The sequence below is a fragment of the Venturia canescens genome, chromosome 6 (assembly GCF_019457755.1).
Source record: "Venturia canescens isolate UGA chromosome 6, ASM1945775v1, whole genome shotgun sequence".
NCBI classification, from domain to species: Eukaryota; Metazoa; Arthropoda; class Insecta; order Hymenoptera; family Ichneumonidae; genus Venturia; species Venturia canescens.
The window spans coordinates 2,226,451-3,299,046 of NC_057426.1; the positions used below are offsets into that span (position 1 = coordinate 2,226,451).

The 1,072,596-nt window shown below is 41.8% G+C and overlaps 90 protein-coding genes, 3 long non-coding RNA genes and 2 pseudogenes across 177 annotated transcripts; 56 read left to right on the forward strand and 39 right to left on the reverse strand.

Moving 5' to 3' along the window:
• Positions 1–763: 763 nt before the first annotated feature.
• LOC122412175 (protein groucho-like) lies at positions 764–65,479 on the reverse strand. 2 transcript variants are annotated; one of them, XM_043421539.1, is made up of 11 exons: positions 64,578–65,479; positions 38,267–38,364; positions 38,107–38,170; positions 30,180–30,224; positions 20,430–20,567; positions 11,752–12,031; positions 9,774–9,799; positions 5,767–5,910; positions 5,120–5,673; positions 3,886–4,765; positions 764–2,581 (listed from the first exon to the last, which is right to left on the reverse strand). In XM_043421539.1, exons 1-11 carry the CDS (start codon positions 64,722–64,724, stop codon positions 2,474–2,476), a joined length of 2,484 nt encoding a protein of 827 aa, XP_043277474.1. In that variant the 5' UTR covers positions 64,725–65,479; the 3' UTR covers positions 764–2,473. The 2 variants fall into 2 exon arrangements, with proteins under 2 accessions (XP_043277474.1, XP_043277475.1); XM_043421540.1 differs by lacking the exon at positions 64,578–65,479 and adding an exon at positions 55,966–57,321.
• A 5,773-nt stretch (positions 65,480–71,252) lies between these two features.
• On the forward strand, positions 71,253–79,371 carry LOC122412847 (large proline-rich protein BAG6). Of its 2 annotated transcripts, none has more exons than XM_043422774.1 (16): positions 71,253–71,541; positions 71,920–72,037; positions 72,521–72,736; positions 72,823–73,212; positions 73,288–73,456; positions 73,642–73,975; positions 74,144–74,591; positions 74,704–74,953; positions 75,114–75,385; positions 75,476–75,584; positions 75,716–75,824; positions 76,163–76,457; positions 76,687–76,823; positions 76,922–77,128; positions 77,223–77,333; positions 77,651–79,371. In XM_043422774.1, exons 1-16 carry the CDS (start codon positions 71,479–71,481, stop codon positions 78,065–78,067), a joined length of 3,645 nt encoding a protein of 1,214 aa, XP_043278709.1. In that variant the 5' UTR covers positions 71,253–71,478; the 3' UTR covers positions 78,068–79,371. The 2 variants fall into 2 exon arrangements, with proteins under 2 accessions (XP_043278709.1, XP_043278708.1); XM_043422773.1 differs by having other exon boundaries at positions 71,917–72,037; positions 77,651–79,170.
• On the reverse strand, positions 75,379–97,969 carry LOC122412857 (uncharacterized). Of its 2 annotated transcripts, none has more exons than XM_043422794.1 (5): positions 97,623–97,969; positions 97,290–97,511; positions 96,898–97,104; positions 96,668–96,818; positions 75,379–75,635 (listed from the first exon to the last, which is right to left on the reverse strand). In XM_043422794.1, exons 1-5 carry the CDS (start codon positions 97,774–97,776, stop codon positions 75,560–75,562), a joined length of 810 nt encoding a protein of 269 aa, XP_043278729.1. In that variant the 5' UTR covers positions 97,777–97,969; the 3' UTR covers positions 75,379–75,559. The 2 variants fall into 2 exon arrangements, with proteins under 2 accessions (XP_043278729.1, XP_043278730.1); XM_043422795.1 differs by lacking the exon at positions 75,379–75,635 and adding an exon at positions 80,779–80,911 and having other exon boundaries at positions 97,623–97,966.
• On the reverse strand, positions 76,542–77,874 carry LOC122412861 (uncharacterized). The gene is made up of 2 exons (XR_006261443.1): positions 77,744–77,874; positions 76,542–77,165 (listed from the first exon to the last, which is right to left on the reverse strand). It is a non-coding gene; the product is annotated as an uncharacterized lncRNA (long non-coding RNA).
• Positions 86,185–96,490, forward strand: ltl (larval translucida). The gene is made up of 8 exons (XM_043422786.1): positions 86,185–87,789; positions 89,289–89,457; positions 89,849–89,982; positions 90,424–90,685; positions 91,485–91,766; positions 91,912–92,157; positions 92,253–92,454; positions 93,597–96,490. Exons 1-8 carry the CDS (start codon positions 87,386–87,388, stop codon positions 93,806–93,808), a joined length of 1,911 nt encoding a protein of 636 aa, XP_043278721.1. The 5' UTR covers positions 86,185–87,385; the 3' UTR covers positions 93,809–96,490.
• Positions 97,970–98,790: 821 nt separating the features above from the next.
• On the forward strand, positions 98,791–105,586 carry LOC122412846 (periaxin-like). Its single transcript, XM_043422772.1, has 21 exons — positions 98,791–99,209; positions 99,399–99,512; positions 99,602–99,760; positions 99,905–99,940; positions 100,198–100,332; positions 100,409–100,432; positions 100,523–100,568; positions 100,647–100,810; positions 101,068–101,235; positions 101,321–103,186; positions 103,275–103,322; positions 103,402–103,572; positions 103,667–103,708; positions 103,835–103,882; positions 103,951–103,983; positions 104,077–104,196; positions 104,342–104,464; positions 104,557–104,589; positions 104,676–104,708; positions 104,788–104,895; positions 105,274–105,586. The coding sequence occupies exons 1-21, from the start codon at positions 99,198–99,200 to the stop codon at positions 105,475–105,477; spliced, it is 3,687 nt and encodes a 1,228-aa protein (XP_043278707.1). The 5' UTR covers positions 98,791–99,197; the 3' UTR covers positions 105,478–105,586.
• A 1,073-nt stretch (positions 105,587–106,659) lies between these two features.
• pzg (putzig) lies at positions 106,660–110,080 on the reverse strand. 2 transcript variants are annotated; one of them, XM_043422790.1, is made up of 4 exons: positions 109,634–110,080; positions 109,048–109,547; positions 108,795–108,965; positions 106,660–108,665 (listed from the first exon to the last, which is right to left on the reverse strand). In XM_043422790.1, exons 1-4 carry the CDS (start codon positions 109,885–109,887, stop codon positions 108,424–108,426), a joined length of 1,167 nt encoding a protein of 388 aa, XP_043278725.1. In that variant the 5' UTR covers positions 109,888–110,080; the 3' UTR covers positions 106,660–108,423. The 2 variants fall into 2 exon arrangements, with proteins under 2 accessions (XP_043278725.1, XP_043278724.1); XM_043422789.1 differs by having other exon boundaries at positions 108,762–108,965; positions 109,634–110,068.
• An 86-nt stretch (positions 110,081–110,166) lies between these two features.
• LOC122412848 (DBIRD complex subunit ZNF326-like) lies at positions 110,167–121,208 on the reverse strand. Of its 4 annotated transcripts, none has more exons than XM_043422777.1 (11): positions 120,996–121,208; positions 119,740–119,973; positions 119,418–119,491; positions 119,253–119,330; positions 116,829–117,298; positions 115,420–115,576; positions 115,070–115,216; positions 114,100–114,579; positions 113,367–113,502; positions 112,956–113,253; positions 110,167–112,845 (listed from the first exon to the last, which is right to left on the reverse strand). In XM_043422777.1, exons 2-11 carry the CDS (start codon positions 119,939–119,941, stop codon positions 112,218–112,220), a joined length of 2,670 nt encoding a protein of 889 aa, XP_043278712.1. In that variant the 5' UTR covers positions 119,942–119,973; positions 120,996–121,208; the 3' UTR covers positions 110,167–112,217. The 4 variants fall into 4 exon arrangements, with proteins under 4 accessions (XP_043278712.1, XP_043278710.1, XP_043278714.1 ...); XM_043422775.1 differs by having other exon boundaries at positions 116,829–117,301; XM_043422779.1 differs by having other exon boundaries at positions 110,167–112,830; positions 120,996–121,206.
• Positions 121,209–121,436: 228 nt separating this feature from the next.
• Positions 121,437–126,037, forward strand: Arpc2 (Actin-related protein 2/3 complex, subunit 2). Its single transcript, XM_043422792.1, has 7 exons — positions 121,437–121,723; positions 122,265–122,358; positions 122,453–122,552; positions 122,720–122,927; positions 123,059–123,279; positions 123,463–123,664; positions 123,869–126,037. The coding sequence occupies exons 1-7, from the start codon at positions 121,650–121,652 to the stop codon at positions 123,894–123,896; spliced, it is 927 nt and encodes a 308-aa protein (XP_043278727.1). The 5' UTR covers positions 121,437–121,649; the 3' UTR covers positions 123,897–126,037.
• LOC122412316 (uncharacterized) lies at positions 124,484–129,945 on the forward strand. The gene is made up of 3 exons (XM_043421784.1): positions 124,484–124,492; positions 126,726–127,083; positions 127,257–129,945. The coding sequence occupies exons 1-3, from the start codon at positions 124,484–124,486 to the stop codon at positions 127,457–127,459; spliced, it is 570 nt and encodes a 189-aa protein (XP_043277719.1). The 3' UTR covers positions 127,460–129,945.
• On the reverse strand, positions 128,126–132,871 carry LOC122412860 (uncharacterized). Its single transcript, XM_043422798.1, has one exon. It carries the CDS (start codon positions 132,629–132,631, stop codon positions 132,017–132,019), a length of 615 nt encoding a protein of 204 aa, XP_043278733.1. The 5' UTR covers positions 132,632–132,871; the 3' UTR covers positions 128,126–132,016.
• Positions 132,871–141,441, reverse strand: SamDC (S-adenosylmethionine decarboxylase). The gene is made up of 6 exons (XM_043422791.1): positions 140,928–141,441; positions 139,044–139,130; positions 135,161–135,287; positions 133,919–134,021; positions 133,409–133,695; positions 132,871–133,177 (listed from the first exon to the last, which is right to left on the reverse strand). Exons 1-6 carry the CDS (start codon positions 141,053–141,055, stop codon positions 132,875–132,877), a joined length of 1,035 nt encoding a protein of 344 aa, XP_043278726.1. The 5' UTR covers positions 141,056–141,441; the 3' UTR covers positions 132,871–132,874.
• A 523-nt stretch (positions 141,442–141,964) lies between these two features.
• Positions 141,965–145,541, reverse strand: LOC122412849 (U3 small nucleolar RNA-associated protein 14 homolog B). Its single transcript, XM_043422780.1, has 6 exons — positions 145,092–145,541; positions 144,694–144,910; positions 144,279–144,575; positions 143,939–144,190; positions 142,719–143,837; positions 141,965–142,544 (listed from the first exon to the last, which is right to left on the reverse strand). Exons 1-6 carry the CDS (start codon positions 145,187–145,189, stop codon positions 142,098–142,100), a joined length of 2,430 nt encoding a protein of 809 aa, XP_043278715.1. The 5' UTR covers positions 145,190–145,541; the 3' UTR covers positions 141,965–142,097.
• A 2,339-nt stretch (positions 145,542–147,880) lies between these two features.
• On the reverse strand, positions 147,881–150,917 carry spag (spaghetti). The gene is made up of 8 exons (XM_043422787.1): positions 150,317–150,917; positions 150,105–150,233; positions 149,707–149,948; positions 149,415–149,625; positions 148,979–149,269; positions 148,617–148,862; positions 148,255–148,447; positions 147,881–148,088 (listed from the first exon to the last, which is right to left on the reverse strand). The coding sequence occupies exons 1-8, from the start codon at positions 150,458–150,460 to the stop codon at positions 148,000–148,002; spliced, it is 1,545 nt and encodes a 514-aa protein (XP_043278722.1). The 5' UTR covers positions 150,461–150,917; the 3' UTR covers positions 147,881–147,999.
• Positions 150,918–151,735: 818 nt separating this feature from the next.
• Positions 151,736–160,347, forward strand: LOC122412850 (bestrophin-4-like). Of its 6 annotated transcripts, none has more exons than XR_006261441.1 (11): positions 151,736–152,072; positions 155,672–156,126; positions 156,213–156,347; positions 156,446–156,612; positions 156,806–156,963; positions 157,061–157,291; positions 157,697–157,777; positions 157,862–158,013; positions 158,111–158,245; positions 158,497–160,046; positions 160,151–160,347. XR_006261441.1 is itself a non-coding variant. In XM_043422782.1 (11 exons), the coding sequence occupies exons 3-11, from the start codon at positions 155,948–155,950 to the stop codon at positions 159,536–159,538; spliced, it is 2,280 nt and encodes a 759-aa protein (XP_043278717.1). In that variant the 5' UTR covers positions 151,745–151,808; positions 151,962–152,072; positions 155,672–155,947; the 3' UTR covers positions 159,539–160,347. The 6 variants fall into 6 exon arrangements, 4 of the variants coding, with proteins under 4 accessions (XP_043278716.1, XP_043278717.1, XP_043278718.1 ...); XR_006261442.1 differs by having other exon boundaries at positions 158,497–160,033; XM_043422782.1 differs by having other exon boundaries at positions 151,745–151,808; positions 151,962–152,072; positions 158,497–160,347.
• Positions 160,348–160,473: 126 nt separating this feature from the next.
• nopo (no poles) lies at positions 160,474–163,749 on the forward strand. The gene is made up of 7 exons (XM_043422788.1): positions 160,474–161,169; positions 161,551–161,925; positions 162,152–162,253; positions 162,348–162,470; positions 162,589–162,808; positions 162,929–163,096; positions 163,226–163,749. Exons 1-7 carry the CDS (start codon positions 161,057–161,059, stop codon positions 163,415–163,417), a joined length of 1,293 nt encoding a protein of 430 aa, XP_043278723.1. The 5' UTR covers positions 160,474–161,056; the 3' UTR covers positions 163,418–163,749.
• A 27-nt stretch (positions 163,750–163,776) lies between these two features.
• On the forward strand, positions 163,777–164,661 carry LOC122412859 (uncharacterized). Its single transcript, XM_043422797.1, has 2 exons — positions 163,777–164,023; positions 164,437–164,661. The coding sequence occupies exons 1-2, from the start codon at positions 163,847–163,849 to the stop codon at positions 164,659–164,661; spliced, it is 402 nt and encodes a 133-aa protein (XP_043278732.1). The 5' UTR covers positions 163,777–163,846.
• A 775-nt stretch (positions 164,662–165,436) lies between these two features.
• On the reverse strand, positions 165,437–168,103 carry LOC122412858 (calcium and integrin-binding protein 1-like). Its single transcript, XM_043422796.1, has 5 exons — positions 167,664–168,103; positions 166,984–167,086; positions 165,890–166,037; positions 165,679–165,803; positions 165,437–165,601 (listed from the first exon to the last, which is right to left on the reverse strand). Exons 1-5 carry the CDS (start codon positions 167,756–167,758, stop codon positions 165,491–165,493), a joined length of 582 nt encoding a protein of 193 aa, XP_043278731.1. The 5' UTR covers positions 167,759–168,103; the 3' UTR covers positions 165,437–165,490.
• A 46,895-nt stretch (positions 168,104–214,998) lies between these two features.
• LOC122412075 (lachesin-like) lies at positions 214,999–300,104 on the forward strand. Of its 2 annotated transcripts, none has more exons than XM_043421352.1 (10): positions 214,999–215,477; positions 254,023–254,156; positions 278,849–278,961; positions 291,167–291,282; positions 291,428–291,613; positions 293,354–293,540; positions 294,529–294,660; positions 295,367–295,486; positions 295,603–295,773; positions 296,186–300,104. In XM_043421352.1, the coding sequence occupies exons 3-10, from the start codon at positions 278,904–278,906 to the stop codon at positions 296,530–296,532; spliced, it is 1,317 nt and encodes a 438-aa protein (XP_043277287.1). In that variant the 5' UTR covers positions 214,999–215,477; positions 254,023–254,156; positions 278,849–278,903; the 3' UTR covers positions 296,533–300,104. The 2 variants fall into 2 exon arrangements, with proteins under 2 accessions (XP_043277287.1, XP_043277288.1); XM_043421353.1 differs by having other exon boundaries at positions 254,026–254,156.
• On the reverse strand, positions 300,093–303,457 carry Dbp73D (putative ATP-dependent RNA helicase Dbp73D). The gene is made up of 6 exons (XM_043421350.1): positions 302,966–303,457; positions 301,977–302,590; positions 301,657–301,869; positions 301,350–301,560; positions 300,799–301,236; positions 300,093–300,520 (listed from the first exon to the last, which is right to left on the reverse strand). Exons 1-6 carry the CDS (start codon positions 302,986–302,988, stop codon positions 300,154–300,156), a joined length of 1,866 nt encoding a protein of 621 aa, XP_043277285.1. The 5' UTR covers positions 302,989–303,457; the 3' UTR covers positions 300,093–300,153.
• A 142-nt stretch (positions 303,458–303,599) lies between these two features.
• LOC122412076 (40S ribosomal protein S16-like) lies at positions 303,600–305,098 on the forward strand. Its single transcript, XM_043421354.1, has 5 exons — positions 303,600–303,686; positions 303,764–303,814; positions 304,250–304,381; positions 304,550–304,664; positions 304,886–305,098. The coding sequence occupies exons 1-5, from the start codon at positions 303,678–303,680 to the stop codon at positions 305,029–305,031; spliced, it is 453 nt and encodes a 150-aa protein (XP_043277289.1). The 5' UTR covers positions 303,600–303,677; the 3' UTR covers positions 305,032–305,098.
• Positions 305,099–305,283: 185 nt separating this feature from the next.
• On the reverse strand, positions 305,284–311,819 carry LOC122412072 (protein Daple-like). Of its 2 annotated transcripts, none has more exons than XM_043421349.1 (18): positions 311,022–311,819; positions 310,819–310,907; positions 310,195–310,618; positions 309,903–310,069; positions 309,745–309,826; positions 309,495–309,673; positions 309,162–309,288; positions 308,917–309,046; positions 308,378–308,721; positions 308,017–308,298; positions 307,826–307,932; positions 307,507–307,698; positions 307,261–307,411; positions 307,026–307,193; positions 306,627–306,917; positions 306,190–306,536; positions 305,953–306,109; positions 305,284–305,865 (listed from the first exon to the last, which is right to left on the reverse strand). In XM_043421349.1, the coding sequence occupies exons 1-18, from the start codon at positions 311,073–311,075 to the stop codon at positions 305,683–305,685; spliced, it is 3,474 nt and encodes a 1,157-aa protein (XP_043277284.1). In that variant the 5' UTR covers positions 311,076–311,819; the 3' UTR covers positions 305,284–305,682. The 2 variants fall into 2 exon arrangements, with proteins under 2 accessions (XP_043277284.1, XP_043277283.1); XM_043421348.1 differs by having other exon boundaries at positions 307,011–307,193; positions 311,022–311,815.
• Positions 311,820–312,505: 686 nt separating this feature from the next.
• On the forward strand, positions 312,506–316,681 carry Clbn (Nuclear export mediator factor NEMF homolog Clbn). Its single transcript, XM_043422015.1, has 9 exons — positions 312,506–312,701; positions 312,909–313,080; positions 313,223–313,425; positions 313,520–314,598; positions 314,720–314,900; positions 315,018–315,509; positions 315,603–315,909; positions 316,002–316,270; positions 316,389–316,681. Exons 1-9 carry the CDS (start codon positions 312,646–312,648, stop codon positions 316,585–316,587), a joined length of 2,958 nt encoding a protein of 985 aa, XP_043277950.1. The 5' UTR covers positions 312,506–312,645; the 3' UTR covers positions 316,588–316,681.
• Positions 316,576–319,492, reverse strand: LOC122412488 (serine/threonine-protein kinase VRK1-like). Its single transcript, XM_043422022.1, has 7 exons — positions 318,947–319,492; positions 318,814–318,866; positions 318,662–318,731; positions 318,380–318,576; positions 317,995–318,208; positions 317,209–317,900; positions 316,576–317,121 (listed from the first exon to the last, which is right to left on the reverse strand). Exons 1-7 carry the CDS (start codon positions 319,107–319,109, stop codon positions 316,993–316,995), a joined length of 1,518 nt encoding a protein of 505 aa, XP_043277957.1. The 5' UTR covers positions 319,110–319,492; the 3' UTR covers positions 316,576–316,992.
• Positions 319,493–319,788: 296 nt separating this feature from the next.
• Positions 319,789–325,806, forward strand: Usp20-33 (Ubiquitin specific protease 20/33). 2 transcript variants are annotated; one of them, XM_043422016.1, is made up of 4 exons: positions 319,789–320,715; positions 320,915–322,744; positions 322,857–323,122; positions 323,239–325,806. In XM_043422016.1, exons 1-4 carry the CDS (start codon positions 320,285–320,287, stop codon positions 323,541–323,543), a joined length of 2,832 nt encoding a protein of 943 aa, XP_043277951.1. In that variant the 5' UTR covers positions 319,789–320,284; the 3' UTR covers positions 323,544–325,806. The 2 variants fall into 2 exon arrangements, with proteins under 2 accessions (XP_043277951.1, XP_043277952.1); XM_043422017.1 differs by having other exon boundaries at positions 320,918–322,744.
• Positions 325,807–325,945: 139 nt separating this feature from the next.
• VGAT (vesicular GABA transporter) lies at positions 325,946–332,707 on the forward strand. Of its 2 annotated transcripts, XM_043422020.1 has the most exons (4): positions 325,946–326,493; positions 327,048–327,354; positions 327,448–327,586; positions 327,675–332,707. In XM_043422020.1, exons 2-4 carry the CDS (start codon positions 327,059–327,061, stop codon positions 328,857–328,859), a joined length of 1,620 nt encoding a protein of 539 aa, XP_043277955.1. In that variant the 5' UTR covers positions 325,946–326,493; positions 327,048–327,058; the 3' UTR covers positions 328,860–332,707. The 2 variants fall into 2 exon arrangements, with proteins under 2 accessions (XP_043277955.1, XP_043277956.1); XM_043422021.1 differs by lacking the exon at positions 325,946–326,493 and having other exon boundaries at positions 326,987–327,354.
• Positions 332,708–332,827: 120 nt separating this feature from the next.
• On the forward strand, positions 332,828–337,263 carry Atac2 (Ada2a-containing complex component 2). The gene is made up of 8 exons (XM_043422018.1): positions 332,828–332,952; positions 333,168–333,276; positions 333,456–334,654; positions 334,901–335,049; positions 335,150–335,377; positions 335,513–335,863; positions 335,951–336,475; positions 336,555–337,263. The coding sequence occupies exons 3-8, from the start codon at positions 334,245–334,247 to the stop codon at positions 336,908–336,910; spliced, it is 2,019 nt and encodes a 672-aa protein (XP_043277953.1). The 5' UTR covers positions 332,828–332,952; positions 333,168–333,276; positions 333,456–334,244; the 3' UTR covers positions 336,911–337,263.
• Positions 337,264–337,365: 102 nt separating this feature from the next.
• Positions 337,366–340,231, forward strand: Vps45 (vacuolar protein sorting 45). Its single transcript, XM_043422019.1, has 7 exons — positions 337,366–337,592; positions 337,683–337,881; positions 338,028–338,177; positions 338,272–338,651; positions 338,747–339,184; positions 339,301–339,530; positions 339,848–340,231. Exons 1-7 carry the CDS (start codon positions 337,500–337,502, stop codon positions 340,047–340,049), a joined length of 1,692 nt encoding a protein of 563 aa, XP_043277954.1. The 5' UTR covers positions 337,366–337,499; the 3' UTR covers positions 340,050–340,231.
• Positions 340,232–340,352: 121 nt separating this feature from the next.
• LOC122412490 (metaxin-1) lies at positions 340,353–343,227 on the reverse strand. Of its 3 annotated transcripts, XM_043422028.1 has the most exons (6): positions 342,872–343,227; positions 342,524–342,774; positions 342,062–342,227; positions 341,552–341,938; positions 340,908–340,968; positions 340,353–340,439 (listed from the first exon to the last, which is right to left on the reverse strand). In XM_043422028.1, exons 1-5 carry the CDS (start codon positions 342,962–342,964, stop codon positions 340,918–340,920), a joined length of 948 nt encoding a protein of 315 aa, XP_043277963.1. In that variant the 5' UTR covers positions 342,965–343,227; the 3' UTR covers positions 340,353–340,439; positions 340,908–340,917. The 3 variants fall into 3 exon arrangements, with proteins under 3 accessions (XP_043277963.1, XP_043277962.1, XP_043277961.1); XM_043422027.1 differs by having other exon boundaries at positions 340,353–340,968; XM_043422026.1 differs by lacking the exon at positions 340,908–340,968 and having other exon boundaries at positions 342,872–343,225.
• An 84-nt stretch (positions 343,228–343,311) lies between these two features.
• On the forward strand, positions 343,312–346,343 carry Hacd2 (3-hydroxyacyl-CoA dehydratase 2). 3 transcript variants are annotated; one of them, XM_043422025.1, is made up of 6 exons: positions 343,312–343,377; positions 343,744–343,788; positions 343,871–343,987; positions 344,063–344,294; positions 344,444–344,548; positions 344,652–346,343. In XM_043422025.1, exons 4-6 carry the CDS (start codon positions 344,081–344,083, stop codon positions 345,215–345,217), a joined length of 885 nt encoding a protein of 294 aa, XP_043277960.1. In that variant the 5' UTR covers positions 343,312–343,377; positions 343,744–343,788; positions 343,871–343,987; positions 344,063–344,080; the 3' UTR covers positions 345,218–346,343. The 3 variants fall into 3 exon arrangements, with proteins under 3 accessions (XP_043277960.1, XP_043277958.1, XP_043277959.1); XM_043422023.1 differs by having other exon boundaries at positions 343,349–343,788; XM_043422024.1 differs by having other exon boundaries at positions 343,349–343,788; positions 344,447–344,548.
• A 14,329-nt stretch (positions 346,344–360,672) lies between these two features.
• LOC122412318 (uncharacterized) lies at positions 360,673–362,005 on the forward strand (annotated as a pseudogene).
• On the reverse strand, positions 361,757–363,337 carry LOC122412434 (40S ribosomal protein S16). The gene is made up of 5 exons (XM_043421926.1): positions 363,172–363,337; positions 363,044–363,094; positions 362,474–362,605; positions 362,191–362,305; positions 361,757–361,967 (listed from the first exon to the last, which is right to left on the reverse strand). The coding sequence occupies exons 1-5, from the start codon at positions 363,178–363,180 to the stop codon at positions 361,822–361,824; spliced, it is 453 nt and encodes a 150-aa protein (XP_043277861.1). The 5' UTR covers positions 363,181–363,337; the 3' UTR covers positions 361,757–361,821.
• Positions 363,338–365,530: 2,193 nt separating this feature from the next.
• LOC122412431 (uncharacterized) lies at positions 365,531–368,207 on the forward strand. The gene is made up of 5 exons (XM_043421918.1): positions 365,531–365,859; positions 366,122–366,394; positions 366,496–366,641; positions 366,768–366,933; positions 367,113–368,207. The coding sequence occupies exons 1-5, from the start codon at positions 365,593–365,595 to the stop codon at positions 367,515–367,517; spliced, it is 1,257 nt and encodes a 418-aa protein (XP_043277853.1). The 5' UTR covers positions 365,531–365,592; the 3' UTR covers positions 367,518–368,207.
• Positions 368,208–368,352: 145 nt separating this feature from the next.
• Aldh (Aldehyde dehydrogenase) lies at positions 368,353–371,699 on the forward strand. Its single transcript, XM_043421917.1, has 6 exons — positions 368,353–368,538; positions 369,175–369,420; positions 369,780–370,361; positions 370,437–370,739; positions 370,918–371,075; positions 371,152–371,699. Exons 1-6 carry the CDS (start codon positions 368,440–368,442, stop codon positions 371,297–371,299), a joined length of 1,536 nt encoding a protein of 511 aa, XP_043277852.1. The 5' UTR covers positions 368,353–368,439; the 3' UTR covers positions 371,300–371,699.
• LOC122412427 (myotubularin-related protein 10-B) lies at positions 371,679–376,004 on the reverse strand. The gene is made up of 10 exons (XM_043421912.1): positions 375,689–376,004; positions 375,401–375,595; positions 374,824–374,979; positions 374,552–374,676; positions 374,308–374,463; positions 373,867–374,171; positions 373,631–373,777; positions 373,381–373,553; positions 373,096–373,266; positions 371,679–372,886 (listed from the first exon to the last, which is right to left on the reverse strand). Exons 1-10 carry the CDS (start codon positions 375,749–375,751, stop codon positions 372,419–372,421), a joined length of 1,959 nt encoding a protein of 652 aa, XP_043277847.1. The 5' UTR covers positions 375,752–376,004; the 3' UTR covers positions 371,679–372,418.
• A 392-nt stretch (positions 376,005–376,396) lies between these two features.
• scat (VPS54 subunit of GARP complex scat) lies at positions 376,397–383,406 on the reverse strand. The gene is made up of 12 exons (XM_043421902.1): positions 382,872–383,406; positions 381,588–381,978; positions 381,105–381,362; positions 380,805–381,004; positions 380,520–380,705; positions 380,328–380,454; positions 379,918–380,172; positions 379,364–379,783; positions 378,997–379,277; positions 378,511–378,728; positions 378,053–378,269; positions 376,397–377,965 (listed from the first exon to the last, which is right to left on the reverse strand). The coding sequence occupies exons 1-12, from the start codon at positions 382,967–382,969 to the stop codon at positions 377,704–377,706; spliced, it is 2,913 nt and encodes a 970-aa protein (XP_043277837.1). The 5' UTR covers positions 382,970–383,406; the 3' UTR covers positions 376,397–377,703.
• A 147-nt stretch (positions 383,407–383,553) lies between these two features.
• Positions 383,554–386,917, forward strand: GAA1 (glycosylphosphatidylinositol anchor attachment 1). 2 transcript variants are annotated; one of them, XM_043421913.1, is made up of 9 exons: positions 383,554–383,979; positions 384,070–384,287; positions 384,363–384,519; positions 384,662–384,870; positions 384,999–385,216; positions 385,306–385,490; positions 385,730–385,863; positions 385,970–386,175; positions 386,305–386,917. In XM_043421913.1, exons 1-9 carry the CDS (start codon positions 383,838–383,840, stop codon positions 386,753–386,755), a joined length of 1,920 nt encoding a protein of 639 aa, XP_043277848.1. In that variant the 5' UTR covers positions 383,554–383,837; the 3' UTR covers positions 386,756–386,917. The 2 variants fall into 2 exon arrangements, with proteins under 2 accessions (XP_043277848.1, XP_043277849.1); XM_043421914.1 differs by having other exon boundaries at positions 385,973–386,175.
• LOC122412432 (cytoplasmic dynein 2 light intermediate chain 1) lies at positions 386,828–391,874 on the reverse strand. Of its 6 annotated transcripts, XM_043421920.1 has the most exons (9): positions 390,987–391,874; positions 390,472–390,562; positions 390,244–390,389; positions 390,027–390,141; positions 389,171–389,272; positions 387,802–388,125; positions 387,542–387,699; positions 387,189–387,438; positions 386,828–387,060 (listed from the first exon to the last, which is right to left on the reverse strand). In XM_043421920.1, the coding sequence occupies exons 3-9, from the start codon at positions 390,258–390,260 to the stop codon at positions 386,989–386,991; spliced, it is 1,038 nt and encodes a 345-aa protein (XP_043277855.1). In that variant the 5' UTR covers positions 390,261–390,389; positions 390,472–390,562; positions 390,987–391,874; the 3' UTR covers positions 386,828–386,988. The 6 variants fall into 6 exon arrangements, with proteins under 6 accessions (XP_043277855.1, XP_043277857.1, XP_043277856.1 ...); XM_043421922.1 differs by lacking the exon at positions 390,472–390,562 and having other exon boundaries at positions 391,398–391,874; XM_043421921.1 differs by lacking the exon at positions 390,472–390,562.
• numb (NUMB endocytic adaptor protein) lies at positions 389,016–428,436 on the forward strand. Of its 8 annotated transcripts, none has more exons than XM_043421910.1 (11): positions 392,363–392,733; positions 396,090–396,303; positions 418,926–419,090; positions 419,291–419,362; positions 420,088–420,306; positions 421,500–421,686; positions 421,771–422,028; positions 422,255–422,275; positions 422,885–423,052; positions 423,138–423,676; positions 423,987–428,436. In XM_043421910.1, the coding sequence occupies exons 3-11, from the start codon at positions 418,953–418,955 to the stop codon at positions 424,302–424,304; spliced, it is 1,920 nt and encodes a 639-aa protein (XP_043277845.1). In that variant the 5' UTR covers positions 392,363–392,733; positions 396,090–396,303; positions 418,926–418,952; the 3' UTR covers positions 424,305–428,436. The 8 variants fall into 8 exon arrangements, with proteins under 8 accessions (XP_043277846.1, XP_043277845.1, XP_043277844.1 ...); XM_043421909.1 differs by having other exon boundaries at positions 392,363–392,704; XM_043421908.1 differs by lacking the exon at positions 392,363–392,733 and adding an exon at positions 392,813–392,942.
• LOC122412433 (uncharacterized) lies at positions 401,368–404,475 on the reverse strand. Its single transcript, XM_043421925.1, has 4 exons — positions 403,301–404,475; positions 402,551–402,754; positions 402,171–402,458; positions 401,368–401,996 (listed from the first exon to the last, which is right to left on the reverse strand). Exons 1-4 carry the CDS (start codon positions 403,343–403,345, stop codon positions 401,655–401,657), a joined length of 879 nt encoding a protein of 292 aa, XP_043277860.1. The 5' UTR covers positions 403,346–404,475; the 3' UTR covers positions 401,368–401,654.
• Positions 428,437–429,424: 988 nt separating the features above from the next.
• On the forward strand, positions 429,425–430,204 carry LOC122412319 (uncharacterized). Its single transcript, XM_043421785.1, has 2 exons — positions 429,425–429,739; positions 429,774–430,204. The coding sequence occupies exons 1-2, from the start codon at positions 429,425–429,427 to the stop codon at positions 430,017–430,019; spliced, it is 561 nt and encodes a 186-aa protein (XP_043277720.1). The 3' UTR covers positions 430,020–430,204.
• Positions 430,205–430,330: 126 nt separating this feature from the next.
• ninaG (neither inactivation nor afterpotential protein G) lies at positions 430,331–433,500 on the forward strand. 2 transcript variants are annotated; one of them, XM_043421916.1, is made up of 9 exons: positions 430,331–430,531; positions 430,608–430,810; positions 430,991–431,350; positions 431,428–431,598; positions 431,757–431,910; positions 432,004–432,125; positions 432,193–432,376; positions 432,890–433,115; positions 433,188–433,500. In XM_043421916.1, exons 1-9 carry the CDS (start codon positions 430,393–430,395, stop codon positions 433,222–433,224), a joined length of 1,596 nt encoding a protein of 531 aa, XP_043277851.1. In that variant the 5' UTR covers positions 430,331–430,392; the 3' UTR covers positions 433,225–433,500. The 2 variants fall into 2 exon arrangements, with proteins under 2 accessions (XP_043277851.1, XP_043277850.1); XM_043421915.1 differs by having other exon boundaries at positions 430,338–430,531; positions 433,202–433,500.
• Positions 433,501–434,083: 583 nt separating this feature from the next.
• LOC122412491 (CUGBP Elav-like family member 1-A) lies at positions 434,084–696,238 on the forward strand. Of its 14 annotated transcripts, none has more exons than XM_043422033.1 (18): positions 434,084–435,377; positions 440,220–440,328; positions 445,993–446,054; positions 452,552–452,713; positions 456,157–456,912; positions 549,335–549,504; positions 588,187–588,269; positions 623,056–623,104; positions 666,888–667,093; positions 672,563–672,694; positions 676,597–676,867; positions 677,881–677,973; positions 679,749–679,790; positions 680,067–680,096; positions 682,178–682,300; positions 685,102–685,353; positions 685,507–685,660; positions 685,796–696,238. In XM_043422033.1, exons 5-17 carry the CDS (start codon positions 456,704–456,706, stop codon positions 685,632–685,634), a joined length of 1,788 nt encoding a protein of 595 aa, XP_043277968.1. In that variant the 5' UTR covers positions 434,084–435,377; positions 440,220–440,328; positions 445,993–446,054; positions 452,552–452,713; positions 456,157–456,703; the 3' UTR covers positions 685,635–685,660; positions 685,796–696,238. The 14 variants fall into 14 exon arrangements, with proteins under 14 accessions (XP_043277968.1, XP_043277967.1, XP_043277969.1 ...); XM_043422032.1 differs by having other exon boundaries at positions 688,364–696,238; XM_043422034.1 differs by having other exon boundaries at positions 688,367–696,238.
• A 753-nt stretch (positions 696,239–696,991) lies between these two features.
• On the forward strand, positions 696,992–699,370 carry LOC122412493 (transforming growth factor beta regulator 1). The gene is made up of 4 exons (XM_043422043.1): positions 696,992–697,961; positions 698,049–698,292; positions 698,428–698,924; positions 699,105–699,370. The coding sequence occupies exons 1-4, from the start codon at positions 697,842–697,844 to the stop codon at positions 699,276–699,278; spliced, it is 1,035 nt and encodes a 344-aa protein (XP_043277978.1). The 5' UTR covers positions 696,992–697,841; the 3' UTR covers positions 699,279–699,370.
• On the reverse strand, positions 699,366–703,816 carry tank (EI24 domain-containing protein tank). Of its 3 annotated transcripts, none has more exons than XR_006261360.1 (7): positions 703,282–703,816; positions 702,875–703,053; positions 701,926–702,181; positions 701,457–701,800; positions 701,287–701,361; positions 700,995–701,135; positions 699,366–699,936 (listed from the first exon to the last, which is right to left on the reverse strand). XR_006261360.1 is itself a non-coding variant. In XM_043422044.1 (6 exons), the coding sequence occupies exons 1-6, from the start codon at positions 703,294–703,296 to the stop codon at positions 701,048–701,050; spliced, it is 957 nt and encodes a 318-aa protein (XP_043277979.1). In that variant the 5' UTR covers positions 703,297–703,815; the 3' UTR covers positions 699,366–701,047. The 3 variants fall into 3 exon arrangements, 1 of the variants encoding a protein (XP_043277979.1); XR_006261359.1 differs by having other exon boundaries at positions 700,990–701,135; positions 703,282–703,815; XM_043422044.1 differs by having other exon boundaries at positions 699,366–701,135; positions 703,282–703,815.
• Positions 703,817–704,053: 237 nt separating this feature from the next.
• LOC122412496 (uncharacterized) lies at positions 704,054–710,841 on the forward strand. Its single transcript, XM_043422049.1, has 8 exons — positions 704,054–704,072; positions 704,463–704,552; positions 704,652–704,812; positions 704,946–705,050; positions 705,221–705,382; positions 705,463–705,571; positions 709,011–709,066; positions 709,424–710,841. The coding sequence occupies exons 2-8, from the start codon at positions 704,483–704,485 to the stop codon at positions 709,670–709,672; spliced, it is 912 nt and encodes a 303-aa protein (XP_043277984.1). The 5' UTR covers positions 704,054–704,072; positions 704,463–704,482; the 3' UTR covers positions 709,673–710,841.
• Positions 710,515–721,948, reverse strand: LOC122412495 (vitellogenin receptor-like). Of its 4 annotated transcripts, none has more exons than XM_043422047.1 (21): positions 721,808–721,948; positions 721,283–721,355; positions 720,837–720,970; positions 720,382–720,519; positions 720,160–720,265; positions 719,911–720,060; positions 719,698–719,814; positions 719,503–719,631; positions 719,115–719,333; positions 716,240–717,926; positions 715,891–716,081; positions 715,348–715,771; positions 714,935–715,251; positions 713,873–714,112; positions 713,610–713,762; positions 713,295–713,532; positions 712,720–712,957; positions 712,455–712,632; positions 712,060–712,363; positions 711,354–711,483; positions 710,515–711,284 (listed from the first exon to the last, which is right to left on the reverse strand). In XM_043422047.1, exons 2-21 carry the CDS (start codon positions 721,353–721,355, stop codon positions 711,177–711,179), a joined length of 5,274 nt encoding a protein of 1,757 aa, XP_043277982.1. In that variant the 5' UTR covers positions 721,808–721,948; the 3' UTR covers positions 710,515–711,176. The 4 variants fall into 4 exon arrangements, with proteins under 4 accessions (XP_043277982.1, XP_043277980.1, XP_043277983.1 ...); XM_043422045.1 differs by having other exon boundaries at positions 720,837–720,973; XM_043422048.1 differs by lacking the exon at positions 721,808–721,948 and adding an exon at positions 721,474–721,613.
• Positions 721,949–722,605: 657 nt separating this feature from the next.
• LOC122412778 (uncharacterized) lies at positions 722,606–723,983 on the reverse strand. Its single transcript, XM_043422606.1, has 4 exons — positions 723,729–723,983; positions 723,341–723,493; positions 723,060–723,209; positions 722,606–722,904 (listed from the first exon to the last, which is right to left on the reverse strand). The coding sequence occupies exons 1-4, from the start codon at positions 723,837–723,839 to the stop codon at positions 722,740–722,742; spliced, it is 579 nt and encodes a 192-aa protein (XP_043278541.1). The 5' UTR covers positions 723,840–723,983; the 3' UTR covers positions 722,606–722,739.
• Positions 723,984–724,125: 142 nt separating this feature from the next.
• On the reverse strand, positions 724,126–732,861 carry LOC122412773 (cytochrome P450 4g15-like). Of its 3 annotated transcripts, none has more exons than XM_043422598.1 (11): positions 731,810–732,861; positions 730,967–731,140; positions 730,354–730,466; positions 726,856–726,952; positions 726,532–726,717; positions 726,361–726,433; positions 725,783–725,909; positions 725,556–725,705; positions 725,174–725,408; positions 724,911–725,090; positions 724,126–724,837 (listed from the first exon to the last, which is right to left on the reverse strand). In XM_043422598.1, the coding sequence occupies exons 3-11, from the start codon at positions 730,399–730,401 to the stop codon at positions 724,653–724,655; spliced, it is 1,281 nt and encodes a 426-aa protein (XP_043278533.1). In that variant the 5' UTR covers positions 730,402–730,466; positions 730,967–731,140; positions 731,810–732,861; the 3' UTR covers positions 724,126–724,652. The 3 variants fall into 3 exon arrangements, with proteins under 3 accessions (XP_043278533.1, XP_043278530.1, XP_043278531.1); XM_043422595.1 differs by lacking the exon at positions 731,810–732,861 and adding an exon at positions 731,340–731,482; XM_043422596.1 differs by lacking the exons at positions 730,354–730,466; positions 730,967–731,140; positions 731,810–732,861 and adding an exon at positions 727,109–727,227.
• LOC122412776 (transmembrane protein 272-like) lies at positions 727,505–736,982 on the forward strand. 2 transcript variants are annotated; one of them, XM_043422604.1, is made up of 5 exons: positions 727,505–727,723; positions 732,807–733,061; positions 733,387–733,497; positions 733,712–733,975; positions 734,314–736,982. In XM_043422604.1, exons 2-5 carry the CDS (start codon positions 732,857–732,859, stop codon positions 734,508–734,510), a joined length of 777 nt encoding a protein of 258 aa, XP_043278539.1. In that variant the 5' UTR covers positions 727,505–727,723; positions 732,807–732,856; the 3' UTR covers positions 734,511–736,982. The 2 variants fall into 2 exon arrangements, with proteins under 2 accessions (XP_043278539.1, XP_043278538.1); XM_043422603.1 differs by lacking the exon at positions 727,505–727,723 and adding an exon at positions 729,496–730,236.
• LOC122412775 (radial spoke head 1 homolog) lies at positions 735,951–741,066 on the reverse strand. Of its 2 annotated transcripts, none has more exons than XM_043422600.1 (6): positions 740,228–741,066; positions 739,806–740,025; positions 739,200–739,426; positions 738,899–739,006; positions 738,296–738,478; positions 735,951–737,298 (listed from the first exon to the last, which is right to left on the reverse strand). In XM_043422600.1, the coding sequence occupies exons 1-6, from the start codon at positions 740,285–740,287 to the stop codon at positions 737,134–737,136; spliced, it is 963 nt and encodes a 320-aa protein (XP_043278535.1). In that variant the 5' UTR covers positions 740,288–741,066; the 3' UTR covers positions 735,951–737,133. The 2 variants fall into 2 exon arrangements, with proteins under 2 accessions (XP_043278535.1, XP_043278536.1); XM_043422601.1 differs by having other exon boundaries at positions 739,806–740,030.
• Positions 741,067–741,214: 148 nt separating this feature from the next.
• Positions 741,215–758,465, reverse strand: LOC122412774 (RNA-binding protein 42). 2 transcript variants are annotated; one of them, XR_006261426.1, is made up of 6 exons: positions 757,436–758,465; positions 757,072–757,310; positions 756,213–756,581; positions 755,744–755,938; positions 743,344–743,962; positions 741,485–741,613 (listed from the first exon to the last, which is right to left on the reverse strand). XR_006261426.1 is itself a non-coding variant. In XM_043422599.1 (5 exons), the coding sequence occupies exons 1-5, from the start codon at positions 757,474–757,476 to the stop codon at positions 741,489–741,491; spliced, it is 969 nt and encodes a 322-aa protein (XP_043278534.1). In that variant the 5' UTR covers positions 757,477–758,465; the 3' UTR covers positions 741,215–741,488. The 2 variants fall into 2 exon arrangements, 1 of the variants encoding a protein (XP_043278534.1); XM_043422599.1 differs by lacking the exon at positions 743,344–743,962 and having other exon boundaries at positions 741,215–741,613.
• LOC122412777 (uncharacterized) lies at positions 747,262–755,742 on the forward strand. The gene is made up of 4 exons (XM_043422605.1): positions 747,262–747,611; positions 750,926–751,295; positions 752,655–752,896; positions 754,721–755,742. The coding sequence occupies exons 2-4, from the start codon at positions 751,024–751,026 to the stop codon at positions 754,924–754,926; spliced, it is 720 nt and encodes a 239-aa protein (XP_043278540.1). The 5' UTR covers positions 747,262–747,611; positions 750,926–751,023; the 3' UTR covers positions 754,927–755,742.
• A 142-nt stretch (positions 758,466–758,607) lies between the features above and the next one.
• On the reverse strand, positions 758,608–761,658 carry Bx42 (Puff-specific protein Bx42). Its single transcript, XM_043422594.1, has 8 exons — positions 761,590–761,658; positions 761,189–761,342; positions 760,864–761,031; positions 760,448–760,755; positions 760,247–760,382; positions 759,892–760,150; positions 759,400–759,781; positions 758,608–759,257 (listed from the first exon to the last, which is right to left on the reverse strand). The coding sequence occupies exons 1-8, from the start codon at positions 761,622–761,624 to the stop codon at positions 759,050–759,052; spliced, it is 1,650 nt and encodes a 549-aa protein (XP_043278529.1). The 5' UTR covers positions 761,625–761,658; the 3' UTR covers positions 758,608–759,049.
• A 280-nt stretch (positions 761,659–761,938) lies between these two features.
• Positions 761,939–765,155, forward strand: EMC7 (ER membrane protein complex subunit 7). Of its 2 annotated transcripts, XM_043421538.1 has the most exons (5): positions 761,939–762,246; positions 762,846–763,104; positions 763,187–763,261; positions 763,363–763,504; positions 764,429–765,155. In XM_043421538.1, the coding sequence occupies exons 1-4, from the start codon at positions 762,041–762,043 to the stop codon at positions 763,492–763,494; spliced, it is 672 nt and encodes a 223-aa protein (XP_043277473.1). In that variant the 5' UTR covers positions 761,939–762,040; the 3' UTR covers positions 763,495–763,504; positions 764,429–765,155. The 2 variants fall into 2 exon arrangements, with proteins under 2 accessions (XP_043277473.1, XP_043277472.1); XM_043421537.1 differs by lacking the exon at positions 764,429–765,155 and having other exon boundaries at positions 761,940–762,246; positions 763,363–763,736.
• A 128-nt stretch (positions 765,156–765,283) lies between these two features.
• On the forward strand, positions 765,284–779,574 carry LOC122412172 (DNA-binding protein D-ETS-6-like). Its single transcript, XM_043421536.1, has 4 exons — positions 765,284–767,527; positions 768,387–768,632; positions 777,742–778,012; positions 778,788–779,574. The coding sequence occupies exons 1-4, from the start codon at positions 766,924–766,926 to the stop codon at positions 779,077–779,079; spliced, it is 1,413 nt and encodes a 470-aa protein (XP_043277471.1). The 5' UTR covers positions 765,284–766,923; the 3' UTR covers positions 779,080–779,574.
• A 1,135-nt stretch (positions 779,575–780,709) lies between these two features.
• RpS12 (ribosomal protein S12) lies at positions 780,710–782,436 on the forward strand. The gene is made up of 5 exons (XM_043421593.1): positions 780,710–780,782; positions 780,917–780,953; positions 781,252–781,386; positions 781,925–782,129; positions 782,335–782,436. The coding sequence occupies exons 2-5, from the start codon at positions 780,937–780,939 to the stop codon at positions 782,401–782,403; spliced, it is 426 nt and encodes a 141-aa protein (XP_043277528.1). The 5' UTR covers positions 780,710–780,782; positions 780,917–780,936; the 3' UTR covers positions 782,404–782,436.
• Zmynd10 (zinc finger MYND-type containing 10) lies at positions 782,149–784,645 on the reverse strand. The gene is made up of 7 exons (XM_043421583.1): positions 784,277–784,645; positions 784,062–784,170; positions 783,686–783,972; positions 783,359–783,564; positions 783,125–783,297; positions 782,686–783,056; positions 782,149–782,585 (listed from the first exon to the last, which is right to left on the reverse strand). The coding sequence occupies exons 1-7, from the start codon at positions 784,369–784,371 to the stop codon at positions 782,498–782,500; spliced, it is 1,329 nt and encodes a 442-aa protein (XP_043277518.1). The 5' UTR covers positions 784,372–784,645; the 3' UTR covers positions 782,149–782,497.
• Positions 784,646–784,854: 209 nt separating this feature from the next.
• LOC122412193 (G-patch domain and KOW motifs-containing protein) lies at positions 784,855–787,605 on the forward strand. Its single transcript, XM_043421582.1, has 5 exons — positions 784,855–785,226; positions 785,460–785,823; positions 786,433–786,536; positions 786,620–786,930; positions 787,036–787,605. The coding sequence occupies exons 1-5, from the start codon at positions 785,087–785,089 to the stop codon at positions 787,482–787,484; spliced, it is 1,368 nt and encodes a 455-aa protein (XP_043277517.1). The 5' UTR covers positions 784,855–785,086; the 3' UTR covers positions 787,485–787,605.
• Positions 787,606–787,881: 276 nt separating this feature from the next.
• LOC122412195 (omega-amidase NIT2) lies at positions 787,882–791,697 on the forward strand. 2 transcript variants are annotated; one of them, XR_006261303.1, is made up of 7 exons: positions 787,882–788,071; positions 788,867–789,013; positions 789,082–789,266; positions 789,599–789,767; positions 790,325–790,558; positions 790,781–791,111; positions 791,395–791,697. XR_006261303.1 is itself a non-coding variant. In XM_043421584.1 (6 exons), exons 1-6 carry the CDS (start codon positions 788,026–788,028, stop codon positions 790,870–790,872), a joined length of 873 nt encoding a protein of 290 aa, XP_043277519.1. In that variant the 5' UTR covers positions 787,882–788,025; the 3' UTR covers positions 790,873–791,697. The 2 variants fall into 2 exon arrangements, 1 of the variants encoding a protein (XP_043277519.1); XM_043421584.1 differs by having other exon boundaries at positions 790,781–791,697.
• A 19,802-nt stretch (positions 791,698–811,499) lies between these two features.
• On the forward strand, positions 811,500–814,524 carry LOC122412192 (katanin p60 ATPase-containing subunit A-like 2). Its single transcript, XM_043421581.1, has 7 exons — positions 811,500–811,654; positions 811,788–811,858; positions 811,958–812,417; positions 812,535–812,703; positions 812,831–812,943; positions 813,067–813,272; positions 814,020–814,524. Exons 1-7 carry the CDS (start codon positions 811,589–811,591, stop codon positions 814,408–814,410), a joined length of 1,476 nt encoding a protein of 491 aa, XP_043277516.1. The 5' UTR covers positions 811,500–811,588; the 3' UTR covers positions 814,411–814,524.
• On the reverse strand, positions 813,166–816,362 carry Smn (survival motor neuron). Of its 2 annotated transcripts, XR_006261304.1 has the most exons (7): positions 816,139–816,362; positions 815,732–815,914; positions 815,423–815,537; positions 814,930–815,224; positions 814,735–814,805; positions 814,499–814,634; positions 813,166–813,302 (listed from the first exon to the last, which is right to left on the reverse strand). XR_006261304.1 is itself a non-coding variant. In XM_043421589.1 (6 exons), the coding sequence occupies exons 1-6, from the start codon at positions 816,181–816,183 to the stop codon at positions 814,579–814,581; spliced, it is 765 nt and encodes a 254-aa protein (XP_043277524.1). In that variant the 5' UTR covers positions 816,184–816,362; the 3' UTR covers positions 814,436–814,578. The 2 variants fall into 2 exon arrangements, 1 of the variants encoding a protein (XP_043277524.1); XM_043421589.1 differs by lacking the exon at positions 813,166–813,302 and having other exon boundaries at positions 814,436–814,634.
• An 86-nt stretch (positions 816,363–816,448) lies between these two features.
• Positions 816,449–824,355, forward strand: LOC122412190 (polycomb protein Sfmbt-like). Of its 3 annotated transcripts, none has more exons than XM_043421575.1 (10): positions 816,449–816,975; positions 818,273–818,565; positions 818,771–819,005; positions 819,079–819,284; positions 819,650–819,853; positions 819,953–820,217; positions 820,419–821,155; positions 821,414–821,669; positions 821,832–822,187; positions 822,299–824,355. In XM_043421575.1, exons 1-10 carry the CDS (start codon positions 816,954–816,956, stop codon positions 822,626–822,628), a joined length of 2,904 nt encoding a protein of 967 aa, XP_043277510.1. In that variant the 5' UTR covers positions 816,449–816,953; the 3' UTR covers positions 822,629–824,355. The 3 variants fall into 3 exon arrangements, with proteins under 3 accessions (XP_043277510.1, XP_043277511.1, XP_043277512.1); XM_043421576.1 differs by having other exon boundaries at positions 818,786–819,005; XM_043421577.1 differs by having other exon boundaries at positions 818,297–818,565.
• Positions 824,356–824,848: 493 nt separating this feature from the next.
• On the forward strand, positions 824,849–832,530 carry frtz (WD repeat-containing and planar cell polarity effector protein fritz). Of its 2 annotated transcripts, XM_043421573.1 has the most exons (15): positions 824,849–825,060; positions 825,503–825,651; positions 826,123–826,252; positions 826,332–826,509; positions 826,601–826,794; positions 827,043–827,143; positions 828,180–828,294; positions 828,422–828,631; positions 828,742–828,905; positions 828,994–829,101; positions 829,239–829,571; positions 829,667–829,836; positions 830,103–831,700; positions 831,957–832,092; positions 832,246–832,530. In XM_043421573.1, exons 2-15 carry the CDS (start codon positions 825,569–825,571, stop codon positions 832,329–832,331), a joined length of 3,606 nt encoding a protein of 1,201 aa, XP_043277508.1. In that variant the 5' UTR covers positions 824,849–825,060; positions 825,503–825,568; the 3' UTR covers positions 832,332–832,530. The 2 variants fall into 2 exon arrangements, with proteins under 2 accessions (XP_043277508.1, XP_043277509.1); XM_043421574.1 differs by lacking the exons at positions 824,849–825,060; positions 825,503–825,651; positions 826,123–826,252; positions 826,332–826,509 and adding an exon at positions 827,231–827,300 and having other exon boundaries at positions 826,776–826,794.
• LOC122412200 (protein Flattop) lies at positions 826,896–828,021 on the reverse strand. Its single transcript, XM_043421592.1, has 2 exons — positions 827,752–828,021; positions 826,896–827,683 (listed from the first exon to the last, which is right to left on the reverse strand). Exons 1-2 carry the CDS (start codon positions 827,947–827,949, stop codon positions 827,420–827,422), a joined length of 462 nt encoding a protein of 153 aa, XP_043277527.1. The 5' UTR covers positions 827,950–828,021; the 3' UTR covers positions 826,896–827,419.
• Positions 832,353–835,010, reverse strand: mRpL48 (mitochondrial ribosomal protein L48). 2 transcript variants are annotated; one of them, XM_043421590.1, is made up of 5 exons: positions 834,818–835,010; positions 833,622–833,683; positions 833,224–833,307; positions 833,020–833,153; positions 832,353–832,824 (listed from the first exon to the last, which is right to left on the reverse strand). In XM_043421590.1, the coding sequence occupies exons 1-5, from the start codon at positions 834,993–834,995 to the stop codon at positions 832,539–832,541; spliced, it is 744 nt and encodes a 247-aa protein (XP_043277525.1). In that variant the 5' UTR covers positions 834,996–835,010; the 3' UTR covers positions 832,353–832,538. The 2 variants fall into 2 exon arrangements, with proteins under 2 accessions (XP_043277525.1, XP_043277526.1); XM_043421591.1 differs by lacking the exon at positions 834,818–835,010 and having other exon boundaries at positions 833,517–833,725.
• imd (immune deficiency) lies at positions 833,757–838,720 on the forward strand. Its single transcript, XM_043421585.1, has 4 exons — positions 833,757–834,089; positions 836,090–836,453; positions 836,551–836,879; positions 837,207–838,720. Exons 2-4 carry the CDS (start codon positions 836,090–836,092, stop codon positions 837,357–837,359), a joined length of 846 nt encoding a protein of 281 aa, XP_043277520.1. The 5' UTR covers positions 833,757–834,089; the 3' UTR covers positions 837,360–838,720.
• dnk (deoxynucleoside kinase) lies at positions 837,833–841,557 on the reverse strand. 2 transcript variants are annotated; one of them, XM_043421586.1, is made up of 4 exons: positions 841,378–841,557; positions 840,189–840,385; positions 839,801–840,050; positions 837,833–839,529 (listed from the first exon to the last, which is right to left on the reverse strand). In XM_043421586.1, exons 1-4 carry the CDS (start codon positions 841,388–841,390, stop codon positions 839,204–839,206), a joined length of 786 nt encoding a protein of 261 aa, XP_043277521.1. In that variant the 5' UTR covers positions 841,391–841,557; the 3' UTR covers positions 837,833–839,203. The 2 variants fall into 2 exon arrangements, with proteins under 2 accessions (XP_043277521.1, XP_043277522.1); XM_043421587.1 differs by lacking the exon at positions 841,378–841,557 and adding an exon at positions 840,544–840,861.
• A 1,312-nt stretch (positions 841,558–842,869) lies between these two features.
• Positions 842,870–865,245, forward strand: Dpp10 (Dipeptidyl peptidase 10). Of its 2 annotated transcripts, XM_043421578.1 has the most exons (15): positions 842,870–843,159; positions 851,277–851,438; positions 851,959–852,111; positions 853,118–853,245; positions 853,318–853,529; positions 854,704–854,867; positions 855,051–855,154; positions 855,459–855,579; positions 856,580–856,815; positions 857,253–857,578; positions 860,376–860,465; positions 861,667–861,830; positions 861,994–862,492; positions 862,730–862,941; positions 863,565–865,245. In XM_043421578.1, the coding sequence occupies exons 1-15, from the start codon at positions 843,127–843,129 to the stop codon at positions 863,706–863,708; spliced, it is 2,748 nt and encodes a 915-aa protein (XP_043277513.1). In that variant the 5' UTR covers positions 842,870–843,126; the 3' UTR covers positions 863,709–865,245. The 2 variants fall into 2 exon arrangements, with proteins under 2 accessions (XP_043277513.1, XP_043277514.1); XM_043421579.1 differs by lacking the exon at positions 860,376–860,465.
• Positions 864,939–873,422, reverse strand: LOC122412202 (zinc finger protein 664-like). Its single transcript, XM_043421594.1, has 6 exons — positions 872,746–873,422; positions 871,985–872,126; positions 871,116–871,271; positions 869,287–869,547; positions 868,389–868,558; positions 864,939–865,151 (listed from the first exon to the last, which is right to left on the reverse strand). The coding sequence occupies exons 1-6, from the start codon at positions 872,974–872,976 to the stop codon at positions 864,939–864,941; spliced, it is 1,173 nt and encodes a 390-aa protein (XP_043277529.1). The 5' UTR covers positions 872,977–873,422.
• Positions 873,423–876,026: 2,604 nt separating this feature from the next.
• Positions 876,027–885,427, reverse strand: LOC122412320 (uncharacterized). The gene is made up of 22 exons (XM_043421786.1): positions 885,230–885,427; positions 884,990–885,152; positions 884,820–884,866; positions 884,489–884,722; positions 884,047–884,178; positions 883,693–883,927; positions 883,439–883,596; positions 883,242–883,372; positions 882,908–883,178; positions 881,627–881,804; positions 881,365–881,457; positions 881,077–881,253; positions 880,615–880,845; positions 880,306–880,536; positions 878,624–878,924; positions 878,396–878,541; positions 878,095–878,292; positions 877,740–877,946; positions 877,372–877,628; positions 877,182–877,296; positions 876,338–876,497; positions 876,027–876,261 (listed from the first exon to the last, which is right to left on the reverse strand). The coding sequence occupies exons 1-22, from the start codon at positions 885,425–885,427 to the stop codon at positions 876,027–876,029; spliced, it is 4,098 nt and encodes a 1,365-aa protein (XP_043277721.1).
• Positions 885,428–885,686: 259 nt separating this feature from the next.
• klhl10 (kelch-like protein 10) lies at positions 885,687–890,533 on the reverse strand. 2 transcript variants are annotated; one of them, XM_043421089.1, is made up of 8 exons: positions 889,497–890,533; positions 888,769–889,084; positions 888,203–888,655; positions 887,281–887,450; positions 886,993–887,162; positions 886,678–886,836; positions 886,321–886,525; positions 885,687–886,215 (listed from the first exon to the last, which is right to left on the reverse strand). In XM_043421089.1, exons 1-8 carry the CDS (start codon positions 889,772–889,774, stop codon positions 886,005–886,007), a joined length of 1,962 nt encoding a protein of 653 aa, XP_043277024.1. In that variant the 5' UTR covers positions 889,775–890,533; the 3' UTR covers positions 885,687–886,004. The 2 variants fall into 2 exon arrangements, with proteins under 2 accessions (XP_043277024.1, XP_043277025.1); XM_043421090.1 differs by lacking the exon at positions 885,687–886,215 and having other exon boundaries at positions 886,368–886,525; positions 886,689–886,836.
• A 143-nt stretch (positions 890,534–890,676) lies between these two features.
• On the reverse strand, positions 890,677–893,872 carry LOC122411954 (mitochondrial basic amino acids transporter). The gene is made up of 3 exons (XM_043421092.1): positions 893,136–893,872; positions 892,734–892,861; positions 890,677–892,550 (listed from the first exon to the last, which is right to left on the reverse strand). The coding sequence occupies exons 1-3, from the start codon at positions 893,167–893,169 to the stop codon at positions 891,543–891,545; spliced, it is 1,170 nt and encodes a 389-aa protein (XP_043277027.1). The 5' UTR covers positions 893,170–893,872; the 3' UTR covers positions 890,677–891,542.
• Positions 893,873–895,507: 1,635 nt separating this feature from the next.
• LOC122411951 (maltase A2-like) lies at positions 895,508–905,757 on the forward strand. 4 transcript variants are annotated; one of them, XM_043421086.1, is made up of 8 exons: positions 895,508–896,114; positions 897,180–897,289; positions 897,701–897,908; positions 898,886–899,022; positions 900,297–900,490; positions 901,893–902,967; positions 903,054–903,322; positions 904,606–905,757. In XM_043421086.1, the coding sequence occupies exons 2-8, from the start codon at positions 897,188–897,190 to the stop codon at positions 904,829–904,831; spliced, it is 2,211 nt and encodes a 736-aa protein (XP_043277021.1). In that variant the 5' UTR covers positions 895,508–896,114; positions 897,180–897,187; the 3' UTR covers positions 904,832–905,757. The 4 variants fall into 4 exon arrangements, with proteins under 4 accessions (XP_043277021.1, XP_043277022.1, XP_043277020.1 ...); XM_043421087.1 differs by having other exon boundaries at positions 895,508–895,944; XM_043421085.1 differs by having other exon boundaries at positions 895,509–895,737.
• A 1,923-nt stretch (positions 905,758–907,680) lies between these two features.
• Positions 907,681–912,945, forward strand: LOC122412321 (odorant receptor 13a-like). Its single transcript, XM_043421788.1, has 13 exons — positions 907,681–908,075; positions 908,572–908,866; positions 909,070–909,169; positions 909,324–909,431; positions 909,618–909,773; positions 909,877–909,923; positions 910,258–910,330; positions 910,499–910,940; positions 911,067–911,364; positions 911,913–912,012; positions 912,100–912,210; positions 912,283–912,438; positions 912,754–912,945. Exons 1-13 carry the CDS (start codon positions 907,766–907,768, stop codon positions 912,802–912,804), a joined length of 2,247 nt encoding a protein of 748 aa, XP_043277723.1. The 5' UTR covers positions 907,681–907,765; the 3' UTR covers positions 912,805–912,945.
• Positions 912,946–913,430: 485 nt separating this feature from the next.
• Positions 913,431–920,060, forward strand: LOC122412322 (uncharacterized). Its single transcript, XM_043421789.1, has 13 exons — positions 913,431–913,535; positions 914,257–914,698; positions 915,450–915,747; positions 916,147–916,246; positions 916,319–916,429; positions 917,048–917,203; positions 917,395–917,439; positions 918,252–918,693; positions 918,956–919,256; positions 919,340–919,439; positions 919,535–919,639; positions 919,715–919,870; positions 919,943–920,060. The coding sequence occupies exons 1-13, from the start codon at positions 913,431–913,433 to the stop codon at positions 919,991–919,993; spliced, it is 2,412 nt and encodes an 803-aa protein (XP_043277724.1). The 3' UTR covers positions 919,994–920,060.
• A 773-nt stretch (positions 920,061–920,833) lies between these two features.
• On the forward strand, positions 920,834–924,331 carry LOC122412323 (odorant receptor 45b-like). Its single transcript, XM_043421790.1, has 8 exons — positions 920,834–920,839; positions 921,106–921,547; positions 922,110–922,404; positions 922,471–922,570; positions 923,367–923,477; positions 923,645–923,800; positions 923,880–924,014; positions 924,137–924,331. The coding sequence occupies exons 1-7, from the start codon at positions 920,834–920,836 to the stop codon at positions 923,928–923,930; spliced, it is 1,161 nt and encodes a 386-aa protein (XP_043277725.1). The 3' UTR covers positions 923,931–924,014; positions 924,137–924,331.
• A 366-nt stretch (positions 924,332–924,697) lies between these two features.
• LOC122411915 (odorant receptor 49a-like) lies at positions 924,698–927,538 on the forward strand. Its single transcript, XM_043421018.1, has 7 exons — positions 924,698–924,785; positions 925,266–925,707; positions 926,026–926,320; positions 926,615–926,714; positions 926,793–926,903; positions 926,995–927,150; positions 927,223–927,538. Exons 1-7 carry the CDS (start codon positions 924,780–924,782, stop codon positions 927,271–927,273), a joined length of 1,161 nt encoding a protein of 386 aa, XP_043276953.1. The 5' UTR covers positions 924,698–924,779; the 3' UTR covers positions 927,274–927,538.
• A 544-nt stretch (positions 927,539–928,082) lies between these two features.
• LOC122411913 (odorant receptor 13a-like) lies at positions 928,083–931,079 on the forward strand. Of its 2 annotated transcripts, XM_043421016.1 has the most exons (7): positions 928,083–928,582; positions 929,020–929,461; positions 929,781–930,075; positions 930,368–930,467; positions 930,544–930,654; positions 930,746–930,901; positions 930,973–931,079. In XM_043421016.1, the coding sequence occupies exons 1-7, from the start codon at positions 928,577–928,579 to the stop codon at positions 931,021–931,023; spliced, it is 1,161 nt and encodes a 386-aa protein (XP_043276951.1). In that variant the 5' UTR covers positions 928,083–928,576; the 3' UTR covers positions 931,024–931,079. The 2 variants fall into 2 exon arrangements, with proteins under 2 accessions (XP_043276951.1, XP_043276950.1); XM_043421015.1 differs by lacking the exon at positions 928,083–928,582 and having other exon boundaries at positions 928,964–929,461.
• A 1,292-nt stretch (positions 931,080–932,371) lies between these two features.
• Positions 932,372–935,585, forward strand: LOC122411914 (odorant receptor 49a-like). Its single transcript, XM_043421017.1, has 7 exons — positions 932,372–932,408; positions 932,927–933,368; positions 934,162–934,456; positions 934,753–934,852; positions 934,930–935,040; positions 935,132–935,287; positions 935,360–935,585. The coding sequence occupies exons 1-7, from the start codon at positions 932,403–932,405 to the stop codon at positions 935,408–935,410; spliced, it is 1,161 nt and encodes a 386-aa protein (XP_043276952.1). The 5' UTR covers positions 932,372–932,402; the 3' UTR covers positions 935,411–935,585.
• Positions 935,586–936,766: 1,181 nt separating this feature from the next.
• On the forward strand, positions 936,767–942,865 carry LOC122412324 (uncharacterized). Its single transcript, XM_043421791.1, has 13 exons — positions 936,767–936,801; positions 937,016–937,457; positions 937,595–937,895; positions 938,007–938,106; positions 938,197–938,301; positions 938,376–938,531; positions 938,606–938,647; positions 940,947–941,388; positions 941,549–941,843; positions 942,199–942,298; positions 942,379–942,489; positions 942,580–942,735; positions 942,815–942,865. Exons 1-13 carry the CDS (start codon positions 936,796–936,798, stop codon positions 942,863–942,865), a joined length of 2,307 nt encoding a protein of 768 aa, XP_043277726.1. The 5' UTR covers positions 936,767–936,795.
• Positions 942,866–943,563: 698 nt separating this feature from the next.
• LOC122412325 (odorant receptor 43a-like) lies at positions 943,564–946,663 on the forward strand. Its single transcript, XM_043421792.1, has 6 exons — positions 943,564–943,577; positions 944,160–944,462; positions 944,534–944,645; positions 946,008–946,106; positions 946,379–946,534; positions 946,613–946,663. Exons 1-6 carry the CDS (start codon positions 943,564–943,566, stop codon positions 946,661–946,663), a joined length of 735 nt encoding a protein of 244 aa, XP_043277727.1.
• A 1,726-nt stretch (positions 946,664–948,389) lies between these two features.
• On the forward strand, positions 948,390–950,184 carry LOC122412326 (uncharacterized; annotated as a pseudogene).
• Positions 950,185–950,536: 352 nt separating this feature from the next.
• ex (expanded) lies at positions 950,537–1,006,164 on the reverse strand. 3 transcript variants are annotated; one of them, XM_043421343.1, is made up of 12 exons: positions 1,005,399–1,006,164; positions 977,229–977,384; positions 971,729–971,828; positions 961,385–961,464; positions 957,672–957,751; positions 956,742–956,982; positions 956,326–956,601; positions 956,066–956,231; positions 955,637–955,951; positions 955,203–955,484; positions 953,109–955,051; positions 950,537–952,110 (listed from the first exon to the last, which is right to left on the reverse strand). In XM_043421343.1, the coding sequence occupies exons 2-12, from the start codon at positions 977,340–977,342 to the stop codon at positions 951,577–951,579; spliced, it is 4,131 nt and encodes a 1,376-aa protein (XP_043277278.1). In that variant the 5' UTR covers positions 977,343–977,384; positions 1,005,399–1,006,164; the 3' UTR covers positions 950,537–951,576. The 3 variants fall into 3 exon arrangements, with proteins under 3 accessions (XP_043277278.1, XP_043277276.1, XP_043277277.1); XM_043421341.1 differs by having other exon boundaries at positions 955,203–955,487; XM_043421342.1 differs by lacking the exon at positions 1,005,399–1,006,164 and adding an exon at positions 985,406–985,449 and having other exon boundaries at positions 955,203–955,487.
• LOC122412069 (putative sodium-dependent multivitamin transporter) lies at positions 980,991–990,111 on the forward strand. 3 transcript variants are annotated; one of them, XM_043421345.1, is made up of 8 exons: positions 980,991–984,743; positions 984,810–985,262; positions 985,481–985,702; positions 986,041–986,381; positions 986,600–986,719; positions 987,464–987,778; positions 987,954–988,304; positions 988,397–990,111. In XM_043421345.1, the coding sequence occupies exons 2-8, from the start codon at positions 985,143–985,145 to the stop codon at positions 988,689–988,691; spliced, it is 1,764 nt and encodes a 587-aa protein (XP_043277280.1). In that variant the 5' UTR covers positions 980,991–984,743; positions 984,810–985,142; the 3' UTR covers positions 988,692–990,111. The 3 variants fall into 3 exon arrangements, with proteins under 3 accessions (XP_043277280.1, XP_043277279.1, XP_043277281.1); XM_043421344.1 differs by having other exon boundaries at positions 980,991–981,231; XM_043421346.1 differs by having other exon boundaries at positions 980,991–981,164.
• Positions 1,006,165–1,007,763: 1,599 nt separating the features above from the next.
• Positions 1,007,764–1,014,781, forward strand: LOC122412438 (putative glycerol kinase 5). The gene is made up of 12 exons (XM_043421937.1): positions 1,007,764–1,008,224; positions 1,010,808–1,010,901; positions 1,011,085–1,011,184; positions 1,011,296–1,011,455; positions 1,012,124–1,012,238; positions 1,012,356–1,012,549; positions 1,012,646–1,012,772; positions 1,012,868–1,012,972; positions 1,013,145–1,013,239; positions 1,013,418–1,013,581; positions 1,013,811–1,013,944; positions 1,014,047–1,014,781. The coding sequence occupies exons 1-12, from the start codon at positions 1,008,129–1,008,131 to the stop codon at positions 1,014,187–1,014,189; spliced, it is 1,527 nt and encodes a 508-aa protein (XP_043277872.1). The 5' UTR covers positions 1,007,764–1,008,128; the 3' UTR covers positions 1,014,190–1,014,781.
• A 1,362-nt stretch (positions 1,014,782–1,016,143) lies between these two features.
• Positions 1,016,144–1,034,354, forward strand: Aldh-III (Aldehyde dehydrogenase type III). 8 transcript variants are annotated; one of them, XM_043421931.1, is made up of 13 exons: positions 1,016,149–1,016,326; positions 1,017,931–1,018,084; positions 1,027,146–1,027,186; positions 1,027,288–1,027,431; positions 1,027,514–1,027,609; positions 1,027,961–1,028,182; positions 1,028,310–1,028,473; positions 1,028,552–1,028,782; positions 1,029,041–1,029,241; positions 1,031,547–1,031,662; positions 1,032,300–1,032,435; positions 1,032,523–1,032,676; positions 1,033,965–1,034,354. In XM_043421931.1, exons 1-13 carry the CDS (start codon positions 1,016,324–1,016,326, stop codon positions 1,033,992–1,033,994), a joined length of 1,692 nt encoding a protein of 563 aa, XP_043277866.1. In that variant the 5' UTR covers positions 1,016,149–1,016,323; the 3' UTR covers positions 1,033,995–1,034,354. The 8 variants fall into 8 exon arrangements, 7 of the variants coding, with proteins under 7 accessions (XP_043277866.1, XP_043277865.1, XP_043277870.1 ...); XM_043421930.1 differs by lacking the exon at positions 1,031,547–1,031,662 and adding an exon at positions 1,029,853–1,029,968 and having other exon boundaries at positions 1,016,153–1,016,326; XM_043421934.1 differs by lacking the exons at positions 1,016,149–1,016,326; positions 1,017,931–1,018,084; positions 1,031,547–1,031,662 and adding exons at positions 1,025,011–1,025,149; positions 1,025,230–1,025,473; positions 1,029,853–1,029,968.
• On the reverse strand, positions 1,018,892–1,023,160 carry LOC122412447 (uncharacterized). 2 transcript variants are annotated; one of them, XR_006261344.1, is made up of 4 exons: positions 1,022,367–1,023,160; positions 1,020,341–1,020,887; positions 1,019,391–1,019,551; positions 1,018,892–1,019,018 (listed from the first exon to the last, which is right to left on the reverse strand). It is a non-coding gene; the product is annotated as an uncharacterized lncRNA (long non-coding RNA). The 2 variants fall into 2 exon arrangements; XR_006261343.1 differs by having other exon boundaries at positions 1,022,359–1,023,160.
• Positions 1,019,545–1,020,937, forward strand: LOC122412449 (uncharacterized). Its single transcript, XR_006261346.1, has 2 exons — positions 1,019,545–1,019,645; positions 1,020,291–1,020,937. It is a non-coding gene; the product is annotated as an uncharacterized lncRNA (long non-coding RNA).
• Positions 1,034,355–1,034,496: 142 nt separating the features above from the next.
• Positions 1,034,497–1,036,066, forward strand: LOC122412446 (allergen Tha p 1-like). The gene is made up of 3 exons (XM_043421947.1): positions 1,034,497–1,034,962; positions 1,035,189–1,035,361; positions 1,035,684–1,036,066. The coding sequence occupies exons 1-3, from the start codon at positions 1,034,952–1,034,954 to the stop codon at positions 1,035,863–1,035,865; spliced, it is 366 nt and encodes a 121-aa protein (XP_043277882.1). The 5' UTR covers positions 1,034,497–1,034,951; the 3' UTR covers positions 1,035,866–1,036,066.
• A 4-nt stretch (positions 1,036,067–1,036,070) lies between these two features.
• On the reverse strand, positions 1,036,071–1,037,161 carry LOC122412444 (ejaculatory bulb-specific protein 3-like). Its single transcript, XM_043421944.1, has 2 exons — positions 1,036,843–1,037,161; positions 1,036,071–1,036,484 (listed from the first exon to the last, which is right to left on the reverse strand). Exons 1-2 carry the CDS (start codon positions 1,037,048–1,037,050, stop codon positions 1,036,318–1,036,320), a joined length of 375 nt encoding a protein of 124 aa, XP_043277879.1. The 5' UTR covers positions 1,037,051–1,037,161; the 3' UTR covers positions 1,036,071–1,036,317.
• Positions 1,037,162–1,039,877: 2,716 nt separating this feature from the next.
• LOC122412445 (allergen Tha p 1-like) lies at positions 1,039,878–1,040,884 on the reverse strand. Its single transcript, XM_043421945.1, has 2 exons — positions 1,040,583–1,040,884; positions 1,039,878–1,040,279 (listed from the first exon to the last, which is right to left on the reverse strand). Exons 1-2 carry the CDS (start codon positions 1,040,776–1,040,778, stop codon positions 1,040,104–1,040,106), a joined length of 372 nt encoding a protein of 123 aa, XP_043277880.1. The 5' UTR covers positions 1,040,779–1,040,884; the 3' UTR covers positions 1,039,878–1,040,103.
• A 2,933-nt stretch (positions 1,040,885–1,043,817) lies between these two features.
• On the forward strand, positions 1,043,818–1,051,537 carry LOC122412327 (uncharacterized). The gene is made up of 15 exons (XM_043421793.1): positions 1,043,818–1,044,122; positions 1,044,620–1,044,744; positions 1,044,812–1,044,982; positions 1,045,080–1,045,315; positions 1,045,487–1,045,698; positions 1,045,791–1,045,955; positions 1,046,032–1,046,147; positions 1,046,280–1,046,499; positions 1,048,122–1,048,381; positions 1,049,863–1,050,013; positions 1,050,132–1,050,339; positions 1,050,452–1,050,663; positions 1,050,755–1,050,919; positions 1,051,006–1,051,121; positions 1,051,225–1,051,537. The coding sequence occupies exons 1-15, from the start codon at positions 1,043,925–1,043,927 to the stop codon at positions 1,051,535–1,051,537; spliced, it is 2,868 nt and encodes a 955-aa protein (XP_043277728.1). The 5' UTR covers positions 1,043,818–1,043,924.
• A 1,809-nt stretch (positions 1,051,538–1,053,346) lies between these two features.
• Positions 1,053,347–1,054,618, forward strand: LOC122412442 (allergen Tha p 1-like). Of its 2 annotated transcripts, none has more exons than XM_043421942.1 (4): positions 1,053,347–1,053,617; positions 1,053,737–1,053,880; positions 1,054,074–1,054,161; positions 1,054,253–1,054,618. In XM_043421942.1, the coding sequence occupies exons 1-4, from the start codon at positions 1,053,380–1,053,382 to the stop codon at positions 1,054,356–1,054,358; spliced, it is 576 nt and encodes a 191-aa protein (XP_043277877.1). In that variant the 5' UTR covers positions 1,053,347–1,053,379; the 3' UTR covers positions 1,054,359–1,054,618. The 2 variants fall into 2 exon arrangements, with proteins under 2 accessions (XP_043277877.1, XP_043277876.1); XM_043421941.1 differs by having other exon boundaries at positions 1,053,354–1,053,617; positions 1,053,731–1,053,880.
• Positions 1,054,619–1,055,728: 1,110 nt separating this feature from the next.
• Positions 1,055,729–1,058,572, forward strand: LOC122412439 (ionotropic receptor 75a-like). Its single transcript, XM_043421939.1, has 7 exons — positions 1,055,729–1,055,831; positions 1,056,284–1,056,759; positions 1,056,888–1,057,012; positions 1,057,099–1,057,266; positions 1,057,373–1,057,608; positions 1,057,772–1,057,983; positions 1,058,232–1,058,572. Exons 2-7 carry the CDS (start codon positions 1,056,310–1,056,312, stop codon positions 1,058,409–1,058,411), a joined length of 1,371 nt encoding a protein of 456 aa, XP_043277874.1. The 5' UTR covers positions 1,055,729–1,055,831; positions 1,056,284–1,056,309; the 3' UTR covers positions 1,058,412–1,058,572.
• Positions 1,058,573–1,072,596: the final 14,024 nt, after the last annotated feature.

Consider the following 1,072,596-nt stretch of genomic DNA (forward strand, 5'->3'; position numbering starts at 1 on the left):
CGTGGCAATGCATCACAAAACCCGAGGTTTCTTCGTCTCTCTTTTTACACCGGTCACCCTCCCGCCTCGCTCTCTCTCTCTCTTTCTCGCTTGCCAACCGTTTCTCTTTTATCTACAGAACCATATGCAAAACGTGCGCCACCATTATAATAACATTTCGCCCAATGAAGCTTCCATTGAATATCCCGCGAACCGTGAGCATGCATGGCATCGCTAATTATATACCGGGTGTGCGATTCGCACGATGGTGCGCGCTCGGGCTCTCGCGAGCGCGCAAAATTTCCACATTATTACATTTCTTCCGACTGTTTCTCCCCCTCCCCCCCCCCCGTCTCTTCGTCCGTTTCTCCTTCGTTTTTTTATTCTTAATCCCTCCATTTGCTCTCGGCCTCGTTCCACTCCATTTTATCCGAGATAATCCCATCGCTCGAGAAAACTCAGTAGCCCGCGATGCTCTTTCCATCCAGTTACTTCCAAATGCTTTATTCGTTTTATTCTGTATTTTTTTTTTTCGATTTTTTTTTTCCGTCAACGTTTGAATATATTTTCCGAAGGGCGAATAAATTCACGTGTATATGAGAAAAATTATATTTGGATGAGGATTAAAAAATGTATTAAAACTAAAAATCATGGAAACGAGTAAACTTACCTTGCTTTCGATTTTCGAAACGAACGACGACTAAAAGCTTGAAGAATTTCTTCAACGAGGATGACGAGGAGAAAGATTAAGGATTCGTGATAATTAAATAAAAAACAAAAGATATTCGTCGTTCTGCTAAGAATCACGTTTCGTATCGTTTATTGAAATTGATCATCTTTAAACTCGCACATGATTTCTCCGAGTTGCTTTCTCCTATCGTACACATTTCCCATTGTTATTCTTCCTTATCGAATGATTCTCTTCTTACATTTATTTATATCATCGTATCATTCAAACTTTGCTCGTATTTTATTTTACTTTTACGTTTTTTTCACTTTTTCTTCGTTCTTCCATTCGTCAATTTGTTTTTCCACTCTCTCTCGCTCTCTCTCTCTCTCTCTCTCTCTCTCACAGACGCACACATTCAGAGGCATATACACGGGCACATAGCGACATAAAACACTCGGGGCGGGGGGATTTGAGGGAGACGGAAATGGGCGGGAGGGGGAGGGGTCGAGAAGCTCTCAATATAATATTTACAATTCTCTCGTATCAACGACGACTTTAATCCAACCGTCGGACGTATAAAAATATGACAGTATGAGACGCACTCGCGATTCGCGATACTCCGCCGTGCGTGGTCGTTTCCGTGTTTGTGTTCGTGTTCCGCGAAGTGTGTGCACACGCGCGCGACTGTGTACGCGAGAGTGTGTGTGTGTGCGCGCGCGCGCGAGTCCGTATTTCGCTTTGTTTTATTGTTTTCTTTTTTCTCCTATTTTTGCTTCAACGCCCAATTATATACAATGTGTACATAAATTCAACGAGTGGTATGTATATATACATATAAATGTATACATATATACGTCCTACTTGTAGTATTGCCCGAGCAATAATAATAATAATAATAATAATGATGATAATATTAATAATAGTTGTTATAATGAGGGGAGAAATGACAAATTTCGAATGAAATTTTTATCTACGTACTTTCTTTTGCAGCTTTATAAAATTGGGGAAATGGGACGAGGCGGGATTGGGGGTTAAAGAAGAAAAAAAAATCATCGATGAACAGTTAGAAATAGAAATTGGCATGAAAACGTACGTGCAACGTCCCCTGGGACTCGTAAATTATATCACTTTGAAAAACTATCTCTTCCCGCACCACGGCAACAACAACAACAACAATATCAATGATATAATATAATAATAATAATAATAATAATCAACATCAACGTAATCATGATGATGAGAGTGATAAAATAAAAAATAATCGTTATAACATTAATGACTATATTTACACTTGGGCGGAGGTCTCACTCTCTCTCTCTCTCTCTCTCTCGCTCTTTCTCTCTCTCTCTTTCTCTCTGTGTTGATGCGGTCGTGTGAAATGTACAACACCGCGTGTTATCGTATTGCAAAAATTGATAGTTTTCTTTCTGACGATGAAAGTTATAAAATTTGCATCGTTGAAACGCACAGGGCGCGAGTACTCGGTTCGTTTTCAACGTTGCGTTAACTCGATACTGGGTCAAAGTGATGAGAATTTAGTTTTTTTTATTTTTCTTGGATCTCGATAGTGTATCTTGATTCCGAAGGAAAATAATGACAAGATAAAAAAAATAGTGAAATTGTAAAAGGATCATGTGATAATAACGAACGAAGATGATGCTCGATGCATTTCAACTGTGCAAACTTCGATACGGTTGAATACGTGTCTGCGTTAGTGTGCATTTGTGTGTGCGAGTGTGTGTGTGTGTGTGTGTCTTGTCAGCTTTTTTATATGTTCGTATTTGTGTGTCATTTCCTTTACCTCGTAGCTCTCTCTCTCTCTCATTAGTACATGACCTCGTACACGGTGGCTTTCTTGTCACCCGAGCCCGTAACGATGTACTTGTCGTCGGCTGAAATGTCGCAGCTCAGCACCGAGGAGGACTCCTTCGACTGAAAGTAAATGAAGAAAAAGGGTTATGGGAGAAAATACAAATCATGAAAATGTAACTTTGAATGAGCGCGGAAAAATTTCGACCAATTCGTCTACGTGAGCCGGACGAGTCGAGCTCGTAAACTCAATCGTGGCTTTCACTGCATACAAAATAAAAAGACGTTCCGGCTAAAGGCCTACACCAGAAATCATATTTTTCTGCAGACACCTTAGTTTTGACCTGCACGAAATTACCCAGAAATCGTACGTCCGAAAGAACCAGTTATTTGAAAATTTTATGGATCCAACATTTGCTTTTCCTAAACTCATTTTTGGCTCATAAAAGAGTGTGACTTCGCGAATGCTTTGTAGCGGAGAAGGAAACAAAATACTACGAATTGGTGAATTTTTACGTAAATTTGTGAGAAGAAGCAAAGTATTCCCCTGGCAGACTTCGAGGCATTACTATACCTCCTGTGTACGCGATTGCTCTCGGTCGCCCCCTTCGACCAGGGCTCTACATACTTGGGAGTATGGCATCGGAGTATGGGAAATGAAAGGGGGGGGGGGGGGGAGAGAGAGAGAGAGAGTTACCGATTCAAAGTGCGTGCGTGCCTGGGTAGCCGGGATATCTAACAAGTAGTAGCCACGATAGGTGGAGTACATGCATGTAAACATGAACACTCGCTCGAGGACGTCGTTACACGTCGGCAGGAGGATCAGGAGAGGAATGAGAGAGGGTGCTTACCGCCTCTCGACCTCACTGGAATTAAATTTCCACTTCTCCCCGATTTCTCCCTAACTCCATAACTCTGTCTCTCTCCCGGTCTTTCTCTATCCCGCCGAATAACCGGCACCTCTCGTGCACGGTATAATGATGCCCGAGGGTTTCCACCAGAGGAGTATACGAAAGCACCGCGGGTTCTTGGCGCAATATTTTTCAAATGTGTGTTTGATTAATTGAGCCAAAAGATATGGACGAGATTGATTTCTCGGGATGATATAATTGAAAATACGACGCTGAAGTTTGCAACGTTGGAGTCCAACGAAATAATTGAAAAAAAGATTCGTATTAGCAATTTTTTTATTTCACGAATCCATTGGTGTAAGTTGAAAAACTACGAATTGCAAATTCGGCAGGGAACAAATTGGAGATTTACTGTAATTATTGGAGAGTTTTTTTTTAGAACGTTTCGTTGGACTCCAACGTTGGAAACTTCAGCTTCATTTGAAAATATAATTGGATAAGAAGGTGAGATACGAAGTAAGAATTGATGGAGCGTAGACGCGAATGAAATTCGGCAAGATTGAAAACACGTGTTACCTGGAATATCGAGGCTCCGTAAGGTGTGCGCCAGGCATTGAGAAGATTGTCCTTGCCAGTGGAGACGAACCATTTTCCACAGGAGGCAAATCTCAACGACAGTACGCAAGATTCGTGAAGATGTAATTGGTACTTGTCGGGTTTGGTGGCGTGCAAAACTTCGACGTTTGAATTTTCCATGCCAACGGCGAGCCATTCGCCGGTCGGACAATAGCCGAGTGAGAATATTTGCGAAGTGAAGTCGTGCTGTTGGAGTTGTCTGCCCTCGCGAAGGTCCCACGATCTAACGGTGTTGTCGAGTCCACCGGTCCACAATTTGGAGCCGTCGGCGGAGATGTCGATGCACGATGCGCCATCGGTGTGTCCCTGGAATTGTCTTACGAGCGTTTGATTCTGGAGATCCCAAACGGCGATGTTACCGTCGCTGCAACAGCTGAAGCAGACCTTCGAGTCGGGGGATATCGCGAGAGCGTAACAAGCCGGCGCGGACGAGGTTAATTCGGCCTTGATCCTCGGCGTCGGACTTGCCAAATCCCATATACTAAGTTGACTCGCTTCACCGCCAACGATCAATGTTCTACCGTCCGGTAACAACTTAACCGATCTAATATAATTGTCCCGCTGAAGACAGTCCAATTGGGATACTGGCTTAGCGCTTCCACCGGTACCCTGACCAATGTCCCATACTTTAACGCAACCCTTGCCACCGGTGTAAACGTATTTCGTTGGATTTGATATCGTTACGGCGCACACAACCTCCCCGTGAGTGAGCGTGTTTATCTGTCGCGCGTGCCGCGGTATGCCCGGCCCTATAAGGGCATCCGGGGGAAAGGGCACCGGCTGCATTTGACCCTCGCTCGGCACGTGGAAGCTGTACGCCCTGCAAAAGCCCCAATTGGGTATTATCAAATGAAGGAACCTCGGTGTAAGAGCTTATTCTAGGGGAGGGAGGAGAGAAAATCGGAAGCAGGCAATTCCGTTGGATCGAGTATTACAAACGTATTTACTCGATTGAAAACAATGCAAAAGTATACTTGAGAGAATTAATATGTAAATATAAACCGTTGATTAGATTCAACGATGCCGAATAAATTCGATTTACATGTGGAAAAATACTGTTAAGATAAATCGAGGCATTGATCTTATCAGCCAAACTCGATTATTGTCAGACCGTTTTTAATGTAAAGCACAAAAATGTTGGTAACAACGATAAGAAACGAGAGATAAAACTTACGGCTTTCCGCCAGGTACGCCGATGGATCCGGCTGGCGCTCTCATCGCTGCGTGAGGATCGTAAAGTTGTTGAAGAGAAGGTGGACCTCTTGGCGCCCCATAACCGTTGTAAGCCATCATATCAACGTGCGGATGGAGTCCACCGGGTGGCATATGATGAGGCGGTGGTCCGGGTGGATAATGCGGTGGATAAGCACCAGCGACCCCGGAGGGTGGTGGTCCCTGAAGAAGTTTCGCCGAACTCGTGGCTTTCAAGCCCCCCGTGCTCCCGCCCGAAGCTGAGGTCGGTGTCATGGGTTTTGAAATCGGGGTCGTCGGCTTTTCTCGTTCTTCCATTTTCTTCGCCGAGGGCGTACTCGCGTTCGAGCTCGTGCCACTTCGCGGCGAATGCGGAGGCGCGTCTTTTTTTGCTTGTGCTCCAGAATTCAAGGACGAACCGCCGACCTTGTCGAGACCATTTTCACGGGGCGAGGACGTCCCGTTGACTGCGGGGCTCGGCGGACCTTCGCTGCCATCGTCCACCACCAAATCCGGGTCACTCTTCTCACCGTCGCTCTGTCAATCAAACCTTCCAACGTTAACTTCTTCATCGACGAAATAGCTATTTCGCGTCTATTCCAAATTCATTTATTTTCATCAATCACTCACGTGTCCGATGTCCTTGTCCTGTTCCTTCTTCATCTTCTTAATGTGCATCGGATGATCGTGATGATTTTGCGAGTGATGCTGATGAAGTGATTCCTGGGGCGTTCTCGGCCTGCTGTATTTATCGCCGGGGGATATCGAGCTCCTCTGCATAAGAAATCACACGAGCAAAAATGATTCATCAGACGAAGCGTCCCAACTGTATTTTCATAGGAAGAAACATTATCGGAGCAAAATCTCTTCGGGGCGGGGGCATTTTCTGGAAAACCTCTAATTGTGTTTCCCCTCGATTCCGCTCGTTCTATTTCACTATTGATTCTGTTGATTCAATGAGGAGGCTGAAGATAAAAAACAAAGAAAAACTTTTCGACACTGTCCAAAGTTTGTGAATCTGGCTCCCTGTTTTAGTGACGATTCATATTTGTACCCGGGCGTATAGAACGAAGGGGGCGGGGGGGACTCGGCAAGAGTTTCATTCGAGCTCCCCAAGCGTCAAAGAACATAAACGGAATGCTCGATATCCATTATCGGTGTGCGGGCGTGTGCGAAGCGAAACGGTTCCGATAAAACGATAATATTCGGTAACCGGGTGCGTGTAGTGTGTATCGACGGGTTTATGACACGCTCTCTCCCATTCGGCTCCCCCCGATCTCGATACGTAAACGGCTGGGACGCGGTTTATCTCATGTTTCGAACTACCTGCTTTTATTTCGCGCACTTTATCACTCGCTCCAGGCCTCCATATTTTTTTCAAAAACTATATCCTTTTTCACATTTTTTTTTCGGCAAATGAAAAAATTTGTGAAATAAAAACATTCACCGAAATAAGAAGGAATCGAGTTTCGAACGGGATTCAACATTGTTTTTCGGATACATAAATTTCCAGAGTCACCGACGCTTCGCCAACCGTTACAGCGGATATTTGTCGAGCCACGTCCAAAGAAGAAAGGAAAATTTCATGTTCGCCCCCGTTCGAAATTATTATGACTTCCGCGATGACTCATCGATCATCATTTCTTCTTTTAGCTGAAACCTCCAATCCCCGAGCGTTTCCATTGGTCAGACCGGTATCAATATTGTTCGTATGGGTTACCGGTTTATGATTGACCGGAGCAACAATAAACGCTTTGTTGCATTAATTACGAGGCTATAGACGACTCGCAGTGATCGTGTGTACGGTCTCTTGAACAAGAGTGTTCCTGTGTGAGGGTACACACGTCGCCCGTTCTAGAGACGCGTATTCCCGGACCTGACATCTTCGCCGATCGATACGGAGATATATCTCTATACGAAATTGGTTTCTCTTATACAACCGAGTCCTAATTAGCCTTCAGATTCGAGGAGCCGAGGATATCTCAAGCGGACAAAAGCCTGTGTGTCCGAGCGAAACGCACAAAGAGCCTCCACGGTGACAATCGATATGGCTCGATGTACCGAACTCACGATCGTGGGGAACCCGGATCAAGAGACTTTTTTTCATTGAGTTTTGCTCCTGTGAATCGAGCAAAGTGTATTTACGAATAATTAACAATAAATGATTGGGTGACGGCGACGAGCTTACGTCATTTTTTTCTGTTTCTATTCCAAGGGAATTGCTACTGTTTTTTGTTTTTTTTTTTTTCGATTTTTCAGTTTAAAAAATGTGTTACACGAAAACGAAACTGATTCGACGGTACGGATTGATGGGGGGGGGGGGGGGGGGAATATTGTGAAAATAGTGAAATTGAAATGAAATCGCGGGCTTAAAATTCCTGATTTCGAATCCAACGACTTTCGAAGAGGAACACACGCGCGCGAACTCAAACACGATGCGATCGACGAGGAATTCGTGTTTCCATGATTCTCGATGCCGTGTTTTTTCACTGTCGAAATAAATAACGATTCGTTCGGTCGTAATAATAGCCCGTTGCCCGAAAAAGTCAACAAGATTTATCGCGTTCGAACACACAACGATGAAGTGAAATTTGGGTGTGTATGGACGAATGATGATAAATATTCGAAACAGAAACCTAAGTTTCGTGGCAAACGTTTTATTCGTTTGGTAAAATACGTTCGTTTGAAAAAAGTGCTGTTTTCGTTAATAGAAAGAAAAAAAAACTGAACCGAGTTGAATCGACGTTCGCGAAAGGAAAAATGTCGTTCGGTCGATGAGGAATGAATTCGGCAGAGTTTGACGATGAAATGGGAATGCAGGATAATTAAATTGAAACTCAACTGGTCTTTCCGTGGCTTTTAGTAAAAATTCTTCCGCCCCGAGTGTGAAAGCGCGTGGTATCATTTACGATCCAAGTCGTTTAATAACGTCGTTGGCGCTACAGCAGCGAGGCGAGGGTCGAGTTCGTGGCCAAATAGTCGAATCTCTTCTCGTAAGTTCGCGAAACGGTGATCGTGGCAATTGAATATTTTTTATCGGCTGGTTTATCGGGGTTTGTAAAGGTAAGAAAAAAAAGTCCGCGCGCAACGAAAGGGCTGCGGGCAATTTTCAAGGATTCGCATTTCGCTCGGATGCGCGGGCCAGTTTCGTAGAGAGGCAAATTCGCCAAGAGTTTGCAAAGTCTAAAAGTAACTTGGAAAGTCGCGAAAAAAAAAAGGCTTCTCGTAGTCCTAAATGGAAAAGTCCGGAATGTCCAGAGATTTTTCTCAGGCTTCTTCGTTGTAGGGGGAAGCTGGCATGTGTCCGAACAATACATAAAAGAGAAAAGAGAACGGAGCTCTCAATACAGCGCGAGAAGGTTCAATGGGAAGGGAGAAAAAGAAAGAAAATGGAGGAGATAAAGAAGGCACACACTCGGGAACGGAGTTCTATCTGCGAAATTCCCTGGGGCGTTTAAGAGTGAGCGAGGCGAAGAGGGGTTGAAATGGCAGAATTTATCTGGGGTGGGATGCGACCACTGAGGCATAAGAACGAAAATAAAGTAAAAGAAATACATATACGCGTTGAAAAAAGAAGCGAGGAGAAGGGAGATGGAAAAAGATTGAAAAAGAAAGAAATACGAATATCAACAGAATGAAAATACAGGGATGGGAATAATCGCGGAGAGTACACACACGCGAGATAAGAATGAGAGGGAGAGGAGGATCGTTTGGGTTGGGTGATAGAGATTACAGAGTGCGGAACGAGAGAGGGAGAGCGCACGAGGCGTGGGAGACGGAAAGAGCGAAGAATAAGGGCCCCGAGGCGAACGAGACAACGGTGGAAAGACTGTGATCGAGATACTGGAAAGAGGAAATGGAAGGAAAAAAGGAGGAGAAGGAGAAGAGAGTAGAATGATGATGATGATGATAATAATAATAATAATAAATGAAGAAGAAAAAAAGAATGGAGAGAGAGAGAGAGAGAGAAAGATTGAAAAAGGTAAGAGAGAAGACAGCCCCGAGGACGTGGGGAGTTATACGTGGTGAGAGAGCAAAAATAGAATGACGAAAGAATGAGAGAGGGCGTTGATGGGCGTTCCAGCGGTCTCGCGATGATTACAGACTCGGCAAACCTATAATACTCCCTTTTTATCTCTCCCTTTTCTCCTTCTCGCCGTTTCTTTTTTGCTCTCTTTTTGCCGCCATTTTTTCAAATATTATTTCTCTTCTCTCTTCATATTTGTCTCAAACGTCTTAAATGTTCTTAAAAACGGCGAATTTCCTCGTCGGATCACCGAATTCAATAAAGCGAGTCCGGCGTAAAAATAAGTCAAGTTGTCGTCGAATCAGTTCCGAAAACATTTCGATAATTCGTCAGATTCGTCATGACGGAATTAACGAAAAAGCAGAAAAAAAGGTCATTCGTCGTTCAACGAGGATCATCGAAAAATGTCCGGCTACCATGTAGGAGAGAAAAACGCGAAAAAAAAAAAGACGCGAGAAAAAAATGCGGGTAATCCTGTGAAGCACATGACGCTAATTGGAAAAGCTCTCGATGACAGAATCAACCTTAATACGTGATAAAAAAAAATAGAGGGGGGGGGGGGGGGAGAATGACGAAAAAAAGCTTTGAAAAAATGCAAAAATCAACTCACGTGTCGTTCCTCGGTGGAGCTGAGCCCTGAAACATACACAAAAAGAGAACAAATTCGCATTAATACGGAGTAAAAAAAATGCAACGAATCACATTTGTTTCGAGATAGATCGAGAGGCTACAACAGAGCGGAAAAGTGTGCAGAAGGAGCAGCGGATGGGAGGGTAGGCAGGAAGAGAGAAAAAATCGTTGAAAAATCGTCAAACGGTAATCATCATCGGGAGAGAGGTCGTTGAAAATGTTTTATCGCTTCGGCAATGTTTGAAACGCTCGAGAGTGATTAAAACGAAAAACGCAAAACGAGAGGGGTAAAAAGGGGGAAAAAAACGTTCGAATCACACGGATATTGGATAGTGGCTCGTGTGTTCCCTGGAGTGCGAGAGGGCTTGGCACAGCGCGCGCGCGCGCGCTCCGCGCCATATTCCCTCAATCCAACATCCCAATATTTATTATTTTATTTTTTACCGAAAAACATAATATTACAGCGGAAACTCCCTCCGGCGTACATCCCGATCGTCCAGATGGACCGGAAGTGGAATCTGTCTGTGTAAATGGACACGTAAAGCTCGTAGCGAAAATGTGTAACTGTATTATTCGCAACGAGGAGAAAGAGCGAGCCGGGGACGAGAGGTCGCACACGCAAATAAAAAGGGTAGAATACTAATATAACGAAGTACGCTTTGGGGGATGAATTTTCAATGGGGTTAGCAGTCAGCCTACAGACCTGGGGCTGGGGGGAGGCGAGAGGAAGAGTTTTTGTATAAGCGATCTCCATGCATATTCATGTCGGCAATTTTCACAAAAACGAAACTACCCGAACACACGGACACACACATTTATGGAGATTTGTCCCTGTAAACTCTCTTCTTGTTCCCCTTTGTGGAGCACTCTCATTCCTGCGTGGGCATTTTTCATGTGTCCAGTAACGCGCAGAGCGAGGCAAAAATTCATGCAGCTCCGCCATTAGAAAACACGCGGGGGAGCCTCGCGCTCGACTCAACCATCCAAACCGGATACCAGTGGGGAGAAGCTTTAAAAAATTTCCACCTGAGCGTGATTCTCACAACGTTAGTCAGCCGCGAAAATTCAGTTTTTTTTCCCCCGCAGAGCCCGGATCCCCCCTCTTTCGCACGAGCGCGTATATATTAATTTTCTCGCTTCAGCCTCAACTTTTATGCAACGCGGTGTCTCTCGCCCCTCCTTTTCTACGCATCTGTACGCCTCCCTTTCCATACGTACGTATATATACGAGAGGAACAAAACCGACACTCCCGGGTGTCTGGTCTCTCGGTAGCTCGTTGACTACGCTCTTTTAAACCTTTTTTTTTATTATTTTCAACCCCCTGTCTGGTCTCCCTCGCTCATACAGTTTCTAACGCCCTCCCTATTTGCTCTCTCTCTCTCTCTCTCTTCCCCTCGGTATTTCTCGCGTGCAACAATGATCCGAGGGCTTTTTACGCTCCAGACCGGCGGGAGATCAAACGACGCGCGTACGCAGGAGGCTCGCGTGAAAAGTTAAAATAATTTTAAATGAGGGAATAAATGAAAAGGAAAAGAGAACAAAGCCGGGTTCGTATAGCGAGCGGAAAGACGAACCAATGAATATTCAGATGCACACGCTCATTTGAATATTGAAAAAGTACAATTGACGCGTGAAAATGTGGAGAAAAAATTAATTTATCCCAATGGATTTTGTGTGTTTACTCACTCGTGTTATCAATCGAATAATTTTTGGTGGGAAATGGGAAAAAAACATCAAGTTTGCGAGGTCGGGGCCCAACGAAACGATCTGAAAAAACTCTCCAACAATTCCAGTAATTCTCCAATTCTGTAACCAGCCTAATTCTCCAATTCGTTGTTTTTCAGTCTAAATCAATGATTCGTGAAATAAAAAATGTTATTTTCGTCGATCTCGTTGGACCCGAACGCCGCAAACTTGAGCATCGTAAAAAAAAAAGGTAAATCCGATAGATTCTTACCTCCGTTACTTTTGAGATCATCGGGCTGTCCTCTGTGAAGATCAGGTTTGCCGAGCATCGAGAGCGGATGGGCACCGGAGGCGGCGGGTGTCGTTGCAGAGCCGGGTGTAATGCCCAAGCTCAGTAGGGCCGCCGAAGCGGAAGTCGGTACGGGGAGACCAGCGCCAGGTCCGAGTGCCGGAAGCCCGGGTAAGCCGGGATGAGCACCGAGGGCAGCTCCCGGTGGCAATTGTTGGGCGTGCATTTGTTGCAAAAGTCTCGGTATATCGGGCCTCTGTTGCTGAGGAGAAAAAAAATGCTGAGCGTTACTCGTTTTGTAAAAAATATTTGTTAAATCATGAATATTCAAACATACTCAAAGTCAATGCCAAACGAGACATAACCGAACAATTTTTTCTTAGTAAAAAAAAAAAAAAACTAAAAGGGAGAAACAATAAATAAAAAGATCAACACAGTGACGTTCGGCCAACTTCCCAAATACAATTTTGCAGCGATAAACAGCCCGAGTGATTTGGAGCTCGTGGCAAAAACCAATACATTATAATACTAGACAAATTGGTATGTTAACAGAAGCACAATAATATACCGAACAAATGTTGTATTCGCACGCATGAAAATCATTCGGAGCTGCGGTAGTTTCCCATACGCCTAAACGCACGTGCGCACCAGGGAGGCAGCTCCGTATACGCGTTTACGAGAAGCGTGTACCGCGTCGTTCATCCCTCGCGCCGAGTGCAAAACCGGAAGGGAAGGAGAGGACGATCGTGGGGATCTGCACTCGAGTATTTGTCGTCGGTGCATACAGCCAGTCCCGAATACGCGTCCATATAAAGGGGGCGGGCGGGGTCGGACCGAGAGGACGAGGATGAGGCAAAGGCAAGCGTGTGCAACAGGACAATTTGCACCGTACAATAATAATAGTACGGGGGCGCGCGCACACACACGCCGCCGCTATCTAGAGATATAAATATGTTGAATAAGCGCGCATCGGAAATGGAGTAATGGCAATTGAAATGGCGTAACGCTAATCATTTGTCCGAACGAAGGTTGAGGGACGTCGATGGACGCGAGGCGTTCTCGCTTCGAAGCCTGAATCCCAGCCCATTACGATCTCGTTCTGTGAGTACGAGGGAGGCGAGGAGAAGGAGGAGGTTTTCGCGGCATTTTCGGCAGTGGCAATAGCGCGGGAGCCCTCGTCGGCTTTCCGTAGTAAAGGGACGGTGCAAGCAGGGCGGCGGCAAGGGTGTTACGAATCGTAAAAGAGCGGGAGAAAGAGCCAGAGAAGAGGGTTGTATACGGGCGGAGTGAGAGTGGATATTACGGCGGTCGGGATTTGGGTTCTATCCTCGCCGGTGGCCGATAAACTCGTTACGCTCCCGAATCCTGCTTATCGCGGATTTCACTTATAGGCATTTAGGGGTCGCCCGCCCCTCGTGTGCACCGAGGGCGTGCGAGCAAGAGAGGTCGAGTGCTGAGCGAGAGAGAAACCGAGAGAAATACTCGAGTCGGGCCTGCTTTCGACGAGGAACTTTGCGCCCTGTTGTAAGGGTGAGATTAACTCAAGCGAGAGAACACGCATACGGAGGGGTGACACGAAGAAGGGGCGAGCGGAAGGAGCCCGAGTGAGAGGGACGTAGAAACGAAGCCTTCGTTCGCAGGGCCCGGGGGGCTAGCACGAAACCCGCCGAGACTAATTCACTTCTCGTCTCCACCTCGCTCTCCGCGTTCGCCGTCTCTCTTCCTCTCCGGCACCAGAATCGCAGCAGAGCTCTGCCATTTGAACCTCTCGTTCGAGAATGTCATGGCGATCGGGTTTCGAGAGCAATAGTCGTTTTCGCGATAGGGGTCGCCGACCACGCCACCACGAACGAACGCCCGAAGGGGCTTTCTCCCCCCGCGTGTTAAGACTCCATCCGCCACTCACGCGCGCACAAGCGCACACACACACACACGCACACGTGCATTTATACATGTAAACCAAACCCAAAGTTGATCTCGCGTTATGGGGAATCCCCACGTACTACCTAAAATCCAATCGGTCTTTCACTGTGTACTTTCACTATATACGCATCGAGAGGAGGCTTCCATAGAAGCACCCTATTTTCATCGCATTATACACACAGTCAGCCGCACAGTCCGAGTCGACGATTCGAATCGATGCGCCGAACGGGCGAGAAGAGCGTTAACTCCAAGCTCGCACCGAGTCCCACAGTGCACGCCCGTTTCATTTCGAACAAATCCGTCCCCGCGCGCGTATTTTACGTACACAATATATCCGCGTGTGTGCGCGCCATTCGTGCGTCCGTACAGAGGGGATGTTGGCCTGTGCATATAGGTATGCGATACGCGCGTCACGGTAGGATGCCAATTGCAATTCGTTCGGGTATTAACTTCTGGGATATAGGATCGGGACTCCATTAAGCCTATTGGCCGGATCGAGTATACATCTCGTCGATTAAATCCGCTCGTTCTCTCAGCAAGCTTTCTACGGACGCCTGGGCATGTATATATATGCGTCAACGATATCCCATATCCCGCGTTTGTCCTAACTCATCGCTCTACTTGTATGAAAACTCTCTTCACCCCTTTGCATTTTTTTTCTCGACGAGCTTCGCGTCTGTCCCATGCGGATTTGCACCCCGCGAGTGCGCGCACACGCGCACGTCTCTCTTGGTGGTGTGCCGGAGTAAAAAATGGCGAAAACGAAATGTGTACCGAGGGCTGAAAGTTGTGGGCGAATTACGAAGAAACGTTGTTCCTGCATAATTTTCTTGTTTAGTTTCATTTACGCGTTATGAAAAAGCATTGAACGCGCGACCTCGAGTCAGGAAGATATTGTGGGGGTTTGTTCAAATTCTGAAACTTCGCGTCGGAAATACTCGGCTGGGATTACGGTGGAATTGTTATCTCCACTTTTTGGTAAGGGGGGTGCATTTTTTTCAACAGTTTTTCAGGAGCGTCTCTGAATTTCACAAATATTGTTGTTGTTGTTGTTGTTGTTGTTGTTGTTGTTGTTGTTATTGGTGAATTTCGTGTGCGTGTTGATAAAATGTGAGCTAATCAATACTCAAATCCGAATAAACTTGTATTTGGCGTTTGGGTATTTACCGAGCTGGCGTGTACCTACAATTATTAATAAATAATTAGAGGCGAGGAGAGGATGGGACGAGGATGAAATGGGAATTTGATGCTAGTGAGAGTTCTCTTGCGCGACCTCGAGACCCCGGTCATCAAACGCGAGCGTAATGGTCTCAAATGAGATTTAACGCGCCGTGAGTAATCCGCGCGGCATCAGCGGTGAAAGCGCATCCAGTTTAATATCGAAGATAAAGAGAAGCCCGCTCGTCCTCTCTTTCTACCTTTGTACGAGGTTTAATTTACGATGGGCGCACAAATTCTTCGCAAATGCATACGAAATTCATTTAGAGCCTATAACTCGTTGCGTCATCGAAGTCAATCAAGGGGAATGAAGCGATTCGCGTCATAAAATTGCCGATGAGACTTCATGCGTTGTCCAAAACGTATCAATTAAATTTTCTGCGGCCAGCGCGACGGTAAATAGATCAATTGAGAATCTGCAATGCTTCAGCGAGAGCCCGCGATCTCAAATGAGAAAATCTACAACCAAGAAGCGAGGAAAAGAGGGCGAGAGCAAACGCGAGAATAAGGAAAAATTTGGAGGGATGACTCGAGTACAACCAATTCTCGACCGGGTGCTCGCGGTACCCAAAAAAAACGAGGACGAACCCTACGAATGAATATAAACCCGAACGCGAATGGACGTATACACGGCATGCGTGTATTATTCCACTATTTTGTCCTGCCAATCATCCCCTTAAGAGATTCCCCTCCGGATTTGCTCGAACATTGAAGCTCGTACGAGCAAACAGAGGGGGCGAGAGAGATCGGTGCAGAGAGTGGAACCGAGTGTGAGATGATCGGTAGATGGGGCGATAAAGGAAGATAGAGAGAATCGTTACACACCAGAAAAGCCTCAGCAGTCCCCGTTGCTTGGGGTGTTATTAAACGAAATATTGATTCAACCCCTGTTTACCGAGTATAATACATATTCATAGTGAAACGGGGGGACCTGGGAGGGGGAGAAGAGGGTGAGCGAAAGGAGAAAGAGCGAGGAGGGTCGGTGCGATTCGGTCTGTTTGCTCGTGCTCGCTTCCCACTTCGATCCTTCGATCCCTTGCGCCTGTCGGATCCCCTCGATGTATGACGACAAACCGCTCATTCTCCGGCCCTCGAGAGCAGGCCAACCCCCTCATACTTATTTTCGGACGACTGCCTGCCGAAAGTGTCAATCCGTTGGAACAGGTTTTACTCAAATTTCGAGGAAACACTTCTATAGGTTTGGATCCAAATTACGAATGCTTGTGCACACACATGAAATCGCGTAGCGTATTGTGGAAGCGAGGGACAAACTTCAACTGTTTCCGCGCGTTACACATCGCTGGGGTTTATCATCCTTCGTTATCCAATATTTTATGGAGATTCGTCAAAATTTAACCGTCGATGCGGGCGGCTGTGCGACTGGTACTTGAAGGAAGACGCAGGCAATACGAAAGAAAGTGTATATACGAGCGTTTCCAACAATCTGCGACAGATCCATGACTCTGAAGTTTGTAACGTCCAACGAAATGATTTTAAAAAAGCCTCCAATTATTCCAGTAATTCTCCAAGATTTCACGACGCTGAAGTTTGCAACGTTCAAGTCCAACGAAATGATTTTAAAAACCCTCGAATAATTCCACTAATTCTCCAATATCGTGCCCTGCCGAGTGTCCAATTCTTCGTTTGTCGACCTGCAGCTTCGTCGAATCTCGGAAAACATTTATATCCAACTCCCCCGTTCTCTCCTCTCCCTCCTTCATCTCCGTTCCGTATCGAATATGATTCGATCATGCAGTCTCTATCTCTGTAGCACAAGCTGCTCATTGCCCCTCGACTGACGAGCGTCCTCCATACCATTTTGCTACGTCGAACACCGGCCTGCTGCTGCCAGAGGGGAGCGGGAGGACGATAGAGAGAGAGAGAGAGAGAAACTGAGGAGTGAGAGTCCTATAACAACGCCTCGTGTGGCGAGCCTACACGTGTACGAAACGTGTCACAATGTAGCCCACGATCGTTTGAACCGGTTCTCTCGCAGTGCTGTCCGAACCGCGTCGACAAGCATGCGTCAAACTATGCACATATATACACAAAGTATCTACATCCATTCAACTCATCTATAGATATACTCAGTGTGTATATAAACAACTAGAATTTCGAGCGCAGTCATCGTCCCGTACCGTATCATCGAGCATTCGAATAGATCGGTGTTGGCGAGCATATACGGACGGGCGCGGGTGGTGTATTTGTGTTACGTGACGTACGTAGTATGTGCGCTAATGACGGGCCAGTTGGTGGTGTCGAGATATAAAATGTGTGTAACATGTATAGACGCCTCGGTAAATGAGCTCTTTCAGGAACGTTGAGAATCGTGCGGAAGAGTAAACGCGCAACGCGGAAGCGATAATACACTTTGAATCCATCGAATTTATTAGCATCTGTCTGTTCGCTAGTTATTTTGACAACGAGCACGCGGACCTTATTTCGGTCGATCTCTTGTGTATGCGGCCTTCAGGTATTATAGTTTATGGTGGGATACGCACGCAAATCGCAATGGATTAATTCGGTGTGTGGTGGTCCGTGCTATTTTACTGTAACGGCGTTACGAGAAATAGTACGGAAACTCTGGATATGTCCTCGAGGCAACGTCCATGAATCCGTACACACAAAAAGAGCAGAGAAATGCAGCCAGTAATAAAATAATAATATAATACTTACAATTAATACAAGAAAAGAAAATATTTGAAAAGCAGATGCGCAACTCGCGGCGTACCGGATCATACAAGTTAAATCAAAATCGAACATAAACATAATTTGATAACGAAGAAACAATAGATCGCGAAATCCGATGAATCATAAAGTGTGAAAAAAAATTGTTGATTCAATAGCAACTGATGTTATTGGAAAACTTTTTTTCATGTTTTCGGGGAGAATGAATCTGCAGTTCGATCTAAAACAATTTTATTCGTTTAATCATTTTTAACCTCGCGACGATGACATATTTCATTGTCGCCCCCCGTATGCCACATTTCGTTGTTCCGACTTTACGTTCTCAGTGTAAAAAATCATACAAAAATTCAACAAATTCGTTTGAAATCATAGAATTTATAAAAAATTATAAAAACAACGAAATAAACGATAAATCATGAATTTCGTACAAAACTTTATATTCAAAAATAATCAGTTTATAGACCGAACCAGTGTCGAGCAAAGGGAGAGGCGGGGGGGAGAGAAAATCAGATATAGATATACAAATTTATGTTATCTAAACCAAACGGGAACGTACAAGACATAATAACCATGTAGATGTAAATGTATATTGATGAGAGATAGCCGAGTGATTACTGTGACGTTTGCGTGCGTAATAACGCATGCACCGATAATAATGTGCGTCTACGACAACCTCGAGTCCATGCGTCTTTGTACGGGTGTGCGTGTGTCCGCGGACGTGTACATTTACGCATGGAAGGAGGATCATTTGTCGGAGGGTCGCGTCGCGATTTACGGATGGATAATGCACGCGCTCGCTTCTCCGTCTGTTTGCGCACATGCCATTACGGATCTCGCTCTCTCGCTCTGTTCCTCCGTCTCTTGGATTAAGCACCAGGTCCGGGCGCGGTGCGGCATAGCACATCGGAGGGCATACGCACATCCAAGACGATGATTGTATCGAATATTGCGCGAGTCGCCCTCCGATTGCCCATATAACGATACGATCGAGCGTGTTATGAGCGGCAAGCTCGTACATACGTGGACGTCAATCCTCTGGCCGTGTGGATATACCCTCGTAGAGATATGAAACTAGTATTGACGGGGGGCATTCGCGAATGCGTTGCAATCCGTTGCATCGCGAGTGGCGAGTGGCGCGACTCATTGAACGGAGTGTTTCAACTCAGAATTTCGTTCCGTTAGAAAAAATGTCAGTCCCAAACTCCCGCGAGACGAAATATTCCATTGGCGAAAGAATTGAAAAAAATAAAAATCGATTAGTTCGCAATAAGATCGAAATTAAGCGAGTCGTAGAAGCTTCAACGAAACGATTCTCGGAATAAAGGAAAGCTGCGAAAACGTCGATGATTTTTCATTAAGGATGACGATGACGAAAAATATTGGAACCGACTTAAGGAGGAACATCAGCTTCGCGCAGAGTGAGAGGTTACGCAAATAAGAATTGCATTGTTTTTATCTAAATTATCTAGGTCATGTAAACCCCGTTTGCTTTATATTTAAACGGTATTAACCCCCAAAAATACGTCATTTCTGGGTGGAATTTATGTGATATATAAAAAAAATTGCAGAATTAAACGACCTCGAATTTTGCACACATGTTCTTTAGAGTTCAAACTGTGGAATAATACTTCTTTTCTAAACTGTGGAGTTATTTCCCATGCGTAGGTTTCAAAAATTCCAAGTTTATAAATGATTTAGTAAAAAATGGCTGAACGAAATGGTTCAAAAATGGGAGAGGCTATAGAAAAAACATCGAAAAATGTATTCTAAAAGTTTCATCAAGCTATCACGACTTTTCTCAAGCCGATGTTCCTCCTTAATCAAGTTGGTAATGAGAGAATACACGCAGTATTCCTGTAGAAAAGAAAGTGCGGATACGGTGAGCAGCCGCATTCGCATATGCTCACAGACGAATGAATAGACCGTTAGGGGAGAGAGCAGGAAAGCTCGGAACTGAATTATACGGGTACAGAGAGCGTTCGCGAATCCCAATTAAATCGCTTATCGGTGTAATACACACGGGAAAATGAGTGTGGAGTTGCTCCTATTCGCGTATTGCTGCACGCAGCGTTCGCCGATGATGTTTTCGCGCCTAATGCATCCGTGTGTTCGTGCACATTTACGTGCGTGCGCGCCTGCGCACGAGTCCGTGAATCTATGTATGGAGTAAGAACGGCGGGTGTCGAGTGGCGCGAGCCACTGAATTTCAATGCACGCATCACGAGGCACCAAGTACAGTGTGGGAGTACGGCCGTTGCTCGTACACGTATTTATATTGAGGAGGGTCCTCGTGCGTGCGTGCGTGGATCGATTAACAATTATTATTGTCCGCGGATGTGGCTGTTGCGCGTCGAGAAACACAATTAACCAGCCCCCAACTACCCTCTTTTGGATCGGCGATACAAGGATACGCATGGACACATTAAGCCCATCCCCGCCGCGTTAACCCCTTTCGTTCTCTCTTTGTTACTGTCTTTCTCTTAGTCTCATTTGCTCTCTCGCGCGGCATAGCACGCGATGGATTGAAGCAACCGCCAAATGTCGAGTGTACAATTGGGAAAGGCGCGCGTGCGTGCGGCTTGGAATCGACGAGGCTTTATGGGCTCTCGAAATAATTTATGGCGCGCATCGTACGAGTGGGAATGAACGACGATCAACGAGAGCATGCAGTTTCGTTTGTCAATATTAAATGATACTCATCTGCATTGGTATACGGAATTGTTGTTAATATTACAATCAACGAGTTGCATTAGTTCCGGCTTAACCGAAAGGAGGCACGTTCGAAGGCGTATATATTGTTATAACTAATACCAAATCGAATATAAACTTACCCCGACGATCGAATTGAGCTCAGCCATGGTTACTTGTTTCGCACGATCGACCGCAGCGACTACCTGCTGCTGATGGTCCTGCGATAGAAACGGCAGTATCTGGCATATTATAGCGTTCAGCCTCTTCGATATCTCGGTCTGGAAAAAATAAAGGAATGAAAATCTAATTAGACGTGCCGTGATAAAAGGCAGCGAAAAATAAATTGGTAAAAGAATATTTTTCCCGTTAGTAAATCGGTGCTGATTCGGCATCGAGAACAACGCTGAAAATATTGATGTCGGGAACCCCGACGACGGTAACGAGGACTCGAAAAAAAATAGACACGATCGACGAATTAAATCGATCCGGAAGTAGCAAGGGAAGGAGACGACGATCTTATTTTGATTGTGACGTCATAATACAATAAATGAACAAACTTTTCGGAATTCTTAAAACTTTAATATCAACAATTGACTCGACGGCAGCAGAGGCACTTGGGAAAAAAGTTGTCCACCGGTGAACGGTATAAATCGAAATCTACTCGACCGATCCTTTTGAAATTTGACATGCCTTACACACAATTGACTACGAGAGCGTTTCTTCCAATTGTTCATAATTTTATTAATTTTACAATAACAAGTGGGCTCATTTTTTCGGCTAAAATCAGTTTTTTCACTTCCAAGTATCCCAAAAAATCAAAGAAAAAGAAATCTTTTCGTAGATACCTGGTAAATCGCGTAAGGAAGTACCATTTCAAATTTCAAAAGGATCGGTCGAGTAGATTTCGATTTATACTGTTCACCGATGGACAACTTTTTTCTGAAGTGCATCTGAGGAATTGCTATACCATCGAATGAATTATTGATGTTCGGCTTTTAAAAATTCCGAAAATATCGTCTACATATTGTAATATGACGTCCCAACCAAAAAATTAATTCGCCGTTACTTGTAGCGTCTAAAAAAATTCTTAAGATCGGGCCTTTTTTTCACCGATAGACGTTACCCCCGTCCTCAAATAAAGATCGTGTTATCCGCGAGTTCAGAGACCGATCGACTTCCATCGAGGTCGACATCAAACGTCAGCGACTATAAGAAACGGAACGAAAGACAAAAATGGGATAAAACATTTAAAAAAGAAAGAATAAAAAAAAAAGAGGCAAGAGGAAGAGAATGAGAGGACGAAGATTGGAAGCCTATTCTGAAATATTAGTCTCGCGGGAGGGCGGAGGAAGGACGAGGAGGTCCCGGTAATCGCCTGTTTTGCTGTGTAAGCACGGCGTACGGCTCGTGCGTGGGTTGCCACGAAGCAAACGAGGATTTATAACGCGTGTTTTACCGCCCGCGCGCTCTCGCGCGTTCGCTCATTCTCCGAGGGCCGCGCGCGCCTCGCTTTCCAACCCCTTCACAACTGTATATACGCGCAGGCCTCTCTGTATAGCACATAGAGACATATTTATCATCGGATCGACTATTATTATGAGAAGACGCGTGTACGTACTCACACGCGTACAAATTTTATGTGTTATGTATTATTTGTGCATACGAGATCGAGACTATACGCGCGGAGTCTGTTTTAACCCTCGGGACGTTGCCCCGCGCTTTTTCAGCCGGCACGAACCCTCCTCCCCGTTTCTTCCGATGTTTTATCCTGGACCGTGTATTATTTAGAAGGCGAGAAGAGATCTTCGCTACGAGTTGAGCAGAGCGTTCGACCAACTTTCTCGTTTTTACCGATGTCAAACACGTCGCTCTATTTTTTCATCTTCGATTCTCCCTCGCTCTCTCTCTATTTTTCGTCGCTTCTCATTTGTTAGCCCGATTTATTCGAGGCGGGAGAGCGAGCAACGCGTGAGGTTCGTCTCTCGTGGTACGAGGCACACCGGTGGCCGGAGACTTGAACAACTTGACATTTTTTGTTTTATTTTATACCCGGGGAAACATAGAAATATCTCGAAGATCGTCGTCTCTTCGCCGCTGCAAATGAAAATTCATCGATCGTTTCTTTTCGAGAAAATAAGTTTCGCTTAATTATCCTACGAATGAATATAAGAGCGATCCAATTCGAGAAACAGCGAATCCACATTCGAATCGAGTTCGGGCGCAAAATTTTCAAGTTGAAGAAAATAAACGAGAGCGGCAATAACGATATAATATATTGTGTGTATACACGGGAGGGCATCGTGCAAGTTTGTCTTTCGTCGAGTTGTAACTCACGCTTGGTTTACTCAGAATTCAAAAGCTTCTCGCGGCACAGCTTGCCAAGGAACACAGAGGCTCGCTCATGCGAATGGAAAAAATAAAAAAACGAGTGAGCCAAGCTCAGAGAGGTTGAGGGGGATCGAGCTAAAGAGAAGGAGGAAACACGCGCGGGGACGATGGATACTGTTAGTGGGAGAATGGCTCAAAGTTGAAGCGTTATGTTCCGCAGCGACGACGCGTCATCGTGTCAACGAGTGCGGGAACATGCTCGCGTTAAAATAGACCAGAAGGAAGAGTAAAAACAGAAGGGAAAAAGAGCAAGAGTGAAAGAGGTTAAAAAGATGAAAACTCTCGAGTCTATTTCGGTGCACTCGTGTAGCTTTTTCGTCCGTGCATCTTCCACGCGGCGTAGACGTCCAATTCTCAATTTCGTGCGCACACACCGTCAGACTAAACACAAGCTCACACGCGGATGAGCTGTTAGGGCACACGGGCATTTGTGAAAGTTTGTACATCGAGTCAGAAATAAACGATCGAAGGCTCGAGGAACTCGTGCGACAGGAGACGCAAGAGTGGATATTGTCACGTGTGCGGAGGCTGCTAACGACGCAGCAAATATTTTATACTTTTTAGTTATTTTTTACCGTTATACGAGTTCCCAAGCACCCTTCAGTCGACGGTGTAGCTAACGATAATAATGGAGAAAGAAAAAGTAAATAAAAGCAGCAAACAGTGATGGGAGCTATCGACGAAATTCAAGTCTCGAAAACCTCTCTTTATCATTTCTCGTTATTCCTGCGCGGACAAAGTTTAGAGGGGCGTAATTAAACGATAAACGCGCCAGGCGTTTTCTATCAAGTGGTTGGCACGTTGGCAGAAAGTCAGACAGCTTTGATTTTGCTCATTGGACGAAAGTACAGTGATAAAATCAACGAGAATTTTCACTCCTTTTTTTCCCTCGGCTTCGAATTCTCCAACATTTTTTCAACAATATTAGTTATAGTAATAATTTATTTCTATACTCGTACGTTTTTACTAAGTCCCCCCCGCCAATTACAAAAGTCACCGCTTACTTACTGATATTTTTTTTTTCCTTTCCGTATATTTTCTTCAATTATTCTTTTCACTTACATTTTTCATCATTATCCACTCGTATATCCTCTCACGCATATTCGCACAACTCTGTACTCATTTATTTGCCCTTCTCCTACTTCTTCGATTGCTTTCTTCATCTCGATTCCCCATTGTGACGAATTTCCATTTAGGATTCCTCCTGCCTCTTGCATTTAAGCATTTTTTCGCTCATCGTTCAAGAATATTGTTTGTCGAAAAGTATTTGTGAATGGAGCTGAAAAACGTGACTGAAAACGACGTTGCAGAAACGTCAAATAATTTCGTGTTTCCGATGAATGTTTTTTACGACTGCAAGATTTTTAATAAATTGGCAATTTACCAGAGAATGTCGAAAATCCAGAGATTTTCTCTCAATCCAATAATGAAAATGTCGATTGGGAGTTGATACGCGGAGAAAGAGCGCGAGCCCGTTCAATATGAAACGGAGCGAAGTAAATTTTGGGCAACTCCTCGATCGAAAATTTGGAGGATCCGGTAGAACAAAATCGTATAGCGGTTGACGAAGGCAGTTGGGAAATGCGAGGTATGTGCACAGAGAAACCGGAAGTGGTCGCGATGGAAGCTCCGATGCAAGCGTGCGAGTAAAGAGATTTGCATATCTATATGGATATATAACGCAAAAGGAAGAGCGAAAGAGAAAGAGAGGGTGAGGAATAACCCGGAGAGAGAAAACGAGTGCGAGCGTTGAATAAGCGCTCGGATATTTTAATTAAAACGCCCGCTCGTCCGCGACCGCGTAATTAATTGTCAAGAGCAAACGCCACGTATAATACGAGAGAGAAGCTCGAAACTCGAGCGATTTTCTCAAACTGCACCGCGGCCGAGATAGCCGAGTGAAGAGAGAAAGAGAAAGCGAGAGATAAAGAATTTAACATGGAAAAAAAGAATGTACAATCTGCGAGTCCGAATGGTTGTTGGAAAAAGGGCTCATAAAATACGGAGCAAGAATAAAGCGGAGCGGAGAGAAGAAAATGAAGCCGAGCTCCGTTCTGGAAGAGGCTTACTCTCGTTATGTACGAGAAATAATCTGTAAAATGGGCAGGGGAAAAAACGAGAACGAAAATTCGTCTTGATTGGAGGATTTGAATAAATGAATAAGTGCACCGAAGCGACTGGAGGCTGCTGCGAGAGCTTTCAGCCTGGGTGCATAGCCGTATGCAAATGAAACGAATGTCTCCAAAGTCTCGTTCTATAGGACGTTGAAAGAATATTCGAAAAAATGCGCTCCGGATGGAACGAGCATGGAGCTCCTTGTTTTTTATTATTCGAAAAATCACGTAGCAACATTTTTATTGATTACGTACGATTTTCTCTCGATCGTGATATCAAACAAAAGTGATTCGTACAATTGTGTTAGTAAAACAATGAAATCAAGCATTTCGTGAAAATGTGATTGAAAAAAATTAAAAAAACAAAAAATCAAAAGCATTTTATCGCTCGTCGTACACGAATTCGTGAAAAAATTTGGAATTCCGCGAAGCCTCGCGCGCATGACTCGCTTTTTCGTTCTTAAGCAAATACGCGCGTATAATATTTGCAATGGGAGTTGGGAGGCTAAGATCCATAATAAAATTGTAATATTCTTATCTCGTGTATTGAAAGTTCGTATATCAGTCGTCAAAAACGTTAAATAATCAGACGAGCCTTCAGTTACGGAATGCTTGAATTAATATTTATCAAAGGCAAATTCGAGACCGCGACCTTGCTGGAAGTTTGCACTTGCAACATCGTTGCGCGCGTGAAATGTTATTAGGAGCGACGAATCGTCCGCGCGACACTCGCGTCGATAAATGTACGGAAGCCAAAATCAAGGTGATTTTTCCCGATAACGCGAGAGTTAGTTTCAACGGCGATTATGAAGCGAGTGTGAAGAATGGCCGGAATAAAAAGCGCGGAAATGCGTTGACGCCGCGCGAGTGATAATTCGTAAAACTCCGTCGAATCAATCTGGAAAGCGTTTTCTTCTATTTATCTTGCCTTCATTTTCATTCCTGAGCGTGCTCTATGGAGACGAATAATAAAATAAAAAGAACGACCAGAGAGAGAGAGAAAAGGAAAAAAGAGGAGCGTAGTAGGTGGAGCGTCGAGTGCACGCATATTGCAAGCGATCGGTCTCCGAAGGGCCGGGCGGCGGGGAGGGCCGGGGAGTCGCGTTAATTTACAGTTGTAGGAGCACCGGGGAGCCATTGTTATTAATCGAGGAAAAGCGGGGAAGTGGTAGTATGGAGCCGCGGAGCCCCTCACCTCGTAAAAGTAATTACCGAGTTATCGTTTGCGGAGCTTGGGCGTTTGTTCTGCTCCGGGTTGATATTAGAGAGCTCTCGCTCCGCGTGCGGACTTTTCGAGGGGGTTTTGCCTCGCCGCGCTCGTTTGCTGAAAGGGGTTGGCCGCGGAAGCGTGTATATGTAAGCGCGCGCGGTTACGAGTGAATAAGAGAGAAAGGTGAAGAGAAGAACGCGCGAGCCCACTTAGTACCCGAGAATAAACCGTTTGCATCGGGGAGAATGGGATTGCAGCACCGACTTACGAGCTTACAAAATTACTTGCCCGCATTTCAATGACGTACTTTCACCGCGTTCAAATTTCCATCGTTCAAATGCACCGTAATATCTCAAAAGTCCTCTCTAATTCAAATTATCCAGCAACAACGAAAGAGAACAACAAAAACTCGCCGATCCTTTTTTCCCCCAAATCAGAAAACCGTGCATTTGAAATTCTATTCAACCGGGAATTTCCAAGTCGATTTTCGTCCGTCGCTCATCAGGGTCAAACAATTCTTTGGCTCATCGCGATGAGCCCGCGAGTGTCAAGGTGGCCGAGGCAAGAAAAAAATATGAGCGCAAAATCGTCTCTAGACGCAGGAGCGTTTCGACAAACCAATTAATCCATGCCTAATATTATTAGGTATATCAGAATAAATGAATTTGGCATTTTAAAGGAGAGCGAAGCGAAGTATGGCTCGGCGGAGAAGCAGAGGAGCGGGGGGCTCAAATCAGTGAAACTGGCGCAAAACGCGTACATATAAATGCGAGTTATCCACGGCTCCCGGGAGAATTTTCGTCTCGCGTTTTCGATGAAATAATGAAGTGCAATTACCGAAGGCTCTTTCGGTGAACCGCACTGTAATTGCATTTTCAACGATAACCGAGTGTTTCGCGTTGTACACGAGCGAGTGTAGGATACGCGCGCGCGCGCGCGCACACACGCACACTCGAATACAAACGCGTTTTAGCGTTTATGAAGTGCGCGCTGGTGGAAGCCGCTGATGAAGAGTAGAGAAAAAGCCGAAATGAGAACCGCGAGGATTTTCAAGCTCACCGACCCACGCACACAGAAACGCGCGTACACCGACAGTCTTGTCATAAAAGAAACGTCACAGTTTATGTCGAATATACGAATCGATCGCCAGTACGACGGAAAAAGGAGAAGAATAATTATCGAGAATTGAAAAAAAAAAAAAAACACGAAGAAGAAAAAAGACAAAAAAAAGAAGAGGAAGATAATAATGATAAATCGAGGACTCATCGAAGCGGACAAAAGTTCCAATTTTCTCGATAATCTCTCATTCGAGGAATTTTTACAGTGAATTATACATCGACACGAAAAAGAGTGAGGGGCAAAAAAACAGTTATGAGGGTGGCAGCAGGGGCAGCTGAACGACTGACATTTTTTTGTTTCAAGCTCGCAATTACGCGAATGAATTATTTCCGACGCGAGCTTAACGAGACGGTCGCATTAAAAAATGGAAAACAATGAGAGGAAAAAAAGCAAGTCCTTCCTCATTTTTCACGCGCACGTTCGGCGGGGCTAATGGAAACGAGCAGAAGAGAGAGAAAGAGAGAGAGAGCTCAAAATGTCGTATGTTCTAAGAGGAAAAAATGTAGCGATGTGTGTCGAGCGAATTATAATATCAGTGAGAAAAATGGCATTTTATACGATCGGGAGAATCGTAAGGAAAAATAAAATTGAAGGAGGCGTAGAAACAAAAACAAGCTGACGAATCCCAAGCCCTAACGCGATTAGCTAGTGCCGAGTGAGACGTTTGAGCAATCAACGATTATTACAGCTTCGCTAATTACAGGTTGTGCCGCATAAACATAAATATACGCCGTAATTGCGCGCGCCTCGCTATACCCGAGGGAGTGTATGTTTATAGAGAGGAAAAAGCGGGCGATGGGCCCTCGTCCCATAGGAATATCGATAAAAGCGTCGTCGCGCAGCGGTAACGAAATCGATCGGTACAAACGCAGAATCGTGAAACGTTGCGCGCACAAATTATATTTATAAATGGTGAGCCCATGGCTGTATGTTTTGTAAAGAAGAGACAAAATGGCATTTCCCGATAAACGATTATTGACGAGATTAACGTACACGCGTAACGTCACAAACGCTCAAAAGTAATAAATGATATCCATCAAATGCGAGGACGGTGTTGATTTCGTTTGTGTGTGTTTTATAACAAAAATACACTGAATAGAGTCGAAGAAAGCGGGACGAATGAATTTTTTTGAAACGACTTTATACGGGTCTCGTTAAAGTGTCAGAATGAAAGAAACGCACGTGGAAAATTGAGGAAATTGAGACACGAAAACACGAGGAAATTTATCGCGAAAATTGAGAGACGACGAAAGGAGGAGTGAAAGAAGCGGATGGCAAAAGCTTCGTAAAATAATTTGTTTGACTTTTTAATGTCGAGCGCGATTGCCGTGTACGAGCACGACACGGCGATCGGAACTATCGCAGTTGTCACCGATTATAAACGCTTGTTACTATTTTACGACGAGCGTTCGAAAACGTAGAGAAGAAACGCTCGCGTCTTATTATTTTAATCGCCCCCGACGCAGCGGCTGTTCCGGTAACTATTATTCTCAGCCGGTCTTTCCAAACGAGCCAAGAAAGACTCTATTGACCCAAACCTGGCATGATCGATGCGACGTATGACCATAAACGTGCAATCTAAACGGATAAAGATTGAGAAAAAATAAAGCGACGGTCAATTCGACGGAGCATCAAAGTTTTCTTCGATGAGCTCTCTCGGCAGATGGAAATTTACGTCGGAAAGATTAGCAACGCCACAAATTAAATAATTTTTGGGCCTTAAAAGACAAAATTTCCATTTTAAAGTGTTTCAAAGCCCGAAAATCCTCCGATTTTTAATATTTTTGTACGATTTTAATTCAGGCGACAGCCACTGCTTTACAAAACAAAACGATCTTCGGTTTTTTCATCTCAGATAAACCAATGCCCCGGAATCGTCGAGAGCATGAAGAAACACATGGATTCCTGTGGAGTAGTTTTACACTGAATCTACGAGAGATATCGAAGTTAAAAATTTCTATAATGGAGTTGAAATACTAATAAATAAACCCTTCAAATTTCGAAGGTCTGTGTTTTTCTTCCTCGCCGCAAAAAAATCGGGAACAAATCCCAAAAAATCTGGCTGCCACAGAGAGTGACCTCCTCAAGAGCTAATTAATTAGTGTTACGGGAAAAAAATGTGGAGCGCCATCCCTTCTCAGTAAAACACCCCTGACATTGTCAAATTTTGAAAAAGTTAGCACCGCCATAACATTGCTCCATTTCGGGATTTCTCTGCCCAACGAATTTTCCGATAGAATTTCCGAAATCTCCTGATAAATCGCAATATTTCTCGCTCAAATTCCGTTACCCTCGATACGCATGGACAAAAACATTCGATGAACAAATAGCTAAAGTGGTTTCCTCGCGGCGAGGCTTCGCGCGATAGCGCGGCGAATATACGCACAAACAACCGAAGCGCGGTATCGCATTCGATTCGCCATTTACGCAATGAACCTAATTGACTCGTGCTCGAGTAAATACACGATGAATTTGGCGCTAGACTTCATTCAAATTTATCAAGATTCCACATCGGGTTAATAACGAAAGAAAAATCGAGATAAAAGCGTGAAAATTAGCTTACCTTTTTTTATTTAATTATATATATTTGGTTGCGTCAATATCTAGGTTAATGGCGATGATTTGGAAAAATATACATCGTTTGTACCGTATGGAGATTGGCTATTTGAGGCGAATTGTGGAGTTCATTTATACGCGACGTCGCGAGTCGGCAGTGTTGGAGTTGAACGAAATGAAGGAAAAAAAGATTTGTAATTCGCCAATTTTTTTATTTCACGAATCGTTGGTGTACGTTGAAAAATTTAAAATTTGCCAGATAACAAAATTGGAGATTAACTGGAATTATTCGAGTTTTTTGCATCGTTTCGTTGGACCCCAACGTTGCAAATTCCAGCGTCATATTTGTATGGCGTTACACGATTGTCGGTTGGTTTCAGATTTTTTCGTATGTATCTAGATTCGTTAGCAATAATTGTTTGTTTTTTAACATTGTTCGGTGGTCGTCAAGGCTAGTTTCAGTGAACTTAGTAGGTTTATTTCTTCGTGAATAATTAGCTCACCTGTTTGTGCATTTCCACATTGAGGCCGTACGACATCTCGTAATACTGCAACAAAATAAAGCATTTCGTCATTCATTGAGTCTTGAGAAAATGTAACGTAATAGTATAATACGCAACATGTTCATGGAATATCTCCATACATTTATTCAAATAAACATTTCTCATTAAAATGATTTCTCAATAAATTATGAGACCGATACGCGTCGGTAGGATAATGAGTATGAACGATAAACGTGTAGGAGCATTAACAAATATCGAATTCAATGCAATTACGTAGTAAAATACGAAGCACAAAGAAAATCATTGTTTTTCGATATCGGAAAGCATTCTCAAAATTCGAATCTCGCCAGCGCGTAGGTTTCTTCGAGGCTCCAAAACCGTCGAATAAATTTGAATAAATTCGGCAGGGAACGAAATTGTAGAATTACTCGAATAATTGGAGGCCTTTTCACATTATTTCGTTGTACTCCAACGTTGCAAACTCCAGCGTCACCGACAAACGACTCGAATCGATTTTTATTCGAAGCAAACCTAGGCGCAATGAGCGTGTCAGGAATTCTTCGATCTTCGATCGAAGAACCCTGACCGTAATCAGAACCCACGAAGACGATTCGGAGAGCGAGAGAATATTTCTAAAAAAGTTTTAGCTCGCAGGAAGAAAAAATCGTATGAGCCGAAGCGAGAGGTAAGAAATAAAAAAAGCTCAAAGATCGTAGATCCGAAAAATGGATAAAGACTCGAGATTGAATGTGCGAGCGATACGCGAACGTCTCTCAGTACAGTTTATACAGGCGGAGTGTATATACGCGAATAAAAGGAGACGCGTGAACAACATAAGAGAGAGAGAGAGTTCCGCGAGAGAGCGCAGGTTCTTAATTTAACGGGCCATTAGACCGGTAATTACGCCGAGCGAATTAATTGCACCGTAAGTGAGTTACTCGTTGTTTCCATACACCACGCGTATATGTATAATATATAAATAGGCAGAATGCGGAGCCTTAAAGAAAACGGCAAAGAGGCCGGGGGGAGGAAGGGTGCGCGAGGACTGTAAAAAGTGAGCGCGGGATAGGAAAATGCACGAAGGTTGTTACACAGAATCCATTGCGGTTTCTCCATCGCGTATACTTAGCGGTTGTGGAGCGAGCGCGCACACCCGTTTTTCTCGTACCCAATCTCAGAGGTGTTATAAATAAAATGTAATGCAATTGGCTCGGTGCATGCGGAATAAGTGTATGAAAATCCTTCTCTCTAGAGTGAAAAAAAAATAAAAAAAAAAATAAAAATTTATTCTCTCTTATGCCCATTCGTATATCAGCGCTTTAGCGTCTCTCTAATTGGCCGCTATTCAAATTCTCGTACACGCTTGCACCGTATAGTATTATATTCAGGCTGTAATCAAAATAGGAAATCTCCCGTGTGTCATAGACGCGCAAGTGTGCATTTCTATACACACACAAGCGCACGGAGTTTATATAACAGACGAGAGAGAGAGAGAGAGAGAGAGAGAGGAGAATCAAATGTATAGGAAATTCAAGCGTGAGAGCGAGAGTTAATGAATTCGGTTTCTCAATACAAACTCCCAATTGCCATAGCCCTCGACCGGACCCCTCTTGCCTCTCTTTCAATGACAATTATATGCACCGATTCTCTCTCTTTCCATATATATTTATATATATACATGTATATTAGAAACGAAGTAGCCACTGCGGGACTCTAATTAATCGAGCGCTAATACTCGCGGTTTGCCGCAATTAAACACCCACAAAATATAATTGTTATTATCGATGTCGACAGATGCATAAATACACGTAGAAATATACGCGTAATCACAAAGTATATATAATTCAATATTAGTTGTAACCAATCTGAAGTGTGCTTTATGCGAATAAAATTGATTGAGTGGGCGCGCGCACGGACCGACGAAAATTACGCGCTCTCTCGACGCACATATTCACATAATCGAGTACACACACAAAAATGTATAACTTTGACTCGGTTTGCCTATAATTGTATTCATTTAGCCGATCCGAGAAATCACGTTGAATGATTTTACGGGTATAAATAGTTTCTGCGCTGGGCATGGGAAAGAAGGAGAGACAACTGTTAGTCAATCACGTATTGTTCCGTCCACCGTAACTGTTTTCATTTTCAAGTTCTCGTACACCGTCGATTATCGGGTGCATGGCCAATTGGAATTTCATATTGTCCACAAAAAGAGTTGTTGACACACAGCCTTCAATTTGCTGGCGGCAGAATATTTTCGTGTATTAATATTATATAATAATCAAATTAGTGGCGATCGAATTTGCAAAATTTTCATTTTCCATCTGAATATGATATTCGGGAGGGTAACGTTGCTCGAAATTTACCATACGATGAAGCACAAAGGATTGTCAAACACGGATTGCCCAACAATCTGTAACGATTGGGAAATAGAAAAAACGACGCTAAAGTTCGCAGCGTTGGAGTCCAACGAAATGGTGGAAAAAAACATTTGCAATTGAGCTATTATTTATTTCACGAAGTATCGGTGCAGCTTGAGGAGCTACGAATTGCAAATTAGGCAGACAACAGAATTGGAGAACTCCTGGAATCGAGAGTTTTTTCCCCCATCATTTCGTTCGACTCCAACATTGCAAACTCAACAGTGTCACAGTGACTGCAGATGAAAACCCACCACGAAATTTTCTCTCAAAGTTAAACGCATAAAATTTGGCGTCCCACGTTATCTCGAATAAAAATCGAAAGGGTATGAGATCGCTAATTAAGCACGACGACATATATCAATAAATATATAAATAAAGGTGTATAGCCTCGTGGCCAATATAAATGAAGTGTCTCAACGGGAGTCCGTCCCCGAGTATACACCGCGCGACGTTTATTAACACATGTTCATTAGTGCCCGAGTGGCTGTGTCACAGCGTGTAAGTAGGTAAAGCTTGTTCAACAATCTATACACACACACACACACACACGCACACATACACACATATATAGAATACGAATGAGGGTATAAACTTGAGAAAGAGATTCGCTCTTTCTGTCTCGCTCGAGCGGTTCAACACCGGGCGCGCTTCGACAAGAGCTACATCCTTTGTATAAGCCTTTGGTGTACATATTTTATGTATGTATTTAACGTATAGATAGATACGTGTTAAATATAAATGATATATAAAGGGGACGAGCTCGTGGCTCGCGCGCTCCGATAAATCACCGAGAAGGAAGGGTAGAGAGGGAGTGGGAAAGGGAGAGAAGTAAGAGAAGGGGAGCGACGACTTCCTTCCCGAGCGGTGCACCATTCGGAGTTTGCCGGTGCTCCCGCTGCCGCACTTCATCCTTCCTATTCACGGCAACTTGATTAATCGTGTTTAAACTAGTCGCCTCCGCGCCAATTAAGTCTATACGCGAAGCAAAGAAGCCGCGAGAGGGGGAGAGAGTGCGCAAACATGGCAATATCGCGGTTAAGAGCTGGCTTATTCGCGACGTGCCAAGAGAGGAGGCTCGTGGTGTGCGCGCGCGCGCGCGCGCAGAGGGCGCTCGGGCTGACTGTATAAGCACAAAGTGCATGTAAAAAGTTGCTGGAAGAAACGCGGGATAAAATATTGGCAAGTGCCGTGAATTCATCAAGGCCGTACGAAGTAGCGCTCTTTTTGCGGGACGATGGAAAATCCTTTGTGACGATACGAGGAAGATTTTGACGAGCGTTTTAAATTGAGGGAGCAATCGGTCGCGGGGCGCGCGGATTTAAAGACGCGGAGTGTTTTCGCGCGGTGGCGTTCCCTACGAAATACGAAGATACACGAGCCGAACCCGCGATGCGCAAAGTAAAGCGTGAGCGGCGGTTTATAGCTGTTGTATAAATATGCAGGCATCGCGTGTGTTTCGCGTTTGGTAAAGGCGCACGAAACCTCGGGGCCTGAAAGGGGCGCGGAGGAAAGAGTAAAAGAGGGAGATAAATAGCCGGACGAGAAGACGAGACATTAATAAATTAGCCGGTATATCGTGCAGTATCGCGTGTACGTTACGAAAACACGCGGAGCTGCTCGAAAGAAAATACGGAGAGAGAAGGAAGAGACGGAGGGTATAAAAGGGAGAGAGATATCGCGAGGCAGCTCTTCCCGGAGGGATATTTACATTCGCAACTACCGAAAGATCGCGCTGTACGCTAACTTTTGCCACGCAGGTATGAAATACGAATTATCAATTGAGCTGCTCCTGAAATAACTTCAATTCGAATTCCCCGTATCTCGTGTATCGCTATCATCTCGAAATTATGCGAGCAGTATCGATAACTGTTATTTATCGATTAGTCAATATTTCGTATCGAGAATCTGCTGCTACTGAGAAAGTCAATTTTTTTTATCTATCGACACTTTCGGGGGAAGTGAAAAAAAAAAAAAAAAATTGGAGCAACGAAATGTGGCATTAGGGCAATGAAATAAATGATCATCGCAAGGTTAAACATGATTAGACGAATAAAATAGTTTTAGATCACACTGCGTATTCATTCTCACCGAAAACATGGCAGTTAAGGCCTTGTATGCAGCGGACGGAAAAACGTGATTTTCTTGATGTTTTTTTTCGACAAGAAAATAAATGTTTATTGAAAAACTGTGGACATTCATTAGTAGATATGTTCATGTACTTGTACAATTTTGTTTCATCGATAAATTTCTCGAAATGGCGCAACTCCAGCTGTATTCGAGTTGCACATTTTTTTGAGCATCACTTGCGGTGGACATGATGACTAAAAAACTGTCCATACCAAATTTATGTCACTTATTTATTACAGTAACAGCTTGGGCCTGGACGAAGGATTTGCAAAAATGTTGATTTGACAAAAAATGCCGACAGTTTCGACAAAAATTCATTTTTTGAGGTGCTGCATTTTCGCTTTTTATGTTACAACTTTTTTTCAAACAAAATACGAAATCCTTCGTCCAGGCGCTAGCCATTATTGTAACAAATGAGTGGTACAAATTTGCGGTATGGATCGGATTAATAGATTTTTAGTAAATCGTGTCCACCGCAAAGGTATTTTTCAAAAAAGACAATTCTGAGATAATCTCGCGTTACATCGCATCTGATGTTTCGATCTTAATGAAATTTGGTGAGAATATTCTTCAGAGATTGTATACTTGAAGAATGCTTAGTAAATAACATTTTCGACTTTTCCGCCCATCACAAGTCCATGTAAGGCCTTAAATGAAGAAAAATCTTCCAATAACACCAATTACTATTGAATCGATCATTATTATTTTTCACTGCTTTTTGCTCGAGCCTCCCTCATCCATTTTTCTTACCCCAACATTAATGCGACAATCAAGCATCGAAAAAACGTTGAGTTAAGGTAACTCCTATGTACTGCGTGCTAGTCAAATGAGTGCTAAGTTTTCAAAACGCTTTTAGACCAAGTTTAACGTACTGATTAAACGTATTGTTAGTGGATTTGTATTAGAGCATATTTTATTAACATGTAAAAATATTAAAAACGCTAGTTTTGCAAAACCATCAACCGATAAATGCAAATTTCCACGCTGACACATTTTCACTGGTATTTTTCAAAGAATTATCTGCGTTTTTTCATCGATTTTTTTGCGACCAGTCTCATTTTGTTCGTCAACCGGTCCTCTATGAATCCACCGTGTAGTTGTTTTTTTTAACTCGTTCGTTTCACTGTTGCATTTAATTGTTCATTAAGCGAAAAAACTTTTTCATTCATAATTTCTGAATGAATGAGTTTAAAGGAAAATCTACGTGGTGAATTCGTAGAGGATCAGTTGAGGAACAAAATGAGACTTGGTGCAATAAAATCGGTTAAAAAATACAGATGATTCTTTGAAAAATACCTGTGAAAATGTGTCATCATGGAAATTCGCATCTATCAGTTGATAGTTTTGCATTATCTTAAATATTTTTTCACGTTAACAAAATATGCTTGAATACATATCTACTAACACGTTGAACTTGGTCTAAAAGCGTTTTGAAAATTTAGCACTCATTTGACTAGCCTGGAGTCACGGACTTACCTTAACACAAAATCAGAGCTTGTTTTCAAGTTGATACATGGAAAAGACGATATGAAGGTAAAGCATCAAACTCCAAGTAAGTTTTTCCCGCAATAACGTCACAAGAAGAGCAAGTGCAGGTGTTCGAAGTATTTACAGGTGAATGCACACGTATTCGTCGATTTTATATAAGTAGCAAAGTTATTTACGCCCATGTTTGCTTGAGCTACCAGAGTTTCGATGGATATATAGAAAAGAGGTGTTCGGAGCTGCTCAATTGGCAAGTGTACAGAAGTTTCTGATGGAGCGAGAATGAGTTAGGAGGAAGAAGAATGAGAGAGGGAGAAAGGGAGCAAGACGAGTCTCGAGTCAATCGCAAGCAAAGACGAGAGCGGATGCAATTAACGGTAAGAAGTCGTTGCACGGTTTAATGCCCGAGTGAGCCCGATTAAGTTTGCCAACACATGTATACAGAGCGAGAGATAAATGGGAGATAAATAAGAGAGGAGATCGAGTCGTCGTAGAGCGAGAAAAAGAGAACTGGAAAGAAGAGCAAATAGTCGAGGGAAATGTGAAAAGTAGGCAAAACAGGAAGGAGATTGGGAGAGAAAAATTGGCAACGAAGGAAGAAAAATATCTACGAGAGAATATAAATGTAAGAGTGAAAAAAGGAGAAAAATACGAGGAATACCGAGAGAATCTGTCAGCAGCGTAAGCAGCCAAGTTCCATATGAGATAACTCTCGATATTCGTGCGTTTACCGATGAGAAGAAGAAGACGGAGAGGAGGAGAGAAGTAGGAAGGAAAATGAGAAAATAGGAAGCAGGGAGAAACTGGTTGAGCTGGATTGCAACGAGCAACCAAATCGAGGAGATAGAACATCGGTACACCGAGAACAGTTCTCGCATTTGACGAGGGAAATAACCTGTGTACACACATACGTGTATGAACGAAACAGGAGAAACAGCGATTTTGTACGTGTGAAGGCAAACATCGATAGTTGCAAGTCCTCAACACAATTCTGGCTTAACTCTCCCTGTGTTAGCAGTTTCTCGTCACGTATCTCCGGCCAACTATACACCGAGAAAATTTCGTATACCCTGCTCGTTTCCAACCACAACGCCCCTCTTTACGTATATATTTATCTGTAATATGTATAAGGGAAGGCAATAAATCTTAGGACTGGGAACACCTTTGGATGGCGCTGAAGTTTGCAACGTTGGAGTCCAACGAAATGATGTAAAAAAATCCTCCAATAATTCCGGTGATTTTCCAATTTAGTAGTTACCTGTCGAATTTACGATTTATAGTTTTTCAACCTGCATCGATACTTGGTGAAATAAAAAATTGGTCAATAACAAATGTTTTTTTCGTTCGTTTCGTTGGACTCGAAGGCCGTTGCAAACTTGAGCGTCGTGTCGAGAAAAGCAGCACAATTTATACAAAACCTTCGCGAGCAAACTTTCGTATTAAATTCTCATTATTATCGAGGATTTTTCAGCTGGTAATTAGCGTGGCTTCGGCACGTATTCGTGTGGAAAAAATCGCGTAGTTCATCCCAACAAACCAACTCGAATGATCGCAATAAACGTGTCTAACATACATACTGAGTTATAAGAAATAATATGAGGCGTTGTTAGATGTCGCCTGTGGCATGTTGGAATTTAGTAGCTCGAACTATATAATGACCAACAGGTGCGAAGATCCGACTAATTATTTGACGCGATTGGTGCGTTGCGGGCTGATTGGCATGACTCGTTAACAGCCTGCGAAATGGTGCGTACTGCCAAGATCGAGGCAAGGGGAAAGATGTAGTTTCAAGGAAATTTCGACAACTGCGAATAGTCGTTTTTGTATCGAACGTGCGCAGGAGGCTTTTAGAATGTGCAAATTTGAAAATTTGTTTCTTTTTTACTCACCATTACGTAGTGTCGTTGAATCTCGATTTTTTCTGTCGCCAACTTCTCGCACTCGAGTTTCATACTGTGGAAATAAAATAATGAAAAGTTGATTTTAGCGAACGAATCGATCATTTTTGTAGTCGGATTCGTTATAAAATCGATCAATAAATATACTCACTTGTGATACTGTGCTTGTAGAAAATTAAATTCCTCCTTAATGCGATCGCACGATTCGCCGACGGTGAATTTGAAGGGTTGACCGGGCTGCGGTGGACCCTGAAACACAGAGATTTCAAGACTCGTTATTCGCACACAAATAAAGACAAGTTTAAAAATGTTTTCGAGTATATTTCATTGAAGGGATGCCAGGGATGCTCGCCGAGAAAAGCGAGAGCCACAGATGCCCATTTTTCTCGTGCTTCACGCTTTGTTAAGTTTTCTAAGCACGAAACGTTCCTGCCTGTTTTCTCTTATGGCTGAACCGAGATCGCGAATTCGCGCGAGCGTAACAATCTCTCGATTTATCCTCGAGGGTTGCCCAATTTTTTCCATTTTCACGCCTCCCGTTCCACCAGTCTTTGGTCGAGCGTATAAATATTGGGAGAAACATTCGTCCCATCATTTTGACTCGGACACGTTGACAAACGTCGGAAGATAATATATAAATAATTTTCAATACTTTTGAGAATATATAGGGTGACGCATCGTCTGGAAAACGCGTCGAGAAAGCTCGGATGGACAAAGAGAAAGAGAGCGGAGCAAGTGTTAATTACGTGTTTGCGGTGTCCGCGAGGATTACACGCTGCAACCGAAACTATACGAGCTCGCTGTACCGCGGCGTGTCGAACGTTACACGTTGGCAGTGGTGTGGCGACGCGACCGAAGGCTGCTCGCAGCTTCGAGTTACTCTCCTCCGCGTTTCGTGTCGTTTCAAGAACGATGAAAGTGGCGGTCTCTTTTGAAATCTCATCTTCTACATTCTCACGTCTGATAATGGAATTTGCAATCGACTTTGCAAACAGGCGGCTATGACGCTGAAGTTCGCAACGTTCGAGTCCGAAAATGATCCGTGAAATAAAAAATTCTTCAATTGCAAATATTTGTTTCCTTCATTTCGTTGGACTCCGTTGCTCAACAAGTAAATCGAGAATCAAATATACCATTTGAACGCAGACGTTGAGAATTTTCGTCGGGAAATCCAAGCGAAAAGTCACGGAGACATTTACAAATTGGACCCCAGACGCAGCATCATCCCCCGAGCACCTCCGTGGTCCAGAGACCAAAAATGGAGTAGATGAGACAGAGATGAAGGAGAGATCGATCAGCAGGAAAATATAAGAAGAAGAAAAGGGTTCGGGGAATCGTTGCCGAGACAATGGAGACAAGCTTGTAGAATGAGGAGAAAATTCTGAGAGGCAAGAGAGAGAGAGAGAGAGGAAGAAATGAAAGATCACCCCATGACCCCGATGACAATCGGGCCGTTGTGATCGAACGAACGAGTCGAGAGGGGAGACTAGATGCATCGTCGTCTCTTCTCATTTTGTTGTCTCCTTCCCTTATCTCTTCCCCCCTTTTTCGCGGTCTCTCTCGTTCTCAACTTAGCTGACTGTAAATATAGTATTACGACGTCGACAAACTGAATTTATCGAGGGAGAGAGACACGGTCGTCTCCACTTTCTTAATAGAGATCGTAGTTCCTCGCTCCCTTTTCTATGTGTATTTCTGGCCCCTTCGCATTCCCTGAACACTGAAAATCGCACGCGGATGCACGGCCTTCGCGATACCCTTATCTCGAGCTCCTCTCATTGTCCACAGTTTCTATGAACTTAAGCTTGTTTAGGATGACACTGAAACTCGTAGATTTTCAGTCTGCACCAACAACGATTCGTGAAATAAAAAATTGCTGAATTAGAAACGTTATTTTCTAATTCAGAGATTTTAGAGGAAATTTAACGCCTCGACTGTAGTGCGCTATCGAATTTTTACTGGTTCGCTGTGTGCGAAACTGGTAGCGCCCTCCAGTGACTCGGTAGCTGCTTTATTTCCTGGGTTATCTAGAGACGCGGCAGCGTCTTGACGTCAAGTATTTAAAAAAAAAAAAAAAATGTAGGCAGAGCGAGTCAAGACGGGCCGTGTTATCTTTACTCGAGATCGGTCGATTTCCCCTCACTCGTGGAGTTCGAGTGGCCGCCATTTGTTGGAAATTTGTCGCACGAAAATATGTAATACGAGAATTTCACATTGGAAGTTTGCTCCGGGCTTGTAGAGTGGGGGAAGCTCTCCGCGTCGAAAGCGGGGACGAAGCCAATGGGAGCAGACTTTTAAGGGGATTCGACTATCAAATCTATCGAGTATCTGAGAGACAGGCTTGATCGATATAAATTTTAGTTGTCAGACGTTCAATATTCCAACAGCTTCAAACAAACAATTGGAAAAGTGCGTTTCTCTTTTGGAATATAAATATTGCACAGATGAATGCGATTTTCTCTCATATTTCCAAAGCATCGAGAGAAAAATAGTTGTTAAAGAGAAACTTGATAATAATTTCTCGTCGTAGAATCCGTAAATCCACGCAGCTTCAAACTGCGAAATAAAAGCAACGTCGTGTATCCACCGGTTTGCTGTTTTTTAAAACTCTTTTCTCCGGATCAGGAGTTGGTAGTACTTTGGCTCACTTTGACACGCGAGTGTACACGTACTACGTGCGTGCACATATATTTTTGATTATCTCCTCGTATCCGTGTGTGGTGGAGTCTGTTTCTCCAGGAATTCGTATCAAATCGTGACTCGAATTGACAAGCGGTTAAACGAGAAGAAATTCTGCGACTAAGTACGGACGATTGAGAGAACGAGAAGGAAATAAATGGGGAGAAAAGGAGTCGAGGAGGACGAGGAATATACGAAGAGATTCGAGGAATCTTTGGAGAGACAGGAATTCGCAATTAAAGTATTTCTCGCCCATAACCGCTCGTTCCAATGGTCGACGAGTGTTTTACTTTCAAATCGTAATTAACGCATTCGTTGCGATTAAGGGGCAGTCGCGATCGAATTTACTGAAATATCTTCGTCGATTCTTCAATCATTTTCGCATATTTTATCAACAATTCCCGTTTTCCGGATCGACTAAATAGAGGGGATGAAAAATAGCGGTTTCACGTACGATTAATCTCGCCGAACTCGATAAATAATTTCCTCATATTTTCCAGTCGTTCCTTATTTTCTTCAATTTCAGCCCATATCCACTTGTTTTTCTCGTATCACGCTAAAGGAAGTTACTGAAATAAGAAACGGCGATAAAAAGTGGAGAGGAAAGAGCCGAAATGGGGGAGGGAAAGAGGTGAGAAAGAAACGAGTGTGTTTTACCACTGTTCTAGGATTCCAGGCACGATCGTGGCGCGTAACACCGGTACACCTCGAGAGAGCGTTCTCTCCTTTGGTACATAAGGTTCGGCATCTATAGGCGAATGTACACACGGATAGAAGATGGATCGAGAGAGGGAAAAGAGCGAGAGAGAGCGAGGTCTTATGGAGTTACTTAGAGCGTTAGCACGAGCGCGTAAAACCCCATGACTGCACTTAAAATCCCGCTACTGAAATAGCATTCGTACGAGGAATTCCGATCAGAAAAAGATCCTTTCGGGATAAAACTAATTAGTTTTTCCTCAGCTTTTCAGAGAACGAAAAACCAAAATTTTAACCTTCAGAATATCCGAACGAATCGGTCAAACTTTGTCCGAAACGATGCTGAACTTTGCAACGTTCCAGTCCAACGAATTTCACGAAAATAATATTTCCAATTCCCCAATTTTTTATTCCACGAATCACGTAGACTGAAAAACAACAAATTGCAAATTAAGCAAATAACAAAATCGAAGAATTACTGGACTAATTATTCGAGAGTTTTCTCAACTCATTTCGTTGGATCCCAACGTCGCAAAACTTCAGTGTCGCATTTCACTCGCGTTGTAATTCGAGTCGCTTCGTTTTACGATCTAAAAAAAGAAAACGAAAGTTCATCAAAATATTTATCTCAGTCTCGAAGCGATTGCTAGAAAACTCGCAACGTTGTGATTCCGAATACTCAAATAAAAAAAAAAATAAAAAAAAAGAAAGAAAAAAGAAAAAAGAATGTACGTGTGGCGCACCAGTGAAGAGAAGCTTACGAAAAACTGTTGAGTCATCAGAGTTGTATCAGTTGGACGCAAAAGGTTCCATATCTCGTGTCTTCAAATATGCCTCGTGTAACGTCTCGATACGAAAAAGAAAAAGAATAAAAATATAATTGCGTATATCTAACAACCGTTTATTCGCGTAGTCGGAGGAGGATACTGGATTTTAACGCGACCGAGTGACACCGCAGTCGAATCGTAAACATCTGCGAGCGTTCCTCTTCTTCAACCGCGCCATATGTATAAATATGTATAATATAAATTAAATTCAAATGAAATAAAAGACACGTCGATGCTTCGGTTTTCTTGCGCCTCTCCAAGCTCATTAAAACGTGTGCTGGGACAGGAAATTTTCTTGTGCACAAGATTAAATCGATACAACGAAGCTTTTCCTCTATTCCACAACGCTCATCATGTTTACAACGTTGGAGTCCAACGAAATGAAGGAAAAGAACATTTGTAAACACCAATTTTTTTATCCCACGAATTTGCAGGTTGAAATACGAATAATTGCTAATTCGGCAGGTAGCGAAATGGAAGAATGACTGGAATTATTGATGGAGGCTGTTTTTACGTCGTTTCGTTGGGCTCCAACGTTGCAAACTTCGGCGTCATGCTACTCCGCATCGACTCCATCCCGCATTCACGTGTCGCATTATTTGACGGAGCACGAAAATTCCCGAAATAGTTAAGTAAGCATTCGTAATAGTCTTATTTACAGAGCACACGTATGTCTGAGAAGTAAAAAGGGAGGGGGCCGAGTGAAAAAAAAATATGTAAAAAGATGGAGGAGGGGGGCTTGCGAAACAGCAAAGGAGTTAACTAACGCCGTGTGTAACGACGATAAAAGCAGACGGTTCGAACGAGTTATTATCGAACGGTTAAACGTATACTTCGATTTCGGAGACACGACGCGAGAATATTTACCCTCGTATTCCTCGCATAATTAGGCTTTATACAAAAATGATCGATATTTCTTTATTTTCAGTACTTTTCACCGAGTTCGGGAGTTCCTTATAAAAAATACGAAAAATTCGATCACTTTTCCTGGCTCGGTGCTGGTAGGGGTTTGCAAAAAAAGAAAAAAAAAAAAAGTTCGAGCATCATCCGCCATGAAGCGAATTTGGTGCACCGAAAGAGAGAAACGCGATTTCATCAGCCATTTTGTTTTCATACGTATATGCTTAATGCACATTGAAAAGCGTCGCGGCGGGGGGAGTCGAAAGGAGCCTTAAGAGAATGCGCGAAGTAGAGAAGAGGGAGTGAGAAGCAGACGAAGGGAGAAAGGGAGGTCGAAGTGGCCACGGGATGAGGGAAGTCGCGGTTTCGTGGTCGCCGTGGTTGCGGCAGCAAATTGAGATAGTTCGCAAACCGCGCGCTGGTCCGGTGCCCACGTTGGCTGACCTAGACGCGCATATAGCCCGATCCTCGAGTGTACGCAACACGCCTACTCTCCGCGTCTTGCTTTTCTCGCGTCCCACGACCTCGTCCCTTCCCGGCTCCACGCATCGTTATATTAACACGGGCGAGGGCCCCCTTATTATCCAAAATTTGTCACGTCGAGCACGACATTTGCCGAAGTTCGAGCCCTCGAGCCGCGCCTCAGCTTTTGTAACTCGGAAAACCAGAAAGTAAAAACCACGATGAGTCGTAGCCTGCGAGAGGAAGAAAAACGAGGAAAAAAGTGCAACGGATTTCGCGGAGGAAACATCGAAACGGGCAGGGGGAGAAGGGAGCTGGAAATCACCGGCGGACTAGCAGGCCGAGGCTTAAGGGGATAAGCTCTTGACTATATTGTATTTGTGTGCTTAGCCCAGCAAATATTAGCCACGATATCGCTTATGATGCTTGTCGAGAGGAAGAGCAGGGTCGGAGGTTCATGGTTCGCGACCCTCCCTTACGAAAAAGGAGAGAGAGAGAGAGAGACAAGGGAAAACGTACATGCACACGCCATAAGCGTATAGACACGTATACCGAAAGATATTTGAGTGGTAGTTCGAAATGGTCAATTCCACACACGTACGTGATGCGGGGGGGAGGTTGGCGAACGCGAGGAAAGTACAGAGATGTGTGTAGAGGCTCGAATCGCGTACGTATGTTTCTCGCTTCGTAGTTATGCTCGTAGAGTTTGCACTGTGTCTGGCTGGGTCGCTCGCCCATGTGCGAACACAGAGAGTCTCGCTCTCTGTCGTCTCCTGAATCCACAGAGGAGCGTGCACACGTGTGTACGTACGTTCCGAGGCTGCTTTATCCACAGCGTGAACAGTTCGTATGTACTTTTGTACGTTCTCCGCGGGTGTTTGTTCAGGAACGCACGAGCAAAGGGAGGACTAGAGGGGATCGGGAACGAGAGAGAGAAAGAAGCCAATCACAATCGACCTGTGTGCGTGTGTGTTGTGTGTGTGTGTGTGTGTACGCGTAAGTACAAGACTGTGGCGCGTTCGCTCGTATATTATTTGTACGGTTCGTCGACGTGTTACGGACAGACGGAGCCACGGAGAGAAACGGGCACAAATTCTGTTCGATACCCTCGGGGAAAGCGACGTCGAAGAGCTGCGTGAAAACGCACGATGAAACGGAGAGGCTTTCGAGGGGGAGAATCCGAGCCGAAAAGCGAAGTAACGAGAAAAATGAAAACTGGAAAAGTCGCGGTTACAAGCTTGGGTGGAATAAAAGTGGAATTCTTTTCTCGATTTTCACGGAGTCAAGTTCCACCGACTCGTCGTAGATTGAACGATTTCGAGGCGAGAATCCTGTTATTCGAGATTTATGAAAAACATTGTAATCGACTCGCAAAAGTTACTAAAAATATCTGACGGAAGTGTGACGCTGAATTTTGCAACGTCCAACGAAATGATGTAAAAAAAGCCCCCAAAAATTCGAGGAAATCTCCAATTTTTTTTCTCGCCGAATTTGAAATTTGTAGTTTCCCAACGTACACCAATGATTCGCGAAATGAAAAATAGGTAAATTATACAAATATTTTTTTCCCTCGTTTCGTTGGACTCGAACGTTGCGAGCTTGAGCGTCACCGAACTCTCAAGGATTAACGTTTCATCTCATTTATCATCGGTCATATCGCAACGCCGTGTGTATTTTTTGGCCCCCGCAGTGAGAAAGCAACGGAAAAGTAAGAAAGGAAAAATAACAGAAAAGGAGAGCGAGTACGCGCGGAGATTTAGCTCGCGAGCGTATGTTTGTCCGAATGTCCCCGCCTAGGGAGTGTTGGCTCCCTCTCCTCGCTCCTCTTCTTCTCTAAATCCACTTCGGTTTGTTTGTCCTTGCTATCTTTGTTTGAAGAACCGTCGCTCGGGTTCCAGGGCCTGTGCAAACTCCTCATTATTGCGAACCAGACCCCTTCTATGTATAGATGTGTATGCATTACGTACGGCGTATATATAGCCGCGATGTATGCACACTCACGTGCACACACGAGCATATTACACGGATATATATGGCCAATTGAGGAGCAGGAGAGAGTGGGCGCGGAAGAACGCTCTTACGTGTGTGCGTATGCGCGCTGAGCATGCGTTCGTGTGTTGGATGCGAAACAACATCAAAGTCAGTCACAAATTCACGAGGATAAATAAAGATTTTTGATAGATTTTTCTCATGCGAATGATCATCATGAGGATAAATTGAGGCTGAACGTTCGTATTTTCATGGACAAATGACGCTGGAGTTTGCAACGATGGGGTCCAACGAAAGATGTAAAAAAAAAGCCCTACAATAATTCCTGTAAAACTCCAATTTCGTTTCCTGGCGAATTTGCGATTCGTAGCTTTTCAGGCGTGGAACAAAAAATCGGTGAATAACAAATGTTTTTTTCCTTCGATTCGTTGGACTTGAACGTTGCAAACTTCGGCGTCGTGATGGGCCTAACGAAATGGTGTGAAAAAACTCTCCAACAATTCCCAATAATTCTGCAATTCTGTAACCTGCCTAATTTGCAACTCGTACACGTTGCAAACTTGAGCGTCCTCATTTTTGAGGGGAATCTTAAGTCATGCAACGATTAATCATGAGCAAGGACCACGCATTTTTTTATCAATACAGGAATTCATCAGCCTTTCCCCCTTTTAATCTCGATTAGTATTTCACGAAGAGAGCTAGGATATCACTCGACGTAATGGAGAGAGCAGCAGCAGGCACGGAAAGAAGCTCTTTTGACAAACGAGGCAGAAAAAAAAGGTTGAGCGAGAAGCGCGCGGTTCGCGAGGAACCGTGAGTTTGCGTCTGTGTACGTGGACGGTGGATCGCCTTTCTGGAACTCGGGTTCGTCGGTGACTACTTTTGCTCTTAGCGTGAAAAACTGGTCATGGCGCTCTGACAATGGTACACGACAAGTTTCGCAGCAGGTCCCGAACTCTCCGTCTCTCTCATCCCCTTCTTTTTCCATTCCCCCTGTCCCCCTCCCGCGCGTTTTCACGAACAAGGGAGTTTCATTGTTCACCGGAGCCTTCTTCCAGGAAACGTCGGTATTTATATATACGAAACTCTCACAATGCAGCTGTTGATATCTCTCTCTTTCTCTTTCTCTCTGTGTTTTTTTTCCATCTTTTTCTTTCGGAGAACGACCCTCGAGATCCAATTTTTGGCCACACAGAAAGAAGCCGGGCATCTTGTGCCTGTGGACGCACAGCAGCGTGAGCCGATCGAAAGCCCATGCGCACAGAGTGAGACGAAAACGTCCTATTACACTTCTGACTCGAGTGTCACATCCCTCGGTTATTTCCCTTCCTTCTTCCTCATCTCATCGCCCAAAGTCGTTTCGTACTACTGCGGGGAGCAACTAAATGTGCGTACGAGACTCGTAAACTACCCTAAGAAGAGATTAAAGAGATTAGAAGACGCTCGCGGTGGAACGAGTGTCGTTGGTTGAAGAATATATCGGAGGGGGGCGAGGAGCGAGCGACCAAAACAACAGCGGAAACGTAAAAACATGGGGATTCTGAGGAAAGGAAGGTTGGAGAGTTATTTACGACTTTTGTAAGATTGCTTATCTGAGAGAGAGAGAGTGAAAGACCTGAAAAATAGGGGATACTTCGATAATTATGACTGAGCGAGCGAAACTAATTGGGACGAATATTCCAAGTGCGAATTACGAGCGAGAACTCTCGAATATGATCGGTTTGTTTGCCCCCTGAAAGTGCGTTAACGGGGTGAAAATTCGACGGTGATGAAAGGGCGTTAAGATATTTGGAAACTTCGTTATCGAGAAAGCCAATAGATACAACTTTAGATCGAACGTTCCAATTCCAAAAGCGACAGCAGCGCAGGATATTGTAATATATAATAGACCGGTAAGCTGTACTTTGGCAACTGTTCGATAGAGACACAGAAGACGAAACGAGAACGAGATGTTTCTGGCTAGCGTCCAAAGTCGCGGAGGTTTGGCGAGCGAGTGGCGCGGCCAAAACGAAACATCCAACAAGTTCCTCTCGCTTTTTCACTCTCTCGTTTGTCCAATGACTTTCTGACCAAATTATTTGCTGCCAAAGTTCCTCGCGTGTGTTACAAATTTCAACAATTTTTCATCGGAGCTCGACCAATTTCCGGGCCATCGAAATCCTCTCCCTGTCAAATTCTACTGTATCGCAATTATTTAATAAATACTTCGTCGAGGCTGGAGTTAATAATGGGACGAGCCGGACTGAATTTTAAAGAAAAATATTAACGAAAACATTGGCACATAGCTGCTAATGATTTTCAATCGGACACGAGGCATGACGATATTGCATGAAACGAGACCTTTGAAAACCCTCTTTTTTCTTCTTCACTTTCTACGTTGTTGTAGCTCAGCCAAAGAGGCAAGCAGGGGATATCTGGGAGGGGAAGTTTCCTAACAGTTTCATCGGTTGCTTGGCAAGGGAATTTCTCTTGAGCTGCCACCCTTGAGTGTCGTGAACGTTCGCGGGAGCTTTGCCAAACGCGATTATCCATCCGTATTCGATTCCGACAGGACACCGCGTTGCATGTTTTTCAGCTCGATACACATGCGCGTCTAAAATATGTGGGCAGGCGGACGAATGTGAGAGGGCGTGAGCGGACATCGATGGGAATTCGAACACGGAGCAAAAGGCCTCGATTCCGGGGTCGAAATAAACGGGGATTTTAAAAATTTTAACGACTCGCGTCGGTTTATTAGGATTCGATAGAAGAAAATGAAGAAGACATAAAAGTTGCGCATATTTGCTGATTGAAAATATTTCGAGAAAATAGTGAAAAGGATTTTCGATCGTTTTCGGTTTACTTTGTGCCTCGCTGTGAAACTTTTAACCATTGTCGATTCACGCTGAAAATAGTTGACACACATTGTGCACACGTTTCGATAAAAACAATATATTAAGGGGTCTGCGCTAATTAGAATTTTCAAAAAATCGATGTTTTTTATAGAATTTTTTGTTAAAGTATCATACTAAAATTTGATAAAGATGTGGCAAGTCTAAGTGTACTTTTGAGTCACTTTTACTTTTGGCTGTTCTTTGTGACTATAACTGTAGTGCAAATCATACGAATTTTGAAATTTTTAATGGAAGTATTTTCGTTTTTGCAAAAAACGATGAAAAGAAACGTGTTTTCTCGTAGTTTGTAGAAAAATGGGCGCCATTTTGTCGTTTTTTAAGAAATCAAAAATCGTATAGCCATTTATTTATTAAGTTTAAAACCATTTTTATTTTTTTTCTCCGATCATCCATTCCAGAGATTTTATCAACAGTGCACAGCCATGTTTTTTTTGGACCTGTCGTCTCCCCCATTTTTCTGTACGAAATCAGTGTAAAATAAATGTAAAAAAAATGTTTATGTATTTCAAGAGTGCATTTTTTAGGCCCAACACTTTTTATATCCACATTTATAATTTATACCGATGAAAAAAATTCGTGAAAATAGATTTTTTTCGATCGTCTAATTGAGGTAGACGCCATGAGAAAGAAAATCTATAAATTTCATTGCATAAACGGGAGAAAAATTGGAGCGGAAAGAGTAATTGCCGCGTACGATCCCGTAAAACGTGCATTTTCGTTTCCCTTCTCCTCCTTTTTCTTCTACTTTTCCTCCCGCTTTTTATATCGCGTACCCTCGCGCACCGCGGTGCGTCTATAGCGTAAAAGGTGTCAGAAAACTGCACCGTTTCGAGCCTACGTCCGATCTCTGATTTACGAGAATCAGAGGAGGCGAAGAAGAATGTTGGCGCGAATAACGCCTCGCGCTGCGATTTCCACTCGAGAAAATAGAAAGATATAAATTTTTCGGCCCCTCGCTGTACTACCATTCGCGTCACAATGTCGCTTCTCCTTTCAATTATCATTATAGGCACTTACAATATTTGGCACGAGTTACAACCAATTTCACCTTCCTTTCTGGCCGCATTTATTTCCCCCTATTTTTTCATTCGTCGCCTTATTAACGAGCCAATCCCCCAGACCGTTACAACATCGTTATTTGTAGTATTATAATTGGCACTTTTTTATGAGCTCCTGCCAAGCGATTCGGAAGATTCCGAGCACAATTTTGGCTTTTTTCACCTCCCACTGCCACATCGATTATCCGATTTATATTTCATTGCGAATAGAGAATAAATGAACACGGAAGAAAGCGAGAATGTGAAGGAGAATTACGTTGACTCGGAATGGAGCATTTAAAAAAAAAATGTTTACAACAAAATAATGTCAACGCGATGCAAAGAATATTTTCTCTACGCAAAGGCATTCAAAACTGTCCGACGGAGAGGTTGAATCACCAGGAACGAGCTCTCCCATTCCGGGCTGTGAAGACGCGATGGAAAAAGCTTTCCGATCCTGCGGTGATCGATCGCTCGTTTGTTCATGCGACAGAAACAATATTTGTACAGCTTTTACGCATGTGTCGGTGACGATGAATCCCTGAATATCGACGATATGAATTTTCCGATAAAAACACTATAAAATGTATAATATTTATTTGGTCAACGTGTTTTCCCTTCCAATCGCGAGCTTTTCGCGTCGATTGACAATTATTATTCAATACTGGAAAACGAAAACGAGTCGGCTGCTCCTACCACGTGGCAAATCGTTGTGAATTTCGAATAACAATGAAATTTTTAAAAAACACACAAGCAACGTCGCTTTGACGGAACGAATTTTTTTTTTCTCGTTTTCCATCTAAATGGAGCGAAGCATGAAAGCAGCACGTGCAATCGAGAGCGAACGATGGAAGCCGAAGTCGAATAACAAATGAGTCAAATGAAAAAAGTTAATGAGCAGTAACTAACAACGAAAGAGCACGGGGCGATTTTTTCTCCAAATATTCGGTACACCCGACAAGGTGGTCGGGTCATTGCGATAGCAAATTAAGGCAATTAGTACGAGCCCTCGTGTCTCATTGTGTCCCCCGTCGATCGGAGGGAATGAGGTCTAGCGCAGCCGCGCACGGGGGAGAAAATAAATAGGCTCGAATAAGAAGTTTGTGACGTACGAAATTTGATGTTTTTTCCTCAAAGTGGAGCGTAACCGTATAAATACGAAATTTAGTGTTATCAATCGTTGTATTTGCGAGGCGAGAACAAATATCGATGATAAGCTCACATCAAACAGTTTCGAAGATTACGCGAGCGAGGAAAAACAGACGTTAAAAAAGGCACTCGAGGTATGCTTAATTATTAATTCCCGTGTAAACGAAATATTCGCGTTTTTTTTCTTCTGCTCTCCTCACCACGAATATTGACACACAAACGCGTGTGTATAATCGAGAAAAATGAATTTATAGGGTCGTTGAACTAAAAACAAGGAATGGAAAAAAACGAACGAAAGTGTATCAACGACGTTGGGGACTCTCCTTTTCGATATTTTCGAGCGAGTTGATACATTTTTTGCGAGCCATCATTTCTTACGTACTTTTATATTCGATTATCATTCGACGCTCGAATAACGTAGGGGAATTCATCAAAATTTCATTGGAACAAAGACTCCAGTATTTTTTTCTCTCTCAAATATCTTTGCACGTTGAAGATTACGACGAAAAGTGCAACCGAGATCGAGCAACGTTGTACACGTTAATATTTCATCAGCAAAAGTAAATAGAGGCGGTAGAGCGATTTACGAGTGTCGCGAAGTAAAATCCTCCTTCAAAGGGGGCTTAAAATGAGTGAGAGTCAGCAACAACCAATCTAGAATTCCAAGTTTGCTTTGATCCGATGTTTTCGAATTGTGGCCATTGAAGAAATTCAATATTCGGAAGAGTATTCTGTTCGATCAATTTTTTTCCTCGGAAACCTCTCCAACCTTTTGTTCCGTTTGTCAATTCCTCAAGAGTACAAAAGAGAGAAAGAGAGAGAGAAGAAATAGACACGACGCAGAATGAAAAGAACCAGGTGTGCAACCTGTGTGTTTACAAAGCCCAAGCACTTGGCAATAATTCAGTTAGGATCCTTTTCGAATCGGGCTTCCATCGTTCCACCTTAATATATACAAGTCTTCATTGTACCCGTATTGCTTCAAGCCTTTCTATATACATTTGGGTGAACAATATTGCCTGCTAAAACAATTTTTTCAGACGACGCTGAAGTTGGCAACGCGGAAGTGAACAAAATGATGTAAAAAAGCCTCCAATAATTCCAGTGATTCTCAAATTTCGTTCGAATTTGCAACTTTTCGTCGTTCTTCAACGCGCACTTCGTGTAATAAAAAATTGGTGAATTACAAATGTTTTTTTCCAACTCCCCCCTCGCCACGACTCTCATGCAACGTTCGAGTCCAACGAAATAATGTAAAAAAGACTCGAATAATTTCAGTAAATCTCCAATTTCGTTCCCTGCCGAATTTAACACATTTGTAGCTTTCAACGTAAATTAGTGAAATAAAAAATTGGTAAATTAAAAATGTTTTTTCCCCTCATTTCGTTGGACCCCAACGTTGCAAACTTCAGCGTCGTCCCTCGCCCAATTTGTCTGTTCTACGATTTTGTTTTCCATGAAAAGAGATCGTGGATTGACTTCTTCAATGACTCGCACAATGAAAAAATGTCAACGTATATTCGTATTTGGAAAAACACGAAACGACACGACACGATTGAATAAAGTTTGTAGAATTCGAACGAAAATGAAGCGAAGAATTTGTAGATGAAAAAGGAGAAGCAAAGAAGACGGGAGAGTACAGCGCGGGAATAAGCTTTTTCGTTCTTTCGGAACGCGCGCGTTTATAACGCGATTGCGGCAAGGCTTTGTTCGCTACAGCGCAAAGATACGCGCGCGGTGCACGTTCTACATTTATTTTAGTCGAAAAACAAAGGTATGTACGAGCGCGAAGAGTAGAAAGAGGATAGGTAGGCGCCGGAGCTTTTCCGGTTCGAATGAACGACACGAGGACTGTGCGCGGGCGTCGGGGATCGCTCCTGTTTACGCTCCAATGGAAATTTCCTCGTCGACCAAACATTTTTCTTTCCCCCGGCCTCCGAGCACGCTGGCTCCGTGTTTTCTGCTTTTTTCTCTCCTCTCTATTTTGCTTTTTCGTTTCGTTTTATCTCCCAGCTGCACAGTTGCTGTACAACGAATTCTGGGTTTTCGTGTGTGTTTCGCAACGCGCCTGCACGCTTTTGGGTTTCGCTGCCGGTGCGAATTTCGAGGGGCGACGAAGAACGAGCGAAAAGAGACAATAAACAAATAAATGCGGTCGCTTCTTCCAGATTGGAGAAAATCATGCAGTAGGATTTCGTCGAAGATAACCAAAGTCTCTCTTGGGAAAGAAAATTATTGCGGACTGTTAAAGGGACGATGAGAAATCCGGTTTTTATACGAAGTTGAAGTTTGCAACGTTGGAAAAAAAGATTTATTATTAATTATTTATTTATTTCACGAATTATTGATGCGGCTTAAAAAATAACGAATTGGAAATTCGGCAGGAAAGAAAATTGGAGATTTACCGGAATTATTTGAGAGTTTTTTTAGATCATTTCGTTGGACTCCGACGTTGGAAACTTCAGCGTCGTGTTTTTATTGAAAATCGTGATTCTGAAAAAGCCCATGGCGTTCCATATGGAACGGAGAATTCTTTTATTTTCGACGGATGATGATAAAAAAGGTCGTATGGGTTGGTCGCAAACGCCCAGGGGCGGGCACCGCTACTGCTGCGTGAGCAAAACGAGAGTGGACAAAATTCGAAGGAAGCGCCTAAAAAATGGACCGGTTACCGAAAAACAATCGAGTCGAACGGAGTGAAGAAGCAGAGAGGGAGAAATCGACGTAAAAATTCGAAATACGCGACCGGATGTTTACCGGTTATCATCGCGATGGTGCGTTAAAGCGTTTTAGTATTTACCCGGCGTCCCAGTGTCAGTTTTCCTCGCTACAGTGGCCTCGAATTTTTCCATTTTTATATTCATTTCTCACAATAAAATAATCGTCGTGAAACCGATCGGGCCGGAGTGAACCAGCGAAAGGAGGAACGATCGAAAACACGAGTTCCGGTTCGGCTTGTTCGAATAAAAAATAAAAACTATTTCACATGGGAAAAAGGACAAACGACGCTGCACAAATAACGCTCGCATGCACACACATTTTTTTTGTTACTCCCGCTGCGCTGTTACCATCATTTTCATTCCAAAGCCCCTCGTGAGAGCAAAAGTTATAAAAAGTAACTAATTACGCGGGGAGAGAGAAAGAGAGAAAGCCGAGTGCCACGCAACGGCGATACACTACTTACATTTTATTATTTACTTTTTTTCCCTGCACCTCGAGCCTCTATTGTCCGACTAGAAATTCCGTTGTCATATTTATTCGCGTGTTTCTTGCGACTCGAAGCTCCTCCGCTATTATTTTACGTTTTTATTCTCTTTTTTTTCTCATTTTTCTCTGTAAAACTGAGCCCCTTCGTCCTGACACTGTAATTCCCTTTAATCGTTCGGCTTTTCAATTGTTTCAAGGGTGTCATAATCGTTTTCGTATATTTCGTGCTCGATGCACCCGGGGCCGTCTCTGCTCTCGCTCCGTCTTTCGTCCTCGCGTATTTTTCATTTTCTCATCTCCATCATCATTATCGTAATGATCGTTATAATGGTGAGGGCTCCGAAGCAACCGCGCATCACCGACGACGACGGAAAACGAGTGAGAGAGCGAGAGGAGGAAAAACAATGGGAAAAGAAAACGGAAAAAACGTACGGTGGGAAAAAGCATGAACCGCGAGAGGGAGACTCGAGAAGAGTCATCATCCGAGCAGTCATCAAGTTTCCGAGTCCGTGGGCTCGCGCAAACTCTTCCCACCGAAGGAAGACGCACTCTCCGGGGCGCCTCTCGCTCGTACCGTTATGAAGCCACCTTCCTTCATCATGCTCCAACCTTCGCTCTCAATTAATATTGCCATTAATGTTCATTCAAGCGCGATCTATTGTTGTAAACAGTGACAAATAATGCGACAGTCCCTCCTTAAAATATGGCTTTGCCGTAACGCGTTGAAACGGTAAAAACCATTGGCAATTTTGAGTGTCAAAAAATAGGATAAACCCGCGATGAAAGACGCGCTTTCCGGCAGCTCTTTTTCGTCGCTTCGATAAGCCTGATTATTCGCAGCGTCACGTAGTGACAATTAGTTCCAACTATTCGCCATTATTCGTCATATTTCTACTGCGCGTACGTCTTCCTTCAATGAAATATCAGGCTTGCGACATCTTGAAAAATTCTCAACGCGATAATGCACTGCTAAGCCGTATCTTTATATTCGCCATCTCGAGGAGCGAAAAATCATGAATAAAATGAATAAAAAAAGGTGCGCGTCAGAGAGAGAGAGAGAGAGAGAGAGAGAGAGAGAGAGAGAGAGAGAGAGAGAGAGAGAGAAAGCCATAAAGGAGACAAGGCCTTCGAAGTACTCGTTAAAGAGACTCGATACTATCAATACGAATTATTCATCGCTTGACCCGCATATCCGTCCATTCCACGAGATATGCATAACGCACTGTTCGTTGGAATAACAAGAGGGAGAAAGAGAGAGGAAAAAAGGAACGAAGAGATAAGAAAGAGCTCGAGGTTCTCGAAGCGGAGATACCGGCGAAGACAAGAATGTGTGTTTACATAAATATGGATTTTTTTGGAGGTGATTTCGCAAATGCCTGTAACACGGTTCATTTGGTCGCATTTATCTTGAGCCGTAATGAGCCACCGCCGAGGAAAAAATATGAAACGAAAAATGAGGCAAGAGAGTGTTCCAAATTGTCGAGCGTAGTTCCGTCGGTTTATATTTATTTTAGACGGGCTCGCACATATTGTCCTTTACAAATTGATGTCTCGGTCGAATACTCGACATCGGCGCAAACGCGCTGACCAGTTTTATTGGGGAGAAGGAAAGGAAAAAAGCTGTCGAGCCGCGCCAAGCACAAAAAGTTTCGCTCAACCGGGCTCGGTTGGAAAAAATATTTTTCTCATAAATTTTTCTAATAGAGACGAGGTTTCGTAAGCGGAAAAGAATTTTGGAGGGACCAAAGAGAAAAGTGAGCTTTTGCAAATTTCACTGTCGACGAACTCGGTACGTGAGAAAAAAAGGGCATTCGAAGGCGGCTCGGCAACGTTGTGGAGAAGAAAAAAATAATCGTAAACGGAGAGAAGTCTTCGGGAGAAGCGAAAGGTTCGTGTAAACATACTATTTAATTTTCAAGTTGTTATTTCTCTTAAATAGACACAAGAGGGAGAAGAAGACGGTGGGAGAAAGGAGGGAGCGAGAAGAAAGGATATCGTCGAAACACTTACCGGGTGTCGAGCAGCAGCTGCCGCGGCGACAGCTGCCGCGTTAATGCCGGCGCTTGGGTACATCCTTCCCCACTTCTAAATAATATTATATATCTGTCTCGCTCGTTGCTGGAGCGGGGCGATCTGTCTCTCTCGCGGTGTGTGTGTGGCTCTCGGTCTATTTGCCACGTTGGCTAGTGGTGCTGCAGCGGCGAAAACCCGAAGGTTAGCTTCAGTTCCGGCGTAGACGCCCTCGAGAAAGCACACGGAGAGGAGAGAAAGAACCGTAGCAGCGGAGGACTGGCCCGGCGACGAAGAGAATTTCAAAAAATCACGACGCTCGCCGGCGACTGGACGCCGCCGACGTTTTGACTGCGAACGACGATCACCAATACTTTTTTTCTTCCGTTCGTGTTAAAAACGAGGGAAAAATGCCTGGCGGAAAGCGCACTCACACGCGCACTAGCACTGAGAGCCTCCCTTTGGCCCTCGGGCCACTGAGGACCCGCGAGTCGCAATGCCCGGTGTTATAATTCACAATGTACACACCACATACGAGAAAAAAAACCTCGGAATAAACGGAGCAACACTTTTATACTCCAAACTTGTTCACACTTCACTCGAACGAGGCAGGGGAAGGGGGAGTGTGAGAGTGAGCTTAATCTCGTAATTAAAACTACCAAAACTTCTCCGTCGAATAAAGAAGACACGTGTTCACTTTTAATGACGCACACTCCGAATTTTTAAGCGGAGAAAAAACAGGCAATTTATCTGACGGAGCATTGGCTCCCGATAACGTGAAACGATACTCTCGTGTTTCGCGTCATAGCACTTATGTGTGTCGTAAAATAAAAATGAGGAACAAAAATGACACAATTTTCTAGGGTATTTGAGTACAAATGAATAAATGTTTGCGCTCGATATGAAATTTTGAGAAAAACAACGTCGAGGTTAATTTTGACCGTGACTCTATCGAGTCTCTGGATATCGAGATAAGTTTAATGAAGACTGATATCGCGGAGGAATGAGCATAATAAAATCGTATTTTCAACTTTCACGGGGTATTTCGAACGCTCCTGAAAGTACGAACAGATACGCGTATTCCAGCAAGTGTGCACTAGTATTTATTCCCCAACTTTTTTCGTGTTTCTCCTATTTTCTCTTATTTACCGATGGATATCTCGTATTTATAATCCACACACACAAACATTGAACTCACACACACACACACACGTGATACACTGGTTTTAAATTGATAATTCCATTTGTTGGCGTACACAATTTATACTCGAAAACGTTGAAGATACAACGAAGCGTGTTAGGTAAGAACCGGCGTGAATGATCGACCCTCCGCAACGGTCGGGCATAAACTAAACGGGTGCGCAGCCGCAGCGCCCAGTGGCGGGGAAGCGAACCTTCCTCCCCCCGCCGCCGTTGAGCGGCTTTTCCCCTACTGCGCGGCACGTTGCGCCGGGAAACGTTAGCACGTGGATTTCATATGGCGTCCTCTCCGTTCTACCTGACTCGTTATTTCCTCCATCCTTTGTCCTCACATGTGTCGTACGCGTCTCTTTCTCGGTGAGGGGGAAAAGGGGAAATAGAGCCGGGTGGGAGAGAAATAACCGCGGATAGCGCATTCTCTCTTATACACGTGGAATTATACAAGCTCCGTTCCTCTTTTTCTCTCGCTCTTCTCCACTTGTTCTCGTCGCTCGTCCGCCTCGTGCGCACGAGCAAACGCGCACACAAACAGGGCTTCCTCTCTCTCGGGCGTTCTCGCAACCGAAAAACTCTGTCCCTGTTGCTCCAACGACAAATTTTTTCAACCTTCTCTCGCGCTGCACTCGTGAATACGCTCTTCCGAGAGCTCGTATACTTCCCCCTCTCTTCTTTCGCCTCCTCACACATACGAGCACTCTTGTAACGTTTATTCTCTTCTTTTCGAGATACGGGCACGGCGTCGCTACTGCCATCAACTCCAACCGCCACACATACCATGTACACGCTCTAACCTCTTTTTATTCCCCCCCCCCCCCCCGCCCCGTCGCCCCTCCGCTCTGTCGCTCGACTATCTTTTTCACTCTCTCTCTCTCTCTCTCTCTCTCTCTCTCTCTCTTTGGCTCATTTTGACGACGAGTCTCGACGCCTACATTCCGAAGCCGCGCGCGTTTCTATCTCGCACTTTAGCCGCGCGCACCAACCACGCTTTTGTTCTCGGTTCTCGTTCGTCTCTTCTTGGGCCTCTTCGACACTCACTCGAGTTTCGCTCCCTGCCAAAAGTCGCCACCCGAAACTTTTCGCTGCTCCCGTACGGAGCTCCGTCCAGAGAGTGTGACTTTGTTCAGGAGCAATTGTTTGCTTCACAATATTCATTTATTTACCGACATTCGAAATGGCTCATATTTTTTTCCTCATTCGCGCGTACATTCTCGAAATTCACAGTAGCATAGCTGCGCTCAACATTTTTTCGTCCAGAGGGAGTGTTTTTTCCTCGAAACAGGGCTCCGAGAAATGTGCCCCCCTTCGGCTAACCTCAAAATCACTATCGTCATTTCTACTATTACGTCTGAGGCTGCGTGCGTGAGAAGTTGCTTGCATTTTCGGGTTGACAAGGGGATTATTGAAAGATCAAATGGCGCCCATATTTTTTTCTTCCCCGTCAGATATGACGCTTCGGAGCGAGCCGAGCGACAAACACTTTTTTGTTTGACTTTCACAAGAGCTAGACAAAGTTTCAACGACGAATCAAATGTTTGCACAGCGAGGGGAGGGAGGAAGCCTGGAGGTACCCGAGAGCAATGTGTTACCGATTTTTGTAAACGTTTTTATCTCGTAACCATTTGAAAATGGATCAATACCGCTTGCCAACGCAGTGGCGTTACCTATCGTGAAAAAATCAAAGCGCTCTTTTTTCCCTCGCGTTGGTCGTCGACTCCGTTCACGAAAAATCCCTCTGCCGATCATCGAACAAAAGTTTCATCAAAAAAATATGCTCGGCGGTTGAAAACAGTACGAAATTTTCGTCTTTCCTCTTGACGTCAAATACCACCGTTTGCTCAATCGGACCAGCTCATTTTTTTACAAATTAAACTCTCGCGTTAACGATCTTGGAAAAAAATCATCGAATTCTCGGTCGTATTCATAAAGAGCCGAAATCCAATCGTCAAAAAACGCGTCGTTTATCGACACGTACGTTCTTCGACGACAAACGAAAAATTTAATTCGGTGAGAGAGAAAAAACATTTAAAAAAAAAAAAAAAAGAAAGAGAGACAACAAAAAAAGAATAAATTGACGATCGGATAGACGAGAATGCTGCTTCGTTCCGCCATCGACGAGATACAGGCGACAAGACGTACCTCTATGACTATACATTTGTGAGAAATCTCTAGTGGTCACCCAAGTGAGTGAACACGACGAACAACCTCTCGATAAACTCGATACTCGTACTTTTACACGTACACGAAGATTATGCGTGTGTGTATATATTTAGATATATATCGGTGGCCCTCTGTTTGCTTCCATTGGCGTCTTTTATACGGAGACTTTCATGTCGAATCTCCTTGTTTCTACCTCTCGTGTGAACAAAAAATTTTATTTTGACATCTGTCTAATTAATTTTCGGGCGACCAACCGAAATATTGATATGCCAAAAAACGTTCGAAAATCGATGGAAATGTGTTTTAAAAAATGCAGTCCCGGCAATGAAACAATAGTATGTACAGTGTTCGTGTTTTAACCGAATAACCAACTATAAGGAGGGCAACAAAAAGTGTAATATAATTGAGTGGAATGTAAGTTGAATTAGCCAAACGATTGGGCTCGTGGGAAAATTTATTTTCACTAAAAATAGAATAATACGAGGAGTGCGTTTGATTGTTTTTTCGGCGTCAAATCATTTACCGGTTATCATCTCGATGGCGCGTAACCGAGGAAGAGGGGACGAAAAAAAGTAAATAATTCTCAGACGATGGCGCAAGATCGATAAGGGAAACAAGAGAATCCGCTTCCGGCTGGCAATTCGGTGTACACACATCGAACACAGTCGTTCATGCCTCTATCTTCCCCCATTTTTTCTCCATCTTCGAGTCGTTACCGTTCGAACGACGGGACATATTTAACCTCGAAATGAAACATTACTTATCGGACGATGGGGTTTTCCAAGAATTAATAACGGAACAGGAATGATCGATCGTCAGATTAATTATCAAAATTCCGATCGAACGAACGACAGAAGTTTTTCATTTAAGGGGGGTGGATCGCTATCATACAATGTTGGCATGCTAAACCGTGTTAAAAATATTAAGAATTTCATAAAATTTGGTAAATGTATTCTTTAAAAATATATAAGAGAATAGAAATTTTTTTAGATTTTTCCACTTTATTTTTAGATAACCATGTGGTAAAAAAATTTGAAAAAAATTGTATTTTCATACTTGATGCCAAAGAATGTTATCACGAAATTTGATCAAATTCTGATTTTCATTTCGTGATCCACCCTCCTTGGAAAATCGTCTCACTCGACATAGTCGTGAAAAATCAAGTAATGCGCGTCGCCATTTGCTTCAGTTGAGCGTCATTTTTCGGTGTGCGCTGTGCCCTGCACATATTTTCATTCCCCTCAACGCGATCTCGTACAAAACGGTGCACTTTGAGTCCATTTTTTCAATATCTCCCGAGCACTGTTTTCGGCTGGTTTGTTTTTACAGATATTCCGCAATACATAAATTCTCATTAGAAAATAAAACGAGGGACTTTTATCTAAAAATGATCATTTTTTTGGGCGCATCGCGCACATAGATAAACAGTTGTTTCCAATAAAAATAAATGATGATACTTTTACATTTTTTTCCCCGCCGAATTACACCTGAATCGAGCAGGTGCGCCGAGCCGGGTCGACGGTTTTTCCGTACGGAGCCTCCAGGCTTGTTGATATTCGAGTTTGAAGGACGATAAAGTAACCCGGCCATCTCGGTCGTCAGCTCTCGGTCTACGAATTTCGGTAATTCCAAAGGAGCTCGCGAGGAGTACCGAGAAACACAATAAACCGGGCTCTTTAGCCGCGGCAGTTTCAAGGTCGTTTCTAACTGGCTTTTTAGCGAAGCATTTCGAGCCCGAGACTGCTAGCGGTCGGCAGGATTCTCGCCAACGGTCTTATTCGAAAAAATCTGACAGAGAGATCGCGGATCGCTCGCGAATCGGTGTCCTCAATCTTTCCCCATAAACTCGTATTCTCAAGATCATTGATCGAGCCGTGAAAAGAAAAATCGTTCCAAGGAATTACAGCGAAGCACCGCGACAGTTGTCGCCCGCTTAAGGATCCCCGGCGTGAATAAAAAAGTTGTAAAATCGCGGATCCTTCCCCCCACGACGAATTCGCTGTTCCCCCAACCGTCAGGCCCGTGCCCGCCAAAGACGCTGGGGCTCACCGCGCCGCGATTAATTTTCCATCAGTTCATTATTCGTCCGATTTCGCTGAGTTTCCGAAGCGCGCGCGCGCGCGCGCGCGCTTATACAGAAACTCCAAACGAGCCTAATTATCATGATTTCCGAGTTTTCCCATGCGATTTCCGAGCTTCGCTTATTACAAGATCTCTCTCTCTCTCTTTCTCTCTTCCCCCCCCCCACTCCTTCCCTTTAGCGTGCTCGCTCGTGGCGTTATAGTATGCGTACAATACAACGGATTTCTCCGCATACAGTCGTTAATTGCTAGCTTCAGGTACATGCCGTAAGCCGCACGGAAGCACGGCGTGTGCATGAACGCATGCATGCACGAGGAGCTCCCTAATCCGCTCGGCACATCATCCTACACGTGTGTATATCTATTTAACCCACACGGAGAGAGACCCGTGCGAGCATTATTATCGCAACGTTATTTTATATGGCATTTAATCACGTCTGCGCGCCCGGCGCATACAGAAGCATTACACCATGCGGTTCAGCAATTTTCACATTTATATACGTAACCACTTGTCTATAGCTGGGCGTCAGAGACCATCGCGACTACTGCGCGGTCTATAAGCATGCCATTATTGTCATTATCATTATTCCTTCATTTTATCATTATTGTTCAAATAATTGTCCAACTGTTGGTCGTATTTTTTTTATCTTTCTCCTTCCCCCCTCGTTTTCGAGTATTCCCGTTGAACCCTTAGCGTGCTTCTGGGGTCAGGCTGACCCCAACATTTTTTTCTCACATGAATGGCAATTACAGGTGAGCATCTCGTAAGTAAAATTCCCAATATTAAGATATCGTTATCCCCTGTTTAAAAGTAGGGAGCATAGCCACTTCGTACTACAAAATAAATACACATTTTGGAAGGGTTGCTAAGTGGACTATTTTTCCCTTAAAGCATGGAGCCTTGTCTGTAAAGCTGTGCAAGGATTTTTTTCAAAACTCAAAATTTAATTTTTTGCGAGAGATTTAAGGGGAAAAGTGCTTTTTACGCGCAGCATCAACTTTGAGCACGCTTTCGAACGATGAAAAAAGATTTTTTTGGAAATCCGACTTTGCAGGCTCAAAGCTGGATGAATTCACTGCGAAAAGTGACTTAACTTTTTATTCCGAAAAGCGCATGGTTACCGAGATATTCGATGTCAAAAATGACCTGCGGGCTCAAAGTGACCCCTGTGCACGAAATGTCGCGCTGCGAAGGTGTGCACACTAAGGATTAAAAACAGATGCGATATTGATGCGGCATGCTATTTTCATGGGGTAGAAAAATCGACGTCGTTCCAAGTCGTTCATATTTCGGGCGCTCGTAATACTCGAGTTCGTAAATTATTCATATTTTTATTGGTCCGCGTTGTTAGTTTCATATAGTATTTTTATAAATCGATGGAAAATAAATATGATCCTTCGGGGTCTCGGGAATTAATGGTTTTTCGAAATGTCCGTATTTTATTTTGAATATTTGAAAAACATGTGAATTCACGAGCGTGAGTTTAATGGAAAATGTGTACAGGCGCTTCCGTGCCCAGGCACGAGTTCGCCCGCGACAAAGCTTGCGGGAGAATAATTGAATATTTTGTCAAAACAATACATAAATGCGCTCGCACTCCTTCGAGGCCTGCTCGACTGTCCGGAGACGCGACGCGGAATCGGGCATCGAAACTTGATAAATTTATAGCCGCACGACGCGGCTGCGGGAAAAAGTACACACGGCTCGTGCATTCTCGCGTGTCAATTCCGAGGAACGAATTTGATTAGCTGGCTCGTATTTTCAAGGGACGCTGTAATTAATCGCGACGCCGCCAGGTTCGAGGAAATCCTGACAAGTGTTATTTTCGAAGGTCTACAAAATGCTTACAAGCGCGCGCGTAATAACGGATTTATGTTGCTGGAATAATCGAGCGATGGCTCGACACACTTATTTTTAATCGCGTCTACCGAATAGTTTTACCGGTCCCTTCTTATTTATGTATTTTTCCTATTTTTTATTCCCTTACGTTCCATTTTGTGCTTCTCTTAATTCCTCGTCTTTCTTCTTTTTTTTCGTAACGTATTTTATTCGACATCGGTATACATAAAGCCGAGGCGACATTCCGCGAGTAAAGGACGAACGAGTGAGTCGCCGGAAGACTCGAGAAACGAGAGATAGCACCATATTTATACGCGCGCTTAAGCCTCCGTGTATGCGAGGAGCTTGTATTTCGGAATTTGTATGCGCGGCGCTATTACGGAGAAGCGAGATAAAGACCGAAGTGGAATCCAAGAATCCGGCGTCGAATTAACAAACATCGTCGAATCAACGAATTTATTCGCTTACTCGCGACCCGAACGAGGCAGCTTCACTTTTCGGGGCGATATTTTCTCTCCCTTTTCCACTGCCATTTCCCCACGCGTTTTCCTAACGTTATTTTTTTCTATTGCACTCAGAGTCGCCGGAGACGAGAGAAGACTCGAGAAACTGTGCGCAACAGCTGAAAATTGAATTTTCATAGCAACAAATTAATCGCACAATTGAAAATTGTCGATCGGAAAAAAATTCACGAAGATCGAGGGATTTTTCTTTGAATTATTGCTCCAGGCCCGATTATTTCGGGAGCGAGTCGCTCGCTCTGATTACCGAGCCATCGACCCCGCAGTATTATTCTCGGAATATTTATTCTCTCTTCTATTCGAATATAATGCCTTCAAATCTCCACGCATATTCAATTAAATATGTGTATATATGGAGAGGACGTTACGACGGAGCTGAGAACGATAGACACGCGGCGAGGAATACGACGATGGCTGACTGACGCCCGTCCGGAGACTGCTCGCCGAGTTTAGACGCGCGAAGGAGGATCGAGCGAGTCACGAGCCGTTTCAGGCACGCTCGTACGTACCTGGCTTTATCCGAATATTTCAAACCGTTACACTGATCAATTCTTAATTTTAACTTCTCGTAATTTTTACGAAAACCTACTTTCCATTGTTGCAAAACTTTATTTCTTCTTCCGGCAAATTATCCGTGAATCCGTCGTTGTTCGGAGAGTCGAATGAATTAAGTGAAAATTGTAAAATAAAAATAAAATTGAGACAATTTGTCGAGTGTTTAATGAGATTGTGCGTCCAACTGATTTTTTTTCGTACGATCGCTTAATAGGCCGTTACTTCATGTTATGGGCCGAAATAAATTTGTATACATACGTGAGAATTGATATTCGCAGTGTGTGGGATTCGCTGCATGCGCCTTTGGTTAGGATTCACGAACGTGTCTCTCTCTCTCTCTCTCTGCCGTTTTCCGCTGGTCAGCTTCGTAACAAGCGTACATTTCTCGCTCGTTGCAAAATGCATTTATTGGTTAATTGCATCATTCTTGCCAAGTGCTCGACTGCCGATTGCCACGAGCATCAATCGTTGCTGGTGAGAGCGGTACACAAACTCGAACGATGTCTCTCTATTTATCTCTCTCACTCACTTTTCATTTTTTTACATAAGCTAGTACCGCTAAAACACTTTTCACACAAGTTCGAGGGATTCGTTATTTTTCGTTCGAACTGGAAATATGAAACTGCAGCTCTGTGATATCCGTATTTATGGAGAAATCACCGATTTATCATCCCCATGATTTTCTCGTGTGCACTATAAAAAACTCGCTGAATCGTACAGCAGTACCAACATTGTTTTTAACTCGACACTGGCATATCGGATCGTAATAATTCCCAATCGAGATTCGGCGTCGTTCCATACTGAATTCGTCAAGGGTCGAGAAAGCCCGATTCTAAATCTTCGAGTCTCAAAGTTCGATTTTTCGTATTTTCTTGCTGACGTGATTTATCGATGTCCAAATCGAATCGGCGTTATTCATAACCTGTCTTCTTCCCTTCCACACAAAATAATGCTACTATTTGGATTGCGAGCGGTGGCCGATTATTCCTTGGTATGGGTATTTCCGTACGAATTGTATGTGAACTGGCGAAGCTACGAAATCCATCGAGAAGCGTGTGTCTCGTCGCGGGAGAATTTGCTTTTCTCACTCGGAAAAACTAACGACGATTACACCGATAAACTATCTCGACCCGAGTGTGCGAACTTCCCGAATCATTTTTTCGAACCGCAGGTGTTCTTTAGCCCCACTCTTCCAAGACAAAAACTTGTCAACAAGATTTATCCCTAGGAGCGCGAGCGTTCTTGGGAAACATACCAACTGCGCACTGCGCAAGCGCGTCCGTTCTACTGACGCTAACCTAACCTCATTCCGCGATTCGCGATCACAATTTCATCGATATCTCATCAACCGTTATTCGCAGATGAAATTATCTCTCGACATTTCCCTCAGAAATTTCAAGATTAATGAATCCTCCCGATTTGGAGGACAACTTTTAGGCCACTCTGTATACATAGGTATATTTATGTTGTACCGCGTTGCGAAAACTTGTGTCGTACGGTGTCGTTGCCGCGCGGCGGCTACTCGGCTCAAGAAACAACAATTCAACCGAGACCGGCGATCGTACATACCAACACGATTATTTATATCTATATATACGTAGGAGAGAATTCTCGCGAAAATGAATATTGTAAGCATTGATTTAACACAGCTGTAAATATCTTGTAGTATCGCGGACTCGCTGCGAGATGTCATTTAATTCAACATGATATAAGTTTGAGGATTATAAGATTAATCCGAGCTTCTGAAGATATAGCGAGCCGGACTTTTTCGTATACACATGTACGTATGCACACAGAACAGAGAATCCTACACTTTTAAACGCACGCCGATATACTGCACAAGACGAAATACTTGGATTTCTACCTTTCTATATTTTTTTTCTTATTATGTGTATGTTTGAAAATCAAATAAATGAATGATGCGAAGAAAAAAAGCTTTTGCAAATGCGAGGAAAAGGTGAAAAGAAATCCCTCCGAGAATACACCTGGCGCTATATGTGCAACACACTCATTAATTCGGTACGCACGCTGCGAGCCTACGGATATGATGCTTTCTACTAGAAAAGGAAGTCAAACTCGAGAGAAACAAAATTTAAAAGAACACGGTGAAAGGGACGAAAAATGGATGGAAAACTAGCAGGGAAGCAGGGAATGAACGTTTCGACGTTCGAGGTTGGCTCTTCGATATGCGAAAATTTCCTAGTTCCAACATAACCCCTCTTTTAACCTCAATCCTCGAATATGTCAGAGATGTGCGCCCTCTCGAGTTTCAGACGAGAGCGAAAAATACGCCGAGCACACGTCATCCCATACATCGTTCCGGCTAAACAGTCTCAAGAGTTCCATATCAAAATTACTGATATTCCTTCCATACGCGTTCAGAAATATTTCCTTTTGCACGTGTTGGGCACACTCGATAGATTTTTCTCCTATTTTTTTTTTCTGTCCTCCATTATTCTCGTTTTCATCCATTTTTTTTCTGTATTTAATAAATCTGATATCGGGACATTTGATGCTGTGAAAATATTGAAAACTAATTTTCAATACTTTCAAATGAAATTGTTTCATGAATTTTTACCAGTGCTAAACATGAGATTTCGAAATCGAATTGTAGCCGGTACAAAAATTTTATGTTTTTATCGATCGGTGTTAGAAGATTCGAACGCTTTTGAAAGGATTTTACCACCGGAAACTTTTTATTGCATGTAAAATTTATTTCACTCGATATTCCTCAGGCAAAACACGAAATGTGAAGAAATTTCGGTGTCTCACAATTCACATGTTTTTTTTTCCCTTTCTTCATGCTCATTGAGAGTACGAGCATATTCAAACTCAATTATTTGGAACCCTCTGTACAGAAAACTTGTTGATTTTTCAGAACTTTAGGCATCACAGATGAAATCTCTATTTTCCATGTATTAGATGATGGCGGAGCAGAGATTTGAAAAGTTTTCGAATAATTTGAGTAACATAACCTCTTCAGCGAAGCTGATCGCAGTGTTTTTTTGTTTTCTTTCGTGTAAGCGTTTCTCGAAACATGGCTAGCTCAATTTCTGTATCTCCCTGTACGTTAAAATACACAAAAACAGCCGATGAGATAGGAATGGAAGAGAGAAGGAGCGAGAAGGTCCCCGGCGAGGGTTGCAGTGCCGAGCGACGAAGGGGGTGGAGAGAAGGGAAAGAGGATATTCGATGGAACGAAGCTTCGAAACACGAATGCTCTTCACTGATTTCCTTCTCTAAATATGGCCGCCTTCGCCTTCTCTCGGTTTGCTTCGTCCTACTATTCTTGTTGCGCTCCACTGCTCTGTTTTCTCTCTCTCACGCTCCCTTTTCACGTTACCCTCTTATTTTCTTTCTTTCTTTTTGTGTTTTTCTCTCATTCTTTTCTCTCGCTCGTTTTTTCCAAGTTTCATTTTGCCTCGCGCTCTCTCCTTCTCTTCGTAGCGTTACAGCACTCGTGCTTCTCGCACCCTTCACGAATATATCCCTCCCGCGTTGGTTCGTAACCACCCATAACCGCCCCTGCTTGCCCGAAGGTTCTACTTGATTGCCGAGGCATCTTAACCTCGAGCTCTTTCTTCTCTCTTCCCCTCGTCTCCCCCGCCCGTTGCCGCGACGCGCTCTTTTCCCTCTCTCTTTTGATCGAAGTAGTCCGCGCGGACTGCTCCGCTGAGCCACGTACTATAAAGTTATAGCCTCGACGTATTTCCTCGTGCGCTAAAAAACACGACGAGAAAGAGAAAAAGTAACAGCCTATGAGGAAGTCGCATTCGACGCGTCGACCAACGCGAGCATGTAAAAATTTCCGTCACGCCTACACCTCACTACAGAGGGCGTACATGAACATTGAAAAAGTCCAATAGTCGAGATTTTCAGGCTACGCCGGAGCCAATCAGGCCCGAAGAAACGCGAGGAAAAAGACGAACGATCGCTCGACGTTGTTCGGTCCGCGCGGACTCGAGCTCGACCTTTATTATGCTTTATGTACAGAAATATAGATAGATATATGTTTACAAATACCTAGCACATGTATATCTATAGAGATTTCTTCGTTGCGCACCCCTGGCGCGGAACGCGGAGCGAAACGACCGCGGTAGGAGGCCCGACGAGACTCTTCGGGTCGCGGCAACCGACAGAGTACGATAGATAATATTCTTCCTCAAAAACAGAGACAAAAAACGCGTGTAATATGCATACATATATATATATCTTAGCCGCAATAAAAAGATCATGCACGAAACGAACGTTTCCGTGCTACGAACTTCGCAGTCTCTCTTTACACTCCCCCTTTACCCGGCACCGCACACTCCTTGTAACCGCGCCATCTAGTCTCTTTTCGCACAAGTTGTTCCCTCGTTGGTCTAGGGAGCAACCAACCCGGTATTATCACCATTCCCAATTTTATTCCCCTCTGACCGTTCCTTAACGTCCGGCCAATTAATACTACCGCGTATAAGCGCATTTCCGTTTTTTTTTCTCTTTCTAACGAATGTCTTGCGATTTCGAATTGACCAGTCGTGTCCGAAGCAACTGGCATCTCGGTTGTGTCAAAATTAATTTTGCCGTAGATTTTCGTTAGCAGCGTGTTTTCTTCCATCAATTCACTTATTATTTTCATGCTTTAGTCGAAAAAAAAAGTATTTCCCGTTTATTTTCAATACGTTCTACTAATCGTGTCGAGTATCTGTTTTCTTTGACTTGGTTAAAATTTGCCTACACAAAAGCAAACCTGTCAGACTGATGAGCAAACATGTGGGGAGCGGCACGCTCCGGCATATCAGTGAACTAAATTTCATCAATTTTCTCGGTTGGTAACATAACCTTCGAAAATGGTTTTGAACCTGAAGGACCTGAAGCTAAAAAAACTCACAATAAAAAAAAAGTTCTGACAGACTGATTTTCGATCATGGAAACTCAGTCCTTTGGGGACCGGATAACGACCGTTGGCTCATTAAGGTACCTATAAAACGTCTGCCCATATTTGGAAAATATCAATAGATAAGTTATCGACCCAAGAAGTAGCTAACTAATAGACAAAAGTTCATTAAAAAGAAAAAACTTCTAAATATAATTTAGGCAGACTTACATCCCTACCGAAATTCATTTCTACCCAAAAAATCAAGTCTCACAATATTTCTACCATAATCAAATAACACCTCAGTCTGACTCCACTAAAAGTAAAAACTCGTTATAAAAAATAAAATTCAATTTTAATCACCCAACTACCACGTAACATTTTTACTGAGTTTTTATCATATTACGTAGCTACTTAACTTCCGTTGGTAAGGTACGTTTTCCAGGTTTCCACTTTTGTCGAAAAAAAAATATTAACTCAACTACAACGCCATATTTATGACATGACATCTATTAGATTGATTGAAAAAAATTAAATCGTAGAATAAGAACATTTTAGTCATGGAGAATAAAATAGGATTCCGCATGTCATATTTTGTGCCCCGTTTTCTCAATTCACTGCAATTTACAATCGTTAATGGTTAGCGTCAACAAACCGTATCGACACTCCCGCTCTGCGTTTACCCCACGCCCGCTGGGCGGTGAGTGAAGCGAAACACGTTACATGCGTTCTCTCCCGTCTCAGGCTCCCCGCCCGGTGTCCCCCCCCCCCCCCCCCCCCCACTGCCTTTGGCTAGCCGAGCGCTCTATCCCCACTCCACTACGGCTACTGTGCTACGAAGCGAAAAGCGAATTCTCCGGCCAGAGTCCAAACACGACCAACCGTAAATGTGCGAAATGTAAACACAGACCGAACGAATTATCTAAAATCCCACAGAAAATATTCATCGACCGATTGCCATAATTCTATCAATGAACCGAACCGAACGGCATATGCACCGAACCGTAAAATAATTACCATCATCCAATTCATTATTTGTGGCGTTCTAATATTTTACTGTTAATATATTTTAATTATATTTTAATAAATTTTTTTTTTAATTTCTGATAAAGGTTGTTAACTTGAAAACCAGTTTTACCATCGAAAGTGAGGCAGAAGTGACGTAATGTGATAGAAAATTTATGTGGTAGGAATGTTTTTTGGTAAATACACATGATTTAATCATTCAGCTTTATTCATTTAATTGTTCATTAAATTTATTCATTCTTCAACATGCTTCTATGGTAGAGTTTTTACGGGGTAGTATTTGATCGTTGTAGAAATGTTCTGGAGTCGATTTTTGACGTATATATGAATTTTGGTAGAGATTTGGCTGGTAGAATTGTTTCGGTAGAAATATTTCTGGTAGAGATGTAAATGTGCCGACAAACGATGCAAAAAAGTGTCATCGATTTGACCGACCGACGATAAACTGTCCCTTGAATTGAATGAATTGTTTTCAAATTCATTCGAATTAGTTGAATAAATCGATTACATTTGGATAATTACTGTCAACAACGAAAGAACATTAATAATTTTGGATTCAAAGCAATACGACTAGATTGGTGACAATAATTTCAGTTTAGTCGATAACCGAACGACACTATAAATTACGATTCGGATAACACCTTCCGTGGGTAATTTCACTGATCAGGAAAAACGTGGTTGAATATTATTTTTGCTGTTTTTGTATGAACGAATAACCAACAAATGTTTCAATTACGACACCCATTTTCTACAAACAATTTCACATCAACTGATCTACGAATAAGCTCATCCAGCATTTGAAATATGCATGTATAGGAATCAATGGAGCTGGAGCAATGTTGATTTTTCTGTTCCTTCTCCCATAAATGGACTCATACATCAAACGGTCAATTTATTCTAACAATAAATTCCTAACGACTCACAGACAACTCCAATTACTGATAAATTGAATATGGAAAGTAGAGAAGCCAGGCTCATTCAAATTCCAAAAAAAAAAACGATTCTATTGTAATAACTTTATAATCGCAGTTCTTCTATTGCGATAGCGACTAACTTCAGTGTGAGTCGCCCCATGTCAGGAGATTTTTTTTCTTCAACCTACTCGCAATCGCATTGTAATCTGTAGCGCATTATTAAGTGCAAATATTCATATGCGTTCTTAAATTAGAGAAAAAAGACAACTCTGATTATTTGTTACGGAAAAGTGAGCAAGCAAGTACCTAAGACTCGTCGTTTTTTAATTTAAACTCGGGCGAGAACGGGAAATCGTCAAGGATGATCGATCTCACGGTGAAGACGTTGGATTCACAGAATCACGCATTCTCTCTGGCGGACGATGTAAGTTTTTAAAATAATTTCCCACTCCTTTTTGAGTTTCGATTTTGCTCGGTATTTTTGTCAATCATCCTGATCTATTATTTCTAAAATTTGTGCGAATCATGTATATGGAGAACGATTATACCTATTCTGGGAAATTCAGTGACGAAACTCGCGCAACATCGTATCGATTATTACGCGGTAAAAAAGTTAAAAAGTTTAACGTTACATCAACGTTGAAATAACTGACGTTCATGACTATCGTCAAAATTTGTGACTTAGCAATCTTGAAACAGATCAATAATTCCCAACTGCTTTAGTTTACTTTTCTGAGCAATCCTCAACATTTTCGTATTTGTTGTCTTTTTTTTCTAATCGGAAAATAACATTCAAAAGCAGATTACCATTCGGGAGTTCAAAGAACACATAGCAGCAACGGTCAACGTTGCAGCTGATTCCCAGAGACTCATTTATTGCGGCAGAGTTCTTCAGGATGAAAAACATCTCAGCGATTATGGTAAGTCTTCTCTTTTACTCATTTTTTTGACGAAGTTGCTTTAAAATCAACCATACATAATCTACATAATATCGAGAAGAAAAGAAGCTTAGTCATTGATATAACAATGAAACAGTTGTTGAGGAATAATTGTGTTGATATCTCATGACAAGTACTAGGAAACAATAATACACGATTGCTTACAGAATCAATTATATGGTCGTTCTTTCACATTCTTTCAAATACATATTGTACAACGTTTATCATGTTTGCATTTTAAAAAAATATGAAACTTTTTTTCATCGAGTAACTTTCGACGCTTGCTCCATGTAATTTTCTACTTTATTCCTTTTTTTCCCTGTTATTTATTAACGAATACACACGAATCATGTGATCTGCCAAACTTGTTTCGGGGGTTCTTGGTTATAGGTTATGTATAAAAAGTTTGCATCAATTATTTACAAAAAATAAAAATTGATAAATAATGATATACGATATAATCAGATGTCAACGGAAAAGTTATACATTTGGTACATCGAGCACCTCCTCAATCTGCTCAACGTGGGAACGGCAGTAGCCAATCGCACGGACAAGGTCAGGGACAAAATGACCAGGATCAGAATCGAAGACATACGTTTAGACAGGCGAGAGCTCAATTTCATGGCAATCCAATGTATCTAGGATCAATATCCATTCCAGCTGAAGTTGTTGAAGGACATGGTCTGTAAAATACTTCAGCATTGGCCCATACGCTTTTTTTTTCATTTCTCTGTTCCGTACTAAATAATGGTTTGTGTGATTTCTAGAATCGCCGCTACCACAGTTGAGCATCACGCTGACCGATAGCCGAATAATGACGGCGCGACGTATGCTGAACGAAGCAAATTTGGTATTGGATCGGCTCGAGAATGAAACGAGTGTCGGACGAGGCTCTGCGAGTGGAACTAACACTGCAGATCGTACAGATGGAACAGTCGCAGGGGAATCTTCTACATCAGATTTTAGTGCTTCTGAAAACGACGTAACATCCGCCAGTGATAGAGATTCCGAAGTACTACAAAGTATTTCAGAATTCCTAGCTCGGCGTAATTGGCTTGCACCCGATGACGCGACCTCGATTCACTCAAACGTCGCTTATCAAACAGCCGTTGGATTTTATCGAGCGGTCAGGAATGCACCGAACAACGAGAGAGCAGGTGAATTCACGGTTTATTATAAAAACGATCATCTCGTTGAATGCACGTTATGACAATAATGCGACTGTTTCTTAGCGAGCAACGATGGAGCTTCGGGTACCGACGTATCGTCTCTGGCCGCTGAAACAACTGATGAAAATCAGTCGCAATCCTCTCAAGATCAACAACAATCTCCACCACAGGAGAGGGCTACCGCGGGTACCGATCGATCAGAAAATAACCGCGCGTCCGGAGACACTCCAAGGTATTGCACAGTAATTTTACTTTTTATCGATATAAGTCTTATCAAGTAGGCAGGCACATTACTTGAGCGTGTCTTGATCAAATTTAGTTTAATTTCGTGACAACCACTAACGTAGTTCGCAATTCTTCGGCACGCTACATTTTTTAGAAATCGTAGGATGGCTAATTAAATTTTTTGGTTTCAAGGACCATGTCGATGGCAGCGCTACTGAGAACGCTAATGGACACGGAGGATAGACTTCGTCCTCTCTTATTGCTTTATCGACAGCTCATGTTGACTGACCCCGTAATACCCACGGAAATGATTGGTACAAACGGAAATCAAATTAGCCTTCTCGAGCAAAATCAACGTCTGGTCGATTGCGTTAGCGAATGTCTTCACTATTTGGCTCACGCTAATCACGCTCTGAGTGACATAATTGTTGATCTGGGACAACAACCACCGAGAAATTTGCGTTGTCGTCCTGTGCTTATTCAACACTCTGCGATACTGCAGGGCACGATACCGATCCAAGTCGAGGTCAGTAAAAACTATGAAACCATTATTGTCAAGTTCTTGTGAACTGTATTGTTGCGAAGCTCAATATAATTTTTCTCAAATCCCGATTGATTGAAAGCAAAAGATTCGTTATTCGGTTATATGAAATTGATATTTTTCATTGTATAAAAACGCACTCGTGCTTTGAAGGCTCACATAAGCGTAGCCCGTAATGATGGAAGCCAGGGTGAAAACGGTGAAGAGACCAATGGCGAATCGACGAACAGGCCACCGACTTCGACAGCGGGTGCGCCACCACCGAGCACTCCGATGCCATCGGACACAGGAAGCGAACAATCGGAAACGATGTCTTCGACTCCTGCACAATCGTCGGAACAACAGCAGCAGCAGCAGCAGCAGCAGCAACAACAACAACAACAACAACAACAACAACAACAAACGCATCATCACCCGCAGGTTAATTCGACAATCGGTGCAATATTCAATCTAAGAAACAACATGGAAGTTTTGATGGAAATGGCACCTCCCGAGAGCGGAGGTGGAATAACCGTTAACGGAGTTGGTGCAACTGCTACTGACCAAGCTCAAAATAATGGCAGTAATAATAACAACAATGTTAACATCAACAACAATGCTCGTAAGTATGCCCCTCTAGGACAAATCCTACCTTGAGTAACAAGTCGGAATCGATTTTTCTCTATTAGATATTAAAATCAGATTTCATCATGTTTTCGCAACATTCTTTTCAGCTGGGGCAAGCGGAATAGCTGGGATTATTCCATGGGGTCCTGCTGCACCACCCGGTCTCATTCACAATTTAATGAACGCTGTTGCTGGTTATATAGCACAAAGTGCTGGAAACGCAGCTACCGCTGCTAACGTCTCTGTATCATCATCGACGCCCACAACTTCATCCCCAGGTGCTTGTTCAAGACGAAGAATCGTGACGGAGACTACCAGGCGTGCCTCTCGAACTCCCGGTCAAAGCACACAAGCCAGGTACTACTTCAATCGATTGTTACATTACCAAGTTTGCGAAACCTTATCATAGGCATTTAAAATAATTCATCATTTTTTTTAGAGATTTCATGGGAAATATTTGTTTTCCGTCGTTTCATTCTATGCTTTATTCTGCTTTATCGTGGATTATACTTTTCAGGAGCAACGTTGGCACGCACCCAACAACATCGACTCAAACACGCAGTACATCCCGGCCTCATGTCTTTCATTCGCATACTCACCCACTTGGCGTGGGTGTAGGTATGGGACATAATATGGATTTCGACATGCTTTTACCGTGCAATTCGCATCACATACGTAGATCACAACCAAGTGCAACGCCAAATAACAGCACTGCTACGTCGTCGCCTCAACAGACCAGTCAACCTAGCCATACTTCAACGCCGAATGGAGTCGTTCCACCCCAATCGGGTAAAATTTATTCTTTTACTTTCGAAATTTCGATGCATGTTTTATTCACTATTTAATTGGAATACGTCAATTTTTCAATTTTCATTACAGAAAGCTCAACAACGCTCGGGGAAAATGTTTTTAACGCCACGTCAGGCAGACCTGCGACGGATGTTCGATTACGAGATCAAATAGCTAAGCTGCGACGATCTGACGGAACGTACGTACTCCATTTTCCAAATATACGCTCATGTTTTTGGCATTCCATAAGCTGAAAAATAAGAAAAAAAACGACCCAATTATTTTTCAATGTTTCGTAATTTTTCAATGATCATTATTCTCTATTTTCAGGGAATCTGATAATGCCGTCACTCTTGAAGAATTGCTTTTGTCTCGAGGAATTAATGTGTGTCCAGGATCATTGCCTGGCTCTTTACTGGGGCAACTTTATACAGCATGTGTAAGTTTAATAATAAATTGTCTCTTGAATTACAAGAAACAACATTTTGTTTTGTACTGAACTATTTATATTTATAATGTGTACGGATTCGGTAATATTTAAAAATTTTTTTTTTGCAACAAAGTTGAAATAGTACATTACGATACGTGTGACTTAAGCTGCCTATTATTGCACGGCGTGAAGTTGGCGCCCGAGCGTATAGCGAGGGTGCTAAACGCCGTGCTATAATAGAGCAGCTTAATTCACGAGTATCGTATACTATTTTATATACGGTGCTATAAAATATATAAAATATCTTAAATCTTACACTTTACGAATGAATGTTGTTTTCACCACAGGCTAAAATCGAGCTCAGCGAATGGTACACCTTAATAAATAATGGGAAATTCAATCGTGAAGACACCTGGCGTCGACTCAGACCCCAATTGACGAACTTAATATCGCGCAGCGGAGAATTTCCGTTAACATTTGCGCAACGGATGTTATTAGAGATTGAAGTATATCTCCGCAATACTTGCGGCTTCGGTGATGCCTTACCTATTGACGATAGTCAATGGACGGGACAGGACGTCAATATGAGAAATCTAATCGGAGAATTTCTGGGAGAGGTTGAAACTTATGTGGAAAACAATGGTATTTATGACATCAGTATGCAGATTTCAAGATTGCCTCGTGTTTTGTCCCCTGTTGAAAGAATTGTTCTCTTTTTACTAAAAATGATTTAAAAAGGAAGACAAAAGTTTCCTTTTAATTTGAGCTTAGCGCATTTACAATCTTGTGCATTTGCATGATAGCAAATGGTCGGTATACAGAGAACAGGCAAATGAATATTTTCAATACTATTTCGCTTTTAATTTTCCAGAGGGCACGGCGGATGAAGAATGGGGCACCAATTTGATCGAAATCGTTCAACGTTATGCGCGCAAAATATGCAATGCATTCCGTAGCAACCCGAAATGGAAACAGGCGGGGTTGGAAATGTTTATTCGCAGATTCGCTGTAAGTGGTTATCAAAATAACCTTCAATATGTAAGAATAATGGAATCGGAGGCCAAAATGTTTAATGAAAATGGAAATTTTTAAATAAATTATAACAGGTGCGTGCATCGTACAGTCAACATCCAGAGCTCCGAGAGTGGATCGTTCAGACCGTGGCCCAGTGGTTCTGTGAATATTCCCAACCGCGGGAGGGTGAACTCGAAGCGGAAAATAGTCGAATCGACGAAGCTCGGGCAACGCCTATTTTCGAGGACATCGCCGGTATCCTGAGAACGCATGTGATTCCACCACAGCCGGAACCCGAGGTGAGCAGCCCCACAAAGATACGTCAACGATATATATCTAAAGATCGTAAAAAGCAAAATTACTTGATACACAAATTTATGCACATTTTCTCAGCCGATGGAAACTGAGGAGGCAAGTAGAGCCAGAGTAATAAATGATCCGTTGGATGTAGATGACGGTGAACAAGTCCCGACAAGCTTTCCCGGCCACGAACAACTTTTACCGGTAAATTATTGAACCGTTTCAATCCTCGAAAAATGTATTTGATACAAAGTATATTTCAATTAATATGAAAGTGAAGGAAACAAACGATTCGGACGTTCGATCAAAAATTACTCCATTCTGTTGAGTCTCGTTTGTGAAACTATGGGTTGTTATAAACCACGCAAATGAGAATGCCAATGACTGACCAAAGAAAGTGGTATTTTTTGACACATTAGAACTTGGTCGTGGAGGAATAAGGAATAACTGTTAATCGAAAACGATTGATTTTACTCGAGTCAAAATGATTTACGATTTCTCATTGAATTGACTGCTTACAGGAATGGGTACCGATAATAGCGCGTGACGGTATTCGCCAAAGACGGCAGTTACAGTTGCAAGGTGAAGGAATGACGGGATTCAGTGATGCTTACTTGGAGGGTCTGCCGACAAAGCGTCGAAAATTGGTGGAGCGTTTGAAGCCTCGTTTGTTGGTGAATTCAACGCCGAATCAGTCGTTGATATCAGCTTCGGTGGAACGTCTCGTAAGAGAAAGTGTTTTTGGGGCAAGCGTTGAAGAAGCTGATGGTTCTGCGGCGGCGGTTGCGGCTGACCCAGGGGTCAGACGAGCCTTTGGTCAGGCTATACGCGAATGCCTCAATCCTCGGAGACTTCAATCTCCAATTTTCCCGGACGCGAGACGTTTCCCAAACGCGACGAACTATTTTGCAGACAAGGATGAACCCGGCAAACAATGAAATTGACTGGGTCGAAGGAGTCACTGAATGACAGCAAGAAAATATGAAACTCCTGTCGTATTGAAATTTGCTGAACGTTGACATTTTTATCGTTCCGATGCAGTGACATTTCTTTGTCAATAAATATTTCTCAAAACTTTTATGCAAACTCAAGGAACAACGTTCTTCGAATCTACTCGAGATTTTTCTTTGAATGCAACCAATTGCGAACGTAATTTTTCCTCATTATAAAACCAAGGAAAAATAATAACGAAATTTCCACTGCATCGTTGGGATGCAAGAGAATATTCTATAAGTTTTTCATCATTTATCGATTAGTTTCCTTATTTATTTAGTCGCCAGCATATGCCCGATTCAGTTAAAGCGTTTACTAAATTCATTTAAACACTATTTCGAATCATTTTCGAAACTGAAATTTGTCTAGGGATAATGGGAGGAATTTGAATGTTTCCTACCCAAAAAATCGTTGCAAATTTCAACAGGATGGAATAAGGCGATATATAAATATGAAATTATGTATTCGTGGCAAAAAGACGATAGCTCGGTACGAGGATGGGATAACAATAATAACAATATTAATATGTAATGATAACATACAAATTATCATTGAGGGAAACATCGATGCAAAAGCAACATTGAAATTCACATTGTTGCAGAGAGCAAGATTAATCTTTTCTTCCTTAGATTTTTAACTTTAGAAATTGTCATAATATTTTGCAGATATTCTCTGCACATACGCGAAAAAGTCTAAATGGTTTCAACAATTTATGTAGCTCAAATCCGTGGAAAAAAGTGAATTGAAAAAAAAAAAACAAACATCGCTGAATTGCACCGATGCAATGATCGATATCGTTCCGCGTAAAGAGAATCCTTTTTGGGATAGCTATTTATCATTAAATCTAGCCGAAATATTAAGCTTTTCAACGCACCATTGTACCATGTATTGAAATTAGCGATGGAAGGCTCGAAAATGCTTGGGATTGTACGTAAAAAAAAGCGTGAGGGGTCTCAGCGTCTTTACCGTAATTTTGGATAAAAATATGTAAAATGTTCAGTGACGGGGAGACGATAAAATCAAAACTTGGTTCCTTCGCAACACTCCATACTTGTCTTCGTTTTCGTTCTTCTCCTTCCATTATTTTTATCAATTTTATGCTCTCCGAGGACCGCAACTTTCGATCTTCTTTGGTCGATGTCATTCTGTCCTTCTTTTTAATTTAGATTCGAACAGTCCGACAGATTGAGCTCAACTGTGAAATTTGATTTTTTATTTATGAAAATAAAAGTTTATACACTTTTACAGATTCGATGACAAATTTGAAAGCGGTCTTGCCCGGTAAGCCCAATGCAATTCCCTTTTCGCTGATTATTCTTTCTCATAATTGGCGTCTTCGGTGTGGTGTCAAAATATCGAAATATGAAAATACGTTTTCCAGTCCCAACGACGGATGTAGGAACGCAAACGACAAGAGCCTTAATAAGCTTTCAGACTTTTTATCTTTTCAAATATAATTAATCAACCGATCGTTATCAAAAAGTCGTAAGAATTTAACGAGCAGTTCAAGTGAGATGAGCAGACCGAAAATTCATCATGTGTGCACGAAGTGCTACGGGAGTTAAGAATGTTAAGGGGCCTTGAATTCTGTATGCAGGAAGTGGCGCGACCCGTCACCCGTAGAGCGGCGCACGGCGCCTCGCGTTTCGTGCAAACGAAAACAAAAGAAAACCAGAAACAACAAAATACTTGAGCGACAGTGAAATTTATCGTGGAATTGCAAAAAGAGTAATCGCAGACTAAAAAAGGGAGAAAATAAAAAAAACTCAAAGTTCCTTGACATTTGTTTATTTAATTGATAATTAAACGATTGTGAAATAAATATGCCATAGATGAACGAAAATAGTGTGAAAAAAGTGGTTGCATCGATTGCTAACAACGATGGGGGGGGGGGGGGGGAGAAGATGGCTGATGGGAAGCAGGAAGGGAATGAGATAAACGAAACGCGGTAGCTCGTTCGTCGGGTTTTCCGCGATCTCGGTATTATCGGGAATGCGAAGGGTAACGCGTGAAAAGGAGTTGGGCGATAGAGGATAAAAATGTAAATGAGAGAAAATTAACAGATAGGATGATGAATGATGCGTGGCATCGATATATGAAGACGCAAATAGGTCGAGACTAAAAAGCTGCAGAGCTACGAAACGGAAAGAGGATCGGGGGGTTAAAAAAAAACTACTTGAGGAAGACAGAGGAAAACAGAAATAAGAAGGAGAGAAAGAGAAAGAAAGAAAAATATCGAGTTCGGTACGTGTCGTATAATGATGTAGCTGTCTCGATTTAGCTTATGTTCTTGGGAGCGAGCCGTTGGGATACTAAGTTGAGTCTTTGTCCGTGTGTTTTTCGTTTTTCCTCGCATAGCAGGAAGCGCGAGAGAACGAAACGCGTGTATGTAAAAGTAAGAGAGAAAGTAAGAACGAAAGTGTCTCTCTTGTGTGAAGTCTTTTGATTTTTCGAATGGTGAAACGATCGTGCGGCGAGGAGGATGGGATGGCTCCGCGCCGGTCTTTGGAACGCGAGTATACGTACGAACGCGAAGACTCTGTACAAAAGGAAGAACGAAGGAAAAAGGAGACCAAGATCCGCGTTCTTCATTCTGTCATTCTGCCCTTCCTTTCCTTTCTTTTTTCTTCTCTCACTGATACTTACGGCTCCTTATTTATCACGGCTATTTATGTTGTTCGTTTTGCTGACCGGCGTTTTACACGGTAGTAGCGTGCCGCGACGTGCTGTGGCGCTACTGGTTTTATCCACGCACCGTTTTTCAACATCGCGTCCGGAACACAAATCATCTATCGAAAAGTTATCAATTACAATAAGATCAAACAATGTGTTTACTTGCATCTCGTGTACCGTTGAAACAGTAGCAAAAGAGTACAAAATTTTCTATGGAAAAGTGTAGGACGATTCTCTCCTATCGGTAGTTCAGTCCTGAGAACAGCTGGAAGAGAAGCTTTGAAAACTTTCTAGAGCGATTTCCAGGACTGAACAAAGATAAAAAAAACTTTTCCCAAGATTCTCGTAGCCAGCAATGCTCGACTGCTCTATGAGCTCTAACATATTGATTCCATGCAATCTTCCTTCGTATCTCAAACGACTACTGTCAAGTTCCAAAGTTGAGATCTCGTGAGCTTCAACAAGGAACTATTCAGGAAATAAATATACGGCTTAAACGCAGAAATTATTCAAATATTTGAGTAAAAATTTGATGTCGAACTTGTTTGCTTTTTGGGCTGCTGTTCGACCCGAGACACTCCTGTGTACATGGCCGATACGCATAGGATAAATCGCGCAACTTGAAGGGTCGAAAGAAAGGCGTTACACACACACGCACGCACGCACACGCGCGCGCGCGCGCGCGCGCTCGGTGAATTCTCAACGGGGATAAGAGAGAAAGAAAATAGTATAGATATAACGTAAATACCGCACCGAGTGTACATATGCTACCCGCCACCCCACAATCCCTTTTACCCCTTCCCCATCGACACGGCCCGGCATCGCGAGGCTCGTTACGCGTCCTCGTGCGTGAGGCGCCCGCGCTTAGGTTAACTCTGTATGCGTTGGCGCCAGGCTGCATTCTCGCATTCGTTATAACCAACAACCCGGGGAACCGGGCCTCCTATAGAGTTATAGTAAATGCGCTTTTAAAGAGTAAAGAGGAGAGAAGTCTTACGGACGCAGCGCCCAGATACCAATCGCGGTGAATATCTCCACTTTCTTTCCTTTTCCATCATTCGACTTCACCGCGTTCGTATAGGTGCATCGCTGCGTTTATGACGACATTAAATCTATCGTCGAATCTTTCGCAGTGCTCAATTACCTTTTCACGAGGAACAGAAAACAAAAAATAATAAACTCGGAATACTTTCTGGCATTCGATTGCGACTAATCACCCTCATTCAGTATAGCGACGAGTATACTTCGCTTCGGAGGAGCTTTGAAAACAAATCTCGCTTCACGGATCACACGATGAAAGGTGGCTCGTTTCTTCAATATTTCATAAGCGATACGAAGAAAACATTTTTATCTCTCATGCATCGATCGAACCATTTCTTTTATAATAATTCAAAAGTTCCAAAATTAATCGATTTTTTCGCAACAATTAATGTTCGATCTTTTCTCCATATGCTTAACCTCACTTTTTCACGAACTCCGCGTCGCAAGGCTCAAATCGGTCCTGACTACGAATCAAATGACGAGTTTATTTACCAGTTCGATCGTTTATACGCGGTATACAAATATTCGAGCACATTATTATCCAGCGGTCGCGCTCGGAATGCGAAAAATATTCCATCGAATAACACGCACTTAACGACTCGATTGAATCGTTCAGTTGGACAGTTACTCATTGACGGGAAAATAATTAAGAGCCAAATACGATTTTAACGGTGTTGGAAGGAGTGACTGCGGCAATTTGGCACGTCAAATTTGACGATGGAATATGATAATACACGATGCGTACTGTAAATACGCACCTTATTGAGTCATAAACGTAAGAAGCGAGAGATCAGGAGGACGATGACGATGTGGGACAACGCGCTAGATTGCATTTACCATCGACGCCTGTCTGTCGCCACCCCAGGAATCTCGTTTACTGCTATACTATTTTCTTCCTCCTCGTCCTCGCCACTCCGTTACAATATATACAAGACGATGCGGAAGAGATCCGTTTGCACCCTTCGACGATTCGTTCGACCGGAGACACCTCAGTTTTAACCTAACATTCGAAGAAGCAATTTTTCGAGGCATTCAGGCCCGATAAATCGAGCACTATTTATCTTCAAATTGCAGCAGGAAATTGGTAAGTTTTTTCTCACATTTTCATTGTCATTCGTCAGTATTTTTTCCATCGATCATCAACATTTCGTGCTCAACGATAAAGTTACTTTTTTTTCACAAAAATTTAATGGAAACAAGAGCGAGGAAAAAAGTTGTTTTCAGCATGAGGGGCGCGGAGATATTGACGGTGGAAAATTGATATTCGTACACGGTGGTCAAAAAGCGAAGACACACGGACGTCGTACGAGCCCAGCGCGGAGGCATGAGTAGTCGTTGAACGTATTTGCACCGATAAGAGGATCATTGCTCAACTTTTGACCTTTGCTTAACCGCAAAAAAGAAACCTCCTCGAAGAAAATATGACATTAGTGATAAAACTGTGAATACCCTCGAGCGGAGCGATCGCGCGTCCTTCTCTTTCCGTTTATCTTTCTCTCGCTTTCTCCCACGCTCCTTATTTTTTCGAGTGTGCGTGCGTTCGTGCCCCGGAGCGTCTGCCTTTTCGCAAAATGCATTAAACTCGCGCTACATATTTTAGTGATCGTCATTCTGGCAATGCGGAATAACCTTCCTCGATTCTCTCTCCGCCCACGAGATTCTTTCGAAGCCTCAAACCTTCGCTGCCATTATTTCACGTCGGCGTTGTTTTCCATCCTTTTTTCCATACTTTTAAAAATGCCTTCGCTCGAGTCACACCTTCGGATCGATTATTCCGTGAGTTTTTATGAAAATTTCCATCCTCGAAGTTCCCTCGACCGTTCAACGTCGTAATTCGTCTTACGATTTATTCCAACGACGTCGAAAAAATTGTAAGACTCGGGTAGAAGCTGCTGGATCATCGTACGCTTGAGGAAAAACGTACTAAATAAATGTCAAAGTGTAAAAAGCGAATCGAGCTCAATCCCGGAATAAAACGAACGACGAATTTGTGCAAATGTGTTAAATCGAAGTAAAAAATGTCGAGACGGTCAACGAACGAAAATAATGTGGGATAAGACGACGAAAAAATCGGCGGGATGCACAGTCTCGTTGAAAATATTCAGAGGCAAATTTTCATCGCTATTTTCGGATGAAAAATGTGCTCGAAGATTGAAACGATCGCCATGAACGAATAACAATGAGTTTTTCTTTTATTTATCATTTCTAAATAAAAATTCTCTTCTCGTCTTTCGCGTGGAATTTGTCGTAGCGCCAGAGCATCCCTCAACCTCGGAATTTTCGAGTTTCTCGTCCCGGGCTATCCTCCCATTGGGATTTCAGATCGGGGAGAAAAATTGCCGGCTCAAGAGGCCACGAGCTTAATACGCGTGTGTATCACTCGAGATCGCAATACCGAAACGTGGCTGTGACGCGCTCGAGATATGTTTCGCGAGGTGGACGAACCTACGAGCGTGCCCGGAATGTTCGAGCTCTCCAAACGCTCTCTTCTCTTTCTTTCTATTCCTTTTTTCATCTTCATTTTCACCAAATCCCCATTTTCAAGGTGTTTTATTTGCGTTGCCTTGAGAAATGTTCATTATCGCATGATTTACGCGTGCTCGCTCGGGCTCGGTAATTCTATCGGAATTCTTTCGATTGTTTCTTTCGAAAATAACTCACGAGGAGATTGAGTCGGGCGAAATGAGTTTTTCTTGCGTTTTTTTTTGTTTTTTCAAATCTCAGCTCTCGCACAACGACAATTCGCGTACGTTTCGAGCGTCCGTTTTCCAACTCTTCCTCGATCCTCGTTCTCCACCGATATTTTCCTCCCCCCTCCGTCTCTCGTCCTCGGCTGCAACGACGATTACGCAGTTTATCCCGTTTATCGAGCGCGCCGATTCCCGAGAGGGGAAATCGAACGAACCGTGCGTTGTGCTGACATTGTTTACGTCGCCGTTCATTCAATCGTTCTGTGTACAGTACTACGGGCTTCGAGTGCACTCGAACTTTTCGCAGTTATTGAAAGAGAATCGACAACGCCTCGATTTCGATGTTACTTCGAACCTTCAATATTTCAGTTTTTCGTAACAAAAGCGACGTGAGTTTTCATAGAAATATCGTTCCCTCGCGATTCAGCGATTTCCGGCGCGAGCTCCTTCCAAACTGAATTATCTCCGTCGTCGATTTTGAAACCGCTTGAAAAGAGCAGTTCGATCGTTCGCTCTAAACTCGAAGAGTGAATTCCCGTCGGAATGAATTTTCGAGATTCGAGAACGTCGCGAGTGACACAGTTTTTTGTCTCGGCTCGACTTATCATTCACGGGCCGGGAGGGGGGGCAGCGCGCACGAGTTATTTACGTTTTTTTCGTCCCTGCTGTTGTGCGTTATTGTGACAGCAGTGGGCCCTCTCGGATATCTGGCATACGATTTTCTTGAATGCCAACGAAACGGACGATAAATCTCCCCGAGTACGTGTACGCTACATTACTATGTACGATAATGAATCGAGCTGATTAGAAAGTTATCTCGTCAATAACGACAGTCCGACGCCTGTGGCTGCGCGATGCTGCTGACCCATGTTTCGGATTTACATCGTCCTCAGTCTCGGCGGAGACGGTTCAGAAGAGTGGAGAAGACGAAATAATGCAGAGAAAAAACGCTCAAAGAGCGCGACTGTGTCGCTTCGTTAGCGATATAAATCTCAACTATTTAATGACAGATGACGCTCTGTCAAACTCCGAGGGGGAAGGAGATTACGAATCTCTCGCTCATTCACACATTTCGTCCCGATAAACCGTCCGCTCTTTTCATTCAGCTTGAGACATCGAAAAAAAACATTTGTTAGACACACATTGAAATTTCTGTCGATTAAACGTTACGTAAACCCGCCGGTTGAAGCATCGGTTTATTCCTCGATCGATGCTTCCTGATCGATCCTTCGCTGTTCGAAAATCGGCAGATTTTTCTAAACCGTTAAGTTTCGACGAGGCCCAACGATTGGAAAATCGCGCAGGTGAAAAGTTGTCGTTTCTCGTGTCCCAAGGCTCGTTCCTCCCAAGTTTTTTTCTGTCGTCTCGTCTCAACGGACCAATGATTTATCGGATCGATTGAAAAATTCGAAAAAATGTAAAAAAGTAAGTTTGCGCGAAGATAGGATGAGTTCGATAACAAGGCGTTGCATACCGTACTGTCGATGAGCCACGAAACGCGCTCATCAAATACTCGGCGTAGCGAGCAAGAGAGAGAGAGAGAGAGAGATGGAGAGTGTGGATGCTGTGTGGGTCTCGCGGCTGCGGGGATGAGTCGGCGCCGCGAGAATCCGACTCATAAATCGGAGAGAGCGGGGCTATAAGTAAGTCTCCCTCGTCCAGCCGCGGTTTAATGTCGTCGCCGCATTCGTGGCGCCAAGTAGAAAGAAAGAGAGAGAAATAAGGGGAGCGATAGGCTCGAAAATCGCGGACAGTTTGAATCTCTCTAATCCGAAAAGTAATTGAGTTGCCGAGAATAAAGATAAATAAATAGGAAAATAAAAGCTTTTGGAAAATGTCGATTAATTCGAGGGCGGTATTGAGAGTTTAAGAATATCCTGTGCAGAGTGCAAATATCAAGAGGAGGATTTTTCATTTCAGCGGAAGGTTGTTATCCGAGGGAGAATACAAGAAAAATATCTCTAAACGAAATAAAGCAGTTGGAAAATAATTGGTGCGCGTTTCTATCGGGAAGTGCGAGTGGTGTGCTCCGAGTGCGACGATGTGACAGTGCACGAGCGACGAAAACTGACAGCCTCAAGGATCGTCGTCGCCCCGATTAAAATCTTGCGGCCGAAGAATATCGGAGCTCCGTGAACGAAGCGAGGGAATCGCGATGAAAATCGTTGGAGAACAGACGTCCTGATTTCTCCTGGATCCGAGAGACGAATCTCGAGTCGGGCTCTTCGTCAAACGTCAAAATAACACTCGTGTCGCGTAAACGTCACGACGCAATCTCAGGCTCGTTAACACGAGAGAATCAGAGCCGCGGAGTAGATCTTTGATAAAGGAGAAAAGGAGGCTGCGATAGAAGGATCGAGGGGAGAATTCGGGCTCGGGAGGAAAAAGAGTGGCGTGAAAAAAGCCGGCGGGAGCACCGGCAGCAGCAGCTGGAGGGCCAACTTGATTGATAGTCGCCGCTGGAGACTCGCCCGCTCTCTTTCTGCATCGTCGGGATAGTCGTTAAATTCCGAGGCGCGTTCAATCCGTCTTGTTCTCGCGCGGGCCCGCGCTCCCGGTGTTTCTCACTGCTTTGGAGGCTTCAGGGAGGAAGCCCGGTGTCGAGTGATCCGGGCCGCCGCGCATGGTCCACCGTCGCTGGATCATCGCCGATGGTCACCTTCTACCGGGTCGTTCGTTTGCTCCCCGGCGAGGGAAAAATCCCCGCGAAAATCGGGTCATCCTAACGAGGCTACGAAGAGTTTGCACGAGTGCCGCATGAAAGCGACGACCGGAGCGTCCTTTCCAACAATTATTATATTACTCGGGATAATTATTCGTGAATATTGTCATTGCTAATAAGAAGAAAAGAGGGCCACGATGTCGGGGCTGCTTTATACCCTCCTCGGACTCGCGGCGAGTTTCAGCCTTCACTGCGCGGTTCGTCGTGAAATAAGCCCGTGCACTTGTCGTCAAGAGGATTTTTCGACACCTGTCATTCAAGCCAGTCCGCCGGCAACCGTCGCGACCGACCCTAATAAAAACAACAATGGCAACGCCAATAATCCTAATCCGGTACACATGCATGGCGAAAGGATCGAAGTCGTTTGCGAAAGAATGGAATCTTTCGGGCAGGTCGCCGATGCTCTCAGAGGCAAATTCACCGCGGAACAACAAATCACTCTGAGAGTCGCTCACTCACAGCTCAGGGATATATCGAGACACGATTTCAAGGACTTACGAATGTCCATCACCAAACTCGAGCTCAATCACGATCATCTTAGGTAAGTTTGTTTTCGTTATTCCTTATTCCTCTTCCTCGTTCCTCTTATTCGATAAATCAATTGACATACGCAGTCAAATGCGGCGAATCGAATATTTTTATCGTGGTTTATTATTTCTTCGCTAATAGCCTCAGTTTCCAAGATTTCTCGTATGCCTTTCTTCGGTTTCTACATGGGCTTTCACGGGACACTTCCAATTCCGGAAATACCCCACCATCGTTATAATTATTGCTGCTCTCTGTCGTTCGAATCGTCCAAAGATACGAACGTGTTACTCGTTAATCACCCTACGAGGTTCGTGACACTGAAAAAAAAACACGCGCACTCACGGAGCGTAAAAAGAGCCAACAAACTTGACAGATGATAACCTTCTTATCCTAAGCCCCCCGGGTCTCACGGTCTATCACAAAACGCCGTTATTACTACCGCACACTCGAGTATCGCCAATTGTTTTTGTCTCTTGTGTCAAGTCAATAATCCGTGACTTTGGTATTTACCACGAAAAATCACGCTGAGCGGTATTTTTTTAGTTTCTGGAAGACTTCATTTTCCGAGAAAAATAACGAGGCGACGTGCACAAAATTTGAATAGAATTCTTCTCGATCTTCTTCACTTTGTTACACTTTTCATTTCACTTTTTCGTTCGAACAAGCCGCCAAAAACTGACGGTTGTCCCGCGTCTGACCCAACAGCCGCAACATCACTTGCAGGTTATGATCGACCCTCGTTTTCTTCAAATCCACTGATTATGTTGTATATTTCAACTATAATGTTCGTCAAACTTACGCGAATCTTCGCTCCGATGCACAATCGAATGCTTTGATAGAAAAAATATGAAAATAAAACACGATTTCTGTAGTTTCGTCCGTTACGCGGCTGTGAGAATCGGAATTTTTGAGGTTATTCGAAGTTTGCGCCCGAAGCTCGATCGGAAGTTTCTCTCCGCGAACAATTTTCCACAGGATTTTAAACACTCATTGTTTTGTCGAAAACTCGTTGAGATAATATCCCAGAAAGTGGTTGGAAAGGGTTAACTTTTGTTCGAGAATTGCCAGGAGTTTGAATATGAAAAGCGGTCCGGGCAAGTGTTAATGGAACTCGTCCAAGTTCGACTACTAATCGGATGAGAAAGAGAGAAAGTGGGAAAGTGCGTGTGAACGAAGGAGAGAAAGAGAGAGAGGGAGAAAGTGAGATACGAGAATTATCGCCTCGTGCTACATTTATCATTGGTAGTAATTAAATAATAAGTCGCAACGACCCCGTATTAAGTGAATAATGAGGCGATAAAGAGAGCGAGCGCCGCGCGTTGAGTGAAATTCTTTGGCGAAATTTCAACTCGTCGGCGCGACATTCGAATTATTCCTTTCTTGTATGCTTCGAGTCAACAGAATGCTAATTGTTTAATTAATGAAATAATGTTGCAGGCTGTCACTTGAAAATCGATAAATTCGTTGCAACTTTTATTGCTTTATTTATTGTTATTTTCGTCATTCTTTCAGCTCCGTCGATGGCGAAGTATTCGCCGGTCTTGGACGAACTCAGTTTCTCAGCCTCGCTGACAACGAAGTCCCCTCCGTGCCACGACATATACTCTCTCATTTGTCGTTACTGCGAACTCTTGACCTCTCGCGAAATCGTATCAGTCGTATCGATTCGGACGATTTCAAGGTAAGCAAATTACATCAACGAAACGGTACGTCGTTTAAGAGAAAAAAAAATGGACTTGGATTACGAATAACGAGGAAGAGAGCCCCCCCCCCCGGGGTCTCGAGCAATATCCTAACCCCCATGACGCTGAAGTTTCCAGCGTTGGAGTTCAACGAAATGATCGAAAATTCCAGTAATTCTCCTATTCTGTTCCCTGCCAAATTTGCATTTCGTAGTTTTTCAAGCTGCCCCAACGATTCGTGAAATAAAAAATTGGTGAATTACAAACGTTTTTTTCGTTCATTTCGTTGGACTCCAGCGTTGGAAACTTCAGCGTCGTCTAACCTCCAAATGCTCCGCTCGTTGAACTTTAGTAACAATGATGCCTTTCCTGTTGTGTTGTTCCGACCAGTACAATCCGACGTTACAACATCTTTCGATGGCCGGAAATTCGATATCGGAAATGGTACCGGGCTCGCTCCCACCGCTCGTGCGCCACTTGCACGTTGGTCGGAATCAATTGAAAACATTGAATCGAACTCTCCGGTAAGTGAAACGCACTTTTGTACAGCTGCTTCATATCGCGTTCGAAAGATCTTGGCGAGACCGAAGAAACCGGTTTGAGGCGGATCGGGACATGCTATTTTTCACCTTTACGCTGTGCCCGCGACTCGTCAACGATTTTCTTCGACCCGTCGCTCGCTTTTCACTTGCCGTTAATTCGCTGCGATATTCGATTGTACGTCTATTTCGTATTTTCCACCGAGCGCGATCGTGGTACGCAGTGAATGAAAAAAATCATTTTCCCGAATAAAAACTCGAACTGTCGCTTTTTTGGTCATCCGCTTGCTTATTTTTCCGTCTCACAACAAGCTTTCGTGATGCACTTTGACGTCGTGAGAATTTTCCACCATCGAACCGATTAAAAAACGAAGAAAAAAAACACCACGAAAAAAATGATGATTTTAAGAAATATCAATAAAACAGGGACCTCAATCAACTGGAGTGGCTGCTCATTAATTCGAACAAGATCGCTACCTTGGACGGGGAACTTCCGGCCTCGGGGCACAATCTTAAGATGCTGTACGCGGTCGACAACGAATTAACGCATTTGCCGCGGGAGTTTCATCATCTTCATCGCCTCGAAACGTTGTTCCTTCAGCACAATAAGATCAGGAGCTTGAACGGTACACTGAAAAAAGCCCGTCGTCTCAAGTTCCTCGAGATATCGCACAACGAGCTGCAGGAGGTGATGATCAAACATTCGAATCGTCAATGTCGTAGCGCACGACGAATTCTTATTAGTCGAATAAATTTATTATCGTTTCCTTTCTCCACGTTTCAATCTCATTACCTTTATTTGTTGTTGTTTTTATTTTGTTTTCTTTTTCTTTTTTCTTTTTTTTTTCAATTCGATTAATTCCCGTTCCGTCCGACGATCGTGCACGCGCGTTAAAGCGTACGTGCGCTGGTGTTTACGTCGTTTTACGGCAGGCACGTGCTGCCGTGTACGCACGTTGCGCGAACCTATCTCGCGTTGCTCGGAGGGGAGAAATTCACTGAGCGGAGGCGTCGCGTGTGCCGCGCGCATCAAACCAATTTACTCATGTACATAACTCGGTTATTACGTACGTTTACGACGCGTCGTTTCCGCTTCGTGACCGCATGCTCTTCCTCTCTGTCTCTATTCTTTTCTACCCTCCACCTTCCGCCTATCCTTGCGCCCCTCTTTCTCATATTCTATTTCCAGATTGCAAGATTAGACAATTTATCGAATTAGCCGCTTGCTAACCTCAAATTACGAGATTCCGTTGCTCCCCCTCCTCTCTTGCCGCGATGCGAATTCCATACCGAAATAAAAATATGGACGCGCGTATCGAGAAGAAAATTAGATGAAACGCTGTCTCCATTTGTCATACTATTTGTCTCGAAAGACGACGAGATAATAGTGAAAAAATGGTGTCCAGTGGTAAAAGTAATTGCACTGTTGCGTTTTCGTCTTCCGCACTGTAACTAATTGATATTAAAATTTAATCGTTCCCGTAAAGCTAAACGAGGAGGATTTCGTCGAAGCCGAACTCCTCGAGGATCTCGAGCTCGGTCACAATTCTTTAAAGTCACTCGGGGGCGCTGGAGGAAGGACACACGCGGATGGCAGCGCATCGAACAGCGCCCTCTGGCCTTTGAGATCGTTGAAATGTCTCAATCTCACTCATAACGAACTTGACGAATTTTCCTTCGTTTCAGTACGAGGACTGAGGGAGTTGCGCTTACTTGATTTATCCAACAATCGAATAGCTCGACTCTTACGCGGCAGGCCGCCGACAGAGGTCAGTTCTTTTCACGATTCAAGCTAAAATCTATTCAACGACCGTTTTTGCTATTCGCACTTGGCTCGGCTCGATCAAATTTTACGAATGTCGCATAGAAATTACAATTTACTTGTTTTTATTTCTCCGGGGGGGAAAAAAGCAGAATTTGGTTGAAGAAGAAGGCGACGAAACGGCGGGCTCGAGTATTCAAGATCTGCAGTTGCAGCATAATGAATTACGAAGTCTCGAGGGTTCACTTTTCGTAGGAATGCGCGAGCTGCAAAGATTGAATCTCAGTCACAACGCTCTTGGGCCGACGATCGGACCCCAAGATCTCAGTGGTCTCGGAGCTCTCAAAGTTCTCGATGTTTCGCACAACAAGCTTACCACGCTCGAGGACACTTCCGAGGTATTTTTTGGTTATGTCGCTCAATAGTAATGCGCACCGCGACAACTGGACTTCACGAGTCTTATGCCGTCGTTTTTTCTGATCCATAATCGCAGACGTGGTTACCCGCGCTCGAAGAGTTGAACGCATCTCACAATCTTTTGGTCACACTCTCGGAGCGCGATTTCCGAAGATTCCCGATTCTCTGCTCGGCCGATGTCACGGCCAACAAAGTTCGATCCCTCACGCCGGAACTCGTTGCGAATACGCGGTGTACCGTACACGGAGTCCCCGATGTTCTACGAATTTATCTCCAAGGTAAGCTGCCGTCGAAAATTCAACGCTCGACAACAAATTCTATTTCCACTTCTTTACATTTCCCAAAAATAATACGCATTCCTCCATCACTCGATTTTTTTTCATCACACAATACAATTTTTCGAACGGAACGCCCTCTATTGCGATTCGTAACGTGACCCCGTCACGGAACATCTGTCGGATTCTTGACAACATTGTCATTCTCTCTTGCCTGCTGCTGATAACACCACGCTCGGGGATCATGAAAGAATTTCGCAAAAATTAACCCTCGGTGCACACATTCATTCATCGCCGAGAGTTCATTTTTTTATTGTTATTTTTTTACTTTTCTTATTATTTTTTTATTCACGAGCTACGGATGAGAGAATCGAGATTGACAAATCCCTGGGAGAAATCCGTATTAATGTTTACCGTTCTTCGGGCAACTTTGGTCGCGACGTTATTCACTCGAAAATGCACGTAACGCGATTGGAATGACGCCCTTCTCGTTCTAAGAATTCAATTCACGTTCATACGTCGTTGTGTAGGGTTGTCGAGACACGCTTCGTTCCAACGATATTCATTCATTATCAACGAGGTCGCCGATTAAATATTCAATTCCTACATTATAATTCTACAAGCATGTACGATTTATCGTACGAACGAATATCGATCCATCGTATTATTGGCTCCCCCTCCCCACTCTCACTCTCTCTCTTTCTCTCTCTCTTCCTCCTTTTCGAGATAATTCACTGGCGCCAATGAATAGTGCGTCTAAATCTTTATCATACATGTCTCGCTTTCCCAATGACATTTTTATATCCTCACTTATCTCCAACAACGAATTAATGCTAGCTTCGAATTGATATCACATTTTTTTAAATTTGTTCCAATTGTCGCTTCGTATATCGTAGAGGAACATCCATTCCTCGTTTCAACAGCAGAGCTGATTTTTTCTTGAATAAACTGGATTTTACAAAACTTCAGTAAAACCTCATTCGAATTGAGTCAAAGAGGATTATTGATTTTACATTTTTATTCGTTAAGACAACATTTTGTTCCAGTTCTAAATAGACGAATCGAATTCTTACGAATTTTATAATTCGAAAAAAAATGGTTAACCTTTGGATAACACTCTGACCGAACGATTGAATATTATTCAGATAATCCTATACTTTGCGACGCTGGTTTGGCCGATTTGACAGTCGCTCTCGAAGTAAATCACGCCAAGGTTTATGGGTTCTCCAACGACTGTCCAACGACGACCAAGACCCCCACAGAGGTGACGACGCCACGGCCCCCGCTGCCGCAAACACTATTCCTTGCAGCAGCAGCGGCTGGCGGTAACGTATCGTTCGCTGCGACACTCGAGTAATACAATGTATTTTATTATTTAGATTATTATTATTATTATTATTATTATCGTTGTTGTTGTTGTTGTCGTCATTAGTTTGGTCTCAACGAAACACATATCGCGTGTCATAAAAAAATTCTAAGAATGACGATCGGAGTATCGTGAACATGGATGTGCTAGGTTTTTGTGTATTCGATTCAACGAAAAAAAATTGCTCATGAATTTCACCCAAAGGCAACGAAGCCGTTTGAAAAAATGCATCTCTCGTTACGAGCCGAAAGAAAATTTATTTATTCGCAGAACGTGTGTTACTAAACAACGTTTCGAAAATGTATTTGCTCTCCAAGATGTATTATAAACAGGGGAGAATTTTTCATGAAATTTCGATCGAGAAAGACTCGAGTATTTTCAGCGAGGATTTTTTCAGCTCGAATGACGATCCGATTGGAAAAAAATGTCAGCCGAAAAACGAGTGTAATTAGTAGTTTTCGTTGAATATCTTTAGCCGATAGATCATTCTTTTGCTTTTTTCCCTTAATTGTGCACATTGTAAATAGCTCCCTCACTTATCCCTCCCCCTTTGAACGAACAACGATACCAAAACGTTCGGACTAGCAATCTCCCTCGTGTATCGGTTACCGCATGTTCATCATGACAACAAAAAAACGAAAGGAAACAATAATTATTGAAAGAGTTATGATTAATCGTAGTATACGCGTATGTTTTTTACTGCGTATGGTCTTGCTTCTCTCGCATGTATTATCAATCGAAGTTCACTTTCGAGTTATCTCTCCCTCGGTCTATGCAATTTCTCTTTGTGCGTAAGTTTTTTTGCGTGACACAAGACGTTCGTTAAGCCTCCGGAAAACAATATTTTATTCTCAACTCTTTTTAAATGTACTGAAACTTCAAAAAATAAGAATTTTCAAAACTTCTGCAAGGGTTTCAAAGTCTAATCAAATTTTTCGACCAAACTTTCATGTCCTACTCGATGAAGAATGATGAAATTTAATAATAATAGAGTTGCAAGCAATATCGATTCGAGTTGATTGAAAAATAATAATCAGCTGCTTCAAATCGGAAGGAAAATCTCGCATATTTATTGTGACAAAAAAAGCGTGGAGTGAATAATGAAATTATCGAAAAAAAACTTCGCAGGGATTTTTATCGAATGGAATCGACGAGAGAGCTTCGAGTACTAATAAAGTGGTGGATTGGTTAAAAAAAAAACAACGGGACGGGTAGAGCTCGACTCGGGCATCGGGTCAACGAAGTGAATAAAATCTGTTAACTGAATGGTCGTCCGAGAAGGGCGAGAGAGAGAAAGCTTGTACAACTATAATAATTGACAGTGGGCGAGAATGCTTGACCTCGCATTGACTCGGACCAATAAAGAAGAATTGTTATCGACTCGTTCAATGCATACGTAATAGGAATTACCGAGGTCCGCTGGTTTTTCTCCCCTCTCTCTCTCTCGTTCTCTTTAGTTTGTTTGTTTTCATTTTGTCCGGTTCAATCGTGTAGGCGATTTTGCGACGCGAAGTTTCAGAATAATTTATTGGGAGGGCGTGTGTGAAAATATTTGAAGAGAAAAGTTCGAATTAATCAACGAAATATTTTTCTATCAGCTACTAAAGGATTTTTCTTAGTGTAGAGAAAAAAGTATCTTGCTTTTGGATGCTGACTGCTAGTTTTTAATAGGTCGAACTCGAGAGTCGAAACTCATCGGTTCAAGTATTCTGATAAATTGTAGAATTTTCATACATGTAGATATATAAAATATGCAAATTGGCGGGGCGGAAAACCTTCTGTTGGCCGAACGAGCCAATTTTTTATCAGACCTGAAAATAATGGTTAACCGTTATGGAATCACCGACGACTGAATATTTTCAACAAAATCATCAAGACGTGAGATCGCTGTGAAAAAATGTTCAAAGTAACTCGGAAAGTTAATATGACGGTAGTAACGAAAATAACAACGTTGTTGTCATAAGTAAAAAAATTATACGAATTGCAATCACCTATATGAACATTTGACATAAGAATTTTTTCAGTCTTTCATTCTTTTTGAAATTTCGGCAACCAGGATGTTACGAATATTTTGTCCGCAGTAATTGCATTGTGACACTTTGAATATGAACATACAATAAAAATGATTTCTGGTGAAAAGAGAGAAAAATATTTCTTATGACGAAGAAACGGAGTGGAATAAGAGAAGTTTGAAACTTTAGCCTCTAAGTAATTTATCAACACTGTGATCTGCAGTTTCCAATTCTTTCTTTTACCCTTTCGATTAAATTTAATGCGATGAAACTATGAATAATGAAATAGAATAAGAATGGAATGATTTTGAAATTTCCATCGTTCGAATGCAATATTTACCTTTCCATTGGAAATTCAGAGTGTTGAGAAATCCAACAACTACATTCTGATTGCATTCCAATGATGAAAATTTGAATTTCATGAGAAAAATAAATATATATATGATGTATCTCGAGTGTAAAATACAAAGGAATATAAATGATGAAAACAAAAAATATTTATAATCGTTATGAGGATAACGTTATATTTTTTCGTAAGAAACCCTTAGGTGAATGAGATAGTAATATAATTGGATTGTACATGTAAATGAAGAGTGTGTAATAGCGAATCTTCAAATAACTCAGATTTCATCAATAAAGGCTTCACTCTTCTCACAAATGATTATTCGCTGTCTGGGAATAATTTTTTTTTTCTAATCACAATCGATAAACCGAAAAAATCTTTCATAAGCACTTTTTTGTTACCTGTACATGGATAGGTGAATTTCATTTTCAAGGATAATGAAAAATCAATTTGACTAATTGGCTGCAATGTATTTTTTGAATTTCTACCGCTTACTTTTCTTGCTTCAAGTAGTATTCAGAGAATGTGTTTCTCAGTCTGTATAGAAATTTAGTAATATCTCCAATGTCCAGTGGTTTTGTTAAATCCATTGAAGCCGTTATCGCTTCCAAATGGGTTTTTTTCAGAGTAGGTTCTATGTGTTCAACTGGAAATTATTACTCATTTATTACTTTTTCATCATCGTACTTTAATGACACGCATATTTGAATATAAATTTTTCTTACCTTTCCAGTTGTCTTGGAACTTCTTCAAAATCACATAGTATTTATCTCTTTCCAAATTTTCACCTCGGAAAAATGTTAGCTTGACTTTATCAGGATTGTTTAATTCTTCCAAGCCTAGATGTATATCGAGATTCTCTTTGTAAAATGAACACGCATTTTTTATGGCGTTCCAGCGATCTTTCCTGTTTTTTCGTGCCTCTTCAAGTTCTGACAATTTGTAAAACATTAGAAATTAAATTAAAATAGTAGAATCCATGGGAAATATCAAATTGTAGCAACAGTTGTTTTACTAGAAACATGGTCAACAAAGAAAACTAATATTGTGAAAACTAAAAGCGATAGTTCAGATGAATAATCAAGAAATTCCAATAACTATGAAAAAAAATATGAACCTTGCGTCAACTCGACCATTTCCAAGGATATACTCTCTTTTTTTAATTTTGCATCATGGATGTCTTCCTCCAATTTTGATCGTTGATTATTTGCTAGGGTAATCTTCTTCTCCGTTACTTTGCGTTGCAGAATAATTTGTTCTAATTCTGCTTGATGATCTTTTTTCACTTTCTGCAATTTAGCGATGTTTGTGTTGACAGTTTCTTGCTTCAGCTCGATATCTGCAAAATTTAAGTTCCATCATGATTTTTTTCGTTCAAAAATATCGAATCCGGTTTCTGTACTTCAGAGTGCGAAACACTGCAGATAAAATGTTATGAAAAACACTGAACCTTTTTGTTGATCCAAATATGCGTCTAACGAAATCGAGGTTTTCAATTCGATATCTTCGACGAACGCGGTTAACCTCTGTAAAAGCTCAAGCTTCTCGTTGTCATGGCCTTCCCAGATATTATTCAAATTGAAGACCAGCCCGTTGGGTGACATTTTATCAATATTTTTATTATCACCAATTTTTCATTCGTAATAGGGTTTTATTATCGAAATTCTCGCACCGACAGTAAACGTAATTTTCAACGGATTTTTTGACAACACCAACATTATTCGAAAGATGCAGTGTTACCAACATGAGTGGACGACGGAGTAGTTGATGCGACATCTAGTGTTCAATTTTCCAATGGTGGTAGCACCCACTAACGTACGCTGCCACGACTACGCTGCTCGTTGTATATACTTTTGTCGTTTTAATTCTGACTATGAAATCTCAATATACGGAGACGTCATCTCGAAAACATATCGGGGAAAGAAATGGTTTTGTTGATTCCGATTGTGCATGGACGAAACAAAATATGCTTTTCCGAAATTTCATTTCGTTAACATTTCAAATCGCAGATGCTACCTCCAGAACAAAAGCTTCGAATCGTGCGTTCTCAATGTAGCAATAAAATCTGATTCAATAAGATTAAAAAAAAAATAGATCAAATATCGCGTGTTTGTCAGGCACTGTGCATGGTGTCTGACAACAACAAAAAGATGGAGTTTTTATAATTTGACAAATTAATCTTACGAAAGGTCGTACATTTCATATAACCTGAAAAATCATTTCTCATTACCGATGTTAAATGAAATTCTAACTTTTTTCATTTAAAATTTTACTCTTCAATGCTCGACATTCTCGCTCGACAAATTAAGAAAATCTTAATTTCAGAAATTTTATTAAAAAAATCTTAATAAAATGCTAAATCTTTTTAGGATTTTGTAGGAAATTGTGAATTCTTTTTGAAGCGAGAAGATCGCTCGTTTGAAAATTCAAGTACAGTCACCTCCTTGATTTCATTTCTGCTTACATAACCTCAATAACCGCACGGGTAGACCCGTTTTTTTGTACTTGAAATTGATTTCGTGTGTTGAGAAGCGTGAACGCAACCGTAAAGATGACATTCCAAGTGATTAAACACCAAAATGTTTTATGAGGCTGCCAAAACGGCTTTTCAAAAATTTATAGCCATTCGCCCCATTTCAACTTCCCACCATTCAAACTTTCTTTTATTTAAAAAATTTTTTAACGATTATTCCTCAACTCATAGCAATATTCAGTCTCCATCCACAGTATTGTTGATAAAAAGGAAAAATAGTAAAAAATATTCCAAGTACTCAAAACTTATTGGAGAGAAAATTAATCATAAAAATTTGTTTTCAAAGCTCGAAATCCTTTTGAAAACCGCCGAGCCTGATCGGTCGTCGCACAGACACGAAATTAAGCCCTTTTTGTGCCTCGCAATCCTGGATACTTTCCTATGAATTCGAAGGCCTTTCCGTTGACGGATCGTGCACAAAGAATCCTCAAATTTGGGAGGATCTGTCAACCTCTGAACAGGCGGGATGGAGGGGGATGAAAAAATTGGAGAATGCATCCGGAGGTACGGCCGGTAGAGGAGAGGGGAATATCCGAAGAGCGCGTAAAATACGAAATTCTTTATCATCGCGCTTTTCGACTATGATAGAAGATTAGAAAGAAGTACAGATTTATTGACGCAATTCGGGGCAACCTAAGATCATAGCAAACATAGCGATTCCTTAAATAGCGAAATGTTGTTTTTATTTCGCAGTTCACGATCGGCGCTTCGCCAGTTTTTATTATTGCGAGAGATCGAATTTTAATTGAGTTTGGTATGCTTACGTCAATTATATATTTCCTGTTCTCCGGCATCGTTTTCGTCAACGTACGTTTTTTCTTCTTTCTCTCAACATCAATGCTGTGTGCACGTGCATTTTCAAAAATCACATTTCGTATTGAATTACTGAATTTCAGGGTGCCATCATCCGAGAGGAAGCACTTTTGAAGCTTTTGAATACGGACGTGGAAGTTTCCACCCTCAATTATGAGTGGGACTATGGCGCTCTATCCAAGATTGGTACTGACGTTGAAAAAGTCGAGAGAAGAGACAAGAGCGCTCCAATCGTTAAAACGGTAACGAGTGTCGATAAATTTGACTGCCAATGAGTTTGTGTCGAATTCGAATTTTCGCTTGCGAAATGATATTCTGAAATGATTGTGATTTTACTCGTTATTTTCGTAAGTGTTATTTACGATGATGAAACGTTTATTTTTTAGGCTTTCTCCGGTGCGGACTCGGGCATATTCAAAGAGGTATATAAAAAAAGGAAAATATCGTTGACGTACTTTCTGTACCGGCAACACTGTTCGATGCAAGATTTCGACAGTTGTTTGAACAAAGTTCATTTCATGAGTTTTTTTCTCTTCGTTCAAAGACGATTTTTTCAGGGCCTTTTAGAGTGAAGAAATTTTTATGAAAAATGAAACTCATTGGAATATTGATGACATAACAATTTTCTAACTCGATGGAAACGTAATTGTTTATTGGGAATTGTTTTTTTCGAATTTAGCCGTTTGGTCGGATGGTAGCGTCCGAGTCTGTGGCCAGTTCGAAAGATGATTCCGAAATCGATGAAAAAAAGACGCACGCCGATGATAGTGACTGTGATTTGACCGCAGATGAATTGTTCGAGAAACTTCGTGCGGTGAGTATTTTTAAAAGAGGCTTATTCTTACGACCATTTACAATTTCGATTAATACAATCGTTCATATAATTGCAGCTTATCAATGATAAACCGAAAAAAGTAAGTAAAGATCGAGGAAAACTAATAATCAATAATTATTAATTTTTCTTTGAAAAACTGATAATTAACGATAGCAACAATTTTGATTAGCACGAGGGCAAGGGAGAAAAAGGTGATCGAATCGTCGCTAAAAAAGGTGACATTTTTCGCGTGTTCACGGAAATTTCTGGCACGAGCGGCACCAAGGAAAATTCTATTCCATCTGTTGCCACAGAAAATTCCGATACAGGCGTGACCAAAGAAGATGCTACTTCAAGCCCGGTCATCGAAAATGGCTTGGGCAGCGATCCTATTCCAGGCGCAACCACAGAAACTTTGCTCTCAACCGTAGTCACGGATGCCCCACTTGACACCGTTACGACAAAGTCTATTACGAGCGTAATTTAGTAGATTATTCATTTGCTATCTAATGAACAATGAATTTGGAAAACTTCTAGCATTTTTTTTTCATTTCTTCGTGATGTTTATAGGAGGGGAAGAAAAATCGTGGTTCGATAAACGAAAAAAACAACTAAAACTTGTATTATTGTCAATTATTTTGAAAAGATGATCGACTAGAAGTTTTACGAGCTTTGGAAGTGAAATAATTATTTGTGGGACGACGATTTTAATTCGGATATTATTAAAAATTTCAGGGACCCGCTGGCTCTTTTTCAACGTCAATTGTTACTTCCGTCAACCGTTCTGAGAGCACTTCGACTCATGAGTCGACGGAGAGAGTTAGTGTAATGGTCACTACTGTAGTTGGTGCTGGAGGCTCAGAAAGTGGCGATAAAAAACCTCCGATGAGTTCACTTCATCCTGTAATTATTTTTTGTAATTAACCGGAAGTTATCGGGCTATTCATAATTTGTTATAGAACATTATTAAAACTATTATTACTCATAGGTTCCGGAAGTAAAGGCACCAGAAGCGAGGGCTCCGGAAGTGAAGATACCAGAAGCAGAAGCTCCGGAAGCGAAAGCTCCAGAAGTGAAGGCACCAGAAGCGGAGGCTCCGGAAGTAGAGGCACCAGAAGCGAAGGCTCCAGATGCAAAGGCACCAGAAGCGGAGGCTCCGGATGTGGAGGCACCAGAAGCGGAGGCTCCGGAAGTAAAGTCACCAGAAGCGGAGGCTCCGGAAGTAAAGTCACCAGAAGCGGAGACTCCGGAAGCAAAAGCTCCGGAAGTGAAGGCACCAGAAGCGAAGGCTCCGGAAGTAAAGACACCAGAAGCGGAGGCTCCGGAAGTGGAGGTTCCGGATGCAAAGGCTCCGGAAGTGAAGGCACCAGAAGCGGAGGCTCCGGATACAAAGACTCCGGAAGTGAAGGCACCAGAAGCAGAGGCTCCAGAAGTAGAGGCACCAGAAGTGGAAGCTCCGGACGTAAAGTCACCAGAAGCGGAGACTCCGGAAGCAAAAGCACCAGAAGCGAAGGCTCCAGAAGCGGAGGCTCCAGAAGTGAAGGCACCAGAAGCGGAGGTTCCGGATGCAAAGGCTCCGGAAGTGAAGGCACCAGAAGCGGAGACTCCGGATACAAAGGCTCCGGAAGTGAAGGCACCAGAAGCAGAGGCTCCGGAAGTGAAGGCACCAGAAGCGGAGGCTCCGGAAGTGAAGGCACCAGAAGCGGAGGTTCCGGATGCAAAAGCTCCGGAAGTAAAGTCACCAGAAGCGGAGGTTCCGGATGCAAAGGCTCCGGAAGTGAAGGCACCAGAAGCGGAGGCTCCGGATACAAAGGCCCCGGAAGTGAAGACACCAGAAGCAGAGGCTCCGGAAGTGAAGGCACCAGAAGCGAAGGCTCCAGAAGCGGAGGCTCCAGAAGTGAAGGCACCAGAAGCGGAGGTTCCGGATGCAAAGGCTCCGGAAGTGAAGGCACCAGAAGCGGAGACTCCGGATACAAAGGCTCCGGAAGTGAAGGCACCAGAAGCAGAGGCTCCGGAAGTGAAGGCACCAGAAGCGGAGGCTCCGGAAGTGAAGGCACCAGAAGCGGAGGTTCCGGATGCAAAGGCTCCGGAAGTAAAGTCACCAGAAGCAGAGGTTCCGGATGCAAAGGCTCCGGAAGTGAAGGCACCAGAAGCGGAGGCTCCACATACAAAGGCTCCGGAAGTGAAGACACCAGAAGCAGAGGCTCCGGAAGTGAAGGCACCAGAAGCGGAGGCTCCGGAAGTAAAGTCACCAGAAGCGGAGACTCCGGAAGCAAAAGCACCAGAAGCGAAGGCTCCAGATACGGAGGCTCCAGAAGTGAAGGCACCAGAAGCGGAGGTTCCGGATGCAAAGGCTCCGGAAGTGAAGGCACCAGAAGCGGAGGCTCCGGATACAAAGGCTCCGGAAGTGAAGGCACCAGAAGCGGAGGCTCCGGAAGTGAAGGCACCCGAAACGGAGATTCCGGAAGTGAAGGCACCCGAAACGGAGGTTCCGGAAGTAAAGGCACCAGAAGCGGAGGTTCCGGAAGTGAAGGCACCAGAAACGGAGGCTCCGGAAGTAAAGTCACCAGAAGCGGAGGCTCCGGAAGTGAAGGCACCAGAAGCGGAGGCTCCGGAAGTGAAGGCACCCGAAACGGAGATTCCGGAAGTGAAGGCACCCGAAACGGAGGTTCCGGAAGTAAAGGCACCAGAAGCGGAGGCTCCGGAAGTGAAGGCACCAGAAGCGGAGGCTCCGGAAGTGAAGGCACCCGAAACGGAGATTCCGGAAGTGAAGGCACCAGAAGCGAAGGCTCCGGAAGTTAAGGCAACAGAAGTGGAAGCACCGGATGCAAAGGCTCTCGAACCTCTACCAATTGTACGTTGTTAAAGAAATGTACATTCTAAAATCTCTGAAACAAATCTATCGTTAAGAAGATGATTTTTATCAACCATTATTTCAACAGGTTACATCACCAACAAAGCCAGGAGCATCGACAGGTTCTTTAGCGACCGTAAGTTAATGAATGGGTGCAAATTCTACAATAACCTTAAAAAAAAATGACCCGAGGAAAAACTGATGGAATTTTTTAGGTATCGGGTGGTAGCACCTTTACATCGTCTGTCGTTACTTCTGTCAACCGTACTGAGAGCATTTCTACTCACGAGTCGACAGAATATATGAGTGTGACGGTCACCAATGGAGCTCGTGCTGGAGCCTCTGGAAGTGATGACAAAAACCCTACTACCAATTCACTCCCAGTTGTAAATATTTTGTCCATTTCTTTTTACAAATTAAAATTTATCCAAAATTTAATTAAAGCCATACAATTAACGGGTAATTTTCACATCTCCACAGTCCGTTCCGCCCAAGAAAGATGAAGCGACTCCTTCACCCGATGTAAGTGCACAACAATCTGATATACTGATCATTATCCAATGAGCGATGGAAAAAAGTTGTGTGCTATAAAAAAAAAAATTTGTCATCACGTTGGAAAACAATACTTTAAGCTGACATTATTTACAGGTTGCACCGGTAGTAACGGTAGCAGCTTTGCCCACCTCTTCAATGCCTGTAAGTGCACATTTGAAATTTTATTATCACTATCGAATAAAAGAGAAATTTAGACATTTTTATTGTAGGTAGTTAGCACGGATGAAGATAAAACTGTGAACGTAAGTACACACCCAAGGAGGTGTAACCTGATGCGATCAACTGAATAGAAAAGTAGCCTAATTTGTGGTCCACACTGACGTTATCATTTGTAGGAACGCATAAATCATCTCTTCGAGATTCTGGATGACTTGAGAGTTCGAATGGATGAACATGAGAAGAGAGAGATGATTGTCATGGTCACACCTGCACCCATCACCACACCCCCTGTAAAGGTGAGTATTGAAGGGAAAACCTAAAATTGTAGTGAGTAATTAGGATTTATTCGATTGAGAATGTGAAAACACAACAAAAAAATATTGCGGTGAAATATGATCATTTTCGTTAGAAAACGACGATTATCAAACTTTTTTTGCGCAGGTCGAGAGTGAAATCCTAAATACAGAAGTGGCAGTAAGAAAAGAATCTACCAGAAGAACGAAGGAAGAAATTGAGAATGAAGAAGCGGCTGACTTGGCAATTTTCCTAAAAAAACTGAGAGCGGTAAATACAAATGAATTGACAAAATCTATCTTAAGAAAATAATAAAAAAATTGGATAAATAAGGAGTTGGAATAAATTTTGTGCTCCCACAGGTGGAGGATAGAATAGACAAATCGTTGCCTGAGGTGAGTTTGCGAGATAGCTGATGAGTGAACTTGAGTAGATGAAGAAAAATTGCGAAGCATGAATAACGTTTATTTTCCTTCCACAGCTGGAGAGCGGAGAAGAAATTACTTATACGAAGGTGAGTACGATGGAATTCGAGCGATAAAAAATATTCGCAAAACCACGTTATAACTTTGTTTTTCTACTTGACTCGGTAGAAACGCTCTGACAAGTTTTCCAGCAAAAGAAACAAAAAAGGAACGTACATTCATGTACGAATTCGGAACGACGGTACCAATGTGGAAGAAGACTCGGACGTTGAAAAGGTGAAAAGATAATCTCGAATACAAGCCGTTTACAATTGCCAGAAAATCCACAGGCCAACTTTTCGAAACCGATCAAATTTAACCGTTGAAAAAAAATAACTTCTGGTTTGATGCTTAAGAGTAATTTAGGCAGTTTTAAACAGAGAGATCGGTCGAATGTATCGACGTATTTGGAAAAAAAATAAATTTGCTGATAACGATGTTTTCAACAGTTGCAATACGATTAATGAAAAAGTTGAAAAATCAGAAAGGAGAGACATAAATTGTAAGGAAATATTCGAATGGTAATTGAGGAGTGATTTTGAAGAGTAATTAATCGCGTTATTTTTTAACTAATTGATTGAGACAAAATTCTATAAGTCCATTGAACGATTACAGGTAGCTTTAGGTGCTTCGCATGGTGCTGCTCGTCGAGCATTAAAACGAACTGAGATTAGCAGCCATAAAAAAACAGGCACTATCCTGAAAGCGGGTCGAGCCATGGTCGATGCTGGCAAAACGATATTAGACGAAAAATTACGACTGATCAAATCCATTCCTGAGATTATACTGGATACTGCGAAAGGGTTCACCGAAACATGAAAAATTTAGAAATAATAAGAGACTCGGCTGAAATTGTTAAATCGTTATACGATTCGGAAATCTCGAGTGGAACGAAATAAAGATGAAAAAATTCTCTTTTCCAACGATATTCAAAGTGTGCATTTAATTTACGAATTTTCAATTAAAATACGCCTCAAGTCACGAGACTTTCCTCATCATCCTCTTCCTGCAATATCACTTGGTTCATCCATTATTTGCAATCGTCGATCGACCTTATTATGTGGAGAGTCGATACCCTATTTTCACTGATTTTTATCTCCCGTCGTTGGAGTCCGTTGGACATCGATGATTCCCAATTCACACTAATTTTGATTCCGCAACTTGTTGGAACCTCGTGGAAGGAAATGATCATCATCCTATTCGAAAAAAAATGTAATAAGCAGAGTTGAGTGAAATCACGAATAAAAGATGTCAATTGGGCGAATGTTATTTTAAATAATTTGTTCCTTTATATGTAATCGGACAAACCATTATCAATAAAACTGATTTTTGGAATCGAGTTTGTTATTCAATAGTCCAACTACCTGATAACTCAGCCCTACGACCCTAGACTAGAGAATAATTATAAATTTTCCGTCACTAATAAATTACAACGAAACGTTATAATCCCAAAGCAAATTTCCTTTAGAACTTGAAACGAAGAACGAGTCGACAAAAAAGCGAGAGTTGCAACCGAACTGCTAATAAATCACGGTCGAACGAGTCAGCTCGTTTTCGACTGGTATAAATCAGTAGCTCGAGATATACGATTCGAAAAAAAAAAGATTTTTTCACTTTTTCTTCATATCAAGTACACCATTTGGTAGGTTTTACGACATACAAAATTCTATCATTTGTAGCATGCAGGCTTATCGAATATGGGGTTACATAATATTTATCACAGACTTGCCAAGTTCTTCTCGTTAATCTTCCTCGTATTTACTCATAGCTACCGAAAAATCACGAGTCTCGCTACCACTCGGTGGGAATTGACATCACAGAAAATAGTGGGGAAAAGAAAAAAATGTGTTCAACATTGTAAATCCAAAAGAGTGCAAGGCCCGGATTTCGGTCGAAGCCATCGGTTCCATGAATGTCCTTGACCTACATTTCTTCCTCTTCGTCCATGAATTTGTGGAAATGATAAGGATGCGAAGGAAGAAAAAATGCTTTTTCATCAAATTCTTTGCACCGGGTCTAAAAAAATGAATAAATTTTATTATTTCTCTTCGTTTGGATTCCCAATGAAGGGTACAAAAGTAGTTGAGATAGAACAAGAATATTTAATTCACAAAACCAAAGGATTTCTTTGCATTTTAACGATATAAATTCTAATACTTCTATCTGCGAATGAACCCTGCATATTTCGAGTTTGATCACGGGCGAAATTTTATGTGTAAAAAAAAACAGAAGGTTTGCGGAGAAATCTTTGAGTTATATTCTTATAAAATGGTTATGTCAAATCATTCCAAATCTCTGGGAAGCTGACGTTCGAAGGTTTCTCAAACAAGACACGAGGAGTGTGTAATCTGTAGCTGTAATTTTGAATATCAAGATCCTCTATTCGTCAGTCTAAAGATTAAATGCGTTGACGCGATTTGATAAACACTATATACAGAAGATCTGTATAGCAAACAAAAAATTAACATAAAAGGTGAAAAATTGATTTCATTTTTGTAGTTTGAAATTGTCGATTCTCGTGTTGTGCGAGTGGAATGAGAATTAGCCGTGCTCGTGAGATGATACAATAACGATGGCGCGTTTGTTGACACTTGGATTTATTGGAATAGTGCTAATGAACGTACGTAACTCGATGGAAAAAAAATCTTTTTTTGTTTGAAAAATATGATATTCAATTTTGTCAAATTCTCGAATTGATTAGAAGTCTTTCGCTTCTGTTTTCACGTTTTGACTTAAAAAAATCCATTTTTTTCTAAATTATTTTGTTTGAATATTCAGGTAGTTGTTGGCCTAATCGCTAAGCAAAATGACGGATTCATAGTAATAAAGAAACTGAACCATTATGGACCAAACGATATGGAAGAAAATGATTACGTGGAGGAAAATTACGACGACTTAGCACCAAGTGGAAAACCAAAAATGTATGATCCTCAAAACGAGTACGATCCGTCACTCAACCTTCAGTACCTAGAGAACGGGAGCTCTCAAAACACTGAACAGAAACCGGTGATCGCGAATAGATTTGGGAGTCAGTCTGAGGAACCAAATATTCCAACGGGAAAGCCAAAAGGAACGGAAAAACCTTTAATTAACACGGAAGTAAGAAATATTAAATTTTTGGTGCGTCTACAATGGTTGTTGGAACGCACTGAAATACTTTTATTTGCTCGAATCTCCCATTATCTTTAAATGAATGTTTTTTTTTTAACTAGCTTAAAAGGTTTCCGAATTAGAAGAAAAATAAAATATCATTGTTTTTGAAGTGAATGTGTCACCGTAAATGGGCAAGTTGAAAAATCTTACTTATTTTAAACAGACCCTGCGACCAGCAGAATTTCCGTGTCCATTCAACTTATGCAAACTGGATCAAGCGTGGAAAAGTGCTCAGAAGGAGTTGGACAAAAACTGGGAATCGTTTATGAACGCTAGAAAATCAGCGTTCGGAGCAAAAATTAAATTTCTTCAATCATTGCCAGAAGCTACCCACACGTTTGTTCGCACTCTTATAAACCCAGGAGAAAAATCTTAAATGACGAATAAAATGAAATAACGAATAAAACGGATGAGGTTATTCTTTCCTAAAAATGGATCTCAATGTTTAAATGAAAAAAATATTTTTTGCTATACTTGCGCAGAAAGTTCAATTTTCCACTCTGCGGGAGTCAAATTTGCTGCGAGGGTGTAATGAAAAAAACACGGGAGTAAAATAATCTCCTCGTCCTTTCTAATGACGTATTGTACTGTAGAAAAACTTGAACTCAAAACTTATAGGGCCTCTTCGGGAACACAGTCAGTTTGATTTTCTTCGTTCCAACAATCAATTGCAACCATTTGCAAACTTCCATCTTCAGCCAAAGTCAACATCTGCTTCGATGGGTTTTCCTTTGTTTTTACCATCACATCGTTATTTATCATTGGTATCAAGCTCGTTTGTCCTAGCTCGTCGTTCACTCCGAGCTGCTGTAATACCCGCATAAATAACGGCTGACCGTCTCTTAAGCATCCATCTGGAAGATGAGCAATTCGACTTCAATGAAAAATTTGAGCATACAAAGAATTTTATTTAAATATTATATGTAAAATTCAGTGGGGGCGAAGCTGACCATTGGCAAGAAAATTTTGAAACTGAACCGTGCCTTGATCGATCGAGCTGATAAGTTGAATTTGCTCTTCCTTGGATGAGATCAGAGGCTCGATACTGGAAGGTATGGACATGACTGGAATTGCCATTGACTCATCGTCAGGGTCGTCATTAGTCGCAGCCACATCAATGGTCTCTAATGGAGCTGTCTGAATAGCTCGAGGCGCTACAGACGTGAAAGAAGCAATCTTTATATTCCATGTAACAAATATTCAGAAATTAATGAAAAAGAATAATCCGTTATGTACCCTCCACTGGATTTTCCCTTTCGACAGAATTTGTTTGGAGAATAAAATTTTTGCAGCGATGACTCGACGACAAAAACGCAGGAAATTGTTCCCCACATTTGTGACAATGCAATATCTGCTTATTCGGTTGCCTTGTGTGACGCTTTCCTGCTGCATGGCTAAGCGTTGTGTAACAACATTTGTCACACTGCACCCAATGATTTGAGCTCTTTCTTTTTTTCCCTGAACAATTTGTGTCTTCTATAAATTTTGTGCTTTTCATGCACAAATGGTTATCAATTTTTGCTGCTTCGCTCTTAGTTATTTGTGGCGGCTGGCCAAGCCTTGGAACTTGACTGCAGCGAATCAATTCACCTTCCGGCAGCGAGTATTTATGTTCTAGAAATCTTAAAATTGTGTTCTTCACACCTCTCATTTCGCACTCCAGTCTATCCAGAGTGTTTATAACGTTGGCACAACTGCGACATATTACATCGTCTTCTGATATAACCACAACATATCTAGAAGAAAAGTAGAAGCAAATATTTTGTTGTGAAGAAAGAAAGGGTAAAAGAATAAAACCAAATTAAAATGTGAGGAATTCTACCTTTCTCCGACAAGTTCGCCCAATTTTTCGATTACTCGTGTCCGGGAACTTTGAGTTTTGCATGTAGCAAGTGCATATCGACGACCTTGAACTGTAGCATCACAGACAAAACATCGAACTTCCAAATGTTGTTCATCAACATTGGAATTATTCTCAATGGAATAAACATTTTCTCGAAAATTTTCACTTTCACTTGCACGAGGGTGGCCGTCCACTTGTACACACGAACTTAACGTCGCATCGGTTACTGACATTGTTATAGATGTAAAGAACACTGTTAACCTCACAACGCTGCGTATTTTCAGACTCGTTCTAATGATTCGTACATTGAATGAAAATGATCAGATTCCCTGCAAAAGTGGATCACGTGGATTTCAAATCGTTTGTGAAAAAAGGTCGAGAAAAAAAGACGAACGAATTTCGCAGTTGCTTTGTTTCCGTTTGAATAAAAACGGAAGTTCCTTCAACGTTACGTCGAACATCATTTGTTTATAAGTTCACCAATGACATCGTAATAATGATAAAGGTCAGAATTTTGGGTGGAAAAAAAACATTTTATTCGTTACAAGCTTTATTCGATACATGTTACATGTTAAATGACGATGAATAACTGTTTTCTTGATATATTGGAACGTCGCTACACTTTCGAGTCCACGATGAGCTCTTGGGGCAAAATGAACCACTTCCGTTTTTCATTAAACAGCAAGTCGATACTTTTGTGAAAAGTTCGTAAGTGCTTTTACGAAACGTGAAATATCATTCGCAAAAAATATAAAGTACAGCATGGTCTTATACATATATACATACAGAAGGTGTCTCACGACCCAATTAAGTGACATCTCGTCACTGCATGAGCAAGAGAGAGAAGGGTAGCTGCAAATTTCAAAAGTGAAAATATTTGACTGGGTTTCACCGATCAGAAAAAAGCTGTCAGCCGATTTCCATCATCGTCTTGCGTGGCCTGACAGCTTTCTTGTAATCAGTCAAACCGTGTCTGAAAATTTGAAATGACTGGCGCGTGACTAATTCCTGATGCATACCCTCAATCTATTGAAGTTGAAGCTCATCTTTTATCGCGTAATAGAGCTACAGCAGTGGTTATACCCGATAGAATCAAGATTATTTACTCTATTTCCACTCGATTCTGCAGTATGCGCGATAGAAGACACATTTTTTTCAACTCTCGGAGAGCCTAAGTGAAAACCAATACAAAATTATCAGATTCTGAATCTGTATTGGTTTTAAACGTTGACTTTATTGGTCGTGGGATACCCTGTGTATCACTTTTGTTTTTATTAAATTGTTTATTGCGATAACGGTTAATTGAATTGATGAATTATAGTTAAAAAAAAAGCTAATAAGTAGCTTTCATTTGAAATTCTTTTTTTAAACCTCGTTCGAGGAACTCAAAGGAAAAAAAAACGACACTTTATTTACATGTTATATCGGATCGATCGATTTCGTACATTTTATATTATTCTATGATTCCAATAATAATTGAAATATGTTGTTTCATATTTTCTTTCAAATTCACTCAAAAAAAATGAAGAAGGTATTTTTGTTTAAATGCACGAAGAAAACTTACCATCGCTATAAATGAATAAGATTCGAATAATTTCGAAAATCATTCACGTTCCGATTTAACCGATTATTCTTCGCGAATTTTCAACGAATAGTTCATGAAAAAAGTTTCCTTTTCTTCCTATCACACGGACGTCATAATTTTTACGTCACATGTGTCCTTTTTTTGGTCGCGAGAATATGGCCGAACACGAATACACTCGAACAATTTAGATGTGTCGATTTTACGTTTTGCTTCTTTTTTTTAGTTCATATCTACTTTAGATTTAGATATTTTATATCAGGATTCAACGGAGAAGTACAGAGTTCATGAGAAAATCTTTCGTCTAGGTGCAACGTCAGCTCGAAATTTAGCAAAAACCCTTTTTTTGTTTTCTTTTTTTCACATTTGAGGATTATTTAGTGTTGTAACATACGCAACGAGCGAAATCATAACGCGGGAAGCAATAGCTTTCCTTTCAACTAACAAAGTTGAATATCAGAATCTGAATCCGAACGTTTAAGAATTAATGATTTTGTAACTCAACTGTTGGCTGACACGTGTGAGCCATTTGCAAGAAAAATTGGTAATAATCGAACGAAACAAACTCCGAAATCAGATACACTGCAGTTTCAATATTTTCTAGTATCGGAAAAAATTTCAAATAGTTTTGTCGTCTTATAAAAATTGTTAATGATGACAAGAACCCCAAGTAAGAAAAACAGCATAATTGAATGAAAAAAATAAGAAACAAAATTGAAATTACAGTTTGTCAGTGCATTAAAAAAAATCGACCCTTTCGTAAAGAGCTGACGCAAAATAAAAATGAATAACAGTCGTAATGGAGGAACGTCCAATGAACGTTTTGCATCGAGAATTTAGGCCTTTATGTACGAAGGGACGTTAATTGGACACTACACAATTTGTTCAATCTTAATGCTGCTGCTGCTTGATTATCTTTTTCCGTTCAATTATCAAGGAAGAACGTTTCTTGTTTTTTAGTTCTAGCGAACGTTATCCTGTTCATTTTTCGGCTTCTACCTTGACTTTAGCCTCAGTTTTTTTTGGCGGACTGACACTGATGGAAGTTTCTTGAGCTTCAGCATCTTTACCCTCGGGCCTATCTTTCTCCTTCGAGAGTTGTGATATTTTTTCAGAATTGCGGAAACGATCGTAGCGCGAATCCTCGTCATCACTCGATTTGGTACCGGGCTCGGCTTCGCGCAAAATATCACCGAGATCTTTGTCAACATCGTCCCACAACTTATCCCCCAAATCGCCCCTGAATTCATCCTCTTCGTCTTCTTCCTCGACGTTGTTCTCTTTGCTGACCTTGTTAGTCCCATCGACTGATTGTTGTGTCGCGTTTCCGCTCGTTTCCTTAACCACCACCTTTTCTTCATTTGTTTGAGTTGAATTTCCGTTATTTACCTCATTCACCGTCGCTGCAGTCGAGCCGCTCGTACTCACACCCGTCCCGCTCGTTCCATCATTCTGAATCGTTTCGGCTTTCAATGTCGCAGTCGTTCCCGTTACGACCGTTGTACTTCCGGTACTCGAAGTCGTCGTAGATGTTTGCAAATGGATCCTCTCCGCCTGACGACGCAAGGCTTTGTCATCGTTGTCCCTCACATATCTGGAAAGTTCCGATCTACCGTCAAATACATGAATCCTCTCAGAAACACTTATTTTCCTAGAACTATACGTGTGAAATTTCCTCAATTATCGTCTCTTTTGTAATCTTAAAATTTGCAAAATTACCGTTTGAGATGACTTCGCGTTGAACAATGCAATGCCACAGCCCGCTCGCTGCTCTCGTTTCGGGGCAAGTAAACTTTGCACAATTCGCAAAATTGTACTTCAACGCGTTTTATGTATTCCAAGCCAACTTTGATCATTTGTTTGTTTTTCGGTTTCTTTTCGAGCTCGGCCATGCTATTTGTGGATGTTGTTGTTATGGTTGTCGTCGACATCGTCGTCGACTCGGTAGTCTCGGGCTTCTCCTTCTTTTTTTTCTCACCGGGGGTCGTCGAGGTCGCAGCTTCGTCTTCCTCCTCAGCTAGAATGGCCGAACAATGAGACAGATCAAAATTATGCATTAGATTTAAACATTCGAAATTATTCCTTGAAGTTCAATACGCCTCAGCAAAAAATGTTTCGTATTTTACGTACCATCAACATCACCGACAGAGTCCAACGTCATGAAATTGTCAAGATTTACTTCTTTGTCGTCCTCTTCCGGGGCACTTGAATCCCCTTCGGCTTCTCCATTGCGGGTTGATAATCGTTCGTCTGCCAAGCTCTTGCGCTAAATTGCCGATGAAACGGTCAATATATTAAGAACACCTCACCACGGATATCAAAGATCATCTTCTCACATTGAAAATCAAAATAGTCCCGAAAAAATACTATCTTTCCATTAAATCGTGTAGAGCTATCGAAAATATTTTTGGGAAAATACGTCATTAGCCAGATTCACTTTAGGATCTAATGGAAATTTTTTCCACCTTTTTCCTACAACGAATGTTCCGCAATATTTCGGCCCTTTTGATTTTACAAAAAAAAAAAAAAAAAAAAAAAAAAAAAAAAAATTGGTTCCAAAATTTTTTAAACGATTAAACTCAAATTCTCGAAAATATAAGAATAGTTCGGTATTGAAGAATTATAACCAATGAAGACGCGAGTTCATTCGAAATTCATTCCTTGTCTTAAAAACCTTTCACGAGGTTTTTTCCAAAATAATTATTTAGAATATTAGAAAAATACGTGATGTTTGTAAATGGTCTTAATTGAAGAGTAGGCAACGAAAAATTTGGCAAAATTTTGAAAACAGTTAAAATCACTGAAATTACAAAAAAAAAAAAAAAAAAAAACAAAAAAATCTCAAAGTTTTCATCGAATTTACCTTGATGTGGTCGAGAGAACATACGTGACTTTCGAAAAGCATTGGCGATCGAAATTGTATGCGGCAAACTCGGCAGAACGGTGTTAAAAAACGTTTCATTTGTCGATGCGATTCGGACAAATGATGCATCGCTTTCAGCGAGCGATAATTCAATTTACAGATGGGACAAAACATCGTTATCGAGGGCAATGTTCCGCGGGATGCATCACGAACTTCGACACGTCTTTGCTCTTGTCTTTGGACGACGCGCATACGAGCTAACGTCGCCTTGTGACGAGCTGCGATTCGTCTCATCGCTGAATTGTGACGTCCCGAATAAAGATGCAGTGAATATTCCTTGAAGGTCACACTGCGATGTGAGCAGTGGGGACAATTCAGCTTTATGAAGCGTTTGCCGTCACGACGACTAGGCAATTCCCCAGATCCTGCAGCGCGTTCTCCTTTTGAATTTTCACCGTCCTCAGCCTCGTCATCGTCCTCCTTTACAAATTTAATTATTACATCAATTAAAATCCCGTATTCGTGAGAATTACTGATCGGGACCTGTCATACAATAATTGTTTTCAAAATTTTGTCACATTTTTTGCCCATTTTTCAATCTGAAATGATCAAAAATATATTTTCATTCTTCAAATATTTCGTCTTTGAAAATTATAAATTTTTTTTCACCCCAAGATATTTATCAAACCGGGGATAATCTAGAAGGTTTCCCGAAAATTCATTGATTCCTGAAAAAAGTTTAACAATATTCCTGGAATTTACGAAACATATAGAAAAATCGGAAGGAACGCTATTTGACTCAAAATAATTTTCGGCTGTTTCAAATAGGCAGAAAAATAAATGAATTTTCCTATCCGATTACATAGATATAGGAATCTTCACTCGTCATTTTTTTTGAAACAGTATTCAAACTGCAATTCTTTTGAACAGATTCAACCATTCATAAGTTTTATAATATTGAGAAACTTACCTCCTGTTTGTCATCCTCTTCGGTTCCTTTTCCATCCTCTTCTTTTTCCTCTTCTTCCATCTTGATATTCTCTTGTTTTTCCTTCTTCCTCTTCACTTCTTTAACTTTCTTCTCTGTATTAACTTCCTCATCGTCATCCTCGTGAGGCTTTAATAATAAGAATAATTGAACAGTTAATAAAATACCGTTCGATCGTCAGAAGTTGAAGCGATTGCATCGCTCAATGTCAGCAACAAGTTATTTTTCGTCTCCAGTCGAATTTCCGTAAAAAAAAAAAAAGAATTCTTGACTCTTGTTGAAAACAAAAATTACATTTTAAATTGTACAATCTTCGAAACATTGAAAATTACCTTTTCGTCCTCTCCCCAATTGCTGTCGACGTCTTCGTCCTTATCATCGTCGGAGAATTCGGCGTTAATAGCCTTGGCCATCTCTCTATCCTTGTCCTTAACGCTGGATCCTGTCCCGGGTTCCTTTTTACTTCTGGTCAGCCTAGTTGTAGCACCGCTAGCGGCACAGCAATTCATGTTTTTGACATACATTATTTTGGCTCGGTGTGTTTGTATTTTTTTGGCTCATTTTCCATTTACTATCATCATTATTGTATTATCATCGTATCATCGTCATAGTCATCATCATCGTCAACCGTGGATATACCTTTGTTATCTTTTTTTTGTTTCTAAGCATTTCTTTTCATCGTACAATCGTCAGGCCAAATTCTCTGTCGAACGATTTGTACCACTTTAAAGATCCGCGATATCATCGAGATTTTCTGTTTATCGTAATTAAAAATACGAGTCACCTTTTTCTTTAGTTCTCTCTAACTCGTGAACGTTTTCACATTTTTCTTTCCTGCATCACACGTGTTCTTGTGGCTTCGCACGCCCGCGTACACGTGCACTTTATATATATGTATATGTATATATGTATTAATATATACATACTTAATATTTTTTATATATATATATAAATTACAGAAATACATCCTCTATGATATTCATTGCAGAATCGCAATAACAAGTTACGACTTCGGAAAGTACAAATACTCGTGTTTGAGAGGGATACTTTGATGCTTTTTAATGTTATTTCATGTTTTGTATTTCTCTATTATTCCGTTGAATATTTTTATGTCGCAACCGTATAACGAGGATACGTTAATGATTGGAGCGAGTAAAATGTATGAATCCTTTTCATTGTGGAGTTTTTCATTTCTGTTTTTATGAAGGAACCTGCTTTTTCAAGAACTTTTGCCTCTCGGCAGTGGCTCTTTATGAAAAGGTTTTCCGATTCAATCGTTCCTCTTCTTTCTCATTTTGGATACACTCTTATTCTATATATATACATATATACATTGAGATATACATGCATATATATAACATTTTGTTTCTATTAGACTCCATTTTTGTCAGTTTTTTTTTGTCTAGTTTGTGATTATTCAAAGTACGCATACAGGTGCGCGTCTTGATACTCGGGTCATCGACGAGCTGGTTATTAGGAGTTGCTTATTTCGTTTGTTTCTCTATAATGTTTTTTCAAACTTGGTTTTTCTTACCGCGAAAATCTTTTGTTTTTTTTTTTTTCATTTTCATTCTCATTTTGCTTGCTTATTACTCAATCACGATCTGTACTTTCTCGTTTTTTCTATGCATGTTTTTTTATTTTTTATTTTTTAAATATATTTTTCTTAAATGTTTGTTCGTTTTATTGTTTTTGTTTTGCGGTCTTGTTTTTTACTTCTTAAGTTTTTCTAATTATTTACCTCCTGCGCAATTTTGTCGTGGTCATGCGAACCCGTTGAATGTAGTCGCGCGAACGCGAACCAAGCATCTTGCGCCGATAGTCGAGCGAGGTCAGGGTACGCTTGCGGGTCATCAACGAATCCGATGTCCGTGTTCCAACACGGTGAAATCCGCGGCCACCGCGAGAAGATATACGACCACGAAAACTCGTGTTACCATGGGATATTCTACCTCTGCTCGTTGTACCGTATCTCGTTGATGGCGGCGCCATGTCGCTTATACGCGGCGGCGGTGGTGGTGGAGGCGCGTAATTCCTCGATGCCGAATGACGCTCGTCGCCTCGATGATACGAGCCACGGTCGCTCTGCCTCTTGTCTTCGTATACCGCCGACGACGATGATCTCTTATTGTCGTCATATTGAGCGGATGTAGAAGAGCCACCGTACGACGATGAATACCTCTGGGAACCACCGCCTCCGCTACCTCCTCCCTGCTAAATCAAATTTAACTTTTTTTCCTCGCTTTTCTCTCCCTCATTCCCACTATCCAGTCTTTCTCTCCCTCTCCCATCACCTTTCTTTCAATTGCCCTTTATTCTCACTCTTCGAGTCTTTATTCAAATCCATTCCAGTCGTAACTCCCGCTACTCGGCTCCTATAAAGTCTAGCTCTCTCGAACTCTGTCGTAGTTATTTGATTTTTTAATCTGATGTTCCTCTTCCTCCTTCTCTCTCTCTCTCCCTCTCTCTCTCTCTTACATACTGTTTTTTCTCCATCCGTCCACAATCTCTATCGTTCGAGCCTCTTGGTCCTCCTCACTTTCTTTTTAGCGACGTACCTTCGTTTAGAAAGTTTTTCAAACTCTCAGACGCGCTCCTCAGGATCTTCGAGCTCCACCGGCTACACACTATCGCGCTCTTGGCTCTCGAAGCATCGGAACACACAAAAATATACATCTACTTGCCAACGAGAGCTTCAAGCTATTTCTTCCGAATATTTTGCTCTCGTTACTTTAATAATCGTTTGCTCGGTCGAGAGAGAGAGAGATTCTTCCGTACATCACACATATGCCTCCTCCTCTTGCCATTTTCTTTCTAACGTTAAAAATGCCTCGAAATATTCTATCAGAACTTCGAACTAGTGTTTGTTTTTTGTTTATACTTTGATTTCTCATGCGTCGGTAGACCATAACGAGAAAAGGGTTTGAGAAAGCGAGATTGGTCGTCGTGAATCAAGGGTTTTTTTTTCGTGTGTGTGCTTTTCGATATCGCAGTTTACGACAGGAATAATTTATAGACGAGACATACGGTGTTTTCTGTTTAATTGCTTTTTTCGATACTTGTGCTTCGGAATTCCTACGAGGTCATGCTCGATAAGAAAGAGCTGTTATTGGTCAGTTCATCGCGATAAAGCATCGTTCTCTTAGACCTTCGCCTCTCAATTTTGCGAAGATCTTTTCGCGTACGGACATTGTTTATCAATTTATATTTTATTGTTTGGTTTTTTTTAACTTTGTTATAGATTCATTATTGCGTCATTCTGACGTTCATGTCCCAATGCAAAAAGAATCGATTCTCAAGAGGCCGTCGGCTCGTAGCTTGAAAGGGAAAGCATGACAACTTATGAATTTTTTGCTTGTTCTACAAATCATTACTGCGATCGCGTTTTGTGACTCTCACGATTTTACAAGACTCAAAGGATATTTAAATAAACAAAAGGAATGGATAATTACTCGAATTATGAAACGTGACTTTAGCTGTGCGTTAATATATCGCTCGTGATTCGTGCTTTTGTTCTCTTCTGTAAACTTCAGTTTATTTTCAGTATCCTGCGTATTATGAAATTTTGAATTCTCAATCCTAGAACGAGGAAATGTGACCAATTTTTTCAAATGATTCTCAATGTCATCATTATCCGCGATTTCGAGCAGTAGAATAATGAATGGAAACTATGTTATACAAAGTTTGAAACATTGCGACGAAACAATCGAATTCCAAATTAAATACCAACGCTTCGTAAAAATCAAAATTATTGCATGTTTTTCATTCTCAAAACTCAAGACGAATAAACTTATTGAACAGTATAATTCAAAAATTATTTATGTGATTTGAAAAATAAGGCGGATTTGCATTGTATATTTGGAAAATAATAGTCAACAAAATCTTTTGCAAATCGGTCATGTTTCCCCGACTTAAAAGAAAATGACTCAAAAGTAAATAAGTGAAAAAAAAACATAATTTATCTACAACATCGAAGAAATAGTATCGTAAACGAGTGAGAAATATGTCAATTTGTGATTGAACAGAACCTTGTGTATTTTTTTGGCAGAATGTATCACGACAGATCAGAATGTGCATGTTCGTTTTTGTGACTCGTTCAAACGACTTTCTCGTTTCTAGAGAGGATATCGTTTGAGGAAACGATGCTAAGTGAGAAAAAACATACCTGGTAAGAGTCACTTCGGATCCTTTTGCGATTTGACTCGCTCGACGATCTGTGATCTTCTCGTGTCGAGTAAGAGTCCTATGGAAGAACACAAAGAATGCAAAATAATTCTTGCAGAAAATTTGTCAGTTTGCATGAGTTTCTTATTTTTCATCGCTCGCTTACACGTGGACGCTTGTAGCTATTGGAATGATCTCCGCCACGACCTCCTCTGCTTGAATACTTCTCAGAGCTTCCGACTGTGGTTCAAAGTAACATGAAAATGACACATTTTATTTCCACAGATTAAAAATTCTGTTTCGATCACAAACCAATTTTAACGAAACTCTACTCTAGAAAATTTTTCCTACCACAGACTCAAACAAAAAAACTTAGTCTCAGTAGCGAGAAGTAATTCTTATGATCGGTCGACTATCAAAGGCAAGACTAAGAAAAATTTGAAAAAAAAAAATTGAGTTCATGAAGAACTTGCATCGAAGGTTCTTACCAGACCCATATTTGTTGCGAGAATCATAACTGGTCGTTGAATACTTGAAACGACTGCCCCTGGAAGAAGAATATCCACCTCGATTCATACTGCCTCCGCTGTTCCCGCCGCTTCCCCAATCGCCGCTACCACCCCCACCTCCCCTATTTCCTCTGTACGAGCTATTGCCCCTCGAGCTGAATCCTCTGCCTCGAGAACTCATACTCAAGTCAATTAGAATTGAATGTTAATAAGCTGTAACGAGAAACAATTTTTTGTTTAGCATAGATCAACCTTGAATAATTTACATGAGACGAGAATACCAATTCCTCATACTAAAAAAAGTACCATCAGTTTATTACGCAGTCCATATCACTTTTTATGACGTAAAAACTACTTTGCATTTCAACTAATGTGATTAATATCAATATCGAATCTCACAAACGACCTCAAAGGTTGTTAAAATAAAAAACAAAACACTGAATATTTATAGTATTTGAGGAAAAAACTCCACAAGATTCTTGCCAACAAGAGCAATTCAAATTTCTTGTTTTAAGAAAGTTTTTATTTTTCAATTTGGCATTTAGAGAAGATATAAATTGTATAATTCTACGAATTATTATCAATTTCACTTGAGTTATTGATTTTTCTGGCCAAATAGAAAATAAATACCATTTTTTTCATTCTCCAATTATGTATACGAGTATTCTTTTTTTCAATGATTATTTAGCGTATACGCGAAAGATTACGAAAGATTTTGCAAAAAGTTCCACAGTGAGCTTCGATGTTTGCTAAATAAAATGAAAATAATTATCATTTTTCTGATCGGTCAATGACCGGGTTCCGCATTATCGTGAATGTACGTATGTATACCTATATCGGCGTAGGGTGGAGGGTACACGAAAAATTGACGCGTTTGCGCGAGAAATTCATTCAGCAGATGCGGAGTCTAGCATACGAATTAAAGGATTCTAATTGTGATTATAAATTCCGATTTACTTTTTTGTACAACGAAAAATCCTGTATAAAGGAAATACTTATAGGCTTTTCACGATAAATAATTAAAAGTAAAAAACTTGTGTTTTTCAGCGAAGTTTCTTATTCTGAGCATCCATTGCAAAAATCAATATAGGAAGCCAAAAAGAGGATGTAACGAGGTCTTTTGGCAAGGAATTTTCTCCGATCGTAGTTTGTCTTATTCTTGGAGCATTGTTGAAATGCGACAAAAAATTAGACTCGATACTCTAGAAATTGATAATACTTGGATGAGAACTCACCGAAGCGTTGCGATGAGAAATCGCCGATTTCGTGGCTCGAAAAAATAATTATTTTTTTTCAATGATCTTTGTTAAAGGCTTCTCCGCGCATTCACCGCCGGTTTCGTGTCGCAGTACTACGCCAAGGGAACTCTGGCTGAAATCTCTCCTCCCGGAGAGAAAATAAAAATGTCGTCAATTGTGCGTGGCGTCTCACGTAGTTTCGGAACGCTCAAACCGGAAACGGATTTTCCACTAGAATACCAGATTTCGGTTCGAGCGCTTCCGTAAAAGCAATTGCGTGAGAAAATGTACCTGCTTCCATCTACCACCGGAACTGAAACAAAGAAACTTTTAGTACTCTTGTAAATATGTGTCAAATATATATATATATTTCACATGCGTCAGAAGTTTGTGTTATTACATCCTCCTGACATCCTCTATCGAGAAGCTGCTTCGTTTTGTGAATACTCACCGCATTATCAGTGAGCGCCGTGAACGATCGTGTTTGCGGTGTGTGTGCATGTGTATGTGTGTGTGATAACAGTAGGGGAAAAAAAGAAGTTGAAAAAAGAGACAAAAAATTAGTCACAGCCTTGATGGTGACAGCAATCAGTAGATAATTGTTAATAATTGTATTATATATCTCTATTATAATAAATACTTTTAGACATAATGATTCTTCTTGAGATCAACAATAGGATACTAGAAGAAGTGTTACAAACCAAAATAAAAAATGCCTTGTCGGGGTAAGTTTTCAATATACGAAATATTTCTCCTTTTTTCTCTCTCCATCCCTCTTTCTCCTTGTGCCTTAACAGACGACCCCCTTTACTCTAGATTCTTGTTTCAAATTGAGTTACTTCGAATTCTTCTTTAAGTACGAGAATAAAGGTCAAAAACAGCGGATATGATTTTAGAGCTTGCCTTGGGGCGGTGTCCGCTTTCAACATTCGATTACTATTATTTTCGCATAGCTCATCACGATTCTTTTGCACCCCTTGAAGCATCGTTCATCCTTCCTTTATCTGTACAACATAAAAATGACGGGTGTCTTATCGGAATGAATAACTCAAGCTTTTTAACCTCACATCGAAAATATCATGGATCCGTAAATTTCCTTGTTCGCTTCGTTATTTTGAACTTCATGTCAATCGAAATCGACGAAGCTTCCTTGTACAGTTTTTCATCCTAAACCAATGTTTCACCGATTATTTCTGTACAACCTCTAAACAAATTCTTTATGTGTTTTGAGTAATTAAGGCTCGGAATGACTTTTCTTTTCAACAGACATAAACCTGAATCGACAGATATTACAATAGCTGACTTTGATGGTGTTCTGTTTCACATCTCAAACCCCAATGGCGAAAAGTCAAAACTTAGGGTAAGGGAATATCGAAATTAAGTGTTTATTCTTCTAATTCATATTGAATGCGAGATAAGAAGCTTTTGAATTTTGTAATTTTTTTTCCTACTAGATAAGTACTATGCTCAAATTTTACAAGCAACTTCAAGAACACGGAGCTGACAACTTGGTCAAAAGAGAATACGGCCCGTATTTGGTAACACCAGAAACTGGTAACTATATTAATGATATTGGCATTGTGTATTAATTCTTGGGACCTTCTCTACATAGAAAAGCAGCTGTTAGAAAAACCCCTTTCTATATTTTTTTTCATGAACAAAATATTCCCATAACTGATGTGAAATCCTAATTAGGAAAAATGTTGTTTCTATTCTCACAGGATGGGATGTTTCGGTGCAAATAGACCTTGAGAATTTGCCGGAAGATTGGGAATCGCTGGTAAAAAAAGTGAGTCTCTTGAAAAGGCACTGTTTCGCGAGCGTGTTCGAGAAATACTTTGACTATCAGGAAAAATATTTTGATTCGCCTGAAGAGAGCCCGCAATGTCCAAAGAGAGCGGTGATACATTATCGAGATCAGGAGACGATGTAAGAAAATTGCTGCAATTGATTTTGTCTGAAACTCAAATTAATCAAAATGGATCGTTAGAGGGAAATAAAAAACGAAGAGAACAAGGATCGATTTAAGGAATTCCTGTTTTTTTTCTCTGCTTTTTCAGGTATGTCGAAGCCAAAAGCGATCGAGTGACAGTCGTGTTCAGCACAATATTCAAAGATGAAGATGACATGGTGATCGGTAAGATGTTTCTTCAGGAGCTTAAAGAAGGGAGAAGAGCGAGCCACACGGCGCCTCAAGTTCTGTTCAATCATCGAGAACCTCCGTTGGAACTCCAAGATTGTGATGCCGCAGTTGGCGAAAGTATCGGCTACATAACATTCGGTATGATTTTCAAATCATTTGAAAAAAAACTTTTTTTTCTGGCTGTCTCACTGATTGTTCATTAACTTGAAGTGATATTTGAAAAAAATTACGTCTTGCCCTCAATAAAGTAAGTTAAATTCCCAAAATTTATGGATGACTAGGTGATTAAATTTATGTAAGTATCCTTCTCTATTTCAACAGTTTTGTTTCCACGACACACGGGCAAGGACGCTCGCGAAAATACGATCGATTTGATTCACATGTTCAGAAATTACTTGCATTATCATATCAAATCGAGTAAAGTTTACATTCATTCGAGGATGCGAACTAAAACAAGCGATTTCCTCAAGGTTCTCAATCGTGCTCGTTCTCAGTCGAAGAATGTGGAAAAAAAGACAATTACGTAAGTGGCTATTGTGACTCAATAGTTCGAAATACAGTTTAATTACTACTCCATCGCATCGATTAAAAAATTGTACTAAAATATTAATAGTTATTGGTTATTCCGCTTGATTCAATTGAACTACTTATTACAAGCCTTTTTGTACAAATCTTTCAACAACAAATTATATAATAAGCAAATAATAATAATAAACTCATTTTTCAGAGGACGAACATTCATAAGAAAAGAATGAGCAACGCAGCGTGAACGATTGCGATGAAAATCAATCAAAGATTCGGCGAAGAGAAGAATAACAACATGAACAAATTTCGGTAGGGAATGAAATAAGTTTCACAACGCTAGAAGCGTTTGTAAAGAAAAACCATTTTCTAGCGTTAATCATGATTCTCCGAAGAGAAAGAAGAGGAATAAGGATGGACCCGTGGCTCATAGGATTAGCGAATTAAGAATTTAACTTTCTCTCTCTCTCTCTCTCTTTTTCTCTCTTCCTTGCAATAAAAAAAATAAAAAAAATAAAAAAAAAACAATCGAGCAAAAACACATTGAAAGGAGAAAAATTCGGCATTCATAACTTTCAGCGATACAGGTCTAGATTTCGCCCATTCATAATCAGTTGAAAATATCTACACTTCGTTCATTATCTTTATCTCGCTTATCGTTATCATCGACTCAATACTTCAGGTATTTCAGGGACAATACACAGACGAAACGTTGCCCCAAATGAAAAAAACAAAAATAACATTTCTCAGGTGATCCGTTCATCGTGCCAGTAGGATCTTTCTACACGGTTATTCTAAAAAAGAACAATCCTTTCTGAGGATGGATGTCGTATGTGATTCGGCCCACGAAAAATGTGAATAGCATGACGAGTTCGGAATTTCGCAATTCGACAAATAATTTGAAAAGTTTCTAACTAAATAATTTTTTAAAAATATCCTGTTTTTTATGATCGTTTATTCAAGCGCTTTTTGAACATTCAAATGTTTGGACATTCTTAACCTTTTAAGGACGGGGATTTTTACGTTGAAATCGACCTTTCTTTTTACACGAAATTTGTGGATAACATCGATGAATTTTTCAAGTGAAGTGTCCGATCAAACTAGAGGTCGATATTTCGACCAGATCCGTCCTTTAAAGGTTAATGCTCTTGCGTTTTGATGTTTTAGCCGCAAATTTTGAGCTATTCGTGAGCTTTGTTAATTATACGTAACAAAGAGGAAAAATTATCTTAAAACGGATAAAAGCACTTCACAAATGTGGTTGACCAACGATCCAATAAATGTCACTGTAAAAACTACAACATAAATTGTGTTCAGAGTATAATTTCAAAAATTCTGAAGAGGACTCCGAACCAGAGTCAAAGCATGGAGCCAGTTTACAAAAAAATCCACTGAATTCAACAAACACATTTGTGTTTTTTTCGTCCTAAAATATTTTATTGCAATAGAAATCTAGCAATGAAAAATAGAAATTGAAAAAATTCACTCATCCGGGACGAGGGAGAGCTCAGCCATTCCGTGTTTGTTCGCAAAATATCGCAGAATCGTTAAACATTTTATTTTTTATTGTAATGTACATTTTAAATGAGGCGTCATGGAGGGGTTTATTGTAATAAGTATATGACGAGTATAGTCGTAGATACGGTTAAAAGTCACACAATACTGAGGCTGAACCATATGTGCCAGAAAACGGAAGGATTATCGAAAAAAAAAAAGAAAAAAATGGAGCATTTCGTTCGTAAAGCGTTCGTTAATAACACCTTTCGGAATCGTAGAGTGTTTTTTTCTTCGTCAATCACCCATGTCCGCCAGTATCGTTAAGATAACATTAGATAAAGAATTGATCAATAAATTAACGAATAAACTATCCTCAATTTGCAATCTTCCATGAAATTCCGTGAAAAAGTACATAACCGTAAACTCAGATGAGATGTTTCTCCAGCTCTCCCCATTCTGGGAATGAAACAACGAAAAATGTCATTGAAGGGGTTATTTAACGTTTTTAAATCCCCGAAAAATCATTACGTAACTCTCAAGATCCTGTATCGCATTGAAACGCATGAATCGTTGCAGTCTCGAATCGTCGGTATATTTGTAATTAAATAACACGAATAACAACACGGACACTCACACACGCAGACATTACAAAAAATAAAATGGGAAACGAAAACGTATACACGAATAATAATTACCGATGGAGAAGACGACGACAAAAAAATTATTAGAGTTTGTTAATAAATAAAATAATAACGTGATTTTATGAGCATAGCCACGAACCATAGAATATTGTTTTTGTAACAAAGGAGTATTTTTATTTTCAATCTTTACCTAATGTATAAGAAAATAAAAACTGAAAAAGCTCATTGCTAAAAAATACGTTTTTATCCATCACAAAAATGTAGTACGAGGAGAGCTTCAATTTTTCCTCCCTCCAGAATTAGTAGAAAAAAGTTGAGTCAAAGAGGTCATTCGCATTCGAAAAAATCGAAAAAATTCTGGCAAGATTATTGCACTGTTGAAGCGAGCTTTGCAATTTGACGATAAAAATAAATCATTTCTGTCACTTTATATTTCGATAAGCGTGTCCGAGCCTGGAGGGGAAAACTCGTTTGAAAAATGTTTCAGTTGCAGCGAAGTTCGAAAACATACGACCGATTAAGGCTGAAAAGAAACATCGAGCGGTTCGAAAATGTTGAGCTAACAAAACTTCCATCGAGTTGCGAGGATCCATCGATATGTTTTATTGAAGCTTAACGATAGCACCCCGCGGCAGGTCGATCAGATAAAGAGGGTGTAGAATTGGGTGTGCCAGAGCGGAGAGTGATCCGAGAGAGTATTTCATTATAGTCGAAGCCGCCACACCCTTTGCCTTCTGACACCCAAACCTATTGAGGAATCATAATGCTTTTTCCCCATTTTTTTTTTCATCGCCACATAGTGCCGCAGTCCAAATTGAAGAGCCTCGAGGAACGGTGCTCCGTCTTACAGCAATTGTTTTTACATTTTTCTCCAGTCTCGAGTTTAGTTGTAAACCTTTGATTCGTAGGAGAATAATGTGCTAGGAAAACAAAGTGAAAAATATGAACAACGCGTCGACAACTGCGAGCTCTTCTTCCTCCCTCTATCCCTGCTCGCCCGACGAAGTTGCCATAAGTCCTGGAGATTGCGTCGAAGAAGGTGTCGAAGAATGGCTCGAGGACGAAACCCTCGCTGGCTTCCGCGTGTGGCAATTGGCCGGAATCGTTCTATCAGTTATTCTTGCAATAATCATTGCACTGTGCTGTTGCATAAGGTTTCGTATACCGAGAACTAAACAAGACATCGAAGCTGATTATATACGGAAAAGAATAACGAAAAATTTTCGCAAAGAACTCGACAAAATCAACAACGCCGAGATGGACGAAATGGATTTACGAAGAGGTGAGGATTCTTCGAAATTTTTCGTTTTCTTTCTGTATGAATTTCTGTTCGAAAACTGCTATTTTTCGAAACGTCGTTCCCGCATTCTTACGAAATTTTAAGAAATTTGGTTTTTTTTTCATCAAACTCTAATTTTTTGTGTTATTATCTCGAGTGTTTTTCACGTATACAAGCCCTGGAGAGAATTCGAAGTGATTTGGATGCCGAGTCCGAGGAACTTGAAAAACAACGGGCGCAGCTATTCACTGACCAATCGAACGACGGAGTGAGAGCAAGATTTCACGCAATGGTGCACGGCATGACGACACGTTTTTCCAGAAATTCGGAACGACCCACGGCTCCGAAAAATCAGAAATCACGTAACAGCGAGGTGTAAAAATTCTGCTTCCTCGATTCGGCTGTACATCGTTTTGCGTCATTCCCATCGATTTATTTGTAGAAATCCGAAAATCAATTTTCTCCGACCGTCAGATTTCGAGTGATATCAAATCAGAGCCCGTGTTCCTCCAATCTCCATTTAATTTATTCTTAAGAGACGTTATTATTAATAACAATAATTTATAATCAAGAAGAAGTGTCATTCTTAAGAAGCCACTTGAATTAGATAATTATTTATTGATTGAGGGAGGAGCTTTATGAAACGCTCAAAATGCTGGAGACTTTGGAGTAACCAACGAAAGAGTAAAACACAAGCGTCGGTCGTTTTGTTTCTTTCGTAAAATTACTGATTAATTTCCCAGTTCAATTCAACGTTGTAAAGTTGGTTGATTCGGGTGATTTCATTTCTGAAGAACGGCTTTAAAAATTCATTTAGCAATTGAAGTACTTCAAATATCGATTCGTTTAGTTGGCTTTTTCAATAAAACCCGGCAATTCGATCACTTTTCAGACGGTATAAACACCTCGCCAGAGAGCCACAGAGTGGAAGTTCCATAGGGGACCGAGCTTTCTCAATCCGTTAGTTACTCGTATAAGCATTAGATATTATAATGGAAAATTTTTTTTTTTTAAATATATATATATATATTGAAACGAGACGGACTAAATGTAATGTTTATTCGTCTAATGTGATACATAAATTATTTCATTATGCATGCAATCGTAATCTAAGTCAAACGATAGAGTTTATCTTTAATGGTATTTTTAAAAATGTTTAATCATCGACTATCGATATATACTAACTTAACATCATACATATTAGTGATGATTGTTATCTTGAAATCGAGGTGAAAATTTATTCTGCACATTGAACTATTTATTTGAATGCTTCTGCCTGATTTTGTTTTATCGCACTTTTGACCATTCAAACATTGATAGTTTTGAGAGTTTGGTTCGCTTTATGAAATTCTGCCAACGTGAACATGAGATTCTGCAAATGTTTGATTTTGAGGGAGGAATTGGCGAATATTGATCGTATCGACGAAAAAAATGATTATTTTTTTGCCTCTGTAAGAATTTTTTAAATTTCACGTGTCTCAGGACGATAGGAATATTTGTTTGTCAACTGAAATTGATGGAAACGAGTGATTACAACGTTCGTGAAAAGGTTCTGTGAAAATAAATGGAGCTCGATGATCGCTCTATTTTCTGGCGAATGTACAAAACATATTTATTGGCCCTGAAGCATATTTATTTTTTCAAAATGTCATAATGGAGAAAGAATAAAATGAAAAAATTATCCTCGTCTGATCGATGTAGAGATAACAAAAAAAAATAGAAAAGAATAAAACAAGGCAGTAAGTAAAAAAGTAAGAATGTGGAACGAAAAAATGATGAAAAATATATTTCGTACGAATGAATAAAAATGCATGGTCAATCACGTGAGGCTGGTGTCCATTCTGTTTCTACTACATTAATAATTTTCCAATCTCTATTCGATTATAAGTATAACCGCAATCTTTCTTTTTATCTCGTTTTTTCTTTCTCAAATATGGACATCGTTAAAATGGATAATGATGAGAGAATTCACTCGTTCAAACAACCAGATACTTAAATATTTACATCGACAATGAAATAATGATTTTCTCAACATAATTATAGAGTCAAAATAAATATCGTTATTTATTAGTGCACCGTTGGAATGTACGGAAAATTCGTTATCGATAATCGGAGCCGATTCGTCAATAGAAAAATCACCGAGAATTTTTTAGGCGAGAGATATTGGAACATGTGCATTCCAACGATGCAGATTTCAAAGGAATTTCTAATTTTGTGCTCCCTACAATTATAAACGTTCTGCAAGCAGGACACATTGATTTCTTATCTTTTCCAAATCATTCTCACTTCCGGTATTGATTGGTGGTAAAAATTTATACTAAATGAACATCTCTTAAATATTTGGTAGATGACGATTCTTAATACAGAGAATATATATTGAAATTTTTCGTTATAATGAAGAGTAATAACCAACTTAGTATAAATAACGTTCGTATAGTGATATTTTTCCGTTGTTGTCTCAAACAATTACAGGAATGACTAAGCAATAGTAAGACGAATAACTGTACTCGATATTAAAAAGAAAAAAAAACGTTTTGTCTGCATCACTCGACGTTTCTTCTCCAGTCAACAGCGACGAAATTTTACAATTTTTAATGCCGCATAGATTCCAGAGGTATTGGATTTTCGTACTTTGAGAAACTCTCGAGACTTCGAAGAATTTTGTGCAACGAATAGAAGGTTGCTACAGAAACATTCGAAACGAAGCATGGAAGTTAACATTTCTGAGATATTCGATCGCTGTTGAGAAAAAAGATGGAACCGTTTGAAAAGAGGTACATCATTCCATTCAGTAGATTGAAATAAAAAGCATCGTCTATTCAATATACACCATCGTGATATTAAAGCTATGATCGGATAACAGAAGAGGACTTTTTTCTTTCATTCTTTATCCAATAAATTCGTATGATCACAATTATTCTACGTCTACGTTGTTATTATAGATTTTTATATTTATTCATTTCTTTTTGTTCTTCTCTTTTCGATTGCGAGAGTATGCTCCTTTTTGTCGTTAATCTTAAGGGTTCTCCCGACTATCATTTTCGTAATTGACGTACACAACTAAACATCGAGATACATATATATATATATATATATGGCGGTACTACTGCTCTGTGCCATTATTCGTCTATGCTCAAAAAAATGTATTGCTATACCTCTTAAAAATCTCTATGCGAAATCGTGTCTAATGTCGAAAAATCACGGTCCGTTAAGCACTGAAAAAATTTCCTACACGACATGAATCTTTTAACGAAAATATCTGCAAAACTTTTGCTTTATTTGACGACATTCGTACTCTGATTATCAATAGTTTTTTATGCGAATAAAGAAGGATTCGTTAGTCAAAATCAAATCGAAGAGATCAGCACGTGGATGTTCAGCAATCAAGATACTTGACAAAACCGATCATTTTCGATGGATATTTGTCATGGAGAAAGTTAGCAACAGATAAATAATGTCTAGAGCTGTAGTACTGCCTATACACACATCATACAGCTTCGTGCAAAGGTATTGGTCCCCTACGACTGTTTGATCCGCGAAGTCGAATATCTCGGTCGACAGAATTAAAACTGAATTCAATAAGCACCATCTCGAAGCGAAAAATAGCAGCTTCTAATTTGTACGTATCTTTGCGTACAGATTTGTCACAATTTTTCCACCTCTATGTACCGGTAAAATCGAAATAAACTTGCAATTGTCTGCTCCGGAATGGCATTTCTTAAATTAATTTACGATATTTATTAAATGAAATATTTGATTCTTCGTGTCGATCCAAAGTCCTCGGAGGCCTGACACTTTTGCACAAAACTGTATACATACATATATCCGTGATGACACGCTCACGTGTACTTTGCTCGTTTGTTTAAGAAAATATTCATTCCAACGAACATATCTGTTTCTCTTTAGCGTGTGTGTATGAGTGTGTGCGTGCACGAATTTGCAAGTGAAATGAACCGATACGAGAGATGGCAAAATTTAGGGTATCCATTTTCTTCAACTGTCCCATTTTTTTTATTAACTGTTGAAAGTACAAAGTTTTAAATAAAAATTAAAAAAAAAAAACGAAAAACATCAACAAAAATAACAATGAACAGACGATATTCAATATTGCGTTCGAGTTATTAATCATTCCGGGATTACGTTATCACAAATTTCGAAAAAATTCGAATTCGGCGAGTCGTTAAATTACACAAATTATAAACGGAATAGAAATCATTTGGAACGAACGATGGTCGTACAACAAAACAATGAAAATTCGCCATCTCTGCCTGATTATTCACCAATATACAGATAAAAGTTCGAAATAAAGAGTATTAAAAATAATTGAGTGAAAAAAAATCGATAAACGCATTCCTTAGTGAGCTCCTATAACTTTTCTACCCATTGAGAAACGCTCGTTTCTCAGATGGATAGTTTGGAAATGATGATTTTGTTATCGAAAATTTGTATTTTCGTTGCATGCAACAACGTCTTACTTTGGTGTTTGTGGAATAATTCCGAAATCATCGAAACTTTGTTTGAACAATAAAAAAATTAAACGGTTCTTCATTTGTTTAAATTCAATCGGAAGGAAGGCTTTTCTCTTCGACGTTTCATTGAGCTCGTAGGAAAAAAGTGGGGATCGAAAAAGGGCTCTCGTTACCTGACGAGGCTTCCTATATCGTTTTCTCTTATTGAGTGGTTGGAAGGTGCACATATATACATATAGCTTTGTTTTTTACTCAAAAGAGATGTTTATATATATATATATTTAGATATATATATATATATCTATTTTTAAATTTTCTTATCGCACGTTTTGGCCTTGTTTTTTGTTAGTAGCACCAATCGTACTCACTACGCTGATTGCTACAGGTGCAACAGAGATTGTGGGTGGGAAGAAAAAATAATAAGCTGTCCGCGGGCTTTCATAAAGATCACGCGCTTAAGCGTGCCTTCACGATATCTTGTTTCGCCACCAGGAGAACTTCATTTTTGGGCTTAACAAATGTAGACTGACCATTGTTTGTGGTATTAACGAGAGTATCGGTAAAAAACTTCCGCAACTTCGACCACTCTTTGGCTCATCTTCGGTTTGCACGTTAGAACGATTATTGGTATCGATATTTGGAATTTTGTGACAAGGGGTTGAATAGGGGTAGGGGGTTGAGAGGGGATTACACGTGATATTTACATTTTCCGTGTTCCACTTGAGTCTCGTTTCGTTCGCGGTGTTATCCAATTTTTCACGAGTTTGTAATTTGTCGATTGGAGTATTCGTCAATGAGGGCTTGGTTGGTTGACCTTCGAGACTCGCTTCTGCCGAACTCTTGTCGTTCAATTGTTTTAACGTTGATGATTTTAAAGATGTTTTACGGTACACTTTGGAACGAGATTGCGGCTTTATCGCCAATTGCGGCGAAGATGCGGAACGTTTTGAACGATACTCTTCGTACTTGTACATCTGGGATAATCTTTTCTCCTTCGTACTCAACGGTAACATCGAATCAACTCTCTCATCTGGCTTCATTTCATTTGACAATTTATCAATTTTTATTGGCAATTTCGTCATCGTCGTTGTCGTCGTCGTCGTCGTTGTCGTCGTCGTCGTCGTTGCTGTTGTGATTTCTGTTGATAATGCCGTTGTCGTTTGTACAATTTTTCGTACCGATGATTTTCTACGTGATCCATTATATCGTATGTTATCGGTATATTTTACCGATTTACCGGGAAAATTGGGACGCGTTAGGACCGAGGTTTTTATAGCTCTGTCGGCTTTTTTCGTTAGCTCAACCGACGAGCCGTCTGTGAACCATCAGCTTGGGAATTTAGAATAAAATGCGCATGTTAGATCGTAGTTTTTGAAACGACAGTATTGCACGTCGTTCCTCAACCATTCACCCTTGAAATTCAAGTAATCCGTCTGCTCCAATTCCCGAGGAGACTCCGCCGCTACTGACTCTTTGTTTGCAAATATCGTCACGACGAAATTGCCCGGCTTAAACGTTTCAAGCACACGACGTATTACCTCCTCGTACGATGCCTCCGGGATGTTGCTCTCGAACGACACGTAAGAAAATTCCGGCTCCGGCGTTATATGAATCGTCATGTAACTACCCTGTGATACAAGTGACAAATTATTCATTTTTTGTTAAATTATATGCAATTTATAATAACGTAGGTTCGCAGGTTACGATGGATCATCGATTGAAGCGACTTTTTACTTCAAAATTTCAACTTCCAAACGATATTGGACCGGAAAAATGAAAAAAAAAAAAAAAACGTCTAGAAATATTGAAGAAATATGTGCGTTTTCAATAGACGAATAAAAATTGAAGAACGTGCTTACGCTCTTGGACACTCCGTTCATGGAATAGCCACAAGGCTCAAATAGGAAGTCGTCAATGACCATGCTGGGAATGAGTTTGTCAATTCCTGATTTCTCGGTTGCTTCGGCAGCGGATGAACAAACGTCTCTCGTGAAAATCGACATTACATCGGGATCAAGATTCGTCATGAGAATCTCGAGAGTCTGATCCGGCTCTTTGGTCCTGTCACCGAGAGGTTTCTCCCTGTTGAGGGTGTACAGGTACCAACAATCTCTGTCAACGTCACCCAGACAGTAAGCCTCACCGTCTGGGCATTGCAACAAGAAGAGAAACGATAATAAAAATAATAAAAAATTCTGGTGTACTTTGAAAAAAAAACTGTTAAATCGCCTGATTTTTTTTCCATTTTCAACTCTTGATTTTTCGAAGAAACTCTACGCGATTAAGCTGCTTTTTCACCCTAACTTTTTTGCGGATCCCTTGATAAAAAATCATAAAAATAACAAGTAGGAAATGATTCTTCTCAATACCTGGAAATATTGTATCGAGGAGGGAAACTTCATCCTCGAACGCCTGATGCGGAGATATCTGAAGTTCCGGGCGCTTGTAATTTTTCCGAGAATAGAACAAATCCTGAAACAAATGAAAATTTCATTACTTTCACTGTTCGATTAAAATTGTGCCGTTTCAGTCTTCAAGTAGAATAAGTGTCAAAGAGAATTTGGGAAAGTGGCTTATTTATGAGGGTATCAAATTTTTTGTGAATTACTGTCTCGACAAAATGTGGCAATGAAAATAAAATAAAGGCAAAATTTGTTGCATTTAAATCAGAACAATTTTCTCATGGCTCGCACCAAAGGATTTCCTCGAACAGTGGGAAGAAAATCTCAAAGAACTCGGCGCGAAAAATCGTACGAGAATCACGTACGTGCCACAAAAAAGGTCTTTTCCGAATGATCGAAGTTGGGGCTCGGTGAGTCGAGGGAACGACGCAATTCCCAGCTAAGCTTGCCGATCAACGCTCACTTTTGGCTTTTGACATTGGGTGACCGTCGTTAATAGCACGACGCGGAAACGTCTTTTGGAAGTGATAGAAATCGAGGGAACAAAAGAGGGATTTGGCAAGAAGAAAAACGGGCGGAAGAGGGAAAATATGTCGGTGGAAAAGGGGGGGGAGGAGCAAGGTGGTTCACATACGTTGCCATGGTTAAGACAGATCAATAAACCAAGAGGTAGAGGTCCCAGAGAGAAAGAGGGAGAGCCCGCCCTCTCTATACACGCCACAGTTCAACATGTATTATCATATATACATGTATAGAGTGTCACTCATCCATGCACTAGGTCAAGTTATATAGCTGACCTCATCTCAGCTTTAATAAGGAGTCGCTGCTTCTCGTCGCAAAGATTCGCAAAACTCGCCACCAATGAGCGAACAGAGGAAAAATAATCGATGCAGAATCGAAATGAAGACTTGAAATTTTACTCGAAAATTGATAAAATCAAGGAGAAACGCTTGATCGAGATTACAATTGAATCAAATCGAAAAATCGTATCTATTCTCGTGGAAGGATGGTCTCGAAATAACCGGATTTCGATGAATCATCGTCTCGTCATCTAATGAGGAAAGAAACATGAAAAAATAATCGAGACTTTCATTCGAACGTATTAAAAAAATAGAACTCCGGAAGTGGTGCTCGAAGGGGAGTTTTGAGAGTGCAATTTTCGTCGAAACTCTCGTTCGAGTGGCGAACGATAAGGACGAAGTAATTTACCTCAACTTGGTCGAATCCGGTGTACTGCTCGACGAGATCGAGCAGCGCCTCGAGACATTGGAGGGGTGTAGTTGTCCCGCAAGTTTTGAGGATCAATCTTCGTTTAGAGACGAACATGCTGCTCTCGCTGAAACGAAAAAGAAAATGAAATTTCAGCGATCATTAACGTTCGCAACGACGAACCTGACTAAAATCGATCTGCCAACGACGCGCAAGGGAAAAAACTGTTCCGGCTCGTGCGGAAAAACAATCTTGCTCAACTTATTTTTAACTTTTGACTATTTCCGAGCAAATGGTACAACAAACGTTCAATGTCGTGTTTTCTACCTCAACCTTGCGAATCGCCGCGGTTTATTATTGGCAACGCGCGCTAATACTCGAACAGGAAGGTTCAAAAGTATACGCTAACGCGTCGCTCCACTTGCTCGTAGATGATTGGAAAAATGTGCTTCGATCGTTGACCAATATCGAGGGATATCGAGTTACTTTTTCCCCCGGGATTACTCCCAATTATGAAATGTGGATTTTCAATATTTTGCCAAATAATATTTATAGACGGGAGCGTAATTTTTAGAGAAACGTATACACGAGAGACGACACGTGGCTCCGAATTTCGAATTCAACAAACTTCTCAATGCTCCGAGAACACACTCGTATAGCGAACGAGAGACATTTAGCAACGAGTTTCAAGTTCAAAGCGTCGGATCCTCGAGAAAAATAGATCGCGATGAACTCTCGTACATTCGTCGGATTTTCGAACGAGTCTGAGGTTATCAGCGGGTCGTTAAACGCTCGTTCCATACTCGTACTGATCGAATTGTCCGAAGGGGCGAATACGCTAATGAAAACGGGAGAAAATTAAGGAGAAATTAAAGTGTTGAAGAAAAAGTGAACCAAATGAGGGGAGATTGAAAATTTTGACATTCGCTCATCGAATTTGGTGATTCGATATCAACTGGGCCCCTGTGCTACGTTTCGACTGTCCGATTTTTCGATACGAGTTGCGAAAGCAAGCAAAAGGATATTGTGTCAAGCGTGCAGGTTATCGAAGGAATAAATGCGGAACATTGACCCGTGCGAGAGATAAAATGACGAGAGAGCCAGCCCCGGAGGTTCCCTCGAGTCATTTTTTCGCGATAAAACGATCAAGTCTGCGCTCGCTGACAAGCGTACACGTGAATTCGTACGAATCCGCGTCTTCGGGTTAGATCGCGAGTGAGATTAATGGGCGAGCCGGTGATCTCTGGTTCGGCAAATCCGTCAATTCTTCAACCACCCGACTACGAGGATCTTGGAACATTTCAGGGGAATCGAATGCTTTGAAAAGGGAGGAAAGCTCGAGCCGGCGAGCCGCTTTTGCCAGAGTTGCAAAAAAGCATGAAATTTCGAACGCACTCGATGACGCACTCGCAGCGCCGGAGGACGAATACGAATTTTCGCCAAGTCTCGCTTTAATCGAACATAGATATATTTGCCCAGCCTCTCGTTATCGTTGCTCCGTTACTTCCGCTTTAATTCCACCGGGCTAGTGACGCGATATCGCGCTTGAGCTCGGAGAATATCTCTGGATTTTGGCTCCGAGTCGCGTTACGTACTCGAAACTTTCAACTATTCGAATTCGGTGGAATTCTAATGGAATCGGAGCACAGAAATTGCTGGCATTTTCGGCAAACGCGCATTGTTTTTTTCATTGTTTTTTTGAGCATTTCAATTGCACGAAAAGGTGTTGGGGATGAAAAAATCGCAATGAATCGCCCGCGCAACAAACGATCCTGTCACTCGAAGAATTTAAATACGCTTTCGTTAAATGAATATTTACACCGAAAGACGAAGAATCGTGATGAAATTTCGAGTCGATTTAGTTTTATCGAAAATTCGGAACTCGAGCGCGACGCTCTATCGAGATTAAAAGAGCGGCCAAATGTCAGACTCCTCGTGTCTCTCGTTTCGAATCATTGATCGAGTCACCTGTAATTTTCCGCTGGGCACCTACAGGGCGCGCCTGCCTCGTCCGTACTTGCGTATCCGATGAAAAATATATTCAAACTTGTTTTTATCGTTTCAAAGTACAGGAATAAGCTAATTTTCAATTTTCGTTTATTTTTGCGAAAATATTCAACATCCTCATCGATTTTCGTGCTTCGAAGAACTCGTGACAAACTGACCGTTTCAGTTTGAAAAGTCGGAATTTTGATTGATCGGGAGATGAGCCAAGTCGTATTTGTTGGGAGCGTGAAATTCGAGAGTCGTCATAAATCCAGAGATTATACACGCGCGAGTACCCGAAGTCTCACGAGCCCGGGTGCACGAGGTTGTACGACAACTTCCTCAAACTTTTTCCCCAACAAATTCCACATTCAGCCTCATTAATGACTCTACGCGATCACTCATTCTTTTATCCGGAATAACACAAGATTACGAAGCTGAAGTTTGGAGCGTTGGAGTCCACCGAAGCGATGTAAAAAAAGCCCCCGATTTCGTTTCCTGCCGAATTCCCATTCCGTAGACTACTTTCAGCCCGCACCGATTTTTCGTTAAATAAAAAATGGCTCAATTACAAATGTTTTTTTCCTCCATTTAACTGGACTCGAAGACGTTGCAAACTTCAGCGTTGTTACAAGATTGATAGTTTCCATCATCGATCATCGTTCCCGTCTCTTGGGATTTCGATATCACGCGCGGTTCTTGATCACCGAGCGCACGAGTTCCTCGAACAAATCACGATGCTCCTCAAAACCCAACCATTTTTTACGTACAAATTATCGAAAATGAATTTAAAAAATCTCTTACTAAATAAATGGAAAACAAAATTCAATGGCAATTGAAAAATCGCCGTTTCGACGCGCCGGAATAATAATAAAAGAGAATAAAATCGAGCACCGGACCCGTTTTTACGGGCTGGCAATAGTCAGTTTGATGTAATTTCACGGCATTATCTTCAACGCCAGTCTGAAAACGCTTAGCAGCGAGATCGGATGCGATAGGGAGCGAGACACAGGAGACCCCTCGACGATAAACTACCGAGCAAATACTCGAAATGAGCTCGGACGTAATCAGTCTCTGGTATAAAAAAATGAAATATAAAAATAATGATAATTCAATAATGCCGAGCAGGCTGGTGCTGACTGAAATATGAACTGAAATTCGGAGAGACGGGCTCGCGTATTCGAAGGATGTAATCTTGCAAATTTTTCTTTAACAATGATTCCCATGGACGACACTGAAGTTTGCAACGTTGGAGTCCGGCGAAATTACGTAAAAAAAGCCTCCTACGATTCCAGTGATTCTCCAGTTTCGTTTCCTGCCGGATTCGCAGTTCTTAGTTTCTCAAGCTGCACCGATGCTTCGTGAAATCGAAAATTGGTGAATTACAAATGTTTTTTTTCCCCTATTTCGTTGGACTGGAACGTCGCAAACATCAGCGTCGCCGTTTTCATGGGTTTGTGTCACGCGATCGCAACACCCATTCGCCTGATACAATGGGGCAAATATTAGCCAAATGTTATCTCACTGCGAGGAGGATACCGACGCGCCGAGCTGCCCCGCGCGCGAGGAACGAAGAAAAATGGTTTTTTTCAAAATCCCTTATCTCACGGGATGGAAATAGCTTTTGTATTATTTAAGGGAGTTTCGTTCGTGATCGTCGAATCGAGGACTTTGCACTCCCACTGGTTTCTTATCTCCGCGGCCCATTTCCTCGATCCTCCAAGCCTCGTCCGACCGATTGACGGACATTGATCCGATCCGACCGTGACATTAGAAGAGGCCGCACCGTCTCGTAATCGTAATCGTCCTCGTACGAAGAAATTCCCTCGCCGTCGCCGCCTCCTCGAGCTTTTCCTCATCTCTCGGTGTAAACGTGTTTTTTTTAAATTCGAATTACCTCAAGACGTACGCGTCGACTTGATCGTTCCGACAGAAACTGATGATCTCGCAGCGCACCATCTTCAAAAGGGACTCCCAGTTTTCTCTGTAATTTCAAAAAAAAACAAATTTCTTTAGTTTTTCCTGGAAATTTTATTGGAAATTTTCGTTCCGCCTCCGCAAATAATTCGGGACGCGTGACAACGCGGTTTCGGGATTTCCGAGAGAATGGAAGGGGGAAAGCCCGAGACGTAGGTGATAAGGAAATAAAAGTTTGCAGAAGCTTGCATTCCGTATCGAGAGACAGGGGAATGTCTGGAAGAGAGAGGAAATGCCTATTCGGAGGGCGAAAGGAGGGACGTCGACGACGGGAAATTACGTCGGCGCGAGTGAAACTCATTATCGATTTAAAATGTAGTAGCGCGCCAAGGGCTCGCGCTATCAGCCGCGAGCGCGAACTCGCCCGCTTTCTTTCAGCCTCGAGCTTATGCTTGTGTGGGAATTTTTTCGATCGGGATCAGGGCAACCGCTGGATCGACGTTCCGCTCGATAAAATCATGAAAACGACGGAAAAATCGATTTTGGAATTTTTAAATATTTCCCAAATGTTTCCTGCTCGATGCTAAATAGTAAAAACGTTTCGAAAGTAACGAGCGGGATCGAGAGCGAGAGCGCCCGAACGGTGACAGCAGCAGCTGAACGGCTACGGACCAGTTCGTACAACACGAGAGTCTAAGCTCTTCGAGTTGCATCGATTGGACAATTAGAGCCGGTAGACCGGGGCTCGTGCTTCTGACATAACGATATCGTGAGTGAACATGAACGTTCTTAATCCGCTGGGAGGACGAATTTTTTCCTCAATTATCATTTGATCGTTTGTCATGAAATTGTGAGGCAACGCCGCTTTAAAAGTGCACGCGATCGCTCGTGGAATTGATGCGAACGCTCGATCAATTGTCATAAAGAAAAATCATAGCTCGAAATTCGAGGAAAGAAGAAAAAACGAAAATTGCGTCGAAAAAATTTGCCGTGGGTTGAGGGGAGTCATCGATTTTAGTTGGGAAGGAAAAGAAATAAAAAAAAAAAAGAGGGTGAAAAGATGAGCGAAAAGAACGCAACGCTAGGTGGATCCGAAGTATTATGCGACTCGGGGAAAAAAAAACGTAAAGCGCGGCCGCTTAGCCCGGGAGAAAGAGGGAGAGAAGAAAAGAAATGGGAGAGGGAAGAGCGGCGAGGCATTGCAGACGACGCAACTTACGTACGCACACGTTTCTTGAGTGTACGAATGAAAAATGTGTTTTGAGATGAATTGGTAAAATTGCGAGAACGAAAGTTTAACGTACTTAAATGTTTGAGGAATCCTTCGAACGTGAAAATTTGCGAAAATGTGAAATTCTTTCAGTTTTAGTGGATATTGGTTGAATATTTAATGGAATATAGGTTATAAAGCTATGGTGAATGTTGCAAGGATTCCGGTGAAACGGTAATGAATAAATGACAAAACTTGGGTAAGATGCCCTTGAAAATTTGGATAACACAGAAAACCAGGTGCTCGAAAGAGCTACAAATATATTTCGTGCTATACAATAAATTTGCACGTATAATCATCATCAGCGCGCACATACATGTATATGCAAATGTATATCGTTGCCGGGGTGAGTTGCGTCATCGGAGACGCGAAGGGTTGTAACAAATAGAAAATATAAGCACAAAAATGTGTTGACGAAGGATAATGAGGGTTATAGAAATCGTGTAAAATGTCAACGGTCGTGACGTTCCGTTTAACATCTTTCCGAATTGTTTATCTAGAGAGGTTTTACAGTAAAACAGTTCGTCGAGCACATTCACGCCAAATATATAATCGAATGAATAAGACGAAGAAACGAAAATTGAGAATACTTGCCGGGGTATTTCGCGGAGATCGCGGTTCCTATCTTGTCCATCGTTGCTCGTGAACCATATTTCGAGGAGCTTTTCAACGCCCTCGAAAAACTGTCCGTTCTCGATGTTTTCTTCCTTATTTGCGGCCATCCTGAAGAGAGTCTCTTCCCTCCTCGATTCCTCACAAAATTTTCTATTTTTTATACAGTTTTTTCCCCCGTTTTCAAAGTGTCTCTTCGACTAGAATTTTTGACACGCCGCTCTTAGATCGATCGGTTTTTCGATTTTCTTTTTGTTTGGGTTTGTTTTTTTTCTCAACACGTGATTTAAAACGGGCAAGAATTTATCTCTTTCTCGTCGTCAAGTTTCTTCAGCTCGTTTATTTATTTATCGTGATTTTTATTTTGTGAGGTTCGTTTTTCACGAACTCGTGACACCGCGCGGTACACACTACCGACTCCTTCACCGAACTTTGCTTCACTGAAATGAGAGGAAACAAAAAATCAACCGACCAATGTGTGCTGCGTGCGCGCTTCAAACTCCTACTGCTATTTCTCTCTCTCTCTCTCTTTCCCCTCACCCATCACCATACCGCGGTGTTGAGAAGGGGTGAAAATTTCCCTCTATCCCATACACCTCCAAATGCGTTCGACGGAGATAGACTCCACCACTTCTTGTGTCTTTGATGCCTTCTCTTTTACCCCTTTAGAACCTCCATTTCTCTCTCTTTTTTACTGTGTCGCTACCTCCCACCTTCGGAACATTTCCCGGCTTTATATCAGCCAATTAGATAAGAGAAACGAAACGCGCAAGCGCCCCTTTTTTTGCGGCACTTCAAATCTTTTGTGCCTTTCAATTCGAATACGAACGATCGTATTTAAGCAGGTTCTTGCAACGATGTGAGAAACGTCATTTTTTAAGCATTTTTTTAGAGTCTACGGATTACGGAGATGCGCAGATAATTTTTGAATATTTTAAGGGTCGTCGTACAATTTATTATAATAGAAAATAATAATTTCACTTACCGGCTGTTGGTACGTTCAAAACAGTCGCGCGAAATACGATATTAATCTGGTCATTTATTTTTCACGTAAACATAACATTATACACATTAGCAAACAATATTAAATTTCCTTTTTACTAAAGGAACAAAATTTAAAATATCTGGAATATCTCATAGAGAAATACGTGCCTACACTTGGATTTTGTCGACTGTTGTTTTGTCCTTCTTCAAGGCTGCTGTTCGTCTCCTCGGTTTTAAATTTTTCTTGACCAATGCTTGAGCGTCCATAGGCTCGATGATAGCACCCATTTTAGTTTTTACAGCCGGTCGGATTAAGCGTTTGTGGGCATTTTCCGGGACGAAGTTCCGGCCAATCGGAGCTCGAATGCTCGCCTCAAAATCCTTGACAGTGTTGAAAGGATATGGCAAATCGCTGACCTGATGTTCACGTATTTTCGCATCTTTTTCCTCCAGTATTACAACGTCACCTTTATTTTCATCACGACGTTTTGCTACTTTTGGAAATTTCAAAATGAATCGACGCTTCTTCCGCGTCGAATTTACGATGTTTTTCCCTCCCCAAGAACCCCAACCCGGCAGTCGGAGATCGATATCCTCCGGCTGAGATTTCTTCACCTGTTGAGAATTGTCTATTAGTTTCCTTTGAAAATTGATAGAACGAATGATAATTAATTCGAAAATTCTATGAAACAACGATATGGACAATAACAAAAACTACAGCAATCTACAAACTAATAATATTTTAGTTTTTACTTCGAAAATTTTCTAAATGAAAAAAAAAATCTCCACCTCTTCTGCCTTTTCCTTCCTGAACTCCTCGACGACGTCATCATCGGCAAAAGCCTCGCTGATAATATTTTGCTGATCTTCGTCTTCCTCGTTGTCGTCGAGGGCCTCATCCCCGTTGGTCATCGTGTCGGGCATTAGAGTTATCAGATGTTTTGGTTTCACATTGATAAATTTATTAGGATCAATTTCGTTGGCTTTTTTCTGAGACGTAGATTCGTTATCAGCGCTAAAGGGCATGCTCGAATCTTCGGTTAACGAGGTTGATGTTTTTATAGCCTGATTGCCCGATATACCAACACTCTCGTCCAGGCCAATATCAAAATCTGGACGGAGTTTTTGTTTCTTGAATGCCAATTCATCAACGTTGTAATCTTTTGGTTTTTTCTTGTTCTTCGAATTCGTGTCACTATTATTCATTGCTGGTTCAGTGGAACTCAGTGTTCGCTTAATATTTTTCACTTTCGCGTCTATTCGACTGTGCATTTTTTTCTCCATCGACTCGAACAAATCGTCAATGTCGACTTGCCGTTTTAAAGGAGATTCTTCCTTCGTTGTGGATTTCTTTTTTTTTGGACTTTTCTTTTTCGGCTGGACAAGGGGAACCACTGGCTCAACGTACCAGTCTGACGTGCCAGCTTTTTTCAGTTCTGTCATTTTGTTTAAATTCTCTTTATTTGAAGATTTTTCTTGAACTTCTGACGATTTTCCATGTCTCTTCGACAATTCTCTGCTTTTTTTATTTCTTATTTTCGTTTGTGACTGCTTTTTCGAGTCAACGTTCTCTCCCGAATCCTCGTACTCTTCCGTCACACTTTCAACAGGATTTGGAATTGCCGACTTCGACACTTTCGCTTCTGAACTTTTTTTTTCCTCATCGCTTTTCCCTTGATCACTCGAAGCTTTATTCTTTTCGTCCCAATATTTTCGATATCCACTGATGAAATCGTTTATCTCCTCGGATGTCTTCACTCCATTGACCCATGGATTGTCCTCATCGTTTTTCGATGGCTTTGCAACCTCGGTAGGAACTTCCTCGTCCTCGTCACTGTCATCGTTACTTCGAATTTTTTGAGTCAGCGCTTTGCTGATTGACAGTTGTTGCGCCAGCACTTGGCGACTCTGTAATCGAAAAACCAAGTTTCATAAAGTTCTTAATACCGATGATGAATAATAATTTCATAGCTTAGTTTAATTTCAAATGAAATTTATCCAACACTCACATCTTTGTCATATTTAGCCCGAACTTGTTTGTTCTTTGCCCATTGACCTGTACTTTTGTGTCTGAGGGACATTCTTTCTTCAGCACGAGTTTTGTCGAGTTCTTCCAATTTCAGGAGCGCAGCTTGAGGATCAGTTTTCTGAAGTTCTTCAAATTCCTTCAATTGCTGCTTTATTCTAGCTTTTCTCTGTATCCTGTGAAACTTTTTGCTCTTTATTTTGTTCTGACGATGAGCTTTAGCTTCCTTGTAAGACTGTGGACCAATAAAAATGAAATGAGCAACAAATTCAATTTGTTCTGAAAATATTTTTTTGGTGGAACAAAGTACACATTGGCTCTACCTGTTGAGCACGAAATTTTGCAGCTTCTTTCCTTTTCTGCATTATTTCTTCCAGTGTCAGAGGAAATTCGTCAACTTTTTCTTCAACAATGGGTTTGGGTGGCTCCAGCTTTTCCAATTCTTTTTCCAACTCCGATTGTAATCTAAATCTTTTGACAAACTCATTTGTCGTTGGCAGTCTGCCGGTCGATTGGGTCAATGGGAATGTTAAGGTTTCTGCAGTCCTGTTCCTAGCTACTATGGCATTCCATGCACGTAAATCCTTGACCGTGTTCTCATAGCCGACGGCTCTTTTTAACTGTTGTCAAACATTGGAATGATCGTTAAAAAAATTCAAATGGTATACAAAAATGTTTTGTAGGATCTGATTTGTGATGAAGTTTAAATTTTACACTCAGCGTCATATGTATGCTTACTTTATCAGCAGCAGGCTTTTCCAAAGGTTTCGGCAAAACTTTAGTTTTTTGGCGTGCAGTCTGTAATTTTTTGCTAATGTCCGCATGGTGTCCTTTCCCACCGAGGGTTTGAGCCAATTCTTCAATGTGAACAGCATCTTTGTCCGATATACCACTCTTGACTAAATGAAATTCCGATACTTCTAAGCTTGGTTCGCTGCGCTGAGGTTTCTTGACTCTTCCAGTCCGAGGAACCAGACGACAATTATTAATTTTCAGTAACAAACATCAACATTTTAAATATTTTTTTAACAGCGTTTTGTATTTTTTTAAATGCTATTCCTCGCGAAAAGTAACGATACGACGAGTCAAACATGTTTTCGTAATATAACCCTATCGAACAATATTTATTTATTTACCTTTGGCCTTTGTCGAGTTTCGAGACTGCCTCGATTAGTTTTGAATGATTCGCAGAAACCTCCTGATCACTCCCATAATCAGGCTCTATGTCACTCATCGGAATTATTGTTTTTTAAACCCTTTGTATTGAATATTTGGATATATTCAATTTTGACCACATGCGTTCCGGCGTTATCGCGAATGCCAACCGGCGATATCAAGTTTCCTTTTACTCTACTGCCTGTGCCGCCTGTGCCTGTACTTTGGTTATGGAGGGGAGGTGTCGTCTAACAGATCCAGCCAATGGGTGCAGACGTTTTTGCTCTTGCCGGTGTTGTGTTGCGAGCGTTATTTCCGTCCTCTATTTTTTTTTTCATGATTAGAGAATTTTTTCATCATGAACGTACCTCCGTGAACGTGGCCCATTGATTTAAGGGGTACATTCTACTTGGACGCTGACAGCGTTAATAGCGCTATTTTGCGTTCGCGGACTTGGCGTTGTAAAGTTTTTAGATGGGTGCGTTTAGAATTGTGTTCTCAACGCTCCCGCCGTTCAACTGGTTGAACGCATCCACAGAGAGGAGAGAATCGTCTGTTATCTCTGTTATCGTACTACTGCTTGTTTCGCTTTCTTCACTTTTCGATGAATTCAGTGTTATTTCGTCGAGTAATTGAAAAAGAACAAATCACTTGTTGGTTCTGCCATTTTGTAATCGGACCAAGTCAAACATGACGTGAACGCAACCAGCGTCACCGCGTTCACTTCAAATCGAACACGTTTTATGCCGGTTTTCTCCAACGTTAATCAGAGTTTAAACTCGGTTCATCCTATCTCGAAACTATATGAAAAAAATTGAACTGAGTTTGAACTGCGTCGGAGAAAACGGCCATTAGTGTTATTAGCGTTATTAACGCTATTAACGCTGTCAGCGTCCAAGTGGTATGTACCCAATATAAAATGTTCTAAATAATTATCGAACATTATAAATGTTTATAATTATAATTATAGAACATTATAAATGTTCTATAATTAATAATATGTTAAAATGTATATAATATGAAATGTAAAAGCTGGAAAAGCATGGTCCCTCCCCACCATTGGCACTACACACTACGACACTACGGAGCGACGGAGCCACGGAGCCCATCGAGCGGAGCTCTCCCCCTCCCCACCTTGGCTGCCCCCCCCATCAACCCCAGTCATGGGCGCGAAAATGAAATCGTGACACAGCGCACTCGTTTTGTCAAGGTCGAGCCGATGGCACATGCGCTCAAATATGATTCGAAAAATAATTTGAAATTAATGAAATTGTACTCGTTTTATCATCACCAACGTTACTTTAGATTGATTTTCGAAATGAAGAAAGAATGCCAGAAATAAAAAAAATCAAGAATCCGAAAATCGACCGGAGATGGACCAATGGCATGATAAATATTTGCTTCAAGAAGAAAAAAAATGATATAGGATATATCTTTGGGATTTTAGAAATCAAGTCGCGACTCAGCTTCTGGGTTATCCGAAGATGAAGGTCATGAGCAATTGGCGCAAAAGTCTCCAGTTAAACCGGATTAGAGTCAGAGCGCCATGTAAACGAGAAGTCATCAGTATAGTTTAGTGCAGTTTAGTGACTGCGCTCTCTGCTGTCGTTTGGAAGACTTCGCGCGAACGTAGCCTACGAGTAAACATCCCAGTTATTCCTCCTACCACCACCATCCGCTACTAGGGATATTCCGCATAGCGGGCTTCACCCATTTATATACGATCAGACCGTAATCACGTAATCACAATCCACAATCACTCACTGTGTTCTGTCAGTTCTGTGCTGCAATTTATCTCGGCTGTTCGTACTCTCTGGAGCTTTTACAAGTTTGAGTTGCAGACGTTACGCGAGTTGTCGCGGAAAACTTTTGTCGATTGAGGCGAATTAATAATCTGAAACTGTTTTCGAGGACTAAATAATGGCTGGTACCATCTTTGCTGCGGTCGTTGGTGGAGCGATAGGCCTCGCGGCTTTGCCAGCTATTGGCTTCGGCATGGGTGGAGTCATGGCAGGCTCAACAGCCGCAGCCTTGCAATCGTCTATTGGTAATGTGGCAGCGGGCTCCGTTTTCGCTGGATTACAATCATTGGGCGCGACAGGAACGGGCTTTGCGGTGTGCGGCGCCATCGGGAGCATCGCCGGGGCCGTGGCCACAAATACCGTTAATTATTTATGCTGGTGATCTCTCTGGATCAAAAAAGGCATAAAAATGGGCTGATGTTGACGATAACGATGAAACATGTCAAATTTCACGGCAATATCAAATAAAATATGTTCAAGCTATCCTAATCTGTATTTTTTCTTACCCATGCGACATATTTATATTTTTGCAAACACTACGTATAATTGAAGAATTATTCAAATATAGCCTGGTGAGATCGTTTCCATCAAGGCCCCATACCAAATCGCAGTTTGAAATCAATTTAAATTGATCGATACAATATTGTTTGTTGAAATAAATCATAATCGAAACGCTTGTCAAAATCCATATAAAAAGATATAAAATTTAATTCAAAGTGGAACTTTAGGTGCTTTCCAATTAGCACACAGACGAGTACAGTGCAGCACTCTTCTCAGTTTTGAGTGTTTCACCTACAGCACTGCGTGGCACGTTTAGGCACATCAAATTGTTGTAAATATTGACAGAACTATCATCCAAGAGAAAAATGTTGAATGTCAAATAAGAATTTTGTCAAATTTCATAACTTGACCGAAGATTTAAAATCAATACCAGAGTTATTCAGGATAAAAACTTAATTCATTCAGACTTATTTCAATGAGTCAGTTTTATTCTCATCGAGGACTTGCATATAATCATAAGTATCAGGCATGACTGAAGCGAAGATAATGTGTAGGTTAATAACGAAATGAATATTAGAAGATCACATTAAATCTCATATCTGTCGAGGAGATCTTTTATAATATCATCTGGTGGGTCTTCGAGGATTTTACTGTAATCCAAAAGTGCTCGAACATCTGAAGTCAGAATGAAATAGATAAATTATCGGTAATTACAGTTATTATTAGTCAGTGAGGAATTTTCAGTTTCGACGATTTTTAGAAAAATTTACTTATTCTAAATTATCACGTGGAAAATAGTTCAAAACTCATAAAAATAATTCTTCGTGAAAAACAAATTTACCTTCTTTATCAGTTTTTTGCATAAACATCGTCAGAGTTCTAAATCGTTTGACTTGGCTCAAATATTTTAAATAATCGAGAACTGGATCATTTTGTTTAATAAATTCAAGTCTGAGGACTTGTAGTATTTCACTGAATGTGTTGGACTCCATCGAGTCTTGGAAAATCATTGGTATTCGTTCCACAGCAATTTTCTACAATCATTCAAAATATTTTTCAGTTTATACATTGGAATTGTTATAAATATTAATTTATGAAAAGTTCAGTCCATAAGAAAATTATCGACTCTGCAAGAGTCTCTTTTCTTTTTGTTTTCATGTTGAAGACTTTTTTAAAAAAATGAAATTTCTATCACATCGTTACCTTTAGGTATTTGTATCTGAATTCCGTCGACTTATTTTTTCGCCATGTCAATAAAAATTGCACGGCTGTTTTCGGAGCTTCCGGTACAGAAATTTCCGTGCATTCGGGCTCCGATAATCTGCATGATGGATTTTCTTTCTTCTTTGTATCGCTTGTCGAGTTTTTCGGCTGCTCGTTCAATTCGTCTTGGACGATACGCGATGGGCCGAACTCGATTTCTTCGATCAACACCGTTCTCAATGGTTTCTGCAATTAAATAAAATACTATACGGAAAATTTCCTGTTCTTTTTTCAAGTCTTTGATACAAGAATCGACTTTGTTTGCCATGTTAAATTTTCAACGAATGGAATTGATTACATACCTTCGATCTTTGGTGCGGAGGCTTTGTTATAGCCTTGACAATTTCAATGTTCTCTGGAATTTCCGGTAGCCATTTCGGAAATGTCAGGGATGTCTCAATTTTTACTTCATTTCCCGTTTTTCCAATCCGTTCAAATTTATTCCCTGCTACTTCACCATCAATTTCCTTACGAGTCATTTCTTTGACGTCTGGTCGTTTTGTCTCCTGATCATTTACAGTTTTGCTTGACACTTCTTCTTTCTTACTTTCGGATTCTTTAATTTCAGTGCGAGTACTACTCATTATCAGAGGCTTAAAATATCAAAAAAAATGGAGCATGTGTTATGAACAATTATGGACGATAAATATAATCAATAACTCAATAATTTTTAATATTGAGATTATAAAAACAGGACTGTCATGGTAATTTTCTGACAATAAATTTGTTGTGACCAACTTTTGAATTTCCAATCGATTTGTTGACTCGAGCTAGCATGGTTTTAGCTTCTTTATTAGATGGTTCCAATTCCAACATTTTTTTTATGTCTTGAGCCGCTTCATCATACTGTTTGAGGGAAATTCTTGCTGTGGCTCGTCTGTGATAGGCTTTCACGTAAAATTCGTCCAACTCAATGGCAGCTGTACAATCAGCTTCAGCCATGTGCAAACTTAAGAAAAAATTATCAGAAAATCAGCAAAGATAAACGTAGGTGTAATAAAGTGTGTGAGAAAAATAATTGTTTATTTACTTATCCATTTTCAAATGGCAAAGAGCACGATTAGCAAAGAAAACAGCGTCATAGGGAAATATTTTAATGGCTGTGCTATAACAGGCTGCAGCATTCACCCATTGTGACTTCTTCACAAAATTATTTCCAGTTATTTTATGCTCTGTGGCTTCCGCATGGTTTTTCTCCAATTCTTCTTTGGACAACGGTTCCTCACCCTCGTCATCTGTATCATTTTTATCCAATTCTTCGCAAGCTTTGTTCTAATTGAAACAAAAAGTATATTTTTCATCCTGACATTCATAAACCCTTAAACTGATTGCAATCATTGAATATTCAAGTCGATTGAGTTTACAAGCTCAATTTCAAGTATCAGTTTTCATGTTTTTGTTTGATGGAAAATTTGTTTGGCCACTTACAACATCAAATTTATCCCAGGCTGAATAATCAGAAGATTTAATACGCTTTGGCTTTGCATTATTTTCTTTGAGTTGTGGCTTCGATGATTCCTTGGATGCTTTTTTCTTTCTCCTGACTGGTGGAAGAGTCTTCAAAATTGAACAAAATGTGAGGAGAAAACTTTGACGAGTACTTGGTTATATTTTTTAGAAAATCTCAATGAAATCCTTACTTGTTCAATTCGTTCATTACGAATTTCTGCATCAGCTTTTTTCATCTGTTCTTCCCAATTTTTCAGGTCTAAAAATTCACTCTGAAGATCCTCCGAATTGTCACGTACTTGCTTTTGAAGCAAAATCGACTTGTTCAATTCCATTTTTATTTTTTTCCCAATTTTTTCTTCACCCCGGTGCTCGATTGTTTATCAATTCACGAGTGCTAACATAACCTTAAATTTCAACGACTTTATTGAAAATTAAACGGGTTTTCAGCGAGAGGTGAAATTAAAAGCATTTGTTGAAAGCAACAGTCCGTATTTAGTCACTTTGGTTTCACACTCGTGTAGTGCACGACGTTTAGTCCTACTCTTTGTTCTTGTTTGTTGAAAATTCAACCTGTCAAACGCCGGACTCGTGAAAGTTCGCACGGTTCGCACGGAAAGGTGCAACAACACTAACGTCAACGAATTCAGACGAATTCAGAGTACGTCATGCAGTCGTCTAACGTCGTGTATTTTCCTACACTTGTATCTAGTATAGATATTTTTCTTTATCTCTGTAGTCCGCTAAATACGCTAAATACAAATAAATTTCAAGATATTCTACAGCAATCATGAGATGAAATTTCGCTTGTCGCGCTTTTTTCCAACAGTTTCAACCTGCTGTGGTGGTAAACTTTTAATGACTTATTCTCATTGGTTATAAACGAAAATTGTACAGAAAAATATCTAACACCGCGCACGCGCTGAAAAGCGTTCAAATCCGTTTCACAGAGTGATTAAAATTCTCAAGTTTTTTTATAGTGCTTCTAGAACCTAAACAATCCACGCTATTATTTCCGTGTTGATTCGCTCCGCTGGCGATGCAGTTTGTCGAATCCGATTTTCGTCACAAATTCTTAGTACATCGGAAATAATTCATGTTGCGATAAATTTATGAGAATGCGTTGATGATTTTATTGAAGAAAACGGTGTTCCAAAGTTTTCGAGCTTTTTGATGAATATTAAAAATCAAGTGTACACCAGTTGAAAACTCATGGAGCTTGAAAATTTTACGGCCGAAAATTGGGGCATTGTTATGTACGAATGAAAGAATTTGCAAATCCGAGAAGACTATAGATGAAGAAGAGGAAAGAAAAAAATCCCGTCCGTACATAATTTACGTTAAAACTTGATTGATATTGCGTGCGGCCCTTGAGCAAAATTTGGCACGTGCGTCTTGAACGAAAATTCATGCGATGTATGAATACAACAAACACTTTTAAAACGATTCCGAGATGTGAATAACGTGAGCTTGACATTCAACCCTTTTAGAATTTGGGTCTTTGCCATACCATGGAGATCGAGCGATCTCAAATAGGTGTAAACAGACATTTGCACACTTGGAGACGCTTACGCCGCGTTATTACATATAGTTTGTGTCGAAAATGCAGATAGCCGTCGGAGCCGAGCAGTTGTCGAGCGACAAGCAAAGCGAGCGCACACCTGATTTTTAACCTCGTATCAAGTGTGTTTTTTCATTTGAGTTTAAGTTATCAATTTTTTTTTTCATTTCATCCGATTGTATATTTTTTTCATTTGTTTCGCCACTGTATTTTTTTAGTCTTGTTTCATTCACCCGTCTCCAGTAAACCAAATTAATAACTTTTTTCCTTCGTAGTCGTATTTCGTGTTATTTAAATGGAGAAAGTGAAATGTTTTTGTGTTTTGTCGAAATAATTGACTGACCTCTTTCGCGAGTGAACCTCGACGAAAATTTTCGTAATAAGCGGTAAGTGCAGCGCGGATGATGATCCGCGTTAAATTAAGAAATAAATGCCGCTGCCAGCTTTTCAAAAATTCTTCGAAGTTTCGTATCGTTCGTGCGCGTATTCAAGGTTATAACTCGAGTCGATTAAATCAATCACCAACAATTCGGCCTAAACAGAGATTTTGTGCGAACACAAAAAATTACACGATATATACTTTGGAATCGAAAAATATGGACAAATGACACTTCCGCCAGGTGGCGTCAAACGCTGACTGAAATATACCTCATTTGTTCGAACCTTGTCTTTTTATTATTTTTGTACTAATGCGGTTATGTATGAAAAGCGGGATTTCTGTAAATATCGAAGAGCCTATCGACTCGTTACGAATGTCTAATAATTTCGCATCCACACATACTCCACCATCGGATCATTTTCTCGAACATCGGGATGTGGGAAAAAGAGATCGCGAACGGAGATAGTTTTATCGAGAACATCGCACACGTATCGCGGATGATATGTATATACTGTTAAAACGTACGAGTTACGTTTAGATCGCGTGAATCTATTGTTGGCTTTAACTGTGTCGTCCAGCCTCCCCGGACGAGTCTGCAGTACTTTCGAGCACGTGTCTGCACTGTTCATATATCACACCTGCTGCCTGCTGCCGCATGAGTTTTCTGCTCTTTTCGTTACATTTCGTGTCTTCGAAGTGACAGGTATATCATTGTAGTTTCGTACGTGCACGCTCCCGCCGAAATCCTACACCTCTATCATAATACACACAGTCGTCAGACCCGACCAAGTGCGGGCCTCTCTATAACGAAAGACTGTTTGCTTACCCCATTTATTTCACATTTACTACAATCGCCCTCCTTTTCTACCATTTATCCAAATGTCTCCTGACAATGAACCGACATTTCGGTTATTAACGGCCATGTTTTTTTTTTTAATACGCCTTTTCAACGGTCGGAGCTGCTCACGTTATCTTTCGAATTACGCAGTTTCGATTTTCAACTTCTTCCATTCGTTGACGACGTTGACGTTATTTTTGGGAGCAAGGAGGGATAAAAGGATAAAAGAAAAAATTCATTCTTTCACACAGGCACAGTAAATTAGCTCGAGGAGATTTGCGTCTTTATTTAAAATAATTCAAATATTCCTGAATGACGTACTCGCGTGGAACAAATAACGTAATTCGAGATGTTGCTAAAACAAAAGAAATATAGCTTAAATAATCCCGAAATGAGGGAGAATAACAGCGAAGCGTTCGGAAAAACGCCCTCGCCGAATCGAGGCGAGGCCACGATGTATCGTTGCGGAAGATAAAAAGAAATTTTCAAATATTTACATGCTGCGTATGGAAATATAATAAAGATGGTAACATTTGGTTGATGCCCGCCCATAAATTTAGCCCGTTCGCGTTCAACGCGCATTGTAAGCTATTCGATTTCCATTAGTCGATCCATTTGTTAAAAAAAAACATTTTTCGTGCACTCTCCATAAAAATTCGTTGTTTACAAATAAGTGCTCGTATGCTGCTTCGAGCTCACAAAATCCCGATCGACCGGAAATGTCTGACGCGCGGGATCGAGAGCTTATATACGACGGTGCGGTGATTCAGCGATGTGTTGCTTGTTGTTTTTACCGGTAACTAGGTCTATCGCAAATTCCTCAAAAAACTTTAACCAAAATATACAAAACATTTCGAAATACTTGCACGAGTTTGATAGAACGCGTACGGGAGCAGATGGAATTTTCGAAAAAAAACAATCGTTAAGAATTTTTCTCCGTGCAGTAGCATTCCGTTGGACAAGTTGGTGGCTGTGGCATTCCGCTTTGACCCGCTTTCGTTTCTGCATCCCCGTTGTCCCGGGTCCCGGATAAACGAATCGTAGTGGTACGCGTGCGAGATAATTTCTTTCTTTTCTCACCCTCCTTACATTTCGCAACGGTGGACAACGAAAGAGAAAAAAATGTAAACAGCCAGTCGCCCAGTCAGGTACATACGCGGCGGTGGCGGCGTTGGTGGTGGCCAAGCGAAGTTCATACCTATATTGTTTCGATGCCGCCGCGGGCGGACGAATTTCCCCCCCCCCCCCCCCCACTGGCTATATTTATCAACAAAGCTCAAGATTGGCGCTTTCCCCGAATGTCTCTCGCCGGTTATTATTCTCCTCGCGAGGATCCACTTAAAAATCTTTCGGATTTTCTCTTTGGCGCATTTCGCGCGTGCATTTGGTTTCGTGAGACACAGAAACAAGCTTCATTCAATTATTATTCAAATTAATTAAGATTTCTACCAATGTCGATAAATGCAGAAACATTTTGTCAATAAAATATTTACGCGCTGTCACACGAAAGTTACGAGATACATCGGATCTGTTCGCTCGCTGGGCTGCTCTTGTTCGTCCCCTTCCTCGCGTCTGCTGTTGAAGCTTCTCGCGTGTACTTCGCACATCGAAATGAATACATTTATTTTTTTGAATAAATATCGAACAAAAATAGAGGTTATGTTGAACGATTACATGCAATTATTTATCGGCCAAAATTCGTTTCGAGACTATCAATCTCATTTTTTCCATGAAAAATCTATTTTTACTTCGTCTCCAGATTCGGCGAATAGAATTTTTGTCGCATTTCTCGCAAGACCTCGAACATCGATGCAAATATATTTGGTCCAAAACTCTGTCGCGAAATATCCTTGCTTCTAATGAAGAAGATGCGAATGAGTTGTAGAGCCAAAAGCTGTACGACTCGAGAACGAGACGCGTAACTCTCGAATGAAATATTTTCGTGCCTCTTCCGTTAATTTTCCGAATTCTGTATCATCTTTTCGAAATGATGACCAATCGAATGATTATTTATGTTTATTCACTCATAAAACACTAGTATCGTTGCTACTGTAATTATCGTAGCTCAAATCCAATTATTTCGACCAGGCATCGAATCATTGTTATTCGCATTGTGATATCGGTTATCGACGTCGTGCATAGTCGCTTCGAGGTTCAATTTCAATTAAATTGCCAATCCGTTCTGGTCGCAAGTGTTAATTACGAGGGAAGTGTTGAGGCAAAGTTCGACTTGTCTCGCGGTCTTCCATATTTTAATGACTGACAACACACTTTTTCAAAATGGAATCTGTTTTTGAGACCTTTAAAACAGCGTCGATTATTCACGGTAAAGATTTTTATTATTTATTATTCATTAAACTTAAAGGATCATTTCCTCGAGAAGTAACTTTGTTTAAAAAGCTGCAAGTTGCAATGAAGAAACAAGCCAACAATTCGGAACGTGCGTAGTCGGACAACAATGTGAAATTAGCAAGTGTCGACTTGACAAAGGCGGCAGTTGCGGTTGCCGGTGCAGTAGACAAACCGAACAAAGACGTTACCGTTACGAATTGCGGAGGAAGGGAGGGGGGAGTGGGACATTGAAAAATTCAGAAATATGCCAATGCCGACAGCAGTAAATAATACCAAATGAAAAACGCTCGACGAATAATCGCTCAAACTATTCGACGGCGGATCATTTGTGAAATAATTTTCCAACGATTCTCCATTGATTCCCTTCTCATGCCGCAAAGAAAAAATTCTTTACATGAAAATTTTCGAAATTGCAGATGAAGGAGGCCATTTTCTTGAAGAATAACACGGAGCAGCAGCATCGAGGACCGAGGCAATGATATGCGTTGAAAGATTTCGGAACAAACGTATCGAGCGAGAACCCCCGAGATGCGCATCATGCCTGATAACTCGATCATCGTCGGAGGTTCGTCCCGACAACGAGATGGAATGGTCCGAATCAGTTGCTGCGAGGCTTGAACGCGGGGGCCGAGTATCGGTCGTACATCGGCCCAAGCCTTTGGCCCGCTCCGTCAAATAATTTATTTGAGAGAATGACGGTCTCTTATCAATACGAAGTAGCGAGCTCGACGAGCGGTGGATTTACGAGGCTGCTCTTTATGTGGCGTGGCTCGCTCTACAAACTCATCTATCGCGAACTCCTCCTCTTTTTAGCTCTATTCGCAGCCATTTCAACGATCTACCGTTACGTTCTGACGAAACCGCACAAAAGGTGCGTTCAACCCTCTCCGGCATTTCGTAATATATTCTCTGTCAAAAATGTCGCCCCAAATTCGTCAAAAACATTTTTCTTTACAGAAAATTCGAGCAAATCGTCGTTTGGTGCGATACCTTCATCAGCCTTATACCGCTGAGCTTCGTCCTCGGATTTTACGTCGCTTACGTCGCCGCGAGATGGTGGCAACAGTACATCGCTATTCCGTGGCCCGATAAGTAAACAAACTCCTTCGCTCGATATTTATTGAATAACACGAGGCTCCTCCTACTTGCTCAAGGTATGCATTCAATTTTTTTTATCTTTCTTTCCCAAGAGTGATGCATCTCGTCGCTTTGTACGTCACCGGAAATGACGAGTACGGTAGAATGCTGCGACGAGCACTTATGAGATATCTAAATCTGTCCCTCATCCTTGTGCTGCGTTCGATAAGTTCAGCTGTCAAGAGACGCTTCCCGACCCTCGACCACGTCGTTGACTACGGTGAGAGTCCGTCGCTCGAATTTATCGTTTTCACGAGGGCGCTGATTCTCTCGATTTCGTAAATTCGACCGAACATGCGAGACTCTCGAGAGGGAAGTCCTTGGCCATCTTTCTCTGGGACGAAGCCCCGAGTATTTTGAGGTTATTTGAGGTTATTCGTTGTGAAAAATCTTACGAATCCATGGCTTTTCAGGCTTTATGACTTCCCTCGAACTGGAGCTGTTCCAATCGGTGCCCAGCCTCGAATTCAATACTTACTGGATTCCCTGCACGTGGTTCATCAACCTGTTGAAAGAGGCACGACGCAGTCATCGACTCCCGGACGCTCAGGGGCTCAAGATCATCATGGAGGTGAAAATAGAATCGTCGGGTTTTAACGAGTAATTACGAAGACGAAATTCACTAGAAACTTCGCTTCATTTCATTCTGGAATTTCGGTGCCAAACAGGAATTCAACGACTTTCGCTCAAAATGCGGACTTTTGTGGAGCTACGATTGGGTCTCCATACCCCTCGTTTATACTCAAGTCGTTACCTTAGCGACGTACAGTTTTTTCGTCGTTGCACTCGTCGGGAGACAATACATCGAGGGTGCCAAGAAGCCATTTCAAATGGAGGTCGATGCTTATTTGCCTATATTTACCATTCTACAGTTCTTTTTCTACATGGGATTATTGAAGGTATTTTAAGCCACTATTTTTCTCTCCTCTCTCTCTCTCTCTCTTCACTCTTTTTCCAATATTTTTCGTAATTTCTACGGATTCGCCAACGTCTTTTAAGACGGAGAAGCACGCGACGAGATTAGGCCGAAGGAACGTAGACGTTCGGCGGATAAGAATGAAACGACCCCTCCGTTGCATTATCGCGAGATTCTGAATTTATTATGCTCCAGGGACGATAAGATATTTACAAACAGTTGGGACAATATTCCCATCGAGGTCGTGCAGTTTTTCGCCGTTTCTTTAAGCTCGATGCGAAGCATTAAAAAATTCTGAAACTCGATTAAATGAATTTCAGTCAGCGGCCTCGTTTTTTCCCATTTCTTGTTGTAACCTTTCTAAAGCATATCGATCGAAATTTTTCAGGTTGCTGAACAATTGATAAATCCGTTTGGCGACGACGACGAGGATTTCGAGCTCAACTGGCTAATCGACCGTCACACGAAGGTGAGAAAATGAATGAATATTGGTCTGAAGAGGGACAAATTGAAGAGCGAAAACGAAGGAATTTAACGGAATGTGAATGCGCAGGTATCGTATCTCGGAGTCGACACTCTGATGAACAGGTGTCCACCGCTGGTGAAAGACATTTTCTACGACGCCGAGAACGTAACATTGCCATACACGGAAGCCGCGGCGGCCTACAAGAGGAAAACTTATCGCGGAAGCGTAGCAAATATGACGTAAGAGGGAAATAAAAAGGCGTTTCCATATTTGTACATGAAGGATCAATTGACGTAAGAAGATGATAATGCAATTAACGAATGATTATCTATCCAGCGTACCGGAAGAGAAGCAAACGATGTTTCTTCCGGATATAACGGAGGAGGAAGAGGACTCGAAGGCATCGACGACTCCTCGGACTTCGACCGCGAGTGCGGTCCATTTCCATGAAAGTCCGATGAACGGCAGGCGGTAGGCACAGACGACCCTCGGTTTTTGTAACCTTACAACATTTTATCGAACTTTTCGATAGCAAATTTTCCCGGGCTGCTCCTTCTTGTCCTCCTTTTAAACATTCATAGATCACTGGACCAATTTAACGCAGTTTCCATACCACTGACTCCATTGAGCTCGCCTTGACCTTCGGCAGATTAATGCCAACTTCGATGAAGCATCCTGGACCAGGGTACTGAACTCTTCTAAGTTAGACTCGTTTGTTTCAGCCAGATTAGCGAGTCCCCTTCGGCAACTCATGCGAGAATCGGTCGAAACGTTACTGAAACAATTGTTGAGCTCGATCTTCAAGAGATCAATGAAGAGATCGCGCAAGCGGACAGACGCGCGATAACGGAAGCGATGAAGATAACACCGGCGGGACGTTCCTCGAGGAATTCGACCCCGCGATTGGACCAAAACAGGAAGCCATTTTTCACGGGGCCGAAGGCAGCCCGGGTGAATTTGCAGCCCTGGCCGAGCGCGACGAACCTCTTACGATTGGCCACTAATCAGCACCAACAACAAACAGCCGCGGAAGCAACAGCTTCTTGCACGAAAAAAGATAAGGAGCCGGAGCACGAAGCTTCCGAAAGAAGAGGTTCTACGACGCCCTCGAAGAGGCCACCCTTGATCAGCATCAGTCGTTACGATCCGTCCCAGGATGACGGAGACGACACCGAAACGGAAGAGGAAGAAGTAGACGAGGAAGAAGCGGCGAGTGAAACGCGCAGCGGAGCTTTCATAAATTCAGCTTTTTCCCAAGAACACATCCCCGCGGCTGAGGCCGAATCGCCACCGGCTTGTCGATGTTATGACGACAACTGTGCCAATAAGCCTGACGACCGTTCCGACCTTTGTCAATTCCAGTGCCTTCACAACGAGAGCTGCAGGCACGAGCGAGAACCAATCGACGAACCGCCGGAGCTGGAACCCGGGCAAACGACACCGCGACGACGCCGGCTCAACAGTTGCCCCAAATTGTTGATGCGTCGCCAAAGCTCAACTGGCAGTCGCAAAAAGTGGATAAGCTGGAAACGCTCCCAAGACGAAGACTCTGCCGTTAGACGAAAAACCGTCGACTCGGTACCTTCCGCTAGGAAAATAATCCCCCAAACCAGCAGTTCCCCCGAACTCAAAAGCTGGCCCCTGTCCGACCCGAGCAGCGACAGCGCCGCGCATCCACCCAAAAGTGACCTTTGCCCACCCGAGACCAAAAATCCCGATGATGAGCAAACAGATTTTTCTCCCAATACTTCAGATGCACAGTGACTATGAAATTCCACGACGCATAGCACACGCGGCTCAAAATACGCCACCGCAAGTTCCACCCTGTCGGGTCATTCAGACCCGGCATTCTGTAGCAAGTTGACAATTTTATTTTTTTGAGCGAGTGACGAATGATCGAAGTTTCCATTTTTTCGGAAATTCTGAGCGACTAGTGCCCGGGCCATTTTTTAATTCGAGATGAGGTTCCGTCATCGAAACGTACTATAGAAATAAACTACGCTTTCACGGACTTTGAAATTCGAAGGAAAAAACTTCACTCCGGTTTCGGAGATTCGAGTTGCTTTCTCAACGGTGCGGATTGCAAAATGATCGATTTTTAAGGTTATTTCGAGGTTTTGAGATTGGAGCGGATGTCACGCTGTTTAATTAATTTCGCGAAACACTGTTTCCTTATATTCACTCAGGAATTCCTCGTCACTGAAATTGGTACGCGCTGCGGCAAACTTGTGCGTTTGATGGATACCGAAAATCTAGCAGGTTATTTCTTCCTGTGCATACTTTTCTTTTTGGACACACATTTTTCTATCTATAACACTCTATTGAATGATTTACTCATTATAGTATTACACAACTGATGCATGTATCTTCTTTCAGATTTATGCACACACCGAATATCGCATCGTCATTTTAGTGTGAAGACATTTTGAAAGCGTTATTTTTGCTAGTCGCTTTCCGTCGCAGTTGCATCGATACAGTATTTTTAGTGGGGCTTTTACTTTTGAGATAACGTGTAAATACTGTAAATATATACCATTTTAAGATATACGAATATATTTGACAGTTCGACAAAAGCCAGTGCGTTTGGACTTTTTATTTCTGTTTTGTAAGCCGGACCCCTCGATCAAGACAAAACGCGTTTACACTTCTTCACTTTTCTCCTGCAACCGCACGATAGCAAATCTGTTGTGTCGTTCTACTTGAAATCACGAATCACGAGCGCTTATTTCGGAAACCTTCGGTACTACGTTCTGGAAACTGCTTGGTCGGTAACATATCGAACCATATTATATATATTTTGATAAAATGTTTATATATATGGTCATCATGAAATATTCGCGGAAAAAAACGAGTGCTTTTGAATGGTTAGCATCCGTGAATTTTCTGATCGTTCAGTTTCGAAATGAAATCACAACGAATTCGCTGGGCGTTTTGAAAAGAAATTCTAAGGGAATAGTTTCATAGCTCTCCGCTAGGTTCATGACTTATAAGAAAGCTAGATAAAAAAAATGTTCCTACCGTGTCTCGTTCTTGTACTAACCTGTACTCTGTACTGTCCTGTATGGTCCTATAGGTCCTATACACATAAACAGAAGCAGAAGAAAGTTCCGTTGCGGCGCGTTGAGATTTAGCGCGTTTTTTCTTTTCAGTGCGACCGAATTTGCTATGATTGTGAAGAGAATCAAGACTATTGAAACCGAATTGAAATTCAAACATCAATATTCGTAATTGTTACGGTGATAAAAATACTTAGTGTACATCTAATCGTCTTATCGTCCGAAAATGAATATCGTTTGTGTCATATGCAGCGATAGTTTGACACCCTCGGACGATGTTTTTTTCACCCCCTGCGGACACATTTTTCATTTTGTTTGTCTTACGCAATGGCTCGAAAGGTTAGTTATTTCTATCGTTCGAATATTATGGAATTACACACAAATTTTAAATAATTAGAATAGAATTGGAGAATAGAAAGTAAAACAACAGTCAAAGTGTAAATACCTGTGATACAGATAATACGAGAAAAATCTGTAGTAGAAAGTTTCCAGCTGTCTTATGAAATTTATTTTAAGAATCTCACTGAAAACTCATTTTAAAATGGGCTGAAGAAACAAACTATGATAGATTTGAAATTCTCAATAAATTGGAATTTAGAAAAAAAGGTGAAGTCTATCAGGTTGAGAAATTAATATTAACTGGCATTTTAGTATTTCAGTTAAAAAAAAGTTGACACAATCTTTTGCAAATATATGGAATTTATGTTTTACATGAAACAGATCAAAGACATGTCCACAATGCAGAGAAAAAACAACACAGAGCAGAATCCACAGAATATACTTCAACTTTTCCAACAACGATACGATATTGGAGGATTCAACTTCGTTGCAGGCAATGGTTGATAATTTAAAATTTCAATTGATGGTGAAAGAGCGAGAGATTAAGCAGGCTCTGACAAAAAGCGATACCCATAAAAAAGAATCTGCCGGGTTACGGGCTGAAGTACGTAAATTGGAGAACGAGATAACGCACAAAGAAACAGCTATTCTTGCACTCAAAGAACAAACAAGATTTTTCAAGGGACTCAGCACTGAAGCCGAAGATGCCAAAAAAGAAGTAACTCGTTTGAAAAAAAAATTGGACGAGTACAGATGGTATGACATACGTTTTATTCTCCCAACTGACAGTCCCATTTAAACTTTGTTTCAAGTTTGAATTCAAACTTGTGACTCAATATATTGATCAGAAAATATTTCATTTTGATCCTGCACCTGAGAAAACTGAAACTTCAAACTTCAACTAAAAGTGGAGACCTTGATTTATCATTAAGTTTTCCAGATATGCAAATAGAACGAAATCATTCGTATTTCATTTGTTTAGCATACAATTGTTGATAAATGCACCGGCAGAAGAAACCGACAATATATTGGCTAATACAAGAGATCCAGATCGACTTCTCACATACATTTCCGTTATGAAAAAGTGAGCCAAGTATAAAAAAATATAAATCTTTAGAGGCGTTTAAAGGCAAAAGTTTAAAAATAATCAAACATTTGATTTCTTTATTTGTCTTCAGAGAATTAACAGCGAGTGTCGCAAGACGTCAAGAGTTGCGCATATCTATGAGAAAACTGCAACAGGAATTGACTGCTGTGTCGATGGAACGAAATTTCTTATTGGATGAACGAGAAAATCGAAAGTAAGATACTGAGAAAGATAACGCAAGTTGTGGGCTAGTGAAAAAAAATGTAAACTTAGTAATTTTGAATAGAGAACTTCAGCTCTGATAATTTGAAGAATGCAATTTTTAAATACAGGAAATTGGAGGATTTGTTAGCCGTTGCCGAACTGGAAAAAAAAGAACTCGAAAGTCGTGTCAAAGAATTGGAATCGGGGATTCCGGCTGAAAAAGTCAAGAAAGCGAAGAGCCAAATATCGGAAAATAATCAGCAGGCTGCAGGCTCGTCGAAAACAATTATTGATCTTTGTGCAAATTCGCCCATTTTAGCAGGTTCCAAGCAACCTCGTGAAATTTTGGTAAGCCTCGTCGCATTAACAATTTCCTTCAGAACATAAAAAATTAAGTCGAAGTCGTAATTTTACGTTGGCAGGAGTGCAAGTCTGAAATATTATTAATTCACTTGATTATTTATACAGTCGATTGGGGATGATGAAGAAGACAATGAAGAAAATGCTCCTCTCTTTCCTTTACCGTTCAACATCTGTGGAGAAGTGGCTAAAAGAAGAAAAAAAAAGTATTTGGCTTCCAAGGCGTATCCGTTACTAGCGAAGAAAGCGAGACTCGCTCCTCGATCCGTCAGTGCGGTGAGTATTCATCGACAAAAAATATTTAAATTTTCAATTTGTCTCGTTTTCAAGTTGTTATTCAATTTCACATATATATAGAATTTTTTTTTATGAACAAAATTTATTCATACGCACTTGATTTCCCAGGATCGTGAATCGAGCGAAATGACTTACGATGGTTACGGTGGTCACGCTAAGGCTGACCGATTTCCTAGTCCAGTGGGATCCAAAAAATTGAATCCAACGAGAAAACCGGCCGGGTCATCTTCGACGATGAGGGCACCTCTTGATGACGGAAAGAACCAAAAGCTCAGCAATTACGTTAATTTGGATCCGTGAATATAAAATTTCGTTGGTACAAATCTTGTCCCGGTTTTAGCTTTAAGCGAAGACATTTTTCCATAACAAACCAGTGAAGAAGATTGAAAAAAAAAATTTTTTTTCGATTTTTCCGAAAAAATTCGCTAAAAGAAAATGAAGGAAATAGGCATCCTTTTAATTAGTAAGGGAAAAGTGTTTGTCAGTCAAAATTTTCGTTATCGTTTTACCGTATTACACTTGTCGATAGGTTTCAACGGTGATAAGTGAGAAAAAAAAATTGAAACACGCTAATATTTTTTCATTGGTCCACAGTGTCAGTGGAAGAAAATAAAACAAAACATTTCGTACAACGCATGACTTTTTCATCGAATATTTCGATTCGTCAAAATTCCAGGTTTACGAATACCCAACTCGCGGTCCTTCCTGGGGTGATCGAATCTTTCCATCATGGTCGTGGGTAACGAAACGAAATCTGTCACACTGGCTTCCTATTATCCGGCTACGCTAAATCCAATATTTATGGGAGCACATCCCCCAACTCGTTATGATTTCCCATACGATTCGAGCGCTCAACGAGTAACCTATTTTCAAAATTATCGAAATGAAACATTGTCACGGTTCGTGGTAAGTTTTGAATCCAAATTCGTTTCTCTCTAGAAAAACTGTTCTTACGTACAAATTTCGCGTGTTTTCATGCCGAGCTTTTTCTCCATGTAAATCCGTTTTTAGTGAATTCTTAATTTGTCAACCTTTACGACGTTGCGAACATTCGTACGACTACTTCAGTTTTAAACCGTTTTTTTCATTCCTCTTGAATATTCAAGGTTGAGAATTCGCATTGAATATTATTTTTGGCTAAACACGCGTCCTCCATCAGTTTTTATACGCTTTCGAATTGGGAACGCAACGGTTGGTTATTTGGGACGAGGGCCAGTTGGGAATGGGGGCAAGGAGCGATAAAGGCGGGTTGAAAGGTCCAGTTGAAACGGAGGCGGTTTAAAGCGTGCAAACTTTAAACTGTCCGATTTTTAATGCAGATGCCACCTTACGATTGGGGAGTACAAAAAAGTCCGTACAGCCCCAAGCCCGATATCGTGGCCGGTGTCAAAGGTCGGAATTTGGATCGATTGCTCGCAGTACCATTCAACGATATCGAGACAGTTGATTCGGTGCGACTGAAAGAAATCGATGATTTCTACAAGGTACTCGTACTATCTTCAATAATAGCGGCCAATTTTTGGCCGAAGGAAAGCCTCCGATAGTCTTGAAAAAATCTATCGAACCTTTTATTACATTCGGAGACCACACAAAACATTTTTTCAAACATGGAAGTGTCATCGATTTTTAAGGGAATAACAACGCGCAGAGTGAGACGAAAATAATGTCAAATGAGAAATTTTCAAGCCGCTTCGACGATGTGAAATTTTTGTCAGTGGTATCTGCAAAAAGCATTTGTTCTGATAATGGTTTTTTTATCTTTTCTTCCGCGCAGGCTGTACAAATGCATCGTGATCAGTACAGGGATCGTACCGGTGTGCTTCATCCGCTTAAATACTTCAGACCCGACGATTCCGTGTTTCACGGTCCTCCAGGCCTCTTCGGAGCGTACATTTCCAAGTATCCCGACACTTACACCGCTTACAAACTACCCATCGTTCTTCCTATCACGTACGAAAGAAGAGTCAAGACTCCATACTTGCCGGAACTTTCGTTGGCCGGTATTTACTCTCGGAGGCCATGCATTGCGCACAAAGTCTAATCCGGAAGCTCTCGTTCCATTACACCGCGTCTATCATCCTCTGAAATTCTCATCGAGTACACTCCACGCTCTTTCGAGCGCGCACTCGTTCGAATTTTCAAGCGGTAGCGCGAATCGACTTCATGATTCTCCCCATTTTCGCCGCCATCATTTTTTCGCCTCCGACTATTCCTGTGTTTTGGTATGCGGAAGTAATTATAAATCAAAGTTGCGAAGGAGCTGCTCCATTTTTTCTGTCCCTTTTTGGGCCTCGCTGTTGTCGTTGTGAACGATGCCAATCGCAATTAGTGAGTTTATTATTGGAATATAATACTTGATACAATGTGCCTCGTTTATGGCATTAGTCGAAAAGTGCTCGAGAATTCTGGTATCCTCGAGACCGTGTGAACGAACTCTTGGGCCCCGATACTTCCGGTATGATCCATGTCCATTTCCTGTAAGACCTGCGGAGAAAATATTCAGTGATTTCTTTGACGAAACCGAAACGAGTGATTGGACGAGAAAACAATGAATAATCAACCGTCTGAGCAACTCGTTCAGCACTCGGGCGATCGATCCTGATTCGTCCTTTTTCGTCGATGCCTGTTATGCGTTCCACCGCTTCGATCAAATCGTCCAAAGATACTTGGTTATCGGAGTCCAAGTCTCAAAATGGAAAAGCAAATGATGAGTTGGCAAAGTGACGAAGGGAATAAAGAAGAAGCTTTTTATAAAATACAGAGCAAAATTACCGAATATTCGGAAAGCCCAAGCAGCTCTGACGTCAACGGGACAGTTTTCGGAAAAGGCCGAGTACAAGTCCAAAACGTCCTCAAAACTCATGCAATCGTCACTTTTCGATGAAAATACTCGAAATATCGATTCGCGAAAAGGATTGTTCTGAAATATCGACATCCGCTGTAGATTTCCATCGTTCTTTCGCTATCATTCGATGAATTTTTCAAATTTTTCAAATTTAAGGAAGTTCACGCGCGAATCTAATGGAAATCGAAAATTCGAAAATGATCGAAAAAATAAAAATGTCATCGGATTTTTGCGATCGTGCTGCGTACGATGACATTTTTATTATTTTAATCGGACGAACGATGTCAAAGAGTTTCAATTTCAAAAATTCGAGGTGTGATTACCGACTGATCCATCATCTTAAGAGTTGAAATTTGGAAATAAGCTAGAAATATACAGTGGCACACTTCCTGTGCGACGATTTGGATTTATTGAAATAGGATCCTCCCAACTTTAACGAGCCAAAAAATAAGAAAATAAAATGTTTTTAGACATCAATAATTTCTTGAGAAAGCCTTGTTACCGATGAAAATGACTTGGCTATGGAAAAAGAAAAAACTTATTCGAGTTTAACGAGTAACAACGACCCATCATCACATCAAAAACTGATCAATTTCAACAATCAAGTTTCACATAATTTTAATAATTGCGAGAATAAATTTTAATCCTTTCTTTGATCATCGAAAGAGCAAAAAAGTTGCTTTTTTGCATCGCAAGTAGCGCATGATCTTCCTTGAAAAGAAACTTGTATTTCGACAGATTCAATGTCAGAGTCAAGGACAAAACATGCAGCGCAGCGTGATAAACGCGATATGAACGATTCATTCACTCGTTACACGTGCTGGAATGTACCGGTAAACGAAAACCCCTTCCGATCCCTTAATTTCCCTCTCTCGACCGCTTCTGGCTATTCCCTGTCATTCGCATATCGATGAAATCATCATCATTTGTTTTCCCTCGTGTTCGAATCGACGCAAATGGTTATATTCGATCGAAACATTTTGTTCCGTCTCTGAAGTATTGAATAGTTGATCAAACTTACGCGTAATTGTGGAATGATTTGGAGTATACGCTCGATTGGGAATCGACAGTGAAGATTTTCTTGCAGTTCTTTCGGCCCGAGTGTCTCGAAGCTTCGAAAAATACTGTTTTGGAAAAGAGAAGAATGATGTATTTTTGGAAGCACGAGAAAGCAATTCTTTATTATAAAAAACATAAAAAATGATCCCAATTTTCAGAGTTTTGTCGAAAAATATCAATTTTTCAAGTGCTCTTCGATGCAAGTGCAATTGGGAGTATTTTTCGAACGCATGAATCAAGTAAATGGAAACAAAGCCCAATTTTTGACTGCACTGGATTTCCATGGGCCCGGACAAGCTTTTTCAACTCCCGAGTCGATTCCTATTTTTCGATTTTTAAGCACCGAAACTATTCCCTAACAATCGAACCGCTAGCCTAATCAAACGAATACTTTTCGCGTCAACGGATAACAAGTTTATCGCACGCAGTAAACGGGGCCTTCGCTCTTATCAGAATGACTCAATCGTGACAATGAGCAATTCGTTCTTAACGGAGAAAAACTACAAAAGTAATAAAAAAGAATTTGAAACATTTTTATCGCATGAACGGACAAGAGCTGCATAAATTTAGTGAGTTTATTAAAGTTTCAGCATTGATGAGAAAAATATGAGACATTCGCTCGGCCCGCACAATGTTACTCACTAAACTATCTCGGCTTTGTTTAAGTACGTCAGTTGACTGTACTCTTCGAGCATCTCTGGCGTCATCGTTGAAACGTTGGAACCGGAGTTTCCCATGGCTGGAGGCACTGTATTTGAATTTACATCGGTTCGCCACTGGCAAACCGTAGAACGTTTGTCTTGTGGAGAGACGTTCTCGACTTCCGTCCTCGTCGTTGGAAAGAACGAAAAAAACGGTTTATTTTTGTTTGCTCCTCGAATCCGGAACTCTCACTCGTGAATATTATTTTTTGCGGTCCGATTTTTTCTTCGCCTTTCGAGTTTCGCGTTTATGAAAAAATTCAATGAAATTTATTACTTCGAGCCTCGTCTATGAATACGAAACAAGTGTTTTGAAGCTTTTTAAACCCAGTTATTCTTGCCGGCGCATCCGACTTGCTCGACGTCTAACTACGGGACAACGCAGGGGCTCGGAGAGTGTTCAAAATTATGACCAGCTCCGTTATTATCTTGGCAGCGAGAAAAAAAGCACTATAATCTTATCGGTGCGCGACTTACATTCCCCCGAGTCATTCTTGCTTTTTTTTATCGGGAAAATGCTGGCGCGCTGAATTTCAATTTTTTCTTATCTACTTACTATCGATCTTGAACCCAGCGGACTTGTCGTTTTCGTATTTTATATTAATATACGAAATATTATAATATTTCATAAGTTGCTTCAAGAATTACGAGTATTTGTGCCCCGAGCAGGTCGTTCCTCATCAAACCTATGAAAATGCTTCGCATCATTTTTTTGTCCCCTAAAAACACGATGGAATTTTGAGGGCAATCGACTCTGATGGATTTCCCCAGCTCTTCCGGCAAAATCACCGCTCCGACCAATTTTCGCTTGAACGTGAAAAATATCTATTTTTCATTAACGCAAACACACGCATTGTAATCCAGTTAAATTTGATATCCTTGCGCAGAGGTAGCTAATTAATAGCTGGAAAAGGTTGAATTGCGATCGGAACGAAAATGGCAATTTGCCCTCACAATAAAGGGATGCGCGAGCTTATCGTAATACGAGAGGGAAATACATAAAAATCGACGAGAATTCAGCGAGCTTTCATGGCGATTATACGCGCGGAGCAACGAAATTAGGTGTGCTCCAGTCCCCATGAGTCTGATTACGGTTCTATAATTAATGATTTCTGTGAATGGGATCGAAAGCACGTTTGGTAGAAGAGGTTTTCTTGGCCACTTGACTCGAATTAAACGATCGATGTTTCGTGTAGTATTTTCATGGTGGAAACATTGAAGCGCGAGATAACTCATAATGTGCAATGATGAAGAACTCTCATCTGCTGCTATCGACAACCCACTCGACCCATCGATCATTCATTTTTTTCAATCCCTCGTGGAGAGTAAAAATCGTTGAGAATTCGAATTTCGAGACATCGAAATTGCTGGAGAAGTTGAAAATATTCAGCGGTTTTCAAAACTTCGTAAATATTCATCTCGATGCTCCTGAGAGTTTCACAAAAAAAATATCACAACACGGCTGCGCGACGTCTGGCCCGACGACAAAATATCCGAAAGACGAAATGTCCTAAATCTCGTCCACGTGCAAAACATCTTTGTGGGGCGTGTTGGATAGCGGGGTGTGGGCATAATACAAATTTATTAATTGCACTTATTTCTTCATTAAAAAGGAACAGATTGATAATGTTTCTTTACACTTTACACCGTAGAGCTAAACGTACAAAAGAGAGGAAAACATTGACTGTCTCATGAAGCAAGTCGTTCTAGTTTAAAAGTAACGATACTATTCGTAGATCAATCGATCGAGAGTTCACCTCAACATGTAAATATCGACATATCACCGATGTTTTGTCATCGGGTCAAAACGCGTGTTACCTAAAGACACGATTTTTTAACGATTTTTGCAAAAACACTTGAGGCCCGAACTTGCAATGGACCCCCTTTCCAGAATATTCGGTCACAGAAATAAATGAAAGCTTAATGCTAAAGATAAAAAATGCTCCAAAAGTATTTTCGAATACCGATTTGTCAATAGGTCGTTCCCAACGAAATAATTGGGACGCGTCATTCGGCGATATTCCGATAAATAAAAACGAAAAGAGCATCAAGCATGAATCATGAATAGGATAAAAATCTTCGGTGACAAGAATCAAACGGGCAAAAGCCCGGAAACTGTATAAAAAAAATATTGAAAAATTGAAGCATCCCGTCGATCGATAAGAGGTTGAATGAATCGTTGTTCCAGAAATCAAGAAGTTGCGAGCGCTCAATTAACGCGAATGCGTGTTGCACGAGAATGGGAAAAGCTACGGGTATCGGTGAAAATTTAAATTTGTGATCTGCACGCGGTGCGTAGGGACGTCCGTGCGAAAATTTGCGATTATTGTTACACCGACGAGGGGCCGGGGGGGGGGAGGCGGGGATTGAAAAGAGGCACCGGGAGTGGCGTGTATGCGGGCACGTCGGGGGCGAGGTGGACGATGGTGCGAGAGGAGAGCAGTTATTGTTCCCGAAGCTGGGGATGTTTGTGGATAATGGCTCGAGGCTCGAGAGGTCATGCGAAGCTGACGTTCCGGCATGTCAACAGCAACTATGCATCATCAGATGTCCGGTGCACGTAACGCATCCTCCCTCTCGGGGCCGCATGACTCCGGTGTACGCGTCTATACGGGCGTGGGAGCAGCGGCAGCGGCAGCAGCAGCAGCAGCAGCAGCAGCAGCGGAGTATTCATTACAATAAGCAGCTCCGCGATGCTCAAACGGACCAGTCCCGATTCCTACTCTCGCTTATACCGCAATGAAATATCGGCTCCGATCGTATACCCGGCTCGAGTGCCTGCTCGACGACTCCTCCATATATTATTATAGAGTCGTCTCCTCACCCGTTAACACTCGTATCTCTTGCTTTACTACCTCCCTGCAGAGCCTGCTGTTGCTGCCTTCTCATTCTCATTCTCGTTCCTCCCGCCCCGCGGCGGTCTCTCCTGCGATACGCGCGGCATTCTCTTCCTCTCTGGACTCGCGTCCGGAATATTCGATGGGCGAGTCCTCCCTGCGTCGGATCGCCGGTGTGTAGTATGGAAATCGAAGCGAGCAAGAGATCGTGTTTTGTTCTCGTCTCGAATAACGTCAATCAAAGGGCTAGCGAGACGCATGACGCGCGTATCATTACATTCGGCTAATTCTCCCCTCATTCGATTTACTCCATCTTTCGATGTTTTTTTTCCACCCCGCTTCATCGCTAACGCCCTCCGCGTCAACCCCTGTCGAGCTTATTAATCCACGGCGAATCTGTTATCGTCGTATTGTTCGACGATTTAAATCGCTGAGAATAATCGCGGAAACCGCGCGGATCAATAGCCTCTTACTTGACGATCGTTTCCGTGTGCTTTTCGCGTTGCGTTCGAGTTTATTTCACCGCTGCGGCGCAAGCGAACCCAACAATTTGTCCGATGCGCTCAATTCTTTGTCCCTGAAACGCAAGCTCGATCGGTTTTTCGAATCGAAGATAAACGGCATTAAGGCCGTTTCTCACGAACCCGAATATTCTACAAATAACTGATTTTAAATAACAGTAAAGTAAAAGTGCATGCGAATAGACTGGCGACTGTCCAGCTCAGCTTATCGAACGTTTAATACAGAATTAAAACTTGAAAAACGGTAAAATTTATACGCGAGCTTATGGAGATTTCATCGTAAAAATAATTCTGAATTCTTCATGTAAACTGTTTCACAGATTGAAAGAAATTCGAGGAATCCACAGCGACGATAAAAATAAAGGGTCGCCGAATGCCTAAAAGAGATTTTAACGATACATGTTGGAAAAATTGCAGAAGCAGAAGCTTTTCCTAAACCGCAACTTCTCAGAAGTTAGGAATCAGTCCAAATTTCGAGTGCCCCAATTTCCGTCCCAAAAAATACGCTCACGCGAAAGGATTACCTTAAAAAATCTTGAACGCAGCATAGCGGTGATTCTCGTTATCATTAACGAAGAACGACGTTCCCAATTGGACAAACGATCTCTCCCTTCGCATGGAGCGAAGAGAATAAAATAATAGAAATATGTCGACGAGAGCTTTTGTTCACGCGTAAGTAAGTCAACGAGGTCACTCCCCCTGAGACATTGGAGATTCGGATGTGTGCTCGCGTCCTCGCGTATAACGCACCGATGCACGCATACGAAGAACGCCAACGAGCCGATAGGCGCACACGCACGCGTGAACCCACGTGAGCTTGCTCGATTTCCCATAGAGATGTGCTTCGAGTTTCGTCACATGTACCCGGACCGTCCGTCCCTCCAAACCGACCCATATAACCCCCCCCGACTTTCCTTCCGATCTCATTTTCCGGCATGAAAAATGCGCCTGGCATGAAACTCGTCAAGCATCAAAATGTTCAGGTTTAGGGAATCGAGCTCGATGTTTAGCGCTCTTGCGGAGAATATCTCGATGGAGGGACTGGCATGAAGAGGGCTTGCGGTATAGATCGATCCCGCATTGAAGGAGCCCGTTATTATTACGGGTGTGCGATAGCCTTTAACGAGAGAAGCCCGTATACCGATCGCGTTACCGACCAATCGTTAGTTTCAGTCTCCAAACTTTGGCGGAGTTTGTACGCGTGTATCCGCGAATCAAATGCGGAAATGGGAGCGCGAAACTTTTCAGGGTATCGAAGCGAGGTCACGAAAAGAGGCGTAAATTCCGACATAATCGGGATCGAATGAAGCAAAATTCGCATAAGTACACTCCGCGATGACTCTCGTTATTTTGGGATATTCATTTGAAATGTGAATAACGTGCTTGATCAATCGGATGCATGATTTATGAGTCGGGGCCGGATGAGTTTGCTCTCCGTCTGTCCGTTGAAAATCATGGGAATGCCTCGTCGCATTAAAACGTTGCAATTTTAATGGGACGGAAATGAAAAGCTGTGGGAATACATGCGGGAACTGTGTGATCGCGATATTGCGCCGGGAGCTCGTCATTCCGATGATCATTCAAGGTTGTAATTAGCGTACGTGAAATATTAACGAAAATCAGTGAAACGGAGAGAATAGCTCGCGGTTTTTCGGACGAAAACACTCGAGAAAATTGGCGGGGTTCGTTGGTGAGAAAAAACGCAGCGTGGCGCGGTTGAACTCGGCGGCCCCGGAAACGAAGGCAGAAAACGGAAACGTTGACCCACGAGGCGGGGAATGGTCCACGAGAGTTTTCAGCCCCTCGGGATTTCGAATGATCAAACACGGTATTGCGAACGTATGAAAATAAATATTAGCAGCTTGAGGGCGTTGTAAGCTATCGAGTTCAGATGAGACGAGTTGAAAGGATTAATTTGCTCGAATGATGGAAAACAGGGCCCGCGAAACGGGGGTGCGGGGTAAGTTTGAAATTCGGTATTCAATAAGAGCTTAATTAAGAGCTTAATGAAATTTAGCGTGGCGAGAGGAGCGATAGGATATAGAACATGGGCTTTTCGGCTTGCCGTTTCCTCTGCCTCCGAATTACCCCGCCCTTCGCCTCACCAATTCGCTCTCGCGGCGGCCGTGCCGCAAATACACCGTGTTATTGATTTATGCACACGTTTCCCGCGTACGCGTTTATTCGCCGCGGCCAATTGTGATGGAGCGTTTGAACGATCATTGTCACAAATTCATTCGCTTCGAATTGGCTCGCCGCGGTTACTTTATTCCACCACCGCCGGGGCCGCTGCCGCCTTCCAGGAAGAACCGCTCGGCTTCGGATTGTGAGAAACAAAACGAAATTAATGGAGTTTAGCAACGCTCGATGTCAGTACGATACGAGAAAGTTCCAATCGTTTTATCGAGTCACAGTTTGCCGTAAATAATTGATCCCGATGTGCACGAAGAATCGTTGACGTTTCGCGTGAAACTCGGAGTTGGTAAAAACGTTAAAAACTGCTATCGGGAAACGGGCGCGCGATCCTTCATCCATCCGTTAAATAATTGAGTGTTCGTCAATTAGATTTGTCGGTATAGGGATCCCTCGGTAACTGCATTAGCAGCGATGTACAGGACCGTATGCGGAAGTCCGGCGGCCTTGCCTGTTTTTCCCTCGCTCTCCTACCCCGAACCATTCGCGGGTGTTCCATTCACCGAATACCGGATAGACTTCAATTTAAATTTCTACGTTCGCCTAATTCATTTGATCCGGGAACAGTTCGTCAAGCCAACGAGTTTTAACGCACCGCCCCGCTCCATTTATCAGCGAATAACGATACCCTTACGATTACCCTCGGAAAATTCTTCTCTCACGCAAAGATCCGTCATTTCCGGGACTCTCTTCTTCGAGAGTTTTTCATGCTTTCCGTCAACTTTAGGGAGCCAAGAAAATTGATTGTTCTCAGAAATGTTTTTAGGATAGACGGAAATAACTCACGGTAGCAAACTTTTCGGTGCAGTTTCAAGGATATTTCAAAAGTACAAAAGCATTTTTTTCACGTGAGAAAAACTAATTTGTTCATAGTTTATGCGCCAAGTCTGATTGTCGAAGTTTCAGAGCTATGCGTACAATGAGGAGATCGTAATTATTGCCTGCAACGAAAATTCAAAATTTTTTTTTTCATTCACATATATTTTCTTTCCACATGAACCTTATAAAAACTGGAAAAAACTGCGAAATCCTATATTTACAGCACGTTGAAGTGTTATTCTTCTTTTTTAGAAGCGTTTTTTTCAAACTCGCTGAAAATATAGAGTTTCGCAATTTTTTCGGGTTTTTAAAGGTTCGTGTGGGAAAAAAAATATATGAAAATGAAAATATATTCTCACATTGAAAAATGTTTTTGTACCCTGCTTGAAATATCCTTGAAACTACACCGAGAAGTTCACTACGGTGAGTTATTTCCGTCTATCCAAAAACATTCCTGAAAACAATCGCTTTTTTTGACTTTTTAAAGCAGAGCCCCTCCTTAAAGTACACACAACCAAAATATAGCGAAATGAATGAAAAATGTATTTTGTTTTGATGAAAACCAATCGCCGATTCCCATGATTATTGCGCATTACTTTTTTTTCCAATGAACAAATATTTGTTGTTGTGTTTTAATGTTCGCTGTGGAACGAACAAACATGCACGAATTGCCAATCCCAAGCGGTTATTGAGCCCTGGAAGCGAAATTATCGCCGGCAGGTGATTGCAGCGATAGCACAGTTTTTTTTTTCCCGAATGTGAGCAAATTGTGACTTCGTACATGACGGCGCGCCACGCGTGAGTTTACAATCGTTTTTTCGGCATGTACTTAATCCCGCGTGTGTATTCAGGAGTGAATAGAATCACCGAATTCTCGAGAGCCCATGATTCTTTCTTATCTCATGCGGCAGCGTTCATCAGTTAAGGAAGTAATTAGTGATCGCAATCTGCGATCACTAATTTACCGAACAAATTTCTGGTTTTATCGTCTCGATGTGCCAGATTGGGCATCTTCGATCGATCGATCGTAATTTTTTGCGCATTTATAATTTTTCTCACATTTATCGCACGTTTATAATTATTAGCGCATTTCTCAAGACGTTGAACAGCAAATATCTTTATCGATCCAAGTTGGAAGTTCTTATCCAAAGAGAGGCGAGTTTATCGGAACGCTCGACGATGAGCGCGATAAATAGAGCTTCAAAATCGTTTAAAGTTTTTCAAGGTCCCCATTCCATATCGGGAAACAGAATGGAAATGTTATTATCTTATCAGAAGCTTCGATGAAACTATTGACTGGAGTTGGGAGAGTGATTTTTAGGACAGCCTGTATGAATGTTTAATGTTTGGTATCTTCGCGCCTGGAGGTTTGATACAGAGTGGGAAAACTAAGAGAAACGGGAAGTGGAAAGGTGGATGAGGACTCGGAGGATGGAAAATGTGAATTGCTGCTGGGGGTAGATACTACCAGCAGTATTAGCTCCAAGTTGGCGAACGAAGAGGTAGAGATAGCGCAGTTGAGATCTCGGCGTTCATTCGAGCGCACTACGATATGTGGACTTTGGAGATTCGTTAGGTTTCTCTGTTTGCTGAAATAGATTGTTCGAAAAGGATTTGAATTTGGCTCCTTTCTTCCCTTCTGCATCGTCACCAGGCTCCTTTATCGATCCCCTTCGTCGTTTCAACTCGAGTCATCATTACTGATCTTGAGTATTAAAATGTAATTGTACACGGAGACAATTAGATGGTAAAATTTACCGCAAATTCTGCGGGGACACGTTGAGGAAAAATATTTATTGCAGTAACGCACTGTTAAATTTTCAATATTTTGCTGAATTTTCAGTTTTATAATAGTCAATATTGCGAATAGTGAAGTTTACGGCACGTATACTAAAATTTGCAAAAGTTCATTTTTCGGTGCATGACGGTTCAATGTTTTTGCCCTAACGTAGGTATCGATCACTCAGTTTCGTATAGCACACCGAAATGGTGATTTACACACTTCAACGAAGGGTGCATGCATTGCATGTAAAACATTCATCGGTAAAATTCACCGTGACGTCAAAACTTATAAAATACTCGGATAAAAGTTTCTACTGTGAACAATGAATGTTATTTTTTTTATAGGAGAATTCAATTTTTTCCCCATAATAATGTCATATGAATTGCAGCTCGTCACACCGCGCTGTCGTTACTGGACGGTAATTTTTCAAATTTCATTCTCTCCGTGTTCTTTGAAAATAGCTGATGAAAATTGAGGGATTACGAAAGATGAAAAATTCATGGTTTTAGAGCTGAGGATAAATTCATTTGAAGCAGCTTCGCGGAGTTTCGCTCGAGAAATATAATTGAAATCTCATTCTCATTATAAAGTTTGACTCTGTGTGCTCTATTTCAATGTGGTTTGAATGAATTTTAAAATAATTATTCGAACCAAACAGTGTTTCATGCGATCCGGGCGCGCAGGTTAGTTTCGTCAGTGGCTTCTGTTTCTCCATTAATTTACTTTCACAGCGGTCAAATCCGCGTGTACGATTTCAGGAGGGAATCGTATCGCATTTTGAAAGTCCATTTTCCTGTAAATACAAAACCTTTTAATTGGTCATTTGATTCGAAATGAATCAAATGAATGAGGCAGTTGCAACCTTCGAAGGAGTCGAAGCCACCCTGTACAGAACGGTGGAATGTTCGGAGGAAAGCTCGCGGATGTTTGAAGGAGTAAGAAAATGGGGAGAGCGGAGTACGAGTTAAATTAGTGTGCTTGTGATCCCTTCGCAATATCTCTCGTCTCTGAATGGAAAATCTGCGAGAGAGGGAGAGGGCGAGAGGGAGAAAGGACTCAGGATTGTTCGAAATCCCGGGATCGCTCGGTTCATCCGGAAACCCTGAGCGTATATCCATGTAATAGGGTACTTTTCTTTTCTCCTCGTCGTTTCTCCATCTTCCGAGTCGCGTTAACCCAAAAGCTCTCTTTCCTTTTCTCCTTTCCTGAATCTTTTTCAATGTCCACGCGTGCGACCGGTGCTGCATTCGTAAATTCTCATTTGACTTTGTAACTCTCGGCGCATTTAAAGGCATTCCGTCAAATCGAATCGGTGGATCGAAAGTTGCCAGAGTCGACATTCAGCGATGATACAACGATGCGAGAGGCGTCAAGCGTTCCGGCTGCTTCGCTATATCCGTGCTGCGCCCCAGAACGAAGGAATCCACAGGACTAAAATGTCAAGGACGTTCTTGCCAGTCTAGGAATCCGAGTCATCGTTGATTCGGAGCCCTCGAGCGATCGCGATTTGCCCTGCTTCCGAGCCCAGTACGGGCCACGTCCGTGAGACATTTGAACCGCGCTCGAACGTGCGGTCAAAGCAGCAATTTTCCGTCACGATCGTATTTTTTTTTTTTTTTTTAACAATCGTGAACACTCCCTGGCGCTGCGATACGCGTAATTCGAGATCCATTGCAGCGCTATACGGAAGCCGCAGGATTAATCAACGATTCCATTCGCATCGCTAGTGTGCGGAATCCGAGCTATTAATTTTCGTCCGGGCTTTTTCACTTTCGAATAAAGCATGTACCATCAACTTTTAGGGTCTTGTGGGGTGTGTGGTAAAAGTTTGAGGAGATCAAGCAGCTCGGTACATCTTTCCAAGTCACTGCAGAGCTATGCAGTAACAGCAAATTCCCTTTTGAGAACTCGAGGCAAAAGCAGCGCGTCAGCTTTGGAGAAAAGTTTTGACGTTCTTGCAACCCGTTGATGTTCGCGTACGGCTGGTGGTATGCTGCGGAGAAAATCCACGTGCCGCTCTTATTGAGGCCGGATGAGTAACATCATTTAGCAGCACGCCATCAGCGCATACCTGCAGTCTTGGGAGGGGGGTTTCGGCGCACCTCGATCTTAGCGGGTTATTCCAACGTGTGCGATACACAAAGTTTCAATTTTCAACTCACTTGGCTACGGCGCGGCTCGGGATTTATCCTGAATAACATTTTTTTCATTTTTTTCCCCCCCCAGTTGAAAATTCAGTGATCGCTTTAGCTAACGCGTCAGCTGGCCGAAACACGATGGTTGTTGCTTAATTTTGATACTGCGCGCGACGAGTGATCGTAGCTTCACCGTTAGAAATTCACCTCTCGGAATACTTTAATTGGATAGCTTCGCGCATTCCTCCAGGCTTTCATCGGTGAGTAAACTTGCTATGGGTTAAGGCTCAACCCCTTCGGGTACGGGAATTTCTCTTGGAGTAAATTTTCATCGTTCCCAAGATTTCGATATAGATTCTTGGCCCTTTCTCACTTTGCGGTTTGGCCCTTCTCCTTGAGGTGGAAGCTTGAACTTTGGTCATGGTGCTGGGTACGGGGCGGATCTGTTACGAACGGCCGTAGCGCCAGTCCGCGCGCCGCTATAACTATAACGAAACGAGTGCGAGAGACCCGAACAGTGGTAGGAGCAGCAGCAGTAGCAGCAGCAGCAGCAGCGAAAGGATGTCGGAGAGTCCTTGCCAGTTAAGAAGATGGAGCGATCAATCTGAGCCGAACAGGAACCCGCAGAACGCGAACTGTTTCGATAAACCCGCGCTTCTGCTGCTACGCTCGTTCGAATAAAGCGAGAAAATCAGAATGAGGAAGGTAGTGATTGGAAATCGTAAAAAGTTTTTGCAAGCAACACTGCAAAGAAGAAACAAAGAAGCGAAAATGGCGAATGGAAAAGAGAAAAAAAACACTAAACGCCCATTCGCGTCTTCGGTTCCTCGCCTTTTCAGAATAAGAAACTTAACAACAACGCAGGAGCTTGAATTGATGAATATAAATAAGAGCGAGGAAAAGTTGAACGGGCATGGGATGAAGTTTCTTCCAACGAATCAGTTTGCCTCCGAGCCAGTGTCACTTTTATAATATTAACAACAAAACGTAGTAGCTTGTTTTCTGACCACGGCTATAAATCTTGGAGAAAAAAAGTCCACCGGACAGTCAACTATTACCGAGCAGAACCGTAGCGCTGTTATATTTCGAGCGTAACTCAACCTTTCCTTGCTCCGAAAACAAAAATAGTTGGCGCACAGTCTATAAACAACGTGGATAAGAGTACAGCGATCCTTTTTTCGAGAAGAATCTTCCGGAGTATCGGGAAGATGCCGGCGCAAGAGGCTTTACCTCGTACGAGTATGTGTGAAAACGCGCGGAGTGCGGAGTTGAGAGGAAACTTGAGGGGACAGAGAAGCGCAAGAGCATCTCCATTAGAAACTCGATTTCCTCAGGCAAATTTCATTTCGATCGTGCTGCATAGTGCCCGGGCCGTCTTCACCCGAAGCCTTTTCGCACGATCCGTATTTATGGGAATTTTGCTTGAGAAGGTTTCGCGCGAGTGGGGCTTGCATAAGCAGCGCGAGCGACACACCGTTTTTCCTCGCTTTCTCTCCGCGATCCCCGAATTGGCGGAGGCTCCTGTATAGCATTGCGTAGGCGAGATGCCTCAGCGTTGGGATGGCTGAGGCCAAGCTGCCGAAATACCGAAAGGAAATATGGAAGGTGAAACGCCGGGTATGAGACAATATACGTATCTCGAGAGCAACATACACGGCCGGCTCTTGTAGTAATACCGCATGAACTGGTGCACTGCGGTCCTTTGAAATTTTCCACCAACCTGCCCGCGAGCCACCGCTTGGAATTCAGCGACAGAGAGCATGTTGTATTCCCTTTTGAGCACCCACTTTCGCCACCGCTCTTCACTGGGAATCAGCGGAAGCTCTCGCGGAGCGTACGCGCGTTGTACAAGCTCTGTCAAAAGTCGTCTCAACGTCCCTGTGAAGTTGGCTCGATCACGCGCGAAATTTCATATAAAAGTTGACCGAGTTATCGCGCTCCTTCGTCGCATCTTCGGGGCAGTGTCTCTCGTAAATGCGACGTCGCGTTTACATCGGTGACGAATGCTTGCGCACACTTTTTTCTTTACAAACATTTTCCCTCGAGAAAATCGTTGCCTCGAACTTTTGACACGTCCCATACACGATGTAGCAGTACACGTAACTCTCGCATCGAGCCACATGCCAGGGACAGCGTAAGTCGACGCGCTTATATCCGGGGGACTTGGGCGAATTAACGAACGACTTTTGCCCAGACGTGAAGAAGGGCTGAGGGGCGGAAAGGCTACACAGCCCTGGATTTTGATAATATGTGACTTTATCTTGAGCTGCCGACGCTGCGCAGGTAGTCTGTTTACTTAAGATAATGGGAACGTCGGGAGGATTGACGGTGGGAAGGAGGATTGGGAAGGAAGTAGCTCTTGGTGCAGCAGTGTGAACTGGAGACTCTGTAAGGTGAGAGGCGTGGATAGGAGATGAAACTTCACCTTGGTGGCAAAGATATTTCACCAGGCGATGTTTCGTGGAAGGAATTCTCTGCGCAGTTTTGAGACAACGCTGCTGAGAGCTCATCCTGAAGTTTGGATTATGAGAAATATTATTATTTTTCTTTTTTATTATACAAATGAGAGTTGTGCAGGACGATACGAGCACCGTCGAAAGCGTGATGCTGACCGCGTTGTACGGTTTCATCGAGCAATTCATGAGATAAAAAAATATAAAATTTCATTATTCCGATTGACTTTGCACAATGAGACAACCGTAATTGGGAGCCGGTTCGCAAAATTTAACATCTCACTGGTTCTCGCAGTCAATCGAGGGGTCTGTAGGGTGTAACTTTTCAGTCGGAAATCTTTCTTCTTTTCCTTCGTCGTTTTCTTGCCGTTTGCTTTCATCCTTTTCCACAGAGCGGCTCGCGCCCGCCTCCCGGTACAAGAGCGAGGGAGGAGGAGAGATTTCCGCGCAAAAACTTCCCCGTCACTTTGGGGCTGTTGGGAAGAGTGAACGAGGCGATGGAATGGCTGAGTAAGGGAGAAGAATGAAGAGAAAAAGAGAGAGAGAGAGAGAGAGAGATGGTGGAAGTGAGTGAATGAGCTCGAGCAAAAGGGGTTGCTGCGAAGGTGGCTCTACGCTGATGGTGCGCTCGTTTGCCGGGAGGGGGATATACCCGGAGAGCTACACATTGGATGAGAAATAGAGAGAGAGAGAGAGAACGGAAGGGAAGGTGGAAAAGACGGAGAGAGCGGTTCTCTGTGTCGTGTGCGCGGCGGTGTGGCAGGGGGGACGGCAATCTACAAGAACTTCATTTTCCGAACCATTACGCCCCGTCCTATTGCACCGCGCCTTCACGGGGAAAACCCCTTTGCCCCCTTAAATTAATTTATATCGAAATTTCAAATGACACTCATCGGGTAGTACAATAAATAACGCGCGGAGGTTAAGGCCTCGCGCCCTGTTGTCCTCTTTTTTTTATTTTTTATCCTATTTTTCTTTCCCTCAGAGCCAGCGAGCTTCTACTCCTTCCATCTTCGTTTTTCTCACAGTACCCGGACCATAGAGCTTTTCACTCGCGAGCACTGTTGCTGCTGCTGCTGCTGCTGCTTCCATGTAGCGACGACCACCGTTTGCACCGACTTGAGAGAAAAATACGAGAGTAACAGGCTCTGATAAAAAATGTCTTTCCCTCGCAAAATTTACTGTCGTTATGTACGCTTTCGTTCCAACTATTGCTTCATCATCGAGAGTGCAATAATGCGGTTGATCTTACAAGTTCTTTCCTCACGCTTTTTTCACGTTCGAGGTGTTATTCGACTTGGAAGGCGCGAGCTCCGAACTGGTATCGACGACTGCGAAGACGAAGAAAAGAGCCTCTGCGATATTATTCTCAAAAGATCGGAGCCCGGAGCTCGAGCATTCCAACTTGATGTGAAACGTCAAAATGTGCGGTCACGGGGAGCGAGCGCAAGTTGGCTTTTCGAGTATATAATGAAAAGAGGTGGTGCGCCTGCGTCCAAGAGCTTGGCTGAAACAAGTGAATTGGCCGGGCGGGAGTTGAATGTTCATAAAGTATGCGGAGAAATTGTTTTGCAGGTAGAAGAGAAGGGCAGAAAGGGTCGAGCACATGCGAATAAGAGTATGCGCCCGGTAAGCTCGGGACACTAAAAGATACAACACACGCGCGTTTGCTCCAAGTCATACGCCCCTAGCCCGCGTTCCTTAAAACTCCTCCAGCAGGTTGGCCTTCAACCTCGTGGGCACGTATAAATACCCGGAGAAAAACATACGTTGGGGTTAGGGAGGACGTTAAGTGTCGTTGTCACTAGAATCCAGCGGGAGGAAGTAGTCGTGAGAGCATGCAGTTCACATCGTGTGCACATGTATTAAGCACCGACGTGTAGACGTACGAAAATATCTTTGGCACGCTGGTAGCAAGCTCGGGCAAAGAGAGGGCACCCGAGAATGAGTAGAATGGGCCAAAGAACATACCCGAGACTACAACGCCCTCAACGTTCCATCTGTGTAGCGTTCGGGTATGCGAAGCTATGCGGTAAACTCTGCGAGCTTCGGTGAACTGTCAAGCAGAGCTTCCCTCGCTCCTCTCGCTCTTTCGCTCTCTCCCGCGCTGGCTTCTTTGCTCTTCTACGGCATTCTACCTGGGTCTTATGGCACGCGAGCTGGCAAACAGTTAATTCGGTGATTTCCTATGGCCTTAACGATCCAGACTGTCAGTAATACCCATATACCTTCGTATATTTTCCTTTGCCATATTGTTACTTCGATTTAAGCCCACTGCACAATTGGGTTTATGCCTGTATCAGAGTCTCTCTCTCTCTATATCTCCGAGTGGATCGTTTCATTCGGCACTATAATATTTAGTCCCGTTTCGTGAATCCTAACTATACACCTCGGCTAACTCCTTGCCTGCCTGCCCGCTCCCTCGCCTGCTCCAAACGTCAAGCATTCCGTGAGGAAACATAAAAGCACCCTCCTCGCGCCTCCCTCAACCACCATATTTGCTCTTCGTGATCGTTTCCTTCCCCGAATATCGGCCTTATTTCAAGGCTTCCTTCCGTTCTTTACACGCTTTTAATTCAATCGACGATCCATACGCTCGGCTCCTGTATTGATCCCAAATGCACAATATCTCGTCGCAAAATTATTCATGTTTTTCCCTCCACTACTTACGCCGTTATACCACAAGCGTTTTTCCTCGTCCTACCACAATAAAGGCAAGAAGGGTTCGAGTCGTTTGTAATTTGATAATAAAAAGCACTTTTTTTCGCAACATTTTTCCCTAGCTCTGCTTTTATAAATTGGAAACTAAATTTTCTTTCACCCTCCACACTCCATCAGAGTCCCATACAAATTTCTGCCTCTTCAACTAAAATTTCAACATCTTCCCAACTCTTTGGATCAAAATCTCCGGCCGTGCATTCTTAAAATCCTCCGTTTTTTTCTCATCTTTCGAAAATCCGCTGCCCCTTGGAATCCCTTTAAATCGACCGTAGACTTTCTAATAGTAGAACAAAACGAAGCTGCTACATTAGAGCAATAAGTAACCACATGGTTTCCATGCGGAAACAAAATGCGATGACACGAGATCTGTTGACTGCATGCTTGATATCTCTCCATCTCCTGTACGATCCAAAGTTTGAGTTATCGAATAACTACTTAACTATTGAGGATGGAGTGAGCGAGTGAGTTAGCGAGGGAAAGGTACAACGGCGCTATCGCATGGTCTTATTGAGACAGGCCCATCTCGTCTTTGTCAGTCTTCTCTGTGCTGGCAAGGGAGCGATATAGAGATATATATGGAGAAGAAGGTAGAGGAGGGAAAATTTGGAAGCCTCGGGGCAGACTTTGTGAAGGTATCCGGTAACCTCTCGTTCTTGCCGCAGGAGAAGCAGCGCCGACGCCGCACCAAATCGTTTTGCCTCTCCATCGTGGCTCGAATGCCAAACATGCTCTATGCCAAAGAACCCGAAAACGACGTTGCGAATGTGGTCTGGTTTGTGATGGAACCGCGGGTGTTCTCAAAGTTTCAATTTTGAAAGATTTTTCGGTGTGAGCAAAGCAATGAAATTGATTTTCACGGCGCTTCTTCAAATTTAGTCATTCTTCTGAGGAGAACAAGCAAAATAAATAGTCGGGATGTTGCTGACAGAATGGCAGTAAAAAACATTCATTTCAAATGGATCGTCTTCTGGTCGGTCGAAAGTTATAACGAGAGAGCTTTTGTTTTCACTCTTTGGAGAAGAACAATGAGCCTGTTTCATTAAACACCTAAAAGAGTTTCCGCATCGCCGCCCTCAAGTGATTTTAACCTGAAGACGTACAAAGTTAAGGTCTTTCGGAAATGCATTCGTCGTCACCCCGTTTTATCCCGACAATGTCACGGCACAAAAGGATTGAGAGCGCGGTACAAACCCGAGAGAGTCCGTCCGATGTCTTTTCATTCCTAGAATATCGAAGAATCTCATAGCAATATTCGAATCTTTGAACAGCTTCTTCATTCTCAACAAACAAGTAAAATTTCTCTTTTTATACTTGTTTCTTCTCATTAGTCTCTTCCCTCCCTGTTCAGACTCTTCCGTCGCGTCCGAAACGAACTTTCCATGAAATTTCCTTGCTTCTTTTCTAATTAGTTTCGTAGTTAATACTATTGATTGTAAATGGGATTTCTTTCCGGTTCTCAAGCTCAAGTGCTGCCTCACGTTCGCCCTTTTTTCTTTCACTTTTCTCGCGCGACGATATCTAATCACTTCGATCGGTTTTTGTTCACTCTCTTTTTCTTATGAATCGTTGCTATATCGAAAAGAGGAACGTTTCGATTCTCGAGCTCACTGCTCCCCAGCCAACGACTCTTGCGAGCAAGTGGAAACTGCGATGCCGAGTTAAGCTTCGTCCTCACCAAGTACGAGGAAAAGGTCCCTCTATTAATAACGTGACATGTTTAAGGGCCTTCTTCTTCGAGGTCACAGTTGTACTGTAAATCCCAAAGTTTAGTTCAATGCTAATTTCCAGTTGGAACGCCGCCTGGTACACCGTGCAAAGGTTCAGGCAAAAACACGATGCAGAGATCGAGAGTCCCAACAGAGATTGGGGAATGAGCAATGTTGTTTACCAATTTATACAAGCTGTCCTAAAAGTGACGCTCCAGCTCTTCGCTCGATCATCGAAATTTTTTTATTTGTAATATCAGATTGGAGAAAGATGAATAATTTGAAATTCTTATTTCCGATCGACTATTTAGCAGATTACGAATGTCAAAAGTTCATATTTTCGAATTCAAAATGAAGAGTGGTTGTTTTATTGACGGACCAGAATATAGAGTAGTAAAAAAATCGGAAGTGAATTTTTCGAGCCTGTAAAACTTGGATACGCGGAATAGCGATGGCTCGAAAATGCGAAAGTTAAAAAGGCGATGCTTGAAATTGAGGATCACCGGTCTGAGTGAGTGAGACACGTGTATTTTGAGCTCTGCTGCATTTATTTATTTTGATCGTTCGACTTTTTGGTGTTTCGGTATTTCAACCTCACTATAATAATCAGTCTTTCGTTGTTATATTTTCGAAATTTCGAATATTCACAATATTGCTGGTTCTGTAATTTATGAATGAAAAGAATGATACTCGAATTTTTGGAAAATTGATATTTTAGTCGTCCTTCCATGGGCGATTGTTACATTCTATTTTCGAGGTAAACCTGCTTCGAGCCTCGTAGTTTCCACTTTATTGATTTTCGACATTCGAGATTTTAGCTGTTCGAAATTCTAGTAATTCTTTTACCCTCACCCTGTCGTTCAATAAGCTCATTCCATTAGCTTCGTAAGTGAAAACACTCCCTATTTGTTGAGGCATCATGGCTAAAGCTCTGCGTAGTCGGTCCCGTCATGGTTACACGACGTACGAGATTGGCCAGCAGTCGCTCGGACGAATCAATGACTCATCAATAGTGTATGAAACAAATGAATTATTGAAAGCTGTCTACCGTTCGCGATATCGTTACCAACCTCATAATATTTCAATGAATCACATTGTACTTGGTAATGAACGCTTTCGAATCAACAACAAATACGATTTAAATACAAAAGAATATCGATCCTCGAATACCCACAGCGCAGGTAGGCCAGTTCGAGGGAGGTTTTTCAAAAAGCATTTTCACAAACTGTCTTTTGCCTCGTTTCGTTTGATCCGCTGCGTTGAGAGGAACATCCTGGCTAATCGGTCCATTGCGTAACAGAGAGAGAGAGAAGTTTCTCGGTGGTTTCGGAAGTGGATAAAAACAGGTACAGATATACGGTATTTCGAAAGGCCGGGTAGTAAAGATATACATCGGCTGGTTGCTCGCTTTGGAATCCTTTTCATAAGATGTAATAGGTATGAAGACGTATAAGGGAATTGGTATACAAAGAAAGAGAGCCGGAGAGCCAGGGAGGACTCGGGGCTGGAGAGCGAGGAGGGATAATTGAATACAACTTGATCGAGCCGTGCGTTTCCACCCCATTAAATCGGGCTTAAACTTCCATTCCGTAGCCAGGGTGCTGGGTGAACCGTGTGAGAATCTCGTAGAACGAGTGAGTGAGCGAGCGAACGAGCAGGAGAGAGAGAGTGAGAAGTGAGTCAAAGGAGCAACCCCTTTCGACTCTACAGTCACCGAGGCCGCGCGGAGATGTTTACGGCGAGCCCAGCTGGAGGCTAATCAGTATACGGACCACCACCGACCGTCGTTCTCTCTCGCTCTCTTCCATTCTCGTTGTGCCTCACCCCTCGTCGCTTTCTCTTCCACTTTCTACTATTTCGTTGCTTGTGTGCCAGAGCTATAAGCACTCCTATATACAATCGCATATACAATGAAATCGTGGAGGGCAATAGTCCGGGCAATGCGCTCGTATAGTTGGGTTATTCCTTACTCTCCGGCGAGGTGCTGCTAGTTCGACTTCCGAGTCAACGGCAACACTCCATCCTTTATTCCACCGTGACGCAGTCCCTTTCCTCTTCGAACTCACCCAAGGCTAACAACAGAGGTACGAAGAAACAAGCAAACTTGTGAGCCTCGCTCCCTCTCTACCTATGGCTTTGATCAAATTAACTCGCTTAAGATTTTAAAGCCTCAAGCTGTCACTTCCCACTCCTCCGGGTTACGATGTCGCGCCGGCTTACAGTTATTCGACGTAGAAATTTCTAATCGACTGGCTCACTGCTTGATTCGCATCAACGTTGGAGTTTGTCAATCTTACACACAACCCCAGCCCTCCTTCCATTCAATCTTCAAAGTCAATTCTCATTCGAACCTCCCGCGATCAATGAGATCCCTGAGACGCAATACTGGTTTTTAAAATACACACAGAAAACGAGGCCGAAAATTCTAAAGGGAAGTACTACGAATATAGTAGCTCGGGGACAGTCTATATACGTACTGGATTGCAGCATTAATTCGAAGAGCAGTAGTAAGAATTGTTCTGTCTACCATAGCAAAAAGACTAATACTGATACCTTTTATTCAAAACACTCAAGAATCTTTTTCTCTATAAGCATAGCAAAAAATCTTTTGAGTCACTTCAAATGTTTATATTGTAAAGTATGCTCGGGCAGCCCTGAAAAAAAACTATCTGTATGGTAAAATGTCACACGTATTCGGTGTATATTCGTGTATTTATCATAGAATTAACCATGCTGACAGTAAAAATTTGTGATCCACGATAGATTTGCACTTATCAGTAAGTGCGAGTCTGACGTGATGAATGAGACTCGAAAACAAAACGAAATGTAGCTCTCACGTGCATCACTTTTTGCTACGGACATAAAGCTGTTTAGAATTCAAGGGAGGAAAAGTTGCCAAATTCAAAAAATACTATGCCGTTTGTAATCGGTCGCTAAATACTTTGAAAATTCTTGAAAAAAAAATATATTCCTCACTAGATAAATTTTCTCCGGGTATCAAATTCTCGAGGCTGCTAAAGATTTTCCAGTCTTCACAGCCCCCTTCAAATGCGCCTAATAAATCGGTCATTTTTTTTTGCCCTTAAGAAACTGCAGGTAATGATAAAAGCTGAGGCTGTTTTACGAACTGCTCAATCTGTAGACCATCATAATTACCCAGCCGTTATTGGCTGCACAATATCGGCTGCCGGAGAATGGGCACCTTGAGCCACTGACACTGATAAAGCGCACGCGCGCATACACGCATACGCACACACTGCGACTCACACACGCCATTGGGAGATGATCGTGGAGTTTCGAAATCGTAGGTTCGCGATTATGAAGTTACGAGACCCCAAGCCCTCATATAAAATTGAATGCGCCAGCCGTATCGTAACAGCAGCGGGGTGCAATAATCACGGTTATTTGTTCGCGGGGACTCGTTACTACGGAACAGCCCTTATATCGATACAATATTATCGAACTGCAAAATAATACTCACGCTGTAACGTATCAACTTGTGAGGGGAATGAAATAATCGTTGACCTTGAATCGTTGACTTTTAGTGATTTTGCGCAATCGCTAAAGCGGACTCTCGTAAGAAAAATGATAATTTATGACGGTGAATTTTGCAACGTTGGTAAATCTCCAATGTTGTTCCATGCTGAATTTGAAATTTGTAGTTTTTCAACGTACACCAATGATTCATGATGAAATAAAAAATTGGTCAATCACAAATCTTTTTTTCCTTCATTTCATTGGACTACAACGTTGCAAACTTCAGCGTCGTGATAATGTAACATTCGAATGGCAAAGGTTTGAACGGTGACAGGTGAATATTGACGATTCTAAAATTCCATAGACTCGAGGCGATCGAACCTCAACGGCCCTAGTTGTGTTATTGTTTGCATTAGTTCAGGAATTTACTGATCGCGAATTATTTGTGCAAAAAATATCGTACAAAAGGAGTGAAGCTACAAGTTGAAATGTGGGTAACGTTGCAAAATATCGTTCTTTTGTTAAGCAATATACCGAATTCTACGGTGAACTGTAGCAATGCCAAATATACGTACACATTCTCGGTATATGTCAGTCGGAATTTCGACGCATCCGAAGCATCGTTTCAACCGGAATTCTAAATATTCGATACGGTTCGATATCGGTGCGCTTTGGCCTGTCTTTGCAACAGTTGACGAAAATTCTATTCCGACTTGACTCGATCTCCGTTCGAGGTGTGGTTTCAAATAAAAGGGACGTGAATTGGCCCCATTTTTGAAATCCATTTACTATCGAGGAAATATAATGGAAGAACGAACAGCGAATCTTGGTGAGCTCATTTGAAAGCGAATGAAATTGGGGCTGCGAGTGAAATTAGGACTCGGCAGAGTCTCGGGACAAGTACATTGACAGCCGTTTTCCTCGTCTGCTTGGCTCAGACTCCCTCGAGGATAGCATGAATGTAAAAGGAAGAAAAAAGTGCACGCTCTTTGCGAATGCCGACATCGGTTTGAATCGCATTCCATGCTAATGGCGTCGAGAACTAGGCGCTCGTAAAGCTGCGGTGATCGGGTGGGAAGGGTCAATTTTAAGAGTTAATATCTTGCAGGGTGAAATTTGTTTAGCAGTCGCATCGTATAAGCGATAGGACATAACTTCATTGTTCGGTTTGCCTATAAATAATTCTAACAATGCGATTATTCTAAGCACGACGAGTATTGTGTGCTTGAAATTGGAAAGGGGAGAATGAAAAGACAATTGGGGCTAACCCTCAATTCGAAACCTATAATACCGGATAAATTATAGACATAGGAAAATCGAGAGACATAACAGCTGGATGTTAAAGCGCTTCCTCTCTTCCCCTCCTCCGCCCTTCTATACTCGCTATCGAGTTTCGACTTTGACGCTTTTATAGCGTCCAGCAGTCCTCATTACTAGTTACCCCTTATGCCGGGAGCATTTCTCATACCAGCGAGAAAGGGGCTAACTTTTGCTAAATGTGGTTTCCTAAGCACCGACGTGGTATCACGCAAAACCGAGCCGAGCACGATGAGCAATCCCCCGAGAATCTCCAAACTTTCTTTCCTCGTTTTCGTGCCACCCTTCCGAAGAGGGATAACTTCATGTAAATGCCTAACATTTCTTGCTACCGTGTCTTTAGCGTGCTTTCATTTGTTCCTGAAGAAAATTCGCTGCTTTTTTCGCTCCCTCCGTTCATTTCAATGCACGCGAAACTGCGCCGCAATTTTTACGGCGTTAATCGTCTTCCTCAATCGATAGAAACTTAATTTTTTATCGTAAAACAATTTTTCACTATTGTAGCAAAATATTATTGACAAGAAGGCAATTCCTTCAATTCTATTCACAATTCGCTCATTCATTCGTTTGTTTTTTCTACTTTTATTATTTCGGAACACACTCTTGTAATTGAGAGCTCTGAGCAAAGATTTTTTATCACTCTCAAATATTTCATTGATTTTTCAATGTTCAGAGAGAGAGAGAGAGAGAAAGTTATTTTACGAAGCCAATTAACGATGAGTAACAACGTAAAACGAATATAGCCGCGCGTCGACGTCGAACCGTAATGGAAAAGAGTCTTGAATTTATTACGAAAAGCTGATGTAATTGTTTCCATGACAAATTGCGAGTGGGAAGAGGTTACGGAGAGGGGGAATGAGAGCTGAGAAACGAGGATGAATTTCATTGTATTTTCTTGCGCGATAGGACGAGCCCGATTCAGCTGGGACTTGACAATTTTTCACGAGATAAGACAATAGTCATAAGACACCGGGGCCAATATATGCATATTATTTTGCTTCCTGTGAGCTTACTCGAGAAGGGGAAAAGAAATACCAATTTAAGATGAATATCGAAAGAATCTCGAGGCGACTCTCGATAGCTCCAGGAAATATATCACCCTGGTATAAAAGTAACTCGAGTCTAAATATTCGAACGAAAGTATTTCCGAAGAAAAAGTTCAACGAGACGGTGCGATATATTTTCCCACGATTCTCTCGCCTCAGCGTCAATTATCGTCGCATACTCGATTGATTTCATTACTACGATCATCGATTGAGTTGAAATTCATTCAAATGATCCACAAGCTCTTTGTACCCAGAAAAAAATGTGGTTCGTCATCCAGGCTTCCTTTAAACGAGTAAACAAAAATCATTCGATATCGATACATACTAAAACGAGTGCGAATATACCTGGAGAGGCTGCTCACGGCTGCAGACGGCCTAATCGATATTCGATCACTCTAGCAATCCGTCAAGTACATCCCACGCGGTTACTCTCCTCTCGCAACCACCGTTCGGCAGAGGTGGCACACGAAAGTGCACCCCTGTCGATGGACGAAACGTACACCAATACATTCACATTAAATTATATATATACGACCTTGTGGCGTTGTATGCATATTTATTTACCACTCGAATATACGTGACTCGTATAGGGGGTGACTGAATCATGACGATTTTACTCGCTGAAATGTGAAAAGATGAAGGAAAATGAGTTTTAACGGAGCTTCGACTAGCCTCGGCACAAAGGAGGCGATGCGAGACGATTCGATTCGAGTATTTGGTGTCATTTGTAGGTCCGTTTTACCGTAAGCTGGAGAAAAATGAATTTTTTATCGTGCACTTTCGTAGGCTGGACCGAGAGGTTTTGAAAAGACTAGAATTGAGGATTTTACTGGCAGGGCTTGTTGCAAGAGAATTTTGTAGAGCAATTCGTTCCTAGAGTAATGAGAGTTCGTGGTAGTGGAAAAAGGTCACCCTCGGGTCACCCTGTATGTACTGAGAGACCGAATCCCACACCGCTTTGTGGAGTTCGATTGGATCAGCTGTCAAGCTAACTCGCGCAAATTTCAAGCGATCTATGGGATCGGGCCAATAATTAAGTTTTCCATTAATCGTTGTGGGGTCAGCTGGCCGCACACGTTGAACTCTCGCGCTAATGTCCCCGTCGTTACGAAAAGCCGATGAGGGATGCGCGTGACTATCCTGTATCTCGATGTGCACGCGGAAGTCGCGGCGCACTGGGAAACGGCACCTTTCCGATAGCTGTCGATGTCGCTTCATCCGTCGATGCGTACCACTGGTCAGAGGCTTTTTTTGCTTCCTTTTGCCATTGAACGCGAACCGGTAAGTTGCCACAGCGAACGCGATGCCAAAGACTCTTGTCTAATCAGCGCTGTTAAATGTGCGTTCAAATTTATTCCAAACGCCAATACCGCGACAGCCGTGCAAATTACTGTGTTTTTGGAATCATTTACATTTGGAATATTCTACAAACAACTGGTTTAAAATAACAGTAAATTAAAAGTGCGTGCGAATAGATTGGCGACTTTCAGAGTTGGAAAAATGGCAGAAGCAGAAGCTCTTCCTATATAACCGTGACTTCTCAGAGATTAGGAATCAGTCCAAATTTCCCAAATTTCCTCATGCGAAAGGAATACCTCAACAGCGTTCGATGACACGGTTTTTCCGCAAATATGTTAATCTTTTACTTTTCAACGTATGGAAATTCGATGTAAAAATTCTCCAACTGGCTGAGGCTCTTGAGATCGCGTGCTTGTACAGGTCAATTTGATCGGCGCACGTGAGTCGATTGATCGTTGACGAGACACCCTGTATGCATTTCCAATTCGCTCGATATCCAATCAGCACGAAAGTCGTTAATTATGAAAACAATGTTGGTTTCAATGAAAATCTATTAACATCGTTCATCATTATTTCGAGGCATGAAAAAGCAGCACTCGGGTATAAGCATAAATGCCTTTACATTACGAACTAATAGACTGTGAGCGTAAATACGTTTTAATTGATACTCATAAATAGTGTGAGCGAGTGAGCCGTAGAGAAAGAGAGGAGAGAGAAGAAAAATTCTGATACAGCTGGTGCTGGTTCGAGGAAAGTTGGCGGACTGGAATAGGGGGGTTCCCGGGGACGTTAAAAATTGTCTTTCAAGACTGGGTATATGGCAAACGTATAGGTCGTGCTCGAGGATTTTCTGCTACCGATGGGCCAACAAACTTGGATGGTTTGGTTGAAGCGCGCGGCGAATGGGCTGCCCCCGAGAATACTTCCCTCCTCGCTCGGCTAGCCCGTTCTGTAAATTGGATCTATCAGCGTGTTCGGATGGTGCTATATCATGCTGGAAGCAGCGGCCAGCCTCGAGAAGGAGGGCCACCATCTTTCAACGTCAAGCAAGCCCAGGGAGAACAACGCCAACATAACAGGAGCAGCATCAGCGGAGAAGCTTCGCAAGCCCTCGAGAGATCGGTCTCAACTCTCGACAGCGAGTCAACTCCACACCTACCGTCAATTGGTATTTGCACTGGAATTACTTAACATTGGATACCGGCTATACTTGGCGAAGCTTTAGCGAGTTATTAGCTTTTTCCAAGATTCCTGTCAATCAGGCTTTCCAAGTATCTGCTTCAGTGCGCTACGAGTACACGAAAGCGGGCTCTAAATCTGTCAGGAGGATGAATGCCGCTTCGACGTGGCCTCGCAAACAGTTCATCGAGACAAAGGTTAGAAGGACATTTGGAAGGGCCTCGAAGACGCTGGAGCCTCAATTTTTGTGTTTCCTACCCTCCCCGGAGGTCGTGCAATTTATCCTCGATATTAACAAGATCATAGCGAAGCATTGTAATTTTTTTTTCTCAATGTTGCTACGAAAAAGCCCGCTGATGGTATTCCTCGAGCGAAGAGCCAGCATCGGGCCTTTGTGCTGCGCTATACGTCATACGCAATACCACGTTCTGGATCGGTAGCGTTTGAAATCGAACGAGCTCCAGCATGCGGATGGAGTGAGAAATCCACTAGGTTCGATAGCCAATTCAAGTTTTTATACCGATCGATCTCCACCCCCTTTATATCGCCGACTGATTAGGCACAGCTTGATTCGATTTGATAAATAGCATTCTCTCGGCAGCACGCCACCTATACACCTATACAAACTCTCTATAAGGCTCCGACTTTTGGCTCCCCTCCCTTAACAATTTCCTCGCTTTCTCTCAGCTTCACTCGATTCGCGTGGCTGAACGGTGAAATCGTTTTCCTACCCCAGTGTGGTAGACTAACTCCCACCGATCGAGCACCATTCCTTTTCTTACTATACAGCACGATAATAGTATATAACGTATATATACGTATACGTGCTTTCCTCTGTAATAGCATATAGAAAACCCCTCGTAACTTTCACGGAAAACCCGCTTCTTCCTGTTATATCGCTCGAGTTGAACTTCGATCCGTAAGATAGCTTTCCACTCAGCCGAATCAAAATTCGTATATACCTTTCAGCCCCCCCGACGCCCCTCCCCCCTTCGCCCCTTCGATCCCGTACGTACTATCACTTTCCAATTGTGTTCTGCGTCTGGACACGTGTCCGTCTGCGAGTCCTTTGTTCCATTTCATTTAGTTTTTCTTTCAAGCAACTTTGCATACAAAGGCGAAGAATAGAGAGACCGGAGAGCTGGGAAGAAAGAGAGAGAGAGAGAGAGGGGCTCAAGACAATCAGAACACTCCATGGAGTTTCCAGACTTTGCTCAAACTTTTATATTCCGCACATCGTCGCTGGAACGTAGCGGAAACTCCTCCTTGCGGTAGTCCTGCTGGTACGTTAAAGACCCGGCGAACGTACTTCGGTACAGTACGTCGAAAAAACTTGGGAAAAATTGGATCACTTTTTCGTTAGTGAAACTTCGAGGACGAATGTTATTTAAAAATAAAAATGTTTACTTTTTTCGTCGTTTTAGTCCGTGTGCACGATTGGATCCATAAACCGGCGTCCGAATTATGCTGGAAAGGGCATCTTTGATGGACAGGGTCGATATAAATCGGATCCACGTAATTGGAAGACTCGATTAGTAATGAAGCAATTACGCAAGCTCTGTACAGGCGTAATGAGATTTTCAGATTCGCAACAACACTCGCGCTCAACCTCTCACTCGTGTGGGTCTGTCAATTCGATGAAATGTTGGGTTATAAAAAAACTGTGAGAAAACGTCATTCATAAATCGAGAGCGATCGGAACGCTCGATGGTTATCCAACGAAAGAAAATAAGCTTCGTGGGCTACTGCGCGGATGAAATGTTTGAACTTTGAGGATGCTCGTCGAACGTCAGCGAATAAAATAGCCAGAAGAATCTCGTCGGAGATCCTCCTGCTAGTTTGCGACGAAATAGCCGGTTGGAGTAGCGATAAATCTGGCGTTGTTTGCCAACATCAAATTTCACTTGATTGACCTCAACAGTGGCATTATAATAAGCCGCTTGAACGATACGACCCCGTAGGTGGTAGAGATACGATACACACAGAGAGCGAGCGGCGTGTATGAGAATCTCGAGGAGAGGTCCCGTTGTAGCCTATCAAGCTTTGTGCCCCTGGAAGCGAGAGAACAACATGATTTTCAGGCTGAGGGTTAGACCAGCACGGCGGCTAGTCGTAAGTCCCGCCAGTCAGGCGGCCCGCTAATCCTACATTGGCAAGGCAATTAACTCCGAGCGAGGATAGAGATCCTGTTTGGATGTCTCTGCGTGGTTTCTACCACTCCCCTAGCACGAGCTTGTCTAACTCGGTGGCCCTTCATCCCTCAGCCGCGTGGCTGGTTCCCTCAGCTTCTCTCCTTTCCGATCTCCCACTCCAACTTCGGCTTGTGCAGCTTTCCATGCTTGTTTCTCTTGCGTTCGTTTGCCTTGAAATGAGATCTCATATACACAGTTATATCTTCCGAAGCTTCACTTTCTCAGGCTCCTCGATGTAACTCTCCTCAGCTCTGCTAAGCGTTGGCGTATCCTCGCTTACTTGTTCTCAACAGCGGTCCGTGTAATATCGTGGTTTACCAAGCAAAGCAATGTCACCGAGCATGTACAACTGGGTACTCTCTTGTGCCTCAGGGATCACAATATCCTCACATTTGCTACGAAAGGTCCGCGCCACTAACCGTTTCTCCTCTTCAACGTCTTCCGTTCTCTCTTACTTTGTGTCACATTCAGCGCTCACCAGAGATCCCGGATACTACGGCCTACCGACATTCGTTGTTTACGGATACGATAAGCTACGCGGGCTCGACCAATGAGATCTTATCTTCCTCCGGGATTAATTATTCCGCTTCTCTTTTCCTGTGTTTTCCTCAGCGTTGCGTACCATTATCATTTGGTCCTGCTCAGCGGTGTTGCTGTCGATTTTTCCAATAGATGCGTCGATTCTGTTGTCATTCGTTTGACATTTGGGCCCCTTTTGATGAACCCTCGTAACGAGTTGGCCCTCAAAATGTTCTATTGACGTCGGCCACCACGACGAGGGACCAGCAGCATCCAATTATCCAACGACCTGACGTATTCAAGTGCGCGATCGAACCAAGTTTTTCGTTGGGCTAAAGAGAAATTAAAGTAGTTAAGGTCCATCGGCTCCGACAGCATCAATGCTTCACATTATTGCCTGAAGATAATCAAACTTCTAACCCCACCACGGCTCGAGAATATCCAACGGTCTTGTCGCTCGAAGCAAATCTCAGGGTGATCCTTGCACGTTCTTCTAGTTCTGCGAACGGATGAGCGTTACACAAGCGTGACCGAAGGGTAGACGGAAAAGGAGAAAAAACTTGCACAGACGCGGGATCTTGGTCCGGTGTTATCTGTAACGAAAGCTAATCTTGGGACGCGCGTTACGGTATACTAAGGAGTCGAGGAATATCCTAGCTCCCGAAGAAGCAGCTGTGCCGAGAGAGTCACTACATGATTTCACCGATCTCGAAATGGGAGTTGGGGAAATGAGGGTAAGAGAGCAAAGCCCTCCTTAGCTCCGTCTAATCTCTACGTACGTTCTATAGTTATATAAGGTTTGTTTCTCAGATACGTTGCAACATGTAGAATGCCTACGTCCCATACAGATCCATCCCATCCAATCCAACACTGTATATACACGCGCCAATCTCGTCCTCTCTCTCTCTTTCTCTCACGTTCTTCCTTTCTTAACTACAGAATCTCGAGGGTAAAACGGGAACGGGGGGGTCGCTGGGTTAGCAGCAAAGCTCACAATCCTTCCGGGCCAGTTAACGGGAAAGCTCTTTTATTACTCAACGAAGGCAAGAATACGAACGGTATCTGGTGAGATACCTCTTCCTTCTTTCTTTCTGTCTATCTTCCTTAAGTATATATCACTCTACCACTTATTGCCCTGAGGCATTATCCTCGGTGGAACAAGCAGACTAATTAAATATTCTCTACTCGGCAATATTCATTTTTCGTCATCTTTACACCGGCCACTGTACTACCGATGCTAATAACATCGGGAATCCATCATCGACCATAACTTTGTTTTTGCCTTCACGAATGAACACTCGAAGGAAGTCGATTGATAAATGTTGGATGACGCGAGCGTGATATTTATCTTCGGCCTTATCAATACTGTCGTTTGGGATATAAAGGGCTGTTGAAATCAGGAGCCCCTGTTCAAATCGATGTGCAGAGATATGTTGAAATCAGTACCTTGTACTTGACGCAAGTTGGACTAATTATTAGCGAGGAGCTTTCCTATCGCTGACAGAGCCACCTATTCAGCTCCGTATGGCGTCTAACTACAGTTTATGTTATGTAGACAGATATACACAAGTCTATTGCGAATTCTAATGGCCTCGTCAGATCTACTAGACCGAATATCGAATTGTACTACATCAACGTATGTGTTCCATTCAATCTGCATTCACGCGTTAATGATTTTGACTCTTGCAACCAATGGGATCGATTATCGTATCGTTGGTGGTAGCTGCGGATCTTCAGACATTCGATTACTCGGGGCTTTTATGGATTTCTGAAAAGTCAAAGAGATTTTATTGCTTTTTTCTCGCCACGGATGACTTGCCAAACCGTAATGATCTGACAAAAGCGAGTCTCTCTCTCTCTTGTTATACACGAAGAATTTTGGTAAAATACGTGTATTCATTTTCCACGTAAATTTCTTGACATAAAAAAATGCTCGTAAAAATACAAGCGTGTAAAAGAAAAAACGAATGAGCGAACAAAAATTTACGATTCGATATATATTTTTTTTTTCTTTTTTTTTTTTCTTCTTTTTTTTCGACGAAATAAAAGTTTGGAGATTCGATCTTTCAATCTTCTTTCGACGAGAGGCATATACACGAGAAAGTTCTTACGATCGTTCTCGCTTCGCTACACTCCACTGGAATAATCCAACCACCTCTCGCACTTTTATGAGGGACTTTTACGATTCTCCCGTCATATCACGGTGAGACTGACAACTTTACTGCAATTGCCGATAAGAATTTCAAACTCGTGAATGTCGTGAGCTGGTCAAATGCATCGTATGGATCCTCGATATATCGTCACACTTATTTTCCTTTCGAAACTCCATTTTACCTGATACGCCTCCTTAAGCTCAATTCTGTACACGCTGCGATTAGCCTTGTTTTACGAATCCCTCGATCCTGTTGATCATAACGATCGCAACGTCGTCAGCACGGGGCTGATCTTCGTTTCATCTACTTACAAGTGCAATAATTCGTTGTGCAGAAAATTTTGACGAAACGATCAGACGAAACACCGTTTCTGAGCATTGCCAGATGTTCGGCCCTTGATATTCCCGCGATACTGCAAAGAAATTAGTTTTACCCGGATATTTGTAAAGCTCAATGTTTTCTCGAAGTAATTGACTTACTCGGAAGAGCAAAGGTGCCGAGGAGATTGAGACGCGCGCTGTTGAAAGAGCATTTTGCTGGCTGTTGAAAGATACTTCCATCCGTAACTTGTGTCAGATCTTGTAGCTTTGCCAGCTTCAAGAAGGCACTCAACTATGCGAGAACTATCCATAGGATGGTTAACATATTCGTGAGTGGAAGGAACTCTATCTGCCTCTCGTTCGCTCCTCACAGCAATTTCAGTAAGTAAAATCCCTCATACTAAATCAGACGAAGTAAGGAATAGAGGGGCTTGGCTATTGCTAAGTTTTGCATTTAATCAGTCGAAAGTTACGCCCTTTCAATTGACATTAGTCGATATATTATATCGATAGGGTCAGGAGTCTTGAAGGAACCAACCTCAAACGACTCTAGCTACGGACATTACAAGACAAAAATCTCCTTGAAACTCCTTGGCAACCGAAATTGAGAAGCTCTTCCCTCCTTCTTTCGCTGTATATACTATGAATTCTCGCAAATCCGCAGCCCGGCCAGGCGAATTCGTTGGACTTCGGATCGCCTGAATAAATATTTATGAAATATCCAGGTGGCGTATTGTCATTGGGACATTAGGGACACTCTAAAATAGTAAACTCATGCGATAGCATCGTCTTACGATGATGTGGGCAATGGTGAGCGTCACGAGAGCAGCTTACCAAGCATATTTACAGTCTGACCTCGCGACTCAACGTAATGACCATCGTAAATATTGTTACGGCCGAATATAGTTTTGTCTATTCTCAAAGATGTTTGTCAAAATCATAGAGCTTTCGTCGATTAAGGGCACTCCTGAAAAGCTAATTCAAATCCGATAGCAAATACGTATTCAAAGAGATTTGGCCGAATGAATAATGAACGAAGCTGCTGATTTTCATGCCCACACGCGGAGGCCGAAAATTCTAGAGGAAAGTACTACGAATATAGTATCTCGGGGACGCAGTATATACGCACTGGATTTCAGCATTAATTCGAAGAGTAGTAATAAAATGCCCATACCTTTTATTCAAAACACTCAAGAATCTTTTTCTCTATAAGCATAGCAAAAAATCTTTTGAGTCACTTCAAATGTTTATATTGTAAAGTATGCTCGGGCAGCCCTGAAAAAAAACTATCTGTATGGTAAAATGTCACACGTATTCGGTGTATATTCGTGTATTTATCATAGAATTAACCATGCTGACAGTAAAAATTTGTGATTCACGATAGATTTGCACTCATCAGTAAGTGCTAGTCTGACGTGACGAATGAGACTCGAAAACAAAACGAAACGTAGTTCTCACGCGCATCACTTTTTGCTACGCACATAAAGCTGTTCAGAATTGAAGGGACGAAAAAAAAGCAAAATTCAAAAAATACGGTTTGTAATCGGTGCTTAAATACTTTGAAAATTCTTGAAAAATCATATATTCCTCACTGTAAAAAACGAATCCGTTTTCTCCGTGCATATCGAAGTGATATAGCTAAAAATCAATGGTCCGAGTGACGAAAGCTTCGATTGCTCAGCCAAACCGGAGTTATAGCTTCCAACTCGGATACAATGCGCGTTTACTCAACGTTACTGTCCACAGAAAAAGCAAATCTTTTTAGTTTTTGCTCGCGTTATATCGTTGAAAGATCGAAGGTAAGAATCGATTACATCGGATATTGGGGTGGTGCGCCGAGAGTGAGCTACGTTGATGTAACTAAAAAGGGTCGAGGGAGGAGAAGGCGATCCAGAAAATATGCGGTTAGGAAGAAAAGAGGCGGTTAAAGCGTTAGCGAGAGGAGCGGCTGTGTTTGGCCAGCTAAGTGATACTAATTGAAAGTTCAATGCTGGCGTATCGATTACGTTCTGGTAAACGTACTACATGCACATGTACGTACGTGTGAATAAATATGTATTGGCTCTGGATCCCCAAGGCCGGAGAGACGCTTCGCTCTGCGGCCGTACGAGGCGGCATACACACAGCTGTAATTCAATCTCGCTCGCGTCTCATTTATCCTGAACGTCATTGTTGGCACACACGTACAGGCGCACGAGGCGCTCTCCCTAACGCTCCTCCCTCAGCGGGGTAGGGGAATTGTGCAACCATTTGTTTACCCCTCTTTTCCCCAATAGATGTCTCTATCTCGATGTATCGAATAACAATTGTTCGGGAACTATGTGCTGGGCGACTCGATCAAAGCTCGGAACACGTGGAATTTGCACGATTCTAACGTTTCCCCTGATAGAATTCTATTCCTGTATTGCCCAGTGGTTCGTTCTACTTTAAAATTGCAACGCTCTCCATGTATCCTACTTTGAATTATAATGAATTTTGAAAATTGTGATTGAATGGACAAAAGCTATGAGACGATTAACTTCGAGTAATCCACGAGGAAAAGTTCCGACAGAAACTCTGTAACAAGGTGAACGCTGTGAAGCCGATAACTGCTAGTCCGCCTGAAAGGGGACTCGTTGCTTCCGGTTTTGCTCGATCCTCATCTCGCATCAATTTTTCTGTGCCTTTGTACGTGGACTTGAAAATTTACGTATGGCCACCCACGTACAGGAGGTTCCACGATTCCACGATCCTCTCTTTGCGATAAGTTTCAAAGTTTAATACCCTTTTAAGCTTAGATGTACAAATGATGAATTATTCATTCTTGGAGTTGACGGAGCTGCGCGCACTTTCATCGTGCATTACGTCAAGGACGCTCGGAAGTAGAACAAAAATGCTCAGGACCTATTTCGAGAGAGTCTAAATTTTGTACAAAAAGCTTATGGATGCTATTTTTTAGATCCGTTTATTCGAATTCAGTGAGATTATATCGCTTTGTTCTCTTTGAACTTGTCCTCCGTACAAAAGAGAAAAAAGAAACATGATTTTTTTGCGAGTTCTACTAAGGGCAAAGGTACTTCGTCGTTCGATTGAATCTCCGTACTTTTTATTTCGATATTTGAAGTTTTCAATAAAACCGAGTAGAAAGTAACTGAAGTACTGAAACCGTATCAGGGAGTAACGAATGTACGTTTGTTTTTTTGCATCGTTGTAGCTCGAGGTATAGGAAATATTTGGCATACGATAAAAAGGGGCGAGAGCGTTCGCGATATGAAGCAGAGCTACTGCGAGCTTGTACCATTTTTTGTTCTGCAAACTAGATTGAAGTCGGAATTTTCCTGTGCTCTTTGAACGCGTGAGAGAATATTTTACGAAAGCGACGAATGTGAGCAGTAGATGCATCAGTAACGTTGCTCCCTGCGTTGCCCAACCGACACAAAAGCAATTTATTACCGTACACCTGCAAGCTCCGAACAATTCCCTCCATCTCATAATGCTCGCCAAGGCTTTTAAACATAAAAATAATTTATCCGAGCAGCGGAGTTTGGTTCCTCTGTGATCATGGATGAAATGAATTTTGTTGCCTTCTCGTAGACGAAGTTTCGCCGCCACCGGCTTCCTCCCCATCCCAAAACTCATTTCATCGCTGCGAAAAAGTACGAAAAAGGACTGTTTCATACAGTGCAATGGAAGGACAAAAAGTTTCAGCCCTCATTTGTTCGACGGTTCGAACGATTCGGTTGCGAGCAATGGCAATCGTTTCGTTGCCATTTATTTATCTATTCTATTCTCACAAAAACTCTTTTTCCAATGCTCCGCGTAAACGATCATAAAGAATAAATAGCGAAATTTCGTAATTGAATATTCAGTCGAATATCGCAGCCCGAAAGATTGAAGAAACCTGAAAATAAGAGGAGGAAGAAATAAGAGACGGCAGTCGACGCGGGAGTGGCTCAATCCGCGAAAGATTACGGCGAAATGTGACAGAGGGGGGAAAAAGAGCGAGTGAAGAGGCTCGCGTCTTCGGTGTGGTGATGGTGGCTGATTGTCGAGGGTTGCAAACTGAAAAACCAAGGCACACGCGCGAGGGCTCGTGTATAACTCTGGAATGGACGAGGAAGTAACAAGGATGTGGCGATACGTATCCACAGGGTGATCCCTTTCAGTCGAACGCCTCCATCTCCGGTTCGTTTTCCCTCAAATATGTTGATTATTGTGATTCGAAAATTTTTCAATTGCGATAAAGATCGGAAATTAGTCTCGATCGAATCGGCCGTCACTTCCACGAGATTTCAACATTCGCCTTCGGTGAAATTTTGAAGAAAGGACCGTCGACGTCGATCCTCGAACCCTTTTCCTCCGACGCCTTTTCCACTCTCGAATTTTTGGTGCCCAAGAGACACTGAAAATTTTAAGAGGCCACACTGTATGCAGAGATTGTTTCCGCTGTTTTCTGGCTCTCTTTGCAAACTCACGAAAACGTTTCGTCCGCCGGTGAGACAGCGACACACAAAGCCGTGAAAACGAGATAAGGGGGGAAGGAAAGAGTGTCTACGAGAAGGACGTAGGACCCCGGCCGGGATTACCGACTCTTATCTGCACCTACTCAGGAAATTAAAAGGACTACAGCTCCTTCGTACAGCTCGATCTCATTGCAAGGAATTCGAGGCCTTTTCTCTCCAGCTACGAGCTAACGAATTGAGAGATATTTACTGCAAAAATTTGTCGCAGATAACGGCTTCGAGAGTAATATTTCGAGGTGTCTGAACACGCTTGGATATACTAATTACCAACGGGATATTGAACGGTTGAACGAGTTCGCATTTCGTATCCAATGATATCGCGTGATTAAGGTACTCCTTTCACGAACTCGAATATTCTAAAAATAAAGGATTTTTAATAACAGTAAAGCAAAAGTCGGGAATAGATTGACGAAATTTCAGGTCAGGTTATCGAACATTTAATAAAGAATTAAAACTCCAAAAGTCATAAATCAATAATTCATGTAGGGGAGTATGGGGCAAAGTGGCCCATTTAAGGAATTTAACGAGTTTTGTCGGGTAGCACATGGTCATTTACTTATTTTTATGTCCCCAAACTGATTCCACCTCCTTATTGCTCGAATTTTGAAAAAAAAAATTTTTGGGGCAAAATGGCCACATAGTCGGAATACTTCGATAAATTTTGCCATTACCAGTGGCAAAAGCCCGTTCTTATCGAGAGCAAATCGTGGGAAAACCGTCATTATCACGAGTCTGTCGTATCGCGCAAATCTAGTGAGTAAGAAAAAAGAGATCATCAAAAAAGAAAAATTCTTGTCTGCGGCGGACGTTGCGTGTATTTTCTGCGATTAACTTTATTCGCATTCCTCCAAAGATTGAATTCGCTGCGAAACATGCCTAAAATGGGCGCACACCTTGTGTGCAGGTGTTGATGAAGATGAAGTCCATTATAAGTACGATTTTTGTCAATTAAAATAAAATAGACATTTATCAGTAATTCGCAAAATGATTCTCACCCTCTGCCTCAAATAGCTATATAAATTTCTCAGATAACATAGAATTCTCACTGATCCTGTGCCCCACCAGAAATCGGAATTGCGTGAGTGGCCACTTTGCCCCAGAATTCAAAAATACCCCAAAAAAGTGGGTGGCCACTTTGCCCCATGTGGCCACTTTGCCCCATGTTCCCCTATTTCAAATTTCGAGTGCTTTAGTTCGCGGCACCAAAAAATACGCTCGTGCGAAGGGAATACCTTAAGCTGTTTTTTCATTACGTTTTTTTCCAAATCACTCGGGGCCCGTATACGGGACCAAATAGGCAATTCTAAAAACAACAATTAATTCGTTTCAATCCATTAAGAATTTCCCGAAGTTTTCAGATATTTTCTCGGGTATTTAGAAATTCTCTAAATCCTGGACCTTTTGTCCAGCCTGGCGGCAGCGTAAATTGCAATAAATCTCGAATCATTCTTTCAACCGCGTTCGTCCCTTAAGGACGTAACACTTTTACACGCACAATGGTCCCCCTCATAATTACTCTCGTGTGGAAAAATAATAATAAAAATAAAAATGCGAGAGAATCGACGAGAAAGAGTTTTTGGGATTCGAAATTTTGAGAAGATCAGTAAAAATGTGTGAGAAATTTGACCCGAGATATGAAATCGGATTGACGTAAACGCTCAATCCGAAAACGAGGATCAGAAGCCCAATGAAATTAAATGTGAGAACAAGACAAATATGGACGCGTCTTTATATATTTCGTATGATTTCTCGTTAAGGATCCGATGGACGTGTGCCCTCGAATGGTGTATTTGTACTTTTGTTCTCAAAGCACCGGAGACTGGATTGCGAAGTTGATACGCGTGGTTGGGGGCGGGGCGACGGGTACATAAAAGAAAGGACGATAGAGCGAGATAATATTGTAGGGAATAAAAGGGTGCGAAGAGGTTGCACAAACAGATGATACCCGGAGAATCGAGCCGAGTGTCTCCTTTGTCGTTCTCGCTTGATTCCTCAATTTTTGGATCCTTGCGAGACGTCATTCGTTGCCACCCCATCTCCGCTTCCGCCTCGTTCTCGTCTCGAAGCTTTTTGTTTCCAATACGTTTTTCTTTCTGCGGTTCGTCCAGCTTTCCCCTCTGGTTACAGTCACAAAGTCTTTGACGCCGGCTAACCGGAGGCCCTGGAAGCGGGATCGAAAAATTGTCGTGGCGCTCTCACGTATTATGAAGGAATATAAAAATAAAAATGCGAATGAATCGGTCGCCGTGGGGGGGCAAAAGGATTGAAGGGAAATCCGGAAGTTGGGCCTGGATGTGCTCTTGGTTTTGGAAGCGTTGGAAACGTAACATCGCTCACGTATTTTTCGGTTGCTCACGAGGAAAAGGTAGCCTTGGACGACGAGGGTAGACGTGGCGAGAGAATGACTTCAGAAAGATTAGTTGCTCCGCGTACCTTCTTCAACGTTACTAGCTTCAGCCCCTTTCTCACCCCCCGATCCCTTGCACAACTAACGTTCCTGTTTCTTCTCGGTTCCGTAACCTGACATTTATTGCTTCCCTGCGCACTCCTTGGTAAACCACCATTTCGTTTCCTTTGTCCTGTTACGTCATCCGGATGGGGCTCCACCCACGCATTTTCACCGACTATGCGAGATTTCCTCGTATCTCTTTTTCCTTGCTGCTGTTATTATTTCCGTTCGTATCATTATTTTTCTTTTGCGTATCCACGGGAAAAAGACTTCGGGCATCCCATTAATATTGCGTTGTTACTTGTCAAAAGTGATGTCCTTCGGGATTGTTGGGTTACTCCCCGAGCCCTGTGCAAGGACCCGCGCCGAAGCCTCTTCGACCGAGTTGTAACCCGCTAAGTATTAAATAATTTTACGATTTTTCAACCCCTGAACTGTCACGGCCCGTCGAGTGCCCCAGTTTTTATCAAAAAACCCAATTTTCGCCAATTTCCTCTGCCAGGTAGTCCGGAGGGGATATTTGATATTTATAATTCGGGCCGATCCAAGGAGTTCGACGGTCTCGTCGATCGGCAGATGCTATTGGCATTCGATAACCACTAAATATTCGAGGAATCGCGAATCCAATTGAAAAATTGATGGAGACCTCAGCTCCTTCGGGAAATTCGGGATACTAAAATTATTCACGCCCTAATGATCTTATCAACGCGGTCCGCTAGTTTCGCTTGTTATCGTATGGTCTTTCGAACGGGAGTCAGCGGTCCGTCTAATTGGTGGAAGGATAAACGGTTTACGATTGAATTCGAGTTACTCTCCTCGCCTTCTTTTCGCGACTGATGCACATTGATCGGTAGATCGAATAGAGCCAAGTGGAATATTAAGGCGGTGGGTGACGGCAGAGTCGTCTTGAACGCGAATAAAAGTGGGCTGTCGGTACATTCAACATTTGCTCCGGATAAAGCTGTTGGTGCCGGTTGAGATGATAGTCGGTATACAGAAATAGTTTGGTTGCTCAACGCAGAGCCAGCAGGAGAAGCGCCAGCAGTAGAAACATGCACAAGCAGGAGGGAAAGCATTATACGTATAGAAGAGGCGGGCTAGTAGAAATGTCCAAAGTTCATTTATGGAAACTTAGTTAACCACCGCTTCTTGTGAAAGTTTCAATAGCTGGCGTGCGCCACTGGTCCCAGACGCCGGAGACCATCCTTCCTCCTCCAATTCAGCTAGGAAATAATCTCACCGGAGACTCGTTCTATGCGATTCCAGCTAATAAAGTTTTCACTCCAGTTTTGTATTTAGCCGGCTCGTAAGACTTTGCTAAAGGCAGTTGTTGCTTCTCGTGTTTTAAAAAAAAATAAAAACAAGTGAATACCGAATGAAAGTAGAGGAAGGCGCGAGTCGGACGAATAGTTTTAATCCGTTACGTCTATTTTTTGTAAACTTCTCTTTGAAATCTTTTTAGATCACTTATTGAATTGCAGAACTTATTATACGTCAGTGATAAAATTCAGCCTTTGATATTTATTCTATTTTCATACGACGGCGCTCGTCGTACGGATTTAGTTTTTTGATAAACAACACAATAACGCGACTTCCCCCTTCCAACGAAGACTACTTGATGAAAGTAGGGATCGATCTTTTGTAAGTATCTCGTTGAGAAATACTCGGATAGAAATGTACGTCTTTTGTACCGTCTTTTCTAAGCTCAGTCTGCGCAAACTACTCGGAAAGCCTTTCAAGTAGTTTTCAATGAGAAATCCGTCTCATTTCTCCTTAATTAATTAAATTGATTGGATCCATCTTGTAATTAAATCATAAGCTCCGTACAAAAGCCCCAAAAAATTCGTTGTTCCCAAGTTTCTTGCTCATTTAATAATTTTTAACATAAACACGCGGATCGAATGTAAAATCCGAACGAATTCGTCGTTTAAGTATGAGATTCGATCGAACGACACCTTTGTGGTGATTTCTTCGACGCTTCATCCCAATTTTCAGACGTTCGTAGTTGCGAAATTTCCAGAATTCTCGTCCAATACCTGTTTTGGCTTCGAATAATCGCAACGAGCATGCATTTTGGCTCTCTAAAAAGGGTATGATTGTCGTTGGAGCGGACAATAGAATAGTTACAATGGAACGCTCATTAGTCAGAACTTTGCATACATATTAGAGCACAGAGATTGGACTTCTGTACTCTAACCTCGCGATGGTTGGTGTTCAGCTTCATTTGAGATTGTTCGTTAGCCTTCTGGTAAAATTCTATTCGCATGATGCGATACAGTGCAAGTGGAGAATATATTCCCTGTTTCGGAGCTTCTCTGCTCGCGCGGTATATGTCTGATTGCGCTATTCGTTTATGCACGAACAGAGGTAGAATTTCCGGTTTGCTATAGCCCGAAGCATCGGTTAACATTGGCCAAGTTTAATATTACTATCAGAATATCGTCGCTATACCGAGGAGAAAGCTTTTCGTTCGCGTATAACTGTACCGTCGAAGCAGCTACACCGACCGCGAGGTTAGAGGTTAGTTCCCTCGCTTTTCCAGTCTTTGCTGCGGGGGCGTTGAGGCAGCGGCGAGAGAGCACCGTGAGAGCAGGGGTGAGCGCGGAGTTGCGTCGATTCCAGAGAGACATGGAAACTGCTACGTAGCTCGTCCTCAACTTTTGCCAACTCGTCTCTCTCAAAAGAAAAATCTGTCACCCCCGCACTCGCTCCTTCTCTCCGCCGTCCTCTCCTCCAGTCGCACAGCTGTGCTTCGTATCTTTCCATCTCTCGCGCGTCCCCCTCGCAACTCTATTCCGAGCTCTTTTGTTCCTCGGGCAGATTCAAGGTGAAACGATAAACAGCAAATCCATTCAGGCTTTGGAAATAATCTTTTCGCTACGCTTCCATTTTCAATGAGGAAACGTGTCGAAGTGGTGCGAACGCGAGCCACGGTTGTTTAGCCTTCCGAATAACTTTTCGCTCTTCCGGTTGCCCGTTTTACTTCCCAGCCCGAATCGCGCGCTGATGACGACACTTTCGAAGCTTCAAAAGCTCTGTAAGCTCGACAAAATCGTCATCTTCGAGCGTGATCGAAGAAGAAAAAACGAGAAGATTTTTACCCTCGAAAATCAGCGCGATACCCGAGGAACGGAGACGAGCCGAGCCTTCGAGTGCTGCGACTCGAAGTTCGAGAGGGTTCGAGTGGAGGAAGAAGCGAGCAATATATACACCGTAGCGTATATAGAAAAACGATAAGGTCGAAGGAAGGCAGAGGGAGAGAAGGAATGAAAGCGCATTGCACGTATACGTATCGAATCGTCAGAGGCAACTTGCACCAGGATCAAACATCAATCTTTGTTCCAATAGTTCGTTGGGACGAGTCGTGTCTTCGCGCGTATAACGATTCCACGGGGCCCTGACAATTTACAGGCTCCGCTGAATTTATTCCGGACTTTCGGTTCGCGACGATTGTATACCCGACGAGAAACAATCGGAAAATCTATGAATCTGGGAATAACGAGATAAACAACGGTACCAGTTGAGCCAAGGAATGTCAGAAAAGAAAAAATATCTCAGGCTGGATGAAACTTAGTCGCTTCCGCACCTTGAAAAACGGAGAAAAGGATCGGTTGATGGTTGAGGCGAAAGAATGTTTCGACGCTGCGACGATAAGATACGTTTATAGCCTCCTTGTATCGTGAAACCTGTGCTCGAACATGTACGAACATTGAGAATATTTCGAGATCATGCTTTTGACAGACAAATGGAAATTCGAGTGTCACACTTTTGTTGCCTCGTTATCTTCATCATATTTCCACATGAACACGAAAACAATTTCTTTCTCAGTGCTCGCTCGACGAACGTAGAAGAGCAGAAGACAGCCCCGAGGCTCGTTTTATTCCTCCTCAAAGCATTCCAGTTTCACTTAGTTTTGTTTTTTCTCGAGATCAATTAATTCGAGGTTACACGAAGCTAAAAGAAATACTAATATTGATACAGCGTGGAGGACTTTTTGAATCGATCGAGCTAGTACATTCTTATCCGGACAACCTTAAAAACATCAAGCACCACTTCTGGGTTCTCTGATACAGCTTGAAGGCCAGAATAAAAAGAATTTTGAAGAAAACCGTGAGTGCGAGAGAGATAGCTGCAATTTCGAAAGTAAAATTTTTCCACACCGTTCGCCAGATCAAAATAATACAAATTTCAGCCCATTTTTGTCATCGCCCTGCGTGGGCTGACAGAGCCTTTTTTTAATCGGTCAAACTGTGTCAAAGAATAACGATTTCGAAAATTCTAAGCGAGGTCCAAATTAGATACGATGGTTTCACATTATTCGTATGAGAATCGTGTAGTGGAAGAAAAGGTTTTTGCGCAGTGGGAATAAAATTTGAATTATTTCCACCTTTCCATATTTCACTCTTCAGAATTTTCTGTCGAATTTTCACGAGTGTCACGTATTTGGTAAACGTAATAACGATCATTATACGATTATGATATTCAGATTAATAACAAGAACAATGCTTATAATACGTTTAATAATAACTATAAAAATAGTAATGATAATAAAAATTATAATAATCCTCGAAGTTTCGTATTGCGGGTACACGGGTGTGAAAGTAATTAGCGAGTGGAATAATTCGGATGCTCGTTAGACCGCGAGAGTGCCTTCGTTGGATTTCAATGCTAGTGAAGCAGAAGGGGATAGAGAGAGAGAGAGAGAGAGAAAAGGGAGACGGTTGTAGGGCAGACATAAATATAAATAGAAAGCATAGGGTCGAATGAAGAACGGGAGAGTAGAAGAAGCCCGACCGAGTAATTAGACCAGTGGGAATAGTTATACTTCGCTCTGTTTCATTTTATTTCACCCAACGAGTCGTTACGAAGAATTAAACAATTACAACAAAAAAACGCACATTCTATAAAGAAAGATAATGTACGCGCGTACGAACCGCTATCTTAACCGTGCGCGATGAAGTGATGGAAAAATTCTGTTGAAATTTTTCGTTGCGAGCGTATCATGAAGCGAGGATTTTCGTTATATTTTGCCGACATTATCCATGCTGCCGTGCAAATGTGAATCATAACTTGGCTCATTTTCAAAGTCCTCCCCTTGCTTCATAGACTTTACATCTAAAGTTGTTTTTTCATATTATTTAATGAAAGATTTTTCAAAAAGCTTCCCAAGGTTTCCATAAATTTATTTTCATTTTTTTTACATAACCGTGAACACAATATTTGTCCTTGGAACATCTTACAACGTGACACTATACCTGTGCTAATACATAAGTTGTAACCTTGTTGAGAAGTTTTGTAGTCGTAACTCCGAGTGCAAAAGCCACGGACTTTTAACTCACCTTCCTCGGTCTCAAAAAGATACAAAAGTGTCCGACGGTTTCGCGCACCATATTCTGTAATCCCGAGCATGCATTCACGGGGTGTCTCGTTCGGAATAATTCAACCTGTTACTATGATCTATACCAAAAAACGATTCAACTTTATAAATGAAATTGAACAAGATTGAGAGGTCGGTAAAAATGGTCAGCAGAGATTCGCAGTAAAAATGGCATATCAAATGGCTGGATCGAATCTTAAGATAGATCATGCTCGTAGGATCGCATTTTATGGGTGTCTAAATAAGATCGATTTTTACTCCTTAATTAAAGATATAATCACTTTGAATTAATGTCAGAGTTATTAATTCTAAATTGTAAACAAATGTTTTGAACTTATTTTTTGGCGAATGAAATTACTAGCCATTAATTCCCTCCCTGGCTAAACTACTACAGTTTTTTATGTAAAAAGTCGCTTCAGAGAGCGCAAAGGGAAAACGCGAAGTGAAGTGGATTAAAAGAAAAAAGTGTTAATAAAAAGACAGAAGGCTGTGACAGGAATAGGCCAAGCCAAGAAGAAACAAAATGCCGAAATAAGCGAATGTGAGGTTCCGAGCGTTCGTTACCAATTTCGTTCTTTATTACTACTGAGACAATCGTCTCGAATTTTTTCCCAGACCTTCATAAATAACCAATAAGACGAAGCCTTTAAAATTTGGTACGCGTGTCAGTCGACTACCCATTGAAACTTTGTGTAAATTTCAAGACTTTCTCAAGAAAATTGTTTCGTGCATGAACTACCTTAACTTATGACTTTACATAATTTTCACGTGGCTGAATATGAAGGTACCTAATTTTGCTCATTTGAAAAACCGCGTAGGACAGTTTAACATGAGAAACACCCCATATGTATCTCGGGTAAGCTCGTATTAAACACCAGGACAGTCGGAGAAGAGTCGCGCACCTGGTGAATCCACGGGAAAAGGTCACATCATGTTCCAGTGATAACTCAATCTGCCAGTTCGCCTCTTGGACTGAACCGGCAATGAAAAATACGGAACGTGCTCGCCTCTGAAACTGTCCCTTCACTGCTCCTGCAACCACGATTTCCCATACATAGCAGTGTCGCACTGGTGCATTCGCCATTGCTGGCGTAGTATAAGTACATTTACTCGGACTAACTTTTTAGTTCCACTACACTTTTTGCTCTTTCTTCTGCCTCTCGTCCGATGTAATAATGCAATAAAAATTGAGAGGTAGTTAAGCACCGAGACTCGTTAATTAAAGTTCTCTCCGTGGCTCTTCAGGCTTCTGTCCTTCCTCGTTTATCCGATGAGGTTCTCTAAGTTTTTTCGTCTGCGTTTTTCATACTCTTTTCAAGGAGAACTTAACGGTGCGGTGTCCTTGAACCTCGGAGGTCCTTCACAATGAAGGAAGGATTTAATAGAAATAGTTTTTGAAAGATATAATGAAAATGAGACTCTCTCGATTGGTTGGAAGTATTTTAAATGAAATTTTAGCCGGCCATAAATATTTTTCATTTATCGAGAGTTATGAGCAGAAATTTTTCGTTCCATTTTCCCTGGACATCGTCGATCGCCATCGGCGGTTGCTTGATCGATATTTTCTTGTTCTCTCCGATATTGATGACAGTGTTACGCTGAACGAAAGCTTTCGCTGGGGGCGATGAAACGTTATAATTGGCGAATAGATCGTTTTCTTCCGGGTCAAAAATACTCGTGGCGTCAAATGACCCGTGCGGAAAAGGGACGAGCCTCTTGGTGGCCTCTCATTCCCATCGACGACAATTGGTTATCCCTGCGACGTTCGGAAGTGTCTCTCAACTCGAAGACGATATTTCTGTGCAAGTGTGCTCGCGGCCGTGAGCGTGTGTCCGTGCTCGTACTTGTTTTTTTTTATTTCTCGGAGCTTTTGCCGGTCTCTGATATTTTCACAACATTTTCGGCTGCCTCATTCTCTCTGTTTGTCTCTTTCTCTCTATCCGTATCACGATCTTCTTTCAATTCGGCACCTCAATCGAACATAGCAAACGACCTGACTTTCTACACTTTTTTCTTTTCTCTCTCTCTCTCTCTCTCTCCGCGTTACTCCATCTTTTGGCCCAATAGCGGCACGTCGATTGATGGACGTTCGGCTGGGTTTTACGGCTGCTGCTTCCATCGATGGCTTCCTCGCTAGTAACAACGACCCTTCGAGAGACGGAGAAAGAAAACCCGAAATCTGATTGTAAAGAACATCTAAAACCTCCGAGTCTACCTCGAGGCAAAGACACTGCGATTCTCTAGAAAATCCTTTTTCTCGCTCTCCTTACTTTTGCTATATCAAGCTCCATTCCATTTTCTTATTTCTTTGTATACGCGTGGAAGAATACCATGTGACGAGGGAAGCAGCTTCCAAAATCCATCGGACGGATTATACTTTTGGCAGTTTGAAAATGTTTGAAGAATCGTTGTTTAGGTTAACGAGAAAATGCGAGTATTTTCATTTGTAAACTCTGCACTTCGTTCCCGACTCGCGCTCTCGGCTACCCGATGCCCGGTCACCGGGTATTCACGGTCCGCGTACAATATCGAATATTGCCAATTTATTATGACTCGAGGGTACGTGGAGTGAGTCTCGTATTTAATGGGAAATATCATGAACAAGTGGAAGGCAATAGACCGGAACTCCAGAAAGCACAGTAGAATTGTAATTGAGCATGAATCCGTTATGAAACCGGAAATCGTATGATTCAAAAGGGGATAATCCGAGGCCGTAATCGGTGGCGGGTTCGCGGGATTTTGGTGTTCGAGCCACGCGCAGAATCGGACCGAAAGAATGACATGAAAATTCTTCTGGAAAGGGCTCGCGAAGACTTTTAGACCGGCCGCGTGAGTCCGAATGGGTTGCTCAACGGGCGAAACATCAAAGCATATTTGGCGGTTAGCGGAGACGAGACGAGATCGGAAAGCGTTGGTGAAAAGAGACACACAGCGGAGACGATAACGACGTAAACCGCAGGGGCAATAGCTCGTAGTGAGCAGCCGGTGCGGCGTCTGATTGAAAGGAAAACAAGACGAAAATAATATGAAAAAATGTTGAAGCTAAGAAATACGCGGAAAATCAGAGGAGGTATTTCGTAATATCGACGTTGAAAGCTTCCGAGCCAGCTCTCTCAAGAACAATGAAAAATCCCGGGATCTCGCAGTAGCGTGCGCATTATTTCTTCCGTTTTTTTTTCTTTTTTTTTTTTTTCATTCTTCTCGTCATACACAAAACGGTGAAACGAAAAATGAATGTCGGAGAGCCATTCGACGCTTTTATTTCTATATAAAAACGAGAGAGAATATTCATAGCGGGACGAGCAGAACGGTACGTTCTGTAACGAGTTTTTATCAACATATTTAGCTACGCAGCGGCATACCGCAGTCGTTTTTCCAGGTCGTCGCACGTGGATACCTAATAAAAAGATTGGAAAGGAAGCGTCTGCGATTGGTTATGGCACGGGCCAATTAATGTGAGATCCATTAATGAACATCGAGAAGGCGGCACTTGATTAACGCGTGCGGAGCTCGATCGAGGCATCCTGGCGAGATATGACATCAAACGATGGAATTCTCTCGAATATGTGACGTCGTGGGATGGTGACACGGAGGCTAGGATGTCGGTGAATCCTTGGCGAAAGCTCCGGTAATGGGAACGGCGTTGCAACGTTAGCAATGCCAGTCATTGGGACGGAGAGAAACGCCGCATTAATTATGGGGTGTTGGGCGACTGGATGAGAGCGGTTGGTCGAGCGAAAAAGGACGAGAATTTCGATTATACGGAACGGAGTGCGATACAAGCTGCGTGTAGAAAGAGAGGAGGGGAGTGCACGCCGCGGTGGTGGGAGTGGCCACGCGGCCGGATCGCGGTAGCAGTGGGGGCTCCCGAGGGTAGCACAGCGAGTGCGACGTGATCCCGTGGCAAGGAGATACAGGGAGCGAGGCTCCGACAGAAGTGCGAGTCGAGCCGAGCAGCACGGCGGACTCCTCTGTTCCGGAGTCCTCTACGCGCGAGCAACGTTCTCCCGGTTCGAGGGATGCCTCCGTTCTGTGGCTGCAAGCTCTAGGCCACGCTAGTCGAGGCTGCGACAGCGGGAGAGGAAACGCGCGCGGGAGTCACGCCGAGGCGAGCAGCGGCGCGCCAGGGAGGGTACATTGACTACTACTACTACTACTATTACCGCGCGGGGAAGGCTCGCGTTGTATATAACGCTGGAGGAAGTGGTGGAGGAAAAGGACTAGGAGGACGAGGCACGGAAGAGGAAGAGGAGGCGAAGCAGAAGAGGAGAGAGCGGCGGTAAGAGCATGAGAGAGTAGCGATTGTGCTACAGTCGCACCGCGACACCCACACGAGTTGAACCACGCGCGCTGCACCAAATCGGGTTAACGATAACTCGTGCTTGTGCCCTCTCGTCCCTCCGCTCAATCTCCACTTCACATTTCGTTGTATATTTAACGAAACGATACTTCCAACGGTTTCGCCTTGTCTGAGCTCCGAAACCGGAAGAAACGATTCCCTCGAAGCTCCCTGTTCTGGCAAGCAAACGAACTTGTCGCGTGTTCAGTTAACGCGGGTTACAGTGCTCGTCTGTTTAAATTTCACCGGATCCTGGCGCTTGGCGAAACGCGGGGGGGGATCCTTGCGCCGAATTCTTGGAATCTTTGATGACGACGAGGATTGATCCGACGGGGAATAATCGTCCTCGAGTCGGCGAATCGGTTCGGTGTACCAGCTCCCGGAAACCCCTTCCCGAAGACCGCAAGCTATCGAGAGCGTAAGTAGCTTATAGATGCTAAGTGCTCCGGGCTACTGCGTTTCCGGAGCTCGAGTGTCCGTGCCTCATTATACGCTTTCAATATCCTCGTCGCGTGCTGTTGGCGGATCAAATTTTCATCGTACGTGAACTTTAGAGAAAGTGCGATCAAAGTGGCGCTGCCAAGCCAACCTACGGAATTTCTCATTCTTTCATCCCCCGGCTAGCTCCCCCCTTCCATACTCCATTATTCTTGCCTTCTCGGAAATAGACGATGCACACCGGAAGTCAATTTCACCCCGGAGTAACCCTGGAAGGATGCCAATGATAACTGGCCCGCATACTCCTTCTCCGTGGACCACACGAACCTGGACTACCGGAGACTCGGCGTCGTCGTCGTGTCGCTCGAGAAACCTGTTGAAACTCACAGCCGCCATCCCTTTTCACCTCCTCAACGATATTCGCTTTCGGTCAACTGGCTTCTTTCCTCCATTCACGGAGCTTCGTTTTCTGTAGGCCTCCCCCGCGAACGCGCCAAGTTTTCCTTACATTCGATCATGCTTTCCACCTTATTAATGAATGTATGCAGTAATTTCGTCGTTCTGGATCGTCAATAAAGTTGTTGGAATCTTCACAGCGCAGGTGTCGTCAGTTCCGACACTTTATTTCACGAGCTTCAGGCTTTCCTTATTTACCAATTGGACTTGGTGTCGTCCGCGAGTAAATCGAAAGGCTCGTGTTTTCCGCTTGGTGTTACGAGCTAATGCGCTTCCAAGACGTCGCCAGGTGAGAGTCCTGCCGGTGCACAGCGAACGATTATCCACGACGGCCCAAAGTTAGCGCAACTTTCTACCTCGACGTGTCACACCTCATTTGCTCCTCCATCGGGCGCGGTTTTCAACTATCCTTCCTCTTTTCAGCAGTCGCGCAAGCGTTTATCTTTAAACTTTCGTGAACGGGGGAGCGAGAGGGAGGGTCCGAGAACCCGGTCGCCTTGTTCGAGGCTCCTCGGCCCTTCGTACTTCCGCACTGGGAACTACAGGGCTCTGCGTGCCATTTCGACGAAGAATGCAGCTTCTCTCGAGAGAGCTTTTCTTTATTGAGGGCCCACAGTTTATACCCGTCACCGAAACAGGCGCTTGCACGATCTCGAATGCACAGGATGTTCCTCGGGATATTAGTCGGTTCTTACGAACCTTCTCTCATCGACGCTCGAGTATACTTTCTTCATATTTATCATTCGCGCCTCATTTTCCTAGTGCCTCGGGAATTCGCTTGCTTCCGCGTTCATTTTATCGGCGAGCACTTCGACTTTGTTGAAGTTCCTCGTTCGATGTAAAATAAAATTTTCCACGAACCAATAACGCCAAAACGTGAACGTCAAAGAAATTTCTTCGGTCATGTTTTGGTTTTCGGTGTCCAATGAGAGGGAAAAATAAAGAGTGGCATGAATGAAAAGGGCAGGTCAACGTGACGTGTTTTAACACCCAAAGCCTGTCCCATATCCAGGAGGTGGGGAAGGGGGAAAAACGAAACGGTGTTCATTGATTGATTGCCGATGAGTGAGTATCGCGAGTGCGTTAACCGATACGCTACCACTAAAGCCACCACCGTTGCCGCAGCCGATTCCCGCGAACCCCTCAACTCCTCTTCAACATCACCCTCTTCATCGTTATACCATTGTTCTACTTCTCACTCGATATTCGTGCCCATTCTCGGTACTTTTATATCTCGATCCTATTGATGCGCTCTTGGTTTTAGTAGTAGCCGCGCCAGAGCCGGAGCCCGGTTGAGTCTTTTCCTTTAAATTGCCCGCTGATGGATTTCTGTATTGACCGTTCAATTTTCGATGTTGCTCCGGCTCCTCTCCCTCGTAGCGTCGTCCAGTTTCACCTCGTTTCTGTACGCCTGCCTCTCGATTGTTTTCCACCAGTGGAACGTCAGATTTGTCGTTTTTTTCCCTCTCCGTTTTCACATTTTTTTGTTTTCACCGCTCGATGCCCCGCAGCATTCCGGGTAGCAAGCTCGGTAAAACCCGTTCGAGCAAATTTCATTCTTTCATTTTCTTTGACGCACGGCGTTGAAACGACCCTCCGGCGTTTGTTCCCGTAATCGAGATTCCTCCGTGTACATTTACAAGCCATGACAAATGTACGGGAATTTAGAAGGCGCGTAACGTCGTTACTCGAATTAGAAAAGCTTTATTGAGCCACCTCATGATTCTTTGTTTTTCGTAAAATTTATTTCCGCATTTAAGTGCTTCCGTTTCTTCCTTTTGGAACTTGGGAACGTTAATTTTTAATTATTGTGAAAAATTAGTGACTCGTACGTGGTTCACGAAAAGTGGTTATTTTTTATGCTTCTTCATGATACTTGCATGAAAACGAGTGAAGAAATGACGAAGCCCGCACCATAAACAGCGACTACAAAGCCATATTTTATTGTTCCACACGGTATTGAGTGTTGGCACGAAGCAAGAAAAAAGTTGACACTTAAAAAAAGTCGACAGGATGATAAGGGTAGTCCGTAAGAGCTCCCCGACTTGGTTCTTCCGTCGCTCTTTATGCTAAACTTCCTCTCTGGATTATTGCCAATGAATGCCTGAGCGGGAGAAGCTTACAACCTGTTGATAATCTGGGTAGAATACTTTTTTATGCGTCTTACGTGTTCCGGCTTGTTCCCAGTGGGCTCTCGTATTAGTCCAACCCCTCGCTGAAACTGCACCCTCGAGCTTAAACCTCCGCGCTCGCTTTTATTCGCGCTTGAAAGCTCATTCCTTTTCTCAGATTATTGAAAATTTATATAACGAGCGATTGTACATTTACGCGTAGTACTCTTTCGTTTCATCACGTGTTTTTATGTCGAAGGACTTGAGTCTCATTTGCCGTATAATTTTCCAGACTTGATGTAACGTAATAAACTTTCATCTCGATTTTTCAATAACTAAAAATCCTTTTTTTTTTTTATACTTATTTTGATTTTATTTTTACACTGAGAAAAGCATCGGTTTTGAAATGGATGTGCAAGCTCTTTCTGGGAAAAATCATTCGAGGGCTTCGAGCTTCCGGGAAAATCTTGGCAGCTTCCCGATGGAATGTTTTTTCAAATAATTTTCAGTAATTGGCTTTAACAACGATTTTGTAACTGCGTATCTTTCTAGGTACCGATGGTACATTCATTTCGAATGTTTACAGCGTATGGATGTTGGAGTTAAACTTTAAACCGTAGAAATTTATTTGAATTGAACGTTGGATCGAATTATTTTTGCAAACACATTTTTTGTCCTTTCGTTGAATCAATCGGTAAAAGCCGCGTTGAATAAAATAGTATTTCAGACTTGTTTTATTTTGAAACGCGTTCTCGTTGTTTTTCAATTTTGCTTTAGAATCGGTTCGATGAATTCGCATTAATCTCTCTCATTTTAGTTTAAAAAGGCCACATTGGTGGGTTCACTGGTTTTTCTGGGATTTGGCGGGCTTGTGAGAAGGAGTGGAACGCTCGCTGTGAACTCACCCTCTCGTAACCAGAGACGGGGGAGTTTCCATATAGAGGTGGTGCTTTATTGCAAAAAGTCCCAAAGCGCAGCAGATGTTACGAGTTCTTGTCATGTCACCGCGCTTTCCCTCTACTCTCCCACTCTCTCTCTCTCTCTCTCTCTTTCCCCCTTCATCCTCGTGTTTTCTCTCTTTCTCTTTATCTCTTCTTTTCTCTTTATCCCTTTTTTCTTTCTCGCTCGCTCCTCTGTTATCTTTATTTCTCTCTCCCTGCCCCCTCTCTCTTGCTCTCTCTCTCTCTCTTTTTTGTTCTCTCCGCAACGAGACTTCGAGCCGGTGTGCAACCTCGGGCATCCGCTATGAAATTTCATTCGAAATGGGAATACAATGATACCCCTATCGTTTCGGTCAGCGGCGCGTCCGCGACGACGTAAATTATATCCCGGGTCAAAAATTCAATATGCTTTCCACGTTACCGATCCTGTGAATTTTCTCGTCTACCAATGTACCAACTCACACGTGTGTACGCGCGCGCCTAGACACTCGCATGACAGAGTTGAAAAAAAATCCAACCAGCCACCCAATTTATTCATATCGAAATTTTTATTTTTGCTTCTTTCGGGCTCCATTATTTTACAATTCGAATGGCATGTGCTAACAGCCCCCGGATTTAATTAATCCCTCATCGGTATTTCGAGGAAAACTACGAGCTTTCAGTATTTTTTTCAAAGTTTTTCGAGAAAAAAAATCGCTTTTTGTAATCCGTGTGAGAGGGAACGAAATTCGTTCAACGAATCCGGGGACCACTTCACCCTGTGAATCCGTTTTTTAATTCATTCCAAAATCGGCTTTTATCACTGTCAATATTTCACGCTCTCGCTTCTCATAGTCTCCAAATTACAATAAACATTAGACCTCGTCGAGCGATACCGAACTCTTATCAGTGTTGTATTTCAAAAGGATCGATAGTTGGCGAGCGAATTTACAAAGCACACGAAAATAAACGCGTGAATTGGTAATTCGCGGCCCATTTGATCAGTTTTTCGAATCTAACGCTTTTGCTCAATCCCCTCTCGCGATTTCACCGTGCGCCGGAAGTAATATTTTTTGCTTTTGATACACTCTCGTTTCTCATTATTATTATTGAAATACAGTTTTTTTTCGTCTTATAAAAAAGAATCCAAGTCCTACCGGATCGGTTAGCTCATTCGCCGTGTTTGCGTAATTTTATAGCCACTTTGAACAGCTTAAAGTTGAAAAATTAGCATTAAGAGCATGCAAATTGCTTGAGAGCCATCCGTACGGTTTATCACCGTGTTTTCAGCATCATTCGTTCTTTCGACAGTAAATTCAATTCAAGTTTAACGTGACCTCGATACAGCAGACTCTTTAGTGACCCGGTCCACATGAGAGCTCGAGCGACACGAGACATATTCACTGCTGTATGGTACGAAGTGTAGATAGTGAGTCTAGCGCGTGGGTAAGAGGACACACAATGTCACCCTACTCGGGATACAAGAGAGACGAATACCAGATAATGGAATTTATTCCGTCAGAATAGTCACAGTCTTCCCTGGCAGTATCGCCCTCTCTCAGAATAGATTCGTCGTTGTGGCTTGCCATTTATTTTTTATCTTTTATAAAAATTCGTGCTGGATTACGGTAGGTAATAAAATTTGGCGAGTCCAAAAATCGATTGCTTGGAAAAAAAGTCTTTTCAGAGTTGGTATTTGCATGAGAAATTTTTTCGATTCTTTGAGCAGAATTTTACAATATCCAATTTTGCAATATGCAGTGATTGATGAGAAAAATTCAAATTCGATTTGATCGACGTCGTCGCAGTTTTTTAGTCTGCGCGTCGGGAATAAATCTTTTCGGAAATTCGCACAAGCGTATTTTAGTGGAGTTTTTCGAAGCGAAGGGGAAAAGTCGATGACGGTGAACAGAAATTGAGGGAACAAAATTTTTCTTGTCTCTGTTAATAAAGAAAAACTGGAGTGCGGAATTAACGTGAACGTGTCCCTCGATGGTGATGCGTCTCGTCGCTGCTATACGCTGATATTGTGTACCTTGGTCGAGACAAATCTGTCGCAAGCGACGGGATTTAACGGATATGAATAAAGCGCATAGGGCACAGACGAGGGATTAAAACTGCTCAAAGTCCGATAGATCGCTCTGGGCAATGAATGTTTTAATCGAAATATTTATTCCCATGCATGTCCATCGGTTTTATTTTATTTTTCAAATATTCTGATTCCAGAAGTTTTGATTAAACGAAAAATCGATCAGGATATACTGGATTCGATCAATTTCATCTTTGCGATTGTTCGCTCGTTTATTCCCGTTAGATTGGCAATCGTTTTAAAAATTTTCATCCACGCATTCTGTACAGATTTCCACAGGAAACTTATTATGCGTCGACAGCTCATGATAGAGAATGCAGAAAGCACTTTGCCATTTCACTTTCATCCATACGAGAGGCTCGTTGCAATTTAGGCTCTCTCGATTGCCACGCACGTCGATTCGAGCCTCGATGTACTCGCGGCTTCTGTGCAATACGACTGTGAACACTTTTGCTGCTTTCGGAGCGACGACTCAACACTTTCGTTCAATATCATTTCCTTATTTTCTTCCCACACTTTGTAACTCGTCCGTTTTTTTCTTTATGCATTCTCAGTATCATTTTTTATTCAAAATATCGTGATTTTTCGTTGTTGCTTTAATTTTCTTTGGAGCTCTGAGCATAATTGCTAATTAAATTGAAAATCTTCGTCTCGAATGAAAACTCATTACTCGTCACGTCAAAATTCATTTCTCCAAGCGTTTTTTCCCTCGCCTTGTTCGGGAGAAAAATACCTAAATAAATAGCAATTAACTCTGCAATTAAATTAGGAACATCGCATAATCGATGCAACAGTAGCTATTTCCACTTCACGTAAAAAAGCTTCTGAGATTTATTTTCCCGTTCCATGGACGGACGGAGATTCATTACTTTTTTTATGACGATCGAAATTACTTTGCTTGATCGTAAAAGCTCATTTTTCATTGACGATAAATCTTGGATCGTGAATTAATGTCCGGACGTAAATCAGGAAGAAAACTAAATTTTATGATCTCCAGTGTCTATTGCCTTCCGCAAGGTGGTCTCAAGATTATGCCAAATAAACTATTTATTTCCGTCGTTATTTTTGATCAAGTCTTTTCTAGCACACTGCATTGAGAGATAAGAAAAACATGGGGAATGCTAATGAATATCGTGGCGACGAACAGTCCATTTTTTTATACTCACATTATTATGATTATTTTTTGTTTTTTTTTTCATTTATCGTCAACGAGCAAAGATCCATTTTAAAAAATATAGCAGAAATCACGCCCAAACTGCAAGTACGTGAATCGATAATAAGTTCAAGAAGAAAATTTATTCTCTCGCCATTGGGCTGTTGGAAGTTGAGGCTCTCGATTGGAATTTTTCTGTCCAGTGCGTCCGTGCGTTTCTCTTCTCTCTTATGCATGTGCCTGGATGGACCAGGATAACTCATTAGCCACGAAACATTGGGGAAAATGGCCAAGGGACATTCCGAGATCGTCGATCCTGGGTATGAGCACGATAACCGCACAATTTTTATTGTCAAAAATTCTTTGAGCAGTTCCATTGCTCTGGCGTACCGTGATAATAAATCTTGACAGGACTCTGTGCCAGAACGCCGAGAATGTGTAAAGTGCTCTCGTCAGTGGCGTTGAGAACATTTCTGCAATCGTACTTTTCACATTCGATCCAATCTTGAGAAAATATATTTCGAAAAGTCCCATCGCAGTGCTGTGACGCACGAACCCTGTGATCATTTTGTAAATAATTCAAAGCATTTCTCTCGCAAAGCAATAACCGTGATTTTATATTTAAAAAACGAAAAAATGCAACATAATGATGCCGATTTTTGTATTTTCTCGACAAAAGTGACGCGGGAGAGGGAGCGGGCAAAAATATGGTGTACCAAATTGTTCTATACGCACTACATTAGTTTATGTATACGTAAAACGAGTGAACGCATGCATACAATCCCTTTAGCCACGATCAGAGCATAACCGTGCGCATGCATCTCTTCCTGTTCTCACTCATCCTTTCGCACTTTTCTCTCTTTCTCTCGCTCGCTCGGTCTCTCTCTCTCTCTCTCTCTCGGTTTGCACTGGACGCGAGTGCTCGAGCATCCGTGCTTGTATATTTATTGCAATAGGTTTCGGTGCAAAATAGCGTGTTCCCGCCGAATTTATTGTCGCTGGTTGCACAAATACGCCGGGTTCTCAGCGCTGATTTTCTGTTGTTCTGTTCATTTTTCAAATAATTTCTCATTTTTGTTCACTCTCTTTTCGTACATTTTTCTTCTCCTTTTTATGATTCCCTGCCACCGGCGTACATTCGTATTGTTATACTCGTTTTCATTCGCCTCTCGTTTTTTACTTTTCATATTGCCGCTTCCTTTCATATACGTTGACAGGAACGTAACCGACTCTCCGTGCGGCCTCTTTTCATAACGATAAATCCATCCAACAACGCGGCCTAAGCTCCCTTCGAGAAATGTCGAGATTCGTATTTTCGTAATGCAAGCTCAGCTTGCGAATTGAAAAATTAACTCATCGAACGCGAGTGCAAGAATTTCGCAGATTTTTGTCAGGCCACCAAAATATCTCGATTTATTTGCACCCAAAGTTCTCGGGATTAACAGAAATCTCGTAAATGTTGTCTTCCATACAAAAAGTTGGCGAAAAATTGTCACCGTAGAATTTTACGGTCCATCCACTCCCCGGCTCCGGTCCAACTCTCTGGACACGTTGTGTATACTTGTTGCGGTGATAGAGACTCTTAGAGGCCTGAGCGAGCTTCGATGTTCGTCGACGATAAAGCGATGTGGCTCGTTGGCGAACGGGCTAGAAACTTCGCGGTACAATGAAGTGCGATGGCTTTTAGTGGGCGCGCGCCAGTCGGAGGAAAACCTCGACTAAAAATGCTCTCACGCTCATCGAAGGTGCAAGAGTTTTCACGGAGTTCGACGCTCGTTTGTTTTGGACCATACGTGGATACACACGGGCGCACACAGGCGCATGCACGGAGCGTTGAAAACACGGGGTTTGTACGGAGACGTGACTTCGAGTGCTGCGGTTCGTCCATTTTTCCGTCATTTCGTCTCTCACTATCCCCGCTTCGCGCTCTTTCTTTTACTTTTGTTCTCTCAACTCCTGTGACATGGTCCTTTTTGTTCATCCGAAACCGCATTCCATACTTGGCACACTCGAAATTCAAAGCACGACGTCCCTTTCGAGCCGTGATTGAAGATACGCGCGGGAGAACTAGGATTTGTGACAGGATAGAAACGCAAGAAATACCCAGCACGAACCTTGTCCGAAGGCACTCTCCGAAGACTTCCGGACAGTTTTCACGAGCTCAGAAGTTTAAGCAACGACGAGATATTTTTTACGTTATTTTCATTTTAAGAGAAGCGACAGGAATAAGAATCAGAAAATCCGAATAAAAGGACCCATTTCTGGGCGTTTGAATCATTCTTTCCCCCTGGAATTTCTCTTACGAGTACACAGTACGATTCGTTGCCGCGCTCAGATGCTCCCACAAAGTCGATTATTTCTGTATCTCCCGGTTATTTCAACTCGCGCGTCCGATGCAAAGTTTATATTGCCCAAAAATACGATAATATTTCTGTAAGATGGCAAAATAATTGAGGTACAGCGAGCTTTCTTTGAGCTCGCGTATACGCTCTGTACAAGTGCGCCCCTGTGCGCGTGTGTATACAGATAAAGTTGAACTCCAATGTCAGGCTACGTAGAATATGCGCTTTGGCTCCCTCGGATCCGAGGAGCACGTAAAGACATTCCTCAGGCTGGAAGTAAAGTCCGAGAGGCGCAGAGCCACTTGAAGTTAGCATTGAAACCGGAAATATCGACTTACTTGCGAGCATAGCAAGAGGCAGAGAAAGGAGAGATGTGGACAGGGAAACTCTTCTGGGCACAGAAGTGAGAGCCCCGAGACTAGTCTTGCCAAGGCAGGCGATAGACCCGAAGTTTGACTAGAATTGTGAATCGACATTGCGCTCTCGGTACTCTGTAGACTCGCCCCTGCCCCCGCCTCTCCTTATTTTCTTACTTTTCGCTTTCCACCTTTTTTCCACGTTTTCAGCTTTTCCCTTCATCTCCTTTCTCCGGAGATACCAGGAACGTTCTCGTCTCCTCTCTCCCGCCCCTATTTTTCCCCATCTTTTTCTTATTCTAGAAAAGTCTTGGTGCTCCGACCGATGCAAAGAAGCGCCGGGAAGCGCAAACTTTTCTTCCCGCATCGATGAAATAATTACGTGACTGGCATGAAGCTTCGAATACACGCGCGTGATACTCGTGTTCGATGCTCACAAGTAGGATTTCCGGTATTACGATATGACGCAGCAAGTTCATTATTTAGCAATTATTCTTTTGTGAGACCTCCTCAAATCGCTCGTCGGTTAAAAAGCTTTTTTGGCTCTTTCATAATTTCAGTTTTATCAAGTATTTCCGCGTCGCAGGGAAATCGAAATTGTATTTAATTTAACGTTGCGTCGACTACGACTCGACCTGTCAAAAACGCACAATATCAAGGATTTGAATTTAATTGAAATGAGAGCATTGAATTGATTTACTCTGTACCAATATTGGGAATTCAGGCTGACGATGCTTATTTTGCGATATTATTGCCGATGGCGTTGCGGATGAAAATGACATTTCGATTGACACTTGTCGATACGTATACATTCAATTAGGGATTGAAATACCATGGCGAACATCCGTTATTATGAAGGTTCGTTCGTTTTATTAGTCACAGTTCCGATCAGTCTCGCATTCTAAGAGCAGATCGTCTTGGGAGAAATAAATTCGTTGTTTCCCATCGACATCCGCATTCGACCAAAGGCATGCGATTTATTTATCTTTATTAGCGAATTCGGTGATTCTGCGCATTCGCATTTTGGAAATAGTCAAATTCAATCGTTTCGAAAAACTTGGTGACATCGGTAACAAAAAAAAGTAAAAATTGATCCCCCGCGTTGATTTACTTGGTTGGTTTTCGTGAAAATTTATATTCATTTTATTCTCGGTTAACAATGAATTCACAGATTTTGTTCGGTGCGTGAAACGTAAAACAATGGGAAACGCTGAAGCTTTACAAAATGTCGTTTTATCCGGAAGTGAAGGTGAAATCTTCAATTTATTGAATTATCGTATCGATTCAAGAGTGCCGAACGATATGCCGAAAAAAATGTGAATCCCGAAAATACAGAATTTTCGTATTTCAAGAAACGAGCTCATTCTCATTCCGAAGTACGAGAGGGCAGGGCTGCGCAGGGCTGCAGTAAAATCCCGATAACAGCGATTTTCCGTTCATCTCCATCAGGGTGTGCGTGTCTCCTCGTCATTTAACTCACGACTAAGAGCTCTTCAGCGAACCGAGCAGGTTTTGCTCAGCGGATTATATTCTCCTCGTCCCTCCCTCGCTTTGTCCCTTTGGCCCTTCGCCCTTGAGCATATCCCTCTCGCCGTCTCCGCGTTGAAATCCTCGTCAGTTGTATTTTGACGATCGTATTTGACTCTCAACGGTGCGATGCCATTGAAGCTCGGGCACGTACATTTAACCCTTGGGCCTGACTAGCGGAGCAACAGCAGCGATATCGCTCTACCGACCGAATCCGCTACCCCGTGTCACACTCTTAAATGCATATATATATAGTCTCGACGCGATCGTTTCCTCGTGCATCGGCTCCAGCGGATTTCTACCTCGAGGACTATATACTGCGGCGGATTATGCTCCCTGAAAATTCATCCCCTTCTATTCCGCGCTGCCTCGATGTATTCGTGCATACCTACAGGATATTCCGTTGCTGGCTTCGATCGCGCCGTGTTACTTTATTTCCTCTGCAAATGCCAACACTTTCGCCGTACGCATTAAATTTTTAACAAATCCACTAATTCCGTATTTCGCAAGGATTTTATTTTTTTTTCGTGTCCCATTCATCGGGCATTGTCCCTTCGAATAAAGGAAAAAATCAGCGAGGTACGTCACGCAGAAATGGGAGCTTCGCATTTACCCGACGATAAGCTCTTCGTTGCCGAACAGAACGAGCCATTCTTCTTTATTTATTTATAAATACAGAAGTGCATATAAAATGGAATTCCGCGATGCGGCGGTTAGTCCCGGAATGCCTCCTACACGAGGACACTCCCGGGTATTCGGCATTGTATATTATAGTTGGCTGTGAGACGAGAGCAGGAACCTCTGATCGTATGCAGGATGTTACAGTGTGAAAATCTCGTATAAGCAATGATTAATGAATGCGTTGATAGCCTCTACCCCGTCGCCCTATCCTTCCTAACCGCGGGCGCCCCGGATAATTTATTAATATCGGAAGGTATAGTGGAACCAGCGTGAAATAGTCCAAATGCACGAAACGAACGCGTATATTCATTCCCACGTTAATTGGATCGTGGATAGGGAAATTCCGTACAAGTTAATTACTGAAGAGCCTGTAGATATCGGGGGGATTATAAACAAATGAGAGTGTCATCACAAAGTGTCTGAGATGAAATTTTTCGGAGAAAATAATAGATGGTGGCGTATTCCTAAGCGGTCGTCCGGGTGTGCGACGACTTTCGCTCATTCGTACAAATGATGAAAGTTTGGATTACCCGCGAACGCGGTGTATATTATTCTCGCGAAAACTTCCGCCAGTCAGGAATCATGAGAAAATAAGATAGAGAAAACCAAAAGCCGGTTTAACGAAAAAGGAACTATGTCGGAGGTTTTTTGGCTGCTCCTCTCGATCGCGGTTTGCCTTCGAGCCTAATCAGAAGGGATTGATCGCGTCACGAGTACAAAATCGTTGCTGCGAGGGTTTCAACACTCGGCTGGGTACAATGCTCCCTATGGAACATTAGTTGGTTGGAGAGGACTCTTTACCAAGTGCTTCTCAAGTTTGAGCCTCGAATGGTGTAAAGGGCGAATGAGGGATTCTCGAAACAATGGTTTTTGTGCGATAGCTTACCGCTCTCGGTGGGATGTGGTTCGTAGCACCACTCGATTCTCAAGATCTCATCGTCGCATCGACGTCGCATGAAAGTGTAGGCTTTAAATAGGAGAATTCGAGAAGGTTGATGTAACGCTGAAACTTTATTTCACTAACGAACGTTCTTTTCTTGCGAGCGCCCCGCATTTAAGGAGCAAAATGGTACAGGGACTGTACTCGCGACACCCCTATGGTGAAATTGTATTTGGCTTTCGCGCTTTCGAGGCCTTCGCCTCCGTACTTTGAGGACGGAAAGTGGCGAGCGCTGTACGTTGCATTACGGAAAAAAGAGATTGGAGAGCAAAAAGGAGGAGGGTGGGAAGAGAAGAAGGAATATATGCATCCACCGAGGAGTTTGAGGGTCGAGGGTGCGAGAAACTTTCCAAGGGTGGTAAGTTCAGAAGCACCCGTACCGGTGTGGAAAGAGGCAGGGGACCGACACACTGCGCTACGACGAAGGTCGTTCAAGTGGGGTCGGAGCAGGCAGCCCGGCACCGATGGGTTATATCGGCTTCGCGTGGGCTATATATGCATGCTTCTTTCGGTGTACAGGATATTCCAAAATTCAGATTCGACGATTACGGGCCTTAAAAATCGAGAAAAATATGCGAACAAGTCCCCGGCATGTTTCAACTCTGGTGCATCTTCGAATACTTGAAAAGTCAAAGTTCCATGTTGTTTCGCGAGAAGCAACATGCGGAACAGCAAATTAATCTCAATTACAGAGCATGGATATTGAATTAAAATTGCGATTTCGAATGGAATTCAGTATATTAGAGTTTGAAGGAGGACCGAAATCCTCGAATAAAACTTGGAGGCACAGAAGCAGTCTCCCTTTCCTTTCCTTTCTTCTCCTTATTTACTTGCATCCTCCTTTACTTTGGGGCCGCGCACGCTCTCTATAGATCCATGCCTCTCCGAACGGCTCTCCTCCTTGATCTCATCAGAAGTTTCCAGTATGTTTATAATCCACTAATCGCTCGCTTTTCCGGGGCACAATTAAAAACTTGGACGAGAACCAACGGTGAAGCGAGTCCGAGAAGCGTGGCGCTCCCCGGCGAAGCATACAAAGTGCCCTCGGAAATCAACCGACTTTCTCCATGAACGAACTCTCCTCTCCGTTTCTGTCTCTCTCGCCTTAATTTCAACAGCTCTTCATAGTCCGAACTTCATTTTGTGGCTCATGGACCATCGAATATTTCTTCTCTCAGACACTCCGCCGCCTCTCGTCCGATGAAAACCCCCCTCCCGGACGTAACCCTAACCGAATACCCTGTCAATGCGGGAAGATAGTCATCGCCTCGGCGGAGGCGATGCATACCAGTTCACACGTATAACGCCATATACGAGGGGACCATTTTCACAGTTTCACGCTCGATTTATCCCCTCGATATTAGCCAACTTATAATTTACTCCATCCTATCCCCAGATCCCTAGCCATATCTTTGCCAACTTTCTCCGCGCTAATTTAAATAAGAAAACTTTCTCGTAACGCTTTCCTGCTATCATATAGAAGTGCGAAGAAAAAAGAAATGACCGCGGTAAACGGACAGTCCAAGTGCTTGAACTTTTCACACAGAGTAGCCTCAATTATTGATTTTTTTCCAACATTCCTCCTGCGTGTTTTACAACTCGTTTTTATTAGCTTTTCACTTTTACCATCTTCCATTTCAATCAAATAAAATCTTAATTCGTTCAAGTTTTTATTGCGATTGTTCTCCACATAAATGTGCCTCTCGACTCCGAACGCGTTCTCTCGAATTCCATTGAGTTTCCTTAAAAGCTATATTTTTTATGTATTTCCACTTTGATTCTGCCTCGGAGCAGCCAGCTTTTGTCTAATTTCACAATGGTAAGCTGACTCTCGCGGGGGTAGCCTTTGACGTATAAGAAAGAAAACACGAAAGCTGGATAAACGGGAAGGGAAAGAGCATTGTACACTGACGCAAATAAGCGTCCGGTACTGTTCGAGAGAATGAGTTTGCTCTTTACGTAATTTTATTGGAAACCACATTTGCTGTAGAGTATTTTGTAGACCGAGAAGAGAAAGTGGTGCTGTGTGTAAGAGGCAAAAATAAAAGCTTTCACTCCTCCGAAAAAACTCAAGTCGAGGGATTAACTTGGGAAAGCTTTTTTTCTTATTTTCCACGGCTCCGCGTGAACGATGCCAATAACAGAGCCAAGAGCTGCTCGTGGATTAATTCGTTTTTCCGTTATCAAGTTGCAACTTTCCTCGTTGTCGCCGATCAGAATCAAGTACTTTCCGTACAGCGCGTCAAAAGTGCTGTGAAAAATGCGTTTTCCGAGGCGAACAATTCTTTTAAGCAACGAAAAAAGCGATGGAAAAACGAAGCATCGCCGAATCGGAGCTGGGTAAAATCTGATCACGGGTGGTCAGTTTTGCCGCCTTCTGAAAATGCTCTCGCGTATCGGGAAATTGATCAGAGACGGTGCGCGTTGCGGGTGCAACACGATGTAGGCAAGAGCGGAGAATATTTGAGGCGAGGGGGAATGGGCGATGGCGAGCGGGAGGGTTATCCGCAGAAGCAAAGCCAGCGCGGGAGAGCGGTGCGGGGGGCACGAATTGTATCACGCTCCGGAGTCTACGGTATTAGTGTTAGACGGAGCTCATGAGAGTTTTATGGGAAGTGTATTGAGTGGCAGGACTAGACGGGCAAAAACGTTAAAAGATTGAGGCAAGTTGTGACAGCGCTAGCCGAGTTCTTTCGTCGTTATCCCTCTCTTGCCTGATTTTGTTATACACTCGCCTTTCGGTATACGCTAATTGAATAAACTCAGCACGATCCTCTCTCACAGTGTATTTCTTGGTTAGACGTAAATAAGTTCTGTCGTGCCCGCGCGAGAACGCCGCTCTTTCACAAATGCGTTTATACCCTGCTCCTCTAGTTCGAACGAAAGTATTTACTTTCTAAGCTACAATGCGAATATACGTGTTCCACTATAATCGACCACTCGGTTCAATCATAATTGTAGAAACAATAATAAAAACAGTCGAGACTCCGTATACTCTAGAAAATACTCTTTTCCTCATTTTTTTTCTCTCATTGGAGGGAAGAAATGCCCTGACGCGTCGCAGGGTGTCCGAACTGGGTGACCCCGCGCGCCGCCGACCCTTTTTGGGCGGCTGAACTTTTATTATAGAGTTTCTGATAAAAAAATAAAATGCCCAAGGAATATTTTTGAGAGTCGTTAAAACAGCCGACGGACACGCGATGACCAGATGTCAGCGCTCTTCATTTTTTCTTTGGAATTTTCTTGCGAGAAAACCTTGGAAAAACCGAAGGGGTGATATCGTAAGAAAGGAGGCCCTCGAGAGGGCCTCGAGTCTCGAGTCGTACCAACTCTTGTATTTTAATCATTAGTAGAAAAGTTTTGTGAAGTACACGCATATTTTCTCTACCCGGAATAAATATTATTCCTATACAAATGATTTATCGAAAAAGGGATCGAGTATCGATCGAAAGGGGAGAGCTCAGTGATCTATATAAGAGAGAAAAATACACTGGATGGGTGTGGGCGCATAGATTGGAATTGCATCGGGTACACGTAGACGAGAACGTAACTAAATTAATCAAGTGGGTGGATTGGAGGAAAAAAAGAAACGATCTGATATGAAAGACAATATAGTAGGAATAAGGGTAGGAACAGCCGCCGTTTCATGAATTTTGCCAGCAGATGGATAACAACGAATAAAAAGTGAGCTACAGAGCGGAAGAGAAAGAGAGGGGGGAAAGGGAGAGAGGTGCGGCGACGGTGGCACAGACAGCAAAAGAAGAGGACGAGAAGGAATCATTCGAGTAAAAGAGATCGGATTTGGGGTGAGAACGACGAAAGCAAAAAAGCGATATCTGCGAAGGCTTCGGTGCGATGCGTCAGAGCAGCGCGCAGCAACGAAATCCTCAGCTCTTCGTGTACAATGTCATGCCGCTTGGTTGGTGGAAGCTTCACGAAAATGAATCATTTTATTTCACGGAAGGATTGACGCGTCGATCGCAGGAGAAGCGTACTCTCGTCTATCCCAACAATCCGAACAGGACTCGCTACGATCCATCGGGAAATGGCAGTGGAAACGAAAGGCAGTGGCACGAGGAAGCAGGGGATAAATAAATGCGCGCCGCGGATAGCAATGCGCCAGGAACAATCGGGGAGCAAGCAACAAACCGATCTACAGAAAGTTGCGCATGTTACAAACAGCGTTTGCTCACCGATAGTCCAACGTGTGCTTTATTCAGTCAGTCGCCTCACTATCCTACATCCAATCTCGTTGGAACTATACAGACGAGAGAATATACACGATTCCGCGTGCTACGGTTTAGCAACGCTATCAGATACACCGCATCAAATCGGAGGTGATGCACAAGCAACCCCGCGATCGCACGCGACGTGATTTTCCAATTGTTTCTGCGGATGTCACATCACCCCACCCGCGACAAACGAGAAATTAATGCGAGAGCAGAAACGGTGCCCCTACCGAAAAACAGCCACGTCCTGCTCCCTTGCTCATCCGTACGGTTCTCTGGCGGGCTACTCTCGCGAAAAATTCTCTTTCGCTAACAGAATAATCAAAGACCTCACGTAGCGCGATTGCCTCTCAGGCAGAGTTTTTAAAACCGAGCGGAGTGGAAGACGGACGCCTGGCTGTGAAGAGTCCGTTGTAGGCTCGCGAGGCTCCCGAGAACCGCGGTGATGAAACTTCATTTTCCGTTAAGGAAGTCGAGGCCGTACAGTCATTTTTTTTACCCAAAAGTTATGACCTGCACCTTTCAAAAGTTAGCCCAGTTTACAGTTTGGCAATGTTGCATACACTTTAAAGAAGAGTTGGGGAAAAAAGATGAAAAACTACTGGTGAAAGCACAGTCGAAAACACGGACGGTGACGATCCTAGCCTCAAAAAACTGCACGGGAAACAGATTATTATTAATATAATCTCAGCAAATCTCCTAATAAATCTGAAAAAATGGACATTGTTCAGCAATAAACTGTCTAAAAATTTAACTGATTTTCTTTTTTTTACACTACACTTTATAAGATACGATCGGTTGAAACATTCTCATGCCTCAACTTCTTTAGCGCAAGATCGCACCAGCAAAAGTGTTTCGTCCTAGTTTTTAACAATTTCGAAAACGGCAGATCTCAATTACAGTCCAGTAATTTCGAGGATTAGTTTGGGTCGGAGCCAAAGGTCCGATGTTTCATGAATAATTTTGTAATGATTAAAGTTCAGGGAATTCGATTCGACTGTGTGTGCGTGGGTCTCTGCATCCAGGAATAACGAAATGTAATAACAGATGAAAGGAACACACTAAACTTTATGCACGAATAATACTATTCGGAAATGGGAAATCGGAAATAGTCTATGTAGAAATCAATAGTGAATTACCTCTCGAGCGATCACAAAGTAAAGGAGATACCGGAGTAGGAATGCTCACCGGTACATCGAAGGTTTGATATATATTTGCGGGAGAGCCGATGAGCGCTTTAAAGTACAGAGATGACTGTGGCTCGAGTACAAAGCTATTTTACGAACGTTAGACAAACAGAGATGTTTGAGTAGTTTTATAGCGAAACGACCTTGTTCGATTCTCCGATAGCGAAACACGGCTCTCGGGCTATGATAGTAAGGTCTCTTTGTGAAGGTGAAATGAAAAGTTTTGGAAGCATGCAATAGCGGAAAATAGAAGAGGTCAAGCGGGACTTACGGCGGCGCGGAAGAACAGACAGGAAGGTAGATAGATCGAATGAAAGCACTTTTGACGCTTCGTCTCTGGCAGAGGTTCGTCAGCTTTGATCGTGGAATGTTCACTTGTATATCCGGCGGTGTAGGCATTGGCAAATGTGTGCGAGTATGTAGGCCTAACCGTAAATTTAGGGTCGGTTCGATATTGGTAAACGCCGGTGGTCGGTAACGAGGTATGTGGATCGCTTTTAGCGAATCGACCTCTTTTCTATTCCCTTTAAACTTGTTCCGAACGGACAATACCTTGCACCCGGAAACTAGTTACTCCCCGGTATGCACGGGTATGGTGAATTGCGAGGCGGAGTGACCACGCTGCCGTTTAGTAGTGCCCATCGAGCCTGGTTCGCTTCCCTATAGGACCGCGCACCCCTCGCATGCTCGCGTTGTTGTTTCTTTTTGGTCCACCTCATTCCAGCCCTCCTCCAGCCGGGCTAACGGGATTTATATCGATGCCAACGTACACGGGGTGTCCTCGCGCGATCGCCGAAGCGACTGGCAACATCCGCTCTCCGCAGGCGATCCGGCTCGTCCGCGTGGGGCGACGGCGACACCCTGTGAGCTCTCTCTCTCCCTTTTGTTTCACATCCGGATGCGAGGCATGAATCCATGAGGGCTGCGAGAGGAATGGATCGGAAGGGTAGAAGGTGAAGAGCAGGAGAGATCGAATGAATCGCTTAACGGTCAATATCGTGTTGCAATATCCAGGGGGAGCAAAAGTCGTTTTTTATAAGCACACACTCGCTGCTGCCTGTCTGCCTGACTCCACGGAGATAATAACCTCTCTTCGACGATCGATTAGATTACATTGGCAACTTGGCTGCTTCATTACGCTCCGTGAATACCATCACCAACGGCGTACAAGTACGTCGTCGACTTTCACTGAAAGTTCCTCAATGGCTATTGAGGAATAGAGCAAACAATGAAAATAACACGACTTGGTTCAATGTGAGGAAAAATAGGGTTACCGGACCCCCTTTCGGAGCTATGATTTCTCCATTACTATTCGAAATTCCTGATAACATTGCCGGGCACCTTTGGCCAGACTCTTTCCTTCCCACCGATTGTTTCATGGTTTTATACATACATACACGCATACACAATGGAAAATATGGTGAAAAAGAGAGGATAAGAGAGTTTGAAAGATCGGACTCCCTCGAAATGCAGACATCGTACCGATCTGTCGCTATTACTCCCCAATCAAATCTCCAGTCGCCCTGGGGCTCTGACGATTACTCTGACGATTACGATATAATGCCACTTTCCGTGAATATCTCCTGCTTCGTTCAACGAGGCAATTGAACTTTAGTGTTCAGCTATTCTTCGAAATACCCTCACTAACGGAGTTCGATGGTTCTTCGTCGCTTCACCATTCAGCAGCAGAGCACTGTATATATATATATATATACACAGTATTTTCGATATCTATCTCTCGTGCCACTATAAAATAACTGTTCATCACAGATATTGCGTTAGCCTGGTTATTTGATCAATCTTGTTTATTACCCAGCGTAATGAGTGTTAGCGATGATTTGTAGCTGTGAAAGATTAAAGCGTGGAATTATCGTATGATTTATTTTGGCAGTATCTCGCCAACTCTTTTTTTCCAGATAATCTGAAAATATTTAGTCGTTAATATTCATGCATTTTTTCGTAATCATTATCGCGAGTTTTTCATGTTTCGTATAATCGTGGCCCGATTCGTATGGGGATTGCAGTTGGTTTATGTGCGGATAATAAAGTTCGTGTAAAATTGAATCAATTTAATTTGGTATTTTTTCGATTTGAACCATAAATACGACGTTTCGTGTTTGTGAGCCGATGCCCAAACTACTCGGTCCTCAGTTTGGACGAATCAGCGAGAGTCGAGCCACATTATCTTCATTCTCGAGAGAATATCATAGTTATATTGTCATTGTCATTGGCACGACGTGTCTTATCTGCTGACATGAATTTAACGGAAGGGACGATACGCACGCCGCGTGTGTCCATAGAATATCCGGCGAGTCAGAGGCATTGGTTCTCTTCGTTCGGTGGAGCGCCACTCCCACTGTTCACGTGACGAGATATATTTCAGCGTGATCACAGTTGTCGTCGTCGTCGTCGTCGGGGTCCCAGTCGTCGTCGTCGTCGTCGTCGTCGTCATCTGGGCGCTGGGCTTGGCGGTTTCCCATCGTGATCCAATCATGCTGCGGAAGGAAGTATCCGGTCAATCAAATAACAAGGACAGGTGGACAGGGGCGAGTCGAGACGGATAGAGAACAATGCAGAGAGCATCTTCGATCTAAACAGTTTGAGGTTATTGTGCTGAAAAAAACTGAGAGCTGTAATGACCGGAGTGAGAATAGACTCGAGAGAATAGTTAATGACTAAACAAGTTAGGCAAAACGATATGGCGAGAGAAGAGTTTCGCAGGAGCCGGATGACAGCTTGGGGGATTCGAAACAGCATGGAATAGCAGCGTCAGTATCAGCTGAACTGTTGTCACGGTTGTATAGCGATGAGGTAGGTACTGGAGAGAGAGAGAGAGAGAGAGAGAGAGAGAGAGAGAGAGAGAGAGAGAGAGAGAGTTGTGCAAGAGGATGTGACGAGAGACCGGTCGCCGGCGACGTCGTGTAGAGCTGGAGCACGGGGTAACAGGTCGGATGTCCGGCAGTCCGTCACCGGCTATCCCCTCGTATCTCCGGACCCGCCAGGATTCTATTCCGCACCAGCGCAGGGTGAGGGACAGGGCGAAAGCGGAATACATCGAGCCGCGCCTCCGTCTCGCCATATCGCTGATATAACAAGTCCTGAATATGCATATATTCCGATCCCACGATCGTATGGCTGTACTCCGCTTAACTCTGCGGTATTCGGTGACATAAGCGTCCAGAATGGAGAGGTGGGTCGAACTGCAGCAGGAGGAGGAACAGTACTGGAATCAGCTGCGTAGGTACCATCCATGATAGTTTCATCAGTGGTCGGCTACGTTTCCACACTCTGTTGGCGCTGGCTCCAAGAATTATCCAACGATCGACGGAACCCCCTTTACCGTGAGCCTGTTTCACGATTTCCAATCCCCGCTATTCTTCCTGCTCAATAATGTTTCCTTCTGTGTTCGATCGTTCGAGTCATCGCTCTCTCTCTCTCTCTCTCTCTTTTCATCAACGAGAATTCGTGGCTTGCGTCATTTATCTGTTTCCCCGAGAGTCCTACCGTGACTAAACATATCTCTGGGTACACATTACCATCAACTACCGAGCGTTTCAACTTCTTTCCATCCTCTCCTTCCCCTGGATGGTACTCGGCGATCCTGTGCGCGCCCACGCTCTCTCGACCATCGGCAAAGCACCATTGACGCCAGTTCACTGCCTGCTCACACAGATTTATGATTGTGTGTCGTTGCTGCGAGCACTGGTCGTGCCGGCACTGCTGCGCGGCCTCGTCCCTCGTATATTTCCATCCCTCTGACTTTGCCTCTGTACACTCTGCTATTTAACTTTAGCTCAACCACCTCCATCATCAACGCCACTACCCCCCCCCCCCCCCCCCGCCCTTTCCTCTTCCACCTTACCCAATTCTCCTGGGATACCACGCATTTTGACGTATCGTGTGCATTAGGGAAATTCTAATTACTTGACGATACGCCACAAAACGCCTCTCCAAATGGCAAGTAGACGCATCTCGTTAACTTCTGGGCCACGATGCTTTCTGATACGAAATTATAACGAATTATTAGGATTTAAAAGATAACTGGAGTCGAGACGAAAAATTTAATCTCTAGAACCAATTACACTCTATTTTACTGTTAGCACGTTAGTTAATTCGAAATATAAATAACCTCGTGCTTTTTCAATCTTTCATTTTGTACATTAACCGCGTTACTCCGCAAATAAATAGTGGACGTAACTCTTTTTCGACACCTCATCCGTATACCGAGCGTTGTTGCACTTTTTTGCAGCTGAGTAAGCGAAAACTCCATCGAAGAGTGGCGGCAGGCCCACATGCAGCTACCACTGTTCTACCAACCCTTGACCCGAACTATTGCCTTCGCACCATTTTTCATTCTGGATTGTGTCGAGTTTTTATCTTAAACTTACTCTCTTCGAGTTGTCGAAGTGAAAGAACCTTACGGAAGACCGAATAGGAAAATGTTGTTTCGTTTCTGAAAAAAAATGTTCGGTTCATCGTAGATTTTGTTGGACTTTATTAAGAACGTTGCTGAAATCGATCGAGTGATTTGTGAAAACAGACGTGCAACGCTCTCAGCCATGAAATGGCAGAGAACAAAAATGACGAGTCCTTCAGGTAAAGCCATCGGAACATCGGTTACATTGGCAAAGTGAATTAGCAACAGTAAAATTAAAAGTCACGAAGTGAGGGACTCGAGAGTTAGGAGAGCAAAGAAGGAGGAAGAACGAAGCTATAACTTGATGCAACGATTCTTGGCGAAGCGGCTCCACTAAGCTTGGACTTAATCCGTTAATTTCTTAATCCGATTGGAGTCTGGTCGGTGGGTCTCGTCGTAGTACGCTAATTTCGTACTCTGCTATGCAACGAAACTCGATAAGAGCTCTGGCTAGTACCAACGTTCTTTTTTGTTCCCTTTCCTCTCTCGCTCTCGCTCTCTTTCTCGCTTTTTCCTTATTTTATTCTCTGTTTTTAGACTTTCCGTTTTTCACTGCATATCTGTAAATCTCTATCGAGAGTAGTCGAACAGCACTGTGATGTTCCATCGGAGTATCGACCCGGTGCGACAGAGGCTTTCGCCAGAAAAAGCAGAAGTCGGAACACGTCGACATGGATATTTACATTATTTTATTTCTGATTCTCTTGTCCCTGAAGCTTTTTACCTCGCTAATTTTAATCGCTGGGCTCTGAGCGGAGAAGAAGACATCGTTCATTCGTCGCTCCGACGATTCTTTTTGTCGCTTTTTCTTCTCAAAGTGTAATACCGAGTTCATTAGCTTAAAACTGTGGTACACAGGTAGCGAAAGCGAATGTTGGTCTTTCAAAGTGTTTATGTGTGCCATTGTGAGTAAAGGAGAGAGAGAGAGGGGGGGGGGGGGGGAGAAAATGCTGTGCGACATTTACGGTGAATTTATTGTCCCGGAGCTCACTAGCCTCGGCATTCAGCCAAAGTACCTAAAGACTACCATCTGGAGAAAGCTACTGATCGGAGTAGTTTACCAAATAAAAGCCATTAGTGGCTTGGGACTGTACTTGGAAATGTCAGATGAACCATTATGGTTACGAAAACTTGTTGTGCACAGATGAAGCAAAATCTGCAGTAATAAAAGCTAAATGATAAGACGGAGAGTCGAAATATTAGAGAGGCTCAAGGTTCGTTTTGTTTTTCGGCAAAGTAGTCCAAAGCAAAGAGTTCAGGGGATGAATCGCCAACGACCTCTTTGACCAACGATCAATCTCCTCACGATCGATCCTCCTTCGCTCGTTGCTTCGCTCGGTAATAAAAATTTGACATTCGTACAAACCTACACAATTGTACGGTGGTTGGTGTGCGACCTTCGGTGAACCCGTGAGTGTATACGTACTTAGGACTTCTGTCGATAAGTATCTCTTGGCTCGCCGTGAATAATGTAGACACGAACGTGCTAATGAAGGGAGTGATCTCCGGCAGAACCTTTTGTAATGACAGTCGGACAATGGGGGTTGGGGGAACTGCAGGGTCGTTGTTGACTATCGAGTATATAAACGGTATGTATGTGGGGAGATGCGGTCGAATGAATGATACAGCTCTGGCTTGGCGCCGATAGCTGGTGGTGCTGCTGCTGGAATGCGTGTGGTCTCTGACAGTTTACATCTCCGGATCCCAACTGGACCAAGCCTCACCCGAAAGATGATGGCGGGAGGCGGCAGAGTTCCAGTTCCAGTGCTTCGGAGTGCTGACGCGTTTTCGCAATTCATGACCGTTCACATACGCCCTCGTCCTCGTATGCGTCCTCCAACTATCGAAGAACCATTTCTCCCTTTCGTCGCTCCTGCGGATGTGTTTCACGCGCGTCTGTGCGTATGCACGTCCGCCCCGAATCATGCGAGCCAGGACGATGAAATGTAGGGAGAGAGAAAGTGCGTAAACTCTTCGTCACTCGACCCGCGAGATCCGTCTCAAGCACGATCCACTCCCCTCACCGCCGAGGAAAAGTCCCCGCGTCGGATCGCCGCTTTATTACCTTTTAATCTACATTTCATCGTCCCTTATTCATCGCGATGATTGGAAATTATCCATTCGTCCGTTTCAAACGCGACGCGCTGCCTGTCATTCTGCTTACGACAATCAAGGGCGGCCAATCGCCCGTAGCAAAAAAACTCAATCATTGAGGCAGCTTTCGAAGGCATTTCTTTCAGTGAGATTTCCTTTCAACATCTTTAGAAAACGACCTACGAGATTTTCTCATGAAAACCATCACGATTTTTTCACTGGCACATGCGGCCAGTGCTACGAACGAATATATAGCGATAAAGCCAAAGAAATCTCTAACGACTGAGAATTTTCGAGGCTACTGCAAAGTATTGAGTCACCGTTGAATGACCGTTCCAGCAAAAAGTGCTTCCAGCTTTTTATAAGCTGAGAAAAATATCGAAGCAATCCCATCAAATGTTTGCATTTGCTTTTCACGGTACGATGATTCACGAGTATTCCTCGCTCCTCCGGTGATCCGTACAGGTCTTCATTTATTCGGGTCGAGGCTCGATAAAATTTATGGTAATACATGCATCATGAAAAACCAGACTGCGATATGCATTCTGCTGGGATGTACGCGCGTACAAGACAATACGAGCACGCCATCGATACGAGCAGATTGAAAAAAGATATAAAAACAGTGACGAGAAAAAAACAACAACAACAACAACAACGACATAGAAAGTAAATACAAATCGTGTAGGAACGAATGTTTCCAAGGCGTATCACGTGCGCGTCGAGTTTTACATTTTTATAGTCCCGTACAGCCAGATTCACTTTTTCAATAACACCAGGAGCGTCGTTAATACAAGCTCGCTATATTTCCTTCGTGCATCTCTATCCACCTTACACAATTTTATGTCGCGTACCATCGCTACGAGCGAAGAGGCACGATCACTCGCATATTGATACTCGATTTCAACGCTTTTTCGACTTTTTCGACACCTGACTCTACTCCCTTTGAATCTTAATAAAATACACCAAAATCTGTCAAAGCTCGTTCCCCAGGAATGTAGATTCAAAAGCCTTTTCCATAACGCAGATATTTTCAAAAACATTGAGAACATCATTTATAATCAAAGATGTCATTCAATGAACCGTTCGAATCTGAGTTATTTTCGAATTGTTTCATCACGAAAAGTGTAGACATTCTCAACTGCGGTAAACCAGTGGCAAATTCGAAATGAGGGCTAATTCGCTGAAACCCGCTCGTCTCATCAGGCGTCACGTTGGCCAGCCTCGTATGCCCACGTCACGTTTCCATAATCTCTCAAATTCCAATAAAAAAGCGTATAACACTTCAAAATAAGTGAGCACGAATTTCGCAATGGCATTGCAAAGTCTCGTTTGCCAGATCCAGCGAATTAGAAAGCTCGTTCACGATACGCTTGTATCGTGCGGAACGAGAAATTTTGAAAATAGCTTCCACGATTCTGACGAACCAAAAATGACTCAAAATCCAAACTGAACGAAACTGCGTTAAATAAAAATACGAATTTCCTGCTTTGTCTTCATTATTCTCAAAAAATATATTCCGCACAGACACGGCAGTTGGTACGTGGCTTCGATGTCGTCTCGTTTCGTAGTGCAACGAACTTTGCTGTCGGGCCTTGAATTACCGGGTGAAAGGGCGGCGGGGTGGGGAGACGAAGGAGGTAAAAGGACGCGGAGCACTTTTCGAACATTCCCGATAACTCAACTTCCTCTTTTGATAGCCCGTGTCTCTCCACGAGCAAGTTCAAGTAGTCTCCTTTCCTCGGTTATGACTGTAACTGCGATATTCTTATAAAACGAAGAACAATGGAAAAAGTAGGCCCTCAAAACTTTTCTCCTTCGTTCCTTCCGACTAAATTCCCCTCGTTACGCGTTTTTCCTCTACGATATTTTTATTCAACCTGATCATCGAAGAATATCGAATGACGAAGTAGGCAATTTGGTGATTGGCAATAGCCCCCCGTTCGAAACAATCTTCACGTGGATCATCCTCGTGGACTTAAGAAATCTCAAATGAAAGCACGCTATTATTGGATACGCTATTATCGGATACGGTTTGGGGTAACTGCGCGTACTTTTCCACGGTTATTGTATATCCGAGCTTGTGAGTATCAGGCTGCACAAAAACAAGCACGAGAACCGCTCCGAGGCCGTGTCGCTGATGTATCCACAACGTTTTACATCCGGAAACGTATTTTTTCATTATTTTACTTTTGCTCATTTCTTTTTACTTGAATTTTTTTATGTTTTTTCATTCAATCCGCTCTCGTGCGTCTGTCGTAGTGGTGAACGTCGACAAGCTTAGGGACCCGAGCCAGCTGCATACACGAACGGATATATGCCGAGAACGTTCTATGCTCCGTGAGATCTCTCGGTGCAAATAGCAATGCATACTGTGCGCGCAGGATCGTTTTCCCTGTATTTCTATCTCGTTTCTCCCTCCCTCTTTCTCGTTACCCTTATGCCACCATGCTCAATCCCCGTAATATAATATTTTTCTCTCCAAAACTTAGGCAGATTATGGGAATTATGGAAGCGAGTGGAAGAGAAACGATGGCGGGAGGGGGGGAGAGAGAGAGAGAGAGAGCGAGAAACTGTGCCTGGGAAGAAGGAATGGAAGGATTTAATCCGTATGAAACACGATGGCAGCTCAGGGATTAGTCGACGAAATGAGATTTCACTTTACTCGACAAATGTCCCGTGTGCTAAACAGCCTGTTTCCCAATGCAAAAATGATGCCTTTTACAATCGAATTTAATTGTAAGGAAATAATATAATAATATATATTCAAATGGAAGCAAAAGTTTTTGAAAAATGCCTTCGACACATTGAATGTGCAACGCAAACGAGTGGAAAAACCGAAAAAAATGGAATATATGCTGATTCGCTGCGATATGCTCGGAGCGTGTTTCGTCATGGTTAAAAGCTTCTTTCGCTCGTTCAATTATTTCATCGTCCACCGTCGCTTTAACGGATGGAGGTTATAACGAGAAACGGAATGCTCGTTATAACGAACATGGAGTATCGTTTCTTCGCGATTATATTTCATGTGATGATTTTTGTTTTCTACGAATCGCTTACACCAATTGTTCCAATGTTTAAACGTGTGTTTTCCAAAGTTCTGAAAAAATCACGTCGCCCATCAAGTTCCCTCGTACAAGAGAACCGGATAGTCGGTGATTTTATTTGTACACCTCTTTGATCGCGACGCCGATACGAGCGTTTTCAAGAGAGACAAATACGCCAGGGTAAACAACCGACAATATTCAACATCAAAACACGTACGTTGACCACGCTGATCGAAGCACCGTTCTAATACAAGTCTGGAACGATGTTGGACCGAAGTTCAATTGAATTCGTACTGTGAAACTCGAACAAAAATACCCCGGGAACGCGCTATGGCCTAGACGCTCCGGATAGGAAAATCGTTGCAAGTAGAAAGTCCGCTGTTTGGTCAGACGGATATTTCTGATGCGTTTAATTGACGATTCTCTCGCAATATTTACACCGGAGATCCACATTCACGGTAACCATTCAAAATAGTCGAATAATAATATTAATAATAATAATAATAATAATAATAAATTCTCGAATGATTATCATCGTGAATGTTGATTAATTTCATTCTCCGTTACAACACTCTCGCGATGGACACCCCGTATAATTGGATAATCCCTGGTCTTTTAATGCGAGAAAATCAGGACTATGGCCCATGCACGTAGTACAGGATCAATATTAAAACACGAGGGAGATTTTAGTAGAGGTTTGTGCAGCGTGCAATGCGAGCGAGGAATGCAAACGAAGTGACGTAGCGAGGTCCGAAATTACTAAGTATTTCGGGTCGTGCCCGAGACGGTATAATTTCCTCTCTCAGCTGGCCGCAAGCATATCAAGTACCAACGGAAATCCTTCTCTCGAGGGCGATACAGGTCCATATCCTCCCATTCCCTTTGTATCTCCAAAAGCAGTCGTCGCGTCTCTTTTACCTTCATTTTGGGTCAAAGGTACGTGGCAAGCCAGAAGTTAATTAAAATTTTCTTCATATAACCATACTTCCCCTTGTCGCGTCTTTCAGTCGAATTACCTACTCGTAGAATACACGACAACACGATCCGTTGTCAAACTAATTTAATCCCTTTGTACAATGAAGATGTCGGTAAACTTGTCGATAAAGAAATCTTGAGGCATAATGCACCACTGGAAAATCTTATTTCAGTATCAAGCTCCGGTCCTTGAATACGAGCAGGAAAAGAGGGCAGAGAATACTGAGAGGAGAAACAGTTACGAAGAAGCGAACTTACTCGCAAAGGAGGCCACACCGCGTAGGCGGAAATCGTGGCTTCGCAATTGTACATTGAACGCTCTAAGTAGTGAATGCCTCGTTTCATGAGGCCGGACAGAGCAGCCAATCATTCCGGTATTGTTGGACCGTTCGGCTAACTCTGCCCTGGGATGGCTTTATGAACGAGCTTTAGAACTCAAATGAGCTTTACATATAAGCCATTTATAAGGAATCTATAGATCTGGGCTTATCAAACAATGATTCGATAAGCCGATTTTCCATTACTGTCCCTTGGCTCAATATCTTCGTACTGCACTTTCGTCGTCTATGATCTTGTTGCCAAGATTACAGTGCTGATCTTCCTCCCACTACGGCTCAGTCACAACAAACTTGGCTTAACCGCACTTTTTCGAATTTTCTGCGCCCCTCGGTTGTCCACAGTCAAGCACACTGCTCGCAGCCATTCTCGATCCAATACCCCACTTCGTCAAGTGTTTTTGGGTTCGGTAATTCGACTAAAAATTTAGTCGAATCGTTGAGATAAAACCGAGCCAACCCCAAGCACAGCCCAAAAGCTGTGGCCACTTGGTCGTCTCTTCCGTCCACATTTTTTAGCGTTGAAACCTAAAAATTTTGTGCAAAATTGTCCTGGAAAGGGCACGGATGCCTGGAATAATTTATTTGCTCACAAACGAGAGTCCCCGTGTCGTTCGAATCATTGGATCATTGCGGAAGGAGGCATTCGATTGTTTGTGATTACGAGCGGCGTGCTATAAACGGGGATGACGAAGGTTCAGAGCCCCGCGGCATAATGTTGCGACCTGTAATGATCTTCAGGAAGGTAAGGGCACAAAAGTTGGATGGCCCAGTAAAGGTTTAACAAAGTTGCAGTTCTCCGCATTGAACACTATCTTAGCCCGTGTCCTATTTCTGACCTGCTACGTTGAGACAAACTGGCAACTAAGTTAGACCGAAAGATAGATGAAGGTCGATGGATCGGGTTCGAAGCTGGTGGCGAAAGGGAAGAGAGAGAGAGAGAATGTAAGCAAGTGTAAATTAGGTTGGCAAGTTGAGACGCGATCGCATTATCCTCCAGATCGAAGCATCCTTCCATTTCTCATGGCTTGTTCGTTGGCACGGATCCTCATTCGGCGCTCCCACGTCCTCATTTTCCATTCTCCACCATTTAGATTCATCATTTGACAACAGTTATAATTCTCATCCCCGCGATTTTGTTTGCGAGCATTGATACTCTTGTAGCAGGCCTTAAGAAATTGCCGTGGAAACTCCAAAAGCCAGCACAAAATGAATTTTTTTGCTTCGAAGATTGATCGTCGCATCCAAATTCCGATTGCCAAGACGATCTACTCGAATAGCATGACGAACTAGCAACATTACTCGCGTTTGTACATCTCGATACGAACGCCCTGGCACGCAGGGTGCTCGAATTAAAATTGCGGAAGTTATCGATTATCGGTTTCTGCTGCTCGGTGATTCTTCTCGGCATAATGAAGATATTAAATACTCGTTTCTGCCTTGGAACTCTTCCTGCCCAGTTATTCGTTCATGCGATGATTATCGAGAGTAATATGCCTCGACCGCCTCGACTCGGCCCCGCAGTTGTCGCTCAACGTACAACTACGCTCTTGTATAATTTGCAATCGATACTGTCCCCATTTCAAAAGATATTAGACAAATAATTGGACGACGACGGAAAAACTTGGAGCAATCACTCCCCGTCTTTGCTTCAATACTTCACGAATTCTCTACGATATCATTTATCCCGATGAATCCAACCCCCACAAAGATCCTTTATTATTCGTATGGCCAGGTATCACTAACGATGAAAGGAAGCGATTAAGGAGGAACATCAGCTCCACGTAAAGCGAGGTTATGTAAATACGAATTTTATTGTTTTTATATTAGTTATTTAGGTTATGTAAACCCTGTTTGCTTTGTTCGCACGGGATTAACCCCCAAAAATGCGTCATTTTTGGGTAGAATTTGAGCATGTTCTTTAGAATTCAAACTGTGGAATAGTACTTTTATTCTAACCCATCACCATTTTTTATTTCGAGTATGGAAAGATGGGCCTTGTGGAGTTATATTTCCTATGCGTAAGTGTTGAATATTCGAAGTTTGGAAATGATTTAGTAAAAAATGGCTGATTGAAATGAATTAAAAATTGGAGAGGCTGTAGAAAATATATCCAAAAATGTATTCTAAAAGTTTCATTAAACTATCGCCATTTTTCTCGAACCGAGTTCCTCCTAAAATAAAACAAACCGTTGCTACTTCCAATCCAACTGATACGAATACACTTCAAAGTATCGTTCTCGTGGAATTAATCTATTGGCCACACATACGGAACCGTACGGCTTTCTCAATTGCAACATGCTACGGTATAACCGTCCAAAATTGAATTGCGTGAGGCTCATTATGGAGATAGCCGGGAGTATGTATCCGTAATACTATAAATGCCACGGGCTGGAGCAGGCGGCTCGTTAAGCTAAAGCCGGTGATATACCCGTTTTCGTGGAATTGTCAATTTCTAATACTCACTGAAGCATCTCATTAGCCACTGGGAAAATACAAACCTCGGTTAAACCGATGCCCCATCAACGTTTTAACCTCTTTTCAATTAAACATGTACGCAAGATTGCGTCATCGAGATGGAGGAGAAAAAATAACGAAGCTTCGAGCACGTTTCGTGTGCGGATAAAAACAGCATGTCTTAAGTCACGAGCATTGATTAGCTTTTTCAGGATTAATATTTGTTGTTATTCAAATAACTGAAAATTTAGTGAGCATTTCGAACGTCTTTGCTGGATTGGATTATTTCCCTTTTCTCGTGTCAGTATTTTTTCTCAATTTCAATGCCCAACACGACCATCTCTTTGAGCACGAACGAAGCGGTCTCACGCTTGGGGACCGTGATCGTCGCGAGTGCCGCATTATTCGGCGTCTCGAAATTCCTCTGGTTTGAGCCTCTTGTCTCACCAGGGCTGGGAAAGCCTAACAACGAGATCGTAACTTTGTGTTAACAAGCATGCCATCAACGTCAGTCGAGCTGGCACATATCAATTCAATTTCCCCATCAGGTGCGGAATACGACGGTGGCTTCTCTAATCACGCTCGTCACACACGGAAGTCCGAGTATGTGATGCAAAACGGAACGGAGCAGACTTCTCATGTCTGATACATGCAAATAACATTGTGTGTTCGAGGGTCAAAGGTTTTAGATGAATAAATTTAAGTTTCTGGGCGTAGAACACGCGATACGCGTCGCTTTGTCAGCCTCTGTGAGCATCGCGTCAGTCGGCGATCGGTCGAACCTCGGAAACCTCAAACATTAATATTACCGTGCGGCTGCGAGATCGTGCGAGCAGAAGCTTCCCCAGAAATAAATGCCAACGAGATCTCGAGCGATTGGATTATTCGCATGGATCCAGGTATCATTTGAAACCGTATCCGAATGAGCGCAAGAGACGCAGAAGTCAATGACAAAAGTTTTGACGAACTTGGGTACACTTTGCATCGAAGAGGGATTTTCAGGTGAATTGAGCAATGTTCCAGGGACACGGAGTAACAATGATGGTTCAGGGAGGATCCGGAGCGCTGCACTATGCAGACGAATTTAACGTTGGTGATATACCGAGGATATGTGAAGAGCCAGGGAGGTAAACGACTTACGAGGACTCTAAACAGAGCGAGAAGGAAGCTTTATTCAAGTATTCACACCGGGATTGGTCGGAGAGTGTTTAACCGCAGCAAGCTCTGTTGGTACACTTTCCCACCTCGAGAAAACCCCTTTCGCAATACCTCGACCTCTCTTCCACCTATTTCAACTAACAAAGCTCAAAAGATATCGAGGTTGCGCTCTCTCACGTATACGCTTCGCTTCGCTTTGGGGGTCGACTGTGAATACCTATACAATCTCACGCATTCTCAGGCTGGATGAAAACCTTTCTCTCGCACACACAGTTTGCGAATTTCTCTACGCACATCCGCGCATCTCGGAACTTGTGGATTTGTCGACTCTTCCAAAAATACGAGGCTCCTGGACGTTTTTTTCGAGCTTCATCAACCGGAGATGGATAATTCAATCGATTTTATCCGGAATCCCGTTTATCGATGACGCGATTTTTTTGGGAATTATCAATTTGAGAGAAATTTAAAAACCAGGGGAAACGCTACTGAGACGCTGTTGAATTAACCCTCGAAACCGGTGGTTTAACTCCGCTGAATGCTCTTCTCCCAGAAGCCTGACGATATAGCCAAATATTTCCATGTTTCGGGCGCGCCTCTGCTTCGCTAAATCTCAAATTCACCGCGAGCCACCGCACTTTGATTATACTCACATTATTGATTCCGCTGACCCTCTTAGCCTTCAGCTTTTCACTCGAGTTTCCGCTGTAGAGATGGTCAATTGCGACGGAGCTTGATCCCCGGAGCATTCAAGCGAGTCACCTTTAATTTTGCTTGGCTCGATTGAATTCAAATGAACCTCAAAGCGATGGCCAGTTGGATTCCTGCTATTTCGTGCGATTCGCGAAAAAATTTCGTTCAATGAAAAAACCGACGGGAGGAAGCTTGAAAAAAGTGGCTTTCGTAGCATCGTTCTTAACATTTTCGAAGCGTGGACCGCAGCGCGAAAGCGATGGTGAGAACACAGAGAAGGAATAAGTACGAGTTTTGAGCCGTTTCGCGGAGCGAGTTTAAGTCTCTGGTACGAGGATGCACACGCCTCGAGCAGCAAGACGAGTGCGCGTTAGACAGGATTATATGTTCCTCTTGCTTTTTCTCTTCCACTCCCCATTTCGCCACTGGAGTTCTTGTAGCTGGAAAATGCTAAGCCACATTCCTACAGCGCCCGGTATGCCAGCGGTACTGCCCGAAATTGCCGCACTCTGTACGTGTCATTCCACCTTCACTCTTCTCGCTCTCTCTCCATTTTCCGTCTCCTCCGTTGTTTCGCTCCGTTGGCGAGGTTTTCCCGTGCCCAAATCTTCGACCCGGCCCTAGCTTTACCGCTGCTTTCCTCCGCCGGCTTCTTCGACTCCTACCTTTTGGTGCGCGCTGTTTCCTACATCCGTTGAGCTTACCGGATTTAGCTTCGCCCGATGTGTATTATAGAGCAACGAATTCTCATACGTTGTACTACCGCCGTCCGGTGTACATAAGATGCCAGGGACTCTCGTCCGACTGCGCTGGACCAACCGAGCGCACCGTAACAACCCCTTTATATATTACTCAACCTCGTTGATACGTGCGGATAAATTCTCAGAATATCTTGTTATTGGCATATTTTCGACGAAACGAGCGAAATTCATTTGGTTACTCGAACAAATAATCCTGCCCCGCACGATATAACGAGATTTACAATAATTTCGATAATATCGAAAACAACGTTTGTGCTCGAGGTATGCGCTGACCGGACCGGCCTTGCTTCATCAAATCCCATATTCACTGCTGCATATTTCGGTTTCTGGAACGTTGGAAAATATGCAAAACGTATACCTCTACCTGTATATGATGTGGATAAAGCCCAAGTGTACTCTCCGCTTGATGGAGGGGTGCACCTGCTTGATAAAAGCTCAGAACGATAGAGCAAGTATAGGGGTTGAACGGCCCCTCGCTTTCCCAGATCCACAAACATCCGGGGCTAAATGTATACTCTGGTGACTGCGTAACCATGCCAAGGATGAGATTGATAAACCTGTGGCAGTAAAAGCACGTAGTTTATTCGAATTTACGCAGGGGCTTCTCGTCCCTGCTCAACTCCATCGGTCTTTCGGTCCTTCGTCTCGAATTTATCCTTCTTTTGATGAAACTTTTTTTCCCAAGGCTGAAATTTTCAAAGGTTGGAATATATACGAATCTGTTCTCGAGTGCGCAGATGAGTTAATTTACGTGAAATTTCGTGCAAAATGAGTCAGATGAGAAAAAAATGAACAAACTTGAAAAAAATTCGTGCTGATCGTTCTTCAAAGAAATAACACTTTTGGGAAAACTTTCTCCTCCCTCTCGAGTGCTCAGGGACTCGGAAACGGATTTAACGCGAATCGCATTTTGTTGCTTTCGAAGGGACAGCCCGAGGTGAATTTTCAATGAACTCCATCCAACGCGATGAGATTTTAACTTCGGTGTACCTTGCAATTTTTCGATGGATGCAGCACACAGAGTTGGCCAGAGCGATTCCAGCGAGCTCGTGCGTCAGCCTATTATGTCCGGGACGTCCTATAGGCGATAAACGAGATTGGTCGCGAATGTAAATCAATAAAGGTAGTTAAATGCTATCCAAATACTTCGCGGTAGCCTCTTGCGTGCGCGCTACTCTCACGATCCAGTTGAAAAAAACTTGCTCAACGAATTTCCCTCCTTTTTCTCAGCGATACATTGAACTGCCAAATCAAACGCGGCAATGCACGGTCGATTCGAGTAATCGATAAACTATCATATACGATCTAAATATATACCCATTCCAATGAGTTAGCGGATATCACTTGAATGGTGGTCGAGTGTATAGCTATTCAGGAGTTTGGGAAATTTCATCGGAACAGATTGACGAAAACATAAATGCTCGTAAGTGATATCACAGTTAATTTCACTCCACTTTGGAGATGCTATTCCATACGAAGAAGATAATATTTCAAATATATAGAATTTACTCTCGATTTGGACCACTTTCGAACGGTCGTCGAGAGGCGAAATCCCTCGAATTTCACCCACCATTTGAAGCAGGTTAAAACTGATTGAGTTCTAATTCAATCGATGGCGAATCCGATTTTCTACATTATACAAAAAAACATTTTTAGGGAATGTCAACAGGTGAATTGTAGTACCTAAAACGTTGAAAGACCAGTTACGGTATACTGCACCCCCCGGAATTCGTCTTAGTTATTTAGAAACCAGACGGAGAAAACGGATTCGTTTTGTACGGTGAGGAATATCATATTTTTCAAGAATTTTCAAAGTATTTACGCACCGATTACAAGCAGCACAATATTTTTTGAATTTTTCAACTTTTCGTCCCTTGAATTCTAAACAGCTTAATGTGCATAGCAAAAAGTGATGCACGTGAGAACTACGTTTCGTTTTGTTTTCGAGTGTTATTCATCGTGTCAGACTAACACACTTACTGATAAGTGGAAATGTATTGTAAATCACGAGTTTTTGCTGTCAGCATAGTAAATTCTATGGTAAATACACGATATGCACCAAATACGTGTGACATTTTACCATACTTATAGTATTTTTTCAGGTTTGCCCGAGCATGCTTTACAATATAAACATTTCAAGTGACTGAAAAGATGTTTCACTATATGCTTACAGAGAAAAAGACTTTTGAGTCTTTTGAATAAAAGGTATGGGTATTGGTCTTTTTGCTATGGTGGATAGAACAATTCTTATTACTCCAGATACTGTCCCCAAGATCCTATATTATCCTAGTACTTTCCTCTAGAATTTTCGGCCTCCTTTTCTCCGTGCGTTGAGTTTTATCGTCCGAACGTACCGCACAGCTGATCCTCGGTGTGGGTGTTTTTAATATGTTTCAATCGATCGTTACTCAAATTCCAATAAAACCCAGAATAAATTGCATTGTAAACTCGTTTTTCGCGAGTATAAAAAGTTATTTACATGATTAAAAGTAGATGAGCCAGAATTGAAATGAAAACGGTTGTGGGTTCGGCGTAACACTGCGGCGGTTCGGGCATATCAATATTTTCGTTGTACCGCCGCGGTGTCGAGCGAGTTCGGTGAGTTTTCGAATCGTCCCCATTACAATAACTCATTTCGACGAGACCGCGGCTGTTGCGTGTGCGAGAGAACGCGGGGTAGAGAAGCAATTTAAATGTCAGTATTCCCCAGGGGCTATGTGATTACGGCAATATCGAATTTGCCCAGCCCACGGGGAAAGCTAATCGTTGCTTTTTTTCGTTTCGTTTTTTTTTTTTTTTTTTTATTTAACTCTTACTCGCGGAATACGCGTGATTAACTCGTTTTGTAGAAATTTCAATGAAAAAATAGCTTCAATTTTGTTAACACGAACGCCATCGTTTGTCGTCCGAGGACGTGTCGCTTCTAAGATGATCGCGCGTGTATAGAAACCGTCGCTGTCCATACTGCCGAGGCTTTTTCTATTCGTTTGACAAATTTGAGTGACCTATTCTCCTCAGTGATTTTCGGGAGCACCGATATTCGATTTGGAAATAAATCGTACTCGAAATATCGCAGCAATTGAACGAAAGCACATGTTGAAACACACAAAATTGGAGAATATTTTTGTATAGCGAGAAATTCGAAAGTTCGAAGCGATCGTGTGCTCGAGATTTCTCGTCATGGATCGCAGGATTGGCGCGCCTCTCGTGTTCACATTGTCATGCTATTCGATCCCCGAATTCATACACAGTAAGAGTATTCTCGGTGTAAGCCGAGAGAAATGCCGGTTTCTCATTCTAGATAGACGCGAGTGAAAGAAGAGAAGACGAGAGCGGGCGCGAGAAAGAGTGGAAATACTCGGAGATATCACTCCATCCGGCAAAATTCAATTTACTGTCCCGTATACAAGGACTTGGCTATAACCAGGGTTCTGCCTGAAAGTTTCCATTGTAGATATACACCAACAAGCCCACGCGCGTACTCTCTCTCTCTCAGAAGCGACTTGTTCGTATATCGCTACTTTCCCTTCATACTTTACTCCCGAGGATTGCACAACCAGTTTTTCCACGAAATGGGCGAAGCCAGATTTTTCCTTCAACACACAGCTCTACCTATTCCCTTGCGTTATACGACTCGTATTTTTTTTACGTTCCTGTACTATCAAATAAGTTTAGTAAGAATAGAGTGCGCTCGTATCCTATTGCTTTTTCAAAAACCATACTCAGCTCCTTTGCGGCGTACTTTCGAATAGTTGAAATATATATTTTCGACAACGTTGTGTTACGTGTACGATCGTGCGGGGCGCGCGCGCGTCTGACAAAAGTGGAAACGGTATACAGGGAGGTCTGTCCTCGCGATATTTCGTATAGCGGTATACAGAAACTTATGGAGGTTCTCGGATCTCTGTAAATGATGAGAAATGAGGGTACACGCGGAGGAGGAGGAGGAAAAGCTGTGCGGTGAGGGGAGGCAGGCAGGCAGGTAGTTGAACAAAAATAAAGGCGAGACACGGTGGAAGCTTTAAAGCGCCTGGAAAATAAGTAACTGCCTCGGTTTCCTGTTTCTCTGGTTTTCTCGGATTATCCGATGCCAAAGGGGGATACCGAGTCCCCCGAGGGGACACACCGGAGACCTGCCTTATTCGCCTAACAAATAATAAAGCTTGCTTCAACCACTGGCTCTCCTGGCTCGAGCCGCTGCCTACCTTCGCCTCTTCTTATTTTTCTCCGACCGCGTCTCTCCTCCACGCCGAGCGACAACGGCTTATATTCTCGTGGCCCACACCCCGGTTATCCTCCCGGCTACTTTATATCGTCATACACAACCTCAAATATAGCGTGTGCGGATATAACGTATCTTTATATCGTTCGTGTCCTCATCGCGACAAAAAACGAACGGAACTAAACGAATAAAGCAAAACTTTTGCATGCATACCTCGCCCGCCGTGTGTTGACGGAGTTATTTCGACCTCTGTAAATACCGGCTATGAAATTGTTCACATTGTGAAACAAGAGAGCCACGGAGAGTTTTGCTTTACAAGGTCATCCCTCAATCGTAATCCGCAATCTCGTGTTATTGGACTTTTTGTTTTTCTGCTTTCAGCAGCCACTATTCTGAGCTTTTATAACAAAGCCCTTTCCAGTTCGAACGGTGTTGGAGCAGCCGGGAAAACGCGGTTGACCGAAATACCCGCACGCTCCCCGCACTGGGTCATTCGATATTTGCAGGCTTCGATGGTAAGTTATTTTTAATGATATGTTTCATTTTTCATTCAACTTTTCAAAGAGAGCTTTTCATCCCTTCGGACGAACGAGTGTGAAAAATTCTCGTCCGTTGGACACGAAAGAATTGCGACAGTTCTCGCGTCGTCTCGACGTATTTCGACAATTAGGATTTTGCCTCGTGCATTTATTCCTATGCAATTATATAATCCTACGAAATATAAAATTCGATAAATATACGAATATGCTGTTGAAAATCATGTAAATTGATGATTCATCCACGATTAAAGTGATCTCGTACGAGCAATAAAGTTCACGCGCGCATGTATACGGCGTGAAAATGTCACAGCTCAAGCGGTGTTTATCGCGCGCGCGCGACGTTTACCTATTTTATCTTTTGAAAAACTGAAAGAAAACTAGACTCCGCGTCATTTAGTCGGTCCGGAACGCACTTAAAACGTTTCGCTATTATTTTTTCGTCCATCAGATACACTTTTCTCCTCGCGCGGCGTGAATTCTTTTTGCTCAACACACACACACGCACACACGGACGAGGGCGCCCAGTGATTCAATGCGCCAGCACTACTCTGGATTTGAAAAGCTTTAAGCCGCGACGCATCCGGTTTAGTTGTATGGAGCGCGTAAACGGGAGATTCATTTTTCCGAGGCTCTTTCGTCGCGCGCATTGTGTATCTTCGGTCTTCGGCATTTAAAAAACAAACGATAATAACTACAACAACAACAATAAAAACAATAATAAAAGTAAGAATAACTGGAAAAATATAATAACAAGAACAATGCGGACTCTGTGCGCAGCATTCACGTGGGTTTCGTCGCCGACAGAAGTGTGCGAGGCAAGTCTGAGCGCGACAGTAATCCGTATGCCATATGAGGGAGATACTCTCGTGTGTAGACAAGAAGTGGGAATACGTGGCGTAACGATAATGGCTTTGGAGTGTCGCGTTCGTTCCGCTAGTCTATCTAGGCTCTCTCGTTGTTTCTCAGCTCTCGTTTCCCACACTAGCACATATTATCTACACAGTTATAGTGCCTTGAGACGAGTGGATAAACCGCCAAGTGATATATGTGTGTATGTACACGGGATAGAAGAAGGCTGGCTCGTGCGTGTGCGTGCGGAGGTGTGCGCGTGTTGGTGGATGACTCGCGAGGTGTGCGCTGCCAGTGATAGCACCCTTTACCAAACTTGCTCTCCTCGATCGTGCGGCATCCATTTCTCCCCGACGATTCGCACGAGCAGAGGAAAAGGGACGGGCGAAGCGATGCTCCAGAGGGAGGAAAGGGAGAGCGATAGCTGTTAGCCAAACAATCAACCGGGAGAGAGTCTTCTCGGCTAAATGCTTCCAAACGCTATTACTGAGTAAGCGGTAGATATGAATGCCGAGGCTGAAAAGAACTTTCGACTTATGCGGGAGGTAAATAACCGAAGTAAAAGGTTTCTCGCATCCTGCTGCGGAGTAAAAATAAAAGGAAAATCGCTCGACCCAGCGGCAGGACGCTTGGGTCAATCGCGAAAGCAAAATCCGAATAAATGACCATCTTCAGCGGCGGCTCATCCGCCGTATCCGTCCAGGCCACGGCGACGTGTCAACGATCGCATGACGCGCGTGTACGAGACACGACGTCGGACTTCCGGGGGAAGAATGCGGTCCGCGACCGGAAGAAAGGAGGACTCGTATAAAAGAGGAGCGGAAACTGCGCGAGCGAAAGCGTCCGGCCGAACCGAGCTCGCTCTGGTCAGCTTGATTGACGCTAATTATCCGAAAGCTGCGAGATGGCAAATCTCGCGCTGCTGCCCTCCCCGACGACTCTCCGCCCGCGATCAAGCCGCGGCGCGCGCACACATTGCGGGGTTCAATCTTTCATAATGGACAAAGAAAAAAGTTTGAGCATTCATAAGTCATGAGGAACGGCGAGACAAATGTGAGCGAATCGAAGAAGAAAATTTACGAAGAAATTCGTCCTCGAATGTGTCGAGATGGAATTTCTTAACGTCGCAGACCTCGTCAGACTAATGAGGCATCGTATTTTTGCTCCGTTATAATTTCCGACGAAGAGAATGGTAATGCGATACAATTATTGTCATCGCGGACCAGGGTAATGATACAATTTTCCAGCCGCACTCTGATTTGTCCGCTCTTCCGGTATGCTTCCTACCAACGATATTAATACTCCGAGCACCGAGTCTCTGTTCCTTTTTGCCTGAGGGACTTTCATCCACGCTATTTGTCTTTCGTTCAATCGAAAAGAGCTTTGCGACCCAACCCTTGGTGTTCCCCCGGTCCTCTTTCCCGATCCCTCATCCACCGGTGCGCCCTCTCTTTCCCGCCGTCACCAGGATTGCTCTTCGATACGAAAAGGCGATTATTGCCCTCGGAGTTCTCTTCACTGCGGGACGTGATTTCCTTTAGTTTTTTCTCTCCTTTTTATTTGCTATATATTGAAAAAGTAGCTCGCCGTTCTCCTCCCCGTCTGCCTCGCCCTGCTGGCACGATCATTCGTGAGGCTTCCCCCGCAGCTCGGATAAAGCAACGTTCTTAAATTCGTACGATAGCAAAAACATATTTTTTCCGCAAGGATAACCCCGCGCGTTGAAAAAAGCGGTTCGCTCCACGCTTTAATGGATGCAACATTTTTTTTTTTAACTCTCGTCGCGAATCGAGTGATTTGGCAACCACCGCGCTGCGGAGCTAGCAATTCCAACGATTAATTTTTATTGCTCAAACTATTGAGAATAAAGACACGCGCTCGCGTATCGGCGAATTGGAAAATCGATCGGTCCCCCGCTGCATCGATCCCATCAACTCGAACACACCAAATAACTCGACTCGCGCTCGGTATACGGAAGAGCTTTTGTGCCACGCTCGAATTCAAACCGCCTGTATAGATTATAACAAATCGAAAGCCGTAAAGCATTTCTCCAAAGTTAGCGCCTTAATCCATTGACTCGATGTACCGAAATACTTACGCTTCTCGAAATCTCCGGTTGGCGTTATGCTCCTCACTTCCATTCGGATTCCGAGTGCATTAATTCCCGGTTGTCTAATCCGCCGCTCGGCCAAATCTGACGGTGGAGCCGGAGCGTTACACCCGCCTGTATAACAGCCGCGCGCATAGAACCGAGGGAGCGAGGGTTCTGCGGGCGCACCTGGGTAAATCGTCTCTCGCTTATCAAACTTTCAGACCGAGCTCGAGGAGGAGGCGGAGCGCGGGGGGATACGGCCAAGTTGCATCGTTGCATTTGCATTTGAGCCTTGCTCACTCGCCGGTTGCCGCGCGCGTCCCGCGTCCCCGTTCCAGGTGGTAGGTGCGAGTAGCCTCGCGCCCAAGTACCAATAAGAGTTGAAACGTACTCGGCAGCGAGTCCGTAATAAGCTGGCGTAATTTTATGCTCCGACTGAGGTTAGGGCTGTGAGCCACGGATGTTCCGTGCACCCGCGCGCTTCCTCGACGCAAAAGGACTTTGAACGCGTGGTTTGACCTCCGCCGAGGTCGCAGGGGTTCGCGTCCTTTTCTCGAGTCTTCGGATCGCGAACCGCCTCTTCGGACTCGCGATTCCTCCGTGTAAAATCTTTAGTGGCCGCGTACAGCCAATGATCTCTCGATGGAGAAGGGGACTTTGAACGTTGTAAATATTTTTCAAAAATATCGAAGGCCCCGGGTGCGCGAAGCAACGAAAGAGATCGCGCGTTAAGGTATAATGAGGTGTACGATGTATTATGCATTAAAGTGTATGAAAATGAGACAGCGAGGCTCTTCTCGAGTTTCTAATTGTCGATGAGGGTAGAGATCCCCGCCGAAGGCGGATGAAGAACGACGAGAGTCTGCCGGGCTCCGCGCACGGCAAAAGCCGCGGGAGAGGGTCTGGAAATAGAGAGAAAGAGGGAAAAACATAGTCGGTGAGAATAGCAATGGGTATATAGTGGAAAGTGACGGGGTGAGAAAAAGGCGCAAGGGCCAGGAACACCTCGGGCGATGCCTAATGAGCTTCCTGGAAGCATAGGACGCGCACCACCACCGTCACTGCTCCCGCAGCAGCATCGTCGTCCCAACAGTGGGGATCTCTCGTCGGTATTCTGGATTGAAGCCACGCGAAACGGGCATCCAAGAAGAGCTGCAGAGGAGGCTCAGCGACTTAAAAATAGACGAAGGACTCTCTTTTCCCATTTCTCTCTCATTCCCTCTTTACCTGAAACTTACAATCGAGACTGTGACCATTGTCTTTTCACGGATAGCTCCGCGTTCCGCGAATCGCGGGAATGACTGTTTTAATAACGCGCACCCTTCTCGCGCCCAGTACGGATGACAATTCAACTTAAAAGAACAAAAACTACGTTGGCACGAAGACGCGAAACTAGAGAGAGCCGCGCACAGACTCGGAGCCGTGCAACCCAAATGGCAAAAAACAGACGAGAGACGCGGCAGCAAAGAGACAATATGCGAAAAAAAAAATATATCCCGACGGATAGAGAGCGGGGGGAAGAAATGTTTATTCTTCTTTAATGTAGATTTTGCCATTTGAAGCCTTCGCTATACCAAACTGAGAGAGAAGATACGACAGCGCGAAGTAATTATTACGAAAATCTTTATCGGCGCATTAATTATTCGTTCGATCGGGTGCCAACGCTGAGATGGATCGTTATTACGATTGTTTTTTCCACGACGAGAGACTCTTCTTTGTTATGGATTTTTTGTCCCCAACATTCTTTGTGCGACAAATTTTAATTTACATCTTTTTTTATATTTATTTAAAAAGCTTCATTCTTTTGTTCACTCTCGCATGATTTTTTCGCACCTCCGATCTTCGCATAACGAATCATTCGAAATATATATCTTAGCACATATTTTATGATTTAAAAATGTAACGATGTCGAGGTGAGTTATTAATTCGTCGAGGTCCCGATTCCGATGCTGGCAAGCAAAAGAAAACAAACCAACAAAATTGGAACAAACACCGAGGAGCTTCGACTAAAGTTAATATTAACTTGAGAATTTGAAAAAAATAAAAAAAAAAAAAAAACGAATGACTCCGGAGGCCGCATTTCGCAAGCGTTCGACGCAGCAGCCAGCACAATTTACAAAGCTTTGTATACGGTCCGATGAATCTAATGCAATTCTCGTCACGATTGAAGGCTGTGAGTTTCGATAGACGAGAAAGGAAGATTTTTTCGAGATATTTCCAATAATCCGGTAGATCCGATCTCTACAAACAGTGTGAACCGAAATGTCGTAAACCAACGAAACTTGTACGCAGCGAGGGAACGAGAAAGGAACGTAGTGAACCAGCATACCGATCGAAATAAATAGTTCGGGCTATCGGTTGAAAAAAAAAAAGAAAAGAAAAAAGAAACAAAAAATGCGGGAGAATGTAGACGATAAAATTTTCAATGATGCTCGCGCTCGAATTCGCGGTCTCTCGGTACCGGGCAATCAAAGCGAGAGCGGATATAGATAAAAGGACGAGAACGATTCAATTTGGGGGAACCAATTAATCGGAGCCGAAAAAACCTATACACGTATATGAATCCGCACGCAACTATTATCTTTTAGCGCACCGAGCCCGGGGACTTTCGTTCATTTTCTCACCGTCGAAAAAATAACAAGTTTCGTCGATCCGTACGAGCGTGCTTAAGCCCATTCCGAGTGTTACGAGCTGTTACGTAACAAAATACGCGCGCCGGTCGAACGAATGTTTGTTTGATTATTGAATCGTTTTAAAGTTTTCGACGTCGTCGCTCGACCGTTCGTAACGATTTTATGCAAATTTATGATCGTTCATACGCGAGAAAAAGAGCTCCGTGTCAAGCTCCGCGTTCAAAATTCTTGTGTATACGCAATTCACCTTCGTCAGTGTTTTTTTATTCCGGAAGATGCAAAGATTATTTGTAATGCTTTGGTCCAAGGCTGAATGCGTGTTCTATCTCTATTTATTAAAAAGAGGGATAATCACAGCTTGTGACCGGCAAACAAAAAGCTCTTTCGTTGCATGGCTATTTTAACGTGCAAGCTGCGCTCATATTTCAAGCCCGGAAGAGAGTTTTCGGTAAGTCAGCGGTTTTCCTCGGTCTCGCTCTTCTCTGCCGTTGGTGGAGTTCGTCTCGTTTGATATCAGCACCTCTCACCTGCACTTCTATCCAGCAGGCTTCGAGCGCCTCAGCGCTTTTTCCAGCCAATTTTCACGATAATTCCGGCCACTGGCTGCTGCCGGACCATCGAGAATGGCGACGGGTGCGGGACGGAATTTTTTTTATACTCTCAAAAGAGAGGGCGAGCGTGCGAGAAAGATAGAGAAAGGCAGAAATAAATGAATAGAAAAAACTCGCATGAATCACATTTGGTGAAGTATCCAGAAAAAACTTTATCGATTCAACAGTATTTTATCCCCTGCATTTTTGTGTATTCAAATTTCTCGCGAGTTTAATCCTCATATGCCTTCTCATTTACGAGCCTGCTCCCAGGACAGTGTGTCGAAATATTTATCGTCAGCGTTTATTCAGCATAATGCAAGTGTCCTAGCTGCAAGTGTTTTCCTTCAAATAGCCTCGAAGCCAAGAGTGATTTTGAGTGAATAAAAGTGGAAGGCATTTAAGGCGCGAGCGAGTGAAGAGAGCGGAAGTCCGAAGTTTCAGGTCTCGTTGAAACAAATTCCTACTCCGACTTTCCCCGATGCGAGCCCGAACAATAAGGAATTGAAGTGAAAGGGGAGTCCTCGGCAATCTAATTAAACTTAGTTGCACCTCTTACACTTTTGTCCAACTGATTTACTCCCGCGTGTCGATTTTTCTCTGGCGCATTGACACTTTTCCCAGTGTTTCTTTCCTCTGTAGCGCCAATCGAAGTTCTTGCAGGAACGATTCTACGAGGGAAAGACAAAAAAAGGGGGGAAAAAACAAAGAAAATAAATATGTTTACGGTCGGTATGGTAACGAAACGAAAAAACTCGTTGGATCGGAGAAATATGATTGAGACTCGAGCGAGCGGAAATATTCAGTTGCAAAAGAAAGGAAAAGCGAAAAGCGAAAAAAAAATAAATACAAGCACAACGCGGGAGTTATTTAGTGACGACGAAGGGGGAAAAACGTACGTCCGTCCTGTTAATCTTGCCAATCCCCTTTCTGGAATCCGTGCGGCGAGGTCGAGCGAGGTTTTTCGGAGTTGGAAGCAGCGAGAAGGATGAAAACGATCGGCGAGGGAAAGTACCTACGAGAGGGGAATGGAAAGGTTAGGCCGCGCGAGTGAGAGGGAGCGCGTCATGCAGAAAAGAGAATGGACGAGGAAGAGTGAGATTGCATCGAGCGACTCCGCCGAGCTGCCTCGTTCTGACGTTATCTCGCCATATTCAACGTCGCTCGTCCATGTGCCTCGCGCGATCATTAGACGATCCCGGCACTCTATCCCTCGTCGTAACGTAAAGCGGATTTCGCAGCTAAGCAGATGGAAATGCAGTGCACTGCGAATGCAGTAATACAACTGCCAAGTCTTTACCAGCACGGTGAGACCAGGCTAGCGGAGAACCTCGCGAAGAGTCTACAGGGTATCCTAAAGATCGAGATGAAAACGCGACGAGCGAGTGCGGAGACTCTGTCGCAGCGACTTTTACCCCGCGAGACACCGAAACCGATGGCTTTGTGAAGAATTCGCCTGGATTCCATCCAGTCGTGGATGCGGCGGGGACACAGCGTGGGAAAAAAATCGAGAAATTCCTCCCTGAAAATGGAACGCTCGAGCGTGAAAGATCTCGGAACACTCGGTATCCAGGTTCCTCGGAGCCCTTTGTTCTTTATTTCCTACTTCGCATCCTTCCCTGTGCTCCGGATTAATATACGATTTCGTGTACTCGCCTATATTTCACGGGAGCGCGCGAGCTCGTGAGTTAATGTATTCCCTTTTTCCGTATTTATATACGTGTACGGCCGGTTCTTAAGTGTCGAGTCTCATACTACGGAAAAGCTCCGGAGGGCGGAGTCCGGGGGGCAGAACTGCCAGACAAATAGTGGAATATTGCGATGCGAGGGTGTAACGAAGTTGTACTTATTCGGATTAAGGTCGTCACCCGATTATCCGAGTGAAAATTCACAGGAAAGTGTGTACAAAAGCGATCGCTGCTGCTACACTTTGGCGTACGCGAGAGTTCGTATGAATCGAATCAACGAAAAAGCGTGTAACTCGAGCCGAAAGTCAGCAATGAAAATTTCATCGTGTGGAACAACTCGGCACGAGTGTCCTCGGACTGATCGTCTATTCTTCGATGTAGCACCCATTATGGGCCATCGATCAACAAACGCTTCGAAATTCCCTTGCTCTCGAGCAATCCACAAACGTACTCCAACTTTTCAACGGTTACAATTGTCAGGCATGTATTTGCTTGGAAGTTTCAACCGAATTGACGATTGAAGTGAACACATCGAGAGCAAAGACAAAAGACGAAGAGAATTCTCCAAAACGACGATTGCTATATTGTGACAATATAATCGTCCTTCGAACTAGTTGCCATACGACTTTTCCACGAACAATATCAAACGACACTTTCAGCCTCGAGGCACTTCATCTCCGATAGCCCAGTTTTTTTTTTTACCCTCCACGCAAATAAATATTAAAACGATGAACACGATAGAATTTGTGTTTAACCGTTTTGGCATTTCGAAACAGAGAAAAAATGACTAGTCGTTAGAATCCTAATGTCTGGAGCAATCTGGACGAATGTGTTTGCACAGAGAAGAGAGCGAGAGCAATGGAGCAGGAGGTTATGGAGAGAAGGAGGGTTCATTCTCTCGCCAAGAGGGCGCAGTTGGAGACTCCTTGATCGTTCTTAGACTATTCGAGACATACGTATACAGTCGGGTTGTGCGGATGTGCGCAGAGTTCTACAGAATGATTCAAGATGTTAAGGGCAGCAGGAACGAGCTCGAGTGAGACGGTGAATTCTCGTTGTAATACTTGTACGTTTATCCACTCCGAGGGAACTCGGCTTGCAAACTCACCCCAAACCGCAATCACCCGCCCCTCGTCAACCTTAAATCAAGCCACATTGGAATCTATGTATCCAGAAGCCACTCGGGCCCGGCGCTGAGGATTTGGAGAAAGAGAAAGCCCACTTCGTAGACAGTTTAGAGAAACTTGAGTGTATACCGCAGCCACTTAGTTCGATTGATAAAGGGGGAAAATATTTCATTGTGTAGGTTCGCATTTCGAATGCGGAGAAATCAATATTCGCGTCTCGATTTTCATTATGATAATTGTTTGAAAATCCATCTGAGTATCTGAATGATGCTCAACTGTACTCCGAGGGGAGATCGTTAGTACTTTTAATTGTCGCTGGCGATTGAATCTTTGTACGTTCGTTAACAAAGCTCGACAGAGTTGCCAAGAAAATATAACGCCGAAGCTCCTCATCCTCGAATTTTCCTGCGACTAGTTTCTTGCAATGCAATTTTCACTAAAATCTGTCGCACGCGAGGCCATGTGCATGCGAAGTAGGAACAGCGTTCGTTGAGAGCTTCGTACCCGCATAGACTTTCAGCGATTGGACTAGTCTCGCAGGGTAATACGGAGAAAAAAAATTCTAGTGGATGGGGATTTGAGTATGGCCTTTCCGTTTCGTTGAAGAGCGGCTCCGGTACGAGGACATTGCCATGAGAGTTTTCGTACGTGCAAGGAGCCGATAAACGTGAGAGGCACTCGCGACCAAGTGCATATCCGCAAAAGCGTGCCTGCCGTGCCACGCCTTATAATATGCTGCCTCTTTTCCCACCGGTCCAACAACCTACGGATTATTATTCCACACTCGAAAAGAGGATAAAGACTCGTGAAAACACTACGAGGAATACACACTGCGCTAACAATCCTCCCATTAAATTTCATCGTTCAACTTTTCGATTTTATCGATTAACAGCGTGATTAACTGCTACCGAGACATTTCTAAAGCCGTTAACGGCTGGTGGAGGGACAAAAAAGCTTTTCGTCTATTTTTGATTCCCTCTCGGTCGATATTTTGTCGATTAAGGATGTGAAAGCGGGTCGTACTAGTCAATGGACAGTCTTTGGCCATATTTTTTCAAATAAATTATTTTTTAATGGTAAATAATATTTAAGTTCATTTCGTTACGAAAAGGATTTTATGCACAGTTTTTAAGAGGATGGATCAGTCGGTATATCGCAACTGCGAGTGCGCGAAAGAGATAACTGCAAATTTCGAAATTGAAATTCTTTGAGACAGTTTGATCGATTAAAAAAAGGCTCTGTCAGTCGATTTTTGCCATCGTCCTGCGTAGCCTGACAGAGCCTTTTTTTAATCGATCAAACTGTGTCAAAGAATTTCGATTTCGAAAATTCCAAGTGAGGTTAGTCGACTGATCCATACTCTTAACATGACTCGATAGTGAAAAGTTTACGTCTGACAATATCGAACGTAATCACTTGACAGCTGAGGTGAGAGTTTACCATAACCTCAAAAAAGTTCCATTCAGCATTGTACACGTTCAAAGGTTGTGCGACGTTGCCACAACTTCACAAGGTTATGAAACTCTGAGTTTTCGTGAGCATTTGTCGTTTTTAACTTTATATTTCTAATTCAGATATCTATTGACCGCCTTTTTACAATTAACACGTTTTTTATAATTAACATCTGATATAAAAATACATCAAATTTTGAGTTACACAGGCTTCGAAGACCGTAAAACTATGTTCTTTTTGACTAGAAATATTTCGATTAAGCAGTCGTTAAGAGACCTTGAAAATTCACAGAGATTAAGTTTCAAGCTTGGACACACAAAAAAATTAGAATGCCATCTGAAATCGAGCCTAGTGTTTATGCATCCTTAAACGAGGAATATCTTGAAACTATATTACGGACGGAGCATCAACGTAGCATCACCCGTACCCCCACAAAGCTCCCAACCTTTTCCTGCTTCTTATTCCTCCGGAAAATTCACGAAAACATCGTTACAATGGTGCACAAATCCTCGATTGTGCGAGGCCCAGTGTCTGTAGTGGAATAAAAGCACAGTGACGCAATCTCGAGGCACTGCACTTGGCCCGTTTGCCTCAGGATGGACGGCTTTAGAGCACTCGATGCTCGTGATCCGGACGAGAGTATTCGCTATTGAAGGCCGAGTCGAATCTCTACTTCTATAGGAGAGCGAAGAGGATCAAGAAAATCCGAAAGTTCCGATGTTTGGGCAATTAAGCACTGTCTAAATATTTTAGCCTTTCAATATAAATGTACAACTCACGACTCTGGCACAGAAAAAAACGTTGATCGAAACTCGAACCGCTGATTAAAGCCCCTTAAACGAACGCCGATCGTAGATTATCGTCGATTCAACACACCAGCTGAACTATGATTTTGAAAACAAACTCCGCCACTCGTTTTCGCACTCAATCCGCAGAGACGTCGCGTTGAATTTCCTCTACGTGGACGCTGTGTTTTCACAGTGACACCCAAGTTTGCTCGATCCTCTCGAAATCCTCTGCAATGATCAACGTTAGCCACTCCGCATTCATTGGAATTAGAAAAACCCACTTTCGTTTCAAGGGACTTGTCAGGAATCCATTAGTTTTTGTAGCTTGGCTAATTCCAGGATATAAAAACTCGAAAATTTTCGGGAATTAGTTTTTAATTAGTTTTTGAATTTTCCAATCTTTCCGTATCGTTTAAAGTCAGTTGGGTCCAGGAAAACGAGAGTACTGTCACTCGAAGGCTGTAGAAAAAAAATTATTTCCTTTTCCTCAAGCGTTGACGGTGCGAGCGGAAAAAACCGATTTCGACCAAGTCGCTTGGAGCCATTGAGTTCATTGGGCCAGAAAAATCGCATTTGCCGCGATTGAAAATCACTTCCGGCCCACACAGATTCGGTAAACAACAGGAAAACACCGACTTGTGATAATTGTGTGGCGGTCAAACACACCGTGATACGGAGAGTCGGGTAAGAGGTTTTATTGGAAATTGGATGCGGGATGTAATAAGAGGAGTCGTGGAACACTTCACCGGACATGGAAAAAGACTTGGCCAAACTTTCGTGCATTCTCATGCTACATTTTACTTTAGAAATTTTCCATTGTGACGACTTCCCGAAAATTTGGGTACGTTTAATACGGAGCCCGTGATCGTTCTTTCTTGTAAATCCAGTTTGCAAAATTCAGCCCATACAATTAAATCATTCCGCAGGGACTTTTGCATCCGGTGTGCCAATGAATAAAGCGTCGATAGATGAGAAAAAATAGTTCGGCGAGAAGCATATCGAGATGAAATCGCGACTCTCACTGATGAATTGATTGGTAGCACCGTCGTGCGCAATCGCAAAAAAAAAGAAAAAGGTGGTACGCAAGCTCTTACTGATTACGATCGCTTCTTGTGAATTTATCCGAGTCCCGCACCAGTCCGACCGTTCGCATCGGGACTATCGATGCTTTTTTCCCCACGAACGTTCCTCCCAGCATTCGACTCACGTTCCGACAGACATAAAAAACACAAATCAACGGACTTGAGAACGGAAAAAAGGGAAAAATATTCGGTAGAAGAGAACGTTGACCCAACGTCGAGAAATATTATACTTGAGAAAAAATATGAACAATAGTTCAATTTTCAGCACTAATTTCAATCAATTCGTCCTTATACTCGACATTTTATTTCTCGACGTCGTTTTTTCATCTTCGCCAAGCGTGTCAAGAGAAAATATTCCAGGACACCGGCCGCATCGAATTCAACGAGAATATGAAAAAAAATGTCTTCCTTTAAATAAAATCCTAAATTATGAAACAAAACTTGGTTTCCGGGGGACCGTGATCCTTAAATTTGGAGCACGGCTCAGACGAGAGGTCGCCGAGCCGTATAAAAGAGGTGCCAAGTTACCACGAGCCTCGCTGTATCCTTTTAAGGGTACCTCTGAGCGAGTAGCCGGATCTCGGACAACGAAACGCCGTCAAATACGTTTTTCATTTTATCCAGACCCGGTAAGGCTGACCGGAGCGTAAAGAAGAAACTGGATTGGCGACTTGTGCTGCTCACACGAAATACGATTCGGCTCGCTTCTGCAAATATCCAATTGTAAAACACTCTCGGAAACGAATATTTATAAAATGTCGTTTCAAGCGACAAGCAAACACTCCCAACTGGCATATTTCACTCGCCATGCGTTCTTCAAACTCCGTAATAAAAAATCGTGGGTTCTCGGCTGCTTCGTCGAATGCGAATGAAAGAATTTATATAATGCGCGGTGGGACGAATCGATGCGGATCGAAGCAGGATAAATAATGGTCGTATCGAGGTTAATCCGCGTGTTTTTAGAGGGGCTTTGATGTTCCAAAGGGTATTAAATTTTCGTGGTTCATTTTGCGAGGTAGAAGAGAGTGCGCGTTCGGAAGGGTGACACGGAGAGGTGAGCGGCGAGGCGAGGCGAGGCGAGAGGATTCGTCGAAGCTATGTGTAGACGCGACGATCTTCTGTCTCTCGTAGGATGCTGGTATTTATGGGGCCAGCAGGCATGGGTTCAATAGGTCCGGGGGATATAGGGTAGGACGTAATTCAGCATCAGGCCAGGGCGGGCAGTCGGGAGCCCCGACATCCCAGAGACCGAGTACGCCGCGAGTACGGAGGAAGAGAGAAGGAACGAGGACAAGTCCGGGATAGGAGAAACAGCAAAGCGCGCACCGACACATCGAAAGCACCGACAGGACGGGCTCAAACCTGCTGCTGCCCCACACCTCCGTCCTTTCCCGTAATCCTGGCCAACACCGAGGGCCTCCGCGCTTCTATCCCCTCCCAACTATTCGTACATCTCACACGCTTTCTACTTGCCAGTTACTTTGAGCTTGATCCTGTCTCGCCGTCCATCCGAGCGAGATGCAACCTTAATCGTTGTAATTCCGTTCCTGAGCCTTTCCTTTTTTTTATTTATTATACTTTAACGCGACCGGTTCGCGCGGCTCATTGCCGAGCGATCATTGTTTTCCAACGCGTCCGCAAAAGGTCTCGACTTCGAGGGCGTTCTCGCGGCCGGCCGTCGCCTCTTGACTTCGTCATTTAACGCGACTGCTAAGAGGACGGAAGGAACTTGACGAAATGAGTCCCGAAAGGCCGGAGCTTGATTTTTCTCGCGGAAAAATTCTGGGCGATCGAAAGTCCATTTCCTTCCCTCCGGCGGCGTGAAGACGACGGCGCTGGTACAGTCGGCGGGGAATCGACAAAAATCGAGAAGGCAAAATAGACGATTGTTCCAACAGTCGGAGTATTGCTTCGCACAAACCGTTCCGGGAGGAAGTATCGAAAGAAACAGAGCTCGAGACGCGGGAAGTGGATATAAAAGTGAAGCGAATAATAGCATTTGCTCGTCGGAGCAGGCCGGAAGGGGTGAGAGTTGGAAAAGGAAGAACGCGAACGCGGAAAAACAATGGAGAGTCTCGTTAGCAACAGCAGGGACGTGTTTCCAGCGGGTCGGACGTGAGCGCGAGCAAGAGAAACAAATAAGACCCTTACGCAGCCTCGTAATTTCCAATTACATTTTCTTACGTTTTTCTCGTGCCTTTTTTTTTTGGGTTTCTCCGCAACGAGAGAGTTTCAGAGCGCAGCAGGGAACGCGATAAAAGAAAAGCTCGTCCAATATATCCTGTTGCCATTTGCACAGACTAATTTATGTACTCCGACCTGAAAGATTGCACTTGATACGTCGTGATATTGGCCCTGGAGAGGATTCTCCTCGACGAAACATTATTATATCGAAGGAGGTGGATTTTCTTTGCCAAACTCTTCTCTCCCTCGCGCACCCCGGACCTTCCGACAACTTTCTTTCCTCCTCCGCGTATTTACGTTTTATTAATCTCTCATTTTTCATTAACGCTGTAATCGCATTCTCATTTTATTTGCCAACGTTTACTACTTATTGATCTCTCCCTGGGAGAGCCGTTATCTACTGCACTCGCGTTCTCAACGATGCGAACAATTTTTTTCCGTTTATATGAAAAATGGAAAAAAGGATGAAAACAGTTTGAAGCTACAATAAAAACTGAAGCTTCCTCTGGCGCTTTGTTAAAAGTTTTGAGTCCATTGATATTTGATATTGTGACTGAGTCTTGAAAAAACTCATCGACTCGTTTTAATGGTTTTTCAAACTTTCGATGAACACCGCGGAGCTTAAAATTTCGAGAGTTCGTTGGCACAACGAACGTTTGTATTCGTCATTCGCATTTCTCTTCTTCCATCCTTTCTCAATTACGTTGATCACAAAATATGCGACGAACGACGAAGGATTCGGCTTTATTAAATGTTTTTTTCCCTACGCGTGACGCAATGTCGATGAACGCCGACATCCCCATTTCCTTCGCTTTTTTTCGCAAACTTTATTTTAACATTATTTTTCAGCGATTTTCATTACTTTTTCAATTTTTTTTACGTACGACGCTTATTGGCTCGCCAACGTAAATAAGTGAATCACCAAGAGAATAAGTCGGCCCGGGGATCATCTTTATTGAACTTCTCAGGCGTGTATATACGGCGCGAGAGAACTTTGAACAAGTTTGACCCCTTTTCGAGCTATGAAACTTTTTCAAATCGTTGTTTTTTTGCTTCTCTCAGCGAAGAAAAAATTAAGGCGAAAACGGGAGGTGGATGGAGGTAAATGGAACGCTTAAGATATTGTGACTTCTCATTTCGTAGACTCGAATACTCGGAGGAAAAATAAAATCAGGAAAAACTAAACATGCCGGTGTCCGCGTTGCACATAATCGAGTGGAATTTTCCGATATTCGTTATTGAAAAATAGTTCACGTCCCCATCGATCTATCTTCGTTTTCAACGAAAAATTGATCCTTCAGGAATGTTGAAACGACGAAAATCAAAAAAACCATTTTCCATTCGACTCGATTTTTTCCCATCGAGCTACCGAAGCGGAATGTCTGCCTCGAGCGAGTCGATTCATTTGTTTGATTAATCATATTCATTCGGACTTCCGGGAAGCGAGGGGATTCGACCAAATTCATAAAAATCAGGAGTAAACGAGAGAGCTTAATTTCCTGCAGGATCTCGATTCATCGCGTCGCTCTCGAAATCGACATATCTTGAAAAATATCGAGATCTCATCTCGTTCCGTTTGAGTTATCTTAATCCCGAGCAAATATTTTCTTCACGAGCCCAAGCCAGAGGCTGAGCTGTACAGGAGAGAAAATCAGATAAATTTTCGTGCTGCCTGCCTGGAATACGGGAATAGGGATGTTGCCGTTTCAAAGGGATATCCTCGAGGGAGAAGGTCAACTAAAACACTCGGAATCAGAGCTTACGAGATCTCGAGAAAATATCTATGACAGGACGGGGGCAAACCTCGGAATTCCCGCCTCGCATGGCTACGCCGGTCATTTTAATCGCGTTCGCACACATTTTTCTCGAATGATCGTGAATTTGATCCACTGCATGCTGGGTAAAGAAAAAATTTCTTATTCCCGGTGGTCGACGAACGTGCGAATGCGTAACGTTTCAAAAAGCTGGAAAAAGTAAAGCCCGGGGGATCGACCGATACCGGAACATCGAGTGAGATGAATAACGAAGGAGGTACGAAAGCAAAGGAAAGAATGCCAGGGACCGAGAGCGTGTTTTATTTTCGCGCAGTAGGTTCGCCCGGGACCGCCCAGCCATTCTAATTTTCATTACTCTTTCAAAAAACAGTAACCCGCATAATTAAACTTTTCACGCGCTTTTTGCGAGGTCTTGAAGGACAAAGACACAGGTACGTTGAACAAAATGAGAGAGCATAAAAAAAGTGAACTCTTCCAGCGCAATTTACACCGCAGTGCCAGGCGGGCAATGTCAACCCTTTTCCCTCGCAATCTTTCCCCCTCTCGCTCTCACCGGAGAGCAAGCAATGTCGAGAAAATCGTGTGCGATTCCCGTCCCCGTGAGCCTCATCCAAAATAATTCAACGTTAATCAAATGAGGATTGTCCAAGCCCCCTAAAATGCATTTGCACTATGTCATTTCTACCAGAAATAGTGAAATTCGTTTCGTCCCAATAATCTCTGCGCAATATCAAAGAAAATGGCATTCAAAAAAATGAAAATGAACGAAGAATCAGTGGGACCGCGACACGTCCAAAGAAAGTGTCGACGCGTCCATGATCTGATGAAACAAAAAAATAATCCGCAGTCCGACGTACGTTTTCTTTGGGGCTTTTAAAAGTCCGGAATGCGCCGGATAAAATGTTCAATATTCGAAGCGAGCGCGCGCGCGCGCCATAATGGAGTGAATGTACAGACATAAAGCAGAGGAGGATACGCGTACATGAGGGAAAATATAGCGCGGATATATAAGAGTGTGGGAAAGCACTCTTGGTAGACCGCGAAGACGACAGGAGCAGTGGCAGTGGCAGACATTGCCACGAATTAAGTTTTACCCAACCCCGGCTGTGGCCTCAGCGCTTCAACCCTCCCACAACCTCCCGTAAAACCTCTTGCTCCAACTACAGACATTTCTGGGCTGGTACTACTGGTACATTCATGGGTACACGGGAATATATCCGTGGTGTATAACAATGGTGACTCGCGGGGAAACTTAACTCTGTGCTTTTACGAGTCTCGAGGAAAATAATTAAAACGCCATTGCGTTCATTCTCGAGGACGATGTGCGTTCCCTCGCCTCTTTTTCACTCTCGCATCAAGCTTTCTAGCCAGCGTGTTATAAAAGCCCTACGCTTGCACACGCTTTAATCGAGCATTGTCGTCTAAGGGTGTCCTGAAATCGCCGTCGCTCGCGGGCCCGAGCGAGCGCGGTTCGCGCATCGTTTCACTCTCGAGGTAATAAGTGCTTTGGCATTTTTCAATTTGCGCTCCTTCCACCTGGTGACTAGTCCGCGATCGCATCGGCGTTTCGGATCAAACGCTTGGAAAATGTACCGCGCATTAGGACGAATTGAAAGAACTTTGCGGAATTTTCTGTTGAGAACACGGTAATGAACTGCTGGCGCCGCGTAACATCGGGGACACCCGTGAGCTTCCTCACCGCCCGAGAAGCAGCGAGCACTAGCCTATTTCCTCATTCCTTCTCGCCGAGTGCTCGAGGGGCTGAGGAAGCGCGAGAATTTTATTGCTCGTTCAATCGCCTTTTACCGCGCGCCCGACAAAATTCTCATCGCAACGATTTTCCTGTGTTTTTCCTTCTCCCCCTCGGCGCCGCTTCCATATCCCACGATCCCCTGCTTCTGTGCGGACACCACTATTTTCCTTCCCTCTTCCCGCAATTTAGCTCTCTTTTTTTCAGTCACGCGGACTCTCGCTTCGCCCCATATGAACCGCGCACCAACGACTCTCCGCCGCAGGCACTTTCTATGAAGGAAGACCGACGTAATAACGACCTTGAGCACGTATAAGAAGGTCGTTCAACCGCGGCTTACCCTCCCCATAATCCGCGCGTAATTAAAAAATGTTACGGCTCACGCTGGCTCTGCTACACGAGTAAACACAAACGTACTTAACCTCCTTCGATTAAAACTTTGTTTTTCATTCATCCTATACGCGAAAATCAGTCCCACACACAGACTGGCCCCGGCTCGATATAACGAGGATATTTTACATGAATAAACGTCAGCTAAAGCGGCAATCGTTGCTCGCACACGATAACTGCGCATCGTTTATGTTTGTCCACGATCAAACTTCATTAAGCATTTTTATCCCCCGCGTTCGATCACCGAGTCATTTTCATATCGGGCTTCGGATCATCGGGCGTTATTATCGCCCTTGAAATACGAGAGTCAACATTACTTTGATAAACTCGGTGATAAAACAATTTGCAAAAATCACAGAGTGTCGCTCGATTTTATTCAACGTTCGTTCAACATTGGTCGCCTCCATATAGCGCGACGTGGCTCGATAAAATCCTCCCGGCGCCGAGTCCGTCGTACCAAGAAGACTATTATTCGGCGATGAAAACACGTTACGAATCGTTGAACGGCCAGAGCGTATAGAAATGCGGATAGTATGCGAATTTTCACATTGAACCGCGCGAGTGTGCAGAAAAGAAGCGATCTTTCCTAACCCCGAGCTCTAGAGCGTGAACGTTTTTCTTCCTTTCTTCTCATCGACAAACACGCCGTATGAATCCTCCTGCTCTCATCGTTTGAATGGGGATTTCGGGCGGAAGACCGGACAGTCAGATATGACACGGGGGTCAAAGGGCGACGTTTCTTTACAATAGCAATACGCGGCTTTTTACTTTCTACAAATCGCTGCTTCCACGATGCCCCTATGCAAAATCTTCTCGCGAAGTCGCTCTCGCAATCTCTTATTTATCTTCGAATCCCTCTCGCGTGATCCCCGCGAGCGCGGCGATTTTTCAATTCGTCAAACCACTCGTCAGCGGCAGGGCCTCGAGGATTAAAGAATTCGAAGGTTTGCCGCGTGCATATCGACGCTACCATTTTTCCAAGAGATTTTTAATTGCCAATTTTTTCAGCGATCACGCCTCCGAGTTGCAAACGAACTTTCAAGAATATTTCGAGTCATTCAGAGTTTTTCATAGCTTCTGTCGAGGCTTAATCCGTCGTGTCCACGGGAGACGAGAGAGAAGCTTACCCCGAAGGGTTAGTGGCAAGGACGGATTACACTTTGGTGTTTACCGATGGTTTGTAGTACACGATGCAGTTTGCGCAAGAGAAATGATTCGTGAGGTATTAGCGAGACGTCGACGATGTACACATACACGGACGTTTCAATCAAACGGAAATCCTCTGAAGAAGTGACTCTCTACGGGGTGTCAGAATGTCCAGCGGCTTTTGAGAAGAAAATTTCCATAATAACCCGGTAGAAAAATAATACTCGGATCGATTCATCCTGCGCGAAACATTAGTACGAGATACGGAAAATGGGAGAAAAAAATGAAAAGAAACAACGTCTCTTCCCTCTTTTGAAAGTAGTTCAATTATTTGTTTCCGGTTAAACGGAGAATCGAGTTCCTGCGTGTCGTTCGCGTGGCCCGATGTAGCAACACCCGGTATACGGCATATTCGTACAGGCATGTTGAAACCGTCGAATCGTGTTTCATTACACCCACTGATCACTCGCGCCCGTATCATCGTCACGTACGATGTTCTACGGGCGTAAACATATTATCAAGATCTTATGCCCGAAGATACTGTGCGCGGGAGCCTCTGGATGAACGATAAAAACTGTAAAATGGAAAAATATTGTACCGAGGAAACAACCGACGGAGGGACATAAAAAAAGAAATTCTTCTAAAGCGATAAGAACGAGTAAAATGCACGTACGAATCCGCCAAATTTTCTTGTGCTTCGTCGAAGAATAAAAAGAGATTTATTTTTTGCAGAAGCAATCATCGAATTTTCAAGTACCGATGCTCCTTATGTTTCGGAGCATTTATCCAAAGGTCGATCGCTCATTCGCTTATTACAATCGTTCCATTCGCAAAACCTCATTGGGATAAAAACTGTGAGCTTTTTTTTATAAAAAATAAGAATGAAAATAAGAGGAAAAAGAATTGAAAAAAAGGAAAAAAATTACTCTCGTATTATCCACTAAATCTCATTGAATTCGTCTCTCCTGTCTGAGAAAGCAATGCTCGACAATGCGAGATCCGAGATCCAATAAGTTAACCTACAGCCAATCCTCGTATCGGCTGACTGAATAACTGCGATCCACCTGTCACGAGCAGAGGGCTACTTTAACCAGCGGAAGGGAGCTTGTATACGTGTACGTGCGTTACGTGACTACATGAGAGACTTTCATAGACGCGGCAACGAGCCCCGACGTGAAAAGAGAGAGAAAAGAGCTCGCTCGTATGTGTGTGTGTGTGTGTGTGTGTGCATGTGCAAAGGAGAGAAAGAGTGAGCGAGAGAAAGAGGAGAAAGAAAAAGGGAAAAGAAAAATACGACTGTTGAGTACATCTACGCGCAGTTGAGCGAAAATATTGTTTCCTTCGCTTCCATAAAATTTATCAAACGACTGCCCCGTACCTCTGGCCGTACGTCCCGTTCGCGGTTACACAGCTTAGGGGTCTGCTCGCGAAACGGGAAAAGAAAAAGGATGGAGAAAAGGATGAAGAAAAATGTAGGAAGGAAAAAACCAACAACAACACGTGCAACGGAAAACGTAACTTGAACACGAGAGAGAAAAGTGAACACACTTCCTGCAAGCAAGCCAGAAACGATAACGCCTCGGTTAATCCAATTTCTCTCCTCCCTTTGTCATACCCTGGTGAAATTCGCCCACCCTCGACTCTCCTTCTATACTCGCTCGTTACTCATGGCTAAAAATATAAGAAATTTTGCCATTTATACGGGGATACGATTATCGGAAACGGAGGACGGGGTTATAACTCGAATTTACTCAGGATCAATCCATTTTCGTAATTTCATTGTTTCCTCCTTTTTTTCGTAGCGTGCTGGTTTATTTTTCATTGTTTCGCAACTGTGAGAAAGCAAAGAGACGAATGCATCGACCGGAACGATAAGTTCGGGCAATTATCCATAAAATGAAGTCGCTCGACATATTTTTGACTACGCGCCACGCGCCGTTTTGATCCTGCGAATCATTCGACGAGAGCCAATCGCGAGGATGCGAAGAATCGAGAGTGGAAATAAAACGCGAGATCGTCCCTTTTCTCCGCTATCAGCAGCCTCGAACGATCGCGTCTCAGAACGAGCCTGTCCCTCATCGTAAAACACGCTTAACGACTTTTCCTTTTGGAAAGTCCGAAAATACTTGTCTTTTTCCTCGTAATACACGTCGTCCTTTCGCCTCTCCCTTGGCCGGCCCAGCTTTCTCCCTCGATGAGATCTTCTTTAAAAAGCTTGGCAACACCAGAAGCAGAGAGTGGCAGAAGCTCCGGCAGCACACCACGGGCGTCCATTAACGGTGGTAAATGTTGTGGAAATTCGGTTATAAAAGTGAAGCGAGGAGGTGCCTCGAGGATCTTTCTTGGTGTTTGGACGCGGGGAGGAGTGAGAGCGGGCGAGGCGCCGATATTTATCTTTCGGTTGTGTAGTGCAAGTCCGCCACGATAATCCTCAACTATATCCTCCTTCGATGCCTCGACCGTCTTTCCGCAATGGCCTCCCGCATTACCAGCCTGCTCTGGTATGGAAAATTTCACCTCGTTTCGCGCACCCTTTAATAAATATATACGCGCGTACACTTTTTCATCGCGACGTATTATTCGTTCGGCTGGCACAAAGGCCAATAAATAATAGAAAATATCGTGTGTACGAATGACCGGAAACGAATCGATCCTTCATCGGAGCGCCTACACAAATTTCATCCCGCATACTAGCCCCGGCAGACTCAACTAAAACTCATCGGATTCCGACGAATTATATGAAATATTACGATTTATTGTGCAATAGCCCAAGTCAAATTCCAAAATCCTCTTCATCCCTTTTCTCTCGCGTTATCCTCGTCACACTCAAACGATTTCCCCGCGACGATATGTTGTTTGTGCGGTTACCAAGCCGGCTTGACCAATCATCCGCTTCGATGACTGATTCGAACTGATGCGATCGACGCTCCAACCAATTTCCGCAAAATAATATTTCCACCTTTGTCCCTGTCGTTTACACATACGTATATTGGCATAGGTCTAAATTTCAACAGAATTCGACGCGAAACTCTGCATCACAGCGGGCGCATGGGCTCGATAGTTTAAACAACGCGTTTTACAACGTCCGGCGATAGTGTCGGTAGCCGAGCCTGGTTTTCTCCGGATCTGATTATATTTTCATTTGCTCCGTACCGTGAAATGCGAAAAAAAATGCGATGCGCGACGTCGAATGTAAATCCATCGGAACGACGCGTTCGGTCGAAGAATCCTGAAAATTGCATTATCGGCGTATTCGATTATTGGAATTTGGAAATGAAGGAAAGACAAAAGGTTGATAGCGAGATCTATCGATTCGTCGGTTTTGTATCGGCTCGAATATCCCATCGAGTTGTCAACCCGAGGAAAAGCATGTAAAAGTTCAGAGCGATAAGAGACTGCGGTTTCTAGCTTTTTCTGTAAAATCGTTCGAGAAAGAGGATAGTGCCTTATCAGGTATTTCCCCACCCCTGGCGCCTTATTCTTCGATGCATAAAGCATAAAGTTCCTATCTCATGCATACATTCATGTGGCCACTGGAAAGTCATGACTTATGGTGGTCCGCGAGAATTCGTATCGAATGCTTTCGCAGACCGCGGGTCGTTTAAACTATACGTAATAACCTGCTCGCTCCTCATCTATATATGAGTTTCGTATATACACAGACATATACTTTTCGTACGGCGCTATAAGCGAAATCGATGGAGGGTGACTGAAGCACGTATGACGTCCCGACTCGACTTTTCGATCTTTCTTATGTATATACCGTACAGAGTGTCCCAAAAATCTCGCTATTTTTCTCGCTCTGCGGGATAGTCTTCGAAATACGCGAAGGACCAAGAATCGCTCGATTTCCGATTGATGCGCCAGTCCGCGATTCTACTCGCTTCACGACGCAACGACGAAGAGCTTCTTTTTCTCTTTCTACTCTTCCTTCCGCTCTCGCTGATGAAAAAATTGCAAAAGCTCACGGATCAAAGACTTGTTTCTTGTTAATTTCGGCATCTGCGTTAATTTTTATGTTTCGGGACGATTTTTAAGACACCCCGAACATACGTAATCGCATATATATGTAACGAACGAAACGATTGCTTCGGCTGGCCGTACAGCCCGGAGTGGAAGAGGAGGCGAAGAAGAAGTGAAACAGCCCCATCCCCGTACCGGAAAATTCCATTTTCTACTGCTCGGAATTCATTGCCGCTGGCCGTTCATTGAAATATATCGTCGTTGTCGGTGACCTCACATAAGTTACACGTCGATTTAGTTATGTGGGATGAATCCAAAAGTTATACTCTGTACCCTTATATCCTTCTCTTCTCTTTACTCTCGAAACAGGTTACGAGTTTCCAATGGCGAGTATCATAACTATGATTCACTCGCGTACATGATACACGCACCGGGGCTAGCGGTGCTGCCCGTTCGAATTTAAACCCATCAAAATTGATGGGATGAACAACCGTGCACCAATCGCCTTTCTAATAGAAACGCAATTTTCAATCACATTTATATCCGGCTGATCGGTTTTCAACACTCCGCGCCGCCGTCGCTGTTCGCCCATCGGAGACCGAAGCACATTTCAACATTTTTATTATTCTCCCCGATGCCTCCACGTTCCCAAACACGTTCTCAATCAAAGCACCTTTTATTATGGCAACAGTCGTTTTCCCAGTGGCATTTATTTATCAATGAAAATATTCAATCCTCTGAGCAAATATGCACAGCGACTAATCGCGGTGGCTCAATTATATATTTAACGATTCGATTGACGAATCAAAAGGACACGGCGCGGCTTTCGATCATTATATTGTCAGTTTTTTTTCAATTTTATTAGCGTACCTTCACCGCCGTCGTGTTACTCTAAAGTGCTTCTCAAATTTCTCTTTGGAATAACGAGCAAAAGCCTTCGCTTGGCTTCTTCGATCGATGTTTCCACTCTCGCCGATTAAATTAAATGGTAAACTAGCCTGTGTCTCATCCTCGTTTCGATAATAAAGATCTCACGATGTTTCTTCTTCATTCGCACTCCAAATCGCGTTCGCGTTCCTCCCTCGGCCGACAATATTTCAACATTATTGTTTTTTTCAACGCGTTTCATTCCTTCATACCTTTTCACCTTTTGTTGCAGAGATCGAGCGAGACGCAGAGACCAAGCAACGCATAAAAAAGACTGCTTCAGACCCATGGCAGCGCGAGCCACGATCGCCGGAATCCTCGCAGCGTTACTGCAGATTTGCTCATGTAAGTGGAACCTCCCAAGTTTAACGATCAACAATTATTTACAGTCGTGAAACTGCCGCGACTTTGTCTCGGTTCAATTGAAAAAAAAAAAAAAAAAAAAAGCTTGAGCATGAATCTTGAGATTTCTACTAAAAAAACCTCTCCGAATACGAGAGTGTCGGGACCCTTGATGCCGAGACATACTTGGCTTACTTTTTAATACTAAAAAATAGATAGCTCCGGCAACATTTCATTGGACCCCTCGACAAAAAGCCGGAGATTTCGTTTTCAAGTTTACCACCGCGAGGTACACACTCGCTTTTCCATAGTTAAGTCCCCGTTCTATAAAAGCACGAGGTATATAAACTTAGAGCGTAAAAGTAAAGTTGAGCACGTCCGCGATATTCCGAGCTTGTGATCGTAGAAAAACGTAGCCAGCTCAACGTGAGCACACACACTCGAGAATACAAGTAACTGAACAGGCTCTTTCAAAAGCCATAACAGAAAAGTTTCCAGAAGAAAAATCAACGTTCGCTAAATATTCGAATAAAGCGCGCCCCGATCTTTCCACGGATCTGAAAAGATTCGTTGGCGCCCCACCAACGGTGAGTCCGAGAACAAAACCCGAGGCGACTTCATCCCACGAAAACCATGCGACTTTAGGTGAAGCCTGTACGGGAAGCCTATCAAGTGCATTAAAAAACTGTGCTACACGCAAGCTTTTCAAAGCCATACGCCCCTCGGAGTTTCCTTCGACACGAGGGCCAATCAACTTATCGGTCGGGGACGTAAAAATCGTGCGAATACTCGAGCTTTCTTGGTAAGCCGATCGCTGGCGGATGTGGCAAATTGAAAATCCATGTCTCCCCGTCTCTTTCATAGCTACGCGCCTGTAGCCCGCCCTCCTGCATCGCGCGGCTCGCCGACCGCACAAGCTCCGCGCTCTTCTACTCGCCTTCGCTATTTTTCCGAGGCTCTCTCGCGTCTCGACTCTCCTCGCGCGGAGCTGAGACGCTTTTGCGGATGGCGAGAGAAAATGGGCACGATCGCACACGCGGCTGGAGAACTTCCGAGCGACTTTCATGAGATTTCCACCGCTGCTTCTCGAGGAATTCCATGTCAGCCTTGATATACTACGACAGAAGGCTCGCAGAGCCCTGGAGTACGGTGGCTTTTTAGCCTCCCACCTCTTTCCTTTCAGCCCACCAACTACACGTATTCGCAGTAATAAATACGATTTTAACATTTTCCCTTCAATCCTCGGCCGTCTCTGGCCTTTACCGAGTAACCTTGACTACATTTAAGCTCCTTTTGAACGAACACCATCTTGGTTCCCATCTACTTTTCATTATTATCCTGCTTCCCGTTCCAACGTCAAACAAATATTTCAAAGTGCTCGATCCATCGAGATTTTAAGGAAGTTAAACAGGAAATATTTAGTATTAATGGACGGAATAACATGAAACTTTACAGAATGTTAAATTATGACGTTAAAGTCATTCGTACTAATTTTTGAGGTCCGCGCTCGGTTGTAACGCGTAGTATCTGTAATTTCTTTTCTGCCTCGACAAGCCGCGTTAGGCTTCTTATGAAAAATCGCGGAGTACCTGTACATTTTTTCTCATATCTCAATTATTGATGGAGCAAAATTTGAACAGCAAAGAGATTAAATATTCCCAATCATTTATCCGGCTTAAAATTTATCGAAGCTGACTTATGACAGGAGTAATGACTAAAATAAGGCATGACACTCGCTTCTTTCAAGAGCGTCACTAGAGGCGTTGCGACCTCTCATATTCGAGGTTATGTGCGCGTTATTTGAAATTTGAATCTATGCAGCGATGCATGTGCAGATCGGCAAACGCGTTCTAAAACTTTTTTCGCTAAAAGGATTTGAGTCGAAATGCGACTATCAACATGATAAATTTACAAACGAATTGAGAAGTGCTCTTTTATTTCGATACATATTTTCCCAAAACGCAAAGTCTTTTTCTTGAAAACGAAAAGCGAGCTTGGCAGATGAACTACTGCTCAGGTCAAACGATGGTCTAATATTTTAATGACTAGTTAGGTAACTGAGTAGCTTCCTTGAGGATGGATCAGTCGGTAAATGGCAACCGTGAGTGCGAGAGAGAAGGCTGCAAATTTCGAAATCGAAATTCTTTGACACAGTTTGACTCATTAAAAAAAAGCTCTGTCAGACTACGCAGGACGATGGCAAAAATCGGCTGATGGAGCCATTTTTTAATCGGTCAAACTGTGACAAAGAATTTCGATTTCGAAAATTCAAAGTCAGGTTATAGTCGACTGAACCATACTCTTAAGCACCTTTTACTTTCCAGTCTTGAATCAAGTTTCCGTAATTCGTTGTTCACTATCGCTCGCCAATCGTAGCTTATTCTCAAACCATGGAACAGCGAGGGGCGGGGGCGAGGGCGGGGGAATATTACGAAAAAAAATATTGTGAGATGTTGAAGATGCAGTTTGAAGAGATGAGCAAGCGTGACTAGAAGATTGTACAACGTACAAGGAAAAAAAGAATCAAACGCATTTTCTTCTTCGCTGCTCTCTCTCTCTCTCCCTCGTCTCTCGGTCGATCACAATTTTTTTTCTATTCTTTTTCTTTTCACCCTAAAGGCACGCAGAGCTTTGGCCACGCGGGGAAATAACGTACATCGCTCCTCGAGCGTGAAATTATGTGACGTGAAATTATTTACGTGCCATTCGACAAGGCCGCACGCTGCTGAGAGAGAGAGAGAGGACGAAACGTCGCTGGCAGAAAGTGCGATGGACAGGGAGGAGAGCGTAAGGAGGGAATCTCGAATAGCCTTTTGCTGAGAGAGCATGTGTCCGGAAAATCCGACGTCCCGTATCAGGGAGCTCCGACGCCCCTCGAATAATCGCAGAGCGTTCCAGCCTCGCTTTCTTCCCGCTGTTTTCCGCAGTTAAACTTTTCAGACTTTTATTTCACGAGTTTTACTGATATTTTAATCGGCGCTTGAAAAAATGATGGAAAATTTTGTCTTTCTCGAATATTTACCTCGATGTCTTTCTCTTTGCCACTCGCTGTTCGCGAGATTATAAAGTTTTACTTTCACATCGAAATAACTCGTGTTCGAAAGGATACTCCGCGAGCCCCTGCGAAGCCTCTCGAGATTGTAAAATGTAGAAAATGGACGAGCCTGTATAAGGATACACATTGGTCCGTGTCCCGGCATAATTAAGTGGCGGCTGGCAGGCTGTAGCGGATAGCTTTTTAACGGTTCCTATCACTCTAAAAAGCTGCGCCGTAATTCGTGGGCACGGATCCCGCGCACCTAGCACCTTCGACCCACACACACCCAGGCTTCTCGCAAACCCAACTAAATCATGGCGGATTTAAGTGGATTCTGCAAACCCCGTGAGTCCGACGATGCATTACTCCTGTACGGCTATTGCGGAGCAATCCACTGCGACGCCACCGCACGCTTATTGCTCCTTTTCCACCACATTTACCCACCTATAGCATCGCTTCGCTTTGCCTAAGAAAACCTGCAATGCTCCCCCATCGCCCCGTGCCCTCTCTCTCGGTCCGAATACCAGCACCTCACCCCGAGCTCGTTCGGGCTCCACGACACCGCCCTCCCTCCAAAAAACTCGTTCCACCCCTGTTGCGCTTATGGGATTTTGCCTCCCCTGGCTTTTCAGCCACAAGCATTTTGCAACCGTCGCAGCAAGTACGCTTCCAAACAAAAAACTACACATCTTCTACGTGTGCTTTAAACTTTTTCTTTTCTCCCAATCGCGGTACGTTCGAGATGCATGATCGTCCGAGTCGGCCAATCCAAGAGGTTGAGGTAAACGAGACCATTATCGGATTCGGTATTCTGTCCCTTTTTCGTGTTTTTTTTTTTTTTTTGTCATTGATTATTTCGATTGGGAAATTGCACGGAGATTCATATAGGAATCCGTTTAGAAAGGAAGCAGGGAGCACGGGCCTGAAAAAGTTTCGGTGAAGGATTTCCGTTTGCTAATTTTTTAAAATTCGTTATCCCGTGAATCGATGGCTGTAAAGAATTTTGAATTGTTCAAAATTGCTTTGCAAGATTCATTCATAAAAACTCTCTCAGTCCCGTCCTCTTTGATCGACTGCCGCTTTATTGTTATATCTTTGGGTTTGTTTGCTTTTTTGTTTTATTCACTACTATATATGCGGTGTATCATTTCTCCAGTAGGCGCGCAATAACTTGAGTTGCGGCGCGCGCTATATCGCGGAGTTATAACCGCTTGTCCTGACTCGCAGCGTTGAGCCTGGGCCTCTCGCCCTCTCTCAGCCCACACAGAAACTTCCGGCTTTTTGTTCGTCTCTCGTTCTTTTGAAAAATCGCAGCATAGAACGTCGACGAAAGGAAAAAGATAGGAAAAGGGAAAAAAATACGGGGGAGGAAAAGTGGAGATGCGCACAGCGTGCGTTTGTTTGTTCGGCTAGAATTCCTCCTCTTCTTCTTCTTCTTCGCTTCATTTTGTTGTTTTTCCCCTGACATCCTACTCTTTTCATTTATACATCGCTCGCGCGCGCCCATATATAGGAAAACTGCAAACAAAGTGTACGTATTCCTCGCACAACGTTCATCCACCGCGGCCACCGTGTACCTTGGTCGGAAACATTTTTCAAGCGGGCGTCACGACGCTTTCCAGCGGCGAAAATCCTCGAAGAAGTCCTTCCGGCGATACTCCGCTTCTCGCACTGCGCTATACAGTCATATTATCTGCCCGGATAAAAACCAAGAACTCACCGCTCGTCGCCTCTCTCTTCACTCCTCCTCGTCACCGCGTTTTACTTTTTTCCTTTGTTATTCAACATTTATTTTCACCCCATCGTCACATTCTTGGTGCTGCTGGTTAATGCCGCCACCACTGGCCGACAACCCCGCCGATATAAATCTTTCATTCTCGGTACAAGAACGTCGACTATTGAATCAACTGTAATGCGAACTACTCCGGTTCAAATGACAAATGTCATTGCGGACGTGCCTCATTACCGGTGATTTATCTACTCGCGAAGTGAATCAACATCAATTAATTCCCAATGGAAAACAATTGAGGAAAAACTTTTAACTCTTTATTTTTTAAAAATAATGCTTTTTGCCGAACACAATGTTCCGGATCATTACGAATGGTTTTGGATAACGAATTTATCAATTTGCGGTGATTCGACGAGATTAAGAAACGCTAATGCTCGCCGCGTCATTAATTCTGCAAAGGACGAAAGAGCGGGGCGACCGCGGCAACTCTTGCTCGGCGAGACAGAGCAAAGTATACAAGAATCGAGTACCGTAAATACTGTAGTAGTACAAGAAACGTAAATCCGAGAAAAGTGTCTTGTTTTAGTTGGCAGAGGAACGTTCGCAGTTCTGGTTGAATGCGCCGCAAGAGGCGTTTGTTTGTCTCCGGGTTGGTAAGCTCACGATTGAAAGACGATTGGAGGACGGAACTCTCGGTAGACTAACGCTGTGTCAAGAGTCATCGAACGAAATTCAATCTGTGTATTTCTATTTGAGAGAGCAAAAACTCTAGGGATCTTAAACACTGGAAAAACCTGCTCGGAAGTTCCGTCAGAAAAAAGGCGTTTCGTTCCATACGCCACGTGGTCCACGGGTGTCTTCTGGCACGAGTGAAAGACTTCAAAAAAACTTGCTCTCCTTAATGGTTTCGTGAAGGAAAAAAGTTCGTGCAGAGTGCACGAAATTTTGCAAAAATCTCCATTCGCCGTCCTTAAAGAGTTTTCAACGTTCTCACGATCCGAAACATTCGAATTGAACTTCGTCAAACGACGTTATAGTTTCTGGCATTTCTTTAAGCGCGACTCGTGCTTTGATCCTGTACGAAAATAAGGCAAGACACTCCGCAGAAAGGCAGAGGCGGGAAAGGACACGTTGAGAGATGCACACACCCCGGGATCGATCGAAATATCATAGCGGACGAGCAGGTCGTTCGATTCCTTTCTCACCGTCCTAACCACACTCTATCGGAATGAAGCTCTCGTGGATTCTTTGAACAGGGCGCGGTAGTACGTAGCGAGATCGAAAACAAGAAGAGATGCGGAAAGGTAGTGTGCGGAAAGAAGTGAAAGAATGGGAATGGGGAAGAGAGTATTGGAAAAACAGCGAGCTCGCGCGGAGACTGAAAATCCGATACGGAGAAGTACGAGATATAGATACAGCCTGTGACAGGAGAGACCGGGGCAAAACGGCGTACATAAGGAAATATCGTGATTTCCAGAAGTTTGAGAGGCTTCGTCTATTCCTTCTGCTCTCAAACGCCAATTCTCGTAATTTTCGAAATAAAAACACAAAATAATTCACGAGGGCTACCTCTCGAAATTGATTTTTATACTGCGCAATTTCACTTGCAAGCATCTTGACTGCTTCTTTCAAAAGGCAGTCGCAAAAAAATTGGAGTTTCTTCAAAATTTCGCAATTTTTTCAACTTTTATATCTCTACAAAATTTATTTTTCTCCATTCAAGCTTTTTTTTTAATCTCTGCAGGCATTCTTTTTTCGAAGAATCTACCGAATTGACAGAATGAAAAAAAAAAAAACGATTTCCGCAATCTTTGGAGTACTCCGTCTTGCCCCGGTCGCTCCTACGTGCAGTATAGACACGTATACGCGTATATTTACGAACGTATATCGATATACTCGGCGGATTTGTAGGAGCGGCACCAACTTGATATAGAGCTGGTACGAGGGAGCTTCGAAAGTAAGCGAGAAAGGGGAATGGAAAAGAAAACGAAGTGGATACCGACGGGACTCATTCGATTCGCAGTCTCTCCAGATTATGCTAACGAGACGATGCCAACGGTGGCCCTAAAGTACAAGCGAAATCGTCCTGCTCGTTTATTTTCCATTGAGGTCTTCGCTTCCATCTTTCAACATTCGAGTTCACCCAACAAAGACACCGTCCCACCCTCTCGCCGACAGCTCCCGCTCCTTCTTTCAACCTCCGCTATCCCCGCACAAGTTTATCTACCTGCGCAAGAAAATGTGTCGAGCTCCGTGTGAAAGAAATGTATACGGTGCTACCCCGGACTTTTATTCGTCACGTATTCTATCACGGATGAAAAAATTGATAAAAATACCTCCCACATTCATTCCAGATAGGTACGAAAGCTGTAAGGAACAGAGGAACAGAGTTCGATGCTCAATTATATACTTTATATCGATACAGTTTTAACAAACTATTGAGCTGAGGAAAAGTTTCAGCCTATTGCGCTCAGGAAGGACTCGATTGGACGGTCTCAAGATTCGCCTCGTAATAATTATCTTCTGTAAAAACGCCAAACGATGCCGAGGTCACTCATTTTTTAATACAGATTTTTGGGGGAAATATATTTTTCAAAGAAATTCGAGATCGAAGGGAGTAACTGAATTTTCTGACTCGAATAAAGTCGAAGATCCATTGGCTCGTTGACGAATCGAGCTGAAATCCTGAGACTTTCGTTCAGCCCAATGTTTCAGTCAAAATTTGGATCATCCGTACATTTTCAAAGCACATATCCAGCACGGGATTCGATAGTCGATGTTGGGCGTCTACCACAAATCCGCAAAATTCGCAGAGCCTTTCCACGATCCTGTCTCAACCGTAACTCGATCCAAAAGCGTTCCTTCGGTGCGCTATCTGCCTCAAGACAGAGAGAATGTATATCGAATCGAAGCTTCTGTGACAATCGTAAACTCGGTTACTTGACGAACACGAGTTCGGTCTACGCCGGATGTTGCGTATTGGATACGGTAACGATCCTCGTGGGAATAGAGCTTTCGCCAAAGTTAGTATCCCTGCAGGGTATCCGTAAAAAAAATCGTTTTTAGCCAGCATTTTTTTTCTACAATGCCCCCACGAATTATGAAAAAAAAAGCTCAGTGCAATAAAAAGTTGAAACCACCTGCTTTATGCGCGGAGTAACCGCCTCGCGACCAAAATGAAGCCTCGAGGAGAGTTTTTCTTTGGAAACGTTGCTCGCAGATTTTGACTCGCTCTTCATTTCCGCGGGTATATCGACTTCTGGTGGTCGGACACGTTGCGGCAGGCTTCCCGGTGAAAAAGACTCGATCTTCGGAGCAAGTGTGTCTTAGCATCTCTTGACTTCTATCCGGTACACTCTCTTCGCTTCACTCGGTCGCCCTCATCGGTATACGGCTTGTGCTTTGCTCCTTTTAAGCCAAAATCAATAGGGATCTGTGCGCCGATCTGATAAGTACCAAGAGAGGTAGCCTCCGTTCTCACTCCCATTTCCGGAGAAAGGAATGAAAGAATGGCCCGGAAGAACGAGGGATAGAAAAAGCGAGACTGCGTGATCGAAATAAAGACGGAATAAGGAATATAGGAAAAGAAAAAAGACGGAGACCCGAGAGCGAGGGAGAAGGAGAGAGGAAGAGAGAAAAGGATGGAATGGGAGAAGAATCTCCGGTCGAAATTTTGTCTGCTTCTTATCCAGAACCGAGAATTCGAAACACCTTGGCGGTTTGCAATTCGTGGAAGGAGAGTCTCTATACAGTCTTCGCTCCGGTTCTGCTTTCGACACAATTTCTCCATCCCTTATACCGGCTTCTCAGAGCCCTCTTTTCTTCTCCCTCCCTCCCTCCGTGGCACTTCCGTTCTGTCTCGTTCGTTCGCCACTGTGGCAAAAGATAAAGAAAAGATCTTGCATCCGGCAGGCATTAGAATAGTTTTCTAGGATCGTACTCGGAATATAAGCGAAGAGAATGAGGCGAACGATAAAAGTGATGTTGGAGTCAGGAGGACGTAAATTCGGCTGGCTTTGGTTCGTCTCTTCTGCCGTGCTTGGTAAACGTTCCAATCTCCGGGGAATTTCTGGAACTCGCTTTCAGAAAGCCCTTATCCGTCGAGCTATCCAGCTTTTTGCCTCTTCCACCTCCGCCATTTTAAATCCCCCCGTGACATTTAACTCGGCACTTTTCCGAAAGTATGTAAGCCTGTTTCCGTAGCTCCGCGTTGCGCGCCCAGCAGTTATTACGCATCGGTGGAATCTTCTTACAAAGTTGCCAAAACCATTTTCATAAACACACCAGCGACTGCGAGTGTGTGCGTTGCCTCACGTCGCCGCATCAGCCTTCAATCTCGATCGCGCTGATCGAAGTTCAGCCCGGAAGATTGGATCGCCTCTGCATTTCTGACGTTTGCTTTCTCCCTCTCCGAGATACTTGCGCATGCCACGAGTTTACAGGTGGTGACAAACGTAGCGAATTATGGAGACACTAATTTCGTGGCGCAGCCCTCGGTTGACCCTGCGGATCGTTCCCGTCTTATGGGGCTACCCCCGCGCGCTTCAAACTCCTCCTTCCCTCGGCGTCAGTACAGAAGTACAGCCCGGAGCTACGTTGAATATACGAAGCGAACGGGGATCAAAGCTGTACATCCACTCGTCGTATACAATCCTGTGACCACTTCCGGCTAGTTGAATTGAACTGGTAACTCATCCTCGCGGCGGCGTAGCCCTCGTATATGTATATGCCATTGGTCTGCATACGTTTGTGCAACTGCGCTCGCCTCGTATCCTCTAAAGGATTGCACAGGCTAGCATGGAATAATCGATAAACCGCGCTCTGTGTGATCTTCGAGGGATTTCAAATAAACACCTTTAATTGCTTGCGTCATTCTGGCAAACGATCTTCCCCCTGGTCATGCTCTTTGGACATTGGATGACGAGTTTTTGTATATTTCGTCTGACCACATACGGAGCGATCCCCTTTCTGGTGTGTATTCAGCTTTTACAGAGGATCGCGTGCCCAAATCGATGATCTTTTGACCGACTGAGCGGAGAATACGAAGAATTAACATGGGAGGATTAGCTCCGAGAAAACTTGCTGGTTGATAATCGTGCGAGAATATAGTTACTACATCGAAAAGTGACGAGGAAATGATTAAAATGCGATAAATTTACGATTGATGAGACGATTGGAATTCGAGTCTCGTTCCCTCGCTTTCTCTCCCTTTTCACTGGCGCAGGCTCGCACACGCAGCGCCCCGATAAACTCGGTACGATGATTTTTTTAAGCCCGCACAGATACACGAATAGCGTAATAGTACCGAAAGGGGAATAAAATTTTATTTCAAAGCCCTTGACACGATCGGGCGAGAGCGGGTGGAATACTTCCTCGGAAGGAGCAGCAAAGCGGGGGCGAGGAAAAGAGAGAAAGAAAAAACGGCTCGTAAATATTTCTGTTACCGGTACGAAGTCAGATGCGATATAAGGTGGATGAAACCTGCCAAATTAGAATTCCTCGCGTGCCTTTGGCCGAAGCTATAAAATCCCGCATGAAAACGACGTTTCGAGTACGGCTAGGTGGCCTCACGGTGAGGATCCCCGTTCTCAGCATTGACGGCCGTCCCCAGGATTACGATTGCCACGAGGAGTCAAGAATTTTTCCATTTATCGCCTCTTCTTGGATGAACGCGTACAAGAATTTTCGATACGAGAAGAATATGGGTGTTCCCTCTTTCTCCTCGCTGTAAGCCCCTTTTTTCATCCTCCGCGCCCCACGCCCCCCTCCCCCGCTTCTTCCCCTTCCCTTGTACCAGCTCGTGCATCTGTTCTCTTCTTTCTCCCGCGAGAAAGCTCTCATCCACACCGTTGAATATCTAATCGACCGTTGCTCGTTCGTGCATAGACGCGAATATCGTTACTACGCGAGTCCGCGCTCTTTCGTACTTACCAGAGTGTACCACCCATTCGGATTTTCCTCCGAGAACTGGCCTTGCTCGCCCGACACCCTCGTTCCTGAGATATCGCCTTTATGCCCAGAGTTTAATAACTTTTGAGATATCATAAATGGCCACTTTCAACCGCTCCGAGAGAAAGGAAGAGAGCGCACTTCGCATCGATATTTAAAATATAAAAAAGCCTAACCAAGGAATTGGGATAAAGATATATTCTGTCCAGCGAACCGCCAATGAAATACCGTAGGACAGGTCTTGGCGCTATACGCGCGGATTTCGCGGTCACCGATTATTTCATAGGCAAATCCGGGCGAATTTCATTAGCGGGGCCCGCGTTGGAGAGAACAATAATTCTAAACACTGTGCATGTGTCGCAATGACTATAGAATAATGTACTACGATTACTGTTATGACTGACATTAAGGTGGTTCATGCACGAAACGATTTTCTTAAGAAAGTCTTGAAATTTACACAGAGTTTAAATGGCTAGTCGACTGACACGATTATCAAATCTTGAGGAGTTCGTCTTATTGGTTATTTAGATAAACGTGTTTAAGAATCGTTCATCTTTCCACATAACGAATGAGAACGCTTCTTACGAAGTTTATGAAAAACTACACAATAACAATGAAGGATATAATGAAGGTCTGGGAAAAAATTCGAGACGATTGTCTTACTGGTGATGAAGATGTATATTGCGTTAAAGATTGAAAGAAATTGGTAACGAGCACTCGTAACTTCACATTCGCTTATTTCGGCATTTTGTTTCTTCTTGACTGGAGCCATTTCTGCCACAGTATTCTGTCTTTTTGTTAATACTTTTTTCTTTATCCATTTCTCTTTGTGGTTTCTCTTTGCCCTCTTTAAGGAGTTTCGGTACAGGCGATACAATGTTGCCATGCTAACCCATGCTAAAAAAATTAAAAAATTCAAAAAGTTCAGAATTTTATAAAATTTGGTGAACATTTGGTGCCAAATTTGACTATACAAATTTTTTAAGATTTTTCTTCTACACAGTTATCGAGTAATTGATCACTAAAGTTCACGTGTATAAGCATAGCGTTTCCATATATATAGGTATACATTCCGGGCATAAGAAATCTGCTTTAATGCGTAATCACTCGATAACTAAGTAGAAAAAAATTTTGAAAAAATTTGTGTTTTCGCACTTGATGTTGAAGAACATTATCACCAAATTTCATCAATTTCTTAACATTTAGACTTTTGTACCGAAACTCCTTAAAGCGATTTTTTACATAAAAAACTGCAGTATTTTGGAAATTTTGGGTTCTGTCAGCGATGGATCCCCGTTCAATCAATGGCTTGTAATTTCATTCGCCAAAAATAAAGCTGGAAAAATTTATTTACAATTTTGAGTGAATAACTCTGACATTAATTTAGAGTGATAATAGCTTTAATTAGGAAGCAAAAATCGAGCCAATATGGAAACCCGTAAAATACGATCCTACGGGCTCTACCTTGAATGTAAATTTGTGTTTTGCTGCAGGTCAAATAACTACAGAAGTTCAGCCCGAATTCCCTTACCCGTTGGAGAACCACACGGTAATACAAGGCCGCGAGGTCGCGTTCACATGCACCGTGAATCATCTTCAATCCTACAAGGTTCGTCATTAACGCGATAAAACAAACATTCCATAATTTGGACTGTGCGCAAGCCTGTTCTAAAAAAAACACGCTTCATCCGCTCTCCCGTTATCCCATTTTAAAACAAGAAAAAATAAAATTGTGCAAACTTGCGGTTATTCAGGTTGCCTGGATAAAGGCCGATACCAGGGCCATTCTCGCGATCCATACGCACATGGTCGCCCACAATCCGAGACTATCGGTTACCCACAACGGCCACAATACATGGATGTTGCACGTATCGAACGTACAAAAAAACGACTCTGGCACGTACATGTGTCAGGTGAACACCGATCCGATGTTGAGTCAGGTAAGAAAGTATACAAAAATCATCTCTCAATTGCAAACCGACTCGCTCGAATCTCCATTTCGTGAATTTGTCTTTTCTTTATGAAAAACAAATCGCTCTTTTCGCTCTTTTCAATGGTACCATTTAAAGTTGTTTAAAACCCTTTTTTCTAGGAGGTTTTTGCAAAATAAAGCAAAAAAGTAGCCATTTTGAGGTCCGTTTTTTTTTTCAAATCCACGATTCGAAAGCCTCGTGTATTATTTTCCAATGACAAAGCGCGTGTCCTCGACGTTTGTACTTTCCAAGTATGTGCTTCGTTTTTTCTTCTCCAGGCTTGCCATTGCAAATGGACGGTAAAATTGCTGAAATAAAATGTTTAAGGAGGGTGGATCACGAAATCAAAATAATCAGAATTTGATCAAATTTGGTGATAACAATCTTTGGCATCAAGCACACAAACACAATTTTTTTTTTCAAATTTTCTCACCACATGGTTATCGAATAATTTTGAGCGTTGAATCAAAGTTCTCACGCACGGGATGCATAACTGCGTACATGTAAACTCCATGCTTATACACGTGAACTTTAGTATTCGATTACTCGAGAGCTATGTGGTAGAAAAATCTAAAAAAATTGATACATATCAATACATACTTTGGAATTCTTAACATTTTTAATTGCATGGCAACATTGTATCGTCGCGATCCACCCTCCTTAAGAAAACATGGACGAGAATTGAGTCGGAGAGAGCGGGCTTTTCACCGCTATCCAGACTCGAGTGCCAATCACCGCCAATCATTTTGTTCCCACACATTCGATTTGTCGGTATCAGGCGGTTCGTTTGATCCGCCAGCCGCCATAAAGCAGCCCGACTGTTATACGGAATCCGAGAATTATAACTACGTACTCGTCGCGACCACAAATACCGAGCTTATCGCTGCCATTGCTCGATGACCTTCATCAGTAAGGAGTACTCTCAAAGAGTATTTTCCTAGCTGGCTGACCGGGCTAATCCCACTCTCGTTCGTAATATACTATTTCTGGAGGAAAAGAAACAAAAAAAGCATAAGAGGAGCGGAGGGTAGGAACAAATCCGTTCAATCATGGCGGATCAGTCGGTATATCTTTATCCCACTTGATTGCGCGATACACCGGATTGTAGCCTCGCCCTGCCCTTGGCTATTATGTCCATATATATTCACATGTTACGCGAGAACGTACACTCTTCCACGTGACCGTATGAACAGTATTATTTACGTTGATACACTCGAGCTTTGCGACCACCCCCATTCGCGTTACGTTCAACGCATTCCTCAACGCTCCGGGCCAGTCACATTCGCACGAGAATACACAAACGCAGACGAATGCACGTTTTCACGTGGACGGATCAGTTACTTCCGGTGAATCGTCCGGGGGGTTTATAGTCATCTGGGTTTATCTAACGTAACCCCGAGAACTCGGCTCCAACTTGATGCCGCAGCAGCTATTTTGCACCGACCAAACCCTTTCGCCGTCCCGTTTTATCGTGTTTTTTTTTTTTTTGGTTTTATGTTCTCTTAACTTCACCTGACTTCGTTCGGCGATGAATTCATTGAGCGATCGAATTCCGATGATCGCGATGTCATTGGTTTTTCTGGCTCACTTTCGATCTTTCGATTTTTCCACCTCAAATTTGCAATTGAAGTCTTAAATTGGGATTCTTGGTCGCGTAGCGACGAGCGAAAGTATCGAGGGTACATAACTTTTGATTCGGGGTTTAAGATGGGCACGATGAAAGTGGTAGTCCCACCGGACATAATGGACGACGAATCCTCGGACGGCTTGGTCACTCGAGAGGGTGGAAATATCACCCTTCGTTGCATCGCGACTGGCGTGCCAAATCCAACGGTCACCTGGAGACGGGAGGACGGTCGAAACATCGTGATACGCGAGGATGGACAAAAACAATGTAAGGATCTGTGCATGCATATAGAATGTAGATAAAAACCATGAAAGTTTGGCCTACTCACCATAAAGGATGGAATTTCAACTTATTATTATATTCATGGAATGTATCGAAGATTCTCCGCACATCGGACTCCATAATGTTGCCGTTGTTCGGTGAAAATATTTACAAAGTTTAGCTCCATTGCCGGCGTGCAGCGCACACGGAAAAAACTTTACGCGCCCTCGGCTTTACTATTTTCTTTTGAATATTTTCGTTATATCCCGCGAGCAGTTTGGCCAGAGAATTCTTTCCCCTCTTTTGTTCAACGAGCACACGATCCTACCTAACCGGCCGAGTTCCAAAAGCGCTAAGAGCCAGAGTCGAGAATAAAATGAGTGTTTTTATTCTCGCGCTCGGCTTATTGGCACCATCCCTGCCGGATACGGCTTCGAAGTAACGCGGCAAATACTGCTTGATAAAAGTATCGAGAAAGCTCTCAAATAAGATCGGGAGAGAGGGCGAGCCCTTGAAATTACCTCGCGTCTCAACGCCTTCGATTCGTTCCCCGAGCAATTTCGCTCCGGCATACGGACCTTGAATTTACTGCCACTTACCGTTTTACCTACTATCACGAAAGGACTCGCGAGATAAACTTCTGCCTCCTCCCTCCTACGAGGATTTATGCCCCCGACATCAGGCGTACCGCCGCTGACCACGTACTTTTCCTCCGAATTTGCTCATCCCATATGCCAGGACACACTCTTTCGAAACTCGTTGCACCACGAGGAGTCGAATCGAAACAAATTTCCCTCCCCATTTTTCTCACTTACCAAGCCTCTCTGAAATATTCGTTTTTTTTACGTACCCGCGACCCGCTCCCTGCCAATTTCCCGATCCATCGTATCGCCTTCGAGGCTTCGGCCCAATCTTCCCCAAACTGCCGAGACTGTTCTGCATTTTCATCGAGCATCCAACTGACCTCTAAAATGGAATTCCACTCTGTTGACAGCGCGCAAAACATTGGATGGTGAAACGCTGAATTTGACAGGAGTCCTCAGACACGAAATGGGCTCGTACTTGTGCATTGCGAGCAACGGCATTCCTCCAACGGTCAGCAAACGCTATTCCGTTCAAGTCCACTGTAAGTAAAATCCAACGCAGCGTATCAATTTTCAGGATTACTCCGTTCACTCGTAGAGACTGAAATTCGTCGAAAAGATTGGCGCGAACATGGCCATCCGTTTTATTTCCTCCCGCGCGCAGACGAAACGTCCTGTGAAATAGAGAACGCACTCGGTACACATAATTTTGGGATTGCATAGTTGACAAACCACTCCAATTAGCGAGTAAAGTATCGTGCGCGTTGTGTACTGCAACGTTAATGTATTCGTGGGCTAGGAGATAAATTATTACGTGGATATATGGAAGCAAGTTTCTGCTCGCACTAATAATATGTACAGCTCGCAATAACTATGCAGCAATCAATTATTCATACCATACAATGCAAATTGATGTACCTGCTCCGGTCTCCCTCTCTTCTTCTTCTTCTCCTTCTTCCTCTGCAAGAGACACAACTCCAACTGCGAATAATGTTGCAGGAGAATCGCGACGAACTCATAAATTGCTGGAATCTCGAAATTTCAATTGAAACTTCATTGGACGAAGGTCATTCGGAAATTTGATGAAACATCAAAATCCCCGGAGAGAATAATTTTCAATTTTTCCAATCGAATACAAAGTTCGCCCAACGATTGTTCCAATAGCGGATTGGTGCGAAATATCCAAATTTCTGTCAACCTTCGTTCCCAGTGACGTTGAACGTTAGTCGCGCTGTTTTCTGCTTTTAGTTCAACCGCTTATCAAAGTGACGAACCAACTGGTCGCGGCGCCAATAAACAGCGACGTCGTTCTCCAATGCTACGTCGAGGCGTCACCGCGCTCGATGAATACGTGGCTGAGAGACAAAGGTGAGAAGACTCGAAAGCGCGATTCGGAGGCGTGCGAGAGTGTTTGGTGGGGCGGGTTTGGAGAGAGCTCGAGGATGAGAATACGAATGTGATGAGACGATTTTGGGTTGTTACAGGCGACAGATTATTGCCGAGTGATAAATACACCATGACGGAATTCTCTCTGAGCGAGTACTCGTGGCAAATGAATCTGACGATTCACAATCTCGAGAGGGTCGACTTCGGGGGCTACGCTTGCTCGGCCGTAAATGCCCTCGGGAACGCCGAAAACGTAGTTCGTTTGCAAGGTAAGGATGCGTCAACCGGCGGCGCGAGCTTTCGTCCCCGCTCATTCTCCTTACAACGAACCCTCGAGCGACAGAGTCAACCAGCCGAGCAATTAGTGCCGGCGTTATGCCCGGGACAGGTGCAACAGGTGAAGCCGCGCCGAGAGGGAAATTCTGGCTCGCTGGGGAGCTCTCCTCGCTCCTCGATTCGTCACGCTCAACCGCTGCTCCGTTTCAAGACCGTTTCCGCTCTCTTTCCCCTTTTCCACGCGTTGTCACGTTTTTATTTTCATGCACGTTTCCTCCTCTTTACCCCCGGCGAGCTTCAAAGCGCTTTGCATTTTTCTCGCTGATTTTAAAACCCCCGCAACCGCGACGATTCGAAGCTCGAAGCAAAGATTTTTAAGTCCTCGCGGACGTTTGTCATTTTCAGAAATGGAATTACCGACGAAAACAACGCCAGGAACGATGTACAAAAACACCGACACGAGGCAACGGAAAAAATACGGAAACACTCGAAAAAAGCCGAACAGAAGACCCCACGAGAATTCGGAAGGCGCCGGGGATGCGAGTTACCACGGTAACAACGACGAGTTCGGAACGACCCAAATAATGGGCGGAAGCACGAAGGAGGGTCACAGGACCGAGAGGCCTCCGACCTTGCCGTCGTTGTCGCCTCCGTGGGTCATATTGAACGGCGCCAGTCCGAGACGAGCCTCTAGAATCTTGGATAACGAAATTTTGCCCCTCTTACTTCTCTCCGCGAGTCTCTTGCTATGAACGGAATCTCGCCGAAAAAAATCTCGCCGAAAATACGTTGTTACGAGGCCGTTGTGTCCGCCGCGCCGTGACGCAACAACTCGATGAAGCGGAGCGAACGAATCGGTTCTTCGACGGCCGAAGCTCCTCGTTCGTCTCGTCCCTTCATCCCTATCGACTATTAATTATCATTTGCTCATTCGATTCTCGAAATTTTGGAAAAATTATTACGAAACTCGACGACACCGGGGAGCACTGTGAAATATGAGAAGGTGAAGTCGGAAATGAAAGTCCATTTCGTTCAACACGCGAAGCGAGAATTTCTCGAAGGGAAACGGAACGAGTTACGCCAGCGAACCTCTGCGCCGCCACATTCCTACGCTCGCCCTGTTTTACAGACTCGGTGTCAAGCATTTCCGGTCAGCGATAAATATATGCGCGGCCAATCCTAGGCTTAATATATATTTCTTATTTCTAGCAGCACCGATTTTCGACCGATCGAATTCGTCTGATTTAATCCTCATTATAAAATGTTCGCTCTTAGATAAATCGATTGAAGGAATCGTCGGAGGTATAGTGAATCGGATTTGCGTTTGTACGACGGGGAATAATTGGCAATTTGTTGCCGCCTGTACATAGAAACAAGTGATATAGCGCTGTATAGCCAACCGGGTTGTTAGTTCGAATATATTAGAGACGTAGATTGTACACAAAACGTGAGAAAAATAAGCGAATAGTAGGCATCCAGGCTCGTCGAGGTAGCAAATATTTTTTTTCATCCAGAAGATTCGTCGTTGACATTTTATGGAGATTGAGCAGACGGGGAATTCGTTTTCGAGCGTCGTTCCAAATTCTCTTAAACAATCATTTCGAAACTCTACAAATATTTATTTATCGTGGTGAAATTGGAAAAAAAATCGTTCCTTTGCCCTCTGACAAAAGTTGTACGATCGGTGAATTCACGACGGATCACGAACCCCGACACTGGATCGATACGAAAATAAATACGCGATTTTCATGCAACGGCGAAATAATCAGCTGACAAAAACGAATAAATCGAGGATTCCGCGCGAGGATTGACAAGCCCATGAAAATAATGAGACTCGAATCGTATTGCTTCCTTCTTGGCTGAGCCTGAATCGAATATATCGATGATCGAAACATGTTCGATATGTACATTTTCCCACCTGCGACTAATCATTGAACTATTAAAAAACGCAGATTCAATTTGCTAAATTAATAAAATACTGATTAAAGCAAAATAACGACAAAGATTTTGGGAGTTTAAAAAGGCATAACTAAACGTTTTACGAATAATTAGCTAAAAATCTATAGCCAATAACTGTAACGGGTCAGAGAAGGGAGAGAGGAACGGAGGGAGAGCCATGAAAGGAGTTGTGACAATAAATACTTTATTAAAAAAAAAAAGAGAAAACATATGTAGAGTACCGCAACGTCGATACAGAATTTATTCATTTCTAATCAGTTGAAAAATAATAATTGATCGTAAGAGTAACCATCGATACGTTCTACCGAAACGTTCTTCTTCTTCATCATCTTCTTCTTCTTCTTCTTCTTACGCACAAAAAAGCTTTCGTTAAAAACGGCCTATCAAAAAATCCGACGAGAGCTGGTCACCGTTCGTAAGCGAATTAAATAAATGAGGCTTTATTTCCTTAAAAATTTCTATGAAAAATAAGTAGGTTGATTATCAGTAAAAAAACAAAACAAGAATGAATTCAAGCTGTCGTTTGTTTCGTATTAAAAAAAAAATATATATATATATGTCAAAACGTAGAATATCTCATTTATTTTTGCTTCGGAGGGTGATGTCTGCCTCGATTTTCGAGTTGCATTTTCATCGGATTGAAAACAAAATACGTACGGAAAAATGCATCTACCGAACGAATGTATGAAAAGAAATTATTTGAAGATATTGTTGAAACTTATGAATTTTTAAGGGCGATTCGAGGGGGTGGAATTATAATGATACATATACACGGCAACGACACATATGAATCACATAGGACCATGCACATTTTACGTATGTAAATACACGACTATTTATTATCATTGTCATTACCATGATTTCAATTAAAATCTTGCCTTTTTTCATTACGAAACGAATAATTTATTGTTCATATAAAATATGTAAATATCCATAAGTCAAGTTCGAATCACGCTAAAGAGTGACTTACGATTAATCGAATTAAATTGATCGAGGGTTAGATTTTATATGTGAAAATAAAAGTTCTGAAATGTAAAATACTTAAACGACTTACCAAAACAAATGGATTTATCGAGAAACAAAAACACTGTGTGGTGAAAAATAACACAAAAAAAGCGAACTTCCAAGCAAGTATAAATTGTATCGCGATATCTTTAATATAATCGAATAAATGTACTCGTTGCTTGCTTGTTTTTTTTTTTCTTTTTTTTCGTCGATATGCAACGAAATGTTTGGATGTACGCAGGCTTTTGCAAAAATTTCACATTTTGTGTTCGTTCCAATTGCTTAATCTGGAAGACTTTCATTTGTTGCTTTACCTTTCGTATTACTGTACATGATTTTTTTCTCCTGAGAATTTGTAAAAATGCGGCCCGATGTCCTGGATTAATTGGGAACGGAAAATGGAGCAAGCGAAATAAATCATTCAAAAGCAGCTCAATGCTCTTATCGTGATTCCATCAAAGCCGTAATTATTCCGTCAGTGATTTTTTAAAGCTTCGCTCAACTTGAAATTTTTCTTCAAATTCGTACTTAAAATGATGGAAAAATGGTTCTTCCGGATTCTAAAAAAAACGTACAAAATGTTTTTCAGACACATTTGGATTTGATAGTTTTTATTGTAAAATTTTTTTTTTATATTTGAATTAGAGAAAAAATTGTAAATCTACGACCGAAAATTCCGTTCATTCTCACTTTCAAAACAGTTTGGACCTTTTTGTCAAGTATTTTACGCAAAGCTAGAATTAAAAAATAATAAATAAACACAAAATCCAACCATACGAAAAACATTCGGCAAACGCACTTAATTGGTCAAAAAATGACAGCGTATTGTTGATTTTTTTTTAAGAGCGCTTTTCCGCATACGAATATCTTGCAAAAGAGATGAAATTCATAATATAAAAGGAAAATAAAACGAGATAAAATTTGTATATTTATGCGCGTACACGAAAGAGCTAACACAAAGAAGCGTAGATTACGTCTCATCCGGTCGAGTCGCACGCGCTGCAATACTAGCGATTAGAGAAACGAATGAAAAACGAACGAAAAAAAAACGACTATATGCAAAAAACGGTGTCTGTGACGTTATCGAATAAAAATGATGTCGTTTATCTTTTATAAATAAATTACAAAAGGACAAAAAAAACGTTGTGAATATGCTCGGGCTATCGTCAAGATGAAAGAAATAACGAAATATTATTATTGAACAAAGATTGATTGAATGAAATTCAAAAAAATATTGAGAGAACAATTGAAACAGAAATTCTGAAGCGTTGATGCGAGTAACTGATAGGAGTTAAGAAAAAAATTGAGATATTACGTATGATATATTACTCCAGACAATAAAATGTTATTATCGATGTTATACGACCATTTATTAATCTTTTATACAATTGATCGAGCCTTCGATTTCATCATTTTTTCGATCCGCATCTTCGTTTAAGCATTTTCCCCTTTTCACTTGATGCTAGTTGTTCTTCGGCCAACGTTTCCTTCAATTTTTCAATGTGCTCCTCGTAGTTTATCGATTCTGCGATTTCGCTCAGTGAATCGAAGCTTTCCAACGTCGGGACTGTCTTGTTCGCTGAACTCAACATCCTCGTGAATGACGCCGTCTGATTTGACGTTAAAATCGATACCGCCGTTCCTGGCGTTCCAGCTCTTGCTGTTCTACCAGCTCTGTGAATGTAACCCTCAATGTGCTTTGGTAAATCGTAAGCTACCACTAACTTTATACCAGGAATGTCCAAACCTCGAGCTAACGCGTCTGAACTGATGAGCCTGCGAGAAATAAAAACGCAATTTTTTTATTCAAGAGCCCTAAAAAAATTTGTAAAGATCACAGTCATATCACGGTTTTCGACACCTCGAAAATGGGAGCAAAAATAAAATTTTTTATTATCTATTCACGAGAGCGATCCGGATTGTAAAACAAAAAATATAATTTTCATCGTTTTTAAAACTCATAGCTGTACACGGTTACCTGCTTCGTTCCTGACCGCTTACTTTCGTGTACAGTACACCAGGATATAAATAAAATTAAAAAAAAAAAAACTCACACATCAATTTCGCCTTCAGCAAATTTTTTGAGAACGTTGCATCGTTGTTTAGGGACCAACTGAGCGGACAATTCGTCAACGGTGATATTTTTAGTGTTGACAATTGAACGAAGAAGAATCGCCAATCGATGAGCAGATTCACCAGAATTCGTGAAAACGAGAGTCTTCTCGATGGGCTCGTTAGCTACGAGTAATTGCCGTAACGCCAGTGGTTTGTACTCGGCTTCACATTTTATTGCTCGTTCTTTCAATTCATCGGGGCTCGTATATCGCCCGGTGAAATTGTCGATTTCCTTGTCCAAATCCACATCGTCGTCTCTGTCCGAGATTTGGACTGACGTAAATAATATCGGCTGCAACAAACCGAGCCTGCTCAATTTTTCCGGATCTTGAGACAATGTAGCGCTGAACAAAAGCTTTTGCGCCGGGATACGCGGGCTGTTCAAAATTCCAATTCAATGAGTATTTCATTTTATGGATAACGTTATAAGCGATATGAATTTTAAAAAAATGGAAATTCACTAGTCTCTTATTTTAGTCTTTCCATGAACCTTGTAAGAACGTTGCCTAGAGTGAGAGGTGGTGCTCGTGAGTGCGGAGCTGGAATATATTGCAACCAGTCGGTGGATCGATCCGCTTCGTCAATGATTAAATATTGGAGATCATCCAAAGAGAAACCAGCAGTTTTTTCGATATGGTCAATGAGCCGGCCTGGGGTTGCAACGACAATGTCAACTCTGCTGGAAATTTCGCCTCCTTCACCTTGAAATTTCAGAGCACAAAAACAACGTACGATCAAAAAGATGAAAAAATCGAATCAAAAAAATGGAAATAGGATATTTAAAAATTTAGATTTACTTTTTTTTGTGAGATTGTCTTGTTCAGCCTCGAATGAAGCAGCTCCGGAAACAAGGCTCACTCGAAGATTCGTGTGTGCGCTGTACGTGATGAAAACTTTGTACACCTGCGCTGCAAGTTCTTGCACCGGTAAAACTGCTAAGCAGCGAATTTTTGGAACTAAACGTGATTGCAAGTGCTGTATTACTGGAAGAACGTACGCCAGGGTTTTTCCTAAAGAGCAACGAAATTATTTTCCATTAATGCACAAAATTCAACAATTGATATTGTTTTTTGCAAAGATCCAAATCGAGAAACTGTTAAAACATCAAAAATCATACCACTTCCAGTTGGAGCCGAAACGCACGTGTCCCTTGGCCACCAACCAATTCGTCTGTCCCTGTTACATTTCAATAGCCATCGTATGATGCTCGCTTGAACCGGAAATAATTTAACCAAACCGTTTGATTTAAGAATTTCTACAAGCTTCGGGTCCAAATCTCCCTTCAAATCCTCCAAATCTGGTCCGCTGCTAAGGTCCGAAGAGATGATTTCCGGATGCGCCAACCAACGGGGCAAAACCCTGTGAACTGCTTTAGCCTTTTTCTTGGAACCTGAACCCAGAATCATAAACTCTTGTCCTTGTTTCAAATTTTCTAAATTTTCATTTTCTGACTGTTCCAAAGCTACACTCTGGTGCTCCAAATTTTTAGAAAATGCTTCCACTTCTGATTTTTCTGTTGTTTCTTTCGGGATATTATCCGTTTTTATTTTGCGTTTCTTTGCTTTTTTGCGAGAAACTCCCATGGCGCTCGATAGGCATTGATTTTTTTCTGAAGCTGTTTTTTCCTGCGACTGGGCATATTTCTGTTTTTTTCTCTCCTCAATTTTTTTCAAAAGATCGGACAGATGGTTCGTGTCACTTTTTGGTTCAGCTGACTCAGTACCCTCGTACCTATTAATGATAAAATTTCAATAATTCACCAACGGTAATGATATTAATGGGTAAGTTTGTTATTAAAACATTTGTACAATGATCCTTGAATTGTTAATCAAAATAAAATATTTTGCTTCCAGTTGAAGAAAATTTTACCCAAATTTGTCTAGACTAATTTGACACTTTGACTAGCAATGAAATGAAAATAATTATCATTGATGTTAGAGCAAAAAAATTCAGTGTGTTCAACAACAGTATGTAATTATTTATGATCAATTACGAAGTAGTTTCGAAAGCGGTTGGAGTATACAAAAACAAAATCGAAATATAATAAACGTTGTGATTTATATAATACATATAATAAATAAACACTGATAAAACATTGTGATTTACCTGTTAACCACGAATAGTTCCATTTTTACTTTTTTCTCACCAAATTTACTTGAAAATTTGATGTATATTACTCTGTTTATTTTCTCAAAGTAAGTTGAATCTAATTTTATATTTATTATTGACTTGGACAGTTATGACCACAACTTTTAGGTTAGACGCATGGAACTGTGCACGTGCGTCGATTTTTTGAGGAATTGAAAGAAATGCGCGCAAAACACTAGTCGTTTCATGATTCATTGTTCATATTCTTTTATTAGTGGAATATCGAAATCCAACAATGAGTTAAAATTTGATGATGGTGAAACTATGATCACAAGCTCATCTTTTTGAAATTATAGTTTTTGTTTTTATTTATTATATTATTCGTCAAATATACTCAACCATGACATATTTGACCATCAAAACAAATATATTTATTGAATAATAACTATTATTGGCAATAGTAATGATAAAACTTTTCTTTCAACTTTAATTGTGAGACGAATAATAATAATAATAACAATAATAATAATAATAATACAGTAACAATTATTTCTAGTACAGCTTTAAAGTTTTAAAAATTTTCACATTCCGTGCGCACTTTTGATGATGTATATATGCTAACATTTTTATTCAAAGTGAATTTGATTCGTAGTGTTTCCGGTTTGATAGTTAGACGCACAACAACTCAGCGCGCTACGATCGACTTCCTTTCCATGCCGTGCTCGCCAAAATGCAGAAGGTAAGCATTCATCAATTTTACGTTTTATTTGATAAATTGATGCATTTTTCAAGAAAAAATGTTCTAATTTCTAACAGGTAACAAAGCAGAAGGAACCAAACCATTCGGTGCAAGTCTTCGGACGCAAGGTTCGTTCAATCTTATTTTATTGATATTCCAATCGGTGACATCGGATGTGCGTGTGTACATAACCTGAAAATACAACTTTGGCCAAATCCGCGTTTCACTTTCACATTTTCCTTTCACATTAATTATTTAACAACAATTCATACGTTAATTGAATTACCAACCCTAACTAAAAATAAGTTCAAACTACGAATCTTCATACATTTAACTGAGTCAACTATTTGTCCGTGAGTCGAGAACATATTTTCAGGAACAATTTTTTTTTTTTCCAATATTTTAGAAATTTTCAATCAAATGGATAACAGAATTAATTTATACATTATTGTGATTCAGGCCGACCATTCGTTTTCCCCTCAATATTGATGAAAAGTAAAAACCAATAAATCGTGGACAAAATACAACAGAAACTAAGACGTTTTCTATTTCTTTAAAATTAGAAAAGCGCCACAGCAGTTGCGTACTGCAAACGTGGACGAGGAATTCTGCGAGTGAATGGACGTCCGTTGGAGCTGGTAGAACCCAGGGTGCTCCAGTATAAATTGCAGGAACCAATCCTGCTCCTTGGAAAGGTAAAATAGTTATGACGAACCTCAATTTTTTATATTACACAAAATATGGCAAGTGGTCAGAGCTTTTTGTCATTCAATATACTGACAGCTGTGCAATTCAATGTGAATCAAATAATACCAATAATTTCTCATAAACAATGTTTTCTAACCATGATTTTGTGTCTGTAGGAAAAGTTCTCTGGTGTTGACATCCGAGTACGAGTCAATGGAGGTGGACATGTAGCCCAAATCTATGCGATACGACAAGCCATTTCTAAAGCCCTTGTTGCATATTATCAAAAGTGTAAGTAATTATTTTCCTATTCTTATCTTGGTTTACTTTGAAGAAAAAACAAACGTTGGAATTTTTGCTAAATATAGTATGCTCAATAATCATTGAGATAGCATTGAAAATAAGAGAAAAAGGCAGTAGAACAGAAACTTTGCTATCTATCCTGAAGTCATTATAAAAATGATAAAGACCGAGTGTTTATAATAATGTATTTTCAATTTTATGGATTCCAGACGTAGATGAAGCGAGCAAGAAGGAAGTGAAAGACATACTTATCCAATACGATCGTACACTTCTCGTCGCGGACCCAAGACGTTGCGAGCCGAAAAAATTCGGTGGTCCAGGTGCGAGAGCACGATACCAGAAATCTTATCGTTAATCTTGGACAACTCTTCTTATGCTCTATTCACATAATTGAATAAAAAAACAAAAAATATCTATAAAAACAATCGTTTCCGTTGAATCCTTGATAAAGTTTGGGGGCTGGAATTGAAAAATTGACCGTATTGCCAACGAATTAATATATCGTTTTGCCTTCAACGCAAAAATCTTCAGGCAAGACCTCGGTGTCGTCGCGAGTAGGGAAGGAGCTTCGAACTTTTGTAACTTTTAGATGTAAACTTTTGCGTCATCTTCAATCATTTATTGCACGAATCATTAGAAAAAAAAATAAGTCACATTCTATTAAGGTTACATTGAATATAACGTAAAGATTTTTTGTACATTGGCTTAACTCGATTTTCGAATATAGTAAGTTGATGTCGCAAATTTTTTACAAATGATCATTTTAAAAAATATTTTATAAAAGTAGAAAAGTTTCTACAAAACTCATTGATATTCGATTGATTCGATGTTTTTTTTGAAAATTCGCCAAAACACCTTGGTAATCTATTAAAATATATCTATATCTATAAAAACTCTGAAAATTTTTCTTTTGCAATGATATCGAAAATTTGCCATTAATTTGAAAATATTACGTTTACGCGTTATTTTTGTTCTTTGTAACCGTTCATTTGAAAAAATGGTTATTCTAGTGCTTCTCGATAACCCAACGACAAATCTTATCCTCGAGGACTGCCGATTTACCCAATTCAGTAACGGACTCATGTTGAAAATCGATGCTCCAATCTGACTCGTTTCCGCCCGATTCAGATTCGTATGTTTTGTTGTTTTCCAATTGTTTCATCGTGTCTTCGGCCCAAGATCGACGATTCTAATTGAGAAGAAAGGAAAATTGAATAATTTCGATACGAAGCTGCAACTAGTTATTGCGTGTTGAAAAAAAAAAAGAGGACAATACCATGCTCAACAATTCGGAACCAGCTTTTCGAACTTTTTTCACTAGATTTGCTCCAAATTTTTTCTTCTTCATCGAACAATTCTCCAACCTTTTGTAATGATCCATTATTTTTTCTTCAAGCTTTTCTTTCTGTCTATGAAGATGATTGACTTTGTCGCTGAGGAAAAAATTTTGACGTGAGGGTAAAAAGTCATCATTCTTCTCCACCAAATTCCTCTTTGAAAACTGACGACTTACGTGTACAATTTTTCTTCCATATGATAATGCTCCTTGTCCTCGAACGAGTGAATCAACAATTCATGATACTGATTGAACAACAGACTCAAATGATTCATCAACGATCGTCGAGTGCTCTCGAGGCCAGAATTCACTTGCAGCAACATTTCGGAGCTTTGATTTAATTTGCTTATCTCAAGTTCCAACGCTGTGCATTTGTCGTTCTTCAAATTCATTTCGACCTCCATTTCAGTCTGTTTCAAGCTCACGCGATTCAGGTCGATCTTGACTTTTTTGTAACTCTCTTTAAGATTATCGTGCTCGACTCTCAATTTTTGCGTCGACGTGTATAAAGTCATGAAGTCTTCCTGCAAATTTAATTCAGAGAACAAAATGAAAAGAAATAATTAACGTCACGCTGTCATTGGTGAACGAATGTTTTCTCATTTTCTTCTTACCTCGAGCTTAGCATGTTCGACGCGCAACGTGTTCAAATTTTTAGTATTTATTTCAGTCGCACCCGATTCTTTGCTAACGTTCACCAAATTCTTCTCCACCTCGAGACCCGTTTCCCGCTCAAGTTTTCTAATCGCATTCTGAGCTTCCCGAAGACTTTTCCTCAACGATTCCCGCTCCCGAAGAATATTATCATATCCGGTGTTCAGTTGGTCGTGCAATGATTGCAGACTTGCTCGATCGTTCTCTAGTTGCGTGCGAGCGCGTTCTTTACAAATCAACATTTTCATCGACTGTCGAAGAATTTTCCGTTTAAAGCGTTGAGAATATTTCGAAATATTTGAAAAAAGAATTCTTAAGCGTCTTCAATAATCGACCCTAATTACCCCATCCGTATCTACCGCGAGTTGAGTTTCCGTTGAGTGAAGGTTTGTGCGTCCACTCGCCCAAGACGTCCAACTCGACGAAAGCTTCGTCACAGGCATTTGGAATCTCGTCTTTTCCAATTTGAGGCGCTCCACCGAAACTCCAGTTCTTTGAATTCTCTTTAGCAAAGTCTTCATTCGATTCTACGCACAAAATAAAATGAATGTATGTGCGAAGATGAACGAGGTCCGAAATTAACGGAAAAATTACCTTCTGGGCATCGATGATTTCTTGCAAATCTTTTATCGTCGATGAAGGTAGTACATCAATGAAATCGGATGTCGGATTTTTTTTCGCACTCGTAGCTCCTTCAAGGACCGAGCATTTGACGTAATTCACCACTTCAGGGATTCCCCCGATGCTGATTTCAACAAAAATTTTCCGACAAAAACACTTGCACCGAAATTTTCTTCCACATGGCGCTCAAACGATGCGATTTATTTTCATTGACATTACCTTTCAATAATCTTTTCCACCGGAAGATTCAGCAGCGATTCAACGTTCAGACCCAGTTTCTCAAAAAGCCCGGTCAATCGTTGGCCGTTCAATTTTTCGGCATTGAGATTCGACTCCAGAGTCTCCGCTCTCTCGCGTTCAAGCCTCAATTTCGAGGACAATTCGTTGTACAATTTTTCCACTTCCTCAAGCCTCAACGAAAATAATGTACGATCAGCACAAATCAATGAATAATGTACGATAATTGAGAAAGACTTTATAGATTTTTTCGGTATTTGAATGCCTGAGACACGCCCCTTAAACATACTTCTTCAATTACCTCGATATTTGTTGAATGAAATTTTTTATTTTTCCCTCGAGCTGTTCAACTTTGCGTTCCAGTACAATGACATTGTTGGTCGACCTGTCGAGAGCCATGTCCTTATTCTGAAAGAAAAACATCATCCGCACCAGTTACACGAGCACATTGTTTTTCTTTTATATTTTTCATCCGTCAAGATAACAGTTCACCTCGATTGTCACCCTCATTTTGCCAACATCGCCAAGAGCAAGATTTTTCTCTTTCTCCGAAATCGTAAGCTTATTTTCGAGCTCATAACATTTGGCTTCCGCTCTCATAGCTCTGCCTTCGCGAGCTTTCAATTCCTCGAGCCGTTGATTCGACATTTCCAGCAATCGTTCCAAATCGTCTGCTCGTCTCTGCGCGCTCTCGAGCAGCAACTGAATTTTTTCTTTCTCCTTGCAAACCATTTCATTATGATTTTCTAGTTTGACGATTTTCTCGCGCTGCGACTGTTCCAAAAACATTGACTCGTTTTATTTTCACTAAAAATTGAATGATTAATCGCCGCGTAGTTTGCCCGAATCCTACCTGATAATCCTCTCGATGGATTTCGAAAGAATTTCTCCGATCGTTCAAGATACTCTGCAATTTTTTATTCTCTTCGAGAGCCTCCCTGCACAGAACTTCTAAGTCACAATTGCTGTGGGACAAATGTTCTTTGTCAACGCTCAAAGAATGTATTTTCATCGACAACTCGTTAATCTCTTTCTCTCTGTGAAGCCTAATCGCCGGCGAAGTCGTCGCGTAGAAGCATTTTTCCTCGAACGAGTCCATCATCGCCATCAGTCGTTGATTCTCGAGCTCGAGCTTGAGCATCCGAGCTTGCGCGCTGTTCGTCAACTGCTCCGACAGGCTCTTATCCGCAGCTCCGGCTTAAAGTTGAATTTTCGCTCAATTAATGAACTAGCAAACGAGAAAATTGCTAATCATTTTACTTGTTATCTCGTAGTTTTTTCACGATCGAAAGGAAGCTTTCTGAAGAGCTTCCAAAACGTTTTGACATTTTTACAACCGGCGAACCTGCGGCTAATTCTCGTTACCAATCGTAAGATGTTTCGTAAGTTTACCAGGTTCCTCTCCTTCCTCTCCCAATCCAGCTTTCATCGCAGCTTCGTTCGCTGCAGCTTTTTGCAATCGATGCAGCTCGCCATTTTCCTCCAAGAGTTCCTTCAAATTTTCCTTCTGAGCACTTTGTTCCTGTCCACAAATCCGCCATTGGCTACTGTTACTTTTTTTCATTTCAGTATCCGATTCAACGAGGACGTAAAACGCCCTCGCATGGCATTCATAAAATCGATTGCAACCCACTCACCAGCGACATTTCGTTAACGAGCTTCTCGTAGCCAATTATTTGAGCCTGGAGTTCCTTCACTTTCTCGGCATTGCGTCTCGACGATCTCGACTGTTCTTCCAACATTTCACGATTCTCGTTCAATACCCTTCGGAATAAAACAGCATCGTCAATTACACTTCTTTTAACAATTCTGTTAAAAACTATTAAAAAATTCAAAACCACCACGAGTGATGATGAAAAGCATTAAAAGTCGCTCTAAACGTGCAAGTTTTGCCTCTTTAGTGTAAAAATTTATTTTTATTCATTTATTTCTTGTTTTTTTTTAAGTCTTCGGCACCACGATGACCATACCGATTTTCTTCGCTAAGTTCTTCGATCCAAGTTTTGTAGAACTCCAAATCGGTCAATTTTTGACGATATCGTTGAACTTCCAGTTCCAAACGATCGGCCCGCTCGGCTCTTTCGGTCATGGCATCCAACTCGTCCTTATAAGATTGCACGGTGCGAGCCGCGCGCGTCAATTCGAAATTCTGCAAAAAAATGGCTTTTAAATTTCATTCGTTCGGAGTTTGATGGAAAAATATTGGAGAAGTGAATTAACCTCTTGTTTGACTTTGGCCAGCGAGGCTCGTACGCGTTCCAGCTCATCTTTGCACTCGAGAAGAGCCTCGGCTTTTTCGTCCCTGAATAATCAATGCGGCTTTATCGAGGCTGCTTCGAAATTCGATTCGCACTTAAAAATCGCGGTTTTGAACTCACAATCTTTGACGCTGCTTCCTCAATTTCGATTTCCAATCGGCCAATTCAACGGCGGAATGATGATTTTTTTCCCGCTCAGTTTTCCCGCTCGGAGCCCTGCTTTGAGCCGCGCCGCTTTCGTCCTCGATCTCGATCGTAACATCGTCTAGCGAACTCCCTCCCCATTTCTATAAAAAAAGAAATTCGAACCGAACGGTCCGTCGTTGCAGTTGAATCGATGAAAATTTAAAGAATCGATAAACCGACGAAATTTTTCGTCGGAAGTAACAAATATGTTGATGCTACAATTCACCTCTCTGTAAGTGTCACGTTCTCGAAGCAAATGTCGAATTTGTTCGAAAAGACCGGTTATGTTTGCATTCTCGAAAGTCTCCCGAGCGATAACGATGTCAGATTTATCGGTGATTTGCTTTATGCAATCGACTATTTTCAGCTGAACGTCCAAATCGAGATTTTTTATTTGCATGATAAATTTCTCTTTGTTTGGACACTGAACGGCGCAGCCTAATAACAGGAGGAGAATGAGTCGAGCTTCCTCGACGTTCGACAGAGGCTCCTCCCCCAAATTCCTCGTCTTCGGCTCTTTTATTATCAATTGACCCAACTCGTCCTCGTAAAATCTCTTCAAATTTTTAACTATTATTTCCAAATTGTTGCTCCTCCGCCTCGCGTCTCCCGATGTCGCTAAAATCCCATCGTAAAGTGGCTCGGGATCGCTTCACACACACATCACTCGTCTTAGTATTCATTTTTTCATATTCCAAACGAATCTTATTTCCAGGTTAGACTTTTTAAACGAGAATTTCGGTTAAGAACCGCTCGCGCTACTATCGATTCGTCCGATGTCGTTTCGCACTCGCGAAATCATGATTTTCAGTGAGAAAGAAAAAAATAACATCGGTGACGGTCAACTTACATTTGCAGGAACACTTCATATATCAAAACACCGTCGACCAAATCGTTGTAATCCAGCGGTCTTTTAGGATCATCCAGACAGCTGGCCAGCTGCAAAAGTCCACAAAATTTTGCCGGAAAAAATTAACGGGCGCAGACGCGTCGTAATATTTTGAAAACTCTGACAACTGGTTTAATAAATTGGCGAAAATTTTCGACACTCACCCACTGCACGAGTGGCCCGGACATGATTTCCTCAACTTCGGAGGAGCAGGCCATTTTTATTGAAAATTTTCTGATCGTAAAGATCACAAAGATGAAATATTTCGGTTTAAAATTTGCGAATTTTGGCACTGATTTACCTTCGACTACTGTTCAAAGGTAACTGCATGATGAACACTTCCTCGGATAAACTGACCTTCGAATGTCCTGGCTTCGATGGAATAAACAGCCAATCGCACCGCTCGAATACATTAACGCGCGTGTGCCGGGGCGGAGACAATTGCAAACAACAGAACACCGCAACCGGGCCCAGAGCCCAGAGCGATTAGAGCGAGGGCCGGGTGTGAACGTTCTTTCCTTCCTCCATGTTAATAATATGTATTATCGAATAACGTATATAATACTATAAATTTCAATTTTTCGTTAATATTCATTTCAATGTCTCGCTGTTTCTTATCACACGATCGATCAAAATATATTTCTTCTTTGCACAGAACAAACGAATCGAATGCCAACCACACACGTTTGTTTTTTCCTATTTCGATCGAATTTTGGAGGCTTCTTCAAGATTTTTTGTTTGCTCATTTATTTATTCATTTATTCATATATTAAAGGAGTATTGTGGATGCGGACGTTTTGGAAAATTAATAGAAAGTTGAGAGTACGAAATGGCGTAAGTAAACAGAGTGCCCAATCGTCAAATTTCACTTGAAATGCTCAATAATACACAGACCGTAATTGGGGGGAGACGTTTATTGACTTTTATGATCGCAATATAAACATCTGTTTGGTGTAAATAGAAACGTGAAAGACAGGAGATGTGATCGTCGAGGCAGCAGTAAAATGAAGCCGCTGAGCTGGCGCACCGCGAACTGGCGTGAATAATAATACAAGCGCCAGCTTCGCGGACTACAAAATTACTACCCACTTGTCGACTTGTCCTTTCCGATGATTATTTTCGTTAAGAAACTCCCTCTTTTATACCTGCTGCTCCCCCCCCCCCCCCCCCCCCACCCCGCTGACTCTGTCAACTGCACAAAAACACTCCGCCGAATTCAGATCGATCTTTTGGGAAAAACCCATAATCCACTTTGCCGTATACATCACAAAGCTTTCTTGTTTGTCGAGTCAATATACACGTTTCAAAATACGCTTAAAAAGTACTTTTATTCTTTACAAAATGCACAATTTTACATATTAAATTATCATCAATTCGCCCGGGGATGCTCACGGTAGATAGTTGCCCGCAGCCATAATATTTCAACGTTAATACGTTACCGGATTTCAATTTCTCGAAATACAACCCATTTGTTGTGGTGATGCATAAAAGTTATTTTTTCAAAAAATTAATCTAACTTGAGAAGTAATTGTTCAGGTATTCGAAAAGCCCGCGCTTCTGATCAGCTTGCTAATATTTGTATACACGTCACACGTGAGCGCGATAACCTAACCTAAATGTCAATTGAAAAAAAAATTCTCTCGTCAAACATTTCGTATAGGGAAACAACAATACTGTTGGTCCTGGGTACTGCTGGTGCTGCTGTAGTTCTGTAGTACAATTGTCAAACTCCAATTTATTGTTTCGTTTCGTGTTTTATGCATACATGCGACAAGTCATAAGAAAAAAATGAAGACACGATTCGACACGCTCGATCTCGTGTGCTCCGTCACGGAGTTACAGAGGTAAATGAAGCTTCTCGATTCGCATAATAATGGAAATTGTGCCTAAAAACGGATTTCAATTAGCAGATGGAATAATACATAATTTTTTAGGTTAAACATGCATTTTTTAGGCTGCGACGTCACAATTTCTTTACGTTGACAAATTATGCTGTCACTAGAAATTCATTATCGTTTTTCATTCTGTTCCTATACATTACAAATTTTCAGGCTCGTTGGTATGCGAGTTAATCAAATATATGATATCGATCATCGAACTTATCTTATCCGACTGCAGCGCAGCGAAGAAAAATGTATTTTACTATTGGAATCTGGCAATAGAATTCACACCACGGCCTTTGAATGGCCAAAAAATACTGCACCCTCCGGCTTTTCCATGAAGGTAATTCTTACCTTTCATTTTTTCACAGAGTTGTCGATCAAAAATCGTGATCGAGCTTAATTCATATCTCAATCTGAGCCCGGAAGTTGGGTATCGGAATGAGTTACTTATCAAATTTATGAATAAAAATTTATTTCCAAAGTTGAGGAAACACCTTAAAAACAAGCGTCTGGAGAGTCTCAAGCAAATTGGTATGGACAGAATGATAGATTTGCAATTTGGCAGCGGAGAAGCTGCTTATCATGTTGTGTTGGAACTGTACGACAGGGGAAATATTGTTCTAACAGATCATGAAATGACGATATTAAATATTTTGAGACCTCACACCGAAGGTGAAAAAATACGGTGAGACTCAAACATTTTCTAAATATCCTTTGTTGCAGAAAATTTGAAAAATCAATTTTACATTTCAATGTAAAAAAACGAAATATTCCTAAAGATTTGCAGTGAAAGAAAAGTATCCCCTGGATCGTGCACATACAGATCCTATGCCATCGGGAGACGAGATCAAGAATAAATTGAAGGAGGCAAAGGAATGGGAGAGTTTGAAAAAGGTTCTAAACCCACTAGTCGAGTTTGGCTCGGCATTGATAGACCATGTCCTTTTGAAATGGAATTTCGTGTTGGGATGTAAAATAGGTAAAGATTTCAAGGTGGATGAAGACTCGGATCGATTGTTGTTAGGATTGAAAGAAGCGGTTGAAATATTGGAGCAGATGAAACGAGCTCCTGCTGGGAAAGGTTACATAATTCAGAAGAAAGAAACAAAACCTTTACCGGATGGGGGAGAAGATTTTATGCTCGCAAATGTGGAATTTCATCCGATATTGTTGGAGCAAAATAAAAATCAGCCTTACAGAGAATTCGAGACTTTTGACCAAGCTGTCGACGAATATTACTCGTCGATGGAAAGCCAAAAATTGGACCTCAAAGCTTTGGCCCAAGAACGCGAAGCGTTGAAAAAATTGAAAAACGTTCGTATGGATCACGATCGTAGGCTCGTCAGCTTGAAGCAAACTCAAGAAATCGACGAACTGAAGGCGGAATTGATAACGAGAAATCAAAAATTGGTCGAAGACGCTGCCTTCGCTCTTCAATGCGCTCTCGCCAGTCAAATGTCCTGGCCCGAAATTCAAGCTATGCTCAAGGAGTCTCAAGCCATTGGTGACCCCGTAGCGTTGGCCATAAAAAAATTGAAACTTGAGACAAATCACGCCTCTATCTATCTGACCGATCCCTATGCCGACGACGACGAGGATTGTATTCAACCTATGATCGTCGATATCGATCTTGCCTGCTCGGCTCATGCCAACGCCAAAAAATATTACAGTAAAAAAAAAATGGCAGCTAAGAAGCAACAAAAAACCATCGAATCCGAAAGCAAAGCTCTCAAATCCGCCGAACGGAAAACCAAACAGACTCTCAAGGAGGTTCAAGCCATTCATAGCATCAATAAAGCCAGAAAAGTTTATTGGTTCGAAAAATTTTATTGGTTCATTACTTCCGAAAATTATTTGGGTCAGTAGATTTTCCATCACGATTTGAATTTTCTTTTCTTCTCGAAAAATCCAACTCACCAAATAATATCACTTTTTATCAATTTTGTCGCAATATTTTGAGTTGACAGTACATTTTTCAGTTATTGGTGGGCGCGATCAGCAACAGAACGAATTGATAGTTAAACGTTATCTTCGCCCTGGTGATGTGTACGTCCACGCGGATCTTTCTGGTGCGAGCTCTGTTGTCGTCAAAAATCCAAATAGCGAACCTGTTCCACCAAAAAGTTTGGCAGAGGCTGGCACAATGGCTGTGGCTTACAGGTAAGAAATATAAAAAAAGAGAATTGATCAGAGTGTACCATTGCTTGACCATTTTCACGTGAGTCCCCTGTGTAAATAAATTAATACGTAATTGAATAAAAAAATTGTTTGACGCAGTGTTGCCTGGGAAGCAAAGGTCATTGCGGGCGCATGGTGGGTGAACCATGACCAAGTCTCAAAAACAGCTCCAACCGGAGAATATTTGACAACGGGTTCGTTTATGATTCGAGGGAAAAAAAATTATCTCCCGCCTTGCCAATTGGTGATGGGGCTTGGTTTTTTGTTTCGACTCGAGGAGAGTTCGATCGAGAGGCACAAAGATGAAAGGCGAGTGAAAACAATTGAGGAAGACTATATACCAATGGAAAATTCGATCGAAGTCGACAAGGAAATTGAACTGGAAGACGATCATGAGGACGAAGAAGAAAAAACCGAGCAACAGAGAGATCAGGAAAGAGGCGATTTTTCTCATACGAAAGATCAACTGAATACGATCGAGGAAGAAAATCCACAAAATTTTCATGCAGACTCGTCTTGTAGTGATGATGACGAGGAAGAAAGTTCTTTGTTCCCTGACACACAAATTAAGTTGGATCTCTCAGGATCGAGGTACAATTTCATAATCGGAATGAAAAAAGATAAAATAAAAGTACTCAAGAACGTTTAATTTTTATGAAATTACTTTTTTTTTATCGTACGCAGAATGAAACTCGTGATAAACAATAGTCAACCATTGTCGAGCCCTGCGGTAGAAAAAAACGAGGAAATTGTATTCTTGGGTGACGATAAACCGGTTGCCCTAAAGCCTTCGGAAATGACGTCGAAAAAAGGAAAACAAAGAACGAAAGGAAAGACGAAAGACGAAGAACCAGAACCAAAAAATAAAGAGGTCAAACAGAACGAGCCTAATATCATGAAAAGAGGTCAAAAGGGACGACTGAAAAAAATGAAGGAGAAATATAAGGACCAGGACGAGGAGGATCGAAGAATTCTTATGGAAGTCCTAAAGGTATTTTTATCATTGAATAAACATCTTCTATATAATTTAATCTCAATTCTTTAAGAAAGCAAATGAAATGTAACAAAATGGTAATTTTCCAGTCAGCCGGAGCTGCGAAGGAGGACAAACGAAAGAACAAAAATCAGGATCCATCTGGTCCGAAACAAGGCAAAAAACGAGGAAATTTAAATAAGCCAAATTTAGCCGCACTGCAATATGCAAAAAATATGGAAAATGCGGACGACGATGACGTTGGACCGGCGCCGGAAATAGATATGCTAGATCAGTTGACCGGAAAGCCCCTAGCCGAAGATGAATTATTGTTTGCCGTGCCCGTTATAGCTCCTTACAATACTGTGCTCAATTATAAGCAAGTTCCCGACATTTGTTCTCTTTATAATTGATTTAAAAAAAAAAAAACACCTACATGAACATGAATGATCATAAATTTCCAATAACTAAAGTAATTTTGTTTTTTAAAAATTTAGATTCAAAGTAAAAATGATGCCAGGAACGGGGAAAAGAGGCAAAGCGGCAAAAACTGCAGTAGCAGTGTTCTTGCGCGACAAAACGATAACTCCGCGGGAGAAGGATCTTCTAAAGGCGGTCAAAGAAGAGACGATCGCAAGAAACATACCTGGAAAAGTGAAAATAAGCGCTCCACAGATACAAAAATTGAAAAAGTAATATTTATTAGAAAAGTAATCCCCTTATCTCAATTTTCTGTATAAATGTAAGAATGAAACGTGATATCAAAGGATATTACAAAAATTCATCTTTATTGGTGAAAATAAGGTGTTTCCTCATACCAAAATCGACTCAAGAGTAATCTATGATAGTAATAATTGGCGATACTGTTCAACAGCAGATAATAGCAAAAACGAAAGGCATTTTTTGAATCTGGGCTAATATCTATCCCGGCGCTTCATTTGTAACGTGGCGAAAAGCGTAGTTCATTCATTTCATAACAACAAACGAACGGATCCTGTCGTTCGACATTCGAAATATTTTCCTGAATTTAGTGTGTAAAAACAGCACAAGTCATTCGTCGACTGTAGCTAAAGTCAAAACCGAACGCCGAAGATTTTTCTCTTAGTCTCCATCGCCAAACATATCGACGTCGGTATTCGAATCGTCGAACATGTTTTTTCGCTGAGCCACAGTCCTTCCGCGAGTATTGGACAATGTCTTGGGTCGCGATTTTGTTCCTTTTGTTACGATCTGTACAAAGCGGGGATTAATTAATAACGAAAGATTGTACGATAAAATCATATTGCGTAAAAAGAAATGAAAATATTTTGTTTTTACTTCGGGCTCAGAATTTGCACTGGAATCCAATAAATCCATAGGCTTTCTCCGAGGTCTTCTAGACGTGGTAGCTTTCGGCATCGTTTTTTCTTCGTTTTTCTTAACTTTTCGTTTTTTCGTGATACATATATCGTATTCGGCGTCCGAATCGTCGTCCATGGTTTCGACGATTTTTCTTAGGCCCCGAACGCCCTCACGTTTTTTGTCAACAACAACGCCGACCGTGCTCTCGTCCAATGAGGAACCAACGGCGAAACTCGGGCTCGGAGTCCTGGACGCTTTGATGCGTGGACTTTTTCTCTTCACTGCTGTTTCTGTGACTTTTTTATTTTTCATCGGCGTTACCGTGGGCGGTCTTGTCGGTGCTTTAGCGGACTTCCCAAACTCCAATTTTCCGTCAACGCTACAGCCCAATTTCTCCAAGCCTTGAACCAGAATTTTACGAAATTTCGCGTAATTTGGAGTGTCGTTGAACTTTAGTTCAGCCAATAATTTCATGTACTCGCTTATCGGCGACGGTATTCGAGAGCCAAAACATTGCTTTAAAAAATTTTCAACGTTCTCGAACGCTTTCTCTTTTTGCTTTTGAACAGCTGAGGGATCTTTTAGATTTGAATCCCACGGTAACGAATCGCACAGCCACTGAACCATATTATAACCGAGAATTTCGAAATCGCTTCTCATTGTCGGAACTATAAAAGAAACATTGAAATATTTGCAATAAATAATTCGAATATGATATTAGAAATTCATGATTGAGGATTAGAGAAACAAAATCATTTTTACCTCCCATGTGAGCGTCCCTACTTGTGTACTCGATCGTTCCGTTATGAGCTTTCTTTGGATCGAGTTTGTACTCCGGTTTTGTGGTATAATGAGAGGCTAATCCGAAATCAACCAAATATACATAGTTTGGTGATTTTAAGTCCATGAGCAAATTCCCACCTTTTATGTCTGCATGAATGTATGTTCTACTGTGAATGTACTCCAAGACGTCTAGCTGCAAGAGTTCAAATTTCATTACATTCCACAATGAGTTTAGACCGCAGTGGGGATTGCTAAGAAAATTTATGCATTTTATGCTTTCTTTCATGCATATGAAGATATGAAATGATTGCGTATGAAAAAGTTGCAGAAAATTGGTATTTTTGATATCTTTTAAATATCTTACAATTTGTATAGCTATTTTATAGACAGTTTGCTCTGGAAACTTTCTTCCGTTCTCAAGGAACAATTTCCATAGGTCTGTGCCATAACGTTCCATGACGACAAAACGATATTTCGTGCCGTGACATTCGTGGCTGCCGGATCCAATGAATTTTGGCATACCCAAATGCTGCAGCTTCTTTTTTTTCCTCCAAGCTTCAACTGAGAAGAAAGAGCCATGAAGATTTCTCTAACCTTACCAATTCATTGAAGAATTGATTTTCATTGTATTCTTTGTTACACTCACTGTCTTCAGGTTTGGCATTTCGCATATAAAAATGCATTTCAACGAAAAGTGGCCCATTCCCGTGAGGTTCCTTAAAATCCGATAATTTCGATAAGTGTTTATTTCACAAAAACAAAACGACAAGACAGCAAAACGGAGAAGGAAAAACTCACAATTTTTATGACAAACGGATAGTCTTTGGGTGTCTTCCCTGAATACGGAGCAGCTACGAAAAAAATTAGTTTGAATTTTTGAAAAAACATTGTAAACAAATTGGCATGGAAAAATTTCGGGCGGAATAATTACCTGAATAAATTTCGCCAAAACCACCAATTCCGATTGACTCTCCAAGGATCCATTGTTTCTTTGAGAGATCAATAATTATTTCGCCTTTTGGTATGGGATCAGGTAATTTGTATCCATTGGCACCTTTTTTTTTCGGCGCCTTTTTAACTCCTTTACCGGCCATCGTTAGGGGGGTTAACAAATTTCGAGGCAAAAGAGATACGTTGCTTCCGAAGTAAAGATATAGGTTAAATTTATGCCAATTCAATGGTTGAAGATTACAAATAAACTTTTTTTTCCCACTGCACGAGGATAACAAACTATCAATTTAATCCGACAAGCACGTGGATATAAAAAAAGAAAAATAAAGCGTAAAAACGCAAACAGAAGTTTTTCGCGCCTCGCGAGTGCGCAGCGACTTCTATTCAAACGAACTGTTTTATTGTATAAAATTCAATGAAGAAAAAGGATAAACATCGGAGTTTAAGGCCGGTTTGTATGGAAAATTATTTTTTGAACAAGCGCGAACAGGCTCCCTTTTCGAATATTAATAGGAAGCGGCTCGTTGTTTATTGGTCTATTGGTCACTCATTGCCGCGATGGAGCTCGAGCCTGTCTTAGCGAGAGGTGCGGTGGGGAAAGTTGAATCACGGCGACACGCACTACGTAGTGAATAAACAACACGACGACGAGAAGGGCGCGCATTTCCATTGGCTCCGCCGTGGAATTCCTGCGGGAACATGAATGCATTCCAAATTCCAATTGGTTATTCCAGAGAGCCATTTATTTGTTCCTCCAATTGGCTAGTGTAATCAGCCCACCCACAAAATGCATTCGGTTTTCGATTGCGCACGAGGCTTTAACCTGCAATTTAACCCTTAGGAAATCTCACACACAACACACACGCTTGCTTGAACCGCGATACACAAAATATACATACATACATACGAACATAACAAAAGGCTGAACATCTGGGCGAATATAAAGTGCATGGGAGCACACGTATCTCCAATGACAATCGTTTTCGTGGTCAACATTGTCAGTGAGTGTCCGTGGTGATGTTGAGAGCCAGGTTAGAAAAAACTGAGCACTAGAAACCAATTTGAAGGAAAAATCAGTGTAAACGAGGATTGAAAGTGTGCGTAAATATGTTTAATTAATTCATGAAAAATATCAAAATCGGATAATCTTGAAAATTCAAATAATTCCGAAAGAACGGAGAAACAGCAACTTGACCAGATCGTACACACGAAAAAAATTGATCAAATGTGAAATCAACAGTGGCAGTCGTCTTTTTTTTTCTCTCCCATCTCTCGGAAAGAATCAAATTCTTTTCCTGCTGCCAAAGATTCTGCACTAATGCCTCTCGTAGCGAGAAATTGTCCACACATCTGCAATCACGGCGACCTGACAATTGTCGAAGCTGTCTTTGCTCAGAAAGAAAAATTTGTAAAATGCAGCGACTGCGACAGCGAAGGTCCCAACCTCTGGCTATGCCTCTTTCCCGATTGTCGGTGGGTTGGCTGTGCCGAAACTCATCAAGATCACAGCACTACCCACAACACCGATTATCCCCTACATTGCGCCCACATGAATTTATCTACAAATCGAATTTGGTGCTATGCCTGTGAGAAAGAAGTCATTGCGCGTCATATTCCATCTCCACCTCTCTCCCCTAGTCAATTAGACGCCAAAATAGGAGCCGACAGGTTTTCTCGTACCGCTTCTGTCAATATTGACTTCAAGGCTGATGATGCGGATTACGAGGCCACCAGGTTCCTTGCCGAAAGGTAAAGCAACACGAATTACAAAAATTTAATTTTGTTTCAGTCAATACAGATTTCCCTCATGAAATTTGAATTTTTGCAACTCATATTTTAGTAAATCATATTCCAGTGGCTGTTTGCTAGTAAATTGTTAAGATCCTTTCGCAGACAAAGAACATTGAAAAAAATGACAAATTAAATGAAAATTTAATTCCGATAAAAGCAGGGTATACACGAACCACAGGATGAAGTTGGAAAAGGCGATACTGACTCACGAGCGAGGTGGGGATTCGCCGGACAGTACTGATTCGGAGGACACGAAGGACTTGTCGGGGAAGCCTCGTGGTTTGGTGGGATTGCAGAACATCGGAAACACCTGTTACATGAATGCAGCGTTACAGGCGTTATCGAACGTGCTGCCATTGACGCAATTTTTTTTAGACTGTGGCCACATGGTCAGTTACATAGCGCGTGAAAGGAAGCCAGGATTATGTTTGAGTTACATGAATTTGGTGAAGGACATGTGGAACAGGAAAACACGGGGTTATGTAGTCCCGCATGGAATTCTGTCTGGGATTCGAACGGTGCACCCGATGTTCCGTGGCTATCATCAGCACGACACGCAAGAATTTCTACGTTGTTTTATGGATCAATTGCACGAGGAACTGAAGGAACAATTGGAGGGGGATCGGGAGTTGATTTTAGGCCCGAAGAGCCACGAGGAGCATTCAGAAGAGGAGGGAAAGAACGATGATCAAGACGATGAGGAGGATGAGGAGGAAGAGGAGGAAACCGAAGTCGAAGGTAACGGTTCGAGTCAATCGGACGGAGAGTACGAGACTTGTGACTCGGGGGTGAGCGAGCAGAGCTCGTTATCCGACGAAGGCGAGAGAGGCACCAAGAGAAGATATTCGAGGATCTCGCAGTCGGACAAATTACGCAATAAATTGACGAATCGTGGACGGAATAAGAGTTCGGGAGACGATAATTTTGGGCAGCAAGCGATACCCACTTGCCAGGGCCAACAAGGACAACAGAGATCGATGCAAAATTCACCTGCGAAACATCGATCCAAAAAACAAACTAAAACACGGAGCATAATAAGCGACATATTCGATGGGAAATTGCTCAGTAGCGTTCAGTGTCTAACATGCGATCGCGTCTCAACGAGAATCGAAACTTTCCAAGACCTCTCGCTGCCGATACCCAGCAGAGATCACATCGATATGCTCCACCAGGGATCTCTGACTCCGCAAAAAGCCGGACCTTGCTCCGACGTCGTTTACGTCACTAATCAATCTTCCTGGTTGTCGTGGTTCGTACAATGGATGAGATCCTGGTTCTGGGGCCCCGTGGTCAGCCTTCACGACTGTTTAGCCGCTTTCTTCAGCGCCGACGAGCTCAAGGGCGACAATATGTACAGTTGCGAGAAATGCAACAAGCTCCGCAACGGTATTAAATTTTCAAAAGTTCTCGAACTCCCTGAAATACTTTGTATACATTTGAAAAGATTTCGTCACGAATTAATGTTCAGCTCGAAAATAGCTAATTACGTATCGTTCCCGCTGGAAGGACTCGACATGAGACCTTATCTGCACAAAGAGTGCGTTTCCAAGGTAACCACCTACGACCTCGTCTCCGTCATCTGTCATCATGGCACAGCCGGCGGCGGTCATTATACTTGTTACGCTCTCAATCCCATCGTGAATCAATGGTTCGAATTCGACGATCAATGCGTCACTCAGGTCACTCCTGAAACCGTCAAAAATTGCGAGGCTTATGTTCTTTTTTACAAAAAAGTATCAACCGAGATGCTGCAACTACGCGACAAAACGGTCGAACTGCTTGAGAAATCTTCGCGGGAACCTTCCGAGCTCAATTTCTACGTTTCACGACAATGGATCAATCGCTTCAACACATTCTCCGAACCCGGGCCCATCGTCAATTCTGACTTTTTATGCCCCCATGGCGGTGTCAATCCCGTTAGAGCTGGCTTCGTCGACAAAATCAGTTTACCCCTCTCGCAACCCGTTTGGGAATTTATGTACAATAAGTGAGTATCGGAAAGAGCCTCGAGGCTATTCGTCCTCCAAATTTCTATTCTCTCCCCACTGATGAACCACTTTGAGTCCAGCCTTGACAAACTTGTTTGATTTTCATTTCAGATTCGGCGGTGGCCCGGCATGCACGCATCTTTACGAATGTCCCGTTTGCGAAGAGAAGTACGAATCGTTGCAGAAACGTAGATTGTACGAAATGGACGTATTCCAACGTTACAACTCGGACAACCCATCGGCCATTTACGCCATTGCCATGACCTGGCTTCGTCAGTGGCAAAGTTTCGTAAAAGGCAAAGAGATCCAGCCACCAGGACCAATTGACAACACCTCGATCATTGTTAACAAAAACGGACAGAACGTTTTGAAAGCTGGTGCGTAATTTATCATTTTTTTTCCAATCATCCTCAGCGCCCCTCGCCCCGAATTTCAAGTAGCGTCTCTGTCGTTTTTTTTTTGCTTCTCACAACAAAACGTGCGAATACTTCAGGTTCCGACTGCGGCCAAATATCGGAGGAGCTTTGGCAATTTTTCTACAGCACTTACGGGGGTGGTCCCGAACTGATGCTGCACTCTGGGCAACGTTCGGCGCAGCTCCAGCCAAATATTTCGTTACATTCCTCGTCAACGCCGAACCTCGTTGAGCAGCCTCCGAAACCAAATCGCGCGGAAAGCGCATTAACCAAAATAAGTTCAACGAAGAGTACGGAGACGATATCGTTACAGGATAGTGCTATCGACAGTATAGCGTCGGACAGTGACTCGCTGCATACGCAGAGAGACACCATTGGATAAGTTCATTTTCATATTCACGAAATCGAATAATATCCAAATTGGAAGATAAACTAAAACTAGGTAAACTAAATCGCGTTCCTTCAGCAGACTTTAAATAAACGCAAAAGCAACAAAATAATGTAAAGTAAGATTTTAAAAAGCCATGAGAATCATGCATCGTGATAAAAGCTCTTGATATTCATCGAGACAAAATGAAAGAGTCTAAACGTACGCACGGCCGAGAACAAAAGTCGAACCGCGTCGATCACTCAATTAGCTGCAATTACTGTTGAAACACTTTTCATCACCGCGTCTATACGACTGTAAATCCACAATGATCATTTTATCGACGTTCAATATTCGATGAGCCGAGGGGACGATATCGAAAAACAATGAAAAGAAAAAGAACGAATAGAGTTTCGTTTGTGATATGCCTGCTTGACAGAAAGATGGCTATGCGTCGTTGAGAAAAACACAAAAAACTATAAGCATTTCTTATTAATTCTCCAAAATTAAGGGTGTTGTGCATAAAGACATTTTCTTCATTATTTTTTTCGCTTCTCAAATATCTATTATTTTCATAATGAATATTTTAAACGAGGAATAAATATTGAGTATCAGTTGTACGTGTACTATAGACATTTGATTGAATTGGAATTCCATTCGAAAAGTGTATAATTATGTTTATATATATATATATATATATATGTATGCATGTGTAACTAGTCGAGAAAACTTGTTGCATATATTTCCAAGTTGAAAAACAATGACGAAACGAGGCAAAAGTCTTTGTGTACAATAATCCGGGCTTTGTTGATTCGTTCCGAATATTCTCTCGATCTCTTCATTTTTTTCGCGTCGTTAATCTGTAAAATAACGGAGTAAAAATGAGGAAAGAAACGACGAAAAAAATGAAGGACGAGAAAAAGAGGGTTAGGGCTGGTGATTGTAAATTTGTCTAGTTTTTAAAATAATATCTTAACACTCGATCGTGAAGGGGGTTAAGAGTAGAGGAAAGGGCTTATGGAACAATGGGAAAAGAGAAAAAACAAAAGAAACAGTACAAAATTTGTCGTTCAGTTCTTTCGTTCTTTCGAGCAAAAAATACCGAACAAACGTAGAGGGGGGAACGAGCGAAGAGGTTCCATCCCGGCGTTCCATGAATGTATGATCAATCGTTGATTTTTTGTACGATCGTTTTATTAATTATATATTTATCATTATTTGTATTTCACACCTACATGTACAAAAGCATTTCGCAATGAAAGAGGATCCGCGAATTCGCTTACCACAGAATCGCAAAAATGTTTATATTTAAAAAAACGGTTCACTCGATCGGAGTTGAACGACGAGAAACGGACGCAACATCGGCGAGCAGTTTTGTCCAAGAGTCGAGTCCGTCACAAAGAGAACAATCGCTCGGCCCGATTTCTTTTTCCTAAATGCGACCGCCGACGATTCGAATAATTGATGGTTTCTCCCGTTCGCCTCGTTTTATTTTATTAATTTATACGTTAGAGTGAATTAGAAAACAAAATAATAAAAAAAAAAACGTTTTCGCCGGGGTAGATTTATAGTACGGAAAGTTATTGGGGCTCTCGTCGAGCAGGGGGTGGCGCACTCGACGTTTCAACGGTTATGTATATATATCTATGGCGCTAATTATCCTTATCGCAAATTCATGGTTCTACCGTTGACTGACATGAATATTATTGTGTATTTCTATATCTCACTTGTACGACGTCTTAATGCGCACGCCGAGCATCGAAAACCAAGAAAAACAATAACAACAATTGAATAAAAGAAAAGAATCTTTAAAATCGATGGATGCGGAGATTTTGGAAAAATTCGTCATAACTTTCCTTCGCGGTGTACCGTGACGAGTGCTGCAACGATTTTGTAGCGCCGGTTCGCTCCCGGACTCCGAGAGACCCGGGCGACTTCTCCGTTCGGCGCGCCCCCGTTCGATGGGCAAATGTCATTCTCGTTGATGTCTTCGGGAGGCTGGATCGTATTGAAAAAGTGACTGGGAGAACTTGAATTTTAGAAATGTCATCCTCTGCGCGGCGTCCGAACGACGCTGATGTAATTTTTCATGAAATTTTCGTAAATAAATAATAAAACTATGTCGGCGAGGAGTCGGAGGCACACGACACTCGGCCGTAATCGCGGGGAGGGCTTGTAAATTGTAACAACAATGGATCATCTATCTGAAAATGTAACATACCTAAATAAGGTTAATAAACGAATGGATTGGTTTTCATGATTTATTGAAAAACGAAAAGACACTGGAATTTAATTGAGCGGTTAACGCGACGGCTGAAGTTCGGAGGACGGTTAGAGCGGGCGCCGGTAGCGCCACGGCGATCGGCCAATTTAGGAAACACTTCGAATGCGACAATATTTTTTGAAGGCGACTGTACAGTGGCGGCAGCAGTAGCATCCATGGGAGGGTTGGTGCGCAGGGCCGAGTGTCGATCTCTCTGTCTAACACGGACGACATTGATCGAGCCTTGCGCGCACCGATGATTTTAATGCTCCTGCTGCCCCATTCTTAGCCCGATCCCCGAAAAAGAGAAAAAAGTGCGAATAGAACGCGCACACCGCTCACCGTAAATGTCGCGATTGAAAATTCGCGATTAATACGAAATCGAAGGACGACTCGCGGTCCTTTTACGAGTGGTAGTCGAACCATGCGCGCTCGCGTAGTTTATTAGTAATGATTTGAACTTTTGATCAATCCTTTGGACAATAATAACTAAAGTAACGATTAATTCATGAAGTTTCTTTGCACAAGTGCCTCTAAAACGCTTAGACTAGAAATATTAACGCCGGAGGGAAGAGGAGCCGCCGAGAGTCCTCGCCAATCAACGCTGCGCTACGTCAAACTCAATCATTCGCTCGCTTTCCCGATAACTCGAGTGTGAACCCTGACACCCTGAAAAACAAAAAGCTTTCTTCCACCCGCACGGTGAGTCTAATCGCATTCATTGTTCCCTCTTCGACAAGTAAATTTTCCTCGATTCCATATTTTTTTTTTTATAACGAACAGTTTCAATGTGTCTCGATTAATAATCGGATCGCCAGCTGAGCTTTTATAACGAGGGTAGAAGAATCTATATGGGGGAATATAAAAGCAGAAATTGCAACGGGGCGATCCATCGTCTACCGGTGCTAGTTGAATTTGCATAATCGATTAATTCTCATGATAATGCAATTTGATTCATGCGAGGATGGGTTGCGACGAGAAAATTGAATTTCTCGACACGAAGCGATTCGCTCGGGCTCGAAAACGAACATTTTCGTATCGGCTTTCTTTCACAATTGAAATTGGAAAAATGCGAGCACGGCTGAATCATCGATCGGTTATTATTCGTTGGTCAGCTTATCTTCGTGCATTTCTTCAAGTTCACGTTCTCCGAGGCTCGGGGTGGGGGGGGGGGGGGGGGGATTCCTTTCGAGGGATGAAAAGTCTCAATTTTCTGCTTATTTTTCTTCGCTCGTGAACCTCCTCGGGGGAGTTAGGAAAATTCGAAATGGCGAATTTTCGTGGATTCACCATTCCCTCGTTGGGTGGATCTTTGAGCGTCGCTTGGGAAACGATAAAGGCTAAATGGCCGGAGAATAGCCCGTGCATGGAACTGATCCGAGGCCCCGCTCCTGGGTACGGTCATCAAGCGCAGGGCCAGCGCGCCGACGGCGGAGGCGATTTTCAAGCTTTCGGCGAAAATGGCGACAACACCGAAATGCGAACGATGAACGGGGAAGAGGATTTCGGGCCTCGGAACAACGCCACCGTCGCCGAAGATTCGTTCAGCTACCAAAGGAACGGGTGAGAATCACTCGGGCTCTCGCGATCCCGCATGTCATTGTAAATATTCACCGGGAGCGGTCGCTCACGGGAAATTTCGTAACCGGCTTTCAGGGACAAAGTAAGAACGGGGAGCGTGAGCAGCGGTGGATTCAGCGAGTACGACGAAGGCGGCGGCGGCGGCGAGTTCGGCGGTCCCGGTGTCAAGATAAACGAATGGCAAGCAGCTTGGAACGTGACCAACGCTATCCAGGTAGACGACAAATCGTAACGAAGAAAATAAGCGGGCGATCGAGGGGAGGGGGAAAAAGTGACGAAACCGAACGGTCGTTTGTCCACAGGGAATGTTCATCGTTTCGCTGCCGTTCGCGGTACTGCGCGGAGGTTATTGGGCGATAGCGGCAATGATAGGGGTCGCTCACATCTGTTGTTACACCGGAAAGATCCTGGTCGAGTGTCTGTACGAGCTGGACACGGTGACGGGTCAAAGAGTCCGAGTGCGAGACTCGTACGTGGCTATCGCGAAAGAATGTTTCGGCCCGCGGTGGGGAGCGCGAGCGGTAAACATAGCACAAATAATAGAATTATTGATGACGTGTATATTGTACGTGGTGGTGTGCGGTGATCTTATGATCGGAACCTTTCCCGAGGGTGCGATAGACACCCGGAGCTGGATGATGCTGATCGGTATATTTTTGATACCCCTCGGCTTTTTGAAGTCGCTGCACCACGTCTCGGTATTGAGCTTTTGGTGCACGATGGCCCACTTGTTTATAAACGCGATAATACTCGGCTATTGCATCCTCGAGATCGGGGACTGGGGTTGGTCCAAGGTCAAGTGGACCATTGACATGGAAGCATTTCCGATTTCCCTCGGAGTCATTGTCTTCAGTTACACATCACAAATATTCCTGCCAACATTGGAGGGGAATCTGATCGATCGATCGAAATTTGACTGGATGTTGAACTGGAGCCATATTGCTGCAGCCGCTTTCAAATCACTGTTCGGCTGGATGTGCTTTTTGACCTTTCAGAGCGACACCCAACAGGTCATAACGAATAACCTCAACTCGCCGAGCTTCAAGGGCCTCGTTAATTTTTGCCTCGTTGTCAAAGCCATGCTCTCGTATCCGCTTCCGTATTACGCCGCGTGCGAACTACTCGAGAGAGCCTTCTTTCGCGGACCACCCAAAACCGTATTCCCGACCATTTGGACCGTCGACCGCGAACTCAAGGTTTGGGGCCTCGCTTGGCGAGTCGGGGTTATCACCTTCACCATTCTCATGGCCATCTTCATTCCTCACTTCAGTATTCTCATGGGCTTCATCGGCTCCTTCACCGGCACCATGCTCTCCTTCATTTGGCCGTGTTATTTCCACCTCAAACTCAAAAGGAACTCCATGGAATGGTCCGAAGTCGCTTACGATTGTTTCGTCATCGGACTTGGCGTTCTTTTTGGCGTTATCGGGGTCTACGACTCTGGCAAAGCTCTCATCAAGGCTTTCCAAATTGGTTTACCTTTTTAAATTTAAGTTCCTTTCTCCGTGGGGAACCGCGAACTCGCCCTTCCAACGAGAGCCGCGCCCTTCATTTTTCTTTCTACTTCATTTATCATCCCCGGTTACTTTCATATCTCTAGGCATATCAAAACGTTACGAACGAACGTCCCGTTGTTGTAACGGACGTGCGCGGCCTACCGAGTTTATCATCATTCGTTGCGGCACAAACTTTTGACCGAGCTCGCAACGTTTGATCATCCCTCTGCGATCGAAACATTCGTTTCCACACGCTAACCTCACTAAATACCGAGCCGCGCTACGGTCACACGAAACAATGAGGAGAAAAAGTTGATTGTTAGGTGCAAAGTATACGCTGGATAAGAAAAATTCTGTTTTTCGGGCGCCATGGAGGGTGCCGTGATTGTGACGATAATCGATGTCTTCCAAATGAATCAAAGATATATAAATATTGCAGAAACTAGAGAAAAAGAAGCTCACGGAATCTACACGAAGCAACGGTGAGACCCCGACAAATATTAAAGCGCGTTATACACGGGGGAACATGGGCCGAATGAACACACTTTTCGTTTCGCATCGAGTCAAATTCGGGGCAAAATCAACGCGAGACAAAACTGAAATTCCGGGAAAATCAGCTTCGAAAACAACCGATTCGCGAAGTTCGAGAACTTCCTCGACTTTAACGACTTTAACCCTTCGCCTTCGATAGTCGCGCTACCTCGCCAACGCTCGTTAGTCGCGGTCGCGGGACGAACTCTCTCACAGCCAATTCCTATGTCACGCTCCCCTCCAACCGCGCCGAATACTGCCGAACACCACACTGGACAGCGGCCGAATCGACCCGAACCATGCGTACTCACCAACCGTCAACCGATTTTAGTGGCGCAGCGACACTACGCGGCGGTACGGAAAAAAATATTTTTTTTACAGAAAAAAAATGTTTTTTTTTTCATAATTTTTTGACCACCATTCTAAAGTATATCGATTGTTTGACAAGTAGAAAAAAAATTTAGCATATTCTCCCATTTTTCAGATAGTTCCCTATACCATGAAAAAAGTGTGAAAGTCTCATGACGCGACTATCGCGAAGGGTTAAACAAAGTTGAAAGCCCTCGTGTGCTGATTGGTGAATTTTATTGAAAATCTTGAACGTTCACTCTGCTCCGTGTTCCCCTGCATAAATTATTATTGTTGCTTAGGTAACCACTGAATTTTATAAATGTATTACACGAAAGAAAAATGATTTTTATGTAGTCGCGATAACTATACGAGACAATATTAAATCAATGAGACGACGCCCGCGGAACCGTCATGCCGAAAACTCCTCATTTTTTCTTCGCCGCTGAAACTTGGTTCCAGAATAATTGAGTTTTCGCTTCACATCGCCGATCCTGGATACCAGCGATCCGCTATTTTTTCTTCTCTTTTTTCGAAAATTTTTATCATTCTAGAATTTTCGTCGTTCAGTTTTGGCGACTTGCTCGATGGAAAAAAAGTGAGAAAATATGAAAAAACCAAAGTTCAACTATCGTCTTTGGTGCAAAACAAATGATGCAAGGGAAATAGAAAAGGTGATGCGGAAAAGAACGAGGGAGCGTACAGCGCGGGCATGACGGATGACGGTGAAAATTTCCGCAAGAGAGAACGATGCGATATTTTTAAGTAATTCAAACAAACGATCCAACGTCTTCCATGACTTTCCTCCCGGGGGGGAAAGAACTGCTGTAGGATTGAGATAATATATGAGAGAAAAAGGAGATTGATATGAGCGAGAGTAAAAGAATTGAAATGATACAAAATATCTAACGTGAAGCCGGAAGGACTTTGCTCTCGTCGCGTTCACCATTTACATTCGAACGGTTCGATCCAATTTGATGGAAACGCATAAAAACCTGGATATTTCGAAGAGATAAAAACGAAGCACGAGCGGCTGACGCGGCACTTTATATCGCCGTAAAACCGAACCAAAGTCCTTCGCTCGACAGGTTCGGGCACCTAAAACTTGTATCATTTGAATGATCACTGTTCAAACGTACATAAAAGTGCACTTGTTGAGAAAATATAAATGATTTCATCATGAGAATGTACAAGTTCAAATAATCATCGCGATCGCATGCGCGCGATGAAAACTCGAGCGCGAATAAATACCAAAATTCCAATATCAAGTCGCGACGACACGAACCGCAACACAAAAATATATAATGATGAAAAATTTGAGAAACAAACAAAAGATTTAAAAAAACAAAACAAACTCGTTTATAAATATGTGAGAATTATCTTCGTGATGAAACCTTCATAGTCTTCCAATAAAAAATGTCTTCCAGAACGACGAAATATTATATATCTATTAATATATTAATATTTAAATATATATAAATATATATATCACATACAATGACGTCCAATTGGAAGGAGTTATCGAAATACCGGTTCAAGCCGATCGGTGTCGCTCGCAATTGGACGTGTATTATGTATATAAACACACAACACGAATATACACAAAAGCGTATACAAGGGGCGAAAGAAATAAAAAGAGTCTTCCACGCGCTCGTTTTGGGCGATAACTTCCGAGAACTATTTCGTTCGAATGATGCGCTCTTCCAATTTCGGATCACAACATCAAATATATCCGTATTAATCGAACACGGAACATCGCTTTTTTCCTTTCGTAGCATATCAGAGGCGGAAGTGAGGTTCCTCGCTCGTGATTGTGCCGAAATTCAGAAGAGATTTACTCGAGAATAAATATCAACGATTGAAATGTGAAAATTTCACGGATATTCGGCGACACGAGTCGCGGTAGCCAGAAATTTATTCTTAAGAAACAACAATAGTTATTCTTCAAAACATATACACTCGACCTCTAAAAACGTAAGGGCGACCCGACCGCGGCCACATCGCACTTATAAATATAGTATATTGCGCAAATTGCCTAAAAGTGCGTACTGCGCAGGAGGCGTTCCTCTTGACAATGCCGTGAGGGCCCGAGCGCTTCCCCCACTACCATCCATGTCGACCGATATTCGGCCCATAGTGGGGGAACTTGCGCTTTTAGCGGTGTAGTGTATATACAAAATATATATAAAAAGCTGTAAATGTATGTTAAGAAAACTTGGAGCTTAGAAATCGAGCGATTTATTTTCCCAAGAATTCATTTTTCTTGGTTTCGAATGGTGCAGTTTATAGGTTTATGGGGAAACTTTGATGCCGTAATTGTTTGATTTCGTTGAGTTTGAAATGAAAGTGTGAACTCATCGATTCTGTTCGTTCCTCGTAAATTGTGAATTTCTCGGTTTTTCAAAGTCTAAAGTGAAAATATTCAGAATTCTTTAGGGAGTGGATTAATGGGAGAAAAAAACGCTCGGTCAAGCGTCAATGTAAAATTTGCTGTGTAATCGATTTGTGTACGTTATAAGGAGAAATGAGAGCTGCGCGTCCGACATAAAGGATGAAATCGTTGAAAGGATTTTAGCTCGATCGAAGTTTACGCGTTTGAGCGACGTGTTTTTTTATTTTATTTTTTTTCTCGAAAATTTTCGAGCGGTTAAATAACGTATGAGTAGGTAAAGTGTTTGAGTTTCGTTGGTAATTAGTCGAAATAAAACGTTCGTCAAAATATGATTGTTTATTCGAGTCGCTTGAAAAATCGATTTCGTCGAATGTTGTATACCGTTGACAATAAATAACGTAGATCCGCGTTGTCCAAGGAGCCGCGGATGCGACTCGAGGCCAATTACGCACGCAACACGCATACCTACTAACAAATGCGTGTGCGATGAAAATTAAGAAAAATCATTACAAATACGGGCTTCGATTGTAATGCGAGAAACAAACAATAATACATTCGTGAAATTTGTCATGGTCTTGTTTCTTTGATCCTCCTCGTTTCATAAATCTTCGAGATCGAGACTACGAGTCTAAACGTACAAAGAGAAAATTTACTTTCACCGGGCAAAAGTACAACTTTTTGTTCGGAAGAAAAAAACTACTTTTTTCTATCTGTCATGCTCCAAATGTTAGTGTTCGATGAATCAGATTAATCAGGAACTCCCGATTGCCTGAGGCTCAGTCTTTATTCCGTGGTTGCACGATGAAACTTTCGGTAAATTGACTCATTGAGATCGAATTATTCTCGTCGATCGATTTTCTCATTCTATTTATTTTATTTTTCAAAAAGTTTTAGCGATCGTTGCAAAATATTATTTATACATCGAGAAAAAAATGTTCTTCAATTATTCAGTAGAGTTCAAGTGAAAGTACTTTTTTCACGAAACATGAAAATTATTGAAATGTTTATTAATTAATTTTATTCGACAGAGTTCTATATTTTGGTGGATCGTGAGTATCCTTTTTGCAGTCAGTATAATTGAAGGGAGGCCAAATCGTCGTTATGAGGACGACACCGATTTGAGTTCACCAAAATATGGTAAGGGAATCAAAATTTCACGATAAATTACGAATTTTTAATATAATCGTTCAATAACGTTATTCAAGCGTGCTGTGGGATCAATAGTTTTTCAGATTGGTGCGAAAAAAAATGTCGCCACCAGCATTTCGTTTTTCCTTTATTCTACACCGTGCTTGAAAATTTGTTTCATTTTTCAGATGATGTTTCAGTTGAGCGTGTAAGTATAAAGGTCTATCGCGGCGCTAATCGAAAAGAAAAGGGAAAAATTTACGTCCCTTGGGGTGTTTGGATAAGGCAGCCAAGCGGTCAGCGAATTAATTAAGTCAAAACGGTTTCACAAACTGTCATTATTTTTCAACAAATACTTCTCGTTCGTCGAATGGTTCATGTTTAATCCTCGAAGTGAAGTTTCACTATTTTTTGCCTATGTGTAAATAAATGGATGAATAATTTTGATTCGCCTTGCGTATTTTTAATTATGTACCTACCCACTCGTATTGTTTTTGAATTTTTTAATTTTGAATTCGATACGCCCTTATATAAGCACGCGTCAATCTCTTCTTAACTGTTACCTTACCGACCCCCCACTTTTATACTGTTAGAGCAGCTGATGGATTACTTCATACTTCAATTTTGGTATACGCACGTGCATCCGGTGCCGACAAGAAAACTTGCGTTCTGTTTTCCTTCCAAATACTCACGAAAAAGTGTTAACGTTAAAACCATTTATCGTGATTGCAATGGCTTTCAAAATAAGCCTATTCGACTTCGTTGAGTAAAACACGACAATGAATAATCGTCATGTTATTATCTAAAATGCGGACTTAACCTACCTACTTATTTCTTCTACCTACTTAGTTCTGAATGAATCTTTAGTAGGCAAATCTATGGTCGAACTGTCACATTAATTCAAGTAATCATACCGAATTATATTATTGGAAAGCATATAATAAATATCTGTTTGATTGAATAATACAAAAAACATCATGTCGACCTCAAGAGAGGAAGATGAAGTAATAAATATGAAAAGTGAGCCTGAGCAAGATGATTCGGACAACTGCAAATACTGCCTAGAGCTATGTGATCCTTGTGAAAAACCAGCAATCCGCTGTATGGGATTGTGCTCAAAAAAAATTCATGTCAAGTGTTTGAGACGGGGTGGAGTGCCGAGTCCTCTAAGTGGAGATGTTTTTTTCAACCTAACGTGCGAAGAATGCAGCCCTTTGGGTGAAGCTTTGACCAGAGACAAACTTTCTTGGTTCGGAGTTCTTGTTCTCACTCTTTATAACTTGAGAGAAAAATCTAGTGGAATTAGCAAAAGAGGATATTTTCATTGGAAATCCGATATTAGCACTTTTGTTGAACGTAATTGGGAACATTTGTTCCAGAAAGGCATGTAAGTATGAGCTCTAATGAAAATCCAATTATCAAATATTATTACAATTTGACAATTTTGTAAGCAATTTTTGAACATAATCGTACAAATTGTTAGTATCACAATCTTTTTCAGGGGTTACAAGTAATTCAATTAAGGAGTAATTTTTAAAAACTTATTCAGTTCTTTTCTTAAGAGTACAATTTTTGGTATCCTCTGATTTTTGGATCACTCTATCTACTTTTCTGTTTCTTTTTTTATTCACAGAAAAAGAAAAAAAAACTGGGTTGGCACAATATCAGGCACCCTCTCGCACTTCAGCGGAGTTTTTTTCAAGTCAGGAACAACGGAACTGAATGAATCAGGATGGTGGCGGTTGTGTGACACTGATCCACCAGAAGTTTTGATAGAAAGGAGTGCGTGATTTTCTCCAATTTCAAATTGAATACCCAGATTAAAATACTTTCATTTTTTCACTCTACTAAATTCCTCGGTGACTCAATGTGTTTTTTGTAGATCTCAAAATCGTTTTAGACCGCAAGAGACATTCTCTCAGCCAGCCAAAAAATTGTCGCAGACAATACAGCAGTCCAACACCCTCAGAGTCCAGTATTTCTTTCGGAGAAGATAGCAACTGCGCTACAGACAATGCCAGGACCCTGGCGCCTTCAATGTACTCGAGAGCATACGTACAGCCAACTGAAATTCTTTCAGACTTTTTACTTGCCGATGAAGACATCCCTGGTGAGGAAAATTCATTCATTTGGTAATTGCTCTGAAACGAAGTTGCTGACACAAGCAAAATTTATGAAAAGTTTATATCCACGGGCCCACCAACATTGAAAACTTTAAAGTCCCGTTTGTATTCACCCGATTTAGACATGTTAGACATCGAGGACCAATTGGATATGAACAACCATCATGAATCGTTATCGATTGCGGAAATGATACAGGATGCGCAAAACCAGAATGATCAAAGTTGCGACAGCGGCGGAACGACGTTTTCCCATACTCTGAACAATCTTGTACCTGAATGGATGAACAACATGCTAAACGAATCGTCCAGTGTCGTCGGTGACGAAATCAAAGAGTTTCAGGAACGTGAAGAGAAAGGGCAGTGCGACAATGAGGATAGTTGCGACAGTTCGAGCTCTGTAAAGGAAATACCATCGTCGTTATTCACTATCAACCCGAGAAGAGAGTGGCCGTGGAAAAGAAAGCCCGTAGCAGGTTCGTCGGATAAAACAATTCAGTCAAATTCTCAAGCACGGAATTTTCATTTTAAATAATCATCGCAACGTCAACTCTTATGTTTAGCGGAAAAAAAGCCGAGAATGAGTCACCACGAAGAGTCGTATCTGCTTCAAAGCATCAATAAATCGGATTTAGATTTATTCACACCAGCGAATCGGCGGATTTACCGAAAGCTAGCAGTTCGAAAATTGAAGCGAGAATATAGTTTGCCCATCTTCGACATCGACCGTTTTGGTGTGAATTCAAAGTCTGACGAAAAATTCAGCAAATACGGGAATCGAGTGCTGGATCGATTTTCGTGCGACAATATCAACGGATTTTTCGAACAACGTTTGGCCGGACATCACGAGCCCACTGCCGTTCACAGCCCTTATACGAACAGGCTTCTAAAACCATTCATCAGGAGAGACGCAATTTGTACTCCTCTTTGGCTCAGAATTACTGACGAGCTTTGCGCGAAGGCGAACAGAAAAAATCTCGAATGGAAACCAAAACCACGGAGTACGATTGATTATTGCTATGTACGACCGCACCACATTCCTGCTGTCAATAGTTTATGCAGTCAATTCTTTTGGCCAGGAATCGATTGTGAGCTTTATTTACAAATCATATATTTTTTTGTCATAACAAAACTATTTTTCTGATGAAATTCTTCCGTTTATTGCAGTAACCGAATGTCTTCAATATCCGGACTTCAGTTGTGTAGTTTTGTACAAAAAGCTGGTGATTGGATTCGCAGTTTTAGTACCGGACGTCGGTTGCAACGAAGCTTACATTTCGTTTTTCGTGACCCGTCCAGAATGGCGTAAATCTGGAATCGGAACGTTCATGCTGTACCATTTGATACAAACTTGCATGGGCAAAGACGTTACTCTGCATGTTTCAGCTACAAATTCAGCCCTCATACTGTATCAAAAATTTGGCTTCAAAATCGAGGAATTTATTCAAGACTTTTATGATAAATACATGCCACCTGGTCCACGGGAATGCAGACACGCGCTATTTCTGAGACTGAACCGATAATTCGACATGCCTACCTTAAAAGTTCACAATTCAGAGAAGGTAAATTCCTCACCTGAAAAATGATTTGTACAAAATGTCCTGGTTCGTAAAAAATAATTTATATCGAGTAGTGAGTTCCACAATCGATTTTCAGTTGATGGTGTAATATATATTTTGTAAACATTGAGTGATTTATATTTTAAAAAAACATAGTTTTTGAATAAGGCGACGCTCGCGTGCTGTTTTGGAATTTTCAAAATTCCTCTTACGTTAATGACAGAATTACAAATAACAGACTTTTTGGATCTCTCAACGTTATCACTTTTACTTGTAATAATTTGTTTAAAAATAAATTTTATATTTTGCTATGAAAATCGATTTAAAAGAATCGATCGTGTAAGTTATTCGAGACATCGATATAGTCGCCGCCCACCTGAAAACCTAACCTCTCATAAGAAACCCCTTCTCCCTGCATGTTGAGAGTTTATCGCGACTCTCAACAGTGTACAGTGTAACGTCAGAAAGCGATAAATTGAGCCCGAAAACAAAAACTATGATGGGACGATAAAAAATTATCACAAGTGAAAAAAAAGCAAGACTGGACGAAAAAATGAACGTCGTAACCGCTCTCAAGTTTTACATTACCCGAATGACCGAAGAAAGTGGTCCGGGAATGAAAGTACTGCTAATGGACAAACAAACGGTTGGATTTTTTTTACTGCTTCCTCTTGTCAAAATGTCTGAATGGTAATTACTGATAACGAATCACTTAATTCTTCCTCCCTTTTTTCAGACGAGCATAATAAGCATAGTTTACAGTCAATCAGAAATCCTTATGAAGGAAGTTTATCTCTTTGAAAAAATTGATGCAGCTGTACGCGGCGAAGGTTCCAGACATTTAAAATGTATAGTATTTATAAGGCCTACCAAGGAAAATGTTGCTCTACTTTGCAACGAGCTTAGATCACCCAAATATGGAGTGTATTATATATGTGAGTACAGCTTTAAACAATATCGAAAACATTTTGAAAAGATGTTCAATTACTTCAAATACTATTTCAAAATTTTCATTATTGTTTAATTATTTGAATCGTTTCATTTTGCCATAGTTTCTGAATTTGCATAATTTTTTATTCAGATTTCAGTAACATAATAGCTAAAGCAGACATCAAGTTACTAGCTGACAGTGACGAACAAGAAGTTGTCAGAGAAGTTCACGAGTATTATGCTGATTATTTAGCCATAAATCCTCACCTGTTCTCTCTTGGAATAACAGGATGCGCAGACGGTAATAAATGCACAAATTCTTAAAATTTATTCAAAACAGTTTCCTGTTTCATAGAAATTTTTTGACTCAACTTTTACCGTTTCATTGAAATTAGGTTTGTCCTGGAATCCCACACACTTGCACAGAACTTGCCAGGGTATTATATCGGTACTGTTATCACTGAAAAAATGTCCTTACATAAGATACCAAAATAGTTCGAAAATGGCCAAAAGATTAGCGGAAACGATACGCGAAGTATTGACCAAAGAATCGAATTCCTTCAAATTTCGTCAAGAAACAGATCCGATTTTGATAATCCTCGACAGGCGAGACGATCCCGTGACGCCGTTGCTCAATCAATGGACTTATCAAGCAATGGTTCACGAGCTTTTGACCATTAATAATAATCGGGTAGATCTCTCGCACGTTAAAGGCATTTCGAAGGAACTTAGAGAAGTCGTACTGAGTGCTGAGCACGATGAATTTTATGCCACAGTAAGTTCGTTATTTTTTTCTTCAATTTTCATAACAGAATATTTCATTTTCCTTTTTTTCTGTTAAAATAACAGTAAATAATTATTCGTCAACAGAATTTGTACCTGAATTTCGGTGAAATCGGACAAACGATCAAAGAACTGATGGAAGACTTCCAAAAGAAGGCGAAAAAGCACCAAAAAGTTGAAAGCATAGCAGACATGAAGAATTTCGTTGAGACGTATCCACGTTTTAAAAAAATGTCCGGTACAGTTTCGAAGCACGTAACCGTGGTCGGCGAGCTTTCAAATCTCGTCGGAAATCACAATTTACTCGAAGTTTCGGAAACTGAACAAGAGCTCAGTTGTCAAAATGATCACTCGAATCAACTACAAAAAATAAAGAGACTCATCGCCAATCCCAAAGTCCGTGACATCGATGCTACGAGATTAGTTATGCTTTACGCTCTGCATTACGAAAAACATTCCAATAATGACATTACCGGACTTCTAGAAATGTTGAAAAAACGTGAAATTTCTGAGAAGTATACGAAGGTACAGAAGCACATGGAATTTCGGTTCATTTTTTCACATTTATAATTTTAGTTTTTAATTGGATTGCTCATTTTTTCAAATTGCTCATTTTATACTCAAGTATGATTAATCCACAGCTGATTTACGGTGTATTGGAATACAGTGGTGTTAATAACCGACAAATGAACTTGTTCGACCGTGAAGCAGTTGCCAAGATAACGAAAAAGTTGTTCAAAGGTCTTAGTGGAGTCGACAATATTTACACGCAACACACACCAATACTAGCTGAAACTGTTGAAGATCTGTTGAAAGGAAAATTGAATACTCAAACATTCCCATATCTTGGCAATATGATCATGAACAAAAGGTAAAGATTCGTGTTTAAGGAAGTTTCCAATGTATAAGTCCAAGAAGTAGAAGGGATCGTCTATTGATTTTTTTTTCTTATCGATTTTGATTCGTAGGTTTTCTTGTAAGCTTCTCGGTAGCCAAATCAGAGTAGCTGACCGAAATTCAATTCTACGTTGTCTCATACGTGTGTAAAAATTTCAGAATCTCACAGATTTCGAGAGTTTATAAATATTTAAGGTTACAAGAAAACCGAACGAAAAATATCGATTTTCGATATCTTCCGGAGATAAATATTCAATTTAAAACGAACTGATGATTTTATTCATTTTACAGACCACAAGATGTGATAGTATTCATGGTCGGTGGTACAACTTACGAGGAGAGTCTTGCGGTGTACAATTTAAATAAACTAAATCCTGGCACGAAAATAATTCTCGGTGGCACAACGATTCACAATTTTCAGAGTTTTGCGGAAGAAATAGCTGCCGGTACAAATGGTATTGTTTCGAGATACAAGCATCGGCATAACAGTTAAAACCAGCAAGACGAGCGATAACCGACCGACGAAAATAAAAACGCAAGGTTCTTTTTTGGCTTGTAACGAAAATATTTATTGATACCTGGTGTTATATTTCTACTGATGTATTATAATATGTAGGTATATTTATTTGCGCTGTTGTACGATGACAAATTAAAGGCAACGTGAGGTTTGTCGTATGTTTTTTGTTTGTTTTTCGTTTGAATGAACCACCAATGAAAAACGAAGGATGATTTTTGCGCTGTTCGTATTAATTTTGGTATTTTTCTTCACGAACTTTAACGTGGTCCTTTTTTTTTGTAATATTTCGTGCTACTCATCCTCGTCTGGTTCAACGAACAAATAATCCTCTGAATGGTCCATTGTTTCATCATCCCCTAATGATACCTTTAACAAAAGTTGTGAATTTTTCTTTTCTCATATCCATTAAGTAACATTCTGCAGAAACAGTATATTCATTCGTTTTTTTCCTCACTTGAAGGAACATTTTGTTATTTTTCTTTTTAGGGTTTGAAAAACTCTACCCATTGAAATTCCAATTTTTCACATTTGAATGCAAGCTATCAAGAGTCCACAACGTTCTGAAGTTGTGCTCGAAACTCATGGGCTTGTCATCGACGCGCTTGAAGAATTTCATTCGATATGGCATCTGGAATGGATCACCAGAATTTCATAAGAATTTTTAGTGATCCTTAAACATTTTTTTCAACAAAATCGATTATCCAGTGATCCATTTTTTTCGAATTCAATCGCCAGAGAGGAAAGGGATTTCGGTTAGTTTGCAGGATATGCGTGAAATTTTGCTTCTCAAAACCGGTAAACGTCTTTCCATGGTTTCCACAATTTGATACTCACCCCTTTATCATCACCCAATGATTCTAACGAACTTTCTGCGTTTTAATGAATACATTACCACCTATAAAAAAACTATCGTTTTAATTCGCCTCCGTGAAATCAAATACTTTTTATGTTCACAATTTTCCCACACAATTGCTCAGAATAAAGCACATTTAACAGATCAAAATCTATTCAGTAGTTGAAACATTTTTTTTTAAATCGTTAGAAATGGACTGTTTTGATTTCTGCAGACTCTGATTTCACGAATAGTGGAACGAAAAAAATGTCTTTTTACATAAACTCATTGAATCGGTACCATCTTCTTGAAGTGAGGATTAGAAAAGTTGTTTTTTCAACGGCATTAAAGTTGCAGTCATTAGAATGCAACTAAGCTTTAACATTTTTCTTTAAAATTTCTTTACTCATCGATAACAGAAGAATAGAAGAGATTTCCGAAAATCTCAATAATTTTCAACGTTTTTTAAATGTCTTTCGTTTCTAAAAACTATGTACATTTTTTCACGTATCAGATTTAACAACCGTTAAGTTCCGCAACATTGTTCGACACATTCTTTGGTATTTCAAGGATTTCGTCACTGCGTCAATATATTTGAAACATTCGTTTGTTTGTTCTTTCCTTCGATGAATTTTCATTCAGTTACCTTAATAATTCCGTGGGATATCGCATATCCACTCATTGCAACAAAAGCGAACACTCCGGCGAGAAATTGGTTTCTTCTTTTGTTTGGGAATTCCGTGTCGTTGTTTTCTTTAATTTTTTTCTGATCTTCTTCAGCTTTCATTCTTTCGTATGACTGATACTCGCTCTCGAAGAATCTTTGTGATATTCTCGAAATCAATTTGACTAGATTCGTGCAAGCCTTGAGATGATTCTGGAGAGCTGGATTGGGCAGCGGTGCTTTGAGCAGTGGAGCCAAATATCCATAAACCAACGCGTCAAACGAAGTAGGCCGTGAACCAAAAAAGAAATCTGATTCCCCCAATCTCACTGACAAAAGCGTGATGCACTTTTGAGCTTCAGAATAAACCTGAAATCCATTTTACACGTGCAAAAATTGAAAATCCATTCACTTCATTTGAACTTAAATTGTCTGTAGAAAAAATCGTAATTTCATAAAATCAAATTTAATGTGCAAACAATTTTAACTGACCTTAGTTTCTATGGCACTGGTGGAATCCTCCATGGGAAATAGTGACTCCATCAAATTGTGTGCAGCTTTTTCGTATCTGGCAGGATACCAGAAATTGAATGGAAACGGTACCGCTTTGGCGTACCACGGTCTAATCAGTTCATTGAAATTTTTCTGGTCTATCCACCTGTCGATAAAAATCATTTTAGTAATAAAATAAACACAAGTACAATCTACTCTCATGTAGAGATGAAGTTTATAGTTAGTATATAATTGAAACACAAAATTTTTACTAATTTCTACTGTTCAAACGTGCATGTGGAATCCAGAGAAATCATATATTTTTAAACTCTTGCAAGATAGCAAGGAATGGATATTGAAATTCCAAAAAATTTGTGGTGCATTCCTAAGTGATTCTTCTCATTTCTAAGTGTTTTTCAAAGAAAATTTTAAAAAATACAATAATTTCTCATAAATCTGTACCAAATAAATTGGAGCGCCGGATATAATTTTTCATGGAGCATGTAATCGTAAGCCATTATTTCGGCACATTGTTTCTGGGTCAAATTGTATTCCAGACTATTGCCTTTTTCGCGGAAAAATTCGATGCATTTTTGTATAGAATCGAGAACGATGCCGGAGGAACGGAGTACTGGTAAGCTGCCATTTGGTGTTTTGAATGGGTCGGATGTAGGGTTTTCCCTCAAATTAATGCCGCAGAATCTTGCGTAAGCCTAGTTAAAAAAAAATACAATTATCATTGAGAGAAATGAAATGTGTTCGACTTCAGATTCTTTGCTATCTCATCTTCATAACCTCATTCACACTCACCAAAACCCAAAGACAATTAGTGTCAATCGATGGCAATCCCCAATCGCCTTTCCAAGTGTCTAATCGACAAATCTCCTCTGTACTCATCCTCATACAATTGTCACACTTTTTATTTTTGTACAAAAAAAAAATAAAATGTCGAATCTGTTTATTCGGAGACACGTGATGACATTTATTAAAAAAATTGCCTTTCCAGCAGCTACGACAGTTGAATAATAATCGTTGAACAATCTCTATTTTTCACTTTGTGTAACAAATGCAAGCAAATAACATTATTTACGAATAGGCGCTATTCCCGGTAATATCGAATTCATTTGGAATTGATTAAATTTTCATTCATAAAACGATCAAGACCGAACTCCAAATTCGTATCTATATATATATATATATATATATATATATGTGAAGTGTGTTATATATAGGCATAATGATGCTAACTTGGAGGAGTGGTACGCGTGTGTGCGAATTAGCGGTCGAGAACGCAGTGATGAAGGAAAATTTCTGTGGTGAAACATATATTTTGTCACAATGCACATATTAGAATTCTCCTTGGAATAAATATTTACACCGGATTTAGTTTTATTTGTTCGTGTAATTGAGTCGGGACTGAACCGCGCATTTTTTAAACTTAAAAACAAAACGTATATGTGATTGATTTTTGTTATAAATTAGTCAACTTTCCACAGTCGGCTCAGTTATAATTGAATATCAGTTAACCTGAACATGTTTTTCTACGAATGATTTATTCCTTATTAAATACGACTTTGCGGACAATTTTTATCGAAAAGTTTGTTATTTGTTTTTGTTAACGGGATCGATTAGTGCTCGTAAAAATGCCTGATATATTTTCGCCTTTTGTTTATTGGGCCCAGACTGAGAAGGACGTTACTCTGAGGGTTGATTTGACAGACGTTAAGGTGGGAAAATACTTTTTCATATTTAAAAAATTATTTTATCAATTGATAAAACTATTGTTTATTCTTCACGTGATATTCACAGGATCCCGAAGTAAACTTGGAGCCTTCCCAGTTGAAATTTATTGCTCACGGTCAGGGTGCGAGAGGGCCCAATCAATATGGGTTTGCTCTCAGTTTTTTCACATCCGTCAATGTTAAAGTAAATTTGTTTTAAACAATTAATTATTGTTAAGAACTTCTTGTTCGTAGACTGTAAGATTTTTATCATTCTTAGGAGAGCAGCTACAAAATTATGGATCGTCAAGTAGATTTTGTCCTGAGGAAACGAGTTTGTGGATGGTGGCCACGTTTGACAGTAACACCTGCAAAACCAGCTTGGTTAAAAATTGATTTTGACAGATGGAAGAGTGAAGATATGGATGACGAGGAAGAAAAACGAGATATTCGTCAAGATTATCCAGATATGTATGACAAACTTCACAAAGAGGAGTTTGGCTACAGGAAAGGTGAGATAAACCTTTCATAATTGTTATTTTGCATGAATTTTAACTTTTTCGAACAAGCAAGTTCTACCTAAGATAATGAAAATTTGTTGATCCATCAAAAGTTTATAAAAATATGATGTTCCAAAGATAATAAAAATTTTTTTGTCTAGAAGATTTCAAAAAAGTGTATCTGGTGCTCTATAATCTGTGCCAATTTGTTGGATTCCTTTACGTCCTTGCTGTCATGTGTATCAAATATTCTCGTGAAGGGCCAGGTGTGTTATACGCATTTTTCAAGTGAACAATGCTCTAGATGAAACGAATTTTATGCAAAAAATGGGATTTGATGAGAAGTAATAGTGTTTTTTGTTTTCATAGATTCGATCAACGAGACATATACGAATGTAGGGAGCGCAATGAAATTTATTCAGTTACTACAATTTATGGAAGTGATGCATCCGTTGTTCGGTTACACAAAGGGAAACGCATTCATCGCTCTTCTTCAAATTGGAGGTCGAAATTTCATACTATTTTGTATGATCGAAGCAGAGCCAAGAATGCAAACGAAGCCTGTGATATTTTATGTGTTTTTGGTGTGGAGCTTGATCGAAATAGTTCGTTATCCGTACTACATAACGCAATTATTGAACGTTGACATAGCTCCTTTAACGTGGCTGAGATACACGATTTGGATGCCTCTTTATCCATTCGGTTTTCTCTGCGAGGGCATAATAGTACTTCGGAACATACCATATTTTGAAGAAACAGATAAATTCACTGTTTCTTTACCAAACGCGTGGAATTTTGCGTTTCATTTTCCAACTTTCATGAGACTCTATTTGCTATTACTCTCCATACCTGGGATGTACACGATGATGTCGCACATGAGTCAAACGAGAAAGAAAAAACTCGGTCGTTCCAATATTGAGAGGAAATATGCTTGATTCAATAATAATCCTTTAAAGTATGGTATAAAATGGGATTATAATATCAAAGACTTATAAAAAATGATTACTGAAAGTTCAATGGAATGTCGAGCGCAATAATTTTTCTTTGGGTCATAAAAAAAATCCAATTTGCTCCATTCAATTGCATTTTAATGTAGACTTGTGTGTGTGCGTGTTTTTTTAAAGCGAATCAAAAACAGTGAGTACTTGAAACAGTTTGCTGTTCCATTCCAACGGTGGGTGACATTGAAAAATCAGAATTTTGGTGCGTTGGGCTGTAGGGGAAATTTAGAGGATAATGGGGTGATGAATGATCTTCGGGGGCAGAAAGTGTGAACGAATAAAAGCAGCGATCGGTAGGATAAAAATAGTGTCGAAAAAGTAAGAAAGGAAAATGGAATGACTGCGACTTACAAGAATTCTGCAAATTTTTTTATTTCCAATGATTTCGAAGTTTGCATCGTGAAAAAATAAGAAAATCGATTTGTCAAGTTTCTTCATTCTTCCTTATTGCCGACTATTTTGGCTGGCTGTTGAATTTTTCCTAAAAAAAAAGTGAAGAAATTCGATTTTACGCACTTTTCATCTGCACTGAAATTTTTGGGTAACGATGAAAAAAAAAAAATACTTCAGTTGAATTCCAGTGTCGCAAACTTCGTCGAAGTTTTTAATCGTATAATCGCCAGCAAGTACTTCAATTTTAGAAAAATAATATGACTTTGAAAGTCTCTAAGAAAAATCGCCACATAATTATAAATTGTACAGCTTCGTCTCGTGTATTGAGAACTTATTTTCCATTGATCTTGTTACGGATCAGAAATAACGTAAAACCCAAATAACAATCATTGTACAGCGCATGTTTTATGTAGCCAAAGAACAAAAACTGGAGATTCGTAAACAAAAAACAATGTGACCTTCGAAAACTGTACGTGTTCTGTTAATCGTGAAAATGTGTAAACTCTTGTCCATTGTATTTTTACTGAGCTTCGTAAAGTAGAATTATTGGCTTTTACAAAATTTATATGTTTTGTATTTTACGTTCTATCGTATGGATGACCGTTTTCAAATAGATTTTTTTCCAACTTGAAGTTGAGTGAATAAAAAATTATGATATACCCAGTTATTCTGTCATTTTTTTCTTTTCATTGAAATAAAAGCTATTTAAAAAACCGCAGATAAAAAATCAGTCAAAATAAAATTTAAATTGCACTGGTAAGGAAACGAGGAATAAAAAAAGCATGTGAACTGTAAATAAAAGATGGGAATGCAGTTGAAAATAACGCTCACAATACACTTTCTCGGTATCAATAATGTATTGATTTATGTTGTCTATAAACACGGAGGCATACTGCGCGCCAACCTGGCCGACTTTTTCCCTGACCCGGCTACCAATTGGATTCATTTTTTCGTATGATTGGGTTGAGATTATAAGGTGCTCTGAATTATAAATTTTTTTTTCATGCAGCTCTTGTTGGAGGATAAAAATCGAAAAGAACGCAAAATTTCGAGAAATTCCAAAAAATCCATGATTATGAAATTCGCAAACCACTCGCTTTCGGCTGAAACTTTTCAAAATGGACGAGCAAATTTGTTTTTTTCGTATCGAAATATTCAAATGACCCTAAAACGATAAACTAGCATCGTCTATAAAAATTTTATAAAAATTCAGAGTTCCGAGAGCTTTCTACTCCCGCTCAAATCGTAATGAAAAAATTGTTCCGATCGGCAGAGATCAGGAAAAACGTCCGCCTGGTTGGCACGGAATGCCCCACATATTTTCAGAACACTATCCTCATTGCTTTTTCAAGGTCACTGCACTTTTCCGCGCTCGGCTCCGCGCGTCGCTGCAAGCTATAAAACAAAACCGTGCCCTGCCTCACTCGTTCACTATATTCGCTCATTTTCCTTGTAGATTTTTCAGAAAGAACAAACTCTATCGTTAGTTGTTTTTGCCGATATTTTTGTTCTCTTTGTGACTCATACGGCACTCTCATCTTTGGGGTTATCGAACATAACCACAAATAAAAAATTGAAACATCAAATCAGAATGCCGCATTTGCACTATAGCTGCGTTTAAGATTTCAACATCAAAACTATGCATGTTGGTTAGTACCGTGTTAAATCGCGTCGCAAACAAGGAAAATTGTTATCAACTAAGATTATTTCCTGGTTTCCAGAGGTTAAATTTTGAGACACCGATAATCAATGAATTTCAAATGAATAAAAATCTATCACTTCTGATATATGGCGCAAGCATAAGGTTTTTGTGTTATTTATTTCGATATCATCAAGATTGAAACCCTTCAAATTTCTAAAAATTGTTTCCCCCATTCAATGTTCGTTGCGTGAGTCGGTGCATGGCTCCAGCGATTAGTATAAACCAAATAATTTTTACCTCGACTGCGAGACCATCGAACTTGGAAGACCAACGACACATCGATTGTTTTTTTGATGTTACGATTTGACAAAAGATGAATGACAATTTAAGCAAAAATATATTATTGCCAGTAGCAGGGATGTGACATTCAAAAAAGTGAGATGGAACGAAAGGAAAAAAGGGAAGGATACGTGAAATATATTGAATTGAATAAAAACCACAGCACAATTTTAGCGGGTGAAAAAGATGATTGCGAGCAGCTGAAAATCGATTTGTTTTAACAGAAGCAAATGTGTAACGGTTCAATTTTTATTTTAAAAACGAATCATTCTATCGCCAAACTATCTGAATATTTGTACAAAAGCAAATAAAAAATCCCATCATGAAAATAAAAACTAAAAATTCGTCGCTGCAGTTGCAACGAGTTGGCTCTGTACGGATAATCGCTCTCAATCAACGCAGACGTCGATGACCGATTATGCTCGTTCACATTCTTCGCTTTCTCGGCGGCGTCGTCGCAACTCGTCATGTCTGTGCCTACTGTTGCTGCGACAGCGTCGGCAAATCCAAAAAGTGCTGTCTTGACCGAGAAAAGAATTCTGAATCCAGGTCTCGATCCCTCGTACAATTCGTCGACTTGCACATAAGCGCACTTGAAAATATGATACTGGTGGGGTCGGTTAGAACCCTCTCCTCTATGTAGACAATGTCGACTATCCAATATACTTCGCGATTTCGCCCCCCTTCGAGCCACCGTCGCACCTCGCATTCCGCTTCGAACCAATCCGTCGTGATAGACTGATAACCACGGTTCCGATTGACGCGCGGGCTCTGCGGCGAAAGATTGAACCATTCCGGGGGTCCCGAAAACTGAGCCCCTACCCCCTACGAGATGCCCGCGTTCGTCACCGGGCGCTCTAATTCCCTGGTAGTGTCTCTCGATATCCCACGTTGGAAAATTGACTCGATCGTTGCGTCTGATGTGACGGGGAAGTATGTGCGCTTCGATACGTGTTATTCGCTCTCGATTACCAACTCCGTAACTCGTAACGACTCTTCGAATAGGCATGTTGCGATCGTTGAAGTGTAAATCCCGGGCGGATGCCCCAGCGGCTAGGGCCATCAACGCAACAATCAAAAACGCATGCATCTCGAGTGAGGTTAATCAAGAATGGAGGTCGAGAGATAGCAATTCGCCGCACAAGTGCGGTTCCAATGCTCTTGTTTTTTGGTTATAGAAAATTGAAAATTTCTACGACCGCCGCGTTCGAATGGGAGGCCACTTTATAACGAGCTGCCGAACGGACCATCCTGTCATTGCAAATTTATAGTGTTTCTTTTATCTTTTTGCTCTTGTTCGATTACTCAATAACATTTCTACTGCGTATTTTTCTTCAACGCAGTCGAGCTTTCGAAAAAAGTAAACTATACAGCGCTCTCGGTTCATCGAGAAAAGCTGTTTTCCATCAAATGTTTAAACGTCTCGATGAAAAATTGGATCTGTTTTTCGTTTATATCAATTTATTGCAACTGATCACGAGTTTGAAAACTTGAGATTCGTAAACGAACGACGATGAAAATGTGTATTAACGAGAGTTAATCTTGAAATGCGATAATCTTAAAGAAAATCGTAGAAAATATTGACCAGAAGAATTCTCTGTCATTTTGAAAAATGGCTGTTGAATTTTTTTTCTCTCATTTTTTGATTGGGGATAAGCAAACCGCACTTGGCTGCGATTGAGAAATAGCGAAATTATCGAGAAAATATTATCGAGGCAGAAAGAAGGACTTCACTTCAGTGAAACACGCGCTTGTACTCTTTAGTATAATAGATGGCGATAGATGGATTTTTACAAACAAGATTAGACCATTCGAAGACCCATCAAATATGCTGAATGAAAAAGCGAAGAATAAAACAAAAATCCCGCACATGTACAGACCCATATTTTCCAATACTTATACACACTCTGTTTGTTTTTGGAATGACTTTCATTATTGTTGTCAGTTCGAAAGCGCTGCACCTCCACGCGCTCTGCTGGCGGCGTCACGAAATCAAAACAAACCGTGCCCTGTCTCACTTGCTTTTGTTGTTTATTCGTTCTCCCCGGCTTTTCTGTTTCAATTCGGTTCTCTGCTTTCGTGCCTTCTTTCGTATTTTCGCAGTGCGTGATAATTTTTTTCTCCTTCGCTAGCAGGTTATCAAGCATAGCTGGGATATTGTGATAAATCGAAAACGATGTCGGCGTCGCACTTTGCAATTTTTCGCCATCATAACCCTCCATCGATCAGTTCCGCGTTCGATTCAATCGTAAACAGGAAAAGTTATTACAAACTACGATTTTCCTCGTTATAATCAATCAATTTAGCCCCCGAGATAAGAGACAGCAGATTATTATACATGGCAAATGGCAATTAGATAACTCTAGTTTTTTCATTAGTACTGACAAGATCTCGGTAAAACCATCTCTTTGTCATGCAACAGCTGTATTGACTACGCGACATAAATTTCTTCATTTTTCGAATAACAACTTATTCACATCTCTATTCTGAAGAGTAATAAGATTTTATTGAGTTATCAAGTGACTGCAAATAGATAAGATGCCGGCTATAAGTTGATTATAAGACCAGAAAGTCGAAGCTTGGAGTCAACATTCGAAGAGAGTTTGTCCGAGGGATCGCCGTGCGAGGCCGTTGCGGAGCGGGCATCAGCGTAGAGGGTTTCGCATTCGTGCCAGTGTTTCGTAGCACGGAAAACAAACTGTTGAGAGAATCGACTTGCGTAGCGCACAGTTGATCGTACGTAGTGAGAATATTTAAGCGGAAAATAAAATACAAAAGACTTGATTAATTACTCCCGTCGATTTCAAAATGCGAGTGATGTTTTCCGTTGTTGCGTTGATGGCGTTAACCGCCGGGGCGAGCGCACGGCGATTGACCTTCAACGACCCCAACATGCCGATTCACCTCGTTGATACGAGTTACGGACAAGGTAACCGCGAGCGTATTGATCATCTGGAAGCGAGAATACACAGCCATCACGTCACCACTGGACAACGAGTCAACTTCCCAACGTCCGGTCCACTGGAGACTTATTACCAGGGAATCCGGGCGCCCGGAGACGAACGCGGACATTTAGTAGCGTCCCAGTTCTCCGGGCCACCGGAGTGGTTCAATCTTTCGCCGCAAAACGCACGAGTGAATCGAAACCTCGGATACCAATCAATCACGACGGATTGGTACGGAGCCGAGTGTGAAGCGCGACAATGGCTCCAGGGAGGCCCTAATCGCATCGTCTATTGGACAGTCGACATGACCTACGTGGCCGATTCGAATCGGCCGGATACGTACCATCTCAGAGTGCGTTTCGGAGGACCTGGAGGCATGGACGGCCGAGCGATCGACACCTGGATCCGAAACCCGTTCGAGCGGGAGGACAGCACTTTCTGGATTTGCCGACAGTGTCGCAGCAATCGACACGAACACGATGAACTGCGTCGTCGCGGATTGATCGAAGGAGGCTGCTCGCGAAGCTAGCGACGGCTCTGCAAGAGTCTGATTTTTTGTATCGCTTTCGGCGTTGACTCATCCGGCATATTTTCATATTGTTCATTTATACACGGACCCGTTTCTAAATAAATATCTACACGATTTTAAAATGAATTTATCATTGTTCGTAAACCCGTTCCAAAAGATGTCACCATATTTTCCAACAATCGTAGATTCTTCTGTGATTGATTATTTGCATAATTTCTCCTCAACCCAGCATCGATGCATAAACAAAATTATAAGAGTCATTCTTTTACCACGGTTATTTAATTAAGCACGTCCGAGAAATTGGACAGAAATTGTTGAGCTTGGGATAAACACATTTGTGAATAGAATTTCTGCAAATTCGTGAATTTAACAGCGAGATTGGGCCATGGATCGATTGACGGCTTCGAAGTTGTCGTATTTATTAGGCCTCCAGGCCCAATTTTTGAAAAGCAGTTATTCAATTGTTTTGCAACGTTTAATTCGAAAAATGAAATAATTTGATATCAGCCGTGAGTACACGAAGTAAAAATGTAGCAAGCTGCTCTTCAACAATGATTTTTCCCATTTACAGTTAGTTCAACACCCCACCAAATATCTTGTGTAGTTATGATTGAGTCATGTTCACATTTTAGTCCTTATCCTCACACTTTAGTCATTGGGTATGAATTTATGAATCGCACATGCATAGACCCATATTTTCCAATACTTACGCACTCTGTTGTTTTTTCGAACGACTTTCATTGTGCCAGTTCGAAAGCGCTGCACCTCCACGCGCTCTGCTGGCGGCGTCACGAGTCACGAAGTCAAAACAAATCGTGCCTTGTCTCACTCGCTTTTGTTCGTCCGTTCGCCTACTTTTCTGCTGTAATTCGGTTTCTCTGTTTCCGTGCCTTCTTTCGTATTTTCGCAGTGCGTGATAATTTTTTTCTCCTTCGCTAGCAGGTTATCGAGCATAACTGTGATATCGTGATAAATCGAAAACGATGTCGGCGTCGCACTTAGCAATTTTTCGCCATCATATAACCCTCCATCGATCAGTTCCGCGTTCGATTCAATCGTAAACAGGAAAAATTATTACAAACTACGATTTTCCACGTTATAATCAATCAATTTAGCCCTCAACATACGAGACAGCAGATTATCCACAGCAAGTGGCAATCATACATAACTTTAGTTTCCATTAGCACTGTCAAGACTCGGTAAAACCGTCACTTCGTCACGTTCATTAAACCGCCGCAGCAACAGCTGTATTCGCTGCGCGACACAAGTTTCTTCATTTTTTGAATAACAATTTATTTACATCTCTTTTCCGAAGAGTAATGGGCCGTCGTTAAGTTACCGAGTGACTCTAAATAGCTATATCGCAGGCTATAAATTCATTACAAGACCATAAAGTCGAAGTTTGCGGATTCAACATTCGAAGAGAATTTGTTAAAGGGATCGTTGTGCGAGGCAGTTGCAGAGCAGGCATCAGCGCAGAGTATTTTGCATTCGTCGTGCCAGTGTTTCGTAGCAAGAAAAACAAACTGTCGAGACGATCGACTTACTTAGTGCACAGTGAGAATTAAGCGGAGAACAAAATCCCGAAAATTTCAAAATGCGGGTCATGTTTTCTATTGTTGCGTTGATCGCGTTAGCCACCGGGGCGAGCGCCCTGCGATGGATGTTTTACGACCCTAATATACCGATTCACCTGATTGATACGAGTTTCGGGCAAAGCAACAACGAGCGTATTGACCATCTGGAAGCGAGAATACGCAGCCATCACTTGACCACTAGACAACGAATAAACTTTCCAAGATCCGGTTCACTGGAGACTTATTACCAGGGAATCCGGGCGCCCGGAGACGAACGCGGACATTTAGTAGCGTCCCAGTTCTCCGGACCAGCGGAATGGTACAATCTTTCACCGCAAAACGCACGAGTGAATCGAAACCGCGGATACCAATCCATCACGACGGATTGGTACGGAGCCGAGTGTGAAGCGCGACGATGGCTCCAGGGGGGCCCTAACCGCACCGTCTGGTGGACAGTCGACATGACCTACGTGGCCGATTCGAACCGGCCGGATACGTACCATCTCAGCGTGCGTTTCGAAGGCCCTAGAGGCATCGACGGCGGAGCGATCGACACCTGGATACGAAACCCTTTCGAGCGGGAGGACAGCACTTTCTGGATTTGCCGACAGTGTCGCAGCAATCGACACGAACACGATGAACTGCGTCGTCGGCAATTGATCGAAGAAGGCTGCTCGCGAAGCTAGTCCCCGGCTCTGCAAGAGTCCGGTTTTTATTGTGACGCTTTCGGTGTTGACTCATCCGGCATTTTTTATTCATATTTCTTATTTATTCACGGACCCGTTTCCAAATAAATATCTACACTATTATCAAATATTTTTCACATTCGTTCGTACACGGAGAGACTTTTATAGCAAAAATTACCATGTTTTTATAGTAACGTCGGACCATATCGATATTATAATAATAATCGTTACAGAGTGTGTCAAATAATGCAAAAGTTTGGGGAATCATTACCACAGTCCATAATAAATAACGCGCTGTACTATTGGATTATGGAAGCAGGTTTTGAAATGAATGGCACAAAGTTTAAGCAGAGCAATTATATATTTTATTCAATGAACTTTACTCTAAGAGATCTATCGATAAACTGAGCGTTGCAGTGGTCGAAAAAGTGACTCTGACTCTAACGACAAAGGGCCTCGTGTCGACCTCTTTCTTTATCTGTATATTCGTTATATAAACAAACTTCTAGGACTGCGAGCACGCTCTCATGTGTATTGTTTAATATCAAGTTTTATTACTATGCTGATGGATTATTTTTGCTCATATTCCAATATGTACTATATCAAAAATGGAATACCGAGCGAATGTTTATCAAAAACATAGTAAATAATGAAATGATTTGATGAAAATTTGGGAGATAACATAGCAGTCGTTTCTCTGTGCTATACGAAAAATGACATAGTTTCGTATTTTCCTTTTTACCGCACTGAATTTTGTTCAATAACATAGCAAAATTGATGCGCCCATCAATTATGTAAGGCGTTGCGTTTCAACTCACCAAAGACACGAGTGACATTCAGATATCGATAGATCGTTCGATGTAAGAATGTCACAGACTTCAATTTTGCCTGTCGTACATGGTAAAATTTGGGAGAACTGCTTTCGGCATCAAAAATGACGCTGAAGTTTGCAACGTTGGAGTCCAACGAAATGATCGAAAAACCCTCCAATAATTTCAGTAATTCTCTAATTTCGTTCTCTCCCGAATTGCTAATTCGTAGTTTTTCAACCTGTATCAATACTTGGCGAAATAAAAACTTTAAAATTGCTTTTTCTCCTAACGTACCATTTTTAAATATTTTATAATATTCTTTTCATAAAGTTCAGACTTTTTTTTACAAAGGAACAGTGCTATTTTATTTTGAGATTCTTAAAAAATAAACTATAAAACAATTAAGTTGGAAGATACGTCATGAATTGCAGCGATACTTGGTGAAATCAAAAATTGGTCAATTACAAATGTTTTTTCGTTCATTTCGTTGAACCGCAACGTTGCAAACTTCAGCGTTGTAACAAGTTCATAAGTCAGGTATCGCAACATGGTTTTTGCCCAAGCCGGGAATTCCCAAAAACCATTAAATGTAAATCCCAAGAGTGATTTCTTCAAAACGCTTAATCATCGATCACTCCTCAGATCTAATGCATCCTCGTATAGTCCCGATGCTGCAGTGATCGAGAATCTTGTCACGTGTCACAGTGACAACAGTCCGCCAGTAATTCAGAGTCGAGGAAACTATGACGATAAATTGTTGCAAGGGGGACACTTTGTACCTCGTTTTTTCCTTGAAACGTAACCAGGTCCTAGAAAAATGCTCAGTAAGATTTTCAGCGATTGCCTGATAGACGAATTACCCTAAAGACGATCGGATCGTTATTGCGCAATTATGAAATAAGTGCAGGAAGATAATACGTTTGTTATTATCATGGAAATATGATGATGTCGGAGGTTATCGGGATACGCGGCGAGAGTGCGTTCCGTACTTATATAAGCTCGCATACAAACTGGAAGCGTTAGAACAGATCCGTGGGTCGGCGTGAATTTAGTGTGTGTCTTGAACTTGTAAAAGGTCACCAAAGACGTCCCCTTGTCGCGATCAGCTTCGATCCGCTGGATTCAAGATGAATATAATTTTTTTGATCGTCGCCTTGACGGCGTTGGCCGGTGGAACGAGCGGACGGCGTTTGACCTTCAGCGACCCGAACATGCCGATCCGTGTGGTCGAAACGAGCTTTGGATCCGGAAATCGCGAGCGCATTAATCGCCTCGAAGCGGTCATCCTCTCCCGACACCTGACCACCGGGCAGCGAGTCAACTTCCCAACATCCGGTCCCCTGGAGACCTACTACCAGGGAATCCGGGCGCCCGGAGACGAACGCGGACATTTAGTAGCGTCCCAGTTCTCCGGGCCACCGGAGTGGTTCAATCTTTCGCCGCAAAACGCCCGAGTGAATCGAAACCTCGGATACCAATCGATCACGACGGATTGGTACGGAGCCGAGTGCGAGGCTCGACGATGGCTCCAGGGGGGCCGCAATCGCGAGGTTTACTGGATCGTCGAAATGACCTACGTCGACGCTTCCAATCGACCTGATCGGTATCACCTCGTTGCGCGGTTTACAGAGACTCACCGTATCGTACGATCCATCGACACCTGGATACGAAACCCTTTTCTTCACGAAGACAGCACTTTCTGGATTTGCCGACAGTGCCGCAGCAATAATCACAGGCACGACGAACTTCGCCGCCGCCGAGAAAGCGGACAATGCTCACGAGGATAACGAACGTCTCAACAGATCGAGATCACTCCCCCAAGATACTTGGGTGGCGACTCAACCGGCATGTTTCATAAATTTTACCACACCAAGCGGTTTTCATACGTATTTTCTAATATTTTATAGTATTTTTTGTAAAATAAGTGTAGTTACGATAAAACGATAGAAATATTGTCTTGGAATAAACTTGTGAAACGTTGAGGAGTTTCGGTACAGAAGTCTAAATATTAAGAAATTGATGAAATTTGGTGATAATGTTCTTCAACATCAAGTGCGAAAACACACATTTTTTCAAAATTTTATTCTACCTAGTTATCGAGTAATTACGCATTAAAGCAGATTTCTTATGCCCGGAATGTATACCTATATAAACGCTATGCTTATACACGTGAACTTTAGTGATCGATTACTTGATAACTGTGTAGAAGAAAAATCTTAGAAAATTTGTATTGTCAAATTTAGCACTAAAGAATATGTTCACCAAATTTTATAAAATTCTGAACTTTTTGAAATTTTTTGTTTTTAGCATGCTTTAGCATGGCAACATTGTATCGCCTGTACCGAAACTCCTTAAGGAGGGTGGCTAGGGACGATACAATGTTGCCATGCTAAACCATGTAAAATACATTAAAAATTTCAAAATGATAAGAATTTAATAAAATTTGGTGAACATATTCTTTAGAGTTAAATTTGACAATACAAATTTTTTAAGATTTTTCTTCTGTACAGTTATCGAGTAATTGATCAATAAAGTTCACGTGTATAAGCATACCGTTTCCATATATATAGGTATACATTCCGGGCATAAGAAATCTGCTTTAATGCGTAATTACTCGATAACTAAGCAGAAGAAAATTTTGAAAAAAATTGTGTCTTCGCACTTGATGTTGAAGAACATTATCACCAAATTTGATGAATTTCTTATCAATTTGACGAACGTAGCCACCCTCCTTAAGCATTCAATTCTTTTTTAATCAATTTCAAAACTTCTTTGTGACGTTAACCACCGATCATCCTGCTCGCCTGTAATCAGGTACAAGCTCTCAGATTTTTTCTATTCATGCTAGTTTTTATCTGTTACATTCCCACCATTTTTAATACAGTCGATTTGGGAAGGAAAATGTTTTTAGACGTGGGAGAAGCTGGGACGAAACGAGGTAGTTTCAAGTTGCGGGATTTTTTTCTTTTCGTTCTAGCAATTGATATTTTTTGAAGAAAAGCATGAAAAAATGAATTTTTTTGAAAATTTCTAAAAGGGAATAAGAAATTGATATTCACATTTACCCGACGCGTATTTTTTTCTTCTGATTTAGGCTGCTGTTCAACGAGTGTGAGATTCCTCGGTGGTCTGTCCTGATCCTTGATATTTCGGGGAAACTGAAGCTTCTGACAGCCTCTTTGACGAAGGGAGCTCATGTTTATCTCCAAATATCCACCGAGAATAAAATAACCCTGACAGTTCTTTGAACCCTCCAATTTTGCCAATAAGTCTACTCCTAAAAAACAAGGCAATAATAATAGATTTTTTGGCATACAATTAATATAAGAATTATAATAAATAAAATAAAATAAAATAAAATAAAAATATAATTGATAAAAGAATTATATACAATTAAATATAAGAATTTCGGTCGCATATTTGTATTTGAATTATTAGTCACTCTTTCCGGCCCCGGCCTGAACGGTTAGGGAAACGGTAGCGCAACTAATGAATAATTGTACATTCAGGTGGTCGCATTGCGTAATACGTCTGGCTAGTAAACACCGAGCGCTGGTGCCACGTTTCCTCATTTGCTTCATTAAACATTATTGTTTTATCTGATAACTGGTGCCAGGAAACGATCTATTTATACATTCAAATTCAAAATATTCCAATATTGCGTGATACTTTTTTGCACCGTGGTCAAACGACCCTTCAACGATAAATGCATATTCTCGAAAATGTCTTGTTACTTTTCGTACTATCTAGCATTATTTTGAATAACACATTATGCTAATTTAATACCCTGTAAGAGTGTCCACAGTCGTTATAACTTTTTAACATATAAACTCTTTTGTTTGCAAACCGTTGTCTCATTTCGAATTCTGAAAGTTTCAGCTTATTTGTCGATGTCAAACATCTCCAAAGATGTAATTGATTGTACACGCAGTCGTGAAAAGCATCGAAGTATTGATAACCAGTCACAGATGACGATTGCAAAATGCTAAGACGTGTGCTTACTACAAAAGATCGTGTTCCTCCCTGCTGGCCTAATATTCGGGAATGGTTCGTCAGGCTGATCGTTATAGAAGAGTGTAAACAGTAATACACCATCCAGACAAGAGCAACAGCCATTGGGAAAGATCCTGTCAAAATAGTAACGCGACTTGGGGATCTGAAAATTTGCAAAAGCGCAGTATCTTGATGAACATCGAAACGCTTTCGAATACTTGAATAATTATGTAAAGATAGCGCGCAGGTGACGTTATTTTAAGTTTCTATTGTGTCGAGATAAGAAAATAATGTTGAAACGTTAATCTATCGTTCAGCGGCGGAACACTCGCTGCTCCGTCGATCGTTATAAAACGGTCTGCGATTGGCGAGAGCGGTAGAGAAGATTTGCAAGCCTTGGGAGTGTGTTTCTTCGCAAGAGTAACCAACAGCCCGGCGAGTTCGCGTCCGCGCAGTTGATACTCGGTGTCGCAGGACATTGGAAAAAGCACGAAATCGCAGAGTCTCTTGAACCACGATGGTGCCATCAACGTTGCTGATTCTCGGCCTGACGGCGTTGGCCGCTGTCGCGAGTGCACGCCGGTTGACTTTCGACGATAAAAAAATGCCGATCAGCCTCGTCGAGACGAGTTTTGGACAAAACCATGAAGAGCGAATCGAGCATCTCGAAGCGGTCATACTGCCTCGACATTTGACCACCAGGAAGCGAGTCAATTTCCCGACGAAGGGCAAACTGGAAAAATACTACGAAGCCATCCGGGCGCCCGGAGACGAACGCGGACATCTCGTGGGCTCTCAGTTCTCGGGACCACCGAAATGGTACAACCTTTCACCGCAGAACGCACGCGTCAACCGGAACAAGGACTATCAGTCGATCACGACCGACTGGTACAAGTCCGAATGCGAGGCTCGACAATTCCTCCAAATGGGAGGCAAACGCGAAGTCCACTGGAAGGTCGACATGACCTACGTCCGCGACTCCAACCGCCCTGACCAGTACCATCTCCAAGTGGATTTCCTCAACAACGGACGTTCCTCCAAATCGATTGATACCTGGATAAAAAATCCGTTCGAGAAGGAAGACAGCACTTTTTGGATTTGCAGCGGATGTAAATCGAATAACGGACACGAAACGGGATGCAAAAAGGCTTGATCGAAGAGCCTGCACTATCCGAGATCTTTGGGATCGAATTGCAAAAAATTGTTCTCGACTCCACCGCAAAATTGCTTTTCCATCAGTGTTTTCTCTCCCAAACTATGGCGTTGTTGATGCGCTCAGTTACCAAACTGCTTGAAACGCCATGTTTTGGGAAGGACACATTCACGTTAAATTTACAGTATGTATTTACCAATAAAGCTGAAAACATTCAGTTACCTGTATTATCAATTGTTTTTATGTCGACGTTCGCAACGCGATCACGCAGCAGATCCTCATTCCGCCTGCTCATCACACGACCTTTTGCAAGCGCTCACTCCCATTGTCTGCTGCGGAGACAGCCGGGCTCGAGTACTCCCCCCACTTATTCGACTGGAATGCGCCATTGCACGCCTTTCAGAAGGGACTTGATGGTGAAATATTGATGATAATAAAAAAAATCGACCTCTTTTTGATCCATGTGTGCATTGACACTTCGATCAATGACGTTTTTGCACCGACTCTCCCAATCCGGATCGAAGTACGAAGTGACACATCGGATGCTGCAGTGGCACGGGGTGAAAATTTCATGAGTGATGTTTCACGCGTCCGCGTCGAGTTCGCGCGCGGTGCGACTGGACGCGAAGTAACCGAAAATAAATACTTTGTTTTCAAAGTTGCTTTCAAGCAAGACGGTCTTCCCGATCAACCGGTAAGAAAACGCATTTTTCAAGGTATATCATTGAATCAAAACGAACTCGTATGATTATCATCAAAATTTGGTTAATTCACTTATCTGAAAAATATTTTTTTTTTTTTCAATAAACGTCGACGATGATTTCGAGAAGCTTCCCTCTCTCTTCTTTTGAATCTTGAAATTATCGTTTAAATCGAAAATCTGCTTGAATAAGAGAGAAGTTTGTAGAAATATTCAACGTTGAAAGTGATCGTTTTTTTTTGTTCGAATGAAAACAAGCAAAGGATGTTGCCCAAAACGAATTCAAGGTCTGAGTCCAGAAGTTTTATACACACAACTTGGAAATTCTTCGTTCTTATATTGGCGATCCACACTACCGATGGCGGCGCTCGTGTCCCTCAGAAAAATGGCGCTATTGGAGTGCAATTTTGACAGTTGTGCATGATTTAGCATTGGAAACATGGACCAGTCGTATTTAAAACTCCCACAAATTTATGAATACGTACATTTTTGCTGATAACTGCTCCAAAAACCATTTAACGACATTAATATTACGCGACAAGTCGTCTGCTTTGCACTCCAACAGCAGTTCAAGAAAAATCCGCGAGGCGTCGCATGCTTAGTGTGGATCGCCAATAGTACTCGTACATATGATAGCTGCAGGGTTTCATTTTGCCAAACGACGAGTCGGACATAACCTCGATCATTCGAGTCTCGTTCTCAGAAGATTAGCCAAATTTCATGTTAGCTCCGTAGCACTTTACGAAAAGGTACGAGGGTAGTCGTTAATAAAATTCCGAAGTCGTTTCATCCCCACTCCAATCGTTTTCATTATTTTATCAAAAACTTGACGAAGCCAAATACGCTGACATAATAAAAACAGCATCAATACACGGCGATAGATTTCGTTACAAAGCGCTTCGAAATATTGGCAGCCGAAGTGCAAAACTGGCTAGAACTCGGCGCTAGGTGCGTGTTTCTCAACGAAAATGAATGATGAAGAGTAGGACGATTGGAAAAAAATTTGTTCGAAAGTACATTGGGAACAAGCGTGCCGAATGCATTGTGCTGAAAGGAAACGAATTCAAGGAGTTCCATCATGGCGACGTGTGGGTAAACAACTTCATGTTCCGATACGATAACAAAGGGGAAGTCGTTGACCAAGTTTTCGTAAGCTTTGTAATTTTTTTTTTCGGTCTGCAGATTTGTGATCAATTTTCACACTTGTTCATACTATCACTGAAAATTTAAGATTTTCAAGTAAAAAGCAATCGAAATGCTCAGTTTAAGGATAATATATAATGAATAAAACAAACGAGATATTCGTGACTTTTTGTGCAGCTCGATTTCCAAATTTCCGCATAGAGATCGCCGGCAAATGATTTACATTACTTTCTGGCCACGAGTATACCGGACGACCGAAACGATGTTACGTGTATAAATTGCCAAACGAAATCACCGAGCAAAGAGTTTATTCAACTATGGCTGAAAGAACGAGAATTTCTGGCAATACTGTATCCAATTATAGTACTGTCCATCGTTTTTGCTGACAAAGTTCGAAGCTCCTGCACCCCCTACCCGCGACGACGCTGAAGTCTTGCCTGAAGATTTTTGCGATGAAGGCAAAACGATATTAATTCGTTGGCAATACGGCCAATTTTTCAATTCCAGCCCTTAAACTTTATCAAGGGTTCAACGAATAACGGAAACAATTTTTATTTATAGATTTTTTTTTATTTTTTATTTTTTATTCAATTATGTAGATATAGCGTATGAAAACTTGTTTAAAATTAACGATACGATTTTTGGTATCGTGCTCTTGCACCCGGACCACCGAATTTTTTCGGCTCGCACCGTCTCGGGTCCGCAACGAGAAGTGTACGGTCGTATTGTATAAGGATGTCCTTGACTTCCTTTTTACTCGCTTCATCTACGTCTGGAATCCATAAAATTGAAAAAACATTTTTATAAATACTTGGTCTTTATCATTTTTATAATGACTTCAGGATAGATAGCAAAGTTTCTGTTCTACTGCCTTTTTCTCTTATTTTCAATGCTATCTCGATGATTATCGAGCATACTATATTTAGCATACAAATTCCAACGTTTGTTTTTTCTTCAAAGTAAACCAAGATAAGAATAGGAAAATGATTACTTACACTTTTGGTAATACGCAACGAGGGCTTTGGAAATGGCTTGCCGAATGGCATAAATTTGTGCCACGTGACCCCCTCCATTGACTCTTACTCTGATGTCAACACCAGAGAACTTTTCCTACAGACACAAAATCATGGTTAAAAAACATTGTTTATGAGAAATTATTGGTATTATTTGATTCACATTGAATTGCACAGTTGTCAGTATATTGAATGACAAAAAGCTCTGACCAATTGCCATATTTTGTGTAATATAAAAAATTGAGGTTCGTCATAACTATTATACCTTTCCAAGGAGCAGGATGGGTTCCTGCAGTTTATATTGGAGCACCCTGGGTTCCACCAACTCCAGAGGACGTCCATTGACACGGAGAAGTCCATGCCCGCGCTTGCAGTACGCAACTGCAGTGGCACTTTTCTAGTTATAAAGAAATAGAAAAAGAAAACGTCTTAATTTCTGTTGTATTTTGCCCACGATTTATTGGATTTTACTATTCATCAATATTGAGGGAAAAACGAATGGTCGTATTGAATCACAATAATGTATAAATTAATTCTGTTATCAATTTGATTGAAAATTTCTAAAATATTGGAAAAAAAAATTGTTCCCGAAAATATGTTCTGGACTCACGGACAAATAGTTGACTCAGTTAAATGTATGAAGATTCGTAGTTTAGATTTATTTTTAGTTAGGGTTGGTAATTCAATTAACGTATGAATTGTTGTTAAATAATTAATGTGAAAGGAAAATGTGAAAGTGAAACACGGATTTGGCCAAAGTTGTATTTTCAGGTTATGTACGCACGCACACCCGATGTCACTGATTGGAATGTCAATAAAGTAAGATTGAACGAACCTTGCGTCCGAAGACTTGCACCGAATGGTTTGGTTCCTTCTGCTTCGTTACCTGTTAACAATTAGGAAATTTTGTATAGAAAAATGCATCAATTTATCAAATAAAACGTGAAATTGTTGAATACTTACCTTCTGCATTTTGGCGAGCACAGCTTGGAACTTGGAAAGGAAGTCCAGGGGAGTGACACTTAAGGTGCGTTCCACTTATCGCCCGTAACGCCCAGACGACGGCTACTGGGATAGGATATTGGGGCATTTTGGGCGTTTTGGGCGATAAGTGGAACACACCTTTATTGGCACCTCCCGAAACGATTGTGATTGGTCGAAAGTTTCGGGAACTCGGATCCCATTACCAACCACATAAAACATCCGTAAGTGTGCTGTTTTCTTGGCCGCACTGAGCGCCTCGAGCGCTTGACGAAGTTAGACGGTCGCCATGACAAACTATGCATCTCTAGTCCCCTATATATTCCAACTTTTAAAATTTTTCTCAACGCCAATCGTTTGACAATGTTTGTTTGATCATAAGAAAACCGAAGTTGAAAATTCCATGAAAATTAGCTCCACATTTGTAACTGACAAACAACAAAACTCGTATGTAAATTGGGTTTCGCGATATTTATATATAATTTTTATTCTTTTCATCCGAAGAACGTGGCATAGTGCAGTGGTACCGTGCCATACTTGAAATCTAAAAGTTCGGGTTTTCGAGCCTCACGTTAGGCGACCGATGTTTTGATCCAATCTTTTTTACATTTTTTATTTATTCAAATTATATTTGCTGTGCTATTGCTGGCAATACAGCAGCACATGTTCTAATTGTAAAATTTAAAATCTAGTGCTAAATTTTTCTACATGGCGTACGCAATTGATTGTAGCCATCTCTCTCTTAACCGCGCGACAGAAAGAAGATAAAAAAAGGTTATTTTTTTAAAATGATCGTTCTATGTTTTATTTATATCAGTCGATGTGTACATTTGAATTAATAAATAGAATGGATCTTAATAATACAAAACAAGATTATATGTTTTAAAAAATCAAGAGACGTGAAATTAGACCACTCAAACCGCGTGCTTGTCACCCTCGCTTTCGGCTCGGGTAACAATTCTCCCCGCGGTTTGAAGTAGTCTACTTTCCTCCCTATACGATAAAAAATGTCGATCACCGTCGTCGAGACGAGTTTTGGACAAAACCATCGCGAAGCGGTCACACTGCCTCGACATTTGACCACCAAGAAGCGAGTCAATTTCCCGACGAAGAGCAAACTGCAAAAATATTACAAAGCCATCCGAGCGTCCGCGGAGACACGCGAACGCGGGCATCTCGTAGGCTCTCAGTTCTCAGGACGACCGAAATGGTACAATTTTTCACCGCAGAACGCACGCGTCAACCGGAACAAGGACTATCAGTCGATCACGACCGACTGGTACAAGTCGAAAATTCTTCCAAATTGGAAGGCAACGCGAAGTCCACTGGAAAGTCGACATTCGACATGACCTACGTCCGCGACTCCGATCGCCCTGACAAGTACCATCTCCAAGTGAATTTTCTCAACAAAATGGACGTTTCTCCAAATCGATTGATACCTGCATAAAAAATCTGTTGGGGGCACGAAACGGGATGCAAAAAGGCTTGACCGAAGACCCTGCAGCGGGCACAATCCGAGATCTTTGGCAAACACACCAGCTATAATTGCAAAAGTCGTTCTAGGCTCCACCACAAAATTTCTTTTCCATCAATATTTTCTTTTCCAAACTATGGCGTTGTTGGTGCTCCAGTTAACAAACTGCTTGAAACGCCATGTTTTGGGAAGGACACATTCACGTTAAATTTACATTATGTATTTACCAATAAAACTGAAAACATTCAGTTACCCGTATTGTCAATTGTTTATATGTCGACGTTCGCAACGCGATCACGCAGCGATCCTCATTCCGTGCTCGTCCCATATGTCCTTCAACCGTGCTCGGGTACTCCCCCCACTCCGACTGGAATAAGTACGAACAAACATTCGCGAAGAGCGCCGTTGGACGCCCTTTCGAAGGGACTTGATTGTGAAAAATTGACGATGATAAGAAAAATCGACTTGGTTTTCGATCCACGTGTGCGTTGACATTTCAATATAACGTTTTTTTCCCGACCCTCCCAATCCGAAATCTCGTAACTGTGAAACGAAACGAACTTTCCTTAGTTTCGAAAAAAAAATTCGTTTTTCGTCGTAAGAAAATTTCTTGTGGTTCGACAATGTCAGAATATTATGATTCGAATTTTGTTTGAAAAAATATATAACATCGAGACACAGAGATCGCGTAGACAAATATTATTATTCAGAGCAGTTCCATAAACCGAATATTTCGACTTGAACAAGCCTTTTGTTTGGGAGTTTACGAATTTTTTTTTCAACTGTCAATTTCCATCTTATCGAATAAGAATTGCCGAGAAACGGACATCGGTGCAAATGAAGAGTGTGGGTAATAACGGAAAATCAAAATTTTAACGGCGTTCGGCATCGCTAGATTTTAGTAGGGTTCCTTCCTCCGTGCAAGTATCATGTCTCTGAATAACACAAGTGATTACCAGCCTTGGGCGAATCCCGATTTTATCCAAAATATTTTAAAAAGATCCCTGAACGATGAGACCATTAAAGTACGAAGCATCACGTCGGAAGCTGCGGTTCCACCGGGTGAAAATTTCATGAGCAATGTTTTTCGAGTCATCGTCGAGTTGACGCGCGGTCCGCCTGGACGCAAAGTAACCGAAAATAAATACTTTGTTTTCAAAGTTGCTTTAAAACAAGACGGTCTTCCCGATCATCCGGTAAGAAAACGCATTTTTCAAGGTATCATTGACTCAAAACGGACTCGTATGATTATTATCGAAATTTGGTGAATTCACTTTTCTGAAAAATATATATTTTTTCGTTCGATAAACGTCGACGATGATTTCGAGAAGCTTCCCTCTCTCTTCTTTTGAATCTCGAAATTATCGTTAAAATCGAAAATCTTGTATAAGAGAGAAGTTTCTGGCAATGTTCGACGTTGAACGTATTAGTTTTTTTTTTGTTCGAATGAAAACAAAGGATGTCGCCCAAAACGAATTCAAGGCAGAAATCGAAATGATGCGAAGCACTCTGGTGGAAATGCACGAGATTTTAAACGAAAAAGACCATCGCCTGAGTCCAGGAGTTTTATACACACAACTTGGAAACCCTTCATTTTTAATACTCGAAGATATGCTAGCTGCGGGATTTCATGTTGTCAATCGGCAAATTGGGCTTGACCTCAATCATTCGAGACTCGTTATGAGAAAATTAGCCAAATTTCATGCTAGCTCCGTAGCACTGTACGAAAAGGTACGAGGGTAGTCGTTAATAAAATTTCGAAGTCATTTCATCCCCACTTCAATCGTTTTCATTATTTAATCACAATTTTTTATTTCAATTTCACTACACAGGACCCGGATTTCATAAAATTTTATCAAACACTTGACGAAGCCAAACACGCTGACAAAAACACCGTCGATTCGGCGGTACGGTTCGTTACAAAGGGCTTCAAAATATTGGCAGCCGAAATGCTAAAGTGGCCAGAACTCGACGTTAGGTGCGTGTTTCTTACGAAAATAAATGATGAAGAAGAGTAGAACGATTGAAAAAAAATTTGTTTTGATTTTTCAAAACCATGGCTGAAAATAATTTACAATATGACAATAACTAATTCGCTTTGCAGATATTCCGAAAAAATAATCGAATTGTCGAAAGTACATTGGGAAAAGCGTGCCGAATGCCTTGAGCCCAAAGAAAAAGAATTCAACGCGTTCAATCATGGCGACCCGTGGGTGAACAACTTAATGTTCCGATACAACGACGAAGGGGAAGTCGTTGACCAAGTTTTCGTAAGTTTGTGATTTTTTCTTTCGGACTTGAGATTTGTGATTAATTTTCACACTTGTTCATACTATCACTGAAATGATAAGATTCCAAAGATTTTCAAGTAAAAATCAATCAAAATGCCCAGTTTAAGGAGAATATATAAAGAATAAAACAATCGAGATATTCGTGATTTTTTGTGCAGCTCGATTTTCAAATTTCCGCTTGGAGATCGCCGGCCGCTGATTTACATTATTTTCTGACCACGAGTTTAATGGACGACGTGTACTTACATCATTACAACAACCTCATCATTGAGTATTTAAACACACTGACCGAAACGATGTTACGTATAAAATGTAGAACAAACCCACCGACCACAGACGTTATTCAAGTATCGCTGAGAGACCGAGAATTTCTGGCAATACTTTATTCAATTATAGTATTGCCCCTCGTTTTGGATAACAATACAACTGCTCGTACTCTGTCCGATCTTTTTAATCGCATCACAGATGAGGCCAGAGGAATGATGTACAATAACGAACATTATCGTCAAATAATAACAAGACGACTGAAAGATTGGTTTGCTCGAGGATTACTTGACGTTTGAATTGTATCCAGAAATATTGCAAAAGACTGAATTTAAATGTTTTAAATGTGCGCACTTTTAACAAAATTGACAATAGATATTTTTATACAGCATGACAAATCATTTGTACGTTCCAATAATTCTCGTTCTCACTGTCCTTTGTCTACGATACCACCAGGAACTATCAATCTCACGAAAAGAGAAGTCAGGAATGAATATACGTAAACACTTTACGGTTGATTTGCTAATTCTATAAACAGTGGGATTCTCCGTATAACGTTTTTTTAAACTCGCTTGAATCCGTCAAGAACTGAGGAAAAAGGGGGAAAAATTATTCGTTAGGATTCAGCAATATACCTTGCGATCGTTATTCAGAATAGAGATAATTGTAGAGTGAAAAAAAAACAAACATATTTTTTCGACTAATAAGGTTCGTGATTGTATAACGTTGAAAAACATTCTGCGGAACTGATAAGCCTCAAGCGAGCGCGCCAAGGCGGGACGTGTGCTATTGGTGTTATACATATATATCAACTACGTGTTTACATTCGAGTTTTGTATGCGTGACCTACCAGCAGTATACCCGGCGATCCGATATACTTCGTGTGAGTTATGTGATTCTCAGCTCTAAGCGTTGTCGACACAATGAAAAAAAAATATATAAGAAACGATTTCACGTGATTGTGTTTATAAAGGAACATTCATACAACAGTCTTGCTTTTTTATTTGTGCATGCGTACATGGCTTGATTATTTTTATATCGCAAACCGGTTGATTCGTGCGATGAATGTCGTGGATTGCACATCTCAGTAGCTCGACAGCGTACAACGGAATAATCTATAATTAGTATCCTAAAAACATACCTGTACTAATAAACGGACAATTTGTATTCCGAATTGTTTTTGCATCGAGTGTGAATTGTTTGAAAATTCTTGCTTTCAATATGCTCCGGCTTGTGAACAAAACTTTGAGGCTCACGAAGTCGTTTTCCTCGTCGGCGCTGCCGGCTCCGGAAACCAACCCTTCAATTTTATACAGCGGAGTAAGTAATGAAATCACGTCTCATTATTACTTATCAGGCTTTCATTGTACATTATCATCTCAGTTCTCATTTAAAGATTCTCTCTTGAAATTTCCTCAATTACGATTGTTGCAATTATCTATCCAGATTTTAGAACGTTCATCCCAAAATGTAGTTATCAAAAAACAAAAATCTTAATTTTGATTTTAACTAAAAAAAAGATTGCATTCCATATCTATCGACATCAATATCAATCGTTGTAAAATTTGTGAACAAGGCTATGACAAATATGCAAACCAGATATAAAATGAACAAAAATAAAGCATTCATATATTTTTAAATATGGCCAGCAATAGGTAAACATTTATTATGAAAAACGTTTGAGAAGAAATTTATTGTGCCTATTGTTGAGTTTAATGCGTCAAAGGATTAAATATAACATTACTGATATTCTGTTAAGTTGTAATGAACTTTTAATTGGAATAAATAATTTTCTTGTAAAGAAATCATTCTTATTATCATTGGGTTTGATAATAAAGTTCGGTGATAAGTGGGTATGTACTTGTCTCAGAGTCGCTGCGGCGACTCTAGATACCGCTGAGTGATGAACTTATTGATATGCAGTGACTAATGTGATAAATTCATTCTCTTTAACAGATCTTTATAAATAATGAATGGCACAAATCACAGTCAGGAAAAACTTTCGACACATTGAATCCTTCAACAGGAGAAGTTATATCGGAAGTACAGGAAGGTGAAGCTGCAGACATTGATGTCGCTGTTCGTGCAGCCAGGAAAGCTTTCCAATTAGGCTCACCATGGAGAACGATGGATGCTTCACAACGAGGTCTATTGCTCAACCGCTTGGCTGATCTCATGGAAAGAGATCGCACTTACTTAGCTGTAAGTTAATCAATTGACCTTTTAATATGATGTTAAGTAGGTCACAAATGATAACTAAACTTTCTTAAGTTTCTGAAAATTCCACGTTTCTGATACTTCTAAGTCTATGTCAATGAAAATTGAAACCCACAGAGAATCCCAAAAGATAAATTTTTAAAGAAGTAACACAATGAAAATGTTGAATGAAAATTAGAACATTACTGGTTTTCCAGTGAGACAGGCTCAAGCCTAAAAACTCATTTATTTTAAATAGTGACTTCATAGTAATTTTTTTTGCAACGGAACTTTATCGATTGCCTATTAAATATTTAAAAACTGATGGTTATGATAAAATAATACTGGTAATTACTATTTTGCAGTCACTAGAGACATTGGACAATGGAAAACCCTATTCAGTAGCTTATGGTTTTGATGTTCCTGCAAGCATCGGGACTTTAAGGTATTATGCGGGTTGGGCAGACAAAAATCATGGCAAGGTCATTCCAATGGATGGAAGATTTTTTGCATACACGAGACACGAGCCAGTTGGAGTTTGCGGTCAAATAATACCATGGAATTTTCCTATTTTAATGATGGCATGGAAACTGGGGCCCGCTTTGGCAACCGGAAATTGTGTTGTTCTTAAACCAGCCGAACAAACTCCCTTGACAGCACTTTACATTGCACAGTTGACAAAAGAAGCAGGTTTCCCAAGCGGTGTCATAAACATTGTCCCAGGTTTTGGTTCTGCCGGAGCTGCTCTCGTTTCTCATATGGATGTCGACAAAGTCGCTTTCACAGGATCTACCGAAGTCGGTCGGCTCGTCAAACAAGGCGCAGCTATGAGCAATCTCAAACGCACAACTCTCGAACTTGGTGGGAAATCTCCGAACATTATTTTCAAAGATACAGATATTGATCATGCCGTTGAAACTGCACATTTCGGTCTATTTTTTAATATGGTAATTGTCTTTCACAAATTCAAATTAGGACACAATCTTAAAAGAAAACGGATTCGATAATGAATTTCTATTCAGGGACAATGTTGCTGTGCCGGATCTCGCACTTTCGTCGAAGATGACATTTACGACGAGTTCGTAGAGAAAAGCGCAATACGCGCAAAGTCACGAACGGTTGGAAATCCGTTTGACCCGAACATCGAACATGGCCCTCAGGTCGACGAGGATCAATTGAATAGGATTTTGAGTATGGTTGACAGTGGAAAAAAGGAAGGTGCTAAATTAGTAACCGGTGGTACCAGAGTTGGTGACAAGGGCTTTTTTGTCGCACCAACGGTATTCGCCGATGTCAAAGATGATATGAAGATTGCACGAGAGGAGGTGAATTTTATTTTTTTTTCCTTCAATAACGTACTTGTGGCTGCCTTTGTGCTTTTCTCGAGTATCTCAAAACCAAAGTTATCAGATTTTCGTTATCAAAGAGAATCACGCGAAACTGACAAATTCATAAAGTACACTTTTTTGTTCGAAGTAATTGAATGTCATGTAATTTTCCAAGATTTTCGGACCGGTCCAACAAATTCTGAAATTCAGCAAAATCGACGAAGTTATAAAACGAGCGAATGACACCGATTACGGATTAGCTGCGGCGATATTTACGAAGGACATCGATAAGGCGAATCATTTAATTCAGGGGCTTCGAGCTGGCACCGTTTGGTAAGTAATTAAAATCGAGTGAAAAATATATCCACGAAGTGAATAAATGTGGCATTCGTTTCGTTTCAAATTGCAGGGTCAACACTTACAACGTATTGGCGAATCAAGTACCATTCGGTGGTTACAAAATGTCTGGTCACGGGCGTGAACTCGGTGAATATGGTCTCGAGACATACACCGAGGTGAAAAGTGTTATTGTAAAGGTCAACCAAAAAAACAGTTAATCAAATACCATACGCGATAGGAACGGCACAGCCGATACTTCGAGAACTCGTGTCATTAGAAACCAAGATCTTTTGGATTCCTTTACAATGTTTTTTGTACTCAGAAGCACAAATAATATTCATATCGATAAAATAGGATCTTAGTTGAGAAATTAGCCAGATGAAAACGTTACTAATTTATGAAAGGCTGTAAACACTGGTGCTCGGGAAAAATTAAAAAGTAAAACTTAAATAAAAGACTGTCAGTGAAGGACAATATCCGTACGATATCAATATTGCATATATCTCGCGTATGAAAATGAGATTAGGGATGACAATTTATACAGTTTATCTCGGGGAAAAAAGATAGAAAAATCAACGAAAACATACCTAACAGTGATTAAAAAAATATTTTACACAACATTATTATTTTATAACGAAATTGTACCATTTTTTCCATCCCTCATATCAATATCCTATGGTAAGCTCTTCGAAGTTTAATTGTCTATATATCCTAAACAATTGCGATAAATATAAGGCAAATCACTCATTGGGGATATCGTACACACGGTTACGATTAACGTACAAAAAGATGGATTCTTAATGTGTAAATAGCTGCGGCTTCATAATCATCTACGGAAAATTATATCACTGGCACCCACGATTTCGTGTTCTGTGTATGGCTTCTTTTTGGTGCAATTCTGGTCATCGGCAATTCGCGCTTCAAATAAATCTTTCAAACTGTTACGAAGCTTCAATCGAAAAGAAATCAATCTTTCGACACCGAAAACAAAAAAGAGCTATTCAATTTTCTACTGAAAATTAGATGTTCAGTTTCTGCTTTTAAATGTATAATCATGTACCTTTCGAATACGCTTCCTAGTGGAAAAGTGAGATTAACGCTTGATCTGTCCACTCAAATGGACTCGATTTTCAGTGAAATATTTTTTTATGCACATACCGACGAACCGATTGATTTTCGAAGACTGAGTGCCTTAGACTTTCGTGACGCGTCAAATTTCCGTCCAATATTAATCTTTTGAATTCAGTCTCGAGACTCTTTGAGAAAACTCGAAAATATATTTACTTTTTCTACTTTGATAATTTCAAATACTTCAAGTTGTTTTTGTAAGCTGTTTATCAGTCGGGTACGATCAAAAGTGACTGAGCATCCATGAGACTTTCGGTCATCAATATCGAACTGTTCATTATAGGCGTGCTAATCGTGTTGCCATTTTTTTTGTTTCCAAATGGATAAAAACTGTCGATATTCATTTGCAAAAGGTACGTATTTATCTTGTCGACCGGTGAACCGCACGTGCCGTTAACGTTCGCTCTCAATTGTTTTATCGCGTTTAGCAACAATCTCGAATAGAGTTCAACGTGGTTTTTGCCACCGTTACGAATTTCAAGGGGTGGAATCCAGCGGAAATAACATTGTGACCACAGCTCCAAACTCGACATTGTGTAAACGGGCTTCAACGTACTGGTCTTTTCGTTGAGAAATCGATGGTCGAAAAGGGGATTTGAAAACAAGAGAATGTCCTGGTCGTTCAGTTGCTCTTGCCAATCCCATGCGCTCCGTAGTATGAGAGGAATGTTCGGGTCCTGCGCATAAAAAGTCGTGTTTATTCATTTGTTCGATGACAAAAAATAGAATCGTATATCAGCTCGAAAGAATTTTCAAACGAATTCGATTGGAGTTAGCACAAAAATAAACTTTACTCAAATTTTCAATAAAAAGGAATTTTCTTAAGCTTTATGACTTGAACATAATTAATCAGTTATTATAAATATTTGTTTTGAATATTACAAACCCCGGTTGCTACGGCTCTGTCACGTTCGCAGTTGAAGATGAAAGTGTCGAAGATCGACACGTGGGCCGTGTCCCACAGCGTCGTTAAATAAGTTTCCGAGAATTCAAAGTGGGCGGGAAATTGTTGGCACAATTGCCACACACAATCGAGATAAAGCAAAAAAAGAGGTGACTGAAATGAGAAGAATCATAATTAATTCTAGAGAAAAATCAGATTCATTACTTAAAGTTTAAAAAAGCCATTGGAACGATTATGAAAAGAGAAAAACGAAATTTTGCTACAAACTTTTTCTGAATCCGGGTTTAATATGTGGCCCAAACGATCGCAGAAGGGATGTCCTGCAGCGACCCATTCCTTTTGTACTAAACTCTGAAATCCTGTTATTGTACGGAAATATGGATCTAAGAGCAATTGTACTAAACTTGAAATCACGCAGCACATATCTCTGCCGGCACCTTCTAAAAAATGAAAATTTATTGAATTAACACAGACCTCAATTTTCAGTTTATACCAAATCTTCTAATCCCTTACTTACCCTGTAATATGACTGAAGTTCCTTTTTCAAGTTCCTCACTAGCTTCAACTGCCTTTTGCAAACAACAAGATACAAACTTGAGCCATTTGGTGTTTTCCAGTAACGAATAAAAATTATTGTCCTGCAGCCAAAATTGTCTAATATTGTCTGCAATGGAATTCGTACGTTCTTATTAATCGACGACAACAAGCACGGATTTATATTGTTGGATTAAATTTACTTTATATTCGACTCACCGGGAGTGCATAATCCTACGAATTTGGCAAAACCAGCAGCCACCGATTTGGTAGTAATATCTTTGTTAAGATCAACGACCTCCATGGGTAATCTTTGCGGATGACTTTTCCGTATATTTTCCAACATTATATTTTCTTGTGTGCGTTCCGTCACTGTTGGTAACAATTCGGCCATTTTAACGAGCGCTGCTCCACGCTCGTTTGACCATGACCACATGGGGGGTCTGTTACCTTGGAAATATGATGCTGCACCAGTTAATTGGCTATCCGTCACAGACGCTGGCACGATCATATAAGGTGGTGCACTGAAAAAAATCATAAGTTTTTGTTATATTTGAATTGTAGGGTTCAAAATCGTTTATTAAATTCTAGGACTTTTATTTTAATGAGAATTTTTTTATCTAACAAACTGTTTTTTCCTGCATTCAATTTCATACTTACTTGGACGATAACTGAAACTGCATATTCACCATCGAGACACGCCAGTTTTTTCGAATTCTCGTATCCTGACGAGATATGCGGTCAAGCTCGTTCTGCCAATCAGAAATATCACGAAAGAGACGAACACCTTTATCGATACTGCTGTAATAGGCTTCTCTGAAATGTGAAAAGTCCATTCGATGTATTTGATCGATCTATGTCCGAGGGTAAAACTTTGAGTTTCTTATTCCCAAAATTGACTTACTTGTACTCGTAAGCAAATAAAAGATTATGCCTCGTGGGAAAAGCGTGATGAAGTAACGTCGTAACCAGCGTGTTTCCATGTCCGACCGGTGAAAATTTAAACGAGAAAGACCAAGTTCGCATATTCTGCAAATAACCAAATGAGGGATTGTGAATATTGAATTGCTGATGCCCCTGAACTAATCCCAATAAAAAATATCTCCCAACCTCTTTCTTTTTAATTCTTTGCAAATTTCTATACCGATATTCTCCGTCATATTATTTTCAGCTTACCTTGCATATTATGAATATTCCTTTAACTTTTGAGGGGACAGCACTTCCAGGAAGTAATCTCCTTTTTTTATCACCTATTATTAAGTATATTTCATCTATATTCGAGAGACAAGTATCCATGTGACCATAGAGATGGTTTTGCTGATGAACAATTTCCTAAAAATTAAACGAAGCTTTTGATTTTCTGGTTTGGAGTTCATTAAATAAATTTTCTTTGCTGTTGGGAACTTTATAAGAAAAATACATAATACGCATAACAAAAACTCCAATTTCCATAGTGTTGAATTTCTCAACTGTTACAGAAAAAACAAATGAAAAATATTCTCAAATTATATTTTTTCAATGAATTGTAAATTGCTGCTACAATTAAATGATAATCTTTGTTTATAATGACAATTAGTATGATAATTGGATTAAATTATGTTTGACTATTTTATTCTTTGAAGTTTGTTCTGAAGTATAATTTCACTTGATAGTTTCAAGTTCAATCGATTTCATGATTTCATTCAATGCTTTTTAATTGTTGAATGAGTTCTCATTTAATGTGGAATTATTTATTTCCTGATTTCTTAATCACCTCTCCGTTGGAATCATCAGACGTAATGAAGGCAAGTTTGAAATTAGTAACCGATAAGATTCCAGACGTGCCCTGTTTCAAATCACCTACAGGTGAAAACATGAGAACGCTCTGGGCCTCCGCAATTACTAGTTCACTGGGCAAAAGTTTGATGTTGCTGGCTGCCAATGAATTCCTTCTGCTTGGACCCAGGGGCTATGACATCAAGAACCAATGTAATCAAGCTGGATATAATTTTTTATGATTTGGTACCTTTTCGATTAAATTTACGAGTCTTGGAATGGTTACCTGCATTTCGTGTTCCTCGAATCCCACATAACTGATAAAATTGTTGCAACTTTTGCTCTCCATGACTTCACTTCTCACAGATTACCACTTCAAATTCAACGATGTATATCTGCATATACAAATATACACTAGCATGGATATTCTATTTATTTAACTTTTTAAACGTCATAATATTCTGACACTGTTTTGTGTTTACTTTGCCCTGGAAGACAACACATGACTGCCTGAAAATAAGTTTTTGTCACTTTTCCCCCTCGAGTATATATTGCTCAACGAGATGAGTTTGGGGCGAGACGGCTGCCGTCGTGCAGCTTGTGGTGTTCTAGAGCTTCTTGGAACGTCCGCTACCGTCAACGGTTACCTACGCAGCTGTACGTTTTTTCATCCGCCATTCGCCCCATGCATGATGTTTCTTTAACGGCCAAAATGGCGGTATTTTCGAAAAATAAATGTTTATTCAGCACCTGTTGTAAGCATTTTCATGATGTTCTTGTCGTCATTTCCGATTCAGTGATCCAGTAAAATCAAATTATTCGGCTTCAGCGTAACGCATAAAATGTTCAGTGGTTTTAATGAACCCCCATTTTTTTCATGTTTCGAATAAATTCACAAAATTAAGATGAGCTGTATTCGATGTTTGCAATTATAATTAGTATATTGTTGAGGTTCAACCGGTAGGAATTAGGAATAGAGAAAATAAAATTCAAATTGGGATGGCCTCTATCGTCGTTATATATTAATCCACCGTACTAATAACCTCAAATCTAGCAGTGTCTTTTTCTGACAAATAAGAAATTGCGTTACCGAGACAAGGCAATCCACCCAGATATATCGTTTAATTTTTCAACGTTTAGAGACATAGACGCAACTAAACGAAAATCAAAGAGACGAGAGAATAACTAAACTTACTTAGATTAATCGATTTATATACAATTTTCTAGAATTTGGTCAGTTATACGACTGTGTACAAAATTTTGTAAAGTTTGAATATTAATAGATCGCCACATTACAACTGGTTTTTATTTTCTCATGGTTTAGTGATTCAGCCATAGTTTCCAGTTCCAATTCAAATGTGCAGTTCAAATCTGAGTGTTTGGTTTTGGTATGTTGACCTTGTATCGCTATCAAGCTGACTGTTGCGTGTAGTCATTTCATTCGAGCGTTTTCTTTTCATAATACCAATAGAGTTTTTCACAATAATAGTAATATATGAGACATGAATTGATGAACTCCATTAGGCAATCAAAGGAGATATAAAATATTTTAGTGCTGTTTTGTCAACGAGTTTATTAAGATACGATATCAGCATAATTATGATTTGACTCAATAATTCTCATCCTATGAGATGCTCGATTGCATTAATTTTTCACATCATCGCCGCACACTACTTAAATGAAAGTTCTATTAATTACTACTGAAATTTTCGAAATTATGGAAAATTGACCATCAAATTTCGATCTCCTTAAAATAAACAGTCAACAACATTCTCATTTTCAAATTTGACTAAAATTTTGCTTCTTATTTAAATTTCATTGAAATTTAATAGAATTCATTTCAACACTTGAAATGTAGATACGGAAGCGTACAACGATCCAGGATCGTTTGTTAGTTGCGTACGATACCGGTAAATTTAGAATGTTTCCCAACATAGCGTATGCAATGTCTGCAGCATTTAGCGAGCACGATTAATCCACGTTACAAAAGTTCATGTCATTAAAATGCAAAAAAAACCGTCTTGCATAGAATAAAAATAGGGATTCCTGAAGATATCTTCAACATTTTTCCACTACGTTTTCCCTCAGAGGGTCTTTTTTGAAAAAAAAAATGCATAAATTACAATGAAAAAATTTGGTTGCCTTCCGGCAGTGCAAAATAAAAAATAACATTCTTTTGCAATATAAGTGGATCACGCATTATACAATCGCATATGAAGGCTCTTCTGTGAGCCCTATCGGTCATCTGTGTCTGTAATACCTCATCGCCTCTAAAAGGCAATACACAACTCGCTCTGCATGTTATCTAGTCCATATATCAGACATCCAATTATCATCCAGTTCCTCAGTCGGTAGAATTTTTAAGCCTCTTAATGCCTCAAGATAAAATGTCAATTCGGACGTCACAACTCCGTGCTGTGGTCCTCCGTTGTTAACAATATTCATTTTCACCAATTGCTCTCGTAACTTTTCCTTAAATGAAACGTTGACTGTTCGATAGAGCGCTTGTACTTCAACTGGTGGAAGAATTCCGGATACTGCTTCGTGCAGTTTCACCAAGTGCCTAAAATTTTATTTCGATCTAGTCAAAAGTTCTTCTTCTTTTTCTAGTTCAAAGAATTATAATTAAAATAGGTACGCGATGTCTCACCGTGAAATATTGCGAAAAGATTGGGAGGGTACCGGAGGACGCGCGCTCCAATTAGAAATTTGACCACCGACTAGATTGTCGACGATCGTTAGGATCTTTCCATCAATTTCGCGAACATGAGCTCGTATATCACGTTCCACACTATCCAGAAGAGCAACTCCCCCAGTACCGCTGCTCGTTCCAACGACTCCGCGATTGGCACTCTGGTCCGCCAGTTCTGGTAGAGAAAAGCACGGTTCATTGATTATCATTAGGCAGTTGATATTATAAAATTTGGACTAGCAATAAATTTCTATCACATACGGACTCGGACTAAAATTCCTACGAAAATCAAGTAGGAACGAAAACAATATTTACAGGAAAGAATGTGATTCGACTTGGGTCTAAAGTTTCCAACGTTTTTCAATGAAGTATAAGAAAAACGTTGAATAGACATTTGAGGAGGCTATTCAACTCACCTTGAAAATGAGCTTTGACGTAAGGCATCAACCAGATTATCAATTTTAAGCTTCGTCCGGCCAAAACCAAAATCGTACTAGTGATAGTTTTGAGACCGGCAACTTGCATGGCACCAGCGCCTAAAACCAGTTGGCAGCATCGCGAATTATAATAACGCAGAAGTTCTGCTACTTGGCGACCAATTGCACCTGACAATGCAGTCAGCTCACTGCTTGTTCTGAAATAAGTAAACGAAATTAATTGGATGATATTATCATGAGGAATTCAAGTGAGTGATTATGTTTAAATTCTTTACTGTTTGCCCGGTAAGTTACAGATCCCCCCCTTCACACATCAACATTCAACAATACTCAAACTCGAAATCCATAACCCGCTTTTATACGAGCTGATGAAATACTACAGTTCACCGGGCGTTCGATTGCTTGAATTTCATGTAATTGTCAGATTATTAAGAATAATAACGAGCTGCTAAGAAGTTCTATTACCGGCAGTACTCGTGAACCATCTGAATGAGCATCAAAGCTGTGCCCACAACGGCGTATTTCTCCTGACCTACGAGAATGTAATTCAATACATTGTCAGTTTGTTCGGTGCTAGCAGGTTTGCATGTATCGATCGGAAACCTTTTGTTCTCGTAAATGTACTTCACGAGATTTTGGAACTCCTGGGGTACATCTGCTTGTCGCCATCTTTCTAAATCCAAAAGAAGGCTAAGTTTTGTCTTACGTTCCGTGTGGAAGCGTTGCACAAACTTGCTCGCTTGTGCCTGTAATCAAACGCAGCAACAATTACAATCAAATGAATTGAGGGTGTTGTTTAATTAACTCCATATTTGAAGAGTAAATCGTATACCTTAAATGCGGAACGTAGAGCGATGCACTGTTTTCCACAAATATTTTCGCATGTTTCGGTGAAGGTTTCGACCATACTGGCTAACTGACAAACTTGAGCAACTGTCGCGCGATCACTCAGCCAAGATTTCTCATTCCAATTCTGAGATTCCTTTTCAGTAGCTTTTATAGGACTCGCATCGACCATTTTATCTTTTTCGATCGGACCTTTGTCCTTGTCATTAGATCCGGCTGACAACAGGTGACCCAGTCGTTCGTGACAATAATCGCATACCGAGGTGAGCATATCGTTGAGTTTATTTTTCACGCGTGTGTGTTCGTCATTGGTCAACAAACAATCGGTTACAGAACTGTCGATCGTACCATCCTGCAACCGGCCGGCTGACAAATCAGCCGTGTCTCGCATTACCTCGTAGACAGCCTTGAAACAATCAATCACGATTATCCCTAAACCATAAATTAATCCAGAGCCGGAATACGAAGGAGGCATTTCACGCCAACTCGGTTAAGAATTCAGGATTTAAAAAAAAAAATAAAAATAAAAACACGACTCACTTTTACTCGATGGAGCAGATACGTTAACGACTGAATCGTATTTTGCAAAAGGGTTAATCTTTCTGCGAGAGACAGTCCACTGACTTCGAGACCTGCGGCTTGCTGGTCGCTGCAACAATCACTCGCAGCTAAAGCTTCGATGACCCGCTGTTTGGTGACGGCTCTGACAGTGGTCACAGCTTCCTCTTTATACGCATCGACGAATTGAAAATGCTTCTGTCGCAGCAAACCCGATATTATTGAAACCAGTTTGTCCTAGTGGAAGAAAAAAAGCAAAAAGTAGAAAAAATGAATTTTTTCCTTTTGGATATACGTTGTATTGCGTTAAAAATCAACATTCTTTTCTTCAACTCTGAGGTATTTAGACACTCATTTATGGCTCATTTACTGATTGTGCAAAATGTACATACCCCATCGAGTACTGTATTATCTTCACCTAGCGGTCGATTGAGATCTGCAGTTGCATAGCGCTCGAATTCCGTAGAAAGCATTTTATCGACAAGTCGTTCCATTTCCGTTAATTGAGAGCTCAAATGTCTGGAAAAAAAAATGTAAGACTCACGAACGAAACTAGTTAATCACAGCGGATTAAAAGTCTGTACCTAAAGCTGTGAACTCCGTTGAGTTCTTGATGTAATATTTCTTGTGTAGTCGATATTAAATCAAGAGCTGCCACGTAATCAGGAGTCGAGAGCAATAATTGTATCATCGGTTGACTCTGGTGGACAGTCGCCATTAGTTTCAACTTTTCCTGGACCAACGTTCGATTAGAGCGTGCCCTTGCCAGACTACAAAATATATTTAATTATAGGAATTTCTTGAGCGCTCTATCCCTTCCATTATTTAGTATTATTTTGTATGAAATATTGTGAACAATTCGAACAAACCGTAAAATGTCTAAAGTATCGATCACGAGGTTCTTGTCGATCTGGTGAATATTTTTTCTAAGAGCTTTCAATACGGTAATCGTTTGCGTTAATTGCTCCATGAGAGCATCGTGCGATGTCATTGCGAGAAAAAATGCTTGTGATTTCGACGCTACCTGTTCCGCTATCCTAACTTCTATGATGTCCAAATAGTGACTCAACTGTAAAAGGAAATAATTTATGGCGTCAGATTAATACTTCTTACTAGCAATGCAATCATAACAAATTTTTTATATTCAGTTGAAATATTGAAATACTTACTTTTTCTTGCAATAATTTTACGTGTGATACAACATTGCTTCCCGGGTTGAGTAGCCCACCCGTCGTGAAAGGAAATATAGTTTCAAAATTGTCTTGACGTGAGAGATCGAGATGCGGACTCAAAAATATTTTTGGTATGCTGGATAAATCGAAATGCGACGGACGCTCGCATATCAGTTTTGTTTTTCTACTGTTTGGAATGTTTTCATTCAGCGAACCAATCCTATTCGCACTCATTCGTGAATGCTTACGATATCTCTGGTTTACGAAAAAAAAACGGATGGATATAAATTAATAACGTGAATGATAACATTTTTGAAAGCCTTCAAAATCATCTCCGTGATTCATAAGTAATTATAATAATAATAGGGTGGATGATTCATGTAATGATTCTGCAGGTTTTTCTTGTGCCCAAGTCTTGGAGAAATATTAAAATGAAATGTTGAAATAGTGGAATGGCAATATGATTGATCATTAACTTACTCTTGCGATCTTTTTCATGTAAGACTCAAAATGTTGACTCGTAATTTCCGGTAGATAAGGACTCTTGGAGATTTCAACTTTTTCCACAAAAGCATCACCCCATGTTTTGGTGAGAAAATTGCTTTGCTTGCCTCGGTTCGGATCATTGAGGACTGCAGGCAAATTTTGGGAAGACGAGTAAACGGTCCAGGCAGCAGTACCATCCACCATTTGACCATTGCTCTTTTCCTGCTGATTTTGACGTTGCTGCATCGTTGCGTGCTTGGCGGCATGAGCTATGTAGTCTTTGTCTGATACTCCTTCCAGAGGAAGACTCGAGCAGACTCCATTGTAACCATAACGACATACAAAAGAACCGCCTTCTCTTGAACAATGGTGATCTCGCAGATGCCTACAAATGCCAGAAGTTAATTCAATTTTTGGTATGAATACGTATTCACATTGAGTTTCAAATGGTTCAACATTAAAAGTACTTGGCAGGCTTATGTTCAATTTTTGTAATAGGCCTATAACTCATGATTGCCAGCTTGTCAAAAACTCTATTCGAAATTCAGTTATCAATAAATTTTCTAGAGAAAATATTTTCTGTATTAGGATGTTTTATTTTAAACGCTATACGTTGTACTCGTGCTCTTTGTCCCACTAACGCTTTGCAGAATAGAACTAATTAGCCCTAGACCATTAGGTCATGCCTGCTATAGTCCCTATAAGTACATTATCAATCTCTTCACTTTATCTCTGCTATCGGCACCATTAACATATTTGTGGTTGTCATTGGAAATTGATTACATTTTAAAGAGTTTTCAGGCACTGTGCTGCTTTTTCTGTGTATGGTTGCAATAGAGGTATTCATTACAACTGAAGGTTATCTGTCATTAGTAAAACTTAGAAGATCATTTACTCTTATCTCTTGCTTTTAAGATGCTGATTCAAATATTTATAATTTATCCACACTCTAGTGTAAATAACATTGAAAGTGCTAGATTAAATGTCAATTCATTGATGGTATTCGTGTCTATAATATCGACAATGAATATACACAGTTTTTACTTATGGTTTTAAAACAGTATATATGCATGTGTATATAATAGAAAACAGAACAATATACATATATTGTCGAATCTGAAAATTGTTTTCCATTCGATTTCTATGAGAAAAATATTCGAATCAAAATGAATACATTTTACCCCCTATAATTGAATCAAAGATCATGACAGTTAAGATGTGGCAAAAAAAAAGTGAACCGAAAGGTCCCCGTACGGAACGATTCAGATAAGAACCAACCTGACAAAGTCTTGAACTCTTTTGAAGTTGAGGTTAGCACAGTATTGACATGCAAGATAGACCATTGACGATTCTGGTGCTTTGAAAATTTTCGCCATGATCTGTATATCTTTAACGTTGATTATACTGATATCTCATCTTCGATGCTTCGAGGGTCGATCACGACACATTCATCCATATTTTACATGTAAACGCGATGTGATAATTTTCATTCCCATATTATACGGATATTCAGTACTACTTATGATCTTATGATGTAACGTCTTTTATTTGCATTATTTTAACTTGGTCAAATAATATCAGTGTTGCTATGTGGTGAGCCAAGATATCAGAACCGGATAATGAAAGACACGAGTACAAAACCAGCAACAATGTGGCATATGATTAGTGCTCGCCTTTTTTCTTGCTATTATCCTAGCTCGATTACATTTAACTACTATCGCCACCACCGTCCACTTGCTGCGACAGCTAAAGCTTCAAAAACACGACAGGTGTTTTAAGGAGTAGAGAGAGAGAGAGAGAGAGAGAGAAGAGAAAAGCATGCGTGGTACTTTGTAAAGTGCAATACGCATATGCTATCCAGTTCAACAACAACTAGCGTCGTAAATTTGTCCACCGTTAATTGTCTAATTTTTATCTCCAGCAGAGGATTTTTATTATGGTTGAACTATTTGCGAAAGATGTCGAAGAAGAATGTGATCGCGGACACGCGTATATCAAAAACGTACCAAAGTGTATAAGCTAACTTCATGGAGGTAGTTTTTGACTGCCGCTCACTGTTTTGCAGATGGTTTCAGTTCTGGCAGTTCTGGCTGCTGGTGGTGGCTGGCTGGCTGACGGCTATACTTACTATTTCACATAAAAATAGTGGGTTAACAACAACGTCAAAGTGGTTTTTGCGCGGTCGACAGTGCTTAGCAATCTGAAACAATCAATTTGAATTGAAAATTAAGCTGGCGTACTAGGATGGGTCTGTTGACAGATCCTAGAGCCTCCAACGTAAAGATGATCAAATTTATCCTTCAATGGGAAAAGTCGCTATGTTTTCTCATGTATATAAGTGGAATTGTGTGGATGTGTCTTTTAGCCCTCCCAACTTTCAATGACAGTAAATATTACTCGATATTCGTTACAAAAAAGTGCCATTTACTACATACTGAATGTGAAGTTTATGTTAATAATAATCAAAATTTTACAGATTCATATTTTTCTGAAAATGCCTTGCTTCCGGGCTTGGTCATGAAAGGCAGCAACATTGATTATGCTGCATATCAATATTATCGAGATTTGAAAGAGGAGATGAAACTTCATCCTGATGGAATGCCTTATCCTTGGATCTTGGCTAAGCTCAATCAGCTTCATTTGGATGTTTATACTCATAACTTCACCCTAAATTATCCCTTTCGTAACAGGAAGGTAAATTAACAGTTTTCGTAACAGTTTTCAGCCTTCCTGTTAATTGGTATTGACAGATTCAATGAAATTTTACAGTTCACAGGACAAAATGTCTACGGTATAATGAGAGCTCCTAGAGCAGCAAGTACTGAAGCAATTGTTGTCAGTGTACCGTACCGGGCTCTAAACAGTGTTCATCCATCTACAGCTCCGTCGGTTGCCCTACTACTTGCATTTGCTCAATACTGCCGAAGTAATATTTTCCATTCGCATTACTAAAAAAAATATTCTATCCGGATTATTGGATCGAAGCAAGAACTCAAATGAGCTATAATAATGTGGGGACACAATGTCAGTTAGAATTATGAAAATAACTGAGAATTGTATTTTTCTAGAACAGAAGTATTGGGCTAAAGATATAATATTTCTTATTACGGAGCACGAACAATTGGGAATGCAAGCTTGGCTCGATGCCTACCATGGTGTAACTAGTGGCCAAAAATGTGTTCTGATAGCTGGTGATCTAACCGGAAGAGCTGGGTCTATTCAAGCTGCTATTAACTTGGAAATTCATACAATGAAAGTCGGATCTATCGATGTCAAGGTAACAATTTTGCTGTTTTGTCAGAATTTAATTAGTAAACTATTCAATCATTATAGGAAAATTCGATTTGAAACAATCTGCGCTCTTATTCTAGTATTAATAAATGACATGATGGGTTTCAATTAAAGGTAGAGGGACTGAATGGTCAACTGCCCAATTTGGACCTTTTTAATCTTGCAGAAAATATGATAAATAAGGAAGGAATATCGAGATCCTTCCAACGTCGCTTTGATGTTACTTATAAGGACAATGTAAAAAAATGGTGGTATCATTTCAACACTCTTATGGCAATGGTGGCAACTCAAGCGGCTGGAGTTCCCACAGGAAATCATGGACTTTTTCACAGGTACTAGGAGTGTCCTCGCTCTAGCGAACTAAATTTAGTTGAGCAATAAAAATACTAAGTCACACCACTTCCATTCCGTTTTTTTATAGATTTGGCATTGAAGCTGTCACTCTAGAAGGATTCAAAAGAACTACTCGTGGGGGAGAAGCTAACTTTTCGCAAGTCGGCCGAGTCGTTGAGAGCATAGTTCGATCGCTAAACAATCTTTTGGAACGATTTCATCAATCATTCTTTTTCTACCTCTTACCATCGACAGATCGATATATATCAATAGGTATTTGAAATTAATGAAACAGCAATAGAGTGTGGAAGAAGCAGAAGGTCAAGCAATGAATGTGTTGTCTCTACTTTGTGTAGAATCGTGTGCAGTTTAAAGTCTTAAAGAAAGTTGTCTGTTCAAAGTTTTTTTTTCTTTTACTAAATGCATACAGCAACTTTTTTGATATTTTCCTTAATTATTCGGACATTAGTTGGACATGGAGGGACTATAAATGTATGTCTTCTTATTCACAGGACTGTATATGCCTTGCCTGGTACTAATAATCGGCAGTCTTTTTATTAAGGCCTATTCGATGTGGCTTAAGCTACAAGACGTCACAGCTATCCCGAATAACCGGAAAAAAGAGAAGCCAGATGAAAAAAATGATGTAAAAAACTATCCACGAAATGAAAATGTTAATGTATTCGTTGCGAGGCTGTACCGAGTCTCGTGATCCACGATGTAGTAGAAACTTTCAATTTTTTTTTCTTTAGCAGATACAAACCACAGAATTCGACGTCGGAAGCATAACTTCAAAGATTTTGTGGATTCATCTGAGCGGTGTTGCTATTATGTCTTCCCCAAAATTGTTGACGCGCCTCGGTGTAGAGATGCTAGGTCTGTCGACCGAGAATTCTATTTACGGAGGCTTCGCTGCGATTAGTGCACTTACTATTCTACGGTTCTTTGTTCCTAAGGGGTGAGAAAAATATATTTTGAAATGCTCCAAAATGTGATGTCAATGATTCATTCAGCTATAAAGCTGAGAGACACAGCATTTTTTCATATTAAAGATTGGAAAAACAAACTCAAAAAGCTTCTTTTGCAGGGTCTCGCGATACGACAGTGTATCACTCGTGTGCGTGATAGCTCTGGTTGAATTAGCAACAGCTTTAATGTGCGTAGCGATGCACAACTTCTCACTGGCACTTGTGATAGGAGTGATATACGTGCCAATCGTTCTTCACATTACGCCAAAGCAGCCAGGGGACTCGAAATGTCGTTGGCTTCTCTACACAACTTGGACACTTCTGCATCCCTTCGTCCTGACATCTCTCATTGTCATGTTTTATACATACGGATATTATTCGGAAGAGAAATTCATGGCGATTCTCGGCAGAGGCCTCGAAGCTACTAAATCATCGATGGTATTCGGTGTCATCGATTCAATGATATACGGGAACTGGCTATACAACGTCACTGCCGTCGTATTGCTTCCTATATGGTTACTGCTAAGTAGCGTGATTTCAAACAACAATTATGCCAATTGCGACAGTTGAATTGCGTTTTAGATTTTAGTAGACTCTCATAAACTCCAATCACTACGAGTAAGATTCACGCACACTCAAAGATTAATGTAAATCTTTTATGGAATCTTACTCAAACTCCAAACTGTACATTTTTATATCGTAATGCATAAAGAAGTTAGGATACCGATCGAAGCTTATTGTTTGCTTTCTGTGTGTTTGGTATTGAAAAAAATTGATTATCTTTCAAATTTTTCGAGTATTTTTCAGTAGGGCTCCGGTATTGGAATTTTTGATGAACGATGCTCATGCATATCACGAAGTAACATACTGATCTCCTGGAAGAAAAAGAAATGCGATTATCACATTTCTTCAGAGACTTCAAACATTTTTTAAGACATTTCAACGTGTTCAGGAGGTTATCGAGTTATCGGGGTTTGAGTTAAATGAGGTGCATTTTTTTCACCTCTTCACGTTGCAATCTCAAACGATCGATAGTAGTCTCGTTGAAACTGGGATTGGTGGTCGGATCCTCATCAAGATTGAATTCCTCATCCCTCGTTGAATCCTGAGGGAATTTCATCACGTAAGATTGCTTCACTTTGTCCAAAATCGATGTGGGCCTCATTGTAGAAAAGGCAGGATCGATGGATGCGAACGAGTCGTTACCGGAAGATATGATAAGCGGTTTTCCGTAATCTACGCAAGTGGCTCGACTGCAACCCAGAAAGAAAATTTTCTTCATCGTGCAACCCGAGGATGTCGAACGAGAGGGTCAGAGCATGTAAAATTAACGTGGTGCTCCAGAGCCGAACGTACGCAGTGTGACTCCCGAAGCCATGGTGCGACAGCAAATCCTTCGTTTTCCTCATGAGCACGCTGTCTTTCGACGAATGATACTGAAGATCGGCTGCGAGACTGTGTGAAATTGCTCTTAAGCTGCGTCCTATGTGCTGTTTCATGTCCAACGAAAACTCCTGAAAAAAATGAAAATTTTCAAAAAAATATGATAATCTACGTCATCCGAAAATACAAATATTACAAATCGATCAAGATGAGCACGTTGTAGCCGTTTCTACCTTGAATTTATCGTAGTTTCCACCAATGATACAAAGCTTCATGGGAAAAGGTTCGATATTTTCGTCACCATTTTTTTTCTCTTTCGTACGGTGACGTTTCAAATTCTCAATATCCTCAGGACTGTAGCTCATCTTCATAGCACTCGTTGTAATCGCTAAGCATTCGTCGATACTGGACAAGAGCACTTTGGGTTTTGCAAGGTCCACCACTATGAATATCGTCGTGTGATTGGGCGAATGAACAACTGCAGAACCCGTCATGGCAGCTGATATTAACGATGTCGCCGAGTGCCCGATTTCCCAGACGTGCACAATGTCCTTTACCTGTTAAAAATGTTCGCTATAGTAATTACTTCCAGTTCAGTCACGTCACGATGTCTTTCATCGCGGATGACTATCAAGCATAAATCTACAAATAAACAGCGAAAATTATCATGTGACTGTTGAACCTTGGCCACGGTAGCCAGTGCTTGAGAGATCATGCTGCCCGAAATTTTGATTTGGCGTCCAGTCTGCCGAAAAATTCCCGAGACGGTTGTTTCGGAATTAAGCTTCTAGATTCTGACTCAATTGGGGTTTTTTCCGGTTAATTATACGTCTGAAGAGACTATAAAACCCATTTCAGTGTTTTTTTCAATCGCTATGAATCACCAGGGAAACCATAAGCCTTTATTCATTTTATTACACAAAGCTCTCGCCAGTTACGAGGTCGGCAGTTACAAAGTAGGTTGATAATCTTCATTTCTTCGCGCCGCATCATAGCTCCATAGTTATAATCATTGACGTAGACTATGACGTAGCATCAGTTAGAATACGGCTGTGTCTATGGTTTGTAGCTGTGACGTATAGGTTATGACGTAACCGAGTCGGGATTGCGGTCTTTCGCTTGGCATTATAGACTATGACGTAACGCTCAGGCCTGGACTGAGGGTACGGTCTCGGTCTACGGCTCGGTACAGTGGGATAATCAGGAGGCGATGCATTTTGTACAGTAATCGGAGAAGTTGCAGGATCACTGTGGCAGTTGGTTTGTGATTCAAAATGATCTTTTCCAATCGTATAGTCTGTTAAACTGCGCTTGCGCATGAATATGCCAGTGGAGCGGAACAAATTGATTTTGAGAAAACAATAGTCGGATGGGATTGTACATCCTACGACTCTAACTTCCAACAATTTCGTTCATTATTTTCTTCAAAAACTATTAACAAAATCCGGTTGTGAACCGCTTGGAGAACGAGTTCTCTGGTTTCGAGACATGGACTGCTGAACAGTAGCGTAACCGCATATCGTGGGACTCCTGACTCAAGAACGTCCAGCAATACAGGACTCGGGTGCAAAGCAAAAGTGTGCTACATTCGTAACTATTCACCAGACTTTTTCCAGCTTTACGACCAAACGAATAATCCATTGCTGTTGTTGGTTTTGGTGTTTCATCCTTTTCCAAAAATTTGTTTACCATCGTGGTTTTACCCTGAGAATCAGAAATCAAAGTACTCATCAATAAATTTTATTTGTCCGCATGTTTATGTACGTTTTTTTTTAAATTTCCGCGCACCCGTGTGCGCAGCTATCGTCAAGATGGCGGTGCAATCTGATATAATATTTGGCCGATAGAGGCGTTGTTGTGAGTTTGCGAGGGAAAAAGTCAGTAGAATAACAAGCGCCGAGCCGTTAGCGCGTGATCTCCAAAGTTCTAATTAATAAATGTTTATATTTGTTGTTCGTTCAGTTTGTGTACAACTTTATGATCCTAAAATTCAAATTCCCTGATCCTCAACCTCAAGATATGGTTCAGAATGTACTCGTGAAAAATATGGTTCGTCAACGCATGGACTTTTACAGTTTTTTTTTTCCAATTTTTCCATTAGTTACGCTGTCAGTGTTCTCTGCAGACAATAAAAAACCAAATATCTCAATCTCGAAGGAAAACCACAGTAAATCAATTCAACAAAGAAACAAAATGAAGCTGGTTTAAAACCCCGTTTGTTGAATTGCTCGAGCAGGATGGAGATATTCGATCTAGTATTTATAGTCGGCAGAGAAAACTCCCAGGTTGCTCAATACTTTTAAACTCGAACGATCATTGGAATTTGAAGATAAACTATTAACCGTGAAAAATCATTCGTTCAAGTGTTTCAATTTTGGATATGAGTGAACAAATTTTACACGACCGTCGATCAACCACGTACACGATTCAATTTCATGATCAATCTACCAGTACTCACAACTCCCTTACTCCCAATGATGATAATCGATCTTTCACAACTCTCTTCTTGATTCAACTTTTTTTTACGCTCGCCATCGTGTGCCATACGAATAGCCATGTTTCTCAGTTTCTCCCTTGAACAATGCAAGCAAAAAATGGATTTCACGTGTTCTAGGATCATTTTGAAGATGGTAATAGCGCCGGAACGACAATAACATAAATGTCAATATTCTCACCCTTCCTCAGCACTCATTTTGTTGTTTTCAGTAACTATTCCCAACTGTCAAACTTTCGATCACATTAAGGTTACGTTCGTGCTTACGGTGTGTATACGCCACGTCGTCATGGTAACAAATAGCGAGAAATAGCTGACATAAAGAGACTGAAAGAGATTCATTATTCCGGGCACCGTTTGGGTGTGACGGGTGGTGGTGGTCTTGCCACCTCTAACATCGATGGCATACCGTTAGAGCCACAAATCGAACTGGGTGGCCAGGTGCTCAGGAAATAAAAAATCACACATTTTTCAATGATTTCTCTTCATGCCAAATTCACCTGTCAAATGAGTTTGCACTTGCAATTTTGCAGCAATTCTGCATCACTAAAAATACTTTCGAGATTTTTTTCGATTATTTCGGCTCATATTTCTTGTGACAATGAAAAGTTGACGTATCTCACGACAATAGCCCCGTTAAAGTTTTCGAAGCATTGATTCGAAAATCAAGAAATTGACGAGAAACCACGATAAACTTGAAAACAGTAATCACAGAAGGATTACCGAGAATGCACAAATTGGGGGTAATTGCGAGAGTGCTCGAGCTCATGCAGCCCCTTGCGTGTTGTCAAGAAAAATGTCGGAGACTTTGTCTCGACGGCGCGTTACGTCAATGCAGTGACAGAAAACGGTAATGAATCACATACGCTCATTTACGATAATAAGCAAAATCATGCCAGAAAAACAGATTTCACTACTCTTAACCTTGCGCGAATATCCTCGGCGTTTACTTTTCGAGTTTCAAGTCGTCCTCGTTTTGTACAATAAAATCGTCTTGTACAGCAAAAGACAGCGCTGCAGTAAACTTTTTGTGTGGAAATTCGATCAAGTGACGTAACGAATCCGAAATTCGCAGCAGTCGGAACACCCTCGGGGAACTCGCGCGGAAAGGTTACAATCCTGAATTTTTAACTCTTTGCTATCATAGCCCAATATCAATGAAAAAATATGAAAAACTTCATGATCGATCTTTAGACTGTATTTTTGAAGGGGAGATAAAATTTTTTTCTCATTTCTAATAATTTTTTGGGTTGAGGGTCCATTCAAATAATTTCACAATCTCTTTTATTGATAAACCTAAAGAGAAGACGTCAAGAAACGTCATGCACTGTTCACCAGAGCGAAGAGTCTCGTCGTCTCGTTGAAGAGTGGCGAGTGGAAGGCTCGTCTCGGCGTGCTCGAGACGTGGCTCCACCTTAAGAGGTATCACCGTCGGAGAGGAACGCAGCAAGGTGTAAAGCGACGCGATTTGTGCCAAGGCGCGAGACAAGTGTAAAGATGTGCACGGTAAGTGCGAGTAGGATTCGATTTTTAAGGGGCTCTGCCGAAACGAGTGGGCGGCTTTCCACATTTCCGTGACAATGAGACAAATTATCGAAATAACTTGATCTAAGAAACGAAGTTTTGGCATTTCTCGACTAGAGCCTTCGCTGGTGCGGTTTCCCGCAATTAATCGACCGCTCGGATTTCTCATTTCTCATATTCCTGAAAATCTCGTTTAAAAAGCTCGCGGTGCGTCGTGAACTCCAACATTTCGTTCTTACGTAACGAAAGAGCCGCGAGCGAGTGGAAGGGACAACGCGCTCGGTCTGCTGGATGTTTTCTTGGAACGGCGAGTGACACAGAACGAGTTAAATCGCGGAAAATAATCGATACGGAGACGGTCACTAGGGTGATATTGAGTTTGTAAACATTCGCACCGCCCGAGCTGAGCAATAACGGACGAGTCTATTGGTTGGGAATACCCGGAGAATGTGGTGTCGGAAAAGGTCGAGAATTTTTGACTTTCGCGTGTTCCGAGCCGCCCGAATTTCGAGGAGCAGCTCGCTCGGTAAAATGAGCGGAGACCCGGGCGCACTTGTAGTCGGTATCCTTGAACACATAGACGGAGCCGAGGACGGGCCGATCGGCCCGACGTAGGTACGGCTAGAAGTGAGATTGGGAGACGAGGTAAGCGTGGCGGGTGAAGAGAGTTCCGAGCCGCCGTCACGGTGTTTGCTGATAAGAAAAGCCAGTCGGCACTCACGCGTGCGCGGGACAGGTTCGTAGCGCATGCGTCCGTAAGAGCGAACGACCGCTGTCGCCGACAGCAGTGGAGACGAATTCTCGAAGACGAAGCACACGCTTTGTCCTCGGCCATTTGAAAGCCTTTCCGGTCGCGGTTTTTTCACGAGGGCTGCTAAAGTTAATGGGTCTCGGGCCTCGAAGCCTCGAATCGCTGCTGCAGGACCCTCCTCCGTGTCGCAGGCACGGAAATAACCAATCGAAATTCGGCTCGACTCGATCTTGGCTCGTGTGAGGTGATGAACGTGCTCAGGCTCTCGGATGCTCATTAGTTCAATGAATCTTTCGTACCTTCGAGACGAAACTTCGAAAGGAAGGAGGAAAAGACAAAAACTCATGGAAACGATGAAAAAGTCACGGTAATGCGAAGAAAACGACTCGGCAGTGGGTGAATATCTGCGGACGTGATATAGCCATCGCTGCGGCGCATCACACCTTCTCTTAGTGCATATATCTATATATACTCACGTGTGTATTGAAATATCTACAAACGTGTGTTGTGTGGCAGAAACACAGTAACCACCATAGCTAGGCTTACGTCAGATTGCCAGAGTGTTGAGCGGTTGCTTCTCTTTCGAATCTTATCATTCGACGCTGGTATGTTTACATTTGTGTCTCGTGTACTTCGTGAATCTGCGGATACTCGTGCAAATACACACTCGAATAGGAGCACGCGCTACCCCGATCCCACACACGCGCGCACGCACGCACAGATCCATTTCTCGACACTTTGCTGCACCTTCGTCTATCTCCGAGTTTTCTGAATTTTTTTCTCGCACCTCATCGACGGAGTGTCCCCGCGCGAAATTGAATCCGAGCCCCTCGAATTAATCGTGGCTCGGAACTCGCTCGATGCGCGAAGGCTGACACTCGAGAGTCGATCTTTTCCAGTCTTTTTCGACACTCTTCAATCGCTCTGCGGGCACACAAACATTTGTTCTGGAAAATCTGTCTTTGGGTGCCGGGCTCATTCTCAGGCTACTGCGACCGATTAACGGGCACTTTCGAAACTGTTTTTTTGCACGATCATCGATCGGGTCTCGGCACACGAGATTTTTTGAGCGATACGAAATCCTTCCCAGCACAGTTTTTCTGTCTGGATTCTGACGGTTTTTCGTCACGTTGCTCCTCGAAATTACGGCTCTCCGGCGCCTCCCAGCATCCCGGCACGTCTCTCTCCCATATAAACGATTCAAAGTCGAACGAAATCGAGCAAGTTTCTCGAGGAACGGGGAGGCTTCGTGCTGACCACGAATGTAACTGCAGTAGAAATCATTCGGACACGCCATATCTTCGAGCCAACACAGCTGAGGATTCGAAGCTTATTTCCAAGAACGCAATCGATTTACCGCGCGGAATTATATATTCAGACCGAATATATCCATGAATAGGGATGTGGGAGCATGCATATTTTTTGCTTTAAGCTAGGCAACGAGTGACGAATGAAAAGTCGAATTCTGCCGGTGAGTCTTAGAGCAATGGGAAAATTGGCGTTTTTTAGTTCATCGATTTTTTACCAATGTCATGGCAGCCTCGCGAATATCGTCATCAACCGTCGTTCTGCACGTTTCTTTACTCCGAAATACGACTATTTTGAAGCCACTTTTGCCTCGTGCGACGTCACAGCTTTTCGTGCTGGCTAATGGACGGTTTTTTCACATTTTTTTAAAATTCAAATCACTTTTGTGACAGTTCTTCAACATCGCAGGCACTCTTTCATTTCAGGCATCATATATTCTGTAGGGAATGTAATAAACAAAATTTAACGAAGTTGAGTCTTTTTTTACCCAAAAGTTATGATCTGTACATTTCAAAAGTTAGGCCAGTTTACTGTTTGGCAGTGTTGCATACGCTTTAAACAAAAGTTGGGGGAAAAAAGAGGAAAAACTGGTGAAAGCACAGTCGAAAACACGAACGGTGACGATCCGGGCCTCAAAAAACTGCACGGGAAACAGATTATTATTAATATTATCTCAGCAAATCTCCTAATAAATCTGAAAAACATTGACATTATTCGGCAAGCCTTGCTTGCCCAAAAAATTTCATATTTTTAGCATCATTTTTAACGGAGATATCACTGAATGTTTCTTGACTTCCATAAGATTACATGCTATTTGGCCCAAATTGTTATTGATTATTCTCAGCAACGACGCTCCTAAACTGTCTGAAAATTGATCTGATTTTTTTTACACTTCACTTTATAAGATGCAATCGGTTTAAAAGCGATGACATCATTTTCATTCTAATGCCTTAACTTCCTTAAAAAGTGAAGACCAATAAAAGTAAATGCAGGCGACGAGTCATTTTAATAAGCAGCGAAGAGCAAAGTGACAATCCACTCCTGTTTTCACGCTCTGGTATTGCTTCTGAAAAGCTGACTGGCAGGGGCAAGAATGCGGGGGGAGCCGAAACGCAGTCGTTAGCAGTCCTGACTCAGATTCTAAGCATCCCGAAATCGAGTACACTGAGCTCACCTTCTTTTTCTTTCGTCGTCACTCGGCTTCCTCCCCACGCTCGACCTGCAAACTCGACCACTGCAATTCGGATAAAAAAAGGAATAAAGTTATTTCAAGTCCATCGAATTAGGACGTTTTTTAAACGAATAAAATTTATCAACTTCAAAAAAGCGATAAAAAATCGTTTGATCGAAGCACTACTTGAGAGATTTTTTTAACGAAAACAACAAAAGCATCACGAAAACGACAACTATTGGACAGCCGCGACCAAGCCACATTGGACAAGCTCGCTATGGAAAGAACATGACACTGAAGCTTGCAACGTTGGGGTCCAACGAAATGATCTGAAAAGACTCTCGAACAATTCCAGTAATTCTGCAATTCTGTTACCTGCCCAAATAGCAATTCGTAGATTTTCAGTCCACACCAAAGATTCGTGAAATGAAAAATTGGTGAATTACGAATGCCATTTTCGTAACTTCATCGGTAGTGATCGCAAAAAAGTTCGCAGTTCGCGTCTCTTCAACGACTACACAAAATCTCTGCAACTTTAAAGTTCGCGTTCACTCGCTTCGGCACAAAGAAGGGAAAGCTTCGCCACAGGAACGATATCGCTTATCGCTGCTTCAGCTAGCACAAAATGAAAACGAAATTAAGGCAGCTCGAGTGGTAGCCGAGTCAATCAAATATGTGCGGATTCGTAAGTCGCGTTCATCGCGCTTCCGCCTGCCCCCACCAATCGACCGCTTTCACACGCTCCGCCGTTTCCAGTCGCGTTTCCGAGCCGTTTTCTCACTCATTTTCCAGCACCCGAATCCAAAACGAGACCATGCGTTTCGCAGTGCTATTTTCTCACTTTGAAAATCCGTTTAGAAAACTCTGACAAAGTTCAGCGTTCTCCCAATTGCAATGACGCAAAAACCAGTAATTTCATTCCTCTTGAACCGAAATCGATCGATGTTTTCGACTTTCGAAATTGCTGATTTGGCGAGGAACGCTTTACGCTCGTATTCGCGAGCTGTCCCCACCAGGTCGGTCATTGTTCCCAGTTCAACGTTATAATTTACTCCCTCGTGCTTCGCGAGTCCGCGTATAAACGTTAATGCACCCAAAAGCGTGCGCGCGAGTTCTGACTGATTGAAATTTGGCTCATCAGTTCAATACTCGTCAAGTGAATTTGATGGTTTTTTTTCTCTACTCATTGCACTTTCATGATCAGTCGGAAAATTGCATGCTTCATATCCGGCCACTCGCGTTTTTCCTCGATCATAATTCAGTGAGTTTTTAGTATGACAATTGTGTAATCCATGAGAAGCGGATGAGTGAGCAGTGAATTGAGAGCGATTCGCGAGGCGCTTTCAATGTGTCGAGTAAACATGTGTGACGGAGGCGACAAAGGCACGATCGGCGGGCTGGATAACGTCGCAACCGCGTCATCGGAGATTGGACAGTAAGAAGTTTTCGTCTTTCGACGAATCGAGACTTGCCTGCACTCTTCGTAGGTAAGTTTGTCACTGTCATGCTCTCTTTTTCTTACGTCAATTAACGCGTTATCGCGTCAATGCGAAAATGAGCGTTTGGGTTACGAAATTTATGGTACGTCACTGGAAATACTTTGATTGATGGGCGGAAACGAAAGTTCGTAACCTAGTGGATAATTCCATTGCGTTCGGTTACGTCAATCGCGGCGAATGTCCGAATTTTTGAGTTTCGAATGTCGGTAAGAAAAAAAAAGCAACCAAATTTCATATTTACAATTTTTAGGAGCTTTTATGAAAACGATAGTTTCCTAAATTCTGATTAGTGAATAGATAAAACCTGTAAACTTTGCAATCTATCTTTTCTTGCTCCCCTAGCCGAAAGTACGCACTTTCTGGCCGCATTTCAGGCCGGGAAGAGCATATTTTTCGTGGCCGGCTGACTCGGCTAACTTCAGTGCGCTCTGCGACGATATTTTTGCGGCCGGTGATCCTTTCGTTGCCATGATTTTGTTTATTCGTTGCCGAGCATCATTATTTGCTTCAAGCGGGCGCGTATAGCGTAGCTTTCATCATTCATGTTATGCGCTATACTGCCATGAACCCGGACGAATAACATACATTTGTTCGTCCAGATGCGAAAACAGAAAATAATCTAACCGGACTAATAAAATGAATATGGTCGTTCGGAATAATGTTGTATTTCCAGATTCCAGGTTCATAGCAAAGCACATATTCGTATAAATTGTCAAGTATAGCGGGAAATATATTCATAATATATAGAAATTGTTAACTATCACGGTACTTTAAATCAGACATTTATCAACGAATTATTTATTTGTACTAATAATATTGTTGTATCACTGTGTGATATTTTGTGTGTGTGTGTGTGTGTGGTTTTTTACTTTTTGTTTATGTTTTTAATGCCCCCCCCCCCCCCCCCCCCCCTCACGATTGCTAGTAATTATTGAACGTACTTTCGGCTACGCGGGATCAAGAAAAATAGTATACAACCCACGGCCCAAATGTTGGATGCCCTGGCATGCTGCGACACGAAGGCCTCGGTTTAAATGCAACTTTTGGGCCTAGGGTTGTAATATACTATTATTCGTATATTAAAAATCGTGTTTTCACTCGACACGCGTCGTAAAGTTTTGCTTAAAAAATATGAGTTTTCCCTGACCCTGGTCCAGGCTAGGGAGCTCCCGAATTCACCCCCTTTTGGTCAGTCACGAGAGTATTTTCGTACGAATAAATGTCATACGATGGTGAAGATGATTTCGCCGTGATTTGAATTATTCTTCGCAGTAGTTGGTTCCGTCGTGTTAATTTCCTCCGCCCGATTAAGGCGATTTGGTTCCATCGGATGCTTCATCGCTGGAGGAAGCACTGGCCGTGGTTGGTTCGGTCGGCTTGTCGGTACTCGTTCCCTCCTTGCCGGATGAGCTTTTATCGCTGGACGAAGCACTGGCCGTGGTTGGTTCGGTCGGCTTGTCGGTGCTCGTTCCCTCCTTGCCGGATGAGCTTTTATCGCTGGTCGAAGCACTGGCCGTGGTTGGTTCGGTCGGCTTGTCGGTGCTCGTTCCCTCCTTGCCGGATGAGCTTTTATCGCTGGACGAAGCACTGGCCGTGGTTGGTTCGGTCGGCTTGTCGGTGCTCGTTCCCTCCTTGCCGGATGAGCTTTTATCGCTGGACGAAGCACTGGTCGGTTCGGTCGGCTTGACAGTGCTGGTTCCCTCCTTGCTGGGCGAGCTCGTCGATGACGCGGTGGTGGCCGATGACCCGCCTTCGGTGGCCGGAGTAGTTTTTTTGTCGCCCTCGGCCTCTTTCTTGTTGAAATTCGCCTCCGCGATTTTTCTGTGAACGCACTTTTCAACCTGCCTGACGATGTGGGCTGACTGGCGCGATAATGTGATGAGAGCCTTGGAGGTCGTGCAGAAAGACAGGGATGGCTGGAGGGTCGTCAGCAAGTACCCGAGTTTCGTGAGGCTCACGGTCACCGATGGCACAGCTTTGGCGGTGGCCCACGTTGCTTTGGCCGCGACCTTCGACGCGACAAAATCATAAAAACGTGTCGTTTAACCTACCGACTCGTAGGCACGGTTTTCCGATCGACGCGTGTGAAAATATGAGCGCGTTCGCCGCCACGCAGATATATTCGGGATTCGACACTCACCAATCTGATGCAGAATAAGGCCTTCAAAGCGCTCCCTGCACCCGTCACGTTCGCGCTGCAACGCAGCCCTTCGTTCTGCAGGTCCGTGAGCCGTTTGTGCACACTGTCCGTCGTCGTTTTCATACCATCGACGTAACTAACGCCAGCTTTGATTTTGTCGATTACGCACCCGCTTATTTCCGAGTACATTTCAACGGAGAGGTTGTCCAGGTCGCTCACCAGCCCGGTACACTCGGTCACATCGGTACCGTTGGCACGTTCAGCCACGAACTTCACGTCCTCGCGAACCTGAGCAACGTGTCCGTGATAATTCGAGCAGGTTCAGGCAAACCGATTGTACTCGATCGAACCGCGAAGCTTTTTTCTCCGGCAGCCATGACTTACCTTCTGAAGTATCGCGCTCACATCTTCGCTCAGCTTCTGACTCATTTTCTCCGCCGCTGCCTCCAATTTCGCGAGTTTGTCGAGAGCCTTTTCCTTAGCTGATTCGAATCTCGCTCTAACTTGGCTTATGGCAGTGGTCACTATGGAATCGATGGTGCTTTGGATCGACTGCACCTCGTCCGACCAGAAGGACGCATTCGCGGCCTGCACGTTCATTAAAAATCATTAAAAACTGCGCACCCAGCGTCGAAAAAACCTCGAAAAACCAAAATTTCGACTCTCTGTAAAAACGAACGAGCGTAACTCACCGTGGCGAAGAGCGCGACGCACAAAACTATTGCGAGTTTCGACATTGTTTTTCGATTGATTACCTTCTGCGTGTGAGCACCATCGCATCGAAACTCGCTTATATAGAGTTTTCGGGACTCGGGGATAAGCGAAATTTGGAACTGTTCGAGCGAAAGATGAAAAACGGTCGCTTCCCACTTGTGTCAATACTCGGTAAGGTGCACGGTAATCGACGCGGACGAGGCTCTCGTTTTAGTAGAGAATAATCAACCTGCGGATAGCTCGTTCATTAATCACGTGATCAACCGTGCACGGAGCAACGCGAAATGAAGGACGAAACGATTGTCTTCCTCATTATTGACAATGTGATCGAACCGGAATTTATTGATCGTTGGCCATGATATTGGCGGTGGAAAAATTCAAAAATTATGTCCCATTTCCGAGTCAACGAGCATGGCAGCGAGCTTCTCGCTTCGCAATCGCAATGCCATTATCAAATATTTACTCGACACAGTCAACGTCAAACAGGTGTTCAAATGTACGATTCTCTTTCGATTGTGCTTTCACATTCGCCTCGCAGTGAGATAAGAATATTGATGAGAATGAGAACGCGAATTTGGGGGGATTGGGCAATCGTGCAGAATCATCGCACGTGTTACTGCGGGTAACGAGGTCATTTTTATTATTGGACCCGCGATTCTCGTTGGTGCAGTGCTTTTCAAACGTCAATCCAATCTCGATTAACTTTTCGTAAATCTCATAGTTGAACAATTCGTAATTCTGTTGAATCGCCACCACAGCAGAAGGAAATTTCAAAGTTTCGTAATATTCACGAAAAGTTGATGAGTTTGGTTAACATTGGACGAGACTTTGATATCATCAGTTACATTTGGGAGTAAGAATTTCTCGGAATGGTTGAAACTCTTATGCGAAGCTGGGAAAATGGGCTTAAAGTACCTACGAGATGGTTCAAAACTTTATTCAATTCTGTAGGAAACGCGCGTGCACTTTTCTGCTATCAACCGAACCGCGAGGTGTGTTAGTAAGAATTCTGTCAAACCAGAACTATCGTCAAAATTGCTTCTCCTTTTATGCGTGCTCGACTGCAATATCTCGACGTATTCGGTCATCACAATTTAATCTATCCGATCATAATTAGTCCCTTTTTAATATCAAGGGACTCGGAAGAGTCTTGAGAATCGCCCAGTCTGCCCGCTTCGTACGCGACAATGGTGACATCTACGGTGGGTCCAAAACTCTCATTGAATGTAGAAAAAATACAGCGATCGATGAACGGACGTGGACTGGAGCAATTTTTCGATTGCTGTGTGCTCGATAGAATATGGTTCGTAAACATTATTGGTAACACGATGGGATATTAGTTGGTGACAGGAACTTAAGAAATCGAGCATAATCGACGAGTGAAAAATTAACGTACGTTAAAAACAGAAATTAACCAGATTTCATTACGAAAATAATAGCGAGAGTTCGATTTACGAATTTGGCAGATTTTTATAAAAACTGGGCACCAGAAATCGTGGTTCAATCTACGAGTGTTCTTCGTTCAATAAAGCAGTTATAAGAATTGTTCTATCCACTATAGTAAAAAGACCAATGCCCATACCTTTTATTCAAAACACTCAAGAATCTTTTTCTCTATAAGCATAGTAAAAAATCTTTTCAGTCACTTCAAATGTTTATATTGTAAAGTATGCTCGGGCAACCCTGAAAAAAAACTATCTGTTTGGTAAAATGTCACACGTATTCGGTGCATATTCGTGTGTTTATCATAGAATTTACCATGCTGACAGTAAAAATTTGTGATTCACGATAGATTTGCACTGATCAGTAAGTACTGATCTGACGTGATGAGTGAGACTCGAAAACAAAACGAAATATAGTTCTCACGTGCATCACTTTTTGCTATGTACATAAAGCTATGTTTAGAATTGAAGAGACGAAAAATAGGAAAATTCAAAAAATACTGTGATGATCGTAATCGGTGGCTAAGTGCTTTGAAAATTCTTGAAAAATAATGTATTTCTGACTGTACAAAACGAATTCGTTTTCTCCGTGTACTTGCAATTTCTAGGCCGAGAGATCTGCATTCGTTTGAGGACTGTTATGAAAAATTTGTGTTCCTTTCTTCATACATTCGATAGAATCGAAACAATTGAACGAATGATTATTTTCAACAGAATTGTTCCAATATTTCAGACAAAAAAGTTCGTACACATTTGTTTAAAACCGTTTATTTCCACAACAATTTATTCCTCATTTACACGCAGTTTTTAAATCTTCTTTGCAAAATCTTTCCTGCACAGGGAACGGAAGTTTGGGGTATCCATCGAATTATTTTTGACGATCCTAACCACAGTGATGCGAACACATCAAATTTTACATATTTTTTGTATTCCGTAAATGATACACGAGTGACAGTGAATTGAATCCATTAGAAGAAATCCACTCGAGTCTTATCCGGAGGACTTTAGCGAATGTATTTGCCGCAGCCTCTCGAGCGCTGCTCTCAGGCCTCGGCATCCTCGAAGACCTCCTCGGTTGTCGGGACTGCATCGGTTGCTCGGGTCACGGCAGCTTCAGGTTTTGAGGACTCGCCGGCAGCGTTGCTCGGAGGAACGACGTGCTCTCCGCCGGGCCTGTTGCGAACCTCTTCGATCCTCTGACGCACGCATTTAGTGCTGTCTTCGACAATGCCGAATGCCTCGTAATAGAAGGCGTTGAGGGCACTGGTGGCGGTGCAGATGCCGAGACTCGACGGAAGAGTAGATAACAGGAAGGTCAACTTTGCAGCTTCAACGGTGACAGCTGGCACGGCCTTGGCCGTGGTCCATCCTGCTTTGGCTGCGACCTGGACCGTGAAAAAAAGGCGTTAACGGAGGCAACCGTGGCTCCGGACGTGGTGACTGGCGGAGGGAAGAAGTGCGGATCGAGGCGAAAACTGAGGGGTTTGAGGCCCAGAATCCTCGCCGTTTTTCCGTTCGCCGGGAAACGAAAGCTTCGATAATTCGAGAGCCCGACTTACCAGGTTGGTACAGACGACCGCCTTGCCCGCTGAAATGAAGCCGTCGACGTTGTCGATGCAAGCGTGAGCCTCCAGTTTATGAATGTGGAGACTAGCGAGCACCTCGTCGGCGACTTTCATCATGTTCTCGATGTAGCCCGCACCGGTCGCGCGTTTGTCAACGAAACATTTTCTCACTTGGAGGACGGCCGTTTGCGCGGTCGCTTGCAGGTGGTCGACGAGCTTGGAACACTCACTCACATCCTCACCTTTGATCGAATCAATGTATTTGTTGACGTCAGCTGCCGCCTGTGCGCAATCAAATTTTAGTTTCGACTCGAGACATTCGATCAACGGAGCCTCGAAACACGCTCGATCCTCGGCGACACCGGCATTCTTACCTGCCGAACTTTCGATTCCACATCCTCGGTTATCCGCTTCTTGTGCTCTTCAATTTGTGCCTCGAGTTGCGCCCCGAGCTCCTCCGATCTCGCCTTGGCGTCTGCCACAGCTGACTTCACTCTGGCTATCGTACTTTCTATGAGGTTGTTCAAGCTCTCTTGAGCTTTTTGTAACTGGTCCGAGACGAACGCTCCATTTGCGGCCTACGAAATCCAGCAATAATATCTTGTTTATACGGAAAAACTCGGCTTCCGTGTGTGTTAACCCGGGGACACGACACTGTGCAAATTAGCATCGAAGAAAATGAAAAAATCGCGTTTTCAGAATTCCTTTCTTCCACTTGGCCATTTTTCTATAATAAAACTTGATTTTCCAATGTTGTAAATTATTCAAATTGATCACTCAGGAATTTTGATCCCCAAAAAGTCTCGTCTAACATTAATTCCGTACATTCATGGATAAAAGAGCGATTTTATATACTTTCTTTTGAAACTTTCCCACTGAAACGGAAAATCGAGAGCCCCGATGAGGAGTCTCAATGACAACAGGCTAGTGAGAGTTATCGAAACAGAGATTAACACTCTGATTACTACGAGGTTTCCATGACAATTGACCTAGATAAAGAGCTATCGGAAAATCTAGCTTCGATTTATCATTTTTATTTACTTCCCTAATAATCGTTATCAGATTGACTAGTGTGTGATGGAATCAACAATTTTTCACCTTTTTCGTGAAGAACAATTACTTACAGAAGCGAAGATAGCAACGCACAGGATGATCGTCACCTTCGACATGATTCGTGATAACTTGCAACGACTAATTCCTTAACGACTACCGCTTCGGGTTTATATACCCAAATTGTGGCCCCGAATGTAATTCATGTTTCGTGGTACCTCGCGCGTAAATAATCCGAGCATTTGTGTCAATAAAAATGTAAAAATGACGCAACCTCGTTGACTCGCTTCAATTGCATTCCATTTAAATTTTCCTCGCATCGTAGGAAGAAATTTTGTGCTAATTGTTTAAATCACCGTGCAGCCCGATAGTTGAACATTCGAGCATCGGAATATGCACGTAAGTGGAAAAATTTTGAAAGGAGTGACGACCACCGTGTAATCAAATGAATCAATCAATTTCTTTGCACACGATCTTAAGAAGTACCAAAGTGGAAGGAATTTTCCGTTGTCGAAATCAAGGAATCACATGAAATGTGTGAAGATGGTTTTTTTTTTATTATTGATGTTCGTTTACAGCTGAGATACTTGTCAACCCATTAGGTCGAGAACGAACATTTTTTTCCTACTTTTGGGCGAACATTCCTTTCACATGAAATTCGTCCGTACTTTTTCCTCCAATATTTCCTTCAATTGGCATACTCTCATCGAAATTCGACGAAGATATTTTCGGAGGAGCAAGATTCCGGGTTCGTGGCGCCCAGCCTTGGAAACCCATAGCTAAAATCCATAGACGAGTGCAGAAAGTAGATTTCTAAAAACGTGGATTATTAACGAAATCAATCGTTCGAAACGTCACTCAACGAGATTTCAACGAAAACATGAGTGAAAACAAAACTTTATTGCTATTCTTGCTGACAGAATAGTAAATCGCGATACTTTAAGGTATCGTGTTCGTATAGGATCGTATTTTATGGGTGTCTAAATTGCCTCGATTTTTACTTCCCAATTAAAGTCGTTATCACTCCAAATTAACGTCAGAGTTACTAATTCGAAATTGCAAAACATTATTTCAACTTATTTTTTAGTCGAATGAAATAACAAGCCGTTAATCGATCCATGACTGACAGAGGCCAAAATTTTATTCGTTCCTGGCCAAAATACTAGTTTTTTATGTAAAAAATCGCTTTAAAGAGCGCAAAGGGAAATGGAACAAGAGAAAAGTGGTAATAAAAAGACAGAAGGTTATGACAGGAATGGTTCAAACCAAGAAGAAACAAAATCCCGAAATAAGCAAACGTGAGGTTACGAGTGCTCATTTTACCAATTTCGTTCAATCTTCAACGTAAGATATATTTATTACTAGTAAAACAATCGTCTCGCATTTTTTCCCAAACTTCGTTATACACTTCATTGTTATTGTGTACTTTTTCATAAACTCCATAAGAAGCGTTCATTCGTAATATGGAAAGATAAACGATTTTTCACGCACAGTCCTTATTTTCTCTTCATACTTAAGGTAACTCCTGTACTGCATGCTAGTCAAATGAGTGCTAAATTTTCAAAAAGCTTTTAGACCAAGTTCAACGTACCGATTAAACTTATTGTTAGTAGATGTGTATTCAAGCATATTTTATTAATGTGAAAAAATATTTAAACGATAGTTTTGCAAAACTATCAACTGACAGATGCAAATTTCCATGATGACACATTTTCACAGCTATTTTTCAAAGAATCATTTGTATATTTAACCGATTTTATTGCACCAAGTCTCATTTCGTTCCTCGACTGATCCTCTGCGAATTCACCACGTAGATTTTCCTCTAAACTCATTCCTTCAAAAATTATGAATGAAAAAGTGTTTTCACTTAATGAACAATTAGCTGCAACAGTGAAACGATCAAGTCAAAAAAAAACTACACGGTGGATTCATAGAGGACAAAATGAGACTTGTTGCAATAAAATCGATGAAAAAACGCAGATAATTCTTTGAAAAATACCAGTGAAAATGTGTCAGCATGGAAATTGGCATTTATCAGTTGATGGTTTTGCAAAACTAGCGTTTTAAATATTTTTACATCTTAATAAGATATGCTGTAATACAAATCCCCTAACAATACGTTTAATCGGTACGCTAAACTTGGTCTAAAAGTTTAGTACTCATTTACTAGCATGCAGTACAGGAGCTACCTTAAACACGTTTATCCAAATAACCAATAAGACGCACCCCTTAAAATTTGATATGCGTGTTGGTCGACTGCCCATTCTAACTCTGTGTAAATTTCAAGACTTCCTTAAGAAAATCGTTTCGTGCATGAACTACCTTAAACGTCTCATCGGACGTAAGTTCGTGAGTTTCCCAACGATGCAGGAAGGTTGCGCGAGGTGATTGTACCCTAGTTTTTGGCCCTGTTTGAACCGCGCACTTCGGGTGAATTTCACGACCTACAGATGGGGCATTAAACGCCAAACCGACAATTGCTCGACCTTTGAACTATTTGATTCGTTCACTCTTCAAGCTCATCGAAATGAGCTCACGAGATTGTTTTATTATTTTTATCTCAACAAATTTCTTGAGCGAGCATTTTTGGATCGATGATTTTTCAAATCCCACGGCTTCGTCTCTTTGCACCGAGCAACGTCAAACGACGACAAAGTTTCTCGTACTCTTTCGAATTACACTTCCGCAGCGATCGTCCAGTCCAGCTTTCCGTCCTTAGCTTCCCTCGCAATCAGGGATGAAGCACCAGATTCCTCTTCGCGTCATATTCGTGCCATATAATGACGTGGGAAAAGTCCTCTGTCCGTCGTTCTTTCTCCCTCCCGCCCTTCGACCCCTCTCTCTCTCTCTCTCTCTCTCTCTCGCTCCCAGGATCGTTCGGCTCTCTCCTCATGGACGAGTCCTCGTTGTGTGTCTCAGCAGATGTACGACCGTTTGCTATGGCAGCTGCGTGGTGTACTCGAGTCCTACCACCACCCCAAGGCTCGCACAAGCCCCGTGCCCTTTATCCGTCGTCGCCACGTCCAATAGCTCTTAAAATTGTATTTTCCAAATTTTTATTCCATGTGAATAGAGGCCCAACACATACCAACGTCTCGGAGATAAAATACTTCGAAAGATTCGTTTATATTGAGCCATGCAGGCACTCAATTCCCTGCAGTTATTTCTGAATACAAATTATTTAGTGAAACAAAGCGTCGAGCTATTTTTCAGCCTTAACGCAATTGAAAAGTCAACGGTAATCGAAGATACGAAAATTTACTGTATTTTAAAAATCGTATAACTCAACGTAATGAGCTCGTAGTTTAGATAACTTGTCAAATCGATGCAAATGTTTTTGCATCGAATGGAATTATAATAAATTCTTATTCCACGATTATCTATTCGTTCGATAGCGTTACTCGTTAGACGTCGAATAAAGTCGAATTGTCATACAGAATTTTGAAAAATTTTTGTACAAATCATTACTTGGAATATATACGAATATAAACAAACATCTATAGAGGACAACGGAATTTTTTCGAAACGCTTCCCTCGGCAGTCTCCCCAAAGTCTGTTATGTTAAGGGCCTGATCAGCCCCACTCACGTCACTGTCAACACCGGAGGAGTAGGGATAGGTGAAATTCCGTTCGCGTTGTTCCGGGGCTGATCGGTTAGTCCTTAGTCCGCGTTCACGTTTCGAGCTTTCAACTGCGAGCGGGGGAGGGGGGGTTGGATTTGTGCATTCGGTTTGGGAAGCGTTCGTTAATTTCGCGTCATTTATTTACATACCTTTATCCTTCCCTTAAATGCCGTGCAGTTTTGTTGTGTTGGTTCGTCGTTATAAAGTTGGTTCATCGTTGTGTCTCGGCGCCCCTAACCTCGTGAAATTTCCAACAAAGCAATAAAACGCTCGTCGATGTTCCGGAGTCGGCCCCGCAAAACGGTCGAATATCAAAAGTTAACGTCGATTCTTCATCCTGAAACAAAGGCTATTAATAGTGAGAAAAAATAAGAAAATTTGAATGCGCGCTCGCGAGAGGTCGAAACGGAACGAAAACATTTATCGGGACTTGGCAATCTGAACGGGGAGTCGTTCGTTTTTCGAGGAATCTCCGTGCGGCCGAGCGTTTGACCAAAAGTACAACACGTTCCGGTGGGGTCACCGGAAATAAGTTGAGCGTGACGGCCGACGTGTAGGCCGAGAGAAAACGTGGGAACCCTCGTCTCACCGATTCCATATGACACCGCAAATCCCGCGGTCTGCCAATCCCACTCTTACGTTACATATTTTCTCGCCGGTACAGCCGGTACAACGACAACGCGACTCGCACTCCCGTTTGAATAAAAGTACAACGATAGTGGCCAGAAAGATCGCGTGCTTGTAAACGTGTGCGCGCGGGGGCGCGGGTTCACGTATTCGTGTTCCGTTGTCAGGTTCAAGTAAGCGAATCAATGAATATCGACATGGATTTTCTTATTAAGTGACGATCGGAAGTGCGGGGGAATCGTTTACGCCGAGTTCCGCTTCGCTGCGACGCAGACCAACCTCTCGTAACTGTCACTGCATGCTTCGATTCTTCCACCGCGAATCTTTCGAGGTGCGAGACTCTAACGCTGTGCACTCACCTGCTTCGATGCCAGCTACAGAAGGCGACACGGAGACCAAAGTCCTGAAAACTTTGAGACTCGTGACGAAGGTGTACGAAGCGATTAGCGAATATTGAAATAAAAATAACCCCCTGACAGGCATCGCTGCAAGTTTTTCGCCGTCCCGAATTTTTCGACGAGGATCCGTTGGTGTGCGAGGAAAAACAACGCAGTCGTTGCGCACGTTCAAGTCGTTCGAAAAAAGCTGGATTTGCATTCGTTTAAAGTGCTGCTGGACACACGCGTATAAGCAATGGATGCTAAAAAGCGAGCTGGAAGAGAAAGTCGTAAGGCTTGAAGGAAAAAGACGACTCGCGGGACAGAGAGGGGCGCACAAAATGGAGAGCGTCGAGCGATCGGCCGGAGTCCCACTCTGAGCTCCGTGCTGTGTGACGTCAGCATAGTCCCCGGCCTGAGACAAGTTGTAAGGCCAGTTCCAGAGCCCGGCTCGTAGCCGTCGCTGCGCTCTTGGGCACCACAATCGCGTGAAGGAATAAAAAATCACGGCGGCACAAAAAGATAGAAACCTAGCCATGGCACGGATCGTGGAACGTTCGAGCCAACGAAACAGGCTCTGACCCAAGGAAACGAGTCTCCGTTTCATTCTCGCGCTCCTTCTCTTTTTATCCCGTATAGTGCGCCTGTTCATCCTTCGGTATTACAGCGTCCAAACTTATTCTCACCCACTCGGCGCAATCCACTTCGTCGTTTCTCCTTGCTGCGATATGGACGACGATTGTTTTGTAATTTTCCGCTTCTCTCATAATTCTCTTTCCCGTTGAACGCGCGTAACGTCAAGCAACGCGTTATGAGAGTGCAGCAGCACCGAGTCAGCTTGACAAACGAAAATTCAGAGTTTGCCTCCGTTGGAAGAAATCTTACATCGGAGTCGTAGAAACGTTGTGTGTTTCTCAACAGCTCGAAGGATGCTTTCGTCACTGCTTATCTCGAGCTCGGAGCAAAAATGAAGCTCGTCGCCTTGAAGTTGTTCGCGTCAATAATAAAGAAACCCTACCGATACAGGTTACCTGTAGCGACGATACCGGAGCGAGTGTTCGCGAGCATACATTCGCACAATGATCAAGTGAACGGGAATTTGTAAAGTCGTGCTCGTTCGAACGCTGTCAGAGAGAAATCAAGACTTCAGGGAATGTAACGAATCCGATAATGCTAATACGAAGAATCTGGTCGTTCCTCCGGGGAGTACGATGAATTCGAAGTGACAACGACGTGTCCGTGCGTCCGTAGACATTTCTTTTCGATTGCCAACTTTTTCATACCGTTTGGTTGACTTTACCAGGAATTTTCGAGTCTCCCTACAATCGGTTCGATCCCCGATGAGAAAGTAGCCAGAATCCTTTTTGCCCGTCGCGAATCCAACGAAATTCAAGATCCAAGGGAAAACGAGCGAAATGGAACGGTGGAAGGCCACCGTGTATGTGCCTTGTATATAGACGGCTGGCGGTAGAAGCGCAGGCGCAACTTTCGGTGAGCGGTGAGTCGTCGGCATTGAGAAACGAACACAGTGCGCGAGAGACCGAGCTCCGACGACGCTCGCGTCGATCGAACGACGATCGACGATCGATCGATAGTGAGCGTGTGCTCGTGTCCGTGTGCGTTGGACAAATGTACGCGCGCGTGTGCGTGCTCGTCAAGTGTGTCTGTGATAATTGTCCTCCGTGCGTAAAATCGTAACCGCAAAGGTGGTAATTGACCCCGTTCCCTGAAAATTTCGACCGCGCCAATTCATCGCCTTTTCCCAGCGCCCGTGCGTGCAGTTTTTTCTCCGCTGCCAGCCAGGATATTCTTCGGACTACGTATAATAAAATCGCTCGCAAAAAGTTGTTGTGCACCTGTGAAACAGGCTAATTTCAGTGCACGTGCGTCTCAAGGAAGCGTCGAAGATACGTACATATTATTAAATACACGTGTACGCAAACGTGTATGCATGAATTTACGTACATTGGAGAGTCGCGAAGCGCCTTCGTTTGAGTTATACATTGAATTCCCTCGGTGGTGAAAGGTTGGATACGTTATGATCCATTCTTGTTATATTCATCGCTCTTATTTCCTATTTATGCTTCGATCTGTTGAACTTCAACCAATTCGTGCTGTATTTAACGTGTTAATTTGTGTTGGAATTGCTAAATTTATTGCTCATTCCGGGGGCTAATTCGAGTGCGAGTATCGAGGGTACGAAAACAAGGAATCTCGTAGTTTAGTGCCTGAGATAGCGAATGATATAGAGTCGAGAATCATTTTCATAACAACACAACCATGGGAAATCATCCGTCCGCCCACCAACCGCTCGAAAGAGCCACGAGTTACAGCGGCAACGCGCTTCGGCTATCGGTACGTAACTGATATTTTTTTTGTCCATGTGCAAACACGCACATGTTTGAATACTTTCAGTGATTTGAGAACCGGTAAGAATTATTCCGGGTCCCGTTACATTCGCCACCGTCAACGCTCCGCGAGCATACTTTTTTTGGCTCCCAGCAGCGCGTACTGCACGCGCGGAATCGTGTCCACACTTTCATCCTTCGATTTAAAACGAATGAATAAAAAATACCGAGCCTATTCCAGTCACTGGTGAAAAAAAGAATAGAAACAAAAAATACGAATCGCGCACAAAGAAACTCGATCCCAGCGATTATTCCTACTCCGTGACGCTGCAATTTCTCTGCGCGCTATTCCCAACTACGGAATCAATCAGATCGGATGTGGCGAATCAGAATGCAAAATGACTTTCGAACACGCGCCCGAGCGCATTTACTCTCGAATTACGGAGCCGGGAAATCCGTTTTTCAAAATAAACTCGCGGTTAATTGCGATTGATTTGAATTCACGAGAAGAATTAAGTCGGCAGAAATTTATTGGTTCGCAGTCGGTAAATCGGCCACTAAAAAACTGGAACATTGAAATCTTTCATATGCCTCAAGCTACAGTGAATAATTCAAAATTCATTTTTTTTCACGGGAATGCCTGTAACTCTTCCTAACTTCCGACCGATGCCCGAGCGCTAAGTGAAATTTGGGATTTTGAGCGGAAACAGCTGATTCCAGCAATATTTCGACTAAGTTTGAAAAAGCAAGAGGTTAAATGAAGCTCAAGAAACTTTGATGAAGAAACAATTCATTGACGCCAGAACAGAAGTGCTTTCCCCTCCCCGATGTTCGGTGGGAGACACTCCCAGAAAACTGTTCATCTGAGACAATGAGACCAAAGCGATTATGGAAGTGGGAAGCGATCAGGGATCGCGACTCAAGTTGCTTCGTGCTCTCGTCCTATCATCAGTGAATTCATAAAAAATCTTTCGTAACTCAACGACGTTCTGGTTAAATCAGTCAAAAAATTAATTGAATAAAAAATCGTAAAGATCGATTTTTCTCAAGTTTTTTTTGTGGGTCCAACTGAGAATTCAGTTCGTCTACGTTCCAGTTTCGTTCACATTTTTAAGAGAGCATTTTGACGTACGATTCTTCACCACACGCGTTCCTGGTAGTCCGACAAAAAATGGTGATTCTTGAAAAAAAAGATGGAAGCAGGCAACATATGCACTCGCCAGCTGCCCCATGCGGAAAGCTCGTTCTCGGTGCGTGGGTTCCATCACTCGGATTCGGATGCTGTATGATATTCTGCCTTCTATTTCCTCTTTACTCGTGTATTTGGAAGCCCAGGTCCACAGCTGTCGGAAATGGAGGAACTGCTCGTGTGATTTCGTGCCTTTCGTCTTTCGTTTTCACGATCTGCCGAGATCTCGAGTTCCTGTTTTTAGTAGAAAAATCTTTCAGCCAGGAAACTCGGAATGATTTCTCGGTAGTAAAACGAGAATCATCCGAGTCTCCGTCATCCGGAAAACGGAGGAAAACGATTTTCCTCCGTCGATCCGGCGCGCGATTCGTTCATCGGTGAATTTTCATTTTGAAGATCGTTTCATCACCGTCATTGTTCCGGGGACGGTCGTCAATATTATTTTCATTGTTCGGCGCTCCTGAGAATCGGTATGAACTTTTTTGGATGTCTCTCAATCTCTGGAGAATATTCATCGAAAGTCCCCCCCTCGAGTGTCCTGCAGCGAAGGCTCATTCGTCGAATATAAAAATTCAGATTGCGAACGACTCATCGACGAAACTTCCACGATGAAAAATACCGAATAATGTATTCGCAGAAACTCTAAAAATAAAAAAAAACGAGCTGACAAACGACTGTGAGAAGCAGCGATGGGACTTGCAAGTCTGGAATTAACGGTCGTCTGTAGTAGCTTGGAAAATCGTTTCGAAAAAACAGAAGCATTGCTGACCACAATCGGAGGCATCGCCGACAGGAATTGTTGACGAATCAACAAGCCGGTTTCCAAAAAAAGTATGACGAATAGAATTCTACAGCGACCTCTAAATACCGGGTGGGGAGCTCTCGAATGTTCGCTCAAACACTTCGTTGTACCAACCTCTAACGCGAAGGCACAAAAGTCGAAGTTTTTTCCGTCAGTGTCCAAGCAGCCTGGAAATAATGGAAAATTATTTTTCAATGTGTACTGCAGTTCATGAAATTATCGGTCAAAAGAAATGGCGTTTTGAGCCGGCTGATTAGGCGTGAGCCGGCCCATACGGACGTACACACGCGTCTCTCGAACTCGTCGTCGTTTTGCCTCGGTACACGCGCGAGGCTCCCCAGTATATTCGGTATCGTCGGAGAGGGGGAAGTACGAGGAACGCACAATGAAAATACCTCGAGGCTCGGCGACGTAGGATGTTTACACGATTGTATTGCTTCCTTCGTATCCCTGCTGCACCCTTCCATTGCTACCTTCATTCCGTTGCTCTATCTCGAAACCCCCCCGTACCTGCCTGTTCGTTCAAATAATTTCTCGTAAATTTTTCGCTTATTATCGCGCGCGCGGCAGAACGCTCACGGGGAAATTTATGCAGGCTCGTTGCGACGTCCATTCAGCCCTCGGCTTCTCGGCTTCACCGGTGTAATTGTAACTTGATCACTTTTTTTTTTCTTCTATTTTCATACAATCCGGAGAACTCCAGCGGAAAACAAAGATTTTGATCAGTTTTTGTGACTAAAACGTTTTTAAAAAAATTTGATTTAAATAAAATTTGTTTCAAATAAAATGTTAAAAATCAGTTGATAGCTTCGAAGTTCCCTTTTCACGAATATTTTCCTCTTCCCATCTCGGTTATAGTGTAAGTCACCGGTCTCAGGTATGAGACGGTTCCTGAAACTCTCGGCGAGGGAGGGGATCTGTCAAAGGGCATGCTCCCGAAAACCCGACCTCGGCTCGAGCTCAAACCTCGGGTAGACGTTCGCATCGATAGTTGGAGAAACTGCCTAATTGCATTGTTCGCGGCTAGCAATTTTTTTCAGGAAATTTAATTATCAAATTATTATCTAACTCGTTGGAGTCTTGGAAAAAAACTTTCAAATTTCGCTGGCTGCCCACGTGTAATTTTATCAGTTCGAGCTGTCAATGGTGACGGTTTATTCTCCATTGTCAATTTGTCGCTGGAGTCACACGATTCTTATTTCGAGTTATGATTTTTTTTTCTTCGATAAATTTTTTTGCTCACGCAATTTTTTCCCTACTTTTTTTCTTCTCTTTAATTTTTAAAACGAGTTTTTCACTTGGTTCGAAGACTGTTTTTGACTGACTTTTCTGACAGCGTTTATGCCGCTGATAGTGGATTTACGCGTCGATCTGAGCCGCGGTTGTTTTTTGAGCTCAGCCGGAACACGATTTCGGCTCTTCAACGTGTGTAAGAAAAGGCAAATGTATCGAGCTTCTCTTACGAAACGCATTCTGCGACGTGCATCCATCAAACTACAATTTACCTCAATACCGACTGCTCCGAGGGCCAATATTACGCAGCTCTATTTTTCCACGCTCGCTTGCATCGAACACAATGGCTTTTTTCATGAAACGATCCATTAGATGACGTGGGCTGAGCCTCTTGTCGTCATCTGTTCTGAGAGAAAATGACACGAAAGAGCTGCTCGTTGGAGTCGATACCCACCTCCGAGGCTCTTCTCCTTCGATATTTAGCATTCATGACAAATAACTGAATAATTCATCTGTGCCTGCTCCCACTGAGCTGTGCGACTCCTTCGTTCGGAAATGTCGCTTTTTAAGGAACTCTCGAAATCGCTCAACCAATTCCCAGGAAAAACCTCCAATAATTCGAGTAATTCTCCAATTTCATTTTTTGTCGAATCCGCAATTCGTAGTTTTTCAATCTGCGCTGATACTTCGTTACGTAAAAAATTGGTGAATTACAAATGTTTTTTTCGTTCATTTCGTTGGACTCCAACGTTGCAAACTTCAGCGTCGTTCCGTCCCAGCGTCCGAGTGAACTGGGCGCAGCGCTCGCTCGATAACTCTCGTTCACGAAAGTAAACACTGTTACGTCGAAATGATAATTTCTCACGAAACTTTGCAGGCGAAATATCGAATAAAGCAATAAAACTGCAAGGAAAATCTTCCAAGTCTCCGAGACGACGGGATGAAAGTGTTTTTTAGAATGTCCAACAATCCTCGTGTCAAAGTTCACTAGCATGGGCACCGGCACATGAAAATTCATCAGCCTATCAAAAATGTTGAATTCGTAGGGAGCGAACAGACCGAATATGTGGCGAGGTCGTGGAGGAAGCTCAAGAAAACTTGAAAATTTGTATCTCACACGGAGGCAACATTTACTTCACACGATTTTGATGAAATGTGCTTTATCTTCAGCCTGGCTGATGTCAAAGGGCAGGGGCGTCGCACGAAGCCAGAATTCCTGACGATCACCCTTGCGACGTCGTTTTATGCTCTGTTTGGCAAACTCGTTAGCCCGTTAGTGCATAGAACGCTGCACGTATCTGGCGTGCGTCTCCAGTGGCCACGAACTTCAAGCAACATCGATCCGGACTCAATTATCTCGATTCTCGAAGCGCGGGGAGCTTTGCATTAAATTTTCGAATGAAAAAATGAATTATTTCGGAATTTCTGGTGCGAGTTCCGGACACGGATACACGAGGATCGAACGACGTCGAAAAGCATCGAAAAATTCACGGTCATCTCAGTATTTTTAGCTCGTGTCTCGTTCGAACTCTACGAGCCCACTTTCTCAGTTTTTAACGCGGTCGACGAACCACTCTCCTAGCGCTGGAGTATCGCTTGAGCTTACGTACTCTGTGCGAGCGTAAACTGAGAAGTCTTCGTCCCTGTACTTCTTCCATACTGGAACGCTTGCTCGGCCTGGCTCGTCACGTCTTTTGTACATGCCGTGAATCATCTTGCATCATCGCGCTACCATAATCTACCTGACGGAGACGATTTCGAACTTTATACATTCATACACTTACAAGAGATTTTTTCACGTTCGATAACGGTCTCGAGAAAATACGCTGCACACTTCTTCACAGGGTGGTGTGAAACATTGATTCGGTTTCACGCGAATTTCGATGGAAAATACGTCATTTCGTTGCGCCATTGCTTCGATGACACTGGAGATTGCAACGTTCGAGTCGAGCGAAATGAGCTGAAAAAACTCTCGAACGATTCCAGTAATTCTCCGATTCTGTTACCTGCCTAATTTGCAATTCGTTGTTTTTCGGTCAACATCAATGATTCGTGAAATAAGAAAAATTGGTGAATTACAGATAATGAGGCTGAAATTTGCAACGTTGGAAGTCCAGCGAAATGATGTAAAGGAACTCTTGAATAATTCCAGTAAATCTCCAATTTCGTTCTCTCCCGAAGTTTAAATTTGTAGTTTTTCATAGAGCAATGATTCGGGAAATGAAAAATTGGAGAATTACAAATGTCTTTTTCGTTCATTTCGTTGGACTCCAACGTTGCAAACTTTAGCACCTTTGTTCAATTGTGTGAAAAAAATGTCAGATTTTTATTCTTGAGGTTCGTAAACAGATGGATCGAAGTGAATTGTGAAAAGGCTCACTCGGGAGGTCCAATTTTGTAGCTTGCAGCCCCTTTTTACGGTTTTGGGAATGCATTGAAACATTGTTGTAAAATTTCGAAGAAAATTATTGATTTGTCGCGAGTTTGATAGCCGGAGAAACTTTGAAATAAAAATAAAAAACTTATTGGAGCACTGATCGTTGAAACTCTTCTCTTGCCATCAATCAGGCTCCATTTTCATTGAAATTTTGTGTTTAAAACCTATGCTTCCTTCCATGGAAGTCGCAAAAACTCCGGCCAGTTCCAAGGATTCTTTAATTCCCCTTCGTTATTCAAGTCGAAAGTAACTTGAGTATCTGGATGATTTCATCGTTGAAGCGGTGGCTGTGCCGAGCCGTACTGACGTTCGAGCTCGGTTTCGTGCGCCATTAGCTATTTCATTTCCGGATTTCACACTCGAGTCATCCGCAGAGAAACCGTCTAACGGATGAAGGGCGCTCGAAGGGCGAGGGCTCCTGAAATTAATCGTACAGAAACTACGCGAGAGTTCCCGACGCTCGGACGAGGAACGCGCGAAAAGAGAGCCTGGGCGAGCCGAAATTCGGATGCTTCCAGGAATCGAGGAATCACTTTCGTCCGAGCAACGCTGGACACTCGCGACACTTAATCGATCACTCGGTCACTACAAATTCGTCAGTAAACATTGCCAACTGAATCGAGAGAGCCGAATGTGAGAAAGTTTCGACGAATTTATAACCGGTGACAAGGAAAGCGTAAATTCCTAAACTCCTCTCTTCGGTGAATAGAAATTTTCCAAAATCATCGAACCGTCCCACTCTGCCGAGCAGCCGATCCCTCGTAATCGTAGTTGAAAATTTCGGCACCGAAAACCCACAACCGCGTCGTTCTAATCCCAGTTTTTCAAGGCTCACTCGGTAACAGCGATAAAACGAATGTTTTTCAATCCATCGGAGCTCAACTGCTCAAATGAGAGAGCGGCTCCGCAACGTATCACGACTATAACATAAGTAGGAAAGTGCGGCGGCGAGAAAGGGAGAGTGAGAGAATGGGGGAAAGGCTAAATGGGACGTGTATGTACATACGCAGACACAATTGCGAGAGGCCAAGTGGCTGGCACTTGTAGCGACAGATCTCGCACTTTTATCACCACCAGTAATTACTGGACGCAAACCAGAGTCCACTAGTCGCGTGCTGCACCAATACCTAATCGAGTTTCACGATGAGACGCACGGACAATGCCAGATTCCCTCCCTTTCTCTCTTTTCTCTTTGATATTCTTGTGCCTCGACTGGTACTCGAGTACAAAAGTCAGTTTATCAGCGGCGCTCGAAGTAGCCTGAACTTCTGATAAATTCGTCTCTGCGCGTCTCGATGGAATTCTCGTGACGCGTAGGGAAAGTGACTGTTTAAATTTAGCGAGACATCTTCCAATTTCGGCTCGTCCCCGAGCGCCCGTCAACTCTGACATTGGGAACCGAAGGGTCAAGTTTTCGTTGAGATTGTTGTTAACGAGGCAGTGGGAAAAATGGTCTACGTTCCGCGTTATTTGTTCAGGTATCGACGACGCTGTTCCCACGGAGTCTCTTTCCCCAGCACGCATTTATTCGTAAGTCATACTTCCTGAGTTTGTCTCGTCGACGCTCCAACAGAGTTGAGTGAAAACTTCAAAATTTGATTCAACAAAATATTAGTTTACTCATTTCCAGGGGCTTTGCGCACACGACACGGAGGTTTGCAACGTTGCAGTCCAACAAAATGGGCAGGAAAAACTCTCCAACGATTCCAGTAATTCTGGAATTCTGTTAATCGTCTAATTTGCAACTCGTAGATTCTCAGTCTACGCGAATGATTCGGGAAATAAAAAATTGGTAATGAAAAATGCTATTTTCGTTAATGTCGTTGGAGCCCAACGTTGCAAACTTCAGCGTCGTTTTGAGGTGAAGAAATCGCGAAAAACAGGCTCGTTCGAAGCGCCGTAACGGGCAGGGAAAAGTATAAATTATTCAAAAAGAAAAGTAGAGCTGGAATCGTGTGCTCGAAAACGGCGTTTACGAAATTCAGTTGAGATTCCCTTTGACCGAGACATTCGACTTTTTGTGTGCGAACGAAAGAGCCCCGGGGCGCCTAATACATTGGCACAAGCTCGTAGATGGATATTCCCGTGAATCAAAGTCGAGGAGGCAACAGGTATATTTTAAGGGGAACGGAGGGAAAGACGAGGAGAGCGATTTCGGGAGCGACGACGTCGAAGCCGTTTCGGTCTTTCTATTCGTCGCCGGGCTCAGGGGGCACCGAATTTAACTTGGGGTGGAACCCCCTTAGACGTTCCTCGCTCCGACTAAGGGGTGAGAAAGCGAGACGGCCGCGCGATAAAGGGGAACGACCAGAGGGGACCCCTCGCCCCTCTTATAAAAAATCTTTGGGAACCACACTCAAGATTCGCTCACAGGCTTCGTGTGCTATTCTTCAGCTTCCAGCTTTTCATTTCTCAAACGAGTAATATTCCCGACATCTTTGACGAAGCTGGCCTCGGCTCGGATGCGAGTAGACGGGGAGACAAAAGATTTTGGCTCGATCGCTTTCTCGTTAAACGATTTTATCGAAACTGTTGCTTGCGATGAGGAAACGAATCGTGATGCTGGAGTTGCTCCTCTAATCGTATAGCAACGTGCTCACCAGCTGACACATCGCAGAACCTCGCAGTTGATCCGAAATTTTCAATTTCCTACTATTTTGCCCACAAAATAAAAAATGCCACGAAACACATTGAATAAAATTCAATTTTGTTCATGCAACAAAAAATTTGTTTATTCAACGACGTTTTTGTCGTGCTGAGTAATATTCACGGGAGCCAGCGACTCGAAAATTTGTTGAATCAACAAACGTTTTTTATGAGTGTGTCGAAACCCGGAACTTGCAGCACGGAATTTCGAGTCTAGACTTCCTGTCTCACTTTTCCCCGCTGCGGGGCTGCCGCGTCGAAGCCACGAAGGTTGTCCCATGGACCGAAGTAGTTTTGTAGGTTCATCGATTATCCCGAGGATTCGGAAATATTTTAATGAGAAATTTTTTTTATTAAATCGCTCGACGGTGAATCATCGTTCAAGTTCTGACCTCAATTTGTTTTTACGTGTTACAGAAGCGCGAAAAATCGCCGGGTAAAAGAATGGATCGATTGAGGAGAAGCTTCCGGGACAGCTTCCGAAGACGAAAAGATCCACACGTGCCAGAATCAAGCAAACCGCATCAATGGCAGGCCGACGAGAGTGCAGTACGTTCGGCGACTTGCGCGTTTCACGTAAAAGTAAGTTGAAGCTGCTCGGCTTTGGTACAATAATTTTTCGCTCCCTCTGGAGGACATTTTTTTTCTCAAATATTTATCAAAAATGTGCTCCATAATCGACGTTTGAGAATCTCCCTTTCTTCGTGCTTTGAAGAAAAAATGAAACTCGTAGAATTGCAATAATTTTATTCGTCCCAATAAAAAGAACAATTTTGTTTCAGTATCTGGGCTGTGTGGAAGTTTTCGAATCGAGGGGGATGCAGGTATGCGAGGAAGCCCTCAAAGTTCTCAGGGTAAGAAGCAAACAGAATTTTGATCAATTTTGAATGCTTTTGCTGCTCAACTTCATGTATGGGGGAGAGATTGAAGTCGAGAAACGCGGTAGTCGCTTAGCGCGAAGTATTTAAAGAAAAAGCTTGGGCAGGCCCTGCCCGCAGTCTCTTATACTCGAAAATATGATGGATCTCGAGCCATGCTATTTTTGCCAATTGCTCTCACGCATAAAGAATAAGTCTTGTGACAGAGCAGGGGGCCGAATGGAGAGAAAAGTTACGAGCAAGGGCGATATCTCGGTGCGCCAAATTCGAGCTTTTTGTTTTTACGAAAAACTCTCCATTCGAGATTTTTCATGGTCAATTCTGACGATGGCTGCTGACACTGTTTCATCGGTTTAAATCTATTTTTACCAGCATATTCGTCTGAAATTGTTGATTCAAGTCGTGGTAAGGCTTCGACCTCTTTCGAACGTCAAAGGAAGCCCAAAACTTTTCTTACAGCACTGAATTTATTGTGATATAAAATGACAGATCTAGAAGCAAACTGATGAACGACGAACAAAATTTCTACTTGCCCAGTTGATATTATTTTTATTTTTATTGCTATAAATAACAAGATGAAATAAAAGTCTGAACAAAAATGCCCAGAAAAAAGGTTTTTTTTCGGAATAGAGCAGTCAGGTGCCATTCGTTTTGACGAAAATAAAAAAATCACAACTTCATTTTCATATGAAATTTCGCAGAACTCGAGACGGAGACCGGTTCGAGCGATACTTCACGTATCTGGAGACGGGCTTCGTGTCGTCGAGGACGAGACCAAAGGTCTCATAGTCGATCAGACAATTGAGAAAGTCTCGTTTTGCGCACCTGACAGAAACCACGAAAAAGGATTCAGCTACATATGTCGTGATGGTACCACCAGACGATGGATGTGCCATGGTTTTCTTGCCCTTAAAGAATCGGTGAGTAGACGACAAAGCAGGCATCGAATCCTCTGAAATCACATTTGGACAATAAAAAATCGGTTCCCGCAAAGAAATGGCCGGAATTGGCAAATATGCTTTTTGAATATGTGCGCTTTGATTGAAAATTGGAAAAAACTTCGAGTCGGTTTCACACAAATTTTCATATTAAATTCATCCAATTATTGATTCCCAAAAATCACTGACGATCACTCAAAAATAATTGTCTGAAAAATTGAGGAATCCAAAATTAGCCGGCTAAATTCACAGAGGTCACGATGTCACGTGGCCGTGCACGTTCCAGTTAACTCGTAGTTCAGCGGCGCTGCCACAACGCGATGTGAGCGCTGTGAGCAATTATGGAACGCGGTTCAAAAGTGCTAACAGCGCGCCGGGAGCAAATTTCAGAATCAGGCGATATTCGAGTCTTTGTTTGCGGAGGCAAAATCTTACAGATGGCAGCACTCGGGGCGGTCAGTTTCGAAGTTTCGAACGAAAAGGTGCAAGTGTCGGAATGCGACCATGAAAATGATCGAGAACGATATCGAAATCATTGATTTTATCTGAGAACATTGACGTGGCGAGTTCTTTGATTTTATTCATCAACCGTATAGCCGTTAGCGGCGTGGCAAGTCGTCACCGTGCATTTCACCGTTCCATTGTTCGCGTATAAATATAGAAATACTTGGCGTCGAGCCGCTACCACGGCTCGTGATATATACACAAACGACGCGGTGGTGAGTTGCGGGCTAACGATTTGCCACTATGCCTACAGGCTTCACCTGCTGCGCATACATTTTTCAATGTTGAATCGAATTTTCCGGACCCTTTTTAATTTTAAAAAGAATTTGCATTTTTTCGAAAAATTATGCCCTTAATGAATGCTCATTTTATTAGATTTAAAATTATCTTTGAATTACTAATTCGTTTTCTTCGATCATTGCGACGCTTTTCAATTACCGATCAACTTCTCAGTTTAATACTTAAACGAAAAGTTGTAATTTTGTGCTTTTAATATATTTGGGTAAAACGAAATACCGCAATTTAGTAAAACCACGAATATTGTCGAATGAATATAAATACGACGGAGCGGAAATCCATCGGGATTCCGTTGAGTTATGAACCGTTTACCGGATGAACAAAATTTCAAGATAATATATAAAGTACTAATGGAGTTGAAAATGATGTTTCAGGGGGAGAGACTGAGTCATGCGGTTGGGTGTGCATTCGCCGCGTGTCTCGAGCGAAAGCAGCGGAGGGACAAAGAGTGCGGTGTGACGATGACCTTCGATGCAAAAACGTCGACTTTCACGAGAAGCGGAAGCTTCAGGCAGCCCAGTTTAACGGAAAGATTGCAGGACACGCGGGAACGCTCAGTCGGTTCGTCAGAAAACTCTTTCTCGTAATATCAGCACCGAATTTGTGCAGGACCTTAATACCGCTCTTGTTTCGATCGCGTACCAGATGCACCACCGGTCAAACAGGTATTCAATCCCTTTGCGATTGAGAGACCACACGCGACACCGTCGATGCTAGAACGCCAGGGCTCCTTCCGTGGCTTCAATCAACTGAACCAAGCGTCACCGTTCAAGAGACAATTGAGTTTACGTGTCAGTGATCTCCCGAGTAATCTGGAACGGACGCGTAGCCATAGCCTCGAACCCACTGATCTTGCGAGGATACCGCAGAGCCATCCTCACATAATGCCCCTCAAGCCACCTGGTAAGAGTCCGTAGAAGGGGCGATGATAATCATTTTTAAAAACGAGGCTGTGTATCAAATTTGTTCAGATCGTTCAAAACTGAAAAAAAAAACAACTAAAAATATGATTTTAACTTGGTGGGCGCAAAGTCAGCAGATTTTATCAGTTTTGTTTTTAATCGATGCGTTCAACCAAAGACAATGTTCATTCTATAATTATGGTATTGTTATCTTTTTCTTCTGACAGTATTCGATGGATATGACGAAGGTCATTGCTCCCATGTTATTACAGTCACGTTATTGCCTGCAACCCCGTTGTTGAATATTTGTACATTTATCGATAGCCAATGAAGCATTTTACATCACTGTTACATCTACAAAAGACGACTTTATATACGATACAATGTCATTTATGTTTTTATACATGTAAATTTCGAGAAACGTATTTTTGAGTTCCCAACGTGTAGTCCGGTTTTCGTAGTCGAATGATGAATTTTTCAGACCTTGAATTTAGTAAATTATTGCTCAGAAATTTAGTGAGTTGAACGACAAAAGTTATCAGTATCGTGCTCACACAGTTATAAACGCAATGTCAAGAATTCATTTTCGAGCGAATCACGGAGACATTTTTTATCGATTGTTCTTATCACACGAATACGAAACCCTGATGAATGTTCGCCTGTTCACCGTATCATAATAGAATGCACACCATTCCTATTGCTCCGGATACGGCATGAATTTTCATAGGTCCCTGCACATTTGACTATTTCCAGCCGTATAATTCGCGATTTATTGGACCGAAATTCGATGAAACAGGCCGCTTTGCTGGCACATGAATTACATAATTGTTTTTTTTTTTTTTTTTACAAATCAACAGTGAGTCCAATACCGGAAATTTCGCCCAGTGGACAAGACAGCGTGGCAGCAATGTGCCAACAACTGTCCCAAGGTCTCTCACTTCTCTCCAGTAGCGACGATTATGGACCACTACCATCCCAGACAACGGTCTCTAAACAATTATTTCCTGCACGATCGACCCCACCAGGTACTTTGACTTTTGATTCTTGCTGGAAACGTTATTAAGAAAAAAAAATTGAAATTTTGTCTATAATCGTAATTATTATTTGCAGTAACAACTAGCAATTCGATGGATGACATGCGACTGCAAAATGGCTCGGCGATGAACAATATTATAAACAACAATAACATAAACAACAACAATGACGAAAGAACGGCGACAACGAACGTAAATCGCATGGAGATGAGTTGGCACGAATCATCGTCGACCATTTCCCTGACAACTTCGAATCAAAGGCTGACGCCCATCCTCAATAGCAGCGGCAATTTAAGCTCCGCATCGGCAACGCAAAGTGATACGCATAACTCCTCAGGGATCAATCCCACTTCGTCGACGAGTCAACCGAATCGCCTCGGTGCATTGCGAACGTCTCCTGCTGCGAGTCCGTCCTTCAGTAGCCCTTTATCCTCCTCGTTTGGAAGTTCTGTTGCATCGACTGTCAACAAATCACCCATACCGATGAATAGCGTAACGTCGATAGCGAGCTCGACGAACATAAGTGCTACAGAGTCTTTGCCAAAGACCATTACGAGTGTTGTTGGTCAAATGGAACCTTTAGTAGCTCATTCCGATATTGAGAAAGTCGAAACGGTAAGGAAGCTCTCTCTCTCTCTTCTTTCGTATATTATCGATGTAAGAGTGGATCGTTGACGCTCCAGTTCTGTCACAATCTCGAAAAAAAAAATCAAACAAAAAAATATATTTAGTATTACAAATGAATGTTTTAATTGCAATTTTTTAATACTCAATATCCGCACGCTTTTTTGTCTGCAAATAGGTTTAAAGGTGAATGAGTTTAAATATTATTTTGACAAATTCAATGAAAATAATCATTTTTTCATACCATTTTTACTGAACGAAGATGGAGATTGAAATGATGATTGTTTTTTTTTTTTTCCAGATGGGATCGTCGGTGCAAGCTCCAGGAGAATTGCCAAAACCTGAGCAATGGTTGGGTAGTGTAACGGGTTCGGTACCAACGTCAGTACAGATGGTAGCTCCGGTGCAACAAGTGGCACCGCGTCGAGCCCCGCCCCTTCACGCTCGTGCCCTATCATTGGGTTCGGCGGCCATGGGAAATGCGTTACGAGGAGGAATCTCTGACCCTTTTGATGCCGAATGGGCAGAAATAGCTGCGCGGAATTTGCGCCAAGCGAACGCAACGACGAATCCATTTATCCTACCGAACACAACTCAAGCTTTTCAGGTGCAACTCTAGCGTTGTGAGTTTGCAAATAGTATAACTCAATATTATCGCAACAACACATAATGATGGCTGATGCTTTGCGAGCCCAGAATGATCGATGAAATTCAAGATCGAAAGTACTGTACTTAAAAAATGACAAAGAAACTGACTAAGTAAATATGCATATGACAACAAAGTCGATAAAAATAATTCCAATGAAGTAATAAAAACTAAAAATCTAATTAAGAAAAATATATTTAAAAGGTTAGTCCAACGCTGGAAATAAACGATTGCGTGCGTTCCAACGTCGTATGGTTCTATTTAAAAGAAACTATAATAACTGTTGATTGGAGCCTCGCTGACTATTGCTTCAGCGAGGGGTTATTGCCGCATAAAGTTTTACTGATTTTCCTCCGTTGTGATAACATATAGTTGAATCGCGTATATAGTAGAGGAAAGGAAGCTAATTTGGAATATAAAAAAACGTGTATAATGCTATCCCAAATTAGCTGCACTTACTCTGAGCATATAGATCGAGTGACAAACTTACATAACCGTAACTCGACCATGCACCGTAGCATTATGGCGATTGCTGAATCATTTTAGTATTTTTCTCAGTCGGCTCGTTCAGAAGAATTCGATTAACGCACAAGAATTATCATTTTAATAGCAATCTATTTTTATTGCCACAGAAATGTTTAAATTTCTAGTGATAGAGTATATTTGGGTTTCAAGTAAATGTTTGTGACTAATTGTTGAACTGGATTGTTCCCGTCCGAGTGACGGTCGAAAAATGTGCATTTGTTTATTTTTTTTTTCCGGTAGTGTAGAATAAGAGTTATTTGAGTCTACATTTGAAACCCAATAGAATTATTGTTGCGAAAATCCACGATTTGTTCTATTATTGAAAATAAATAAAATGCATTGATAAAAAAAAATGAGAAAAAACCGTGAAAAAAAAAAAAACACTTTCTTCCAGTTACTGTTCCTTTGATCGGACTTCGTGGGGGGAATACTTATTATAACGCAATCGTTGAATCGCTCAAAAAGTAAAGTTTCGCTGTAAGATCGACCCTAGACTCTTAGACTCCAGTAATTCTGCAATTTCTTTTTCGTAGATAAAGTGGAAGTCGAAACGTGCAAAATAGATGCTAATCCAACGAGTCCGCCGATGAAGAGCGTAAATAACAGAACTTGTTACTAATGTAGTATAAAGAGTTGATTATTAAAAATGGGAAAAATACCAGGTCGTAATCAATGTTCTCACGCAATGGCCACGCTTCCCGTGACATGCTCTTTCCATATATTATATTATATCAGATTAAGAAAATTCTAATCAGCTCGTACTTGAAGAAAAAAAGAATTTTCATCGCGTCGCCATTCTAAAGAATCTTGAGAGTACGGATCAGTCTCCCAACCTCGTTACGATCTCTCACAGATGAAATTTTCCGACGCGGCTCGATTGATTATTAAAAATCTCCGCTGGCCCACGCAGAATGGTCCTGAACAATGTCACTTTTGAAAGTCGCTGCTTTCTCGCATTCAACGGTGGCGGGATACCGACTGACCCATACTCCGGAGGTGATCTATTGGTATAGCGGTCCGAATAGTATATATGCACAAGGTTTTCTGGAACACGCTCGATACCAAGAGGAAAACGAGACTCTCACGTTGTTCTGTCATTGGGCGAGAACAACTTGCAACGTTTTTTTTTTCTCTTAGCACTGAGCGTGTTCGAATGAACCGAGCATCTGCTTCTTCGTTATCTTGCTCGCACTCACCTTACTGATGGATCACCTTAAAGCTAGTTAGTACGATATACGCACATTGTAGAAAAGTAAGAACCGGAAATGAAGTTGAATAAAAAATCGAATAATTTATGCGTTTTCGTTGACGCGGTGTTCCTTGGGGAAAAAAAAGAAGAAAAATACAAAATTGAACTATTAAAAATGATGATGCGATCGCGAAAACTTAATATATTTAACATATACGTGTCTATAGTTATATATGTGTACATACATGCATTTTTGTGTATATATTCGGATGATGAAAAAAATGAACTTTTTTTTGGTGCTGCAATTGAATATGTACCAAAAGTATTTATCAGTGTCAAAGATACAACGTTGAAATGTGAAATTTTCATGTACTCTCGACGAATACCACTTGACGATATTTCTTAACTTTTTTATTGGTGGCAAGAGAGTAAATGTTTGCGAAAGTTTCTTTCGGGTTGACACACTCGATAAGAAAAACGGTTCCCTTAAAAATTGCAAATCTCATTATTTGAAATCTTTGCTCCGCTCGAATAATCGCTTTTTTTAAAAAAACTTTAAAAATTTTTTCATGAAGCGTATTTAGTTGCAACACCAAAGAGTTGAAGAACCAGTTATTTTAACGATCATTCTAATGTGTACGTACTAATGTGTACATGCGTAGCATTGTCCAGAGAACAGTTAAAAGATAAAATTGACGTTATAGATTGAGAAGAATGTAGAAAATGAATATAACGAGTGAGCATCTCCATGTGCTGCACGAAATTGTCCAACGTGTATCCAGACCATATTACCTGATTATTATTAATTACAGGGTGATAAAAAAATCACCCGAGAATCTAGCATCGGATATAAAAAATGACACAAGTTATCCAAGCACGAATGTTGACCTGGCATCGCGACTTAGTGCGATAAGAGAAGGCAACAAGAGACACAAAACGTAGCATAAAATATGTGCAGGTCCAAATTCACCATAAGCTTCTTGCAAGCACCTTTGGGTTTCGGAAATTACTAATATCCAAGTCATTATATATATATATATATATTAAAATACTCAAACCATTTGTTCGTAAGGGTCTTTTGAAATTGGTAAATCGTCAGGATATATTAAAAGTCGAGCACATAAGAGTGCGACAGGGTTTAAGGGGTCGTGCCAGCTTTTTTAGGCTCGGCGTTAGCCGCTACCGCGGCTTTTCATATTCGTCGCATGTGCTATTATATAAATATGTATATTGATATGTACCAATTATTCAGATGATTCCTTGCTCCTAAATTTCGAATACCGAGAAAAAAGTAGAAAGAAAAAAAACCCAAAACAGACGACGTGCCGTATTTTCGAGTTGAAAACATTGCGTGCTTGTGGTTATGTGCCACGCAGAATTAAGTCCACTTGTACAATTAATAAACGCTGGCAGCACTATGATTTTCGACTAGTTATGCAAACTTCCACACAATCGAAAATCTTAATATAACGTATAAAACAGAAATTGCATCCCGACTTTATGCAGTTAAAAATCCTACGAGACCATATTCACAGATAGATTAGAGCATAGCAGATGGAACGAAGCAAAATATAGAGCAAATTCTCAAAAAATATAAATATTAAAAAAACGACAGAAATCAATCCTTTGAGGAAGTTAAAAGATGCGTGTTCACCATGTCTTCAAAAATTGGTCGTTGGTTTACAGCCGAGCTCAAATTGTTGAATAAATGAGTATGTTTTGTTTTTTCAATTTTCGAAATACCAATAATTTGTAACCTTGACGATATTCTTGCCAGAAAAGTGCTCACTCGAAATTCACTCGCTCGACAGTTTATTCTGTCAAGCAATTTCTTTATTCAATTTTTTATTATTTTCCTTTGATTGACTCATTTTAAGTAATTGATTTTTTTGGCATTCTATAAGAAATTACATCTCTTCAAAATGATTGCGACAAAGCTAATTGAGAGTCGTGGCATTGACTCGAGGTAAGTCCGGCACATGTGCTACGTGCAAGTCCCTACAGTGGTTTTTACTCGATACAGAAAGAGATTCAATAGGAAAAATTTGAATGGAAGATTCTTCCGCATTGAATTTTTCTCTGTATCAGAATTTTCTATGCTTTATTCTGATTCGTACTGTGTAAAAAAAATTGTACTTTTTATTAATTGGAAGATTTTTTGTTAATGGCTTCGAATATATTTGACTATTAATATTATAATAGTTTTTATTTATTTGATGACTTTGTAAAGTCGAGACTTAATTTTAAAAAATGAAAACCTTCTGTACCTACACACAATTTTCACGATATCGCTCGTTTTAATATTGCGTAATAAAATTTAAAAGATGGCTATTGTACGATCAGCTCTTCTCAGGGTTGTCAGCAATGCATCGTCGTTTTCATGACTCGATACATTCAATTTTGTAACGTTAAAAATTCCGCTCCTCCTTCCACGCCCGTTTCTACAAAATTGTTATTCGCATTTTTCCAGCTTATCATCGACGTTCTTTTATTTTCGTCACAAAATGTCATCATAAGAGAGCTTTCGGTTTCTAAATTCAATGCACGACTAATCTTTTGCTCAAAAGAGTTATTTCAAAGTAATAAAAAGGTGTAATTAGGAAGAGGAAAATGTTGCGTCAAACGCCTCCTACTGTGGCATCGCGATGCGCACAAAAGCCACCGTGTCGTGGTATTCTTTGTCCGAAATGTCCGTTAGCCGGCACAGCGCAGTCTGGCCAAGGGCCGAGCGTACGTTTTCAGCTCACGTACACCTGTGATAGGTAAAAAATGTTATTTCACCCTCAAATAATATCTCGTCAGTAAAAAGTTCAATTCGTCAGACTTTTGAGCCTCGGAAACATGGAAAAATTAAATTTCAACGAATCTTCAGCGACTCGTGAATCGCTCAAAATTGAGTTGACGTTTCCCCCAAGTTTTTTGGAGCTGCATGATTTGTCGATTTTTTCACAGTGCGGTCTACGCTCCCTGTTACTGCCCCGCCATACCCAGCTGTCCGCGGATCGATGCCCAAAAAGCGTCAAAGCCCATGTGTTGTATCAAATGGTTCGACCGTTGCGGAAAGCCAATCAACTGAAAAACCCTCGAATTCCCTGTTTTGCATTTCCAAATCTCGAACGCTCGTTCCACTTGGAGCACGTTGTGTCAGTTTCTCAGCCAGAAAAATGTACCCAGAAAAAGAAGGAACCGCGTGCACTGTCGTTTGTTTCGTTCAAAATTCACTAAAAAAATAAAACCTAACAGCGAAGGCAATCTCGATTTTCAGCTGTTCGAAGAAGCTCAAAATGTCATCGTAAAATGATCTGTCAATAAATTGATATTAAAAAAAAACTAAAAAAAAAAAAATATATATATATATATTCCACGTGAATCTGGAAAAATGTCTAATGGTGCTTGCTGCAAGGAGCAGCAGGACGCCCCCCCCAAAAAAAACAGCACGTTACCACCAAAGTGCTGTCACTGCCGACCCGTACGATTTACTTGTCCGAAAAATGGGTGTCCACCGTTTGAGCCGTGTATTCCGGTTCCCCGTTGTCGATCTCCTTGTACACCGTTGGTAAGAATTTTTGTCTGTGGACAGAAAAACCGAAAAAACATTAGACACAAAAATTTTTATGGCCCAAGACAATTAATTTCATGGAAATCTCATTATGCTGCAGCACTTTCCCATATTTCAGAACGATTTCACGACAGTTGACACTTGTTGAGATTATTTCTTCATACAACAGATATGGAGAACGCCACCACCGAAGGACGAGAAAAAGGTGAAAAAGCCGAGAGCTACGCTCTGTATCGCGAGACCGTGTCCGCAGAGGCCTGGCCCGATTCCATATTCGTGCAGTGCAACACCGAAGCTAGAAGTGCCACCATCAACGGTCACTTTTGCTATACGTTACACCTGCGAAGGACCCACTTACTGTCCCTGCTACTCTCCTGGAATTCCGTCTTGCCCATCCAAACAATGTTGTCTATGAGCCATAACAAATTACAGGCACAAATGTGCCAATAAATTATTGATTTTCTGGTATTTTCAAAATTCTTTATCGTTCCAATGAATCCGCACGAGTTCGAGATTAATCACATTTTAATGTGAGTTTATACGTGCGTGCGTGCGGTTGTAAAATTGAGAAACGTAACCGCTGTCACTGTCACAGTTTCCTTCCATTCGAGTTTATTTTGAGTTCACGGTCATGACTACGCGGCGGAGTGACTCGGTCTTCTCTAATTCAATATTGCAATTATGTCGGGTGCTGGCCAGCGTGCGTCGTCCACCGGTCTGGAGCGGCGGGTCAATCGATCAGTATCCGCTAGTCATCGCTCGGGAGGCCGTGCGTTCCGATTGAAATAATGAAAATATCGAAAGTACTATGGAAATGTGCGGTTGTACCGAGTTCGGTTTTAGTCCTGTCGATCGTGTATCAATACATTGGCGCGACGCCGACGAGTATTATTAAGAATCCGGAGAAGCAATACGACTACATAGTAGGTGAGGGAATCTCGATGAATCGAGGAATGGCTTTGAGTCGACAAAAAAAATCCTCATTCGTTCGCATCGTTGACAGTTGGCGCGGGCTCGGCAGGATGCGTGATCGCGTCGAAACTGTCCGCAGAGCCGAACGTTTCGGTTCTCCTCGTAGAAGCTGGAGGACGCTTCAACTGGCTGTCGACGGTGCCGCTGGCGGCCCCGATGATGCAAGGAACTTCGGTCGATTGGTCGTACAAAACTGAACCGCAACGTTACTCCTCCGGAGGACTGATAAACCATGTAAATCTCACGAGCCAAGTACACTTTGCCCCTGCGAATGAAACGAGTTCTTAGAGAAATTGTGGTTATTTTAAAAAATGTTGCTTTACAAGAATGAAAGGATAAATTTGACTCATTCGGCGGGGCGAATCGACATCGACGAAGGCCAATTCACTGTTCCTTCAACAAGTTTTTTTCCAGCAACAATCGTGGCCGAGAGGCAAAGGCCTCGGTGGAAGTGGCCAATTGAATTATCTCGTGCATTCGTTCGGTCGGCCCGACGACTACGACAGTTGGCCAGCCACGTGGTCGTACAAGAGTTTGAATCCATATTTTCAAGGCGTCGCTAAGAAAATGCTTTTCCATGGAGAAACGCTCGAGGGAGGACTGTTCGAGGCGTTTGAGAGCTTAAACGCATCTGTGCTAACCGGGGACGTCACACTTGAGAAAGCCAGCAATACAATTAGACGAGGCGCTCGGTGGAGTTCGTTTCACGCCTATTTGGAAGCTTCCCAGAATCGAGAAAATTTGCATATTCTCACAAATACCTTAGTCACCCAAGTAACGAATCACCAGCCGTGCTCATAGTGATCGAAATAACGATTCATCGATCTCTCAATAGTCACCTTCCTCCTCAGATACTAATAAATGACTTGGTCGCTCGTGGCGTCCGAGTCAAAAGCGACGGTGGAACGGTAGAAACGGTAAAGGCACGCAGAGAAATAATACTGAGCACCGGTGCAGTCAACACGCCTCAATTGATGATGCTTTCTGGTGTGGGCCCTACCGAAGAGCTCAGAAGGTATCAAGTGAGTAAAACGTGCCAGCACCTAGTCCAGAAATAAAATAATAAATAAGTACCAAAAAATCGAGACTTTTTTGTTCTTTCCATTTTAAGTTGCTAAATCGAGTTTCCTCGACTAGAATCCCTGATCCTCGTTCCCACTACTGATGTTCAGTATTTCAGATACCCCTTGTCAAAAACCTGCCTCAAGTTGGGAGGAATCTGTTCGATCACTTGAACGTGCCGATCTACATCAACCTAGAGACGCCTGTCAGCATAACTCTGAAAAAAATGCAAAAACTTAGTGAAGTCTTCAAGTACATGGTATTTGGAAGCGGTAAATATTTATCGTCACTCTCTTCGCTATCATTGTTGTCGTGAGTTTTATTTTGGAGTATCCAACACGTGAAAACTTGCGACACGATTGAAGGGTTGTTGGCGACGAATGGGATAGTCGGGATCGGAAGAGCGAATCGGAGCACGTTGGTGCTGTTCGGAGTTGCATCAGCGGACGAGAAGCTCCTCAAAGACATTGCGAACTTCGAGACGAGGGTAAATTCTCGAAAATTCTATTAGGACGTTTTTTTCATTAGAATTTACGTCTCGAACGTCGATTAAGACTTTCAGATCTTTGTTCCCATCGTACAACGACACGAGTCACGAAGGTTTCATATATTTGGCGAGCTGTGGCCAGCCCAGGAGTCGCGGCACGATCACTCTGCGATCGAGAAGGATTTCCGATCCGCCGCGGATAGAACCAGCGTACCTCACGGACGAGGCCGATATCGCATGCACTCGAGAAGGTAAATGGCCAAATTGTAACAGAAAACCTTCCAATGCATTGTTATGTCGGTGGGACGTAGATCCGAAGACGAGACAGCTTTTTCTGCGCTCGATACGTCCCATTAATTCCTCATCACATCGGGTATAATGGGACGCGAACTCCGCGACTATTATAGCAGAGCGGACTGCCATCAATAAGCGACGTCCTTAGCTCTAGCTCGGGATACTCGCTCGTTCAAAATACACGCTGACAGACGGGCGCACCTGCTACTTTTTGCTGCATTGCCTCTCGAATAACTCTGAAAAGAAAAAAAAACATTTAAATTCAATTGAACCAACGAAATTGGGGGGGACGAATTCAGCTACGTTTTCGTTTTTATAATAAAAGGAGGAAAATCTTTAACTTTGTTTCTTAGAAAACTGTGCGATTGTTTTTTAACTTTGTATACACGATAAAATATCAGTCGAGCTCTACCAGCGAGCTTTTTTATTCTCGAGATTGTGCTGACAATTGGAATTTTTGTCCCGGAAAGCTATTAAATTGGCTCTGGAAACGTTGGAGAAGCCTCAATTCCGGAGTCTCGGTGCCAAAGTTCACGTAGCCAATCTGGACGATTGTCAACAGTTTCAGCAAGACTACCGCGATTCCAAATACGCCGAATGCGTTATAAGAACTGCAGGCTTAACCGGACACCATCCCGGCGGCACGTGCAAGATCGGGGAGGACGAAAACGACTCGGTGGTGGATGAGCGCTTGAGGTTCTTTTAAGAGAAGCATTTGTTCAGAGGAAAATACTGCGAAACAATCGTTCGTCACGAGATAATGAAAAGATTAAATCTTGCAGAGTCCATGGCATCGCGAATCTGAGGATAATCGACGCGAGTGTTTTACCATCTCCGATATCCGGTTCACCGAATTCGCTCATAATAGCGATCGCTGAGAAAGCCACTGACTTTATTCTCGATGAAAATCGTAAACGGCTCGTCGGATGATGAATCGATGGGGATCGACGAAAAATTGAGCTTCGAGAGGTTCGTCAGCGCCGCTGGACATTGATTGGAGATTCTGAAAAAATTTTAATAATATTTTAGAATCACGAGGTTTCTCATTTATGCGACAATAAAATTATCGAGTTTGTAGCAATTTGGTGTTTTTCACTTTTACGAATTCCAGAGCGTTGTCCTTTTGAGGATTTATCGAAGCAGCGTCGTGCGACACGAAAGTCGTGAAAACTCTCAATTTCTTCCTTCTTTTCATACTTTTTCGAAAATATATTTCAATAAATGCTCTTCCTCCATAATCGCAAAAAAATAATGACAGTCCATTTATTAGCGTCCGAGGGTCTGAAATAAAAAAAGCTTCTGAAATTCCTGAAGAGTAAAGTTTTTTCTTATCCGCATTAAATTGTGAAATATTGGCGGTTGGAAGGCTGGAAGTTCGAGATGAGGAAAGGAGGGGTAGCGCGGCGGTTTCGGCGGTGCGAGAGGGTTCGTGTGTTCTCCGTTTGCCGGGCAGCCACCGTGTAAAGCTGTGGCAGAGAGCAGAGTGGCAAAAGCGGATAAGGCGAAGAAGAGGTAACGGCGACGGCGCCCAGTAGCGCGCCCGCGCTTTAGTACATGCCGAGGAGTGCGCGATGAGAAGGGAAGGAGGGCTGGAAGCGCGCTATCAGCGGGGGCGGACAAGCGCCAAGCGGCCGCAGCACCGTCTCGTCAGTCGACGTCAAGCCGTCGTGGATGCTTGCGTTAATCGAGCACGCGGTAAAACGTGCTATTTTTTCCTCGTTGGAAAAACGCGATTACGGATAAACATTAGTTGAATTAGATGCGCACGAGTGTATTCGCACGTGTGAAAAAATATCTGGCGATTTAGTCTCGGCGAATAAGCAAAGCAAACGAAGAAAAGGCAGAACTGACTCGGATGTGCTACGTTTTTTGTACACTTGTTTGAGCGCCACCTGTTCGCACGTTACGATTTTCGATGATAATATGATTCGCGAAAGTTACGATAATATCATTGACACATAATTATTTTCATTGTTCATTGAATTACGACTTCAAACGCACTCAAAATGAACGACTTACCTTCGGAGAATCGATGACTTGAATTTTGCGCGGGAATCATTAACAATTTCACGCACCATTCTCATGGAGAATTTTTAATGTTGTTTGGGAGGCCATTTTGAAAAAAAAACAACTCTATCTGTTGTGAAGTGTCCGCTCGGCAGCTCCCGGCGTACATCGGCAAACATCGGCATAAACACTTCGGCCGGCTTCACACGAGCTGAATAAACAAAGACTTTGAAAACTCGCTTGTTGACAGTATTATGATATTCCTATGTCCGCAACTCTGGAATTATTATCAATTTTATGCACTATTCTCTTGGAGAATTTTTAATTTCTTTAGTGTGGCCACGGAGAAAAAAAATCACGATCTACTGTGAAGTGGTCCGCTCGGCAGTTTCCGGCATACATCGGCAAAACCACTTCGGCCGGCTTTACGATTCGAACAAAGAAAGACGTTGAAAACTCGCGTGTTAACATTATTACGATATTCCATGTTTGCAACGTTCGAACATATATAAATGCACGTGCTTTCCGAGTGCTTCACTTGTTTGTTACCGCTAGATAAGACGACAAGTACTCGAAATACGAGAAGACTCTATGAAATTTTGATCCGCCAGTGTTTCTAACGGCCCCCACTCCCTCACCCAACTCACCGAACCTGCTTTTCTTCAGTCTGTAATCACGTGCCAAAGGACGATCGTCGTGATCGTGTTTTTAACCTCCGTGACTCGTGCTCTAACCTCCAAGACTTTGAGTTACGATCAGTTAGTGTTTTGTGCTCGTGCTGCGAATGTATCTACGTGTACATATATGCACACATGTATTTGTATACACTTCGCGTATACGGCGGTTCTTCAAAAAAGAACTTGCGAACGGTCTATAGAAGGAAAAGATATCTGTGTTAACTTCTGTTTCTAGTGAGAATTGTGTTACGATTTTTTGGATTATGAAATATCGGTGAGTACCCGTTGTTTTTTAACACTCTAAAGATCGCACTCTTTCGAATCATAAGATAAACGTTTGCGCGCACTCTGTCAATCGTTATCTTATGAATAATGGAGCTGTAAATATTCATCCGTCTGAAACGTCTGTCAACATATTATTTTTTTTCCAAATTCCGTCTTCATAATTGCCAATGACAAGGCCGGGAAACATTGTGCTCTTTCAGAATTCATCAAATCCGGCAGTTTCCTCAGCTTCGACGGTTCAGCAACCGAAAAAATTCAATATTTCATAATTTTGTCAGTTTTTCATATTTCGTCGACAGGAATTAGTGGAAAACCTTTTCACAAATCTCGTCTGATAATTCGTGATGAATATTATTAAATTTTTTTGGAGAATTCGTAACTTCGATGATAATTCTTTTCGAGACGCTGCTGACGAAGCCGCCTTGCAGCGACAGGTGTTGACTGTCGTTACGAAATGACTCTCATTCAAATGAAATGTGTTCGAATTATTTGGAATCGATCTCGAGGACGTGATAAAATTTTATCGAGAACAAGAACGTCAGCTCAGTAATAATTTTTATTCGTAAGTTCGAGAAATCGAATTTCAAACTGCAGATTGTTCAGCTGCACTACATTTGTCTATAAAATAAAAATATATTCAAATTTTAATAAATATTTCAATTTTCACTTCACCGAGAGATCCAGTCTCGCGAGAATGTCTCGGCTCCTCGTTTTTCGACACTTATTCGCTCTTCAAAGATCTCCCAATTTTTCCTTTCCAATTTCATCGTCAAGTGAGTTCGAAACGTGCATATCACTCTTTGCGGAAAACGTTGAGCGTGAGGGAGAGGCGACACTTGACAGCGAGTCTAGAACAAAGTGAAATACACGCGTGTCGTCGACGTCGCCGTCACGCGTTTATTGTGTACAAGTTGTTTCCTTTGTCACATGTAATTGTACGGTTCAAGAACGAGAATGACTCGATTATAGTGTCGAGTCATTACAAGCGTATTTTTATCTCAACGTATTCACGCTATTTCGACTTCGATCATTTCTAATTCTTTCGATTTCGTTTTCATAAAATAGTATCGCCAACCGAATGAATGCCCGACCCAACTTTTATATTTTCACTCCACGTCTTTCGAGGGCTACGCTTTCACGAGCAAACCGAGTTTGCAGTAAGTTCGGAAACGCGTTCTCGCGCCTGCACCCAGGAAACTAATCGACGTATCGAAAAATGTCGCTTCTTCGATTCCTTTGAATCATTTGAACTCGAGGTTTATTTTTATTTCGACTCGGGGTAAGATCGAAAGAAAAAGAAGCCAAAAGTATGATGCAAATTACACAGAAAATGCATGACCTTGAAAATATTTTGCCCTCTGTCCAGCACGCTCGAAGTTTCTTTACTGTTTTTATGCCTTCACAGCTTGAGCTCTCGAAGGTTTTTTGTGAATCATATTTGCGTTTGTCCTCCATATTTTTTTTCATTATCCCAAGACCGAAAAAATCATCGCGAGAAATTCCACGCCACGGTACACCACGGCCAGGCTGCTTTCGGCGACATCGGAGCTTCGGAAATAATTTCCAAGTTCTCGGTCTTCCCGGTTGGCCAACTCCCCCGAATATTATTCAATTTAAGGCGTTATTTCTTCGAGTCGAGAGCCGTTCCAATTCGAGTGTGGGCAGTTTTTTCGTGAAAGGAATATCTAAAATAAGGATCATTAGTTCTGCGATTATGAGATAGTGCCAGCGATAAAAGTACCTTGGTGAGGGGTAGTGATCACAGAGGTCATAAAAAAGCGTACGATGATCGTTTGACGGGGGACACAGAGCGCGAGGTTCAGAGAAATTCGATATTGTCTCGACACTTTTCCTCGTAGTTTTTTTCGTCTTCTTTTTCCGTGCTCGACGTCGAGAGTCGACGACCGCCCATGTATATATAGTTGAAAATAAAGTGAGACGGACAGATGAAATTGGAGAGCTGACGAACCTTGGCTGGCTCCTTCTTAGACTAATTTCAGAAAAATCCCACTGTCCCATTTGATTTTTGAAACTTCACGACTGGAGAAGGACGTAGAAATATAGAAACTTTACCAACTTTGACTGTCGGCTGCAGAAGAGGGAAGTAGAAGGAACAAAGAATCTGTCAAAAAATCCTTAGCCACTCCGCTCTCAGCGCAATAAAGGATGAACGCGCGCGGCCTGAAGAGAAATTGCAGAGAAAGAATGAACGGATAATAATAGATTGGGAGGAACGAGTTAATGCTCGGTCGGTGACGATTCTGAAAGTAGTAACGTTCGCGGAACTAGCGCCGATATATACCGCTTGGTCTGGCTTCGACAATATATCGTTGCGGGCACGTCAACTTTTTTTAGCGCTCTAGTGAACTTTCCGACTCGAGCCACACCGGAGCGCGTGTGAGTTTTCGTGTAATGAGGAAGTTGTAATGGACCGCCGAGGGGCTCGGGCGGTCGCTTTTCGGGAAATGAATTTTAGCAGTAGCTCGTGGCTCGATTGGAAACGGATCGAATTTCATTTCGTTTCGGTATTCAAAAAATGGCCGAATCTGCTTCAGCATATTTGGGGTGAGTTTGAATGGAAAGTTGCAACGGTGAGAGTCCCCGTGCAGGGGTTTCCGCTCTTGTTTCCTGGTCGAAAATACCCACGGCGATAGCGGTGCAGCAGATTATCAGAAAATCGAATAAGCGCGTATGCGGGCCGTCGAAAGTTGGTAGAAAGGTCGACCCACTCGGAGAGCGTTTGAGCAGCGCTAAGGGAACGCGAAGAAAGAGAAAAACGACGCAGGAGGAAGAGAAAATGCACTCCGAGTCCCCGTACGCGGTTGTTTCACGCGCCGAGCTTTGCACAAGTGCGGGGCGCTTTCGAGCGTGAGAAAAAGAGCGCGGAGTCTTTTGCCTGGACAGCAGTGGGTGTACGACCAGCCGAAACGAGCTGCGCGAAAACTAATTAACCAATTTCTCGCACGACACTTGCCATCAGGTCACTCCTCGTCTTGTCCGTCTCACCGGGAAGCTTGTGTGCGGCACTGATTCGAGATAGCCGACGTGTAGCAAGCTGCGCAGACCTCTCGCTACAGCTGATGACCAAACCCCCCGAGGGCAACAAACTTCCTGCGCTTTCTCATCGTGCTCGAACCGTCGGCGAGGTCCAAACTAGGTTTTTCCGAGTTAACGACGAATATGCGAAGGGATCGAGACAGCGAGGATGCTGGAGGCTCGGCAGGGGAGGCCGAGGGGGCGGAATGTCGAGGGCAATCGTTTATCTTCGGGTTAACAGATTTCAACGCGTCCGACTATTACTGCTTTTATGGTTATTATTTATGTCATGACTATCCGACGAATTGAGACTCGATCTCGCTCGAGTTCCCATCTCCGGTGAGATCGCGATTCCACCGACTATTTCGTTCCTATTTTTCTCCAGCTCCCGACCTTTCGTCAGAGTCTCCGCAGCTGCGATTACGAGCTCGCGATTCCGCGCCACATTTTTTACGTTCCGGACAAGGAAACTGCCGTCCGAACACATTTCTTTCATTTATATGCTGCTTCTCGCACTCACCAGTGCACATTAATGAGAACAATCGACAGACCGATCAATCGACCCCCCTTTTTCTCCCCCCTCCCTCTCGATCCCTTCCCCCCTTGGCTCTCCTTTTAATCCAGTAAAGCTGCTTAATCCTAGCACAGCTGCATGAAATATTTACAGTAGAAGAACTCGTACAATCGTATACTATAATGAGTACATTCGTGTTGGGTTTTTCAGTTAAATATACGTATATGTCACCTAATTGTATATAGTGCGAAGGGGAAGGACGAAGAGAGAGAGAGAGAACAATAGCTCAGAGTTGTTAACTCCGCCGGAGCGGAGTAACGAACACATGTTCGGACGCAAGTCTCCATAATCCGCAGCCATTCGTCGCGCACATCCACAGATACGTATATTTACATACGTCCCACAATAGTTCACGTATAATCCGCATACACGTCTTTTGAAAGATACACGGGGGGCATTTGGAAACGAACGAACTACTTGGAGGATTTGAATTTTTTGGTGGCACACCTTTGAACGAAGGCGACAAAAATGTCTCGGTCGCGTTACTTTTCGAAATAATTCACTCGCCGCGCGATCGACGAGACGAGATGCCCCCCCGTGCTCCGAGTCGCTTAGAAATAACGCCGGACTAGGCCAGCCGAACGCCACCGAACCACCGGGAATATTCCGAGCATCGCGAGAGACGTCGCAGCCCCCGAGTGTACAGAGGCGCGAACGCCTCGGCTTTCTTCAGCTCGTGAATAATTCCAGAAAATGTATTCCCGATGTCTATTCATTCGAATAATTCAATTGGAGCTCCGCCCCTCGCTCAGACGCCCATTCATGGGAGATTCCATGCCGAATCAGCCACTTCGCGGAACTTGACGATTTTCAAATATACTACAATTTCTTACAAATTCTTTCGCTGTTTCCAATTGTGGAGCGCTTTGAGTTTTTTTTATTCGATTATTTTCCTTCACTACAGTCGTGAAAAATTTATCATCGAATGATTTTTTTCACTTTTTTTCAAGTTGGAGAACAAAATGTTTAATTTTCTTTGATTTTTGCCGAATGGAAATAATTTTCGCCTAAACTGAGTTTCTGAAATGTCGCTACTTTGGAATCGGTCGATCAGATTTCTCCTGGTTTTCCACTTTTTGTAAAATTTTCAGCATCGATTATTTCGATTTTCATATTTTGTTTATTTTGAGAAATGTTCGAAGTAACGTCCGCAGCTTCGTTTCAATGTTTTCTGCTAGCCGGTAACATGCCCCCGTCGCTAATATTCATTTTGTCCGCTAGGTGGCTGCTCAATATCCCGACGGACGGCCAGCTTTTCACATCGCGTGAACGAGTGATGTCTTTACAATACTTGCGTCGCCAGCTAAGCACACGATGACTCAAATACAAAGTAAGCCCAACGAGCGTCTTTCCACCTTAGTAATTAGTGATTAATGCCAGCGAATGCTGAACAAAAATGTGGAAAAAAAAGGAAATCAAAAGTAATCGGGTCAGCCAAAGTGAACAATATAAAAATGAATAAAATCAAAGTCGGAATTTCATGCAAAACTACAAATAAAAAGCCACATTTTTTGTGTCGTTTTTTCAAATCGAATTCTTTGAAACAAAAAGCACCTAAACGGAATCGACAAATGTCAACCGTTGCGAAGTGATTTATGTCCAAATTCGTGCGTTTGTATTTGACTTTTTTTATAATTTTATTTTATCGATATATTTTTTTCTCATATTTTTATCAATCTGTTTGATACTTTTGTAGTTTTTATCCATTTGATTTCTTCGTGTGATATTTTCGAGCTTTAAAAGCACATTCTCGTGAAGCCGTCTCATCATTTTTTGAGCTCTCGACGTGAATGGAAGAATTTCAAAGCAGTTTTTTCCCCGAGCTCGTATTTTCCACGACCCTCGCACCAAGGGTTCAGTGTTTAAAATGCGATTTGCAACTTTTTCTACAGTCAGCCTGCCTTTTTTTGCGCGGTTGACGAGTATCTGAAAAATGTGTGAACGCGAAGTCGAGCATTCAAAGTGATCTCCGACACACAAGTTTATCGTGCAACCTTGACACTCGAATTGAGTGTCAAACGTATCAACGATGACGTCCGCTGGATTTCTTGTCAGTATACCTCTCGGGGTTTTCGTAATTTTCTCGACTGTTATTGCGAATAGAAGTCTCGGCTTCCGGATATCGCTGCGGTGTAGTGTTTCAGCTTTATGCCGACGTTTCGAAAACGTTCAAGTTCGTACTTGAAGTTCGGAATTGAAATCGTATATATTTCAGGGTATTTTAGCCGGAATACTTTGAGAAAGAGCTTGAAAAAAGTGTGAAAAAGTCCTCGTGCAAAATCCAACTTCAATTTTTCGCGGATATTAATTAAATTTCTGTGAGTTTGAACTCTTTTTGAACATTTTTTTCTCAAAATGCTCAATTTTCAATGACACTCGGTTCGCGAAGGCTTTTTTAGAGGGCAAAATTGAACGAGCTTTTAGACCAAAAGGATCGCTGGGTTTCTCGGATCGGTGCTGGTCGAACGGCAAATATCACGGAGGCAGGACACAAACGTGTTCGAGGGTAGCGGCTGGTATAATATCAGTAGACCGCGAGGAAGACAATTGTGATTTGGTTTTAGTGAGGCTTTAGAATTCGCAGTTGTGAAGCGATAAAAAGCTATTGTAATGGAGCTCCTCGGGGCGTCCTTAATGGACGAGGTCCCATCGTTCACGTTTTTTCTATACGCGGCGGAATTTCTTACTGCGTTTGCGACTAGAAAGGTGAGTGAGAAATGCAAGCGTTTGACCAAGTCCGTGGAGGATTGCGTGCAGTAATGTTTGGTGTTGCGGTGGAGCGTGCTTTTCTGGATTTGACACTCCGTCCGAGTCTTTATTTACCGTCTACTCGGAAGTGAACAGTTTTAGTCTATGTATTCGTAAAAATGTTTTCGTAAAATGGATTCGAGGCTCGAGAGTAGGGAATCGAAGTTCTCACGAACGAAGGGCCCCGCACGAGGCATTCTCATTTTTTGATGCATCCAGTATCGATTCAAGTTACGCAAAGACAAGTTGGAAAAGGAAAATTGCTTGTAGCAGGGCGAGAGCGGATGGGAAAGATGAGGATCAATGAGGGCCACTGGGAGAGAGATAGTCAGGCCTGGAAGCTACGAGGTCAGGCGATCGATAGGTGCGGAATTGTGAACGCAATATAGCAACGTTTTCCACGTTTAAGCTTCTCTCGCTCTCTTTCTTTTTGCATACACTTGCAGCGAGCAGATCACCTACTCTCACATCGCCGTTCGCTCCGTGTCTCCATTCAAATTGTGCTCGATACGCGTCCTTGTGTGCGTGCGCGCGCGTGAGCTGCTCTCTCTCTCTCTCTCTCTCTGCGAGTGTGTGTTCAAAGTCGCGCGGTAAAAAATAAACTTTGAATGGGAAAAGTTCGTAGAGCATTTTTCGAAAAGCAGCTGAAAAGTCGAGTCCGTACTGTGGGGCTGAAAGTAGAATCGATCTGTCGGAAATTCGATGAGTGCGAATAAAACTTGGATCGATCAATTGTGATACAATTAAGGACGATCGATCACCGGGTCTAATCCAAGGTTCGACGTGAAATTTTCACATCGTGTAGATGAATATTTCACGCGGCGATTATAGCAAAATTTGGGCTCGACTGGCCATCTAGTTATTTTGTAATTAAAATGCAAAGCACCTCTCGCTGCTCCGTCGACGCGCTGCTTAGGTCCGTTCCTTCCAAGCACTCGCGCAGCTTGCGCAATGCTGCCAGAGTTGGGGAGAGGGAAGTGGGACCGCTGCGAGCGCTGCGTGATAACAACAGCGGCAGCGAAGTAAGTCTCCAGGCGAATAGCGACGGCACAATGTCAAATGAGGAGTAAACAACTTTCAACGTAAAATCATATCAACACGAGTCAGGTTAAATCAGAGTTTGTTCGGAGGGGCTGTCAACCAAAAAGTAAACCACCGATAATTGGGTAATAATTCAATAAAAAAATGTTAGCCAAAATTTGTTGAAAATAAATAATCGTAAGGCTCTTCGCGATTGTTGTTTTTCTTTTAAACTTCGACTGCCGATGGCGGGGCAGCATTAAAGTATCGATGCATTGTCACTAGATTGTTTTTCTTTTCTCAGGTCACATTGAATCCTGTGACAGCTGTTTCGCGTACACCGGTGTGCGTCCTCCCGGTTTTCAGAGGCTAATAAAAGTGAGGCTCACTGCAAGTTCATTTGCAGCCAAATTGGCAACTATTTTGCGGGAAAACTTCTCGCTCATAGGAAATGAAGTTTTTAATATAGATCGATGGTGCGATTCGTGAGAAATCCTTTGTTATCACCTGCCAGTAAAGGCGTTACGCGTCTATCACAAGCTTCCCTCGTAATCTCCTCGAAATTCCTCTCTTGTTCGATGATGTTTTTTTTTTTATTAAATCCGACCAGAAATAGAGAAATCATTGGAGAGTAACTTTTACCGTACTCAGAAAGTACAAAAAAATCCAATATTTTGGGGACAAAAACACTCGAATCTCCAAAAAGTTGTGAGCTTTCGAAAAAATACGATAAATTTTGAGCTCAATGGAGAAAAACAAAGGTTTTGAAGTGCACGAAGAAAACGAGGCCGAAAATTCTAGAGGAAAGTACCATTCGGGGACATGGATTGCAGCATTAATTCCAAGAGCAGCAATAAGAATTGTTCAATCCACCATAGTAAAAAGACCCATACCTTTTGTTCAAAGGACTCAAGAGTGTTTTTCTCTCCAAGCATAGTAAAAAATGCTCTCACAGTCACTTCAAATATTTATATTGTTAAGTATGCTCGGGCAACCCTGAAAAAACTGCGTGTATGGTAAAATGTCACGCGTATTCGGTGCATATTCGTGTATTTATCACAGAATTTACCATGCTGAGAATCAAAATTTGTGATTTACATTTCCACTTATCGGTAAGTGTTAGTCTCTGACACAATGAATAAAACTCGAAAACAAAACGAAATATTCAGTTCCCACGTGCATCACTTTTTGCCATCCACATAAAGCTGTTCAGATGACGCTGAAGTTTGCAACGTTAGAGCCCAACGCAATTATAAAAAAAAACTCCAATAATTCCAGTAATTCTCCAATTTCGTTCCCTGTCGAATTTGCAATTTGTAGTTTTTCAACCTGCACCGATAAATTCACCAATAAATAAATTGGTGAATTACAAATGTTTTTTTTCCTTCACTTCGTTGGACTCCAACGTTGCAAACTTCAGCGTCGTGCTGTTCAGACTCGAAGGGAAGAAAAATAGGAAAAGTGCTGAAGTACTTTGAAAATTCTTCAAAATTAATGTATTTTCCTCACGATACAAAACGAATCAGTTTTCTCCGCGTGGCTGGTTCAGCGTGGTACACAGACGTGAGAAGGGTACAGCGGTGTCGCGATCGGACACGTAATTATTGTTCACTGCATAAATTGGCGAGAGACTCAACGTGCATCAGCCATGATAAAACACATCGATGTGAGCGGGGCTAATGAAAGAGCTGTACTGCCGTAGCTATATTGGATGACACGTGATTATTCAGTTATAAAACCATCCGAATGAGAGCATCAAGCTTCGCGGGAAAGCATTACACTTTTCACCTCGTACGTTGCGTAACGTAATGCTCGAATTGGCATCGCAACAAAATTTGAAAAAAAATGAGGCACCAATCGGCTGACGTATCGACCGGACTCGAATTCCTCGATATGCTTTGCGACTCATTCGTATTCACGATGGCAAAAGGCTCGGGGGTAATTGACTCGTTCCAGTCCAATGATTTCGAGAAAAAGGTCAAATTTTCAAGTGGGATCAAAACAATTGCACATAAAATTGAAATCTGGGCATTTGTGGCTCTTTTCCTTATGACAACGGCTCAAAATGCGACGCTCGAGAACGCGAATTGTCGTGTCTGGATCCCAAAGCTCGATGGTTACGAATCCTTATTGAAGCTCAGCGTTTTAATCTCATGAAAATCAGCTCGGCTCATGAAAATCTGAAGGTCAACATGATTTTACTAATTGAATGGACGCCATGCTCGCATGACGTTTCAATGCCGAATATACGCAACCGTGCACCGGACACATTTCGGCATGTAATCAAGTTTATTGAGAGCTTGTGATTCATACTGTAAAGTGGGAGGTGCAGGGAAAGGAGGACGGAATATTGATACGTGAATTGACTGGAGCGTTGATCGAGTTCGCATATATACGTGGATAATACGCTGGTTCGATGGCTCTGGCGAAGGAGCAGGTATTTCGATTCGCCAAAATGAGCTTTGGAGGAAACAGTTTCGGTTGGCTCTCAGTCTTCGAAATATCTTTCGTCATTTTTTAGTTCCACTTTTGAGCGCCCTCGTCTTCCGGCTCTTTTCAGGGTTCAAAAGTCCTCGAGTTACAATTTATAAGCTTCTAAGGCACTGGGACCGAATCTATCGGACCATGGTTTAAAAAACCTTCGAATCTCCTCGCGAAATTCCTGTTTTCTAAAGTAACCGCGCTCGGTGCGACCTCCTCTCTCGTGATCGGGGCAACGATTGTAGTTTCTCAACGGAGCGTCGCTGTCTCGAGATCTCTGACCCCTTATCGACTGCTATGAATTCTGCCGATAAGCTCCTGGTTTGTTTCCCGTCGATGGATACATCTGATTGTTCGCTAACGCGCTCCGCAGTTTCCCAGGCTCCGTTCAACCTCTTCCCGTCGTTTTTCGCGTCGGCCCTTCTTCCGCAATGACATTCGACCTTCCCGCCATGGACTGCGAGTCGACTATTTGTCCGGGATCTTGGTAGCGAACCAAAACTCTCGTCCGATTCTTTCTTTAAACTCCTTTCGGGAGATTCTTTCATTTTTTCGATTGAAGTTTGTCGCGAGAGCGTGCATTTGATAGCGGTTCTGCCCAGTAGTCAGAAGCACGAGGCTCGAATATCATATTCTGCTCTCACAGTGTACAAATCTTTCTATTTTTCATCCTCTCGAACTTGAGTAAGCTAGAGCAGAAATGATGATGATGAAAAATAAAAAAATTCATTCGTGTTTGTTGCAGATAACGGTTACGATGTCCAGAACGCTTGCCTACTTGGAAGTCCCCGGCCGACCTTATGCAAAGTAAGCGACTTTGATTCCTTCAGTGCAAAGTGGGGTTTCATATTTCCAGAGGTTTTTCGAGAGGAAGCATTTTCGGTGTACGAATATTTGTGAGAAAATGTCAAAACGGGGGTCAAAATATTGTTGTTGCGTCGAGGTTTCTTCAGGGACGATTTCCATGTTTTTTGGTAACGTGTTGGTAACCCCGACTATTCAATATTTCGTCCTAATCCCGAATGTCCTTGTCGAATTTGAAAAATAAAACGAGTTTATCGTTCTGGATATAAAGATCGTTTGGCCGAGTCCCGTTACTTTCATCGCTGTCCCCCACGTGGGTTTTAGCAAAAACGCAGCCTCGCAGGCTGCTAGAAAACTATTTTCTGTTTATCAAATCTCCTAATTGCGAAATTTAATGCCAAGATAATGAGATTCGGCTGGAAATCGCTTAAATCGAATGGAAATGTACGGGAGGGCATGAAACACGAACTCATGCATTCCAACCCACACATAGTCTTGTTTCGACGTTCGAATCGGATGTGTACGCAGCAGACCCTTTTCCGTATCCGTTCGCAGCCGACGATTCAGCTTCTCTTTTCTTGATTCGATGTTTGTTCGTTCATCTACGTAATAGCAATTACCTCTTGGGCTGCTCGGCAAATGAAACGTTCGATTTACATGCTTTGCTTCGCTGCTTCGCGCTATGTTGGAATTGCAGCCAGTCACATTCGAGCCCTCGGTGTCCGCCTCGCATCGCACCGAGTTTTTCATTACAATTGATGCTCTATTTTTACGGATGGTTCAATGTTTGTTTCAGAGGATCGCTATCCTTTGAAAAATCATGAGAGCGCAAACGCTAAAGTTTACATTTGAAGTTGTTATCGCGACGATCGACTCGAAGTAATATTCAAATATTTCTCAATATTTTTCAACCGACTTGAAACTTTTGAAGAGACTAGAAACTTAGAAACCAAAGCACAGACGATCGTACCGATCCCAAATGTAATTGTTTCGTTTCCGGACGTTCTTCGTCCATCGCCACCACGCCAGTTTACCCACGCCCCCGCTTCTCTTTCACCCCATTCGTTTTCGCTTTGCCGCTTCGGAGTTTGGAGTCCTTTCAGGGACATCATCACCACCGCGCGGGCTAAAGAATCTTCGACCGTCTACTTTAAACTTTTTCGATGTTCCCTTGCGACTCTCGCACAATTTCCGTCGGTACAGTTATACCGGCGCACGGACTCGACAGAAATTATCCCGAGACTGCTGCTCTCGTAGTGTGGTTGAGTGTACGAAGAAAGGTGCGGCTCCACCGGTGCTTGTGTTGAAGCATTCTCACAAGAAACAAGAAACAAGAAGGGGAAAGAGGACGACCAACGAAAAGGCAAAGAAGAGCGGTGCCGTAGACCAGTCCAGCTGTCTGGCTGCCTCTTCTATCTTTTCCCAACTAAACATCCCCACGAAACAACTCGGAAGGCTTTGCTACCACACCCGACGCGGCCGCGGCCCTTCGGCTGTCAGGGCTCCATTAATTTATTTTCTAATTACAATTAGAAAATAAATTCATGTGCGCCAATCAATGGGAACACTGATAAAATAATACGGGTTCTCTTGGAGGACGATGCGAATGATTTTATTAAAAAATGAATGCTCGCGCACGGCAGGGTATCAACTCTACATCAGGCAGCTCGACACGGTGTCATCTCTTCAGTGTATTTTTCCATCATTGAAACTCTCCAAGTGTCGGGTTGAGTCCCGATCGCCGCAACCCGGCATTTCCTCGACTGTTACACGTGCTCTTATATTTTTCGTTGACTCTATTACTTTTCCCACAAAACCACTCGTACTTGACGAAAATTTTGAAAGCGTGGCGATTTTTCTCTTGTCGGCTGTTCGCAACGTGTCAGCTCTTTAGGTTACAAACAAACCTGAACAAGCTCAAACTGGCCCAATAAAAATGCGAGACTCCTCGAGGTTAGACTCAAACTCTCGGATATCGGGAGAGAAGTGATCTCTTTCTCCACGAGGCTTCGATTTCGCGAATCATTGGTGCAGACTGAAAATCTACGAGTTGCACAAATTAGGCAGGTAACAGAATTGGAGAACTATTGGAATTGTTGAAGAGTTTTTTCAGATCGTTTCGTTGGACTCTAACGCTGCAAGCTTCAGTGTCATTCCTTTTCTTCCTTCTAGACCATGCTCATCGATAGATTTTTCGCTCACGCGTAACACCTCGAGGAATCTCTTGATAATTGCGCTCGGGGAGTCAAGCCCGAATTGTCCTTTCGCGGTCTCTGTCTCTGAATATACTGAGCGTGTCACAAATCTTGCCTTCACTGTATTGAAACTCAATGTCGAGTTTGCCCTCGAAACGAAAAACGTCTGGAGCTGAGCCATGCAAATTTACATTGACTTTGCAGCGAGTTTGAGGGCCACCGACACGACAGTTTGATGAAGATCGTACCGATGATTCGATGACCCGTTCAGGAAGATAGTACGAGTTTCAAGAGTCGTGACGAACCGGGAGCCGCACAGGAATTTGAAAAAAGTCGTGTGCGCGACGCCCGTCAATCGAGCTGCAACAAGATTTGCCTCCCCTTGCCGTATGATCGAGTTTCCTTCGATAGTTTCGTTGTAACAGTCAAGAAAATAAAGGAAAAAAGGCTCGCAAGAAGTTGCGATGCTCCGCATCGCCCGGCTACCGTGGACCGCGGGGCACACGGACGTCACGTTGCTCGTGTGCGAGCCGCAGAGACACGGAGCCGTGCACGGATGACGTATAATGTCGGATATCCCTGCACAGTATTTTTCCGATGGCCGGAGCAATTCTCATCGGAGGAAAAACGCCGCTGCCGGAAGCAATAAAAATGCAAATCCTGAGCCACGCGCGTGCATCATTTTTTTTCAAAGTCGGATGCGACGCGATGTGCACGAGGGTTAGCCTTTGCCGGTAGCATCCGAAATAACCGTGTGACTAAAAAGTATATGCGACTATGCATAGGTATACATACAGACACGAGGCAAACTCACGCCCGGTCATCTTCCTGCTTGACGTAGCAAACCACTCCCGGCGCTGTACACCCGCGCTGCTCGCATCCCGCTGTACTCTCTCCATTCTGCGCCTTTTCACTCTCCCGCCAACAACCTCCACCATCCCCCTAATCTTGTCATTGTGCGAAATCCACGACGCGTGTACTCGTATATGGCCACCGGATAAACGAACCAAAACGAAGCGAAACGAATGAATTTCATATCGATGTTATGCGCGGCTCCGCGCATTTATAGGTATTCCTCTTCCATTTCTATCTGCTTTCGAATAGTAGACCGAATGGAAAAAATATTGATTCGCTACCTATATACGAATGTCCGTATTTCGAAAAAGTAGCGCGAATAGAAGAGAAGGGAAAGCATGGAAATGGATAGAACGGGAATCGGAGTCCCCGAAACTTTTTCCGTTCGTTACACCTGCGCTACTGTCTCTCTTTCTCTCGGGCTGAATGGCTCTTGAATTAGACCAGAGTTCCCCAGATTCTCTCGCTTGTTGTTCATTCCATTGATATTTTTTCTTCCTACCTCCGTTGCTTTTTCAAGCTCCGACTTTTTTCTATTCACGATGTTTACGTTAGAATTTTATGATGCTCTTCTCTGTCGCAACATATCTCGTATTCCAGTTCCATGGCGTTGTTACAACAGCGAAACAAAATGGAAACTGCCCGAGGGCCTCAAGACTGAAAATGTCGAGATTCGAAAATCTTTATTAAGGGATTTCTCATTGAAATAATATTTGAGGGCATTCGTTGCCAGGGTCCCTTCGCACGACTCAAAATAAGTGGAATTAGCGAACGCGTGAGCTCACGACGAAGATTAAATTTCTCCGATGATTCAAGCACCCTCGGATTCAATTTATTCAAAATAGTTCGCACAAAGATAATGTCGGTAGTGCGCAGTTTGCATTGAACACCACGAAAAGTTTAACAAGGCAAACCGTGTACGTAGTAAGCCCCTGAACGACGTCGTGCAGCCTGGTCTCGAGCTTCGTCTCTATCGCGGCTGAGCGAGAGAGTATAGTTGCTTGAGAAATGCAGTTGGGAAAGATGCCGAGGAAATGTGATGGGTGTTGCGGAGCTTTGAATATTGTAAAATAGGTTGAGTACCTACGGAAGACATCACAACAGCGAGAACTGTATATTGCTGGGTGCTAAGGCAAGCCATGACGTTGCGTATGCATGCGTACGACTTCGCGTACACACGGCTCTTCGCTCACTCTTTTGTCACCCATTCGCAAGGTTGAGAAGACGCGATTCGAGGGTTATTCCGGATGTGATTTCGAGACATTAAATTCCTGAGGCTCTTCGGATTCGAGTTTCCCATCCCCAGGTTGCTCCGGACGAAGCATTTTGTCCGTCGCTTCAGCCCTGGAATAATTTCTACGAATAATTAGCTCGATGACGCGCCGGACGTATCGACGCGCGAATCAGAGAGGCCGAAAGGCTGCGACCATTTCCAACACGCGATAAATTGCCAATGACACTTTTCCTCGGACCGCAACGCTTGTTAGGACCGATTCTGATTCACCTATTCCCTCTCGCCATCATCACCGAAATGCACATGATGAATAGCCCGGACTACAGCCGGTCACGCATCAAAGATAACCGAAATCAGTAATTCATCAATATATCCTCGTTCGCATCGACTCGTCAACTAATCAGGTCGTCAGCCACTGCCACGAATCTATCCCCCTCGAATCCAATTAGTCCAATTATTTATTGTGTTACTAATGACACGAACGTTTATTCGAGTCTCCACTGGACGAGCTGGCGTGGTGAAACACAATCTTAATTGTGTTTTCACGATAAAATTTTCCTCCAAAAGCTACGAAGAAACCACACCGAAATTGAATTTTCCAAAAATCGTATCCCCGCGGCGAGCCCATGAACCTACGGGGGATCGAAATCTTTCAATTCTCGCGCAGATTCGATGGGCGATTGTACGAGGAAAATATTGAAGCTTAAAGGGACCCGGAAATTCTTCACATCCATTTGTACATTGATTTCGGTACGAAAATCGAGTGCCTTGAAATAAGCGTTTCGTATATACGTCTTGGCTTCATACTTTTTAACGTTCTGAACGTTGGAGTTTGCTGGTTATGTAGAGTTAGCCTAAGTAAATAACAGAGTGCTAACCTCACAAGCCGGTAGCTAGGAAGCCAACCGAACAATAACTCCTGCTCCAATGCTATACGTGTGTGAAGCTACGAGCGAGAAGTTGAACATCTCCTGTTTCAGTTAAAGCAAACCTGTATGTATCGTTGCAGCAAACAAGAGAGTAATATGGCTTCACAATGGCCGTGTTTGCACATTGGATGAACATTTTCGTAGCCCGCAATGATACTCTCCAAAGCTCGGCTACGAGCCCATCATCCATTTAAAAATCCATCTTTTATTATCATACACAGAGCTCCACAATTATGCATTTTTAATTAGTTCGAGGGTGCATAAATCGCGCGCAGTTATTGAACGAAACATTTTAACGTTTCTGCGTTACTCGCGAGACGATGCTTTCAGCCCGGAAGTTGGAGAAACGCATGCGTGGCTCGTGGCGAGAAATTGAAAATACTGAAAAAGACTTGTGACTTTCAAAGTCCTTGAATTTGGGAATGCCAAATAGCAGGCGTAACGTGCCGCTTTGAAATGTGAACAATAACCGGACTTCACCGAAACTATAATACGAACTCGAAACTCCCGACTACAAAATATGGCCGACCCAACATTGCGAGTTAAATTCTAAACACTCACTTGATTCCAACGCGGAGGGTAGTTTGTCGAGGAGAGTCGTGCCCGGTGGAGTCGCACGTCGCGGTCCCGGAGTCGAATTTCTGCGGAAAGATTTTTTGAACGTTTCCGTCGCAAGCCCGAGCCTTTCGGATCCACTTTCATAATTCCATGCGGCGACGAAAACCTCCGTGATGCATAAGCGGTCGGTGTACGAGTTTAGTGACCTCCCGGGAACAGCTCTCTACTGGCCGGCTCATTGCAGCATAGCTGAGAAGTTGCCGGCCTGCGAGCGCTTTCAGTCGCTCATATTTAAGCGCGCTTGCATTACTACCGGAGGAGGCGAGGAGTCAGGTGCCGACTGGATCGTGTGTATCGCGATATTTTCTGCAGTTTCGTTTCACCCTCGCGGTTAATAGATAATGGATGGTGAGGGCATTGAGTCAGCTACATTGGCTCGGTGGTTTGCATAAAAGCGTGAAGGAATAGACGGGAATAGTGGCGAGGCTGTGGAGCTAACGATGGCAGAAGCGATTGATCGCAATGACGAATGAGAAAAAATCTGTTCCAACGGTCTGTGGCTGGGATAATGTTGACGCTCGTAAAAACCTTCAGTATATTACAGAAAATATTTGGAAAATTTGCTAGCTTAAATATTTTTGAAAATTCACTATTTTAAACCGAATCGCTGGTTAATTTTGCACCGTTGAAGGAAAATGAAGTAAAAAATATATTTTTCTTTGACTCCAGATAATCCACGGGGTGGCTCAACCCCTCAAGCCCGGGGGAACAATGATCGAGCCCCGGAAATAACGTCGTGTCTTGACGCCCCTCGTAAGGGCTCGAATCCTACTAGTCTGCGGCTGAGGCCGCGACGCTATCGGATCGATCACCTGATAGAGATACGCTGAGGTAATATTAAATCAATATCCGCATTATCCGAATCCATTATCCGTCCGAATGCACCTCCAACTTTCGTAAAATTCGCATCATTTCGTTAACAATCGTTTTACATTCGCGTGCAATTGTACGATAACATCGGAATTCCTCGCCGTGTGAAATTGCTTCTTTTACAGATTGTTCTTTTCAAATAACACGCTTCATAGCAGTGCGTAAGCTTTCGAAAGGAATGGAGAAATAATTACGGCTGTCCAAGCAGTTCATCATTTTTCCAATTCCCTTTGTCGATCTTCCATATATTTTTTTACGAATGATCTGGCATTCAGCGTCCAGCGACTAATAACGTCGAGCAAAAATCATTTTTTCAATAAAGAAAAATAATGCAGACGTAAAATATACTCGCATAAAAGTGACACTCCCATATAAAAGTGAAAATACAGAGAAGAAAGGCATAAAACGAAGACTCCAAATGCGAGACGACAGAAAAAATTCATGTGAATGTACCGAAGATACTCACGAACGAAATTAGGAAATTGAAAGAAGAAGAAGGAAGAGATGGGAATGGAAAAATTTAGTAAAATAAGGATTAAAAATAAGAAGGGAGAAAAAAAATTTCAATTACAAACCTCATGAAAAGAGAGGGAGGCAGAGAGAGAGAGACGTCCCGAACAAGTGGAAAGGAAAGCGGAGGGTTCAGCGGACAAAAGGGTCTGGATCGAGCTTTATGAGTCCAAAAAGTTTAAAACTTGGCGGACCACCTGGGGCGAACCTCTCTGGGGAAGTTCACTTATTCGCTACATGTCTTGACACTCTCTAAAAAAGAAAGGAAGAAAAAAAGGCCAGGAGAGATCTGTATTAAATAGTAACGACGAGGGATTTGCACTTCGCGTTTTGCTCCTTTTATCCGTATCACTTCTATGTATAAGACTTATACATAGCTATACGAATGCGTTGTCGAGTGGTAAATTTGCTCACCTCACTAAAATTTAAACTTTGTTACGGCGTACGAGAGGAAATGTCGGCTTCCAACGAAGAATTTCTGCTCTCGAGAAAATTACAGATGGTCTAGTTCTCGGCGTATTTTCCTCTATTAATTTCGTCCCGTATTATTTTTGATAGGCGAGCGAGCGACGGTTCCATGCAGCTGGAACGGGCCGAGAGATCCTTCGTGAAGGAGGTCACAGGTTCGTCGGAGACATTGCGAGTCGATCCTTGGGAAGGCTTCTCGAGGAGCCGAATTGAGCATCGAAGAGCGCGATGCTCGGACGAGATTCGAAAGACGATTTTTTATCGAACAATCCGGACTCACGAGAGTCGGCGAAGGTCGAAGGTTCAGGGACCCGAACCGTGAAATCGCGCCTTCGTTAATTATCGAGAAGCTTCGCGATTCGGACAGTAACGAGACCAGACTTTTCGAGCCGCCGGCAATCCGCTGGAGCATCCGACGGCGCCTGAATTATCGAGAGAAATTATCCGTGGTTCTTATCCGGAATCCCGCTTTCAGAAACCGTCGCGTCGAATCGTCGTTTCGTCTCTCATTTTATGGATTTTCGATTTGCGAAACGCGACGTGGAGAATTGCGACGAATTCCCGACCACAATGACCGATGTTTCGGGAAACGTGAGCAAAAGAATTTTCGTAGTCGTTCCGACTCGTGCGATAAAACCCTCCGCGCGATTCTTTAACGTGTTCGACCACCGGTGGTCTTTAAATTCGTCTTTAAATCGGAGGAAAACCGGGCTCATCTGAAAACCCACAAAATTTGCAAAACTTAATCGTAATTCATTTGGCAATCAAGTTCCACTTTTGAGTGGAAGCCTTGAGTTGCAACGAATTGGAAAAATAATGGGGCGCTGTCATCGAGCGTGTATCCTCGATCGTACGAAACTTTAATATCCTACGGCGGGGTCGCGCTCGCTTGACGCATTCCCTCGGACTCGTTTTCGCATCTTCGTGTTCCTTCTCTCGTTTCTCTCTCTTCATCCTTCCTCTGCACTCTTTGCTTGCACACACGATTTTTCTTATTCTCAACGTCGTCCTGAAGATCGGGGAGGAGCTCGCTTTCCGTGGGGAAGCTCCTTCGGAACAAAGAAAGGCAAGACCTTGTACCGGAAGCTCGCCCGGGTACCGGCAAGGAAAGAGGAACGAGCCAAACAAGAATAGCACTTTGCAACCGAGCGTTCTGCTTCTTGCTGCACTTATCTTGCCCCTTGCTCCTGAAGCTTCTCTTCACTTTTCTTCTTTCGTCAGACGCGCTACCCTTTTACATCTACGTCTAACCTGCCGACTCTTTCCCTCTACTTCCCACATCCGGTCGCAGTTTCCGTTTAGTTCCTCGCTCTTTGTCGCATTCTTGTCGAGCTCTTTCTCCCTTCGTCCCACTCCTTCTTTCTCCTCGGCCACTCTTCTCGCTCTCCCATCGCTTTGTGCGCTCTTCCAAAGACTGTGAGTTTCTAATTAAACTTAAACTTTTAATTGACTTGTTGTAAAGCAGTTACAACGCCCGGGAGGGAGCACCCGAGAGGGGGGGAGGGAGAAAGAGAGAATTTCAGCCGCGAGTACGGATATCTGTAAGAGTTGTGGTGCGCCAACCGAAGACAAGTACGACTATACGAGCGAGTCTCCAAAAGACTTACTAAAAACACTTTTTCATTGGAAAGAATCGTTTTATCTTTCCCCCCGTGTTCGAATCATGTAAAAGACGAAAAGTTTGCTCCAAGAATCCTCACGGAGAGTCTGAGATTTGAAAAATTTAATAACACTTTTTTTCTCTCATCAATTGGATTCAATTTTCGTTTTTTTGTGTAAGCGCTGAAAAAGATTTTTTTGTCAGATTCCCATTGATTCGACGAGCCATTTTCTTCTCTCTTTCTCCCTTCTCCGAGTTTTGATGGAATGATTTGTAAATATCGGATTCCAAGCAGTGCCCTGCGTCGAAACGATCGTCAATGATCTCGTCGAAAATATGTCTTATCTCTGCGAGCACTCGCCGGGAGGAGTGCCGAACGAATCGTTAAAATTATTATTATCTCGAGCCGCGAGAAAGTGAGATTTTTCGAAAGCGCGCATTCGAATTCTCGTCGAGCACTAAGCAGCATTACCGTCTTTGTATTTCGGGTTAAAAATGCTGCTGGAGAAGTGGTCATTCATTTGAAACAACGCAGCATCAGCACATCCCATTTGCTCATGAAAATGCACATTCCGGTACGAAATTATGGCTCATTGTCAAAATATGTTGAAGAGAAAGAGGAGGATTGAGCTAAGCTCCTGAAGAATGCGAATAAAAGGCACTCCCCCATCGAGAGTGTATTATGTTTCTATAGAGAATCCGCCGAATCCGCACGTACATATTATTAAGACTGGAAAGTTTGAGAGTATATTGTATCTCGAATTCCGAGAGACACACCGTTCAGATAAGGACGTTCTTATCAAAGACTGCGTATTATTTCTTGCAGGGGAAGATAAAGCGTGGAAGGGATGTCTAGTTGATTCTCTCGTCTGATAAGCAACCGAGCCAGTGCACACGGAGCAACGAAGGGAAGAGAAAACTGAAAAAGAAGTACAAAGAGTTTGTGATAATACTAGTCGAGATGCAGCGTTCATAGACCGGAGAGTCGTGTTTTTTCTCTTCTTCGCTGGGTGATTGCGAATGTGGGATAAAAAATAAATAGTGAAGTGAAATAAGAGTTTCGTTATTTCTGTATCATTTTTCAAACATATTTTCCATTGCTTTGATGAAAGTGAGTGCTTTTTTTACGATCGCGAGTTCGCCGGTGCAGGAATTCTCGAGTGTGACCGAGTCACGCGATTAGATATCGCGAGCCTGTGTCGGAGGGAAAAAAAATATTTTCAAATAATCGTAGCAACAATAAATCAACGTCTCGAGTGAAAGTGCAGTGTTTCAAGGGATTCGATTCGTCTAGTAACGAGCTCTGGTAAAACACACGGTGTCTCACGAGAGTTATCATTGAAAATAAGCCGAGCCTTCATCGGAGCCCTCCCATGAAAATGCTTCAATCGTTGAACGCTCTGGCGGGCAAAATATCGCCCGGCTCGCCAACCGACGGCAATGCGAATAAAGTCCATATGCATAATAATAACAACAACAACAACAACAACAATGTGTCCCATCATCCGCACCCGTACTTGAAGCAACAGAGCCAGCAGACGTCGCGCACGCTCCCGACGAATGGCGACCAGAAGGAAAATACGTAAGTTTATCATTTTTCATCACTTCGATCTCCCTTAATTAACAGCATTTTCCGCGTCATCGCATTTGCCTGCTTTGAAGACGAAAGAGTTCAAAATAAGCATTCAATGAGTTCAAAAATAAGCTTCACTTTATCGAGTACCAAATCGGAGGAGGAAAAGGGATGAAAATTTGGACTCGTGTGCGCAATCTGTTTGTTTTATCGCGAATAGTGAGCTCACCTGCCTCGGGCTTCGTCCCATCGCCGCGGTTTCGAGTCTTTCGTTATTTCGTTGTGAATAATTGTTCAGGCTTTCCCAATACACGCGAATTCCTGAGTTTCAACATCGTCCTGAAATCCTGGAAATTGTGTAGAGAACGCGAGGAGACTCTCGCGGGTATTCGTGATCGCGGATTGGGAGCTGAAACATCAAAGCATCGTTCCTCGATGAAAGATCACTTGTTCGATGACACGAGCTCCACGAGCACGAGGGATCGTCACCCTTGTTGCTTGTATTTTCTTAAATTAAATGTAAAGTTGCTATAAACAGGGCTGCTCAAGCAATTTGCGACGAGGAACCTGGCTGCACGATCAAAGTTGTGAACGTCTCGGGTCGGAAGATTCTCATTGAATCACTCGGATCGGCTCGTATCCCAATACACACGTGTTCCGTACGTCACTTTATTTTCGAGGACGTTACCGACAAGCGGGAGACGAAGAGAAAAAAGCTCATAAGTGATAATATTTTCGAGAAGCTTACCTATGAAACGGGACGGAGCGAAAGAGAGAGAGAGAGAGAGAGAGAGCAAAGAAGAAAAAAAGCTTAAAATAACTTACCGATATTGCGCTCAAGCCGTGCCCCAAAAGTTGCGGGCTCCGACGAGAGGAAACTCGGTAAATTTCCTTTTCCACAGGAACGATATTCCTCACTCTGTTGCCTCGTCTCGCTATATAAGACGCATTCCGTTCTCCAAGTGAATTCCGCTAAAATATGTACCCTTGTGGTACGGTTAGAGTTCACTCCATCTTGTTTTGGCCCACTCTCTCTCTCTCTCTCTCTCAGCACCTCCTGCCTCCCTCTCCCTCTTTCAACCTCCACGAGTTATACAGCTGTTGCTGCTACTTTGCCGAAGGCTAAATTATGCTGCAGCGGAGTTTCTAAGGTGGCTTCTCGCAGCGCCAGAGAGGAGGAAGAAGAAGCCAGACGAAAAGGAGGCAACTGTATTGCTATTCTGATTTGGGAAGAGAAAAAATGGAAACGGAAAGACAAGGAGGAGGCACGGAGTGCACTTTCTTTCGAGGTGTACATTTGTGCCGTGGGTCCTGGGGCTTGCGCAAAAAAAAAAAAAAAACCTCGCGCATCAGTCAAGTCGAGCAGAACATTGTTCCAACTCCGTTTATAAGAATCTCTGAGATAATGAGTGACGAAAGATTTTTTTTTCGAGGCTTCAGAAATCAAGGAACGTTATTAAGGCCGAAAATGTGGCAACGAATAAAAATCACTCTGAATCTTCCCGAGGGAAGCGACGAGTGCTCGAATCACCGGCCGTTCGGAATCGGTGTCAAAAAATTCTGAAAAAGCCAACGAATATTTCGGGCCAGTAATGCTTGACGTAGGATGAGTCACGTAGAGCTCGTTTGAGGAGCAGCGCGATTCATAGTTACGTGTTCACTCACATCGGAGTCGGCAAGGTTATCGTTATCACGTGCCAGATGGCCTATCTTCTCGGAGCGCAAACACGCGGATAGCAACGGGATTTTTAAACGTTCGCTTTCTTCCTGGCTTTTTGTACTAATTTAAGTAAACGAGTATCCTCCAAAAATCCAATGAGATGTTCCATTTTCTTGTGCGAAGTATTCCGAATTAACAAGAAGTTCGTGCGAGCCCCGCAGAGAAGTTTGGCGACCCGGCCGTTATCGCCGTTCCGTTGACGCGTGCACAAAGCTCCCTTGAATCTGCAAATACATTTGATGTCAGCCCGCCCGCGAACAAGTTATTGCCATTGGCAAGATTACGTATACGTGCGCGATCAGTGCGCTGATGAATCGGCTTTATCCTCGGTGGAGCAGCCAGTCAGTCTTTACATGCATCTATTTTCATTTCGCACGCGTACCCGGAGGCTCCCTCCACCCCGGCATCGCTGCGGAGAGCTTTTTGGAAGCAGCGTCTTGTGTACAGTCCCGCAGTACATGCCGCACGGTGCATATGAATCTTACAAACGGCGCTTTCCTACACGCGTACACACGAGGCATTACCATTGTGACTGTGCGCTGCTACACAGAGAGAAAAGCGAAGAGAACTCGCACCGTGCTCCTGCTCGAGTCACGTAACGCATTGTATTGTCACATGCCGTCCGCCCTGTGCTGACGCGTGCCCCGACAGATAAATATGCGTGTATACCTATGCCCATATACGTCTCTGCACAACTCCAAATTGTATCGTCGTCGCGTGCTGCATTCGCATCGACGTCAAAGGCAGCAGCACCCCCGCGATATTCCACACCAGCAAAGCACCCCGCCGCATACTCCCTGTAAACGTGTGCACAGATATACTTACGTGGTGCAAAGTCACGTTGGCGGACGGGGGACGCTAACGTCGGGGCTGCTGCAACCACGTCGGCAATGCCGAACCTCCCTCCTCGGTGAGGGCTTGTTACATTTTTATTACAAATGCGAGAGGGCGCTCGCTGTTCTTACTTTTGGTGCATTTTACACGCAACTATCGCTGCGCGTACTTTGGTTAACGTTGTTGTTTCAATTCCGGCACCGCACGAACAAAATTGTGTTTTTTTTTGCCTCGTTTTGTTTCCGCGTTCGCACTGTTCCGAGTTTAGTTCCTTCATTTTGACAGTTTATTGCTTCGGCATCGAATCAGATGCTGCTGAAGTTTGCAACCGAGTCTCGAACGAAATGAAGGAAACAAGTATTTGTCATTCAGCGAGTTTTCAACTGACGAAGCATCGGTGCAGCCTCAAAAACGAAGATCGCAATTTCGTCAGGGTACGAAATTGAAGAATTGCTGGAACTGTTGGAGGCTTTTTTACATCATTTCGTTGGAAAAGTGTGCGCACTCCGCTGGCTGAAAATTTCCAGCGGAAGCGTCCACTAATTCTCCGCTTTTGGTGACTTCGAATCGATCTTTATTTACATTACTTTCAGAGTGGATTGTAGAAGCGTGCAGATAATGAAGGACCTGAAACTGCAAGAAGGTATAATTAAAACTGTCTGCGTCATCGAGACTCTTTTTCTCATTTTATCAAATTTTTTGCCTCGATGTCGGTCAAAGTGTCTGGTCGTGCACACGACTATTTGTATCGCCGAGTAAACGTGTACACAGTTTATTTGTGAAAAAATTGGCGTACACCGGTGAATATTCCGTTGGCCCGTTCGCATAAAGCTGGAGTCGGAGGGAGGAAAAACTCGAGTTTTGCTTGTCCAAAAGTACGGGTCGTCAGATAGCCAGAAAAGTGGGAAGAGCCAACAGAGATTCTCGGAATTGTGATCTTCCCTGTCGCGCTGCTGAGTCACGTAGGGTCGTTGGTGCCGTGGGCACGTTGCAATTTTCTCGATCTCATGAAAGCTCCCTCGCTGGCCGGCGCGGAGGAAGCGGCACAGCCGCCATCACGATCCTGACGTTCTCGTGGCTGTGCCCATTTCTTCATTCTGCTACATAGCTTTACAGCTATCGGTGGAATGATCAAAAAATATACGCTCGCAAGCTTCTCGAGTGCTGGTGACGAAAAAGTTTCTCCCTCTCTTATCATTCGTACGAGGCAAAACAATACGCTTTTGTAGCGAGTACTCCCAGATTCGTCGCGTGGCAGTTACCAGAGCTCTTGGAAAAACTCAACGAGGCTGTTTCTACCGGATACGAGACACTTCCTGGTACTTTGACGACCCTGATTCGTGCCTCCGTCAGTCGTGACACTCACTGCGCCATTTTTTTATGCGGGTAGAAAAAGGCAGAGGGTGCACGTGTCCCAGGATTTTTCGGTTCGTCCATTTTCCTGGTTTTCATAGCACCGGAATTCAGACTCGACGACGCTGAAGTTTGCACGTTCGAGTCCAACGAAACGAAGGAAAAAACGTTTGTCATTCACCAATTTTTTACTTCACGAAGTGCAGCTTGAAAAACTGCGAATTGCAAATTCGGGAGGAAACGAAATTCTGGAGAATAGCTGGAATTATTGGAGGCTTTTCTGCTACATCATTTCGTTGAACTCCGACGTTGCAAACTTCAGCATCGTCGACCAGTCATTGTACCGGTGCTCTTCCCGCACGAAAAGGCTTGTGAAGAATTTTTCTTTATTATTACAAGCACCATGCCGCATCAGATTATTGGTTTAGCGCGAAGCTGTTACTTAGAATGTTGTCTCGAGAGGATGTCACTAGAGAGAGCGCGCGAAGTACGTTGCGGGAACAACGGAAAGACGACGCGAGTGTACATACGCGAGTACACAGAAAAGACGTCACTCCGTTTTATCACTCGCTAACGCCGCGCGTTATCACTCGCTCCCAAGAACATGCTCCGTCTCTCTATAAACAGACATAACGGCTTTTATATCTGTGTGTATACTCCGAGATAAGAGTCGAGCGAGCTGACATAATCAATCTCGAAACTCGACGGGAGGACTTTTTTCAGTCTTTCCCTCCTCCCTCCCTCCCTCCTTCCCGCTCGCACGCTCCAAGTACAACGTTGCGCGAGCGTGGCTCGACTTCGATTCAGTACCCCGGCAAGTCCCCCAGTCCGCGTGAGAGAGCAGAGTCCGGAACTTCCGTAAAAAAATACTGGGTCCTCTGCTGGCATTCCGATAGAAAAGGGAAAAGTAAAAAGCGACGCGAGAAGGAGGAGCATCGAGGTAGGTAGGCTTGATAGGGCCCCGAATTGAATTTCTCGGTGATCCCGATTATTTCCACTCGATTAAAGGCCTGGCGAGCCCCGCGATGCATACGGTATACGTTTCCCCCTCTTCCTCTCCGTACCTCCGTACCTGACTCTCCGAACAGCCGCGCAAAGCTCGAGGCCGTCGTCTCTTTCTACCGAGCGCGCGCGCGCGGAGGCTTTGGGATTATCCTAGAAATAGAACCGTCGCTCGTACGTTATGTATGATCCCTATCGGCTTACGAGCAGAGAGAATGCTTTCAGGTTTATACAGCCTGAATTTCTGTAAGCAGCGATGTCGTTCTTGGATTTTAGCAATCAGATTGAGCCTCTCATCATTCATCCAATGAAATAGAGCTGTGAGACAAAAGTCATGAGTTCTGCACATACGTGCGCGATGCGCGGAGCGAACGGAGAGCACGACGATCGCGAGGATACGCGAGAGCAGGCTTCGGCGACGGAGCGTGATAAGGAAGTTTCGAAATAGACCGAAAAGTTCTCCTCGCACTGTATTAGTTTTACGAGGCTGTACCGTAGACGAAAATGCGCCACGTTTTTGGTCTCGAAAAACTTTCTAGTCGCACCGGCCTCCGGGGCTCCGCTTCGATGGGTCAGCCAATCCAATTTCATCCGAATTAGTGGTCTAAACATCCTATACTCGCGACCAATCCCCACATTCTATCAATGTGTATGGAAATAATTATATTAATTCCTCCTTGATCACGAAGATATCTCGGCTCTATGTGAAACTCCGATTTTAATCGGATTTGTGATTTATTTCACCGTCTTTTTCCAACGAATATATATCTGCCGAGCGTACATAGTAGTTTTAGTTGTCAGATTGAAAAATCTGTTGCTGGCTTATTCCTTTAACCCGAATGGAATATTGATGCTTTTGAGCACTCTTACGTCCCTCTTACACGTCAATTTTCATTCAAATTTATACACTAATCCACTCAATTGCCACTTGTATCGAATGAAGAATTCACAACGCGTTTGTGCTGGACATAGTTCGAATCACTTCATCGATGATTATTTCATTTTTATAAGCGGATATTCATGAACGAATGTCTTCGTCCTCGTGTCGAACTGTACACGAAAAAACGACATGGAACCTCAATTCGACTTAAAATTGGCTTCCCTTCTCTCTGACGAATGAACTCTCAAAGGGAAATCGGGTCACCACATTTTTATCTCGTTTTTTTATCTCGTTCGTCAGATCGAGGAGCTGCTGTGGGATCTACGAATATTCCCCGATCGGTTATTAACTATTACTTGACGTTCATTGATTTATTTAACACGTTCGTCGAAGGATACTCGATAAAATATCGCAAATGAGGACATTTCAGCGACGAGACACGGACGCTCATAGACGTCATAATTCGGGATTATTAATGCAGATTTTGTTCAATTTTTATCGCATTTATTTCTATACTCGTTTGATTCATGAGAACATTATAGTTTGCTGATCATTGAAATTCTTCTGTCTAACATTAATCTCGATTCAAAAAAACATTTCAATTGTACATTTTTTCTAGTTGTTTTCGTGATAAAACTATTCGAAATAAACTTTCCAAAGTCTGGAATGCTGATTGCCCGTGTGGGGGGCCAGATTTTTTGGGGCTTTTTCGCGATTTTCTTGCGGCGAGGAAAAAAAACATAGACTTTTGAAATTCGAAGGAACCCATCTGTTTTTTCATGGTCTCTACGATTCCGCGATATCAGAATAAAAAAATTCTTTCCTAGAGTTGAAATACCATAAACGAACCCTTCAAATGTCAAAAGTTTGTTTTTTTCCTCGCTGCTAAAAAATCGCGAAAAGATCCCAAAAAATGCCACACATTAAATTGGTCCTGGGAAACAAAAATTGTTGAAATATTTCGAGATTTTTCTACCCCAAAATGAAAAACGGTTCACCACGTCGGATGTTTTTTATATTGCTGGAATGGAGTTGAACGAGGAACTTCCTTTTTAGAGTTGCTTTTTAAAATGTCCTATCGCTGGAAAGGCTAATCTGTGCCATCAGCCCTTCTCACCTTGGTCCGTCCTTACAGACTATTTTCCTAGTTATTCGTCCGACGTGAAAAGGCGTAGAGCTGAATTGAAAGCCCTGCAGGCTCCGACGCCTAATCCATTCGTTAAATCACCATCAAGCTGGTGTTCTCACGGTGGCACGCATATGTAAATACACGCAACACACTTACAAGATCTGGTACAAACAGGGCTCGATCCGAGAGAGAATTGGTTCGCATTAGCATGTTATTGGGAGGTTGTTAGCCCCGAGTTAATCACGACCGCCGACAGTCGTGTGGAGCTTGTGACGGTGGAGTGCGACGCGAGGACGCGTCACGGTGGAGTTCGTCACAGCGATATCCCTCTCGAATTTCCACTCTCGAGAGTGGCTCCAACAGTTTGTTAAATCCCCGATTCATTTTTGAGCGAATCCTTCGTTGTTTAATCGGCAAAAATGAGACTTTGCGAGGGCGAGCCATGAAAATACGCGGGGAGCAAAGAACTTGAGAAAAATTCTTTGGAATATGAATCCGGGGTTGAATTATCTGCCGCGTAAACGTATACAGTGATGTCTGGAAAAAAAACGTCGGGCAGTCTCGAAGAAAAGGTGTCGTGTGTCAGGGCAGCGTTAAATTCCGGGAGCATGAATTTCGTGGAAGTTTTATTGGAAGAATCTGTCGACGGATGCGCTGTGACGAGCTAAAGGGAGTTAATTAAACGAATAAATAACGTAACAAAGCTCGACGAGAGAATTGGAACGAGGATTTAGCAGGGAGAGCTCCGGGCCACCCTGTTCCTTTTACTCTCGTCGCTTCTTTTCCCCCTCGCCCTCGCTCATTCATAGTCTCCACCTCGCGGAGTATATACCCTGCGTTCGGAGTTCATATGCGCTTCCAGCTCCGATTAAACTCGCCCCCAGCATCCTCCTCCGATCTCGTTTGTATTTGCAACGATCTCTCGACCCTTGTGTCAACATGCACACGTATACGGAGCAGCGAGAGCTCGGCTATCCGTTCCGTTCCGTTCTTTTGGCTTCGTCCAGACCTGCGTGATCGGCCGACCCACCAGCCTTATAGCAGACTAATTGCTCTCTCGACAGGGCGAACCTATCGCGTCGCTTCCTTGTATCTCTCGATACTCTCCTCGTTATTGCCTTCCTCTCGCGTGGTCGCCCTTTTTACCATTTCCGCGTGCTCCGCTCCTGTCCTCATTTCTTCATTACAAAGCACAGCGTCATTTCTAACGCTGTGACGATTCACACTCGCGCTCTCAAAGCCTCGCATTCCGGATCACCGTTAGCCCGCGGCTCCTCTCTGCCACGGAACTTTAACCTGCAAGATCTGATAAACTATAAACGGTAGAACTACTTTTTTTTTAATCGATACGTCAAATTTTCCTGCACGACTTATATTTTTTCAAAATTTTCGTAAGAAATCGGGATTTGCTGTTGAACAAACTTAAGTAAATGATTCGAACAGAAAATAGAGGGTCCAAAGACACTTCGTGCTGTGGAAAATAAAAATTCAGTTATGTCGAGCAAACTGCTACGCAAAGGGAAATTATCATTGACTATGATTGTGTCTGTGTGTCAACCGAAAATCTACAGTTCTCATCCAAAGATTAAATGAAAGTGACAGTATAAAAACAGATTCTGTCATCCAGCCTGAACGTACTGTCAAAATCGAATCAACCTTGCATTTTCAAGGACAAGTCAGGACTGTCGAACTCAAAAGTTTCATTCGGATCGGGCGGCGCTTATAAGCATCGTCGAGGCTCTTTCATTTTCCGCGTTCGCTTCCATCGAGGTTTGAATTAGCTTGAGGTCCATCGAGCTCATGTCGAGTCTGGCACTATCGAAGTGGATTTGGTCGATTTATGGTTAAAAGCACAAAATCGAACCGAGTTGACGGACGTTTTGCTTCTTCCACAGATTTTTGGTGATTCCAGTTCCAGGAATATCCGAAAAAAGGATGAAAATAATATCTCATTTTTGGTGCGAATAATATTTCACATTTTTCATAGACCACAAACGTTATTTTGCTTCGAAACGAGAGCGCGAGCAGTACAAAAACTCGGCACGCAGGCAACTTTATTTCGTATTGTTTCGAGTTGCTTCGGTTCAGCTTTCTTTCGTTTTTTTCACTCTTTCGTGTCGGCTCCGGTTTTTTCTCGTCTCGGGGTTTATGTTTTTTAACATTACACAGGAGAGAGAGAGAGAGAGAGCGGGGAAGAAAGCTCGGTTGAGTTGGCTGATAGCCGAAGCGGAAATCCAAAGTGGATGAACCTGATAAAACTCGCATGATATACGCGGAGGTGGAATGTGCAGAGATGAAAACGAGTGCGACCAGTAGGCCACGATGCTCCCCCCTCTCCACTCTAGCTCTCTTTCTCCACGTTTTAGCGTGACACACTCGAGGATTTTTCGCCCTTTTATTTGCGCCAACGAAAAATTAATTGCGTTCCGGGGACGGCCGGTGGCACGTGAAAACCGATGGTGAAACGAGAAAGCATCGTTAAGCTCGTACCTCTCGGAATCCAGTATCGATGAGCGTTTCCTCCTCCTTTATGTTTTTTCATTTTCGAATACAGTAAACCTTTGGCCCTCTCTCGTGTGTTCAGCGGGCTTTGGCGTTTTAGCTTTCGAGTCGAAAATCTATCGAACTCGTTATCTACTTAAAAAAGAAAATAAAATCTTTTTTCGCTCCAACTGCGTGGCGTTACCACTCCGAACCCGAGAGATGTGGCTCGAATGCGGTATCCGGAATCACCAAAGTTGCTTTCGTCCGATTTCGGATCGAGGATATTCCGCGATAAAAGTTTCAAATACCATTCCCATGGAGATTCGAAAACAAAAATGTGGATCCGATCGACAGCAAAATTCACGCGGGTTGAAAGTCGATTTCATGCGTCGTGCGTTTACGAAAAATTCAGTTTCTTCGCCCCTTCGATGAGACAATACCGAATCGATTGTTATTTTAAAGTTTACGACCTTCGCGAAGGAAAAACCTCACTAAAAGCGACAAAGTATCGGACCCCGAAAACGTAAAAACGTTGAAACTTTCACTTGAATTAATAAATAATCAATGAACGATGACGCGCAAGCAGTTGCGTAAATGAACTTTCAATTTTTCTGAATGTCAAAATAGTCGCACTTGTCACTGCGAAAACTTTGCCTCTAGATTATTAACGTGTCAAGTTCCCGTCGTGAAACGGCAGTAGACCAAGTACAAACAGCGCGGTTTTAAAAGAGCGAGCGAGGGGGCGTGCACGCGTTCGTGAATGCGGCTGTGTATGCGGAAACGCGCATACTCTACGGAATAAATAATACATGTGTATGCATAGCTATACCCGGAGTATTATGTGGTTTTTGTGCCCTTCAAGCTTTTCCCCACAGGATCGTGGAGAAAAGAGGATTGTCCGGTCGAAAGCATTTGAACCGTGCGCGTGCACCTCGTGCGGTTTCCATTCGAAATCTATTGGGTTTCCGGGTGCAGTGTTCGCGCGCGTGGACTCTGCGTATGATGAAAATGATACTCTTGCGGGGAGGGAGCATAACAAAAAACATGCACGCATCGTTGTGCATAGTCAGCACTTGTAAATCTCATCAACAAAATGCTCGGTATAAAGGAGCGCTTTTGTAACGGCTGTTTTAAGGGGCTGAAGAGCGTTGAAAAAAGTGCGAGACCGTAAAATCTTGGTAGGAATTAAACGTAAATTTCGTCGAATCCGTGAATTCTGGTCAACTCGTGATAACTTTCGGCGCGTTTATAAGCCTCCCTTCCGCCCACCTTCGAAACGAGTTGTGTTGAGAAAATTTTTCTCTCCTTCATAGAGGATCAATCCTTTGCAGTATCTCCCCTGCAATCGCGTCGTCCCGATCCAAGCACCAGAATGTGGCATAGTTCAGTGCCCCTCGAGCCCGAAACTTCCACCTATGGAAACACCAAAACTTTGCTTACACATCGAACTTTTACAAGATCCCTATACATATGTTGATGCCAAGAGTGGTATCGAATCCACCTACAGACCTCGCACTCTCAGTCGCCCCCGCAAAGAAAAGAGACCAGCAGCAACAAGATTTCTTCTGTTAATGCATCGAAACACTAGTCACCAGTGGGTGCTGCTCTAGAGAAGACTCTTCACCACTGTCAGGTGTCTCGGCTCCCTTTCTTCTTGTTTGTCTTCTCTCTCTTTATTTCTTTCCACTTCGAACAGAAGAGATTCTCCACTCACATAGTGTTACTCGTGGAAAGTCTCTTCCTCTTCGCCTCTCCCCCGACTCCCTCTCTTCGAAAGAACAAAAATTTATCCCGTGTCCAGTACGAATAAAAGAAAAAGAAAAAGTATATGAATGGCGAAGTAGAAAACAATGTAGTGGCGCATGAACGCTCCAATACGCGATCAAACCGAGAGATATCGAGAGCTGCGGAAAAGCACAGACTTTTGTGCGATACGACAACGACAAAAATTATTCTTTCAGGCTAAAAGTTCAAATCTCACGTTGCCTCACGAGTCTCCATCTATTGCTTTCATTATTTTACTTTTATTTTTATGATTTTCATCAATTAATGTTCTTATTTCCTCATTAAAAGTCGTTCTACTTTGCGTTCACTCACTGAAAACGAAATTTTGTTGACTCAATCAAATAAAACGGTCGAATACTTCGGACGTGATATTTTATGCAAAATAATTTGTTGATGTGGTGCATAAATGTTTATTCAATTTACAAAATATTACGAAACACTTAACAAGAATGTAGTGAATTTTTTACTTTTTAAGCAAAGTCACTGTGGACATAACAAAATATGCTTTCGTAACGAACAAGTTTTTTGTTATATAAATTGGAATATTCAATGATACAAACCTCAATCAGCTGATTAGATATCATGAGAAATCAACCAATAGCAACCATTTTGAGCCATTTTCTCTACAACCAAAGATCTGTACACCTCAACGGTGGCACAAAAACTACAAATAATTAATGTTTGAGTCAGCGAAATAAATTTTGACCAAATGAATTTTGTGGGGTCAACAGAATTCCGTTTTCAGTGCTCGAATTCTGTAAACAAATATTTATGAAGTTTACGAAGTTACGAAGGTACGTTTGGAGTTTACTCTAATGAATGGTTCATGCCCCCATGTCAATAGTTGATTCCCTGAGTTTTTTTTCCCCTCGCAGTCGTTCTTTGTTCGTTTCCAGTCTTGTGTTTCCGCGCCTGGCTTTTCACAGTAGCTGTCATAAGTGACTCGCTGACATATTCGACGAAATATGGAAAATTTCCAGTCTAATTACGCCGCGCATCATTGAACTGCATTTCCTCATGAGCACGGGGCTACAGCTGCTCGTATTCGAACCGAACTGAACATCTCATCGTCATCATCATGTTCGTCTCGAAAGGTAAAGATTCTGTTGTGAGGTTATAAAATACGAGATAAGCAAATTTCACTATCCTCGTGGAGTATCTTCGTGCAATATTCAAAGAAAAACAGTTTTTTAGAATGACTTCTGTCACACCCTGGTCGAGTCTTGCGATTATAACAACATTAAACGTACAAAATTATTGCTCGTGTCGAATGAAACATTAAATGGGCATCGATTGTGCAAATTGGACTAGAAAACACTGACGTACCGCGTGCTCGTTCATCATTATTCATTATTTTGTTAGAACCGTCACGCAGTTAGTCCAGGAAACTGCTACGTAGTACATGAATAATTACTTCAGCGCCTTACTGACGTACTGCGTGCTCGTCATTATGCATTACTTCGTTAGAAGTCGTTACGCATATTTAGTACAGCAAACTGCTATGTACGTAAATAATTACTTCGACGCCCTTGGTTCTATCGAAAAGGCAGCGTGGTTGAATTTTATGATTGAATTTAAAACTCGATCTGAAAATGCCTTTGAGAATTACTATTTTCAGAATTTTCACAAGCTCGCTTTGCTCGTGAAGACGTTCGCTTCAGAATGTCGATATGCAGCGAAGTCGATGCGAGCTTAACATTTTCCTAACCTAAAAATAGGATTTCAACGAGAGGCAGGCCCCATTGTCTTCCTTCTAATTTTGAATTAGCCTCGATGCTCCGAAATCCAGTTATTATCGAAACCGAAACTATTATCAATTTTTCAAGACCATTCCTCCGAGCTCGCATTCCCAGAAAGGATTTTATTTCCGGAAGTCGCAAAGATTATAAATTTTGCTTCAAACCTGGCATCATTCGAATACAAATTTAAATTAATCTCACGAATCGAGTTGATTTTCCAAATTTGTGACGAATCTTACAGGATATTTGAATCCTCGAGATTTTTCGATATTTTAATCGCTCGATAATTGCTCGTACAACGGAGCTTTCAACGGTCTGTGAAGTGTGTGAAAATCCGAAATGTCGTCCGAGCCCAATTGGCTCCACTTCTGCCCCAAGGATGCCAACGTCGCAGTGAAATTCGGGCGGAATCTTCGCGGTTTTGAAAACCCCAGGAAGTAGGATGACGAACGAACGAAATCGGAGGTATTCCGAGGAGGGAGGCAAGATCCGTCGCAGCCAGGGCACACGGGGCGAGGCTCAACGGAGGACAGCTTACTCCGAGTTTGTAAGTGACTGGTAAAAAAACGGAGTGGTGCACGTAAAAGAAAGAACTGGAGTCCAAGATGAAGGAGGAAAGGAAATAAGTGAGAGCAATGAGGACTAAGTGGTACAAGGAAGAGAGCGGAGTTGAGGGAAAAAGAATGCGGAGATGAAGAGGGTCGTGGAGCGACGTGTCTTTGGGTCGCCAGTCACGTTGGCCCTCGACGCATGCGACGAATTACCGCTCATAAAGGGCTGTTGCACTCTATCTTTTCAGCCTAAAAATAAAAGAATGTGAGGAGTGCACACCGAGGGAAACCGGCAAGAAACGGATCCCTGTTTCCGCTCTTTCTCGCGACGCGAATCGCAATTCAACGAAATGACAGTGCGATGCGCGAGCTTGCAGAGTCTCAAGTGCTTCGCTCGAAGCACGCGGATCCGGAAAGAATCCCACCGTCAACGAATTTCATCATACAAATAACGGCGCAGTACGCTCGATCGAAAAGGACGAGGAAAGCGAATCCGTGCCGAGAGGACAAAGGCCAAGGAATGCGATCGTCTGAACAGGCACGGGGTCAGAGGCGAGCTGCTTCCGTATTATGCGTTACAGGATGACAAATTACAGGGCTGAGCTCGTCCGTTTCCATTTCTGTCCTCCAGTCTTATCCGCGGTTTCTTTCATGCGCTCGCGGACTCGATGCTTTTCTGCTTGCCTCGAAGAGCCGAAGTAACGAAGGACTGCATCATTTTACTCCAAATTTTTGTCACGTCTACGCTCCGCCCCCCTGCTTTCGCAACTCTTTTTCGCGTTGATCCATCTCCCCCCCCCTCTCATTCCGCGGTGCTTCGTGTTTAGCTCAAATTGAAAATTCCGACACCGCAGTGATTTTGACGAAAGCATCGCGAGGAAGGCATCTCCGCAGCGACGTATTTCGTGATTGCAAACAGCCACCGTAAACACGAGCCTGCTCACGCTTGTTCGAGCACAAATTCGCTCATCACTGTGTACAGTGAATCCTCTCGACCCACACTACGAACACGCAGACTCTTGAACGTGTGTTGAACTACATAGAAATTCTAAAGTCGTACGCGATATAAGAGAAATCCGTGAGTCAAAGAAAGCCGGTATTGCCGTCACGTAAAAAAATCTTTTAATCCTCGTTTTCCAATTTTTCTCCTGTCACCCGCGGAGAGATCCCCGCGCGTACCTTCTCCGTCTTTTTCATTGCCGCTCTTTCTATTCTTACTCCGCGCCCTTGGAATTCATTCTTACCGCCCGGACAATGCATTCCTCACTATCTGTGTGTTATGCGTACTTCACCCTCGCAGGATATTCACGAGAGGAGAATTCGAAAAAAGGAACAGCTCTCGCGGAAGCGAGATTTTTCCTCGGCTCGTGAAAGAACTTATTCTCGTTTTCGCCTCTGCCCCTTCACTCGTTCCCTTGTCCTTCCTCCCCTAGAAAAATTGTCAAGTGCGTTGCTCCCATTCCAAACGAATCCACGAGTTGTGTCACGTCCGTTTTATTGATTACGAATAATCGAGAAGCAAAACTAGAATCTCTCGAGTGATCGAAGCCCTCGCGTAACAAAAATAATGTGGAAATGGTGCAAAGCAGATTACGTTAGATCGATATCTCACCTTAGCAGACGCGAACAAAGCGAGGGAAAGAGCCGAATTCCAGACTCACCGCGGGAAGAGTGATTGGCAGCTGCTAGTCGGGCGCTAAAATATTTACTTGCCTTTGTACGAGTCCAATGATTTCACATGTGCAGGCTCGCTCCGAGGAAACATTCGAATCCGCGTGTTAGAAGTCTTGACACAAAACATGATTACAATAGAAAAAGAGAACGGTCGGAGGAGAGCGAGTGACGAGGAGGGAGGATGAAAGAGTGGCAGAGCGCCGCGTAGAGCTGGGAATTGTCGCGATAGGATTTACGATCTGCAATTTATTATTGACAAGCGTCGATTTTTGTGCGGTCAACCCAAAGAATTTCCTCGGCTGGCTCGACACCGCCGCCCCATACCCGTATAAATGTTAATGGCAACAAGTTTCCGCTCCCGTTATCTGCCAATTTCGAGTGACGAATGATTCAGAGCCGGCCGTCTAGTTAGCGCGACTACAATCTCGGCTGTTCGTGCGCCTGCCACGCACGTGCGCACGCTCGTTTTAAACTTTTCTGCTGCTCCAAACATTTTCTGGCCACCCGATCCGCGAGGGCGCTGCTCTCTCAGCAGACTCGTTGGTGCTTTTCATTCAAAGTTATAATTCGTGATCGATTCGTTTGTATCAGCATGGGAATAAAGTGAAAAGTGTAGAGACGTTCTCATCGCACACCGAACGACGCTTCGGTCTCGTGTTCCCTGGCACCTTCATTTTCGCTCAACGACCTGCCTTGTTAAGGGGAAATTCTTCTTTTATGGACTCGAGAAAATCATGAGTCCAAGATGAGTCGTGAGCTGCTTTCGACGTTGAGATTTGGGCGAATTCAAAGCTGATATTTGAACAATTTTTTTTGGATCGCTGAGTAAGTCGATTTCTGGAGAAAATTGAGTTTTTTTGTCTGATTGATACGAAACTAGGCTCACTCGGAGTCTGACAATTCGAATCGTTGAATCTACAAACGAAGTTTGAGCGTCTTTCAATGGGCCGCGTATATGTACACTTGCTTTTATTGATTTGCACGTAGCCTCGCATGTACGGCCGTAGCAAAATGCCTCTTGGAGGCTCTCCGAGTGGAGGAAGTTGGACGGAAAGAAAAAAAGACAATTGTACTTCTCGTGAGAGGGAGTAATAAAAAAATGTCCATTTTTTTCAAACGTCGGCAATGATCACAATCTAAATTACCAGTCTCGCAGCCGGTGGTACGCTTTGGCCATCGAATAAATGGGAATACGTGCGCTGAAGAACCATCGATCGGTCCCTCGGCGTAGAAAGTTGCAAGAGTACAATGAAAGCTTTATACCCTTTACGAGAAAGGGGGAAAGAGCAAGTCAGAGCAGAGAGAAAAGGAAGCAGAACAAAGACTCGACACACCTCTAATCGTCGCAAGACGACGGGAAGGGCAAAAAATTAAGTCAAACTTGAGATAAACAAAAGCCATTGGAGTCATTGAATTTCAGGCAACCGGAAATCTGACCGACAAATGCTTTTCGTATACAGCCAAAATAATATAGTTGCCTGCGCCGATGTTTTTCGACCCATTAGGAACCAGAGCTCTTCGGCACAAGGTAACACCGCGCCGAACACACACGCTCACCGGTCAACGAATCTCTCTCGGAGACCTTCGGGGACTCGATCACGAGATTATCCCACATCAGAACCGCATTCAAAGACAAGTTTACCTGAATAGAACTCTGTTATCGGCCAGAATTCTCGAACAATTCGTCATTCCCAGAAATCTATAAACTCCGAGGGGTTTAAGTTCGACAGAATATTTTCCATTTTTAGTTTTTTTTTTTTTTCTCCGAGAATTCGATCGATATTATTTTGTCAATTTACACGAAAAATGACAAAATCAACTCAACTGACGTACTCATTTCTGTCCGTTGCTATGCACAAACTTCAATATTTTGTCTCCTTCCTCAATTTCATTTGTTCACGAAGTAGTCGAACTCGTTAAAAGTTCGGCGAGGAGAAACTATCACTGTAAATGGAGACTTCGTACTGTGAGATTCCTTGGGTTCGACACAACTGTCACTTCGCCATCCAAAGTCCTCAAGCTTCCAATATTCTTCGCAAAGGTTAAAAATATTTGACTTTCTGTTCCCCTGAGAGAATTAATGAACCAACACACTGGCTACATTCGTTTTGTTATTCGACGAGGGAAGGAATCGTTCGAGTTGATCGAATACGGACCAGAGGGGGAGGTGCAATATGGAGCACCAGAATTAACGAGGTTCAGGGGCGAATCGATTAGTACTTAAAACACTCCGCAATCGTCTATTCGGAGGCAGGATCTATGCGGCTCCCATTCTGATACATAATATACGATTTAATGTATTTGGAAATTGGAAGCTCGCGTTAGGCATTGGCGGGGGAGGGCGGAAGAACTGAAAAAATCGATAAATCAGACGTGACCGGTGGCCACGAAAGTGGCATAGTAATTTGGATGTCGTGACATTAGGTCGTTATAGAAAGAGCGTAGACGTGCTCACGATGCGCTCATGCGGTTCTCTGCTGCGCGGCGGCTGCCGTCCGGGGCTTCCTGGGCATAAGATATGCACGACCAACCGAGGGATTTTCGCTCCAGAAGTAGGGGTAATAGTACTTATGCTCATGAAATTGGGATGCAATTCAGAGAAAGCCAATGTTCTCGCAGGCTCTTCCATTTGAACCACAGTTATTGTGCACACATATGCATTAAGGGGGCGACGAACGAGGCTGAGTGAGCGATAGAAGGAAACGTGGCCAGCTGCGATTTATATACGGCATAACGTTTATGGCGCCACGAGCACCGAGCTTTTTGACAGTAGCATGCAGCGAGTACCGACGCGAGTCCGGCAAGTCGCTCTTGTAAAATATTCGGGTTCATATGCGGTGCATCGGTACACTCGAACGGGGATGTGACGAGTGCGAAATTCCTCTCAGTCGCAATCAAAGTCTATTTGGAATAATTGGTCGATTGAGTGGTTTCAAAATTTGAAGAGCTCGAACGAGGGCTGTGCAAACCTAGCGGAGCAAAGTCCCAAAAATGAATTTACTACAGACCAAAAACAAGTGCTTTTTATTCGCTACAATTAAAATTTTTGTCCTATTTTTTTTATCAGTAAATTCATTTTTGGGACTCTGCTGGTTCCGCTACTTTTTCGTTATGAAAATTTGTCAAGAGCAGCGCTCTTTGAAACGTCTCTTCCGAACGAGCTGGCTGGACTATCGTTCAGTGCGGCAATGGACCCAGGTAAAGCCAACATTTTGGCAAAAAGTCTCGGGACCTGGGGAGGGGTAGATTTGAAAATCGAACACATTGGTTCACGATTGATGTTCGTTCGATAACCCCACGTACGAAGACATCGTGTTTCTGCGTTAATGGCACGCTCTCTGCGAGGGGAAGACGTCACTTACACACGTGGACATACATTTACGTGTATGGACGTACACACGTGTACGTCCACATAGTCGAATGAGCGTAGCGCGCTAGCGACAACATAGGGCGATTAGATAAGGCCCTCCCTGTGCATATGCTCGGCGCAACGAGGCGTTTGGTCTTATCAGCGTGGCTGGTAAACGCTCAACGTCGACACGTACAGGAGAGCGAGAAAGAGCGATCCGCCGAGCAACACAGAGAGGGAGGGAGAGAGAGGCTTCTGTGTTTCGCAAACTAATAGTGCAGTAGCCACCTATGCTATATCTGTACATCGTAATCGCATACATATCGTGCTCTCGAGTCCACTATACGAAAGTTACATAAACGCCAAGCTCATGTGCCATTTCCGTAAACCTGATTACTGTAGTTGGCGCATTCCTTCCGAAAAAAGTGAGCGGCGTTCCTCCCCATTACGGGAATATTAATGAAATAGTTTTCGAGCATTTCGAACATGCAAACATTGGAATATTCAAATATTTTCAGATCCCTGCAATATCTCGTTTTGGTAGAGAATATTTTTGGAAAATGTTTATGCGAATCTGTCGCTTCGTGAGTTTTTATTTCAAAACATAGATTGAGTTTTGAATTTTTTATTAAAATTCAAAGGGATTGCTATTTTTAATTTCTAGGCGATTTTCAATATTTTCTTTTCCCATTGTTCGCTCGTTGGATCGTGTGCTCGTTTTTTTCGCCACGAAGTACGAACATCACTATCGACTCTCGTGAAACATTGTAAAAACAAATGAGTTTCAACCCCGTCTACGGGGTTTTAACGAACTTCCAGAACAAAGTTACGTTGCATAAAAAAAAGTAGGGGAATGGAATTTTGTAAAATATTCTTGTTGAATTTTTCCATCAAAGGAACGAATTTCTATGGAATCTTCTCGTATTTCTGTTTTTATTCTCATTGTTAGAAAAAACAAAACATCCAAAGTATAATTGGATAAAAACCTGGGGCATGCGAGCACAAAAAGCAAACGCGTGGTGCGTGAAGAATCTCTTGCTTTCATGGAGCTCATTGATATGAAATATTCCTATTTATCAATAACTCGATGAGGCGAGCAAGGCCGATAACTCTGTATTCTGTTTCTCAATTTTTGTGTTCGCACACTAGGAAGATACGTGAATATAAAGCATTGCTGGGAAGGAACGATGAAAATGTTTGAGCGCAGAATACCGGCTTAAATCGAATTCTCGAAATATTTCATTATACATTAACTATGCTAAAGTGATTTTAATCCTAACATTACGAACTCGCAATATTTCCTCAGAGTTTCAACAAAAGCATCGCGCACGACGGTGCGAAGTAAAACAGCGTATGGAAATATAAGCCGGTGAATAATTGAAGTAATTGAATTTACATGAAAAAGATTAAATGGGAAATGCATCTAAAGCTTATGAATTATTCGCGATAGTACATTTAAAGAGTTCCCGAGAGGTTACGTAAGAAAGCGAGAAAAACGTGGAACGAAGGGTGAGAATAAAGCCCCGCGGAGTTCACAGGCAAAACATTTCGCTCTTCAAGCCTTTTTCTTTCATTCGATAATAGAAAAATTATACCGCTCGGTCTATGGCTAAATTTCAGAGCCTGAATTAAGAGAACCCGAGAATCCGGGCTGGTGCTCGCTCGTCTCGCAGCTCTGCTCACGGTAACAGAGTAAACTTCCCATGGAGACCAACGACGTCGTTTCCGTCGCCAAGCTTGTCATCACAATGAAACGAGATTCTATGCGGACGCGCACACTCGGTCCTACTGCTTTTTTCCCTAAAACTAGTCAGCTTCGAACTGGACCACTGAAACTTTCAGCAGGGAGAAATACCAAGTCAAATGTGCTTTTAATGGGGTTGGAGGTGTCTTGACTTCGTCGCCACTGTAAAAAAAATATAAAAAAATTTCATTTGGGCGAATTAAAATCCATTCGACGCAAATGAATCGATCATTCGTCGATTGTTCGGTAATTCGTGATTGTTATTAAGCAAATATGTTCCGAGACGAATATTAACTTTCCATGAGAGCAAATATCGTGTCATTAAAAACACAATGGATCGTCATCGTACTTCGTTGTACGATTGCCGCAATCGATATAATAACTCGTATTAATGAATTTGAATAAATAAAAAGTGGTGAGAAACGACTGAGTTTTCGTCTGCAAGAAACGAGACTATGAAAAATCGATGGATGTTACTTATTCGCGGTTTTAAATTTAGACTTTCGAACACTCGAACATTTAGCACGAGTAGATCGAGGCCAGGCGACTGTTTTACTTTTTTTTCATTGTTTTCTCATAATAAAACCTGGAATTGGGCTCTCTTTTTTGTACGACTGTCTCCACTGTGCCATCTCTTCGCGAACCTTTTGTTAGCTTATTTTTGACGACGACGATTCCCTTCACATGGCGGAAGGATGTGAGAAAAAAAGTTGTGAATTTCGCAAAAGTTGCGGTAGAATCGAATAACTGTCACTCGTACCTTCTCCGCGGTAGAGTCAGGATATTTCTGTGTATGCGTATATAATTCAAGATGCTTAGAAGGTTTGCCTTTGCCGCACATACGTACGGCTCTCTGAGACTTCATCCCTAACAACGATGGCATCGACCTGGTTAACTCGATGCTGATGTTACGTGTGTGCAGATGGGGCGTTCCGCGTCGACTCGACTGGGACGTTTGGTCCTCAAACTTTTCGATTTTTTTCCCAATTTTTCATCGCGTTTACCTCCGGAGAGCACGCGGGAATTTCCCCAGATTCTCTTGGAGCGATTTGAGTTGATGACGATTTTTGAAGAAAACTATTTTTCGTCTACGAACTCGAGGGTCTGGAAAAATCCACAAAATCATCACGTCTTTCGTACGAGAATTTCCGAGCCTCCGGTTCAGCCGGGCGCAGGCTTCTTCCTGTGCAAAAAAAGCTTTGAGAAAATGGACCGATGAAAAAATGGAACAAAGCGTTCGAAAAGAGATGTTCTGGAAACTGAAAAAGGGATCTGGGAGGACTCACTTCGCAGGGAATGCTCCATATACGTGTATCGGATCCACTCTGCTGACGCTGCTATGTACTTGAGGTTCCACGTCTCGTGTCCATTCCAGTACATGTTTTCCTACTTATCCTTCATTGTCCACGGTCAACAGCTGTCACAACTCGGAATCTCACGATAAATGGACTCGTGGGCTGCTGCGACACATTTAACTCTCGAAAACAACTGCGGGGATAACTCAAATGCATTAACACGGAAATTCATTGGAATTGCGGGCCGAATACCGAATTCCATAAAGCAGTTAACTGCACTTTTAGGATACTTTTTACAGCTCGATTTCTACGTTTCGATGGAGAACCTTTACTGGGCTCGTAAATGCGAGACACGCTCGGTGGCCTTGCCGTGCTTGTTATCACGACGCGACTTTAACTTTTCATTTGGTTTTTATTCAATGAATTTTAATACCGTTGTTCTCCAAATTTGTCCACTACTTTTGTCGTGAAGAGTATTCAAAAAATGACACATTTTATTTCTCCAAAGCGAGTGCGATAAAAAATTTCTTTCCGCAATTGAAACCAATATTTCGTCGGTTTGGCTCAAAAGTTCGCATCCGACTGCATGCCTCCCTCGGAAAAAACTCCCTCACAAAAAAGCGCGCAGCTTTTGTCGCGTGTGCACAGCGAGAGCCACGCGTCACTTTTTTCCTGTCGCTTTTTTAACGACGCGCCTGAAAAATCGAGCGGAATTCTTTGGATCGATTGTGTGGAATGTAAAAAAGCCAGAAAATTGAAAAATTCAAGCTCGCGAAGCTTCTCCTCGACGCTCGAGATTAAAAGTTCTTTAGTAATGAAAATAGAGCCGACGTTCATTTCACAGTCAATGAAATGATTGGCAGAAATGGTTTTCGGCAAAAAATCGAGTGTAGGATTAAAAGTGAGGCGGTCGAATAATTGAAACTGCAAAACATTGGGCTTGTGCACACGATCTCGAGGGATAAGGGGGACTCTTGGTGAAACATCGCGAGGCAACGAGTCGTTGGGATCGCAGTTAGGAAGAATGGCGTTGAAGATAGCCTTTAATGCAGGAGCTAAAGATTACACCTTGGAGCGACTGCGTGAGCATTTTATCGTCGGTCAAACATTGATAACGCTTAGAAAACAAGCTCTTTCTCTTTCTCTCGCTGCCAAGAGAACGCGAGTTGCAATAGCAGCAGCGTGTGTCGCGCGGTGTGTGAATTACCGACTCGGTCCTCCGACAGCTCGGTCTTTATTAATTTATAACTCAATCGATTATACGTATAAATAAGTAACCACCATCCAACGATACGTATAAAAGAAAAAATGGCGAGAATTAACGAAGTCGATAACGCTGGAGCGACCAATGGTTTTTGTAAACTTTAAAACGCTTCAACTCGCATGCAGTAACTCTCGTCGAGCGTAGAGTCGCAGCAGTTGCGTCCTTTTTTCTGCCTCTGGCTGGCGGCTCGTTGGTAAAACAGTACACCGCGCTAGCGCGATACACAATCGCGTGAAACGTGGAGCTTAGCCAGTAAAACTGCGACGCACAGCCGTTCGACATCATTCTCTGATCCACTGATCAGCCGCCAGACCCGGAAACCGCTTCCGCAGTTTCGATTTTCATTGGATTTTCAAACGACGGGATTTGCCCTCCATTTATCCTCGCTTTTTTTCGTCGTGATCGACTGCGTTCCAACAAAAAGTAGCTAAAAAAATCGACCGAAAAAATGTTCGATATGAAAAAGCGATTTTATCGAGCTTGAGCGCGTCCGTCCGAACTTCGAGGCGTCTGAAGCTCCAGCGAGGTTAAACACACCGCGGCATTTTGATGATTAACACTCGATAGAACCGAATGTTAATCCGGCTGTTCGCAAATTACGACAGTATACGTGACTCGCTTAAAACATCGTGATAAACAGTTGAATTATCCGGGAGTCGACAGCTCTCGTGACGGCGCTTATAGTGGCAGGATGCCAGAACGAACGGAAAGTGTATAGCGTATACTTGGTAACACGTGTCCAAGATTAGCTGACCGACTGATTTTTTTTTCTAATTTACTCTATGCGGGTGTGAGAGTGAGCGCAGCCGCGCGCACGCGAGCGCGTCGCGTCAGCTCGGGCGCGTGTGCATGTGTACGTACGTGCAAAATTGTCGCCTGTAATGGGCTTAGTTCCAGCTGAAATTTGTTTATATACGAGGAAAGCGTGGAAAACGCGAAGCCGAGAGCGCGAAGAGGGAGAGAAACGGAGAGCGTCTCAAGACTTTTCTCTTTCGTTTTGTGACTTCCTCGAACTCCCTGCTCCTGTGCCGCTCACTCGTATGCTCGCCCGGTCGATATCAAAACACTATTTCGCTCTCACACCCATTCGGACGCGTCCAGTTCGCAAAATTGTACGAATTTCTTCCTCATTGCGTTCTCGAAGAACGATGAGAGATTATTGGCTCCCCCTGCTCGATAGAACAGAAAACAAAGTGATAACGTGCTTCAACCCTCGTCTCAAACATAGCCTTGGGCTTCGCTGCAATAGGATCTACGAGCCAACGCAATTTCCTGGGCCCCACTCGAGCCTTACGACTACATTTTCCTCCCGGAATGTCGTACCCTCTGTTCTCGAAATTTCATGCTCGCGATTCTCTACTCGAAAACGAGTTTCTCCTACGAGGCGAAGGGAATTCATTTCCCTATCGTCCCGCTATCGAAGCCTTTTTTTAAGCTCAATATTCGTGGCTTAATAATTGGAGAAACGTAGAATCCTCAGAGCAAAAAGTGCTTCAAGGGATCGTGCTGTGTATCCATCCAATACATTTTTTTCAGTTCATTCGGTTTTGACCTCGGGAACCGAACCATTTTTCCTGCTGAGAACTCGAAGTAATCGCAGCCAAAAAGTGCACGACGCTGAAGTTTGCAGCGTTCGAGTCCCACGAAATTAGCAAAAGTAACATTCGTAATTCACCAATTTTTTATTTCACGAATCATTGGTGCAGACTGAAAAACTGCGAATTGCAAATTGGGCACAGAATTATGGAGAATTATTGGAGAGTTTTTTTACATCATTTCGTTGGACTCCAACCTTGCAAACTCCAGCAGCGTCATAGAAGTGTGTAAAATAATTGTAAAGTAAAAAAATTTATGAATTGATAAACTCGAAGAATTTGCTTGGTGGCAACGCTTGTGGAGCTTTTCCTCAAGAAGCCCAATGGATGGAGAGAAGATGGTCACACGAAGTGAGAAGCTCGTGGCGCAGGATCATGTTCTCGTCCCCTCCTGTGTTCATCACTTTCGCATTACACGCATATTGCATTACGACTTTGATCAGAGAGACGCGTCGCGCTGTCATTTTCTTGGTGTACATTTTGGATCTGCCTGTTCTCCCCTGCACAGGATCCAAGTGACAATGGATCTTGATGGGGTTTGTTGGGTACGCGTGGGTGGGGAAGCAGGCTTCGGTGAGCAAGTGAACAATCGTATTCTATGGGTGAGGGCACAAGGCTGGGTATAAGACGGCGGTGCTTGAGGGTTCTCTTCTAATTGGTATCCGAGGATTTTGGTTAAGGATGCCTGAGCTCCGAGCCACGGGGGAAAATGCCTTTCGCGACTTTCGGTGTATCATATTTTCTCATTAACGACCTTCACCACCGAAAATAAGGGGCCTCGAAGTTCGCGATTCGCGTAGTCGGCACAAAAAAGGCGTTTCTTGGATGTTTGAACAAATGAGGGATGCCAGAGGGTCCGGCGCCGCTTGCACAGGTGTTTTAACCCCTTAATAATTCTCACGTGTGAACTGCTCGACGCCAACGAGCCCTCTCGCTCACATTTTTGAACGAAAGTGTGCTTGAAATCGAAGAAATTTATGAAGCGACGAGTTCGCAAGAGTTGCCAGCGTTCAAACGCTTCCAAAACTTCTGAAATTCGAAATTTTCAGAAAAATCATCGTCGCGATTATCCACCGGCGGTGCTTCAATACTCTAACATTCCCGAATATTCGTAACAAAGTCGAGGAAGCAGCGACGCCGCCGAATGCGACTTTTTTGTCTGTCTCGTATCGGAAGCGCACGTAAGAGGAATCGCAATTGGAGAAGCAGCCGATGAAAACGGCGAATGCATGTATACTGGGAGCCGGCAACGCACTGCGGCGAGCAAGCTAACCGAAAGTTAGCGAAACAGAGGAGAAGCTCTCTGCAATTGAATCGCTCTCGAGTTCGAACGCTCGGGGCCACTGTCACGTGCAGCCATAGTTTACCATTCTTCTGCCCTGACGCTCCGTTCAAGTACACCAACGGTAAGATACACAGGCATAGCGAACTCCTGGGCAACGATAACTCCTTTAGCCATACGTACTCGGACGACCGTACACGTATAGTTGACCAATCGAGTAGTGCGGAATTCCATGAGGCGTGGAAAACGACCAGGCGTTGCACACCATCTTTGTCCAGACCGACCTAGCAACGAGCACGAGTAAAAGTCTCCGATGAAGGGGAAGGAAGAAACAAAAATATACGGTGAGGAAAACTGCGGGTGGAGAAGAAAGAAGAAAACGCGGGGCTGTGCGGATTGTTCGTCGGTAGAAAAGTACACTCTCCACAAAGAAACCTGATACTACTCGCTACGAGGAAAAATCCTCTTTCGCCTTGCCACTCGTCCTTTCAATGAAGTACTACTCTTCTGTATACGACGACTCTTGCCGCGTATGATGTACACCGAGGATAAAGAAACGATGCTTCTTCGGCATCGACTCCAGCGACCTTTTATCAGAGCAACAAAAAGCTTTGCGAACGAGTAAACAGCATTTTACAAAGCTATTTTTCCCTTGTTGTTTCATCGAAACGACAAAATTAATGTTTTGATTTTGAAAAACTGGGAAATAGTACCAGCGAGTACTCCGATTCATCAGTGTGTGCTTTCCTTGACATCGAGCCCAGTCTTTTCAGGCTCGTTTTGTACGAAATGTTCGTCGTTTCGAAACGGATCGATACTTGTTTGCAGCAACCACGCCGCTTCCCCGATACCCTCGAAATAGTTAAACAGTTTGCATGGGAAAACACGTAATCCTCATTGTTTTTCGACTCCCGTTTTAAACGTATCGGCCGCCTAAGTGCCACGAAACGTTTGCTCGTGATATAATCACGGTTTGAAACGATTGGCAGTGTCCCACTGACAATCGATTTCTCTTGAAATAAAGTGCCGACGTTTTTTTTTCATGATCATTATTCTCGATACGCCCGCACGCTCGAATAAAAATCATTCACTCTTCCGGCAATTCTTCTTCGAGAAAAATTCGTGAATATTAAACGGGCGCGATAAAACGCATAAAAGCCGGTTTTCGCTGGCGCGAACAGCCCGGAGTTACAAACATAAATACTCGAAATACGCTTTTAAAGATGACCGAAGAGATATTGAATAATCAATGTTACTCAACAAACTACTCGTTGCCGTGCGGAATAACCGCAAATAATTCATCGCACTCTCCTCGCTCGTCGAGCAATAAAAATACAATTAAGGACTGAGCCGCTGGAGCCATCGGAGAATGACAGAAATCACTTTAGTTCAAGTTTTTTAAATATTGTCAAAACGATCGCATCAAATTCATGACGTTCCAGTCAAGTGAAGTCTACTTTTTAACTTTTTCAACTGTAATAAACTCAATTAAATAGGAACCGAAACACGAATAAAATCATTTCTCACGCACTTTTTCATGCCCTTACTCATGCTGAAATATGAAATAGAAAATCTACTAAATTTGATTACAGAGGATGCTCTGTTCTCGGGTAAAAGTGAAGCAGCTGATCTTTATGTATATCGAAACTCGCACGTTAGTCGTACATTTTCGTAGAATAATTAAGTAGAGACGCTCTGGTGTTGTCGAGAATGAGATGCGCTTCTCGTACTACTCCGTGGGTGCTCTAAATCGGTACCGTACGTCTGGTGCGACTCTAAAATGATTTAAGGCATGACACGCCTGCGACCGCCTTACGTCTATACTCGCCGGGGATTCGTGAATGCAGAAATTTACCTTGCTACTGAAAGAACAGTCATTCGGCCATTCATCTTGGGCTCGAGACACCTCTAGGGAAAGCAAAATAGTGAAAATCCTCCTCGGATACGTAGGATTGCAAATTACACCGAAATACATTTGACGATGCTCCGCACGTCAGGCTCAAGAAAATATGATTTCTCGCGAGAAATTAAAAAATATTCTATTGTCGCTGCGGATGCTTTTCTCACTAAGCAATAAATTATGAACACGATGTCAAGACAATTTTCCCTCTTTCAAACGTTGAAAACGATGAAATTATTCAAAATTCATTATAACTTGCCATTTTTTATTTTCTGCGTTGCAGGTAAGTTTTCACCGCTGTTGTAACAGCCTTTAGAATCGTAAGGAGATTGGTTAGCGTCACTGCGGTGATGTACAAACTTCAAAATCAATGGGGAGCTGAAATAGTATTGAAAAAAAGATTTGTTTAGAATGAATTTTTAGATTTGCACATTTTCGGAATTTTTTTTTGTCTCTCCAATCGAATTGGATCGGATTTTTCAATTTGTGAATCAATCCAGGGTTATTCTGAAAGTCGCTGGCACAAGCTTCAAGTTCGAGCGACAATTCACACCGTTTTTAAGCCTCTTTTGGAATTCACCATTTGCCAACCTATTACAAACTACTTTCGAGTAATGGATATCGGTTTGGTGTGAATTCCTCAAATGTGTGTGAAAGCAAACGCGAGCGAAAGGATGCACGAGCCATAAAAGAGAAAGCCCTGTGTGCAGTGGACTGGGTGGCATATGGTGGATAAATTTAAGTGTTGTCCGAAGAACGTAGTATGTTGAGAAGTAATAAGCGCGAATCGCGCCTTTTCGACTCCTGGAAACAAAAGTGCTTCGAACCGTCCGATTTTATTCCTTCAATACTGCGATATCTCGGAAACGCGGTTGTACGGATCGACCTCTCACGAGGGTCAATGGAGAGGGGAAAGAACACGTTTCATCCATCAAACATAGCCAGCTCCTTTCGTTCTTGGATTTCGTTGGAGCACTTTACCAATAAAGTCAAATTAAAAAGCTCACATCTGCAGGCGAGAGCCTGCAAGCTCCCTTTTATAAATTTTCGTCATCGGGTTGCTCGTCACACTCCTCGACCTTTGTTCTCGATACCGCAAATGTCATTGTGAAGTCCAAAATTTCGTTTCCCGTCGTTTTAACCTCATTTCGAATCTCGATTGATGAGCTATGATTCGTCAATGGATTTGCCACCAGCGCTTGCCCATTCAGTGGCTCCTGGTCGGATGATCGTTGCCTCAGCTACGAGTCCTGAGGACTTGGCTATGAATGAGCAAGTGGACAAGATTGGATGGTCGATAAAAGGGGAGTCTAGGACTTAATCGAAGATTGAGGAAACTGCTTACATCGTGGGATTCGCCGAGGATCGAAAACTGCACACAGGTCGCTCTGTCCGGCTAAGATTGTGCGACTAGTCGGGGGAGCAGCAAGCGCTCTATTCTACGTGGCCGAACTTCCTGCCCGAGACAATGTCACTTGGCATTCACGAGCTACAGCGTAGCAGCGCCTCCATCGCCATAGTTTTCCGTGTATCGCGTTGCTGTGCGCGCGCGCGCGCGCACATGGAAGCACCTGCGCATTCAACTATACCAGCTAACTAAATTACTGATGCAAATAACAGTGCTCGCTTCTTGCCAAGATTTAGTGTGGATCGGATTTAGGTGTGCGCAACTTCTAGGTTGGTAAAGGTGCCCACTTATTAAGCCATTAATCCTGAGGACAAACAGTGGCCGCCCGCTTCTAAGCGACGTTAATTACCGTTCGTATATGCCTAAACCGACTCTTCATTCCATCTCCCATTCTCGTTGGCTACGTTTTGCAACCTCAACGGAAGTCTCTTGAAATGAAAACGCTTCCGGTGATCCTCGCGAGTCAGGAATTCGTGCAATCGGGATCTCGATCCAGCTGCGTTTTTTTCCTCATACCGCGCGCGCTTTTTCACTCTCAGTTCTTCATGGAATTCACAAACGAACGGTCGATCCACGCTCGGGGAGTTTGTCAACTGATTCCACGAACATTTCCTTCCTTCAACGCTTTCGAAATTAGTTTCATTATTTCCAACACTTTTTTTTTTGTCGATTTGGAAATGATTGGGAAAATTTAACACGATTGCTCGCCTAAATTACAATGATTTATCTGAGATACGACGAAAAATAGTGGAAATGAGGGTTAAAGGGGAGACGATGAGCTGCGAACATTTCTTCTTGTCCGGGTCAAAGTTGTTGCAATTGGGAAAGTTTATAGCCTGCGAAGATAACCTTCGGAGGCCAAGCAACCCTGTTCTCTTATCGAAGCTCCTACCGAGAGCTCTTCTGCGCTCGGCGTGTAACAAACGAGTTGGCCCAATAACGTTCTCGGCTGTTTAGCTGCTTTCTCTCGTCTCTATAAATATACATGTGTGTATACAGTATTATCAAAGAGCTGTTACATCAATCCTCGAGCTTCGAGCTATAACTCTCTCTCTCTCCCTTACGTTCTGGACTAGTGATATTGCGGCAGCGTTTGTTAACTCATCGTAATTGCGAGTACTCATTAAGATCTTCGCTGTGGAGTAAAAATCAGCATTTCGTGCCTCCAGGGCATGAAAACGGAGCTCCCGAGATTCTTCTCTCCGAGCTTCTCCTCAACAACTTTCATTTCATAACTTTCACAGCGTTTTTCAGTTACCGAATTCGATCTCAGCCTGAATCGTGTTCCATTACTGAAATTGAATAATCCTGCTGTTAAAAAATCAACTTCGTCAAATCAATCATCATTATTCGGAGCATCGATACTTCAAGATGAAGCCAGTCGTCCGGGATCCGGTCGGTGTGTTGTTAGTGACGCGTTCTCCAATCGATCGAGGTCCCAAAACTGCTCATGGGTTAAGCTCGCAGCTTAACTGTGCTCCGCACAATAAAGGCCCAATCCCTCCGAATGTTTACTCCTCAAATCGTTCTCCAAGTGTCTCAACTTCCGAAGGAATTGCGCTCAAACTCCATTGAAATTAATTGAATTTTATGAAAAATTTATCGAACTAATATTCCCACGGGAAGACAGCTCGAAGCTACTCATCTGCTCTAAATAGAAGCTCCGCACAAGCGGGTGTGTGCGTGTACGCGTGTGCGTGTGTCACTAGACCTCGAGTAATCGATTCGGTTCATCGTGTCGTGCATCAGGCCATCACTTCCTGCACACATTGACGCGATAGGTATTTATCTACTGTGCACGCTCGTACATGAGTGTGCGTGTGGGTGTATGTCTGTATTGAAATGTGACACGTACGCTGCACACGACTTGCTCGCTCCCCGAGCGTCCCGTGCATCAAAGCTCAGCCGCCGAGAGGACCTCTGGAAGGTCAGATGAAGAGGGACAAAGGCGCTGTGAAGCGATAGGAAAGACACTTGAGTGTCGTTGGGTAAAGAGCCGAGAGTATCGCTCGAGAATGATTCATTATATTGACGAGGATTTGACGAGGATTTTTTCTGCGCGTTAATATCAGAGCGACAGGGCGAGAGGCTCGAAGTGGGAAGAATCACGCAGCGTCGGGGAGGGGAGCCGCGGGCAGAGTCATGGATTCGTCGATACTCTCAACGCCATCGTCCTGCCGAATGACGACATTTCGTGTGACCGGGTCAGGGCCGCTTCGGAAGCTTCGCTCGTTGTGACAACCACCCTTCGCGGGCGGAATGACGAGAGATCAAACTACTGGCTGTGATGAGACGATGAACATGATATTTATGCTAGCGGACCGGAACGGGATGCGCGATTGACAGTCGATTGACCAAGGTTCGAACGGAATGAAAATTTGACGAGACAATCTTTGCGGATTTGAGAAATAAATTTTTAATCTGTCGATCGAAATTTATAATTCCAACGGGGATGGCAGTTGTTTTTAATTTTTCAGTTAAATCTGAAAAACCGAGAACGAAATTCGAGTTAAAAATGGCAAAAGACGCGTCAGATAACGTGACCGGGTTTCTTAAAAACTGTGCGAAATCATCGAATTCTCTCATTTTTTTTACAAACCGTTCTCAAAAACGATATTTCGGAATCTCTGAAAACTTTTGTGAAAATTTGGAATGCGTCCAGATGAATTCTAGAATGAGTATGGAAATCTGGAATTTCGTCTTTTGGTAACCGAGCACGACTCGTTATTTGCAATCGACGTGTATAAATGAATCTTAACGTCGCCTCCGGTTCCATTTATCGTTCGTTTGAAAAAATGACAACAAAGAAAGCCGGTGACTGGTTTTTTGTAGAAAAAATTGAGTTTCTCCAATTGAACGCTGGTTGTAACTTTTTCCAGCTCATGTGCATGGAAACTACACTGCACATGTGGAAGGCTCGTCGATAGCGTCGGTTCGTTTAAACCCCGGACGAAACTGCACCTGAAAAATAGGATTGGTAATGGACAAGCTTTGTCCACGTCGCGAACAGCTTTTTCCCTCAACCTAGTCCGTGTGGAAAGTATCCCCGGAGGGTTCATGGAGGACGCAGACACAGTAGGCCTGCTCAACCCTGTGCGATCTGCCCTGACAATCGTTCTATTTCGTCGACAGCGACAGCTTTTTTAACGGCGATCACCGCTGAGATGGTCAATCCCCTCGCCGTTTCCTCATTCGTTCTAATGTTTCTATCAAAATCGATCAACGTGTCTCTCCGAAATTCCCAAGGAATGGCACCGCGTCAAAATAATAGACGTCAAGAAGATTTATTGGCGTGTTCGGACACCGGCAATTTCTGAAGAATTTTGAAAAGGGACTTTTGCCGACTTTCGCCAAAATTTCGAGAATCTCAAGCTCAAAATCCATTCTCTGCCGTGAGCTCCACCGGCTCGAGTGTCATCAGTAAACCACGTTTTGTTATTCCTCGTGCTCGATGAGACGAAGAGTGCGGTTGTAAAGGAAACTTCGGTGCTGCAGTCTCTTTACTCCGTTGGTTATTTCACGTTCACCGTTCCCCCGACGGGCATGAAATCGAGTAATCTGATAACTCTCCAAGTTTTGATGGTTAATTACGGAGTTTCGATCCGTCAAAACACATCGCAGAGCTAATAGCTAAATAAAAAGCTCAGAGGAGATAGCTAAAAAGTTGGAAATGCCGATCGTGTCAAAAATTCTCGAGACAAATATTTTCTCCAAGATTGGAGTTTGACGAGCAATTTTATGGAGCTTTCTGTAATACTTTGAGACCGCGTCTTGTACCGAAAAGGCGATTTTCCACCGGGACTTGTATCCAGGGAAAGTAGAAAAAAAATAAAGAATTTGAAATGTTTCCGAACGTCACGTGCTCCCGACCACGCATTATAATTAATTCTCCATTTCAAATTGGCTTTCCTGTTCTGACATTGAAGCAGCAAACTTCAGAATATATCACTGTATTTGTCGCCTTTTATTTAATCATCAGCAAGGAATTATGAGGGCGGGGAGCGGGAGCAGCCAGGAGAATGCTATCTTCACCTGAGCACAGTTGGACTACAATTCCAACCGACCGGAAACGTGAAATTGTTTCCCACAGGCGGTATATAGTTTTTTTTATTCACAAAATGCGAGTACCAGCGCGAGTCCCTGGTGGCACATCATCCATAGAGCGAGAGAAAGAGGAGATAGTGAAGTGTAGGGCTCAACTGTCGACGAGCCATCGCGTTATCACCGGGATGCACGCAAGATTCACAGGCCAGGGGGACCGGTATTCGCGCCCTAAACTGGCTGCGAGGCTTGTCAAAAGGGATCGACCGACCTCTCGGAATAACTTTTTCGTTTTTTTATCCCCGCAAAACGCGTTTATATTTCAAATGGAATGAATAACTCGCGGTAAATGCGGCGGCATTCAGGACTACAAAATGATCCATGGATTCTGGCAACGCCTCTGAAAATACGGTTCGCAGTCGCGGTTCTTTGTTTCGGCGATATTTCGTTTGGAAAAGCTCCGCCTGAGATGGGTATGGCGGGGTGCGGAAAATTTGCGCGGTGTTTTCACGTTCAGCTGCTTCCGGCTCGGTCCAATGTTCAGAGAGGTGACCACTTGGGCATCGAGCGGAGAGCAGGAGAGGCAGTTTTTGTGACTATTCGACGATGCAAACGATCCCAAGCCCTGCCAACGTCGCTGGGTGTATCAGCGGGACTTTACACGGTTTCCCCGGACCCTTGTACGAATGCTGTAGTACGACCACTGCATTAGGAAAGTGCATCGCGGCTACGGACGTACGAACGTAGAGGAATAGTAGAAGAGCAGTAAAAAGGAGAAAAAGGGAGTTAATGTAATGGGAGGGGCTCGTAAAAAGAGCGAAAGAAAAGCAGGAACATTAAGGATGTAAAATGCGGAAGTAAATAAATGATGGTATTCTCGGTAAAGGTCTGTAAATACGAGTCTGTATCGGGAGTTTTCAATATTTCAGCTAAGGCTGTTGGCTCCGCCTAATGAAAAATGTACAGCCGAGCTCTCGCAGCGTCTTCGTGTCTGGAATTTTTAATTAATGGATCATTCTTTTTGGTGCAATATCGAGGGACAGACTGCCGCGTCATTCATACCACGAAGCTTTTTTATCCTCGATACACGTCTGCGCGCTTAATATGTACACAAACATAAACACACACACAAACGTTGAAGACTTTCACATTGTCTCATCACAGGAAAAGCTATAAAGCTCTGTCGATGTTTGTGTCGCTTCTTTTACTCCCTCGCTTGTTCACTCTGACGATTCGGGATGAGTTTTAATTTACGAAGCAGCCGGAAATATGGAGGAAAAACATACACAGAAGGTCGACCATGACGAGAACGCGTTCCGAGTAAGGGAAGAGGATGTTTTAATCTAAGGGTCGATGTATTCTCGACAGAGCTGGTTTGAGGTCGCTCGCTTTTATCGCGAAGCCCATGCAACACGACCCTGCCTCTCATTTGGCCTTCCACCCAAACACATTGGTTGCCTCTCTCGCCACTGCTTTTTCGATCTCCCTGACACATAGCCACCTTCCCGTTGGAATATTTCACTCTTACCGTCGACCGAGAAAATATCGAACAAAGGGCTCCTCTCAAACAAATAAAGAGACGTCCTGCACGAACGTTCATATACCGTCAGTAAATTTTCCCGGCTCTTCCGAGCTGCCTCATTGTTCAACCTGTTTTTTGACGCCTCCTGTTATCAGGTAGTTTCGTATAGCGTTGGATTACTATCTTCGACACCGGCACTGCTGAAAAACACCTCCGGTAATAAGGCCGCTCGCCACAGTTGGACCGCGTCCAAACGCACTCCATTATTCTAACTTGCAAATGGACGATTGAATTGCTAAAGTCATTTTGACAATCGCGTTCTTATTTGCTAAACGATTGAAACTCCGGCTTTCCAACCGAGAGGCTTTCATCCGAAAATCTAGAAATTTCACTCCTCCGTTTCCACTTAACCTTGACAATTCTCCGCAATCGAGTGTACGGAAACCGGCATTTTTGTGCTGGATTCCGTAACCCCTGGAATAATACGCCGGTCGAAAAAACGGCCTGCATCGCACCGGTACGAGATCTTGCGCATGCTACGCATGCGCAAGCATTATTTTCGACAATGCACCACGATAATACACTCCTTACGAACGTGCACTTGCTTCGAATTGGAGAATTCTACACTTCCTTCCAGAATTCCACAGAAACGACGCAGTGGCTTTAAACTCACTCTGTCGTCTTTGCTCCAAGCCTCAATGATCCACGAGTGTCTCGCAGAAAATGACGAAAATTCGAGCCAAAATGGTGTTCGATTATTTCCATGTTGCACAACACGCAGGTTTTTTTCGAAAGGAAGAATTCGCATTATTGACTCGCTCCGAATCCGCATCGTGGTAGCCGACGTTCGTTACAAATGTTTCTGCCTCTTCCAGTCTCTGGTAGCGAACAGGAGAAAATGGCACTTGTTTGTCGGTTCGATAGTCTCGTTGAACGCCAGGGTTTAACTAACGTGCCGGGATAATGTCTGCCATTTGTGCGCTCAACGGCGTGCTTAGTCGAAGCTTAGTCTCCTCGCGGTACGAGCAGCGTGACCGAATCCCTTGTCGGTTGAATCAGCGGCAAGTTGTGCCTGTTTCATGCTCCATCGGCGGGCGTGCGTAAAGAATGAAACTCTCGCCTGGTCCGACGTGCAGTGAGAAAATTGGGTGAACCTACCGAGCGAGGCTCCGGCCCAAAATTCCTCCGTTTTTTCTCGTTTCCGCAAATCTTGGAAGTTCCCACGCACTCGGAAATGACCGCGCGTGCACGGGGACAACGCTGGTGGGGGAGATGCGAGGATTCCATCGCCATTTTCGAAGTGACATCTCGAGGCTCCGCATAGAATGGCGAGTTAGTAAGAGCAATGTCAGGCTCGACGGATGCACGCTCCCGAATACTGGAGTGGCGGTTCGAAGCTTTGGCATTTCGGGCAGGCCGAGTGTCTGCGAGGCCGCAAGCAAGAGCGTCGCTCGGTATGCCTCGAGGTGTGCGATAGACCATCTTCACTCCCTGCTGACTATTCGGCCTATTGCCCGCTTGCTTTCCCTCCTACGTACATGTAAATATGTACTCGGCCTCGGATATTTCGCGGTGCCCTTATCGCATTGTTTCTCTTGGGATTAACCTCAGCCGGTCCGCGCAATCTCCGCTGCTCGACGTGTCAAGAATATCAAAATCACTGGAGCTCTCGAGCAGCCAAATCGGCTGGGAGATCAGGCAATGATGAGGGCTCGCGAAGGACACCGTTTTCCAGATTTTCTTATATTCCGTTATGCGACTGTTCCAAGGCCCCCGTGCTCAGGTACGAGAGTGCTGCTGGGTCTGCTCGCAGTGTACAGAGAATTGACGCAATCTCGGCTTCCAAGTTTCGTTCATTGCCACTAACCCCCGAACAGGTTTTTGATCTCAGCAGGGAATCTGTAGTAAAACGCTTTTTTTTTGCCATTAAAAGGGGGGAAGCCAGGTTGAACGCTGAAAGAGGCTTTTGTTCTCGAAACTTATTTTCTTATTAGTAATAAATTAAGGTACGAAGATGCTTTGATCTTGACTCGCAGCCCTTTTGCAGAGAGACTTTTCTCCAATTACTTAATTTTTTTGCTCATTTCGTTCAACTCCGACGCTACAAACTTCAGCGTAATTCTCCTCGGAGCCAGGTTTCGTTGGACCCCAAAATATGTTGCCTTCGCGGTCCGTCTATTCGATCCACAATCCCTTAATTTGTTTCGCTCAGTGAAGAGCTTGCTGGAGAAACGATTACACGACTTAGCTATAATGAATTACGCGTCATATATACAAAGCCCCGTATTCGGTATATACGCCGGTTAATAATTCGCCGTAAACAACCTTGCGGTAATGTGGTGAACGTGAACTGGAGATCAGAATGTATACCCGATATTCCCAACAGGGAGAGTGAACCGCAGTGAACGGTGCAGCATGCGCCACGAATTATTAACCAATCCTGCAATCAATCGAGTTTAAGCGCAGAGAATAGGGCTCCGGAGCTTCGTAGTAACAGCTACAGAATGCAACTGTCGGTGTGGACGATTGTGCAATCGTGTACGTAAGCAATGTGCATTTTCTCATCGAAGAGGTAAGTATAACTGTAGATCCGGGGATGGCCGTTCCATGATTTGTTTATTTACTCGGTTCCAGGGGAGCGAGGGGAGGAGATTGCTATTGAGTAAACTAGTCTCCACGAATCGAGTGAAACGTGCACGATAGTCCATAAAAAAAATGGGGAATTTCAGGTGACTGGAAAATTGTGAAAAATTCATGTTTTTCCTTCTCGTTAATTTTTCACGCGTTTTTCCATAAAAAAGAGCGAGCGGACGCGCGCATTTCGGGGTTCGATTCGAGCATTTCGTTCGAGTTTTACAGCTACGTGAATTTTCGCTTCTGTCATTCGGCTCTTTTGCTCCTGGAATCGAGTTCTAAATCAAAAGCGAGCGGCATCAATTTTCTTCAGTTTTTATGAGCCCGAGATCGAAAACGTTTTTGCTTTTCATTTTCACGAGTCAAGGAGCCTCCGTGAAAACGGCGGCGATGACGTCTCTTCGCTGTCAGCATGAATTATACGATGGATTCGGAGACGTCGTTCGATGAGGGCGTTGAAGCATGCATGGGAATTAAAATGAATATTGAGAGGTCCCGCGCGCACGTTGCGCGAGCTCGAGCGCCTGCTGAATTTCATGCAAACGATCCAACTCTTCACTTTTATGCGAGCGACCCTCCGCCTGTTTAGCGCTATTAGTCCAGCTACCAGTTGATACGGTTTTTTCAGACTCTCGTAATATCTAAATTGATGATCGAATAAAAATCTATGAAAAACGGCTCGAACTTGAATCGGCAAGATTAAAAAATGGTTACTGAGCCGAAAGTGGTGCTGGATGAATAATGGCCAAGACGGAGATGGATTGAGAAGTGTGCAAGCCTTGTCCGGGGCATGGAGTGTTCGCTTCCAATTCATGAAAACGGCGCAAGAGAGAAGCGATTGGGATTGAAGTTACGTTGTACACTAACGTCCAACGGACAATGTACCTGGCGAATGGCCAGCCAGCTACCGACGAACCAACCTCCCCATTGTCCAAACTACGGACCACCAACTCCTATATCAGATTCTCGGGGGCTGCTGTTTGTAGTATAAGCCGGCCAGAGACTCGGGTGGCAGAAATTTCGAGAGGGGTCTTCCGGCTATCCTCCCACACTCCCTCACAACTCTTTATTTTATACGTCCATTGTGGCTGTCTCTCTCTTTCTCTCTCTGCTACGCCGATTTGTAACCCGATGGCTGAGAACAGGTGTTCAACTGACCAAAGTATTTTCGAAACTTCAATCATTCGTCCTTGCCTGAAAAAGCTTTCGTACTATCGGCAATATCCTTTTTTCTGTGTGTGTTGGGAGTGGAACTTGCAGAAGGTGCATTTTCAAGAGTAACTTCAATGGGGTGGAAAAACTGATGCACCTTGATGAATAATTTTGACATTGCAGGATTGGAAAATTCCTTGCGAAATTTTAGCATCGTCGACTCTGAATTTTATTGCTGTTCTTCGTGACTTGTTACAAAAAACTGCATTTTGTATTTTATTTTAGAAAAATGAAGATAATCAAGGATTTTATTATAAATGGAAACTGACACTGAGTATGGGGTTCAATCGTCAGCACACTGGCAACAAAATATTCGGAATGCATAGGAAAATCATTTGTACTTGGACAGCATTGTGTTGGATTGAAAATTGTAAAAAAAATTGAAAACCTTTGGAAAACGTGCTTCGAAATAACGGTTTCAATTTGCAAAGGTTTGTTTGAATTTCTACGGCACACGCCACAATTTTGCGTCATAAAATTGTGAAATACATTCGGGTAGTTGATTTCACTTCGTATAACTCGAACAGTGGGAGCGAATTTCAAAGTGTGCGTCACGGACCAGGCTCGTGGCAATGGGTATAAATATTCAATTTTGCATTGATTTTATATTTTGGACTCTCTCGGCAGACTGAGCTACTGGGGCTGCTGATTAAGGGAGTTTTTGCAGGATTTTCCCAGGAATCAGGATCGTATTGATTTCCACGCCGGTTCAATTCCTGTTGATCCTCTACGATGGTTTTTTTCCCCCATTTTTACGCTGCACGATTCTCGAAATTTTTAACAACCCGAACAACGCTCGGATCGAGCAAATGTTTTGCCAAAACATTTGACGAGGAGATCAATTACTGACTATTGAATTGGAGCTTTTGACGCATCGCTGACAAGATTATCCCGTTAGCGTTGGAAAACGCTGCTCCCACGGTTTGACTGAAACTTCATCCGCTCGACTGCGTGAACAGGTTTTTTAATTGGAATTGAATTTCAAGTCTCAGAGTCCCATACAGGCGTTGACTCTTCGGTTAAATACCACCAACGACAAGGCATTTTTATTTAGAGCGGATCGCGAGGTGCGAATTGATTCGGCAATAGCGAAGCAATCCTTGAATCAGGTTCAAATCCTACCAAAAAAAAAAAAAAAACAAAAATATATTTCATCAAAATCAGTTCGAAAAATCGTCACCAAGCAATTTGACAGAAAGCAAATATCTTCAAGATTTTTCTCATACTTAATAAATTTGCCATGATATTTTATGGAAATTATTCCCATTTAATTTGATGACCCTTCGAGTGGCCGAGGTTGAAAAAGATTCTCGAAGGTTCTTCACTTTATCACTGTGAAAAATGCTGAGAGGGTGGATCGCGTGCCCCAGACGGTGTCTGCCAATTCAAGGTTGAATCTTAATTAATTAGCTAATTAATTCTGTTCCTATTTATCGGATCATCTTGAGAACGGTAAGCTGACTTGCCGTCTTGCCGGGTTCGCGAAGCACTTTCAGCACTAAGCCACGCCAGAGTGATAAGGTGCGAGTAAATTTCTACGAACTGGCTCGATCTGATTCCTGCGGAGAGCTTCCACTGGGGCGGGTGAAACTTTGCCGGTGGTAGAAAGAGAACAAAATATTGGTGGAGCCTCCGTATAATGAGAGTTTCGAGGATCGTCCCACAGAAAAATATGCGATATCACTTCAGCTTTCTTTTTCTCACTTATCAAGTCCACAAATCTTCAGTATTGACTATGTGTTTATCAAGCAAAACGAAGCTGCACTTTCTACGAATTTTCCAACACTCTCTTTGAACCCTGAAAGTCCTAATTTCGACCGTGCCTGTTCAGTCACGATTATAAAAAATGTCTAATCACCCAGGACTATTTACGCGACGCTGAAGTTTGGAGTGCAACGAAGTGAAGGAAAAAAATATTCGTTTTTATTTCACGAATCGTTGGTGTAGCATGAAAAACTGCAAATTTCAAATTCGTCATAAAATTGGAGATTTACTGTAATTAATCGAGAGTTTTTTTTTCACATTATTTCGTTGGACTCGAACATTGGAAACTTCAGCGTCCCGGACTATTTAACGTACTCGCAATGTTGAATCACCAACGTGTATGTTTGCACTTTTTGATTGTTCCAGGTAAGTGTTCCGCACCAACATTATTCCAAATTACAAGAATATGATCCTCCGGGGTAAAGCGTTATTTGCCCTCGATGCAGCATCGGTAATGTACGATCTCACAGATTTTTGTGATTCCATTTTAACGGAACTTTCGAGTGAATTTTTAGTGGCTACTTTTTCGTTACTCTATTTTGGATATTTCTGCGAGTTGACGCCCGCATCGTAATTCCCGTTAGACACATGAGCACTGCTTGCTATTCTGGGTATGCATTAATTGAGGCGAGGTTCCGACGACTCGGTACTGCGGTAGAAAGTCTAGTAAATATTTAGATAAATTTATCGGTCTTTCGTTGAGGTTCGAAGCCGGAATTCGGAGCGTAGGATTCCGCGCGGCCTTATCAACTTGATCACGTTAAATTCCGGTTAACTCACGATCTGCACACTTTATTATTTTTGGAATCCAATATTAACGGCACGGATGCACGGGGACTTGTTGCGAAGCCAACAATCCGTTACTCAAATTGCTCGTACGTGCAGCACAGATATTTACGTTCGCTTACCAAACTCCTCCATTACGTTAATGTTCATGCTCGTAACGCAAGGCGAGCTGCTCCGAGCAGGAAAATCCCTTTTTTCTGTCAATTAAAAAAATGCCCGTACCTGCCACCACCATCGCTTTACCGAATTCCGATTGTGCCGATTGTCAACGCACGAATTCCCGAACAATTGATCAAACACCGCGTCCTCAAATTTCCCGAATGGAATTACGAATAACAAGCTTACGGAATCACTCGCGCGATACATCGAGTCAAACGGTTGCGTACGTTAGCCGGAAATAGACGCGGATTCTCTTGTATCCGGTGAAATATTGAGAAGCGACTAGACCGAATAAAAAAAGTACAGATAAGAGGGAAATATATATATAAGCGATTAGTATTATCCAGTGAGTGAACAGGCGACGAGGCTGGGGATACATAATGGTATAGAGGAAAGCTGAGGAATCAGCAGAACCGCTCGATATTCGATCAACCGGCTGATACGAATTGGGACGAGCATCGAGTTTCGATAAGACCTTCTGGGTTCTGAATTCGAACCATGCACGCGCAGCGGTAATAGCGGTACGCGAGAGGCTTGGACTCATCGAGCCTCGATTGATTTTCCATTTGGTTATTTCTACACGACCTCCCTGAAATGCGGTTATACGCTCAGGTCCAATACCCAAACCGGCTTCCCACTCGCCCCTCCCCATATCTGTCAATTTTGCCATTTTCTTTCCTTTCTCCTGTATCGCTTGAGACTCAGCCACGCACTTTATTAAATTTATCTTTCTATAATGGAACTCTATGGCCCCACAATACGAAAACACGAATGAAAATGTGGGCTTTCGAAATATTTATTTTCTTGGCCTCTTTACATTGTTCTCAGCTGGGGATTTTTTCTCAGCGTTTTATTTTACATTTTTGAATTTCTTGATCGTCTTTCCTACTTTTAACCTAGCTCATCAAAGCTCGCTCACCGGATTATGTCCCGTGACATTTTCATATTCGCCGTGTACATTCGATCCCAATCGTAGCCTACGTTCGAACCCGACACGCGTATTCGAATACTGATTACAATGAACAAGCGCTCGTTCCGAGGTAAGCAATTAGCTCTCGTTCATCACTTACTCGCGGTCGGTTGCAACGCTCGCTATACGCGAGCGGAATCACATTTTCGGCACTCGTTAAAATTAAAGATCGCAAGTATAACCGGAAGTGTTTGCTCGAAGCAACAAATTCTTGAATGTTTAAAAATCGTTCTGACGAACATCGGTCTTTCGAATCCCCTGCTTGCTCAATCGTACAAAACCCCCGTGTTCGAAAAGAGTCGAAATTCGCTAAATATTGCCTTCTTCCGGTTATTCGACGTCGACTTTCCACACGACAACGAAAATTTCAGGGCACACGCCTCGAGCTTCACATTACCTACGAAAAATTGGCACTGCTCTTGCCTTCCTGGATGCAAGTCGCCCGTACGCGTCGACCATGGAGCAGTGTCGAGTAACCACGGCGGAACAGCGTCCCATCACCACTGTTTTAACTGATGACAGTTCTCTTCGCTAACCTCCTTGTGTACTGGACCTTTTTGCTGCTCTTTCAGGGTGAAACATGCCTGCTGGGGCTGCGTATTTTTCGACGCAAAGGAAAGCGTGACCTTGGTCCGACAGCACTGGAAACACGAGCATTTTCGGTTGTCTTTACAATCATCGTCATTTTCGAATTTTAACGCTCCGATGAGGCAGCGAGCAATCGTGTGCGTGCAGCAATCCCCCATGAGTCGAGGATATGGGGACCGTGAGGAGGCAATAAAGAGGATTGGGCGGAGTGAATTATTTAGAGAAATTGATCGAGGCTCGAGCGACACGAGCTGATTTATATTTTATGAATCACGATTGTTCTGAGGCTTGTAATTGCTTCATGCTGGCATTGCTCGAAGTGCATTCTTCTGCCACTGGGCTTTCGTGCTTAATCAGTTTCTTCGTAAATAAAACGTTGTGCAGGAGCGCAAAGGTCAGCGTCGGAGAAAAATCGATTGGGCGAATTGAACGAATTAAGTTTTCGGATATTCCTGCCTTTTTTCAAATCTTTCCAACGGAGGATCGCGGTGGAGCAATAATCGGAGCGTTTCAGTTTTTTTTTTCGGTTTTTCTACTTAAATCTTCGTTTGTTGGAAGTCGATCCATCCGCGGAATCCCGAGGCATCGCGCGGACCATTTCCTAGCCCAGCGCACTCGGGATTTCGCTCCTTTTGATAATTGTATCGGAGTTGGGACGAAACTACTAAGCCGAACCGCCGGATTTCGCTTCTGAAGAGAAAACTCCGACGCGGCTTAGATCGCAAGCCGCGTTCGCGCGTCCCGAGACTCGAGAAAAAGCTTCTCTCACAATCAGCCCTCGAACATGCGGACACAATGACATAATGAATTAGAAGGATAAAGAACTTTCAAACTCATCTTGAAGCGCGCTGAGTTTTGCCGGGACGTTTCGTCTCTCCGACTCGCCTGTTGGTCTCTCCCTCGGGTTTTCGGGGATCGCGCCTACGCAGAAACGGAATGAATTTACTTTCATTTCTTGCAAATTATTCAATTGCTCCTTCTCGCCGTGGCGAAATTCATCTTCTCGCGCCAGCTCCGCGGATCGTTACAGAAACGATTCTCGGTTTTCTTCATCAGGTGGGAGCAGCGATCGCGTATAATTGACCTCATTGTTCACAAGCTCAGTATAAACCGTAGAAAGGCGGTAGCAGAAATTGGGAATCTCTCGAGTCGCTTTCCTCAAGCGGCTGCAACTTCATTTTTTATATTCTTCAATTCATCAATGTACTCCCATTACGCTTTGAAAAGTATATATTCGAGGTAGATTACTCTTGTCTTCTCTTGAAAATCCTCAAGAGTGAGAGAGAGAGAGAGAGAGAAAGTCGCTGGATGCGCTTATTTTCCCGAGTACAAGACCGGAGGGCAACGAGACCACTTAGAGTTCTCCAGGGATAAGCAAGTTACGTTCTAATGTTTACGCGTTGAAAGTTTTCCAGTAGAAGTATAAAAAAAGTAATGGGACAAAGAAAAAAGTGTGAGCGAAAGGAAGAAGGGAAGAAAAGAGAGAAGCGACTGAGTTTTAAATGCCTTCTTCGTTAATGCGATGAAAGAAGTGTTGGTGAGTTCTTCATTCCCCTTGGCATCTCGGGCGCTGAGGGTGTCTTATAGTGTGGTCAATGCCGTTGCGGTTCTCTCTCGACTATTTTATTCCTTCAAACATTCAACGAGTCTTGCTCGGCCGGTGGAAGATCGACGTCGTCAGGCTCGGTGGGAAGGAGCGGCGAGTGGTTAGAAGAGGGGCCCCGTCCAAAGACACTCGAAGCGTTTTCGCAACTTTGCCACGCTCCTCTCGGACCCGTTTTTTCTTCCTTGCTCTTCATTTTTTACTCTCTTCGTTCTCTCGCCTTGTTTGATCTCGAGAGCGTCTCTCGGCTCCCTCCCCAGCCTCGTTACACCGATAATTTTTTCTTAACAAGTATTTTCTCGCATTTATTAATCGAAATTGGTGCGGCGGAGAGGGTGACTTCTTCAAGAAGAGCTTCGAACTTGGCGAAAGTGACAAATTGTATTATCGCTAATTGGTGGACTCGAGAGTGCCACAGTCTTGATAAAATCAACGAGCGAGTCATTCGTAAGGGAAAGCACCAAGTAATATGCCAGCGCGAGGGGGGAGTGGTCCTTTGTTCTCGAAGGCTAGGAACGAGGAGAAAGAAGCGGGGAGAGAAATCTAATAGAGTCTCGTCGGTTGTTGGAAATATCTATGCTTGCCCCGGGGTCCGGGGATTACTAGGAAATACGTTGGATACGCGATATTGCGGCGAGCCTCGACGATTCTTCGTCTCTTCCCATTTTCCTCGAGGTAGCGGCTTCTCCACACTCTTTCTCTCGACCTGATGCTGTTTTCCCGCGCTCTTTTGCTCCCGAGCCGCGGGCTTGCAAGCTGGACAAGCACCAATGCCGCAGCATCAGCAGTGGATCGTTCGTCGCTGGGTTTTATCGGTAGATTAGCATTACTTTACATAGAGTTTCAAGGGAAGGCACGGAGAGCGGCGTGGCATGCACGGGGATTTGCGAAAAAGCATCGCTACGCTTCTGCCGACTCTCTTGTTTCTATCGCATTCCCTTGCACATTCGCTTGCCCAAATGAACTCTCTTTGCTTTTACATTTTAGCCGCCAATTCGAAGAGCACCGAATCGCCGACCAAAGTGCCTTTAACCCTCGAAAAACGCTGAAAAATCCTCACTTTCGATCGGTGCGCTGTTAACACATCCGACCGAGTACACACGTTCGAAAAACATTGAGAATTCCTCAATAAATTTATTTTCATGAATACACGCCATCAGAATATTCTACGGAAATAATGCCCGCATTAAAAACGCATTTTTCGTGCACCACGCTGATAGCAAGAAAAGAGAAAAGAACTTGCACACTTGACCGACGATTATGCTACGCTCCACTGGCAGGCTCCGCTATCCTGCTATCCTTTTGCTAATAAAAATATCACTTTCAGTTATAAGAGATTCGTTATTATAACAGATATATTCATTAAAGCGTTCTTTCGTAGAGGAATTATGGGCAAACTAAATTGGCACAATAGCCCCAAGTATATAAAGATTTTAAGCAGAATTCATGCACGGTATTACACGACGTTTCATCCTCCAGTAGAAATAAAACTGATGAAATCGATTATGTTATTAAAGATTCATTAGCGATGGCAGATCCATTGCTTGATCACTGCGGAATCAGGTGATTGAGGGGTCTACCTTAATTCGGTGGGCAACAAAAAGATTTTCACGAATTTTTTACACCGGTATAAATTATAAATGTGGATATAAAAATTGTTGGGCCTACAAAATACACTCTTAAAATAATTTTTTAACAACATTTTTTTTTTATATTCATTTTACTCAGTTTTCGTACGGAAAAATGGAGGAGAAGATAGGTCCAAAAAAAGATGGGTGTGCGCTGTTGATTTTGTCATTATTTAAAAAATTTTTGATTTTTTAAATAATGACAAAATGGCGGCTATTTTTCCAAAAACTACGAAAAAGCACTTTTTTTTCATCGTTTTTTGCAAAAAAAAAATAGTTTTGCTTAAAATTTCAAAATTTTGGTAAGGATCGATCGAATAGTTTCGGAGATTTGTTCAACGAGCCGTCCAAAAACGTAATATTTATAAAAACGCGTTTAAACAAAGACAGCCGAGTAAATGTCTCTCAAAAGTACACACTTAATTAAGCTGCTCAGATCTTTATAAAATTTTAGTATGACACACTTTCGAAAAATGCAATAAAATAAAAACCGATTTTTTGAAAATTCTAATTAGGGTAGTCCCCTTAATCTGGCTGCGAATTTTAGTCAAGAAATTGAGTTTAAAAATACTCCAAATTAAGAACGTTCGAGTCTAAGAAAATGAGCCAAAAAAAATGATTTTTGTGATTGACCAACCTTTGATTCCCTCCCTAGTTTTCAATCGTTGATTTTTCAACCGACACACGAAACGATTCGTGAAATGAAAAAATGGAGGATCACAAATGTCGCGAACTTCAGCGTCGACGATCTTCGTCGTTAGCTCGATTGTCGTCTCAAACTGAAAGCTTTTGAAGTGGCTGAATCAAGAGCCTGAGTTGTTTCGCGCCGAATCTGGCAGCCCCGAAGCTCCCATCGAACGGTACAAAGTCTCTGCTCCGTTGGGCCATTCAAAATGCCCGGCAAGTCGATGCATGGGTTTGAATTGTCCGGAGGCGATGCAATATCCTGCTCGGAGAAGACACACACGTAGCTTGCTTTCGGATCGTTGCTCATTGTGTTTTGAGACCGAGGCCATGGGCATTAACTTTCGTGAATGGTCTTTCGCTCTCCGTGTAGACAGTCCACGCGAAATCACGGCTCTTTCGTATACATGTGTGTACACGTCTAAATAAATCAATAGATGGACTTTCTTCATTAGTCGCGATTGCCCTTTGGTAAGTAACTGTCCCCGGGACTGTTGATTATTTCAGGTTCCGTACAGACATTGGAAACGCGTTTGGAGAATTCGCCCGATCTATTTCTCCCCGTGTTTAATGCGCCACGGCTCTTATCTATGGACATTGGAACGCTTCGCGTCCTCGTATACATGTACGGATATCCCGAAGTCTCGTTCCCCGTTTCGCATGACTTCCATTTCAGTCGATCACTCGATAGACTCCACTGTTCCATTTGTAGACACAGCAGCAGCAGCAGCTTCTCTGCTACGTTCTGTCTACAAATCTCACGATCGCTCCGAGGCATATAGCTTCTGGGATGGTCACTCTTAATGTCAAATCGCGTGTCCCTGCTTCCTCTGCTCTTCGTACATCTTGCCACCGTACAGCGCTGCCTCCACTCGGTGTATTGCATAAATCCAAATCCATGAGGAACCCGCCCGCTAGTCAATGCTGAAAGCTCAGCATCATCCATCTTCAACGCTATCTCATATGAGCCGTGTAATCATCACATGGTCCACCAATCCTTCTCCCCGTTCTCTCTCCCTCTCTGCTTATGGCTAGTTTCCTCCCCAATCTCTCGATTATCATGCGCTTCGACCTCATTCCCATTCGACTTCCCAATGCAACCACTGGGCCAAATGCACGCTCAGCAAAAACGAGCAGGCGACCACAACTGTATTACCGTCATTCGAGATACAATTCCCTTATTCCTGTGCCATGGAAACGCTCCTGCGTTAACTTCTGATCTAAAATTCAACTGGAAAAACCATTTCCGGACAGAGTACGCGCTTTATTTTTCACCTCGATTCACCGAACGTGCCACTCGCGCTCTTTACATTGCTGAGTACTTTTGTCAGAAATTTTTGTTTTTTTTTTTTTTTTTTATCCAATTTGGTTTTCGATTAGGAATTCATGGATTTTATGGTTTGCACGAAACTACTTTCTTAAGAAAGTCTCGAAATTTACACAGAGTTTAAGTGACTAGTCGACTCACACGCATGCCAAATTTTAAAGGGTTCGTCTTATTTGTTATTTAAATAAATGTGTTATTTAAATATAAAGAAAAACACACAGAGACTATGAGTAAAAAATCGTTTATTTTTCCATATTACGAATGAACGCTTCTTATGAAGTTTATAAAAAAGTACACGATAACAATCAAGTGTATAACGAAGGTTTGGGAACAAATTCGAGACGATTGTCTTACTGTCATTCCTGTCATAGTCTTCTGTCTTTTTACTAACACTTTTTTCTCGATTCATTTCCCTTTGCGCTCTTTAAAGCGATTTTTTACATAAAAAAACTGTAGTATTCTAGCCAGAGACGAATGAAATTTCGGGTTCTGTCAGTGACGGATTCCCGTTCAATTAATGGCTTGTAATTTCATTTGCCAAAACGTAAGTTGAACAAATTTATTCACAATTTTCACAATTTTTTATCTTTAATTGGGAAGTAAAAATCGAGCCAATTTCGACACCCATAAAATACGATCCTACGGGCAGGGTCTATCTTAACGCGTTCGACCATTACAGATGTCGGAGTTTTTATTCGTTTCGTTACTTTTGTGCAATTGAGACGAATTTTTGGTCCAATTTTCATTAGAATCCTTTGTGAAATTGAGTTTCATTCGCTATTCTCGTGAAACTCTTTCGTAACACGTTTTGGCCGTTTACCGTGTATCGAGAAGGCGATTCCTCCGCGGAATTTGATTTATAACAGCATTTTCTCGAGGCAGATAATGGTCGAATAATGAAGAAAAAAGAAGAATTAGCGGAAGATTGACGGCGAATAGCAAACAGACGTAACACGAACAGAACGAGGACAGAGTGATGCAGATGCTGGATATTATTTTCTGCTACGTACGCAGAAAGTCTCGATACCCTCATCCGAACTATGAGCGTATTCTTTCACTCTCTTGACTTCCGATTCACCAGACACAATATAACTATCTTTACGAGTCGTTCGCGCTTCAATAGACATTTGAAACTTTATCGAATTCAATGTAAATTGCGATGCACACTCCCCCTCCCTGAAACAGTCGTCACCTCGTTAAGCCTTCCGCTCCATCTTTTGCTTCTTTCAAACACTGCCTTGGAAAACTCGAGACTAGGGAAACAGCGGGCATCAGCATAAAGTGGGTCCCATCTCGCTGCGAAAAATTCAATGTCGATGCTGTCGATGCTCCCGCTGAAATGCTGCTGTTACACGTTGTTTTCTGTGCAGAAAACGCAGTGGCAACAACCTCGTGATTGGAACTATCGTTGTAAAGAAATATTTTTCAAGCTTCTTTTGAAAGAATCATTCGTTTCGATTGAATTTTCGATCACGCCACTAAGTTTAGCAGAGAGAAGAAGAAGAAACTGTCGACAAATGTTTCCATGAGTCTATGAAAAGGTGTGCAAGTCCGCGATGACACTGGGAGTTGATTTTTTCGAAAAAAATGATCGTTTTGTTAGCGAAGTTGAAAAGGCCAGATGGAAGCTTTTTTCAGAGTTCAAAGTTTTGGTCATACATTGAACTTGGCGTATTTTTCTTCATCATTTTTACTTCTGTAACTCGTGTAGTAATTATACGAAGGATTTGAAAGTAAATGATGGCTGAGTTGGCATGGACAGGTGATTATCGTTGAAAAATTCTGAAACGAAAATTTCGATTCGCTATGGAATGAAAGGTGGAGAGTCCGTCATAGTTTCGATGTTCCGTCACAGAGCCAATATTCCTCGAAAAACGTTGAGCAAGCGTCCTGGGTTGCCACGACTGATGAAATGAAAATCTCAATTTTCGTTGAGAATAAAGGACAAAAAATGTTTTCCCTCTTGTCATTTAATCGCGAGCTCCGTAACTGTGGAGTCACGGTAACCAATTTATCAGAGTTGCGACTGAAAATAATTGGAGAAAGAAGGATTTGAGGAAAAAAGAAATTGTGAAAAAATTCGAGTAAGCTCGACACAAACGAGCGAAACCTTTTACCCTCCTAAGCTTCCCTTCAAAACCGAACAATTCTCGTGCTTCGTAGAATTTCCTGAACTTTGCCTTTGTTTCTCAAAAATGAAATAACTGCGCGAAAAGTATTCGTACGAAACTTTTGAAAAAACGAACTTTAGACTCGAGCCCTTTCAGACCCTGGCCGAAGAAACTTGCTTGGAAAATTCCTTCTGGGAATCATCCTCGCTGCGAAGGTGAAAAACGCTCGAGTTCGAGATGATACACTCGTAAAAAAATTGTAAGAATTTTTCGAAAAAACCTCGTCCAAAACGACCTCCGCTGTACAGATAAATGTAGACGTGTATTTCCTCTTCTTTTATTCCCCATTGCACGGTGTACTTTCCCAACGTACGTACACACACACACACACACACACACACACACAAAGCAGGAAAAAATGATAATGTACGAAAAGGAAAAGTTCGCCAGCTTTTCATGAATCCCGTAACCATACCGTGAAGGAATCGGAGTGCAACGGTTCGACGCCTCCTCGAAATCACATTAAGGTTTTTCCTTCAATCTCGGACGTGAAACGCAAGAGCCCCACTTCTTCCCTGCCTTTTTCGTTCGCGGTTTCGCTCTCTCTCAGCCTCGTTCCTTGCTCAAAGTGCCCCACTGTGGCGAAAAGTCATAAAATTCACACTGATGCTAGAGCCCATAAAAAATATGAAAAAAACCACACAGCTACGCAACAGTTCACTGAAAGTCCTTTTAGAAAAAACTCCAAACTCCTTCGAGTACTCCAACTTTGTGAAATTTTCAATGTTCTTTTTTTCGCTGCTGCATACGCTCCGAAAAATATTTCTCCCATTTTTTCCTTCGACGGATTCCGTTTCTAGGATTTTAAGAAATAATTATTTACGTTTTTACTCTCTTTAAAAATTTAATTGGAGCATTCTCGTTCTTCACATCGTGCAAATTATACGAAATTTTCAATTATTTTTGTGTTTTCGTACATCCAGAAATGCTGCTTTCTCATCGTTTTTATAAAAGCTTGTATAATCGTGTGATCGAAGTGCTCGAGCACCGCTACGACTGGAAACTCGGTTTTTCGCTAATAACAGAAACTGCTTACAAGCATATTTATGGATTGGTACGTGCGTGTGTGTGTGTGTGTGTGTAGCGAAGAATAATAAGGATGAAGGACGAGTCGAGTGGCTTGCTTCTCGAAATTTCGAGCAGGCAGAACGACGCTGCGAACCTCGCTATTAGTCAACGCTCAAAACTCGTGCCGGCACGTAGCATTTTCTTGCGTCGCGAATTATTTTCCAGAAATCAAGTAAATCGAGAGATTCATTGAGCAGTAAGAATTTGACCGAATCTAGTGCGGGCTTCTTCAGTATCGAAACGATCTCGCGAAGCACATTGAAAAATTTCGTCTCCGATTTCGGTCGAAAGTCGTCGCTATTCCGCTTACGCCGAATCTCAATCGTCTCGATTTACGTGGTCGAGGGATCGCTAAGAGATATCATCCCAAGATGCGTTTCCAATCGTTATTGTCGCGAATCGGCTCGAACGAGACGAGCAACGCAACCTCGTTGATGCAACTATGCAGCATGCTCGACGATTTCGATCAAAATAACAACATCGAGCCATGGCCCGAGAGGTAAGCTTTTCTCATGATCTTTCTTCCTGCCTAAGAGTAGAATGCAATATTTTCAAGGTTTTAAAATAATCTGTCTAATCGATCATTGAGCACTCAACATATTATAACCACATTCCACGAATTTGCTTGTTACTTTTGAATGAGTTCCATGAATTTTTCACAACTATTGCAAATGCCAATGCTGCGTCGGATCTGAAAGTCCGCAATCTCGACAAAATAAACTGCTTTTGTGAATTTTTTTTTACTTCCAACATTTTGCATATCATAATTTATTACTCATTTTATTTTTTATGATAATTGACATTGAACGTTCAAGTATGTCGAGTAATCAACGAAAAGTGGGTCGTAAGAAGCCTTCGCTATGTATATAGCCGGGTACTCTTATGTGCGAAGCCTCGCATGCGTGCGTTGAGTTTCACGAGCAAAATTTAATATCTCATTGTCAAGCTTAAAACCGTACGTTCGTTGGTATAAGGCGCGTAGAGATGTTTTCTGTTCTTCAAAACGAAATAAACTGTAGAGGAAGAAGGAGAGGAAGAGTAAAAAAACGAGTTACGTTTACAACAGCGGTGATAATGAGGTACGAAGGCAGAACAGAGCGCTGTATTTTCGAGGCACTGTTTATAAACTCAACTCTCGGTCTGTCCTCGGTTTGTCGCTTTGCCTCTCACTTGGTCATGCGCCTGAAATTGGCTCTACCGAATGTAGTTTCTGATTGAAACATTGGACATCTTCATTTGGCTTGTTATATATTTGCTACATGGAGCGAAACAATTTGAAACGGAAGGACGGACATTAAAGTGTTCTGTGCAGAGGAAAAAGCTTCGAATTAAATTCGATTCGACTCGTTTTTCGTGCACTGGGTGAACGCTTACGTTTCTTTTGTTTTTTTTTTTTTTTTTTTTTCGTGTTTTTTGCATTCGATATTCTATCCGGAATGGTAATAAATCAGCATTGAAAGGTAGGTCGGATCGGTCGTGAAGTATTTGCAAGCCTCGACCGAAATTTACGGTGGCCAGCGTCGTGTTATCTCGTAGCCGGGTTCGGGCCACGAGATCACGAAGGACGACAGAGCCAGGGGAAGAGGAAGAGGGAACAAAAGGGAGGGAGCGAGCGGGCATGTGACAGTGGAAGACACGAGAAGAGAAGACTGTAAGAAAAAGAGCGAAATATCGAGAGCGAGAGAGCGCGAGGGAATACGAAGGATAAACGAAAGATGAGGAGCGAGAAGGATGGAGAAAGGCATAGACAATGGAACGGCGCACGAGCGAGAAGAAAAAAGAGGTGAAGAGCTAGTGCGCGAGAATACTCCTCTCGTCCCGAACGAGGAATCCCACGGAAAAGGGAAAGAGCGACAGAGCAGACTTTGTCGGCTATATACGCGTAGATGAATTCGAACACGTATCTGCATTCCAGTCAATGAGCATGCCAAGATGAGTGGGAGACAACCCCCTCCCTCATTTCCGACTCGTTTTTCACGTTTGTCTCAATGACTTTTTTGGCGCCAACTGGAAGAATCAACTCTCGTTATAAAATCGACGAAATGTGCTGTTCAACTGCACAAAGACTTGAACTATTGAGACTTATTTCTATCACAAAATACAAGAAAAGTAAAGAGCAATGTGTTGGGTTGAGAACATGAATAAATGTGATTTTGAGGGGGAAAATACAGCGCCACTTCGTACTAAAAATGCTCGAGGTATTCGAGGAATCAGACGTCGGAATTGTGAAATTTTGTTTGGGTTTGTCAAGGGAGTGCTCGGTTCGTAAAATGATTTCGTTAATATCGGATTCATATTTGCTGTGAGTTGGGCACGAGTAGTTCGTACGAAGGCATAAATAGAAAAGTGTCCACTGAATTTGTAAACAAACGTCGGTTCGGCCCTGAATGATTTCCAAACGAGGATTTCTGTCCGATGGTACGCTAATCCCCAACTTTACAGTGTCTGCGCCAATGTCGATGGCGCGAATTGATAAACTCACTTCTCGAATACGAAATATGATCGATTTGAGTGTCAATTCGTTGATTGTTCTCTGAACCACCCGAAAAGTAACTCGTTCAAATTTTCATCGAAGAATCACTCCAAAATGACAAGAAACCATGAAATCTTGAATCTCGAATTCAGGGGATCCGTTGAAACGTCGCGAAGAGCCTCGTACGTTTAGTCTCCCTCGTGTTTCAAGGTGTGCAGCACAGAAAAATTTCGATATTACTGTTCTCATGCGTGGTCAATGTAATGGTAAATAGTTTCTGGAGGTGGTCTACATTCTGTGGAAAAAAAGGGCCAGAGGAGACTTTTCGATGGTGCGGTCAGTTCTGTACTCGAGTTTACGATGTTCCCTGGCATCTGTGGTGAGCTACCGCGTGTATGTGTAATCAGAGATTGCGAATTTCGGAAGCAGGGCGTTAACAAAGTTTGGATGCCGCGAGTCGAGCTCGAGCCCACCCCTTTCAATTTTGGGACATAGTTAACGGTTCGGTTATCTCCTGTTTAACACCATTGTGTCTACTCGCCAAAGGGTAGTGCGATAGATAGGGCGAGGAAGGTTGATAACGAATCGGCAACGCTGGTATGAGTCAATGCGAGTGGGCGAGGGCTGGAGCGAGAGAGAAAGAGACAATTTAGCCGGAGTCCTGCGTTGTGGCACACGGTAAAGCATGAATCACGGGGATCGGGCCGAGGGGGCTGCGGGGGGTCGTACAATGGTGCTCCAGACACCGTGAAGATCCGGTAATTGAATTATACTCCGATAACTGCTTATCGCCCGGTTAGCCTCGCCGAACCGTGGAAAATAACTTTCGGTCCTTCCCCGTCCCCGCGTCCTTTCCCGAGATCGCGCGGCCGCGATTTTTTCTCTTTTCTCTTAATAGACACATGGCGGAGCTCGCTAGTGCGCGAGGGGCGAACTAAATGAAATTATTTGAAGGAGAACTGAACACAAATGCCTCGATCCCGCTCTGCATGCGCAGATGCCGCCGGGGGGACGCGGCGAGACCAGGAGAAAGGAAATTACACACTCTTTTTCACCGATCCAACAGCATCGCCGGCAAACGGTCCAGTTTCAAAGCGAGAAACGTAAATATAGAAAGGAGCGGTACATTTTTAACGCAGACGGTAATAGCTTTTCCGCGTGGCCAACTCAAACACTCCTCCCTCGCCTATTTTTGTCAATCGTACCACAGTGTGACGTTTTATCTTCTAGTTTCATCCCGAAGGTGGAGAAGCTTAAACATAACCAATCTTCGTGCCGTCACTCGCAATAATTATCCATATACGCCCTCGATTTTCGTCCACCCAATAAATTCGGATCGCAAAGCCACGTCGAGGAAAGCAGACTAATTTTTGTGACTTCTGAGATGAAACATCATCGATCGGAATCTCTTTTGTTAGTACTTCCGCGCCACTTCCCGAAACGAGCGAGGTCCCAAAAACCATGAAAAAAAATTCCATTCCAATTAAATTCAAGCCAATTTCTCAGTTTTAGTGAAAATCTATCCCAAAATTACAGCCATGACACACCGCAAGTTTTTCTTTCCCAGTAAAAGTACCGTGATAAATGTACCTTACGAGTTTTTCATTTTCAGCATTGCGGAATAATTCACTAGTACGTAAAAAAAAAAAAAAAAAAAAAAAAAACAGGAGGCATACCACCGCGATTTTACATGATTCATACAGACAGCATTCTGACAACAGGAGCAACGTCGTTTCTATAGAATACGATGCTTCTATGCTCGCATTCGACTGGGTTCACATTGAGAGCGTTCCATTGGATGTGAACACGCGAGAGCAGCGTGTTCTATATATGCGGCACAATGCTCCCCCTGGCCGAATACTCCGCCATTGTTACAAATGGAAAATGGTGTGCTCGTATATGCGTAGGCGCCGTTATGCAATTGTGAATTATATCATCGTGATATTCTTGAGAGAGTACGCATTGATACGCATTAACGAATTTTATGTGCAGTTTGCCTGCGGCAGCCAAAAAAAATTTTCATTAAGTACGCATCACTGCACTTTGAGTAATTAGCGACCACAAATTTATTGACATTCTGGCCAAAGAGTACTCGGGAATTTACGTCGGAAGCCCTCATGGTCCGGGACGATATGTGAATGTACGAACAACTCCACGAATCAGGGTGCTGATCGATTATCACGATTCCGGTGCCCTCGCAACTCCGATGTGTCGAATTTATTACTGCGATCATTATTATCTGAAAAGTGTCAGTTGAGGTACCTCTTTTGCGGGGCAGGCGGTGGGAGGGGTGTTCTCATGCGCATGGAGGAGCCTCTCGTCTTACGGATTGCACGTGAACTTAGTTTCTGCTTTTCACAATTTATATGAAAAAATGATAATTGTGTACTTTTAGATGAAAAAATAATTATTTCAATGATAATGCTCCTAATTTTGGTGAAAAAAGGCCTCTTGTTTTATATTTCATAATATAAAACGTTTGCTTTGACAGCAGCAACGCAGGGTTATGGTTTCAGTCGCACTCTTTATATATAGCTATTCGAGAGTGATTTGATCGATGCGACGTTGCCGCGTTTGAAGCTGTGTCCGCCAAAAAAGAGGGACAAACTTCATTTATTAATATTCTTTTTTAACGCAGCTTTTTTAACGGTACAACGTGAAAAACTAATTCAATTTTCTGAGAAACGGTATCGTCGAACCCGCTTAAATTTCGCGAGCAATTAGTTTACACACTTTCGAACGTATCTACCGATTTGCATCAAAATCCCTCTTTTTTCATATAAACTACCGTTCCACCTTAAAGATGGAGAATTTAGATAAAAAAGTAACAAGTGAATCGAAATAAACGGATGTGAAGATGCCACATTGCCCAGGAAAAACACGAGGAGTTTAGCTTATTGCAAAAGAACTTCTCGACTACATTGAGTTTACATTTTTTAGTGACGTTTCATCTATTTTCACGCTTACATTGTTTTGTTATCGACGATTTTGGGGGTGTGAAGTTTTCGTAAATGATCTCAGCTGTGTTGGCATGTAATCTGAATTATTGGTGAAAAGGTGAAAAGGTGAAAGGATTTGATTCGTGTATATCGCAGAGACGAGTGAAAGAACGAGCAAGAGACACAGCATTTCGATGTTTGCTACTCGCTTTTTGATGTCGACTCGGTCGGTATCAACGAAACTGCGTTTCCGGATGGCACTCCTTTCATCTAAAGCTATGGCTTTGACGTTACGATGCTCTCAAGGGTTCTCTCAGTGATCTGGATACTTTCACGTCGTCGAGGTTCGGAATTGAGAGTAAAAAAACCCTCTGACAATTCGTTCCACGAGTTGTACAATGAATTTACTGGCCGTTTGCACTTCATACTGCGATTTCAAAGCGTACTTTTTTCTACTTCTTCGTTCAAAATCGAAACAAATTTTCCCAGATAACTGAATCTGAAATAAACTTTACTCAAACGTATTCGCGGCTGTCTTGATGAAAAGTTGGGCATTTTTTTTCGTCACAATTTTGAAAAATATCGAACCACTAATCGGGTCATTTGATTTTCCATCTGAACGGATGAGCTGCTTCCGAGCACATTGTTACATCCAATTATCGGCTTCGATGATATGGAACGTGTCTAATTACGTTGATTGACCACCGTTCGTGAGTTCGTTACGGTGCGATGAACGTTATTTTCACCTAGAACCAATATTTTGTGCGTCGATGCGTTCCAACGTAGATTTTTGAAGGAGAACTATTTTCGTTGTTTTTACACACCGACAATGATGAGCAGCATCCAAAGAAATGGTGATGAGATTCTCACCGTTTTAATCTCAAATTTGACAGCACGAACGAATCGGAAAGTCGAATGGAGCGCTCCAATCAGTTTTCGTGGCAGGCCAGAGGCCATTCGTTCTCGTTGAGCCACTCGCATCTTTTTTGGACTCTAGTTCGGCGGTTCAATCCCGATTGTATCCAACTTATTCGAGCATAGAGTCATAGAGGTATCGAGCCTTGATGAATCGAGCCCGCGTATACTCACAGCTTCGAATATACACGCAAGCCGGCGAGTTGGCCGTCTATATATAAGCGAATGTGCAGTCCACAGAAATTCTGTCCCAATTACAAATGGACAATCGAATACCATCCGGGCGTGACGTGGACGATCTAGTTGCGATTACCGAATCGCTCGGTGCGATCGCGAGCACCCACTCGTGTTTCGAGCCCCGGAACGCGATAGAGTCCCTATCGAATCTTCCTCTCCTCCCTCTTCTTCTCCGTCCCTTTGCGGCCGATGCTGATGCCTCCGTCCCTATCATACTGGAAGCGGAGCAATGGCAGAACAGAAGCGTCATGATAGCTTTCGAATCTCAACTCGAATCTCTCGTGACACACGTTTCCGAGCGAAAATGTGTCAACTTTGACCGACCCTCTCGCTCACACTCTCCCTTTTCTCTCTCCACTCTGACCTGCGACAGGACGAGCTACTACGTGGACGAACCGCTGGATCAGCTGCTGACGACTAACGATTAATGACACGTTTCTCCCCTCTAATGTTAACTGTCCGACGATCGATATGATTCATCCCTGGAATAGCAAATTTTACTATGAGATGGTCTGTTGCGTAAGAAAGTTGAGAGTCTCCTCATTCTGTGCGAATCGAGCCAAGACAAAGCTCGTACTTTTTTATTTTCGTATTCTATTCCATTAACACTGAGTTGCCAAATGATGAATTATCCAAAGCCATGAGATCGATGAGAAAAAATCGGACAAAAAAAGTGGTAAGCTCGGAACGAATATTTTCCGGTGGAGCAAAATTCCAGGCTGGCGCCGCCCGGCCCCCTTTTGCCGAATATATTAAGATCGCGAATGAAAATAATAAAAACGGAGTTGAAATGAGGGAAAATGAGGAGCAGGTCGACCTACATTTCAAGCGGTACTCGATTCACTCCGAATCGAATATCTTCCCATTATCAACCTTTCATAACTCTTGTTTCTTGCACCAGCACTCATCGCTTTTCAGTGACTGCTGAGAAGACGAGACTTCGCCTCGAGATCTTTTGCACGACCCTTCTCATTATTCGTTCCTCGCTGCTTCCACCCCGCCTCTCCGGTCTCCGACCAAGAAACGAGCTTCCGCCGTCGGATTCCCCACTCGCTTCCTCCTTTACGTTTTCTTCCTTATATAACTGCGAGCCCGCCGCTTTTTTAACTTCCATCAGTTTTATCCTCGATCGCAGTTTTTCGTCTTGATCATCTGACGGAGATATAAAAATGGAGGAGCTCTTGATTCATCCTTCCTATTTTCATTCTGACTCATCCGTATTCCTTTCTCTCCGACTCAATATTGCAATTAGTTCGAGGAGAATGAGAACGTACTTGGCTCTCCACGGGCTGCCTCGTACTCGCGTTACATTTTATTTCGCCCTCGTGAGCTATATAAACTCGGATTTTTATTATTGTTGTTTTTACGCACACATTATTTTTGATGAACGTGATTGAGCAAATGGTATTTTCATGTTTTCTTGCAAATTTTCCTTTTATCTCCGCGCAGAGGCACAATAAATCGTAGCCTCCTTTCCCTCCTCCGTTCCCCCTCATATTCCTTCGCCGCGTCATTTTCCTTTTATTTACTTATCCCACTTCATTCGTAGAATCATTCGCGACCTCTCTTTCGCTCATCCCCGAACATGCTTTTATTTCGATCATCTCCGCAGTGAGGAGTAATTCGCGCTCGAGCCGCGGGCACGCTGCTGGCACAATTAGTGAAATCCTTAAGGCGGATCATTTGCAAGCTCCAATTTGCGCCGGCTCGATTTGCTTCCAGAGACTTTCTTCTTTCCCTTTCAACCCTTCCCCTCCCGTGGACGCCTCTTTTTTCCCCTGTCTTTCTCCTCTTTATTCCTCGCTGATTCAGCATTTCTGCCACCGTTGTGCGCAGCAGAGAGTCATTCAGAGATGATCACCAATGTGATTTCCCGTATATATGGAGCATTCAACCACGAATCAGCCACAATTTTACACTTTTTCACGAGCTCCAATATTCACAGTGTTTTCGCAACGTTTTATGCCCTTGAAGAATCTTTCTCGTTCTTTTTTTTTCCATTTTTTCGACGACTCGGGTCGAAAAAACTCTACGAAATCAAAGTTTTCAAAATAATGTCACATTTTCATTGTTTAGAAAACATTATTTTTCTAATAAATTTACAAAATACGAAAATATCCGTCCAGGAAGAGGGCGATTATGAAGATCGTCTAGATTGTCACCATTTCTTTTAAAAATAACAATGAAATAATTGAAAAAACCTCGATAAAGTCCAGATAAAGGCTCGTCGAAGGGATCGTTCCGGAGCATCAAATATTCGGTCGCATCAACCATGAAAACGAAAATGATGAACGTGGCTGCAACGTGGCTTATTAAAGTGCATCGTATATTCCAGTCATATCCGTGGCTAATGACGCGGGCGGTGTCATCGTTACTAAACCCCATAATCTAATAAACTCTGTAACAGAATATATGGGCTACTGAAAATCGAGTTTGGAGTCACTTCCTGAAAAATCAACGTGCATGACGATGGCGAACGCTAAAATTACAATGGAACTCGACTGTGCTCGATTCTATATTTTTATTGTAGGTAGGCGACTGCGGTACGCATCTCCGCACAGTGAGATTCGAATCCGCACGTTATGTAATCAAATCGTACAGAAAAACGTGTAAAAAATCTTCTCGAAGTTTTGAAAGCCAACTGCACAGGACCGATTTTTCCAACTGTCGAGTTGCTGGCTCGTGTGTAAAAATCATGACTGAAGGCGAAGCCATTAGTCACAAGTGTCCTCGGACGAAAGTGGCAAGAATCCAGGGAGAGTCGAAAGTCCAGATTAGTCGGGTCGACCAATTCCGCGAGAATTTTCGCATTATATCATCGTGCTCTTGATCGCAAAACGATCCACCGAGGGAACTGGTCTCGAGTGCATTTCGTAGCGGGTGTCAACGTTCATCACCCCGGTTTTTGTCGCCTCGCCCGGTGTTCCCATTCTCCCTAATCTTTCCGAGGAATAAAATACGAGCTCGTTCGAGACAATAATCGGGAATGGAACAATCCTGTTTCCGGAGACTCATTTATATTGTTAATTTTCACGTGTAAGCAAGTGTTTGAAGCTGGCTAGAGAGAAACGAAACGACCAATCAATCCCTTCCTTCCTGTCTTTCTCTCGCGAACACCATATAGCACGCACGCTCATACTCGCGTTTTTTTATTTTTTTTCCTTCCTCACCGCGTTTTTCCTTCCCACCTATCTCTGAAGAACACTGTTCAAGGACGCAACTTGAAGCTGCTGGCCAACGAGAAAATACAGGGATTAGTAAGAAAGGGGCGGCGCGCGGTGGAAGGAGGTTTTTGCCCGGTGCAACGGGAGCCGGGGCCAGGGTGGGTGCTCGGAGCAAACCAACTCGAGAGGGTGCTGGCTTTCGCCGAGCGGTGCCGAGAAAAGGGAGTTGCTCCAAAGAGTTTTCGTATGCGGCTCGCGTTACTCCGGACACTACACGTGACCAGCCTAGGCTTTTCCACCCTTGTACACTGGTGCACCTCCGCTTCAAACTCTTCCGCAATGCTTGTGCGCCGCGACGAGGAGGGAGCGAGCTCTCGTCGTCTTTTTTTAATCGCGAAACCGTCCCTCAACACCGGTTCACCAAACCCTTTTTCTCTCTTCCCATCTTCCCCGTGTAGCAACCTCTCGACTATCTCTCCAGTCCGTTATTCCGAGAAATCAATATATCCTTTCACATTCTCATCCCCCCGGCCTTTCTCTTCGCGTTTCACAATTCACGCAAATTCCTTTTTCACACCAGCTCACCCAGCATCCTCACTGTCGAGCCCTCGAGACATTTAAATTATTCATGCACACGATGTGATTCGAGAGAGCCAGAGAAAGAGAGAAAGCAAAAGGGGAGGGGGGCGGGGGAGTTTAAAAAAAGTGAAAAGCGGACAAAAAATTGCGACTACGTGGCACGAATATTGAAATTTATATCGTGATTGAGGGCATCAATCTGCGCTGCCTTTTTCGCCCTATTATTTTTACGTCATCGGCAAAAATAGTTGCCGAGACTCGACTACACTTGCAACAGCACTGAAACAATCGATTGGAATCATCAGATCTACTGGGATTCGGCTAATCCCTTAATTTTCGAAATATGAAGTAGTCGTCGAGTGGCTTCGCGTGGTCTGAAAACTCACTAATTTATAGAGTAACGTAGAATTCGAGTTCAGGAAGGACCAGCGTTTGTCTGCTTTTCAATGGCGTGTTTGCAGCGTGCAATATAAAACTTTTCGAACTCGGTAACGCATGGCTTTCAATATAGTAGAAAGAAAAATGAAAATGAGAAAAGGGTAGCGATTGTGCAGAAGAGGGGTAAACTTTAGCACCGCGCGTTGTGTATCAGAAGCGTGGAAAATCGGTTATTTAGCTTGCGGTATATCGCGCAAATGTACGCAACTTTAACCCCCTCCCGGGGCGGTGCTTCCTTTCTCTCATTATTTCCCTTTCGCCATATCCTTCGCATATTTTTCTCCATTAATCGCGGACGGGCCAAAGGAGCGAGCCGTTGGCAAACTGAAAACAATTATGCAAATTCACCGGGCCGCTGTATAGACTTTTTTCTCTGTCTCTCCACCTCTTCATCTCCCTCATTCTCTCCCCCCAACCATCTACGCTGTGTTATATATCTCCGAGCGTTTTCCCAGAGTGAGTGGAGCCAGCGTGCCCCTCTCCGTTAGGGGTCATTACAGAAACGCGCTGCCAGACAGTGTGACGAGCCGACACGATCGTGCCTCGTGCCATCGCATGCACGAAAAAGTACGGGAGGCGACACTGCGATTGTTATGGCTAGTAGCAATCAAACGAAAAATACTGAATAACTTCGGAGACAATGATCGAGCTCAAAGTCTCGGTGAAAATCTCATCTCGTGGAAGCTTCAGCTCCGTCTTTTGAAGCAAAACTCGTTAAACGATTTGAAACCCATCAGTAAATAGCTTGCAATGCAATCGCGGCGAGAACTTGTGCGTCGTCGCCCGAACGAGTTTTCAAATGTTTCTTAAGGATTTTCGGAACTTGGAGCTCCGAAAAACTGCTTTTATCGATTTTTTAAATCCAATGATATGCTCATTCAATTATTTTTATTTGACGACTCTATAGACGGAGAACAAAAAGTCGATGGAACAACGAAATGTGGCATTAAGGACAATGAAATACATGATCATCGCGAGGTTAAACATGATGAATGAATAAAATAGTTTTAGATCAAACTGCAGATTCATCCTCTCCGAAAACATTGCAGTTAACCCGTTTGCACGCTCCCTTTGAGATCGCACACTCACCACACTTGTGCAAATTTTTGCACTTGGACTTTTCAAAATGTTTTTATTTCATCCATCGATGTATGGAATTGATCTTACAACGAGACTTTTTCGGGGTAAAAAATTCTTGGTAATCGATTACAATGATAAATAAAATTAAAAAATGAAGTTTAATTTTGGAAAAATGGCCAAATTGAAGAACGGAATTTTGAAGTTCCGAACACTTGAAAATTTCGTCGGTCTCTACGGGAGAATGAAGAAAACTCTTGCAATAGCATCAATTGCTATCGAATCAACAATTTTTTTTTCTCAGTGTACGAACATTCATCAGACTAAATGGAAGTTTAATTGTGAATTGAAAAAAAATAATCTCGTTCATTATCGTAAATGTGAATTGCATGAAAGAGGGCCGGAAATGTCCACTTTCGACTTCCGAATAAAAACTCTTCGTCATTGAAAACATTAAATTCGACAACCGTCATCCCCTAATTCCAGCTGAAAGGCAATACGAAAATAATCTGATAAATAATGTATAATTTAAGTTAGATTAGATTTGTCTACTGCGCATTTCGGAGCAATTACCAGTGGCGTTGAATGAGTGAGTCGGGTCATTGGCCATCGTTTACGACAGCTCCAGCTTTTATTGAGCTGTAAAGTCTTTTTCCGGCCGACCGTTTTCCGAAGGATTACTTAGATTCCCGTATATTATAGCGCGGAGCCAGAAAACAGCTTGAATCGTCGCTATATCGACGACCTGAATTCGACGCTTGTGTTGCAACCGCGTCATGTCCCTCTTGCTAAATCACGTATCTCGTTTGGGTTGAGAGATGCGCGCGAGGATGCAAGAGAGAATGGCCAAACGGACAGCACGTCCGGTTAATTTCCTGCGGCTAATGAAAGCCTATACGCGTTCCAACCGAAATTGTGAATCTACTTAAGTGCGTATAATATTCATGGAGAGATACATTCGAATTGTGAGTCACCGTCCGACTACCACGGGGTGGCTCTTTTAACCTCTCCGCGCGAGTGCGATCAACCAGAGACAATGATTAACAGTCAAATGTTTGTATCCAACGGAATGAGTCCAACGAAATGATCTAAAAAAACTCTCCAACGATTTCAGTAATTCTACAATTTTGTTCGGCATCGAATTTGCAATTGGTAGTTTTTCAACTTATGACAATGATTTCGTGACATAAAAAATAAGTGAATTGGAAATATTTTTTTCGTTAAATCCGTGGGACTCTAAACTTTAGCGTCATCAATTTACAGTGAAATGAACCAGGGCAAAACGTGCTACTGGAGAACTTGGAAAAAATTTTTTGACGCTGGATTGAAAATTTGGTTAACTTTCATTACTGTTCCTATTGAATTTGCGAGCAACTGCAAAATGTGAATATCAAACTCCCCACGTTACCACCTTCCATTTATCACAGACTCATTCTTTCCCGTCTATTTATGCGTGTTTAGATGCGAAATGGTAACAGAAGCTACCACGTGTGGAATACTCGCTCAGAGCCTGAGTGACATCTGCTTCTACAGCAAGTTCGCGATGAACGCTGGTTCATCACTCCGACATCCAACGCGCTGTTATCGTCGAGTAGAACAGGGAACATTCTATTTCCCCATTTCCTCGTTCTTTCTCGTCTGCTCCCTCGATTTTTTTCGCCATTCCACGTACTGGCTGTTTCAATTTTGCTTGGACCAGAAAGCCTTCGAACGATTTATCGCACTTTGGCCAGGAACCGAACGGGAGCGAATGCACGAGTCGTGATAAATTCTTTGTTAGATTATGCACGAAGTCCTTCGTTTTGGCAGCTGTAAGTGAAAATCTAATAACTTTTTTCCACATTGTTAAGCGAGCCCCTTCTCCACGGAGGATTGACAGCGATTTCGATGTTTTAAAGAGTCTTGTATTTGATGTAAGAACACGATGCACCTGCACCGTGGCTCGCTGTTGTCTCGGGTATCTTTGCATCGAGTTAATCGATATTCTGACTTAATGAGCAATACGCGGTAATAGATACACGGGTCCCCAGCCGTAACAAGTACAAAGCAATATCTCTGTCAACATGGCATTGGCGCAGGGGCGTTCGGCTGTGCAGGAGAGAGAGGATAAATTTAAATAGACGTTGCCGGACGCGAGAGTATCCAACAAACGTCAAGACTGATACACGGTTGTCTCGGTGGATGATGCAATGTGAATCGATCGAGTGATATATTCGCATGACTAACCGTCAGGTGCACATGTGCGTCGAGGAAATTAAGCTGCGCACGTTAACCCGCTTGGGATGGAAGATTAGCTAGTCGTCGAAAACAGGGATATTCGAGAAAGTTACGAACAAAGTTCGAAGGATCTTGAGACGTGTGAAACTTGAACTCGTTGCAGAAACGTTACTCTCACGTACATCGTTTGATGCATTCAAAGCTTTGTTGTTCGACTGTGAAATGTTGTAAAATACACAATGATCAGCCACCTAACTAGATAACGGAACAGCTGTTAGTTCGAGTACAATCGAATGAAGGAAAACCTCGTTTCGATTCTATTCTGTGATTGATCGTTAGCAAAAGTTTCGATCTAGTGAATAAACCGAGGAATGTTTATGAGAAAAGCTAAAAACTTCCTATTTTTGCTGATCCACGGGGATTTTTCTCTTCGACTCTGCAAGCGACAATATGCGAGTCCACGAGGGGTCCGAAACGACTGTAGCTTGCAGGGATTTTGTGAGAGTCAATAATTTAAGATTCAACATCTATAATCCAAGTTGATGCAGAAGGACTCGCCTAGAACTTTTACCTTTCACTCTCTCTCTCTCTCTCTCGTTCTACCTTTTACGTTATACTGAACGAACAGGAGAACAGACCTGTCGACTCCAAAAGCCATAATGCACAGTCTCAACCTCGCCAACCGTGCTATATCCAAACGTCGACTGAAGTGAACTCTAATCGAATTAACGTCAACAGACGTCCCCTTGCCTTGCACCGCCCTCCTGGCCACATGTTTCTCGAGTTTGCCTATGTGTTTGCGTTAATGCTGCTATGATGCTCTCCTACGTAGTATCTACCACATGGCTTTGTTGCATAGTATCTACGATGCTTTGAAAACGAGTTGAACGCCAGCTACTGATTAACTGGAGTATAGTACACCAAATTTGCAAATAAGTGTGTTTCATCATATTTTCAGTATGTTTTAAGATCGTTACTGCTTCGTTACAAATTCCAGGACCGTTGAGTTTCCAGCCACTGACTGCTGGCAGTGAGACAGCATTTCTCGCACACTTTTTCACGTTTTTCGACGTCCGCGGTGACACTTTTTGTGGCTCAAAGTATTTCGTTGACGTCTCTGGACGTCTCTTTTGGTTGCTGAAAAATTGAGAGCTACGATTCATCAGGGAGTCTGAAGTCACTCGGACAGCTCTCCGAAAGGTATTTTGATGCTCGTATCGAACGATCGTATCGAACGATCAATACAAGTGATCGGCCTGGCTTTCCGAAAATACTTGGCCTCGAGCCGCCACGATGGCTCTCGATACCAGCGACTTGTTCGCGCTCGACGACCTTCAGCGAGGTCTCAAAGGTTTGCGAATCCAGCGACACCGCGGTTATGCGGCTGCTCGAAACTGACCCAGCTAATGTTGAAAAACCGTGGTATTAGTTACTCTCTTCAATAGATAGAATGCAATATCTACCGACGTGTTGGTGAGCGAGGATGTTGAATGGTTGCGCTTGTGAAAAGGGACGACGCGAAAGGGGTGACTGTGCGACATGGTTCGTAGAGGAGCAGTGATGCAAAGCGAACTCAGCGTGGTGTTCTCCACGGTATTCAATGGTTACGCTCAATGCTCGAATTGACAATGCCTTCAGCCTAATTGCATTCCGGCCTGGCGAATAGGGCCGGTGCTTTGTTTGTCCGATTAGCTACGGTTCCTCCACATCTTTATGCAGTATCTCCGTATCTTGGCCCAACACGATGAATTACGATTTTCACCAAATCTTTTCGTTAATCTCTCAAAAATGCTTCTTAGGTTCGTGGTCAACCTTCCGTTCTTCTATTAGAGTATCAATTCGAAATACCGAATTGATATTCAACAACCAAAACGTGGCGTTCTGTTTCACCGAAACTTTCATGTCTACCGATTAATTTAGTTTGTTGTTTCCTCGGCTAAGCTGAGTAATTGGAAGCTCGAATCACACAAACCACCTCGTCTCGACCCCTAGACTACATTTGAATACTAGAAACTCGGAACACGAGCTGCCCCAGATGTTCTTACGCCTCGAGATTTCATGGCTGTCCGAAAGGACTGTGGAGTCAGGAAAAATGGCGGTTATTCAATCGCTCACAGCGCGACCGCCGACGCGATCATTTTCTTCTGGCTCCCCCGCCTTCTTTCTCCATTGAAGATCAAACTGCGAACACGCTCCGGACTTTATCGAGGTTTCAATCAAGCCTCGCGAGAATGAAGGCTCAAGGGGCTGTAACCGAAAGGGCGTCGAGGTGCCGCAAGCTCTTCACGAAGCTCCAATACTCGGACTGCTTCTCGAAAAATATGTGACAGCTCATCATAGCGTTGGAGGATCGTCCATCGACTGCACCGGCTAACAGCGAGTGAGAAATGAAAAGAGGGATACAAATCGAAACTAATGCTTGCTTTCGGTCCCAAGGAACCGTCTCGGACATCCGCCGCAACGTCATCCATCTCACAATGAGACGCTCCTAGCGCACGAAGGCCCGGTGCGTCCACTCGATCCTCGCTTCTCAATATCGAGGCCTTTTATTAATGGTGGCTCGATCGGCTGGCATCCGCGTAATGGCCTATCGATCGATTAATCGAGATTCGATACTGCGTGAACACGGGCTCCTCTCTCCTTTTGGGTGCTTCGATTGAAACTCCATTGTCGAGTGAAGCAGCGCATGGAGCACAGTCATTGGCTGCGCTTTTGTGATTGGCCGAACGTGCTTCTCCCCCTCGCAGGTCGTCAATCCTGCGCTAAATATTGCGAATCTTGCCAATGACCTGCTTTGTTTATGAAAAACCCTCAAGTTCTGCGAGCTTCGCCATTTCGACGTCGAAGTAAAATTAATTTTTGTCCCAAAGTACTAAAACTTAGCAGCCAATTAACGGCCCTACAATTAATGAGAGACGGGATAAAATCAAACCTCTGTAGGAGCTTTTACAAACGATGTTATGCAACCTCAAAAGCTTCCCAGCTCGAATATATCGCATCGAGGCATGCCCTGCATTGAGCGTTTCTCCGCAATTGCTCATTAGCGTGGATTCGAGGCATCAATATGCAAGAGCTAACTATTCCAGAATCAATTATGAGCGACGATACTGAAACGCAGGATCCATCATAACAGACCAAACGTCGGACGTATCAAAAGGAGTAAATTTTACTATAGATCGACACTATTTTCATAGTTTACGTATTCAAATTTTTCGACTTGATTCAATGACAATAAACAATTTCCCTTCGTTACTCGTCCGCATAGCGACGTCACGCAGGATTAACGAAATCCCAAAGGTAAAATCTATTTCGTGTTACAAGCGATATTCTAGAAGATAAAACTAGGCGAAGGATGATATATCCACGATAATTACTGTCACCTTTCGGATCAACTATATACTTATATTCATGTGTTACGAATATATAAATATATGAAAGGTCCACTGATATGCTAAGTTTTCTCATAAATCGGGGAATATTTTTATGTGAGAACTTTTCCACCAGGACTTTTCTCGCTTCGCGAAGAGAACTGCCAGACCTATATATAATATCGTGGATCTCTCTAAAAGCCTCTCGCTATGTACAGATCCCCAGAGCCGTTTTACCCGGTTGGTAGTATGCTTATACAGGGGAAGACTGTGCGCGAAGGAAACTAACGTCCGGAACATCTCGACCGATTTACGACTTCTTTAATTTTATTTTTCGACACTTTTGTATTTCCAAGTTCAGAAGCTCTGATGAACGAAAAAAATGTGTTCGATAAGAAAGCGTCTCACCGACGGTGACTTCCGCACTGACACACTCGAGACTTTCGATTATTCAGTGGCTTTTCCATTCGTCGTAGTCTATAGACTTTTTGGAATATGAATCATTCAGCGAGTATAGGAATGAGAGCCACGTCGTATTACGCTCCAATTTAAAACAACTTTAAAACTGACTTGGCAATGGCTGAAGTTGTTAAGGATACATCACACGGCGATGGAAGTATGTTGCTCTTTGTCAAAAGTTGGGAGAACGACGATCCACCGAGTGGTTCAATTTTTTTTGACTAACTTTCCATGGAATCGTAAAAACGTTAATATAGCGAAATTACGAAACGTTCCTTCGGATTCCGGATTTGTGATGAACCCCGGTTGATGATTTTTCCTCACGCGGATCAGAGAGAATACAAAATTTCACAGACTGTTTGACCTACATGTGAATTATTATTCACGAAACAATTAAGGAAAAACGAAAATCACTATGGTTGCTCGAAAAATGAGGTCACGCGCCACTACAAGGGTAGTTAATAAAAGTTATAATTGGCAGTTACGATTTTTAACGTCAAGATAAAGATAAATCGGAAACAAAGTTTGGAGTTTCGTGCTGGCTCGAGCCCGGGACTTTAAGGGAGGTACAGCACTCAGACTTACCTCGAATAGCTACTTAGGACGCTGCAAAGCCAACTACGACTGAAACCAGTCTACGCAGCTATAGGAAGCTTCTTCAATGGCGATACATTTGGTTATGAGGTTAAATGAGGCTCATTAATCACCGGTTGGCATCGAGAGCAGCGAGGCTACGGAAACGCATTCATAAATATTTAAATTTCTGTTGTTCCTGCGTTTCAATCCCACATTTCCTCTGAGAGTTGTCCAAGGTTATTGTTTCCTAATGCACCGCCGCATCGCGCTGGACGAGGGCGCAAGGAAATTGCGAAGTGGTCGGTACGCGCGTGACCATTTTTACGGGGTTTTAGCTCGTTGGGAGCGTCAGGGACTGAGGAAAACTGACTTGGTAACTGCGATGCGAGAGTCAGCGCATGGCTAAGCGCGGTCTTCCAGCCAAACATTGGCCTCCCCCGAGGCTGCTAGTTGGGAGATCACTGAAGCTATCACCGACCGCATACCCGGGCATACATCAAATGTGACGCGGGAGTCCGCAGTGAACAAGTTGACAAAGGCTGAGCCAAGAAAGGAGCGGGGCTACTGAAAAATTCGCCAAAACTTTCTCGTTATTTCAGAGCTTTGATACTGAATTGAAAAACCCGCAGTTTGATCTTCCCTCGCGCGTCAGATAAAACGCGCAGGAGTCGACTTTTGCTCGTCAGATTTCGGGCGTTGACGAATTCGCTCCCGATTAGCTGAGGACGATCGAACTTGTGAGAATCTTTTCTCAGGTTGGTCTCTATCCGGAAACGTATTTGTAGGCGTGTTGTTGTGCAAAGCTGTTGCAACTTGGAGGAAAAAATTGTTGGCTTCGCGCGAATACTATTTTCATATAATGTTGAATATCCTGAAGTCTCGGAGACTATGGAGAGAGCGAGAGAAGACGAGCGAGGTTGTTTCCTTCCCACGGAGCGAATCGTCGATAACTCCCGAGCAACGTCGTGCAGGAATCTCGAGAAGAGCTTACAGGAAGGGCGGGAATATAGTCTAGGAAAAGAGAGAGACAAAAAGCATGAGATATGGTATAAGAGAACTTGACGCTTCCGTTGCTCGTTCGATCGGTGAGACTTCTATTGAAACGGGCGCGCAAGCTTTAAGCTCGCAGGAAATTGCATAAAATTGAAAAGACGAGAGCATCTATAGGCCCCATCAGACTTGTGCTCCACTCTCCTTTTTCTTCGCCTTACTTTTTTCCCTTCACCGTTTGTTTCTTCTTTTTATTCCCCCTCATTGACGATCGAACAAGTCGGGAATGAAAACTCTGTTCGCAGCCGCTACTTTGGAAATAGTGTTGACGAGGCAAGAAGCAAGCAAGGAAGACCGAGAGAGGGAGGAAGGGCGAAAGTCTGGAAAATCGTCATCTTGTTTGATCATCTCATTCGAGACATCTCACGCGAGTTGTACGATGAATCTATAAAACAATTTCAATAAATAAATTTCCATTTTTTATCTAGAATAACCAGCGCAATGATTAAACACTTTTGGAATCGACTATCGAACCGAAAGTTTTTCTCTTCGTTTCCAAATGATTTATTCGTAGTTTCAACTTCGATCGAGAACAATGAAGAATCGTCAGTGACACGTGTCACTGGAACAACAATCAATAATCCTCGCACGCTTTTCCCGAACGATTTTCCACAAAATATTTGCTCCTTTCAATCTTGATTTTGTCTTCCCCACTTTTTTTTCGTGTCGCTTTCGACGATGGGATCGCCACGAGCCCGGAGCATGAAGCACCGAAGAATTATCAAAGTTTCGCCGAGCCCAACGGAAGCGAAAGCGTTCTTTCTTTGCCGAAGTCGTGAATGGAACGAAGTTGTGGTAGTGAGCCAGTGAGAAGGATCGACAAGAGGTCAGAGAGGTAAAATATAGGATTGAGTGAAACAGCCCAAGAGATACGAAGTACACGGTGATAGAGTTCGGAAATGGGCGCAGTTCCAATCCACGCTTCTGCAAACTTTCAAACCGTGACTGTATATATATGTCGAGTCGCCTGGTGTCATTCGCTTCTAGGTTTTCCTCTGGAACTGGTGAATGCACCAGTGGAAAAAGATGTAGATAAGGACAAGAGAAGGGAGCAGGGGGAGGGGCCCGGGGGCTAAAAATAAAAGTAAAATTGAAAGTGAATAGTATGTAGAAAGCGAAAAATGGCTGTCAAGAATGACGAACCGAAGTAGAAACGGAACTGTAAAAAGACGAAAAACACGAGAGCAAAAAGAAGAGCTGGACAAAAGAGAAAGAATGATGAAATACTGTGAGCAACTTGTAGTTCTGCTCTTCTCTGTTCTCGTTTTTCTTTGTGCTCTTGCTCTATTCTCCCCTCTTACTTTTTCCCTTTGTTTTTCCTTAACCCAAATAGATAACAAGGTGTATCGTTTCAAAGCAACGTTATTCGCTTTGAAATTATATTAGTTACTGAACGAGGATATATTTTTTCTTGGGAACAAACGTTTTTACGAAATTAACCCACACACTTTGTCGATAAAAATACGACTTTATTCAAAGGGGAAATAATCACTTGACGCGGTTTCGTAGAATTTGAAGTTATCGAAACGATATGAAAAATCGTAGTCAGCCGTGACGTATCGTGCCCGTATTATTTTAATGGAAGTGCATATTCGTGGGTCTCCGCGTGCCTAATGTTGACCGTGGAGTTTGTGAGTATAATTGAAAATGTCTGAGTATCTGTCGGCCTCGTTTTATTACGAGTCTCAATCGTATGCAGTGATAACCGCTTAGCGGAACTGTGCAAACAATTTTTGTTCATTACTCTTATTCGGCGGAGCGGCGGCACGCGGGCGGAATGCGTTTTCGTCCACGGCCAATATTTGCGCAGTCCAGTGTGCCAGGCAGTCGCCATATCGGTGTGTTTTTTCCACGAGAATCCCTTCGCGAATGCAGCAGTTGTGTCCTCATCCACGGATAGTCCATGGAGGCTAAAGAAACGTAACAAAAATCACCATAAAACAGGCGGCATCCTCGAGGGCTGGGGCGGTGCACGTTACCGGAAAATAAACTGCCTATACTCGCTCGCATAAATTCAACTGCTGCGGTTTTTCCGAGACTCGGAGAATTTTAACGCAATAAATGTCTGCACATTTATTTAATCTTGTCTGCGCATCTACAAGCCCCTCGTTCCGGCTCCACAGAGGGATTTCGACAGTTGGCTGTGGGGGGAGTGATCGTTGATACTGTTTTTTTTATGCCTTTTTTGTAAGACGGCCATCCCATAGATTTTTACAACGAATAGCGCATGAATAAATTCTGAGTATGCCAAAACAATTCCGGTACGAAATAGTTTCCCCTGAGCCACACGGAACCGGAGAGTCTCCGTTGCTCCAACCTCCATATATTCATGGTGCGGGAGCCCACGAGCACGCTTTCGAACGAGCAAATTCATGTACAATCGATAGACCGTGTATGAGGCTGCAAGTAAAAATGCTAATTTCGGAATTTGCGTATCAAGAAGTTTAATAAACCGGAGTCTATTTTCGGAGCGTGTAGAATTGAACCGTGTCTCTGGGCTACCCCGGGCTCGTTTCTCAAACCGTTTTAATGAAGCAGACGCTACTAGACCGCTTTTAAAAAATGCATGCCCTGAAAAAGCTGGCTCGCAGTCGCCCGCTTGGAAATCATTTTCAGTCATGGCCTCTCTCCTTCCGCATCAGCAAAGTTCTGTGAACGTTTGTGCAAAAAATTCTCAACAGCGTGCCAAATGACGTTCATCCTTTTTCGTGCTCCATGCCTACATCACGATTTTCCTCGATTCTTTTCAATCCTCGAGTTATCAGCTGTTCAACCACGTTCATTCAGAAGTGAAAACTTTTACTCTCTCTCTACATCAGACCGACAGCTTTCACGCTCCTTTTCATTTTCACATTTTTTTTTTCCATTCAGTGATAACCGAATCAGTGTGCTCTTTTTTCCCCATCCCTCTCTTCCTCTCTTCCTCTCGCCTCCGCGGTCTCCAGCCCACCTGAAAGGTATTCAGGCACCGCTGGGAAATCAGGCATTCGATGAAGTGATTCTATCCAGTTTTAATTCTATTTTGTAGGTATTTGCTTGGAATGAATATTGCTTTTCTTCCCTCGGTTCTCTCGGATTTCCCCAGCTGCTGTATGGATTTCATCGCGCTATGTACATTCGTAATATTCAACTGCAAATCAACTGTCTCAATCCTCCGTGTCACTGCGAATATTGGCTATCCGTGTACCTCTAAATATTGAAAGAAGCTGCTAAAGAGTCAGCCTTTTAAAATCAGTACGGTTATAGTGGCATAAAACATTGAAATCTTTTCAAGTTTTATCCCGAGGCACACAGTTCATGGAAAATTTATAAAGGCAGAAACTCAGTTTTACGATCGCTCACAAAATGAAACTTTCTGGATTCCTATTATCTCGATTGATTATTCAAGCATAACTGAATATTTCATTTGCGAACGTTACAAACTCGGAATCATTGAACGATACTCACGGTCTCTTGAAATATCGAGGAATCAAATTTTTGGAAAAAGGCTATGAGAGTTCTTAATGATTTTAAAAATGAAGCATTCTTGATTATGTGTTTGGAAAAACACAAACTTCTCCATCCCAGTAAAAGTATTTTTTCTTTATTTTCTCATTAAAACGATGAATAAATTTGTTAACAGAAGCGAAGACAATCGTTTATTCTTTGATTGATTTCTTGTAGTCGAGTCGGTCCAAAGCGTATTCATGGCTCGTAGAAAATGGTGGTTTTCCTCTCATTCCGCCACGGCAAGTTTTCTCAAGCAATCATTCCAATCAGCATCTATAATAGGCAAGGAAAGCTGAAGTAGAGGAAAGAGAATAATGAAGAATATTCAGCTATTGTCAATAAACCGTCTCGTAGCAATTAAAATCTTTTATTCAATAAGACACGCCTCAGTTACTTGATAGAACGTCTGTAATGATATTGCTGAACAGTATCAGTCATGCTCTCAACTTGTGGAATAAGAGAATACAGTTCTGGTGCAAATCTCAGACTGGTCACCACGCCGCTGCTGCTGCTGCTGCTGCTGCTGCTGCTTTCTGCAGAACAAAATCTGTACCACCGACGACGAACACGAAGATAACAACGAAGGTTGGATCCACTTTAATCACTCCACATTTTATGTGTCCCTTGGGCTGACGCAATAGCTTCGTGACGCAATTTCTAGTTACTAATCTGAACGATGAGTCTACTAACTACTTAAAGAGGCAAACCGGCGCTGCGGAAATAATAATTCTTTTTATTAATGAGAATTTACTCGAATTATTAAATCTTGACGTTCTGCAAAAAACTTTGAATCTTCATTAAATTTTATCGAATAAAGTGCTTGGTTTTTTTTCCTCAATTCAGTTGATAGAGCTGAAAAATAATAATTTAAGGAGGATGGATCGCGACGATACAATGTTGCCATGCTAAACCACGTTAAAAATATTAAGAATTTCATTCAAAAACAATAATTTCGTTCACACAAAAATATACATTTTTTTACATTTTTCTACCACATACCTCTCGAGTAATTCAACATTAAAGTTCACGTGTATAAGCATACAGTTTAAATGTATACAGTTATACATCTCGTGCATCAGAACTTCGATTTAACACTTAATTATGCGATAATCATGTGGTAAAAAAATTTGAAAAAAATTGTATTTGTATACTTGATGCCAAAGAATGTCATCACCAAATTTTATCAAATTCTGACTACTTTGATTTCGTGATCCACCCTCCTTAGACCAAAATAATGTCGAAAATTTCGAGTTTTATAATGTGTAAAACTCGCAGGATCGAATCCGTAATTCTCGTTTCTTTTTCCAACTCTCCTCTCATCTCCCAGCTCTTTTTTTTTTCATTTTCCACAAGGCAGCGCGTTGACTGTACACCGCGAGTAAGTGCTCATCGTGTCAGCTGTACCGCCACTATTTGCCAGGGTGTTGAGCTGACACGCAGCTAATGGCTACTGGTTCAACGGCGCCCCCAGGTTGCCATCATGTAACTCTCCAGCAGTAGTAAATCTACTTTGTACAAGATGTTCGTTGTGTCAACTATACCTGTATCAAGGGCAAACCGTAGCAGCTCGGAATTGCCTGAAGCTTGCGAATTCCCGTTTCATTCTAGTCGCCGCACTGTTCGAATGAAGGAGAAGCAGCCGGTGAAAAGTGGAGATTCGGGGGCGTCGGGGAAACGTCAATTCCTATCAGAGTCGACACAGCGCAAGGTTCCTACGACGGTCGCACTTAGCCCGGCGAGGACTTGCGACGATTACAAAGTTGCATGACGGAAAGCTCCAGTTGCCAAAGCAAGCAGGAGCTTTCGCGCTGTGCAGACGCCCCTGCTCATTTAGGTGGAACGCAGAGCGGACGTCACGAGTGAAGCTGCCACGGGAGCAGCTGGAACGTCACGTGGTACAATTTCTATGCTCGGCGAGCCAAGGGCTAGTTACGCGGTACACTGGACACGACGAGTAGTTGCAGGGAAACAGTTGACACTCCCCCCCCCCCCCCCCCCAGTTCGTTCTACTTCGCCGTATTATTCGCCAGATTCGAGTAAAAACAACAAATTTGTCCCAACTATGTTCGTAAAACGCAGAATTCTTTCCAATTGACGTCTGTCAACTTATTAGCACAGCCCCATAGAAACGGACACATTAATATGCACGCGTAACCAGATGAATGCTCGTAGGTACACTCACATGCGCGTATCTAATGCAAGCAGATGGATGAGCAATACAGAAGCGTAATAAGGATTACCACGAGCATTCGGCTGGCTGTGCAGTCCGGACGGAGCATTTGTTCCGTAATTCCACATACGCTGACACAAGATTCACAGCGGAGCTGCCATATTTCGTACTTACGGGGCGTCCCGCGCTGAGTTTTGCTGTCAAAAAAGGTCGCATCTGCGTTTTTTTTGGTGCTCATTACACGGATTGACGCTCGTTGATGATTTTTCTTATTTGAAAATTTAAATTGTTTGTTTAAGGTATTACTTTCACGAAACTGAATATTCTACAAATCAGTGATTTTAAGTAACAGTAAAGTAAAAGTGCATGCGAATAGATTGGCCAAATTTCAGGTTATCGAACATTTAATAATGAATTGAAACTTGAAAAATCGTAAAATTTATACGGGAGCTTATGGAGTCATCGTCACATTTCTATTCAATAATTCTTATACTAAATGATTCTACATTCCTGATACAAACTGTCTCACAGATTGAAAAAAATGTATGGTATCCATAGCGACGATAGAATTAGAGCGTTACCGAATCCTTAAAAGAGAGATCATAACGCTAGAAGTTGGAAAATGGTAGAAGCAAAATCGAAAAAAGTAGTTAGAACTCACGGAATTTCTTTGAACATATAATTTCAGCGCAAAATTAAATAAATAACTAAGATCCGAGGTGAGAATTTTCTTTAAATTCTTCGGAAAACGATTTCGCGAATGAGTTGTTAACGTGACCAAATACGATTCTGGAAAAATTTCTGCACAATTGGAGAAAAACATTCAGAAAATTGATATCCCAGAAACTATGGGTTAAAAAAAAAAGAAAAAAAATGACACTTTCAACGAGTACCAAAGCATATTCAAGTTGCCACGAATTCGAAGATGCAGACCCATTTGATAGGTAAATTCGGTGTGAAAAGCCCTGTGTACGCACACAGATATCGGTTGCTCTTACGACGAATATATGTGTACGTTGAAGATCATGAAACAAAAGGACCGAACGGACGTGGAACAGCGTGGAGGAATCTGGAGATCAAGCCCTTTTGCACGATGGTAATCGATGTGTACGTACGTGTGGCTTCCAAGCGTGTCAGAGGGAACCGCACCTCTCAGATTGAACGCGTAAAGCTAATTAACTGACTATACAGTAACAGAAGCAACCAGTATCCCAAGTAATTTGAATTGCAGCTATGTAGATATTCCAGCGCGTATATTGACACTTGAACAGAGTGAGAGGTAGAGAATAGGAAGAGAAACTGCTGCGAGAATTGTGGGAATGAGACTTAGGCAATGGGCACATCCGAGGTTTCTGGTATGACTAACTACTTATACGGCCTAATAGTGAAGGTGAAACCGCACGTTGTGCGGTATTAATAAAACCTATTGTTGCTATATTCTTAAGCAAAGAGATCTCTTTGCTCTTCTTTCCAGTTAAGTAGTTGTTACTCACACTTCATGTATTTCTTAGGAGGCTTCAACTATCCCAATGACTTGCAGATTATTCATGGGGTTTTCTAGAGTTCGTAGAGATGCGAGCACCGAACATTCACCAGTCTTGTGTGCTAGGCTCTCGATGTGGCCTAGCACTAATGAAAGTCAATGCCGATCGGTTCAACAAATGCTGAAGAGGCATCTTGGCTCTAATGCTTCTTTTAAGGGTGTTTGCACACGTCGATGCAGGTACTGATGACATTCAAATGGATCAATTCACTGTCAGACGATGTACAACTCATCGAAGTATGTTGATCTCGATTATTCATCCTTGCGCCATGCCAGTTTTCCTTGATAATACTCCTCGGTACGTAATAACAGAGTGTTTCCATAGAAACGAGTCATAATCATCTTTGTGCTCGTGGTGGGAATTATGAAAATGCTGCCATTATCAATTTCGTGTTTATTCGATGCGTCGTTAACTGTTGAGAGAATTTCTATGGTACACAGAAAGCCAGGATATTGCTTCGCCAGAGGGAGAGCGAGGACTCCCATTTGAGGAGCTTGGCAATCTGTCGCTTTGAAAATGGCCCGGAAATAAGAAGCTCCTGAATAAATGGGCAGCAGACTGGAGTTGACCGCAATCAAGAGCTACGAAAGCACCATTGACGCGCGTCCATCGTTTGTTCCAGAACCTTCTCTGCTTTCTAATGGGAGAGCAGCATTTCACTACGATCAATTTGTTTCGAATCACTTTTCGAGCCAACTTTTTTGAGTGACCATGCTTTGCTTCTGTAACTCGTCATTACTGTAACGCGTCGTTGACTGCAGCTATGAGCTGGCTTTCAGTGATCGAGACAATTCTTTTTTAGCCATTATTTTCTTCGGCTACTCGAACCTGGTGTTTTTGATCCGATTTCCTGCGTACTCGTCGAATTATTTTCATCATAGTGAGCGTTATTGGCGTTATCGTTACCATTATTTCGGTTGCTATCATCATTAGGATGGGGGAGTGAATTCTGGAGCAAGAGGGTCGATAAATTGCCTCAATTAAGGCAGCCTCAACGCTCAAGTACGAGTGAAAAATCCGATAATTCTTGAATAAATTCTTGATATTCGGAAGCATCGCTCAAATTAAATTCCCCGAAATCGATCCAACTGTATTTCGTCGTGGCAAGTTGACTCACTATGAAACAGAATCGGATAAAGCAAATACGCTTGGCAGAGACGCGCCAACTCGGAGGAGCAATCAGGCCGGAGCACGGAGGGCAATTTTTTTCTCTCATACTCTCTCATCGTTTTCTTTATTTGTGTGTTTATAAATATATATGTAAAAATTCGGATGCGTATCTGCCTCGCTCTGGGTTCTTTCCTATCGTCTCCTGTACGACACCGCCTCGTGCATAATTCAAACGGATGGGTCGTTATGGAAGTTTTACCATTACAAACTCCAAATAAAAAGTAGGAATGAGAGCGAAGAGGACGCGCTAAGAGATCCTTCCGACGCTCCGAGCCAGTCTACTTTAGATTGTATTGCAAATTGCCATTGCTTGCTACGAATTAACGGAAGAAGAACAGAGCAGAAAACCCCTTGCTAGTTCTTTCTTCCCTCGTTTTCTTCAATCCTCTATTCGTTCGTCAATTATTTTCGCTCTTCGCATCAAACTAGTCAAGAAGATAACAGGCAGCGCCCGTGAAATGCAAAAGCAATCGCAGCTTTTTGACTCCATTAACAGTGGCGTATGGAGACGATTTTCTAATCGCTGCTTCTACAGCACAACTCACTTTTCAATGTCACGACAACTTCTTGCTGTACCGTTAGGTTCGCTAGTTTATAAGTGCTCTGGAATATTTGAAAAAATATAAAAAAATATGTCAACTTACAGCATTCTCTGAATTACTGTAATTAATGAATTATTAAAGAAACAAATTTTGAAAATTTTCGTTCGCTGTCGCGACTCTAGATAGAGGCCAATAGCAACTTTGATTCAGAATTTGTTTCCTGCGTTACGTCCAATTTGCCTCACTTTTCATCGTCATCTTGCTGACCATTTTTGAGAGTAGCTCGACAACGGTAATGGCAATTTAAACAATTCTTTCCAATCTCGAATCTTTAGTTTTGATTTCCATTGTCTGCCATCCTCTCATTGGGATCTATCTATCCAGAGGCTTGTCCTAGTTGAAAATTAAGCACGAATTACCACATCGATTTTCATCCATCTCGGAAGCGGAGCTTCTTTTTTTACCATGATTAATAGCATCTCATTGAATCAGCGGATCAAAGCACGTGGCTCTCTTTCAATGAGATAATCAATTGAAAAAAGGTATTCTCGAGCGATAGAGAGATCGAAGCAAAGCCCGCAAAGACTTGATTTATCCTTTGGGTTGCGAAGTGCAAATTTGCACCTACTCTTTCGATGCATTATGGATGAATGGAAATGGCTGGAATATTACGTACTTCTCACCTTTATAAACCTATATTGCATCATCAGTCTTGCAGTGTTTTCGCAATACAAAGGTCACCGCTGGGACATCCATTACGCGGTATGCTGAGTAATTGGTTTCGAAAATTGAAATCGACTGGCTCCCTCTGCTCTCGTCTCTCGGCTCCTCTGTTTCTCCAGCACCTCTCTCTCCTTTCTTCTGTGCGGTGCTGCTCGAGCTCACTGAAAGCTCTCCACTCTCAGCGATCGCGACTGTTCTCCGAGCCCCTTTCTTCCCTCCGGAGCACTATCGCTCAGCCCTGCCACACATAGTCCACTTGAACTACGATCAGCAAGCCTGGAACAGCCACCAAGTAATCTCGCGATGTCTCCGCGTGTAACCCTTGTTCCAGATGCAATCAATGCCAGTTAACGTTTACTTCCTCGTTAACGGAACCCGTTTGGACGGTATACCCGATACTCGCGAGCCCTTGGATTATGGCTGTGTACCTCGATCGTATACCGTGGGTCGTAGTCGAGGCTAAACTCCTCCTGCTCCTCCTCATGCATTTAAGGGAGTCACTTTTCTCAGATTTATTTTTCAAACGAACCGCCATCAATATCGGACCTCTAAATGCGAATATTATTTATCGAGTTTCGCAATAAGGTATCGGGGAGACAACTGAAACTCTGTTTGAAAGCGAAGTTACGCGACGGCCACCGTGAATTTAGAGTTCAAGAAGCGTAAAGCAGCTGCGTAAAAGCATATCGATATTTTTGAAAAAGGTAGGAACGGAGAGCGACAAATGTGCGTCGCGCTCCGGCCGTCGCTGAACTTCACCCTCGACGCTCCTGCGAAGCCAATATTTGTTTGAGTGACCGCTCAGCTACCTACCGTCTGCTCGCAAATCAATCGCTGAACAAATCGTCCTCGTTTTGCTGAGTTGAAACGTCTGATCGAGAAAACAGCCTCTGAATGGGTGAATTTTGGGAGTTTTAAGGTCTCAATAAAAAAAGGAGAAATCGATTTTTCGTGGCAATCGCCGCAGTGCCTCGAGATTATTGACCACATTTTTCATCACTTTTTTTAATACACATTTTCAATATGCTTCAATCCACAAAGACGAAAATACGAAAATTTGAGTCAAACTTAATGAGAATGTGGCTCAAGGGATATGTAATGAAACGTGTCAAAAACGAGAGTACGAAATAACCAGATTGCAGTGAATCGACTGGACACGCTTTCTCGATGTTCCGGATCATTTTGACCACTATTACAAACCGAGAGGAGGTATAAAAATAATCTCGAAAAAAGTGATATCGCGAGTGTGTGCTAGTGCCAGATTCGCTGTAGCATTTCAGCAGGGTACCGTAAATAGAGGCATTTGAAAAGAGCTTTGCTCAGTCCCCTTCTTGTCGTTACAGCTGAAATTTCACCTCTGCAGTTCCGGACTTTAATGTATATAGATAAAGTGAAAACTAGCAGGGAGAGTATGAAAAGTACCAACATTACCTGATACGTCCCGCGATGAAATGACTGGACGTACGAACGTGCACACGCTTCTTCAACGTCGCGGGGCTTTGTATGTATATTTGAATCCACCCTTCGACGGGGATACAACTAATCCGAGGGTGAATTCACACCAGTGACTTTTCCCGTGGTCGAAAAAACGTATGCTCTTGACTAACATATTTTTCTTCTGCACACACACGCACACATCAGCAGGCTCGAGATTTTGAGTAGATGGTGTATGCGAGAGGAAGCTTTGATGCTGGAGTAATTAAATGGAAGCCTCGGCTCCATCCTTTCACAGCATGAAATGCTGTTTCCTAATCCTGAATCCATGTCTTTTGTCTACCGCTATCGTTCGTTTTCCTCCGCTTGATGTCGACTCCTATTGCAGCTAAAGAAGTCAACATATATCATGGCGTATATTTGCTCTCGGTAGTCTCGAGAAATCGTTTCCTTTCTCTCTGGCACAGCGCTTGATATCTTCTCCCATTCTGCTTGGCTGGATCATTTCCATCTAATATTACGGATCCAGGATGCATAGATCTTGAGGGACTGGTCTCGGAGACAGCTTTCCTCATGAACGTCGCCTCTGTTCAAGGAGGTTTTTGAAACCAATCCATAAATTTCCTGTGTACCGAGGGATCTCCTCCAAGATTTGAATAGATGCCTGCCTGTCTTCCGATGCTTTTGAAGTCTCTTCTTGCAATACCAAAAGCAACGGTTCCAATAGAGAGTTGACCAATATTCGTTGACAGAAACTTCCATACCCTTGACATCTCCCCAAGCGAAACTTTTCTGCGGACCTTTCATGTCCTTATCCTGTATCTCTCCAATCCCTTTTTCACTCTGTGTAAACTCCATCGATGCGTTCTCCCAGTTGACTCTGATTTCTCCACCCCGAGCTCTCCCTGGCTCAAGCCCACGTACACACACGTGTGCCTGCACACACTCATGTTAATGCGCAAACGCACACGAACACGCGCATGCATTTTTTCACTCAGAGCTCCGAGTTGACGAGTAACATAATGTATGAAGAGGCTTTAAGGTTGTTCAATAGTAGCAAAACCCGATTTCTTACGGAGATTTTCAATAAAATGTATGTCGCGAAGAAAAATCTGATGAAATAATAATAACGTGAATTCATATTCTTGATATCGAACTGCGAGAGAATTTTCTGCATTTGTTTTTTCAATGTGTCAAAATATTGCCAGCAAAAGCGTATTTTGTCACGTGATTTGCCCACAAGCGTAGCAGCGTTTGAACAGACATGACGATCGATTAAGTTTACGCAAGTTGTTGACAAATTATAAAATTCACATGTTCATTGGGCTTTCCGTTCATGGTCATGGCCTCCGAGTTCGACTGGTACATTGACGTACTTTCCTATACGTATATATCGATGAAGTGAGGCAAGCTCTCGTAGCAGATGTCTGGTCATAACCGATCAAAGGATCCTTATTTACCTTTGGCAACGAAGCTACATCGTATGTCTGCGTGCATATTCCTTTGCCATGATATGGCCTGTGTCGACCGTTACGATGAGAGGAATAAGGCGATTCACGAGTATCTATATATTTGTGACGGAGATGGACTTAACGGGGACGAAATGGATTTGAACAATTTCAAAAGCTTACTGAAATTGCCACTTTATTATGCAAACGAGTTAACATTGTTCTGCGGGGGCTGCACGGATTTCGTAATTTCTGTGTTAACCCTCGAACCGTGCACTCATCCGAGTACCTTAAAGCCGGACGCGGACGTGAATTGAAATCCCATGATTTCAGATCGGCGAGAGAAATCCATTTGAAAGAAAAAAGTCACTTAGATTTTTCTGTTATTTGAATTTCGACGGTGCGAATTCGGTCCACGGTTCAAAGCTTCGCGCCGAGACTCTCTACGTCTTTTCAGTCGCGAAGGTCAGGAGCTTGCAGAACGACGATTTATAGAGGTAATCCATTGCTCACTAGCCTCGGGACATATTTTCTTTTATTTCATCGTCGGTTGCGGCCCGGGTATCCTTCTTGTTTCTCCACTTCCGATCGGATACGTGTACGTACGGAATATGTGAGTATAGAAGAGGAGGGTAGTTGCGATTTTTTTCTCGCAAGTACCGCACTTTCCGGTCAACTTGTTCCCAAGATATTTCCAGAGAGCACGTATATTCTTTTCACGTTCGTCGATCGCTTCCAACTCACTACTCGAGCACGATATCAAGCTTGTTATTTCGCACAAATATAGTGTGTACTTTGTATCGCAGCTATAAGCGGAATGAATGAAAACAAGGTGAAAAAAGAAGAGATTGAAAAACAAAAAAAAAACGAATTGTCGGTATCGCTCCCAAAACGATCGCCGGCTTGTCTCTCCCCACCGTCATCTTTCTCTTCTTCCCTTTGCTCTCTTTTCCTTCGATCAGAAGATAAATGTGGCAGTCAAGTTTTTAAACACCGTACGTAAGTCCACCGGAGAATTCAGAAGAGCAGGCAAACACTGAACCCCTATTGCCGAGCATGGGGGTGTGCACGTATATCCATATGCGTGTACCGTCCATTAAATTATCACGGCCATCGAGTCCCTCGACAACTTGATGGCGTACCGCTTGAACGACCAAGGGGAGAGCACTGAACACAAGGCGAGGCCACAAGCATGCTTTACGCCTCGAGCGACCACAGGATTAAGAGCGGGTATGCTTAAGATCTTTTTCGGTGATTTCGTCGTAAAAAAAACGAGTTATATACTTTGCTCGCAGGAATACTTGATTTTTCTTTACTATTTTTACCTGTTTCTACGTCGCCCCAACGATGATCTAATTCCATATGCTGTTATGCTGTGACGTTTTTTAATCGACGCTTCGCTCGAGAGGAGAACACTTTTCATTCGATTAGGTTTTATGTACCGCCTTTTATTATGGAGAATAAATTTTCGGAGGCTCTCGCAGACTCATGATCTCGCTTTTTATTTTCGACCGCCGTGACGATTTTATCGTTTTCTAAACAGCGTGGTAAGAGTGGGACTAACCAGATCATTTCGCGGATTTAGAATCGTCAAGCTCGAATCCGTTTGTTCGAACGTTTTTCCGCATCAACGAGTTCGTCTCCATAAACAGATCGTGGAGGTCGAAGCTTACATTTTCTTTTTTTATCTTTTAGAGTTTCTTAAGCTACGAATTTTTTTGCTAGAATGCTTCCCCGAGATATTTTCATCATTTCAACCGCCAACGATCATATTTGTTTCGGACGAGCTAGCCCATAAACCGCGAACGCTGTTTGAAGAGTGGGTAGATTACGAAATTTTCAGAGAGGAAAATTCCCAACATTTCTCTCCATTAAGTATATGAATAAGCTCGAGTTTATGAGTGATATTCTATCTCACGTAGAATTTTGCAAAACAGAAACTGATCGGTCCTGGAGATTATGTGCTGCGACTTGATGGAGATTTCATCCATTTGAATCCGCAATAATTTATTTGAAGAACTAAAATCCGTTCAATTTACCGAATGAATAAATTCAGGAGAATTCATAAATAGGATCGATAAATTCTGTGCGATGGTAAAAATCCAACCTCGTAGCAGATTTCAAAGGTTCAGATCGTTAACGATCCAAGCTGATTCGGTAAATGCAGACTTCGATTGAATACCGACTCCAGGTAAATGAGGGCTGATTATTTTAGTCAATTAATTCGATACCCAACAGCCTAACCGTCGAAAGCATAATTGTGAGTATTTCATAATTCATCGGCCCTCGAGAGGTCGCTCACGATTTTCATGAGGTCGTGTATAGTAATGCAATTTGTAAAATGGACTTAAGTGCATCTGAACTGGATTGCCGAGTTTTTAATTCATTCAGGAGAAACTAGTTCTCCGCGTTGAGAGAATCGGTTGGAAAATGTCATCTATTACCTCCATTGAATTAATTCGTGAGGAGAGCGACGATTCCATTCATTCGCGAGGCTGGAGTTGGTGGACAGAACGAAAGTCGGAGCTGGGCACGAAGTCCACTGATGCGAATGAAAAAAAGTCGAGCGTACCAGAATTCTTGGGGGGCAGTTACTGAATCAAAAGTTTCTTCCAACGAAACTGGTGTCATCTCGGGTATGCTCTGCAAAACAGAGTCGGGGAGGGGGGAGGTAAAACTCTTAACGGAGTTGGACTCTGACCAAGCACAGGCTAAAAGCTTCAAGAAACGCACGTTGAAGGACTGAAACGGTTCAAGAGAACGAAGCAAAAATAGGTGAACAAGGCGCGCGGAATGAGAATCTCATTGACTTCCGGTGAAAACGTTTCAACTTGTTCTTACTGCGAAAGCACCAAGACGAGAGAGAATGGTTTCGTGAAATGAACGAAAGACTAAGTAAGTCGATTACGTTACCGAGAAACGAGAGAATTCCACGACCTTTAATGGCATCATTCGTCGTTAGGATGTCGAAGCTTTTCTACTTTCGACTTCGATCTCGCTTACCGCGTCTGATTCTCTCGCAAACTAGTAGAAACTAATCCAACTAACTTCGCTATACGATGATACTGCCTCGGTCACGTACGGAATGGGAATAAAGTATGGCTTCGTTCACTCAAATAATTCCCGCCATTCTTCCCTAAATCCGTCAAATGTATGAGTCGCTTTTGATCCTGCTTTGTACGACGACGTTTCTCCTTCCTGATGTGCGATTCGTGGTCGTCGAATTGCTCACGCGATCATTACAGCGAGCTTCCTATAGCTTTGCGTCCCACCCTGCATCATCGATGTAATTAATGTTGTCCAATAGCACGCAAGTAAAAAAATGACGATTCCGTGATTCCGTCGATCCGCACTAGCAGCGGCTAGATTAGTGCGACTTTTGACCGAAACTTTATTAAATTTTGACGATTTCAACTCTGTCAATGTCTGGAGTGCGCCAACGAATCGTCCAAGTTGGCATACGAAAATCTCACTTTTCAACCTGATTCACTACTTGCCTTTCTCTCTTGCCTCTTAATAGAGAGTCCACAATCTTTTTGATCGTTTTGAATTCAGTCGTCGTTTTTTTTCGAAGCAGCGCAATGTTCGATTTGGATTTGTGAGTAAATACCTCGAAGACTGTCATTTATTAAAACTGCCCGAAAAAGTTGAAACCGACAAGTTTCAAAATAAAACCGAATCGAGTTAGCGCAGCAAATATTCCAATCATCCGACGAACTTGATGAATTTTATTTCACGATTCCAAAGTATGGTATGGGAATGTCTGCGATACGGAATCAATAACGACTGGCTACCGTCGTAATAGTTGCTTAACGAAAAAAAGGAGCAATTTTAGCTCTTAACCGTGCAACTTGATAATAGCTCACAAAATAATCGATTAAACCTGCGGTAGGTTATGGTCGGGTAACCACTTTACGCTACGGTTAATTTTTACAACGGCTTCTAAAGTTCCTCAACAATCGATGTAAACTGTTTATGATTATTATTGATCCCATATAAATTGCATTTGCGGAAAAGATCTTCGAGATCCTCTTCGAACACGAAATGCCGTTTCATTCGTCATTTTAAAAGTGATTTTTCAGCTGGAAAAATATTTTTTAATCACACGATTACAAGAAATTTTTATTCGAAAACTCATTTTTATAGTGAGATGTAAAATTCGAGCTTGCGCTATGAGAGATACAAATTAGTATTAGAAACGTTTCACCGCGTTGGCTTCGCCCTCAATAATTTCACAAGAATATAGCATCCGGCAATTTAATTTGTACGACCTTTAATCACCCGAGGATGGTTAGGATGTGCTCGTTAGTTACAGGCGTCTGTCGAAGGGTGAGCGGGCGATAAAAACCGCCTTCCGATTAAATTGAGCACAAAAACGCTCTTTACTCAAGCTTCGGAGTAAACGAGGGAGAGTAAAAAAAGAGAGCCTGCGATGAACGAATATAACTAAGGTAAAAAGTTCCCGAGAATAGCAGAAGTATGGAGAGTCCTTCGGAAAATAATATCTACATTTCCAACGTGAAATTTTATTATCACAGAAAAAGCATGCCACACGTAAATCGCTATTTCTCGCGAACACAAAGTACATTAAAAACCGAGAGGAATCATGATGAGGAAATTGAAAATTTGAGGTCCAATGAAAAATGGTGCGATGAGCGATTAAAACGACAGAAATGCAAGAAATATATTTAGTTAATTTTTCTCCAACTTCGGTCGAATTATCTGGGGCTTTCAACATTGGAAAACGTGCTTCCTCAAACCGAAAATTCGGTTCGCAACAGCGTTCCAAATGCGATCGCACGATCTTTCCAGGTTTACCTTCTTTTGGTAGATCAATTTGTCGGCATGATCTGATATCTTGTGACATCGATTAAAAATCTAGATGAGTTTGTGACCCGAACGAGATTGAGTTATCGGAAGAATCTTTGGACGTGTACCGAGCTCACGTTTTCTTTTTTGCTTGCCATCGAAAATAAGAGGTGAGCTGAGATTCTCAAAGATTCTCGACGTCCTCGGATACACCATGTCATGGCAGCCCTTGAGTCACTCGATATTACGTGGCCCGTGTTTCAAGCACGTTAAGCATGTCCTACGGGCGCAGCGCAGCATTACATCCGTCTTTGATTGCCGGCTCGCCTACACTCGAGTTCAATCCCGAGATTGTACAATTTGCTTTAGGTGCACGCGTCGCTTGTTTACCGAAGGCATCAAGCCCCATGAGGCTCCGTACTCTCTAATTAAACTGTTCGATTTGCTGAGTTTGATCGATTGCCGTGAATTCCACGCACGCCTGTTCCGCGACTGCCGCAGAGCCGTTTCTTTTTTCTCAGATTTTCTCGTTACTCCGACCCGTAATTTCACTCGTACGCAGACACACACCGGCTTCTTCAATCCCTCTGTGACCGGTGATGCATCAATTTCATTCCCCTCGAACTCTCACTTTTCATCCTCATCCGAATTCGAATTGATTCGATGCGTTTAATGCAAGACGTACAATTGGCTTCCAGGAGCATCCTCAGCCGCGTTACGAACAGGGGTTCCCTGTAATATCATTTCCTTTATTCATTCGCCGAGTCTAACGTTATTCCCAGATTATTGTCAATCGATAATACCAACGAAAAAAAAAAAAAAAAAAAAAACATTCGGTTCATTAGTAAAATCAATGAATGTACTGCGATCCTCGAAAAAATTGGGGTCTGCCCTAATTAGACAAGCAAAAAAAAAACTATTTTCACGAATTTTTTTAACCGATATAAATTATAAATGTGGATTTAAAAAGTGTTAGGCCTTATAAATACACTCTTAAAATACACGACATTTTTTTTTTACATTTCTTTTACTCAGAAAAATGGAGGAGAAGACGGGTCCAAAAAAAAGATGGGTGCGTGCACTGTTGATAAAATCTCTGGAATGGATGATCGAAGAAAAAAAATAAAAATGGTTTTAGATTCAGTATTTTTTCAAAAATCACAAAACGGCAGCCATTTTTTCAAAAACTACGAAAAAGCACGTTTTTTTCATCGTTTTTTGCAAAAAAAAAATAGTTCTGCTCAAAATTTTAAAATTCGTGTGATACGCGCTAGCTACAGTCACAAAAGAACACGTGGTAAAATTTTGGTAAGGATCGGTTGAATCGTTTCGGAGATTTTATCAACGAGCCGTCCAAAAACGTAATTTTGAAAAAAACACGTTCAAACAAAGGCAGGTACGCTTTAAGGGACTGGGCGGTGCGTATTAACGCGCTCAGACAGCCTCAAAGTACACTCAGGCTGCTCAGATTTTTAAAAAATTTCGTACGAAAATTTTATAAATGCTTTATGATACTTTTAAATACGTATACTTTTCCGCAACAAAAAGAAAATCGATTTTTCAAAATTCTTATTAGGGTGGAGCCCTTAACTTGAAGATTTTTGTTTAACGGATTTGATTAAATTAATCCGTATTAAATTAAATAAAATTCGATCAAACGATCCTGCTGGTAGTTCTGAAAATAAATATCTCCTGCGTGCGCGACCATCGATGCGAGTACGATGGTGTGTCAATATATTTTCTCAGTCGTGAATAAAATACTTGTCCAGATATTGATATGATGGATTTTCATTTGACGGGTGAGCGTAAACTAGATGTTGACGTTGAGGTCCGGTGACACTTGAGACTTTCTAGAATTGCGTGTCGCTGTCACACGTCGTTTTGCAAATGGTACTTTTACGTGCGAAGCGTATTCGATGGTGATTGTATCGGATGTTTGATTATTTGAGTTATCAACGTAGAAGTTTGTTTGGCAAAACTCGTTGTCCAAGTGTCACCGTGCAGCGAATAGTTCTGTAGGAAGGACTCAGGAAAGAAAAGTTTTGGGGTCTCGGGTCTTGGGAGACTTTTTGACCGATCGATCTCCCGTGTTCGATCGTTATCGAAGCGAAGCAACGAGGAAACTGTAAAAGCGTGCGAAATGAATGAAGCATACGCAGTGCGGAGCCGAGGTTCGATGCTAAGAGCGAGAAATCAAGTGAATTTCGTGGCTCTCATGCAGGTTGAAATAACGAGCGGCGAAAAAGGTACGATCCAATCTCATCCAATAGAATCGTCTATCATAGCGGTGCTTTAACCTCGAGGGAACGAACTTTTTCGCATCGGCGGGCTCTTATTCTTGGCGTTACGAATGTCCTCGAAATTTGTGTCCCAAGAGCCTACAAGGCAAACGTTCCTCACGCGAGGCGAAACGTACTTCAGGAACGATAGCAGGGCGTTACAGGCCCGGCATGGGTCGGAAGAAACGATTCGCTCCCTCGCACTGCAGTCATACACGACGAACGTCTCTCCGCCTCTCGCTCTCTCGCTCGGCCTCTCACGACGATCAACCCCTAAAATATTGGCAAAGTTTCGACGAGCCGCAGTAAGCGGAGGAAAGGAGAAACATTACACATACACACGGATGAGCAAAAACGTAGCCACGTGCACAGACAAACTCGCACACACCGCCAACGAGAAGAAGATAAAAGTCCCTGGGTGCTTCCAATGCCAGTGGCACAGCTTCTTTTTCTCTCGGAGCCATTGTTCCTGTCGTTTCCGGTAACTTCTCCCGAATCACCACATACATAACTCCGGGAACACGAACTTGTGCGGAAACTTCATCTACCGAGGTCACCTTTAAGTTTGATTTCTTTTGTTCGAGGCATATAATATACGTTATACTTTCCGTATGAAATACAACGCAATTTTTTGAGGAAATAACTGCCCTCCATCGATATACGTACAAGCCCCGAAGAAAATCCACCTCGCGATACTCGATTACTTGACTCCAATGAAAATTATAGTTGCACTATCTTTTAAGCAGTCTCGACTAGACGGATACTATTTTTCTCTATTCTCTTAACTGCACCTCCCGAATATAGATCTCCAGCGAGCCTCGTTGCTTCTCCGGCAGCTTTGAACAGGCCGTTACGTCTTATTACTGCAGTATATCTCGAGAGGCTAACAAAACTCCGGATGAAGAACGAAAAGTCATCAAATAAATTCTCCCGAGAGCATTGCTCTTAGCTGGTAATTTAAGATCGAACACACGGAACACATCGACACTACATCGACACGATTCGCGCAGTTCGCATCGCCGGGCTCCGCTAAATGGTAAACGACCTTATCCGTAAATTCGACTAGACAGTGTCGATCGAAATAATAAAAGGGGCTCGAGATATCGTTGCGAATCGACCGAAGGGTAATGAGCTTATGGAACGCAAAATAAAGATTCGTGCACGGAGGAATCGAGTCGATCGCCCACGGAGACTATCAACGCGAATGTTCGGGCAGATCGTGTGTGATCCATCCTACGGTTGAAACTAATGATCGATCACGTTTACGTGGTTAAGGGAGTAGGGGAGGAGGGGCGAGAAATTATAGGGAAGGTTCGAGTCGTAAATATGTGAGCGCCTCTGCTCCCATTCGAATTTCAGTTTCATAGTTCTCAATCTTGAATTTATAATTTATTCGTTCTGATGATCGGGAATTGGTTAAAATTCTAATTCCGACTCGGGTTAATCGAATATTACATTTTCCGGATTCTGATGAAGCAGGAAAAGCTAACAGCCAAGCGGGCTGGAAGTTGGAGTAATAAAAAAGTGAGTTTCTCAGCGATGTAGCATCCCCCGGGTATAAGGGTACATTCACCGATAGAGAAAATAGTCGAAGCGTTGAATCTGGTCTCGTCGGCGGAGCACTAGCGTCTTCGATGTTGACGACACCGTGGTAGTTGCTCATACAGCCGGACAGGGCTTCATGCGGTATTCAGAAGGTTCCCAGTCGGAAGGAGAAAGTTGCGCAGGGTCTCGCTTGCTGCAGGGCTCTTGAGGGTGTAAGGAATAACTCGTGCGGAAAATCGTTTTAAGCCACGCCAGCTAATATTAACTTTCAAGAAGACGCGGCAAGGTCCTTTTGCTTCATCTCCTTCGTTCTCGTGCCTTATTCCTGTGGCCCGCGTTCATCCGTCTTTACGCCTTGAACGCACCCTTGATTTCTCTCTCCGTCCATTCGTTCGGACCACCCTTCGTTACCGTAGCCATCGACTTATTGTGGCTACACGATGCTGCTGCTTCCTAACATCCCAGTTAACCCACTCGATTCAAAAGTCCAACTATACTCCTCCCCGCAACTTATTTCACCGCGTAAACTCCCCTCTTTATTTATCCTCCTTCGCTTGATAAAAAAAGTGAGGCTATCGCGCACTTCACTCGCAATGTTTGCTCGAACAATACTCCATTTCCGGCTCTATTTTCTGTTGCAGTATTATGAATAACAACAAGCAGCAAAAACCCGATCCAGACAACATTAAAATGTTTGTTGGTCAAGTACCCAAGGACATGGGAGAAAACGATCTTCGAGCGATGTTCGAGGAATACGGGAGGGTTCACCAACTTAATGTACTTCGAGACAAATTCACCGGTTGCAGTAGAGGTGAGTTTGACATTAGGAATTATAAGAATCGCTTATCCCTGGACAAAAAAACGTTGCGAAAAGCTCTTTGTCACAGAAAAAAAAAAATCTTTCGTGCCATCAAAGAACGTGCCGAAACTATTCTTTGTGGTTTGACAAAAAATTCGGATATTTTGCTCTTCACGGAGAGCATGAAGAAAAATGTCACTACTTAGTCAAATCGTTGAATTTAAAGATTTGTCAGCATCCAGAAACAAATGACCAATTTGGGAATCATTGAAATTTACTTTCCCCTGTTTTCTCGAAACAAAAAACAGGAAAATTTCATTTTTTTGTGAATTTATTTCGCACAAGAATCGAGGTAAGTCCAAACCATTCGTATTTAAAGAGCGCAAGTTATCACTTTTCCCCGTAGAAGATCCGCACAAAGAAAGCTCGCGCATTCCCCAAAGCCCTCGCATCGAAGTTGTGCGTTATTGGCTACCCAATTTCACGTATCTTTCCATCTGATATTGATTTCCAGTAGAGAACGCACTGCCGAGGGTGTACACGAGGTACGGCGTAACTGTCCGCGTCCTGACGACCATCCTTGCGATACTAAAATCATGCTCCTCGACAATGTGGGCACATTCATGTCCATTCATAACGCGCTATTGTTTCTAAATTGACATAGGTAACGATGTGTCCCTGACAGCTGTGCGGTGCAAACCAGGAGTGTGGATGAGTCCCGGATATATAGTTCGAGCGTTATTAATTGAATTGACGAGTCGACGTCGAAGTTCCCTTTTGTAAATTCGCTACGAATGAGAACTTTTTTCTGAGGGCAAAAGTGATCGGGTGGTCGCTAGCCTGAGTTCGCGAGGGGCGATGATTTTCAAGGTTTTTCTCGATAATGATCGCTCACTAAACGACAAGCTCCAATTATACTTATTCGCTTCGAAATAACTGTCCCTCAATTGCTAGGATTTTCTCGTCCTTTTCTGTACGGGGATTCTGATGTACGAGGGAGCTTCAACGAGATACACGCAGGGTGACGTGAGAACAATAGAGAGGTAAAACCGTTGCAGCTGAGGCACCATTCCCAGCGCGCACTTCCGGCTCTCAACCGCATCCTCTAACTTGGTTATTATTTCGAATTTCGTTCCAAAATTTCTTCGGCATACCCTCGAGGAGAATCGATGCTTCCAAGCTCGAAAACCGGAGTGCGCGTCCTTAACTCCAACTCTACGAAGGTCATTCGTTTATGGCCGGAAGATGTTGAGCGGATGTTCCCGGAGAAAAGCAGCCCGGCACTGTTGAATGCCTGCTGAAATGATTGACCGAGTCATCCATTTTCCTGCTTCTGCGTGAACATCGTAAAGAGCACTTTGCGATGAGAATCAACAGGGTCGTAGCCATTTGAAAAACGAGTGTGGGGCTTCGCATGCGTCGTCTTTTTTTTAAGTGTTAAATTTTCAGAAATAAAACCCTCTTGCGACAGTGCGAAAGGGAGCGAGGCTAAATTCGAGAGAAAGCGAAATTTTCACGAGACATTTTCTTCATTTGGCCCTCATTTTTGCTCTCGTGGAATTTTCGTCCGTATAAACGTGCCAAAATTATGAAGAGTCGACGTAATTTGGAAAAAAATTGGGATTTCGAGGTTCGTCGCACACTCACATGCAATATCAATAAATCTTCTAACTCTGTCGGCATCCATTTATTAGGAAACCGAGGGAATAGCATCTCAGAAAAAAACGGATACCAGAAATACGTTTGTGCATGTCCAGCATTGGGCGGTGAACGATCGATGTCTGTTTTCAGACAGCCATTGTGGTCGCTAGTAGTTTTTGATGCCATTGGTATTGATCGTATCACCGTGACCGCGAATGTAAGGATAGGTGAGCTGGGAATATGTCGGGTGATCGAGAAAATGTAGGAGGAGTGATGAATCGGTGTGCAGGGCATAAAAGCTCCAGGAAAAGATCGAAGCGAGCAACATAGCTCTCATATTTGTCTATTCCGAGCATAGCCCGTGCAACGGAACGTGGCCTTAACGTCTCGCATCGTTGTCGCGTACATTTCATTGTTTTAACACGAAAGACGTTCAACTCGTATTACCACTGTTGGGAATTTTATATATTTCCCGATCTGTGAATATTATAATCCCGGTCTGTGAAACAGAAAAATTATATCGCTGAAAGGCGTAGTTGAGCCAACTACGCCCCCAGATCGGATGCCAACGAATGCAATGGCGTAGTCGAAAGTCTCTTTTGGACCAATGACGTCTGCAGTTCGAGGTAAAATCCCAAATACACAGTAAAACCAAAACGTTGTACCAGCGGAATTGAACGAATACTCAAAATATCATTCTGGGATAATGAGCCAACGAATTAATTTCAGGCAGTCGCACGAATCACGTTGAGACCAAACAAATTGCTCTGTTCAATCGGATCGTAAAATAGTTTCTTGGCAATGATTTTGGAATGACGCTAAAAAATTATAAAATTTTCCTCAAATGTGAGTTTGACTTGATACACATTTTTTAAGGATCGAGGTTAGTTGAGGTGACGTCCAAGTTATGAAGGACTGACTCGTAATAGAAGTTGAAGAAATAAATATGAGCGATGACCATTTGATGAGAATGCAGGAGAACATTGGAGTTGGATCGATCGGTCACAGGTATTGACAAAATGATCTTTACTAGCGGCATTAAACATCCGCTTCTACTCTCCGAAGTTTACAATGGACTCACTTCACCCTCGAAGCTCTAACCCCCTGAGCGACGGGGCGACGGATCAGAAAGCGTTCGCAAATATTGACTGGCTGCAAACAGGTTGGACCTCTTCGCGATCGCGATTTCAGCCTCGGAGGTTCAACCTCAAGCCTTCCTCATGGATCGAGCCATTTCTTCTCGCGACAGACCTCCAGGATGGTGCCATTTTCAAGTCTCTTCTCCACCCTCGGTAGGGGCTGACGATACATTTTTGTTTGATCTACTAAATAGCCCAATAATGGTATTTGCGTCTTTGGGAAATAAAGGACCAGAATATTGTAAACGAACTTAACATTTCTGAGCACCTTCTACGTGCAAAAAATTCTCCGATGAAATTCCGATTTTATTCTTTCGTACAAAAGGTAATTTTGTCAGCGTGTCAAATTTTTCAAATAAAAAATATCTGCAAACTGCTGACGTCGTTATTAGACGATTTCACCTCCTGAGAAATCTGAAGCCCACCAAATCGCAGGCTTCGAGAGCGAAAGTTTAATCTCGTGAAAAGTGCAGAGCACTATTATCTTTCATGTTAATTAATTTAGCAGTTACGGTTGAGGTTTCGAGCAGTTTGAGATCTGAGAAATCGAGAACGTCATCAAAGGCTTCGACCACCGCAGTCCCTTCTCTCCTCAAGGGATATCCCGTGCATCAATTTATAGTTGAGGCACCTCCACGATCAGGATTCACCAACTTGGTTGGGGTTTTAGCTGGAAATGAGAGGAACCCCATTAAACTCCTATTAGGAGCAAACGTTGAAAAAACTTTCAACTTCCAATCAGAATTTGAATTTCAATCACATCCGGAATTATAACAAAATATTGAGCATTCCTAGGAAGACGCCGAGTCCTTGAGGCCAATAAGCGGGGTACGCGATGACACGAATAAATATTACAAAACCGGAAGGTGAGTTGGACGATCTCATCGAAGGTGCACATTTCAAGAGCATTTGGCTGCGTTCGCGTTCTCATCCGAGCGTGTTTTCACAGCTCCGATCGAAGTAGATTTTTTTTCCATTTTCACGTCGACGATAAACGCAGCGTCCCGACGAAGCGCCTCAAGTATACAAATGGCCATGTGAAAGAATCTCCAGATGGGTGTCAATTAGAGAGAAGTGCAGACTCGTGTCTACGTCGTGGTGGTTTGGTACGGCTTCAGCAAGCAGTGGAGCGTCTCAAATTGGCTAGCTCACAGCAAACATACGTGTGCATGTGTGCGTGCACGTGGGAGTTGGCGTGAGTGGATGTGAGTGGGTATAGCTGTGGATGCGGACGAGCGTAAGTGCTGCTGCTGCCTGCGAGTGTACATGCGGACCATCGGGAGCTCCCCTTTTTCCAGTGCTCACCGTGTATCGAGCACGATCGACTCTTCCTTGAACCGCCGTTATAGCAAAAAAAAGAATTCTTCACTTCCTTTATATTGTACCCAGAACCTCGATACCTTTCAGTCGCGTTGAAGAGCAAGGCATGATCTGCTTTTTCTCCGGCAAGTGACACTGCTTTTATCCAAAACTTCGTAGACTCAATATCTTGAGTTGCTTCATGTAGAAACACGCACATTTCTCAAGTATTTCTGTAACGAGACGATAAAATATTGTTGGGGGGAGAGAGCGCGTCATTTGGATTTGGCAGTGGAACAGAACGTTTCAACTGTTTCTACTATTCGCTTCTATTATTCGTGGCACACATTACTACTTTCCTGCGATTCGTCCCGGAGGGTCCAAGCGTGGTGGAAACTCGGATTGAACTTATTTCGAAAAGTTGCATTATTCGAATGGAGAAAGTCGAGGAAGTTCTGGCTCGTCAAAATAGCTTTTCAACATTCATTGCACAAGTGTTGGCTCATGAGGCGAGCGGAAATCGATTATTGACACACGATTCATAAAACTTACGAATAATGTTCCAGGTGAAACGATTTATGCAGAATGTACGGTTATGACCGGAGTCGTGAAGTGTGAAATGGCCCGGCAGTTCGAAGGTCAACTCGTATTAAAAAATTTACTTTTAAATTCAAGATAGCGATCGACGCAACAAGTTCGCGGTGTCGAATACCCAACGAAATGGCTGTTCGCTGTAAATTACCTGCTCAGACAATCAAATGTGAATGGCTGCATTTATGCGCGAAGACCATACGAGGATACTTTCGATGCGAAATTTATGGTGGAAAAGTATTTTTATGCATTGGAAAGTGGAATGGCGAGTTTTATTTATTAGCAAATCTCGAATTTTTAATGTTACGGATGGTTAACGGAGTGAACTTTATAAAACAGTCGTTTGAAAGGTCGTCGTCAAGATTTTCCGTAGTAATTCTCAAATTCCTTCTCAGCAGGAAATAAGTATCGTCTTGAAAAGCTCTTTTTTGTTTACAAGAAACGACAATTTTTCTGTCTTTCTCGAACAAAAAGTGTGTTTTCTTACTCAACTTGATAATACTTCACCTTTGAAGCCTCTTCGCTCCTTTGAAATATCAAGAGTCGTGACAGATTCTTCATGCCCAAGAAGCCTCTCGTCCATCGCGCGGAGTTCCACTCGAGCCGCGCAACACACAGAAGCTTTTTTTTTCAAAGCGTGATAACTCGAGTGATCGAACGAATTGTAAAAGTTGTCGTAAGAATGACAGTTTAAAGGGGGCAAAGTAGACAATTATTTTCGAAAAAACTTATCTCCCTCGGTGATCGTGAAGAATAAGTAACTGCTAAAAAAAATAGTTGAGGAGCAAATACTTCGAAACACCATCGTAAAGTCCCGTTGCCGAGAAAGACGGTAGTCATTGACTTCAGAATCGCAATTAGCGTTCAAGGCTCTTAATGAAGTGGCTAGAGAAGAGGTCCCGTTGAAGGAGTTTGAGGAGCGAGTGCGATGCCTTTCAACACCACTAGGTGGAAAGCGTGCATCCACTTTCTACGGTATTTCGTCGGGGGCGAGGTACCACTGGGTTGAAAAAGTAGTCTTAAAGATTGAAGCAGCTGAAGAGGGCAGAGTGGCCTTTGACAGGGAATTTCCGTATTCTTAGAAGGACTCTTCGTGTATAAACACTCGCACCTGAAAAAACGAGCTTTGAGCTCGCTCTCGTTCTCTTTCTCGAGGCTTGCACTCCGAGTCTAGCGTTGTTTTGACCCCGTGCACAGACAACCATTGACGATCGAGTTGCTCGTCCCGCGTCTAATAAATATTGATGCCCAGCAGAATAGTTGGTGGGAATCATTTAAAATCCTTTGATCTCAGAATTGCATGGTTTTTTAGAAATTCCGAGAACAGCCAATGCCAGAAAATCCTCGTTTACAAGGGTTCGGCGGTCTCGGTCGCTGCTCCGACATCGCCGGCAGCGTCGCTGCCGTAACTACTTCGAACCTGCTCCCGCACGATACAAAACATTTGAAAGAGCGTATCTTATATCTCCATTGGCATTAAGGCGATAGGGAGACACTGTTTACCCCGAGTCTCTGCGCCAGATTGAGCCATCTCCCCAGCCTCTGAATTTTTTCATTTTGCTTCCCCCCCTCCGCGTTTCATTCAATCTGCATATCTCCAAGTGCTTCCCCTGTCCGTATACTCTACCTCTATTTTCACGCTTTAACATCTGCCATGATAAAAATCGAGATAACCCGCGACTGTTGAGTGCCCTCTGGAGCATGTTTTTTCTGTTTTCTCAATGTGCGCGTTTCCATGAAGAATAATAGCAGAGGGAAGCTCCCTCCGAATCGGAAATTTCGCGAGCGTATCTTTAGGCATAAAACTCGAACGGGAATATGCAGTTTTTAGCTCTTGAAGATGAATTATCATATGGAAGGAATAAACGCGACGTCTGCAGACATGAAATCCAGCTGTCCGGTGACTGAAAATCAATCGACCCCGATGTTCGGAACAACAAACTTTCGTTATACACGCTGCTGGGAGCGTGTGTCTCCGAAATGTGCCGAGCACATATCTCCGAATAGTCGGAAACATCGGACGAGGGAATCCGTTCATTAAAGGAGGATCCGCCGCGACTTTCGTCAGAACTTACGGGCGTTGAACGTTAGAAAATCTCGAGGGTGTTGAGGCTCGGTTAGGAAAACAAGCGGGGGAAAAAGTGAAACTAGAGGGAGCCTAAAACCCAGTGAAATATTATAAAACTAATGAGCTTCATCCGTCAGACTAGCCGGGTTGTCGGAGACAAATGAGGGCGACGGCAGCGGGAGGAAGAAGCAGCGGGGCGCGGTATTGAGCTACTTTTCTCGGAGGACTCGGAAGAACACAAAATTCACGCGCACACTCGATCCCGGTTCGTTTTCTTTGGGGCAACGGTGAAAGACTCCGAGCAACCGCCTCCTTCTACTCCCTTTTTCTCTCTCATCCTCTTCCTTCCAACTATCCAGAGATATAATGCAGCTCTCGTCCCCAGTAATTCTGCTACTTTGTATGCGAAAAGTGTGAGGGCTGCCTTAGAGCCGAACGCATAAACGGGGCATAGCGTGCACCGTATTCAACGTCGTTTTATGCTCCGAACGACGATCCTCTGTGCGGGAGGTCGCTCTCGAGAGGTGAGAACTTTGGCGCCCTCACTGCGAAATAAAAACTCATCACTTGGTAATATTCGGAGGAGCCGGAACGACCGAGGTTATTAATCTTTTCTCCGCAAATTTGCAGACTCCGATTCCCGAGGACTCGGCGACTCTTATTCCACTTACGAACACAGTTTCTGCTTCCAGGAGGACGATCGTCTCAGGATAGAAAGTCCTGATCCCTGAAATCGAATTTTCATCATCGATAATCCTTGCAACTCTTTTCTCCACCTAGTTTTCGGGATTCGTCATAACTCCCGGACTCGAGAAAGCACGCTAGCCCTGCCGGGATAAATGATAGGACCGAGGTAAGGTGTAAAATCGATTGCTCGATAAATCAGCTTCGATTAGCCATGATTCTAGGTACACGCGGGGCGAGTATACGTGTACGTGTGAATGAGAGAACGTGCAAGAAGAGCTCGCGTGCCCGAGTAAATTGGCCGACGAATGAGGTACATGGTATCTCGGCGTATATACATATGATCCCGGCTGCACAGGGCGAGTGCTCGAACGGGTGAACTTCTCACCTGATCTCCCTGTTCTACCGGGGAGTTTTATCAATTTAGGAGCACACGTAGTGTATGAGGAGATTGGCCAATGCCAACCGAGCGTCCAATTTAATTAGCGATCGGTGTTTGAGAGAATACGAAGCTAGAGCTCGTTCTCGGTGTTGGAAGAGAGAACGAAAAGCTGAGGTGGCGATGGAGCGTGCGGGGAGGTGAGGGTGAGCGAGGGACGAGTAGAGTCGGTGCGCGTCTCCCGCTACTTCGTCAATCCATTTCACGAGTAACGAAGGGGCGAGAGACAACAGCCAAACGCTCTATCGTGCACTTCGCAAAAGTACTGTAGCGTAGGAAAAGCGATCCTCGATGAGCGAGAGGGAAGGTAACGGGAACGCGATATCCAACGCCTCTAACAGCTTACCGGTTCCGAGACCAGAAGTCCATTCCTCTGTGCAGCTCATCCCTCACAGTCTTCTCGCTTTGCGCACGAGGCTTGAACTTCTCGCCCCTTATTTCATCCGCCAAGTGACGTTCCCTCGTACCCTCTTCACATTTCTCGTTTCCATGGATCCCCATTGTGAATTTTGTTTTGTCATCACGCCGGAATGTCCTACAGCCGTTCAATGTGCATGTCATATTTGCCCGCTATGCGCTCCTCCGGGAGCCAACGTTTTTTCAACCATTTCCCGAGCACTACTTGACCCTTATCATCCTTCCATTTCTCCGCGATATAATTGCCATGAATTTCTCCGAGATGGAACAGCCGGGCGACGACAGTGCCATTCAAAAATAAAGCTACCTCCGGATTCCACGCAGTTGCCGATCGTTTAGAAAACTCACTCATTTTAGTTTTCTTCCATTCTTTTTTCTATTATTTCGTATTTTATTATTTATGACACATGCAAAGGCTCGTTACCCCGAAAATACTTTCCCTCAGAAATAAGGACTATCCTCCAAACTGATTTGTTTTCTTTGAATATTAAAGCAGTTGCGTTAACAGGTTAAATTAACAAGCATCGTTCTACGATATTTTAACCTCCGGCCCTCACACAAATGTGGGAAGGATCAATACACACGAAAATGTAGGACAAATCGATAAAATTTGAAAGTTCCCTTCGATTTTATGAAACAAAAAGAAAATACGAAATTCACGTGATTCGGTAGGAGCGATTGCACCCAACATATATTTTTTATTCAAAGTCGACGATTTACATCGACATGTTCAACTGGCCAATGCGTCGGTCCGCGGTGGCTAACTTTACTAAGAGCGAGGTGCAAACCCCACTCTCCGAGCGTATGTTACCTATAACTAGCGTGTATATATCTATCTAGTTCTCGACCACATCCCCGTGGCCCAATGTAATATTCATAACGCTCGATACGGTTGGAGCAGACTTGTCCAGCAGCGTTAACATTGCTCTCTCTCTCTCTCTCTCTCTGAGACTGAGATAGTGTCGAAAATTTCTGTCATGTTTAAAGTTATATTTACAAGTGTTTAATTTATGAATTAAAATAGTTAACTGGTCAATATATATTCTATGAACTGTTTACTTTATGTGGTGATAATCATACATAGATATTGTACTACTTTTAATTAATAATTTGTTGATAGAAACTGTGAGTGTGCATTGTGCTGGGATTGCCACCGTCAAAAGTGGCTATTGGACGGCTTTAAAGAGTGACTTTGACATTTTAAGAAGACCTGTTCTATTTCACTTTATGTGCGATTCCTGTTATAAAATATTTTGGACATTGTGAGCTGTAAGCTATTAATCTACTAGTTATTTATTTATCTATGCACCATTTCTGGTGTATGAATTCAATGAACACGCTTTTCCGGAACATTATGTTTCATAACCTAAAACTGTCATTGCTTCGTTTCATCGATTCATTCTATTGATCGAAACTATCAGAGGCCCCGGCAGTTTCGTATGAGTGGCACTCCCTGAAATTTGCCACAACGGAGATCATTTTTCATCGCTCTTCTTTATCGATCGCTGATCACTAGGGATCTTCTCTGGCTGTTTTACCATACGATCTCGTTAGTCATTCTTGAGAACAACTACGATGGCTCAAAAGAAATGTCCATTATGCGCTAAGCTTGCAAAAAATGACGTCATCGTGTGCAAGGGCAAATGCAAGGGAACATTTCACTTAAATTGTGCCTCTGCGGAATTTGAACTTGACGTGCATGATACTGATGCTCTAAATTGTTTTCGATGTGGTCCATGTTGCCTTCAATCACCATCTTCGAATCGAAACACTGCTTCCGCGTCCTCTCAATCAACAGCAATATCACTTGATGCAATAATGAGACAAATGCAGATAAACTCCGATCAAATAAATTCTAATCTTGCGACATTTCAAAATGCAATGACTAATAGATTTGAATCGCTGTCTGAAACTCTAAATGGTGTTGTCAATGATATTTCTCAACTACGCAGTGAAGTTTCAAACTTAACAACCTCACATGAAAATGTGGCATCAGAAGTGACCACCTTACGATCTGATTTCGTCACTCTTGATGATCGTACGGTCAATTTGATGACTGAAAATGCACAGCTCAAATCGTCGTTACAAGTTTTTTCCTCTACGGTAGCGGATCTGAAGGCTGAACTCCATTCACCTGGAATTTTAGTTCGCAATCTACCAGCTACGATTCCAGATTCGCCGAGAACCATGGTCGAAAAAGTTTTGATTGCTCTTGGAGTTCCTGAGTTATCATCTGACATTCTAGACATTCGTACTATCAACAAACAATCCATGAATGCAATTGGTGACAAACCTGGTAGCTCGACTCAAACTCGTTCGCTAACGTACTTAGTCTGCTTCAGGTCGACAGCTGTGCGTGATCATGTGATGTCTAAAAAACGAATAAAAAAGATTCTTTCTATCAGTGAGGTTTTTTCATCGAATATTGCTGGAAATATCACAATCAAGGAGTTCCTACCGCCTAACATCTACAAACTGCTTGACAAAACTCGTTCTGTCACCAAGCAAAAGGGGTGGAAACACGCCTGGGGTACGTCGAAAGGAGTATTTGCAAGGAAAACGGATGGCTCGGAAATTGTTTCCATCGACACAGAGGCAGATCTGGAAAAAATCATCTGACTGGCTCGAAATCTCACTTTAAGTCAACCGTCATCATCACAAGAACCAACGGAACAGCAAGCTACACGTCCTTATAAAAATAACTCCATTATAATCTCTCAATTTAATGCAAACTCCCTATTGGGACACATGGATCAAGTTAAAGCTCATTTTTCTCTACAATTCTCACATATAATTTCTGTCTCTGAAACCTGGTTGCATGCCCGTGTGTCTGATGATTTAGTTGATCTAAAAAATTACGCTCTTATTCGTAATGATAGAGAGGGGAAATCGGGAGGTGGTGTTGCATGCTATATTCATGAGTCACTCAAGGTTAAAATTTTGGCTAGCTCACCATCGCAATTCTCAAACTCACCGGAATATCTTATTCTAGACATTTCCACTACTTCCAATATTTCCCTTCTTTTCATTACAATGTATAGGAGACCAAAAGGCCTCCTTTTTCATGCTTTTTTAAATGATTATCTTCGTTTTGCGCCTTTCTATGAAAACATTATTATCAGTGGTGATCTAAATTGTGATCTATTAAGTAGCAGCTTTGAGTCGAATTACTTGAAAGAACTTGTCTTTTCGCAAGCACTACATATTGTTGATTCAAAAGCAACTCACCACACAAACTACAGTGATTCCTGGCTTGATGTGTTTATTGTGGACAATCAAAATAAAATTCTTTCATTTCTTCAGTCTGAGTCACCTTTTATTGGTGGCCATGACATGCTCACAGTAACATATGATATTCCTCTAAAAGCTGCTACTACACGAACCGTTACTAGACGCTCTCTGAAAAATTTTAACATAAATGCTTATAATGAAACCCTAGAATTACTCTTAGAAACTAATAATCTCACGCGATCCAGAATATATTCATCTACCTATGAGCTTGAAAATTCAGCACAATCTCTATGTACCCAAATTGAAGAATCTTTGAATACTCATGCACCACTCAATACTTTTAATGTTAGTAAACCTCTGGCGCCATGGCTAACAAATGAAATTAAAGCTCGCATAAAATTAAAGAATACCTTATATAAACAGGCAAAAAGATCTGGCAATCTATTAGCCATAGAGATCTACAAGAAATTCAGAAATGAACTTGGCCTTTACATTAAGCAAATAAAAAATGAATATTATCTTGCAAGATTATCCTCAACATCTAACATTTCATCATTATGGCGTGAACTTTCTAATCTCGGCTTAATCAGAACAAACTTCCTGTCACCATTTACATTTTTTTCACCGGATATACTAAATCAATTTTATGCTCAAATATCTTCTACGACTCCGCCCTGTAATTTTATCACACTATTAAGTACTTTAAATCCATTATGTGAGAATAAGCCGGTCTTTGAATTCTCTCAAATCACAGCTGGTTCACTACTCAAATCACTGTCTGCCAAATCCTCTACCTCTCTACAGGCTGGTCCTGATGGTATTTCTCCTTTTGCTCTTAGAAATGGATCAACAAAAGTACTGCCCATACTTGTAGATCTCTTTAACGACTGTCTCCGCCTCTCATATTTTCCATCGATCTGGAAGAGAGCCTATATACGACCTCTTATCAAAGCTACTCCTCCAGCATCACCTTCTGATACTCGACCAATCGCGAATCTTAGTGAACTGTCGAAATTACTTGAACGCTCAGTATTTGATCAACTCTACTCCTTTCTTATAAAACATAGTCTACTTGATTCGAGACAATCGGCGTATCGCATCGGTCACAGTACTCAAACTGCATTATTAAGACTGAATCATGACATTAGGCAGGCAGTTGATAACAGAAAGATTACAATCCTTATTTTGTTTGATTTCAGTAAAGCCTTTGATACTGTACCTCACCATAATTTATTATCTAAACTTCGCAACTTCGGACTTACTGATGAAACTTTACATTTCTTTCATTCCTACCTTTCAGGAAGATCGCAAGCCTGTATTGACAGCTCTGGAAATTGCTCTGACTGGGCTATCACCACCTCTGGAGTGCCACAGGGCTCAGTTTTGGGACCCTTACTATTCTCTCTTTACATCAATGATATTGGGGGGGTATTGTCGAATACTAGTCACTTAATTTTCGCTGATGATATGCAGATATATCGCAGCTGTTTTCCCTCCAGTATCATTGATGAGTTAAATCTCGTTGCTCAGGATGCTCAAGCGATTTCCAACTATGCTGTTGCAAATGGTCTCAAACTCAATCTCAGTAAGTCCAAAGTGCTTATATTAGGCAGTAATAAATTTATCAGTCGACTTGATTTTTCAGTGCTTCCTCCCATTATGATTGATGGAGTTGCTCTTCCTTTTGTCAATGATGCCCGTAATCTGGGGGTGATTATGTCGTCTAACCTCTCCTGGAATAAACATGTTAACAGTATTTCAAGCAAGGTTAACCTAGTGCTTTACCGATTGCGATATCACCGAGCTGCTCTACTGCCACAAACCAAGGCCATGTTAGTCGTTGCTCTCATTTTTCCACCCATTGATTATTGCTGTGCTGTGTACACTGACCTCTCTCAAGAACTTAATAACAAACTTGAAATATTACTTAACAGTGGAATCCGTTTCATCTTTAACCTAAGAAAAGACGAGCATATTACACCTTATAGGAGACAGTTAAGATGGCTAACTGCGAGATCGCGGAGACTTTATTTTGTAGGGATCATGATATTTCGAATATTTAACAATCAGGCTCCTAACTATTTGATTGAGCTATTTCCTAGAATAAATCAGTTACAGAGATCTAATATACGTCGTGAACCAGAGGTTTTTCGTATACCGAATCATCGTACTACCACCCTCCGGAATTCATTTGTTCTGACCTCAATGTATTTCTGGCACTCACTTCCAATGGAAATACGTTGTGCAACAACTATTGATACTTTCAAAACTCGCTTATTCTCACATCTTTTTGATCTTGAGGATCCGAACAATGAACGCATAATGAATTAAATGTGAATTTCATTACCATGAACGTGATCAACCCTATTGTTAATGTCTACAGAGTCTATTTTATTGTTGCGCACTATGCTGCCTTCTCATGTTAAATTTTATTTAAGATTTACATATACCTATTATTATTGCACCACATTATTTGTAAAAGACATATTGTACAAACTTGTATATAACTTTTTTTATTGTTTTTGGCCCTACGGATCTATCCAGGGCAAATATATATATCAATCAATCAATCAATCTCTCTCTCTCCTCGTGAACACACACGTACGAGCGTATACGCGTAACCATCACCTAATACTTTGAACACTCGTACCGATCAATACGAAATTGGATCGCGAAAATAGTGTACCGGCCTCCACTTGCCGCTTCGGTCGAACAAAATTTCTGCCCACTTTGCTCTTCTACCTGCATCGGCATTACCAAAAGGGCGGTTAGCTGGCGTGTTACGCGATGACGGTGCGACACGTCGCCGGAGAACCAACGCCTTTAGAGCACACAGCCTCATCGGCATCCTAAAGTATTTGGGAAACGAGTTCGCCGAACTTTTTTTTACGCTGCGCGCCCCTGTCAGGCAGCTATTATTTTTGGTTTCGTTCTTGATGCGAGTGGTGGAACGCGGAAAATCTCACGAATTTTTGGCAAACTGAATTACTTTGTAGGACCCCGTGCGGACGTGTGCACTTCTTCGAGTTGGTCGAGGGCTGAAAATACTTTGATTTTCTACATCCAGGGCCACCGCTCCTGGCAAGGGCATTCGTGGTATCAGCAAGTTTTGTGGAAATTTGAAAATAGCCTTCAGACTCATTTATCGATAAAATATGGTCGTTTCTGTGGAGGACACTGGCCAAGCCCGTACATTTGCCGAAGTCATTTTTCATAGCAGGCTGAAAATTTGATGACGTTTCAGCAAATTGTAAAAGCCAGAAGTCGCTGAAGGACTTTTGTCAAGCGAAGGTCGGACTGAGCGAAAATTAACAATATTACTGGCGTTATTGCTGAGAAATAACTTTGCACAGGTACAGAGTTATACTGGAACCTGACACATTGAAGAATTTGACGTTGTTGTATATGCACGAGGCGACGAACAAAGCCCTCGTGTGACGCATCACAACGCGTTTCCATGATGCCGTGAAAGCGACGGTTTTCGATCGGTCATTTTCCATATCCATATCGCTCATGTGTCAGCTGTTAGAATTGCAATTTTGTATCCGAATATCGATAGAAAGAAAAACGTGAAATAACATGGATATTGAAAAAAAGTCATTTCGGAGTTCGGTAAATAAATAAAACGTGTTGACTCTGTGTAAAGGGTCAGCAGTCGATACGATGACGCATTTAAATAATATCGTGAATTCGTTTCGCTCTGAAGCTACATTTTCGTCAAAATAGCCTCGGATTCTACGATTTAGTTCCAAAAATAAACCATTTACAAGATAAATGAATTTTTTCTCGTTTTATCAACGAGATGCGATTAAGATATTTTGGAATGCGGAAAGAATAAAAAGCTGGAGCTATTTGAACTCAACACGCGATCGCGACCTCGACGGAATTGTGCGAATCGAGATTCCATAAATCCAGAAAAAATCGGAGTCGAAAGATTCGGCGAACCTCGATTCCTGCAACGTGTGTTTTGCAACACAACTCACATCGCTGGTCCCAGCACCCCTCGAAGATTCGAGGCTGGAGTGTATTTCGGTTACTCGATTTGGGTGTGGACGGCCGGCCAAGTATAATGAGAGGGAGGATATAGTTTCACGAAGCGCGTGAACTCAAGCGGAGAGTCTTGTGCTCATGGGTCTCGGGCTACGATATTTATATTCCTAGCACCTAACTACTGTAAATCCCTGGGCGGCAATTAGGGGTGGTCGTTAACGTGGGAGCCGCTGTGTTTCGTGAAACGAGAACCCCCGTACAAAAAAATCAGGCTTCCTCAGCTCAGGCTTGATTCGTTACAATTTCCAGCCGTTGATCTTCACTTTCTCTTCCTTGTTTCGAGCCCTCTATCTGCTCCATTCGGCCGCGAATGTACGAGCAAATAAATTGACTGGTAAGTACGCCTGTTCATGATAACACGAAAAATGGCAGGAAAAGTTCACAATCGGGTGGAATTACGGGTCAGACGATAGAGCGGACATCGACGATGGGGAATCCGGTTCTGCGATGAATTGCGCAACCGCGATCATGCCGGTAAGCTCTGCTTTCAAATGATCCAGAAAATTATCTGGGATTCCTTCACCGAATTTCCAATCGAACCTCCGCAGAGCCTGAGCATATAAATCACGTGTCCTTGCCCAGCTGCGACATCAGTAATACCGAAACTTGATTGATTCAAAAGACAGTTTATTGGCAAAAGCATAAAGCGGCCTCATCTGCGAGATGGAACCAAAAGCCCTTTTGGCTTGAGACGTTCCATCGCATCTGTTGCTCGGTTTAGTTAGTTGTTACGCTGTGTTGACCAAGCGTGTAAATTCAGACTCGTTGACGTCTGCACCAAATTATTTACACTTTGCGCTGAGTCGGATCTATTTTGACTTTTGAAAAATGTCTCTCTTCGCACTCGTCTGGTTGGGAGGACCACAACGTGCCTATCAGACGCATACGAATACGCAAGTCTGTCGAGCGAGACTCTTCGGCAGAGAACTAGTTACAGTTGGAAAGTTTTCTAAGATGGTTTGCCTCCCGGTAGAACCTGCCCAGTTTCTACCTGAGATAGGCGGGGAAACGCGGAGACACGCCACCGTTGGAAAAGTTCCGAGTCGTACACAGTCGAGGCACGAGTATAGCGGCTTTAAATGAATCGAAAAGAATGAATCACGGTGGTCGAGCTTGAAAGAAATTGCTTTGTCCATACTCGATGCTAAAAGTGACTCATTAGGATTTGGACTCGTTTGAGAAAGAATGAAAAAGGGATTGTCGATTTTTCGAGAAGCCTGCAATCAAGCGGACATATATATGACAGCTTTCGTTGACGACAAACGTGACTCGAAGAGCTTCACGCACCGGGAGGCGTGGATACGGTTCAGAGCAACCCCTAACGCGGCTCTCTGACTTGGCATTTCTCCCAAGCGGCAATGTCAAGGTAACCAGAGAAAACGCTTTTTCTCTTCTGTTTCCCTTGCCTCACTCTCCGTTATTTCCAACGACGAGTGAGATATTCTCTGTCCTACGTACAGGCAAGAACTTGATAGTGTACGGCAAAGAAGACCGCGTGTCACAGACCGCTCGGAAATTCACTCTCGGAAACAGACAGACCGAAATGGCGGAATACGAGAATAGGCAGCGCAACGCGCGGTGGTGGTGGTGGTTGCTGGCGTGAAATTAGCTGCCAGGACACGATGTACGATTTCCTGCTCATAGTTGTTTAACTTTTCGATCTCCTCCGTACTCTTAGGGTCGGAGAATTCAGGTCAGACTCCTCATTCTTCTCGACTAATCCGAGTCGATATCACGCGGTGCGGCTAATAAGTTGAGCTAACCACTAATTTCCTGCTAACACTGTTGACACTGGAGTGCAAACAGCTCCGAAGTGCCCTTAACTTTTCGGCAACGCGGAATCGGTCCAACCAAAGAAATGATGAGTTGCCACTGCGTTTCTATTTGTCAAGTCAGTGGCCGAGTGAGCTCGTAAGCTTCCGTACGAATTGGGATATTTGATTTTCCAGTTCTTACCAAATGAAACGAACGTTTCTTATTTCCGAGATTCCAAACATCACATCGATGCAGATTTTTCACGATAAAAACGTTGAGCAAAGCAGTCATTTTCGTTTCCAATGTCCGTTTCCAAGGTAGCCATAAAAACGACTTTCGAGCGAGGCCAACACAGATTTCATTCAGTTCCTTTTGAGGTGACAGACGAAGATTGGCGATGCTCGCGGACCGGCGGGAAAAGCAAACTGCTCGGTGAGGGTTGAACGTTCGCGAGGTCTGTGGGGGGCCAGCTTCGAGAGTCGGTCGAATACAGCGTGCATTCAGAGCGATGCCCCCACCGGTGTGCCCGGAGTATATTTGTAAGTGGAAGCCACACACCGCACTTGGCTTTCTACAGGCTTGTTTACTTAGCGCAATCGTTCCACCGGCAGCATTGCATTGCGAGAAGAAAAGCTATGGCGAAGTGCGGAGGCGTCAACTTTGTCAAGGGATGAGAAATGCTTGTGAAGAACTCGGAAAGAAGCTTCAGGGCAGATGTGCAGCGGAACTCGCTTCGTGCTATATTCATTAGAGGCAAGTGGGCTTGTTCCTGCGGTGTGGGGTTACCAGGCACCCATTGACCTTTCCCTCCCTCAGTTCCTCTCTCATACACGAGGCGGATTCATAAAAAAGCTATTTTCCCGGCGTGTACGTACGTACGTATGAAGCTACACTACGTCCTTGATTGTTGGAACGGCGATGGGACCGACGCGGGTATCGGACTTATGAATATAGATCATTGCGCGCGCCCTCATCGTCTTGTCGTTTCTGCGCACCAGAAACAAATGGCCGACTGGACCGGGTGCTCTCACCAGCGAGCGTCGACCGATCGATATTCGGCGGCGCGTGGGAGGAGGATATTTCATCAATCGGAGTCTCTTGTATCGGGGTCCCAGTGTATTCATCGAGTACCCTATCAGTCCATCTTTTATTGACCGATGAGAGACGTTTTTTCAACATACGCTGACGCGGAGAGCGAGCGAGCACGCTCTGTTTCATGGAGGTCATTCGAACCGCAATGGAACGAGATTCTGTATGACGCCGTGATCTTCATGAGTCTTCTGGACTTTGAACCCGGCAGAGCAATCCGAACTTGCAACATTCTCGAGATCGACTTAACGTCGTATTGATTCCATTACTATACTCGTGCCCTCACCGCATCTTTCGAACGTCCCAATAACTCTCATGTTCCAATAAACCGATCCGTTTTTCCATACATGCTTTCCTATAATAGAAAACATGACATCCAGCCCGGCAAGGGGACGCTATCATCCATTATGTCATGCGGAGTTGTTCGGAGAGTTGTCAGAGCTGTGTACGGAAACCGCAGAGCATCTGCGGATATTGAATTTCAGCTTCCTCGGCCTACTTTTCGTTAGTAAAGCGACACTGGATTGAGATGGGTTGCCACTCGCGCTACAGCGAGTAAGAACAACGCAAGACACACGCTATCCAGGCTCAGGGTGAAGCGGCTCGTACAGCAGCCCCCGACACACAACACCGTGTTTTGTGGTTGCTCAAGCTTTACTGCTCTGTTTACGCACCACTGGATGTGGACTCGTCCATGGAGGGATCCGTCTCTGTCTTAACTCGACAAACAGTATTATTTCATGAATTTAATACTTCCACCTCTTACATAATACATTTTTTCATTCCAACTTCTGACTACTCGTGTCAACTGGAAACGGGAGCTTCGTATTTCACTCGCGAACCTCGCGCACCACTGGAGAGTGCAAAAGATTTTTCGCATTTCTAGCAACCCGCAAATTTTCGCGTCCCAACAATCAGACGCTGCAAATTGATACTCGTCGAGAGCCCGAGTATGCCGGCTCACAAATTTCCTTCCATCGGTCAATGCGAACTAATAAAAACCCAAGAGTCTGTTTGAACCAAACCAAAACGATGCAGTCATAAGAACATCATTTGCCACGATAATAATTGGGCCTCGGCATACATGTTACTTTATATTCGCACGTGTCCCCTGTTCAGGAGCGTTGAAAATTTAGCGTAATAATAGGAGTACCACAGCTAGTAGTTGCCGAAGCGATACTACCGAGAATCGTCCAAATAACACCTATTAGCCGTGGCATGTGCTGCCATCGAGCAAATGTGGTGGTACAGGTACATTGTAAAGCAAATTAGTAAGACGAAGAGAAGGATAGAAAGGGAGTGAAGAAGGGCGCGGGGGGAGGGGAAGGGGAAAAGCAGATTCTGAAAGCAAGAGTATAAGCGAGCACAAGGTACACCGGGGTATGTTCACTTATTAAATTTACCAACCTCAAATTCTGGCCTCTGGAGAAGCGGATGCGAGTGTGAGGTCCAAAGTGAACGAGGGGGAGCACGAGAGAGGAGCCGAATAGGCGTGGACTCTCATTCGAGTGTGCGAGCAAGGGAGAGGTGGGATTTCAGGAGGTACCCAGGAGTTGTGGAATTAGGGCGTAGGTATAATATACAACTTCGGTACCACCAAATTCCCTCCTAAATACCCCGCCTAACTGGCTTACCGAGAAACAGCCAGCAAGTGCACAACCAGAACCGCTGGAGAAAGTTACGTATGTGTGCGCTCGCAGTCTGCTTTTCTCCAGGCTTACGACACAATTACACTCTCTCACATAAGAGGTTGGTAAAACCAGCTGAGCTACACGGAGAGACTCTGACCGATATTGCATAGTAAATATTACTTGAATCCGACAAGCACCGTGCAGGAGTGTCTCTTATTCCAGGGGACGAGTTTTTCATGATTGTAGAACCTCCGCGCACATCGCTGGTAATAGAAAATTTTCAAGATTTGCGCCTTTATTATTTTTTAAACAGTGGAGTTCTTGAAAAGTGGAATTCCGGACAATTCTAAAGGCTCATCTCCTTGATCGATAAGAGAAAAATGAACCGAGAAGATTTTCATATTCTGTTTAAGGGGAAGAGGCTTTCTGTAAGGAACTGTAACAAAATGCTTCATTACGCGTTCCTGTGAAACATCAAAGCGGGGTTCTTGCAAGCCCTACTTTTTTTATTCGACCTTTTTTATTCCGCATTCCAAATCCTCAGGTACAAACGCAAGGATTTTTTCTAGGTCCACCAAAGCTCCTTTGCTTAAGCCGCAAAAATGGTGGATGTTCGTCATTGCACATGTTATCTCATCAGACACCACCGAGGGGATCGGTATCGTTGGGATAGTGAAAAATGAAAAGTCAGTCCAGGAACAAGAGGAAAATACATTTGGTGACAGACCCAGGACGTGCAACGATGTGGCAATCTCAAATTGATGACGAACATGGCCAAGAGTCATCAAGAATCCACTCTGCATCTGGCCATCTCATTTACTTATATAAGAAATTTTAATGAGTTGCACGAAAAAATGGGAGAAAGATTGAGGCAAAAGCGAAGAACGCAAACACAGGCACAAGGGCGAGCTTCGTGTGTGTTACGTCGATATCTCACGCGTCTATTGAAATATTTTAGCGTCTCTTGATGCCAACAGGAAAGCTCATTGAACGTAAACCGCACCGCGACAACATCGGTATCGTGCTGAGCGCTGTGACAAAAGGGGCTGGTGAACAACCACTGACTTGAAAACACGTGGAACACGTGAATAGGATCAGAGTGTGCAAAATGTATACATGTCAGACTCGTGATATTCTTGCCTGGTATTAACGATGCAAAAAGGTCGTAGTTTCTACTAGTTCATTCGACACATAGTATCGATCAGACCGAAGTCAGTGTCGCCAACGCGACAAACTTTGACTTTCTACAAGCATTGACTCTTTTAGGAACTCGCAACGGGGAGTGGATGAGAATACATTTTATGCATGCGCTAACGCGCAATTAAATTGTGAAAAAAGATCGTGAGAATCTTCGCACCGACGATCATGATACCTTCTGGTTTTTTTCACTTTTTCTATAAACTTGCGTGAGCGATTCGATTGGTTTTCGTTCGACGATATTCGTCGCTCGAATTTATTGCGTTTCGAGCAGTGAAACGTCGTTTCCTTCATCTCGTCGTTACTTATATCTGATCGACCTTCGTATGAATCTGAATTAGATCCGTCTTCTTCGCCAGTCGTTTTTGCAACACGTTCCTTCCCCAGGCCGTTGATAATTTACGATTATTCCATCAATTCTGTAAATCAGTTATCTTCGTTACAGCCATTTGTAACGTGGGAGACGGACTGCTACTAGGATTGTTCAACGGCATTGATGAGAATGAACTTTGCTGATAACCAGCAGCTTCCGCAGTATCTCGCGTGCGTTATTTTAATCAATACCCCGCCGTCAATGTCATCATTAGGAACTACCACGTTTCGCCGATATTATCGTTCAAACGTTCACATTTATGACGCCTGGTCACTCCACTTGATTGTCAGTCGGGCTTCGAAAGCTCATCGGAGCAACGAGAATATTGGAAAACTCCGGATTGGAACTTGTTTTGAAAATTTGTTCGAATAGCTTGGAATTTTCGTCGAAATTGAACCCTCAGCTTTTCCATCTCGAGGCGCGCTGGTAGGTTCCCTAAAAATCAAGAAAATGAAGATATTTTCTCTTACACCCGATGGAACACGCGCTGCGGGTATCGCGTTTAAGCGAACCGGAGGATCCAGCGTGAGGATGACGCTAATTCAATTTCCAGCGCGTTCCAAAGAGGAGCTTTGACTGACGCTCTGACTGCTGTTGTAGGGTACGCCATTGGTGAAACTACAAGCCACATTTAGTTGTATCTAGCCCGCTCGCTTGCGAAGAGAGACGCTCACGAATTCCCGAATGCCATTCAGACAGACAAACGGACAACGTGGTTAAAAAGAGCTTTCGAGCGCTCCCATGCAAATGCAATTCACTGCTCCGTGCGCCATTCAAGAATCCCTAAATACGTGCGTCTGTGGAGGAATGCTATTGTAAGAAAAACCTTTGTACCCTTCGCTGCCGGCCCTCGTACGCCGCCCGTTTTTTTAATAATCATGCGCGTTCTCCTCCATCCGTCGTCTGCTTCTGTGGAAAGTCGGTTAAAATATCATCGGCACCGAACTCTTTGCATGAATAACAAAATCAAGCCTTCCCAGAGGCTGCAGCTTTTCCAGGAAAAAAAATGCCTCGAAGATGATGACATTCTTGCCCCGTGTAACAAGGGAACTGGGGCTTTTCCTCGTCGATCGAAAGTCGCGCTGTGTCCGAAGCTTTGCTGCTCGGTGCCAGAATATTCGGTCCCCGTGCTCGGGTTATCCGTCGCGCTCTTCATCATCGTCAGAAACTGACGTCTAGAACCCTCGGTACACCAAGTCCGAAGTGAAAACACGGAGACGCCACTGGAGATGCCACGACTCAGGAACGCCCTCGCTGAGAAATCATCGGACTGGTGGACCTCCCACGAAAATAATTCGACAACGAAAACAAGAAAAAGTTGAGTTTATCACTCCGCTACTTGAAACCCGGTTGGGTCATGCCAAATTCACTAAAATCATTTAAAACTTATACGTTTCAGTTATTTTTATAGTTGAATGAAAAAATATTTCTTCTCCTACGCCCCTCCTCGATCGAGCCTCCGATATTTTTCTTTTTTTCCTGGTTATAATACGTCCGATCACGGCTGACGTGAAGAGGGTTGAAAGATCTTTTGACCGCACTGCTGAGACGAATTTCCTATTATTCGTGCTCCTCTCTCGAAATGCTTGTTCAACGCGCACCGCAGGTTCCCCTTTCGTCCTCGTTGCCATGAATATATATCCTCTTCCTCGGATACTTTATCCGGAGCGGATGTTTTTGTGTTTGCTACTGATCGATACGCACTCTGTTTTCGTTCTTAAGCTCGGTATATCGAATCTTTTCGCATATTCAAGATTCAGTGAAAAACCGTAGGAACAGAAGGACCCTTGCTTCGTGCTCAAAGGACTCGCGCGATGCTCGAAAGCGGAAGCCTCAGAAGAGAGCACGATACGCTTGGATGTTTAAGCGCATATCGTATTTTAACGAAGACAAAGTTGCCAAGTCTCTTCCCTTCGATACAGCGCGCAATTGAAGGAAGCCTCCGATGACACGATGGCGATATTGTCGTCGTTTCTATATAAGAAAACTCAAGCTGATCGCACCCGTCGGAGGGCGGAAATGCGAGCGCACGAAGATATTATCGCGAGCATTCGACACGCTAGAGAGAACAAGTAATAGGAAATTTGCCTCGGTCGTTAATGATCCTCTCGTGATACCCGCACTTGCCAACGGCAGTTCTCAACGAAGAGATCTTCCCTTAGATTTAACGAGGTATATATATCGAATGGCAGACGTCTCATCGCTGTGTCCTCGAGCTCGTACTCAGCGCTATGATTGTTGACGCACAGAGAGCCTGTTATCGATTCAGGGTGCCATTGATATGCGCTATGAAGGAGCTGTAAGTTCCAACGAAATAAAAAGTCTTCGACGTCGTCAATTCTAGTTTCAAGACTCAATTTAGCTGCTTCAGAGGATTCACGTTACAGGGACACTGCAATCTCGATTTGTTCAACTTCAATCCCTATAGTGGTGATTCTCCAACTCTGGGAATTGTATGGATCAGTTTATGTCGGTACAAACAGCATCGGATTCGATCCAGCCCCTTGCCGGAGGCGCAAAGATGAAGGAACGAAACATGTGCCATTTTTGGATCTAACATGCGCAGCTGGTCGACCAATCATCGATGAATTCGATTCGAGTCGGTTAAAAGTCTCTTGGCTTTTCGACTTTTTTTCATTTTTCGTCGTCGATGGTAATCGTGTCGAAACGAGTACTCATATTCGGACTTTTTTCTCTAATCAAAGCGGTGTAATAAATATTTCCTCATTCTTCTGTCTGCGGAGCCCCCACTTCGATGTAATTGACGAAGAATCGACGGGGCGGAATAAATTTCATGTTTCTATAATGGATCGAGTTCAGCAGCGCGGTCGAGTTGGTGCTTCAAATTTGTCATTGATTCAATGACTCGTGGATTCTTCAACTTCTAGTCAGCTTTGAAATGCGGCATACTTTGTGGGATCATTTGATTGGTAAATGTGGATAATCTTTCATAACGTTTTGCTGAGTTTCTGTCGAGAAAAGTATTTGTACGAGAGTTATTTTGTTTGCATTTAAGGGGAGTAAAACTGCCTGGATCTGTACGTATTCGACTGGCAGATAGAAACGGCGAAGGTGCGATAGAATTCCATCGTAATTGCTCCGAGATACGAAAAGCATTCGATGTTTTTCTCACCAGCTGAAATATCATGAGACGAAGAAGCGAGTCTCGAGAATGTTGGACCATAATTTAGAGCGAGCCTTCATTTCCGGAATGTCTCGTCTGATGTAGCAACATTGGGGGTAGTAATTTCGTGATCGTTATCCGAGCAAAATGCACTCTGGAACTTTCACAGCTCCGTAACACGCGCTCCTCCTCAGTTAATCAATTAAAAAGTCCTTTAAGGCTTTTTACAAATGATGCAAGCTTTGCTATTGTTTGCCGGTTTTCAAAAGCTGCTTTTTAATACGAGAAATGTGGATGATCGAGAAGTAGGTGAACAATCGAGCTTAACGCGAGCTGGGGGCGATGCAAGCATCTGTGCTTTGGCACGAAAGTGTTTGCATGCAATCGGTGAAACTACGTTCAAGGAGTCGTTGGGGTAAAACGTTCTTACCATCCTCGCGAGTGGATTTTTTATCGCTTTTCCCACAGATTGTGCTTCTTCAGCCCCAATTTCTTTTCCTCTCGTTTCGTGCGCTCTTTTCCCTCTTCGCTGTGCTTGACCTTCGAGTATTACTACAAGCAATGAAATTCAATAAATTTACATTAAATTGGGAATAATTATGAGCCTCGAATTCAGCTGGTGTTGAATTTCTTCTTGCCACGTTCGTATGCTCTTGGAACTGTCTTCTGATATCCCCAGATAAATATTCGTCCATTTTATGCGAATTTATACTTTTGCGTACACAAATTTTTTAAGTTCCAAGAAGATAGTGAAAAGTTGTGTGGGAAAGCTGCGCAAATTTCTTTTGTATTTCTTTTTCGTTGGAAACTTTTTCCTCGTGCATAGCGCAGAAAAGGAATAAAGAAGCGTGTGAATGGTAGCCGTTGAAGTACGCCATCGTTGGCAGCATCGATGATGTGAAAATTCCTATAAAATTCAATAATGCACGAGCATTGTATTTTACATTGAAACGTTCCTATTCGAAGAGAGAACGAAATAAATAACTACTTTGGTATTTCACTCCCCTCGTCGACGTAAAGGGCTGACGAAGCACGTGAAAAAGCACACAAAACCTGAGAGCTGATTTCAAAGGTTTCCTCAAAGTAATCAACTCTCCCATTCAACCAAGTTAAAAATATTCCCAAACTTCATTTTTCACTTCCCCTGCAGTCACTCAAACTTTCCACATAATTGCCATTCTCCAACGAAATTTTTTACATTTCTCTGTAAACACCGAGTCATCACAAGTTTGACAGTTTTACTTTGAAAAATGACATTCTACATGCGTGTTTGTGACAGCGGGGTGTGAACCGAGCAAATATACTGCGACCATTCTACCTTCAATGAAAGCTGCCAGGAGTTCCTTCCTTGCTGTACATGAACTCTACCGTTCTCTTGTTCACACCGAGACGCTATTCTCTGCCATACGTTGGCATCGTTTTCTGTCCCATGGACGCGATGAACGAAGATGCAGAGTGCGTGAGAAAAATTAACGATTATCACGAAGCCAATGAAAGCTGGAAACTTTGGGAAACTTTCGAGACAAATTGTACCGACGAAATGCTCTTCAGCAATTGTTTTTCTCCAAAATCTCTGTAAGAATCCATGACTTCGCGTCGGTTACTTTCCATCTCGTGTTGGAAACTCCGCAGTGGATAAAATTATGAATTTACAAAACGCAGGAAGCCTCCGTCTTGTTATAAAATCATTCATACGATTACGATGAACGTCGTTCGAGCAATTAACGATTAATTCGTTGCAGTACTTATCATCAAGTTCACGAAAGATGCAATTGAAGATTCCGTGAAAGTCTAGGAGGTGAAGAGGGAAGAAATTCAGTATAGCAAACTATCCGCTGGATCAATAGCCCGAATATAGTGTTATTATAGATCTCTGCTCGTGGCCGGAGGAAAGAAGCATTTTTCTTGCCCGATATCGGAAGACTTTCTCGTTCATTGTACGAGCGGTCGGACATTTTCATCCCCATGACATTATAGGCGCATCGTTCCTATAACGAGAATGGGCTTGTGGAATGAAAAGGGTGAGACGCAGATGGGAACGTAGTCACTATAATAATAACGACAATAATAATAATAATAATACTGAATGGAAAATATAAGTTATTCCCTCCTCGAGATTTTCCCTCTTTTTCCCCCTTCCTCCTGTCTTTACTCCCTCTCTCTTGATCGTTTTTTTTCTCTCATACCATTCACCCTTTCCCTTTTTCTCTCTCATCCTGTCTCATGTCTCAGCTACTAACAGATGGAACTTCACAACAACACACGGGCGGTACTTTAGTTAAGTTTTAAGTGGAAACTTTAGCTTAACTCGCCCAAGATAGAGCCCATGACGTTTTCATGGCAGGAGGAGTGCGCTGAAAAGAGTGTACACCGAAGTGTGATATAAACATACGGGACATTCCGTGCGGCGAATAATCGCAGTTTTGAATCTGTCTTTTCCATTGAATCCATCATTCAGTTTTCTAGACCTCATTTAAGGCAGCTCCTCAATTTAAAACTAATCAGGCAAATAATTGTGCCCGATAAATTGATATTTTTCATTGAATTTGTCGAATTAATAAATATGCATTGAACTCAACGACTAAGGCCACGCAGCATCTTGTAGCATAGCGTCAAAAATTGTATTCGACCTCAATGAATTTTGTGGGCGGGCTAGAGTGAGCAACCAATTTGAATAAGTAACGTACTTTGCAGCACAGCAGTTTTAAACCCTCCTCACATCACAATATTGCAGCTTGATTAAACTACGCTCGAATCCATTTCGCACCGTGTAATAACGGTTTGTAAAATTTTCAGTGCGATGATTGCCTGGTGCAGCAAACATTATTTTAAAAAATTCACATTTATTTGAACAAAACCGATTTCGGGACAAAGATTTTGACACTTTTATCGAGTGCTCGTGACTATATAAATATTGGACGACAAAACCCCAAAGCTTCTTGCAATTCTCAGCAGTCGTTGAATTAGAATGGAAAAAAAAATTTGCCCACTTTTTGTTCAATGAGATCTAGTGAAGAAAAAAGAACGATGAAAAAAATCTAATTTCGAAGGGCCTGTTTCGGTGTGGAATGTCCCCTGTGTGCATAAACACTTTTCTAACTTTTCGTTACACATTTTTCCCTGGATTCGTTTATTCGTAACCTTCCCGTGGATCCTTCGTCGACGGTGGATTTTGCGACGCTCAATCCGATCCAACAATATTGTTCGAAAAGCAATTAATTTTCATTCAATTATCTACTCAATTATTAGTGTTTTACTTTCGGTTGATAACCGATCCGAAATTCTGATTTAGCCGAACTCGCGTTGATATGATTTCACGTTGAAAGTTGTTTACTCCTCATTGGACATTGTGCCGTCGCTGTTCGCCTCGAAACCCTTCAACCCCTCTCCGCTGTTGTTATCACGGAGCGCTCGCAGCGGGCCCACTTCCCTCTCCCCAACACTGGTAGTGATATGAGCAGTCACGGCTTAGGCGAGTCAGAAGCCAGAACGGCGTGAGTGCCTGGGAGGAGTGGACGTAGAAATTGTGTCGACGGAGCAAAGAAGGGTGTTTGGCGAAAAATCAGGAGCTCGAACGAAAACACCTCGCACAACGTCAGGCCCATTTTTACGAATTGTAGGTAGGGATGAGTAATTAATTTTTTTCGGTATCCAAAAAAAATGGTGATAAACGCGACTCCAAAAACGGATTACTGGAATTTATATAATCAATCCCCCCTCCCTGTTGCTGTCACTTTCCAGACTTTGCAGATGCGACACCTGTTTCTCGACACTTCTGCTTGCGACGGTGCTGGATAAATTTGTAGCAGCGTGTGGTACGTTATGTATTAAGCATTCTACGTTATTTCGAACGAGCGCGACGTAGATCTTTGGAATTCGTGGATTTTTTTCAATTCCTTGTCCACGAGAGAAAATTTTACGCCAACTTTTAGATTTCTATCTGACTTTTTTTCAAAGAGTACAGCTTTTCGAAAATTCTTACGGCTGTCATGGATATATAACGAACAACGAGAAATTTTTGAAACAACGCGCACGCTGCGAAATACTCAACAATATTGTCTTTAGGAGGGTTTGGAATTGCAATTACGTACGAAAGTATTTCATCGGTAATTACACAGGGAGATTCCGAATCGCGTTCCATTCCACTGAATATTTTACATCGCAGCTTTCCTGTTTTCGCAACAAAGTTATTTTTCCAACTACAAAATTAGGGGCGATAAAAAACATGCGTTCCGATCGCCCCATTGCGCTAGTGACTCGGTTGTATTTTTTCTTCGTTATTGTACTCGTTATTATTTATTAGCAAAATAGTGACGAAGATTGTCAGAACGTTATTAAATGCTCCAGGAGGTAGAATCTCGTGGCAGTAAATCGATGTTCTGGTTGGATATACGAGGTCCGATGTTTCTTTTATGTGCAACGAGGCATTGGAATATCGAAGAGGTGGTTTCATCATATAAAAATAATTCGAGCGATAATCGAGCGCTGGACTCGCTTTTCTTGGGGTCGATAGTGCAAGGCATATGACTTGTTGTGCTCGGCATCCCGTTCAGTTGAAGTTTATAGTCGGCTAGGAAAGCTCACAGAGAATACGTACCCCGAGGATAAGTGTAATTGAGAATTGCGTGGTGGGGGGGCCTTCTCTCGATTAAAAAAACATTGAAATGCCAATCGAATCGAATTGGCGGTCACGTCAAGACCGAGGTAAAGCGGCTGATCGTATGCAGCAAACTTCTAACGAAGATGGAGTCCCATCAATAAATAATGAGTAAATATAGGAATGATCGAGATCGTTAGCCCTGCGTGAGAAGAGAATTGAGCTCTCTTCTCAGTGAAATAATGTTTTACACCGTGTTAAGGCTCCGACTAATGAATTATTTTATCGGCATTCGCCCTACGGAGGCGAATATAGCGGAGAGATAGTCGTGTTAAGCGAGAAATTGAAATACTATCTTTCACAAGATCCGAGGGTTGGTGCACAAGAAGCCCGTTTGCTTCGACAGCGCGGCCCGAATTTCGATGGAGGTTCGAGTTCCTCTCTCGGTCCCTTCGCACACACCGCTCTCGCTCTCCTCTCGTTTCTTCTCGCTGTCTCTCTCCAGCCTCCGTGCCAGGTGTAACCCTCGCGTGAACGTTTCGCCCGGGATCAGCGGGTAATGTCTGGAGCAAATCCTCACGAAGATATACGAGGTGAGTTCTCCAGGGTGTAATCGTGAGATCGGCCCTTCCTAGGCATCAATCGAGCCTTGCCATTATTTGTTTACGCACGTTTTCCACCCTTTCTCTGTAGCTCGTCTCTCCGTGCCCCGGCCGAATCGATATAATCTCGAACGCTTCGAGGCAACGGGTGGCTTTTATTTTATCAACCTGCATCATTTCGCTCTTACATCAACGGGCTGCCCGCCGTGCCTTCTTACAGCGATCCCATCCTTTCGGAGAAACATGACACGGATGAAGGAATTAATATAACTGAATTCCACTCAACATTCTACGGGTGGAGTACCCTCGATTCTTCCGTCTTCTCATCCCTCTGCAACATGCCAGGCGACGTTGCCACCACTCCTTTTTCGTCATGTGCTCTAGCATTGTCCCCCGTTGTTCTTTCATCGCTGCCAGAGCACCAGGACCGTGCTAGTTTCGTTCACAACCCTGCCAGTCGTTTGGACGACGATATATTCGTGGGAGAGGATTCAAATTGTTTATTTGGAGCTCGCATCCGTGTCTCTGGAATCTTCAATGCTGTGCGACGCCTTCTGATCGATGAGGGAAACTCAGCAATGTTTTTTTTTTCTATTGGAACATTTCCACCACGCTCCGCGGTCTTCGGCCTCCGCGTATGCACTCGCGAGCTCTTACGACTCGGTCCCATTACTTTAAACCCGCTTCATCAATGTCCGATTCCCTAATTTTCCCTTCTCCTGAGAAAGCCCCGCGAGAGTGTTGCGCACAAACCACTCTTTTCTGGAGCTTCGCTTTTACGCATTCGCACAGAAGCAAGGGGAACTGCGAAAAAGCCGAGCGATGCGGGCAGCCATATTTCTACTGAGTTTCGATTGATTGATACCAGCACCAGAAAGTCCAAATATTGTTTCCCGTTCGGTGATTGATGCGCGTCCCGGGCTCTGACAGGATTATAATTGAATAGCCGAAATATTTCGAAAGCTCACTTACGATTGTTTTCAAGTGCTTGCTCGAATGGGAATGCTTTTTCAACCGGAACCGCTAACGTTACTTCGAAAAGTAGATTTCCAACAATTGATTGCTGAAAAAGGATTCCAAGAGGTTCCACATTATTTTTTCACAATTTTGACCTACGATACTAAATTGGATTTCGAGTTACCGCATCGCGACTATTCCGGGACTAAAAATGCATTGGAAGTCTTGGAACGAGTTCAAACTTCGCGTAGTACCGCCGGCAAAGTCTACAAAATTATGAGACTCTTCGGAACGAAGTCTTCGGCGGAGAAACGACGCATATTTGCATATGCTTCGATGCTCACTATCAGCTTTATACATGGGATATACGAATGGCGCATGAAGGAGCATAGTTTAACCAAAATAATACTTCGAAACGTTTTCCCTAATTGACTCTGTCATCCGCGAATCTCCAGCGTGGTATTCAACTCCTGATTTTCGATGGCATTAGTCCGGGCCGTTAAATCGGAGAAGAGCAACGAAAAGTAAGAATGATTTGGACACGTTGGGTCCCAGGAATGAGAAGAAAATGTCGCAAGGGACGCGGCAAGCAATAGCAGCAAGCAGGTGCTTTTTCTGGCTGGTTAACCGGTCCCAACCACCACTATCGTACTCACAAAGCATGAAGATACGTTGAAATCGACGACGAAGACGACGACGAACCGCTCATGCAGCGAAGCGTTCTCTTCTATAGATATTATCTCGCCACTGAGCTGCACCCAAAGATACACAGACACACACGGGCCTCCAGCCCACTGAAAAACCATCTTTTACGCTCGCAGAATATCAATGACGTAAGCCGGGAATGGATAAAAGTGTATATCGATATAATTCTGGGCCTGCGGGATACCCACAGCCCCGGCAAGCCCTCCGGCATAAGCAGGCTATGCTGCTTGCCGATCCGTTTTCCCTTTTCTCTCACACGCTTCGCTAAAGCCACATGAGCGAAGGAGATACAGCCAGTCAACCAATTTTTATAGTTTTCATTGTACTTAATGCGATCTTGCCTCGCTGCTGCGCACCAAACGCCACGGTGCCCATGCATATAAGGATTGTGGGAAATCTTGGGCCGCGCAACAGCAACGCTATAAACGAGGATCTTGCCTCGGTCGTCTTTACCTTTACTGGGCTGTCGATCGAAACGAGAGCTTTTCCCTCGCATCGAACGGTCATCGAATATTTTTGTGACGCCAGATGCGAGGCTTCTCGAAGCAGATCTCATTCGAAATGCGATGCTCATGGTCTCGGAGTCTCGTCCGCAGGCTTCTAACTCCGTCGATGAAATCCGCACCTCAAACTGTGTGCAATTTCGTATTTTTTCTATCCCGAGACAGGAATGCTCTCTTTTTTTCAATTTTGCACGTCCTCTCGGTAGTGTTCAGAATGAGTTGTCGATTTACAAAGAAAATTATAGAAAAAAGGGCCAGTGGGAGCTCCCCGTTACGAGCAGCCAAACGAACTTCGCAACTTCACTTTTTTCAGATTCCAAGAGTTTCGTAGAAGCCGATAGTTCAGTGGTTCGGTCTCCGGGCAAGGGGGCTCAGCGTCGAGTTAAATATGCATAGGTGAGCAGCTCGCTCCAAACTCAGTCAGCCGTTTCCGTCCTTCTATACTTTTTATTTATTTGGCATAGAAGCAATCCTTCCTGGCCTCGCTTCGTGGCGGGGTATTGTGTAACTCTCCGACTATGGCAAATCTAACCTGAGGAAAGTTGCGAACTTTGTCAGTTGGACTTAGCGCTAGCTTTAACCCGCAGCATAAGACGACGCTGAATTGCTCCGCACACCTACAGACACTTTTGCGGAAGCTCGCTCATGTCGCCCGGCGCAAATCCTGTGCGCAAGTCTCGTAAGAATTCTTACGGAAGTGTGTTGAGGCTCGAACTCGCGCCGAGTTGGCATCGTAGGGCGCTCTCGTCGATGTTTACACGTCGAGGGCACACTCAAATTTCCGACTCGAAGTAAAACCAGCCCATCATCGAGGCTTCTCAAATAAGCTCCGTTCAAACAAGTCTAAAAAAACATTGGAGCATCCCTCGGAATTGTATTTCGGAAAGATCAATCGACAGATCACGCGGCCTCATCCCATTTTAGATTAAACTCTGGAACGTGACTTTGGCCAAAGTACGACCTTAACAAACCATTTGAACTACCTTATTTCAAGCGACTCTTGAAAAATATTCCTGATCCTGAACTCCGAGTCGATTGTGCCTCGGAGATAAACACACGTTGAAAATAGTGCACTAAAGATTTTCCTCTCGCTCTGCATAATCCCACGGTATTCGGTGCGTCGTTCACTACTCCAAGTTATTCCCGGTATGCCTCGGAAGAAAGGAAAACCTACATCCATCTTGGTGCAAGCTCTGGCTCTGAGGCAGCTGCCTATGAGGTTAGGTACGGACTTTCGTGAGTGGTGGTAGTTTTCGAGACGATGACAAGAGTCTGAAGCTCACACCTGGCTTGAAGTCAATGCGATTCTGATAAGCTGCCATAGAAAAGCTCTGAATGCCATTATATTCTAACCACGAACTGTAGACTCTTAGACACTCCTTTATATATATATATGCGAGTCCAATTAGTGATAATTAGGACATCAGTTGATAATGTACCGCTGCCAAATCCCTACGAGCCCTTGCCACTGATCCGGCAATCCGGCTCTTTCACTTTCTCTCTTTCTCCCTCGGCGTGCCGTCTTCATTCGTTCCACGACGGAATGATTTTCTTCCACACGCGAACTTTCTCTGCTCGTCAATATTTCCAGTGGGACTGATTTCCAAAATCAATTGTTTTACCTCGACGCGGTTGGTACGACAAGGCTTCGTGGCAGAAGTTGATCGGCTCAGCGTTTTGGAGTGAAAAAGTTCGTTGGATAAAGGATTTAATGAGCTTTCTTGAGAATGGAAGAAAAAAGGTCGAGAAAGGACATAAAATTGTCAGCAGATTTTACGAATGTAATCGATTAACGAACGCGTGGAATTTTATTGAAAAAAACATGAACGAAAAATCTGATTCGGAGCTATATGGGAGAGGTCGATTCTTCGAGGTTGACGTAGACGCGGTGCGAGCGATATCGATCGAGGGATTCTTTTATTTATTCGTGAAGGTTGGGCGCATTTGGATCGTAGTTCGAAATGCATTCGCTCCCAGAGCGCGATGCAAAGTCCTGAAATTATTGGAAGCCCGCGGAGCTTTGATCACATCCAGCAAAAGGAACAAAAAATCCGCACCGGGACGCTTTGTAAACAAGCATCGTCCGTGTCAGGGGAAAAATGAACGGGGGGGATAGAACGGAAAAAGAGAGTCGAGCAAATATCGTTTCAACGATGTAAAAGAGTCCGGTGGACCGAGAAGCTCTTGAGGTCGAACGAGCCCACAGGGAATCGCGGGAGAACAGAAGAGAGTGTAGGCTCGCGTGTGTGCTCCGAGAGTCTGAGAACGACGGATAAGAAAAAAATCGAGAAGTGGATGGAGACGGTTATAAAAGGTACCAGCGTGGAGAGCCGAGAAAAGTGAAAAAAATCCGTGCGAGAAGCTAAACCAACGCTCGACTAACCTATCTAACTAACAGTGCCCCCTCCCTCCAACAAATCCTTTCCTCTTTCGCTCGCTCCGCGTGGAAAATCTCGCTTTTTTTGTCGCCTCGCGGACCCTGGTATTTTTCTCACAAAGGCGCCACCGATTATCGAGATGCTCACTGACACGTGAGCATTGAACGATGTCACTGGAGTGACAGATCAAAACACGCATTAATTTTCACCAATTCCAAACTCCAATTCATTTTCTGTTCCGTCAAATATGAGCTGGGATTGCGGAACCTCTAATGCGAGAAAAAAAAACAGACGAAAATCAATGAAACAGTCGGATTTACGTAATAAAACAAAAATGTGGGCTTTCACCTCTGCACGGAATAAATCAAATTTCTTTGCATCGAGGGCGGCGCGCGTTGTTTATTTCAATTCAATCTGCCCCGATCTCCTGTTCATTTATTGGATTTCGCATTCTCTTATTTTACTCCCCGCATTGTATTGACGGGCTCATCCAACTCTCTCCTGGACGATCATATTTCCTTGTTTTCTTCGAATATCGTTAAATTATGACACGGAATCTGTATGGATGGATTGGAACAAGTCGCTTTCTCTATTTTGAAGGAAAAAATTCGTGAAATTTCCCTCGGGGGTCGATAATCATGAGTATGGAACCGCCTGCATGTTCCATTATTCGATTCCTTCCAGAGTAATTATCCAATTAATTAGCATTAATCGTAACCATCGTTTCATTCGGGCGCTGCATTATTCAGCGAACCGAAAGTGGGTTAATTCGATAAAATTTTATTTTATCAAACATTCCGGTATAAACGAAAATTATCAGCAGAGCTTCCTCAATATTTCACGAAACAGTGAACGAAAATGAAAATTGTGACTCGATCTTACTAATTTCTAAAATTTTCATTCGAATCGAGAACTTCGATTCAATTTGAAAGGAGCAAGCGGAATGAGGTTTTTAACTACCACAACCTTAAATAAGTGGAAATAACGAAAAGGATGATTAAAAGCGTAGAATCACGCAGGTCACGCCATGACCCAACTGTCCGGACGACGCCGATGCTCTGGAAAACGACAAGTGAACGTCACCGAATGAAAGAGGAAATGCGAAAAAAGAGGAATTTTGACAATGCCAAGGAACAGAAGGAAGAAAAGTTTTATAGATGCTGAACGAGGAAAAGATTCTGCCGCTGAGAGCTTCTTATCCACAGTGCTTCGAGCCAGTCTGAGAACTTGTCGACTGGCCCTGTGTCCTCGGCCTTTGTCTTTCACGCTCGAGATCTTATTCGCTCGCGGGCTAGCCTCGAACCCCCTTCTGCGCACCTTCGTTTATTTCCATTCTCTCGTTCGCACCTCGTCCCGAGCCTCTCTCACCTGCTCGCAATGGAATTTCTAACGGCCACCCCGCCCCGACTTTTGCTCGATGTTTTTGCAAGAACTTTGAAATTTCGGGTTCCACTGCTTTTTTTTATTTATTTTGATTTCGTTCGCTGCCCAGGAGAGGGAATTTGGTGGGGGTAGAAAAAAATTCAAATGCCATTCGAGCTTTTCGGGTTATAATCGTTTCGGGTTAAAGAAAATGATTGCTGACGAGGTGCGTTTTAGAAGCGAGCTTTTCGCTCCTACTCAAACGAGGTTGCTCTGCTCGCTTGCTAAAGTGCAACTCCAAACAGTGCCGTTATCAGTGGGGAGCTTTTAAAACTACTCAAAAAACACCGGAAATGGGAATGCTCAACGTTTAATGCGTTGTCATTAAGAACGGAAATGTGCGCAGTAAGCGATGCAAAAACGACTTTTTTAAATCGTATAAAAACCACTTTACGGCTTGAAAATCGTGTCGAAAGTGCTCAAGGATCGCGGCATTGGGATATCGATTAAACTCGTCGTGCGCTGAACAGCCCCTCAAATGACAGTTCTGTAATTCTAATCGTACTGAAAAAATTCCATACATTCAAGTTCACAAAGACCTTGTTGGAATGGAGAAAAACTTGGAAGATCGCCGAACCCGTAACTGCGGTCGCACAACCATCATATTTTTCCGCATACACAAAAACACTAAAAATACTCATTTTGGAGTCGACTTTTTAAAATGGAAAGAAAACATTGAAGATGGAAGTTGAGGGTTTCCTTTTGAATGTTCCAACCAATGATTTCGAGCGAAAAACTTGAATCGCGGTTCATAAAATTTTGGTTAACCTCGAGCCACAACCGTTTTTCTCGACGAGCAACGAGGAACTACCTTCAACTGACACACACTTTGAGATACTTTTCAAAAACAAGCACACGTAGCGAGAGATAAAAGAGTAGCCGAATCATTTCGCTTTGGTTCTTCACTCGGTCGATTCATCAATGTTCGAGACTCGGGCGCACAACGATTTGTCAATATCACGAGACGTATACACTCGGTGGGCCGGACGAGTCGTAGCTAATATCCGGAGACTTCTTCCCACCACCTCCTCCTCCTCCTCCTCCTCCTCAGAAACGTTCGTACCTTCCTGGTGGGAAAGAAGTAAAAGTCTTGGTGGTAAGTCATGGTCGGAAACCGCGTCACGGCTACTCGGCCGGAGCAAACGCTCTGCAAACACCCTCCCCATATAGATAAAAGCACTCTTCTGACTTTTCCTCCATCATAACTTTTCCTTCTCCTCTTTTTGGCCGGGTTTCTCCCAATCTTATTTCTTCTTTCGCTCGTTTTCATTCCCGCGTATACCAAGCTGCTAGAAAACTCGATAAACTTTTCTCGGCAACTGTCAACGCGAATTATGTCAACCAAACTTCTCGAGGTGTTCGAAAGGAAACTGGAGGGAAAAAATCGCATGACCGGTGGCCTTATGCGTTTTCCAGGAATTTCCTCATTATGAAAACGTGATCGAAATCAGTCTGGGACGCCCTTCATTGCTTTATTTTATTACCCCCAACGAACAGACGCTGACAGCAACGAACATTGAAATGGTACGTTTGCTAAACTTTTTCAACCTATCGAGTATATAAAGAAAGTTTTCCAACCATTCCCAGCGGCTGTCGCTGCCTTCCTTATTTACTTGCTTCAAATTTCCTTAATAAAAGATATTTCATTTCGATATTTTTCATCAATTTACCTCAAAATATAGAATCTCAGCGAGAATTATAGCTCCCGATGAAATTTTTATTCTCGAAATCCAGCGCATATGTATTTTTGCTTCAATACACCGATTTATTTCGGTTCCCCTTAATCAAGATAATTCCTTCACTAAAAGATTTTCCTACCGTCTTATTCTTGAATTTCCCGATTTTTCCGAGGCTCTATAATGTAATAACGTACGAAATTCCCAAAAGTCTGGTCGCTCCGCGCACGGTGTATTGGAAATCGAAGGTTGGACAGTTTCACGTGTATCGGTACGAAGCGGGAGTATATTTGAGTCGGTCGAACAGCAAGTTCCGTCTAATAAAATTCCAGCATACGTTTTAGCAGAAATCCACCAAAGTTTGTTCGCGATGCCTCCAAACGAATTATGATTAGATTTTCAAGTACGATTTCCCCAAAATTGGACAAATGAATATATTTCGTGAGTTGGCAGCCGTTCCTTCATTTCATGACTCCGGTGAGTGGAGTTGAACAACCGAAAATGGGAAGTAAGAATCGGCGAGCTGAACCAGCAATTAAACATGTCTGGAGCAGGAAGTGGCAGAGAAATCTTCGAGCAAAGATAGAGCGATAAAAAGAATAATCTTTTACGCTCACCGGAGAGAGAAAGAGCGAGAGAGGGGAGCAGGAAAGTGTTGGCAGCTCACCGAATGGGGCAATTTGTCGACACAAGTATAACAGCCGGTGCCAGTACGTGGTTCTTTTCTCTCGCGAGCGGTGATTTCTTTGAGGGCAGGGGTCAGATTCGTCGGTGTGATCAAGAGGTCCATCGGGTGATAATGTCGTCGCATTAGTTACGAACCCGAGCATAATATTGTGCGAGTAGTCCCATGGAAAGTTGTGAACGTGGCACTTTTTCGGGCTAGAAAAGTCTGAGGGAATCCAACACCGAGTTTTGGAAAGGAGAAGAGCGAAATATGCGCATTGAAGCGAATAAGAGAGCGAGGAAGACATAAACATTCGCAACATTATCCCTGGAGGGCGACGTTTTCACTGTGGCAGTTTTATATTTTATAGTAGATAAAGCGTAATAGTTCCGGACGAATGCACGATAATCCATTTATCACCATGAGCGTAAAACCTGAATTTTATAATTTTTGTTGCAGGATGTTGTTTCGTGACGTTTTATACGAGAAAAGCCGCCCTTATCGCCCAGAACGCGTTGCACAACGTCAAAACCTTTCCTGGGGTGAGTAATAAAAAAAAGTAATTGGAAAAGAGTGATAGAAATAAAGGAAGCTCGGCATACTGGATGAGAGAACTTGAAACCGAGTCATATTTTCGCTGCGATGTTAGCGCGCAGCAGGTAAAGAATCAAGACTGTAGAAATGAGTTCTGCATCTGGAGCTTCTGAAACACCTTTTTCCGTGAGATTCTCTCCCGAGAATTTTCATGATAAGAAAGAAACCTCCCGATATTTTGCATATACGTATATACTCGTGTATATTTGTGAATGCAGAGGATGAGCGTTGGGAAGCTTCTCGAGTCATAACGATAACTTTCTCACAAGAGTATATAACGTTCCACTTATTCGCGCCAGAAGGTGACACTTTCCAAAGTTTTGAGTGTATCCAACCTTCGTATATGATGTACATATCTAGAGGGGACGAGTAAAAATTGCAGTGTATATATACGCGCAAGAGTGAGCGAACGGGCGAGCAAATATTTGTTGTTCTCAAAGTTTTTTAATCACTCAACTTGGCTCAACCGCACATACTTCACGCCTCCGCGTCACTCTCGTCGAACGGACGTTACACGTTTTTTCTACCGTTTCGCTATAAATTGCAACGCGAAAGAAACGATTTCGTCGACTGTTACGAGCCCTCAATTGAAATATGAATCGGGACGTCAATATTTTCGCGAGTACCAACTCGATACTTGCCGGCTTCGTATCTTCGATGGTTACTTTGGCTCGCGCATCGATCGCGAACCCCGAAAAAGCTCCGACGAGATTCCACGATATTGTCCGACCAAAATCCACTTAAATATAAACCAGCGCCGGTACAAGTTCCCTCTAATTGTTCCTCGTGCTATCGTCTCGATGCAATACCGTAATGCATTAGAACCGCTGCACCGCCGAACTGAAAAGCACTCCGGACAAATTGGGAAACGAAAAAAATCAGTTATCTTAGCATGTGTCTAATTAGATGCATTAGCTAAATTAAATTTATTCCGTTGCTTGTTTCTTTCAGGATTTTCGAGCCTTTTTTCGCTTTGGGTTGATGAATTTTACTTTTCAATGTTAATGGAATACACGAGAAAAAGATGGTGAAAGGGGAAGAGAGAGAGAAAGAAGGAAAGAGGGAGGCTAGCGGGGAGGAAGAGGGAGTGAGATGAACGGTATCGCAGGATAATTGTTCGCCGTACACAAGAGCGATGGCTCTCGATGGTAGAACTTTCTACGTAATTGCGAGACGTCATTATGAGCATTTAAACGATTCTAATGGGCGTGCTTCTCAGCCTGTTTCTCGCGATATTCCAGACGTATTATCCGAGATAGAATAACGAAGAGCCGCGTGCACGTCGGGTAATGGGTTCAAGACATTTACCTCACAAATTGGGGCAATTATTGTCTCCTCGCGATTGCTCTCGATTTATATACCTTCAGAAATTATCTTCGGCGTTACTCGCCATCCCTTCGAACATGTGCACTGCATATTCGCCGAATCCCTCGCCATTTTATAGTCCTCCAATCCACGCTTTTTTCTCGAATCATCGTTCCGATCTTCATCCGCATTCGGAGGTTAAAACGTCGCGCTTTATTCGAGCTTGAAAAGTCCGAATTCCAACTCGGGCTTGCCGCCGATTCGATATACAATTTTAACGAACTGTTGAGTTCACTTTAATAAATCCGACGATAAAAAAGTCTTTTATACACGCGGTTTGCGGAATATTAATCATCCCATTGGCAAATTTATTTTTGAAATCATTGAAGAAACATCCAAAATCGAGAGATAAAACGGGCTTTCCATATGTACACAAGTCGCCAAACTACGATACATCCTGGCACGAATGTCGCTTAGCAGAATATTCACCAGCATGTGCTGCGGACCCCGGGTACAGGGGCCTTCAAAACAAGCATGCTACATCGCTCGTCCCTGAATTGCTGCTCGAACCTGAAGATTTCCAAGTTTTTTAAATGTTCATGAATACTCGATTTTTCAAGAGTGTTACTCCACTGGACCAACGAAATTAGAACCTTTGGAGAAACATTCGAACGCACACCTTTTGAGGACGGAGATTTTTACGTTAAAATCGAGCATTTTTTACGCGAAATTTATGCATAATAATGACAAATTTTTCAAGTAAAGCATGCTCGCGTCCTTTAAAGGTTAAAATTCATTCTTCTAACCAGATTAGACAGAAATTGGACAGAGAATCGAACCCCAAATTAATGTGCTTACGTCTGTGATTCGAATTTCATTTTCACTCGGGAAAAGTGAGTTGAAATCACGAAATCCTCAGATTCACGATTGTAAAGTTCGTTTACCGAACGAAGGTTAGTTCGATTTTGAAAGATCCTCTACAGTAGGTCGTTGTAATATGGCTTAGACTTAATCCATCGAGTGCAAGAGCGCTGTGAGGTTCGTATACGAAAAGGCTCAACGCTTGGAAGGTCGGCCGTTCGAAGCCGCCACTGCCTTGCCGCTTAAGCTCCGCCAGATATTTATTGTCTCACAAATTACTCTCCGAGGAGTTTGCAGCAGCGAAGCGTGTCTTCGTGAGCTCGGACCCCGCCTCGACGTCATACTCTTCGCAGTCTTGGTTCGCGTGTAGTGGTAGAACGTAACTACTGGAGGCCGTGCGCGCGGTGTGCACCAACTCCGAACGGATGAGACACGGCTTTAAACTCCGCCGGACCATTTGCCTCGTTTGTTCACGAAACTAGAAAGCTCACGCAGGGCCAACAATAACACTATTGTCCGTTTTTATCTTGCTGTATTATTCTATTTTTCATTCTCATTTTTTTTCATTCGTTTTACCAAACTTTATGTTCTACCTGTGTCGGGGATTATGTTCAATAATTAATTACGATGAGTCTCTCGAAACTGGGCGCCCCGGCGAGGGTCTGAACAAAGCTTTACCGTCACTACTGCAGTGGAAATTCCCGCAAATAAGTCGGCTTTTACCGCTCTTCGCTGTTTTCACGCCGATGACGACGTACGAACAAGACACGAATTATTTCATGTTAGGCGAAATTTACTTTTTATTATACACGAGTTTATTTTGGTTTTACTATTTTTAGTAACTTTAATCATTTCAGACAAACGTGAATGAAGCTCTAATCGATATTGTCGGATTTTTGAGGCGTCACTCCAATGTGACCGAGCATTTTGTGTCGACTTTCTCTCGTTGAATACGAAGCGTTCATTAAACTCGTTTATGATGTCAAGTTTTGCCGATATAAATGAAACAATCTGTCAGAATAATGTGTTTTGGCAACATTCGAGCACCCCAGAAGCTTTTGTTTGCGCTCCAAAGCTCGGATCGGCTCGGATAATATCTTGTACCTCCGCGATAACATTTTCATAAGTTGCGCCTAACATGCGCCTCTAGAACAATGGCAATGTTTGTCCATTGTCGTGTCCTCGTTTGTCGACACTCCTGACAAGTATCGACGCCGGCACATGAATCTGATGAGCTAAAACGCTTCAACGGGGCCGAAACGACCTTAAAGTTTGTACTTTCATTTAAAAAAATTGTACTTTTCAAATCTCAATCCTCCCTCTGAATATTGCTTCAACGGCGTTTCTAATAATATTTATCACAATGTACGTAAGAAGCTTAAACTGCATCCGATTCGATGGAATTCTATTACACGCAGAGAAAACATCTTTCAAAAACGCATTGTGAAATTCCAGTCACAAAACCGATATTCCCTGATGGAAGGCGCAATGAAGTTCGAAAGTGGGAAGTGAATTTCTATATTTCGGTTATTTCGAACCGAAAAGGTATCGAGATTTCGAATTACGTCGGTGAATAACATTCATAAAAATCTAATAGAGAATCGAAAACGTTCGGACCCGAAGAACGATATCAAACGCGGAAAAATGTCAAATGGAATCGGATGAAAAATAACTTTTTGCAGAAGAAGAGAAAGAAAAAATCACCAAACAGTGACTTTTTTGGCCTCCAAACCTGGATTGTTCGTGAAATGAAAACAAATTTTGGTGGCACGCATTAGTCGTTTTATAGGAAGGTGTAATCCACCGTCATATCGTTGCGAAATTAATAAAAGGACTTTTCGCAAGTCCTTTTTCGGTGCAGACGATGTGAGGAGCTTCCGGCGCCGATCCTTGGCGAGAGGTAGAGATGCGAGGAGGACTTGAAATCCTCCGAAGATCTCTGGAATTCTCGAGATCTCCGAACTTTGTTGTAGGTTCATCGTAAAACCACAACACGTCGTCGTCGCCCCGAGACAAATTTATTCTACAAATCTCTTCCCACGAGTGATCATCAGAATTTTTAATGATTATCACCACCAGCATCGTGGATTAAGAAACTCTCCACAGAAATGAACCAGCTTCAAAAAACGCCCTCGCAAGTGAATACGACAAAGTTCAAAATAATTCTGCTAAATCATTAACGAGGAAGAAGGAACGAAAGTTAGCGCAAAGCGAACACCTTTCGGCCGAAGAATTATCGACGGATCTGCTCAACCTCCAGAACCACAATTATATCCTTCATCTGTCTGTTCTTGAATGAATCCTCGGGCAAAAATCAGTATTTTAACACGTCGATATTTCTCATAATATCCAGCCTCGTTCAATTAATATCTCCAATAGAAGAGTGTCAGAACAGAGATATTTTGGAGCGAAGATGTGGCGCAACTGACAACCAGATGCGTTGAAATAAGACTTGAAAGAGTTATTTCAGAGTTATTATGGAATTATTCTAGAATAGAGGTGGGTTATTTTATCAAAAGATAGATTTATGCTCACAGAGTTATTCCAAGAATAGTAACATATGAAGAATAATGTTGCGTTGCGACACTAGATCGGAAATATTTGTCCGCAGAGTTGATAAAATGCAGTTATTAAAGAGTCGAGTCGTACTCTCAGAGGAACGAAGCTGATCTATCAACCACAAATCCTATTGCGGAGTGCCAATGATATTGTACAATGGTCGCAGTGACATAAAGTGTCGACCTGATACGTCAGGTTTGAATCCAATGGCCACGTATGTACTGACCAAAAATAAATCGGTTGAATCAATGAAATCTTTCAGTAACACCAAACGTTATGGAAAGCTAATCTTGCCAGAGAAGCCGAGCAGAGAAATGACTCGTTGAATTATTTGAGAATAGAGGAATGAAGCAAGAAATTGTTATGCTGCCAGACAGTTTGTTGAGCGCCGAATTCAATTAAAATAAATGAAGATTAAAAAGGTTCAATTCCGTGTGGAGAGTCTGGAACAGGAAGTTTCCAAGCTCGGTCCTAAAACAGCGGTGCAAAAAGTCACTCGTAGATTGAATGCTTCGTGTGTATCTAACTGTACTATTCATAATAGTTGTGTAAGCAAGTTATAAGAAGGGGATAAGGAGAAAGCACGAGGAACGCCAGCTGCACAAAACAGTCTTGACACTTTGGGACGTGTACTTGTGTCTTATTAATTAGTTTGGGGAAGATTCAACTGCTGGGAGATGCATCATTGAAGCTTGTGCCTGAAACTAGCTGAGCCAACGATCCTCGATCAGAGGTCCACAGTTTTTGGTAATTTGGGACTTGGGACGCTGCTCGAATGATATTCGTAACATCTCGTCGGTTTACTCGAGTCCGCAGTTGCTATGACGATTCGCGACAAACGTACGATTGCGAAAAATGTTCTTTTGAAAAGTTGTTTTTGTTCAATTTCATCACTCCAAGTTTAGTGGGTTTTTACAATTTTCTGCTTCATCCAAACGTTTGGGCTTCTGTTGACGAGCTTTGAATACTCACTTTTTTGTAGTCGCTCAAATAGTTGATGAGCCAATTAGTCTAGACTCGTGCTATTTGTGAAGAATTTTAATGCCCCCTTCGTTCGGAGTGCCAGCAAATCGGCTTGAAATTTCAATTATAGGAGCAAATGGTTCTTATAATTGCTCAGGGCCTGTAACATTTGATTTGGCTAGCTTTTCCATTTTTACTGGCTTTTGGTAATACCCTGTGATAATACCAAACTCCTCTATTTGTCAGGAATTTGAATGGTTGAAAAGTCACACTGGTTTCATGTTTTGTTAAACTGGAATCATATCCTGCACGAGTGGTGCGAGCATCGAACGTCATCTTGTTTGGGTAGCGCTTTCACCGAAGGTTTTGTGGGATTTCCGGTCATGAGAAACTGCGAAAACGCGCTCAACAACTATCTGTATTCGGCGTCTGTTAGCACATGCCTCAGACGTGACGGTTCAGTAGTTGACCTGGTTATGTTCTTCCGGACTCGCAAGTTTTTGCTGTATTTGTTGAATATTCATGGAACGAATGCTCGTAGGTAGCCCGACAAGGTCTTTGCCCATCGATAATTTCTTAGGGTCCAATAAAAATCGATCGTCACACGTGTGTAGTAGCTTGCGCGTAAAGAATTCTCTTTCGTTGGTTGACAGAACATCGAATGGAAAAGAAAATGATTTTTTTGTTCATCCAAAAAATACATTGAAAGCTAGACCGTTGTTTTTCTCCGATCGAGGCAAAAGAATAATACCAAATTGAAAAACTTTATTATCATCGATGAAAGTACAATATTCTCGAAGGTGGCCCTGTCCCGGTCTCAGTTACGGCAAATTGACTGGTCCTAAGTAAACCCAGAAACTTTGTGCCCGTCAGCATGAGAGCTTTTCATTCTTTCACGTGGCTGACAGGCTTCTTCCATTTAGTCCGTTACCTAAATAGATTTTTTCCTTTCTTCCAACATGATTTTCGCAGTATCCGCTATAAATCCTGAACCATTAATGCCCGTTTTCTCCGACGCGGTCCAAGCTCAGTTCAATTTTTTTCATATAGTTTCGAGATAGGATGAACCGAGTTTAAACTCAGATTAACGTTGGAGAAAACGGGCATAAATTGTGTAGATAAGAACGAAAAGGGAATGAAACGTATCAATGGCAACGAACAAACAAACGTGTTCGTAGCGACGGATAAATCTTGTTCGACCGATCGACACCGAATGTAAATCCGTATCCATGACCACTAACAAACAAATGTGTCCATGGCAACGAAAACTTGTTGAAGTATAAACTACTCGCAGAAGGACCTGCTCATCCGTTTGTACTCGTAGCAAATTAAAATGCCGATCCATTTCATCTGTTTTTCCCATCCCTCTGGAGAATCTCTCATCCATTCGGTCCCCGTCCATTCCCGCATCACAGCCATCCGTTCAGCCATCCGTGCGTTTATTGATTTGTTAATACGTCACAAGCCTCCGTCGCATCGATTCATTTTTCTCTCTGTTTATCGATCCTACGATTCATTCGTCCACCAGCTTCATCCATTTCAAATACCTTTTCTCGAGCTCATACTCGTCGCTCGAGACCGAGGAAAACGGGAGTACATTGGACCGGTAAACAGCAAACTGTGACGATATTAAATTCGATAATAATCATTTTAAGAGACGAGAAACCCTCGAATGCTGGCTTCGCTCGTCATTGTCGCTCTCACCAAATTCATGAAATTCGATAACTTTCGTATCGATTTTCTAATCTAATACATTTACAGTGTATTTCGCTTTCTGGGAAATGAGCGTATTTTGAAGAAAAAACCGCGTCTCACTTACGTATCTACAGACCCAGGGGCTTCGGGGCTGATTCTCCTTAAACTATCCTATTATACGGACACAAACGACCTGCCCCCTCTCGAGTTTCTTTTCTCTTTCGAGAGAGTGTTCGGTCTGTTCATGGTAAACAATCACTGACTGGAATGAGAAGATCGAGAGCGTTTCGAGAGAAAATTAAGAAGAAAGAAGAGGAAGTATGCGAACAAACGATGAAAAATATCTGCTCCGAGGCTATAGAGAAACTCGCAGCACTCCCGTGGCAATTCGCGAAAGCGCGAGGGACTAGGTTGAGACCCTTTTGAGTCGATAGTTAGAGAGAGCAAAGTAGATTCAGAGCGAGAGAGAGGGTGGGAGGGCAAAGGAGTGGACACTTGAATTTCAGGACAAGGAAAGGTGAAGCACGAGCGAAAAGGACGCCGGCCCGAGTAAGAGAGAAAATAAATAGAAGGGACAGAATTGAGTTCCGGCGACGTATTTTCGCGATGAAACAGTTGACTGGATGAGTGGGTTGCGGCGTAAGGAGAATGAGAAAAGCACGAACCTCGCCCTCGATTATTCTCTTCCTCCCTCCCTCTCTCTCTCTCTCTTTCCCTTCTTTCGCTTAATCGTACGAGTGCGCAACTGAGAAAGAGGAAGCGAGTCGTTCGAGACCCGACACGAGAGCGACGCAGAGAAATATCTGACCGACTCCGGTGTGTGTGAGAGAATAAGGAAAATGGTAGAAGAAAGGAGACTCAAAAGAGACAGGAACAAGTATACACGTAGCCATCGCACACAGGAGTTTCGACCTAAAAATGACAGACTTACTGCCTTCCACTCGACGAGCCTAAAGCACGAATGATCGATTTCCGTGTATCGACGTGACAGTCTCTACGCAGCAAACACTTCGTCAGAAAAATTCTTTCTCAATGAATTTTTAAAACTTTCGTACATTTTTATTCAGTCTTGACTCCACATTGAATCTTATTTCCAAACTTCTTTCTCGTGATTATTCAATAATGATTCACTCCACAGTGTGATTGGCCTTCGAAAATAGTGAGCAAGCGTGCTTCCACATTGAATATCCTGTACGTACATAGATTGAATAGAGTGGATGAAACGGAGGGGAGAAGGGTTGGGCGGTTGAGGATTTTTCGTAAGGTGAGGCGAGGGAGGGGACCCATCCAGTACCCAGTGGCGAAGGGGAAGGAATACCCAAAGAAATGGCGAAGGCGCAAGGGTCGTGGACGCTGTTGTTGCACATTCAGAGCCAGAGGGAGAGAGCGAAAGATGGAGACGGCGAGAGGGAGCGAGGAGAGGAGGGGGAGGACTAGGAACGGCTGTGCTAAACTCTTGTGAACATTTCAAGGAGTTTAGCTTTTCTCGTATCGGATTTCGTTTCCACAAGTGGCGCGCATGGAGTCGAGAGGTCTGTGTCGGCCCGGTACCGGAGAAATGAGTCAACCGCGGTGTGCAATGCATCTCTTGTATAATACTCGGCAACCCCGAGCCCGCGTGTACCGTCTACCCCAAAACGAAAGATTTTTCCCGACTGAGAGTCTTCTCTCTTTCATTTTTCGTTCGATTCTCCTTCACGCTTATTTTCTTCCTTTTCTCTTCCAAACGAAACATCCCCCTCGCTACGTTTCAGTCTATTTTCAGCTTTTAGCGGACACTGTGTTCCGATCGATGAGCTTGATATTTTCAGATTTTTTAAATCGATAAACTTTGTTAAGTACCCAGAAAATATTGCTCGTAACGGTTAATAAAATGTCGAATTTGAGTACTTTAAACCCAGCTCGAACAACCGAAACAGTAATTTGAATTCAGCGGACGAAACTTGGGCTTTCCATGCACGAGAACCCACCGTGCTCTGTTGGGAGAGTTTTACTATTTTTGTTGCGTCCTCGGATAAATGGAGGACATTTGTCATGGAGCAAGAACATCATTGCTATATCATATCAGCGATCCTTCATTCGCTTCAGGCTTCATATAACGTCGAGTACAATAAATTTGCAATGCAGACTCGTTCAAACAGTCCTGCCAGCTTATGCCGATGTGCGAACTTGGTCAAAACTTTGAAGCAACAAAAAGGTTGAAAAAACGTTGAAAAAGTCGCACCCCCGGGTCCAAATTCCATCACTTTTGAATGAAGTAGCCGACATTTTTGTTTTTACGCGAAATAAGTAATTGCCACTTTTCATTACAGCTGATAAATGAGGTAAAGAAATTCACTGCGAAAAATCGCGCATTCGCTGCAAATACGAAATGAATACTTTTCAGGTGAACAGGAAAAAACTGGTGATACAAAGTTCATCAAACATTCTGCTTAGATCAATCGCGGATTACCATCCATCAAAACCGGCATATCGTACTGATAACTCGGGTATAGAATGAAAGAAATCGTAGTGTAGGTCGATGGGATGAAGGATGGAATGGCGAATGGCTCGGTGGTATGGACACGATCTATTGGATGTATGGAATGGATGAGGTCAGATAAATGGAAGGTCTTACTGGCTACGAGTGCATAGAGATGATACGTTTCTTTGCAGAGCTCATTTTTCTCTGGCACCAAGACCAAGTTTCGCTTTTTAGTGAGACTCATCTTTTTAGCAATATGAATTAGTTATTGATGGTTCGAGTGAATCATCGAGATTCAGTTTCAGAGCGCCTTTTTTTCGCTCAATTAATGCGAAAATTCGTCAATTCGTCAAGACGTCAATTCGTGACGCCTCAGCAGTCGGAAGTCTTTTTCATTTTGTCACGAGAATGATGTTCGAACTCGAGCGGAATGGAGCTATTCGCCACGGATCATGGTAATACTCCGGCACAGGCATTAATGAAACAGAACTGCAAAGCTCACCGCAACAGCCGGCTTCAGCCATTAGTCGAATGACAGAACACAACTCTAAACGAATTGTCTTGAATGCGGGCATCAAAGTCGAATAATCTTGCGAAGCGGTTCAGCTTCGGTCGCGGAGCACCTACAACGGCCTGACAATAAACATTTGAATGATGGAATCAAAGTATGATAACCGTTTAACGAATTCAGGAAGTTTTGGCTGCGTTATTGCTTATAACTGGAACATGACATTCTGGTTTTAACTCGAGGCCACACTAATATGTTGTTAATCGATAAACTTTCGTTAAGGAAGATCATGATTTACTTGTGATTGAAAAAAGTAACTGAACTTTTTTTTTGCTTTTTTCATGATCGAAGAAACGATTAAAATTTATTCTCGCAATTATTAAAGTTATGTGTAACTTATTTGTTGAGATTGATAAATTTTGAATATAATATGATAGCGGTTAAAATACTTTCGAAGTGAAATCGTCAAGCAAAATGTGACAAGAGCCATTTTCTATTCGTGTGCTTATGCATGCCTATATTTTAAATCAGCTGGCTCGTGGTGTTGTCAAACCTTCCACCGTTTGTGTCGTTATTACTCGTTAACCTCAAATAAGTATTTTTCCATTCCCAAGTGATTTTCAACGGTGACAAGGCATTCTCAAGACATCATTGTTATCTAAAAACATTTTTTTTTCTTATTCTCGTTTTCGGCTTTTCCAAGTTGGGAGGATCCTGTTTCGTTAAATTCAAGACGTCGCACAGGAAGCCCTAAGAGCCTCTGTACAAACCTTCGAAAAATGAGATTTTCGTTAATTGTTTTCTCGACAACTGGACGGTAGTTTCTGTAGCAATTCCGGGAATAGATGCACGCTGTATATTCCTAGCATATTTCTAAATTCCAACTCTTAAAGTTGGAGTTTTCGATTTCCATTAGATTCGCGTGAGCTTCCGTAAAATCTAAAAAATGGAATTTTACAGTATTTCCAGCGAACAAGAGCGCAGATAGTTCTGCAATCCTCCGCATCGTACGTTGCATTATTGTACATTGGATCATTGTATGAAGTTGGTTGTTATGGCTGGTGTTTCAGATGACCGAACCAGCCAATCAGGGTTGTTATTGGATGAGCTAGTCAATTACGAAGCACGAGAACGGTACGCCAGATTTTTTTAATTGACTCGATGATCATTAAATAAACCCTGATTGGCTGAGGCAGTTAGCCGTAACAATAGCGATGCGTATGAAAGGATCACCGGAGACAAGGGAAACTGAGTATGGGATCTCTCACAGCCCTAATGATGCAAGCTGTAACGTTTCCAACGTATCAGCGATCCCGTGAAACTCGAAGCAGCAGCATCCATCTGGAAGCTCAAAACTTTTGTTACGATAATGATGTCCGTCAAAGTTTCAAGTGTCAAATCATGATAGAAGTTCTTTTTATTTTAACAAATCACTGCGTACGCCGTAAAATACTCGGAGTATTTTGTAATTTTTGCAAAATTAACGAAATTAAGCCGGCGGATGCAATTAGGGGACTGAAAAGATGATGAATTTTGGGAATTTTTGAGACGAAAGAAATCTTTTGATGTATTCGAAACTCTCAGATTTACTTGTGTGCGTGTTTTCTTACTTGAGAAAAGCACTTTTTCTTGTAAATAAATTCCACGCGCCTGGCTTATCTCGCTGGACAAGCCCAGCGAAGATTCCGAGAATAATAAAAAGTATAAATAGAAGCGACTTTTTTAAAGCATTCAGGTTTAACGAGAAAAAGCGAAATTTCGTACAAACGCGTTTGAACCTTTAATCATCTTGAACCACTGATTCTTGAACTGCTCTGTCCTTAAAATTTCAAGGTCCGGAGGACGCTTTTTCAACGTGAAAGCTTATTGAAAATTTTCGCAAATTTTCCAGACCCGTATTGAGGCCCACCAAAAATTTCAAATCTTCGCTAATCAAGACGGAAATAGTTGAAAATGGATTGAAAAAAGCCTGATTTTCAGTCTCGATAGTTTCCGTATTTGCACAATCGTAAGGATTCTTACCGCGACAAATTACATCGAGAAAATTGAATCTCCACCTCCACACCCACACACACACTCACGGATATGCACACAATGCAAATATGCTGCATTCTGTGTGAGTGAGACGTCTCCTTCAAAATTTCATAGCTTGTAGTTGGAAGCGAAGTGAAAGAAGAAAAATAAAAGAGAGGACGAAATTATTCGAACGTTTCGTCACGTTCGAGGGAAAACGTCATTACCTTCCGTCACCTCACGACGTGATTTTCAATTTCCGTTTGAAACGACTAGAAACAAGATAGCAGGGACGAAAAAAATGTAGCTGCTCAGCAGATATAGAACTACACACCTCGCGAAGAACTCGGTGGAAAGAATATTCCATCGTACGCAGCTGGAACATTTCATGCCATTTTTAGCGACCGTGGCCCCCCGCGGTATTCATTTTTCTAATTGTGTTTTTCACCTTATCTTCGAGCGACTCAACGCTACGATAAAAATACCGGACGACTCGTACCGCTGCGTTATCCCGGAATCGTAACTTTTTCATGCAAACACGAGTGCGATGGAAGTCGTATAATCATCAAGCACGCGTTCAAGCTCACGGTTTTTCCGGCCATTTTTCTCGAAAACTACGATCCCTGGAGCTCGCGAAACGAATTTTAAAAAATCGACGCGAATCCACCTTTTACGAAGTACAACTTGATGAAAAGCCTTTGAAAAACGTTAAAATCCTGGGGCCCTCGATCTCTTACAAAAACGCAGAATGCTCTATGCGTACACGAACGTTTCTCTAACGACGTCCATCGTGGAAAATTGCTGTTACTGCTAACATAAAATATACGAGTAAACAGAAAACCGTTTTTCCGCTCGTGTTGGGCTCGCACATACGAACGAGGGTTCCGCGATTCACCTGCGATATATATTATGTATAGCATGAAGAGGATCTTATATCGAGACAAGCTCTACAGCAGATATTTCTATTTATCGTACAAGCAGAATACTCGATTTATTACGGTCTAGCTGCGGCGAGCTAAAGAGGTGAACTGGATACGCAACATACCGTTGGGATGTTTTTCGTGATAAATCGTATATTTTTCTGGACAAAAAGGGAGCAAGGGGAATTGAGCGCAGTAGAAAGAGGGAGAGAGAGAGAGAGAGAGAGAGAGAGAGAGAGAGAGCGGTGCGGGAAAAGTGAAGCACGTACGAGGGTAGCGAAGGCTGCTTGGTTATATCCGCAATATTGCTACTCCATAGCTTCGACAAGATGATGCCCGGTCTCGGTAACCGGAACAAAAAACAACCGACTCTTGCGAACGACGACCGCATTTCAGGGGAAGTTGGGATAACGCGCCGTCGAATGGACCAATTATTATTTTCGTAAGTACGAAGAAAAAATGTGGAATAAAAATACGAGGCCGAATCTGTGTGAGGAAAAAAACATAAATACCATTTTCGAGAATACAAAGTCAGCGAAGGGTATTGAATTTTCGTTATTTTTCGACAGGTTGATGCTTCGAAATCGGGATTTGAACTTCCGGTAGCGATGGACCGGAAGTTCCATGGATTATTCGTAGACTTGAAAACGCTCGTGAAAGGAAAATTGAAAGCGTTCCAACGAGTAGTGACGCTCGTTCTAAAAAGAGGCTAACTCACGTGGCAAATGTCACTTATCCAAGCTCCTTTCTTACGATCTATTTGCACCGCTGGAGCAACGTGAAGCGAGTCCAAGCCGACTCGTTAGCGTGGAAATCTCTTTAAAGTATCAACATACATTTATTTTAGGGGGCATCAAGCATAAAGAGCCATTTGCATTATTTTTACGAGATAAAGCGATGCGCGCGATTCCGCATTCTTTTGACTCGCACCAGTCCATTTATGTGTGCATACATTGCAGTTGCGACGCTCCGGGAAGGAGCTTCAGAGATGACCCCGTTAATTTGATTCGGGCTATGAGAGCTCAGAGCAAGTAGCAACAGCTCCATTCCGCAGTCCTTTTCCAGGGCTGAACGCCACCGCCGCCGCCGCCGCCGTTGCCTCCCGAGAAAAGCGAGCAAAAGTTCCAAAAACAAAAGAAAGCTTTATGTGTGCATATATACGTACGTGACCGAGCTTTATCGTTGGGAGAGCTGTGGACCACGAATAAAAATGACCTATTATACATATGCACAGGATATAAGTCGTGAAAATGTATGGAAAGGCAAGAGAAAAAAGAAAAAGGAAACGAGAGAAAGAGCGCGAAAGAGGGAATTGCGAGATTGCCGGAGGAAAGAGCCAGAGCTCGATAAGACAATGTGAATAAACTCTTTGTACAATGCTGCTCTACACTCGGGATAAAATGTTGAAAATAAGACGAAATAGCCTGCCCCCCCTCACAGATTCAATACGTTTTTTTTTTTATTGTTCTTCGTGTATATTACCGGACGAGAAATAATATATGAAAATACTCGGTACTAAATCGAGAATAAAGGAATGATGAGCGATGGTCGCTCGGCATTATCGATCCGGCGGGCTCTCTCACACGAGTGGAATCTGAAAATAAATTAAATTTCCTCCCTTTACTTCCAGGTGCCGCCCCTTCTATCTGTGTACCACGAGCGTGCATAATACAAGCAATATTTACTCTCGATGAACATGAATAGAGTACAAATAACCAGCGTACTCTCGCTCTTCTTTCACGTTGAATCCTCATCAGTTTTGTAATATTGTCCAGAGATGCAATCCATCCACCGATAAATACGTAACCTCCCATGCATTACCGAGTCCAAGAGCGAGGCTGCCTGTTATTTGGGGGCATGCGCCCGTTGAGAGGATCGAAGATTGTCGCATTAGTCGACAAAAGCCTGGTGAAAAATTTATAACTCACGCGCTCGATGAGTTTTCCGGGTTTCGAGACAAACGAACGTCGCACCCTCAGGATTTTTTTTCACCGCTTTCTTCGCTGGTATTGACAGCTCGATAACGGCCAATCGTACACGACCAAATTACTCGTGGACTTTTGCTTTTTAATGAGGCGAGTGCTCGAAACTTTGTGGCTCGGAGAACTTTCAAAATATTCATTTTTCTCTCCGATGCGCCTTCGACGAACGTGACAAGCTTTCCCGTAATATTCGTAAACGGTTTTGACTTTCGATACACGGAGTGATGGCAGTGAGGTTATATAAGGATCGGAGCGATGTGACAGCTTACCAATACTTGGGTTCGAATGAGTTACGACTTTTCGTTAGAAGGAACGAACGACGTAACTTGTGGTTTATAGAGATAGCGCAAGAACTGTCATTTGTACAAAATCAGATATTGGAAATTCGAAATGGCAGATCGAAATAAAATTCATTTTGTCGAATGAAGAGTGACGGCTCGCGGTTCTTGGGGTCGCTCGATCCGAATCTCACGGCAGTGCTAGAAACTCGGCATGGCGGAGACGACGAAATTTCGATTCTTTGTGATCCAGCAAAAATTCGGATCGCGTGGATGCAAAATTGGAAAAATCGGGCAATTCTGTTCTCACTAAATCTTCGCTTCGCATGAAAACTCTCGGCGACTGTCCTCGCGCCGTAATTCTTGCCAGTCGAAAGATCAATGGTTCAAGATGGTCGCCGTCGGCTTAATTGCCGCTGCGACGTAGCCAAAATGAATTTTGAATAAATTGCGTCTCGCATATACAAGAGCTCGTCTTCAAAGACTTCCCGCTTTCTTCAGGCCCTTGGTCGGTAAGCCGATAATTGCACTTTAAACGAGGCCACGTATCACGCCCTTGATTTTCATTTCTGTGATGGGCTTGTCTGCAAGCCCATGTTAGAATGGAATCTCTTTGAAAAAGGGTTCTTCGAGATTGGACTCCTTTCAAAGTCAAATATAAAAGCTATACTTTTAAAAGTGAAATAGTTTTTTCATCGATGCAACATGCGAGCGATTTCTCAAGAAGCCCTTGAAATCGATTGTTGTTCACAGAGCCCCGATCGTCAGGTCTTCCACCAACGAAAATGGCCGAGGACGTCAATTCGTGTTTTCACTTTCCAACGAGAGGCTTCGTTCCCTTTTCGTCCAATTCCAGAGCCCCTGTTTCATCGAAAAACTGTCAATTGTGTTCCGTTCCACGGTGGCCATATCCGGACGTTACCTACTCAGTTATTTTAGAAAAAGAAACATAAAAAAAGAAGCTCCTGTCGATAAGGAGAGTCGACGCAATGGAGAAATTCGAAGCTTCCCCCCAAAATGGAAACATATTTTGGTGCTGGGACAGCTCCTGATGAATCTCCCACCGGAATAAGTATACCAGGTATTGTTGGAAGGCGATAACGACGATGACGCAAGGGTGCACGTATTTCCAGGGATCCTAAAAAAGTGGATGGAACATGCACAGAGCGAAATAGCCCGAGCCGTGTAACCACATGAAAGCAAAGTCGGCAACGAGAATGCATACAGATGTTAGGTTTATATGGAAGAGAGTGTAATACCGACGAAAATAAATCACAGCACAAAACGTCGTCGTCCACGTCCGAGTAGTCGTCGTCAACGCGGGCGTTCGTGCCGACGGCCGGGCACCGGCGCATCCGAGTATTTGCCCTCCCTGCTATGCCTGACCTACATTTTCGTTTTAAATAACACGTACGTGTATACGACGATACGAGTGTAAATATATACTAGTGAGCTATGTACACGGGTACATAGGTGAGAGAATGCTGAGAGATGAGCAGGAGGGGGGAGGGATGCGACGACGTTTCGCTCGCACATGTATCTTGGTGAGGCGCTCATCACCGAGTGGCTGCGTGGCTTTTTTTTCATTTAATTTTCCCATTTTCTGCTACTTCTTTTGTCCCTTTTCCATCTTCTATTCGGAGCTTTCTTCCGGGAAAGCAAACAAGCGTCATCAACGGAACAATCGCGAGACCGCGGATGCTAACACGCGAGACAGCATTGGATGAAAATTTAATCGATCTTCTACGATGAAACGTATTAAAAAAAAAATACTCTCTTGACATTCCCGTATGGAGCTTTTTCATCGTTTCGATCTGCCTGCGAGATTCTGTGTCCGTTGCCGGTCAGCCTGGCTCAGTAGCCATTGCCCTCCACCGAGCCTCCGCTCCTGATCGGTATGTCACCGGAGCCCCCGCAACTCCGTGAAAAACTACGTCTGTATACGCAAGTTAGATTTGAAAAGATTGTGCGATCGTCCGATTCGTTACGCTTGCAATTACGAATAAAATTTCATCGGCGATTCTTAAAGAATTTTCGAAAAATGGAGACTGGGAACAAAAAATTATTGATTCTACAGCGATTGATGTTATTGGAGGAGTTTTCTTCATTTAACTGCAATGTTTTTGGAGATAATTAATCTGCCGTTGGATCTAAAACAGTTTTATTTGTTTAATAATCTTTTGTGATGATGACATATTTCATTGGCACCCCGTAATGCCACATTTCGTTCTTCCGCAATGACTTTGTTTCTCAGGCTAACTCAATTAAAAAGCTTCGATTTTCAAGCTTATTTTTCATCGAATGAATGTAGAGGTTGCAGATTCCGAAGTCAAACCATTCCAAAAGCTCGAATCGAAAAATCTTAAATTTCTTAAAAAAACAGCTAATTTGTTCGACTTGAGTTCGAAAGAGTAGCCTTTGCACAGTGTTTTTATTATTCGAATGAATTCTCGTGACTCTTTTGAAACTCTTTATGAAGATTAGTTTTTTTCCTCCCCAAGGGGTTCTCAAATGCGCGGCATTTCTACAAGAGCCATTATTTTTGACATACAAATACGCACATGCAAAGTTAAAACACACGCACACAATTTTCACCCCATTTCCATCGCGGGGGTGCTTCGTACACAAAAAAATAGTACGTGCCGATCCCCGGACGGGTTCCTCCCGCTTCGTTCATTCGCTAAAACCTTCTACGAAAGGGTGGGTGTAGGTTTTACGACACTAACGAACTGGGGGACAGTTCTTCAGCAGGCAGCTGAAGGGATCGTGAGCGTGTGACGGTTGTGCGGTGTACGGCTGAGTCGCGAAGTACGTATTCGATATGAGGGTGCCAGGGCGACTTTTGTAGGCTTATACAATACACACACGGAGGAGAGCTCACGATGGAGGCGGGTTGCAAAAAATAAAGACCTCATTATAGAGCGACACAAATTGGTCGTAGGGTTGAAGCAGTTTTCGCTCGCCATTTATTTTTCTCGTGGCCGCGCTAGTGCCGCTATTCGAGAGGAGGCTTCCTACGAGTGTCTCTATATTCCCGAGCGATATCAGCATTAACGCTATTTCTTGCCAGCAGTTAACCTCCCCAAATATATTTGTGTTTGATTTCCAAACGTATATTCCTTCGCAAAACAAAGTCTGAGCTCTCTGGCCCACGGAGCGTGCTTTTCGATCTCTTTTTATTGCAATTAACCGCACGAACGTGAGGGCTATTGATTTTCATTCCTAGAAAACTTTTTGCTTTCACCGCGTAGAGAAATCGTATTCTATAAAGTGAAAAAAAAACTCTTGTTTCTGCTTCATTATACGTTGTCTTCGTGACTCCGCACACACATTGAAATCCCGACTTCCGACAGGCCACCATCTTTTTCCTCAATCAATCCAATCGCGGTGGCTCCGCAATATCGAATTCATATGCGCTCAAGATTGAAAATAGCACCACCAACGCGCGCCTCTTCCTATCATCGATACGCGTCAGTCTCACTGTCCTCGTGTTCGCATACGTCATGAATAATTGCTGGCGTGAGAGTATATTTTATAACGACGCAGAGAATAAATAGCCCTCGTCGAGTGTCGCGTTCAGAGGCATCGAAAAACAATCCCATCGAACGATACGCTCCACTCCAAAATCTCAATTTCCATTTTTCCTCGTAAGCAATCATTTTTTCCAACTACTGCTCGCATTAACCTTCGCGCAGAAAACTTTTGAAGGACTCCTTACTTCACGAACCCGAATATTCTACAAATAACTGATTTTAAATTGGCCAAATTTCAGATCAGCTTTCCCAACATTTAATAAGAATAAAAGCTTGAAAAATCGTAAAATTTCTACAGGAGCTTAGGAGATTGAGAGAATTTGAAAAAATGGCAGAAGCAGAAGCTTTTCCTACGTAACCGCGACTTCCCAGAGATTAGGAATAAGTCCAAATTTCGAGTACCCCAATTTGCGCCACCAAAAAATACGCTCGTGCGAAAGGAATACCTCAAATGCCGGTCGCACTAAAATTTTCTTGAAATACTTTATTCCACTATGACGTCGCCTTTGAGCATGGTTTTAAAAGTGTGACGATGCCACTAAAACCACCGACGCCAATCAAACTAATTGACGTCATCGAGAGAAATAGGAACTACGATCTTCTGCAAACCCCACAAACCAAACGACGCGAATAGCCTCCGTGACCTGCATCGTTGGTGACAGCAATGAAGATCTCCGAGGGGAAAAAACTAATGAGAATGTCACACTTTTAAGTGGTCTCGGAACGAATGAGGAGTTTGAATAACGGAATATTCATTGTTCGGATGCTCATTTAGTCGCATTCGATAGTGTGCTCCTGCACAGATAAGTCTTCTCATGCACATGCGAAAAGCTGAGGATGAAGGCCGAGAGATGTATTGAATTTGCTCGTGGCAGCAGTCTATTATCCGAAAACATATGTTTCCGTCTTGGAGGGAGTAATCGGACGGTTAGTCGAGCGGCTCTTCAATGTTTCATATACATATGTCTACTGTGAAGCGGAGGTATAGATGTAGATTTGAGGAGCGCAGTATAGAGTGACTATAACAGCTCATGTAGTGTGGCTTGAGGAGGAAGGGCTGGGGTGCGGAGGTCGGTGAGCGGGCAGCAGCGGGCTGCTGGTACGGTAAATTGCGTCCCATTTCTCACCAACTTTTTCAATTTATCGGGACCTGGGCGCCGTGGGCTAATTACGGCGAAATGACTTTTACCGTGCTTGCTAGCCGTTCGTGGCGGCCGCAAACGCATCACTCAGTGTTCTCTTTTCTGCTCCCGCGGCCCGCAATCGGTGGCTTTGAAACTCTTGGAAAAAGCTTCATTCGGAGGGATGCACGAGAAAGCTCGATCGGCGAATGCGTACTTGAGCGAGTGGCGGATATTCCGTTTCGTTTAAAAGCCCGCAATTATTATCGAACTCGAGAAACGCTCGCGTATCGTCAGACCTCGCACTCCTAATGTTATGCGTTCCTAATATTTGACGGGAATGTTTTTACGGCCAGTACGAACGTGCTTGATGAAATATTTGCGTGGAAAGTGCAGGGACGCGCTCCGGGCGCACGGAACGGAGCCCTGCTTCGCAGCGCGACGACAAGTCTTTACGACCTTCGGAGCCAATTTCTCCGAGTGTTTTTTCTACCTCCTGCAAACTCCACCGGCACACTTTTTTCATAACCGTTCACGGAGCACGTTACGCTTCGACACTCGGTGATAATGTCATATCCGTACGATCTGTATGTTCGAACTCTTTCCGAACGGAGCCAACAGGACGTCCCGTACCTTTTCCACTTGGACGACAGGTTTGCAACCTGCTTCCCTTGCTCGCCGCGTCCCTCGCACGGCCATGTTTTCAACGGGACGAGGCAACGCGTACACTCCAATTGGGAATTTCACTTGCGCTTGCGAGAGCCCGTCGTTTCTGTGCGCGTCCGGGGATGTGAGCGTGTCGAGCATCCACCGGGCGTCAAGCATAGTTGAGATATTTTAAAACTCTGACAATTGAATTAACCGCTTAAAATTGAGCAAAGGGAAAATAAAAAAGGCGTAAATGTGCGTCAACGACACGCGAGAGGATTGAATTGCGAAAGCGGCCTGGTGGCCTTCGGCTTCATACTTTTTCAAACCATTGAGCTACCATCCTATATATTCTCAGCGGACTTTCGCGCAAAATATTTCCTCTCGCTTCGCTGTATCAGTTGGGAACAAAAAACCAGCTGAAAATGTCACTTCCAACACTCCCTCGAACTTCTTCTCTATATCCGCTACATGCGCATACCTTTTTTATTCACTTTTACTAAAACTCGATAAAAATTGTGAAATAATAGAGATGAGCCGCCACACCATGTGAGTCCGGGATTCTCCCAGTTTCTCGCGTTATTTATTTCCCCTTTGTTCCATATTCTCGCTGCTCAACAATCCAACAAACAATCATCTTGCTTGGATTTTCTAACCCTCCGATCCCTCAGCTATGCAATCTCCACACAACGAAAACTAATATAAAATGTGAAAAAAACCTCATGAAAATTATTGAATTTGGAATCGAAAAAATATTCAGTGACAATACCTAATTGGTGATTGTAATTAATACAAAACTTTTTCCACAATGATTGAATATTTTCAACAAAGAGAAGTTTGTTGTCCTACACTTTGAGCTACTGCGTAAGAGGCCCACTTTCCATCAGCTCCGATATCATCGAATCAGAGTACTTTTTGACTAAAAACGTTCCAGCAGAAAACTGCACGAACGACATTTATATTCTCGTTTCGTCTCAGTTCCCATATACGTCGAGAGTTCCTTCAGCGAGATATAATAAAAGTTAGAGTCGGAGACAAACTGAGAGAGAGAGAAGGATGAAAAGGAGGAGAAAAAAGAGAAGGCATTGTCATCGTTGACGAGGTTCAGAATTTTCGCAAGAAAATTATGGCTCATGTGCGCTTGCACCTGCTGCACACCGTCTCACATAAAAGGCTCTCCATGGTGTTCGCGTGATGTATGCTTCTCTTCGTCGTTGCATCCGACGACAAAGTGGGAAGATCGTAAATTTCGTGGCGTACTGCCACCGAGGAGGATGTCATCTATGGCGTGTGTTATGTGGTCGCACACTTGCATGCATTCTTTACGTGTATATATGTAAAGATCGTTTTATGCAATTTCTAAAAAGGTTGAAACACATTCGGAACTTGCCTGCTTGACTCTTTACCTCCGAACGCGTAATTACACGGCACAATGCTCCACTCAACTTCATGAAAAATAACAAATTTCTCCACGAATTCGAGCTCCAATATTGTAGAACATTTTTTGAGATAATGCCAACCAACCGATGACAGTTTACCTTCCTATGGGGGGTGGAGGTGCAAAAATACACGTGGGAAATGAGATGACGGGGGTGGAAAATGTTTTGGGAGCTTTTCGAAACGCCAGAATAAAAAATATGTCGGAAAAACGATTTTTTTCGGTCTCATTTTCTGGTTCAGTTTTCACGAATGTTTGATATATGTTTTCCGTTTGAGAGCAGGCACATTTTGACTAATATTCCGTTACTCGTTTAGAGTCTGAAGTCGCGTTGAAGCAGCTTTTCAATGCGCGTTGGTTTAGCATGTTTTACAATAACAAGCTCCCATGCTCAGCGTATAATATTGTGGCTGCGTGCGTGTCCTGGAATTTCATCGCGTAATATCGATTAATCAGTATGTTTTTAGCGAAACGCGCTTGTAAGGGTGAATTCGGAAGCGAAACTACAGCGGTCAGCGGAGAGAGGATAAAATTTCGCTGAGTCTGCATACGAAGTGGAAAAAGGGTTTCTCTTGTCGGGCAGATAAACGCCGAGGGTGGACGTACCTCCCTCGAATCTCAAAATATATATTATATTCAACGCGTAGCCCAAGATAATTGGGAAAAATCGTTGATGTTCAATCTGGCAGGTTGCCAGAATCATCCAGGCTGCCCCCCGTAATTACCAAAAATACGGGGCTGCATTTTTCGAACGAGAACGAGACTTGGATTCATTCGACAAAGGTTTCAAAAAATTTCAAATCAGTCAAGCCTTTTCAGAGTTTCACAAAAACTGTGCTTTTTTTTCTTCCACGATTCTCCATGTTCGGATGAAGCACGAATAAAAACTTGACAATTACACGTCTTTGAAATACGAAATGACAAAGTACGCGGCATAATTAAAGCTTCAGCTCGCAGTATGACGCTGACATTTTTTCGAATAACGAAATCCAACGAGCAGCATGATTTGCATGTTTTATTGTCCCGCACAATGGCTCGCACAGTTGGAAACTTATATTCAGTGCCTCGCGAAGATCACTTTTTATGCGTCTAGTAAATTATTTTTTATTAAAATACTATTCGAATACCCGCAGTTTCTCCGACAATCCAAAGTGGCCCGGAGCGTCGCTTTCATGCCTTTTTTCCCCTTTTTCGTCTCCTCTCGTTTGGTTAATTCGATTCACGTACATAATACAATAACACGGGCTCAAGTGACACGACGCTCAAGATTCGAAATATTTGTTCAACGAAGAACATCAGAGTTTCGGAATACCGCAGAGATTATTCAGATCTGCCAACGAAGTCACAAGATTTCGAAAAATCATTTGCACTAATTAAACCTTGGGATAGAAGAGCAAGACAACTGAGGCTTTTGTATCGAGCGTGATACATCAATGTACTCTATTTACTTTCTCTCCCACGTTACATTTCATTCGTTTAATTCCCAAGCTGATTCGAGAAAGGTATAACATCCCATAATGCAATGGAGTTTGGACTCGGAAACACGTAAACATTCATCCCTGTCGCATGTTTCGTGGCTCAGAGTTTCGTTCGGTCTCAACACATTGTAATTTCATTTGATGAAGCTGATGCTCGGGTTTGCCGAGGCAGTTTACATTGTACAGTGAAATCCTCGGCAGACTTTGGTATTTGATGCGTGTATACACGCAAGCAAGAAGTTTTGGGTAAACGTCTGGCTCTTGAGTAAATTCAATCTTAATTATATCACATACAAATAAGTACGGATCTTGTAATGTGCGAGGAGCGAGAATGATAAGCAACATTATAAAGCCCGATATTCAGGTCGACGGGCTTTCATTGCTATCGAATATTCTCGATTTTATGAATTTTTTAAGTTCTATTTCAACTGCCAATTTCATGTACTAAATAATTCATTGTAATTATTCAATTCTGAGAGCATTTTCGTTCCCAGAGGTCAGGAATAAGTCAAATTCGATTGGATTATGTTACATTTATTAACCATGCTGAACCACTCAATGAATTATCGAAAGTGAACGATGTTTTTTCATCCCTTTTGTAAATATTCATTTTCCATCTTTATCTGGATGGTGAGATGAAAAAAATGATAAATTTCGATCGAATTTCAGTGTCCCGACGAAAGGAATTCTTTCGAAAAACATCGGTGATCAGCTCCCTTGAAATAACGCGATCGCGAGTAGGTTTCGGATGAATTTCGATGGGATTTTTCGTGAGAGTTTTTTTTTAGAATTTTCTCTGTCAACCTCGTTGCCATTCGCGGGCAAGTGAGTGCTTCCGAAAAATCGATCCTGACGGATCATTCTCCAAATTGCACTTACCAACTCCGGTACAAGTGCTCACAGCAGTGTGCGTGTCGAGGCAGCACGTGTTTTGGAGTAAACGCACGAAACGAGGAAACAACGTGTCGCGGGGTCGCCAGCAAAAAGAAAATGAAAGAAAAATAATAATAAAAGACACAAACACACACATGGTTTGGAGTCAAATTGTATGCCGGAAGTGACAAGCTGTGTGACAGCACTACAGGGTCGAACGTAACACGCGCACAGAAACTGGTGGACGTACAAACGGTGTGCCAGGCAGAGAGCCTCTCGTGTGATGCATTTTAGATGACGCGTGTGGCTCGAACAGTGTCAAAGACGACCGACGTTAAATCATCTTTTGTTTTTTCGGTTGACACATGTTCGAAAAGAAAGTTCAAAGTTGGAGGTAACCAGTAGAAATGGTGAGAAAAAATACCGTTTTTTCTAGTCTCTTTCTTTCTATGACTGAACTTTTCGAGTCGTGTTCCTCATCTGTCAAACCGAGGGGCGTTACTTATTTCGATCTCTTGCGTATATACGAATCTCGAAAATATGACAGCACGCTTATCAGCCACGTGGTCGCCCATGAATAATTTGCCCTCAGCGACAAAATGAGCGTTTTATGTTTTTCAATTTTTTTTCGAATCCAGCACATTTTTGCTGGTAGAATCGTTCCGTCGCGACATAATATCGTTCGCTGAATAAGAATCCGATAAGAATTCCGATTTTGAGATTCAGACTATGCCAGACTCTTCAGAGACGTAGGTTCCGTCTCGAGGGACTAAATTTAATGAAACTTCTCGCCTAAAAACGTTTTTTCGACCTAGAGGTGAAAATATTTTACCAATAGACTTCTCAGCTTGGGCCAAGGTTGACATTATGCTCGCGAGGAGAAGATAGAACCGCAGAAATGTCAGGCTTTCGCTTTTCAGCTGAATTGTTTGAATTTGCGGAATCGATGTTCTTCCGAGCTCGAGAAAGGCTTTTGTATCCGAACATATCATCTCGCCAGTAAAATACCAGCGGTTCGAGACCCAGTCGCGGATGTCCATGATTCCAGATCCCCTACGTCCCGCGAACTGATCTTTCCTTCATCGTTGCTTACAATTTTCGTATACGAGTATCGATTCGAAAGAAATTTCATCTTTTCGCAATAAAAATAGCGTTGGAAAGATGACTGAATAAAAATGAGCGAAAATTCGATGGCGGAATGCCGATTAAAATGATGAATTTGCTCTGCAACGATGAAACCCAAAGGATTAACGAATGAAGTTGAATTCTCCAATATATTTATGATAAATCCATGATAAAACGTGAGAGACGAAAAAAGAATCGACATTCTGTGTAAAACAAATGGTGCCTTCGAGTGAGCCGAGCGTGTGCTACAAGTGTGCGAAAGATTGGCGCAGTTTCTCGCGGCGAGCGGAAATTCGCGACGTGCCAAACGAAATTGATTTCGACAGGGAATAGAACGGCGACGAGGAGAGGGGCAGGAGGAGGAGGTCGCAGAAGAGTAAGACAGTGAAAAGCGGAGAGGGAGCGTGAGGGAGGAAGAAAAAGAGAGAGAGAGAGAAAGAAAGGAAACGGGAACTGTAGAAACGTGCTTCGTTCGAGCTACCACTCTCAGTCTCACGACGTGTATAGATCTCGGTCTCGTGCGAGGGCCACAACGAGCAAAGCTTTGGGAGTGTCTCATCGCTTTTCACAAAAGGGTAGAATGGTTCCCCGAAGGCATTAACGTACTACGTGCCTCCCCCCTCCGCTAAGGCTGCTCCACTTCTTTTACAAATCTATAGATATATCGGTGTATAAACTTTAGATTTTACAGCCCCGAGAGTCGCTTTTATATCCGCCGAAAATAGAGAAATTGATACGAGAACTCGGCCCGGGTGGGGAGAGGCAGAGAGAAAAAGCGTTGAAGTCTCGAAATCGAAGGTATAAAGGGAAAATGTACGATTTACTGTGTGTATACGTATGCGGCCATCTTATACGCCGGTATAAAGCTTGATAAAGAAATATATCTTGTGCGATTTTTTTTCACTCGCCCCCTATCGACACACGGAACGGAGAGGACGTAAAAATCTGTAGTGAGAAGAGACAAAAGCCGAGTGCGAGACTCGGGAAGAAGCACGAAACGTTTAGAATCTCCGTGCCACACCGTAGCAGCCTCCAACACATCGGAATAGAGATCCGGTGACAAATCGCTTCGAATCGACGAGAAAAACTCAATTTCCGAGTCTATCGAGCCAATGTCGACTCTTCTGCATATCCTATGCGTACTTGGCTGTGTGCGCGGGTGTGTGTTTCTCTCCGCTTCATGAGTTCCCAGCATCAATCTTCCGTTGTCAAACTCTCTCTACTATTTTCTTACACGAAGCAAGCTTGAAATGTGTTTTATTGAAATTTTCTAAACGTCAAACTGAGTCGATTTGCTTCCATCGAACTTTTACCCGGTCACATTAAAAATGAGTTTCTGCGAATATCACTTTTCGTCCAGTTGCCGAAAAATATGAGGCTTGAAAGAGGCGGAACGATAGCGCGCGATTCATTTCAGTGGACGCACTACGCGAACGAATCTTTGGCGAAATCGTAGCTACCAACGGACATTATAGACACAAGTGCCATCTCTCAGATATACGCAGAACCAGCAACCGCGGGAACTGTACGAAAATAATCGTTTCGGAAAAATCAACGAAATAAAACGTTCCAAACGAATCTGATCGAAAATTGGCTAGGAAACGTCCACAGCTCTGTCCACAGCTCGCGAAAATGCAAAAAACGTTTTTTTTTTTTTATAAAGTAGACAAAAACTCTGACACAATTTCGTCACAAATTATCCAAATTTCAATGAATTATCGTTGCAAGATACAATCGATAATTAATGAATTCATCATCCCTCGTGCATTAACGAGCCTGCACATAAAAAGGAGACTCGCTGTCCATGTTCCTCCGCAATTCGGTCCAACGTGACGGAAGTCTTTTGAGAGAGCATGTCGACGACTGACGTCCATGTACCAGGAGAATGGTTTGTTTCCGAGGATCGCGAGTGAGATTAAGTAAAGATGAGATGTGTTTTGTACTTTGGAGAAAATGCTCCGGTTGTTTTTGCCAAGATAAACAAGAGCAGGGAAAAAGAGAGCAAAAGGTTACAACGGGGTCAGTGAGTTAAGTTGGGATGTCTCGGTGTAATTCCTAGCTCTGCCGTGCCAAATATGTTCTCGGGGCTTCGTGTGTTTCATCCTCGTTGAAACTCGAACTCGCGTTCAGGACATCTTGCGTACGTATATGTAATTCAGTGCTCCTGCCCTCCGCGATCATTTTTCCAGGAAAAAGCGCATGTCAAGCGAGGACGCATTTAGCTAATAATTCTCTCGGTTTATATTTCCACGTGAATTTTATCACTGCGAAATAAGCGTTTTGAGAAGGAGCACGCGGAAAGCTCAAATGTTGCCGCTTCTAATTGATCTCAGTTTTTGTGAATTAACGGCCGGGTTACGGGAGTGCTGCCCGAGGGTAGCAAACGAAATAGGGAAAGGGAAGCGAACAGGATAATGCCGAATTCCTGTTGGCAACTCGACTTCGTGTTCTCCGCGTACAGAGGGCACTTTGGCTCACTCCTCTCCCCCGCGAGCCAGCTCCTGTCACGCTCGACTTGATAAATCCGAGGGGAATAAGTTTTTTATGTATAGATACACTAACACGAAAGTGAAGGAAGGGATTGGAGCGAGGGAATTATCAATTCGAGCCTTTATCCCGCTGAATAAATTATGTTCAAGAGCCATTTCGTCCGATTCATCGATAAATAATAACAATGGGAGGATTCCCGATGAGGATCCACGAGGAAACAAACCAACGTGGAACGTCAATCAATAGCGAGCGCAGTAAAAGCTTCGGGAAATGGAAGACTTACCTGAAAACTTAGATTCGCAAACTGAGAACAGCTGGAAAAAAGTTGATTCTGAGTCATCACGGTCGCCAATGACGAATTTCGGATCGCACTTTACGAGAGCAAAGTAACTTTATATAGTGATGAATACCAAAACTAATAATATTCCCCGGTTTTTTGCTCCACTTAGATCAAATCCCAGAACAAAATGCCTCGGAACGAGAGCTTAAAAAATATTAGACTCCATGATAAATTTTCGAAAAAGTTGATGAAAAGGAATCGCACGAGAATGCCTGATGGAAAATTATTCTTTTGGGAAATATGTCAACGCGAGCGCGGCGGTGTGGCGGCGGCGGAAAAGTTGATGTTAAAATGTGTTCAGAAGGAGCGAGCGTCAATGAAAATGTATTTGTGATAATCGAAGTCGGTGAAAGATGAAAAAGGAAAAGGGGAAAAGTTGGGCTCGATACTCTCGAATAACTCGGCGGGTTTTCTCTCGCCATTACCGTCAACATCCACGCGAAAGTACGTGACCGTCTACAATTTTTTTCCAACCCCCTCGACGAATCCATGCAGATTTTTCACCCCGAAAAGGAGAGAAGAAGATACTCGAAGCGGGAGTCGGAAAGAGAAAGATAAAATCCCGCACTCGACCCTCGGGCTGTTATTCTCACACTCTCGCCTTTTTCCCGTACGTAACCATCTCTCTTTTGCTCCCTCGATTTTCGCAGCGTCTGCCTCGCTTTATTCATTCTTCCTTCCTCTCTCAAGGCATCTCTTACTTTTTGTCATTCTGTCGTCGCTGCTCGCGACACGACTGTACGTGAAACGAATTTGTAATCGACGATACACCGTCGCGCGCGGCCATTGGTATACACCGATATAGCACTTCCGTTACTGTGACGCTGCGCTCGCCCGGTGAACGTGACGTCCTCGGCCCTGACCCTTGATTTTCTCATTTTTTTTCGACACTCCCGGCCCTCGTGTACATTTTTCTGCATTTTATGTGCTCCTACGTGTGCTCCGCAGACGAATAGATTTTCCACCGAAACAACGTTGTTCCGCAGACTTTCAGATTCATTTGCGGCTCGCAGCCCGTCGCTCGCTTTATTTTCTTCCCCGTTGACCAAATACCTCCAAAATTATTCAATAAGCGAATCGACGTTTATAGACTTCTTTGCATATCATAATATCGCCTCGGTGCCTCGGAACCTCGATTACGTAAAGCGCGTAATGCTGCTTTTTTTACCCGCAGATTGTTTTCCATCCCCCCAGCGTGACGCAACCGTGAAAGTATTGTGTTTAAGTTACTCCGTATATAAAAAGCAACAAATCCGCCGCCACGTTTTACGGTTACGGACAGACGATGAGAGCCACTAAAACCGCGCAAGCGTCTCGCGTTTAGCATAGATATGAATTTCATACCATCCGAGCGACCCTTGCTAACGGGAACCTTCAGCCTCACCTCTCACTCCCCCTTCTCCATTCTTCTCGTTCACCCTCTTTTCCTCATCTATCCTCAAAAGCTTCCCCCGACCCGTCCTTCTTTCAGCATCATTCGAAACATCCTACCGAGACAGCACGAGGGTGAAATGCTCCACGTACGAAACCGAGTGCGCACCGAAGCCGAAGTATTCCTTTTCAAAAGCCGTATACACGCCAACTCGTGCTCTCCTTCTCAAAAGAATGGTAGACGCCTCGACGCGCGATCTTCGCTCCATCGTCTCTGTTCGCCCTCGGAATAATTACATACCCTGCGACGGCCCGTGAATCAACGGGAGAAAAATATTCCCTTTGAGAAATGAATAAACATGATCGCGCACCGTTTTCTATCGAAATACTACGAGCCTCGACCCGACATTTTCAAGTTGACATTTTTCCGGACTCTTCATCATCCGAGCAGACGATAGCACAACGGACGAGCGCACGCAGGAAGACAGCTGGACGGACTCGTACGCTGTTATCCCGATCGGAGCAGGAACGCTTCGGACAAATCACTTTCAAAATGTCCACCAATCTTTCTCACTCGCCCCACTGTGACCAGAGACTCCTAATGAACTCGTCGAGCTGGAATTTGGCACGCAGTTTAGAGACTCCCTGACCGGCTCATGCCACGGGCAGAATTGAATTTTTCGTGAGGAAAAAATTCCATCTATTTTCTTATTTCTTGGGTCAACACCTCCGTACGTCCGACTGTACATCGTTCGTAACCAAATTCGCCTCGACCGAATGAAGGTAGTTCGCATGATCGTAAAGCTCCCCTGCTCGCTCGCCCCCCTACTCAAATAGTAAAAATATAATGCTCCGGAAAGTTTGCTCTCGTTTCTTTTATTCCCCTTATAACACATTCGAAACGAGTAACACTGCCGAATTCCTCCTGCCAAGATACTGCCACTAAATGACATTCGAAGTGACTCCGAATCTCGGCAATTCCGCCACATTTGAAATTGATTCGCACAGGACCATTTCTATTTTCGTTTTCTCTTTCGTGCTGGCATTACACTCTCTCGGAGGTTAATCTTCCATGAAATACTGATGAATATTTACTTTTTTCGTCGCGAATCTCACTTTCAATTAGAGTAAAAGTAACGGAAAGGTCACTGGGGCAAACTCCCAATGGAAGAAGCCAGTTTTATGAAAATTACTTTTTCCTCGAGTGCTGCCACTGTCTTTTGTCGCACAACCAAAGAATTTGCGTCTTCGTGACATTATTTTCTACCAAATTTACGAAAAACTTAGTTTAACGCGTATGAGTTTTATTTCGTTGCAAAACAGAGAAAAGTTATTTCAAAATCGCGCTGCGTCTGCGTCTCTCAAAAGTTGAAAAGAAAAAAAAAACACATTTTTCGGCGAGATTGACTATTTTATGAACTGCCAACGCGTATTCTCCGGGCGCCATAAAAATCTCGTTTTCATACCCCTATCATGGCTCGTAATCAGAAAAAATAAGTATAACAAAAAAAATCCCTCGGGCAGCCTCTATTTCGTAGTGTTCGAAAGCGCGGGGAGAGTTTTTCATTAGTTTCGACACATTTTCTTGTGCAATTAGTTGGAAAAAAGTGAATTTTTGTTTCGTCGCGCTAATAAATACATCGACGATACATTTGAGACTTGTACATAGTTTCAGTCGTTTAGTGGTATAACTATAGGTAGGAATATGTGAAAATGAGGAAGAGAGATCGCGCGCTTGTATGAATTCTCGAGCCACGCGCTCCGACCCTCCATTCTCATTTACCGTCAACCTATTTCCTCCAGCCCCATTCTTCCATTCCTTGCCGTGAACAAACTACCGACTCGAGGAACAACGAGGTTGACGAACCATTTTCTCCCTGCATTCATAAGATAATTGCATTTTCCCTTTCATCGTATAATACCGGGTGGCCCCGACTGAAATGCGAAAATTCACCGATGACGCTGGAGCTATGAGGAGCTTGGGAGGAGCTTACCGCAAGAGGTTTCAAAACATTTTTAAACTAAAAATTAGCAGTTTCATTCGTTTAAAAGATGCCCTTAAACGTGAGTGAACGTCGCACAATGTCACGCCGAAATCATCGGGTTTCGTCAGAAGTTTATCCAAGGGATTTGCGCTCGTGACGAAGATTTATGGCGCGTGAACCACGCGAATATCCGGATCTTGGAATAATTGGTTAATTGCGGGGTTTTAGCGCTGTTGTTCCTATTTTACACGATGCTTTTAAAGCTGCGTATACAAATGGGTTTAGGAACAAAATGCTGGAAGATTCTCGATCATCGTACCCACGTTAATCCAGCTCGATCTTCGCGCTCCGCGTTCTCCGCTCGCGTTTTGTTAGCGGCTTTCAGAGACCAGTCAGTTTCCAAGTTTATTTTTAACAGCCCGGATTTCCGGGTGTCGAGCCAGTGCGCATCGTGAAAAAGCTGTTGGGAAAAAAGCGTTAAAATGGTACAGGAAAACGGGAGGAAATTTGATCTCAGGATTGCGGATCGCGTTTGAATTCTGCTCGAAATTCGGAGTCGGAAATCAGCCCAACGGAGATGATAAATTCTTGCGCAATCTTCTTTTCTGAGCCATTTAACTTGCATTCCAAAGTTTCGGATAAGAACAGGCTCGATTAGTTTCACTTACAATTATAATATTCGCGCTTGATGGCGTGGAATGGATAGAGCAAAACGAATTTTATCATCGATATCGAGTTTCCAACTACGCTCGAAGAGCGTTTAAAACCTTTTTGCCGGAGACGATTCCCGCAACACGAACGTAAAGAACCGGCCCGCGTGTGTGTTTCGGTTACGCAGCAGCATGTACATTTTGAACGCGGATGAACGGAGCGTGCACCTTGATATCTTCTGGGTCGCGTAACGTTGCCAATAGCCGCAGCCAGGTGCCGCATGGAGTAATTAACGCCGAGTTTGAATTAACGCCGGTAGCAGGACAACGTCAAGCACCACACACGCGCGTACGCTTCGCCAGTTATACCAACCGTGAAACATTATATAATCAAATGTTCGACCATTCGTTCGGCTTCACGGCTCACTGGCTTCTCGGTATTCCTATTTTTCCAATAATTCCAAATTATCAACCGAAATTCAATGGCGTTTTAGTGATTATTCGTACACTTTGTGTATCTCTACCGTAAATGTGACGCTTGCTATTGAATTTCGCAGCTCTACTATTCGTTCTCCGTTCAATTATTGCTACCGTTCATCACAGAATAATATTGAGAGTTTAAATTTTCTAGATATTTTTATCAAAATAGCTCGTTTTTTTTTGTATTCCCTCAGTTGGGCGAGAACAAACTTTCAAAGTTTCGTTGAAAAATCAACTCCTCTTTCGCTGTTATTTTATGCATTCAGATCACATTTCACTGACTTTTAATGGGGCTCAAATTTCCTCAATCAACGCTCAATAAAACGCGTGAAATATAGTCGATAGAGGAGAACCTTCGGAGGGGCTGACGCGAGCCCGAGCTCGACTACTGCGCCCCCGAAACTTTGGATTCTGCGCGCGAAAAATATCGAGCCGGAGAGGCAAATAATTTGGAAAAAAATCATGATACACGCTATCTTTGTCGAGCACAAACGAAAAATAAATCATGCGTCTACTGACGGATCCGGTGCGCGGCAGACTCGCCACTTGTCCAAACGCGGCTCACAGGGTTTTATGTGGGCGCGTTATCAACGTAATCAGAATCGAAACATCTGCCATATGTGCTCGACAAATATAAGCTGCAGGCATACGAGCCCAGTTGATTTACGAAATTCGTGCTTCTTCGAATGGCCGCGACGATACAAATTTTCAGCGAATTTTCTACCGCGACGCTGAACGACTTTTATTCGAAATTGCGAATTATCGAGCTTCGTCGATCCTCCAAAAAGCGTCAAATCGCCGTCAATCGTCCTCCGACTCATCGAAATTCGCGCTCGATCGAGGATCCCTCGAAATCAATATTTTCTAGTCTCCATATCGAGAGAGCCTCCGCCCGGCGAGGTGCGTTCGCAGCAGGCCCCACGAAGCCAAACGTCCGAGTCGATCTTGAATCGATCGACCTCGTAATTGCGCAAGAGTAATTAATGCATCGCAGCGCTCGCAGATCTTACGACACGCCGAATGGATGTCGAGCACAGAATTGTATTTTCATTGTGTTAAAGAACAAACGCGAACAAATGGACATTGTCGCTGATCGGCGCGTCATTCACGTGTATAATTACTTCGCGACCTGCTGACGTCATCACTCCTATATTTATACGCTCCGATTCTTCGCGATCGTCTCGAGAGCAGCGTTCCGCAAAACAGCATGAAAATTATGTTTGCAAAATTATTGTTCTCGGGGCCGAGCTGCCTACGCATTGCGATCGTCCGTTATGGAAGCTGCTCACGCAATCATGTCGTCGATGGCGGATCGTCGGGAAAAAGTGCCCGTTACTTGTCAACGGTATTTTTTAACCGTTTGTCGCGCGTGTTTCTATCAGCTGAGATTGAAAATGCAAAACCTGCGAAAATCGATACTCCCTCGAATCAGCAAGGCATCGAGGTGTTTCTAGACTCGAATTTCCGAACTCGCTGTCCCAGCGGCCCGCTCAGATTGCCCCTAGAAATTAAATTCAACTGCAAAGCCCACCATTGCCTATTGCTTGCACACACACGATTACCGATTCCGATAACGTTCCCTCGATGTAAACACGAATTTTTCAAATGCCGACTCAATGCGAAGGTACTCAACGATCTGATTTTCTGATTGCAGATGCACCATCCGATTCAGATGAAACCAGCGGATAGCGAAAATCGTAACGGTGAGTTTAATGCGCTTTTTCACTGTTTAATTAAACCTTCGGCAACGATGAAGTCACCGTTTGAACGAAACGCGTCTCATCATCCACCAGAATGTGTACACATTTTTTTCAAATCATCGAGATACGAGAATCTGGTCTTTTAGTTATCGATAGGAAAAGATTGTACTTCGTACGGAGCTCGAGGCCAAACAATCAAAAAAGGTATCGCGATGCCTGTCTCACTCTACCCGAATACGCCGCTTTTCGCGTTTTTCTTTCTGCCAGAACGACCCTCGCGGAAGGGCGGGTCGAGTAAAAAATCGGAAAACGAAGGACGATAGCATCATACACGATACTTCGATATTGCCATTAATGCTGATGGGGCTTGGGCGGATGTACAGGAAAGATTATCAGGGATCTCTCTCGCCGGAGGCGAATGAAACTTTCGAACGTCACGTTCTGCTTGGAAAGTCCGAACCGGTTGGGAGGAGCACCTCGTAGTTTTACATCATCCCTTGGCCTCGAGCTTATATCCTGGCGCGCAGAGTCGATCAAGAATTTCGATCGTTATCAAGAACCATAACTGCACCGATGTGGATCCGTGTTTATACATAAACATGAGCGTAAACAAATAGAAAGTTTACCGAGTACACAAACGCAGGGGTTGAGGGATCCTTTGAGCGATGTGACAAGTCGTGGTTAAGACAAATTTGATGGAGCGTTTCGAACAAAATTTGGGGACGGGCCGGCAGTCACTCGTCAAAAAGAGCTCAAAGGATTGTCAATCCAAAGGTTTTTCTGTTTAACGCTCCGGCTTTGCTCACTACTCGTTAGATGGAAAAAACCACTTGGAAACTTTTAACGACTGTCTCTTGAGGAAAAATTCATTTTATTTACAACACCAGGCATCTGGAACTGCGAGATTTTCTGGAATGAGATCACGACCCGACAAACCTTCGCGTGTCCAAAGCAGCAGTGATGCATATTGAACGAATATTTCAATAGATTATTACTAAACAACACAGCAACGAGTCATTTTGAGGAATGTTTTTGAGGCCAAAAAGCACGAACACACGCACCCATCGCCAATTGAAAAGGCTTTCACAATAATGTCCAGGCGAGTCGCGATTCCTCGTTAATTACTCGGTCCAATCGATACTGGGAAACTGTACAATTGCCGGATGCTATCGGCGTAAAAAGTGAATGAAATTTTAAAAACCGAAAAGAAAGCATCGAGACGCGTCAATCGATCAACGTCGTTTGAAATTAATCCCTAAATCGAATGATGGAACCAACGAACATCGCATTTCCTGTCAACGCTCATTCCACGAATCGATCCAATGAGCATTTCAGTTTCATTAAATCTCCGTGATTCTCTGTTTTAAAATAATATTTTAAATGCTCGGCGTCGAAACGTTGACGAGTCTATTTCGTGTGGGGATCTGGCATTGTCAAATGCCACAGTAATTAAAAACTTGACTCTCTGTGTTTTCGCACGTCTCACCTCGGGTATTGAACGAGCTGAAATAACTAGTCGTTGACGTTGAGAGAGAGAGAGAGCAGAATCTAATGTAAGGCTACTAAAGTGCTTTTTGAAAATCGCCCCTTTAACTATTGCGACATCGTCAAACCGAATTCGATAAGTAGCACGACAGAATATAATTACCCCTCTAAATGGTTTCGTGAATAAATTTCAAAATGATCAAGATCTAAAACTTTCACGGTCTCTCGTCCTGGGCTCGGAAGCATCCTTAATAAAATATGTTACCGTCAGATATTCTAAGAATTATTAATTCCACTCCGGATCCGTAATATCGCATTGAGTGCCCCTAAATACGCTCATTGAATTTGGCATGAAACCGTTAAATTTTAAGCACCATCGCCATGTTCGTAACAGGAAATAGTCGGGGCGGTAAAAGGCAATTTGATGATTCACGATTCTTGTTAGACCTGTCGCACCGTCTTGACCGGCTAACGAATACCAATATTATTTAACTGTACACTCAATTTGTGAAACTTTGATGCCAGATGGAAATGGAGGAAGATGACATTCGGACAGGAAGGAAAAATCTCGATGGATAAGAACGCGACTCCATTCATTCGAATTTCTTTGCAACTAGGTTTGGTGTGAATGGGAATGCACTGCATTTTGTGCAGGGCATATGGAAAGCGTCGGTTGTATTGAACGGGCAAAAATAAGTTGCCACTTTTTTATTCAAATGAGGTGGAAAAATGTTCGCTTCAAATATACATCACATTTGCATGGTCAACGAAAAAAATGATTGTTTCTGCTCACGTGATTTTCTTCGTTTTTGATCGTTTCCAAGTTTGTCTCGAACACGATTTCTGATCTTTTTTATCGTTGATCGATCAATTGCGTGAATTTTCGTGATCGAAAAAGGTATCCAACGACAGGAGAAAGCATTGTTTCGATAGCTCCAAAAAAAATTGGCAAAAATATCTTCAACAGAAAAACCAAAAAATCCGCACCATGATTTTCCGGTAAATGAATAATTCAGTGAGAAGCAAAAGGCAATGTTACGGTCCGCGTCGTTTTATTTTCGTAATTATATGCGCACGGAGTAGCCTGTTGTTGAAAAAAGAAACTCATCTGCCACGAGAATGTACAGCGAGGGAAAAAAATCTCGGAGAAAGATTACATAAAATAAGCATGAAAACCATTCTCACGTGAGATACGGAGAGAATTCAAATACAATATTCACGTTGTTTCGTGCGTGTGCGTAAGGGCATAAAAAATGAATATACCTACAACGGAGGGTGTTCGCAGTTCGGAATTTGTACATCTCCATTATTACGACTCGACGAGGGTGTACGTGTTGCTTATGATGCCCGCCCCCCTTCCTACCTTTTCTTCCTAGTTCCATTCCGTTTGCCTCCCTCCTCGCACGCTCTCTATCGTATTACGCGTTGCGAATTTTCTCCGGCATCTATTTTTCATTCGACCTTCCTGCACGGTTAATAAATCGGTGAGTACAAACTCAACTTTCTCGATGGAATAAAATAGCGAGGAGGTTAAATATCACCGAACAGGGGAGAGTCTCAAATCAAGAGTCTCAAACAATTATTTGAACGAACCCATTAAATCGGCGAAATATAAATAGCTACGAATTTTCCTCTTTTTCTTCCTTTCTTCTCTTTCTCTCTCTCTCTCTCTCTCTCACACACACACACTACTGGGCTGACGTGCAGGGGATAAGTGAATAAAGCGATATAGAAACGAAAGCCTTGTGCGTTTTTTTGTGCAACGAAACCCAGCCGGTGCAGAATCGAAAGCTTTATTTATACGCCTCTGACACTCTATTTATAAACGTCTGACAACCGAGCCCACACTCGTCTTGGTCAGAGTGACAGACACCCTGTTTTTCTGAGCCCTCTTGCATCGGAAGGTGTGCTCCTCCATTTGCTCGACGTTCAAACTTTTCTCATTGATTTTGGGTCTTTCAATACTGTCCATGTGTTCGTGAGAATGAAAAATTTCGATGATTACCGACCGAGTGGAAACTGATTCTTGGATTTTCGACCAAGCTCTCTTTCCTTTTCTGGAGGAGTATTGACCACGTTTTCTAACCTCACGAGAAGATTCGAGGGGAAGTTTTTATGGATTCTGTTTTTATATACTTGTTTTATGGAGCGTTAAGAGGGCTCGGATGGAGCTACAATGATTAGGTCGCACCAAAACGAAATATCCGCTCGATCATAAGAGTGGAATTCTCGTAGTCGTGAATCTCACAATTTCTCCGAGTCAAATTACATTTTTCATGATAAACATTCGTAGGAGATTCGCTCTTGCACCAAAAATCCATAATAAAGATTTTTAAACAACTGATGGAATGTCGTCCGTATTTTAATCCTCGCGTTTAAGGAGTGTACGAAAGCTAAAAAAAGCGAAAAGTCGAAAACAGTTCCTTCAGCAGAGTACGAAACCTGGAACAAGAGTGACCAACCCGAGTCAATGCACCGCGTACGTTTTGTACACTCGCTCGAGTTGGATCGGTGCATAACAGTTGGTTGCTAGGCAGCCGTCGCTAACGTTGCATAACAGTCACGTTCATGAGATGACGTCACTACTTTATGTTTTTTTGATTCTTATTGAGAAAGATCGAAATAAAAAAAACACAGGAAACAGTTGTCAATAAAGACGAGCATTGAAAGATGAAAAAGTGTCCCTCAATTTTTCAATTTTCAGATTCTTCGCAACCGTACCAAGCTGCTTTTTCTAAAAATGCGTTAAAAACGACTTTGAATGCGTTTTATTCAGTTTTTTTGGGTTTCGCGCGTAGAACGAAGATACATTTATGCCCCCGAGTTCAACACTGGCAAGATATTTGGACTCTCGTGGTTTGTTTCTGTTGAAACTCCTCCCCCCAACCCCGTTGAAGCGGGGAAATGCTTTCCGGCATTCAAAGGCTCTTTATCCTTAATCCTTGCTTCATCAGCGCGTATGAGACCCGGGACCAGGGTGACGAATTCGTGTCGATGCATGGTCTCGTATGCCTGCTTTAGACTAATGAGCGCATGATCATTCGCTGCTGAGCTTCAGTCGCTAAACTTGTATATTTATTTTGTGAATGTGTGAAGAGACGCTGTTAACGTCGGTCTTTGTCTTGTTCGTTTACAAACTCACGTGAGAAGCAACAAAATGTTTGAATATTTTAGAATTCTTTTGCTGGGCGATTCGCTGCTTCGATTATTCATAAAAATGATTACTTTCCTCCGAGCTTTGGGATCTAATCCGCGAAGACTGGCTCCATCCCTTGGAAAATTGTTAACACTTTTTTTCGCGATAAAGTTCCTCTTGCCTTTTCATCCCCGATCCCAACTGCATGAATGGACTCATCTGCATGCACGATAAATGTACTCAATCCTGAAACACGTGCATTGATCTGAACGAAGAGAATTCTCAAATGGCAGATTCAAAGAAGGGTATAAATAAATCGAGGCTTGAAATAGATAAAACCGGTTGAGTATCTTTCATTCGTTTCATTGCTCCTCCATTTCAACATCGTCAAAAATGCGGCTGGCTCGTTTAATTCGATTGAGGGGAGTCGTGTGTCGGGGAGAAGGAAAAAGGATCGAAAAAGAGTTTAACCGAGTCTACATATCGATGGAGCCGGGCGCTCTCTATTGATAGAATTCTTCGCGCGAGAGTGGCAGGAGGGTTAACGATGCAGAAAAAGGCAAAAAAATCTGCAACTTCTGCACAGAAGTGAACAGAAAAAGAGGCCCGTAAGTTTCGCAGCGTGACGGAAACGCAGCCCGCCCAACCTAAATAATTTGTTCTCTATCTCTTTCGCTGCCTTGAAACTCGCGTGGTCCCCCCCCCCCCCCCCCCCCCCCCCACTGATACGATGATAACGTTTATCTTCGATGCGGCCGTTTGCAGGTAACGCGAAGAAATGCCCCAGCTACCATAAAAATATCGAACGTGAAGCTCTCGTTCATTCATGTTTACAACGAGGCAATATTTTCATGAATCGGTATCTCGACCTTTAGCCTTCCAACGACAAATTTTTCTAGCGTATCGAAATTTGCCAGGAATTTTCGTCGAAAAGTCGAATTTATAAAGATTTTTTTTTCTGAATTTCAACCAATCCATCTGCTTCCGATTGACTGGCTTTTTGTGACGGAATCTTGAATGAAAATTTTCCGACGAAAGTAGCCAGGACTTGCTCAAACATCCGAAAAAGTCAAAATAAAATATCTTCGTAATGAGATAAATGTACGACGAAGGATTCAGAGAAAAATCAAAAATAAGTTTTTTAAAATTTCGTTCCTTTTCGAGGCTCATCACTGTTTCAAGGTTCATTCGTATAGCTTCCGGAGATTTGTACCGAACAGCAGAACACCATGCACTTTTATGGGAATACACACCTTTGGATAATGTCATATCAGCTTGTATTTGATAGTGTGACTGTGAAACCGAAACGTCACTTTGAGCCGCGTTTGAACGCGTGTTTTCCCATACAGGGGCTTTGGATGTACTTGAAAAAGTTTCAAAATCGTCTTACAACGTTTTATAACGTTTCGCATGAATAAAACAATATTTAGAAGGTTTGTCCATATACGAGCTGGCGAAGTGCGCTCGACACGGCACTTTTGTAGCTTACAAAACAGTCACCGGAGTATCGACGTACGAAATAATAGTCGAGGACACTGGTAGCCGAGGTGATTAGCGGTTCGTTCATTGCTTACAGTAATACAGCATTGTGCTCTACTCTGAACGACAATACAGAACTTCCTGAAACAATGAAAAATTTATTATTCATCAATGCCCTGGAGCAAAGGAGTTTTATTGCTTAAAAAAAGAATAAAAATGAAAAATCATTGAATTAGCTGAATGGATTCAGATCAATAGTTCCGGAAGGTTTCGATACTTCAAAGTGCATTCAAGGATCGAATGCAAAAAAGATTTTTTTTTCCCGAACCACCACTATCACCGAGTTCAGAAATTTCCAAATAATCTGCAAATGTTTTCGTATTTGAGTGCTTTCAATCAAATGTGGGAGGTAAAATCTTGAATTTTTATTTTAAAAAACGTCAATTGCTTCTTTCCGCCGTTAAGATTTGAATCGAGAAAAAATATTTTTCCTCGCACTGTGAACGAGTAGAAGCGATATTCGCAACGAAATATTCTACGTTGATGAAAGTATCCGAGGACAAAATGCTCGCGGGGTTTATTAATGGTGGTTAATGAAACCAAAACACTGGACATCTTCGCTGAGTGTTTTTATAATAATTTCAGCGCAGCGGCCATTCCGCGTACGTACAACAGGTGCAGCACGTTGATTCATTGCTTGCAAAAGGAAGACGAAAAATCTGATTCCTCTAACCAAACACCCGGAAAACGTAAACAAATAAAATGGGCATGCTTTTATAATAGCGTTTTAGGAATAGAATGTGAAAACAATACGCTTTTTAAAAAACTCGAAAAAAAAAAAAAAAAGAAAATCACTCAACTGAAAAGCTCGACGGTCCGATAAACATAAACAGAAACGAGGTTATTGTTTTTTTAATCCTCCGAGCGCAGCGATTGTACATGCACGTATTGTGCATATGTAAAATAGCGATCGAATTGATCGACCAGAGGATATTGAATGTAAATAAGGGAACCGGCATGAGTCGCAGCGCTCGAGGCGACGGTCCTGAATACCGCGAGTACCGAATTTGGTAATTTTCTATTTATTTTTGGCTCTCTTTTTCAATTTTGTATTCTTTTTTTTTATTATTTTTTTTTCCATCCTGCCTGCGTAAAGGTTTGTGGATTTTTACGAGCCCGTTCCATCGCTTTGACCTCAATATTTCCGCCGTTCCACTGTGCCCGCTACTGTCAAATTCCCCAGAGTTTTTCCCGCAGCCGCCCTTTCCTAATGCACTACCGCGTAGAGCATGCGTGCCCGGTGGACCGCACACCCATTGCTGGCAGCCCTGGCTCTCTTCATACACATTTTCAGTTTCCTCGTTTTTATTAGCATTCCAGGACACGAGCATTGGATTCAAGGTCGAACTTTCATCCAATTCAAAAACCACGTACACGGTCATAAGCTTCGCGAAATGTGTAAAGACCTTTGAGCTTTAGTTTGCCTAGATTCTTGACGCGCTTCGTTTTGTTGACGAGAGCATAGAGAATCCGAAATCTCAATACTGACCGCACGTGGTCAGTGTTCAAATAAAAATGGGCCCTCGAACCGTAGAATCGTCCGAGTGCCCTACGCAAAAACGAATTGGGATTTCAACCCACGTTTTCGGAGCGAAAATGAAATCCAAAATGCAGACACGAGTAGATGATTTTGGGGTAGAATTCCCCGCCCGATCACGAGGCCTCAATTAAACTAAGCATCGACGATGAGCTAGCGAAAAAAAACCATAATTTCGAACACTCCCTCGGAACTTTTCGCCAATTCGAGTTTAAAAACCATCAACAACGATGAAATACACTTTATTCGGGAGCGAGCTTTTTGTCACGATCTTCCTATTCGAATCGTTATATCCGATCATGCGACAGTCCGAACCTGAAACAGTCGAAACTCCATTGAGTTTGTTGGAAAAAGGCGGAAGCGAATAAATGGCAATCGCTAGTTCGAAAGCCGGCTGGTAGCATGTAATATAAGCATGTACGTGGCTTTGTGTCGTCAGGGCAGGTTAGCCGAGCCACCGATCGATGTGACGAACACAATTGGAATGGTAAAAAAGGCAATGCGATGGGAATGGTCGCATGTGTAGTTGTGGCTGTCGACGAAGCCAATGAGCCTCGGTGCACGCTAACTGTTCGTGTTCCTACATAACGTCACGTGATATTAAAAACTGTTTGTAGACAAAGGAGCATTGCATGCAGGGCCTTTCGCAGGCTCAGACCTCTCGACTACGCCCCTTTGCTAAATAGCAACGAGGACACATAATCGCCTTTATTATATACATAAACGTAGACACACGAGCCAAACGCACATGTGGATTTAAAGATCGTTGTAACCGTGGGGCTTACGACCACTCCGATTTCACGTTGGCTCGATATCCGATCCAAGTATAGCGTCACTATATTTCGATTCACCCACATAGGTAGCACGAGTACAGGAAAAGAAGTGCTTACTTACTCGACTAACGTGTACGCTCTTATATGGATACGTCTCGTAATCTCGTGCCTCGGCTTATCTTCGATACAACAATTTCCTACTCGAACGCGGCACTCATTATTCTGGTAGTACGTACTTATCCGGAGGGAAAACAAACTCTGAAATGCAGCGCTCGAAGCCCCCGTTTGAATCTTGTGCATATTTCCAATCGCCGAATGCTGCACTTTTGAATGTTTATAACGGAATATTTATAGGCGTCGAAGCCTGCAATTCAGTCGCGGAAATGACTTCCGACTTAAAACTGAAAGAACGCTGGCTTCGGAGTCCCAACAACCGCTAATTCACGGTATTATATCCTTCCGATTTACTCGAGAATACTTTTCAACTCCCTCAAAATCAGCCGCGAAATATTATAATTTTATATTTCCACTTAGCCGACACAAATTGCCGGTAATGAAGTTTTTACCGTACACGCGTATACAAATGCTGTTAAACTCGCTTGCGCTAATATCCCGAGCCCCCTGGCATACTCTCCGCTGCCTTTACAGGCTCGTTCACAACTCGTGAAAACCCCTTTTGCACACTCTACCATCCCCTCGGACTCGCACTACAGCCCTCCCAAAGAGCCCTCTCTTCCGGCCGTGTATATTCATGTTAAACCGCCCGTAACGATGACAACTATACGACGATGACGACGACGAGGACGTCGCGCCGGAAATTCGATTTGCTTCTGATGTATACTCCTTCTCCACAACGCTGCATCTAAGTTCAAATACATTTTAAGATCCCCACCGTGTCCGCAGTTCTCCTCGGATTTCAATTCAATGATTTTCTTCGTTCAGTGCGGTTCGGTACTGTTTCAATTTTTCTTACAATTTTTCATCATTCTTCGATCCCTTTTTCCTAAGATTATTTTTCAGGACCCTCGCCATAAATTGCACGCGAAGCTCAATCGAGGTAGACACCCGGTTCCAACGATTTGAACATTCCGTTTAATATTTATTCGTTCAGGCATTTTCGAGAGCTTCCCTTCACAGGATCAGGTTACAGCTGGATAGTTAAAATGATTTTCTGTATTTGCTATACTTTATTGGAAAAGCAGATCGCAGGGTTACGTGACAATTGATCCCGGGACAAAATATCCTCTATAATTTTGTTTAATGATTTTTTTATTTTTTATTGTTTTACACACTTTTATTATTACACACGCAAAAATAAACATACGAACAGTATTATTTTTATAATATTATTTTTATTATTCATAAATATTTCACATAAAAATATCCAAGTTTTACAAGTGTAGGATATTTTAAAATCGAGGATTTTATGTCTTTAGGATCTTTTGACCGTACATCGATCGCGGATCGTAGAGTGATGGACGTCAAATGAGAGATTCTGTGTTGAAACATGATCGAAGAAATTCCAAAGCAAAGAAAATTAGCTTTTCATTGATCGTTTCAGCGGTGTGTGTAACACTGTGGTCGCGACTTTAAAATCGAATTGCGTTTCGAAAAGCCCAATCACATTGGATCGGTTCTCTTTATAAATATTTCCAATCGAGCTGACGTAGCTACGTAACTTGATGGCGAGTGTTTTGTCGAAAAGATTTCGAGACGAAAGAGGAACGCAATTCTACAATCGTATCATTCGGCCAAGCGTTATAGGCGTCCAAATGTTTTGAGCATGTGATGCAACGTTAACAGCCTCCGTTTAAAAATGTACTTGGCAGGAGTGTGACGGCGTGGATATATATCGCGGGGGAGGCTCTATCGCGAGACGATAATCATCAGCGGATCTCAACACTTGGCTGGCATAGCCCGACGGTCTATAAAGTTTATTTAATGGACGACGTCGATGTCCTCGGGAGTAAGTGCTGCAATGCGATCATGTCCGCGCAATCGATTTTTCACCCTAACGTCTCAACGCTCGAAATTCGATGCATCCCAATGCGTCCAGGTTAATTAAGAATTATGGCTAAAATCCATGCAGCTGTGAGGCGAAATTTTGGTAGCATCGTCACTCAAAACCTTTTTCTCTGCGCATTTATACATTTTTTTTCGAACGTTATTAATCTTTTGGGTATCTGCGTTTTCGAAAATCTTCGCTTCTCAAAGCGTCCTAGCCGATTTTTTCCAACTTACCGTGGCATCCGTCGGCCCAAAATTTAGCACCATAAATCTCGCGGCTCGCGATACTCCTGGTCTCGGTGACTGAAATAATATTTTGTCCATCAAAGTTTATCGGCTGACAACCGGCAATTGCGAACCTCGCATGAGCTTCAGTCGCTTAAGTTACCAGAAAAAAGGGTCACGCGATACAAGCGCGCATATCCGCGTCTGGAAAACGTAGCATAGGAGCGCGGATCACAAGAGCATTTTTTTCCTCCACAAAGAGACGCCGGTATCAGCTCTTCCTCCTCCATCCTTTACGAGTGTGCGGGTAAAACTTAAATATTTGGCTGGCGACCAAAAACGCCAGATAGTCCGTCTATTCACAATTTTCCGGTCCCAAAGTTCATCGGCTGCATCTACTTTTTCTTTTTTGGCTCAGGAAACATCGCGAGCGACAAAGACAAGTGGGATACACATCTCGTTTATCTCTATATATGCGACTATGTAATAGTCTATGAAAGAAAAACATTTGGAGAGTAAAATCCACTCCTTATGTTTCCTTTATCATCCTCATATTTGGATCCTGTCTCGCGCCGCGCAAATAAGAACAGCTGAACGTATTTTCATCTCGAGTTTGAACGCAGCCACTGTTCAAATAAATGGATTCCTCTCCAAATAACTTTCTTTGCCAGACGAAAAGTATTTTCCGCGATAAACCTATGTCGATAGAGTCTTCATATTCGAGCGGCTACCATAGTGATAAGTGCAATCACTCATCATTCAATCGTTTCCTCTAAAAACCTATATTTTATGCTCGTACAAATTGCAGTTTTCCTACTTCTCCCAATCATACTTTCGTATATACACTCGTAAGAAATATAAAACTCCAATAAAATTGATTTTTTTTACGAATTAAGACTCTGAGGAATTTATGTGAGGAATATCGACAATTTTCTTCAGACTTTTGAACGTCGAGCTCTTCGCCGACAATATTGAACGAAAGTTCGAAATTTTTTATGGGATAGAACATTTTTTTTGTCAAATACATTCTGAAACGCTCAGTTTTGATGATACGAAGATGACAAAGTTGAACTTGGACACCCTGTATATAAGGCTATTATAAATATATGTATTCCTGTAGCTTATCCCATCAATCTACCGTGAGTTCCGAGCGTCTTTGCCCCTCCTGCTGCTCCTCCCCTCCTCTACTCGTATACGATACTCGTATTCTTTTTGTAGGTCATGAGCATAAGTTTAAACTTGTTCTTTTGCCATATTTCGTATAGGCGAGAGCATCTCTCGAGGTGTGCGTGTATTTGTGCGATGTTTTCTATTCCGTGCTGAAAATTCAATGTTTGCGTTTCCGCTCTCTTGCCTTTCGGAATATTCTGATTTATGGGCGCTCTTCTTATCTTAATATAGGTATAGATGGGTGGTGGTATACGCACACTGGGTCGTTTCATCCTACAGCATCGCGTTCATCGAACCTGAAAAATGAACAACAATATTAATCATTGGCGCGTTGTCTAAAAAACTGATCCGATTGAAATGGTTGTGGATGAAAAAAATGAAGAAAAAAAAAAAGAAAAAAGAAACAGAAGAAAAAACGACGAATCAATAAAACACGAGACGGGAAAAGTATGTCGTGACATAATTATTCATTCATCGAGGAGGAAAACGAACGCGAAGAGCCCTCTCGAATAGTGTTCCATCAAAAAAGACGTTGGATGTACGCGCGTATCCAATTACCGAGCGACATGAAAAATCGGTACTGAAAGTGAACGAACTGCTCTTACCTCTCTTTTCATGGGATATCCTGGCAGGAGCTAGTTTCATTTTTAGTCGAATCTTTGAGCCAGCGATAGCAAGAGATGGGAGGAAAATCTTGTATTATTTTATGCAAACGAGTATGCAGAGATGAAACATAAGTTTATTTCGAATTACGTAGAAAATCTTTGAGACGTTTACTGTCGTCTCGAATAATTTTTCTTCCTGAATCTCGTGGTTGGTTGTCTCGAGGCATACCACCGCGGATTGCTTTTCGCTGTCGGTTGTTTTATGTCTTTCTGAGGCTCTCTCGAGAGCTCGAGGCATTTGTGATGCTGTCCGTAGCTTTGATCCCAACGCTCCTTCCCTCTGCTGATAGCCTCATATTTTTTTATTAGGGCTTCGCCATTTTTTGCTCGGTCGAAGCTTCATTAGCGGGCCGCGTCCGTAAGGGGGTTAATAAAGCCCTTTTTGAAACGGACGACCTTCGCTGAGAAAACGTTCTGTACAAAGAGGGAATCAGAATTTTTTAATCTCTCTTGATCGACCTTTTCCCTGGGCAAAGCTGTCGCAATCGCCGAGAACGCACCTCCGTGACTATCTTCTACGGCAACCCTACACGTTCGCTTTCGGTCCTTTCACCCGCAATTCTTCTCGTTTCATCGTAGTTTTTCCAAGACTTCTTTCCACCGTCGTTTTCATTAGCGCTACTTCAAACTTCAACACCAGCGGGCTCCGGTGCCTTTGGCCTCTGGACTTGTGGAGGGACAACGAAAATTTTAATTTTTTCTTCGTCACTGGATCTCGTTGCCACGGAGAAATGGTATTCCAATAGCTACGACATTTTTCAAAACAAAAAAACCGTTTTCGTATTTATTGTTTATTCGTAAAAGCATCTGCGGCCTTTCCCAGGCCAGTAGGTAGAAAGTCGAAAATGAAGCAGCGACGAAATGATTTAAAATTAAAATGAAGTACGACCCATCGAACGAGCCACCCTAATACAATTTATTTCGATTCGCTTTTCTCACCCGACGCACCTCCCAGCTCGTTACTCATGCACAGGGTGTTTTGACGGCTGGCAGGAGGCTACGCGCCAGGTGCTGTAGCAACGCGTCTTCGGGAGCAACTTTCTTCTGTTCCTGAAGCTCATGCTGAAAGCATGAGTCCCAAATCCGATCGTTTCGCTCTAAAACAACCGCTGTAAAGTCTGACATTCGAAGCTGTAATCGATCCGACGAAATCAGCAATCGGTGAAAGCGTCAAAAGTTGTTCATCGAGCGCAAAAAACCACGAAGGCCAAACCAATTATCTCCAACTAGTTTCCACGTTTCCCGACCGGAAATGTGACATATGTACGGAGAAAAACGAATTGTCGTCGCCCCGACAACTGCTCCGAAGTGATGAAAGCATCGTCACTAGGATTGCCGGACGCATGCAATTCCCCAAAATGGATTGAGCTTTCTAACGGTGACTCTACCTCCAGTGCTGAATCCAGAGGATTACTGATGATCTGCGGGACAACTGGAGCACGCGAAAGCAGCACAACTTCGCTCTGAATCATTGGATTTAATCTCGAGAAAGGAAACCTTCGAAACGAGTATTCTTCTGATTGCAAAGTGAGCGCGATAAATACGGAAAAGATTTGGATTACGTGACGGAATGCAAGATTTTATGATGCGGAATGTCCAGGATCTTTCTGTCCAAGTGATTACGAGCTTTTCCACCGAATGTTTGTTGCGTCGAGTAATCCGCTTCATGGAATATCGAGACTCTTCGAGTGCATGGGAGCGGCTGGAAGCTAGTAAAAGACTCAGTCGATGCATAATGCATTCGCAGGCGCCCCAGTTTCCGTCATTCTTTTTCGTGCTGTTCGTACCTTTTTTGTCGTCTCTCCCGGCATCTTCCTATCTTTCTCGGATTTATTTGAAACCTTTTTGAGTACAAAGGTCACCACCCATTGGAACTGCGAGGCCGCGCCAATGTTTAATCGACGAAAGACACGAATGACCCCTGGCGCCACCTGTTCTTATATTCCGGACTCACGTGGAGCGTCAAAGCCGTCGATCATCATCGTCACTGATGCACTCATAGACTCTCTTCGTCTCGCAGCCTTCCAACTCTTCTCGACTGGGAAGAACCAGCGAGTTGTCAATCTCGGTTGTGTTTACGTGCGAAACTTAAAGTGGCTCGATCGTTCGATGAAGTACGGTAAAGGTACACTTTTTTCCGGTAAATGATAGTTTAAGGTCAGCTGATAACGACAAGCACAGTTCCGGGGCCTCTTACGCGGGGCTAAATTTTCAATTATTTCATTTACAATTTTGAGTTTTTAACACGGTATCCTATGGAAGAACTCACAATAATAGTAAAAAAAATGGTACGGTGTTCGAGCTTTGGAAAAGTTTATATCGTGAAGAAAATTTATCACGGATTCTGTTCCTTTAAAAAAAACATTACCTTATGAGGCTTTGCAGAAAGAGAACATGAAAAAAACCTTAGTTTTTGACGCGTCGAAAGCGGATGTCAGTTATTACGTTGGACTGCTGGTAACAGCTCTGATCGAACTTCAGGCAAATTCAGAAGCTTCGCTTTTTTTTAATGAATTGACCATTCCTTTTTCTCGGTGCTACTGCACCGATGTTTATTTCAATTGTCACCGGTATCGACTCGACCATTGACTAGTCAAGTTGAAGTATAAATTTTATATTTTATGATATTTTTATAGCATTTTATTACATTCTTGCAATAAGAATATTCTCAACGTTAGTGTTTATTGATTTTATTAATGATTTAGACTTGAAATTAATCAACATAAAGCAAACTTGACTAGTCATAGAACGGCCGAACTACCTTAACTCTCCGGGTTCTACCGTGCGTCTCGTGACAGCAGAACGGTCAATACGATATTCCGGAAGTCAGCCAAGCGTATAACACAAATAGCCCTCGCATCACGATTAATCGATTCTCACGCGACTGAACTTCATCTTCTTACGCAAGTAATATTTGAACTTCGCTCCTTGTGGGAGCCGAATTTCCCGCAGAGCTTTGCCCCAAAATGACATAAGCAATATCAAGTTTGCGGATGATGCGAGGAGCAGAAATAACGAGTTTCAATGACTGTGCTGAAAAAGATAGCGAACGCTACAGAATAATATTTGTATGGCTGCAACTCGTGAACGTCTTGCGCCGAGGAGCCACTCCGCAAATTGTATTAAATGAAATGCTGCTTTCAGATTGCTTCGAATTCCACATGTTGCACAAAAAGTCAGCAGAATGTGCTTACTTCTGGAGGGAAAAGACATGGGAGAATAGCGCTGCTTTCAGCTTCCCTCAGAGGCTTGGGTCGCGACAAAAAGCGAAACTCTCCTTTAATTCACTCGCAAATATCCACTTTTCATTCGCCGAATTTAATGATCAAATGCCGCATCGAAGCCTGCGAGTTTCATCAATTGCGCGCGTCACTTTGATCACGCGAGTTTTTCGAAAAAAAGTCAATTCTATTTGACCGTTTCGTGATGCACCTTGCCTCGATATATCCAAGTACCGAACGATGCTGCTCCGGCACATTCACGTGCCTGCGAGCTTTGGAATTTCGTGAATGGTTGGTGCCCTTTTACGCTTGCAAAAATACAATAAAAGGCAAGTTCTGCTGACGCTCATTGGATGCGCGGTCAAAAATTAACGAGCGATCCCATCATCGAAAAAGCATGAAGATTGTCTTGAATTATTTTGAATAAGTGATTTTACCTTCGTAGAAATCACTTCGAATTCGTCTGCTTGTAAACGCAAGTACAAAATGTTTCGGTATCGCCGAACGCCTTTGAGAAACGCATTGTCGGGCGGTATCGTGCATGGTATGAAACCACTTTGGTTCCCAATGTGTATCAACTCGAAGAAAAAAGGAAATAATGAAGCATAATTATACGAGAACCCCTTTTGTAGCAATTTACGCTCGCACTTAACGAATATCTAATCTAACCGAAGCCGCATTCGTCATTACCAATGACAATTATTGGCATTATTGATTTTTATCGGACGTAAGAATCTTGAAACTTGTCCAATTTTCTTTCGCTCGACGCAACGAAACCCGAGAGAAATTTTTGCCACGAATGCACGAAAACGAAAAACTCCATGATGCGATAATCAGCCCAGATTCAAATTTTCTTCTCGAATACTTTTGTCGCGGAGTCGACAAAAAAGTGTACGAAGATGGCGCACGAAATCGGAAGCCGCGGAAAAGTGTTTCCCGTCGGTCTTCTGTTCGACAGAAAAATCATTCCCCCATAAATCTTGACTCCGTTTTTCCGTGTTGTTTTTGAGAAAAAAGGTCAGTGAAACAGGCTCCCCTCGTGTGATGTGCCGAATAAACAAACGAAGGTAGAGAATGCAGTCTTGAGGCTCGAAAATGACGAGTGCAGAAAAGCGACGGAGTTGCTGCTGGCCGTTCGTCATTATACGTCGCCCGTGTTTACATCTTTACGGAGCGTGTACGTGAGCGCATAAACATATGCATATGCGGAGCTATGTGGGAGGCACAAAAGGAGGAAAGTAGGGGAAGAGAATCGAGACGAAATACTTAGCCAGCAGTGTGCCTCGATACGAGCATTTGAATGAGAAAGAAAAGCACTCATACGCAAGCGCCTGCACACGTGTGCGCGGGCTGTGTACGCACGTAATAAGTTGCATTTGTGAGGAGCTCGGCGTCGTTTCGCGGTGCAGAGAGTGCGAGAGGTAACCGCGAGCTCTTGTCCGCTTTAAGGTGCACGCCGCGTGTGTGCGGGACTGTTTGTTCAAGTGATTGTGAGTGCGGATGTGTGGGTGCGAGAACGTTTCGGGACGTTGGCGGGGGGTATTAGTGAACAACGAGGGAGAAGGAAGGAATCGAGCCGTCGGTGGTGCCGGCGCGCGCGCTCACTTGTTGAGTGTCGAGCAACGGACGTGTTTTGCCATCAACCGGTAGACGCACGAATCGCTCTCGCGCTTTTAAAACATCCTCGTACCCGCGAAAAGTGAATCGTCTGCTCGTCCAGCTTGGGCACATTCCCCGATTAAACAATCCAATATATAATTAACTTAACGCGAAATAATGATTATTCAAAAGTTCGTACCGTTACGAATGGTGTATTCAAGTGCATGCGAGTGCATACAGTGATTCGTGCACATATGAAATCGCCGAGTGCGCTAGTTCAGTGATGTCTTTCGCCGTTTAATCCCGTCAGTGACGAGTGGAATAGAAAAAATAATTAGCTTAACCAATTTCGAATGAAGTCGCTTCGCACCTCGATTTGAGCGATTCGAAATTCGATCCTCATGAAAGGAAGACTCTATCTGTGTGTCCTCGAGACACGTTGCTTGCGTTTTTGGAAACTTGACACCTCGCGACGAATCTCACGCGTTTGAAATAATATCGTAAGATAATGGCTTCTTATCTCTCTTCGACTCTCTCTCTCTCTCTCTTTCTTTTTCTGCCTCTTTGCACTCCCCCCTCGTTCGATCAGTCAGTCCAATTTGTCAGTGATTATTTGGCGAACGGTGCTCGTTAAGCTGCGTAAAAGCCGAGGAAAAAAGGCGAGCGAGCGCACGGGGGGATATTGGATGGAACCGGTGAAATTAGCGAGCGCCCGAAAAGTGATACGTCCGTGTTAACGAAAGCGAGGAATGGAGTCTATTGTGCGTAACTCGCGGTTTATATGAGGGAGTAAAAGATAGTCGCGTGGGCTATTTTCGAAGGCCTTTCTCTCTTTCTCTCTGTCGTTTATCTGAGAGTTTGCGCCGCTTCGGAGATGAACGCCTACTGAATTCTGCCTTAGGGGCAAAGACGCCCGCGTAACTCGCGCATTTAGCGCCAAAGCAACGTCCGCATGGACACTTACGTGTGAACACGAGTGCAGAACACACACGCGCACACACGGACGAGCATGGAGTAGCATTCTCAGCACTGTACTCGTAAATACGCCATTATAAAAGCGTTAATGATGCAGCTAGTCGCCTCTGGTGCTTCTTCTACACGGCTCGACTTGATACGCTCCAATCTTACGGTTCTTCCTCATCCTTAATACGAACACACGAAAGATCTCTGACCGGAAACACAGCCATTAACAGGCTGGAATACAAACATAGGAAAGGAGAAGAAGCATCAATTATCTTTGCTTTCTTACGTCATTTTTGCTACCTTAATTCGACGAGAATTTTTTAAATCGCCAAACACTCGAGTCGTCCGATAATTTTCATATTTCGTTTTTCAATCTTCTCCAGAATTAAAGCTTTTCGTATGCAACGATTCTCCAATAATCGGTATCGCCGTTCCGAAATAACACGAAAGTAGCATAAATTTGTGAACTCGATACAAAAGACTTTCGAGCGAGCGAACGAGACGCTTTTATTTCCATTCGGTAACCCGAAAATTTCGAAAAATCGTACATTCGCGCTACAAATTCATTAGACATGAACCAACGCCTTGTGAATATGAACGCATTACGCAAATGTGCACGAGGACAGTAGCGAGAATGCATCATTTTGAAAAAACGATATTCGCCGAGTGGACGGACCGAGGAGGAGAAGCGAGCTATTAACCGGTAGAAAGGAAATGCAATCGCTCGATGCGCGCGTGTTCGTTCCCGGTGCACATATATATTATTTAGTTATATGGGGACAAGTAACTTGAGAGGCAAGTCCACGAAACAAGTCTTCGTCAATCATCTCAAACACACTAGTTACACACACGCCTCGTCTTTTGTTTATTCTTCCAAGAACGCCTGACGTAATACGTACATTTATACACTTGTTAGAGCGCGCACATACGATAATTGTATGTACATATTTATATGCACGTACGTACATCTCAGCAGGAAGATCGAATGCGCCGATGGAACGGACGGAGGAGCTTTCGTCTCAATTCCTCAAATGAAAAATCTGTTTTTCCTGAGTTTCAAAAAATTTCAAGGTTTCTGGAATATTTCGAAGCTCCACTGAATCGTGCTTACCCCGCGAGCCTCTTGCTTCCTTTCCTTTCTGTGCAGTGGCACCGTATTATTCTTATTATCGTCATTATCTTGGTCGCTGTGCATCGCGGTTGCATAAGTATAGAGTAGAAACGTCATCTACCTACGAATATACCGCGTGCGTATATGCACATGCATAAAAACATGGTATATGTTATTGCGTAACGTCATATCCTAGCGTGGACAACTGAACGAGGACGAGTGGCTTCTCTCTCTCTCTCTCTCTCTCTCTCCTTCTCTTTACCTGCATAGACAGACAGTGCTCGGGGTAAAGAGGCACGTGAGGTGCTCAGTTGTTCTTCTATCCGATTCCTCGCGGTCGTTGAAGACACGACGGAAACCCTGTCGTGCTGGCACACGCGCATTGTCAGGCGACTGTTTTTTCGTATACTTTTAAAAGGCGATTCGATTTTTAGTGAGTGATTTATCACCGGGTACGTAAAAGCAGTGATTCGATTGAATTTCGTGAACTTGCGGGTTGCGCGTTAATAAATATATATTTGCATGGATGGACGCGTGTCAACGCGGGGAAATCGAAGAGTGCCGTTAGAAAACGCCGGAGATTTGACGCAAATAAATTCACCTCGATCCGCGGATTTATGCATTTACGTGGGCTCGTTTGTTTGGGTTTGCTTGGAGAAACCGATTGCATAATTTGCTTTTTACGCGTTTTTCATCATTCAATTTCATTTATTATTCACGTTGCTTCGACTTAGGAGGAAAATAAACGGAAAAGAGTCGCGAATAAATTCACGTGTCGCACCGCCGCGGCATTAACTTTCCCGAGTCGTATATAGCGATACGAGAATTCCAGTTTCGACTCTTCGACTCACAACTACACACATTTTCTTCCTCAAAACTCACTACGTTCGCGCATTCGTATTTGTCACTAAAGAGCTTTCTCTCCTATTGCTAGCAGAGGCGAAATGACTTTGGGTTCGTCGACTATTCGAACTTTTGAACATAATTAATGTGTGTGAGCCATGACAGAGCATTTCAGGAAACTCGGCATTTCGGATTTTCAACTTTCCTTCTTTTTCGAAGAATTTTACTCCACGAAACACACCATTTTCAGTTATCTATTTCCAAATCTTCTGGTATTACGCTTTTTTGAAGTAACTTGAAATCGTCATGCGTTCATTGTTCTCACTTCAAAGTGTACTTACATGAAACTAGTAGGAACAAAACTATTGTCGTTGTCGACATTCCCTTTTGAGACTGAAATGAAAAGCATTCTTCTATAATAGCGCTGCCATCTTTTGATTACTTTCGAAAAGTTTCTAAGACCGTGTGGCTAAGCACATGATTTTTAACGCTGGTCCATCAGCTGGGTGAACTTTTCTCTTCTACAATTCACCATTATGAAAGGAAGCTCAATATTCAAAGCTGTTCGGGTGACGAAACGATTTTGTTATTTTTTTTTTCAAATATTTTCGAATTCGAAATAAAGTAGAAGAACAAAAGTTCCCACGTTTGGACTATTATCAAAAATCATGTAAAACCATATTATTTTAGGAACGTTTTTATCGGAATAAGAAATTACGATAATTTTCCTGGCGAATATTTCATACGCCAAGCGGACCAAACGTTGGCAACGATAATGAATAATTCACTCCACTCGTTTCATGAGCCTATGAATAAAAATGAATGGAATCGGTCCCTCAATATCCGTCGGCGGTTACAAGCGTAACGACGTAACTAAACTTCCGAAATTGTCCGTGTCTCTGAATTATTGATAAATCGTTACTTTCAAAAAAGGTGATCCAAAGATCTAAAAATTCGTGTTCCTGCCTCGGGTACAATTCCCCAAAAAAGTTACGAAAATTGAAAATTATTGACGTCGTCACCCAAAGAAACGTCACCGAATGCCCGATTTATATACTCCTCGTTTCCCATTCAGAAATTCGTCATCCCAAAGCAACAACTTGGATTAAATTTGTGTCAACGAGTACAGCACAAGTGAGTTCACAAATCTCGATGAATTTTCATGCTCCCAAGTGAAATAAAATGGAAAGTGCAAAAGCAACAAAGTATTGACGATACACATTTTGTGTTCGTTTCCTTCTTTCTGTGGTGCTTCGAGTGAAACGTCGAGTGATAACGCCCATTATACCAAAGTTCGTCGATACACACACTCGAGTGTATCGAGATATTGTTTCATATTCCTTCGACTATTGAGTTGTGAATAAAAACATTAAAAAGCTAGCATGGCCATGAAGAGTAGGAAACAGTATTGCGGAGGTGGACACTTCGGAGCAGCGAGCCAGTATCCTGCAATCAGTCAGGCGTACTGGGCACCACAGCCTCAAAACGTGCCTTATTCCGTACCAGGTAATTAGAGCAGTTCAATCGTTGCTTCAAACCATCCGGAACTTGCGTTATGAAACTGTGTTTATCCTCGTAACAAGATGTTTTCAGGCTTCACGGATGCTTCTTGATTGATGCGGCTCTCTATTTTGTTATCAAAAGGACTGAGGAAAAGCCTTCAATTTTCGTCTTTCCATTTTCCTCGATTCGGCGTTACCAATAAGCCGTCTTCACGGATTGTAGCGCAGGGAATCAATTTCAATATTTTCATACAATATTCAAATTACCACGAATCTCAAAAGCATTCGACAATCGATATTTCTCGCTCGTGAAAACTGCATGATTTATAACGTAAAAATCGACCTCTCGAGACCCAGAAGCCGATAATAAGCGCAAGGAATCCCAAAATAAAAACAAACGCCATTAAAAGTCCCTTAAAATACGAGAATAAGAGTGATTAACGACTTAACGGGTACGCGACAGCTGAGCAAATATACGAAATTCACAAAAACATTGCTCGGGACCGTAAACACGTGTAGTTCGCCGCGCGTCAATGTAGAAAACGTCTGCTAGGAAATCTCGGTTTCAGCAGCGATATCAGTGTTCCCGGGAGGAGGAATACATTACAAATACTTGTAGCGACTTCTCGAATCTCCGGTAGCAGCAAAAAAAATCTAAAGCCCGCGATCGCTCCGTCGAAGAAGACTGAAGGTGTGACTGTGAAGTTTTCAGCAGCATGAGCCCATCGCGATGACTACCACCGAGCCATGCGGAGATGTCTGACTCGGAGTAGACACACGACACTCGAACGTTATGAATAGTCAGCACACGGATCGTTTGCTCACTCGTTCTCGCGTCCTCATCGAACAGAATGAATAAGTATGTACCAATACATATGTACGTACATAATGTATGGTCGAATGTATATGATAATGGTGAAGATTGCAAAAATATACGTTCACGAGGCCTGTGACATTACGTACGGTGTGTACTAGGCTCACTTGTGAGACACGACTATTAATAAAATAAAGAGAAACCAAGGTTCCCTGGGGCAGCTCGCAGCTTGAAATGCAATGTCGAAAGAAGCATGCAAACGTGCCATGGCATATTGGCAGATCGACGCTCAACACATCGCGTTCAATCACTATCGCTCGTCAGTTAATATTGCATTGTGTGGTTTATTTGCACCTCCGGTTCTCCGAAAGTTGGCCCATGCACTGTGCTACAAACTGGGGGTATAAAAATATCATTTTTGGCTCGATCACGTGGCACGAGACTAGAGTGAATTACCTTTCAGGGGCTGCGACAACAAATTCTTTTTTTGGTGGTCGCCGTTATGTCGAAGAATCGCTTTTCGAATCGCGAAATCGGCGCCGGAGATCCCATGAAATATTGAAGAAAGCTAAACACATTTTCACTCGAGCGTTCTCCTCACTTCGATTCTTCTGAATTTGTATACTAATGGAAGCTCGTTTTCTTCCTGGGACGTGCACTTTCGCGCTGCATCTTTTCCGTCATTCAGTGTACGTTTATTTTCTTCATCGAATAACTCTCTTTCGTGGTACATTAATAAAAGGATTCCGATGTTTCGAAGTTTGTACGATGGAATTTTAACAAATGAGCTGTGGAGTACGCGCAGTGTAGAGACGCGAGGGCCTGGAAGCTCCTTGGCAACAGCAGTGCTTCTCTGATAAACACCGGAGTTCCGATATTCCAACCCGAAAACGGAAGGAAATTAAATTTGACAATGATACTGGAAATAAGAATCACAAACGTTTATGAACTGTCAGAGGATTTCAGATTTTATTTTCTCAAATTGAGTTAATTCGGCGTTCGCAATTCATCCAAAAATGACACTTTCGCGGGCCACAATGGAACGTTTGAAAGCGATAATTGTTAATAACGCAGGATCGCATTCGCGGAGAGCCTCTGTTGGTGAGGATGAAAATGCACGGATTGGCAATTGAGCGTGCGTATATTCGCGTGGTTTTGAAACGACGTCGGTAGCAATCGCGTCGACGATTCAAATGAAATTGTGCAGAAAAACGGTTGGGATAGAAAGAAGCAGAGTCCGTTTCCGACTCGTCTCACAGAGTTCCAACGAAGCGTAATGCGGAGAACCGCCTCTTTTGCCTTTTACCTGTTCTATTATACAGGAAGAGGAGAAGAGAGAAGGGACGAGAGCATTCTCGCGGTGTGTAAGATCGGCGTATATGCCAAGGCGAATGATTCACCGCTCATCTTGCAACTTATTGCGGAAGTAACGGTCACGCCGCCAGTCAAGAAGCCAGAAGCGAACAAAAACGTATTGAAAAATGGAGTTGGTGGGAGGGAGCAAAAAAACGCACAGTGCTATTTACGAGCACTGTACCGCGGTAACTGGGTCTCGAGAACAACCAGAGAAATAGTTATATCCTCGTACGATTCGATAACAACACGAACGATTCTAGTTTTCCCCATTATTTTGAATCCGGCCAATTTTACTCGATCACGAAATCGTTCATTTTTATGCTTTCTGGTTTAACTTTATTTAATCAACGTTCAATCATCGTTTCATTAATCTAAATCGTATTAACTCGAATACCGTTATTTTGCCAACGTCTCTCCGATAGATTTTCATTCAACGGGTGTGTCCATCGTTTTTTTTTCAATTTCATCGCACACCAAAAGCTCATCGTACTAAACTCGATTTTCACACGATTCCCTGGTGTGCATTCGCGATAGATTTGGATTAAACCAGTGTGTCCAATTTTTCTTTCAATTTCATTAGCCCCATATGCTGATTAATCACACCGATTTACACTGGGCTCCCGTTTAACTGTGCAGCAAAATAAAGTACATTTCGGCACACATTTGTAGCTTCGATTTTTCGGTGCTTCATCGAATTAGAGAAGATTGAAGTCGATTCCCCTTCCCTGAACAATTCGAGCCTGATTTTTCCCGGTTTTTGAACTTTTCGCTGTAGTTTTGCTTAAAAAAATCTCTAAATGGTGAAAGCCCCGATTAGTAAATCATTTTTTAGGCTCTTACAAGTGATTTTCAAAATATTTACTAAAGACAATTTCGGAATAAAAAATCGGCCCTCGATCCGCCCGATTTTCTCGACCAACGGATTCGTCGCCATCAACAACAATTCAAAGATCAAATAGCGGTCGATTTTAGGAGAAATGCCCCGTACATACGTTATTGAGAAATTGTCAATACGAGTCTAGTACGAAATTGTACCGAATAGTAGTAGAGCATGGATTTTTCTACTGCACATGTCACGCTGTTCGAGTACGTGACGACCCTTGACCGTTGCCAGTATGAATATGCGCCATAAATGGCAAGGTTAACATGAAAGATATAGAGAATGAGACAACAGGTGAATTTTTTATTGTATCGACAGGCAGGTTAAATATGAATAAAAGTGATTGTGAAATAACGAAAGTTGATGCCGAAAGCGAAACGTTGGGAAGATTTGGAGCTCACGATCAGGGCTGATCGATTCGATCAAACGACGCTGAAGTCAGCAGCGTTCGAGTCCAACGGAATTACCAAAAATAGCATTTGCAATTCACCAATTATTTATTTCACGAATAATTGTTGTAGACTGAAAAACAACGAATTGCAAATTAGGCAGGTAACAGAATTGGAGAATTACTGCAATTGTTGGAGAGTTTTTCAACATCATTTCGTTGGACTCGAACGTTGGGAGCTTCAGCGTCGTTCGATCGAACCGTTGGTCGAAATTAAAACATTTTCCATTTTTCCAACGAGGCAAAATTGTCGATTAAAAAACCATTGAAACTCGCGGAAAATGCGAAATATATCTGTACTCCAACTGCGTCGTCAACGGCAATGGGAACAATGGCACGAAATTCAATCGAATAGAAAAATGAATGAATGCAACAACGAAGAGCTTTTCACGAATAAATGTCATGTCGGCCGTTTACAGAGTCCAGTGTAGCAAATAATTAGCATGCGTACTAATCACACACGATGTGTGCATTTAACAAACGTAAAAGGTATAACGTGTTCGTAAATTACATTTGAAACTACAGCATCCGTAAGAGCGTGATGTGTGTAAAGTGAGTGGTACACAGCATCAGAATCTCGTCGCATCTCTCGCTCGCTCGCTCGCTCATTCACGACTTTTGCTCTGTGTACCAGCACCCAGAGCATGCTTATGACCTCCTCTTCGATGTGCTTTACAAACTTGATTATATACACTCTGTTTGGTACATGTGTGACGTATTTCGGATGCTCTCAGCTTGCACAACTCATTAGCGCACTCCGCAGTCACCTGACTCGACTTAAATCTTATATATGTGTATGTGCATTTGTTCGACGAGACTCTTCTCTCGGTCGCATCTCTACGCTAAATGAGTTTAAAAGTGGCTGCGAGGACCCGCCGCCACCTACGGCATTCGTTTTCGTGCTGCTGCTGCTGACTCGTCTCATCCTTCTCGAATTTTAATAGACCTCTCGACCTCAATGTTCCTCGCTATGAAAAGAACAGGAAAAAACTGTCTTGACAACGCGCCATTATTGCCGTGCGAGTACTAAAAACCCCACGTCACGGGGCATCGTTCCTCGAACGACTGGGAAAAGAAATCGCCGGTTGTTTCAACTCGGACGAATTAACCTCGTCATTTTTGATCACGGTGAGCCAGCATTCTCGATGCCGGACACAATTTTTCTCCGTTCATTCGTCTATTTCAACATGGCGTCATCTTCGCCGCATCGAAAGCTACTAGATTTTGTAAAAGTCAACTGAAACGCTCGATTTAAATGCGAATTGTTCCTTCACCTTCCGGCTCGAATGGAATTTCAATATTTTTTAATCAACTCCGCACAAGGAACCTCGCGCACGCTTGCATGCGTTTGGCATCAAAGAAGAACCTGGAACTTCGTCGAGGAGTGTTAAACGTCCATAAATGTCGGAAAACTATCGGACTCCCGGCTACCATTTTTCATGATTTCCAAGTAGTTGTAATGCGCTGATCGAAAATACCGGAGACGAATTTGTGGTCGTATTTTCATAAGGATTTTTCAAAGAATACTCTGTATATTCGATCCTATTTCGACGCACCGCGTGTCCCGTTACTCGCATTAAAATAAACGAAGGCTTATATTTTTGTAATCGATGAGAAAACGCGAGTCCTCGTTGTTTGTTGAATTCATCGAAGTTGAGCGCGCATAGACGGAGATACGTGCGTGAGCTGTGTACGGAGATAAGAAATAAAAATAAATACATTCCGGTCCCTCGGCTCGATCGATCTGCCGCCACGGAGCCATGCGACCGCGAAATACTTTGAAACTCGATCGTAATATGCTCCGATGGACTACTCGCTTCAGCTATAATAACAGGTCAATCGGGCCTGCTTGGTTAGCGCCAATAATACTCGTCGACACACTCCCACCCACGCACGATCCTATTAACGCTCACTCGATACTTCGATCAATCACTTTATCGCGTTAAAAGTGAAAGGTGAAAAACAGCGTGTTCGCATCGCGTTAATAGAATTCGATCCGATAAGTTTGTACATTGACGTAAAATTAGTAAGCGAATAGGCGTTACCAATTAGTTTTATGTCCCCGAAAACTTGGGTCGCTTTCCCTCTGTAACTGAGCTCACATGCGCATAAGCACGACACTTTTTGTCGACGAATTCCAATAGACGAGAAACCACTTCCGGAATCTAATAAAACTTCATTACGAATCCGTCGTTTATGCTCGTTTCAACTTAAATTGGTAATAAAAGTGATTTTCCGTCTCATTATCCTGGGCAAAATGACATTTTTCAATCGCTCGTAAGTTTGCTCATAATTTTTTTCCCCCCAGCGCAGGCCGAATGCGTCTTTTTCTCGAAGAATATTGCAACCTTTTCGTACCCGAGAATATATATGCGCCTCGATGAATATTCAGCACGCTCAAAGGCGTTTTTCACACACGCAGGTTGATGGGCAACTCGAAAACATTCACTCTGACAAAACAATAATATTTATCGAAAACGTGTCGCAACTGAATTTTTACTCCCAATGGCGTAGTGCACTTTTGAGATCAATTTTAAGCACCGAATCAAGCGCATTTTTACAATCGCCAGTTCCTTCAAACTTCTCAAACTACTTTTTGTCCAAAAGATTTCTTCAAGCTCCTTAATATTTGAGACACGATTTAATATAAGCATGAAAATACGTGTCTGCATCAGGAGATCTGCACTTTTTATCGATGGCCACACAGTACAGTGTCTGACACGTCAGGCTCGTAGTGTGCCATGTGTCCCACTTGTTCGATGTAGAAGCATTGCCACTGGCAGTACTAGGTCAGACGAAATGTACGTGGAATGTGCGACGCCCATATTTCTATCCAATGTCAATAACAATTCTGCTTATAAATACTGTGAGCTTACGGAACTGAAAAAATACTGCTCGGCAGAAACATTCGAGACGTTTCGACACTTTTTCCTCGTTCCTGCAGACTTCGATAAAAATATTGAATTCACTTGGTAAAACATGCCGGTTAAAAGATCGATTAACTTTTGTGAAGCTGCGACGCGTTCGCGAAGTTTAAATGCTCGCTGAACGCACGAGCAGGAGGTTTTGAAGACGAGTTCTATCAACAAAACGATTCGCACATCAGAGAATCGCTGCGTCAACCAAATTGCTTCGTGGAACACCTCGAAAGTGGCATTCGGTTACACTAAATATTTATTATTCCACATAATCAAACATTTCTTGCGTTAATTCAGTTTTGAAATCGAGCTTTTGATCTACGTTTAATAACAACGATTTCGAACACAAAAATCGTGGGAATCATTCGATTCGCCACAATTCAAATTTCGTAATAGCTGAAAAGAACCTTCGCTTGAAGTAATAAATAAAATTCCGCAATATTTTCAAAATTTATCAATTTTACTAAAAATTCCAATTTTTCAATTCTGAACCCTCGGAAATTTTTCGATACAAATATTTCTAGATAAATCATCAAAACTAAACACCATAAACTGCCATAAAAAAAACTTCGCACCAAAACTTTCGAAAACCTCCGCAGTGTGCTCAGACCCAGAGAATTTGCTTCTCTCAATAATTTCTTGCCGACCGTCTGGGCTTTAAATATCCTCGATAAGTCTACGAGACGAAACCGAATCGAATGTTGATTCTAAACAGTTAAATTGCGGCAAAAAATCATGAAAATACGGACCGCTTTTAGCGAAGGCTGTATGTCCACATAACGAAGACATACGTTACATAACTTTTTGTACAAACAGCATGCCCACATAGTTTATAAGGAAGCCAAGGATGTTTGAAAGTGCATGAAGCATGTGTTGGTGTCCAATATGCACAAGTCCATGCGCATTTTCTCGTGAAATTCTTCAATCGTTTTATATCTATGTACCTCTATAAAATATTTCTTAGGATACTTGAGAAAACTTGCATCTTACATACGTAACAAAATGTTTTCTCCACATTTTTTCTTCGTATACCCCGACTGCGGTACGTGCTTTCGCGAATAAAAATTCTCGTATGTGTATGAAAAGGTTTTCAGGCATAAAACCTTCTTTTCGTAACGTTCGATGGTCGGCGATTAGCACCGCTGAATTTTTTGAGCAAAATCTTGGCAAGCATTTATTTCCATTCGCTAATAAATATTACGAGAAACTTCATTAATTTATTTCTCCACGAAAAGATGATCATTGAAATCGTTCGGTTATAAAAAATATAAAATTTTGTCATGAAACGAAAACACTGTGACGAAGAAGGTCAATTAACAATTCCGATCGCACGCGCGTCTCGAATTTGAATACGCGCGAACACGCTTTTTCTCTCTGCTACTTCTGTACTTTTCTGATTATTCATATTCCGTCGACAACGTTGATAATCTTTTTTAAACTCTTAACGAAGCCACGTACATCGTTTTTTGTCCGCACACGTCACGCCGTACGTGCTTTATCTCTCTTTCAATTTGATTGCGCAAATTTTCCAAGTATGGAGTAAGCGGGAGACGATAATCTTTTGTGAAAATATATCAACTCAACGCAGACTCACTGATTCTCGGTGTACATTTGTTGAAAAAAATTCAAACACTTTTTTTCCTTAGTGAGACTGGCTCAAGTAAATGCTCGAGGAATTTTTATTAGTCGAGTAATAATACGTTTTCTTTTGAAACTTGGTGTCTCCGATGCTTCGCTCTAACGTAGAAAATCTCGATCTTGACTCTCCAAGACAGTGGGCATTAAATCGTAATAAATTTTTTCTCCACAAAAGTTATGGCAGGAGTAATGTTAAAACAATTTCAAGTCGCTCAGGAGTACGTTCGAATTACGATCAATCCGTCATGTTTATGGATCGGCTCTCGTAAGCAGTGTAATCCACTTTTCCGTCACAGCCAGAGTAACGAGTTTCTCTGAAAATTAGCAGTCTAATAATATTTTTACAGAACCATCAAAAGAAATCGACTGACATAATTTGTGGACGTGTTGTCAGACGTTTTCAACACTTCACAGAGATTCGAGTAATACCAACGAAAGTAACTGACGTGACTATTGAGGAGGAGCTCGCCAAAATAATGTATGAAAAATGATTAAGGGTCGAGTGACTAAGATTCCTGAATGAGCGTCACCACGACTTTTCGTGAATTAACCGCGGTTACGAGATCGTAATAATCCGTAGTAAAATCGTTGGACTTCCAGTTCCGTTCTCGTGCGTCCGTTTCAAGTTCCGTCTTAAGGTATGCGTACGTTCGTAACTTTGTCGACGTTCTCATCAGCATCCAAGAAAGTTATAAACTTTGAACATCAAAATACGGAGAAGCGAGAGAGAGGGGAGGGGGGGGGGGGGGAGTAAGACTCGGAGGAATGGCAGTGTGTCAGTGGAACGAGCGATCCAGCTACATTGGGAAACTCGTTTCCCACTTTGTGTCTGTTTGGGTTCGGTGTCGAGCGAACAAACCTGCTGCCCCGTAACTTACGGAATCTCCTCCTCTCCTTGCCAGCAGCATCCCATTTATATACATGTGGCTCATCTCGTTCGTTGGCCTTCGTTTCGCTACTGTGCTACTGCAGCCACTTCCGCATGAAATATTCTCGGTACAAACGGATGTTATATATTACCAGATGAACACTATTTCGAGAGAAACCGATTCTTTGTAGACTGGTCGAGTTCATGTTAGAAAAGTTAACCAAGATCGGTGGTTCGATAATAATTGTTAGATTTTTTTTACGACTTGATCGATTTTGAGGTTTATTTGTGGATTTTTTATCGTGGAACTGTACTCAAGGCACGCTGTTGATCGCGCTGAATGACTGTAACGAAGAAATCCAAATTCGTCGCTTCGCAAAGCTCCTCGAGCAAAAAAAAACTTCAAATTCAGCTTACTGTTTGCTGTTATCGAGAAGCAAGCAATCTATCGATAAAATCTGGGTAAGATATTTTTTTCGTTCGATTGGAACATCGAAAGATGAATTTTTGTTGTAAATTTTAAGGTGAAAACACGATTTTCTCAATAATTCTTAACGGCTGTATTCGCCAATGAGGATTTTTTTCTGGTCGTCGCATCATTCCTGCTCGCCTAATATTTGAGTACTCCTACGATACGTGAATATAGTACCCATAATATAATCGTCGATTCGTTTTCACGGTTGATGTGCTACACGTGGCACGTATATCGAACCCCGGCTGCGAAGCGAACATGATAAAGTTTATATATACTAACTCTGTGGCGAGGTCAAGCAACGAGCAGAGCAACCGATGTGGCCGATTATTTAAGGTCAATGTTAAAGGCACCGAGCGACGCCGGAAGGCGCCTGATACATTTTTATGACAACCGTTGCCTCGGTACATTTCTACCTTTGTAAGCGTTCATTTTTTTCGCTCAACTAGTCGAAATATACGTTTACAAGTGCAAAAATTCGTAGTCTCGAGTTTCTGCGTCCAACGACAATATTCGATTCGATGGGAAATTTTTGTATTGTCAAGTCACTCGTCCATTTTCAAGCTTCGATCAGAACTTGGGAAGAAAGTTCTAATGAAAATTGAAAGGTCTACTTTGCTCGTCACTTTTTCTTATCTCCGATCCATATTTTTTAGCTTCTCAAAAAAATGAAATCGAACGCTTGTGGCTCCTCGTGCACTCTCAGCGTTGACGTATCGAGGTATGGGAACGAATTTATGGGGAATAAAACTCCTGAAAACTTCGGTCCATTCAGTGAGTGTTTTTCTGCGATAACAATAAGCGCGGTTCTCCCTTTTCTCGAGGATTAGAAAAGGTAAATATTTGATAGATTTCTGAGAAAAACAAGTTCGATTTCTGCACATAGCGACTGGGCTAAATTCTTTCTTTGGCACACGCTACTGAAAATTTGCATCTGACCCATGAACCCTCACGAGTCGTATGAATGCCGATAAAAGTTTCCCTTCGTTTCGAGGTATCGAAACCAGCCCGTATACTCGCATTAACGCTCGCTGCTCTCTGTGCGTCGAGGCAAAATAACGTTGCGTTTATTCGCGATCATCGAGTTTGAACGAATGGAAGAAAAATTTCAAGATTTTAACTCCCATTATTCGTCTCCATTGGGAAAGAATCATAAAAAAAATGTTCGACTCGAAATTTCTGTTTCGATTTTCCCACACTGCTTGAAGACATCCGAATATAAAATTTTTTCACGAGCATCACAGTTTCGCGTCAAGAACCTCAACCGTGCCACAGTCCCAAACGCTCGTCGTCTCAACGTTTTCTCGATGTTTAAGTGCAGCGACACTCCTCTCGGCGTTGATTATTCTTCGTCATTGTGTACACCAGCTCAGCTCATACTTTACGGTTATTGAGGACCTTTTGATAGAGGTGTGTACCGAAGTGAATCGCCGATACGAGGGGTGATTTATTTTGTGCCGGAGACACGTGCCACAGGCTGGTTGCAGTTGCCCCGAGAGCTCATCAATAGAACCTGCACGACTCCGTAACAGGCTGCGGGAACAATGAATACACTACTGTGGCCTATTCAGCTTAAGAGAAAAGTACAAGTTTTGAGGCGAGCCGGCGGTCGATCGATCCAAATGAAACAGAGAAACTTGTTTCGCTCTTACACCCTTTGAGTGACTCCCCCATTGTCACTCGCTCGCGCGAATACAACTTTTCTCCTATAATTTCTCCTCGGCTTAATCGAATTCGTTATCTTCGCCACTTTCAGGCTCTTGATCGCGTACTAATTCGCTTCATGGTACATCGATAAGGTGACCCTGTACCCGGCAAGGTACGCTCTCGAGAATCCCCAAACCCCGCACACAGAGATAATGGGAAATAGAAAAAAAAACATGGATAAAGTGTAAGCTGTTAATTCAAGAAGCTCTTCGAATGAATTTCATTTCTCAGCTGAGTAACTTGATTGGTTTTTACATCGCGATCTGGTTTAAGAAAAAGCCCAAAAATCGTCACATCTGAGGATAGAAGAGGGCAAAAAGCCTCGCGGAAGCTCGTTCGATGTTTGGCGTCGAGCCGCAACTGCGTTTCTTGATCAGAGAAATTGACCGAATTCCAGAAATTTCGATGCTTCTTTATGTAGTATTTTAAGCAATAAAATAGTCGCCTTCCGTGCGATACAAATTCTCGAAAAGATGTATCGCGTTATTTGCACCACATGTAGAGAGAGAGAGAGAGAGAGAGAGAGAGAAAAAGCAAATACACGATGGCATTTGTGCCCTTGTGAATTCGAGTTTGCCGAAGCGAAATCTTGAAGCTCACGTCGGGTTGACAAAGATTTGTCGTGCTTCTGGTCTCTCAAATCACGAGAGTCATCCGGTGCTCGTTTGAGCATTCGTGCGAAAAGGAAAAAGCCCCGGAATCCGAAGAGAAGTCGAGATACTGAGACACGGCGTACCAGTGAATTCGTCAATTGCAGAAACAAACATTCGGCTTGCCAAAGTCCAAAGAATAGAACGCGCCTCGACATGGTTTCATATTATCCTGACTAACGATTTTTCAGTCACCTTTTCCGCTTCATTTCACTCTTCATCTTTCGAGTCTACGTCGCAATTATCTTGGCCACGTTTCGTTTTTTCATCAGCTTCATTTCTCTGTGATAAACCTGAAATTCGAGTGTCCAGTGTGCAAGCAGACTCCTGGACTCCCTGCAGAAATTACTGACTCTCGTAAGTCGCTGACCGCATCGCTCTGCTTTCCATTGCCAGGCAACCGATGCCCGAATCCGGTATGCCTCAAACGCACACGCACAGATTCGAATCCGCAAATATTCACGCACATCTTCTCTGGAATGATTTTGATGTATGAGCACGATAAAAGCGTAGTCGTGAATTCATGTGCGCGCAGAGCCCGGATGACTCAGCCGCGCGCGGAGCACCGCAGCCACGCACACGAGCGCGAGCCTCGTCTCGAGAAAACTTGCGGGAGGCTCGAGCTGACCTCCTATAAGCAGCGTCCATCATCTCGCTGAATCTTATTTTACTCAATTGACCCAGTAATACCCAGCTCCTGCGCATTATCAGTCCAATATATGTACACATAATTCAATATAATGCGTTTCGTTGCACAGAAATATACTGTGACGTACAGCCGAGTAAGAGAACGTTGAAAGCCGGACAAGATATTTCACGTTCATGGCCGCTCTCGCGAGTACGCAACGCATGATTTATTCCCACCGAATAAATTACAGCGCCGAACTGCTCGATCTCGTACTCAATAAATCTCGATCCATCGCTCCTGAATGTTCAATGGAAATTTGAGAATTTCGAAAATGCATTTCGAATTGGGGCCATGAAAAAGAAAAGAGTGCGGATGAAAACCCACATCTTGGGGAACGAAGAACAATTATTTTTTCACTTTTCTCGACGCTCAATAACCATTGCTTTGGTGATTTCGAGCACGAGCACAATTGCCACGAAACAACGATCAATTGTCGGAATTATGATGAAGTTTTTATCGAAGGAACTGAGCGCTCGGGTTTAGAGAAAATCTCGCAGGGCGCGACTAATGTTTGAAATACAAGTTGCGCAACCGCTGACGAGTTAATGAATCACCGACTTTCCAAGGTCTGTTCCAATAACGTAGAAAACATAATTGTTGCTTGCCATTTTACTCGGATGCGTTTTTTAATCGAAATTTATTGAAATAGTATAAAATATTTGGGAAAATAGATTGGATGAGATGTCGAAAAATAACGTGGGCAGTTGGAGGATTTATTGGGGAATGATTTTTAACGAGAGTCGCCTCCGTAGGAAACGCAATCGATAAACTGCCGTTTTGTTAAACTTTGAAGTAGCAATTTTCAAATTGATCGAGCGCACGATAATTGCGGCATCCCATCGAAATTACACGCTCGTTTTTGATCATTATTCTCATTTCGAAATAAACAGCGTTCACGATAAACTTCAACGTTTTCGCTCAACCACAAAGTTATTCACCACTCACAGCTGGTCGAACTGTTAAACCGTGAAACTACGACGATTATGCAATTTGTGAGCGCGGATCTCGAACGGAAACAGTACGCGGGTGTTGATCTCTTGTGTAAGTCGTGGGCTTGCAATTCTGAGACTCGTATTTAACGAAGATTTAAACCTCCTCGCGCTCACCAGCGCAACCGGTGCACCGAAAAACTGTGCCTTTGTCCGTGTTCAAACATTCGTAGGTGTTTCTGACAAATTCAGCTGCCAGTTTGCGAATTCTCCCTCATGTTTTCAAATCTCGATAAAATTTTTTCAACTTATGAAATTTAGACTTCGAAACATTTTTTAAGAGCGTTTCTAATAATTTTAACTTCACGAATGTCATTCCCGTTGCTCTTCCCACAAAATTTAGTCTTAATACTCATGAATTTTTAAAATACCGGAGAAACTGTGATTTGATAAACATTTTTTTACCGAAAATGCGTCTGCCGAGAAAAATGTTGGCGACAAGCTACGGTTGTCTAAACAAGTCATTTTTGCGTATTATAAAAAAAAAAGCATGTCACTCCATAAATCTCAGTGAGTAAAAACGACTCGACAGAAAATAAACTCGTTTATACATTCACAAGCAAGTACTTTTGTCTTTTCATTCGTTCGTATATTTATTTATTTTCTTACAGGCTTATTCCTTTCGCTATAAATATTTGACAAAAATTGTTTCACTTCAAGTGGGATTCCCCACATATTTATCTAGCAGTGAGTAGTAGCAACAACTTCTTGAAATCTCCGTCGGATATGCATTTTCAGTGGTGCTCCCGGGGCTCTCGTAACATATGAGTAGTAACTTCACGTTCTCGTGCCTTGTTTTTCTCTATTTCTCTCTCCTTCCTTTCTCGAGCGTGCATTACTTTTTCACTGGGATCTGAAAATAAAATTTAGCAGTATGCTACTAGCAAAATTACTGGAGGAAAATGAATAAAAAACAGGCTGAGTGAAAAAAGGCATATTCCGTGCCACGAAATATCGAGCTCGAAGCTGCTTTCCATTATGAGCTCCGCATTTCCCTCATTACGTTAACACTCCGATTCTTTGTTAAAATAATGAATAAGCGGATAAACTTATCTGCAAAGAGCCTCCGAAGCCCACTCCGTTGTCGAGGAATCCATCAAATAAATAATCCGCAGCTCGAGTTTTTAGTTCACAAAAATAATGAGACTAGCCGGGCGCATCTTACCGCGAGATTCTCAAGACGACACGGAGCAGGGCGGAGAAGAGTTTTCCATCAGTTGAATAACAAGTACACCCTCACCAGACAGTGCTGCGAAGGTCTAGAGAAAAAAATGAATCTCCTCGTGTGCAACAGTGCAACGCACTTTGTCGCGAAAGACACGAGTAATCCGAGGTTCCATGACCGAGAACTGTGCAGATATAGGTTGGTGCATGTGAAATATGGCTAAGTGCAGCTATTGCTCAGCCAGAAAGAAGAGTCAAAGAGCACGTAGTGAGAACGTACAGCCGAACCATCACATTTTTCGTGCTTTCGCATTCCTTTTTTCCACCTCATTCCGGCTCAAAAGTACACACTCCTTTTTCATTTATTTCGAAAAGATATGCTGTGCGAGTGAATAAGAATGCGAACATTTCAAATGTCAGAAGTTAAAACTCGAGTTTTCTGGAATATAAATCCACTCTAAGGGAGCCACGGCCGCTCGAATATGATCAGTAATTCAAATTTATTTCAACTATCTCTCGTTTTCAACATTCGCTTGAGGAAAAAGCTTCACTCCCCGGATGTAGTAATCGGAGATGAAGCTCTGGATTGAAGCTCGCGCAGCTCCCAACGCCGTTACCGCAGTATCAAGTCAGCTCTACTGACACTCGATACTTTTTTATTCTCCAATTATCCAACGAAATATGATAATTATTGCGTGTATGAAATCCAAACAACAAATGAGACTTTGTTGGAGGACTTGTCTTCGTCGGCATTTTCACGTGCGGAAGCCGTCGGGACTCGTCGCGCTAACACAATAACGAGTTGAGACTAAAATCGTCCATTGTAAAAAAGGAAGCTTTCCCATGCGAAAGGAGGCAAACAACGCCAACGACGACAGGACACGAAGACGCGAATCCTACTGCCTCGCGATGGCAGTCGCAACCTACTTAAAATCCTTCATCGCACTGCGTGCGGTACTCGCTCTTTGTATTATGAAACATTCTACTCACTGCAATTCGGAACGCGAGAACGTATCGTCGTGCTGGAAAAGGCACAGCGCGCAGGAGGGTCGAGCCGCGGTTCATTGTCTTACCTGCGAGAGGAGCGTGTAGGCAATGAGCTCGAGTCGAGTCTCATTGCGGCGTCGCATGTACCTCTGGTATAATAACGCAAAGTCCATTTCGAGCTGTGCGTCAAGCTCTGAGAGCGAGAAGGACGCCACGAAAGCGCCCTTTTCAATGCTGGATTCGTCGATGCATGAGAAACCACGGCGCATGCCCAATTTGTATTTATTTTGAAACAGAGCTTAGCAAAGTTACGCAGAAGCCAGGTACCGAGCTAAATCCTTTGAGGCCGAAATAAATCGTCGCACGTGACTTTGACGGAACATGCTATTGGACCTTCGAACTTGTTCCCCCCCTTCGACGATCCGATTTTCGCCGTATACTCTCAGCTGTCCTTTGGAAAACTCCATCAACGTCCGAACGATTGGCCCAATATATATCCCGTACTTAACCAACTTAATTATCGACTGGGCTCGCCCGTCAGTTCGCATGTAGCCAATAATTCGTCTACGAGGGCCACCCCGTTGAGCTCTACAGCACATGGGACGCCGCTCGTAACTTTCCACGATGTAATTTCAAACATACGTAAATTCCGTGATCATTTCGACCGTTTTATTTTCTCGTGCTTTTACATTTTCAATTAACAAAATGGATCCAGATGCGAGACTGCGTGGCCGCATCTGGCTCGATGCTTTTCGGCCAATGGGAGCTCGCATCTTCCTCGTGGCTCGAGACAGCCCCGTCAACGAAGCTCGTTTATGATAATTGCTGCGATTCGTTATATAACAATGAAAGAACGATGCTTTCGTGGGAAAAAAAAAAATCCTCAAGTCGTGGGTCAAAACTCTTTTAGTAGTGCCACGCACCATTTACGAATGTAGAAACCTGCTCGTGTGAAGAAAATTACGAAGAAAGGGAAAAAAAGAGCTCTCGTTATCGCGCCACGTTTTCTATTTCAAAGAGACCCCTGATACCGAGTAAAACGCGACCGTATTTCTCTGCCAGTAGACACAACAGTAGAAAGTCTTAAATCTCCTGTGAACACAGGGCTTTTTCAAAGCAAAGTGCAGATATTCGATCCAGCCCCTTCTCAAGTCCTAACAACTCCCCACATTTTTGTTTCACTAGCGTCGTTCGCATACAGCCGAAAAAACATTTCTATTCGCAACGGTGCGTACCGGCACGTATGGAAATAGCGGTTTCTCGTGACTCTGTTCAGCGGACACTCCAAGATTAGAATGACTGAAGAAGGCCCACGTCAGCTTTGATGAGAGAAAGGTGAAACCTTGACTGAGAGTTCCCCTCACATTTTTTCCCAAGCTTGAGTTTTCTTATTTTCTTTAATAACTGTCGAATCGCGAATGTTACTAATTCTCGGAAGACTTTTTTTGACTCATGGAGGACGTTTTTCCTCTGGAAGTTTCTTTTCTCATGAGTATTCCAAAAAATACTGAAAAAAATCGTGCTCTGGGCTCGGGTACGAGCACACGAAGTCGCTGAGCCTTCCAGTTATCGAGGTGACAATTACTCAAGAGTTTGACAGAAACCGGCGATGAAGCATGAGCCGATCTTTTGCATAATTTACGTTGCGTCATTGCACAACGTTTTTTTTAAATTATTGATGACGAGTCATTGATGCGGATCGCAAAGTTTCGTTCTCCGCTTAAAGTTTGCACAGAGACAGAACAACTTGCAGTTGCGAGCATGCTACTTTTTCAGTTATACGGCTTACCGTGTGTTTCGCTCGTTAATGCGAGCACTGAAAATAAAATTATTGCTCCTTCGTGAAATGAAAAGGGGTTAAACTCACTTCCCGCAATTCCGGCTCGTTTAATAGACTAATAATTTGCTCGCTCGTGCGCCTGCTTTATATATACGTGCAAATAGAGATACAACCAATGATCAACCGGTCGACAAGAATATTGGTAAGTTTACGTGCTATTCGTCGACCAATGAACAAGCACGAGACGAAACGCTGCAATATTTCCTTAGCAACTGTTGGTGTGCTGTGACAAAGCTTCAAATTCGAATGAAAAAGTTTTGTTTGTGGTTGTTTAAGGCCTTATAAAACTAGCAGCGAGCGAAAAAACGTGATTTTCTTGATTTTTCTTCGACAAGAAAATAAATGCTTATTAAAAAAACTGTGAATGACTTTCATTAATACACATGTTCATGTACTTGCACAAATTTTTCCATCGAAAAATTCCTCCAAATGGCGGAACTCCAGCTGTATTCCAGTAGCACCTTTTTTTAAGCATCAGTTGCTGTGGAGATGATAACTAAAAAACTATTAATCCGATCCATGCCGAATTTATACCACTTATTTATTATAATAATAGCTTGGGTCTGGACGAAGGATTTGTAAAAATTTTGATTTAAAAAAATGGCGACAGTCTTAACAAAAAATTCATTTTTTGAGGTGCTAAATTTTCGGTTTTCTTGTTACTATATTTTTTCCCAACAAAATACGAAATCCTTCGTCCAGGCCCTAGCTATTCTCATAAGAATTAAGTCGTCCAAATTTGGTATGGATCGGATTAAAAGTTTTTTCGTAATCGTGTCCACAGCGAAGATATTTTTCAAAAAGCACGATTGTACGTGAAGAATGTCTAATAAAAAAAATTTCGAATTTTCCGCCCATTACAAGTGAGTATAAGACCTTAAGAGCGAGGAAAAGTCTTGATATCTTAAGCTCTATTGCTAAAAATACTTTTCCGATCTAATCAGTTGATGAGATTTGATCAAAAACGTAAATACGGAACCAATTAAACGCCTGATTATTATATGTTTTTTGAGATCGTAGTGTTAATTTCGTAAGAATTCACTCGGTCCTTATTTCCAGTAAAGTTGAGTGAACGGGTCCTACAATACATCATGGAATTGCGTTGTTCGTGGATCTAAACACTTTGGAACTTTGCACAAGGTGGAACAACGACGAGGGTGACTAAATATTATGTAGGACGATTAGGTGCGATTACGTGTGAGTTCTGAGCACGAATAGCTTTTCCAACGAAATTCATTGTCGTCTAAAACGCGTTGCGGTGCGGACCACGATAATCGTCCGGTGGCAGCAGAGAGTTTAGCTCGCTTCAACTCAACTAATTATTAACTGCTTTAAAGACAAATTGCAAAATTTTGTTCAGATTTATTTGTCCGTGATACACGCAAAAAATAAATCCGAGGAGGTCAATGACAGAAATCATGAAAATGATGAAAGTTAAATTGTTTTCTTCAGTAAACGCATCAGCCACGATCCCCAACTTCGATATGCGACATTCCGAATCTTCATCGATTCCATCCCGAACAATCGATCGTGATTTTTCATTTGCATGAGAAATAGCACGCGACGATCGAAGGTGTGAGTATCAAAAACCAGGAAAGCGAATAATCTGAGAATCAGTAAACGTAAGAAAAAATGTTCAAACTCGATTCTTTTGGCTCGCGAATACGAAAATATGAGATGGAAGTCGTCGTACGTAACTTCGTCTCGTTTTTGTTGAGAAACTCAAGGAACGATGGCGTGAAGAAATCCTTGAAAAAGGCCACTGTAGTGAGTTCACGAGGATGAAAAGAGCGGACTAAGCGACGATTTGGTATGCAAGTAGTACTTCGGCGCTTTGTCCCGAGGGGATGGCTGGAAACGAGGTGGTGACTACCTAACTTGTGTCCACCATGAAACAAACGCGTGGACAAAAGCCGGAGAGGGAAGTGCGTAGGAGAGGGAAAGAGAGGGAAACAGAGAAAGAAAGAACAAAGAGAGAGACGTTCGCCTGTAAAAATACCTCCGTTTAGGTTCAAGGTGGGGCGAGCAAAGGATCAGAAAGAAACGCAGAGAATCGTCGGATCGCCGCCGCATCGCTATATGGCCAACCGGAAGGAAACTAAGAGGCATTGGAATCCATACAAATGTTCAATTAATGCAGAGACCCAGGTGGGCCTCTGAATTCTCCAATGTGCCTTTGTTATATACTTGAAAACACTCGCTTCTTCGGCTTTGTATCCCGTTCTCTTCTCATTTATTTAACGATTATCGCGCTGTTCGAATTCGAATTGTTCGTGCTCACTTTCGGTTTTAGATTTATTTATGGATATTGCTGACAATTTTCCAGCCGTACAGACACAGTTTCATTGTAGACATTCCCATTTAAATATTCAGCTGGGAAAGCCCAAAATCGTTTCGTAATAATTTTGGGAAAGTGCATCAAACTTTTATGCATTATTCAAAAACTGCTGTTCACTTGGGTCGACTATTGAAAACGTTTCTGTCGTGCGCCTTAATTCGACTATTCTCTTGGACTCAATCGACGAGTCTAGTTTCGATCGGTCTCAGGTCTTGCAACAGCTTGAAACCGAACTGTACGGTCGATATTTGAAAACTAAAGTTTGTGTGCGTTTCACAAGAATCAATAAGTACCTAAACTTTTGGTAAAAATGTTTGACGAAAAGCTCAGAGTTTTTGAAATGGGTTTTCATGATTTTTTGAGCTCGATGCTTTCCGGGTTCTTCACACGTCCTTACATTAAAAATTCCATCTAAAACTTGGCTGCAAATGTATATGAGAGATTGAAGATAGAAATTTGGTGAACTCCGGAAATTCCACAAACCTGATCGTGTGTCAACGGAAGAAAAAAAATGGTCAAACGATCGAAATTTCGCGTGCGAGCCGTTGAAAGTCGATGACGGCTTAAAGTTGGAACGAAACTCGGAAGTTGGTAAGACGGTAAAGGTACGCAGAAAAAAATGCTGCATCGGAAAAAGGCACGTAACTTGGCGAGCCCCGACACAAGTCCCATGAATTATTTCGTCAAGTTGGTAGTTTTACCCGAGTGACCTGCTGAAGAAAGTTTTTACGTATAACGTTAATCGGTATGTCTGCCGCGTCGACGACGCCTTTTTATTCTCTTCCCTCTAGTTCGCCTCTTTTGCGACTCGTCGTCACTTCCGGTGCATTCTGTGAGAGAAATATTAATGAAGTGCTCTACCTCACGTGCATATCTGTGAATATTAATAGACCTATATATGTATATATGCACTGCACTCGTGCCAGGGCTTCGTTCAGATGATTCCCGCCGAGTACCTTGCAACGATCTCAATTAAATTAATTTTTTAATAATTTTATTATCAATAACAATTGCTGGCTACGATGGACGCAATTATTTTAATGCAAATGAGCAATAGTGTCACTCACTGAAACGAGGTTTTGTTGGATCACTCAAACATTTTATTGCACATATTCGACAAATTTCCGTCCACCCACTGGAATTTCGAATATTAAAACGAAGCTGTTCTATTTCGAAAGGAAACTTTGCTGAAACGATTGAAGGTCTGGTTACGTCGATTAAATGTTTGAAGATTTTACTAAAATTGCCATCCCAATGTTCGCTCTGGAAAGCCAATTTTGATGTAATATTTGTTCTTGTAGAATGGATTAAAATTTAGCCTGCGAGTCTGAAGTATCAAATGTAATTGAAGTAATTAAATGAACCCAGAGGTTTGGAAGATACTCGAAAACGAATTTAGGAGAAAATTTCAATCGCATAAGAACGTGGCAATTTCATTATCGCCATAAGGTAAGTTGAAGCGCTGCACAAAGGGAATAAATATATTGAGCTGCATCAGCGCGTGTTTGACCGAGGAGCTGGAGCTTCATCGCGTTTCGTAAAACGTTGAAATACATTTTCGGAATTTTTAACTCGAGTACGTAACCGAGCAACGGCTCTTGATGATTCGATTGGTAACAATTAAATTACATTTCCCCCATCGGATGTCGGGCGTATATGGACAAAGTGCTTCACGAATATCGGACGAATATACGCTAAAAAACGAAGGAAAATGTAATTAAAGTATCGAAAAAAATGTGCGCTCATCGGAAGCAACGAATCGTGTCAAAAATCCAGACTTTCAAGGGCCTCCAGCTACGGGCTGCTGGTTTTGTGAGGTCGCCGGGAAAAAATCGATGAAATACGCAACCCTGCAGCATCCTACCCAATTAAGGAAGCGATTCCGAATAACATTTTTTCAAAGATCTGAGCCCGATCGCCAAATATTTAAAAATGGCTGTCAACTTTTTAAATTTTCTCAAATTTTAATGGACCGAGGTCATTGTCAGACTTCGAGAAGTGATGCCTGGCAAGTATGGATGCAGGAGCCCTTAAAATAACTGAAAAGTAGGTAGGAAAAAGCGGCGTTTGCTCCAAGTGCGTGTGACTCGGAGTCCGTGAACTCACAATCGAGGGAAAAAAATGTTAACCAACTTCCCAGAGGCCGATGCAAACGTACAACTTTTTTATGGGTTAATTATAATATTGTGCACTGTAAAAAAAGGAAAGAATGGACGAATGAATAAAAAGTATTCGTTTATTCGTGTGTTTCAGATCGTAAACTCTTCGTGGGTATGCTCTCGAAAAAGTTTAGCGAAAATGATGTCAGAGACATGTTCGAGGTTTACGGAGCAATCGAGGATTGCACGGTGCTGCGAGACAACGCCGGGCAGAGCAAGGGCTGTGCCTTCGTTACATTCGCGAGCAAACAATACGCAATCACGGCCATCAAGACTCTGCATCATTCGCAAACGATGGAGGTAAGTTGCCGAAAATAATTGCATTCGGTCGCCCTTCGAGCGCTCATATTCGCGATGCGTGGATTAAAAAAACAAAACAAAAAACAAATAGCACGTTTCACTACAACAATTTAAGAGAGAATGAAAGAGCGCATTGGAACGAAGTAAATTGACGATAAAAATGCTCGGGAGTTGCAGACCTCGGCTCTCTCTCTCTCTCTCTCTCTCTCTCGCGGTGCCCTAGACTTATTCTTCTTTTTCGACTAAACTCACGATTCTTCCGCCCTGAGGATTGCTCTTGGCCGGCTGCCATGCCTATCTGCACAAGCAGATATAAGACATTTCATGCGCAAGTTCAATTTCGAACTCGCATCATTTTTCACCTGCACGAATTTTCTATGCTTTTCCCGACGATAAAACCGCGTTCACAAACGCGCTTTTTTCGCTTTTCAATTTGGCCATTTTTACCATTTCGACGAGGTATCGGAGTCTCGAACTCCTGCTGAGTCTCTTGGGATTGCTGCTGCCGTGATAAGTGGGCATGCGTATGCTCACGAATAAAATCCCTGACAACATTGTTACTCTCCAAAAAGTCACACTCGCTTCTTCATCCCTCAATTCGTTACTTTTCTACTCAGTCAATATAAAAAAACTCAGAGTTTTCCATCAAATCCTCAAATTCCTCTCAATCTACTTCCTGCGAAATAATTAAACGAATTTTTCACCAGAATCACTTCAAGTCCCTAAAAAACCAAAAGTTGGAATTTAATTTAGTTTTCCACACTTGTGTACCGGATTCCCCAACCGTTAGACACCGAACGTAAACGGGTCGAGGATAGTTTGAAGATTTAGTTGGTTTAGAAATTGTAACGGAACTTAAATTGCACATTGTAAAAATGCAGGATTATACCCAACTTGCATTTTCCTTGAGGGTAAACATGTCGAAAACTCGAACGACTCGAAAACCTGTCGCTTTCGAGACGAAACTTTACATCGTGAAATAGCCCATATATGTATATACGAGCGAGAGTATATACTTCATCGTGTAAATGTATTGCTAGAGTTAGTGCATCTCAACGATAAAAGTCGATATACCGATTTAACTTTCGGGGTGAGAATCGAGAGCGAAGATCAACGAGCGAAGGAACGCGGCTCCTCGACGATGCCAATCGTTCGAGACTCTTTGCTTTTTCGTCACACCACTCAATCGACCTTTTTTTCTTTCACTTTTTTGCGAGCTCGTTCAGTGTGCTTTGTAGACTGCGAAACGGATCGCTCGAGAGTGAACTTTCGAAGTAGCTAATGACCTAACTCGATCGGCTTTGGCTCATCTGATTTAAAATAGAAAAACGATAGATTAAGGCATTTTCCGAAAGTGAATTTTGGGTCGGATGCAGACTCGAGTCCTGCTCACAAAAAAAACGAACTCGAAGAATTAGCGACATCGACGGAAAAGTTTTTCGAGAGTTTTAACGATAAAACTCTAAGGAATTTTGCAATATAAATTCACCATTTTGGAAGATCAGTTGAGATGGGCTTTGAAAAATATCAATTCCTTCAAGAGCAGTTACGGGCACGAAAGTCAGCTGGGTCCCTCTGAGAGTAACGTTATCGAAGAATATTCAACGGAATTTCAATTCGAGGTTCCCGTCGCCTCGCTGTTGGACTTCGAAATACAAATTCGAAACGAAAAGAAGAAAAAGTTTTTTCTGACACCTATCGATCGCTCCGACGATATTTCTCGTTTGGTAGATGCGACGTTCGACACGATTTCGAGCAGCGGGTCGTGCAAAATTAATATCACTTTTCCTTGTGGAATAGTTAAATTCCCATAGAAATAATATTCGCGTCAATATTCCGACTTTCATAGCACCTCGACGTCGTTTCTTCTATTTCTCTCGACTTTTTAAAGAAACTTGAAACGTTACAAAAGAAGAAAACTTTAAAAGTAGCAACCGTAAACTGAGCAACGGGGATTAGAAAATTTCTCATTTCCGTCATCCACAGATTCCTTACATGATTCATCATTTCTCTCAGAAAATAACCAAAAATTCGCCATCCTGGTACGCAGCACTGTTGCAAGTGCTGAAAAAATGTCATCCAAAATAGTCAATTTACAAAAAACAACAACTTGCTTGCATTGAAAAACTTTTGAAAATAAAACGAAATTGAAAAAATTTTAAGGTAAATATTTACTTTATTCACTTTTGCTCAAAATAGTCTTAAAATTTTTTTCCAGCATTATTATCAATAACGAATAATACCGCGATCAATTTTAGGGAGGGGGAAGGTACAAAAACCAAAAAAAAAAAAAAAATTTGAAAAAGTCCGAAAGAAATTTCAGTTTCTTCCCTATATTCAAACCCATCCAACGATTCCGCACACACATCCGAGCATTATTCTCAATAAAAAATATTATCGCGATTAATTTTAAGAAGGGAAAACGGGAAAAAACAACATATGATTTTTTTATTCCTTAGTTTGTAAACTGTTTTTGGCGACGCCAAAATCTGTTATTTTTTCATCGTTGGAGTATTCAATGGGCAAATTTGACATGGACCGGCCCATGTGTACCTTTGAACAAACGTTGAATATGAGATTGGCGTTGCTTAGAAAAATAGGAAAAGAGTAAAGAGAAGATACTTTGATACGACGGTGCGAGAGGGATAAGTTGATAAAAAGAATAAGTGCGAGAGGAGAGGAAGAAAGAGGTTGAGAGAAGCGAGTTGGGTAGTCGTATATGGTGGTGGATTGGAGAGTGGCTTATACTTTTATACGATATATAATGAATTCTGGAGGCAGGTGAAAATCCATTTGGTTGAGGAAAACGGCTTGCAGTGGCAAACGGCTTGGTTCTTGGCAAAGCCGAGCCAGATTAGTTCTATAGATACATTTTCCCATCCCGTCCGTTCATCCGTTCATCCGTTGGTAGGAACCGTGTTGTCTGCGATCCCGAGGACTGCGTCGCATCACTATTGCATACGGTACAAATGGAATAGGAAAGCGCCACAAGCCCTTTCGCCACTGTAGTCCCAGCAAAACTTTAATAAAGCCCGGTGTCCTCGACGGCATTCCTGCTTGTATATGAGAAGAAGAACCATACAACTTTTCGATTTTCGACATACCGATGTTCTTTTTTGTGTTGCTATCCGGGATGGGACGGTATGAAGAGAATACCAGCTGATGGTTCAAAGGGTGGGCGAGAGAGCGGCGCTGGGTCGGGGGTTGGGACGCGAGCTGTGAAAAAATTACATTTTTCCGCTCTCGAATTGAAGCGTGGATATGAAAAGCCTGCAGACTGCGCTGAACAAGTTCCGAAATGGTCGCGTTTCCTCGTTGGCTCTGTACGACCATTTCTATATTTATAATCCCCGTTTCATTATTTGAGTCATCGAAACGACCCTAGGACGATGATTTTTAAGGTTTCTCCGCACCCCTCGGACAGTTGGCTCCCCCCAAGTTAGCCCGAGAACTCACTGAGCTCACTCGATCCTCGTCGCACTTCCGCGAGCCACGAAGACGAAATTTTTCCTCCTCTTGCATCTGCCGGAACTGGAAAATTGTAAAATTTTCTGTACACGGAGGCTGCCCCGGTGCTAAGAATCATCGTGAAAATATTAGGAAGACCGGATGTGCCGGCAAGTTCACGGCTAAAGTATGCCCCGACGCGTGCATCCACAGCCGCACACACGACCCTCGTTTTACATATAAATATTTAGATCCACGTTTTACGTATACACGTACACTGGATTTGGCACTGTAGTGAGCATGTTATACGAGTACACGAAATCGTTGCCAAAGCACGCGGCACAGTCGCTGCCCTCACAGTGCACCCCTCGCTCCACTCCTCTCATCGCCCTTTCCTCCCCCCACTTATTCTCCTCACTACCTCCGGCAATTTCATTTTAATATCATGAATATTTCCGGCTCCAAGTACCACGAACTCGATCGTCCCAAGGCTATATAACGCTGGCCCATTTCGTTTTCGATTGCACATTCCGGCGGCGACGATAGTGCTATTTCCCTACACGCCTCCTCCTCTCACGAGTGTTCGTCTTCTCGCGAATTCACCCTTTCCCCTGCGCGTACACATCTCCCGATGCCAACTGTAGCCCCGTCTCAGGAGCTGCGTCGAAAACATTTTTTTTCTTCGCTCTATACATCTGTGCCTGGATAACGATGTGGAAATGGTGCAAAGCCAATCGAGACTTTACTCCCAACACTTTTTTGCATTTCCTTGAAAGAAAGTAATTGCGAAAGGAGCGAGAGCCGAGGAGCTTGCATCCCCGTCGATGCTTTTCTCGAGTACGCTATATACAAAGCTAAATGTCTTTACGGATATTTCCCCGATAAATATCATTCGCTGCTGGATACTTCGCGTAAGCCTCGTGAGAAGCTTCAAACGAAATACCAATTCGGAGTCAATTGCACGTGGCCATGGGCCCCCCCCGAGGATTTTACTTTTATGAGAAATTCAGCGCAATAACTGTTGTTCGAGTGATTCAGTGTGGAAAATAATCGAATGAAGCCCCAAAAAATTCTGTGCCTCCTAGAAACTAATAAAATGAAGTTTTTTTTTTCTTCTTATTATTTTACTCGATTCGAATCGACGTCGATGAATATTGTGAATAATGGGCCAAGAATAAGGTATCACAGCTTTTTTTGAAACGTGTTTTCAATTGATCCTGAGATCGTGATGAACCAGTAGAATTTTTATTTTCATTTTATAAGACTGAAAAGTGTCGTATAAAATTATTTTTTATTTAGGATTTTGAATTTTCGCGCGGAAACGCTAACCGCCGTGCTGTTTCGGTTTGTGACGTCGCTCCGTTGGTAAACAATACGACTGCGAGAGATTGAGTAACAAGATTTGTGAAAACTGGTGACTTGCGCCTGAATGCAATAATACAAGTGTAAAAACGCCACAAAAATTGTGAATTCATCGCCACCATCGACTTATTTATCATTGGCAGATTCGTACTTTCTGCTTTCACAAAACCGTCTCCCACGATGCGATTTTAATAAAATAAATGATAAAGTTCCACAAAAGTGATAATAACTTGTAAAATTTCAAAATAACACAGAGCGCACGGTAAAAATCTAGATCGTTTACTATCGGAGTGACGTAACGTTGGAATCCAATATGGACGATGGCGTTTTAGACATTTGAAATACAGGTGAAAAAAGACGATATTTAGAATTGAGTTATAAAATTGACGTTGCATTTTTATGAATAAATATTGACGTTTCTCGTTGAATTTTTACGAAATCTATCATAAACATGGATTTTTATATTTTTCCTTACGCATACTGTAAAATACGTTACCACTAACACGTATTTAATTACGCGATTTGTTCAACGAAAATATGAAAATATTGATTTCGAACTTGAATGGAAAAACTCTCCGAGTTGACGAACTTTTAGCAATAAATATCGATAAATGCATACGCCCAGAGTTATGAAGCTTTTCTCGTCTCTGTGTGTTAAAGGGATGCTCGTCGCCGCTGGTAGTAAAATTCGCTGATACACAAAAGGAAAAGGATCAGAAGAGAATGCAGCAAATACAGGCGAATCTGTGGAACATTGCCGGAGTCAACATGGCGCCGCATTACCTCACAACAGTGAGTAAAACTCCAGTGTATATATCGCGTGTTCATTCTCGTCTCACCCTCATATTTTATCAAACGTCCGTGCACGTATGTGGCGTCGTAATTTTATCCAGCGGTGTATTAGATTTGACTTCGGTACAGAGCAGCCAGCCTCGAAGATGAGAATTCTGAGTTATTTCGAGCGGAGTTTCCTGTCGGATGATAATTATATTCCGAATTAATCATCCTCCAACAAATTCATATTTTGCAACTCTCCTTACAATCGGTACGACGAAATTTGAATTTTCATCGACTTAATCTGATTTTCACTGAGTTTTATGCAATCGGAATACTCCATTTGTTCGTAATTAAAACACTGTCCTTAATGAAATTCGCGCGCGATCCGAAAACGTCTGCCACCCTTTTTCAGAAACAGAGGAACATTTCATCAAAGTACCCAAAATTAACTTCACTTCCAATCGCGAGTAATCATTTTTCAAGATAATCAAATCTACCAAGAAAAAGTATCAACGTCATCTCGTCGCTAGCAAACTTACCTCGAATCGTTAGCACGCCGCAATATTATTTGGCACTTTTTAAATAATGTCAATTCCGCGCACCCAACTTTCGTGCAATGACACTACAGAGAAGCTGCATCGAATTTAAAAACAAGACTTTGTCATAGAATTCTGAAAAAAAAGAAGTCCATCGCATTAAAATGGCGCAGCGTTAAAATACCGAAATAATAGTATTTAACAAACCTTCAGTTTTTAACGTGTGGTTTAACTTTAATATATCGCGCATGAATCTCCTAACCGCATACAATGCTCCGTAATATAAGCACACGTGCATAAATTGTATGTATTTGGTAGAAAATAGTCCAAGCCTGGAAACCGCATCGTACAGTTCATGGCACAACGATGTGGTGAACCCCGGTTGGGGTTACGTACGTACTGTGTGCTCGTGTTTACGTACGTGTGTCACTAAAAAGCTCCGAACGCTAATGTGTTTGCTTCGAAAACATCGATAGACCGGCGCGCTGCCACTACTCGTATACGTGTACTCGAATCCATCATAAATATGAGAAGAGCTATAGGTGCATTTGCGTTCGTGGTGTGTGTACAGGGTGTCCCAGGAGCCGCGTGAGCGCGGCGATAAGCGTTGCCTTCGTTCGCCAGTTTGCTGTCAACCGATTATTCCCCGTTTTTAACTAATTTTATCGTTTTCCCGAGCGTACAAAATAACTGAACGAGGATAATAGAAGCTCGGTAGAGCGCAGTTGCTCTACGAAACGAGAAGCGGCCATAATGCCTGCCCATTAAGACGGGAAGGTAATTGCTTGCTTTTAGTTTTCAATGCTACGCCTCGAGCCAATGAGAAGCCTGGGGAAAACGAGCATTCGGAAGTGCCCCGGTGCGCTCGCGCTTCGTGGCCATCTTCCTGCCAACATTGGGAATGTGCGCGACATTCGAAAATGCAACAGAATTGCTTAGGAATCAAAAAGCAAACGGGACACGCAGAGTGTGACAACGGTATCGAAATACTCTGCATCGCATTACACTAGCTTTTTCGTCCCCGCGTCGTTCCATCCCCGTACACTTCGTAATACCGGTCATTCGCGGTTGGCTTTACGATTGATAACGTTTCGGAGTGGCTTTCACTCGCGCGAATGCTTTTCGGCTCCGTAATTCCTCCGTAACGTAGCTCAATGTTCGAAGCTCTCGTTTTAAGAGCGTGAGGTCTGGAAATATGTGTAATGGCACTGCCCGCGAGCGTTGCTCGTTTCGTTTTCTGTCGCTGCGTTATTTGGGGGATCGCGCGCTCACTTTACGACGAGGATCCGTACAACTTTCGCCGATATTCTAAGCCGTGGAAATCCGCGTAAACGAAAAACGTCGAGTGGGCATTCGGAGCGAAGGATCTTCCATACCTTAAGGTTAAACTACATTCGCGGTTCTCACGAATTTGTACGAAAGTGCCAACGTAACTTTCAGCGAGCAATATCCTCGCGCTTCGACAAGCAATTACGTTGCAGCTGCTCAAAAAAATGTGCGCATACTTTTAATGATTTTCCCGTTCATCAAACCTCGGCGCGGTAAATTATTCTGATCAGAGTCGAAACATTGCGAAATTTGTTCTACATCGGCTTTTACATTTAATTGCCTCGAGTTACGCGAATAATTTCAAGAATCACCTCAACCTGAATAGCTGCAAAGCCGCGTGTATAAAAATACTTTTATTTGCTGAGCATCGATGTACTTATCTCCGTTCGAGTGTCGAGTCGTTATTTTAATTTTGTTGGCACTGCGAGGAGAGACTGAGCGACTGCGAGATAACGCGCGTCGATTCTCATTCGCTATGCAGTTTGAGGAAACTCACTTAAGCGATGTTACAACAGGCCAAGCATATGTAGAGCTTTTGGAAAAAGACCTCCGCGAGGAAAAAAATACATTATACATGACCCAGAATTAAGCATTCAACGGCTCGAACACACCTCGTTTTTTACTCCATTTTTCCGGAGTCAGATTTTTCCCTTTTCAACGTTTTATTCGCAAAGAGGAATTTTAATTAATCGCGTTCAAGCGGGCGTGAAAAAATTAGTCGAGCTCTCGGCGCACAGGTCACTGTTCATTTTATGTACTTACCTTTGCGCTTGTGTGCTCGAACTGTAAAGCGAAAATATAATGCACAGATGCACGAACCAACGGAGACAGAGCTCTTGTTGTACACGTTTATCGGCGCGAAAAAGCACCTAATTGATAAACCAATTAAGGGCCTTGGATCAACGGAACGACTGCCTTATCAAAGATTCTTTTCGCCTCGGACTCACTACTCCAAAAATCAATAAATGCTTCTCGTATAGCAAAGCAACGAGTTGAGGAGGTTCGCTACAATTCTGTCCTTTCCCATCAAACCGGCAACGCGTTACACAGCGATATTTAATGGAGAACGAATAAAAAAACGTACTTTAAGTCCGTAGAGAAAAAACGCGGAGAAAATTACTCGATTTTCAATCGAGTCGTTCGATAGTTTTTCAATAACTTTTTGTTTCGTTCACCGTGTCATTTATTCTTGATTATTTTGAATGCGTTGGGTCGCGCGACAGTCGAAAAAACGGTGCAAACGCGTTCGTCACGTGTCATTGCAAGGGACACGGAATCGCATTTGTTAAATTGCGACTCGAAACATTATTTCGGGTTCCCGGTCGTCGTAACTTGACTCGCGGATGTGTTTAATTCCGTAGCCTCCCGGTGCGGAATGATTTTTAAATATTGATTGGAATGAAAATTCGATCAAAAGATATTCGGACGTCGCAGGTGTAGGGCGTTGCGCATGAATGAGCAATAACGATAATTACCATTATTAATTAATTAATTAAATCTGGATATTTTAGCGCTGTGTTGGAACATCGATCTCCCGGGTTTGCGTTAGGGTCGTGGCCGGGACGTGGACGTAAATGATTAATGATGTTGACCGTGTACCGTCCAATCCAAAAGTCACATCCGGTTCAGCTGAACTCGGCAATTTCAAATGTTTCGACGGACCAAAATTTCGATTGCTACGGTTTTTATAGATTCAAAATAATCAACGATTCTCCACTTACGTTCGAAAATAACGAGCACTCGGAACGATATTTCAAATTTAAACGAACCGCCGTTTTGCATGGAAGTTACTTTTTTCTGACAGGCATCAGTCGACGTTTGTTTATCGCAAGTTTTTTCGCCGTCCAGCATCAAAGTACGCTGTCGAAATACCCACGCGAAAATCTTCAATCAATTGATTTTTCCTTCCCACAATAGCAACGTTTCGACGAAAGTTTATGCGCGACAAAAATATTGTAAAAAGTGTTGGGTTGTCATAAAATTTGTTGAATCGGCTGTATGCGGCCCAGTGATCTCATTCATCATCGTGCATCTTGAAACCTCGTTTTCCAGAATGAAACGCACTCCCTCGCGCCAACATCGCTACAACTCCTACAACAACTGCAAGCGACGTCGAATGCCGCGACCCCTGTGGGTGCGAATGCTGGTGCTAACGCCCTCTCAAGCGTGCAACATCAATTGTTGCTGCAGCAACATCTGGGACTCGGGGCTGCAACACCCGCTCAAGCAGCACCCCCGGCCGTATCAAGCCCACCGGAAATCAATCCGGCGAACCTTCAAGGTCTCGCGACACTCGCGTCACTCAATTCGGCCGGTGAGTACGGTTAGTGTCGCACGAGCAATTTTATTTTTATTTTTTTCACGTTTTTTTCCTTCACCGCATAAACACACCGGCGCACATTTTTTCTTCATTCCTACGAGAAAAAGAGCAACTACGATGGTAAAGTAGTTCTCGGCCGTTCGACAAAGTACGGTGAAGGTTCACTTTTATTGCGGTAAACGATAGTTTGGTTTCCTCATGACGATAAGCACGGTTCCGAAGCCTCTTACGAGGCAGAATTTTCAATTATACATTTACAATTTTGAGTTTTTAACACGGTACTCTATGGAAGAACTCACGATAATATTAATAGTGAAAAAATTGTACGGCCTTCGAGCTTCGGAAAAGTTTATATCGCGAATAAAATTTGTCACAGGAAATTTCATAAAATTTATTTTTCAGACTGACTCGCGTGCTTTCATTCGCCTAGGAGCTTCGCTTTTTTTTATATGAATTGACCATTCCTTTTTTCTCCGTGCCATTACACTCAATCATTAACTAGTCAAGTTGAAATATAAATTTTATCTTTTATGGTATTTTAAAAGCATTTTATTACATTATTGCAATAAAAATATTCTCAACGTTAGTGTTTGTTAATTTTATTAATAATTTAGCCTTAAAATTAATTAACACAAAGTAGTTGCAAACTTGACTAGTCATAGAACGGCCGAAGTACTTTTGATACCTCAGAAAATCCACTTTCATTTCCTAACTTTTGAATGAATTTTTCGCTATTTACGTTTTCATCGTCGTATTGCCTCGCAGTATCGTTTTTGTCCCATTCATTTGCATCTATGTACTCGAGAACTAATGTTTTCTCGAAAAAACATGATCGCAAGACTTAAATTTGAGTTGGCACGAAGTGAAAAATAATTGGATTAACGTCTCTGCTGGAAATTCTAGCGTTCCGAGTGATTCGTATTTAAAGCGATTGTTAGTACGATGCATCATGGGATTAGGGGATCTCGAATACGATTCGTTACCGAATTTCACGATTTGTATGTATAATTTCTCAGCGAACGCTGGAGTGACGCCAATGAGTATGCAGAACCTGGTTACGCTGGCAGCGATGACAGGTGGAAATGGCAACCTTCAAGTATCCCCAAACAGTAAGTAATAAAAGCTCATTGTTTGAGTCGCTGAGGTGGGAATTGGTCGGCGAATAATGCGATAATCAGTATGCGAAACTGACATTTTGTTACGGCCGCGAGATGAGAATCCCTCGAGCCGGTGTAGATTTGCAATTAGAAGAAATCTATCGCTCTATTGATTGCATGCATTCACTAACACACGGCTGCAGAACTGCTCATGCCTCGGTACACACATTTCCGTCGATCGCGTTATAAAAGTGCATCGAAACTATCCAACGGTTAGTTTGCCAAAGTCCTTCGTGCGGTACCGACGCCGCAGTTTTTCTAATCCTTTGAACATTGTAAATGATGCCAGTCACGTTCGGCATGTCGATTCGTAACGCAATTATTTTTCAATCGATCACGAATGAACGAAATGAAACAGCACTTTTACCAGCTTCTCGCGTTTTCCTGTACGTAAACCAGATTTTCCTTTCGCCTTGTCGGCGCCCTCAGAGACTGAAACTTACCTCTGACACGGTTTGAAGAAGTTTGCTTATAAATTGAGAAATTTGACGTGGCGTAACGCGGCGATTATTAAACTTCACTGTAAACTTAACCGAATATATTTGACCGCGGGAACAAGTTAAAGAAAAATATTTATTCCAGTAACGCATTGTCAAATATTCAATATTTTGCGAAATTTTCAGTTTTATCGTAGTAAATATTGCAGATTGTGAAATTTACGGTACGTATACTAAAATTAACAAAACGTTTGGTCGATTCTTCGGTGCGTCACGGTATCCTCGTTTCCGAATTTTCAAATTTAATTCTCTCCGTCTTTCGATGCTCGTCAGGATTCAACGTTCAATTGTTTTGCAATAAAATGATGATTCTTGCGGGTTTTCATGAGCGGATCACTCCGATTCCACTTCCCTAATTCCAATTCCCTAATTCGCTTGTTGCCGAGAGACGCTGACGACGATGAGCGAGTGCTCGGTGTACGGTTTTGATGATCTCCAAAGCTAAGCAGCTTTCGGCGAGGCCACTGCATGGTTCAGTAATGGATAAGGTGGAACTGACCAAGAATACGAAGCGCCTACGGGGATCGGGTTTTCCTCAATTTCCCTGAGCCACTCTGGGTCCCTTCCGATTCGCAATGAAATCGAAATGACACGAGATTTGAAAAAACCGTGGAAAACAGGGCGAATGCGGCGGGGGTCTCGTACTTCACTCAGTTTCAATCAAGCCGCACGACCGAAAGCTCAGAAACACTTGCTCCCCGCGCTCAGCAATCGATACGCTAACCGGATCATAGCTGAGCGGTCACCGAACCATGTATCGGCCTCGCCCGGGGCTGCATAACTTTGGAAATCGGCGGAGCTTTACGCCGACCGCGCACCCGCGTTCGTTATCAAAGTACAGAAACTCCCCGTCAAACCGAACGAGGAAAAAAGTTCTCGATTCCGAAGCATTGATTTTTCAATTCTACCGATTCGGCCGATAAAATTTTTCTCCGTTAATCGCCGTTTCGAAATCAGCAACGACCGTCATAAAAAACGTTTCAGTTAACTTTTCTCAACGACGCACGAACACCTTCGTAATTCATTGAAAAATATCAATTTCCAAACGAGCCTCACGCTCGTTCGAGGCAAAACCATGGGCATGCCCTATCAGTCGATCGGAGCTCGTACCTTGCCACGCAGTTATGCATTACCTCCATTTTTACGCGCTTATCCGAATAGCATGCATGGAAAAAATTAACCTATTCGCACACGCGTGTGATAATATCGCTGCTTCTCTGTATGTTTCAGCGTTAAGCGGATTGGCCAATTCGACAGCAGGTATGTCGCTATGTAAGTGTCGCATTGCCTGGTACAGTATTAACCGTTACTAAATTACTCAATAATTCATCAAGTATCCCTCCCTTGTAACACTGTGTCGAGAGCAACGACGCAAGAAATAACGGAAAAATTGAGAAAAACCCTCGTGAGATTCGAGTCGGCTCGAAAACCTCGCGATTCCAACGTAATCGCTGTTTCGTCCCCCCAGAAACTCGCTCAATTCGAAAACACCATAGTCGAATAGTTTTTCCCTACGAATCTAACGATTTATATATTTTTTCTCATCAGCTGCTCTCCTTGGAAAAACGGGAAGCACAGGTGAGACTTATAAGCAAAAGAGAAACTGCGCTCGTTAAAAGCCTCGTTGAGTAGTGACTACTTAGTGATTTTTTATCGTATATTTATCTGTTTGTTCCGTTGAGTTTGTTAATGACACTTTAGCACTAATACGTTTCGCAATATCACTCTTTTACGAGCACGACCTCGTCCTCTCTTACGATGCTGAAGTTTGCAACGTTGGAGTCCAACGAAATTGAGGAAAATAATATTTTTTATTCGCCTGTTTTTCACGAATAATTGATGTTGACTGAAGACTACGAATTGCAAATTAGACGGGTAACAGAGTTGGAGAATTGCCGCAATTGTTGGAGCGTTTTTTCACATCATTTCGTTGGACTCCAACGAGGTAAACTTCAGTGTCATCCTTTCTTCCTTCACAAAACGTGATCCTTGGTCGCGAGATCGAGCCTGAAGACGAGAGCTCCGAACAATTTTATGAGAATATTATTTTTTCGGCTCTTCGATAATCGACACCGAATTTTTTCCTCTTTTTTTCTGCCGCGTTATCTTTTCAGTTTCACTGCCGAATACCAGTCCGCAAACACGAAACTGCGACTCCAAAATGACGACGCTCCTTCGTGGAGTTTGCATTTTTTGCACAATTTTATTGTTCAACAATAAGTCAATGTTATTTTTGTTTACAACTTATCGAGCGTATTTGCACGAAGAAGTTACGGAACGACGGAGATTCTTCCAGTTTTTTAATTACCATTAACTCCACCGATATTCATCAGATCCGGTAAAAGCATTGGAGAACAGAAAAAACTCAGTCAAATTGACAAACTGCCACGTTGATAACGGAGTTGCTAAGCGCTTCCGCGCTCTCTCCCTGTCATTCCTATCGGAATTTTAATCATTTTTCAACGAATACTTTTTCTGCTTTTCCCTCGCAATCCATTAGCAACCGAGTCCAAAAATCGGAGTCACTTCATATTCAGAAATATTCGCAGTATGCGCAGTGATGGATTATTCATTACAAAAGCTTGTAAATAGGAATGAGAAATTCAATCAGGCTTGACGCGCATGCGATTTTCCCATTAACGTTAGCATTTGTTCCTTTCTATCGCCTTGAATATTTTAATATTTTTGGATATTTCGAATTCTCCTTTCTATTTCAACGTTTTAACCCCCTGATCAGTTAAAAGCATTCATTTACCAACCCTCGGCCAACCGATTAAGCACACCGCACGCAGATAATCTGGCCTGAGCTTTGATGGAAGTTGAATTCAGCAATCGTTAATATTTGAGCTAATTTATGAGCATGAAAACTTGTCTCACGAATGTCCATCGCCCTCCCAACCTCTCACGATCCATTCCAATTTTTTTCCTTTCCCCTTCAAATGACATTTCTTTCAATGAACTAGAGTGTGAAATTCCAAGCCGGAAATGTGATGGTGAAATTTTCAGTTTTCTGTACATCGAACGAATCTGGGTAGTCGCTGTTACGGATCTGGGTTTTGTCTCAATTGTGTTTGATACAAAAAGTTGGTACGAATGCTTACGCCAACTCTAATACGGTGTTCGCTTGCAACAATCCAAGCCCCGCTGCACATTCAAACGAACGACTCACTCCGAAAGTAGCCGAAAATCCAACCGAATGGATTTCGTTCGACAATTTTTTCTCATCGGTGCCTACCTCGATGGAGCTTCAAATCTTTTCCTTTTGAGCATTAATTTCCAGCTTTTCGACGCAACTTATTTCAATCGTTCGATCAATAACAACAAAATGCGAACCTCGGACGTAAATCGTGTTAGCGCAAAGTCGTTGTTGATATATAAAACCAACGAGTCGATAAGTTTATCAGTTTGAATGTTCCCGCATGAGAATTACCAACACATGGCGCTTTGTTTTATTTTTCTATTGCACTAAGTAGAATTACTTTGTCAATGTACGAGAAGGAGAGAGAAAGTAAAATTTACGAATGCGTATGACTCACGTTTTTAGTACTTGAAGCTTGTTTGCGCCTCTACTTCGTGCGAGCTGCTCGCAGATTCAACTTTTTTTATCTCTCCAACGTGTTTGAGAATTCTTTTGCAATTTATGATCATTTTTTTTTCAGGGTCCACAGGTGGTAGTTTAAGTCCGGTGACCTCTCTCGCTCTCAATTCCCTGACGGGAACACCCCTCAACGGTCTTCAGGATTCGCTGAGCAATGCTTATTCGAGCTTGCAACAATACGCTGGTAATTGAGTGCACTTAAATATCAATATTTTCGCTGCTTACTCACGTTTCATAAAACCCCATCCAACTGTCGTTCGATACCTCATACTTCCATGGCGCAATAGTCAACTGTTTTTAAATTTCAATTTGCACCCTAAAGCTCTCATTGGAAAAACAACGGTGACGGTGGAAAAGAAAGAGTTGCATAGTGAGTAAAAAATATATTCAAGATGAACGTGTAAGCAGAAAACTTGAATGGATTTAGTGCTTGAATCGTTTCGCTTCATTGCTGTTGTCGTTTTATTTATTTGTCGTGGCGACTTTTCTGCGGAATTTATTTTTCTGTCGAGCGAGTAGTCGATCGAATTTCATTTACTGGCTTCAACGACACTTTGTGTTGCGATTTTGTTTAAATATTCACGTGCAAAGTGGGCTCAGAAGCTTCCCCGTAACACGATTTCAAGGCCACATGAAAAATCGTATTTTTTCAGCATGCTCGTAGCCTTTAGAACTATTTTGTGTCCTGTTGAGTTTCGACAATCCGAAAGCCGTTGCTCTCGAAGCACCAAAAACTTGTAAACGTTGAGTCGCGATTGAAGATCCGTAATCTCTACCAAACGAAATATTTTTTTTCATTTTTCCATCCGGCAAGTTCGCAAAGAATTGTAACAACGAAGTGGAACGAAATTGGGCTAATCGGAGGCTTGCTCAGCCCGCTGAATTTCGCAGAGTCACGGCTCGCAATCATCCGCGATTAACTCAACTTTAATAATTGACCCTAATTCCGTAGAGACTTTTTCGGCACCGCGTACACCGGGGTTTTTATTGCTACCGCAAATTTCAAGCTGCACTCCCTGATGAAATGATGAATTCCGAGTTCCACAGAGAAAAAGCGATTCTCTCACTCAAGTCGCCGGTCCCGTCAGCGCCTTTATTTCTACAGATTTTTTCTTTCTATTTCATTGAATGAGAATTCCCTCAAAACTGATGAATTTTTGAACGGAACAATCGACTCGAAGGCAGCTTTACGAGATATTTGCATGCACGAATCGGTCGAACGCATATTTGAGGCGAGTCACTATCATATTATAAACTACGGAGTTCTCGCTGCATAATTTTCGATTATACGTTCATATGCGAGTTGCGGTACGACTGTTTAGCAAAGCATATCGGAGCATTCCCGTTCGCGCATACTCTCCGTTAATCGAACAATGCGACGCATTTCGTACGTTACCAGAACAATGATACCATCAATAACTGTAATTGAATCTAAGCGATGTTGCGTCGACGATATAAATTTATGATTTTCCATTGGCTTTTTGATAAGGCTTATGCCGTGGAGTAAAACGTCGACGAAATAGTGGATTGATTTGCGATGAAAAATGCTGAAACTTGGCTACTGAAATAATGCAGTGATTGAATATAAGTGAATTGATTTTTCCTGAGCAATTTGGAGGGCGCTGAATTCGATGAGAATTTTTCAGTAAAAAGCTCCGATAAAGTTCCATAGAAATATCGAATTAAAAGATAATGGAAGCACTTGAATTGATACTAATTATCGAGTTGCACTTCGTACCACTGGCACGTTCATCTCAAATCGAACGTTTCCGATGCTCGTTCGATTCATTAGAATTCAACACGATCTCGCGTTCTCCCAGTTTATTAAAATTCGCGACTCCATTTGGGCGGAACAAATGCGTGTGATCTCCATAAATCTCGTTACTAAAAAGAAAAAAAGAACAATTTTCTTCGATAAACGGAGAAAAATCATTTTTCACGTGCATCGAAAAACTAAATTTACATCCTCCGCGATATCAATTATTCCGAATCGAGCGAACGAAATGGAATAGAAAGTGCATATATAACTGAGAGCACGTTTTGCATACGCCATTCAACCAGCCGCAGCTAGAATTTTTTTCTCCTCGCCGACTCGCACGTGACAAACATAGATTTAATTGTATTGATACTCTCTAGTCCCCCGATAGGTATGAACCATAGCGATGATTGGAAAAAAAATAAAGGATAAAAACACTCGTGAAAGCACAGACTGTCTGAATAACATGAGAATGAAAATGCTCCAAAAAGTCTATTTCCGATTGAATATTCTCCAAAGTCCAACGAAAAAAAACATCAATCAGAATAAATGGTGGCTTCAATTTTGCATTGAAATAATGAACGAGTCCGAATTTGAAGAAGTTTGGAAAAATTGATGTAATACTAACGCGAGCTTGACCAAGATTAACGTCCAAAGTGCGGTGACAAAAGAGAGTGGCTGTGCAGGATCGAGTGCGCACTGTACCGTAAATTCGAGCAGTGAAAAATCGACGAGTGAATTTGAAAAGAAGTCAAATTAATGAGTATTTCTTCATAAAAGAAACCGGTACGCTTTGTCAGAATGGACTCCCCTATTTATATATGCACCGAGCATTCTGTCGTTGGCAATTAAAACTTGGTTGAGCTGTCGCTGGTTATTTTGGCAGTTGTCCAAAAATTCGTTGATCCACCACCTTCCGGTTATTTCTCTCGGGGGATTGCAAATTATGTAGACAGGTGGTGTATCCCAAATGGACGAGTGCCACTCGTCGCGAGTCGTCATTAATCACGCGGAGGCAAAAAACACTGTAAATGTCGTGGTCGATCTGGTACGCTCGATTGTTTTGTCCTGGGAGAGGAAGATCAAGACGAATGCTTAGAAATTTGACAGGGTCGATCGAGAAAAACCCTGGGGGGGAGAGGTCAATCCGAGGGGGTTTGAAAAACTCTGTGAATAAATTCTCAGCTCAGAGACAACGCGTTACAAACATTGTGTGTGAAATTTTTCAGGGTTCCCGGCATTCACGGGGGCTTCGGCAGCAGCGGCAGCAGCGGCGGCGGCCGCCGCCGCGGCTGCGCAAAATACCACTTCCGGTCCTGCTGGTAAACAAATCGAAGGACCCGAGGGTGGCAATTTATTCATCTATCATCTACCCCAAGAATTTAGCGACAACGATCTAGCTTCTACTTTCCTGCCCTTCGGTAATGTCATATCAGCCAAAGTTTTCATCGACAAACAGACCAACATGAGCAAATGCTTCGGTAAGTTGAGCCAACATCGATCCCCATATTCTTCGATAGTTACTTTTCCTACTGACAAGAAAGACCCGTCCGTAACTGCTCGCGGTGGAAAATTCCTGGTGGAAAATAGTTCGATCTCGTTTAAAATGCTAATTCGTTTATTTGTTTTTCAAGGCTTCGTGTCGTACGACAACGCACCGAGCGCTCAGGCGGCGATTCAAGCGATGAACGGTTTTCAAATAGGCACGAAGAGACTCAAAGTTCAGCTGAAGAGATCCAAAGAGGCATCGAAGCCTTACTAGCCGAGGACAACGAGCCTCGTCCGTAGGTAGGGTAGCCTCAAATAAGTAATAAAAGACAAGAAACAATGCCAACAAGTAGGTACAGAAAGAAAAAGAACAAATAGAGAGTTTGGAAGACGAAAGAAAAACTGGAGTGACGAAATGAGAATCCGGTTTGTTAGGAATTTGGCTCCATTAAGTCCCCCCGGGCTTGGTACAACTTTGACCATGTTGACACGAGAGCAGCTCAAGTGGCAAGTAAAGATACACGTTCACTTTGTTTATTCTCCCACGACTTACGCGAGGTCTAATTTTCCAACGAAGCAGCGACGTAGAAAAATATCGTTACTCTCCTTTTTAATGAAAAACAGTATTTTATACTCACTACAAGACTTTTGCTTGCTCTTCATGTGATAATTATCAATTGAATTACTAGTTTTTTTACCATTTATGTTTTCACTTGCCCTCCGATTTAAAACTCGTATAGTTACTCATACTTTTGTTCCCCTAGCACAATGGATCATGGCAAACTCTTACAAGTTCGCTTGTAACTATTTTTTTTGAATTCTCCGTTGTTACCAACATGAAAAATCTTTTGTGCACTATGATGAGAATGATTTTCAGATCCTGTGATATTACGAACGTGATCATTGTGAGATTATCTCCAAATTTAGGTTACATTCTCAAGTGGTTTTTCGAGTTCGCGCTAGTCGAGACGTTTTTTTCGTCGTTGGTGTGTTCTCATCGATCATATTTCGCACACTCGCTTCAATTTTTCAGTTCATCCATTTATTGCTATGTTATAACCTATTTCATACACGAGATATTTCAACTTCACACCTTTCGCTTTGAAACCCTTGACCCAACTACCAGTAATTAAAACCCGACTCGTTCGGCCAATAAAAATTTTCCGCACAAACATTCACAGTCGTGCAACCGGAATATAAACCGCCAAATCTCGAGATAGATGAGCATCGTGCCTCGCCTGCGTCGTTCAATTCCTTTTTATTGCTTGGCTGGAAGCCTCGACCACGACGAGAATGGATACGCGTTATGAGCTCACTATCAGTATTCTGTTTCCAGGTGTTCATTAACGAACGCGAACGAACACCGAAAGACGGAATCATTGATAGTAAACGCCGTGGAAAAGCCACACATTAGTAATTCCCGAGGCTTCTCGCTAGCCCGAGCTGCCACGGCTTGCCCCTCGTGATTAATTTTTAATTGAAACATTGAACATCAAATTTTCCCTTTACGCGATAGCGTAAAAGCAAAAACACAAAACATCGAAATGCTACAGACCCTTAAAACTGATGCGAATCTTTATTTTTTTTTCTATTAAAGATTCCTTGAAATGCATTTCGGTTCTTTGGAAAATTCCAAAATTACGATTCAATTATGATTTATATAATCGAACATTCGTTTAACTATATTTCTTCGCGAGATCCCCGATTGGAGTTGGCTTGAAATATCTCGTTTAAATGATAGATAACAAACGTACGTCGTAGTAGTATCTTTTTCTCAATTCCGTCCATCTTCTAAGAATTAATTAATTATAATATCTGTGCACATTGACGAACTGTGCATGTGACGAACTGCCGATATTTGTATACATTGTTTTCTTTTGTTAACTCTTTATCGTCAAGTTTTGTCATTTCATATTTTCCTGTTGTTTGTTTATTTATTTATTTATTTATTTATTTATTTATTTATTTATTAGTGTAAATGACAGGGCTTTCTCGTGAGTGCTCTCGAATTAATGATATTCTGCTATCGAAAATCAACGTTTAACCGTAGAACGATGTTTGTAACAGTCGCATCGTATGCTGTTGTGATACACGAATGTACATACGTTTATACGAAACACGCCATTTCGTTGTATCCGTGAAGCCGAGCGGGTTTTTCATCCTTCAAAAATGACTTTCCATAAACGATATGAAAAACACGATCGGCCGGGTAAGAATCGCGGTGAAATGGCATGAAAGACGTAAGACATACGAGGCGTTCCACGTCATTTCGAGAGCCAGTGACCCGGATCACTATTCGTTCAATTTTATTGAAAAAATGTGTTAAAAAATCCCCCGAAACAGGGTGAAACATCGTGGAACGCCTCGGCTAGAGAGTAACCATGATGCCAAAAGCTTTATTAGATAAAATTAGTGTACTAACAAAAACGCAAATGTTTATTATAATCAAGGTGAAGTTCGACAAAGTCAGAATAAGACAACGCGATTGCGATTTTCAGGGCGATTAGCCTCACGAGTTCCTCGGGTCAAACGACGGGGATGTTATCTCTAAAAATGAAATGCTTCCGAGCCTGTGGTCAGTTTCGAGGAGCGACGAATCCGGAAAACCTGATTCATTTGTACGCTCGTTATGACCTAGGAACGCGTCGAGAACCAGTACCCGAAACTTTTTAATGAATTGTCTCATAACTTATGTGTAAAAGCAAAAAAATATTAATGAGCTCGCGCAGAATAGTAGTGAAAATTGTTTTAGAAAGAATTTCAATGAAAACGTTGCTCTTGCTTTTTTTCGACTACGAAAATGAGTCACGAAATGAAAGTTGTTCATTCTTCTTCCATCATTTTGTCCCGTCTCTGTATTTGTTGCGAATATTGACCAGACTTTGATCCGTTTCGTTCACCGTTTCTGTTTGATCGGGTACTAGTTCATAATCGCCGAGCTTCCAGCAGTTTATTTTGGTGTGGTGGTGACTAACCTGTCTGTGTGTTTCGTTTGTGTGCCAGCAGGTGGCCTGTGACGTTGTGACCATGTACTCTCTCTCTCTCAACCTGGAGTCGCCGTGCCATGTCTGTCTCAGTCAATCAATCAGTCACGACAAAATTCGCTCTCAACCCAGTCTCTGTGTTGTTGTCGATGATTGTTGCGACCTCAACTATATTATCCTTGATCCTTGATCCCTGAGCCCCCAAATCCAATACGAATAATGAATTTCTCCAGCCTGCCCAGCCCGCGCTCCCTCGACCATCGAAAACAACATTTTTAATCGCCCACAAATCATCCGCGAAAATCCTGACCACGTACTTCGCTCTCAGAATCGATTTTTCGTATCATGACTTTGTACAGAAACTTGCCCCTCGAGCCAGGACAGCGTCGATTCCTCGATTTGAAAAGGAACAAAAAAATTATTAAAATCATAGCATTTTTTAACGAAATTTAGCCGAATGTACGGACCTTTCTCCTCGCAACGCTTTTTCATTTTTTACCGAATGGAGTACATGTGACTTCGCGATCCGATCTTACGGCTCGATCGAAAGACTGGCGATGGAGAAATGATATCGACGTGTTACGATAATCGTATCGAGGAATCGACCCTCCGATGGTCTCGTTAAGGAGCAACCAACAAGCGTTTATAATTAACCCAACGACGCTATGTAAAGTTTTAATTAAAGTTTACTTACGAAAAGAAAATACAAATAATTAAATGGATAAGGTGAAGACGAACATTGTGAAAAACTATAAAAACGATACTAACTCGCTCGTTGTTACCGCGAAACAGTTTTTCCGACGCCAAACAAAGATTTATGAAAAGCACAGAGAAAAATCAAGCAAGTAGATGTACGTGAGTATGCGTCCTCGTGCGAGTGTGTGTGTCCGAATAAACGTGCGAGCTTATCCGCGAGTTTCTATGCCGCGCGGAGCCTCGCCTCTCGCCGGAGATATTCTTGAAAGTAGACATTTTTTCTATCGCATAAAGTTAGTGCTAAATCAACGGGGAGACGAAATGATGAACGTGGGGGAGCTCCCGGTCAGAATAAACGAAAAGGGGTTTTGTAAGAGCGGTAATATGTAGATATACTCATAAAGATTGAGTTTAAAGTATGATTTTTCTCGCATGTTTTACCAATTTTGCCATCAGCCTTAGCATCGTTTCGTTCTTACATCCTTCGACGCGAAACACATAATTAGTCGTCTTTGATTCTGGGACTTGGAAGGCGACAAGCGATCACTCCACTGCTCTTTATTAAAGCGATATAACCGAGGATTTGATTCGCACCCCAATTTATACATAAAAATCGTACTTTCGTGAACCTCGGAAAAGCTTTTCTATGCTGAGACTTAGGATTTTTCGATGTTTTTATTGGATTTTTTCAAATTGCAAGCACTTTGAGAATCATTATCTCATGGAATCGTGAATACTTTTCGACGTATTTCATCATTCGTCAGATCATGAATTCGACCCTAAAATCGTGATGAAAAATATGTTGTGATCGTTCGACTCCAGCCGTTTGTTTGATCGATACATTAGTTATTGCTCGTTAAGCAAATTTCGTTGAATCATCAATATTTTCATTGATTATTGATACTCCTTCGAATAAAGAGTATCCCGGTGCAATTATTGTCCCATTGAAACGTGAATATTCTGTCAAATGCTTCGCATTTTGCGGGACGATCATACGCCGTGGCGAACGAAAAGCGATTTCAAATAAATGGCCGAGCCGATGAGCAATCGAGTTTTCGAAGTGACTGAAACGATCATTCACATTTATTTCGAAGGATTTGTTCGCTTGATGAATAAATTTCAAAGAATCCGTGAAAACGAATCCAAGTGTGAGGATGAGCTAGTGAACAAAAAAAATTGGCTCGTTTTCGCGAGAATAGCAAAACGCGCGATTGTCGAAAAATGGCACGAAAAAAATCAGAATGCTGAAGAAGTACGTTCCTCCTCTCGATCGATCCCGTTTCCAACCTTCCCCGTGAAAAAAGCTTCTCCGAAAGGTCGTCAAAACGAACGTATCGCTTCTCAAATACGCTAAATTCCCGCCGACCACCAAAATCAGTTCTCGAGAGGAAAAAGAAAAAGCGCCAATAAACAAAATTATGGAAAGTCATCGTCGTCGATCATCCGCGTGGGGACAAAAGTCTTCGAAACCCACACGTGAAACGAATAGTATCGAGGTGCGCGATGGATGCAACAAGAGCGAGAGAAGCGAGGGACCATTGCAAACAAACTAGCAATGCTCGCAACTTCGCATCCCAGAGCTGGAACGTAATGGAAAGCAAAAAGAGAATAACTTGAAAGAAGATAAAACAAGAGACGAGGAAATAAAACAAAAAAGAAAAACGAAGCATTAGCAGCCAGGCTCGTGTGACCGGCAAGCCCCCGACCCCCACGCTTTATCATTTGCTCGTGGCAATTTCGTTGTTACGTATTTTTATTTAATTTACATTTGTTTGTTCTATTCGACACACCGTGAGAGTGTGTGCCGCAATGTGTCACGCGCACTGGCAACGCGACCGAGCCAAGATTTCATCAAGCTTCGGGCCACGAAGCACAGTGAAGAAATAATTGTAGAAAGAACGAAAGAAAGCTGCGCTACCAGAATCGTTGCTTTAACCAGTCAAAATTCACTGATCAAAGTGCTCTCGAGTTGAAAAAGTCAAGCTCCGGTCTCGGTCCTCGCGTCGATACAAACTCCCTTTACGTTTTTCAGTCTATGTAAACGTGTATGCATATATACGTGTATCTACATATATGTGTATGTATGTATCGGAAGGCTGGGAGGAGGGACAGAGTCACGAAAGCTCAGAGAAGCTCTCACGTAGTTCTAAAACATTACGAAACGATAAATGGAGAAATAAAAGATAAAAACTGGAAAAAACGAAGGGAGACAGATTAGAAAAGCTTCTCTCCAAATACGTCGAATTTTCTACTTGCAGTCCGTCACGAGAAGCAGACTGTAATGTTATCTCAGAGTGAATAAAGAAGAAAGAAAGCAGCTCCAAGGCAGAGTTAACCAAAGACGTGTCTTATATATTATTAACAGATATGTACTTACCAATGCAAAGCTACAATGACTAATAACGTCGGGTTAAGACGACTTTCATTTTTGTTTTTGTTTCCTTCTTTTTTTTTTTTTTTTTTTTACTTTATTTTTGGATTAACCACACGCGTGTACGAACATTCGTGTACACGCGAACATCGAAAAGAACGATTTTATCAGAAGAAATAATGCAGAAAAAAGAAACACCTCAATCATACATAACGCCCACACGCACACACATTTACACAAATACATTAGTTAAGTGTTAATACACTTGTAAAACGCGCGCATGAAAGCAACAAAATATGGAGCCTAGTCATAACTATTCGTTAACGGTGTGTATGTGTGCGTGTTCTACATCACTGTGTTCTATACCATCGTCATTCGTCATTCATATTGTCTTTGTATATGCACCGGTCATAAAACGTCGAGTTGAGAAAAAAAAGGCGGCGGAATGAGAGAAAAAAAGGAATGATAAGGGATTATTATTATGACCATCGAAATATAACTATACTTGTTCTGTGTAGATTAGGCAAAACGATAGTTTTCATTGTCGCCTATTATTACTGTTATATTATTATTATTATTATTATTATTATTATTATTATTATTATTATTATTATTATTATTATTATTATTATTATTATTATTATTATTATTATTACTCGTTATATGATTATTATGATTTACGATCAATGGTACTATTATCATGAATGATCGATAGTTTATTATTAAGCGAATGCGATTCATTGATCATTATAATAATCAATCATTTAGCCACGAGCTACCATTCGCCTCATGTTCTTGAACGACAAAAATAACAATGATCGCGTTGCGCTGTTCATTCGTATTGGTGTATGCGTTTTTGATGATGAAAGAAGAGAGAGTACAACGCGACGAGGGTTGCAAAAGCTCATTATTCAACGAAATATTTCTTTTCGTATGATTACTTTTAGGCCTCATCATTTTCTTTATTGCGATTATTACTGTTTGCCCTTAAATCTACGATTTAATCGTCCTTCTCCACACTCTAGACGCAAGCTCCGAATACACTTTTTTACTGCGTTGCGCAACGATCAGACGCAATCTTCGAACCTTCAAGACTGTACGAAAAACTGAGGATGAAAATATTCACAATTATTGTTTCACTCTTTTCTTTTTGTTTCATTATTCCCTTCGTAAAGAGTTTTTCGAGTGTACTTAAGAAAAAAAGGCTGTTTTAGAGCTTGCTTGTATTGATTGGGCGTGAAGAGTTGGCAGCTTTTCGTCAATATCCAATAACTTTTATCAATATGAACCAAGCCTCCTTTGCTAAGTGTTCGTTACTTTATCTTTTTAGTTTTTATTTCTTTTTTCTCTCTCCTTTTTATCACTTAGTGTATAAATGAAGTATCGAATTTCAAGATACGACGAGGCTGAGCATTATTCTATGTGGGAATCGAGACAAAAGTTACGAGCCAAAGTGCAACTTTTCTTCTTAATCGAAAATATAAAAGGGTCCCAAAAATTAATGATAATATTTAACGCGGATTTAAAATAGAGAGACACCGAAAATAAGCAGAAAATGTTGACGAGCCTCGTTACTCGCGTCGCCAGACACGCATTATTAGATTAAAAATTATCAAATTTATATCATTATATTCAGCAGCTAAGGCACCTTAACTTTGTTTAGTTCGTGATTATTATTGTTATTATTATAATTATCACTATCATTGTCAACGCAAGGCATTGTCCCCTGAAAACAAAACTGTGAAAAACGTTGTTTGGTTTTTTTTTTCTTCTTTTTCGTCCAATAGTTATAACGACGACGATCTTCGTAGTGAAATAATAATAACAAATTGTTATTATCATTATTATAATTATCGTTATAACCATAATTACCATATCTATGTATACAGTTTTGTTTCCTCTGAACACCGCTTATTCTCGATAGTTTGTATCTTTTTGTTGATTCCCGCTGCACCCCCCCCCCCCTCCCCCCCGCCGCTTATACGATAAATCGAGTTATTACTTTTTTTTTGTTCCAAAGTTTCGCCAATGTCGATGTTGTTTGTTTTTTTTTTTCTTTCTTTCTTTCTTTTTCGTTATTACATATAATGACCGGGGGAAACGCTGGATTCGTGCCATTTTGTTATGAACGAGAGGGAATGACGTTGATGAATAATTTTGAAAAATGAGGAAAACTCGGTTATGGGAATAAAGTCGGTATACGACTCGATGCCAGTTTTGTAGTTTAAGCGAAAAACCAAAGTACATTAAAATGTTTTATTTCGAGTCACGAGCCACGAGTCACTCGTTCTGTGATCTCCAGCGGAGACGTTTTTTTGGCCTCGTGTCTCTGCAGCCGTGAAAAGCTCGCGCTGGGTTTTCAGCCTTTTTCATCGATTCATTCCGTTCCCTCTCGCGTCTCGCCACAACACACACGGAATGAAAGTCCAAAATTATGAAATTATGTAATCGTAGAATTAGCGGTCGTTGTACACGAGTACACGTAATCGTCGAACATAGAGGATTATTTTTCTTCTCTTAAAACAGGGCTATGTATTGTTACGAAAAGTGCTTTTCACCCAACGACTGTCTGTGTGCACGTGCGAATATGGGACTGCGATGGGAAAACCCCCAATCAGCCACCTCATTTCTCAACCGAAATTTTTAAAGGGATGAACTTTCAATGGACGGTACAAATTCAGCCTTTCGTATGCTCACCGAGATCCATATGAACCGTCGTGAAACAACGAGAAACGAGGTGCCTCGATGGGACTTCCATCGACTCCCGAGTATCTACGAATCCATAAATGCTAGCGTTTTTTTCGTAATTTTCCAATCATATTCAAGCAATGTTGAATAAAATAGTATTTTATATGACTGTTGGAACACCGATGGAAAAAAAGTATCGCGAGATAAACCGATAACGAAATTTCCATTTATAACGACGATTTTATTTGCTTTTTTGTATCGATCTTTGATGTCGCGTTATTTCGTGAGAAATATTTCCACCGAAAATATAACTTTGACGCCTTCTCTCGACCAGCTTCGAAGAGGATTCATTGAATTTGAAAAGTTTTTATAAAAGCACAAAAAACCAACTTGGACGAATTTCTTACACGGTCTCATAGTCTCTTGTTCCCCACTTTTAAATCCTCGTTCATTGAAATACTATTTGATCCAACAGCGACTCGTCACTATTAAAATTACGAGAAAAAATCAATTTTGTAAACATTTATACGAAAATTTCTAGCATCGTGAGCATGAGACATTTCGTTTGTACGAAACGTATATGTAAATGTGTATTTTCAGGAGCAAAGCTCGTGCTGCACAACAAAACGTATTGTGAAAGTAACAATATACATATATTTATTTTGTTGGTTTAATTTATTTTTGTTCGTTCGTTTTATTTCAACATGCTTTATTATCCCCTTCCCACTTACCTCTCAAGCCCTGTAATGCTTATTAAAATTTTATCTCTTTCTCTCTCTCTTTTTCCCCTCATTGAAAAACTCCAGTGTAAGCTATTTTGTTTGCATACGATCGTTTCATATTCACCTCGAACACGTGTCTTTCTCGATACGCCGTTTTTTTTTTTTTTTTTTTTTTTAATTTTACGAACCACGCAGCAGTTTTTTCACCTGTTCGTGGATTCAGCTACAGTGAGAATGATTTTACCGATAAAATCGTCGTTATCGCAATGCAATTGTGTTCGAGAGGGACACGCAGAAGAAATCTTGCAGTGATTATTTTGAAAATATCAGTAGGCCCCCCTCCCATTCGAGGCTCGACTCTGATACTTGCGGTGGTTTGATTTTCCCGCGATTAGTCTATCGCTTCATTCGTCAGCGTTATATTCCGTCTCGATGGCGGGATTCTCATCGGGACAAATGCATTTGATGATTGTCAGTTTGGTTAGTCGCCAGGACACGGGACGATTTTTCGAGCAATTCGTTTTATTAAAACGGGGGAATTTTAAGTGATAACGCAAAATTCAGTGTCGCAAAATGTTTGTGTGAATGCGAATGCGTGCTAATTTTGTGAAGAAGAAGAAGAAAAAAATAAAAAATAAAAAATAAACATACGAAAAAATTGCGGATATTGAAGAGAAATTCAAATTGATCAATACGAAAAAACACAGGACAAAAAAGAGGGTATAAATATATCGATAGAACAGAATTTAATATGGCGTGACATCCTGCGACGATGAGAGGTTTTCTTGAACGTCTCTCGCGACGTCAGAGTTTTCAAAAGTATCATTTTCGAGAAACTAAATATTTCTACCGATCCCCCTCGCATTGATGGATAAGCCGATCGTCGATGAGTGCACGTGGCCCGCATATTTTTCAATTTTTTTTTCTCTTCGAGCATCGTACAGAAAATCGTGCGCATTGCGCGACTCACGTATTTTCAGTATTCACAATCTGGCGTATATAAATAAATATATATATATATATATATATATATACAAATATATATATCTAGGTTTACGATAAAAAGAAAGATAAACAAAATATTGTAACATTTAAATAGTATTAACGTAATGTCTATCGCAACTAAGAGTCACGATGTCTAAATAGTTACGATTTAGATTTTTTATATTTGCGTGCGAGGATGTAGACGTGTGATACACACATATATGTATATCTATATATATTTATACATATTTGTGTATGTATACATATATGTATGTATATATGAATATTTAATGAGAATAACAAAAAACACAAAAAAAAAGGGAGAAAAAACAAATAAGATGAAGATGCTAAAAAAAGAAAGGTCGGAGCGTGTGTTAACGCACTGCGCTGTAGTTAGATGGGCAAGTTAATAAAAACGTATTTTGGAAATAAACATGGTCGCTCATTCACGTATCCAAGACCCTTAGTATGCATTCTGGGATGGGTGACGCGTCGTAATGTTTCAGCGCGCATTGGCGACGCAACGCAAATAATGTTGCTGTCATCGTTAGTGCTGAGAGCTTCGATGTCGAAGGTTCCTGATTTCGGGGTCGCAGTTTCGCATTACCGCACGACGACGAGTCAGAGTTTTTCATCGATCAGTTAACAACGTTCGCTGCGGAGAAATTAGTCGCCGATTCGGTCTTGTCTGAGAAGATGGAGCGTCCAGTTTTTCCAGCTTGTGTTTTGCTAATGCTGACATGCTGTTGTTAGAAAAAATGGCCATCTGACAGGCCGTTGGCTTACCTCGATTCGACGACTTCCGCTCAGTCTCTCGTATCTGGTTTCTCCCATCTCCCATCAGCAGCTTATTCGTATCTTAAGATCGTGTGTAAACGATGATATGGTCGAGAAAGCCTCGAAACTAAAATACACTCTGCAATAATGGCTGTGGCTACTGCGCGATATCCCATGAAAATCTCAAAAAATAGTCCGAATTCGAACTCGTGACTTTTGGGACGTAAATATCAAAGTGAAAAAAAGTCTGGTTTGGGTCTAACCTGTCCACGTCCATCGGACGTGGATTATTCATAAAACCGCCTTTCTTGGCCGACTGTAACGAGAAAAAGAAATGCGGAAATAAGTGAGTATAAGATGAGCTCGAAAAATCAATACCCCACACGACTATTAACACATGGAGTATGGCGACTGTGTTTTTTGTTACAATTTTTTCAGAAATATTACTATTTCGAAGTTGTTTCGTAAAACGTTTCTCAGAAATGAGAAAAATATTTTGTTCATCTTACGAAATATACATTTATTCAGACGAAAATATAATGGATTTGACTTTTTGTTCACTTTTTTTTTATGGTAAAATAATGCAGTTATAACACAATGAATTTTGTTTGATCAAAAATATTTTTTTCTCGCGGTGCGTGTAAGCTATGTTTCGGGCAAATAATGAGGATTGTTCGTTGTTCAATAAAGAGCGAGGGGAGAAACCTGGTAACGCGAGAACAGGTATACTCTCTCACACTTATGGCAGCTCGATCGATCTTTCACGTGGCCTCAACAACTGCTTGGTTTATTGAGCATCATGCACAGTTACGGTGGATCCGCGAATGATTAGAAAATAAAAAATTAGCCCAGAATCCAGAATAGTCTTATCAACGATCGATAATTACTTGCACTGCGAGCTGCGAAAACCGAAATCTCACGGAATTGTACGAAGCTCACTCGGTCACACAACTGGGATCTGGGAATTCTGGGACTTGTCTGACGCGAGCGACACACAACTCTTATTACCTGCGATGACATTTTTCTGTTTTTTTTTTGCAATCGCGTATACTATGCACTAAACATCGATTACAAACATTTTTTAAGTTTTCAACATCATTCGAAATGCCGAATTCGTTAATAAGTATTTAATCCAACGAACAACTCAACGGTGACAGTAGTTGGTTGGTGAGAACTGTAAACCAACCTCAAAGAATAAACATAACCTACGAAAGTAATTCTTGTTGACATTGATTCCATTAACGTGGATTGTTTAACAAATGGCCCACAAGTATGAAAATTATTACAGCGAATTCCACAAAAATGCTGAAATTCAAGAAAATGTCAGGTACAAAAAGAAATATAGAAAATTGAAGAGGATTGTCAAAAATACAGTATTCGTAAGTATCTCCGAATTCGCCCTATCGGAACGTTTGTTTGCTACCAAAAAACACGTACAATCACATGGAGAAACACAACACTTACAGGAGAATGCAGCCCTGTGCGATCAGGTTGCACAAATGCAGGAAAATCTTGTTGCGGTTAAAGAAGAACGGCTGTTTCTGTTGAGAAAACTATGTCAGCAACAAGGAGAATGCGATCCTGCCAATATTATGTCAAAAGCTCAACCCAGCAATTTATCTGTGTTAGTGCCACAAGTAGAAAATCCGACACCCAAAAAAAGTATAAAAAAAAGGAATTCAGTTGATGGAGTAAATAGCGGAGAAATGAGTAAGTCATAATCTATTTTGTTCTATCACTGAATTATTTTTTGCTCAAATGATAAGTGAAGGCGGTTATGAAAAGTTTCCTAAGAAAAAATGGGAATTGAAAAAACTGTTCAATGGGATGTTAATGTGATTCCAGCTGTCAAAGGGAAGCCAAAACGTTGCAGCAAAACCAACAAGAGACTGGTACAATTAATCCCATTGGACATTCATGGGAGGCCAATATTCCCAATAGCTTTGGGTGATTTGACAGTGTACTCGCTGGGTGAAGTTGTCTCTGATAGAATGTCTTATCACACAGAGGATCTTATATACCCAGTGGGTTTTTGTAGTACCCGGATATACGCAAATTTGAAAGATCCCAGAACCAAGAGTCTTTACACATGTAAAATATTAGAGGGAGGTCCAAAACCACGTTTCGAAATTGTATCAGACAGTGACTTGGATCGACCACTGGTAGGATTTAGTCCTGACGAGTGTCATTCCTTATTGTTGGCTGCAATATCTCCCATACTTTGTAACATTGCACCAAAGGGTGCACATTTTTTCGGCATATCACATCCTACCATACAGAATCTTATACAAAGTTCTCCTGGCACTCGAAAATTGGCCATGTACAAAAGTCAACGGTTCGAAGTACGTATCAAACAAATAATTATTAGTTTATGTAGCAGGTTACAGTTGTTGCCTGAACTAGTTGAAAATCTAAATTTATTCACTATTATCGAAAGGTGCTACTCATAATTTAGAAATTATCCAAAGTTAAAAAATTTTGTTTGATTGAACGCTTGTTAATAAAATTTGGAACGTGTCCAGGTTTGTAAGAATCAATTGACGGAAAGAGGAGCCAGTCCAATGCCAGAGGAAGAAATAGATCCAGGAATTAGTTTTCTGGCGCTTCACAGATCATTTGCGCTAAATGCCAATTATGGAATAAAAGAAGAGCCAACAGAGCACGATCTCAGAGCTCTCCAAGACTTGCTTGCATGATCTTATTTACGCAATGAGTTTTTTCATTTGAAAATCAATGTAAATATAAAGGTACTGTTAAGAAGAAATAATTATAATACAATATTCTTATATCTGAACGAAAAAAAAAATCATTTATTGTAAAAATGTAAACAATCCTTGAAAATCGCTCTATCAACATGAAATTCGCCACCGCAGATAAATCGTTAAAACGAGCTCGTTTGTACAAACACCGTTGAATTTGTTTTTGACACGTTTTCTGAACCCATATATATCGTGTAAAAAGCTGTCGCATAAAAAAGAACATTCATTTTCATACTAGAATTACGTATTTACAATATTTCAGTGCCTCTATATATCGCTTGTTTGTGTATATACGGTTTATGAAGGTGCACTGTCTTTAATCGGTCCATTTGATTTCCAAACTTACATCCTATTTAAGCATTAGGCATAACGTAGCGTAATATACAATGTCGATGCAAGTGTGATCCGAAGGCTTTTTGCTTAAAAGAGCGTATATCACATATTGCGAGGTTCTGTTTCTCTTAATCTCGCCCGTTTACTATTTTTAATATTGCGCCAACTTTTGAGAGATTTTCTTCGCATGTAATCTCTTATTTTTCTCCTGAAGCGATGTGAAAAACGTTCAGTCGGTACGAAGCTCTCGTCCAAGTTTTTCCTGTACAGATTTCGAACAAATATCATGGACTACCTTCTTCGAAACGCAAAAACACTTGTCATCTCTCACGCACTCGTAAGGCAACCCAGTCGATATTCTATCCAGCATTACGAAATGTCAAACATAAATTACGAAAAATATCAAATTTCAGATTTAAAAACATTCCTGCAATATTGCCATTTTCCAAATCCCTAAAATTTATAAATGCTTGAGACTTTAAATAGTGTCAATTAAAAAACAAATTTGTCACTCTTCCTCGAATTTATACTTTTCTTTTATTTCAACTTTTAGTATACTTGTCATTATTAGCGTAAGAGAATCGTTTGACCAGTCGAGAGTCATTCTAAGTGGTATTCTACGGAATCGTAGCAGAACTTAAGAATCGTACCACACTTATAAAAAATCGGAGTGAAAGTTACGTCTACGGTCATTGCTATACTGGATTATTTTCGCAATGTGAATTTTTAAAAAATGTACAAAAATCAAAGTTAACATAACGAAAATCGTTGGTTTGCTCCCAACAAATCCTTCAAAATTTCTATCAATTTTTTTATAAAGTGATTTTTTGTTATAGGATATGCCGTCATTCGCAGTAATCAAATGAATGCTGCATTTTTACAATAGCTCATGCAAAATTGAATGAGCCAGTTCCATTTGCCAGTTCACTATACAAAGTTACGGTTATTTTCTAGACAGACAATATCTCACTTGCTTTAAAAACAGCTAAAACCGACAAAGTGTGTTTAGAGCGGTAGAACAAAAGTGCAGAAATGAAAAAAATATATTCCGGTACACATAAAATAATTCATGAGCATAATATTGTGGCAACTGATTTTTCACCGTCGATACGTCGTTACATCCTGTAGAAAATATAAATTGTGACAATGATTCAGTCGGTTGGACGTACCAGAATTCCGGTGAAAGACATTTCAATTTTTTACTAGTTTAAGCAAATCGTGAACGTTCGCGATTGACCACACGATGAAAATTAAATAGACCTATTACGATTCACGAATAATGCTCATTCGTTTCGACAAAATTCGCAAAAACTACCTCACACATCTTTTCAAGTTCCTCTATCGTTGGCCTTGTAGACGCGCAGCTCCGGATGTCACCGTCGCGTTGACGGACCAATGGTCTTGTTGAAAAGAGTATTAGCTATCGCGATGACTGGTGAGAAAAGTTTCAATGGACAGTCGCTGCAATTTCACAATACAAAAAACCATTAGTTCTATCGTGCTTGACTTCATGTTTCGTCATAATCTTTTCGGATGAAAACTAGACAAAGGAAAAAGAGATCAAAGGAACACGCAAATTGAATAATTTGGACCTCTGTAGCAAAGTACGTACCAAACACCAGTGACGGGTTCGGCCTCGTTTCCGCTGACGATAAAAAGCGGAAACAGGATCGAATAAACACAACCACTGAAAATGAACGTCTAAAATTGTTAGTAATTGATTCTTTGCCTGCATTCCATTTAAATTTGCATTGTTTTTGAGTCTCCAAGTGAAAAACTTGCCTGACAACGTAGGAGCTTGGTAACTGTGTGAGAATGGCGAGTGGCAAACCAAAACCAACAAAATATGGCCAATTGCCTTCGATGAATGTGAGCCTCCTGTGCAATTCCCATCCCATATTGAACCATTTGTACTCGAAAGAATAAAGAGCATAGAGAAAACACATATGAATGAGAGCCAATGCTTCTCCAATGGGCGGTAGTGGTATTCTTGATACCAGCATTCCCTGACCAAGGAAAAGAGCCTGGACGAGGACACCGCACAAAGTGTCTGCTACAAGTTTGCTCACGCTGGACAGCGACAAAGGCCGTCCCTGTCTGTATCTATATGCGCTGTCTGCTATATCCTACATTTTGAACATTCAAATTTCATAGTTATTCATGTATAATCATTATGATTATTTCAAGTTTGAATTGCTTTAGAATGGACAAGTGTAAGCTTTGGAAACATAGATGAAAATTTCGAGCTTACCTGAAACCACAAGCTATTGACTATCCTACTGAGTACGAACAGTGGTAATACCCAAACAGTTCCAAAAGTAAGGGAAAGACATGGTTTGATCCAAGACCATAGTGTAAGTCCCATTCCAGGTGAATCACCAAACAATATACTCAGCAGATATTTCAGAAAAGGCAAAAGCCCACATTCGAATATCAATATACTGGCCCAAAAGACTCCACCATTGAGCGCACAGCACTGTATTGTGCGTTTTAATATTTTTGATTCCCTGTAATAATACAAGTCAATTAAATAATAAGCTTTTCATTTATGTATTCCTGTGTAATCAAATTTTTATTATATTTGATTATAAAAGTGCATTTAGTTATGGTCGTAATTAATTTATTCACTCCATAGCACATCCTGGATAACCAAAATTTTTTGCTATATATATTGACTATATACTTACCATCTGTAGATAACTAAGGATTCTCAAAAATGAAATTCTGATCTGTTTGCATTTTTCCCACACTACATTGAAAGTATATTTGTCTATTACAACCAACAGAGTGAATTGGGCTTTCAAATATCGATATCACGTGGTAAAGATGCAAATTTAACGATTTTATATAACAAGAAATTCTCAATTATGCGATATGTTCGTGAGTTCTAAAATGGAATTTTGAGAAATAGTAGCTGAGAAATGCAATCATGATTACGAAATAAGGGCTCTATATTTTTGTTGAATATTTGCCAACAAAATTCTACCACAAAAATATTTCACTAATCATTTGAAAAATTATGAGTAAAGAGATGTTTCATTTTTGCATGTGACAAAAGTCGATAACGTTATTGTTCAATGAAAATCCATAATATCCAGAATGTGACGCAATAAATGAAAGGATTATAATATTTAGTAACATTCCCAAATACTATGAATCGATGGTGGATTGCTTAAAAAATTAATTCGTGAGTTTCTTACCGATGCCCCTTAGATGCTTTATTTGGACTTTGATTGCTACTAGTTTCTCGTCTTCGATGTTCACTTTTAGCTGGTGAGTTTCTCATCAATTTATCATTAATTTCTTTATCCATATAAAAAAGCACAACGCCGCCTTTGAGACTGTCCACGAAACCTCGGCAAATAGCACCGAGGATTCCCTGCAAAAATAATGTACAAATATTAAAGGAGGAACAAAGAAAAGCCCAGTTGACAATGAGCTTGCTATTCAATATTGAATAATAAAGATCTCTCTCAGTAATGCAAGTAATACAAGAGAAATATATCTTTAAAATTTTTTTAATCGTGGCATGGCAACGAAGAAGAATCAACAAAAATTTTCAGTGTCAAAAAAGTTATAGAAAGAATAAAAATATTTGCAAACTCACGGTCAGGTTGTCCATTTTTGAAATCACTATAATTTTTTCTATGTCCCGGATATTCGTCTGTTATTTTTTCATTTAATGAATTTCGATGTTCATACGATCAATTTGCCAGATGATCATCTTCGTGAAAACTTGATGTTATTGTTTTATATATACGAATGTATAATGTATATAAGAATTAGTGTCATGTATTTCGTTAAAACGGGCTAAAGTTAAAGCTTGTAACTGCGCTGTAGCACGATAATTCCACGATTATTGAACAAAAATAAACCAAAATAAAAGAAAACAACACGGCGATATGACACAGGCCTCGACAGTATATCGATAACGAAAACGACGTCAGCGTTATATGTATCGTCATCGATGTCCCGACGAGGAAGTACACAAATCAAATTTATCCCGAGGCTCCAATGATGACTTTTCGAACATAACTAAAAGTAAACGTGACTGTACGTATGCTCATAAGATTGCGTTATTTTGTTTTTGCTTTCTTTTTGTCACGAAGTGACCAGAGGACAACAAAACCAATTCAGCTGTGAATGAGCGAGTGTAGAAGAGTATAAATGAGCGTCGGTAACTGTAAACTTGCACGTATGTCGTTGGCAATGAAGAATTCATCTTTGTCTGTGTTGATAAAACCGTAATATTAAGGACGTGCTGCCTTCCGCGCTCGCTTTCGATACTATTATAAAGTGTTCGGTGAGGATTATACATATATTTTAGGGCGGTTTACTTTTTATTTATAGGTAGATTTGTAGATTTGTACACCCGTTAACGAAACAGGGAAAAGCAAGGTAAGCAAGGTAAGATCGCGCTGATTAGGATCTCATTAAAAAGAACGTGAAAAAGTAAACTTCAAAGCTTGACTGTCAAATAAAAGCTCACTTAGAATTTAGAATATACCTTTTCGTATTGTTACGTTTTTGAATAATAATATGTGTGGATGTTCGTTCGGACGTAGGAAGGTTAAAATCATTGATGTATCAAAATTCAGTGACAATAAATTAATAAATGATAAATCAGAGGCGGGTGAGCAGCCAGCATACAAAAATTCTTCTTTAAATACGAGAACAAAGAACAGTCTACTAAATCAGTTGTGACTTGGTTCTCGACTCGACGAATTAACGTCCATTTGCAAACAAAACAAGAAGACATGGTACGTCATCACGTGAGTTCACTTTTAGGGGGGACTGAACCTGCTGAGATGAGACCAAGAAGACGTCACTCGTCATCCCATCCACAAGACAATATCGATGCTTCCTGCACAGTTCAGAGTAAAATATATCGATGCGTACGAAACGAAAAATGAAAAATTAATCGATCATGCAAGCTCAAAGTTCTCCTTTCCCTCTCGTTTTCGTTGGATATTCAAGGCATTAGCTCCGAGTCAAAAAAACTAACGGGCCGAAGAAGAGTACTGATTGTGCCTAAAGACAATATTGGGATTGCTTGCCTGCCAACAGCCGATCGACTCGATAACATCGTCGAACTAACGGAATTTGAAACTACGACGGACGACGAAGTTAATGAACAGGTTAAAATTTAAACGTATAAGTACAATTCCATTTTTTGTCAATCGCATTCAAATTTTTCGTATTCTGAATTTAAAAAATGAGTTAAGCACAGAATTTCATAAAATTTGCAAATTAACAAAAACGCTCCTGAAGTCGTCGGTCTCTGAGCAACCGTCATCGCCACAATCGGAAATGGTGCGAGCTAAATTACGATCGAATGGTTTGAAGGGTGGAGTCATCGAAGCGGATCAATCAACGGTAAGTCTCATCAGCTGACTCGTCTTTTTTTATTTTTCTATCAACCCTCTTAGTAATGAAAAAAAAAATGTTCTCAAAGAGGTTTGAAAAAAACTTTTAAATTATTGTCTACGAACGTTTCACTTTCGAATCCTGCTAATTGATTCCGTTTAATGCATTCCATTTGAAAGTCATCGAGCAACGAGAGCGAATTCGTCACCAAACCAAATACAATTTTCGAGCGTAGGCGTTCGTGCAAACGACCCGACACGATCGGATTACTTCGGCAGGACACGGGCCACGAAGCGGCTGTCAATAAACACGAGGACTTGAAAACGTCAAATCACAAATCCGTACGAATTGATGAATCTACGAATGAGCAGAGTGTAAGGAGGGAATAATGAATCTTCGAATATTTTTGGTTCCTCTTCAGCGAGAAGACATCGGCATGAGTAACGTGAGACGACCAAGAAACGATCCCACGAAGCCCCGAAAACCAATATTACCACGGGACAGTATCGGATTCGGTTGCAAAATTTCATGTAAGATTGGACAACGTCGAACTTGACGTTTTATGAGGCAGATTCGAAAAGGTTCCAAAAAACCGCGTGACTTTCTTTCCATCTCGATCGTGTGCAGCCCAAAATTCTTGAATTTAAGTAATTCAAGTCAAATTGAAAAAACACACTCTCCAACGAGGTTGATCTCGAAGGAAAACTCATTGCACGAGCAAATGTCAAGCGCCTTGACCTCTGTTTTTCAGAGTCTCATTAGCGCTGCCCCATCTCGACGACTCGTAAGATCACAATCTTTTCAGCGTGCGTACGCTTTGTAAGTAAATTAATTCCTCTAATCGGTGCTAAAAAATACGATGAAAATATTAGAAGGGAACAGGCTACGAATCGTGAGTTCTTTTTCGAGTATCAACCTAACCCAGCGAGTGTAAACTGGGTCTTTAAAGGACAGTCAAATTTCAACCTTGTCTGTTTCTTCTGCTTTTTATACGATGCCTCGATATTTATTAACAACGGTTTTAGACTTTTGAGTTTGGTAGCTGCTGAGCTGTGTAGCAGACACTTTGATAAGTAACCCAGAATTTTTCAAGATCTTTTAGAAGCCTAGAAAGCGACTAATGTACGACCGGACTTGATATAAAAAAAAATGTTTATAAAGCTTGTTATTCTGAGACTAAAATATTTTGACAGAGTTTGAGCAAGTGACACGAAAAAAAGGAAAAGATTTTCGGTTTTTCCTTATAGGTTTTTTTAGACGCTCAACGTGCCGTTTTTAGTCAACTAATCTCGTAGAAAGAGGAAAAAGTTATACGTTGTTGACGTGAATAACGATCGTCGAGTGCCCAACACGTGGCAGGATAGCAAGCCTCAAAACTGAGTCTCATTTGAGACCCGGGCTGTAAGCACCACAGGGAGAGCTTCGAGCGAAATTCCAGTTGGCAGTTTTACTCTTTGAATAATGAAAAAGAAAATTACGTAATGGCCTTCGAATCATGCTGTTGAAGTTTCCAACGTTGGACTTCAACGAAATTGAAAAAAAAAAAATTTCGACTTAGCTCTATTTTATTTCACGAATCACTTCGTGAGATCAAAAAAGGAAGACATGCCAAGTTTGGTGGAAAAATTCGTTCCGGAACACCCTCATCTCAGGGGTTGAAGTTTTTGACATAAGTCTACTTATAGACATAAAGTTTGAAAATTTTTTTAATTTTCAAAAATTTTTTAAATCGAAAAAATAACTTCCCACGATGGGTTCGAAACATGTTTCACGCGATTCTGAGTCGAATGAGACAAAGTTGTAATGACCGAAAAAAAAAAAATTTCGAAGGCAATAGACTATGAAAAAAGGTTCGAAAATTTTGAAAATTTTCGAAAAATTCATAAATCGAAAAAATGATTTCCCACGATGGGTTCGAAACATGTTTCACGCGATTCTGAGTCGAATGAGACAAAGTTGTAATGACCGAAAAAAAAAAAATTTCGAAGGCAATAGACTATGAAAAAAGGTTCGAAAATTTTCAAAATTTTCGAAAAATTCATAAATCGAAAAAATGATTTCCCACGATGGGTTCGAAACATGTTTCACGCGATTCTCAGTCGAATGAGACAAAGTTGTAGTGACCGAAAAAAAAAAAAATTTCGAAGGCAATAGACTATGAAAAAAGGTTCGAAAATTTTCAAAATTTTCGAAAAATTCATAAATCGAAAAAATGATTTCCCACGATGGGTTCGAAACATGTTTCACGCGATTCTCAGTCGAATGAGACAAAGTTGTAGTGACCGAAAAAAAAAAAATTTTCGAAGGCAATAGACTATGAAAAAAGGTTCGAAAATTTTGAAAATTTTTGAAAAATTCAAAAATAGAAAAAATGACTTCCCACGATGGGTTCGAAACATGTTTCACGCGATTCTCAGTCGAATGAGACAAAGTTGTAGTGACCGAAAAAAAAAAAAATTTTCGAAGGCAATAGACTATGAAAAAAGGTTCGAAAATTTTGAAAATTTTTGAAAAATTCAAAAATAGAAAAAATGACTTCCCACGATGGGTTCGAAACATGTTTCACGCGATTCTGAGTCGAATGAGACAAAGTTGTAGTGACCGAAAAAAAAAAAAATTTCGAAGGCAATAGACTATGAAAAAAGGTTCGAAAATTTTCGAAAAATTCATAAATCGAAAAAATGATTTCCCACGATGGGTTTGAAACATGTTTCACGCGATTCTCAGTCGAATGAGACAAAGTTGTAGTGACCGAAAAAAAAAAAATTTTCGAAGGCAATAGACTATGAAAAAAGGTTCGAAAATTTTGAAAATTTTCGAAAAATTCAAAAATAGAAAAAATGACTTCCCATGATGGGTTCGAAACATGTTTCACGCGATTCTGAGTCGAATGAGACAAAGTTGTAATGACCGAAAAAAACAAAATTTTCGAAGGCAATAGACTATGAAAAAAGGTTCGAAAATTTTGAAAATTTTCGAAAAATTCAAAAATCGAAAAAATGACTTCCCACGATGGGTTCGAAACATGTTTCACGCGATTCTGAGTCAAATGAGACAAAGCTGTAATGACCGAAAAAAAAAAAAAATTTCGAAGGCAATAGACTATGAAAAAAGGTTCGAAAATTTTGAAAATTTTCGAAAAGTTCGAGTGTAATGACCACGTTTTCCACTTTTGAATTACACTCACGAAGTAATTCGTGTAATAAAAAAGAAGTGAATGCCCATAGGTGTCATAGTTTCCTATTGAGCCAGCTGTATGTCGAAAATTTCAACCCCCGAAATGGGGGTGTTCCGGAACGAATTTTTCGACCAAACTTGGCATGTCTTCTTTTTTTGACCTCACGAAGTGTTTCGTGAAATAAAAAAGAGGTGAATCGAAATTTTTTTTTTTTCAATTTCGTTAAAGCCCAACATTGGGAACTTCAGCGACATTTCAAATCCGTCTTTTGAAGTCCCAATTTAACTTTTTTGAACAAGCGAGTCCTCAATTTGGTACTCCTGTACCTCTGAACTTCGGTCTCTCTAGCTACTAAACAAACTCCAAAATTCATTCCACGAAGGGGCGAGGAGCACATTTTGAAAATTCTTTTGGGCACTTGCTGTTTCGCCCGAATGCTTCTTCGATGCGGAAAAACTATTCCGTTGGTGTTCGAAATACGTTGTGTCATAATGCAACACTTTCTGATGAGAAAGAATCTATTTATATACTAAAATTTCAACGCATTCGAGTCATTATTTACAATTGTAAAAAGACCTTAATCATTCAAGCATTACTCGAACGTGTGATGTGAGTTTATTGGGTATTTAACGATAGAAATTTTCTCTGCTCTGCTTCTCCAGCAATTATCGAAGAACCCTAATATGATGTTAATTAAACTTATTTTGCTAAAGTATCATTGTCATTGGCGGCCTTAATTCTCAAGTGTTTCCGTGGCTTGCTCTAACTGAAGTACTTTTAATGTGATCCAGACAAATGTGCAGGTCGTTTGAGCGGTGCGAGACAAGGCAATGGCATCAATTACAAAGTGAGTTTTAACGTACAATAGATCGAATATTTTCTTCAATTAAAAACGTCCATCGATCACACAAACATAGTTATTTTCTCTACCAAGTCGATAAGCCTTTCTAGCCGGGAAACTTTTCATTGATTTTCACGAATGCTTCCCCCATCACTCCCATCACTTTTTTCTGCTCGTTTGGAACTCGAGGAGTTTATGAAAATGTTCAGTAACGCTTATTCCCTCGGCTTGATAGTAAAACCTTCGTGTCCCTTGGATTCACAGACTTCTTTCTACAAGGAACATGTGAAAAAGTGCCACGAATGAACGTTGTTTAGGGTTTCAAAATGCACACGAAATATATTTGTTTGTTTATTTGTGTAGAACTCATCGAATGGAATTGAAAAGAAGAATGCTTACCCAGCGAGATTGTCCGAAGAAAATACTCGGAGGGAGGAAAAAACGAGAGAACAAATTGACACCCTGAGAACCGTCAGTAAACTCAGTGTGCTACTGTTGTATATACATTTTTTGCTGACTTATTATCTTTCATTCGTAAAGAGTCATCGTTATACCGAAATATTCGACAGTTGCCCGTCTCCGGCGCCTATAAATAACAATAATTACCATTAAAATATATAACTATATATTCATATATCTGTAAAATTAATTTTAAATACTAACATTAATCCCAGTTTGGTATAGACGATTTATATTTTTTACTCGTTGCGTCTACGTACTCGCAGATAAATGCAAGAAAGTGCGTTGACAGAAACAATCAATCTGGGAGAAAGTGATATTTTATGGCCATTACTAGAGAGCGATTTAAATGGATGAAAATGCTTCCGGTGATCGTGTCAAGAAAAATCGAAGATATTCAAACAAAAAAATTTTCCACAAGATTTACTCGTATTATTTAAAAGGAAGGGGAATCAATACTCAATGTTTCGAAATTTTTTATCGTGCTAATATATTTATTGTGAAACCATGTCTTCCTGTTATTAAAATGTTATTAGTAATGATACATATGTAATCGACAGAAAAAATTGAACCAAATTTTCTGTCTTTTTCCTACAACTGGCTTTTCTAAGATTCCTCGTTGCCATGGTGCTTTGATTGCCAACTTTTGTTTAGAAAATGACAGTTTGTCGCGCGCAGGAAAACGTCAATCTCACGAAAGTTGATCGTGAACGCTAAACGTAAATCATCGAATAAAGTTTTGAAATGTTCAATTGTCTCATGAAAATCAAAATGACGACATCGACCACAGAAAAATTTACAAGTACGACGGAGGAATTCACCAGCAAAGATCAACACTTTCCAACGTTCATTCCAAATGTGCAGTGTTGTTCCTTTTACTCAAAGAACTAATACCCATTTTTTTTATTATCCCACCTTATTCCAGGGAACACCGCGAATGTTATGCAATGTATATTCGAAAAATTGTCGACGAGTAATGGAAAAACCAATTCAAATTTGTAGACATGGTTCCTGTTGTATTTTCACTTACACGAATATATAACAAACATTTATTTTCAATCATGGTTTCACGCTGAAGGTGACTACGCACATATTTTGCTTCTTACATTCTATTCATTATTAAGTAAGCGTAAAATTATGATTTACACAGACTCAGGAAATTTTTCTAGAGGACGAGAATCCGGCAACAGCGGACAGTAAATACAAATTTGATTTTTGACTTTCAAAAATTATTAAATATGACCAGCAGAACACATGCGAAAGTAAAACTTTCTCGAATCCAAACAACTTTATACAACAAAAAATAAATGTTTCCAACATCATTCGTTGTTCTGGGCCACCTCATTTTCCTGGGTCACAAAACAAAATATGCATCGACATCGAAGAAAAAATCCTCCTGATCTTTAAATGATCTTGATAACTTAAGACGATTAATTAAAAATACATAAATACAGAGTACATACATATTGCCATGACGCCGAGATTTCGAGTTGTAATAAATAATAATACAAATTACGCTCCCTCAATTATCACACTTGCGTAATAAAAATATTTTCATAAATATTTACAATTAAACGATTATAACAAGTAAAAGGGTAGTCCAGAGGCCTCCCTGTGAGATTTTCTTCGTACTCTTCTTCTTCAGCAAGATTCTACTTCACGAGATGAGTGACGAGTGACTGCATGGACCTTTCTCGAGCTCATCGTTCAAATCCTCGGAGCTCACCTCGCAGGCTTTTACGTCTGCAATTGTTATCGTCTCAACCTGTTCGGGACTTTCGTTAAAAAAAGTGCCAATTTGGTATGAATTTATTTTTAATGTGATATTAAATACCTCAGTTTGTTGAGCTTCGGTCATTGGATTGGTGTACTCATGTTCACCGGGCGACACAATTGGAAGTATAAAATCGTTCGTAACAACTGTTGCAGAACTTCTTCCGAACGATGGATTTTGGAAAGAAACACTGCAAAACATTTTCGAATCATTATTTAGTTATGTTTTATTAAGGAGTTTCGGTACAAAAGTCAAAATATTAAGAAATTGATCAAATTTGGTGATAATGTTCTTCAACATCAAGTGCGAAGACACAAATTTTTTCAAAATTTTCTTCTACTTAGTTATCGAGTAATTACGCATTAAAGCAGATTTCTTATGCTCGGAATGTATACCTATATATATGGAAACGCTATGCTTATACACGTAAACTTTAGTGATCAATTACTCGATAACTGTGTAGAAGAAAAATCTTAAAAAATTTGTATTGTCAAATTTGGCACTAAAGAATATGTTCACCAAATTTTATAAAATTCTAAACTTTTTGAAATTTTTTATGTTTTTAGCATGGTTTAACATGGCAACATTGTATCGCCTGTACCGAAACTCCTTAATTTCTCCTCCTACCAGCATCCATTTACTTCTTATTCTCATAACTAATTATTTTACTTTGTTTCATATTGTTTTCATCAGTTCAAGTTTCATTCAAGAAAATTATCAGCAGTTTACGAGTTGAACGAATTGTTTGTTTAAATGGAATTCCGACCTCACATTACGCGTGTTCGGGGAACTCGATTTTTTCTTCTTGTAAAAACGGTAGATTGCTCCCGCGACAATTCCCACAGCAACTGTTATAAATATCCCAGTGAATAATCCGCCATCGATGCGAACGTTTGTGCGTCCCATGCCGAGCATGGTGGTTGGAAATTGGACGGCGTCGGAGGCGATGGCATCGCTGTCACACGTACTATTCGAATTTACGAGAACTCCGTTCGGACAAATGCATGTACTTTTGTGCTTCTTCATCACGCACATGTACTCACATTCATGATTTCGACAAGTGTTTTCCACTGTGAATTATAAATAAATGAACTTTAACTTGAGCGAAAATAAAATTTCCAAAATGAAGCTTATTTGATTGAAAAAATAAAGGCTCTTTACCGTTCGGCTGTCGCGATATTTGTGAAATGACAAAAAATTGATTGACGTTCGATGACTTGAGATTAATCAATTCGCAAAGATTGTTCCCGAAAAGTGAACACTTTTTGAGCACCCCGGAGGTCCCCACCAGCCAATAAACGGAATCGTCGTAGATATTAATGCTCAATGGTTGATCGACCTTAAAAAAACAAAATGGAAAACATAAAAACGATAATTATGCATGCAGAAAAGTAGCCGGCCTGACAATTGTAACATTCAATCTCACGTGTTGCTTGAGGAAAATCTCTCGATTATTTCCATCAAGATCCGATCGTTCGATCACTTGGAGATTCGCATCCGCCCAATAGAGATGCAATCTTCTGTGATCAACCGTAATTCCACTTACAACTCCGATCCTTTCGTGAGCAATGCACCTCAGATCAGCGCCACTGAGGTCCGTACGATAAATTTCGCCCTCGGGCTGCTCGAAAATTTCGAATGTTGTTTGACCCCAGAATAGAAATCTTCGAAGAATATATTGAGTGGTGTTAATACTTTAATTAAGCGTGGATTTTTTACTCACTGTTACGAAATTCAGATATTTATCCTGTCAACTCTATTCGAAAGATATATAAAAATGTTGAGATGCTGCTTTAACACAGCCAAATGTTTGAGAACTGCACTGCCACCCAAAGAAAGTGTACGTGAATGTAAATAAAAAATAAACTTATGAAAAAACAAAAATTTTTTGTTTTCAATATTCGCACGAGAATTATTGAAATTCGAATTTCTATATGGTGGATATAATTTTGCTGGCGAATAGCCCGATTATCGAAAAAGAGGAAATCAGTGGATACCAACCCATTCAACGGATCGACAGCTATTGCCATGGGCTTAGCCGAGCCCTCGATCGGTATAATTTGAGCACATTTTTGTGCCTCGAGATTACAGACTTTGATTGCTGATATTTTTTCACCATCGTGGAAATAAACATTGTCCGTTGCCCAATTAAGCGCGAGGGCTCCAGGTCTTCCAAGACCGCTGACCAATTTGAATTCGCTCGTTTCAGTGTTCAATTGATTAACAGTACCGAGTAGTTCTGAATGCAAAAGGAGCGTTTTTAGTTTTGAGTTTATGAGAAACGTTGATTTTGTAGAATACATTTGAGGATATTACCATTGCTCCAATAAATCGTTTTTTTTCTCATGTTGACATCGAGCCCGGTGATTTGGACGTTTGGCTGACGATGCAAAACTGCGATCGAGTTAAGACTCAGTGACACTCTTCGAATGTCCGTCTTCGTAGCGGTTATTATTTCCATTGGTTCTCCTGGACGAAGAACATAATTGGAAATACTTTATTGCAGTTTATCGTTATTCGAGGACCTGAATATTTTTCTTTTACAAAATTTCTGAAAGAATTTTAAAAAACCCTTATACCAATAACTTTGCACGATACTCTGTTGCCTCGTAAAAGGAAACCTTCGAAGCACGAGCAAGTGAAAGAACCGGGTTGATTGTGGCAGATTTGTGGGCAAACTTGCAACTTGCACTCGTCAACATCGACGCAGGAACGTTCGTCACTGTCCAACGTGTAACCCTTTTGACACAGGCACAGAGCTCCGGTCGGAGTTTTTTGGCAAAGTTGCTTGCACACATCCGCGTCTTTGCAGGCAGTTGCTACGTGAAAAATAAAAAAACAACAGATAACCAGCACACTTTCAATCATCGATCGATTTATTTCAGTGCAAATTGAAAATGAAAAAAAAAACGAAACCGTGGGACGTACGCTCAACTATTTTAAGGTATCCACGAAACCATTTGCTTAAGAAAGTCTTGAAATTCACAGAGTTTCAGTCGACTGACACATACATCAAATTTTAAAGGGTTCGTCTTATTGGTTGTTTAGATAAAAGTGTCTAAATATGAAGAAAAATACACAAGGTTGTAGAGACTTTTTAATAATAGTTAAGAATAATGAAGGTCTGGGAAAAAAATCGAGACGATTGTCTTACCAGTAATAAAAATATGTTACTGTAAAGATTGAACGAAATTGGTGAAATGAGGACTCGTAGCCTCGCATTTGCTTATTTCGGCGTTTTGTTTATTCTTGGCTCGGGCCATTCTTGTCATAGTCTTTTTATTAACCCTTTTTTCTGGATCTATTTTCCTATGGGTTTTCCCTTTACACTCTCTAAAGCGACCTTTTACATAAAAAACTGCAGTATTTTAGCCAGGGACGAATGAAATTTGGGCTTCAGTCAGTAATGGCTTCAATTAATGGCTTGTAATTTAATTCACCAGAAAATAAGTTGAACAATTTCGAATAGATAACTCTGACATTAATTCAGAGTGACAATATCTTTAATTAGGGAGTTAAAATTGAGCCAATTTAGTCCCTCATAAAATACGATCCCACGGGGATGTTCTACCTTAACACAGTCACGACTATTGATCTGTTTTTTTAAATACTCGACTGAAAGATCAAAGTAGCGTTCTTACAGCATTCGCCATCCTCGTCGCTGCCATCGAAACAATCCTGTGTGCCGTCACAAACTTTTTCGAAGGTTAAACAACCGCCAATTCTGCATGTAAATTCATCGCAATCTACCGATTCGGCAACGGTAACATTATCGTTTGACGTACGAACGATTTCATCGCAGTGGACTTCGTCCGATTCGTCGCCACAATCGTTGACGCGATCGCATACCCAAGAACGATCAATGCACTTTTCGTTATCGCATGCAAACTCGTTCGGCTCGCACTGAGCGCAGCGATGCTCGTCGTCATTCTTTGGGCAATCTTGCTTCCCGTCACATCTGTAAAAAGTTTTAGAGTATAATGGAAGCTAAAATGCAATATTTGAGAATGAAATGAACGAGGCGAAGAAACGATAGCCAAATATGCGCGCACACCTTAATTTAGTGGGTATGCATTCTTCCGTTCCACGGCATTTGTACTCGTTTTCCGTGCACTGACCACCCACACCTGCCATTTCCTTGCTGCACCTAACTTCGTCGCTATTGTCGCCACAATCATCGAGACTGTTGCACACAAGAGTGAGATCCAAGCAGCGTTTATTTTCACACCGGAACATGTCCCCCGGGCATTTGGCGGCGTGGCAATTTGCACCGGCCTCATCGGAGCCATCCTGACAATCATTTTCGCCGTCGCATTCCCAACTTTTTGGTATGCAAGCGCCCGAGGTGCAGCGGAAACTCTCAGCCTCGCAGACGTGTCTCCGGCACTCGGTCTCGTCAGAAAAATCGTTGCAATCGTTGTGCCCATCGCAAACGTAAAATTTTTTTATGCAGCGGCCATCCAGACATTGGAATTCGTCTACGAGTGTTTACAGAGAAATTCTTACGAAGCACAACGAACAATAGTTTCGCGAAGCTTTTCTGTCCAACCGGAAGAAAAAATTTCAAATTCCATGCAGCGAAATGAAAGCCCCTCACCCTCTTTGCAGTCCTCCTCGTCGCAATTCACTTCGTCCGATCGATCATGGCAGTCGGGTATCGAATTGCAGCGATTTGTCGAACCGATGCACTGGCCATTTCGACACATGAATTCACCAGCCCCACAACTGTTTACGCGGGCACATTCGTACTCGTCTTCGCCGTTCGGACAATCCGGTACGCCATTGCATCTGCAAGAAATCATTACGGTGAGCCAGTTCTCCAGCTAATACCCCAAAATAATTCCTGACTCGACATTTCTTGGCCCGAAAATCCCGCAAATGCGATCAACAGTTCAGCCTCGATTGTTTCGTTCTCGTCTCGGCCAAGGTTCCGAACCCCATATTACCTTCGCGTCTCATCGATGCACTCGCTCGCGTCGGAGCACCGTATCTGGCCTGATGCGCATGGAATTTGAAGGTCGCAAGTGCGGTTGTCAGGGCTGAGGTTCATTGCGGGTGGACAAGCGCAGGCGCGCAGGTCGGAAAGAGCAGCGAGGCAAACGTGCGAACACCCGCCGTTGTTGAGGCGGCACACGTGGGGCCTCTCTTCGGCGTAAAGGCGAGCGGTACCAGCGAGAAGCAGCACTTGAGCTTGGCCCTTGACTCGGAGCGTTACGCCCTTGACGCCAGGAAGGCGATTCCCCTTGTCGGCCCACTGCAAGTGTTTCGAGTCGCGGAGGGTCCAGAAGACTTGCTGATCGACAACAGCGAGGCTGACGGGTCTCCGGAGGCCGGTTCGAAAGCGCGATCGATCGTTGCTCCGAACGGGGAGTATTTCGATCCTCCCGGAGCCCTCGTCGGACCAGAAGATCCGATCGAATTCGGGGTCGTAAGCGAGAGAGATTTTGGGGCCTCGCAGATCTTGGACGACGCGCTCCCGGTCGCCGGCTCCGCTCGTTTCGATTTTTTCGATGTGGTATTTGCCCGCGGATTTGAAGACTACGTACAAGACGGCGTGCTCCGGGACGGCCAAAATGTCGAGGGGTTCTTCCGCGAAGTGGAGAACGGTTTTTTCCCCGGTCTGGAGGCTGTAAACTTGGATGCTGCTCCGTCGAGAATCCGACCAGTAAATGTTCTTTGCGTACTCGTCAAAATCCATGCCACCGACGAACCGACTGCCCGTGTCAACGATCCGTCGAACCTCTTCGGTTTCGAGGTCGAAACGGAACAGAGAATTGCTCGTTCGATCATTCGCGATGATGCTTTTCGTAGTAGAGTCGTAAGCAACCTGCGATATTCGTTTCAACGTCGTGCTTCCAGTCACTCGAGGATTGCCAAGAATCTCATGATAGTACGTGAGGAACGTGTCCTCGAATGCGATCACGAGATGCTGCCGTTTCTTCACCGATATGCAGGTGCGTTCGTCGTCGCTCAGTACCGTGTCGAGGGTGCAGGCACAAGAGTGCGTTCGATTAAGGCCGAGGAGACAAAGCTGAGAGCACGGCTGAGTATCGCAGGGATTTGGAACGCGCGGCTTCAACGCCGAGTGATAAATGTCAACGCCGTATATCAGGTCGACCTCTCGAACGAGAGTCGACCGATTTTTACCGCTGTATTTGTGCGCCGATTGAATCGTCTTCGTGCGCCAATCGCTCCAGTACAATTTGTCCTCGTAGACGGCAATGGCGTAAGGATGGGAGGCGAACGTCTTAAAAACTTGACGACGATCTCCGCCGTCGAGTCTGATCGACTCGACGGTTTGGCGCTTCGCGTCGACCCAGTACAAACGTCTGCTCGGATAATCGATCGCCAGACCGTTCGGCCACTCCAAATCTTCCGACACAAGTCGCTCTCCGCCTTTCCCATCCATTCCGGCCCGGGATATGTGCGGCTTTTCGCCAAAGTCGCTCCAATACATCTCGCCGTTCAGCGGGTACAGGGCCAGACCACGCGGCATGTCCAGAGACTCGCTCACTATTACGGCACAATACTCGCCCTCACTTTTGCACACTCCTATGCGCTTCCAAAGGCTGTCGGTAAAGTAGACGTTTCCGGTTACCCAATCGACCGCTATGTCTTCCGGCAATCCCAAACCTGCGGTTTGGACGCACTTGAAAAACGCGATTTTGACGTATCGAGGAATCTTTTCATTTTTAGCTCTCACTAAGCTTTTGCTTGACACGGTATTAAGGAGCTTTCGTAAAGTCGACGCAATGTTGTCATGCGAAACCATGTTAGGAACAACGAATTTCAAAAAGTTCAGAATCTTACAAAATTTTGTGAACTTACTCTTTAAGGTAACTCCTGTATGCTAGTCAAGTGAGTGCTAAATTTTCAAAACGCTTTTAGACCAAGCTTAACGTACCGATTAAATGATTTGTTAGTGGATTTGTATTACAGCATATTTTATTAAGATGTAAAAATATAAAAAAGGCTAGTTTTGCAAAACCATCAACTGATAAATCCAAATTTCCACGCTGACACATTTTCGCTGGTATTTTCCAAATAATTATCTGCGCTTTTTCATCGATTTTAGTGCAACGAGTCTCATTTCGTTCGTCAACCGGTCCTCTATGAATCCACCGTGTAGTTGATTTTTCAACTTGATCGTTTCACTGCTGCAGCTGATTGTTCATCGAGTGGAAAAACTTGTTCATTCATAATTTCTGAAGGAATGAGTTTAAAGGAGAATCTACGTGGTGAATCCGCAGAGGATCAGTCGAGGAACAAAATGAGACTTGGTGCAATAAAATCGGTTGAAAAATACAGATGATACTTTGAAAAATACCTGTAAAAATTTGTCATCATGGAAATTTGCATCTATCGGTTGACAGTTTTGCAAAACTATCGTTTTTAATATTTTTTCACGTTAATAAAATATGCTTGAATAGATATCTACTAACAGTAAGTTTAATCGGTACGTTGAACTTGGTCCAAAAGCGTTTTGAAAATCTCATTTGATTAGCACGCAGTAGACTCAACGATACATTTTTTTTTAGATTTTTCTTCTACACAGTTATCCAGTAATTAAAGGCGAAAAATCTCGTGTATAAGCACAGCGTTTCGAGTATAAGAATTCTGCTTCGATGCTTAATTACTCGACAACTGTGTAGAAGGAAATTTTGAAAAAAATTGTGCTCTTGCGCTTCATGTCGAAGAACGTTATCACCAAGTATTGTAAATTTTTTTAATTTTCCTTTTTTTTTAATTTTAATTGACAAACATTGTCAATTTATTCCTGCTCCGAAGGTCCTTAAAAAAAAATGATACTTTTATATTCACCTGCCGTGACTATGACTTCCGGTGTCATGCCGTCATAGCGGCTCCTCATTATTGCCTCGTCACCACTTTTTATGTCAGACCAGTAAACGTGATCGGCGTCCACCGATACTCCCAAGGCATGCTGCAAGTTCTGGACTATCGGAAAGTACACTTCGCTCTCTATATAAAGCCCTCGAATTTCCCTTTTCGTGGTGAATACCAACAACGCTTCAGCTCCATCTGCAATGGTTTTGTCAATGTTTGGACTGTTTTTTAAATTCGATATTAGTGGAATTGAATATGTGAAAAATGAGGAAGGAGGCGAAGATATTGGCTCGGCGAGTCGTGTTTTTTAATGCGTGGCAACTCGTCGCCTCAATTTTCGTGGCGTATTAAATCTTCCACTTGCCTCTGACCTTGCAAGTCTTCTTGTCCTCTTGCAGCTCATAACCAACCTCGCAGATGCAAGAGTACGAGCCAGCGTTATTGATGCAGCGTTGATCGCACAATTCGACGTTTTCCGAACACTCGTCAATGTCTGAAACGTTGACAAACTTTTGGAGCTCATTATCTCTTCGATTTGCTTCGATCGCGGTTCACTTACCTGCGCAGGTTTGGTTGTTCACCAATTCGTAACCAGATGGACAAGAGCACGCCGCTCCTTTCGGGGTTTTTTTGCAATAGTGACTGCAGCCGATGCCCTCGGAACATGATTTCTCGGCTGTTCGAAAAACCGTCGTGCAATCACTCAATTCCTCAGCATCGATTTTTTCGATACTCCGAAATATTCGTTTTGATCTTTCAAGCTCGAGCTTACCATTTCTGCAGGAATCCTCGTTCTCGTCCGAGTCATCGCCGCAGTCGTCGTACCCGTTGCACGTGCTGTTCAGGGAAATGCACCTACCGTGGTCGCAGAGGTATCGGTTTATCTGGTTGTCACATTTTTCTGGCGGTATTGCACGATCGCCTGCCGAGAAGAACAAAAGATCAATAAATAACAAAACAACGCATTCTCATAGTTTTTTCTCCTGATTCAATAACGAGATAAACAATTATCGACGCTCACCGCAATCGCTTTCATCGCTGAAGTCTCCACAATCATTGAACCCGTCGCAAACCCACTGCTGCCTCATGCAGTACCCATTTTTACATCGGAATTCTGAGCAATTTTTCTGCCACACGAAACGAGCAGGTTTTCGTGGTGAAAGTCATCCGATGAGACATTAATACCGATGGAAAACACGTCAAATTGTGGTCGTTTTATCTCTAATTATAAAATTATAATCACCTGGTCTCCACAGCCGGCGTACTCGTCGCTCTCATCCGGACAATCGAATTTATTGTCACAAAAATCCTCCAGCCAAATGCAATAATTGTCCGCACATTGATATTGGTCCGTGGAGCAGGTTACATTTTTTATTTCATTCTGAAGATATGAAAAACGGAATGAAATCGATTTGGAATTTGTCATTTCGACGAGTCCGCGTTCACTGAATATCGAGAAATCAATCTACGTATTGATTCGAGCCAGCATGTGGCGATAACCGGATTGACCTTTGCAATAGTCTCCGCTGTCTCTCGAGACGCTGTTACTCCAGTTCAATAAAATTACATGGATTCGAGAAACTGAAAGGGAAAAGCTTTCGAACGACTCTAAGGGGTTTCGTTGTTGGCTGAATGAATAGGAAAATAATAACGATTTTTATTGAACCCCTTACAACGGAATCCAAACAATATAATCACCGGCTTATCGGGACAATTTTCCTCGTCGGTGGCATCGTCGCAATCATCGTCGCCATTACACAGGAACCAGTGACTCAAACACCGTCCATTAGCGCACCGAAACCAGTCGGGCTTGACACAATCTTTTTCTTCTTCTTCTAAATCGATGAATTAGTTAAAGGCATGCTTATACGACGGTCAATTATTACTTGACGTCTCGGATATGATATTTATTTGGAAGCGATGTTTACGCGGAGAGTTTTCGTTTTAGAAGTTCAATTTCAAGATTCTCAAGATCCCAGTTTACATTCGGTTTTTGAAGGGCTTCTCTAATGAACTTTTCGTATTGAAACATAGTTTTAACTGCAATTGAATTACGTGAGTTTTTAGAAAATGAAAAATTCCTAAGAGCTGGGATCGCTTGGAACAAATATTCCGGAATTTCGTCAATAGTTTTTGTGTCTCACCACCGTACGATGATACCCTGCCCACGATCATCAGTCCCGTGCAAATGAAAATGATGCAAGGCCATCGCCTCATCTGAAAACCATTTTGAAAGTTTCAATATGAATTCTTTGAAATTGCGTGTTAATTTTCTAGTTAACACAGAAAAAAGGGCTTTAATTTTGATACAAAAAGGCTACATTTTAATTGTTACCGTAATGCTACCAGGCAAATCGACTGTGAGGCTCGCTACTCGTTATTTTGCGCGCCAATTCACATCACACTTTACTCCAATTACGAAACGTTTAATAACCGATTCACTGAAATTTTCCGGTAGCGACAAAGCCATGAAAAATGTTGCCGAAAAAATGTATTTGCACGCGAACGTTTAGCACTCTGTGAAGTAAATACGAGTCGTGATTTCTCATGGGAAAACTCGCCTGAGACAGTGTCGAGTGAAAATCGCGCATAAAAATTTCCTTCCAACCAATCGAAGCGCACTTAATTTCTCAATTATTCATTTCACTAATAAACATGTGAAAACTTGCCTTAGACGACGTCGAAGAAAAATCACGCTGAAGCAATCCAGTCCGGTGTCGAGCAGCCACGGAATTGAATAAAGCTCTTTCTGTAAACTCTTCTCGTTATCGATACACATAAACAGATCTCAATCCTGTTTATAAATACGCTCGTAGCTCTCCTCAAACTTGTAAATATACGTATTCTCGGCAGTAGTGTTCCTTCGATTTCGATTAATTGAAGGGAATGAAGACGGAGTAAAGAGAGAGAGAGAGAAAGTGTCGCTATCGAAGGTGCTGGCAATAACCCTCGTATTATGCTCAATAAATTTCAGTCTCTGAATCCCTCCAAGTTGAACAAAACCAACAGCTACGAAAATGAAATTTATTCCCATTTCATAACATTTCGTCCTAGCGAGTATCCGGAGTTAGCAGTTTTCCCATAAAATTGGGTAAAAACTCAAAACTTGTGGATGCACCAGCAACTTTTTTACGAGATTGTAAAAGGGAAAGTTTTGCAATTGCTTTTGGCTGGAAAAAGGTAACGAAAATTTCAGTCTCTGAATCCCTCCAAGTTGAACAAAACCAACAGCTACGAAAATGAAATTTATTCCCATTTCATAACATTTCGTCCTAGCGAGTATCCGGAGTTAGCAGTTTTCCCATAAAATTGGGTAAAAACTCAAAACTTGTGGATGCACCAGCAACTTTTTTACGAGATTGTAAAAGGGAAAGTTTTGCAATAGCTTTTGGCTGGAAAAAGGTATCGAAAACAGTGCCAAGTTGGGGCAGGATGATCGAAACGAAATAATTGAACATCGTAAAAACTATGCTTTCCCACTTTATTACAACTCAGTAAGATTTACACGTGCCTTTAAGTACAAATGAGTGCTCGGATCGCCGTGGTTAATATTTCTACAAACTGGCCATTAATCGTCCATTAATTGGATCTTGGCACGGGCTTAACGTCCCAAGAAATCGTGTGATAACACGCCCTCATAAACGACGTCGATGTATGGCTCCTTGCCTTCTTCCCCAATCTGGACATAGCCCGTGACCGGGCCATCCGGGACTCCGGGTGGTATTGCATGCACCGGTGGATCCCAATTCAAGATACCCCAGTCACCCTGCGGAGTCGACGAAAAGAAAGCAAACGTGGCTCAGTCGAATTGGGAAAACGTACGTAAATTCATCGCGTTTAATGTCTCGCTTTGAGCAGTATTTTTGCTAGTTATCTTCGAGCCAACCTGGCAGCTATTTTCCAAAGTCGATTGTTACTCACCGCAGTGAACGGACATTCCTGTGGGTATTCGTTTTTGGGGATACCAGCTCTGATGAAACTCCTCCCAACCATCTCGTCGCTCATGGCTTCACACGCGTCCGCAACATATTCAATGGGATCTTCGCCCTCCAACTGGATCATTACTCTCAACTGAAAGAAAAGGATAAAAATTTGCGGAAAAATAGTATTTTTCCCGGTGACTGGTGAATCCGAAGCGCTGCTAATTTAACGTTTTTTTCAGAGTATAAAACGCACGGAAGAGCGCACATTGACGAACATACTTGCATGCTTTCCGGTAACTCCTTTTTCACAGGCATTTTTGCATTCAACCGAGAAGACCTTTTCCCCTTGATTATTTCAATGGACCAGGGATCGAAGTAATCATTAGGAATATTCGTCAGTTTGGAACTGGTGATGGTGAGAATTGATGCCGGCTGTGGAATGAAAATGATTTTTTTCTCTCTCGCATGGGGGATGGTTGGTTTAAAATTTCAATGGGAATACATGCGATTCGTAAGAATAAAATGTTGCATTGTTCGAACGTAAATATCACTTGGAAGCGGTTGCAAATTTATCGATTTAATTTCACTGCCATTGTTATTGCGTAGCTGCGAACAGAAACGAGCGACAACCGGCTTAATGCCGCAACGGATTGGATCAAAATCTTACATCGCCAGCCACAGGAGTGCTTAACGCAACAGCGGACAGCAAAACACCCAGGACCGTGGAGAAGAACATGATGCGCGAGCGACGTCGATCGAACGACTTGACGACTCCCATTTGGATGCTGCTTTTTATACAAATTTGTTGTCAACTATCTTCGGATTTGACACGAAATTGCGTGAGGACTCGTAAAACGAAACGGGAAGTGCAACATCCGATCACGTTATTGATGGCGACTACTGAGTCCGATAATACTCCGCTTTGGAACGAACTCGTGTCGTTTCGTGTCAAATAATTATGTCAAACAGCGATTATATCGTTCGTGGAGTGTGAAGAATAATCAGGAAACTTCGAATTCAAAGCGAGCGTGAAGATTCAATGAGTATTTTAAAAAAGTCTTAAATTTGGTTTCCTAAATATTTATTCTCGCAGTTGCATGCCACTGGAAACAATAACTAAAACGTTTTTTAAACTTTTTTCTCCCATAAATATATGGGATATTCCATACCAAGTGGACCACCCCAATTTGTACAATCTTAGAATGTCTTGACAAATTTTGGCTGGCCGTTTGAAGTGTCAGAAACATCTACGAATACTTAAACATTTTTAATTGTCCAATTATACCCACAGTTTTTGTTTTTCTCTTTTTCCTTCGATTCTCTGTGTATTTAGAACTGATAATTGCGTCGAAAAAAGTGAAGAAATAAAATTTTGGTTTTTGCACGTACTCTCTAACGAAACGACTTCCTCAAACGTCCAGGTTTATTTTCCCGCAATTTTCAGCGAAGCTAAAACATATTATTTTTTTCTCATTGAGGGAGCCCTTTAAAAAGCTGAAAATTTGAGGGGTTTTTGTCTTTCCTGTCTGCAAACCACAGGATGGTCCACTTGAGATATTCTACGAAGAGATTTTCAATGTCATTGATTTTGTCAGCACCGATCGTGTCGTCGTTCGCTCATTAAGGCCTCGAGAGAAACTTTGTATCCGTTAATCGAACGAATCGATATATCGGATTTCAGTTGGATGTCGGTCATTTTCACGTGGGTGTTCATTCTGTAATGCTGTAGAACGTGAGCCAAGATTGCTTTGAGAGCCAGCAAAGCGTACTTCTGACCTGAATAAAAACGATTTTATCATCGCTGACTCAGCTCGCATTATTTAGCAAGAATATTCGAGTCGTTACGGACCAATGCAGCTCATGGGGCCACCGCTGAATGGAATAAAAACGTGAGAATGCCTCTCCGCCGTCTCCTTGCTCGTAAATCTTTCAGGTACAAACTCCTCTGGACTTCTCCAGTATTTTTCGCTCCGATGAGTGACGTAGGCTGCGATGACAACCTGACAATTTTCTGGCAAGGTGCACGTACCTGAATAAATCGAATGGAAACTCTCAATATATTTTCTTGGTTAATAAAACGGTCGACTATTTTCCCTGACGACGATGACTCACCAAGGGCAAGCTCGGATTTGAGATGCCTGATCAACAGAGGGGCTATTGGAAAAAGTCTCAAAGTCTCTTTGACGCAGCATTCCAAGTATTTCATGCGATTCAAATGCTCCAACGTAACCGGTTCATCTTCGCTCCATATTTCCCGAATCTCTTTCCTCGCTTTCTCCTGAATCTCCGGGTGCATGGCGAACATCAAGCTGGCGAAACTACTGACAATGGCGAGCGTGTCCTGGGCCTAAACGAGTGAGCAAAGGGTCAAGAACTTTTGAATTTACTTATTCAATTGTAAGAGTGAACTCTGCACTCCTCATTCTTTTAACAATTTCTCAAATGTCATTATTATGATTATCGTTGTTGTTTGTGTTTGCGTTTGTCGTCTTACAGCTAAGAAGACCGTATAAATCTCGTCTCTGATTTCATCGTCGGTTAATGCGTGAGTGACGTCGTTAGCCTCGAGGATCTGTTCCAGTATAGAAATTCTTTCAACGTCGTGCGAGTTATTCAGCGATTCCTCCCTCTTGGCGGCGATGCACTGCGCGTGTAAAAAAATTAATAAACAATTGCGTCACACCCCCAAAGGATAAATTCCAGTAGAAAAAATCAACTTACCTTCTCCGTGAAATTATGAATTACTTTAACGATGCAGCGTTGTCTCTCGTACTTCGAGGTCAAGCGGAACACGCAATCAGGGTGCATCCACAGCCGGAACATCCGGGTATAAACGATTTCGTACATTCTTGAAACGAGACGAAAAACGAGTCGAATTAATCTCGTGACAGCTCGCTTTGGTTTTCACTCGCAATCTTTCAACAATTAATCAATTAGTGCAAAATTCCCTTCGATTGGATTTGTGATCTGGATTTTTGCGGAGTAAATTTGACCAAAAAATCAGACTCTTGGAGAATAAATCGAGCAGGAAGACTTTGCGATGGGAATACAATTGGGAAAAATTTCAGTCAAGGAACTAATGGAATTTTTTATTCCAGAGAGGCTAAGACACTGACTGAAAAATCTTGCAAATCAGGAGCGCTCGGAGTTTCGATAAAAAATATTGTTTTTACTTGAGCTGCTCAGTATACGTGAAAATATTTATTTATACGCGGGAATGTTTATTCTCAGTTCTTTCTGCTGCACTAAACCGACGATGTATCCTGCTTCGTGACATATTCTCATTGATATTCACTTACTCGGCCGTGCTTCGAGCGAATTCGTGATCAGGATTGTCCAGTGCGTTAACGTCGTCGCATCCCAGTATGGTTTCTAAGAATTAATGGGCATCCGCCGCGTCAATAAAATCTAAACGGACCTCACGAGTTTACGACTCAACTCCAAAGACGTAAATTTAATAAATCCCTCACCACTTGCAAGGTCGATTGTACATCCTTCGACGTAATCGTGAATGTCGATTGTTCTTCGATCAGCAAGATTCTCCAACTTTCTCGTCAACATTCGGCATCTTTTGTCGAATATCTTGACGTGCTCGCGGAGAATTCGTTGGTTCATCGTCGTCAAGAACATTTTCCTGTGAGATATCCAGCTGAAATCTGAAAATTATTAGAAAAATTGAAAAAAACTGTTCCAACAATGAGTCCAATGAATTTGCTAACGAATGTGTCGTCCCTGGAGCTCAAAGTACATGCAAACACTCCATTTTTCGGCGTATTCAAGCCTCTATACTCTACCAGAGCCGGAGCCACTTATGAGACCTTCGCCGACAAAGGGGTATAAAAATTTATAGACCATTCCCTTCTTCGCTGCGTGCTGACTGTTCAGTACAATCTGTAAAATATCAATGACAAATGAAAAAGAGAGACACCCGATTCCGGGAGGCTCGAGTACTTTGAAAAATACAAGACGACTGAAAAAAGCTTTCGATTTATCGACGCGCTTCATGGGAGTCCTCCGCTCGTTGTGAAAGATCGCGATACGAAATACCGATTTATATTCGCAGTATGAAACTTTCGGTACGAACGTCTGGGTCACTTCGACCCAAACGAGCATAACGAATCGCAGTGTTTCTCCATTATTCCCCGATTTATCTCGAGGTTCAATCAAAACTGAAGAAAAATTCAATGAGCTCGCTTCGATCAGTGGATTTTTTAACAAAACGATTTTTCAAGGGAAGATCAAAGGTCTTATCGACGATGGCATTCCTCGGAATCGGCTGTGCATTCAATAATAATCAGCCGATTGCGATTCACGACGCCGCGGGAAAAAATCAGTATGGAGATTACGTGAGTAGCAATTCGATTGATATTTTGTATATCGAATCGATGAGCTTACAGTCGTTTCTCGCGAAGCGAGCGATCAACTTTGATCAAGCATCTGTGCGTGTGTGTCCCTCGGATTAGTAATCGATTCGTTCACAGTCCATTTAATACATTATTTTTTCACGAACGCGTCGCAGGCGCGCGATAAGTACATTTTTATGGGCGATTGGCTCGGCGTTGCCATACAAAAAATGCGGACGCTCAGCTTCCCCTTCCTCTGTATCCATATTTGTGTGGCTTTTCAATTCAACGCGCTCCACAAATCCGTCTCACGATCTAAGTAACGTTCGAAAGCCGAGTTTTTCGTAAATAGTCTAATTATATCTGATTGGAATATCGTGATGCAATAAAAATGTGAAAAAATTCAGCAACATTTGGAAAATTATGAACTACAATTATCAATAATAATATTGCCCAAAAGTTAATAACACATTGTTTAAACAATTAATTATTCGATAATTTTGCGGTGACCCATTGTTTTTTTTACGAATGAAATGTGTGTATTTTTCCGAATGCTCATGAATTTTTTCAGAATTTTCGTCGATTTTTGAAATTTCTTGAAAAAATTTTGAAAAATTTGAATTTTGCATATGTTTTAGAGGACATATTTACCATCGGTTTTGTAAAGTCTCAAGGTTACTGGATCAAAAATGTACGAATAGAGCCAGCACTTGAAAAATTTAAAAAAGGGAATTTCAAAAATCCATGAAAATTCTGAAAAAAATCATGAGCATTCAGAAAAATGCGCACATTCGATTCGTAGAAAAAAAAAAAAAGAAAAATAAACAAGGGTTTACTGTAGAATTGTTAAAAAATTATTTATTTAGACAATTTATTAATTACTTTTGGGCAATACTATTATTGATAATTGTAGTTCATAACTTTCCAAATGTTGCTGAATTTTTTCAGATTTTTATTGCATCACGAAGTACGGAAATTCTGATCAGATACAATTTTTGGTCGAGCCTATCCATCCAGTTATACCTTAAGGAGGGTGGCTACGTTTGTCAAATTGATAAGAAATTGATCAAATTTGGTGATAATGTTCTTCAACATCAAGTGCGAAGACACGATTTTTTTCAAAATTTTCTTCTGCTTAGTTATCGCGTAATTACGCGTTAAAGCAGATTTCTTATGCCCGGAATGTATACCTATATATATGGAAACGCTATGCTTATACACGTCAACTTTAGTGATCAATTACTCGATAACTGTACAGAAGAAAAATCTTAAAAAATTTGTATTGTCAAATTTAACTCTAAAGAATATGTTCACCAAATTTTATTAAATTCTTATCATTTTGAAATTTTTAATGTATTTTACATGGTTTAGCATGGCAACATTGTATCGTCCCTAGCCACCCTCCTTAAAGGTCTCTCCTGTACTGCATGCTGGTCAAACGAGTGCTAAATTTTCAAAACGCTTTTAAACCAAGCTTAACGTACCGATTAAATGTATTTTTAGTGGATTTGTATAAGAGCATATCTTATTAAGATGTAAAAATATAAAAAACGCTAGTTTTGCGAAACCATCAACTGATAAATGCAAATTTCCGCGCTGACACATTTTCACTGGTATTTTTCAAATAATTATCTGCCTTTTTTCATCGATTTTAATGCAACGAGTCTCATTTTGTTCGTCAACCGGTCCTCTATGAATCCACCGTGTAGTTGATTTTTCAACTTGATCGTTTCACTGCTGCAGCTAATTGTTCATCGAGTGGAAAAACTTGTTCATTCATAATTTCTGAAGGAATGAGTTTAAAGGAGAATCTACGTGGTGAATCCGCAGAGGATCAGTCGAGGAACAAAATGAGACTTGGTGCAATAAAATCGGTTGAAAAATACAGATGATTCTTTGAAAAATACCTGTGAAAATGAGTCGTCGTGGAAATTTGCATCTATCGGTTGATAGTTTTGCAAAACTATCGTTTTTAATATTTTTTCACGTTAATAAAATATGCTTGAATAGATATCTACTAACAATAAGTTTAATCGGTACGTTGAGCTTGGTTTAAAAGCGTTTTGAATATTTAGCACTCATTTGGCTAGCATGCAGTACAGGAGTTACCTTAAATATGACGAACGAAAGAGTTTAGATAAAAACTGCAAAAAGCGTTGCAATTAAATGAAGAAAACTCTTCCAACAAGATCAATTATTATTGAATAAAACATTTTTTTCCTACTGTAAGAAATACGACTTTTGCGAAACCTGTTTTGTTTGTTTTTATTGCCACGAATTATTCGTTCGTTATCGAGGTTCGTTAATGCTCTCAAAGTTTCTATTGGTCAATGACTTTTTGTGAAGTCTCGACGCAGTCTTTGCGAGCACGAATATTTATTTCGTTTGTTTCATGACGTTTTGGGAAGCCCGCTGGGCGTGGCTTCTCGCCACCCGAAACTGCTATTTGGAGGGAGTCGATGTACCGAGGATCGACGCAGTTTTTTCCGTTGTCGAGCAATAAATAATTCGGATCAATAGAAAAAGGAGTTTCCAAGTCCCGGCGAGGTCCTCGCTCGGCTAATTCTGCAACGGAAAAAGCAACTAAAACTACCAACAATTAAGTTCCTTTCCGAGGCAACGATGTTTCTAAATTTCTCGGACGTCCGAAGACAAAGGAGCCTCGTCACGATCTTATCCACGTTTGATTTTTAATTTATCAAAACGTCGCTTGGAGCGCTACTCTCGCATGCACGTAAGAGCGCCGCTGCCTGCGTAGCAGTGCGACTGTGAACGTCGAATCACGAGGATCGATATCAACGAAAGTCACGAAGATCCCGAAACGCGAACCCGGTAACGAAGACGAAAATTTTCTAGACTTTCTCTTTCAAAAGCCTGGAGCCAATGAGAGAACAGGCTCAAAAACCGCTCTGACGGTCTGTTATATTGAATCGTTTCCAATTTTCTCACCTCTATGTCCCGAGGAGCGGTAATCACAATATACAGCGCAGGCCCCATCCAAATTCTGATCGGTGAAACAGCTTCGTAAGGTGCTAAGACACTTACGATACGATCGAGCAGTTCTGCGGAACACGAATTTCGCTCATAACCAGCATTACGCAAAAATGCAGTCGTAAAACGAGTATAAAATAAAAAGAGATTTGAAAAAAATAGAATTCGCGAAAAAGTACACCAAAGGGAGCAGGTTTTCAAAGAATTTCATTATTTTTCGTTCTTTCATTGCGACTGCTCCTTAAATGAATTATTAGCGTCATCGAACGCTCAAGAAAGCCGCTTAACGGAGCAATTTTCGAATGAAAGACGCGCGTTTCAATTCCGTAAAAACACTTTCGACGCTTGGAGACGACGAGAATTTTGTGGGATGAAATATTTAGTTTAGTTGATCGAATGACACTTCCGATTGGGCAGCTTCCGCTGACTTTCAATTCGAATCGAAAATGCACTCGAAATGGAATTGGAGACGCAAATGCGATCGGAAAATGCGAAAAACGCGATTTCAGAAGGCTATCCGCATCTATTAATTTCATAGAGAGAATACTGTTGATAAATAGTAAAGACTCACTTTCTTGTCGGCAAAAAGCGAAGCTCAAGGCATTCCCGACGAGCGGAATAGTCGGTGGTCCCGGCAGACATTTAGCCAATTTGGAAAAACGCGATCTGCATTCACGCCACTTCTTCGTGTACCATAAAACACTCCAAATTCCGGTTAAAGAAATGACGAGGATTTTCCAAAACTCTATAAATTGAAGAAAAATGAGGGAGGTAAAAAAAAAGAACGATTATTCGATTGATTCACAGAGTTCGAGCAATTTTTGTGCTGAATCCGAATTATTATTGCACAGCGACCCCGATCTGGGCGGTGACAGCGACGACGCACGTCGCTGGAGCCTCAAATCGAGGTGGCAGATAACTCCCTAACACCAATTTGTTTATACCCTTCGTCAAAAGTTCGTTGAAAACGTCAAGACCAAAAAACATGTCTAACGAACTCTGCTGTACCGTTGCGAAGTTCCTTCAACCACAATCTTCGGTAAACTCGCTGTCAACAAATGCTCTTTTCGTATATATTAGCCAGAGACTTCATACGTTCGAGCATCCTTTTGTCCCACTCTTTGAATTTTGCAGTATGCATCTCTATTTGTCATTCGAGAACCCTGCACGTCTCTTTTACGAGAAAAAGAGATTTATTGAAAGATCGGCTTGCTTGTTTACATATAGCGAGGCAACGAAATTACGGTTATGACCATGATCTTTGTCAATAATGATGAATGCGTATGTGTGCAACGGAACTTTGAATCGATTCGACAATCGTCCGGTTTGTTGAAAAACACGATTATGAGAATAGGACAATGTGAGTAGCTGTTGAAAAAAGATATTTTTATTGTAAAGAGAATCATTTATTTACCGTTGCAATATTAAAAAGTCCTCATTCGAAGCATGTAATGATTCGAAACGGTCGTCTTCGTATGTTCCCGGCTGTGTGCAACGGACAAAATATCGATTCCAATAGTTCGACCTCCAAGCCGTAAAGAATTTCTCGGCGCTATCGTCGCGATCTTTCTTCTCTTTGATCTCGCCTCACTCACTCTCGCTTTCACCACCACCACTCACCACTCTTACTCTCACACTTCGATTGCATATTCGTGTACGATTCATGTTCCGGATTGTTCCGGGCTCTACAGAACAACATTCAACAACGGGGCAGAATATGTCAAAATATTATCGGCTTGCTGTGGTGCACATGTTTTTTTTTTTATTTTTTTCGTCATGTCATGGCATTTCACAATCATAAACGTCCTCGAACTGCGAAATTTTTTTCGTTTACGAAGTTCATCGATAAACGCTCGAGAAAAAACTTGAGTTTTATAGTAGAAGCCGAAGATCGACGTTTGTATTATCGCTGCCAAGAGGAGCAGCATCAGTGAGTGTTTAGTTATGTGAGAATTCGGTAGAATAGGAAAAAGGCAGAAAGAAAAGAACTGCAGCAACGTTGCGATAGCACATTGCGAGCGTTTGAGTATACAGTGCGTTGCGACAGTGTCGTCTTTAGAAGCGGAGGTGTGACAGTTCCTCACAATATTACAACCGCTGTTTGGATCCTCGTGTTTGAACGGAGAAGCAATAGAAGGATTGGTCAAAAAAAGAAAAAAGATAACACTTTACCGCACCAAGCCGGCACTTTCTACTCTCGCTTTCCATTTGTCGATTACATTCACGCGACAAGAGCGTGCGTGAGCGTCGAAAAATTAGGAGTTTCCGATACAATTCGTGTGAAACAGCGGCAGAGCTCCAAAATGCGTTGGAAATAAATTTGTTTTTTTTCCGATTCCATCGAAAAAATCTACAGAAAATCGACGATTTCATATAGTGTACTACATTTCGAGGATGCGACAATTTTGCAGATTACATTACATTTGAGAGGATATTATCGTGCGTGAGATAAAAGAAGATAATGTCGCAAAATTCTACAAGTATCAATGGACTCTCCAACGAGAGTATGGGTGGTGTTAATCCAGGAAGTAACCATCATGTTACTGCTATAAGTTGCACCCCGCCACCCTCTTATCACAATATCAATCTTCCACCGGGTCATCCAGCTGTGTTGATCAATGATCGTGGAGCTCCTCCATCCTACGAAGACGTCATTGATCCCAATGGTGAGAAATATATTTCCACATGCATCGATTGCTGCAAATTTATTCTGCTTATCCAGTAATTCATTGTCCGGTTTGATAATGTTAGGTTACTACTGTTAAGTTTTTTTTATTCTTCTAACACGCTACATAAAATTAGCTGAAACTGAAAAAGTAAAGTAATTTTCACCAAAAAATGTTTCTATCTCATTATATTTCGGTGCCTAAAATATTGCATTGTAGGTGAAGAACTATGATAATGAAAAACATATCCAAAAAGCCTCTGAATTTTTAAATCAAGTATTTGTATTTGAAGTTTCTTAAGTGAGAAAATCTTTGTCAATTTCAGCCCCGCCACCATCATACGATTCTCTATTTGGACGTATGAGAGAAGCCCACAAAGCATCCAAAGGAGTTTTCGATTTCCTCTTAAATATTGTAGTTCTGCTATTGGGCACAAGTAAGTCGAAGCTGTTATTTTAAATTGAATGAGCACTTTAAATTGTGAGCTTTCTGATAATTCACGAATCTTACTATTGAAAAATTTGCTCACAAAACTTCCCAATCACAATCGTTTCTATAAATGTCTCCAGTACAAAAAAATAGGAGCTTTACTTTGCGCACGAAAAATATTTTTGTGAATGAATTGACAAAAATTTTGGAACTTCTTTCAGTCGGCTGTACGATCATCATAGGTGTGACAATAGTGGTGCCCATATGCATGATGGTGATAGGGGGAATCTATTTGTACGATTGTCCTCAGGGTGAGTATATACCGGTTTATCTCCTCGTCGGAGGAGGTTTCGGTGTTTTCAAGCAACTTCTGCATCTCTCAGCGAGGGTTAGAAAACGTCAGGAAGAAAGAGATGAGGAGAGAATGAGACAAACTCCAACTCAGACATTAATCAATTGTTTTATGCTCGGCTGGTTCATAATCGGTAAGTGCTCATTTCCAATTAACCAGAATATATTCATATAATAGCTTTTCAATTTACATACCAATATTTAAATGCATCGAACGAATCACTAGATTTCATGAATGTTCGTTTGAAATTCACTACTCTATTGTAGCGTGCAAATAATCAAAGTATGTTTAGAAGAAACTTGAACTTTTGACGCGTTCACAAAATAAAGTTTTCTGTGTAAATAATGAATAGTTTTTTTCATAGATGTTTTTGTCTCGTCATAAAAAAAAAGGTTCAAAAACATCAATGAAAAAGGAATCATGAAGTGATTTCGAATCTTATTTCTGAATGTACATTTTTTTTTCCAACAGGCTCGATGTGGGTGTATAAGGAATACGAGCCGAATTATGATCCATCGCGGGGAAAATATTGCAACAAGACGCTTTACCTGTTCGCGTTCTGGTTGATAACGTGTGTTTACATTGTGCTCGGTTTAATAACAGCCGGTCTGTGCAGCATATCCGTAGCAAGTATCGCTTTTCAGCGAAGACCGCCGGATCTCATGTGAGGCATGGTTTCATTGCCTCAAGATCGGTACGGGCCTTGAAAAAGAAAATCAATATTCGCGCTTTTATAAAAAACCACAAGCGCGCGCATTCACGTGTGAGTCAGAGAAAAAATAGCGATGAACTTGAAAAACATCGTGTTTTTGGTGACGAAAGCGAAGGATCGGTGATGATTTACAGCACTCGAATGGAGTAACGCTCGCTTATATAAAATGCGTGCTGTCAAATTGACTCGTATTGCACGAGTGAGCTTTCATAAAGATCCTTCGCGACGATAATGGACTAATTTGAAAAACTTCGAGAACAGCTGGTTGTTCCGTGGCAAGGCCTTAAGAAGTGTGAATATCCGGCGATGAAAATAAAATGGGAAAGATCCTACCCACCGACTATTGCAGCATGACCAATAAGCACGAGAATCGGATCGACGGCTGTGTAATTATGGTTTTTTTTTTGCAAATTGCGATTTTAATTCGCCTAGAAAAAAATGTAACAAAAAACTTTACTAATTGTGCCAAGATGGAACGAGTTCGACAAGCTCGTTCCAACGAACAATCAACTATTATTAATAATGCGTACGATGCGCACTAGATAACGTATAAAAGTGAAAGGGAATCAACGTTCAGCCAATAGTTGTAACAAAAAAGGTCGAGAAATTCGTCAATCAGAGGGTAATTCAACGCACAACCGGCATAGTACCAGCATGTTGTGTATATTTTTACAGTTATTTTAATTTAGATTGGCTATTCTGAGCAAAAAATCTGGTATAAATTTTAGATAATTATTGAGTGCTGTTTTTGTTTTTAACGCGTGAAAGTCATCGAATATTTTCAGCACATTGTAAATAAATGAAGAGATTCCTGGCGACAATAAGGGTCACCAGGCGATCGTCGCGAACAAGACAGATCAGAAGAGCCCTTTATTTTCCGAGTAATATTAGCTTCTGTTTCGGGCGAGTGTGCTTTTATAAATTGTTCGTCAACGCATGCGTTTTAGTCAAGAACAAACAAAACCAAAAACTTATGAACATGAAAGAAAAAAACAATGGAACAAATAAGCGCAGTTGACCTCACGCCGAGAGATCTGCCGTTATAAGACTGTATAGTTATTTCCAATTTTGCCTCTGCGTTGCTTTTTTCATCCATTTTTATTCCGTCCTTCCACACAAAAAATTCATACATACACATATATCTTTATATATACACCTATAAAATATATACTCCCGATTAAGTGTCTCGTGTATTTTATACCCTCGACAATTTACCCTAATTAGTCTTTATCCGAAATGGTTTTCGCTTGATAATTTTTTTATACCGTAAGCTACGAAAAAAACCAATTTTTCATTCTTAATAGTTAAGGAAACGATTGTATCGTAAATCAGTCTGAGAATGGAAGTTTTCGAGGAGGTGGCGAGTCATTGCGAAATTATCGATCAGTGATGGCGATACTTTTTTGACAGATGTAATTTTCCAAATTTTCTGAAGATTCTTTTGAACAATCAATATTGCTGAATTTTATTGAAAAAAAAAGGCTGAACAGAGTAATCACCTTCGGTACATATAATTACTGTCGTAGTACTTATTCACTGAACTCACGTCAGTTGATTTCATTGTCAGAATATTGGGAGATTAAACTATTTTGAAAAATAACGATACTTTATTGATATTTTTTTTTTCGAGCACTGGCAGACAATGACGAAAAATTTCTATGGGATTTCATGGTTTTGTAGTTGCACTCATACGGATTCGTTTTCACGATTGTTCACGAACCGTGTGCTATTTTCGATCCTTTGTAAATTATAAATAATTAATGTTGATGCTGATATACAGAGAGAATTAAATTACTATTAATATCTCCAAGCGTATTGCACCGTTCGGTGGAAAATATTTTTCGTTTCGGCAGCTATTCAGTTGCAATCTCATCACATTTTTGCTACATTCTCACCTCGTTTGTTTGGCATAAATTTTGTAAATCGCTGCGAAAAATTCTTCTCTACCACCTTGTTAATATTCGTAAAATCGAATAACTCAATGTGATAAAGGTTTAAAGTAATAAAATGTTGATACTCGTAAATGGAATATACCCAAAAAAATGGTATTCCGTAAGCCAATAAAACGCTAAAGGAGAATAAATATGCATCAGATGGAGAACAAACGAGGGGCAAAACGAACGACAGATGTGTGATTTCTGTCGAGAACCCATGAGGAAAAGATCGTGATGTGCGATGACTAAGCGTTTCGACGTTCATAAAGGCAACAGTGATGCATTATGCGAGCAGTGTACGTGAGAATTGAAAAAATAAATATACAAAAATAGGCTCCATGCACAATTCAGCCCCAATGGAGCCACGAACAATGCGGTAATATTATTACTATGGATGCATATTCGTTCGCATTTTTTGTATCGACAATACTCAAATATGTCAAAATATGTTAAAAAAAGTTGGAGAAAAAGAGAAATAAAAGTACAGAAAACGATTTTTCTTTCACATTTTGAACTGATAAAGACCGTACAATACAAAAATAGTCGGCGTTGCTTTTTATACGCCTCTATTTAACTATTATTAAAAAATTCTCTGAATGGATAGCTTGAGAGCCATTGAGAAATCTTCAAATCTTGTTCTTCGATTTATTCGCCAAAGTCCGGTGTCACTGACTCGTAAGGGGAATTCTTCCCATAAGAATTATCCTCGAATTCTTCGCTTTGTTCAACGTCTGGGACTCTCGAAAACTCTTCCTTTTCACTCCAGACTTCGCTCGAACGACACTCGTCTGGCAACGACTCCGTTGAGGCCTGCGAGTACAATCCGGGCTAGTATCATTGGGCTTCGGTAGCAATTGTATCGATTTTCCTGTCCTAGCTCAAATGCTGAAAATCTTGGTGCGAACGCTCATCAAGAAAATCTTCAGATAATTCAAACTTTACCAATTTTGATATTGAAGCAATTAAATTATGCGAAGAAAAATTGAACACTTTTTTATAGCACGGTTACTCAATTTCCTATAAGCAGAAGACGAATAATCATTTTAGAATGTGCTACAGTATTTTGATTCATCTCCAACATTCAACAGGAGGGAGGGAGAGAGAGGCAGACACCGGATATCACATTTTATATTAAAAACACTAAAGTGCGAAATAATTCAATGACGGATGTAACGAGCGGAAGCACTCATGGAGAATTCAATCGCGATGGGGGTTAATCCAAGCGACGATCCGGTAAACGAAGATGATTTATTGGATTTACGTTATTGAATTTAGGAGGACTGGTTAATGACCATGGTGAAACATAGCCAGAAACGGAACTGGGGAGAAGCTTCCGTGTCAAATTAAGCAAGCTCGTTGTCTGTGGCGCAAAAAGTCACGATAACTTCCGGTGGCTCGATTCCTGGCCGAATATCTCAACGGAATCAATGAACTCGGGAAAAGGGGAACGGGAAAGTGTACCGTTCGAGTTACGAAATAATTAAACCACGATTTGGCTCACTCGAACGCCCATTAAACGAGGAGCACGAACGCTTCTACCAGCAAGAACATATTAGTACAATGCGACTTATTTGACGATCTCAAAGTGCTACGCGTACTGATCACGAAATATTCGAACTTTGTAAAAATGTTAACTCATAAAATGAAAATTGGAGATTCGTAATAATTTACGAAAAAAAATAAAGCATTGAATTATTGAAAATTCGATTGGGAATTTCACGATAAATATAAAAACGCATCGATGCCCGAGCAAAAATGACCGAATCTTGGAAGCAGGAAGAAAAAAATTTTCAAACCGCAAACTCACTTTTTCTTTCACGAGCATCGGTGGCTCCGGTAGTAATTCCGGACTGTAAAGAGTGACGTAACGGGCTCGCCAAATAGAACGAATCCCTTGCTTCAGCGGTTTTGGAGCATCCGCGGAGGGTGGAACTTCCTCTCCACCCTTTTCATTTCCGTCACCCAATGCCTCGTCGTTGAGACTCGCTTCCTACGAGAATTACAGAAGTGTATTCGACTGCTATCCGTGTTGATTAGTCTTCCCCTTTCTATTCGACATTGCCCAGAAAATTCCCATCACAGGAGAGGGGGAGAGGGAAAACTTGGGCAATGAGTGGGTTTTTGGTTCGTGGGCGATTTGAGTTCGATGACAAAGTTTTTTCAGTCGTTCGCTTCCAATCAAACGAAACCACCCTGCGAATGTGTTCCGATGACCATAAAAGGCTCGACTTCCGGTCCGATTGTGAAACCACCGACATAATTCAACGAGCCTCATTTTTTAATGTCGTTTTTTACGAAATCTTGACAATGATTTTACTTTCACACGATTATGATTGATCGTAAGCTGCAGCAATTCGGAACTCTCTCCAGTCTCCACACTAAATTAAATATCGAGCTCTAATAAAATTACTTTTCCACGCTGGACATCGCCTCGCTGGTAATTCGGATCCTCCTGGTGAACGTAGTGACCGTGTTGCATCGTGCCATTTTCAAAAACGAAACAACCACGTCCGTAGGGCTGCAACAGGGAATGAAAAAAGAATCTTTAAAATAATATTTCAAAATGTTTTGCTATCAAATATATTCTGCACTTGATAAATAATAATAAATATTATTTGCCCAAAAATACAATTTAGATGGCAAGCCCTCGAATATGAATTAGAATGAGAATAAAATATGAACTTGGGGCTAAGGGATGAGTGCAGTCTTACCAAATTGAGCTCCCAAGAACCGTGAAAACGATGACGTGAATGAACCAACTGACCCGGACCTTGCATGCGATCGTTTGTCCATGTACCCATGAACTTCGTGCCGGTGGCTTCGTAGAGATACGTACCGAGACCGTGACGAAGATTTTTCTTCCAGCCACCCTCGTACACGTCACGGTTCGCGTAATGATAAGCACCAAAGCCATACTTCGTGTCACGTTTCCAGTCGCCTTTAGTCCCCAACATATTTACAAAGGATGTAAGAAATATTAAAGCGCTCTTTGAGAGAGGAAGGAACGGCTCGATGGCTCACTCCTTGAAACCATATTTTATTTCATTTTTTAATAGACAAGAGCAAGTCAAGTCCAGACGTTTCGTCGTCGAGGAATCTTTTCGAAAAAGAGCAGCAGTCGTGGAATGTGATCAGCTTGAAGGGTCATTCAGAAAACTATTTTTCGTGACCTTCAGCAGATGTTCTAATTAATAATTCATTCCATCATGAAGCCAAGTGTCATGTCAATGAAGAATATTTTTAAGGAAGCATGCGATCGAATGAGAACGATCCTATCGAGAAAAGTTTCATGACTTTTATTCTTTTCTTGTTTTTACCTTCGTAGCGGGTCCCATCGGGATACCAAAAAGTGCCCTGACCGTGTTTCAGACCAAAGCGCCAATCGCCCTCGTATCTCGCACCGTTTTTCAAAACATAAAGGCCCTTTCCGTGTCTCAAACCTTTGCAATAACGACCCACGTACATGTCACCGTTTGGTAGAAGGCTCCTCCCATAACCGTGTCTCTCGCCAATTTTGTTTCTCTCCCCGTCGTAAGCCTGTTCTGGTAAGAAAATAATTATTCACTGAATTTTCATACTTTCATGAATTCTCAAGGAATTTTCATTGGCACAATAATCTTTGAGGTGGAATCACCGCCAAGGGAGAGGGGGCAGAGGCAAAAGGCAATCAATGAAATTTGTTAAGATAGACATATAGCCTAAAAGAGGAGCGAGGCAAAGTCAAGTCTCAAATACTTACCCCAAGAGGATTTGCCTCGGTCTCACCGGTTTCTCCACCCTCCCCAGCTATTTGTGCCATTCGCTCACCCTTTGAATACGAGACAGAACGTATAAACTGCTTGCTTTAAGGATTCTTCGGGAAAGAAACCAGAGATCCGAACTTCCAGTGTATCACGAGTTTTCATACTCTTGTTTTTCATTTGTTTGACATCTTGGATTCTGCAGACCTCATTTATGACAAAATCATTTTCTATTAAGTCTATTTTTGTTTGTACACAGCTCAAGGTGCCTCTGACTTATTCCACTTTGAATCGAGTTGATAAATACAGCCACGAACTCTTCGACAACTATTTGGTGTTCTTTCGTCGCTGTGTGACGTATCACTTTTGAAGATCGAAGCATTCACAGAAGCATCAAATTTGTTAATGAGAAGTTTTTCGTTAATCTATGTTTTTTAATGATTGATGGATTATAGAATTCCAGAATTCGATAAAATGTTCCTTTTTTTATCTATTTCTGTAAAAACCATGATATCGACATTGTGCAGAACCATAAACTTGATTTGAATCATGATCCCTCAGTTTTGGAGAGGACTCAATCCTAATTCCTAAATAATAATCCTAATCGGCTCAGTGGTTATTGATTGAAAACCAATGTATTTTTATATACAATTGAGGTTCGCGATTGCAGTACAAAGCAGGATCTTCGAGTAGAATTCAATGGAGGGAATTCACGTGAAGGATTATTTGAATGTAGGTCACAAAATTGTATCCTATCGTTTAGAGTTTTTTTTGTGACGATGCTGAAGTTTGCAACGTTGGGGTCCTACGAAATGAACTACGAAAAAAAAGTTTGTAATTCAGTAATTTTTTATTTCACGAAGTATCGGTGATGACTGGAATTATTGGAGGGTTTTTTAAAATCATTTCATTGGACTCCAGCGTTGCAAACTTCAGCATCATTTTTTGTAGGAATTGAAAAGAACGTAGAAATCAAATGACTGGGATTCAAGTTGACATCGTAGTCCATAAATAAATTTATATTTCGTTTTTCGCGAAGAACGAAGTGCCCAGAAAAAAAAATCGAAAGATTTTCGTTACAATTGATCCCTCACTGATGCCATCGTCGTACACAGTATTCAAATACTTTTTTAAGCGACGTTGTTCAATGTTATTGATCCGAGTAAGAGATTTACAAATGGTTGCAGAGAATCGAGTTGTAATGCTAATTCCTGAAGTATCTTCATTCTGGCATGGCACGAATGTGTTGATCATGCTGCATCACCGACCAGTCAAGAGCCCGATTAAAGCCTGCTTTTCTTTTTCCTTTTTTCTCACTGTTTCGAGATTCCTCTGCTTCCACGAGCTCTTCCGCAACTTTATTGGTCTCGACCCGACGTACCTTCCTGAAACAAGCATTTCGAGATTAGAAGAATTACGCAATTTTCCAACGTTCAAAGGCAAGCAAAAATAAATGTTCTGCAAAAAAAAATGCAAACAGCGAATAGGAAAGAAATTGTATAATTTTTTGTAAGTTTCGAGTGCTGCGTGCTTATGTCCTTTGCATATTAAAAGACACATTGAATCGTTCGAATAAATGTTCGATGGTGACTGCGGTATCGAACTGACGTGCATATTGCTCTCGAAATTGCCACTTAGAGCGACGCTTTGCTTTGAGGGTTTTTCACCCTTTCTAAGAAGCTAAAACTTGCACGCATTGCAATCGTTTTCCAAAGGACGTTGATAGCAAAATCTTCCACTACGGTGACAAGAAAAAGTCTCACGAGTTCAAGAAACGTTTGAAATAAAATTTCCCCAGTAACAAACGAAGCAGAATAATGAAACTATAATATTTAGAAAAACCGTGATTTTCTTGATTTTTTTTCAACAAGAAAATAAATGTTTAATGAAAAACTGTGAAAGACATTCATCAGTACACATGTTCATGTACTTGTACAATTTTTTTTCATCAAAAAATTTCCCAAAATGGCGGAGCTCCAGCTGTATTTCAGTAGCACCGTTTTTTGAGTATCAGTTGTGGTGGACAACTAAAAAACTACTAATCCGATCCATGCCAAATTTATACCACTTATTTATTATAATAGTAGCTTGGGCCTGTGCGGAGGATTTGTAGAGATTTTAATTTTTTAAAAAATGGCGACTGTTTTAACAAAAAATTCATTTTTTGAGGTGGTAAATTTTCGGTTTTCTTGTTACAATTTTTCTTCCCCCACAAAATACGAAATCCTTCGTCCAGGCCCTAGCTATTATTGATTGATAGTTTTTTAGTGATCGTGTCCACAGCAAAGGTGTTTAAAAAAAAAAAACGATTCTGAGATAATTGCGTTCAAAGATTCAAGTATTAGACGACCGCGTGCACCGGGCGCTCAGTTGAAATACCCACAGCTACGAATCTAATGCTCCGATCTTTATGAAATTTGGTGAGAATATTCTTCAGACATTGTACTTGAAGAATATCTAACAGAAAAATTTTCATTTTTCCGCCCATCCACGAGTCTATATAAAGTCTTAATAGGCACGACGAAAGAAGTCATCAACACATTGACACATTGACTTCGTCACCGGAAACCATGAAGGAAAATTTTTGTAAAAGTCCTGACTGATCGACGAGCCTGCAAGGATCGACGAATTGGCTTTGCGCAACAGGTGATAATTCGTCCACACTGCAAAGTCACCACTCTGACAGGCTTTCATTATTTTCACTACACTAAACCAAAATAATCCTCCGAACTCGTGGTTCGTGTGCATAGCGACAGTAATTTTCCCTTATTAACAACCGGATCAAATGAATAAAATCGACTTTAAATTCTGTACAATCAATTTCGAATCCCTGCCAAGGAAATACATAATTAGAGTCGACACTGAAAAGCCAAATTTGTCGTCTCCAGCCGAATTCGTTAAACGGTACACATTCATGGTATACGTATAGGGGCCCGATGTTCAAAGGATTGGTTCGATAATGTGAAAAAATTAATAGATTCTATGCTCGATTCTAAACCGTAGAATTATCGATACTCCAACGTGAGACATTATCATTGATAATCATTGGAGCTGCTAGAAATGAATTATTGAATTTTCTTTTAGTGTCACGGGTACCCTCCTCGATTGTCTTTACCTTTCAATTGAATTCATTGTTCAACCCAAGGGCGTTGCGTGCTTCGTTTATTTCATTGGAAATCAATGGAATGCCAAAATTTTTGGCTAATTTTGTAGAGAGAAATTGGAGTATGAAAGCCTTTAATGGTGCATACGTCATGTGGCAGCAGGCTGCCCACAAAATAGCTTTCCCATTGTTACTATAAATACCAATCGCATTTCTGAGTAACCAAATCTGACGTAAAAGTAAGATAAAAAAGTGGCACAAGACTCAGCACGGTCATTGCTGTCATCAAGTTAATGATGAATCATGAAATAGTACTATGCACTTATGGCGAAATGACTCGTAACACCTCTTTCTCCATCTCGTTTGCATTATCATCTCGAGTGGTTCGTTCTTCAGCGAATGCTCTCGCTGCCCTTTTCTCAATTTCGTTTCGTTCAGCGTCTCATACAGAGTTGGGAAACAGCGAGGTATCGGCTATTTTTAGCGCTTTTTTATAAGTTATTTATAATTTTTTCAGGTTATTGTTACTCCCAAGTGGATTTGGACGATTCGCTCGACGATACACAGGTGATGATTCGTCCACGCTGCGCAGTCACTACTCTGGCAGGCCCGTAAATTTCACAGTCACAGTCTATAATCATGGAAAACACAAGAGCGTTAGAGAATTGGATAAGATGAGCTTGCTGAAGCTGTGGGAGCCAAAGGGAGGAGCGGAAGTTCAACGGTAGGATCCCAACTCGTCACTGGACTTCACATTGTTCGCGTATCTTCGTATACGGAAACAATGCGAGGTCCGATGACGAGCCGACGACCTGCCGATTCGAGGACGCTAATCGAAGCATTTCGTCGAAACATTGCTGTCCAAATAACAAATACGGGGACGCCAAGGTATTTTTTATTTAAAAGATGAATGGTTTTAATGATTTTTTATTCTCATTTACGAAAATCGTGGACGGGCAGATCAGCAGTGTAATTTTAGTCAGAGTGGCGCAAGGTTGCATCCGGGACAGATTCTTAGAATCGTCGACCAAATACCTCGAACGCCACTCGTATATCCGTTCAATGTTTCATCACGTCTGCCAGACCTCCGATTTAGTTTGTCTCTGAGTTTTCATTGTAAGTTATTCGCAACGTGCTCTGCTCAACGTTTATTGCTCAAAACTTGATTTTTCTTTATTTCAGGTAGAAATCGTCAAAGAAATTCCTTCAATTCGTTAGATATCTAGAAACAAATATGTTTTTTGGCGTATTTTCAAGATTCATTGAATTTGGCGCATCGGTGAAGATCGAGAGGGAAACTGGTGCGTCGGATGACGCTGAAGTTCGCAACGTTCGAGTCCAACGAAACGATGTAAAAAAACTCTCGAATAATTCGAGTGAATCTCCAATTTTCTTCCCTGTCGAATTCGAAAAATTTGTAGTTTTTCAACGCACACCGATGATTCGTGAAATAAATAATTGGTGAATCGCCAGCCTTTTTTTCGCTCGTTCCGATGGACTCGAACGTTGCAAACTTCAGCGTCGTTGCGTCGGAGAGTACGGGGCGAGGAAGGGGCTCGTTTACTCGAAATTGAAGGCCCAAAAACACGTAACCCCACGTCCAAATTACTGAACTTCTCAGATAAGTCGTTGATGCAAAAAGCGCAAAGAGGTAGCGCGGAAGCCTGCCTCGATTCTGCTTCAACACGAGTCAGTAACCTTCCTCGAACATTTAGCTGTTTGCGATTACGTCGCCTAGCAGCAAAGTGGTTCAAGCACCAAAATCCATTAGGACTCTAAAAAAGCATGCTGTTATCGTAAATTGTCTATTGATATTAATGACAGTTGCTCCGGGTTCGTTCACTCCCGTCGCGAACTATCAGGGAAATAGTAAAAATACATGAATTTATAATATTCATTGGAATGTGTTAAGCCTCGAGGCATTTGCGATTCTGCAGCTTCGAATTCAAACAAACGAATCTAAAATAAATTTCAATTTTCACCTGAAAATTCGATAACAAATTTCAGTATTACATCGCATTTTTAATTCTGTCCTTAAAATGAGTGACGTCGAGCTGAATAACGTATTCGTGCAGCCCTTTCGAACGCTCTTTTCTCCAGCATCCCACGTATTCTTGTTGGAGTACCTTGTGATGCGGAAGACCAAAGCGATTCGAGGAGCACACGCTCTGTGTTGCGTTCCGCCGAGGGGATTATTTCTCGTGATGCTAAATTTCTGGGATTCGTGCAGAATCCTTTTCCCTTTATCGCCTTCGGGGGAGGGGTGCACGGTGGAACTTCGTTGCAGCAGCGAAATGACGAGAATGCTCGTTGTCTGGAATTGCAAAAATACTGGAAAACCATTAACAAATTAGTAGCGCGAAAGATTCCTGGATAAAGCTCCTGATAAAGTGGCACGACGATGTACAGGATTCCGACTTCCTCGTGCCTTCCGTAACATTCTCCGTTTTACAGCAAACAGCACCTATTCAAAAAGCCTCGTTTCTTCGCTTCCTCTTTGCTCGTCGCTTTTCCTCCACTTCTGCCTCTCTCTCGTCTCGCTCTTATTCTGTTTTCTCTGTCGCGTGTCATCGTACCGGTAAACCTTACAGCCGAGGTCCCACGGGCTATTTCGCACGCCGTTGCTTTTTTTCGTCTTCGCCCACGAGGAAATGTTCCACTTCTGATTCACACGATCAAAAGTAAAAGTGATATGTTGATCTCGATGACGAGGTAGCTCAGTTGCACGAGGCACTGATGGACAGGCTAAAGAGGCCAAGAATAATGGGAAGAGAAAAGACATAGAATGAGGGACTCGCAAGATCGGGAGGGGAGGAGGGAAGGAGGGAGTGAGGGGGGGGGGGGGATATGGGGAATTTCAGGTCGATTTAAGAGTATGGATCAGTCGATTAACCTCACTTGGAATTTTCGAAATTGAAATTCTCTGACACAGTTTGACCGATTAAAAAAAGGCTCTGTCAGCCTACGCAGCACGATCGCGAAAATCCGATGACATTTTTATTTTTTCGATCAGACGAACGATGTGGAAAAATTTCCTTTTCAAAATTTGCAGCTATCTCTCTCGCACTCACGGTTGTGATTACCGACTGATCCATCATCTTAAGAGGCTTCGCGGACTTTAAGAGTGCGCATCAGTCGACTAACTTCACATGGAATTTTCGAAATCGAAATTCTGTGACACAGTTTGTGCCACGCAGGACGATGGCAAAAATCGGCTGACAGAGCCTTTTTTTGATCGGTCAAACGGTGTCAAGGAATTTCGATATCGAAATTTGCAGCTATCTTTCATTTGATGAATCTCGATTTATGAATGAATTTATGAATCTCGATAATTGGGGAGCGTGTTTTTCCGGTTTATGGCTCGGTGAATTCCGGGAAAGATTCAACCGAAAAGTGAAAGTTAAGTTCGTTGGAAGTGGAGTTAGGCCAAGATTTGTCGAGTTTTCATAGCTTCCATTGCATGGCACGTGTAAAGCAAGAAAATCCATGATTCTAGCGCCCTGAAATGAGATTTTCTTTTTTCATAAAACCGCCAACCGTACCAGCGTTCGAGTATTGCTTCCCTCGGCGAGGGTTCGCGATGTATGGACGAATAAGTAAAGAAGCAAACCCTTAGAATAAATAGGCGAAGGAAAATTTCATAACGCACGTGGATACGAGAAGAATGGAACGTACATTTTTCTTACGAGTTTTCAAGTGTGTTCGATTTACGTAAACTTATGACGCAAAAGTATGCTGGAATATTAGAATAAAAAGGATGGAGGGCATGAAGAAAAATAAAATGAAGTCGAAAAAGTCAGGTGGAAGGAAAACCCCGCAAGCCCATTGGCCCAATGTTTTAGCGTGCGAGGATCGAGAGGAGAGGGAAGAAGGGACAAACTCCGTGAAGCAACGCAGCTAACGGGGTAGGGGGTTGAATGATCACCCGGAGAAACGTTGCGACTCGCGACGCATTCCGACTCAGTAACCCCAACGGTTAACGGAAAACGACCCGAATCCGCGAGCTTTCGGCGGTAAAGTTCAACGGTTACCGCCGTTTTTACCCACGCGAACACTCCAATACGCTTTACAATTGTGAAACTTTAAATAACCGAGAATTCATATCGACCTTTTTCACTACGAATTAGCCACGAATTTCAATCGACAATACCAGTTTTGGCATTATCGGTGCTTTCATATTTTTCGGTTAATCCGCGTGTATGTTTATCAAAAATAACATCGTTATTCGGCCTCAATCGCGAGGGTAACAAGCACGGAGAGGACGAACGAGTATCCGAAAGGTGAGCGTTGAAATGTTACGTTTTCATGATTTTTTCTTCGTTTACAATTTTCTTGGGTTTAAAGAAAAAATGCAACTTTTCCGAATGACTTTTCGATCGCTCTAAATTGGTGTTCAGGAATCTCGTAATTGCATGTTATTTTTATCACAAGCGTGAAGGAAAAATGAAATTGAGGAGTTGGAAAATTTCAAACTTTTAGTGAAGTTTTTATTCTACAGAAATTTGATCGGTTTTCGAAAATTGGGTCAAATTTTTTTAACGCGAAAATCGAAACTTGGGAAACTTCTTTTTTTGAGATTTTCCGGGGCGAATGATGATGTCGTCAAAAGATTCGGGAGGCCTTCGAATAACCGAGATCATTATCAATTGTCGAAACAATTTTTTTGGAATTTTACTTCACCGAGAATTTATTTGAAAAATGCAAAAATTTTTATGCGACGTCAAAACTTTTGTTCGATTTTTTGAGCCAATATGTGAGCGACGACCGTTGCAACGATCCGGAAACATGAGTCATCAATCTTCTGGGGCGAATGAACTGTTTTCGGAAACACAGCGAGAAGTGAAGGAAAAATTTGATAAAAAATCTATCTCCTCGAACACGTTTACGCCAAAAATTTATTCGACAGTGGATACTGGACTTTCCTGGGATTCCAGTCTCTCAGAATCTCTCGCTAAACATTCGATGCAAAAAAATGGACTCACTTGAAATACTGGAAAACTTACTATAGTAGCATTTATTTTTCGACGATTAAACGAAGGAAAAAAACGACCGAATGTGTCTTCCAGTTGGAAAAAGAGTTGCTGGAAAAATCTGGAAATTTTGATACGAGTTTCGTGTTCCGCTCATCCACGGAACCAATGGAAACGAATATTTATTTAGTTTACTGCAAATGTCGTACATTCGAACGCGAGTTCCCTCCAAAAAACTCTTAACCGAAGCCACTCCGCGCTTTCAACTGTATTCGAAAACTTTCAAAATTTGTTTCTTCAATAATCAAATAATGACAGCAATCAGACGCTATTGCTCACATATTTTTCATTCGTTTTTCCCCATCGATCGCGACCCCTCACAACTCTGTAGCTCAACGCGTCGAAACACGTCAATGAATCATATTCAAGTTGAATCAAGAAATTGGGCATTTTCCTCTCATTTTTACTGTTTATTTGTCTTAATCCGTAGACACCACACGCAAATTTGCACCCACGAAAATTCCAATTCCCCACAACTTTAAAACTCCGTTCTTCAATTTCCCTATTTTTCTACAATAAAACTTGATTCTTCGATTTTTTTAATGATCGCAATCGATTACTAAGGAATCGTTACCCCTAAAAAGTCTCGTTGTAACATTAATTCCATACTTTCACGAATGAAATATAAAAAGTTTGGAAAAGTCCAAGTGCAATTTCCACCAGTGCCGTGAGCACCAGTGACTCAAAGGGAGTGTGCTTTCTACGAGTTAATATTTATCGCTCCCATTGAGAATTCATAGAATCAAATGTTCTCGGGCAATAAAAAACAGGAAAATTTATCGATTTGATATTAATCGGATGAAGCGACGAGGCTTATACGATTATTATACTCCCTATTAGTGAACCTGGAGCTTTTGAAAGAACAGATAGATGTCGAGATTGCTTAGTGTTCGAACGCGATGCAGCGAAGGATCAGTGATCCTACTTAGCTCAAAGCAGCAAACAACGATGATCAGTCTTATCCCATCTTCGTAGTCTGTTTGTACGCGACGTTTGGGGTTTGTATGAACGTCTATTCGACTCTGACTTCCTTCATTGTTGATTTGCTCGAATTTTGAAAAATTAACTGAACACGACTTCAAAAACTAACTTGATGGTAATTTTGTCTGTAATTCGATTTGTATAAGTGAGTAGTCTGTTGGAAAAATCAGGAGCAAAACAAACAAAGATTTTGCAAGTTTCGATATGAAAAAATGTTTTGGGGATAATTTCTGTCGTATGCGAGCATATTCGCAAAAACCGGAAGGAAAATCGAATCGTTTTCTCGATTTATCGTTCCTTCATCGGAGATTGAACGTTCTTAGCTCGAGAGTAATGAGGTACGGTCCATGCACTGAGAAAAAAATGATGTTGATTCAATGGCATTGATGTTATTGAAAAAAAATGATTCATTCGAATCTAATGTTTTTGATCGAAATTAATGAAATATTGTTTCAAATAAAAAGTGTTTGTTGTCAATAGCACGATGATATTGAAATTTTTCATTGATCCAACCAGACATCTTCTTGTCCATTGAATACGTAGATGAATTAATAAAATATTCAGTTGTTTCAAAAAGTATATGATTTTGAATTCGAACATATTTTTAGAAGTCTCACATGTGAGACTTCTGCAACCCTGCGGATGGAGCGGCTTTGAGCAAAGCCTGACACCGGGATGGGTGACCGTTTGGTCGCAAAAAGACTCGCACATCGATCGCTGTTGCGGGCTGTACATTTTCCGCAATTTCTAACTTAATTGACGAAAAGTTCCCACAATATTTATCGGGAAACCTCGGGAAACGAAGCGCCAGAGGATTTGAAAACGTTTTTTTCTCAAATTACTTCGATAACTGCTCTTTTACTTCGGAAAATGTTCAATTTCCAAGAAGCAGCAAATCCAGGGGCGTTTTTATCGACGACGATCGAGAAGCTCGTCGGCAGGCTCTGCGGTTCATCGAACACGGTCGATCAATCGCAGCAACAATTTTTTTCATCATTTTCGTGAAAAACTTTATGAAAATCATTGCCAAGGGGCGCTGACTATCGAATGGAATGAGCTAGCACAATGAGGAAGCTTATTTGAGAATCCTATTTTGAAAACGATTTTTTCCGTCGTTTTTCAGGCGTCAACTGAACCTTTATTGGAGCATATGACCGCGAGAGTATATACGCAGCAATGACGCGATAAAATTCGCGTTTAGTGTCTCCCAAACGAAAGGATGTTTTTTTCTCCAACTTTTTGCCTCTTTTCTTACGTTCTTATAATATCCGCGGGTAGTCAAAACGCCTACGCCGATCGGTGGCAAGAACACAGCATAGCTGGCTAAAAATAATGGAGATTTACTTAAAAATAGTCGTGCGCATTGCACGAATTCCTCGAGATGGTAAACAGCGTGTGATCTCACTAATGTGTCGGAGAATGACAAATATTGGGCTAAAATTTGGGGAGGATGTTTGAAAACGTAGTCGCTAGTGGTTGCTTCGACGAGAGATGAGAGGAGATCGAGAAGGGGATTTATAGTCGCGTAACTCTGGGAGGCGCGCTTAAAATCATGGCTAATTAATGATTCGAATGCTTCGCAGATTCCCGATAAGCGATCAATCGAGGAGGATAATTCTCTCGGGAAATTCCGAGGGTAACGAATACAGCGAAGGGAATCAACGTTCGAGGAAAATAAAGAATGCAGCTGGGAAGAAAAGAAGCTGTAAGAATGACGAGGACGAGTATTTTCATTATTCTGACGATGAGTGCACTCTCGATAACCACTAGTCTTGGCGCACCGTTTGCCTACGATCCTCAACTCGAGATGAAACCATCCTCTTGGCAGGATAACTCGTTAACTCCAATTGTCTCCGAACCGTGCTCGAGCAGCGGTTGCTGGGGATGGTTATCCCCACTGCCAATCAACAGAGTCAGTAATGAGATTCTTCGAGAAAAAACCAACGACGCAAAGTAAGAAAATTTTCAATTCGAAAAACGTTTCTCTGGCGTGCTCGATTCAACCGGATCTTGACGAAGGAAACTTTTTCATTGTTTTTTCCAACTCGAATTCGGAAGCAATAATTATCGTATTCGAATTGAAAGCATAGTTAAACGTGATTGTAAGGATGGCCAAAGCACGCGGCGACTTTAGTAAAAATGTCGATTCCCACTGAATACTTTATATTCCTATAAAATATTTGAAATCATTCGGTAAATTAATGATTCAATTAACACGCGAGTCGGAAGCCATTTCCAAACGTTCGATAACGTCGCTCGATGCATATTTCTTAAGGAGGGTGGACCACGAAATCAAAATAATCAGAATTTCATCATCAAATTTCGTGATAACATTCTTTGGCATCAAGTATACAAATACAATTTTTTTCAATTTTTTTACCACATGGTTATCGCATAATTGAGCGTTAAATCTAACTTCTTATGCATACAAGTGAACTTTAGTGTTCAATAACTCGAGAGCTATGTGGTAGAAAAATCTAAAAAAATTTCTATTGTCTTATATATTTTTAAAGAATACATTTACCAAATTTGATTAAACTCTTATAATTTTGAAATTCTTTATATTTTCAACATGGCTTAGCATGGCAACATTGTATCGTCGCGATCCACCCTCCTTAAGAGATAGTCTTCTTACGTGCTCAAACGAAAAATCGATTAATTACAGAATATTTCAGTTCGTGGAATAAAAAACTCGGTTATGAAACGCCTTAATTAACGTGAATCATTTGTCTTGTTAAAATAACACTTCGATTATCCGAGTAACATTTAACTATGTCTCAATTATAAATCAATATCGTTCATATTTAATGATCGTTAAAGCAATCGAGTAGAAGTTTCAATGTCAATAACGACGAGTGTTAAAAATAATTATCCATTACATCGCTATGAGGAAGTCTTTGACTGTCACTATTCTTGTTGTTATGAGAACACAGTAATTTTCATGAATCTACATCGAATATAAATAAGACTGGAAATATTGGGAACACGTTAGAAAATATAAAAGGCCAACGAATCGATGCTACAAATAGACAGTACAATTTTTGACTGACGTAATCACTTCTCGAGTCAATCGAATCGTACCAAAATTGGATGTGAGAAAAAAATTAGTGACAAGAGTCTCATTCCACGTGTCTTTGAAGGGCTCATCGAGTGCGGGGTTCAGTACTTTGCGTTTTCGAACAGCAAGACACGTTCATTCGCCAGGAATGCGAAGTTGGACCGAAATCGTCAACACGGTCGATTGGATCGTTCGTGTAATTTTCGTTTGTCCAATAAATAAAGAAACCTGAATGGTCGTCACTTTATTTTCAGACTGGAAGATCAACCGCAACCAGGCGGGGAAAGCAATTCACCGGCGTACCCTTGGAAACCGAATTCGGGAGTTTTCGTTCCACGAGGAAAATCGTCGCCGTCGAACGTTCGACAAATGTCACCAAGGCCAGTGAAGAAAGATGTTTTCATGTCTCGTAGCTGGGGTCCCGGTGGATTGCCATTTTCAGTACTGTACATGAATCCTCATGGTGTCCGAGCGAGCAGCTACCGTCCGAGCACAGGTACGAGATAAACGTGCAAACATCGATCTCCTCGACGTTCTATTGAGCCGAGTTGTTCCTCCGTCGCAGAAGGCATGAGGTTTACTCAACAGAAGCGAAAGCACTTGGTTGATATTTATTTGAAAAAAAATATGAAAAAATATATTCGACGAAGCCTCATTTCAGCACGTAACAAATTGATCGATTTGCTCGGGTGTTTATGGACTTTTGCCAATCTCCATTTAATGTAAATACATTTTTTTTCTTCCCTTTTTTTATCTAATTTTCGTTATCACCCAACGTACACATGAGCCTCGAATCGTTGCCAGGCAGTCGCGAACGAAGATTAGGAACAAAGTAGAAAAGGCTGAGCAACAGCAACTTGGGTTGCCAAATCATTCCAATGGAATCAGAGAATACGCAGTATGAGTGTAAATCCTTTGGAAATCGAACTAGGCAGGTAGGTAGGCAGCGCAATTACAAAAATGTAAAAAAAAATTGGCCAAATATTTGATGGAAAAATTCTGAAAAACGAGAAAACGATTATTTTGGAAGTTCGTTACATTGAAAAAGCATCTCTGCAATAACGATGACGAAAACAACTAAATTTGAAGTTGCTCTCGAGCGTATTGAAGTAGTTATTATGTAGGGAGAATTCCGTTTCGGTTTTATACGTTGTAAACTAGTTCAAGTGGAAATCAATCGATACGAGTCATGGATTAAACTTCATCCCGAGTACCACAATCCTAACGCAACGATTTCAATAGTTGCCTCTCCGTTTGGAGATATTTACCCACGCATCAACAATGTTATTGGTTTGTAAGCTCTTTTGGAAACTTATATCACGTCGAGTATAATGAAAATTGAAAATTCGAACTTTAAGAGTTGAAATTTAGAAATATGCTAGAAATATAGAGCGTGCATCTATTACCGGAATTATTATAAGATCTACGGTCTAGTTGTCAAGAAAATCTCATTTTTTGAAGGGTTTCGAAGGCTCTTTTGGCAAGCACACTTCCTGTGCGACATCTGTACTGCGAAAGTATTTTAACCGCTCTCATCATATTAAAAATTGATCAATCTCGACGAATAAGTTACACGTAATTTTAATAATTACGAGAATAAATTTTATTCGTTTCTTCGATCATCAAAAGAGCAAAAAAGTTCAGTTGCTTTTTTGAATGACCAGTAACGCATGACGCCCGCTCTGCTCGAGTTTCAAGTATCGCAATTTTCGAACAGTACTGAAATAAAAAGTAATTGAAGTTTCTTCAATTTTCTTCATCCATTTGAACAATTGGGTAACGTAATTTTACGGGATACAGTAAACTGCAGAGTTCTGTTCCAACGAGGATTGTACGGATACCTGCATTAAAATTTCGACTTTTCGCGAAGTTACTCGGATGTCGTTGAAAAAAGTTTAAAAAACAAGAGCCCGCTTCGCCTTTCTCCGAGGTGTAACCAACTTGTTAACTTCTCTTTAAACGAGCTCAAAATTGTTATTATTTTGTCTTGAATTTGAAAAAATGAGTTTGGAGTTTGACTGCTAGATAGCAACACTCACAAGTCACTTATAGAGAGCTTATTGCTTGCTGCTATCTTCGCTTCCGTTAGACAGTTCTGTTATGATTCTGAAGTTTCGGCTCCTTGTGTTGTCCAGCTGTTTATTGGTTAAGTAGGAAAGGTCGGTCATGTAGGACTCGCCACAGCTATGATGTGAAAAGATGAAGGTACTGGGCACGCTTGTTGCGTGAGTTACTTGGAACGTCACACACTTTGAGGGTCGTAATAATTGGAGAGATTGCACGTGAAGAATGATAAAAATAAAAGTATCATTGATTACAGGATATTCAGAGGTTGTACCAACGAAAGCAATGCCTGAACCCGATGCGCGACGATCTTACGAAGGTGTACCCGCTGCCATGAATCCAACGAAACATCCGAATTATCGAGTCGCAGTACGAAACGGGTCAACTGGACAGCCGAGAAGACAATACTCGATAATACCGCAGCTTTTCATATCATACGGTTGGGGACCGTTGGGCAAATAGAAAATAAGGAGGAAAAAATCGTTTGAGAAAAGAAATACGTACGGACCGGTATGAAGCGCGACGCAAACTCTCATTTTCTCTGATACTCGAGAAATATCCCAAATACGGTCAACAAGTACGGTCACCAAAGAAAACAGCAACAAATCGACAAACGAAGTTACTCCCCACTCGTTTTATTCTTAAGGACGAAATGCTAATTGTCAAAGCGGAAGTTTTAATGTCGTGTTTCTCTTCTACCGAGCCCTATTCGTCATTCTATATTTAATATAATAGTATTTAAGAAAAACCGCTAACGACCTCCGAACAACGAATGAATTCGATTTTCTGTTCTTATGAGAACTACGACTACGACGACGACGACGACGACTAATTTAAACAAACGAAATAAGAGGGTTGCAAGTGTTGAATGTTCATTCGAACCTACGAATTCAGTGTGCCATCTTCTCAGGTTGTAAATAACGATTTGCCCACTCAATTGACGTTCACTAGTCTTATTTCTCTTTCACTCTCTCTCCCTCTTGCCGAGGAACATGTCAGAGACTTGAGAAAAATTGTATAAAAAATCCAACCGAACGAACCATTTCTGCGTGATAAATAATAAGTATTAATTTACAGTTTAGGACTTGACACTTGTCGTGGTCCACGATTTTCTTATCGCAAAAAACATGTTGCATCATTGTTACACAGTATCGAAAGCGAAAAAACTAAATCTCACGAGTTATTTATTCATCGTGCATTCTCACCGGATATTCTATTTGAATTGTGTATACGAGGAAAAAAATACGAAAACAAAAAGCATAAAGAACGTGCAGCTTACCGTTCATCTCTTTCATTGCCTTAATAAAGTCCTGTGGATCCTTAAACGAGACGAAACCGAAACCCTTCGTCTTGTTCGTCCGCTTGTCACGTACCACCTTTGCCTTTTGGAAACTCGGGTATTTACCAAATACACGAACCAACATTTCATCCGTCACGTCGTTGCCCAAATCACCGCAAAATATTCGAAAATCATCTGTAATGTTCATTTCCCTTTATTATTATCGTTCTTGAGATTTGGCTCTATCAGATATTTAGATTTTTTTAAATTTAAAACACTTACAATCTTATGAAAATTAAATATTTTTTTTCATAATGAATCGAAACATGACAAGCTTCTGGACATGAATGCAACAAAAAAGATTTGTATTTTATAACAATAATTTATTTTTGAAAGCGAAAACTAAAAATTTGAAATCTTCAGTCAGAGAGAAAAAAGGGTAGAAAATTTCATGATAAAGCTAACTTACCATCGTCCCACTCTAGCAACGACTGATCTTCCCACGTCTGTCCACCAGCCATCCTGATAATTTTTTTATTCTTTTTTCCCTTTCCTTTTGGATGCGTTTCTTCGGCACTAGCATTTGCCATTATCGAGCTAGCTTTTCCTTGGCTGATAGCCAATTCCGCAGCTGTACTGACCCCTTTAGGTTTGAGTTTTCTTTTGGATTCCTCTTCCGGTATTTTCGTGTTTATTATCTGTTCAATGATTTCGGGATGAATAACAGATCCGGACGAAGGGGGATCATACGTTTTGGGGGTTGAGCTGAGATCCATGTTAGATACGTAAGGATTGCTGAGTTGTGCCGGTGAAGAATACGTCGTGATTGGCACGCTTCCTGAGGATCAACGAGACGACCTTCATGAAATCAAGTAAATACGGATACACTGTTGCGTTACTGAAATGAATTCAAATTTTTTTTGTCTTATTACAGCTCAAATTTTTAAATGCCAGTATTTTACCCAAGTTCAATTGTTGTCTGGATATTACTTTTTCTTTTTTTAATGATTAGAACAGATTGAGTTTTCACAATAGAAATCTTAATTTATTTATGAGAAAATGCAGCAAAAATTTCCTTAATGTCCTCATTTTTCTATAACTGTGTTATACTCCTCTGTATATGTGCTCTATTGACCACTTTACATGTTTTCTACAATAAAAATTGAAAAAAAAATTCATTGTTTAATGAAGAAAGGCATTTTGAAATGATTCTAGGAAAATTATAACTCTGGAATCAATAATGTCCACGAGTAATGAAAAATTTTCTGAAACATATGGGTATTGGCAATTTAAAAATTGTAGCGACTAAGTGAGTTGTAAAAAGGAACCTTGTCGAGCAACTTGAGGCGGTATCAGCATCGGCGGTGGTGGAGGTGGCGGCGGCGGTGGCGGAGGAGGAAATCCCATGATAGGTGGGAAAGCCATAGTTGCAGCAGCTCCAGCTGCTACAACAGGCCCTGGCATTTCATGTTGTTCCAATTGCCTGGCAACCTGACTGTAGGTATTTGCTCCTATCACTGGTCTTATCATCGGTGTCACTAATTGACCTCCGATTTCCGCCTCGAACCTTGAAACGCAATGAAAATGTCAAATAAAACAAACGATTAACCTTTTGCATGCTTGTGCACTGGTTAGTTATATTACTCGCGAAAAATGTGCAACTGTTTGCACCAAACAAAACGTTTTCCTAACCTGTTCATTTCGTCCTCCATTTGTCGCAACTTGTCGTCCATCGTTAAAGAAATTTCGAAGATTCTGCAGGTATGATATATTCAAGTTTGTTTTATATTACAAATAGTTCACGGGCACCACTCACTTTAGTATTCTGATCTCGAGGATTAAAATCACGCTACGTTTTATGAATTCGCAATCGTAACAATATTTACCAACGCGGAAAACATCGCGCAGACAACGCACCCCGCGCTCACTAGAAGTTTACAACTTGCTAGGTTAGGTTTAGGTATTCCATCACCTACACACCGCGCACACTAGAGGGACCTTCTTTAGCGTCACATATAGTGTACCGTGAAGCTAGCCTGGCCACTGGTAAATAAACCGCTTCGGCCAAGGGTCGATATTTTTTTTTTTGAAGTTGGTGTGAGCTTCCTGTACATATGTGTTTTGTTTTGAATGTGGGTTTATTTTGAAGTGAATGCTGTGTTGCGTGAGGAAAAGAAAACCAGAATAGGTGATTCCAGGGAAATCACACAGCATACCGAAGACTATGTGGATCACATCCTTCGTTCTATCTCCCAAGCGAACGCTATGTCAATGTTTATGTTTATATTTTTTCTTATCTCCCTTTTCTCTTTATTATATCCCCGTGAGCTGGGCTACCTCCCGAGAGATACAGAAAATGTTGAGAATTTAATGTGTCCTTTTATATATAATTTGTTGTAGTTTTGTTTAGTTTTTATTATTTTTGTTTTTATCGTTAGACTGCCCATTATAGACTGGCCGGTTACTAATGGTTCCACATTTCGATCTTTCAACTTTTATGTTTATATATTTTAATTTGGTGTTTTATTGAGTCAATGAGCTTTTATTATTTCGTTTGTTTGTTTTTTTATTTATTGGTATAATTACGTTCAGCACTGTCACTTTCACTTTCATGTCTTTTGATTCAAATTGTAAAGATAAAGATACACGCGGAACCTTTCGTTAGTTTCCGCGGGATATCACCACGGAAACACGTCTACCTTCTTCCAGGTTCGACGGCTGAGTCCCACTAAAGGGACCTGCGCAGAAGTTTTATCCCGTGCGCGTAATATCGTAATATCGAGTTCATATCCGAGCAGGAAATTTCGCATTTATTCAATACTGTCTTTGCTGGGTTCGATTGACAAAAGAACGAATAACACGAATGACATTATACGAATTGTTATTTACATCAGTACAGCATAGAATGAACTCCACATGTAAAGAAAATACAGATAAAAACTCGCGTGATCGCTCGTAGAATATGTCGCTAATTCTAATATTCCTGTATAATGATTTTCGAAAAATGGACTATAATGTTGAATGTAACAAATGTAATTCAACCGAGTCGCTGTTTGTGTTATACAATGTTTACAGGACAATTGATCTTGGCTGACTCGGCCCAAATGTTGAAATTGCTAAAGTTAGCAAAGCATTCATTCCGCTAAAAAAACCTAATTGAACATACATTAAAAAGTTCTGCTCATTTGAACTGATATGACAAATGAGGGATGTCGAAACTTGTTTCTTCAGTTTGATTTTCACTTTTCTTTACTCGTTTTTGAAACCACAAATAATTTGATAAACGTAACAAATGCTCGAGTAATCCTAATGTTTTCGGCGCTTGTCACGATCGTCCCTTCGTGGTTCTCGGTCTTCTTTGCGTTTGGCTGTTGCGGTAGAGCTACTTGCGCGCTTAGCCTGTTTCAAGAACTGATCCAGACCGAAAGGATCTTCTTCGTCTTTCTCAAACTGTACAGGACCTGAACGTGTAGCTGTACGATCTGTACCGCTGAATTCCTTGTCGGGAACAAACCTGTACGTAAAAAAAAAGCAAACAGTTGACAATCATTTTCCTGATATTCATGATGAGTCTCTTGGATTTTATTCCAATTTTTTTCTTATTATAAATCAGCTTTTCTTGTGAACGCGCCATCTTAGTTTAATGATTTTCTCACCTATTCGTATTAACGAGCTTCTCGAGATCATCGCCATAATTGTCCTTATCGATATTTTTACCAGGTCGATAAATGTGCGAACCGATCGAATTGCTGTCCCTCCAAGGCTTGTCATAAACGTTGTACTCGTCATCATGTCCATAACCGCTATCCATGCCTTTGGTCGTGTTGAACAATCGCTGATCGAACTGCGCCTCGCCGGAATTGGCAATGCTCTTCGCCGGTAAACCAAGCGCTATTTGTTCACTTATGTCGCGTTCTCTCTCGCGTTGCAAGCGCGAACGTTTGTCCGGTGCAGCGCGAGCCAAGTTCCGCTCACGAGCACGATCCTTGTGTCTTTCTTGACGGAGCTGATCACGCTCACGAGTTTCCTCGGCTTTGTCTAAATGGAACAAAAAAAAACCAGACCGCGTTGAAGATGAAAGAGTTTTTTTCAGCGGCTCATCGGGAACGTGGTCAAAAATATATTCAAAATGAACGGTGTAGATTTACCAAGAGCAGCAGCGGATTTTAACCCAGCGCGTTCCTCTCTGGCTTTTTGAGCCAATTGCCTCAAGTGATCCTCCTTTTTCTCTTTCTCCTTCTGCGCCAATTTCTTCTCCAATTGTGCTCGCATTTCAACGGCCTCACGAGCTTTACGATCAGCGATGTAAAGCGCTTCTGAAAGTTTTGCGAAGTTTTCATTTACGTGAACTATCTGATGACCTCGCCCATCCGCTGCCAAACGCTTGTCCAACGGTATAGTGTAACCCTGAAAAAAAAACACAAAGCAGATAAAGTACAAGTAGATAACGGAATAGGGATGGTGAAAATACTAATTTTGTATAAAATCTGCCAGTTTGCTCACCTTTGCGTTCTTCCAGTTACTTATGCAAGGAGGAATCTTCCATTCTTTCTGTTCTTTCACGGTAACCTTGCGGGTTGGTGAGTGCATCACAGGAGCTGGTGGCGAAGGTGGTCCTCGCGGAATTTTCTTATTAATTCTAGAAAAATAAACTTATTTGAAATCACAATAGACCAGTAAAAATTTTTGATCTTAATAACTCACCTGAATTTTGGAGGCTCCATCGGGTCGACTTGTGCCTCAACCATCCTTATGACTCGCTGTTTGGCCCCTGAATTGAAAGATTGCCCTTGTTGGGATGGCGTATAACGAATATATTGAGCTGGTGCCTGTTTTTCAGCACACCGCACTGGCATTGCTGCTGCAATTTTCGACTGTGTAATTTTTTCCAAAGCTCTGCGAGTTTTTTCAGTAACTTCTGCAATTTCTTCCGCATCTGGTCTTTGAAGACTGGGATCATTTTCGTTTGTAATTTCAGCTGGTAGTAAATCACTTAACTTGCTATATACTATCTGAAATTGCAAAAAAAATCCTTCAATGATTCAAGCATTTTTTGTAAATTCCACAACAATATTGAATCAGAAATTTTGTTTAATTGTTTCTCGAACAAATGTACCAACCTTGTCCTTAGAATGTCCTTGTCTGGCAATCAAGTCGTACTTCACCTTGCCTTGAGCATCAAGTTGTATCGCGAGCGCGTTACTCGTTGATTCTTTACCCTTGAAACCCATATTGAGGGGATATTGGGCAACATGAATCTCGGGAAATGCTCCGCCATCTCCAAAATCCTGCAATCAATACATATTCGATACTTGTGATACTCGAAAGACAATATTGATGAAATATAAAAGCCTGGAAACCATCATATTTGCGTTTGAAAGAATATGCTGGCCATACTGCAAAAAAAAAGTGTAAAATTCTATGATAAAAGAGAAAGTTCATCACCTCTGGATTTCGAGGAACCCATCCTTTGCGTTGTCCATAAGGAGGTGCGGTGACAACAGCTTTTACCAATGCCGACACAGGTCTCTGACGGAGCTTCTGCTCTCTAGCTTCGTCCTCTCTGTCCCAGACAACCTGACTGGGGAGAGGTAATAAACTGAAAAAGAAAACATCATTTTTATAAGGATTTGACAAGCCATAATCACTTTGGAGCGTTCAAATTGCGCTGTTAGGAAATGAGCTTGGAAGAAACACAGTGCTCAATCACTAGCTCATGTAGTTCATATTCCTTCATTTGTCGTTACAGTGCATAATTTTCGCAAGTACAGCTCATAAATTTTACGGTCTTGTGAAAAACGAATAAATTATTTAATTATTCAATATTATTTTATTCGTCACTGTACCTCGTTAACGACATCTTGTTGACACTGTTCGCCATTTTCTTTTTTCATGCTCTCCAACCCTCTTATTTTGTGATTCTCAAAGGTTCCGCAAGAAGCGCTATATCGGCCCCGCCAATTCGATTTGTTGATTGTGTGATGTTTATCATTATCTACATAAATTTTAATACATTATAAATTTTTAATAAATCAAACTTATTTGTCAATCTACAAATAAATAAATAATCTGTTATAAATTAAAAATTTTTAAATTATTCGGCTAATCTCACGGAGGTCTTATCGATCTGCAAAGATCGTTTTTTGTGTTTTCTACGTTGGTAACAGCTCAATCAACGATTCAACAGCTGAGAGCGAACAGAAGGTAGAAAAGGTAGGAACCGTAGATTGCCGTAGAACAAGCATCACAAGTCTGTCTACGAGATCTTGGTGGTTCGACGTTCGACTCGTCTGAATCATGAAATCCTCAATTTTAATTTCATTTGTGCTCGTCGTTTTCGGTGTTATAATTGGTACAACTTTTGCTGAAAGCGATGAAGATCAATCGACCGATCTTTATATTATTGAGGGCAAAGTTTTTCCATGGGAAAACTCCAATTCAAACGGATGGCAACTCATGACTCATGTCATGGCTAACGGCGGAGAACATTATGGTTTCTTGAGGTAAAATGACAAAAAAATCCGTTCAAATTTTCTATTCGTTTAAATTATTTGTGATTCCCTGGCAAACTTGTAAATCCTAATGAGCGAATTATTGATTTTGGGTAGATTTGCCCTTGCAAATACGTGGCAGTCTCAATACATAATTCATAAACAACTTGGCATTATAATAACAGTTCAATCAATGCCTTGAGTGCTTCTTTCAAGAGGACACAGACATATAAATAAGGTTAATGAGGAACAGACGCTTCTTATTAGAAATAAAGTTAAATCCTTTTTTTTTGCAAATGCTTTATGTTTTGAGAAATAAAGTTATCCTTCTGTTCCTGTAGTCCTGTATAGTGATAAAATTAGGGAATAACTTTCGTTTCTCTCAAAAACTTAGTTGTTCAGTTTATAAAAAAAACTATTGACACAACACTTGATTTTCTCCCTGAAAAAGATCAGCTGCGAAATGAAACAATTTTTCTTCCAGTAAATTGGTTTTAAAGTTGCTGAGGTATGCCTGGATGAGGAATGTCTTTGATATGTCCAGAGATGTTCCTATGTAAAATGTCCAAACCTATGTGCCCTCAATTCCAGATTCTTTATTTTATTTTCAGAGAGGATGGAACGTTTGTAATTCCAAATGTGCCGTCCGGATCATACGTCGTGGAGGTTGTCAATCCAAATTACGTTTACGAGCCTGTGAGAGTAGAAATAAACTCGAAAGGAAAATTGAGAGCAAGAAAAGTGAATTTCATTCAGACTTCTCAGGTTATCCAGGTTCCTTATCCGTTGAAGCTGAGACCATTTACGCCTTTCCGTTACTTCCAAGTCAGAGAGCAATGGAGAGTTACAGATTTCCTGTTCAATCCAATGGTGAATATTGAAGTCATTTGCTTCTCCCAAAATTCAACCATCCACAGAGGACAAATGAATCAATGAAAATATCTTTTTCCAGGTACTCATGATGATTCTACCGTTGCTTTTGATCGGAGTACTGCCAAAAATGATGAACGATCCAGAAACAAAAAAGGTCAGAAACTGAACGAGCGTAAGGAGCGAGCAATAAGCGTTTATCAAAGAATATCGTGGACAGAAAAAGACGATTGTCAATGAAATTGATGTTTTTTACAGGGCATGGAGCAGTTAAACAATCTTACGAGTTACAACAGCATGCCCGAAATGTCCGAGGTCATAACGAATCTTTTTGCCGGTGGGGAGAAGCAGAAACCAAAGGCTGTGAAAGCTGCAAAGAAGCGGCAATAGCTATTGTAAAGTAGGCGATCTTTGAACATCACGAATACACACGTACACATTAATATTTATTATACCAAATTCTCAGAAGGATCGCGCGAGCGTGGAGTGAGGAAAAAAAATTTGCGATTTAGAGATAATCCGCTTGTTTTTATACCGCTCAATATTCAGAGGTGTACGCCTAGGATCAATTGTCACATTTGAAAGGTCATCGATATTAAAATACACTATCACACTTGGTAAAAGAGGAAAAACGTGTTGGCCAACTTTGGCGGGATTTTTCTGAGGATTTCAACCTCCCGCCACCACTGAAATTCTCTCAATATTTTCTATTTTCCTCTTTCTTCCTCTTTCTCTTTTTCTTTCTGTGTGGCCCGACTCCCTCGATCTCCCCACCCGTCGTTCACAGTTCCGTGAGAGAGGTCGGTTCTCTCGGTTCTTTTGCTGTAAGTACCTCAAACGCGCCGATCCCGGTCTCGTGAAAGCCGCTCAAAGTAGCGCCTGCAACGAGTCAAGGAATTTAACATTTAACAAGTATTCTCGTTAAGATTTCAGTTCGAAGATACATTGGTATTGCGTGACGCATTGTAATGTGTCAGTAGCTCAAAAAAATAAATAAATAAATGAATAAAAGGAAAACCCAAAAAACTTATGATTAACTGCATAATCGCCGAAGGCTGCTGGGCCGAGTCATCCCGACATCCGGTTGACTCGTCTATAAATATACATTCGTACTCGTGTACGAGGCTCGTCGTCTCGCTCTGCTTCAGATTGATAAATTTCCTCCGCCCATTCTCCATGAGAGTGGAGTAATTCGATTGATGCGTAAAAATGAATCCACATTCGTGAATCCTTTAATAGAGCAGCTGCTTTCCGTCACAATATGAATACACATCGCAACTGCGTGAATGTCTTTATCTGACCAATTATCCATTATATTTTGCAGATGGGAGCAGTCAAAGTATAAACCGGTTAGTCGCTTGTGTGCGCGAAACAGATGCCATTACGAGCCATAATTCTCAATATCTCCAGCAAGAACCTGTCTCCATGCTTTTTCATCTTCCATCTCGTTTTTTCTCATCGTAACTATTACGCACTCTTGGCATGGCACTAAATACGTGTTTCCTGGTGTGTCGCTACACAAGCGGGCTTTGTGCCTGCGTGTGAGAATAAGTTGGAAAAAAATGGGTGAAGATGGCGATCGGACGGATCGGTATGATTCAGCGGTGGACGATGCACGCCCAACGCGAGCGATCTATGGGCTCTCTCCTCGGATTTCCAGGAATCTTGCGACCTCCCGACCAATCGAATCGATGTATAAGCGCTCTCCATTCACCCACCATGCCTGATGCATGACGAAACATGCGTATTGCCCCTCGTCGAGATCCCTCGCGTGTATTTGGGAGTAACGGCGCGCCGGTCATTCGGATTGCGGGGTAATGCGGATCATGACCAAAGAAATTTATGGAAATTTTCAATTCGCAGTTTTGACACGATTATACGCTGTCTTTCTCATCCAAGTGTTGCTCCATTTGTTAGAGTGAGTTATCACTGAGTCGATTCCACACACACACGCACAATTGATATTTCTTTTGTTAATTTTTCATTTTTTTATAGTGTCAATTAGCTTTGTACCTAAGAGTCCTGAAGAATAAAAATCTTTCAAAGTTCCATTCGCTCTGGCGGCCTACCAGGTTTCTATTTACGAATCGAAGCTCTCGGATCCAGACGTGGGAGGAAAACGTCTCGAGGGGTTCACCTCCTCGCATTCCGACGTCTCGAATGATCAGGAAATTCATAGATTAGCAACAACTGAAGAGAAACAAACTGGCGAGTCTGGCACTGCTCCGGAATGCCTGGAGCACTTCGTCGCAGACCCAACAACAGGCGAGGGAAGAAGTCCTCCGAAAGCAGTGTGTTTACAACGAAAACGACGAAATTTAGTCTTAGCTGAGCACCGTTGCCCCGACACCCCCTGAAAATGATCCCGCGCTTTCTCGATCCTTCGTGCGTGTGACTCGTCGTTGGAGGGGATTTGGACGGTGGACGGGAGCACGCGCCCGCATGTTCGAGAGCGCGCGTACCGGCGAGCTCTTTTTAAGGAGGGAAAGAGAGAGCAGCGAGCGACAGGGAAGGCGACAGGAGGGAGGAGAAGGAAGAAAAAAAGAAAGGAAATCTCGCTACGGGGAAACCGATCGGCTAAAGATTTACCCGTCACCACGAGTTCTTGGGAAGACCCACCGCGCAACAGATCCTGCGGATCTCTCTCTCTTACAACTTCTCACTTATGCGTACATTTGTGTCTCTTCGACGATCCGAACGTTTCGTATTCCGAATACTTATGTCACGGGATTCAATCGACTTTAGTATGCAAACGTCCTACGTACGGAGATAAACAAAGTTGCTTCTCCACAAGCCGGAAAATCGATAGAAAAACAAACGGAATATTAACAAACTTTCAGAGTTTCTTTTAAGTATTTTATCCAGTTTTTACACTCGGAATAATTGACTCCATTGAGAAGTGCGTTATTCTCACTTTTTATTTGTTTTTTTTTTTTTGTAAATCGTACTCACGTGCTTCACGCTACGATTCGTCATCGGGAAGTCACTTGCTCGGTCATCGCAACACTTCGGGCAATCGGGATTGTTCCGTTTCGTCGGAAAAGCTTTTGACCCTTTTTATTATTCTCGTTTGTTTTTATTCCTGATTCACTCACTGCGCGAAATTGAGGCTTCGTTCGCACTCTTTCCTTTCATTACGACGTCGAGGGTTTGAGTTAATTTGGGAAAGAAAAATCAGGAGTTTCGAATGCAGGCACGATTTGAGGTCGACCTAACAAACTTTTGCGCTTCTTCACTACTTCGAATCGTATTTTAATTTATGTGCTGCGATACTGATTCCCGTTCCTCGTCTCTCGAGATCGTCACGGGCGAAAAATATTGCTAGAGTAACTCAATTGAAAAATGGGCTTGTGAAAGAATAAAAAACTGAAACCTGGGAAAAATGGTTGGCAACTTGGATGATTTTTTTAACCGATCGCTCCACCGTTGCTGAAGCTCTACGAAGGGAAATTGAGCTGCTGCAAGGAGCTCCAGCTCCACTCCATTGACTCTGGACTTTCCTCAATCTATTTTTTCATTTAAGGAAATCGAAGGGACCCAAAATTTTTGATTTCACACAGTGGAACGTCGTCTTTTTTCCTAGCGCCGTAAGCTTGACCCGGCGTGAGTGAAATTAGCGCGAAAGAGAGACCGGAAGTTGTGGGAAAATTGGCGCATGACGAATAAACGTCGGAGTACGCGTTAAAAAAAGCGAAGCCGCGATACGAGAGCGTGGACGACGAGTCATGATTTTTTTTCTCGCGTGTGTTTGAGCCGGCATTATCCGTCGAAGCAAGCCTCGCAGAAGCCGGCCAGCGAGAAGTTTCCAACCGTCGCTTCATGTCCGTGAATCATCGCCGAGACTCACCGACGAGATTCGTGAATTCGCTCGAACAGCAGAGCCGAGGAGCAGATTGGATCGTGCCAACGTCGAGGAGAGACTCGTGGAGGAACGAGAATGAATCGCGGAGCCTCGAGAGCGGCAAACGCGAATGTGCGGACGAGGGAACGCGCTCGAAACTGCAGGACTCGCGCGGAACACCGGCGACCCCGACGTCGCCGAATAATTCTTCCCTTTTCCCTAACCGATGTGCGCTTACTCGGGATGGATATAAAAATCACGAAAGTGCACGAAGAACGAGGGTCGCACCGGAGCTCAACGGAAGCTTGGAAGTTGGCGAAAATCCGCCAATCCTAGTGGCCCGCAGTCGTGAAATTCACTCAACGAGGCTCTCTCACAGCCTCGATTTCTTGTGCAAAACTCAAATTAATTCGCAATCTTCTTCGACTAAAGAGCCCTCGAAACTAAAGCTCTCTTCGGACTGTAGTTCCGCGATTAGTTCCTCGATGGTTTGTGAAGTAGTGAAAGACTCCGTGTGGTCAGACCCACCGGGTCTTCCGAAAGAAGAGTCTTTGGCTACCGACCAAGTCCTCGTACCGACGAGTAAGTACGCACCAGCTTCTCTCCTGATTCGTCAAAATAACGAAATTCTTCGGTCGAAAAGCTTCGTGCGACTAGCTCGAGCAGAAAATACAAAAATATTAAATGTTGGTTAACGAACCGATCGAGTCTCCGAAAAGAAACGGAATCACGAGTTCAAAAGATTATTTGAGAGGTAGAATTTATCACGAGATAAACCCAGTGAGCTTTTGGGTGGAAACATTCATTTTTCTCGGCAGTTTCGATCGATATTTTGCCCTCGACGAGAATCGAGCCTCGAAGATTCCCACCGTGCCAAGTTTTATAAAAAATTGGAGTAAACATTCGTGTCACTTTTCGTCCTGTTTGAAAATTTATCGCTCGTGAATCTAACGTGGGAGGGACTTTCCGCAGAGTCAGGAAGAATATGAAAATCCGGACTGTCGAGTTAATAAAAAAAATGGAGTTTTCATCAGTAGGATTTCGCTCGTGTCATTTTCACTTACATTTTCAAATGATTGTCAAAAAAACGTCTCCGAAATCCTGAAGCTCACTGACGAATGTAAAAACTCGCCCTTTGCGAAGGACGTTTTTTGTTTATAAGTCTCGTAAAAATGGATATTTGGCTAGCCAAAAATTCCACTGTCCACGAGACTAAAAAGCAGGCTCATGAATACCGCGGACGAGATTTCCATTCACTCGAAATTAGTGCCTCGATCAAAGCACAAACCGTCAAAATTCCGATGAAAACAATAATCTTTCAGTTACAACAAAACTTATAAAACTCTCGAGCGATTTTTTTCGCGAAATTGAAACTCTACAGAGGCTCGAACCAGAGCTGCAATTCTGAAGCGTCGTTACGACGAGGATTTTGTTTGCGCAGATCCGTCGGAATGGAATTCGAGCCACGTGGCGGCCTGGTTACGCTGGTGCGGTGGTGCATTTTCGATCGAGCCTTTGCCAGAAGCGTCGGAGCTCCCTTCGACAGGTAAGGAGCTTCTGGAGCTCTCCCTGGCCCACTGGCAGACTGTATCCGGTGGGAGAATTCTCGCTCGGCATCTCGGTTACCTGAAGCTACAGGCGACCGGTGTCTACAGTCCGGATCTCCTCCAGGAAGAAAAAGTCGACGGTGAGTCATACGAGATGCTCGGTTATAAAATTTCTCCTCGACCCTCGCTCTCGTGAGGCGCTCTCGCCGCTCGCGATGCACTCATTCACTGCCCCCCTCTCTTCCCGTCCGGCAATTTACTCACCGTTCCCTCCTTAACGAAATTCCACGCGCGAGCATCATCGAGAATAAAGTTCAAATTCAATGTGCGCAATCCGAATTTTTTTCGAGTCTTTTCAGCTGCTTCGCAACTGAAAATTTTAAATGCACGCGCATAAACTATAAACTCGGTAGTGGGACGTCACGAATTCTGAATTAAACTATTTTTAAGCGGCCAAGAAAAACTACTTTGAGGCAGTTACCCAATCATTCCAGGAACTCGAATCACGTCACTCGTCTGAAAGCATATTCGGCTTAGTTTCTACAGCGTGGAACTTCGCTCACGAATTTCTCATTGCTCATCATTTTGTAGCTTCACTGACGTTTCTTTCGATTCACACTCCTTTTTGTGCCATTTTTGGGCTTTACTGTCTCGGTCCGCAGCACTCGGTGGAGTGATGCTCTTCGCTATTTACTGATTCCTAAGGGACGATTACGGTTACCCTAAAATGGCTAAAATTGGTAGCGACTCGAGTTTAAATCATGGGAACATTGCATTCTCAATCCCGCGTGTCCGGGCGTCGCCGTGTCCCTGTCCGGAGACAGAAAGAATTAGCATCTTCGTTCAGCAAAAATTCAAGAATTTTCACTAAAATTAAAATAATCAATTTACAAAAAAAAGATAAATAATTTCATGAAAATAAGCTCGATAAATTTTGAGTAAAAATCAAATAATATGAGGCAAATACGCTTTTTCTTTCAACGCTCAGATTTAAAAAAAAAAAAATCTTTTCTTCGCCGCTGAAAATGACGGCGGTAAATCGAGTCGCGTGCCGAGCGAATTGGCGAACAATTGAAAATGGATTTCCTCCGTAAATCCAAAAGACATATAGGGGTAAGCACTCACCCGAGCTGGGAAAAGTGGTTAATAGGGGTTTTCGCCTGCCTTCGGACCAAAGTGACCGGAAGCTGCTAACAGCTCCCCAGAGCCTCCGTCGGGCTGCTCGTGCTTGCCAGAGCTCTATTCGTATATAGCTTCGACCTTATCTAAAGTCAGTGTCCATGGAGCTGATCTATTGCCGATAAACTCGATCGCGATTCTGAGCAGGGAGCGAATATATCGTCGTGATAATAGTTCCATCGATCTTTTCTCGTTGAAGAGTGTTAAAAAAAGGTGTTAAAACTCCAATAAATTTCAGTCGGTCAGAGCGTCCTCGAACGTTTTCAACGTTCTTGGATTTTTTATGAAATGAGAAGGAAATAAAATGTTCGAGTAGTTACTTATAAAAATAACTTTCCAAAATCTCGGTTCCCTGAATAATCGTCACTCCTGGAAGACGCGAAATAGTCGAATCTCAAAACGGTGTTTGACCTTCTTACTCGACCGGAAAAACAAAAGTACTCAAAATCCATGCAATTTCGAGTGACCCACTTTTCAACAAATCTTTAAGAAGGGTGGATCGCGACATCAAAATAATCAGAATTTCATCAAATTTCGTGATTACATTCTTTGCCATAGAGTATAAAAATACAATTTTTTTCAAATTTTTTTACCACATATTTATCGAATAATTGAGCGTTAAATCGAACGTCTTATGCACGAGATGTATAAACTGTATACGTGTAAACTCTATGCTTATGCACGTGAACTTTAGTGTTCAATTACTCGAGAGCAATGTGGTAGAAAAATCTAAAAAAATGTCTATCCTCTTATATATTTTTAAAGAATACATTTACCAAATTTAATGAAATTCTTATAATTTTGAAATTCTTCATATCTTTAACGTGCTTTAGCATGCCAACATTGTATCGTCGCGATCCACCCTCCTTAATTCCAAATCAGCGAATTCGTTAAATTTTTAAATCGAACATAAAATACGGAGTTCAACAGACTAACCAGCAGTCTCGAAACATTGAAAAATGTATTTCAAAGCGCAATCATTTTTTATGGTATTCGAAGCACGATGACTTTTGGAAATACCTGGTTTCTCGTTCCCCCGAGAAATGATTAGGTCGTAAGATAGGATGAGAGTTCATTCATAAAGAGAGTTTGAACGAGTGCACGCAAAGGGCGGGGGGGCGATAAATCGCGATGAGAGCCAGGTGAATTCTTTTATTTCCTCGTAGAAGATCTTTCTCTCGTTTTCAACGTAATGTACGCTTCCAAGAGTGGTTTTCCGAGGATCACGGAGAAAGAGAGAAGGAAAAGGTGCGAGAATCTCTTTGAAGGAGTTTCTTGGCAGAGTAAGCCTTCCGGCCAGATCTATAGAGATACTTCCGATCGTCCCGTTGAATAACGCCCCTCGTTGGCAGCGCCCTCTGCACCCGGTGGCGTCGTTTATTAAACGAATCAGTGTTATCGCAGCAGGAGCGCGCAGGAGAGCGAGATAGACTCGGTCTCATGAATAAACCATCGGGTGTTTAGGGTCGCCCGAAAGCCTGGGTGGGAAGGGCGCGAACCGGGGTGCTGAACGGCTCGACGGGTGGCGGAGCAGGAATTCTCGCTCGGCTCCGGAAAAGACAAGGGTCAAAGTTATACGGCACCCTTATGCTCGTACTTGGAAGCTCGGTAGAAAAACGCGGAGCGGCCGCTCTCTCGAGAACGGTAAGCTCACCCGCGACGGGGAGCAACTATATTGTTTTCTTGATGAGCCTCAAACATTCCCAACAAAATCTTGCGAAATGGCCGCGGTGCGGGGTGCTCGCGGCGAGCGAGTCTGAGCGAGCCGGCACCCGGGCCAGCTTATCATTTTATTGCTCGCTTTTCGCTTTATCGAACATCGCATTTCGGAGTAATCGTGAAATAAAAAACACCGATGGATCGGGAGATACGAAGTTCGGACGCGTTTTTTAATCGAATGTAGAAGCCGATTATAAGATGTTACTTTAGCTACAAATTTCTTTGTTTTTTCTGGTTTTTTACCATTTCAATGCCATGGATCAACGTTTTTTTGAAATCGGTTGTTTTCGGAAATGTTTTTAGGATAGACGGAAATAACTGAGGACAGCGAACTCTTCGGTATAGTTTCAAGGACATTTAAAGAGTTGAAAAACACTTTTTTCATGCGAGAAATACTAGTTCGTACGTGGCTCATGCGCCAAGTCTGATTGTCGAAGTTTCTCGGCTCCGTACAACGAGGAGATCGTAATTATTGTCTGTAACGGAAACTCCAATTTTTTTTTCCATTTTCATATATTTTCCTTTCGTGTGAAAAGCCGAGAAAATCGGGAAATCCTGTGTTTTTAGCGAGCTTGAAAGAAAACGCTTCTAAAGAAGAAGAAAAATTGGAATTTTTGTTGTAGACAATAATTACGATCAAACAATATTTCTCACATTTAAAAAATATTTAATGCTCTTGAAATATTCTTGAAACTATACCGGAAAGTTCGCTATGGTGAGTTATTTCCGTCTATCCAAAAACATTTGCGAAGATAATCGATTTTTTGGACTTTTTAAAGCAGGAACCCCCTTAAATTGTCACTTTTTATGCTCGCAGAGTACAGGAGAAAGTGAAATTGAATGAAATAACGTAATTTTGCTGAATCGAAATGGTAATTTTAAGAGAAACGACGATCATCAAAGTTGGCGAATATGTTGACGCGTACATTTTGAAAAAGAGCTTTTTCGTTTGAATTAGAAATCATATTTTCAGGTTTTTTTTTCTGTTGAACAATCGCATGCTGATTTTGTATCGAAAAACAAAAATAAAAAAAAGAATCGTTTGATTTCTGGACTATGGAATTTTTGGGTACATGAAATTTCGACTTTCAGTTTAAACGAGCATTTTTTCCTCCTAATTTCGATCAGTTCTAAAAATAGTTTTCGATTAAGAGACTCAAAATGCAGATTTAAGAGCCTCGAGCATAAAATTTGCGAATTTATTGTTCGAATAGTGTGCCAGCTGGATATTTTCTTCGATAAAGAGTCAAAGCTGTTCGCGTGAAGTCTGAAAGCACCCAATGCTGATGTCTTACGAACGAATATCTACAGCAGGTCGCAAGGGGGTGCGAGGGTCGAGACACCCTGTGGCGAGCCTGGAGCGTCGCCGTCGACGACGTCGTCGACGAGCAGTGGGGCGAGGTTTCGCCGCGCGATAAGGGCAATCTCAAATCACCGAGGGCAAAGGTCGCTCAGTTACACTTTGTCCATCGGCCGGTGAACCTCGACCGAACGTCCTTGCGTGGCAGAGTGTTTCGTATGCGAAATATCAATGTCATTGAAGTCTGACGTTTATTAAATTTAAAGAATATCGTTTGAAAAAGAAAGTGAGGAAAAGCGGAGTTTTGGCTTCGGTTGCTCGGTTCTTTTTTCTCACTTTGGATGACGAAGCGTCGTTTGACCGCATCGAAAATCGTGGCCACCGATAAAATGTCACGAATTTATTGACTAATCATTTTTCATGACTTCCCTGCCACGAGCTGGATGATTGTGACGGAAAAAACTATGATAGGGATGCTCTTAGTTTGGGAGATTGCTATGATCGATCGGTTCATGGGTGCACCGCTGAAAATCGCTTTGAAACTCTGCATCGAAGCACCAACGTGCCCGGATGAGCTTAAAAAGCATTCGGCCATCAAACTGTGCAAGCCCAACGGATCGTCAACGTTTGTGCTCCTCTGCATACGGCATTTTGGAAAAATGATACTCCCGACAAAATGAGAGCCTTTGGAAACGGGACCACGAGGAGCTCTTTGGGCGAATGTTCGCGAGAGAGATGTGGCGAATACAGACTCATCCGTTGCATCTTCAGCAAGAATCGAGAATTCATCCTTCCACAGCAGCCATTCTTTACAATGGTACATTCAACAACGAATTTTAACTGATCACACGAATCGTAAATCATATTTTGAGTCGTTTGTACACAAAACCATTCACATTTTTATTCGTTTTTTTACGCTATTTTCACGTGGTCGCTTCATTCTTGGCTCTGCACCAGTTTCTCTTTATATTTTGTCACAGCTAATCGCATTTTATTATTTTTCCATCGAACAGTTAGAATTAGCCCACTGACAAGGCTTTTCGGTATGAGAAACATTCTTGAGATCGTGAAAGTAAATTTGGGTTTCAAATCATTTTGAATTGCCAAATAGATTGGGATGGCAATTGATGACGAGCATTAGCAGTGGAGAATAAATATTGTCAAAATCAAAAAAAGAGAGATTTTTGATTTAGCATCTTCGTTTACAAAACGTTTGGCAATGTCACGGTTCTGAAAATCACAGAAACTCCACTTTCCCAATCATTCTGCCAATTTTGGCTCTCAATATCTCGTCCAAACATTCGTTGATCCCACTTTTTGATAATTGGGCTGGAATCCTTGTAGTTTCATCTACAATTAGAGCTTTTGTGGCGTAGTTCATCTAACGATTGGGCATTTTGTTAAGGAAGATCATGCGTTTCTTGTCATTCAAAAAAGCAACTGAACTTTTTTGCTCTTTTCGTGATTAAAGAAACGATTAAAATTTATTTTCGCAATTATGCAAATTATGTGTAACTTATTTGTTGAGATTGATCAATTTTTAATATGATGATAGCGGCCACAATACTTTCGCAGGAAAATCGTCAAGCAAAATGTGACAACAGCCAGCATTTCCTATTTATCTATATTTTAAACCAGCTGGCTCATGGTGTTGTCAAACCTTCCACTCGTGTCATTATTACTCGTTAACCTCAAACGAGTGTTTTTCTTTTTCCATTCCCGAGTGATTTTCACCGATAACAAGGCTTTCTCAATACATCATTGATATCTAAAAACGTTCTATTTTCTTATTCTCGCTTTTGGCTTTTTAAAGTTGGGAGGATCCTATTTCAATAAAACCGAATGGTCGCACAGAAAGTGTGCCTGCCACAAGAGCCTAGCATAACCCTTCGAAAAATGAGATTTTCGTTAATTGTTTTCTCGACACCTGGACCGTAGATTCTATAATAATTCCGGGAATGCACGCTGTATGTTTCTAGCATATTTCAAACTTTCAACTCTTAAAGTTCGAATTTTCGATTCCCATTAGATTCGCGTCAACTTTCTTAAGGAGGGTGGCTACATTCGTCAAAATGATAAGAAATTGATCAAATTTGGTGATAATCTTCTTCAACATTAAGTGCGAAGACACAATTTTTTTCAAAATTTTCTTCTGCTTAGTTATCGAGTAATTACGCATTAAAGCAGATTTCTTATGCCCGGAATGTATACCCATATACATAGAAACGCTATGCTTATACACGTGAACTTTATTGATCAATTACTCGATAACTGTACAGAAGAAAAATCTTTAATAGTTTGTATTGTCAAATTTGGCACTAAAGAATATGTTGACCAAATTTTATTAAATTCTTATCATTTAAAAATTTTTAATGTATTTAACATGGTTTAGCATGGCAACATTGTATCGTCGCTAGCCACCCTCCTTAAATACGATGACTTTTGTCTTCGAAAATGTTGCTCAAAGCCGCCTGCAGTGGCAGAGTGCAGAAATGAATTTTTTCCAGACGAAGACACGAGTAATAACGAACAAAGTGAAATTTGGATTTAACATTGGAGGGAAAACAGACTGCGAGGGTCAAAGTGAAATTTTCGATTTGGAAAAGAGTGATTAACAGGCTCTGATAAAATCGTTCTTGAAAAGTGCATGTTCGCATTGGCCGTTTCGACACATGCCTCGGGTGTCGGCAACGACAGCAGGGGCTCCTTATGCGATCGGTAAAAATTCAAAGGAGGCGCCGCATCGTCGGGATCTATTCATACAAACGGGCTCTCGCGCATGCACACAAACACACAAAACACGCGACTCGCTAGCGTTTACCTCCCGTGGTCAAAAATCTCAGCCGCCGCGATAAAGTCATCTGTAAGTCTCACTTAAATCGTGTTAAATATATGTGTAGCTCGAGTGACTAGCAGCTCGGTAAATGTAATTTCCCTCGCGCACGAGGCGGCGTCGTTTGTCGCGCTTCCATCCTTATCTCACTATTTTCGTCGCGATTCTCCGAACTATGAATTCATTATAAACTGGGTGGTCAGACGAAATGATCCTTAACAAGTTGCGTGTGAAGTTCTCTAGCTGAAATAGAGGAGCAAGCGACGGCGGGGGCCGGATGTAACGACGTTGGAGAAAGCACCGAGCAATGGGGCTTTGTAGTTCATTCTGTGACTTCGCTTTCATGATTTTCATCCAATTTCGCAGTGTTTTGGCATTGAGTGACTTTCCTTATTCCCATTTTCCTTTCTCATCAGAACTTTGGCCATCTGAAATGAAAAATTTGATTAAAACACACTTTAGTGGATAAGGGAGCAACAAAGTACTAATTTCTCTCAAGATTTTTAAACTCGAGTCGAGCAGGCGATAATCCAACTGATTTTTAATAGATGTGAGTTACGAGGGGATAAAAATAAAGAAAAAAAACTATTCATGGACCAAGCAAAGTTGTGAATTCTGACGTTTGTCTGCCGAGAGTGGGAAGAATTACTGGCCATAGGTTTAGTCATTGCTGAAAAATTCAATTTTGTAAAATGTTGCAAAATATTCGGTCAGTTTTGTGGGAAAAATGAATAACAAGGGATTATTCGTGCTACAAGTTGGCCGCATAAGCCGACGGCTTATTGAGTTTCACTCGAGTGCGAATGTAAGTGCACCGTAAACCGAGTCGAATGTCGCAGCTTACGCACGATCTAATTCGTCTCTTTTAGCACATTTTTTTTTTTTTAATGTCTGCTGCGAAAATGCGATTTGATATTCAAGCAATATCGGAAGCAGATTCAAATCAAAGTGGCAGTTTAATTAAGGGGAGTCTTGCTTTAGAAAGTCAAAAACATCGATTGTTTTTGGAAATGCTTGTAAAATAGACGGAAAAAACTCACCACTTTTCGGTTCGCAATTCGCTATTTTTTCGGGTTTCTATCGGCTCGTATGGAAGGGAAATATAAAAAAATAGAAAACTTCGAGAATCAGACTTTGCGCATAAACCACGTACAAATTAGTATTTCTCACATTAAAAAAATGTTTTTGGACTCTTGAAACGTCCTTGAAACTATACCGAAAAGTTCGTTATGCTGAATTATTTCCGTCTGTCCAAAAACATTCCCGAAAACAATTGATTTTTTTAATTTTTTAATGAAACACACAGGCGCAAAAAAAATGTCTGCGCCATTGATACAATTATAATATTCTTATGCATTTTTGCCCGCTGAGCACGAATGCGTAGCCCGTTTTGTCCCACACGTCAAGATTTTTTATCAATCTCAAAAAGCACTTTTAAATACAGTAAAACTTCATATACATTACTTGGTCAATAAAATTACCTTCGAAATTCATAATCCTATAAATTTTGAGCCCTATTAATTCTCAACCAAATCATCAGCAACGGAATTTTCGTGGCTGGGGGTTTCCGGAGATCGCTGATTACTAATCTGATGCCAGATTTTCCAAATTTTCTCAATTCAAAAATCGATCCAATTGGTTTAAAACTTGTTTTCCGAGTTTTGGGAAATCCTGGGTTTTCCTCCGTGTCAAATCCTTATCAGTTGTTTGACAATTTTTACCCAAATTGGACCCATTCCGAGGAAGAATTCGTTCGAAATATGCTTCGTGCGACAAACTTTTGAAAAATTCTTTAAACTATTCTTTGAAACTCGCTAAAATGCGAGCTGCACTTTTCAATCTGAATGCCAATGAACGAGTCCGAACTGCTGGGATTTAGCGAGCCATATTTCTCACATTAAATTTAAATCTTCGTTTATAAAGAAATCCATCAACTCAGTTGGAAGCGAAAAAATCTCATCACACCTGCATGAGGGTCTCGCTGCGCTAGCTTCAGCTCAATATCAGCATGCGTGCCTGTCACAGATTGAGTAAAATTATCTGCAGTATGGAAAATAACCAACTGTGGATGCATGAATGTGTAAAAAGGTGAAATTAAACGAAATTCGTGACTGAGAATTCAAGATGAGCAACGGAGTTGTTTATACTTACGAAAGTGAGAGCGAGAGAAAAGAGAGAGAGAGAAAGTATATTCCTTTTACCATTTTTTTCATCTCAGAAAGGTTCGGCCTTCTGCAGAGAACGTGTTCACTGATTGGAGCAGCATCCAGTGGTGGTGGTGGTACAGGGGCGGTCGGCGGAGGTGGACAAGTTCAGCTCTGGCAATTCCTTCTCGAGCTGCTCTCGGATTCGTCCAACTCTTCGTGCATTGCGTGGGAGGGTTCGAACGGCGAATTCAAGCTAACTGATCCGGACGAGGTTGCGCGAAGATGGGGCGAACGGAAGAGTAAGCCGAACATGAACTACGACAAACTCTCACGAGCTCTCAGGTAAACTTATCTCATTGTATGACGACCTCTTGCTCTCGCTCCTTCCGGTTTATGCTTGCTTTTTCTCTCGTGCGATTGTCATTTCCAAGGAGCCGAAACATTCGCTCGGTAAATGTCAAGGCGATCGTTGCATCATTAGTTTTGGTATCGCCTTCTCGTCCAACATTGCTCGCTCGAGAGCAACGATGCAAACGCTTCCATTCCTGATGGAAAAATGTGCCCTGGAAAAATAGTTCAATTTAGTCGAAAGAAATACTTTTGTTCGTTGAAAAAACGGCCCGTCTGTCATTCGATACGCGGAATGAGCGTGGATCGTCGAGTTACCATGCCCGCGTTGACCGTTCAATCAACCTGATTTTCGAGCAAAACCCAATTGGAGCAAACGAGTCCGACGAAACGATCTAAAAAAAAAACTCGAATAATTTCAGCAAATCTTCAATTTTATTCCCTGCCGAATTTGCAATTCGTAGCTTATTTTCGACCTACACGCCAAAATGATTCGTGGAACAAAAATAGGTGAATTACAAATATTTTTTCGTTCATTTCGTCGGACTCCGACGCTGCAAACTTCAGCGTCGTCCAATGAATATAAAAAGTAGCGGTGCAGCTTGGCACAAACATTTGAAAATAATTCTTTCAATCCTCGTCGTCAAGCGACCTTCCTACGTCTTTAAATTTGAAAAATCCTCCGAGATGCGCCTTGAGAGGGGAACAATTTTCTGTCATCGAATAATAGTCATCAATCCCAGTAATAATTATTTCGTAATTATTCCAGGTATTACTACGACAAGAACATAATGACGAAGGTCCATGGAAAGCGATACGCGTACAAATTCGACTTCCACGGCCTGATGATCGCGTGTCAAGCTCAAGCCGGCATATCCCTAGATTCAGGGACGTCGTCCCGTGGAGCGGCGAGCACCGGGTGCCACGCTCACCACGCTCAACATTTGTTCGCCCCCGGCTCGACGTCGAGCCAAAATTCGCCATCGACTTCCAATCAATCCGGACCTCCGCCGCCCCCGCATTACTGCTGGCCGTATCCTCGATATTCGCCGCCGACTTAGCCATGAAAATGTGGGAAAATACGATTTTCCGTCGATACGGTGGATGCCCCTTAATTTCGGAAACCGATTTGCCATCCTCGTTCGACTGTTCGAGGCTCGGAGACGGAAAGACTCGGGCGCGCATTCGCGAGTCTTTCGTGAGGATCCACGTGTACCTGGTAAAAAAAAAAAAAACGTTACAAAACGAAACTGTTCGTCGTGTTGGGACTATGGAAAGTCCAATTGTACAAAAAACCGTTCGAAAAAATACTCATTTTTATTTTTGTTATCTCTGTCCATGTCCGTACTGTAAAAATAGACATTTTCGCGGAAACCGTCATGCTCGAGTATGCAAGAGTGCGCCAGGGCTCGCGCTGCACCGCGACTCTCGATGGTTGGAATGACAATCCATTAGCACTTTAGGATTTATCATCGTTTCTCGAAATATACGAATCTTGTGTGAGCATATAGCTTAATTGACACTGTATCATTGTAAATAAAGATTTTTTCGTCACACTGGGAAAGTCTTTGACATTCTGAAACGTTGAGCTCGTTTATGGAACAAATTTTTCAGAATCCTCTTCGAAATAAATGGGTCAACGTGACAGTGCCGTGAGTATGGGCCTTCGTCGGTCGAGTTGTCGGCCTCGATGTTTGTCATTTTTCTAAAACGCGGTTTGCATCCTACAAAAACTTGTGTGGGGGCAAAATTGGCTTGTAATAATTTCTGGATTCGCGCCTATTCGCCTATTCGAAGCCGAGAATAACCCACAAAACGACAAAATTGATTCGTCATTCATTACAGGTGCGTTTCAGTTATCGCCCGCAACACCAAAAACTCAACACACAGTGACCGAAAAGTGGAACGCACCTATTGGCAAGATTGAAAAAAAAAAAAAAAAAAAAAAACACCGATGTCACATTTTTCGTAAGAACGCAGTCAGGGAGCACGAAAACTTTCAGGAGCAATTGTGATGAGCGAGACGACGATCAGTGAAGGAACTTAGAACCGCCGAATTTCCTCATAAATGGGATCGCACTGCATGCTACAGCATCGAAATTTTTTGACTCAAAAGAGAAACAAATATAAGTGAAAATTACTGCGTGTATGACATTTCTCAAAGAACAATTTTGTCCAAATTACAAACTACAAATTTCAAAAAAATGGGGTTGATAGGGTTTTTGCGGTCGCAGCAGTCACGGCAGTATCGCTTCATTGTTTTTTATTTCGTTGTCAAAAAGTGTACTTGCGTCTCGAATCGGTAGAGCTACCGCGCTACCGTCCAGCAGCATTTTACACTTATTATACAAAGGAAATAAGCTAACCTGTAAAGTCCTGCAAGGTGGTCAACAGGACTCGCAATAACTTGCAGTGAATATCGGAATAAGGCTCGTAACGCAGTTATCGGAAGTAGGTACCGTTGGAAAATATGTTTTCTTATTTTATACAATTGAATGATTTCAACACCGACTTCCAAAAGATGTTCGAACTATTCTAAAGAATCTCAATTCGAAATAATCCGGTGAGCATCGAACATGTCTGTCAAAGCTCTGTCGGTGTTACAGAAAATATATTGACTCGATAAATTACCATCCCAGCAATGTTTTGAAATCGACAACGGAAGATGGCAGTGCATGAAATGTCGCCGACCAATGAGGAATAGTGTAGCCAGGTCGTGTCTCGAGTACAATCCGACGCCATTTCTCTTTCCTCGTCAGAGAAGGTAGATAGAACACGCTTTGAACACAATGTCTCCGTAATCCATGAATTACGATGGCATCGTTCAATATTCTAATTGAAAATGTTCCAAAATATGTTTGTCTGTTCGTCGCTTATAATAAAAACTATTTATTTCAGTTGCCGAGATCGTCTGAATCATGTCTGACGTTGAAACGTAAGTGTCTGATACATTACAAACGACCACGCTCAAACAACCGCGTTTAACGCTTTTCAAGTTTTTTAAATTTCTTTGATACTATTTAATATTATCGTTAATCTTCTATTTCTTACTGGTATTAAAATTTGTTGTGAGTACGTTATAAGAGTAGTTAAGAGTCTCCGGTTAACCTCACTTTCATCGTTACTTCAATTTAACCAAAACTTTTTCTTCATCTTTGGGAATACGAACTGTAGATAATTGAACTTAATCATTTACACTGAAATTGATGTACTCATTTATTTTTTTATTACAGCGACGATGTATCCTCAGCGGTGACCTGTGGAGGTCCCATGGATGTCAATACTGCACTCCAGGAAGTCCTCAAAAATGCACTCATTCACGACGGTGTCGTTCACGGTCTCCATGAAGCTGCCAAATGCCTTGATAAGTAAGTTTTTGTGACATCAATGATAATTGTTATTTGAAACAATATTTTCCACTGCAGCCCTGTTCTATTGTTCCCATCTCTACTACATCATGTTTTCCCATGGAACTTTGTGTGGAATTTCTATTTCACGAGTTAACTACTCAACCCCAAAGAAACAATGCAGTCTGTCTTCATTAACTCAATCATTGTTGTTGATAATGAGATAATCTAGAATGGTGAAAGGTTCAGCAGAAAAGAGTTTCGTTTAAAGTGTTTTTTGTTAATTGTCGTTTGGTGACAGTCATGAAAATTTTTGTCAAAGATTTATTCCAATATCTATTGCATATAGAATTTTGAATCTATGTGTTCTTGAAAATGGAAATCACCTTAACTAAAATAACACTCCTAAATTGCATAGCCTCAAATCTTGTTCTAAAGAATAATGAATAAAAATTGATAAAAACATGTAACTTTAATGGGAGAGTTCTCAATTGAACGTTGATATTTTTATGTCTCATCATTATAACTGGTTACAAAAGTTGATTTTTTTTTATTTCAGGAGACAAGCTATGCTCTGTATCTTAGCTGAAAATTGTGATGAGCCAATGTATAAGAAGCTTGTACAAGCTCTTTGCAACGAGCATCAAATCTCTCTTATCAAAGTGGACAATAACAAAAAGCTTGGCGAATGGGCAGGTCTCTGCAAAATCGACAACGCTGGCAAAGCACGTAAAGTTGTCGGCTGCTCTTGCGTTGTAATAAAGGTGATTTTGATTTTTCCTCTTTTCATTCAAGATTCTAGTTTATTCGTGTTACATCGTATGATGAAAATTGTAGGCTCCCTCTACTGAGTCGAACCCAAATACAAAAAGCCATGCTGAGCATTGCCTGTCTGATTAAAAATACTCGTTAAGTTCTAATATCCATTCGAGTGGGTCAGTGCTTGATCAAGCTTTTGTGTGATTACAGGACTTTGGTGAGGAGACTCCCGCCAAGGATGTGCTTATGGAATACCTGAAACGAAATTCTGTACACTAAGATTCTTTTAATAAAATATCAAACACCTCAAAATTCGTTTCGCATTTGCTTCCAAGTCCGCTTTTACTTCGTGGTCTGTATGACATATTCGCATTCAATCTTGAATGCCGAAAGCTTCTTTCGATTCAATTATTTTCGAGCAAACTGCTTTATGGTTCGTCCAATCTTTTACTTGACATTCCCTATTAACAGACATGGAACGAATGAAAAATGACGAATTTTCTACCGAATATAAAACGCCTAATCGCAATAAATTGATAAAGATTGAAAAGCAGTTTCCACCTTCCACAATACCAGACTCCTTTGCATTTTGAGCATCTTTTCGAAGCGTCCTCCTGGCAGAACGCGCAGAGTTTGTCCTCCGTAATTTCTAATTTATCCATATCGTAAGCTCCGCTCAAAACTTTCGCCAAATTAATTATTTCATCAGTATTTTTCGTGTACAAACACTTGGACTGATGCTTTGCAAGTTTTTTCCATTTTTTTCGATACTTTTCCAGTATCGAAGTTCTTATTTTCGGGATAACTTCGACTATTAAATTAGACTTTGCGCTCGCAGTTGGCCGCGAAATTGTTAAATGACTCAACCATCGTCGAAGTTCGATCAACGGTGCTATTTGGTCCAGTACGTGCTCTTGTAAGTATTTTTGCAACTGAAAAACGGTAAACAAATGGTATTTTTTAAGACATTTTTATTGTCGAATATCACTCGTGCAAATACCTTCATCAATTGGGATATTCTAAATTCCGTCATTTCGTAATATGCTCCTGAGGTTGGATTAAGGAGCAGTTCTCGGATGCCTATCCAGACTTGACCTTCCGCTTTGCATAACTTGTTTTCGTCTTTCGACCGAATTTTTTGCCATTTTCCGTTGGTGTAAATCATGGGATTGTCTGATATGAATAAAGCGATTAAATTTAAATGAACTTTTAATAAGCCGTGTGACGAGCATACCTTTGTCGTCCGTTTTTTTCCAGGGATGCTTTTCAATGAGCTGAACCAGAAGATAAGGAACGTCATGAACCGACAGCATTCTCGACAAAACTCCGAGTGGCAATTTTTCACAAAATTCAGCGAGATAACGCAATATTGAGATGCATTTCATTGCAATGTCAAATTCCATTTCCGTTTTTTTGCGAAGCAGTTCTCCGAGGCATGAACTAATAATGCGAGAATATGTCAAATTTTAATGTGCTCATCCGGGTCATGGAGACCCAGTGTAGTAACTATTGGGGGCTGCATCAAGTTCAGTGAGTTTCTCGAAAGGTTGTTTTTATTCACCTGCCGTCGTCAGCTTGCTCGCCTGCCTCTTTTGCCTCGGAGAAAATAAGTGTGATGACGTTACTGACAGCATAATCGACTAAATCGAATACCGAATCGTCGAGAGTCACGGCGCTGTCGGAGTGAAATAATACATTTTCTAGCAAGGAAACTGCCATTGACTCGTGATAGAAAACACTGTAAAGCATGAAAGTGTTGGATGGTTCTCCATTCAGCTCGATTAGAAGTGGAAAAACTTTTTCTTTCCAAACAGCCGTTTGTATGGCTTCGTAAATAAGGATGGGTATCTAAAAATAATGAATATTCTGAGGTTTGCGATTCGAAGAATATTGAAAATTAACGAAATGTCCAGTTCTTGAAAGTATCGGTTGTATACCCGCTGGAAACTGATGAACCATTCTTTTATCGATTCTTCACGCAAGGTACTTATTTCCAAAATGCTTTGTTGATTCAACAATATTAGTTTCTTATGAAACTCGAACCATCTAAAGTACATAATATGTATTAATTCCGATTGCGTTTACTTATAAAACGCGACTGTGATAAAAACGTGTTGCACACTCCAAAATTCAAATCGAACAATTTTTTTACGTTTTCGTTCCAAGGTCCTCGAGATCAAATGCCGCTAAATTTTCTACGTAAGCTTCCGCTTCCCATGGTTCCACAATATTATTCTTCTCTGACATATTCGTTCGGTAGTCTTACTATACTAACGCTACTAACGCACCGGGCCACCATTTGTAAACAAGCTGATTATTTTGTTTCATTTCGTTTCCAAGAATACACGATTTGAAAACTTGTACTTTTATTTTGTGCTTCGATATGCGTGGAGGCGACAAAAATATTCAAAACGCACACGAAACTCCTCGTAAAATACTTTCGAATTGTATTGTCAAAACAATTAAAAGTACGTTCTATTTTTCAATTCAAAAATATGAAAAAAAAGCTTGCCGTAATAACTTTTTGAATGATGGTCGGGTCTGCCAGATCTAAATAAAAACTTCCAAAAAGGTAACCGATGTTACCGATTGATACTAGCAGAGATGAATCGGGATGAGAGATTTATTTCCAGGGTACGAAGATTATTGAGCAACATGTAGTACCATAATTAGCCATGTTATCATCGTTTGGCAGCACGTACCTTAGGAGTAAGCGCGTTCGAACAACGTTTCTAGGTTAGTTCATATTAGATATGTTAGTGTTTGCACGGTTTGCACAATAAACAAAACGCTGTTGGGAACACGACTTTTCAACTGACAAGTGTTTTATTAATAGAAAAATTAGGAACGAAAATTGCAAAATGATCAGACAGAAAACCTAGACAGCAATTAGGTGCTGGAAAAGCTTTGTTTTTTAAAGTTGCAAACGAGTGTTTAATACAGAGTTCTTGATTGACAGAAAATGACAGACGACGGGAAGAAAGTTTCATTTGGTTTTTCGAAATCAATTAAAAAATCAACATTAAAAATTCAACCACCTGTGGAAGAAAAAAAAGTTGAATATATCGAGTATGTTGATGAAGAATCAATTAAAATCGTCGGGTACGTATTTTAGTAATAATCTAACCTCGAAGCGCAAATATATCGTAAAAAGTATAGTCAAATGTATTCCCAATTTCTTATGATAGACCAATAGTTATCAAAATTCCCAATTGTAGCAAATAAATACTAAAGTCTATCGACAGAAAAAAAAATAATATAACGATAGCTTCACTGTGGTCCCCGAATGAAAATCTATCCAAATCCCAGGTTTTTACGTAACACTTTTATTATAGCAAAGAGGAAAAAGCAGATGGTCCTCTGGTCATCCCTCTCTTGGGCTCCAAAACTTGGCATGATAGAATATTGAACAAAACGGATGCAGATATTTTTGAAACCAGAGCTAAAAACAAACAAAATGGAAATACAATGCCAATTGTAAACGGTAATGTACGTATCAATGAGGATGATACGTTACCTATGGATGTGTCCAAAATAAAGAAGGAAGAACCAGAAGAAACAGATAAGATACCCACAAGTTTAGAGGAACAAGCCGCAAATGAAATAATAGCAGATCTTCATGGTAAAGATGTCAAAGTAGAAGATCCAAATTTGACAGTTCCTGCAGCTGAAAACGGAGCTCTGGAAGGCACCAAAGAGGTTTGTGTGAATTCTCGAATACGTCTAAAGAAGTCTCTGTTTTATATTCGATATCTTTGCTGTACGCATGTGCTAGAGACTGAAATTTGAGAATTTCATCTTGTCGATTCAATGAGGGTTGATTTCCATTTCCCTGTAGGGTCCTCTCAAGAGCAGGCATACACCAGTGTCATCTGCTCCTCCCTAATGCCCTAATATTGCACTTGCATGAAAACCCAGCAAAACTGTGGAAAATCTGTGCCACTTATCACTGTTACTGCGTTGGAAAAACGCAACTAAAGGGTGAAAATGATTACCTCGAATCTGGCCAAGACCATTGGTACTATGGATGATTCTCTTCCATTTTCATTCGCTCTACTTCACAGTTCATACTATTTGCATATTTGTATGCTAACCTACCTTAACATATTCATGCCAATGGTGTTTTTTGAGCCACATTTCAACTTTCAGTTTTCTTTAACTTTAACAAATTCAATGGAATTTCAGTTGCAAAGGGAGGTTGGAAACAAAAAGGAAGAAGAAAGGACTTTTGATGCATAATTTATACATTCTGTTCGTTAAGTTTATCAGTAAAATTAAATTTTAATAATTCTTTATTCACATTTATAGTCAACTCTTGAGGACTACGAAGAAATTCCTATTGATGCTTTTGGCCTGGCGATGCTTCGTGGAATGGGCTGGAAACCTGAAGAAGGAATCGGTAAAAATGCAAAGTATGTCTCATGATATAGAGTTATTTCATGAAGTAAGATTTGAATCATTGGTCGATCGCTGAATGCCAAAATCTTTTGCACAGGCTCGTTACTGCATCTTTACCAGAACTGAGGCCAAGAGGTATGGGCTTGGGTGCCGACAAAGTGACACTGCAGAAACAAAAAGCTTCTGCACGAAGTAAAGAAGAGGAGAAATTAAAAGTTGAAAAAGGATCTTTTGTAAAAATAATAGCTGGTAAATTCAAAAATAATTATGGTCAAATCGTGTGTTTCGACGATGAAGCTGGCAGACTAATGGTAAAAATGGCTCTCACCGGCGAGAATCAATCCTTAAACGAGTGTTTCGTTCAACCGGTTACACAATCTGATTACACAAAAAATTCCAAGGTGTTAAGTGAGTTGAAAAAAAAATAAATGAAATTCCAACTTACAATCCAAAAGTTTCCATAAATCGTCATGAAAAGTTTAGCTTTTAACATTTTACTTGAATAACTCGCAGATGCCGCAAAATATGAGGAGTTCAAAACCAGAGAATCGAATAAGGATGGTGCGAGACTTGCAACCAGCGACAGTGAAACATCGGATGAAAAGGATAGGAGAAAAAGGAGTGGGAGGGGTGGAGGAAAGGATTCCAAATCCATGAAAAATACGAAGAAACGTTCGAGTTACACGTCGGATGAGAGTTCGGATTCGGATCGAAGGTCGCGAAAACGACGAAGAAATTCGAGTGAAAGCAATGAAGACCGTGGGCACGGAAGAGTCAAAAAATCGAAAAAGAGCCGCAAAAGGGACACTTCGTCGGAGCGTTCGAAAAAAAGTAGCAAAAGAAAGAAAAATAAGGAAAGAGAGAAAACGCGCGATCGGAAAAACTACAGTTCCGAATCGACCGATCACAAAAAACACAAAAAACACAAAAGATCCCGTTCACGATCGTCCGCACGAAGATGACTTTAAATAATCGTCGGGAAACATTTTCCCTCAATTCTTCCATGTCTCAATGGATTTGTACAATGACGCGCTTGAGAGCGATTAACTCTACTTTTTTGTCAATAAATCTTATTTTTGTGCATTCGTCCGAGGACCGGAATTTCCTCTGATCTCGTGTTACGTTTTTATTTTTTGAATTTTTTAAAGCATGTCCAACTCAAATCCAATTTGGTATATTGCTGTGCAACTATTATTAAAATTAGTTCGAGGCGAATTTCGTGTGAATAAAATTTTCCTTATGAACAGATTTTAGTTCAGAACCCGTCGATAGTTGGAGCTACTACGAGAATATTATACAAATATTATGATTAAAAATTGATGGCAATGCGGATATTAAAAAAATTGTATAATACGCCGATATGAATTTTCCTTTAAAAATTAATGAAACGCTTTGCAATGCGCGGCTTATCTAACAACGGTGCATATGTGTACATATGTGTATACAGACCTTTAACACGTCACTAGATAGCAGAAAACTGGGATTCATAACCTAATTCATACCATGTTGAGCAGAACCATTGTTGGCCAAGCATTTCGAAACATGTCAAGTGAGTATATTTTTTTTTCGCTATTGTAAACTAACGATTGAGAAAAAATTGACCGTTGAGGTTTGAAATAAGTAATAAAAACACGGTTCGTGTGAGCTTGGGTTTTGAAAATATGACGATTCCGTCACGTCCACATGTTTCACTCAAATCAATTATAACGAGTCCGAAAAGTCCAAAAATCAGCAGAGCCCAGTGCAAGCTCCTCGGTGCAGTAACTAATAATAAAATGAAGGCGAATTCTCTTTACTCTCGTTACTTGTATATAGTGGGCGTTACAAAGGTACGGATCAACGTGTAAGTTCTAATCGCGATAAAGAAAAAGCGTTTCTCACGAGGAAAATTCCGAAAATTTGTCTGCGGTCCGAAATGTGCCTGAGGCCACTTAAAAGACGCTTTCTTGCGATCAGAGCTGGCAATGGTGGTTTCGTGGACGATCCGAGTGATGAGTGGTGCTTTTCGAACAAAGCGCAAGATACAGTCATACTATTCAACGAACGAATTGGAGAGCCGAGCCACCCCGAAAAATTTGAAAATCAGCAGCGGGTCGAACGGACTTTCTCAACATATTTTCCAGGACATAATTACGAAAGAAACATATGAAAGAAAAAGAATGCTGAATTTTTGCGTACGAGCTCTAATCGTTTATAATTGGTTTTGACCGAATTTGAAGCTAAATTAATCGAATAAAATAGAGACGAAATTTGCTAAACAATATTAATATCATTGAAACGTCAAAGTACGCATTTTGACGTCGTTCGATACGCCAATTCAACGAAAATTGATCTTTTTTTCTAGCATTCCGTTTAGCGCTCGTTCAACTCGCCGTTGACGAAAATAAAGCTGCAAATATCAGTAATGCAGTATGTTTCATCGAACGTGCCAAAGAACAGCAAGCGGACGTAGTCGTATTACCGGAGTGTTTCAACTCCCCCTACGGAACTCGTGAGTGTTTTATTTTCCATGTTAAACCGATTGTTTTGAAACTTGTCGTCATATTCGTTTCGTTACAGAGCATTTCGAGAAGTACGCCGAGTCGATTCCTGACGGTGAAACGAGTCGAGCGCTGGCCGAGGCGGCGAAAAAGTCAGCGACGTACGTCGTGGGTGGTACGATACCTGAGCGAGATAACGGCTCGCTGTACAACACAGCAACCGTCTGGGATCCTCGGGGAAATCTTATCGCAAAACATCGAAAGGTTCGAATAAAAATACTTATCACAGCGTGTCGTGAATGCAGAACGAAGAGCGTCGTAGAAAATTCTTTCGAGACAGTAAATTATGTGACGCCAGAGGGAGATTAATGTAGCTGAAAAATGGCATGATTCGCAACAGCGAATTTCCGAACGCTCAAAAACGAGTGGCGATGATCAGTTCGTTGTTCAAAAAGCAAAAAGCTTCTTCGTTACATTACAACGATAAATGGAGAAAAGAAACGTCAAATATTTGACCGAATGTAAAATATCTGCGAATCAGGAAAAGAGATCAGAAAATTTCGAAGCATTTTACCACTGTTTTTCTCTCTGTACAGATGCATCTTTTCGACATCGACATCAAAGGCAAGATGACATTTTTCGAGAGCGAAACTTTGTCACCTGGAAATTCGCTGACGACTTTCGACGTCAAAGGCTTTAAAATAGGACTCGGTATTTGTTACGATATTAGATTCGAGGAAATGGCTCGTTTGTACAGAAACATGGGTTCGTATGGATTCTAATTGACATTTTATTCACCATCAATTACACTGTTCAATTGTTTCGGCCAAATTCACTATTCGATATTAAGGAGTTTCGGTACAATGTTGCCATGCTAAACCATGCTAAAAGCATAAAAAATTTCAAAAAGTTCAGAATTTTATAAAATTTGGTGAACATATTCTTTACTGCCAAATTTGACAATACAAATTTTTTAAGATTTTTCTTCTACACGGTTATCGAGTAATTGATCACTAAAGTTGACGTGTATAAGCATAGCGTTTCCATATATATCGATATACATTATCCGGGCATAAGAAATCTGCTTTAATGCGTAATTACTCGATAACTAAGTAGAAGAAAATTTCGAAAAAATTTGTGTTTTCGCACTTGACGTTGAAGAACATTATCACCAAATTTGATCAATTTCTTAATATTTAGACTTTTGTACCGAAACTCCTTAAAAAACCACGAATAATCGAAAAGTTGGCTACTTTCGTAATTAAATCATATTCACTAGTTAAAATATTTCAATTTATGAAAAAACGATTGATCTTGAGCAGGCTGCCACGTACTGCTGTATCCCGCTGCGTTCAACATGACCACGGGTCCTCTGCACTGGTCGCTCCTGCAACGCTCCAGGGCCAACGATAATCAATGCTACGTTGCATGTGTATCTCCGGCACGCAAAGAAAAATCAGGCTACGTAGCCTGGGGTCACACGCAGCTGACCAGTCCCTGGGCTCAGGTTCTTCACGATCTCGACGTCGAGGAAGGCTTCGTCGTTGCGGATATTGGTAAGAAAAACTTCGTTCGCTTTAATTAATTGGAAATGGATTAAAATTACGATCATCTCATTGAGTTACTATGGAAAAAAAGAACAAAAAAAAAAACAAATGGGAAAATCGTTATTTAGAGAAAACTTTCTGAAATCGATTTTTCTCATTCCTTGGAGGCACTGAAACGCTTTTTCTCATCGTCGCTAGTGACGCTTTTGTACGAATTTTTCAATTTTTCAGATATGTCAGTGGTCGAAGAAGTGCGAAACCAAATTCCGGTGTTCAAGCAACGACGGACGGATCTTTACGACACTATTTTGAAGAAAAAATAGTCCGTTTATAACAAAACTGAAGAGCATTTATTTTCGAACTTTTGTATAAAGCTGTATATGGGACTTTTTGCGATGAGCATGCACTAAACTTGGAATTGAGGTTCGTCGGAGCAGGAAATGGGAAGGAAATCATCCGATTACAGGAGCGTTACGCTGCCACTTTACAGACGCTTTTCGTGTAGCGATAATCAATTAATTATTGTTGTATTTACAATTGGAACATGAGGCAATACATCGTCGTACGTGTAAACATTATTTCTTTTTAAATATAAGCTTAGAGAAATTGGTCGATTAACGTTTGACAATATATATATATACGCGTGTGTTGTATGTGTTACACACAAATGTATAATATTTGGTATCAATCGTTTTATTAGCTGAAGCGAAATGGCGTTTTTGCGAAAAATATTTATCACTTCGTGCCTTGGAACGATGAACACGCTCGGGGAAACGTGCGTATTGATTTCTTTCCTATACAACGTCGATTATTGTTTTTCTATTTCCGTCGTTTTTCTTTTACAGATAACTTGGAGGTGCAATTAGGCCTTTCGAGTAATAAACCATCGGAGAATCGATTCCACGCAAAGATCCTCATTCGTTGAACTACTTATTTCATCGTATTGAAATGATGAAAAATAAGAAGAAATCGAAGTGCCTTTTTCTCACTTTTCTCCTTGGGACGAAAAACTTTTCACGTAATTGCACCAGATTTTTCGATTACGACAAATCGCTTTGAATTAATTGCAAAATCTATTGCGTCAATTATATTCGTCGAATCGAATTGTACGTCTCTCATTCGTACGCGACAATTATTCAATTCCAAAAGCCAAGCGTCGAATTGTCCATTTTTTAAATCTTATCTCTTTTATTCTTTAAGGATTTTCGAACGTTTTTTTATTCATACGTACGTGACAGCCCAGTTGCGGATTATGGAATTTACTCGCGTCCTTTTGCTGTCTGGCCGAAACTTCGTTTATGATAAAACCTCGTCATTTATCGTTCACCATTCGAAACTAAATAATCTTTTTGAATTCTTTTTGCTTTGTGTAAACTCGACAAGAAAACGTTTTTTTTTTTATCTATTGCCATAAAATAAATTATGTCAATTGCTCTGTCAGTAACTTCCACGTTCCGCTACTAGAATCCTAAAAATAATTTGTATTTCCAATAGAGAAATTTTGTCATGCTGGAAACAGCATCATTGCATCTGAGGTCTTGCACACAGAATTTGGATTGCTTGGACTTTAGCGAGCGTTTTCTGCGTCTAAAATGCGTACAGTAACAGGAAATGCGTGACTCAGCGAGCATTCGAATTAAGGGGTAACTATATACAACAATAAGGCTGTACGTATAAAAGGGGGAAGGGGATCGCGGATATTCGTCGAGGAACAGAGAATCGAATGGTTGAGAGCTAATAGCTTTTTGGTTCTTCGTTTTCATGAATGGCACGAAAACAGCGAGCACGTTAAAAATCGAAATGAACCAACGACGTGTAGCTATCGTTCCCTTTAGTCATCGCATAATTAGTAAAATTTGTAGAATGTAGAAGTTGATTTATATTCAAGAAATAGGGAGTGCATCTGCGTGCGTTTTTTCATCACTTTTTCAAAACGACTCTAAACTGTTTATCGTTTCGTGGTGCCTCTTTCCTGCTTCAATCTTTATAACATTTTACAGTTATTATACATCGATATAATATCATCGTTGAGAGTGATTGTTCATTCTTTCGTAGCTCGAAGACTCAATATTAGTGAGATTTAAACGGTAAATACGTACACAGGCACGCACAGCATGCATGCAACTCTCTGCGTTCTCGTTAATATATATTATTCGTTATTATCAAGGGCACAAAATATGGCTGGATCTCTTCATAACTATTATTGCAGCATTTTATAAATTATCGCGCCTTATTCTCTCGTTTTCATAAAATCTTTCGAGCGTGATATGTGAGCAGATTTCATATTGTTTTATCACGTTAATGGATGGATTCGCTCTTTTTCAATTGAACATTTCCTCCCATATAATTTCTTCGATGAACAATTTTCATTCGACACGAAAAACTGGCGATTGCTTATACTTTTCAAAATTTCGACAGTCGTCAAGGAAATTGTCAAGTGGTAACACAAGTAAGAATTTTTAAGTGCGATAACCAGACGTTGAAAATGCTCGTTACAACCTTCTCAAAGAATCAAACGTCAAAATAATGAGTTACGATCGATCTCCTGACTCCTGGACGAGCTCGACGTCGCTCTTTACCACACACACACACACACACACACACTTTGAATTATAGCTCTTGGAGATTTGAAGGGAACACCCAGTACAACGTGACAGGATTTAGAGGTGTTTATAGTTCTCGAAAGCTCTTGGAGCGATACAAGTGTATCGAGGTGGATACTGTGAATGAAAAAATGAGAAAAAATCTAGGTCGGCGTGTCTCTATTGGATACACATTTAGGCATGATTTATCGATCTGCTAAGCTCTCTCATTCGAAGCTGTACCGAATGCTATGATTATATTATTAGTTGAGAAAAATAACCAACTATTTAATCGCTTTTTTTATCGAGATACTTTCACCGTAGTATAGAGACAAAAAAATCAAGAAAATGGTGCATGGAAAACCGGACTGTTTGGCCGAAGCCCTCGGCGACTTTCGGCGTTACAGAGCCAACAATTATCGTAACTCGTGGCTTATTTGAAATATGTTTTGCGGTTGCACATGAAGTAACTAAACAAACGGAGAGCTTCAGTTCTGATGATTTTGTCTCGGTTGAAAAAACCTCGTCGGCGCATGAAACCACGTTTGATCATCCGGAACGTACTTATTCGTATCTTAACGTAAAAACCACAATTTTAGCGAGGGGAAGAACTTGAAAAAAAGACTCTGCAGCACATCGGAAAATGTCTTTATCACACGTGTCGTTTTTCTCTCCGCCCTGCCTCTCTTCGCTCGCCAACACAAAACGCAGGTTGTCGCTCTTGCTGACGCTTCGTCAAGTGTTGAAGGCACAATTAATTTTATACCGAGGTGTGTACAAACAAAGTGGACCTCGCGTCGTGCACTCGCTATTTGTGTCGTTACTTCTCGAACCGAAACGAGGACGCTTCAAGCATTTTTAATGGAAGATTCGAAAGATTCTTGAATTTACCAAAATCAATCGATTATACTGAGAATACCCAACGAAATCGAGGCCCGAAATCCATCTTTGAGGCTCAGTAAAAAAGCAAAATGCGACACCCAAAGTAATGGTTCTTTTCACCCCTGAATTTTCGTAGCTCCCACCCCATCAATTACACTCCTCGATCAGCACTGTTGCGAGCGAGCCAAACTTAGCCCTGAACTGCAAACGAAACGTCCAAATCCTCAAATATTTCGTTCCATCAAATACTCGATGGTTCCGTGCACAAACATTTTTTCCAAATTGCACAACAAAACGTGCGACCCAAAAAAATTTGAGCTTCTGTCTAAAAATCTTTGCAACCCAACAGCGAAAAATTGGAAATTTTATTTTCTTCTAAAAGCACAATATGAGATTCGATTCTGCACGCTTTTATTTTGTAATTGCCATTCCGAATTCAACTTTTTTCTCCTCCCCTACTCTGTACAATTCAATTATACTCTCTCCCCATCTCTCTGTCTCTTAACAATACGTATATATATCGATTTATATAACGAATATATATGTACAACTATATCCATGGATATACGACAGCCCAGCAAGCGAGCTATTTCGCTTTACGTTCCAGCGCCTCGCGCTCGGTGTGTGTATTTATTAACGCTAAACAATGGGCACTTGAAAGAGCCGGGTAGTAGTCGCACATTGTATACTTGAGTGAGAAAACTGGGACGCTAGGAAAGAGCGGTTCGTCACGATCGTGACGAGAGGCTTTGCCATAAGAATCGATCCCCTCGATCTCCCATTCCCGATAGTGAAGAGCTCTCGCCGGTTCGTTCAGATTCCACAGTCAAGTTTCAATCGATTGGGATGAAAAAGTAAAAAACCATTTTCCGCGGTGAATGTTAAGCAAAACAGGCCGATTGCGGTGTGACGCGTTTCAATAACGTTAGAAAATATTCGTCATTATTTCCCAACGTTCTATGCTCTCTTGCGAGATTCATAATCGCTTTTAAGGTAGTTCCAGGCCCGCGAACGAGGCGCGCTCGATTAATTCGATTCTCGACGATCAACGCTTGCGTCGAATAGCAGCGATATTATTTAGAATGTGAAACGAGTGGCTTTCGAAATGACGGAGATTCTCGCTTATTTTCCACTGGCTTTCTTAAGCACCAATTCCAATTAACCCGAATGAGGATCGTTCGATTCAACTCATTTTCAAAGGGATCAATGTCTTCGAAATTACTTTCAGAACCGTCGCAGCAGCAGGCCATTGAGAAACTGATCGAACGACCACCTCGTGACAGCGCGCGACCACTTTTTCCTTTTTTCTTTCATACCATTCTTCGTGTGAGGCAAATTAATAAAAGAATTCAATAAAATTTACGATTTTCCAGCAATTGCATTCCGATCTTCATGCTTCTATTATTCGTACGATTATTCATGTTTTTCTTCTCTTTTTATTACTTATTTATTGTTATCGTTATTATTATTATTCGTATTTGATTGCGTGTTATCACGATGGGCATGATAATTTAAGGAGTTTTAAGGAAAATCGCAATGAGTATACAAAAAATGGAGAAAACTGTCGTAACCTGATGTTCCCAGAGGCTCGATGATCCGGCTGCTATTATCATGTCGTGACTACTCCAATCGACCGCGACCGTTTCGTTCAGGCACTCGAACTCGCAGCAACGCTCTCCAACTCGAAATCTTTTACATTTCTGCAAATAATTAATCAAATAAAAGTATTATACACACAGATTCGAATCGAGAAATATTTCGGTTTGAATAACCAGAAAGTTAGAACGGCTGACACTTTTCGACTCGTTTCCACGCTGCCGAGATTATTTCACTGAATTTTATCTAGCGAAATCGTAAAGTTTCTGTCAAATTTTTGTTCACAAGGAGTTTCGTTGGTTAGATAAACTGAGCGAATGTGACGTTTTCAGAATTTTCTTCCCCTTCAAACCGCTTTTACGACGTGCGATATTTTCTCTGCGTCGACAAAACCACCTCAAAATTCACCTTTTTATTCGGACGGTACTAAAAACGGTGCAAATAACTTCAATTGCAAATACCGCGGTTTTAGTTTTGCTGGAGCACGCGCTTTATTATTTGTGCATGTACATGATACAGTATTTTTTCTCGCCTGACCCAATTATCAAGTGGCCTCACGCGGTGTTGCTCAATGCCAGTTTTTCCTTCGACATGAAAAATCCTCGTGCGATAATGAGAAGTCGATTTTCGAATTTGCATACGAAAAACAGCCACTGATAAAAATTTTGTTTCAAATGGAAAGAGAGTCAAAAAACTCCGTCGAGTTCGCGAGAGATTTTTTGCTTTGCCTCGAAAGATTCCGAGCGATTGCATACGAAAACGCGTCTTTGAAACAGGATCGGAAAACGCGAAATTTTTCGATTCTTGAAAAATGTTAAAGGACTTTAAGCTCCTTCGGCATTGATTCGAGGAATCTGCGTATTTTTCGGCACGAGCTGATTCATCGACACAGCGACGTTGCGGCACGATGAAACGGCAGCGATTTTTCAACTCTGGTAGGAATTTGGCATTCCGGTTTTTGGACACAGTTACTGGATTCACGCTTCAAAAGAAACGAACTGGGAGTTGAGCCAACACGATGCGTACAAAAGTCGCTATTAGATCCGCACGTTAAAAGTCTTTGTGGAAGCTTCGCCAATTTCGGAGTCCCAGATTTTCGAGCTTCTAGCATGCTCTTCGAAGAAAACGATGCAGTTACGATCGTGCAATCGGAGGCTTATTTTCTCAGCGATGCTTAAATTTACGTCAACTTTTATAGCATCCTTGCAAGAAAGCGTGCTGAATGGATCGTGAAATTCACTCCGTTATTTTTGTATTAAGGACGCGGTAACTTCTATTCGGCAGAAAAAAGGCCCAATTTTAAGGATTTTTTTAGACGCTGCAGCTAATAGCGAATCAATTTTATCGATTGTGACATCATAGGACAATTTATGAACAAGATTCCCTGAAGTTTAAAAACCCGAGCGTCAATAATTAGCTCTTCAGCAAATCTTCAGAGGCACGTAAAAAAAAAGTTGTTCATCTGTGAACAGCACAAATCGCAATCTAGTGGAGCGATCCTTCTGAAACTTGGCATGGTTCTTCCTTACACAATCGACCAGGCATCTGCGAAAGGATTTTGAATTTTTTCGATTTTTTCCATTTTTTGTGACACTTGCAAGTGAAGACACTGATTTTCGCCTAAAACAGGGGCTATTTCTTATTGTAGAATGAATAATTATGAAAAATTGGAAAAAAGCTCTCGCGGATACCTGGCCAATCGTGTAAGGAAGTGCCCTGCCAAATTTCAAAAGCGTCGGTCGAGTAGACTCCGATTTTTCACCGGTGGACAACTTTTTTCAAAGTGCCTGTGCTACCATCGCGTTTAAATTCACATTCGAATATTAAGAGTTCACAAAATTTTCTTCCTTCGTTGTACTAAGCCTCGTCCATGGAGAAAAAATTAAACGTGCCCGTTGAAAAAGCCTCCGTAATAATATCGATGCGCTCGCAACGGCTTTTCATCTCCGCAGGAGCGAGCTCCGAATCCATTGAAGGGCGATATGGTTTTTCGGTGAACGGAAAAGAGTGTATTAGTGCAACGGCGACGAGCACTTTGCCGGAGAGGCTCCACACGCGACGGGACTTTGACGCAAGAGGATCGATGAAAACTCGATAAGTGATAGAAATTCCTCGCGTGCGGGCGCATGGGGAAATAGTTATGGGTAAATTTTATTTCATCGGATCCGTCTCCTTTACCATCGACGCAGTTTACCGACGTGAGAGTAACCTCGGGAAAGCGTTTTTCTCTGGAAGGCCTTCAAATTTTTACAACTGTTGAAAAATAAGGTGAAAAAATGCTCAAACCATTTTACATTTCATACTCGCTCATATGCGAATTCGAAGGTTGCACACGATTTCGAGTCTTATCGTTGCGGATAGCAGCGATAAATTTCACGTCATTTCAGCCAGCAACTCCGAAACTTACAGATTTTCTTCTCAGTTCATTTTACTCTTGTCGCTCCTCGAACTCGGAGCTTCGTATTCATCGTAATATCTAAAAGTTAATACGATTTGAAATTTCTCTTAAGGGGTCTGCCCTAATTAGACGGGCAAACGAGAGACTATTTTCACGAATTTTTTCGACCGGTGTACATTATAAACGTGGATATAAAAAGTGTTAGGCCTCAAAAATACACCCTTGAAATACACAAAAAAAAATTTTATTTTTATTTTACCCAGTTTTCGTAGAGAAAAACGGGAGAGAAGACAGATTGAAAAAAAAAAATGGGTGTGCGTTGTTGATAAAATCTCTGGAATTGATGATCGGAGAAAAAAAATAAAAATGGTTTTATATTCGGCAGGTAAATGGCTGTAGCGCGTGTCATACGATTTTTGATTTTTCAAAAAATGACAAAACGGCCGGCATTTTTCCAAAAATTACGAAAAAGCACGTTTTTTTCAACGTTTGTTGAAAAAAAAATAGTTCCACGGAAAATTTCAAAATTCGTGTGACACGCGCTACGGCTATAGTCATAAAGAAGACGTGGTAAAATTTTGGTAAGGATCGGTTGAATAGTTTCGGAGATTTTATCAACGAGCCAGCCAAAAATGTAATTTTGGGTGGATCTTTATAAAATTATAGTATGATGCTTTTAAATACGTACACTTTCGAAAAATGCAATAAAAAAAATCGATTTTTCGAAAATTCTCATCAGGATAGACCCCTTAAATGCCACCGTGCTCCACAAGTTACATTCGAACTTGACCGATACGTTAAATTTAATCGATTCGTTTCACCAATGATCCTTGATCCTTAAATCGTTTTTAAGGAGGCACCAAAGCGGTAAAAGTCAGCCGAAAAACTCCGATTGTCTCGCAGTGGTAAAACTCTGGTATTTTATCGTAAAAATGAGCTTTTGGCTGCAAGAAAAACACAGCTGCAGCTGCTGCAGGACGCGAGGAACAGCATCCAGGAGTAAAACGAAGGAAAAACAATATCTGCACGTACAAAAGTGAATAGAACATGTGCATATTGCATGCTGACCTTTCATGAATGACCCAGTATGAATAAGTGGATTGGATATGGTTATTCAGAGTTGGGCGCATTCCCAAAACTTCTCAATCTCCGTCATCCCGATATGTATATTTCGGACAGATGAAGAATCCTCCGCATCGAGCTGAGTTTTGTGCGACATATATTCAACTGAAATTACGTGGATCGTAGCACTTGGACGTGTCCAAGGAAATAGCAGGAGCCCTGAATGAAGAAGCGGCCGTGAGCCACGTCGCAGACTTACAAATTTACTTCGGTTCATAAAAAATTCGAATAAATTAGTTTCGAGATTTTTTCATGAATTTTCGAGCTGCCAATTTTCGGTGATTGTCCAGAGTTCGTTTGTGCAGTGTTCTCGGTCAGAACGAAAAGAAATTTATGCGCTTTAAGCAGCGGCAACTGCAGCCACTATTCCGTAGTTTGAAAAGCCGAACCTTGAGAATGCTCGATTTTTCAAATTTCATGCCTCTTGATCGAACGGTGTTTTCAACGAGTTATCGAAATTTAGAAAATTTCTACAGAAAGACCCCGCAACGAGATGATGAAATTAACAAAAGTTACATTCATTCGTGTTAATCGTTCAAACGGAGAATATCAATAAAATATTTACACACGGAAATTGGTGTTTTAGTGTCGGCAATACGAATAAACAAGTACTTTGGACTGCGCACGTGTATGGATGATGGATTAGCATTAGGATCGCACGCGAGCACGAGGGGCATTTGCATGGCCCACATAAAGGTGATTGCTTCTGTGCTGCATAAGCTCATTTTCGAAAGCTCTGTTTATATATAAGCACTCTATTGCGATGTAAATATTTTATGGAAAAAAAAGAGACACACACACACACACACACACACACGCGATGAAAACTGGCTCACTTGCACATTCGTGAAAATGTTGTGAAAATGTTTTGCATATACAACGATCATCGGAAAAAGTTTTCTCATCGAAATTTACGCGTTGAAAAAAAATTGCACAAGAAAATAAGGAGTGGGGAGCAGAAACGGGCGAGCAGAGACTGTTGGGAAAATCGATTCCAACTTTCAATGTATTCAAATCGCATTCACTTTCGAGCGAATAAAAAACATGCTTGTTAGCTCAATGAAAAAAACTCTGTCGAAATGCTCGTTAGGAATTTTCATATTGAAACTCCACACCGTCGAAACTCGTTTTGTTTTTGCAAAATTTTCTGTCATGAAAGCAAAACAACGTTTTTCGGTGTGAGATTGTGTCGTTTTAGGCTAACTTTTATCTCATTGTGCGATTGCCCAAAAATCTGTAACTGACGCCCCAAAGGCTTGGAATGTTGGAGCGTCTCGAGGCCACTGATCGATCAGTGACCTCGAAAAGACTCGCCAATGATTCTGCGTTTTGCTCTCTCACGAAAATCTTTGGTTTCGGCTTTCTCGATGAGTGCATGCTCAAGGGCATCCGAGATTCGAGTCAATTCGATTGAACTTGTTTTTTCACCGGAAACAAACTCTTTGCAAAAGTCGCGTGTAAAACATGAAAAAAGTGTAAACACGATTATCGGAGGAAAAAGTAGAAAACTAGGGCCGTCGCGATCACATTGGCGGAATTTATAATAGTATAAAGTTGTTACTGAGTGCTCCAGGAGTTGAAGAAGGTGCTAATCTTGTTAAAGACTACGGTTTCTCTTGCCACCACGCGCTGCCTCTCTTTTCGCTACGAATTATACACGGACCATTTTTACATCGATGTCACATTATCGGAGCATGAGTTTTCGTCATTTTCATTAACCTCGTTAGAAGGAAGTACGATGACGAAATTTTCGTTTGAGAATTTTCAGATTTCGTTAGAGAGTTAAGAGAAATTCGACGAATTTCTGAACAGTTCGAACTTTCGACATCTTCAGATTTCGTTGATTCTTGCATAAAAGTGAAGAAAATTTCGTTGATTTATACTTTTTATCTTTTTTTTTTTCTATTTATTTTTATGTTAAAAGCAACGAAACCCGAAGGTGTCGAAAGCTCGAATTTCCACGTGTCCGTCGACATTGAGAATAACAAAAAAATAATGAGAGTTGCCTGGAAACTGAAAAGAAGCTGATAACCACGACGAAATATTCCGGATGCTGAGCACTTACATAAGGTGGTGAACAGTAGATGGCCTGGCACCACATTGGCTCCGAGTGATAGCAGACGCATAAGCTGCATACCGAAGGGCCCGGCACGTACAAATAACCGTGGATAACGGTGCCACCCTGAAAATCCGTGCAGTTTTCCTCCAGTGCGTCTGAAACCGGGTCCGAAAGTTTATTCGGTATGAAAGCAAGTTTTTGGAACTTATGAAAATTTGTAAATTTGGCACTTTCGATGCGCGTCATAAAAAATTTGCTTCGTGTGTCGATTTTGGTAATTTTGAGCTTTTTTGCTTCTCATTTTGCTTCCTTTTTTTCTATTTTTCAGTCTATTTTTGTTAAATTTTATTTTTCATAACTCACCAGCGAACGAGAATAGAAAAATGATGACAATAAGATGGTGAAGAGTCCCGGAGACCGTACGAGGTTTGATCGGGTCAAAGTTTCTCATCATGATGGAGACTGGATTGAATTTTATAGAATCCGTTGACTCGCGATGACGTTTGGCCCGGTGTTAGTACTTCAAAGACCTCCTCGCTCGTACTGGCGGCAGGAACATGTTTCCTGACCAAAGATATCACAATCAGGGAATGTCTAGGCTTGTCATACATCGCGGTATCAATTGGATCTGCAGCATTCGATCGATTTGGAGGGCTCGCAAGCTTGGGGAGAAGGAAATAATTCTAGCGACAAATCCACTTGCACAGATTATTCTCATTGGCTGTATTCACTGGGTCACGTAAATAGTCTCCGTGTTCGATTAAACGAGCTCGATTCCGAGATACGTTGATACCGCGAATGTCTACAGTAATGAAAAAAGAACTCAAAATTTGACATGAAATTTCGCAAATTTTTCACTCGCCCAAAGACCGAATCTTGGAGCTTTATTTTATTTTATTTTTTTTTTTTAAATCTCATTGTTTCGTCAGTTTCTTCGGCGATTCCGCAAATTATTTGGAAACTCGGGAGTTTTTCACTTTCGAGTGAGAACCCTGCGAAGCAAATTTAACTTCGGTCTCCTCGAGCTCGTTTTTCGTCAAAGAGATTCGATGCTGGTGCATGCGGATGCGTTAACAAAGTTTTGTTTCGTCAGTGTTGCAACGATGACTAAGAATCTCAGCTCGGTGTCACCGTGGGATCTCCGTTAAGGAGATAAACGAAAAGAGTCGATAGCGACGAGCGCGTAAAAATAATGGCTCGAGGTGCAGGCGCATGGATAAACCGTGGCGAAGAAAGTGCAACGAAACTCCTTAACGATCGAAAAAGCAGCGCGTCTGGAGCATCGTTTTTTCAGAAACCGAGGGAGACGCATCGGAAATGTTATCTCTTTTGGAAGAGAAAATACCCAGAAAATCTGCCAGGAGCGCAGTCATTTTAGAAACCACGAGGCCCCTGCCGACGATCACATCGGCGGAGCTCAGAGTTGGGAGAGCAAAAGAACAGGGAAGATCGAGCTTTGCCAACTGAATCGAATAATTCCAGCGGAATACGAGCCGAGCTCAAGGAATTGCTGGAGCGAGAGGGACGAGCATCCGCATTCAAACACGTTCAATAACGCTCCCCGGAACACGCTTGAAAAAGCTCCGCGACGAATGCGAATACTTCTAACGCAGGAGCTCCGAATGCCGCGTCAGAACTCGTGACAACGGTTTATTGACAAAGTTTGCAGAGGAATAATCGAGGCGCGAATAGCTCTTGGGGAGGCCAACAAAACTTGGCTCAACGCCGCAAGAGCCAGCTGCATTCTTGCCTGCACAACGTCGACGACCCGCTGATCCACCGAGAAAAGCCACGAGAAATAGCGAGACTTTTTTAACCTGGAGGTACTCGAGGCGAGCCCAATAGTGGGGCTGGACAGGCCGAGGATGAATCGCGGCGATCTCGCACCGCGTGCGAGATCGCCGCTGGTAATTAGAACATTCCTTGGATCCGTGCGAACAGTATGGACAGGGAACAAGATCACTGTGGTTTCATCGCATTTCGCGAATACATTCGGGCTCGTGAACACGGGTATTTCGGTCGATCAGTGCCTGGATTTCGTGCTTCGGCGAGCCCTCCCAGTTACACCGGAAGCGCGGAGCCTCGCAGAGGGGGAGGATGCATTTTTTTTATTAACTCGATCCTAGCAGCGCAGCAGTCTCGCTGGAAAGGTCCGGACGATTTAATGACGCTTCCGACGGGAAAAGGCTCTCGGGGATCAGTTGAAAAATAATGGGAACGCTTCGGGAAAGTATCGGAAATGAATGAACCGGTGGAAACGAGGATTTTGCCAATTGCTTGGACAGCCGAGCGGGTTCCGATGCGGAAGCGCTTCTGGCCTCACGTCCTAATCAAATATTGCGCCGAGCAATTTCGTCGGCGTTTTATCACGCGCTCCCAACGCTGCTCGCTACCGTCCAACAGATCGCTGCCCATCCTCGCTCCGTTCTCGCTTCTCCTTCGATCCTGCGCTCCAAAGATTCGATTTTCAGTTGACAGTGAAGACCTCGTTCTCTGGTCGCGCTCATCACTTTTCTCCTACAATTTCTGCCCGTAAAAACGCCCCAATTATGAGTAGCCTGAGTGAGTTTCATGGATTTGAACCACCGACGTTTAAGGGCTGCTCAAGAGAAGTCACTGTTCGATCGTTTCCTCGTCAAGGTCACCAGAGATCGGCAATCAATGGCTCGGAAAAGTCGTTACATTTTGTCTCAAATATTGTCACACTCAAGCATCAGAATTGTTAAGGAGGGTGGATCGCGACGACACAATGTTGCCATGTTTAAAATATTAAGAATTTCAAAATTATAAGAATTTCATGAAATTTGGTAAATGTATTCTTTAAAATATATAAGACAATACACATTTTTTTACATTTTTCTACCACATAGCTCTCGAGTAATTGAACACTAAAGTTCACGTGTATAAGCACAGAGTTTACATGTACGCAGTTATCGTGCATAAGAAGTTAGATTTAACGCTCAATTGTTCGATAACCATGTGGGAAAAAATTTGTATTTGTATACTTGATGCCAAAGAATGTTGTCACGAAATTTGATCAAATTCTGATTATTTTTATTTGGTGATCCACCCTCCTTACATAAAACATGATAAACGACTCTGAAAACTAAAATCCACTTCAACGGTTGCCATCGTACAGGCAGAATTGCATACTTGTGCGAACGACAGCGAACGAGATCGATAATTCCTCTGCTACACGCACTCGTTTCGCATAAAAAATACTGTTCTAGCATTGAAAAGTTTGAGTGCGACTTAAAATACCCGCCAATAGCGAACAGCCTCGTCACACAACTGTTTTAATTGTATGGAGAGCGTTGATATCGATTGTCTTAATGAGATAACGTTATTAATGGCAGTTTACAGTCTGCCCACTCACTGCCCTTTATCGCTGCTCATCTCAAGGATGAAATTTATAAGCGAGCTTCAAACGTCGAGCTTGAGTGATGTTGTATAAAAACGTGATTCGGTGATTAGGATCTTCGAAAATCGAAAGTGCAGGGATCGAGTCCTAAAAATACCAAACTCGCTCACAGAATGAGATGTTACTCGACTGCCTCAGCGCCAGTCAATTACAAACCCCCTTTGACCAGCGACGAGGCGAATTTGCCCTTAGAATATTAATGAATTATTAAAGTTCATTGCAACGTATGAATTAATGAGTTTCGGTACAGGCGATACAATGTTGCCATGCTAATCCATGCTAAAAAAATTCAAAAATTCAAAAAGTTCAGAATTTTATAAAATTTGGTGAACATATTCTTTAGTGCCAAATTTGACGACACAAATTTTTTAAGATTTTTCTTCTACACAGTTATCGAGTAATTGATCACTAAAGTTTACGTGTATAAGCATAGCGTTTCCATATATATAGGTATACATTCCGGGCATGAGAAATCTGCTTTAATGTGTAATTACTCGATAACTAAGTAGAAGAAAATTTTGAAAAAAATTGAGTTTTCGCACTTGATGTTGAAGAACATTATCACCAAATTTGATCAATTTCTTAATATTTTGACTTCTGTAACGAAACTCCTTAAGCCAGAGAAGAGATTCTATAAAAAGGTCGATTTTCGTGTCTCAATTGCTTCAATTGCTTGTAAACAAGGAACTAAGGACGATTTCAAAAACCAAACGGTCGTTTCGAATATAACCTTTCTCTGTTTCATATGAAAATTTGAATTTTTACATATTTGAAACGAAATGAGTTATTATCGAATCGCTTTCTTGACGAACCCTTTTTGTGTCAACCGACCCCACGGTCGGGGCAAGTTGACTCCAGTACTGTTTTACCTGACGATCTGACAATCAACTACGCATCAGTGAAATTAATAAAAACGGATAATTATCAATATTATTACTTTGACGAATCGAACAACGAATACAAAATGTTGACACAAGCGAGCGCAGAGATAATTTTTGTTCATAAGTGTGAGGAAAAGGAATATTTGATCCTCGTTCTCGTCATCAAAATCAAAATTGCTATTTTTACACACATGGAATTTTTACACCCGTTTACAGCACTCGTGGACGTCGACACATCTGTCAGCCAACCCCATATCAGACCGTTGGCCTACTTAGCCCACGCTGCTTTTTCTACCAACGAAAACCTTCCACCAGCAAACTGTAGCGATAATTGAGAAAAATACTGTGCACAATTGTAGTTCGATATACGAACATTCGTGTAGAGAATTATTCTAATAATTGGAACAAAAATTCGAAGCAGCAGAAGATAAATAAGATTGACGTAAAAGCTTGGCTTTGTACCTGGATTTATGAAAATTCTTCCTAAACGACGTGTCGCTCCCACGCGTTGGGACTCACGAATGAGAAAGAGGTTGCAATGAACAATTATATCAACCGGACTTGTGTTTACATTGCGTAGTTCGGATGTTATCGTTCGTCAATTTGCCCCACTGGCCAATTAGCCCCGGTCTTCCCTAGTGATTGAATAATCGCGAGGAATTCATGAATCGCTGTTAAGGGAGGGCGAGGCGGGAATGATCGAATTCTACCCTCGAACATGCTCGAATTTTCATCTTCCCGTCCACTGCCCAAGGACGCAATTACTCGTTAATAATTTCGGTCTTTTCGACGAGGAGTTCCAAAGGGAAATGTCGGAGGAGTTCGTCTCGAAAACTCAGCAACTTCATACCGAGTAGACACTTTGGGAATGAAGCTGTATTTGCTTAACAAGTTTTAGGCTCAGTGCTGACTCTGCGGAACGAGAAATCCAATCAGCTGGACTGAGCCTTCCAAATATTTGACATTTGCGAACGAACCGCTGTGGAAATCGTTCGCTGTGACGACGTTTGAGGTATGCGGGCATATGGAGCTTATTTCAACAATGTTTTACTGATCGTGCGCGACACGATATGAGGAGAAGATTGGGAAAGCGAGCCGTGAAATTACGACGATGCCCTCGCACGATCAGCCCATGGGAATTCCCGCCTACGGGAACGCTCCGAGGTCAGCCGATTTTCTCATTCAGCAATGTCGTCGCGCGGGTGCGTGCACACGATTAATTACAAATGTAACGAGCCGCGGTGAGGCAGGGCGAAAAAATTGGCTTGAGCAAATATTTTTGAAGAAAAATCAATAAAATTGAAGGGAAACGAAATTTTCAGTGATCCCTGACGAATTTTTTTACACTTTGGAATTTCAAATCCGTTGGAAGCACGATCGATTGGACGATGGAAAGAATTGGCAGAATCTCCATCCCCTGGAGGGAATTCGATCAGATTTTTTTGCCAAATGTTTCTTGAAAATAATATGGAAACGAAAAAATGTTGTGCAATAAATAAAGCCTCATTTTCGACGGATCAAATGATGCGATAATGCAAAAGACAAATTCCGAAGCTGAGAAAAACTTGCTTCCCGAATGGTCCAATTCGAATTGTCCGCATTTTTTCTTATATTGCGGAACCTGCAAAACGCGAGTACGAATCGAAAGGGGTCAGGGTTCCAGAACGCGGAAGTAGGGGAACCAGGGCAAGCCGGAGTGAATTAGCAATTGGTGTGAAAACGAAAATGAATTTTTCACTCTCTCTCCTACCCCGACACAAACCGTCCAATGTAAAGGAAAAAAATGAAAAAACAAAGGGGCTTGGCACGAGTCGCCAAAAAACCTCAATCCGGGGTTGAAATATTTTCATTTTGTCAATAATTTCTACGCTTCGTCCCTATTCGAATTATTCTTTTCCAATCATTATTCCTTAAAATATAATTGCGAACGTTTCAGTGGCTTCTCGGTCCGACCGCGTCGTCGTTCAGAGCAGTTTCCAACTGATTCTCACACAGAATTAATAATTCACAAGAAAACTTGAGGAAAGAAAAACCTCGGAAAATATTGTCTCTTGAAAATGTTGCTTTCTCAGGCTTTTTGTCGAGCCACTTTCTCTGAAAAATTCCAAATCGCTCACGCTGTCCAGAGACTCGACGACTTCGGCTCTCAATGACATAAATCTCCAAAGTACCCAAAATTTCGAAATAAATCACGAGTGAAGAGACGGGTACAAATTAAACAAATTAAACTCCGAATAAATGGAGAGTTTGCTCAGCCACTCGGGGTCCCCGTGCACAACGAGCGAGAATATATCCCGTCTATGTACTCCGATGGTTCACACGAGGGAGAGGAGTCGTCTCGTTAAAATCATAGCTCCGCTGATAACGAGGGAGTGCAGAAGCGCGAAAATGTACGCTTGAGGAGAGAGCTTAGCGCGATAAACACTCAGCGACGCGTTGTACCTTCGCGTAACGTGAAAGCACTTTTTTGAATGAAGGCTAAAATTGACGGAGCAAGCTTGTACTATTTATAACTCAGTTGTCCCGCAGCACCTCTCGCTTTGTAAAAATTCCTTTGAAAATAAACTTCGCCCATTTCTGTCAACTCGGTTAGTTGACTTTTCTACGATTCCGGCGAAATCTACCGCGCGTCAAAGGTTCGTTCGAGGGGAAACGAGACGCGTTGCAAAGCATTGAAACATTGGGAAAAAAATGGTAAAAAATTGAGGTTCGCGAGCTCTAGTGACTGGCAGCTCGTCGGTCGCCTCTGACATAAAGCCACTGAGGAGCGCGTTCAGTTGTTCGAATATCGCAAAGCTGTTGAGTGTCATCGGGGACAATATTTTGGCATCGATGGTCCACGATCGAATGAATGATTTTAACGTAAACGTTTTCGTCGAAGATTGATAAAGAGGATCTTTGAGCTTACTGTTGGAGCGACTGTAACGTTGTTGAGAAAAACGGGGTTCAATCGCCGTTGCACTTGTGCGAAAGCCCTTAAAAAATCATCGTTTTTCGATGAAAAAGCTTTTTATCAAATGCCAAATAATTTTCGTCTTCTCGCTTTTCATTCGATGAAAAAAGCGATTGAAATCCCACTCCAGACTCCCGGAGATGCGAAACGCCGCATAATGCACGTCGGAACTACACCAAACGAGAAAAAAACGAGAGAGCGAAGAAAAACTTGGTGACCCAGTGACACGCGGTGTCGCGGTCTGCTGGTGAACGGCACCGTGTTACGCCGCATCGACAATCCGCAAGACGCGATAACGAAATTTTCCTCACCCCTCCTCGCTCTCTCCCCTCGCAAGCTCCGACGATCGTGTCTTTCCCCCGTTAGCGCCCTTAAGGCACGCAACTACCCGGAGTTCGAATGAGCAAGTTTTTCAGCAAGGACGAGAGCAATAAGCGACGAAACTTTGGTCCCAACATGCAGCGATTAAAAATCAAAGGATGAGGATGAAAAAACAGCAAAGTGGAAACTCGACGTAAAAATTTCATCCACTTTGCTCCCGTCTGATCGACACTTTCTCTTCAATTCGTCCTCTTACTTTCATTTCATTTTTTCTCCTGTAAAAACTCCAATTTCATTTAATTTCGATGTCCAGTCTTCCTGCCTCAACTATTCAAAAAACTGATCTCATTTCGTGCGTAAATATAAGCAAAAAGGAGTCAGAAACGTCATTTATCTGCATGGGACACTCGGACGAGTTTGTTTGACGCATCATAAAATTGAATGCGACCGTTCGAGTGTAAATATTCGACGAGTATCGAGAACGAAAAATTCGCAGATGGATGAATGTTTCTTTGCTTTTTTTCGTTTTATTCGACGCTTTGAAAACAGCGCGCCACCAACGGACGAATGGTGTCTCGACACAGAAGGGATGCAGCCAACAGTATTGCGGGGATAAAAACGAATAAAACGCAACGAGAAGAGCTCTCGCATGGCACACGAATGAAAATATGATAATACCTTTGAACAGCATCTCACACCTGGCAATAGCGTTCCTCGTATCGTCCACCATTAAAAATCGAATTTCACAGCCGAAATTCGTCAATAAAATTCGTATCAAAAGCACATGTTTTGAAAAGCGATAGTTCTGGCCCGCAAAGTAGAATTTTCGGAGCTTGAAAAGTGAAACCGTACGAAAGATGAGGGGGATGAAACTGATCCGGGGACAGGGAACGTCCGAAGTTTCGGGAGCTCGATGGCAAATGGGAAAACCGAAGTAAACGTGTATTTCAACGTTTACGAGAAAATTTATTATTTCTCTCGCTCTTCCGTATACCGAGTTGGCTGTAACGAGCCGCTGGTTAAGCGCGTCCTCGTTGTGGCGCGAAGCGATGCACCACGAGAGCGATAGTTTGTGAGAAAGAGGAGAAAATCTCGCGGATGATGTTCCCCCGAGCCGGGCGACCGACCGACTGACTTTATTCTCTGTCGCAGTGAGACCACGCAGAGGGACAACCCACGTTCCTGGGTCGATCGAACATCACGTTCCTCAACCTTCCAACCTCCCCCCGCCCCTCCATCCGGCTCTCCCACCTCCTTTCACTCCAAAAACCCGCCACAGCCACCCCATGCCACCCACGCTCCTGCTCAACGAACGCTACGCTTCTGTGACTAGCGCGAAAATATCCGAAATATCGAAATAACGAGATAAAAAATATCGCAGCCTTGATTACTGGTGCACTTGTAAAACGACGATTAAGGAGAAATGTAAACTGAGAACGAGGAGGGTCGGGTCGGTGTTCGACCTCGACGATTTCCTAGCCTGCCTGGCTTCGGGCGAAGTCAGTACTTGGATGGGTGACCGCTCACCCATGCGCCCATGGAGCTCTGAGCGAGGAGGCAAATTTTCTGAGACGCTGAGACGGCCCTGAGCAGGGGAAAAAGCAAAAATATCGCCGACTCCATCGGCCGGGTTTTCCATAGTTTCCCTTGGCCCTCGTGCAAATGCGATGCAGCAGTGCAGCACGAAAAAGTGGGGGCTCTTACGGAACAGAAAGAGTGGGAAGAGGCTCGATCCAAGCGGGGGAAAAACGGCGTTGAAACGACTCGAATACGCGCAGGAACAATAACCATCGAAATGAAATATGAAACGGAGAAAGAATTTGTGAAAACAGCACAAAATATCAATCATTTTCCTCCGATTTGTCATTTTCCACCTCAATTTATTTGCCGCCCGCCGCGCCCTGGGCATTCCTATCGTTCGCGGACCGAAATGCATTCAATCTTTTTCGACAACGTGAACGCGATAAATTCACGACGCATACGCAGTTGTCACAGTATCGAGGTGTGCCGTGAAATTTCGTACGGCGAGATAACATTTTACGTTAGTCCGGCAATCTTTCGGGCAATTAAGAAAATCGCATTTGGATTTGATCCGTGATTGACGCAACGAAAGGGCTCTCGTTATATCAACAATTTAACGTCTGAGCGATTGAAAACAATATTTTTCAATGCGTCATCGTCATTTTGGTATAATGTTCGTTTGACTTTTACTAATTCTTCATAGAAATATCAAATCGCTATGTTCACCAGAGTATATTTTAAAAGGACAAATGAAATTTTGAGAAGCGTAGGTCGTCTCAATATTCCAAATAGTCGATAAAAAATTGGAGTGCAGTTGAACGTTTTTTTTAAATGATCCCAATTAAGGAATTGGAATGCGGGTCCAGCGACCTCCGGAGTTAATTAGAGCAGCCCCGAGCGAGGCAAACCTTTGGTTCGATGATCGTTGAGCACCAGCCCTCGCGTCAATCGTTGACCGTGAGGCAATATTTCAAAAGCTCTGCTAATCATTTTCGTTTGCATTTGATTCTCTTGTGACCGGTTACCAATTCCAACGAAAGCCATCTGGCGGATGTTCTCTCGTACAGCAGCGGTTTGTTGTTTGAAGTTTCGTTGCATCGCGCCCAGCACACGTACGTATGTATGACGATACAACAATGCATTTCTTCATGTTGATAGCAACGGCTTAGCAACGGTTGGTTAACCCCCTCAGTGCCCTCTGATCATCCGTCCTGCTTCGACTCCAACTGTTATTTAGACAAGAACAAAAACATTAATTAAAATTTAAAAGTTCAAATGAATATTATCTCGTGATAAAATAGTTATGAAAATGGAAGGCTTGTCACTGCAGGCAATGACCAACAGAACGAAAGCCCTGATGCGCCAAAAGGTAGAAAATTCCACAAGATTTTTCCTACACTCGGCTAACAAATGTCACAAGTCGTGACAGAATGACGCAGTTTACGAAAATTCAAAAAAACATTTTTTGAAAAGATTATTTCCAATGCTTTTTGAATGTCCAGGTGGATAAACGTGCCCATGAGCAACGTAGAAATATATTGTACCTCATTGCCGAATTTCTGGGTCAGCAAGGGTACGTTTCGATAAAAATAGCACAGAATATTGCAAAGTGATGAGCAAGGAGTGCGTTTATCATCGGGCAATATTGTAACGAATGATTGATGTACCGCAGATTGTTCAAGTCGTTAGAAGCCCTGACCGAGGAAGGCCAGATCTCGGAAAACTTCGAGATCTGTGATAACATCGACCTTGAAATAATATTTCAAGATTACGTAAACTTTTATCAATCGAGGTTCAACAGGCCGCCTCAAATATGTAAACGCGTGGAAAGTCATTTGTTAAAGGATACTCAACCGAAAGCTACCGCTACCCCGAAAGACAACAAAACGAAAGCAAAAACTAAGACTTTTCCCATCGAGGAAGATCTTTCCGGGCTCGACACTTCGTCGTGTCAGAGCATCGACGCGTTTTCTCTGAGTATTTTACCACTTACGGAGAAGCGGAAAAATAATTGGCGGTCTAGCGATAATACGACGAAACCTGTTTTCGGTAATGAAAAAGTTCTACGGCCTCTGGCTAATTTGTATCCAAGCGGTTCGGAATGGAGAGAAATCGCTGAAACCATAACGCAGGTTAGCTTCAACTTTTAATTGTTGTCAATTAAGAAATTTCGATTGGGCTTGGTCCATTGTTGTGTGGCAGAGAAAACAATTGTTATTTCAATATTCACTTTTTCTATGGCTGAAAAGGACATTGTGATGACGAATTTGAACGTTCATTGGGATGACGTACATGGATTGGAAGATTGCAAAGAATTGCTGAAAGAAGCGGTTGTTTTCCCAACCAAATATCCTGAACTATTCACGGAATTGTTCACACCTTGGAAAGGGATACTCCTTTATGGCCCACCTGGAACCGGTAAAAGATGAATTGACGAGAGCTCTGACCACGAGCCGAAGCAAAATTCCATGTCTAACTGCTGTATTTTAAAAGGATTTGTGAAGTATTATTCAACTGAAATTCTACTAAAACTATAATTAATCAGGTAAAACGATGCTGGCTAAATCCGTGGCAACCGAGTGCGATTTTACGTTTTTCAATATAACGGCAAGTTCCCTCGTGAGTAAATGGCGAGGTGATTCAGAAAAATACGTCCGGGTAAGTCTGCGAAGAAAAATGCTATCCAACTTACAGAGCGATCTCTGGGAAATTGCAGCTCGTGTTTGTGAAAACCGTGTTTTTTCTTTTTTTGTTCTTTTTTTTCTTCATTCTGCCAATCAGGTTTTGTTCGAACTGGCCAATTATCATGCACCATCAATTATTTTCATCGATGAAATCGACTGGATTGCAGCCGGAGATGGAGCTTCCTGTTCCGATAGATCCGAACCAGCGAGACGTTTCAGGGCCGAGCTTCTCTCCAGGCTCGATGGTCTCAAATCCGTTGATGATTCTCATGTTATTTTATTGGCTGCTACGAATGCTCCGTGGTAATACAGCAATCTAATTTCCAAGGGAACCTAGAAAAGATAAAAAGAGTTAATAAGGGAAACGAGAATTTTCAGATGCAAATGAAAAATTGGAACTAAAAGTTCCAGTGATCGAAACAGTATCATTCGAAAAACTTTTGTTATCTCCTTCTCTTGACAGAGATTGTACAGCTATGAAAAGGCAGCAGATTTTTTGAATTAATTTTTTTCAACGTGTTCCTGTTTCATTCGAAAAATCATTCAGCCAACTCGGACTTTTGCAAATTTGAATATTGAATTCATTACATATTCTTTCTGTGTTCGTGCGAGCCTTGCGGGTTTTTACGAGTTCATACCACCACCTTAATCCCACTTGACTGACCTTCGTGTTTCTGTAAAATACCCGGAGGCGTGGCTCGGAGCCACTCTTCTCTGATGCACTGCCATTTGCACGAAAGCGATTACATTAAAACCGTGAGAAATGCGACCAATGTAGACTACTTTTTCATAGAATTTAAGTTGGTTAGCGTTATAAAAAACACTAAAAAATTGTCTCTCACCCACTGATCGATGCGCTCGAGCAGTCACCCACCCTAGCATTGACCTTGCTCGAGACTTAGTGAATTAAAAAATTTAATACCCACGTGAGCAAGAAAATATGAATAAAAAATGAAAAACTCAATTTCTCACACACTGTTGAAGCTTTCTAAATGAAATTGCTTCATTTTTGAACGGATGGAATTTTGGTAATTGGAATATTGAATGCAGGAATTTGGATTCTGCGTTGCTGAGACGATTGGAAAATCACGTCCAGGTGGACGTGCCGAACGAAGCCGTGCGTCGAGAAATATTGGAAATATACACGGCTAAAAGACTTCACAACACGATGGCATTTGCAAACGTGATTGAAAAGACTAAAGGATATTCGAGTGCGGATCTCAAACGTCTTTGCAAGGAAGCTTGGATGCTACAGATGCGACCGGTATGGTCCAAACTGGAGAACGGATTGACGACGAATGTCAACGAATGGATGATCAAAGCTAGCACAATCGAAGATTGTTCGCTACTTGCTGAAGCTACCAACAATATTCTGTGCACAGCTAATCACCTCAAAGAAAAATATGAGAATTGGAAAAAAACTCTAGGAGTGCCGATCTAATGCTAACAATTATCAATTGCGAAGATATAAGAACGATTTTTTAATTTTCTTTTGAACAAATGAAATTTTAACGACGATCTTTTCTTACAAATAAAGAAATCCGTATAAGAATAATGGGGCAGTTGTTTCAGTGTTTTTGTTGATATTTTTTTAAAAGTATTCGATTCATCACTTTTTTCGTTTCTCTTCCAAATGTCGTGCTTGTTTAATGCCGTGATAATATCCTGCGAAACAGACACAAATATTTCTTCATGAATCGTCACATCCAGAATAGTTAAGAGATTCATCATCCACGTACACACAGAAAAGCAAAAATTTTATTACCTGTATGGAAACCACTAATGTACCAGGACATGAGCATACTGGAAAGGGCGTCTGCATCGTTGTCAGGAAGTCTGATAAAAAAAAAAAGAGCTCGGGGTACATTCCCAGTTTACATGAAGAAAATTCAAACTTCAAAATTTTATTTTAGTGAAAACTTGAAAGGAATTTTTGTTTTTAATTTTATTTTGCACCTACTTTGACATTAGCTGCGGAGGTAAAGGCGGTGCCGGTGGCATGATTCCGTATGAGGAATTGAACGTTGAGCCAGAGTTGAAAACATTTTTTGGCATGCTCTGATGTTCATTCTCAAAATCCATCCGTTCCCCTAAAGATCCATTTACTTCTGGTGCATCAAGACCCGCATGAGTCGCTTGCGAACTTTCTAGACTTTCATCAACCACCTGACAATTTTTGTTCTGTTCGATCTGGCTCTTCAACCCGTGAGATTCACGTAGCGTAGACAGTTCTACGATCTCTGTGTTACCATAACCTGAAACAATAGAATTTGAATATAAAAATAAATTAGTAGATCACTTGTAATTTAAATTATTGAAAATACTGGTTTACAAAATATATTGAAGGACTTCAAACAATGACAATCCACCCACAAGAATGAGAACTGAATTTCTTCATTTCTAATAATACATTGGTGATATTTCCAGAATGACAAATATTTCATTATTGTTACCTACGAATGTGACTCGACAAGTTTTAGATTTCTCATACACGTTTGTTACAATGGCTTCGTACTCTTGGCCGTCATTGGCATAAATTGCTCGACAAGGCGAACCCACCGTCCACTTCTGAAAGTAAACATTTTTTATTTATCTGATGAAGAACAATAAACTTGTAGGACTAACCGGTATTTACGTGAAGCCAATAAAACTAAAATTTATTTGGTTTGCTTTGGTCTGACTTGGTTTTTTTTGTACTTGTAGTTTAGAATTTTCTGGGATATAACTGATGTTTACATCAAGACAATAAAACTAAAATTTACCTGATTTGCTTTGGTCTGATTCGATTTTTTTTGTACTTGTGGTTTAGAGTTTTCTGGGGTACATACAAATTCCATACCAATTCGCTTGGCAACTTTGTCCTTAGCCAAATTGATTGCTTTGTCATATGCTTTTATCAGAGCTGTGTCATCCCAAACATCATCCGCCGCAGTAAAATTTGTATCCTAAGAATATTTTATATTTCAATGTCATAGTATTGCTGAGAATATTTGCAACAAGACACTCTCGTATAAATAAAATTACTGTTGGTTAAGAGTGATAAATGTTTATTGAAGAACAGAATTATATCAAAACTAGTTGAAGACCAAAACTGTCGAAATTAAATTGATTAATAACCCCAATCTGGAGTTTGTCATACAATTCTTCAAAGTTTGAGAAATATGAATACCTTTGCTGTTCCCCTGACAAAAAGTACATTGTTTTCTTCTTCCATTGCGTATTTTGAACGATCGTAGAGTTTCACACTTTAGTTTGAGACACCGGGTTGTAATTTTGTGACAAAATGAAAAAAAAATAACTTCCTACATATATTTTGTGGCTCCGTGAATTTGGCCGATTAATTTTGGATTTCCAAAAGATGGAAATCCAAAATACAAAATTAGCGAGCCAAGTTCATGGAGGTGGTCATGGAGGTTGGTGGGTTGAACCTGTTATTTTATTAGTGGTGATTCTATTGGGTGTACATAGTCTATGGTGAAAAACCAGTGCGGTAAACCGGATAAAGAAAACTACTATAGCGTCAACAATTTCAAGTTGAAACGAACAAACATCAATTTTGATCGTAATCAGACGTATTCACAACCGCTGAATTGATAAAATCGCATGAATAAGTGAAGGAAAAAGAGGGTTTTGAAAATTATAATAGTGTTGTGCGTATCGCAAACATCTGCAAATGTGGCGGCAGGGGGGGGTTTAACGGGGGCAAAGCCAAAAGCAGGCTTACCGCGTCGAATGTTTTTGCCCTATTGTTCGGCAATGTCGTGAGTCGTAAGTGCGAGGAAGGTACAACGTTTTTTTTTTACACTCTTTCGTTCAGTGTTGTCTTAAAGCGTGTAAAAAACACCGAGTTTTAATCAAACAAGGATAATGTTTAAAGTTTCGATTTGTATAAAGTGCCCGCGCTGTGAGAGACGGAGATTTCGGTAATAACGGATGTAAAGGGTAGTGTGGGACATTTTAGGGCCCACGGGAGAAACCTTTGTCATGGATATGCAGGCTCCCAATGGTTCGTACTCTATTTTTCTTTTTTCTCTCTTTTTCTTCGTAAACACGTTATTCGAAAAACTTGGATTAGTTGTACCTGCACAAGGGTCGGTCCTTTTTTTCTTTCCGGTGGTCAATACTGCTGTAATCTATCCATTTCATCATACCCTTTAAATCCTTCCTATTTCCAATTATAATCCGCAGATCTAGAATATTTTCGAGCATGTAAAGAAGGTTATAAGCGAAAGTTTTTTTTATGGAGGGGGGAAGGACGCCTGGCGTCGGTTCAAGGAACACGATTCACTATATTTTGGCGCTCGTCTTTGATCAAAAAATCTTTTTTGCTGCTATTTTATTCAGAACAAAAAGCATGATCCGAAGTTTACTCGGATTGCCATACACTATTTAATATTTATCAGAACCACATTTGAAAACGTAGTACGTGCAGTTAATTAACTATCCACTAAATATCATGTGTTGGATCTTCACAACACGAGTCGATCTTTTTTTGTTTTTATAACACATTCCATTCTTTTGATTACCAGCAATATTAATTAATACAGAATCTTGCATAGTAACACTACATTTTTTCGGCTAATTTTCGATTCATTAAAAATTTTCAACTTCGTTTTGTTTTTGCATTAAATTTTCGACTGTCTATATAACTCAAGCTGATACGAGTTTTATTCCCTCTGACGCCTATTATTGTTTTGATAATCATTCATAATAATGTAAGATTCTATTTATTGTCAATTCTGGTCAAAATTCCTGTGCCATGCCTTATTGGTTTTCATAACCCCCCTTTGCTTGAATGTTGCATTATTCAATTCCATGTTCTTGCGAGACCTTGCAATGGTTACATTCCCAGCTGCTCCTACGAATTGTAAGATTGGACAGCATTTACACAATAGCTCAAGGGAACTGTGGAACATCTCTGCCAATATGGCTGCTACATTATTTCCTTGATAGCCACTTTATTAACATCATAAACAACTCAAATAAACCTGCCACTGACTCAGCGATTGATGCACAAACTGGTGTATGGTTCAGAGTTCACCGATCCCACTATCAGTCTGTCTGAATTCTGCGTAGATTAGGAGATCCTCAACGGGATACATTGACAATGCTGAATTGTTGAAGTTTTAAGCTTCTTCTGGTTCCTTTTAGAGATTCTTTGTTAAAATTTTAACAAGGGTTATGGCAGCATGAGTTTTTTTTTCTGTTTCGTCTTTTTTTCACTAATTTTCCATTACTCTCCCAAACCTGGCTTATTATGATTTTGCGGTAGTGGCTTACTATTATTCTGATTTGCAAATCAGGAATGGGTCTTTCTATGAATTCAGTGTACGCGTCCATCCCTGGTATGCCCGAACTAGGGATGGTATGGATGGGCGACATGATGGTTCACGGTGAACCCACCCACGAGCTAATGATGGATCCTCGCCAAGCAGAAAGTCCTTTTTTTGCGCATACAACGCACTCCTTTGATGACATGAGGAACCACCAAATTGCACCCACTACCATGGTCAGATACATGCCCACTCAGTTTCCTAACGAGTGTTCCGAACCAGACGAAGCCATGGAAGCTGTTGATGGCCAGGACATGCAACAAGTAATTTCAGAACTACGAAGAAATCTTCCATTTCCTGCATTTATTTGTATCTAATGAATGTTATATCCAAGTTTCAAAACTACACAGATGAATTGAAATGGAATAAACGTATAACCACGTTCATTGATCCATGCTTAAACAACAGTATATTGATTACAAATGTACTTGAAAATACTTTCAATGTGTCTTATAAATATTACTTTAGGAATACGACCCTCAGGTAGAAGATCCGGATATGAGCGAATATCTAACATTGGAGGATTATATGGGTGACGAGGAGCGAGAACAAGTCGTGAACAATGCAGCTACCCAAACAACACAGGACAATAGAAATAGAAAAATCAAGCCGATAAAACATCCTGGTTTGGTATTGAAAACACCAATCGCTTATCAGCCTCACACAGATCTAAACTTTATTCCCATACGAAAAGATGGAATAGGTAAGAATTTCAACAGCATGGGACTACTTTTTAAGAAATGCCTTCCAGCTTATTAATCTACGATTCTATGCAGCTGTATGCGAGAAATGTGGTGCCATCGGAGTGAAACACGCTTTTTACACGAAAGAACGAAGATTTTGCAGCAGAGCATGTGCTCGGTCTTCGGAACATGCCGCACCTACTGCAGATTCCACTTACAGCCCGTCATACCCGGCCGACCAATCCATTTCACCGAATATTCAACAAATTCCGATCGAAACTAAATCAGTTTTGGAAGATGTGAGTATCATCGAAAAAAATATGTTTCTATAAGATTTTGTGCTTCCATCTTTTCTTTACGAATTTTATTTCTTCATTTTGATAATTTTTGAATCTCGTTAAAAATTCGAATATTCTGAATTTTCAAATGGAACCAATTTTTGTAACATGGTAATAAGAAAAACGCTATCGCTCCGGTAAAGAGTCTCTGGCAGCAACTCGTCATAATATAAATGTACCTGTCTCAGAGTCGCTGCCACGACTCTAGATTCGAGAGTTGCCTAGATACGAAAAGTCTACGAAACAAATACGTGCGTTAGCCTAAAAATTCAAACTGTCGAAAAACGTTTAGAAAATAATTAGAAAATGATCATTATTCATTTAAGAAACAAATAAAGGCAGAAGAAACCGAGTCCGAAGAGTCAATCGTTATGAAAAAGGAGAAGGAAAAAGTTGTAACGGAAACTGTGATGCCAGAAGATCTACCGGTCAGACGAAAGAGAACGGCGGAAATGGCAGGATCGTACGATTGGACACCTCAACTTACCGAACCGGGATTTTGCGCTGCTCCGGTGTCGTGTTTCAAACACGTTAGTTCTACGATCTAACTTTTTCATTCTATATGTTGATGCAATTATTTCGTAACAATCACTTAATATTATTGTCAAAATGATGTTGAAAAATAATAGGCGCCAATATCTGAAATTTGGGACAACATCACGGTCGGGATGAAAGTGGAAGTGGAAAATACCGACTGTGACGAAGTTTGCGAGGCGTTCCCGGATTCTTTTTGGGTCGCAACTGTTTTGAAAATATCCGGCTATCGAGCACTACTGAGGTACGAAGGTTTCGGCCACAATTCAGAAAAAGATTTCTGGGTGTCGTTGTGCTCGAATGACATACATCCGGTTGGCTGGTGCGCGACAATCGGAAAGCCCCTGATACCACCCAATAGTGAGTTACTCTGAAGTCTCAGTCATTTTCGGACATATCCATTAAAAAATACTTGTACACACTCTTGGAGGCGAGAATGGAATTTCCGTTTTCTACAAATAGATTCAAAATCGATTAAATATAAATTCAGTTGCATGCAAAAAATGCACGCGAACGTTAGATACAGCCTCGATTTAAACCATGGACTTTTAAATTCCACAGCAATTGCAAACAAATACAAAGATTGGAAGGATTTCCTGATGCGACGATTGACCGGTGCGAGAACGTTGCCGACTAATTTTTACAACAAGGTAAACGAAAGTATGAAATCACGCTTTCGTTGCGGTCTTCATTTGGAAGTTGTCGACAAAAATCGTATATCTCAGGTGAAAGTAGCAACGATACAAAAGATCGTTGGTAAACGTTTGCACGTAAGATATTACGATTCGGCGCCTGAAGACAATGGTTTTTGGTGTCACGAGGATTCGCCGTTGATACACCCGGTCGGTTGGGCCAAAATGGTTGGACAAACGTTGGACGCCTATCCGGAATATATGGAAAGAATAACGCATTCGAAACTGTGCTCCGACGATTCGACCGAGGGATTATTTCACGTGCCAAAGAATCATCATCAACAATTGGGTTATACATTTCGAGAAGGAATGAAGATCGAGGCGATCGATCCTTTAAATTTATCCTCTATTTGCGCAGCGACGGTTATGCAAGTTCTCAAAGAAGATTATATTATGATAAGGATCGATAGCTACGACGAAGACGCCAGCGGGGCTGATTGGTTTTGCTACAACGTTGGATCACCTTGCATATTTCCCATTGGGTTTTGCTCTCAACATGGATTACCCCTTACACCACCCAAAGGCTATGATCCCACCACTTTTACTTGGGAAAGTTATCTCGCTGAAACCAACGCCATTCCAGCACCGGTTCAGCTATTCAATCGGGTAAATATTAAATGATATTTTGAAAAAAGTTTGTGCATCGATCGCTTCAAATTTTCTCTTCCGAGGCTTTTAATTTTTATGACGATTTTAAAGCTTATTAAAATTATTCTCAAATTTTCCGTTTCCGAAGAAATATTTTCGATTTAAATCTCTTATTCACGTCAGTAATAAATAATTTGATCAGTGAATGAAAATGTTCCACGAAGTTTGTAATTATTCCAGAGAGGAGAAATCTTGAAATTATTGTTAACATTGCAGGAAGTTCCACCACACGGATTTATTGAGGGAATGCGATTGGAAGCCGCTGATTTAATGGATCCGAGATTAGTTTGCGTGGCAACAATAACGAGGGTGATCGGTAGATTATTGCGTGTACATTTTGACGGATGGGAGGATGAGTACGATCAGTGGCTCGATTGTCAAAGCCCCGATATTTATCCTGTCGGCTGGTGTGATCTCGTTGATCATAAATTAGAGGGACCGCGTGTGCTCGTCAAAAACACTAGTCCTACCGGTGAGAATTTTTTGAATTGGTTAATTCAATTGAGCGAATCAGTGACGTTCGTTATTAAAATGATAAAAATATATTTTTCCAATGCTTAAAAAAAATGCCTCTCCTCGCGGTTTCCAATTTTTGCGTAACGTTTATGACGAGCTTTTGTTTATTTTTTCACAGTTAAAACACCAAGAGGCCTTAAACGTAAAACTAAGCGAAAATTGAAAAAAGGTGGCAAATTATCTTGCGCGAAGAATATATTGCATCGACAAAGCGAGCGTACGAGTACGACGCGCGAACGAGAACGAGAACGAGAACCGGAGCCGGCTCAGGGTACGAAAATCGAGAGAGATCGGGATCTCGAGAGTTTGCCAGAGCAAGGAAGTAGAGAACCGGAAACGGCGCAGGAACCAGCTGGTCCTGATCAAACATTACCAAGTCCTACCAGCGGACAGGGTCAATCTTTGAACGAAACGCAGAGCGAAATTCAGAGTCCACCTCCGCCCAAAGAAAGAACCGCCACATCGTACATAAACGTTAGTTTTTATCAACTTACATTGAAAATTATCTGAATTTCGGTTCCTGATAATCCATAGAAATGTCTATTCAATTCGTAAATTTCATTGTTTTTTATTTATTCTTAAAAGGTTACATCTGCGAGTGGGAAATACATTCCAAGGTTAGCTGATGGACTGCATAGAAATTCGGAGAACGGTGAGCTCGTTCCAGCGGAATGGAACGTATTCGACGTCGCACAATTTTTACGGGTTAACGATTGTGCGACATACTGCGACAACTTTAGCAAGAGAAAAGTTGACGGTAAAACATTACTTGTATTGACCAAGGACCAAATAATAGATCTGACGGGTTTCAAGGTCGGGCCATCCTTGAAGATATACGACCTCATTCAACAGTTGAAAATCAAAGTGAATCCGGCTCAGGAAAGATTAAAATTAGGACTGAAAAAATCGTTATAACGTCGGAGAATGAACAGTCACGTTAGTTAACATGACGATTGGTGAGTTCGGAATATCGGACTAGAAAAAAGGATGAGAAATGAAGAAAATTCAGTAAAATAAGAATGAAAAGAATGGAGATAGGCGATTAGGTTAGATCTTGAATTTACAGGTAAGGCGTGTGACTACGTTTAAGTTTCAGTTTACGATCTGTGTAATTAAACATTTTGCCATTGTTTCATTTTTATAATCTTCCGCAAGTTTTTTATGCGATATCGTAAACCCGGTTTCGGCGTATCAACCAATTCATAACAAGAAAAATAGTTTGAAATTTTTCGTTTTCTTTATAAGAAAGAAGGTCCGAATACGAATCATTTCTCACAATAAAAAATTCGAACGAAAAGAAAACAGACGATTGTCTTACTTTTTTTGGGGCGGACTTTTTAGTTGTGAAAATAAAACGATACTGACGATTCTTACGGAACATATTGATAAATACAATCGACGATTTTCATAAAGAGTTCGTCATTAAAAAAAGGGGGATCAGCATCGCGGCATTATAAAATATTGGAAGTGATTTCGTCGAAAAATAAATAAAACTTAATTTCGTAACCGTCGAGCACTCGTCCATTATAGAAGAAAAATTGATTGAGGGAGAGTCACAATTGTTATCGGAGCGTATCAATTCATCGAGCTGATAGATATTTGGTACCATTACTGTGAATCACATATTTTTAATGACAGGAACATACGAATTTAACCAATCTTATTCGAATTAGTTTTATTAAGCTGAGTTATGATATGACTTATTTGTATTTTCCAAGTGTTGCTCTTATTTTTAAATACCAGTGTATGATTGCGTACATTACACCCGAGTGCAGCCACATAAACAAACCCATGCACGACATATGTATATATAAATATTAAATATGCAGGGTGTCGTACGACGATTGTTACAAAATGTGAAGTTATTAAATATCAGGAGTTAAAATCCCAGTAGAAGAGTCTAGAAACGTTTTTAGTTGGTGAATTCGCTCATCGAGAGTAGTGTCTAAACATGTGGGTATAGAGCAAAATGATCCAAGACCAATTTCGCAGCACGTTAAATTTCATACGAATAGAATTTCGACCGTTTTTCTCTATTTTTTTCTTAGTTGAAAACGGCTTTACAAAAACGGTCCCATGGACTTTTGCTCTATTTTAAATCCTTGCCACGTTACGTGCGATGAAAAGACCTTTATCTTTCGTATTCGCTAATCGATTAAACACTGCTGGATTTTTCTTGGCCAGATTTCGATCCTGAACTTACGTTAAGAATTTGTACCCTCAGGAGACACCCTGTGTACATATTTTATGGACGCGTGAACTATTTTTAAAAAATCAGCATCCCCGGATTAGCCTCTGAAGGAGAAGAGGCTTATTTTTTCTTCAACTCGCAGTTTTTGCTTTCGATTAAATAGAAGTGAATGAAATGCATTAGTTATTTACGAGTTAAGATAAATGCTGCAATAATTTGTCTTCGGTTAACAACAACAATGAAACATTGTTTGACTCGAATGAGCTCAGAATCACACGAAATTTTTTGTACTGACTTAACAACTTCGAGAGCATTTTTTTTTTTAGTTCATTGAGAAAAATGTATGAAATGTATTACAAATTTGTGCAGTGATTTTTCATAAAATCAGTGATGATTTTCGATTGTTGAAAATTCGATTGTGAAAAATCAATAAAATAAAATAACAAGCGTCGATTGAAGTGCTCGTCGATAAGAAAATATGGCAATAGATGAATGGAGAAAAAGAAATAAACATTTCTCTCCTATAGACCGGAGTCAAGGTGAATACATTGTATGAGAAAAAGATAAAATAGAGTATTATGCGTGAGCGTGTATTTGTAAATACGAATGAGCAAATTTGAGCGACCTTTTTGATCCTGTATATAATACGGCGCCATATATCCTATATCGAAACATCAATAATAATAATAATAATAATAACGATAATATTAATAACCACAATGCCGCGCTTTACTATTATGGTTTATTGCAAAATTTGGACTATGAATTTTCGGTGAAAATAGAATTGTGGTCAAAGCATCACTTATTGAAAAACATTTTTATTCATTGCGATCATTCTTTGACCAAATTTTCAAGTTCATTCGATTATCCGTCCAGGCGCTCCTCAACTTTTTTTTACTTATGAATCGTCGACGCTCGATTTTACCATCGTGGTAATGAAAATAATTTATTTCCTTCAATGCAAATTGACGAGTAGTGAAACATACCGTGTCCAGCAGACTCCGTTGTTGTGTTCTTTATAGCTGCCGATTTTTTCATCGTATCGATCAGCAAATATAATATCAATAATAACAGTGGCTCGATCACTACCTCATCAAAGAGGATTGTTTGTGGATTTCAAACACGAAGCTTATAATCGATCGGAATCGCAGCAGTCGTAAGCGTTGAATTGAAATTTTATTTTCTCATTTATGAATATATTCTTTATAAATACAAATTGATACGAGCCGTTACTGAATAGACACGGCATGCAGTGAAATTCATAGAAATAAACAGCGAAATGATTTTGCTGATTTCGTATTCATTAGAAAATTTGCAAAAGTCAAGTTCGTTGAAAATAATGACGGGATATATTTTCAATCACTCCGATGAGTGGGTTACCGAGAACGATTGTAGAAAAGACTCGTTGAGCTGGGTCGAAGGACCCTCTTTGATCGGTAGGATGAAAATTATGGGAAAAACACTAGGACTAATGTCAGGGTCTCTAGAGTTCTAGTGTTTTTCGGACAATTAACGACAGATGCACAACGTCAACATAACCTCTTCTATATTCGACAACAAATTTAACCTATACTCTGTCATTTTCATTTCCTTTGTAGTACGTCTAAAAAATAGATGAAGTCTACCGATGTCTTCAAATACCTGAGAATTTGTACGAATTAAAAATGTTCGTCCTCTTAGGCGATATTAATTTTTGGAGTTTGAGTGAAGATATTAACATCAAGGACACAGATTTTGGAGCGTTCAAGTAAGTTTGTTGGATAGGGAATCTACATGTAAATAAAAAAAATTAACAAATTCAAAATTGCAAACACTACTGAATTGAAACGTTCCATGAGGAAACCAAATTTGGAAAAAATTAAATTGATATAATTCAACTGATAAAAAAGAAACTTGAAAAAAGTACAACGCTTGCTATTTTTTGAGTGTGTACAAGCCAACACAAATTAAATTTAAACTCTCAGTGGCGAAGGGCTCTATGAGGTGCGTTAGGATAAAGGAAATGAAACAAAACAGAACTATCAGCAACTTTTTCCTATACTTTAATATTAATAAAGAAAAAAAAATGATCAATGGAATTTTGACCAATTGAACAGCTGATAAATTATAGGCTTACATGAATAAGATGAGCCATAGAGAGACCTTGATTCTGCATGAATGAAACCTTGTTTATTTTACTACCACATAGTAATTTGTTAAAAAATTCAAATGATCATAGATACCATGAAAAACGTATTGACGGATTATATGAAGAAGGGAAAAGATCATATTGTCAAAAGCGAGGCATGGTCTCCATACTCCAGAACAAAAAAGGCAACAAACTCAAAGATGGTATCAAGTATTTGGAGGTAAAATATTTTGCTCATTAAGCAGTTTCTTCCAAATATGACAGTTTTTCTGCTATAGTGGAAACTGTTTCTTTTCCAGGATCAATTGCGTGACCATACGACTGTTTACTGTCAATGGCATGACGAAAGCACTGTTGAATTAATGCTCAACACAGGTTTACTCATTTACATTCAAATCAACCTTCTCACAGCAGACATACAAAAAATTATGTTCGACAAATACTTAGTGGGGAAAATTTCTGACCACGTTTCTGATGGTAAGAAACTTTACAGAAGAATGAAAATTCCCACACAAATTACTTGGAGAATATTTTGCAGAAAATAATTTAACTTTTGGTTTGATTTCAGTAACCATGACAAAAAATCACTTAGTTTTCACTCACAACGATAGCCAGGTCACTGTCGTACATTTTACAAAGTCTAAAAGATCAATTTTCGACAAAATTAGTAAATTGGAACCTCGTTTGTCCATTGTTGAACTTTCCATTCCAAGCGGACGTCGACAAGATAAGAAAATATGTATCAACAGGAGCGGAGATTTAGTGAGTTGATTTTTTTCAGAATGCACTTTACAGAATCTTTTGATATATTGAAAGTTTAATGAAATTAAAAAATTGAACGAATTCAAATTTCTTCGTTCATGTTTCACAAAATCCCTTACTCATGCACGATTCCATTCAAAATTCCTTTTATTCGTTGATCAATGTGGCTATTCACCAATAAAAAATAGTAATACATATCTGTGGCTGTGATTACAATGCGTGAAACCCTAATAAAAACGCGTAAGCAGATTTTAGTATGGTGGAAATCATCTATGAATGAGGTTTATCCGTGGAGTCCAGCAGTTAAAGACCATGATCGAGCGAATGTACATCTTTATCGTTTGACCGGGTATGTAAAAAAGTTTGGAAAAAGGGCAAAGAATAATGATACTTAAAATTCTCAACTAATTTCGTAAATATTACGCTTTCATTGTAGAATTAATATGGAGTAGCAGAAACTTATCGGATCAATGAATTTGGGGCAGTATGGTTTTGGGTTTAGTTCGGTAGGTTATTTCTATCGCTTTCTTCTCCAATTTAACAGTTTTGCCAATTCATACCACTGTTTTCAGATGTCAATGATTCTCAGTTAAAATTTATCTGTTACTGGATAATTCTTCAAAATTCATTCTTGTTGTTCTTCATTTTTTGTTGGCACCGGTGTTTCAGCAGCTCCAAAGCCCAGGCTCGCTCTCGTTGTCTTTTCAACAATCTCAGCTTCTTTCGCTTTTGACTTTGTCTTCTTCTTCGAATTTGTTGCTCCGTTTTCAGAGCAAAGTTCTGCGTAGTGTTTTTTATGTGCTTCCCAAGCAGCACGTTTGTGTTTTTGTGTGTCAGACAGTTTGTTAGCCATTTCCCTACTGATTCTCTTTGGCAGTTGCCAAGTGCCCTAACACCGGTTTATTTGATAATTAACAATTCTCATTTTCACTTCAGCTTTTTTTCTACGTTTTTTACCTTGTAATCGCCCCAAGGAGATCTTTTTGATCTTGGCTTATCCGGTAGTATATGCCCAGAGTTATCAGTCAAAAAAGTTGTCGGCCTGCAATGTTTCCAACAAGGCCATCGTGGATGCCAATTCGGAACTTCCCAATTTCCAAGCATGTGCGGCTTGAACGTATCTTCTGCCCAATTCGCATGCCAGAATTGTGACATTTTTTTACTCTTTCCCCCCCAAATCTCAGTCTCAAAATGAAAATTTTTCCCTTGCCAGATGAGTCTCACTTGTTACCACTGTTACTATGTTTCTGAGTTGCTTCGTTACCATGGTTACTAATTCAAATTGAAATACGTTTAATCAATTGTCAAATGAACAAATCAACAACCTGTTACTTTTCTTTTGATGACACCCTCATAGGATAATTATCACGATGATTCATTTTCAGTACGAAGTTCGAACTGATTTGTCATCTTCGAACCGAATTCGATCCACTCTGCATTACCTTCAATGGTCGACATGAGAATGTTATTCATTCGGTGGAACAAAAAGTTTCGCGGAAAGTGAGTCATTGAATCACATTTCAATTGTTTTCATCAATTATTCTGGAATTTCTCGTATATTTGGATCGAATATATAACGACCGAATAATTGAAAAAAAAATGATTGAAAAATATGATTTTCCACCAGGGCGAAGTAACGATCGAATGGCAAACCTACGAAGTTTCGCAGCAGGACAAATTGCAAAGGATAGAAGTCATTTCTGTCCCTCTGCCTACACACACGAGCTGTGCAATTTTTTCACCGAATCAAGACATGCTATTGTTGTGTTGCATTGATGGCTCCATAACTTTACACGATCATAACAAAGGCACGAGCAACAGTGTGAAAGCTCCATTCGTGAGTAAAATAAGCAATACAAGGAATTGAAATTGCATAAAATTTGCAATATATAACGAAATTATTGAATAAAAGTCTCTGCAACTTGAAAATCATTTTCGAATCCTAAGATTCCAACTTTGGCTTCGTGGCACAGCGACGGTTTTGTTTTTACCATCGGCAATGATCGAGGCCAATTTCAACATTACGATATTTCCCTCGCAACCATCAAGAGCCAGATGCTTAACGACGATTCTACTCCAGCAATAATATTCGATCTATCCACGTATTTCAGGTGAGCTCAATAAAATAATAGTCAAAAGAAGTATTGCACTGAGGAATAAAAAAATCAATTACCCTGAAATTGATAAATCTGTTGACAGGAGCCAGCCTGCGTTGATGCGAATGATTTGGAACAAGAAATCTGATTCGGGCACTTACAGTAATCATTACAACAACGGGAATGCATTATTTTTACTTCTTTTTGAACGGTAATGACAAAAAAGTGTTGGACTTTAAAACAATATTTTTCATTTCCATAATCAATTCCACGAATTCGATTTCAATGGCGATTCTTATACAATTGATGAAAGCGAAGTTTCACTTGCAACGAATCGAATATTTTTAGGGGTCCTTTGGGCGTCATAAGAATAATTGAAGGCAACAATTTATCGGGCGATGTATTGATATGCAGAAATTTGAATGATCAACACGTTGACCGTGCTACATCGCTATTATTATCGATGAATTGGGATACACATCCACGAGCCTGTATGCATTCTCTCAATCAAATATTGAACTATTTGTTTAAACTAAAATTGACCCCGGAACGAGAAAGTTTCATACAGAATGCATTGGGAAGTTTTCACGTGCCTATTCGACCGATAAGCCAAGCAGTCGAAGACGAGTATGGGGATGAAATCAGGGATTTGACTAGAAGATTTTTTCATCATCTCATAAGGTACATTTTTAGAAGAAACTTTGAGTGTGTTCGGTTTTGTCAGAGAATGTAATACTTCAGAATTTTAAGGTTCATTTATTTGTTTCATTTAATAGATATCGACTGTTCGAAAAAGCCTTCAGATTGGCCATAGACCTGAGCGACCATGATCTTTTTATGGATATTCATTTTTATGCTCTCGTGATGAAGGACATGGAAATGGCAACAGCCGCCAAAGAGAAGGCACAAAATGTTCTAAGTCGATCAAATAGTTGCAGTAGTTCCCGTAAGTTTTTTTCCAGTAATATTGGAAAATAAATAAAATAGTAATTCGTGATACACGAATGGTAAAAAATTTATTAGTTTCTAAATAAGTTGAAAATGAATCGCTCCAAGTGCTTTTTTTCTATTTTTTTTACATGATTTTGAAGTAATTCGAATTTTTTTCTAAGATTCTTGGAATATTTTTGTACTTTTTACTCGATCTCGTTTATTTTTGTCTTGGAAATTTCGATCGAGTATGCAAGTCTCATTTAATTTGCTCTATTTCAGATTCCACATGTTCCCGAGCATCCTGTTCGCTGTGCTCGGATTCGATAAGTGACAAAGAAACAGAATCTTACAGCGGGGAGAGCGAGAGTGAGGATTCACCGAAAAGAATTAAGTCGAAATTCCATCCAGGGCCAAAACACTCGTCAAGGATTTCCTTCAACAAAATTCCATCTTTGCCAATGATTAATCCATCTTCCCTGAAAAACAGTGGTATCATGTCAACGTCGTTCAACGACATTTCCCCCTCAAAAACTGAGAGCTTAATGTCCACAGCATTTAACATCCCAACGGGGAGTGTGGCTGATTCGATGATGAATCCTTCCCCGTTGTCACTGCCAAAACCACTCTGTTCAAATTTTACTCGACGTCAACCTTACCGACTTAACAGCAGTGCAATGAACTCTTCACTGGGAAAAAATTCACAGTCGTACGACAATTTAAATGATGATTTGCTGTCCTCGACTTTTGGCAATCTTCGTATTTTGGGACTGGGACAACACGATCGTTCGTACGCCAAATCCACAGGCAATGTTTCTCAAAGTCCGAAAATCGAGGATAATCTGTTGGACGGAACCATAGCCCAGGATTTAATATCAACCAGATTCGATTCTATAGAACCCAATTTAGTGATTCCCGAAGTTTCTCGTACGTCTTCAACCTCGATACTCGACAAAATTGATTCCAACGTTATGTCGACGTCTTTTAGTAATTTGTCTCTAAACGCAATTTGTGAGAATAGCGCAACCTCCTTATTTCGCAATGGTAACATTGCTCATCAATTGTCCACCGAAATCCCTCACGTTTCCTTCCACAATTCATTGGGTACCAGTAAACCGTCTTACACTACGGGAAAAATGAATAAACTTTCGTTTTTCAATTCCTCCAATAATTTTATGTCCACCTCCTTCAATGACCCTGACGATCTCGGCCTTCAATCTTTAGACGCGAAAAACGATTTACGAAATTATCAAATCTCTAGTTCCAACACTTCGGTACACAAGGATTTAGACCTCGAGTCTATTCCTCCACCCCCAACAATGACCACTTCACTCGCTAATTATCTCAATAACTTGCCGAAAAAAACGTCTACTCTCGTGCGAAATCCCACCGGAATGCCAGACATAAATGAGACCACCGTTAAGTTTCCTGTTTCACGACCAAATCCACATTCTCAAATGCTCCAAAGACAATCTTCGGTCGCTAGTATTTTACAGAGCCAACATAGGAACAATAATTTACAACCAATCAGAAACTACCGATTGAATTACGATCTCGACTACGTTCCTTTTTATGAAAGCTCAGAAAAGCTTGATTACCAGTCTCCGGTCAATTGCGACGTCGCAAACCTTCCCACCATTACCAATTTTTCCACGCCTTATCACTCTCCGGTGAAAATAAATGACACCAAATCTTCTAGAATACCACAGAATCCTAGCAGAGACAAAAAAAATCCTATTACTCTTACTACACTCCCGATACAGTCTGCTTCCAACTCGAAAACTAATGTCTCCCAAAATTCTATGGACTCACTCGTCTCAAGCGAAAAACCTAAAGTCAAGTTTTCCAATACTGTGACTCATATTCTCGTGCCTGGAACGGTGAGAATTTTCGTTATTTTTTTCCAATGTTAATAATTCCGTCATTCAAATTTTATGAATTTAATCGTCGGAATATCAATTATCCCAAAAAACTTGAGAAGTTGTTGAAAAAATGGTTGAATGAAAATTCATCTAAAATCTGAATTCGTATGTTCAGTTTCTTAAACTGAACGTAAATCCTCTTTTTTCACAATTTCTCTAGCATAGGAAGCTCGACTCGGAATAATCTGATAATTTTTTGTCATAATTGTTCCAGGGCCAGGCGTATCGACCTATTCAAAAACGTTCGGTGACTCAATTGCATCCAATGGATCCAAAGAGAGAATTAGCTGAAAGTTTACCATTGTGTCTTGGAAACGAGGATTACTTGAAAGATTTTCAGCCATTGTCAAGTAAGAAAAGAGAAAAAAATTTAGTTGAGCCAATTGGAAAAAATGTTTGACAAGTTCAAGTCATTGTGAATAGTTGTAATGAGAATGACTTTTTTCCAAAAACCTTGGATATACTAATCCCTTAATATCGAATGAATTCTGAAATTTTTCCAGGAGATGAGGAGTTGGAACGATCAAAAGAATCATCGAGAACAGAGGAAGCGGCAAAGATCAAAGTCGTCCACTTTGGGTTATTGTAAAATAAAAAAAGCGAATCTCAATTATTAATATAAAGTTAAGTCTAATTATAGTTGTACATAGATATATTACAATTGTTCTACTTGCTCAACCAGCAATCAAAAATGATATTTTAGTGATTTTTTTTACACACACATACCAATATTTTATATGAGACACAATGGAAAAAAAAGAAATGGATGAAACTGTTACATCACTGAACTCACTGGTTATTTATTTTTATCCCCCACTGTTTCCAATTCTGCTTTCAAATTTAATAGTTCAGTGTCCGGCACGTAACGCTTCAGTTCGTAATTGGGATCGTAATAATCTATTGAAAATGTTACTCCTTCTGGCACCGCTGCTTCCATCGCTCTCAATAGCAAGGGATATTGAGTGGCTGACATCTCTACCTGTATGTTTCTCTCGTATTCATTCAGTGAATATTCGGTCAGGAGTACCGAGCTGTGTGGCTTTAATCTTTGGATCTTCAAACACTTTGGTGGAAATGCCCAACTACATGATCAAAATGAACTTAATTAAGCATTCATTTGTATTAAATTACAATCTACTTGTAAAAAAAATATCATTTTGTAAAGTTCATTGAAATAGTCAATAATAGAAAGTTATGAAAACTTTGGTATAAACTTCCTTGGATTATCAAAATTCGGCTGAGTTTGAAAAACGAAGAATAATAAAATGACATAATACCTGTTTTCAATGTCGATGTCCAAAGAATCTGTCAAAGTACCAATCAATTTCTGGAAACTTTCCAGCTTTGGATAATCGAAACTTTTCAGTTGTATGTTCAATAGCGGATATAAAGGGATTTTTGATTTTCCTGTCTGTGAAAAGGTTTCAGTTTCAATGTGCTCATTCAATAAGACACAATTTTTTCACCATAAATTTAATTACCTCAAGATAATCTGGAATATATAAACTGTAAAATCTTGGCAGTGAGAATCGATGCATTGCAATGGATCGTCCAACTCCTAAAAGCTGTATGGATAAAAAAGTTATGAGAAAATCATTGCGAATCATCCGTTAAATCCTAACGATTGTTATATTTCTAATTATTGTAGGAACAGTTTTTTTCCCCAATAAGTTAAAACTTTGAAATCCATTCTTTGAAGAATCTTTTTTTGAGGTTACATCGAAATAAAACCTGGGACACAGCATGAAAATAGTTAACGATTGATTTTCAATACCTGTTTGAATCCTTGAATTGCCATGATCGTTATTATGATTTGTTAATCCTTAATTAATACATAAATATAGTTTAAATTCAAGAAGTGAAACAGCGAACTGCACACCTCGAACAGACGACACTCGACCGCTTTAAAACTCGAATCACGTGACTTCCACTTGCTTTCGTCTGTAGGAGAGATCGAGAGAACCAAGTCAGAATCATGAGTGAGTCGGTGAATAATTCAGTTCCTTGCGATTGATAAACGCAACAGGTCGCATAAGTCATTGTGAATAAAATTTTTAAATAAAAATAAACAAAAAAATAACATGTTTATGTAGCCTGTGTAAACTCTATAAAAATAGTTACTAGAAGAAATTAATAATCTCACGAATAACGATCGAAAACCAAACCACGCGAGTTATAATTTAACGTCATAATTTGTTGAATAATTGAATTTGTGTCATCAATGCATTTTATTTTACGTTCTCGAGTGTACGAAGATTCAACTAAATAATAATAAAGTTACAATCACATTGCTCGTTCTGGACGACCGACCTAAACTCTTCCAACTTGTATTTTTTTATATATACGTGTAAGTTTCTATACGAAAATATAACGTTAAATTTCATACTCGTTTTTGATAAAATAATTTTTAATTCGCAGTTGATTTACTTTCGTAGATCCGGTAACATTGTTCAGTAAAACTGAGCTCAAAGTCCATTTCCGGATTTTGTATTCAGTAAATAAATCTGATAAGCACGATATTTCGATCAGGCAAAAAAATAACGCGCTATTCAATCGAATTATGCTACGAAGCAAAACTAGATGGGCCAATTGAGAATTTTTTCAGTTTTCTCACGTTTCTCATTTTCAACGAGTGAAACAACTTCGGAACATTGTTAGAAGCATGCAAAAAGTCAATTAATCGTCGAGTACACAGAACATTCGAAGTGGGGAAACACACTGTTTGACAAGCAGATGCAGTTCCAATTGTTTTTTCATCCTTTTTCCTTCAACATCGTCATAAACACATATCTCATCATAATGGCCTTCGTAAATCTTTCGAACACACACACACACACAGTTTAATGATACACGTGTGACGAAAACAAAGAAAACTTTGAGCCTTTTCGTATAAAAATTCCAAGCATGTCAAATTTACATTCTTTCCTCCGTGCTGAAAAGGAATATTCGGAATTCCGAAAAACAAAGAAAAAATATTCGGTGGGCGCTCGAACCGCAGCGTTTCTTTGTCCGAATATTCATTCTGTTTGAGAAAAGCTTACACGCGTAGCAACAATAATGATAACTGGAACGTACAATGGAAAGGGCTCCATGGTTTATCGATCGTCCGACCCAAAAATACTGTTTTGGCCGTTTTTTTTCGTCGCAATAAAAATTCAGCAGTGTTCTCAGCGATCCTCGTGTTCCCGTCTTTCTTCGAAATTCCCCGACACCGTGTAATGCATCGTGCATGGGTATACAAATATATTTTCATGCGTATGCATCGACACATGCCATTTATTTATAATAATAAAATGCTCGAGCGAAACTGGTTTTGCCCGCAGTGGAAAACCCAAGCGAGTTTCAGCGCTCGCACATTTTTGTGCAAAGCTCGAACTTATCGATTGATAAACGAGAACGAATTTCGAAATAATACATTTTTTTAATTTTCAAAATGGTCGCGAAATCTCGCCTCCGTTGAGTTCACGATTAGAATTCGTTAGAAGATAAAGAACGTTTTTGGTCTACTTTTTCGGCAGACTTTCGATCATATTTGCTTCGTTAATCGTAGAGCGATCGTTCATTATCAGAAATCTTATCCAAAAGAGACAGAAAGGAAGACTCGTGTCACCGAGCGATGCGTTCTTCGCGATTATCATTTCGTCACGTTTAATCATTTTTATCACACGCGTCCGGTGTGTCGAAGAATTTAAAAAAAATGAATTGACTGACATTTTGCACATTTGAAGACGAAGTGAATAAAATAAACGCAAAAAAACACGATTCGGCAAAAATTGAGAAAAAACGACACTTCGAGGCATCGCAATAAGGAAAAATCGTCTCAATTGACGATCAAACGGAATAATCGCTTCGCAGATTTCCGACGGGTTGGCCCAAGCGCTTCTGAACGATTTGTTATCGTTTTCCGCTCGAACAAGGATCAAGTTCAGTCGAATTGCATCATCGCACGAGTCAGCTTAACCCATTTATTTATTTCTCACATTTCTGTCTCTCCGGTGATTCGCAAACGACGTTCAATATTTTTTAGTTCATTTTTGCCATTTTGGTCCCGATTCCCCTTTTTTTTCAAGTGTTCCGTCGATTTGAGTCGTCGGAAGATAACGCACTCGACACTGACTGCTCGCGCCTCCGAGTCCGTTCTCTTCTAAATTGTATCGAACTATTTAAACAACTGGTGCCTTACTTTCGACCAATTAATTCTTTTCGAGTGAAAAATGCCGGCAAAATTCGTGTCTCGAATCACTCGATTCGTCAGAATTTGATTTTTTCATGTGAAATGTGAATTTCAACTGCAAATTTGGGATCGTGCGATTCGGGTTCGCTCACATCGTTTTTTTCGCACTTCAGATGTTCGACTTTGCGAATAAGAGAAAAATGCCAATACTCGCTGATTTATCGCGACGACTCCGTCTCTTAACGACCGACGCGAAGCCCGATCCACCCAGAATTCCCTCCAAGGATAACACCAACAATTTGTTACCTTCGCCGAGCGACTCCAATCAAAAATCCCAACCAACCACACCGGACGTCAAGGACAGCAGGGAAGCTCCTAAAAACCCTCTTGACCCAAGAGGATCGAATTCGGACGCGAACTCGGAGGACGAGGGCGATCGTCCGGGCTTGGGAAATGACAGGTCTGCCAGTGGGGGTAAAAAAGAATGGAAAGACTCGAAAAATGCACGATTTAAAACAAAAATTCCCTACAAAGCTGGTAACTTCTCTCAAATATTTGACATTCTCGATGAAATTTCGGAAATTCTTTGAAATTTAGTAATAATCGAATAAATTTATGCATTTTTTACGAACAGCTCAAACAGCCAATGTTGTAAATTACAACATAATCAATTCGAACGGTGTTAAAATTGGAGCTACGAGAACGTACGTCTGCAATGTAAATCAATGCACGAAAAATTCGAAAGAATCGTGCGGTACGAGCTCGACGAAAGGAAAGTTAAAAACGATGCCAAAAACAGTTGAAGATCTCAGCACGTGCGAACAAGAAATAACGGTCGATGATATGTTCGTTATTAAAACCCACGTAGGTCATGGTTGGAGAGACGTCGTCAGACGTCTCGGTTATTCCGAAGGTCAACTCGACCAGTTTGAGGAAAACTATAAAGAGAAGGGAATCGACGAGGTAGGAATTTTGAGCTCAGCTCCAACGTCACAAAAACTGTGATGCATTGATCGTTGATAAAAAAATTCGCAATCAATTTTCCTAGGATTTTCAATCCGCAAATTAATCTGCATTTGTTGACTCAATTAATGATAATTCCCATTTATTTTCGTCGGGAAAATATTCTGAAATCTTTCAAATAGCATTTTAATATTTCTAAATCGCTAGCACGAAACAACAAAAAATCCATTTTTACATATTTTTTAATGCAAAGTGCAGAAGTTTGACATAAAAAATCGATTGTCCTCGTGCTACTGATTCAACTGTTTTTCTCTCTCTTCTCAAAAGGTCATTTATCAGGCGCTATTGGACTGGAAACAAGCGAACACGAAAAAAGCGCAAATCGGTGTCCTAACGAGGACACTTTGGTCCTGTCGTGAGTACGACTGCGCCGAAAGATTAGCAGCAGCAGCAGCAGCAGTGCAACAAACTCCACCGTAGCGATTTCTAGAAGTATTTTATAAAATTGGACGAACCATTGACAAGAAATGAGCGACGGGTTTTCACATAGTTTTTATCTTGTCTCCGGTACGCATATTTTCGTACGTTTGCAACTGAGAAGTGCGTTAATTTTTCGAAACTTTAGAAATAAGCATTAAATTGTGCTGCCCCCAAACATTCAAGTCTGAAAAGTTTTTCCACGTTTCAGGGGGCCCTTCAGGCCCTTCCAGGAATAAACTTTCAAAAAAACTCGGATTTTTTAGTAGGAAATGAATTCCACAAGATCGTTCTCATGCCCTCTCGCTTTGCCTTCAACTGTCTGGCTAGTGTGGGTGGATAAAGAACAAGTTTTCTTGAGCTGCAATAACTAAAAACTTATCGGGCACAGACCTGATAAAAAAACAGGCTTTTCGTCTCGAAATTTGATGCTCAAGTTAGACACCGAAATCAAATAATTTTCTACAAATTCCGAATTACTTGTATCATTTGCTTAAGTTTTTATTTCGAGTCACGACTCAACGTTTTTCTTTCCTAGATAAACAGGATACAGCTCTGATACGGCTTTTTATAAATTACTCAATGATTTTTCTTATAAATTTAGTTTATTTGTTCGTTCTAATGTTTGAGGGTCAACCGTAGGCCTCGAAAATTCATTTTTTCTATCACGAATCCGAAAACAGAGTTCAAAACGATTTCAATCTTTTTACCATTACCAAATGTTCACACATAAGATTTTGAAGTTCAATGATATCTCGTGATCTTCGTTTCCGGATGACAGAGCAAAAGATAAGCTCCCGTCTGATGAAAATTCAAGAGCAAGAATCTAACTTGTCCTAGAATTGGAAATAAAAATTCTTCGACTGCAAAGAATTCTGTTAGCGAACGTGGGACGGTGGAAATCGAGATCGTTTTGAACCCCATTACTTAGTTACACTCACGACGAAGGACCACGGTGCCGTCTTGTAAATTCAAATCATAAGAATTTCTAGTACGTATTTTCCAGAATTGAAATGTCACAGAGAAGAAGCGGTTCGAACTGAAGTGAAGGATCGCTTAGCTTTTCCCAATCAGTCGAACAGCGTTGGAGATTTGAAATTCAATAATTTGTAGCATTGTGTCTTCAATTCATGGCAACATGTACTAAATTATCGCTAGTTATAGAAAAAAAATATATGTCGAGAGTTATAATGTTTTTCTAAAAGTATGTTTGCGTCTGGACGACCTTTAAGTTTGCCGTAATTAAGTGTATGAAAAAATAGAGATACTGTACTTTTCCAACGTCGTTAGATCCATATGTATATATATAAATTTATATATAAATGCATAAATGCGAAATGTGAATGAATATGTATTAACAATCATGTGATGTGGTCAATGATTTATTCCTAATTATAAAAGTTAATGCGAACTCTGTGAAATCCTTTCATTTTGTGGACTTTTCGAAAGATTCAAAAATTCAACGGTTGTTTGGAAGTCTTAGTTTCGAGAAATTATACGTTCAAACTCGAGGACAATAGCCTTTTGAGATCATTGCACTCCGTCAATTTTTCTAAGTACACCAGCCTGTTTTTTCTAATTGAATTATAGTCTTCTAGACGCTCACAACTATCGCGGCAATAATGAATCAAGAATTTTTCACCACGGTGCGTTGGGAAAAGAAACAATAATTGCAGTCCTCGTTTTGAATGATCTTGAAGTTTTGAATAAAGGATCAAATGTTTAATGTGGATTTTCAACGATACCCACACTTAAAGAATAATTCGAAAGCCGAAATCTGATTTTTCTGGTTACTTTTTTAGTCACTTGATTGGCACGTCAGTACTGATCATTGAAAGACAACTTATCTAGTCTGATGAACCCGCTGCTATTTTTTTCGACTTGCAGGGCGAAGTCGCGCTTATTGGTATCCTATTTTCCACTTCCATACTCGTTTGCCTCTCAAATATTCGATTTTTACAATCCTCAAACTGCTCAAACATCTCCTCCAAGTTTTGATCCGCGTCTAGAATAATAACTGGTGCTGGTACAGGAAATAATGTTTTCTTGTACAACCACTCGTCGTGAACTTCGTGTACTTGTCTTAGATATTCCAACGATACGCAATCCTCTTCTCTTCGTGCTCTTTGGCGAATTCTGTCGTACACAATGTCCGGAGAACTCCTCAGATAAACTGTTAAAAATCAAATTACTTTAATCATCCATAATGTTCAGTGCATTTTAAGGCCCAAACTTTATTAAACTCAACTCATTCTTTAAACGCTTTCTACGAATAAGAGCTTTGATCGGAAGCTGCAATTTTCATGAATGTTAAATTGTCAACACAGATTGAAAATTTTTCTGTCATCACAGTGTTCAACTGATATTGGCTAACGTTGGTTTACATTTTTTTGTCGAGAGCTCTTTTTTTAAATTTATGTGTTAACAATATAATTTAGTCTCACCGATAAGATCCGTTTCAATGGCTGCATTACTTATGCACCAATCATACCAGTCTTCGAGCACAATAACTTCTACGTTGCTCAAAAGTTGGGTCCGTTTCATATTTTCAATGAAACAACGGGCGCTGTAGACTGATCTTTCCATAACTTTGTAGGGCAATTCAGTCTTGAGTGTATGAAGTTGGAGCATTGTCAACTGTACGTATGATTGAAAGAGAAAACCATATCTTTTTGGATCTTTGTACATTAAGTCCTGAAAAAACAAAAAATAAAACAAATCCCATTACTTCTCAAATCCAGTAAAGTCTCAATCTTTTTTATTCAAATTAAATCATTGAGAAGCTTGGTAATGACAATATGCTGAAATATAACATGTGTTCTGGGGCCTTACCAATAAATTTGCTCCGGAAACATTTCGCCAAAGCTCTACCGGCTCTTGAAGCACCATAGTGTTGTCATATTTTTTGAAATTGTTCAGAAACGTTGTTTTACCACTGCCGATATTGCCCTCAATGCAAACGGTGAAAGGTCTTTTAGAATTTCTGCACGGAGAAGTCATACTGAGAATCAAGCGAAACGTAGCTCTTCCTGCAAGAGATAAAATATTCGAAAATTAAAAAAAAAAACTTGTTACCATTGTTAACCGGACAATGGAAAAACAGAAGCAAAAAAACCAAAAACTGAGAGCTTAAGTTGCTAATGTATGATACAATGATGAGGATTCAACTAAATTGAGAAATACTTACGTCAAAATTTTTTAACAATATATGAGTAAACTATTTTATGATCGTAGACGAAAAATCAACGATCTGACAAAAGACGTTGTTTACAAGAAATCGTGTTAATAAACAAACACAGGGACTTCGAAAAATGCACTTTTTTTTAACGAAAAATGATCTCGTGTTCGTTGAATAAACGTCGTAGAAGAAAAATTAATGTAGTTAATAGAGAAAACCGTAAATAAAAATGTTTCTAACTGATATATTCGTTCTACTGGTGCGTCAGAATTGAATGGAGTACGAACAAAACTGCCAACGTATGTTACTGCCATTCCCGCCAAGTCGTGGATTTGGCGCGAAAAATATTTACAACAGGTTACATCCGGATACGGCGAAAAACGAAAACTTCACTCGGATGGAAGAAATTACGTGCACGAGAAGTCCAATCGTCCAATGTTACACGATGGTTCATTTATTATTCTCGTTTGAGCGATTCAATTGGCTAAGCGAGTTCGTTGAACCAATCGAAACGCTTGAATAACGTGAAAGTACATTTTACCAATAATTATAACGTGTTTTGATAAAGTGAAAAAAGTTCCAAAAATGACAGGTGCCTTCGATTGACAATTTCAAATTCTTGTCGACTAATTCGAAAATATAACAATTGAGTTAAAATGACGAAATTCTGAAATCGCCTGAATGTAAATTTTATTCTTTTTTTACACTTTGTGGTGTATATAAGCCAGCGGAAGTCGTTGTACGAAGCCGTAAAAAGACGCAATTATTTAATTCGCACAAAAATAGATAATTGTTTGGTGCCGGCGATGGAATAACATTTTCTTAGATGCACAGTGCACTCACCGAGAAACGTCATTTTACAGGAAGAACCAACGATTAATGTCGATTCATATGAGATTAATAGTAAACCAAAATACGTGATATCGATGATCCGTTTATATACACCGGCTTCACTACACGAGGATTCCGATGAGGGAAAAAACACAAGGTCACATTTTGGTTCGATTATCGCGTGCACGGTGAGCCTTTCTGTTGATTTAATTAGAACCCGTAACGGCAGATGTCTGCCTCGTCTTTCAAGCTCCGTTGTGATTGGTTATGTGAAGTCATAAATAAAAATATCGTCGACCAATCATTATGAAACTTTTCAAATTTTTAACAGGTTGAACAAACACAACAGCAAGAATTCATTTTGGTAGCACTGAATAGAAGTGCAGTTCTTTATTCAGGCAACTTCAGAGACATGCGACACGAGAACTCGATGCAAAAAATCTGGAGAGTACAGCCTGCGCAGTAGTTCAGCATTGCAAAATATACGATTCAACACACAATTCTAGAATCGAAAATTTTCGCAAGATTTATAGCCAATTTATCACTAGAAATTCAATCGTTCATCTAAACATACATCAGTCAGCGGTTTTATAACTGAAAATTAAAAAGTATGTCGGATTCTAGTGGGGGAAAACGGCATTTGAAACATCGCGATGGACAGTTGTGATTTTATCGCGAGTCGAGGGGGTTGAGATATTTACGTTTACAGTATCACAAATAGCAGTACTGGGATGAGACAACCGATCGAAATAATAGAAGAATAGAAATCGAGGATTTCAAATACACGCATTCGATTGAAAAACTCCACCATAATTATTTTTCGAAGCCAAAAAATCACATAAAAAGTGACTACGCAAAAATTTCCGAAATTCGCACTCTTTTCTCTCTTAAATGAAATGACTCCGCAATAGCCAATCATTGATATTATTTACCGTTAATATTGTATAATTTAGTGAAAAATAAATTTTTCCATCCCAGTCAACACTTCGCGGGCGATTTCTCCCGTTCCTTAACCTTCAATAGCGAATAACGTAAACACACTTTCTTTTCATTCGTATTCCAGGAAAAATTCGAGTTTTAGACTAAAATTTTCATGCCTACCGTAAAATCATCGAAATTCAGGAGATCGTAACAACAAAAATAAAATTATAAGTTCGGAAAATAAAGATCCCGTTCGACCGAAGTGTTTTCTATAACAAACCACGCAAATTGACAGTCCCAAATCTCGTAGTGCCTCTTCGCATCGTTGCCCTGTGCGCTCTCGAGCGAAAAAAGCTCATTTTTCTCGCGGTCATAACAGCCCCTGTTTACTTTGCGTTCCGTTTCTCGTCCTTTTTTTTCGTTTTCATTTCCTTCTATTTATTTTTCTACCCTCTGTCCACCCGAACTCCGTAATCCTGCGCAACTATTCGAACGCGCAGACTCCGGGGGCATCGGTTCGCAGCATCACTCGTTAATAAATATACGTATACATTTATAAGTGTCTTGTTCTCTCGCTGCTGGCTATCTCAGTACCAAAAAGACCGTAGGACGGGCTCGCAGCTAGTGACGCTCGGCCCGCGAGCGAACGCCGCATAGTCATCTCAATTTTTTTCTCTCGGATTACAAATGAGATAGTCGAATCGCTCCGTCGACCTTCGCCGGAAGGGGAAACGACTCGAACAATAGCGTTTCATGGAAAATAAAGAAACTGACAAAACGCTTCGAGCTACAAATTCATAACGAGACGATCCTTTTCAACAAACTTCAACTTCGGCAGCGATGGCAGATAACGACAATATGTACGACGACGAGGTACATCACACCGAATCATTTTTACAATTAAAATAATTTTTTAAACATCAAAATATTCGTTGGATTTTTCGTTCGTGCTTTTTCGAAAGAACCCGTTCGATCGAGGGCTCATTTTCTCTGTCACTTTGGAACAACGAAACCATTCCTTTCATTCAATTTTGTTAAGCGAATTTATGAAAACGTCAAATTTACGCTCGCAGCGATCGAGTCGATCCCGAAGGGTTTTCAATTTTACAGGGAAAGTGGGGTTGTTTTTCATGATAAATAAAATTCCTCATTTCCCGCAGGAAGTTATTTTATTCTCATGAAAATTTACAATTTCGTTCAGTTTTTGTTGCTGTGAAGTCATTTTTGGCTTCTCGTGCTTCATTTTTAACCCTCGACTCGTTCAGTTTATTCGACACAGAAAACGTTTTGAAATCGACTAAACGGCTGATGGATCTCGGACGAGGAAAATATTTTTCAACGCGTTCGGACTGTCAGCGATTTCAGTCGATTTCCCGTCAATAATTATTAAGCTAGAATCATGCTTTTTCTTAACTGTAAATGTGCGAGCGTTTTATTGGAATATTTACAATCGGAATCGAACGAAGTTTCCTCAAATTTTCGGTGCTTGTCGGCCCAGAATCGGGGATCGCGTAATTTCAGTTGCTCGAAGTTTAGGTTCGAAGATAATCGGAAAACGAGAGAGACTCGAGACGAGTGTCGAAGGTTGATTGACAGAACGGGTTGTCCGTTCTCGGTCTCGCGAGCACAAATATTTTGATATTGATATTGGCTGAGCGCGCAGTCACGTGTTCTCAGGCCACAAAATGGTTCGTGCAAAAGGCGAGTTAGGTAGGAAGACAAGCGAAGTTTGTTGGGCTAGAGGCCGCGAGAGTGGTTCGCGTCAATCTTGCGGAGGTTCGTTTCGGCTCCAGCGTGTTTTTTCCCCGGGCTCGCAATTCGGCGGTCTTAATCAATGTACGAAAATACTCTGGCGCGGGGTCACGCACGGACGACAAGAGTGTCGAGAGACAAGCCGCGATGGGATCGCGGGCGAGCGATAAATCGGAATTCGAGCCTGGAGCGTTTCCCGATATCGGCTCGGGCCTTAATTGACCGTGGAAATTACCAACGATTCACGGGGGCCGATCCTCGCCATTTAAAAACGAGCGTTCGCGAGCGCGGCCGCTCGCGTTCGGACGAGCCTTTGTGCCTCGACCTTTCCGACGTCGCGGCCGGTACTTTCACGTGCCGTTCGGACTTTTGAGGACTCTGCGACAAACGAGCGCCACTCCGAGGCAACGAACGAGCAGAAACCGTCGCAAAGTTTCAACGAAACCGTCGCGAAGAAAATAATCATCGCGAACGAGAGAAAATCCGGTGCTCCCCACCGCGGAGGAGAGCTCGCGGCAACCGCCCGCGGATCTCCGCTCAGGTGTCCGCGTCCTTCCCCCCTCGAACCCTCGCCCCGCCCCTCGAGTTACGCTCTGCCTAAGTTTTTTCGCATTTTCAACGTTACGATGCGCGCAAAGGTTACGCCGGGGTCGCGACAAACACGCTTCGACGAGCGTCCTTTCAGAGGCCGGGAAATAAAGTAGACGAATGCGCGGTTACTCTTTCATGAGCGCGTCACCCGACCTTATCTTCCGGGCTCGAGGGAACGCTCGGGAAACGCTCTTTTACGAGTGACGGCACAGAAATAGTAGCGAGTTGCCTATCCTCGGGGGAGAATCTACGTTTCCTGGGCGCAGAGCGATCGTGCGGGCAAAACTGGCTGGGAGAGTCGAGAATAAAAAAGATGCAGGGCCGAATGGTTTATCGGAGGGTTCTGAGGGAAAAATCCGAGGAAAAGCTCGCTTTTTCTTCCACCCTTTCCTCCGTTCAAGTTTCATTCGAACGATCGAAATTCCGGATCGATTTGCCTCGAACGCTCGATGCCTCGTGTCCGGGAGTGCGAGCGTGCACCGGAGCGAGTCGCTCCCGCCGAAAAGCCCGTTTCGGCCAAGGCCAGTCGAGCTCAAATCCCTGAAAACGATCGATTCAACCGCATCGTTGCTCGACGATTCCCCGCGTCCGAGGGACTCGGCTCGCGCTAACGCTCGCCTCAATTTCCGAGCTTTTCTATCTCCGCGAATCGCGCCCGCCGTGCGCCTCCTTTTGGAGCTACGCGAACGCGTAGCGTGCACAACGCTTGCACGTAACACAGTCGTCGAACGTGCGGAGCAATCGCGCTGCACACACTCCGCGAGCAGCGGCAGCACGACGGCCCTTTCTCTATCGATTTAACCAGGAGCCAGCTGACTTGCCCCGACGAGAGTACGCCCGAGGCTAAAAGCTTCTCTCAACCCCGACTCCCGTACGTGCACGCCGAGTACACATGCACACGGAAAAACGTGCGAAGCCGCACGCGCGATTCGAGCCTTCCTCGCGAAACGAGCGGAGGAAAATGCTTGCGGGGCTGGCGCTACCTCTCGATCCCGGAAATGCTGGGGATGCGGACTCGAACCTGGCCGACGAGTGCCCGCCGATGCCGAAGCGGCGCGCTCCTTCTCGCTGGCAATCCCTTCGAATGAATTTCACACGGAGAGACTTTCGGACGAACATTTCGGATGAATTTGCGAGATAAATTGTGGTGAATTTAAAATCTAGCGCCAAGCGCACATAGGTAGGGACAGTCGACTGACCACCGTTTACCCCCTCTTAAGAGGATGGATCAGTTGGTATACCGCAACCGTGAGTGCGAGAGAGATAGTTGCAAATTTCGAAATCGTAATTCTTTGACACAGTTTGACCGATTAAAAAAAGGCTCTGTCAATCGATTTTTGCCATCGTTCTGCGTAGGCTGACAGAGCCTGTTTTTAATCGATCAAACTGTCTCAAAGAATATCGATTTCGAAAATTCCAAGTGAGGTTAGTCGACTGATCCATACTCTTAATTGTAGAAATTTAGGGAGATCGTCTCGCTCAAGGAGTTAGTTGTCTCTGGGCTAGCCACAAGCATATACGAAAATAATAAAGTTATCATATCCATATTGTCTCCTGTCTCTTTTCTTGGCCATCCACGCATCTAACGACAAGATAAGTACATGGGTTTTTGGTTCGAATAACTAATGATTAACCGAATTATTAATAGTTCTACTTCGAAGTTGAATAATAAAAAATCCACGAAAAAATGAAAGAAGAAAAGACAGAATCTTCACAAAATTCTCGAGGTTTTGTACCAGCGGGGTTCTATATCGCCGTTTTATTGGACGGGGAGAAAATCTCACTAAAAGCTACTACGGTGCCGTAGAAGTAGAGTTCTAGGGGAGTATGGGGCAAAGCGGCCCTCTTAACCGGTTGTTTTTTTTCAGTTTTTGTGCCAAAACTGGTACGAGCCAATATGTTACCGAAAATCACGATAATTTATTTCTGAGGGTTTTCACGGTTGCTGATTCCATTTTCACGTGATAAAGCGTGAAATTTTCGCAGTGAAAAGTTAACAAATTTCACCCTCAACCCTTATTTTTCACATTTCTCGGGGCTAGCGAATTTTGTTTGATTTCGATGAAATTGTCGAGTGTGATAAAAAACTCAAAATTTTCATGTCATATAGCATGAGAATCCATTGAAAAAACGAAAAATTTCACCCTCAACCTTCGATTTTTCCCATTTCCAAGGGTACTGAGGTGAAAATTAAGTTCAAAAATCTACTCAGCGACCCAAAAAACCATTGTATACCAATTTTTGTCCAAATCGGTTGAAAATTGAAAAAGTTATTTCAATATGTACACATATGATACAAAATCAGAATGGGCCCGACTTTTTTTTTGTACATATATGATCCAATACCAGTCAACCGGTTAAGATGATGGATCAGTCGGTAATGACAAGCGTGAGTGCGAGAGAGATAGCTGCAAATTTTGAAAAGGACATTTTTCCACACCGTTCGTCTGATCGAAAAAATAAAAATGTCATCGGATTTTTGCGATCGTGCTGGGTACGATGACATTTTTATTATTTTAATCGGACGAACGATGTCAAAGAGTTTCAATTTCAATAATTCGAGGTGTGATTACCGACTGATCCATCGTCTTAAGGAATTTAAGGAAATTGAAGCGACATACGAAAAATACATTAGATATTATTATTCCAAAATAATGAATTGAATATTTACGTGAATCTTCTTGAATAGCGCTTAATTGAAGAGGTTTCACCGCCTGGTAATCGAGATATTCATTGTCGAAAATGACAAGGTTAAACATGGGCTCTTTAGGAAGCTTTCAAAAAATTGCAAACTTCAACAATAAATATCTCAATTTCACGACGGTCAACCATCGGAATATCCTGCCGGAAGTTTAATACTGTCTTAAGCTTTCTGTTTAGAAAAATTTAATGTGCGAAGTTGGAAAATAGTTTTATTATAAGATACGCTTCAACCTGCTTAAGGAATTTAACGAGTTTTGTTGATTAGCACATGGTCATTTACTTATTTTTATGTCCCAAAACTGATTCCACCTGCTTATTTCTCGAATTTTGAAAAAAAAAAATTTTGGGGCAAAGTGGTGACCCCCTCAAATGCGGTGAAAATCGATAATTGTCACTTCTCGTTAAATAGACGTTGTAATTGACTGTCCCCGCATGGAACATTGAAGGCTGCGATAAAAAGAAAAGAAACGAGGCATAGTAGGGACCCTCCTTCGATGGGATGAAATAAAAACTAGTCAAAGGGAAAATACGAAACTATGCAATTTTTCGTATAGCACAGAGAAACGACTGCTATGTCATCTCCTAAATTTTCATCAAATCATTTCTTTATTTACTATGTGTTTGATAAAAATTCGCTCGGTGTTCATTTTTGATGTAGTACAGCGCGTTATTTACTATGAACCGTGGTAATGATTCTCTAAACTTTTGCATTACTTGACGCACTCTGTAGCGATTATTATTATAATATCGATGTGGTCCGACGTTACTATAAAAACATAGTAATTTTTGGTACAAAAGTCTCTGCATTTGGCATCGTCTTTGCATGAAATATCGTTGCGAAACTTAACTTTTCTTCGGATTCGATGGAAGTTTGACATCGTCGAGTGGAAACGCGCTTTTGAAATAGTCGATAATCCTGATGCCATCGACAGTCAATCTCGCCTGGATAATTATTTGATACACTTTTTTTTTAAGCACTCGATTTATTTTCCGATCGGCGGAGCAAGGCCACCTATTTCGAGCTCGCTCTCTCGCTCCTTTTCTTTGCTCCTCGTCGATTCCATCGAGCCTTTAACGTAGCCATTTTTTCTCTACTACGTTTATTAATATATTGAAGTGGCTGGTGTGCTCCGGCGGTAATTATTCACGTCGGAAGCACCGCCGAGTCGAGAGGGTTCTTAAGGGAGCTGGGAAGCTGTGCTGCGTCGTTAGCGAGACCGCGGCAGCAGCTCGATCCGACGCGCACGCTATTCTCCTTTGCATTTTTCGGGTTTTTTCCCTCCCGAGTTATTCAAAGCCTGAATTTTCAGAGGGCACCACAAGCCGAAACGAAGCGCTGCTTTTTTTCTCCGTGCACACACATAAATAACGTTTGATGGTGGACGAAACTGGAGAGAGAGAGAGAGAGAGAGAGAGCGGGGGACCACTTTCTCCGGCCTCGTTCACAATGTTCCTCTCGTACAGACGTGAGTTTAATAAGAACTCCGAGGAACGTTGCTTCCCTCGAAGAAGCTTTTTCCAAATGGAAACAGGTCGTCGCTGTAACGCTCGAAATTTAAGGCACTCCTCGCAAGCCTCCTCATTCTCTTTCCCTTTACCTAATTCTCAAATAATTATCACCGCGATTTATTAATTACGAAATTTCTTACCACTCTCAACCCCAATCTTTGACCCGGCAATTCGGTTTCTTCCCTCAACTCAACTCCCAGTCAAAATTACTACGGTTCCGGTCAAATAAATGCACTGAGATAAAGAGTCGTTGTAACAACCAAATGTTTTCGTTTCTTCATATATTAAGGAAGTTGAGGCATTAGAATGAAAATGATGTCATCGCTTTTAAACCGATTGCATCTTATAAAGTGAAGTGTAAAAAAAAATCAGTTAAATTTTCAGACAGTTTAGGAGCGTTGTTGCTGAGAAAAATCAATAACAATTTGGGCCAAATAACATGTAATCTTATGGAAGTCAAGACACATTCAGTGATATCTCCGTTAAAAATGATGCTAAAAATATGAAATTTTTTGGGCAACATGAGCAAGGCTTGCCGAACAATGTTAATTTTTTTCAGATTTATTAGGAGATTTGCTGAGATTATATTAATAATAGTCTGTTTCCCGTGCAGTTTTTTGAGGCTAGGATCGTCACCGTTCGTGTTTTCGATTGAGCTTTCACCAGTTTTTCGTCTTTTTTCCCCAACTTTTCTTTAAAGTGTATGCAACATTGTCAAACTGTATACTGGCCTAACTTTTGAAAGGTACAGGTCATAACTTATGGGTAAAAAAAATGACTGTACAGCCTCAACTTCCTTAACTAAGATCCGCTTGGGATAAATAACGAACAGTTCATTTTTATTCGAATCGGTGTATTTTTGCTTTTGTGAATTAACTGATATGAGCGAGAGAAAGCAAATCTTTTGTTCGAAGAACTCGAAACATTTGCTTATTTCTACTTTATTTAAACACACTTTTATGATATATTTATTTGAATATCAAGTACTGAAGTATCTAAACGGTTTTGTTGAGAATGATAAATGATATTTTGCAAATCGAATCATACTGGCCGGTTCAATATAACCCAAAATTTGTTGAAAAGCCAACATGATTTGTGAAAAAAAAAACAAATTATTTTGATGGTCGGATTTTTTAAAATTAGGTTAAACGGATTTGCTTGGTTTCTTAACTAACCAACTAAATTGCTGCTTATCAAATACTCGATTTTCTTTATTTTAATTGTTGGTACGAAAAACTTTTTTTGTACGTATTCCTAGCTTTCGGGTTCATTAACTAAGCGTTATTGACAATTAATTAAACTGATAGTCTACAGAAGTGTGTCGCATAATGAATAATCTATTGCTTTAAATATAAATTAGTGCAAAATCTTCTTCTTGTTTGCGAAACAAAATTATCGTTGGAACAAATACTTAGTTACTTGAATTTGTTGATAATACCTTGAAAATCGTTTACTTCTACATCATTTTCAATAATTAAACAGATAATCAGTCCACATGAATTTTCCAGCATGGATAAAAGTTTAGTTTAGCTATTATTTTTGTAACTACCAAACTAAATTCTTGTTGAAACAAATAGTTATTTTTTTCATCCTAACTAATACGTTGCAACGGCATAGCCTAGTACGAATGAAATGTTACGATGTAATGCTCTGGCACCGTAGTAATTTTTACTGGAAATTTGTCTCCGTGTAAATAATTTTCTTGGGCAAAGGAAAAAGTGTGGACGAGATTTTTGCAGGTGTAACGAGAGAGCAGACTCGATCGAAGCACCTGTGGATTTGAAAAACAATACACTCGCCTCGCGTTTCAACTAAAATTTTTCATTTTTTTCTCTCGCTCTTTCAATTCGTCCCTTTTTCACTCTCACTCTCGAGTTTTACGATATCGGCCTGACTCGATATTGACCTCCATCACTGCGATCCCTGCCTCCCTTTCTCTCACCCTCTTTGCTCAATCAATCGTGTACGAGGTTGATGGAATGGTTGAGCAAACTTGGCACTGGCATACACGTAGCTTTTTGTACGTGCGTATCTGTGGCTGCTTCCGCGCTCGCACGGACTGCTCCTTAGAGAGAAACTTTCTTTTCCCTTTGCCATTCAAACGGAGTCGCATCGGTGTGAAAAAAATTTGAGATATTTGCCGGAGAAAATATACGAGTTCGTCGATACTGGGGCGCGGTGCTCCAATTTTTCTGGCACTCGAAATATCGGCGGAATACTCGCGCCAGGCCCTTCGGGAGGCTCGTTTTTGAAGATTTGTTGTAGAAAAAATTCGAGTTATTCAAATAAATGGTTCGTTATGTTTTATGAAACAATGGGAGAAAATATATCGATTGCGATCGAAATAAAAGAGAAGCGGAATGAAAAGCGATAAACTTCGCAGCAATAGCAAAAGGGAAAGGTGTATTGACGATGATTTATTTCGTGATAAACAGGAGCTCGTTTCAACGAACCCCAATCAGAGAAATTGGCGAGGAATCTTGATAGCATTGTTGGTAATCATTGCGGTCCTCGCCTTGATCGTCACGTCCGTGGCGCTTTTAACACCCCCCGACGAGGGTCCTCGTGTTAAGGGCACCCGTTTACGGCTCTCGGAGGTGAGTATTTTATCATTTTCACGATCCGATTATAATCTACGTACCTTTCACATATATTTCTCATCGAACAAGTACGTTTTTCATGTCTCAATAAAAACCCAGCGACTCGGTAGCGTGAAGAAGCTTTTTCGGGTTATTTATTATCGGGAAAAATTTATAAATAATCTTATTCAATAAAAATCTCATCAATCCCCGTGGCGTTTTTCCCAATCGAAAAAAAAACTGTTAAGAAATAGCGACATTAATCTTCAATATCGTTTGATTGAATAAAAAGCATATTTTCTCGTCATTTTTCACCGGGAAAAGTGACAAAAGATCCAGTCCCCGACGCCTCACGTAACATGAAAGAATATTTCGTTGACAATGGATCCTGCCAGCGAGACAAGCCTCAATGCCTCTTATCAGCTGTTCCCTTTTCCCATCCCCTTAAAACCGATCGAGAGTTTCTCCTCCCTTCTCGCCCCCCTTTGGTATCTGTTCCTCTTATTTTTTTTCTATATAATCTTCGCTATGTTACAAGGTGCTATCGGGAGAATTATCTCCTCCGTTGTTCAATGGTACTTGGGTGAGCGAGCGTCATATATGCTATCGAGATGCCTGGGGTGGCATATCGCTGCTCGACGCCTCCGATCCCAACGTCACGTCGCACAGTCTCATGCCGAACGAGACTTTCGTAAGGAATTTTTCACGAAAATTCTTAAGGCCTGACGAACACTTGGAGCGAGCGAAAAAACGCGATTTTCTTGATTTTTTTTCGAGAAGAAAATAAATGTTTGTTGAAAAACTGTGAAAGACATTCATCAGTGCATACGTTCATGTATTCAAAAAATTTCTCAAATTTTGGCGCAACTCCAGATGCGTTACAGTAACACCCTTTTTTGAGCAACAGTTGTGGTGGAGGTAACTGAAAAACTATTAACTCGATCCATACTAAATTTATACCACTTATTTATTGTAATAGTAGCTTGGGCCTGGGCGAAGGATTTGCAGAAATTTTGATTTAACAAAAAATGGCGAGAGTTTTAACAAAAAATTCGTTTTTTGAGACGCTGGATTTTCGGTTTCTTGTTACAATTTTTTTTCCAACAAAATACGAAATCCTTCGTCCAGGCCTTGGCTTTTATTATAATAAATAATAAGTGGTAGAAATTTGGTATGAGCTGAGATGATTGTACTTGAAGAATATTTAATAAACGAAATTTCGATTTTTCCGCCCATTTCAAGTGTATAAAAGGCCTTAAAAAAAAAGAGTGACGAAAAGACGTCGAATAAAAGAATCCATTAAAATGTTGGTGAACGGAAATGTTCCAACGGTTAAGAATCCAGAAAAACGGACGTTGAATAATGAGAGAGAAGGGAAGAAATGTTTTTTAAAAAATAGTCCCGAATCGTGAGGCAAAAATTTAAATTCTTGAATAAATATCAGTCGCCGAATCGAGGCTGTTCGAGGGCCTGATAAAAATAACGTGCCTTCCGGTACAAAAGGTTTCTGCACAATTGACACAAAGCGACGTTACAAAAGAGACAAAATATTTTGAATTGTAAATTTTCTTTTGATTCGACGATCTTCTTTGACTTTCGTGTATTCGAAACCGTTGAATCATTAATTCGAGTACACAAAGCTTACGAAATGTGACCCGGAATATCGATGATTCGAAAAAATGTTTATTCCTCTACAGAGGCGGCTAAATCCCGTGCAATTTTCCTTATCACCGGATCAGCAGTATCTTCTCATCGCTCAAAACGTCAAGAAACTATTTCGGTTTTCATACCTCGCTCAATATACCGTCTACAATGTGAAAACACGGTTAGTTCATCCCTCCCAAGCTCGCACAACATGCTTTCACAACCATTTACAAATTTCGGTCCTCGTTTACAGTGAAACTTTGTCACTCACCCCAAACCCGGAGAAATACGTCCATCCCTATCTACTTTATGCCCAGTGGACACCCCGTGGCCATGGACTCGTCATGGTACAGGATTACGATATTTATTACAAAACCGATCCAACGAGTAACACCGAATATCGAGTCACTGACACTGCTGTGCCCGGTATCATGTCCAATGGATTTCCCGATTGGCTTTACGAAGGTACTTTTTCTGGGCGAGACCTTCTGCTCTTTCTCTTCGTTTATAAATTATCGATTCATCCATTATTTTTCAGGATTTCATCAACTTTGATGAAATCGCACGAACCGGAATAACTTTTTAAGGTGGATGGGTGAATATTCGCTATCCAAGATTACGCGGTGACATTTTTTGTAGGCAAAAATGAGTATTTGTTGAATTCGCAAGATCGTCGTCGTACACACGTGAAAAGTTATTGAATTTTTTCATTAGTTATATCCAAGATTTCGCAGAAAAAAAGAGTTTTTGAACTTTACCGTTGAAAATCGGCGGAAATGTTTTAAAATATTTGATGAGAAATCATTCGGATCACACGACGTTTGGTAACGTTTGGCAACGCTGCATTCAATATACGGTCACGTGTGTTTGGTCATATTTTCTCGTTCGTTTGCCTCGCCACGTTTTTTTTGTCAGTTTTTACGAAACGACCATTTTTATCCTGGTTAACTTTTTTATCGATCATTTTTTCATTTTCCTCCACTGCAATGGAACTTTGGACAGTAAACTTCGCTTCGTAACCTGTAAAATTTTGAAACAAAACTGTCAGCGTGACATCAACAGCAGCGGCAGCTGTTGCACCACGCTAGTCAAAACGAACTCTTCAAACGTGTTTTTAATAATAAAATTTTAGGAAAATGCTGCTTTTCTACAGATTTTATTTTAAAAATAATAAAATTATTGAAGCCTTTTGAAATTTTCGACAAATATAGTCGGTGCAAAGATCACGCAGCCGTCGCCCATCTACCTTAAATAGATCGAGGATTTTAATTAAAAAAATGATTTATCGTTTTTTCAGTCTTGAATAATTTTTTCACAAAAATTCCAGTCAATTTTTATTATTCGTTTCATGCAGTAATCGCTACTCTCGATATTTCGAAAGGAAATTACGAAATAAAATACAAAAATTGGGTTGGAATCGAATTTGTGAACAAGTTTTCGGTGTTTCTTTTGATGAAATTTGATTCAATTGCTTTTTCGAATTGCAAACGTGATCGTTTCATAAAAATTGGGATTCCGGTTCACCGCTCTGTTGAATTATTCGATTTATAATTCAATTTTTCTCACAAAGTTGGAGCAATGAAAAAAGCAAAATTGTCTCATACTATTAAGGGAAACGGTTTCGATACGAAATTTTTAGAAGAGGTGCTGCGGAGTGCAGAAGCAATTTGGATGTCGAAAGACGGGCACATGATGCTGTACGCAACGTTCAACGATTCCCAGGTCGAGGAAATGCACATTCCATGGTTCGGGGAGGAAAGCAAAGCTCTTTATCCCGACATACGATCGCTGAGGTATCCGAAGGTGAGAACTCGATTTGAGACTGGGAGAAAAAAATGTAGGAGAAAAGCCCGAATCCTGGAGTTATTATAGTTTGGCAAGCGCATTGCTGCGTAGTGATAGCATCGAGGAGGACTTAAATAAAGAGTAAAAGTAGTTGGCTCCCAAGGTATTATCGAGATCGTAGTGAAACGATGATTTTTCCAGCCCGGAACTCCGAACCCTTTGGTCAATCTGTTCGTTGCCGATCTTGCCGATCCAACGAAAATTCGCACGAAGATAGTCGAACCGCCAGCTGCGATCGAGCATGTGTGAGTTTATTTACCCTGCTTAATAAAAAATTGAAAATGAAAAATATTTGAAAACTGCCATTCCCAGAAAGCTTGAATTTCTTTCCCTTCAAAGGATCGTAGAAAAAAGCTTTTTCTGCACTCTGACCGAGCTTCTCACTTATTTTTTAGACCCTTAATTGAAAAACTTTTGCACCGCTGTATACTCACTTCCGTATTCGTATAACATGAGAATCCAACATTTATCCATATTCACGATACATCAAAGTTTTGTTATTTTTCTCTCTCTCTCTCTCTCTCTCACTCTCTCCTGTCTTTGAAACAGAGAACATTATTTCACCACCGCATCGTGGATCTCGGTGACAGAAGTTTGCGTAACGTGGCTTACACGAGCTCAGAATTTGTCGATAGTCACCGTCTGCAAGAGTCCACTCTGGCGCTGTCAGGTTTGTCAATCGATCTTACATCCACCTATTTTTTCCTCTACAAACGTACACACCGAACGTGTCGATTTCGTATTCGTGTGCCACGAAAGTGTCGCCACTGACACATTTTTCTTAAGGAAGTTCATCTGGTAATCGTATCAACAAAGAAATTTCGATTTTAAAATTTCAATACAGCAATGAATAATTAAAAAATTATGTCCAAATTTCAAGGCCCGAGGATACTTTGTTCGTGAGAAAAAAATTAAAACGGATTCTCCAAATTAACAGACGGTCTCTCACGAGTTTCAGTGGTTTTCTCGTCTTCATATGAAATTTGCAGGCACATCGACAAACAGTTCTTGCAGAAACTTTCATAAGTGATAGAAAAATATCTGAAGAATGTGTTCACAGCTTCGTAAAGTCAATTCAAACTCATAAAGTTCGCAATCAATCATTTTTTTCTCGAAAAATGGTGATTATTGGAAGGTCAATCCATGTTTTACTTTCACGACGACAACGTTGCAACCGCGCGCTTTTTGAAACCGGAGACTGCGTTTTCCGTTGGACGCAACTCGGGCTAGGGATTTCCAATAAAATATGAGGAACGGGTGCGAAAATATTGATGTAATTGAGAAAAACTTGTTTTTCAGACGTTTCTGGCATGTTTTAATAATGCCAAACGTTCGAACACTCATTATGACACGAAGGCGCGTGAAAAATTGTGTCAATAACATTTTTGACTGACTCGGTGCGAGATGAACTTCCCTAGATTATTTCAGTCGTTTTTCCATATTGAAAAAAACGTTCGAAAACCGAAATAATTAAGTTTCATGAAACTGATTTCGCGACTTGAATTATTCTGGATTATTGCCCACGAATTGAAAAGATTTGAAAATGTAAGAAACGAAGACTTACGATAATTTTTTTCCTCAATAAAATTGGCTCGTCACGAAGATTCGATAGAAATTATCTCGAAACTCGACGTCGCCAGCTCACTCTTCGAATGCAATTTCCATCTTAGGAAATTCAGAGAATCACAGAATCCAAGGGCTGGGTTGACACGCCACCAGAATCGCCGATATTCTCGCTAAACGGGAGCAGCTACATAGCAATAGCGCCGGTGCGAGATGGACCGGAGGCTGGCTATTACAAGCACATAGTTTGGGTTAACGTGTTGAAAAAGCAGGTCGTACCGTTGACTCATGGTCGGTGCGAGGTTGTCAAAATACTAGCATGGGACCAAGATAATAATACCATGTGAGTGAACGCTTTCTCCCCCCTTTTCATTCCTCTAATTAACAGCTGGTCGACAGATTTTTTTTCTCGAGAGTGCCAAACTTGTTGTTTAGTCGGAAAATGTTTGAAAGCGAAACGCGTGCGGATATTTCTGTTGGAACAAGATAAAAACGTAGATTTATTGAAAACTGGGCAAAATTCGATTTTGAGAAAGAGCTACAAAAGTCTTTGAAAACTCTGACCGAGGCGCGATCGAAAAACGATTTTTCATAATTTCATTATTTTCGAAAGCTCGAACCTCCGAGAGAATATCGATGATCGATACAAAAATTGAACTGCCAAAAGCAACCGGTTGAACTTCCGGTTCCAAAATTTCAAAAATCCAGCCGCTTCCCTGGAAGGGGAGAAAAACGACAAAAAAGTCAACTGATCGGTAAATAAATGAAGATTTCCCGCAGATATTTCATCGGCATACCGCCGTTGAGACCAGGACAGCGTCACCTCTATCGCGTGAGCTCGATCCTACCGGAAATCGGTAGATCATTGCATCCGGCGGTTTGCATAACTTGTTCGAAAGCAGCCAAGGCCGAAGGTCGATATGCGCTTTCCGATAGCGAAACGGACCTCCACGCGGGGATCGCGAATCGGTACAGCAGCTGGACCGACCAAAATGATTGGAGCGAGCAGTACGAGGCCGATGTCGAAAACGCTGTGAACAAGGATCAGCGCGTCGTCGAACCACCCCCTGCCAAGAAGGATAAGAACAAAAGTAAACCGGCCGCAAGTGAGTAAAAAACATGAAAAAACTTTTACAATTATTTTACATTTGAATAAACAATCGATTTACATTTCTATTCTACTGATACAAAAATTCAAACATTTTATTGCATAAATTAACAAAAAAAACATCGTTTTTGTACATATTTTTCAATCCGGTTGATAAATTCAGTCTCATTCATTCTCAACCCTAATCACTCGCATCTCTGGACCGTGTCATCGCTCTAATCCCTCGTCCGGGCTCATTCGGACCTCGGAGCGAGGGCTCGGGATCGCCTGAGCAGTATTTTGATCACTTCCCATATAACTCGAAAAATTCGCAGATTAATATACGAATCGAGTTTTCCGAGGATTGGAGATCCATCGAATAGTCTCCGGGCACAGAGGACGATGAGAATTCGCTTGTTGAGAAGTCACTGAATTACGAAAATTTTATTCACGAAATTTCTTGATCTAATTTTTTCTGAGGCATTTTCGAAGCTCGCAATTCACGAGGATTTTTTCGTACGTACAATAAGAATCCTGGAAAACTCATTCAACTTTTATTCAGCAATATTTAGCGTTACGTAGAAATTGATGCGTTTGCAAATTTTGTCCCCTCAGTTAAGGTAGTTCATGCACGAAACGATTTTCTTAAGAAAGTCTTAAAATTATCGCGTATCAAATTTCAAATGGTTCGTCTTATCGGTTATTTAAAAATAGTTTATCTTTTCATATTACGAATGAACGCTTCTTACGAAATTTATGAAAAAGTACACGATAACAATGAAGTATATAATGAAGTTCTGAGAAAAATTGCTAGTGATACAGATATATTTCGTTAAAGATTGAAAAAAATTGGTAAAATGAGCACTCGTAATCTCAAAGTTGTTTATTCCGGCATTTTGTTTCTTCTTGGCTTGGGCCATTCCTGTCACAGCCTTTTCTGTCTTTTTATCAACACTTATTTTTTACCCATTTCCCTTTGCGCTCTCTAAAGTGATTTTTGACGTAAAAAACTATAGTATTTTAGCCAGGGACGAATGAAATGTCGGGTTTAGTCAGTGATGGATCCCCGATTAATTGATGGCTTGTAATTTCATTTGGCAAAAGATAAGTTGAAAAAATGTATTTACAATTTCGAATTAATAACTGTCATTAATTTAAAGGGATTATATGATTAATTAGGGAGTGAAAATCGACGGAATTTAGACACCCATAAAATACGATCGTTCGGGCATGATCTACCTTAATCGCGAAAATGCCAGACTTTCGTTTTGCATTTATTTCTTGACACTTTGAGTACGTAAACGAAATCCACGAGGATTTTTGTTCGCGATAAGAATGTCCTCGGAATACCTTAAGCTTTTCGATATCACATCGCATTTTATTACTCATACACGCACACGAACACAGACACGTACCGAAGAGCGAATAGTACACGAGATTTTATTCGATAAGCTTAATTACTTCAGTAATTTAAGTCAACTTTTCTTACTGAAAATATTCAAAAGTCACTGCAACGAAATTGATTGGAAGTCAATAATTGAATATTCGTTACGATAAATCAACGATTTTAGCAGTAGATAAACCATGAGAGATTGTCGTAAATTTCAGAGCTCAAAACGATTTAAAGAAAATTGAAAGCAATACCGAAGGGAAATAGAATTTCTGATAAAATACGAAAAAAAAAAATGTTGTTTCTCTCGCATCCCTCGATGATCGATCTCAAGATCGAGCTCTGAAATAAATCATTGGAAGAAACAGTTTAATAATATGAAATAAATACGCACGCACGTGTTATAATTGTAGAGAATATTTCTTAACAGCTGGTTCAATGCGATCATTGTTGGAGGTACGAGGCGGTCAGTTCTACATGGGCGTATGATTTCGTGAAAGAAAAATGAGAGAATTAATGAGCTCTTGGCATCACAATAAATGATGCGAAAAAAGAAGCAGCTTGATAGCCCTGATTTATCGATCTGTGTGTCTATGACTCGTTTTAATCTCCCTCTCTTTCGCTGTGCGCTCTTTCTCTCTTTTTCTCTTGAATATCCTCTCTCTGTGCGACTCGTGCGCATTGATATGAGCGCATTGACACACGAGGCGAGATGCTGTTCTCCAAATAAGAAAATCCAGGTAGAGACGGTAGAATGAAAAACGTTGTTCTCACTATTCCATAAGATCGTCTTTATTTAACTATGAATTATGTTTTTTGCCAGATAAATGTAAATTATATCATTGTTTACGATAAAAGTATGGGGTATTTCGAGTCAAACGAAAAAGGAAACGGAGCCGTTTCCTCATTTATTGTTTCGCCAGGGATATATTCGACACGAAATGCCTCATGCGTAAATGTTTCAAATGGGGCTCTCGTGCGCGTGTGTGCAATTATCCGTGTGAGTGATTCGAGTGTGCTGTGATTGATGGGAATCTTGAGCGAAGCGAGGGGCGAAAATGCGGCGCTTTCGTTAGACGAGCAATGTTTCTTTATGCGTTTGTTTATCGCTGTTCTCGACACTCCAAACTCTCGAATGATTATCGTTTTGTTTTTCAACAACGAACAGAAACAACTTCGTCGTACCGCTAATCAGTCGTGTGAATATGTAGCACGTCGCTAATCACCAATGGTGCGATTTTTATCGCTAATTTTAATGCAACTAAATATTCTAAGATACAACAAGTGAAGATTCGTGTGTTTTTATCCACTGGTCAATCTCATCATCTCGTTTGTATTTTCACGTGACATAATTTTGCTTTTCTCTCTCTCTCTCTCTTTCTCTCAATCTTTCTTTCTACACTGGAAAAAAAATAAACGTTCGCAGATGCAACGAGCGATGTAAATATTGCATTAACGGATCTTAACGAAGGATTATCAAACGAGACGGACACCAACGAACACGTCACATCTGCCAGTACGGTCACTCTCCACATTTCGCAATTTTTTTACCTTTATTTTCATTCATTTGGCATGATATTCTAACACCATGATTATCATATTAATCGTGTACGAAAATATAAAAATTTCGGCCCTTTTGAACGATCATTCGAATACGATTCAATCGATCATGCTCGCCGGGAATTTCATTAATGGCAAGCGATTGCGTGAAATTTAGTACTCGGAAACAATATTTTTTCTCTTTTCTACAACTCGGAGCATTGATTTTTCAATAATTTATTATTCTATGGCAATGATAAATCGTTGGCACGAGACATATAATAGCCATGGGGTGAGAAACAACAGTGGCTTTGCGTGGGTTCTACGTCACTATCGACCGAGTGCATCTCTCCATATTTTATCGGCTGTTTCATCGTTTTTTTCTCTCTCTTTTTTTCACTTTTCATTTATTGTAAACGTTTATTTGTTCATTGTTACAATGAGGTCACTCGAGAAATGTTCAGCACTTCGATTGTATACGTGCATCAATGTTTTATGAACGTGACTACTTATTTTTTGATTTTTCTTTTATTTGAATCCTCATTACCTCAATGTTTAGGAAGCATTTACAGTTTTTTCAATCGATTTCGTTCTTTCTTTTGTCTTTAGTTTTATTTTTCACGTTTCGAGTCTGATATAATAATGATCCACGTTTAGATATCACACTCGTTTGTTGATGTTCGGTGTCTGTGTCTTGTCGCATCTTTCATGATCGACGGCATGAGAAAAGTGCATATATTTATGTGAATAAATATATTGCTCAGTGTGTTTATATATTTTTGTATACTTTTCTCAACCTTTTCGCAGAACGATTCGGACTCCATTTGCCAATCGATTAATCGCAAGAAAAACGTCAAAATGAATCTAATGAAAATCGAAAGATTTCATCGGCTTTCGAACCGACGGCCAATTGGACGCGAAAACGAATCGATTTTGCTCAAGGAAGATCGAATTTTCCGTTCCAATCGTACAAAATCCTTTCCCAATGGAACGTTTCAAAATTTCCTCTCGTTTCGAGATCTTTTGTAAAATGGAATCCGTCGTTTTCGCTCTTGGAATCCCGTTGAGAAAAGCACTTCGTGTGTCGCTGTTGAACGTGATAATGGCGTGACAATGACTGTGAAAACCAGCTCGAATATTATTTTCAAAGTTGATCAAAAGTGCTGTATGTCTTACAGAAGCGGTAGAAACTTGTCAGTATCACAACGCTATTTTTTCACCGAGCCTCGAATACTTCGTCCTCGAATGCCTCGGCCCTGGAGTGCCGACCGTTGCTCTCTATAAAACTGAGCTCCCCGCACCGCGGTTCATCAGTTTGCTCCAAAATAATACTCTCCTCAGGGTAAGTGCAGCAGCCTTTGAACGTTTTTTATCGTCGATTGCGTATTTCCGTTGGAACTTTTGCACTTTGGGCTTTCGTCGAGAAGATAAATTTCGTCACAATTTGATGAGATTGCAATGAGAAGGAAGGAGACTTCCTCAAATGCTTTTCTACGAAATTTCAGGAAAGAATAGCCAAAATAGCGCTTCCCCAAATAAAGACGTTCCCGGTGCAGATAAGCGGTGGCTACAACGCCCAAGTGAGGCTCCATTTGCCACCGGGTTTGCGGGAAGACGAGATAACTCGTTATCCGATGGTAGTCCAAGTTTACGGTGGGCCTGGTTCCCAGCTGGTCACGGATATGTTCAAAATCGATTGGAACACGTATTTGGCGAGTCGGAAAAACGTGATAGTGGCTCAGATCGATGGACGAGGCAGCGGTGGGCAGGGTTACAAGATGCTTTACGAGGTTTATTATCAATTGGGAACCGTCGAGGTCGACGATCAGCTCGAGGTTACCGAGTATCTTCGTGACTCCCTCCATTTCGTTGACAAACGACGAGTCGCCGTTTGGGGCTGGAGTTACGGGGGTTTCGCTGCTGCGCTCGCGCTCGCCAAGCCCGAGCAGGATGTCTTTCAATGCGGCATCAGCGTCGCTCCGATCGTATCGTGGAAACTTTATGGTAAAATAAACTCGTTTTTCTTTAACTCGCCATCATCGGACTCAACTTGGACGATGTTTCATCATTTTTTTACAACTACCAACGCGTGTCAGGATCATTCCAATAGATCGCGAGTACATTTTCGCTAATAAGAGATCCAGGAAGCACGAAAAATTGCGTAAAAAATTGACGAAAAGTTGAAATTTGACAAAAATTAATAATTTTAGAATTTTTTTTGCATCTTTTCGCTCGTTACAGACTCAGCGTATGCAGAACGATACATGGGCTTGCCTAACGTAACGTCCAACTACAAGGGATACGCCGAGTCCGATGTCTACAATAAAATTGAGTACCTGCGCAATAAAATGTTTTATCTCGTACATGGTACTGCAGACGATAATGTGCAGTTTCAACAGTCTATGGCTCTCGCTCGTCATCTCGCCAAAAAAGGAATCCTCTTTCGCCAACAGGTACGAGACACTATTTTTATAACGCTACTGCGGCGAATAATCGTAAGTCGATTTTATGGCTGTTCGGACTAATGACAGTATTCCCCCTCGTTCTGATGAAACTATTCCGGAAACTATAAATTCTATATTTTCAACTCAACGAGATCAATGAAGAATGATTCCGCTGACAGCAGTCAAAAGTAAACAGTTCACAAGAAATAATGCAGTTTGTTCCTGGCTGAAACAACGGTAAACAGAAGCCACAAAGTCGAATGAAAATTCCCGATAGCTCGTCAAAGAAGAGGAAATTATAGATTTTTTATTTTCCTTCGAGACAGAAAAGAAATGAAAAAAAAAAATGTAATTGTTGTAATCGTTTTGTTTCCAAATCCGAGTTTTTCACTACCGGCTTGAATAAGAGGCGAAAATAATCACGGAATTTCGGGATAACTCCTTCCCCAATTTTGACTTTCGCATCAGTTCGTTTCCAACCGTATTTTATTGAAATACGATCTGAAATAAAGCGGATTTGCTCGATTCGGAATGCGCGTTGAGAATTTGACGAAAACTCCCGAATCCAACGATAAATAATAAAATTGAAATATACCCGAATTAACGAATTTTTCAACACTCTCAATTGCCAGGTATATCCAGACGTGAGTCACAGTTTGGCAGGTGTGAGGGGTCATTTGTACCTGTCGATGGCGCAGTTTTTGGACGATTGTTTTCTCAAGCAAGTGCCAGCTGATTCCAAAGCGGGACTCGGAAGTGGTGGTGCTGACATATAACGAGGAGAGAAAACGGGGAGTGATACGGAAAGATGATGATAAAGAACGAACGAGTTGGATTCAAGGCTTGGAGTAAAGAATCAAGAAAATGGCAAAATACTCTCGGAGAAAAGACGATAAAAGTAAAGGCAGAAAGATGCAATCCAAATATCTCCAAATTGTGTTCCGTTCAATAGAAATCTATTCAGAAAAGAGATAAAAACAAAGCAAAATACTACAAACGTACAGAATTTATCCTCTCATTATCGTTCCTTCGCCTTGATCACGACACGCTCGCGCAATGCCAAATTTTTTTGCACAATATTCGTTGCTGTTTCTGGTCGATCTCTGTTTTATTTATTTTTTTTTTTTTGTTTTTTTTCCCCTCATTTCAACAAAAGTATTTATCGGTCAATACGTATATTTAATAATTCGATTACACACACACAGAGTATATATATATATATATATTGCAGAATAATATACAATTTACAAAGATTCGATCGGGGTGCGACGAATAGAGCGAGTTTCGAGCAAATTTTCGCGAGTGTCGTATGGAAAAAAAGTCGTCGAAAATATTTAGACTCGTGAAAGCGTCGATGTTTCTGTGAGACTGCGTCGCACGTTTATGTATAAAATTTCATTCGATCGCTGTATTATAGTAATTGAGCACGTGACGTTATGCATCACGTTGAAACGAGAAAAAAGGAGAATTTGAAAGAAGAAAAAATAAAAAGAAAGGAATAAATCGTCATTACGTTATTTTGAAGATTCGCTCTTACACGAGAAAGAAAATGGAAATGTAAACGAAGAGTATCGAATAACACACACGAAACACGAATTAAGGCGATACGCCGATAGGAAGCTGACTCGATAAAACTCTGAAATTAACGTATGATTCGAGTATTTGTGGGATCTGGCACATGAATTCTCAATTATTCTATTTAATAACGAAAAAAAATAATAAAAAAAAAAATTAAAAAAAAAAATTGAAAATAATAAAAACAAAACAAAAAATGAGATAAAATTAAACGAATTATATCGATTTCTTATAACGTAGAAAATTATCGGTCCCCCTCGAAATTTTGTCTTTCTCGCATCCTCATTCGTAGCTCACTCAGTTTTATTTTCGTGAAATTGTACGTAATTCGAAAATAATGAATAAGCCAATGTGTTTAGATGGTATTGTTTCCTCGTTTGTAAATGATTCGACAAGAGAGAAATTACGAGTGGGATTGAATTTTGAATGGGTCACAAGTCAGGCAGCGACTTGATGAATTTTTTGTTGGAACATCTTCCGAGATGGAGGAGCATGTGGTTCTTGAGATTGGTCGGTTTGCTGAAGCCACGACTGCAGATGTGACAGCGGAATGGCCAAAGTCCGTTGTGCACGTACATGTGACTCTTGAGGTCACCCGGGGTGGGAAATGATTTCGAGCATTGGGAACATTTGTGAGGTTTTTCCTGAAAACGTCAAATTACCTATATAAATGTATATAATTCGATGATTCACCTGTAAATTTAATAGAACAATAAATGTACCAATTTTTTTTGTAAATTTCCAATCCCTCATTCGCTCATCTCTTTTAAATAAATTTTAATGCACCATAAAAACGGAAGCTCGTTTCGACTGCGAAGCAACCTCGTTTTTACTTCAAATTCACTGCGACCAAACAGTGGCTCTGTACAATCTTCGCTCTCCCACAATCTTTTTTTCTCATGGAAGAAGTGAAGAAAAAAGTAAAATTTCAGAGCACCGAATACTCGATACGAAAATGATTGTAGAGATAAAAAAATCGAGTTCCCGCGACAGCCAACGATCGTTCACTTAGAAATGAAAGAAAGAAAAATAAGCATTCGCTCAGTAACGCTGGTATTCGAGCCGTGGACTCCCTTCGAGGTCACCCACTCACCACACTGGTGCAAATCTGCACTTGGACTTTTAAAAACTCTTTATCCCATCCGTGAATGTACGGAGCGCTAAACTTACGAGACCTTTCAGGGGTAACAATTCCTCAGTAATCGACTAGAGTGATTAAAAAACAAGAAAAATCAAGTTTTCTCATTCAAAAAAGGGGCCAAATTGAAGAAAGCAGTTCCCAAGTTCTGAAGACTTGAAATTTTCGTCGCTGCAAATTAGCAGCCATGCAGTGTCCACGGGCCAACAATCCGTTTGATCTCGCGTACAGGAGAAGAAGAATCTTCAAGCTTCGATACACGCATTGAATCGCGAGACGCACGAGGATGTAATTTGTAACGAAATGGCGAAGCTGCCTAGTTCGCAATGACGATAATGAATTGCTCCTGGCTCACGGGCAAATCTGAGCTCGGATTTTCAAGCCCTCCACATACATTTATATATATTCATACGTGCGTGTGAGTGTTGTTTTTTCATATACGCACATGCAGTTTGAACGTACCGGAGCGCAAAACTAAAACCGGTGCAAGGGACGAGAGAGAAGTCGCTCTCGTTATATGTGGACCGTAAAAGTCTATACGTATATTGGCTACGTGATATGTATATAGAGGTAGATAATCCGGAGGAAGATGCACCTGCCGATAGGATCGTTGAGGCCGCGGAGTCACGGCAGGTATCGAACGACTTGCTCTTCGCTTTTCTCTTCCTCCGTTCTTCTCCCTCCCTCGTTCTGCTTCTGATTCTCTTTGAGTATCTTTCAGCCGGCGAGTATATTGCGTTCACGCATGTTCCGTGCGGGGAGTTCGGCGGGGCGCGCGTATGTGCGCGAGATGCATCGAATGGATAAACACAGCTTTGCGAGGCGGGAGAATGCGAGCGCACGGGTGAGATGATCCTCGGAGAACGTGCATCGATTGATTCCGTCGCGGGGATAATAAGCCCCGTGTCTCGCGAGCGCGAATATTTCGGCTCCAGGAGTCGAGTTTCGAAAGACGGGAAAAATATTCGGGGCGGAAGCGTGCCGATGGGAAAGCGTTTTCGTGCGTTTTAACGCGAATCAACATTGGCGAGATTAGGAGTATAAGTAGTGCCAGAGATCGATCACCTTTTCGGTATAAAAAAGGAACCCCCGAAACGAGAACTGTCAAAGCGCTCGTTAAAACTCCAGAAACGTCCTTGTCTTCCTTCCCCTCTTTTTTTCGGGAGGCTGCCCTGGCTCAACGTTTCACCAAAGTGGAAGAGATGCGGCGGAGCCAAGGAGCAGCGAGAAAGAGAGCGAGGACGCGCGCGCGAGAGAGAGAGAGAGGGACGAGGATGCGTGGTGGCGTGGTCGGTTTCTGGCGGAGCGTACGCATAAGTGAAACTTTCCTCGGAGGTAGCACGTACACAGAATCAAAGTGTACACATGTACGAAGCTTTTCTACACGGTAAAATGAACGAGTACTCGAACGCAGGAGCATGCGGGATTGAGCGCATAAGCGCGCATATATACCGCGTACATAAACAAAGGCGAGTGTGTGCGTGCATATAAAAGATATATAAAAGCGGTGCGGTGGCAACGAAGAACGGCCCCGGGGTACATACGTTCTCTGTCTCTCTAATTGGATTGCATTCCAAGCGGTAGCAAGTAATGGGCCAATTACAGTAGCTGATGGCAAGAGAGGAGCCCCAACAGCCTATATGGCTCCACCGGAGATATCATTACTTCGAAGGATTAGAGAAACTCATGCAGTTTCCGTTCTCCGATAAATAAAAACTTTTCTCCGCCCCCCTCCGCGCGCCCATCTTCCTCTTTTCTTCTCTCATCTCGCCTCTCCGTTCCTCCAAACATTTTTCTCTCAGCATACAAACGCATTCGCGTACACTCACCGATACCCGAGCAATATTTATACGCGAGCGTACAAAGGGACCCGAGGGAAACGGAAGGGCGTCGGATCCGCCTTTTCGGAGCATCGTTTACGCCTTTTTCATCGCGAATCGCGACCAATCACTCGCTCGAGACTCCCGATCGCGCATATATCTGTATCTCGAGCCTACCTGCACATATATTTTTACTCAACTGTGCACATGCGGTACAGTTCTACCGGGCTTACGCGCAGCATAATCTAGGCAAGAGCAATAAATGAAAGAGCGCGCGAAAAAAACGCTGCACGCGGGCAATAAACTTGTGGTGTGGTCAGCACGATGCCCGGCTCGTGTTTTATATGTATGGGCTTATATTTATATGGGGCTAAGCGACGCCCGTATTGAGAGGCTGCACAAGCGAGAGAGCGCAGCTCTCGAACCTCTCACGCGTTTTATGCATCTTTTATATTATATATATTTACATCTGGAAATGCATAAATTCCATTGAACAAGAAATTCTGTTCCTGAATGGCGTTGTTTGTGCTCCGAGTGTTCAACGTGCTTTCCACTAACTTCCAACCGTTCTTTACTTCTCGTAGGTTTTTAGGGCTTCTTTTTGTTTTGTTTCTTCAAAGCGCTGTAATTATGATCGTCATAATGAGCCTCGAGGGCCAGTGGGAAAGTGGAAGAATCTCGGGGAACTCGTATATCGTCGCTTTGATCAGAAATCAAATGCCCCCTTAATTTTCATCGAACCGCCGGAGATTTCGCTCGGACGAGGATATTCTCGGATATTTTTATTCCCCCGCTTCGCGATGCTCGAATCTTTGCGAATGCCTCGTTGGGACTCTCGAGCCTCTGAGGATCGAACGACTCTGATTTCCGTGGCACATTTGTCCTGAGAATTTACGAAAGTCCGAGGAGATTTTCAAACTCACCTTAATGTGCGTCATTCTATGGTAGTACAGGTTCGACGAGGCCGTGAATTTCTTTCCGCAAACGAGACACTGATGAGGCTTTTCACCGCTGTGTATTCGCTTGTGCGTGTTGAGCGAACTCGAGGTTGAGAAACCCTTGTTGCAAACCATGCAGACGTGCGGTTTCTCCCCTTCGATATGAAAACAAAATACGACGGAAATGTAGCCCGATTACCACAAAATCGATTCTCCTACCAACGAACTCTGTTTTCATTTACACTTCGTTCCATTCACGGGGAAAACACAGTGCTGCTTGCCTCGAGAAATTTTAATATTCTTCGCGTCTTTCGCTTCGACAACTCGCCACGAATTTTCCTCCACTCGAACTCTCCTTCCGTCAAAATTCGGCATTAAAAGATCTCCGGGATCCACGAGATCGTGGGACGCAAGGAAAAAAATGAAAATTTTTGAAATTCAGTGTTTTTTGTGTCCCGGCCACGTGCAGGATGAATCCACGACGTTAATGATTTTTTTTCTCCTTTATTTCAGAAAGGATCTCAATCGAGCCTCGTATCGCGTGACTAGACGGATAATTTTCATCCTCCCGTATAAATACACCAGCCCTTATGCTCCTATACGTATAAAAGAACAATAAACACGAGAGAAAGAACTCCTGGAATCGTCTTTGAGCGTTTTTCTCGTCGCGACCGGTCGCCCATTCATTTTCTCGTTTTTCGACCACACTTTTTGCCAATCCGTCGCGAGCCCCCCGTATAAAAGTCATTAACGTCGTAAGATAAGCACGAAGGATGCGTTATTACGAGTTTTCGAAGGAAAAACAAGCGCGACCGTTCCGAAGACTGATTTTTCAACTCATCAAAGTACCACGGTAAAATTCAACGCTTGCTACTTTTCATACCCGTATGCGTCCTCATATGTCGCTTAAGCAACGATGGACGGTCGAACGATTTTCCACAAACTTCGCACGGCAGGAGTACACGCTCCCCTCGCTTTATCGTCGTCAGGATACTGCAGTCCAGATGATCCCCTACCAAGGACAACGTCGATGAGGAACTCTCCTCCGAGGTCGACTCATACTCGTCGATGTCGTAGAATGAACTTGGCGTCGACGAGGACGAGCGATGCGAGAGGAGCGTCATCGACAGATCCAAAGGAGATTCTGTATGAATAAATAAAGGAAATAACAAAAATAAACAAACGTTCGTTTAAGGTATTTTTTCGTTGAATGGCAAATTATCGATTAAACGCCAAAAAGTAACGAGATCGTTCGACCAGATTTCACTCTTTTCGATGATTTTTAAACGTGGATAACTTTACTGACGGTAGCGAACCGTCACAATGTTTCTACTGAATTTACACGAGCTTCGATGTCACGATAGTTTCTTTATTCGGAATTGAAATTAGTGATTTTTCAATCCGCTAAATTTAGCAGAAAGTCAAAGCCCGAGGGAGGGCTCGGGGTGGGAACAGCGGGCGGAAAAAAATCGAAAAGTTTTCCAAGGGTGGTCTCGCTTCTCCCGCGGACACGTGAATTCGTAATTCCTTCTTTCGCTTCCTTTCTCTCGTTCTCTCTCTCTCTCTCTCTCTCCTTCGCCCCGTTCGTTTCTCGGCAACTTGACTCGCGCCGCCACAGGACAATCGCGTCGCAATCGAAAATAATATAAAAAAGAAGAAGAGGGAAAAGAGGAGGAGGAGAAAAAATCGAAAAGAAAGATAGTAAATGGAGTAAGAAGGCGGGTGAGCAGAGGAAGAGAAGGAAAGAGAGAGCGAAATAAGACTACCTACAAATCTGAAATGCAAATACAAGAGAGTCGGAATTTTTGTCGGCCAGATCAAGCTCCGGCGATTCAAATGTGTGTATGGTAAAGTCCTCCACCCTTTAACTCCCTCTCGGTCTTTTCTGAGCGCCCTCTTTTCCTCAAGGAGTGGAATAAAAGACAGTACAATGGATGCGTGGATTTGCCGCTTCGCATAGACGGTCCTTAGTTGCGCTGCCGTTTCTACTGCACTCCTCGTGCATCTTCAGCATCCCGAGCTTCTTGCGACTGTCGTATATGCGAACTTTCCAGAGATATGCCGCGGACGGGAGGCAAGAGATAAAAAGGGCCAAAGAAAGGAGAGCCTCCGAGGTTGAAAAAAGCGGCGCGGCGAAGGAATAAATGTTTGGCAGAATTGAAAAAGAGCCCGCCACAAAAAAGCCACAAAATTGAGAGGGAGGAGGAGGCAGATGAGCGGCGAGCCGAGGTTCGTGCGGGGCGTGCAGTTCTGCGGTGCATCAACGGCGACGAAAACCCCAAATGTACAGAAATAATAAAAAACAAACTGAAAACAACGAAAGTCACGGCAGCAAGGAACCTGAAAACCGAGTCAAAGCTCCCTCGCTCTTCGAATGTGAGCTGAATGCCTTCTGCGAGATTGAGAAATTGGACAGAAAGAGAGAGGGAAGAAAATTGCCCTTGTGGCCGGGCCACAAACACCAAAAAATATTCTCAAAGTGCAAACGACCATTTGAATGCTTATTTTACCGGGTGGCGAAGAAGTATCGTGAAGAAGTCAATCAACTCGAAAATACCACAAAAAGTGATCATGTTTTTTTTGTTTTTCTTTTTTTTTTCTTTTTTCATTCGTGAAATCCTGTTTGAAAATTGTGATAAAAACGATCCGATTCCTCCTCCCTGCCCTTCGATCTTATAAAATTATTGTGCCAATTCGTCGTTTGAAACTCACCTGCGAGTATCGAATCGATAGTGCATCTGTAAATCGCCGAACGTGAGCAAACGTCCCGCGATAGAAAAACGAAATCTTGATGAGTCGCTGGAAGAAACCATGCGACGAGCTCGGTATCCGGTTGGATGTCCTTAATTACTTCGAATATTGGCTCCCCTGAACGAGACACATTTAATTATCATTTTACTCCTTTCAACAGTATTTCTGAACGCGAAATAGTATCAAATTCTAATTGATTCTAATTGGAGATTTGATTAACTCGAATATATTCATCATTTTTCTAGTGATGAATTATAAATAATTTTTTTTCAGCGATAAAAACAACTCTCTACGAAATTATTAACATAATTTGAGTTTTTTAACCCGTAGACGCAACACTTGTTTTAAGGTCACACACTCACCACACTGCTGCAGATTTGCACTTGGACTTTTCAAAACTTTTTATTCCACCCAGCATGAATGTATGGAATTAATTTTACAACGAGACTTTTTAGGGGTAACGATTCCTTAGTAATTGATTACAATCGTTTAGAAAATTAAAAAATAACGTTTTATCATAGAAAAATGGCGAAATTGAAGAAAGGAATTTTTAAGTTCAGGACACTTGAAATTTTCGTGGGTACAGATTTGCACCAGTCTACGAGTTGAAACTTTTTTTTACTCAAAGTTTCTTTGCAATAAATTTACTTAATAAAATAAACTCAAATGAATTCACTTGAAGCTTTTTTGCAATTGCCATCGATTCGCGTCACGGCGACCTCATCATCCAATTTTTGATTTCTAATCAATAATCAGCTCCAATTAGTTATCGAGGGTCGTCGATGCACAAAGCGAGAAAAGTCGAACGGTATTGTTATTGGAATACTCACCCTTAACCTTGGTGCCGATGAGATTGACTTGCTCGTTGTACGTTTTAACAATACGCAGGAATCTTATCCAATTGCATTGGCGTTTGTTGAGATTGTAGTTTGAAAAAGAGACCTCATCGTAGCAGCCGTATTCCCGCCTAATCTGTAAGTCGATCGCTTAATGAGATTCGCCCACGAGAGTGTGAGGAAAAAAGAAGGATGCGAGATAAAAATAAAAAGAGAAAAACACGGATGAGAGGCTAACGCACGCTTTCAACTTATAAGGAAAGACAAGTTCGATCTTCGCGTATCGGTTCTATCGAGAAAACGATCTTTTTATTATTTCATCCGAATTTTTTTTCGGAATGCCTGCAAAATGTAACTGTATAACTTCTGAAAATTTACCGTTTTCCATAATCCATTTTTTCGTTCTGTTTTCCTTCGCGTCAATCGAGCGGAATTTTATTTTTGTGAGCCGATTTACTGCTCGGTATATTTTTTAAATAAAATTTGATGCAATTTAGTATTACGATTAAAATATTTGGTCGATTATTCACCGAGCTTTCTTATCACCTTAATTTCGAGTGAGTACAACACTGCTCGTCATTATCAAGGGTTTTCCTCCGCCTGTCACAACGTTTATCGTTCACAACATCATTTGATTCTGCCGATTTATATTTTCCAAAGCAACAGTCAAATTTAATATAAATTGGAAAGAATTTTGACAAGCAATTTTTGTTAGGATTGACAGGAAGGTTAACGAATGCATTTTGAATACTCACGTCGTTGTCATCGAGCAGAGAGTAAAGATCGATCTTGTCAAATCTGATGGATCCTTGAAAGGGGTATATGAGAGTGCCAGCGGGAATGAAAACGTTGGTCCACACGGAAATTCGTACGTCACCGACGACGGAGGTTCCGTCGTTTTTGAAAGCATTATGTTTGGAATGTGTGCGATCGTTGGGTTTGAGCACAAGTGAAAATTCCCTCGGTATGAGAACGCACGTTTCCATAACAAAAAAGGGGGCCCTTCAAGTAGCTGACTTTTTGAAGAGCCACCGGAAATGTTTCACCATCAATCCGGGGGTGAAATCTTGACGGGAAATCGTGTCACGTTATTGGCGAAAAGGGGTGGCGACTGGGGGACGAAAATTCGAGGGAAAAAGTGGCTTCGAAGCGCTCGAAGAGGGGACTACTTTGGACTTCATTCACAGAATCGCAACCGGCGAACCGCGGGGGTTTTCGATTGATAAAAATCGCACAAGTTCGACTCTGCGTCGATCTACTTCGATTAAGAGCGACGAACGAGCGATTCGAGATCGAGGTGCCGAAGGGAGCGCGATAAAACGTGGGCGAGTCGACGACTGTTTCAGTGGATTTCGCATACGACGGTGTTGTCGCTGGCTGGACGTGCAAGGTGCAAGGCCCTCGGCTGACTGGATGGGATTAACCGACTGATCTTGACCTTGCGACGGGTTATACCAGCAGCATTTGCTACCGAATGGGTAGCCCTTCCCCTTCCTCTGGCCTTCTTCCTCCTCCAGTTTCTCCACTTAATATTTCTTTTCTTCTTGTTCTCGGTGATGCTTCTCGTCTGAAAGGGACCCCACTCCGATCGATCCGGGTGTGTTCGTGTGCACGTTGATGCGGGAGCTCGCGACGGGCCCGGTGCGAGGTCCGCAGCGGGAGTTTCCCCTCTCCGCGCGCCTCTTTCTTCTTTTTCCGCGCTTTTATTCTAAAATCCTTTGCTCCCTCTCTCGTCTCCTCGCCCGTTCTCGCAGCTCTCCCACCGTGTTCCTTCTCTCGTCGTAGCGACTCTCCTTTGCTCCGGATCCCGCGAAGCTCGCTCTTCCCTAACGCGGGCGACTGGACGCCCGCTCGTGTAAGCTGTCCATGCGGGAATGAGCGGAGGGACAGGGCAGGGAGAGGAGAGAAAAATATGTTTATCGGGAGGAGAGCGAAGCTCTCGCGCCATTCCGCGGGGCACAAGGAAGCCGCTCTCCTCTCCTCGTGCTCACGAGCTCTTCCTTTTTCGCCGTCCCGAAGAGGGGGGAGATGCGAAGAGGGCGCGCGCCCAGCCTCTTTCCAGGGGCTCAGAGAAACCACGTGGGCGATGCTCTCTCTCTCGGCACCTGTCGCTCCCTCGCCCCCTTCCGCTGGCGCTCTCCGCGCGCGCTCATATCCCGGGAGTGAAGTGGACGAAAAAACGAGCCGCAACAGTCGGGAAAAGGATCTTTCGCGGAGCAGATTCTCTTATTTCCAGGCAACAGTGTGTACGCCGCGGGCGCTTCATCTCCCTCCCCTCCTTCGCTCAACGATCTCGATCTTCTTCCCTCCTCCTGCTCCGTCCCGCTCCCTCGCTCGGCTCCATCCACGCGACGCACCTCGGCTTCACCACCCTTTACTTTTCCCTCTCCAACCGCTTCGCTGTCCAGCCTGCGATCCCTCACTGCCAAAAGGAAGCGGGCCGCACACCTTCCCACCAACGTTACGCCCGTCAACGTCTCTCCACGGGAGGGGCGGGCTGGACCGATCGCCTGTCAACCTGCTGCCCGTCCGATTCGCCTCCCGCTCCGTATAAACATACACCAGCGTTCCACGCTGTGCATATACCCGCACCACAACTATAGCTATATTTAAGCCTCGCGAATATTATTCGCTACCTTCAGGACAGACGCGAAGACGGAGAGAGACGCTCGCGCCTCTTGGCTACCCTTTTCTCGCCTTTTTTTATTCCGCCTCGTCTTCTTTGCGCATAAACATATGCGGATACTGTACGGGCCATTCCACCTTAAGTGGGACTCTTTTTCGGTCCATAAAATGGTCATTGGGCCAGAATTTGAGGCGAAAAATCGACGGGACACCGCGGGACACCGGGAGGGGGGGGGGGGGGGGGGGGGGGAAAGTAAATCCAACGATTTTTCGCATCATCGCAGTTTCTGTCGCATTTCTTCAACGCTCGTTCAATCTACCTGGATCGAATCGCCGATGCCGTTCGAGCTGATTTCTCGAAAGAGGCTCCTTCATCGCGAAGAGCTCCGCAGCGGACGCGCGTCGTTGTGGACAGAGTCGCGATTATAAGTTACCAGAATCTCGGCGATGCGTGCACATGCGGGGCATTTTATTTTCGCGCAAACCACTCCCGACGCGTCCACGTGCACGCACGCATACACGAGAGCACCTGTTGTCTCCGCCCCTTTCTTCAAATTCTTTTCGGCCTCTGATTCACTTCTTCTCAAAGATTCCGGGGACTTGGATTCAGCCTCGCCGGGACAGCTCGCCGAAAAGATTTCCAAAAAATCCTGCTCGGCCGGTCGAATTTGCCTGAACTTTCGGGAGCATGAATTCGAGGATTGTCGAAACTCGATTGCACCTCGTTTCCTCACCAAGACATCGAAGATTTTCATCGGTTATTTTACCAAGTTCCAGAATCCGAAAACCCGAGATTGCACTCGTAACGAAGAAGGCAGAAAATGAGTTTGAAAAAAGCGAGAGCACAGTCTTGAAAAGACGTGTAAACGAACGAGTCGAAGGACTGCCACCGGATCGGCATTACACGCGCTGGTTGTAGCTCGCGTGGTCCACCAAGAGCTGCGGCGAGAGAAACAACGACGAAAAGGACGAATACGACGTCGAGGTATATCATGACCAGAGAGACTTGAGGTGAAATAAAAAAATGAAATAAATGAAACGAGAGCATATATAACCGCTGATAACTTGTTTTCGCATGATCGTACCATCCGCCTGACTCGATCTTACACTTTATATCGGCAAATACATATACATATACGCACCAAGAAACTGTTTCTACTGAATTGGAAAAAATGAGAAAAAAAAACGAAGAAAAAAAAAATGATGAAACAAAAGCAGACATAAAAATCGTGTCTGCTCAGCGGAGATCTACGGGCTAATACGACGAGGAACGTTGTGCATTTTCTGCTTGATAACACCCGCTGGATTAACGTCCTTAAATCGGTTAATTCCGGCCGTTGATTGGTAAAATGGAAAGACTCGTTCGATCCTTGGACAAATGGCTGCTCGACTATCGTGGGAGTCGAGAGATTCATGGACTCTCGTCAGTTTCACTATTTCCGATGAGTTTTTCCTCCTCGATTTCCTCGCTTCGACGAAACTTGGATTTTCCTGGTTTTGATGATCCGATGTTTTCCTTGCTGGACTCGCGGTTCGATCGGAATTTCCATCGCTTCGATTGATCCTTCGGTACTGGCACTCTTTTCAGTTCCGAAATCGGCACCTTTCGCTCGATCGGACCGCGATATTTTCCTGATTTGCGGAATCTGTGCGGTTTTCATCCATTATAGTCGAAAATCCGTTCTCTCGTTTGCCGCGGAAAGCAAAACCTCGCGAAATTACCTTGCGCAGAAACCGATAACGACGATTATGCAGGCGGTCAGAAGCAAGAAAATAACCAGGGCCAAAACCGCGGCGAATGTCTCGTTTGGCACCCAACCGAAAATCGGTCTCGTTAACTCGTCCTCCATCAAATACGTTCTCCAATTCGGCGGCCCTATCACTGAGAATTTTGTTTTTTGTAATCTTCTGATTTTATTTATTCAGAAACAGGCGCACTCAATTCCCTCAATTTCCACTGATTGACTCGTTAATTCATTGCCATTTCGATTGATTTTCCTTCCGCAAGCTTCGTTCTCTCTGTCTGCGAGTCACTCGCACGAATATCTTCAAGAATTTAATTTAAGGTATTCCTTTCGCTAACCCAAATATTCTACAAACAACTGTTTTTAAATAATAGTGAAGTAAAAGCGCGTGCGAATAGATTGGCCAAATTTCAGGGCAGTTCGTCGAACATTTAATGAAGAATTAAAACTTAAAAAATCATAAAATTTATACAGGAGCTTACGGAGGTTCCATCATCACCACATTTCTATTCAATCATTCATACATAAATTTCTGATACAAACTGTCTCACAGATTGAAAAAATGTTAGGAATCCATAACGACGATAAAAATATTGAAAAAGTGGCAGAAGCAGAAGCTTTTCCTATATGTAATTGCGACTTCTCAGAGGTTAGGAATCAGGCCAAATTTCGAGTGCCCCAATTTGCGCCACCAAAAACTACGCTCATGCGAAAGGAATCCCTTAATTACCGATCGGTCGATGAAAAATCGAAGGAACGCGATTCAATGAGGTGTCAACGCAGCTGAGCCTGCGGGGTTCGACAAAGAAGCTTAAAAATACCTTCGACCAAAATGGCGTTCGTAATCCACTCAAATCCTAAATCTTCCTGCTCAACATGGCATTTCCAGAGTCCTGCGTGCGATCGATTCACGGCAGGGATCGAGTCGAGGTTCACCTTAGAAACAATATCGAAGGAAATAATATCGAAGTCTTCGAAAGAGTCGGGGAAAACGCGAGGGAAGAAACTCACGGTAATCGGTAACGTTATGCCGTAATTTTTCCACGTTGCGTTCCCCAAGCTCCACGAGATTTTGAGATCGGCGTACAAATATCCGAGGGTAACGGCATGGCATATCAGAGACATCGGCAGAGTCTCTCGAAGCGTCACGACAGTTTTCACCGGGTAAACGACGAGGCTCGCCATTTTGAGGATCATGTGCCTCCCGTCGACGCGAAGAAAAGTGAGCGTGTAAACCCCCGAGTCGTCGGTTCTCGCGCTCTTGATAACTTTTGTATCGAACGTACACCAAGAATCGCATTAAAGGAATCAACGTTCGAGCGATTTCCAATCGATCGGAATCGTCAAATGGAGAATTACAGATTTAGAGATTCCCTCACCGATATCGTCCGCCACTATTTTCATTCTCCGCGTTTCAGCATCCAAAAAGATTCCGTTGCGAGACCAGCGGAATTCAGAATCGGGTGATTCGGTTTTAATCGCCGCTGTCAAATCCGGATCCGAAGGAATCGTAACTTGCCGACCCTCCCTTACACTCAGCATCGTGTGATTTCGTCGAATTCTTCGCTTTATAAATTTCACCGTATCTAGAAAAAAGCCGCTTTCAATTTCAATGTGAAACCATCGTGAAATGAAAATAAATCGGAAATTCATCGCCAACGATTTCCATACAAAGAGCTCTTCTGTTTTGTCATTTGCGAGTAACGTCCGCTTTTCCTCAAATTTCTAACCCACCCTCGGTTATGTCACCACATAAAATTGTATTGCACCGTCCTGACATGGCGTCCGGCCCCAAACAAGGCTCCCCTTTTACATTTGGCACAGGATTGTTGCAAACTCGTTTACGAATGCCAACACCACCGTCGCAGCTGGCGCTGCACGCCCAGGGGCCCCATTCCGACCATCCGCCATCCACGGGATCACCGTCGATATCTGATTCGATTAAAAACCACAAAGACACGTGAATCGATATGGTCCCAATGAAATGTTGATGGAAAGCGGAGCCGCAAAGTTTCGTTGCCGAGCGGAGCCTCACCTGCTGGCAAACAATTCGCTACCCAAGTGACCCAACCCCCGTTTTCGACGATTATTGAAAAAAAATAAAATAACAAGGGATGCGTGTGCTGATAGTGGAAAACGGAAGTTCCGTTTCTGAAAACGTCGATGGTGCTGTTTCGCCACCTGGTTAAATAGCCAGGGAAGATTTCATGAAAATGGGATCGTTCGATGATCGTTTTTTTGTCGAGCTCGCCGGTCTGCTTACCACAATGTGATGTTCGTCCACGTTTTGACGTCGAAAAGAGGTGCAACTGATTTTTTCTTGTGGTAAGTATTCAAGTTTGGATACGTTTGTTTGACGAATTGGACCGACCTTCCTGCCTCGCCTACTCTAACAGCGTAATAACCTTCGGCACCGGGGAACAAAAGGAGCGGTATCAGGATAACTCCTTCGGCTCGAACCATGAGGACGAGTCGATCAGGATTTGCGATTGCGGACTTGCTCCATGCCGAGAGTGGCAGAATTCTCGTGATTCTGTCGATTTTCGTGTTTTCTATGTGGCAGCCTGCAATCAACATTATTTAAGGTAGCCCATGCACGAAACGATTTTCTTAAGAAAGTTTTAACATTTCGACTGACACGCGTATCAAATTCCAAAGGGTTTGTTTTATTGGTTATTTAGATAAACGTGCTTAAATACGAAGAAAAATACACGGAGGTGTAGGGACTATGCGCAAAAAACCGTTTGTCTTTCTTATTTCTCTTTGCGCTCTCTAAAGCGATTTTTGACGTGAAAAACTATAGTGTTTTAGCCAGGGACGAATGAAACATCGGGTTCAGTCAGTGACGGATCCCCGATTAATTAACGGCTTGTAATTTCATTCGGCAAAAGATAAATTGAAAAAATTTACTCACAATTTCGAATTAATGACTCTGAGATTAATTTAGAGTGATAATATCTTTAATTAGGAAGTCAAAATCGAGCCAATTTAGACACCCATAAAATGCGATCCTTCGGACAAGATCTATCTTAAACACGAAATTGAGCTTTTGAATTTGCTCAAACTATGAATGCACAGTGGAGGTCAGAAGAAACGACATCGGAAGCCTGTGGAAATAAATGGTTTCACCTCAACGAGGAATTATTGTTAAATCAATCTGAAGCAATGAGCAATGAGGAAGTTTAATGAAAAATAACTGTTAAGGAGTTTTGGTACATGTTGAAAAATGTTAAGAAATTGACAAAATTTGGTGGTAACGATTTTCGACATAAAGTGCAAAAGCACAATTTTTTCAAAATTTTCTTCTCCATAGTTATCGAGTAATTAAGCATTAAAGCACAGTTCATATACCCTTCGAAACGCTATGCTTATACACGTGATCTTTCGTGTTCAATTACTCGATAACTGTGTAGAAGAAAAATCTAAAAAAAATGTATCGTCGAGTTTGGTATTAAAGAATATGATCACGAAATTTTATAAAATTGTGAACTTGTTGAAATTATTAGTTCTCATCATGGTTTAGCATGACAACATTGTGTCGACTGTCCCGAAACTCCTTAAGGAGGGTGGATCACGAAATCAAAATAATCAGAATTTGATCAAATTTCGTGATAACATTCTTTGGCATCGAGTATACAAATACAATTTTTTTCAAATTTTTTTACCACATGGTTATCGAATAATTGAGCGTTGAATAAAAGTTCTTATGCACGAGATGTATAACTGTATACATGTAAATTCTGTGCTTATACACGTGAACTTTAGTGTTGAATTACTCGAGAGCTATGTGGTAGAAAAATGTAAAAAAATTGATATCGTCTCATATACCTTTAAAGAATACATTTACGAAATTTTATGAAATTCTTCATACTTTTAACATGCTTTAGCATGGAAACATTGTATCGTCGCGATCCACCCTCCTTAAATTGTTCTGTTCGTACTAACGAGTATCGCAATCGAAGGACACTCCAATCGCACGGCCGAGCTCGCTCGTATAGTAATAGTAAACGGGATAGAACGCTAGGGCAGGGTCTGGATGATCCCATTGGAAAAGTGGATACGGTGCCCCTTCGTAGTAAAGCATGACGTGACCCCGTGGAACTTTGATGATGAAAGTGCTCCATTTTCCGAGATAGATTAAGTGAGGCAGAGTCGTTTCCTTGACCAATTTAATGTCTGCGAAATCGATGGATCGAATGGACGATCAAAGTGTAAGAGAAACGTGGCTGCCAAAAGTCTCTTTTGATCGTTCACCTCCTTCCTCGCTCTCATAGTACAAGGCAACCTTCTCGTTATCGACGGCTCCGACTTTAAGTATGTAACGAGATTTGAGACCATCCTCGGCAGTGAATACAAATGTTATCGAGTCCGGTTGATCAGGCTCCCAGGCTTTCAACGAAAACTTCAGGCCTTCGGTTCGATGCTCTGGCAGAACGTATAAGCGTCTACCGAGACCGGTGCCTCTGACGAAAAAGGTGCACTCTTCTGCTCGTCATGATCCCAATAAAGTACGAAAAACACTAGAAAACTTGGACGACTTGGAAAATTTCAGTCATTTTTTTTTTTATCAAAGAAAACTCGATTTAGATACAAGAATTGGAGTCGTCGAACTCATGCGTTCAGGGGGTACTTTTGGGGTGAAAAAAACTGCAGAAACGTCCAGTTCCATTGGATTGACACAATTTTTGGAAAATGTGTATTAAAAATGTTTCTAACCTGGCATATCACAGTCCCTGATGTCACAAAGGTCCTGTGGCACGAGGGGGTCAGTCGTGTAACACCAAGTACCAGCGATGTCTCTGGAAGGGTCGCGGCAATAATTGCTCGCGTTTCTCACGCTCCCTTCCGGATACAGGGAATCGTTGAGGTACTGAGGATTCACAGGGTGAATCGGTTCCGACGATCTCCTCGATTTGGAATCTCCATCTTCGTCGTCTCCGCTCGACATTGCCGTCGTCGTTTCGCTCTCCTCATCGGTCGCGTCATTTTCCGAACGTTCGTCATCGTATCTGTTCATCCACTTGGCACAGGTTCGTCCTGATCGGGTCGTGGATAATTTACCAATGTAATCGTTTGCTGTGCCTGCCATTCGACACTCTGGAAATGGTTGCGACGTCAAAAGTCGTCGTTTTAAATCAATTGGCTTTGAGCATGTTTTGGTGACTCGATCACCATCGCAGTTTCGATCGACCATCAATTTCCCAATATTTTCTTCGTCGTTCGACTGCAATTTTCTTTTGAAAAAAACTGAAAAAATCTTTCTAACCTAAAGATCTGCAACTCCTGATCGGACAATATTGTTTCGACAGGGTTGAAGGGTCTTCCAGGGTCATGGAATAGCAGTAAGGGCCTTTAGGGTCTCGTCCTGGATTTCTGCATTTACTGAGCGCCTTCAAGGCCGAACGATCGATGAACAATTTGTTCTTTTTATCGTCATCTGGAACCTGGCAGTCATGCGGGCCTTTGGAATCTGATCTTCATAGCGGAGAAACGGTACCATGTCAATATAACACAACATCAAAATAACATTGTAAAAAAAAATAACACAGTTTCAATACAACACAAGCAAAACTAACACAGCACCAATATAACATGTGTTAAAAATAACATGATGACAAAATAACATTAATTTTATCACCATTTATTGATCTTATCATAATCGATATAATAGGTTTACTTTCGTGTTCAATTATTGATGAAAATCGAATCGATACATACACTCGATCGCCTCTGTATTCGGAACACTTTTGATACGCGGAGAGAAAAAAATAGTAAGAATTACTATGCCGCCATGGTATTGGGGTTCTATATCGCCCATTTTGAAGGTTTTTACCAAAAATATTGTAATTTCTAAGTAAATTCTGAATGAAAATTTTTAAATTGCGTATTTTGTTGTGACAAAGGTTTAAACTGTGCTATTTTTTCCTAACATAGTTCACCAAATAAACGTTGTAAAATTTATGTTGACTCGATGATGAACCGTCAAGTAGAATTATTATGCCGTTTTGCTATACTCAGTACTGTTTTCACAATTGAAATTTACAGTTGAACATAGTAAAATTTGAGGAGCTCGAACACAAGCATCGATCATACGCCAAAGTGTTTAGAAATTTGCTATGGTAAATAACAGAATTTCATTCGCGATTGTACGATAATATACCGGTATACATGTGTACCGATGTATTTATTTTGACATCACTCATCAATTTTCATCGAGTCGCTTCATAAAAAATTACTATCTATGTTCGTAAGAATTAATAAATATTACCGATATAGAACCTTACTTCTATGGCACCATAGTAGTTTTTAGTGAAATTTTCTCTCCGTGTACGTGTGCGGAGTGGGTTCAGAGCACTTTATCGAACATTTTGCCCCGGTCTCCCCATACATTAATTACATGTTATTGCTCGTTGTTATTTATGTTGCATGTTATTTTTGTTGTATGTGTGTTATTTCTGTATGTTATTTTGTCTCGAGTTATTTTGACGTTATGTTACATTGACGTGTCACCGATGAAACGTCAATTAATTTCATTTTGCTCGCATACTTCCGAAGAAATCCATGGAGCACAGGGCAGTTCGTTGACACTCGTCCATTGGAAGCCTCTGTAATTATAATCGTCAAGATTCGTGATGCAATTTGGTGGCGTTGGAGGTTCCACGGGTTCAGGAGAGCAAAAAAATGTCCACATTGCTACATTGTTCGGGCTGCCGACACTGAACCATCTTATCGCCGCAAATGCGTGGTCTTTGAAGTAAAAAATCTCTTCGCTCCTGTGAGCATGCTCAGCAAACAGCTGCAAATGGGGTCCGAAGATGCTGCGAATGAGGATTATTTTTCTCGTTATGGGCTCAGACACTTTCCTCAAATTTCGTTCCTACCTGATGCTGAATTCTTTCCAAACCCAAAAATCGAGCAGACCCTTGGCAGGCACATCTTTCAAATGTTGCTTCGTTGATTTCTCACTCTTCTGATAAGTCAACGTCACTGTATGCGCTTTCCCAATCGTAATCTATGCCAAAATTAAGTTTAAAAAATAACCTTTCCAGAATCCCGACTGCCTCGAGGCTCGACTTACCGCGTAGGACGGAAACAGGAACCCGGGACTTTTGTACAAATTTATGATGGCATTGTTGCTAGCTCGGACGTGAAAACGAACGTCGTAAGTCGTGTTTCTCGGCTGGAGGGGCCACATTCGAAGATAGTCCGCTCCGAAGGTCGTGTGGACTTCGCACTCTGAGGAATAGAAATCGAGCGATTGAAACTCATCGAAGCTTCGCACTCCTCAACGGAACTCACTGCGATCTTTCTTCAAGAAACAAATCCACGTACTTTCCTGACAAAATTCCGTGCTCCACAGCACACCCGTTCCCATGAGACCGTAATAAAGGAAACTGTCCAGGTAAAGTCTCGAAATAGTATTTTTCTTCTTATACTCATCCGTGAACAACGGCCTCGAGGCACCGTGCAAGCCAACGGAGATAAACCCACCCCCCCAATTTATCCACAATCCGGTCCACTTCGAGCAGAGAACAATGTTCGGTGTTTTTTTGAAATCTTGCTCATCCTCAACCGCCCAAGTGGAGTGATTATGGAAAATTTTATAGAGATGAGCAGAAACAAATCGATCGAATCATTCGATCGAAAGACGCTTTCTCGATTTTTTTATTTTTCTCAACAACTCACCCCGACCGACGGCAGTGCCTGGCCACTCCCTTTGTTCGATATCACTATTTCCACCCCGGCTCTCCAGTCCTGAGCGATCTTTCGCGCGGACGTTGGAATTGGCAGAAGACTCAACAGGAGTCTCGCTTCGGCCTGAAAACGAGCACCAAAATTATCAGGCACATTGACCTGGGGACACGATCATTCTACTGTAGGAAAATACGTTTCGTTCGTCGACAGGGTTCCAGAGCTTCACCCACAGTGTCATATTCCCGTAAGTTTCGTCGAGTTTTGTTATGGTGGAATAAGCCGAGGCATTACGGGTGTAAACGAGGCAGTCTGGAAAATGGGAATAAATCCATAAAAAATAAAAAATAATTGAGTTTTTAGTGAGTTTTATTAGAAAAGCCATTTTCAAATGACATCGAATTCAGCGGCGATGGAAATTTTCAATTATTCTGACGTTCGAGCCCGTAAATCTTCTCGGACCTTTGTCGTCGCAGAAAGGGACGTCGCAGTACTGTTTTCCCACGGTTTCGAGATTCTCATCCTCAACGTAACACCAAGGTCCTCCAGGATCGTCGGTAGGATTACGGCAAAAAGCTTTCGCCTTATTTCGTGAAAGTTCAGGGAAGTTTTGGTTTGGAAACTTTTTAGTCTTCAACGAGGTAAAGGGATTGTAAGTGATAAGATTATCCTTTGAGAAATGAATGTTTTGACAGTTTTCGTACTTTTCCCTTCGCCAGTTTGTGTCGAGAGTCCCATGATTTACATTTGTTTCCTGTCACACTGACTTTCTTCGTTCCACCGTATTCGGCCCCTGTCCCAGAGATTCTGCACTCTGTCAAATGACCGAGAGTCGGGCAATGAAGAAACTTTTAATGCGGCAAAGCCCACCTGGAAATCTCACGCAACTGCTGGCGCTTTCGTCGTTAATGAATTTTGAGACTCCGCTGACTTTTACCTCCGTAATTGCAGAGCGGAATTCCGCAATCGTCGTCGATCAACGACGGGTCCATGCTGTAACACCACGGACCTTTGGGATCGTTGGTGGGATTGCGACAATAATTTTTAGCCATTTTCATCGACCTTTCAGGAAAATTTGTGCTCTTGATTTTGGAGCTTATCTACAAAAATGGGAAACAGGCTGTCAATGCTCGGTGGACTGAAGAAAAAATGGTTCCTCGAGCGGCAATTCTCAGACTTTGTGAACTGGATTTTTCGTGCTCCAAGATTGACAGCGTATTCCACCTGCCGTCGTTCCTTTTTCGCCTTGATATTCCGTCCCGAAATGACTCAGTTTACACTGCCTCAAATCGGTCCTCGTTGCTTTGTGAGGCGGAGCTGTAATGGAGGCTGGATTAAAGGACGAAATTTTGTCGCGAATTAGATTCCCTCTCATGGTGGTTCAAGCGCTTACTTTTTTTCGCACTTTTACAGTCTGAGACGACAATTATGATGGATACGAGAAAAATGTGGCTCAACGGTAATCGGACATTCGTCATTTTGCAATGATTTCTGGCCACGTTGAAAGTCACTTGTGAACGTTTCGAGAGGTTAATATTTTCGAGCCGATTCCCCAACTTACTTCACACCGGAGACAGCAGGCTTCAGGTGGCAAGAAAAACGGCGATTCGAGGTCGAGGATTTAAACGATTGTGTTCACCTCAATAAATGATTTATTACAAAAAAGAAATTTTAAATACAAAAATGCGCAAACCGATACTAAGCTGGGAGAGTATGAAAACATTTCTTCGTCCGAGTTTTTAATAAATTTGACAATCGTCTGTGGATTTACTGTCTTATGGGAGTAATAAAAGCTCCAACGAGCTCAGCATCGCCAGGAAAAAGGTTCGATCACAAAAGTGCATGAACAAAAGTCGTTGAAAAAAATTGAATAGCAAAACGAGATGATTCCGAGTATTCTGTAATTTGAGCTGTAGTTTTAAGGCAGTTCGTCGGCCCAAGTGACGCTCTCGTCACTGCCTGATGTCGTTTTCGTCCTGAATCATTTGGTGCTCCTGTTGCTGGTGCTGATTCCTCTGGAACTCGAGAGCCAACAATTTTTGACGTTTTTCTTCCATCAGGTGTTCTCGGTGCTTGTGAATGTAGTCTTGCACGTTCGGCAGCCCCACGATAACGCACGCCGCTACACCCGATCGCTGCAACCCTATGTCCGTCGCTTCGTACCTGAAAATACAAAGTGAATAATCAGGAATTCATCGAGGCAGAGAATAATGATGAAAATCAACTTTATCGAGGCGGTTGAAACGGCTTTCGAGCAAAGATTTTCACCATTCGTTGGTCTTTTCGTCGTAACACTCGACGTGGAAGATCGTCGTGACGCCGTTGAATCCACCGATCGCGAAAATCATGTCGTCGATCACTTCGATCGCGAAATTGCTTCGAGGGTTGTACATGTCCGGGATCGGGGTCCAGGTGTTCGTCGCAGAATTGTATTTTTCACCGCTGTACATTCTCGCGATCCCGTTGTATCCACCTGGATAAAAATGATCGATTTTTTTTACATTTTCATAAATTCATTGTCTGATTCAAACTCCTGCTCGAAATAGACTCAAACTAGATGGAAATTCAATATTTCTCACTCGTTTCAACGAAACCGATTTTTTTCGACGATAATTCACGGCTTACCGATCACGTACACGCAACCATGGTACGCGATGCAGGACTGACCGCTCCTTCGGGTTCTCATTGGCGCTATTCTCGTCCATTGGTTAACCTCAGGGTCGTAAACTTCTGCTGAGCTCAAGCATTCTTGTCCATTGAAACCGCCAGTTATGTAAATTTTGCCTGGATACCGAAAAAATGGGCGATGAAGCAACTCAACGTCCCAAATAAACTTTCTCAAACGTTTCATTGTTTGAATGAAAATTCCCGAGGAATTCACTGTTCTTCTGAATTCCAAATTTCTTTTGTCACTTTCGTACCATAACGACGCATCATTACCATTCAGAGTCGTAGCTGAAGCATCCGATCTGTGAACAGCCATCGGCGCTATCAGTGACCATTGGTTCGTGCGGTAATTGTAACGTTCCGCAGTCTTTTGCCGATAATGGCCGTCGTAACCACCAATGGCATAGACGACGTCATCGACCACTGCCACGCTCACGTAACACCTGGCGGTTGAAGAGATTCATTCACTTTCGAGGAAATTTTTCAGGGGAATTTTTAATTATAAAAAAAAGGATTTTCTTGGTAGCCCATGGATTTTTTGGTGTTCCTGCGAATACTCACCTCCTCGCATTCATGGGAGCGACCTCGCGCCACTCTTTGGTCACAGCGTTGAAACAGCGACAACTGCTGAAATAATCGCGACCGTTGAAACCCCCAACGACGTAGATGCTGAATCCGACAGCGGCGACTCCGTGGTAAGCTCGCGGTCCTGACGGATCTTCTTCTCGCACCTGATGATTCGGTTTTTCAATGATTAAGGACATTCTTTTGACTCATTTGTACGTGGTTTATGCGCCAAGTCTGACTGTCGAAGTTCCTCAGCTGCGTACACTATGGGGAGATCGTAATTATTGTCTGGAACGAAAATTTCAAATTTTTTTCCATTTTCATATATTTTCCTTCCATTTGAACCTATAAAAACACGAAAAAATTGTGAAATTCTATATTTTCAGCGAGTTTGAAAAAAACGCTGCTAAAGAAGAAGAATATCACTTCAACGTGCTGTAAATATTGAATTTCGCAATATTTTCGGGTTTTCGTAGGCTCATATGGAAGGAAAATATATGAAAGTGGAAAAAAAATTGGAATTTTTGTTGCAGACGATAATTACGATCTCCGCATCGTACACAGCTGAGAAAATTCGACAATCAGACTGTGCATAAATCGTGTACAAATAAGTATTTTTCACATGAAAAAAATGTTTTTGTACTTCCGAAATATCCTTGAAACTATACCGAAAAGTTCGCTATTCTGATTTATTTCCGTGTATCTTAAAAACATTCACGAAAACAATCGATTTTTTTGACTTTCTAAAGCAACACCCCCCTTAACGCGAGAAATTCATAAATTTTGCGGGGAAAGGGAGTGGGACTTGGAAAAATGAGATTTGGCCTCGAAGTATTTGGAGAATTTGAGTTTCCATTGGACCATTAATTGAGAATAACGACGTTGAATATTTGTTGTAAAGCTTTGTCGAAAGTACCTGAACCCAACGATCGGCTCGGGTATCATAAGTCTCCATGTAGCTCGTGGCGCTATTGCCGATCCAGCCGCACATGGCGAAAAGTATTTCATGGGGGACGCGCGGCCTGGCGATTTCGGGGGTCGGAACTTCCCCGTGTTTCTGAGTTATCATTTCCAAATCATAGAGAAATTTCAACGTCTCGATGATGATCGGTCGACAAGCTTCGTTGCCGGTTACGTACGGATGGTCTTTAACTTTTTCCAGGAAAAACTCCGTGTCCAAAAGGCCGAGCCTGATGTTTTTCAGGAGATCGACGATGTGGCACTTTCGGCGTTCCGGATCGTGGTTTATCCACTTGAGGACCAATTCCCAAACGACTTCTTCGCTGTTGACGTTCAGGTCGTCGGCCCCTACGAGACTCCTCAGCTCTTCGATCGGCAGATCGAGGAGATCTTCGCTTTTCTGAGCTACCTTGGGAGGCAGACAAACGGAAGTGTTCATTTTACGTTAATCGCGATCGAGCGATCGGAAAGCATCTTCGCCACGAACAGCGACCCCGTTATCCCATTTTCATTCGTACCCACCAGCACAAAGTGCCTCATCACGTACTGATAAGCATCCTGCTCGAGACCACGGCAAAAATGTTCCCTCGCGAACCTCAACACCCTCATACATATCTCCGGAGACAAATGCTTCCGAAGATATTCTCGACACAGCTCGAGGACTCCTGTCACACTCAAATAGTCCGCTGTCACCAGCAGCTCGCACACGTTCCCGGGATTGATGTCGAGCGAACGCAGGTACGCGTACTCGAGCAAATGATTCATCATCGGACTGCTCACACCCGGCAGAAGAATGTCGGTTCGTTCGCGCGAGTGCAACGTCGTTGTGAACAGAGTTCTCCATTTTTCGTTAAAAACAGTTATCGATTACTCCAAAATAAAATTTTCGTCGCTTATTTTAGCGTTGGCATTTCGCCAACCCATTTTCTATTTATTCAATTTCGTTTCAATTTCGAAAGTGAGCAGAAGGCAATTGCAAATTAGGATTCAGAGAAAAAATAGAAGAAACTCTTTTTTTTTTTCAATAAAAGTAAAAGCAAAAATAGTGATTCGGTTTAGGGGATAAAGTTTAAAGGGTTTTTGAGAATTGCAAAAATGTTTTTCATCCTAAAATACGATGGGAAAAATCAGTCGGAAAATCTCTTCGAACGAAGCTTCCGCTCTTTCTTGTGTGCGATTTACGCGGCTGAGTGCTCTTCCCTGTTCGTTCGTACCTAAAATAAAGGAAGCGGTACGACGGAGAAGCGTACCTAAAATAATTGCTGCAGGCTGACAGTATTGCTCGATGTATGGGAAACACACCGCCATCTTCGAGCCTAAGAACTGCATCGCAAAGTACATTGTTCTGTCGAAGATCGTACAACGATTGCATCGCCTGGGTGCTCATGCATCTTCCGCCATTCGAGGCAATGAGACGCTTCGCGTTTGAGCCATTTCCATCAACAATAAGAAAATTATTGTTCGCATCTTTCGTGCCATTAACGTTACTCACGTTACTGTTATTCCCGTCATTCGGATCCACGTCCATATCAGGAGGAAAAAGTAATTCGCGCGTGACCCTCCAGATTTTCGTATTTTTATTTATAAATTGTTTTTTTTTTTTATCGCTAATTAACCGATTCGATTTGATGAAATTTCACGTTTTATCATTCAACATTCATCCTGAAAACGAACACGAGAATGATTTATAAAATATTCAAGTATCAATATAATTATTCAAAATCGTTGCGAATAAAATTACGATATTTTATCTTACGATGAAAATTTGTAATTTTTTGAAAAATTTCCACTCGTCACATCGGATCTTTCTAGTGCGTCTTCAACTTTTAGTAAATGTTTACAAAAAGTACTGAGATTGTCTTTACCTCGGAGTTTTTCATGGAAATCAAGAAAAATTTCAGCTAGGAAATTTTCCTCGAACTTTTGTATCCGGAGTGCCGATCCCACTGACGATAAGGTATTTGCACAGGCTGTGAGAAAGGGAGGAGAATCGGTATCTCGTCTAGCGTTATCTCCAGCAATCATGGGACTAAAAATCCAAAGTTTCTTGGTATTCGAGTTGTGAATTTAACAGCTGTGAAGGTTTTGGCCGGAGGTGCTTCGAGGATTGAGCGGCGGTTGTATTTATATCTGGAGACTTGTAAATTTTGAGGTTTGTCGTAGCTTTTCGTTCTTTTGTTCCCACTGGAGGTTAATTTGGAGAATTCAACGAAATACTGAACGAAAGTCCGGATAGATTGGGGCAAACTATTTCGAGTGATTTAACAAAAGGATTAATTTCGCCACGGGCTTTGACATAGATCTTACATGTCCGCCGATCAGTCGAGGACTGTCGAGCTCAGCAGACAAGTGAACAACACTTAATCGTTTTTCGATGTGCCAGAACTTCGGAGTTGTGAGGAAAGAGGAAAAATTTCAACCAAATCGAAGTTCTGGGAGACCCGACGTCAGTTTTTTTTTATTATCAATTATTCGATCTCGTTATAAGATAAAAAATTTTTCAAAAATGTACGAGAAGATTCTAACTTACTGGGGAATAACGAAAGTGTGTGTTTGCGCGATTTCTCAACGTATTTATTCAACGGGAAATATTTTAAATCGAAAACGTGTGTTCGTCGACGAAACTTCGTTGCGCATTCAACGAAAGCACGTTTACGAATTTTTGTGCACGAATATTAAAATAATCTCTTATCGGTCAACGTACCGCGAATTAAAGAGCCAGGCAAATTTGCTGCTCTTCAGGACTCGCTCTTATCGTGCACCCTGGCACCGTATCTGTCTCCATTTTTCAACTCGCCATGTCACAAATCTGCACATGTTTTGTCAGGTCTTTCTAGTCCGGAGAAGGAGAGAGATAAATCTCTGGGTCAACGGCTAATGTTGCGATACCGTCTAATCTCTCGCCTTGAAAATGTTGCGAAAATGTCAGCATCTCGTCGGAATGAACGACCTGCCAACCCAACTTTTGAATTGCTTTGGAACTTTTCAATCGTCCAGCAAAATCCAGGATTCTTTTACTCCGAGACGACAGAAATTTGAGGATTTCGAGAGCATAAATTATTCAGTAAAATCGTAAGTTTATGATGAACAACGAAATGTAGTTCGTTTGCAAAAACTGTTCGCGCGTTGATATTTCTCTAGCACCTTATCATAAAATTCTTTTTTACACAGAATACGCCCTTGGAACTAGCAGTTATATAAATAGGTATAAATCGTTGGAAGACTCAAGATAAGGAAGAAAAAATGGCCTCGAGAGCGAGAAAAAAATCACAGAAACTAAAACGATCGTCGAATCCTCAACCACCTTCTTCGTGTCGTTCGGGATTGTTCGTCAAATGTTCGGTTTCTTCGATCGCGAGTATTTTTCCAGTTCGAGTTCTCGCCTCTTCACCAGCCTGAAGGAGTTTCGTGTCGTTGTCAGGTTTGTGGGTTTTTTGGTTGGCGTCATCGACGTAGAGGGTGATGCCATTTGGGGAAAAGTACGATCTCGATTCGTAGTTGTACTCATCCATGACCCTGGAAACGAGAGTGTTGCACTTGTCGACGAAAGAGTCTCGCTGTTGGTGGGTTTGCCTGGCTGTCGCTGAGGCCACTTCGTCGTTGCCTCTGCCAGGGTTCGTTGGTTTTCCATCGACTCGCGAGTCAGGTTTGTCGCTGAAAATCCTGAAGGTCCAAGTGACGACTGCGAAGGTAGCGGCGTTGGTCGGAAATGCTCGGATAATGGTCGAGCTCAAACCTCGGAAGAGCCACTTGTGACCCTCGGTTTTCATCGATTGTCGAAGGCAATCGAGCGCCCCGGAGTAGCGGCCTTGGCCGTCGGCCTGGAGACGAGATTTGATGACGTCGACCGGATACGTCGCGACCCAGGACGCCGTGCCGGCGAGACCGCCCGCCATGAGCATGTGGAAGGTCGAAATATCGGTGACCTTGGAAGTCCTCGTGAGGAGCTCGTACGTCAAGAAATAAACGCCGTAACTGGGGGCTTCCCGGAGCGCCGTTATTCCGAGGCCAGTGAACACACCGCGGCAACCCTCGTTTCGATAAATGTGCCGAAGACAGTGAACCGGACCGGTGAAAACGGCGTTTACGCTGCTCTGCAACTGCAAACGCGTTTTCGCTAATTCGAGCGGACTGCAGATCGGCGATTGGGCTAATCCTGCTGATGCACCCGCGAAAAAGTGCGTCGTCAGGTGATCCTGGTCCGCCATGCTCCGCTGCGTTTCGCCGTACACGCCGAACACTATCGCGTTCACGACGGCTACGCCGGCCATCGGTGACGTCACGCCACGATACAGTCCCGAGATCTGGAGATTCGGATAAACGAATAAACAAACAAACGAATGGAAACTTTCCTTCTCAGTTTTCTTTTTGACTGATTGAAAAGGAGACTGGAATAATTCGATCTATTTTTCTGACTACTACAAATTCCGTATCGCTGGACGAGACGACTCGAAATTATTTTGAAAATGTGAGCAAAATCGTCTTACCGAATCTCGTGCGAGTATCGTACGGAAGCAGTGCCAGGTGCCTTTGAACTTGGGCTTGCGATGATCCTGCGTCTGTATGTGAACTTTGATCGTATCCAGAGGATATCCCATCATAAGACCCGCGCATCCTATTTTTTGACATTTAAATGACCAAAAACATTTGCGTTAGCTTCGAGAATAAAATTGAGCAACGAATCGCTGGAGTTGATAATTCAGTTTCTTCGAGGCTTGACTATACGGAGATCGTGGCGTTGCGTAATTCTCAGCGATATAAGCGCGCTTGCAAAATAAAGTTTCCAAGAATTTAATGTACAAGAATATTTGGCATCGTCGAGTCGTCGCTTGGAAAAACGTTCGGGATTCGAAAGAACGACGAGTCGACTGCTGCACAGAAAAACTTACCTCCCAAACAACCAGCGACAAAGTCGAGTGCCATTTACGCAGATACCGTTTTCTCCTCGAGAAATGACTTCTTTGTTGATTCTTCGAAGTGTGATCGTACTTGACGATTTGTCTGGTTAGCTTGACAGGGATAACGGCGCAAGTCGAGCGTAGGTTGACATTGGGAGGTGAGCTCAAAAGCTCGGAATCCATGAAAGAATATCTCGTTCGTCCTCGTATTAAAAACTGTTCCAAGTGGATTTATAGATCCGTATGTAGAAAGAGGGAAAGCGCAGAAGTCGAGATCGTTCTCGGGTGCGTTTGTTATCCGCGTGCTGGTTCGCGGTGTGATTTATAAATCCGGGCACATCGTCGCAACATGTTCTGCACGATTTTTACAGTTTTTAATCATCCGCTGATCGCGATCGATGCTCGGAAATGAAGAGTTTGGAAACGCGTCGTTAGGGAATGAGCCCTCAATTGACAACGGGCCGGTCAAACGTCTTCGTAACTCGAAGGATTAATTCGATGATGAATTGTCACTTTTAATGACCGGAGCCTCTGCGCGACGTCAATTAAAAACGCGTCTGGTCACGGCGCTCGTCCGATACTTTTCGATTTGGTACTGACCGGTGTGATCTCGAGCTTTCCAGGCTTCGACTACTTCGTGGAGCAAAGATCGCGCCAACATTATCACTATTCGTTCGAGATTCAAGAGAGGAAGAAACTAAATAGTGCGAGAAGAAACGCAGATTGAAATGGATAGAAGAGAAGTTACAAGAAAACAGCCTCGTTTTCTGAACTCTTATTCGCTCAAATTATCCTCACTTTTCAAACATCTTTATCTCCCTCTCTTTCTCTTTCTACTTCTTCGCCTCTCCTTTTCCCTTTGTACTATCATTCTCATTGATAATGTCAAAGGCATGTTTCGTGATGGAGTTTTTAGCCGGGTGCGCGCGCGCGTCTTTCGATGACGAGAGGTCAAACGATCATCGAGATAAGCAATCATCGTACGAACAACGCATCATTTTTACTACGTTCATTTTTTTCCATTCGATTTTCATTTCGCACCATCTTTTCCGAAGCCCCGCCAAGTGTCTTTTGCGTCTCGTACTTGTGTGCTCGAGACTTTTTTCCTCACAGCTTTCCGCAATCGTCCCGTAAGAAACGCTGCGACTTCATTTTATCTGCGGCACAAAAAAATCAGCCTCGGTAAATATTGAAATAAATTTCAATGTTTGACGATATTTGGTGAAATCGTGCGTGACAGCAAAGCGATCGGGAAATTATCGCTGCGAAAGAAATTCTTCGGGAAAATCGTTTTTTCATTATCCCTGTCAATCTTGTCTTGTTTTTTTTTTTGCCGCCAGTTGGCACAATTGTAAATCGTAATTTGTGCTATTTTTATGTTAGCTTTTGTAGAGTCTTTCGATGTTTTGTTTTCTAGCTTTTTTCCAAACAATTGGAAACACGAATAGAAGGAAGGAATGAAGAGGAAATTGACAACCGAATCGAATGAGTTTTGCAGTGAGTGAAAATCGATTATTTGTCGAGCACTCGGATAACTATTTCGTACCATAATTTTAAGAGTATTTACTCAGAACATGAATGACGTCATATTGAAAAATAAAAATTCTCGAGTAACACCAAACAAATTTTTTTCATTCTTCAAATTACAAATTTTACCCGATTTTTCATAAAAAATGGTTTTTTTCGATTCTTTTATATTTCGAAGTCGGTCTTCGTCGATAAAGCAGAAGGCGTTTTCGACGAGGTCCGAGCGAGGATCGAACGGTGGCTCTGCTGCTCGGATCGAAGTTGTTCGTTGCTCGGGGGGCAAATACGATTTCGTTTACAATCGCGACGCACTGCCAGGCGAGGAAGCTCGGGATTATTGATTTTTCACCCCGTCGAGACAGTAGCGGATCTGGAGACGTCGTTTCCTTCGAAAAATAACGATGGAAAAAGTAGAACGAATGGAAGATGATCAATGAAATAAAATGCAACGAGGGATCGCGAAAGCGTAACGTTTCGTCGAATGCAAACGAAATAAACGAAAAGACGAGCCCAAAACGTTCGTCAAAGTCGAGCCTCGTTCGCGTCATCTCGAAAAATGGCGCTTTCGAGCGCCGAAAATCTTTCAGACCGTAAATCCTCACGTTGAATAACCAATTTCATTGAGATCCAAAAAAATTCCACGAAATTATTGCTCTTGGAATTTTCGACGACACCTTTACCTCGGGTTTTTTGAAATCGTGTTCGTCACTGTTGGCGAGGGGAGGAGCGACTTTGGAGAGCGCAGAATCGCTCGAAAAGGGGCAGAGTGAGCGAGAGGCATCAGGTGGACGAAAAAGTCTACGGAGATCTCTAAATATATACATCGAGGCACGAGGTTTTTCTCGCGGCACCGAACAGTTTGGCGGTCCCCACGGACCGACGTTAAGGCAGTCCGCGTGCTCGGATGCTCACCGACGTCCTCCGATTTCGCTCACAATTTTCCCTCTTTATTTCCCTCTCAATCGTATCGGTCATTCGTTAATTTACGTCCAGAGAAAGTTGCTTCGTGTTCCACAAGCGCACAAGAAGGGATAAAGAAATCGCACCGGCGAGGGCGAGATCGAAGGTGAATCGAACGGGGCGTGATGAGGGTGAAGCTGATCGCGGACTGTTCCTCAAAATGCGTAGAACCGTGACTTGTTAATTCCAACAAAACAATCGTTCCGATCAAATATTTCGTTCGACTGTCGTGTCCCTGGGAAAACAAAACAAGTTAACCGAAGTGAAATGTGCCACTGAAGTTCTCGTTGCGTCGGAGCGCAGAAAAAACCCGGTCAGTGGTGTTTCGGCGTGAGATACGCGAACGGGAGTGCGAATGAATGTGACACATTTGTACCCAAACGTAGCACAGCTCGTCAGTCGTTTTACGACCGAGACGATTCCAACCTCCGATCAAAATTTTTTCCCATTTTTCAAACTGGAGCCACGAATGTTTATAGAAACGTGAGAAACGACATAATTGAGGGATAAAAATAGCCGCGTGTGAACCCACAGAAAAAGCGTTGCTGCTGAGAATGATGTAACGGAGCGCTCGATTTGGAAACTTTTAAAAATTTGAAAAGCCTGCACGAACGCTGAGTCCGCCGAAAAATCATTTCTTCCTTTCATTGATTCAATCTCCGTTTACTCTCGATCGTAATATTCTCGATAGAGTTTTTGCTCGATCCGAGGCTCGGGACCACGATGCTCATTTGCGCCTGACGAATTCTCCTCTGTTTATATTAAATTGGCCTTGACAGCGATACGAGCAGTTGTAAATGATTTCTCTCACTCTCTTTACACACGTCTACGACACGCGGTGCTCGGTACATAACGACGCGAGCGCGGAGCCTTGAATTTCACGCTTTTTGCATTTGAGGAACGAAAAAACGGCGCTGGCGAGTCCTCGAACACCGGAAACGCCCATCGAAATTACTGAATTCTTGAAAACGTAATTCGTTCTATAAAACAACGAAATTACAGGCTCGAATTCTTCGCTTCGATATTTCCCTTGCATTATTTAACGAACCGAGTAATTAAGTTTCCCTTCTCATTTTCGCGCGTTGAACGGCTCGAAAAAATGATTCTGGGGCCGGAGCTTGTTGAATGTAAATTTTCTAAGGCTTCGTCGTCGGACTGTTTTCTCGGATGGCGCTCTGAGCTTATACGTGTCAAATTACTCGTTACGCGCTTATCAAACACTCCTCGGCTTACTAAAACAATGGATTTCGTAGGCAAGGATTTCTTTTGTTCTTCGGCTCAGGGCTCTCGACGGCCCATTGTCGTGAGGCTTCTTTAAAAACCGGCGTTGTTGGGAAAAAGTAGGAAATCGTTTTTCGAGCCGGGACGATCGATCGATCGATGAAACATGAAAATTTCTCGGCTCTAAATTCCGCGCGTCGAGTTCCAACGAGTTTGTCAATTCCGAGGATATTTTGTCGCGGTTTCTCAGCGAAGTGGGGAATTTTTTGTTATCCGATCCCAGCACGATGGGCGAGCGATGATTAACGAGTGAAAATTATGTTCCAGCTGGAAATATGAATATCTCAAAACCTGACAATCTTCTGTCAGTTGTGATGTCCGGTGAACTGCCAGTGTCGCCGAGTTCCCAGCAGCTATTCATTAACCAGGATCCACAGGTGACGGGAGCTCTATATATGTTTGAGTTTATTCTCGTCTAAAGCCGTAAAGATTACCGCGAGACCGAGCGATCCGATTTCCTGTTTTTCTGTGTCGAACAATCCAATTTATTCGGCTTCATAATCACCGGGTTCTGCTGGTGCGTGGAAAATTGTCAAGTCTCAGTGAATTAACGGGTCAAACTTGTCCAACAAAAGCCGCTCAAAAGCACGATCAAATTTTCTGTGAACATTGGAAACGATTGCAAAGCGAAAAATCGATAAAGAGATCGAAACTTTCTTCGCGTTTACAAAAATAGGAGAAAAAAAATTAAAAAAAAAAGAAATTAGAGAAATGTAATTTTTTCGACGCGCTGATCCATCGATCGAGCCACACCGTTCAGCGAAACTATTCATTGGCGTTCTTTGCAGGATGAAGAAGCCTCGGATTGCCCGCTTTTAACGCCGAGTCCATCTAATCAAACGCCCGATGGGATGGAACACGGGCCAATATACAATCCCCTGGAAGGCACACCGCTGGAAATGACACCCGTGCCGACACTCGATAATATCAATTGCGAGGATGGTCTGAAGGCATTTATGAGCATCGTAAACAGCTCCAGTAAAATAATGAACGATGGTGAGTCTCGAGAAATATTTCGATCGCGCATCGCTGATGAGTAAGAAGATCCTCGCGCGACCGCAGTCTCGTGTTTGCATTTGTGATAATATCAATTACGTCGCCGGTTGAAATATCCGGAGTGCTCAAAACGATCGAGCGAGTCGGGAGTCGACTGTTCGCATTTACTCGCCACTTTCCGCTTTAATTTTTCCTCAACTCTTGAGTTTTATTCAATTATTTTCATTTATTTATTCATTTTTTGTTTATTCATTATCATATATTAATTATTTTATTATTATTCTTTATTTATTAATATATTAAATGAGTAATAAAAAATATATAGTAAATAATCATTAATAAGTGAAAAAATAATAATTAGCTCGTTAGCTAATCATCGCAATGATCACATTTAGGATAAAAATGATGAAAAATGACCTTTTCTCGTCACTTCCGAGTGACGAATCCTCCGCTCCCCTGGTCCGGTCAATCCTCCTAATCGATTGTTCCTCAATCGGAAGCAGCGACGATTCCGAAATAAAACATCGGCGAGCATAACGCATCGTCGATCATTTGACCCTCTGACGGGAGTCCGCGAATCGTTTTTCTCCAGGCAGTTAAAACCGAGCTACCGCGAGACAATTTATAAGTCGATACACGCCGCTGAGTAACAACCAGTTGTTCCGTGGCCGTCGGTTTATCGTCAACTTCGTTATTTGAAGTCGCGACGAAAGAGAAATAAAAGAAACATGGAAGAAAAAGAAATGTGCGAGGAGATCGAAAATTTGACGGTACGAAATACGAGGCGATCGGTACCCCGCGAAGAGGAAGTTGAAATCGGTACAGTGAAGTGATTCATACACAAAATTCACTCCCAACCAAGAAAATGTGTCGACTCGTAAAATCACTTAGAAAGTGACTCTCGATCGATTAAAAAGTTTGTGAAAATGATGGAAAAACTCTTTTTAACGATTCCCTTTGTTTTTTTTGTGTCGAAGAACCGAGCTCGAGGGATCCCATGGTCGAATCGAGCAGCAGTGAGGAAAGCAGCGTCAATAACGAGCCTGTGTGCACTCAACTATTGACTCAACTGAACACGGCCTATCAGCACCTCGCCCCTGACGCCCAAGCTATAGTGAGTATTTTTCCATTTCATTCAGACCTCCAAACAACGCAAACACACTTTTCTTGCACACTTTCGACCCGAAAAAATGCGACGCCAAATTCCACGAGGAAAAGTTCTCAGCTGCATTTCATTGAGCGAAATCGTTATTGGAAGCTGAGCCAGTGTAAGCACGAATTTACGACGTTATTCGTCGTCTCGTGCTTTCGATAATTATATATATACTCGTCGTTGTACATTCGAACCTCGCTAGACATTTGCGTCGAGGAAAGTCACGCACTCGTAGACGTACGAGGTCTTAAGACGTCTGCCAAAAAACCTTCTATATTTATAATAACACTACTGCCTCAATGTAGCATCCACTTTTGGGAGATACGAGAGCGACCACGAGCTTCGTCATTGTCATTCAATCAATCAAATTGAAAATATAGATTCACCAACCGTTTTTTCGTTCCTCCTTTATGTAGATGGAAAGTATCTCGATTTTTGTTTGAATGAAAAAACATTTCGTGACTCATCACAATTCCATCAATGATTTTAACAATTTTGGAATTTTGTGATCCTTAAATGCTACAAAATTGATCCAAGTTTCGAGCTAGTTAATTACGAGGATTTTCGAGAGAATTTTCGAATGGAAATTCCCTCGGAGAGCCTCAGCCAAGACTCAGTCCGAGGGACATTCGATACGATACATCGTCATTGTAGTCAATTGTATCTAATTGAGAGACTCTCGCTCTTGTTCTTAAACACGAAGGAATTTTTCAGCTAACTCAATTGGAAAGTTATGGCCACGTAGTCACATAAAACAAGAAAAAATCGAAGGGATAATCATGGAAGATGTTAATTGATAAAAATCTATTAGATGCTGTAAATGGTTTAGTCGTGCTTGATGGAGATTTAATCATTGATGGGAAAAATGCCGAATGTTGAATGTGGCAAATTTTCTCGTAAAGCATTGGACACGGGTTTTTGAATCAAAACAGAGATTGGCTGATTTCTGTATGATTTTAATTTTGGCTGCTGACTTTGGACGTGTTCATATAAAGATTTCGCGGAAGATTAATGACTAAATTGCAGATTCGCTAACAGACGAGCACTCGTCGAATGCATATTAGCGTCGCGTGCTTTATTCTCTGTTTCTCAAAGTTTCACAATTTTCAGCAACTCGAAATGAGTCCGAGCGTAAAAATAGGCACGAATTCATACAGTCACAAGCTCATGAATGATCATTAAATGCGATAAGCAAAATTGTCACACGAAATAATTAACGATAGAAAAATTCACAGTTTTACAATCAGGAGAATGGGGGAAAGCCACCACTCGTTCCCATACAACTGATGGTGCCAAAGCCCCCAAAAGATTATAATTTTATGCGATGGAATTGGCCGAGAATACGAAAAGTGTCTTTCTGGTTTATGGTTTTTTTCCTCGGACTCTGCACAGCTTTAGCTATTCGTGGGATCGTCATTATGCCTCGGAGGTAAGAAATCGACATTATTTCAAAAATTAATTCCCCGATGCCCCGAAAATTGCTCGACAAATCCCAATTTTTTGTCGTCATCTCTAGTTTTATTTTCAACTCAACTAAAAATCGATGAAATTCCGTTCAATTTTTCTCTCCACAAATAAACCTCGTGCCGAGTCAATAAACCATCAATTTTCCGGGCCATAAATCCTCTCGAAACGTCACGATGCACCAACGAGTGGCCTAACACTCGTAAAAGTACTTGCTGATTGTTATATTGATTTTTCACTCTGGTCGATAGCGTTGAATTAAATATAGTTCTGCCCTCGATATTTAAAGTCGTGCGAAGTTCAAGATTAAAGATGGCTCTCACGCGCTCGAGAAGTGGGATTGCCTGGCAAGCAGATTCCAACTTTATCATCAACTGAGACAAGTAACTCGAGACTATCGACGACCGCTTTATTACTCACCGTCGATAGTAAATTGCTTCTCTGATGGGATCAGCGAGTCCCCAAAAAAGTGAAAATTGGAACTCGAGATTTGGGACTTTCCCTACTTTTTTCGGGTTCCCCTGTCCTGTTGGGGTTTTTTCTCATTTTTGAGCCTTAATGTCAATTCCAAATACATATTTTATTGAGAGAGAACGTTTTATGACGAAATTTGAAAAAGGGAGTGAGCGTTTAAGGTAGTTCGATAGCTAAGTGCCGTATAAAAAGTAGGGTGCAGCCCCCTTCCTGTGTGAACATTACTCGTTGTGAAATGTGTTCCAAAAATCATTGAAATTATCGTCAATGATCAGTAAAAAAATCTATGGTCAAGATATTTTACTAAAATTTCATAATTGCTCGTGATTTTCGAATTTTTATATTTTTTCTTTTGCGTACGCCCCTGCTAGAATGCATCTATCTCACGCGACAGCGTTGCCAGCACGTTGCGAACCTTGAAATTCTCCCACTCAAATTCTCATACGATTTTTATTACAAAGATTTTTTTCTCAAAAACCATACGGTAGATCATGTTTTTTTTTCAATTTTTTTTTTTTCAGAAGATACTCTAACGCTATGTTTTTCAAAATAAAAATCCTAACAACCTTCCTCGAGTCATTTCGATCCACATTTTTTGTTCGACAATTACCACGTGTTCAGACGGAGAAACCATAGAACTTTAACTTGCAATATCTGAAAAACTATTTTTTTTTTTTTTTTTTTTTTTAATCGATTCGTTAGATTTTTCTGTGCGACAATTTTTTTCAAAATTTCCCTAAGAAATCGGGCTTTGCTATCGAACAACCTTGATCGATTTGGGTGGTTCAACTTCGGTAGAAACTTTGCAATGCTCAAGTTTATGGATTTCCTAAAAAACAATGAATAATTGATGACTGCTGAATATTAATCGGTTTTCTTCTGCATCGATAAAGGTGCGATCCCGAAATGGAGTGGTGGCAGGGAAATTTATTCTACGAGATATTTCCAGCGTCGTTTCAAGACTCGTCGAAGGAAGGTCACGGCATTGGCGACTTGCGCGGAATAACGATGCGGCTGGACTATCTGAAGGATCTGGGAGTGAAGGGGGTGCGACTGAATTCGATATTTCGATCGGAACATTATCCAGAAAACTACGGGAGCATAACGAGTCTGACGTTGATAGATGAGAATTTGGGCTCCCTGGAGGACTTTGATTCGCTCGTGTCCAATCTCCACAGCAGGAACATGAGCCTCATCCTCGATCTGCCACTCTACCCTTTCGTGAAGAGCCTCGCCGGAGGAACAATGCGCAGGACTAGAAACGAGAACAACGAAACTTTATCGTTTCGCGATAAAAGAGAAAACGACGACGGAACAACGAATTCGACGAATGGGATGGAGCGCGAAACGACTATTGTTCCAGACGTAGCGACGAGCCTGTCGTCGGGAATATTGACCACTTTGATCCCTCAGCCGATCGATTTCTCATCGACGAACTTGCCGAACCTTTCCGACTCCCACCAAGAAGCCTATTCAGCGTCGAACTACGCGAACCCTAAACTCGACGAGCACATGGTCACAGCTGCCATAAGATATTGGATTAAAAAAGGCGTCGATGGGTTTTATCTCAAAGGACTGAAGAATTATTTGAAGGACGAGAATTTCGTCGAGCTACTAAACGACTGGCGAACCGTTGCTGATCCACAGAAAATTTTTATTTCCGATTGGGAAAGCCTCGAGGCTGCCGAAGGACCAGCGAGAGACACGCTCTTCCGTGTTCTCGATCTCGTCGATGTTAATTTAAGAATTTCCAACGGAACTAAAGACATAAAGTCGCAAATCGAACGCGTCACCAAAAGCACCTTGTTCGATCGACAGCGCTCCGGGCAACCGTGGGTTCAATGGTCGATCGGTGGCCTCGACAAACCCAGAATCGCATCGACTCTAAAAGTATCCAATGCCAGTGCGGCTGTCACTCTTTTGGGCATGATGTTGCCTGGCACTCCTAATATTTTCTACGGCGACGAGGTGAGTTCCTCAATTCCTACAAACTTCGCTCTTCCATTTTACGTTTCACTTCATTTTACATTTCCCGTTTCCGTTTTAATCTGCAGATCGGTATGACCAATTGCGACTGCAAGGATCACCAGGAGCTCAAACATTTGCAAAATTTGTCACCAATGTACTGGGAAGCCGTTGCGGGCTCGACGGAAAACTTTTCTTCTCAAGGGGTCGTACCTTGGTTGCCGGTTTCCATGCAACCGGCCAAATCGGACATGGCCAGAGCGGTGCCGGAAATGGCCAAGCTTCGCCGAGCAACGACTCCGATATTCGTGGAGGCTGCTGCAAAGCATGACAGCATTACTGCCAACTTGGGGATCAGGTAAAGCTGCCAAAAATCGAGAGAAAATCCTGGAAACAAAAAATCAGTTGACCAGAAATTCCTCGGAAAATATGTACACTATTTCAATTGGACTAAAAACCATTTTATTATCGAGAAAAATCAAAATTCAAAGATAGTTCATGCACGAAACAATTTTATTAAGAAAGTCTTGAAATTTGTACAGGGTTTAAGTGGATTGTCGACTGACACGCGTATCAAATTTCAAAGGGTTCGTCTTATTGGTTATTTAGATAAACGTGCTTAAATATGAAGAAAAATACACGAAGGTATAGGGACTATGCGTAAAAAATCGTTTATCTTTCCATGTAACGAATGAACGCTTCTTACGAAGTTTATGAAAAAGTACACAATGACAATGAAGTATGTAATGAAGGTCTGATAGAAAATTCGTGACGATTGTCTTACTAGTAACAATAAGATATATGACGTTAAGAGTGTGGATCAGTCGACTAACCTCACTTGGAATTTTCGAAATTGAAATTCTCTGACACAGTTTGACCGATTAAAAAAAAGGCTCTGTCAGTCTACGCAGAACGATGGCAAAAATCGACTGACAGAGCCCTTTTTTAATCGGTCAAACTGTATCAAAGAATTTCGATTTCGAAATTTGCATCCTCTTAAGAGGATGGATCAATCGGTATATCGCAACCGTGAGTGCGAGAGAGATGCAAATTTCGAAATCGAAATTCTTTGAGACAGTTTGATCGATTAAAAAAAGGCCCTGTCAGTCGATTTTTGCCATCGTTCTGCGTAGCCTGACAGAGCCTTTTTTTAATTGATCAAACTGTGTCAAAGAATTTCGATTTCGAAAATTCCAAGTGAGGTTAGTCGACTGATCCATGCTCTTAAAGATTGAACGAAATTGGTAATGTGCACTCGTAACCTCACATTTGCTTATTTTGGCATTTTGTGTCTTCTTGGCTTGGGCCATTCCTGTCTTTTTATTGACACATTTTTTGATCCATTTCCCTTCGCCTAAACGACTCTAAAGGGATTTTTGACGTAAAAAAATACTTAACCAGGGACGAATAAAATTTTGGGTTCAGTCAGTGACGGATAATAACTCTGACCTTAATTTAGATTGATAATATCTTCAATTAGGAAGTGAAAATCGAACCAATTTAGACACCCATAAAATACGATCGTTCGGGCATGATCTACCTCAAGCTCCAATTAATTACTCGATTAATCACGAATTTAAAAAATTCTTAAACCTTCAACTCAGCCAATTAAATAAATGTAATTTTTAATCGACCTTCCAGGTACTCGGAGGACGAATTGATAGTGATTGAGAGATGGTATCCTCGGCAAAACTCATACGTTTACATAGCGAATCTCGGCAAGACTCGTCAGACGAAGGATCTCTCGTCACTTTATTACGACGGGCACGTGGTCGTGGGTCCTCCGAGGATGATAAACCAGGATATTTTCTTCAAGCGTTTATCGGTTGCGCCAGGGGAAGCTTACGTGATTAAACTCGACAAGTGATGAGTGAGTCACCGAAGCTCGTAAGACGTAAAGGAAAGAAAACCAAAAATCGGTAACTGAGCTGAAAAAGTTGGCGCAAAGAAGAAGCAAAAAAAATGCATTTTCCGAGGCTGCACGAACGAGGAAGAAATGCATTTAGCGCAACTTGTTCAATTGAGAGTAGCAGAGGAAGACATAATTGTAATTGGGAATTGATTATTGTCTCAATTGTTTTATAACGTTCATTTTTTTACAACCAAACGACTTTTGTCCCCCGATCGACATTCTTTCTCGGGCCACCTCGAGCCGTTTCCCGTTGCACAAAGTGGCCCTCGAATCGATTGAACGAATTTGCGGGCACGAGGAGAAAAAAGCATTGTGAATTTCATTACTTTTTTCTCGGAAGAACGATCCTTGATGAAAATATTGTCATTGCTGCGCAACGATCGAAACATTTTATCCACAAGCTTGTCCGTGCCGAGCTCAAAACTTGTATTTCATTGTTGAATTATGCAAAGTGACGAATCTAACGTTACGAGTGTGTTGTTGCAGAGATGAACCCGCGATATCATTGTTGGGGAAACTCGTTACGCAATCTCGTTAAAGTTGCTCAAAACAACGAAATTGAGAAAGGAAGGAAATAAGTAATACGAAAATGAGAGACCTCGCTTTTCAATTGTTTTATACCATTGACAATTTTACAAGAAAAACTCGATCACCCAAAATGACGAGCAAACACATATTTTTCGTTATATTTTTTCGTGAAACAACGGAGAGAAAGTATTTTATTAAAAATGATAAAAAAAAAAATAAAATAAAAAAAAAAAAAACAACAAACCAAGGGAAATACGAATTTTCTGAATTTCTTACAGATATTGAACAAATATTGTGTATTTTTAAATCGCCAAGTTAATGTTAACAAAAAAATATACTTACGTATTATCAAATGGATGGTATAATTTTTTTCCTCAAAATAGATTTGCACTTGGAAAACAAATTGACTTAAAGATCCTCGAGTTTCTCGCAAACGGTACGTTTGCCCAAAGTTTCTATATAAGAGACCGACCTCGCGATGCTCAGTACGAGATTCACTCGAGCAACACTGCGGAGCCACCGTCGGAGTTCTTGGTAACTCGGTGATTATTCACCGCATAGCTCTGAGGAAGGTCCCTGGATCCCGGGCAGAAAGTGTCGTAGCATAAATTTGCTATTAGCCACCGTCGTCTTCTCGAACTTGGGATGGGACTCGTGGTCTCTCGGGGCCTCTTCACCGGGGCTTCGGGAGATCCAAAGGATCCTTCGAGTCGGACGTGTGCGTATTGGTCAAAGCAAAGTAATGTGTTTGAATCTTTCACGATTAACTCAACAGGGCCTCTTCCGAGGGAATCTCAATATTTTTTGCCAAATACGAGACAGACCAAAAGTTCTCAGTGACACGGTTGTTGATGGAAATTTTGAGATTTTAGGAATATTCGTCATCGCCCGGTTCTCGGGAGACGGAAAACACCTCGGGGGAAATTGACGAATTTCATTTTTTTTATTATTCATGATCTTCGTAGGAAGATCTCAGCATTGAATACGCAAGTGAAACGAAGAATTTTGACGTTGCGTTTTAAGTGTCACGTTTTTTAAATGAAACTTGGGAATTCCACATGATTTACAACCTTTTTGACTTCGAGGACTTTACGAATTCACTGTTTTAAAGTCCAGAATGCCGATGATACCGAGCTACAATGATTACTATTTTTTATGCAATTATTTTCATGTGACAAACGAGCTTCTCACACCGTTTTCAAAATAGTTATCACGATTATGATAAAAGCCTAGGAATAGAGGTACGAGCTCGTGTTTCATCGATTGAATTTTTTACATGATCATTAAATTATCAATTGAAGTCAATATTAGCACGGTTTTGTCGATCGAAACGAGTGCTAGCGCGGGCCTGCATGACCCGAAGAGTTCTTCGTACTTGTAACTCTCCAGGGAATTGATATTTTTCGAATAACTTATCGAAAAGCCTCGCTTCTTAATTTTTTGTCACTGCGCACCGACCCGAAACACTGCAAGTTAATGAAAATGCTACTTTTCTTATTATATTGCGACACGAAGATTGACGTTGTGATATTTTTGTTATTGAAATACATATTCAATCGATGTTTGAATAATAAAAAGAAACTTGTGGCACGATTGACGATTGTGGGTGTGCCATGAGCGATGTAAATCCTTGAAATAAAATAGTCAGGAAAAAATGCTTCTCGAATTTCTTCTCCAAATTTCTTTCTACTCGCAGCAGTCTGCATTCGAGTTTTGCTCAGAAACTGCAAGCTCAACGGAAAGCTGCTACTTCGCCTTGCTGTGAGATAATCGCACGAAGAATTACGAGGCTTTGGGACCAAAATAGTCAAACGATTGCAGCGTTTCGCTTCCGCTCTTGAGCCCAATGACACAAGCCACGAAAAAATTGCTCTATTTCAGCAAGTAATCTCAATAATATAGAGAAAAAGAAATATTCCTGTGAACTTAAGAAGCTCGGAGGTAATCTCGTGAATTGATACATCGAAAAATGTCTGATCGCTGATGCTCCATGTACTTATTTCAATTTACTTCGAGCATGAATATTTGATCTAAGCCAATCACGATTACGAGTTGAGCCGGAGCTTTCTTCGGGACCAGCGATCGTGTCGACGTCTCAGTGCTCCGACAACTATCCGCGTCGTGAAATATCGGTGAAAAAATATGGCTGTACGACGTAACAAAGCCGCTAATACAAATTCGTCTTGAAACAGAAACGAAAAATATGTTTTTTCTTTACTTGCTTAGGACGACGACTTTAAAGGGGTCGGTGAAATTTTTGTATGGAATCGAAGATTTTTGACGATCGGGGGAGCTTGGCCCTTGGAATCGACGTACATTCGATCGAGCATCTGGATCGTTTATCTTACGATTCACGTGGGCATGCAGTACGCCGAATTGTATGCGAACATCGGCGACCTCGAGCTCCTTGTCAACAGCGCGGTCGAATCCGTTTTTCAATCGATGGTCCTCGCCAAACTCGTCATCATACGATACAGCACCACCCTCCGGAAACTCATCGTTGCCATCCACGAAGATTATGCAATCGAAAACTTCGACAGTCTCGAAGAAAGACAAATTTATCTGAAGTACAACAATATGGCGAAATTTTTTTACAAAATCACGATACCGACCATTTCAGCAGGATCGCTCATGTACTACGTCGTACCGTTGGAACATTTTTTACGTACGAGTGAGTAACCGTTTCGTTCGTTATTGATCTTATTCTTTTTGAACAAAATATAAAAATGGGAGATCGAAAAATTGCTTGTTTCTGAGATGAAAAGATGATGCTTCGAGGCATCGACAATAGCCTGGTGTAAAAAATTAAAAAACGACCAAATTTTGTCGAAGTTTGGGCTTTTGATTTAGACATTTGTTTATTGTTGCTGTAAATTGTGAAGAGCTGAAATGTCATTTTCCCGTCGACATTGGGAGGGTGCGCAGCGTCAGAATTTTTCGTCGGAAATTCCTTTCATATCGTTTCTAGATAATTGTGGTAATAGACAGAAACTGCATTGGTGCGGAAAGGAAAAAAGTTGGAATGTGTTCCGATTCGAATAAGCAACAAGTTTTTGACAAATAATTGTTAGAAACTTTGACTGAGAGTTTTCGAAATAGTCGATAAGTTGACAGTGGAATCAACCGAATTTTCATCGATCATCGTTTTTTTAAACAAAAAAAAACAGTGCACAGGAATGATACAAATCCGTTCGTTCTTCCGTTCGGTACGCGTCTCTTCTTTGAAATCAACGACTCGCGTACCTACCTCATGGTGTACGCGTATCAGTCTCCGATGATTTACGTCCTCGTGTGTCACAGCGCTTGGTTTTGCCTCTTGACCACTATGGTGTTTCATATTTGTGGACAATTAGCAATCGTGGAATACAGAATAAGAACGATCAGAGTTCCGCTGCTCAATGAAACTGACGATAGCAACGCGGTCTTTCGACGAATCGCTCAAAAACATTTGAGGGCTATCTGGTGAGCATTTTTTTCCAAGTAGAAACTTTTAAACGGTTTGTCTGATTACGAAAAAAGTTTCAGCCCGCTCAGGAAGATGGCAAAAATGGGCTGAAACCTTTTTATCATCATCCGTCAATTTTTCACTTTCGGTTTAAAGTATTCGATCGTATCTTTCAATGAATAATGATGAAGAAATGAAAAATTGGATTTCGACGCCGCAGGATGGCCAAGTCAATGGATGATGCCTTCAACTTGGTCCTTTTGCAGGATCTTGCCGGAAGCACTTTGTTACTCGGTCTCACATCTTACCTCGTTATTGTGGTACGTTGCCATTGATATTTTCGCTGTTCTAAAATGCAGACAAAAATTCTTTCCAGAAGAGTCTGAAAAAATGAATGAAACGCCATTTTCATGTTCCCCTCAAAAATTAATTTCCTCGCTTCACTAATTTCTTGGAAATTTTTTCTATTCAAAGCGAACGCAAACGAGTTTCCTAGTATTTTGCCTTTCCATGGTTTGTTCAGTGACGATGCTGTGTTTGCTGTACGCTTATTGCATCGTAGGAGAGTGTCTCATAGAAGAGGTACGTACTTAAACCCCGAACTTGTTCAACTAATCACAAATTTCGAGTCGCAATGTTTCAGTTCATCATTAAACATAATTCCTTGGAATTGAAAAATGTCAATTATCAAAAAAATAAAAAATAAAAGTAAATAATTATTGTGTGAATGGGAAACTGAATCAAAATTTTATTGAAAACACTGCACAGAGTACGAAAATTCACGAGGCATATTATCAGTGCAACTGGTACGAATCTTCAATGAATTTTCGAAAGTGTCTGATTATTTCGATGGGAGCTACTCAGGAAGCACTTCACTTGTCTGCTGGCAAGACGTACATATTTTGTCTGAATGGATTTACAGACGTGCGTGAGAAAAAATTATTATACATTCACAAAAATTTATTTGTACGAAAAAATTGGTAAAAAAAATGTCATTTTCACGTGATTTTGACGTGTTACTTCACAGGTTTTGAGATCTGCAATGGGGTATCTTTCGCTACTGCGAAATTTCGCGTAAACAAAGAGCATTGTACTGGGTTTATGTCATAAAATGCTTACATCGATAATCGAGTGTTGTTTCATGCCATTAAAACTTTTTTCCACGATCTTTTTCCTCATTTATCTCTCGAGTTCGTGAACCTTAAGATACAAAAATATTCGCAACAGCTCATGCGCCATGCGAGGAAACTATTATAATACAATTTTCTGGATTTAGCCATAAATTATAAGCGAGAGAAGATAATGATGGCGAAAATTGAGGGACATTATTTCGAAACCATCCTGGATTTGCAGTCTCATTATGCACCGTTTTTGCATGGCTGATGTTTCCTTACATCTGCGGGAGCAGCACAACGATTCAGGGTTTTAAGATAATGCATTCCTCTTATGCAAATCACGTATCGATCAAATATTCTCTCCGGGTTCAGTCTTCTATGAACCTTCGTCGTAAACATTCGAAATTCGAGCGATGACAGCGAGCGATACGGTTGGAAAATTATTTCGAGTTTCTTCTCTTTTTCTTTAAAACACAACAATTTTATCGTTCATTGTAATCAACATTTCGTGCATTTTTTTCTTGTTTCCTTCAGACCGACTTGAAGAGTGTTCGGGAATTGTATGGTTGGAACAAACGTGTGCTGTCGATCGGTGGCATGTGGCCATTGGAGAAAAGTTTCATGAAATTTTACATAAGCTACTTGTATCTCGCGTCACACTTTGTCATGGCAGTTTGCGATTTCGTAAGCGTTTTCGGTGACATTACACTCATGATAGCAAATCTTTCGGAAACCTCGGTACAAGCTATGGTTGGCGTTAAAATGTTGGTGCTGAGGTACTCCAGTCCGTTAACGAATATCGTAAAACAAATCGAGGCTCGCTCGAAACAAGACAGTTTTAGGGATGAGAAAGAAAAATGTTTGTATCTCGAGTACATTATGATTGGGAGATCATTTTTTCTCACTGGCAGCTACGTTGCCATCGCTGCTGTCATCATATACCATTTGAAGCCATTCGAAGACATCATAAAAGCTGGTAAGATTTTTTTTTCGTTATCGATTTCATTGAAATCAAGTTAACAAAAAATTTCGGTGGAATTTGAATTGATTTATCGATTCGTTGTATTCAAAGAATTCGTGACCCGATTTTTGTTTTCGACAGTTCTGCAAAATGAAACGATACCATTTATTTTGCCTTATCGGATGCGTCTTTTCTTCAGCATCCCAAATACGCGCACATACGTACTTTTGTACCTATCGCAGTCGCCCATGCTTTATTATTACTACTGCCACACCGCATCGGTTTGTTTTCTGTGCACCTTGATCGTTCATGTCTGCGGCGAAATGTCCATTCTTGCTTATCGAATCAGAAACATCGATGCATCTGAGTCGTCCAAAGATTACTCCAAACCAGAAATTGCGTTTCGCGATGCCACCATTAAGCATCAAAAAATCATAAGGCAAGTGATCGTCCCTGCGGTGCTTTGTGTTTGGGAGTTTTTCAATGTTCTTATTCAAACAAACCTCGACTATTATACCAGTGCGATGGCTTAGTGTACTGAGAGCAAACAATTTTGTGGATATTGAACAAAATTCTTTTTGGGTCGTCGACAAGGTGGTGGGTTCAACAGTTTGTTTTGCTGAATCAACCAAATTGTTGAAAAAGTCGTCAGTTTGTTTAGTTTGAAGCATATTTGATGGGAACAAATTCAGTTTAATCTCGTCCCTGCATTCCCCAAATCCCTGAATCTTTTCGTCCAGTGACACTTTTCACGACCACTTACCAAGGAAACATTCCCAATTGGTTGAACATCGACTCACTGTGGCTCAGAGTTGGACAATTTTCAGCCGATTGTGAATTTTTTTAGGGTTATCACTTAGCTGACGTTTCTTAAGAGTCACTGCCGCCAGTCAATATTGAATAGTAACGAAATTACAGTGTAGTTTTACTAAAACTTTTGATAAGATCGGGAATTTATTGGGACAAATGTAAATTACGATTCGTTAGAACCGCCGAAGCGATCGACGAGGTCTTCAACGTCGTTTTATTAGAGGAACTTATAACGTCAACTATGCTAATCGGACTGGCAGCCTACAGCGTTCTCTCGGTATGTGATTCGTACGAGAGAAAGGAATGCGTATTAAAAAATGCAAGAAAACTTCAATATGTTGATTCTTCTATTTTTTTTTAACAGAAGTCTCTCATGGTATCCATGTCCGAATTTTTTTTCTTCGTCAATTATACCCTCGCTCTTTTTTTGTTGCTCCTCGTCTATTGCATCACCGGTGAATTTCTCATAAGCGAGGTGAGACTACTCAAAAGTTTATTCATTTTGTCAACATTTTTAATGAATTTTATTTTATTTTTCAACTGTTAGAGCAAGAACGTTCAAAACGCATTTTACGAGTGTCGATGGTACACGTTTTCGTCAAAATATCAAAAACACATGCTCATGGGCATGGCTCGAGCTCAGACACCCCTGAGATTGACGGCTGGACAGTTTTATGTGTTTTCTCTCGACAGGTACAGCAGTGTGAGTAACTCAAATGAACTTCAATTCCTTTCCTTGAAAAATCTATGTCCAAACGATCCACGTTCCCAATAATCGATCTATAGCTAGGTTCAGATCGTTAAGAGAAATAAAAAATAATGCCGAATTTAAGGAAGTTTTTACTACTAATTTTTTAAACGTGGAAGAATTTATTTGAAATAGAAAAAAACAAAAGTTTTTGATTGATCGAATTAAACTTGATGGTTGAATTATGTTCGAACGAAAAACAAGTTGCTGGCAAAAGAATTAGGGAATTCCAAATTCCACAAAAAATGGTACTCGCTCATTTTTTTTCAGATTCTCAAAACTGCCGGAGCTTACGTATCGATGTTACGTACCGTTGTATGAAAGTCTCAAGTAATAGATCCCTTTTGAAAATGTCTGAACGTTTGCAATTAAACATACAGTCTTGGCAATGTTTCTCCGATTGTTGACAGACGCAAAAAAAATAAATTTATATGATTTTCGGAGCATACAATTCAAAAATACACGTGATACATTCGAATCGGATTTGACGAGTGCTTTTTTGAGGCTCGTTTCACTGCGTCTGCAAAATCTCTATTCAAGTGTTCTTCTGTATATTCGTCAACAATTCTGCGCGATATTTGCGATCACCCAAGAATTTCTTCGAAGCAAGAAAAACGTTTTTCGTCCATAACTCTAGAAACTTAGCTCACAGTTATTTTTTTTGTTCTGAACGTTGAAAGTTATTAAAAGTTTTCCGATTTCGTACTCGACGTTACGACGACTCGGGAAAAAAAGCCACTTACAATAATTCACGTATCCTTAGAGAAAAATTGATCACATAAAACCCTCGCATTTAGCTATAAAAACGAAGAAAATTGGAATAACGACGAAAATTGATGGACATAATTTTCTAAGTATCGAGGGTATTAACCTATGGATAATAATCCACCTCTTTGCATGTCTGATGTCTCGGAGCATCTCCCAGCGTAGGAACGGCTTTTAAGATAATGCATTTTGTTTCCCTATGCAAATCGTTGATCGATCGAAGATTTCGGAGTCCAGTCTTCGATGAACCTTCGCCCCGAACGTTACATGCTATCGAAGTCATGACCGTGAGTGTCGTCGAAAAAATAGTTTGAAATTTAACCCTTAATAGTCACACGAAGTATATTGGATCCCAGCCGTTTTTCGACCGACGATACCAAATAGAAATTTCGAGAAAATGGGACTTGTGGTCCCCTCGGTCGACAGTTCGAACCTTTGAGAAGAGAGCCTCATCGTTATTATTTGAAAGGGCCCGTTAGTTTAGTTTGGGTAGTCGATCAAATCAGACCGTGCGAAGATCCGGGTTTCGATCCACCCCAGCGTGACAAATTTAACTAATACTACCTGAAAGCGTGATTTCTCAGATTTATAGAACTAGTTGATTTTTTTTTTTTTAATTGAAAATTACGATATCTACATTAATTTTTGTTAAAAGAGCCATTTTTCCTGCATTCTTTTCTTTGACATTTTTTTAAATATTAAAAATAACACGAATAGAATAAAATCGTTATGGTCATTTCCTTAAGGTTCAAAATACATTGCAATATTTTTATTTTATTTTTTTTTTACAGTTTTTCAATTACTTATCGTCCCCCAAAGTGAGTGGGGTACATTGGACCCCGTGTGACTATTACGCCAGAAACTTGAGGTGTGACTAGTAAGGGTTAATGATATATCGCTACAATCAGGTGGTGGAAAAAGAACTTTGTCAATAGAAATATTCGAAAACGAGCTTTTCGACAAACGTTTCATTTCATTTTTATTACGATTTTTATCTCCTCTCATCAGGCAGATTTAAAAAAAGTTCGAGAACTCCATCAATGGAACAGACGAATATTATCGATAGGTGGCATGTGGCCAATGGAAGCGAGTTTTATCAAATTTTATATAGGCTACGTGTACTTTATGCTCCATTTGGTAATGGCCCTGGGAGACTTTGTGAGTGTTTTTGGCAACATGACGCTCATGGTAGCGAATCTTTCCGAGACCTCGGTCCAGGGTATGGTGGGCGTTAAGATGTTAGTGCTGAGACACTCGGTCCCATTGACAAAAATCATCCGTCAAGTTGAGGACGGAGCGAGGGAAGAGAATTACAGAGATTCGCGAGAAAAAGCTTTGTACCTTAAGTACAATGAAATTGGGAGGAGATTTTTTCGGGTGCTCGGTTATCTCGCATTCAGTACGGTTCTCATGTATCATTTGAAGCCGTTCGAAGACATTCTCAAAGCTGGTGAGGGGAAAATTAATTTTTCACATTTCTTAAGGAAGTTTATCTGGTAATCGAATTAACAAAGAAATTTCGACTCAAAAATTTCAATACAGCAATGAATAATAAAAAAATTATGTCCTAATTTCAAGGCCCGAGGATACTTTGTTCGTGAGAAAAAAATTGAAACGGATTCTCCAAATTAACAGACGGTCTCTCACGAGTTTCAGTGGTTTTCTCGTCTTCATATGAAATTTGCAGGCATTGACAAACAGTTTTTGCAGAAACTCCCAAAAGTGATAGAAAAATATCTGAAGAATATGTTCACAGCTTCGTAAAATCAATTCAAACTTATAAAGTTCGCAATTAATCATTTTTTTCTCGAAAAATGGTGATTATTGGAAGGTCAATCCATGTTTTACTTTCGCGACGATAACTTTGTAACCGCGCGCTTTTTGAAACCGGAGACTGCGTTTTCCGATGCACGCAACTCACACTAGGGACTTGCAATAAAATATGAAGGACGAGTGTGAAATTATTGATGTGATTGAGAAAAACTTGTTTTTTTAGACGTTTCTGGCATTTTTTAATAATGCCAAACGTTTGAACACTCATTATGACGCGGCGTTGAGTAATTTTTCTTTTGATTAACTTGGTACCAGATGAGCTGCCTTAATTCGTATTTCGCTAAAGAAAAAATTCTTCCTCTTTACGAGTTGAATTTCAATCGGTTCAAAACCGGATGCTTCACCTCCGGTCTCATGTTTATTGACAGCGTTGTACAACGAAACGACTCCTTTCATTTTGCCTTATCGAATGCGTCTGTTCTTCAACATTTCCGATACGCGGACTTACGCCCTCGTCTACATCTCGGAATCCCCCATGTTTTATTACTACTATTGTCACACAATATCAGTTTGCTTTCTTTGCACTTTGATTGTCCACGTTGCCGGTGAGTTGTCCGTCCTCGCTCATCGGATAAGAAACATCAATGAGTTTAAATCACTGAACGATTACAACGACCCGAAAATAGCGTTTCGCGATATCGTTGTTAAACACCAACAAATCATTGGGTGAGTCCTCAAACGCTTTTCATTTTTTTACACTTCAAGCACGAGGATGAATTATCAGAAAAGTCATCGCATGCGATTTTTACAATTATTTTGTTTAATAATAATGAAAGCCTTGAAAGGGGCCCGATTTTTCGGCTTCTCTGAACAGAATGCATCGGTTCGTCTTTTATTTATTGACCTCGTAAATAAATTTCCATTCGAAGTTGGATTAATGAGAATGTGAAATTTTTTCCGGAGTAAATAAAGCAGGGTTAATAATTGGAATAAAATTTTAAAAATTATTCGAATAAACGGTTGTAATAATTCGTTGACTTCGTTCACTTTTCAATGAGACTTTATTCTGTAAAATTCACTTTAAAGTGTCGTTAAATCGGTTCAAAATATTTATTTCATGTCCAGAACCGCTAAAGCCATAGACGATGTTTTCCACGTCGTTCTCTTGGAAGAACTCGTAATATCGACAGTGCTCATTGGATTGACAGCTTATAACGTTCTTTCGGTAAAAAAATCTTCAAACACTAAGACGATGAGTAAAAGCTTGGTCAGACTGTATTTTTCATTGGTTTTTCAGAAATCCGCTATGGCTTCGATGGTTGAGTTTTTTTCGTTCATCACTTACTCGATATCGATGATCGGGTTGATTTTCATTTATTGTATAACCGGTGACTTCCTCATACGGGAGGTGATTTTTTTGAAACTTATAAAAAAAACGAAACAAAAAACTATTTAAGGCCTTTTATACACTTGCAGCGGGCGAAAAAACGTGATTTTCTTGATTTTTTTTTCGACGAGAAAATAAATGTCTATTGAAAAACTGTGAAAGACATTAATTGGTACACATGTTCATGTACTCGTATAATTTTCTTCATCAAAAAATTTCTCAAAATGGGGCAACTACAACTGTATTCCAGTAGCACCTTTTTTTGAGCATCAGAGGTCGTGGGCATGAGAACTAAAAAACTATTAATTAAAAATGACGACAGTTTTAACAAAAAAATATCCTTCGTCCAGAGCCTAACCATTATTTTAATAAATAAGTGGTATAAATTTGGTATGGATCGGATTAATATTTTTTTAGTAATCGTGTCCACCGCATAGGTATTTTTCAAAAAAGATGATTCTGAAATAATCGAATATTCTTGAGACATTGTACTTGAAGAATATCTAATAAAAAAATTTTCGATTTTTACGCCTGTCACAAGTGTATATAAGCCCTTAAAGGGTGGATAAATTTGAAAATAATATTTTCACAAATAACGTCTAGTTTTTGCTTAAAGTCCATTTTTTTCAATGTTTTCAGAGTGTAAATGTACACGACGCTTATTACGAGTGTAGATGGTATACGATGGCATCGAAATATCGAAAAGACATGATGATTTGCATGGCTCAGACACAAAAACCTTTGCAACTAACCGCAGGACGATTTTACATTTTTTCACTCAGGAGATTTGGCAACGTGAGATTTTTAACGCTAACGTGCTGAATTTTAAAACGATCAATAAATTTATCGGTTTTATTGCCAAAACAGCTGAGGATTGAATTCCGATTGATCTACCAAAATCTATAAAATAACGTATTATTTTATAGATTATTCGTAGCAGGCAGCATTGATTTACTTTCGAAAATAAATAAATTTCATTTTCGCAGGTTCTCAAAACTGCGATGGCTTACATATCGTTGTTACGAACTGTGGTTTAAGGACTTACACAAGCAACACTCTCACCGTTGGTTACTATTAGTGCGTGAAATTTTTGAATAAAAATAATTTGTTTTTTACTTTTAACAGCGTTTTTTAATCCCTCGGATCTCATTGCAAAAAATCTTGTCAGTTGCGTGCCAAAATAGCTTGCGTCAAAAATACCGTAAAAAGTTTTTTAACGGGCTCGATTGAGTTCATCGACGAAAAATCTTAAGCCGCGAATCCGGAGACCGGTCACTGGATATTTGATTAATTAGCCCGTTTGTTAGTTCGATGGAGCTCATGAAGATTCAGGATTTGGAAAAGGTCTTAATACGAAGGCACTTTATACACGTTTGGAAGCTCCGAGGCCAGGACGGTGTTCGAAATCGTACTGAATCTTCAATATTAAAAGTATCGAACTTTTCTCCTTCCTTTGTGCTTCGATGGAGAGATCATGCGTTGTAGAAAGTTGGATAATGGATTTCCGCGATGTTAAGAAATAATCGTGAAAAAGAGGGGGTAATAATGCTAGCACGGGCAGTTGCGAACGTTGCTGAAATCGAGATTATCCATAATTTTCATTTTCGCATTTGCATGTCTGATATTTTTCGCCAATTTATACCCGGTAGCAACAATTTTTCGCGATTATCTTAAGACGGAAAATTGTTGCGATTTCCTCAGTGAGCGGCGAAGCCGCGATCGACACAATCTTAAGGCTCAATCATGCCGGTAAGTAGTCGGAAAATAAGCTCGCCCGAATTATCTCCAATTTCATTACTACTTCTTCCGCTTCGAGAAAATTTGTAAAAATTACGTGTTTTAGCTAGAGCTAAAAAGCGCAGGAAAGCTTCTGCTCTTGAACAAACGTGTGCTCTCGCTCGGTGGAATGTGGCCCTTGGATCGGACGTTCGTACATTTTTACATAAGTTTCATCTATTTCGTGGTACATTTGACCCTCGCGTTCTCCGATTTAGTAAGTGTTTTTGGCAACATGCATCTCATGATGGAAAATCTCTTCGAAACGAGTGTGCAAACGATGCTATGCTTCAAAATGCTCGTTCTCAGACACTCGTCGACTCTCAAACAAGTTTTACGTAGCGTTGAAGAAAGCACACATGAAAATAACTATCGTGACGATACCGAAAAACAATTGTACTTGAGCCACAATGTCGTTGGACAAACCTTTTTTAAGGTCATACATTACGTAGCTTTTGTAACTGGCGTTATTTATTACTTGGGACCACTGAAGGACTTTTTGACGGCTGGTAAGAAGCGTTGAATTATTGTAAATCATTTTTTTTTTTCCAATTCGGTGAACCATGAAAAAGAATCTGCAAATAGAATCCAAGAGGGAGATAAAAACCCTGATGATAATAATGAACCCGAGACTCTTCTGATTTTGCTCTTGTTTTTTATGACGATGAGAAATAATTCCTCGAAACTAAGAATAATATTTTGGTGAATTGAAGTTGAATGAAAATTTTATTCAAGGCATCGAACAAAGTCATTTTCGTAATTTCTCAACAGCCTTGAACAACGAGACTTTGCCTTACGTCTTGCCATTCAAAACTCACCTGTTTTTCGACATCGAGAATACTCGAAACTATGCACTAATGTACATCTGGCAATTTCCTGTTTTTTACTACGACTACTGCCACGCGATGGCAGTGTGTTTTCTCTGTACTTTGGTTTTTCACGTCGCTGGAAAAATGTCGATATTAGCGCACAGAATTCGTCTGGTCGGAGCAGCGCTCGATTCGTCGAACGGTCGCGACGACCCGGATACGATTTTTCGAGATATTGTCAAGAAACATTTGGATGTCATGTGGTAAGTAAGTGAAAAAATTATCATTTCGAAGAACGTTGATTCTTACGATTTAATTTCGAAAATGTTGTAACCTTTGGAATCAGGGAAGCCTCGGCGATCGATGACGTTTTCAATTTACTTTTATTGGAGGAACTCTTGATATCGACGGTCCTCATTGCACTCGTTGCTTATAATCTTCTATCGGTACGATATTTTGATGGAACAATAAAATTCCTCGCTCTCGAAAGTTGGTACTCACATTTGAATGAGTGAGTGAGAAATTAAACGAAATTTTTCAGCCCGTCGTGCCTCTTTATGAAAAACTGTTTTTGGGAAACTACTGCATTGCTCTTCTCGCAATTATTCTCATTTACTGCTTAACCGGAGACTCTCTTATTCGCGAGGTACTTTATCTTCTATCCACTAAAAATTCAACTCGATGTCGATGCAGAATTAGTCGAACAAAGTTTCATTCCTAGAGTGAAGACATTCACGACGCATTCTACGAGTGTCAGTGGTACGAAATGCAGCCACGTCATCAGAAAAACTTGATCATTTGTATGCTTCGATCCCAACAAACGGCGCAGTTGACTGCAGGAAGATTTTACGTTTTTTCGCTGCCTCGATTCAGCGAGGTGAATAATCAGTTTCTCAGAATCGACGGATTCGATTTTTCGTAGGAATACAAATTTTCATCTGTCTTTCAGATACTCAAAACTGCCATGGCTTACATTTCGATGTTACGTACCGTCGTGTGAACTGTCGTCAATTTTCTGTGTCGATGTTTCGTGTCTTTTGCGAATAGATAAAACGATTTCGGTCACCTTTCAAAGACTGAGTTTTGAGAAATTTTTTTTACGTCGCTGTCGTTTGGGAGCACGATGAAAACGTTTTTTAAACGTTTCTCGTGGATTTTTATAGTGGAGAATTTTTATACGAGAAGTTGATTTAATCGATTCGTTGCTTTTGTGTATTTTAATCACAATTTAATCTGTCAAATGAACAAAAAAATGGATTTTTATGAATATTTAAGGAGTTTGAACAGATGGACTCGAGGTAATATTTCAATGCTTTTGTCACGTAGAAATCCGAACGAACGAACATTATCCTGAGCCACTTCGACGATAAATGTTGCTCTTCGCTACATGAATTTTGAACGATCAATAGTGAAAAAAAACAAAAGACAAGAGAAAGTTCGAAGGCAGAAAATAGAAAAATGCTTTTTATCTTATAACTTTCGTGTGTGAAAGAAACTGTTGGGGAAATTATTGCACAAATTATTCACGCTCGTAGTTTGTCGTGATCGTCGTTCTTACAAGAGAGATAAATGTTTGTAAATGGCCCTAATAGTCTTCGTCGCAAAGAATAAAATGCTCGGTGGTTTTTAACGTCGAGATAATCGTTTGGGCCGGGGAAGGTGAATTCGATCTTATCGACTCTCAACGTTTGTGCTCATGAATGCGTAATGTTAAATCGAATCGGTATACGGGGGCGGGAAAATCAATGGAAACGAACTGAGGTTCGAAGAGTTTTGAAAATAAATAGACGCTCAGTTCTCCGTGTTCCTCCTCCGCTGAAACATCCTTCGCGACTTCACCATGCCGGTAAGTAACTAAAAAATATTTGAGCTCGATATCGAGGTAGTTGTCTCTTTGAGCTTGCGCAGAAATTTGTCAAAAATTTCTTCCATCCATGCAGAGGAACGTGACGGAGTTTTTAATGTTTGACTTCAGTTCGTAAGCTTAAAAGTCTCCACACGAACTCAAACGAGACAACTACCTTAACTGTATACGAGCAGGTCGATTGTACGAGTCTTGGGCATTCTCTAAAGACGTTTGATTCTGTGAAATTTTGGAAATTACGATATCAGGATTATTTTGATCGTGCCAAAGACCTTTACAAATGGAACGAATCGACATTCGTGTTCATGGGGGTGTGGCCTTTGCGAACAACTTACGTGACGTTCGTCCTGTGGATCATTTATTTCGTAAACCATTTGGTATTGGAATACGCCGATTTTTATCACGTGTTTGGAAATACGGAGTTGATGATAGTAAACATATCGGAAAATTCGTTGGAAGTGATAATACTCGTGAAAATGATGGTGCTGAGATTTTCGTCAAGACTGAAAAGTCTCGTAAAGCGAATAATCAACGATGTCAGTGTCGACAATTTCGGGAGTCTCGAAGAGCAAGAAATTTATTTGAATTACAATCGTACGGCGAAGTCCTTCTTTAGAATTTGGTTTTTCATGGGAACATTCGCCTCGATTGTTTACCACGTAAAGCCACTGGAGTTTCGACTCAAATCTGGTAATAAAAAATCTCACAAATTTCGGCACTATGCACGTTAGTCATCGTTCTGGCAATTATAAAAATATGTTCAAACCTCTTCCAAATTCCAGTCACTGTTTTTTTTTATTGTCGTTTTACCTTATTATTAATTAGTGAGTTTATAAAAATTGGTTAAAAATTAAGCTTTCTATATGGGGCTTACCGCGTCCATAGAAGATTCAAATTTAAGGAGGGTCGGTCACGCAGAGCCGGGCTCTGGTCGCGCCCCTTGAATTTTTTAAAATACCCATCATCCCAATAATCCTGATTTAAAGTGTTATTGGTAACTCTATAAAAAAAATAAAAAATGATCAGTCGCCAATGGACAAATAAAGTGAACTGTTTCTGGAAACTTCCTGGAAAATCGACCTTTTGGACTCTAGCGATCGCAGATCAAGAACGATTTTGGATTTTTTTTTATATCTTCGGTGAGCGGTAATATAATGAAAAAAAATTCTCTCTGCCGTTCGTGATCGAGCCTCCTTAACAGCACGTTGCTCCTTAATCTCATTTATTTACAAAACTGTATAAAGTTTCTCAGTGTTCCGTAACGAGAGTTTGCCTTTCGTTTTACCGTACCGCACCCATCTGTTCTTCGAAATTAAGGATTCGTCGATGTTTTGGGTAGTCTGGATACTGCAATCGCCGATGATTTGCATACACATGTTCCATTCGGTGACGATTGCATTTCTGTTTTCCCTGGTGCTTCACGTATGTGGTAAACTAGCCGTTTTGACATACAGAATAAAAAATCTCGATTTGGAGAAGCACGAGGATCCCGGGACGTTCAGAAATATTTTTTGCGACATTGTCACTAGGCACCGAGAAATTCTACAGTAAGCTCGACACTTCAATCTCTTTATTTCACCAGAATTTTCATCGGTTAATTTGGAATCGTTTAGACTAGCAAACGACATCGAGGGGGTCTTCAATTTAGTGCTTCTCGAGGAGCTTGTCGTCAGCACTGTGATCGTCGGGCTCACTTCTTACATGGTCATTGCGGTGAGCTGAATGAGTTTCTGATCAACTGAACTGAGGCACATTTCGTGTCGAATGGATCGATCATTTTTTCATCGAATTTTCGATTATTGATACAGAAATCTCTTAAGGTTGATCCTCTGCGACAGCCCCAACCAAAAGTTATGTACTGTCTGCATAAAGGCTTGATAATTCGTTCGGATCGTAATCAATAACTTTGCAAAGACCCTGTATACGTACTCGGTGCCAGCAGATATAGTACAAATATCATTTGCTTTCGTAAAATTTATTCTAAAACTATTTTTGATCCGACATCGTGAGTAAATTTTTTGACGGAACTATCCAGGTTACGCTTCAACACACAGAAAAGGTTGTCTATACAGACGACATTCGCTTGTTCGCTTGCAAAATATATCGTATGCAGCCTAAACCTTCGTACTTCCCGAGGCTATATCTGTCAAACTAGATGGTCAATCACCTTGATTTTTTTTCACAATATCTGTGACATCCTGCTCTAGTTCCTCCTCGTTTTTTATAAACTTCCTAATTTTAGTACTAGCGGTAGAATTAATAATGTGCCGTTTGCTTATGCATGGTCCATATGTTACGTGTTAATTGAGTCAACTTCAATTACATATATCTCGGGTTCGGGATGGTGAAACTTGTTAAAATTTTATAGAGGTGTTGTTCATATGTTAAACAATACGTATGCCAAATTTAAATAATTTCCTAATTTAACTGTCTCGTGGAGGAACCACCTTAAGAATCTCGAATTTCGATGAAAAATCAATCACGAAGAAAATAATATTTATTTCTCTAGAACATCGATGCAGAAGACAAGGGCGTTTTTGTTGCGTGCTTGACCTACGCAATGACGATTCTGTGGCTGGTTTACGGTTATTGCGTCGCTGGACAATATTTGCTAATTGAGGTTTGACTATTGAAATGTTCATGAAAACAATATTCGTTCAAGGCGTAAATTTCTATGACACCAGTCATCAGGAAAAATGTGAAATGTCATTTGACATTTTTTGAGAAAAAAATATCCAACGAGTCTCCTCGAGGAAGACAATTTTCATAAAATTCGCTTTTCTACAGAGTGCAAATTTGTACAATGCTTATTACCACTGTAAATGGTACGACGCGTCGGTTTCCTTCAAGAAACAAATGATAATATGTATGATCGGTGCAAGAAAACCAATTCACTTGAGCGGTGGTGGTTGCTACACGTTTTCTCTCGTCAGTTACACGAGTGTGAGTTGCACCATTGAAAAAAGAGGATAAAAAAGAAGCAAGCTATTGTCGGACTCTGATGAGATTCGGTTTTTCACAGGTTCTCAAAACAACAGCGAGTTACGTTTCGATGTTACGAAAAATTGCTTAAAAATACGTTGGGAAATAAATTTCTTGGTTGACTTCAAAGGGGAGGATGAGTTTGGGGTTATTCAATTCCGTCGTTTTTTCCCAGGTGAAAATAATTTTCATTTAGTTTTTGGTAAGAAAGCATCGTATCAGTGACAGGAATAATTATAATTTCTATGTACTCACCACTTTTATGTACACTCTTATTTATTCTGCTTATGCGAGAAGAAGCTTAACGTAGATTGGACTTTGGATATACTCTTAAGGGACGTGGCGTTCTATTTCATGGATTCAGTGTCTCCTCTGACGCTGTCGAAAACACTCTGAGTAGTGTCTGCATGGGCGAGTTGCGAATAAACATTTTTGGAGGAAGTAGAATGCCATAAAACGTGGAGGACATTAAAGTCTTTATTCTGCTGGACAATGGAGCTCGAAAATTACGACGTTTTGAAAATTATCTATATTTCCTTCGGTCCTCCGAATGTACGATAAGTGTGGATATGCAATGTTGGAGAAAATACAATAACAATTTTCAAAGCAGGAAAGAAACGCATCAATGAAAATAGATGCAATTTATGGTCACGGTCATTATTTCCTATCAGACATAGAAAAATGAGGTAGAAAATTTTGCTCAATTTTAGCAAATGACAGATCGATTATGGAACCGGAAATCTCCTGAACCAAACCTCTGCCACTCTTCATTCGTCATTTACTGTAATTTCTGTCGTACATTCTTTATTACGTAAAAAGCGTCATGCGCTTCTACAACAAATGCGAAGCTTCGGTCCTGCGCGATGCCCCACAATCGGAGCTCTTTTTTGGTCTCTCAGTCGCTCAAAAATCGTGGAGGTAGCAACTAATACCTTCTACAATGGACGTGAGTAGACAAAGGGAATATTACGAGAAACTTGACATCACTCGAAAAAAAACATTCTTCGACTATTTCAACGACACTCTTATTCAATGGATTTCTATACAGTCTGTCACTCGTGAAGTGGATTTGCGTTCGAAAAATCGCTATTTGATGATCGTTAAAACAAAGGCAATAGCTGAAACTTTTCTTCAAAAAAATGTAGGGTCGAAACTCTTAAAGCCTCAAGAGTAGAGATTAGAGAAAAGATTCGAACTTTTTATTTTTTTCATCATTTCACTATTCGCTTATCGTTAAAGTTACGTCAGGATAAAACGAAATTGATGGAGAAAAAAAAGTATTTTTACTCGTTCTTATGAGATTTAGACGAATTTATGAATATTTTGAATCAACCAAGCAACAAATGTTTGCTGTTAGAATTTGTGAGATTTGAATGGGAAAAGATATTTTTCGTGGGATTATTTGATATCGAATACCGATTTTTAGGTTGACATCAAGCAGGCCAGGAGCCTTTTCGAATTAAATGAGAGAGTCTTCGCCATTCTCGGAGTGTGGCCATTGCACTCGTCATACGGGAAGTTCAGTGTGTGGATTATTTATCTTCTAATTCATTTGACAATGCAATTAGCCGATCTTTATTATGCAATCGGTGATTTGGAAGAGGTAGTGCTGAATCTAACGGAGTCCATATTTAACATTATGGTGGTCTTTAAAATGATTGTTATGAGATTTTCGGGCACTCTCGTTACTCTCATGAATCGAATAATTAACGGTGTTGATTTGAAATTCTTCGAAAGCTCCGAAGAATTGAAAACTTATCTGAGCTACAATCGCATTGCCCAAATGTTCTTCAAGCTTTGGTTAACGACGGGAATCGTTGCGACTACTAGCTTCAATTTGAAGTGCTTGGAACCCCGCTTGAAATCTGGTAACGGCAACACGAACATAAAACTCAAATTTTAAATCGTCAAATGGTGATGAATTTATTATTGCAAGTCAACTGTTGATTTAAAAAATGCGTGAAATTGAACATTCCTAAGGATTATAAAACATAAACTACTTTAAATACATTTTTTTACATTCCACGTAAAACTTTTTTATTTTTTTTATTCATTTTTTCAAATTTCTTTCATTTATCCAATGTAGGCAAATGATTTCGTTTTATTTTTATGAAACCTTCGCAGCATTTTTTTGATTTAACGAGCTTCAGACGGTGCATTTTAATAAACCGATAAAAGTTATCTAGCGTTTGGGAATCAGACTTTACCCTACGTACTGTGTCATCGCACTCGGTTCTTCTTTGAGGTGACGGATTCTTCCACTTTCTGGCTCGTCTGGTTATATCAATGCCCAATGATATTTTTATCCGCCTATCTAGCGGCAACGATTGGTTACGTCTTCACTCTTATACTTCACGTATGTGGAAAAATGTCGGTTCTGGTGTGCAGAATAAAAAAGCTTGATCTGTCCAAAATTGAAAGTGATGAGTTTTCAAGAAGAGTTTTTGGTGACATAGTCGAAAGGCACCTTGAAATTTTGGGGTGCGTTTTAAACTTTCTGTTTTGGGAAAACTTTGATGCAGTTGAATGAATCAATCGTAGGAAGTCGCTAATCTGAGCAAGACGAATACTGAACTCGATGAGATCGAATAGATTCATTGAACCGCCGAAAACCAAAAACTTCAACAGCACTTTCGATTTTTATCAAAAATCTGTTATTATGATGAAAAACAATAAATTTGAACCTCGATTCACTCAACCATCGATTTTTTTCTACTACTACGATTGATGCATACGAAGATCGGAAAAATCATTGTTATTTTTTCTACTGAGTAGAATGGCACGGGGCATCAACCAAGTATTCAGTTTGCTTCTGTTAGAAGAGCTGTTCAGTTGCACCCTCCTCATAGGTCTCACAAGTTACAATGTTCTCCAGGTACGTTAATAGGATTCTAATTATTTTCATTTTGTATAAGATTTTCCAATATTGAATGATTTTTTTTTTTTGTTTTAGAACGTTGATTTTGAAGAAACTGGTTTATTTTTTACATACTTGTTTTATGGTTGTACGATGCTTTTATTGATTTATGGTTACTGCGTTGCTGGCGAATATCTTATCACTGAAGTATGATTCGACTGATACTTTTCTATTCGATTGTTATACTCAAAGATGTGGTTCGTTTTGAAAGTCAATTATTTCTGTAATTTTTGTAAAGAGTGGAAATCTGTACGAAGCTTACTATCAATGCCAATGGTACGATATGTCAGAATCTTTCAAGAAACAATTGATCATATGCATGATTGGTGCAGAGAAACCCATTCAATTAAATGCTGGTGGATTTTACATTTTTTCACTGTTCAGCTTTATGAGCGTAAGTAGAAAATCATCGTTCAATTGAATGAACAGAAAATATTGAAAATATCACAAGTCCTTTTTTTCACAGATTCTTAAAACCTCAGCTGGTTATATTTCTATGCTGAGAACAATGATTTGAGCAGAAATTATGATTTTCTTCGTCTCGTGGTTAACGTCGAATTAGAAAAAATCGTCTTTTTAGGAACGTGTTTTTGTCCCCTTCAAGTGGAAAGTCTTGCTTACTTTCCAATGAAAAAAAATGAATCAAAGTGAATTTGTTTACGCCGCGAACCATTCTCGAGTCTCCCAAAATCATTTTATCAACACAATGGTATCACAAATAATCACCACTTTCACTCACGACCTCGAGTCATTGTGAATCGACCGATGAGGAGTGGCACTTATGACGGTTTGCATTCAAGTTTTTGAGCTCTAAATCATTGTTTTTGATTTTTTTTTTGAAATTTTAAGTATCAAATTTTTTATATTTTCTGTAGAGAGCTCGACTTCTTTTCGTATTTTTGTTGTTTCATTGGTAAATTTAGATCTAAAAATGAAATGTGATCGCCGAAACTATGATCGAAATTCTTTTGAGCGAGAGCAAATAGAAGGCTAAATAATTATTCATTGATTCAACTCTAAACCATGACACATGCAACGAGCCTAAACTGATCACTTTTCTCGAGTAAGTAATCATCGAATCCTGTGATTCGTGTACCCACTTTTTTTTCGAAAACTTTTATTTTTTCTGCCCATGTGATAGTGAACGAATGACTTTGAATGTTGGAAATTCAAATGACCTCTTGAGGATATCGTATTTCTGCTGTTGTGAGTTCAATGTTCCTTCTAACGCTGCGAATAACTTTCTGAATGGTGATGCCATGAGCGAGTACCGAATAAACGTTGGTTGAGCGAGCATGTAACGTTTCAAAACGATACAGACTGCACCACGTCTTTGTCGTTCCGTGTTATAGAGCTTCCAAATTACGACGTTTTGGAAACCTTGAAGATAATTTTCATATAGACCATAAACGTATGCTATTTGTATATAGCCGTAGATATACATACAATGTAGACGTAATCGCTACAACAATTTTCGAAGCAGCAAGGAAACATATCAATAGAAATAGCAGTTGCGATATCTTGCAGCGGTTCGTATTTTGTATAGAAAATAATAAAATGGGCCCTGGAAATTTGGATCAATTTAAGCAAAACGGTAGACTAATTGCGGAACCGGAAACCTCCTGAACCAAACCTCTGCCACTCTTCATTCGTCATTTACTGTAATTTCTGTCGTACATTCTTTATTACGTAAAAAGAGTCATGCGCTTCTACAACAAATGCGAAGTTTCGATTCTGCGCGATGCCCCACAACCGGAGCTCTTTTTTTCCGTCATTCAGTCGCTGAAAAATTGTGGAGGTAACAACTAATACCTTCTATAATGGACGTGAGTATACATCGTGAATATTACGAAAGACTTGACACCACTCGAACAAAAACATTCTTCGATTATTTCAACGACGCTCTTTTTCAATGGATTATTCAAAAAAATGTAATGTCGAAACTCTTAAAGCCTCAAGGGTAGAGAAAAGTTTTGAACTTAAACTGTGATCATTGTACTATCCACTTATCGTGAAAGTTAGGTCAAGATAAAATGAAATTGATGGAGAAAAAAACGTATTTTCACTCGTTCATGTGAGATTTAGATGAATTAATAGAATATTTTTAATCAACGAAGGAACAAATGTGTATTAAATCATTAGTTCGATAGAAATTATTGTTTCCTACTGCGTGTTTGCTGTTAGAATTTGTGAGATTTGAATGGGAAAAGACATTTTTCCGCATTTTTCGTGGTATTATTTTATGTCGAATACCGATTTTCAGATTGACATCAAGCAGGCCAGAAGCCTGTTTGAATTAAATGAGAGAGTCTTCGCCATTCTCGGAGTATGGCCGTTGCACTCGTCATACGGGAAGTTCAGTGTGTGGATTATTTATCTTCTAATTCATTTGACAATGCTATTAGTCGATCTTTATTATGTAACCGGTGATTTAGAAGAGGTAGTGCTGAATCTGACGGAGTCCACATTTAACATTATGGTGGTCGTTAAAATGATTGTTATGAGATTTTCGGGCACTCTCGTTACTCTAATGAATCGAATAATTGATGGTGTCGATTTGAAATTTTTCGAAAGCTCCGAAGAACTGAAAACTTATCTGAGCTACAATCGCATTGCCCAAATGTTCTTCAAGCTTTGGTTAACGATGGGAATCGTTACGACTACTAGCTTCAATTTGAAATGCTTGGAACCCCGCTTGAAATCTGGTAATGGCAGTACGGACATTAAACTCAAATTTTAAAGCGTCAAATGCTGATGAATTTTTTATTGCAAGTTGTCAACTGTTGATTCAAAAAATGTGTGAAATTGAACATTTCAAGGGATTATAAAACATCAACTCTTTAAATACATTTTTTTACATCCCACGTAAAATTTTTCTATTTTTTTATTCATTTTTTAAAATTTCTTTTTTATATCCAATGTAGGCAAATGTTTTAGTTTCATTTTTATGAAACGTTCGCAGCATTTTTTTTATTTAACGAACTTCAGACTGTGCATTTTAATAAACCGATAAAAGTTCTTTAGCGTTTGGGAATGAGACGTTACCCTACGTACTGTGTCATCGCACTCGGTTCTTCTTTGAGGTGACGGATTCTTCCACCTTCTGGCTCGTCTGGTTATACCAATGCCCAATAATATTTTTATCCGCCTATCTAGCGGCAACGATTGGCTACGTCTTCACTCTTATACTTCACGTATGTGGAAAAATGTCGGTTCTGGTGTTCAGAATAAAAAAGCTTGATCTGTCGAAAGTTGAAACTGATGAGTTTTCGAGAAGAGTTTTTCGTGATATAGTTGAAAGGCACCTTGAAATTTTGGGGTGCGTTTGAAATTTTCTGTTTTGGGAAAACTTTGATGCAGTTGAATGAATCAATGGTAGGAAGTCGCTAATCTGAGCAAGACGAATAATAAACTCAGTGAAATTCAATCGCTTCATTGAACACTCGAAAACCAAAAGCTTCCCAGCACTTTCGATTTTTTTCAAAACTTTGTTATTATGGTGAAAAACTATAAATTTGAACCTCGATCCACTCAACCATCGATTTTTTCCGACTACTACGAGTGATGTATACGAAAATCGCAAAAATTATCATTCTTTTCCTGCTGAGTAGAATGGCACAGGGTATCAATCAAGTATTTGGTTTGGTTCTGTTAGAAGAGCTGTTCATTTGCACCCTCCTCATAGGTCTCACAAGTTACAATGTTCTCCAGGTACGTTAATAGGATTCTAATTTTCTTTCATTTTGTATAAGATTGTTCAATATTCAATGAGTTTTTTTTGTTTTAGAACGTTGATTTTGAAGAAACTGGTTTATTTTTTACATATCTTTTTTATGGTTATACGATGCTTTTATTGATTTATGGTTACTGCGTTGCTGGCGAATATCTCATCACTGAAGTATGATTCAACTGATACTTTTCTATTCGATTTTCGTACTCAAAGATGTGGTTCGTTTTAAAAATCAATTGTTTCTGTAATTTTTGTAAAGAGTGGAAATCTGTACGAAGCTTACTATCAATGTCAATGGTACGATATGTCAGAATCCTTCAAGAAACAATTGATCATATGTATGATGGGTGCAACGAAACCCATTCAATTGAATGCTGGTGGATTCTACATTTTTTCACTGTTTAGTTTCACGAGCGTAAGTAGAAAAGAATCGTTTAACTGAATGAATAGAGAATATTGAGAATATCACAAGTCCTTTTTTCACAGATTCTTAAAACCTCAGCTGGTTATATATCTATGTTGAGAACTATGATTTGAGTAGAAATTATGATTTTTTTCGTCTCGTGGTTAGCGTCGAATTAGAAAAAATCGTCTTTTGAGGAACGGGTTTTTGTCCCCTTTGACTGGAAAGTCTTGGTTACTTTTCAATTAAAAAAATTAACCAAAGTGAATTTGTGTACGCGTTATCCATTCTGGAACCTTTCAAAATCAATGAATGATCGCAGTGTTATCACAATTAATCACCACCTTCACTCACGAGGTTGAGCCAACATCAATCGGCCGATGAGGAGTGGCACTCATTACAGTTTTCATTCAAGTTTTTGAGCTCTAAATAATTTTTTTTTTTTTGAAATTTCAAGTATCAAATTTTGAATAATTTCTCTAGTCAGCTGGACCTCTTTTCGTATTTTTGTGATTACATAAATAAACAATTATACGTAATGGCGTATGGTATCGAGGATCGGTGAAGAAGTAATTGTTGCATTAGTACCGGGTGTCCGATGCAAAATTTAGATCTAACAGTGAAATGCGATCGCCGAAATCATTATCGAAATTCTTTCGAACGAGGGCAAAATTCGGGTCTTCAGAAGTCTAAGTAAATATTCGTTGGTTCAACTCAAAACCACGACACATCAAACGAGCCTAAACAGATGTCTTTGTTCGGGTAAGTAAGCAGCGCACATTCTTCGTGTACGCACATTGTTTCGAATATTTTCATTTTTTCTGCTCATGTAACAATAAACGGGGGGACTTTGAATGTTTGAAATTCAAATGAACTCTCGAGATATATCGTATTTCTGTTGTTGTAAGTTCGATGTTCTTTCTAACGCTGCGAAAAACTCTCTGAATGGTGATGCCGTGTGCGAGTACCCAATAAACATATTGATCGAGCACGTAACGTTCGAAAAACGATGAAGACTGCACCAAGTCTTTGTGGTTCCGGGTTATAGAGCTTCCAAATTACGACGTTTTGGAAACTTTGAAGATACTTTTCATATAGACCACAAACGTATGCTATTTGTATATAGCCGTAGATATACATTCAATGTCGAAGTAATCGCTACAACAATTTTCGAAGCAGCAAGCAAACATTTCAATAGAAATAGCAATTGCAATATCTTGCAGTGGTTCGTTTTTTGTATAGAAAATAATAAAATGTTCCTGACAATTTGGATCAATTTAAGCAAAACGATAGACCGATTACGGAGCCGGAAGCATCGACGAACGAACCGTCCGCCATCCGTGTTCATCATTTTCCGTAATTTCTGTCATACATTCTTTATCGTGTAAAAAGTGTCATGAGCTTTTACAGCAATTGCGAAGTTTCGGTCCTGCGCGATGCCTCACAATCGGAGCTCTTTTTTGGTCTCTCAGTCGCTAAAAAATCGTGGTGGTAGCAACTAGTACCTTCTACAATGGACGTGAGTAGACAAAGCGAATATTACGAAAAACTTGACATCACTCGAAGAGAAACACACTTCGATTATTTCAACCAGACTTTTTTTCAATGGACTTCTATTAGGTCTGTTACTCATGAAGTGGATTTCCGTTTGAAAAATCACTATTTGATGCTTGTTAAAACAAAGGCAATAGCTGAAGCTTTTCTTAAAAAAATGTCGGGTCGAAACTCTTAAAGCCTCAAGAGTAGAGACAAAGTTTTGAACTTAAACTTCGATCATTTTATTATCTACTTCTCGTTAAAGTTACGTCAGGATAAAGCCAAATTAATGGAGAAAAAAACGTATTTTGGCTCGTTCGTATGAGATTTAGACATATTAATTGCATATTTTTAATCAACCAAACAACAAGTGTATATTAAAACATTAGTTCGATAGAAATTATTGTTCCCTACTGCGTGTTTGCTATTAGAATTTGTGGGATTTGAGTGGGAAAAGACATTTTTCGTGGTATTTATACGATATCAAATATCGATTTTTAGGTTGACATCAAACGGGCCAAGAGCCTTTTTGAATTGAACGAGCGAGTCTTCGCCATTTTCGGAGTGTGGCCGTTGCACTTGACGTACGGGAAGTTCAGTGTGTGGATTATTTATATTCTCATTCATTTCACAATGTTATTAGCCGATCTTTATTATGCAACCGGTGATTTGGAAGAGGTAGTGCTGAATCTAACGGAGTCCACATTTGACATAATGGTGATCTTTAAAATGATTGTTATGAGATTTTCGGGCACTCTTGTTACTCTAATGACTCGAATAATTAACGGTGTCGATTTGAAAGTCTTCGAAAGCTCCGAAGAACTGAAAACTTATCTGAGCTATAATCGCATCGCCAAAACGTTCTTCAAGCTTTGGTTAACGATGGGAATCATTGCGACTACTAGCTTCAATTTGAAGTGCTTGGAACCCCGCTTGAGATCTGGTAACGTCAGCACGAACATAAAATTCAAATTTTAAAGCATCAAATGGTGACGAATTTTTTATTGCACGTCAACTCTTGATTGAAAAAATACGTAAAATTGAACATTTCAAGGGATTATAAAACATAAACTCCTTTAAGGAAGTTGAGGCCGTACAGTCATTATTTTACCGAAAAGTTATTTTCGGTAAAAAAGTTTTACCAAAAGTTAGGCCAGTTTACAGTTTGGCAATGTTGCATACACTTTAAAGAAGAGTTGGAAAAAATAAACGAAAAACTGCTGAAAGCTCAGTCGAAAACACGGACGATGACGATCCTAGCCTCAAAAAAACTGCATGGGAAACAGATTATTATTAATATAATCTCAGAAAATCTCCTAATAAATCTGAAAAACTCTGACATTATTTAGCAAGCTTTGTTCATGTTGCTAAAAAAATTTCATATTTTTAACATCGTTTTTAACAGAGATATCACTAAATGTTTCTTGACTTCCGTAAGGTATAATTGTTAGTTGGCCCAAATTGTTATTGCTATTTCTCAGCAACGACGCTCCTAAACTGTCCGAAAATTTAACTGATTTTTTTTTTACACTTCACTTTATATGATGCAATCGGTTTGAAAGCAATGACATCATTTTCATTCGAATGCCTCAACTTCCTTAAATACATTTTTTTACATCCCACGTAAAACTTTTCTATTTTTTTATTCATTTTTTTTTCTTTAATTCCCTTTATTTATCCAATGTAGCTTCAGACTGCGTATTTTAATAAATAATAAACCGGTAAAAGTTTTTTAGCGTTAGGGAATGAGACGTTACCTTACGTACTGTGTCATCGCACTCGGCTCTTCTTTGATGTGACGGAATCTTACACCTTCTGGCTTGTCTGGTTATACCAATGCCCAATAATGTTTTTATCCACCTATCTACCGGCAACGATTGGCTACGTTTTCACTCTTATACTTCACGTATGCGGAAAACTATCGGTTCTGGTGATCAGAATAAAAAAGCTTGATCTGTCCAAAATTGAAAGTGATGAGTTTTCGAGAAGAGTTTTTCGTGATATAGTCGAAAGGCACCTTGAAATTTTGGAGTACGTTTCAAATTCTTTTTTTTTCGGAAAAAATCGTCGCAGTTGAATGAACCAATCGTAGCAAGTCACTAATCTAAGCATGAGGAATAATAAACTCAGTGAAATTCAATCGCTTCATTGAACAGTCGAAAACCAAAAGCTTCAACAGCACTTTCGATTTTTATCAAAACTCTGTTGTTATGGTGAAAAACTATAAATTTCAACCTCGATTCACTCAACCATCGATTTTTTTTGATTACTACGATTGATACATACGAAAATCGGAAAAATCATGGTTATTTTTTTCTGGTGAGTAGAATGGCACAGGCTATCAACCAAGTATTTGGCTTGCTTCTGTTAGAAGAGCTGCTCATTTGCACCCTCCTCATCGGTCTCACAAGTTACAATGTTCTTCAGGTACGTTAAAAGGATTCTAATTATTTTCATTTTGTATAAGATTGTTCAATATTGAATGAGTTTTTTTGTTGTTTTAGAACGTTGATTTTCAAGAGACTGGTGAATTTTTAACATATTTTTTTTATGGTTGTTTGATGCTTTTATTGATTTATGGTTACTGCGTTGCTGGCGAATATCTCATCACTGAAGTATGATTCAACTGATTCTTTTCTATTCGATTTTCGTACTCAAAGATATGGTTCGTTTTGAAAATCAATTGTTTCTGTAATCTTTGTAAAGAGTGGAAATCTGTACGAAGCTTACTATCAATGCCAATGGTACGATATGTCAGAATCTTTCAAGAAAGAATTGATCATATGCATGATTGGTGCAACGAAACCCATTCAATTGAATGCTGGTGGATTCTACATTTTTTCACTGTTCAGCTTTATGAGCGTAAGTAGAAAATAATTGTTTAACTGAATGAATAGAAAACATTGAGAATATCACAAGTCCTTTTTTTCACAGATTCTTAAAACCTCAGCTGGTTATATATCTATGCTAAGAACAATGATTTGAGTAGAAATTATGATTTTCTTCGCCTTGTGGTTAACGTCGAATTAAAAAAAACCGTCTTTTTAGGAACGTCTTTTTGTCCCCTTTAAGTGAAAAGTCTTGCTTACTTTCCAATTAAAAAAATTAACCAAAGTGAATTTGTGTACGCGCGATCCATTCTCGAACCTTCCAAAATCAATTAATCATCGCAGTGTTATTACAATTAATCACCACTTTTACTCACGAGGTTGAGCCATTATGAATCGGCCGATGAGGAGTGGCACTCATGACAGTTTTCATTCAAGTGTTTGAGCTCTAAATAATTTTTTTTTTTTTTTTTTGAAATTTTAAGTATCAAATTTTTAATAATTTCTCTAGTCAGCTGGACCTCTTTTCGTATTTTTATGATTACACAAATAAACAATTATACGTAATGGCGTATGGTATCGAGGATCGATGAAGAAGTAATTGTTGCATTAGTGTCGGGTGTCCGATTCAAAATTTAAATCTAACAGTGAAATGCGATCGCCGAAATCATTATTGAAATTCTTTCGAACGAGGACAAAATTCGGGTCTTCAGGAGTCTGAGTAAATATTCGTTGATTCAATTCAAAACCATGACACATGAAACAAGCCTAAACCGATCACTTTGCTCGGGTAAGTAAGCATCGAATGCTGTGATTCATCGTGTACCCACATTTTTTCGAACACATTCATTTTTTCTGCCCATGTGATAAAATGAACGGGAAACTTTGAATGTTTGAAATTCAAATGATCTACTGAGGAATATCGTATTTTTACTGTTGTGAGCTCAATGTTCTTTCTAACGCTGCGAATAACTCTCTGAATGGTGATGCCATGCGCGAGTTCCGAATAAACATTGGCCGAGCACGTAACGTTCAAAAAACGATGAAGACTGCACCAAGCCTTTGTGGTTCCGGGTTATAGAGCTTCCAAATTACAACGTTTTGGAAACCTCGAAGACAATTTTCATGTAGAACATAAACGTATGCCATTTGTATATAGCCGTAGATATACATACAATGTCGACGTAATCGCTACAACAATTTTCGAAGCAGCAAGAAAACATATCAATAAAAATAGCAGTTGCAATATCTTGCAGTGGTTCGTATTTCGCATGGGAAATAATAAAATGGTCCTGACAATTTGGATCAATTTAAGCAAAACGGTAGACCAATTGGGGAGCCGGAAACATCGAGGAGCAAACCGTCGATTGTTTTGCTCATCATTTTCTGTACTTTTTCTCATGCATTTTTTATCGCCCAAAATACGTGACGTGTTTGTTCGAATGAATTTGACGCTTCGGTTCTGCGCAGTACTACAATACCGGAGCTTCCTTTCTTTCAGTCTCTTGAGAATCGCGAAAGTAACCACTGGCAACTCTTACAATGGAGGTGAGTAGCCATCGAAGAGATTACCTAGGATTCAATGCTATTCGTAAAATTTATTTTTCGCTACACCTCTTCATTAACGTTTCTATTCAATTTTCTATTCCACCAACAATTTTCGTTTTTTTACTGGAAAAATTTGCCTACTCAGATGATCTCCCGTTTCGTTGTTTAAGTTCTTCCGCTTCGTAAGAATTTTCAAAAATCACCGTCTTTTCAGGTAGATCTCAAAAGTGCAGCGAACCTCTTGCTGTTCAACAAACGAATACTCTCGATCAATGGAATGTGGCCTTTAGATCGAACCTTTGTACATTTTTACATAAGTTACGTTTACTTGGTAGTCCATTTGATCCTCGCTTACTATGATTTGATCAGTGTTTACGGTAATATCCATCTCATGATGGGAAATCTCCTGGAAACAAGTGTACAAACGATGTTTTGCTTCAAAATGATCGTTGTCAGACACTCTCGCAGCCTCAAACAAATATTACGTCGCGTCGAAGAAGGCACCCATGATCGTAATTATCGTGACAACACCGAGAAACAGTTGTACTTGGCACACAATGTCGTCGGACAAACTTTTTTCAAAGCTGGACATTATCTGACATTTGCAACTGGTGTTATCTATTACTTAGGACCACTAAAGGATTTCTTGACCGCTGGTGAGAAATCTTTTTCCATCAAATTGTTAAAGCTCCGAATAATGCGAAAAAATAAATGAAAATATGGGGCACGATTTTTATGAACTAAATCCTCCTTCGAGGGATCGATAAACACAATTTTTGTGCTTTCTTGACAGCAGTGACGAACGACACTCTGCCTTATATCTTGCCATACAAAACACACCTCTTTATCGACATTCAGAATATTCGAAATTATGCATTGATGTACATTTGGCAATTGCCTCTCGTTTATTATGGTTACTGTCATGGGATAACGGTGTGCTTTCTATGCACTTTGGTCTTTCACGTTACTGGAAAAATGTCAGTATTGGCTCACAGAATTCGCTTGAGCGGATCAACTTCCGATTCGTCGATCGAAAACCATAATTCGAATGCGATGTTTCGAGATATCGTCGATAAACATTTGGATGTTATATGGTGAGTGATAAAAAGAATTTGTGATTTTTTGCGAACAGGTTTTTTGGCTCGAAGGATGTGATTATTGTAAGAAAATGAGATGAAAGTGAATTTTGGAATTTTTGTAATCAGGGAAGCTTCTGCGATCGATGATGTTTTTAGCTTACTCTTGTTGGAGGAACTTTTCATATCGACGGTCCTCGTTGCCCTCAGTACTTATATTCTGCTATCGGTAGGTTACCTTCGTATCGAAGGAAGCTTCGAACTCGAAGCTCCATTTTTAATGCACTTCGACGAGCGATTGAAACTTGCATTTTTTCAGCCTGCTGTTCCCGTTTACGAAAAATTATTTTTGGGCAATTACTGCTCAGCTATCGTAGGGATTATTCTGATTTACTGCTTAACCGGGGACTCTCTCATACGCGAGGTATTTTGTCGTATTTGTAAAAAAAATCGTTTGACTGCGGTGCGGAGATTTTTGAAAAAAAATTCAATCCATAGAGCGAAAACATACGCAACGCTTTCTACGAGTGCGAATGGTATAAAATGCAATCGCATCATCAGAAAAATTTGATCATTTGCATGGTACGATCCCAACAACCGGCGCAGCTGACTGCTGGAAGATTTTACATTTTCTCGCTGCCTCGGTTCAGCGAGGTAAATAGTTTGGTTCTCAGAATCAACGGCAACGATTTTTATGTAGGAATTCAAAAATTTTTCTTCCTTTTCAGATACTCAAAACTGCCATGGCTTATATTTCGATGTTACGGACCGTGACGTGAAACTTTGAATCTTCTGTCCATTTTCTATGCCCCTTGCCCTCCAGAATAATCGAAAAAATTTTCGAAAATTGTCCGTCTGTGCACGTTCGGTTCACACAGCACGTTAAAACACTTTCACATCTGTTTTCAGTTAACGATCTCTTATAAATTATGAAATTTATATTTCTGCGAGAGATTCCAACGCACTTTGCACGAGCGCCAAGCATTTTTTAAATTTATTCTCTTTTGGATAAAAATTGAGACATAAGATTATTAATGCTTTTTTGAAACGCACTAATTTTTGTGCCATTTTGTGATTTTGCAAATATTGAGATGAAAAAAAGGAAGAGGGAGAAAAAAAGGAATACGTGTTTTGTGGTGTTCGATGTATTTCTCATCTAAATAGGAGTGTGCCATCAATGTCTATTTTTTAATGTGTCAGTCCTTCGAAAATCTTTTAGTAATACGTATGATTATAGTGATGAAACCTATTCAATTAAATTTATTTTTTTATTTTTCAAAACTATTATTAATTAATGAATGAATTAAATAAATAAATAGTAATGATAATCAGAATTAACAATTACTAATAAATAATAAAAGGTAGAAAAACACTATTTTCTACGTGCCAATGTGACATGGAGATTTCCATTATTGTTCATAAATTCGTTTTATCGATAATGCCATAAATTTATTTTTACACACTTTTAAGTAAACATTTGTACTTAAAAAATTCGTGAAATAAAACTCAATGGAATTTTTCGTATGGCAGAACATGCGTTCACTATTCACCTTCGAAAAAATTCCGTAGATGCAAAGTGCAAACTCTGGGATTCGATGGATAAGAAATTATTGGTCTCGGCAGTTTTGACTTTGAACACTGAAACAAAAGTCATAGGTGCAACGAAATGGGACACTGCGGAGTGCCAATCAAGTATATGACCATCACAAGGTTAAACATGATTAAACGAATAAAGCTGTTTTAGATCAAACTGCAGATTCATTCTCTCCGAAAACATTGCAGTTGAATGAAGAAAACCCTTCCAATAACATCAATTGGTATCGAATCAATTTTTTTTCTCAGTGAACATTCATGATTCTCAGAAATCGTAAGTGATGAACTTTCAATTAAAAAAAAACTTTCATGAACTTTCATATAAAGGGAAGGAATTTATATTTTGTTAAAACGAGCAGCACGCGATCAAATTTTATCTCCTTCCGTCACACAGCTGATGACGAACGAAAGAAATTTTTTGGAGCTCACTACAAATTTGACTTCGAAAGCAGTCAGTACTCACATTCGTATTTTCTCCCATTTCCCACAAAAACGTAGGAACGACTTTGGAGTGTACGAACTTCGCGTTTGTGCTCTCGCGGAGGTGTGTTTGCTATTCTGAATTGAGTGTTATTCCCAACGCTGTGAAACACTCTCTCAATACTATTTCCCCGTGAAAGTAGCGAATAAACATTGTTTGCGCACGCAAGCAAAGGAAAGCGACGTGGAGGGTGCTTCGCTGTTTATTTTTTTTCCGAATAATAGAATTGTTAAATTGCTACGTTTTGAACTCCGAATGCACTTTTGCGTGTATGTAAACGTTCGGTATCGGTTGTGCCGACCGTGCAATATAAACGCTGCTGCAATTTTCGAAGGTACGAAGAAAAACGTCGATACAAATAGATATAATGTTGCAAGGGTTCGAAGTTCGTATCGTAGACGAAAAAAAAGCTTGAAAGTTTCGATGTAATTTGAGAAAAACGCTCCACCGATTTCAGAACCGGAAGCATCGTCGACCGAAACTGCTGCGGCTGCGTTCGTCATTTCGTGTAATTTTTCTCATGCATATTTTATTGCACGAGAGACACGATGCGCTTTACCACGAAATTTGAAGCTCGCTCCTGCGCAATGCCCATCGACCCAAGTTTTCTGTTCTTTTAGTCTCTCGCGAATCGGGCTAGTTGCTATCAACAAGTTCTACAATGGAGGTGAGTAAGCACCAATCAAGTGACGAACGGCTTCGCATCATTCGCATTAAATTATTCGCCGCTGCTGATTTTTCGTTACTCGTTATTTGTTGAAACTCAATAGTAAATTTGAGAAATTAAATTCCAGCAAATTCTGACCTTGAATTAGATCGAGATTACAAATTTAACTCGAATTATAGAAATTTAAATAAAACATTAAAATGCTGGAACGAAAATGGCTTGAATCTCTTCGAAAAGAATTTGAAATCTTTCGAAAAGACTTCGAGATATGAGCTTCGTGTTGATTCCTAGATTAGCGTATTAAAATTGACACGATTCTGTTATTCAGGACGATATAAAGCAGGCAAAAAGTCTGTTTGAATTGAATAAGCGAGTTTTTGCTATTATTGGAGTATGGCCATTGCAACCGACCTACGGAAGGTTCAGTGTGTGGTGCACTTACGTTGCAATCCATTTATCGCTGCTATTCGCGGATCTGTATTACGCATTCGGTGATTTGGAAGCGGTGGTGCTGAACGTAACAGAAACCGGTTATTGCACGATGTCTCTTTCGAAAATGATAATCTTGAGATTTTCGGGAAGCCTCGTTGGCTTGATGAAGCGAATAATCGCTGACGTCGATGTTAATTACTTCAGAAGTTCGGAAGAACTGAAACTCTATCTCAGCTACAACCGCATCGCCAAAAAATCCTTCAAGTTTTGGCTAACAATGGGAATCATTTCGTGTGTTAGTTATAATTTGAAGTGTCTCGAATTCCGCGTGAGATCCGGTAAGACCAAGTAACCTGAATGTCAAATTTAAAAAAACGCGTAAAACGCCTTGAAATTTTGAAATAAAAACAAATTGGCTTGCGATGAGCTTTCAGTCCAATTTTTTCACGAGCATTGAATAACCTTCGGCTATTTAATAAACGAAAATAAGTTTTCTAGCGTTCGGGAACGAAACGTTACCGTACATCCTGCCGAATCGTACTTGGCTCTTCTTCGACGTGACGAAAGCTTCCACTTTCTGGCTCGTCTGGTTGTACCAATGTCCAATTGTGTGTACAGCCACTTTCCAAGTGGCAACGATAGGATACGTCTTCAGTCTCATTCTTCATGTTTGTGGAAAATTATCGGTTCTGGTATTCCGGATAAAACAGCTTGATCTGTCTTCAGTTGAAACCGACGAGCACACCAGAAAAGTTTTTCGTGATATAGTCCAAAGTCACCTTGACATACTAGAGTGCGTTCTCAATAAAAAAACATAAAAGATCGTTGACTGAGTCTGCTGTAAAGTTGAGTCTGTTGGGATGATTGACGAATGCAACGAAATCAAAGCCCTTGAGAGCCGAAAATTTTACTAACGATATTTCGCAAAGTGATTAAAACTTGACGTTGAACAGTGAAACTCAAACACAACTCACTCAGTGATCTAATAATTTTTTTTCAATCAATATTCACTGGGAAAAAGTGGTTTTTGACCGAACAATTTTTCAATTTTTTGGATTTTGTTCGGCGAATAAAATGTTTTAACGGTGTAATCGATTTATTGTAATGCGAATGAAAACCTGAAAATCATCCTCAAATTTATCGAACAGCATGGCAGAAAATATCAATCGAGTATTTGGTTTTCTATTGTTGGAAGAACTGCTCGTTTGCACCGTCCTCATCGGTCTTTCAAGTTACAGTGTTCTCCGGGTATGGAATTGCCACATTTCTCATAATTTTAGTGCGAAATTTTTCAGTCTGGCGATTGAAGGGTAACATTATTATTTCAGAATACCGATTTAGAAGAAATAGGAGCATTTTTTACGTTCCTATCTTACGTTTTGACAATTCTCGCGTTCATTTACGGTTACTGCATCGCCGGGGAATACCTCATCACCGAAGTACGACTCAGCTGGTTTGATTTCGTTTATTTTCATACGAAATAATGCGATTTATTGAGAAAATAAATTTTTCGTGTTATCGTTGCGCAGAGTAAAAATTTGTACGAAGCGTACTATCAATGCCAATGGTACAAGATGCCAAAATCTGTCCAAAAACAGTTGATTATATGTATTATTGGTGCAACGAAACCTATTCAATTGAATGCTGGAGGTTTCTATGTTTTCTCGCTGCCGGTATTTGTGAGCGTAAGTAATGACTCAAGGTCGAATAAAATTCACCTGGCAAATAACGATTCGGGATCTCGTAAGAAGTTTTTTTTTACAGATACTGAAAACCTCGGCTGGTTATATCTCCATGCTGCGAGAGATGATTTGAAATGGAATTATGCATTTTTTCCATTCTGTAGTGAGCATAGAATAAATAGGGGAAAGTGGGGTAATTGCGGTCAGGAGTAAATCCGCACACCGCAATATTTGAACATTCACAAATCCTGGGGTCGATGCACCTCAACTTAGTCGTAGTCTAATCAATATTTAGTATTGTCACATTATTCACGGAGAGAATGAAATTTGAGAAATAATCGTGCGGAGACGAGCTGCAATTCATCATTTTATTATGGGAAAGAAATTGAATTTTCCCATAAAAAAATAACATCATTGTTCACGGTAGCAACTTTTGCCGAAGTATTTAGTAAATTTTTCACGTCACGATGAATTTTACCGCGCTGCACTGTCAAAATTTCACGCTAAATATTGTTATTTAATTCTCTCCGTGTTCGATGTCATTTTTTTTAGTCCCGAGCACGCCAAAGGATGCTCGGAACTAGCCCAAGAAGGATCAGGATTAATCCGAAGCCACGACGTCTCGTGTTTTATTGAATATTCAACGATTTTGTTTTGGTTCAGTAAAAAAATCGATGGGATATCCTGGATATGAAGTGGTAAAATACACTGAGAATTGATTTTGTAATAACACACAATATACAATATAATTGAATTTCAGCCGATCGGCATCAGCTCCTATTCATCCCTCTTTCTCCTGTTCATCTATCGAGTTGCGTAGACTCTGTAAAAATGACTGAATTCCTGTAATCAATACGGAAAAACCTTGATTCGATAACCGTTCATGTTATTGTAATACTTCGTTGATTAAATCCCACTCTTTACATTTGGAATAAATTCAGCATTTGTTAAAAAACGCGACGACGAACTGTAATATTTTCCTGTCAAATGTGAATTCGTTGAACCCAAAACTGTAATAAAGTCTGTACTTCCTCTATACTTTCCAGCAAAGTTGTCGGAATTATTTAGTTTAAATGTAAATAGAAAAACGATGAAAACTGAAAGTTGGAAACTGTTTTTTCTGATGGCTCGTCATTCAGTTTTTTTTAATGGATTTAAATAAAGAGATAAATTTATTTTTGTAAAAGAAGGTAGAGAAAATACATTGTTTCCTTGTATAAAAAAAAAAAATGCTAAAAATAAAAATTTGCAAGTCGCTTCCTCAAGATGGTCAAGATCCACGATGCTCAAAGCTTCCTCTATGAGGAAGACAAAATGAAAAATATAGCACCTCATAGAGTAAGCTTTGAGCATCGCGCATCTTGCAATTTGCAAATTTAAATTTTCAGCATTATTGCCATTTGTGTTTACAAAACTATTATGTAAAGTTCCCCAGTGATCCGGAACGAGAGTCAACCTTTCATTCTACCGTATCGTAACTATCTTTTCATGGAGATAAATGACTCGTCGACATTTTGGACGGTCTGGACACTGCAATTACCGATGATTTATATTCACACGCTTCACGGAATTTTAGTCGCATTCCTTTGTTGCGTCGTCCTCCACGTTTGTGGTAAAATGGCTATTCTGAGTTTTAGAATAAAAAACATCAGTTTAGATAAATGTCAAGAGTCCGAGTGCTCCAGAAGTATTTTTCGTGACATTGTGACCAAGCATCAAGACATTATTCAGTGAGTTCAACATAATTTATTCTCATTTCTTTATTCATTTTTCACCATCACCTTCGTAATTATGCGTTTAGATTCTCCAAGGATATCGAAGGGATTTATGACATAATTCTCATCGGAGAGCTGCTTTTCAGCATGCCCATAGTCGGTCTCACCTTGTACCTCGTTATTTTGGTATGCAAAATCATTTCCAAAGACACGTCCACATTCAATGATGCAAACGGAGATGCATTTTATCAAAGAAATTTATTTATTATTTTTTTTCAACGCGACAAATGTTCACCCCAAGCATTTTGATAAATGAATATTTCTCCAGATTCCAAAAACATTATAAATATTTTATCTTACCAATCTTATTTACAATCATTTATTTTAGATGATGTAGGGGAGTATGGGGCAAAGTGGCCCACTTAAGGAATTTAACGAGTTTTGTCGGGTAATATATGATCATTTACTTATTTTTATGTCCCCAAACTGATTCCACCTCCTTGTTGCTCGAATTTTGAAAAAAAAAATTTTTGGGGCAAAGTGGCCACCCCCTCAAATGCGATGAAAATCGATAATTGTCACTTCTGGTTAAATAGACGTTGGAATTGACTGTTCTCGCATGGAACATTGAAGGATGCGATAAAACAAAAAGAAACGAGGCATAGTAGGAACCCTCCTTCGATGGGATGAAAAAAAAATTAGTCAGAATACTTCGATAAATTTTGCCAAATTTTTTTTCATGCCGAAAATGAATATCCAGCCAACTTTATCAGATAATAAATGATCTTTCGACTATTGTTGAGTCTTAAAACTCTTTGTTCATCCTCTTTTTCCTCATTTGCGTCGAGAAAATTTTTTGGGGCAAAGTGGCCACCCTCTCAAATGCGGTGAAAATCGATAATTGTCACTTCTGGTTAAATAGACGTTGTAATAGACTGTTCCCGCATGGAACATTGAAGGCCGCGATAAACCGAAAAGAAACGAGGCATAGTAGGTACCCTCCTTCAATGGGATGAAAAAAGAATTAGTCGGAATACTTGGATAAATTTTGCCATTAGCAGTGGCAAAAGCCCGTTCTTATCGGGGGCAAATCGTGGGAAAACCGCCGTTGTCACGAGTCTGTCGTATCGCGCAAATCTAGTGAGTAAGAAAAAAGAGATCATGAAAAAAAAAAAATTCTTGTCTGCGGCGGACGTTGCGTGTATTTTCTGCGATCAACTTCATTCGCATTCCTCCAAAGATTGAATTCGCTGCGAAACATGCCTAAAATGGGCGCACACCTTGTGTGCAGGTGTTGATGAAGATGAAGTCCATTATAAGTACGATTTTTGTCAATTAAAATAAAATAGACATTTATCAGTAATTCGCAAAATGATTCTCACCCTCTGCCTCAAATAGCTATCAATTTCTCAAAAAACATAGAATTCTCACGGATTCTGTGCCCCGCCAGAAATCGGAATTGCGTGAGTGGCCACTTTGCCCCAGAATTCAAAAATGCCCCAAAAAAGTGGGTGGCCACTTTGCCCCATGTGGCCACTTTGCCCCATGTTCCCCTATAACGAAGACAAGGCCATTTGTATTTCGTGTTTCTTCTACGTGTTATCAGTGCTATGGATCCTCTATGGTTACTGCGCTGCCGGAGAGTACATGCTCGTCGAGGTATATGACGAACATACAAAAATTTCTGATTAAAAATATTTTGTCGAACGAAACAAGAAAAATGATTTTAAAATCAATATTTACATTCAATAGGTCTATTCGCGCTGGCTGAACTTTCTGCACTTTCTATATACATAGTGATATCGTAATTCACGAAAGTGCAGAAAAGTCCAGAAAGTTCAGCCAGCGCGAACAGACCTAATGAAAATCTTGCTGTGTCTCGTCCTAGTCATTGGAAGCTTTTAAAGAAACGATCGTCACACTCCATACAGAGTAATAAACTGTATAACGCATATTATGATTGCGATTGGTACAATTCCACCGAATCTTTCAAAAAGCAAATCTTGATATGCATGATAAATTCGAAAAAACCTACTTGCTTGAATGGAGGTGGCGTCTACGTATTTTGTCTTGAAGGCTACACCGGTGTGAGTATTCAATCACAAAATAATTTCAATGAAGCAAACAAAAAAATACTATTCTCTACTAAAATTTTGGTCTCACAGATACTCAAAACTACTGCTGGCTATGTCTCTATGTTGAGGAACATTACTTAGAAAAAGCGTTCAGAAATAATTGTCATCCCAGTGAGCTTTAAATGAAAGAGTCTATTTCAAATGTAAGTACCCGATTCCTTCATTTTTTGTCATCGTAGAAAGTCGAAAAAATCGATTGTTTTCAGGAATATTTTTGCTAGAATATCGCAATTTTTTCGGATTTTTATAAGTTCGTGTGGAATGAAAATACATGAAAATGGAAAAAAATTGGAATTTTTGTTGCAGACAATAATTACGATCTCCACATTGTACGCAACTAGAAAACTTCGACCATTAGAATTGGCGTATAAATTAGTATTTCTCACATTAAAACAATGTTTCAGTACTCTCGAAATATCCTTAAAACTATATCAAAAAGTTCGCTATGCTGAGTTATTTCCGTTTGTCCTAAAAACATTCCCGAAAACAATCGATTTTTTTGACTTTTTAATGCACCCTCCTTAATATGGTGATTGCTGATTGTAATTTTTGCACACTCGTCAGTTTTGACACTCATTTTCGTCCCCCTTATAACAGTGACATCGATCACGATGTCACATACTCTTTTCAACTGTCTTTAGAACCAATTTTCAAAACGTGTCTGAACTTCGCACATTTCTCAATCAAGTTGAACGACTCCTCAAGTTATTAATTATTATTCGTCATAAGAAATTTTCATGCTTCTTTGAACGAAAATTTCACAAAGATCGATACGTTTTTTTGAGTCTGAAAAACAACTTCTGGTTGAAAATGTGAAGAATATAAAATAAGGCAGGAATCAAGTACGAAGGATACCAACGGAAACAAAGTATTCGCTAAACTGCTGGCAAATGTAACGTTCCTGTGACAGGTGGGATGTAGAATTTTCTTTTTCTAATTTCGTTTGAGCCTCAACATTGTTGCTTTAAAAAACTCATAGCCATGGGAGAAAAGCAAATGTTTCTCGTCTCCCTACAAAATTGTTGATTCACATTATGTTTTTATTTTATCCAATGTCGCAAACTTGCGTCAGGGGAAAAAATGTTTAAAACAATACAGTTTTTCGATTCCCCGGCTCTAGGATAATTGCTTTTGAAACTTTAGTGTCTCAGTTTCAAATAAAATGTCATATTTGAAAACAGCGATCGGAAATCGAGGCATAGGAAGTGAGCCCCTCGTGCAGCAATTACGCGAGGGTGAGCTGAGCGAAAAAAAATTTATTGAATTTTCACGAGTATGTACGAAAAAAAATGTTCCGTAGGGTGTTGAATTCTGCTTCTTAAAAATAGAAGCGCTGAGAGCGAACGCACGTCTATGATTGCTCAATAGATTCTCAATCGCGTGGGGTGCGACTTTATTTTTTATTTGTACGGTGAAAAAAATATGGACTTGCGCGATCAACTACGGCGGGACGATTTTCCGGCAGTCTTACTCGAATCGTCGGCGTGGAAAGTTGTTGCAATGTCAGTGAGTACGCGCCACGTACGACGCACAGTTCTTGAAAATATTTTACAAAAAATCTACCGTTGCCAAACTCTCGTTTGTTCTCGATGGGAAAAAAATCGACTTTGAGAGCGTTCGTAATCTGAATGATTTAAAATTATTTTTTTGACGGATCGCTCAGATACCGAAATCGCGATCGAAAGATAAATTTAGTGGGCACAAAAATTGATGTAAAACACTTGAAGATCAATCACAGCTTCTGAGACTCAGTTAGAAATCATTGAACCAATTTTTTGAACGTTTACATTTTTTTGCTTAAACTGTGATGTTCCTCAAGGATGATCTCGAACGGGCTAAAGATCTTTTCATGTGGAATAAACGCGTTTTTAACATAATCGGAGTATGGCCGCTGGAGAGGAGTTACGTGAAATTTCCATTCTGGATAGTTTATCTCTTAATTCACTTCAGCCTCAAAGTGGCCGATTTGTATTTCGCCATGGGAAACTTGGAACAAAATGTTTTGAACCTGTCCGAAAGCACGCTGACGATAATGTTCATGCTGAAAATGATCGTGATGAGATTTTCAAAAGTTTTGAAAAAACTCATGGCCGAAATTCTGGATGGAATTGACGAAGAAGTCTTCGACGATCCCGCGGAAAAGAAAATTTATTTGAGACACAATTCCATGGTCAAATCGTTCTTCATAATGCACTTGCATATTACATAAAACCACTTGAATTTCGCATCAAAGCCGGTAACCATTCAACGATTATTCGCACGTTCAAAAATTACTGTCAACTGCGCGTTGTTTGGATTATGCATTTTCCTACTTCGTGAGACCCTCGGAAAAAGTACTTTCGTTTTAATCGATTCGTAGTATTTTTATTTCCTCTTCCCCTTCCGATTTGGTTTTTTCTTCACTAATTTTCATCGAGTCTCGAAGAAACTTTCGTAAAGAAGGAATAAAATTTCTCAGCTTTGGGCAACGAGAGCATGCCTTTCCCTATTTCCTATCGAACGTATTTTTTCTTCGAAATAAACGATCCAAGGACGTTTTGGTGCGTCTGGTTGTACCAATCACCGATCGTACTTGGACAATCGTTCCACGCGATGTCGATTGGCTACCTTTTTTCGATGATATTACACGTGTGTGGAAAATTATCGGTTTTATCGTATCGCACAAAAGTGCTGGGGACAGAACTTCGTAAAAATCCTGAGAAATCGCAAATTCTCTTTCGTGGTATAATTGACACTCACTGCGGGATAATCAGGTGTGATATTCCCGAAGTTTATCAGACTGTCTTAACAAGCTTTATAAATTTTGTGATAAAATAGAACCACGAAGGAGATTGACAGTGTTTTCAATCTCCTCCTGTTGGAAGAACTTCTCGTATCTACCTTAATCGTCGGTTTATCAGTTTACACCGTTATTGTGGTACAAATTTGACACTTTGCCGGCAACATAATTATCTGAAATAGATTATAATTAGCTGTTTTTCAAGAGCGCAGATCTGAGTGTATCCGGCGAGTTTTTCACGTTTTTCGTCTACAGTATGACGATGCTATTTTTGCTAAACGGTTACTGCATCGCGGGTGAATACCTCATAATGGAAGTACGAAAAGATAAACTTCAAATAAGATTAAATGAGAAAAGGAATGATCGAAAAAATTGATTTCCTCTTTCCATTGCAAAATAACGTTTTTTTCCTATTTTTTTTTAACGAGCAAATGACATTTGCATCGGAGGCGTTTTTTGCTACAGAGTATAAACGTTTACGATGCATATTACCAATGCCAATGCGGTACGAGCTGACAAATACAGCGAAGAAACAAATAACGATGTGCATGATCAGAGCTCTGAAGGCGATGCAATTGACTGGCAGTGGTTTCTACATTTTTTGTTTGGCCAGCTTCACAGAAGTGAGTTTTCCATGATTTTAGTTTTAATAAACGATCCCGGGCTACTAGAATCACTTCGATTCTCATAGATTTTTATTGCAGGTACGATCATTTAAAGGATCCGTTAGATTTTAACGATGCTTGATTAATTAATTGAACGGAGGGGTTCGGACGATCATCGATTTCGCGATTTTTCGTTTCGTTTCTTCAAAAAATCACGTTGGAATATTTTCGTAAAATTCATTAGCTCAGTGTGACAGATTTCATGTACAGAAGTATCGTTATAATGAAAAAATTGTCAAAAGATTGCTGCGATTTCTCGTTTTGTTATTACTTTCAATTTCCCTCGCCACTGTTCGAAAAAGCTATTTCCGGGGTCGTTGTTTCAGCGTGAATTTATCATTCCGTCGTTCTTCAATGCTGAGCAAATCATTTACAATTATAAGGATTTCAAAGAAATGAATTTTTTTTCAAACTCACCTGCACGTAACCATAAACAGTTTTTCGCATCCAATAAATTTGCAGTTTTGGGTAAGTTTACGGTGCAGGGATAGAGAAATGAAAGACGAGAAATAACGAATGTAATAGTTACTATTTATCTAGCTGACAACGATAGCTGCTTCTTATTTATTTATTTTTTGTCATTTCTTATCGATTTTCGGGTATAAAAATACATATGTGATTAATTAGTGCCTAAGAGATTTTTTTGTCTATTGACGCGTTACGAATGAAACGATTGGGAGGGGGGCGGGGGGGGGGGGGTGGAGGGGGGTACCGGGTCGATTCATTTGATATTATTGGCGCATTTCGAGGGGGAGGGCGCGCAACAACGATATTTCGTCAAAATGTCTCGTTCTTCTTTCACACTCGCCATTATTTCGTTGCAATCATATAGTCGTACTTCAATAAACAAGAACAAAAAGAATCCACACATACACACGCGCGCACACTCATGCATTCGTACACATGCACATGCACACGGAAGATTGAGCAAAAAACGTGGTACGTCGAGAATAATGATTGCGACGGAATCGTCATGTACTCGTGAAATAAAATAAAATAGAAAACAAAGAAAGTTTAAAATTTGAAGAAAAAAATGATCGTTTGTCGTCGATCTGCAGTTAACCAAGAAAATTCGCACGCGTCACATTTCGTGAAGGTATGAAAGAGGAACATGAGTCGAAACAAATCGACGGATGAAATTCAACGAGCGAGAAACAAAAAATAAAATGAAATAATAATTTAAAAAAAACGTGATGAAAGGTCGCAGCTTTCCGCGAGCATTTCGTACGAAAATGTATTTGAAAACAATGATGACCGAAAGACTCGTGAACGTATACGAATTTCATCTCTTCTTCGATTTCTCTCGCCTCTTTATTCGTTTATTTATCTTTTCACTCTTCAAACACACACACACACACACGCACAGGCACACACTCGTGTGAATTTGATTAAAGCGAATTTACGGAAGTTCTTGATGGCACCCTGAGTTTGAAGAAGCACGGCCAGTCAGAAATGGAAAAAAAAAATACATTTTTGTCTTATATATAAAAGAAAAATGAATATATTTATATATATATATATTTTTCGATTCATTATTGTAATTTTTGAGTTCACGAGTGAGATGCTCGAGTCAGATCTTTTTTGGAGGGCGAGGAAAGTGTCATCGTCGTGGTCGAGGTTGTCGAAGTCCCGGTGCTCGTTGTACCTTTGAAAGCGCTCGATCTCGTTTCCGCAGGATGTCGATGTGTGCTGGTCGACGTCTTTCTCGGCGGTTTTGTTATTTGTGTGGTCGACAAACCACTCACCGGATATTTGTTCCTGTTCGATGACAAAGTGACCCCGTTGGCGCTCGTTCGCGTTGAACCTTTTTGGCTGGATCCTCCGCTCATCATACCTTCGCTCGGATGCTTCGGTAATACAAAAGCTTTCGTTTGCTTCAGAAGATAACGATCGTTGCACAATGCCGAGATCAATGGGAGATCGAGATTTCGACTTTTTTCGCGAAGAGTCCTAATGTCGAGCATCCCATCGTCCTTGGCATCCCCGTTGGGCTCGCTCGGCACGCTGCTTGGCCGAGGTGGCTTTTTTGGCTGGGATGGCGTAGACGACGAGGCTGATGGAAGAGGTTGACTCTTCTCGAGACTCTGGAGAAGGCAAAACACGTGTGAATTAATGAAGATCTTCGATGAACTATTTTTCTTCGACCCATTTTTTCGATTGGCTCTCGCGAAAACTACAGGGGATAGAAAATACTTCTCCGGGAACTTTTTCACGCGAAATTTTGCCCTCCACAAAATAGGTCCTTTTGACCTTTGCTTTATCTCCGACCGTTTCGGTATTAAGGTAACTCCTGTACTGCGTGCTAGTCAAATGAGTGCTAAATTTTCAAAACGCTTTTAGACCAAGTTCAACGTACCGATTAAACTTATTGTTAGTAGATGTGTATTCAAGCATATTTTATTAACGCGAAAAAATATTTAAAACGATAGTTTTGCAAAACTATCAACCGACAGATGCAAATTTCCATGATGACACATATTTTCACAGGTATTTTTCAAAGAATCATCTGTACTTTTCAACCGATTTTATTGCATCAAGTCTCATTTTCTTCCTTAACTGATCCTCTACGGATTCACCACGTAGATTTTCCTTTTAAACTCATTCCTTCAGAAATTATGAATGAAAAAGTTTTTTCACTTAATGAACAATTAGCTGCAACAGTGAAACGATAAAGTTAAAAAAACAACCATAAAACAACTACAAACGAACAAAATGAGACTTGTTGCAATAAAATCGATGAAAAAATGCAGATGGTTCTTTGAAAAGTACCAGTGAAAATGTGTCAGCGTGTAAATTTGCATTTATCAGTTGATAATTCTGCAAAACTAGCGTTTTTAATATTTTTACATCTTAATAAGATATACTGTAATACAAATCCACTACCAATACATTTAATCGGTAATTTAAACTTGGTCTGAAAGCGTTTTGAAAATTTGGCACTCATTTGACTAGCATGCAGTGCAGAAGTTACCTCAAGGACGTCGAAAGATCGAATATTCTCAAGTGAACGTTTAATCGGGAGTCCATCCCGGCATTTATTGCCGGGATGCGAACGGATGCAAAAAGATTCCAAGCATCTTACCTGAATTTCGTAAGGCGGTGGGGGCGGAGGCGGTGGAAGTCTGCGGTGTTTGGTTTGCGGTAGAGATTGGATGTTGCTGGTCGCCGTAGTTTCGAAGCACTTGAGTATGTTCTCATCGCTCCTGGTTCTCGTGAAGCCTTGAAGGGTGTAAGGATTAACGGGAACGGGTGGTTCCCTGCGGAGGCTGTGGCTGCCGACGGAGGAGGAGCAGGTGGCGCCGCTGTACAGAGAGCTGGTGCTCGCGGCGTAATGACTGCTGAGATTGCCGCCAATGACAGGATAATTGGTCGAGCTGGTGTCGCTGAGATTGAGATTGGAGGCGTACTTGGTGTTGTTGGATGAGAACGAGGAGCCTGGTAGATAGGGAGTGCTGCGGTATACGACGGAGGATTTGTTGTTGAAGGCGGGATACGGAGGTGGTGGATAGGCAGCCATGGCAGCGAGGAGGGAGCCCTGTTTGGCGTCCATGTATTCCTGTTTCGAGACAGCAGGATCTTTAAGGGGGAACATGACGAAGTCAACGTCCGAGTAAAGCTGTTGACGATATTGCTCGATTTGGGAACGCGCCACTTGGCTCGTGTAGACGGTAGCGAGGCTGGGAGTTGGCGGTGGTGGAGGGGGTTGCCTGGGATGAATCATCGGTGGGGGAGGTGGGGGCGGCGGAGGGGGCGGGGGCGCCAAATAGGGGAGAAGGACCGGTGGGCCCGTGCGGGAAGCGTGGACATCGAGATAGTTGTTGGGCCCGACTACGAGGGCGGCGACTGGAGCGTGGACGGGAGTAGGCTTCATTTTGTCACCTGGATAAGTCGGGGGTTGGATGCGAGGGGGTGGTTTCGGAGCGAGGGTCGGGGAGGCGTCGTTGCCCAGGTTCGGAAGACCGCTGGAGTTGATCGTTGAAGGGGGTGGGCACATCCGGCCCGTTGCCATTTGATTTTTGATGGAGCCGTTGCTCCTGGCGAAGTTAGCGTCGTCACCGACCGATGGGTACAATTTGGAGATGGCTTCTTGTCTGGCTGGTGGAATTTCTGGGTACGGGGGCGGCGGAGGTGGCTCGCGAGGCGTCACTGCGTCGTTCCGGGGCGGCGTTGGTGGAGGAATTTGGATTCTTTCCCTGGGACTCGGGTAAGGAGGCGGTGGCGGTGGTGGTTCGTTCCGTCTCGGTGGCAGAGGCACGAAATCAGCGCGTGCGGCGTTGTACGGCGGAGGTGGCAACGGCTCTCGTTCCATGGATCCGACGTTGGCCCTCGAGGAGTGGATCGTCGCGTACTTCAGGTTCGACGGATACGGCGGCGGCGGCGGCAGCTGCCTCTCGTTGCTGTCGGTTCGCGGTGGCGGAAGCGGCGGCGGCATCGTCACGTAATCACAGTCCGAATCCATCGAGGTACTGACCGTTTTTCTTGGCGGATAACGACCAACGATCAGATCGGACAATTCGTCGGCTGAGAGCAACGGACCGACGTCCGACGGGTCACTACCGTCGCCGCGGAAACTCCCCGCGCTCAATATACTGTTGCTCCGGGAACGCGGGTCGTCCAGATGCTGGTCCAAGGCACCTTTGTTCAAAGATATCACCGGGTTACCGACCACGTTCTCATCCGCGTCGTCCTCATCCTCGTCACCCTTACAAATACTGTATATCGGCTCCTCCTGGTCCTCGGTACTCGCGTCTATGGTATAAACGTCACTCGTCTCCGACCTTATGTCACTGTGGATCGTGTAAAATCCAGAAGTAACCGACGCCTCGTCCGTCGTCGACTGCACCGAACTCATTGCGCAAACATCACTCGCTGCTGACGAACCGTTCATCTGACCGTTCGGCGAATACAATTCGGTTATTCGCTCGTCCTGTATTCCGCTACTGCGGAGAGTGTAAATTCCACTTGTTTCACTCGCTATGTCGGTCACGGTGAATGTATCGTCGATATTCATTGGAACAGCGGTGTCTGGGGGATCGAAACAAACGACAAATCGTCAATCATCGAAGGCTCAATTCTTCCATTGCTCACTCGCACGCTCAAGTCGATTTTATTTTCATTCTTTATAGCTAACAATAGCCAATTTAATACGGCCGAAGATACGAGAACAAAGACGAACCTGCGTAAGCCGTGACTTTTTTGCACCTGTCATAAATCGCACCTGGGAAGCTCGCGACTTCGGAAGAGACGGCCGAATTCTGCGCCGTGTGGGAGTAGCCGAGCTCGAGGCTCGACGTCGCCGAGGCTCGTCTGGCCCGCTGAGAGGACGGATTCGTAATTTGATTGGCCACCACTACGGTACTGCAACTGCTGCTGCATTGCGAGCCATCCGTAGGTATGGCGAGATTTGCGTTGTGTCTTGGGCTCGTGATCGCTGCCGGTGTCGATTCAGCACCATCGACTTCTGGAAGCAATCGATCCGTCGGTCATTTTGAGGCACGGGTGCAAAGGAGGAAACGACGGGAGATCCATTGGTGGGAAAGCGGTGGCTCTGTTCGACGCAGGATTCGATGCCCACCAACGAGCAGTCACAAAAATGATTAGCGAGCTTACCGTCGACCGTGGACACCGGTGATCCTGGCCTCGAAATGGCATCGCCGTCCATAGATCCATTGGGGTCAGTATCGTCCGTTTGCAAACTCGAAATATGACCGTTGGCCTCGGTAAGACGAGGCAAACACTCGGTCGATGCCGGCGCAGTGTCCGGCTCGTCTTCGCTGTGCACACGATCGCTCACGATTCCCGAAGTCGTGTTCGACGATGTGCTCGATATAACGGATATCCTCTGATCTCCGCGTCCGCCGCGAGCTGCCATGCTGAGCTTGCAACGAGCTGGATACATGTAACAGTCCCTCAGCACTTTTCGTTCTAAAAATATGACAAAGAGACGCGAGAGGACGATTAAACTTGTGATTCCAAGGCGATGCGAAGAGGCGCGAAGAGGAGAGGAGAAAATCATTGGGAATCGAGGCGATATCGTACCTTCCTCTTCGCGGCGTTTCGCCTCGGTAACTCTCGGTGCTATAGCCATGCTGAATTGATGGGTGTCACGACACAATCCGAGGAGCAGTTTGCTCTTGTCGTCGCATCCGCTGTACAGGGTGAGTTTGTCCGGCTGATCGACCGCACGAATCTCAAATTTCTTTCGCTGCTCTCGGCGGTGGGACAAAAATAAATAATCATTAAAAACTACCGTTGCCATTCGAGCGATCCGGCATCGAACTGTTGGCGATGAGACTTACGTCGAAACAGAGCTTGCCAATGTTGTTCCAGGCAAATATACGCGGGGTCGCCTCCTCGGTGTAAACCCGGACGCCACGTGCGCAGATGGCAAGGAGAATGCGTCCAGGGCCAGCTTCGCTCTTGTTACGCCGTAGCCTGTATAAGTGAGCGTTGAGCGGGGCTTCGAGGAGGACCGCATCCTGGATATACTGAAATTCCGCCTCTTCGCGTGTGAGTCCATGATTCTCTCGGTGCTGAGACGCGAGAATACTGAGGACGTCGGACTCGAGGCACATCTGTTTTTGGGCAGTTCATTTCACAATGAGAAAAACGATCGAGCCACGAAATTTATTTCTTCCCAAACATGTTTCAATACAATTTAAAAATGAATCTCGAGTCTCGAGATTTATTTCACCCTTTTACAAATTAATCTTACGTGTGGAGGAAGGTAATCGCTGGGCTTGCAGTAGCCGACGGATCCGGCGTGGGGTCTGTGACGCTCCTCGGCGTAGTCGCCGAGGTCAGCCTGAAGGGCGAGCCCAGCGAGGGCGAGTAGCGGCGCAACGATCGAGCTCGTGTGGAGCGGATGATGGGGATGAAGGCTCTCGACTCCGCCGCCGTGTCGGACGACATTGTCCCGTAGTTGCAGGTAATAGTGATGGCGGGTGGTCTCATCGCTGAGGAAAAGCACATTTTCAATATTTTTCTTCCATTTTCTCCCAACGCCCGCGACATCCTCCCAGTCCTTATTTTGTGAAGGAGCGAGCGAGTGTCGTTGCCTCAATTCAAATGTATTCAACAAAATTATGAATCATTGAGTTTCGACGAAAAACAGTGACCAAGAAACACGAATAAATGAGCAGTATAAAAACGACGTTTTAATCTCGCACCCCGCACACGAACCGTTTATCTTTCATCGTCGCTACGAACCAACATGCTCGATGTGACGAAAGAAGCATTCGCGGGAGTCGAATAAAGGGAAGCGTGGATCACGAGAAACGACCTTCTCGGAGACGTATATTATTGCCGCAATAAAAAATCAAAACATATTGCGAAATGAATAGAGAGCTCGGAGAAGAATGGGAAAAAAATTGTAACGCAGCATTGTTCGCTCTCGTATCGAGAGTGTTTTTTTTTGCTTCTCCTAGACGTGTCATTTGAGCTGTGACGTAAGAAGTGAGAACCGCACATGCGAACTAGTCCCACCGTTACAAGGATAGCGCCGATCTCGGATCTGCGAGGCCGATCTATGCAAAACAAACGGCACAGAAGCAAAGCGTTCGTGTGCATGGCTCTCGTAGCATGTGTTTTTCTTTCGTGTTCAATACCTTTTTTTTCCTCGTATCGTACAATTGAATGAAATTACCTTAAAAGTAATGGAGTATCGACGTAGTAACGGACGCGAAAGTAAAGCACGAAAGCTGGTCGTCCGCTGCTATCCAAACCCTGAAATCACACGAAACAACACGAACAATTGAAACAACAGTAAATCCATTTCTTACGAATTATTACTCGATCCGAATGTGACGTTTCGAGGCAGGAATTTCAGTCATTATACAAGCCACCCTGCGGCTTTCCGCACGTCTTTTTATGAGTTCTGTTATCGCTCCGTCAATCTTGAGCTTGTCCACTTAGACCTCGAATTACAAGGATTATGGTACTGCTCTGCCGATTTAGACCGAAAAATCCGCCATCAAATACGAGGTACGAGGCACGTGGGCGATCGAGGATTCAGGGTATCTGAATCTGAGACGCCCTCGCATCGCAGCCTACGCGGTCCGCGAATGTCGTGTTTCTGCTGTAAAACTAAACTCCAACTTTGCAGTAAACGCACTTTCGTAAGGAACTTGAAAAATTTTAAGGAATTGTTATTTTTTGGTTTTCCTGGAATGTTTTTTTTTCTTCCACGAATTCTCGATCCTAATGATTCTGAAGGAAACAGTTGTTCACGATTTTCCGGTTCCGTTGAATCTCGAATGCGGATAAAAAGTTAAAAGGGAGCGGGATGCTGAATCGTGCGTGCGCATGTGAAAGTCTGCGTACATGCGAGAAATGATATACTAGCTCGCGATCTAAGGAACGCTTGATCAAGCTTGCCATGTCGGGTTATCTGAATTCGAGATCAATGGTCGAAGCCTTAAGGTTTCATTAGCACGAAACTGACGGGGCAGCGGAGGGACAGGGAGAGAATGCGCGAGCAAAGGTTTCGTCTGAATACCTGGAGAAGATGCCAGACATTTTTAGCGAAGATTTTGAATGAAAAACCTCATCGATTTCTAATCACGTCTCGATCGATTAACGTGCGAAATTTATGCTCGAGGTAATAATTCGAAAATGATTTAAGGAACAATGTCGCTGGGTCAGCAAAGTGAAAAAAAAAATGACGAAACACATGAAATGAAACGATTTGCCCCGAGCGATTGCGCGGCGTTCACGAATCACTAAATTCTTTCTCGTTCACTAAAAATAAAACGAAATAAACGATCGAGTGGAATAAAAAGAAAAAATTTTTAAAAAATACTACACGAAACGAGATTTCTCGCGGTTTGCAAATGATTAAATTCATTTCTCGTTGAAGCGACGATGAAAAATTGAGAGAATGCGTGAGCACGGTATAATTTTGGAGTTTGAGGAGTCGAAGACCTAAAAGGGTTGGTCCGCGGAGCCAGAGAGCAGAGGAATAACAAATTCCTCGCTCACCGAATACGGTAGCCACAGAAATTTGATTCGCCCAAAGAAGGGCCCCGAAGCAAGCGGGCTTCAAACACACACGTTTTCACATGTTCTCTCTCACGCACGCATATCCATATACTAATGCGTATAAAATCAGCTCGACTTTCTCGGACAAACGCGAACGCGTCCGTTGAGCGTCTAGACCTAGACCCTGAGGGGGTCAAATCTTAGCAAATTACCGGTACCCCGCCGTCGGCCACACCACGAGAGACGGCCTCATATTTTACGAATCATAAATATTAATCCTCCACGCTTCGGAGCAACAGCATCAACAAGAGCTCGCCAACGGGAGAGAGAGAGAGAGAGAGAGGGAGGATGGAAGTACAGTCTTTTCGAAGAATAAAATATCAAAAAAGGAGCCACGAGTGAAACATTTTTGTTCCTTTGGAAGGAGACTAACAAAAGAAAGCCCGGGACAGGAGAGTTTTTTAGTTCACGGAGCTAATGAAATTGAAAAAAATCTTTCCGCTTCGCCAGTAATTTAATCTCGAATTAGATTTTTTTAAAATGAATATTGAGCTAGCACAGATGTTACGGAGGTTCAATAAAATGTTAAATTCAGAATAAAAGATTCGCCGGAACGTCCATTAAATTTTGATGACCGAGGAAATGGGCTGAGAGCGAATCGGAGGAGGGTGTGAAAGGAGCGGAATTTTCTAACGCACCATCGCGTTCGATATCTCCGCAGAATGTCGATGGAGCGGCGTCACAGTTGTGACGATTATGCCACTGTTTGTAGTCCAGCATGAAAGTGGCATCACGATGAATTCTATACGACGAGTTGTACGATAAAATCGGCTATTTTCTGGGTCCGTTGAAGATTGAAGGACATTGAAGGAAGTCCGGGAGCTGGAGATGGCTAATAAAATAATAATAAATATTGAACCGCAAATGTTTGTGAAATAAGAAATACGAAAATTGGCGAGTGCTCGGAGGACGCGGATCATTAATTGACACCCGATACCGATCTGCGCGTTCCTCCAGAAGGAGACGAAAGTACGAGGAAACGTTGAAAGTCGTTTGGAGATAAAAGAAAAAGTCAATTTTTCATAAAGGGGGAGAGGAAAGAGATAAAAAGGGAGTGCGCGCGGGGACGATAAACGGAGAAAAAACGCGATCCATCTAATATTCAATAGCAGCGCATGAAGATACCTCGTGGACCGTGCGTGCACGCGAGAGAGGATGAGATGTAACAAAGAGATACGAACGTAGTCCGGTAGCCGGTTTTACCGGGTGGAGTATTTATTGGTTATTGGCGGGCCATCATTAGCGTCCGGAGCCAAATGGAAGGACGAGGCGGCAAAGAGAGAGACGCAAGTATAAAAACTGTGCGTGTGTATCTGTAAGGAAACGAGTGAGCGAACGAGAGAGAGAGAGAGAGAGAGCAAGAGAGGAGTCGATGGCAGAGGGCTGTTTCGAAAGCAATGAGAAGAGAACCAAAAGTGTATTGCAGAGTGGGATAAGAAATGAAAGAAAAGAGAGCAAGAGAAAGATGTAAAGAGGAAGAAGAGAGTCGATGCAGAGCAGAGATTCGGAGATATCGCTAAGACGAAATGGAGAAAGAAGCAGCGAGAGAGAGAGAGAGAGAGAGGGAGAAAGGAGAAGGAGACGAACCGTAACGCTTTATAGTATTACTCCAAGAGTTGTTTCAACTGTTCGAGGCTGCAATGGCTACACAACTCGAGAGAACTTTTGGTCCAGGGGCCCGCTACTCGTCTTGACGGAGAACAACTTTGGGAGCCTGCAGCAGGAGCGTTATATCTATACACGCTTATGTACATAAACATATATAACTTTGGTATTTCTTGTGTTTGTATGTACACGTATATATGGTATTGGTACATAAGCAACTCGCAGCATCACACTCATCCCCGCAGTGAAAATGCTAATTCTCTTCCACCGGACGAAAAAGCCACACCCTCGGTATCCTGGGAGCTCCGCGTGGATTTGTATATATTTATATACAATCTTTCCTCCGCTTCGTGGCAATGCTCGGCGGTGTCATTTTTTTTTTTTTCTTTTATTTTATTTTTTTTTAATTCCTTGTCGCATTTTATTTTTATAATCCCTTTTTCGTTTCTCGTATATATAAAAATGTCAAGGGAAATACAAGAGTGCCCTTTGCCGTTTTATTATCCGCGACGAGGATCTACCGAAAGTTTGCCACCGTTTGCCACGTGTTTTATTTAATCGAGGAGAGAAATAAAATGAAGAAGTATGGCGAAAAAAGGTTTTATGGATTTTCAATGCTGTGGGAATTGCCAATCGTCGCCACCGAAACCAATGACGATTTTCAACACACTCGTGCTAATTTTTACAGTTTTTTTTTGTCGATCTTATACTCACGTAAGTATGAGAACTGCGCCAATTTTTAGGAGCGTATTTGCTCAGCTTACTCTCCGGATCCACGAACAGATACTCGCCGTCTGAAAGAAAAAGTATGGATTGAACGGTCTGTACCAACACGTGGAAAATTGAGAAAAAAATGAGCAAGAGAACGGAATAGTTCATAAATTTTTAGTGATCCCAAGCAACGATTAATTCTGTTGAATCGATGGTACAAAATTCTATGAAAGCGCATTAATCGAATTTCGAGGAAGAACATTTTCGCGACGACTTCACAAGCCCAGATTTAGTTATGTTCGAAAAAGTCGTGCTCGCGCTCGTATCTTCTTTGGCCTTGTAAGTCCCTTCGCGGGGCGATGCATGGATCCAGGAGAAGGATTATAGACGTAGCCCAATATGGTCTCGTACGGGACGTGAGGAAAACGAAGGAAGGAAAGGGGCGCGCACATTTTGTCTCGACTTCATTCTGTGCCTTTCGTCCCGTCTCGTGAGATTTCAACGTTTTTTTTTTCGTCGTTTTCATTTGTTTTTTCATGCTCATCCACGATGATTTTTGTCCTCTGCTATACAGCCCCCCACCCTCCTCTTTTCTCTACACCCCCAAACAAACTCAAACAATGAAAGAGTCTCGGACTCTTCTCTCTCGCAGGAGAGAAAGAGAGACTGGAAGGAATGGGGAATATTTCTCGACTTCTCTCGCGATGTGCTCTTGAATGGGACAACTACAGAGACTCGCTCGTGCGAATGTTCTCGAACCCGTCCTGCCCACACGAGAATTCAGAGCTCGCTCCAATCCATATATGCGGATATAAGTGTCTGCGTATTCCTGTTCGTGTGTAGCGTTGAGATTCTTTGGTTACACGACAGGAGATCGTCCGAATGAATTGGCAAGAAGTTCTCAAAAGTCGAAACTGGGTCCAGTGTTACGCGATATATACGAGCGATTCGACTGAATCGATCTGAACGACCAATTCAAAAGATCGTTCGTCGATTCAAGTTTTATCGTGCCCCGAGCTTGGGGCTGTGGACGCGGGCACTCTCGGTCGAACGAGACTGAAGGCTCGAATGCATTTTTTTCGAGTGACTAGAAATTCGTCAAGGAGGGCCACACAAATTGGTTAATTGCGACTGTTTTTTTGTTATTTACGATGCGAATGAACTTGGCTTTGGCTGCTGTTTGAATCGCACAGGCTCGAACGAAAGGCTTCGGCGCAACGGAAAAATGAAGTTGTTTTTATTACAGGAAACCGTGCGCTTGCAATCATGTTGGTAATTCGAGTAGCTCGAAATTTGTGAGGATTTATCAATAATCGTTGGACTTTGTCGAATGGGAAAAAATCAGCTTGCACATTACAAGCCGTAAAAAACGGTACTCGGGCCAGTTTTATTGATCCGCTCTCCAGGCTTCTTTTGCTCTCGCGCGAGAACGATAAAAGAGAAGCTCTCTGTCGCTCTATACGCGTACAGCGATGATATTCAGTGTGTTGCATCAGCTCTGAGGACGAATTCAGAGCAGAACTTCAGGTGAGGATTTTTTTTAGTCATTTTCGAAAGAAGCCAGGAATTTTTATTGCTGGGAAACCTCAAATTGGCGTCTCATCGAACGATCGATCTGCAGGGATTGAGAATCCAAAAAATTTTGCAGTTTTCATTAAGCGAGGTGTAACAAGGATCTTTAAAAATGGTGATCACTCCATAAATCGTCATCGACTAAATGAAACTCAAATACACGAAATCAAAATAACGACGACCACATTCGTGCGTGCTTATGCTCAACAATGACAGCAAAAATTGTTCGACGAAGACAACGAATTCGTTTTGTATACTTGAGGCATATATTATTTTTCAAGAATTTTCAAAGTATTTACCCATCGATTACAAAGAGCATGGTATTTTTTGAATTTTTCCATTTTTCGTCTCTTCAATTCCAAACACCTTTATGTGGATAGCAAAAAGTGATGCATGTCAGGACTACATTTCTTTTTGTTTCCTCGTGTTATTCATCGTGTCAGACTCGCGCTTACCGATAAGTGAAAATGTGTTGTAAATCACAAATTTTCACTGTCAGCATCGCAAATTCTCCGATAAATACACGAATATGCATCGAATACGTGTGACATTTTACCATACATATAATTTTTTTTCAGGTTTGCCAGAGCATACTTAAGGAGGGTGGATCACGAAATGAAAATAATCAGAATTTGATAAAACTTGGCGACAACATTCTTTGGCATCAAGTATACAAATACAATATTTTTCAAATTTTTTAACCACATGGCTGTCGGATAATTGAGCGTTAAGTTCTTACGTTAAGTTCAATTACTCGAGAGCCATACGTGATAGAAAAATCTAAAAAAAATGATATTGTCTTATGTATTTTTAATGAAGAATACATTTACCAAATTTTATGAAATTATTATCATTTTAAAATTCTTCATATTTTTAACATGGTTTAGCATGGCAACATATTGTATCGTCGCGATCACAAACATTTCGAGTGACTGCAAACATTTTTTACTGTCCTTATAGAGAAAAATACTATTGAGTCCTTTGAATAAAAAGTATGGGTACTGGTCTTTTTACAACGGTGGATAGAACAATTTTTATTACTGCTCTTCGAATTAGTGCTGCAATCCAGCACGTATATAAACTGTCCCCAAGATACTATATTCCTAGAAAAATGACGTAAGTAAGAATTTTCATAATTTTCGTTTGACAGTTCGTTTTATTTCACATGGAATACTTCATATAAATAAACACAGATAGAAGTATGGATTTAAATATATGCATATAATGTGCACAAGCGCTATATAAGATGGTAAAGTAACTCGCGGGCGCGAGCGAGCGAGTGAGCGAGCGAGCGAGCGAATCCCGGGCACCTGTGTTACCCGAGGTATAACCCGGCCATTACCGGGGAATGTTGCCCGAGGGCTAACCCCGGTCTGTATATAGTGAGCGTTGCGGAGATCTTCTCCGAGCGCGGCACCACCGGGACCACCTTTCTTTCTCTCCTCTCTTTTGCCCTCTCCCTCTTTTTTTTCTCTCTTTCTCCTTCTTTTTTTTTCTCTCTCTCTCTCTCCCTTATATTCGATGCCAATAAGCACACATATGCGAAAGAGCGTCTGAGCTTAGCAGATTTTTTGGCGAGAGGCAAAATTCGAGAGAAAGAAGATCGGAGGGGGGGGGGGGGGGGAGAGAATACATCGAGGAAAGAGGACAGTCCCGAAGGTATGAAGAGAGGCCCAGACCGGGGGATTCTGACATGGTCTTGTCTATCCCTTGGGAAGGATAGTTTCGCCACGCCCCGTCGAAGGCTGCGCGATCGAATGATTATATTTTCATGTTATTTCGTGTTTCATTTTATTTGATTTTTCGCTATTATATTTTTCATATGCTATTTCTTTTATCTCCGCATCGCACGAGGGTTATTATTTTATAATAATCTTTTCGTGGAACGTTAAAATATCGTGAATATAATGAATGTGGAATGAAGCTGAGGGCTCGCGAGGCTGACTTTGAGAATTCAGGGGGCTCAGGGGGGAGGGCAAAAGGCTATTGCGCAAGGTCCGAAAGGTGAGATTGGAGAGAGGAAGAAAAAGAGAGAGAGAGAGTGAGAGAGAGGGGGGGGGGGCGGGGGCTGGTTACGAAGATGAAAACGACGGCGCAGGAACGAGCAAGGAAGGAATGATGCGCATAAAAAATAACGAAATATTCGTCGAGGGGGGAAAGATACTGGAATGGAAACTTCGTTTTGCTCCTCCCGCTCTTCCTCTCCCGTCTTTCCTAATGTTCTTCGTAATTTTCTCAAATCTCCATCTCTCATTCCCTCGCGCGCTCAACAACCAAGTTTCTTTCAGTTAGCACAGCTTTCGTACGGCAACAGAGAGCCCGGAGGGATGGCGCTCTTGGCTCAAAACTTTTAGAGGCCTCTGCGTTTTTTTCGAAAGGTTCACGGGAGCGTGCGCACGCGGGAGAAACGAATGGACGAACGATCGAATAAGCAACGGACAGCCACGCGGTCGAACAGACGCGCGTGGAACACACCTGCCTCTTTGGGGCTCCTTTGAGTATGGAACTCTAGATATATGGAACGGAAAGTTTTTTCGAGGGGAATGCACGAGCTACCGCTGAATCCGTGCCTTCAGGCGTACCAATGAACACCCAGATCTCGAACGTCGATGAAAAGATCCGAGGAAACGTTAGAAGAGGGCTCGAAAACTCTGGAATTTTGCGACCGCACAGCCACTGCTTCATCCGTTGCGCACAAATTTCACGAGTTTCTCAAAATAATAACAAACTGCGATTCTACCCTCGTTTTCTCATTCTAATTCCACTGATTTCCGCTCCGTTTCATCGGAGCTTGATCGAAGCTCGATCACCATTTATGAGCAGAAGAGGATCGACTCCGTAACGTTAATAAATGGAGGGACACACCTCCGTGGTTAACTATAAAAAGCCGCATCATTTCCCAGAATTAAACAATGCGAAGCTCCTCGTCCTCGGCTACATACACGCGCGGTAATTAGGCTCGTAATCACTCCCTGGCCGATTACCAAGTGAGCGTGCACGTAAGGGCGATATACCATTCTGAGAGAGCGTGCTCGAGCGCGTTAGTTAATCACGTTGATCTCGCATACTTTAATACATGTAAAGTCCCTCGCACCGAATCTTCAGCCGCGAGTCTCTCTCTACAACCCGATCTTTTCATCGCGTTCCCATGGAATATTTACCGGCATATGGCTGCTAATGTACCTCAATAATTACGTTGTTAACTCTACTGATCGAAAGAGTTGCGGATTTAATGGACTTGGCAGCTTGATAACAATGGAACTGAACATCGGTACGGGAAATCCCACATAAACGATGGTGCGAGGATGCAGCCGCGTTTGAGGGGAAACTACGAAGGGGATTCCGTTGTCAAGAGACTCTCGTCGAACGGTGAAAAGTAACGAAGCATTCGTCTGATTGGACAACCGAAGAGGCTTTTTAATTTGTTAAACTTTTGGACATTCCTACGTTGCCGTTGCTTCAACAGCAAAAGTTTTAACTTTCAATATTTCCGGCTCAGCCGCTGCATTCACCGTATAAAGCAGCAATTAAAAATGCAGGTTCGCTCGCGTTGCGTAATTTGTTTCGGTCTTACGAGGGGGGGCTTCGGGAGGAGGTCCGTGACACGAGAGGAAGCAGGGTAATTCATAAACGACGCGAATAAGGACGAGCCGAGAAGTGCCATCCTCGCGAAACTGAACAAAGAACGAAATTGAGAGAGCGAGGGGGAGGAGGAGGCGCGGAGAGTCGAAAAGTAACAAGCGTATGTGATCATACGAGGGCGCTCTTTTAGTTTATGTTGCGTTACGGAAGATGGATGGAGTTCCGTTTGAGCGGTCCGAGCGAGATAAAATGCAACCACGCAAATCTGCTGCTGGCCCGCGCGCTCGCTATCTCTTTCATTGCCGAACATTCTTTTTGTGTGATTTTTTATAAAAAAGCTTCTTCGTACCTATTTTTGTTACTCTGCTTGTAGCTTTTTTTCACGGCGGAGTTGCTCGCTCTTACGGTGCTGTGCTGTGGTTAGCGGACCCCTGGCGGGGACGAGAGAGCAGGAGAGAGAGAGCGAGAGAGAGAGAGAGAGCCCACTATACTATCCGAAGTTCATCGCATATTTCATCCCGATCAAATTATTCCAGGGAACAAAACACGCCACGTACATCAGCCCGAATGTGTGGAGGATTGACTGCGTCGGTATTGGTGACGAAGAGTGTATCGTGTGTGTTGGCGAAGAAGCAGGAAAGAGAGGGAAATGAAGATTATATAGATGCTGGTGGATATATGCATGTATATAGAGAATCATTCGGCTCGGAGGACGTTGGTTGGTCGGTTTGCTGTTGGATGAAGAGAGGGCCAAGAAGAGACTTGTAAGAAGTCGGCGTGGGGGAGAGCGAAGGGCCAAGGCCGGTACGGCGGTGAGGCCCCGTAGGCGGGGGAAGGAGCGTTGGGAGATGTAGCGAAAAGGGAGGGCGAGAGAAAGAGAGAGAGAGAGAGAGAGAGAGGAACGAAGAGAAATGCGCAAAGAGAGGGAGTAAGATCGAGAGTGAAGGACGGTGGGAGGACGAAAAGATTGAAGAGGAGAGAACGAAAAGAATTGAAGCAGAGAAAAACATGTCGAGAGTGAAGTAGCTGAGAGTAAGAGAAAGAAAAAGAATGCGGGGAAGCGAGGCGGAAAGTATGAACGAAGGAGTTGAAGGAGGTGGAGGCAAAGGAGAAGAAGAAGGGAAGGATCGCTGGTGAGGATGAGGCCCAGTGAAACGGTGGAATGAAAAAAGAGAGTCGGAGGAAGAGAGAAGAGGGAAGAAAGCGAGGGGGAGGGAGAGCGAGACGGAGCTGACAACTTCGCGAGGGGTGGAAAGGGTGAAAGGAAATAGTCTAGAAAGAGGAGAAAGCAAGAGAGGAAGAAGAAGATGCTGGAGGACGGCAAAACGAGGAGCATATTCGAGAGGGAAAGGAGCGCAACAGCCTTGCCACAGCTGCTACCCGATAGCGTGCCCCCTTCCCCGAAAATCGACGAAATAACCTGCCTTTTTGTGCTCTTTCGATGAGCATCCATCGATAAAAAGAAACCTTCTTTTCCTCGGGATATGCTCGAGAATGGACAAAGAGCGAAAATAGCCAGGCGAGTGAGAGAGGAAAAGAGAGAAACCCCGAAAGGGTAAAAGGGGGCGATGCAAAAGGAGTATAAAACCAAGATGGCCACACGTTCGAACCGAACGTAATATAGAGGCAATCGGCGAGAGAGGTGTTGTTTATGAGAGTCTCGAGGGTGGAAAAAAAAACGAGTATGGTTATAAAAAGGAAAGAGGAGCACTCGTTTGGATTCCTGTGTCGCGACGTGACGCGTTGCTTCTCTCGCGAATCGTCGCCAGGCTCTAGAGACTGCTCGCGCGCACCGGACCCAAGATGAGAAGGACCATTTTTCTCCGTCCCTCCCTTATTCTCTCTCTCTCTCTCTCGTTCTCCGTGCCCTGGGCAACTGAGCGTTACTCCTCCCCCCACTTCCTCGGTCCCCGAGTATGTCCCTACTACCGTCGCAGAGCCCGGAACGTTCGCTGCTCAACCGACGGGGCCTCACCCTCCCGCATTCCTTCGTTCCTCTTGGCTCCCCCCGCCCTCCTCCTCGTGGCTTCTCGCTCGGAGAGAGATCGTAGCGTTTGGGCCTTTACCACGTCCATGGTGGTGTGTTCTTCAACGACCGCGCGGCTGGTGCGAGTCTCGGGGCAACCACGCGGGGCCCGTTTCCCCGGTGGGAGGTGGAATACGAGGCACCCTATACAAATCACCGGTGCTACCGTCTTACCCGCGAGCTCTCGGTCTCTTCTCTCATCCTTTTCTCTGCCGGCTCTCCTCGTCGTTTCCTCCTCCTGAACTCCGCGTTCTCTCTCTCTCTCCCTCTCTTTCCTCTCCCTCTTTTTTGTACACATTCGCTTTTGCCTCTTTTCTTACACGCAGCTTGTTTGCGTATATTTCTATCTCCGTCTCAGCCTCTTTTTCTTCCTCTGTTTTACTCTTCAAAGGAGAATAAATGGAAGAAAAAAAAAAGGAAGAAAAACAAAAGACTTTTTTCACGTTCTTCACATTCGCGCTGTACACGCGCTCCGTCTTCGTTCAACCGAGCCATTATCCTCTTCGTTTTATCGCAAATTCTCTCTTCAACCGAGAAAGCAAAAGAGAGTGAGTGGGGGTGTGGGAGGGGGAGGGTCGGGGGGGGGGGGGAAGGAAGGATACATGAGAAACACGACGCCCACGCAGCACTGTATACTTGTACTGCTTCTGGTCCTGCTGCCTACTATTTCTGACAGCTCGCCTCCTTTTTTTACTCCATTTGTTTTCCTTTTGATTTATTTATTATTTATCGTCTCTCTTACCTGCGTAATCTTCGTACGCGTGTTCTCTTTTTATCTTTCTTTTACTCGTTACTTTTATCCGGAGGTGGTACGAGCGCGCTGTACTTTGGGGCCGCACGTACATATGTACTCGGTATGCAGGCATATTTGAGAACGACGAAAGAGAGAATGGAACGTCGGATGTTATATGATTGAATCGAGGGAGGCTTCGCGGGGAGGGACGGGAAGGACTCGGGGAGAACGATGAGTTTGAGGGAGTGCGAGCCTTTCTTTTTGCAGTTAAATTATTCCTGACTTTTGGTAAAAGTCGTTAATTCCGGGTCGTAAAGATTTTCAGGTTATGAGCTTCGCCGTAAGCACGCGGTTGTGCAAAAACACGCGGCACCGTGAATTCTGTAATTACTGTAATTGCCGGTAGCTCTAAAGATCGAAAGATCGGAAGCCATGGGGAAGCGGGGGAAATAAAGAGTCGAGGATAGGAAAGCGTGCGTGTACCTATCGCGGGGACTGACTGCAGTCACACTTCACGGGCAACCGCATGTGAAAGCAGAGAACTCAAAAATGATTCTCTCAACGCACGTATGCGCTTCGTGAAGGTCGCGAGGGATCCCTCCAAAAATAATCCTCAAAGGGCCTTACCCTTTTTTATTCTTTTTTTTCTCCTTCTCTCTCTCTCTCTCGCGCTTTCCTCGCGCGCGCGCACGAGTGAGCACGTCGACTCTTGATGCGATGCGGGGCGAGAGGAGTCTCGCTGGGGTAAGAAGCGATAGGAGCATCTCTTCGTGTAGGCCTTGTACTTGGCGTCTATTTTTAGCGTTTGCTCGTCCCTTCTTTGGTCCCAGCGTGAGGGATGGAGGCAAAGGTAAAGAGCGAATGCTCCGAAAGGACTGAGAATGCCGAAAACTTGGCAAGATACGTATACGAATACGCGCTGACTGGCATCAATCTTAAATACTCTTTGTATATTCGCATGCGAATCTTCAACGCAGGTGAATATTTTCAAAAATAACGTTCCGAATTCCAATGCGGAGAACCTGAAAATCAACGAGTGCGCTGGCCCTGCGATGATTCGAGGGCGCAAAAAAATGGGGAAATTCTTGAAAATACGAGCGCAAAGTGGCGTCGATCTTAGATAAGCATTTCGTACGTTGAACCGGTGGCGGCTGAAGGATTGATTCGTGAAGTCCGTAGGTTTAGTTTCTAAATGCTTGTTCAAGTTTTTCAGGTGCGCAATTTTTTCACCTCTCCGAAGAGCGATTCTCGTGTGCGCGCGAGCGCGCGGGCGCGCTTCAAAACCCGCCAGGATATCGTCTCCCGAGCGCCCGCGCGCGCCGTCATGGGCCTCATTGGAATGTGGCGGCGGCGATGGTGGAAGACAGAAGGGGGAAGGTCTGGTGGGGCCCGAGCGAGGGTCCCGCAGGGCCTGCCCCAGAGATATCTCCATGTGTATACGCGCATGAGTGTGTGTCTGTGTGCGTGTGGAGATTGAAAGAAAGAGAGGAAGAGAGGAAGGGAGAGAGATGCTGTTTCTGGCCCCAACGGAACGAGTCGAACTGGCCCAGAGTCTTCGTGCGCTTGTGCAACGAAAAGAGCCTGGGCCCAAAGAATCCTTTCCCCGCTTCTCCTTCCTGCGAGCTCCTCTTTTTCTCTTTTTCTCGTGCTCTCTCTCTCTCTCTCTCTCTTTTTCTTTCTCTTTTCTCCCTTATATTCTCTCTCCTTAGCAAAGACCTCGAGTGGAACGTCGAGCAAGGGATCAAGGAAAGGGGGACTTCGGTATGCAGAAATGCCCCGAGATTAGTCAAGAGAGCGTTAGCACGGGACTCGTTTTTTCGATGTTTATTACGGATACTCAGATATGCACTCTGGGCGAGAAGGCACGAAATGCCTGGAGCTTTGAGAATACCGGAGTCGAGAGAAACAAAAAGAAGGGCGAGAGCAAGAGGGGAGCAGCAGAGGGGAAAAGGGCCATCTCGCTCTCTTCAGCCTCTCGCGTTTAGCCTTATTTTTATCGTTGTTGTTATTATCGTTACTGCTTTCATCTACTAACGCCCTTTTCGTACTTGCGTTATCTCCCTCCTCCCGTTAACCCTCCCATTAACCGCGATAACGACTATTGCTTTTCGTAGCCCGCAAATTCTTCGCTAAAACGAAAACCAACAGCGCGAAGCGTTCGTTAACTCTCGATGTCTCGAGCGTCGTGGGCCAACGGTCATTTTCGGTATTCGTTTACTGATTTATCGATCGATTCTCGACCGTTCCGCGGCCTGCTGCTTTTCCAGCCCAAACTCCCCCACCGACTGCTGAAAGAGCTGAAATTACAAGCGCGGTAGCTCCATAGTTTCGAGAGTAACTGTAAATATGTTCATTATACAGTCTCGCTCGTAGAGGATTCCCTCGATATTTCAAAGGAACGGAGAAAAATACGACTGGAAAAATAAAAACTCACCGGAGAGTATAGCCAGACCGAAGAGTTCGCAGTCTCGCATGCCCTGCTGGCCAAGAAGCACGCATGTCTGCGCATAAACCTCCTTCACTCTTGACTTGGCCTAAAACACACGAAACAAAAAGAAAACAAATAAATTGAGTCAACTTTTTTCCTACTCGGTGTATATTAATGACTGAAAACCCCCAGGCCCATTACGGACAAAAAACGACAGAGGAAAGAATTCAAAAAATAAGCTGCAGCAATCAAATATACTGTGTATTAAGAAGGGTTAGTGAACGAGAAAAAAATTCTACAGCACGGATCAGTTACGGACCGTTGCTCTCTTTCAATACGAATTAACGCACGCCTCGATTAATCTCGAGAATGAGGTCGTCGTCGTCGCTTCTCTCTCTCTCTCTCTCTCTCGCTCTCGCTCTCTACTCACTCCATTTCATGAGACATTCGCGAGCGTTTCAGCGATTGATGTATCGAATGAGACGACGATTCGAGGTGTCACTGCGTGAGGGGTCGTCGAGAGTCAAGGTGCAACCGGTCGCGCAAGGCGAACCTTCGTCATTTTTGCGATCCTTGAGGATACACTGAAAAGCGACTCTGTTGAGAGGAGAATATCTGCGCCATGGTCCCAATTTCTCACCGCATTTCACCATTCACTGACAATGAGAACGATTTCGAAATAATACTTTTTTTCTGTGGTCGTTTTACGATTTCCTCGATTCCGTAGAGTGGCTAAATGACACGAAATTCGACCTTTTCGAATGTCCACACGCAGAGAATTAAACGGTAATATTCAGCGTGAAATTTAGCGAATTCATTCGACTGCGGGGACAAGTTAACGAATAATGTTTATTCCACCATAATGCACTGTTAAATTTTCAATATTTTGCGGAATTTTTAGTTTTATAATAGCAAATATTGCAGATAGTGAAATTTACGGTAAGCACACTAAAATTTACAAAACGTTTAGTGAATTTTACGGTGCGCCAGGGCAAAATGTCTTTGCCCTGACGTGTAGGTGTCGATCACTCGTTTCCGAATTTCGTAGCGCACACTGAAACGGTGATTTACCTACTTCAACAAAGGGCTGAGCATATAAAAAGAATGGGGAAACTTAAAATTCACCGTGACGTCAAAAATTTACTAAATACTCCGGTAAAAGTTTCTACTGTGAAGAATGAATATTATCTTTTTATAGAAAAAATTCAATTTCTTTCCCATAATACGATCACGAATTGCAGCTCGTCACCGCACTGTCGTTTACGCTGGACGTTAATTTTTCAATTTATAGTTCTCTCCGTGCATGATCCGATCGATTAAATTGTTTCTAATGGTGAATCTAGAGCCAGGTCGCTGCATTCCCGTCTACGATCGTGTTCTCTCGTGCTCGCTTCTCCTTTATTTTCTCCCCCGTTCTAGTTCAGCGTTCCAAATCTCCGAGCTCGACTTTCTCCCTTCCTCCCTCTCCGATTTTCCTTTTTTTCAGCCTTATTTTTTCCATAAGCCCACGAAAGATCTGAGCAAAACCTGCTGTCTTTCGGATCTCCAGCCGATCCAATCTTCTCTGCCTTTTGGCCGTGCTTTGTCGTGAAATACGGACATCTCTCTCTACATATATTCTCCGGGCGCTGTGTGTACACTCCGAAGAGAGCTGATTTATCATGCCCTCGACCGTTTCGGAATTCTTTTCCATCGAGAATGAAGAATCATTTGGCGCTCCGTGTCCGAGATCTGTTCGCGACTGTGTGCGGACATGGGATTCTTATTGAAACAAGGGCCCGTTCGCGATTCCGAAGGATTAAATTTACGCCCTTTCGTTAACGAGCTTGGGATGCGCGCGTTGAAAAATCCTCGGATTTCTCACTCGCTGGCTCTTCTCCGGCTCTCGCTCCAAATACAAATGAATGATTTTCAGTCGGTTATATTCTGCTCTTCGCGAGTAAGAGCCTCAGAGATAAATTTGCATACGCACGTGTAGCCACCTAAATCTCAATGGACTTTGACTAATTTGTCGTTCCTCTGCGCTCGCGGCTTGCCGCCCACGCGCGCGAGATCCATTCAAATTTCTTTATCTTATAAAAGGTGAGTGTCGCGCGCGAGCGATCGTGGGACGTGAGCATGGAGAATCGATGGTCTTTAAAATAGAGTGCTACCGTAACACGCCCGAAATACGACAGGCCGAGATTCCTCGGGATTCATCGAAGCGAGAGCGAGAAGTCGATTAGTGTGAGCGAGAGGGAGAGAAGCAGCAGCGGGAGATGAAAACGAAGGAAAGATGAAAGATAAATCGAATCTGAAGTGATTCATCGTTGATGGGAGATTAGTAGAAACCAAAAAACGAGGAGATTCCAAAGATCTTCTGGAAGATTAAGCCCCGCGGATCGAGGACGTCAAATAAATCTCGAACGCCCAAAAAAAAAATGAAAATCAATGAGAAAATTAACGGTTCGACTCGTCGAAATTTATAGTCGGATAAAATAAATGAAAAAGATTTTTCGACACCGCATCAACGGCTCAGCGGGCCCTTTCTATCCAATCGACCATCCGCTCTCGACGATCCCGCAGACTATTTTCACCGAGGTTAACTTTTCCGCGAGCACAAGAAACAGGAAGCTCAATATAAAGGCGACTGTATACGAGAAAGGTGCGAGTCGCGACCTCGGGGATATAAGAACGCACAGAGTGCAGGAATTTCAATGACCGACGGGGCATTTCAGTTCGGTTGTTACAAATGAGCCTCCACATAATTAGGTAGATCCTATCGCGTGTGAGAAGATTTTATATACATGCGTGCATTCTCGGATATGCGCGTACACAGCTCCCTGCAAAGGAAGGGAAAGAGAGAAACAGCGAACTGCCACAACTCGCGGAATACCTTATAATAGGTTAGCCTCGACGATACCCTGCTCGCCGTAGTAGGTGGTTCCTCTAACGACCAACCGGGCTAAGGAGCGCGCACCAGCCTCGAACGGCGTACAACCGCGCGTGCTCGTTTGCCCGTAGAAAACCTTGGCAATGACTCGCGTATGCCATATAAATATAACGGCCTGCATATATGATATTGGAGAAAATGTACCGAGTGCTCGAGGCTTTAAGTGCTGCCCATATTGACGATCCTTTTAAGCAAAACACCTTCGACCGAGCCCCCATTCGTTCTGCTCCATTTGGCGTTGCATTTTCCCATCTTGATATTACGTGAGATTTTTTACTATTAGACACTTCGATAATTATATCTTGGGCTATTACTAACATGCGGAAATTCGTAATATACGCTCGACGTAGAATTAACGACGGTTAATTGATGACGAGATTCATTTATAATTGCGTTCCTCGCCTTCTATTTTTCCCGGACCAGTTTTCGGTTAAATTTGGTGAGGAAAACCGGTTGATTTTGGAAGAACGGAAACCGAAATTGATTGACTTTTAAACGTCGTACGGTGACGGATGGTTGACTCTTGCTCGGCGATTCGTCAAAGCGATCGCGCTGCCGGGAACATCGGAAATAATTCCGAGAGTTTTTTCTCCTTCGCTCAACAATTTGGTGGTTTTCAATGTCACGGACTTTTTACAATACGGAAGGAAAACGATCATGCGTCCGGATTCAAAACTGGCTAAGTGTGAAAACGAATGTTGCTTTTGTCTTCTTTTCTCTAATACTTCTCCACAAGACTCGTGCGAAAAAGATCAACTTCTTGTGAATAAACGAATGAACAAAAAAAAACGTAAATAAAATGCATTTTATTGTTACCGATCCCGAACGAATACACCGAGGATCTCGAATCATTCTATGAGCTCCTGATTTTTCAGCAGCATCCGGTTACGTCTTTCGGGGTAAAAGCAAGAGAGAGAGAGCGAATGAGAACGATCTAACGAGCTCGTTAACGGCTTAATTAGCGAACAGCTTCTATATAGACGTACTACTATAATATATTTCAAGTGGCCCCATCTCTGTCCTTGTCACCGAGAACCTGTGCACAGATATTCAAGAGGGAGAAGAAGAAAGAGGGAGAGAGAGAGAGGGAAAGCTATCGACGACTGCTTTGAATCGTTGGCGCAGGCACTGGACCCTCGTAACTCATTGAGCATCCATTGGCTTAATTGATAAACCGTAGCATATTCAAATCACGTTTGAATAATTAAATGAACATCTTTAAGGGGGGTCCTGCTTTGGAAAGTCAAAAAAATCGATTGTTTTCGGGATGCTTTTGGGATGGACGGAAATAACTCGGCATAGCGAACTTTTCGGTGTTGTTTCAAGGATATTTCGAAAGTACAAAAACATTTTTTTCATATTAGAAATACTATTTGCACATGGTTTATGCGCCGGGTCCCATTTTCGAAGCTTCTCAGCGCTGTGCACAATGTGGAGATCGTAATTATTGTTTGCAAGAAAAATTACAAATTCTTTTTCCATTTTCATGTATTTTCCTTCCATATGAACCTACGAGAACCCGAAAAAATTGCGAAATTCTATATTTACAGCACGTTGAAGTGATGTTCTTCTTCTTTAGAAACGTTTTTTTTCAAACTCGCTTGAAATATAGAATTTCGCAATTTTTTCGGGTTTTTATAGGTTCATATGGGAGGAAAATATATGAAAATGGAAAAAAATTGGATTTTTCGTTGCACACGATAATTACGATCTCCACATTGTACGCAGCTGAGAAACTTCGACAATCAAACTTTGATCGGTTCATGCGCAAAGTTTCCAAAAACATTCCCGAAAACAATAGATTTTTTTGACTTTCTAAAGCAGTCACGTGGCTCATCGTTTCGTAGCTCTTCGACACGAGTTTTTTGCTCCCCTGTGCATGCAGAGTGCAGAGGAGTCACGAATGCAGTTCCGATCGCTCTCCGCGTTCCCTCTTTGTCTGCGCGCTGGCGCCGCAACGCTAATCTGACATTTGCAAATCATGCGTGTCGGAACGGATAAGGTATTGCAGGGTCTGAGACACGTCACGGAGAGCGCGATACGAAGGTAAGAGAGCGTGAATTTAACGGGGTTTTAAATCTAAAATTCTAACTGAGCTCGACACCAAATTGTCGATTTTGACGGAAAAAAATCGGCACGACAAAGAAAATAAAGCAAATCGCGATCGCTGCATGCAAAATGAACGAGAATCACGAAATAAAAATGTTCAATTCGCAGCACGAATTCAACGGGAATAAACTGAACTAGTGAAACTCCGGGAACGCAGTTTTTTCGATTTTCATACTCTCAGAAACGTCATCGCGAGTCACGACGGAAGTGCGGAAGTAATTTTGAGTCGAGCAACGTTCGCGATTGAATCCCCTTCTTCTCACTCCGCACCGCGGCTTCGCACGCATGCGCGTCACTCGCAACCTTCCCCTGCACCGGTTACGTTTCCCCTCGGTGAAGAGTTTGACTCGAAAAATTAGAAGAACTGGAACCGCGTTAGAGAAACGGTCCCCGAAGTCCCGTACAAAAGATGAGACAAATATGGAGAGAGAAAAAGAAGAAAAATATCGAAGAAACTTGACTAACCTCGACGACGAAGTAGAGGGGATCACCGGGTAGGGCGTGTATGGCGAGGTAGCGGCTGGCGGACACCAGGGGTTGAAGGCAGGACCGCGCAGCCGTGACACCGCTACCACGCATGCTGCATGCTTCATTTCGTCGCCGCTACGCCCTGCGTCCTCACTGAAACACGAGAGCAAGAAATAAAATGTAACTGGAGAGCACGGAAAGGGCGAAGCTTTGAATAAATCATCGGAGAATTCCTGTCCAGGTAAAACAGAGCAAAGAATAAAAAAAGAGCGAGGAATGAATTGGAAATAAGCAGGAACACGCTGCTGGCGGAGCGTGGATCGATGATGACATACCTTGCCGGGGAAATGGAAGAGTTAGGTACGTGGGAATGTAACAAGTATTTGTAAAAAGCGCATGGAAGTGGAGTGTGGGAGAGAGAAATTGAAGCTGCGCTCCCGGAGTGTGGAAACTGGCTCATACCTATTTGCAGCATTACGTACACGCGGCACCGCGAGAGAGAGTTGTAAATTTTCAACGTTTGCTTGTCGCACACGCTCATTCCATAACTATATTTGCATAGGTGAGGTTGCTATATGACCCGAGCGTTCGAAGGGTAAAGTGAAAAAAGAGAAAGGGAGGCAGCAGTTGGAGGGCGAGAAAGAGAGAGAGAGAGAGAGAGTAAAGGGAGAAGAGACGAGGAGAGAAAAACGAAGATAAAGAGAGATGAGTGTACAGAAATGACACTCGTAGGCGGGCCTCTGACCTACCATGAACTACCGTAAGATAGTAAAAGCTCGAGGTGAATCGCTTCCTCGTCACGATGTCTGCCTTTACCTTCGCACAAGGAGAGGAAGGAGGGGGAGGCGTGCTACGAACGTGGCACGAGCTCTGATCGTTATGTCTATATATGAGTGTGTACCGAATACATTTATTCATATGTACGGATCATAAAGAGGTGTGTTTGAATACGTTCATATATTTACAATACAGCATATACAAGTGAGAATGATATTGCGAAGCATCGAAAAATAACGAAACGGATCGTAAATCGTTCTGGAACTATGTAGACTTATGTTAATTTAAAACAAAATGTTTTCCTCCGGTTGGAGAGCATTATATCGGGAAATTTTTCAACTGATTTATTATTATATTATTCAATCGGATTCTATTTGAGATTTTATAGTATTTTGAGCTCAGAATAGTGCTGGCAATGATCTTCGTATTTGGCGGGGAAAATTTTATCGATCGGTGATGTCTTGGAAAGTAGATAAACGCGAAAGCTCGTTTCGAGGAGCTCAATAGTCACACGAATTTCTATAACTCTCGGCACGAAAAAGCTGCTGTAATGCGTGAGTGTAGCTTTGTAATTGCAATTTAAGGTGGTTCCTCCACGAGACAGTTAAATTAGGAAATTATTTATATTTGGCATACGTATTGTTTAACATATGAACATCACCTCTATAAAATTTTAACAAGTTTCACCATCCCGAACCCGAGATATATGTAATTGAAGTTGACTCAATTAACACGTAACATATGGACCATGCATAGGCAAACGGCACATTATTAATTCTACCGCTAGTACTAAAATTAGGAAGTTTATAAAAAACGAGGAGGAGCTAGAGCAGGATATCACAGATATTGTGAAAAAAAATCAAGGTGATTGACCATCTAGTTTGACAGATATAGTCTCGAGAAGTACGAAGGTTTAGGCTGCGTACGATATATTTTGCAAGCGAACAAGCGAATGTCGTCTGTATAAGCAATCTTTTCTGTGTGTTGAAGCGCAACCCGGATAGTTCCGTCAAAAAATTTACTCACGATCTCAGATCAAAAATACTTTTAGAATAAATTTTACGAAAGCAAATGATATTTGTACTATATCTATTGGCACCGAGTACATTTATAGGGTCTTTACAAAGTTATTGATTACGATCCGAACGAATTATCAACCCTTTTAATATGCAGACGGTACATAACTTTTGGTTGGGGCTGTCGCAGAGGATCAACCTTAATGCGTTTCAGGTTATTGCACTGTTTCGTAAAATCGATTTCTGGACGATTTTACTTGTCATTGAGTACATGAATGTATGGATGTTAGACTTGCACATATGTAATGTAAATTTATTAATGTATTTGCCGACATATCACAGAAGGAAATAACAGCAACGATCGGGATAACAATACTCCGTCTTTCTCTCTCTCTCTCTCTCTCTCTTTTCTCTTCCTCGCGAACAGTGGGCTCTCGGATAATATGAGGCTATGCAAATGGCAACGGTAACCGGTCGCACAAATCACCGTGGCATTTCAGGGTAAATCCCCTAGCTCGAGACCGGCCGTGTTCTCTTTTTCTCTATTCTTCTCTCTTTTTTAAAAAATCTTTCTCTCTTGTACACCCTCATTGCGTGATCTCTTATTGCTCTCGCAGCATCTCTCGTATTTTCTTATTTCCGATTCTCTCTCTCGGTCCTTCCCCCGTATTTTTCTCTTTCTTTCTTTCCCGTCTGATTCGGAACGCGCGGTAAATCACAGAATCGCTCCCGGCGTTACACTATTTGCATCTCGACGAGAATATATGGTGGTGCATGCGCGCGCGGCAGATGAGATGCTGCGCGGTTCGCGTCGTGCTTTAAAAAAGGGAGGAACGGGATCCGTTCGCGATGAAGAAAAAACTCCGCACGTTGAAAACACGATGCCATCGCTACCAATTTGTCCACGCTGTTTCACCTCTCGCAAATGCTGTACGATTTCGCCCCGATTTTTTCGCACGGGACGAATTAAGCACACGGAAGTGCTTGCACGAGCAAACTTTTTCCATTATCCATATCGAAATTAGCTCTGGCTCGACTCACAATCATTCGCCTTCCTCTCTCCCTCCCGGAAATCCCGCGAATTTACTAACGGACAAAACATGCTGCAATTGCTGAGAAAGCAGAATATGTGGAATGAGATACGCGGGGAAAAGGATCTCAGCTCGACGAGGCGCTTGCGCTCGCGCGAACACGAAAGGATGATCGATGGGATCCATTACCGAGAGACGCGTCCGATCCGCCCACGCCCGGAGGATCCATACCGCATCTATATCCTACTACGAATAGTTATGTGTATATGTATAAACGCGATTTTTTCAAACATTCTTTGCCCTTAACTCACGGGCATGCGTTTACTCGTTGCTGGCTCGTCTACTGGCTCTGTATATACTCGTCGATTCAAAAGTTCATACTCGATAAGAAAAACGAGATGGTTGGAGTAGAATTCTTCAAAAAGCCTGCACTGAAAATAGCATTTTTATCGAAATCTTCAAACGCAGTTTATTGAGTTCGTTCAGCAATGTGTACAAGCGCGCGTTTAAAATTTTTTTTCTTATACTAAAAGTTTTTTTATAATATCCGCGAAGTTTGACTGAAGTAAAAAATTTGTCGAACGTGGCTCCTAAGTGCTCGAGTACTTAAAAATTCCATTTTCAGTCGATTTCAATTGAGAGACGGCAACGACGCAATTAAAACTATAAAAAATCAAGACAAAGTCGTTTCCAACGTTCGTATTTTTCACACCACGCTCCGTTCATTGAGTGTCAAACTCGCCTCTTGTTCGTCGCTGCCAGCAATTCGTTGAGATCATAAAATATTAATGTGCTCGATATTTGCGACGGACATGCGTGTGCATGAGTATAAGTTCGGTCGAGTTACATCCCGTGATGGTGTGCGCACGATACAACACTCTTGACGAATTCCGAGTCGGCGTGAACAGTGAGGCAGTTCTTTTCGAGACATTGAAGAAGCAGAGTCTCAAAATTAGAAAGTTCGATCGCGCGACTCGCCATCGTCGCAGCTCGGTTATTCCGGAGGCGTCCTATCCAGTGCTGTTGGTCGGAAGCTCGTCACATTCGACGTAAAAGAGAGAAAACAGCGGTGTTTCGAAGCGCGTCGAAACTTGGATGAGAATCGCAAGGTCACTGCAAGTTTTCGTGGAATTAAATGCTGCCCAGAACCTTTGGGACGACCGAGGACTTTTGAACGTTTGTATACCACGATAAAATCCCTCCCATCGGCCATCAGGCTCTTGCCTGATCTCTCTCTCTCTCTCTCCCCACATTCGAACGAAAACGTAACGTTTGGCTCAGAGGAAAGGGGCTTAAAAAATGAGATTCTAGCTCATCTCGAAGCGCACCTCATAACGGGCCGGTCTCCCATTACATACATTTCGTACGCGCACGTATGCATCATCTTTGGCTAGATAAACCGAGCTCTCGACTCATCAAGCGTGTATAATATGGAGAATGTGAGAGATGTTCGCCTCGGAAGGAGCAGACCTCCATTTGCAAAATTGCATCGGAATAACGTGTACGGTTTAACGAGGTCTCTTCTCGCGCTGCTGCTTAAACAATAAGCGTTCAAAGCTGGAGTCAACATTGTTCGTTAGCGTGAAAACACTCTTCGTACTTGAGACTAATTCGCTGTGCGCGAGATAAGATAAGGACTCTGTCAGATAAATAGGCGAGGAACGAGCGGTTAATGATGTTTGATTTTTTAGAAAATTGTGCCACCGAATTCTTAGCCTGTTCGTCGTATTTTTCCATCGCGTGGAAATTCGAGTCTTTGGAATTCGAGAGGTGGACAAAGTTGATTTTTATTCGTGACTTCGTTGTGGGGAGTCGCGCAATCGTGCGGTTCAGCACTTTCGATTTTTTCATGGCCTCGCAAATTTGTAAGTTATTTTACATATTCTTCGAAGATATTTCAATTCGGGTCTGAAATTTTAAAGGAGCTCCAGAGCTTTTTTGCTCTCACGAATAACTTCAAAATTTATTTTTCATCCTGCTAGATTTCGATTCCGTTCATAATTACACTAAATTTCATTGGTAAGATTCTTTTAAAAATGGTATGAAATTCATGTTTTTTTCACATTGAGAGATAAAATGAGACACGATTTAGCCCATGCTTGTGCTCACGTTTCTGGACGTTTGGGGAACACATGGACGAACAATTAATGTGAACTACATTCCAAACTCGTGAGTAAAACTACCTTGGCGCACATGAGCCCACTCGATCGCTCGAACCTCTCCCGTCCTCGTACAGCGTTGCTGCATTTTGCTTTCGTTAATGTAACTTCGCTTTGCCCGCGCGCAAATCTCATTAGAATTAACCGCGTCGTGCTGCCTACGGAGCGGAGCAGCGACCGAGATTCTCTTGCACGCGGTGTACTGTTTCGCGATCACCGCAGTGTCGCCAATCTTAGAAAGTTGAAAAATCACATTCTTTTCTGCCAACGTGCTCGCGCACGAGACTTTCCATGGCCAGTTCACTCGACGATCATTTCCAAAACCATTTCCTCGTGTTACCATTTTTCAATCACCGCCAAACTCTCGGTGAAAAAATACAACTTTTTTCCTCCGTGGATGCGTTAACGAAGCTTTTCATAGCAGATTTGCGCCTGATGACGAATTTCAGCAAGCCCGCCTCGTCATTCTACTCAAACATCTGCGTTAGAAATCCGTTAGAAAAACGAATTCTGGCCCTCGACTCGACTATGTTTTGTAGGATTTTGTCACGAGTTTAAATCCTTCAACTAGAGAAAAATGTGCTATTGAAAATCCTCCGAGCGAGGAGGGTGCTTCCAAGATCGAGAGTCGGAGAAGCCCATAGCCGGGGCGCTGGATGGCGAGGAGCGAGCGCACTTGAAGAGTACGGGAGAGATAGCGCCAGGACAGAATGCTCGTCTCGCCCACTTCCCGCTCGCGGTTCAAGGCCCCTCCTTCCTCTCAGCGAGCAAGAATCTTGAAGGGAAAGTGTTCTAAGATCGTGCACGAGAACGAGCAGGAGAGAACAGAGCGTTTGGAAAGATTGGAAAAAAAGAAAACCGCACTTTTTCCTGGGAAACTAGTGCCAGCGACGACGATCAGCGGGCCGATCATTTTTCAGCTCGTTCCTGGAAGCCTCCTTCGTAGCAACAGTTCGTCATGTGCGAAACTTTAATTGCTCGGATGACGAGACTGTTGTTACGAGATTATGACGATAAGACTGGTTTATCGTGAATTTATGTAAACCCAAATCCACGAGATGAACATAAGAGTTTATAAAGGAAAGAGGCTCGATGCTGTTCCATCCTGATAGCGCTGAGACTTTAAGAAATAAGTTTTCGCACGTTCTCCAGGCGCACTTACGATAGATTTTCTCTGCGTGAACCGGGGAGCAGCAGCAGGCCTACGTGGAATTTACTTCGCACGATTATGCACCATCGAGCAGTTTAAACACTGCGAACGCCCGCATCTTCTGCAGATGTGTGTTTATACGTATATCCACATAAATATGCGTATGCATTTATGCATCGAGGAATGTACAATGGTGTGAGATGTATCGGTGTAGCGGTATGTGAGACATGGGAACGCGGAAGTGCATTGCACTCTCGGGCGCGCGCGGGGGCGACTGTGCGAAGAGGATAAAACACGTACGCGAAAGATTTTTTCCGTTGGGTGTACGTGAGCCTCGCTGGATCGAAGCCACGCAAGTCTTGCGATAGAGCCTCGTCGATGTTGGGCTAATTGATTAATCTTCTGCGCGGAAGGAGGCGACGTCGATGCGCGGGGCAAGAGGATTGGGAGGGGATGGAATTCCGCCGCGGGACGTTGAGCGAGTTATGAACGACGATGGAAAAAATGAGGAAATTTCTGAATACTGAAAACGAAAGCCCCGAAGTCTTTGATCCGGGGAGAGCGCAGTTCTTGACCGAAGGATTGAACCGCGATTGTACGAAATTGCATCCGATCAGCGGGAGTCTGAATAACGTGAGAATAACGTGAGAACTCGAAAAAATTAACTGTTCATTTGCTCGTGGCTCGGAGATGGCCCGCTTCGCGGGATTCTCTGCCGGTGAAAAAAATACTCTTCGAGTTTTCGGGGACTATGAACTCACCGTCGTAACCGGTTTATTTTTGAACTTTATTTCACGAGCACTACAAGTTTGGACTTTCACCTCAGTCAGGAGAATCCACTCGGTTGGATACGAAGGCGCGGTTACGAGTAAATGACTACGAGGCACGTGGATATCGATTAATCGCTCTCCCGGGGAAGGGGCATTCCGCGAGGAAGAGAAGGGGCGCTTAAATCTTTTGATAACTTGAAAATATATGAGGTTTTTGTAATATATTGATTCGACTTCGGATATAGATATATGCGTACGATCTTAATGGGCCCAATAAATGTATTTATGCTGATAAAGTGTACACATAAAGCAGTTTCTTCGGTGAAGTATAAGAGAGGCGTCTAGGTTCGATCGACGCCGATAATCGTACGCGCGCACGGATCCTCTTCAGTGTCAATTTGTCACGCGAGCGAGCACGACACGAGACAGAAGTATAAATAAACGAATCGAAATCGCGTCGATTTATCTCTTGGGTTTTGAGTGTCGTACGCGACGAACGAGAAATTCGGCGAGATGTCAATGCCACATTGAATTAAATTCTTCTGTCCGAGTGCCAAATCAAACGCTATATTTTTGTTGTCGAGAATGAATATTGATATTGCATAAAAAGTGAGAGAATTTTCACGGGCGAAATGATTGTTTGGTTGGGAAGGATTAAAAATCCCGTCATTTCAGGCTGCTGTGGCTGAGCCCCAATGGCAACATCCAAAAAACTGGGAGCAAACAAAGTTCTCTTTTTTTTCGTTTCGTGATTGAAATTACTAGTCGCGTTGGCTGTTCCGTCCAGAAGAACCTGTTCCTCCCTACCTCCAATGGTGTTCCAACCTGGCTGCAGAAGCTAACGCAATTCTGACGCGGGCTAGCATTCGTCCCGAGGGCGCTGGGCTGGATGGTCGCGAGCTTGTCCTTCCCGCAAAGCGCACCACGTCGAAACGGAGAAAGCATTTTCCCCTTGCTTTTTACCCTCAACAAAAAGATTCAACGGGAAAGAGCGACGAGGCACAAAAAATGGCTGAAAAAAACACCCTCGCTGCTGCCGATTACATCGTCATCGGTGTGATGCTCATCGTCAGTGCCAGCATCGGAATTTATTATCGATTCACAGGTGGCCGACAGAAAACTACAGAGGTAATCACTTCAAAACTATCGACACGCTCTTTTTTCCCCTCTTCCGTCGACCCCGTCAAATAATGAGTCTGAAAACTCAAAGCCTGAACAAAACTTTCATTCGTTGAATGAAAGTTTTCGTTTATCAAAATCGGTCTACTCGCCGAGCCTTTCTCAGTCGTTCATTCCCAATACCAAACGGCCGTCGAAGTTCAATCGTTCGGAATTTTTTTCGTCAGGAATATTTCGTGGCCGATCGTCGAATGAGCGTCACAACGGTAGCGATCGCTCTCATGGCCTCGTACCTCTCAGCCGTGAGCTTGCTCGGCGTGAGCGCCGAAAACTACGTTTACGGCACTCAATACGCTGTGATAAACTTGTCGTACGGCCTCGCGACGCCGATCGTCGCTTATCTTTACCTACCGGTATTTTTCAAGCTCCAGGCGACGAGCGCATTCGAGGTAAGTACGTGACTTCTCATTTCTTTCTTGAATAACGTTGACTCAGTTTTGAACAATGGAAAAAAACAATTGATTTTATTATCTGCTTTTCGGAAGCCTTTTCAACGTAGCGTAGCACTTATCGATCCTTCGCAATTCATTTATTAATCGGTTATTATGCAATTTCATTGAAAACAAGAAAAACTGATATTCGCTTTTGACTTTAATGAGTAATTTACGTTTGTTCCAAGTGGCACTTAATTAACGTAACGTAAATAAAAAATCAAGTGTTTCTCTCGTTCTTCTATTGAAAGTTTATCCAATTTGATATACGAGGAAAGGAACTTTTTGATTTTCAGTATCTCGACAAACGTTTCGGACACGAAACTCGAATCGTAGCGAGTTTGGCTTTCATCCTCCAGCTTCTACTTTACACGGGTGTCGTGCTCTACGCTCCAGCGCTTGCGCTCGAAGCGACCACCGGAATTTCCACGGCTCTGAGTATCGTCATAATCGGCCTCGTTTGCACATTTTACTCGAGCATCGGTGGCATCAAAGCGGTTCTTATCACCGATGTATTTCAATCTTTACTCATGTTCGTTGCGATCATCACTGTGATTATTACAGCGGCTGTTAACGTCGGTGGTCTCGGTGAAATTTGGCGAATCGCCGATCAGGAAAACCGCATCGAGTTTGACAAGTAAATTCCGAATTGAAGATCGAGATTCAATGGAATTCGACTGGAAGGTTTTTTTACTTTCGATGAAAAAAAAAAGCACGATTCCGATTAAATCTATATTTAGTTTTCATCGAATTTAATATTTCCACTTAAATAAATCGCAAATAGAAACTCATTCCAGTGACTATTTCAACGTAAATAGAATCCTTTCAATTTTTTTTGCTTCAAATTTGCCACAGTATTTCTCCGGATCCTACGACCAGGCACTCGTGGTGGAGCTTAACAATCGGTGGTCTTTTTACTTATCTTTCTCTGTACGCCTGCAACCAAGTCCAAGTCCAAAGAATGTTGACAGTGCGGTAAGTTGACGCTTGTCAAAATAATTATGTCGATTGAATCGAGAAAAAAAAATTTTTTCATTAAGGTACACCATGCCGTAGGATCGTATTTTATGGGTGTCTACATTGGCTCGACTTTTACTTTCCAATTAAAGATTCAATCACTTTAATTTAATGTCAGAGTTATTAATTCGAAATTGTAAATACATTTTTCCATCTTTTGGCTAATGAAATTGCACGCCATTAATTAATCGGGAATCCATCACTGACCGAACCCGAAATTTCATTCGTCCCTGGCTAAAACACTGTAGTTTTTTTGGTAGAAAATCGCTTTAGAGAGCGCAAAGGGAAAACATAAAGAGAAATGGATAAACAAAAAAGTGTTAATGAAAAGACAGAATCGTCTCGAATTTTTCCCCCAGACATACTTCATTGTTATCGTGTATTTTTTCATAAACTTCGTAAGAAACGTTCATTCGTCGTATGAAAAGATGAACGATTTTTTACGCATAGTCCCCATAACCCTGTACTTTATTCTTCATATTTAAGCCCTTTTATCTCAATAACCAACAAGACGAACCCTTCAAAATTTGATATGCGTGTCAGTCGACTGCTCGCATTTGAAGTCTGTTAAAATTTCAAAACTTTCTTGAGAAAATCGTTTCGTGGATGAAGTACCTTAATTCCTCGGTAGGGAATAGAACGATAAAGGAAACAGAGATTTCCAAGTTGCACGTAAGATCGATTGTTTTTTGTTACAATCAGCAATCTGGCAGCAGCACAAAAAGCTCTTTGGTGGAGCTGGCCAATAGCATCGACGATGTCGATCATCACATGTTTTTCTGGATTGGCCATGTTCTCGCGGTATTACGACTGCGATCCGGTAAAGACTAATAAAATCACCTCGAAGGATCAACTCATGCCGCTGTACGTTATGGACACTTTGTCCTCCTATCCCGGAGTTCCAGGACTCTTCGTCGCCGGAATATTCAGCGCTGGTTTAAGCACGGTCTCCGCAACTCTGAATTCATTGGCGGCTATTATCCTCGAGGATTTCGTGAAGCCGGTGTATTCACGGAGGTAAATTTTTCAAGATTTCCTTTGAAATAAAATCGATGTGTCAGGGAAGAAAATGAAACTGGAATTGGAGCAGCCCAAAATGAGGTTTAATAGAGAGAAAAAGTGCAATTTTTATCGGATTTTTAGGAAAATAGTAAAACTGCTATTGGAACTGAATTTTCGTGTTTATTTTCAGAGGCAAAGTGATGTCAACCAAGTTTTCCGTTCTCGCGAGCAAAGGTCTGGCGATGCTGGTCGGCTTATGCTGTGTCGCATTGGCATTCGTGGGTGGATATTTGGGGGGTGTTTTGCAAGCGGCCTTAACGATATTCGGAGTGATCGGGGGTCCGATGTTGGGTCTTTTTACATTGGGTATGATGACCGAATCGGGTAATCAAAAGGGTGCGATAATAGGATTACTATCGAGCCTCGCATTTTTTTTGTGGATTGGTTTCGGTCAGCCAAGACCGGTTCCGGCGGCATTGCCAGTTCGGGTCGACGGGTGTAACTTGACCGTGAATTTCCCGGGGGGAAACATCACTCGAAGGTAAAGCTGCTGGCGCAAATTTTGAGCAGTTTCACCACGAAAAAAGCATCATCGATTGTTTTTAATCGCGACCTTTGAAATTCGAATTTCAGGGCGATTCAAGAAGAGACTTCGTACTTCTATCTCTACCAAATTTCTTACATGTGGTACTGTCCCCTCGGTTTTTTGCTGTGCCTCGTCATCGGATATTTGGTCAGTAGAATAACGCAGTTCGTACTCAAAGAGGAACCCGCCGAGTTGGATTCCAATCTATTCACGCCTTTTTTGGCCTCGAGGATCACCGAGCGACGAGAGAGAAAGAGGAATCGTATTTTCTGTGAGATGACGGACTCAGCCGGAAAGCAGGAGGATGGACGAGCCACCGCGAACGCTGCTGAGAAGATGTAAAAAAGCCTGGAATCTCGGAGGAAAAAAACGTACGGCGAAAAGTAGAAGTATTCTCGGAATCGCGTGTATTCCGAAGAAAATTCCAATGTCCGAGAGACTCTGATCGGAATATCTCAGCGAGAACGTAACACAATCAAATCATGATCATTCTCCAAGCATCACCGCGCCGAGGAAATACCTCACGAACTATTCACCTCCATTTCATTTTATACTCGAGCGTACAAATTACTCGGCTCATGTTTTATAAGTCGACCGCTCATTTCCACTCGATTGCATGCAGTTCCGTTGAAACACACTCAAGAATTTCAATGCGCCGAAGGTCTTTATGCATTCGTTTGAATCGCCATGTTCATATTTTTACTACATTGAAGATGAAATTTCGTTATTCGGAAATCGCCCTAGATTTCTGGACATCGACCAACGAAACAGTATTAATTGTCAAAAAGGCACGTTTTTAAATCGATCCTGCTGGAATTTCGTGTACTTATTGAGGCTGTTATTGTTCGTTGAAAATATCCTGGAAAATGAAACAATAAAAATATCGGTAACGAGGAAGAATTTGTAATTCAATCGAGCATTGAGACTTGCGTCACAACTCAATGACGATGTTCAGTATTAAAAATGCGAAATTCGCCCGAATTCATGAAGAAGAAACCGTCGAAAAAGGAGCGAACGGATCGATGATTTTTTGTCGAAATCTGAGAAAATCTGAGGTTGGGAAAAAATGGAAAACAGAATTTTCAAGTCGATGCTATTTCAGCTCCGTTGTATCGAGACTGAAAAGGTTTGTTCGCCCATGAAAAAAGTATTATCATCAGAGTGCAAAAGAGGCTCTCGGAGCTGCTGCTCTCCCTGGTCGAGGACGAGACACGCATTTTTGCTACCGCAGCTCACACATTGAGCACAACACACGCACAAGCACACACGAACGTTCGCTCCTTGGCAAGTGCCAGAGTTCTCATTATAATGCCGGCCATACCTTGCATAAAGCGAATCCTTTTCAACGTAAGGAGTCCCAGCGAGGCTGCTTGGCTCTCTCGATAAAACAGGAAAAAGGAGAACGAGAGCGAGAGAGAAGAAGAAACGAGGTGGAGAGAGACGAAGCTTCTTCGGCCAAGTGGCGCAATTACGCGCCAATCCGCGAGTTAAATTGTATCGCAAAGCTTCTAAAGGCTAATGGAAAAAAAATAAAAAATTAATCCCATCTTAAGCTACTTTTGCACCTGAAAGGAGTTTTCCTATTTGTTAATAATGAAACTGCGACTGTGTGAGTGAGCGAAAGAGAGAGAGAGAGAGAGAGGCTCAATCTCTGAATCAATTGACCTGCAATAATTTTAAGAATTTAAATTACCTTAATAATTGTCATACTTGTTCGACTAATTGTAAAGAGAATGAAGCATTAAAAAAACATATGAAACAACATCATGAAGCATTTTCCTGGTATTTTAGTTGTTGAATGAACAAAAAAACTTGTCAATTTTATCTCGTAATTCTAAATACAGATACACAATACATTCATATGAGAAATAATGTCTGTATTCGAGTCGACTATAAAAGAAATTGTGGTAAAGAAACCCCCTTAATGGCAACGACTCGATACGTGTGCTCCGTGCAATATGAACACCAAATCACACGCTCTATATGGATGTGTGCATTATGTAACGAAAAACATGTACATGAACATGTAAAAATGATAAATAATTGACCTCCCTTTTGCCTTGACTGTAAATTTCACTTGATGGCCCAGCATCACCGACCCTCTATGAAATATCCAAGGTTCGTTTCTTGTATGCTTGTGTGGTATGAAAGTATGACTTGTAGGTGAAACGTTACGAGTCATGGGAACTCGAGAAGAGGCATAAAACAAACCTTGCTCAATTTTCAAGGAAGTGAGTGTGGACAAAAAATATTTCAAGGTTTTTTCCTCTGCAGTTACCACAAACGAGCTCGGAATAAAAGATTGTACAGGCGAAAGCTTAATGGCCGTTCATGTAGGCCTCGTGCCTCGGGAACCCTCGAAAAATGTCGACACCATTGGAAAACTTGGATCAAATGTTCGCTGGAAAAATAATAAGGGAAAACGCTTTTGCACTGTACACAAAAATGTTTTTGTCAAGAGGATTAAAAAGGGAAGAATTGCGCGATAAATAAATAAAGAGGAATTCTACTATGTCGAAGTTTACGAAATAACGCGTTGGCTCAAGCACAGAAGGAGACAAATTCTAGGCCAAGGCTTCCAAGATTTATTCACTCGACCATTTGGAGATTTCTATCGGGGTTAAGATTCGAAAAAATGTAGCCATTCTCTCGGAACAAGAGAGAGAGAGAGAGAGAGAGAGAGAGAGAGAAGAAAAGAGACGAAGAAATAAATAGAGACACAAGAAGTATGTATAACACAAACGCCCACCTAAAAGCCTCTATTAAAAAGGCGATACAGATACCGACACGGAGATTGCATTACCCCTTCATTATCATACATCAGCTCATTTGTGTTTCGTAGCGCACGTTATAATTTATCGAGCTTGTATACGCTATGTGGGTCCGATCGATCGGGGGCAAAAAAAGAAAACGTTACTACGTACACGTGAGCGGAGAGAGAGAGAGAGAGAAAATCATTTGATATATCCGTGAATGAATATATTATCGGGACCATACTACGAATTCTCGATCGATAACAACGTATTCGATATCTCGAACTTTGAAGGTTTCACTGAGACGGATTTTAACTTTGAGCGAGTATGGTAGCTAAATTGAAAGAAAAAAACAATCGTTGCTGGAACGGAGAATTCTTGAAGGAACGAAATTCTTTCTTCGCGGCGTAACAAACTCTTAACTCAGGGCTTAAAAGAGGCGAAGAAAAGAAGAAATAAAAAATAGCCGAGTCGAGAGAGTATCGGGGTTCCGAAAAATCAGGAATGGATCTCGCATAATCGTTGCTTCGTTCTTTTTTCCTTAGAGACCTTTGGCCAACTCTCTCACTCTTTCTCTCTTATACTGGTAGGATATTTCAGCCGATCGGATGGTCATGGCTCTCGCGAATGGGATAAAGAGGCGGAGGAGAAGGGAGAGCAGGAGCTCCGGTTATCCGGAGCGAAGATATCGCCTCTGCGAGATGGCCCCAGCATCCCTCTATACATATACCCATAACTGAGCAACTTAAGGTCACTATTTGCTGAATTTCACGCACAAATTCATCCGAATTACGCCTTTTAGCTTGTCAACGATCAATGTGTATGTGTGTGTAGAAATGCAGGCCTCGCGTAGCTCGGTAGCTCGCCATTATATTCGCATTATAATCCCATCAAGGGACCACCCCAACTAACCGGACAACCGGACGAATAATTCTCTTCCTCTCTATTCATTTATTTTTTCCACTCGCTCTCCCGTTCCTTGTGTATTGTGGCTTACAGTTTCAATGCATAGATCAATCGGTGCCAAATTGGACCGACATTTTTGGTCCTTCGTGACTCTTCGCAGTGCAAAGTTTCAGCGGAAAAAACACTCGTGAATTCTCACTTGAATTTAGCTCCGAAAATGATCCCATTGAAATTAGCATCGGTGATTGCGCATTTTATTTTTCACAGTGTGCTCCAAAGCTGTGACTTTCGCGTATGAAAAAGAATGAGAATTCGATCGAACCTTTCTCCGGGGAATTCGATTCAAGTGCAACGGTGAATTAGTCCCCCGCTTCTCTCCTTTTACGCACGGAGTGCACCACTTTCTTCGTGTGCAAATATACAAACCGAGTGAAAGTACGAGTCGTCCGAGCTGTATTACCGGTTAAGTCGGTACCGATGATAAACAAAAATGCAAAACGATCTACAACTAAAGCAAAATAACTACTAGCTTCTCGAACGATCAATCGTTTTATCAACTTTCGTCGCTACGTCACCTTCCTCGTTTGCACCCAAAGAAGTGAAAAAATGAAGAATATTTAAAAATTTCAAGTTTTACAGATCGAGAAAAACAAACAAAAATAGTAGCCGAATTAATCATTTTTTCTGTTCCTAACAATCGTAACGCGGAGCAACCTTAAGGCATGACATAGCCGCAAAAATATGAATGAAAACAACGAGCTCAGACGTTGGCCGGACGATCGTAAGGTTGACTAGATTTTTTCTTTCTAATAAGCAATTGTCAGTTGAGAAAGTAAACACGTTCATAGAAGTTAGCGTAGCTCGTTTCTGCTCTCTTGGCGTGTTCGCGTTAGAACGACGAAGGAAGCAGCGTCCAGCGCTGCCGGGCGTCTCGGCATGGCCAATGCCGTGTTCGCAGACTCTCTTCTCAGTGCTCCTTCTTCTGGTGTTGCTCTCTCGAGAAGAGCGAACGAAGGACGCCCGCATTCCTTGTCTCAACCTGGTATAATACGAGGAATCGCGAGAGCCGGCCGGCTTGGCCCTCTCTTTCGCTCTTTCTCCCTCTCCTCTTTCTCTCTTTATATTTCTCGTGGTTCATCGGCTCGTCCGCTCAAGAGAGATATACCGAAAGCGCAAGGGCTGATACTCGTGTTTTGAGTCATTCCGAGTCACCCGAAACTCGCCGAATTGCCAACTCTCAGTTTGGCTTGCGAACGCTCGAAATTCTTTTGACGCGCGTACAGTCATCAGCTCCGTGCGAACCACGATCGGGAACTCTTGCTCCGAACGGAAAAGCCTCGCGACTCGGAAGATTCTACGTTCGAACTGGGCCCAGGTGTCGATGAGTTGGGTCGTTTTAGCAAGCGAAAAGCCAGGCAACGACGAATCTTGATGGATAACGAATGTGCAGATTCGCTCTGAAGTTCCCCAGGAACGATCAGCAGTCATCGGAAGTAACGTTTCGTTCGAAAAGATTGAAGAAACCTCGTGATCTCGGTCCGACTCGAAGCCTCGCTTGAGCACGCAATAACGATGTCAATCGCACAGATGTCAACTGGCACGAGGCTCCACCTCGTACCGAGTGTCTCAACAAAATGCAAAAGTTTTTACGCGAGCCGCTCGAGACTCTGTAAACGGCTGTCGCAATAGCCGAATCGTGATGCCTAAAAAATGGAGAAATTGGGTGACGGAATAGCCGACGAATTCCATGCGACACGTCGAGAGAGACAGACAGCCTGAAAAACAGTCTGCTCACGTCAGTCCATCGGCCGTCGATGGAGCTCGAAACGCACGAACGATAAAAAATGACGCCGTAAGCACTGCTGACGATCGACCGAAGCCACATTATTTTCGGCTTCGTGTATAATCGTTGCATAATCCGTTTGTTTACGATTGTCAAACTTTAATCACGCGCTTATGCTTCTTACGTATCATGCCTTCGGTAGGAAGGCACATCAATACGTGCTGTAACAGACTCGAGAGAGACGAGATGGAAGTGTAACTGGCTACATGTATTTTAAGCAGGTATAGTACGAGAGATGGCGAACAGTAGCACATACGCGACCAGTCACACACAGATAAGGATGACGCATGCTACAAAAACTCGTTTCTACCCATAGCAGGTTATAAATGTACGTTTATACGTATAAACATTCGCGAGTGGACGCTCGTATGCACGTGCATGGACGCAAGCGCGTACCTGCAATCGGTATTGAATGTTGGGGCAATTGTAACGTTCATTGGCCTCCTTCGAATCGGGAAACACCAAAACCCAGAATATTCGTGGACTAGTGACACGACTGAAAACTCACGCTTCGTTTGGAGCAAGTGATAAAGGAAAATTGAAGGTTTTTTTGTGAGTTTGACAGGGCGGGGTTTTCGGGATCTGGAAAAGAAGGCGAATTTCAAAGGGGAGGATAAATGTGGGGATATTGCGATGAAAATGTGACGAGAGTCGTTGAAAACGAGAAAATGTGTTGGAAATGAACTGGAGGAAGGAAAAAATTGGGAAGAGACGGAGCTCTTGGTTGCGCAATACGGCGAACGATTATCCTGCGAAAGGCCCACTTTACGCTCCGGTTTTCAACCGAAATATCGAGCAAACTACCGTTAGAATTTGGGAGTTTCTACGAAAGAGAAAAAAAAAAGAAAAACTGGTCGGACGTTGGTTAAAGGATTAGGAGATGGTTGGGAACAAAAAATACAACGAAAAGCAGCGGTTTTTGAGGAATCTTCCCGGCGAAGACACACTCTCGCTCGAGGCTGTTTCTTCTCTCATTCGGATTTGTAATTCTCCTGAAATTTTCAGAGGCCAGCGAGAAAATGAGGGAGAGGAAGCACTCTGGCTCTGCTCTTTATGGTGGATAATAATAATCGTACGAGAACGTGGACCGAAGGAGATCGGAGATGATCCGGGAACTACCGAACTAACGACGCCGTTTCCCCCGGGGCGTTAAGAAATGGGAACCCAAAGCGTGATATGCGATGAAGCTCGAAATAGCCACATCGCGGGATGATGCTTGATGCGAACCGCCAATTAGGGCCAACAAAGCATTCGCGAATGCTCGATTTTTATAACCCCGTATTTGTCCGAATGACAAAAGTATGTTTGTCTTTTTTCTTCTCTGTTCCTCGCCAATGGGAATGCTAAACGTGTGAGAAAAGATAACTCGATTCATTTCAATTGGAAAAATATATCTGACGAGAGTTTTTTCAGAGTCTGTTTTTACGGACGTCCAAAATAAGTATGTCGCTTGATGAAATTCGATTTTATCTCGATCCTATGAAAGAAGGACGACGACCACAATGAAAGCATTAATAAAAAAACATATTAATTAAGCAATTACAACGGAAAGAGAGAGAGAGAGAGAGAGACGTATAAAACATGTTTTTCAATTTAACACACGCGTCCCGAAGCTCAGCCGAGGCATATAAGAGAAAGAAATTCCTTTTGCCCGGAGGCTCCATCGTCTGCTTTCGCATCAGCAGAAAATGAACGCGTAAAACCCAAAAAACCAGCGAGTTTTTTCCTCCGTTTCGAAAAAATCACAGACCATTGAGATTTCCGGTGTGATTTGAAGATTTTCGTCATTAAGTTGCAGGTATAAAAAGGGATGAGATAGGAATTCGAGAAATAGCCCGCCGCGCCGAGGAAAAAAAAACAAAAGGAAGCAGCTGTAATAAAAGATGAAGGAAACGGTCATTTTTTCCTCCCCAATTAGAAACTCCTCCTGTTTTCTTTTTCTTCCTGCCCGTTCCGTTTTACTTTTTCTACGATGATGCCACACCCTCCGTTCATTTGGTCCCCGTATCGATGCACACGGACCGCATAAATCGAGTCTCGCTCATTCAAGTTTCCACTTTAAAGTTGACCGAGTACTCGCGAGCAGTGGGACGCGTTATTGGCTGGCGCAAATGCCGATACGTCGACGAGCTCTTATTTGCTACCAGACTTGCAATATGTATTACGCACTCTAGATAATCGCGCACCACGGCGTGTTCTCGATAGGAGCCGCCGCGCACAAATACGTTGCCGCACGCAAGCTGCACGCACACGTGAAAAACAGCGCACAACGTTGTGGCGATTTGAGACTAAATTTTTCAGCAGCCAGCGTACGTGAAACTCGCTAATTGAATTACTCTCGTGTACCAGATACATCAGAGAAGTTAATTAAACTTTGCTGATTAAATGCAGCAGCAGAACGGTTGCTGTAACATTAGTTATGCCGGGGGCCGGAGGTGCTCGCTCGATCGCACACAAGTCGACGAGCCTCTTTCGCATTCAAGAGGAAAATATTCATCAGATTCGAATCGGAGATTTTCCACTCGGATCCTGCCCCCGATCTTTTTGGCCAACCGGAAGGAGGCTCGAAATTCGATAAAAAGCGCTTCCGCGTCCGAATTTCACGGGATCGTGAGCCCCTTCGAGGCTCCGATGTGTCAGCATTCATTGGAATTTTTCAATCGAATCAGACCCCAAACTGAACTGCTTTCTAACGTTCCGTTTGATTGACGATCGCACGGATATTTATACTGTTCGGGAGTAGAGACCAGGAAGGCACGTAGCCACGTCGGATAGTAATTTCAGCGCGTGTGTCTTCCGCTTTGAGAAATCGAAGCGTCGTCACATCTCATGAGACACACGCGCCTGAGGGACGAAAAGGTGAAGCGAGGATCGAAGGGAAGGGGCACAGTGAATCAACGCCGATCGGAATATGCACGCGCGAGTGTGCCTTTCGTATTCGCGATTTAGTCGGCATGGGTGATGAAATACCGGTGTTAAGTCTCGCCCCACGAAGCCCCGGAAGAAAAAGATACTTTACAAGAGCTACGAGGAGGGGAGAGGTCGCATACAGAGCAGCGACATCGGTACGCAGTTGGAAAGGAAAGAGGAAAAACGAGAAATCGCATAAGGCATAAAACGAGCAGGGGCGAAGGGGCAAAAAATCACTAGACCAACATGGTCGAAGCATTCGAACACAGGATTCAAACCATAAAACGAATAAGTTTATATATGTGAAAAAAAAGGAAAGAAAATCGGGGGGGCGGGGGGAAACAAAGGGTACGCGATCGAAACGAAGTTGGTTTTCTTGCGGTCTTAGCCATGCGAAAAAAGAGCGTTTGTTGAAGATTCATGGGAGATAAAGTAGCTTGTAACTGATACGTGCGTTGCAGTAATCACGTTAACGAGCTTTCGAGATTTTATCTCAAATTTCAAATGTATAATTGGAGAAAATAACGAAACTAGCCTCAGGCCTGGACGCGTATGTAAATCTCCGGTTCACAGGAAGCCCGAGAATCGCTGTCATCTTTCAAAAGCAAAAGAATTTCTTGCAACACCTCGCCCGCGGGCGTGTTCGGACGAAAATTCGAGAAAACTTTTCGGGCTCTTCGAAACTCCGAACAAACGACTTTAAAGCGTTGAGCAAGATGCTCATTGATTATTTCGACGTTCGCGCGATTCCAGATGCGAATGGACACTCGCAGGGACCGTTTATTTACTTCATTTAAAGTTTGATTGGAAGACAAAAACTGCGGGGAATATCGCGAACGCGTAAAAAACACCGGCGACACATAATCGCTCGGAGTCTCGCGCAATGATCTTTCCTCGATTAGCTCACCCAATGCTCGTTTCTTTCTTGAAGACGCAGCGTGACGCTGCTCTTCTCCCTCCTTACATCGAGGCTTTTCTTTCACCCTCGGAATTCGTCTGGTTTTACGCTAGAGAGAGAAAGAAAGCGAGAGCAGAGAGAACTGTTTTCCCGAGAGGGGACATCAAAGACGGCGATGAAGCTGCGCTGATGCGGCGACGACAAGCGCAGCGGGATTCCTAGGCTCTCCGCGCGTAGCCAACAATCTGGTGCGAACTTGGACCACTGCGTGTGAATTCGGACCAGTTTTTCCATGAGATTCTTATACAGGGAGCCTCGTGTCTTTGCGAGCGTTTTCGAAACTTTTGATTCTTTAATCAGCGGCGTCCTCGCCGAGGGGCCTTTTCACGGGTCGCCGAAAACCTCCAGTTTTTTCGAAAACTCGATCCATTGAGGCACACTTCACGCTTTTTCTCGTCCCCCCTTCAAGTACGGTTCTCATCCACCTGGAAATGCACTCGCGGCTCTTCGTTCTACGTCGACAATCGAAAAGAAAGTTCCAAATTTGCACCAATCCTTGTACGGCGAGGAGCGCTCAATTTCCTCATGCGAGTTCTAGAAATTCCCGACACAGAGATATTTTCTATTGCATAAAGATAAACTTCTAGCAAATCAGACACACATGCACGCGCGGCCACGCGAGCCTTAAGGATTCTTTGCTACGTGAGTCGCCTACCAAAAAGGGCGAAAGGGAGATGGAAGAAAGAGTGAAACGCGCGCGCGAGAGAGGGGCATGGAAAGAGGAAAAATGTTATATACATGCTATGTAACTCGAACATGCATATGGCGTTGGTACAACTCGCCAATGGCGCACGACTTCATTATTCCTTTCTCGCACGTGCGAGTACTCGCGAGCACGAATATTTCTTCGACCTCTTAACAAACGCCTCTTACCTACCGACACCCTCTAAATCTAATTTACATTCGTTTATATTCCAACAAATAACGCTACTTGCATGGGACTATTTACACGATCGAAAAACTCGCGGAATCTCCTCTCGTACACAGCGATACATTTATGGGGATGCAAAAAACTAACAAAGTCATTTCAAGTTCGTAGTACGAAATATTGAACGAGAAAGAAAACGTGCTCAAATTAACGGAGTTTTAATTTTTTATTGACCTTCGACGCCCGAGATTCGTTTTTCCGAACTGGCACTCTGCAATCTTTGCTCGCTTTGTTATCGTTTTTTCCATAATTATTTTACTCCCTTCAGTCTTATTTGCTTTAGCTTTTTCTATTTCACTACTTCATTTACATTTTTACTCGTTTTTCATCGACACGATTTTTTCTTATCCACCACCGACTCTTCATTTATATTGTATTCTCTTTTGCTTTAGCTTTTATTTTCCGTTACGTTTGTATTTTTCTCCTGTGCGGATATTTTTTACGATTTTTAAAATATTTTTATATTTCTATACTTTCTGTAGCCGTTTTGGCAATTGTGTATGATTTTCTGTGTTTGCATTTGCCCATTGGAATATTTGGAATGTTTTCCGCGGCATGATAAATGTAATCAATCAATCAATCAGTCAGGTGAGAAATGACGCCAATTTTTTCCCAAGCAAAAGCAATGTTGCCTATGCAGTTTTGAGGTTTAAGTTTCCAGTTTTCGATTCGTTTTTCAATCGCGAAGAGAGACTGGTCCGTGGATAAAGTTCCATTCGACGCAAATTTATTATCATTTTTTCAGGAAAGGTCAAAAAAGTTTATCACATCGTCAGCCCAGGAGTTGAAGAAACTTCATAAGAATCAGTTTTTTCCAAAAATTCGCCATCGAAAAAGCTTCATAATAAATGGACACGGGAAACCTAAATTCCGGTTTCAGAGCAGGAGTTGAAAATGATGGAAGTGAGAAAGATTTTTGACGTTGAAAAGAAACACGTAGCGAGGCATGGGACAATCTTTGCACCAAAATTCTCTCTTCCTCGCCTCTCGTCTTCTCGAAAAAAGATGCACAAATGTATGAGAGAAAAGAGAAGAGGCTCGCTTCATAAATTTGCAATAAATTATAAATTGTAATTAGGCGCGGGGTGGCGGTGGGGAACTCGTCGATGCATTATTGATGGCGCTCCGGGGATTATTATGCGCTGATCGAGCGCGCAACTGCCGCGAGCCAAGAGCCGAGGCCAGTGGAGAAGAGCAAAGAATCATTTTCGTGTGCGCAAACTCATGTCGCAGAAAAATAAGAGTAAAATGAGAAGGAAAAAAAGAAACTTCCAGTAAACCAGAGACATTTTTCAGCGATTTTTCAACCCATTAATTCACTCCGCTCAGTCCAATCTTCGATCGCGGTCTCCAGCTGGAAAATTTAGATCTAAAAATAGAACGAAGCGAGGCCCCCTGACGAGTTAATCATTTCGAAAAAGCATTTTTATCATCAATCGATTTTCGTTTGATCGTCTGAACATTTTTTCATTTGTGTCGATACTTTCCCGAGCGAATTCAGTCCCGGTTACCCAGCGATGTTTTTCGCATCGATTTTGCCCCGCACCGATATTCGCATGAGTCAGCCACGTATGTAGACTGGGGAAAATACGTACCATAATTATTATAATCATCCTCCGTACTCCGTCCCCCTCTCACCGGGCTTCTTTCTCTCTCTACTCGTGTTAAAAAGACGGGACTCGCGACGTGATGTTAAAACTTGGCGAAAGCGAACCACACGAACTGGACAGTTCACCGTGCGCCAAGAATATCACAAGGTTGTGTTAACTGCTCGATAGTTATCGCGGATTTCAAAGGGGACAACAAAAATGCAGCTCGGATGAGCATCTTTTGAAAAACCATTGGGAAGTGGGATTCTTGGGTTTTGTAACCAGCTTAAAAACCTTTAGAAACGAGAAGCAAAGGTTTTTCGGAGCAACGAGAGTGAAGAGTCGACATCGAAACGCATAGACTCGATTATTTTTATTACTTCTGTGTCAATCCAAGTCCAAAGCTGCAAGAATCCAAGAAGCGAAAATTCCCTGAAGTTTGTATCACGCAAATGCGTTGGCGAGTTTTTTCGAGCAGCCAAGACTCGCGAACAGTCCGAGAGAGAGAGGGAGAGTTGAGTAATCTCCTTCCCCCAAGAACGACCGAGCGGAGGCTTCGGCTTTGTGACAAGACGCCGCGACATTCTTCGGATATTTGCACACGAGAAATAAAACAAAATTAAAAGGAAAAGAGTCACCGATCCACGGAGCGACACACAGACACGCGAGGCGGATCGAGAAGCAGCGAGAAAAGCTTTCAGAAATATGCATCGAACGTGTCACTCAAAATTTATCTCGCTCTTTCGAAACTTACGAGACGCACGCAGTCGTCAGTTTTAATCAAACACTCATTTTTCTCGGTAGTCTAATTTTCCAAAAGTCGAAAGGAATTGAAAGCCTGAAACAAAATGAATTTGAGATAGAAATTTTCATGGGCAACATCGAATTATCGCGGAAACAGCCCCTGAAAAGACAAGAGCCTCGAAATAGCTCTGCATCTGAATTCTATCGAAAAAGGAATTCCAAAGACAAGGAAACCTGAACACGAAAAAGTATGCAAGATATCATAAATATGTAAGGCCCACTAACGCGAGGAATTTCGGCCCCCATCGGATCTAGGCCCAAATATTATGAGTGTCACGACGATGCCCAGGTATGTTTTATCCACAGAAAAGGTTGGAGGAAAGGAAGAAAGAGTGGAAAATATGGGACCGAAAAGATGAGAGGACGTGAAGTTTCTAGAGTCACGTAAGACTCAGTCGGCGTATAGAAACCTTCCGCCGCGACGTTTCACTCTCGTTTCACGTCTTCGATTCTCATCTGCCTTAAATCCGAAATAAAAAGCCAGCAAGTTTGTTCGAATCTTGAGATTATGATCGTCCGCAGTCTCGAAATTTTGAATATATCGAGAATGCGCAATGAAAACTCAATCGAGAAAATATTGGCAGTCCCATTCTTTCGCGGTACTTTTTTTCAAAAATACGAATCGGCAGGTCAGAAAAGCAGTAAATTACGGTGCAGTTTGAAGCGAAGCTTGTGTCGTATCCTCCTCACGCACGCGTGCCCGAATAAACCTCCAGTGAAGTTGTACTGCACGATGATGGAGAAAAAAAACGATGTTCGCTTCGTTCGAGCGACGGCCTCCGGCGCAGCCTCGGAAGGTATTTTGCACCGGCTATATTTACGCAGGGTAAATGAGCCGCTTTGCGAAGCACGGACTTCGAGAGACGACGGAGAAAACGGGAGAGTGGAAAGGAGAGAAGGTGGAAAAAATCTGATGGAAAATTCACGGCTGTGAGTGTATCGGTCGGAAAAATCTTTAAGAACTTCGTATGTGGAGCGTACACCGTACGAGGCCGAAAGAATCCCATTCGTCTCGGTCTGATCGGCACAGCGAAGAGCGAAAGAAAGCAAGTTTTCATGAAGATTTTTGATATTCATTCGCGTGCACTATATAATTATTGAAACTAATATTCCGGGCACCCTTTACATCGCGAGGATATTCTCGGAGATGCGTTAAAGTCTCGTGATATTCGAGGAGAGAGGAGGCCCCTGTTAACGACGATTATTAGACCGAGCTGAGCGGTAGAAAAGAGATCAAGTACAAGGTAATTTGCATTCTCGAGCAATTGTTTTCTCATTACGTATCCTCTAGATCGCGCACGGAGTAAAGTTCTTAAATTCCTAACGGCAGTGCACTGTAACACTCGGAGGGAAAAGTGGCCTCTTTTGTTGCTCGAAAGGCGATCAGGAATACGAATCGGGCCCGCAATATTTTTGTAGAGTGATAAAATAAGTCGAGTCTATTGTAACAATAACGAAAGCTGCGATGTCAGTAATGTGCAATAACAACTTCTACAATCGTGCCCCATTATCTCGCATTAGAACGTTTTTTCATTCCAAGACTTTAACTTTTAAGCAATAAAACGGCGTACACGACGAAATAAAGAATTGTTTGAGTCGCTCTCGCAGGCTGCTTTTTCCACGCGGAATTTTCTTCTGCATAAAAAAAATACATAAAGTTGTTAATTTTACTATCGCGCGAAAAAAGAAATGTGTCGGGAAAATCTTTCCCGCCGTAGCAGGATCAGGAATTGGGCAACTTTTTCGATAGCCTGGAACTCCGCTCGACTGCGCGGAGTCGACTGCGCGTTTCAACGCTTTTATATTTCCTTTTGATTCGGTTAACTTACGTTTTGAGGTATTTATCGATGTACAGGGGTCACGTGGATCGGTGAGCGTGCGCATCTGCGCGAGGGCATGGTCGAGCATGATCGCGGGATCGGATTTCGATCCGGAGCGCGCGTCTCCGCATCGGCGGGTAGGAAATTTTAGACGGGCACGTTAGCCCGGCCGTCGGATCGATCGGAGCGAAAAAGTCGCGGGCCGTGCAAGGCGATATCGTGGAATGAGAACGAGGCAGAAAGTCCTCGTCCGCGAGTCGGTGAGTGCGATTTGTTGGCAGGAATGTGACGAGGAAAGATGCATGAGAAATGAATAATGTGGGAGAGAATCCTCGGCGTGTACCGAAGGCGAGATGTGCTCGAATTTTCGTAACGTGGCTACGATAGAATGGAATGCGTCGTCATCGTGGCACGGGGCGAGCGGCTCGTCTCGTCGGCGCCGCGGTACTCGCGCGAGCGTTGCAGCCCGCGGGGCTCTGACCAAGTGCGCGGGTGCTGCTCGCCAGCATCTCTTTCTGTCTTTGTTAATCTCGAGTGCAGCGCGAGCGCTCATCTCTTTCTCTCTCGGAGCAGCGCGTTGGTCTTTCTTCTACGAGAGCGCGCGTTCTCCATCTCCCTTCTTCGTTCCACCTTCGCCCGAGTCTCGTTCTCCCACTAGAGGACTCGCGCGATTGCGGGAGTCAGTGCAACGTGGGTACAGCGCACATGCGCGCCGGCTCTGGAATGCGCGCGAGTTTTGCCTCCTTCTCTCTGCCGGCCGCGGGATCCCTCTCTCGTTCCACGCTACGATGTGCCATCGCGCGCTTGCAAACCGAGAGCCACACGGCAGAGGGACGGAGAGGTTCCCAGTTAAATCGCGCATCTGCCCTCTCCCCCCGAGAACTTGGCGTGCGTGAACGAGAGACACCGTAAACTGAGAGCTCCGACGAGAGAGCACCGAAGAGAAAACGAGATGGAAAGAAACTCGTGCTGTGTGTACTCCACGCATAGTACGTAACCGCAAGAGACGTTGAGAATCGGCGCGAATGGAGAGAAAACGTCGTGGATCCGACGAGATAATACGGCTCCTCGCTCGTTTTTACTTATAACGAATATTTGCCATTTTCACTATCACGAATCCCCTTGAAATCACTTTTTTCTGGGTGACCGTCATTCGCCTGCAACGACTCATTTCTTTCCTAAGGAAAGTCAAATTTTCACACTTCCGCAACGCCCGCTTCGATTTTAAGTGGACCATTCCAGGACCAAGCTGAAACACTCTTTGTGAAATTCGCTCGCGCAGGGGAATATGAAAAGTCAAAAAGTCGAGAAAACACTCGCGACGTGAAACGGGGTCCGCGGCGGCGGTGCCGCACGCGAGAGGAAAGGAAATCTCCCTCCCTCTCTTTCTTTCTCTTTCTACCGCGATTGTAGGATCGAGGATTCCGTCACGATCCCGCGAGAGCGCGCGGTCTTGCTTGGAACGAAAGCTATTACGAGTCGGCAGCCAGAAGCGATCTTACCGGTCCGGATTCCTCGTCGTCAGCTTGGTGCACACACGTACAGGAATTGTAAATATAAAGACATATGTATATGCGTCTGCATATGTCTATAAGAATATCGTCAATGCTTCGTCCAATGGATGAAAAGTTTGTTGGAACAGATTGAAGATCGAAGTCCTACCTTAAATCTCTGCAGGAATTTTTGAATAATTGAAACTGAGCGTCCAACTGGAGATTTTGAGAAATTTAATCCAAAACGTGTTCGAGGGCGCACGACCATGCATTTTTTTCCCAACGTTCAAGTATAATTTATGAAATTGTAAAAAAAAGGTAAATAGAAACTTATTCCGACGAAACAATAAATCTCGTAATACAAATTGTGAGATTTTCGCAATCCATTATTGAAGTTTTTCGAAAGGAGCGCGTAAATGTACGAGATCGAAGGAGGCTTTTCAAAAAATTTACATTCGCTAAGCATTTGTGTAGATTCGTAGAAATTCCGAGCGAGCAGCTTGATTTACTCCATTTTTTAGAGTCGCTACCTGCAGCATTTTCTGAAAACACCGATCTTATCAGCCCCTCCCATGTTCCGTAACCTTGACATTCTTTCGCTGTAGTTTTTTTCGTTACTCCGCGACCGAGCGAATCCGCGCGAGAGAAGCGAAAATAATAAATTGCGGGAATTTCGCGGGAGATCGAGGTCCCGGGGAATTTCGAGAATTCTCGTCGAATCTTTTCGACCAGCGAGTAAGACGGTATGATATTAATAAGGAAAACGATCCTAAATAAAAAGAAAAATTGTCTCAAATTTGGGCATTTCGCCCGATCAATATTCGATTCGCTCTGGTCGAAATTTAGTTGGAAAAACTGCTTAAAATTCTCGCCATCGACGTTGCTCGTCCCCCAACATTTAGCATTGTCGTTAAGGTTCGCCTCGTTAAGATCCTCGGTAAAAAATGTCTTTTGGCACGACTTCAATCACATTGGAAGGCCGGATTATGATTTGGGTCGCAGGACGTTAGACACACGTTCCAAAAAATTCACGAGATTGACTCACCTTTGAGCGCGTCTCGACGACGAGGATCACCTATCCGGGCAGCATCCCTGCTTAATAATCCGGTAATCCAATGGGACACGAGGTTAGAAAAAAGGGTGAAAATACACAAGAATATGTATCGCGTAGGATGTTTGAGGCTTGTGTCAAGCGCTTTATGGTCAGGTGGCTCCGCGCGTTAAACCGGTGAAAAAACAGATCACACTTTGCTCTGATTTCCGCGGTATTTTTTTTCTCGTGAAACCACAGAATGCGAAAATGACGATAATCAGTAACGATATATCTGTTGGAATTCCACCGGTAATACTGACTTCAAAGCAAGTTTCGGAGTACACGCACAGACACAGAAACACACACTACAATCACTGGGAGCGTAGCACACCAAAAAATATTTCATTGGACTTGATTATTTTTTTACGTTTCATTCATGCTTCACGAAAAAACCTTCCGCAATATTCCGCGGGCGTTAACGCGCCTCCAACGTCAACTTTCCTGGCATGCAAAATATCTTTTTGCTTGTTTCGAGAGTGGCTAAAAGAACAAACAAAATCACTCGCAAGTCATGATTTTTTTCGCCCTGCAATCATTTCAGCTCCATTTATAAATAACACGGTAAATCGAGTTTTCACCTCACTCCTTTTCCACCTCGATTAAATAGTGTGTTTTCTCTCTCTCTTTTTTTAACGCTGAAAACACTGTTTTTCTTGACTCGTTCGTACGCACGAACGATCTTGGAAAAACGCTCGTCCGACGTCGAAGTACTTGCTTCACCGGCGGCCGGCGAGTGACTGACGGGCTGGCTGTGGAATGCTCCCCTCGGTTCAACTATCTCCGTCTCCTTTTCTTCTCGCTCTCTCTCTCTCTCTCTCTCTACCGATTCTCCGATGCCTAGAATCGGCAACACGTTTGCTCAGTTTCCAAAGGACGCTCAGGGCTGTTTTGACTATTTTCATCGCGAGTCGTTATTCGTGGCGAGAACAGTCATTAAAATCATGGATTGCGACAAATTTCATTTCAGAATGTTGTCGATTGAACAATATTGTGACCGATTTTTCGGCACTGATTCGACAAGTATTTTCAGTCTTCTCTCGCCCTCGAAAAATGATTGGAATGATCGTAGGCAGAGGGGACAGTAAAAAACTCCAAAAATATTAGGAAACGATGGATTTTTCGAAATTGTTTTGTTGCGTACGCTTTGCTGGCGCCAGGGAAACTCTCCTTTTAAGGCTCATTTGATAACCGAATGCCCAAATTGCTTTCTTCCGAGTCTCGGAATTCTTCTTCGACGAATATTTCGATGGAAGATCTTCAGAAAGATTCCTTTTTATTACATTACGATGTGCTACGAATCACTTCCAGAACGTTATTTTTATGAGGAATCCCGCTGCTTGCATAGACACTGAACTGGGCTCTTGAATTTCGATGGTTTTTTGGGACGCTAGAGTTGAGGACAAACTTTTCAGCGAGTGGGTGCTTCGACGCAATGACTTAAGAGGCTTTCGACAAATGTGTCATTTGTGACCTCGATAAATACGTGGTTCGTCAAATTTTCTCGAAATCTGTCGCTGTAGGTTGCAGAAAGAATTCACTGGAGTTTATCCCACAACTCCACATTCGTCAAACTTTCCATTTCATTCGTCAATATTTGCCCAGTACAATATTCAGTGTTTGTACCGAAAAATGAAAATAAATTGACAATTTGCGACCGCAATTTCGTGAACTTGACATTGGAAATCGTAGAAAAAAATGGAAATCGAAATCAACGAATGACTTCCAGAAAAATTCAACTTGCTTATTCAATTCGTGGCAAGTTTCGATTGATTTTTTTAAAAACGTGACCCAATTACCATTGGAAAATCGTGACGCTACCAATTGTTGGAGCGAATATTCTGCTGTGAATTACAGCAAAGCAGTTTGGACGAGATTCCAAATAATTTTAGTGTCGCGAGCTTCCAGAGCGAGAGCCTTCGGAATAAAGAAATGTTGAAATCCAGATAGACCGCGCGGTGGATGTGAAACCTCCAAAAAGACAGAAACCTCTCTCCACACTGAGTACAGACGCAAAGTGTCACCGCTCCAGAAGCCCGGTCGATAGGCAAAGCAATTGTCTTCGCTTGATAAAGCAGAGACTTGCAGAGCCAGCGAGCGAAAAAATAGAAAACGGAGAAGACCTCGGAACCGGACGTTGGAAAGTTTCTGCCATTCCGACCGAGACACACGATCGTCGTTCTGGGTGAGCCGCAACAAAAAAGCGCCGGGTGCAACGAATCATCAAAGTTCCTGAGTGAGACTGCGTTCTCTGTGGTTTCCGTAGCCCTCAAGTTCGAGGCGCATGCGCGTTAGATCAATATCGCGCCACCATGTTGGTGGGGCGAGGATAAAATTTCTCGTAGTCTACGCAGTGCGATGTGTACGACAAGACGAGACCGGATGGAGGCTTGCAATCCATTTTGCGAATACGTCTGTAGGCAGAACTCCGTTAATCGATACCAAAGAGGATAAATTCTCATTTTCTTCGGAAAATCCAGTCGCCTGTTATCGAAACTCTGTCGCAGCGCGAACCAAGTGACCACGGTGGCGCCCTCTTCCCTTAAAATTGTGCATCACCGTAGAGACCCGCGTTCAGCTTCGAACGCGACGGAGCTCGTTCCTCCTTGCAATAAATTATTTTCACTCTAAGATTACGAACAATCGCGGTTTAAATTAAATTCACACTTTTATTTTCATTATAAAATGAGATACATCGCAGCCCTTGACGTTGGAACTACGACCGTACGGTGCTACATTATCGACGAGAATATCACCACTGTTGCTTGTGCTACGGAAAAGGTTCGTATAGTTTCTATACAAAAATATTCACCAATACCGATTTCATACATTTGTTGCTATTGATGAAAAATGGTAAATATTCTGTCGATGAAGAATCTTTTCTACTCCACTATTTTGCCTCCGTCCAACACGTTTCTTCACTCATTTTTCATTCTCTAATCCCAGCTCGAACGGCACGAGTGCGTACAGTGCAGAGATAAGAATTCTTCGTAGCATTCGTACTTCGAAGTTCATTTTCCTGATCGATCTTTTGTCACTAATCAAGTTTCGATTCGTATAGTTTTCGTTGAAAGTGAGAATCTCTGAGATTCGTCTATACTGACATTTTTTTCATTTCTTCGAATCAATTGCATTTATGGTTTTATTTTTCCATACCATGAATTTTACTTTATTTACAGAAATAGTTGTTCACAGAAATAGTTGCACATTTGTATTGCATTGAAGCACGAATTTTCATTTTTTTCAAACCTTCGACGACTTTAATGAGTCTCAAGAAATTTACATTTCTTTTAATTTTTTTTTGTACCTCGAAACTACTCATTTGATAATAAACTTCTTCAACAATGTATAAAATTGCTGAATGAGAATCGTTGGAAAATAAGTTGCGTGACAAGTTTTTTAAATACGTGAGAATTCAAGGCCAACTGTTATTTTTAGGGGCTCGACGGGCCCAAAAAACCTCAGGCCAAATTGCATGTTTCATTGATTAATGGAGGGCTGCCATTACGTAATAAAATGAAAAACTTGATAAACCTGTTCCTATTTCACTGCAGAAGATGTTATAATTGCTATCCTGTAGAAACTCATAAAGTTTGATTATGAGCAAACAGTTTAGAACTAAACATTTTTTGCGATTTTGCATTCATTAGTTTACATTTATTTTCTAACAGAACCCAGTCAAAATATTTTACCAATTTTTATAACAAATACGGGAAACCAGAATATTCCCAAATTTCCATCTGCGGTAAAATATCTGACTTTGAAATAGAGAATTTAAATTCGGCAAAATACAGTTTTATTTGATATGTCGTCATTTCTGTACGATTTCTGTACCTGTCAAGTTTTCGTATATAAAAATATATATCTGGATGAAAAATACAGGAAAATTGAAAGCAATTGCTTGAGAAAACGCTAAAATGTTTGTTGTAACATGGAATTTTGAAAAACTGTTTTTGCAAAATACTTTCACTCTTTCTTTAGGAAGGATGACAAAGATTGCCATTTGTAGCCACACTTTTTTTAACCTTATGATTTATAGCTAAATATATAGAAAAAAAATAAATTATGCTACGCAGCCTTCAAAATTTTCTGATGGTTACAACATTTTAGAAGATTCATCATTCCATGGAACATTAACACCTTCTGCTATGAGAGCAAATAAAAATTCTTCCCTTCCTGATTTCTGAGAGAAAAAGGATAAAATCAAAAAATGGCTTGAGTACTATTTAAATTTTTTTTTTAAATCTGAAATTTTGAGAAAATTGTTTTTCCTTGACGTACTAAGCATTTCCGATAGAGCTCCGAAAAAAAATATCGATTTCATTTTTTTTTATCCTGGTAACTATACGAAAGGTTAAAAAAAAAATTGTCCGGGCTGCTATGACACATGTCGGCTAAATTCTTTGACATTTTTAAAAATGGCCTCAGGTTATATGCTGAGCGGAGAATTTCTGAAAACGAGTGTTTTCGTGATGAAATGTCAGACGTATTGCCATGACACCAGCTGCCTTTTTTTTAACACAGCAGAAATGGCCTCCCACGCAATCGCTACACTTTTGACCCTAACGATTCAATACAGTTTTGGCCGTATTGCTGTCGCACATGGTTTTGGTCGTGGGCTCTCTAACTATCATCATTCCATCATTTTTACCACTCAGTCAGAGCAATCAGTTTATTTCTTTACTGCGGAAGACACTGAAACTTCGACAGTCCTCAACATATCTGACTTCTTGTAAACTAATTAGACTTTCATCAAAATTTTATCATCGTTTACGTTCTATTCTCGTAGCTAATTATTTTTTTACGTACAGAAGCGACGAACGTGGCTGAAAGAATAATTCCAGGAAATAATATTTATTGTAACTTACGCTGCGAGCAACCTAGGCAGAAGGCCAAGGATTCAGAGTTTTCAATTCCCCATAAAATATCCGAAACGAAAACAAAAAAGGAGAATGCAATTAGAGAGCTTATTAATGTTCAAAAGAAGGAATACTTTAAAGAAACTCACAATCACTTTCCCGCTGAATGGACTCTTCGCAAAACCGCGTTTACTTACTCGGAGGTACGAAGAGCCAGGTTGGTGGCAACGCGCGAGTTACAATAAATATTATTTCCTCTTAGCCGCGTTCCTTCCTTCCAGACGTAAAAATTTCACACAATTGCATGTGCGCAGAGAAAATTAGAGCTGAGATATGAGCGTCGAGCGAGGGACAAACTTGAGTAACTTTCGCTGGGCCAAATCAACGTTTTCATGTGCTTTTACTGCTGACACAATGATTTGCCAATTCGAATTCGATCGGTGCACTATTTGTTTTTGTATAATTATTATAAAACTTGTTTTATCGACATTCGTTTATCGAGCAGGTGGAACTGATCTACCCGAAGCCCGGTTACGTCGAGATTGATCCCGATCAACTATGGAGCTCGATCCTCAAAGTTATGAAGAACGCGATCCATCGTATGTTGTTTTTGTTATAAATATTTAGCAGTAATTCGAACGAGGAAGTTTACTTTTCAAGAAGCCTTTGCCAACCCACTTTTTACATTCGATTAAAATCGGTTACTAGCCCTTAATGGCAAACGATTTTTGTGTGGTGCGGATGAAAAAAAATGGTACACTAACGATGGGCTCGATTTGCAGAAAGTGGCATCGATCCAGCCTGCGTATCGTCGCTCGGCATTTCGACGCAGCGGAGCAGTTTCACCTCCTGGAATTACGAGACTGGCAAACACTATCACAGGTAAATTTCATTCGGTATCCATTAATCGATCAACATTTTTTTTCAATGAAGAAAATAAAAAAGTGCAAAGTAAAACGTGATTGAAAATCACTTGTCAATTTATTTGTGGAGATTCATAACGTGGAAAGATTTGCGAGCAGACTCGATGGTGAAGGAATGGAATTCCTCGGTGACGATGAAAGGTCTCAGAATGGGAGCTCATCTTTTGTACACCATAACACGAAGTAAACGTTTTTTAGCCGGGAGCGTATTGAAACTGATGAATACACAGGTACGTGTGCATAAACGGTCAACCATCATTCTCAGTCAATTGATAGAACGTCACTAATTATTGAAAGGAAATAAAGACACGCGAAGGAATGAGGAAAAACTATGAAGTGGCATAAAATGAGACTAAATGAAGCGTGAGTTGGTAAAAATAATGAATGGAGAGAAAGAACATCGGATTCAACACTTCGAGCAATTGTGTAGATCCTTAAATAATATCCGACGTGTCAAAATTCTTTGTACATAACGCACAAGCTACAATTGAAGGTTAGCCTGTTGTGTATTGCCTCAATTGTAATTGCCCATTGCTCAATTCGACCCCTCGTGTCAGAGCCACGTCTTTTGGTACAGTCGTTTGCAAAAATCATTGCATATTTGTTTCATTAAAATAACGGCGATCGCTAATTAGAGGGAATTAGGGGAAAAGTGGTGTGTCATTGCGTACTCATTTTATAAGATTTCATAGGAGTGGAATATTTTGAGATCTCCTGCACAATTGGGACGAAAATGACGATCTATTTATTTTGCGAACAAAATGTTTTCGTCCGATGAGCTGCAACCTCATTTTTTAAGGACGTAGACGAGTTGAGTTACTTCAAAAAACGAGGATTTTTAACAAAGCACAAGAAATTTAGTGGAGAAGTTTAAAGTGAGTTTTGCGATTTTATTCAGATGACTCTACGATTGAGTTGGGCCTTGCAAAACGTGCCAGGACTCCGGGAAGCTGCGACGAGTGGTGAAGCTGTGTTTGGGGGTGTCGACTGTTGGCTACTTTACAAACTAACAGGTTTGGGGTTTCGATTGTATAATTTTTGGACGAATTTGATTTTTTTCTTATTTCTCAACGTTTTTTGTTAACTTCTCACTTTTTTGATATTGCTTAAGAATTATTTAATGATTGCAGGGCAGCATGTAACCGACGTATCGAGTGCATCAGCGACTGGGCTTTTTGATCCGTTCACAATGTCGTGGGCCTCGTGGGCGATGGATCTTTTCAAACTGCCGCCAAACATATTTCCCCAGGTCGTCGACACGGCCGGTAACTTCGGTTACACCCCGAAGTACATTTTCGGCGCCGAAGTGCCAATCTCTTGTTCCGTAAGCTCGCTCAAGTCCATTATAATCCAAAGCTAATCGAGTAATTAGAGCAAAATAAAGTGAACTGACAAGGTGACGGTTTCACCTTTTTTCAAGATGGCTGACCAAGCGGCGTCGTTGTTTGGTTCGGGGTGCTTCCGGCCTGGTGATCTCAAGGTCACAATGGGCACTGGAACCTTCGTCGATGTCAATACAGGAAAAGAACCCCACGCATCTGTAGCCGGTAAAGGAAAAGTCGCTCATGAGGACAGCGACTTTTGTCAAATTTTCAATTTACATCGCTCTTATAATAAAAAACTTTCTTTTTTTTCAATCAAGGCTTGTACCCATTAGTAGCTTGGAAAGTCGGTAAAGAACTCGTCTACATGGTGGAAGGTGCTTCAAACGACACGGGGACACTCATCGAGTGGACAAAATCGCTGGGTACTAAAATTTTTACGATCGACGACCAAAAAAAAAGTTAAAAATAAGAAACGAGAAAATGAAAATTGAATAATTCAATTAAACTTCTTTTCGCTTACGGATGAATAGAAATTTTCTAATTTTTTTAAGATTCTCTCGATATTGATCATTTCTTTTTTCATTTTTATTACAGGCTTCATAAAAGAACTCGACGAATTAACGGAGATGGCTGAATCCGTAGAAAATGCTGATGGAGTTTATTTCGTGCCTGCTTTCAGTGGATTACAAGTAAGAATGACGAATTTCTTACGAGTTGAAAGACGAAAACGAAAGAGTTTTTACATTGACTTTTTGACATACTTCAAATGAGTAAAAAACTTGTCGACCCTGCGTTTTTTCGTGGACCATAATTTTTGTATGTTAATTCTGACATTTGTCGTTATTTTTTTTTTTTTTTTTTCACCAGGCGCCAATAAACGATCAAACTGCTGCAGCAGGATTTTTGGGCGTAAAACCAACTTCCGGACGCGCCCACGTGGTCAGATCATTGCTGGAGAGTTTAGTTTTTCGGGTACTGATGCTTTACCAGTCACTGTGTTCCGAGACGCGTAAAAATTATCAGAAAATAAGGTAAGCGAATGATAAAAATCATTTTTATAAAATTTTTGAAATTTGGATCTGAAATAACTTCAAATGAAAGTTAGAATCTATAAAAAAAATCAGTATACACACGAATTAGAGCAGTTGATGAACCAAAAATTATTAAAACGATTTTTATTCGTCGAGGCCGCGTTCGAATAATTAACTCAATGAATAATGAATGCAGTAAAGAAAAAAAAATGGAATCACATTTTTTCAGCGTCGACGGTGGCGTCTCGCGGAACAATTTCGTAATGCAATTATTAGCAGATTTAACCGGATTGGAAGTGGAACGATCGACGAGCAGCGAAATGGCAATTTTGGGAGTAACGTTTCTCGCCGGACTTCAATGTGGTAATTTCGACAACTTTTGCTAATGTTTTATTTCTTCTTTTGAAAAAGAAAATACGTTTTTTATAGTATTATTACAAGAAAAAAATGTTCGTTTGTCAAAAGGAATATGGAAGTCGAAAGAAGAATTGTTGGCTTATCGAAGTATCGAGACGATTTTCAAACCCGATCGAACGAGGTGTTCGAATTATCAGCCTGTCTTTGAACAATGGAAGCGAGCAGTCGATCGATTCAAAGAATGGTACTAACGAAATAACGAAAACAAGCGAGAAAGATAAAAGAGAACAAGGGCAATTGTGATCAAAATATTGAAAATTATCATTCCACACAACGTACCTGAACAACAACGGACCAGGAACGAGACTGATTTATTATTTCGGTTTAAGTAAATCATGCCTTTTCGCAAAGAATATATACGAGCTAAGCAATGGCTTTGAAGGTTTATAGTTTTTTTGGTCGAGCAACGAGTGTACGACAAAGATCAGAATCATTTTCGGTTGTTGAAAAAAATGTTTGAAAGATTTTTTTTTTTCTCGACAAGTGCAACTGTCTTGTAAAATAATTCGATTGGAAAATATTTTTTCTAATATTTCGTACGCATTTGTATACACATATCAAACAACACCGAAACAATAGAACTACACTTGAGCTTAGTGTAGTCGATCAGTCTGATAAAAAATGCCAAAAATTTGATAATATTCTTGTGCCTTATCGATTCTATGAATTCGACGGTTTCGTTAGATTTCTAGATACGTTACATATGAGATTTTAATAAACATTGTTATCTGTGCAATATTCTTAGTTATAAGTGTTGTTGAATTAAAGGAAACTCGAAGCAAATATCCTGGCATTTTTGTTATTTTTAACCTCATGAAAACTGACGAACTAGTGAACTTTTCGAAGCCAATTTTTTCGTGTCGATCAGTGCCGAGGCCTGTCTACAAAAAATGCAGCAAGAAGCGCTCGAATGACGCGCCATTTTGCACCAGCCAACCAGAAGTTTAGTGAGCGGGCGTTTTGAGCAACAACAAGTCCATTCGAGATCCTTCCTTTTCTGTGATTTTCTACTTCATTAATTTTTATAAAAATCAGACGAAATTTCTAACGTCAGAAATATGGGAATCGAACGAAATAGAAGATGAAAGCGAAGCGTTTGATCCTCACGAGCCGATTACCTTGGTGTTCGAACGAAGAACGATTGTGTCGCTTTCAGCATAATAGATATTCGATAAAATCGGTCACCTCGACAATTACTTGGCATCGTTTAACGAGAAACAAGTTTCTCTCAAAAAGGTAATCCAACGGTGGAATCCTGGATGCGATTTTGCGGACTTTCACTTACGTAACTGTGCGGATAAAGGCATTTGCAGGATTCTCAAATCCACGTATACGACTCCAGTTTCTCGTTGTTGCGTATACAATTCAAGTTTTATCGCATGCCAATGGGAGCCTCTGTAGGATGCGATTGAAGTGGAACGTCAAATTTTACATTCAAATGCAAATTAATGCACGATTAAATGAAAATTCGAATCGATCCTTTTTCATGTCTAATGGGCCATTTGAAATTATTTCATGAAACAATCGCTGTAATCTTCGTCACAAATAAGAACGCATTATGAGCTACGAAACATCCGAAACTCTTCATTCTGTCAATAAAATCAATTCAGAAATAAACAAAAAAACGCCCCCGTACTTCATTCGTTTTCAGAATAGTTTACGAGAAATGAAGGAGCTGAAACATCATCAAAAAGTTACAAAATCCACGATAGTGATCGTCCGAGCAATTGTCACCTCGTGGAAGGGTTAAAATTTTATTCAAATGTACCCTTTCAGACAGACAGAGCAGACTGGTCTATATACAACGACGAAACAGAAAGCAAACGAATGAATATTCACGTGTGATCTGACCGGTAACCTCTGGCATCCCCTCCACCGGTATTTTCGAATGGTCTCTTCGAATTTCCATTGAAACTACAATACAAAGATTTTTTTCAACGACAAAATTGTGTCATGTATACAATACTTGTACGCCGAATGTGTATGCATGTGACTTTTTGATTATGCGATTACGTGCGAGCCACATAGCAATGATGAACTTGCTATTTCGTGGTAAAAAATCGATAGTCGACGAAACTCGATCCGTGGCACAAGAGACGAGCATTTTTCTTTGCTCTCCGATCTCCATAAGGATTTCTCGATCGGTTTGTTCGGCCGTCGTTCTTCCTCGACGTAGACGCGTCGGCTGCAGTTCTCCGCTGAACTCGAGCTATTCAGTGTACGCGTACGACTTGAAAATACTCGTCAAACGTTTTCGGTATTTTCAAGTCTTGATTTTACTACTGCCAACATTTACACTCATTTGGAAAGTTTTCCTGCCACACCATGGTGAGTTTTTTCACCTGATTTATCGCCTCCTCCTTCTCCTCTCTTCTTACTAACGCATCTCTCTTCATTGCGACGCGAAAAACCGGATTTTCGGGCTACACAGAACACACCATTGAACATACGTGAAACCGAGTTCAATCCCTTTCGCGTGTAAAGCAACGCGTTGAAAAGCGTTACTCGTTCGGTGCTCATTTCATTTCCTATTTCGTTTGATTTATTTTCAATCTCTCTGTTCCATAATTTCATTCTATTTTTCAAGCTTATTTATTCAGGAGCATAATTTATCATAGAACTTATCATAGACTCATTTTTTGGACATATTTCAACAAAAGTGAGTATTTTTGAACTACGAATTTCGGGGTGAATGCTGAAGTGCAAAGTGTTAAATTATTTCAATAAAGTGTCACTTCGTTTTGAAAATAAAACAGTTCGTGAGCTGAGTACAAAGCGGTGTCACGACTTCCGTGGAAATATGTGTTATTTCGCTAAGTGCTGGTTTTTTCTCGGGTGTTTATTTGATCGAAGGAAGTCGGTTTTCATTGCTTTTAATCGGCATGTCTCGGTGTGCTTATACTGCAGTTTTATTCGTTGTCTCTCTCTCTTGTTTGCTGCTGTTTTTCCGCGATTCACATTCAGCGTACGTGATCGCCATGACATTTTTACAGGCGTGTTTTTATTATGCAAGATAATATGGAAATTAGCTGTGGGTTCGATACAAAATCGAATAATTTATTCACGCCACTGAAGCCGGTTTCGTTTCTGAAAGAATCTAACAAAGTCTCATTGATTTAAGGTCGCGTTGACCAATTCGTCGTTGACGGACCTCGACAATAAATGTGTTCGTCTTCAAGGTCATCCCGAGATTCAGCCGTGTTCGAAATTGCTTTTCAATGAAATTCTCATCTCGTATGACAATGCAAAAAATGAAGAGTGCTTGAGCTGTCAATAGTGGACTTTGTCAGATCCGCATACCATTTTCTTCCATTCAGTCAAGGTCCCCAAGACGAACTCCAACAAATATACCATTTTTAATGTACACTTGGCCAGGGAAAGTTTGAAATCGTAGCGCTCCGGCCAATTGTCGAGTGAATGATTGCGTTTTAAGAGCAGTTCAACTTCCTTCATTTTTTTCAGCTCACGCAACATTCCAAGTTACGCTTACCACTTTCGATGCACTTTCATTCCAATACAGCGTTTCGTTACTGCGATCGACCTCGGAGTAACTTCGTCAAAAAAAAATTTGCAAGATTCAGCAAACGAAATCCTGGGCACGGTCGCTCTGGAATTCCGAGTTACTTTTGTGCTCCATACTTAAAAAAAGGATCTTCTTGTCCGTGGTCCCGCTCACTTAGAACTTATCAACTTTGAAGAAGAAACCTCGAGAATTTCCATTTCAACGATTCAGAGATTTTGATATTTGCGAGAATTTAAACTGCGCGAGGTTTCATTCCGATTGTATTTCATTGTAAACTAATAGCCAGTAAAGCATCAAACGTTTTTCCGTATCTAAATGAACGATTTTGAAAAACTCGTTGTAAAACTCGTCAGACAACTTTTTCCTCGCGATACACGATAACCTCGAGCACTTTATGTTTTTTTTTCAGGCAAACGACGAAGTAGTGGTTGACATGCCTGCGTCAGATAATGGCGGGGACGCGGTTCAGCCACCCTATCAAGACGGAACGATGCCTGATAACGAAATCTGTAGAGTCGATCTTCAAACGGACGGTGCTCCGGTTCTCGGGGTTTCTGACCCCGGTAGGTATTTTCATCGTTTAAATAACGCACTTTGCAATTTTGTTCTCAAGATTTTATGGGTACACTCGCGTCCCGCGATACGACGGAGTTACGATAAAAAGTACATTCCTACGTGAATTATCATTTGGGAGACGAGTCGCTACTAAAACTGAGCGAGCAGAGCGCTTCGATGCCCAATTCATTACGACCTTTCGAAAAGTATTGCCACTTTTCTTATCTCTACTTTTTTTCCTTCCGGTCTCAGCTACACACGCGTGTAAATATCAATGTATTCAACTTTTCCGTGGCATCAAAAAATTGTGGCGTTTATCTCAGCGACAGCAGTTTTTTCACGATTAGTGACGTCACAGTGACTGCTGTGAGGTGAAAAAGGTTAGAGCGGCTCAGGACCACTGTTGATGGTTCTGCGATAAAAAAAGTGAGGGTGCAAAGATCGCTCGAGCATGGAAACTGATGGATCCTTCAATGAGAATTCATGGGCAATTGAATATCGAAGAAAAGCAGGGGCAGAGAGGGAGAGAGAAGGGGAGATATGAAAAAGAGGCTGCAGCAGGAGAAAGAAAGAGTTCGCGTGCGGAGCGCGAGGCGTTGCTCTAATATTTTTGTCAAATTTTCCGCTCGCTCAGAATCGTCAGTAAGAATTTTTTCTCTTTTGTAAACACAGTGAAAGTTGTGAGAATAATAATTAAGGGGGAATATCAGTGTGACAGGCTGAAAGATGAGGGATTTTTTGGGATTTTTTTTTTTTTTTATAAAACGACTCGATCAAATCGTTTGAAATTTTGTGTATTAATTATTGCGAAGTAATGGAGTATATGAGATATTTTTATTTTTATTTTTAGTACATTTTATTAAGCAGAAAAGCGCGATCGCGAAATGGCGTCTCAAAAAAAGACTCCCCGACGGTTGACAACATAAGTGCTGCAGCAAGCATCTGAAATGAAAAATTCAAAAAGATTATGAAATTATAATAGCATAGCTATAGCAGCATCGTAGGAAATTTGAAAATTTTGATCAGAAAAAAATGGCAACTATTTTTTAAAAAAATTCGAATTTTGCACAAAAATTTTGCAGTAAATTGTTGATAAAAAAAGTAAACGATTCAAACAAAAAAAATCTACGATGCGACCATAGCGATGAGTTTTCTGAAGAGAATCATTTTTGAATGAAGTCGATTGGACTAAATTTGACAGAGTTATGTTGTTAAATAGGTCAAGAACATGGTTTCGGGATAAATGCGTTTAAAGATTCAAGAGGATAAAATTGAATGGTGTCACTTAAATATTAATATAAAACAAGTTCTTACCGATTAGTCTGCTACTCCTGAACCATACAAAAGCTCTTTTGCATCCAAGCTTTTTTTTTCACACGGATATTCCCCCTTAAAGTTATTAAGATCGCGTGAGTGAAATCCGACGGAATCTGCGCGATCGCTTTTTATTCACGATTTTGGGTATAAAGTAATCCCTGAAATCGAGTTACAAATTCGTTAAGAAATTTAATCTGAAAACGTTTATAAATATCGACCTAATTTTTGATCGCTCAGAGCTGCTTTCAGGAGGTTTGATCATTAGTTTTAATGTCTTTCATGTATTCATGGTTTTTGGTTTTTAATTTATTCAATGACCTTTCGTCAAGTTAACACTCCATTTTTCACTACGCGGAACCCTGAAATCGAGTTACAAATTTTTTAAGATAATTTGTTAAGAAATTTCATCTGAAAATGTTTATAAATATCGACCTAATTTTTGATCGCTCGAAGCTGCTTTCAGGAGGTTTGATCATTAGTTTTAATGTCTTTCTTATATTCATGATTTTTAGTTTTTATTTATTGATTGGTCTTTCGTCAAATTCGCACTTATTTACTACGCGGACCCACGATCTCGCGGCGAGTAAATGTGCGTGTCTAAACTTTTTTTACGCAGCATCAATGCTGCTTTTTCTGTACTAGAATTCCCCACACAAAAAAAGCATCGAAGCAGACTATTGAATTGGATATTTTAAAACTCAATCCGAGTTTTTTTCTCGCCGTATTTTCGTATCCAGATTTTTCAACATTCTGTCTCTCAGCTGCTTCGACTTATTCAATTCAAATGTGGAGAAAAGTTCATCTCAACTATTCGATACTCTCAAACAATAAAGTCCGATCTTTACGACGTGTTACTCAATAAAAGAGATTAATTGATAATGACCACGCACATTACAGGCGACTCGTGCGACAGCATCGTTTCGATTTTTTTCTCGGGGAAAACGTACCTGCCTCGATCCGCTCCCGCGAGTGTTTCATAATAACTCCAAATCCGTCATTCAGGCATTGACTGTAAGTCACGATGATGAAAAAACACGTTGGACGTCGAGATCGGCTGATATTGGTAGATGTGCTTGTGGGACTTGAAAGCCATCGTCGCTTGACTGACCGAGCCTTGGCTCGACGATTAAAACCTCGTTCTATTCGGGATGTTACCTTCGCCTCACGGGCAGGGCAAAGTACAGGAAACGAAAAAAAAAAAATAATCGAAGTAATGTCGAACCAAAAAAACTTGCGGCTTTTTTCTATTTTTTTTTTGTCGTTGTTTCAAAACTCACGATTCCCACGATGATGGTGATTTATCATTTCGTTGTGACTGCGACTCATCCGAAGAACAATTATGCCATTACAAAAACGTTGAGATTGGAGGCCTCTCGAGGGTTTTCCATTATAAAAAACCGGGAACAGAAAAATACGGCGTCATTCACGCCAAGCAAAAACCACTTACAAGCCGGATCGTGGAGATTTTTACTCTGGCACTACGTCAATATTTATCTGTAAACGGATGCATGAATATCCGTAAATAAATATTTTTTGCATAATTACGTTTTCGATTTTCATCGGTGAGAGAAGAGTGATGAATTTCTGTTTAAGGAGTTTCGGTACAAAAGTCTAAATATTAAGAAATTGATAAAACTTGGTGATAATGTTGTTCAACATCAAGTGCAAAAACACAATTTTTTTCAAAATTTTCTTCTACTTAGTTATCGAGTAATTACGCATTAAAGCAGATTTCTTATGCCCGGAATGTATACCTATATATATGAAAACGCTATGCTTATACACGTGAACTTTAGTGATCAATTACTCGATAACTGTGTAGAAGAAAAATCTTAAAAAATTTGTATTGCCAAATTTGGCACTAAAGAATATGTTCACCAAATTTTATAAAATTCTAAACTTTTTGAAATTTTTTATGTTTTTAGCATGGTTTAGCATGGCAACATTGTATTGCCTGTACCGAAACTCCTTAAATAATCATTCGAATTCACCGATTCTAGAGGCGATTATTCATCGTTGATGGAACAATTTATTACGAAAACCCACGAAAATATTAAATTCTAATTCTGACCTGAGGAAATTTCTTGGACATTTTTTCCTCATAATTTAGATTGAAGAAGAAGGAATTAATATTGATGTGAATACTTGTTAAAAGGAAAGTGAAATGTAAAGAAAAAAAGATTTGCTATGCTCATAAATCAGAGGCCTCGAGAACGTCTCCGAAAATGAGGGGCCACACGACCGATTTTCCAATGGGCGTATCATGTTTGGGAACAAGATGCTCTAAGCCCCGTTGAAATATATGACAAAACGGGGAGAAGATTTGCATGAAAATGGGATCACGGCTCGGGGTGTTAAATTTATTTATGAGAGCTTCGAGTTCAGAGGAAGTTACTATTTTATTTTTAATTTTTTTTTGAAATGAGAATAAATTTCATTCAAAGACGAAAGCCGTGTGGCGTCGAAATAGTTTTTCAAACCGGTTTTCAAGGACAGCGCGTCTAGGATACACGTAATAAAGATCGTGATTATACTAAATCGAATTCTCGCTGATCACATCTTATGCGTTTGAGAGTTAAAATCGCTCAACGAGTCTCGTCTCGAGACGCGTTTATGTCCCCGGAGAGCAAATCTTTTCTTCATTGCCTGTTACACTTTTTTCTTCAAGGAAAAAACCTTTCCGCAGATCAAGACACGGAGAGCCACCGTCTTAATTATTAGATCATTTTTATATGCGACAGCGATTCGTGAATAATAAAGCCGTTAACGTATCAGCAGGAGCGAAATAGAGTATTATTTTATCGATGATTTTACGAGCGTTTTAAGGGGGCCGGTGTCGACAATGTCGGTTACCGGATGATAAAATAGGCACGTGCAATACTGAGGGAAGTGGAGCACGTGGCGATTCTTTTAGCAATTACGCAAAGGGAGTAGTTTGCCAATAATAGAATTCTTTTTTTCTCACTTCCCAACCTCGTGAAAGAGCTTCTTGTACAACGACGTTATTGTCCGTTTGTGCGCCGTCGATTGGCCGCCACAGTCGATTCCTTCGAGCGATTCTCTCCCTTAATTACACTCGGAAGCAGTTTTTTCACCGTTTTTTTCTCCCTGATTTCCCTCGTCTCGATTGTCCTTCTCGAAACTAGACTCGGGCATTAAATTGCTAGTTTCTCAGTCTTCCAATCCGACTTCAGGTTCCTTTTTTATTTTTTCGACCCTCCGCGACGTCATTTTCGTTTCGGAATCGTTTTTTTCTCTCTATTTTGCGAAAATCGTGAGACGTTATGTCGCCAAGTGAAACACTTGCAGTTTTGAAGGAACCCTCCGAAAAGGTAACTACGAACGCCGATGAAACGTCGACCCACGATGTCATCAAGATTCAAGTCGAGCCAACTCACCACGCTCTCCGCAATACCAAGGGTACATTCAAATAATAATAGAATTTATGAAAAAGAAGAAAAGCGCATGAGCATTTATAGTTCGAATAAAATATCCGCTGAGCATGCGTCCTCCTATTTAACGGAGTTTTTTTTTAAATAAAAGTCACTCTTCCAAGATGTCGTCCAGCCATTTTCATCACGGAATCTCCTCGATTAGGCATTTAATCGCTATTTGACACGATCAACACTTCTTCTGTGAACGTGGCTCGTTCGCGTTCGGCCATTATTTCACGCCCTTAAAGTAGTTCGGCCGTCCTATGACTAGTCAAGTTTGCAACTACTTTATGATTAATTTTAAGTCTAAATTATTAATAAAATTAACAATCACTTACATTGAGAATATTTTTGTCATAAAATTTATGCATAACCCGGGGAACATTTTTATTGTGCGAAAGAAAGTTTATGTCGGTGTAGTGGCACCGAGAAAAAGGCACCGAAAATTCTCGCGATTCCCGAATTTACCCAAAGTTCAAAACGTAATTACTGACATCCGTTTTCGATACGTCGAAAACTATAGTATATTACACCACAAGGGCAGAAAGTTTGATATTCCTGCACTGCGCGTCACAATGCCCGAGGCGAAGCCGAGTTTGATAGCCGTTCAGAGCTATCAAACTTCTGCCCGTGTGGTGTATACTATTTTTCTTCATAGCCGGTCGAAAGTACGTTTCTTCCGAAATACGCAACTATCGATATAGTAGATGTTTTGATGCCTGCCCCCGACATTTGCTGCACGAGCGAAGCGAGTGCTGCTGGTCGGGGGGCAGGCATCAAAAAAACAAGATATTAGCAAAGATAATTAATATGAATATTTGCATTCCTATATGAACCTGAAAATAGATCATTATTCCGAACGACTATATTCATTTTATCAGCCTGGTCACTTTATTTTTGGCTTTCACATTGATTTTATCTGGAAGGATAAATGTATGTTATTCGTTCGGATTTGTACTGTTTTAATAATAGTGCTTGGAAATAATATGGCATTTCCATAACATATTTCCGAATGAATAACATAACCTTATTCGTACGGTTTGCAGATGACTAGACACAACCTTTCAAAAAACACGTAAGCAATATCGGTTCAATCGTCAAACGTCAAAAGTAAAAAAAATAATTACGTCAAACCTTTCGGAATGCAGAAAAAAGTTTTTGCTCCCGCCGAGACAAATGAAGCGCGTGCAGTTTTGACAGCGCAGAAATGTTATCTTTCGACCGAGGTATGAAGAATAGTATATTACACACCTAGGGAGGGAAAATAGACTACTTCAAACCGCGGGCAGAATTGTCACCCGAGCCGAAGGCGAGGGTGATAAGCACGCGGTTTGAGGTGGTCTAATTTCACTCCCGTGGAGTGTATACGATTTTTCTGTCCGACGCAGGCGGAATGCGGTAACTTCGGCCCGCGCAGCGGGCCGAAAGTTGCCACTTTCCGCCCGGAGGGCTGAAAAAAAGTTTTTTCATGTTTTCTTTCTTAAAAGCCCCGCGTAAGGTAATGTTTTTTAAAGGAACGTGAAAAACTCAAAATTGTAAATGAAACAATTGAAAATTTTGGCCCGCGAGAGGCCCCGAAACTGTGCTCATCGTTATCAGGAGACCTTGAACTGTCATTTACCGTTAAAAAAGTGGACCTTCACCGCACTTTATTGAACGGCCGAACTACTGTAACGCACTCAAAAAATTCGTGCTACTCTTCAAAATATTAATTTCGGAGTAAAAAATTGTAAAATTATTGAAAATTTCATCTTTTCACGAGATTTTTTCTTCATTAAAGCCAAAGGTGTTCCTGCCCGGAGACGAACGTTTACAGATGCGAAGTGTTAAGGAGGGTGGCTACGTTCGTCAAATCGATAAGAAATTGATCAAATTTGGTGATAATGTTCTTCAACATCAAGTGCGAAGACACGATTTTTTTCAAAATTTTCTTCTGCTTAGTTATCGAGTAATTACGCGTTAAAGCAGATTTCTTATGCCCGGAATGTATACCTATATATATGGAAACGCTATGCTTATACACGTCAACTTTAGTGATCAATTACTCGATAACTGTACAGAAGAAAAATCTTAAAAAATTTGTATTGTCAAATTTAATTCTAAAGAATATGTTCACCAAATTTTATTAAATTCTTATCATTTTGAAATTTTTAATGTATTTTACATGGTTTAGCATGGCAGCATTGTATCGTCCCTAGCCACCCTCCTTAATCGTAAACGTGAGATAATTCGAAAGGTGGTTATTCGACGAGTCAAAATAGAGCCGTACAGCGATTTCGTGAGAAACCATCTTGTGAGTGGTGCCCTCTGAGGGAGGTTAGGGTAAGCCGGTGTTCCAGACCAGTTGATAAACACGTTACATAAAAAAATTGATGCGGCTATATACAGCTGTGGTATTAAAGATGTCTGGGAGGGACTCAGCTTCACGCAGTCAGTGAGAACTGTCAGTGGGAGAAAGACGGAAGTTCGATAAGCAGAGAAAGAGAGAGAGATCGAGGAAAGAACTTGACGTACATTTCGTCTGAGTTCGTGTACGAATAACCGGGGAAAGGAGAGTGGGAAGGGGGGAGAGCCACAAGTTGACTGACGTTATAAGTTCAGTTTCGTGAATAAGTTGCCAGCGGTCGGTGATGACTTTTAACGGTGGTAAGTGGCTTGTCGAAAAATTTGCATTGTTTGATATCCCATACGATATTTAAGATTCATAAAGTAAGAGTGGCTTCGTTAGCGAATCGTTTCATGGATGGGTCAGAATTTCGACGTTTATTCGTAGGCCAGTGCCCCCGAATCATGGTGAAATAGTGAACTAGTTACGATTAGTCTATCGATTCGTGTTGCTGTTCGAGACGGTCGTTTTTTTTATCGATTTAATTCGACGAGTGGAACGAGTGTGCCAACGTTTGTAAATCGTCGTCTGCTGCCTTTACCCACTTTCACTACTCTACCTGTCAAAAGCACGTTATTCGTGGTCAGGAAATTAATACAGGTTCAGTCCCGGCGAACCCCACGCGTTGTCGAGCCCTCGGAGGCGTATCCGCGTTTACACGAACATTTTCGTTCCTACGCACTGGAACATTACGCTTCACTCTCCTTCCGCGTTTATATCGTTACTTTCTACACCATTTCCTTACAGTTTACTTCCTCGATTACAATGTTTCGATCAACTCTCCAGGTTATTCGGTCGATGTGGCATGCGAAAATATTTTCGGAACGATAATAACGATCGGGGAAAACGTAATTTTGTTTATCTTTTCATCCTGCTTTTATTTATACTCCAATAAGATTTTGGAACCTTTTATCGAAGGCAATTTAAAAATTATTCGTATCAATGATTACGAGAATCTAATCAACCAGATTTTTTTCTTTTGACCATGCACCCAAAAATTAAGCTGGCAGAATAAATATGAAGTCAGGTTTGTCGATTCTCTGCGCGTGTGTTTTTTGTGAGCGAACTTTGGCTTATCATCGACTGAACCGAGCAAGTACTCGACTGAGATGACGTCACGTTCAATTATATGTCCCGAAGATATGTTTTGAGAGAGCTCTTATTATCCACGGAAGCTCTCCACAATTGTACAGTAGCCTTGGATATTGAGAACGAGTGTTTCTCCTCCTTTTTTACTCGTTTTTTTCTTCAGCATAATATAAAATCGATGCGAGCAGCCTGTAATGAGTAATAAAAAATGTCTAAAGTAACAATTCTTGAGCTGCTCGTTCGTAACATCTCTCGACTCGGTGGAATCGTGCAAGTTTTTTATGAGGAAAAAGAAAAAGAAAGAATAACGACTCTTGTTATTAGCAATTGTGGGAAGAGAAAAATGAATTTATCGATATTTATAACCACGAAAGACTATTCATTGAATCAATTTTGACTCGTGAATATCTTAAATACTTCTTATACTTTGCACATATAGATAACAGAGAACATGAAATGTCAAAAGTACTTAGGCACCAATTGCGAGGAGCATAGAATTTTTTGAATTTTCCACTTTTTCTTAACTCGAGTTATAAAGAGCTCTCTGTGGGAATAGCAAAAAGTAATGCACGTGAAAACTATATTTCCTTTTATTTTATATTGTTATTCATCGTGACGGACTAGAAATTAGTGATAAGTGGAAATATATTATATTCACAAATTCATATTCACAGAAAGTAAATCAATTTTTATTCATGTTTTATTATCAGAAAAGAGAAACCGAAGGACACATTTTTTCGTTGAGTGAATCCTTTTGCAACGTCACGTTTGAACCATTGTCCAATTACTTTTCAGGCTGAAACTAAAATAATTCGATTTACAACGAATGTCAATATTTTACAGTCCAAATGAACGGGAAAATGGCAACGAACAACTTCGCTGAAGTAAGTCAACTGATTTATACGTTGTTTCCAAAAATTGTATCAGTTATTGCTCGCGCGCTTGGATCATTTGTAGTCAACTCGATCGATGCTTTTATTCACAGCTCGTTCAGCACACGAGGGACGCCTTTTTCAGCGGAAAAACCCGCCCCCTCGAATTTCGTATTAAACAATTGAAATTGTTGCACAAGATGCTCGAAGAAAACACGGGAGAGATAAACTCGGCACTGAGTGCAGATCTGCGAAGGGTTCGTCAGCCACTGAAAACTCAAAATTGAAATGCACTGCATTTCGTTGCTTCATCGGTTAATTTTTTTTTTTTTTTTACAGAGTAAATTCGAGAACACCGTACTGGAGATCGATTATTGTGTAAACGACATAAAAAGCACGCTGATGCACATCAAGGAATGGGCGGCTACAGAAAAGGTTTGAAATTCAAACTGTTCTTAAAATTCTGAGCCTAAAAAATTGAAAATCAAAAATCTTTCGTTAAGTGGAAGTGGAAACAGAGAAATGTGGAAACGATTGAAAATTACTCTCAGTATCGTTTAGTTTTAATAAGCAAAGGTTTTAATAAAGCAACGATGCTGAGCACTTGCTTAACGACCGTTTCGCTCATGAATTATACAATAATATAAACTCTTTCCACCTCGTGTGAAATTGAACAATTCCGTAGTTCGGTGAGTCATTGATAATTTGGTCGAAACGTACCTTTGCCCCTCGTTATTACCTCACTTCCCAAATCGTAGAATTCAAAGTACAGAATTTGTTTTTCAGCCTCCCAAAGATTTAGTAAACATACTCGACTCCGTCGAAATACACAAAGATCCTTATGGCGTCGTGCTAATTATTGGAGCCTGGAATTATCCTCTCCAATTGTGCATCGTGCCCATGATGAGCGCCATGGCCGCCGGAAATTGCGTTATCCTCAAACCATCCGAAGTTTCACAGTCAACAGCGGCCCTTCTCAGTCGACTTATTCCCAAGTATTTGGACAATGTGAGTGAATTATTATTAATTAGTTGAATCAGAATAAAAACAAAGCAAATGTTTTTCAGAAATAATAAGTGAGGAAAATCGTCGGTTTTCCGGGGACGATTCACTTGAGAAAACATTTTTCTTGCAGGAATGTTATCACGTGGTTTTGGGCGGCGTGCCCGAAACGACGGAACTGTTGAAGCAAAGATTCGATTACATATTTTACACGGGGTCAACGAACGTCGGTAGAATCGTTCGGGAAGCTGCCAACAAATATTTAACACCTGTGACTTTGGAATTGGGTGGGAAGAGGTACCAGAGCCTCCGAAAACGTAAAATTCAACGAGAAAAAATCGATTTTTAACTCGCTGTAATCGCTCTCACTTTCAGCCCGGTGTACATCGACAGCACGGCTGACATAGAAGTGACTGCGAAACGCATACTGTGGGGAAAATTCATAAATGTTGGACAAACTTGCATCGCGCCAGACTACGTTTTGTGTAACTCCGAAGTCCAATCAAAATTCGTTAAGCATGCTGAAAAATTAATCAAAGAATGGTACGGTGAGAATCCGAAGGAAAGCAACGACCTCTGTCGCATCGTGTCGACGAATCATTTCAAGTGAGTTTAGTCGTTTTATTATTTGCTTCCTGAGATCAGGACAGAACGAAATTCCGACGATCCTGTTGAGAATCGCATTCTTTCTATTCGGCAAGCTTCCGTCCATTTTTGGAGTTTCCTTTCCGTGTTTTATTGACGAATGATATCTGCCGAATTCCAAACACACTAAAACCTTCACGATGGAAACAAAACGGTTTTCCTTTTTTCAAAACTTCCGTTCAATTTATCACGAAGTTACTAAAATTTACTTTTTCGTAGTCGCTTGGTCACATTTTTGTCCGGAAATGGCAAAGTTGCAATTGGCGGTGACACGGATGCGAGAGAAAAGTATATTTCGCCGACGATTCTGGTCGACGTGAAGCCCTCCGATCCCGTTATGAAAGAGGAAATATTCGGCCCGATTTTACCAATCGTTAATGTCAGTAGCGCTTACGAGGCGATCAATTTTATCAACGAACGGTAAGTGACGACAATTTTTTTATCACCAAAGTAAAATTTATCATGACTTGCTGACTTCATAAATCGTCGGAATAACAAAATCAGTATGTCACAGATCATTAAACTTTTGTTGAAAAATTACTTCAAAATTTTGTAAACAAACAATTATCGTGCGTCTTCAGTATCATTGAAAACGATCGAACCTGGCGATTTCATTGAACGTCAATATTTCTGTAAAAATGTCACATTCACGAATGATTTACAAAAGTGATTTTTAGATCGAGCAATAATTCGTTAAAGAAGAAAAGCTGTTGCTCTACAGAAGTCGACTGACGACATTCGCTGCGTCAATGACGAATTTGTTGCGCAATAATTTCTCATCCATTGGGCATTCTAACGGCATAGCATGCTTTTGTGTGTATGATTGGCAAAAAAAACAAAATTATTTTCTCGGATATATGACAAAGAGAAAAGACAGCTGCACCGTTTGAGTTACCGTGCACGAGCCGATCTTTGCTTCACATATTTCAACCCCGTTTTGTCAATTCAGTAATCGTTCGTACTTCATCAAAATGTTTCATTTCAATACGGAATAAGTAAAACAACAAAAAAAATCGGTTTTCCTCGTGTAGAGAGTGCCCCCTCACAATGTACATATTTACCAAGGATAAAGCAGTCCAACAATTGATTGTAAGTCAAACCCGAAGCGGTGCGGTCTGCGTCAACGATACGCTGATGCAGTATGCTGGTAAGTTCGATAAATGGGCTCTTTTTGCAAGAAGAATACGTAGGAAAAAAACTCAAAATTGTTCGAAAAAATGGAAGCATTTCAAAGTGGTTGGAACGGTGTTCCGAAAATTTCGTCTTCAGGGAATGTGTTTGACAAGACAAACCAAGAAAAAAGTTTAGCAAGAAGAAAGAGCATTTTGACAAAAAAAAAAAACATACACAATCGTGAGACTAGAAACCCTGGAAAACTGAGTCTGAGGTATCTCGACACAGGAATCAAACAAACTCATAATCCTTGCAGGTGCTACAAAACCTCGAATTACCCGGAGCGTTATGCATGAAAATAAAATATTGCTTGATAGCTTTGAGTAGTTTTTAAAAGCTTGGAATGGCCCCCGGTTAATTCTAATCGTTGCTTCCTTCAGCGCTTGAAACCATAGAATGAGAGCTTGAAGCCTCACCTTGCTTTGGACCAACGAGAGGGAAATTAGATTCTCACTAATCATTACGTTTTTTTTGCTTCTTGAAAATTAACAACGTTTTCCTTACTCAGGGAGTTTTCTGCATCAATAAATTTGCACCTTAAGGTAGATCATGCCCGAAGGACCGTATTTTAAGGGTGTCTTGATTGGCTCGATTTTTACTTCCCAATTAAAGATACGATCACTTTAAATTAATGTCAGAGTTGTCAATTTGAAATTGTAAATACATTTTTTCATCTCATCTTTTGGCGTATGAAATTACAAGCCACTAATTAATCGGGGATCCATCACTGACTGAACCTGAAATTTCATTCGTCCCTGGCTAAAATACTATAGTTTTTTATGTGGAAAATCGCTTTAGAGAACGCAAAGGGAAAACATAAAGAGAAATGGATAAAAAAAAGTGTTAATGAACAGACAGAAGGCTATAACAGGAATGGGCCAAGCCAAGAAGAAACAAAATGCCGAAATAAGCAAATGCGACTTTTCGAATGCTCATTTTACCATTTCACTCAATCTTTAACGTAATATCTTTGTTACTAGTAAGACAATCGTCTCGAATTTTTTCTCAAACCTTCGTTATATACTTCATTGTTATCGTGTACTTTTTCATAAATTTCATAAAAAGCGTTCATTCGTTATATGAAAAGATAAACGATTTTTTACGCATAGTCTCTATACCCCTGTGTATTTCAGTTCATATTTGAACACATTTATCTCAGTAACCACTAAAAAGAATCCTTTAAAATTTGATACGCGTGTCAGTCGACTATCCATTTAAACTCAGTAAATTTCGAGGCTTTCTTAATAAAATTGTTTCGTGCATGAATTACCTTAACATTTAATGTAGGTTATTGCACGCATCCAAAGTTTCTTCACGCCACAAACATGCCAGGGATTATTGAACACATTGGACTCTCGTTACTTCACGTTGTCATCAGCTTCTTAATACGATTATTTATTTATTAACGATGGTTCGGTCGGAAAATTATTGTTACGCCAAAATTCCATCGTATTGTTCAAACTTTACATCGTTGATCTCTATTTTTATCGAGCCAGTAAGTAAAATAATACTAATTCAGTGTACAAAATATTCATGCGTTCGTATGGTTCAGGGAAAAACCTCTAGCGCTGTACTTATTTGGCAAAGATATGGAAACTATAAAACAGATCACTGAGAACACATCTAGTGGTGGAGTACTCGTCAATGATTCGATGCTGCATGCCTCAGGTACACCTTTGTGTATATATTTTCCATTTCGATAAAATTCACAGAGAAATTCATAATAAAAAATGAAATTATAAAATGATGGGGGGGATCAGAGTTTTGAAGGGACGAGCCAGAGTTGACGAAAGTAAGAGGAAACCGGTTACCGGTTGTTTTTTTTATTTCTTCACAAAACCAGATAGAAATGAGCTCGATTTTCGTAACTTTTGATTCCAACACAATCGCTATCTTCATACACCTTAATTCCTTGTTTCTTTTTTTTGAAAATTCCTTATGAAGCTATTGAGTAGAAACGAATAGAGTGGGGCATTCCGATGCTGTGCATTTTTAAGTGATTACCGATCTCCTGGATTTTGAAAAAAGCTTCCTGCGACTTCCTGTTTCGTAGCACACTTCACACAACACGATCTCAATCGCTACAGCTTAAGGCAGCGTCGTAGTTTGTGGCGATTCAAAACCCTCCTGACGAATTACACTGTCGTGAATTTAGGAATTGAAATTTTGGAATAATCCTTAATTAAGAATGAAGACTACAGAAATTGAAAAAAACCGAAAATCGATGCCTGCAGATTCGAATGAGTTACCGAAAAAATGGGATTCCTCTGATCTTACACTAGCCTAACTTTCGTTTTCTGACTAGTTGACGCGCTGCCCTTCGGAGGCGTTGGATCCTCAGGAATGGGAGCGTATCACGGAAAGGAGAGTTACGATACTTTCGTTCATCGTAAGGGTTGTCTCGTCAAGGACTTCAATCCGATCGGCGAAAAATTAGCGTCGTAAGTCGCACATTTTTTTCCATTGGGACTCGAAGGAAATGCCATCGGCAAAAATGAACTGAAACAAACAAATTTTGATCTTGTCAGATGTCGCTATCCGCCGTACTCCGATCGGAAGCTGTCGATCCTGAAACTACTGTTGGCCAAGAGGCCGGACATACCGGGGGTCCGTTTCTTGCCTCACGTCATCATGTTCGGCTTGGGTATTCTCGCGACAATTGGTTTCCGAGCCGCGATGAAGGTACTCAAGGGGGCTCAGAATTAACCACCTTAATCAGAACATTAAAATCACGCATTTGTTATATTTTTATTTGAATTTTCGAAATATTTATCAAACTGCATTCCCGCGAGTGCGATCCAGCGATGCCGCACATGAGTCCGTGCGCGCGCAGCGGGCTTCACATAAAAATCACGTGATTTCTCACGGCCCGAAACACATTCAATTCACCAAATTTTGACGTCAGCTAGGCGATGGAATTCTGAAGGGGAAACGATTCAGTCGCTCTTTAAGGCGCTTATCGCTGCCGAGTTGATCATTAATCCAGTCTCCCTCGCTACTTTGTCTCGACTGCGAAGTGCATTGCTAGCAATCGATTACAGAATCGGGGGCGAGGAACTGTGGCAGGGAAACTCGACTGAGAATTTTTTACTTCAGAGTTTCGTTATCCGTTGACTATCGAATCGAGATGACCGTTTTATAGGGTCCTTCAGTGCAATGTGATATTCAAACAAATGAAATTTGAGCTCAGTTACGCGCGGTACTCTTCCCTGAAAATGTCTTCCCTTTAGGACTGCTCGTGTTAAGGCACGGAGCTAGTCACAACATAAAAGTCTTCCTAGTCCACTGACAAGGGAAAGTACTTTCGTCTCCGATTTCAGTCGTCCTTTCATGCGTGGCCCATCGAAATAGATTGGAGATTTTTATGAATCGGCTGACGAACGATCGACGAACCAGAACCGCGGAACCATTAGGATTACAAAATTGGTTATTCGGACTTCAAAATGAATTTGAAATCGGGGAGATCCACGCTGATTGACGGATCTCATACGAAGGCGTGGACCAGCTGCAGCGAATTCTCAATTTTGAATAATTTTTCAACCCCTTAAAATCGTTGGTGAGGTAAACGCGTGAAAAATGCATCGAAATCGAACTGGGAGACTGAAGTAACTTCCCTTGTGAGTAAACCAATCGAATAGAACGTGAGAGGCGTAAAAAGGCGATAAAATTTCGTAAACGTGCACAAATGTTGTATGAAGATTACGCAAATTTAATCTCACGAGTAGTGATTCATTTTTTCTTTGTTTTTCTCGAGTGCAATTGAAACGATACGCACATGATTATGTACTAAGACTGGCACAATAAAGTACCATCAATCACTGATCGCTTTTCATTGAATTCAACAAACGGAAAACCCTTTTCCGCACCACCTTAAACGAGGGATTTACAAATCATTTTTCTTTCATGTGAGACTAACGAACTGTGGGCGACGATTGAACCGATGAAACAAAAGAGAAATGCATGTTTTCAGGAACACGGCGGTCCGGAACAACAATCTTAAATCTTTGTTGTGCGTTTACCCAAAAACGCAGCGACGCTCCGGTCTTGAAAGAACGAAATTTGCGTTAGCGGAATTTCCGCGTAGATTGTATATTTTTAACATTTTTATTAAACGCCTACCATGTTGTTACAATTTTCAAAAAAACTTTTGTTTTGTTTTTCCTTTAGTTTTGTATCTTTATATTGTTTTTGCGGAAAAAGAACAAGGCGAAATAAAACAATGGAATATGTCACGCTACGTCAATGCACTTTGTAAAATATTCCATGAAAATGGTTGTTCAATAAATGTACGTTGTCTAAGTTATGTTCGCATATCCTCGAAGCATCACAATTTTTATAAATATACTTTTTTCAACATCAACTTTTTTTCGAGTTATTAACCTTCGATCCTCGCGTCACCGTCCTTCGACCTCTTCCTTTTTTTGATCGATTAGTTTCTGTATATTTGAGGGTTTTAATAAAATTTTGATGTCAGGCGAGGCGATTTCGACCAAGTTTTTTGTCCAGACCCTTCGATACGTTTGTTCTTAAAATGGGAGCAAAATATCCTATGAATAAGAGAAACGTTCGTATTTTTAATTGTGAAATTACGATACGGTAGAAAAAAGTTGAATATTTATGAGAGCGATTGCATTTATCAGAGACGAGAAATGCAATCGTGTTTAAAAGACAAAATAATTTGAAAGAAACGTGAGAAACGAACGAAAACATTTATTCAATTGAATTCGTTTATGATCTCGAGTCAACGCGAACGTGACTTTCACTGTTAAATTTATCAAGCTGTACCATTATTTGGAACAAAGGAGATTATATTTTTGAAAGTGCTGATGGAATTTTGTACAGAAATGAGCACAATCGATGGGGGTCCTGGAAGCCCTCATCTTCGCTCATATAAATCGCGCTCTGTCCGGCTAATTTACATCAGTGAGAGTGCTCTGTTCCTCGTTACAACTTCATAATGCCGAGAAGGTCAGTGAATCATTATTATTGAGGATCTGACGCTCGTAAAGCTACCGACACAGCCTCGAGTGAGTTCAATATTTTATGAGATAGAAGACAGTTTTTCTGACTTTTCGATCGTAATAATCAGCTGAAGTTTGTAAATCTCACGGTTCGTGAAATCAAATTTAGAGTTCATTGAATTTTGTCGAGTTTTAATGCCCACGTTGAGTCATCGTCGTTTGTAATTCCGTAGCAAAATGGGCTCCCATTTCGTACTTCTCTCATGCATCATGATCGGTCTCACAATGGCTCAGCTAAATCCAAGCGATATCGACAAGGTCATGTCGTCCAACAGCGCCTTCAAGGTCTATTTCAATTGTCTTATCGACGAGGGTGGCTGTACACCGAAAGGGAGGCAATTAAAAAGTAAGTCACATTATCCAATCAAATTTTCTGAAAGGCCTGGAAATTTTTACTCGGTTTTTTAAAATCTTGTGGGCTGATTTCACGAATGATGATTGTATCGAAAAAAGTCATTTCCGGATTTTTCATCCGGTTCTAATCAACTGTGCATGGAATGAAAAAAAAAAACATTTCAAGATTTTTCTGATCAGAGTTCAAACATCTGAGGAATTTCTTCAAAAATTATTCGTAATAACTGTTTTACTTTTCCAACTCGACCATCGAATATCATATTACAGCTCGATAAAAAGCTCAATCTGACTGATCTGTTGATTCGAATTTTAAGGCATCATTCCGAACTTGATAAGGCACGGTTGCTCTGAATGCACCGCCGAAGAAAAAAAAATGGTGAAAATGATCGTGAGACGAATGCAGAGCGAGCGCAAAGTCGAGTGGGAAAAATTGAGACACAAGTACGATCCGCACCACGAGTATGATGAGGTTTTTCATCAATTTATGTCATCATGAGGTTCTGAAAGGGAATGGAGGGTCAAAATGACGGAGAGAATTTTCCTTGGAACTACTTTTCAGATCGAATTGAATCGCAGACGATCTCGAAGGATTCGTCGGAAATTAGAAACTAGGTCTAGAAATTTAACTCAATAAATTGTTGATTAATTGTTAAAGCTAAAAGTCGTAACAAAAATAAACGAATAATTCGGAAACACATCGATTGTATTATTATTATTCTCGATTTATTCGTTCTTAACAGCACGATTAGGGTTTTAGTCTAACTTCGTAACAAATCAATGTACGATATTATTGAGGGGGAAGGGCCATTGATGAAAACACTAAAACGAAATAACGATTTTTCTTCGATGAGGATTATCGCTGGATCTCACGAGTATTTTTGAAGTTTCATCAATATTAGAGATTGTCTTCTTATTTAAAAAGTGGGGTATTTATCAACAGATGTGGATTCATCCTGAGGCTTTTTTTTCTCGCGCATCTGCGATCGCTCTTGCGACCAGTGCCTTGTATTTTTCGGGCTCGTTTTCCGCGTAATATATCGAGACCTTGTTGAACCACTTTTTCTGCTTTTCGGTGCATCTCCGGCAGTTGGTCACAATGGCCTCTCTCAAGTGATCTGTCAACGGAAAAAGGATGCAACGATATAAATAGTTGATGCCGAGAATGAAATTTTTTCGTCATTAATTGTTGTGCGAGTGGCTCAAAATCCTTTAACAATTGAAAGTAGCAATTTGTCAATAATCGCAAACAAATTTGTGTGTCGGATTCGCTGGATTTTACTGTGAAGTGAATCGCGATTGGCTGAGCCGATTTAGTTGCAAGAAAAAAATCCGTACAAAAAATGAAGCTTCTCGGTCCAGCCATTTTTTCGTGAGAACGTTTTGATTCGTCGCTGGTATTCGGAAGCTTCCGAAATTGAGAAAAGATAAAAATTCAGTCAAAAAATATTGCTGTCCAGACCGGTGAGTACTCGCCTTTGAAAAACTTGGCATCAGGAGTCAGACAACGTCCTTCGCCGGAGAAACATCTGTAGTACTGAGCCCGTTGCCTCGGCACTGCCAAAATGGCATCCACATCGACGTAGTCGTACTTGCTCGAGTAAAGTTCTTCTCCGGCACAGCACATGATCAACCCCACGAGCCCGAACGACAGCACTAGAAGAGCCGATTTGAAGCTCAACATTTTATTTCGTTGTTCTCTCTCAAGTGATTGAGATTTTCTAAAAAATTATTTCCGTTTATCGAACTGTAACGAACTGCTGTGGCCCATGCACTGGAGAATCTATTGGAAAACAGCGGGTATTTATATTGTAGATAGTCGTTTGGGTGGTTGCCCACGTGACGTCACGCTTCCAACGACGCTCCCGATCGTCACTGAGCGAGTCTCAGACTCGTCTTTTTCAAGGTCCTATTTTCAGGATACACACATGCACTCCGTACCTTCGAGGGGCATTGCACGCTCGAGGAGTGGAACTTTTCAAGCTCTACTTTCGTGGGAAGATGTTTTGCTTTTTCTCTCGATTTTTCCACAGCACGCGAACTCTTGGTTCGACTTTTTTCTCACATGTACGAGTGTCAAGTTTTGGATTGATTTTTATGTAGTTTTTTATAGCAATAAAAATCCGACAAAGTTTCACAAAAAATTAACGATTTTTAGAACTTCCTCTGCTAGAGTTGCGAAGAGTTTATTACCCGCACGGTGTACGAACCTCCGATTCGTCGAGTGGAATATCAACGTTTCGGTCGTTTTGTCTTGTTGAAACCGAAAACGTTGATCCACTGAAGAAAAAAACTTGAAAAACTGACCGATTGGGTTGACAGTTTTTTCTGATAAACTTTGCCATCCACTCGCTTGATTTCTTCGTATTGCTTCTCTTCGAAAATGCATCAAGGTAAAATTCTTGATGGTAGAAAATTAAAATTTTTTTCATCTCAAGATCAGAATAATTGTCGGTCCATTGTCTCGGTGAATCCGTCACTTTTTTAGGGAAGAGGAAGAAAAATGGTGGATCGAAGGACGACAGAGTATGAGACTCCCTTTCGATTTTCAGAGCTCAATGAATGTGCACAACTTCCCGTGGAATTTTTTCACTTCTCAAACGTCTGCTTGCCCGCGTAAAGGACTCAAGGTGAGCTTTATTGATAAACATTGTATTGAGCAAGATCATGGTTTGCATGAAGCTGAAAACGAGATAAAATGACGCTGCTCGATTTCATCGATTCGCTCGTTTACCTTCAAACGTCAAAATGATGGCAGACGTTTGAAAGTTCGGCAGGAAGAGACCGGCAAAAACTCTAGTCAACAATTATCGACTACTTTTGATGCGAAGATTTTTTATGTAAGAATTTTCGACCGTCGGTTGAATAAACATCGCCAAGTTCATTGAATTTTTCAAACTCTATATAACAAGTTTCATCGAGCATACTTGTTTCTTCTTATAAAATAAACGATCAGCGATTTTTTGTCTGGCGCGACTATTTCAGAGTGACGTGTCCTCGAACAATTCTTGAGATATTTATCGAAAGGAAAAAATTAAGAATTCGTTGCGGTTCAAGATCAGTGACGAAGCGTTGAAGATCTCGAAAAACATTTTGCTTTTCTTACTGGACCACCTCCGGTGATATATCATAGAGGAACATCAAGATCGGACGCAAACAATCGAACTCGTTTTTAAAAAGAATATGAAAAATAAACAAATATTTGCAAGTGCGTCAATGGGTGTGTCAGTAACAAACTGCAGGTTGAAAACTGAAGGCATTTGTTTCAGTCAACCAAACGGACTGAGAACTTATCAAATGTGCACGTGATCGTGACATGGGTCGAAAGTGGTCGATTCCCTTGTTTTATTTTTCGGTTCGATCGTTAAAAATGGCAACGATTTAATTCCTCGATGGTTTCAATGTTCACGTGCCATCCGAACAGACGTTTAAGGGCTGCAACGGTTTCGTCCTGTTGGAAAGTATGACACGCCGGAATGTTGTACGAGGGCAAAATATAAAAATGCGAAAAATGCTCCATTAGGGCTATCACGAGAGGAGTAATTAACGATTCGATCGGAGCGTTCATTTAAACTGGATTTTATCGGGGATGAGTCCGACAACGTCACACGCGATACAACTCCGTCGGCCGTTCCTCGCGTTCTTGACTGGCTGCTTTTGCCCTAGAAGCCTTGGGACGTTGGAGAAACGTTCGCGTAAGAGAACCTTCCAGAACTGCCAGAATGTTAATTTCCACGTTGAACGCGCGAAAGATCCGCGGTTTATACCAGATAAGGAGAGCGAGAGTGAAAAAAAGGAAGATCGAAAAACTGTCTGAAGGTTAAGAAATCGTGGACGAGAAGAGCCAACGAAGAAAACGAAAAAGCAGAGTGCGAATCCAAGACTCGTTTCGTTCTTTTCACACTTTCTTCGAACTGCAACAGACTAATCAGCAACAAACTCCAAACCTTTCAACTTTATATAACGATTTTACCTTTTTTTTTATTTATATTACGATGACACTGCCCACGAGGCAGTCTTTCGAGGTCCTCAGCAAGTCACTGTTAAGATTCTAGAACTTTTGATGCAATGAGTTTTATACAGAAAAATAATCTTCCATTTTTTTCTCTGTTGTCAATATTTTTTTTAGAACGTCCACATAGCGAGAGCTTTTCCATGGTCTTCTGTTTCCTTTCACCAGATCGTTGTAACGATGAGCAAAATTGGACGGTTTTTCCAGTCCATCGTGTCGGAAAGTAAAAAACTTTTGCGAAGCAGCTTTTTTCGAATGCCCTGAAATTTCTCCGATCAAGGAAAATTTGGTTAATGGTAAAACGAGCAGGGACTGATAATTTGATAGATTGTGGACCAGATTCAACGTGAACCAAGTTTTTATGATCATTTGTGGTCGTTTAGATAGTAGGCATCGAAGTTGTTCTGGCTGGTATGGCGTCGCGAATGACTTTGGAACACGAAGGAAGTGTGAAATCAGAAAAAAGTAGTTAAACGTCTTCGTCAACAAAGAGAAAGGATTTCGAAGAAAAAAAAAATGTTTATTCGTGCTACCGTTATTCGTACAATGAACCCCGATCGTGATCTTAGCAATAGAACGAAATGCGGTTACTCCGCATTTTCAATGTTCCTCGACTAAAAATCAGCAATAATTCAATAATGACAGGCATTTGAAGAGCGTAAAATTTTACGTTTAATTTTGACGTGATCGCGAACGGTCGAATACTCTTTTTTCACTAGATCAAATCACTTGCGTCCAGCTGCAACCTTCATCCTTTTGGCGTCTTCGAGATTCTTCGCTACCAGAGCGTTCCACTTTGCCTCGTCATTTTTCGTGTACCAGTCCACTATGTCGTCGAACATCTGTTGCTGCTTGACAGTACATTTCGCACATTTCGTCACTAGGACTTCCGGCAAATTACCTTTTTTCGACAAGAGAAAATATACGAAATGAAAATAAAATGAAGTAACTAGCAATCCCGAATATATTTTTGCACATTTTAAAGGGGAGACAACGAGGAGAACTTGGTAGCGCACAAAAAAACATTCAACTTCGCAGAGACTCTTGAAAAGCATGAAAAAAAGTTGGATCGAAAAAAAAAGTCACGAATATGGGAGTTCAGTGAATGCAGATAAAAAAACATACGAAAATACTCGTGAAACAAGTGGATCTGATCTTCGTTTAGATAGTTAATCGAATATTTGCCCCAAATAAGAATGAATACCTTTGAAATAAGCAGCGCCTTCTGAGAGACACGGTGCGGTATCCATGAAGCATCCGTAGTATTGTTCTCTCTGAACATCGTCATTCAAAATAGCAATAGCATCGATGTCGTCATACTTATCGGAGTAGAGTTCAACATCGGCGGTCACGATATAAGGAATAGCCAAAGCGAGGAAGAGTATCAACGATCCGGACATTTTTTTTATATTTCGTTAACGCTGTTTCTCAATATCAGAATAAAACTGGGAAGTGTGAGGCGATTTACACGACCAGGGAGGGTTCACGGGTTGTGAGAAAAAAATCGTCCGATCACGAGCTTAAATACTCTTGAATCTGATTGCACGTAATGGCCGATTTTTTCTGCACGATCATCGCGCGTTCCTTTAATTGTCGGTCAAAACGGTTACAAAAAAGTTCAAATGAAAAATCTAAGCGCATTCCGTCATCGATTTTTCGAGCGAATCGATCGGATTTTCAATCGAATTATGATGAAATTCTCAAATTATTATTATTTAGTATTTTTCATGTCGATTAAGGCCTTTTTTAAGCACAACTTCTATGGAAATTCACGATCCGATGGATCGTCGCAGGAATAAGAAATTACCGGCTGCCAAAGACAAGAAAACTGATCGGTGCACCTCTCAATTAACACGAACGACAATCACAGTTTTGCGAAGATGAGTCCTGACTTAGCTTCTTTGAATTGCAGTATTTCAGAAGTTAAATAGACAAAAAAAATGAAAAAATAGCACAAACCAACACGAAATTATTCAACGATCATCCTGTCACTCATAAAACGTTATGGAACGACGCGGGACTCACGTCGTTTGTAACACAACTTGCGAACTTTGTTATCGGTGTTTCTCTAGGCGTTTTCATTAACTTCAAAGTTAAGAGAGCTGAGTATTTTGAAATTGTGAAAAATTTTCGGGTCCCGAGATCGTGAAGTTGATTTAGGTGATTCCTGGAGCAACAATTTTTCGTCAAAACCCCAATACATTTTTGACGCATCGATTATTATTATTATTATTATTATTATTTAATTTTTTTATACTCATAGCTGTAAATCTAGAAAATAACTGTTCTATCGAACTCGATCGATTCATCGAAACAAATGACTCAAAAGCCACGGAGAAATTCTCCCGCTGCTCATTTTTTATTCCATGATTGCAGGTACGATATGGAGCGCAGGAAATATTTCGAACGAATGTAAATTACGCGTTATTACCATAGCTAAGAACGCCGGTGACACATGCTACTGTAACACGTGCATAAAATATCACGAAAGGGATACGACACAATATTCAACCACGAGATTATTTTCCTGCGGTTGCAGCCTTCGGGTGCTGCACAAAGCACAAAATTCAATCAAATATGGCGAAATGTAGCATCCATGTTGCTATAAAAATGCCGTTATTTCAGGAATAAAAACACTTTTGTTGGTCCTTAAAAACTAAGAGTCCTTCCAATAATAATCATTTCACCTGTGGATGCATCTTTGGAGAAGAAAACGAACGAGCACATGAAATTTTGAAAAAATTTAAAAATCTTTGCAAATCTTCTGATCAGCGAATGGAGTACTTGGTGCATCCAACGTGAATTCGATGTCACAGACGTCCAAGAATCATCGCAGTATCATGCCTTCATCAGAGATGCCTGAAAAATCCAGTCCAGCAACTTTTTTCCCCACCTCGTCGTACCGAAATGTTTTGACTATATGTTTTGAGAAAAATTCACTCACCGCAAACGTATGAATATTTTGAATAATAAATTCGAATCAAAAATACGTTTATCGATGTATGAATGTTTACGATAATGTTGGAAAAATTTGAAAAAATGAAAAAAAAAACAACATTTTTTTTTAAATCAACACTTTGACAAATGCTCACGCATCCAGTTCCATTATCGTCCATTCGTAACGGGCGATAAATGACAAAAAAAATGCAGTTGACCGTTCTCACTGAAAAATCGTACGGAATGAGAGAATTCGTATGAAGTTTGTTGCATGAATATTGATTGGTGCAACGTCGCGTGCACGCAGCACAACATCCCAGGTTCCCATAACTGAATATTGATTAATAATTCCTACGAATTCATAGGCGGATTTCGCATCAGTTATTTCAATTGCACATTACCACAAAAACATGTTATGACTGCATAATGACGGCCCTTCGAATTCATCGATTCGGTAAAATGTTTATCCGTAAGCAATGCATTGCTCACTACTTTGAGTGCGTGGTATATGTTCTCGATACGAGTTAAACGCAAGATTTGTAGAGCCAAAATGAATAAACATTGAGCAGTAAATACGAATAACTTTGGCATTATTAAAAAAATGAATACCAGAATCGCAAAAGCAGAGTGTTGATAAAAAACCTTATTTCAATCCTCCGATTTTCGACCTGCGGATTTTTCACTTTAAAAAATCAAAGACACGATCTTACTCATAACTATGTGGGCTCTGAAGTGGACGATCATTGGACTCGTTTCGATTTCGTCGAGGGTTTTGGCTGATCAAACAACAGCCATGTTCGTCAAGGATTATTTTCCCAGTCGTATCGTCCAGCAGATCGTTGCTTTTGGGTGCTGGGACATTGATGGTATGAAACTATATTTTATAGTAAAAAAAAAAAAAAAATTTCATATATTATAAATAGTTTTTTTGTTTAATTTTATTTTTTTAATATTTATTTTATAAGCAAATTTATAAAAAAATTTATAAAGCAGAAAGAGGAAATGTTATAAAACGATTAATAAAAACATTTGTAGAGCAAATGTCAAGTGACTTGGATATTTGCTTAAAAAAATGTCCGTGCTCCGAAAAGAAACTGAAGCTCGTTATTTCAGATTATCCGTAAAGCGTTAACCCCATCCCTGAGTCTTGGCGGTGGACGACAAAGTGAGTTATTATTATTTAAGTTTCTTTGTTTCAAGATTCCGTGAAATTTTCTCGTCTTCTGATAAACCACAACATCAAAGCAGCGTTTATACCGATACGCGATGGATACGACATGGATAAAATTCTCAAAGTGAACTACTATCGGCTCGGAATTTTCCTGGATTTCGATTGTCCTGAGAGTGAAATCATTTTCGATCAGGTTTTTATTTGATTAACTATTCCTGCGTGTGTATTGCTGAGTTTTCCCGAGCTTTTCCACGGATAAAAAAGTGAGACTTTTTGAGTGATGGTAAAATTTCGAATACTGTTTATCAATTCACGTGATTCCAGTATTTGGAACACCGAATAAGGTTCAACGAATCTTACTGGTGGTTGATCACATCGAGAAGACAATCAGTACCGAAAGATTTCTTCGGCAAACTCCCGCTCAATATTGCAACGGAAATGACGTTCGCATTACGACAAAACGAATCTTACGAGTTCTACGACGTTTATAATCCAAGTTTCAAACACGGTGCGAAATTGAATGTCACTTTTATGGGAACTTGGAACCCTGAACGAGGATTGAGCATCGTTTTGAATCAGTACAAATACCTCAGACGCGGAAATCTTTATGGACTTACTCTGAATTCGTCAGTGGCGGTAGGCGAAAGAATGAAACGTTTGTGGGCTAAGCAGATATAACAAGAAAAATTACGTTACTGTACCCCCACAAGCTGGGTCGAGAAAATTACATTTATGTAGTTCACATCAAAGTACAAACTCTCACAAAAAGTTAGCTGCCCACTCGCATATTTAAGGGGTGAAATTAATTCCTAAAAATCAGTGGTTTTCTCGTTTTTCGCTGTCTTCGAAACTAAAATATTTTTCATTTTTCAGTGCTCTGCAATAATCGAAAATTGTATAGTTTTTTTCCTAAAAACCTAAATTCCTAATTCCTAAAAACCACCGATTTTTAAGACTTAATTTCACCCCTTAAATATGCGAGTGAGCAGCTCATTTTTTGCGAGGGTTCATACGTCGATGTGAACTACAAAATGTAATTTTTTCAACCCAGCTTATTGTGGGGGTACAACAAAGTGACCTTCCTCGTAAGGATTCTCGAAAGAATTTGGCATTTGTGGCATTTTCTTCTTCAGCTTGATCATTCGCCAGAAAATGATTTCATGACGTATTTGAGCACACCTACAGACCCGGGGTTCGACACGATGCACCGGTTCAATTACGGCCTCTTAGTTCAGCTGCTCGACTATTACAATTTCAAGTAAGAAAAATCTGAATAAAACGTTTCCACGTGTGTCTCCATAATTTATTTTCTTTTCTCTTCGAAGACTCGATATCAAGAGGGGCTCGACGTGGGGATATCTCCTGCCGAACGGTTCGTACAGCGGTATTTTGGGCGACATGGCAAAAGGACTCGTAGACATAAGCGTCACACCTTTTCAGTACAAAATAGATAGACTCGACGTGGTCGAATACACCGTGCAGACGTGGATTGCCAAGTAAATTTGCCTATTCTCAATCGAAATTTATTCGGTTCTTCAAATATGTATTCTGGTGACGAATGGCGCTGATTTTTTTTTCGCCATTACGTGTCAGAGTTTGCCTGATATTTCGCCATCCGCAAAAAAACGAAATGAGCAACGTATTTTTGAAACCATTCGAGCCAGTTGTGTGGTACTGGATTACTGTGGTCGCTTTGGTAAATTGGCTCCTCTTGTTCCTCACTGTGAAAATTGAACAGCATTATGACTGGCGACATCCGGTCAATACGCTTGACACTAATCCTGCCTCGGAAGTTGGGCTCATTGCAATTGCAGCGGTTTGCCAACAAGGTGTTTTTCTTGTTATGCTATTCTTGAAGCAATCGAACGTTCAAGAAGATTCAATTGATTTTATTTGTTGCTACGACTTTTTATGTATTGATCAAGAATTTTTTGGGGTTTTGATCGACGATCAATGCCACGTTGGAAGAACGCTGACGAAAAATGATGTTTTCGTTTCAGGGCTGAGTGACGGACCAAGAATTTACTCAGGGCGAATAGTTTTTTTGTTTTTATTTTTATGGGCTCTCCTCATGTTCCAATTTTACTCTGCAAGCGTCGTTGGATCCCTGCTGGTCGAAAAGCCCCGATACATAACGACCCCTCAAGATGTTCTGGACAGCAATTTGGCCGTGGGCTCCGAAGACATCGCGTACAATCACGATTTTTTTCAGGTAACAAAATAACGCGGGAAACAATCTTCCACCCTTTGAATTTTTGAGCTTTATGATTCGAATTGAAAAAAAATTGATTTTTTCCCCATTAGACGTCCGACAGCCCAGCGATAAGAGGAATTTACCAGAAGAAAATGGCTCCTGACAAGAAAACCGGAAAAAGGCCTTTCTTCAAGCCTGAGGAAGGATTGAAAAAGGTGAAAAAAGGAGGATTCGCGTTCCAGGTGGACACGGCGACGGCTTACAAGATTATCGAAGTGACTATTTGCACAGCACCGACTCAAATATCCACACTGGCATTATAACGATCAATTGACGGTTATTTTTCCGAAGGAAACTTTCGATGAAACCGAAATATGCGAGCTTCAGGAAATTCATTTGTTCGAGCCAAAGCACACTGCGACGGGAGTTGCTCGGCATTCGCCTCTCAAAAAAATGGTCACTTATGGGCAAGTAAAAATGTCGTCGAATCGAGGCCTCGTCAAATAATGATCACAAACTAAAAAAAAATCTTTTCTTTTCCACCTCGCATTACTCACATTTTAATTGTCACGAATTCACTGAAAATTTTCTCGGCGCAGAATGCGTCAAATCATGGAACATGGCACCGCTAAACGGCTGAGAAACATTTGGGCCCACCGGCGACCGGAATGCCCCGAAAGCCACAGTTCCAGCCCGGTTCCTGTTGTCATCGAAGAATTCAGTCCAGCTCTTCTGCTCCTCATTTTCGGATGCGGTTTCTCACTGTTCATCATGTTTCTCGAACACCTCGCAATACGCTATGAACGACGTCGAAGCCAAGAATAAGCAACCGATTATTTGAGGCCTGAGAGCGTTGGCGAAGAAAAGAGACAAGTAACGCCGTGTGAAATTTGATTTTAATTGAGAAAATATTTCCCTTTGGCAACCGAATATAAAACAGATCTCAATCCAACGATTTCATTCACTGTCGAAATTATTTATTGTTCACAAGTAAAAAGGAACTTTGTTTTACCCACTGCGGATAAATATCCGAGTCGTTGATAGACGAATTATTCTGCGGTTTCACTCCAACAACCAACAATTCAAAGGAATTGCCACAACGCTGCAATGTTCGAACGAATCAACATTTTTTTCTTCTTTTATTTTCTCTCATTTATTGAACCTCGCGCACTCAACGTGATATTTGAATAAAAATGTGACGCGCTGCGAATGAAGAAAATTTGTTTGCCCTCCAATTTACTACCGATTTCATTCCAGTGGCACGTTCCCCTTTATTGTCATCCAATTACGGATGATTGGACGGTAAAAAAGTAATTTGATGGTTTCATCGAAAAATCGTTAGAATTGAAGTAATTCGCGCGGGAATCGTTGCGCGAACATTTATTCGTTCGGTGTCGCGTGTACGATAAAAAATGCCAGGAGCTCATAACTGAATATGGATTAACGATTTCGACTAATTTATTTGCGAGCTGCGCTTCAATTACTTCGACTACACTTCGCCACAAAAATATTTTATAACAGCAAAATGACGACCCTTCGGATTCACCGATTCGATTAAATCAGCCCTCATTTTCCTGCTTCAGCTTTCAGTCACGAACTTCATTCCTTCAGGACAAAAGTTTCTTTCACAACGAATGGATAAATCTTGAGAACTAAATAGAAAATCTTTCCTCAAAACCCGAAAACATAGTGTCAATATTTTTGCGGTTTTTTTTTGTAATTTCGATCTCAAAAATTGGATGGCTCGACTTAGAAATATGGTGGCTTTGAAATGGATAATTATTGGACTTTTTTCGATGTCGTCGAGCGTTTGCGGTGATCCAACAACTGCGGAATTCATCAAGGATTATTTTCCAAGTCGAGTAGTTCAACAAATAGCCATTTTCGGATGCTGGAAAATCGACGGTATGACATAAAATTTTCATGTGAAAGTATTTCGAAACAGAATCAGATGTTGAATACATTTTTGAAGTATTCAGTGAATTTATGCATTTTCGCAGATTACCAAAAGCCGTTTAAATTTTTTTCAGTCGCTGTAAATGTCAGTCGCTTTCTTATGAACAATACCATGATGGTCGTGTACTTGCCGATACGCGAGCGACTGGATATGAACAAAATTCTCAAAGCAAATTACTACAGACTCGGAATTTTCTTGGATTTTCATTGTCCGAGGAGTGAAATCATTTTCGATCAGGTTTTTAACTTTTTTTTTTACTACTGCAATTGACTATTCTTTTTTACTGAGTTTTCAATTGATTGCCAACATTAGATCTACAAAGATCCGCGTGCTGCCGAGCGATCGATGTGCGTGCCGATGTGTGACTATTGCAAAGGTGCTTTTGAGCCGGAAAATCGTCAAAATCAGACACCGACCACGCATTCATCGCTCTTCGTACCTGCGAACAAAAAATAATTTCTGATTTATTTTGTTTTGGTCACAGTACTCCGAGCAGGGGTTGAAATACAACGAGTCTTACTGGTGGCTGATCGTATCGAGGAAAGCCTCGATACCAAAAGATTTTCTCAGTAAACTTCCACTGAATATTGCAACCGAAATGACGTTCGCTTTGCGGAAAAAGGATTCTTACGAGCTCTTCGATGTCTACAACCCAAGTTATGCTCATGGTGGAAAATTAAATGTCACCTTTATGGGCACTTGGAACAATAAAAGGGGATTGAATATTCTGTTGAATCAATACAAGTATGTCCGGCGACAGAACCTTCAGGGCCTTACTCTGAATTCATCAGTTTTTGTAAGGCAAAGAATGATACTTAAAATCCCATCAAACATTCGTAAAAATATAAAATTAACAAATTCGGATATTTCGAAGAGAAAATTATGGATTATGGGGGGGACCACATTAAGAGGCTGTTTGACACTGATTTTTTGGGATTTTTTTGGGTGGGAAAAATTAATTAGAATGTCATCAAATTTTGACATAATTTCATTCATATTTTGAACAGTTTTTGTAAATTTTTTTGAATTATTTCAGCCAAAAATAACAAAGTTACGTCGAGATGTCCGCTGAAGGTTGCGAGTATAGTTCTCCAATTGCGTGCAGTTTAGCCATTTCGATTTTTACCTGAAATCGAAGAGGTTTTAATTTTATATTAATAACTTATTTTCTAAGAATAACCAGCTCAATGTTCATAAATGGAAATAATGAAAATTAAAAATGTTGCAGACATTGGAACAATTTACTTTGATTTTCACGATTTTTTTTGCAATTGTGCAAAGAAAAATACCCTTAAAATCATCACAATTATCTCACAAGTCGGTTCATATTATTTTACATTTTATAAAAAATCATTGTATCGATTTCCATAATGATTGATTCTATACTTTTTGACTCAGGCTCCACGCAAATGTGAAAAAGGCATTTCGAGATAAACGCGTTTGAAAAATAAATTATCGGAAACTAGATATTCGAGGAAATCAACAATAATGTAAAATGCTTACCGATTAATCTGCGATTCCAGCACCACATAGTAATCCTTCTTCTTTCACAAACGCTTCGTTTTGCCCGAGCCTACCGCCCTGCGATGTGCACTCGGTTCTATGCCCATAAAATCAATGTGATCTAATCTAATGTGGTTTCTCCCCTTAAGATGATGGATCAGTCGGTAATCACAACCGTGAGTGCGAGAGAGATAGCTGCAAATTTTGAAAAGGAAATTTTTCCACATCGTTCGCCTGATCGAAAAAATAAAAATGTCATCGGATTTTTGCGATCGTGCTGCGTGCGATGACATTTTTATTATTTTAATCGGACGAACGATGTCAAAGAGTTTCAATTTCAAAAATTCGAGGTGTGATTACCGACTGATCCATCATCTTAACCCATGTATAGGCTACCATTCGGTGACCCGTCATCGAAAGCGAATGAGAAAAAAAATATTACAGACAAAAATGTCGAATTATTTTCAGCTTCAGCATGCACCGAAAAAGGATTTGATCAGCTATCTGAATAATCCGACGGATCGGCACCTGGACACAATGCATCGTTTAAATTATGGTCTCATAGTTCAGATACTCAACTACTATAATATCAAGTGAGAAAATAACGTTCATCATTTTTCCACTGAGCTCTATGATTACGAATTTCACGCTTAATCATCCATTTCGAAAACATTTTGAGCTATTAGACGAACAAGTGAATTAATTTTCTCCATTTCTGTAAGGCTCAATCTCAAGATAGGCTCGAGTTGGGGATATATCATGCCGAACGGTTCATTCGACGGTATTTTGGGGGATATGTCGAAAGGACTCCTTGATATAAGCGTCACACCGTTTGCATACAAGACGGAAAGACTGAGCGTGATCGAGTACACAGTACAGACGACGATAATTAAGTAAATTTTTAGGTCATTCGAGTACTTAAATAACGCAAGAATTCTATTACTTTATTCCAATGCGTTTCAGACCTAAGTTGATTTTTCGACATCCTCAGACCAGTAGGCTGAGCAATGCTTTTTTGAAACCGTTCGAGCCAGTCGTATGGTACTGGATAACGGTAGTAATGGTGGCAAACTGGATCGTTTTATTCTCTATTGCAAAAATCGAACAATATTATGATCGGAGGGAACCAGTTAACTCGCTCGACACCGATCCTGCTTCGGAAATCGGACTCATTGTAATTGCTGCGGTTTGCCAGCAAGGTACCGCATTTTTTACATTATTTTGTTTGGCTGTTATGTTTGCATATATTATATAATTCAACACTGAAAATTACATTACAATGAAGTTTGGCTGAGCTACCATTGTTCACAGGATTGAGTGATGGACCCCGAATGTTTTCGGGCAGAATCATTTTCCTGTTTCTATTCGCATGGTCACTCCTCATGTATCAGTTTTATTCGGCGAGTGTCGTTGGATCTCTCCTGGTTGAAAAACCTCGATACATCAAGACCCCGGAAGATGTTTTGCACAGCGATTTGGCCGTAGGTGCCGAAGACATCCCGTACAATCGCGATTTCTTTGAGGTATCAAACATAAAAGCATTGGGAGACGTTTATTTATCGGAAGACAGTGATTTACACAAATGTGACAAAACGAAATATTCTTTTGATTCAGACCACCAATAAACGAGCGGTAAAAGAAATATACAAGACAAAAATGGCTCCAAACAAAAGCGATCAGAAACGACCGTTCTACACAGCCGAGTATGGATTAAACATGGTGAAAAAAGGGGGATTTGCATTTCAGATCGATATAGATACGGCTTACAAGATTATCGAAGTAATTATTCGCAGAATACGAATTTAAGGATGCTTCCAGGTCACGAGGAGTAATGAGTGAACTGCGATTTTCATTTATTTTTGAAGGACACGTTCAAGGAAGACGAAGTTTGTGAGCTCGAGGAGATTTATTTGTGGGAAGACCTACCGGCGTCTATCGTCGTTGCTCGGCATTCGCCTTTCAAAAAAATGGTCACTTATGGGCAAGTTGTCTTTTGGAAAAAATCCTTCATTTTTTCTCACAACATTTGATTGCTGACGAGTTTGGCAAATATTACTAGTATGTGCGAAATAATGATTTTACAGATTGCGAAAAGTAGTGGAACATGGATCTGCACAACATCTGAAAAATTTGTGGGCCCAGCGACGCCCCAAATGTCCTGAAGGCTACACTACCATGACCGCTGCAGTTGGAATTGAAGAATTCAGTCCTGCTATTATCCTGCTTGTTTTCGGTTGCCTTTTCTCTCTGTTCATCATGTTGCTCGAATGCTTGAGAAACCGCTGCGAGAAATGCTTAGCAAGGGCAGTTGCTCGCTTGCGACGACGCAGAAACGTTACCAAAGGACCGAGACGAGTAACACCGTGTAAAATTTTCTACCCCAATGAATTTGCTTGATTTCAATTTCCATAGAATTTTGTGCAATATTTCCATGTGTTAATTAGCGTCGGTAGAGTAGATTCCAATTACACGCAATGTCAGTTTACCGCATGAAAAATTCGTCCGTTCCCTGAAACTCACCATGTGCAGGTAAGGAGGGGAGTTTCAATGCCTCCTGCAAGTAATCACATTCTCGTCGAGGATTATTCACGAGACTCTTAGACAGATGAGCTTAAAATATTTGTAGTCCAAATAGAATTAAACGCATTTTAATGTCCAAATAAATCGACTTTGGCATATTTTTGTATGTTTTATCTACGAAGAAGCAAGAGAAAACGAAGTAGAGTGTTGAGATTGGCAAGATTGCAGCTGGTTCGTTTGGGTCGTCAACCTTAAGGATATATTGCACAGGCGATACAATGTTGCCATGCTAAACCATGCTAAAAACATAAAAAAATTCAAAATGATCAGAATTTTATAAAATTTGGTGAACATATTCTTTAGTGCCAAATTTGACAATACAAATTTTTTAAGATTTTTCTTCTGTACAGTTATCGAGTAATTGATCACTAAAGTTCACGTGTATAAGCATAGCGTTTCCATATATATAGGTATACATTCCAGGCATAAGAAATCTGCTTTAATGCGTAATTACTCGATAACTAAACAGAAGAAAATTTTGAAAAAATTTGTGTTTTCGCACTTGATGTTGAAGAACATTATCACCAAATTTGATCAATTTCTAATTATTTCGACTTTTGTATCATTCACCCTTAAACGCCGCCTAACGGTATCCGTAATAAACGCCCGTGCACCTGACCTTGCGTATAATCCTAACCTCATTTCGTCGTGACCCACATGGACAAGACGAACGGACTCTTTTTTCATTGGGGTCACGACGCGGATTAAAACTTTCTTATCCTCCGTGCACACGCTCGTGAAAAGATGATTTAAATCGCAGGCTTCCTCAGAAAAAAAAAGTATAAAATTTCTTCGGTGACACCGAATGGCGCTCAGTCCCTGGCGGAGGCAGTGCGGGAACCCTGGAATTCAAAATGGCAGGGACACGAGCGACCTCATCCGCTATCGATTCTCGGAAAGATTTAATTTCATTTGAGTGAGATTCAATTTTCCAATTGCTTGTCCGATTAACGCAAATAGTTTCGAAATAAAAATTTTTCCAATTATTTTTTCCAACCTCTTTTATTTTCAACCAAACTCGACATCACGTCGATTGCACCGGGGCATAATTGCATAATTGCCTCGATCATAATCTCTCACACGGCGATCAAGTTTCCTGGCTGAGATTTTTTCCACGCGTCATATATTTTCATAATTTTCTCATTCTATAAATCCAACTGTTCGAGACGTTTTTGCAACTAATTGCATCACGATATTCACCGAGAATCCGATAAAATGGAATAAAATTCGTACAAAGCTGATAATTAACGTTCTGCTTTGATCAAAATAACAATTCCATTACATCGTTAATTTTTAATACATTCGTATCAACAAAAATACATAAAAAAAAAGAAACAGAAAAAAATCAACGAACGCGATGTGGATGTCAGAGAAAATTCGAAAAAACGATAATTCGAGAACCACGACAAAGCACCCCCCCGTGCTTACTCGACTTTTTATATTTCGTTTGACCTTTACATTATATCGTGGAAGTTACGACACTTACCGTGTTTACAGTTACGTTGCAAAAACCGTAGGAAACAGGGAATATAGCGTGGGTGTCCGGTAGAAACGGAGGAAATCGTGACTCCATACGCATATAGATACATGAATACTCCGTTCTCGTGCCGGTGTATAAATTCTCGTACGAAAGTAACGTCCCGTTTACTCGTGCGCGAAATGGTTTGTCGTTCGAACGGATTTTCGTTGTTGGTGCGGTCTTCGTTTCTCGTTATTTTGTTGCTTGGAATACCCAAATATTCTCGTGGTTATTTGTGGGCTAAACCGAACACTTACACGAGCAGATGGGACAAGGTGAATCTGGACGAGATTCTCGACAGTAAAAGACTGCTTCACCATTATTTCAAGTGCCTGATGAGCAAAGGTCCCTGCCCACCGGATGGCGCGGAGCTCAAACGTGAGATTTACCTTTCGATATTCACTCGTAGAGATAAAAGCATTTGTAGGATTACATGAAAATACATTTTGCAAGTGTCAGCCGTCAATATGATTTATTCAATGATAACAAAGCCGTAGGTATTCCTGATCGGAATACCTACACGACCAGATGGGACAAAATCAATGTTGACGAGATCATCCAAAACAAAAGACTTCTCCATCATTATTTCAAATGTCTTATGAGCCAAGGACCGTGTCCACCAGATGGCGCAGAGCTCAAAAGTGAGATTTTTGTTTTTAACCATCATTCGGGAACGATATTGTAGTGGCAGAATAATGGCAATTCGAGTTTTATACTCATCTAATTTGAGGCTGAAGAGATCAGCGTATAATTACAAAGCTCGTAAAAACTAGAGCGATAATAATTTTAGTAGAAATTCGCGAGGATTTTTCAACAGTGATAAACTCTTTTCAGGAGTTTTACCGGAGGCTCTAGCTACGGGGTGTTCCAAATGCACGAAGAGTCAGATCGAAGGATCCGTCAAAGTGATTCGTTATCTCAGGTAAATTATTGTATTTCGCGAACGTTTAATTCAGCTATTCTTATAGAGGATCGAATGATTTCATTAACGGATTTGGGGTTTGTTTCTTTAGGGAGTTCGAGGCCGAAAAGTTCGATATTCTCGCGAACAAATACGATCCTGAGGGCATTTATAGACGCCGGTATCTTCAGCCACCACCGGATGACAATACAGCTTGAATTATTGAAACGTGGTTCATCGTTTTTCTTCAACGTTATCATCGAATATTTTTTTATTCCGCTGACAAAATATTGACAGAAAAAAAGAATCCGTGAATTCGACTGTTTTCGTTGCCTCGTTATCGCTATTGTTGTTTTTTTTATTTTCTTTTGTCTGTTTTTACGTTGAGCTTATTTCAACATTTTTTATAAAAAGTTGTCACCGACTCCATATTTATTGAATAAAAATATTGTTGACAGTCGAACGTCCCTATTTATTTGTGAAAAATGCAAGCTAGAATGCGAGTGTTGTTCGATTGCAATTATCCATTGTGTGGTGCTAGAAATTCGCCTCGTTCAACACTCGCTCAAGTGAGATACGAAAGAAGAACGATACTTGATAATTTGAATGTTCCCGGAACTGCGAATGCCAACCACGTAGTAAATTGCTGAGCTCGGATTTAAATGCTTGCTTATTCATCGCGTGTTAACGACTTTGTATGTGATTGATAAATAGAATTATTGTACATTCGTGTCACGCGATATACACGCACAACGAGAATATCAATCGCAATATCATTCATCAAGAATTGTTACGATGATGCATCGATTATTTTATTTTTCATTACAGTCAATCAGCAAACAAACTATTAGTGCTGGAAATTTTTGGAACTTGTTGCGACTGTGGCAGATATTTATCACAGCCACATAATTTCGAATCGTTTGGCTGAACTTCACTGTATTGCAGCTCACTTTTAAATCTTGTGACGCCGCACCTTCGAAAATGTGAGATAAAACGTTCATTTGTTGTCTAATTATTTATTCGACTCCACCGTAAATTTGGTTCGTTCATTTCTCTTTCAGTCTGTGAATTCTTGCTCGTTTTTGAAGAAATTTTGTTTTGTTTTTTTTTATTTTTTTTTTTTTTATTTTCATTGGAAAAGCTTTCTTCGAATGAATGAACTTTTCAAATTTAGAACCGAGACGACGAATATCTGCGCGGAAATTTACACGGCGAATGGCTTATCGAGGTTCTCGATTTTCATATTCAAACATCGTAACTTACTCGATATTCACCAGATTACATAGGGCGTTCATCTTATCGTCTCTATATGATTTAAGAGTCACGGCACTGAGAAAATCCAACCAGTGCTCGATCGATTGGTAACCGTCGCGGAGAACATTATTCGCCCCCTGTAATTTGCCCTTTCGATGCATACAATTTGTATGCACGTAATGATCTCACTGAAAAAATGAACTTCCATGGGAAATGGACTTCTTGCTGGATAGGTAATTCGCTCAAAATACCTGCGAGTCCATTGTTTCCGGGGAGATTGGTAACACAAAGTATGATATTTTCTGTGATACTTTACGTTTTTCTAACCTCTGTCGAAGCCTCTCCCTCGGGCAAAATACGTGCAAGTTTCGTAAAAGATTATTACAACGGTCGGTACATTCGAGAACTCGTTATTTTCGAATGCTGGCAACCTTACGGTGAGTTTTTTCGTGGAATTTGTTCTTCAAAACTTCGACGATGATTCAAGAAATTTAATTACAGTCGTGAAAGTAATTCGAATAATGGAGAAATAAGTTTTTTTAAGAGCGATAATAAAAAATTGACTTCACATGTTTCTGGGTTATGAGGCAATCGGAATGGAAACTGTCTGCGTTTCAGTTTATTACATTTCCAAAACGTTACTGATTCGGTTCAATAACTTCATTCATCAATTGATAAATTTATTGATTAAATAAAAAAATTGTAAATTGAAAAGTTATTGAAATGATTCAATGAATATTTCTTTGATATTTTGTGAATTTTGCACAAGAAAGCATTTTTGCTGTTTCGAGGTCAAACGGTGAATAACGTTATCAAGAGAGAAGCACAAAAAAGAAACAAGTTGGTAAGGGGCGAAGCAAAGAGCACGAGTGTTTCACTGAACTTGCAGATTCCGCAACATTTGCAAGAGACGTGATGCAACTTGAGAAGAAAGTGACATTTTCAAAAATAACAAATGATCTCGACATGAAAATGATTTTAAGAGTAAATTACTATCGAATCGGTGTCGTTCTCGATTACGATTGTCCCCACAGTGAGATCGTTTTTGAAGAATTTTCTAAACATCAATTGCCTTTCAACGAGTCTTACCATTGGCTCGTGTTAACATCGACAACGACGATTCCCACTCAAGTTCTGAGTAATTTGCCCTTGAGTGTCGAGAGCGAACTGACGATTGCGAATCGAGAGGAAAATTCTTACGTTCTCTACGACGTTTATAATCCGAGTTATCGACACAACGGACAACTTAATGTGACCTTTAAGGGCACTTGGACGACTCAGAAGGGCCTGGAGGATGAAATGACTCAATACAAGTACACGAGGCGTGGGAATTTCCACGGGCTGACTTTGAACTTTTCATTCGTGGTAAAAAAATATTCTATTCGAATGTTCATTCAATTCCTAAATGATAAAAACGATCTTTTCCGTTTAAAATGGTTAAGAGCCGTTCCGTGAGATGAGATTGAACAATTTATTTCCCTTGAAATTCGCAGTTGACCAATCCGCCTTTACCAGACTTCGAAACCTACATGACAAGGCCCACGAACCGTCATTTGGACACGATGATGCGTTTCCATTACGCTATAGTTCGCTACCTCAGGGACGCTTACAATTTTACGTAATGAAACTTTGTTTAGGATCAAACTAAAGTCGTTGAAATCGTGCGATCTTCTTATTGCTCTGTTTGCATATTTCAACCGGAAGAATGAATTTGAAACAAGCTCCAACCTGGGGTTACTTCGTTAATGGAACGTGGAATGGGATCTTGAAAGACATGATCGACGGTGTGACGGATATCAGCATCGCACCCTTTCAACAAAAAGCCAATCGCATGGAAGTCTGCGAATTCACTCTGATTACTTATATTGGCAGGTGCAGGAATCAGCTTAATCCAGTTAGAATCGATAATGAAACGAAACGAAATGGCATTTGGAGGCGGGCGGACGAAAAAACTGATGCTGAGATTTTTACGTTTCAGGGTGGTCTTCATTTTTCGGCATCCTAAAAAGAACACTTTAAGAAACCCTTTCTTGAAGCCATTCACCTCGAACGTGTGGTACAGCATCGCAGCTCTTTCCATCGTCTGTTACGCCATTTTATTACTCTTAACAAAAGTGGAGGCAAAACTCATTGGGGCTGAAGTGAAGGGTGCTTCGAGTGGAACTTTGCAATCGGAGGTCGACCTCGTCGTTGTCGGCGCAATTTCACAACAAGGTTATTTTCATTCCATTCAAAATATTCGTGCATGTCGAAGGTTTACGAACCCTTCGAATCGCTTCAACTCTGTTTTTCTACCTCCCACGTCCTCACGAGAGGTTGCCCGTTGGCACAGCCATTTAAAACTGTTTGGTGTTCGAAAATGTTCTACAAATTCCAGGCATAAACGCTGCTCCCAACATCATTTCTGGTCGAATCCTCTTCATTTCGCTTTTCCTCTGGGGACTTTTGCTCTATCAATTTTATTCGGCTTCGATCGTCGGCTCGTTGCTCGCCGAAGAGGCGAAATACATCACGACTTTGGAGCAACTTGACGCCTCCAACATGGAGTTGGGCATCGAGGAGATGCCTTACTATCCAGCAGTATTTAAAGTGGGTCCAGGTCCAAGTGGACTCAAAACCATGCCGTGTTTCGATCTCCGGACTCACGTCTGAAATCAAACTCGAATCGAACTGCCAGTTGGTACATTACACTTTGATTTTGGGACTGAAAATGCGAGCGAAATTCGGATTTTTTGCAAATTGGATCCAAGCAGGGCAGCAAGAGTTTGACGTAGAATTCAATCCCACCTCGTTTATTTGCTTTTCTCCGGCCTCAATTTCGTTCTCTCATGATTTAGTACGGAGGATCGCCAGTTCTGCTGCGAATGTACGACGAAAAAATGAGGCCGACTCCAGAGAGGCCGAAAGGTGCGTACACGAGTGCTGGGCGTGGATTGAGTTTGGTGAAAAAAGGCGGCTACGCGTTGAGCATTGAGTCGGGAACGGCCTACAAAATCATCGAGGTAACTTTGGACTGATTGATCGAATCGTCTAATGCCTTAATTTCGATTTATTGATTATCCAAAGAATTAGAATCTATGATTGAGAAAGCCTCACAAAAATGATGAATCTTTGAAATCACGAGGACACTTTTTCCGAGGATGAGATCTGCGACTTGCAAGAAATAGAACCAATCAAACCCACGGAGCTTTGCATCATCACTGCCAAAAAATCTCCGTTCAAAAAAATGGTCCTCTACGGGTACGTCCAATAAATTTTCGATTCCTCCGTTCCCCGGTACAATCTGAGCTCGAACTCTCGGTTTTTATCTCCAGAATACAGCGAATGAAGCAGCACGGCCTTGTCGATGCTTTGACGAAAATGTGGATCCCATCGCGCCCGATTTGCCCGGAAAACCATAACATGAAGCCTGCGCCTGTCCAAGTTGCCGAATTCGTTCCCGCACTTTTCCTCTTAATGCTCGGTTCAATGTGTGCAATTCTCGTAATGATTTTCGAACACTGTTACAAAAATATTCGTGCTCAAATTTTTTCTGTCGAGTTTCCAAAAACTGGAGAAGAAAGTGGCGTAGCCGGGGAAGAAAACGACGGTAATTTGGACGACGAAGACGAGCCCTAGAATTTTCACTCTCGAGTTCCGTCCAAGCCTCAACGGATTTTCTCTTATTCGAACGTTGGCTTCACTATTTTTTTCTTCGCAATAGTTTGAGTTTGTTTCTTTTTCACACCAGCTAATATTAATAATCGATTTCGCAACGCTTTTTTGTTTATTTTTCCTCCACACCCGGCGACAAACGTCGATCAAAATTAACCTCAATTCTTTGAATAAATTCAATAAATTAGAAAGATGACGGAAGAGCTTTCGATTCCTCCAAGTTTCGAATCAGTCGCGACTCTTTCCGACCGTCGGAAAAATCCTTGTTTGAAATGCATTCAACCGGTTGAACAGGACAGAAAAAGTTTTTCGTTCAACGCTGAAGACCGAACGAGAACCAAAAGTTGGAGCGAAAGCGATCGCCTCTCGGGACGGCCTAGTTCTGAAATAGATGGTGAAAAATGTTATTGCCAAGGATTGACTTGCGAGCAACTGTTGAATTTCAAGAGGAACTCGCAGGATGGAAAAAACCAAATTTTCGAAGATCGAAAATCCCTAAAGAAGTTACCAGCGAGTGAACCTCTCGAAAAAGTGGCGCCCAAGCCCGTGTACACTGAGGAAGAAATAAAAAAATATGTTAACATCATTGAGAAAGCTCTACAAGAAGAAATGGCTCGCCGATTTTCGCTACGGACGACGTCGAGCTCAGAGAAATCGGACGAAGTTTCCATTTGTGAATTGAAAGAGCCGGAAAATAATTGTCGTTGTTTCGACGACATTTCCTTCAACGATATTCGATCTTTGGTACTGGATCAATATTCCCTCATACGCCAGTACGAAGTTATCGCGAGCCCAAAGCAGCCTCAATTTGGCTTTCGAGCATCCTCCGAATCCCTGTCCGGAGTGTCAGAGCTCTCGTACAGCGGAGAATTTGAATTAGAAAGTGAGCGGAGGTTCTGGGATCGCGGAGAATTTTCGCGTCAGTCGTACGAAAATAATTGGATGACGCCATCAGCCTACGAAAATTTAAACTTTCGCTGTTATCCATACGGAGGAGAAAGTGAATATTCATTGGAGGCAGAAAGCGAGAAAAATCCGCTCGGTTCGTCCGACGAGGAGGTCCGAAGTTGTGGCAAATCAGGCCACTCTTGCAAGCTCCGAGATCCCTCGAGTATTCCGATTTTTAATGGAATCGTCGACCAACTGGATTGCAAAGAAGTCAAACCTTTCGTAATCGGGTACCAAGGCAAGTCCGATCTCATTGGAAAATGGGGGGATTGCCTCGAGATCGTTAAGCAGGTTCTCTCAGAGTGCCACGTGAATTCGAACAGCGGTACGAGGCCAGAAAAAGACTTAAAGCGTCCGAAAAAAGTGGAGGAACACGAGGAGGAAAGAACTTTGTCGTGCATCCGTTACGACGATTTCCATTCGACCGAGCCGAACACGGGCATGGAATGTCGTCTCGCGATTTCGGCCGATAGCGCGAAACCTGACGAGAGAAAATTGATTAGTCGAAGCAAAATGTGCCACGAACCCTTCGAAGTTGTTTGCACTGTTAACAACGATGATTTCGATGATTTGAAACGGTTCGACAAAATCGGCGGAAAAGGAGTGGCCTCGCTCTGCAGAAAACTTACGAAATGGTAATTCCGTCATTTTTCTTCAAGCTCAGAATTCACCACGAATTTAAGGTATTCCTTTCGCATGAGCGTATATTCTTTGATGGCGCAAATTGGGTACTCGAAATTTGGACTGATTTCTAACCCTCTGAGAAGTCGCGGTTATATAAGAAAAGCTTCTGCTTCTGCCATTTTTTCAACTTCTGTCGTTGATATCTCTTTTAAGCATTCGTTTTTTATAAGTTTTACGATTTTTGAAGTTTTCATTTTTTATCAAATGCTCGATAACCTGAGCTGAAATTTCGCCGATCTATTCGCATGCACTTTTACTTTACTGTTATTTAAAATCACTTATTTGTAGAATATATTCGGGTTCGTGAAAGGGATACCTTAACAGAATTGTCAAAACAAAAAATCAGGAAAAATGGCAACGTTTGATATTCGAAACGATGCCTCATCGCCAGGACTCACTACGTGACGAAAACATTGTGTGGAATTCGAGAGCATTCTCATATCGTCGTACAGATGCCATCGTTCAGTTACCCGAAGGGCCTGAGAAATCGTGCGAAAAGGGATTTTCGAAATTTGCAAAATTTACAAGTAATTCGTCAAAATTTATTTCAGAGCTCAAGGAAAATGTTGAAAATTATTGAATTTTCAGATCGGCCGATTATCCTGGCTCGAGAACAAAAATGCCCAAGTACTTTACGTCTGTCCGAGTTCGGACGGATCCGACAATCTCGAAGACAAATTACGAGATTTCGTTCGCTCCGTCAGACCGGATGTTTGTCTCGACAATCTTTGGATCTTGAATTCCAGGAAGTCTTTAGACGCCGGGGATTTCGAGACCGATTGTTCCTCCGGCGTCGAAAACATTTTTTCGAATCCACGGGAATACAGAAGACTGAGGAACCTCACTGCGGGTAGACAAGCGTTCATATTGCCGGGCGTGATGCAGGAGAAGGACGTTTTCGTCGCGTGCGAATTAAAGATTGCGATAATGGGTTCGAACTTGAGTAATAACGAAATGTTTTTCTCTCGCCGGAGCGGAGTTTAGTTCGATTGAAAAATCGTGAAAACAAAAATATTGACGATTCGAATACATATTCGATCGTTTGAAAAACGTAAATATTTCAACAGCCCGATTCATTGTCACGCATACAGGAGTCCCATTGAAATGTCAGGAGCGTTTCATGACAAAGTCAGAATTCATAAAACTCCTGAGAGAATGGAATATCGATTGTCCGCCCACGTTGGAGGTGAATAAATTTCACGAGGTATCAAAAACTCACACGATGCATTTCATTTGTCTCGGGGATCGTAAATTATTCCGAAATTGGCCTATTCGTAGTTGAATGAAGGCATTAAATGTATATTGGACGTAGCTGTGCAGCGGTTTGGCGAGGATGATAATCGAATTTCCCGACCATGATACGTGGCTTGTGAAAATTAATATGGGCTTCAATGGATGTCATACAGCCGTTTACAAATCTCATAATACCTCGGTAAATCGCATTAACAAGGACGAAGTGAGTTTATCTTTTAGGATCCAGCAGTTACGATTTGTGTCGCATAAACATTCTTAAACACCAATTTTTCATTGTAATTTGAATGCAGTGCCAATGTCAATTCGAAAGTGAAATAAAAATGTGTGGATTCCTTGCTGAAATATTGCCTGAGAAGTTGCAATTCAAGACTGACGTCTACAAGGATTTTAGACACTTCGTCAGGGACCTCGAACGCCATGGGAAGCCATCAAATTCCTAATTCCTTGTCATTTCTTTATTCGAAAAGAAATGTTCCATATTATTGTGTTACTTTGTTAATTTGTTGCATTTAAAGTGTACAATTCAGGTGGGATAATCCAGGCCTGTCCGAAATACGATTATAAAACGATATCGCTCGGAATCTTAATCGAGCACGACACAGCACAAGCAAATCTATTGTGCGCGGCGGAAGTTGTTAAATTCAAGGACGATATCAGAAACGACGTTGCATACATTTTGCCGCAGAATGTTGTGGCGATGGAAAGTTTACAAGGGCTGACGGAAAAAATTGGAATCGGTTTGCGTCAGCAGGGCATGGTCGGATTTTTTGGCATCGATCTCATCGCATTTGTAAATGAATTCAACGTACGAGAATATTTTCACGTTGTTTCTTCTGTGAGCCAAATAATCGTGGAGTCTTGCATTTCATTAATTCCTCTCATTTTTTTCGTTGTTAAAAATGTCCACAGAAAGTTGTTTCTTTCTGATTTTGAAATGATTTTTCTAGGAGGAAAAATTGTGGATCGTCGATCTGGATCCTCACTACACAAATCTCGAGTCTTTCGACGAGTGGATCAAGTTTTGTCTGAGATTTGGCCCCTCCTGTGACCCCATAAGGTATCTCAATGGAGACAGATATTCGAAACGTATGTTAAGAGTTGAGCTGGTGAACTGTGGGAAAAGCGAACGTCGACTCGGCATCGGGACCGGGTATAAATTTCACATGAGACACTTTAACATCGGTGCAGTTCGACGGAGCGTAATGTTACGCGAGAAAACGTTCGAGAAAAGTCCCGGAAAAGCGAACGGATAATGGAGAAGCTAACGAAAAACTCGGATCGATATTCGGTCGCGAGTGGAAAGCTCCGGAGCAATGGACTTGCTCGATATCCCGGAAATGCTCTGATCAACGAGTGTCGTCAACACGGCATGTTTTACGATCATGTTGTACGTCACAGACTCCTTTTGAAACTTGAAACTTTGAAATTTTAATGATGTTGTTCGAAATTAGTGTTAAACAATATTTTTTTAGTCGATTTAACTGGACGATTTTTCTTAGCAGTATTCGAGTATTAAGGGGGTCACGTATTAAGGAGCTATCGTCTGAACTAAAATCGTGCATACTGAAGTATTAAAAATTGAAGGATTTTAGTTCAGGCGATAATCACTGCTTCGCAAATCAAAACGCTCTTTGCTTTTTAATCTCAAATTAATCGATCCCCCGAAACATATGGGTTCCTGTGGAGTAATTTTACATCGAATCTACCCGAGATATGAGAGTTGAAAAATTCTATCGTAGAGTCGAAATACCGATAAATGGACCCTTCGAATTTTAAAAGTCTATGTTTGTTTTCCTCGGCGCAAAAAAATCTAGAAAAAACCCCAAAAAATCTGGCTGCCATAGGGGGTGACCCCCTTAAGTCGAACTGATTAATTCGAAAAGATAATCCTCTCGACTTCGTTCTTCCCCTCGCACGCACTTTGCCTCTTTTCAATGGGATAATAAAAAAATGATCGAACAACAATAAGCAGCAGCACCACAAAAAATAAGGCCACCGTATTTGTCGCTCGATTTCCCGGTTATTCAGTAACTTCAACTTTCACCATGACCTCAAAAAACCCTCATTAGTAGCGACGAGATGCTCTCCTCACTTGCAATCCAAACTTGTCGATTCAAAGGAAAAACGCGGTTGCATGCTGTGTCCGATTGATCCAGAGTTTCGTGACATTTGCCTCATCTCCATATATCCCAGGAGACAAATGGCCGTACGAAAGTTCATCGAGGCATTGAAAATCCTGCACGAGCTATCGATAGACAAGCGTGAGGCCACAGAGACGAACATGCTTGTAAGTTGCTGCTTTACACGTGTAATCAACCTCGAAATGGCAAAGTGGTATTGAAAAGTTGTACTTATTATTTTGACGCAGAAACTGGCTCGAGAAATGACTCGGATGGAATGAAGTGGAGCAACTTCGTGGGCTGAAATTTCATGACCGCCGTTAACGGAATTAAGCAAAACTTGGACACGTTCCAATGCTCCTGATCCCGAGTTGATCTCCCCAAATTTTTCTTTACTGTTTTGCATTCGGAGAACAATCAAAGGTCACGAACAAAGTACCAATAAAACTAGGCATAATGGCCTTTACGATTTCCAAAGTAAATAAACGTTCGTGAGTTCGTTTATCTGAGCCACGAAAAAAACCAACAGACCCGGACGATACCATCAGCAGAAAAAGATCGACCGAAGGTAAGCCACGAGTAAAGCTGACCGAGTAGTTTTACCACCCGATCAAAAAGAAGTTTCTGGCTGTCGATGAACGGGAGTAAACGTCAAACCAACGAGATTGTAAGCCCAATGTTTACGACCAAGTAGAATATTTCGACACAGTCAGAAATCGAAAGCGTGTGATTTGACACATGAAAATCAAGCTCCGATCGAGGTATTTCTAATTAATGGATTACATCTAATAATTCGTAGATCAACACGAATGATTATGTGTAATCCATCAATTACAACACTCCATCGAGTCCTTGAGGTGTTCGCGATGGTCTGTCACATTGAGACCAAATCGATCAAGCGAATCATCAATTTGATTGGGAACAATCTGGCTGGTTATTGGGTCCGACAATCGGTCGACACGAAGGCTCGTTACTGGAATAACGCGAATCCCGTAAATGATATTCGACGGAATGAAAAACCTTGAAACAGTCATTTTCCCTGCACCGAGAAAACAAAAAAAAATGTTAATTTAATAGCAATTGATGTTATTGGAAGAGTTTTCTTTATTTAACTGCAACGTTTTCGGGGAGAATGAATCTGCAGTTCGATCTAAAACTGTTTTATTCGTTCAATCATTTTCTATCTTGTGATGATCATATATTTCGTAGGCACCCCGTAACGCCACATTTAGTTGTTCCAATAACGTTTTTTTCTCAGTACAGTAATCGTACAAGCTCAAATGACAATAATCAGCAGCAATAAATAACGTTGCGAATAGTTGAAAAGCTGCTGGCGATCAGTTTTGGCGAAATGCTATTGTCACACGCACATGACTACAAATCCTGTTTAAGTAGCATGATTTATGCAGACACGCATATACACACGAGGAGACGCAGAAGCCGTTGGTTGCTCCAATGTTTCGACAATAGCTGCAGCTAAATTGAATTCCTCATCAACATAATTTCAGCCCATCTGTCATCCGCGTCACGGAGCTTGTGTTCATAATTCTAATTCCAGTTTATAGCCCGGCCTGTTCATCCGAACGAAATGCTCGGATCTGACTTTGAATGCTCTCACGTAAATCGGCGATTGTCGTTGTTTGTAAGGAAACGCTTGTTTCATTGGGATGAGAATTCCACTTACAGAGTGTAACATCAACAAGTTATTGAGAAATTTCGAGTCAAGTTGAGCCGTGCTCATCGAGCACGTTGACGATTATGGTTAAATAGTGCTGCTTCCTACGTCATCGTCGTTTCAGTGCTCTTACAGTATTGAACGTCTCGTCTAAAGAGCTCGACATTTTCGTATCTTCCTCACAATTGTGTATCGAGGGTCGATGCTCTCTAGCTCCAATATATTGTAGGTATAAAAAACGTGCTGATGAACATTCCAAATAAAGTGGTGTGTGTTTTGTGTGTGTGTGTGTACGAAAGGGGTGAAGTGCACTTCGATATGCAAGGGCATGCAGCGGTTCGAGAGCTGAAAAAACAGCTGGTTTTACAAGCTCAATATTCAATCGGCACTTCGTTTCATAGTCTCCATTGTTTGATTTGTAAGATTTTCAAGCCTCCATAAATGCTGAATTGCTACCAATCGAATAAAGGGTCAGGACCATGGCAGGAACAATTCGTAACGACTCCATTGGGCTTCGTACCAATCCTGAAATTTCCCATAAATCTGCATCAAACTTTGGTGATTGAAAGGTTGCACCGGTGCATAACTGCGAATGGGAGAAAAGCTGATACCGAGTAGCACTGCAAATTCAAATATTTATGATACAACTCTATCCTCACGACCCCCTTTCTGCACATTGGAAGAGCTGATGTGGCAGCTACCATTTGCATTTTTATTGAACACATTGCACCCCCCCTCTATCGACGAACGTGAAGAAATTTAATATTGCGTCAAAGCATGTACCGCATAGACAGAGGCGCACGGTGCACGAGTAACTGTAACATCGTCGATCGGCTGCATCGAGGGGGAACGAGAATCGCTGAGAAAATGCAGAGTGTCGCTTACGTGTGCAGGCAAAGTGTGTTCTTCGATACAGAAAACTTTCATCATCGTACAGCGTTCCTTTGCCTCCCTGCTCGCCCGGAGCATTGCGTCTTGGTCAATAGCCTCCTTCGGAGACTTTGTCTTCGAGATACATCCGCAAGTCTTTATTGAATTGTCGCGTGTCTCTGGCGACGGTCTTGCGGACGCCTCGAAAATAATGCTCCTTATAAATGCGCGGCTGTAATGCACCGGTTCCATTTGTGAAAAAGTGGAAATTAAGGGGCTAAAGTTTGAGGTAAAAATTAGCGAAAAGTCAGGATCTGTACGAAGTTTCATTGCACGAAAAGAAGCACGAGAAACTTCGTTACTGCTGAGGTAGCGGAAATGAAAAGATGGCTCGCTGAAAATAGCTTTCCTAGAACACTGAACGCTCTCAGCAGCCCTGTGTTAAGGGGCTCAATTTACAAAGCTGAGATACAAAACACTCGAAAGCTTTGAACGAACGTTAAATCGCCATATCATGTCCAAGTAACAGTGGTGTTTACGAGTGTTCTTGACCTGCATGATCGTTTGTGCAGTCACACGTTATACCTCCGAGCGGGCGAGTGGGACCGAGCGAGAAGGAATTTGTAGTGTAGCGTGACGTTGCGATATATGCTTATTAATGCGGGCAGTTCGTCGTAAGGTTTACGCAAGGGTCGATCGTCCGAGAGGTGTTTGCTGGAGAGGGCCCCTCTGCGGGTATTGCTTGCAATCATCGTCGGGAGAGAATGCGATGCGATTGGATAACAACATTCAATGACGCAATGAGCTTCTCAGGACTGGTGATGGGCGATGGGCTCTAAGGTCGCTCGGATGCGACAGCATCGAGGGAGCTCCGATGCACCAAATGTGACATCGTATTATCCACATTGTTTGAAGATATCACGAAGCAACTCGATCAATTCAAGTATTTCATGCTCCACTTTGTGACTCATCGTCGAGCTGGGCCAAGCTAAAAATAAGACACGAAATGGAAGGTGACTAAATTAATTTGCGATCGAAGTGTCAGGGGACTGAGTTTTTTTTTAATTCTCCACATTGGCCAGCTGTATATCGAACGATTCAGTGAATTATGCCACGATTTTAATGTTGGGAGTCAGAGTTACATGTACAAAGTCGAAGGGCGTTTTTTCAAGGTTTCATCGAATCATCGAGTCCCAGGATAATCAATGAAATTATTATCCACAAGCATGGCTGCACGAAATTCCAGTTTCCACGTCACCGGGTTTCGCACAAACTCCCGCTTCGTACGGTTCCAGTTTCAAGCGTCCGTGTTACAGCAATATTTCAACTCACACGAAAGTTCATTAATAGCAGTATCATTTTATTTGCAGGATTACCGTCCTGTGGGTGATTAAAAATAAGGAAATAGTAGAAGATAAAAGCTACGCTCTAATTTCAGTCTCCCGACATCGTGTCTCTGACGCAAGCTCACTGCGGCGATGCATGGACCTTTCAGCGTCTTCGCCTCACGTACACATATTTGTGGGATTCTCGAGTACTGACCACTTCACACCACATACTAATGAATCAGTGCTTCATTCGCGTCCGGATACCGAGAAGAAAGTGCGAAAGTCACTCTGGAGCGGACTAAAAAATTCTCATCTCTTTTTCGTTCTTTTAATTTTATAATTAGAAAAATGTACACTTCCGGCTCGACCAGGTGTATTAATTTGCAACACTCCTCCGCGCCAGTGTAAATAAGCAGAGAAAAGTTTTTATGTTTACCCCCGCATGAGTTCCGAAACTCGGTGAACCCATTAAATTCTCATTTTCCAAATAAGTTTGTGACGGGCCGCGCAAGCAGAATTAAAGCTAATAACAAAGGTCAACGGGCGTCTAATGTTTGGGCTATTTGCAAATGTCGTGAATACTCGCAATTAATTGTTTGACTCTCCGAGGAAACATTGCTCACAGTCGCGCATTCTCCGTAATGGCACTGCTTCCGAGTGCTTTAGCAATGATTCACCGCATTTCATGCACGAAAAATGTTTTCCCCCTACTTGAAACTTAAAAGTATTGACGTCTTTCAACGCTCTTTATTCGATAAATATTCAAGCAAAATAATGCCTCGCTCATAGAGGAACTGCACTGCCCCGAAATGGCATATCGCAGCGTGAGAAAAAAATCTGAACGAAAAAATTCAGCGGCGCGACACACCGATATCCGCTTCGTGTCAGCCTTTACACTGTCTCGTATCTCGTTCATTACGTTGGTACTATACCGATGTACAGACGAAAGCAGCCAGCTGTTAGATCTGGAAGTAGAACCAGCCGTAAGCGCCGGAGGCATGATTGCACGCCGAGCAGCGCAGTAAGCACGCGCAAGTAGTCACGGCTGTCGCCGTCAGACCACGATGCCGTAGAAACAAGTTCTTTTTGTCCGAAATCAAGAATGCTTCGAGATCAAAGAGTGCACTTTTGTCACTTTTACTCTGTGTACGTTGAACCATTTCGAAGAAACATTGTCTAATGACTGAAAACGAGTTGCACGTAGCCTGAAAGACGTGCGAATTCGAGGGATGGCTGCAAACCAGTTTTCCTTTTCATGGCGTCATTGACGAGTTGAGTGAAAGTAGCTCGTCCGAGAGAACACTGTGGAGACAGTACAAACAAGTTATTTTTATGGTAAATTACAATTTTGAATAGGGCAACTGATCAAGTGCGATGGAGCAGGGTGAGGCTCGATAAAAATTCTTGTGAAAGATCATTTCCGCTTTCGATCTCTGTACGAAGGAAAACCATTTCGAGCCGATATCGCCAGGGCAATCGAAACGACGCCTGAAGCGTCGTCACAGCGCGTCATTTATGGAAGTCGATAAAAAAAACGCTGATTGTAATCTCAGTTGAGAATTTGAGGGGAAACAGTGGTCGATGACGAACCAGCAGAAACGTGGAAGCGTTTTATTCCACTCTTTGAATCGAGTAGATAAATGCTTGAAAAATGAATAAGCTTAGGTCTCGGGAGAGAAAAAGTAATGGCGAGTGTCCCGATGCCGCAGCTCCTCGAATCGGAAAAGATGCTCAACGCACGTTAGTTCTGCGCGATGTGACTAAAAAATCGCATAACGCGCTGACCTCTGCATCGATCTCTGACGACAATTTTGCCATTACGAACTCAACGTAAAAGAAGTGGGCAACTCGCGCTCCTCTTTTGTCGTAGTGCGAAGCGGCAATTCTCCGCTTCGGGGATCCCCCGTAGGAAAGAAGAAGGCGGCTTCATTATCTCGATGACGAAAAAAGAAGCGAAACTGAGGTAAACAATCGTACCTACATACGTATGACCCTTGGATCGATAAGCTTGGGGGTCTCTCAGTGGAGTCGAGATGACGTAGCTCGGTCGACGGCTGGCTGTCCACCAGCCTCTGCACTTGCAAACGCAACATAAAAAAATACAAACTTGCCTGTCCATTTTTATGAGTTCCATAAAAAAATTGATTCTACATAGTCGAGCAATTATAATCGCTCGAGCTGCGCGTGCAACTATCAATATTTTATTATCCAACAGACAACTATTGAAGCTCGTATTTATAGGAGTTATGAGTAGTGTTATGAGTATCGAGGTCAAGCGAAGAAAATATTAGCCGGAAAACTTGGCGTTTTGGACTTGAAGGAATCTCCGAATAAATTCTCTTCTAAGGCAGCTGGAATAAGAGATTCTGATGATTCGAGTAGCTTTCGCGGAAGTGACGACGATGTTAATGGTCTTGGAGTCCGGAGAAGGAGAACGTGACTGGAATTTATTTGAAATAATCAAATTCCCTCATCAGCACTTTAATAAACGAATGAAATATTCTCAAAATGCGATTCACCCGTCAAGTTTATTCACCAACTAATAATCGTGGCTTCGAGGGACAATGAAGAATCAGCGATACACGAACTGATTCCTAGGTTCCATCGGCGAGTCACTTTTTTACTCGCGCCCTAATTATTTCGCTGAAAGTCGACAGACAAAGTGCCTTTCGAGAACACGCAGCAAAACTGTTCTGCAATCGGAATACTTTTCTTCGTGTTCTATTGATTTCTGAACGGAACGCCGATGCAGATATGCAAATGGTGTAAGGGACAAAACACCCGCAACATTTTCAGAGTTCAGATTGGTTCGGTCAAACGTACAGAATCGTGCGAATGCTGCTGCTTTATATACGCATAAATGTCATAACAGAAATAAATATGCCACGTGCCGCAGGAACGAACGAATGTAATTTTTGTTTTATCGAGATGAAAATCGCGATATTTCGGAGGAAATATTGGAAGGGTGGGCATTGGAGCTCGACGAGGGTATCGCGTGTCTCTCAGTTTCAACAGTCCGATGACACGGTGCATCGACCGAGAGAGACCTCCCGGCCCCGGAGTAGCGGTAGGTATAATACAGCCCTCGGCCGCGGAGCGGGTAAGAGGGTATTCGTTCGACTTGGGAATCTGCGTATCTGCAGCATCGTAGCCGGAGACACCTTCAAATAGGCGGGAAGAATTTTTAGTTGGTGTTCATAGGCACTGAATTTTATTACGAATGGCGATGCACTTTGCGTTACTCTTTTTCCAAGTTCGAACGACTTTTATGCATTCTCTTTTCTCCGTGGATGAAAAAATATGAGCTCCTTTTGTTGTGAAAACTCGGGGAGCGAGGCTCCGAACACAAAAGTTCCGGCTTCGCCATTCCTAAATTGAGATGAAAAATCTTCGGTGCATTTAGAATTTCACTACAGTGTTTTCTAACCTCCGACTCTCTACGCTGGGTTATTTGCCTTTGAAATATCTCCCCACGAGGCAAAACTAGCGAGGCTTTTTTTCGGACAACACAAAACACCATTTCCAAGGGATCTTATCGGGCTATGTCGGTCGTTCACCATTACGATGGGAGTCGTGATTTCCTACCTGGGGCGTTAACCATTGGGGTTTGTGGCAACGTATGTGAACCTTTGAAACTAAATGACGCGCCATAAAACCTCGCTTAGCGGAGTCAAGTTTTCCAAAGAGTGCGATAAATGGAAGGATAAGAGTGACCTTCGACGGTTCAAGTTCAGGATTCATCGCTCTCATTTTAGGCAAAACATCTCCGCGCGGGGGCGGCTCAATCTTCGGCGGTTTCCTCTAACGAATAAGATTCTCCTTCGAGTAAAAAAATGCTTCGTCAGATTTCGCCTGTGTACTTCGCACTGCATCTGTTGCACGATCCTTGTTTCAGAGCCTTGTTCAGAAACTTGGTCCGGCAGTAAAAAGTTATAGAGACCGGTTATAAAGAATCTTGGTCATAAAGGTAGTGACTGCCTCCCTTTTGTTTCATGGTCCGTGGCCCATTGAAGCAGTCGGAGATCTTGGGAGTCAGCGGTTCGGACGATCCGGCAGTTTTAAGGTTCAATCCTGGAGTCGTTGGTCGTTGTACTCAATCAAATAACCCCGGGTACGTGGCCAGGTGTTGCCAGTAGAGTTAACCATTTCTAGTGACCCTGGAACTGGGGCTATCTCCTCACGAATAATTAGTTGGCATCTTTTGACGAGAAGTCCAGTCTCCTGTCCCATTTACACGCCATCAATCAAGCCGACCCTAGGAATCTAGGTCCGAAATTTGGATCGATTTTCGATAAAAATAATACGATTAGTGCTGCAGACGAGAAACAGTTCCGAGGTTCGACGTGTGTCCACGTTCAAATTGTTTGTAGAAAAAAAAATGAGGAGAGTGCCGTTAAAAAGCAGCCAGGCCGGCGGAGCATAACGACGAATCGAAAAGTCAAAATTTCGTCCGAATCAGGACATTGAATAAATGTTGAGAGTCGCAGGATCGAAAAAGCATGTAAGAGCTGTTCGCGCAGTGGTCGTTCCCGAATGTTAAACCGTGCACGAAACCGCACGGGCTCTATTCGAGCCGCACATCTCGCTGGAGAGGTCGGCGTAAGGTGATTTTTCGTTCTTTCAGGGATAACTCGAGGCATCGGTCTACGGGAAAGCTGGCGAATTGGTG

What these genes read in the sequence shown, in the direction of transcription:
- LOC122412175 (XM_043421539.1), bottom strand. Translation starts at nt 64,724, where the DNA reads ATGCATTTTGCAACGAGCGAGAAATGTACGCTTGTTACGAAGCTGACC. An exon ending in CTGCGAATATCAATTCTCAC is followed by an intron (nt 38,365 to 64,577) that starts GTATGTATACAA and finishes TCTGTGTTTCAG; the next exon opens with GGTCCACCGCAGCCCGGTCA. An exon ending in AGGACAAGGACATCGGACAC is followed by an intron (nt 5,674 to 5,766) that starts GTGAGTGATTGA and finishes TTTGATTGACAG; the next exon opens with AGCGACGGTGAGAAGAGTGA.
- LOC122412847 (XM_043422773.1), top strand. Translation starts at nt 71,479, where the DNA reads ATGATCGATCTCACGGTGAAGACGTTGGATTCACAGAATCACGCATTC. An exon ending in GCGTCCGGAGACACTCCAAG is followed by an intron (nt 73,457 to 73,641) that starts GTATTGCACAGT and finishes TTTGGTTTCAAG; the next exon opens with GACCATGTCGATGGCAGCGC. An exon ending in CACCACAGCCGGAACCCGAG is followed by an intron (nt 77,129 to 77,222) that starts GTGAGCAGCCCC and finishes ACATTTTCTCAG; the next exon opens with CCGATGGAAACTGAGGAGGC.
- ltl (XM_043422786.1), top strand. Translation starts at nt 87,386, where the DNA reads ATGTCGGGGCTGCTTTATACCCTCCTCGGACTCGCGGCGAGTTTCAGC. An exon ending in CGCACAACGAGCTGCAGGAG is followed by an intron (nt 90,686 to 91,484) that starts GTGATGATCAAA and finishes GTTCCCGTAAAG; the next exon opens with CTAAACGAGGAGGATTTCGT. An exon ending in CGCTCGAGGACACTTCCGAG is followed by an intron (nt 92,158 to 92,252) that starts GTATTTTTTGGT and finishes CCATAATCGCAG; the next exon opens with ACGTGGTTACCCGCGCTCGA.
- LOC122412857 (XM_043422794.1), bottom strand. Translation starts at nt 97,776, where the DNA reads ATGTCACCCAACGGGCTGGTCTTCAATTTGAATAATATCTGGGAAGGC. An exon ending in GTTCCAAGACAACTGGAAAG is followed by an intron (nt 96,819 to 96,897) that starts GTAAGAAAAATT and finishes AATAATTTCCAG; the next exon opens with TTGAACACATAGAACCTACT. An exon ending in TACTACTTGAAGCAAGAAAA is followed by an intron (nt 75,636 to 96,667) that starts GTAAGCGGTAGA and finishes CTTATTTTTCAG; the next exon opens with CTTATGGAATGCCAAAAACA.
- LOC122412846 (XM_043422772.1), top strand. An exon ending in ACTCGGGCATATTCAAAGAG is followed by an intron (nt 99,941 to 100,197) that starts GTATATAAAAAA and finishes TTTCGAATTTAG; the next exon opens with CCGTTTGGTCGGATGGTAGC. An exon ending in ATGAAGATAAAACTGTGAAC is followed by an intron (nt 103,984 to 104,076) that starts GTAAGTACACAC and finishes TATCATTTGTAG; the next exon opens with GAACGCATAAATCATCTCTT.
- pzg (XM_043422789.1), bottom strand. Translation starts at nt 109,887, where the DNA reads ATGTCAGTAACCGATGCGACGTTAAGTTCGTGTGTACAAGTGGACGGC. An exon ending in GGCGAACTTGTCGGAGAAAG is followed by an intron (nt 109,548 to 109,633) that starts GTAGAATTCCTC and finishes CTTTTCTTCTAG; the next exon opens with ATATGTTGTGGTTATATCAG. An exon ending in TCAAAATTTTCTTGCCAATG is followed by an intron (nt 108,666 to 108,761) that starts GTCAGCTTCGCC and finishes CTCATCTTCCAG; the next exon opens with ATGGATGCTTAAGAGACGGT.
- LOC122412848 (XM_043422775.1), bottom strand. Translation starts at nt 119,941, where the DNA reads ATGAGTTCTCGAGGCAGAGGATTCAGCTCGAGGGGCAATAGCTCGTAC. An exon ending in TCGCAACAAATATGGGTCTG is followed by an intron (nt 119,492 to 119,739) that starts GTAAGAACCTTC and finishes TTTGAACCACAG; the next exon opens with TCGGAAGCTCTGAGAAGTAT. An exon ending in ATTGGGGAGAGGACGAAAAG is followed by an intron (nt 115,217 to 115,419) that starts GTAATTTTCAAT and finishes TTATTATTAAAG; the next exon opens with CCTCACGAGGATGACGATGA.
- Arpc2 (XM_043422792.1), top strand. Translation starts at nt 121,650, where the DNA reads ATGATTCTTCTTGAGATCAACAATAGGATACTAGAAGAAGTGTTACAA. An exon ending in ATAAAAAATGCCTTGTCGGG is followed by an intron (nt 121,724 to 122,264) that starts GTAAGTTTTCAA and finishes TCTTTTCAACAG; the next exon opens with ACATAAACCTGAATCGACAG. An exon ending in GTGGAAAAAAAGACAATTAC is followed by an intron (nt 123,665 to 123,868) that starts GTAAGTGGCTAT and finishes CTCATTTTTCAG; the next exon opens with AGGACGAACATTCATAAGAA.
- LOC122412316 (XM_043421784.1), top strand. An exon ending in CGAAATGGATTTACGAAGAG is followed by an intron (nt 127,084 to 127,256) that starts GTGAGGATTCTT and finishes CACGTATACAAG; the next exon opens with CCCTGGAGAGAATTCGAAGT.
- LOC122412860 (XM_043422798.1), bottom strand. Translation starts at nt 132,631, where the DNA reads ATGACGAAATTGCCAATAAAAATTGATAAATTGTCAAATGAAATGAAG.
- SamDC (XM_043422791.1), bottom strand. Translation starts at nt 141,055, where the DNA reads ATGGCCGCAAATAAGGAAGAAAACATCGAGAACGGACAGTTTTTCGAG. An exon ending in CCTCGATACAATATTTCCAG is followed by an intron (nt 133,696 to 133,918) that starts GTATTGAGAAGA and finishes TGCAATGCCCAG; the next exon opens with ACGGTGAGGCTTACTGTCTG. An exon ending in TGAACGGAGTGTCCAAGAGC is followed by an intron (nt 133,178 to 133,408) that starts GTAAGCACGTTC and finishes CTTGTATCACAG; the next exon opens with GGTAGTTACATGACGATTCA.
- LOC122412849 (XM_043422780.1), bottom strand. Translation starts at nt 145,189, where the DNA reads ATGAGTGACATAGAGCCTGATTATGGGAGTGATCAGGAGGTTTCTGCG. An exon ending in AAACTCGACAAAGGCCAAAG is followed by an intron (nt 144,911 to 145,091) that starts GTAAATAAATAA and finishes TCGGACTGGAAG; the next exon opens with AGTCAAGAAACCTCAGCGCA. An exon ending in GGGCTAAATATGACAAAGAT is followed by an intron (nt 143,838 to 143,938) that starts GTGAGTGTTGGA and finishes TTTCGATTACAG; the next exon opens with AGTCGCCAAGTGCTGGCGCA.
- spag (XM_043422787.1), bottom strand. Translation starts at nt 150,460, where the DNA reads ATGGAATTGAACAAGTCGATTTTGCTTCAAAAGCAAGTACGTGACAAT. An exon ending in CTCCGCACCAAAGATCGAAG is followed by an intron (nt 148,863 to 148,978) that starts GTATGTAATCAA and finishes ATTTAATTGCAG; the next exon opens with AAACCATTGAGAACGGTGTT. An exon ending in TCAGATACAAATACCTAAAG is followed by an intron (nt 148,448 to 148,616) that starts GTAACGATGTGA and finishes GAATGATTGTAG; the next exon opens with AAAATTGCTGTGGAACGAAT.
- LOC122412850 (XM_043422781.1), top strand. Translation starts at nt 155,948, where the DNA reads ATGACGGTCTCTTATCAATACGAAGTAGCGAGCTCGACGAGCGGTGGA. An exon ending in CGACCACGTCGTTGACTACG is followed by an intron (nt 156,613 to 156,805) that starts GTGAGAGTCCGT and finishes ATGGCTTTTCAG; the next exon opens with GCTTTATGACTTCCCTCGAA. An exon ending in GGCTCAAGATCATCATGGAG is followed by an intron (nt 156,964 to 157,060) that starts GTGAAAATAGAA and finishes GGTGCCAAACAG; the next exon opens with GAATTCAACGACTTTCGCTC.
- nopo (XM_043422788.1), top strand. Translation starts at nt 161,057, where the DNA reads ATGAATATCGTTTGTGTCATATGCAGCGATAGTTTGACACCCTCGGAC. An exon ending in AAATTGGACGAGTACAGATG is followed by an intron (nt 161,926 to 162,151) that starts GTATGACATACG and finishes TCATTTGTTTAG; the next exon opens with CATACAATTGTTGATAAATG. An exon ending in CTCCTCGATCCGTCAGTGCG is followed by an intron (nt 163,097 to 163,225) that starts GTGAGTATTCAT and finishes TTGATTTCCCAG; the next exon opens with GATCGTGAATCGAGCGAAAT.
- LOC122412859 (XM_043422797.1), top strand. Translation starts at nt 163,847, where the DNA reads ATGGTCGTGGGTAACGAAACGAAATCTGTCACACTGGCTTCCTATTAT. An exon ending in AAACATTGTCACGGTTCGTG is followed by an intron (nt 164,024 to 164,436) that starts GTAAGTTTTGAA and finishes TTTTTAATGCAG; the next exon opens with ATGCCACCTTACGATTGGGG.
- LOC122412858 (XM_043422796.1), bottom strand. Translation starts at nt 167,758, where the DNA reads ATGGGAAACTCCGGTTCCAACGTTTCAACGATGACGCCAGAGATGCTC. An exon ending in TTGGGCTTTCCGAATATTCG is followed by an intron (nt 165,804 to 165,889) that starts GTAATTTTGCTC and finishes TTCCATTTTGAG; the next exon opens with ACTTGGACTCCGATAACCAA. An exon ending in CTGAACGAGTTGCTCAGACG is followed by an intron (nt 165,602 to 165,678) that starts GTTGATTATTCA and finishes TTTTCTCCGCAG; the next exon opens with GTCTTACAGGAAATGGACAT.
- LOC122412075 (XM_043421352.1), top strand. Translation starts at nt 278,904, where the DNA reads ATGGCAGCGCGAGCCACGATCGCCGGAATCCTCGCAGCGTTACTGCAG. An exon ending in GTTACTGCAGATTTGCTCAT is followed by an intron (nt 278,962 to 291,166) that starts GTAAGTGGAACC and finishes GTTTTGCTGCAG; the next exon opens with GTCAAATAACTACAGAAGTT. An exon ending in CTATTCCGTTCAAGTCCACT is followed by an intron (nt 294,661 to 295,366) that starts GTAAGTAAAATC and finishes TTCTGCTTTTAG; the next exon opens with TTCAACCGCTTATCAAAGTG.
- Dbp73D (XM_043421350.1), bottom strand. Translation starts at nt 302,988, where the DNA reads ATGGAACTATTCGTGGTTAACAG. An exon ending in TTCGGCTCCAACTGGAAGTG is followed by an intron (nt 301,870 to 301,976) that starts GTATGATTTTTG and finishes GTTGCTCTTTAG; the next exon opens with GAAAAACCCTGGCGTACGTT. An exon ending in GCTGAAGGCGAAATTGATGT is followed by an intron (nt 300,521 to 300,798) that starts GTGAGTTTTTTT and finishes TATTTCTCGCAG; the next exon opens with GCTCATCAGTTCAGACGCGT.
- LOC122412076 (XM_043421354.1), top strand. An exon ending in TGCAAGTCTTCGGACGCAAG is followed by an intron (nt 303,815 to 304,249) that starts GTTCGTTCAATC and finishes CTTTAAAATTAG; the next exon opens with AAAAGCGCCACAGCAGTTGC. An exon ending in CAATCCTGCTCCTTGGAAAG is followed by an intron (nt 304,382 to 304,549) that starts GTAAAATAGTTA and finishes TTGTGTCTGTAG; the next exon opens with GAAAAGTTCTCTGGTGTTGA.
- LOC122412072 (XM_043421348.1), bottom strand. Translation starts at nt 311,075, where the DNA reads ATGGCCTGCTCCTCCGAAGTTGAGGAAATCATGTCCGGGCCACTCGTG. An exon ending in AGGAAGCAGCGTCAAAGATT is followed by an intron (nt 309,827 to 309,902) that starts GTGAGTTCAAAA and finishes TTGATTATTCAG; the next exon opens with GGACGAAAAAGCCGAGGCTC. An exon ending in TGGCCAAAGTCAAACAAGAG is followed by an intron (nt 309,674 to 309,744) that starts GTTAATTCACTT and finishes ATTTTTTTGCAG; the next exon opens with AATTTCGAATTGACGCGCGC.
- Clbn (XM_043422015.1), top strand. Translation starts at nt 312,646, where the DNA reads ATGAAGACACGATTCGACACGCTCGATCTCGTGTGCTCCGTCACGGAG. An exon ending in TACTTCCGAAAATTATTTGG is followed by an intron (nt 314,599 to 314,719) that starts GTCAGTAGATTT and finishes TACATTTTTCAG; the next exon opens with TTATTGGTGGGCGCGATCAG. An exon ending in ACAATGGCTGTGGCTTACAG is followed by an intron (nt 314,901 to 315,017) that starts GTAAGAAATATA and finishes TGTTTGACGCAG; the next exon opens with TGTTGCCTGGGAAGCAAAGG.
- LOC122412488 (XM_043422022.1), bottom strand. Translation starts at nt 319,109, where the DNA reads ATGGCCGGTAAAGGAGTTAAAAAGGCGCCGAAAAAAAAAGGTGCCAAT. An exon ending in ATCCGTTTGTCATAAAAATT is followed by an intron (nt 318,732 to 318,813) that starts GTGAGTTTTTCC and finishes TCGGATTTTAAG; the next exon opens with GAACCTCACGGGAATGGGCC. An exon ending in AAATGCCAAACCTGAAGACA is followed by an intron (nt 318,577 to 318,661) that starts GTGAGTGTAACA and finishes CTTTCTTCTCAG; the next exon opens with TTGAAGCTTGGAGGAAAAAA.
- Usp20-33 (XM_043422016.1), top strand. Translation starts at nt 320,285, where the DNA reads ATGCCTCTCGTAGCGAGAAATTGTCCACACATCTGCAATCACGGCGAC. An exon ending in ACCAGGTTCCTTGCCGAAAG is followed by an intron (nt 320,716 to 320,914) that starts GTAAAGCAACAC and finishes TTCCGATAAAAG; the next exon opens with CAGGGTATACACGAACCACA. An exon ending in ACAGAACGTTTTGAAAGCTG is followed by an intron (nt 323,123 to 323,238) that starts GTGCGTAATTTA and finishes CGAATACTTCAG; the next exon opens with GTTCCGACTGCGGCCAAATA.
- VGAT (XM_043422020.1), top strand. Translation starts at nt 327,059, where the DNA reads ATGGCGAATTTTCGTGGATTCACCATTCCCTCGTTGGGTGGATCTTTG. An exon ending in TTCAGCTACCAAAGGAACGG is followed by an intron (nt 327,355 to 327,447) that starts GTGAGAATCACT and finishes ACCGGCTTTCAG; the next exon opens with GGACAAAGTAAGAACGGGGA. An exon ending in ACGTGACCAACGCTATCCAG is followed by an intron (nt 327,587 to 327,674) that starts GTAGACGACAAA and finishes GTTTGTCCACAG; the next exon opens with GGAATGTTCATCGTTTCGCT.
- Atac2 (XM_043422018.1), top strand. Translation starts at nt 334,245, where the DNA reads ATGTCGACCTCAAGAGAGGAAGATGAAGTAATAAATATGAAAAGTGAG. An exon ending in TGCCGATGAAGACATCCCTG is followed by an intron (nt 335,378 to 335,512) that starts GTGAGGAAAATT and finishes CACCCGATTTAG; the next exon opens with ACATGTTAGACATCGAGGAC. An exon ending in CTTTTGGCCAGGAATCGATT is followed by an intron (nt 336,476 to 336,554) that starts GTGAGCTTTATT and finishes CGTTTATTGCAG; the next exon opens with TAACCGAATGTCTTCAATAT.
- Vps45 (XM_043422019.1), top strand. Translation starts at nt 337,500, where the DNA reads ATGAACGTCGTAACCGCTCTCAAGTTTTACATTACCCGAATGACCGAA. An exon ending in ATATGGAGTGTATTATATAT is followed by an intron (nt 337,882 to 338,027) that starts GTGAGTACAGCT and finishes TTTTTTATTCAG; the next exon opens with ATTTCAGTAACATAATAGCT. An exon ending in ACGATGAATTTTATGCCACA is followed by an intron (nt 338,652 to 338,746) that starts GTAAGTTCGTTA and finishes ATTCGTCAACAG; the next exon opens with AATTTGTACCTGAATTTCGG.
- LOC122412490 (XM_043422026.1), bottom strand. Translation starts at nt 342,964, where the DNA reads ATGAGGATGAGTACAGAGGAGATTTGTCGATTAGACACTTGGAAAGGC. An exon ending in CTAATTGTCTTTGGGTTTTG is followed by an intron (nt 342,775 to 342,871) that starts GTGAGTGTGAAT and finishes TTTTTTAACTAG; the next exon opens with GCTTACGCAAGATTCTGCGG. An exon ending in CCAGTGCCATAGAAACTAAG is followed by an intron (nt 341,939 to 342,061) that starts GTCAGTTAAAAT and finishes AATGGATTTCAG; the next exon opens with GTTTATTCTGAAGCTCAAAA.
- Hacd2 (XM_043422023.1), top strand. Translation starts at nt 343,705, where the DNA reads ATGCCTGATATATTTTCGCCTTTTGTTTATTGGGCCCAGACTGAGAAG. An exon ending in TCACATCCGTCAATGTTAAA is followed by an intron (nt 343,988 to 344,062) that starts GTAAATTTGTTT and finishes TATCATTCTTAG; the next exon opens with GAGAGCAGCTACAAAATTAT. An exon ending in GGAGTTTGGCTACAGGAAAG is followed by an intron (nt 344,295 to 344,443) that starts GTGAGATAAACC and finishes TTTTTTGTCTAG; the next exon opens with AAGATTTCAAAAAAGTGTAT.
- LOC122412434 (XM_043421926.1), bottom strand. An exon ending in TGCAAGTCTTCGGACGCAAG is followed by an intron (nt 362,606 to 363,043) that starts GTTCGTTCAATC and finishes CTTTATAACTAG; the next exon opens with AAAAGTGCCACTGCAGTTGC. An exon ending in CCATCCTGCTCCTTGGAAAG is followed by an intron (nt 362,306 to 362,473) that starts GTATAATAGTTA and finishes TTGTGTCTGTAG; the next exon opens with GAAAAGTTCTCTGGTGTTGA.
- LOC122412431 (XM_043421918.1), top strand. Translation starts at nt 365,593, where the DNA reads ATGTCTCTGAATAACACAAGTGATTACCAGCCTTGGGCGAATCCCGAT. An exon ending in CCGTAGCACTGTACGAAAAG is followed by an intron (nt 366,395 to 366,495) that starts GTACGAGGGTAG and finishes TTCACTACACAG; the next exon opens with GACCCGGATTTCATAAAATT. An exon ending in TGGCCAGAACTCGACGTTAG is followed by an intron (nt 366,642 to 366,767) that starts GTGCGTGTTTCT and finishes TTCGCTTTGCAG; the next exon opens with ATATTCCGAAAAAATAATCG.
- Aldh (XM_043421917.1), top strand. Translation starts at nt 368,440, where the DNA reads ATGCTCCGGCTTGTGAACAAAACTTTGAGGCTCACGAAGTCGTTTTCC. An exon ending in GAGATCGCACTTACTTAGCT is followed by an intron (nt 369,421 to 369,779) that starts GTAAGTTAATCA and finishes ACTATTTTGCAG; the next exon opens with TCACTAGAGACATTGGACAA. An exon ending in TGAAGATTGCACGAGAGGAG is followed by an intron (nt 370,740 to 370,917) that starts GTGAATTTTATT and finishes TAATTTTCCAAG; the next exon opens with ATTTTCGGACCGGTCCAACA.
- LOC122412427 (XM_043421912.1), bottom strand. Translation starts at nt 375,751, where the DNA reads ATGGAGAGCAAAAGTTGCAACAATTTTATCAGTTATGTGGGATTCGAG. An exon ending in TTATTTGCTTACGAGTACAA is followed by an intron (nt 374,464 to 374,551) that starts GTAAGTCAATTT and finishes TTCACATTTCAG; the next exon opens with AGAAGCCTATTACAGCAGTA. An exon ending in TAAACCCGGATTCAGAAAAA is followed by an intron (nt 373,267 to 373,380) that starts GTTTGTAGCAAA and finishes TTCTCATTTCAG; the next exon opens with TCACCTCTTTTTTTGCTTTA.
- scat (XM_043421902.1), bottom strand. Translation starts at nt 382,969, where the DNA reads ATGGCGAAAATTTTCAAAGCACCAGAATCGTCAATGGTCTATCTTGCA. An exon ending in TAAAATTATTGCAAGAAAAA is followed by an intron (nt 381,005 to 381,104) that starts GTAAGTATTTCA and finishes TTCCTTTTACAG; the next exon opens with TTGAGTCACTATTTGGACAT. An exon ending in TCTTTTCGCAATATTTCACG is followed by an intron (nt 377,966 to 378,052) that starts GTGAGACATCGC and finishes ATAAAATTTTAG; the next exon opens with GCACTTGGTGAAACTGCACG.
- GAA1 (XM_043421913.1), top strand. Translation starts at nt 383,838, where the DNA reads ATGGGTCTGTTGACAGATCCTAGAGCCTCCAACGTAAAGATGATCAAA. An exon ending in TCGGATCTATCGATGTCAAG is followed by an intron (nt 384,871 to 384,998) that starts GTAACAATTTTG and finishes TTTCAATTAAAG; the next exon opens with GTAGAGGGACTGAATGGTCA. An exon ending in CGGTTCTTTGTTCCTAAGGG is followed by an intron (nt 386,176 to 386,304) that starts GTGAGAAAAATA and finishes CTTCTTTTGCAG; the next exon opens with GGTCTCGCGATACGACAGTG.
- LOC122412432 (XM_043421922.1), bottom strand. An exon ending in TCATTGGGAGTAAGGGAGTT is followed by an intron (nt 389,273 to 390,026) that starts GTGAGTACTGGT and finishes TCTGATTCTCAG; the next exon opens with GGTAAAACCACGATGGTAAA. An exon ending in GGCTTCGGGAGTCACACTGC is followed by an intron (nt 387,439 to 387,541) that starts GTACGTTCGGCT and finishes TCTGGGTTGCAG; the next exon opens with TCGAGCCACTTGCGTAGATT.
- LOC122412433 (XM_043421925.1), bottom strand. Translation starts at nt 403,345, where the DNA reads ATGTCGAAGGTGACGATCATCCTGTGCGTTGCTATCTTCGCTTCT. An exon ending in GCGTTGCTATCTTCGCTTCT is followed by an intron (nt 402,755 to 403,300) that starts GTAAGTAATTGT and finishes TGGATTTCGTAG; the next exon opens with GCCGCAAATGGAGCGTTCGT. An exon ending in TGGAATCGAAAGTTCGGCAG is followed by an intron (nt 402,459 to 402,550) that starts GTAAGAATGCCG and finishes GATTGCGCACAG; the next exon opens with GCGGCAGCTGACGTCAACAA.
- numb (XM_043421903.1), top strand. Translation starts at nt 417,312, where the DNA reads ATGGTCTACGTTCCGCGTTATTTGTTCAGGTATCGACGACGCTGTTCC. An exon ending in CTTGCGCGTTTCACGTAAAA is followed by an intron (nt 419,091 to 419,290) that starts GTAAGTTGAAGC and finishes ATTTTGTTTCAG; the next exon opens with TATCTGGGCTGTGTGGAAGT. An exon ending in ATATTGAGAAAGTCGAAACG is followed by an intron (nt 423,677 to 423,986) that starts GTAAGGAAGCTC and finishes TTTTTTTTCCAG; the next exon opens with ATGGGATCGTCGGTGCAAGC.
- LOC122412319 (XM_043421785.1), top strand. Translation starts at nt 429,425, where the DNA reads ATGTCTAATGGTGCTTGCTGCAAGGAGCAGCAGGACGCCCCCCCCAAA. An exon ending in CAGAACGATTTCACGACAGT is followed by an intron (nt 429,740 to 429,773) that starts TGACACTTGTTG and finishes TTCATACAACAG; the next exon opens with ATATGGAGAACGCCACCACC.
- ninaG (XM_043421915.1), top strand. Translation starts at nt 430,393, where the DNA reads ATGAAAATATCGAAAGTACTATGGAAATGTGCGGTTGTACCGAGTTCG. An exon ending in GCAATACGACTACATAGTAG is followed by an intron (nt 430,532 to 430,607) that starts GTGAGGGAATCT and finishes CATCGTTGACAG; the next exon opens with TTGGCGCGGGCTCGGCAGGA. An exon ending in TATCGCATGCACTCGAGAAG is followed by an intron (nt 432,377 to 432,889) that starts GTAAATGGCCAA and finishes TGTCCCGGAAAG; the next exon opens with CTATTAAATTGGCTCTGGAA.
- LOC122412491 (XM_043422029.1), top strand. Translation starts at nt 456,704, where the DNA reads ATGAAAATGCTTCAATCGTTGAACGCTCTGGCGGGCAAAATATCGCCC. An exon ending in CCTTCAAGTATCCCCAAACA is followed by an intron (nt 677,974 to 679,748) that starts GTAAGTAATAAA and finishes TGTATGTTTCAG; the next exon opens with CGTTAAGCGGATTGGCCAAT. An exon ending in TGGAAAAACGGGAAGCACAG is followed by an intron (nt 680,097 to 682,177) that starts GTGAGACTTATA and finishes TTTTTTTTTCAG; the next exon opens with GGTCCACAGGTGGTAGTTTA.
- LOC122412493 (XM_043422043.1), top strand. Translation starts at nt 697,842, where the DNA reads ATGGCCCACAAGTATGAAAATTATTACAGCGAATTCCACAAAAATGCT. An exon ending in AGTAAATAGCGGAGAAATGA is followed by an intron (nt 698,293 to 698,427) that starts GTAAGTCATAAT and finishes ATGTGATTCCAG; the next exon opens with CTGTCAAAGGGAAGCCAAAA. An exon ending in ACAAAAGTCAACGGTTCGAA is followed by an intron (nt 698,925 to 699,104) that starts GTACGTATCAAA and finishes GAACGTGTCCAG; the next exon opens with GTTTGTAAGAATCAATTGAC.
- tank (XM_043422044.1), bottom strand. An exon ending in TCAATAGCTTGTGGTTTCAG is followed by an intron (nt 701,801 to 701,925) that starts GTAAGCTCGAAA and finishes TTCAAAATGTAG; the next exon opens with GATATAGCAGACAGCGCATA. An exon ending in GAACCCGTCACTGGTGTTTG is followed by an intron (nt 701,136 to 701,286) that starts GTACGTACTTTG and finishes GTGAAATTGCAG; the next exon opens with CGACTGTCCATTGAAACTTT.
- LOC122412496 (XM_043422049.1), top strand. Translation starts at nt 704,483, where the DNA reads ATGAGACCAAGAAGACGTCACTCGTCATCCCATCCACAAGACAATATC. An exon ending in ACGACGAAGTTAATGAACAG is followed by an intron (nt 704,813 to 704,945) that starts GTTAAAATTTAA and finishes ACGCTCCTGAAG; the next exon opens with TCGTCGGTCTCTGAGCAACC. An exon ending in AAACGTCAAATCACAAATCC is followed by an intron (nt 705,383 to 705,462) that starts GTACGAATTGAT and finishes GTTCCTCTTCAG; the next exon opens with CGAGAAGACATCGGCATGAG.
- LOC122412495 (XM_043422045.1), bottom strand. Translation starts at nt 721,355, where the DNA reads ATGAGGCGATGGCCTTGCATCATTTTCATTTGCACGGGACTGATGATC. An exon ending in GGAAGTCATAGTCACGGCAG is followed by an intron (nt 717,927 to 719,114) that starts GTGAATATAAAA and finishes TCCAAACCGCAG; the next exon opens with GTTTGGGATTGCCGGAAGAC. An exon ending in CCGAAGCTCAACAAACTGAG is followed by an intron (nt 711,285 to 711,353) that starts GTATTTAATATC and finishes AGTCCCGAACAG; the next exon opens with GTTGAGACGATAACAATTGC.
- LOC122412778 (XM_043422606.1), bottom strand. Translation starts at nt 723,839, where the DNA reads ATGGGAGTCGTCAAGTCGTTCGATCGACGTCGCTCGCGCATCATGTTC. An exon ending in GCACTCCTGTGGCTGGCGAT is followed by an intron (nt 723,494 to 723,728) that starts GTAAGATTTTGA and finishes TTCATTCCACAG; the next exon opens with CCGGCATCAATTCTCACCAT. An exon ending in AGGAATGTCCGTTCACTGCG is followed by an intron (nt 722,905 to 723,059) that starts GTGAGTAACAAT and finishes TCGACTCCGCAG; the next exon opens with GGTGACTGGGGTATCTTGAA.
- LOC122412773 (XM_043422595.1), bottom strand. Translation starts at nt 731,382, where the DNA reads ATGTTTTTTGGTCTTGACGTTTTCAACGAACTTTTGACGAAGG. An exon ending in TACAATCGACCTTGCAAGTG is followed by an intron (nt 726,434 to 726,531) that starts GTGAGGGATTTA and finishes ATTAATTCTTAG; the next exon opens with AAACCATACTGGGATGCGAC. An exon ending in TTTATACGGTCTTCTTAGCT is followed by an intron (nt 725,409 to 725,555) that starts GTAAGACGACAA and finishes TCACTCGTTTAG; the next exon opens with GCCCAGGACACGCTCGCCAT.
- LOC122412776 (XM_043422604.1), top strand. Translation starts at nt 732,857, where the DNA reads ATGTCGCAAAATTCTACAAGTATCAATGGACTCTCCAACGAGAGTATG. An exon ending in AGACGTCATTGATCCCAATG is followed by an intron (nt 733,062 to 733,386) that starts GTGAGAAATATA and finishes TGTCAATTTCAG; the next exon opens with CCCCGCCACCATCATACGAT. An exon ending in GCTCGGCTGGTTCATAATCG is followed by an intron (nt 733,976 to 734,313) that starts GTAAGTGCTCAT and finishes TTTTTCCAACAG; the next exon opens with GCTCGATGTGGGTGTATAAG.
- LOC122412775 (XM_043422600.1), bottom strand. Translation starts at nt 740,287, where the DNA reads ATGGCACAAATAGCTGGGGAGGGTGGAGAAACCGGTGAGACCGAGGCA. An exon ending in CGATGGGACCCGCTACGAAG is followed by an intron (nt 739,427 to 739,805) that starts GTAAAAACAAGA and finishes TGGGGACTAAAG; the next exon opens with GCGACTGGAAACGTGACACG. An exon ending in GTTCTTGGGAGCTCAATTTG is followed by an intron (nt 739,007 to 739,199) that starts GTAAGACTGCAC and finishes TCCCTGTTGCAG; the next exon opens with CCCTACGGACGTGGTTGTTT.
- LOC122412777 (XM_043422605.1), top strand. Translation starts at nt 751,024, where the DNA reads ATGCAGCTGGGAAGAAAAGAAGCTGTAAGAATGACGAGGACGAGTATT. An exon ending in GAAAAAACCAACGACGCAAA is followed by an intron (nt 751,296 to 752,654) that starts GTAAGAAAATTT and finishes CTTTATTTTCAG; the next exon opens with ACTGGAAGATCAACCGCAAC. An exon ending in CAGCTACCGTCCGAGCACAG is followed by an intron (nt 752,897 to 754,720) that starts GTACGAGATAAA and finishes CATTGATTACAG; the next exon opens with GATATTCAGAGGTTGTACCA.
- LOC122412774 (XM_043422599.1), bottom strand. Translation starts at nt 757,476, where the DNA reads ATGGACGACAAGTTGCGACAAATGGAGGACGAAATGAACAG. An exon ending in GTTGCTAGAGTGGGACGATG is followed by an intron (nt 755,939 to 756,212) that starts GTAAGTTAGCTT and finishes TGAACATTACAG; the next exon opens with ATGATTTTCGAATATTTTGC. An exon ending in GGCAATGAAAGAGATGAACG is followed by an intron (nt 741,614 to 755,743) that starts GTAAGCTGCACG and finishes TGCTTGTTTCAG; the next exon opens with GAAGGTACGTCGGGTCGAGA.
- Bx42 (XM_043422594.1), bottom strand. Translation starts at nt 761,624, where the DNA reads ATGGCGAACAGTGTCAACAAGATGTCGTTAACGAG. An exon ending in GTAACTGGAAGAACGCAAAG is followed by an intron (nt 760,151 to 760,246) that starts GTGAGCAAACTG and finishes TTTTTTTTTCAG; the next exon opens with GGTTACACTATACCGTTGGA. An exon ending in AAAATCCGCTGCTGCTCTTG is followed by an intron (nt 759,782 to 759,891) that starts GTAAATCTACAC and finishes TGTTCCATTTAG; the next exon opens with ACAAAGCCGAGGAAACTCGT.
- EMC7 (XM_043421538.1), top strand. Translation starts at nt 762,041, where the DNA reads ATGAAATCCTCAATTTTAATTTCATTTGTGCTCGTCGTTTTCGGTGTT. An exon ending in ATTTCCTGTTCAATCCAATG is followed by an intron (nt 763,105 to 763,186) that starts GTGAATATTGAA and finishes ATCTTTTTCCAG; the next exon opens with GTACTCATGATGATTCTACC. An exon ending in ACGATCCAGAAACAAAAAAG is followed by an intron (nt 763,262 to 763,362) that starts GTCAGAAACTGA and finishes TGTTTTTTACAG; the next exon opens with GGCATGGAGCAGTTAAACAA.
- LOC122412172 (XM_043421536.1), top strand. Translation starts at nt 766,924, where the DNA reads ATGTCCGTGAATCATCGCCGAGACTCACCGACGAGATTCGTGAATTCG. An exon ending in CCAAGTCCTCGTACCGACGA is followed by an intron (nt 767,528 to 768,386) that starts GTAAGTACGCAC and finishes TTGTTTGCGCAG; the next exon opens with ATCCGTCGGAATGGAATTCG. An exon ending in AAACTCTCACGAGCTCTCAG is followed by an intron (nt 778,013 to 778,787) that starts GTAAACTTATCT and finishes TAATTATTCCAG; the next exon opens with GTATTACTACGACAAGAACA.
- RpS12 (XM_043421593.1), top strand. An exon ending in GCTGCCAAATGCCTTGATAA is followed by an intron (nt 781,387 to 781,924) that starts GTAAGTTTTTGT and finishes TTTTTATTTCAG; the next exon opens with GAGACAAGCTATGCTCTGTA. An exon ending in GCTCTTGCGTTGTAATAAAG is followed by an intron (nt 782,130 to 782,334) that starts GTGATTTTGATT and finishes GTGTGATTACAG; the next exon opens with GACTTTGGTGAGGAGACTCC.
- Zmynd10 (XM_043421583.1), bottom strand. Translation starts at nt 784,371, where the DNA reads ATGTCAGAGAAGAATAATATTGTGGAACCATGGGAAGCGGAAGCTTAC. An exon ending in GAGGACCTTGGAACGAAAAC is followed by an intron (nt 784,171 to 784,276) that starts GTAAAAAAATTG and finishes TATGTACTTTAG; the next exon opens with ATGGTTCGAGTTTCATAAGA. An exon ending in GAAAAAAACGGACGACAAAG is followed by an intron (nt 783,298 to 783,358) that starts GTATGCTCGTCA and finishes TATTCATATCAG; the next exon opens with ACAATCCCATGATTTACACC.
- LOC122412193 (XM_043421582.1), top strand. Translation starts at nt 785,087, where the DNA reads ATGACAGACGACGGGAAGAAAGTTTCATTTGGTTTTTCGAAATCAATT. An exon ending in CTCTGGAAGGCACCAAAGAG is followed by an intron (nt 785,824 to 786,432) that starts GTTTGTGTGAAT and finishes TCACATTTATAG; the next exon opens with TCAACTCTTGAGGACTACGA. An exon ending in GGAATCGGTAAAAATGCAAA is followed by an intron (nt 786,537 to 786,619) that starts GTATGTCTCATG and finishes TCTTTTGCACAG; the next exon opens with GCTCGTTACTGCATCTTTAC.
- LOC122412195 (XM_043421584.1), top strand. Translation starts at nt 788,026, where the DNA reads ATGTTGAGCAGAACCATTGTTGGCCAAGCATTTCGAAACATGTCAA. An exon ending in TTATCGCAAAACATCGAAAG is followed by an intron (nt 789,267 to 789,598) that starts GTTCGAATAAAA and finishes CTCTCTGTACAG; the next exon opens with ATGCATCTTTTCGACATCGA. An exon ending in TCGTTTGTACAGAAACATGG is followed by an intron (nt 789,768 to 790,324) that starts GTTCGTATGGAT and finishes GATCTTGAGCAG; the next exon opens with GCTGCCACGTACTGCTGTAT.
- LOC122412192 (XM_043421581.1), top strand. Translation starts at nt 811,589, where the DNA reads ATGAAAATGGAAGGCTTGTCACTGCAGGCAATGACCAACAGAACGAAA. An exon ending in TTATGGCCCACCTGGAACCG is followed by an intron (nt 812,704 to 812,830) that starts GTAAAAGATGAA and finishes ATAATTAATCAG; the next exon opens with GTAAAACGATGCTGGCTAAA. An exon ending in ATTCAGAAAAATACGTCCGG is followed by an intron (nt 812,944 to 813,066) that starts GTAAGTCTGCGA and finishes TCTGCCAATCAG; the next exon opens with GTTTTGTTCGAACTGGCCAA.
- Smn (XM_043421589.1), bottom strand. Translation starts at nt 816,183, where the DNA reads ATGGAAGAAGAAAACAATGTACTTTTTGTCAGGGGAACAGCAAAG. An exon ending in TTGTCAGGGGAACAGCAAAG is followed by an intron (nt 815,915 to 816,138) that starts GTATTCATATTT and finishes AAATATTCTTAG; the next exon opens with GATACAAATTTTACTGCGGC. An exon ending in CCTCCGCAGCTAATGTCAAA is followed by an intron (nt 814,806 to 814,929) that starts GTAGGTGCAAAA and finishes TTTTTTTATCAG; the next exon opens with ACTTCCTGACAACGATGCAG.
- LOC122412190 (XM_043421575.1), top strand. Translation starts at nt 816,954, where the DNA reads ATGGATATGCAGGCTCCCAATG. An exon ending in CTAAATCAGTTTTGGAAGAT is followed by an intron (nt 819,285 to 819,649) that starts GTGAGTATCATC and finishes TATTCATTTAAG; the next exon opens with AAACAAATAAAGGCAGAAGA. An exon ending in GCCCCTGATACCACCCAATA is followed by an intron (nt 820,218 to 820,418) that starts GTGAGTTACTCT and finishes TAAATTCCACAG; the next exon opens with CAATTGCAAACAAATACAAA.
- frtz (XM_043421573.1), top strand. Translation starts at nt 825,569, where the DNA reads ATGTTCGTCCTCTTAGGCGATATTAATTTTTGGAGTTTGAGTGAAGAT. An exon ending in TTTTTTCATCATCTCATAAG is followed by an intron (nt 829,572 to 829,666) that starts GTACATTTTTAG and finishes TTCATTTAATAG; the next exon opens with ATATCGACTGTTCGAAAAAG. An exon ending in AAATAGTTGCAGTAGTTCCC is followed by an intron (nt 829,837 to 830,102) that starts GTAAGTTTTTTT and finishes GCTCTATTTCAG; the next exon opens with ATTCCACATGTTCCCGAGCA.
- LOC122412200 (XM_043421592.1), bottom strand. Translation starts at nt 827,949, where the DNA reads ATGTCACAATTCTGGCATGCGAATTGGGCAGAAGATACGTTCAAGCCG. An exon ending in CTCCTTGGGGCGATTACAAG is followed by an intron (nt 827,684 to 827,751) that starts GTAAAAAACGTA and finishes AACCGGTGTTAG; the next exon opens with GGCACTTGGCAACTGCCAAA.
- mRpL48 (XM_043421590.1), bottom strand. Translation starts at nt 834,995, where the DNA reads ATGAAAATATATTTGTATACCCATGCACGATGCATTACACGGTGTCGG. An exon ending in ATATTCCAGATTATCTTGAG is followed by an intron (nt 833,154 to 833,223) that starts GTAATTAAATTT and finishes ACCTTTTCACAG; the next exon opens with ACAGGAAAATCAAAAATCCC. An exon ending in GACATCGACATTGAAAACAG is followed by an intron (nt 832,825 to 833,019) that starts GTATTATGTCAT and finishes TTGATCATGTAG; the next exon opens with TTGGGCATTTCCACCAAAGT.
- imd (XM_043421585.1), top strand. Translation starts at nt 836,090, where the DNA reads ATGTTCGACTTTGCGAATAAGAGAAAAATGCCAATACTCGCTGATTTA. An exon ending in AAAAATTCCCTACAAAGCTG is followed by an intron (nt 836,454 to 836,550) that starts GTAACTTCTCTC and finishes TTTTACGAACAG; the next exon opens with CTCAAACAGCCAATGTTGTA. An exon ending in AAGAGAAGGGAATCGACGAG is followed by an intron (nt 836,880 to 837,206) that starts GTAGGAATTTTG and finishes TCTTCTCAAAAG; the next exon opens with GTCATTTATCAGGCGCTATT.
- dnk (XM_043421586.1), bottom strand. An exon ending in TTTCCGGAGCAAATTTATTG is followed by an intron (nt 840,051 to 840,188) that starts GTAAGGCCCCAG and finishes TTGTTTTTTCAG; the next exon opens with GACTTAATGTACAAAGATCC. An exon ending in CATTGAAACGGATCTTATCG is followed by an intron (nt 839,530 to 839,800) that starts GTGAGACTAAAT and finishes GATTTTTAACAG; the next exon opens with TTTATCTGAGGAGTTCTCCG.
- Dpp10 (XM_043421578.1), top strand. Translation starts at nt 843,127, where the DNA reads ATGGCAGATAACGACAATATGTACGACGACGAG. An exon ending in CCAGCTGCGATCGAGCATGT is followed by an intron (nt 855,155 to 855,458) that starts GTGAGTTTATTT and finishes TCTTTGAAACAG; the next exon opens with AGAACATTATTTCACCACCG. An exon ending in CAAAAGTAAACCGGCCGCAA is followed by an intron (nt 857,579 to 860,375) that starts GTGAGTAAAAAA and finishes AAACGTTCGCAG; the next exon opens with ATGCAACGAGCGATGTAAAT.
- LOC122412202 (XM_043421594.1), bottom strand. Translation starts at nt 872,976, where the DNA reads ATGGAAACGTGCGTTCTCATACCGAGGGAATTTTCACTTGTGCTCAAA. An exon ending in CTCTGCTCGATGACAACGAC is followed by an intron (nt 872,127 to 872,745) that starts GTGAGTATTCAA and finishes ATCGACTTACAG; the next exon opens with ATTAGGCGGGAATACGGCTG. An exon ending in CATCGGCACCAAGGTTAAGG is followed by an intron (nt 871,272 to 871,984) that starts GTGAGTATTCCA and finishes TGTCTCGTTCAG; the next exon opens with GGGAGCCAATATTCGAAGTA.
- LOC122412320 (XM_043421786.1), bottom strand. Translation starts at nt 885,427, where the DNA reads ATGAGAGGGAATCTAATTCGCGACAAAATTTCGTCCTTTAATCCAGCC. An exon ending in TCCGCTCTGCAATTACGGAG is followed by an intron (nt 884,867 to 884,989) that starts GTAAAAGTCAGC and finishes GTCATTTGACAG; the next exon opens with AGTGCAGAATCTCTGGGACA. An exon ending in CTCCATGGATTTCTTCGGAA is followed by an intron (nt 881,805 to 882,907) that starts GTATGCGAGCAA and finishes CATGACTGCCAG; the next exon opens with GTTCCAGATGACGATAAAAA.
- klhl10 (XM_043421089.1), bottom strand. Translation starts at nt 889,774, where the DNA reads ATGGACGTGGATCCGAATGACGGGAATAACAGTAACGTGAGTAACGTT. An exon ending in TGATGAGGCACTTTGTGCTG is followed by an intron (nt 888,656 to 888,768) that starts GTGGGTACGAAT and finishes CTGCCTCCCAAG; the next exon opens with GTAGCTCAGAAAAGCGAAGA. An exon ending in TTCAGCTACGACTCTGAATG is followed by an intron (nt 886,837 to 886,992) that starts GTAATGATGCGT and finishes TTCGGTATCCAG; the next exon opens with GCAAAATTTACATAACTGGC.
- LOC122411954 (XM_043421092.1), bottom strand. Translation starts at nt 893,169, where the DNA reads ATGGCACTCGACTTTGTCGCTGGTTGTTTGGGAG. An exon ending in TGTCGCTGGTTGTTTGGGAG is followed by an intron (nt 892,862 to 893,135) that starts GTAAGTTTTTCT and finishes GTCAAAAAATAG; the next exon opens with GATGCGCGGGTCTTATGATG. An exon ending in CGATACTCGCACGAGATTCG is followed by an intron (nt 892,551 to 892,733) that starts GTAAGACGATTT and finishes CCGAATCTCCAG; the next exon opens with ATCTCGGGACTGTATCGTGG.
- LOC122411951 (XM_043421086.1), top strand. Translation starts at nt 897,188, where the DNA reads ATGAATATCTCAAAACCTGACAATCTTCTGTCAGTTGTGATGTCCGGT. An exon ending in ATCGTCATTATGCCTCGGAG is followed by an intron (nt 900,491 to 901,892) that starts GTAAGAAATCGA and finishes GCATCGATAAAG; the next exon opens with GTGCGATCCCGAAATGGAGT. An exon ending in ATATTTTCTACGGCGACGAG is followed by an intron (nt 902,968 to 903,053) that starts GTGAGTTCCTCA and finishes TTTAATCTGCAG; the next exon opens with ATCGGTATGACCAATTGCGA.
- LOC122412321 (XM_043421788.1), top strand. Translation starts at nt 907,766, where the DNA reads ATGCAGTACGCCGAATTGTATGCGAACATCGGCGACCTCGAGCTCCTT. An exon ending in CGATCAAATATTCTCTCCGG is followed by an intron (nt 910,331 to 910,498) that starts GTTCAGTCTTCT and finishes TGTTTCCTTCAG; the next exon opens with ACCGACTTGAAGAGTGTTCG. An exon ending in GTGAATTTCTCATAAGCGAG is followed by an intron (nt 912,211 to 912,282) that starts GTGAGACTACTC and finishes TTCAACTGTTAG; the next exon opens with AGCAAGAACGTTCAAAACGC.
- LOC122412322 (XM_043421789.1), top strand. Translation starts at nt 913,431, where the DNA reads ATGCATTTTGTTTCCCTATGCAAATCGTTGATCGATCGAAGATTTCGG. An exon ending in GTGACTTCCTCATACGGGAG is followed by an intron (nt 916,430 to 917,047) that starts GTGATTTTTTTG and finishes CAATGTTTTCAG; the next exon opens with AGTGTAAATGTACACGACGC. An exon ending in GAAGGACTTTTTGACGGCTG is followed by an intron (nt 918,694 to 918,955) that starts GTAAGAAGCGTT and finishes ATTTCTCAACAG; the next exon opens with CCTTGAACAACGAGACTTTG.
- LOC122412323 (XM_043421790.1), top strand. An exon ending in GGAGTTTCGACTCAAATCTG is followed by an intron (nt 921,548 to 922,109) that starts GTAATAAAAAAT and finishes AAAGTTTCTCAG; the next exon opens with TGTTCCGTAACGAGAGTTTG. An exon ending in CTTCTTACATGGTCATTGCG is followed by an intron (nt 922,571 to 923,366) that starts GTGAGCTGAATG and finishes TTATTTCTCTAG; the next exon opens with AACATCGATGCAGAAGACAA.
- LOC122411915 (XM_043421018.1), top strand. An exon ending in CAAGTTACAATGTTCTCCAG is followed by an intron (nt 926,715 to 926,792) that starts GTACGTTAATAG and finishes TTTTTGTTTTAG; the next exon opens with AACGTTGATTTTGAAGAAAC. An exon ending in CACTGTTCAGCTTTATGAGC is followed by an intron (nt 927,151 to 927,222) that starts GTAAGTAGAAAA and finishes TTTTTTTCACAG; the next exon opens with ATTCTTAAAACCTCAGCTGG.
- LOC122411913 (XM_043421015.1), top strand. Translation starts at nt 928,999, where the DNA reads ATGTCGAATACCGATTTTCAGATTGACATCAAGCAGGCCAGAAGCCTG. An exon ending in AGGCACCTTGAAATTTTGGG is followed by an intron (nt 930,076 to 930,367) that starts GTGCGTTTGAAA and finishes CCTGCTGAGTAG; the next exon opens with AATGGCACAGGGTATCAATC. An exon ending in CAAGTTACAATGTTCTCCAG is followed by an intron (nt 930,468 to 930,543) that starts GTACGTTAATAG and finishes TTTTTGTTTTAG; the next exon opens with AACGTTGATTTTGAAGAAAC.
- LOC122411914 (XM_043421017.1), top strand. An exon ending in AGGCACCTTGAAATTTTGGA is followed by an intron (nt 934,457 to 934,752) that starts GTACGTTTCAAA and finishes TCTGGTGAGTAG; the next exon opens with AATGGCACAGGCTATCAACC. An exon ending in CAAGTTACAATGTTCTTCAG is followed by an intron (nt 934,853 to 934,929) that starts GTACGTTAAAAG and finishes TTGTTGTTTTAG; the next exon opens with AACGTTGATTTTCAAGAGAC.
- LOC122412324 (XM_043421791.1), top strand. An exon ending in GTACTTATATTCTGCTATCG is followed by an intron (nt 938,107 to 938,196) that starts GTAGGTTACCTT and finishes GCATTTTTTCAG; the next exon opens with CCTGCTGTTCCCGTTTACGA. An exon ending in GGGAATACCTCATCACCGAA is followed by an intron (nt 942,490 to 942,579) that starts GTACGACTCAGC and finishes ATCGTTGCGCAG; the next exon opens with AGTAAAAATTTGTACGAAGC.
- LOC122412325 (XM_043421792.1), top strand. An exon ending in TTATTTTGGTATGCAAAATC is followed by an intron (nt 944,646 to 946,007) that starts ATTTCCAAAGAC and finishes TTCCCCTATAAC; the next exon opens with GAAGACAAGGCCATTTGTAT. An exon ending in GAGAGTACATGCTCGTCGAG is followed by an intron (nt 946,107 to 946,378) that starts GTATATGACGAA and finishes CACTCCATACAG; the next exon opens with AGTAATAAACTGTATAACGC.
- ex (XM_043421341.1), bottom strand. Translation starts at nt 977,342, where the DNA reads ATGCGTGGTAGCGGTGTCACGGCTGCGCGGTCCTGCCTTCAACCCCTG. An exon ending in CCCTCTACTTCGTCGTCGAG is followed by an intron (nt 971,829 to 977,228) that starts GTTAGTCAAGTT and finishes CGTGTGTTTTAG; the next exon opens with GCCAAGTCAAGAGTGAAGGA. An exon ending in GGCGCAGTTCTCATACTTAC is followed by an intron (nt 957,752 to 961,384) that starts GTGAGTATAAGA and finishes GTGTGATTTCAG; the next exon opens with GGTTTGGATAGCAGCGGACG.
- LOC122412069 (XM_043421345.1), top strand. Translation starts at nt 985,143, where the DNA reads ATGGCTGAAAAAAACACCCTCGCTGCTGCCGATTACATCGTCATCGGT. An exon ending in GCCGACAGAAAACTACAGAG is followed by an intron (nt 985,263 to 985,480) that starts GTAATCACTTCA and finishes TTTTTTCGTCAG; the next exon opens with GAATATTTCGTGGCCGATCG. An exon ending in CAAAGAATGTTGACAGTGCG is followed by an intron (nt 986,720 to 987,463) that starts GTAAGTTGACGC and finishes TGTTACAATCAG; the next exon opens with CAATCTGGCAGCAGCACAAA.
- LOC122412438 (XM_043421937.1), top strand. Translation starts at nt 1,008,129, where the DNA reads ATGAGATACATCGCAGCCCTTGACGTTGGAACTACGACCGTACGGTGC. An exon ending in AAAAATTATCAGAAAATAAG is followed by an intron (nt 1,013,582 to 1,013,810) that starts GTAAGCGAATGA and finishes ACATTTTTTCAG; the next exon opens with CGTCGACGGTGGCGTCTCGC. An exon ending in TCTCGCCGGACTTCAATGTG is followed by an intron (nt 1,013,945 to 1,014,046) that starts GTAATTTCGACA and finishes GTTTGTCAAAAG; the next exon opens with GAATATGGAAGTCGAAAGAA.
- Aldh-III (XM_043421931.1), top strand. An exon ending in TTCCCAAGTATTTGGACAAT is followed by an intron (nt 1,028,183 to 1,028,309) that starts GTGAGTGAATTA and finishes TTTTTCTTGCAG; the next exon opens with GAATGTTATCACGTGGTTTT. An exon ending in GTTTCCGAGCCGCGATGAAG is followed by an intron (nt 1,032,677 to 1,033,964) that starts GTACTCAAGGGG and finishes GCATGTTTTCAG; the next exon opens with GAACACGGCGGTCCGGAACA.
- LOC122412446 (XM_043421947.1), top strand. An exon ending in GAAAGGGAGGCAATTAAAAA is followed by an intron (nt 1,035,362 to 1,035,683) that starts GTAAGTCACATT and finishes TCGAATTTTAAG; the next exon opens with GCATCATTCCGAACTTGATA.
- LOC122412444 (XM_043421944.1), bottom strand. Translation starts at nt 1,037,050, where the DNA reads ATGTTGAGCTTCAAATCGGCTCTTCTAGTGCTGTCGTTCGGGCTCGTG. An exon ending in TGATGCCAAGTTTTTCAAAG is followed by an intron (nt 1,036,485 to 1,036,842) that starts GCGAGTACTCAC and finishes TTCCGTTGACAG; the next exon opens with ATCACTTGAGAGAGGCCATT.
- LOC122412445 (XM_043421945.1), bottom strand. Translation starts at nt 1,040,778, where the DNA reads ATGTCCGGATCGTTGATACTCTTCCTCGCTTTGGCTATTCCTTATATC. An exon ending in AGGCGCTGCTTATTTCAAAG is followed by an intron (nt 1,040,280 to 1,040,582) that starts GTATTCATTCTT and finishes TGTCGAAAAAAG; the next exon opens with GTAATTTGCCGGAAGTCCTA.
- LOC122412327 (XM_043421793.1), top strand. Translation starts at nt 1,043,925, where the DNA reads ATGACGTTCGCATTACGACAAAACGAATCTTACGAGTTCTACGACGTT. An exon ending in TGAGCGTGATCGAGTACACA is followed by an intron (nt 1,050,014 to 1,050,131) that starts GTACAGACGACG and finishes CGACATCCTCAG; the next exon opens with ACCAGTAGGCTGAGCAATGC. An exon ending in CGGCTTACAAGATTATCGAA is followed by an intron (nt 1,050,920 to 1,051,005) that starts GTAATTATTCGC and finishes TTATTTTTGAAG; the next exon opens with GACACGTTCAAGGAAGACGA.
- LOC122412442 (XM_043421941.1), top strand. Translation starts at nt 1,053,380, where the DNA reads ATGGTTTGTCGTTCGAACGGATTTTCGTTGTTGGTGCGGTCTTCGTTT. An exon ending in GGATGGCGCGGAGCTCAAAC is followed by an intron (nt 1,053,618 to 1,053,730) that starts GTGAGATTTACC and finishes ATGATAACAAAG; the next exon opens with CCGTAGGTATTCCTGATCGG. An exon ending in AGATGGCGCAGAGCTCAAAA is followed by an intron (nt 1,053,881 to 1,054,073) that starts GTGAGATTTTTG and finishes AACTCTTTTCAG; the next exon opens with GAGTTTTACCGGAGGCTCTA.
- LOC122412439 (XM_043421939.1), top strand. Translation starts at nt 1,056,310, where the DNA reads ATGCAACTTGAGAAGAAAGTGACATTTTCAAAAATAACAAATGATCTC. An exon ending in CGGCGCAATTTCACAACAAG is followed by an intron (nt 1,057,609 to 1,057,771) that starts GTTATTTTCATT and finishes TACAAATTCCAG; the next exon opens with GCATAAACGCTGCTCCCAAC. An exon ending in ACTATCCAGCAGTATTTAAA is followed by an intron (nt 1,057,984 to 1,058,231) that starts GTGGGTCCAGGT and finishes CTCATGATTTAG; the next exon opens with TACGGAGGATCGCCAGTTCT.